At 47.4% G+C, this 827,011-nt stretch overlaps 1 protein-coding gene, 1 long non-coding RNA gene and 1 pseudogene across 10 annotated transcripts; 1 reads left to right on the forward strand and 2 right to left on the reverse strand.

The window, feature by feature from the left end:
• The first annotated feature begins 58,412 nt into the window (after positions 1-58,412).
• Positions 58,413-808,167, forward strand: LOC144805649 (uncharacterized). 9 transcript variants are annotated; one of them, XR_013605565.1, is made up of 5 exons: positions 58,432-58,565; positions 64,786-64,850; positions 71,790-71,854; positions 130,388-130,761; positions 131,452-131,577. XR_013605565.1 is itself a non-coding variant. In XM_078672167.1 (4 exons), exon 4 carries the CDS (start codon positions 131,105-131,107, stop codon positions 132,860-132,862), a length of 1,758 nt encoding a protein of 585 aa, XP_078528293.1. In that variant the 5' UTR covers positions 58,413-58,565; positions 64,786-64,850; positions 71,790-71,854; positions 130,388-131,104; the 3' UTR covers positions 132,863-134,222. The 9 variants fall into 9 exon arrangements, 5 of the variants coding, with proteins under 5 accessions (XP_078528293.1, XP_078528297.1, XP_078528296.1 ...); XR_013605567.1 differs by lacking the exons at positions 58,432-58,565; positions 64,786-64,850; positions 71,790-71,854; positions 130,388-130,761; positions 131,452-131,577 and adding exons at positions 653,400-653,530; positions 662,265-662,399; positions 667,349-667,403; positions 805,843-805,932; positions 808,039-808,167; XM_078672167.1 differs by having other exon boundaries at positions 58,413-58,565; positions 130,388-134,222.
• On the reverse strand, positions 603,322-604,904 carry LOC144805641 (uncharacterized; annotated as a pseudogene).
• On the reverse strand, positions 606,333-645,292 carry LOC144805655 (uncharacterized). The gene is made up of 3 exons (XR_013605569.1): positions 645,238-645,292; positions 642,403-642,522; positions 606,333-606,894 (listed from the first exon to the last, which is right to left on the reverse strand). It is a non-coding gene; the product is annotated as an uncharacterized LOC144805655 (long non-coding RNA).
• Positions 808,168-827,011: the final 18,844 nt, after the last annotated feature.

Below are 827,011 nucleotides of genomic sequence, written 5' to 3' on the forward strand. Positions count from 1 at the left end.
GTGTCATCAGCGTAGGAGGTGAGCTGGAAACCAAACGACTTGATGACACTGGCCAGGGGTACCACTTAGATGTTAAAAAGCGTAGGGCTCAACGCCGAGCCCTGTGGCACCCCGCAGGGAAGTGAGAAGGGTTCCTAAGTGTTGCCATCTAAATCTACTGTCTGAGCTCTGTCAGACAGGAAGGAATGTAGCAGTTTCCATGCTGAGCCCTTCACACCAATATCAGAGAGCCTGTTCAGCAGGACCTTACGGTGGACCGCATCAAAGTCCGCGGATAGGTCCAGGAGGATTAAGATGGCATTACCTCCCCTATCCACTGCTTCTCTGATTTCCTCGGTTGATTTTATTAAAGCCAGTTCCGTTCTGTGAAAAGCTCTAAACCCATATTGCGATGGGTCCAAGGAGTTATTGGCAGAGATAAAGTTGCTGATTTGGCTATTTATTTCTTTTTCCAGTAATTTGGCAGGTAGTGGAAGCCTAGAGATAGGACGATAATTATTCGGGTCCTTAGGGCCAAGATTACTTCTTTAGAAGAGGAAGCACAGAGCCTTTTTCCAATTTTTGGGAAAAATTCCAGTCCGGAAATCTGCATTAAGCAGGGGTGTGAGAGACGTTCCAAAAGTTTCCGGAATTTGCTTAGCAATTCCAACAGGACACGGATTACTAGGGGCACCTGATTTTAGCATAGACAACAATTTGCCCAAATCTGCTTTCTCAATCGGGGTGAAATGCTCCAGTAGTTCTGCCGGGGCACCTAAGCTTCATGATTCTGTTAGATTGAAATCAGTCTGAGTATCATTGATTAGACCATTGAGCGAGGTAAAAAAAAATCTACTTTGGTTTTAAAAAAGCCAGCTATTTTATTACAAAATTCTGCATCCCCCTGTTTCTTTGGAGTGGCAGGGTTAGCTAGTTTAGAAAAATCATTCCACTTTTAAAAAAGCCTTCCTTGGAGTCATCGGACCCGAGTAACTTTCGTCCAATTTCCCAGCTTCCTTTTCTGGCTAAGGTTACTGAGGCATATGTGAAGTCAGTCCTGGCAGAATCTGTCGAGCATTTCAAGTGGTGGCACCACCGTTTCATTCTCACATACATGCTATTAAACACGGGGTTCCTCAGGGCTCTATATTGAGCCCTGCACTTTTTAACATCTTTGTACGGCCCCTAGTCCTGCTGGCAAAAAGCAGAGGGTTGTCATTGGTTTCATACGCCGATGACACCCAGCTAGTCATCACTTTTTTCGAGGAACTGCCAAGACAATCTCATCACATTGAAAGAGGACTTGGTAGCTATCTCTGACTGGATGGCAGCTAGTTGTTTACAGCTGAATGCTGCCAAGTCAGAAATTCTAGTGCTGGGTAGAGACAGCTCCCTCTGGTCAGAGCAGTGGTGGCCTGTCAAACTTAAACCTGCACCCCAGCCAAAGAAGGCTGTAAAATATTTGGGCTTTTCGATCGATAGCGAACTTTCATTTGATGTGCAATCCAAGGCCCTGTCTGGATCCTGCTTTGGTCTCCTAAGAGGGTTGAGGCCCCTACTTGGCTATTTTGCACCAAAAGTTCGCCAAGTCATCCTTCAGGCTACAATTTTGTCAAGGCTGGACTATGGGAACTCCTAATATTTAGGCGTCAACAAGTCCTGTATTGTCCGCCTGCAGAGAATCCAGAACCCAGCAGCTCGCGCCCTGCTAGCTTTGCCCAGATCTTGCTCAGTCTCGCACCTTCTGCCTAAATTGCACTGGCTACCGATAGCGAAAAGAATCCAGTTTAAGTCTTTGTGTGTGGCTCATAAAATATTGACCTACCAAGGACCGCAGATTTTGGCGAGTCTGCTGGCCCATTATGTAAAGAACCGCCTTTTGCTTTCAGCTAATGCGGGCTTGGCTTGCACTTCCCGTTTTCTCAGAGCTAGAGCGGGCGGTCGATCATTTAAAGTTCAGGCGGCACGCCTCTGGAACTCTCTTCCTACATCTATCAGAGGACTCCAGAACCATCTGGCCTTTCGTAAGGCGTTAAAGACCTGGCTCTTTCCAGCTTAGGCTCTTCTTTTTCCTTTGAAGTGTTTCAGCCATGGCTTAGTTAGCGCTGGGACACCCCGTCACTGGGGCAGCTATGCGCTTTATAAAACTTAAAACATTAAAAATAGTTCTAAACAATTCTTTGGAATTGGATTCGGCCATGGTATTTTGTAACGAGAAGTACTCATTTTTTAGCTTCCAAAAGAGCTTGCTTGTAACTGAAAATACAAGTTTTGTAATTCTCCTTCTCTGCTTTGTCATAAAATTTCCGCCAATTCACCTCTGCAGGAGAGGCCCGTTTGGGAGTCCATTTTTTGTGAGAAACAAGCTGATCACAGGCATCCAAAAGCCAATTATTATAAATGGTCGTGGCCTCCTCCACATCCAGCGGGAGCTGGTACATTTGGTTTTCCAAGACATTTCCCAGTCCCTCCACATCCAGCTTGTCTGAGTGTGAGTCTCAATATAGTATGCAAAAACAACAATTGATGGACAGAATGCAGAACAATGTCATACATTCACCCCAGTACAGAGATCTGGGCCTAAATCCATCGTTTTTTTCCACTCCACACCACCCCAGTTCAGACATGGCCATATGCAAATCGGTTTGACCCTGTGCCTCATGGGAACAGTCCAGCCCGAACTGCCAAGCCATGCCTTCCCTGGACTGGAAACAAGCTTCCGAGGACCGGTTTCTGGCATTTCAGCCGTCTTCAGCCAGGATAGCTTGACTACAGTGGTGTGGAGAGCATGGGACTCACGTCTGAGCATACCCATCCCTCTCGGGGTGACAAATGCAAATCTCAATATAGTATACCATAGTGTGCAGAGTGTCCAGTGGATCCCCAGAGATTTTACAGAGGTTAAATTAGATGATACTAATGCTCTTTTGTGGTAGTGTGGGGGAGCAGTTAGATGTATCCGGGGGTACTGTTAAGCACTTGTTGTACACACAGTGGCAATAATGACACACACTGTTGTACGCACAGTGGTAATAAATGACACACACTCAATGAATAAATCTGATATCAATTTATAAAATGATACTTGGTTAGATTTATTTTGCAGAACCACAGAATTTCATCTAGAGTAAATATGTTTTGCAATATTAGGACTGTCCAATATAAAAAGTGGATAATTCGTGCAATTTTCAGACTTTGCAATGTTAACTTATGGGGTGAAAAAAACATTCAACATACGTATAGGCAACATCCACTTACAAGACCATTCTTCGGAAGTTAAGGTCAGTATTGGACAAGGTTCAGTTCAGAACCAACAGTGCACCACCAGCGGCACGTGGGCGCCCAAGTGCAAGTTCAAGGTTAGAAACCCCATACAAGCTAAAGGAGACTGGGGCAATCGGACAGAGGCTGCTTACAGGTAAGTAACAGCGGCTTGGAGGAAGTAGGTGGTCAGGAACTGAAGTTCATGGACTGGGGATGCCACCTAAAACCTAGATTTAAGGGCGTTACAAGGGAGTGACAGGTAGTGTCCAATGGGCCCTTTGCCTGGGGTGTCTACGCACTCTAACATGCCCACCTTCTGTGAGATCCGACTTAGCGGATGGGTGCAGGTTTGAGTGTTTGTTCTTTGGATTTGCCGTGGCTCTGCTCACTGAGATTGTTTCCAGAAGGAGCTGAATGAAGTATAGACTTGCCCCGTGTGAACTGGCATACCCAATTTGGGACATTTGAGTAGACGCCCTCATTTTTGAGGACGTGTACACCAGTACCCGTGTCCTGATGAAGCCTAAAGAAATATTTGGCGGAAGCGCGACTGCGTCGACACCATTCTAAGGAGTCCCCTTATATTGATTTATTGTGTTTCGTTTCTGGCGCCTTCTTCTCTATATTTTTGTGTATAAAGAATTTACAACTTAGGCGCGGAGAGGATTTCCTTTATAGCTTTATATCACTTAAGGTTATAGTGAATACTGTTTATCCTAATTATTTTTCTTTCCTTTTGTAGGGTACACATTGTTTCTTTATATGTAATGTATATAATGTATTTGTATGATGTATATATATATATATTGTAAATATGTATCATCTATATATTATTTTTGCTGTTGTGCCACCTTGTCCTGTGATGCGTATATCTGTGTTTGTGAATTTGTGAAATCATATGCTTTACAAATAATTGTACATTACAAGGTAATTAAATATATCTTGTGTATAAAGTTTGTTGTCCAATTGATCCCTCTATACCCCCTTTGTTCTACTTTTTCATCCTTGTGACGTACCTAGCCCAGGTTTTGGAGGGTTATTTGGGCAGAACCCCTGCATTATTTTTTCACCTTCTGTGAGAGGAGGACACAGTCCTAGCCCTAACTGGATAAGTCCCATCATCTTCAAGATGGTGGGCACTGAAAAGTGTACTTGACCTAGCCTCCAGCACCCGAGGGCTGGAGTTGGCAGAGGGGGGCTCATCTCCTCTTCTATCAAAGGTTTACCACCTGTCCTGCTGCCAAAAAGGGGTGAGGACAGGATGGAGGCCAGCTCCTTCGAACAGGAGAGGCTGGGGTCGCATTACAAAGGACGCAAGACCTCTGAAGCTCCCCACCACGGATGGCTCTTCCTGTGCAGGGGGAGATGTGAACACCTCCACCCAGGAAAGGCATTGTTCTCAGCCTCAGACTGCGCAGGCTCTCTCCCCTGAGGTCAGAACACAGTCTGGTGGTAGCAGGCTGGCTCAGGCCAATCAATGACCACACTAAGGATTGGTAGGTTTCAGGGGACCCCTCTGGGTGCAATTTTTAATAAAATCGACACAAATCAGTGCAGGTTTATTGTGTTGAGATGCTTGGTGATAAACATCACATATTTCAGTGAAGCCATCATGGAGCCGGCGAACTCATAATGACGAGTGTCCAGCCTATGTACTTACCATGACTTCCCTGGTCACTTACAATATCCAGGAATCGACTAGGATATTGCAGGGGCATCAGGGGCATTTCATGCAGATATGCCCTCACAGGGGGGAGAGGATGTGGTGCAGCAGCAAGAGCTGCCGTCTCGGGAAATGGGGTTCCGGGCTCAAGTCTCTGCTTCAGCGCAACATCCTGTGATTCTGGGCAAATCACTATCTCCCGGTGCCCATAGACAGCGTCTGTAAACCCTCACAGGTGATGAGCTGCAATATATAAATCTGTGAACTTTAACTCCCTGCCTGAGATATGGGAAGACACCCCTCTAGCAGTGTTCATGGGTATGACACACAGGTCGGCTCTTCAGTTTTGTCTGCAACAAGACACTCAGGCCGCTGTGGCAGTATGCATGTGCTTGGTGAGGGGCCCCTTAGGGTGGCATAATGAATATGCTACTTACCAGTATGCATCTTTTCTTGGCATGTAGGGCTGCTAACATTCATATCTATAGCATAGATCGCCGCCTAGTATTGGGTCCGGATGATTGCACATTGTTGTCCTGGAAGAGTCTTCGAAGTATCACGAGATAGGTGGCTTCTCCCTGGACTACAGTGCGCATGGGCATCGACTCCATCCCCAGATTGTTTTTAGCCATTGTGGCAAAGATGGAGTGTAATAGTGTAAGCGATGGCCATGCTAATGATTGAATGCAAGAAAAGTCTGCAGTCGCTACGGGCGCCGGGGAGGAGGGCGGGCGATATGAATGTAAGCAGCCCTACATGCCAAGAACAGATGCATACTGGTAAGTAGCATATTCAGTTCGAGGCATGTGGGCTGTTAAATTCATATCTATAGCATAGAATACATAGCAGTCCCTCCATTAACGGCGGCCGCCCGTGCCAGCTGCAGAAGTTTGAAAAAGTGTTTTAAGAACAGCCTGTCCTACAGCTGCCTGCTGTTTGGAATGCACATCTACACAGTAATATTTGGTAAAAGTATGTGGTGTAGACCATGTGGCTGCTCTACAATTGTCTTCCAAAGGAATGTTACCTAGGAATGCCATGGAGGCCCCCAACTTGCGTGTGGAGTGTGCCCTGGGGGGGACCGTTAAAGTGCGCTTAGCTTTCTGATAGCAAATCTGAATACACTTAACGATCCACCTGGCTATTCCTGCTTTGGAAATGGGGTTGCCTTTGTGCTGGGCTGAGAAAGCAACAAAGAGTTGCTGTGTCTTTCTAAAATGTTGTGTTCTGTCAATATAGTACATTAACGTCCTTTTGACATCAAGCGTATGGAGCATTCTTTCTGCTACTGTTTCTGGGTTTGGAAAGAATGTGGGCAGTTCAATGGTTTGATTGACATGAAACTGCGACACCACCTTAGGAAGAAACTTGGGGTTAGTGCAGAGCACCACCCTGTTTGATTGAATTTGTATAAATGGCTCTTGTATCGTGAGCGCCTGTAGCTCACTAACACGTCTTAGAGACGTGATGGCAATGAGAAAAGCCACTTTCCATGTCAAGAACTGAATCTCACATGAATGTAGAGGCTCAAAAGGTGGGCCCATCAACCTGGTGAGCACCACATTGAAGTTCCACACAGGAGCCAGGGGTCCTGGGAGGAATGACCCGTTTCAGCCCTTCTAGGAAGGCTTTAATGGCAGGCACCCTGAAAACAGAGAGATGCTAAGTGTATCCGAATGGAAGCATATGCTAGATTGCATTTGTAAAGATGTAACAAATAGCAGATGATGTTAGGAATGGATGCATCTAGCGTGTTGATATTGTGTTCTGTACAGTACATGACAACCCGCTTTCATTATGCTGCATAGCAAGCTCTGGTAGTGGGCTTTCTTGCCTCCCGGATGATGTCCATGCATTCAGGAGGCAAATTAAGGTAGCCAAACTCTAAGACCTCAGGAGCCAGATCGCCAGATTGAGCTGTTGCGGATCTGGATGCTGAATGTCGCCATGGTTCTGCGTCAAGAGTCTGGGTGTGAGGCGCAGCCTTTGATCCGGTACCACGGAGATCTCTAGAAACGTGGTGTACCATGGTTGGCGTGCCCACGTTGGAGCAACCAGGATGAGCGTCATCGAGTGTTGCTTTAGCTTTCTTGCCACCAGCGGAATGAGAGGTGCTGGGGGAAAAGCGTACGCAAATTTGCCTGACCAGTTCATCCATATCGCATTGCCCTGCGACTGTGGGTGAGGGAACCTGGCGGCAAAGCTTTGGCATTTTTCGTTTTCCCTTGTGGCAAACAGGTCTATCTCTGGATGACCCCACTGCTGAAAGTACGGGCGGAGTACTGATGGATGTAACTCCCACTCGTGCATCTGGTGGCTGTACCTGCTGAGCAGATCCGCCATCTGATTGTCCTTGCCCGGGAGGTGTTCCGCCATGAAGAAGATGTTCCTCTGAATGGCCCACTTCCACATGCTCTGAGCCAGATGAGACAACTGTGGAGAGTGTGTACCTCCCTGCTTTTGGATGTAGTACATGGCCGTCATGTTGTCCGTCCGGATCAACACGACTTTGTTGCACAGATGTACCTTGAAGGACTTGAGTGCCATGAAGATTGCCATCAGTTCTAGGTAGTTGATGTGCATCTTCCTTTGCTGCGTCGTCCACAGTCCCTGCACCGTGTAGTGGAGCACATGAGCTCCCCATCCCTGGAGAGATGCGTCCATTGTCAGGATAATCTGTGGCACAGGCTCTTGGAACGGTAGGCCCTTGCAAAGGTTGTGTGGATTCCACCAATGCAGAGAGTTGTATGCCCGACCGGTCACCAACACTAGGTCCTTCAACTGTCCTTGAGCCTGAGTCCACTGATGCGCCAAGCATTCTTGGAGCGGACGCATATGCAACCGTGCGTGTGGGACTATGAAGATGCAGGAGGCCATCATGCCTATCAACTGCATGAACACTCTCGCTGGGAGTGAGTGTTGCGGTGTGAACCTCTGGATTAGCGACTGGATATGGTCGATCCTCGCTGGGTTTGGCTGAGCTGTGGCAGCCAGAGTATTTATCGTTGCGCCAAATACTGCCGCACATGGGCTGGCTAAAGGTGCGACTTTGGATAGTTTAGTGAAAACCCCAGACTGTGAAGGAGGTGAATGGTGTGGGACATGTCTGCGGCGCTCTGCTGTGCCGACTTGGCCTGAACTAGCCAGTCGTCTAGGTAAGGGTAGACATGTATGTTCTGTCTCCTGAGGTGCGCCGCTACTGTCGCCAGACATTTCGTGAACACTCTGGGGGCAGTGGTCACTCTGAAGGGGAGGACTTTGAACTGGTAATGCCGGTTTTGGATGGTGAACCTGAGGTATTTCCTGTGGGATGGATGGAGTGGTATGTGAAAGTAAGCATCCTTGAGGTCCAAGGTTTCGAGGAAGTCTCCCTGGTTTAACAATGGAAGAACCTGCTGCAGTGTCAACATGTGGAAGTGTTCTGAGAGAATGTACTGGTTCAGAGGCCTGAGGTCCAGAATCGGTCTGAGTGAGCCGTCCTTCTTTGGGATTAAGAAGTACAGGGAATACACCCCTGTGCCTTCTTCCTCCACCGGCACGAGCTCTATTGCGCCTTTTTGCAGCATCACAAGAACCTCCTGCTGCAATAAGTGCAAGTGCTCTGCTGACATAGGACGTTGTCTTGGGGGTATGTTGGGTGGAGTGGATGTTAACACCAAACAATAGCCGAACTGGATAAGTTTCCTTACCCACCTGTCTGTGGTGATGGACTTCCAGACTGGCAGGAACTGTTGGAGTCTCCCCCCGACAGGTGTTGGATGGTCGGGGGGCAGTGACAGGAAGTCACTGTTTGTTGGTGGCAGAGGAACGGGAACTGTTGTTGCCTCTGCCTCTGCCCTTGGCGCTGTTTCCCCGTTAACCTCTTCTACCCTGCTTGGGGTACGAGGATTGCGCCCCACCTTTATTGAATTGCGTCTGCTGTGCCAAGTGTCCTCTGTTAACACCTCGATTGCCTGAGCGACGAAAAGTGTTCCCTCTGAATTGCTGAGACTGGAGAGCACCCATGGATTTGGCAGTCTCAGTATCTTTTTTGATTTTTTCGAGGGTGGTGTCAACCTCTGGACCAAATAACCTGTCTGGGTTAACGGGCTGGTTGAGGATAGTAGTCTGTATCTCTGGCTTGAACCCTGAGATGCGGAGCCATGCTTGACGCCTCAACATCACACTAGTGTTGATTGCTCTCGCTGCCGTGTCCGCAACGTCTAGCGCACATTTTATTGCAGCGTTGGAGATGAGCTTGCCCTCCTGGATAAGCATCTCAGCTCCCTCTTTAAACTGGTCTGGAAGGTGTTGCAACAGCTGCTCTAGGGTGTCATAGTGTGCCCTATCGTATCTGTCCAACAGAGCCTGTGTGTTTGATATGCGCCAGATGTTGGCTGCCTGAGCTGCCACCCTCTTCCCCGATGCCTCCAGCACATTTGATTCTTTGTCTGGGGGAGGAGCTTCACCCGTGGTTTGCGAGTTCGCCCTCTTGTGGGCATTAGAGACCACTAAAGAGTCCAAAGGCAACTGGCCCCGTATGTAGGTTGGGTCGCCAGGTGCTGGTCTGTATTTCTTCTCTATTCTAGGGTTGACAACCCTTGATCTCGTGGGTTCCTTGAAAATGTCTGTGGCATGCTTAAGGACCCCTTTTAGCATTGGAAGAGTTTTCACAGTTTTTTCGGCAGCGGAGAAAGTGTCAAAAAGAAAGTCAACCTCCACAGGGTCAGCATGCATTTCCACTTTATGGTTTGTAGCTGCCCTTTCAATCAAGGCATTAAATGCCGCAGAATCTTCAGTGGGAGACGTTTTCACATTATATACCTGAGGGTCATGGACAGCTTGCTGGTCCCCTTGATCACCTGTGTCCATCCACGAGTCCTGTTGCTCATCAGGCTCTGTGTTTGCAGGAAAATTATACTCCTCATCCTGCTCACCCTCATCTCCATCTGAGTAAGTGGGTGAAGGTGTTGCACTCCTCCTAGGCTGTGGAAGAATGTGTTCAACCAGTACTGGTGTCTCTGGTGCTGGGTTTATTCTCTTTAGAGGAATTACAAATGACTCCAAAGGCTGTGATGTAATTTTCCTCTTGTAGAGCGTGAGCTTTCCTGTGTCGGCGTCAATGAAATGCTCCGACTGCTCTTCCAATAAAGGTTGTCGATGACTTAAACTTCCACTCGGGCGAGTTTGTTTCGACACTTCAGAGTCCTTGGGCACCAATCGTGGTGCAAAGGCCTTCGGCGCCACCTTAGGCGGTAGAGTGTAGAGGATCGGCATCGAAGTCTTCTTCGGTGGGGCCATCGGCTTCGGTGCTGAAGGCGTTTTCGGCTCCGACGCTGACGCCTTGTCCCGTATCCGCTTGAGGGAGTCCGAGACCTGCTTCGTGAAGGAAGCGGATAGTTTCGTCGACCCGACCGATGACCTCGGTCCACCCCCAGGGGAAGACCCGCGCGTCGATGACTTCTGTTTGCCTGTCTGAGGTGCAGGAGTATCTTCGACCACTGCGCTTCGATCACCTTCCACGGTCGCAGACGTCGACGCCGACGGCTTCGGATCGGCAGCTTTTGCCTTTGGCGTCGGGACTCCAGACTTCGGCTCGGCGCCCTTTGCCGACTTTGTCTCGACGGGCCTTGTGCCTTTTGGCTCGATAGCCTTGCCTGGTGTAGGCTCGACAGTCTTCTTGGACTTCGACTCGACCACCTTGCTCGACACCTTGCTCGACACACCTGCTCGACGACTTTCTTCGAGCTTGGCTCCTTGACCACTTTCGGCACCTTTGCCTGGTTGACAGCCTTCTTTGACTTTAAGGCCTCCGAAGACGACGGCGTCGATGGTGGATTAGCCGTCTTCGGTTTCGATGGCGTGTTCTTCTTTGTTTTCGGCGACACCGATGGTTTCGGTTTCGATTTTGGTAATGGCGGCTCCGCTGGGGTGTCCGTAGCCGGGCCGGAAGGTGGGGCCGTGGATCGAGGTGTAAGGTCTTGGGTAAGGCCATGTGGCGATCCTGTGACCTGAGCCTTTGTAAAAGTGCGTACGGGGCATAGCTCTTCCTCTGAGCTATCTTCCATGGCCCCATATGCTTCGTCGTCGTCCCCTACCTCATCAACGACTTCCTCTAGGTCTTGGCCTTCGTCGTCCACTTCGTAGACGGACACGACCTCCACCGATGTAGGTGAAATCTGCAGTTGAAGCTCTTGCTCGTCTGCTTCGTCGTCGTCGAAGATGTCCACCGGTGCCGGAGCCGATCGCTGGGCCTCGAGGCGCGCCACGCGCCGCATCTTGATCGTCTTCTTCGATCGAAATCGTGAACAGGCCATACAGTTGGCCTCATCGTGGTCCGGCGACAGGCACTTGTTGCACACAGGATGGACGTCGATGTGTGGGTACTTAGAACCACACACGGGGCAGTGCGTGAACGGACTCCGTTCCATGCCGTCGAAGTCTTGCTGCGTCGACTGGGCCTCGATCACCGAAGAGTCACCCGACTCCCCGGATATCCAACTCGACGAGTTTGAGTATACACGAGACCGAACGCGAACAATACCGACGGTGTAAAAGAAGGCCTTTTGGCCTTGAAAAAAGTTTTTATCGATTCCGAACAGGAGATGTCGAAATCACATCCGAACCCAATGACGGAAAAAAACAATCTGGGGATGGACTCGATGCCCATGCGCACTGTAGTCCAGGGGAGGAGCCACCTATCTCGTGATACTTCGAAGACTCTTCCAGGACAACAATGTGCAATCATCCGGACCCAACACTAGGCGGCGATCTATGCTATAGATATGAATTTAGCAGCCCACATGCCTCGAACTTTGTGCTGCAGCCCTTAGGGACCCTCTTTAACCACACGGCACTTGGTACCAGGGGTACCTTTTACAAAGAACTTATATGTGAGCTAAAGGGGTGCCAATGTGGAAATGACGGGAACAGTTTAGGGAAGGAGATCTGGCATAAGGGACCTGGTTGGCAGGGGACTCTGTGCTCTTCCAGTCGAAACCACAATATTTTCCAGGCAACACGTGGGGGCTTACTATGTCCAAAAGAGGCACGTGTATTCATGACAACCTCCCCCCACAAATGAAAGAGGATGAGACTAACCTTCCTCTACAGAGTCTTCATCGCCCGCTTAGTGGATAATGTGAGTAATGCAGGGCTACAGGGTCTGGCCCTTAAGTGGCTTACGTCTTTCCAAGAGGATCGGAATCAAGCTGTACGCTTTGCCCAATTCTCTACCTCTAAAGTCAAATTGACTTGTGGGGTGCCGCAGGGCTCCTCCCTGTCACAGCACCTTTTTAATCTGTATCCTCTAATTCAATCCTTAGGCTAAAGAAAGGTATGCACTTTCAACTAAGCTGACGATCATCAACTGATCTTGGAAATCGACAAGTCTGCAGCCTCTGTTAGTAACTTTCAAACTACCATGTGACATATTGGTAGCTGGATGAACAGTAACCACCTGCATTTAAACCCAGACAAAACTGGCCCTGGAACTCTAATGTTTGTCCAACTGAGTTGGGAAACCCACCCCTACCATCTAGATCAACTAAAAGCCTTGGCATCACAATTGACTGCGTTCGATCTGTGAAATCCCAGATTGGGATGGTAGTCTCTACCTGCTTTTTTCCGCTCCGGAAGATCAGGAAGATGAACATAAGTTACTTACCTGTAAACTGTGGTTCTCCAGTATTGGCATCTTTTATAGATTCACATGCTTGAATCATTCCCCGTCGCCGAAGTGGGCGTCTTACGGTACATAGAATAAATAGCAATATAGCAATAGCATAGCGAAAGCATAGCTGAAAGAGCAATAGGAAGTATTGTAACATAGAAGTTAATAGGAAAAAACGTGTCACTTTAATAACTTGTCCAAGTCATTAGATATGGTCCAAACTCCAGCCAATCAGGCAACAGCACCCTCTGGAACCTTCTCCTCAGAGGCTCAGGCTCTCCGATGTTTTAGCACACGTGTGGCATAAGAGCCAAGGAGAAGAGGGGAGCCTCTGAGGGGAGGTGGGTGGGTCACATGTGAATCTATGAAAGATATCAATACTGGAGAAGCACAGTTTTCAGGTAAGTAACTTATGTTCTTCTCCAGTATTGGGGTATCTTTCATAGATTCACATGCTTGAATCAGAGTAGATAGGAGTAATTCGAGAACTGTGCATAGTAAGCCATAAGTACATTGTAAACAGAGTACGAGAGAATACATATACGTATATTACAGAATAGCAGTAAACATGGGCACATCTGCAAAAAGCAGAAATATATACATGTATACAATGTGTGCAGGAGGAGGTAAGAAACAGAGGCTCACCTTACTTAAAAAGATTACGTAGCACCGCTTGCCCCACAGCGGTGTCAACATTGTTGGCAGATTCCAGACAGTAGTGCTGGGTCGCAGCTCTGCGAATCTGATAAAGAGGCACACCAGCAAAGAGAGAAGTAGAAGAGAAGACTGCTCTAGTAGAGTGTGCTTTAATCGTTGGTTGAAGTGTCTTGCCTGCTTGCTGATTCCAAAAGGAAATTTCTCTAGATATCCAACGTGCAATAGTCTGTTTAGCAACTGGAGGTTCTTTACGCATCCTGCCGTAGGCTATGAAGAGCTGATCAGTTTTACGGATACTGGTTGTTCTTTGCAAATAAAATGTCAAACATCTCTTAACATCTAGAGAATGTAAAGTCTTTTCTGATGGCAACTGTGTATTAGGGAAAAAAGTCTTTAAGATGACCGGCTCATTCAGGTGGAAATTAGATGGAACTTTAGGAATTAAGGCAGGATTAGTGCGGAGCACCACAGCGTCTTTGGTGAATTGAAGAATAGGTGGTTTGATAGTAAAAGCTTGTATCTCGCGGACTCGAAGTAAGAGCTAAAAGCAGTGATGTCTTCCAGGAGATGAATTTAAGATCAGCCCTACGAATGGGCTCAAATGGGGACATCATGAGTTGTGCCAACACAATGTTCAGATGCCAAGGAGGAGGCGGGCGTGGAATTGGAGGGAACATCTGAAATAAGCCTTTGAAAAGTTGTTGAATAATTCTTGAAGAATAAAGAGAATTGGAGCCATCGTGCCGGAATCTGGAAACTGCATCCAGAAAAACCTTCAGGGTAGAGTGAGAGAGGCCGGATTTTGCTAATTGGCGTAGAGTGAACAGGGTGAACATTTATTTATTTAAGTTAGCAACTGACACCCTACGGGTAACTTGGCGCTGTGATACAGGCGACTAGCTTAGGGCCGAGAGACTGTGTCCCCTGCCCGGAAGGAGTTAGCAGGATGCCGAGGAGCATACTCGAGGGTAGAGCCAGGTTTTTAACCTTTTTCTAAACTGCAGGATGTTGTTCATTTGTCTCGTATCAAATGGAAGAGTATTCCAAAGGCGGGACGCTGCCGCACTGAAGGCCCTACCTCCTGATTTGACTTTCCTAACTCTAGGCACCCTCACCAGATTAGCCGATGAGGAGCGCAGTGCTCGTGGAGGGACATACCATGTCAGTTTCTCCTGCAGAGATTTGGGCCCGTGACCATGTGGAGCCTTAAATACTATACATAGTGCCTTAAATCGTATCCTCTGCGAGACTGGCAGCCAGTGTAAATCTGAGAGTGCCCGGGAGGCGGAGGAGCGGCGTGGTTGCACTAGTACCATTTTGGCCACCATGGTCTGTACTCTCTGCAATCTCTTAATCAGATATTGCGGGGATTCTAGTAACAGGGCATCACAATAGTCCAGCTTACTGAGGATGGTGCTCCGGACTATCAGCGCTCTGTTCTGTAAGAGAACACCGGAAGGATTTTGCGAAATGCTCTGATCAGAGTAAAACCACTTCCAGCTGTTTTGTTGACAGTTTTCTAATGTCAATTTGTTGTCAACCATGACTCCGAGATTACGTACCGCGCTACTGGGAGCCAATGGAGTAGCAGGGGATGTTGGCCAAAACTCAAGCGGAAGTTTAGGAGGGATTCTCTCTACTGCACAGTGTAGAATCTCTGTCTTCTTAGAGTTAAACTGAAGAATTTGAAGCTTCACACCAAAGATAGAAACGTTTCCACTTGAGTTTGTAGGTTTTGATAGTGGAGGGTGCTCTAGCGTTAGTGAGAACCTCCCTGCAGTCCGGAGGAATAATCAATTTAGCAAACTCATAGTGCTCAGGTACCAGTAGGATTTGGATGGCAGATCAGGCCATGGTTCATAGTAAGAAGATTCGAAATTGGGCGCAGCCAAATTGGATTGCACTCCGACAGAAGGAGGAGCTCCGTAAACCAGAACTGGCGAGGCCATCTGGGGGCTATGAGAAGAATGCCGCAGGGTTCTTTCTGCATTTTCCAAAGTACCCTTGCGACTAGAGGAATCAGTGGAAAAGCATGAGCATATATTTTTGACCAGTTCATTAAAAACGCATTTCTGCACGATTCTGAGTGGGGAAGCCAACTTGCATAGAATGGGCATTTGCGGTTCATGTTGGTCACCAATAAATCCAGATTGGGGTGTCCGCAAAGCTGAAAGATGCGGTCCAGCGTCGGCTAATGAAGTTCCCACTAGTGGTTTGACGAGACCGACCTGCTCAGGGAGTCCGCTAGAAGGTTGGACACCCCCGGAACATGGACTGCTGTGATCTGATGTTGAATCGCCCAATCCCAAATTTGCTGAGCTTGTAGGGATAGCAAAGTGTATCTCGTGCCCCCTTGTTTGGTCACATAATGCATGCTTGTTCAATCAATCAATCAACAGATTTGTAAAGCGCGCTACTCACCCGTAAGGGTCTCAAGGCGCTGGGAGGAGGGGGGGGGTCGCTACTGGTCGAAGAGCCAGGTCTTGAGTTGTTTCCTGAAGGAGAGATGGTCCTGGGTCAGCCATAGGTGGGTGGGGAGGGTGTTCCAGGTCTTGGCCGCCAGGTAAGGGAAGGATCTTCCTCCGGCGGTGGCTTTGCGAATGCGTGGGACGGTGGCGAGGGCGAGGCTGGCGGATCAGAGCTGGCGGGTGGGTGTGTAGAATGTGAGGCGGCTCTTGAGGTATTTGGGGCCCATGTCGTGGAGAGCCTTGTGTGCGTGGGTGAGGAGTCTGAGCGTGATCCTCTTGCTGACGGGGAGCCAGTGCAGGTCTTTCAGATGGGGAGAGATGTGGCTGTGACGGGGGATGTCCAGGATGAGTCGTGCAGAGGCGTTCTGTATGCGCTGGAGTCTTTTCTGGAGTTTGGCTGTGGTTCCAGCGTAGAGGGTGTTCCCGTAGTCCAGTGGGCTGGTGACGAGGGCCTGGGTGACCGTCTTCCTGGTTTCGATGGGGATCCACCGGAAGATTTTTCGAAGCATGTGCATGGTGTTGAAACAGGATGACGAGACGGCGTTGACTTGCTTGGTCATCGTGAGGGAGGAGTCCAAGAAGAAGCCTAGGTTGCGAGCATGGTCCGTTGGCTTGGGGGCGGTGCCCAGGGCAGGGGGCCACCAGGAATCGTCCCAGGCAGAGGGGGATGGTCCCAGGATGAGGACTTCCGTCTTGTCTGAGTTCAGTTTCAGATGGCTGAGCTTCATCCATTCCGCGACGTCTTTCATTCCTTCCTGGAGGCTGGCTCTGGCGGTGGCGGGGTCGTTGGTGAGGGAGAGGATCAGCAGGGTGTCGTCAGCATTGGAGATGATGTTTGGGTTGTGTTGGCGTGCAATGGCTGCGAGGGGGCTCATGTAGACGTTGAAGAGGGTGGGGCTGAGCGAGGATTCTTGCGGTACGCCGCAGATGACTTTGGTGGCCGCGGATCGGAACGGGGGAGCCGGACTCTCTGGGTTCTTCCGGCGAGTAACGAGATGATCCACTCCAAGGCCTTTCCTTGGATTTCGGTGTTGCTGAGGCGCTGTATTAGGGTGCGGTGGCACACGGTGTCGAAGGATGCTGAGAGGTCCAGGAGGATGAGGGCAGCTGTTTCCCCGTTGTCGAGCAAGGACCTGATGTCGTCGGTAGCTGCGATGAGGGCGGTCTCGGTGCTGTGGTTTGCTGGGAAACCGGACTGTGAGGGGTCGAGGGATCCGTTTGTCTCGAGGAAGGCGGAGAGTTGTTTGTTGACTGTCTTCTCGATGACTTTGGCCGGAAACGGGAGGAGCGAGATGGGGCGGAAGTTCTTGAGGTCCGTGGGGTCCGCGGTGGGTTTCTTCAGGAGGGCGCTGAGCTCGGCATGTTTCCGGCTCTCCAGTAAGGTGGCGGATGCGGAGGAGCTGTTGATGATGTCCCGGAGTTGGGGTAAGATTATGGAGTCGGCTGTGTTGAAGATGTTGTGTGGCCAGGGGTCGGTTGGGTAGCTGGAGTGGATGGTGTTCATCGTTCGGGTGGTGTCTTCGGTGCTGACAGAGGTCCAGGTGCATAGGGTGGTGGTGGGGGTCAATGGTTCGGTGGTAGGGTGCGTGGTCTGTGCGCTGAAGCTGTTGTGTATGTCGGCGATCTTACGGTGAAAGAACGAGGCGAGTGAGTCGCAGAGGTCTTGCGATGGTTTGATGTCGTTGTTGCAGGTGCTGGGGTTGGAGAGCTCTTTAACGATGCTGAAGAGTTCCTTGCTGTTGTGGGTGTTGTTGTCCAGTCATTCTTTGAATGTTGTCCTTTTGGTGGTGCGGATCAGCTGGTGATGATTGCGGGTGGCGTTCTTGAGGGCTGTCATGTTTTCTGTTGTCTGGTCGTGGCGCCAGGCTTTCTCGAGGGCGCGGCAGGTTTTCTTGGAGTTTTTAAGGTCGTTGGTAAACCACGAGGCTCTCTTGCTGCCGGGTCTGCTGGGAGGGTTCTTCAGTGGTGCGAGGTCATCGGCGCAGTTGGTGAGCCACTGTGTGAGGTTGCGGACTGCTTCGTTAGGGTCCGTCGTGTTGGTGGGAGGGTTCTGGCTGAGGGAGGTGGTGAGCTGGTCGGTGGTGATCTTGCGCCAGCTTCTGCGGGGAACCTGTTGCGGGTGGTGGTGGGTCGTGGTTCTCCTGAAGTTGAAGTGGACGCAGCTGTAATCTGTCCAGTGTAGTCCGTTGGAGTGGCTGATGGAGATGTGCTTGCTGGAGGAGAAGATGGGGTCAAGCGTGTGGCCAGCGTAGTGGGTGGGGTTGTTCACCAGTTGCTTGAGTCCGAGGTTGGCGAGGTTGTCCAGTAGGGCGGCGGTGTTGCTGCCATTGTTGTTCTCCAGGTGGAAGTTGAGGTCCCCTAGGAAGATGTAGTCTGAGGAGGTTAGGGCGTGCGGGCTGACAAAGTCTGCGATGGCTTCGCTGAATTGTGTGCGTGGTCCCGGGGGTCTGTAGATGAGAGTGCCCCTGAGGTGGGTCTTGGGGTCGGTGTATATCTGGAAGTGAAGGTGCTCGGCGGCGGTGAGGGTGTCGTCAGAGTTGGTCGTGATTTGGATGGTGTTTCTGTGGACGATGGTGATGCCTCCTCCGGTTTGATTGACGCGGTCCCTCCGGGTGATCTTGTAGCCATCCGGGATGGCTATGGCGATGTCGGGGGCAGAGGAGGCGTTCATCCAGTTTTCTGTGAGGAAGGCGACGTCTGGTGATATTGTGTCCAGGAGGTTCCATTGTTCGCCGGCGTGCCTGTGGACGGAGCGGGTGTTGAGAAGGATGCACTCGAGGTGATTGTTGCTGGTAGCTGACTTGGTGGGTGCGGTGCAGGTTTGGAGGCAGGTGAATTTGCAAGCTTGGCAGGTGAAGGGTTCGTGGGTGAGTTTCGGGATGGTTCGGTAGCAGGCGGGGTTCCGGCCGGCGTTGAGTGCGTGGATGGTTGCGGTGCCGTAAGTCTCTCGGGTGGGCAGGCATCGTCGAGGGCCAGGGGTCCTGGTGCTGGGCGCGGTCCAGGCGCGGACGGGCGCAGACGGGCTTGCCTTTGGCGCGCCCGCTGCGTGGCCGCCGTGCGGCCTCCATATGAGACGAAGTGGGGTAAAAGGGGGTAAAAAAGAAAAAGGGGCAGGCCGCAAGGGAGCAGCGGCGGGAAGCGGGGAGCGGGGGGGCACACACAGAGGACAGGGATACAACAGCAACTACGAAAAATACCGAAAAATGCAGAAGTCCAGAAAAAAAAGCACAAGTCACAAGTGTGGGCAGCAGCATAAATAAGGAGAATGTAGCAGCAGGGGGACACCGAGGTCAAGGGCGAACCTGCGGCGCCGGGGGCAGAGACGCGGTCAGAGCGGAGGAGCCGTGCGGTGTGGGGGGTGGCCTGGGGTCAGGTGAGGATCTCTAAATTCGACTCCATCTTACATTCATCCGCCATTTTGTGTTGCCTTTACACAGGCCGCTCGACGAGCAAATTGTCTCTGCCATTTTGACTGCAACGTGTCGCAAGACCCCCTCCGTCCTTGTCGGAAACCAAGCCCACACAACGCCCGGCCAAACTAATCCTTGTACCAACTATCTGTTAAGCCTTTAGCATTCTTCTCTTGCCGTATCTTATCTATCGGCCTTTTGCTATTCTCTCCTCTTGTTTTCCTATTTTACAGCCTTTCCTTTGAAGCATACAAGACATGTCTTTTCATTCCAGACTGATTAACTTGAGGGGCCGAATAACCCACAAACACGTAAGCAGAGAACATTGAGGTTGCACAACACTTTGTTTTCTAACTCTTCTGACTGGCTGTAACTTCGTGCATTGGGTATATGTTTGTACAACTGCATCTTTACTATAAAATCTTGTGAGCCACGGAGTAAAGTGGCAGTCTCCTGAGAACATACTTGGTGTACTTCTAGGACAACTGTGCCTAGCTGCAGCTAATAAATTCGGTTTCCTACGACAACAGATTGTTCTGTGTCTCTGTGCAACAAGACAGGTAAACTCGGAGATTAAGGCGTGCCCTGCGCCGCCAGGTCCATAAGGCCCGGTTCTTCAATTGGCGCCCAACTAGGGCGGCTTCAGAGGTAGTGGTTGAGCCCGAGGATCGAGAGGAGCCCCGCAGGAAAATTCCGGAGGAGGCGCCCCACATCAGCGACCCCTGTATGTCGAAAGTGGACCGATGGTCTTTTGAAGCGCAGCTTCTCCGTTCCAACGGCTGCTGGCAACTGCTGCCCTGACTGCCCCCCTGTCTTGGTCCCTTGGTGACAACTGGTATCTCGAGATGTTAGAACGGACCTCTGTTGGCGTAAGGAGACATTTGGTTAAGTACTAGGGGTAGCTCCCACTTCTTTTGTTTTTGGGTTTTGATTCGACTATTGCAATAACCAAAGCCAAGGGGTGAGTACGTTTGTGCTGTGTTGCTTGATTAACCCCTTAATGTTTTGAAAAGAGGCCAGTGAAATAACGATGCCTGGTTTCAGTAAGTTCAGACGTTGGTGCTGTTGTGATTGTCATAGGAATTCCCAACTGGAGGACTCTTGTCCCATTCCTCCGGCCAGAACTCCCACCTATGAGCTCTATTCTAAACATGGTGTGGGCTCTATCACCTTTAATGAAGTGTGGGTCCGCTATACTAGGAACGATGGTGTTCTGCAGTAGCCCCAAAATGGTAGTTTTGAACCTGACATCCTAGATAATTTGAAGCTACATTGTTTAAAAGAAAAGCCCGGCCGTCTATGTTTGACTCTTTTTGCCTCTGGCGCAAGGAAGCCAAACAAAAAGAAATTAAACAGGCAAAGAGAGATAGAAAGGAAAACGGCATGACTGTCATACAGGCTGCCCAGCAGTTTACTGACAATGAGACTGATCATGTGATTGAGGTTTTAGATAGACGGCATCGTATGGCTGTGGATAAGTGTTATCCGGTGTTGCCAACTTCCCCTCCGGACAAAGATATTGACCCCGAAAAGGATCCTGTAATGTCCCATTTGTTTAGATTTCCCCCGCCCTATGCACAAGGTGCTAATCCACTCTTGTTAATACCACCCGCTCCGCCACCTGTTGCTCAGCCACCTGTTGTTCCTCAACCAGTCCCTGCACCTCCACCACAGCCCCTTCAAGTTATGCCTATCCTGCCACCTCCTTTGCCACTGGCTCCTTTGCCTTCGACCCCCTTTATACGTGTTACCCCTTATTCTGCCCCCTCTTGTGCTCCGCCTAATACCTTGTCCCCTGTCGTTATGTCCAACTCCCCCTCATTTTATAAACGAATGGTAGATACCGTTTCTGGTTTCTTGTCCCCTTTCATTGGGTTATTGAGCACGACTCCTGTTCCTCCTCGGAAGCAGGCCCGTAGACAACTCCTGGGTCCTGACGAACAAAATGTGTTAGATGTTCTTGCTCGTAAGTGGATCATGAATGATCCCGAGTATAGTGTACAAGATATCATGGACACTTTTTCACAGTGGAATGCACCTACACAAAGACATGTTTTTGATGCCATGTGCGTCATTCTTAGCCAAAAGTGGGAGGATACGGGATTGGGATTAGCTCCCCAGGATCTGCTAGATATTCAGGCTGACTTCGATAAAGGAATAATTGTGGGTCCTGAAGTTGAGAATGCTGTAAAGACACTTGTCGCCCTTAGGCCCATGCTCACTTCTCTGTCTTTACCTGAACCCGATCTTTCCGTTAGACGGAAACTGAAACACTATCCTATGAGAGAGGTTCCCCCAGTTTTAGGGATGAGGTTGCACCTGCGGGAAGAAATCCTGCTATTCCCGCTCATTTTCAACGTGTATGGGTACATGTACCTTGGAAGGGATCTGAGGGGCTGGCCCTTAAACAGTCCTTACCTGACCCCCGTAAGTACCCTGCTGGTTATTACAAAGATCTGTCTCAGACTGTTGATGCGTGTGTTATGAATTTGGCCGACATAGATATGCTGAAGGGAAATGTTGTTCCGCAACCATTGTGGGCTAGAATTCGGAAAGAGGACCATATCCAGTAATTAGGAGGAGATTGGCCTGCTATAGTTGCCGCCGATAGACTTCAAGTGGGTGGTTCCAAACCTGATAATCTAATTACAGAACTTCCTGGTAGGATAATCACCTTAATGCAAACTATGATGCCCGCTCTGCGTGTTAATAGATGCCTGTAAACAGAAGAAAGTGTCTCCGACTTCTTTACTCGGTTTGAGGAAACGTTTCTTGATCACAGTGGTCAAGATATGAGCACAGAAGGTTGGCAGCGACTATTTGTGGATAAATTTGTATTTAATTTACTTCCCGAACTCTCTAATAAATTAAAGGATTCTGAAAGTTTGTGGGCCGTTTCTTCTTCAGCTCAGATATTGGCTACTGCTCAATATTACGAGAATAGGGATAAGGAGGAAAAGGATAAATTGGATAAAAAGGCTAAAGATTTAAAAATGAAAGTACTCTTGCAACAGGCTTATCCCCCTCGCCCCGCTTAGCGTCAGTTTCAGCCAACTCCCCAGTTTCAGAAGGTGTTTCAGAAACCTGAGCCCTTTGTTCCACGACCTCCACTGGGCCCTAATCAATGTGCCAATTGTAAAGAAGAAGGTCACTTTAAGAATAATTGCCCAGTTTTATTGCAGCGTGCTGGTGGTACACCTGGGCCACGAGGCCGAGGTGGTTTTCAGTCGACCCCTAGGGGGAGGGGGCGAGGTACAATGTCCCAGGAGCAACGTTCCTTTCCGCCCCAAAATTCCATGAATTGTTTTGATCAGCAAAATACTCAGTCTGCACACTATTATAATGACGATTATTGTATGGAGGATGAGACTCAGTATTTTAATTCTAGCTAGGACAGCCATAGATAGTTCCAGTGGACCAAAATGGGCCTTATGTTGAAGTCGTTGCGCTTGGTGTGTCAGAGCCATTTCTATTGGACACTGGTGCAACGAAGAGTTCTATCATCCACTCCAAATTCCCTGGGGCACCTTTGTCTGGCTTAACAAATGTTTCTGTAGGATTTTCTGGCGCCCCAGTTCACAACCCAGTTTCTTGTCCTTTGCCCATTTCGATAGGTCCTTATGACTTAGAGGCTACACTTATTTTGACGACTGGTTGTGGTGAGAATCTGTTGGGTTTGGACTTGTTGAAAAGACTGTATGTGACACTGCATTGTTACCCTTTTGGCGTGCATCTTACTTTAGGTAAGAGATTGATCTCCCCGACATATTTGTCTAGAGACCAACTCCCTTCTGAATTATGTTCCTTGCCCGCTGATCTTTGGGCTACAGGTTCCAATGATGTTGGTCTCTTGCAGATCCCACCCTACACTGTCACCCTCAAGTCTAATGTTAAGCTACCTCGCATTCCCCAGTATAAGATTTCGAGTGATGGTGAGAGAGCACTGTTGGCTATTATTTATGATCTAGTGGGGAAAGATGTGGTTGAAGAGACTATGGGAAATGTATGCAATAGTCCTGTCTTGCCTTTTCTTAAACGTACTGACTCTTCCCAGCCACCTGTTTATCGTTTTGTGATCGATCTTCGGGAGGTCAATAAGATTGTTGTACCACAGTTTCCTGTCGTCCCAGATATCACTGCTTTATTGACGATGATACCTGCTTCGGCTGCCTGGTTTTCGGTCATTGACCTTAAGAACGCTTTCTTTAGCATTCCCATTGCTGAGGAAAGTAGGGATATTTTTGATTTCTCTTTAGGAGGCCGAAGCTTTCGATTCAAGCGTGCACCTTAAGGCTATTGTGAAAGTCCATCCATTTATAGTCAGGCTTTGAAAACTCAGCTTGACGCTTTTACTTTGCCTCCAGGTGCCACCCTTATTCAATACGTAGATGATCTATTGGTTGCTGCTGATTCTGAAGAAATTTGTAAACAAGTTACTATTTCTCTGTTACGTCACTTGTCTGACTTTCATCACAAGGTTTCGCCCTCTAAATTACAATATTGTCGCCAAGAGGTTACCTATTTAGGTCATCTCTTGTCGAAGGAGGGACGGCGATTGACCCCGAACAAATCCAAGCAATTGCGCAAATGTCCGTACCATGTACACAGAGAGAGGTGCGTGCCTTTTTGGGCATTACCTCTTATTGCAGACAGTGGATTCCTAATTTTTCTTTATTAGCGAAACCTTTGTTAGCACTTACCCTTAAAGATACACCCCAACCTCTCCCTTGGACTGAGGAATGCCAGAAAAGTTTTTCTGATTTGCGCACTTCCTTATGTTCTGCTCCTGTGTTGGGTACTCCGGATTACAGTAAACCTTTCACACTTTATGTACATGAGAGAGAAGGTTGCGCGTTGTCAGTCTTGACACAACAATTTGGGGACAAGCAACGTCCATGTGCTTATTTTTCGGCTTCGTTAGATCCCGTGGCTAAAGCATTACCTAGTTGTCTGAGAGCTACAGCAGCAGCATCAGTTTCCATTCGCCAATCTGCTGGATTGGTGCTTACACTTATTGTCATGGTACCACATGCAGTGGATACTCTCCTAAATAGGACAAAAACTCAGCACCTTACGAGCGCACGCCTATCTGGGTATGAGCTGACGCTCCTGGCTAGTCATGTACACATCAAACGATGTAACACCCTGAATCCGGCTACACTGTTGCCGATTCCAGTAGAGAAAGGCATTTGAGAACAACATGATTGTTTTCTTCGTACGGAGGAAGAGACAAAAGGTAGAATCGATTTGAAGGATACGCCACTGCTGGACCCGGATGGGATCCTATGGGTGGATGGTTCTTGTTTTAAGCTTACCAATGGTGAAACGACTGCAGCCTATGCTGTTACCACCTTGCATACAATTGTAGATACAGCACGCATTAGGAAGAATTCAGCCCAAGCAGCTGAATTGATAGCTCTGACTAGAGCTTGTGTATTGGCTAAAGGAAAAAGAGTGAATGTGTTCACCGGTAGCCAATACGCATTCGGAGTGGCCCATAGTTTTGGCCGCCTCTGGAAGGAAAGAGGATTCTTTAACTCACACGGTACTAAAATACAGCATGGCCAGCTAGTAAATGACCTCTTAGAATCACTTGCCTTGCCCACTCAGATCGCGATTGTGAAATGTAGTGCACATAAGAGGATCACTGATGACGTAGGTGAAGGAAATGCTTTCGCGGATCAGATAGCAAAAGAGACAGCTAGAGATGTGACAAGTCGTATGTATGTTGCTGGACCTGCCAGATGGGTCAGTCAAGGAGGAATGTGTGAGGACTCAATAGAAAGTGTGAAAATGATTCAGGAAGAGGCTACAGAGAAAGAATTAAGTAAGTGGAAAGATGGTACGGGAATGTTAGATGTGACGGGGTGTTAGATAGAATTGTCAGAACATCAGCGTTGGCTGCTACCAGATGCCTATGTACTTCCAGTAGTAACTATGGCGCATGGTCCAGCCCACATCAGTGCGAAAGGAATATGCACGCTTTTGGCTCCGGTATGGCAGAATGCGGGAATCCCTAAATGTGCAGACAATCTAGTTAAGCATTGCATTGTTTGTTTAATGCATAACCCAGGAAGAGGGACACCAACTCCAGCAGGCCATTTTGCTCTCCCAACGTATCCTTTTGAGGTGTTGCAGATAGACTACATTCATATGGAGAGATGCAATAACCTAAAGTATGTCCTTGTGGTGGTGTGTGCCTTTTCTATATGGATAGAGGCCTACCCCCTAAAGGATAATACTGCTTTGTCTCCAGCCAAGGTCCTTCTGAAGGAATACTTCCCGAGGTTTGGTTTACCTCGAATTGTCTGGAGTGAGAATGTAAGTGAATTCGTGGGCCAAATCATGCAGAAAGTATGTACAGGTCTTGGTATTAAGCAGAAATACCATGCGGCAAATCACCCTCAGTCAGCGGGTTTGGTAGAGTGCTATAATGGCACTCTCAAGCTTAAACTTGCAAAGATACAGGCCAGCACGGGTCTTGCCTGGCGTCACCTTTGGCTCTCTTGTCCACCCGAACAGCTGTTCATTCTCGTGTGGGACTTAGCCCATATGAAATTGTGTTCGGACGCCCGGTTAATGTCTGGGGTGTCCCTAGGCCCAAAAAGTACTCGGATATAGATTATCCAATGTTGGTTGAATATTTGCATGACCTCACCACTAAATTGCGTGTTCTCCATCAGCAGGTACAAGACGCTTTTGCCTCAGGCCTCTTCAGATGCCGGGCACACCATCCAACCTGGGGACTGGGTGTGTCTGAAGAATTTCCAAAGAAAAGAGAATCTGGAGCCCCGCTGGGGACCGCCAAGACAGGTCCTGCTGACGACACGTACAGCCGTGAAGGTTGTTGGGAAAAAGAACTGGATTCATGGTGTGCACTGAAAAAAGGTACCCTTGCCTTTTGACCAGTGGGTCCACGGAGGTTTAGGTGATTTTGAAGGAGAAAGGGTCCCCTGGTTTGTACCTTTTGGCGATGCACACCTAGAATGGACTCGGACTGAGAAGGAAGACGATGATGTTTTGCAAGAAGCTGTACCATCGCATCTCAGAATAGATACAACTGATCCAGAGACACTTTTTCAGGACCAGACTGTGCCGAACAAAAACAAATACAATCTAAGGCCTAGAAAGACAAGAGACATTTGAAAACTTTTCCTTTTTCTGAACTTACATGGTGGGGGCCCCTATGTGGACCACTGACCGGAGGCTGTTCCCTATTGGCCACGCCCATGCAAGCAATGCCGGTCACGCTAGGTATCGGAGCATGAGAGCGGCGGTTTTCGACATGAATTACGGAGGTTTCCTGGAGGCGCCCCGAGCGGATTTTACCGGGGGAGCTTCAGCATCTGCCTGCTCGCCCGTTTTTTAACCCGCGGGTGGGACTTCAGCCTCGACGCCGAAGCTTGACTGCTCGGCTGTGCCCGTTGGTGGGGCTGTGGCGTCGGCGTTTGTGGCAGCGAGTTGCTGGGACGTTTGGGGGTTGTTGGACGGTCCTGCGAGGTAAGGCGCGCTGGGAAGGGCTCTTCCCAGCTCGCGCTTGCAACTGAGCCATTTCCCCCCCCTCAGCATTTGATTACTTATCGCTGCTGCTACGCTACACTGAACTTTGAGCTCATTCTGCCCATTGCTGGTCTCACTTTGTCTTTGAAGGAGAGAAGAAAAAAAACCATGCCGTGACTCTGACTCTTGTTTGGCTACGGAGCTTGCTGTCCCCCATTGCACCTGGCATATGGAAAAATCGGGCTTTAGCATTGGTGACGGTGTCTGGGGAAAAAGCTGAGCCGGAAGTTTATTTATTTAATTATTTATTTTCTTGTGAATGACATTGCCACTGTGTGGTATATAAATAAATAATACCGGATCTATTTTTGAATGTATGAATGAATAACAGATAGCTCAATAAAATAAGAGTCAATATTCGAGGTAGTAGGAGTTTCTGCAGGTTTATTACAGCATAAGGACAGGATCAGGACAACCTGCATAGGAACAGGGGCCCAGCAGCTGCTGGGGCCGGGTCTGGGATGAGCGCGCTAACTTTTAATAACAATACATCAACTTATATACATAGCGCAAACACATAGCATTACATTGCAGTAGGCGTAACAGTGGGTAGAGCAGAAGGCGTGACGCGTAGCAGTCGCGAGAGATAACAGTAAAAGTAGGTGTAACTGGGAGTATACATGGACATGTGATGCAAACGTAACAGAATATGTCATGAATGGGCGGAATCATTGGAGGGGGCTACCTAAGGAGCCGGGACCTCTAACCTAATGGTGCGCGTAAACTGGCAATGACGTGTTACTAGGAGAAGCTGGGGGCTACGAACTCTGTGCTAGGAGCAGAGACTTGAGTCTGGAGGGTCGGAGCGACATGTACCTAAACCCTATCTGGTATCTGATGTTTAGGGAACATGTTGATATAAACTAGAAGTCATGAGGGGAAAAGCTAACTTGATTCTAAGACTGGACCATGCATTATTCTACATGTAGTGCGTGATGAAGAATATTAAATGACCATTAATACAGTATTTCTCTAACGTGGAGCCGAATAGGCTAGACAATGACGGAAACTATTGATGCAGTTCAGTAGCTTAGGAATGCAGAGAAGAAGGACTGAACTGATAGCTGGAACTATAACATACTTTTGGCAGACTCAGAGGCAGAGCCAAGCTGCACCGGGCACTGCGAGGCAGGAAGTAAGTGAAGGGTCGAGGATACAGGTGGGGGCTGTATCGCTCCTCAGCGAGGCTTTCAGGAGACAGGAGCTGAATCTGTTGTCCGGGCCCTTTTGAGGCCTGGAAACGGGGACTTTATAATGAAATAACGTGCACACTGAGAAACGTGGCAATATAACTTTACATAGGCCTGATATTCGTAGTATTCACGAGGACTGGAAACTGACATACCAGAGGTGGACACAACTGTAATTGCGTCATTAATCAGACATGGGGAATAACATATGCATATTGGTCATGCACACATAACCTATGATGGATGAGGCGTAGGGACACAGAACATGGCAACATTTACTTTTCCACATTCCCTCCTTGTCACTACGTTTCCATCAGGAAACATCAATATTCATGATACCATCTATCATTTCATACAGTACCATTTGCTCGTCTCGAATTGTCTTGGAACGGGATTTAGAACGGGGCTTGGAACTAGGAATACAAGAGGTAGCACACATGCTGCAAATCGCAGGGCCACATTGTATACAGAGGCAGCAGCTGAATATGATCGCTACTGCAATACCTAGAAAGGACAGGACTTTCCATCCCCATGCGGAAATTATATTCCAGAACCAACCGGACCATGTCCAGGTGCCTGGATCTTGGTGTAACAGATGGGCAATTTTATGGAGTCTGGTTATAGCTGAATAAACAGACGGCGCGTTATTTGGAATGAAAATGCAGCAACTAGATCCGATGACTCTACAGGCCCCGCCCCTATCGGCCAGTATGACGTCAAGGACGAGACGATTTTGCAAAACGACAAATCTCATAGCAGATTGTTCTTCGGTTAGGTTACCTAGAGCAGAGGCAGTCTCATTTACTACAGCTTCAAGGGTTCTTGTTAACCTACGGATCAGTTTACTATTCTGGACAGGTCCTACAAAGAAGAAGAAACCTTTATTGAAATCTGTATACTGTTCTAGAGTAGTTTCAGTATAATCGACAATTGGGGACTCCCTTCTATGTCTAATGTGTACTAGATGTGTGTTTCTGTGATAATCAGATGGGGCTAGGAAAACAGGTGGCAGTAGGAAGGCAATGTAACAGGTTCCCTCCCAATCGAGGGGCAGACGAACATATGCGGTCTGACCACAAATAAAATAAGAATGACGTGAAGCTTTGAAAACAGATTTCCCACTGTCACTATACTGGATAACAGTAGTACATTCACTATGTCCTACATGTACAGAACCATGACTACGGACACATAATTCGCCTTTGACAGGTAGTACTGAAATAGCAGGTAAGCTTGAAGTAGTATCAGACTGAACATTCAGGACCATAAAATTCGACGAATAATTACCTAAATTATAAACTTCATTTTCTAGATCTAAACCTGTTCTGTGGGGGAAACCTTGCTTGTCTGAAAAACATGTACTGTTAAGAAAAGACATATCTGTTGAGGATGACGTTAGCGTGGACCATGCTCCACACGAACCATTATGTGAGAATGGATAAGGAAAGAGTGGCAGAACTCCCTTCGGTGTCTGGAAAGGGGGGAGTCGACCACACACCCAACAATTAGTGGCATTGCTGGTCTGGTGTGAGTAATGTAACATACGGATAAATGTGTTGTTACGCATAGCGAGGCGGTAAGAATATTCGTGAGGAGGCAGATCACTAAACGTGTGCTCTACTGTAGCATTAGCAGACATATTTACATGAGGAACTGGAAAATACAGATAGAACGCATAGCTGGTGCAGGAAATCAAGATGCTGATGAATAATACGAAACTCAGAAAAACGATACATTGAATTGAACTTCGACTGACTCTCTCACTATGGGGGTCTATTTTATACATGTCAGAAACAGTCTAACCGTTTCACCTAGGGGAGGACTTATACAATCAAACTGACTGACTTATTAGACCTGAGCTTTTGCTTATACTCCTGCTGCGGAGTTTTCTCTAACCAGGGAGGGGTTGTAGTAATGTCTTTTGCGGGACAGTCCTTTAAAACAATGTTCTGGCAATCTTTCGAATCCTGGGAAATGTTTTTAGAAACGGATTTCAATCCTTTAAAAAGTTTAATATGAGAAAGGTGGATCCATCCTTTTCTGCCTTCCAACTTGACGGCTGTACGGGTGGTGAGGAGGACCTGACGGGGCTCCTTCCAACGAGGCTCCAGCGGACTTGATCGGTCAAAATTCCGGACCATCACTAGGGAACCTGGAACGATTTCATGCGGTGCCACCTCGGTATTGTCTGGAAATGCGGCAGCAACCTGTGAACGACATGAGTTGAGGGCAGACATCAAGGAAGCTAGGTAATCTGTCAGCATATTACATGAAACATCGGTAATACTTCGGGGTCTAGGAGTACCCCACATATTAGGGGGGTGGCCGAATACGACCTCATACGGGGACAGACCTGATCTGGAATGTGCGACCATGCGCATATAAAACAAAGCAACTGGCAGAGCTACTAGCCAGTCCACACCTTTTTCTTTACAAACTTTGGCAATACGGATTTTCAGGGTTTGATTATGTCTCTCGACTAGACCGGCTGCTTCAGGATGGCGTACACAATGAAACTTCCACTGGTACCCTAACAACAGGGAAACGTGCTTCATCAGTTCAGAGGAGAATGGCTGGCCGTTATCAGAATATACGACTCTAGGGAGTCCGTATCTAGGGAAGAATTCACGAACCAACTGCTTGGCAGTGGTCGCGGCTGTGTAATCTGGGACTGGATATGCTTCTGTCCACCTGGACAAAGCGCATACAACTACAAGGACATACTTGAAACCTCGACATCGCTCCATCTGAATATAATCCATCTGGAGGACCTCAAAAGGGTGGTCAGGGGGCTGCAAACCACCTTGTTCCACCGGGACACTTTTACCTGGATTAAACTGACAACATATCATACAGGTACGGACTTTCTGCTTGGCTGCAGCTCGTAAATGTTTGTTGAACCAAATGTTCTGGATACTGTCTAACATAGCTTTTTCTCCTAAATGTGCTGGACTATGTGCGGTATTGATAATGACTTGAACCATAGAATCGGGGAGAAACCATGTGGCTCTACCCTTCGTTAACCATCCTTGATCTGTCTGGACCCCTCCTTGTTCAGACCATTTCTTGATTTCGTCGGGAGTAGCATGTAACTGGATATCTATGACATCTTGTGTAGGGTCCTTAACTGTCATGCATGTAATCGGATCTGGAGTATGTATTATGTTAACTGGAATGTCTGGATTCTGTGCTGTAAGCTTGGCTGTGCGATCTGCTAGATCATTACCTTGGGAAATAATGTCAGTAACTTTCGTATGTGCTTTGCATTTCATGATGGCAATGGATGTCGGTAAATGTATGGCATCTAACAGGGCTTGAATAAGGAGACCATGCTGAATCTTGGTTCCATGAGAAGTCATGAAACCTCTCTCCTGCCAGAGCACTCCGAAGTCGTGTACAACTCCGAATGCGTAACGTGAATCTGTGTAAACATTAACTTTCAGGTTCTTGGCATGTATACAGGCTTGTGTCAGAGCGACTAGCTCTGCTGCTTGAGCGGACAGGGTATCAATACGGTGTGTTTCAATAACTTCGGTGTCGGTAGTCACTGCATACGCGGCGACTAGTTCTCCTGTACTAGTTCTCATACATGAACCATCCACATAAAGTGTCAGGTCGGGATCTGGTAACGGAATGTCTGTCAGGTCTTGTCTTGGCTTTGTCGTAATGTTAACTACTTCCACACAGTCATGTGTGGCTGGATTTGAATTAACTGATGGTAACAGTGTAGCAGGATTCAGGACGTTGCAGCGTCTAATTTCTATGTGTGGCTGGAACAGTGTCAATTCATAACCTGTTAAACGTGCAATTGTCAAGTGCTGAGTTTGTGTTCGGTTCAAAAGAACTTCTACGGAGTGTGGAACTTGTACTGTCAGGGAGTGTCCTAAAACTATGGAATCACTTTGTCTGATAGCTAGTGCTGTGGCTGCAACTGACTTGAGGCACGCAGGCAACGCCTGGGCGACTGGATCTAATGTGCTCGAAAAATAAGCACAGGGCTTGTATTGTCCTGCTTGATCTTGTGTGAGAACAGATAATGCTGTACCTTCGCGTTCAGTAACAAAAAGTGTAAAAGGCTTACTGTAGTTCGGTGTAGCTAGAACTGGAGCTTGGCATAAAGCTTTCTTTAACTCGTTGAAACTCAGTGTATGTTCAGATGTCCAAGGGAGGACAGTCGATACGGCTGCCTCCTGTGTCGTTAACTGTATCAGTGGCTTGGCTAGAAATGCATACTGGGGGATCCATTGTCTACAATAAGAAGTAAGGCCAATAAAGGCACGTACCTCCTTCTGGGTTCTGGGCTGGGGAAGACTCGCTATTAACTGGATACGGTCTGGTGTCAACTGCCTACCCCTCTTGGACAGCAAGTGTCCTAAGTATACCACTTGCTGGACACAGAATTGAAGCTTCGAAGGTGACACCTTGTGCCCCATCTCGGCTAGAAAATACAAAACTGTAAGTGATGCTCGCTCGCAGTCACGTTCAGAACGGGCTGTGATCAGTAGATCATCGACATACTGGAGTAGGGCAGTGTCAGTTGGCATGTGAATGTTGTCTAGTTGTCTCTTGAGTGCTTGACTGTAAATACTAGGGCTTTCTGTGAAACCTTGAGGAGCGCGTGTGAACATATAGCTCCTTCCATTTAAACAAAATCCGAAAAGAAACTGGCTGTCTGGATGAATTGGAACACTGAAAAATGCATTCTTGAGGTCTATGACAGTGAAAAACGTGGCTTCGGAATCAATAGCTGTTAACAGGGAAGAAATGTCTGGGACAACTGGGTACTGAGGAATAATACATTTATTAAGTTCTCGTAAATCAATCACTAATCGATATACTGGAGGTGCATTTGGATCAGTACGTTTCATGACTGGAATGATCGGAGAATTGCATACATTGGAGTCAGTTTCTACAACTACTCCTTGAGCCATGAGCTCGTCAATAATTTTGGATAAGGCTGCTACAGCCTCAGGTGGCAATCTGTACTGTCTGATTCGGGGTAACACTACACCTGGTTTGAGAGTCACACGATGGGGTGTGATTTGCATGTAACCTACATCAGTTGGACCTTGCGCCCATAAATGCTGCGGAACTTTAGACAATCTTGAATCAAAATCTCGTAATACATAGTGACCCTTAAAGTCACGTAGGAACAGACGTATTCCCTCTGGGGAACAGCAAATAACTGCACCTAATTCTTTCAGTGTCTTAATGCCTAACAGATTTTCTGGACATGACTTAGTAAGTAACAGATCAGTAGTACGGGACAATGGACCTACTTCTAGAGTGACTGGCTTTGAAATCTCGTTAACTATTGGCTTTCCTGAAAATCCAAGGGAAACATTTCTAGAGCCTGAGAGCGGAGCCCCTGGAACTTCGGCATGACTAATTGTGGTCCTACTTGCCCCTGTATCAATCAAAAACTTTCTGTCTTTCCCTAATACTTGACTGTGAACATAGGGACCTTCTTGATCTACAGGTATCTCGATGAGAGGCAAGCCTACCTCCCTCTCTAGGCTGTTTCATGAATATGGCTGGTACTCTGGATACTCAGACTGTGCATACTGGTACATCTGCGATGTAACGTGCTGTGTTGCAGCAATAGGCTGCGGTACTGTAACTGTCTGTGGTGCATTCTGTGACTGAGGAATCTGTGAAACTTGTTCTTGTCTAGGCGGACGTGGTCTTTCTTTAGTCTTACCAGTAGCTATGTTATGTTTCAGAACTGCACACTCGTTTATAAAATGACCTGGCTGTTTACAATAATTGCAGTTCCCTTTAACGGGAGCGGCAGGATGACTGGCTTGATTCGGACCCCTCTTCTGACTGTCTTGAGGAATAGATTGTGCAACTAGCACTTTCATTTTCGTGTCTTTCATACGTTTTCTTTCGTGTTCTTGCTCTTCCCTGATTCTATTCTGGTGATACTGGAGCATCTGGAGCATCTGGGACGGGGTGTTTGCTTGCCAGGTGCTTTCGACTTTCAGAACTCGGTTTTTAATTTGTGGACTTGAATTCTCGACTAATTTAGTAACGAAAAGGTGAGGGTATGACTCACTACTTGTCTTGAGACCACTGTTAATACTGAAACATTTCTCAAATCTAGAATAAAAATCACTAATATCTTCATCTTGTTTCTGTTTACAGGCTGAGATTGCATCCCAGTCTTCTTTTCTCGTTGTCAATAATCTAGGTAAAACTTGAATCAATAATTCTGGTAATTCTTTACATTTATCTCCAAGACCGGTACCTGGTACTCGTGCCTTGTCTTCAGCTTCTAGAGCTGCCCAATCTATCTTTTTCTCTCCCACCTCCCATTCTTTTTCCTTTAACTTTTCATACACCCCTGCGGGTAACAGGACCTTTAACATTTTAATGATATCTGGGTAAGTATATTCTCCCATACGGAGCATGTCTTTTAATTCTCTATGGAACCCTGCTGGATCTTTGTCATGACAAGGAATTAATTTCTTCATTTCAAGAAGTTCCATCTTTGAAATCGGAGTATATACAAACACTCGTTGCATTTCGCCACCCGCCCCTTGGACTGGGTGGACTTCTCGTAACGGATTCTGTTTGTCTATGTAGAATGATTTGCTTTCTGGGGGTGAAACATGAACAAAATGCGGATTCAGAAACGTTCTATACTTGTGACGCTGTTCTAGAATGACACTAACTAAATCGGTACCTAGACCTCTCCATCTATACTGGAGTAACTCGTTCAGGATATCGTGTAACGGACCTGGATCAGAGTGTTGACCCTCATACAGAGTAATGAGGTACTGGATCATATACATACCCACCAGTCGTTGCTCGGCTGGGGGCAGTTTCAGAAACATTTGTGCCACTATTTCGTCTGGAAAAGTGGTAGAATCAGTAATCCATCGGACTGCTGATCGGGCTAGTTCTTGTTCGTGCATAGTACTTAATTCACTGTAACCGACTCGTGATTTCAGAATGTGATCGGTAGCTTGAAATACTTGTTCTAGAGAACCTTGTTCTGGTGCTGGATGATGAACAATAGACTTGTGTTCTAGACGTAAATGGCGATCTGGAAATCTAGATTTTCCTACATACGCTATTCTGGCGGGATTCTCGTTCTCTTCCTCTTCAGGATCAGAGATACTTTCTTTCTCGCTTACTAGTGCTGCTTTACGCTGTTCGTGTATCTTTATTATTTCTTTACGGATTTTCTTGTACATACTCTCCATAGCACTGACGGTCTTGTGCTTACCCTCGGCTATATTATCACTCCACCTTGTCAGGATTCTCATTTCGGCAGAATCTTTAGACGGGTAATCTTGTTCTCTTATTAGACAATTGATCAGGAACTTTAATATCATGAGCTGGATCTCGGCTTTCCTTTGAGACATAATCTCGCCAATACTTTCTGGATCATCCCCTGTACGGATGAAACGATATATTCTGTCTAGATCTTCTTTCATATTCGGTAAGGTGACTAGATACTCGGTCACTCTCCTTACACGTAAGGAATATAAAACCATATTATATTCGCCTGGAACTGGATCATAGACACATTCGTTAAGGGTTTGCCTGATTTCTGTAACAGACTGATGTTTAGGCGTGCGCTGTAACGCTTGAGCATGTAATTCGAGTAATGTTAAACGCTTGTGTGGCGGCGGGGTTTGAGGAAGACCTCCTCCTGCGGCCCCTAGACTAGAATCGTCGACTGACATTCTTCGTCCTGGCAGGGTCGGTAATTGTAACGTGGGCTGGACTTGTATGGCGGGCTGGACCGGGGAAGCTGTTAAGGGCACCCCGGTGTCTGGAGGAGCATGAACTACCTGGTTTACAGGGACTGGCGGAGCGCGAACAGGATTTGCATATTCGGGGACTGTGTCGTCCAGATAGGACGAAATAAAAATATCAGCTGCGGTCGGTTTGTGAGGTAGCTTGGTCGGAACTAATGGTGGCGGGAAATTACTAGATGCCTCTGGGGTCGCTTTTGGCAAGCCCTCGGCAAGAAGAGGATACATACCCTTAATGAGGGCATGCCTCTGTCTGTCTGACTGTTCGGCTTTGACTTGTTCACCTGTCTCGATTAATTCTCTTTCTTGGGCTCGTTCCTGGGATTCTCTACTTAACTCTGACCTTCTGACTTCTTTCTCGGTCCTTCTATGGGCTTCCTTACGCCATAACTCGATGGCATCTTTCTGTGACTGTCTGGCTTTCTTTTTCCATAATGCTTCTTCTACTCGCATGATACATTCGGCATCCCATGTACCCGATACGGGCCATCTATACTTTTCGTCTAACTGTTTGGTATACTCTACCCATAAATCTAGATACAATATGGCGCTTATGCCATGTTTCTGATACATAAAATGACCTGGACTGTCCCTGGGCGGGACAGGAACTGCTTCCTCTAATAAACCCTTTCTAGTTTTTAACTGACGTAACTTGGAAAAGAGCGGCATTGTAAACTTGAATCGGAACACAATACAATACACGAAAAACAATAACAATTGGGAAAACAATTCAGGCATACCACGACATTGGAAATACATTGAACAACATTATAAATGACAGGTCGAACAGAATATTACCTGGAATACTGAGAACAGAAACAGAACAGAATTTCTCGAGAACGGAACAGACTAGAGTTACTGGATGCACTGCTATAACAGTACGGAACATACCGGTCCCATAAAGGGACGCATCAAGACCCGTATCCACCTAGGTGAACACTTCGTTTGTGAGTCTGGGCACCACCAACCCACGGACCAGGAGTCAATTTAGATTGGTCCTGTCTAGATACTACCCCAGCAATGGTACTCACCGGGCAGCAAGAACGGAAAGGCCTCGGACTGGACTGGACGACGGACGACGAACTTCGGACTTCAGTTACGGGTGGGCCTCCGGATACCTCGGACCTTGGACTCTTGGCTTGGGCTCTGGTCGGGACTCGCCGCGTTCCTCCACCGTCTCGTTCGGATGCTGGACCGCCTCCTCCGTCTCCTCCGTGGGCCTGAGGGATACTTGAGGCAGAAATATCTGCACGTGGCCGGTATGGTTCCGTCACGGCTGCAGAGGGTCAGGGGGTCGGCGTGGCTTCACCGACGCGTGGGGAAAGGGCAAGTCCCTGTTCGGGCGCCATTATGTGGTATATAAATAAATAATACCGGATCTATTTTTGAATGTATGAATGAATAACAGATAGCTCAATAAAATAAGAGTCAAGATTCGAGGTAGTAGGAGTTTCTGCAGGTTTATTACAGCATAAGGACAGGATCAGGACAACCTGCATAGGAACAGGGGCCCAGCAGCTGCTGGGGCCGGGTCTGGGATGAGCGCGCTAACTTTTAATAACAATACATCAACTTATATACATAGCGCAAACACATAGCATTACATTGCAGTAGGCGTAACAGTGGGTAGAGCAGAAGGCGTGACGCGTAGCAGTCGCGAGAGATAACAGTAAAAGTAGGTGTAACTGGGAGTATACATGGACATGTGATGCAAACGTAACAGAATATGTCATGAATGGGCGGAATCATTGGAGGGGGCTACCTAAGGAGCCGGGACCTCTAACCTAATGGTGCGCGTAAACTGGCAATGACGTGTTACTAGGAGAAGCTGGGGGCTACGAACTCTGTGCTAGGAGCAGAGACTTGAGTCTGGAGGGTCGGAGCGACATGTACCTAAACCCTATCTGGTATCTGATGTTTAGGGAACATGTTGATATAAACTAGAAGTCATGAGGGGAAAAGCTAACTTGATTCTAAGACTGGACCATGCATTATTCTACATGTAGTGCGTGATGAAGAATATTAAATGACCATTAATACAGTATTTCTCTAACGTGGAGCCGAATAGGCTAGACAATGACGGAAACTATTGATGCAGTTCAGTAGCTTAGGAATGCAGAGAAGAAGGACTGAACTGATAGCTGGAACTATAACATACTTTTGGCAGACTCAGAGGCAGAGCCAAGCTGCACCGGGCACTGCGAGGCAGGAAGTAAGTGAAGGGTCGAGGATACAGGTGGGGGCTGTATCGCTCCTCAGCGAGGCTTTCAGGAGACAGGAGCTGAATCTGTTGTCCGGGCCCTTTTGAGGCCTGGAAACGGGGACTTTATAATGAAATAACGTGCACACTGAGAAACGTGGCAATATAACTTTACATAGGCCTGATATTCGTAGTATTCACGAGGACTGGAAACTGACATACCAGAGGTGGACACAACTGTAATTGCGTCATTAATCAGACATGGGGAATAACATATGCATATTGGTCATGCACACATAACCTATGATGGATGAGGCGTAGGGACACAGAACATGGCAACATTTACTTTTCCACAACTGACCTGGGAGGTCACTATTTGGGTTCCTGGACTGCCGCAGCCCGAGCGCTGCTTCCTTGCTGCCTCCCTGCTGCCTGCCGCTTCCCGACCATCGCGGCGAGCGGCAGATCGGGAACTACATTTCCCAGCACCACTTGCGCCTAGGAAGGCGCGCATCCTGTCCCGCCCCCGGAGGTGCGTTTAAGGCCAGCGCGAGCCCCCGCGTCGCGGTATAGCGCGGGTCGGCGCCCGGGGCTAAGCCCGGGCAAAGGGCGGGCCCTCTGTGGCTCAAGAAGGACGGGGACGGGCCACACCATTGACATTTCCTTCCAAGAGGTACTGGGACTCCCCTTAACATTTCTATCGACCTACTTTGGCGATTAGCATCGTAACATGTCTATCTGGGAGGAGCTGAACACCCTGTGTGGAACTAAATATGTCCCGGACACATCACCCACTATAAGCATGGCCACCAATCCAGACGATGTAAACGCCACCTTGCAGATTTCACCCCTTCACTCTAATAAACACCAATCCCTAGCCAATGCACTTCCGGGGGGGCCCAACACTAAAAGGAAGCACGATGATGACATTGTAAATGAGAAGCAAGCCAAAAATCAAAAATTATGCTCCAGTCCCTCTTATCCACCCTCCAACTTAATCACAGTGTCGGGGGATATGGCGCATGGAAAAATAGAAAACCGTCCATCACCCCTCCAACCAACTTTATTTGCCCAGCTAGAGCATTTATTTACATCTCTCATATCACCACTGGTGGCCAAAATTAACGATCTGGGGGACAGGTTATCTAGTATTGAACTGATAATCAAAACGCATATTCCATCAAGTACCAAACCGGTATTATCAGACGCTCCTATTCCCCTCACTATCCCGGAAAAACCCAAGCTGAATTCCCGCAAGAACGCCCATTCGCAAACATTACCTTTTACAACAGGCTTTAAACTGCCCATAAAGCACTCGTTAATTAACCATATTGAGGCTAAACCTGAACCTGTTAGAATGCCACGAATTAACTTACCCCCTGAAGCCGCCCCTTATGTGACTGTTGTATCTGGGATCCCACCACTAAATCATGGAAAACATGAAACACATCAAGACCTGTTAAATAAGGTTACGTTCTGGTTACAGACCAATAGACCTCTGCCACCTGACTTAGATGGGGGGATCCTAAGCGTTAGGAGAGTGGGGTGGTTGGGAGCATTGCCAAAATCCATCCCTGGGGACTTGGTGCTAATCAAATTTAAGCACAGGAAAATAGTCCCTTATTTACGATCTTGCAAACATAAAGAGGGGGATGGCCCAATTTGCATTTGGGATTTACACGACTTCTATCCGAGCATTCCACCTGTTCAGTCACCAAGAACAGCAGTAAAGAATTATAACGTTTTGGGCGGGGGACTCTGTGCATCTAATGCCCCTAGCTTCCTAGCTACTAACAGATTCGAACCTCTGTTGAGATACTGTACTTCTTGAGCACTACTCACAAGAGCCCACCCATAAGCATCCAAACCAATTAGAAAAATTGCTGACAGAGCCCAGTTTGGTGATTTTCCCTAGATCCCTATTCCACTAAATAGCACTGAACGTACGATTCTTTCTTATTTTTGATTAGCTGACTTGTTTCATCAATTTAATCATGTTTTAACAAATGTTATGTAACAAAATATTGATGTTTTTATTTATGTTTTGCTGCTGCTTTTATGATTTTAAATCAAAAATCGAATAAAGCTAATCTGAGTAACTGAACTTACATTTCAAATTTTGAATTGCATATATATTTTTTTCTCTCCTTTCCAGTGTGATACTGGAATCATCCAATTTAAGTTGCAGGGTCGTGGTAGGAGACTTGGTTTATGACCTGAATAGTGGCAATAGGCCAGCAGGACCTGCAGTGTCATGGGACGGTTAATAACCACAACTAAGTGAGATAGGAAGATTGCCACGAGCAACACTTTAGAGGATGGATTCTGGTGAATCAGAAATTGATAAAAGAGCAGAAATGAAAAAGAAATACTGTAAATTATTGTTTAGTAGATGTGGCGTAGTATTATGTGTTTTGATTTTTCTATGTGTTTTATTAGCTTGTGTGGGTTGGGTTACTCATACTTTGCAACCAATACCTGTACCTACACCCACCTCTCACCCTATATGTTTTCACACTACTGTCTCCCCGCACCAGCTACATACCCTCTCTGAACATGACAGACCAGGAGAATGGAATTCTTTAACAATTCATTCATACAGTTGTTGCATCAGCATGAACTCGTCACTAACACCACCGATTGTTGGGTCTGTGGGCTCATGCCTCACAGCACGGATAAGGGGTTGCCATATTTAGTCTTGCCATTTTCTTATGATGGATTTCTGGCCATGTTTTCCAACGCATATGAGCACCAACCTCGATACCCTGTTAATTCTGATGTTGGTCACGATCCCTTGATGAAGGGAATAGTAGCCATGACAAGGAATACTGGTGAAGGTGGGAAGATCCCACCTGACGAGAAGCAAGCATATGATGGTTGGAACTTGACCCGATACAAAAACAGCCTTACAGATAGGGCTGGACGAAAAAGATCTCCGCCCGTTTGGACTCTACCCCGTCGAGGCCATTACTGTTCGCAAGGGAATGGTCAGAATGCCAAAGCCCAATTAGGAAAGAGCACTTGTACCCATACTTAGACTTTTTCATCTCAGACTTCTCCCCTGTTAGTACCAGCTCAACGTACATATTTTGTCTGTCATGATAGAGCCTACACATGGTTGCCGACCAATTTTTCGGGATTGTGTTATGTGGCTTTCCTCCTTCTTCCAACATATACAGCCCCTTTGGGACATCATAAGACTAGGTACGGGAGAGGGGTTATCACTTCAGGAGACCCGGCAGGACAAGAGGGAGGGGACTTTATCAAAGGACTCCTCCCATTTTGGGGCCCTATGGCCAATAGCAGAGACATCAGACACCTTATTCGCGTTGTTGAGGCTACAGTAAACAATACGGTGGGGGCACTGAGTAACCTCACCGCTGAGCTTCAGGCGGACCGTCTCGTAACTTTACAGAACAGAATGGTGTTGGATGTTATTCTTGAAGATAGAAGCGGAGTATGCAAATTGATTGGGTCTAGCTGTTGTATTTACATACCAGACAACGCCCCTACAGTATACCAGGCCATCTCCAGATTACACCTAATCTCTAAATCCATTCACTAGGACGAACGGGGTCTGGTCATTAACGGGATGGTTATGGGGACTGCTGTCCATGGGGATTGAAGGTATTGACTTTCATTGGAATAGTTTTGGCTATCATCTGTTCATGCTGCCTTTGTTTGCAATGTGGTCCCGCAATTTGTGTTCTTTGTGCCACTATGTGTGTTCCCAAACCTATGTCACAGAGGACAGACAACATGAAGATGATGTTGCAACAACAGCTTGACCACCTCATGATCATCGACATCGACTCAGACTAACGGGAATCGTTGTGTATTGCTTGTGTAATGGCAAAAGGAGGGACTGAGGTTCTCTAAATTCGACTCCATCTTACATTCATCCGCCATTTTGTGTTGCCTTTACACAGGCAGCTCGACGAACGAATTGTCTCTGCCCTTTTGACTGCAACGTGTCGCAAGACCCCCTCCGTCCTTGTCCGAAACAAAGCCCAGACAACGCCCGGCCTAACTAATCCTTGTACCAACTATCTGTTAAGCCTTTAGCATTCTTCTCTTGCCGTATCTTATCTATCGGCCTTTCGCTATTCTCTCCTCTTGTTTTCCTATTTTACAACCTTTCCTTTGAAGCATACAAGACAAGCCTTTTCATTCCAGACTGATTAACTTGAGGGGCCGAATAACACACAAACATGTAAGCAGAGAACATTCCGGTTGCACAACACTTTGTTTTCAAACTCTTCTGACTGGCTGTAACTTTGTGCATCGGGTATATGTTTGTACAACTGCATTTTTACTATAAAAGCTTGTGAGCCACGGAGTAAAGTGGCAGTCTCCTGAGAACATACTTGGTGTACTTCTAGGACAACTGTGCCTAGCTGCAGCTAATAAATTCGGTTTCCTACGACAACAGAGTGTTCCGTGTCTCTGTGCAACAAGACAGGTGACCTCGGAGATTAAGGCGTGCCCTGTGCCGCCAGGCCCATAAGGCCCGGTTCTTCACAGGTCACACTCACCTGCGCCGTGCGGCCTCCATATGAGGCCAAGTGGGAAGGAGGAGCAGCTGGGAGGCAGGAGCGGGGCGGGCAATGGGCAGGGAGTACAAAAGAAAAGGGGCGGGCGCGAGGGAGCAGCGGCGGGGAGCGGGGGGGCACACACAGAGGGAAGGAATACAACGGCAACTACGAAAAATACCGAAAAATGCAGAAGTCCAGAAAAAAAAGCACAATTCACAAGTCACAAGTGAGGGCAGCAGCAGAAAGAAGGAGAAGGTAGCAGCAGGGGGACACCAAGGTCAGGGGCGAACCTGCAGCGCCAGGGGCAGAGACGTGGTCACAGCGGAGGAGCCGTGCGGCGTGGGGGGTGGCCTGGGGTCAGGTTGTTGTGTTGTCCATTCGGATCAACACTGAAGCTCCTTGAATGAGGGTGCAAAAGGACTTCAGAGCCGGGAATATCGCCAGTAACTCCAAAAGGTTTATGTGCCAAGTTCATTGGTGGGTGTCCCATTTCCCCTTGACTGTGAGGGCTTGAAGATGACCTTCCCAACATTCGAGGGAGGCATCTGTCGTGAGGATGAAATTTGGAGTGTCCACTACAAACAAACTGCAGAAATGTTTGGTATGCGAGTCCACCATACCAATGCTCTTCATATCTGAGACGTGATGTTGATGACATTGTCAAAGTACCCTGAGACTTGTTGCAATTGGTTGTCGAGTTCTCCAGTCGGGGTCCTATTTTGAGGCGACAGTTGGGAATTAGGGGAATACCGGAAGACAGCATCCCCAGAAGCGATTTGAACTGTCGAACAGAAACATACTTTTATGTGCACAGGAGTTGCCAGTTTGAAAATCTGCTGTTGTCTTTTATTGGAGACAAAGGGCCCTTGTTTGCTGTGTGTCTATGATGGCCCCCAAGAAGGTCCTCACTTGAGAGGGGGTGAACTGAGACTTCTCCAGAGTGATGGAAAGACACAGAGACAGGCATGATTGAGTGTGTCTGCTTGCGACTGCGAACAACTGTGCCTTTATAAGGCAGTCGTCGAGATAGCGAAATATTTGGACATCAGCTAGACCAAGATATGCTGCCACCGGTGCCAAGCCTTTAGTGAACATTCGGGTGCAGAGCGAAGGCCAGATGGAAGGACTTGTAATTGGAAATCTCTGCCAGCCACTCTGAAGCGCAGGAAGTTTCTGTGTCTGGGTAGGATAGGGACATGAAAATAGACATCTTGAAGGTCCAGTGTTGGCTTGTAATCCCCTTGAGGCAGTAATTGAAGCACTTCTAGGAGAGACAACATCCGGAAAGTTTGCTTCTTGAGAATCTTTTTGAGGGAACGAAGGTCCAGAATGGGGCGCCACTCCCCCCGATTTTTCCTTGATTTGGAAGAATCTTGACTAGAAGCCTGCATCCCTTTGAAGATTCGGCACACTTTGATCGCTCCTTTCCTTAACATGAGATGGATTTGGCATATAAGTTCCATCAGACGGGCAGGAGGAGGACCTCTGGGGGGAGAATTTGTGATGGAATTTCACAAATTCCAGAGTGTAGTCTGTGGACACTATGTCAAAAACCCATCGATCTGTAGTTATTACGGACCAATTGGAGAAGAAATGGGAGATCCGCCCTCCAACTTTGGTCGGATTGATGGAAAGAGCGGTTGACAGTTGGCAGTTGGCAGTGCTTTTTTGAGGAATCTCCACCTCAGCAGGAGGATTTCCCTCTGTACTGCTTGTAAGAGGCAGCCTGCGGCAGTCGAAACGACTGCTGTTGCAGGGAGGAGGAGTAACGCGGTTGGCCCTGATAGGAATGGTACTGCTGATATTGGTTGTAACATCCCCGAAAGGAAGAGGAGGAGCCACGACCCCTTGCACCCCTAAAGGGCTGCATTTTAAACAGTACAGTAGACACTTCACACTACACACGGACCCGAGAGGCCTGGAATTTAGACTTTGACATACCAATGGAAGATCAAGACTGCCAGCGGTCCTGTGAACTAACATGCATGGTTTCTAGTAATGCCCATTTTCGAATGATACATTATAATTTTCTGCGAAGGACTTACTTAACGCCACAAGGCCTTTATCGAATGGTTGTGCCTTGCCCAGATATACGCCTGCGCTGCCACACTGTGGGGGCTGATTTCTTACATTAACCATGGCCCTGCGATGCAATACACTCCTTCTTGCAACTAGCTGTCGAAGAAATGGAGCATGCCACACAACTAAGTATTGAGCTGACAACCAAATGCTGTTTATTAAGCCTCTTTAGATGCCAGAAGGGTGCAAGATAACCTATACATTTGGTCAGTCGCCTATGGTACTGGCATGACGTAGAATTGCAATCACATGGCTGTCCCAGCATGCCCCAACGATTGCGCTCTGGCATAGAGGTGCGCTCGACTGGGCCCTAGCTGGGGAGACACATATGCGCCTTAGCGGAAAGGATGACAAATTTGAGGATACACTAAACACTTGCCGTGCTCATACAGATAACTCCTAGCTCCTGCTTCCAGAGTGACAACAGACACAAACTCTGGCTCTGAAACTGATAAGGCAGAATACTACGACACTGGGGATGAGCAGGGAGGTGTCTCCACATGATAATTATAAGGTACATTCCCAATTAGGGGAATGGGACACTTATTGATCACCTGGAGAATGGGAAGGCAGATTAGTGCATGTGTAATTAGTGACTGCTTCTTGATTAACCTACTTACGTAGAACATGTTGGTATGATATGTCTCTGTATACTCTGACTGCCAGGTTGTATGTTGACAAAATTAAAATAAAGTTCTAAAAAAACAAAACAAAACAAAGCCATTACATTGTGGGTGGTAGAGGGTAGTGAACCAGTAATTCACGCCACACTCCTTCGACATGTGTTTCAAGTAGCCAGACATGAAGTCGGTACCTCTGTATGACACCACCTCCTTAGGGAAGCCCACCCTGGGAAAGATGCAAACGAGGGCCCTAGCCACTGCAGGGGCAGTGGTAGTCCTGAGGGGAATAGCCTCAGAATACCTGGAGGCATGATCTACTACCAGACCTCACTGAAGGACGTGGAGTCACCACGCCACGGCCCCGGAGAGACGTGGCTCTTCCAGGTGCGTGTGGGTCTACGGGGCTTTTGGAAAGGGGCTGAGTCAGAGAGGGACGGGAGAGGAGGCGGAGGGGTGAAAGGGACCCAGGGAAAAGGAAATAAGATGGAAAAGAAAGACAAGAGCAGAAATCATCAGCTACTCTTTTTCTTTTGGTTGCTCCAACCTCTACCCCCACCCTTCACATTTATGCATAGCTATTATTTATCCCTCACATCCCCCTTGACTAAACCATAAAGCAAAAACACTTACCTGAGTCTTTTCATTTTGTCCGAGGGACGACGGCGGCCGAGGATCACCTAAGGGACTGAAGTGGAAGACCCTGTGGGAAAGAAGAATACAAAAGAGACAATCAATCATTGTGATTTCCTGTAATACTAATAAAAAGTGCATACCAAGAAATTATTCAATGCAGTGTGCTCCTTCTTGACCGACTCTTCTAGAACGGGGAGCTACATACTTTCCTTACAGGGAATGGGAGACAGACACACAGACACACACACGAGAAAGCATAGTAGGAACACGCTATATACAGTTTTTCTATGCTTGCATATGTACATTGTTTTAGAAAGATGGTGGAACTATTTATTCTGTTCAATGTGCTTATTTTGCTGATTACTTTTATCTGCTTCTATTATCATTGCAGTTCGGGCGGGACTGTTCCCATGAGGCACAGGGTCAAGACTGATTTGCATATGGCCAGGTCTAAACTGGGGTGGCATGGTGAGCAAAATAATGATGGATTTACCCAGATCTGTGACTGGGGGTGAATGTTTTGATAAGTTCTGCATTCCGTCCATCAAGTGTGTGTCTTTTGCTCTATTATCATTGCAGCACATAAATTCTATACAAGAATTAGGATGGTTCAATTAATAATGAAAATGCTAATGTTATATTATTTTAATTTGAATTCGTACATGAATTACCCCTAAGCAGAAACTACTTTAAGGAGAAATTTAGGATTGGTACGTAGAATCACTCAATCTTTGTGAAGTTGAAAGAAAGGCTCTTGTATAGCTAATACAGAGTGGAGAAGTGTGGCTCAATGGTTAGAGCGGCAGACCCTGATGCAGAGGTCTAGCCCGGGACCAGGGTTCAATTCCCCGCCTCGGCGGGTCTTGGGCTCAAAATTCCACGGACCTGATAATTCTCGCCTCGGTGCCTGTTCCAATCATGGAGTCCCACTCTGCAACTCTGAGCAATAGCTTGCTTAATCTCCACAACGGCCCCCACAACGCTAAAGGATGCCTGGCCTCCACCTTGGGGGTGCCCAGGAGTGGACACCTCACAGGGAAAGCCAGGATGGGTTCCACAGCGGTATTCGTACAAGCGCCTTTTTTTTACAATGCCTGAAGTTCCTAAACTCTCCTTAGTGAGGTTATCGTTATGAGGAAAGCAACTTTCCATGATAGGAATTGTAATTGACATTTGTGCATTGGTTCAAAAGGCGGGCCCATTAGCCTTGTAAGGACTATGTTTAAGTTCCACTCTGGAGCAGGGGGAATACTTGGCGGTATAACCCGTTTTAATCCTTCCATGAAGGCTTTAATCACTGGTACTCTGAAGAGAGATAGGTGTTGTCTATTTTGCAAGTATGCAGCTACGACTCCCAGGTGTAAACAAATGGATGTGTAAGTTAATCCTCATTGCTGTAAATGCAACAGTTAACAAATGATGTTCTGTACAAAAGCATCTAGATGATTGATATTGTTGTTGTTACAATAAGCAACAAAACGTTTCCATTTGCTGCATAACATGCTCTAGTACTGGCTTACTAGCTTCCTTGAGAATATTCATATAGTCTGGTGGTAGTTGTAAATAACCAAACTCTATGACTTCAGGAGCCAAATCGCTAGGTTGAGTTCTCTGGGAATTGGATGACTGATTTCTCCATGGCTCTGAGTGAGGAGACAAGGTGTGAGATGTAGCTTTTGATGTGGAACACTGAGAGTTCTAAGGATGAGAGTACCAAGGTTGACGAGAACATGTGGGGGCTATTAAGATCAGTGAGGGACATTTGTCTGAGCTTCCGAACTAGTAATGGAATTAGCAGGAGAGGCGGAAAAGCGTAAGCAAATATCCCTGACCAAATCATCCATAGGGCATTGCCTTCGGATGCTGGGTGTGGGAACCTGGATGCAGAGTTTGGGCATTTTGCGTTGTGCACTGTGGCAAACAGATCTATCTGTGGAAAACCTCAGTTTTGAACGTAGGGAAGAAGAACTTGAGGATGAAGTTCCCACTCGTGTACTTGCTACCTGTGTCTGCTGAGCAGCTCTGCAATCTGATGGTCTACTCCTGGGAGGTGTTCTGCTAGGAGATAGATTTTCTGGCGAATCGCCCAATCCCAAATGCTTTGTGCAAGGTGCGACAGCTGGAGAGAGTGAGTCCCTCCCTATTTCTGTAGGTAGTACATTGCTGTCATGTTGTCCGTGCAAACTAAGACAGTCTTGCCTACAAGTTGGGTGAGAAAGGCTGAGTGCTATGAACACTGCTGGAAGTTCCAGGTAGTGGATGTGGAGACGTTTGTGTTTGTCTGACCGCAGCCCCGGGACTTTGTAATGTTGAAGATGGGCACCCGAACCGGTTACTGTGGAATCGGGTCTATGAAAGGCCACCCTTTTGCTAAATTTTGAGGGTTCCACCACTGCAGCGAGCGATGGTTGTCGCTGTCTACCAACACTAGGTCGGGGTCGCAAATTTCAAGGCTCATTAATTATAATGAGCATACCGCAATTTGTGAGCCCATTGGGAATGCCAGCCCTACCAGGGATGGTGGCCTGCTGGGCTCAGCAGACCACCATGACTGGGACTGCTTTTTAATAAAGCAGTTTTTTTTTCCTTTCTTTTTTTAAAATGCAGCCCGTTTTTCTTAAATGAAAACGGGATGCATTTTTAAAAAAAATGAAACGTTTTCGTTTCATTCTTTAACCCCTTCGCTGCTCATGACGAGCTCAGCTCGTCATGCAGTACACTGGTCGTGTGCTTATGACGAGCTGACCTTGTCATGAACAATGGTAAATATCGATCTGCAGCACAGGAGGAAAATATCCTGTAGCATTGAAGGTGTTAAGGACAGGCAGTGGTCCCTGGGACCACTGCCGGCCCATAAAAAATATTTTTAGACACAGTCACAAAGTGGAAGGGGTACCCTGGGGACCCCTTCGAAATTGCGACTGCATTAACACCCTCTTGAAGAGGGTGGTCATTTGCAAGTGTTTTGCAACCGCAATTGTGGTCTCAAAACATTCACACATAGCATTGCGGACGCAATTAGGAAGGGAATGCCCGTTCCTAATTGCGACATGCAATTCTTAAATAGAGAGTCGCAAATAAACTGCAACTCGCTATTTTGGAATTGTACATGGCCAACGGTGATTTTGCATGTGCAAACGGGTTCGCAACCCGAACGTTCCTAACGATCTGTACCTGTTTCTTTTCCCTGGCGGAGTCCAACAGGGAGTTAGGAAGAACGGAACATCCCCTGAAGTTTGCTTCTTAACAATCTGTTAGCAAGACCATAACCAGAGGCCATCACGGATCCCAGAGCTTTTCAGAGAGACACCTTGACAACCCGCCATAAAAAGACGTTTTCCAAAATAAAACCTTACCTACCCCGAACTGGTCTTACGTCTCTTCTTGATCCTACGCCACAGTCACACACTACAACATCTTTCCCTTTAAACCGAAGATAACAGCCTACAATAAAAAACTAACCAAAAAGCAACAAAACTAGAAAATGCATTTCAAAAAGCTGCAAAAGAGAAATTGTTAATACAAATGAACAATATTAAACTTTGTTGGTACCTTAGTAATGTGAATACTTCTGGGCTTCACTCCATCTGCAAAGGAGAAATTACTGCTGTGAGTCTCAGAGTCTTCAGTATTACTGGTCTCAGTCACGAAGACTGTGGTGTCGGAAGATAACTTTCTCTTATTTGGCTTCGTAGATCCACCAGTCACGCCATCGCTATTAGCATACAGGCCACTGTCAGCAGCATCCTAACTTCAGGCAGACCAGCAAAGCAGATCTCACCACTCACATTGGGTGAACAGACTCGTCTCTGCTACATACATCCACTCTGTTCTCAAATTTGCTTGGGGCTGCCAAAATGCAAAGAGCTGCAATATATTCGCCACACTTTCCTGACTACCTTGTTTTAAAAAGTTGTGACATTCAAGCGTGATTCTTGGTTCATCTGAATTTTTTAGAAGTTCTGTTGCCACACAATACTATTCCCATATTCCAGTTTGTCCACAGGGTGCTTCAAGTCTGGTAGGTTATCACCTGCCTGTTTTGCAGATAATTTCAGATAGTTTCTGTAAGAAACTGAATTATTATTTACGGTAGATGAGGAACAATCACAACCGTTGTCAGAATGAACTTTCAAAGCCATTCAATTAACCTAGGATCAACCTCCTGGTACCTAAGCACGGAACAGCAACGCTTAACTTAAGGTAATACGTCAAATATTTATGCAGAAACCAAAAAAGTAAAAGTCAAAATGCAAAACAATAAAAAACCCAAACCAAAATAGAAAAAAAAAGTAAAATGTATTGAACAAAATGACACTAAAATGACAAAATCCAATAAGGGGAATGAGATATGAACTGTAACGCTGTAAGAATCAAAAGGTGCCAATGGATGAGGGGCCCGGGCATGGATTAGCCTCTCTGGAGCTGACTGCCAAGTCTGAGTGAACTTGTTCTCCCTGTTCAGCAGGAAGTCACTATACCGGAGGAAGGGCTTTAAGTGGAATGAAAAACCTTGTGATGGCTCCCAGAGGGACGTGGTCGATGTAATGAAGGGCGTGGCTTAAAAACCCAAACTGAAAATCCATGCTCGGCATAGTGTGTCGCCCACTGGTATTTTGCTGCTTCGCCATTCCATCCATATATAACAAGTAACATTACATCTACGACAAGCCAGGACTATTGGCTTTGTCAGTTGCATAAGATAAATAAATATGCAACAGCGATGGCTTCAAAGCTTGAGGGGGGCTGCTAAGGGTGAGAGGGGGCTGCGAGAGGTGAGAGAACTGTAGCTGGTGTGAGAGCGGCGCTGCAAGGGTGTAATGGGTGCTGCGAGGGTGTAATGGGTGCTGCGAGGGTGTGATGGGCGCTGCGAGGGTGTGATGGGTGCTGCGAGGATGTGTGAGGCGCTGTGGGGTGGTGAGAGGACGCTATGAGGGGTGCTGCTGGGGATGAGAGTGGCGCTACTAAGGGTGAGAGGGGCTCTGCTAGAGGTGAGAAAGAACTCCAGGTGGTGTGAAAGCTGCACTGCTTGAGCGAGAGAGGGCCTGGTGGGGGTAACAGATTTGCTGAAGAGGGAGCGAAAGGGCACTGTAGTAGACAAGCAGTAATTCGGGGGTTAGAAGGGTAACACAGGGGACGGGGACGGGGGCTGCAGAAGGCAGGGGATGCCCTGCAAGGGGGGAGAGGGGACATTGCTGGTGGGAGAAGGACAATGACGTGTACCTGGGAGCTGTGCACGAGAGGGGATCGCTGCAGACTTCATCGAGGGCATTGAAGAGGGGAGGCTGGGGGCACTACCACAGTGAGGAGTACCATGGCAGTGGCTAACAACAACAAAAGGATGGAGCAGATAGTGTGATAAGTGTGTAAACGGGCGCCCTCTGGTGTGAGATTGGATGCCCCACGGAGGGAGGCCGATCAGCGCGTCACTGGTTGAAGGTGTAACTCGGGGAGTGATCAGAGGTGCGCGTCTGGTAGTGAGCCGTCACAGTGAGATCTTGAAAGGAGTGAGTTTGTATGGGAGGGGAAGTCCCTGTCTACCGGGACTGTGTGTGTACGCGTGTGGTTGAGGAGTGAATAGGGTGCACACTGCAAGAAGTCACTGTGGGGAGAGTGGATGTGTGCACGGGTGATAGTGAGTGTATGGAATCACCGAGTGAAGGTTGCATCCGTGCAGGTGGTGAGGAAGCAAGGAGAGGGTGAACAAGTGTGTGTAATGACTGTCTGCTGGAGGGCTGTGTGCAGCGATGAAGGGCTGCTCGTTGAAGGTGTGTGAAGCGTGATTGTGAGGGGACTGTGAGTGCAGGTAGTCTCTGAGAACAACTGTCTGCCAGCAGTGCGTGATACGTCACCGATGCCCTGAAAACGCGCTGGCGGTATATATATCGCTGTGACACCCCTCATGGAAAGTGCGTGCAAGGCGCGTGTCTTCAGAGAAATGTGTGCAGACGTTATATCCGAGGGAGTGTGTCAGTGAGATTGTGCATAGAGAGGCTTCTTGCAGAAAGTCACTACAACAAGGTATGTGCAGGGGGAGTGCGTGTATGGGGTCACCAGCTAGGAAGTGACCACAGCCGATTAGGAAGTCACTGCTACAAAAGTGTGTGGGAGAGTGCGTTCAGGGTGAGTGCGTGCATGGTGAATACCAGCTAGGAAGTCACCGCAAGGAAAGTGTGTGCAAGGTAAGTGCGTGCATGGGGGGTCACTGGCTAGGAAGTTATTGCAACAAAAGTTTGTGCAGGGTGAAGGTATGCATGGGGGTCACCAGCTAGGAAGTCGCTTTAAGGAAAGTGTTTGCAGGGTGAGTGCATGCATGCGGGTCACCAGCTAGGAAGTCGCTTTAAGGAAAGTGTGTGCAGGATGAGTGCATGCATGGGGGTGTTACTGACTTGAAAGTTATGTGGCCTACACTGTCATCCACTCGAAAGGGTGCTCTGTTCTGTATTATTATATGTGTGGTATACGAGGCTCTTTTGTCCACCACCACCACCAAGTCCACCACCACCACATCCACCACCACTACATCCACCACCACAATGTCCACCACATCCACCAATACCACCATGTCCACCACCACCATGTCCATCACCACCACCACGGCCACCACCACATCCACCACCACCACATCTACGTCCACCACCACGTCCACCCCCACATCCACCACCGCATCCACCACCACATCCATCACCACCACATCCATCACCACCACGTCCACATCGTCCACCCCCACCATGTCCACCACCACCACGTCCACCACCACCACCACCACCACCATGTCCACCACCACCACACCCACCACCACGTCCACCACCACCATGTCCACCATGTCCACCACCATCACCACGTCCACCACTAACACGTCCACCACCACCATGTCCACCACCACCACCATGTCCACCACGTCCACCACCATCCCCATGTCCACCACCACCACGTCCACTACCATCACCACGTCAACCACCATGTCCACCACCACCACATCCACCAACACCCCATCCACCACCCCGTTCACCACCACCACCATGTCCACAACCACCGCATCCACCACCACGTCCATCACCACATCCACCACCACCATTTCCACCACCACCACCACCTTGTGCACCACCACCACATCCACCACGTTCACCACCACCATGTCCACCACCACCACCACCATGACACCCACCTCCACCACGTCAACCAGCACCACCTCCCACCACCACCACGTCCACCATCACTACCACCACCACCACATACACCATGTCCTTCATCACATCCACTACCACCACATCCACCACTACCACGTCCACCACTACCACGTCCACCACCATGTCCACCACCACCACCACATCCACCACCACCACCATGTCCATCACCACTATGTCCACCACCACCGCGTCCACCACCACCAACACATCTACCACCACCACGTCCACCACCACCATGTCCACCACCACCATGTCCACCACATCCACCACCACGTCCACCACAACCACTAACATTACCACGTCCACCACCTTCACGTCCACCACCATAACATCCACCACCACCACATCCACCACCACGTCCACAACAACCACATCCACCACCACCACATCCACCACCACCACGTCCACCACCACCATGGACTGAATGAGAGCCGTGGCCTGCGGCCTTGGTGCTACAGTAATATTACACCTGGAGGCAAAGAAACCAAGCGCGTAGAAGCCCTGAGAGCACGGCCGCCACGCCGCAGATGCACGCACCGCGGCAGCCATCTGTGGGTTCTGCCCCGGTAGCTCGCGTGGTTTAATGTAACAGGCCATTGGCTTTGAATAGATCCCACGGGCTTCCCAGGGGTGGGATACATTTACAGGGGCAGATTTAATCTTCCATGAAAAATCAGTGGGATGCCAGTGGAGCATGGGACAAAGAGGCGTGAGTGGTTTATAGCCGCTGCCAAAAGGACCACTGGACATAACTTCTTCAAACAGTATATGTCCATCTTCACCATTGACCCAGTAATGCACACCAGAACCGGAGTCCTCAAGGACAACTGTGGCAATCAAACCACACACACAGGTATCTAGGTAATCCATAGGATTGCTTCTGTTGTGGGGTGGGAAGTGGGAATTCCATAAATCTAATGCCATTTGAATATAATTAAAATGGGGACTTTACTGTAAGGAAAATAGTACTTCAAGGAAGTAAGCGGCCACTAAGGCATTTATGCCACACACATGTTTATTTGTTGACAGGAAAATACACTATGCAAAATGTTTCAGTGACTGACAGCTTTTGGTTAAACCTAGGCAGAATCATTCAAATTCAAACTTTGTTGACAACGAATTAGAAATGTATGGTTGTGTGTACAGCGCACTAGGCCATAAGGGCCCACACAAAAGCTTCAAATTTAAGTTTTCTAATGTCACTAAAAAGACCATGAGACTGAAGATAACAAGCATTTGCAATGCAACAGGTAGCACATTTACACGAGTTTAAGCTATTGGGATTGTAAATGACAAAGCATTTTATTTATGTTTTGAAACCCAAAACATAAATAAAAGGCATTGTCATTTACAATGCCAATAGCTCAAACTTGCGAAAATGTGAGACCAATTGCATTGCAAATGCTTGTTCCAGTTTGTTGTGTGCCCAAACAAACACCCATTTGGTAGCAAGTAGCAGGTTTACCCCAACTGCCTGGTATTTAGTAAACATCAAATGAATCGCTAGTAGGCTGCCAACTATCAGGGTCGCACTGAGATAGAGAATATTTACGGGCACCAAAATAAAAATGCTCACCATTAGTGAATAGCTGAAGAAGTGGCATCTATAAGCTAACTGTAATGCACAGCTATCATGCAAAAGGAAAATAATAATAGACTACTGCATAGAATATCTGTGCAATGCAGTAAAAAAAGTACATAGATATGCAAGTCAGATTCAGAGAGCACTATATTCATTCTATATCATGCATTAAAATATTTTAGCTTTCTCCCACTGGAAACTTGCTCTGCCCAATGAAAGTCAATGTTAACATGTTCCCCCACGTTTCATTAAAACTCTCCCGCATTGTTGTACCAAATTACATTTAAGACTTCTTTATTCATGTACATGAGGGTATACGCTGCTCATGTGCGTGCTTATATTACGTGAATGACGGTTCATTACCATTAAAGAGAGGCATAATAGATTTGCAATGTCCCTCTCTGTGACATTACTGCACACTGCCTATACTAATTAACAAACCCTGCCCCTCTGAAACCTATTTTTAGGGCTCGGGCCCCCTGTACTTTTCATTTTTGTACTTGCAGTTTGCTGTTTTCAGTATCTGTATGGACTTAAATATACAAAAGTGATGTTATTACAATCCTTAAAATAGCAAATGTGTCACAAATTGTGGCTTACGTGAGGACGGAGGGACACTAGACTGATTAGTTAAGTGGTGAATAAATACACCAGCCTCGTCACACTCACACTTCCTTGAAGACTTGACAAGCCTGTCTGCTCAACTGCGATCCCTTTTTGAAGAACATGGAAATACACATGTAGCTGGGGTGGTCGCCGGGAGGATCTAGATCAGTGATACTCAAAGTACGGCCCGGGGGCCGCATAAGGCCCTCCAGGTCTTTACATGCGGACCCCCGGGCAGCAGCAGCACTGGGCTGCTGTTTACTCGAGTCAGAACTAACATGAACAAGAAACGTACGTATACAGCAAACACTTATTTAAAGGTTAATTGCAGTTAGGAAAATGAAGTAACAAGGCCTTTAACTTTAGGAACACCTTCATTCTTAAAGGCAGCCACTAGATATACATGCTTTGTTTCCCCATCCCAGACTTTACACCCCCTCTGGCATCAGGGCGGCACTCGGTCACACCACAGACCAAACTTTGCGGCCCCCGAGAAAATGTTTGTGAGTATCCATGACCTAGATCAACAAAATGCAGGAGTAGTTAGACAGGAGGACGAAACAGAAGCTTGCATCTCTAAAAGGCTCAAACAGGAACCAATGAAAACAAGCATTGGCCTGGCCAATAGGTCGCGCCTTTGGGATGTTATACGTGTTTAGCCATGCAACAGTTGATGTTGTTGCACCAAGGATATTGTGCTGGATAACTAAACGCTTATAAGGCCCCAGAGGCGAGAGCTACTGGCGATGCCAATGCTTGTTTACCTGATGTAAGAACAAAATGGGGCTGGCTCTAATCAGCAAGGCTGAGCCTATAACATAAATACCAACAAGGGGTGCCAGTGCTGATAAACATAACTTAGGACTGTGATTAATCCTCCACAAACAGAAGGTCAAATTCCAGAAAGGGCTTGCTTATTAATCGCAATTTTATTTTTGAAAAATCATTTTTATAAAATTCATATTTACAATTGAGGAAAGAACAATAAGAAAAAATCAAGTAGAGAACGGACACAAAAGATACCAATCACTTAAAACGATCCACCATTTACAACTACAATCATATCACATTCGCCTCACATTCGACACATGCAAACTTTACTCAGACATACCAAATGTTCATTATCTACAAAGAACAGAAACAGAACTGGAGCTGCCTTATTTAAACAAAACTTTCGGGGTACTTGGTTGAAAAAATAGTACAAAACCAGGAGATTATACAATTTCAAATAATGATTACAAATAAATATAAATCAATAATACACAACAAATGACAACAAATCAGTGGATGGATGTGCTCCTAGACACAAGGGCAGACCAGTAGAAGGATGGGCCTACGCGTTTCGAATCCCCTTTAATTCCTCGGAGATTCTCGTCAGGGCCTCACTTGATTTTTTCTTATTGTTCTTTCCTCAATTGTCAATATGAATTTTATAAAAATGATTTTTCAAAAATAAAATTGCGATTAATAAGCAAGCCCTTTCTGGAATTTGACCTTCTGTTTGTGGAGGATTAATCACAGTCCTGAGTTATGTTTATCAGCACTGGCACCCTTTGTTGTTATTTATGTTTACCTGATGGGCATTGGCTGACCGCTGCCTGGTCACTGAGGCCCTAGTGAGGTTGAGACATATTTGGGGGAGTTTTAGCCTCATCAGATGATGCTGTGCAGGCCCAGCCCAGGTACAATGAGGCGCAGTCGGTGCTGCCTGGGAGTGCGTTGCCAATGCTTGTTTACCTGAGGGGCATTGGCTGACCGCTGCCTGGTCACTGAGGCCCTAGAGAGGTTGAGTCATATTTGGGGGAGTTTTAGCCTCATCAGATGATGCTGTGCAGGCCCAGCCCAGGTACAATGAGGCGCAGTCGGTGCTGCCTGGGAGTGTGTTCTTTCACTTTCGATTGGCGGGGCGGTCCCCCTTTACTCTGGGGAAAGACACAAACGGGATTCAAGTCGATCTTCTCATCACAGACTTTTCAGGTGAAACAAATGTCACCGTTTGCTGAGGCCTTGAAAAGAGTGACCCAACCCCAGCAGTGAGGACCAATGAGCATTGTTGAGACAAAATAATCAACAACAACAACAACAAATGAATCCCGGACAGCAGGGTGGAGTCCCTCCCAGCAGCAGACAGTCTTTGTATCTCATGGCCTCACCTGGGGTGGTTTGGGTGCTGAGGGCCCTGCTGAGGTCTGACCTCACCTGGGGTGGTTTGGGTGCTGTGCTCCCTGCTGAGGTCTGACCTCACCTGGGGTGGTTTGGGTGCTGAGGGCCCTGCTGTGGGTCGGGCCTCACCTGGGGTGGTTTGGGTGCTGTGCTCCCTGCTGAGGTCTGACCTCACCTGGGGTGGTTTGGGTGCTGAGGGCCCTGCTGTGGGTCGGGCCTCACCTGGGGTGGTTTGGGTGCTGAGGGCCCTGCTGTGGGTCTGACCTCACCTGGGGTGGTTTGGGTGCTGAGGGCCCTGCTGTGGGTCTGACCTCACCTGGGGTGGTTTGGGTGCTGAGGGCCCTGCTGTGGGTCGGGCCTCACCTGGGGTGGTTTGGGTGCCGTGCTCCCTGCTGGGGTCTGACCTCACCTGGGGTGGTTTGGGTGCTGAGGGCCCTGCTGTGGGTCGGGCCTCACCTGGGGTGGTTTGGGTGCCGTGCTCCCTGCTGGGGTCTGACTTCACCTGGGGTGGTTTGGGTGCTGAGGGCCCTGCTGTGGGTCTGGCCTCTCCTGGGTGGTTTGGGTGTTGTGCTCCCTGCTGAGCCAGAGGCCAGGACTGAACCATGAGCGCGGGGTTAAAAGGGGTCTGTTCATGGACAACTGCGCATGCGCTGGTGATAGACACCGCTTCCCACAGTGCAGATGAAAGAGACATTGGATTAACTGCGCATGCGCTGAGGACAGATACTGCCTCCCGCCGGGGAACGTGTGTTAAAGAGGGCCTGATGGATGAACAACTGCGCATGCGCGGAGGACGGATAGAATGTAAGAAAGATTTTTTTCTTTCGTTCACAGCACAGTAAAGGGCGACAGCTCAGCGCCAGGACAGGTCCGCGCGGGGACACAATGAATGAGAGAAAACAGCTGCCACAGCACCCGCGGAGTATTTAAGTGCAAAGCTCCTCGGTTCGGCTCGTCTATGGGGAGGGGGCAGTGTCTTTCCTCTGCGCAGCCGCAGTGAGACGGAGCGTCATCTGTTCAGGGCAGTTCAGTCCGTACCCCGTGCAAGGTCGTAAATCGGCGATAGGAAGTAGTGTCTTCGCCTTGCACATGCGCAACTGTGACGTGCACAGAACACGAGCATTTGACAGATTCCCCACTCCAAGATGTCGCCCCTTCCACGACCGTAGTCCTTCGTTTATTGCTCTGTCGGGATACCGGAAGTCACCCAAAACGACGGCCGGTTCCTCTGCTGATGCCGCACAGATCTGGATCCCGCGCACCGCGCTCGGGCTGCGGGTTTGGACACACCGGTTCCTGTGCTGATGTTTGGATCCTCTGCTGGACTCTGCGACGGTAGAAAGGTAAGACCGAGATCCTAGGCTTCATGTCCTTTGATAGCTTCCGGGTCATCACGCTCCAAGGACCCGGAGGGAGCACGAGGGAGACATGAGAATGAATGTTTGGATGAATGTTTATACCTGAATGAACGGCTCCCTGTGGGTCTCGAGGTGAGATCCAGGCTGACCACAGACCCAAGGACCCTTCCTTATACACAGCAGGCGCAGGTGACTGTCAGCGTTTGCATCAAGAGTGAGGCCTTGATAGAGTTCAGCCGTGTGTGGCCGGGCTCGGGTAAACACGGCTTACATTGAACCCTGGTTCACCTCTCACTTTATGGGGCTGTTTCTGTGCCTCGAGAGAAGGAGTTCCCAATAGAGCCGGGTTTGCATCAAGAGTGAGGCCTTGAGAGACTTCAACAATCGGTGGCCGGGCTCGGGTAAACACGGCTTTACATTGAACCCTGGCTCACCTCACACTTTATGGGGCTGTTACTGTGCCTCGTATTGAAGCAACCGAGAGAAGGAGTTCCCAATAGAGCCGGGTCTCGGCTGAGAGTGGATCCCCGGATAACAGAGCGTTTAAAGGAGTGCTTTGATAGCTAACTTGGGGATTAAGAGCAGTATCAGACATGTGGTTTATTCTGACGCTTAGCACACTAGAACATGACCAGAGCATTTGATTTACAGATATAGCCTGATTCTTGGAAGAAAACAAGAACACATGAATCAGAGGACCCATCCTTTGGACTCATCGTTGATACTTAACAGAACCCTGTGTGGGTCGGGATTAACACCACATTGAAAGTAGGTTTCTTTGAAATATCCATCCCTCTGGGACTTCACAGAGATGGATTTTCAGACCTTTAAAAATACCCCTTCTTTATTTACAGAAAGTTATACTGGGACGGTAGAGGTGTTTATTTCTCACCTTCATGCTTGATACACTTGGGGCTCTAAGGTTTGGGACTTATGACCCCCAGACTAGAGCACATGACATCATCGGCATCATTCGGACCCAACCACAGACACGGGTTTTCACACTTGAAAGTACGAAGGATTTTGTGCACAAGGGCTATAAGGAGGTCATTTTGCCATTGGAGTTTTATCTGGATTCGCTCTCTCCATCGTATACTTATCTTCGAATGCTTTCTTTACATGTATCTTCTCAACAAGGTTAGGTTACTATTGTTTGTATACCCAACATAGACAACCCCCTTAGTTTATATGCGCTGTGGCCGTATTTAATTTTACAAAAAATAATACCAATGACTGAGAAAGATGTGACTTCTATTTAGACCATGGTTCTGTACCTTTATTTTTTACACAGCCTTGAAAAAGTCGCGGGATCACCCCCTGTAGCAAAAAAACACATGTTGGTTGTGGCCGAGAACACCAGAAAAAAACGCAAAGAAAGAAAGAATTGTGTATATTCTGTGACTCATTTACTGTACTTTTTTTTAACTTCGAGGGAAACCACATCTTACTTAAATACGTGTGCTGGGAAGTTGATTTTCTCAGGGGTGCAGAGGAGGTGAGGCCTGGCCAGGGGTGCAGAGGAGGTGATGCCTGTCCAGGGGTGCAGAGGAGGTGATGCCTGTCCAGGGGTGCAGAGGAGGAGAGGCCTGTCCAGAGGTGCAGAGGAGGGGAGGCCTGTTCAGGGGTGCAGAGGAGGAGAGGCCTGTCCAGGGGTGCAGAGGAGGTGAGGCCTGTCCAGGGGTGCAGCGGAGGTGAGGCCTGTCCAGGAGTGCAGAGGAGGAGAGGCCTGTCCAGGGGTAGCAGAGGAGATGAGGCCTGTACAGGGGTAGCAGAGGAGATGAGGCCTGTACAGGGGTAGCAGAGGAGATGAGGCCTGTCCAGGGGTGCAGAGGAGATAAGGCCTGTCCAGGGGTGCAGAGGAGGTGAGGCCTGCCCAGGGGTGCAGAGGAGGAGAGGCCTGTCCGGGGGGGGGGGGGGTGTACAGAGGATTTGAGGCTTGTCCAAAGGGTGCCAAGGAGGTGAAGCATGTCCTTTTCAGGGGTGGAGTGGTTACGAAGGAGGCAAGGCCTGTCCTAGGGGTGCAGAGGAGGGGGCCTGTCTATGGGGTGCAGAGGAGGTGAGGCCTGTCCATGGGGTGCAGAGGAGGTGAAGCCTGTCCATGGGGTGCAGAGGGGAATAGGCGTGTCCTGAGGGGTGCAGAGGAGGTGAGGCCTCTCCACGGCTGCAGAAGAGGCGAGGCCTGTCCAGATGGTGCAGAGGAGGTGAGGCCTGTCCAGGGGGTGCAGAGGAAGTGAACCTGTCCAGGGGTGCAGAGGAGATGAGGCCTGTCCAGGGGAGCAGAAGAGGTAAGGCTTGTCCAGGGGTGCAGTAAGGCTTGTCCAGGTAGTGCAGAGGAGGTGAGGCCTGTCCAGGGGGTGCAGAGGAGGTGAGGCCTCTCCAGGGGGCCGAGGAGGTGAGGCCTGTCCAGGGGGAGAAGAGGAGTGGAGGCATGTCCAGGTGGTAGAAGAGGTGGAGCCTCTCCAGTGGGGCAGAAGAGGTGAGACCTGTCCAGAGGGTGCAGAGGAGGTGAGGCCTGTCCAGGAGTGCAGAGGTGTGGCCTGTCCAGGGGGAGCAGAGGAGGTGAGGCCTGTCCAAGGGGAGGAGAGCAGGTGAGGCCTGTCCAGGGGTGCAGAGGAGGTGAGGCCAGTCCAGAGTGGTGAAGAGGAGGGGGAGGCATGTCCATGGGGTGCAGAGGAAGTGAGGCCTGTCCATGGGGTGCAGAGGAAGTGAGGCCTGTCAAGGGTGCAGAGCAGGTGAGGCATGTCCAGGGGTTGCAGAGGATGTGAGGCTTGTCCGGGGGGTGTACAGAGGATTTGAGGCTTGTCCAAAGGGTGCAAAGGAGGTGAAGCATGTCCTTTTCAGGGGTGTTGTGGTTGCGAAGGAGGCGAGGCCTGTCCTAGGGGTGCAGAGGAGGTAAGTCCTGTCCATGGGGAGGAGAGCAGGTGAGACCTGTCCAGGGGGAGAGGAGGAGGTGAGGCGGGTCATGAGGGGTGCAGAGGAGATAACTGTTCTGGAGGAGCAGAGGAGGCGAGGCCTATCCAGGGGGTGCAGAGGAGGTGAGGCATGTCTTATCCATGGGGGTACAGAGCAGGTGAGGCCTGTCCAGGGTTCAGAGGAGGTGAGGCATGTCCAGTCCAGGGGGTTAACAGCAGGTGATACCTGTCCGAGGGTACAGAGGAGGTGAGGCATGTCCTGTCTAGGGTGTTAAGAGCAGGTGAGGCCTGTCCAGGGGTGCAGAGGAGGTGGTGCCTGGGCTGGGGGTGCAGAGGAGGTGCGGCGTATCTGGGAGTGGTGCAGAGGAGGTGAAGCCTCTCCAGGGGGATGCAGAGTGGTTGAGGCCTGTCCGGAGGGATGAAGAAGAGGCGAGGCCTGTCCAGGGGTACAGAGGAGGGGAGACCTGTCCTGAGGGGTGCAGAGGAGAATGCTTTCCAGGGGAAGCAGACGAGGCAAGGCCTGTCCAGGGGTGCAGTGCTGGTGAGGCATGTCCAGGGTTCAGAGGTGAGGCATAGCCCGTCTAGGGGGTTAAGAGTAGGTGAGGCCTGTCCAGGGATGAAGAGGAGGAGGTTCCTGGGCTGGGATTGCAGAGGAGGTGAGGCCTGTGCAGGGGGTGCAGAGGAGGTGCGGCCTGCCCCATGGTGCAGAGGAGTTGAGGCCCGTCTTTACGGGTGCAGAGGAAGCAAGGCCTGTCCTGGGGTGCAGAGGAAGTGGTGCCTGTCCTGGGCTGGGGGTGCAGAGGAGCTGAGGCTGATCCGGGAGGGGTGCAGAGGAGGTGAAGCCAGTCCAGGGGGATGCAGAGTGGTTCAGGGCTATCCAGGGAGATACAGAGAAGTGGAGACCTGTCCCCAGCTGGGATGAAACCTGCTCGGTAGGGATAGGAGTTGAGGCCTATCGTGTCCTCTGTGTATGAGGAGTGTGGACCGCCTCAGCCGCTTCTCTCACCGCCCAGAGATGCTCCTTTCCAGGCAATGTATTTTATTGTAAGAGCTTGTAACCCAAGTTTTCGAAAAGTATCCGGAGTTACCATTGAGCCCCAGATGGCTCATGACAAAGGCATGTTAAATCAATGAGAACTAGTCTGTCAAGACGTGATATGAGACTCAAAACTGTATGTTAGTGATAAAAAGAAAAGGGTTCTTTCTTTTTATGAAGCCCCCATCCATCAACCTAGTTGGTGGCATGCTTCATCATCGGGCCCACCTGGTGACACCAAGTGTGTCCCTGCTGTGCTACAAGGCCTGTATTACAGCGGAGCAGGTATCTTTACTGAGTGTGCAGTGATAGTGATGTGAAAGTGAAGTTTAAAAACTGTCCAGTGTTCCCATTATCCAAAGGGATTATCTTTAATGTTTGGGCCTCTGGCAGTAGTAAAAGCAAGTGAGATAAAACAACCTAGGCACTATGGTATTATGAATTGACAAACTTTTAGAACGTAATAAAGAGGTGGAACTACAAAGGTTCAGTATCTAACATTTAATAATATTCATATTAAAAACAAACAAAGCTTTCAGCAGATGGATCTGGGTTAAAAATTCAAACAAATACATGATAATACATAAAAATGAATCAATTACCAATACATAATAATTTCAATTATACAAAATTCACAATTATCAAAAAAATATAACACAGTTATTATAATCACAGAATTCACAAATAAAAACAAGTGGCAAAGTTAATGCTTTTCTCGACGCGCGGCGACCAGCGTCTTCTTCTGGAGGAGCCACAATATATTCTACAAATAAAGAAAATGAATTTATTATCTAAACATAATAGAAAAAAAGGGGAGAATACAATTGTTACGACATATAAAAATAACCTGAACCTATAACATCCTAATAACCTATTATGTTTAGCAAATATACATCAATAATATAAACCCGATTACGGGTTTTCCATTTCCTTGTTCATTTTTACACTGGGGAGAGAACCCAGTTCTGGGGGAGGCTGCGTGGAGAAACAAATAAATAATTGGACAAGGGACCCTTAGAGACATAGGTAGTATTAAAAAGGATACAGATGGGACAGGGTGTCTTAAAAATCATTATGATTAGAAGGGCAATTTTAAGGCCAATACTCAATTTTTAGAACATTATAATAATTTTGATTATATTATGTCAATGTGCGTTAATCACTTGCTAAGCAATCGCTTGGATCAATGCCTTCAATTGATTGCACACGGAAAGGCTTTAGTACGGTACATTCTGAATAAAATATAGTAGATATGTATACATAGTCAATTTATAGGATTGGTGATACGTTTTTATGTCACGATACCATCTTCGACAACCAGGGTATATGACCCTTTAATTTCGTAATTATACTCACCTATTCTAAAAATAGTGTAGAACTAGTGAAAGTACTGATGATTCCGTTTCAAAAACGTAGGCCTCAGGCTCTTAGATAAAATAAATCAGAGGTAAACACTATAATTAGATATGAAAAATCAGTGTTGCCAATAAATTCATATACAGAATAGATAACATGGAGGTGCATCCCAAAATGGGAATAATTGCCGTTTTCGATGCACTGATAAATTTTTACCATCGACTACATATATATTGATAAAATTCAAGATATAGTATCCATGACTAATTTTTTAATAATTACCTTTATGCCGAAAGTATCTCAATTACGGCAGTGGTAACAGGGATATTTCATAAATATGTTATGTAGATGAATTTCTATAAAGAAAAAACATGAGTGTTAGAGAACTTCCTTCTCTACGGCCTCTAAAGGCTTGCCTGTTTAAACTCAAATATCAAGTACCTGATTGGCTGTGAAAAGTAGTAAAAGCAAAAAATGGATGTAGGTGGAGTAGTAAGCGAACCCAGCCGGGGGAAAGGGGCATGGGACAGAGAAGAGACTATCTGACCTTCTGGCCCTTCCACTCTACTTCTTCCTTTCTGCCCTACTCCGTTTTATGCCTTTCTTATTCCCTCTCTATCTTTAAGCATGAGTGGAAATCGCTGTAACAGAAAAGCACACCATTACTAATTTCCTTCTCCACTTTCTTACTCTCTCTCTATTTCCTTACCCAAAGTGCCTATGGCTTTGGCTCCTCTTCTATTCTGCAATATAAGTATTCTATTCTTTGGTAAACTGCATTATAAACAACTTTTTAGCACCCTTTAACTCGTGTGAGTTCATTTATTCTTTTTCACTCATTTGTTCGTTCACTCTCTGCCTTACTTTCTTATCTTCTGAATTCTTCTTACTTCTCCCTTAGGAACCTTCAGGAGCTTCCGCCATCAACCAAGCGACGAAGAAATCAGGAACTGAAGTATTCAATGAGTAAGTATTAATTCTTCTCTTTATATATTTTTTTCCTGTTTACTTTAAATTGGTATTTCTAACTAGACTACAGAAAGAACGTGACTAATCTCTGAAAATCCGTTGGTGAAGTGCGTGGTTCTAAAATCAACCGGCGCTCTTCACAGCTTGTCTAGACCTCGCACCCGTGTCCAGGAGCGCAGGACTAGACCGACAACTTCTACCGCGGTCCTCCCTGTTGGTAGTACAGGGGAGAATACCCAGTTCCACTGTATAATCACTCGGGACCATTTGCGAGCGTGTAATCTTTGCAATGCCCATTTAATGGCAGATACTGCGGGACAAAGAAGAGCTTTGATTTCTTTTTTCTGCACCTTGACAGTACCCCTTTGCAAGGTTAAGCCTCCGGGCTGAGGTTTGTGAGGATTTTGCAAGTGAAAAATGTTGGTTAATCGGGGAGCATGAACATCTGATTGTTCCACCCACGACCTATCCTCTGGGCCAAAACCCTTCCAGTCTACAAGATAGAAGATTTTCCCTCGAATGGACTTTGAAACTAAGATTCTTTTAAAGTAAAATTCTTCTTGTCCTTTCGCTAAAATAGGTTCTCTGTTCCTCAATTCTTTCAAATGGGGTGAAACCTTTTTAAGAAGAGAAACATGAAACACTGGGTGTATTTTTAGCTGTGGTGGTAGTTTTAGTTTGAAAGTCACTGGATTCACTACTTGCTCCACAGGAAATGGACCTATAAATCGGGGTTGAAACTTTCTATTTCCTTTAAGCTTTAGGTTTCTTGTGCTTAACCATACCCTGTCCTCTGTACTCAAATCTGGTTCAGGTTTTCTTTTTCATCTGCACTTTGCTTGTAGCGTTCCTTAGCTTTCATTAAGTTCTTGGTGGCAGACTCGTGTACCTTGCTAAGATGCTGTACAAAGTTTTGTGCTGCAGGCACCAACACTTCTTGAGAGGAAACCTCAGAATTCGGATGCCTTCCATAATTCAAGTAGAAAGGGGGAAAACCAGTAGAGGCATTCTTAGCATTATTATGTGCAAACTCTGCAGTCCAAAGAAGATCAAGCCACTCTCCCTCTTGATCCAAAGGAAACAGTCTGAGATACTTTTCTAACTCTTGATTGGCCCTTTCAGTTTGACCATCTGTTTGTGGATGAAAACTCGTTGGGTAACGTGTCTCAATTCCCAAACCCCTTGTACAAACCTTCCAACAATGGGATAGAAATTGAGATCCACGATCTGTGATCACAACCTTTGGAATGCCATGTATCTTACAACACGTTAATTGAATTGTGTGGCTATTTGTTTTGCAGATGACTTCCCTTTCAGGGCAACAAAATGCGCCATTTTTGAGAACGCGTCTTCCATGAGTAATACTGAACTGAATCCCTGACTAGAAGGCAATTTAACAATCAAATCCATAGTCACAGTGTGCCAGGAAAATGGAGGGGTAGGCAAAGGTCTCAATAGACCCCGAGAAGCCAGCTTATTTGTCTTTCCCATTGGACAAATCTCACAGCCTTCCACATAAGCTCGAACATCTTTGGACAACCCTGGCCACCAAAACTGTCTCCTTAACAACTCCTCCGTTCAATGGATTCCAGGGGGACCAGCCAATGGACTGTCATGACAGTCGATCAACGCTTGTTGTTGAAGTTCTTTGATTGCGAAGTACAAGGCCTTGGAATGAAACGGTAATCCATCGACAATTTCTTTAGTTGACTCCTTCTCTGCCCAGCTGCGTATTCCTTCAGAAGGTAAGGCTTCTTTGACCTTGTCTACAAGAGTTTTCTAACTAGTGGCTCCAACGATCTTAGTTTCAGGAATTATCTTTTGATCACTAATGGGACTCTTTCTTCCATCCGTGTCATTGCGAGACTTGGCATCTACCTTTCCATTATTTCTTCCTGGCCGATAAGTTATTACAAAGTCATAATTGGCGAAATACAGGGACCACCTAAGTTGGCATGGTGTGAGCGTTCTGGCAGACTTCAGAAACTGAAGATTCCGGTGATCGGTGAATACCGTCACCACATGTTTTGCTCTGACATGGTAATGTCGCCATTCTTGGAACGCATCTTTGATAGCGAGGAGTTTTTTATCTGAAATAGTATACGTTATTTCCACTGGTTGCAATTTTCTAGAGTAATATGCCACAAGATGCAACTGTTCGGTATCTTTGTGTCTCTCTGAAAGTACCTCTCCGATGGCCTGTTTAGAAGCATCAGTCTCCAGGTAAAACGGTTGAATAGGATGCGCATGCAGCAGAATTGGTGCAGTGGTCAAACTCTTCTTCAAGAACTGGAAAGCATCTTCTGCCTCAGCAGACGATTAAAAAGCTACTCCTTTCCGTAGCAATTTAGTAATTGGTGGTACCTTCAGGGAAAAATCTTGAATGAATCTCCGATAGAAATTTGCAAACCCGATTAAGCTCTGTATTTCTTTCACAGAGGTTGGAGGAGGCCAATTTAAGACTGCCTCAATGTTTTTAATATCCATGGTAAGACCTTCTGGCACAATTACAAATCCCAAGAAATCCACAGGTTTCACTCCAAAAGCGCATTTTTCAAGTTTTATGTAAAGCTTGCTTTCCTTCAGGCAATGCAAAACTCCTTTGACCTGTTGCTGATCTTCTTCTGATGAGGAATAAATCAAAATATTGTCGATGTAAACAATCGTGCATTGATCAATGAACTCCTTCAGGACATCATTAATGAAGTACTGGAACGCTGCAGGAGCGTTGCTCAAACTGTAGGGCATCACTTGGTACTCATATAATCCATACTTTGTTCTGAATGCTGTTTTCCATTCCTCTCCACTTCTCACTCAAATTAAATGTCACTCCCCATGTAAATCTAACTTCCTGAAGATTTTTTCATCTTTTAGTTCATCTAGAACATGGGTACTCACAAACTTTCTCTCGGGGGCCAAATTTACAGTGTGGTTTGTGGCCGAGGGCCACACGGGTGGAGGCGGAGTCAGTGGGGGAGGGGGAAGGGGCTAGAACGAAAAAAACTGTGAAACTGTGACCATGAAGTTGAACACAGGCCCCTGCAGCTGACGCGTTCATCCACTGAGCCAACAGACCAGCATACACACACATCTCTCTTTCTCTCTCTCTCTCTCCCTCCCTCTATTTCCTTCCCTCTCTCCGTCTCCCTCCATCTGTCTCCCTCTATCTGTGTCCCACTGTCCATCTCCATCTGTCTCCCTCCCTCGTCTACCCTCTGTCTGTCTCCCTCCCTCTGTTTCCCTCCCTCTCTCTGTCTGTCTCACTATGTCTGTCTCACTATGTCTGTCTCACTATGTCTTTCTGTCTCCCTCCCTCCCTCTGTCTGTCTCCCTCCCTCTGTCTGTCTCCCTCTGTCTTTCTGCCTCCCTCTGTCTGTCTGTCTCCCTCCCTCTGTCTGTCTGTCTCCATCTGTCTGTCTGTCTGTGTCTGTCTCCCCCTGTCTCTCTCTGTCTGTATCGCTGTCTGTCTCTATCGCTGTCTGTCTCTACCTCTATCTGTCTCTGCCTCCATCTGTCTCTGACCCTATCTAGCTCCGTCTGTCCCTGTCTCTATCTGTCCCAGTCTCTATCTGTCTCTGCCTCTGTCTCTATATGTCTTTATCTGTCTCTATCTCTATCTGTCTCACCTCACCCGGCTCTCACTCCCTGCTGCCCTCTGTCACCTCACCCGGCTCTAACTCCCTGCTGCCCTCTGTCACCGCTCCCGGCTCTCACTCCCTGCTCTGCCCTCCACCTCCCTCACCCGGGCTCTCACTCCCTGCTGCCCTCCACCTCCCTCACCCGGTCTCTCACTCCCTGCTGCCCTCCACCTCCCTCACCCGGGCTCTCACTCCCTGCTGTGCCCTCCACCTCCCTCACCCGGACTCTCACTCCCTGCTCTGCCCTCCACCTCCCTCACCCGGGCTCTCACTCCCTGCTCTGCCCTCCCACCTCACAGGGCTCTCACTCCCTGTTCTGCCCTCCACCTCCGTCACCCGGGCTCTCACTCCCTGCTGCCCTCCACCTCCCTCACCCGGGCTCTCACTCCCTGCTGTGCCCTCCACCTCCCTCACCCGGACTCTCACTCCCTGCTCTGCCCTCCACCTCCCTCACCCGGGCTCTCACTCCCTGCTCTGCCCTCCCACCTCACAGGGCTCTCACTCCCTGTTCTGCCCTCCACCTCCCTCACCCGGGCTCTCACTCCCTGCTGCCCTCCACCTCCCTCACCCGGGCTCTCACTCCCTGCTGTGCCCTCCACCTCCCTCACCCGGACTCTCACTCCCTGCTCTGCCCTCCACCTCCCTCACCCGGGCTCTCACTCCCTGCTCTGCCCTCCCAACTCACCGGCTCTCAGTTCCAGCTGTCCTCCCCCCTCCCACCCCCTCTCCCCTGTGTGTCAGCCTGGCTGACACAGCCTCCCGGGCACCCCAGTACTTCACAGGTCTTTAAACGGCCATTTGTTTGTTAATGAGGCTTTGTTCACCTCTTAGTGCCCCTGCAGCTCCACTCTTGACTGTGGCTGGAATCGCCCGGGGCCCCCACAGAGCAGGCTCTCTGATTACGCACTGCTGCTCCCCGAGGTGTTTGCTGAAGTTAAAAAAACAAACACACAGGTGCGATGTGTCTCAAGCTCCGCGGGCTGCCACTGAAGGCTTGCCGGGCCGTACTTTGAGTACCCCTGATCTAGAAGAACTGAGATCAGGGGAAGAGGCTAACGATTCTTTATTGTAATCTTGTTCAAGGCACGATAATCTATACACATTTTCAGATCTCCGTCACATTTTGGAATGAAAAATAACGGTGAAGAAACGGGGGACTGTGAAGGTCGTATGAACCCGTTTTCTAAGTATTTCTTAGGATGACGGTTTTCAGCTTCAGTAAGCGCATACATTCGGCTACAAGGAAGGTTAGATCCAGGTTCCAAATCAAATTTTGCAGTCATACCAGTGATGTGGGGGCAACTTCTTTGATTCCAAATCACTGAAAACTTCAGCAAACTATTGCTATTCTACCGGAAGACTCAGTTTGCACCTCAAACACCATCATCTTTTGCTTGCATAATAAAGCTGCTAGATTTCCATCTTGCTCGTTCTGCTTTTCTCCGAAGCAATTCTCCAACCAATAACTTGGTTGTGTTCAGTTAACCAAGGCAAACCCAGGATGATTCCAAACTGCGGAGCATCGATCAAGTTAAATTGAATCTCTTCCTTCTGACCTTCAACAGAGACAAGTTCCACAACTTCTGTGTGACTGGTTATTGGGCCGGAAGATACATTTGTACCCTCAACAGCCCTAACTGCCTCACTTCTCTTTTTAGGTAATGCCTCAGACCAATTTTCGAGGCATATTTGAGGTCACAAAAGTTCCCCGTAGCACCGGAGTCCAGCATCACGGCCACTCCTGAAAGAACTCGGTCTTGAAATCTTAGGGTCCTCGTCAGAATAAGGTGTGGAGCGGAAGATTGTAGAATATTGGCCACCTGATGAGAAATTGGAGTTGTATCCTTGTTAGCAACCACCAGCCCAACTCCTTCTACTAGTGGTGCAGAGAGTTTTCCTTCTTGAAGGTTTTTGGTTTCTTGGGACATTTCTTTACAAAATGTTCACTGATACCACAATAAAGCCATAGATTATTCTGTCAACGCTTTGCATTCTCTTCTTTGGAAAGGGGGCCTCTAATAGTTCCAATTTGCATAGGTTCGACTGCAAGTTCTTTATCACCAGATTTAACAACCTCTGTGCTGACCCGGTCAAAGCGTGGTACACTGGGTCGAAATTTGCATTGTCTTTCACCCCTTCTTTCCGTTTGTTGATAGTCTATCTCAAAAACGAAATCAATCAAAGCTGAAACTTCTGTAGGGCGATTTGGGATCTGTGACACCGCATCCTTTAAGTCATCTTTCAAACCCCAATAGAACAAGACTGCCCTTTTGGCCTCCGGCCATTCAGTTTCTACAAGTTTGTTAAATTGGGCCAGGTAAGTGACACGCTCTCGATTCCCTTGCCTCAACTCCAGTAATTCATTATCCAACTATCAAAAATTCACAAAAACACTTTCTTGAATTCCTCGAAGTTCTATAAAATTGGGGAGTCTTGGGTGACCAGGGGCATTGACCATGAAGCTGCGTCTCCATTGAGATACAACAAGATGGAAGCTCTACAAGATTGTGCATCTGGGAAGACAGTGGGTCGACACATGAAGTACAATGAGCACTGAGTTAAGAAATGTGGGCCTTCATTTAAAATTTGATTACCATATGTTTCTCCTTGACTCCTATCAACTCTTGTTGAATCTCCTTAAATTTCCTAATTTTTTTTAATTGAACCCTTTAGCCATTCTGCTCAGGTGAGTATTGACGTGGGCACTTCACTCTGTTAAGGGTCGTGGTTACTCACAGTGCCAACACTCCCAGGAGCAGAACTATGAGATTTTCCAAATTCGGAGCAGAACTATGAGATTTTCCAAAGTCCACCACTGGTTTTCCCACAGCCACCAACTGAAGAGTGTACTAGTAGCCGTGTGAACACAGCCGGGAAAAAGGGGAATGGAACAGAGAAGAGACTGCCTGACCATCTGGCTCTTCCACTCTACTTCTTCCTTTCTGCCGTACTCCGTTTTATGCCTTTCTTACTCCCTCTCTCTCTTCAAGCATGAGTGGAAATCGATGTAACAGAAAGGCACACCATTACAAATTTCCTTCAAATCCTTCTCCACTTTCTTACTCTCTCACTCTCTCTCTCTCTCTCTATATATATATATTTCCTTACCCAGAGAGCCTATGGCTTTTGCTCCTAATTTATTCTTCAATATAACTATTTTATTCTTTGGTAACCTGCATTATAAACAACATTTTCGCACCCTTTGACTCGTGAGTCAATTTATTCTTTTTCACTCATTCGTTCATTCACTCACTGCCTTACTTTCTTATCTTCTGAATTCTTCTTACTTCTCCCTTAGAAACCTTCTGGAGCCTCCGTCATCAACCAAGCAACGAAGAAATCAGGAACTGAAGTATTCAATGGGTAAGGGTTAATTCTTCTCTTTATATTTCTTTTTTCCTATTCACTTTAAATTGGTATTTCTCTCCAGTTCTAAATTACCGAACTAACTAACCGACGCACCGAAGCGCTCGAACATGCGCCTAAGCCTGGCACAAAATTGCGCTATTTCTATCTAACTAGACTACAGAAAGAACATAACTAATCTCTGAAAATCCATTGGTGCCTCGGTTCTAAAATCAACCGGCGCACTTCACAGCTGGTCTAGACCTCGCGCCCGTGTCCAGGAACTCAGGACTAGACCGGAAACTTCCACTGCGGTCCTCCCTGTTGGTAGTGTAGGGGAGAAGGCCCGGTTCCGCACTATAATCGCCCGCGACCTTTTCCGAGTGGGTGATCTTTGCAATGCCGGTTCAATGGCAGATACTGCGAGACAAAGAAGAGCTTTAATTACTTTTTGATGCACCCTGACACCTGTTCAGGGGGTGCAGAAGAGGTGAGGTTTGTACTGTGCTAAGGAGGAGAGACCTGTCCTGGGCTGGGGGTGCAGTGGAGGTGCGGCCTATCCAGTGTAGAAGTAAACCTCAGCAAGGCCCACCAGTGCAAGGGGTTCGCCCTTCTCTGCACAAAGTCCTCAGACCATAGGAAGAAGTTGGCACAGACCTGGAAAATAGATAAGTATAGTTTATTAACCTCCGGAGGTGGTACTACAGTCCACACAACACCCTTCAGTATTGTATGGAGTAGCACACCGAACTAAAGCACATGGCCCCTTTTATACACAAAGAGGGGGCTCAAAGAAGGTGGTACAAAACACACGAATGAGTTTTACATACATATAAGGACATTTTAGAAGCACAATCGATGAGTGGGCGGAGTTAATGGTTCTCGAGACCTTCGAAAACACATTCCTATCTGGAACTAATTACTAACATCTGCAGACTCTACTGGGCATGCGCTAAAACAGGAGATACTAAATATAGCCTGTTGCTGGCCAGATTTCGAGCGCAGATAACCAGGAAGTAGGACAAAACACACGGTGAGCACATGGCAGCATATGACAGACAAAATGGCTGCCGCAAATACAAAATGGAGTCGACTGAATTGTTACGATAGTTGCCAAATACAGCATGTCTTCTGCTAATGCTTAATCTAATCGCTGTCAAATTACAACATACGACCCTTTCAGCATTAGCTGAAGACATTCGACTTCCTGGGATAGTCTAAATATTCATCCTGTATATCAATTTTCATAATTTCAGCTACTTCTTTGTCTAAAATACTTTGTACTTTCATATCTGCAGTATTTCTCCTAGCTGGTATACAAGCAGTAATGCACATAGAGCATAATATTGGACCACATTGCACACATATACAACATGTAAAGATGATCGCAATTATAATACACAGGACAGTCAATATTTTCCAGCCCCAAGCAGAAACTTGAGTCCAAAACCATCCCGCAAAAGTCCAAGTACCATTTTCTGTATGAATTTCTGCAGCAATCCTATGGAGTTTATTTATCGCATTATACACTGACGGTGTGTGATCAGGGATGAACACACAACAACTACTACCAATGATGCGACATGCACCACCTCGGTCAGCAAGCATAACATCTAGCACCATCCTGTTCTGGAGTGCAACAACTCTTGCAATTTTCAGTTCTTCAGTAATATTTCCAAGTGCTATAGCTGCCTGATTTGTAACAGCTTCCACAACCCTAGTCAATCGTCGCACTTTCCTACTATTTAATGCAGCACCTACAAAAAAGAACAGTCCTAGATTAAAGTCCACATATTGCTGTAAACTAGTATCTGTTTGATCGACATCATCTGTACTTAATGTCCTTTTATACAGATTCATGGTAATATTACTTAACAATTTAAGATCTCGATGATGTGATGCAGGTACTAAAAATACAGGGGGCAATAAAAACGATACATAACATACACCCGACCACCCAGCTGGTAGTCGGTAATACCCATAACTGCCACATACAAAGTATGTGTTATGTGAAGCTAGGAAAGAACTATCATTTATTCCATCTATATTCAAAACGGTAATGCAGTCACTTATTACAACAGGCATCTGTCTAACACTTTGTACACATAAGTTTGCTTTAGTCTTTGTAACAAAAATCACAAAGCGTTCACTTTCGGCAGAGTCTCTTGTGTTGGTGAAGACATATGGCGTTGAAATATTGTCCGGTCGGTATTCCTCCCATTCCCGTTTAGTTCCATTAGCTTGAGGATACCCATCTTTGTCTTGATAACACTCTTTATTTAAACGGAAAAGAAGTCCACCTACTGTAGGCTTTTGGTTGCAAACGAGAGAGTGAACCAGGCTCGACAAGAGCCATTATGTGAGAAAGGAAGAGGTATAAAAGGTGTTCTTTCTTTTGATGAGCTGGCATCATCCCGCATACCCAACAATTGGTTGTGTTTGTGGCATTATGAGTATTGTTGAGATAAGATTGACGATGCTTCTGCTCCTGATACAGGAGCGTAAAGAAGAAGTGCTCCTCCGGTATTGGCGTAGTTGTAACAAACAACTCACGAGCAGGAGTTGTCTTCTCAACAGACCAAGTGATTGTCGCCATAATCACCAAAGCAGCAATAAACCCTAAAGCACAAAAAATCTTCTTTCTCTCCATTTCAATAACCGCACTAGACAATTCTTCCAGAAACTAAAGTAGTCGTCAGAGCTCTTACCCCTGGGTAGCCGTTGATTTCTTCACCACGGGCCAAGACGGGTGTCACTACTCTAATGCATGGCTGACCCCCCCCCCCATGCCACATCGGCTCTCCGTTTCACTGACCCAGGGAATTCTCAGACAACTTTCACAGGTACTGCAAACTCCTTCATCGGCCTCAAATTATATCTCGATGCTCCAGGGATTGTCGGGTCCGGGAAGAACTCCTCGGATCCGTCAGGTGTCATGGCATGGCCTTTCTCCGCAGTCAAAACCTCTCGATGGTCGGTCAACACAGCAGGCTCCACCAAGGCAGGAAGTACTCTCCGGCAGTGAGTACTGTGGACCCAGTTCTTCCGATTCGTGACTCGAACTGCTGTCCTCGTAGCAAGTAATACTTGCTCTGGTCCGTGCCACCTCTGCTCCAGACTGCTCGACCTCTCGAATGACTTCACCATGACAAAGTCACCCGGTCGGAGTTCATGGCCTTCACCTGTAGATCTATCAGGTAGTGCTTCTCGAACCTGTTGATGAATAGAAACCAAGTTATCAGTTAATTGTGCCAAATAGTCATTCATTAAGACACAAGGTACATCATATACAGAACATGGTTTAGGAACTCCCCAGATATTCATTGGCCTCCCGAACACAATCTCGTAGGGAGTGAGACCTGTCCAGGAATGCGGCACTGGTCTAATAGACAACAATTTCAGTGGCAACGTACCTGGCCAAGTCAAAGAAGTAGAAGCCTGTATTTTCGCTAATTTCAACTTCAGAGTAGCATTGTATCTTTCCACCCGCAATCAGCAGGATTAGTGGAACGCCGCATGGAACTTCTGTTTGATCCTTAATCCTTTCAGGACATACTTGATAACATTCCCTATAAAGTGAGGTCCGTTATCACTCCACAAAAGTCTACAAACACCATATCTAGGAAAGAATTCCTTCAAAAGCACCTTTGCCGTAGTAATAGCAGTGTTGTCCTTTGTGGGGTACGCCTCAATACACTTACTAAAGGCACATACCACCACCAAGACATACTTCAGATTATTGCAGCGTTCAAGCTGAATATAATCCATTTGCAAAACTTCAAAAGGTGCAGTTGGTGTAGCAAAACCTCCTGCAGGATTACGTGTCCCTTTTCGTGGAAGAGGTGTGGCGCCGCGGCCAGGGCGACTGACTCCGGAATCTGGGGATCACGGTTCGATCCCCGGCTCCGGCAGCAGATTAGCCCAGCACCATGTGACTCTGGGCAATAGCTTGCTTAATCTTCCAGACGGCCCCCAGCGCCTAGAGACCCTTACGGGTGATTGTGCGCTTTACAAATGTGGATTATTATTTATTATTTTCCAGGATTAAATTGCAAACAAATCATACATGATTGTACTACTCTCTTAGCTGTGATTACGCAATTTCTGGATGCTCCCAAACTTGCGTAAGCAATTTCACTATTGCTGAAGCTCCAACATGTGCCAGCCCATGTGCCATCTGAACCATAGGTTGTACAAAAGCTATGGGCAACTTCCATTTATCCATTTGCTTATTTCGCCAACAACCTTCATCATCCAATCCTCCATCTTTAGACCATTGCTCTTGTTCTTTCTCAGAAGCGGCTCTCTGTATCTCTAATACTTCTTGCCTAGCATCGTGCCACCGCTCAGCTTGCGACTTCACTACATACATGGAAGTAGTGCTGGGCTGTTTCGCAGTCTCACGTGCCACTCGATCTGCAAAGGCATTTCCTTGTCCCACCTTCTCTGTAACTTTCTTGTGAGCACTACATTTCACAATAGCTATTCTTTTTGGGTATGTCAACGCAGTCAAAAGGTTATGCACTAATTCTCTGTGCATTATCTGCATCCCATGTGATGTCAGAACACCTCTTTCCTTCCAGAGCAGGCCAAAATCATGCACCACTCCAAAAGCATAGCGGCTATCTGTATAAATGTTCACACACAACGAAGAGGAAGCGTGTCGCCGTCGCTGCCCTCACAACTCCGAAGGAGGGTGTCGCCGCTGTAGTTGTCGCACCGCATCAGGAGAAGAATCTCGCAACGAGGTCGGAGCGTGTCGCCGTCGCTGTGCCTGCTGTTGCAACTCCGAAGGGTCGCCGCTGGAACTGTCGCTTTGTACCGCATTGACCGAGAGCACCTTGCATCCCCGAGAAGCGCGCCGCCATCGGAGCTGCTGCCGTCGCATCTTGGATGTCGCTGCTGTAGTTGTCGCATCAAGCAGAAGCTTCACGCATCGTGGGAGAAGAGCGTCGCCGCTGGAGCTGTTGCCGTCGTAACGTATGGGTGTCGCCGCTACAGTCCACGCATCGAACCGAGGACTTCTCGCATCCCCGAGAAGTGTGCCGCATCTGGGAGATCTTCACGTCTTTATTTCTTTGTATCTAAACTTTGCCGCATTTCCCATCGCTGCGACATGAATGAATGAATATGAATGAATATATACTTGGTATAGCGCATGGCTACCCTAAGGCATCCCAACGCTTTGACCCAGGACAAATCACCATCACTCATCGGAAAAGGAAGGTTTTTAGTTGTTTCCGGAACATGAGATGGTTCGGTAGGAGTCGGGTGCTCTCAGGAAGATTATTCCAGAATTTGGCCGCTTGCAGAGAAAACCGCCGACCCCCCGTACGGGATCTTTCGATCCTAGGGACTGTCAGGAGATTGAGTTCACTAGACCTAAGGGTTCTAGAGGGCCAAGAATATCAGGACCGTTATTTGTGATGGATTTGTGGACCATACACATGGCCTTGAAACCTATCCTCTCCTGGATCGGTAGGCAGTGTAGAGCACGCAGAGCAGGCTTAACCGAACTGTGTCTGGGGACTTTAACCAGAAGTCGAGCAGCGCAGTTCTGAACTGACTGCAGAATTTTGATAGTGCCTATCGGAGCGCCAAGATAGAGTGCGTTAGAATAATCCAATCGGGAGATGATCAAGGACTGGACCAGGAGTCGTCTGGAATCGGGAGGAAGGAGGTTCAAAACCTTCCTTAATACCCTAATCAGGCCAAAGCATGTTGCGGCCACCTTCCTTGCCTGCACTTGAAAGCCGAGGGAGGGGTCAAGCCAGACTCCCAGACTCTTGATATGTTTCTTTGGGGTCGGGGGGGGGACCCAGGCAACTCGGCCACCATGGATTGAGGTTCAGAGGAGCCTTGTAACCCATGATCATGATCTCGGTTTTAGTCCCGTTAAGTTTCAGAAATGAGGTTTCCATCCAGTCACAGACCTTAGTGAGACAGGGGGACAGATTGTTTGATCCAGAAGTCCCGTCTTCAGACCTCATAAGTGAGACCACCAGCTGGGTGTCATCGGCGTAGGTGACCAATTTTATTCCCCAGGGAAGTACCACCTCGGCCAGGGGCCTCATATAAATATTAAATAAGGTGGGGCTTAATGAGGATCCCTGGGGAACGCCATAGTGAAGGGGGAACTGTCTTGATGTATACTCCCCATCAAAAATAGAAAATGTTCTTTCTGCTAGGAAAGATTGGAGCCATTTAAGGGCAACACCGGAAATACCAGCCTCGCCGAGGCGGCTGATCAACAAGGAGTGATTGACACGTATCGAAGGCAGCGCAGCCTCCTGCATCTTCAATATTCCTAGCTTTCTCCACTACAACCACCAGGGCGGTCTCAGTGCTCTGTTTTGTTCTAAAACCAGTCTGAGTTGGATGCAGCACTGCCTCATTTTCAATAAAGGCGGATAAAGCTAGATTTACATGCTTTTCAGTGATTTTACTCATCCCTGGCAACAGGGAGATAGGGCGATAGTTTGACCAGTCCTCAGGATCAAGATTGGCTTTCTTCAATAAAGCTTTGACTCTGGCCTGTTTCCACAGTGGGGGAACCACTCCAGTGGAAAGGGAGGAGTTGATAACATCCCTCATGATAGGTACTACCACCTCAGAGACTTGTTTTAGGGCGGAGGGCTGGGCCATGTCCGATGGAGAGCCCGATTTAAGATTCTCCAAAAGTTTTTCTACTGTGGAATGATCTATCAAGGGCAGAGCATCCAGAGTAGGTGAAGAGACCAATCGAGTCGTGAGCTCAATGGGGTGTCCAAGATTATTTGTAGCTTCCTTCAAACAGAAGGAGGAGTAGATGGTAGCAACCTTGGAGCTAAAAAAATTAGCTTACTCTTCGCACCGTTTTAGAGGATCGGCCACTTCATTCAGGGGACTAGGCGGAGTAACCAGAGACTTGAAGATTTTATACATTTCCCTGGGGGAGTTAGCGGCTTTAGATATCTCAAGCTGGTAAAAAGAGGCTTGGGCTAATTTTAATTGGGTCTTGTAAGTCCTAAGAATAGCTCTGTATTCCGATTTATCCTCTAAGGTGAAATTCTTTCTCCACTTCCTCTCTAGCCTCTTACAGTTCAGTTTGAGACATTTCAATTCTGCGGTGTACCAAGGCATTTTATTGAAGCCTCCACGGTGCACTATTTTGCGTTTAGGGAGGATTATCCTCCCTAATTAACGGAAGGGAGTCCTTTAGGGATGATGCCAACTTCGCCAAAGGCAGTTTTGACCAAGTCCGACCTGTCTTAGCGGTAGTTATAGAAGGCTGGACAGCAACCGTAGGCGTCCATGCAAATGAAAGTAGTGCATGATCTGACCATGGAATAGATAGCGACTCCTTCCATTGCATGTCCGTGAGATTGGTGTAAAAATGGTCAATCAAATGGCCAGCAGAATGAGTGGCTCCCTCCACAATTTGTTTCAATGCTAAAGCCCCCATTCCCTCTAAAACATTTTGCGAAGTCAGTGCTTCAGGGTCATCAATATGAATGTTAAAATCCCCAATAATAGAGAAATCTGAAGAGGTACTGCTAGGATGAGAAATTTTTTCAAGGAGGGCATTACAAAAGCCATTGTAAGAGCCTGGTGGACGATACAGTAGGATACCCGAAAGTGTACAGGTAGGCGAGAAGGAAATAGCGAATTCCAGACTTTCGCAGTCTGACAGTGGGTTATCCACAGTGCGACACTTAAATAAGTCCTTACAAATAATAGCTATGCCTCTGCCCCTGCCCTTGGGACGATCAAGCCTGCTTATCACGTAACCATGGGGCAAGGCCCTAACAATATCCGGGCCTGAGACCTCTGAGAGCCAAGTCTCAGTAAGAAACAGGACATCAGGACTATATTCCTCTAACAGCAGGTGGATTTCGACGGTATGTTTAGGAAGTGAACAGCAGTTCAGGAGCATTAGGGAGTATGTAATCGGAGTACAGGTGGAAGATGAAAGAGGGCCCTCCTGTTTGTCTTCACAGTGTGGACAGGAAATCAGTGGAGGGATAGATGGGGTTATAAGTGGGCAGAACAAACCCCCACTAAGTGCCAGCAGTTGATCTCTACCGTATAACAGGTCATCTTTTCTCCTGATGTCAGTCTCCCTAGCCCCTGGTCCCGTCCTGTCACGGACGGGCACAGACGGGCTTTCCTTGGGCGCTCCTTCGGCGCGGGACCGGCGCCTCCGCTGCTCGCGTCCGCTGCGCAGAGGAGTAGCCATCTTAATTTATACAATTCCGCCTACCTCCTTCCCCACCCTAGAACGCTGACCTGCCTCACCCAGTATGGCCGCCTCCGCGTACCAACACCACTCAGCTAGCAATAGGCTGAGAGGGGTCACACTGGTCCAGAAATACGGCGCAAAATAAACTAAAATGCGTGCGTTTTAAAATCCGGACTATACAATTATTAAATCAATTGTGCAGCGTGACAGAAATTAAAATAATGCTACATGTGCCAACACAGTTTTACAATGTTAAAAAGACGAACAACTCCCGGCTTCCGCCTCAGGAGTGGCATGATGTGCAAGGGTCTGACCAGAGCGTTTCACAGGGCTCAATTTATACAATTCCGCCTACCTCCTTCCCCACCCTAGAACGCTGACCTGCCTCACCCAGTATGGCCGCCTCCGCATACCAACACCACTCAGCTAGCAATAGGCTGAGAGGGGTCACACTGGTCCAGAAATACGGCGCAAAATAAACTAAAATGCGTGCGTTTTAAAATCCGGACTATACAATTATTAAATCAATTGTGCAGCGTGACAGAAATTAAAATAATGCTACATGTGCCAACACAGTTTTACAATGTTAAAAAGACGAACAACTCCCGGCTTCCGCCTCAGGAGTGGGATGATGTGCAAGGGTCTGACCAGAGCGTTTCACAGGGCTCAATTTATACAATTCCGCCTACCTCCTTCCCCACCCTAGAACGCTGACCTGCCTCACCCAGTATGGCCGCCTCCGCGTACCAACACCACTCAGCTAGCAATAGGCTGAGAGGGGTCACACTGGTCCAGAAATACGGCGCAAAATAAACTAAAATGCGTGCGTTTTAAAATCCGGACTATACAATTATTAAATCAATTGTGCAGCGTGACAGAAATTAAAATAATGCTACATGTGCCAACACAGTTTTACAATGCTAAAAAGACGAACAACTCCCGGCTTCCGCCTCAGGAGTGGGATGATGTGCAAGGGTCTGACCAGAGCGTTTCACAGGGCTCAATTTATACAATTCCGCCTACCTCCTTCCCCACCCTGGAACGCTGACCTGCCTCACCCAGTATGGCCGCCTCCGCGTACCAACACCACTCAGCTAGCAATAGGCTGAGAGGGGTCACACTGGTCCAGAAATACGGCGCAAAATAAACTAAAATGCGTGCGTTTTAAAATCCGGACTATACAATTATTAAATCAATTGTGCAGCGTGACAGAAATTAAAATAATGCTACATGTGCCAACACAGTTTTACAATGTTAAAAAGACGAACAACTCCCGGCTTCCGCCTCAGGAGTGGGATGATGTGCAAGGGTCTGACCAGAGCGTTTCACAGGGCTCAATTTATACAATTCCGCCTACCTCCTTCCCCACCCTAGAACGCTGACCTGCCTCACCCAGTATGGCCGCCTCCGCGTACCAACACCACTCAGCTAGCAATAGGCTGAGAGGGGTCACACTGGTCCAGAATACGGCGCAAAATAAACTAAAATGCGTGCGTTTTAAAATCCAGACTATACAATTATTAAATCGATTGTGCAGCGTGACAGAAATTAAAATAATGCTACATGTGCCAACACAGTTTTACAATATTAAAAAATTGCTTGTTGTGGAAGCGCAACGCAACCTAAGGTACATTGACGCAGAGTGTTGCATCTAAAAACTGAACTGAACTAAGCTTAAATCTACTGTTAGATTTGGGTGTCTCTGGTTGGCACGGGTAAGTACTTCTGACAGGCAGGGACCCTCTCCTCTAGTCAGGATAAGGGGATTACCCTCTTAAAATAACCCCTGCTCACCCTCTAGGTAGCTTGGCGCGAGCAGACAAGATTTATTTCAGAGGCGTTGCAAGTTAAGCATTTGTGACCACATACAGTAACCCAGTGACAACACAACAAATGGACACCACACTAGTATTATATCAAAAATAGTTATCTTTATATAGAGACTTAGCACAAGACCAAATACCGACAAAATGAGCCGCAATACTATTAGCAATATAGAGTTCTTGTTGAAATGCGTATTTTAGAGTTCTGTGCGCTTCGTACCCTTCGTCCGGCTCTCACGGTGATGAAAATACCCAGAAAGAGTCTAACAAACTCAGCGGACACTCCTGTCCGATGTGTACCAAAATGCGGTGCAAGTCGTACACAGTACCTTTGCTTTGATGAGTTTGTCACAGACGATGCGTTGAAAAAGAAAGCGTTGTACGCGGCGATGTCCTCCTGTCGCGGTGTGAGCTACGGCTCGTTGACAGCGCCTGTGCGGGTAGGTGAACGCAGAGTCACGTTTCTTGAGGGGACGGTGCCTTATGCGGTGCGAACTAGTGCAAGGGTCTGACCAGAGCGTTTCACAGGGCTCAATTTATACAATTCCGCCTACCTCCTTCCCCACCCTGGAACGCTGACCTGCCTCACCCAGTATGGCTGCCTCCGCGTACCAACACCACTCAGCTAGCAATAGGCTGAGAGGGGTCACACTGGTCCAGAAATACGGCGCAAAATAAACTAAAATGCGTGCGTTTTAAAATCCGGACTATACAATTATTAAATCAATTGTGCAGCGTGACAGAAATTAAAATAATGCTACATGTGCCAACACAGTTTTACAATGTTAAAAAATTGCTTGTTGTGGAAGCGCAACGCAACCTAAGGTACATTGACGCAGAGTGTCGCATCTAAGAACTGAACTGAACTAAGCTTAAATCTACTGTTAGATTTGGGTGTCTCTGGTTGGCACAGGTAAGTACTTCTGACAGGCAGGGACCCTCTCCTCTAGTCAGGATAAGGGGATTACCCTCTTAAAATAACCACTGCTCACCCTCTAGGTAGCTTGGCGCGAGCAGACAAGATTTATTTCAGAGGCGTTGCAAGTTAAGCATTTGTGACCACATACAGTAACCCAGTGACAACACCACAAATGGACACCACACTAGTATTATATCAAAAATAGTTATCTTTATATAGAGACTTAGCACAAGACCAAATACCGACAAAATGAGCCGCAATACTATTAGCAATATAGAGTTCTTGTTGAAATCTGTATTTTAGAGTTCTGTGCGCTTCGTACCCTTCGTCCGGCTCTCACGGTGATGAAAATACCCAGAAAGAGTCTAACAAACTCAGCGGACACTCCTGTCCGATGCGTACCAAAATGCGGTGCAAGTCGTACACAGTACCTTTGCTTTTATGAGTTTGTCACAGACGATGCGTTGAAAAAGAAAGCGTTGTACGCGGCGATGTCCTCCTGTCGCGGTGTGAGCTACGGCTCGTTGACAGCGCCTGTGCGGGTAGGTGAACGCAGAGTCACGTTTCTTGAGGGGACGGTGCCTTATGCGGTGCGAACTAGTGCAAGGGTCTGACCAGAGCGTTTCACAGGGCTCAATTTATACAATTCCGCCTACCTCCTTCCCCACCCTAGAACGCTGACCTGCCTCACCCAGTATGGCTGCCTCCGCGTACCAACACCACTCAGCTAGCAATAGGCTGAGAGGGGTCACACTGGTCCAGAAATACGGCGCAAAATAAACTAAAATGCGTGCGTTTTAAAATCCGGACTATACAATTATTAAATCAATTGTGCAGCGTGACAGAAATTAAAATAATGCTACATGTGCCAACACAGTTTTACAATGTTAAAAAATTGCTTGTTGTGGAAGCGCAACGCAACCTAAGGTACATTGACGCAGAGTGTCGCATCTAAGAACTGAACTGAACTAAGCTTAAATCTACTGTTAGATTTGGGTGTCTCTGGTTGGCACAGGTAAGTACTTCTGACAGGCAGGGACCCTCTCCTCTAGTCAGGATAAGGGGATTACCCTCTTAAAATAACCCTTGCTCACCCTCTAGGTAGCTTGGCGCGAGCAGACAAGATTTATTTCAGAGGCGTTGCAAGTTAAGCATTTGTGACCACATACAGTAACCCAGTGACAACACCACAAATGGACACCACACTAGTATTATATCCAAAATAGTTATCTTTATATAGAGACTTAGCACAAGACCAAATACCGACAAAATGAGCCGCAATACTTTTAGCAATATAGAGTTCTTGTTGAAATGCGTATTTTAGAGTTCTCTGCGCTTCGTACCCTTCGTCCGGCTCTCACGGTGATGAAAATACCCAGAAAGAGTCTAACAAACTCAGCGGACACTCCTGTCCGATGCGTACCAAAATGCGGTGCAAGTCGTACACAGTACCTTTGCTTTGATGAGTTTGTCACAGACGATGCGTTGAAAAAGAAAGCGTTGTACGCGGCGATGTCCTCCTGTCGCGGTGTGAGCTACGGCTCGTTGACAGCGCCTCTGCGGGTCAGTGAATGCAGAGTCACGTTTCTTGAGGGGACGGTGCCTTATGCGGTGCGAACTATTCCCTTGCGACGTATGAGCCGTACTTTGGGAGCTGGAGTCGTACAGTCCTTGAAAGCGGTGCGAGTCGGGCCATGCGATGCGCACCCAACTCCGCGCGATTCTCGGACTCTACCTCAGCAGTAGTGTGCGCGTCGTCCTGACCTGTTGCGAGTCGATGCATGGAGCGTTGTACACAGCGGTGCTTCCCAGTCATGGTGCGAGCGGCGGCTCGTTGACGGCGCTTGTGCAGGTCGGTGAACACAGAGTCGCTTTGCTTGTGGTTGGCGATGCTTTGTACGTTGCGGTCAGGCTTCGACTCGATCGTACAAGGTGTACACAGGTCCCGGCCTCTGCGGCGACTGAAAACAGCATTTCCAGCGGTGGTTTGCGAGGTGGATGAAGTCCAATGGTCCTGGGACTTCGTACAGGAGGCAAGCTCACTCACAAGCCCTTGGAGATCTTTTGCACAAGTTGGAAACCTCTCCCAGGAGCGCTGCCGAGCACAGACGTGAAACCCTCGCAGGAGGGGACTTCACCTTCGAGATCGTACGCGCAGGACTTTTACTGCGTTATAAATGGACACCACACAATGGAGTACTGATAACGAGTTCTTTATCAAGCAGCAGTTATTACGTTCGTTGCAGGTTAAAAGGTCATATATTTACATTCGGGTAAAAAGGTTCGTAAGTCTTTGATAATAGAGGGGGTGACAAGCGGGACAGTCTCAGTACGGGGGACCAGCACCAGCGTATCCGGCGCACAGCTCTCAATCCTCGAGCGGGGGGATACGGATCTGCTGTCGATGTTGATGGTACTGGGTGTTCCACTCACCCTCCTCAAGCCAGGATGCTTCGGTAGTGCTGTTGGTCCAGCCGGACCAGAGTACCCTCGAGCCGCGACCAGGTCAGCAGGGCTCGAGCAGTAATGAGCGGAGTGTTTTGTAGTTCTTGGGGAGCTGCGACCTCGTCAGCAGGGCTCAAGCAAAGATGGTTACAGAGAGCCGCGACCTCATCCACAGGGCTCAAGCAAAGATTGTTCAAGGAGCCGCGACCTCGTCAGCAGGGCTCACGCAAAGAAGGTTCAAGGAGCCGCGACCTCATCAGCAGGGCTCAAGCAAAGATGGTTCAAGGAGCCGCGACCTCGTCAGCGGAGCTCAGGCAAAGATGGTTCAAGGAGCCGCAACCTCATCAGCAGGGCTCAAGCACAGGTTCCAAAGTCCGGGTAGCGTTCTTCTTCGAGCTGGTTGAGCCGCGATCAGGTCAGCAGGGCTCTCGTAGTCCAGGATTCAACTGCCTGCTAGTTCTCGGGCCGCCCTTGTTATAGCCCTTTCTCCCATTGAAGTCCAGGCCCTCGCAGGCGGGTATCTGATGCCTCGGGGCTGATTGTTGGTGTTTCCTGCCGGCCGGCCCTTTGACCCGTTGAAGATGAGTCCGGGGTTTTCCAGACACCCAGCAGGGCCTGGAGCCAGCGCTCGGGGAGGCCAGAGGTGCCATCGAAACCAGTCCTCAAGCGAAGGCCAGAGGTGTGAGGGAAACCAGTCTCCCAGGGGAGGCCGGAGGTGTGATCGAAAGTACCTGCCCTGTCTCACTCAGAGGACGCCCTCTACCCCCTAGCCAGGCATGGCGCGTCTGGAGCTTAGGTTTCGCTGGGGCCGGGGTCATGCAGAGGCCCATGGAGTCAGGGATCTGTAGGGAAGGGTAATGGCTACCGTAGGCCCTCTAGGGTGATGTGGGTTCTGGGCGTCCGGTACCGGGAGGATAGATTTTTTTTTTTTTTTTTTTTTTTTTTTTTTTTTTGTCCTCATACATGCCACCAGATAATGTCAACTCTAGGTAGGCGCTCTCCTGGCCACAGGCATAAACCAACTGTTCCGGCCCTGGGGTCTATGGATAGCCGATGGAGGTCACCAAGAGGTAGGTTGTTTCCTAAGCCAACTCCCATTCACGATGTAGCTTGCCACTTTGGGAGAATAGGACCACTAACCTCTGGCATAATCATTGGACTCATTGGATGTTATCGTTCAGTCCATGCATTCAGAGCACACCAGATCTCATTGGCGCTTTCTCCACCACACAACATATCTAAACGACTGACCGCCATGATGTTTCTAAGGCAGTCTACAAATCTGGGAGGGTTAATAGACTTCCACTCCCTACAGATTTCTCTCCTGGCAATAACAATAACATAAAAAATAAACTGCGACACACAATTTCGAATATTATAATCATTAGGGAGACCAAACACAATCAATCTGGGGCTGGGAACAATTGGGGATGATACCACTTCTTCTATGAATTCACACACCTCACTCCAATAACCCTTGATAGACGGACAATCGAAAAACATATGTCTATCATCCGCCGCTGGAAACTTACATCTTGGGCAAAAATATACTTCTGCAGACAGCTTAGCTAGTTTTGCTGGAGTCCAATAGACCCTATGCAATGTGAATAGGTGGTTTCTTCTAAGATTGGAAGGTTTTATAATTTTTTGGGAGAGTGTAAAAGAATCTATCCAGACCTTCAGGACCTCCCCAGCATCAGGGTCTAAAAGGTCATTCCATAGCTTAATAATTTCAGATTCTAGATTTTCTTTAACCCCCACAAATTTATTATACCAATGTGCAACCTCACCTTTCCATCCCCTGTCCCTATTAATTAATTCCAATGAGAGTATTTCCTTATTATAGGCCCAACACTGCCTCGCCCACCACGAGGACAATTGATAAAATTTGAACCTAGTAATAGTACCCTCCGTTAGGTTCGAGAGGGATTCCCAACTTAATAAAGCCGAATTGATACACAGGTCCCCCCAGTTTGTGATACCTGCCGCCTTCAAAGGTAGCGCTAGTCGGTCCAAAAGGCATTCTGGTGTGCCTGGGGAGTCCCAAATTGGGGCTAGGGAATGGTAATAAGGTATATTAAACATTCGACGTAATGTTTGCCAGTTATTGAGTGCAGTTTTTAGGAGCTTCAGTCGAACCTTTTTAAAAAACTTGTGATCCCCGAATTTGTAAAGAAAAAAGTCTAGGGCGTGTGGGAGATCAGAAAGCATAGCCTGAAAGAGTTTACCCTGAGATGAAGAATCAAGTTTATTTGCTAAAAGTCTGAAGTTCTTAAACTGAAAAGCATAACAATAAAGAAGCAAATCAGGAAGAGCCAGCCCACCCAACTTCAACCCTCTTCTCAATTTCCTCCAGGCGATCCTTGGAGATTTAGTTGCCCAGATGAAGGAACCAATTCTTCCTTGGAGATTAGCAATATCTGTTTTTTTGAAATTGAGGGGGATGGAATTAAATAGGAAGGTGATTTTCGGCAAGATGATCATTTTGACCAGATTGACTCTACCATAGATATTAAGCGGCAAGGTATTCCATCTGGTCAATAGTTTCCTCACTTCCTTTACTACAGTCTCCCAACTTACTTTCGTGACATTATCCAAATTATGGGTAACATAAATTCCTAGGTACCTGATTTTTTGTTTAGCTTCAGGTATCTGTACTGTATTGTTCCAGCTCATAATGTCTGTTTTGTCTTTATTTATTTTATATCCAGACACAGCGCCAAAATCCTCCGCTAACTCAAACAGCCTAGGGATAGCCTCAACCGGATTGGACGTATATAGGAGGAGATCGTCAGCATATAATGCTGTCTTAAGCGTCAAATCCCCTATTTTAAAAGGTAGAATTACTGGATCTGATCTTAAGGAACACACAAAGGGCTCAATATATATATCAAAAAGGAGGGGAGACAGGGGACAACCCTGTCTTGTTCCTCTTGAGATGTTAAACCAGTCTGTAAGGCAACCGTTGACCAAGATTTTGGCCCGGGGATTCCTATATAATGTTATAATGCCCTCGATAAATACATTCGGGAACCCAAACTTCGCCATGGTTTTCCACAAAAATGACCAGTTCACCTGATCGAAGGCTTTTGCTGCATCGATCGCAACGATAGCAAGTGGCAGCCCCCTGTCTGTTGCTATATCTATTGCTCCTAGAACTTGGAACGTGAGTTCATTAAGTTGACGGCCAGGTATGAACCCCCTCTGATCCGAATTGATAATAGATTTAATTATTTTTGCCAACCTAGATGCGAGTATTCCGGAATATATTTTCTGGTCACAGTTAAGCAAGGAAATTGGCCTGTACGATTCTATTTTTTTGGGATCTTTATTAGGTTTCACTATCAAGGTAATCGTAGCCTCAGACCAGGATGGTGGTGCTTGATCTCCCTGCAGGAAGATTTTATTAAACAGAGTTAATAAGGGTGTTAAGACTTCCTCCACATTATCTTTATACACCTCGGATGGCAGACCATCCGGACCAGAGGCCTTATTCCTAAACATCTTTTTTATCTGGGCCCGTATTTCTCCTTCAGTAATCCCTGTACCTAGGAAAGCTATGTCACTTTCACTCAACTGGGGTAGCTCTCTCTGATCCCACCACTTTTCAAGCTCCTCTAGTCCACAGTTATTTTCTTCGTGGTAAAGCTCCTCCATGAATCTTCTTGCCTCTATCCTGATTTCTACATCCTTTGTTAAGAGCATCCCAGAGTCTTTCTGAATAAGCAAGCTTATGTTATTCCTACTTCTCTCGGTCCTCGCCTTCCAGGCCAGGAGTGAGCCACACTTTTCTCCATATTCAAAATTGTGAAGCTTGCTAACTTCCCACTTATCTTTGTTTACCTTATCAGCTCTAGCCTTAAAATCTATCTGTAGCTGTAACAGCTCTTTTTCAAGTATGGGAATCCTGCCTCTTTCTTCCAAGACGGCTAACTGCAACTGTAATTCCTTCTTTTTGATTAAGTCGAGGACCTTAGTATTCTCTATTTTCTCCAGTTTTCTTTTTAATACCATATGTGAACCAAGGATACCCCTAAGATAGGATTTCAAAGTGTCCCAGACTATTTGCTCTGAGGCAGTCCCAACGTTAACTGAAATAAATTCTAAAAGACTAGCTCTGATTTTGGTTTTAATCTCGTCATCGAGAAGAATAGTTCTATCCAGGGTCCACCTGAACTCCGAGGAGCTAAGCTTGAAGTTGATATTTAACTCCACAGCAAAGTGATCGGACAATCCTGTGGGAATGTGTGAGACTGAAGTAATGTCAGGCACAAAAACACGATCTAGGAGAAAGAAATCTATTCTGGAGTACTGTTTATACTTCTTACTGTAGAAGGAGTACTCTCTGAGGTTGCCATGTTTTACTCTCCATACATCAATTAACGAGAAATCTTTCATGATATTTTTAAGAGCTAGGAGGGATTTATTTGGGGGATTATATTTAGCGTTTGAAGTACGGTCCAGCTGTGTGTCTAATAGAAGATTAAAGTCCCCTCCTAAGATGACTGGAGCTGAATGTAGAATAATATGTTCCTCTAACTTCTGAAGATAATCTGGGCTGTCCTCATTTGGACCATAGTACACAGCACACTGAAAAGTGAAACTTCCGATAGAGAGGACTGCCACCAGCCATCGACCAGATCGATCGGTTTCCCAGTTCTGAACCTTAATCCCCCTGTTCGCACGCACAACTAAAGCTACTCCTCTAGTAGAACCCCTCTGTTTAGAGCAGAGAACTTCCTGTACCCAACTAAGTTTTCCAAATATTTGAGCACAAATCTCCGCCTCAAGATGAGTTTCTTGCAAAAGGTATATATACGCCTCGGTATTTTTTAGAAACTCACATATTCTTTGTTGTTTCCTCAAACTTCTTATACCATTCAAATTCCAGGAAAGGAACTTATTGTTGGAGACTGTATTAGGAATCATCAGAGACCATGACCAGACCTGCAGCTAATAGAAATTTCTGTTTAAGCTCTGTGTTGCAAAATAGCAATTTATGGCATATGAGGACATTTTTATATGATTTTTTCCCCTCTCCCCTGACCCCCCCCTGACCCTCCCCCCCGAGGAACCCTCCCCTTATACCTGGCGTAATCACGCCTTAAGGAGCTCTACACCCTTGAAACACCATCAGTATCTGAAAAATAAATAATTTTTCCCATTTACTCGGTGCTACATCTGACCCTTGTCTATGTGTAATTTATTTTTATTCTTTGTATATATATAAATGTTTTTTTTTCATTTTATCACATTTTTTTTTTTTTTTTTTTTTACGCAAAGTCAGTTGCATCCTATTATATAAACACAAAAAAAAGAATAAAATTTACCTCTTGAGTGTTCCTTACAGAATCAAGCCTAGAAAGTAAAGTGAGTATATGGCCTACGTATGGATATTAACTTACATTTGACTTCTTATTAAGTCTTCCCAAATTAAATTAAATCATATGAGCCAAAAAGGGTTTTAAGGAATATGAATCTTTCTCATTTACCCTCATACCAAAGGACTGGAATTTACTATTATCTTTATTTTCTCATTTTTTGAAGCAGTTCATCTACCTCCTCTGGATGATTACAATTGAACATCTTATTGTTCCACATAATCTTAAGTAAGGCGGGAAACTTCATTTGGACCTGGGCACCTAATGCTCGAAGCTCTGGCATCCTTGAACCCAACTCCCACTGCCTGTGGGCTGCCTTCCCCCCTATATCAGATCTACGGCGGAGGAACATGGCGGCGGCAGGCTGACGGCTGCTGTGGAGCTCGGCACCCTGAAGAACGCCACAGCATAGTATAGCGGTGTTTCCCATGTCAAATCGACCTAGCCAGCAGACGAGAATTATGCGGTGAGCAGCGAGAACGTTTCTTTAGTTTGGTTTTCCCACCATATACTTTATCGCCGTTTTGGTGTTTTGGTGTTTTTTTTCCATTTCGAAACCCGACGAGCACTAGGACCTGCGCGGAATGCTCGAGTCACTCTGCCGTCCAGTCAGGAAGCGCGAGGTGGAAGAGCCGCTCAACGGACTGAGAAGGGCAGCTGCGGGATTTTCGGAGCCCGAGGTGGGCAGGCAGAGAACAGGAGACAGCCGGAGAAGTCTTTGGTGCCGCTCCAGGGGCGCTCTCATTCTCCGCGCTAGAGGACCGGTATGTTGGAGCCTCTTACAGAGCAAGTCGGTGAAGACTGGCGGTAAGGAGGTATTGACGGGGAGGTCCTGTATGGAGGCAGCAGTCTCGACGGCAGTGCTAACTGAGTCAGATCAGTCCCCCCCCAGCCCTGACAGCGCTGTCCTTGAGGAGGTTGCCACAAGAGCAAAACCAAGTGAGGAGGTCATATTTAGTACAGTGGGGTTTCACTGTGTCTCCAAAAACACAGAGCCTCCGACCTGGAATAGATATCAGCTCAGGTCTAGGCAGGCGGTCTGGAACCCAATAGAGCTTCCCGAGAAAGGAGGTCCAACACCCCGGTCCCCTTTTAAACAGAAGAGAAAGGGAGATACAAGGAAGGTGGTAGTCACAAAGGCTGTGAGGCAGTCCCAGGCTCATAAGGGCACCCCCTCGCTCAAAAGTTATTTTAAAATAATGGAGCAGGCTGTAAAAGTTAAAGAGAAAAAAGTTAAAGAGACTGCGGGGGCTAAATTGGGAGCGCTAGACGTAGAGGTTACTAGCACAGCGGATACGAGAATAGGAGGAGAGGTACTAGCTGAAGTTGATGCTGAAGTGGAAGGGGATGTGGGGGTAGGGGCTCACTCCTCCGAAGATAATGTGATCTCTTCTCCATCAGTACCTTTGAGTAACAGGTACACAGTACTTGAGCTTTCTAACGGGGGGGAGTCAGAGGCTCCAACTCATCTAATACATCCTAATACAGTATATAGCCCTACCCCCGGTCCCGATTTCTGTTCCAGCCTTTCACTACCTTTAACAGCTCAGAGTTCCCCTGTTCTGACTACTGCTACTGCCACTGCCACTGCTTCTGCTACAGCTATGGAGAGCTTAACTTCTGAGATACCCTTAGCTCGAGTTCTGTCTGGGACAGAGTCGCACAGTATCCTTCTCTGCTCACAGACAGGTAACACTGCCTTCCAGTCGCAAACCCTCTCCCTTCCAACCTCCGATAAACAAGTCACTGTGCAGCAGACTGGTAGTTCGTCAGTTGAACCAGCTGAGGCAGAGATCGAAGTCGATAGATTGGGTCTTTTATTCCAGACTTTAAGAGGAGACCTGCTTGGGAAATTTGAAATCTCAGAGAGCAATCAGAAAGGGTTGCATGATAGATTTGACGCTCTGGAGGCCAAACTGGAGGGGCTGGCAACTCGAACATGTGTGTTGGAGAGTAAAGTTAACTCACTGTCAGAAGCATCATCAGGGAATTCCAGAGACATTGACGCTATCAAAGCTCAAAATCGAACCCTCACTATGGACTTGGAGAGATTGGAAATTGCGAGTCGTCGGAACAATTTAAGAATTCTTAAGATACCAGAAGGTGAAGAGGTAGAAGATATCAAGGGATTTGTATGCAGATTATTGCGAGAGGACATACTGAAGGACCGGTTAGATATCGATCTAGAGGCTGAGATCCAGCGTGTACACAGAGATCCCTTTAGACTGCATGCAGATCGTAAAGCTCCAAGGAAAATCTTAGTCTACTTCCAGACATATAGTGTTAAGGAGTTAATCCTGACTAGATGTCTTGCACGTTCTTCCCTCCATTATCGGGCAAACCCTTACCAAATTAGGTACCGGGAGGATAGATGGCGGGATGCGGGGGTGGTCGTCCGTTTTGGTAGGGTCATGTAGGGAGTGGGGCGGACCGGGGACAATACGACCGGGGGTGTTCGCTGCGCAGGGGTAACTGTCGGGTCGCTAAGGGTTGGGGGAAACCACGCCACGAGGCCAGGTCCAACACATTGGATAATGCATACATCGTTTGAGTATCAAAGCAAACCTTCAACAGATAACACCCATTGCATAAACACAGTAAGAGTGTAGACCATTATAGCATGGCAATGAAAGACCCACAGAGGTGAGAGCATCTCGGTCGTTGGACCCTACCCGGGGCCTGCACAGTCAATCCTCAAGTATGCAGCCTGTCCACATGGCGTATGGAGCACTTGGTGTAGTTCCTCCTCGAAAGGAATTATGGGTCCCCAGTTAAAACCTCCACCCGTGTATATGTGTCTGCACCCTCCTCATCTGAAGTGTCCTGTGTGGGCTTCTTGTCTAGAAACAGTGACCAAAAGTTCTTATGTCTGTTGCGTTGGGGCAACAGTTCGCTGTATAGTTCAGTTTGCGTGCTGCAATATATCATTTTGTTAGTCCATTGCGACAGTGTCAGTACAGGGCCTCGCATCCAAGAGAGCGCTACACACCTTCTGGCTAGGAGGAAGGCTATATCAACCAGCCTTCTACGATCCTTCTGGAGAGGTTGAGAGTAACCCAGAATAGCCAACAGGGGATCCGGAGACAGAGTTAAATCAGTGACCCTATTCACTTCCTCATATACCTTGCACCAAAAGGATGAGATCCCCGGGCAAGACCATGCCACATGTAGGAAATCCGCCACCCGCGCTCTACATCTATCACAGTGAGGGCTCTCTCGTATCTTAGGAATTTAAAATGTATCAACCTGTGACGGCCGTTGAGTGATATTCTCTTCGTGCTTGAGCAGCAGTATTGCCATTTCTGGTCTGTCAGGTATATAGCCAAGTCGCTCTGCCATGCCAAGCGAGGTTTAGCATATTCCGCCGTCCTTTCTGAGAGGGCAATGCGATACAGATCGGTTTCCAATTTATCGGGGGACTTAGCGTTAATAATGTAAGCTAATGCCGTAACCACCCGGGGCTTCATCATATCCTCCCCTAGAAGGTCCTTAAGCGCATGCCTCACCCTGTGGAACTGAAAACACGGCAACAGCTGATGGGGAATGTCCCCCGTCTCAAACTCTTCCCATGAGTGTGCGGTGCCTTATGAGAAAAGATCCCCCATATTGTGTATATTCAATGAACCCATCGCAGCCAGCACCCCCTTGTCCCTACATGGGGCCAGCCAAGAGCACCAGGCGAGGGGAGCCTTCGGGGCATACAACAGGCTGCAAGCCTGTGCGTCCATCATATGGTGCCAAGCGTGTGTGACCGTATTCAGCGAGTCTAGAATACCAGTACGGCGATCCCGAGGTCAGGATCGCAACGCAGGGAGGGGGACAGGGGCCGCAACAATAGATTCTATGCGTATATGCGCGATGTCCGCTGGGCCATGGATCCAGTGGTAGGCGTGCGTGCTTTGTGCAGCCCGATAATAAAGTTCCAGGTCCGGGGCATTCAGGCCGCCCTCCGCATACGGCCGAGTGAGAATTTTCCATGCCACCCTTGGCTGTGTACCCGGCCCAAGCCAGACGAATCATTAACGAGTGTAGTTGCTGGAAAAATGAATTGGACAGCACCATAGGAATATTGCTAAACAGGAACAGGAAGCGAGATAATACCATAATTTTCATGAGAGACCCGTCCCATCAGTGACAATGGCAGAGCGATCCACTTTTCAATATGATCCTCCAGTTTGGAGATGACCACGCCGTAGTTCTCCCTCAGTCTACCCCGAGTCCGTATGCAGACGAATCCCTAGGTATCGCACCGCTTCAGTAGTCCACTGAAGTGGGTATTCCGGAACCACCCTCCTTGTAGCCGGTGTTAGTGGGAACATAATAGATTTGTTCCAATTCATATGGATACCCGAAAGAGATCTGAACAAGACCACCTCGCGTAGCACTGCAGAAAGGTGCGTCTCCGAGTCCCGAACATATAAGAAGGTATCGTCTGCATACGTGGACACAATCAGATTGTATGTGGGGAATCGTATGCCCCTGTGCCTGTGGTATTCCCGTAGGGCGCATGCAAGAGGCTCGGCCGTGAGTGCATAAAGTATAGGGGATATGGGGCATCCTTGTCTCGTGCCCCAGGTGATTTGTATAGGGTCTGTGGTCAACGTTCCAATCCGGATTCGGGCCGTGGGTGAAGTGTACAGTGTCGCTAAAAGCTGAAGGAACAGCGCACCCACACCCATTCGGCTTAAGACCTGTCTCATGAAAGGCCACTCAACAGAGTCGAAGGCCTTTTCGCTATCTAAAAATACTGTTACTACAGAGACCTCCGGGCGCGTATGTTGGAGAGCTGCGAACACCGTCCTGAGATTATAAGCGAGGTTGCTACTGGGCACGAAGCCTGCCTGTTCAGGGGCAACCACCAAGTTAACCATGGGACTGAGACGGTTTGCTATCAACTTGGCGAATATCTTCACATCGACGTTCAGTAACGACCGAGGCGCAATCTCCCGGGGGTTTCCCCGCTTTAAGAATGGCAACTAGTATTGCCTCGCTCACAGTGGGCGGTATTGCTCCGGAGTCCGCTATGTCCTCAAACAGCGTGAGCAACCGAGGTATCAAAAGATCCGCAAATGCCTTATAGAAGGAGACGGAGCCCATACGACTTCCTCCTGCTCGATCGGACGCACCAAAAATTCCAAGTGTAGGTTAGACAGCCAAGGCAGTTCAATGTGGGAAAGATAATCTAGTATGCATTCCTCCGGGGCGGGTCCTCGGGAGGCATACAGAGCTGCATAATACTCACGGAGCTTTTCTGCTACCTGATCCTCAGAGAGCGGGTCGTCTGTCGGTGAGGACCTCATGTCCGGTATCACTACTCTGTTCCTGCGTTGTTTGGCTAACTGCGCGGAACCGACCCGGGGCGCTCCCCCCCACCGTAGGTTCTTGCAATGGCGTACTTTCCCAGGTGTTTTACTTCAGAGTCCACCTCTTCGTGATATTCACGCAGTGTTCGGGCAAGTTCCTGCGTGAGGGCATCACTACAGTCTGTTAGGCGCCGAGCCGCCAGCTCTTTAAGCTTTTTCGCCAGGGTCTCCAGCCGACCCCAGATCGATCGACCTCCGCCGCTACACAGCACACTCTGCCCCCCCTCAGTTTCTGTGTTAGCTCTCACGGCCCGGGCCCAGTCCCCGCCGGGGGCCTGCCCTTGGGACGATCAAGCCTGCTTATCACGTAACCATGGGGCAAGGCCCTAACAATATCCGGGCCTGAGACCTCTGAGAGCCAATTCTCAGTAAGAAACAGGACATCAGGACTATATTCCTCTAACAGCAGGTGGATTTCGACGGTATGTTTAGGAAGTGAACGGCAGTTCAGGAGCATTAGGGAGTATGTAATCGGAGTACAGGTGGAACATGAAAGAGGGCCCTCCTGTTTGTCTTCACAGTGTGGACAGGAAATCAGTGGAGGGATAGATGGGGTTATAAGTGGGCAGAACAAACCCCCACTAAGTGCCAGCAGTTGATCTCTACCGTATAACAGGTCATCTTTTCTCCTGATGTCAGTCTCCCTAGCCCCTGGTCCCGTCCTGTCACGGACGGGCACAGACGGGCTTTCCTTGGGCGCTCCTTCGGCGCGGGACCGGCGCCTCCGCTGCTCGCGTCCGCTGCGCAGAGGAGTAGCCATCTTAATTTATACAATTCCGCCTACCTCCTTCCCCACCCTAGAACGCTGACCTGCCTCACCCAGTATGGCCGCCTCCGCGTACCAACACCACTCAGCTAGCAATAGGCTGAGAGGGGTCACACTGGTCCAGAAATACGGCGCAAAATAAACTAAAATGCGTGCTTTTTAAAATCCGGACTATACAATTATTAATCAATTGTGCAGCGTGACAGAAATTAAAATAATGCTACATGTGCCAACACAGTTTTACAATGTTAAAAAGACGAACAACTCCCGGCTTCCGCCTCAGGAGTGGCATGATGTGCAAGGGTCTGACCAGAGCGTTTCACAGGGCTCAATTTATACAATTCCGCCTACCTCCTTCCCCACCCTAGAATGCTGACCTGCCTCACCCAGTATGGCCGCCTCCGCGTACCAACACCACTCAGCTAGCAATAGGCTGAGAGGGGTCACACTGGTCCAGAAATACGGCGCAAAATAAACTAAAATGCGTGCGTTTTAAAATCCGGACTATACAATTATTAAATCGATTGTGCAGCGTGACCGAAATTAAAATAATGCTACATGTGCCAACACAGTTTTACAATGTTAAAAAGACGAACAACTCCCGGCTTCCACCTCAGGAGTGGGATGATGTGCAAGGGTCTGACCAGAGCGTTTCACAGGGCTCAATTTATACAATTCCGCCTACCTCCTTCCCCACCCTAGAACGCTGACCTGCCTCACCCAGTATGGCCGCCTCCGCGTACCAACACCACTCAGCTAGCAATAGGCTGAGAGGGGTCACACTGGTCCAGAAATACGGCGCAAAATAAACTAAAATGCGTGCGTTTTAAAATCCGGACTATACAATTATTAAATCAATTGTGCAGCGTGACAGAAATTAAAATAATGCTACATGTGCCAACACAGTTTTACAATATTAAAAAATTGCTTGTTGTGGAAGCGCAACGCAACCTAAGGTACATTGACGCAGAGTGTTGCATCTAAGAACTGAACTGAACTAAGCTTAAATCTACTGTTAGATTTGGGTGTCTCTGGTTGGCACGGGTAAGTACTTCTGACAGGCAGGGACCCTCTCCTCTAGTCAGGATAAGGGGATTACCCTCTTAAAATAACCCCTGCTCACCCTCTAGGTAGCTTGGCGCGAGCAGACAAGATTTATTTCAGAGGCGTTGCAAGTTAAGCATTTGTGACCACATACAGTAACCCAGTGACAACACCACAAATGGACACCACACTAGTATTATATCAAAAATAGTTATCTTTATATAGAGACTTAGCACAAGACCAAATACCGACAAAATGAGCCGCAATACTATTAGCAATATAGAGTTCTTGTTGAAATGCGTATTTTAGAGTTCTCTGCGCTTCGTACCCTTCGTCCGGCTCTCACGGTGATGAAAATACCCAGAAAGAGTCTAACAAACTCAGCGGACACTCCTGTCCGATGCGTACCAAAATGCGGTGCAAGTCGTACACAGTACCTTTGCTTTGATGAGTTTGTCACAGACGATGCGTTGAAAAAGAAAGCGTTGTACGCGGCGATGTCCTCCTGTCGCGGTGTGAGCTACGGCTCGTTGACAGCGCCTGTGCGGGTAGGTGAACGCAGAGTCACGTTTCTTGAGGGGACGGTGCCTTATGCGGTGCGAACTAGTGCAAGGGTCTGACCAGAGCGTTTCACAGGGCTCAATTTATACAATTCCGCCTACCTCCTTCCCCACCCTAGAACGCTGACCTGCCTCACCCAGTATGGCTGCCTCCGCGTACCAACACCACTCAGCTAGCAATAGGCTGAGAGGGGTCACACTGGTCCAGAAATACGGCGCAAAATAAACTAAAATGAGTGCATTTTAAAATCCGGACTATACAATTATTAAATCAATTGTGCAGCGTGACAGAAATTAAAATAATGCTACATGTGCCAACACAGTTTTACAATGTTAAAAAATTGCTTGTTGTGGAAGCGCAACGCAACCTAAGGTACATTGACGCAGAGTGTCGCATCTAAGAACTGAACTGAACTAAGCTTAAATCTACTGTTAGATTTGGGTGTCTCTGGTTGGCACAGGTAAGTACTTCTGACAGGCAGGGACCCTCTCCTCTAGTCAGGATAAGGGGATTACCCTCTTAAAATAACCCCTGCTCACCCTCTAGGTAGCTTGGCGCGAGCAGACAAGATTTATTTCAGAGGCGTTGCAAGTTAAGCATTTGTGACAACATACAGTAACCCAGTGACAACACCACAAATGGACACCACACTAGTATTATATCAAAAATAGTTATCTTTATATAGAGACTTAGCACAAGACCAAATACCGACAAAATGAGCCGCAATACTATTAGCAATATAGAGTTCTTGTTGAAATCTGTATTTTAGAGTTCTGTGCGCTTCGTACCCTTCGTCCGGCTCTCACGGTGATGAAAATACCCAGAAAGAGTCTAACAAACTCAGCGGACACTCCTGTCCGATGCGTACCAAAATGCGGTGCAAGTCGTACACAGTACCTTTGCTTTGATGAGTTTGTCACAGACGATGCGTTGAAAAAGAAAGCGTTGTACGCGGCGATGTCCTCCTGTCGCGGTGCGAGCTACGGCTCGTTGACAGCGCCTATGCGGGTCGGTGAACGCAGAGTCACGTTTCTTGAGGGGACGGTGCCTTATGCGGTGCGAACTAGTGCAAGTGTCTGACCAGAGCGTTTCACAGGGCTCAATTTATACAATTCCGCCTACCTCCTTCCCCACCCTAGAACGCTGACCTGCCTCACCCAGTATGGCCGCCTCCGCGTACCAACACCACTCAGCTAGCAATAGGCTGAGAGGGGTCACACTGGTCCAGAAATACGGCGCAAAATAAACTAAAATGCGTGCGTTTTAAAATCCGGACTATACAATTATTAAATCAATTGTGCAGCGTGACAGAAATTAAAATAATGCTACACGTGCCAACACAGTTTTACAATGTTAAAAAATTGCTTGTTGTGGAAGCGCAACGCAACCTAAGGTACATTGACGCAGAGTGTCGCATCTAAGAACTGAACTGAACTAAGCTTAAATCTACTGTTAGATTTGGGTGTCTCTGGTTGGCACGGGTAAGTACTTCTGACAGGCAGGGACCCTCTCCTCTAGTCAGGATAAGGGGATTACCCTCTTAAAATAACCCCTGCTCACCCTCTAGGTAGCTTGGCGCGAGCAGACAAGATTTATTTCAGAGGCGTTGCAAGTTAAGCATTTGTGACCACATACAGTAACCCAGTGACAACACCACAAATGGACACCACACTAGTATTATATCAAAAATAGTTATCTTTATATAGAGACTTAGCACAAGACCAAATACCGACAAAATGAGCCGCAATACTATTAGCAATATAGAGTTCTTGTTGAAATGCGTATTTTAGAGTTCTGTGCGCTTCGTACCCTTCGTCCGGCTCTCACGGTGATGAAAATACCCAGAAAGAGTCTAACAAACTCAGCGGACACTCCTGTCCGATGCGTACCAAAATGCGGTGCAAGTCGTACACAGTACCTTTGCTTTGATGAGTTTGTCACAGACGATGCGTTGAAAAAGAAAGCGTTGTACGCGGCGATGTCCTCCTGTCGCGGTGTGAGCTACGGCTCGTTGACAGCGCCTGTGCGGGTAGGTGAACGCAGAGTCACGTTTCTTGAGGGGACGGTGCCTTATGCGGTGCGAACTAGTGCAAGGGTCTGACCAGAGCGTTTCACAGGGCTCAATTTATACAATTCCGCCTACCTCCTTCCCCACCCTAGAACGCTGACCTGCCTCACCCAGTATGGCTGCCTCCGCGTACCAACACCACTCAGCTAGCAATAGGCTGAGAGGGGTCACACTGGTCCAGAAATACGGCGCAAAATAAACTAAAATGCATGCATTTTAAAATCCGGACTATACAATTATTAAATCAATTGTGCAGCGTGACAGAAATTAAAATAATGCTACATGTGCCAACACAGTTTTACAATGTTAAAAAATTGCTTGTTGTGGAAGCGCAACGCAACCTAAGGTACATTGACGCAGAGTGTCGCATCTAAGAACTGAACTGAACTAAGCTTAAATCTACTGTTAGATTTGGGTGTCTCTGGTTGGCACAGGTAAGTACTTCTGACAGGCAGGGACCCTCTCCTCTAGTCAGGATAAGGGGATTACCCTCTTAAAATAACCCCTTCTCACCCTCAAGGTAGCTTGGCGCGAGCAGACAAGATTTATTTCAGAGGCGTTGCAAGTTAAGCATTTGTGACCACATACAGTAACCCAGTGACAACACCACAAATGGACACCACACTAGTATTATATCAAAAATAGTTATCTTTATATAGAGACTTAGCACAAGACCAAATACCGACAAAATGAGCCGCAATACTATTAGCAATATAGAGTTCTTGTTGAAATCTGTATTTTAGAGTTCTGTGCGCTTCGTACCCTTCGTCCGGCTCTCACGGTGATGAAAATACCCAGAAAGAGTCTAACAAACTCAGCGGACACTCCTGTCCGATGCGTACCAAAATGCGGTGCAAGTCGTACACAGTACCTTTGCTTTGATGAGTTTGTCACAGACGATGCGTTGAAAAAGAAAGCGTTGTACGCGGCGATGTCCTCCTGTCGCGGTGCGAGCTACGGCTCGTTGACAGCGCCTATGCGGGTCGGTGAACGCAGAGTCACGTTTCTTGAGGGGACGGTGCCTTATGCGGTGCGAACTAGTGCAAGTGTATGACCAGAGCGTTTCACAGGGCTCAATTTATACAATTCCGCCTACCTCCTTCCCCACCCTAGAACGCTGACCTGCCTCACCCAGTATGGCCGCCTCCGCGTACCAACACCACTCAGCTAGCAATAGGCTGAGAGGGGTCACACTGGTCCAGAAATACGGCGCAAAATAAACTAAAATGCGTGCGTTTTAAAATCCGGACTATACAATTATTAAATCAATTGTGCAGCGTGACAGAAATTAAAATAATGCTACACGTGCCAACACAGTTTTACAATGTTAAAAAATTGCTTGTTGTGGAAGCGCAACGCAACCTAAGGTACATTGACGCAGAGTGTCGCATCTAAGAACTGAACTGAACTAAGCTTAAATCTACTGTTAGATTTGGGTGTCTCTGGTTGGCACGGGTAAGTACTTCTGACAGGCAGGGACCCTCTCCTCTAGTCAGGATAAGGGGATTAATTACCCTCTTAAAATAACCCCTGCTCACCCTCTAGGTAGCTTGGCGCGAGCAGACAAGATTTATTTCAGAGGCGTTGCAAGTTAAGCATTTGTGACCACATACAGTAACCCAGTGACAACACCACAAATGGACACCACACTAGTATTATATCAAAAATAGTTATCTTTATATAGAGACTTAGCACAAGACCAAATACCGACAAAATGAGCCGCAATACTATTAGCAATATAGAGTTCTTGTTGAAATCTGTATTTTAGAGTTCTGTGCGCTTCGTACCCTTCGTCCGGCTCTCACGGTGATGAAAATACCCAGAAAGAGTCTAACAAACTCAGCGGACACTCCTGTCCGATGCGTACCAAAATGCGGTGCAAGTCGTACACAGTACCTTTGCTTTGATGAGTTTGTCACAGACGATGCGTTGAAAAAGAAAGCGTTGTACGCGGCGATGTCCTCCTGTCGCGGTGCGAGCTATGGCTCGTTGACAGCGCCTATGCGGGTCGGTGAACGCAGAGTCACGTTTCTTGAGGGGACGGTGCCTTATGCGGTGCGAACTAGTGCAAGTGTATGACCAGAGCGTTTCACAGGGCTCAATTTATACAATTCCGCCTACCTCCTTCCCCACCCTAGAACGCTGACCTGCCTCACCCAGTATGGCCGCCTCCGCGTACCAACACCACTCAGCTAGCAATAGGCTGAGAGGGGTCACACTGGTCCAGAAATACGGCGCAAAATAAACTAAAATGCGTGCGTTTTAAAATCCGGACTATACAATTATTAAATCAATTGTGCAGCGTGACAGAAATTAAAATAATGCTACACGTGCCAACACAGTTTTACAATGTTAAAAAATTGCTTGTTGTGGAAGCGCAACGCAACCTAAGGTACATTGACGCAGAGTGTCGCATCTAAGAACTGAACTGAACTAAGCTTAAATCTACTGTTAGATTTGGGTGTCTCTGGTTGGCACGGGTAAGTACTTCTGACAGGCAGGGACCCTCTCCTCTAGTCAGGATAAGGGGATTACCCTCTTAAAATAACCCCTGCTCACCCTCTAGGTAGCTTGGCGCGAGCAGACAAGATTTATTTCAGAGGCGTTGCAAGTTAAGCATTTGTGACCACATACAGTAACCCAGTGACAACACCACAAATGGACACCACACTAGTATTATATCAAAAATAGTTATCTTTATATAGAGACTTAGCACAAGACCAAATACCGACAAAATGAGCCGCAATACTATTAGCAATATAGAGTTCTTGTTGAAATGCGTATTTTAGAGTTCTGTGCGCTTCGTACCCTTCGTCCGGCTCTCACGGTGATGAAAATACCCAGAAAGAGTCTAACAAACTCAGCGGACACTCCTGTCCGATGCGTACCAAAATGCGGTGCAAGTCGTACACAGTACCTTTGCTTTGATGAGTTTGTCACAGACGATGCGTTGAAAAAGAAAGCGTTGTACGCGGCGATGTCCTCCTGTCGCGGTGTGAGCTACGGCTCGTTGACAGCGCCTGTGCGGGTAGGTGAACGCAGAGTCACGTTTCTTGAGGGGACGGTGCCTTATGCGGGGCGAACTAGTGCAAGGGTCTGACCAGAGCGTTTCACAGGGCTCAATTTATACAATTCCGCCTACCTCCTTCCCCACCCTAGAACGCTGACCTGCCTCACCCAGAATGGCTGCCTCCGCGTACCAACACCACTCAGCTAGCAATAGGCTGAGAGGGGTCACACTGGTCCAGAAATACGGCGCAAAATAAACTAAAATGCGTGCATTTTAAAATCCGGACTATACAATTATTAAATCAATTGTGCAGCGTGACAGAAATTAAAATAATGCTACATGTGCCAACACAGTTTTACAATGTTAAAAAATTGCTTGTTGTGGAAGCGCAACGCAACCTAAGGTACATTGACGCAGAATGTCGCATCTAAGAACTGAACTGAACTAAGCTTAAATCTACTGTTAGATTTGGGTGTCTCTGGTTGGCACAGGTAAGTACTTCTGACAGGCAGGGACCCTCTCCTCTAGTCAGGATAAGGGGATTACCCTCTTAAAATAACCCCTGCTCACCCTCTAGGTAGCTTGGCGCGAGCAGACAAGATTTATTTCAGAGGCGTTGCAAGTTAAGCATTTGTGACAACATACAGTAACCCAGTGACAACACCACAAATGGACACCACACTAGTATTATATCAAAAATAGTTATCTTTATATAGAGACTTAGCACAAGACCAAATACCGACAAAATGAGCCGCAATACTATTAGCAATATAGAGTTCTTGTTGAAATCTGTATTTTAGAGTTCTGTGCGCTTCGTACCCTTCGTCCGGCTCTCACGGTGATGAAAATACCCAGAAAGAGTCTAACAAACTCAGCGGACACTCCTGTCCGATGCGTACCAAAATGCGGTGCAAGTCGTACACAGTACCTTTGCTTTGATGAGTTTGTCACAGACGATGCGTTGAAAAAGAAAGCGTTGTACGCGGCGATGTCCTCCTGTCGCGGTGCGAGCTACGGCTCGTTGACAGCGCCTATGCGGGTCGGTGAACGCAGAGTCACGTTTCTTGAGGGGACGGTGCCTTATGCGGTGCGAACTAGTGCAAGTGTCTGACCAGAGCGTTTCACAGGGCTCAATTTATACAATTCCGCCTACCTCCTTCCCCACCCTAGAACGCTGACCTGCCTCACCCAGTATGGCCGCCTCCGCGTACCAACACCACTCAGCTAGCAATAGGCTGAGAGGGGTCACACTGGTCCAGAAATACGGCGCAAAATAAACTAAAATGCGTGCGTTTTAAAATCCGGACTATACAATTATTAAATCAATTGTGCAGCGTGACAGAAATTAAAATAATGCTACACGTGCCAACACAGTTTTACAATGTTAAAAAATTGCTTGTTGTGGAAGCGCAACGCAACCTAAGGTACATTGACGCAGAGTGTCGCATCTAAGAACTGAACTGAACTAAGCTTAAATCTACTGTTAGATTTGGGTGTCTCTGGTTGGCACGGGTAAGTACTTCTGACAGGCAGGGACCCTCTCCTCTAGTCAGGATAAGGGGATTACCCTCTTAAAATAACCCCTGCTCACCCTCTAGGTAGCTTGGCGCGAGCAGACAAGATTTATTTCAGAGGCGTTGCAAGTTAAGCATTTGTGACCACATACAGTAACCCAGTGACAACACCACAAATGGACACCACACTAGTATTATATCAAAAATAGTTATCTTTATATAGAGACTTAGCACAAGACCAAATACCGACAAAATGAGCCGCAATACTATTAGCAATATAGAGTTCTTGTTGAAATGCGTATTTTAGAGTTCTGTGCGCTTCGTACCCTTCGTCCGGCTCTCACGGTGATGAAAATACCCAGAAAGAGTCTAACAAACTCAGCGGACACTCCTGTCCGATGCGTACCAAAATGCGGTGCAAGTCGTACACAGTACCTTTGCTTTGATGAGTTTGTCACAGACGATGCGTTGAAAAAGAAAGCGTTGTACGCGGCGATGTCCTCCTGTCGCGGTGTGAGCTACGGCTCGTTGACAGCGCCTGTGCGGGTAGGTGAACGCAGAGTCACGTTTCTTGAGGGGACGGTGCCTTATGCGGGGCGAACTAGTGCAAGGGTCTGACCAGAGCGTTTCACAGGGCTCAATTTATACAATTCCGCCTACCTCCTTCCCCACCCTAGAACGCTGACCTGCCTCACCCAGAATGGCTGCCTCCGCGTACCAACACCACTCAGCTAGCAATAGGCTGAGAGGGGTCACACTGGTCCAGAAATACGGCGCAAAATAAACTAAAATGCGTGCATTTTAAAATCCGGACTATACAATTATTAAATCAATTGTGCAGCGTGACAGAAATTAAAATAATGCTACATGTGCCAACACAGTTTTACAATGTTAAAAAATTGCTTGTTGTGGAAGCGCAACGCAACCTAAGGTACATTGACGCAGAATGTCGCATCTAAGAACTGAACTGAACTAAGCTTAAATCTACTGTTAGATTTGGGTGTCTCTGGTTGGCACAGGTAAGTACTTCTGACAGGCAGGGACCCTCTCCTCTAGTCAGGATAAGGGGATTACCCTCTTAAAATAACCCCTGCTCACCCTCTAGGTAGCTTGGCGCGAGCAGACAAGATTTATTTCAGAGGCGTTGCAAGTTAAGCATTTGTGACAACATACAGTAACCCAGTGACAACACCACAAATGGACACCACACTAGTATTATATCAAAAATAGTTATCTTTATATAGAGACTTAGCACAAGACCAAATACCGACAAAATGAGCCGCAATACTATTAGCAATATAGAGTTCTTGTTGAAATCTGTATTTTAGAGTTCTGTGCGCTTCGTACCCTTCGTCCGGCTCTCACGGTGATGAAAATACCCAGAAAGAGTCTAACAAACTCAGCGGACACTCCTGTCCGATGCGTACCAAAATGCGGTGCAAGTCGTACACAGTACCTTTGCTTTGATGAGTTTGTCACAGACGATGCGTTGAAAAAGAAAGCGTTGTACGCGGCGATGTCCTCCTGTCGCGGTGCGAGCTACGGCTCGTTGACAGCGCCTATGCGGGTCGGTGAACGCAGAGTCACGTTTCTTGAGGGGACGGTGCCTTATGCGGTGCGAACTAGTGCAAGTGTCTGACCAGAGCGTTTCACAGGGCTCAATTTATACAATTCCGCCTACCTCCTTCCCCACCCTAGAACGCTGACCTGCCTCACCCAGTATGGCCGCCTCCGCGTACCAACACCACTCAGCTAGCAATAGGCTGAGAGGGGTCACACTGGTCCAGAAATACGGCGCAAAATAAACTAAAATGCGTGCGTTTTAAAATCCGGACTATACAATTATTAAATCAATTGTGCAGCGTGACAGAAATTAAAATAATGCTACACGTGCCAACACAGTTTTACAATGTTAAAAAATTGCTTGTTGTGGAAGCGCAACGCAACCTAAGGTACATTGACGCAGAGTGTCGCATCTAAGAACTGAACTGAACTAAGCTTAAATCTACTGTTAGATTTGGGTGTCTCTGGTTGGCACGGGTAAGTACTTCTGACAGGCAGGGACCCTCTCCTCTAGTCAGGATAAGGGGATTACCCTCTTAAAATAACCCCTGCTCACCCTCTAGGTAGCTTGGTGCGAGCAGACAAGATTTATTTCAGAGGCGTTGCAAGTTAAGCATTTGTGACCACATACAGTAACCCAGTGACAACACCACAAATGGACACCACACTAGTATTATATCAAAAATAGTTATCTTTATATAGAGACTTAGCACAAGACCAAATACCGACAAAATGAGCCGCAATACTATTAGCAATATAGAGTTCTTGTTGAAATGCGTATTTTAGAGTTCTGTGCGCTTCGTACCCTTCGTCCGGCTCTCACGGTGATGAAAATACCCAGAAAGAGTCTAACAAACTCAGCGGACACTCCTGTCCGATGCGTACCAAAATGCGGTGCAAGTCGTACACAGTACCTTTGCTTTGATGAGTTTGTCACAGACGATGCGTTGAAAAAGAAAGCGTTGTACGCGGCGATGTCCTCCTGTCGCGGTGTGAGCTACGGCTCGTTGACAGCGCCTGTGCGGGTAGGTGAACGCAGAGTCACGTTTCTTGAGGGGACGGTGCCTTATGCGGTGCGAACTAGTGCAAGGGTCTGACCAGAGCGTTTCACAGGGCTCAATTTATACAATTCCGCCTACCTCCTTCCCCACCCTAGAACGCTGACCTGCCTCACCCAGTATGGCTGCCTCCGCGTACCAACACCACTCAGCTAGCAATAGGCTGAGAGGGGTCACACTGGTCCAGAAATACGGCGCAAAATAAACTAAAATGCATGCATTTTAAAATCCGGACTATACAATTATTAAATCAATTGTGCAGCGTGACAGAAATTAAAATAATGCTACATGTGCCAACACAGTTTTACAATGTTAAAAAATTGCTTGTTGTGGAAGCGCAACGCAACCTAAGGTACATTGACGCAGAGTATCGCATCTAAGAACTGAACTGAACTAAGCTTAAATCTACTGTTAGATTTGGGTGTCTCTGGTTGGCACAGGTAAGTACTTCTGACAGGCAGGGACCCTCTCCTCTAGTCAGGATAAGGGGATTACCCTCTTAAAATGACCCCTGCTCACCCTCTAGGTAGCTTGGCGCGAGCAGACAAGATTTATTTCAGAGGCGTTGCAAGTTAAGCATTTGTGACCACATACAGTAACAACACCACAAATGGACACCACACTAGTATTATATCCAAAATAGTTATCTTTATATAGAGACTTAGCACAAGACCAAATACCGACAAAATGAGCCGCAATACTTTTAGCAATATAGAGTTCTTGTTGAAATGCGTATTTTAGAGTTCTCTGCGCTTCGTACCCTTCGTCCGGCTCTCACGGTGATGAAAATACCCAGAAAGAGTCTAACAAACTCAGCGGACACTCCTGTCCGATGCGTACCAAAATGCGGTGCAAGTCGTACACAGTACCTTTGCTTTGATGAGTTTGTCACAGACGATGCGTTGAAAAAGAAAGCGTTGTACGCGGCGATGTCCTCCTGTCGCGGTGTGAGCTACGGCTCGTTGACAGCGCCTGTGCGGGTAGGTGAACGCAGAGTGACGTTTCTTGAGGGGACGGTGCCTTATGCGGTGCGAACTAGTGCAAGGGTCTGACCAGAGCGTTTCACAGGGCTCAATTTATACAATTCCGCCTACCTCCTTCCCCACCCTAGAACGCTGACCTGCCTCACCCAGTATGGCTGCCTCCGCGTACCAACACCACTCAGCTAGCAATAGGCTGAGAGGGGTCACACTGGTCCAGAAATACGGCGCAAAATAAACTAAAATGCGTGCATTTTAAAATCCGGACTATACAATTATTAAATCAATTGTGCAGCGTGACAGAAATTAAAATAATGCTACATGTGCCAACACAGTTTTACAATGTTAAAAAATTGCTTGTTGTGGAAGCGCAACGCAACCTAAGGTACATTGACGCAGAGTGTCGCATCTAAGAACTGAACTGAACTAAGCTTAAATCTACTGTTAGATTTGGGTGTCTCTGGTTGGCACAGGTAAGTACTTCTGACAGGCAGGGACCCTCTCCTCTAGTCAAGATAAGGGGATTACCCTCTTAAAATAACCCCTGCTCACCCTCTAGGTAGCTTGGCGCGAGCAGACAAGATTTATTTCAGAGGCGTTGCAAGTTAAGCATTTGTGACAACATACAGTAACCCAGTGACAACACCACAAATGGACACCACACTAGTATTATATCAAAAATAGTTATCTTTATATAGAGACTTAGCACAAGACCAAATACCGACAAAATGAGCCGCAATACTATTAGCAATATAGAGTTCTTGTTGAAATCTGTATTTTAGAGTTCTGTGCGCTTCGTACCCTTCGTCCGGCTCTCACGGTGATGAAAATACCCAGAAAGAGTCTAACAAACTCAGCGGACACTCCTGTCCGATGCGTACCAAAATGCGGTGCAAGTCGTACACAGTACCTTTGCTTTGATGAGTTTGTCACAGACGATGCGTTGAAAAAGAAAGCGTTGTACGCGGCGATGTCCTCCTGTCGCGGTGCGAGCTACGGCTCGTTGACAGCGCCTATGCGGGTCGGTGAACGCAGAGTCACGTTTCTTGAGGGGACGGTGCCTTATGCGGTGCGAACTAGTGCAAGTGTCTGACCAGAGCGTTTCACAGGGCTCAATTTATACAATTCCGCCTACCTCCTTCCCCACCCTAGAACGCTGACCTGCCTCACCCAGTATGGCCGCCTCCGCGTACCAACACCACTCAGCTAGCAATAGGCTGAGAGGGGTCACACTGGTCCAGAAATACGGCGCAAAATAAACTAAAATGCGTGCGTTTTAAAATCCGGACTATACAATTATTAAATCAATTGTGCAGCGTGACAGAAATTAAAATAATGCTACACGTGCCAACACAGTTTTACAATGTTAAAAAATTGCTTGTTGTGGAAGCGCAACGCAACCTAAGGTACATTGACGCAGAGTGTCGCATCTAAGAACTGAACTGAACTAAGCTTAAATCTACTGTTAGATTTGGGTGTCTCTGGTTGGCACGGGTAAGTACTTCTGACAGGCAGGGACCCTCTCCTCTAGTCAGGATAAGGGGATTACCCTCTTAAAATAACCCCTGCTCACCCTCTAGGTAGCTTGGCGCGAGCAGACAAGATTTATTTCAGAGGCGTTGCAAGTTAAGCATTTGTGACCACATACAGTAACCCAGTGACAACACCACAAATGGACACCACACTAGTATTATATCAAAAATAGTTATCTTTATATAGAGACTTAGCACAAGACCAAATACCGACAAAATGAGCCGCAATACTATTAGCAATATAGAGTTCTTGTTGAAATGCGTATTTTAGAGTTCTGTGCGCTTCGTACCCTTCGTCCGGCTCTCACGGTGATGAAAATACCCAGAAAGAGTCTAACAAACTCAGCGGACACTCCTGTCCGATGCGTACCAAAATGCGGTGCAAGTCGTACACAGTACCTTTGCTTTGATGAGTTTGTCACAGACGATGCGTTGAAAAAGAAAGCGTTGTACGTGGCGATGTCCTCCTGTCGCGGTGCGAGCTACGGCTCGTTGACAGCGCCTCTGCGGGTCAGTGAACGCAGAGTCACGTTTCTTGAGGGGACGGTGCCTTATGCGGTGCGAACTATTCCGTTGCGACGTATGAGCCGTACTTTGGGAGCTGGAGTCGTACAGTCCTTGAAAGCGGTGCGAGTCGGGCCATGCGATGCGCACCCAACTCTGTGCGATTCTCGGACTCTACCTCAGCAGTAGTGTGCGCGTCGTCCTGACCTGTTGCGAGTCGATGCATTGAGCGTTGTACACAGCGGTGCTTCCCAGTCATGGTGCGAGCGGCGGCTCGTTGACGGCGCTTGTGCAGGTCGGTGAACACAGAGTCGCTTTGCTTGTGGTTGGCGATGCTTTGTACGTTGCGGTCAGGCTTCGACTCGATCGTACAAGGTGTACACAGGTCCCGGCCTCTGCGGCGACTGAAAACAGCATTTCCAGCGGTTGTTTGCGAGGTGGATGAAGTCCAATGGTCCTGGGACTTCGTACAGGAGGCAAGCTCACTCACAAGCCCTTGGAGATCTTTTGCACAAGTTGGAAACCTCTCCCAGGAGCGCTGCCGAGCACAGACGTGAAACCCTCGCAGGAGGGGACTTCACCTTCGAGATCGTACGCGCAGGACTTCTACTGCGTTATAAATGGACACCACACAATGGAGTACTGATAACGAGTTCTTTATCAAGCAGCAGTTATTACGTTCGTTGCAGGTTAAAAGGTCATATATTTACATTCGGGTAAAAAGGTTCGTAAGTCTTTGATAATAGAGGGGGTGACAAGTAGGACAGTCTCAGTACGGGGGACCAGCACCAGCGTATCCGGCGCACAGCTCTCAATCCTCGAGCCGGGGGATACGGATCTGCTGTCGATGTTGATGGTACTGGGTGTTCCACTCACCCTCCTCAAGCCACGATGCTTCGGTAGTGCTGTTGGTCCAGCCGGACCAGAGTACCCTCGAGCCGCGACCAGGTCAGCAGGGCTCGAGCAGTAATGAGCGGAGTGTTTTGTAGTTCTTGGGGAGCTGCGACCTCGTCAGCAGGGCTCAAGCAAAGATGGTTACAGAGAGCCGCGACCTCATCCACAGGGCTCAAGCAAAGATGGTTCAAGGAGCCGCGACCTCGTCAGCGGAGCTCAGGCAAAGATGGTTCAAGGAGCCGCAACCTCATCAGCAGGGCTCAAGCACAGGTTCCAAAGTCCGGGTAGCGTTCTTCTTCGAGCTGGTTGAGCCGCGATCAGGTCAGCAGGGCTCTCGTAGTCCAGGATTCAACTGCCTGCTAGTTCTCGGGCCGCCCTTGTTATAGCCCTTTCTCCCATTGAAGTCCGGGCCCTCGCAGGCGGGTATCTGATGCCTCGGGGCTGATTGTTGGTGTTTCCTGCCGGCCGGCCCTTTGATCCGTTGAAGATGAGTCCGGGGTTTTCCAGACACCCAGCAGGGCCTGGAGCCAGCGCTCGGGGAGGCCGGAGGTGCCATCGAAACCAGTCCTCAAGGGAAGGCCAGAGGTGTGAGGGAAACAAGTCTCCCGGGGGAGGCCGGAGGTGTGATCGAAAGTACCTGCCCTGTCTCACTCAGAGGACGCCCTCTACCCCCTAGCCAGGCATGGCGCGCCTGGAGCTTAGGTTTCGCTGGGGCCGGGGTCATGCAGAGGCCCATGGAGTCAGGGATCTGTAGGGAAGGGTAATGGCTACCGTAGGCCCTCTAGGGTGATGTGGGTTCTGGGCGTCCGGTACCGGGAGGATAGATGGCGGGATGCGGGGGTGGTCGTCCGTTTTGGTAGGGTCATGTAGGGAGTGGGGCGGACCGGGGACAATACGACCGGGGGTGTTCGCTGCGCAGGGGTAACTGTCGGGTCGCTAAGGGTTGGGGGAAACCACGCCACGAGGCCGGGTCCAACACATTGGATAATGCATACATCGTTTGAGTATCAAAGCAAACCTTCAACAGATAACACCCATTGCATAAACACAGTAAGAGTGTAGACCATTATAGCATGGCAATGAAAGACCCACAGAGGTGAGAGCATCTCGGTCGTTGGACCCTACCCGGGGCCTGCACAGTCAATCCTCAAGTATGCAGCCTGTCCACATGGCGTATGGAGCACTTGGTGTAGTTCCTCCTCGTAAGGAATTATGGGTCCCCAGTTAAAACCTCCACCCGTGTATATGTGTCTGCACCCTCCTCATCTGAAGTGTTCTGTGTGGGCTTCTTGTCTAGAAACAGTGACCAAAAGTTCTTATGTCTGTTGCGTTGGGGCAACAGTTCGCTGTATAGTTCAGTTTGCGTGCTGCAATATATCATTTTGTTACTCCATTGCGACAGTGTCAGTACAGGGCCTCGCATCCAAGAGAGCGCTACACACCTTCTGGCTAGGAGGAAGGCTATATCAACCAGCCTTCTACGATCCTTCTGGAGAGGTTGAGAGTAACCCAGAATAGCCAACAGGGGATCCGGAGACAGAGTTAAATCAGTGACCCTATTCACTTCCTCATATACCTTGCACCAAAAGGATGAGATCCCCGGGCAAGACCATGCCACATGTAGGAAATCCGCCACCCGCGCTCTACATCTATCACAGTGAGGGCTCTCTCGTATCTTAGGAATTTAAAATGTATCAACCTGTGACGGCCGTTGAGTGATATTCTCTTCGTGCTTGAGCAGCAGTATTGCCATTTCTGGTCTGTCAGGTATATAGCCAAGTCGCTCTGCCATGCCAAGCGAGGTTTAGCATATTCCGCCGTCCTTTCTGAGAGGGCAATGTGATACAGATCGGTTACCAATTTATCGGGGGACTTAGCGTTAATAATGTAAGCTAATGCCGTAACCACCCGGGGCTTCATCATATCCTCCCCTAGAAGGTCCTTAAGCGCATGCCTCACCCTGTGGAACTGAAAACACGGCAACAGCTGATGGGGAATGTCCCCCGTCTCAAACTCTTCCCATGAGCGTGCGGTGCCTTATGAGAAAAGATCCCCCATATTGTGTATATTCAATGAACCCATCGCAGCCAGCACCCCCTTGTCCCTACATGGGGCCAGCCAAGAGCACCAGGCGAGGGGAGCCTTCGGGGCATACAACAGGCTGCAAGCCTGTGCGTCCATCATATGGTGCCAAGCGTGTGTGACCATATTCAGCGAGTCTAGAATACCAGTACGGCGATCCCGAGGTCAGGATCGCAACGCAGGGAGGGGGACAGGGGCCGCAACAATAGATTCTATGCGTATATGCGCGATGTCCGCTGGGCCATGGATCCAGTGGTAGGCGTGCGTGCTTTGTGCAGCCCGATAATAAAGTTCCAGGTCCGGGGCATTCAGGCCGCCCTCCGCATACGGCCGAGTGAGAATTTTCCATGCCACCCTTGGCTGTGTACCCGGCCCAAGCCAGACGAATCATTAACGAGTGTAGTTGCTGGAAAAATGAATTGGACAGCACCATAGGAATATTGCTAAACAGGAACAGGAAGCGAGGTAATACCATAATTTTCATGAGAGACCCGTCCCATCAGTGACAATGGCAGAGCGATCCACTTTTCAATATGATCCTCCAGTTTGGAGATGACCACGCCGTAGTTCTCCCTCAGTCTACCCCGAGTCCGTATGCAGACGAATCCCTAGGTATCGCACCGCTTCAGTAGTCCACTGAAGTGGGTATTTCGGAACCACCCTCCTTGTAGCCGGTGTTAGTGGGAACATAATAGATTTGTTCCAATTCATATGGATACCCGAAAGAGATCTGAACAAGACCACCTCGCGTAGCACTGCAGAAAGGTGCGTCTCCGGGTCCCGAACATATAAGAAGGTATCGTCTGCATACGTGGACACAATCAGATTGTATGTGGGGAATCGTATGCCCCTGTGCCTGGGGTATTCCCGTAGGGCGCATGCAAGAGGCTCGGCCGTGAGTGCATAAAGTATAGGGGATATGGGGCATCCTTGTCTCGTGCCCCAGGTGATTCGTATAGGGTCTGTGGTCAACGTTCCAATCCGGATTCGGGCCGTGGGTGAAGTGTACAGTGTCGCTAAAAGCTGAAGGAACAGCGCACCCACACCCATTCGGCTTAAGACCTGTCTCATGAAAGGCCACTCGACAGAGTCGAAGGCCTTTTCGCTATCTAAAAATACTGCTACTACAGAGACCTCCGGGCGCGTATGTTGGAGAGCTGCGAACACCGTCCTGAGATTATAAGCGAGGTTGCTACTGGGCACGAAGCCTGCCTGTTCAGGGGCAACCACCAAGTTAACCATGGGACTGAGACGGTTTGCTATCAACTTGGCGAATATCTTCACATCGACGTTCAGTAACGACCGAGGCGCAATCTCCCGGGGGTTTCCCCGCTTTAAGAATGGCAACTAGTATTGCCTCGCTCACAGTGGGCGGTATTGCTCCGGAGTCCGCTATGTCCTCAAACAGCGTGAGCAACCGATGTATCAAAAGATCCGCAAATGCCTTATAGAAGGAGACGGAGCCCATACGACTTCCTCCTGCTCGATCGGACGCACCAAAAATTCCAAGTGTAGGTTAGACAGCCAAGGCAGTTCAATGTGGGAAAGATAATCTAGTATGCATTCCTCCGGGGCGGGTCCTCGGGAGGCATACAGAGCTGCGTAATACTCACGGAGCTTTTCTGCTACCTGATCCTCAGAGAGCGGGTCGTCTGTCGGTGAGGACCTCATGTCCGGTATCACTACTCTGTTCCTGCGTTGTTTGGCTAACTGCGCGGAACCGACCCGGGGCGCTCCCCCCCACCGTAGGTTCTTGCAATGGCGTACTTTCCCAGGTGTTTTACTTCAGAGTCCACCTCTTCGTGATATTCACGCAGTGTTCGGGCAAGTTCCTGCGTGAGGGCATCACTACAGTCTGTTAGGCGCCGAGCCGCCAGCTCTTTAAGCTTTTTCGCCAGGGTCTCCAGCCGACCCCAGATCGATCGACCTCCGCCGCTACACAGCACACTCTGCCCCCCCTCAGTTTCTGTGTTGGCTCTCACGGCCCGGGCCCAGTCCCCGCCGGGGGCCTGCCCTTGGGACGATCAAGCCTGCTTATCACGTAACCATGGGGCAAGGCCCTAACAATATCCGGGCCTGAGACCTCTGAGAGCCAAGTCTCAGTAAGAAACAGGACATCAGGACTATATTCCTCTAACAGCAGGTGGATTTTGACGGTATGTTTAGGAAGTGAACGGCAGTTCAGGAGCATTAGGGAGTATGTAATCGGAGTACAGGTGGAAGATGAAAGAGGGCCCTCCTGTTTGTCTTCACAGTGTGGACAGGAAATCAGTGGAGGGATAGATGGGGTTATAAGTGGGCAGAACAAACCCCCACTAAGTGCCAGCAGTTGATCTCTACCGTATAACAGGTCATCTTTTCTCCTGATGTCAGTCTCCCTAGCCCCTGGTCCCGTCCTGTCACGGACGGGCACAGACGGGCTTTCCTTGGGCGCTCCTTCGGCGCGGGACCGGCGCCTCCGCTGCTCGCGTCCGCTGCGCAGAGGAGTAGCCATCTTAATTTATACAATTCCGCCTACCTCCTTCCCCACCCTAGAACGCTGACCTGCCTCACCCAGTATGGCCGCCTCCGCGTACCAACACCACTCGGCTAGCAATAGGCTGAGAGGGGTCACACTGGTCCAGAAATACGGCGCAAAATAAACTAAAATGCGTGCGTTTTAAAATCCGGACTATACAATTATTAAATCAATTGTGCAGCGTGACAGAAATTAAAATAATGCTACATGTGCCAACACAGTTTTACATGTTAAAAAGACGAACAACTCCCGGCTTCCGCCTCAGGAGTGGCATGATGTGCAAGGGTCTGACCAGAGCGTTTCACAGGGCTCAATTTATACAATTCCGCCTACCTCCTTCCCCAACCTGGAACGCTGACCTGCCTCACCCAGTATGGCCGCCTCCGCGTACCAACACCACTCAGCTAGCAATAGGCTGAGAGGGGTCACACTGGTCCAGAAATACGGCGCAAAATAAACAAAAATGCGTGCGTTTTAAAATCCGGACTATACAATTATTAAATCAATTGTGCAGCGTGACAGAAATTAAAATAATGCTACATGTGCCAACACAGTTTTACAATGTTAAAAAGACGAACAACTCCCGGCTTCCGCCTCAGGAGTGGGATGATGTGCAAGGGTCTGACCAGAGCGTTTCACATGGCTCAATTTATACAATTCCGCCTACCTCCTTCCCCACCCTAGAACGCTGACCTGCCTCACCCAGTATGGCCGCCTCCGCGTACCAACACCACTCAGCTAGCAATAGGCTGAGAGGGGTCACACTGGTCCAGAAATACGGCGCAAAATAAACTAAAATGCGTGCGTTTTAAAATCCGGACTATACAATTATTAAATCAATTGTGCAGCGTGACAGAAATTAAAATAATGCTACATGTGCCAACACAGTTTTACAATGTTAAAAAGACGAACAACTCCCGGCTTCCGCCTCAGGAGAGGGATGATGTGCAAGGGTCTGACCAGAGCGTTTCACAGGGCTCAATTTATACAATTCCGCCTACCTCCTTCCCCACCCTGGAACGCTGACCTGCCTCACCCAGTATGGCCGCCTCCGCGTACCAACACCACTCAGCTAGCAATAGGCTGAGAGGGGTCACACTGGTCCAGAAATACGGCGCAAAATAAACTAAAATGCGTGCGTTTTAAAATCCGGACTATACAATTATTAAATCAATTGTGCAGCGTGACAGAAATTAAAATAATGCTACATGTGCCAACACAGTTTTACAATATTAAAAAATTGCTTGTTGTGGAAGCGCAACGCAACCTAAGGTACATTGACGCAGAGTGTTGCATCTAAGAACTGAACTGAACTAAGCTTAAATCTACTGTTAGATTTGGGTGTCTCTGGTTGGCACGGGTAAGTACTTCTGACAGGGAGGGACCCTCTCCTCTAGTCAGGATAAGGGGATTACCCTCTTAAAATAACCCCTGCTCACCCTCTAGGTAGCTTGGCGCGAGCAGACAAGATTTATTTCAGAGGCGTTGCAAGTTAAGCATTTGTGACCACATACAGTAACCCAGTGACAACACCACAAATGGACACCACACTAGTATTATATCAAAAATAGTTATCTTTATATAGAGACTTAGCACAAGACCAAATACCGACAAAATGAGCCGCAATACTATTAGCATTATAGAGTTCTTGTTGAAATGCGTATTTTAGAGTTCTGTGCGCTTCGTACCCTTCGTCCGGCTCTCACGGTGATGAAAATACCCAGAAAGAGTCTAACAAACTCAGCGGACACTGCTGTCCGATGCGTACCAAAATGCGGTGCAAGTCGTACACAGTACCTTTGCTTTGATGAGTTTGTCACAGACGATGCGTTGAAAAAGAAAGCGTTGTACGCGGCGATGTCCTCCTGTCGCGGTGTGAGCTACGGCTCGTTGACAGCGCCTGTGCGGGTAGGTGAACGCAGAGTCACGTTTCTTGAGGGGACGGTGCCTTATGCGGTGCGAACTAGTGCAAGGGTCTGACCAGAGCGTTTCACAGGGCTCAATTTATACAATTCCGCCTACCTCCTTCCCCACCCTAGAACGCTGACCTGCCTCACCCAGTATGGCTGCCTCCGCGTACCAACACCACTCAGCTAGCAATAGGCTGAGAGGGGTCACACTGGTCCAGAAATACGGCGCAAAATAAACTAAAATGCGTGCATTTTCAAAATCCGGACTATACAATTATTAAATCAATTGTGCAGCGTGACAGAAATTAAAATAATGCTACATGTGCCTACACAGTTTTACAATGTTAAAAAATTGCTTGTTGTGGAAGCGCAACGCAACCTAAGGTACATTGACGCAGAGTGTCGCATCTAAGAACTGAACTGAACTAAGCTTAAATCTACTGTTAGATTTGGGTGTCTCTGGTTGGCACAGGTAAGTACTTCTGACAGGCAGGGACCCTCCCCTCTAGTCAGGATAAGGGGATTACCCTCTTAAAATAACCCCTGCTCACCCTCTAGGTAGCTTGGCGCGAGCAGACAAGATTTATTTCAGAGGCGTTGCAAGTTAAGCATTTGTGACCACATACAGTAACCCAGTGACAACACCACAAATGGACACCACACTAGTATTATATCACAAATAGTTATCTTTATATAGAGACTTAGCACAAGACCAAATACCGACAAAATGAGCCGCAATACTATTAGCAATATAGAGTTCTTGTTGAAATCTGTATTTTAGAGTTCTGTGCGCTTCGTACCCTTCGTCCAGCTCTCACGGTGATGAAAATACCCAGAAAGAGTCTAACAAACTCAGCGGACACTCCTGTCCGATGCGTACCAAAATGCGGTGCAAGTCGTACACAGTACCTTTGCTTTGATGAGTTTGTCACAGACGATGCGTTGAAAAAGAAAGCGTTGTACGCGGCGATGTCCTCCTGTCGCGGTGCGAGCTACGGCTCTTTGACAGCGCCTATGCGGGTCGGTGAACGCAGAGTCACGTTTCTTGAGGGGACGGTGCCTTATGCGGTGCGAACTAGTGCAAGTGTCTGACCAGAGCGTTTCACAGGGCTCAATTTATACAATTCCGCCTACCTCCTTCCCCACCCTAGAACGCTGACCTGCCTCACCCAGTATGGCCGCCTCCGCGTACCAACACCACTCAGCTAGCAATAGGCTGAGAGGGGTCACACTGGTCCAGAAATACGGCGCAAAATAAACTAAAATGCGTGCGTTTTAAAATCCGGACTATACAATTATTAAATCAATTGTGCAGCGTGACAGAAATTAAAATAATGCTACACGTGCCAACACAGTTTTACAATGTTAAAAAATTGCTTGATGTGGAAGCGCAACGCAACCTAAGGTACATTGACGCAGAGTGTCGCATCTAAGAACTGAACTGAACTAAGCTTAAATCTACTGTTAGATTTGGGTGTCTCTGGTTGGCACAGGTAAGTACTTCTGACAGGCAGGGACCCTCTCCTCTAGTCAGGATAAGGGGATTACCCTCTTAAAATAACCCCTGCTCACCCTCTAGGTAGCTTGGCGCGAGCAGACAAGATTTATTTCAGAGGCGTTGCAAGTTAAGCATTTGTGACCACATACAGTAACCCAGTGACAACACCACAAATGGACACCACACTAGTATTATATCAAAAATAGTTATCTTTATATAGAGACTTGGCACAAGACCAAATACCGACAAAATGAGCCTCAATACTTTTAGCAATATAGAGTTCTTGTTGAAATGCGTATTTTAGAGTTCTCTGCGCTTCGTACCCTTCGTCCGGCTCTCACGATGATGAAAATACCCAGAAAGAGTCTAACAAACTCAGCGGACACTCCTGTCCGATGCGTACCAAAATGCGGTGCAAGTCGTACACAGTACCTTTGCTTTGATGAGTTTGTCACAGACGATGCGTTGAAAAAGAAAGCGTTGTACGCGGCGATGTCCTCCTGTCGCGGTGCGAGCTACGGCTCGTTGACAGCGCCTCTGCGGGTCAGTGAACGCAGAGTCACGTTTCTTGAGGGGACGGTGCCTTATGCGGTGCGAACTATTCCGTTGCGACGTATGAGCCGTACTTTGGGAGCTGGAGTCGTACAGTCCTTGAAAGCGGTGCGAGTCGGGCCATGCGATGCGCACCCAACTCTGTGCGATTCTCGGACTCTACCTCAGCAGTAGTGTGCGCGTCGTCCTGACCTGTTGCGAGTCGATGCATGGAGCGTTGTACACAGCGGTGCTTCCCAGTCATGGTGCGAGCGGCGGCTCGTTGACGGCGCTTGTGCAAGTCGGTGAACACAGAGTCGCTTTGCTTGTGGTTGGCGATGCTTTGTACGTTGCGGTCAGGCTTCGACTCGATCGTACAAGGTGTACACAGGTCCCGGCCTCTGCGGCGACTGAAAACAGCATTTCCAGCAGTGGTTTCCGAGGTGGATGAAGTCCAATGGTCCTGGGACTTCGTACAGGAGGCAAGCTCACTCACAAGCCCTTGGAGATCTTTTGCACAAGTTGGAAACCTCTCCCAGGAGCGCTGCCGAGCACAGACGTGAAACCCTCGCAGGAGGGGACTTCACCTTCGAGATCGTACGCGCAGGACTTCTACTGCGTTATAAATGGACACCACACAATGGAGTACTGATAACGAGTTCTTTATCAAGCAGCAGTTATTACGTTCGTTGCAGGTTAAAAGGTCATATATTTACATTCGGGTAAAAAGGTTCGTAAGTCTTTGATAATAGAGGGGGTGACAAGCGGGACAGTCTCAGTACGGGGGACCAGCACCAGCGTATCCGGCGCACAGCTCTCAATCCTCGAGCCGGGGGATACGGATCTGCTGTCGATGTTGATGGTACTGGGTGTTCCACTCACCCTCCTCAAGCCACGATGCTTCGGTAGTGCTGTTGGTCCAGCCGGACCAGAGTACCCTCGAGCCGCGACCAGGTCAGCAGGGCTCGAGCAGTAATGAGCGGAGTGTTTTGTAGTTCTTGGGGACCTGCGACCTCGTCAGCAGGGCTCAAGCAAAGATGGTTACAGAGAGCCGCGACCTCATCCACAGGGCTCAAGCAAAGATTGTTCAAGGAGCCGCGACCTCGTCAGCAGGGCTCAAGCAAAGAAGGTTCAAGGAGCCGCGACCTCGTCAGCAGGGCTCAAGCAAAGATGGTTCAAGGAGCCGCGACCTCGTCAGCGGAGCTCAGGCAAAGATGGTTCAAGGAGCCGCAACCTCATCAGCAGGGCTCAAGCACAGGTTCCAAAGTCCGGGTAGCGTTCTTCTTCGAGCTGGTTGAGCCGCGATCAGGTCAGCAGGGCTCTCGTAGTCCAGGATTCAACTGCCTGCTAGTTCTCGGGCCGCCCTTGTTATAGCCCTTTCTCCCATTGAAGTCCGGGCCCTCGCAGGCGGGTATCTGATGCCTCGGGGCTGATTGTTGGTGTTTCCTGCCGGCCGGCCCTTTGATCCGTTGAAGATGAGTCCGGGGTTTTCCAGACACCCAGCAGGGCCTGGAGCCAGCGCTCGGGGAGGCCGGAGGTGCCATCGAAACCAGTCCTCAAGGGAAGGCCATAGGTGTGAGGGAAACCAGTCTCCCGGGGGAGGCCGGAGGTGTGATCGAAAGTACCTGCCCTGTCTCACTCAGAGGACGCCCTCTACCCCCTAGCCAGGCATGGCGCGCCTGGAGCTTAGGTTTCGCTGGGGCCGGGGTCATGCAGAGGCCCATGGAGTCAGGGATCTGTAGGGAAGGGTAATGGCTACCGTAGGCCCTCTAGGGTGATGTGGGTTCTGGGCGTCCGGTACCGGGAGGATAGATGGCGGGATGCGGGGGTGGTCGTCCGTTTTGGTAGGGTCATGTAGGGAGTGGGGCGGACCGGGGACAATACGACCGGGGGTGTTCGCTGCGCAGGGGTAACTGTCGGGTCGCTAAGGGTTGGGGGAAACCACGCCACGAGGCCGGGTCCAACACATTGGATAATGCATACATCGTTTGAGTATCAAAGCAAACCTTCAACAGATAACACCCATTGCATAAACACAGTAAGAGTGTAGACCATTATAGCATGGCAATGAAAGACCCACAGAGGTGAGAGCATCTCTGTCGTTGGACCCTACCCGGGGCCTGCACAGTCAATCCTCAAGTATGCAGCCTGTCCACATGGCGTATGGAGCACTTGGTGTAGTTCCTCCTCGAAAGGAATTATGGGTCCCCAGTTAAAACCTCCACCCGTGTATATGTGTCTGCACCCTCCTCATCTGAAGTGTCCTGTGTGGGCTTCTTGTCTAGAAACAGTGACCAAAAGTTCTTATGTCTGTTGCGTTGGGGCAACAGTTCGCTGTATAGTTCAGTTTGCGTGCTGCAATATATCATTTTGTTAGTCCATTGCGACAGTGTCAGTACAGGGCCTCGCATCCAAGAGAGCGCTACACACCTTCTGGCTAGGAGGAAGGCTATATCAACCAGCCTTCTACGATCCTTCTGGAGAGGTTGAGAGTAACCCAGAATAGCCAACAGGGGATCCGGAGACAGAGTTAAATCAGTGACCCTATTCACTTCCTCATATACCTTGCACCAAAAGGATGAGATCCCCGGGCAAGACCATGCCACATGTAGGAAATCCGCCACCCGCGCTCTACATCTATCACAGTGAGGGCTCTCTCGTATCTTAGGAATTTAAAATGTATCAAGCTGTGACGGCCGTTGAGTGATATTCTCTTCGTGCTTGAGCAGCAGTATTGCCATTTCTGGTCTGTCAGGTATATAGCCAAGTCGCTCTGCCATGCCAAGCGAGGTTTAGCATATTCCGCCGTCCTTTCTGAGGGGGCAATGCGATACAGATCGGTTACCAATTTATCGGGGGACTTAGCGTTAATAATGTAAGCTAATGCCGTAACCACCCGGGGCTTCATCATATCCTCCCCTAGAAGGTCCTTAAGCGCATGCCTCACCCTGTGGAACTGAAAACACGGCAACAGCTGATGGGGAATGTCCCCCGTCTCAAACTCTTCCCATGAGCGTGCGGTGCCTTATGAGAAAAGATCCCCCATATTGTGTATATTCAATGAACCCATCGCAGCCAGCACCCCCTTGTCCCTACATGGGGCCAGCCAAGAGCACCAGGCGAGGGGAGCCTTCGGGGCATACAACAGGCTGCAAGCCTGTGCGTCCATCATATGGTGCCAAGCGTGTGTGACCGTATTCAGCGAGTCTAGAATACCAGTACGGCGATCCCGAGGTCAGGATCGCAACGCAGGGAGGGGGACAGGGGCCGCAACAATAGATTCTATGCGTATATGCGCGATGTCCGCTGGGCCATGGATCCAGTGGTAGGCGTGCGTGCTTTGTGCAGCCCGATAATAAAGTTCCAGGTCCGGGGCATTCAGGCCGCCCTCCGCATACGGCCGAGTGAGAATTTTCCATGCCACCCTTGGCTGTGTACCCGGCCCAAGCCAGACGAATCATTAACGAGTGTAGTTGCTGGAAAAATGAATTGGACAGCACCATAGGAATATTGCTAAACAGGAACAGGAAGCGAGGTAATACCATAATTTTCATGAGAGACCCGTCCCATCAGTGACAATGGCAGAGCGATCCACTTTTCAATATGATCCTCCAGTTTGGAGATGACCACGCCGTAGTTCTCCCTCAGTCTACCCCGAGTCCGTATGCAGACGAATCCCTAGGTATCGCACCGCTTCAGTAGTCCACTGAAGTGGGTATTCCGGAACCACCCTCCTTGTAGCCGGTGTTAGTGGGAACATAATAGATTTGTTCCAATTCATATGGATACCCGAAAGAGATCTGAACAAGACCACCTCGCGTAGCACTGCAGAAAGGTGCGTCTCCGAGTCCCGAACATATAAGAAGGTATCGTCTGCATACGTGGACACAATCAGATTGTATGTGGGGAATCGTATGCCCCTGTGCCTGTGGTATTCCCGTAGGGCGCATGCAAGAGGCTCGGCCGTGAGTGCATAAAGTATAGGGGATATGGGGCATCCTTGTCTCGTGCCCCAGGTGATTTGTATAGGGTCTGTGGTCAACGTTCCAATCCGGATTCGGGCCGTGGGTGAAGTGTACAGTGTCGCTAAAAGCTGAAGGAACAGCGCACCCACACCCATTCGGCTTAAGACCTGTCTCATGAAAGGCCACTCAACAGAGTCGAAGGCCTTTTCGCTATCTAAAAATACTGTTACTACAGAGACCTCCGGGCGCGTATGTTGGAGAGCTGCGAACACCGTCCTGAGATTATAAGCGAGGTTGCTACTGGGCACGAAGCCTGCCTGTTCAGGGGCAACCACCAAGTTAACCATGGGACTGAGACGGTTTGCTATCAACTTGGCGAATATCTTCACATCGACGTTCAGTAACGACCGAGGCGCAATCTCCCGGGGGTTTCCCCGCTTTAAGAATGGCAACTAGTATTGCCTCGCTCACAGTGGGCGGTATTGCTCCGGAGTCCGCTATGTCCTCAAACAGCGTGAGCAACCGAGGTATCAAAAGCTCCGCAAATGCCTTATAGAAGGAGACGGAGCCCATACGACTTCCTCCTGCTCGATCGGACGCACCAAAAATTCCAAGTGTAGGTTAGACAGCCAAGGCAGTTCAATGTGGGAAAGATAATCTAGTATGCATTCCTCCGGGGCGGGTCCTCGGGAGGCATACAGAGCTGCGTAATACTCACGGAGCTTTTCTGCTACCTGATCCTCAGAGAGCGGGTCGTCTGTCGGTGAGGACCTCATGTCCGGTATCACTACTCTGTTCCTGCGTTGTTTGGCCAACTGCGCGGAACCGACCCGGGGCGCTCCCCCCCCACCGTAGGTTCTTGCAATGGCGTACTTTCCCAGGTGTTTTACTTCAGAGTCCACCTCTTCGTGATGTAAATGTAAATGTAGTTGAGCTTATATAGCGCACAGCTACCCGCAGTGTGTTTCTCGGCGCTTGCTTAGGGAACCCTTCCTGGTATTCCCCTGTGAGATAGCAGGGTATCCACAAGGTGAAAGTCAGGCATCCCGCCGCGAGGGGCCGTTGTGGAGATTAAGCAAGCTATTGCCCAGAGTCGCAGAGTGTGAACCCGTGAGTCGAGGAGGCACCGGGGCGAGAATTATCGAGTCCGTGGAATTTTTACCCCAAGACACGCCGAGGCGGGGAATTGAATCCTGGTCCAGGACCGATCTCAGCTTCCGGGTCTGCTGCCTCTAACCCCTGAGCCACACTTCTCCACGCAGTGTTCGGGCAAGTTCCTGCGTGAGGGCATCACTACAGTCTGTTAGGCGCCGAGCCGCCAGCTCTTTAAGCTTTTTCGCCAGGGTCTCCAGCCGACCCCAGATCGATCGACCTCCGCCGCTACACAGCACACTCTGCCCCCCCTCAGTTTCTGTGTTGGCTCTCACGGCCCGGGCCCAGTCCCCGCCGGGGGCCGCTCTTTAGGCCCCACCGGGCTGCCCTCACCTCCCCGCCTGGTTCCGCCGTCTCCCGCGCCGCTCCTCGGGACCACGCTCTACACGGGCAGTCTTGCGGTCTCCAGCAGCAAGGGGGGCATTCGCTCCTCACTTTTCCTGCCGATAGCGGAATCAACCTCTGCCGCTACACAGCACACTCTGCCCCCCTCCCCCGCAGTCAAGGTGTTGGCGCTCGTGGCCCCGGGCTCAGCCTCCGCGCCAGAGGCTGCTCTGAAGGCCTCACTGGTGCGTACTCACCTCCCCGCCTGGTAACGCCGCCTCCTGCACTGCTCCTCAGTCCACACACCACTCGGGCTGACTCATGATCTCAAGAGGCGGGGTGTATCGCTCCTCACCTTTCCCGCCAAACGCGGGATCGACCGCCGCCACTATACAGCTGCCAGGACAGTGGCCTAGTCAGAGCATCCGCCCCTTGAAGTTAATTCCACCCTGCAGCTCCCGCTGCAGCCGGCGTGCCAGGCCCACACGGCTCGCTCAGCGTGAAGGGGGTGGGCGGGATCCGGACCCACGCCATTCGTGGACCACAGCAGTCCTGGGGCTCGGTCCGTCTAGTCAGGGCAGCTGATAGTGGAATAGCACGCAGAATTGATGTAGGGTAGTTACACGAGACGGGGGAGCTCACGGCTCAAGCAGCCATCTTGGTTGCGAGCTAGCTCCGCCCCGCCTGACCTGTGTTATTGCATTGTTTGCACCAGATTCTCCTAATGCCTGGCCTGTGTTTGCATCACGTTTTTCTAGTACCTGGTCTGTTATTGCATTATATGTGCTGCTTTTGGTATTTTATTATTCTAATAGTTGCAGCTTTTCTAACAAACATGGTACCTTTTATCCCAATCAAGTGCATCTGACTGAAAGGACACTGCACTCTCCCTGCAGTGGCAATCTACTTCCTATTTATGTAGCAACAGACAGCACAGCATGTCAGCCAGAGATGTCGTAGGGTCAGAAACACTACATAGGTAAGTAGGTATGATGCAAAACAAACTGAGTACGATTTTAAAGGAAAAAGCTGCTGTGATAGACGGCAAAACATCCATGTCAAAACAACAGCAGTAGGACAACGGTACATGGAACCATAATAGTAGATTTATTTACACATCTGTGCAGAGCGTGTCACTTAATGTTCTTTTCTTCCACTCTCATGAGATGGTTTTACAAGGCAACTCTGAGCGTGGAGCTTCCACAAATCCCAGAGACAGGCCGTTCCAAAGACGGTAACAGAGAAGGTTGAAAGATCTGAGTCTTGATCCTGGCAGATGGACTGGTGATCCCTGAAGGGGTGTAGTTAGTCTGTGTGTTGCCACGGCTGTCCAGAGGGTGTAAGAAATGTCAGCAATTTGTGGAGGGCCTTCTTTTGGGTGAGAACCACCCAGCTTCATGCAATACGGACTAGAGGATTTGTGTCTGCGCAGGATGAGTTACATTCTGATAGCAAAATGGAGGACCTTGTCCAAAGGGGATTGATGTTACCAAGGTTTAACATCTTCAGTTACGACAGACAGAGAAAGTCAAGGTACCTCGATATTCTTGAAAAGCTTCCTGCACTCTGCTGGTGCAGGCAGGATGTTTATTCTCTAGTTGGCATTGGCCAAGGCATGTTCAGATACAGTGGTTGAATTAAACCTTGGAGCAGCACTTGTAGCGTTGACTCTTGGAGTCTTGTAGTATGTGCTGGGTGCGGTAGAACTGTATTCCTGTTCCACGAAGCTCAGAAAATCCAGACTCTCAGAGCACGAGGTCTGTGGCTTGACCAGTAGAACTGTAATAAAGAAGATGACCTAGACCAGTCCTACCTCTCCTAACCTTTGAACTGATCATTGAGGAAAGCAGATCTACACAAGGTGCAGCTGCAGAAGCCCTACCTGGAAGGAAGATCTGCACGAGGCGCAGCTGACAAAGGTCCTGACTGAAATGAAGATCTGCACAAAACTCAGCTGACAGAAGTCCTGCCTCGAAGGAAGATCTGCACAGGGCACCTCTGACAGACGTCCAGCCTGGAAGGAAGATCTGCACGAGGACGACTGACAGAATTCCTGACTGGAAGGAAGATCTGCACACGGCACAGCCGACAGAAGTCCATCCTGGAAAGAATATCTGCACAAGGCACAGCTGACTGAAGTACTGCCCGGAAGGAAGATCTGCACAGGGCACAGCTGAAAGGAGCCCCTGTCTGGAAGTAAGATCTGCACAAGGCACGGCGGGCAGAAGCCGCAGCCTGAAAGGAAGATCTGCACAGGGTGCAGGTAACTGAAGCCCCTGCCTGGAAGGAAGATCTGCACAAGGTGCAGCTGACAAAGGTCCTGCCTGCAGGAAGATCTGCAAAGGGCACAGCTGACAGAAGTCCAGCCTGGAAGGAAGACCTGCACAAGGCACAGCTGAAGAAGGTCCTGCCTGGAAGGAAGATCTGCACAGGGCACAGCTGACAGAAGCTCTGCCTGGCGGTGACCTCAAAGCAGTGAGAGACCAACAAACTACAAGATCCGTCAAGCCCAGCTAGCCACACTGGACGCAATGTACACCAAAGGCCTGATTTAGATTTCAGCAAATGGTTTATTCCATCACAAATGTGACAGGTATCCTGCCCGCCCCATTAAAAATGCATTGCATCCTGCGGCAACTATAATAAGGCAGACAGGATATCTGCCACGTTTTGATAATGCCTTGGTGCAGTTTGCAGAGTTTTACTCCGCTGAACTCAACAAAGCACCAGGGAAACTCTGGCACACTCTGCAGACTTCCACAAGTGGCAGAGTTTGTTAAGTTGCACTGCACTGACTGATTTTTAGTGCCAGGAGTTTAACCCCCACTGTAAAATCAGCACGAACAGCACTACGCGTCGTGTCCGAGGGCGATGCTGCTTTTTGCCGCTCTAATTGATATTCTAATCGAATGGTAGCTTCATCAACGAGAATGGCAGATTTTAACACTCGAGTGGTCGCGACCTGCTGATACCTCCTGCAATGAGAAATCTCGCCAGTAGGCGGTCTAGCGCATTATATTTTCTCACAAGTGCTCGCCACTTTACTGTTGGCGAACCGCTGGAGAAAAAAGCTCCGTTCTGCATGGAGTTTTTTGGAGCAGAGTGGGCAAAACTTCACGAGCTCCGCTGGCAGAGCGGAATTCTTCACCCACCCCTAGTTTGGAGGCAATAATCTGTTGTACAAACTCCTAACAAGGCCCTATGTCTGCAATAAGTGTTGTAGAAGAAGTGAGATCCATGGCCTTGTGAGCATGAGGCAGTTATCTGACTTCTGATGAACACCACAGAGTGTGCAGCCAGAGGGCAGTAGGGGGGTCGAAGGCCATGAAATTAGGTAAACTTGAATATGAGAAATATGGAAAGGTAGAAATGCTGCATCACCTGTGGATAACTGACACCTCCTCCCGCTCTTCCAAATGCCCATCCGGTCACAAATGGCATCCTGGGCCCCAAAAGGACAACATCATGCCAGATGCCCTGTAATGTTGGAAAAGGGGGGAAACAGAGTAATAGGCGCACATCTACTGCAGGGATATGTCAGGTAAATTATTGGTTGTGATGGATTCTCTATAAGTACTAAATAACTGATATCATTGAATATTAAATTATATGAATCAATATTTGTTTACCTTATCTGCGCTTATAATGTAAAGGACGGGCCTTACAGTGAACCCCTCGCTCTGTTTTACACATAAGCTCTGGAAGGAGGTGCATCTTACAGAACTTTATCCACCTTAGTAAGAACTAAAGACTTGCTTTTTAAAGTTAACTTTCAGGGCCAGAACCGGGTGCTGTAAGCTGCACTAGTTTCAGGACGATGGACAGATGTTATGGCGATAGGAAACCGCCCTCAACCCACAATAATGTTCCAATCTTCCAGGTTAGAATAAACCAGAAATGCTTGAACCAAGGGAGCTGTTGAAAGTGTCAAAGGTGACTTATGAACAGTGAGGTAAAGACAGGAGTTGGTATCTGAGATGATCTTAAGTGAATAGGGAAGAACGAGAAGAAGTGTGTGAATGGAGTTACTTTTGTTTTATACTTCGTGAAGAGTTACTGGAAATTTTGCAGTCCAGCCTGATCCATCTCTTTTTCTAAACTCTATTGTTGTTTAAATGAAATCTTCACCATATGCCTCTATCTTAAGCTATACCTCAAGCACTTGGGTGCTCCGTGAGCGCCCTTACTCTGTAAATGTATTAAGATGTCACCTGATCAACCGAACTTTTAGTTAAATATCTGTGTATGATGACATATTCCTTGCTAAGTTTCAAAAGCGATAAAGAAGAAGGGGGAGATTTACTAAGAATTTCTGCTGTATTTGCGGCAGAAAAGTGGCACAAAATGGTGCAAAATCTTTTTTTCCTCATTAACTTTCCAGCGCTAAACTTGTTTAGCGCTGGAAATAACGTTAAAGTAATGTGACACTGCGCATAGCATTGTTTCGCATTACTTTGTGCCATGGGTGCCTGACCAGGGTGGTGCAAGGGCGCCCCGTGCAACCACAAAACTAGGTGCAAGGAGACTTTGCATGCGTGCTGCACTGTGCAACACGTATACAATATGGTAAAAGCTTTCCCTCGTGTCTAGGCATCGTAATTTGTACAGGAAGGGTGTCCTTCCTGTACAAAACCTATGCTGGACTCACACACGCTAGCGCTCTGTTGCTAAGGTGTGTGCATGGCGCAGGGCCGCTGTAATCAGTGCCGGCGCAAGGGAAAGGGAAGGAGAGAGCCATATCTTTGAAAATATGGTGCTCTCCTGCTCCCCCGTCGCACAGCGCAGCCTCTGGGGGGGACTGCGCTGCATTGCGTGGAGATTTGGTAAATCTCCCCTGAAATGTCTTTTACAACCAGTTAAACGTTGTGAATTCTCATTCCATTATGTTTCAATTTAGTAATTTTAAATATCTTTACATCCAACAGAAACAAGCCTTGAATGTATGAAATGACCATCAATAATGAAGCAAATACTGTAAATCTTCAAGAATAGCAGAAATAATGAGCTACAGTGTTCAAGAAAACATCAGCGCAGTCAGCGACAGAGGAGCCTGCACACAAACTGACAGATCCCGGATGAAGCATCAAGGGCAGTTCAGTGATTGCAAGAGGCTGAGCTGTGCACCTCCACACCACAAGACGAAGAAATGACCTTAGGAAAATTAAGGCAACACCAATAACAAACCGCGTCCTGTATAAACAAGTGTCCAACAGCAGCTTTGATCATCGGATCGGTATGATGTGATTACTGCAGTGCTCTGTTTTATAATATGATGATAAGCCATCATTCCATGCTCTAGGTGAATTGTAAACTCTTTCTGGCCAAACCACAGTAACCAGAGAAAAGCACAACAGAGCAGCGCCGGACAACTGACGGGTAAAGGAAAGAGGAGTTCTTCTACCTACAATACAACAGACTGTTCCAATTTGCACTGGGCAGAAGGAAGATACATCTTTACCTGCAAGCGTGCATAGCCATAATGCAATCTAAAGGCACAATCGCCTACAAAGACACCGTCTACCTATTCGGAGTGTGGCAAATGTTTGGTGGCTATTGACTTTTATTGTTAAAGCAGAAATCTATCATGCAAAATACTGCACACATATAAAGTGTGTGAGAAAAACAAGAGTGCTTTATCAGCCATGTTGGCCCATCAGGAAATACAGACATGGGATGTAGACAAATATAAACCTGACCCGCAGACACTAACCAAGAAAGAAGAATCATACACATGCAGCAAGAGCTTTAGTTTGTCATCACTACTCAAGCTTCATCAGCACACGTACACAGGAGAAAAACCATTCAAGTGCAGTGAATGTGTAAAGAGCTTTAGAAGGTTATCAGAACTACAAATACACCAGCGAACATATACATACCATTGCAGTGAATGTGCAAAGTGCTTTAGATACTTTTCGGTCCTCCAAACACATCAGCGAACACACACAGGGGAAAAGCCATTCAACTGCAGTGAATGTGGGAAGAGCTTTAGACGATTATCACACCTTCAAAGTCATCAACGAACACACACGGGGGAAAAACCCTATCATTGTAGTGAATGTGACAGAAGTTTCAGTTACAATTCAGCATTAAGGTCTCATCAGCGAACTCACACAGGAGAAAAACCATTCAAGTGCAGTGAATGTGTAAAGAGCTTTGGTCTGTTATCAGAACTACGAAGGCACCAGCGAAAACACACAGGGGAAAAGCCATTCGAGTGCAGTGAATGTGGGAAGAGATTTAGTCACCTGTCAAACCTACAAACACATCAGCGAACACACACAGGGGAAAAACCATTCAAGTGCAGTGAATGTGGGAAGAGCTTTAGTCGGTTATCACACCTTCAAGGACATCAGCAAACACACACTGGAGAAAAACCATTCAAGTGCAGTGAATGTGCAAAGTGCTTTAGTCAGTTATCAAGCCTTCAAATTCATCAGCAAACTCACACAGGAGAAAAACCATTCCAGTGCAATCATTGTGTAAAGAACTTTAGTCATTTAAGAAGCCTCCAAACACATCAGCGAATACACTCTGGGGAAAAACCATTTAAGTGCAGTGAATGTGCAAAGTGCTTTAGTCAGTTACCAGACCTAAAACGTCATCAGCGAACACACACAGGGGAAAAACCATTCAAGTGCAGCGAATGTGTAAAGAGCTTTAGTTATTTATTAGGCCTCCAAACACATCTGCGAACACACACTGGGGAAAAGCCATTTAAGTGCAGTGAATGTGCAAAGTGCTTTAGTCAGTTACCAGACCTAAAACGTCATCAGCGAACACACACAGGGGAAAAACCATTCAAGTGCAGCGAATGTGTAAAGAGCTTTAGTAGGTTATCACACCTTCAAAGTCATCTGCGAACACACACAGGAGAAAAGCCATACCATTGCACTGAATGTGTGAAGAGCTTTAGTCGACTAACAGGGCTACAAAGACATCAGCGAACACACACGGGGGAAGAGCCATTCAAGTGCAATGAATGTGGGAAGAGCTTTAGTCAATTATCAGAACTACAAAGTCATCAGCAAACACACACAGGGGAAAAGCCATTCAAGTGCAGTGAATGTGCAAAGTGCTTTAGACACTTATCAGTCCTCCAAACACATCAGCGAATACACACAGGGGAAAAGCCATTCAACTGCAGTGAATGTGGGAGGAGCTTTAGTCGATTATCATCCCTACAAATTCATCAGCGAACACACACGGGGGAAAAACCCTATCATTGTAGTGAATGTGACAGTAGTTTCAGTTACACTTCAGCATTAAGGTATCATCAGCGAACTCACACAGGAGAAAAACCATTCAAGTGCATTGAATGTGTAAAGAGCTTTATTCGGTTATCAGAACTACGAAGACACCAGAGAAAACACACAGGGGAAAAGCCATTCCCCTGGCTTTAGTCAGTTATCAAGCCTTCAACGTCCTCAGCGAGAACATACGGGGGGGAAAAGCCATTCAAGTGCACTGAATGTGTAAAGTGCTTTAGTAGGTTATCAAACCTTCAACGTCATCAGAAAACACACACAGGGGAAACGCCATTCATGTGCAGTGAATGTGCAAAGTGCTTTAGTCACTTATCAAGCCTTCAAAGTCATCAGCGAACACACACGGGGGAAAAAACATTAAAGTGCAGTGAATGTGCAAAGTGCTTTAGTCTCCTGTCAAACCTACAAACTCATCAGCGAATACACACGGGGAAAACGATTCAAGTGCAGTGAATGTGTAAAAAGCTTTAGTAGGTTATTATACCTACGAAGACACCAGCGAACACACATAGGGGAAACACTATTCAAGTACAGTGAATGTGGAAAAAGCTTTAGTCACCTGTCAAACCTACAAATGCATCATCCAACACACTCAGGAGAAAAACTATTCAAGTGCAATGAATGTGCAAAGTGCTTTAGTCAGTTATCAAACCTTAAAAATATATTCGAACACACACGGGGGAAAAACCAAAGTGCAGTGAATGTGCAAAGTGTTTTAGTCACCTGTCAAACCTACAAACACATCAGCGAATACACACAGGGGAAAAACTATTCAAGTGCAATGAATGTGTAAAAAGCTTTAGTAGGTTATCATAACTGCTTCATTCTGCTCCCTATAAAGTGTCGCACATTTGTAGTGTCACACATAAGGAGTACCCTAAAAACATCGAAATGTCTCCTACATTTACAGAAAAATTAGCAGCTATGCTATATTTAACTATTTAATTTTATAAAGCCAGTTTTACTAAGGCAGTGTCTAGATCACTGTGATGGTCTAGACACGCCTTAGAAACTCTTCAGCGCTCCTGAAGGGCCTCTGCCCGGTCACTAAAAAATGTCACATAATAATAGGGAGTCGCGGCCAACGATCAATAAGCCAAGGGAGCCATGGGTTGAAAAAGTTTGGGAACCACTGCTATAGACTGATGTCATGGAATAAACAGGGCACAAATAAGGAAAATAGTGAAAGAGCCCATTATCAAATGCAAATCACAATGACGTCACATGTAGTGACGTCACAAGAAGTGATGTCAGGCCCTTATAATAATGTTCATGTGAAATGTCGACAACCTGTTTTAAAAACAAGAAACATAAAATAATGTAAAAATAAGTTTTTGTTCTCAGTTTTTATACATCATGTGTTTTTCCCACTATCAGTTTTTAACTAAACTAGGAAAGGACTGAAAGTGTAAATATTTTTAAAGGGCTATGTGGAACTTGAAAATTACATTTTTAAACAATTTTCAGCAAATAAATAAAATGTGCTTTTAATTTGCGTTTGTTTCCTGATGTTCTTTATCCAGCCCCTAAGCCCCAACGTGTTTCACATTTACAGTGTATTAAGCAATAGAAGGGCTAATTTTGTCTAGTTCTTTGTTCCTCTCTTGCGCCACTCACACAAATAAATAAAGGGGACTCTGCTATTGGGACGGATAGTTGCAAACACTCTGAGGCCTGTGTCTGTAGATGCAAGAAACAAAGTAACAATTCCCATTCGCAAGCTAAGGAGCTAGGTGGAACTGGGACCCCATCAAACTGTGTCCACCCCCGACTTGTACCGTGCTGATAAAGCAATAGTGAATTTGTGTAATTTACGATGAATTGAAATGCGAGGAAGAGAAGAAGAGAGAGAGGTGCAGGATATATTAAATAAAATGAAAAAAATAGACACAAGACTTTACCCTGTTCTGTGTACAAGCATTTTACGTAAACAAGTTGTGCTGTGTGATGTGAACAGGCTGTCACCCCCCTTTCTATGTAAATGAGCTTCTGTAACCAGACACCCCAGGCTCCCATCTCTTCTAGCGCGGATGATAATGTGAGCACTGCAAGGTTATCACAAACAAGGGCTATATTAAGAAACAATCGGCTTCCAGGTCACACAGCTGTGGTTATGTAGTTCATTATTAGTTTTGTTTTAAATTTACTTTAATTTGCAGCAATTCTGGTTACTTTTTCTCAGTATTGCGCTTCAGGTCGCTCATAGCTCTCCATCAGTTAAACGTGAGGTTTGATGTAGGATTTGTTGTTAGTGTCCCTAGACCATGTCCCAATCCCGTTGTCCTTGATTTGTCGGCATGGGTTTTGTCCACACACTGGTCTAGGACAGGCCTTCTCAAAGTAGAAGGAGCTGTAATAGGAATAATAAATCCGACATATATGAAATTGTATGTAAACAAATATGTGCTTTTCAGTTATCAGGCACCACCAGACTCCCGTCTACACATGTAATTGAGCACCAGACTAAAGTGAATTCTCCCTATATAAATATGTGCCATCAGTAATCGTGCCGATGGTTCCGCTGATGCGCAAAACAAATACAATTTCTGGGACTGTTCGCATTGGCCTAAATTTTTATTGCTGAAGTTTCACGCAGTTTTGCTGATGCGCACAGCTTATAAGGTTTGTGGATATTGCCCACTGTAAGCAGATCACTCAAGATCACCCTTAAGTAGTAACTAGGTCAAAACATAGTACATACATCATGCAAAATGTCACTGCCCCTCCCTTCTTTTTGACATCTCTAGGAGTTCCTCCTCTCATGTGTAAGGTTTTCACATATTATGCTCGTGTCTGTGGCACTTCCTTAAGTGCAGAGAGGAAAGCCTCATGGTTAATGCATTGTTTGGGCTTTGAGGGACAAGAATTCTTTGAACATTGAATAGTGACTCTGACACTCATAATGAATACGAGATCTGCATCAAAAAGTTAGACTTGCACTACCTCCCCAAAGTGAGTACTGTCCTTGAACGATATCCCTTTGGGAGAAGAATGCAAAGGTAGGATGAGTCGGTGGAACAATATATAACTACCTTGCGCAAATTGGCTTCCACGTGCAATGTTAGTGCAGCTTTAGAGGATCGCTTAAGAGATCAGTTTATGTTAGGATGCGCCCTAGACAAAACGAGACATGCCCGGTGGCAAAAAGACATGCCATCGCTTCAAGAAGTGCTGTACGGAGTTTGCAGAGAGGGAATCCTTTTTAACTACTGGATCCTTCCTGTTCATGTTGAATTATATGCAGCGCTGCCCCGGTTATTGCGTGTAGGTTGTTACAGTTGGGAGAATGGATTGGACCTTTCCGGGACGATTCTAAGCCACACACAGTGATTTCAAGAAATATTGGATTAGGGGCCGTCTTCCCGGTATTGAGAGCGCCAATTATTGGGTTGGTGCGTTGCCACTTTGCCACTTATGCACAACGATCCTGACTGCATTCATATGCAGGTAATTCTTGCCCAAAGTCCTGAAGAGGCCTAAATAGTTTATAGGCTGAAACGTGTCGACTGTTATTGTAATCTGACACCTAAAAAAACGTTGAAATAGAATTCGAAAAACTTGATGAGAGCCTTGAAAAAAGAAGCATAAAGTATTTTCAGCTGCCTAGGCTTCATTATTGAATGTGGTGATCCAGATGAAGGAATTAAGGTCATATAACAAAATACCATGATTTCCTCGTTCAAATTGTTGGGCATTTGAACCGTAAAAAGGGTTCTGGAGAAAGTTTTGTTGTTTTGTGCATGCTTATGCTTGTCTGCACATTGTAAATATTGTGAAAAGATACATGCCAAATGTATATAGATGTGTATATATATGTATAAAATGAAAAAAGTGGAATAAGTGAGAGAAAAATAATTCGTCGTTAGAAAAAAGATTTGGTTTACTAAAAAAAGTTATGCAAACCACCTTTTTTTGTTTGTGTTGATTCATTGAAGAGTTCTGATAGCTACTAGATGAATAAAAATTAAGTGAAAATGGAGATTTAGTCAATAAGTAATTAAAAAAACAGAGGATAGATAATTTTTGGTATCGGTCCTAAATTAGGAAGTTTGTAAAAATAATACCATAGGCATCATTGTATTTAGTTTAGACCATAGCCAAAAGTCATGAGCATTCAAAAGCGTGTGTTGATATTATACACAAAGACAGTTCAGGTGATAAAAAGGAGAACATTAATGTCAAAGTGCTAGTGGATAGATTTGTTAAACCCAAATCGAGCACCACTACAAAGCCCTTTAACACAGAGAATTTTCAGCGGAAGTGCTTCAGATGTGGCAACTCTGGCCTTATGACCAACTTTAACCCGTTGCGTGCGTTGGACGGCCCCCAGCCATCTGACGTCATAGTGAGCATGTGCCGAGGGCGTCCAAACCACGCCCACTCATTAATATGCCCGCACCTCGGTGAAATTTGTGCCACAGTCAACAGGTTAAAGACTACCCAGGCTGGAAGGCCATGTGCAAAACTTGTGAGAGAAAAGGTCACATCTCAAAAAGCTGCAGAACGGGCAATGAGCATAAAAAAATAAGGGAAGTAGATCTATATTAAGAAGAATTGGAAGGAATCCATATTCTCCCGGTCACAGGGAATGCTAGTGATGGCCCTCAGGAGCTAGTTTTGATCAATGATGCTCCAGTGAGCATGCTCTTCGACTCTGGGGCCAAGATAACTCTAGTTACAAAAACATTTTATGAGCGTAATCTGCAGAGGTCTTTGCTGGTGAACTGGGTTTGTCTCATAAACTATGTACATTGGATAAAGGTCAAATCTAATACTGGTCCAAAAACAGTTAAGGTCAGGAATACACCTCTGTAAGTAAGAGTGAGCATGAAAGTTGAATTAGACAATCTCTTAGGCAAGTGCATCATTCAAGAAGTTGAAGCAATGGAGTGGGTCTCTCCTGTTGTTATGGCCCCCAAAGCCAATGGGGAGGCCAGGCTCTGTTTCAGCTCGAGGGAGCTCAACAAAGCAGTTATTGATGAGCATTACCCTTTACCTAACATAACTAAAATGCTGTGTTCCCTTGAGGGGGCAAGACATTTTTCTTCATTGGACTTGACCTCCGCCTATCACCAGACCAGCCTTCACTCCTCTTCAGAACATTCAGAATATTCACTCCTCTTCCCAGGACCTAATCTCCTGTGTATACCTTTAGATTTCTAAGGATGCCTTTTGGACTGATTTCTGCAGCCTAATTTTTTCAGAGGGTGATGAAGGGAATTCTTCGAGGCCTTCAGGATGTCAAGGTGTACCCAGATGATGTGCTCATCTTTGGTGTGGATCTTGAGGAGCATAATGGGAGGCTGACGTCAGTATTGAAGAAGTTACGCAATGCTGACCTCACCCTTAGGGATGACCAGTGCAAATTTGATGTCAAAGAAATAGTGCCTAGGGAATTTTGAGTCCGCTGCAGGTATCAAATCCAAAAAATCATTGGTAAACATCCTTTGTAATTTGTGCACCTCTTTGAACAAAGAAGAGTTTGTAAACTTTCTGGGCATAGCTGAATTTTATCACAAGTTTGTTCCTAACTTTGCAGGGAAAACCTCTTGTTTGAGGTCTCTCCTCCAGAAGGAAAGCACATTTGTTTGGTCCAAGGGCTGTGAGGAAGAGTTTGAGCGCATTAAGAAACATCTGAATAAAACACCATGTCTAGGAAGTTTTGACCCCAAAGGTATCTTATCTCATGACTGATGCTAGCTTGAAGGGGCTAGGAGCAGTTCTTTTGCAGAAGGTTGATGTGGAGGTTAAAACGATTCTTTTTGTCTCTAGGCCCTTGAGGGGTGCTGAGTGCAACTGTTCTGTTGTAGAGAAAGAAGCTGAGAAAGGTTTTGTGGGGGAAAAGGTTCAGAATTCTTACTGACCACAAACCTCTTAAAGAGGTCTTCTCCAAGAAAGGCATTGACTTTGTCTCCCATAGGATACGGAAGTGGGTTGTGGCACTACAGTTCTGGCAGACTGTCTGTCAAGACTCAGGAGTGTGAAAGGACAGATGATGTTGAGTGGTTTGGAGGTGAAGAACTGGAGGAAGGAATTAATGTGTGTGTGATTAGTGAAGGGTTGATTTCCGAGAGAGAGTGGAGGGAAATTCACCAATTTAGACTTGCGGAAAGTCCTAACCATGGTCACAGGTGGCTGGTGGGAGAAGAAGGAGTGTGAAGAGGTCCTCGAAGGCTTTTGGCGAGTTAGGGAAGATCTGATGGTGGAGGATGGTCTCCTCATGCGTTGAAGTAAGTTGGTTGCACCCCTTGAAGTAAGGGATAAGCTAGTAAAGACTGCTCACACCTCGCACATGGGCATTGCCAAGACAAAGGAAAGTATCAGGTAAGAATATTGGTGGCCTGCCATGGATGTACCTGTAGAGAGGTTGGTGCGTGAATGTGCAGAATGTGAGTGATTGAGTTCCTAGAAGAGTTATTTGAACGTGAGGGTTTCCAGTTAACAATCTTGTCAGACAATAGTGTTCAGTTCACGACCTTAGTCATGAAAGAGTTTCGGAGTTCCCGGGTGATCAAGCATAAGAAGGCATCCCTGTACCATCCACAATGCAATGGTGTGGTGGAAAGGTTTGTCAAGTTTGTTAAAGAGACTCTGCAACAAGCTGTTGCCTGTGGTGAAAGTTGGGAGTTGGCCATGAGGAAGAAGGTTCACGAGTATAGGTTCACTTCTTGTTAGTCCACTGGTGAAACTCTCTTTTGTTTATTTAAAGGAAGGGTCCCCAACCTGGAGGTCACTCCGTTGTGGGTAACGGCCAAAAGAACCTTAGTGGATGAAAAGGTGGGTTGGCAATGGCTTGCACCTTTGTTCAAAAAGGGACCCTTGCTTCTAGTCCGAGTAAGGGGGCTACATTCCTAAAATGACCCCTGCTCAACCCTGTGGTAGCTTGGCACGAAATTAAATGAAATGAAATACCGGTATTTGTAAAGCACACAGCTACCTTCGAATTGGTGTACCGGCTCTGGGGGTCCTCTGGAAGATTAAGTGAGCTATTGCCGAGAGTCACATGGTGCTGGGCTAACCTGCCGCCGGCGCCTGGGATCAAACCGTGAACCCCGTAGTCCGGAGTTAGACACCCTGGCAGCTGCACCACACTACTTCCAAAGCAGGAAGGTTTATCTCAGAGGCAGTGTGCAAAGCATTTGTGAACACATACAGTAAGACAGTGAAAAAACTACAGATGGACAGGTTTTATAAAAATAAGTATTCTTTATATAGACTTAACACAAGACTCAAACAACAAACATCCACAATACCGTAATCAGCAATAAGATAGTAGAAGTAGCTCAAAAATAGGTTATTCACTAAAAAGCAGTTTTTAGCAACATATAACCCCAACTGGAGTTATCACAACTTTGAGGTCAAAGAAATCCCAAAGTACGGTGTTGACCGTGAGGTGCGCGGCTTTGGGTGTCGACTCAAAACAGACCCACAAAGAACAGTACCTTGGAAAAGCGAAAACAAAGACAGCTGGCGGCGTCGAGGAGATGCAGCATCGTTGGCACTGTGTGGCGTTGGTTCCTTGCTTCGGAGGAGGCGCCGTGTCGGGTCCTCGATGCTTGTGATGTTTGCGCAAAGCAAGGGAGGCTTTGGTTCCTTACCGGAGAGGAGGTGACGTCACAATGGCGCCTAAACCACGGATCCGTACGATTTAACGAGTCGATGGATTCTTGACCACCCATGTCGAGGATTGGCTCCACAATGATGTCAGCTTTGGAGTCGATGCTGCCCAGCAGCTGGCGTTGGGCCTATGTCACAAAGTCGGAGCAGCGCAAAGTGGTTCGGCCGGGGATGGGGGAAAACATGGCGACCGCAAGCTAGCGCGGCTCGCACGCCCAGTTTCGGCTCCCCAGCCTCATCCCGCTCTGCTAGTGAGATTATGCCGCAGGACAGCATCTACAGACGGCATCTACAGACGGGCTTTTAGGAAAAACGGCAAGACAGATGCAAAAATAATAAAGCGAAAACTGAGCGGAAGGAAATACAACCTAAGAGAAGCCAGTGAAACATTTCTACGTAATTGTGCTACTGACTCCGGTATCGATTGATGTGCCTGCCTGCTGTGACTCACCCTCTCCCCACCGCATTCCTGACTCGGTGGAGACGAGCAGCCGTGGAGCTTAGGCGCGGCCGCACGGCGGCTGCCCGGGTGTTCCGAGGAGCCGTGGTAGCAGAACGGAGGAAGGGAGGTTTCACAGAAGACGCTGCAACGTTTAAACTTGGTAAGGTAACCAGCGACGAGAAGCAGCAGCGGGAGGCTTGATTCTGAGCGGCGGCACCCCATCGAGATCAGAGGACACGTCTGATCTCCGAGGAACAGAGCATAAGGCGGTAAGAGATTGTAGTGGGGGAACCGACTCCGAGGGGAAGAGTAAGCCTGTGTCCCAAAGGAATATTAGTAGTGGGGCTAAGAACTCTGAGAAAAGGCACAGGGGGTCAAAAAAAAAAAGTCAGCCTCAGAGGGGCATTTCAAGCTCCGGGCAGAGTGCAAGTAGTAGCGCCACTGGGGGAAAGGAGCACACCACAGCAAGAGGCAGCACATCTAGGGAGGCGGTTAAAGATTCTAATCCGAAGGGGTCAAAAAGTAAACCTCCTAAGAGACCCAGTGGTATTACACCATCTCTACGCGCATTATTCAAAGTGTTGCCCCAAGTCCTGGATATTACATCGGAGATGGCGACTGCTGTGAGCTCAAAGGCGCCGACAGCTTTAACTTTAGTAGCAGGACCAACACATACATCTACACCCGAGGTTGATACTGGGTCAAAAGAGTCGACAACCCCTTCGGTTTTATTACTTCCGAATCCCATCTCGGCATCCAACATAACAACTAAACCATGTAACGGAGTCCGCCGCACTTGTAAATGAAACAGAGGTTGCTATGGTTGGTATCCAGCAGCCCCACGGGTCTCATGGGGGGGTTGCATCTAATAAAGTAATAGCATCTGATGGAGGGGAGGGCGATTTGGAGGACCCAGTGGTTGAGAACACATTGGAGGCACTGGTAAAGTCAATATCTGCAATGAGGGAGGAAATCCGTGCCGATTTTGCAGTCTCTAAGATGAATCAGAATGAAATCAGAGCATCTTGTGAGATGCTGGACCAAAAGGTGGAGGGCTTATGCACAAGGACAGAGGTTTTGGAATGTTCTGTGGGATCATTGTCATCTAATCTCGAGATAGCTAGATCCAAAATCCAAGCGTTGCAAAAGGATGGGAAGAATATGCGAGAGCGTGTTGAAAGCTTGGAGAATTATTCCCGGAGTAATAATTTGCGACTCTTAAAGATTCCGGAAGGAAGAGAGGGTACAAACCTCAAGAGTTTCGTAATCAAGATCCTAAAAGACTCTCTTAATTTGGAGGAGTCCGTCGAGGAGCTAGAAAATAACATCCAGCGAATCCACCGTGACCCGTTCCGTTTAAAACCAGGGAGAGACAAACCTAGAAAGGTTCTGATTAACTTCCAGACGTTCTCACTTAAAGATAAGATCTTGAACCTCGCACTGAAAGCCAGATCACTACAGGGCCCGGACTTCTCTTTTGAGGTGCGGTCAGACCTATCTAAGACTACCCTTGATAGGCAATGGGAGTTGGGACAGCATATGGAAAAATTCAGAGCAGTAGGTGCCACTGTTCAGATGAGGTTCCCCGCTTTTCTGCGTATTATGTATAATAATAAAATGCATAATATCCGTTCACCCTCGGAAGCAGATGAGTTATTAGAATCTATTAGTGTCCATGCTCAGGCCCAGAGTAAAAGATAGTGGGTTATATGGACCTGAACAGGTTAGTTGCCATTATAAAAGTATGGCCGGACTAGAGTAACTCAGATATAAAACTAAAATTAAAAAAAAAGGGGAGGACCAGGAGTGAAATATGGTCAAAAGAGGGGAGGGAGAAAAAAAGGGGAAAAACAAAAGGAAAAAAAAGATATAGATAGAAGAAAAAAAAAAGGGAGAAGAAGTATGTAGGGTATCAGGGTTACATTTGCAAATATAAAAAAATAAATATATAATATGTACTAAAAAGAAGAGAAAAAGGAAAAAAGTTTCAAAGGAAAGTCTCTCCTAATTGTTCCTAATTTAATTTAATGTACCACGAGAGGAGAAACACCAGCTACTTTACTATCTAATATTAGCAGTTAACCAAGTTTCTGTGTGTGTGAGTATATATATGTATATATATGTATATGCAATGCATATACAGTCATGAATTGGTGTATAACCAAAGGGGCAGGTAAAGAGGTGATATAAGGCCCTAATATTATAGAACATTCGGCTACTCTTTACTTTCCCTGTATTTTACAAAGGCCCTCTGGTATTTTAATTCATGCTCTCCCCTAATATCTATATAGGTTGGGAGTCTGCTGACACACTATACTAGCGGGGTGGAGGAAAGGTTGGAGAGCTGAGGTGGGCGTAAATCTGGCCACCCACCAGGTCAGAATAAGTAAGGGAGGGTTTTCCTGGGGAGGGTGGGAGGAGGGGGGGAGGGATGAAAATGCAAAAAATCCTCATAAGTCTTCCTCTTATTTTGTAGTATCGGTAATTCTGATATCTGTCCAACATCAAAAATATAAATGGCAAATCCTAGGACTCCCGCAGGAGCTGTTGGGAAAGGTCGATAGGAGGAAGTAGTGGTGATATCATGACCGCCCTTCATTATATGTCCTGGAATGTCAAGGTTTGCGGGTGAGAGGTAGGTGGGAGCGTATAAGGCAGTATTTGAAAGACTCCCCTGCACAGATCATTGCCATTCAGGAGTCTCATCTTCTTAAAATAGAGGCAGTGGAGATACTCAAAAAACAGAGATGGGTTGATAAATTCTGCTCGACTGATCACAATGCAAATATCAGGGGAGTTATATTTATCTTTAAAAAAGCAGCCAAAGCCCAAATTCTGCAGCTTATAGAGGACCACACAGGGAGATGGCTGATATTGAGAGTTCAGCTGGTGGGGCAATGCTATACTTTGGTGGGCTATTATGGCCCGAACTCAGATGACCCATCGCACATGGATGCCATCAGGAATCAACTGCTACTTCTTCATGACCCAGTGATTTGGATGGGGGACTTTAACGTCGTGCTGAATCCTAAGCTAGATAAATCAGTAAACTCGAGGGCCTCTAGCACACCAAAATCTAGGGGAACTCTCATAGGAATCATGACTCAATTAGGCCTGGCGGATATATGGCGGGAAAGAGTAGGCAATAAAATGGGGGTTTCCTATCGGAATAGTCGTTTCAAACATCTGTCTAGAATCGACTATGCTTTGTTTACCTACAGCTTGAAAGACACCTTAACAATGATAGAGTATCTTCCGTCTCACCTTTCAGACCATTCGGCCCTTGTCTTCTCGCTTAGTATCGACAGTAGGAGGCAACATCCATCATGGTCTTTTGACCGGACACTCCTACTCGAGGAAAGTGAAACGAACTTCCTGGCCACAGAAACAACTGCTTTTTTCTAAATTAATCTCGAGTCTTCCTCTCCGGCAGTGGTCTGAGAGGCTTTTAAAGCCTTTATAAGGGGATGTATTACAGGCAGGTCCTCATATCGGAGTAAAAAGTACAAAGACAGGATAGCAACTTTGGAATATGAAATGAAGGGCATTGAGTACAATTTAGGTCAGTCTCTAGGTTCTCCTGAGGAGCACTCAAAATTGGCTGAGCTAAAATACCAACTAGAAAACATCTTACAAGAGAGGGTTACCAAAAGATGGAAAGCAAGTAAGATCTCCCACTTTGAGTTTGGAGAGGCGGCTGGCAGAGTATTGGCGTGGAAAATAAAATCGGACCAAGCTCTGAAACATATCAGAGAAATCAAGGTGGAAGGGGAGGCGACATCAAGAACATCGAGCCTCGAGATAGGTAAGGCCTTTTATAATTTCTTTGAGGCAATCTATAGGGAAGAGTTACCAGATGATCAGATGGCACGAAATACGTGGCTGGGAGGAATATCGCTCCCAACTTTGTCAACAATACAGAGTAATAGCTTAGAGACTGTAATAATGGAGGCAGAAGTAAAGGCAGCAATACGGCAAATAAAAAAAGGGAAAGCATCCGGCCCAGATGGCCTTCCTGGGGAGCTCTATAAAGTATTGGAGGAGAATATCGTCCAAGTAATGACTACCCTTTTCAATGGAATCCTCAGGGAAGGAATGACACCGCCAAAATCATGGGGAGAGGCCACAATTGTTCTCATACCTAAACCTGGGAAAGATGTATTAGACTGTGGGTCTTACAGACCAATATCATTGTTGAACAGTGATTATAAGATCTTCACCGCCATATTGTCAGCAAGATTGGGTAAGGTGATAGGCACTATCATCCATCAGGATCAGAAAGGTTTTATTAAGGGGCGACATCTTTCAGACCTTACACACGATTTGGTGGGGGCTATAGACATCGCCTCGGCGTTTTCCCTTCCATTGGCCACCTTAACTCTTGATGCAGCCAAGGCCTTTGATAGGGTCAACTGGCCCTATTTAAACAAAACATTAAAAAGGTTTAATTTCGGAGAGTGTTTCCGTAAAACTATTGCTTTGCTATATGGTGCCCCTTCGGCTAGGCTGCTGATTAATGGGACTTTGACAGAACCCTTTAAGATCACTAGAGGGACGAGGCAGGGATGTCCGCTCTCTCCCCTTCTCTTTAATTTATACATTGAACCGTTTGCCCAGGTTTTGCGAGCAGACGAAAATATACCATCATTTAAATTTAAGGAGTGGGAGAGGCGGACCGCATTATATGCGGATGATATCTTAATCTTTACCTCGGATCCGGTACTGTCCTTCCCTGCTGTGATACAAAGGGCAGAGGAGTTTGGTAAGATCTCGGGCTACAGTATCAACTCGAGTAAAACCGAGGTCATGGTGTGGAACATTCCGGACCCACGGTTGGGCATAAACACTACCACATCTATGCGATATCTGGGTATCCGAATCACTCAAGACATCGGAACCATTGCTCAAAATAACTTAGATCGAGTCTCCAGGGAATGCAAAGGTCTACTGAAATCTTGGACCGATTTGCCACTTACTATAATGGGTAGGGTGAACTTAATAAAAATGTCTATTCTTCCCAAGTTTATATTCATTGTTGGTGCCATTCCTTTGGGGTTTGATGTGAAGATGTTGGACAGATGTCAGCGAGAGATTAACTCCTTTATATGGAATTATAAGTCCTCTAGAATTGCATGGAAGAAGCTGAGGAGGAGAAGGGAGAAGGGGGGTCTCGCCCTACCAGACCTAGTATATTATGCATGGGCCTTCCAGCTATCCTACTCTAGGATGTTGCTAAAGACACCATCTAGTCTTTTAGAGGGGACAATGTATAAAGTCATGTTAACCGGAGCAAATCTACCAGCTGAAGGCTTTTTATATAAATTTGGGAGCCAGACATTTTTCAAGAAAATAAGGCTGAAAATTATACAGTCATGGGCCAAGGGTTGGTGCATCATTAGAAGAAGATTGGGGCTGTCCTACTATTCTAACTTCGCTCCCATATGGAATCCCCCGGGTTTACCAGAGTGCTTAAGGGACAGTCTATCTTCTCCAGATGAGGAGGCTGGGATTGCTAAATGGGGAGAGCTAATGGTGGACAGATCGATACTTCCTTGAGATTAATTATTTGAGCGTATAGGTCCAGCATTCTCCAGATTTAAATAAATTCAGCTGTAAAGCTGGGGGAGAGCCCAACGACGTAAAGATGTACTCTTTGGGAAATCAAGCCCTCTGGAGCATCTGCTATTAGAAAAATCTAGGGGTGCTAAGGAGGTGACCTTCTGGTATTGGCAGCTTCTGGAGGAATCAGATGGGGATTTTACCCTTCCAGATGAACTGTGGGGAGAAACAACTGGCTTTCAGTGTGAGGAGATATGATTAAGATCTTTTGCGCTCCTCTATAAGGTGGTGAAGCCATCATGGTTGAGACGCAATCATTTGTTCACAGAACATCGGGCATACATAACACCGCTGAGACTTTCCAAATTTCTCCCCACTTGAAATGTAAGAAATGCAATTTACCAGAAGCATCTGACATTCATATGTTTATGGAATGCCCCACCATTGGTCGGTTTTGGGAGAAAGTGTTGTCTACCTTGAGTTCCATCCTGAAAAAATCACTAGTAATTTCACTGCTACTTATCATCTTTGGCTTAGAGGATAGTATCTCTGGCAGGGCGAGATCTTTTTTGTTCTATGCCATTTTGTTGGCTAGAAGGCAGATTTGCATACGGTGGGTGGAGAAAACTGCCCCAACATATTCAGATTGGCTCACATCTTTATACGAAACATCAAAGCTGGACATGGCTAGAGGGTACAACAGTCGTAACTTGGCCTTTTGGGATCTGTTGATACAGTGGAGATAGTATTCTGTTTTTTTTTCTGTTTTTTTTTTTTTTCCCCCGGGTCCTATGATTATGCCATCAATACTCCTTGGACCGGGTCTGGCCTCAATACGGTTTTTGGTCCTTCAGGTTGAAATATACCTAGATGGAGTCAGTGAAAGATCTTTAAATCCCCTTTTCCTCTTGGGATTTCCCTGATACCAGTAAAAACATTTCGTGTTCCGGTACTGGAGTTGGACATCATATTTTGGTTCCCTCTCTTGGTCAGGGACACGCAAGGTGGTTGGCATTTCCTAAGTATGGGGTAAGGCAAATGAGGACAAAAAAAGGAGAAAAAAAAATAGAGAAAAAAAAAAAGTCGGAGCAGCGCTCAGGGCTTGTGGCAGGTTACGATGTCGCTCGCTGGTATGTGGCACCGTGGCCAGCATCGGGTCTACGTTGTAAGTCGGAGCAGCGCTCACGGCTTCCATGCAGCTTACGGCGTCGCTCACTGGCGTCGGTGTTGCAATTTCCTTCTGTAGCAGCCAGAAAAGCAAGTTCCAGATGCAGGCAAGCAGAAGGAGTGACGTCTTTCTATGCCTGATACTTCAGACAGGAGGCAAGCTCAAATTCAAGCCCTTGAAGATTCTCTGCAAGATGATGAAAGTTTCAATAAAAGTCTTTACTCCTTTCCATGGCAATAAAGAAACCACTGCAGGCCATCCCCAGCAAACAACACACTGGCATAGGGGTAGTCAAAAACTACTGCTGATTCTCTGGTTCTTCTCCTTGGCAAAAGGTCCATCTTGATTCCCAGAAGTGATCTAAAGTTCTGGGGTCTGGGTTCCTCTTTTTATACACACAAATTCTTTGTCTCTGAAGAGTGTCTGTACCTAGTCCAAACCAGTTCTGGGTGCACCCTGCCAGTGCAAAACGTCTTCCTTTGTCCGTGTGGGCCATAGTCATCAAACGCACCACAGGAGGTGGAGCCAGCATTGTGGAAGGCAGGCACAGCCCTATTCAGGAACAGGTGCTACTCCTTCCACCACTTCCAATGCAGATAGGTCCATTCAGCCTTGTGCTGACTCACCCTGCCTCCTTGAGCCACCCCAGCCCCTGTCACTCACAAACCAGGCATGGAATACACAACATAACAGAGGAAGGCTTGGATGGTTAGGCAAGAAAATACCTACTTTCCAAAAGTGGTATTTTCAAACACAGAATGTTAAAACCAATTTTACTAAAAGATGTATTTGATCATTCTGAGTTCAGGCATACTAAACTCAAATTTCTACCATGTTCTCTGAGTCAGTTAGGATTATAAAATATAATAATATAACTTCCCATTCTGGCCTATGGAGAACAGTTAGCTTTGCAATAGTGAAAAACGAAAATGTTTAGGCCTGAGACACACTTTACAAGCTGCTTCTGCGGGTGGCACAATCAGTGCTGCAAGCTCACCAGCAGCATTTGATTTACAGGCCCTGGGCACACGCAGTGCACTGTACTAGGGACTGACAAGTAAATCAAAGAAGCCAATCATGGAGTCACTAATCCATTACATCAATTTAACATAGGGAGCACTTTCACTGTGGCATTGAATAGCAGTGGCACAGTGCCCAAAGCATCTGACCAGCAAAAACATATCAAAAACAGAGGAGGCAACAGCGAGAAATGGAAGGGAGACTCACGCCAATGCTACCAGGTCTAACAGTGGGTAGTATTGAGGACTAGAAAGAGAGAAAGAGGTGATAAAAAAGAAAGATCTTGTATGATAAAAGGAGGGCTGTGAAGAGACCAGTGGTCAACGTGGGAGACTGGGTCAAGATCAAGTCTCCCAGTTCCAAATTCAGTCTTCCGTTTAAGGTTATCAAGGTTTTCAAAAATGCAATAAAGACGAGTGACTATAGAATTTGGAATTTAAGTTGAGTGGTCAAGTGTCAGGCTAGTGCCAGTTTTGATACTAGCACCGCAACTGGTGGGCCTGATTCGGGCTCTGAGGTGGAAGAGCCTGTTGCACGAGAAAGGGGATCTGGGCCACTTTGCTTGAAATGTATTCCCTAACATTTGCACAATTGTGTTTCTTAAAGTGAGCTCTTTTCCATTTCCCATGCACCCCAGTTTTCTCTTTGCCCAAAAAATCGCTTTGTTGAGTTCTTCAAAAATCATAACTGCATTCTCTATTATGTTCTTTGTATCCTTTGCATTCATAGTTAAGTTTCCTTTTATTTTCTTTAAGTTTAGAATGTGTGAGGGGGAGGAGATGTGACGTACTGTGTCATGATACTCTGGAATGTGGGGATGGTTGCTGGGCGGTGGGCTGGAATAGAGACATTTGTCAGTCGATCTTAGCTGGATGATGGATGGGGTCTCTGTAGCTGTAATGCTTGAATAAATATTTCTTGACCTCCGTATGATCTACTGTGCTTTCTGGAGGGACACACTTCCGCAGATGTCCATGTTAAATCTAGCAGTGCACAACCCACTGAGCATTCCTGCAGGTGTGGTACTTGGTGACAAAGGTTTATTGTCAGCGGTTTATGCCGTAACGCCTAAAAAATTAATATTTACAGCACATTAAAAAAAAATCACAATTCTTGTTCACTTAAAACAATTTAAACACAGTTCATACAAATACTACACTTTGCGCATAATCCATGATCTGACGTAAAATGCAAGTGCAAATGGATGACGTACATCACTATTAAAACCAATCAATTAGATAGAGTGGTCTTAGATCTTACAAAGCGTACCTTCTAACAAGCACGTACCAAGGTGCAGATACCGGCGTCTCCGTCAGATATATCAAAGGACGACCACAGCTCCCAGAGAAAAACGGAAAATGGCAAAACCATCACTACAGTTGGTTTATGGTTTGAACCCACTTCCTTCACTGCTGTCTATAGCAGGTCTGCATATACGAAGCAACTGCCTCGCAAATCTCCATACGATCAGTTCTATAACATAAGAATAGTGCTGCACTGCAGCATCTCAGATTACGTTTTAGAAAAAGTGAACATAAGTAGTACATTCGGATTTTAAGCAGCATATCACACAGCAGCATCAAATGCATAAATGACTCAGGGCCCTGTTATGTATTGGGACACGTGTCCGGCCCGCCTCCAGGGGCTTTACCCATGATTTTGTAAAGGCCGCACCTGAAGAGTTCCTAATCTGAACATGAGATGTAAAGCCATTTTCTCAGCAGGCAACAGCAGGTCCAAGAACGGCCCCCAGCGACGTTCACCTTATTACTTTCAGGTAATTAGTCAGAAGGATGCCTTTCCTGGCGTCTTGCTTGCTTCACATGAATGGCCAATATTTCTTTTTAACCAGTTCTAGAGTTGCCTTATTCATCAGTTCCAGATTATTCTATTGCTCTACTCAAATAGTGTATGTTAGAATGTGCTCAGCGAGCTTGAACCGGGGTAAACTATTGTAATCCTGCATAGTTGCAGTTCCTGCAGCTCCATTCTATATGAGGTAAGAGCCGGAGTCGACCACACTTGCACCCATTATCATACGGGATAAGATCCTCTGGTGAACCCCAGCTCAGCTGTTAATACTGTCATTGGGGTTCCAGGAGCCAGGATTAGTACATGTCACAAGAATATGTTTCCCAGTTTATGGAGAGCCTGAACTTTCGTAAAATCCCACAGTTAGCACCATAAGAGTAGGCCACCCGTGCATTTGTCTTGAATGTGTCAGTGCTAGTGTTGGACCTGGATCCTTGGCGTGAGTCTCCCTTCCACTTTTTGCTGATGTGCCTCAGATGTTTTGCAGGTGTTAGCTGCTCAGGGCACTGCGCCATGGCCAATCCGTGCCGCAGTGCAAGTGCTCCCAATGTAAAGTGTACTTACGATTGATTTCCATGATTGGCTCATTTGATTTACTAAATGTGAAAACAAGGACCCCTGACAATTAGAGTCTTCTAGGACAGGGAAAAACAATATGTGGGTATCTTCCTAGACAATTTACAATGCGATAGACAATAAAAGAATGTGTAGTACAGATAGTAGAAAATTTCAAACTAGCCTCTGCTCGTATGTGTGTCTGCTGTCTGGTTTGTGTGAGAAGACAGGTGGTGAATAGAAAGATTATACCAGGATGGGCGGCGGGAGTACCCCTTGATGCTGAATAGGCCTGTGTTCTGCCACCTTAATGCCGGCTCCGCCCCCTGGAGGGCGACTGATGACTCTACTCAACAGAGTACTCCTGGACTGTACTTGTCATCACAATGCTGGCTCCACCTCCTGCGGAGCGTCTGCGGGGCCTGCCCTGCTCACTGAAAGGAAAAGCCGGACTTCGCAAAACAAGAGGTGAAATGAGCTATGCAAAGGCCCCCCTGCACTGCCAAGACAAAAGAAACTTAGTATAAAAGTAGGAGCCCTGCTCCTAAGAAATCAGATCCTGTTTTACCACAACGAACCTCTGCCCAACTAAAAGGACCAAGAAGAAACTGAAGGACTGGCCTGCAGTGGTGCCTTGCTGAGGAAGGAGAGAAAAAGACCAAAGAGGACTTTGCTTTATTGTGCTTGAAACTATCTCCAAGGGCTTGATCTGAGCTTGCCCCCTGAACTGAAACCCAGGACCAGTTGGTTCAATTATGCCTGTGCTCATCTGCTGCTGGGCCCTTGTGTTCTATTCCCTCGCCAGAATCGTGACTCGGGTGCCTTCGCCCCTCCTAAGGTCGTGACAGCTGGAGCCTGGCCGCCCCTGCCCACTGAGAGCCCCGCTCAAGTTCGAGTCGCTCTCGCCCCGTTGGGCCGGGCCGCCCGCTCTCCTGTCACCTCGCCTGCTACGGAGCGCGTTATGAGCCTCTCACCATCTCCCGCCCGAATCTGCACGGAGCGCATCTGATAGCCTTGGACGGTCTGTAGGCTTTGCACTCCTGCATACCAAGACCGTGCCGCACCTCAAGAAGAGCCTCTAGTACGTCCGGTACCGGAGGCCCGGTGCTGCGCCTGCCTGCCTAAGAATGCAACGCCCCACCCAGATCCACAGGTACGACCAGGCGTACTAAGAAGAAGTACGTCCCGCAGACCTGAATGGTGCCTCGCCCCGTGAGCTGCTTCAGACCCCGGATCGCCGCAACCCTCCACCGTCCCGCTCAACCGCCTCACACCTCGAGGGGGCTTCGAGCCGGATAAATCCTCGGAGAACCGCCAGCCTCGTCCCGGGTCCGCCTCACCTGTGGCCGCGCCTGAAACGCCTCGGACACCCGCAAAAAGGTACACTCAAACTCGATCCCGCGTTCACATCGGATCCAGGGTCCGCAACGTTTGTTTTCCCTGTCGTCCATCATTTGCCAACGGGTCGCTTCACCAGCGCGAAGCGCGCATCGACCCACAGTGTACCTTACTGACAAGAACTCTAAAGAACTTTTGCCTATTTAAATCTGGTGGCCTCATTCGCTAAAAGTTATATTTTCTTGTGATAATTCTGCAACTAAGTATTTTTATATAAAGCTACACATTTTTGATACAACTTCTACGACTGGTGTCCGTTTGTGGTGGGTCATTGTATTTACTGTATGTGGTCATAAATGCTTAACTGACTTAGCGCCCTGAAGATTAACCTTGGCTGCTCTTGCCACGCAACCCATAGGGTGAGCAGGGGTTATTCTGAAGGGGCAATTCCCTTGCCCTGAGTAGAGGAGAGGGTCCCTGCTTGTCCCAAGTGCCTACTTGTGCCAACCAGAGACCCCCAATGCTAACATTGGACGCAGCGGATGGGATTTTTGAATTTGCATTTATGATTGATGTACAATGACTCCTTGATCACTACGTAGTGAGAGCAGACCAATAACGCAGCCACAGATTTATTGTTTATTTTTAATTTTGCTAAGAGATCTCCAATAGTTGAAATCATGCCTGGCTTACTCCCTGCTGAAGAAACACCCTCTGTCATCTCTGGAATCGATGAAGTCGATTGGGAAGACCAAGGACTGGAAGGTTACCCAGTGGCCCAGCTGAGAGGCTACTGCAAGAAGTTCAGAGTTGCCCACTCTGGATGCACCAGGAAAATCCACTTCATCAAGGGATCCACAGAATGAGGTGGGAGTGGAACCACCGGAAGGCATTGTGGACTTCAGCAGAGTCCTGTCGCCAGAGGAGCTAGCGGACAGGGCAGCAACCAGGGCACACGAAGTGGAGATGGCAAAGTTAAATGGACAAATGGAAATGGAGAATGGAGAAGCAAAGAATGGCAATGAAGGAGAAAAAGCTCCAAATGGATCACGATATGAGAATCAAGGAGTTGGAGCTGAAAGCGAAAAGTTTGGGCACAACTCCTCCTGGTACAATATCAACAAGTTTCCCCCATGGTCAGATCATAGTTTCATTTGTGGCATTGCTCCTCAAATTTTGACAAATAACTTTACATTCAGTACAGTAATGACAATGTTTTTTCTTTCCTTAATTGTTTTTTATTTTCTTTTTTTCTTTTTTCATGAGTTGTATCAAAATTATTTAAAACAATTTCTTTTCCATTTTCAGTCTTTCTCACAATTAATATGAATTCATTACCATTGGTGTTACTCTAAACAATGAAAGTGAAGGGTAAATGACCCTGTGATCTACAATTTCCTCAAAGTATTTACTTTATTCCACAACCATTCCCCTATTGCACACACTAACTTACATACATATCATTCATACCATACCGCAATCTTACAAACTCTAAAACAATCTCTAAGTTTGAGGTAACATAGATCATATATGTTGTTTAACGCCAGGTCTACACGCGTTTCGGCGGCTTCAAACCACCTTCCTCAGGACCAGCTTAGAAATGGTTTTACTCTTCCCTCCTCACGTGTGTGCAGGGTATCTGAAATAAGAGAATACATTGTGATATACCTGTACCTGAACCTGTATACGAGGATATACCTCTTAACTTACAATATTTAATGATTTTAGTTGAAGTCAATCTGACATTAGCTTGGGGATATCAATTTACACTCAGGGCAAATTAGCACCATGTAATTTGTTAATCCAACCATCTCAGATTTATAACCTATTTATTCACAATAAACACATATTTCCTTATTGATCTCTAGGAATGGAACTTGATCATAAATGCAGCTGCATTCTTATTCGGAATTCAAAGAAGTCCACAACGTGCTGCTAATTGTACGTATTCATGCACTTTGTAGACACTAACCTAACACACTAAATATTCAGTTTATGTTCTCACCTTTTACTGAATAACAGAAGATCCATAGAAGCGTTTCTTCCAATATCTTTAATGGCACTCCTAGTTTATGTTAATGGCCATTACACCTAGACAAAGAGTGTAAATATGTCAAGGGCCTCCATTTATTTCCTCATGTATAATCATTGCTGATATATATACAAAGAAGATCTCTCTTACCACTAGCCTTCTGCAATGAGATTTGGTAGTGCTTCTTCTTTTCGTTTTATGGTATCTCGGATTCTTCTTATAGTTATTCTAAATAAGGTAAATTATCTGTTGGTATCTCTTCTTTTCTATTAATGTCAATCATACAAAGCAGTCTAACATAATTCTTACCAATGTTTTCTTTGTTTGAGATGAGAGTCTTGGGACCTATTCTTTTCTCGGTAAGGTGGGAGGCACAGATTAAGATGTTTTCGTGTTACAGAATCAACTTCTATTTATCCTGGAGCAACAACATTAGAAGTGAACGTAGGGGCAGCAGAGGTAGCCGGGACGGCTGAGGTAACAGGAACAATTGACTGAGGGGGTACAGGCAAAGGAGCAGTAGGAATAGGACCAGGTGGTAGGACAAACGCAGGACCAACAACAGGCTTACCAGCAGCCGCTGGAACTACAGGAGGAACTACAGGAGGAGCTACAGGAGGGACTACAGGGGGAACTACGGGGGCTGTAGCACCCTGTGCATAAGGAGGTGGCGACTTCATCAAATACGCTAACAGAGGATCCTCCTTCGAGTCCTCTTCTGTCTTATCAAGACTAGTTGATAATACCGGATAACATTTGTCTATTCTCATGTGATGTAGTCTAGTAGAAACTTCTATTTCTCAGAGATTTGTGTTTGAAGAAATGTGTAACTTTTTGAGAGAAGAATGGTATAATGATGATTTAGATAATGTACCGCCCGATATGACTGAACTTCAGAGTCAATTTTCGAACGGCATGATCGTAGGTGGAGATGTACGACGTGCATTAGAGCGATTATTAGCCTTACGGTGCACAGTGTTTTCTCGAGTGTCGTTTGATGATGATTCCGATACTCAGAAAACGAACTCTGGTCAGTATCCTATGAGAGAGGTTCCGCCAGTATACATGCCAGGTGATCCGCAAGCTAATCCTGTGATTCTGCCATACTTTCAGAGAGTTTGGATACACCTCCCATGGAAGCGATCAGAAGTTTTGCAGGTGGAACAATCTTTACCTGATCCACACAAGAATCCGGCAGGTTATTATAAAGAGTTGTCTCAACTGGTAGACGCTACTGTTATGAATCTTGCGGACATCGACATGCTGTTTGACAATGTCGTACCACAACCGATTTGGGCGAAAATTCGCCAAGAGAATCATTTAGTTGAGTTAGGTGGTGACTGGGCTACACTAGTAGCGGCAGATGGATGACAAGTTGGTGGGGCTAAGCCTGAGCAGTTAATTACGGAGCTGCCTCAGAAAATCATTACACTTATGAAGACGCTCATGCCAGCGATGAAGGTAAATTGGGACAAATTATCGGCTTGTAAGCAAAAGAAAGACGAGAGTGTCTCCGATTTCTTTACTAGATTTGAGGAGGCATTTGTCGATCATAGTGGTCAGGACATGAGCACCGAAGGTGGTCAACGGTTATTAGTTGATAAGTTTGTGTTAAATTTGTTGCCTGAGCTGTGCAACAAATTGAAGAATTCAGAAAGTGCATGGGCTGTTTCAACCACTGCACAGATATTAGCTACGGCTCAATATTATGAGAATAGGGAAAAGGAAGAAAGTGATCGTTCAGATAAGAAAACGAAGGAGCTCAAAACAAAGGTTTTGTTACAGCAGGCATATCCTCCACGTTCGAATCAAAATGATTCACAACAGCAGTATCGATGTAGGAAGGTGGCTACCTGACTATGGTTACCCCGGATTTTTTGCCTGTGTTTAGCTGGTTTTTTGACTTAGTTGACCTGGTTCCCTGCTAATCAGGGCCCCAGGCCATCTGCTCTCTCTGTAAAATGGATTCCATGTACCCTAGGTACATACCCCAATTGGAAATGGACCCCTTGTCAGCCCCTGTATAATGCACTATAGGTGCCCAGGGCATAGGGGCCACCAAGGCCTACCAGGGGCTGTAGCATATCTTTTGCCACCCCTGGCTGGTTCTTAAATTGACACAACTGGCTGATCACTCAGCTGGGGTAAGGTGGTGTAATCACCCCTTGCTTAGATGTAGTATACCTATATCTAAACCTATATCTGGACACATATTAACCTGTGAGCCACTCCTATGGAAGGCCTCATCAATCCTGGAGGCAGAGTGCGTGGTTTCATGTGAGATGGAGCTCTAGCATGAGCTGAGCCTGTCTGCAGCTGTCGGGAACAACTCCCTAAGCTGTTTCAGGATAATGCCATACCATATACTCTTAAGTGCCTTATAATCCTCGCGGTTATATAGCAACTTTGGTTTGGCTTTATCAAAACATGTCGTGTAAGGTGTCATACGATTTGGAATACTATCCCCTCGCCAGTTCTGGCGACGGGGATAGCATTCCACCCCTCTAGAGGGGTAAGACATGTTCCTTTACTAAATGCGGTTAATTTCTCCAAAGACCTTAAGATCCACAAAATGGATGCCTCTGCCACAGACAAATGTCTGGACCCCTGCAGCTGACCGAAACTCAGCCAAAGGGGTCCTGGACAAAGGGTTTCCTGTCACAGGAGGGTGTCACCGCCCTCCAGACAGGAGATAGTGGATTGTAGCAGGGAGGTTTGAAAGAAACCAGACACTGCCTGGGGCGCACAAGGCTGCCCCTTGCATAATCCGGCCAAACCGGTTCTGGGGCACTCCAGCCCTCGTGCCAGGGCGGCCTGGATCAAAGGAAAGGGGTGTATCCACCCCCTTCCTGGGTCCCACCCATAGGGAGGGACCTAGCAGGTAATCACGCCCCCCAGATTGGAATAAGAGTGGGAGCAGTGCCAATGCACATCAGATTTCCTGGAAGAAACATTTGAAATGCAATTCTGGACCCTTCGCCCTCCATCTCATCGTGGAAGCCCGAAGAATCTCCCTTGTGGTCAAGGAGTGACCACCCTGCAGCAGCAGGCACCATCCAGCCCTCGACATCTACTTAGTTGCAGTTCCCGCCGGAACTCGAGCGACTGAGATCAACGAGATCAAGCTTGCCTGCCTTCCAACAGCCCGATCCACAGTCCCTGCAGAGCTGAGACCCGTGGAGGCGACCGGAAGCGTGGGGCACGCCATCTTGAATTGACCACGAGACGCTGACCGTGCAGCCCATGAGTGATCCTCGAAGCTGTGCACCGGGGTTTGAGAAGCCCCCACCCTGAGCTACTCTTGAGCCGAAGTTCAGCCCTCCACACTCGACGAGTGCTGCGTGGGGCCCTTTGGCACTATTTGGCTCAACGCGTTGGCCCGGTCACTTGCCAGCTGGCTAGTGGTCCCTGTGCCGACGAACTACCTAAGAAGACTCGTGAATCTGGTTGCTCCAGATCCACACCAGCTCCCCTGAAAAGGATCCCCGACTCTGACCTTCCTGGTCCGAGTGAGAAGCAATCTTCCGATCCTGCGTGGATTGCTCTTACCAAGGCTTGTTTGCTCCAAACTTGAAGCCGACTGCACCGACGGTGAGAGCCTGCGTGGGACAGATCGTGACCTGCTCCTGGACATCGCAGATGCCCCAGAGCCCACGTGACAGCGGAGAGAAGCTCCTCGACGACCACCTGATTGCGCCCGACATTGCCTGGTTCCGTCCTGGTTCCACCCTGGTCACTGCTGAGTGACCCAGACTCTGTCCCCTCTGCTTTCAGGTACTCTACAACTTGAGTCCACCCTTGGACTCCACCGGACACTTCATCTTTAACCCGCCTGCAGCCCTTTCAGCTTCAAGCACCAAGAGCCTGCGTGTCAAAACCCGACGCCACTTCGACCCTGTGCACCCACTTCCTGTGGGTGAGGTAACTTTGCTCCGCCGGTGTTCCCACACTGGTGCCCACCTCTAGGGTCTGTGTGTTAAGTTTTGTTCCTCTAGGTTCAGCGGAAGTGTCCTTAAACTTTAACTCTATGACTTTTACGCACCATTGGTTAACATTGGTGCATGCGTGCGCTTTCCGCACATCTCCCGAATCCCGAGGGCCATTCCCGACTTCAGCATTGCTTGTCCTGACTGCTCCCAGCGATTCCCTAGGCCCTAGGCCTAACCACTGTTCGAGTGGCCTCTCTTATACCACTTGTTTAGTATATGGTTTGAGTGGCCACCCGCCCTCATCCATAATTGTGCAACTTGTATGTTTAAACAGTGCTTTTTGATTTAACGCTTGTGCCCCTTTATTCATAAAGAATACTGGGGATTGTTTTTAGTAATAAACACATATATTTTTATAATATATACTTGTGTGGTGTCCTTTCATTTGGTATTACAGGATTGTATGTGGTAAAACAGCTCGCTTAACACGACCTCTTAAGTTAAGCCTTTAGGCTGCTTAGTCCATGCTACCCCTAGGATAGCTTGTCTAATAAGGTTGACTTACAACCAGACACCATAAGGGATTGTTTGGTCAGGTAGTAGGTGGTTCCAGAATTGGAAACATCCCCTACCAGGCCAACTTCTCACATTGGTGGCAGCGGTGCGGATTTGAGCTTGCTGTTGTTTTACCATTGCAATCTTTATATCAAATTGAAAGATCACATCAAGTACCTCTAGGTACATATAAAATCAAAAGCTTAGCATATTAAGTTCTACTGAACTTAGTAGTTGTAGGTTGAAGGGATTAGCACACCCTGACTACAACTAACTAGCAAGGTACAGTAGGAAAACACTTAGTGTAGGTAAGTGCACCACTTACACCTCACTAGTAACCATGTCTGACACAGGAAAAGCCTCAGGGTCTGCTCCTGTGACAGTTGACCCTACCCAGGCAACTTTTGGATATGACAAACTAACCCGCAGAGACTTGATTGCCTTGTGCAAAGCAAGAGGGTTAAAAAGGGGCAGAAGCCCCACCTGCCTAATCCTGGTAGAAATCCTAGAACAGGATGACTTAGAGAAGGCAAAAGCAGCTTCCCTAGACACAGGAAATGGAGGGAACCCCCCTGTAGTTGATCCCCCTGAAGAGGAGGATGATGATGACTTGGATGAGGACTCAGATGTTGAGGACTTAGAAGTACAGGATCAGGGTAGCCAGGTTCCAGTTGCCAGGCTTAGCCAGGCCAACTTGGACCTACTGGGGAATGGAGAGGGCCAGCACCTCCCCAGGACCCAACATGTTATTCTCCCAGGCAACAGAAGAGTGAGATCTCCCTCAGGGGACTCTCATGTTTCTAGTGCCTCCAGAGAATCACAGAGAGGCATGAGTGCTTCTCAAAAGCTAGAGCATAGGGCCAGAATGAGGGCTGTCAAACTCCAGATAGAGAGGGAGGAGGTAGCCTTGGCTCAAGCTAGACTTGCCTTGGCAAGAGAGCAGAAATTGTGTGGCTTAGATGCCACTGGTGGCAGCAATATTCCTAAAGAGAAACCCAGGTCCTATGATAGTAGAAACCTGACAAAGATTGTGCCCCCCTACAAGGAAGGGGATGATATCCACAAGTGGATAACTGCTCTTGAGAGAGCCTGCATGGTACAGCAGGTTCCTGAGGAACAGTGGGCAGCAATCTTATGGTACTCCTTTTCAGAGAAAGGGAGAGATAAGCTCCTCACTGTCAGACATGAGGATGCAAACAATTACAAAGTCCTGAAGAGTGTCCTAATAGATGGGTTTGGCTTAACCACTGAACAGTACAGGTTGAAGTTCAGAGACACCCAGAAGACACAGACACGGGACTGGACTGATTTTGTAGATTGTGCTACTAAGGCTCTGGAGGGTTGGCTACATGGCAGCAAAGTACATGACTTTACAGGATTGTATAATTTGATTATGAGGGAGCAGATCCTAAGTAATTGTCAGAACCAGCTCTTACACCAGCACCTGGTGGACTCTGATCTGACCTCTCCCCAAGAATTGGGAAAGAAGGCAGACAAGTGGGTCAGAACCAGGATTAGGCCTAAGAATCAGGACAGTAACCAGAAGAAGGAGTCTACCAAGCCTCAAGATAAGGGTGGGGATAAAAATAAAGAAAAGACTTCCCCAGGGCCCCAAAACTCCAAGAATGGGGGTGGGTCCCAAGACACTTCTTCAACTGAGAAAAAGCCTTATTGTTATGCCTGTAAACAGGTGGGGCATTACAAAACAGACAACTGTTGTCCCAAGAATAACAATAAAGAAAATGTACCTCCAAAGCCAGCTTCAACACCTCCTGTTACTGTCAGCAGTACTCCCCCAGGAAGTGGAAGCACACCCAGGAATCTGGGTGGGTTTACTGTTGGAGCTCAGGTGGACCCTGGCCTATCCAGGTCCCCATCACCCAATGATCTTGTTTATGAGACTGGCATGGGGTTTGCCAACTTCTCTGCTTGCCCAAATACTTTGAGCAAGTATAGACAAGAACCCATCATCAATGGTTTGAAAGTTGAAGCTTTTAGAGACACAGGGGCTAGCATCACCATGGTGGCTGATGGCATAGTCCCCTCTAAGCAACTTTTACCTGGTGCCACATACCAGGTTACAAACATTGATGGAATCCAAACAAATCATCCCATGGCAGTAGTAAGTCTCAGCTGGGGAGGTGTCATTGGCCCAAAGAGAGTGGCAGTGTCACCAAACTTGCCTGTAGACTGCCTACTTGGTAATGATTTGGAAATCTCAGCCTGGGCTGAGGTTGAACAGGAAACCCATTCTAGAATGGTGAATTCCAATGGAAAGGTTAGTGGGGCTGTCATGGCTACAGCCCCAATTCAAGATGTCCTTCCTGAAAAGGTTGGTAGGGCTGAGAAACTCTCTGCCCCATCTTTAGCAAAAGCTCTCCCTGAACAGAATAGCAAAGCTGTTATGATAACAGCAGAAACCCAAACTGAGTCTCCTCCTGAAAAGGTTGGTGGGGCTGTGATGGCCACAGCCCAAACTCAAACTGATATGTGTGTTGTGAAGCCTGAAATGATGGATAACTCCACACAAACTGAGAGCATGGAGGAGGAAGAGAAATCTCCCCCTCACCAGACTTTAGGACAGGATCAGCCTCCTCAGGGAACTGATCTTACCCCTGATGAAGGAACTGCCCCAGAGGTTGTTAGGCCTGGCCTGACAGAGCCTCTGATGGCGGTGGACCCTTCTCAGGTGGGACCCAGTCTGGAGCAGGTAACCTGCCCCTCTCTCCCTTGCCTTAGCCAGCCCAGGGCTGCAGAGGACAAGAAGGACAGTGAGACCCAGAGGGACCCCTGTCAAATAAAGCACCCCCATCAACAGATTAGGTGCACCAAAACTAGTAGCCCTAGTGAGGTGAAAACTTTAAAAACTCCTGAGGGAGCCCCCTTAAAAACAGTTAGGGACCTCCCACAGATGGATTCTGTTGGGCACAGCCAAACCTGGGACCCAAAGGGCCCAAACCTGAACTGTCCCTCCAGCAAGCCAAACAGAGGGACCCAGCCTCCAGCTGGTAGCCAGAGGTTGACCCTGAGAGCACAGTGCAACTCAGTTAAAGAAAGAAAGGCACACATGGTGGAAGATAATTGGAGGAAGCCAAGCCCTAACTTAGTAGAGCCTCACTTCAATACTCCATATCCAAACCAGCCTTTAACTTTGCATAAACACACCCAAGGTAGTAATTCCCTATGGTGGAGACCCTCTAATACCCAAAGGGTGAGGGACTGCTTAGTGGACCATGAGACAGGGGGTACCAATGCTAGTGCAGGTACTTCCTTATATGGCCACTCAGGCAATATAGGCTTACCTGGCCAAGGATAGCCTTATCTCCTTTCGTTTGGGGGGGGGTTATGTAGGAAGGTGGCTACCTGACTATGGTTACCCCGGATTTTTTGCCTGTGTTTAGCTGGTTTTTTGACTTAGTTGACCTGGTTCCCTGCTAATCAGGGCCCCAGGCCATCTGCTCTCTCTGTAAAATGGATTCCATGTACCCTAGGTACATACCCCAATTGGAAATGGACCCCTTGTCAGCCCCTGTATAATGCACTATAGGTGCCCAGGGCATAGGGGCCACCAAGGCCTACCAGGGGCTGTAGCATATCTTTTGCCACCCCTGGCTGGTTCTTAAATTGACACAACTGGCTGATCACTCAGCTGGGGTAAGGTGGTGTAATCACCCCTTGCTTAGATGTAGTATACCTATATCTAAACCTATATCTGGACACATATTAACCTGTGAGCCACTCCTATGGAAGGCCTCATCAATCCTGGAGGCAGAGTGCGTGGTTTCATGTGAGATGGAGCTCTAGCATGAGCTGAGCCTGTCTGCAGCTGTCGGGAACAACTCCCTAAGCTGTTTCAGGATAATGCCATACCATATACTCTTAAGTGCCTTATAATCCTCGCGGTTATATAGCAACTTTGGTTTGGCTTTATCAAAACATGTCGTGTAAGGTGTCATACGATTTGGAATACTATCCCCTCGCCAGTTCTGGCGACGGGGATAGCATTCCACCCCTCTAGAGGGGTAAGACATGTTCCTTTACTAAATGCGGTTAATTTCTCCAAAGACCTTAAGATCCACAAAATGGATGCCTCTGCCACAGACAAATGTCTGGACCCCTGCAGCTGACCGAAACTCAGCCAAAGGGGTCCTGGACAAAGGGTTTCCTGTCACAGGAGGGTGTCACCGCCCTCCAGACAGGAGATAGTGGATTGTAGCAGGGAGGTTTGAAAGAAACCAGACACTGCCTGGGGCGCACAAGGCTGCCCCTTGCATAATCCGGCCAAACCGGTTCTGGGGCACTCCAGCCCTCGTGCCAGGGCGGCCTGGATCAAAGGAAAGGGGTGTATCCACCCCCTTCCTGGGTCCCACCCATAGGGAGGGACCTAGCAGGTAATCACGCCCCCCAGATTGGAATAAGAGTGGGAGCAGTGCCAATGCACATCAGATTTCCTGGAAGAAACATTTGAAACGCAATTCTGGACCCTTCGCCCTCCATCTCATCGTGGAAGCCCGAAGAATCTCCCTTGTGGTCAAGGAGTGACCACCCTGCAGCAGCAGGCACCATCCAGCCCTCGACGTCTACTTAGTTGCAGTTCCCGCCGGAACTCGAGCAACTGAGATCGACGAGATCAAGCTTGCCTGCCTTTCAACAGCCCGATCCACAGTCCCTGCAGAGCTGAGACCCGTGGAGGCGACCGGAAGCGTGGGGCACGCCATCTTGAATTGACCACGAGACGCTGACCGTGCAGCCCACGAGTGATCCTCGAAGCTGTGCACCGGGGTTTGAGAAGCCCCCACCCTGAGCTACTCTTGAGCCGAAGTTCAGCCCTCCACACTCGACGAGTGCTGCGTGGGGCCCTTTGGCACTATTTGGCTCAACGCGTTGGCCCGGTCACTTGCCAGCTGGCTAGTGGTCCCTGTGCCGACGAACTACCTAAGAAGACTCGTGAATCTGGTTGCTCCAGATCCACACCAGCTCCCCTGAAAAGGATCCCCGACTCTGACCTTCCTGGTCCGAGTGAGAAGCAATCTTCCGATCCTGCGTGGATTGCTCTTACCAAGGCTTGTTTGCTCCAAACTTGAAGCCGACTGCACCGACGGTGAGAGCCTGCGTGGGACAGATCGTGACCTGCTCCTGGACGTCGCAGATGCCCCAGAGCCCACGTGACAGCGGAGAGAAGCTCCTCAACGACCACCTGATTGCGCCCAACATTGCCTGGTTCCGTCCTGGTTCCACCCTGGTCACTGCTGAGTGACCCAGACTCTGTCCCCTCTGCTTTCAGGTACTCTACAACTTGAGTCCACCCTTGGACTCCACCGGACACTTCATCTTTAACCCGCCTGCAGCCCTTTCAGCTTCAAGCACCAAGAGCCTGCGTGTCAAAACCCGACGCCACTTCGACCCTGTGCACCCACTTCCTGTGGGTGAGGTAACTTTGCTCCGCCGGTGTTCCCACACTGGTGCCCACCTCTAGGGTCTGTGTGTTAAGTTTTGTTCCTCTAGGTTCAGCGGAAGTGTCCTTAAACTTTAACTCTATGACTTTTACGCACCATTGGTTAACATTGGTGCATGCGTGCGCTTTCTGCACATCTCCCGAATCCCGAGGGCCATTCCCGACTTCAGCATTGCTTGTCCTGACTGCTCCCAGCGATTCCCTAGGCCCTAGGCCTAACCACTGTTCGAGTGGCCTCTCTTATACCACTTGTTTAGTATATGGTTTGAGTGGCCACCCGCCCTCATCCATAATTGTGCAACTTGTATGTTTAAACAGTGCTTTTTGATTTAACGCTTGTGCCCCTTTATTCATAAAGAATACTGGGGATTGTTTTTAGTAATAAACACATATATTTTTATAATATATACTTGTGTGGTGTCCTTTCATTTGGTATTACAGGATTGTATGTGGTAAAACAGCTCGCTTAACACGACCTCTTAAGTTAAGCCTTTAGGCTGCTTAGTCCATGCTACCCCTAGGATAGCTTGTCTAATAAGGTTGACTTACAACCAGACACCATAAGGGATTGTTTGGTCAGGTAGTAGGTGGTTCCAGAATTGGAAACATCCCCTACCAGGCCAACTTCTCACAATCGACCACGAGACCAGTCCACTAGAATGCAGTCACGATCTGATTTCTCCGACTTTAGATCTACGCTTGGGTATAATCAGTGTGCATATTGTAGAAGAGAGGGCCATATAAAATATGATTGTCCAGCTTTGCGTGACCGGCTTAACGGTGTGTCGGCACGAGGGGGTCATGGTGGTCCTCAACAAGCACCCCGAGGTAGAGGCCGCGGTGCCCCTCAAAATCAAAATCATGAGCGCCCTCATACCCCATCAGACGCGAATAATTATTTTGACCAACGAAATGCGAGGTCCGATAAATCAGCACAGTATCATGTGGACGATTATTACGTCGAACACGAGATTGATGCAGGTAACCACTACTAGGACAGCCACCGACAGAGAGAGGGAGTAGTATCAGTTCCGGTTGATCAGAGTGGGCCTTACGTCGCAGTTGCTACATCTGGCGTAGTTGAGCCTTTTCTGTTAGACACTGGTGCAACGAAAAGTTCCATCATGCATTCGAAACTCCCTGGCGCACCTTTGTCTGGCTTAACAAATGTTTCCATTGGATTATCTGGCGCCCCTGTTAGCAATCCTGTCTCTAGCCCTTTGTCCCTTACGATTGGTCCTCATGAGCTAGAGGCCCCATTGATTTTATCTACTGGTTGTGGTGAGAATCTTTTGGGCTTGGATTTGTTAAAACGGTTATATGCGACTTTGTACTGCTCTCCTGAAGGAGTGGAGCTTACATTAGGTCAGAGAGCGATCTCTCCTATGTACTTATCAATTGATAAGTTCCCACCGGAATTGAGTTCCCTTCCTGTGTCGTTATGGGCTACGGGTCCCAATGATGTAGGCTTATTGAACATCCCACCTTATGTGGTTCAGTTGAAATCGAACGTGCGTTTCCCACGTATACCACAGTATCGTATCTCTTTTGATGGTGAGCGAGCACTATTAGCGATCATTTATGACCTGATCGAAAAAGATGTCATTGAAGAAACTCGAGGCAATGTGTGTAATAGTCCTGTGTTACCGATTTTGAAACGCACCGATCCAACTAAACCTCCTGTATACCGCTTTGTAATTGTTTTACGAGAAGTAAATAAAATCGTGATTCCCCAGTTTCCTGTGGTGCCTGACATCACAGCTTTGTTGACCCTGATTCCGGCTTCGGCCTCCTGGTTCACGGTAATCGACCTAAAGAATGCTTTCTTTAGTATTCCGATCGCTGAGGAAAGCAGAGACCTATTCGGATTTTCACTGGGTGGTCGCAGTTTTAGATTTAAACGCGCACCACAGGGCTACTGTGAGAGTACATCGATCTATAGCCAAGCACTTAAAAGTCAGCTTGATGCATTTGTGTTGCCGACAGGCGCAGCCTTAGTTCAATACGTTGACGACCTATTAGTGGCAGCTGATACAGAGGCTATTTGCAAAAACGCTACAGTATCATTGTTGCAGCACCTATGTGACTTACATCACAAGGTGTCACCTTCTAAGCTACAATATTGTTGTCAAGAAGTAACCTACTTAGGTCACTTGCTGTCAAAGGATGGGAGAAGGTTGACCCCAGAGAGAATTGCAGCGATTGCTCGAATGACTGTGCCAAAGACTCAGAGAGATGTACGTGCCTTTCTAGGTATTACGTCATACTGCAGACAATGGATTCCAAATGTTTCATTGTTGGCGAAACCATTGATAGCCCTTACGTGCAAGGATGTTTCATCTCCTTTGCCATGGACTGAAGAGTGTCAGAAAAGTTTTTCTGAATTGCGTGATGCGTTGTGTTCGGCTCCTGTGTTGGGTACTCCTGATTACAATAAGCCGTTCACACTTTATGTTCGCGAGAGGGACGGTTGTGCGTTGAGTGTGCTGACACAACAATTTGGCGACAAACAGCGTCCATGCGCATATTTTTCTTCGACCTTAGACCCCGTAGCTAGAGCCTTGCCGAGTTGTTTGAGAGCAACAGCGGCAGCTGCGGCGTCCATTCGACAGTCCGCAGGTCTGGTCATGGATAATATGCTCACGGTGATGGTCCCGCATGCAGTCGACACTCTCTTGAACCGAACGAAAACTCAACATTTGACGAGCGCAAGGTTGTCTGGATATGAGTTGACGTTATTGGCAAGTCACATACGGATAAAACGGTGTATTGTGTTGAATCCAGCAACGTTGTTGCCGATTGACATGGAATTAAGTGATGTAACACCACATGATTGCTATTTGAGAACTGAAGAAGAGACGAAGGGTCGTATTGACCTGAAAAACACTCCATTGGTAGATCCCGATGGTACCTTGTATGTGGATGGTTCATGTTTTAAGTTACCAAATGGTGATGTGACGACTGCGTATGATGTAGTAACATTGAGTACGGTTGTGGAATCTGCGAGATTGAGTCAGAATTCGGCCCAAGCGGCTGAGTTGATCGCCTTGACGAGAGCGTGTGTGTTATCCAGAGGGAAGCGGGTGAATGTGTTTACAGACAGCCAGTATGCTTTTGGTGTGGCGCATAGTTTTGTTCGATTGTGGAGAGAAAGAGGATTTTTGACGTCGCATGGTACGAAGATTCAACACGGACAGCTTGTGAATGACCTTTTGGACGCACTTACATTGCCTAAAGAGGTGGCAATAATCAAATGTAGTGCGCATCGGAAGGTGACGGATGATGTTGGCCGCGGTAATGCGTTTGCGGATGAGATTGCGAAGGAGACGGCTAGAGATCAGACAAATCGAATGTACGTTGCGAGTTCAGTAAGATGGACAGCGGAGACTAGTATGTGTGAGGACACAGTTGAGAGTGTGAAGAAGATACAGAATGAAGCTACTGAGATGGAAAAGACTCAGTGGAAAGAGAGTACGGGAAAGATAGACGAGAATGGATGTTGGGTTGATTTGTCGGAAAAGCAGAGATGGATGTTACCAGATGCATACGTGCTTGCTGTTGTTACTATGGCTCATGGTACATCACACATTAGTACGAAAGGCATATGTAAGTTGCTGTCGCCCGTGTGGAAGAATGATGGAATTACTAAATGTGCGGAGAGAGTGGTTAAAAATTGCATGGTATGTTTGATGTATAATCCTGGCAAGGGCACCCCCACTCCATGTGGTCATTTTGCTCCTCCCACATGTCCCTTTGAAATTATTCAGTTAGACTTTATCCACATGGAGAGATGCAATAATTTGAAGTTCGTCTTGGTTGTAGTTTGTGCGTTCTCCAGATGGATTGAGGCTTACCCCCTAAAGGATAATACTGCCCTGTCCACAGCAAAGGTCCTACTCAAAGAGTATTTCCCCAGGTATGGAATGCCACGGATTGTATGGTCAGATAACGGAAGTGAGTTTGTGGGAAATGTAATGAAGAGTGTATGTCGTGGTCTTGGCATAAATCAGAAATTTCATAGTGCTAATCATCCTCAGTCTGCGGGTTTGGTGGAAAGATATAATGGCACTCTGAAACTGAAACTTGCCAAAATCCAGGCAACGACTGGTCGAACATGGCCCGACGCTTTGCCTTTAGCTCTCTTATCGACCAGAGCGACTGTGCACTCTCGAGTAGGGCTCAGCCCATATGAGATTGTGTTCGGCCGTCCTGCGAACATTTGGGGAGTTCCGAGGCATAAAGAATTTGACAGACTTGAATATCCAAAGTTAATTGACTATCTCTATGATCTGACTGCTAAATTGAGTTTGATTCATCAACAGGTCTTTGAGGCTCTACCGACACAAACAGAGGGTCCTGGTCATCGGCTCCAACCCGGTGATTGGGTTCTTACCCGCAACTTTGGACGAAAACGAAATCTTGAGCCAAGGTTCGTGGGACCTTACCAGGTGTTGCTGGCAACGAGGACTGCGGTTCGGCTGGAAGGGAGAAAACACTGGGTGCATGCCACCCACACCAGGAAAATTCCGCTCCCATTGCCAGCAGATAGTTGGATCAGAAAAGGATTCGGCTCGTCTGAAGCTTACGTCCCTCTAAGTTACGTGCCGTTTAGTGACGCGCAGCTTGTAGGAGATAACACAGTAAGACCCGACACCCCTGTTGAACCATCCGGAGTTAACCCTCTTTCAGCAGCATTGGAGAATTCAAGTTCTGTTGCGTGGACAATCGAACACTCCTTTGCCGTCTGATCCACTGTTTGAAGAACAGACTCGCCCCGGAAGAAGTCGATACTTTCTTCGACCGCGCTAACAGACTAATAAATTATTTTTTTATTTTTTCGAATTTACATCACCTCTATTGTTGCCATAAAAATTGTGGACAATTCTATATATATATATATTGTGTACCTTTTTCCTTACAGCTAGGAGGCGTATATTGAACTCAATGAACTCTTGATTAAAAACCTTTTCATCTGGGTTAACCGTAGGGCCGTGCGGGTACTTCCTCCTGTTTAGCAGGTATCTGACACTAGGTCGATTACTTTTGTCGATTTCTGTGAACTCCTGGGGATTGATAATCGCTACTCAGAACGAAGTGCGTCAAGAACGTCACGGACGGTTTTTAGAAGATGGAGTCTTCTAAGCTGTTGGAAATTGAGAAAATGGTGGCGCAAAGATCCAAACTGCACAAGACATTTCGAGAAAGATGTTTTTTGTTACAGGTTTTTATGTTGTTCCTAACTGTTTCTATGCTGCTGGTGGGTGGAGTATATTTTGGTTTTCAATCATTGCTACCTTCTACTTTACCTACTCCTCCTTCTCATGATTTAAATTCTGTTTCCACTATGTCTCCACATTCCTTTCATCTTCTGCCCCAACATGAACAGGTCAGACGTGCGGAATTTATGAACAATTCTTTTGTTCAACTTCTACATCAGCATCAGTTGGTGATGAACACTACCAATTGTTGGGTATGTGGGTTAATGCCACATACCATGGATAAGGGTATTCCGTATTTTGTCCTTCCTTATAGCCCCCAGGGGTCAGCTCGAGCATTCCAGACCATGTTCCGTAGTGCACTAGATTCCTACCCCCATCGAGAGCCTCGCTCTGCAGACCTTGGTCCTGGCCCGTACCACAAGTCTTTGGCGATAGCAATTGCAGATTTAAATAGAGATATTTTTGACGCAACACTTATCCCAGAGGAAGAGGTGCGAGCTTATAAGGATCTGAGTGAGGTCGAGTATAGTACATCAGTGAAAAATAGGCAGTTTAAAAGCTCATCTCCAATCTGGATCGTACCTCATCTCGGTCATTTCTGTCTGCAAGGTCTTGGTCGCAATCCGAGAGCTCAGCTTGGGAAGAGTGCTTGTGTTGATACTTACGTTTTGCCAATGCTCTCTTCCCCTGTCTTTCTGACTGCCAAGGGTACCTATTTTGTATGTTATGATCGCGCATATACGTGGTTACCTCATGACTTCTCGGGTACCTGCTATATCGCGAATCTTTTGCCTCCAACTTTCACTGTTGCCTCAGATTATCACAAAACTAGAGTTGTGAGAGGTGTCATTACTAAAGAAGATACTGCCGGTCAAGAAGCAGGAGATTTCTTTAAGGGTTTCCTACCGTTTTGGGGTCCTATGGTCAATAGCAGGAATCTGAGACAGTTAACTCGTGTAGTGGAAGCAACTGCTAACATAACTGCAAGCGCCCTTGGTAATCTGACAGCAGAGCTTCAAGCGGATAGGCTTATGACGTTACAGAACCGTATGGTTCTAGACGTAGTACTAGCAGACAGAGGTGGTGTGTGTAAGGTCATCCATTCGAGCTGCTGCATTTTCATACCTGATAACGCTCCAACGGTTTATCAAGCCATCTCGAAGTTGCATAAAATCTCGGAGTCCATACACGTGGACGAGGGAGATTGAACGCTTCTAGGATGGTGTTGGGGTCTGATGTCAACTTGGGGTTGGAAAATTCTGATGATTATAGGGGTTGTTGTGACGTTTCTGTTCACGTGTTGTCTTTGTGTGCAGTGTGGTCCTGCCTTATGTGGCCTTTGTGCTACAGCGTGTATAAGAAGGCCATCTGTTACCGGCGAGACATTGATGAATAAGATGATGTTCCAACAACACTTGAATGATCTGATGAATATCGACATTGATTATGATTCCGACTAGTGCTTGCCTACATGAGGGCAAAAGGAGCGTCTGAGGACCAATGAGAACCGTTACGATGCTAGCGAGTGTGGTATCTATGAACCGTAAATGACGAGATTAATAGGTGTGCGCATTTTCGCTACGCTACTTAGAAGGGTTCGTCATATTTACAGGTTCTTCAGTTTGAACCCTCGGGTTCCATTTTAGATACGGCATCCATTTTGTTTCTTGCCCTCACGTAGTCAGCGAACAGGCAAATGTCCGCCTCATGATCCTGTGATTCCCAAGACTGGGGGATGGCACGGCAAAGACAGATGGCTCCGCAGCTGGGTAATCTTCCCACGTTGGCCTATTGTTTCAGCCTTGCATGCGCTCGGCTCGAATCCTTTGATCCTGGGATTACGCTTCCGATACAACCTCCACACTCCTTCTCCTTCTGTTGTCTGACTTCCTTGCACCTGTTCCTGTCTCTTACTCTCGTCCTTTTACAACTAGAGTGGAATGTGCATAGCAGCAGGATAATGTGCTTTTACAGTTGGGAACCGACAAATGTTACTGTGATTATGTTCCGGGTTTCCGACACCATGAATGAAGCCTTTTAAGTTTATTGTGGGAACTGAGTTGTAACCTTTTGTTCGTTACGTTATTGAATGCTGAAAATGTGTATAAAAGGAGCGACGCACATTTGCAATTTGAAGCAGACTCTTGGAACCTACACTCTGTTGTACTTCCCATGACTTTTGCATCCCTGCAGTAATAAACGCTGATCTTTGACGCCGAAGGAAGTGTCCCGTGTCTCTGTCACTTGTGCGCCGAACAGGTATCCTACGAAGGTTTCAGGTGTTGTTCCCTGGCACCGCTGGTTCTTAAAAGTCCAGTCCTTCAATACGTACAATTAGCAGCACGTTGTGGACTTCTTTGAATTCCGAATAAGAATGCAGCTGCATTTATGATCAAGTTCCATTCCTAGAGATCAATAAGGAAATATGTGTTTATTGTGAATAAATAGGTTATAAATCTGAGATGGTTGGATTAACAAATTACATGGTGCTAATTTGCCCTGAGTGTAAATTGATGTCCCCAAGCTAATGTCAGATTGACTTCAACTAAAATCATTAAATATTGTAAGTTAAGAGGTATATCCTCGTATACAGGTTCAGGTACAGGTATATCACAATGTATTCTCTTATTTCAGATACCCTGCACATACGTGAGGAGGGAAGAGTAAAACCATTTCTAAGCTGGTCCTGAGGAAGGTGGTTTGAAGCCGCCGAAACGCGCGTAGACCTGGCGTTAAACAACATATATGATCTATGTTACCTCAAATTTTGAGATTGTTTTAGAGTTTGTAGGATTGCGGTATGGTATGAATGATATGTATGTAAGTTAGTGTGTGCAATAGGGGAATGGTTGTGGAATAAAGTAAATACTTTGAGGAAATTGTAGATCACAGGGTCATTTACCCTTCACTTTCATTGTTTAGAGTAACACCAATGGTAATGAATTCATATTAATTGTGAGAAAGACTGAAAATGGGGAAAAAAAATTGTTTTAAATAATTTTGATACAACTCATGAAAAAAGAAAAAAGAAAATAAAAAACAATTAAGGAAAGAAAAAACATTGTCATTACTGTACTGAATGTAAAGTTATTTGTCAAAATTTGAGGAGCAATGCCACAAATGAAACTATGATCTGACCATGGGGGAAACTTGTTGATATTGTATGTGTAGTGTAATCCTCTCTTTTCCCTGGTCGTATAACTAATCACAGAGGGGGTCCCAAATTCTATGTTATTGCATTCACGGTTGTTCAACTGTGGGATATTTCAGTAAAATTAAGTTTGAATTTCTCCATTCTTGGTCAATTTGTTATTGCTGGGCGACATCTTTGCACCAGGTTAGTGGCACCACATTTGCAGAGACTTCCTGATATAAACGTAGCAGATCCACCAATCTACATAATTAATAAATAATTTGGTAACATCATGGACAAACTGGAAACCTTTGGGTTTTCAGATGCGGAATTTAGTTCCCTATTGGGACTAGTAACGGACGAAAATAATCCTGTGCCAACTACATTAGGGGAAAATAGTGAGTGGCAAAACCTTCTAAATCTGAAAAAGAAAAGGAAGCGAATAGAATCACATGCATTCTACATGCTTGCATATTTGAAAGAGGGGGTAATTCCATCTGGCCTGAGGGTCCGCAATGCCCCAGCGTTATTTATTGAAGTTCGCAAATTTCTGGAGCGGTGGTCCCTGATTTCAAACCGCTGCTCCAGAGATTGGATGATGTTAATCATCGAAACTGTGAGAGACCTTTTGGAAGCTCTTAGTAAAGAGATTGAAGAACTCGAGGAGAAATTAAAGGCCTCCGGCGCAGTTGAAGATGCGAAGAATAAACTTGAAAAGATTCAGTCAGAGATGAAGGATTTTGACACGTACTTAACCAATAAAAAAACTAAGAAATTAAAGAAGGATGTTCGTTGGTTTACCAAAGAAAAGATCTATCCATATTTAAATCCCAACTATTATCAGGGAAGTCATCAAGCCAGTTACAACCCAAATTATGATAATACACAGAGGCGAAATTATACCAACTTCTCAGACACAGGCTCCTCTGATTCTGATCCAGACATCTATCAGGATTCTGGGAGAGGTCGTGGCTACTCTAGACCCCCCAACAGGGGAAGACAAGGATATCATAATACTCAAACTAGGGGTTTTTTATCGAGAGGCAACTACAGGGGGAGGAATGTGCATTGGCAACAGGACAGGGGGGGGCAAAAAATGATGAGCCCTCAACCTCAGCAAAGATATGTGAGGACGAGAAACCAACAATATTGGTGGTAGATAAAAAGGAAAATAAAAACACAGACATAATGCCAATTTACAACTTATCAACTTCTCAGTTGAATAATGATGAAATGGCTGTTTTAAGTCGAGGTTTATCATTTGTCCCTAGTGTCCCATTGAACAAATTTAAACTTCATGAGGATTTATTCTCCTTCTTTAGGAAGGTAAGACTAAAAAAATTCTTTGAAGGAAGAACGCGAGAGGAAGATAATCTTAACCTATCGGGATGCAAACCGCCATCGAGCTTTACACCTACCTTAGATTCAGTTGGGCCAGAAGTTCAAATTTTTGAACGTAGGGTTCTGAAAGACGTTACACGTCTCTTGTCTAGAACGAGTAGACCTAATTTTAACCTTACAAAACAAGAAAACTCAGCTCTCCAAAACATCGAGAAAACACTGCATTAGTAATAAAACCTTGTGATAAAGGTGGGGGCATCACTGTTTTTGATAAAAACGAATACAACAAAAAGATGCTGGAAATGCTGAGTGTGAGAGAACACTATAGGCCAGCACATCTTAGAGAACTGTTAAGGCTCAATACAACCATAAAGGAACTTACTAACAACGCATTTGCAGAAGGTTTCATCTGTGAAGATGAACTAATTTTCCTGAATAGAAAATGCCCGGTGACCCCGGCCCTTTATGGCCTGCCCAAAACGCACAAAAATGAAAATAACCCACCCATGCGACCAATTATTTCAACTATTGGGTCAAGTACAGAACCCCTCTCAAAATATATAGATACATTCCTTTGCCCTCTGACCAGAAATACGAATCATTCGTCCGAGATACGGGAGATATGATCGTTAAAGTAGAGGGTACTGCATTTGATGCTAGAACAGATATACTGGTAACGCTTGACATTGAGGCGTTGTACACCAACATTCCTCAATGTCAGGCGTTACAGGCAGTATCATCCCTACTACAAAGATATCCTGATAACCGGCCGGACAGGTTTATCTTAAGGTGTCTCGAGATTGTCCTGATGAATAATTACTTTGACTACGATGGTGCCCTCCACAAACAAGTGAAGGGCACCAGCATGGGGGCATCTTGCGCGCCAAGTGTGGCCAATGCCTACATGGGCGAATGGGAACTGCGACATGTATATAACGAAATGGCTCCTTTTTTTGAAAATGTTCATTTGTGGCGTCGTTTCATAGACGACATTTTTTTTGTCTGGCATGGTACAGAAGCATCATTGAAGGACTATATAGCCTGGCTAAACCTAAGTGACCCCAATCTGAGATTCACCTCCAATTACCACACTAATAAAGTGGAGTTCTTAGATATAGAGATAGATGGCAGTAGTGGAACCTTAGAAGTAAGCTTATATAGGAAACCCACAGCAAAAAATACCATCTTGCAATTCACAAGTTTTCATCCGCATTGCCAAAAGGACTCCATACCCTTTGGCGAATTCCTCAGGATACGCCGTAATTGCACTAACCTGATGGAATACCAACGCCATGGAGATGAACTAAAAATCAGACTACTAAAAAGAGGGTATCCCCATCGCTTGATACGGCAAGCCTTTAAAAGGGCCAAGTATTATGACCGGGACTCCCTATTAAGTGGCACGAAAAGGAAAACCACAGACCGTATCACTTGTGTCATCAATCACTCTCCATTAAATTACAAAATTCAAAATATAATCCATAAAAATTGGAACATACTGGAAACAGAAGAGAGTGAGACTTTTGGATTGAAACCTCTAGTAGCATACAGGAGAAACAGAAACTTAAGAGACCGGCTGGTCCACACTAGGAACAAACAAAAAACAGGGAATATTCAAACAGCACTGACAGGACACAACCCAGTACTAGGCAACCATAGATGTGGGTCCTGCCATGCCTGCGATGCAGCGATCATAACTGAATCAATCAACTACAACAATTATGAAGTAACCTTGAGATCACTAACCAATTGCAGAAGCAGTAATGTGGTGTATACAATCCTGTGCCCATGTGGTCTCGCCTACATTGGAGAAACAGGCAGGGAATTTCGCATAAGATTCAGCGAACATAAATACGCCATCAGAATGAAGAAAACAGTAGCACCACTAGTACAACATTGTATAGACCAGAACCACAAGGAAAGTGAACTCCGTTGGTGCATCCTAGAGAAAGTCTAATCCAGACTAGGTCAGACTATGGAACACGTTCGCAAAAAACGCGAAAGTTTTTGGATCTTCCAGATGGACAGCATCCGTAGAGGATTAAATGAAAACATTTCTTGGTTTGTCACCAAGAATATGTAAACTGATACATCAAGTCACAAGACCACCAATGCCCAGATTCTGTCTGGGGAGGTACTGTCTAATCATCCCATAACCAACTAATATTCAGACTCTGTGAGGAAGCTGTCTTTAAATTAGTGAAAAATCAGGGAAGCACAGCCTAACCTATAGGGACTAGAGCTAAGAGAGTTTTATGTAATCTGAAGACATACCTTTGAAATATCAGAACCTGCATACAACAAGGCAAAACCCAGTGAGTATTAGTCTATTCACTATTATTACCCCATAACCTCAAAGCTAATGATAGCGTGGATGAAACAGAGCATACACTATCGTGATACAACCATCTTTCCTTGTTCTCATTAAATACAAAAACCCTCTTAATAAGCTCATAAGACACCTGGTTCGTCTCCTTATCACTCCCAAAAAATGTACCCAAAGAATCTAAGAGATAATAACTGAACTGTAATTCACCATTAAAAGATGGCGCCCAAAATGAAAGTGAGCCGAGGTGTAGATTTTGCTATACCTACTAGGCATATACAATATTATGAATAAGAGACAAAAACATAAAATAAAATATTACGACATGATGCAAAGATTCCTATTTGAAAATCAGAAATGTAAGGACCGTCATAAGTGTGTGAAAAGACCGCTATCATTTCGAAATGGAAAAAAGTCGACCCCATTCCAATATGGCGCTAGTAATCTGACCGGAAACTAAGAGAACTGGTTCCGGTTCAATGAATCACGCTAACGTCTGTGGCAGGTAGAAGTGGTGGTCATTATTTAAAGATACGATCACGATCACCAGTAACGCGTGGGTCACTGAAAAGGAGAGCAGGCGGGAGGAGCTCAGTAACGGGACATCACAACGCTAACAGGAATGGATGTACAAGTCGGGCGTTAGATATAAGAATTCCGAGCCAGATAGACAGAGTTATCTGGGAGGTACTTTAGTCACTGGGTCCGTCTTTGTATCGTGCATGCTTCGTGGACAGAGGGATGCGAGCGGTAGGGACGGTGAGATGGGCTGTTGCAACCGTTAACAAAAATAATAGCGTGCGCGATATACCTACTATTCTAAATTAAAGTTTGACGAACACTAGCCGTCCGAGGCTTTCAATTACGGTGGACATTTCTGACTCCACAGAATACTACCGATATTGACTATAATTGTAATAGTATGAGCTATGTACCTATTTCGAAACAAATCATACAGGAAGACTAAATACGATTTTGTTTCTAACTTTAATTTAGAAGTTGCAACAATCACGGGTGCGAAACCAATAGAAGTGAGTCGGTACGGATGGTAGGAATAAAAGAGAAGTACTGACGATCAGCCCCACCCCAAGGTTTACTAAGGTGGGTTGCGTGCTTTGACCTTATGTATGAGCATTGATTACGCTAGGGGTAGAAAATGTGATACATCTACTATCATTTTTCCAGGATAAATAGAAGTTGATTCTGTAACACGAAAACATCTTAATCTGTGCCTCCCACCTTACCGAGAAAAAAATAGGTCCCAAAACTCTCATCTCAAACAAAGAAAACATTGGTAAGAATTATGTTAGACTGCTTTGTATGATTGACATTAATAGAAAAGAAGAGATACCAACAGATAATTTACCTTATTTAGAATAACTATAAGAAGAATCCGAGATACCATAAAACGAAAAGAAGAAGCACTACCAAATCTCATTGCAGAAGGCTAGTGGCAAGAAGGCGGAGAGAGCATGGAGGAAAGATTGGCTCCATAGTAACAAGGACATCTATTACAACGCGGTAAGACAATACAAAACAGCTTTGAAATTAGCTAAATCAACGTTTTACGATAACAGAATAAAAACCGCGACCAACTCAGCCAAAGAATCCTATCAGATAGTTAAAGAACAACTAAATATCCCAACAGCACCCCCCCTCACTCCCCCCCCCAGACAGAAGCAAGGATCTGGCTAATTACTTCGAGTCTAAAATTCTGCGGATACTGGACTCCCTTCCCACCGTCAGCCCCCCTCCCATCCTGGCTACGGCGGACGAAAACAACAGCCCACAGCTGGAGACTTTCAGGGCAGTTTCCCTCACCGAGGTGACGTCCACGCTAGAGAATATGAAAAGCGGTTCCCCCCTTGACCCAGCCCCGGCTAGATTCTTAAAAAAGGTGTCCTCCACCATAGCCCCAATGATCAAGGACCTTATCAACTCTTCCCTTGCTGGTGGAACGGTACCCTCCAACTGGAAGAACGCAGTTGTGAAGGCGTTACTGAAAAAGCCCCAACTGAACCCGGACGACATGTCCAACTACAGACCGATCTCACTGCTCCCTTGTATCAGTAAGATGGCTGAAAAACTAGTCAACTCGCAACTATCCCAATTTCTCGAGACAAACAATATCCTGCGCCAATCCCAAACTGGGTTTCGACCTGGCCATGGCACGGACACCGCACTCCTCTCCGTCATCGAGGAGGCAAGGTGTATCCTAGACTCAGGGGGATCAGTGGCAGTGATCCTCCTGGACCTTAGCGCCGCCTTTGATACGGTGGATCATCGTGTCCTTCTACACAGCCTGGCCAAGGCAGGTATTGTGGGTACTGCGCGAGCTTGGATCGAATCCTTTCTTTCTCATCGATCCTTCCAGGTGTGGGACGGCAACTCCCGGTCAGAACCTCTTCCACAGAAGAATGGAGTTCCCCAGGGGTCGTCGCTCAGCCCCACCCTGTTTAATGTCTATATGGCTCCCCTGGAAGACGTAGTGGCCCCCTACGGTATAAAAATAATTAATTACGCTGACGATACCCAACTTGTTGTATCCCTGTCTCACCTGGATAACCATCCTGACAGCCTGCTGCACTGTCTCCAGGACATCCATACCTGGATGTGTGACTCGGCCTTGAAGCTGAACGGCGCAAAGACCGAGATCATGCTCCTGGGCAATAAATGGACGACCTTCCCACCCACATCTTGGCCCGACACCTTCGGCGAAATCCCCTCTCCTAGAAAGGAAATCAAGACACTAGGAGTTTGGCTGGAACCTGACCTTACCATGAAAACGCAGGCAGCCAAGACAGCAGGTGCCTGCTTCGGTCTCCTGCGGTCCGTACGTAAGATCTTACCCCTTCTTCCCATTCCATCCAGGAAATTACTTGTCCAGGGTCTGGTCTTGGCCCGGCTCGATTACAGCAATGCCATATATCTGGGGGCCCCTGAATACACCTTGGCCAAACTCCAACGTACCCAGAACGCGGCGGCCAGGCTCATTATGAACCTTCCCCCCAGAGCGTCGGCCAAGTCTGCCCTCAAAGCCCTACACTGGCTTCCAGTCTGCCAGAGAGTAGAGTTCAAGGCCCTATGTACCTCCCACAAGCTCATCAACGGAGTTGGCCCTGCCGCGCTTAAACACATGGTCACCCCCTACAAAGCCTCAAGACCCCTTTGCTCCGACGCCGAACACCTTGCTACGGTGCCTAAATTTAGGAAGGCCCGCACCGGCGGTCGCCGCTTCTCGGTCAAAGCCTCCACAGCGTGGAACTCACTCCCTCTCAGTCTTCGCCTGGAACCCTCCCACATGGTGTTCCGCAGGAAACTTAAAACCCTCCTTTTCCCTAAATAAAGCACCCCCCCTGCCCCCCTTTGTATCCTCACAGGTTGAATAGAGCGGGGATGCCTACGGGTCACCAGGCGCTTTAGAAATCGCAAAATAAATAAATAAATAAATAAGAGAGATCTTCTTTGTATATATATCAGCAATGATTATACATGAGGAAATAAATGGAGGCCCTTGACATATTTACACTCTTTGTCTAGGTGTAATGGCCATTAACATAAACTAGGACTGCCATTAAAGATATTGGAAGAAACGCTTATATGGATCTTCTGTTATTCAGTAAAAGGTGAGAACATAAACTGAATATTTAGTGTGTTAGGTTAGTGTCTACAAAGTGCATGAATACGTACAATTAGCAGCACGTTGTGGACTTCTTTGAATTCCGAATAAGAATGCAGCTGCATTTATGATCAAGTTCCATTCCTAGAGATCAATAAGGAAATATGTGTTTATTGTGAATAAATAGGTTATAAATCTGAGATGGTTGGATTAACAAATTACATGGTGCTAATTTGCCCTGAGTGTAAATTGATGTCCCCAAGCTAATGTCAGATTGACTTCAACTAAAATCATTAAATATTGTAAGTTAAGAGGTATATCCTCGTATACAGGTTCAGGTACAGGTATATCACAATGTATTCTCTTATTTCAGATACCCTGCACACACGTGAGGAGGGAAGAGTAAAACCATTTCTAAGCTGGTCCTGAGGAAGGTGGTTTGAAGCCGCCGAAACGCGTGTAGACCTGGCGTTAAACAACATATATGATCTATGTTACCTCAAACTTAGAGATTGTTTTAGAGTTTGTAAGATTGCGGTATGGTATGAATGATATGTATGTAAGTTAGTGTGTGCAATAGGGGAATGGTTGTGGAATAAAGTAAATACTTTGAGGAAATTGTAGATCACAGGGTCATTTACCCTTCACTTTCATTGTTTAGAGTAACACCAATGGTAATGAATTCATATTAATTGTGAGAAAGACTGAAAATGGAAAAAAAATTGTTTTAAATAATTTTGATACAACTCATGAAAAAAGAAAAAAAGAAAAGAAAAACAATTAAGGAAAGAAAAAACATTGTCATTACTGTACTGAATGTAAAGTTATTTGTCAAAATTTGAGGAGCAATGCCACAAATGAAACTATGATCTGACCATGGGGGAAACTTGTTGATATTGTATGTGTAGTGTAATCCTCTCTTTTCCCTGGTCGTATAACTAATCACAGAGGGGGTCCCAAATTCTATGGTACAACTCCTCCTGGTGGCAGCACAACGCCACGCCGGTGCAGGTAGAGTCAAGGGCGTACATGTAGTAGTGAAGGAGTACTTCAAGGGGGGTGACATAGGATAGTGGTTCCGGGCATACGCGGTAGCTATGTCCTCCCACCGGGTCCCTGAAAGAGATTGGGTAGCGGGGTTGTGGTGAAGTTCCTTAGCGAGGGTCGGGACACACTGCTAGATTTGCCCTCTGAAGTATACAATTCCTACACCCACATGAAAGAGGCCTTAATGACCAGGTTTGGGCTAACTCCTGAGATGTATCGACAGAGGTTCAGGGGTTGTACTAAGATTCCTGGGGGTACAATTGTGGAGAATGTGACCTTTTTCTGCAGATCGCTGGATGGTTGGGTAAAGGGTAGCAAAGTGAATGATTTTCAAGGGCTTCTTGATTTAATGGCATGGGAGCACTTGTCGAGTAATTGTTTTCCTGAGCTACGCCAGCACCTGATAGATAGCAAGCTGACCACCCCGAGGAAGCTTGCTGAGGAGGCGGACCGCTGGCTCAGCACCAGGGTCCACAAGGGTCTAGAGGGAGACTCAGCCAAAGGTGGACACGGTCCCCATCAGAAGAGTGGGGGGCAGGGGTAAACAGAAAGGGTTCCAAAAAGGCCCCCAAAGTAATCCCCAAGGGAACCTGCAGAAGGGTTCTCAGCCTCCCTCACCCACGAAGCAGAACAGGGCCCCGACAGGAAAACCTGTTCAGAGAGGACCCATCACATGTTACAGGTGTGGTGACCAGGGTCACATTGCCACTGATCCTAAGTGTCGCCTATTTGGAAAACCCGCACCCACTGGTGCTCCACCCCGGCAAATGGCTAGTGTTAATTTTGGGGAGGAGGTAGCAATCCAAGGGGGTGGGGATTCTGTTCAGATGACCCTAGTCTCACTCGGAGACCGCGAGATGGTCCCCGGGAACTACTTACCCTCTAACACTAAGAAATATGGGCAAGTAGTGACCGTCAATGGAAAGAAAGTAGAGGCTCTTAGAGACACAGGAGCCAGTGTGACTGCAGTCCGGCAGCACCTGGTGTCTCAGGAGCAGGTTGTACCCCATGCCTTTTGTAGGGTTGTCAATGATGACAACTCCGAGAGTCGTTGTCCAATGGCTCAGGTTCCTTTTGAGTGGGGGGGGTCTCTGGTACTCTGCAGGTTGCTGTGAGAACTGCCATGCCTGTAGACTGTTTGCTAGGGAATGACTTGGAGAACTCCCCTTGGGAAAAGGTGGAGAAGACGACTCACCTGCGGATGGTGGGTCTATCCGACTGGGCATGTGTGACCACCCGATCAATGGCAGCCAGTAGTTGTGTTAAAGAGGTCCTGGAGCCTGAGGGAGAGGCCCAGGAACCGGCCTTAGAGAGAGGGCGCAGGGGGCACAGGAGACCGGCCCCTGAAGTATCCACGGCCCAGGAGGAAGCAGACCTTAAGGGGGATGCCCTGGAGTCTACCGGGGAACAGATAGCCGAACTGGGGGACCTGCCTGAGCTGACCCATTGGCAGCAAGACAGAGGCCCCTCCAGGGAGGAATTCTGCAAGGATCAGAGAGAATGCCCCTCGTGGGTGTGCGGCAGGAGGCTGCAGACCAGGCCAATGGTAGTCAGTCCGGTACTCACTTCATTTACTGGGAGAACGACCTCCTGTATACAGAGCCTAAGGTTGCTGAACCTGGGTCAGCCCGTGCGCTGGTGGTACCCCAGAATTTCAGAGCCTTCCTACTGGGGCTGGCTGACGACGTTCCATTAGCAGGACATTTGGTGCAGGACAAGACCTTTGAGAGGCTTGTTACCCACTTTTATTGGCCCCAAATGCGCAAGAGCTCAGATGTTCATTGCAGGACCTGTCAAACTTGCCAGGCAAGTGGGAAGAGTGGGAGGAAGCAGAAGGCTCCACTCCAACCCTTCCCTGTGGTCAGTACGCCATTCCAGCGAGTGGGCATTGACATTGTTGGGCCTCTGGACCCCAAGATAGCCATGGGCAACAGGTTCATCCTGGTCTTGGTGAACCATGCCACCCGCTACCCTGAAGCCATCCCTCTGAGGACAGTGACGGCCCCCGTGGTGGAACGGGCACTGATTGGAATTTTCTCCCTAGTGGGATTCCCTCTAGAGGTGGTGTCTGACAGGGGCACCAATTTCATATCCAAGTATATGAAATCCCTTTGGCAAGAGTGTGGTGTAACCTACAAGTTCACCACACCTTACCATCCCCAAAAAACGGGTTGGTTGAGAGATTCAACCGAACTCTGAAGAGCATGATTATGGGTCTGGAAGAACCCATGAGGCATAAGTGGGACGTCCTCTTGCCATGCCTTCTCTTTGCATACCGTGAGGTGCCAAAGAAGTCTGTAGGGTTCAGCCCCTTTGAGCTTCTGTATGGTCACCCAGTGAGAGGACCTTTGAGTTTGGTAAAGGAAGGCTGGGAGCAATCTCTCAGGAAACCTCCCCATAATGTATACAGTTACACGCTGGCCTTCAGAAACCAGACCAGGCGATTCAGGCAACTTGCTGAGGCAAATCTGGAAGCCAGCCAGGAAGAGATGAAGCGGTGGTACGACCAGAATGTCACTTTGGTAGAGCTTCAACCTGGACAAAAGGTGTGGGTCTTGGCCCCAGTGGAGCCTTGTGCACTTCAAAATAAGTGGACCAGTCCATTTGAGGTTGTGGAGAGCAAGAGTCCTGTCACCTACTTGGTGGACTTGCAATCTCCCAGGAACCCCTTGAGGGTCCTACATGTTAACCACCATAAGCCCCACTTGGGGAGGTCCGAAGTGGGCATGCTCTTGGCAACCGATGATGGGACGGAGGCGGAGACCGAGCCTCTTCCTGACCTCTTGGTAGCTTCAGAGCGTGACGGGTCAGTGGATGGAGTTAACCTCTCACCCAACCTGACCCCTGAGCAACAGAGTGACTGCCGCCAACTGCTGGGACAGTTTCCTGATCTGTTCTCCCTGGTTCCGAGTGTCACAGATTGGTGCGTCCATGATGTAGACACAGGAGACAGCTTACCTGTGAAGCACAAGGCTTACAGAGTTACTGACAGGGTCAGAGCCTGCATCAAGGAGGAGGTCTCCAAAATGCTTGTTCTAGGGGTGGTTGAGTCCTCCAGCAGTCCTTGGGCCAGCCCAGTGGTCTTGGTCCCAAAGGCTGCAGCGCCGGGAGCCACACCCGAACTCCGGTTCTGTGTGGACTACAGAGGACTCAATTCAGTTACCAAAACTGACGCGCACCCCATCCCCAGAGCTTATGAGCTCATAGATCGGTTAGGGGCTGCCCGGTACCTCAGCACGTTTGATTTGACGTCTGGGTACTGGCAGATCGCCTTAACCAATGGGGCCAAGGAGAGGTCCGCATTCTCCACACCAGATGGGCATTTCCAGTTCTGAGTTATGCCCTTTGCGATGAAGAATGCCCCTGCCACCTTCCAGAGATTGGTCAACCAGGTGTTGGCTGGGCTGTCTGAGTTCATCGCCGCCTACCTGGATGACATTGCAGTGTTCAGCAGCACATGGGAAGAACACTTGTAACACCTCTGGGAAGTGTTGATGGCACTGCGCAAGGCAGGTCTCACGATCAAGGCAAGCAAGTGTCAGTCAGTCAGTCAGTCATAAAACTTTTATTCGGTTACATCTTAGCGAAACCATAAAAAGTACAAAGATAAAACACTACAATACATATAAAAAATCATAATGTCAAAATAAGATTAAAAACAGATGTCATTTAGAGAGGCAAGATGGCCGCTGTTGAGTTGAGCTAAGCAGTCGCACTTTTTCTTCCTCCCCTACTTAATTTGGCTCTAGCAGGAAAGTATGCTGTGCTCCCCTGATGGCCCATGAGCTGAGGTGGCAAGGTGGTGTGAGAGAGTACTGCCGTATCAAGAAGCAGTTTCACCTGAATAGCGCAACCTGGATCTGGCTGAGGTCGAGCGTATGCAGACTGCTTAAAGTAATAAGAGGAGATAAAAACCAGAGGGTCGAGATGCCCCCTGTCCACCGTGACAGGACAAGCCGAGAGAGGCGGAATCAGCGGCAAAAGGAATACCCACTGGGGAGGCGGCCACAGGGAGAACTCCTGGAGCGATCCGTAAGGTGCTGAATATCCCACAGAAAAGGAAGACGGAGGTGCGAGGGAAAACTTTAGTGCCCCCAAAGAATGCGCTTGACAACCGCACTACAACGGTATACAGGTACGCTAACACGGCGGACCCAAAAGACGATCTGCCCAGAAACAAAGACAGCGTGATGAGGCAGCCTATCTTGACAGAGGTGTTCTCCACTAAGGCCCCCGGACAGCCTCAGGATCCATCGGAGACGCCGGGGTCAGGAGAAAGCGTCCGCGAGGACGCTGCGGGAGCAGCCGACGCCGGAGCGAAGCCGGTTGCTAGGCAACCAAGTCAGTGTTCAGAGGCGGCAGGGCTCCCAGACGCGAGCGCGGGGAGTGCAGCTTGTACATCGCTGCCGGCAGAACTAAGCCCAGAAACAGCAGAGGCTTCAGAGGATCAAGCGACGGAGTCAACGGCGGAGTCAGCAGCTACTGGACTAATGCCGGCGAGCTCGACGACAGGTAGATACATGGAGAGGTGCCAGGGCACTCCATCTGGGAATGCAGACATGTTGGGGGCGCTGATGCTTGTGGAGGCTGAAATAAATAAAGGGAGAAGTAATGTTCATTGTCGAGCAACAGGCACTTGGGGCAGCATGGAAAGCCTGTCAGGCAAAAACACTCAGGGGAAAAGTAACATGAGTAGACACAAAAACAAGCACTTCACAGAAAAGATAGAAGGGGGCTCAACTGAAGGGGACTGCTTCTATTCAGTGAATGAGGATTCTGACTCAATTATTTCTTCTGAAGGTAGTCTGGAGGAGGAGGTAGACGAGGAGGTTACAGACTCTGGATCTAGCACATCCGGCAAGGAATCCACGCAAAAGAAAAGGCCCTCAAATTTAAGGAGGCGCACCCAAGGGTCTCCTCCTCAGCATGATAGTCGATTGCTCTGGGACTATTCTGCCACTTCTCAGGTCTATCAGGATAATGACAGTAATAGGGTCCCTACTCCTGATGACTTGCCTCAGAAAAATTCTTTTGAAGTGCTATTCTGCACCCTGAAGGAGATGCAGGCAGAGGCAAGAACTGAAAGTCGTAGAGCAAGGCAGGCTTCAAAAAAGATCCAGGGCTCACTGAGGAAGATAAACAAACTATATAAAGAAGTGGAGGGGAGAATTACAGAAGTAGAAGAACGTACAGGCAAATTGGAAGACGACGTGGGGAACTGGAAGGCATTCAGGACAGAGCAAGAGAAATTGACAGAAGACATGAGCTGGAAGATGGAGGATTTCGAATATAGGCAGAGACGGAACAATGTTAGACTCTTGGGTGTTGCAGAAGGGACAGAAGGACAGGATGTCAGACAATTCGTTGTTAATTTGTTAAAAGGGGCCTTTCCAGAGTTCCAGTGGCAATGGGAAAGGGTGGTACAGAGGGCACATAGATTTCCCTTCACGATGAGGAAGACCCGAGGTGCAGGGGGTACAGGAGGCGAGGGACAGGGGAACTTGCCCAGAGCAATCTTGGTAAACATTGGGAACTTCTTACTGAGAGAGGAGATAATTGGTAAGGCAAGGCCCGATAGCAAGAGGTCATTCTAAGGTATTACTTTCTTTGCCAGGCCTGATTTCTGTCACGTCACCGTAGAGAGGAGATGGAAGCTTAGACAGATGATTGTCCCCTTTCAGGCTATAGGTTTGGAAGCATTCCTCCTTTTCCCAGCTAGGCTCAAAGTAGTGGTGAAGGGAAAGACCTGGATGTTCTCTTCAGAGATCAAAGCCCAGCAATGTTTGGAAGAAATGAGGCAGCAGAAAGGTGGCTAAAGGAAAAGGGCCTTGATGTATACGCATAAAGGTTAGATAGAGGAAGGTCAAGATGGGGTAGCACAGCAAGTTAAGTAGGTGTAGTAGGGGAGGGAGGCGACTGGAGCAACTTGAAGTGGGCACACATAGGTCACTTGACCTATTTGCCTGTAAGGGAGGGGGGAGGGGGGAGGGGGTAGGGGGTAGTAGGGGGAGGGAGGGCGGAGGGAGGCACGGGGGGAAGAGGGGCAAAAAAGGGGCACCAAGTTTGGGTTTTTTAATGGTTCATCACACTTATCACATTTATGGAGGAAAATTGTATTACAATGTGTACAGTATGAAAACTGTAATATGTTAGAATGTATACAGGACCTGAAAAAGAGTGTACTGAATCCACAGATAAAGGTTTTGCTTAATGATTTAGTAGGTTCACTGGTAGGAAAAGGGATGGGTTGGTATGCCGTGTAGAATTGCCTCAATAAATGTCTACGGACTTAACGAAGTAAGCAAGAGACTCAGAGTAGCTGCATTTCTTAAACGTTACACCTTGATCTGGTATGCCTGCAGGAGACACATATAGAGGGTGTTAAAGGTTATCTTCTGGAACAACTGGGTTTCTCATTATTAGCAAACTCCAAGCAAGGGAACAAGACTAGAGGAGTGGCAGTAATAGGGAGGAGCGGGGATACAACAGTGAAAAGGAAGAAGGAAGATCAGTGGGGGAGGTGGGTAATGTTGGAAGTGGCCTTTAAGGGGGATACTTTAACACTGGTAACGATATATGGGTGGACAGAGGATGACCCAGATGTTTTTCAGTACTTGGATGTTGAGCTGGCGCAGTGGCCTGAACCAATAGTCTGCTGTGGGGATTTTAACCTACATGATCTTAGTAGCTCATTTGGTCAACCGGGTGGACACTATAATGGGAGGAAAAAGAAGGTGTACAGAGAACTTTCAGATATGGTGATACATAACTCCCTGGAAGACCCTTGGGTGAAGTGGCACCCGCACTTAGACGGCAGCACGTTTTACTCTGCTCCCCACAAGGTACTGGTCCGACTGGACTACTTTTTAATTTCGAGTACTTTGATCACCAGTACAAACATTGAGAGGCACCCTCGGGTGATCTCGGACCACAGCCCACTGGTAGCTACACTTAATCTGGGCCAGGCCACAAGGAGGGAGGTTTCTTGGACTTTTGAATGCACATTACTACAAGTTCAGTCATATCGGGATCATATGGCTATTTGGATAAAGGAGTACTGGGATATAAATAGAGGGACAGCATCACCAGGGGTTGTATGGGACGCATTTAAAGCGTGGGTCAGGGGGGAGACACTGAGCTATGTGTTCACTAGCCAAAAGAAGGAGAGATTAAGGTCAGAAGAACTAAGACAAAATCTTTTAAACTTAGAAGCAGAATTAGCAGTAGCTATTGCACAGAACTCCCAGGTAGATCAGATACTGCTTAGGATTACCGCAACCAGAGCCGATGCCCTTGAAGCAATGGCCAAAAAAGCGGCAGAGAAATATCTGTCCCAAAGGGAGATGGCGTACGAATTTAGTGAGAGGGTCGGCCATATCTTAGCAGTTCGAAGTAGGCAGAGGGCAGCAAAATACGATGTTAAAGAGATTGTGGACCCGCAGGGTAATTCTTTTACAGAGGCAGGTCAGGTTAGAGAAGTATTCAGACAGTCTTATGAAGATTTATACTCCTCTGATATGGTGGGGGGTGTGGAGAATATAGAGGGGTATTTGAGTGTTGTCCTTCCTCCTATACTTCAGGTAGAGGACAAGGAGAGTCTAGAAGCCACATTTGAGATGACTGAGTTGAATATTGCTCTGGACAGCCTACCATCGGGAAAGGCAGCGGGTCCAGACCAGATCCCGGTGGAATTTTTTAAGGTATTCCAAACGGTATTAGCAGCAGATATGCTTGATATTATGCTACTGGCTCAGAAGGGGGACTCAATACCAGATTCCTGGGGAGCCGCAGACATTATAGTTATAGCAAAAAAAGGTAAACCACCAACGGTTCCGGGTTCGTATCGACCTATTACACTAATGAACGCAGACGTAAAAGTCTATTCGAAAATGTTGGCCAAAAGATTATCTAGGGTAATTGAGAGTATGGTTAGCCCCTCCCAGCATGGGTTTATCCCAGGAAAAGGCACAACACACCACGTCCGGCAATTAATCACAATGTTTGACACTGCAGGTACCCTGGGAGACCCTATGGCAGCATTGTTTTTAGATGCAGAAAAAGCATTCGATAGGGTCTCTTGGGGGTACTTATGGGCTGTCATGAGGTGGAGTGGAATAGGGAAGGGATTTTTAAGGGCTACACAAACCTTATATAAAGACCCAAAAGCTAAGATTAGGATTAATAGAGGGTACTCTGAATGGGTCAAGATCAGTAGGGGGACTAGGCAGGGCTGTCCCTCTTCTCCCTTGCTATTTGCGCTTTATCTAGACCCTTTTCTTCGCCGACTAGAACAAAACCCAGAGATAACAGCAATGCGGACGAACGGCTGCTCGTTAAAAACTTTGGCATATGCTGACGATGTGGCCATGTTGACACCCAACCCATCCCGGGCTATTAGGGAGGTGGAACTGGAAGCTCAACATTTCGGGTTGGTATCAGGATACAGTTTAAATAGCTCAAAAATGCAGATTGTAAAAAATAGGTATGCAGATTGTAATGACGGCAGGGTGACTGCATCTGCAGTTTACCTTGCAATTACAATTTCAGCAAAACTAGAAGACATAGTAGAAATGAATATGGCTCCTTTAATGACACGAGTAAAAGTAGATCTAGACAGGCTCAACAACCTACATTTGTCATTAGTGGGCTGTACTAACATAATTAAGATGCTGATACTGCCTAAATGTCTTTTTCTCTTTAGATCTATTCCATTATTATTTGAAATAAGATGGTTCAATACATTAGAGGCGATCATGAACAGATTTATTTGGGCGCAGGGAAAGACACAGAGGTCCTATAGGTTAATCTCCCTCCCGAGAGAGAGAGGGGGATGGGGAGCACCTGATTTTAGATTGTATTACATGGCCACCTCTTTACAATATATGCAGGGGTTAATCGGGGGGTTGAATCTTGACCAAAGAGTCGCCAGCTTTTCCACAGAGATGTATTCTATAGTACTTGGGGCTGAAGCGGAAAACTGCATGCTAAACAATATTGATTTTGGATATTTCAAAAGAACAAGGTTTAAAACAATAGCTGCGGTGGTAAACATTTGGAATGCCTTCTTAAAAAAGACAAGATTATGGAGATATAATAGATACACAAGGATGTATAAAAATAGGTCATTTCCTCCCACTATATTTGCAGATGCAATAATGGCAGAATGGGCAGATAAGGGGGTTACACAAATTGGTGATATCATTAACACGGATGGAATAATGCAGTTTAGTGAGATAAGGAACAAATATGGCTTGGATAATAGAGGATTTTTTAAATATCTTCAGATCAGAAGCTTTTTAGGTAATAAGCAGGGTGGGCCGCTGGTTTTAGTAAGATAGAGATAATGGAAAAAATAAAACTATCCGGGGCCTGTACGATACGCTCTTTCTACGCAAGTCTGGTAAAGGAGAAAAGGGACGACATGGAGAAGCACAGTAATAAGTGGGTGGAGAATTTGGGAGGGGAGCAGGCTTGGTTTCAGGAATCATTAGTACTAGGGCAAGCAGCACTGTGTTCAGCCCCGCTACAATCCCAGCACTACAAAACCATATTCTCCTTGTATTTTACGCCAGCCAGGATTGCAAAATGGGGTGGTACTACGGGTATATTGTGTCCCAGGTGTAATTCCTCAGAAGCAGACAGTGTTCACATATTTGCCACATGCCCTCAGCTGCATACACTAGTGGGGCACATAGAGGTCTTTATGAACAGGTCATTGGGAATTCAAATAGTGCTCACCCCTCCTCTGATCTTGCTAGAGGTCGGCGCAAATGAGGTAGATGCACCGCTGGAGTTCATATTTGTAGCAATGGCTGTTTACAGATTAACCATAGCAAGAGCATGGCTTGATAAAAACCCTCCGGGAATGCGATCATGGTTGGCCAACCTACTTGGTATATTCAATCTAGAAAAGAATATCTATGCACGAAAGGGTAGGAGAAAAAGAAATTTAGGCCTAAAAATTTGGGATCCAGTAATTAAATGGAGGGAAAGACTAGGCAACTGTTGAACTTACTAGGCGAAATGAAATTTTATGATAGAACATCGATTGTGCACTATATATGGGGAAGCTATGATTGGATCGGAAGAAAGTATATATATGCATGAAATATATATGTAATGTAATATATAGCTGAAATATTCACGTAAAAATGTATAAAGTGAAAGTGTGTAAAATTTGGAAAATAAAAATATAAAAAAAATAAATTAAAAAAAACATTGCTAGCAATAATTCATTGGCTAACTAAACAAGAAAATGGAATAAACTGGATCACTCAGCAGTTACAGCGAATTTTTAAACATGATTTTAGAAAACAAGCTAGGCACTTAGCAGTGTATTGTGAATCCAAAAACTGCAGGGCCAGATAAGCGGGCCGACATGTTCTCAGGCCCATTTTTCGCAGTAAGGGAATAATCCAGCGCTTGCGAGAGCGCTCATAGTATCTACAGAACAATATTACGTGCATTGTAGACTGAGATGATATGCCATCACTAGGGCATTTAGCTGGATTAAGTCAAGTGACCAGTCCTACTCTTTTGGAAATGTAACTAGGCGAAAGAAAGAGTTAAATCGAAACCTAGTCATTACATATTTTTCGTAACTAGTTAGATGGAATGTTAGGTATGGTTGAATGCCCAAAGCGGTCTGGACTGATAGGATCTGTACGTTTGAGGGTTTACTTATTTCTTGAGAAAGACGTAGTTCCCTAAGATGAGTTAAGCATAGTTTTTTCAAGTCTTTCCTGGTGATGTCTATCATCATGGAAGGTTCTAAAAAGTAAGAGGTACAGTCCAAGTCCTTAAGGAAGTTGGACACGTACAGAAGCCATGGGATTTTACTCCAGTTTGCCAGGGCCAAACAATCGGTTATCAGTGAGCGGGTTAGATGGCATTGTGTTTTGGTCCAGATACGTTGCCACAGCAAGATCGGCTGGCATCTAATATTATCTATCAAATAATCAATGCCCAGCTCGATGTGGCAACCGTATGTTGGAGCACTTTGAGGAACTGCCAATAAGTATTTAAGGAACCCATTCTCAACCGTTTAAAGGGTATCAATGGGAGCGTACCCCCAAACCCGTGCACCATAGGTTGCTACGCTATGACACTTTGCTTGATAGATTTTTAGCAACTCCACTGGAGCAGGCTTACCCAGTTTCCTTGAAAAGGAAACTAGAGCTGAGGTCGCTCTCTGAAATAGTAGTTTTTTACTAACCAGAGCTTGTTTCCAACATAATCTATCGTCCACTAATATTCCTAGGTAGGGATATTTCCTGGTGCGTTCCAACCTAACTTTATCGATAAAAACTGGTTTAGGTTTCTTCGCCCTGGGACCGATATGCATAACATAGGTTTTATTTTTATTCACTTTTAGGCCTAGAGTGAGCATAAATTGACAGTATTTATTTAGCTGTCTTTGTAGCTGATTTAATGTTCTGGCTAGTATTACGGAATCATCAGCGTATAGTAACGCGGGAATAGGGCGATGATTAATGGATGGAAGATCCTGGCTCCCTTCGAGCATGGCCGCTTCCAGCCCGTTAGTGTATAGATTAAATAAGAAGGGAGCCAGGACACAGCCCTGTCTAACGCCTTTATTAACGGCGAATGATGGAGATAGTTCACCGCCAATCCCGTATCTAACGCATGCAGTAGCGTCTGAGTAAAGTTCACGAAGGAATTGGATAAGAGGTAGATCAACCCCTAGTTCACCGAGAATAGACCACAGCCTTGAGTGAATGACACAGTCAAACGCTGCGCTGAGGTCTACATAGACTAAATACAGGTTACCACTTTTAGCCCCCACATATTTACCGATCAAGAGGGCTAGACTCAATGCCTGCTCCACAGTACCAAGTCCCTCCTGGAAACCATATTGCAGATCAGTCAAGATGTTGTTCGTAGACGCCCAATCCTGGAGACGTTCCAAGACCAGCCGACCAGCAACTTTCCCCAGGGAGTCCAGGAGGGAGATGGGCCTGTAACATACTGGGTTGTTACGTTCACCCTTCTTGAAAATTGGGAGTAAGATGGAAGTGGACCAGGAGTCTATTAGACCAATTTTTGTGACTGCTGCCATAACCTGAGTGACAAGAGGTGACCAAAGTTCCGGGCTGTGTGCAAAGATATCTAGTGGAACGCCATCCGGGCCGGGGGCCTTACCGGTTTTGGAGGATGACAACGCGTTAATGACCTCCTTATGATCGAAGAGAAGGTCGATAGGAAATATCTGGTCCCCGGGACGGTCACCTGCCACGTGAACCTCGTTGTCAGTATCCTCGGGGGGACCACCAAATATCTTTGAAAAGTGGGCTACCCACTCATCAGCCGTCACTGCAAAATCGAGATGCTGTGAGGATGAAGCATCTACCAAAAAGGGTGATTTTACTGTATGCCAGAACAGGGAACTGTTTTTAGATAGGCAGCTCTCATGTAATTGGGCCCACAAATTCTTCTTGATTTCATTCCTACGGTTAAGCTGAGCTAGTTTATAAACCTTTCTTAGTCAGTCAGTCAAGTCAAAATATCTTTATTCGATTTAGTTAAAAATCATACAAAGAAATAAAAACATTTCATACAATTTAAAATATATACAGTACACACTATTTACAAAATATTTAAAATGACAAACCAATCAGAGCGTACGTAGGCATAGTAAAAGAAGGAAGACAATTTGTAATTCATTCAATGTGACACCAGGATCTCGCATCTTAATTAGCACAGTTTTTAAGAGGGGCTATTGGTCTGATGTATATGTTTTTTAGTTCTGGCTGCCGTCACCAGAAAGTTAGCCATACAAAAGGTAATACGTATGTCAGTCAGTAGTTGTAGATAGAGCAAGGCTGGTCTCACTTGTGTGAAACCGGCCTCCTTTAAAACCGGTAACAAATATTTTTTTCTTTGCTCTAAATAAAACCCACAAAACATAACAAAGTGCATAGTATCTTGGGTGGAGAATTGATCACAACTACAAGGGGGTGCTAGTTCAGGTTTTTCCCAGGATTTAAAATTGCCCAAATAAAAATGTAACAAATTAAACCTGAACTTAATTAAAAGGAACCTGCGAAATGGAGTCGTGACAAAACCAAGATAAGGTGCTAGTGCAAATGAGTTTGTAAGTAAATAGTGTCTCCTCACTGCTGGTTTTGTTAATTCTTTTTCCTCCCGACGAGCTCTTGCCCTCCCTAAGAATTGCTTTTTAACAGTATCAATGTCCTGGATCTTGATATCCTGAGAGGAAGTAAAGAGCTCTGGGCGTCCCAAATCTGAAAACGCCTTCATCAGGTAGGCCAACCAAGAGATCCTTTTAAAGTGATCTAAAGACAATACATCGGCCATGATCTTATGGTTGAGTGGCAGATCTACGTTAAGCCAAGTCTTCAACCAAAAGATCAAGGGTGCCATGTGCAGCCCATCAGTGAGGAAGTCTAAGCCCACCTCCATATGTATGGAGTAAATCGGTGTGTACTGGGGGACAGACAGGAGAGTACGTATAAATCTGTTCTCTGCTTTCAGAATTGGTTCAAGATTTGCATAACCCCAAAGGGGTGAACCATATGAGGCCAGGGCGACTGATTTACTTTTATAAACTTTCAGGAGCGCTTCCATGGGCCTAGCGCCTAGTCTGCCCGCAAAACCCATAATGGCTGCCGATGATCTGATCACCGCCAGCCTCTTTGCCCTCACCTGGGGCCCCCAAGATCCTTTCTGATCGAAGAGGACCCCCAGGTAGGGGAAAGTAGCGACTCTGGAGACGACCTCACCCTTGCATACGAAAGTTTTTGTTTTCCTCTTGCTGCTTTGTCGTCCCACAACCATAGTGTGGGATTTATTTGTATTTATTTTTAGATCTAACTGGTCCATAAATGTACCAAAAGCATCCAGTAGGCGTTGAAGGGTGACTCCAGTGCGGGCGATCAGCACGGCGTCGTCCGCATGCAGGAGCGCAGGGATCTTAGCTCCTCCTGCATGCAGAACGTCACCCTCAACCTCCTCCAGATGGGCCCCCAGTCCGTTGATATAGATAGTAAAAAGCAAGGGAGCTAATATACAGCCCTGCCTAACCCCCCGCATGGACTTAAATTGGGACGTGCACCTTCCTTCATTGGTAACCCGTACCGCAGCAAAGAGCTCTTGGTGTAGAGACGCCATAAATGTAACCAGTGCCTCATCAATCCCCATCTTTAACAGGATCATCCATAACTTAGACCTGTTCACCAAGTCGAAGGCCGAGGAGAGGTCCATGAATGCTAGAAACAAGGACCCCTCCTTGGCCACCGTATATTTTGAGATCAACAGGTGTAAGTTGGAGCACTGCTCGATTGTCCCTTTCTTCTCTCTAAACCCGTAATGGATCTCGGCCAGCCCACCACAACTCTCTACATTATCCCTCAGTTTGGTCAAAAGGACTCTGCCTAGGATCTTAACTGCAGAGTCCAGGAGGGATATGGGCCTATAGCACCCAGGATCATCCCGCTGGCCCTTTTTAAAGATGGGGACGATTGTAGAGATGGCCCAAGAGAAGGGTGTGGGATTGCCATTGGCGACAGAGAAGACATTAGCCAATACCCCCGCCCATAGCTTAGGTGAGTGTATGAAAACATCGGCCGGCACCCCATCCGGGCCCGGTGCCTTATGTTTGGTTGTGGCCAGAATGGCTTTCTCCACCTCTGAGCTGAGAAAGTAGATGGGGGTGGCATCCGAAGTCACTAAAGGACCAACTTGACCTGCCAGATCGTTATCCCCATACACTTTTTTAAAATGTTCCAACCATTTATCGTCTGGGATGACGCAATCCATAGCCTAATTTTTGTGATCAGAGAAGAATGGTTGTTTAATTACTTCCCAGAATTTCCCACTGTCCTTCAGGACAGCCACGGAAAGGAGACTCTCCCACGCTTCCCGTTTGATGTTATCTTGTCTGGTTTTTATAGCTAATTTATCATTTTTCCTCAATCTGACAATATCGTCCCTTATCCTAGGTGTTTTCTTTAAGACTGACATCAGGGACCTGTGTGCAGTTGAGCAGGAGGCGTCAAACCAGCGGTGTTTATTTGGGGCTCCCTTCTTAGGTTTAGCCAGAAGCTCGAGCGAAACCTGCCCGCATAAGGTCTCAAAAGCCCGTAAGATTTCGCAGTCCTGGGCATGTGGGTTTTGACACACTGCCACCTGTGCCTCAATTTTCGGAAGAACTTCCGCATAAAAGTTCTCCGGTACCACCTTAGCCCATTTGACTCTTCTGCCCTGGTCAGAGATACGCAGAGTGTCCTTAGACCTCGCTGGCCCCAGAGTTGGCCCCATGTAGTCTCCCCAGGCTACCTCAAGTAAAACGGGGTTGTGGTCGCTGTAGTGAGAGGGCACTGTGCGGTAGGTGATAACCCTATTTAGGATGCCAGGTGTAACAAAAATGTAGTCAATTATAGATCCAGGGTTGGTACCCGTGTAGGTAACTATTCTTTGGCCCCCCTCCGACTCAAATAAGTTAAAATGTGCCAAAAAGTCTTCTAGCTCCTCCCCTCGGGTGGTGTGCTCAAAGTGGGGACCTTCGGGGCCTTCGTCCCCCTCCTTGTTACTAATACCGCACACTAACTTGCAGGGGTGGATATTAAAATCACCTAACAGTACGTACTCTGCATCGAAATGTGAATTCTGACTGACTAACGTTAAAACGGTATCTAGACTAGCAACATTGCTAATGCTATTGTCCATATTCCCTGAGTTATAAAAGTTGATATACAGGGTCCTCCTAGTGGGGCTGATTTCCCTTTCGACAATAAGAATGTTGGGTGAGGCAGTACTAATCTGCCTTAGGGAACCCTTCAGTTCTAGGGAAAATAAGGTTAAAAGGCCCCCCCTGGCTCTGCCGGCACAGCTTGGGGTAGCCGCATTGGCGAAGCTGGAGAACCCATCCAGCCAAAAATTAGCTGACGTTTCCCAAGTTTCCTGGAGGGTGATAACATTGTACCCTGAAACGAAACTCCTCCACCCCTTGTCATTGCATTTGGAGTTAAGACCCGCCACATTCCAGCTTAATAGCGTGCATGCGTCAATCATTCTGCCCCCTGCCTCTTCAGTCACACAGGTAAGGTCACCAGGTAGTCAGTCTATATCCTCCAGACCTGACAGGGGAGCGAAGCGATTAGCAGTAGCCAACGCAGGGCCCTCCTGGGCGTTCTGGTGGACACAGGACTGACTATTCAATGGGGTATTTGGACGCCTCAGGGATTGTGGGGATGCATGGGTGTTAAGCCTGCCCTTGCCTGGGTGAACACGTCCCCCTCCCCTACTCACCCCATGGCCTCTATGGTGCAACACGCGCCCTGGTGGGGGGTAGAAAAAGCCCAGCGGGACTGGTCTTAATTTGTCCGATAAGGAAATGTCGGAACCATCCCAGAAGAGTCTATCCGCTAGGTTAGCCCTGCTGAAGTTAACAACTACGCAGTCTCCTTGTGTAGATTTCTGACGTTTGCCAATCCAACCCACCCTTCTTGTGAATATGATCTCATCTCCTATTTTATTGTTGCCACAACAATTATCCTCACACCATTTTTTAGATTTGGCCATTAGGTCCGTGGAGGATTCAACCTCCCCTTCCCTTAGAGGAGGCACCCCAATAAAAACAGCTACCAGAGGGGATGCTTCAGGTGGCAAGTTAAGTTTGTATTTACTATAACAGGGTCTCAGTTGGGCGCTACCACGTAGTGGGAGCTGCGTGCGTGGTGTCCCCTCCGTGATCGGGGGCGGTACTTCCAAAACTACGGGTAACGAATTAGTAACTCCGCTCCTATTATCAATTTGTGGAACTGCGCATGGTGCCTGTACCAGCTCCACCCTCCCAACCTCCATCCTCTGCACCTCACCCTCGAGGCGCTTCATGTTTTCATGAGGGACCATGTTGGGTGGGGGATGGTTGATAAGTCTGTCAATTAGTGCGCATTTCTTAAGCAAACCTTCTAGGCAAGTGTTCAGAGTGTCCACAATGTCTTTTGCTATCCCAACAAGTAATGGTTCAATCCTGGACACAAAAAGGTCCTCCAGTTTGTTAACCAACAGATCATTTGGTGGGATTGGCGGGCATGCGCATGCAGCGTTGTTAACCAGTGGTCCCTTGCTCGAAGGCGTAGTGGTCTGCTGGCTCAAATCAGGCTGGCTAGCTGGAGGGGTTGTAGTATATACCTCAGTTACAGGGCATGTGGGTGGGGGAGTGGAAATAGTCACGATGGGGTAGAGTGGTGCCGAGGGGATACAAATCGCAGGTGAATTACCCAGAGCTGGAGGGGATGGGGCAATGGTGGTTGATGGGGGAGTAGCAGTTATGCCCAGTTCAAGTTCAGCGTTGGCAATTTCCTTAGTTAATTCTCCCACCACTGATGTTAAGTACGTCATTATGGATTTGGATTGTCTTGGGACCTTGGCTTTGTTCCCACCCTCCTCCATAGTTATAGTCTTCTTTCGCTTACCCATTTTCGGTGATGGATGTTAGTGGGATAGCCCGGCCCGGCCTCCTTCGGCCCCGGACGGCCACAGACGGCCCGCCCTCTGCCCGGGCTCAGCCCGGCATCGCCCGTGTGCGTCCCGCGGGGCGGTAGGAGGGGCTGTTGCTTTGTAGCGCCTCCGGGCGCAGTGCTCGCGTCACCGATGGAGCACCGGGCCCTGGGGCAGCTGGGATGTGTAGTTCTCCCGCTAACACCCAGTCCCGGTCTGGTGCAAGGAAGAGGCTGCTGCCGCTGCCCACGCGGCGCTGACCTGGAGCTGTGGCAACCCACTTGCAGGCACAGGTAAGTTGAAGCTGGCCGTTGCCCTCACGGCGTGTGTCCGACGATGTTTGGCCCCCTTCTTGAAAATTGGGAGCAAGATGGAAGTGGACCAGGAGTCTATTAGACCAATTTTTGTGACTGCTGCCATAACCTGAGTGACAAGAGGTGACCAAAGTTCCGGGCTGTGTGCAAAGATATCTAGTGGAACGCCATCCGGGCCGGGGGCCTTACCGGTTTTGGAGGATGACAACGCGTTAATGACCTCCTTATGATCGAAGAGAAGGTCGATAGGAAATATCTGGTCCCCGGGACGGTCACCTGCCACGTGAACCTCGTTGTCAGTATCCTCGGGGGGACCACCAAATATCTTTGAAAAGTGGGCTACCCACTCGTCAGCCGTCACTGCAACATCGAGATGCTGTGAGGATGAAGCATCTACCAAAAAGGGTGATTTTACTGTATGCCAGAACAGGGAACTGTTTTTAGATAGGCAGCTCTCATGTAATTGGGCCCACAAATTCTTCTTGATTTCATTCCTACGGTTAAGCTGAGCTAGTTTATAAACCTTTCTTAATTTAGTGATTTCAGCTTAGTCTCTAACTGGGTCGTGGAGAGCTGTTTTTAGATCAGTTAGGGCTTTACGGCATTTTGAGTTAAACCAGCCTTTGGTTTCCGATTTTCTGGACTTTTAATTACAAGAAAGCTCCTCCCGTATAGTTTCCAAAAAGCTGGTTATGATTAGCTGGGGTGAGGAGTCTAATGCTAGACAATTATTCATCCATGGAAGGGCTCTGGTTACCACTTTACTAGTAATTGCTGCTGGGTCAATTTTAGACCATTTTACAGAAAAGCCATTTACTTTGTCCATAGACAACGATTGTTGGTTCAGTAAACTTGGCCTGGTTAGTTGAGATTAAACATTTTTAATTGACAGGGTAACACTGTTAGGAAAATGGTCACTGCTAATATCTGAGCCTGTTTTAATAGTTGCCAGTTGACCCTTGATAATCTGGGAGCATAGAATGTAATCAATGACGCTTGACAGACCCCTACCATGGAACGTTGGCAAGAAATCAGCGGGGGGGATCTACAAGATCATTCGCAAAGTCCATCCCTAATGAAAATAGACACTCATTTAGGCAGTTACCTAACTTCGTAAGCGTAAAGTGTGTCAGGGAACATCCATTTTCGTCCTGAAGACCACAGGTGCCATTCTTATAATTATTACATAATGAAATATTAAAATCCCCCCCCAGATCACATAGGAGGTAGAGGAAATGTACTGATTACGCTGTTCTTTTAAAAAAGATGTAATTTCACTTAAAATTTTAGCACATTCAGTTGACTGAAGATTATTATAAAAGTTAACCAGGAAATACGTCATGCATTTATTAAATAAAGCCCTTAAGATTTGAAAGTTCTCGCCAGAACAGTTATATCCATAGGTGGTAAGTTGTTTGCGATGTATACAGCGAGACCTCCCTTAGGTCTACCGAAAGTTCTCGAGCTAGCTGGGACGTAATATGTTTTATAGCCTAGGAGATGTATAGGCTCAGTAGCCCAGGTTTCCTGCAAACATACTATCTGGTGTACACTAACTGTGTCTATCCATGCTTTGAGATTTGTTTTGGAGCGGAGACCGGCAACGTTCCAAAATAGAACAGAAAGGGTTAGGTTGGAGTTTGACAGGTCATTATTTTCTAGGGGAACGTTAGAAGCGTTTATACCTATCAAGGGACACGATTCTGGCAGCGGAACATTTAATTGTGTTTTAGGGGGTTCGTCAGGGATTAAAGAACTATCATGGACCAAACCTGCTTCTGATGATCTGGGGATGGCCACCTCCCCCTCACTACCAGGTGTCTCATTCTTAGCAGCTAAAGTCTCTGATAAATCAGCAGTTATTTCTATGGAGGAATTGGGTGATATCATTTTTAATTCCATTATCCTGTCGGGGATTACGATGTTTGAGGAGGATCTCGGGTAGCTAAAGGATGGTTGTAGAGATTTGGACCCAAGAAATATTGGGCCCGGGCTGCCCTGACCAGTACGTGATGGTGGTCAATCCACCATTTCTAAGCAGTTAAATCTGTTTGCGACTGGTATGCCTCTCCAACCTACAGGAGGAGCAATGTCTGTACCTCCGGTTCCAGACCAGTCGACCCATTCTCTTCTCCTATCCCAATTTCCTACTTGGGTCCAGTTCCATTCTGGGACTTCATTATAACGGGGTGTTGGAGGATAGAAGAAGGAGAGTCTTTTTGTGTCTATCCCATCGTTCGTTACCGGCATGTCCCAGGAACAAATGTGCTTGGCTGTGTGTGGGTCATCGAAATTGACTATAACACAGTCCCCCGGGATTGTTTTCGGCTCCTTACCTATCCAGGGGACCCTGCGGACCATTGAGACTCTGCTAACAGGGTGCGGTGGCAACGGTCTGTTGGTAGATAACCAGTGCAGCACCTTGTTTTTTAAAGACCAACCTAGTTCCTCCACGTTGGGACTCAGCTCGGGGACCCCAGTCATAATTACCACATAAGGGCTTGCTTCTGGTGGTAAGTGTATTGGGTGCCCACCCCTCCCCCTATTCCTAATGTTAGTATGTTGTGCCCCTGATGGTTTAGCAGGGACAGACTTCAATGTATTAGGGGGGACTGGAGTATTTATAGTCTCAGGGACCTTCTTCGCCACTACAGAAGGGGGCTTTGATTTTGCAATTGTCGCTTCAGTAGCGACTTTTGTGGCTTGCACCCCTACCTTAGAGGTTTTGCTGTTCACTTTCTGCCCCCCTGTTTGCACCAGCTCCACCCCCTTCGCATTATTAAAAGTTGCGTTCAGAGCAGCTATCTGCTTTTCAATCTTTATGAGGCTCATTTCAATGGGTTGCATGTAAGTTTTAACAAGTTCACCTAATCTAATTAATAATTGATTATTTACCCCACAAACTTTGCACCCTCCTCCCGTGTTACTAGTTACACTGAGGTTCGCTGTGTTCGTAGAAATATTTATTATTTCTGTTGGTATAGTAGTTAAATCTCTCTGGATTGAGCTATCTTGTCCTGTTACCTGATTGGGGGATGGTTCTTTATGATGATTATGTTTCTTAATTTGTTTCGCTTTAAGCGATTTCCTTTGTTTCTTTTGTTTAGGTATGGCGCACTCCCTCAATCCCCAGTCTAGCTCTATGTCGGGATCCTCCCGCCTCGGACTCACAAAAATAACAGGGTTTTTTTCTAACATCATAGATGATTGCGAGTCCGAGAACTCCATGGATGCCGACAAATCAACCATATTTGGCACAGTGTGGGTTTCTACATGTACTTCCAATATTGGGCCGGTTTCCTGTAATAGAGTGGGTGTCCTAGCTGAGGCTAAAGTGCCCAGTGATGACCGTTTGGCCAGGGCTAAATCTTGTGATACCCTGCGTTCTAAAAGGATTATGCCTTGGTCAATTGCCTCGTTTGCCCTGGTGATATAATGATCGATTGGGCCAATGATCTGTGCTGCACCCTGTGCTGTTTTACTCCTACTACTAGCCATGTTGTTGCTAACAGTGAACAAAGTTTTGCCAATAGTAGAGGAGATGGAGCATAAAGTATATCCAATCTAGGGGGCGAGATGAGTATTGCGGGACAAATATAAATGGGGTGGCCCAGTCCAGTCTTACCCGGTCTTTAACGGGTTTAAACAGGCCCGCCCTTGGCCCGGGCTTCGCCCGGCGTCCCGCGAGGCGGGGATGTGTCCTCGATTTAAGCGCCTCCTAGCGCGTAGCGTCCATGCGCGGCTTCCTCCCGCTAGAAGTTGTGGGAATTGGAGTCCAACTGAGCCCACACACCTCTCGGCGGCCGCACCAAAGATCTTGTTGGTGCAGCGGCGGGCGTCAGGGACACAGCGGGTCAGCGGCTGCTAGGTAGGGTTGATGCCAGTAATAATAACGGACCTTCGGTGAAGCAAGTGTCAGATCGGGCAGGGTTCAGTGGTGTACTTGAGACACCAAGTGGGGAGTGGCAAGGTGGCGCCCCTGCAACCCAAAATTGAGACCATCCTGGCTTGGGAGCCCCCCCAAGACCCAAACTGCAGTGAGAGCCTTCCTAGGACTCACCGGGTACTTCAGGAGGTTTGTCAAGGGATATGGCAGCATTGTTGCACCCTTGACAGAGCTGACTTCGAAAAAGCAGCCCAAGAAAGTGATCTGGACTGACACCTGTCAGAAAGCTTTTGACACCCTGAAGACTGCCATGTGCACGGCGCCCGTGCTCCTGGCTCCTGATTTCTCCAAGGAATTCCTAGTACGGACAGACGCTTCAGAGCATGGTGTAGGGGCTATTCTCTCACAGATGACTGAGGAGGGCTGGGACCAACCTGTAGCCTTCATCAGTAGGAGGTTACTTTCACGGGAACAAAGGTGGAGTGCAATTGAGCGAGAAGCATTTGCTGTGGTCTGGGCATTGAAGAAGTTAAGACCCTACTTGTTTGGGTCTCACTTCCGAGTTCAGACAGACCACAGGCCCCTCAGATGGTTGATGCAAATGAGGGGTGAGAACCCAAAACTGTTGAGGTGGTCCATTTCCCTTCAGGGTATGGACTTCACGGTGGAACATCGCCCTGGCACAGATCACACCAATGCTGACGGTCTGTCCAGGTTTTTCCGCCTTAGTGATGAGGAACTCCCTGGGGTAGTGTAGTTCTCCCCACATTGCAGCTGGAGGGGACACGTGTTAGACCTGGCTCCTTGGCGTGAGTCTCCTTTCCACTTTTTGCTGATGTGCCTCAGATGTTTTGCTGGTGTTAGCTGCTCAGGGCACTGCGCCACGGCCAATCCGTGCCGCAGTGCAAGTGCTCCCAATGTAAAGTGTACTTATGATTGATTTCCATGATTGGCTCATTTGATTTATTGTCAGTCCCCAGTAAAGTGCACCAGGAGTGCCAGGGCTTTTAAATACAAATACTGCTAGTGGGCCTGCAGCCCAGGTTGCGCTACCCAGAGAAGCAGCCTTTTAAAATATGTCTAAGGTCTGCCATTGCAGAACCAGCGTGCAGTCAGGTACTGTCATGCTGGCTGGGCAAGTGCACACACTTGCCAGCCTCTAACCCTTCCCTTTACTTCATGTGAGTCACCCCTATGGTAGGTCCTCGGGCAGGGTGCATTGTAAGCATAAGGTAGGACAACCCCTGGTGTGTGTGGCATGTCCTAATAGTGAATTACAGCCATTTTCGTTCTTCACTATAGTAAGGCTACCTGCTCTCCATAGGCCAGGATGGGCTGCTGGAATTATTACACTATATAATCCCAACAGACTCAGAGAGCATGGTAGAAAGTCAAGTTTAGTATGCCTGAACTCAGAATAATAAAATACTTCTTTTAGTAAAGTTTATTTTAATATCCTGTTTGCAAATGCTACTTTTAGAAAATTAGCATTTGCTTGTCTAACCATTTCAGCCTGCCTTTGCTCGTATGTGTATCTGCTGTCTGGTTTGTGTGAGTGACAGGGCTAGAGAAGACAGGTGGATGAGGGAGTACCCCTTGACGCTGAATAGGCCTGTACTTTGCCACCTCAATGCCGGCTCCGCCCCCTGGAGGGCGACTGACGACTCTACCCTACACCTTGTAAGGAGAGAGGGGAAGACCGTCAACAGAGTACTCCTGGACTGTACTTGTCATCACAATGCTGGCTCCACCTCCTGCAGAGCATCTGCGGGGCCTGTCCTGCTCACTGAAAGGAAAAGCCAGCCTTCGCAAAACAAGAGCTGGAATGAGCTACACAAAGGCCCCCCTGGCCTGTCAAGTCAAAAGAAACTCAGTATAAAAGTAGGCGCCCTGCTCCTAAGAAATCAGATCCTGTTTTACCACAACAAACCTCTGCCCAACTAGAAGGACCAAGAAGAAACTGAAGGACTGGCCTGCAGTGGTGCCTTGCTGAGGAAGGAGAGGAAAAGACCAAAGAGGACTTTGCTTTATTGTGCTTGAAACTATCTCCAAGGGCCTGATCGGAGCTTGCCCCTGAACTGAACCCCAGGACCAGTGGGTTCAATTCTGCCTGTGCTCATCTGCTGCTGGGCCCTTGTGTTCTATTCCCTCGGCAGAATCGTGACTCGGGTACCTTCACCCCTCCTAAGGTCGGGACAGCCGGAGCCTGGCCGCCCCTGCCCACTGAGAGCCCCGCTCGAGTTCGAGTCGCTCTCTCCCCGTTGGGCCGGGCCGCCCGCTCCCCTGTCACCTCGCCTGCTACGGAGCGCGTTGTGCGCCTCTCACCATCTCCTGCCGGAATCTGCACGGAGCGCACCTGATAGCCTCGGACGGTCTGTACGCCGATGCGTACCTGACTGTCTCGCTTTGCACTTCTGCATACCAAGGCCGAGCCGCACCTCAAGAAGAGCCTCTAGTACGTCCGGTACCAGAGGCCTAGTGCTGCGCATGCCTGCCTAAGAACGCAACGCCCCACCCAGAACCACAGGTACGACTAGGCGTACTAAGAAGAAGTACGTCCCGCAGACCTGAATGGTGCCTCGCCCCGTGAGCTGCTTCATACCCCGGATCGCCGCAACCCTCCACAGTCCCGCTCACCCGCCTCGCACCTCGAGGGGGCTTCGAGCTGGATAAATCCTCGGAGAAACACCGGCCTTGTCCCGGGTCCGCCCTCACTTGTGGCCGCACCTGAAACGCCTCGGACACCTGCAACAAGGTACACTCGAACTCGATCCCGAGTTCACATCGGATCCAGGGTCCGCAATGTTTGTTTTCCCTGTCGTCCATCATTTGCCAACGGGTCGCTTCACCAGCGCGAAGCACGCATCGACCCACAGTGTACCTTACTGACAAGAACTCTAAAGAACTTTTGCCTATTTAAATCTGGTGGCCTCATTCGCTAAACGTTATATTGTCTTGTGATAATTCTGCAACTAATTATTTTTCTATAAAGCTCCGTATTTTTGATACAACTTCTACGACTGTTGTCCGTTTGTGGTGGGTCATTGTATTTACTGAATGTGGTCATAAATGCTTAACTGACTTAGCACCCTGAAGATTAACCTTGGCTGCTCGCACCACGCAACCCATAGGGTGAGCAGGGGTTATTCTGTAGGGGCAATTCCCTTGCCCTGAGTAGAGGAGAGGGTCCCTGCTTGTCCCAAGTGCCTAATTGTGCCAACCAGAGACCCCAAATTCTAACATTGGACGCAGCGGAAGGGATTTTCAAATTTGCATTTATGATTGATGTACAGTGAATCCTTGATCACCACGTAGTGAGAGCAGACCTATAACGCAGCCACAGATTTATTGTTTATTTTTTATTTTGCTAAGAGATCTCCAATCGTTGAAATCATGCCTGGCTCACTCCCTGCTGAAGAAACACCCTCCGTCATCTCTGGAATCGATGAAGTCGATTAGGAAGACCAGGGACTGGAAGGTTACCCAGTGGCCCAGCTGAGAGGCTACTGCAAGAAGTTCAGGGTTGCCCACTCTGGATGCACCAGGAAAATCCACTTCATCAAGGCGCTGAGAGCCTGGAAGGAGTCGAGGGATCCACAGAATGAGGTAGGAGTGGAACCACCGGAAGGCATTGTGGACTTCAGCAGAGTCCTGTCGCCAGAGGAGCTAGCGGACAGGGCAGCAACCAGGGCACACGAAGTGGAGATGGCAAAGTTAAATGGACAAATGGAAATGGAGAAGCAAAGAATGGCAATGGAGGAGAAAAAGCTCCAAATGGATCACGATATGAAATCAAGGAGTTGGAGCTGAAAGCGAAAAGTTTGGACACAACTCCTCCTGGTGGCAGCACAACGCCGGTGCAGGTAGAGTCAAGGGTGTACATGCCTAAAGAGGTAGTGAAGGAGTACTTTAAGGGGGATGACATAGGACATTGGTTCCGGGCATACGAGGTAGCTATGTCCTCCCACCGGGTCCCTGAAAAGATTGGGGAGCGGGGTTGTGGGGGAAGTTCCTTAGCGAGGGACGAGACACACTGCTAGATTTGCCCTATGAAGTATACAATTCCTACACCCACATGAAAGAGGCCTTAATTACCAGGTTTGGGCTAACTCCTGAGATGTATCGACAGAGGTTCAGGGGTTGTACTAAGATTCCTGGGGGTACGTATGTAGAGTATGTGACCTTTTTCTGCAGAGCACTGGATGGTTGGGAAAGGGTAGCAAAGTGAATGATTTTCAAGGGCTTCTTGATTTAATGGCATGGGAGCACTTGTCGAGTAATTGTTTTCCTGAGCTACGCCAGCACCTGATAGATAGCAAGCTGACCAACCCGAGGAAGCTTGCTGAGGAGGCGGACCACTGGCTCAGCACCAGGGTCCACAAGGGTCCAGTGGGAGACTAAGCCAAAGGTGGGCAGGGTCCCCAGCAGAAGAGTGGGGGGACAGGGGAAAACAGAAAGGGTTCCAAAAAGGCCCCCAAAGTAATCCTCAAGGGAACCAGCAGAAGGGTTCTCAGCCTCCCTCAGCCCCGAAGCAGAACAGGGCCCCGACAGGTAAACCTGTTCAGAGAGGGCCCATCACCTGTTACATGTGTGGTGACCAGGGTCACATTGCCACTGATCCTAAGTGTCGCCTATTTGGAAAACCCGCACCCACTGGTGCTCCACCCCGGCAAATGGCTAGTGTTAATTTTGGGGAGGAGGTAGCAATCCAAGGGGGTGGGGATTCTGTTCAGATGACCCTAGTCTCACTCGGAGACAGCAAGATGGTCCCTGGGAACTACTTACCCTCTAACACTAAGAAATATGGGCAAGTAGTGACCGTCAATGGAAACAAGGTAGAGGCTCTTAGAGACACAGGAGCCAGTGTGACTGCAGTCCGGCAGCACCTGGTGTCTCAAGAGCAGGTTGTACCCAATGCCTACTGTAGGGTTTCAATGCTGACAACTCCGAGAGTCGTTGTCCAATGGCTCAGGTTCCTTTTCAGTGGGGGGTCTCCGGTACTCTGCAGGTTGCTGTGAGAACTGCCATGCCTGTAGACTGTTTGCTAGGGAATGACTTGGAGAACTCCCCTCGGGAAAAGGTGGAGAAGAAGACTCACCTGCGGATGGTGGGTCTACCCGACTGGGCATGTGTGACCACCCGATCAATGGCAGCCAGTAGGGGTGTTGAAGAGGTCCTGGAGCCTGAGGGAGAGGCCCAGGAACCGGCCATGGAGGGAGGGCGCAGGGGGCGCGAGAGACCGGCCCCTGAAGTACCCACGGCCCAGGAGGAAGCAGAGCTTAAGGGGGATGCCCTGGAGTCTACCGGGGAACAGATAGCCGAACTGGGGGACCTGCCTGAGCTGACCCATTGGCAGCAAAACGGAGGCCCCTCGAGGGAGGAATTCTGCAAGGAGCCGAGAGAATGCCCCTCTCTCGTGGGTGTGCGGCAGGAGGCTGCAGACTAGGCCAATGGTAGTCAGTCCGGTACTCACTTCATTTACTGGGAGAACGACCTCCTGTATACAGAGCCTAAGGTTGCTGAACCTGGGTCAGCCCGTGCGCTGGTGGTACCCCAGAAGTTCAGAGCCTTCCTACTGGGGCTGGCTCACAACATTCCATTAGCTGGACATTTGGGGCAGGACAAGACCTTTGAGAGGCTTGTTACCCACTTTTATTGGCCCCAAATGTGCAAGAGCTCAGATGTTCATTGCAGGACCTGTCAAACTTGCCAGGCAAGTGGGAAGAGTGGGAGGAAGCAGAAGGCTCCGCTCCAACCCTTCCCTGTGGTCAGTACGCCATTCCAGCGAGTGGGCATTTACATTGTTAGGCCTCTGGACCCCAAGACAGCCATGGGCAACAGATTCATCCTGGTCTTGGTGGGCCATGCCACCCGGTACCCTGAAGCCATCCCTCTGAGGACAGTGACGGGCACTGATGGGAATTTTCTCCCGAGTGGGATTCCCTCTAGAGGTGGTGTCTGACAGGGGCCCCAATTTCATATCCACATATATGAAATCCCTTTGGCAAGAGTGTGGTGTAACCTACAAGTTCACCACACCTTACCATCCCCAAGAACAGGTTGGTTGAGAGATTCAACCAAACTCTGAAGGGCATGATTATGGGTCTGGAAGAACCCATGAGGCGTAAGTGGGACGGCCTCTTGCCATGCCTTCTCTTTGCATACCGTGAGGTACCACAGAAGTCTGTAGGGTTCAGCCCCTTTGAGCTTCTGTATGGTCACCCAGTGAGAGGACCTTTGAGTTTGGTAAAGGAAGGCTGGGAGCAATCTCTCAGGAAACCTCCCCAGAATGTATACAGTTACACGCTGGCCTTCAGAAACCAGACCAGGCGATTCAGGCAACTTGCTGAGGCAAATCTGGAAGCCAGCCAGGAAGAGATGAAGCGGTGGTACGACCAGAATGCCACTCTGGTAGAGCTTCAACTTTGACAAAAGGTGTGGGTCTTGGCCCCAGTGGAGCCTTGTGCACTTCAGGATAAGTGGACCGGTCCATTTGAGGTTGTGGAGCGCTTGCAATCTCCCAGGAAACCCTTGAGGGTCCTACATGTTAACCGCCATAAGCCCCACTTTGAGAGGTCCGAAGTGGGCATGCTCTTGGCAACCGATGATGGGACGGAGGCGGAGACCGAGCCTTTTCCTGACCTCTTGGTAGCTTCAGAGCGTGACGGGTCAGTGGATGGAGTTAACCTCTCACCCAACCTGACCCCTGAGCAAAAGAGTGACTGCCGCCAACTGCTGGGACAGTTTCCTGATCTGTTCTCCCTGGTTCCGAGTGTCACAGATTAGTAGTAAGTAGGGATACCTTTCCACATCAAACTCTGGCCGGAAAAGTGACAGGTCTGGCCGCAAACTGCTGGCTGGAAAGATGACAGGTCTGGCCTTAAATATGACAGGTCTGGCTGGAAAAACTCATGAAAGGTCTGGCCTTAAAAAAGTGACATGCCTGGGCTTATACAGTCCTGGCCTTAAACAGTCTGGTTTTAAAAGGGGTGACATGTAGGGATAGTCCAAAAAGTGGTAATTGCAAACACAACAGTGATGGACAGAATGTGGATCAATGTCACACATTCACCCCAGTCCAAAGATCTGGGCCCAAATCCATCGTTTTTCCACTCCACACCCCCCTGGGTTAGACAATGGCGATATGCAAATCAGCGCTGACCCTGTGCCCCATGGGAACAGTCCAGTCCGAACTACAAAAGCCATGTCCTTCCCAGAACGGAATCAAGCATCCGAGGACCGGCCCGGTTTCGAGGTAACACCTCTCATCAGCCCGGCTAGCTTGACTCCAGTGGTGTGGAGTGCCTGGGACTCACGTCTGAGCATCCCCAGTACACTTAGAGCGGTAATTGCAAACACAACAGTGATGGACAGAATGTGGATCAATGTCACACATTCACCCCAGTCCAAAGATCTGGGCCCAAATCCATCGTTTTTCCACTCCACACCACCCTGGGTTAGACAATGGCGATATGCAAATCAGCGCTGACCCTGTGCCCCATGGGAACAGTCCAGTCCGAACTACAAAAGCCATGTCCTTCCCAGAACGGAATCAAGCATCCGAGGACCGGCCCGGTTTCGAGGTAACACCTCTCATCAGCCCGGCTAGCTTGACTCCAGTGGTGTGGAGTGCCTGGGACTCACGTCTGAGCATCCCCAGTACACTTAGAGCGGTAATTGCAAACACAACAGTGATGGACAGAATGTGGATCAATGTCACACATTCACCCCAGTCCAAAGATCTGGGCCCAAATCCATCGTTTTTCCACTCCACACCACCCTGGGTTAGACAATGGCGATATGCAAATCAGCGCTGACCCTGTGCCCCATGGGAACAGTCCAGTCCGAACTACAAAAGCCATGTCCTTCCCAGAACGGAATCAAGCATCCGAGGACCGGCCCGGTTTCGAGGTAACACCTCTCATCAGCCCGGCTAGCTTGACTCCAGTGGTGTGGAGTGCCTGGGACTCACGTCTGAGCATCCCAGTACACTTAGAGCGGTAATTGCAAACACAACAGTGATGGACAGAATGTGGATCAATGTCACACATTCACCCCAGTCCAAAGATCTGGGCCCAAATCCATCGTTTTTCCACTCCACACCACCCTGGGTTAGACAATGGCGATATGCAAATAAGCGCTGACCCTGTGCCCCATGGGAACAGTCCAGTCCGAACTACAAAAGCCATGTCCTTCCCAGAACGGAATCAAGCATCCGAGGACCGGCCCGGTTTCGAGGTAACACCTCTCATCAGCCCGGCTAGCTTGACTCCAGTGGTGTGGAGTGCCTGGGACTCACGTCTGAGCATCCCCAGTACACTTAGAGCGGTAATTGCAAACACAACAGTGATGGACAGAATGTGGATCAATGTCACACATTCACCCCAGTCCAAAGATCTGGGCCCAAATCCATCGTTTTTCCACTCCACACCACCCTGGGTTAGACAATGGCGATATGCAAATCAGCGCTGACCCTGTGCCCCATGGGAACAGTCCAGTCCGAACTACAAAAGCCATGTCCTTCCCAGAACGGAATCAAGCATCCGAGGACCGGCCCGGTTTCGAGGTAACACCTCTCATCAGCCCGGCTAGCTTGACTCCAGTGGTGTGGAGTGCCTGGGACTCACGTCTGAGCATCCCCAGTACACTTAGAGCGGTAATTGCAAACACAACAGTGATGGACAGAATGTGGATCAATGTCACACATTCACCCCAGTCCAAAGATCTGGGCCCAAATCCATCGTTTTTCCACTCCACACCACCCTGGGTTAGACAATGGCGATATGCAAATCAGCGCTGACCCTGTTAGACAATGGCGATATCCAAATCCATCGTTTTTCCACTCCACACCACCCTGGGTTAGACAATGGCGATATGCATGGCTTGGTAGTTCGGACTGGACTGTTCCCACGAGGCACAGGGTCAGAGCTGATTTGCATATAGCCAGTGTCTAACCCAGGGTGATGTGGAGTGCAAAAAAACGATGGATTTAGGCCCAGATCCTTGTACTGGGGTGAATGTATGACATTGTTCTACATTCTGTCCATCAACTGTGTTTTTTGCAATTTTCACCCCGAGTGGGCTGGGGATGCTCAGACGTGAGTCCCAGGCTCTCCACATCACTGGAGTCAAGCTATCCAGGCTGAATGAAGGCTGATAGCCAGAAACCGGTCCTTGGATGCTTGATTCTGGTCTGGGAAAGACATGGCTTGGTAGTTCGGACTGGACTGTTCCCACGAGGCACAGGGTCAGAGCTGATTTGCATATAGCCAGTGTCTAACCCAGGGTGATGTGGAGTGCAAAAAAACGATGGATTTAGGCCCAGATCCTTGTACTGGGGTGAATGTATGACATTGTTGTACATTCTGTCCATCAACTGTGTTTTTTGCAATTTTCACCCCGAGTGGGCTGGGGATGCTCAGACGTGAGTCCCAGGCTCTCCACATCACTGGAGTCAAGCTATCCAGGCTGAATGAAGGCTGATAGCCAGAAACCGGTCCTTGGATGCTTGATTCTGGTCTGGGAAAGACATGGCTTGGTAGTTCGGACTGGACTGTTCCCACGAGGCACAGGGTCAGAGCTGATTTGCATATAGCCAGTGTCTAACCCAGGGTGATGTGGAGTGCAAAAAAACGATGGATTTAGGCCCAGATCCTTGTACTGGGGTGAATGTATGACATTGTTCTACATTCTGTCCATCAACTGTGTGTTTTGCAATTTTCACCCCGAGTGGGCTGGGGATGCTCAGACGTGGGTCCCAGGCACTCCACACCACTTGGAGTCAAGCTAGCCGGGCTGAAGAGAGGTGTTACCTCGAAACCGGTCCGGTCCTCGGATGCTTGATTCCGGTCTGGGAAAGATATGGCTGTTGTAGTTCGGACTGGACTGTTCCCATGGGGCAACAGGGTCAGAGCTGATTTGCATAAAGCCATTATCTGACCCAGGGTGGTGTGGAGTGCAAAAAAACGATGGATTTGGGCCCAGATCTTTTGACTGGGGGAGTGTGTGACATTGATCCACATTCAGTCCATCACTTGTTGTTTTTTGCAATTGCCGCCCTAAGTGCGCTGGGGATGCCCAGACGTGGGTCCCAGGCACTCCACACCACTTGGAGTCAAGCTAGCCGGGCTGAAGAGAGGTGTTACCTCGAAACCGGTCCGGTCCTCGGATGCTTGATTCCGGTCTGGGAAAGATATGGCTGTTGCAGTTCGGACTGGACTGTTCCCATGGGGCAACAGGGTCAGAGCTGATTTGCATAAAGCCATTATCTGACCCAGGGTGGTGTGGAGTGCAAAAAAACGATGGATTTGGGCCCAGATCTTTTGACTGGGGGAGTGTGTGACATTGATCCACATTCAGTCCATCACTTGTTGTTTTTTGCAATTGCCGCCCTAAGTGCGCTGGGGATGCCCAGACGTGGGTCCCAGGCACTCCACACCACTTGGAGTCAAGCTAGCCGGGCTGAAGAGAGGTGTTACCTCGAAACCGGTCCGGTCCTCGGATGCTTGATTCCGGTCTAGGAAAGAAATGGCTGTTGTAGTTCGGACTGGACTGTTCCCATGGGGCAACAGGGTCAGAGCTGATTTGCATAAAGCCATTATCTGACCCAGGGTGGTGTGGAGTGCAAAAAAACGATGGATTTGGGCCCAGATCTTTTGACTGGGGGAGTGTGTGACATTGATCCACATTCAGTCCATCACTTGTTGTTTTTTGCAATTGCCGCCCTAAGTGCGCTGGGGATGCCCAGACGTGGGTCCCAGGCACTCCACACCACTTGGAGTCAAGCTAGCCGGGCTGAAGAGAGGTGTTACCTCGAAACCGGTCCGGTCCTCGGATGCTTGATTCCGGTCTGGGAAAGATATGGCTGTTGTAGTTCGGACTGGACTGTTCCCATGGGGCAACAGGGTCAGAGCTGATTTGCATAAAGCCATTATCTGACCCAGGGTGGTGTGGAGTGCAAAAAAACGATGGATTTGGGACCAGATCTTTTGACTGGGGGAGTGTGTGACATTGATCCACATTCAGTCCATCACTTGTTGTTTTTTGCAATTGCCGCCCTAAGTGCGCTGGGGATGCCCAGACGTGGGTCCCAGGCACTCCACACCACTTGGAGTCAAGCTAGCCGGGCTGAAGAGAGGTGTTACCTCGAAACCGGTCCGGTCCTCGGATGCTTGATTCCGGTCTGGGAAAGATATGGCTGTTGTAGTTCGGACTGGACTGTTCCCATGGGGCAACAGGGTCAGAGCTGATTTGCATAAAGCCATTATCTGACCCAGGGTGGTGTGGAGTGCAAAAAAACGATGGATTTGGGCCCAGATCTTTTGACTGGGGGAGTGTGTGACATTGATCCACATTCAGTCCATCACTTGTTGTTTTTTGCAATTGCTGCCCTAAGTGCGCTGGGGATGCCCAGACGTGGGTCCCAGGCACTCCACACCACTTGGAGTCAAGCTAGCCGGGCTGAAGAGAGGTGTTACCTCGAAACCGGTCCGGTCCTCGGATGCTTGATTCCGGTCTGGGAAAGATATGGCTGTTGTAGTTCGGACTGGACTGTTCCCATGGGGCAACAGGGTCAGAGCTGATTTGCATAAAGCCATTATCTGACCCAGGGTGGTGTGGAGTGCAAAAAAACGATGGATTTGGGCCCAGATCTTTTGACTGGGGGAGTGTGTGACATTGATCCACATTCAGTCCATCACTTGTTGTTTTTTGCAATTGCCGCCCTAAGTGCGCTGGGGATGCCCAGACGTGGGTCCCAGGCACTCCACACCACTTGGAGTCAAGCTAGCCGGGCTGAAGAGAGGTGTTACCTCGAAACCGGTCCGGTCCTCGGATGCTTGATTCCGGTCTGGGAAAGATATGGCTGTTGTAGTTCGGACTGGACTGTTCCCATGGGGCAACAGGGTCAGAGCTGATTTGCATAAAGCCATTATCTGACCCAGGGTGGTGTGGAGTGCAAAAAAACGATGGATTTGGGCCCAGATCTTTTGACTGGGGGAGTGTGTGACATTGATCCACATTCAGTCCATCACTTGTTGTTTTTTGCAATTGCCGCCCTAAGTGCGCTGGGGATGCCCAGACGTGGGTCCCAGGCACTCCACACCACTTGGAGTCAAGCTAGCCGGGCTGAAGAGAGGTGTTACCTCGAAACCGGTCCGGTCCTCGGATGCTTGATTCCGGTCTGGGAAAGATATGGCTGTTGTAGTTCGGACTGGACTGTTCCCATGGAGCAACAGGGTCAGAGCTGATTTGCATAAAGCCATTATCTGACCCAGGGTGGTGTGGAGTGCAAAAAAACGATGGATTTGGGCCCAGATCTTTTGACTGGGGGAGTGTGTGACATTGATCCACATTCAGTCCATCACTTGTTGTTTTTTGCAATAGTCCAAAAAGTAACAGGTCTGGCTGCAAAACATGAGGTAATTGTGTATGTGTTTAAAAGTGCATAGAAAACTGCATGGCTGTAGGCTGGAAATGTCTGTGCATGTTTAAATGGGGTTGAACAGCTGCAGAGCAGGCCTGAGTCCTCAGCCCAGTGTGTGGGAGGTGTTTTTTTATGTTTGAAAAAAAAGTGTCTTTCTGCAGAAGTAGCTGGTTGTAAAAGGGGAGCTTTAAAATGTAGTTGGTGGGAAACCCAGAGGATGTTTTAAAAAGCACAAACCATGTTCACTTTACCAGGAAGGCTCAGGCCTGTTATAAAATAATAAACCAAAGCCACCCCTGAGCTTTTAGATGTGTAAAAAGACAGATGTCGTGTAGAGCCAGAGCTTCCCATGAGAACCTGAAACAGGGTGTCAGCTGTTAGGATGTTATTCACACAGACCCAAAGTCTCTGGCCGGAAAAGTGACATGTCTGGCTGAAAAAGTGGCATGCCTGGTTGAAAAAATGACAGGTCTGGCTGGAAAAACTCATGTCTGGCCTGGCTGGAAAAACTCTGGCCTCAAAAATGACATGTGATGGGTTTAGTGCTGGGACAAGAGCCGGTTCCCGGGGTCCCTAATACCCAGGAGAAGGGTAAAACAGCTTTAACATATGAGGCCCATTATAAAAGTGTCCAGAAGATTTAGATATGTTTGCGATGGCCACCCCAAGCACCGGTGATAACCCTACTCTTCCCAAGATAGGCCATGAGTTTAAGTAACAGATGTCAAATAATAAAGGTGTATACAGCATAAACTGTACAAGGGTAGAAAAGGTTCCCACCCAAAGACCCCATGACATTGTTCTAAACCATCAAAAACAAACAGGGAGGATAGGGTCAAAGGGAAAAAAAGTGTAAAGACCTACTACTTTTGAATAACACACAAGAACCTAGGAGGTCTATAAGCCAAGCAAATCGCTGGCAAAACTGGCAGGTCCAGCTCTATGCCAAGTTGGTGCTACAGTCACCATCTAACAATGTATAAAGAGACAGGGAAGAAAACGACCAAGTGATAGGACTAATCATTTGGTTTGTTTTATGGTTATCCACAAAATACACATGTACTGGATCTGGTTTGATCAGTTTTCCAATTCATCACTAGTTTTCTTCCCTGTCTCTTTTACATTGTTACATGGTGACTGTAGCACCAACTTGGCATAGAGATGGACCTGCCAGTTTTGCCAGCGATTTGCTTGGCTTATAGACCTCCTAGGTTCTTGTGTGTTATTGTTCTAAACCACCCCTCAAACCATAAAGGGTGTGGGGGCTTCTAATTAGCATGCTTGGACAAGTATAAAAAGGCCCCTTAAGGAACACTGCCAAACACCCTTTCAATAACCATAGGGGAGCGACCTGCATGGATTGTTTCTGCTGCACCTTGAGGACTCCTACACCAACAACCCTTTCAAAAAACCTTTGGTAGTGACTGGCCTGGATTGCTTTGCTGCACCTTGAGGATTCCTGCACCAGCACCTATTCAAAACCCTTGGGGAAGCGACCTGAGTGGATTGTTTCTGCTGCACAGAGCCAACCCTTGGAACTTAAGGCAAGAATAGACCTGAGCCACTTATCTCAGATTGACGCCACCTGCAGCAATGTAATTGAGGTAAATAAGGGATGGCGCCCTGCTGTATGTTTATGCGTTATTTAAAGTATTAGGGGTGCACATGTAGGTTTAACAAAGTTGTACTTAAAAAAAAATGCTAAATGGTACTATGTAGGCTGGTTTGTAAACTGTTCATCTTTAAGGCGCTGTGCTGTGTTTAATGGTGACAATGACGTTTTTTAAAAGACGTGAAATGTAATGTAAATGTATTTAAAGTGAATAAAGGCTTTGTTGAAGGATTGAGTTTAAAGCTGTGTGTAGGTATTTAATTTTATTGGGGTGGTGGCGTAGGGTAGAGTTTGCAGGGTTTGTATTTAAGGGGCATAATGTTATAGGCCTTAGGTGGGTCCCTGAAGAGGGAAACGTGTATTTTGCAGAGCATAGAAACGATTTTACCCAGGATTTTGTACATTTAATGTTATTAAATGTTAGATGCTTTGAGGCGTTGGTATTGCAAGCTTACCAGAGGGTCTTTAAATAATATACAATGCATACAATTCAAAATAAATAATGCATTATTGTACTCACCAAGCCGTTGTTTTTGCGGGTCAGAAGTATGGGTCTGTATCCTTAAAAGAGAGCCTGCATGGTGGTCCTTCAGTATGCGTGGTGCTGCTCTGAGGGTTCTGGGGGTGGGCTCCATGGTCCTGGGGTTTTGGGTCTGTTGTGGAGGGCTTGAGACACCAGTTAATGAATAAAGCCCGAGCCCGCTTCTCCAGGGCGCTGCTCGGGGGTGAGGGTGTCAGGCTCCGGAGGGGATCTGTGGCCCAAGTTCGTTGTTTTGCCGCTTTTTTATTTAAAAATTATCCCGAGCCAGCTTCTCCAGGGCGCAGCTCGGAGGTGAGGAAGTCTGGCTCCGGAGGGGATCTGTGGTCCGAGTGCTGATTGCAGCGTTTTTGTTTAAAATAAGCCCCCGAGCCCGCTTGCATCTGGCGCGGCTCGAGGGTGTTGCGAGAGGGCTCCGTGGTCAGGCTCAGTGGTTTGAGGCTCCATTATGTTTAAAATAAGCCCCTGAGCCCGCTTGTGGTAGGCGCTGCTCAGGGTGAGGGTGCTGGGGTTCCTGGAGTCTTCAGGGCTCCAAGGCCCGAGTGCCTATTGCCGCGTTTTCTATTTCAAAATAGCCCCGAGCCCGCTTGTGGTAGGCGCTGCTCAGGGTGAGGGTGCTGGGTCTCCGGTGTTCTCTGGGCTCCGGTGTTCTCTGGGCTCCGGGGCCCATGTGCCTTTTAAAAAAAAAAAACAACAACAAAAAACAAATAACCCCCGAGCCCGCTTGCACAAGGCGCTGCTCGGGGGTGTTAGGGCTCTGGTGTCCATCGGGCTCCATCGTCCTAGGGGTGCGATGTTGTCCCGATTGCGGCGTTTTGTTTTTAAAATGACCCCGAGCCCGCTTCAGCAAGGCGCTGCCCGGGGTGTGGGCTCCATTGAGTTATTCTCAGCCGTAGGGTCCAGGGGCATTTCCAAGGAGCCCACGTGGATCCCTACGGCCTCGGGGCATGGCGCCTGTTAGCTTCAGCACCGGGGCTGCATGGCAAGGTCCGCCTCCCCCAGTGATGAGTTGGTGACATCACTGTCGGGGGCCGACCTTGCCCTGCAGCTCCGGTGTGTGTGGTTTTTTTTTCTAGCACGAACTTTACCCGAAGGTGTCACAGAGCTTTACATAAGAACCCTGCTGCAAAGATACGGGCTAAGGATTATATGCCTTTCATAAAAGATACAAACAGAAAAAATACTGCTTGTTAGTGCTACCGGGCCACACCTGTGTTAGAGCGCTTACACAAGAATCAGTTTCAAAACATAAGGACTAAGGATTACATTTGTTACATAAAAGATACAAATGAACAAATTACAAAAGCAGACGTTAAGTTACACGCGGCAAAAGTGACAATTGTGAGCAAACAAAATACATGAGGTAGCAGACAAGGTGTTACAAGAGAAAAGTGACATGTGTGTAGGTTACAAAACCAAATGTTGAGTTATAGGAGGAAAAAAAGTGTCATGGGTGCAGGGTACAAGAGAAAACAAAGTACAATTAGAGGTATAATACATCAATATAAGGCAGACACTCGAGCATAAGAACAAGCGCTGTGTAGGCATTTTAGTGGTACTGGTGCAAGTATCAAAAGCATGCCAAATTTAAGAGGTAGCAAGCCTTGTGTTACAAGAGATAATTGATGTGTACCTGTTACAAAAGTGTACCAGGTACCTAGAGGCAGTGGTTACATGTCAGAAGGGTCAGGTGTATCTAAATGATTTACCCGTAAGCATAGGATATGGCGCAGGTTGTTTCTTTTTTGAACATATGTTTTAGCGCAGCACATGCAACGCTTTTTTAAAATGTAGTTTGTTGCACCCCTCTTAAAAAACTTTAAATGTATACCTGAATTGATTGAAGCTGTAATACTTTGTTTAAGAAAGGCGTTTTATATCCGGTGCTTTTTTTGTTTAATACAGATGCAAGACCCTGCAAAAACAGCCGTTATATATGCACCCCAGGTGCTGGGCACCCCTGTAATAACTAGCAATGCCGTAGACTTGACAACACCTCAGACAGGTATATGTGTTTAGAGTTGTGTAGTTCTACGTAGTTTTTACACAAATAATGCAGAAGTTCTCTATTTTCTAATGTGGGTCTCATGTATGTATGATTTTACAGCTTATGATCCCGACCTACAGCAAGTTCTTGAAGATCTAATGGTGTACATCAAGGCTCAATGAGCTCTGAACAGTGTGCAAAACACTTCAGTTCTTACATGTAAATAAAAAGGCTGCTGTTATTTAAACTGTCTAAGACGCTAGGGAGTTGGTGGGGTAGGCCAGAGTCCTGACCCTGAGGGTGTATAGGGGGACTCCTCAGAAAGATGACTAAGGCTGGGTATTATTTTTTCTTTACAGGGACCCCTACGTTATACCCTGACATCGTCGTGCTACAAGAGGCGGTACAATGTTCAAAAGAAAGCCCTTTGAAGAGGAAAGCTTTACCTTCTAAAGCGGGATCACCGTCAAAGAAAGGAGCTGAGAAAAGTACTTCTAAAGTGGGACCCCCGTCAAAGAAAGGAGCTGCAAAAAGACCTCTATCAGGTGGGATTGTTACAAAAGGGTGTGAAAAGTACTAGCGGTGTTACAGACTCTCAAGCAGAAGGGTACAGCGGCTTGTAGCAATGCCTATATAAAAAGGTGGCTGTGTAGAACTTAGGATTGTGCTGATTGTATGTGTTGTTTTTATGCTTTCTCTAATATATATATTTTTTTCTGTTTATATTTTAGAAGCGTCTCAGAAACATGCTGCTGAAGAGAGGTCGGCGCAGCCCTTAAGGGACATAACAGCAACCGTCCAGAACAACAGAAGCGCTGTAAAAGGCGTGAGTAGGCGTGTACGCCAGGAGAAACTCTCTACGTACTACACACCAAACAACATGATGAACACTCGTCTAGAACAATCTATTCTGCACAGGGGTGGGGGCAGGACTGGTGGGCTGTTTATAAACCCTGATAACACAGGGCAGGGTCTGTGTAAAAACGGTACAGAGGGTCTCAGCCCTCTCAGCGTATCAAAAGGGATGTGTGTCTCAAGCACGGCCTCCCTTAAGAAGAAACATAGGGACTCAGAAACCTTCCCAACCCATTAAAACGTGTGAAGTCCACCAAGGTATTCACAGAACCCCAAACAGAACCCTTAAACCTAAAGAAGACGGCTACGGTGCTCCCAGAGGTTCAGGCAATGCCCTTAAGCCCTGAGAAGAAGAAGAAACCGAGGACCCCTGAGCCCCAGTCTATCCCCTTAGACTTATCTGTAAAAAGGGGTGCTAAGCCCTTGAATGAGGCCTATACACCCATGAGCCCCAAGGAGGCGGTAGTTGTGGCGGAGGGTGTAGAAGAGATGGCGCCGCCACAACCCCTTAAAACATCGCGCCTCTCGAAAATATATGAAACCGGGGGCTCCTAAGCTAGTTAGCAGAGTCCCTGAACAACCCTATTACAACGCTGGATCCAGCCTGTGTCCTGAAACCCCAGACAGTGCCAAATAAAATAACTGTTCATGTAGAGGTGCACGCCCCTGAGCAGACCCCAAAGCAGTCTATAAGTGTTCAGGACCTACCTAGGGTCTCAAAAGGTGATAATACGCAGCCCCTAGAAGGTACTTCTATCATGAATAGCGATGCTCTCGATGTGCTGAGGGGGATGGTCGACAGCCTAGGTAGAACCCCAGAAGCGGTGTACCAGGGGTCTTCGAACATGTGGGGTTTACAGAACACAGGTAACCAGTCACCACACCATAACACAGACATTTCAGCTAGGACCCCGATTACAACGACAGCTCCTCACAATCCTCATACCCTTTGTCCCCTAGTACCCCTCAGGGAGCATACCACCCTACCACCCCCGCTGCCAGCCCCGTGTACAGTCCCGTTGCCAGCCCCGTGTACAGGCCCGTGTCCAGCCCAGCGGCCAGCCCCGGGTACAGTCCCGTGTCCAGCCCTGCGGCCGTCGTAAGCCCCACACTGCCCTCAGCAATAGGTGTGGATGACAATACTGCCGTGGACTACTGGGATTTGCCGTTTATTGCACGCCCCTTTGGCACTTTTACACTCCTGAACTCATCATACCAACAGCAATGGAGGCTCGCTATTTGTAAAACACGCCAGGAACAGGCGTTAAAGAATGGGGCTAAGGCTGTTAGCAGTATAGAGGTTACTGATGAGGCGTTACAGAATGGGGCCAAGACTGTTGGCAGTATAGATGGTCCTGAGCAGGCGTTACAGACTGTGGCTAAGGCTGTTAGCAGTATAGATGGTCCTGAGCAGGCGTTACAGACTGTGGCTAAGGCTGTTAGCAGTATAGATGGTCCTGAGCAGGCGTTACAGAATGGGGCGAAGGCTGTTAGCAGTATAGAGGGTCCAGAGCAGGCGTTACAGAATGGGGCTAAGGCTGTTAGCAGTATAGAGGGTCCTGAGGAGTTGCATCCATTTATAAGGCCGCGCAAGGTGGGCCCCACTAAGCAGGAACAAGATGGGTCTGTAAACACACTAGATGTATTGGGGGCTCATGTAAAAGAGATGCAGATGGCTGTTCGAAATTTAAAACGTCAGGCGAACGCCGCAAACATAAAAATGGAGCTGGGGCTTTCCACTACCATGTTCAAGAGGGAGGCCCAACAGAAGGTCCTGCAAAGGGTTGGGTTGTGTAAAAAAGTGATTATACTGGCGTGTCAGGCGGCTGTGGCCAACATACACTGTATACAGGCGTGACTATGGCAGCACCAACCCCTAAAGACCCCCACAGCCACTGGTGCTCATAAGAGGCCCCCAAAATATAGCCGTAAGGTCCAGAGGTTAGTGACAAAGTCTGCACGCTTCTTACAACTGCTCAAGCAGCGCCCATCTGTTGCCCCACAACCCCTCAAACAAGACAACCCTATTTCCATAGACCCCTTCAAACAAGACACCCCTGTTTCCCTAGACCCCTTCAAACAAGGTACCATAGCTTCAAGACCAAAGCCTGAAACATATAAACCAGCACTTCACCACCGACAATACATAGGGTCAGGCGCTAACATACCGAGGGTCGGCCATTTGAAGGGGGTAGGTGGACTGGCTTTAAAACTCCAAACACAGGAACATTCAGAAGGTCCTATGGGTGTAACTGTAGAGGTGGCCTCCATGTACAAGACGTACAGCGACACCGACCTACCTGTTCAGATAGGCTGGGGCTTGGTATCTAGAAAAGCCTGGGCCCGTAAAAAACCCAAAAGTGGGTTAATAGTGCAAAACAAAACCGGCTTTTAATACGCAAGCTGAAGAAGGCCTGAATATGCGCTACACGCAGGTTTACAAGGACCCCTGAGACATGTCCCACCCTGACCCCCAAAATGACACAGCAGAGAACACCCCCGCAAATCTCACTCCTACTGATGAGGGCCAAGAGCACTTGTTTTTAGAGAGTGTTAGAAGTTACACGCGCAATGTAGAGAAGTATAGGGCCGTAGAACACTATGAGGAGTTTAGATTTGTTAACCTACACCAAATAACATCGGCCGATCATGGTGTTCTAGCTATACATCAGGCTGTGCAAGAGCTCATAGAAAGGTTGTTACGCGATGTGGGTCCTAATGACTTTTTCCAACTCCGCTTCCAGGGGCAGGGTTTTTGACGCTGTGCAATTTTTAGAAAACCTCTCAAGGTTTTTACAGAGTAGGGCTGAACTAGTTGCCTATGGCACTTTTAGAGTCATAATCCTCATTGTACGGGGTTGTGAGGGGGTGTTTCCAGACCTTTAAAGAGCATACTTGTTTGAAGCTTGTTTCCGGTCCAGGGAAGGCATGGCTTGGCAGTTCGGACTGGACTGTTGCCATGAGGCACAGGGTCAGACTGATTTGCATATAGCCATGTCTGAACTGGGGTGGCAGAGTGGGCTAAAGAACGGTGATAGATTAAACCCAGATCTTTTGACTGGGTGTGAGTGTTTGATTGGTTCAGATGCTCCGTCCATTACCACCAAAAGAAGCTTGTTTCCGGTCCAGGGAAGGCATGGCTTGGCAGTTCGGGCTGGACTGTTCCCATGAGGCACAGGGTCAGACTGATTTGCATATAGCCATGTCTGAACTGGGGTGGCAGAGTGAGCTAAAGAACGGTGATGGATTAAACCCAGATCTTTTGACTGGGTGTGAGTGTTTGATTGGTGCAGATGCTCCGTCCATTACCCCCCCTCCCCCTTTTGTACTAGCTATACATGTGCAGGAGCTCATAGAAAGGTTGTAACGCGATGTGGGTCCTAATGACTTTTTCCAACTCCGCTTCCAGGGGCAGGGTTTTTGACTCTGTGCAATTTTTAGCAAACCTCTCAAGGTTTTTACAGAGTAAGGCTGAACTAGTTGCCTATGGCACTTTTAGAGTCATAGCCCTCATTGTACGGGGTCGTGAGGGGGGTGTTTCCAGACCTTTAAAGAGCATACTATACAGTCAAATAATTGGTAAGAAACAGCGGTGGCTGCTCAACTTTAGCAACGCCGCTGCCAATACATGTCTGGCGGCCAGCATCGTGGGTCTGCTGATGGCTCGCAAGACCCCTGACGATGTCATCATGTCTAGAGCTGCTGAAGCCCATGAGGTTCTTGAAATACCTCCTGACCGACTGGTCGGCTTTGGTGATATAGGTCTTTTTGAGAACTATTTCGCCGTGACGGTGAAAGTTCTTTATCACAATGGTTCCTGGCAGTACTTTACAACCGGGGGACGTGTGAGAAATAAGACCGTATATATCCTCCACATCAAAAATCATTTTTACGGCATCTTGAACCTTAAAGCTTTTCTGGGGGTCAAGTATATGTGCGCCCACTGCGACCATATACACAACAATAAAACATACCACCAGTGTGAAATGCATTGTAAGATGTGTCAGAGGGACGGGTGTATAGAAGACGCTACCCTGAAGGTGAGGTGCGGCACATGTAGGATGTTTTGTCGCTCGCAAAACTGCTTGAGCATACACGAGAAATCTTTCAACTGCATCCCTAAAAAGGATCGCAGCGAGTGTGGAAGGTATGTGGCAACGGATCACAAGTGCAAAGGTATGATATGTCCCCGTTGCCATGTGTCCTACAAGGCCGGCACCAACCACCAGTGTTGTATGGTTAAAGGTCTACCGAAGACCAAGACCGAAGACTATATAGTGTTTGATATAGAGTGCACACAAGAGACGGGGGTACACCAGCCTAACTATATTTACGCACACCATCTAACTTCCGACGACAGCTGGGAGTTTGACGGACGAACATGCGTTGGTGATTTCCTAAGCACTTTCATTCAATCCAAATTCCATGGGTATACCATGCTCGCCCACAACTCGAAAGCCTATGACTCCTTCTTTTTTCTGCGAAACATGATTCGTGAAAAGATACAGGTGGAACTCATAACCCAGGGGTCTAAACTGATGCTGATGACGGTATGCCCTTTAAAAATACGGTTCATAGACACCCTGAATTTCCTACCCATGAAATTGAGCAAGCTGCCAAAGGCCTTTGGGTTCCCAGGGTGTAAAGGTTATTTTCCACACTTTTTTAACACCTGGGCTAACCAGAATTATGTGGGGCCCATGCCTCCCCCTGACAGCTACGGGGTTGAATACATGATGCCTGATGAGAAAATGAGCTTTCTACAATGGTACTCTGAAACCCGTGAAAAGGAGTTTCACTTTCAAACAGACTTGCTTATTGTCAGGCTGATGTAATGATCCTACGGCAAGCTTGTAACCTCTTCAAAGATGTTGTGGTGTCTATGACTAAAGAAGTCACGGTCTAGAAACCTAACACACTGACTAAGAAAGTCAAGGCCTTGACATCCGAAACCCCTGAAATGCGGCAAGCGGTCGAATACATAGACCCATTTCAAAACGTCACTCTGGCATCCATGTGTATGTCCATCTACAAACACATGTTTTTAATGCCAGAAACTATCGCTCTAGTACCGCCAGACCTCTATAACGGTAAACAGAAACGTTATTCAACCCCCTCTATCCAATGGCTTATGCACGTCTCTGAGAAGGAAGACATACAAATTCAGCATGCCTTACAGGGTGGTGAATACCGTTTGGGCCCCTATTACCTGGACGGGTACTCTGTAGTTAAGGGTGTGCCGACGGCCTTTGAATTCAACAGCTGTTTTTACCACGGCTGCCCCAAGTGTTACAAACCCCACGAGTATAACAAAATGCTGGGTGCCAAATTTGAACACTTATACAGACGTACTCTGACAGAGGCCCAGTATGTTGAAAACCAGGGCTTTGCTATGAGAGTTCTTTGGGAGCAAGAGTGGTTAGACATGTTTAAAAGCGACACAGACCTCTGCTCTTTTCTTAAGAATCGTGATTTACCCACACCTTTGGAGCCCCGAGATGCCTTATTTGAGGGTCGTACAAATGCCATACAACTGTACAAGGCCGCTGGTGAGGGTGAGAAAATACACTACTATGATTTCACCAGTCTGTACCCTTTTGTGAACAAAATGAAGTTGTACACCCTGGGTCATCCCACCATCATCTATAGAGATTTTAAGCCCCTATCCGAATACTTTGGGCTTATCAAATGTGAAATCTATCCTCCTAAGCAGCTTTACTTCCCGGTGTTACCATGTCGAGTCGATGGCAAGCTGATGTTCCCCCTCTGTCGAACATGTGCGATGCTTAAAGAGGTTGACGGCTGCAGACACACAGATGAACAAAGGATGCTCACAGGGACCTGGTGTAGCATCGAGGTACAAACTGCCTTAGAGAAAGGGTACAGGCTAGGTAGAGTACACGAAGTGTTGCATTTTAAGAGCACTACAACACAACTCTTTGCCCCCTACATTAATTTGTTTCTCAGAGATAAACAGGAGGCCTCAGGGTATCCTGAATGGTGTACTAGTCAGGATGCAAAACAGAAATACATCGACGACTACTACGCTCACGAGGGTATCCGTTTACGCCCCCATCTGATAGAGTTCAATCCTGCACGCCGCCAGTTAGCCACACTCTGTCTCAACTCCTTATGGGGAAAATTTGCACAGCGCACAAACCTTTCAAATACTACCTTAATATCAGATCCTGATGAACTGTTCAAGTACCTGTTTGCCCCATGCTACGAGGAGTCCAGCTGCGAGTTTATCGATGACGATACTGCGGCTTTGTGTTGGAAATACGTCCAAGAGTACCCCACATCGAGTAACAACATAAACATTTTCATAGCCTGCTTCAGGACAGCCCACGCTCGTCTAGAGCTTTACGGGGTTATGGATAAGCTCCAGGATCGCTGTTTGTATCACAATACAGATTCTGTGATTTTTCTGAGCAAGCCGGAGGATTAAGACCCTCCTCTAGGAGATTATCAGGGTAATCTAACCAGTGAGCTAGATAAGGATGAGTATATAATAGAATATACAACCTCAGGGCCTAAAACATTAAATGTCAGCAACACCCTAAAAATCAATTTTGATAGTTTGAAGAATCTGGTGCATGAATACGCTACAGCAGACGATTCTGAGAATGCTAAAACCATAGTCGTGAACCAGCCCTGCATAGTCAGATCCAAAAAGAAGTGGGAAATCACAACCCAGTCTCTACATAAAACATTGCGAGTTGTTTTTGATAAAAGGGTCCTGACCACCGACTATAAATCACTGCCTTATGGTTATTAGACCCATTAGAGAGACAGCCGCCACAGCATGGACAATAGGTTACAGCATCCGTTCTCCTGCGTACTAGCAGGACCCTCAAACTGCGGTAAAAGCTACTTTATAAAAAAGCTCTTAGAAAATGCCGACTCTGCTTTATCACAAACCCCTAACAACATTGTGTGGATTTATTCATGCTGGCAGCATCTTTACACAGACCTGGGCCGTTGGTTCCCCCATATCAAATTTATAGAGGGTATACCGAATAACCTCAACGATGATGAGCTACTACCCGCAACCCTTGCAAATATGATAACTGTTGATGATCTGATGCGTGAGGGTGGTGATCATCCCGAGTTAGAGAGAGCTTTTACTCAATATTCACATCATCGCAATCTAAGCATCTGCTACATTGTGCAGAACTTGTTTTACAAAGGCAAGAACAGTATGTCTATAGCTCTCAACGCTTCATACCTTGTTTTATTTAAAAACCCTTGTGACAAACAGCAAATAGCCGTCATAGCTAAACAGATGTACCCCGGAAACACACACTTCTTCATGGAGGCATTTAACGATGCTACATCAAAACCCCACGGGTACCTGTTGGTAGACTTAAAAAATGAAACTCTAGAAGACTATAGACTAAGGGTTGATATTTTCCCCCAGAGCTACCGGTAGTTTACACCCCAAAGCCCAAGACCAGGACCTATAAAAAGCAGCGCTGATGTCTTTTAGAACCATTTACAGGCCAGCCCTTATAACGCTCAGTGGTGACCATGTCTGCACACCTACGCCGCAATTTAGCTCTCCTGAAAATGCTTGTTACAGCCAGCCCCCAACACCGAAAGGCCATCCTGGGCACCGCTTCTGACGATTTAGTGTCCGCCATTTCAGAAATAGCCCTAAACACCCTAAAAGGCACCGTCCCTATATCAAAGAGGCAGTTACAGGTTCTGAAGAAGAAGAGGGGGCTTATCAAGAAGCTCAGTAATAAAAGGGCCTCACTCATCACCAAGAAGAAACTGGTGAAACAGTCTGGAGGCTTTATAGGTAACCTACTGGGGATAGCTATACCTGTAACTACAAGCCTCCTCGCGGGTCAGTGATGGATCATGTCACAAAAATGTATCTGGTTCCTAGGCAGCAAATGGAGCAAATGGGGTCTTCCTCGGACAATGCCTGGGATATCCGTAGAAATGAGACTCTACGCTTGGATACTGAAATTAAAGACATTTTGAGCAGGACTGATCTAGACCCCTACGACAAGGCTAACCTTTTCACCAGCACTCTCAAAAAATTCTTAAATTACTACACCCAGTGGAATACCGAAAAAACAAGCTGACTCTATATACCCCAGACTCTGAACAACCAGCTGCTCCTGCCAACGACGCTCAGCCCCTACCGCCTCCCGATCTTGCGACAGCCTCAGATACCTTTGTTGGAGATCTTTTAAAAAATATAAGTCAATGGCACAGAGGGGCTGCGCAGATGCTAACGAGTAAACAAGCCGCTTCTAAAGACCTAACCTCTTGAAATGAGCGAGGCGAGTTTCTCTACAAAGGCCAACCGGTTGCAGGTTCGCACATGTATGACCTAGTCAAAGGTCTCATACACCCCAAAATCCTAACGCCTCAAAATGCCCGAGAGGGTGGGAGCAGTTTCTGCGAGCCGCTGCTGAACTCAATACACCCTCCACGATCGTTGGTAATAATGAACACCAAAGACTGTTAGACAATTTGAAGAACCCCCTACTACCATCGCCTACAGGTTCTAAGGGCCGAAGGCTATCCCCTACTTGGTCTACCCCTGCAGCGGCGATGCCACCACGAAAAAAAAAGACAATGACCCTACCCCTCACGTGGATTACTCCTTGATGTTTCTATAGACTTTTTTTTTTAATAATTGTGTGTGATTTTTTTTCCTAGGTTTCTTCAATAAAGTTTTGTCAACTACATGTTTGTAATAAACACCCTGTTATAACTTTACAAACCGTCTCAGTCGTCTTTCAAAAAACATTTTATGGTGCATGTATATTGAAATACCGAGTCTGAATGCATGTTTTTAAAAATATAATATCTTTATTTTATAAGTTCAACATTAAGCATACAACTGTTATAAACCCTTACAGTTTTGACAAGGTACATATTCTGTTTTCACAGGTCTGACCGATACCCGGGTGTTTTCTTTTACATATTTTGCAACTATAATATCATTGTTAACAAGATCCCTCGAATATAGATTTAAGAAATTTCTAAACGAAACACCCTGTGACATTTTACTGATAAAATAAATACAGTGTTCACCGCATGTGATGGCCATGGAATCCGGCACCCTTAGCTTGTTATACCCCACCACAGCTGCAGCTTTTTTCACAAACTTGAATATAGGGGGTGTATAGAGTCTGTGCTCAGGGAACTCTGCAGTACTGTCAAACACTGTAACCTTGTCAACATCCATAAACATGGCTGCCCAATGTGTCCCACCCTGGTCATGCTGGTCTGTGTTAAAGACTAGGGTGCGTGGTCTTTCTGCCCCTATTTCGGTTGGTAACCGATCGCTAGGGAAAACACCCAAAAAGTATTTCCTAGTGTATTTATGTCTGCTTAAGAAGTCACGAATCTGCACAGTATCCATTTCACAAATGTTTTAAAGATAGTCAAACAAAATCTGCCTTGCGTGGTTGATCTGAATGATGCTGTCGAATACAGAGAATACGACCATGTTCACATTAGTCGCCAGTGGAGCTGCGAATCGTATTTCAGCTTTTAGATTCCCATTTTTGACCAGGTTGTAGTGATCGCCATCTTCCATGTCTGGTGTCAGGTCGAATGTGAACAGCATGTATCCACGCCCATAGCCTTCTCTTGACACTGCTACACTGCAGTCCCTTTGATGCTTTCCTGTTATCGAAACCAGTCCCTGATATTCCCTGATGTAATGACCGGCTGCAAAACTGGGTGTGTAGGGTTTTGCAGGAATCACATTGCCCTCGTGGACCAGCGCTGCATAGTTGATGTTGTAGTGCTTAAAATTGAAGGGGTTTGAGGCATTGTGCCACTAAAAGCTGTATTGTCCACAAACCCGATGATGATGAGCTTTGGTAGTTGCCCCAGAAATAAATTCTGCTGTTGTGTTAAGCGGGTACCTGCCGGGATGCTGAATACCTTCAGAGCTACTCTTTCCACAGCATACTTGGCGTTGGATATTTGCTTAGGGGGTTTCATATCTTTTCACAGTGTGCATAGTAAGTACGGTTTAACACATATATGTTTTTTGGGTGTAACATTCTACGACTCTACTTTAAATACACGCTAGCACTTAGCAATACATCAGGACTTATCTATTATAAAATAACCTTTGTGGTGCCGTGGATACCACTTTTCTGTTTTTTAGATACAGATTACACATGCGCCTTTCTATGAGTCTTTGTGTCATCTTTTTGTCACAGCACACACCTGTGCATGGCATACTTCTTAGTTTTGCGTAGGGGTCATTGGCATAGGTATCTCCTTGACTGTCGCCATCATGATCTTCAGCATGTTCGGGTGGACAAAACCATTTTCAGCGCTCGGGCCATGCACCACCCTTAGCAGCTTATACATCTTGTAAGGGTCTAGCATACTACATATCTACCGGATTACTCGGTCTCTGTATGATCCGGTTAGACACTCGTGCGCCCCCTGTAGCGGGTCTCTACCACGATGGCCGAAACACAGGCTGTAATAGTCCCTTTTGACGCATGTGTGTACAACCACAGCTGCGAAACCTTTAACACTTGATATGGGGTCTCTGTTGAACATCTGTGCTTCCTTTTCAAAGTCGTCGTTCTTAGAGCCATCTTCACACTCCATAGGTACAGGTGAACTCGAATTTGTGGAACTCCCAGTCTGGTTTGCACAACATATACAAGACAGATTCAAGCTGCGACCTTTTGCAGTCTGCCCCTGGGCATCAATTCTTTTTGGTATTGCATCCTAGGTTCAAAAGATAAATATTGACAACCCGTTAGCGGTAGAAAGACAACAAACTTTCATGTAAAGGGTCTACGCCTAACATTTTTTGACTTAGCACCACATTTTCAGCACCCTCTGCAGCGGCTCTGAAATCTTGAGAGTCGGTAATATCCATCGGTGATCCCTCATCTTCCACGCTTGTATCAGGCTGTTGCACAACTACCTTCGGAGGACTCATCATCTGAACATCCATGGCTTCATAGATGTGTGTGTTAGGAGCTGGTATCTTTTGATTTTCTTTGTGCATTATGAAGTAAGTGCATCCCGCTGGGGTTGCTCTCTAGAGGGGGGCACAAAAAAAAGAAAGAATAACGTTAGATAGTTGAAGAAATAAAATACATCCTTATGCAAAATGGCTGCTCATAACATTTTGACTAACCTTCACATTTTCACAGCCCTCGGCGGCTGCTCTGCCATCTTGAGAGTTGTTAATATCCTGCGATGCCCCATCAACCGCGGTTCTGACATCTTGAGAGTCACTAAACACAGCCGAGGCCCCCTCATCTTCCACGCTTGTATCAGGCTTTTGAACAGGAACATTCTCAGGAACAACACCCTCGTGAAAACCCAAGTCTTCATAGACGGGTGTATTAGGCGGAACTATGGATTCTTCATCATCCTCCAACTCCAAGAGCATGCTTTGCTCAGACGCCAAGCCGTCACTCGAACACTCGCTAGAGCTGCTGAACCGCTTAATCGGGGACACCTGGCGCGGCCAATCCTTGAGACCGATGGCGACAATGCGCTTAACAAGCCCACCGCCAAAAGCAGTAACGTCGCAGCCCATATCCTTAGGTTCTTCTGGTTGAGCATTCTTGTCCATTACCAAAGGGCTTATGGTTCTGTAATAGCTACTGATGGGGGGCTGTGAGCCACCAAACCAATGTTTTCTCGCAAATGGGGTGTAGCTCTTCCTTTCTGCCATGGCGACCCTTCACGTAGTCCAGCGGCTGCTTGCTACACCAGGCTCCTGACAAAGGCTTATATGTATTCTAAGAAACCACAACCCCTAAAAGAGGCGTATACCTCTACACCACAACAGGGACACATGGCTACAGGGCTGTTCTGCCACGCCTTGTCTCCAAAAACAACCCGCCCCCCCTGTGACTCATACGCCCCCTTCCGGGACAGCTGCTTACCCTTGTCAACACAAGTGCCACCAGTCACTTGTTTGCGGCCAGCAGTTTAAGGCCAGGCGTGTTTAAGGCCAGGAGTGTTTAAGGCCAGGAGTGTTTAAGGCCAGGTCTGTTTAAGGCCAGGACTGTTTAAGCCCAGGCATGTCACTTTTTTAAGGCCAGACCTGTCATGAGTTTTTCCAGCCAGACCTGTCATATTTAAGGCCAGACCTGTCATCTTTCCGGCCAGCAGTTTGCGGCCAGACCTATCACTTTACCGGCCAGAGTTTGATGTGGAAAGGTATCCCTACTTACTACTCAGATTGGTGCGTCCATGATGGGGACACAGGAGACAGCTTACCTGTGAAGCACAAGGCTTACAGAGTCACTGACAGGGTCAGAGCCTGCATCAAGGATGAGAACTCCAAAATGCTTGCTCTTGGGGTGGTTGAGTCCTCCAGCAGTCCTTGGGCCAGCCCAGTGGTCTTGGTCCCAAAGGCTGCAGCGCCGGGAGCCACACCCGAAGTCCGGTTCTGTGTGGACTACAGAGGACTCAATTCGGTCACAAAGACTGACGCGCACCCCATCCCCAGAGATGATGAGCTCATAGATCGGCTAGGGGCTGCCCGGTACTTCAGTACGTTTGATTTGACATCTGGGTACTGGCAGATCGCCTTAACCGACGGGGCCAAAGAGAGGTCAGCATTCTCCACACCAGATGGGCATTTCCAGTTCTGCATTATGCCCTTTGGGAAGAAGAATGCCCATGCCACCTTCCAGAGATTGGTCAACCAGGTGTTGGCTGGGCTGTCTGAGTTCAGCGCCGCCTACCTGGATGACATTGCAGTGTTCAGTCGCACATGGGAAGAACACTTGCAACACCTCTGGGAAGTGTTGATAGCACTGCGCAAGGCAGGCCTCACGATCAAGGCAAGCAAGTGTCAGATCGGGCAGGGTTCAGTGGTGTACTTGGGACACCAAGTGGGGAGCGGCAAGGTGGCGCCCCTGCAACCCAAAATTGAGACCATCCCGGCTTGGGAGCCCCCCAAGACCCAAACTGCAGTGAGAGCCTTCCTAGGACTCACCGGGTACTGCAGGAGGTTTGTCAAGGGATATGGCAGCATTGTTGCACCCTTGACAGAGCTGACTTTGAAAAAGCAGCTCAAGAAAATGATCTGGACTGACACCTGTCAGAAAGCTTTTGACACCCTGAAGACTGCCATGTGCACGGCGCACGTGCTCCTGGCTCCTGATTTCTCCAAGGAATTCCTAGTACGGACTGACGCTTCAGAGCATGGTGTAGGGGCGATTCTCTCACAGATGACTGAGGAGGGCTGGGACCAACCTGTAGCCTTCATCAGTAGGAGGTTACTTCCACGGGAACAAAGGTGGAGTGCAATTGAGCGAGAAGCATTTGCTGTGGTCTGGGCATTGAAGAAGTTAAGACCCTACTTGTTTGGGTCTCACTTCCGAGTTTAGACAGACCACAGGCCCCTCAGCTGGTTGATGCAAATGAGTGGTGAGAACCCAAAACTGTTGAGGTGGTCCATTTCCCTTCAGGGTATGGACTTCAGGGTGGAACATCGCCCTGGCACAGATCACGCCAATGCTGACGGTCTGTCCAGGTTTTTCCGCCTTAGTGATGAGGAACTCCCTGGGTAGGGTAGTTCTCCCCACATTTCAGCTGGAGGGGACACGTGTTAGACCTGGCTCCTTGGCGTGAGTCTCCCTTCAACTTTTTGCTGATGTGCCTCAGATGTTTTGCTGGTGTTAGCTGCTCAGGGCACTGCGCCATGGCCAATCCGTGCCACAGTGCAAGGGCTCCCAATGTGAAGTGTACTTATTATTGATTTCCATGATTGGCTCATTTGATTTACTGTCAGTCCCCAGTAAAGTGCACCAGGAGTGCCAGGGCTTGTAAATACAAATACTGCTAGTGGGCCTGCAGCGCAGGTTGCGCTACCCACAGAAGCAGCCTTTTAAAATGTGTCCAAGGTCTGCCATTGCAGAACCTGCGTGCAGTCGGGTACTGTCATGCTGGCTGGGCAAGTGCACACACTTGCCAGCCTCTAACCCTTCCCTTTACTTCATGTGAGTCACCCCTATGGTAGGCCCTCGGGCAGGGTGCATTGTAAGCATAAGGTAGGACAAGCCCTGATGTGTGCGGCATGTCCTAATAGTGAATTACAGCCATTTTCGTTCTTCACTATTGTAAGGCTACCTGCTCTCCATAGGCCGGGATGGGCTGCTGGAATTATTACACTATATAATCCCAACAGACTCAGAGAGCATGGTAGAAAGTCAAGTTTAGTATGCCTGAACTCAGAATAATAAAATACTTCTTTTAGTAAAGTTTATTTTAATATCCTGTGTTTGCAAATGCTACTTTTAGAAAATTAGCATTTGCTTGTCATACAATTTCAGCCCGCCTCTGCTCGTATGTGTATCTGCTGTCTGGTTTGTGTGAGTGACAGGGCTAGAGAAGACAGGTGGTGAATAGAGAGATTACACCAGGATGGGTGGGGGGGAGTACCCCTTGACGCTGAATAGGCCTGTGCTCTGCCATCTCAATGCCGGCTCCGCCCCCTGGAGGGCGACTGACGACTCTACCCTACACCTTGTAAGGAGAGAGGGGAAGACCGTCAACAGAGTACTCCTGGACTGTACTTGTCATCACAATGCTGGTTCCACCTCCTGCGGAGCGTCTGCGGGGCCTGTCCTGCTCCCTGAAAGGAAAAGCCAGACTTCGCAAAACATAGTGCTCAAGAGCTGAAATGAGCTATGCAAAGGCCCCCTGCACTGCCAAGACAAAAGAAACTCAGTATAAAAGTAGTAGCCCTGCTCCTAAGAAATCAGATCCTGTTTTACAACAACGAACTTCTGCCCAACTAGAAGGACCAAGAAGAAGCTGAAGGACTGGCCTGCAGCGGTGCCTTGGTGAGGAAGGAGAGGAAAAGACCAAAGAGGACTTTGCTTTATTGTGCTTGAAACTATCTCCAAGGGCTTGATCGGAGCTTGCCCCCTGAACTGAACCCCAGGATCAGTGGGTTCAATTGTGCCTGTGCTCATCTGCTGCTGGGCCCTTGTGTTCTATTCCCTCGCCAGAATCGTGACTCGGGTACCTTCACCCCTCCTAAGGTCGGGACAGCCGGAGCCTGGCCGCCCCTGCCCACTGAGAGCCCTGCTCGAGTTCGAGTCGCTCTCTCCCCGTTGGGCCGGGCCGCCCGCTCTCCTGTCACCTCTCCTGCTACGGAGCGCGTTGTGCGCCTCTCACCATCTCCCGCCGGAATCTGCACGGAGCTCACCTGATAGCCTCGGACGGTCTGTACGCCGATGCGTACCTGACTGTCTCGCTTTGCACTTCTGCATACCAAGGCCGTGCCGCACCTCAAGAAGAGCCTCTAGTACGTCCGGTACCGGAGGCCTAGTACTGCGCCTGCCTGCCTAAGAACGCAACGTCCCACCCAGAACCACAGGTACGACCAGGCATACTAAGAAAAAGTACGTCCCGCAGACCTGAATGGTGCCTCGCCCCGTGAGCTGCTTCAGACCCCGGATCGCCGCAACCCTCCACCGTCCCGCTCACCCGCCTCGCACCTCGAGGGGGCTTCGAGCCGGATAAATCCTCGGAGAACCGCCGGCCTTGTCCCGGGTCCGCCCTCACCTGTGGCCGCGCCTGAAACGCCTCGGACACCTGCAACAAGGTACACTCGAACTCGATCCCGAGATCACATCGGATCCAGGGTCCGCAACGTTTGTTTTCCCTGTCGTCCATCATTTGCCAACGGGTCGCTTCACCAGCGCGAAGCGCGCATCGACCCACAGTGTACCTTACTGACAAGAACTCTAAAGAACTTTTGCCTATTTAAATCTGGTGGCCTCATTTGCTAAAAGTTATATTGTCTTGTGATAATTCTGCAACTAAGTATTTTTCTATAAAGCTACGTATTTTTGATACAACTTCTACGACTGTTGTCCGTTTGTGGTGGGTCATTGTATTTACTGTATGTGGTCATAAATGCTTAACTGACTTAGTGCCCTGAAGATTAACCTTGGCTGCTCACGTCACGCAACCCAAAGGGTGAGCAGGGGTTATTCTGAAAGGGTAATTCCCTTGCCCTGAGTAGAGGAGAGGGTCCCTGCTTGTCACAAGTGCCTACCCATGCCAACCAGAGACCCCCAATTCTAACATTGGACGCAGCGGAAGGGATTTTCGAATTTGCATTCATGATTGATGTACAGTGAATTATTGATCACCACATAGTGAGAGCAGACCTATAACGCAGCCACAGATTTATTGTCCTTTTTAATTTTGCTAAGAGATCTCCAATTACTGAAGTCATGCCTGGCTCACTCCCTGCTGACAGAGCACCCTCCATTATCTCTGGAATCGGTGACGTAGATTGGGAAGACCAAGGACTGGAGGGGTACACAGTAGAGCAATTTAAAGGCTACTGCAAGAAGTTCAGAGTTGCCCACTTTGGATGCAACAGGAAACCCCACTTCATCAAGTCGCTGAGGGCCTGAAAGGAGTCAAGGGATCCACAGAATGCGGTGGTAATGGAACCACCAAAAAGCCTTGTCGATGTCAGCAGAGTCCTGTCGCCAGAGGAAGTGGCAGACAGGGCAGCAACCCGGGCCCATGAAATAGAGATGGCAAGATTAAATGGACAAATGGAAATGGAGAAACAAAGATTGGCAATGGAAGAGAGAAAGCAACAAATGGATCATGACATGAGATTGAAGGAGTTGGAGCTGAAAGCTAAAAGTTTGGACACAACTACTCCTGGTGGCAGCACAATGCCGGTGCAGGTAGAGTCAAGGGTGTACATGCCTAAAGATGTAGTGAAGGAGTACTTCAAGGGGGATGACATAGGACAGTGGTTCTGGGCATACGAGGTAGCCATGTCCTCCCACTGGGTCCCTGAGAGAGATTGGGGAGTGGGTTGTGGGGGAAGTTCCTAAGCGAGGGACTGGACACACTGCTAGATTTGCCCTCTGAAGTCTACAATTCCTACACCCACATGAAGGAGTCCTTAGTGACCAGTCTTGGGTTAACTCCTGAGATGTATCGACAGAGGTTCAGGGGTTGCACTAAGACTCCTGGGGGTACGTATGTGGAGTATGTGTCCTTTTTCTGCAGAGCACTGGATGGTTGGGTGAAGGGTAGCAAAGTGAGTGATTTTCAAGCGCTTCTTGATTTAATGGCATGGGAGCACTTGTCTAGTAATTGTTTTCCTGAGCTACGCCAGCACCTGATAGATAGCAAGCTGACTAACCCGAGGAAGCTTGCTGAGGAGGCGGACCGCTGGCTCAGCACCAGGGTCCACAAGGGTCCAGTGGGAGCCAAAGGTGGGCAGGGTCCCCAGCATAAAAGTGGGGGGACAGGGGTAAACAGAAAGGGTTCCAAAAAGGCCCCCAAAGTAATCCCCAAGGGAACCAGCAGAAGGGTTCTCAGCCTCCCCCACCCCCGAAGCAGAACGGGGCCCGACAGGTAAACCTGTTCAGAGAGGGCCTATCACCTGTTACAGATGTGGTGATCAGGGTCACATTGCCACTGATCCTAAGTGTCGCCTATTTGGAAAACCCGCACCCACTGGTGCTCCACCCCAGCAAATGGCTAGTGTTAATTTTGGGGAGGAGGTAGCAATCCAAGGGGGTGGGGATCCTGTTCAGGTGACCCTAGTCTCACTAGGAGACAGCAAGATGGTTCCTGAGAACTACTTACCCTCTAACACTAAGAAATATGGGCAAGTAGTGACCGTCAATGGAAAGAAGGTAGAGGCTCTTAGAGACACAGGAGCCAGTGTGACTGCAGTCCGGCAGCACCTGGTGTCTTAAGAGCAGGTTGTACCCCATGCCTACTGTAGGGTTGTCAATGCCGACAACTCAGAGAGTCGTTGTCCAATGGCTCAGGTTCCTTTTGAGTGGGGGGGGGTCTCTGGTAGTCTGCAGATTGCTGTGAGAACTGCCATGCCTGTAGACTGTTTGCTAGGGAATGACTTGGAGAGCTCCCCTTGGGAAAAGGTGGAGAAGACGGCTCATCTGCGGATGGTGGGTCTACCCGACTGGGCATATGTGACCACCCGGTCAATGGCAGCCAGTAGGGGTGTTGAAGAAGTCCTGGAGCCTGAGGGAGAGGCCCAGGGGGCGCGGGAGACCGGCCCCTGAAGTTCCCACGGTCCAGGAGGAAGCAGACCTTGAGGGGGATGCCCTGGAGCCTACCAGGGAACAGATAGTCGAACTGGGGGACCTGCCTGTGCTGACCCATTGGTAGACTGAGGCCCCTCCAGGGAGGAATTCTGCAGGGAGCAGAGAGAATGCCCCTCTCTCGTGGGTGTGCGGCAGGAGGCTGCAGAACAGGCCAATGATAGTCAGTTCGGTACTCACTTCATTTACTGGGAGAATGACCTCCTGTATACTGAGCCTAAGGTTGCTGAACCTGGGTCAGCCCGTGCGCTGGTGGTGCTCCAGAAGTTCAGAGCCTTCCTACTCGGGCTGGCTTGTGACGTTCCATTAGCAGGACATTTGGAGCAGGACAAGACCTTTGAAAGGCTTGTCACCCACTTTTATTGGTCCCAAATGCACAAGAGCTCAGATGTTCATTGCAGGACCTGTCAAACTTGCCAGACAAGGATCATCACTCAGTCCCACCCTCTTCAACGTCTACATGAGCCCACTCGCATCCATCGCACGCCAACACAACCTCAACATCATCTCTTACGCCGACGACACCCAATTAATACTTTCCCTCACCAAAGACCCGAACACTGCCAAAACCAATCTTCACGAAGGAATGAAAGAAGTATGGATGAAACAAAGCCGCCTAAAACTCAACTCAGACAAAACTGAAGTGCTCATCCTAGGATCCTCACCATCTGCCTGGGACGACTCTTGGTGGCCTCCCGCGCTGGGCACAGCACCCACTCCCACGGACCACGCACGTAACCTTGGCTTCATCCTGGACTCCTCTCTCTCGATGACCAGACAAGTCAACGCCGTCTCATCCTCCTGCTTCAGCGTTCTTCGCATCCTCAAAAAGATCTTCCGCTGGATCCCCCTCGAAACAAAAAAGACTGTGACTCACGCACTGATCACGAGTCGGCTGGATTATGGTAACACTCTATACGCCGGAATCATAGCAAAATTACAGAAAAAACTCCAACGCATCCAAAACTCATCAGCGAGACTCATATTGGATATCCCTCGCCGAGATCACATCACCGGACACCTAAAGGACCTCCACTGGCTTCCCGTCAACAAAAGAATTACGTTCCGTCTTCTCACCCACGCACACAAGGCCCTCTACAACCTAGGACCCGAATGCCTCAACACTCGACTATCCTTCTACAAACCCACCCGCCAACTAAGATCGTCCAATCAAGCCCTCGCCACAGTCCCGCTCATCCGAAGATCCACCATGGGTGGCAGATCCTTCTCCTTCCTGGCTGCCAAGACCTGGAACTCACTCCCCTCTCACCTCCGCCTTACTCATAACCACATCTCATTCAGAAAAGAACTTAAAACCTGGCTATTCGACAAATAATGAACCCCCTCCCCAAGCGCCTTGAGACCCTCTGGGTGAGTAGTGCGCTATATAAATGCTCGAACTTGAACTTGAACTTGAAGAGTGGGAGGAAGCAGAAGGCTCCGCTCCAGCCCTTCCCTGTGGTCAGTACACCATTGCAGCGAGTGGGAATTGACATTGTTGGGCCTCTGGACCCCAAGACAGCCATGGGCAACAGGTTCATCCTGGTCTTGGTGGACCATGCCACCCGGTACCCTGAAGCCATCCCTCTGAGGACAGTGACGGCCCGTGGTGAGACGGGCACTGATGGGAATTTTCTCCCGAGTGGGATTCCCTCTAGAGGTGGTGTCTGACAGGGGCACCAATTTCATATCCAAGTATATGTAATCCCTTTGGCAAGAGTGTGGTGTAAAATCCAAGTTCACCACACCTTACCATCCCCCAGAATATGGGTTGGTTGAGAGATTCAACTGAACTCTGAAGGGCATGATTATGGGTCTGAAAGAACCCATGAGGCGTAAGTGGGACGTCCTCTTGCCATGCCTTCTCTTCGCATATCATGAGGTTCCACAGAAGTCTCTAGGGTTCAGCCCCTTTGAGCTTCTGTATGGTCACCCAGTGAGAGGACCTCTGAGTTTGGTAAAGGAAGGCTGGGAGCAATCTCCCAGGAAACCTCCCCAGAATGTATACAGTTACATGCTGGCCTTGAGAAACCAGACCAGGCGATTCAGGCAACTTGCTGAGGCAAATCTGGAAGCCTGCCAGGAAGAGATGAAGCGGTGGTACGACCAGAATGCCACTCTGGTTGAGCTTCAACCTGGAAAGAAGGTGTGGGTCTTGGCCCCAGTGGAGCCTTGTGCACTTCAAAATAAGTGGACAGGTCCATTTGAAGTTGTGGAGCGCAAGAGTCCTGTCGCCTACTTGGTGGACTTTCAATCTCCCAGGAACCCCTTGAGGGTCCTACATGTTAACCGCCTTAAGCCCCACTTGGAGAGGTCCGAAGTGGGCATGCACTTGGCAACCGATGATGGAACGGAGGCGGAGACCGAGCCTCTTCCTGACCTCTTTGTAGCTTCAGAGCGTGACAGGTCAGTGGATGGAGTTAACCTCTCACCCACCCTGACCCTGAGCAACAGAGTGACTGCCGCCAACTGCTGGGACAGATTTCTGATCTTTTCTCCCTGGTTCCTAGTGTCACAGATTGGTGTGTCTATGATGTGGATACAGGAGACAGCTTACCTGTGAAGCACAAGGCTTACAGAGTAACTGACAGGGTTAGAGCCTGCATAAAGGAGGAAGTCTCCAAAATGCTTATTCTAGGGGTGGTTGAGTCCTCCAGCAGTCCTTGGGCCAGCCCAGTGGTCTTGGTCCCAAAGGCTGCAGCGCCGGGAGCCACACCCGAACTCCGGTTCTGTGTGGACTACAGAGGACTCAATTCAGTCACGAACACTGACGCGCACCCCATCTCCAGTGCTGATGAGCTCATAGATCAGTTAGGGGCTGCCCGGTACCTCAGCACGTTTGATTTGATGTCTGGGTACTGGCAGATCGCCTTAACTGATGGGGCCAAAGAGAGGTCATCATTCTCCACACCAGATGGGCATTTCCAGTTCACGCTCATGCCCTTTGGGATGAAGAATGCCCCTGACACCTTCCAGAGATTGGTCAACCAGGTGTTGGCTGGGCTGTCTGAGTTCAGCGCCGCCTACCTGGATGACATTGCAGTGTAAAACAGCACATGGGAAGAACACTTGCAACACCTCTGGGAAGTGTTGATGGCACTGCGCAAGGCAGGCCTCACGATCAAGGCAAGCAAGTGTCAGATCAGGCAGGGTTCAGTGGTGTACGTGGGGCACCAAGTGGGGAGCGGCAAGGTAGCGCCCCTACAACCCAAGATTGAAACCATCCTGGCTTGGGAGCCCCCCAAGACCCAAACTGCGGTGAGCGCCTTCCTAGGACTCACAGGGTACTACACGGGGTTTGTCAAGGGATATGGCAGCATTGTTGCACCCTTGACAGAGCTGACTTTGAAAAAGCAGCCCAAGAAAGTGATCTGGACTGACACCTGTCAGAAAGCTTTTGACACCCTGAAGACTGCCATGTGCACGGTGCCCATGCTCCTGGCTCCTGCTTTCTCCAAGGAATTCCTAGTGCAGACAGACGCTTCAGAGCATTGTGTAGGGGCTGTTCTTTCACAGATGACTGAGGAGGGCTGGGACTAACCTGTAGCCTTCATCTGTAGGAGGTTACTTCCACGGGAACAAAGGTGGAGTGCAATTGAGCGAGAAGCATTTGCTGTGGTCTGGGCATTGAAGAAGCTAAAACCCTACTTGTTTGGGTCTCACTTCCGAGTTCAGACAGACCACAGGCCCCTCAAATGGTTGATGCAAATGAGGGGTGAGAACCCAAAGCTGTTGAGGTGGTCCATTTCCCTACAGGGTATGGACTTCACTGTGGAACATCGCCCTGGCACAGATCACGCCAATGCTGACAGTCTGTCCAGGTTTTTCTGCCTTAGTGATGAGGAACTCCCTGAGGTAGGGTAGTTCTCCCCACATTTTCAGCTGGAGGGGACACATGTTAGACCTGGCACCGTGCAGTGAGTCTCACTTCCGTTTTTTGCTGATGTGCCTCAGATGTTTTGCTGGTGTTAGCTGCTCAGGGCACTGCGCCATGGCCAATCAGTGCCGCAGTGCAAGTGCTCCCAATGTAAAGTGTACCTGTGATTGATTTCCATGATTGGCTCATTTGATTTACTATCAGTCCCCAGTAAAGTGCACCAGAAGTGCCAGGGCTTGTAAATACAAATACTGCTAGTGGGCCTGCAGTGCCTAAGGTCTGCCATTGCAGAACCTGCATGCAGTCGGGTACTGTCATGCTGGCTGGGCAAGTGCACACACTTGCCAGCCTCCAAACCTTCCCTTTACTTCATGTGAGTCACCCCTATGGTAGGCCCGAGGGCAGGGTACATTGTAAGCATAAGGTAGGACAAGCCCTGATGTGTGTGGCATGTCCTAATAGTGAATTACAGCCGTTTTGATTTTTCACTATTGTAAGGCTACCTGCTCTCCATAGGCCAGAATGGGCTGCTGGAATTATTACACTATATAATCCCAATAAACTCAGGGAGCATGGTAGAAAGTCAAGTTTAGTATGCCTGAACTCAGAATAATAAAAATATTTCTTTTAGTAAAGGTTATTTTAATATCCTGTGTTTGCAAAAGCTACTTTTAGAAAGTTAGCATTTGCTTGCCTAACCATTTCAGCCCGCCTCTGCTCTTATGTGTATCTGCTGTCTGGTTTGTGTGAGTGACAGGGCTGGGGATGACAGGTGGTGAATGGAGGGATTACACCAGGATGGGTGGGGGGAGTGCCCCTTGACTCTGAATAGGGCTGTGCTCTGCCACCACAATGCTGGCTCCGCCCCCTGGGGAGTGACTGATGACTCTGCCCTGCACCTGGGCCAGGAAGAGGGAAGACTGTCAACAGAGTGCTCCTGACTGTACTTATCATCACAATGCGGAGCGTCTGATGTGCCTACCCCACTCACTGAAAGGATAGACCAGAGTTGCCAAAACAAAGTACTCCAGAGCTGGAATGAGCTATGCAAAGGCTCCCCTGGTCTGCCAGGACAAAAGAAACTCAGTATAAAAGTAGGAGCCCTGCTCCTAAGAAATCAGATCCAGTTTTACCAAAACAAACCTCTGCCCAACTAGAAGGACCAAGAAGAAGCTGAAGGACTGGCCTGCAGTGGTGCCTTGCTGAGGAAGAAGAGGAAAAGGCCAGAGAAGACTTTGCTTGATTGTACTTGAAACTATCTCCAAGGGCTTGATTGAGCTTGCCCCCTGAACTGAACCCCAAGACCAGTGGGTTCATTGTGCTTTCGCTCGTCTTTGGCCAGCCGTGTGCTTCCTTCCCTCCAGAGCTGTGATCCTTGGTGCCCTCGCCCCTCCTAGGGCCGTGACACTCAGGATCCTGTCCGCCCTTGCCCGCTGAGAGCCCTGCTCTGACCGAGTCCCTCTCTACCCGTCGGGCCGGGCCGCTTGCTCCCCTGTCGCCTGCCTGCTACTGGAGCCCTTGGTGTGCCCCTTCACCCCTCCCGCCAGAATCGGATCGGAGCGCGAACCCCAGCCTCAGATGGCCGCCGTATGTCATAACGTATCCGGCTGTCCCGCTTTTGCACTCCAAGATCTGAGAAGGCCGCGCCGCACTCTGGAGAGACCCCCAGTACGATCCGTACTGGAGGTCCTGTGCCGTGCCTGCCTGGTGGAAAGCATCAAGCCCCCAATGATCGGAAAGTACGCTTCGCCCGCCGGCACGTACTAAGAGAGTACGCCTCTTCCCCACCAGGACCGCCTTGTGGACTGAAGCGCCTATGTTACATCACGCAAATCAAGGTACAGTGCCAGTCATGGACTCGGGTTCTGCAATGTTCTGTTTTCCCCGCTGCACTGTTTCAACTAATACCCCGCTCTAAAGCAGACCACGCCGTACGCTTCGTACTACACAGCGCGTGAGCCTCAGTAGGCCGCCCTGCCGTCGCCCAGCCCAGAGTACGCCAGCGCGCTTCGCAGCGCCTGGCCAGCCCCGAACTGTGCGACCAGGCCAGGACTGTGGGGGATCGCGTTCCACCCCTTGAACTTTGCTGATTAAGTACCGAATCACGAACTCGAAAGACTTCTTTCTCACCCTATTGCCTAATAACATATTGTGGCCTCATTCTTAAAACGTTATATGGTCTTGTGATAATTCTGCAACTAAGTATTTTTATATAAAGCTATGTATTTTTGATACAACTTCTACGACTGGTGTCCATTTGTGGTGGGTCATTGTATTTACTGTATGTGGTCATAAATGCTTAACTGACTTAGCGCCCTGAAGATTAACCTTGGCTGCTCGCGCCACGCAACCCAAAGGGTGAGCAGGGGTTATTCTGAAAGGGTAATTCCCTGGCCCTGAGTAGAGGAGAGGGTCCCTGCTTGTCACAAGTGCCTACCTGTGCCAACCAGAGACCCCCAATTCTAACAGCTATGAATCAAGAGTGAGATAAAGGAGCAACCCTTGACCCTGATCCAGGCAGGTCGCACCCCATGCCACACAGCTCTACCTGTCTGTGCCCGTGTCCCTGCTCCCTGATCTCCCTGCTGAGGCGAGTTCTCAGCCCTCCTCCACCTGCAGGCTCCCGCCTGCGCCTCATCCCTGTTGGCCCAGTGGTGAGCCGTAAGTGTCTGTGTGCTCGCTCTGTTCCTTTTTGCCTGTTATTTGTCTGTTGTTGTATTACGTTTTGCGGCATCTCTTACCAAACTGTTGTATTACTTTTTAGTATTCTGCTGCTGTATTATTTTGTGCCCACTGTTGTATTAATTTTCTTTGTATTCTGTACTTCCGCCCGTTTTTCGCCCTGTAGCCCTCCAGCGTTCCAGCCTTCCTCTCCCTTTCCCGCCGCTGCAGCCCCGCCTCCCTACTCGCCCATTCATCCAGCTCCCGCATCCCAGCTGCTCCTCACTCCCACCTCCCCTTCTTATTGTGGCCGCGCCGAAGGCGTGCCGAATGCAAGCCCATCTATGCTCGTCCGCACCTGGACCGCACCCAGTACCAGACCCCCTGGCCCCCGCGAACGCTACAACACCCGCCGCCACTATGACGCCAACACCCTTCACGCACTCAACGATGGCCGTTCATACACCTGCTTCCTGCCCACCCCGAAGCACACCCAAGGACCCTTCGCGGATGTCTTCTGCCTTGCTGCGGTCCTGCCGATTCTTCTCCTCCAGTGTGGCGCTGATTCAAGGCTTCTTTTCTGATGTCTCTTTGTTTTGCTAGTCTCGCTCCTGTCTCTCCTCCATGCTGGCGTCTTTCTCTTGTTCTCCCCCTTCTCTTACGGTGTTAAAAAAGCTAAATGGCCAGGAACCATCTTAGTATGCGAGGGTTTCTACCCTTGTTATGAGCCATCCATTCAAGAGGAGCATGGTATGTATAGAGGGCAATTTCCTGTCCTTCCAAGTAGTATCGAAATGCATTTAATAGCTAAGGCTTCTTTCTCCACTGTAGCATCTTTCTTTCCTTGGGGAAATAGCTTTCAGCCATATATAGGATGGGGTTTTCCTCTCCTCTTTTATCTTTTTGGGAAAGTGTCGTACCTAAGCCAACTCCCAAAGCTTCTGTTTTGGGAATAAAAGGTTTTGTAAAATCGTGACTGCGAAGGATGGGTTCTGAGGTGAGAATGTTTTGTAAGGTATAGAAATCCAATAGCACCGCTTAGGTGGGATGACGTAACCTTAATTCTGCTTCTTTATTCTTTTTTAGACGATCTGTTAGGGCAGAGCTTTCCAAAGTGTGTGTCGTGACACAGTACTGTGTCGCCTCCCATGTGTGGTTGTGTCGCGCGACGATGACGTGTTGTCTCTGACATATTAGGGCAAATGCTTGTATTCAGTGACACAGTACAGTACAGCGACGTACGCAGAGGAAGGAGAAGCTGAGCGTGCGGCCTTGTTCCCTTTCCGACGCAGAGACCACGGAGCCGCCTCTGCTCTCCAGGCGCCCGGTAAGCCAAATCTTCGAAATTTTCAAACTCGGTTTAGGCCGTACGGGGTTTGCATTTACAAGTGGGTCAGATTTCAACAAACTCTGTAATTACCGATTGGTTTAAAGACCGCACTACCCCTCCCTTATCCCCAACCCCCTCCAGTGTAGATTTCAGCAGGTCAAAGCTGCTGGGCTCCTGGGTATCAGATTTGAACGGGTGTGATAAATACCATCTATCCACCAAGGTAGGATTGCTTCCCGACAAGTATTTTACCATTCTGGCTAGTATAGAAAAAAAACCTAGCGATAACCATCACAATCAGGTCCCTTGTCTGCCTGAAAAAGTCCGAAAGGAAGAGGTAGGCTGCTGGGAAATAGGGCATGCAATCATGGCAAGGTCGGTGAGTGAAAATAAAAACATGAACACTGCACTGCGCAAACAGCCATATCCACGTAGCAAGCACTACACAAAACACTTATATCTAGATTAACATTATTATTACTTCCAACCTCTATAGTCTATCATACCTTCACTTACAGTGTTACAAAACTATTGCAGCAAGCAGAATGTAAAATAGATGACACAATTATATATCAGGAATATCAATTACTGGAAAAGAAACATCTCTGCATGTTTCTACACAATTTGAGACACAACATTTTTAGCACGACACATTAAATTGATTTAAAAATATTTTTGCGAAATACAAACTGCTTTTTAGTGTGTTTAATTTCACAGTGCGGATTCTGCTTTGATTTTAATTGGACCCTCGGTCCCTGCGCCACGGTGACACTGCTCATACTGCGCCTCTGATAGCCACGGTTCTGTTTCACAGAGCTCCCCTAGATTACTCTTCAGCTTTACCCCCAGCTCTCAGTGTGAGGGTGAAAATTCAATCTTTTCTCTTTCCACCCTCTATATTTTGCTCTTTCAGTCTCATTTTTTCTCTCACTTTACCTCGCTCTACTCTTTCTCTCGCGTTCTTAGTTTCTGCGAGTGTCCTCCACCAGTTTTCACTCATACTTTCCGATTATCACACCTGCGTTTCCATTGACACTTGACCCCTTTCCCTCCCATTCCTGTCACCCTCTCCCTTCTCATCGTTCTGCCACCCATTGTCTATATCTATCTCTCTTTGACTCACCTTTCTAGTTTATCTTCGCAAGTTACATTCCTTCTTTTTCTCGCCGTTTTTAGTATTTCTTTTTTCCTCTTAGTTCCTCTCCTTTCTCTTAGACTTTTCCCTCTTTCCTAGAGAAACTTGCTTCGAGCCAATCTAGCCCCTCTGTTTCTCCCACTCTGTCTGTTTCTTCTGTGGCACTCATTCTCTCTCTGTCGGTTCTCTACAAGTTTAGCCGAGACACCTAACTTTTTTCCCGTGACACTTGCTTTGCACCAGTCTCTGTTCTTTTTCACATGAGCCTCTTTCCTAATTCCACTGCTCATTTTCCTTATGTGCAACTCTTCCGAGCAGTGCTTTAAATGAGCCAGTGCTCACAGGTACTGAGTACCTGCACTTCTTTAGTTTGAGCGGGAGAGAGTACTTGCTATTCTCAGTGGGGGCTTTTACTGGGAGAGTACATGCTTGCCAAGATCACACATGTACTCCTGGGCAAAGAATACCACTACATCTACAATACCATTTCAAACACTGCCTCCTAGTGCTTTTTTGATGGCATTACAGAACCTTTTTTTATTTCCATTGCAAAGAAGCTGCGAGGCTGCAGCAGAAGCACTGCAAGCAAAGTACATCCCTCACGCCTCTTTTCTCCCATATCCCTTCCTCTGTCACTTTCAATGGGAATCTGTTTCCCTATTTTTCTACACCAACTCTTGAAATCTCTGACTTTTTCCATCTCTTTATGTCCCTCTTTTTTCTTCCATATTTCTCTTCTTCTGTGCCCTGTGCTGCCACTTTTGTACGGTGAAACGAAACGATAATACCGGCCCCTCGACTAAATCCTAATGTCATTCTGCGTAAATCACTTTATGCTCCTGGGCCTCTGTTAGCCATGGAATGCTAAAATGTATGTCAAATAAAATACAACGCCCTCTCTAGGGAGGAAGAGCATAGAAGTAACTCATATGACAAGATGGCGCTATCCATGCTGTCTCTGTCACTCTTTCGTGTTGGCTGTTGTTTCCATTCCGCTCCTTATGTCTAGCTTGTTTCTATCTCCCAGCACCCCTGCCTGTCCTCTAGCAGTCTCATAACTATCGAAGAGATAAAGCACATAGCAGTCATGCTGGGTGCTCTTGTGCAGTCTTTGCCTGCGTTCACGGTGGCAGCCAGAAGTCAGTATTTAGCAGCAGCACTAAGGGACCACTCTCTGGCTTTGGCCCGCAGCACCTTTCCAGAGGTAAAGGCCGTTTTTTGATCTCGCCGAGGCAGCGCTTGCGCTGTTTCTGCAGGACATGCTGTATTCAGGATATGGGCTTTAAAAACGCGGCCCATTTTCAAAGACTGCACCCTGTTACATGTATTGTCACTCAGAGCTTGTGAGCACTATTTCTTTCTTTAAGTTGGAGCATGAGAGACCAGTGCTCCTGGTTTATAGAGCTCTGTTGTAAACAGGGCTGTAAATCTTGCTCTTATCTCGCCACATTTGCTGTGCATTCAAAGTCCGAGGTCTGTTTTGGCTGCAGTTGCCTCCTCCTCCTTCCTGCTTTTGAAACGCACGGCCTGACGTCACGGTCTCTGCCTTCCTATGGCAGCTGCCGCCTCTGTCTCAGAGCTCAACAAGCATTTGCAATGGAATACATCTCACATTTGCAAGAGTTTGAGCTATTGGCAATGTAAATGACAATGCCTGTTATTTATGTTTTGAAAACCTGCCAGTGGTGCGTAAACATGCAACTTTGTACTTATAGTTGTTGCTTACAAGAAACAAGGCTGGCAGTAACTGTGCCTCTTTTACTGCCAACCGTGCTTCTCCTAAGCAATGACTATAAGTATAAAGTGCGAGTTTACACATCACTTACAGAATTTCAAAACACACAAATAAAAGGCATTTTCATTTACAATGGCAATAGCTCAAACTCTCGCAAATGCGAGACCTATTGCATTACAAATGCTTGTTTAGGAAAGTAAGCAATCTAGTTTGGCGGGGAAGACCATGGCATAGAAATGTAAGGGCCTTCTGATAAAGGATGGAATATAATTGTGGGTTCTGGACAGCTCACTTGGCATCCTGAGTCTGTCCGAGCCCGCGTCAATGCAGTTATTACTTCTGTCCCACCTTAAGCTGAGAGCTCTAATTTCAAATGATTATCTACTACTCAAATCCTGCAATGTTCCTAGAGAGAATGAAGACTGTAAGCAAGGTGAAGGAATGTTAAACTTCGTATCTCATGTTCTTCCTATGTCTAGATTTCCACATTTCATCATTTTCCCATAAGGCAAACAGAAACTCAAAAATGGACACGTTTATAATTAGGAAGTGAAAAGCTGGTGAAGATGACGTTTGCGAAGAACAAAATGTAGCAGCTATTGAGCAAAGTCCCCAAGAATCAACTGAGCGATCTGTCTGTACGTAAGAAATGTGCAGGGAAAATCTCCAATCCCCGTTTATATAATAAAGCTTATATGTAACTGGGGTTCACATTTTCGGGTAATGAAAACCATCCTTGTCTCCAGTGTTTAGCTTGTGGGCAAATACTTGCAAATGAAAGTATGGTGCCAAATACATTAAAATGACATTTTACCACAAAACACAGCCATTTGTCAGAAAAACCAGTAGAATACTTTGTACTTTCTAAATCTATAAGGAAGCAGTCTGCATCATTCACAAAGAGAAAGAAGACATCGGAGAAAGCTCAAAAGCCAAGTTACTTGGTTGCTAAAATAATTGCCAGAAACAAGGAACCACACATTGTTGCCGAAACCACCATAAAGCAATATTGCTGTGCTATTGTTCGAACAATGTTTGGGGCAGAATTTAAGATAGAAGTTAATAAAATCCCTTTGGCAGATATCACACTTGGAAGACGTATTCAAGATATGCCAGCTAACGTTAAGCTGCAAAGGAAGGATATTTTCCAAGACGATAATATGGTCTTTACATTGCAATTAAACGAATCAACAGTTGTCAGTGTGTTAGCTCAATTACTAGTTTTTATACGTTTCATTCATAGTGACAGAATAATTGAGCGATTCCTGTGTTGCCTAGAACTTCCACTGAGAACTAGAGGTGAGGATATATTTAAAACTTTAAATTGCTTCATGAAGGAAAATAATTTGCGCTGGTTAAATTGTGTCAGGATATGCACTGATGGAGCACCCTCAATGGTTGGCTCAACAAAAGGTTTTATAGCTTTAGCAAAGAAAGAAAATGAAAATATCATATTTACTCATTGCTTTTTACATCGCAAGACACTAATCGCAGAAAAGTTATGGACAAAGTGATTCAAATGGTCAATTACATTAAAATCAGACCTCTTGAATCACAAATATTTACTCATATTTGTGAACAAATGGGGACAAGATTTAAAAAGCTCCTGCTGCACAAAGACGTTTGTTGGCTATCAAGAGGTCGAGTGCTTTGTTGTGTATACGAATTGCGGGAAATGATACTTAAACTTTTGGAGGAAAATCAGCAAGACGGATTCGGCGATCTAATTCTAAACACACTTTGGTGCACAAAATTGGCATATTTTGCTGACATATTTGAACATTTGAATAAAATTAACACCAGTATGCAAGGAATAGGAGAAAATATCTTAACGGCAGTAGATAAAATTTGTGATTTGAGAGACAAAATACATATTTGGGAAAGGAAAGTGAAAGAAGGCAGGTTTGAAATGTTTTCCAAAACTGATGAGTGCCGGCTGAAAAATGAGATCAGTCGGCTGATTGTTGACCATTTAACATGGCTCGGAGAGAAAGTTTATCATTACTTCCCAAATGTTGAAATCAAAGACTATGATTGCATAAGAAATCAATTTCTTTCAACTGCAACTGGAAACTTTTTCACTTTCTAAAGAAGAATTAGCTGAAATAAAACATGACACTGAAATGTGGAAGCTTGAATAATGCTTAATGACGAAATGCGTGTGTCTTTATCTAATATTCCACCAACTATTGACCAGCCGTGTTCATCCTATCCCTCTCATTCATCTCAATAAAATAGTAAGTGCTATTGTTTATATTCAAAGTTTTTCATTCTTGCACATATTTACATATTGTTACTCATAAAGGACAACATGTTTTGGAAAAGTATGTGTGTTATATTACAAATCATATATATTTTTTTTTTAAATCAAGGAAAGGTTTTCGTAAGATATGTTGGGTCCCCATACATATTGATATTTACAATTTATATGCCATATATGTATTTGTCCTTATCTCTTATATCCAGTTAATTTTACCTCAAAGTGCTGATTGGAAAAACATATGGCTCGTCTTATTTTCTGTTGCCTTTTGGCGCACTGCGATGAGGAAAGCGGTCCCACCTGAGTTCAATGCGCAGAGACCAGCTGATAAGTTGCCTGATTGTTTTACCAATCGCAATTCCTCGTTCCTGAACGGATTTTTGTATAACTCATATTCAGCAAGGCAGCAGGTGGACTTTGTGCATGGTTGAAAGGGTTGGCAGTGCGTACACCCCCCTTTTTGTGCCGTAAATCACTGGAGCATGTGTCAATGTGTCCATGATTATATTCTTGTTTCAGGCACAAACCTAATCTTGCTTACACCAAGTTTTGCCAGTCACTGTCTTTGTTAGAACAGATTCACAATTGCTTTATTAACCTTCTTGCTTTCTCAAATTTGCTTGAAAATGCACTATTTGCCCACTATTTTTTCAACATTTTCTCGGGGGGGGGGGGGGGGGGGAGAACCCCCCCGTGCCCCCCCCCGAACCCCAACTGGGGTGGTTCGGGCAAGCTCGATGCACTCGCTCGCATTACTGTCGCCATATGAAGAGTGTTGGAAAGGTGTCTCACCAACATATAATGTTTGGAAAGCTGTGTGTTAGGGGAACAGCTAATTGAGAAAATTTGGGTAGGAATCTTATGTAGTAGCCTACCTGTCCCAAGAAAGCCCTCAGGTCTCTTTTTGTTTTTGGGAAGAGTATCTTGAGAATGGATGCAATTTTTTCTCTCTGGGGTTAAATTAAGATTTCCCAATTAAATGCCCTAGGTATTGTACCTTTGTAGTGAGAGCTGGGCCTTGTTGCATGCATTCCTATGTTAGCATAGGCTTATTAGAAGTTTAAACGGCATTTTAACTTTTCGCTGCTTTTGCACACAACACTACACATAAATGTTGTTGTAAGTTAGACTGCGTGAAATGCTTCACATGAGAATGGCTTGTTTTTATCATCCCTAGACTTACATCGAGACTCTAGTCTGCACACAGTGTTCTAATGCTGCCAAATTTATCATAACAAGGTAGCTGTTGTTCAGGCTGATCAGCTCACGTTTTAGCCACAACATGCATGCAGCTCCAGCCAATGTGATTCTGGCGCCTTTAATAATCAATCAAACACTGCATTAGTAAAGCGTGCTACATACCCGTGAGGGTCTCAAGGCGCTGGAGGGGGGGGGAGGGTTTCCTGCTACTGATCGAAGAGCCAGGTCTTGAGGAGTTTTCTGAAGGCCAGCAGCTCCTGAGTCTGTCGTAGGCTGGTAGGGAGAGTGTTCCAGGTCTTGACAAGGAGGTAGGAGAAGGATCTGCCGCCGGTGGTTTTCAGATACGAGGAACTGTGGCGAGGGCAAGGTTGGCTGAGCGGAGGCTTCGGGTGGGGGTGTGGAAGCTGAGTCTGTTGTTGAGGTATGTGGGTCCGGTGTTGTGTAGGGCTTTGTGTGCTTGGATGAGGAGTTTGAAGGTGATCCTCTTGTTCACGGGGAGCCAGTGCAGGCCTCTCAGGTGGGGTGTGATGTGGCTGCGTCGGGGGACGTCGAGGATCAGTCGTGCCGAGGCGTTCTGGATTCGTTGTAGTCGTTTCAGGAGCTTGGTTGTTGTTCCTGAGTAGAGGGCGTTCCAGTAGTCAAGTCTGCTGGTGACGAGGGCCTGGGTGATGGTTTTTCTCGTGTCGGGAGAGATCCATTTGAAGATCCTGCGGAGTATCCGGAGGGTGTTGAAGCAGGACGCGGAGACGGCGTTGACTTGCTTGGTCATGGAGACGGTGGAGTCGAGGATGACCCCTAGGTTGCATGCGTGGTCTGTGGGTTCCGGGGCTGTGCCTAGCGATGTGGACCACCAAGAGTCGTCCCAGGCTGATAGGGTGGGTCCGAGAATGAGGACCTCCGTCTTGTCTGAGTTCAACTTCAGTCTGCTGTCCTTCATCCAGTCGGCTACGGCTTTCATTCCTCTGTGGAGGTTGGCTTTGGCGGTGTGGGGGTTTTCTGTGAGGGATATGATCAGCTGGGTATCGTCGGCGTAGGAGATGATGTTGAGGTTATGTTGTCGTGCGAGGTGGGCGAGTGGTGCCATGTAGATATTGAACAGCGTCGGGCAGAGGGAGGATCCCTGTGGGACACCGCAGATGATTTCGGTGGATTTCGAGCGGAAGGGTGGGAGGCGGACGCTCTGGGTTCTGCCCGAGAGGAAGGATGTGGTCTAGGCCAGGGACTTTTCTTGAATTCTGTCGTCATGGAGGCGTGCTGATAGAGTGCAGTGGCAGACTGTGTCGAAGGCTGCTGATAGGTCCAGGAGGATGAGGGCGGCCGTTTCTCCTTTGTCCATCAGGATCCTGATGTCATCAGTGGCGGCGATGAGGGTGGTCTCGGTGCTGTGGTTGCTGCGAAAGCCGGATTGGGAAGGGTCCAGGATGTTGTTGTCTTCGAGGTAGCGGGTTAGCTGTTTTTTGACAATCTTCTCTGTTACTTTTGCCGGGAACGGGAGCAGGGAGATGGGCCGGAAGTTCTTGAGGTCCTTAGGGTCCGCCTTGGGCTTCTTCAGAAGGGCGTTGATCTCGGTATGCTTCCAGCTTTCTGGGAAGGTTGCTGTCTCGAAGGAACTGATGATTGTTTTTCGGAGGTGAGGTGCGATGGTTGTGCTGGCTTTGTTGAAGACGTGGTGAGGGCAGTGGTCAGATGGGGATCCGGAGTGGATGGAGTTCATGGTTTTGATGGTGTCTGTGTCGCTGACGTTGGACAGGCGGTCAGGCGACTGGTGCGGGTGGTGGTCGCAGGGGTGGTGGACTCGGTGGTGGGTGCGGGGTGTCAGAGTTGAAGCTGTCGTGGATGTCGGTGATCTTGCGGTGAAAGAAGGTGGCTAGGGAGTCGCACAGGTCTTGTGATGGTGGGATGTCGTTGGTGTTGGAGCTGGGGTTGGAGAGTTCTTTCACATTGTTGAAGAGCTCTTTGGTGTTGTGTGTGTTGTTATCTAAGCGGTCCTTGAAGGCGGTCCTCTTGGTGACCCTGATGAGTTGGTGGTGTCTGCGGGTGGCGCTCTTGTGGGCTGTGTGGCTGTCAGGTGTTGTCGTGGAGCCATTTCTTCTCCAGCTTCCGACAGGTGTGCTTGGAGATAATAATAATAATAAAACCATTTATTAAGCGCCTGGTTACACTGACCAGTGTGTCCCCGCGCTAAAGAACCCCATCATTAAAACATCATTAAAACATCAGACCAGCCAAACCAGTAGAATCTCTAACCAAACACAGACCGGTAGTCTTTAGGGAAGAGATGCGTCTTAAGTTTCAAGCGGAATCTCCTCTCGGAGGGTTCCATCCGTAATTCAAGGGGTAGTTTATTCCAGTAGAAGGCTGCTAAATAACAAAAAGAACGGCCGCCCATTTTGGCTTTAAAAATGCGAGGAACTGAAAACAACATACTGCCCATTGACCTTAAATGACGTTTTGGGCGGTGGATGCTGAGGAGCTTGTTCAGATAAGGAGGTCCTTTCCCTTGTGCAATTCGATGGGAAATGCACATGGCCTTGAAAAGTATACGCTCTTTTATAGGAAGCCAGTGCAATTTAGATAGTGCATCTTTTCCTGAAGCTCTGCGTGGGAGGTTGAGAACTAGGCGGGCAGCCATATTCTGGACTCTTTGTAATTGTTTCAGACCTTTTTGGCTCAGCCCTATAAGTAGGGCATTGCCATAGTCAAGATGTGGGGTGACTAAGGCATGGACAAGGGATTTCCTTGTATTCATCGGTACTAGGTCCAGGACCTTGCGCAGGATTTTGAGAACTGCGTAACATTTGCCAGTAACCTTTTCGATATGCTTCGTATACGAGAGTTTGGTATCATTCCCAAATTCTTGGCTGAATCCGTTGGGACAGGGGTCTGACCAAGTTCTGCTGGCCACCAGTCTGATGACCACGCTGAAGGAGCCTTACCAATGAGCAACACCTCAGTTTTGTCTCCATTCAGACGCAGACAGTTGTTGTTCATCCAACTCGCTACAGCTGAGAGACAAGCTGAAAAGTTGATAGCTGTCTCTTCTCCATCTTGACTGAGTGTGATCATTAGTTGCGTATCATCGGCGTAAGTTATAATATTAACACCGAAGGACTCAACTATACGTGCAAGGGGTTCCATATACAGGTTGAACAAGGTAGGGCTCAGGCTTGAGCCCTGTGGAACCCCGTGCTTCAGCTGTCTGGGAGTGGACTTGAATGGAGGACAATGAATTTGGAAACTTCTATTTTCCAGAAATGACTTTAGCCACTCATATGCATCTCCTTCAACTCCAGTCTCTGATAGACGTGACAGCAGCGTGGAGTGTGACACAGTATCAAAAGCAGCGCTTAAGTCAAGTAACACAAGCGCTGCTGTCTGGCCTTTATCCGGAGGTCTTTGGTGAACTAGGTGGCTTTCTTGTTGGTGTGGTTGGTTGTGGTGGTCCTAAGAGGGGCAAGGGTGTTGGCGCAGTCGTTGATCTACTGTTTGAGGTTGGTCGCGGTGGTGTCTGGGTCGGCGCGTGGTCTCAGGGCGAGGGTGGTAGTCAGTTGGTCCTTGGTGATATTGCCCCAGCAGTGGCGTGGCAGCTGTTGGGTGCGGTGGTGTGTGGTGGGTTTCCTAAAGGTGAAGTGGACGCATCTGTGGTCGGTCCAGTGGGGTTCGGTGGTGTGGTTGAAGGAGACATGGGGGCTTGTGGAGAAGATGGGGTCCAGCGTGTGTCCAGCGGTGTGGGTAGGTGTCGTCACGAGCTGTTTGAGTCCGAGGTTGGCGAGGTTGTCGATCAGGGCGGTGTAGTTGGCGTCGTTGTTGTTCTCGAGGTGGAAGTTCAGGTCCCCGAGTAGGATGTAGTCTGTGGAGGCGAGGGCGTGGGTGCTGAGGAGGTCGGCGATGGTGTCACTGAACTGTGGTCTGTAGACGAGTGGTCTGTAGACTAGTGTTCCTCTGAGGGTGGTGTTGGGGGTTGGTGTGCATCTGGAAGTGCATGTGCTCGGCATTGGTGAGGGTGTCGTCGGTGTTGGTCGAGATTCTGATGGAGTCTTTGTGGATGATGGCGATTCCCCCTCCCACTTCGTTGGTGCGGTCTCTGCGGGAGATCTTGTAGCCCTGTGGGAGGGCTATGGCGATGTCTGGTGCTGAGGTGGCGTTCAGCCAGGTCTCCGTCAGGAAGGCGACGTCGGGTGCGGTGGAGTCTAGGAGGTCCCAGAGTTCGATGGCGTGCTTGCGAGCGGAGCGGTTGTTGAGGAGGATGCAGCGGAGGTGGTTGGGTTGTTTGGTTGGTGGTTTGGTGGGCTGGATGTTGGTGAATCTGCAGTTCCAGCAGGCGAAGGGCCCTTGGGTGTGCTTCGAGTTGACCCAGTAGCAGGGGTGGTCTCGTTTGGTAATGAGTGCGTGGAGGGTGCTGGAGTCGTAGTGCAGTCTGGCATTGCAAGGAGCGCGGGGTCCAGGGGTTCTGGCGCTGGGTGCGGTCCACGCGTGGACGGGTGCAGACGGGCTTGCCTTTGGCGCGCCTTCAGTTCGCCAGCGGCACACCCGCGGCACGTGGCCGTTGCGCGGTGTCCGCGCGGCCTCCATAAGAGGCAAATTGGGAGGGAGGAGCAGCTGGGAGGCGAGAGCGGGCGGCCAATGGGCGAGGGCAGGGGAAACAGAAGGAAAAGGGGCGGGCCGCGGGTGAGCAGCGGCGGGAAGCTGGGAGCGGGGGGGGCACAGAGGGCAGGGGCGCAAGGAGCGCCTGAGAATACAATACGAAAAGTACAAATTACAATATACAGTCCATAGCAAAGTACAGAGGGGGAAAAACACAGTTACCGGATACCAGGGGCGAACCCTCGGCAGCGGCGGAGCAGAGGGCAGAGACTCGGGCAATCACGAGGAGCCGTGCGGCGTGGGGAGTGACCTGGGGTCTGTAAGCATGATTTCAGGCACTTGGAAGACTCCTGTTTTTCCAGAGAGACAGAGAGCTTTTGCAGATTCTGATGTGATACATTCCTGCTGATCCTAGAGCTATGGGGTTCCCCGCATAATCCTAAGAGACCTTCTATATTTTATAAAACATAGTTCCTATCTAGGGAGGATGTTAAACTAGGCACTATAAGATCGGTTTTCACCATCATTGTAATATGATTTCTCCTTTTGTAATTCATGGTATTTTGTAACAATGCTGACCATATTATTTCTGATTGTATATCTGCTTATATTAGCAAAAATACTGCATCTTAGAGCACGTCATTAAAATAAATATTTTAACTTTGCCCGTGACTTTTTTTATTTCTGTTGTGAACTGGTATGAGAGTATAACGAAAGAGTGTTCTTGCTTCCCACCATTCCTGAGTATAACCTAAGTCGCATGTTCTGGGTTGTCTAATCATTGGTTCCGTTGCTATACGACGAAGAGCTAATGTGACACTGATGCTAGCTGGTTAGGGTTTCTAGGCACTGAGGTGAGTTTTTTGGTACACCACAATTCACTCAGGTCCTGGGTCTCTGTGCACAGTTCTGTGTAGGAGCAGAATCCCTGCTACATGGCGCACTTAATGTTGTGGTCTTCATTTGAGGCTCTCGAGTAGTGCTTATATCAGTCCACGACCCCCTCACTATTGATTCCGGTTGACAGTGGTGACGGCTAAACCTACCTATAGTTAAATAGGTCTTTTCAAGCTTGATATTTAAAACAGTTTCTGTTGGATTACTGCCCAGTTGTTCAAGATTACTTTGTATGGTGCTTTTCTCTTCTGTGTCATAATGGGTGACGTCGAAATCCCGCAGCATAGTCGGTTGGCGGTTCGCAATCATTTGCAGGCTTTTAACGTCCCCTTGGAAGGCATGGCAATGGTTTTTGTTGTGAGTGCTGACATGACTTACCCATTTGAGCTACTCTACTCAAGGTTACGTTTCCTGCGGTCAATGCGGATACCAATATGTTCCATGTTTACACTCACACTGTCATTCCTATGGGGTACACAGGAGATTCGATTTCTGCTATGCAGCACCGAGTTTGGTTTAATGGTGCCCTCCCCCACTCCTTGACAGTGGTGAGATTAGGTCCTTTGTCCATTCCAGGCTCTTCTTGGCCTGTTTTGGCTGGATTTACTCCACACCCCTGAGCCGGAACGGCTCCCGTCGGTGAAGTAAGTACCCTTTATACCTCTGCTGTAGGGGTTATAAGGGCCTTGGTTCATTACATTTCACGCAACATGCAGGGTGGGGCTCCTGGTGTTGCTGCGCATCCAGTTAGGCCAAACAGGTTAAAGCTTAGTCCCGTTATAGTTAATGCGGTTATGGGCAAGTGTCCCCAGGATACGATTGAAATGCCTTTTTGGCTTGCTGAGAAATTTGTCCAACTGGAGGCAGTATTTCCGAATACAACTCCTGTGGGGAAACACAGGATTCTTACAATTAGTTTGCAGAAAGACTTAGTGCCGGAAGTAAATGACCGTACCACATGGGGTATGTTTTTTGTGGCAGTCTATATGAGGTGCTTCGGCACACCGTCAATGGCTGTCCTACCCTCCGTCATTAAACGTGTTCAAGATGAGCACGGGCCAGAGGCGGCTGTTGAATTGGGAATGAGACTCGTTGGAGTGTTTGACGTAGTTTCCGATCTTGTCCTTGCTAATGTTAAGGGGGATGAGGTAAGCTTCCGGGTGTCTAATGCTTTACGCGATGTCAGCGATGCAGAGAAACCCCGTCAGTTGCCGAAAATTATTACAGCGGCATATAAGACCATTGGCCGTAATAGTTTAGGTGTTAAGCCTTTTGCCAAGGCAACGCAAAAGCAAACTCAGGCGGCGAGGTCTGACAAAGATGATCGCCCCTCTGTGCCAAAACAGAATTGGAATAAGAATAAGAAACAGGGGAAGAAGCAACAGAAACAGCGGTCCCATCCCACCTCGCCAATACCTGCGTCTACTGAGCGCACTTATGAATGATTAAGTCACCTGATCGTTTTCAAGTTCCTGATCAACGTTCTCCTCGCTCTTTGCAGGATTCATCGGTCTCACTCACCGGTGGAGTAGACAGCGGCAGAGGAAGGGTTGCGAAGCAAGAGCAACACCTCAAGACGGACAGTAAAAGCAAGCAGGACGACTCTCCACGTCAGAGGCCCAAGTTTCAGAAAAAGAAAGTTGCCGCTTTAACAGCGAGATATGCCACGGATAGTGAGAACACAGCTTCAGAACTTGACATGGGCGCTGACGCTGTTGGACAGCGCAGCGGAGACTACCATAGTGCGCGAGGTGCTGCATCCATTTCTGAATGGATTGGTCGCACCCAGACATCCAACAAACACCAGCACCTTTGCGGTGTTTTGTTTTTTAATCGAGAGCAGTATCCTGAGACCGCCTGTTACATCTAGGAATATATCAATTGTGACATATCATCCCTTCCCCGGCTCTCGATCTACAGTACGCCGCCACATCTCGATCAGAATATTTCCACTGCTAGGAACGGAACGTCAGTCAACCGTAACCCGTTTTACTAAGTTTCGTACCTACCTAATTGGATATGGTTACATATACGCTATAACAACAGGACTAATCGTGAGGAATCACCATTATCATTTTTTGATGCTGCGGCACCGCCCATCATGCTCCATTAGATTTATCATTGGAAAAAACAGAAACAATTGGCTGGACAGGTCAAATTCTCAACGGAAATTATACAGCCACGCAGTCAAAATGTACCACGTAGCCACTGGATTCTTATTCCAAACAATTCTATCATTTATTTTTAAAGTTTTTCAGTTTTCAAAACAAAAGCGCAAACAAAATAACCATCAGAACAGTGAGTTCATATGCACAGTATCTACAAACATACAATATATACAATATTTACAACAATCGAGTTAAGCGACACACATAGTGAGACACCAAAGCAAATAAACATATATTGATTCAACTCAATTGTAATTATGTACAGTGCATTCAAAAATATAAAAATCAACAAAGAACCAGTCCTTAGAGTGATGAGACCAAGGGACAGGCGGGATTAAGATGAAAAAAGAGGTGCCTGCCTGTCTACCATAGCCTGTGGTCAAGTCTTTTTTAGTGGGTTGCACTACTAGGATTCGGTACACTCAAAATTATTGTGTCCTAGCGGCGCCCTTTAGGATTGCCACAGGGTGGAAAAGTCAAAAAGACTTGACCACAGGCTATGGTAGACAGGCAGGCACCTCTTTTTTCATCTTAATCCCGCCTGTCCCTTGGTCTCATCACTCTAAGGACTGGTTCTTTGTTGATTTTTATATTTTTGAATGCACTGTACATAATTACAATTGAGTTGAATCAATATATGTTTATTTGCTTTGGTGTCTCACTATGTGTGTCGCTTAACTCGATTGTTGTAAATATTGTATATATTGTATGTTTGTAGATACTGTGCATATGAACTCACTGTTCTGATGGTTATTTTGTTTGCGCTTTTGTTTTGAAAACTGAAAAACTTTAAAAATAAATGATAGAATTGTTTGGAATAAGAATCCAGTGGCTACGTGGTACATTTTGACTGCGTGGCTGTATAATTTCCGTTGAGAATTTGACCTGTCCAGCCAATTGTTTCTGTTTTTTCCAATGTTGAGATCCGGGCTGGGTAGATGTAGGATCCAAAACCTTCATTGTTTCATTCCATTAGATTTATCATCAGGATAGCTAGCCTTCCGTGCGTGGCGGTTTTTTACATATTCTCTTCTTATGCTGTATGGTCTGGATAACTCCTTTTCTTGTAATAGACGGTCACCTGAGGAATGCTGCCAAGCCGAAACGCGCGTAGTTACTCACCCTACTGCACTGCCTCCATCACCTGTCATGTCTATTTCCTACTGTTTACTGGTTTTGTGATTTTAATTATAAACTTTGTACATGAATTGTAAATTAACTTTATAAAGAATCAAAAGAAAAAAGAGAAAAAAAGAAAAAAGACAAGAGTGTCAAATTACATATACACAACAGTCACAAATAATAAAATGAATTTTTGATTTATCAACTGGGTGGTTAGTCTCTGTACTGTTGGGCTACATCATTACACATGTTATCAATGTTTTGTTTATATCTATTGGTTTGTAATCTTTGTTCCTTCACTTGGCTATAGACTGTTCACAAAATATCCACTTCTGAAGGTGTCAGCAACTGACACGTTCGTTGTTGTTGAGACAGCTGACACTAGAGTGGCTACCCCTGAAAGACTTTTTGAAATTGTCCTTTCAATTGAAGGTGACATACAACGTACTATAAAAGGGGTATATTGGGAAAATTTGACTACTACCTATGACATTTTCTTGGTCCAGGTCAACTGGCCCCTGCCTTTTGTTTTAGCAGCTCCACAAGGGGAGGAGGTAATCCTCCTTAGTTTTGCGCACACGGTGCCGAAGGAGCAGGCTCTGCATTTTGCAGAAGATTGGGCTAATGTGCTTGCACTGGCTTTGTACTGTACTCACTGTGGATGGGACAAATGATCCCCTAGACATGAGATTCCCTTGCGGTCTATGCCACAGCCACAACCCCAATAGCCCATGCGACGTGAGCCGAAAGCTCCCGTAGCAGAAATCCTTGAGCAATTGGAATATCAAGGTGTGATTTAAACATGTGTGTCTCTGATAAATAACCCTCTTTTTACAGTGACTAAGCCTGATGGCTTGTACCGTTTGGTATTGGATTACTGCCACTTGAACTCACATTGTCGTACCTGCGTGGTACAGAATACTCACAGTTCTGCTCTTGTGGATAGTCTTGTGCGCAAAAGGTTTAAAACCACACTTGACATATCCTTCTTTGCCCACAATCTATCCTCTATTAGTAGTCAATGGATAGCTTTTACCAGTGATGGCAAACAACGCCAATTCTGATGTTTGACTATGGGCTATAAAAACAGTCCAGGCATCTTTGCCGCCCACATAGTCTCTCTTTTGGAGGGGCTCAACCCAGATGCTTGTTCGTATGTGGATGAAATTTATCTCACAGACGACAAATTATGGCCGCATCTGTGTCGTGTTGACCACATAATTTGCCGTTTTGCTGACTTTGGCTATAAATTAAACTTTGCAAAATCGCACATTGCAGAGTACACAATGTTGTTCCTGGGCTACGAGCTCAACAATGAAGGTCGAGGTATGGCTCCTCACTTCCTGGAGAAATGCGCACAGCGGCACGCGCCTACAACACTGAAAAAACGACAGTCTTTGTTGGGCTTTTTGAATTTCGGTGTACTTACATTCCCGATTATGCCCAATGTATCAAGCCTCTTTACGCTTTGGTACAACCTACTATCTCCAAATCTTGCTGGCTGCCTGCTCATTCAGCCATCTTGCAATCTTTGCTGGCTGATCTTCTGGAATCTAAATTCTTATTGACTTGTGATAACCACACTAACCTGGTAATAAGAATCGTGCTTGGGGCGGTGGGTTTCACGTACCTGACCTTTAATGAGGGTGACACAGTCCCTATCGCTTACAATTCACACTTGTACACTTTGGCTGAGTTGCGGTTTTCCACTGTGGAAAAAGTTTTGACAGCAGTGCAAATGGCAATTCTTAAAGAACATGCACTGTCGCAGGGAAAACACATTTTGGTTGTTACTCAGTATCCTGCCTTGGAGGCAGTGAAAAAAGCCAGTGTACCAAATTCAAAGACTTTGCACCCGAGGTGGATACAATGGGCCACGTCCTTGACATCTCCGGATGTCACGTTCATTTTTGATTCCTCTTTGCAGACTCTGGAGTTTTTGCAGTATGAATTTGTTCATCTGCTCCTCTGACCATGCGGCCACTGGGGGAGTTCGATTGTATCATATACACTGACGGTTCAGTACAACTGGCTACGGGTTCAAGGCACGCCTATTCTTCTGCCTGCGCAATAGTGGTTTGTTACTATGGTGGTTGGTGAATTTAAGTCCAATGTCGTGCATACACAGACATTGGGGGACTGTACCGCCCAATTGGCAGAGCTTCGTGCTCTGATGCTTGCATTGGAGTATGTGGATCCTAGTGTGACTATTCTTGTCGTAAGTGACTCTTACTACTGTGTTCAGTCACACAATAAAACATAAAATGATCTGGGTTCGAGTGGCTAAACTTAAAGAACGGCTCCCACTCGTGTTTGTGATTCATACTCTAGGTCACCAGCGTGTTGGAAATCACGCTGTTGGCAATAGTCTTGCCGATGAAGCGGCCAAGACAGCAGTTAGGACATACACAGTAGCAGCAGTTACACGTTCCAAAAGTAAGATTGATGATGACATATTGGCAGCTATTGCCCCATCAGAGAAGGGAGGTAATTTCCCAAAAGGTTTCCCTTCTAAATACTTTTATCATTTAAGTGCTGATAAAGTTCCTTATGTGAGAATTATCGACGTTGGTGACATGTTGATTCCCAACGCGGACTACAGGCAGACTTTGATTACAGCAGCTCACGAGGGCATGGCCTCAGCGCATGCCGGCGTGTCATCTACTGTATCTCTCCAACAACAGCATTACTGGTGGCGTGGATTGTAGAAACAGATGCGTGATTATGTCCTTCATTGTGACATTTGACAGCAGATTAATCCTTCTACTGCTGCACGCCCGCATCAGACACAGTTGTACATATCTCATAAACCACTTGGGTGTGTTTATTTAGATCACTGCAGTCCTTTCTCCTCTGATACTGCGTATAAGTACATCTTAGTAGCAGTTGATTCTTGGATGCACTTTGTGTGGGTTTGGCCCCAAAGGAGTTCTTATTCTCAAACTGTTGTAAGGGATTTGCGTGTCTTTGTGGGAATTTGTGCATGTGGTACCTTCCATTTGAACCAAAGTCCGGCGTTTGCCTCTAAGGCATACAAGGATGCCATGTGTTCATTGGGGGTCCAAGTCAAATTTTCGTCTCCATATCGGCCTGAGGGCAACAGTGTTGTGGAGTGGATGAACCGTGACTCAAAGCAATCCTTGACAGCTAGGGTATTAGGTACAGGCCGGAACTGGCCAGCCCACCTCAATAGCGGTCAGCGTGCACTTAATAATCTCCCTAGAAGGTCTCTGGATGAGCGGACCCCATATGAGATGCTCTTTGGTATAAAAATGTTTGTTCCGGACTTTGAAGGTCTAGACCAAGCGATGTCTGCCGCTCCCTCTGACGTAGATGAACATTGTACTGTTTTTCCAGATTCTACAAAAGACCCGTGACTGTCTTGCAAAGGAACATTTACCCTCCACATCTGATGCTGTGTTGCAGATCCCGGTAGTTGGCTAGATACCCCAAGTTGGTGAATTGGTCTGAGAAAAGGTCGCAAACAAGGAGTTTGGCCCCGCATAGTTCCTGTGCTTGGCGTGCAGGATACAAGAACAGTCATTTTACCTCCACTTCCTGGTCAGAAGGAAAACAGGTACATCTCCATTGACAATGTCAAACTACACAGAGTGGCCGATTCTTCTTAGTATGACACCTGCGGTCTCTTGTCCAGCTATGCTGCGAAACTTTGTTCTGGTCCCGACAACTGCTGCCGGACCTGATGTTGCCATCATGCTGACTACAGTTACAAATCCTTCATTGAATCCACAGGCTGCTGATCCTCTTGATGATTATTATTTATTTGTTATTATTATTTGTGTGTTTTATAAAGCGCGCAGCTGCCCCAACGGGGTGTCCCGGCGCTAATGCTCAGGATACTGGATCTTACCAGAGGATACGATCAACAGAAAAGAAAGGTCTTAAGAGATTTACGGAATGGCAGTTCCTCATGTGCAGAGAGATCGGAAGTTTGTTCCACCGAGAGGAAGCACACACTTGAAATGTTCTTCCGCCAGAGCGTACTTTTTTAAATTTGGGAGTTACAAGTAGTAGCTTGGAATTGGAGCGGAGATTTCGGGAATTACTTTAAGGACGAAGGCACGATGAGAGATAGGCAGAACGCGTCCTTTTGTGGCCCGGTGAGCCAAAGTCAAAGCTTTGAACTCCACCCTTTTGTGGATCAGTAGCCAATGTAGCTTACACAAATGAGGGGAGATATGTTCTCGGAGAGAGATGCCACAGACTAGGCGAGCAGCGGCGTTGTGGACTATCTGCAATCTGTGGCACAGGCCTGAAGATAATCTAAGGTATAAACCATTGGCATAGTCCAAATGAGATGTAATAAGGGCCTGAACAATTGTTTTTCTGGTATTACTGGGTAAGTAGTTGATGAATTTTTTTATCAACCTAATTTTTTGGAAACAGGCTGCGGAGACCGTATGAATTTGGCAATGGAAAGAAAGACACGTATCCCATCTAACACCCAGGTTTCTTACTGATTCCTTAGGGAGGGGAGCGGGACTCAAATCCACCGGCCACCAGAGGTTCGAATCCAAAGGACAGGGTTGATTAAAGAAAAGAACATCGGTCTTTCCTGCGTTCAGTCTCAAAAAGTTGTCATCCATCCAGTTAGAAATGTCTCTGAGACAATTTTTCAGGCGATCAAAGGTGGTCAGGTTAAAACCATCGTAGGAAAAAAGAAGCTGGATGTCATCAGCGTACGATGTCATCTTAATTCTAGTCTGGGATATTAACTCAGCCAGGGGGGAAGAGTAAACGTTAAATAGGAGGGGACTCAGCGAGGAGCCCTGCGGCACTCCCCATTTAAGTGGGCGACTGGTAGAGGTGTAGGGAGGGGTAAACACTTGTTGAGTGCGATTGGACAAAAAATAAACAATCCAATTGAGTGCTATGCCCTGAAAGCCTATGGCACTGAGACGGTTGAGCAAGATCGGGTGGGTGATGGTGTTGAATGCTGCAGAAAGATCCAGCAGCACCATCACCGCCCTTGAACCCTTATCCAGCGTCCACCGCACGGAGTCGGCCATCTCTATCAGAGTCGACTCAGTACTGTATCCGGACCAAAACCCGTGTTGGGAATTATGAAATAGGCCATTTGATTCGATGAAGCCTGCGAGCTGTTGGTGCACCAGTCTTTCAAGGATCTTAGCTGGGGCTGGAAGTTAGGAAATGGGCCTGTAGTTAGCCGGGTTATCGGGGTCAGCGTTGACCTTCTTCAGAATGGGAACAAGGAGGGCATGTTTCCATGACTCTGGATAAACACCGGTACGCAGAGAGGCATTCCAGATACTGTTAAGGTGGGGATTGAGAAGTATAGCAAGGGCTTTGTATTGATTAGCCGGCCAGGGGTCGTTAGGCGACCCTGACTTGCATTTGTATAGTTCTTGGAGGGAACGATCTTCGGTGATTTCCTGAAATTCAGCAAAGATTGAGGTTGGTGCTGGGGGTACCGATGACACTTCCCTGATATCATGACTATCAGTAATGGGGAAGGAGTCATAGATTAAGGCTATTTTCTCCTCAAAGTAATCGGAGAGCCGTGTGCAAAGAGTTTGGGACACTGGTGGTCGCCGGTTAAGAGCCTGGGGGTCAGTGAAAGTTTTGACCATTTTAAAATCTCCCTGGAAGAGCCATGAGCCTGATTGATTTTTTCTGAGAGGTGACATTGTTTATGATTAATAATCTTTTTCCGATAATCGTTTTAGAGAGGCTCTGTATTTTAGTTTACTATCTGCTGAATAGGACTGTCTCCAGCTGCGTTCAAGAGATTTCCATGCAGACTTATATTTACGCAGGTCATCAGAATACCAGGGTGCAGCAGGGGCTGAGCGATAGGTTTTAATAGTCCGAAGTGGGGCAATAGAATCGATGGCTGAAGACACCCAATTATTAAAATTGTCTAGACGGGAATCCAGGTCTAAGGCACCTGGTGGTTCAGCAGAGGGGAGATGATCCAATAAACATTCCGATGAGATCTTACTCCAGTTTCTGCCAAACTCCTTAGCCAGTATCCTAGGAATGTCTAGTGATAACTTCCTATCCACTCTGGATGACTGTGGATTAATTCAACTAGTTACTATTTCCACACATAGGGCTGGACATACGTTGGACCTTATCTGCTCTAACCTCCCTGATATTACAATCGGTGACCCTAGTCCAGTGATCCGGTCCGATCACTATTTTATTCCTTTTTCTATTCTAGTGCTCCACCGCGATAGACATAGGATGATACTGAGAACACTTTTCCCACAGATTTATCCATGCCTGATTTAGAGACCTGTGTGGCTAATCAATCATGTTTTTCATGTGACACTGACTCTACCAGATCAAAATCTTCCTCAAAAGTTTCAATTTTGGCTATTTGGTTCGAAAAAATTGTTTGATTCCTCCTTGGACTTCCATTTGGCTGGTGCTTTTTTCAATTTTTTTGTTTATGTCCATTGGATTTGTGGTATATTTTTTCCGTCTTGTGAATGGCCACTATATTATAGAAAGAACTACGATTAGATTAATTGATGGAACTTTGACCCCTCACTCCTCGCCACACAGAATGAAGAGGGACCAGACTTTCATGACTATCACTGCTTGGCCTGTATTAGATGGGATTGTATGGGATGCTATCAAATCTCAGATTCACGGACCCACAGAGGTTATTAATGTCCCTAATGTACTTCGTGTTTCAATGGGGGATGTGGTTAAACAAAATACACGCTCTGATGATTGGAACGTCCAAGCCGTAGAGGCTCTTTTTTCTGATTTGAAATATTACGCTGCTGAAGATTTGTACTTAGATTCTGCTAAATATGGTGATTTGTTCTGTTACCAACTCTATGGCAATCATTTTCTGCACAAAGCAAACACATTTAGGAATGTAGTAAATTGCACACAATGGGAACATTGTCCCGCTACCGTTGAAGGAAGCTCTAAAACTCTTTGGAAAAAGTTTTCTTACTTTACAGGTTTAAATCAGTCACACCCTGATGCATTTTTGTTTAAGATGACTGAAAAGTCTTCTTCCAAAGTTAGACTTACCCACACGAAGTTATTATATTCAAAGTCCTTTATCGACCAAGTGGCTGTAGCTGTGGAAAGATACTATTGATCTTAAATCTGTTTGGGGTTCTAAAGATTGGCAAGTGCACGGCACTGAAGCTTTGCATCGGGCACGTCTCATCCCGAACCATATGTTGTTTCTGAATTCTACTATTTCACAAACCACCTGCTTTGGATTGGCAATGTCTAAAAAATTAAATGCTCCTTCTTTTCCTGGTTTGGGAGAATACTCCAATTGGAATAATCACACCAGTAGGTCCCTTAGTGAGTTACAGACTCATTTACAAAATTCGTCCTTTAACATTTCCAGTTTGAATCCCTGGTTCCCTTGACTGGTTATTATGGCAAAAAAGTGCAGATTCGTGCCAACATTGTTTTCAGGGTTTAACACCTGGCTATATACAGTTTAGGGTAGTTCCCCGTTTTGAGAGTGACCATTCTGTCACTACCAATTCTGTAGGCAAGCTATGTCAGTTCTGGTTCAAGCACTCCACCTTAGCGTCAGTTTTTTGTCTAAATTGACTGACGCCGTTGACTTGAATTACTTTTTAAAAGGTCCTGCAACAGGCAGGTCCAAAAGATGGACTCGTGCAGTTTATAACAAAGTTTGGAAACTGTCCCAAATTAAAGCTGCTTCTAGGTTAAGAGCTATTGATCAAGCTAATTTAGAAAAGGTGCTTGCAGTTGTAGATAATAGCATTAATAAACTTTCTTCCCGAATTTACACATTAGATAATATTGTTTCTTCTGTTGTTGATATTGTGCAAGATGAAATCACCGTCCTGTACCGTGGTCAAAATCAATTGCGTTCTATTATGCAGTTCACATGGAATTTACAAACATTGAAGGCTGGGAAAGTGTCTTGGGACTATATGAACACTTCTTCACTGTTTTTACCATTTAATCTGACTGTTAAATAACAATTCATGTCAATGAAAGATGCTACATTTGTACTTTTGCTCATATTGAAAAGTAAGCACTCCTACCATCTTCTGTGCCAGAGACAAATTCTGCAGAGTAGCTTATTCATGGGTTAATAACGTTACCTTCCCGCTGTTTAAATTTGAAGCTTGCATGAAACACTATGCCATAGGCAGGTATGAACCATTGGGTAGTGCATATCTCCATGAGGTTTGGTCTCTTCCGTTCACCGATAGGTGTCTGAGGGAGGGTAAAGAAGTTTACATAAAAGTTGAAGATTGCACTTCCCCCCCTGATCACTCATTGGTCTGTAGGAATATATATTTACTCGGTTCCTGTAATTCAGATGACCGAATTTGGCCTGTATTTTAAAAGGGACACCCAAACCGGCTGTAATACCTACTTTCACGTTATTAGCAAACAGTAGTTATTTAATGAAGAGTGCTGTGGTATGCTGGCAGGGATTCTGTACATAGTAACTGTTTCCCAACGTGTTGTCTGTTTTAAGAATGTCGTGTTTCCTCCTCCACATGGGAAGCTCGATATATCCATCTGGCCTTCCATTCCGACCTTGAAAGCAGAGTTCAACAAGATGAGTCGAATAAGGGCTCTTTTGTCTCAAAAAGAATTCGCCCTTACATCTGCGCGTGAAACATTCGTCATTCACGTGGCTAATACTCGTACCGAGGTACATGCCTTATTAAATACTGATCTCCCCCTGCATTTTGGGGCAGTTAATTCACACTATATTCAATGCCTCCTCGACCACGGGCTTGGCACACTTTTTTAAAGTAGTAAGTTCTGGCCTTGGGACCTCATTCCAAATTATATTCGGTGTGATACCAACATTTTTTCATTCTATTTTTTCCAGCCTCTTTGGCGGTTTCCTGTTAATTCTCGCCTTGGCTGCTGGTGTACTCCTGTTGATTTGCTTACTCCAAAATGGTTGCACATTCTGTGCCCCATGACAATCTGCCCCGGCTGCTCCAACTTCGTAACCAGATGCTTAAATACTATGGATCGCTACCTCTGGCGACTCTGAGTGTGGCATATGGTTTATCTTTCCGTTTTTTGTACTTCACATGCGTGCAGCAAGTTTTCCACTGTCTGGATTGCAGTTTTGAATGGGCTCTGGATTTGTGTCTCTGCAACATGGTGTCTCCTAACCCAGTATATGATCTACTAATGAGCCCCTTAGTTGCTCATGAAATAGACTGTTCTGGAGTCGGGATTAGGGCCTGCACAGCAGCCCATAGAATCCTAAGCAATTGGAATATATGGACTGCTGCCACTGATTTCTTGGCGCGCAGTTATCTCGAAGAGCACAAGAGTTGGCCTCTAATGGTGCTGGAGGCTCCGGCTGTTGAGGAACATGTGTGTTCTTTTCCATTGCTAAATTGGATGGCTGAAATGTTCACTGACGAAAACAACGACTTCCTGTTAGAGGCGGTTGCAACGTCCTGTGGCTATACGCTGTTGGATTGAAGTGAAACTTTTTTCTCTGCTTCATGGACACGTAGTGGACTCGTGATTATTTCATTAATTTTTTTTTCTTCTTTACTCTTTTTAGGTGTGTTAACAACATGCACACCTGATGGATTTTGTAATTTTTCTAGTTACTAATTCGGATTGTACTCCAAATTATTCAGTGTGGGGAAATTTTGAACTGGGTTCTCTCTCATTCAAACTTGAACTCTGCGGTATAGAAATGTCCCTGCTATTGTGCGTTCTCCGATCAAGGGAGGGTGTAGTGAGGGCTGGGCCTTGTTGCGTGCATTACTATTTTAGCATAGGCTTATTAGAAGTTTAAACGCCATTTTACCTTTTCGCTGCTTTTGCACACGACACTACACATAAATGTTGTTGTAAGTTAGGCTGCGTGAAATGCTTCACATGAGAATGGCTTGTTTTTAGCATTCCGAGACTTACATTGAGACTCTAGTCTGCACACAGTGTTCTAAAGCCTCCAAGGTTATCATAACAAGGTAGCTGTTGTTCGGGCTGATCGGCTCACGTTTTAGCAATAACATACACGCAGCTGCCGCAAACGTGAATCTGGTGCCTTTAATAATGCACTGTAAGCATGATTTCAGGCACTTGGAAGACTCCAGTTTTTCCAGAGAGACAGAGAGCTCTTGCAGATCCTGATGTGATACATTCCTGCTGATCCTAGAGGTATGGGGTCACCCGCACAAGCCTGAGTCCTTCTATATTTTATAAAACATAGTTCCTATCTAGGGAGGGTGTTATACTAGGCACTATAAGACCAGTTTTCACCATTATTGTAATATGATTTCTCCTTTTGTGTTTTATGGAATTGTAACAATGCTGACCATATTATTTCTGATTGTATGTCTGCTTATGTTAGCAAAAATACTGCATCTTAGAGCACGTCGTTAAAATAAATATTTTAACTTTGCCTCTGTCTCTTTTTACTCCTGTTGTGGACTGGTATGAGAGTATACCGAAAGAGTGTTCTTGCTTCCCACCATTCCTGAGTATAACCTAAGTCGCATGTTCTGGGTTATCTAATCATTGGTTCCTTTGCTATAGGATGAAGAGCTAATGTGACACTGATGCTAGCTGGTTAGGGTTTCTAGGCACCGAGGTGAGTTTTTTGGTACACCACAATTCACTGAGGTCCTGAGTCTCTGTGCACAGTTCTGTGTAGGAGCAGAATCCCTGCAACACATTTTCTAGTGGCTAAGTGGATTTTTACGAGATTGACCTTGAGACCCACTGAACCCAATGAGTCCAAAACATTACATAAGGTTGTATGACAGAGGCAGTCATGGCTGAACCACGCATGCCTCTACAACGCAGTTCCAACCTCAAATGCGACTTAACCATGCATTTGTTTACTATGTATGCCTTTACAACGATTTTTGTTGCAAAGGTTTGACTGCTAAATTAATATGTGTGGTAATTTCAAAACCAGCAAATCCAACTCGCTCCACTCAGAAACACAAGATGCAATCCCATAGGCCCCAATGCTGGTGATTTGCTATTTCCAAACTAGGTCTAAAACCACCCTTACTGTGGATCGATTTTCCCCAAAATGTTCATACACACAGCAGGCATCCCCAACCATCAGAAGCCGCATTCACCTGGAGCAACTGAAACCACCCCAAAAGTATTTCTCAAGAACCTCCAAAATGGGCCCATTGGATAAAATTGGACACCAGCATCTCAGAAACAATTGCTTTTCTACTAGTTCTACTTGTTCGATCTTTTGCAAACTTGGAGGGACACAAGTCCCACTTGTCCCCAAATACCTACCAAGCTGCATCCGATCGATTTACAGGAATGGGTATGACTTTTGACCTAAAAAACCCCACCTGCACCCATTCAAAAACAAGAAAAATTCTGCCAAAACAAGTCAAAAACCAAATTTCAGCCAAACCTTGCTAACTCCTATATGTGCAAAACTGAAATGGCCCCTGAGTCCTAACTCAAGGAGCCCTAACCCAATCTAACCTTAAGCCCTAAAAACTACCCTGACCACCCCCCAAAACCAACAACTCCACCCCAAACCCGACCCCTGCCCCTCTACCTGTCCGCGTTGACCTTTCTTTCTTAACGCTTCCTGTTCATCTCCCTGCCTATGCAACATTCAGACCGCGCACTGCCTTAAACATGCATATGTGTGGTTAAGGTAAGCATGGTTCCGCTTGCAGGTAACGACATGCCTGTCTCAGACCGCGTTGTTAAGGCAGTTACCATTGTATACGTGTTGTAGATGTGTACTCTGGAACCCATAAAGGATTAGTGTTGAATTAGTATAGTGGAATATGGAATTTGAGAAGTGAACATGTTAGTCTGTTATTTGGATTGAAAAGGATAGCGGTGGGATAGTCAAGGTTTTTTTGTGAGGTCATAGCAGTAGGAGGAGGCTTTTGGATGAGTAAAAGGGGGTTTGGAGGGGAAGTGTCAGAGAGAAGAGTTTAGAAAGGTTTGCTTTGGGGATCGGTATAGTAAAAGATGTCAGATGATGTCCGCGTTGACCTTTCTTTCTTAACGCTTCCTGTTCATCTCCCTGCCTATCCGACATTCAGACCGCGCACTGCCTTAAACATGCATATACGTGGTTAAGGTAAGCATGGTTTCGCTTGCAGGTAAATGACATGCCTGTCTCAGACCGCGTTGTTAAGGCAGTTACCATTGCATACGTGTTGTAGATGTGTTTACCATGAGGGACTGTATATAACAATGTCATCAATGTAGGCGGCATCTTCCACTTCAGGAGCCCCTCCAGTGATGACACTCTGATGACAGTCGGTGTCCAAGAGAGCCACAATGGGATCCCCGTTCACTTCCATTGTATTGTATTGTAATTGCATTTATATAGCGCTTACTACCCAGACGAGGTGTCAAATCGCTTTTTCGATGAGTAGCACGCTACTCCAGGACCCATAAAGGATTAATGTTGAATTAGTATAGTGAAACATGCAAGTACATTTTAAGTAGCGGATAGGGTAGTCAGTTATTTGGATTCGGAAGGATAGTAGAAGGATAGAGGAGGGAAATAAAGGTTTGTATTTATATAGAGCTTGTCACCCCTGATGGGGTGTTGAAGCACGCTTCTCCAGAAACCCATAAAAAATTAGTGGTGAATTAGTATGGTGAAATATGAAAGTAATTTGAGTGGTGGATATTAGTCAGTTATTTGGAGTGAGAAGGATAGTGGAGGGATAGAAGGGGAAGAAAGGTTTGCATTCAAATAGCGCCTGTTACCCCTGATGGGTGTTGAAGTGCTTTTCTGGCGTGTAGCATGCTACTCCGGAACCCATGAAGCATTAGTGTTCAAAATTAGTATAGTGAAATATGAAGTAATTTGAGTGGTGCATATGTTATTCAGTTATTTGGATAGAGGAGAGTAGGTGGTGGGATAGAAGAGGGAAAGAGGTTTGTATTTATATAGCTCTTGCTATCCCTAATGGGGTTTTAAAGCGCTTTTTTGGCGAGTATCACACTACTCTGGAACTCATACGGATTAGCATTGAATTAGTATGGGGAAACATGAAATTATTTTGAGTAGTGTATATGTCAGTCATTTATTTGGATAGAGAAGGGTAGGCAGCAGGATAGAAGTGGGAAAGAGGTTTGTAATTATATATCGCTTCTAATCCTGATGGGGTGTTGAAACGCTTCATTGGCAAGTAGCACGCTACTCTGGAACCCATAAAGGATTAGTGTTAAATTAGTATAGTGGAATATGGAACTTGAGAAGTGAACATGTTAGACTGTTATTTGGATTGAAAAGGATAGTGGTGGGATAGTCAAGGTTTTTTGTGAGGTTATAGCAGTAGGAGGAGGCTTTTGGATGAGTAAAAGGAGTTTTGGAGGGGAAGAGTCAGAGAGAAGAGTTTAGAAAGGTTTGCTTTGGGGATCGGTATAGTAAAAGTTGTCAGATGATGCAAGGAGGGGTAGAGTAGGAGAGAGTCTAGAAAGGGTTATTTTGGGGATCATAGTAGTGGTATGGGGTTTGGGATAAATGAGAGAGTGGACGTAGAGCATATATTGATAGCTGTACAGGGTGAGAGATAGGGTAGTGCATTGGAAAGAGTAGTAGAGATGAGACAGATAGTTGGGCTAGAAGATATATTGAGAGAGGTAAAGGCTGAGAAATATGGTAGTACATTGGAAATGCTAAATTAGAAGAAAGTGATAACTGTATAGATCCATAAGTACATTGAAAGTATATAAATGCATAAAGGAGGTAGGTATATGTAGATTAAAGATATTGATAGAGGGACAGGATGAGAAATAGGGTAGTGCATTGTATATGCTTTTTCAGGAGAAAAGTAACTGACACACAGATCCAAGTACATGGAAGGTACATAGATGCACAATGGAAGCAAGTACATGTAGGCCAAAGATGACTTTTTTAATTTTTTATTAACAACATAATTATTGTGCATGTTTATACAAAGCAATACACAAAGATAGGTACATATCTATGGTGAAATAAATGCTTACATACAGTATGCTGCTTTTGTGAGGAAGAGCCAATTCTTGAGTAGTTTTCTGAAGATAAGGTGGTTGTCAGTGGATCTTATGTTGGGGGGTAAAGAGTTCCATAGTTTGGCTGCTTGAACAGAGAAGGATGTGCCACTCATGTTTTTAGGTCTCGCCTAAGCCATTGAGTTAGCAATGCTTTGGCGAGATATAAAGTAGGGACTTTCAAAAATGCTCCCAAATGCTTTTCCAGGCGGATTGCCTACAGTGCATGTGTTTGGCTGCGTGCACATCGCACACCATTTGGCAGCCTGTGAGCTTCAGACTTCAAAGACTTCAAAGGAATCTGCTCCCCCGCCCCCTCCGCGCAATGCCAGAGCTTGTTTAGGACTTGGGCTGTTTTCCGGCCTTATTGCAAATACATTTTCCTTAGCCGACTCGCGCTAGTGCTGCTTTCTCTGCTTTCCAAATAATGTCTCGAGATTACTTGCCCTGCTGGGTTTTACATTTCTCATTCTCCTTACACTTCCACCTCTCTCCGATTTCCCCTCCACCGCTCCACGTACGAGTAGACGAGTGTCCTGTGGCATTACCTCATTCAGACACTGACACGTTTTCAATAAAACTGGCATTTTGTCACTTAGCTTCTTTTTGAACTTGAATAAACTGAAACCTCCCTTTCTGCCTACAAGCCGTACTTTTAAAAGTGCATCTCATTTGTTTTACGACGGGGATATCTAAAATCATCTAGGTTTTTGAGAGCACGTGTCTTTGTCAAGATTTCTGCTGAAAACATCTTCTGTGCATCTGCAAACTGCCTGCGCTCCGGTGGGTGAGTCAGAAGGGACCGGATTGTGGATCTGTTGTTGCGGCAGATGCTCACAAGCTGAGCACTTCCTAGAAGTGCCTGCGGCATTTAAATCCTGGCACTCTGCCCACTTTCCATGCAGCCGCTTTATTTTACAGCCAAGAGATCTGACTAGAGCTGCACGGAGCAAGGAGGATTCTTGGGTGAGTGCCCTTATGGCAGTGCTTGTTACTTCTTCCATCCCCTCAGTATGCTCCTCTGCAGCCACATGGAGGCCTGCCTCTTGTCTGCCAATCTTGCAGCCGTCCTTCCTTTTGCCCCTCCCCTCTCTGTAGTGGGATTAGGTGATCCAGTGATATTTTTATGAGGTGGCCACACACGGGTGCATGGAGTTACCAAACCTCTTTAGTAACCACAGCGTAATTCACAATAAGTGCTTATTGTAAAGCCATTGCGGCTGTTGATTGTCATGTTGGATTCACAGAGTTCGCTTCCAGCACACCCCAAGACGTTATGGAAGGGACACAGGAGATCGCACTCAGTGATGCATGAAATAGTTTAAGCTTCTCTTACATTATAGTTCAAAGGGGTGTCTGAAAGGCTTATGGCGCCAAAGAGACTGCTCTATTCTAAAAGAAGAGTAATTTACAAGATGAAGATTGGCCACCTACAACCACATTAATCATATTGTTTTTGAAGGAGTACCACATGCTTTGCAATTAGTATTTGCCACGCTGAAGCCTCTTCAATGTTTTTACATGCTTACATCATATTTGGAACCCATTAAAACGCCACAGCAGGACCCTCACCTTTTAGTAAGGGGTAATCTTAGTTGAATGAACTGCAATTTAATTTAAGTGCTACAGCCAGAAATATGACATTCAAGCTCCTGTTAGGTCACCAGAAGTCTTGCTTTTTTACTATCTATCTCCCTCACTCTATCTATCTATCGCACTCACTCACTCTATCTACCGCCCTCACTCTATCTATCTCCCTCACTCTATCACCCTCACTCTATCTATTTATTGCCATCACTCTATCTATCTATCTCCCTCACTCACTCTGTCTATCTATTCTATCTATCTATCTATCTATCTATCGCCCTCACTCTATCAATCTATCGCCCTCACTCTATCTATCTATCGCCATCACTCTATCTATCGCCCTTACTCTATCTATCTATCTATCTATCTATCTATCTATCTATCTATCTATCTATCTATCTATCTATCTATCTATCTATCTATCTATCTATCTATCTATCTATCTCCCTCACTCTATCTATCTATCTATCACCCTCACTCTATCTATCTATCGTCCTCACTCTATCTATTTATCGCCATCACTCTATCTATCTCCCTCACTCTGTCTATCTATTGCCCTCACTCTATCTATCTATCTATCTATCTCTCTATCTATCTATCTATCTATCTATCTCCCTCACTCTATCTATCTATCTATCACCCTCACTCTATCTATCTATCTATCGCCCTCACTCTATCTATTTATCGCCATCACTCTATCTATCTATCTCCCTCACTCTGTCTATCTATTGCCCTCACTCTATCTATCTATCTATCTATCTATCGCCCTCACTCTATCTATCTATCGCCTTCACTCTATCTATCTATCGCCATCACTCTATCTATCGCCCTCACTCTATCTATCTATCTATCTATCTATCTATCTATCTATCTATCTATCTATCTATCTATCTATCTATCTATCTATCTATCTATCTATCTCCCATCTATCTATATATCTATCTATGTATCTATCTATCTATCACCCTCACTTTATCTATCTATCGCCCTCACTCTATCTATTTATCGCCATCACTCTATCTATCTATCTCCCTCACTCTGTCTATCTATTGCCCTCACTCTATCTATCTATCTATCTATCTATCTATCTATCGCCCTCACTCTATCTATCTATCGCCTTCACTCTATCTATCTATCGCCATCACTCTATCTATCGCCCTCACTCTATCTATCTATCTATCTATCTATCTATCTATCTATCTATCTATCTATCTATCTATCTATCTATCTATCTATCTATCTATCTATCTCCCATCTATCTGTATATCTATCTATGTATCTATCTATCTATCACCCTCACTTTATCTATCTATCGCCCTCACTCTATCTATTTATCGCCATCACTCTATCTATCTCCCTCACTCTGTCTATCTATTGTCCTCACTCTATCTATCGATCTATCTATCGCCCTCACTCTATCTATCTATCTCCCTCACTCTGTCTATCTATTGCCCTCACTCTATCTATCTATCTATCTATCTATCTATCTATCTATCTATCTATCTATCTATCTATCTATCTATCTATCTATCTCTCGCCCTCACTCTATCTATCTATCGCCTTCACTCTATCTATCTATCGCCATCACTCTATCTATCTATCGCCCTCACTCTATCTATCTATCTATCTATCTATCTATCTATCTATCTATCTATCTATCTATCTATCTATCTATCTATCACCCTCACTCTATCTTTCTAGCGCCCTCACTCTATCTATTTATCGCCATCACTCTATCTATCTCCCTCACTCTATCTATCTATCGCCTTCACTCTATCTATCTATTGCCATCACTCTATCTATCTATCGCCCTCACTTTATCTATCTATCGCCCTCACTCTATCTATCTATCTATCGCCCTCACTCTATCTATCTATCGCCCACACTCTATCTATCGCCCTCTATCTATCGCCGTCACTCTATCGCCCTCACTATCTATCTATCGCCTTCACTCTATCTATCTATCGCCATCACTCTATCTATCACCCTCACTCTATCTATCTATCTATCTATCTATCTATCTATCTATCTATCTCCCATCTATCTATATATCTATCTATCTATCTATCTATCTATCTATCTATCTATCTATCACCCTCACTCTATCTATCTATCGCCCTCACTCTATCTATTTATCGCCATCAATCTATCTATCTCCCTCACTCTGTCTATCTATTGTCCTCACTCTATCTATCTATCTATCGCCCTCACTCTATCTATCTATCTCACTCTGTCTATCTATTGCCCTCACTCTATCTATCTATCTATCTATCTCTCGCCCTCACTCTATCTATCTATCGCCTTCACTCTATCTATCTATCGCCATCACTCTATCTATCTATCGCCCTCACTCTATCTATCTATCTATCTATCTATCTATCTATCTATCTATCTATCTATCTATCTATCTATCTATCTATCTATCTATCTCTCTCTCACCCATCTATCTATCTATCTATCTATCTATCTATCTATCTATCACCCTCACTCTATCTATCTAGCGCCCTCACTCTATCTATTTATCGCCATCACTCTATCTATCTCCCTCACTCTGTCTATCTATTGCCCTCACTCTATCTATCTATTGCCCTCACTCTATCTATCTATCGCCTTCACTCTATCTATTTATCGCCATCACTCTATCTATCGCCCTCACTCTATCTATCTATCTATCTATCTATCTATCTCCCATCTATCTATCTATCTATCTATCGCCCTCACTCTATCAATCTACCGCCCTCACTCTATCTATTTATCGCCATCACTCTATCTATTGCTCTCACTCTATCTATCTATCTCCCTCACTCTATCTATCGCCTTCACTCTATCTATCTATTGCCATCACTCTATCTATCGCCCTCACTTTATCTATCTATCGCCCTCACTCTATCTATCTATCTATCGCCCTCACTCTATCTATCTATCGCCCTCACTCTATCTATCTATCGCCCACACTCTATCTATCTATCGCCCTCTATCTATCGTCGTCACTCTATCGCCCTCACTCTATCTATCGCCTTCACTCTATCTATCTATCGCCATCACTCTATCTATCGCCCTCACTCTATCTATCTATCTATCTATCTATCTATCTATCTATCTATCTATCTATCTATCTATCTATCTATCTATCTATCTATCTATCTATCTATCTCCCATCTATCTATATATCTATCTATCTATCGCCCTCACTCTATCTATCTATCGCCCACACTCTATCTATCTATCGCCCTCTATCTATCGCCGTCACTCTATCACCCTCACTCTATCTATCTATCGCCCTCACTCTATCTATTTATCGCCATCACTCTATCTATCATTCTCACCCGGTCTATCTATTGTCCTCACTCTATCTATCTATCTATCTATCTATCTATCTATCTATCTATCTATCACCCTCACTCTATCTATCTATCTCCCTCACTCTGTCTATCTATTGCCCATACTCTATCTATCTATCTCTCGCCCTCACTCTATATATCTATCGCCTTCACTCTATCTATCTATCGCCATCACTCTATCTATCTATCGCCCTCACTCTATTTATCTATCTATCTATCTATCTATCTATCTATCTATCTATCTATCTATCTATCTATCTATCTATCTATCTCTCTCTCTCTCTCTCCCCCATCTATCTATCTATCTATCTATCTATCTATCTATCACCCTCACTCTATCCATCTAGCGCCCTCACTCTATCTATTTATCGCCATCACTCTATCTATCTCCCTCACTCTGTCTATCTATTGCCCTCACTCTATTTAGCTACCTCCCTCACTCTATCTATCTATCGCCTTCACTCTATCTATCTATTGCCATCACTCTATCTATCTATTGCCATCACTCTATCTATCTATCGCCCTCACTTTATCTATCTATCGCCCTCACTCTATCTATCTATCTATCGCCCTCACTCTATCTATCTATCGCCCACACTCTATCTATCTATCGCCCTCTATCTATCGCCGTCACTCTATCGCCCTCACTCTATCTATCTATCGCCTTCACTCTATCTATCTATCGCCATCACTCTATCTATCGCCCTCACTCTATCTATCTATCTATCTATCTATTTCCCATCTATCTATCTATCTATCTATCTATCTATCTATCTATCTATCTATCTATCTATCTATCTATCTATCTATCTATCAACCTCACTCTATCTATCTATCGCCCTCACTCTTTCTATTTATCGCCATCACTCTATCTATCTCCCTCACTCTGTCTATCTATTGTCCTCACTCTATCTATCTATCTATCTATCGCCCTCACTCTATCTATCTATCTCCCTCACTCTGTCTATCTATTGCCCTCACTCTATCTATCTATCTATCTATCTATCTCTCGCCCTCACTCTATCTATCTATCGCCTTCACTCTATCTTTCTATCGCCATCACTCTATCTATCTATCGCCCTCACTCTATCTATCTATCTATCTATCTATCTCTCTCTCTCCCATCTATCTATCTATCTATCTATCTATCTATCTATCTATCTATCTATCTATCTATCTATCTATCACCCTCACTCTATCTATCTAGCGCCCTCACTCTATCTATCTCCCTCACTCTGTCTATCTATTGCCCTCACTCTATCTATCTATCTCCCTCACTCTATCTATCTATCGCCTTCACTCTATCTATCTATTGCCATCACTCTATCTATCGCCCTTACTCTATCTATCTATCTATCTATCATCTATCTATCTATCTATCTATCTCCCATCTATCTATCTATCTATCTATCTATCTATCTATCTATCTATCTATCTATCTATCTATCTATCTATTACCCTCACTCTATCAATCTACCGCCCTCACTCTATCTATTTATCGCCATCACTCTATCTATTGCCCTCACTCTATCTATCTATCTCCCTCACTCTATCTATCTATCGCCTTCACTCTATCTATCTATTGCCATCACTCTATCTATCGCCCTTACTCTATCTATCTATCTATCTATCTATCTATCTATCTATCTATCTATCTATCTATCTCCCATCTATCTATCTATCTATCTATCTATCTATCGCCCTCACTCTATCAATCTACCGCCCTCACTCTATCTATTTATCGCCATCACTCTATCTATCTCCCTCACTCTGTCTATCTATTGCCCTCACTCTATCTATCTATCTCCCTCACTCTATCTATCTATCGCCTTCACTCTATCTATCTATTGCCATCACTCTATCTATCGCCCTTACTCTATCTATCTATCTATCTATCTATCTATCTATCTATCTATCTATCTATCTATCTATCTATCTATCTATCTATCTATCTATCTATCTATCTCCCATCTATCTATCTATCTATCTATCTATCTATCTATCTATCTATCTATCTATCTATCTATCTATCTATCTATCTATCTATCTATCTATCTATCGCCCTCACTCTATCAATCTACCGCCCTTACTCTATCTATTTATCGCCATCACTCTATCTATTGCCCTCACTCTATCTATCTATCTATCTCCCTCACTCTATCTATCTATCGCCTTCACTCTATCTATCTATTGCCATCACTCTATCTATCTATCGCCCTCACTTTATCTATCTATCGCCCTCACTCTATCTATCTATCTATCGCCCTCACTCTATCTATCTATCGCCCACACTCTATCTATCTATCGCCCTCTATCTATCGTCGTCACTCTATCGCCCTCACTCTATCTATCTATCGCCTTCACTCTATCTATCTATCGCCATCACTCTATCTATCGCCCTCACTCTATCTATCTATCGCCTTCACTCTATCTATCTATCGCCATCACTCTATCTATCGCCCTCACTCTATCTATCTATCTATCTATCTATCTATCTATCTATCTATCTATCTATCTATCTATCTATCTATCTATCTATCTATCTATCTATCTCCCATCTATCTATATATCTATCTATCTATCTATCTATCGCCCTCACTCTATCTATCTATCGCCCAAACGTTATCTATCTATCGCCCTCTATCTATCGCCGTCACTCTATCACCCTCACTCTATCTATCTATCGCCCTCACTCTATCTATTTATCGCCATCACTCTATCTATCTCCCTCACCCGGTCTATCTATTGTCCTCACTCTATCTATCTATCTATCTATCGCCCTCATTCTATCTATCTATCTCCCTCACTCTGTCTATCTATTGCCCTCACTCTATCTATCTATCTATCTATCTCTCGCCCTCACTCTATCTATCTATCGCCTTCACTCTATCTATCTATCGCCATCACTCTATCTATCGCCCTCACTTTATCTATCTATCTATCTATCTATCTATCTATCTATCTATCTCTCTCTCTCTCTCTCTCTCTCCCATCTCTCTATCTCTCTATCTATCTATCTATCTATCTATCTATCTATCTATCTATCTATCTATCTATCTATCTATCACCCTCACTCTATCTATCTAGCGCCCTCACTCTATCTATTTATCGCCATCACTCTATCTATCTCCCTCACTCTGTCCATCTATTGCCCTCACTCTATCTATCTATCTCCCTCACTCTATCTATCGCCTTCACTCTATCTATCTATTGCCATCACTCTATCTATCGCCCTTACTCTATCTATCTATCTGTCTATCTATCTATCTATCTATCTATCTATCTATCTATCTATCTATCTATCTATCTATCTATCTATCTATCTATCTATCTATCTATCTATCTATCATCACCCTAACTCTATCAATCAATCGCCCTCACTCTATCTATTTATCGCCATCACTCTATCTATTGCCCTCACTCTATCTATCTATCTATCTATCTATCTATCTATCTATCTATCTATCTATCTATCTATCTATCTATCTATCTATCTATCTATCTATCTATCTATCTATCTATCTATCTATCTATCTATCTATCTCCCTCACTCTATCTATCTATCTACCACCCTCACTCTATCTATCTATCGCCCTCACTCTATCTATTTATCGCCATCACTCTATCTATCTATCCCCCTTACTCTGTCTATCTATTGCCCTCACTCTTAGAAGTTCTCTAGGGGGTATCACTCCATAGGAAGTCCTTTTTGGGACCAGAATGTTAGTAGCGGACCTCGATTGGTAGACCACAAACTCTTTGATATCAAAGATCGTTTGGCTGTCTTACAGGACTTAAATGAAATAAGAACGAAACAAAGTAATGTGTTCCTGAAGCCAACCACCACTGAAGAGAAACCGACCGTCCCAGCAAGGCCTGTCTGGATCCCAAAGCTTGGTGATCTGGTCAGAGAAAAGATCGCGGACAAGAAGGAATTTGGGCTTTCTTACTGACAACCAGTACCTGTGCTAGCAATCCACGGATCAAGAACAGTATTACTGCCGCCCCTTGCTGGAAAAAAGGAGAACAGGTTTGTGTCTATCAACCTGGTCAAACCACCTCATGTGGCCGATTATAAGCAGTAGGCCAAGTGGACTCCGCCAATGTAGCAGATGCCCAGCTCTGGCTACTATCCAAGAGGTTCAAACTGAGAGACTCATCACCTTTGAAGAATCTGCAGTGCGAAATGAAGGACTAAGCAACAAAGCAATGGAACTTGTACCTCTTGAAACCCAAAGAACAGTTTGTCAAGAAACGCCTGTCTACAATGAAGTAGCATCTGACTACACAAATGGTACAAGTAATCCTGAGGTTTCAGCGATTTCAACGAATCCCGATGCAATCCCAACAATTGACAGAACTGCCTCCGGCTATTTTATTAACTTTGATACATTTTCCGAGGATCCAAGCGAACCTAAAACTGCGCCAATAAAAAGATCTTTGAAAGAACAAGCAACAGACCTTTTTCATCACCTGGAAAAGACTTATTTGGTTTCACCATGGATTGAACTTTGGATTGTGTTGGGTGTGCTTTTTCTTCTACTTTGGTTGACTCTGGTAATAACTTTGGGAATGCTGATAAATAGAAGATATGTCACAATGGACAGAGCAAGTAAGAACGTCAACTTACTTTTCAAGCCACACAAATCATCCCATCGTGAACAAAGAGACTTGTCATCAGTGAACATCACAGCCGTTCCTATACCAGGGAGTATAGCTTGGGACAGAACTAATTATGACATGTTTGGCCCGTCAGAGCTGTTGAAGATTCCACACCAGCTCAAGATTTTCTTGAATGACTTTGTTTCAGCTAGTAACTTTTCTGATGATTGGGACTTCGAGACTGTTAATAATATGATGTCAGACTTTACAAATCATGAATACTTAGAAGGTTCATCAGATTATGAACAAATGTATTGTTATAATCACTATGGTCATCATTTCTTGCACAAATCTGCAAATCCTAGAAATGTATTAATGTATAACCAATGGGAACATTGTCCTACGCCACCAAAGGGTAGCTCAAAAAATCTTTTTAGAAAATGTCCGTACTTTTCAGGGTTCAATATATCCAATCCAGAATCATTTCACTTTCTATCTATCTATCGCCCTCACTCTATCTATTTATCGCCATCACTCTATCTATTGCCCTCACTCTATCTATCTATCTCCCTCACTCTATCTATCTATCGCCTTCACTCTATCTATCTATTGCCATCACTCTATCTATCGCCCTTACTCTATCTATCTATCTATCTATCTATCTATCTATCTATCTATCTATCTATCTCCCATCTATCTATCTATCTATCTATCTATCTATCTATCTATCTATCGCCCTCACTCTATCAATCTACCGCCCTCACTCTATCTATTTATCGCCATCACTCTATCTATCTCCCTCACTCTGTCTATCTATTGCCCTCACTCTATCTATCTATCTCCCTCACTCTATCTATCTATCGCCTTCACTCTATCTATCTATTGCCATCACTCTATCTATCGCCCTTACTCTATCTATCTATCTATCTATCTATCTATCTCCCATCTATCTATGTATCTATCTATCTATCTATCTATCTATCTATCTATCGCCCTCACTCTATCAATCTACCGCCCTTACTCTATCTATTTATCGCCATCACTCTATCTATTGCCCTCACTCTATCTATCTATCTATCTCCCTCACTCTATCTATCTATCGCCTTCACTCTATCTATCTATTGCCATCACTCTATCTATCTATCGCCCTCACTTTATCTATCTATCGCCCTCACTCTATCTATCTATCTATCGCCCTCACTCTATCTATCTATCGCCCACACTCTATCTATCTATCGCCCTCTATCTATCGTCGTCACTCTATCGCCCTCACTCTATCTATCTATCGCCTTCACTCTATCTATCTATCGCCATCACTCTATCTATCGCCCTCACTCTATCTATCTATCGCCTTCACTCTATCTATCTATCGCCATCACTCTATCTATCGCCCTCACTCTATCTATCTATCTATCTATCTATCTATCTATCTATCTATCTATCTATCTATCTATCTATCTATCTATCTATCTCCCATCTATCTATATATCTATCTATCTATCTATCTATCTATCGCCCTCACTCTATCTATCTATCGCCCACACTCTATCTATCTATCGCCCTCTATCTATCGCCGTCACTCTATCACCCTCACTCTATCTATCTATCGCCCTCACTCTATCTATTTATCGCCATCACTCTATCTATCTCCCTCACCCGGTCTATCTATTGTCCTCACTCTATCTATCTATCTATCTATCTATCGCCCTCATTCTATCTATCTATCTCCCTCACTCTGTCTATCTATTGCCCTCACTCTATCTATCTATCTCTCGCCCTCACTCTATCTATCTATTGCCTTCACTCTATCTATCTATCGCCATCACTCTATCTATCACCCTCACTTTATCTATCTATCTATCTATCTATCTATCTATCTATCTATCTATCTATCTATCTATCTATCTATCTATCTATCTATCTATCTCTCTCTCTCTCTCTCTCCCATCTCTCTATCTCTCTATCTATCTATCTATCTATCTATCTATCTATCTATCACCCTCACTCTATCTATCTAGCGCCCTCACTCTATCTATTTATCGCCATCACTCTATCTATCTCCCTCACTCTGTCCATCTATTGCCCTCACTCTATCTATCTATCTCCCTCACTCTATCTATCTATCGCCTTCACTCTATCTATCTATTGCCATCACTCTATCTATCGCCCTTACTCTATCTATCTATCTGTCTATCTATCTATCTATCTATCTATCTATCTATCTATCTATCTATCTATCTATCTATCTATCTATCTATCTATCTATCTATCTATCTATCACCCTAACTCTATCAATCAATCGCCCTCACTCTATCTATTTATCGCCATCACTCTATCTATTGCCCTCACTCTATCTATCTATCTATCTATCTATCTATCTATCTATCTATCTATCTATCTATCTATCTATCTATCTATCTATCTATCTATCTATCTATCTCCCTCACTCTATCTATCTATCTACCACCCTCACTCTATCTATCTATCGCCCTCACTCTATCTATTTATCGCCATCACTCTATCTATCTATCCCCCTTACTCTGTCTATCTATTGCCCTCACTCTTAGAAGTTCTCTAGGGGGTATCACTCCATAGGAAGTCCTTTTTGGGACCAGAATGTTAGTAGCGGACCTCGATTGGTAGACCACAAACTCTTTGATATCAAAGATCGTTTGGCTGTCTTACAGGACTTAAATGAAATAAGAACGAAACAAAGTAATGTGTTCCTGAAGCCAACCACCACTGAAGAGAAACCGACCGTCCCAGCAAGGCCTGTCTGGATCCCAAAGCTTGGTGATCTGGTCAGAGAAAAGATCGCGGACAAGAAGGAATTTGGGCCTTCTTACTGACAACCAGTACCTGTGCTAGCAATCCACGGATCAAGAACAGTATTACTGCCGCCCCTTGCTGGAAAAAAGGAGAACAGGTTTGTGTCTATCAACCTGGTCAAACCACCTCATGTGGCCGATTATAAGCAGTAGGCCAAGTGGACTCCGCCAATGTAGCAGATGCCCAGCTCTGGCTACTATCCAAGAGGTTCAAACTGAGAGACTCATCACCTTTGAAGAATCTGCAGTGCGAAATGAAGGACTAAGCAACAAAGCAATGGAACTTGTACCTCTTGAAACCCAAAGAACAGTTTGTCAAGAAACGCCTGTCTACAATGAAGTAGCATCTGACTACACAAATGGTACAAGTAATCCTGAGGTTTCAGCGATTTTAACGAATCCCGATGCAATCCCAACAATTGACAGAACTGCCTCCGGCTATTTTATTAACTTTGATACATTTTCCGAGGATCCAAGCGAACCTAAAACTGCGCCAATAAAAAGATCTTTGAAAGAACAAGCAACAGACCTTTTTCATCACCTGGAAAAGACTTATTTGGTTTCACCATGGATTGAACTTTGGATTGTGTTGGGTGTGCTTTTTCTTCTACTTTGGTTGACTCTGGTAATAACTTTGGGAATGCTGATAAATAGAAGATATGTCACAATGGACAGAGCAAGTAAGAACGTCAACTTACTTTTCAAGCCACACAAATCATCCCATCGTGAACAAAGAGACTTGTCATCAGTGAACATCACAGCCGTTCCTATACCAGGGAGTATAGCTTGGGACAGAACTAATTATGACATGTTTGGCCCGTCAGAGCTGTTGAAGATTCCACACCAGCTCAAGATTTTCTTGAATGACTTTGTTTCAGCTAGTAACTTTTCTGATGATTGGGACTTCGAGACTGTTAATAATATGATGTCAGACTTTACAAATCATGAATACTTAAAAGGTTCATCAGATTATGAACAAATGTATTGTTATAATCACTATGGTCATCATTTCTTGCACAAATCTGCAAATCCTAGAAATGTATTAATGTATAACCAATGGGAACATTGTCCTACGCCACCAAAGGGTAGCTCAAAATTTTTTTTTAGAAAATGTCCGTACTTTTCAGGGTTCAATATATCCAATCCAGAATCATTTCACTTTAAAAATGTAAACAAAAACAGGAATGAAAGTATGTTAACAAATACCAAGCCAATTTATTTTACAGCCTTTTATGCTCAACTGTCTTCACTAGGTTTTGAATCTTGGAAAGACAACATTGAGACAAAAACTGTCTGGGGCACAAAAGATTGGCAAGTGCAGGGGATAGAAGCTTTATTTAGAGCCTGCATCATGTGAGAAGTTGGCCTGGTATATGATGTTCACTATTCTAGTGAGCACCTTGCACCAGAGGAAACTGCTGTGCCCATATTTACCGGAGAGAGCTCTCCGTTCTTCAAACAAGAGTCTGTTGGTGGTGCCTCGCGTTCGTAGAACTAAATGGGGCAGGAAGGCGTTTTCAACAGTAGCCCCCAAGTTGTGGAACAGCCTGTCCCTTGAAATCAAATCCCAACCGTCGGTTCTGAACTTTCGGAAAGCTCTAAAAACGTGGTTATTTTCAAAGGCGTACCCGTAGTGCTGGTTATTTGGTTATTTTGATTTATTTTTAGGCACCTTGATGCCTCCGGGCTTAGTAGCGCATTATAAGACTCATTTCATTTAATTTAATTTCATTTCAGTCCAAACAACCCTTATGCTGATGGTTGTAAAGTCAACCTTATAGACCAGCTATCCTAGTGGTAGCATGGACAAAAGCAGTCTTAGGCTAAACTCAAGAGGGCATGTGAAGCCAGCTGTTTTACCATATGCAAACCTTTTAATACCAAATGAAAGGACACCACAAAGGTTATATATTCAAAATATATATGTATTTATTTCTAAATAAATCCCCTTAACTTTTTATGAGCACAGGAGCACAAGCGTATAACAAGAAACTTAATATAGCATACAAAAGTTGCACAAATATGGATAGGCCCTGGTGGCCCCTAAATCCATATACTAAAATAGTGGTATAAAAACCATGTCACGAACAATGGTAAGGCCTAAGGCCTTGGGAATCACTGGGGCTACACTGGACTAACAGCAGTTAGGGAGCAGGAGGCCCACAGGATGCGGGTGCAGTGTCTAAATGCACACGCGTGCACCTATAGAAGTCAATGGGTGCGTAAAGTTAGAAATTGCAGATTTGGAAGTCTTCCGACTGGACGAGAACTTAACCACTTAAAACTAGGACACTAGGGATGTAAATCTCTACAGGAGCACCGCAGTACTCGTGTTACCTCACCCACAGGAAGCGGGTGCATAGGTGTCAAAGTGTGTCGGGTTTCGTAGTGGAGTTCTATGAAGCCTTGGAGAAAAGATGCTGCAGGTGACCAGGAGAGAAGAGTCCGGTTGGATACAAGGGTGGATCGAAGATGTAGAGTACCTGAAAGCAGAGGGGACAGAGTCTGGGTCACTAGCCAGTGACCAGGAAGGAACCAGGAAGGAACCAGGTGATGTCGGGTTGCGATCAGGTGATGTCATGAAGCTTGTCTCCGCTGCCACGTGGACCAGGAGGTGTAAACGACAACCAGGTGGTGGACACGGACTGTGCCACGAAGGCGCTCGCTGTCGGCGGTGTTGGTTCTCGATTCGGAGTCAACAGGCCTTGGCAAATGCAACCCACGCAGGAATCGAAGATGGCTTCTGGATCAGAACAGCAAGGTCTGATGGGCTGCTCCTTTTCAGGGGAGCAAGGGCCAGTCTGGAGCAACCAGACCAGCATTGAAAATTTGAAGGTTCGTTGTCACAGAGGCCACTAGCCAACGTGCAAGTGACCGGACAGATGTGTTGAGCAGGAAAATGCAAAAGGGCCCCACGCAGCACTCGGTGAGTGTGGAGAGGTGATCTTCGGTGCAAAAGCTGCTCGGGGCTGGGGCTTCTCAATCCCCAATGCACAGCTCCGAGGGTGCCTCAGGAGCTGCACAGAAAGCACTTCACTGGCTTTCCAAGGTGGCCGGTCCCACGTCTTACGTCACCTCCACGGGTCTCAGCTTTGCTGTGGCTGTGGATCGGGCTGTTGGATGTCTGGAAGTCTGGTTCTTGTCAGGCTCTGAGGTTCTTCGGTTTTCGACTTTGCCTTATGCGGCCGCCATTTTTTGCCCTGTCGCCATTTTGTGTTGCCCTCACTCAGGCGACACGGCGAACGGAGTGTTTTTGCCTTTTCCAGCTGCTACATGTCTTTCTGTTAAAAAGTAATCCCCTGCCCTCGTTTACGAAACCGATGTCAGGGTCTAACCGAGGCCACTAATCGATGTCTAGGCTGATTGATCCCTGTCTCGATTGACTATTTGGCTTTCCCAATTCTTCCCTTACTTTATCTTATCCGACTGGCCTTCGCTATTCTCTTCGTGTATTCTCTTGTTACACAACTATCCTTTGAGACACACGAATACGTCCCGCCACCTGCAAATTGGATTGTAGGCACTAGCACTGATTAACTTGTGGGGAGGGGTAACACACAGGGCCTAAAAGAAAGGCGTATTTGGGACACTTGATAGCTTGTTTTCCAACTTTTCCTATTGGTTACCATTGTATGTATTGGGAGTATATGTTGTAAATATGTGTGCTATAAAAGATTGTGCGCCACGAAGTAAAGTGGCAGTCTCCTGAGAACCTACTCTGTACTTCTGGGACAACTGTGCTTAGCTGCAGCTAATAAACCTGGTTTTCTATGCCTAAGGGAGTGTCTCGTGTCTCTGTCCGACAAGGCAGGTGAACCCGGAGATTTTAGGCGTGCCCTGCACCGCTGGACCCATAAGGCCCAGTTCTTCAGCTCTGTTGTTCAAGCTCCGGCGGGAGCAACGATAAAGCAAACCGTTGAGCGCTTGATGGTGCCTGCTTGCACAGTGTGGTCACTCCTTGACCACAAGGGAGATTCTTAAGTCTTTTACATCGAGTAGGATGTCGAAGGGTCCAGAGTTCTGTTTCAAAGTTTCAGTCAGGATTATTTAAAGTCTATGGACACAGCTCCTACCTTTATTCCAAATCAAGGGGCTGGATTACCTGCTAGGTCCCTCCTATGGGTGGGACCCAGGAAGGGGGTGGCTACACCCCTTTCCCTTTTTTCCAGTTTCGTGCCAGAGCTGGGGCTGGAGTGCCCCAGCACCGGTTTGAACTGGGCTATGAATGGGACACCTTGTGTGCCCCAGGCAGTGTCTGGTTTCATTCAGCCCTCCCTGCCCCAATCAACTATCTCCTGTCTGGGGTGGTGCTAGCACCTCCCTGTGACAGGAAACCTATTGTCCAGGCCTCCCCTGCCAGAGTTTCGGTCAGCAGCAGGAGGCCAGACTTGTGTCTGTGGCAGCCGCATCCATTTTGTGATGCTGAGGTTCTGGTTAACTTTAACCGGGATTAAGGTTAGTAACATGTCTTCTCCCTCTAGAAGGTTGGAATGCTACCCCCGTCGCCAGAACTGGCGAGGAGGTAGTATTCCAAAGCATATGACACCTTACACGACATGTTTTGATAAAGCCAAACCAAAGATAGCATCTAACCGCGAGGATTATAATGCACTTAAGAGTATATGGTATGACAATATCCCAGAACAGCTATGAGGACATGGATCCGAAAGCTGAAGACAGGCTCAGCTCATGCTAGAGCACCATCTCACATAAACCCAAGCACTCTGCCTCCAGGATTGTTATGGCTGGCCATAGCAGTGACTTATAGGTGTATATGTGTCCAGATATAAGGTTAGACATAGGTATACTATATCTAAGCAAGGGATTACACGACCTTGCCCCAGCTGAGTGATCAGCCAGTTGTGTCAGTTTGGATGGCCAGCCAGGGGTGGCAAAAGATATGCTGCAGCCCCTGGTAGGCCTTGGATGCACCTATGCCCTGGGTACCTATAGTACTCTGTACAGGGGCTCATAAGGTGACCCAATCCCAATTGGTGATGTACCTAAAGTACATGGTTGTGAATTTAGAGAGCGAACAGCAGGGCTGTGGGTCTGATTAGCAGGCCCACAGCCACATTAAGTCGAAAAAACAGTGAAGCAAAATGCACAAAAAAAAATTGGGTGACCATAGGATAGCAGACCCTACTCTCCTACACATCATCCCTGAGCAAATTATGTTTTTGAATGACACTGTCCAACAGATGTCTTGTCTTGGGTTAGCCAAGATAAAAGACTTGAACAAACCGTCTATACCTACACCTACACCTGCTAGTGATAACACTTCTGAGGGGGGAGTCGACGTACATACTATTTTGCATCACAACAGAACAGATCCAGATTGGAATAAATGGTTGATCTGGCCCACAGACACAAACAACTGTCAAGATAGATTCCTGAATAAAACAAAGGCGTTCACATTCATTAGGCCAGAACCAAGATATGTTCAAAGACAGCATCCAGGAATAGTAACAACATACAGTGTAGGGAAACTTTGCCTTGATTGGATACATAGATCTACACTTAAGGAAGTAAAGCAACACTTATCTTTACTTAAAGATGGCGCTGATCTTAGGGAATTGTTGCTAGGACCAAGTACATCACGTCATAAACATTTTATATATGCCGGTATCTTTGCTGCGTATAATGAAGCATGGAAAATTACGCAAGCAGAGACTGCAGAACGAATACGAGAAATTGATCCTGTTAATTTTGAGAAATCTCTCTCTGTGGTTGACAATGGGTTAACAAATCTGTGGTCCAGGATATATTCTTTATGCAGCATAGTGTCTTATGCCATAGACATCATGGAACAGGACTTGGTCATGTTGCAACATGGTCAGTCGCAATTACGTTCTATCATGCTATTAGGCTGGACGTTGCAAAACCTTCATTGAGGCTATGTGCCGTGACGTTTAATCAATACTACGTCACTGTTTTCAGAATTCAATCTCACTGATAAACAGATCAAATTGGCACAAAGGGGAGCAGACAATACGGTGCTGAGCATTGAAAAACTGGAAAGATTGCAATTTACTGTCGCTGAAAAGCCAGTTATGGAATGGATTATACATGGAACAATCACTCTGCCTGATACAATTTTCTATTTTCAATATTGCCTACAACATATACCAGCAGGCACATATAAAAGGTTGGGTAAAGAATACATCAAGACATCCTGGGAATTGCTGTACACTTACAGATGTTGTAGTGGGGGTAGTGAAGTGTTTCTTAGCGGGGAAAATTGTGAAAATGTTCCAAGCGGTTCTCTCCTATGTCAGGGTATAAACTTAGTTCCTGCAATAGTTCCTCTAACAACTTATCCTGCCACCTGCAAGGTTCACCAGCCGCAGTGATTGATCCAATTTTTGGACAACTCTCGAATGGGAGTCACCTTACGTTGAATGATCGCAGCTGCTGTGGCATGTTGCCAGGCATATCATATCTAGTAACTGTGTCAGCCAGGGTCACTTGCTGTATGCAAGTATTGTTTCCTAAAACCAAGACAGCCGGGAGTCGCCACTTTGGCCTTCACTGAACATCTCTTCTATACAAATTGATACTTTAAGCAGAATGAAAGCCATTCTTTTGCAAAAAACACTGCCACTGACCTCGGCCAAAGAAACCTATGATCTACAAGTCGCAAGGACTTCTGCAGAGTTACATGCCCTCTTAACTACAAATTGCCCTATACATTTCTAAGAAATGTAAAGTCGTATCTTAACAATGTCTGATACGAGCGGTATTGTACATGTATTTAAGACCGTATTTTCTGGACTGTTAGCACCTTTTGATGCAGTCCTAGTAATATTTCCAAACTTAGTGCACTCTGTGTTTGGCGGATTGCCTCTCATTTTGGGACTCGCTGCAGGAATACTATTTTTGCTCCTATTGCTGCGATATGGCAACTCATTTCACAAACAACACCTAGTTCTCCATGGAGACAACTCTACTTGGAACGAAGTGTCGTGAGCGCATCGTCCAAATGTTGGGACTACCTCGTCTAAGAGAATTAAATACCACATGGTTTCTGTCATTCAGACCAATTTGGCAAGATTGCATCCTACCTGTTCTAGGCTGCCTGCTATGCGGAGAAGAATGCGTGTTAGACACATGTCTCACACTCCCATCAGTCAAGCCAACTGATGTTGATACTTTGCTTGAACCAGTAACGGCCCATGCACTGTGTTGTACCCAGCGGCTACTGATTCTGATGACGGCATTCATTGAGATCTCACAGACGCAAAATGCTACTGCTGTAAGTCATGAATTTTTATCTTGTGTTCTGATTAACTTGGACATATTATATTTGTCAATCTGTAACTTGGAAGATGTTTTTCTTTTATAAAACGAATAAAGTTTGTTGATAATAATCACTAGGGGATTCATTTTCAGGGTAGCATGGTATCCCTCAAAATAACTCTAGGAGTCACAGTCCACACAATGTACATGCTTTGTTCCCCCTACTTCCAACCTTACATGTACCCCCAATCACCTGCCCAAACCTCTCCCTGCTGATGCCAATGTGGTCCTCCGTCATCCCACAGACCATATTTTTGGCCCCTTTGAAACTGACCATACAATAAAAATGCTGCAGTTGTAAATACATATCAACTACCATTTGTTGTGTTTGAAACATTTTATTGAATATTAAAACCTAATAAACATAAGCTGATTATTAAAGCAAAACAAAACATCAGTTGCCATACACATAAGAGACTAAAGTAGTACATAAAAATCAACATACTGTAACACAGCAAAGTTATGTAGAGCACAATTCCTAATTTCGGGCAATCTTTAAAGTTCAACAATAGAAACGTTCATAAAGAACAGGAAAGGAAACAAAGAAGGTGGGATACAGTGATTTCATTAATGTAATGCTTCCTACATATAGAAAAACAAATACTAATTATTTTCCTTAAACAATAAAGTCCTCACATTAAAATACTAAGAGAAATATATTGAACATTGAACATTTCATATGTAATTAGAATTCAATTTGAATATTTTAACCTCCTCAGCATTATTTGACTCATGATTACAACCTGAATGCTTTCTGGAAAGGAACCGCCTCATGGGGTTCAAAATCACATCTTTTCCAACAATAGGATTCAAATGATAAACTTGAATTTCAATATAATTTATTGATTTAGGCCATTTTGGAGATCAACAATTTGAAATATATACAAAATCCATACACTTTTGTAAAATTGTCTCCTAAACTTGAATTCCATCCACTTTTTGAATAAACACTTCCCATTCCAGCAAGCATCACAAGACCACTTGTTGTTATCGTCTCAATTAGTGATAATGTTTCGGCTGGCAACAACAATAAATATGTTTAGAATTTTACTTCCGAAAGAAAAAACATGCCATTTCTGAATCATGGTACACAATCAAATGTAGGAACAGAAGGGCATCTTTTGGTGTAGCATTCATTAAGGTTTGACCAGGCTTGTAACTAGAATTCCTGATTTTTTTGACATTTAAATGTCATATTTTAAAAGAGTTCTAACAGACCCAGCACGAGCTCCGCGAAAAATAGAAGACGAGTGAATTGTACTTAGAGAAAATGTGCTGATAAGTAATCTATTGATGTAAAACACAGTGGTCAGGCAATGCTTGTGGATCTAATCTATTCAGATTTTAACTCCATAGTTTGTTCAATAAATTGACTGAGCATAATACTTGAAGGTCCACTTCTCAGATCAGTTCTATTACAGTTGCAATAACACTAATAGAGATCATTGATAAATAGATTTTAAAAGCTATAGGTGGAATTGATCCTTGGTCTAAATCTAGATTATTGTCTGCAATAGAAACTAGTACAAACAGATCAAATCTGAAAGCATTGAATATGTTTATTATAGTAGTTTAGAGTAAACCCAGAAGACACACATTGTTCCTGAAACTCAGAAATTGTATCTAAAGATTATGATTACATCCTATTTTATGTCCAGAGACTGCTTTAGCTGCTTTCCTGTTTAAGTGACAACATTTGCAAATATATTTAACAAAACATTAACGCTGGATGTCAGAAATTCTGTCTTTAAGTATTGTGTAAGAGTTATGTGTGATGGTTTTTATTTGATCTGAAGCAATACTAACACTAAATAGGTACATACACCGGTTATCATTCAACTAACAATATTAGCAAACTTAATTTGGAGGGAATTGAGAAAAATTGCCTCATGTTTTATTGTTAAAAAAATCTACTTGTTCAGTAATTCACAGAGTTTGCAAATGCTAAACCCCTTTTTGAAATGTACTAAGCCCATTTAACAATTCAGAATTTGGAAGGGGAATGTTAATAGTTTCCCTTCTGAATATTTAATACATTGTTAAGGTATGTATTGAGCTTTGAAACCATATGTGGACTGAAAAACAGTAACAGGAGGTAGTAACCCAAGGGGACATTTGTGAATCTGAAAGTAAAATGGGGTGCATTAAAAATGCCTTTATTTAAAAGCTATCACAGACAAAGTAGTGTGCTGACTCTACAAGCAACCACTTTTTACCAAATGGATTATTAGTAAATGAACCTCAGTATTTCATATATTACTGAAATTTAGTCTCTAATATTTTTGTAATGTCGTGTAAATATTTGTTCCTGTTAGTTCAGAATTTCAATATTGTCATGAAATGTCCCTATTCTTTTTGTCAAACATATTGAAATATCTTTATCACAATTTTTGGGGCATTCTAAAAAGTGTTTTCACTCTCTAACTTGAAGCTTCCTAAGAAAAATACTGACGCCAGTTCCTGGTTTCTCCAAGATCATTTAGCTTTCTCACTAAAACAAGCACAATATTGATTTGAGAGAGGTGATTATTGTAGTCATAGGCACTGGGGTTAATTTAGAAAAGACCAATTCCTTAATCTTTCGAAATAATACTTGGAAAAGTTTATGTTCAATAATTTCAGATAACTTACTGATAAATATATCAGATAAAGATCCACAAATTTCTTATACCTTGTGCTATCAAAAATATGCTAGAATTAACATTCTAGTTATATTTGCGATGATCAACTTTCTGTTATTTTAACACATTTTGTCAGTGCACAGAGTATTTTCCCTACATAGATCACATTTCATGAAATGCTCTGTGCTTGAACGTACAATGAAGGGGTAAAAATGCATTTCTACCACAATCAAGAAACTCTTGGGTCTCTGAGGATTACTGTTGCAAATGAAGACCTAGCTAAGATGAAATATCCCTTTAAAAGGACGATTTCCCTCACCCACCGTAGTTGGCATGCTTCCTTATTGGGAATCTCCTTGCACCATGAAACAACCCCCTCACTGAGAGGGAGGAGTTCAGGCATATTTTGTTATAGAGAAAGGTATACTAAATACCACAATAATGAGCTCAGGGTAGTGGGGGCAGCAGAGTGAAAGTTAAAACTTGCTAAAGGGTATGTGGTTTCCATTATTTGCACACCCCTGGGCCAGGATTAAAAATAGGACACTGTGGGAGAAATATATATGCACTGTTAGAGTCAATAAGAGGTCAACATGTTTCAGCCTATTAAACCTCCAAATAGGTGTTTGCGGCATTCTTCAGGACTTAATCAAAAGTTCTGCCGCTCAATGTACTCAATCAATAACAAGCATTGTTATAGCCAATAGGTTTTGCCTTTGGGACCTTATAAGTGTTTAGCCATGCATATTCAGTAACAATGTGAAATAATTACTATTAAAAAAAGAAGACTATAAACTAACTAAGCTAGACGTGACTTTATAACTGGTTAATCAAACGTTTTTGGAGGTTTAGTATATATAAACAACTCCTTTTTTCTATGGTGTGTCATATAAAGTTGATGCTTTAAATTTTGGTAAGAGTACACAACGTCAAAAAATTCAATACTGCTTTTATATTAATATACCTTTGAAAGCTTGAAGTGAAAGACAATTCTAAGTGGCATTTGGTTATGAGTAGGCGCGAATGACTATTTCCGGATGACAATGTAATTAGCATTTTTTGTATAAGATGAGTTAAAGGTATGGGTAGGGAAAATGGCTATTTTGGCCAAAGGCTGCCCTTTCTATATGCATGCTAGTTTTAATTTGTAAACAGAATCACAATTTGTTATGCGGTACACTGTAATGTTAGATGAATCTGTTTTACCCTTCTGATAAGCAAGGGGTGACGATGAACCGTTTTTTCGTCTCTGGTTTTAAATGGATTCAGGTTGGAACAGACGAAGTGTTGGTTGACTTTACCTCAGAAAATGGTTGTTTCCCGCAAGCTGCTTTCATGCGACTTAAATCCCTTCAGAGGAAGAGGCGGCTGCATGCCTGCATATATGGCCAGATCAGTACTTGGCTGTTTCGGTTCTCCAGTGGAGCTAGAATAGAAGCTGTTAAGGGCAGGGGCTTAGCTTCCCATTGGTGCAGCAGGTGCAGTGGCATCAAGTCCCAGATGCCTTAAAGGCCCACTGAACCCTGACAACTGCTGTTTTTCACAGTTCAAACAGAGGCCTGAGGGGCCCACAGAACAATGATTATTGCGGTTTTCCCCAGTCCAAATAAACGGCAGAGGTCACATTTCCTTTCTTGCCTTGGGGCCCAGGGCACACTGGCTAGGCCACTGGTTAAGGATGCAGTGGGGAAGAAGTGGCGAGACAGGTGGATTATCTAAACAGCTCGACATGACTACATGCCTGGGTATTAAAGTATTCATTACAATTAAAGACTTAAGCAGGAATAGATATCATAATATAGGAAGGCCTATGTACAAATGCAGGTCGATTAGCGTCTGCCTTTAACTTCTCACCTCTCCTAATTTACACTTTTATTTTACATGCAGACATAAATCGTGACCTATGAATATGTTTATCTATCTTTAGGTTCAAATGACCCATCTTTTCCATATGCAAGTATCAGACAGGTCGGAATCGCCTAATGGCTTTGAACTTGATAAAGTCACATTAATCACTGGTCTTGAAATGCAAATGGCAGCATTAGGCACGCAGACGTGTAATCTACGTAATCTCATTATGGTCAGGATACGGGAGAGTGTTTAGGGCATAAAGCACTTTGACAAAAACATTTCTGCCACCATAGAAATTCAATCCTCCTTGTCCTACCCTAGTATACAAGTAGTACCACATTCTTTGTATACCTGAATTAAATAGGCACACAAAATAGTACCGTATTTAAAGGCCCAGTTCAGAATTACATGGAAGGTGCACTGTCCCAGACTACACAATGGTGCAGTCTTGAGTGGGTGCTATCATCCCACACAGGGGGAGTACAGCAGATTATGCTGGAAAAAACATGTGGTGCCCCAACGTAGGCGCAGTTGTAAACCACCAGTCTGCTTACATAGTAAAGCGTCTGGCAGCTATTAAGTGAGGTGGCACGTTTCCCCTGCAGGTGGTTGGGGTCTGTCACCACCCTGTCCGGTGGGGGGTAAACAATCAGTGTGCTTCCTGACTGCTTGTTTGCCTTTTCGCCCGTGTCAATAATACAGTGCAGTCCTTGGAGGAGTAGTCAATTTGTACTCATGAAAGACACTTGTGTTTCTCGGATGTGTAATCCCCAGATGATGCCTGAACTGTTCCCCGATGGGCTATTTGTACATGGTATTGAATTGTATGATCTTATGAGGACTGTCAATAATAAAAAAAAGATTTAGTGGAGAGTTTATGGCCCTCTATGTCACTCTACTTCTAAGCACCTAATACAGCTTGTACAGTGGTTACTGTCATATGTTCACCTACATTATGCTTAATATAAATATTGCACAATTTAGGCGTTTGTGTCTGCCTACAACGTGGACCTGATACAAATAGCAGTACCTACAAGGTGGATGGTACAATTCAACAAGAGTCTAAGATACTCCAGCACAGATGACTTTGCATCAACATTACAGGGCATCAGTCTTGATGGCAAGCCGACTTAAAACGTATCAGTATTGTATACATTATTGTCAGAGACTATACTTGCCTCTTGGATACAACTTTACAACGGAATTGTATTAATTTTTGTACAGTTGTGTGTATACAGTAAAACAACCTACCCACCATAAATGATCTGTCTTTTCATCTTTTTGGGATCTGGAGTAGCATGCTACTCGCTGAAAAGCACTTCAACACTTCATCAGGTAGCAAGCGCTATATAAATGCAAAACCTTTCCTCTTCTATCCTCCCACTATCTTTTTTAACCCAACTAACAGACCAACATGTCCAGCTCTCAAATACATTTTATATTTCCCTATACTAATTAACCACTAATAATTTTTGGATCCTGGAGTAGCGTGCTACTCGCTGAAAAAACGCCTCAAAATTCATCAGGGGTAGTAAGCGTTATATAAATCTAAATACATTACAATTACTGTTTACATCGGCCTGCACTAGCACGAGGATACAAGTAGGGTGGGGCTTAGAGTTTATCTGCCCAGAACAAAGCATTCTACAGAAAGTGTATGAACAGTCTATATGTTGTGCACCTGGCATAGAAAAACACAGCATACAATATTTATCGAAGAGTCTATTGGCTCAGTCAAGGCTTCTATTTTTAATACAATTCATGTTTGCAAGCACAAGGATAGGAAAAAAGCTTTCTAAACAAACAAAAGAAAATTGGATGCGTTTGAAAAACGTTCCGGCCCATACCCATCTCCCATATACCAGGAAGGATACACTGTGAATGCAATATCTTCTGTGGAAATGTGCGCCTTTACAGGAGTTACATTTGAATTATCAAAAACATACCTCCTCCCAAAAAGAAAATGTTACTGGGCAAACTGGAAAGTAAATGTAAAGGAATAAATTGGCACTGTATCAATACTGAAGGCATTTTGGACAAACCGGGGTTAAATATTTCAGAAGGCAACAATTTGATGAACCAGGCTACCAAGGCACAGGAATGTGGTGGGAACCTCCAGCTCTGGGTCGGATTCTTGGAATGATGCACACGCCGCAGGGAACAGATGCAAGGGGCACGCATCGTTCTCGTAAACTACCTTGACCCATATGGTGCAAAAATCTAGGCTCTTTCATTATTTGGTATTAAAACGCATAGATATAGAAGACAGACCCCACGCTCTGGATCTCAAAAGAATGGATTCTTAGGCATTTTGACATTTTTTTGTGCAAGGAGGGATTTAAAATGAACTATGTTGCCTGCAAAAGGTCAGATGGCATGGCATGCATGATTTGGTTCCCATAATTCCTTGCAAGAAGGAGCTCGTGAATTTGTGTCTCCACAGAGCTGCCATGGGATCTCTGACTGGTCAGTTCATCTCTCCAAGCTATCACAGAATACATTTCTCCTTGGTTAATGCTTAGCAACTGGCAGACCAGGTCCATTTTTCAGGGGTTATTCGTACTGCAATCTGCCTCAGCTTCCAGGCACAGGGTGATTAAAAAAAACGCTTTATTAAAAGTACAAAGATCGGTCAGCAGGTTTTACAGCTTTTTGTTAAACATTGAAAAGGTCCCAAAGCAAGAGAAGGAAAGGCAGAAAAGGGGAAGGTGATAAAGAGAGAAAGCAAGGATAAATAAGCACACGCGCAAGAATGTGTTCAGAGTTTAAAGCCCTTACTAAAAGCCTCGCAGAGCAACGCATGCGGCCTGGCTCAGGCGAGACCTACAAATGGTGTACGAACCAATATAAGTCTAAAGAAGGGTTTTAATATACAAAACCATCCAGTGATCATATTAATCTTCATAGAGTGGTTAATTCACTGGTGGTACCAAAAAGAATACATACATTGGAAATATATTAAAAAATCGAGGTCAGACATTTGAACAACTGTGCTAGCGTTACATTTCAAAGCTATTCAGTCCAGGACATACAAACCCGTCCAAACGGGACACAACCATATACTGTATAGTCAATGTCTGTTATTCTTAGTATAGGTGAAAAATAAAATAATTTATAGACAACAAGATTCACTACAATAATAATATACTGTAAAAAAGGTTAATCCGCCGACGTCGGGAAATGTGCCTCAACTCACCATGGCATGCGGCTCAGGGTGACTCTCCGCCCTAATAAAGAATTATAGGAAGGTGAGTATGGTAAGAAAATAAGTCTTCTGGAAGGCTGTAACAGTTGTAGGCATTTCAGAACAAGTGTAAAGAAAAAGTGTGCCCATGTAGATTAAAAACTGTCCATATACTCATAGGCGGTGTCTGCAATAGTGACTGAGGTATTTTCGTATGGCTGTGAAGTCCCTAATACGTTCTCCGAGCATGTATTCAGATGTCACTAAGGTTTATCGAGACAAGCGGGCAGCGTAATGGTGGTTAACACTAGGGGGAGACACGCCAAAACCGTGGAGGCAGTCGTGTGTCTGCCTTGAAGTTTGTGTATCAATGTTTTTGATGGCTCGTCCCTCATAACAGGCTTGTGTTGCGGCAGCACAGGGTGAACAAAGGCAGAACCTAGTGCAGTAACTTCCAAAGGAAACATGTGGTGTTGTGGGGGAAAAAAAAACACTTAGAGCTAGTTGGCCTAACACAAACAAATGCAGTGGAGTAAATGGGCTTAAAATAGTTGACCTCTGCATTGGGGCAGTGTGCTTTGTTTTCAAGACACAAGCCTTGCCACAAGTGCACTGAGAACTTTCCTACGACATGAGAGAGTGTGCTTTGACACTTCCATATCTTTAACATATCTTTAACATGAATACAGCATTCTTTACGTTTTCATAACAATAAAAAAATGAAAAGACGCGCTCAATGCACAAAAGATTCAAGTTAAACAAAAAGGTAGGTTCAGGGACCCATTTCTGTATACAGGGAACTCGGTGAAGAAAAAATTACAGATATAACAAACGTAGGGTCAGAGACCCATAACTGTATACGGTGAGCCAGCAATCCGTTATACCACAGCAGATGGAGGACGGTGTCCAGAGTAATCGCTGTTGCTCGAATAGAGGATCCGGAGCTAGCTAAAGCCGAATTTGGTGTGTGGCTACTGACTCAGGTTGTATAATCGCATTACTCTGATGCAGTCATGTGACCACGAGTACTTGGGAAATGTAGTCCCATGCCGGCAGCATGAATGTGAATGAACGCGCACTAAATGCTGAAGGCTTTCTTGCCTCTGTCACACACAGCCACTTTTTCACGTGGAATAGAATCACTAAAGACGGGCCTCCATCGAAGTTAAATGCAAATACCACGATGTACTGGCATGTGTTTTTAAAGGGTCAGCGCTGTATACCCAAGGGCAAAAGAACCATTAGGAAAATCAGCACACCCGAAGACCAGATTGCCCATAGTAGAAATGAGTGATGGGTGTGTAAACCATGTCCCTTGTACTACGCATGTATCCTGTTGCAAGCGGTCAGTCCCATATGTCTAAGGATATAGAGAGGTCAGTGCACCTGAATCAGAGTGCCCAATCTTGTATGGATAAGTGTAGGATGTTTGGACCATGTCCAATGGACAGTCTGTTACAGGAATCTGGTGGAGGTAATCTTCTTCTGAGCTTATGAGAGGATAATAAAAAAAATATATATATGAAAATATAGAGAAGAACAGGCAGTGTCCCTTTCAAATATTCAAAGGCACCTCCCCACTACTGAAAGAGACCTAGCACGACCTTCGAGTGATGATGCCATTTGTGATCCATCATGCACTGGCGGCTGAGTTTGTCCGTCCTTGTGTTCGGTGAACCTGTTAAGTGTTGAACTACCAGAGATATGCCCTGATGTTCCAGCCATGTCCAAAGGCGAAGAGCCTCTTGACATACGGTCCACGACCCCACCCTGCCCTGTTTGTTGCAGTACCACATGGCGGTGGTGTTGTCCGTGAACACCTGCACCACTCTTCCTTTGAAAGAAAGAAGGAATGCCTTCAATGCAAGACGAATCGCCCGGAGCTCCAGAGGGTTGATGTGGTGCCTGGACTCCGCCAGAGACCAGAGGCCTTTGATCTCTGCCATTCCCATATGGCTGCCCCAACCCAGGAGTGACGCATCCGTCACTACTGTGAACTCAGGTTGGAGAAGGGAGAGGGATCTCCGCATAGGCTTAATCTTATCATGAAAAAATAGATATCAGTCATATGTTAAGAAACAAGGGTGAGTAGAAACCTTTTGGGTGGAGTAAAATTTAAGACATTATTATTGTGATTTGTTGGGCAATTAGTTGATTTTTGCAAGCACTAACACTTCTCTGTGTAAAGTAAAGACCTGGAGAGTTTTGTAACTTTCAGATACTCAAATTGTGGATTCTGTTGCAATTAAAAATATTTCCAGGATGGAAATTTCTTTCGAGGTTGCATGCGGCAAGCCTAAGTTATCCTGCAAGAGTTTCTTGATGAATTCTATTGAAACTACAATATGTGCTCTCTCATGTAAAGTCAGGTTGTTAGAAGCTTTTCTGCAACTCAAGATATGCCTTACTTTAAATCTGGTGTGGATGCATTACTCATGTTTAGTGAGATCTCCTTTCTGAGTATAACGTTTCTGGCTTTCCCCTCCAGTATATGGCTTTAGTTCTGTGCGAATTCTCTCGTGAAATGACATTGTATTCAAGATTAAACCTTATCTGACATTCAGAACACACATAAGGCTTTTTTCCCCCGTGTGAGTTCGCTCATGTCAAGTGAGAAATAATTTGTAACAAAAACATTGCTTGCATTTCGATTACTCATAAGGTTTTTCCCCAGATTGGGATCTCTCATGAAGCAGAACACTGTCTTTCAGATTCAACTTTTTATGGCATAAGGATTTTCTCTAGTGTGGAGTTTCTCATGGTGAGATAGCGTTTTTCTCGGCAGCTTTTCTGGCATTCAGAGCACTCATAAGGTTTTTCATCAGTATGGAGTCGCTTATAGTTAGTGAGGCTGTTCATATAGAGTGAGATTGAGTTTAAAATTGATGCTTTTCTGGCATTCGGAGAACTGAATTATTTTGATGGTGTTTTCTTATGGCGCTTGTAACCATCTCTACCTCTGAATCTTGTCTGACATTTAGAGCACTGATAAGTCTATTCACTAGTGTGGATTCTCACATGTTCAGTGAGATGAGATTTTTGGCTGAAACATTTTTGGCATTCGGAGCACTGATAAGGTTTTTCCCCAGTGTGGACACTTATATGCCTATTGAGACTGTTTGTTTGACGGAAACATTTGTGGCATTCAGAGCACTGATAAGGTTTTTCCCCAGTGTGGGTTCTTATATGCTGATTGAGACTGTTTTTTTGACTGAAACATTTGTGGCATTCAGAGCACTGATAAGGTTTTTCCTTAGTGTGGATTCTTATGTGCTGAGTGAGACTGCTTTTGTCACTGAAACATCTCTGGCATTCAGAGCACTGATAAGGTTTTTCCCCAGTGTGGAATCTCACATGTGCAGTTAGAAGTGATTTAAGTTTGAAATCTTTTGGGCATTCAGAGCACTGATAAGGTTTTTCCCCAGTGTGGAATCTCACATGTGCAGTTAGAAGTGATTTAAGTTTGAAATCTTTTGGGCATTCAGAGCACTGATAAGGTTTTTCCCTAGTGTGGGTTTTTATATGCAGCGTGAGATTTCTTTTTTCACTGAAACATTTCTGGCATTCAGAGCACTGATAAGGTTTTTCCCCAGTGTGGATTCTCACATGTGCAGTTAGAAGTGATTTAAGTTTGAAATCTTTTAGGCATTCAGAGCACTGATAAGGTTTTTCCCTAGTGTGGGTTTTTATATGCAGCGTGAGATGTCTTTTTTCACTGAAACATGTCTGGCATTCAGAGCACTGATAAGGTTTTTCCTCAGTGTGGGTTATTATATGCAGCGTGAGATGTCTTTTTTCACGGAAACATTTCTGGCATTCAGAGCACTGATAAGGTTTTTCCCCAGTGTGGGTTCTTGTATGCCGAGTGAGACAGCTTTTTTGACTGAAAGATTTGTGGCATTCAGTGCACTGATAACGGTTTTCCCCAGTGTGGATTCTTATGTGCCGATTGAGACTACTTTTTATACTGAAACATTTCTGGCATTCAGAGCACTGATAAGGTTGTTCCACAGAATGGGTTATTGCATGTCGAGAAAGACTTTGTTTGTTACAAAACCTTTCCTGACATTCAGAGCACTGATAAGGTTTTTCCCCAGTGTGGAATCTCAAATGTGCAGTTAGAAGTGATTTACGGTTGAAATGTTTTGGGCATTCAGAGCACTGATAAGGGTTTTCCCCAGTGTGGGTTCTTCTATGCTGAGTGAGACTGTTTTTGTACATGAAACATTTCTGGCATTCAGAGCACTGGTAAGGTTTTTTGCCAGAGTGGGTTATTAGATGACGAGAAAGACTCTGTTTGTTACAAAACCTTTCCTGGCATTCAGAGCACTGATAAGGGTTTTCCCCAGAGTGGATTCTCATATGTTCAGTGAAATAAGATTTTTGGTTGAAACTTTTTTGGCATTCAGCACACTGGTAAGGTTTTTCCACAGAGTGAGAGTGGTTTCCCCCAGTTTGCATTCTGTTAAATTCTGTGAGATAAGATTTATGGCTGTATCTTTTTTGGCACAGGTAACTTTTTTCCCCAACTTCGGTTATTTTGCCTCGATTTTAGAGTCGGGCTTGTTTAGATAATGTTCAGCACTTATCTCTAAATTGAATTGAGCAAAAAATGTCAGGAAGCAGCCCTGTAACACCTGTTGAAATTTTTCTAGCAGATAATAGTCTTTAGGTAATAGCCTCTCCGGCAGCAACTTCATTTGTGACTGAATTTTTTCTCAAATCTATTTGTATAGGTTCTTAGCAATGCAGTAATAAGGTGTTAGTCTGATATTTAATGATTAAACTGAGAAGTACCTTTTTGCACTGATGTAATGGCAGTAACTGAGGGCGTTTGAACGTGCAGAGTACTATTGTGGATCATTAGTCGCAGAACATCAGTTCCTTCTACCCTTTCTATGTTTGGTGTAAGGTTAAGGTTTGTAGTTCTGAAGACGAGGATTTATTTACAATAGCTATAGCGCAATGGTGATCCTTTAATCCATTTTTATATTTAACAGTTTTACATATCACTCCTGCACAACAGATAATGTTGAGGCGATTTACATAGAATTACAGAACAGTACACAATAAAAATGAAACAATCTGAGATGGTCATGAACACAATAAAGTGGTGAATATTTAAAGTTTTCGCAAGAGTGAGCAGAGTGGGTCGAGGTGTTATATCCCGAGGCAGATAGTCGCAAACTTGAGTAACTGGTTAAAAACGGTGTTGAACAAAGGTGATTTTCCAATCTTTTGGTTGTTAACGTGTCAGCTTCGGAGTCTTCTTTCAGCGTCTTTTCTTTGATGGTATCCAGAAGAAACCTTTAGTTGTAACTTTCTTTTATACAGTGTGTGCTTCCTCTCTAGAATTACATGATGCTTTAGATGAACTTTCTTCTGTCATGCTTAGGTATTTTGTCTTTCTGATAATATTTTAGATGAGGATGCTGAAGTGGTCTTCCTACATTATTTCTGAGGCTGTGTGCACAGATATGGCTTTGCTCTGGGTTAATGAAATGCAAAATTAGAGACTTCACTTACAGGTATAGTACTTTCCTCGCCACACTTAGATTTTTGGAAATTGTTTAAACGTATAATGCTGGATGTCCTTCAGTTTTTCAAAATAATCCTTCTTATGGAACTGACATTCAGTTGCTTAGTGCTAAATCTTGCTTTCTTCGTCCGTAATTTCAATCACCTATAGTATTAAAATTAAATAGTTAATACATGTACATTTCCAAAAATATAACTTAAGAGCCAAATCAATGCAGAATTTTGAAAATGTTGAGCTGTTTTTCAGACAGAGCAGAGTGTAGAATGGTAGCATGAGAGTACTTGGATGTAGGAGGGAGGATTTGTAGAATTTTCAACATTTTATTAAGCTCACAAAGGATACATGTACCCTATGGAGTTGCAACATAGAATCCCAAAGGCAGATATTAAAGTCATATGGACCGGCACCAAACAGATATTTAAAAAATATATACTATTAATTAATTTGTAATGCAGATTTCTGGGAAGGGAATGACTCCTCCACGGACAACAGGCGTTTTCCCCCTGCCCTGAGTTACCACCTACTTGTATCTGGTTTCCTGACTTTTGAGTTCTGGCCTCTGCCGCACGCAAATCTATTGTGTGCTGCAAGGACTATGCCTAGACCTATCCCTCAACTATGGTCCAGAGTATGAATCAAGGGCAATGAAATTAAGGCGTACTTTCATGTGTTCATTTTATTCCACCTGATTATCAGTTGTTAGGTTTTTCTGCACCTGGATTTACTGGGTGCAGAAAACCAGGCCACAATCTTTTTCCAGACAGAAAAATTAGACTCAAAAGTCGCATAAAACTCTGGGTGCAGCAGAAGCAGCTAAGACTTATGCTGGTTTTTTTTAATAACTGGGGGAAACACACAATTCTTCCCTCTGTTGGTGTTCACAGTCGTTGTCGGCCTGTGATTCGGCGTTGTGTGCAGAGCATATCGGTTAGAGCCGAGGGGCCGAGCCGAGGAGGAGTTGATGAGCAAGCGGGGCGGAGCTTGAGACGCCTGCCCGTTTGTTTTGTGACAGGTTTCCGCTCCCGAAGGCGCTTTAAGTTCTATGGATCTGCTGTGGGGGCAGGAACAGCCGCTGCCAGCACGCGGTGCTAAGGCGCTGCTGGTGCTGCTCGTGTGGTGGCTGCTGCAGGGCACCGAGGATCACAGAGGGGCCTTGGCCTGCTGCCTGATTTTTGTCAAAAATGTGTTTAATCGGGGGGGCGTGGCTGGCCGAGCAGTGACATGGTCGCTTTCTAAGCGAGCTCCGCCGGCTGCGCTATTAATCCTGTTCATAATCCTGCCTGGGATGCGAAGTTCACGCATCTATCCTGACACGGAGGTTGCTGAGAGCGAGGGGCGGCTGAGGTGAAGATTTGCCGTTCCGGGTGCGAACCAACATTAAGTTATTGGCCTTGAAAGATCTGCAGGTGCGGAGCCCGCCTGAGATGGCGCCCTGTTGGGGGACGCGTCACACTACGGCCCGGTGCCTGGTAGGCCCATTTGTGCAGACCGGAGATAAACACTCGGGACCCTGACATCGTGTAGGTGAGCGAGCCACTCCGCCTGATGTGTGCTGGGCGCGTGCATAAACGGACGACCATATCTCCGTGGGGGGTGTGAAGCTGTGGCCGTGGTGTGTGCTGTTTGCCTGACCTTCGCGAGGCCTGGAGAACCGTCATCTTGAAAGCGGAGGGAAGATCTGATTACTTTGACCGGCGGGTTCCGGACATCCGCGCTCAGGATGACCAGAAAGTGGTCATGCGGGGAGGATTTGTAGCACTGCCTCTACAGAGATTGAGCTGACCTTATACCAACGTGGCCGTATCATTGGGCTAAACAGAGACACATCGCCGTTTCGCACGCTTTCCGATGTGAGTGCTTGGGAACCTGACCCGAGTGGCGGAGGGAGTGCTGTGCGATAATTGTGCTGGTGAGAACCCCGGAATAATCCTTCGATCAGTTGACGCAGGCAGGAGAGACGGTAGGTGGTCTGCGCCGCCTTCAACTGCCGAAAGTATTGCTTTCGCCGCATCTGGGGGTTGCGGTGAACACCCTTTTGGATATGGATCATTTGCTCATCGTTGGTGCCGGGCCAGCGCGATGCATTGCACCTGACGCTTGGCCAGCTGATCTCGCCTGGCGAGTATTGACCTCCTGGGGGGTCGGCGATTTATAGTGAGCTGCTGGCAGAATTTCCCATACCTGGCCCATTACAAAGGCTCTGGGGAAGTGAACATTGGTCCTGCACATTGGAGGACTGGGTTTGATAGCGCCCACAGTCTCGGCCACACGTTTGCCTGCATCACCCCCTACATACTTACTACTTCCTGGCCGGGTCCCTATTATATTAATAACGATGGGCAAGGGCGACCCGAAACAACCTAAGATCACATTTGAGCAGAAACGTCAAGCTAGACAAAATGACAAGGTTCGCGACAATACAGAGCTTAATGCGCCTGATACTGAACAAGACATTGATATTAAGGCACTAATGCTGGAGGTGCGATCCAGTCTTAGAAGTATTGACACTAAACTCGACGTCTCAGCTTGAATCGGTTAAAACGCAGGTCGGAACACACGAAACACGCCTGGACTGTCTCGAAAACAGACACACGGAATGCTGCGAATTCCAGCAGGAGTTCAAACAGCATATCACTAATCTGGAGAAAGAGGTTGAACTTTTGCGCGCCATGGCTGATGACTTAGAGGCGCGTTCCCGTAGATGCAACGTGCGCATAACTGGTATTCCGGAGTCCACCGCCATTGACAGGATGGAGTCCTTTGTCACGGTCCTATTGCACGAACTATTCGATTCAAACTTGTCTCAGGTCTTCACAGTGGAGCGTGCCTATAGGGCGCTGGGTCAGAAACCACCTGTGGGTGCACCGCCAAGACTGATCCTTGCCAAGCTACTTAATTATCAGGACAGGGATCTGATACTGCGTCTTGCAAGGGAGAAGGGTGAAATAACGCATAGGGGCAATGCCATCTCGTTTTACCCAGATTTCATCCCACTGGTGCAGGCGTCCAGAAAGGAATTCCTCCCAGCTAAGAAGCTCTTAATGCAGGCCGACATAAAGTACTCCCTTTTGTACCCAGCTAAACTGCGAGTGGTGCATGATGGTACTACTCATTACTTTACGGACGCTAAGTCTGCTTTGAAATTCGCAAAACATGTTTGCAGTACCAGGCCAAAGAGGAAACATGCACAGCTGGGGGATGAAGTTGGTCGCCTAAGTGACAATGATTGATTCTACTAGTCTCGTTTTCAAACCCTCTGTACTTAAATAGAGAGCTCTTACTTCCGTTACAGGATTATGTTGGTTCGCTGTACGAGTATCATACTATGGAACATTGTTGGTTTGCAGTTGTTGCTCTTTTGTGCCCTTGAGATTGCTGGGCTCTTGTGCTGATCTCCACGGAGCGCCCTGCGCGTTGGCTGCCACATAAATTTGTTGTTATCAAGATTGGTGGCTAGCAACCTAGGCTGAAATGCACAGCCACCCTGTGCAAACAGGGGTGTATGCTCAGGATACCACGCCCTCCATGGGTGATTCCCAATGTTTGTAACTTTTCATTGTGTTTGCGCTATGCGTAATTTAGGGGGGGCTATGACACAACCTGATTGGGGGGTTGCTGTGGGTGGAGGGGGGACGGGGCTGTTGGGTTGTTTGGCAAGTGCTGAGTATTATTCTCGATTGTGCGGTGTGATCATTAGTCTTGGACATGCGACTAGACAATTACTGTATAGTGGTAATGCAGCATCAACATTGCAATGGAATTAACAGGGGTGTTAACTTGGAACATCCGCGGACTTAGTGATGGCAAAAAAGGGAGATTGATGCATGGATATCTTATAAGACACAAAATAGACATTTGCTTTTTGCAAGAAACACACATTAACTCCACTCCATCCCCCAGACTAAAACACTCCAGATGGGGTTCGATATATTCTGCCATCTACTCTAATTATGCCCGTGGGGTGGCTATCCTTATACGTAGAGGACTAGACTGGAAGGAACATACCGTGCACTGTGACCCTGAGGGCAGATTTGTGGTGATCTACGGCACCCTACTGGGAAAGCCATTGGTGTTGGTAGCGATGTATGGTCCGAATGTTGATGACCCAGAATTCTTCAGATCTGTATGGGCGCAAATTGCATTGATGGATTGCTCAACAGTCGTTTGGGGTGGAGACTTTAATGTTGTACTGAACGATGATCTGCATCGTAAGGGAGCATCTAGACCGCTGCACCCACATGCCAGGCAGGCATTGTTAGACATTCTCCAAGAAGGTTCATTGCTTGACATATGGAGGTCTAGACACCCGAATGTGCGGGGGGGCACCTGTATTTCGAGTCACCATGCTGCCTGGTCAAGGCTAGATTACTGGCTGGTGTCGCCCGATGTGGCTGCATGGACAGTGTGGGTGTGTAATCAGGCTAGATCGCTATCTGATCATGCTCCATGCCTACTGGAAATCAGAATACCAGATGCTCCCACTCGGGCCTTCACCTGGCGCTTACCACCACACGCATTGTTAGACACAGCATTTACTGAAGAAATAAGAGCAGACATAGTCCAATACTTTGAAACGAACGCGGGCTCAGTATCAACGGAGTCTGTGCTGTGGGATGCATTCAAAGTGGTAATCAGGGGGCAGTGTATTGCACGTAGGGCAGGGGGGCTGCGAGCCATTAGAAATACACTAAGCAAGATTGAAGGGGAACTGAGGGCGATGGAATCCCGTTTCTGCGATAATCCCACGCCTGAGTTAGCGGTTCAAATGAAGGCTAAACTCCTAGACTTTAACGAGGAGGCACAACGGGAGGTAAAGTTCCTTGGCAAACAAGCAGAAGCCCGTAGGTACGGGGAAGGTGATAGACTTAGCAGGAACCTGGCTTGCCTCATCTCCACCAGACCACAATCCACATACATACACTCCATTAGGGACCCAGATGGGGAGATGGTGGTAGGTCAGGAAGCAGTTCTTCACACTTTCGCTGAGTTCTACTCTAACCTATATAAAACCAGACAGAATGAGACTCCAGAATCCCTCGATACATATTTAGACACGATAACCTTGGTATGGTTTAACAACGCACACCGTCAATACATGGACGTCCCAATCACAGCGCAAGATATAGCCAAGGTGATTAAGAGTATGCCGTTAAATAGGGCCCCCAGCCCTGATGGTATCACGACACCTTTTTATAAGACTTATGCAGAGGAACTGGCGCCGCTGCTGCACGCAGTGTTCGCTGAGGCCCTTGAAACTGGAATTTTGCCTAAGTCCATGCGCGAAGTCCTAATAATAACGCTTTTAAAACCAGATAAAGACATCCAGTCGTTAGATTCTTATAGGCCTCTTTCCCTCATCAACGTGGATGTGAAAATCTACGCGAAAATAATTGCTGACAGACTGCAGCCGTTGCTACAGATGGTGGCCCTGCCAGACCAATCAGGCTTCATACCGGGGCACGCAACCTTCCATAACTTAAGAACTATATTCTCGGTGTTGCACTACCTTCATCCAACTGTACGAGCAACAGTCGTGTTTTTAGACGCTACAAAAGCCTTCGACTCGCTAGAATGGCCTTATTTATTCAGAATCCTCAGCAGGATGGGATTCAGCCCACTATTCATTAATTTAATACAACTGTTGTACACTTCCCCTACAGCTAGGGTACAAGTGAACGGTTTACTATCCGAGCCCTTTGACATCTCACGTGGTACGAGACAGGGCTGCCCCCTGTCTCCGTTGCTTTTCGCCATTGCCATGGAGCCTCTTGCTGCAAGAATCAGACAACACCACACGGCAAGAGGCATAAGTTTTAGTTCCCGTAGTCTATTGATATCTCTGTACGCAGATGATGTCACTCTGTACGTCTCAAACCCCACTGTAAACCTTAATCTTCTACTTCGCGAATTTGTAAAATTTGAAGGTCTGGCAGGTGTATCAATCAATTGGTCTAAATCTGTTGCATTCCCGCTTACAGACACTATCCCTGAAGTGAAGTCCGACTACCCCCTACACTGGGAAGCGGATTCAGTTAAATATTTAGGCATTTGGATTAGCCGTAACATACAGGACATATGGGCCCTTAACTTTGGTAAAGGGGTGCACTGGCTGGAAACCAAAGTGGCTATTTGGAACACACTCCCTCTGTCCTTGGTCGGGAGGATCGCATTGGCAAAAATGGTGGTATTGCCGAAGTTCCTCTACCTCTTTGTGAATATCCCAATCCCATTACCAAAACACTTTCACACCTGTCTGCAACCTTCCTTATTATCACTGGTGTGGGCTGGAGGTCAGGCCAGAGTATCGTGGGCACTCCTGACACTACCACTCCGACAGGGGAGATTGGGCGCTCCTGACATGCAGCTTTACGCATTGTGTACGCAGGCCCAATTTGTAAATTTTTGGGTATATCCTACGCCGTACCAGCCTCATGTTACAGTGGAATCAGACTCTGTGGCCCCGCTACCATTGAATGTAGCCTTATATAGCAAAACACCACGACCCTCCCTGGACATAGATACAGCCAATATGCTTAGGTGGGTGTGGCGAGAACTCCAGAAGAGAGCTCGGCTTCCGCTCCTGTATGCACCGGCTATCCCATTGAGATGCAACCCTATGTTGCCCTGCTTGGCTGTCAGTGGAGAGGATGTCTCTATACTTGGCGCACCATTGCGTACCTTTGCTGATTTATACCCGAATGGCACGTTTCAGGACCCCCAACCGGGTGGCGACGACGAGCCCCTGACTTTCAATGATACCTACCATAAGCTGAAACTGTCCTGTAGGGCGCTCTGGGGCAGTTTCCTGAAGAACCTCCACAATTGCAAGAGCTCCAAAGCGTGCTCGCTAGGGCATCCCCTAAAAAACTGGTCTCTAGATTGTACAACAGTATGCAGGAGCAGTCCCCTATTATGGTACCAACATCCATGCAGGCATGGAATGAGGAACTGGAGGAGCCTTTAACAGATGATCAGTGGTCCTTTTGCTGTAAACAACTCACTGAACTATCACCTAACTATAGGCTCCGGCAAATTCATTTCAAGTTTTTACACAGATTTTACCGCACACCAGTGTCTATGCATCGTATGGGACTGAAAGATGACACTAGCTTTTGGAAATGCGGCACCGAACAGGCTTCTTTCTTACATGTCGCCTGGAGCTGCCCTGTGCTTGCTGATTATTGGTCCGCCATTTTTCTGCTATTAATCAGATCCTTCTAAGAGCAGATGACCCTTCCCCGGCTCTTGGCCTGTTGGGATATGTAATTGATACTGCACCTAATAATCGTAAACTTCATGCCTTACTCCTTCTTTACGCTAGAAGACAGGTGGCGGTACACTGGGGTCGTAGGGCATTGCCTACATTCGATGCATGGTTAGCAGACGTAACTTATGGCCACACGCAACTAGATAATTATTGGGAGCTCATGCCCTCCGCTTCCCGACCCAGGGACATTTGGGAACCGTTCCTACACTGGACAAGTGCTAGAGTAAACACCCCCAGCTCTGAGCAATCTCCCTCTGAGGTGAGGGACGATGTTCCTAGATGAGTAGATGTAATATCTGGGACTTTGGCTACGTGGGGAGGCCCTGTCTGATGTTTGTCGTATAGGAATTTGTAACTGAAATCTCTCAGTGGTGATTATGTTTCCGAACACTATGTGCACTTCTGCGTGTGAGTGTCTCTATATTTGCCTGGACGAGTAATTGTGTGTCCTCTCGCTCGCTGTATTGAACTGTGCCACATGTCCGGATATAATGGCAATGTTGACTGCAAAGACTGGATATGTAATGATTACGCGCGCTGATCTGCTTCCATTTTACTTACAGCACTGAGTTTTGTTTGTATTGGTTTCGTTTAATGGTTGAAAGGGGGGGATAACCGGGGGGTTAAAACTAGAAAATGGTCATATCCTATGAACCCTTCATTGCAGTGTAAAATCCTGATTTTGCATGATCTTCTATAGTTCTCATTGCTTATGCCACTGTAATGTAATGACTGTGCAACTTTGAATAAACAAATAAAAAAAAATAAAAAAATGTGTTTAATCATTTTTTTTTCCACAGTCCACAGGCAAAAATGACATCATCACTTGGTCCCACGCAGGGGATCAGAAAGCCTCAAAAGAATTATAACAGGTGGACAAAGTGCATTGATCAATATAAACCAGCTCCTCCTCTTATTAGATAAGCCAAATGCAAGATACAGCTTCTAAGTGCCCCGGAGCTGAGACAGGGAGATAAAAAAGAAAAAAAAGAAGATCATGCAACTTTGCTAAGCCAGCAGATAGGTCTAAAGAAAACTTAACGGCCTTCTGTAACGGTAATTTCTCCAGGTTGCTCCACCGAGGTGTTGTATGTGAAATAGCCAAAAAGCGTGGATAAACTCATCCTAACATGGGATAAGTAATTATGAATCTAACAAGGAACAAGGAACAAAGAAAAAAGAAAAAAACATTCCCCCCACCCCACCCGTGGTGGCGGCGTATTAATACTAACGAGAGGTTGGTTGACACAGGAATTGTGATCAAAACTGGAAGAGATGGAGGGCACTGATGGTGGAGGGACACACCACAGACGGAAGGCCCCGGGAGAGGAAGGAGACAAGGGGGCCCCATTTAAATTCCAAATTCTTACAATTATCCCTGAAAATATCAGCCAGGCTAAGCAGTCTCCAAAGACGAGAGTGCCATAGGGAAATAGCTGGAGCCTCCCTTCTCTTCTAGGCGGCTGCCAGGGTGACCTTAGCTGCCCCACACACACCACTTTTAAAGTATGGGACTCAATTTCGGGCGACGACAGGTGGACATCTTTTCCATCCCCATTCACTCCAATCCATTTCAATCCAGCTTTCGCCCCGGCCCAACATGAGGGCCCTTTGATGCCTGGAGAAGGGGAGGCTACTTAGGTCTAATTCATTTCTTCCACAATTTTGATCCCTTTACTTTTGATCAATGTCAAAGGGACTTTGAATTGAAGAACACGGAAAGATATCAGTATATCCAATTGATACCCTGGGCCCTCACATCTCAGATTCGGGAGGCTGCTACTCGACCTCTCACAAATTTTGAGGCCTTTCTCACCAAGACTGCTAACATGAAAGGGGTGATCTCATTTATCTATAGCTTCCTCCTTAAAACAGTGCTTTCCCCACGCCCCCGGTACATGTCTATGTGGGAAGACTTAATTCACCGTTTTATTTCCGGTGAGGAATGGACGCATCTATGGTCCGACATCGCACGCTTCAATCATTCTACAGAACTCAGGGTACTGCCGCCTGATTTTACGTATACACCAAGCATTGAGCAGAGCAGAGCTGAGCCGAGGAGTGGAGAGAAGTGCCTACATCTGCCGTCTGTAGAGGGACTGGCTCTGGATCCCGCTCTTGCTCTTGAACGATTGCCAGCATTCTCCCTTGTACTCTTGACAGCGATGAATAGCAACGAACAAGCAGTGAACAGTGAGTGTTGAGTGACAAGTGGCAAGAGGTGTGTGGCGTGTGGTGGGTAGCTAAGGTTGATCGGTCCGTAAGTCGCTGAGCCATTGGAGTCTGTAATAAGTCTGTAAAACAAAATCTGAGAAATTATGCAAAGGGGGAAGTGACAATAGACTTTGACCCTGTTGAAGAACCCCTCGACCCCTGAATTACTCTGCATGCCTAGACTACATCCCTACCCGGAGCCTGGATATTAATCAATTGATTAAATAAGTAACCAGCAGTACCGGCGGATTCTGTACTGAGGGGGTGTTTTCCCTTGGAGGTGTTTGGTGGTGGTTTTGTCCTATCAAAGCACCCTTTGGTCTTGTCACTGGCCCGTTTGATTCTCTGAAAGAAGCAAGACTTCTTCACCTTAGAGGGTGTATTATGAGGTCAGGAAAGGAGCGGCCACCTTTCCCTCCTATCAAAAGGAAAAGAAAAATACAACAAACACTAATATTAGATACGTTTAAAATAAAACAGGCAGGTGACATATAGTCCTTTAAATCATCAAAGGTCCATACATTTGGGAAACTGGGAAAGTCGCCGTCAAAGTTTGATTTTATGAAAGATCCAACTGGTGCTATGCTAACAATTGCTAACTAACCCCTGTGATCTTTAAACTCCAATTAAACCACTGAGTAGAACAAATTGAATATGCTACTTACCAGTATGCATCTGTTCTTGGCATGTAGGGCTGCGGACATTCATATCTATAGCATAGATCGCCGCCTAGTGTTGGGTCAGGATGATTGCACATTGTTGTCCTGGAAGAGTCTTCGAAGTATCACGAGATAGGTGGCTCCTCCCCTGGACTACAGTGCGCATGGGCATCGACTCCATCCTTAGATTGTTTTTAGCCATTGTGGCAAAGATGGAGTGTAATAGTGTAAGCGATGGCCATGCGTAAGAGTAAATGTTAGAAAAAGTCTGCAACCGCTACGGGCGCCGGGGAGGAGGGCGGGCGATATGAATGTCAGCAGCCCTACATGCCAAGAACAGATGCATACTGGTAAGTAGCATATTCAGTTCGAGGCATGTGGGCTGCTGAATTCATATCTATAGCATAGAATACATAGCAGTCCCTCCATTAACGGCGGCCGCCCGTGCTAGCTGCAGAAGTCTGAAAAAGTGTCTTAAGAACAGCCTGTCCTACAGCTGCCTGCTGCTTGGAATGCACATCTACACAGTAATGTTTAGTAAACGTATGTGGTGTAGACCATGTGGCTGCTCTACAAATGTCTTCCAAAGGAATATTACCTAGGAACGCCATGGAGGCCCCCAACTTGCGTGTGGAGTGGGCCCTAGGGGGGACCGTTAAAGTGCGCTTAGCTTTGTGATAGCAAATCTGAATACACTTAACGATCCACCTGGCTATCCCTGCTTTGGAAATGGGGTTGCCTTTGTGCTGGGCTGAGAAGGCAACAAAGAGCTGTTGTGTCTTTCTAAAATCTTTGGTTCTGTCAATGTAGTACATTAACGCTCTTTTGACATCACACGTGTGGAGCATTCTTTCTGCTACTGTTTCAGGGTTTGGAAAGAATGCAGGCAGTTCGATGGTTTGATTAACATGAAACTGCGACACCACCTTCGGAAGAAACTTAGGGTTAGTGCGCAGCACCACCCTGTTAGAATGAATCTGTATAAATGGCTCTTGTACCGTGAGCGCTTGTAGCTCACTAACACGCCGCAGAGACGTGATGGCAATGAGAAAAGCCACTTTCCATGTCAAGAACTGAATCTCACATGAATGTAGAGGCTCAAACGGGGGACCCATCAATCTGGTGAGGACCACATTGAGGTTCCACACAGGAGCTGGTGGGGTCCTGGGAGGGATGACCCGCTTCAGCCTTTCTAGGAATGCTTTAATGGCAGGCACCCTGAAAACAGAGAGATGCTGCCTTTTCTGCAGATAAGCCGCTATGGCGGATAAGTGTATCCGAATGGAAGCATATGCCAGATTGCATTTGTAAAGATGTAACAAATAGCAGATGATATTAGGAATGGATGCATCTAGCGGGTTGATATTGTGTTCTGTACAGTAAATGACAAACCGCTTCCATTTTGCTGCATAGCAAGCTCTCGTAGTGGGCTTTCTAGCCTACCGGATGATGTCCATGCATTCAGGGGGCAAATTAAGGTAGCCAAACTCTAAGACCTCAGGAGCCAGATCGCCAGATTGAGCTGTTGCTGATCTGGATGCTGAATGTCGCCATGGTTCTGCGTCAAGAGCCTGGGTGTGAGGCGCAGCCTTTGATGCGGTACCACGGAGAGTTCTAGAAACGTGGTGTACCATGGTTGGCGTGCCCACGTTGGAGCAACCAGGATGAGCGTCATCGAGTGTTGCTTTAGCTTTCTTGCCAGCGGAATGAGAGGTGCTGGGGGAAAAGCGTACGCAAATCTGCCTGACCAGTTCATCCATATCGCATTGCCCTGCAACTGTGGGTGAGGGAACCTGGCGGCAAAGCTTTGGCATTTTGCGTTTTCCCTTGTGGCAAACAGGTCTATCTCTGGATGACCCCACTGCTGGAAGTACGGGTGGAGAACTGATGGATGTAACTCCCACTCGTGCATCTGGTGGCTGTACCTGCTGAGCAGATCCGCCATCTGATTGTCCTTGCCCGGGAGGTGTTCTGCCATGAGGAAGATGTTCCTTTGAATGGCCCACTTCCACATGCTCTGAGCCAGATGAGACAACTGCGGAGAGTGTGTACCTCCCTGCTTTTGGATGTAGTACATGGCTGTCATGTTGTCCGTCCGGATCAACACGACTTTGTTGCACAGATGTACTTTGAAGGACTCGAGTGCCATGAAGATTGCCATCAGTTCTAAGTAGTTGATGTGCATCTTATTTTGCTGCGTCGTCCATAGTCCCTGCACCGTGTAGTGGAGCACATGAGCTCCCCCCCCTGGAGAGATGCGTCCGTCGTTAGGATAATCTGTGGCACAGGCTCTTGGAACGGTCGGCCCTTGCAAAAGTTGTGTGGATTCCACCAATGCAGAGACCAACACTAGGTCTTTCAACTGTCCTTGAGCCCGAGTCCACTGATGTGCCAAGCATTCTTGGAGCGGACGCATATGCAACCTTGCGTGCGGGACTATGAAGATGCAGGAGGCCATCATGCCTATCAACTGCATGAACACTCTCGCTGGAAGTGAGTGTTGCGGTCTGAACCCTTGGATTAGCGACTGGATGTTGCCGATCCTCACTGGGTTTGGCTGAGCCGTGGCCGCCAGAGTATCTATTGTCGCGCCCAAATACTGCCGCACATGGGCTGGCTGAAGGTGCGACTTCGGATAGTTCAGTGAAAACCCCAGACTGTGAAGAAGGTGAATGGTGTGGGACATGTCGGCTGCGCACTGCTGGGCTGACTTTGCTTGAACCAGCCAGTCGTCCAGATAAGGGTAGACATGTATGTTTTGTCTCCTGAGCTGCGCCGCCACTGTTGCCAGACATTTCGTGAACACTCTGGGGGCTGTGGTCACTCCGAAAGGAAGGACCTTGAATTGGTAATGCCTGTTTTGGATGGTGAACCTGAGGTATTTCCTGTGGGATGGATGGAGTGGGATGTGAAAGTAAGCATCCTTGAGGTCCAAGGTTGCGAGGAAGTCTCCCTGGTTTAGCAATGGAAGAACCTGCTGCAGTGTTAGCATGTGGAAGTGTTCTGAGAGAATGTACTGGTTCAGGGGGCGTAGGTCCAGAATAGGTCTGAGTGACCCGTCCTTCTTTGGGATTAAGAAGTACAGGGAATACACCCCTGTGCCTTCTTCCTCCACTGGCACGAGCTCTATTGCGCCTTTTTGCAGCATTACAAGAACCTCCTGCTGCAATAAGTGCAAATGCTCTGCTGACATAGGACGGTGTTTTGGGGGTATGTTGGGTGGAGTGGATGTTAGCTCCAAACAATAGCCGAACTGGATACGTTTCCTGACCCACCTGTCTGTGGAGATGGACTTCCAGACTGGCAGGAACTGTTGGAGTCTCCTCCCGACAGGTGTTGGATGGTTGGGGGCAGTGACAGGGAGTCACTGTTTGTTGGTGGCAGAGGAACGGGAACTGTTGTTGCCTCTGCCTCTGCCCTTGGTGCTGTTTCCCCGGTATCCTCCTCTACTCTGCTTGGTGTACGAGGATTGCGCCCCACCTTTATTGAATGGCGTTTGCTGTGACATGTGTCCTCTGTTAACACCTCGATTGCCTGAGCGACGAAAAGTGTTCCCTCGAAACTGTTGTGACTGGAGAGCACCCATGGACTTGGCAGTCTCAGTATCTTTCTTAATCTTTTCCAGGGTGGTATCTACCTCTGGACCAAATAACCTGTCTGGGTTAACCGGCTGGTTGAGGATGGTAGTCTGTATCTCCGGCTTGAACCCGGAGATGCGGAGCCATGCCTGACGCCTCAACATCACACTAGTGTTGATTGCTCTTGCTGCTGTGTCCGCAACGTCTAGTGCACACTTTATGGCAGCGTTGGAGAGGAGCTTTCCCTCCTGGACAAGCATTTCAGCTCCCTCTTTAAACTGATCTGGTAGGTGTTGCAACAGCTGCTCTAGGGTGTCATAGTGTGCCCTGTCGTATCTGGCCAATAGTGCCTGCGTGTTTGAGATGCGCCAGATGTTGGCCGCCTGAGCTGCTACTCTCTTTCCTGATGCCTCCAGCACTTGTGACTCTTTGTCTGGGGGAGGAGCTTTACCCGTGGTTTGCGAGTTCGCCCGTTTGCGGGCATTAGAGACCACCAAAGAGTCCAGAGGCAACTGGCCCTTTATGTAGGTTGGATCGCCAGGTGCTGGTCTGTATTTCTTTTCAATTCTAGGGTTGACAACCCTTGACCTTGTGGGTTCTTTAAAAATGTCCGCAGCATTCTTAAGGACCCCTTTTAGCATTGGAAGAGTCTTGACAGTTTTGTCTGCAGTGGAGAAAGTGTCAAAAAGGAAGTCAACCTCCACAGGGTCAGCATGCATTTCCACATCATGGTTTTTAGCTGCCCTCTCAATCAAGGCATTAAATGCCGCAGAATCTTCAGTGGGAGATGTCTTGACGTTATACACCTGAGGGTCATGGACGGTGTGCTGATCCCCTTGATCACCTGCCTCCACCCACGAGTCCTGTTGCTTATCAGGCTCTGTGTTGGCAGGAAAATTGTACTCCTCATCCTGCTCCCCTTCATCCTCTCCATCCGAATAGGTGGGTGAAGGTGTTGCACTTGTCAGAGTCTGTGGAAGTATTGGCTCAACCAAGACTGGTGTTGCTGGTGCAGGCTTCTTGCGCTTTAGAGGAATTGTGAAGGACTCCAAAGGCTGTGATGAAATCTTCCTCTTGTAAAGCGTAAGCTTTCCGGTGTCGGCGTCGATGAAATGCTCCGACTGCTCTTCTAATAAAGGTGGTCGATGCTTCAAACTCCCAGCCAGGTGAGTTGGCTTCGACACCAGAGAGTCCTTGAGCACCGACCGTGGTGCAAAGGCCTTCGGCGCCACCTTAGGCGGTAACGTGTAGAGGATCGGCGTCGAAGTTTTTTGCGGTGGGACAGCTTGCTTCGGTGCGGAAGGTGTCTTCGGTTCCGATGCTGAAGCCTTGTCCTTAAGTCGTTTGAGGGAGTCCGAGACCTGCTTCGTAAAGGAAGCGGATGGTTTCGTCGACCCGACCGATGACCTCGATCCGCCCCAAGGGGAAGACCCGAGCGTCGATGGCCTCTGTTTGTCTGTTCGAGGCGCAGGAGCATCCTTGACCGTTGCGCTTCGATCTTTGTCCACGGCCGCAGACGTCGACGCCGACGGCTTCGGATCGGCAGCCTTGACTTTCGGCGTCGGGACCCCAGACTCCGGCTCGGCGCCCTTGGCCGACTTTGTCTCGACCGGCCTTTTGGCTTTCGGCTCGACAGGCTTGTCTGATGTAGGCTCGACAGCCTTTTTGGATTTCGGCTTGACTGCCTTGCTGGACACCGGCTCGACGGCCTTTTTTGAGCTTGGCTCCTTGACCACTTTCAGCACCTTTGCCGGGTCGACAGCTTTCTTTGGCTTCGAGGCCTCCGAAGCCGATGGCGTCGATGGTGGAGCAGACGTCTTCGGTTTCGATGGCGCCTCGGCCATCTTTGTTTTCGTCGACACCGGTGGTTTCAGTTTCGGTTTCGTCAATGGCGGCTCCGCTGAAGTGTCCGTAGCCGGGCCGGAAGGCGGGGCCGTGGATCTTGGTGTAAGGTCTTGGGTAAGGCCATGTGGCGATCCCTCGACCTGAGCCTTTGTAAGTGTACGAACGGGGCATAGCTCTTCCTCCGAGCTATCTTCCATGGCCCCATAGGCCTCGTCGTCGTCCCCTACCTCGTCGACGACTTCCTCTAGGTCTTGGGCTTCGACGTCCGCTTCGTAGTCGGACTCGACGATCCCCGATGGAGGTGAAATCTGCAGTTGAACCTCTTGGTCGTCTGCTTCTGCGTCGTCGAAGATGTCCACCGGTGCCGGGGCCGATCGCCGGGCCTCGAGGAGCGCTACGTGCCGAAGCTTGATCGTCTTCTTCGATCGAAACCTGGAACAGGCCATACAGTTGGCTTTGTCGTGGTCTTTGTCGTGGTCCGGCGACAGGCACTTGTTGCACACTGGATGGACGTCAATGTGTGGGTACTTGGAACCACACACGGGACAGTGCTTGAACGGACTTCGTTCCATGCCGTCGAAGTCTTGCTGCGTCGACTGGGCCTCGATCCCCGAAGAATCACACGACCCCCCGGATATCCGACTCGACGAGTTGGAATAGAGTCGGGCACCGAACGCAAACAATACCAACGGTTCGAAGAAGGCCTTTTGGCCTCGAAAAAAGTTTAATATCGATTCCGAACAGGAGTTAACAAAATCACATCCGAACCCAATGGTGGAAAAAAACTATCTAAGGATGGAGTCGATGCCCATGCGCACTGTAGTCCAGGGGAGGAGCCACCTATCTCGTGATACTTCGAAGACTCTTCCAGGACAACAATGTGCAATCATCCGGACCCAACACTAGGCGGCGATCTATGCTATAGATATGAATTCAGCATCCCACATGCCTCGAACATTATATCACCTAAGCAAGAAGTAGGTGAACCAGGCCACCCTGAGTCTGAGGCTGAAGTCGAACGAATGTCAAATTCAACTAAGGACCAAGTCAACCATTGGGGTCAACTAACGGACCTAGAGATGTTAACTATTCCACCCAAGACACTTGAAGCAAAACCTCCCGTTTGGACAATTCCTACGGTTGAGACGGAATTGTTCCAGTAAATTGGATTACCATGTGCAAGCTGAGGAATTGAGCAAAAAATTGAAACAACGGAATTACCCAAAGAAGATAATAAAAGAGGCCAGTAAAAGGGCAAGTAATAATAACAGGGATGCCCTTTTGGAACGAAAAATACAGAAATCCTCAACAAATGAAAGATCCATCTGCATTACAACTTTTGATAAAGTATCCAACCAGGTCACTAAGATTGTCAAAAAACACTGGACCATACTGAACAGTGGTGATCTCAACATCCCAAAACCGATGTTCAGCCATCGGAGAGGAATGAACTTAAAGAACTACCTGGTCCATACTCGACCAAAACCAGCGGAGAACATCAACAGACTTCGTCCACTACCAAACGGTCACTACCCATGTAACAATTGTAGTGTTTGCCACCTGACTTCAGTGACTAAGTCTGTCACATTTAACAATAACACCACATGGCAACTCAAAATTTTTCAAACTGCAATACAAGTGGGGTGGTGTATTTGATCACATGTACCTGCAACTTACATTATGTAAGAATGACCTCAAGGAAAGTCAGCACTCGAATTGTGGAGCACAGGAGCAATATTCGCTGTAAGAAATCCACCACACGCATGACTAACCATTTTATAGAAAAAACACACACCAAACGATCTGAGATGGGTGGTTTTGGAATGTGTGAAGAGCAAAGATAACCTTGAAAAAACCCTTCATGAACATGAACAACGCTGGGTTTTCAAATTGCAAACAGATGTAAATGGGCTGAACGATGATATTCCCTGGGGTGCTTTTAATCGGTGATACAACCAACACCGCATACTGTATATACTAGAACAGTAGTATGCCTTAAACAGGACAGAGAGGACCTGTAAAGTCCTTTTGGAACAACCAGAATCAGCCTCTGTTTTTTGAATCGTAACTGAGATAATCCCCGGCGTTCTTTAAAATGTTCAGAATAATTTTTGGATTCTATGCCATCAATTAAGTGACTCTGTGAGCGGTTCTATTTGTCGCCTTTTTCAATAACTTTTCAGTCATTTTTTAATTGTTAATTTTTTTCTTAAAATTTTTCCAGCTGTGTATGAGGAGGTCGTTTAGACATTTTGGACAAAAACGAGGTTCACAACATGCCTCTCCTGCCAATTTCATCGACATAATTGTTTTTTGTTTTTTGTTTATTGCACAAGCTGAACCTAATGAGACTGAAAAAAGACTAACTCGCCAGGTTCTTTTGCATCCCCCTAAAATGGCCGCTCTGGGAGAACGGTCTAGTTTCAACCCGGAAATGGGAGTTAACATTAACAAAAACAGAGCCCGCGGAACGCATTCTAAGATGCGGTCCGAGCGGAAGCAGCTAGGTAATACTGTGCGGCGTTGCTGAATAGGAAGTAAGTGAACCATCTTGTTTCCTATGACAGAGAAAAGAAAATCGAGTCTCTGATATAACTACGACCTAAAAACCTTTCGGGTATTTTAGAATGTAACCGCGTTTTTACAATCCCGTAATTTTACAGCATTGCTCACACCGAGGCGACCCCACCCCCCTCAGAGACCATGATGTGCTATTAGGCACCAAGGAATGTAAATATTTGGCAATTTCTCTGGTTATGTGTTAAATGTGTGTTCACTGTCTTGTTAAGTCACTTCTGGATGTTTGCATAAGACACTTCACGTTATAATCACCTCGCGTGTTATTTATCTAGCAGACACCGGACCTGAAAGCGTGCACGCACCAATATGGTGTAAACAACACCATATAGAGTGTGCATATATACGTACGTGTATTCAAAACGTGCATCATGAAGGACATAAATGACCCCGATCTCTGCTGAGAAAAGGGAGAGGTGTTTTTAATCTTTGTTTATTCATTTTTCTTACAGGTTCTTCAGTGAGCAATACTTTCGCCCTAAAGGTTTCGCGTACGTATTCTGAACTACGCATGTATCTGAGTAGAACAGCGTCATTCACTGTAAATACTTTTTTCACTAATAATTCCTTAACCCTAATTTAGGTTTCAAGGAGTGGCAAAGTACAGGGCTGGTCCCTGTATGGTCCTGACGAAACGCTAGGGGTAGCGTGAAACATGTTGACCATATACTGAACCTACCTACATTATTGGTCGGTGTACAGTATAACCCCATTTTTAACATACCAGTCTAGGAGCAAAATAAAACATTGAGGCCCACTAGCACGGTATTTTTCACCCACTCCACTTTTTTCTGCACCACACATAGTCCTTCACAACTACAGTGCTCCTACGTAATTCGCAAATCGCAGCACGCCCCTTTTCGTAGAGAACTGGGAGGGCCCGATGATGAAGCATGTCACCGTGAGGAAACTCCGGTGAGTGAGGGGACTAAAAAGAAAGACATTTTTCTTTCTTTTTTGGCTTCACTTAGACTTTATTTTGTAGTTAGCCACCACACGAGACAGGTCTCCGAACCCAGAATCTGGGCTCATTTTTTCATATGTCTCCTTAGGAGGACGACCTGGTCTTTAGTACCTCCTTTTCCCTCTGGTTATACTTCTTCTGGTGGTGCCCACCAGGCATTGTAGCGTCAGCCTGGTGAGGAGTATAGCCCAATGATGAAGCATGTCACCTTCAGGTGAGTGAACGCAACTGGTCTTAAAAGTACATGCTTCCTAGGGTGTCTGCGTTCAGTTACAGATAATGTCTCTGGGACGAACATCCGGAACAGTATACTGTGATATGATTGTGTTTTATTTTAACAAATGTACATAGCAGATATTGGCGCTTGCTTGTTTCACAAAAATGATCGGATACCTGCCTCAGAGCGCACTTCTTACAGACGAGTACGGGGTTATCATGTTGCTGCTACAAGCTCCTTACCTGTGCGAGTTATCGGGAACGATGCAGGGGCAGACCCAAACCAGCCACACATGGAGATCAATGACAAATACTGAAGATTTAACAGAGCTTCCAAGCTGGTGACCATTACTTAATTGACCCTGAAAATAAAAGACACGTTTTTAGTATTCTGGTGACTCATGACCATAAAAAACAAAGGTTATAAATTCAATATTGTCTCAAATACTTAAAAAAAGGAACTGGATGCGCTGAATTGGATGTCGCCCCAGGTCTTGCGTGACACCTTTCACCAGTATTGCTTATGGGTCTTGTAGTTTTGTTTTTCTCATTAAAAGGATGGGCTCTAAAGTCCCAGTGTTCTAAGCGATGTTAGTTAAAATCAGAGGCCTGAGTGAGGGTGAAGCAGGACACTGCTCTGCTTAGCAGTGAGATGAATGACAGTTGTCCAGCCCTTCTATTCTTTGACAGACAGAGGCTCATCAGCCGTTCATATTTTTTTGCAATGGGAAAGAAACTTTTATTGCAGCTTGTGTCAACTGAAGAGATAAGACCCCTGGACGTGTTTATTTAACTACTGACAAACATGAACAATCAAGAACATGAGTTTCTGGAAAACTATCAAGCACCCAATCAGAATCAGCCGCCCTTCACACCCAGGAATTCTTGTGGTTTTGGAAAGGATGAATTGCACGTGGTGTAAGAGGAACACTACATCGACTCAAAGCTCACTTCTCAGAGATGTACTGAACTGCCAGCCTCATGGCACACTTAGCCAGCTCTTCACCTCCTCCTCCTCAAACTGTTGACCAGCTATCAGGGCAAATGAGCCTGCAGCAAAGCCTCGCTGGCTTGGTTCCACACCGGACTAGGCAAGGTGGTCAACTCCATACTCCTCCAAGTCAGCATGCTCTCTGGTCGAGCCAGTCCTAACCCCACATGAATGTTCCCCATCACAACTATTTTAATGGTACTAAGTTATGTGTCTGCTAAATGTATGGGTCAAAGAGTGAAAGATTTTACTAGGAAGTGCTGAAAGAGAAATCATGAAGTTTTTCAATATTTCTGAGTCTGCCACAGTACACAGGAGCATTATTTCTCTACAGCAGCAAATCATGTATGCGCCCTGTAGAAAGCTTGTTTGAAGGAAACATGGAATGCATTGCAGCCAACAATCTATGCAACATCATAGCAGAGTGCAAGATAACTTGTGTTATTATTCCAGCAGAACGAAATGCCATTCCTAATGTGTACCTCATTTTAAAGACAAACCCAGGAAAATGTATGGTCAGTGTTGTTCTTCTGCCAGTTAAAAGACTATCACCATTAATGTGCCAGGAAATAAAATACTATGAGAAATCCTACTTGTTGGCAGGGTGCTGCCTGCCACTATATTGCAGGTTACTTCCAACATAATCTGATTTATACATACATACTCCAGGGTGCTGCCAGCTATAGGGTCTGCACACAGCAGTCTTGAGACACTCAAGTACTCCGGTGGCCCCAACACTATATATTTGGGACAAGGTACTGAGGCATAGAGAGCTGATCATATTCCCTCCCCATACACTATGTTCCAGTTACCGCGCACACAATCGTACTTGCTCTCGCCCCAGGAAGCTCCAAGAAGCATTGGATGCCGGACGCCTGGAGCTGACGTATTGGATCTCACGCGCATGCGCTTGTGTTTGCGTGCGTGTGCCCGTTTGTCCAGGGGATCCTGTACCTGCATCCGCTCCGCTCTTTCTGAACGCCGAGCGGAGCGTTGAGTGAATAGAGGAACCAGGGGCCCGTGGCGCCCTGCTGGAGGCCGAGAATTGCAGCCGGAGGCCAGGGGGGAGGTCCAGAGTTTAGCTGAGAAGCTTGAGGCGTGAAACCCTGGCACATTAACCTTAAAATTAAACTTAAAATAAAACACAGGCCCTAAGAAGTCTGTAGGCACCAGCTGAGTTAGAGTTGGTAACAGCACCTGAGCAGACAATTAGCCAACGGTCGCAGGGGGCTGGAAGAGCAGAGTGCACAGCGGCAAACCGTGAAACAGAGGTAATTGAGGAGCAGTTGCCCTACATAGGTTTAAAATATGGAAGGTCTGTAATTGTTTTTCCTACTAATCAAGGACACTAAAACTAACCCAAAAGCGACGGCGCTAGTCACATGGGTACAGGTTATTGAATTGGTATTGGCAAAAGGGGCCTCGTGATCTAATCCCAGAGGAGGATTGGAATAGGGAAGCAGCATTTAAAACAGGCTATAGGATTGGTGACCTGAGACCAGAGTGCAAGTAATGAAGAAGGAAATCTAAAAGATGGCACCGTCCCAAGCAATAACCCGTAAGACTATAAAACGGGAAAAAGAATGAGATGAACATTCCAGTGGCAGGTGAAGGGAGCGGAGTAGGTCAATCTAAAGGGGCGATGAGTGAGCCAACTGGAAGGAAAAAACAAGTAGCAAGGAATGTACAATCCTTTACACTAACACTGCAATCAGCAAAACCAAAAATAGCAAAAGGTGGTTCATCAGTGTCTAACTCAATCAAATACTTTTTGGGAAGACATTTCAAGGGGAAGGATGTGACGGAAAAGGACTCAAGTGCCGAGGCCTACCCAACCTCTGAGTCCATGGGCGAGGTTGGTCTAGCCTCTCCAAACCAGGCCATATTTAACATCTCTGGGGTTTCTTTGAATCCACGGCTGTCCTCTTCGCCAAGAATGTTCCAGGGGGAGCTGTCGAAAGCAATGTTGGGCGAGTTGTCACAAATCAGAGGGTTAATGCCGGCATTAGTTAGACCGATTGGTGGGGAACAGGAGGGGGTAGGCGGTAAGGATGAAGAGGTAGCTTTGTTAAGGGCTCCCAAGCTAAAGAAAGAGGAGCCAATGATTGTGAGGAAATGGGGTGAAAGGAGATATTACATGAGTGGATTCCCGAGGTCAAGGGGAAAGAGGAAGTCACCCTTCGAATAAGACAACAAATAAGACATCATGTAAGGAAGGTGAGAAGAGTGAAAGGAGAAAGGAAGAAACAAGAATGTCAAGAGAGGAAATTAACGCAAAGATCAAAGGAGTATAGCAAAGCTGATAGCCGAACGAGAAGAACCTTGGAATAGGCTAGAAAGATCAAAGATCACTAAAAGTAGTCTGGCACCAACAACGAAACGGAAAAAGGAGAAAGAGGAGAAAGGTACAGAATTGAGGATAACTACACAATTGGGACCTGGAAATCCTAGACGTAGTAAGACCACCAAAGAAAAAGATTAGGGAGACATTCCAACAAAGAGAAGGGAAGCTAGATTAATGGGAGACATCCACGGCATAAGGCAAGATTGTACCCCCGACTTATGGCGTTTCCTAGAACCTTCCGGCCCAGACAAAGGCGGGAAAAAAGCCAGGAAATTAAACCCACTAAATCGATCACAACTTATATTCTCCATGTCGAAATGTGCAAGGCTTGGCAGCACTGGCAGAGAGGACATTAGAGAAGTAGGGTTTTTTACAAATAGCAAAGGGGGTGATGTGACCAAGCTCCTCTTCTACTCTGCCTTGGTGAAAGCCGCTGCAGAAAATGCCAAAAATAAGCTGCAAAAGGAGGGGATTAGATTGGTAAGGAGGGAGGAATTCCAGGGGCAGCACTTCCTTACGAATCATGCTGGACTAGGGTTACGGCAGATAAGGTTAATCAACTCAAGTTGGAATAAGAAGGAGGATCTTGCAATACCTATAACTGAAAACAAATTTGCAAGATACAACACAGATATATTTGCTGGAAATAGGTTTAATGTCCTAGCATTCCCAGAATTTAGGGAGTAAGAAGAGGAGGGGTTCCTGAGTGAAATCGACTAGGAGCATGGGTCGTCACACAGCCTATTAGTACTATCATGGAATATAAATGGCTACAAGAAAATATCGACTCAGAATAATTTTGATAAATTCATTAAGAGTAATGATATTGTCTGCCTGCAGGAGACTTGGCTGTGTGGCGATACCCGAGCAACCCTAGTTACAGAAGGTTTCGCCCAACACTCTAAAGCAGCAAAGAAAAATACTCTGGGGAGGCCATTGGGGGGCCAACTAACGCTGATTTCCACACAGATAGCTAGGAAGGTTCAGAATTTGAAACTACATTGTGATTGGGCATTAGGCTGTAGGGTCCTACTGCAGAAGTCGGATCCCTGCTTTGATGGAATATGTATTATAAACGTTTATATACAGAAGGGAAAGGACAATGAATAGAAGGTGAATTTAGGAAAACTGAAAGACGCTATAGGGTCTGTTAGCATAAAGTATCAGAAGGATATATTATTGGTGTTCAGTGATTTTAATCATACATTAGACCCCAAAAGGGTGGATAATTGGCACAAGGAATTTTTAGACTCCCATAATATCGAAGTAGCCATTTTCCCTAGAGGAGAGATCTCGCCAAAGGATGCGACTTTTACTCAGCTGATGGGTTCACTGGGCATGGTGTGCGTAAATGGGAGAATGCAGCCAGATCGGCCAGCAGGACGCACTTTTTTGAGGGGCCTGCAACTCTGCCCAATAGATTATGTGTTTTGTCAGGCCTGGTGCTTTGGGCTTATTAGAAATTTTGAGGTGGTGAAAATGAAAGGTAGCGACCATTATCCATTGAGGGCAGAATTACATCTATCAAGAAGCAAAAATAGAGAAAGGGTTTTGCAGGTACATGTGGATTATGCAAAACGGTTGACAACTAGTATAACAGAGGAATATATCGAGAAATTAAAGCAAACCCAGCAGGCTATTCCTGTAGAAGAAATTCAATTAAGAAATGGAATTGCCTGGTTTGAATCCACCATAGGCAAGCTGGTGGACACCTTAAAGAAAAAAATTAAATTAAGAAAGGCAGGGCCTGGGAGACATAGTGTTAATAACAATTTGAACACCTGGTTTGACGATGAATGCCGGGTAGCCAAGGCACAGATCAGGCAGAAGGCGAGAAGATTAAGGGTCAGGTTTAATGTGGAATTATCTCTGTCCCTCCAGTTACTAAGGTCAACATACAAAACACTAATTCGGAACAAAAAAAGAACCTGTAAAGATAAGTGCTGGGCAAATATGTTGGAGGTAATTGAAACTAGAGATGTCAAAGGATTTTGGAAATTAGTCCAAGAAAGTGTGGGTAGAAAAGCAGGTTCTCTAGACTGTATGGTCCCTGAAGATGAATGGGTGGGCTACCTGGGAGAAATATATGGGAAATGGCCTATACAAGAAGAGTCAAGGATGCCAGTTTGGCCACAGCTGAGGGTTGACATAAAAGAAGACTTTACCTCAAGCTATATAAAGAAAATTATAGCAAGTCTGGAGCTTACCCGCGCTGCAGGGCCAGATAATCAGATTATACGCCCAGAACAGGGGGGTTTAAAGCAGGCCACTCCACAATTGACCATTGCTTCGCTCTATGGGCAATAGCGCGGAAGTCGATTGAAACGCAGGGAAGTTTATTATGCTATTTTGTGGACTCCCGCGCAGACCGGGAGCTGTTGTGGGAAGCCTTAACTAGCTACTGTATCCCAAAAGATTTGTTAAGTCTTGTTAGACTCGGGGGTCTCTGGTTGGCACAAGTGCGTACTTGCGACAAGCAGGGGCCTCCTCCTCTAGTCAGGGCAAGGGAACTACTCCTTCGAATAACCCCTGCTCACCCTCTAGGTAGTGTGGCGCGAGCAGACAAGGCTAATCTTCAGGGCGATAGTTAGTTAAGCATTTATGATCATACACAGTAAACCCACTGACCCACCACAAATGGACCCCAGTCGTAAGGTTGTATCAAAAATACGTAGACTTTATGTAAAATACTTCAGCTGCAGAGTTATCACAAGACCATATAACATTTAGCGATTTGAGGGCCACCAGATTTAAATAGGCAATTCAGTCTTTAAATGTTCGTTGTTCAGCAAGGTACGATGACAGGGAAAACAGAATGTTGCGGACCCTGGATCCGATATGAACTTGAGACGGAGTTCAAGGGTACCTTGCTTGTGGAAGTCCGAGGCGTTTCAGGCGCAGCCACTGGTGAGGGCGGACCCGGGACGAGGCCGACGGATCTCCAGAGGATCTCTCCAGCTCGGCGCCCCCTCGAGGAGCGAGGCGGGGGAGCAGGACTGTGGAGGGTTGCGGCGATCCGGGGTCGGATGCAGCTCACGGGGCGAGGCGCCGTTCAGGCCTGCGGGGCGTACGACTTCTTAGCATGGCAGGTCGTACTCGGGGATCTGTGAGGGGCGTCGCGTTCTCAGGCAGACGGGTGCAGCACCAGGCTTCCGGTACCACTGTACGGGGAAGCCTTTCTTGAGGTGCGGCACGAGCCTTGGTATGCAGGAGGACAAAGCGAGACAGTCATGTATGTTACGACGCACGGATCGTCCGAGGCTATGGCATGCGCTCTATGCAGATTCCGGCTGGAGAAGATGAGGGGCGTACAACGCACTCCGTTAGCAGGCGAGGTGACAGGAGAGCGGGCGGCCCGGCACTGAAGCGAAGAGTGACTCAGGGATGAGCGGGGCTCTCTGCAGCAGGGCGACCAGGCTCCGAGCTGTCACGACCATGGGAGGGGCGAAGGCACCTGAGTCACAACTCCGGCGAGGGAATAAAACTAAGGCCCAACAGCAGACGGGCACAAGCAGAATAGAACCCAGTGGTCCTGGGGTTCAGTTCAGGGGGCAAGCTCGCAATCAAGCCCTTGGAGATTATTTCAGGCACAAGTCTACAAAGTCCTCTCTGGTCCTTTCCTCTCCGTTCTCAGCAAGGCACCACTGCAGGTCAGTCTTACAGGATACAGACTGGTTTCCTTCCTTCAGCTTCTCTTGGTCCTTTTAGTCAGGCAGAGGTTCGTCGTGGTCAAAACTGGATCTGATTTGTAAGGAGCGGAGCTCCTATATTTATACTGCGTTTCTTTTGTCTTTGCAGGCCAAGGGGCCTGAGCCTAGTTCAACCCGGTTGTTGAGTACTCTGTTTACAGGAAGCTGCGGTCTTCTTTCAGGGTGCAGGGCAGAGACATCAGACGCTCCGCAGGAGGTGGAGCCAGCATTGTGGTGGTGGAGTACAACCCTATCTAGAGTCAAGGACTACTCCGCCCACCCATCCTGGTGTAACCACCCTATTCACCACCTGGAGGCCCAGACTGTCCCCGGGAATTCCCCAGCCCTGTCACTCACACAAACCAGACAACAGATACACATCCTGGCAGAGGCGGGCTGAATAGTTAGCCGAGCAAAGGCTAACTTTCTAAAAGTAGCGTTTGCAAACACAGGCTTTTAAAATAAATCTTACTAAAGGAAGTATTTTATTATTCTGAGTTCAGGCATACTAAACTCGACATGACACCGTGTTCCCTGAGCCTGCCGGGACTATGGCGTGTAATAGTTCCAGCAGCCCATCTTGGCCTAAGAGAACAGGTAGCCCTTCAATAGTGAAGAACCAAAAGGGCGGTAATTCATTACTAGGACATTCAGCACTCTAGGCTTGTCCTACCTTACGCTTACAATGCACCCTGCCCGTAGGCCTACCATAGGGGTGACTGATATGAAGGTTAGGGAAGGTTTTAGGGACTGGCAAGTGTGGGCACTTGCTCAGTCAGCGTGGCAGTACCAGACTGTACGCAGGGTCTGCAGTGGCGGACCCGAGACACATGTTACAGGGCCGCTTCTGTGGGTGGCGCAACCAGCGCTGCAAGCCCACTAGCGGCATTTGTATCTACAAGCCCCGGCACTCCTCATGCACGTTACTGGGGACTGACAGTAAACCAAATAAGCCAATCGTGAAATATCAATTACGGATATACTTTTCATTGGGAGCACTTGCACTGCGACACGGATTGGCCGTGGCGCAGTGCCCTGAGCATCGAATACCAGCAAAACATCTGAGGCACATCAGCAAAAAGCGGAAGGAGACTCACGCCAAGGTGCCAGGTCTAACAAGTCTGATTCAAATACTCCATACTAAGAAATGGGCCCAGATAATTTTAGATATAGATGGAAGTTTATCTGGGAGGATTGAGAATGGAAATGGGTTGCGGCAGGGATGTGTATTGGCCCCCCTGCTGTTTTCCTTGTTCCTAGCAGTTTGCTTTATGCCGACGATCTGGTGAATATGGATCAGACTGAAGTTGGCTTGCAAAGGAAACTAAATATACTTAAGGATTACTGCACCAAGAAAAATCTTGTGATTAATATGGACAAGACTAAAGCCTTGAGCTTTGGTCGGAGGAAAGCTGGGTTCACATGGTGGATGAGGTCAGAGAAAGTAGAAACGGTAACTGAATATAGATATTTGGGAATATGGCTTGAAAAAAGTATGAAATGGTATACTCACCTTGAGGCGTCAAAATTAAGAACTTCAGAATCGATTAGCGGCCTGAAACTGTTTAATAAAGCCTATGGCGCAATGTCAGATAGACCAGTGCTAAAAGCTTACTAGCCCATGGTACCCCCGCAATATCTGTATGGCGCAGAACTGTTATATTTGAGCGGCAAAGAGGACTGGGATGTCGAGGAAGGCAAAAATGTTAAAAAAAACTGTTCACACTCCCCTTGTCAACAATGGCCCAGGCCGTAAGACTTGCATTAGGTCTGACTTCATGGGGCATTCTAGCCGGTATAGCCGTACTCCGCTTCTGGCAACGCCTAGGAGTAGGTGAGAACACCAAAATATCACAGTGGTGCAAAAACGAAATATAGAATAGCGAATTAAAATGGGCAAGAGAGACAAGGGCGATCATGAAGAAGCTATGTGGTATGATGAAGTTTAAACTGTTCCCCATCACCTATACGATTAGTATTGATAAGAAAGTACTTAGAATGTTGGGGAAGGAAATATATATGGTACAGGACCAAAATTACCTTGCTAATAAGATCTCAGTGCTCTTTATAATTGACACATGGAAAAATGAACAATGTATTCCCTTCATTGATAGGTTACCTGATTGTCAATTACGAAGAGAGGTTTTCAGGTTAAGAATCGAGGTGAACCCGTGTTATGGAAATAATGTGGTAAAAAGCTCAATGATTGATAAGACGGGAAGATGCATTTACACTGTGGGTACCTCATGTGACTTGTTACATATTTTATTAAATTGCCTGAAGTTTCTTGATGTACAAATTATGTTTTTAAAACCGATATTTAAGAAATATGATATTACACACATATTGAAGAGCTCCGAAGCCCAGGAGACAGCTGCACACATCCAATGCACAGTAGCAGATGACAGTGACTTTTTATATTGAAGAAACTAACAAAAACACCCCGCCTCACCTCACCCCGGGCGCACCCACACCCCCTCGGAAATACGTAGCAGTACACTGGAAGCACATACAAACCCCCCCATCTCCCCCTGCAAGGTCCCATCTTCTTCACACTCATTAACCTGTCGGAGGGCCATCTCGTTCCAATGGCGGATCCAAGTCTAGTCCCTGGTAATCTGCCCATCGTTTCCAAATCTTATAATGTTTACGGTGACACCCCCTGGGAGTAAAGATCAGCTGTTCAAGGCCCATGCAGAAATCTAACCCATTTCTCCATGCGGTCAGCGACGGGGCCTGGGGGTGCCTTCCACGCCCTCGCTATATCCCTCTTTGCCAAGGTTAGACCAAGCAACAATAGGGGTCGCTTATATCTATTATCCCCTACCCCCTCCAGGACATGTAACAGCGCCAAACACGGCGTGTGCGGTAGCTCCCAACCCAGCACTTCTGATAGCAGGAAAACACCCCGCCCCAGAACCTGTGTAACGAAAGACAGCTCCAGACTGTGTGCAAAAAGGTGCCCTCTTCTGAGCCACATTGAAGACACTCGGGACACAATCATTCCTGCTCCCCACAATCGCACCCTGGTGAAGTACACCCAATGTAAGTATTTAAATTGAATCAGGCGCAATCGCGTGGCTATTGCCGCCCCCGCGGACTCGCTTGTGCCTCATCCCACTCCTCCTCCTCTAGGTCCCCTACATCCTCCTCCCAAGCCGTCTTTAGCTGCTGTAAAGTTGCGGAACAGTGAATGATCAGTGTCTGATATATGCGGGAAATCTTGTGGTCTGGCAGCTCCCCCATAAAGACCGTAGCCTCGATGGGGCTGAAGTCGGGGAGGAATTCCAGGCCCTCCAAACAAGGAGCCAGCGCGTGCTGAAACTGGAGGTATCTAAAAAACTGGGAACGTGGCATGGCGTACTCATCTTGCAGATCTTGAAATGATTTAAGCGTTACATCGGACATCACATCCCCCAGAACTGAGGTGCCAATGGAATACCATCCCCTAAAGCCTTGCAGGGCAGCAAGCTAGGGTAAGCGTCCATTACCCCAAAGAGCATTCTCTCTAGTCAGAACATTCCACCACCCCATCCTGCGCTGGGCCTGCCTCCAAATATGAAACACAACCAGTGTAGCCGGGGGCAGAGTCTTCCGACGTGGTGCGGAGTACAATAACGTATGTAAAGAGTGACTGACCATGATCTGCCGCTCAACTGCATAAGCCGGGTCATTCCTATCTCCGTACCACCGTTCGTTAAGAACCATCAAGTGTGCAGCTTGGTAGTAGGAGAGGACATCCGATGTAGCTAGTCCCCTTGTGTGCATAGATAGGAAGCATGTGCACAGGGCCACCCTAACCGCGCCTCCACCTCATAAAAATCCGCCCATGAGCATGGAAGACCACACCTTGAGATCCTCTTTAGTACGATCCCAGACCGGGGCCAAATTACGCTCCCTGGCTACCGCTGGGACATCGGACAAAAAAAGACCCCAAGTACTTCATCCCCCCCTGTCGCCAATTGTAGGGCCGATGCCCATTTCCCCACCCCAAAACCACCCCCCAGGACCCAAAGTGTGGATTTATGTGGATTCATATATAGCCCCGAGGTCTCATCGAAAATCTGGGGAATACGCAATAATCGCGGCCCCAATCTATCCAAGTCTGTAAGAAAGAACAGCACGTCGTCCGTGTATAATGCTATCTTATCTGTAAGTCCTGGTGCCCATCGAAACCCTTTAAGCTGAGCAACTATTCGCACCCAGGCCGCCAATGGCTCCATAGCGAGCGCAAAAAGGAAGGGGGAAAGGGGGCAGCCCTGGCGGGTACGCCTCCGGATAGGAAAGAATGAGAAATCGCCCCCCCCCCCACTCGCACCGAAGCCGTTATGGTAGTATATAACAGCTGCAGATAAGCTAAAAACCGCGGTCCCAGATTGAGCCTCCGCAGCAATGCGAACAGGTACACCCAACTCAGAGAATCGAAGGCCCTGTCCATGTCTGCCAGCAGTAGCGCCACCAACTCCCCGAGCCGCCCATGGGCAGACATTGCTACGTGCGCACGCCTAATATTGTGGCGGGTCGCTCTCTGAGGCATGAACTCTGCCTGGTCCGGATGGACTAGAGTCGTGATGTGCGGCTTAAGTCGGTTAGCCAAAGCCTTGGCCAAAACCTTTGCCTCGATATTGAGGAGGGAGATGGGGCGATATGATGCATGCTGCTCCGTAGGTCTACCTGGTTTGTGGAATACCACTATCTCCGCATGCCACCAGTCCGGGGGAAGCAATCCATCCTCCCGCGCCTCCTCCACCAACGGCCGAAAGTGTAGGGCCAACTGCGTAAAAAACCTTTAAAAAAATTTGCAGGGAAACCCATTCGGACCCGGGGCCTTCCCCGGATTCAATTCTCCCTGGGCCACACCGAGTTCATCATCCGACAAAGGCCGATCCAAGTGCTCTCGCACCTCATCCGAAAACGTCTTAGGCGGAAGATCGTCAATAAATTTCACAATAAACACTTCCCCAAGGCACTCTTTGGGAGAGTATTGGTCCTCAAAGTACGCCGCAAAGCTTGCAGCAATAGCAGAGGGTTCTAATATCAGCTCCCCCACCAGGTCCACGACCCGTGGTAAGGGCTGGGCATGAAATGAACCTTGGCACAGACGGTGAAGCATTTTGCTCGGTTTATCCCCCCATCGACAGACCCTACTGCGCGTTGCCAGCCACGACTGAAGAGCCTCGTCTAGCAAGAGTGCCGCGTACTGCTGCTGAGCTAACACCAACTGTCTCCTGGCCGGTCCCCCATCCACCTCCCTGCTCCTTCGCTCCAGTGCCTCAATATCCGCCTCCCTACGCACCAGGTCTCTCCGCCTTTCCCTCCGCGCGTCCACACACCAGGAAATATCCAGCCCCCACAATGTGGGTTTCATCGCCTCCCAGAGCACAGCCGGTGACTCAACTGACCCTACATTCGCAACCAGGTAATTATCTATCTCCTTATCCAGGTGTTCCCTATATTCCTCTTTTTGCAGCTGCCACCCCGACATGCGCCATCTAAGAGGGTGCCTCCCAGGGCAAATCCGAACCTTGAGTGCAACGGGTGAATGATCAGACAAGGCTCTAGGCATAATGTTTGCTGACAGTGCTCTGTGTACCATCCTCCTAGGGAGAAATATGTAATCGAGTCTCGAGAACGAATCATGTGTCGAGGAAAAGTATGTGTATTCCCTGCAAGGACCCTGAATGTGTCTCCAGACGTCTGTCCAGTATAACCCGGCAGCCAGGGAATGCAACTTGGTGGGGGTTCCTCCCACTCCCGCCTTCCCTTCACTCCTCTATTTATCCCAATCCCGATCCATGACATCATTCCAATCGCCCCCTACCAAAGAAAGCACATCTGGCATATTCCCCCCACAGTGTTAGTAGCAGTTCCACTAGGGACCACTGTAATGGTGGCGGTGCATATACACTACCTAGGATCACCACCTCTCCCCCAATCGTGACCTGTATGAAAACATACCGTCCCTGCGTGTCAGACCAAATTCTCTCGTGCTCATACTGGACCCTGCGATGGATCAACACAGCCACTCCACGGGAGCCTCTCGTGAACCCCGAGTGAAACACCTGAACATATCCATAACATTGGAGGTATAAGGCTTTGGTACCCAACCCATGAGGTGTGTTTCCTGAAGCAGGAGCACATCGGCCCCAGCCCTCTGAGCATACTGAAGAAGAGCTCCCCGCTTCACCTTGTCTAAGGCCCCCCTGACATTCCAACTGACCACATGTATGGACCCAGGGGTCATCCGCTATTCAACCTCCGTATCAGGCATGTAAAAAAACAGACATTCTTACAGAAAACATACGTGTTCTCCAAGCTAAAGCCAAGGTTCCAGATAATGGGTGTGAATGCGCAATCAAACAAACTGAACAAACCCTCCCTACCCCTCCCCCCCCCCACCCCATACCTCCCAAACATGGAATCATCTGTCGCGGTCACATAGGAGCCTAATCCCCAACAGGGGGACTGGTATCAACCCTTCCAATGGATCCCCAACTGACCACCCATACCCCTCTGGGCCTCACCCCTTCCTGCCCACCACTACGTGACCGGGTACCCAGCCCCACACATGTGCCCATTCGGAAGTCAAGATATATAACCACCAGGATATCAGTCCCCACAGAGCCGATTAATCAGTCCGCTGAAGCCTGTCTCGGGGGGCCGAACCAGACAGCGATCTCCGCCTGGACCTCGATCTCCTGCCTCCCTGCCACTGACCCCGTTGTCCCTTCCGTGCCGCTTCATTTGACGATGAATCCGAGTCTCGGCCAGGCGCTGTGTGAACCCGCACCCGTACAGTTTCATCCGTCCATGTAAAAACCTCCTCCGACGAGTCAAAGAACCAAGTGCAGGACCTATATATCACTCTCAGGCGGGCTGGATACAGCAGCGCATACTGGATCTTCAATTGTCAAAGGCGAGCATTGGCCGCTAAGAAGGATTGCCTCTGCTGCTGCACCAGGCGCGTGTAGTCTGGAAAAATTAGGATCTTGGCGTTGTCGCATGTAAGAGACTCATTAGCCCTGGCCTGCTTCAGGATAGTATCGCAGTCCATATAGTTCAAGAATTTGGTGATGATCGTCCGGGGACGGCACCCTGAGGGGGTTTCTGCATGAGGGCCCTGTGAGCGTGCTATACCACAAAGCATCAGGAGAGGGTATCTAGGGGGAGCCAGCCCTCCAGCCACCGTGTCAGAAAGCGCTCCACACTATCTCCCTCGCAACCCTCCGGAAATCCCACGAAGCGGAGATTGTTGAGTCGAGCCCTCCCTTCAGCGTCCTCTGCCCGCAGCGCCAACCCCTTCTGGCTCTTCTCCATTGCGGCCACCTTCTCTTTTTAAGGGTCGTAACATCGTCTTCCACCCCCGATATAAGTGCCTCAGTCCCTGCTATGCGATCGACGGCGTTGCGCAAATCCTGCCGCAGTAGCATGACATCGGATCCAACAGCCCCGATCTCCGCATGTAACATATCTCGAGACTGGGTGATGGCAGCATTAACGCCGCATTGTCCGGAACCTGGCTCTGCGTTCCCGTAGCCCCTGCAGCTGCACCCGTTCCAGTGAATTTATCCAGGGTGCCCTGCTTGGTAGAACCCCGCCACCTTTGTCCCGCGTCATTGTCTCAGGGGGTGTCCTGCCACAAGATCCTCAAGAATGGCTGTCGAACCGGCTTAGCATCGACACAGCCCACAGCCCAGACCACAGGCCCAATGCAGGATCTGTCCCACTCCATGCCCACTTGCAGGTGGCCACCTCCTTAAGGACAGCCCCAATGTCCACCAATACTCCACTGTCTTCACCTCCAAGGGCCCTGATCTTCCACTCCGTGGCCCGACCCGACCACCGACGCGCGCCGCAGACCCCGGCCCCTCCCGGGCTCAGCCGATGGCCCCAAGGCCAGCGAGGCCTAAGTATACCACTGTCAATATGGGGAAGGCTGGTGCCGGACCACATTTCCACTTGCTGGGGGCTACGCCGTGCTGCACCGCGATGGGGCCCCAGTGCACTTGTCGCACCGCGCGCTTGGGTACTTAGTCTTCCACCTGCAGCCCAGGGCGAGAGACCGGGCGTCCAGGTCACGGAGGGCCCTGCCCCACCTTCACTGCGCCACCGCCGTCACCACGGCCCGGCTCGGCCGCCTAACCCCCTGATGGCCCTTGGGCAGGCCCTCCGAGGATGTAGAGGGTGAAGAGGAGGGGCGCGAGACAGCCCCCGCTAGCAGCCCCCGACCGCCGCACCCCACAGCCAACTCACCCCCGTACCACCGCTCAACTAATGTTCCCAATATGGCCGGTCCCGCTCCGGAGCCCCTGCCCGTCACTGTCGCTCCACTGGGCAGTACCCTGGAAGGACCCCTCTCTGGTCCAGGGACCGCCGCTCACAGCAGGAGTTCCCTAGCTGCGGGACTCTTGGGGGAGCCGGGGGCAGCCACGGGACGTCTATGCAAGGTGGCCGGCACCGCCCCGGCAGCTCCACCACTGCCGCGCTGGCCTCTGTGCCTCCGCTCCCGGCCAGCAAATCGAGGCCCCGGCTCTCTCTCCTCCTGTCACTACTAGGCCGCTTCAGGCCGTGGGATCCCGTTCGCCGCAGCCGCCCCTCCCCCAGGCCCCCGGCCAGCGTCGGAGGACCTGCCAGTCGCTGGGAGGGTCTCCGGTACAGGGAACAGCGTAGGGGACGTCCGAGGGCAGGATATTGCTTCAGGATATTAGTTGGCTGGTCGGAGCTTTAGCAAGCTGAGACCGCCATGCTCGCCAGTTAGGCCACGCCCCCCTTCTCAATGAGTTTAGTCAAATAATTTTACCCTAATTGGGGCAATGGAGGGTTTTATAAGTGCATGCATTTTATGATGGATTTTAGCGTATTTAATGATGTGTACTTTGTGTGTGTGGTTGTGGTTGTGTGTGTGGTTGTGTGTATGTGGTTGTGTGTGTGGTTGTGTGTGTGGTTGTGTATGTGGTTGAGTGTTTGTGTGTGGTTGTGTGTGTGTGGCTGTGTGTGTGATTGTGTATGTGCTTGTGGGTGTGTGTGTGGTTGTGTGTGGTTGTGTGTGTGTGTGTGGTTGTGGTTGTGTGTGTGGTTGGGTGTGGTGTGTGTGGTTGGGTGTGGTTGTGTGTGTGTGGTTGTGTGTGTGTGGTTGTGTGTGTGTGGTTATGTGTGTGGTTGGTTGTGTGTGTGGTTGTGTGTGGTTGTGTGTGTGGTTGTGTGTGTGTGGTTGTGTTTGTGTGGTTGTGTGTGTGTTGTATGTGTGGTTGTGTGTGTAGTGGTGTGTGTATGGTTGTGTTTGTGACAGTAATACTTAAAAACATCTCAAAATAAAGGAACACAAACATCGAGTTTGTGAAAAGAGAAAGAACGTTGTAAGTCAAACGGGCGCAGCAAAGGATTAACACAAAAACATGTTCTTTGATGTTTGATGTTCTTTGAACGAGAACATCAAAGGGGTGCCGTGAAAGTGATTGTGGGCGAAAGTGAGAGTTATCGCGGGCGCTTAATGAGCATAACGAGGTTTGCCATATGGCGCCTCTGCTCCTAAGGACGCGACCGCGCACATGCACTGTAGCTCTAGGCTGGTCATGGTAGCATTTTTTGAGCCCTCACTAAAAGTCTCGCCAGACCAGCACATACGCTGGGTCAGACGAGACCTAAAAAACTAAACAAAAAGCAACAAAACTAGAAAATGCATTTCCAAATGCTGCAAAAGAGAAACAGTTAAAACAAATGAAAAATATTAAACTTTGTTGGTACCTTAGTAATGAGCTTACTTGTGGGTTTCACTCCATCTGCATCAATAACGCTCTGAAAGGAGAAATTACTGCAGTGAGTCTCAATAGTCTTCAGTGTTACTGGTCTTAGTCACAAAGACTTTTGTCGGAAGATAACTTTCTCTTATTTGGCTTTATAGTTCCACCAGTCACGCCATTGCTTTTAATAGACATAATACTGTTAGCATCATCACTACTTCAGGCAGACCAGAAATTCGGATATCACCACTCAAATTGGGTGAATATTTAACAAGTATGGTCTTGGCTTACCAAATAGAACAAAATAATCGGGTCTCATAACCATAACCATAGCCACAGTTAGCTCTGCCGCCACTTGAGCACACCCAAATACCTCAGCACTTAAGCACCAGTCCAAGGGGAGACCATCTGTGATGTCCTTGTTAACTTGCACCACTCCTGGGTCAGCACAAGCAACATCGTGGGCAGCGTCTAACACCGCTACCACAAACATTCAAGAACATCCAAATCCTCGTCACCCAAACTACTCAAAAATGGCTTTCTAGATAAGCAACCAGCCCTGTAGTTTCTGTCTCTGTGTACTAATTTGATGCCAAAGTTGTAATTTTAAAAACAGCTGTAGCAATCTTACAGGGGCCTTACTGACACCATTAAGGGTTCAAACCAAAGGGCTGTGGTCTGTGAACTTTAAAAGATGAATGCCCCCATATCTTTTCTGGACAATAAAAACTGGTGAAACCATTCAAAGGAATTGGTGACATCATAAATCCAGAGGGCAGTAAGCTCACTCCACTCCCTCTGGGTCGTTGGGTGCTGATTTTGGAGCGGGGGGCCCATCTGGCATTTCGGACCCGCCGAGTGCAAATCCTTAAGATGGCGGCAGCAGCCGCGCGGAGTCCCAATCCTTTGCCAATCCACTGTCCGTGACCGGCCCCGCTTTCCTGTGGTGGGAGCTCCTTGTGTGGCGAGCTCCCCCCATCCTGATCGAATCGCCGCTTCCCCTGCGTGACCAACAGGCACCGAGTCTGCTGCCTATACAGCGGGATGAGACGGTGGAGGACTGGCGCTGTCATCCTGGGCTGGCTGGCTCTCCCGAGGTGGAGACAAGGTGTTTGCGACACCGCGGCTCTGCGAGGTGTTTCAGTGCTCGCTGGCCCACACTCAGGAGTTGCACCGTCGGATGGAGGACGCTGGAAACAGGTCCCGACGCAACAACCTCCGCCGGGTGGGCTTCCCGGAGGGAGTGGATCAGGGTCGTGAGGTGGACTTCCTAGAGAAGTGGCTGAGGTCGTGGGTCCCCGGGGGTTCTCTATCCCCTTGGTTCGCAATTGAGCGGGCTCACCGGTCCCTGGCCCCCAAACCAATGCCGGGTGCACCGCCCACCCGATCATAATGCGGGTTCTTAATTTTAAGGATCGAGACACCATCTTGTCTGAAGCCCGCAAGCAACAACAACTCCTCCATGAAAATTGTGCTATCATGATCTTCCCAAATTACATCTGTTAGGTCCAGGGCCAGCATCGCTCTTTTGGAGAGGTTAAGCAAAAATTGAGGGCACTTAACATTCAGTATCGGCTCTCTTCCCGGCTCGCCTGCGAGTGGTGTTCGAAAACAAGACATTGTTTTTCAACAGCCCGACGTAGGCTTGGACCTGGGCAACGGAGGAGCGCCCTCTGTGGGCTGAGGAGCGCGCCCTGGACCGGGCGGGAGCGGGGGACGGACTTGGCCTAGACCAGGTAACATCTACCATGACCAATAACACTTCACCTAGGGCGTCTCTCCACGTGCTGTCGTGGAATGTCAATGGCCTGTTGGACCGGCACACACGTACGGTGGTCCCAAGGTACGCGCAGCGTCTCCACATAGATATCCTCATGCTCCAGGAAACGCACCTCTTAGGTAACTGCTGCCCCTTCTTAGCTCGCTATGGTTATGATAGAGTATGGCACTCCGGTTTCTCCAGGTGCTCACAAGGGGTGGCCATCATCCTGAGGCGCACCCTGCCCTTCATCCTCCCCCAAGTGATCCGTGATCCTCAAGGTTCATCTGTGACAGTTTGCAGATCGCTGGCTAGTTCCCCCCTCACTCTCATGTCTGTATATGCCCCCCCTCAATGCTCGCGTCCACACTTGCACACACTGCTACCCGGTTGAATAATACGCCTGGTGGCAGCATGGTTATTGCGGGTGACTTTAATGCAGTTTTGGCCCCGGCCCTTGACACAACAGGTCCTCCATCTGCTGCACGAACAGCGAGTGCGAAACTACTGAAGAACTGGTCTAAATCCCTGAGGCTCTGCGATGCAAGGCGCACATGGCACCCCCGCAGCACCCAATTCACACATACCATCGCGGCTCACCACACCCAAACACGCATAGATGCGATCTTTATCCCCATGCCCGACTGTACTATGATTCTAGACGTCTGTATTTTGCCCGAGGCATTTCCGATCACTCTCCAAAACTCCTTAGAACAGGGCTCCCCGTCCTTCGGCCCACCAAACATGGAGGATGAATGCTTGGTTTCTCCAAGATAAAGAATTAAAAAAGGTTGTGGGGAAAGAACTTAAACAATACTTTGCTACTAATGAGGGCTCTGTAGCCTCCCCGGGCACCCTCTAGGAGGGAAAGGCGACCACACGAGATGCCGCTAAAGGACAGCTTAAGATCCAGAGGCAATCACAGTTGCGCGAGATCTCTTCCAAGGAAGCGCAGGCGCTCTGCCTGGAGCAGCCATTATCCACATCAGAGGATGCCGCCCAGGCCCGACAACTTGCCACATTCGGGATGACATTAGACATCTATCCCTGGACGCAGCCAAGCTCCTCTTGAGGTCCTCGGTGGCAAGAATTTATGGTTGGGGGGACAAGAATGGCACAATCTTGCACAGGCTGGCCACATATCCCAGGGCGAGTCGTATTATCCCAGAGGTGGTTGATGAGGCTGGAGCAGTGCAACATGCCCCCGTGGCTATGGCAAATACCTTCGCTGCCTACTAGTACACAGCACACACCCCCGAGCTGTCTATCTCAGCTCTCCTTGATCGGGGTAGGGTGCATCTTCCTAGGCTGGAAATGGCCGCTCAGAAAGACCTAGAGCGCCCCATCTCTCTGACAGAAATTGAAGAGGTGATCTGCCTGGTCTCCCCGGAGCGGACCCCAGGCCCAGATGGCCTTCCTCAGGAGTACTACGCGGCATACCGAGACACCCTAGCGCCCCACCTGGCCAGCTTATTTCTGTGAAGAGATGTTCCTTTCCGCCGGAAACAGACATCGTCACCATCTAGGTTCTCCTGAAATCCCAGCCTCCCTCCAGCATATGCGTAGAGTATCGTACCATCTCCCTCCTCAACACCGAAATTAAGCTGTCTGCCTCCATTGTGGCTCAACGATTGAAACCCTACTTAACCTTACTGGTATAACCGGACCAATGTGGTAGATTTCGAAAAAGCATTTGTCTCGGTGGACTGGATATACCTACAGGGCATGCTGGCTGAGATGGGGTTCGGGTCCCACTTCAGTTCTATGGTTTGTGTCCTGTACGCTCACCCGAGAGCACGAGTGCTGGTCAACGGGGTACTGTCAGAGGCCTTCCCCATTGCCAGGGACACTAGGAAGGGGTGTCCCCTTTCTCCTTTGCTATTCGTCCTGGCGATGGAGCCCTAGGCTTCCGTGGTGCAGGCTGAAGATCGTCTCCGAGTATGTGAATGGCCCAATACTGAAATGGACAAGATCGCTTTATACACGGACAGCGTCCTTGTCTTCCTGGCTGACCCAGCCTCCTACGGGCCATACTGCCTCCAGATCTTGCACTCTTTCGAGCAGGCCTCAGGGCTGAGGCTAAACCCCGGGAAATCAGTGCTGGTTCCCCTGCATCTTTCTAGGGAGTGCTTTGATTGGCAGTCCACCATACCACTCCGGAGGCAATCCTCTAAATACTTGGGGATTTGGATTACCCTTCTTCCTGAGCTGGGCTGGTCCCTCAACGTGGCCCCGTTGGTTAAGAAGGCCAAGGAGGACCTCCATAAATGGAAAGTGCTGCCTCTGAACCCTATTTTATTCTCTCATGCTATTTCTCACTTAGTTTTCACATTCTCTTATTCTATCTTTCTATCTCTTTTGCTATTTTGGTCACACATAAGACTACCAGATTTTGAAAACAACAAAAAAGCTGTAATCGCAAAAACTAAAAGGACGACTATTTTACACCAACTGAAGGGTATGGGATGACAGTGCTTATCAACATCGAAACACCAAGGAAATAAATAAAATGTAATTTTAAACACAGTTTCAAACATGCTAATTAAATTGCTTTGTGATAATAGAAACTAGCCAGTCCTCCCTTGGAATACATAAAAATGTGCCTATTTCAGTTAGCCTGCTATGAAAACAGGGACAACAGCCAAATTTCTTGAAATTTGAAAAACTGGGGTTGTCCTGGTAAATCCGGGTCACCTTGTCACCCTAATCACACACGCACTTCATGACCTTTGTTTCTCCTTTGCTGTTTCTCATTCTGTTTTTCTACAACATTCACTCTTTTTCATATTTCATTTTATCTCTTGCTTTGTTTTCTTATATCTATTCTCGGCATAACATATCATATATATCTATACCACATCTGATTACAGAAATAGCACCTTGGTGAGCTGCTATAAAAGACTATTCCAACCCTGATGAAGTCCATGTTGGACGAAACGCGTTGGCTGGGCTGATGCATTTGAGTACAAATAAAGAATACATTGAAAAAAAGAAATCTCAAGACCCTGCGCTGTATTTTCTGATTTGGTGGATCTTATAATAATTTTGTATAGTTTGCAAAGGAAATGAGGTTTAATTACATGCTTGAGTATAATTGATGAAAAAATCTAGTTATAACTGGATGCTCCTTTTCAGAATTTGACAATCCTAGTCAGGATAAGGCACAAGCATACCCCAAATTAAACTGTGGTCAACCCCCTGGTAGCTTGGCACAGAGCAGTCGGGCTTAATTTAGAGGCACTGTGTGAATAATTGTGCAACACTTCAAACAGTAAAACAGCGTAAACAGCACACAAAATCAACACCAGGATAGAAAAATAGAGCTTAGTTTAATCAACAAATCGAAACCCAAAAGACAAAAATCCAATAAGTAGAACCAGAGATATGAATTTTTAAAGAATAAACTTCTATATAGTACCTAAAAATATAAAGCGCCAACAAAGGCAATCTGGTAATGATGGACCAGGTCAAAGTCAAAAGTTCACGCTGATCACGATGGAAGGTGAATTAGATAGAGCCCCAGATTAGTCCCGCTGAAGGTTTACCTTCTCAAGTTTTGAGCCAAGAGCCCCGTTCGCATTGGAGAGGGTCGCTGGGAGTAAGGAGAGTGTCGATGGCGGTGGTGGACATGGCACGAAGAGCATGCCGGGTGTCGCAGACGGTCGGGCTGGAGCTTTGTGTTGGTGGTCTTCCACATCGATTGATGCTTTCCATGCAAGGAGATAGGCGGCAGGGGCTCGCGCTGAAGTTCCGTGCGAGCAGTGGGATTTCAGTGGGAACAGGCTCATTTGCAGTTTTGAAGAGTTCAAAAGCTTGATTTAGGAGCCCACTGAACCACATCATGGGTCTAGGGCCTGAGAAGCACCATTTGGGAGCAAGGAATGCACTGAAGACTGGTCCAGGAGCTGATTGGGAGCTTGTTTTGGCCCTCGGGCTCATATCAGGAGGCCAAAAGGCTAGCCCTCTGACTCACTCTGGGGTCCCGGGTTCAAGATATAGTTGAGGGCCTAGATATTCTTCACCAGACAAGTGTGCAGCATCCCAGTACAGTAGGGAGCAGTTCCTTATAGAGCACCAGTTCAGCAAAGTGGCGCTCCTTGTAGGGGCACAGTAGTCCTTCTTCCTGGCAGTGTCCCCAGGTCCAGAAGTGTACTGAGGTGCTGGTGCCCAATGTCGTTCTTTCATGTGCCTTTGAAGTGGGCAGAAATTTCTAGAGGCATACCATTGAAGTGTACAGATGCCCTACCTTCCCTACCCTTGTTCCGGACTAACTATAGGGGGTGTGCAGTTCTTTGTGCTGAGACCCTACAGAGCCTATTCAGGCCCTCCGTCCTATGTTCGAACATGGCGGTTCTCTGCATCTCCTAATCTCCTCTGGAAGTGCACGAGGCCCACCATCTTGCAGAGTTGGCCTCAAGCGTTTTTTAACGAATTCCCAGATTTGTGCAATATTTGCAGTACCGCTCAAAGTCTCATCTCCAAGGATACGTTAACTAGAAGCTTAAGACCAGAGTGGAGCGACCGTCCCTGTGCGACTTTACCTCGTTAAAACTGTGTAACTGTATGATCAGCGCGCGTATAGTCATCTAACCCGTGCAACACCTTCTACGCTCATTGTCCTTATAAGTGATACTTTTGAGCTAGTAAAATCAGGTCCAGTGTTACTGTTATATCTGCAGTCCACTATTTGAAGTTGATACACTAACAAATACAGAAAGAGTTGTGGCCCTCCTGATGTAGGCACTCACAGTGCTGAAACGCGCGTTGAGAACATTCATCTTCTAGCCACCTCATACTATTTGTCTTTGTAAGACTGTTACAAATGATGTTTATGTATATGTATTAATGTGCTTTTTCGATTTTAGACCACATTTTGGCTCTGTCATATCACATAACAATTGAATTGTACCTAAATCATGATTTTAAATGAATAACATAAATTTCTTATATGTTTTAATGTAGTTATATTACTTCCACAATGAGTTCCTGTTATCATGTTTGTGTTGATGAGTTATTAAATTACAGGGGGTCCTTGTTAGTTGCACTACTCCCTCCGACCCTGCCAGTGATGTCTCGTACAGTGCCAGACATGAGATATGTTTAAAGGGCTACTTAAGTGGGTGGCAAAAGCAGTGCTGCAGCCCACTAGTGGCCTTTAGTTTACAGGCCATGGGCAGTGCTACCTACCTTGCAGCACAAGCAAGATAATTGAAAACAGATGGTGCTCCTGCAAGGGAAGAGCCAAATGTGCACAAGTGCCAATAGAGAACAGTGCAAAACATGCATGAGTTTAAACAAAAGTCCTGAGACGATTCCAAGAGGTCCCTCCTTAGTAGCGCTTGCGAGCTGCGTAGGCAAGAACTAAAAATATTTGCAGCAAGCCCCAGGTCACGTCCCAGATCAGCCAAATTAAAAGATGCTCATGTGGACACACTTGTGTCTAAAAAAATCATTTATAGATGCGGGCAGCAAGTGGGTAAAACTAGGGCGGTAGTCAGAATCATGCCTGAAGCCTCCAAAAGCAGCCCGCTGGGGCCTGAGGAATTGAACAGTTCTGAGTTGCAAGCTGCAACCGTCTTTAGTCTACAGACCTTAGGACGTGTGACTGGGAGCCTCAAGGCTACGACGAGTCTCCAACAGCCTGATTGCAGCGCATTGGATTTATTTAGGCATTTTTTTATAGCGCATACTTTAACCAGCGGTGTCAGAGCGCTTTACAACAGAGTGAAGTATATAGGATTAGATATTATGGTAACATGTTTACTGAGTATAAATCCGCTAAACATTACACACTGCAAACTAAAGTTGGAGCGATTAGGATTCCAGAAGTACACATTCCACAGTTGAAGCGTAAGGACAAACTAGTTCTCCAGTGAGGAACGCGAAACAGTCAGAGTTATTGGTCGCCGTGACTTTGGAAGAGTTTTAAGGTCCTTTCGGAAGATGCGGAAAGAGTTGGCGGTGCGAAGGTGGTGAGTTCCAAACTCTGGCCGCACAGGCGGCGTGCACGCAGAACCATACGGCCGCCCTCACCCCCACAGACTCCACCCCACAGAACCTGCGCCCACAGACCCCGCCCCTTGCAGTTCCCAACCTAACCGGTGGTAGGTGGTAAGAATGTCGCCAGCGAGAACGCAGCCGGATCCTCCCCCAGCGGAGGAGGAACATTCATGCGCACAGGCCCCGCCCCCGCCCACAGGCCCCGCCCCCACCCACAGGCCCCGCCCCTTGCAGTTCCCAACCTAACCGGTGGTAGGTGGTAAGAATGTCGCCAGCGAGAACGCAGCCGGACCCGCCCCCATCGGAGGAGGAACATTCATGCGCACAGGCCCCGCCCCCGCCCACAGGCCCCGCCCCCACCCACAGGCCCCGCCCCCACCCACGGGCCCCGCCCCCAGCAGGGGGAGCGTTCATGCGCACAGGCCCCGCCTCCACCCACAGGCCCCGCCCCCACCCACAGGAGCAGCATTCATGCGCACTCTGGAAAGAACCACTCAATGCCCCCAGGCTGGGCGGGGTTATTTATTTGACCCCGCCCCCATTCACAGACCCCACCCCCACCAATTTCACTAACCCCCGCCCCCACATTCACTAACCCCAGCCCCACTGACCCAGACACCACCCCCGCAGGCCCCGCCCCCACACCCACAGGCCCCGCCCCCTTACAGTTCCATACTTTAATACTCTTCGGGGCCTCGAGGCCGTTTCTTACCTTAACTCGTGAGAGGCGGCGAGGGGGGCGTCCCTGAGGGGGGCAGTGGAGCCCGGCGGAGGGGGCTCTGGAGAGAGCCGCGCCGGTGGTCTGGAGATGCTCCTCGGCTCCTGGGTGTGTCTTTCCTCTGCGCAGGCGCAGTGAGGCCAAACAACATCACCCTGCGCCCGTGATTCATTCCAAAGGAGTCCCTTGTGTGTGGGTGAACAACAGCGCATGCGCTGAGGACAGACTCAGCCTCCTGCACCGGCGCACGAGCTAGGAAGGGCTTTGGCTGACCAACAGCGCATGCGCTGAGGACAGACACTGCATTCTGCACCGGCGCACGAGGCGCCTCTTGCCACAGCACGCGCTGAGGTGGATTTAGGTGCAAAGCTCCTCGGTTCGGCTTCAATGTTTGGGAGGCTTCTTTATTAGATTTAAGATAGCGGGGCAGGTTTGTTTATGTAGCATGGGAAACACCAGGTTAAGAATAAAAAGCGGGCAGATGGAGGCTGCCCAGGTGCAAACAACACAAAGAAGCAATCTATGGATCCCAGCAGAGGGAGTCTAACTGTTTGCTCTTTGTCTTGTTGTTCAGAGGAGATTAAAACAACGCGACATCAAGGCACGAAAGTGATGAAATGACAGGATCATCAGCAGAACATTTCAGAAGAGAGAGCAATCTGCACCTGTGATTGGATGTGACACAGGTTAGCATGACACAGGATATCAATGCAATCTGCACCTGTGATCGGATGTGACACAGGTTAGCATGACACAGGATATCAATGCAATCTGCACCTGTGATCGGATGTGACACAGGTTAGCATGACACAGGATATCAATGCAATCTGCACCTGTGATCGGATGTTACACAGGTTAGCATGACACAGGATATCAATGCAATCTGCACCTGTGATCGGATGTTACACAGGTTAGCATGACACAGGATATCAATGCAATCTGCACCTGTGATCGGATGTGACACAGGTTAGTATGACACAGGATATCAATGCAATCTACACCTGTGATTGGATGTGACACAGGTTAGCCTGACACAGGATATCAATGCAATCTGCACCTGTGATCGGATGTTACACAGGTTAGCATGACACAGGATATCAATGCAATCTGCACCTGTGATCGGATGTTACACAGGTTAGCATGACACAGGATATCAATGCAATCTGCACACTGTGATTGGATGTGACACAGGTTAGCATGACACAGGATATCAATGCAATCTGCACCTGTGATTGGATGTGACACAGGTTAGCATGACACAGGATCTCAATGCAATCTGCACCTTGTGCTTGGATGTGACACAGGTTAGCATGACACAGGATATCAATGCAATCTGCACCTGTGATCGGATGTGACACAGTTAGCAGGACACAGGATATCAATGCAATCTGCACCTGTGATTGGATGTTACACAGGTTAGCATGACACAGGATATCAATGCAATCTGCACCTGTGATCGGATGTTACACAGGTTAGCATGACACAGGATATCAATGCAATCTGCACCTGTGATCGGATGTTACACAGGTTAGCATGACACAGGATATCAATGCAATATGCACCTGTGATTGGATGTGACACAGGTTAGCATGACACAGGATATCAATGCAATCTGCACCTGTGATCGGATGTGGCACAGGTTAGCATGACACAGGATATCAATGCAATCTGCACCTGTGATCGGATGTTACACAGGTTAGCATGACACAGGATATCAATGCAATCTGCACCTGTGATTGGATGTGACACAGGTTAGCATGACACAGGATATCAATGCAATCTGCACCTGTGATCGGATGTGACACAGGTTAGCATGACACAGGATATCAATGCAATCTGCACCTGTGATCGGATGTTACACAGGTTAGCATGACACAGGATATCAATGCAATCTGCACCTGTGATCGGATGTTACACAGGTTAGCATGACACAGGATATCAATGCAATCTGCACCTGTGATCGGATGTTACACAGGTTAGCATGACACAGGATATCAATGCAATCTGCACCTTTGATTGGATGTTACACAGGTTAGCATGACACAGGATATCAAAAAGCGACTGGCAACATTGAGTTTAGTTTGTTAAAAGGAGGATGTGTGATTATACCTGGTGTTTTTCTTCTTAGGCATCCGTGTGTTGTTTCCTATAGGAAGGTGACATCAGTGCCAACTAAACTAATTTAACGTGTATGGAAGTAACACGATTGGGACCCGGGTAAGATTGGATTTTAGGAGAGAAAGACTAAATTACAAATGCCAACTAGACATCTCCTTGAATAATCTTGAGTTATTTCTGTTTATTTTCTTAAGACATACGAGTGTTCAACAATATCCTAGGGCACCCGATTTTCACTTATTGGATTAAAAGAAGTTCCGTAGCAATATTTTGCTTACTTAGTTTTTTCTATAAGTAAATAGGTGTATGGAGATTTGTTTAAAAGGGTTTACATTGGGTTAGGATTTGTCCTTACTAATTGTATGAACCCATTTGGTTCTTACTTCTTTTGCTTCCTCTATTCTTTTTCCTCCCTTTTTTTCTTTTTGTAAAGCATGACAACTGGGCTGACTTTGGTGAAGGTGCTTTTTCTCAGACTGGGGGTTGGGGCTCTGATACTTTCTGACACAACAGAAATCTTTTTAGGAAACACAGAGGGAATATGCGTCTATTACGTGTGTGGCAATATGTTATTATCTTATGACTTTCAGCTACATAGTGTGTGCATGGATGACCAGACACATTATTTAAAATGTAATAAATGACAATTAAATGGAATCCATAGTGACAACAGTGTTTTTCCTTACTTTTATTTTTAGGAACCCGGGGAGTGGTGCACAGTGTGTTTATATCTGTCAAGGTCCTGATGAAGGTGGTCTAATCTCCTTTTACACCACCCAAACGCGTGTCAACCCTTTGCTGAGCCTTGTGCTCTAATCTTTTATAAACAGGGTTATGCATAGGTTCTGCTAATCATCTGTTGGCATCTACCATGTACAGATGTAAGGTGTATGAAGTTTTGTGAGAGTGAGAATGTGTATAATTGAGTTGGGGATATATGTATTTATTGCACACAGTCCTGGGATAACAATAGTATTGATTGTGGTTTTTGTATAGATTTGTTTAATGATATTTATTTTTTGTAATTGCTAAAAAAACTTTTTTGCTTTGAGAACATGGAAAAAAGACAAACATATAAAGTAATGTAATGAAATGAAAAGAAATAAAATAATGAAGTGATAAAATAAAAAGATAATGAGGAAAATAACTTTTACTGTTGTGTGAATCCATATACTAATGATGAATAAAGATTTATGTCTAATTGTAAAGTATGTATAGACTATGAGGGAGTACAGTTAGTAGCGGAGTCACTGCTCTCCCCCCGCGCAGCTCCACCGTTAGGGCACTGCCCTTGGTGCCAATGACCAACCGACTTGCTCGCAACCCTCCCCCACGCCTTGAGACCCTCACGGGTGAGTAGTGCACTCTCAAAAAACCCTGATTGATTGATTGATTTACATAAGTTATAAACGGCCCTGTGACCAATGCAGAGAATACAGAGAGATTTAAAAGGGATTCTTTGGGCACTGGTAATCAGTGCAGTGTTTTTTAATGCAGACGAGGATGATGAATCTTGAGAAATCTGTGTGAACTGCAATGGTTTTTACTGAAATCTGTGCACTGCATTGCAAGAAATCTGTGCACACCACACTGCTGTGTGCTGCACTGCATTAAATCTGTGTACACTGCACTGCTGGGTGCTGCACTGCAAGAAATCTGTGCACACCGCACTGCTGGGTGCTGCACTGCAAGAAATCTGTGCACACTGCACTGTTGGGTGCTGGACTGCAAGAAATCTGTGCACACTGCACTGTTGGGTGCTGCACTGCAGGAAATCTGTGCACACCGCACTGCTGGGTGCTGCACTGCAAGACATCTGTGCACACTGCACTGCTTTTTACTGCACAGATCTGTGGGAACTGCACTGCTTCTAAGTACAGTGAGAAAAGTGTGCAAACTGTACTGCTTTTGAGTAAACTACGAAGGGTATTTACAGCTTAAAGAAAAAATTAAAGCACACTGCACTGCTTTTTAGGTTTCGCCTGGCGAACAGCTGCGCAGCAGCGTTTCGCGCAGGCGAAAACTTTTGTTTACTAGTATGGGGCTGTGTCCCGCCTCTCTGTTCCATTGACTAGCTCCATAAAGGGAGGCTAGCCATTGGAACAGAGAAGCGCCCGTCATTGTGCGAGGCCATTCGTGGGCGTTCCGTCAAATTTTTCTCATCCCGCCCCTTTGTGACGTCATTCCGGTGGTGGGCGTTTCTTTTTTTTTTTTTTTGGGACGGCATGTTTTGATCATTTCATCGTGGCTTCTCCGTGTACCGTTGTTTCTTCCCAGCACACCCCGTGTTTCTCTAGCTGTATTATTTTAGCTGTGTCTCCCGGTAAGCCCTATTGCTCCAAGCCAAGACCTGCAGTATTTACGGTATCTGTGGCCTTGCAGCCGAGTTAGTTTGCTTCTGGCTCGCGCTGTCCGTGTGTCTGTTCCCGCCCCCCCTCCCGCTGTCCGTGTGTCTGTTCCCGCCCCCCCGCCCCCTCCCGCTGTCCGTGTCTTGGCACCAGTGACGGTGAGTCTTAAGGCAGCGCCTGCTGGCAAAGAAACCGCCCATGTTTTTCCTGACCGTGGGAACACCGTGCCTGCCATGCGAGCGACCGACACCGCAGCGGCTGTTCACGACCTGTGACGGGGGTGGCGGGGATTGGTGGCAGCAGCCCAACCAATGCTGGAAACCCGAAGTACCAGCCACAATGTCACGCTACGCTTCTCTTTCCCCCTAGCGTGTTTGCGACCCGGGTGGGGGCCCGAGCACAGATAAGAATGTGGGGCGCTCACCCTTGGTTTACTGTCGAGTAACTTGAATTGTTGCTCGGGGTGCAGGAGCATCTTTATTAGCTCCCTCGACCGCCCCACGTGGCTCGGCATGAGCTGACACCTTGGGACCCTAATATCTGCCACCTACTCGGCAACAGGCACACGTTCCCTACCCCGCAATTAAAATGTGCCCCGGGTGTTCGTATTGCTCCCTGGTCCAGAGGGCGGCATGGTAGCTGTAATGGGTGACCGGGGCCTAATACTTGGCTTCCCGTGACTCACGGGCGGTGAGATCACATCCAGGCGGTGCTGGCGAAGAGGGTGGGAGGCGGCACTGTTCCTCTGCCTGCAGTTCGTCTTGCAAGCCTTCAACGCCACCCTCAATGCGGTGAACCCCATCCGCACCTTATGCTGGCCCCTGGCGAATGGAGCCGACCCCCCCCGAGCGACAGCCATTGTGCCAGCCCCAAGCGTGCAAGCTCGTGACACAGAGGGGTATGGGGCAACAGCAACTCTCACGGCCCCATGAGGCTGGAACAGTAAAGGGTGGGGGGGGCGTGCCGACTCATCCATAGCGCGCTAGCCACCTCCCTCGCTGGCTACCCTGGGGGCAGCCCCGGGCCGTCTCCTATGGGGGGGTGGATAAACAGGAGGCATGAGCCCCCGGTTCTAGTGCCAGAGTAACTTCCTCGGCAAAAGAGATGCGATGGTCACCACTCCCCCATGCACGTAAAACAGGCCAAAAGCCCACACCGTACAAACGGGGGCCCCGCAGCAAACCACGAGCTAAGATCATCTGCGGGGGGAGGGTGACTGCTTCAAATGGAGACGAAGCTTCCCGGAGCCATGCCTATAGAACCCCCCCAAGCTACGATCATCCAGGTCTCCCCCCCACACGCTAAAAACATGGGGAGCGTGCCGAAGGAATCCGACTGGAAGCCCCCGCCCGGCCCATGGCCCCCCCGCTCCCAGTGCCCATTACCGCTAAGTCCCGTATTGTCCCCGAGGAGAAAGCCCGAACTTTAGTAATAGTGCCCCAAAAAGTGCTTTGTATGAGCTCGCACCCCCCCCCCATGGCAGCCCTTGCCATGGTCCCTGTGCAACCTGGAACTGCACCAGGGACGGCAGGAGCGTCCTTATTGGCTCACTCGACCGCCCCACGTGGCTCGGAATGAGCTGACACCTTGGGACCCTAATATCTGCTGCCTACTCGGCAACAGGCACACATTCCCTACCCCGCAATTAAAATGTGCCCCGGGTGTTCGTATTGCTCCCCCGTCCAGAGGGCGGCATGGTAGCTGTAAGGGGTGACCGGGGCCTAATACTTGGCTCCCCGTGACTCACGGGCAGTGAGATCACATCCAGGCGGTGCTGGCGAAGAGGGTGGGAGGCGGCACTGTTCCTCTGCCTGCAGTTCATCTTGCAAGCCTCCAACGCCACCCTCAATGCGGTGAACCCCATCCGCACCATATGCTGGCCCCAGGCGACCGGAGCCGACCCCCCCCCCCCAGCGACAGCCATTGTGCCGGCCCCAAGCTTCTTTCTAGCTCCGATCGTTTTACGTGTGACTGGTGGCAAAGCAGCTGAATTGTGCATACAAAATCCACAGCAGGTGACTCACACTGCTCCTCATCACAGACCAAAAATAAAATCTCCATATTGATTAACATGCATCTATTTACATTTTGTAGCAAATGTTTCAAATACGAAAATAGCATACTGGAAACCTTCTCTGTATACCTGGGCCCACATCCGTGTTTGCCTGCTTAGAAACCACACTACTGTGTTGAGTTAATTAGCACGGTGCGCCGGGAAACAAGATAAACCGGGTGTCACACTTCAGCTGCTGCCTCTTTTGAATAGACTGTTTGCATGATTTATGTCAACATTTATCGCAGTTAGCTTTTGCTCTGGGTGGGTGTGTGTGGCTCTGGGTGGGTGTGTGTGGCTCTGGGCGGGTATGTGTGGCTCTGGGTGTGTGTGTGTGTGTGTGTGTGTGGCTCTGGGTGTGTGTGTGTGTGGCTCTGGGTGTGTGTGTGTGGCTCTGGGTGTTTGTGTGGCTCTGGGTGTGTGTGTGGCTCTGGGTGTGTGTGTGTGTGTGTGGTTCTGGGTGTGTGTGTGGCTCTGTGTGTGTGTGTGGTTCTGGGTGGGTGTGTGTGGCTCTGGGTGTGTGTGTGTGTGTGGCTCTGGGTGTGTGTGTGTGGCTCTGGGTGTGTGGCTGGCTCTGGGTGTGTGTGTGTGTGTGTGACTCTGGGTGTGTGTGTGTGGCTGGCTCTGGGTGTGTGGTCTGGGTGTGTGTGTGTGGTAGTAATTGCTGTCTGCTGAGCTCGTCCGTAGGGTACAATAGGTCTCACATTTGCGAGAGATTAAGCTAATGGCAATGTAAATGACAATGCCATTTATTTATCTGTTTTCAAAACCAACACATAAATACAAATTTTGTCATTTACAATGCCAATAGCTCTAACTTTTCCAAAGGCGAAACCATTGCATTGTAAATGCTTGTTACCACAGTACTGGAACAAAGTCTGCTGCCCCGTCCATCTATACACGTTTATTAAGTACACATGTCCAAGTGTGTGTGCAAGCATGAGTGTGCATGCTCCACTTGTCTTCTTAAGACTGTAGGAAGGGTGGTGTGTGCCCATTCAGGAGCCTCTGTGCATGACTGCACAAGATGGTGGATTGCCTGTAGATTGTGATTTGTCTATTGCAGACCCTAAACTCTTGTTTAGGGCTTCCCACCTGAGGATTAACTTACCCCATTGGTGGTGAGACGCATCCATATCCTTTCCATTGCAAGAGCAAGGTTCCCTCAATTTAGTCAAGGGTGTGGAATGTTATAAAATATCTATTTGTCCTTGGGATGTGATGCTTTAGAAATCTACTCGTCTCATTTATAAATTCACGTGTCCCTTTTGGATTTATGCAGTAAGGTGACAAGCTGTGACAGTACTCTGATGTCAGGACTCCGATAATAGGCTCTCTGATTATGTTACGTCTTAACAAGTGCATGAGTGAGACTTTTTACAGGGTGGGCATAAATGGAGTGTAGGTAAAGTGAATTTCCAATGCCACCTCCTCTCCCCAAAGGAGAGGGTTGCTTCCCACCCCCTCCACATACCACCAAGCACTGTTGTAAGGCATATTGCACAGCATCCTGCTCTGCTGTGTAACATCTTTAAAATCAATAAAACCAAAGAGCTTCTGCTGAGCTATTTAGATTTGTTAATGTTTTTAAAGAAGTTGCACAATAGAAGGGGATGCTGTGCAAGATGGCAAAAAAAAACAAAGTAGGTGCTATGACATGGACAATGCTGCCGCACCATAGCACTTTATTTTCATTTTCTTTGAGCCATGTTGCACAGCAGCCCACGTTCTTGTGCAACATCTTTAAAAAACATGGAATATGCCAATCAGTCTTGCATAGGCGAAACCTATTGACTTTGCCAATGCTTGTTCTATACTGGCATGCATATATTTTACTGATTGATTGATTGATTGATTACTCACAGAATTGTATTTAAAGTTGCACAGCAGTTTAGGAAACATTTTCTCTCAAAGTGCAACTTTTTTACGTATGTTTCATTTTTAAAGTGAACAATTACAAACCCTCCTTTTATGCTTATGGATGTATTTCCATATAATCAGGGAACTTCTCGAAGAATTAGAAAAAGTATAGAAACATGCGCACAAGTTTTAATACTGGACCGACTGTACTTCTTTTGAGCGCTTACACTGGAAACGAATGCTTAAGTTTTAATTATTCATATATGCAAATTTAAAGAACTTATTCCTATAAACTCAGCCTCTAGTGGCAGACATCCTTTAACAGATCTGTAAACTGACCTCTAAAGGGTTTGTGGTGCTGTGAGTCAGACCTACTTCTTCAGTAGAGAAAATAAACATGAACACCTGTTGCCCTTTGACCCCACAATAACATGTCCTGTGCATCGGGCTGTAGGGGTTCCGCACCTTGCCCCCTTTTCCAAACATCAGAATTCCATGGCTGGACTTGTCTAACTCCAATAAACAAGCCCACCTAGACTACTTTGGTGTGCTCCTACAGCTTCTAATCTATGCTATCGAGCCGGGCAATCTTAGCTTAAAAACACCTTTCTTGCTATGGGCCAGAGATAGCTCTGGTCACTATTGAAACAAATAACAGGTTAAAGCCCTTTCATCCATGAAGCGCACGGAAACATTGTCATGCAAGAACTACGCAGGTTACATGACAGACAGCTTCAGTGGTGAGACATTGCCCAGCTTTCTTCTCCCCTGGCCGGATCAGTGAGACTGCGATTTATTGAAATTCGCTTTCTATGTTCTCCCTTAATGGAGTTTGGACCATCATGGCCGGCTCTTAAATATCGCTCAAAGCGATGTAGTTTGTGCAACTGCAAACTCGAATCTCTGCTGAGTATCGTTTGTATTTGCCCAGCGCTTGTACATAAGCAACAAAGAAGGCTAAGACTGCTCTTTGTAGCAAGTATTGGCAAAGCCAAACGGTCTCGCCTGAATAAGAGCTATTGGCTTTGGCAGTGCATCTTTGTGATGTTGGGCACCAGTGTGGCAGCTGTTCACGTTGTCTAAAAGTTAGTTCTGTGGAGTGTGGTAGAGTGGAGTGAAGGATCACAGTGTCGTAGAGTGGAGTGGGGGAGTCGAGTGCAGACGAGAAAATTTGTTGGAGCACAGTGTCATATTGTGGAGGGAAGGATCACAGTGTCGTAGAGGGTAGTGCCGTAGAGAGGATTTGTTGGAGTACAGTGTCATAGTGTGGAGCGAATGATCACAGTGTCATAAAGTTTCAGAGGTTTTGAGGCCCCCTCAGGATGGACCTAGCTGCTACGTCTAGATGGCCAGGGGTGGGAGTATCTATTCCTCCTCAGTGGAGTCATCTTCCAACAGCAGGAATAATCAGCCTTTAAATCTATATGGGGGCAATCTTGAATAATCAATTCCCATGCCCGTGTGTGGTCTGTACTCCTCAGTCCCTTCTGTGCTTCAGCTTTCAGTATTGTTTCCTCGCATGTGGCCCATTTGATTCGTTTATTTCTCCCCTCTTGGAGTGTGGGTCCCCTGAGGGCTAGATCTGCACATCCAGAGGAAATCATATTGGCCTTAGGTTTAGGAAATACCGCTTACAGCATAATTTCCAGGTTGCCGGCTTTGGTTTCAGTTCCCCAAATGTCTTCTGAGCAGTATAGGGTGAATGTGAGTGCCTCTGGGGCTATCAGGAAGAGTATGGGTGAAAGGGGACATTCCTGCCTCATGCCGTGTCCAATGAGCTTCTTTCGCTTCCTTTCCATTTTCTTCTTCTCCACTTCTTTTCTTGTCTGTCATCTGTTTGTTCTCATCAAAGTGCGTACTTCACATTATGTGTTGTGTGCACGCTCAGAGATTATCCTAAGTAAAGATTCAGAAAGTCTAGACTATTATGCATTTCATCCCCAGCTTTATCAGCATCCAAGTTAAACACTATTACAAAATTACTGCACTTCCCAGAGCCCACTGGAATGCATGACTACAGACAACTGCACCTGGTGCACCGTCATGGCACACTAGATCTCTTAGTTAATCCTCCCGTGCATGCAGCAAGTCCTCTTCTCTGATAATAATGCACATTGAAAACAAGATTCATAGACTTTTCTGGTTTCAGTTTCTATGGGATCTAAAGTGTGGTGTTTTTTTCAGTGTTTTATAAATGTGTAAAAATGTTTTGATCTGTAAAAATTCACAGGGCCGGTGTTTATCCTAAGAATGTTGAGTTTATTTCCTTCTCTTGCTTGTCCCTATTGCCATTTCTAATATCCAACTATTTTCTCCTAACTCTCTTATTTGAATTTGCTCTTTCAGGTGATGTTTCATTGATTTGCTCACCTCCAAACCTGTCTCATTTCCCTTTGATCTGTTTCCAGCAGTCTAGTCCCAGGATGTGCAGGATGGAGGTATGTTTGCATCTCATTATCTCATAAATATTTGATTGCAGCTGGCAAAACTTTATTTTTATTTATTTTTTATACTTTTAAAACATCAACAAGTGGAAACTATTGAGGGATACAGGTTACAGGGAGCATCAATGACATAATATATGTGACACATGTAAACATATCATGGTTGGGCAGCATTGCCATTTACATCAGTGTCAGAGCAAGATCTACTAAGGTAAAGGGTGATCACCTGCGGAGGAGGACGGTGAGGACTATAAAACATGCCAATCCTAATAGCAGGCAGTGCGTCTGACTAAAACAATAAATTATAAGGAAGTAGGTGTAAGGGGGAGGCTGCAGGGATCACATATGGGTAAATCAACATGATGTCTAATCCATGCCATCTGCTGGGGCTGCTCCCGGCCCCATTGTCAACAGGGGAACAGATATCACATGAACAGGAAGACATACATCAAACTTAAGTACAATTGTACAGAAATTATGCATTCATGAGGTCCCAGACATAGTTCCTTCATGGTGGTCGAATATCGTTCTTGGCTTCTATGCTAAGGATATACATATCCCAGTCCCCCCCATCCACTCTCCCCACTCCTCTAGAGAGTAGCATGTGTAGTGTGTTGGCCTCTGCTCGTGCACAGTGCAGGAGAGTATGCAGCCGCCTCTTAGTGTCCGGCACAGAGGCCGCTTTCCAGGACATTTCTATTTGGTGCTTCAAAGGCACGTATGCAAGGTCTGTAAACTGGTGTAAGTATCGGCCCCCTCTTTGCTTTAGGGTGAAGGCCTAGCAGGCAGGATTCAGGAGTAGGTGACCGTGTATGGTCTGCGAGTTCCACTATGGTGGCTGTAACGTCGAGCCATGACACCTATAGTGGTGGGCACTCCCACACCATATGTCAGAAGCTGGCATCAGCCAGTTTAAATTGCGGGCACTCTGGTGCTCGAATCAGTCAAGTCAAATAATTTATATAGCGCGCTACATACCCAGAGGGTCTCAAGGCGCTTGAGGAAGGGTGGGGAATTACTTGTCGAAAATCCAAGTTTTAAGTTGCTTTCTGAATGCTAGGTGGTTGGGGGGAGAGGAGGAGGGTAGGGGTGGAGTGGAGGTTTGGGGGGAGTAGGGGTGGGGGATGGTTAGTTACAGTTATGTTTTTGGAAATGTTTATAAAAATGAGAAGGAATAAAAGTCTCCTCCACTGGCTACATCGGTGGTCTAAATCTTGATTTGTACTGATATAAAACAGTGTTCCACCTCGGCTGAGGTGACAGAGACTGATGCTGATACTTGTATGTAATCCGTTGATATGAAGGAACACCTAATAAAGAAATATATATATTTTTAAACTGTGATGTGTGTAGGTAAGTTGTGTGAATTGAAATCGAGGGTTCAAGTAACCCTTTACAACATGTTGTAGCTCCGGCATGCATGACTTGAGCGGTTGCCGGAGAACAGCGTTCCATCTAGCCAATGCAGCCCCTGTGTACAGCTGGTGAACGGTTGATGGTCGGCATTTAACACACCTTCCTGCTGCCCTGTTCTTCAAACAATCATTAAAGATTGGCTGAAGTGGGGTGCTCAGTGCTGGGTTATTGGAATTACTGCTGAGCTATAAATGTTTTATTTCTGTCTGATCTGGGCCTGCTTCGCTCTACCTGTCATAGAGGAGAAACTGCTGAGGAATTATCACACACGCTGCTAGTTTCAGGCTCTTCGGTCACATTGCAGTAACAATCCGCTATCCCGCCGCCTCACCTATCACTCGTTGACTCTGTCCCTCCCCTGGACCCGATAGGGAGCTCGGCTGCTTTTTGGTTAGTTTTGTGATGTAGAAACACCACATGAATAGCACCTTTTTCAAAGGAAGAACACTTTGGTGCCATTAAGCTGTGCTGCTGTATGGCGCAGCTGAGCTAGTAAAGACCCTTGGGGCCCGCGGCACGCTTTGGATCATTTGCTGGTGGCTTTCACGCTGTGAATTAATTTTATTTTACATTGTTGACTTGTGTCAATGGCATTTTGTGTGTATTTGAAAAGCAGTGCTAAGCATGTGGGCCTTTGTAAAAGCTGTGCAGGGGCTGAGTACTTGCCGGGCATAGGTGAGAGTCGCAGAAGGCCCTTTATCTTAGTGTGCTGTGCAGCGTGCACTGTTGTGGTGCATTCTCCATCTTGTGTCAACAATGAGCACACCTCAGTACTGTTCCATTAAATGTGGCCACGCTGGTTTGTACAGGTGATGTTGCAAAGCGTGAGTAGGATGAGAGACCTATGGAAAGTCATGGGTAATACGTGGTTCAAAAATCTTGTTCAGAGGCTTAAAGCTGAAAAAGGAATGTTGAAAGCAGGAATATTGTAGCGAGGTGCAGAATAATAAATGTAAGAACCGGTCCTACCTTTATGGTTAAAAGCGTGGAGAGCAGCCGAGGTATAGGAGGTCTGGACAGAGCCATTTGACTAGAATGTTTTGGGTGCTGGACATGGTCCAGGAGTGAAAGGATGCTAACAGGCTTTCGGCCACCGTCCGTGCACTCGCTGCACAGATGCACCATAGCTTTTAACTCGTATGCAGCCAGGCTGGTGTGCTATCTCAAGCTCTAAAGTTAGAGGTGCAACAACTAAACGGACTCTAGCTCAGCCTCAAAACTGGCAAACTAAAACTAGCTAAAAAACATTTGAGAAAAGTAAAACCCGAAAGTCATTAAAATCAATAAACTGCTGCTCTACGGCATAATGTGGAAGTAATTTATTTATTTAAAGTTTTACATAGTGCAAACATGACTCAGGAGGTTATCAGAGCACTTTACAAATTATCAGGGTGTGAGAAAGAGGCAAGGCCGACAATAATAAACAATACTAACAATCACAGTAACAATACAGGAAGTAGCAGTATCCAATCGGGGGAAGAACGCCTATTAGTCCAAAATAGATCTACATAAACAATTAGGGTGAGAGAAACCAGTGATGGCGGGGAAATGAGTGGGGCATAAAATAAATACAGAACATTAATACATGAAATACATTTTTGGAAAAAACAACTGCTTGTGCAGGCTGGTCCTTTTCGCACCAGTCGTCTTCTTTTCCAACGTCACAACCAGTGCCCCAGCTAACCTACTTAACCAATCGAGGCACTGCTCTCTGCCTGAGAGAAGCTCCAGCATTGGAGGGAGAGGTGTGTCTTGGGGCTGCCGAGGACAGTAAAGGCGTGTGCAGGCTCTCAACCCATCTGTCTAAGATGGCTGAGTTGAGAGGTTTATAATGCGTATTTCAGGCTGCCCTTCGGAAGACGGTCGGCCAAAGGGACATGCGCACTATAAACTAGTGCACAGGAAGCCCACCACTGCTGCCACTCACCAGGCCCCGTCCCTTCCTGAGTCAGGCCGGGTTGACGTAAAATTAAATAGCAATGAATTAACTTAATTATCATTGTATTTGTCGTCTCTGGGGCTTTTCTGGGGGCATTTAATTGGAGTGACGCTCCTTCCCTCCAATGGAGAAGCCACCCGCAGAGACACAGATAAGACAGGCAATAATAAACAATAATAACCATCGCAATAACAGTATCAAGAGAGCTAAAGCAAGAATGTGTTCTTAAGTAGCACTTTCACATATTTTTAAAAAGATGCTGTTGAAGAGTAAAATCGGATTTCAGATGGTAGGAAATTCCATATTCTCGGGCAATGCCAGAGAAGGTTCGATTGTACGTTTTCTTCTTGAATTTCTGCAGTTTCAACAGTGAAGACTGTGAGTAGTTTGCCTGGTATATGATGTTCATTATTCTAGTGAGCACCTTGCACCAGTCCAAACAACCCTTATGGTGATGCTTGTAAAGTCAACCTTATAGACCAGCTATCCTAGTGGTAGCATGGACAAAAGCAGTCTTAGGCTAAACTCAAGAGGGCATGTGAAGCCAGCTGTTTTACCATATGCAATCCCTTTAATACCAAGTGAAAGGGCACCACACAGGTTATATATATAAAATATATGTATTTATTACTAAATTAATCCTCTGAACTCTTTATGATGGCAGAGGCACAAGCACATAACAAGATACTCTATCAACATACAATAAGTTGCACAATATACAGTTATGCCCTAGGGGCACCTAAAACCATATACTAAAATAGTGGTATAAGAACCACGTCACGAACAAAGGATAGTCCTAGGGCCTGGAGAATCGGTGGGGCTACGCTGTACTACCAAGAGTTAGGAAGCCGGAGGCCCACGGGAGGCGTGTGCAGTGTCTGTACTCACACGCGGGTTACCATAGAGTTAGAATGGGAACGAAAGAATTAGAAACTAGTTCTTTTAGGAGACTTCCGACTGGACTAGGAACTAACTACGTGAAACTAGGACACTAGGATAGTCAATCTTCACATGAGCACCAAAGTACTCGCGTTACCTCACCCACAGGAAGCGGGTGCATAGGTCCCAAAGTGTGTCGGGTTTCGTCGTGGATTCCTATGGAGCCTTGGAGAAAGATGCTGCAGGCGACCAGGAGAGAAGTGTCCGGTTGGATCCAAGGGCGGATCGAGGATGAAGAGTACCTGAAAGCAGAGGGGACAGAGTCTGGGTCACTAGCCAGTGACCAGGATGGCACCAGGACGGAACCAGGCTATGTCGGGAAGCAATCAGGCGATGTCGTGAAGCTTCTCTCTGCTGCCATGTGGAGCAGGAGGTGTCGACGAAGACCAGGAGCTGGGCACGGACTGTCCCATGAATGCTCTCGCTGTCGGCTGTGTCGGCTTCCAGATTAGACTCAACAAGCCTTGGCAAAGGCAACCCACGCAGGATTCGAAGAGGGCTTCTTGATCAGACCATCAAGGTCTGATGGACTTCTCCTTTTCAGGGAAGCAGGGGCCAGTCTGGAGCAACCAGACCAGTGTTGTAGATTCATAGTTTCGTCGTCACAGAGGCCACTAGCCAGCAGGCAAGTGACCGGACAGACGCGTCGAGCAGGAAAATGCAGAAGGGCCCCACGCAGAATTTGTGGAGTGTGGCGGGCTGATCTTCAGTGCAGTTGGTGCTCGGGGCTGGGACTTCTCAATCCCCAATGCACAACTTCGAGGGTGCCTCAGAAGTTGCACAGAAAGCAATTCGCTGGCTTTCCAAGATGGCCAGTCCCCCATCTCGCGTCGCCTCCACAGGTCTCAGCTTTGCTGTGGCAGTGGATCGGGCTGAAGGAAGTCTGGAAGTCTAGGTCTTGTCAGGCTCTGTATTCGGGCTCCAGCAGGAGCGACGACAAAGCAAACCATTGAACGATTGATGGTGCCTTCTTGCACAGGGTGGTCACTCCTTGACCACAAGGGAGATTCTTCAGTCGTCGAAGGTCTAGAGTTTCGTTTCAGTTAATCAGGATAATCTAAAGTCTTGGGACTCAGCTCCTACCTATATACCAAATCTAGGGGCTGGATTACCTGCTAGGTCCCTCCTATGGGTGGGACCAGGGAAGGGGGTGGTTACGCCCCTTTCCCTTTGTCCAGTTTCACACCAGAGCTGGGGCTGGAGTGCCCCAGCACCGGTTTGAACTGGCCTATGCATGGAGCACCTTGTGTGCCCCAGGCAGTGTCTCATTTCATTCAGCCCTCCCTGCCCCAATACACTATGGCCTGTCTGGGGTGGTGCTAGCACCTCCCTGTGGCAGGAAACCTATTGTCCAAGCCTCCCTCGCTGGAAGGGCTCCCAGCAGCAGGAGGTCAGACTTGTGTCTGTGGCAGCAGCATCCATTTTGTGATGCTGAGGCTCTGGTTAACTTTAACCGGGATAAGTAGGAACAACATGTCTTCTCCCTCTAGAAGGGTGGAATGCTACCCCTGTCACCAGAACTGGCGAGGGGGTAGTATTCCAAAGCGTATGACACCTTACATGACATGGTTTGATAAAGCCAAACCAGAGTTAGCATTTAACCGCGAGGTTCATAATGCACTTAAGAGTATATGGTATGGCAATATCATAGAACAGCTATAAGGACATGGTTCTGAAAGCTACAGACAGGCTCAGCTCATGCTAGAGCACCATCTCACATAAAACCAAGCACTCTGCCTTCAGGATTGTTAAGGCCTGCCATAGGAGTGACTTATAGGTGCATATGTGTCTATATATAAGGGTAGATATAGGAATTCTATATCTAAGCAAGGGGTGATTACACCACCTTGCCCCAGCTGAGTGATCAGCCAGTTGTGTCAAATTGGAAGGCCAGCCAGAGGTGTCAAAAGATATGCTGCAGCCCCTGGTAGGCCTTTGACAGAATAACCTGAGGGTACTGGGAATTCTGGAGGGAGTTGAGGGCTTCGATATCAGGGCGTACATCATCAAGCTGTTTGAACAGGCATCCCTGAACTGTCCGGCTGGAACTGGTCTACGGAGGTACAGAGAGTACATCGCACCCCCTTTAAGATCAGAAGGAATACTAAGGAGGGGGATAAACCCAGGGCAGTTCTGATTTTCCTCTGTAATTTTTTTCTGAGACAGGTAATATCGGATCTTACCAGGCCAAACGCCAAACGAAGCAGCGAAGGGGTCTCATTTTTCGTCCGGCTGGATTTCTGCCACTCGACCGTAGAAAGAGGCTGGCGATTAAGAGGTATGATCAATCCCTTCCAGGATAAAAAGATGCAGGGATTTTTGATAAACCCGGCAGAGTTAAAAGTCATTAACGAAGGGAGGACTGTTTTTCTTCTCTGAAGTCAAGGCCAAGGACTATCTGGACTCTTTAGGCAGCTAGGGTGGATTTTCAAATAACTCTTGGTGGTACACTATGATGGATTGATGGATAGTAGGACTGTGGCTGGGGGCTGATTTTCGGAACGTTGTGTTTTCTTTCATTGGTTTTTTGGGCTTCACATTGGCTTTGTTGTACTGTCTTTGTTGGTGTTTTTGTAGCCCTCACCGCTATCATCGTGTCTCCATCACAAGCACAGACTCGATCTGAGAGCCTCACAGATTAGGGGGGGAGTCACGGGGGGTTCGGTTGTGGGTGAAAGCTGGTGGCGGGGTTGGGGGTGGGTGGGGCGGGCATGGGGGAAAACTTGAAAAACAGGGAAAATGTTGCAGTATTGGACAAAGTATAAGATTAAGTAAGAAGTGGATGATTAAGGATCAGTTTCTTTTTGGAGGTCGCCTAGTTCAGCAGGATGGCGAACATTAGAATTTGCACAATTAACGCGGGGGGTTTGAATGACTGGAGGAAAAGGCAGAGTTTGGCATATTTCATGAAATATAGCAGAATGGCCGTTCTTTGTCTCCAAGAGACTCACCTCCCATGGTCTAAGAGGAATTTGCTGCTCCTCAATGGTTTCGAATTGGTGGCATGTTCAACGCAATCCTCGACCATTAGGGTGGTTGCTATCTTGGTAAGGTCATCTCTGGAAAAGGCTAGGAAAGTTAAAGTTGACAGCAATGGAAGATGGGTAATAGCGGAAATCGATATGGGCTTTACATTAAGCGTTATATATGGATCTAACAAGGACGATCCAGAGATTTTTGACTTCTTAGAAGTAGAGTTAGTCAGTTGCCCTACACCTATAGTAGTAGCCGGGGACTTAAATATCTCAGTGGATTGAGGTATTGGAGTAGGGTACTCTGGGCGGAAACCCAGAGTTTTTAGGGCATTACAGGCTCTTATCAGCTCACATGGGCTGCAGGATGTGTGGGGTATTAAAGAGCCCCAAAACCCTGGCTATACGTATTTCTAAAACCCCGTCCAAAAGTATACGAAGTTAGATTACTTTCTTATATCATCTTCTGAGATAAAGAGAGTAGATATTATAAAACTCCCGAGGTTAATTTCGGACCACAACCCTCTGGTATTATTGCTTGATTTGGGTAGGGTGGAAAGGAAAAGGACAGGCTGGACCTTCGAAAGGAGATTACTAGTAGATAACAGGTTCGTTGAACATCTAACTAAATGGGTGGGCACATTTTTTGCAGCGAACAGATATAGTACCTCCCGTAAAGGGGTTTGGGAGGCTTTTAAAGCAACCTTATGGGGATAGTCTATAAGCTGTTCCGCTAGGCTGAGAAATGAGGATAGGTGTCAGGTTGAGAAATTAATGGGGAAGTTAGCGGTTGCTGAAGAACTGCATGTTAAGGATATTGTTTTAGGGCGGGATAGCAGCGAAAGTCAAAATGCACTGTTAGTAGTTAAAGCAGCACTACAGAAGGAGGTAACTCAGAAGGCGATGGGCGAGTTTCAAACCTCTAGGGCCAAACGGTATGAAACAGGGGAGCAGGCAGGTAGAGCTCTAGCTCTCCGGTTAAGGCAGGAAAAAGCCAAGAATGTAATTTCTTGTATAGATGAGGAAGGGAAAGAATATACCGAAGTGAAGGATATAGTGAGGGTGTTTGAGAACTTTTATAAAAGGCTTTACGATGAGGAAGATTACGTTAGAAATCAGGAGGATGAGGTTTTGGATAGGGGACATCGCCTGGATGATGCAGCCAGAGAAGAACTGAATAAAGATATTACGCTAAATGAGGTTATATCCGCACTGCAGGAATTAGCCCCCGGCATGGCGTCAGACCCAGACGGGATCCCCCTGGAGGTTTACAGAGCTATTGAATCTGAGATCGCTCCTTTGATGGTTGACTTGTTTAATGGGATTATGTACTCAGGGTGGTCCCGGATTCATGGAAGGACACTAATATTATAATCTTCCATAAGAAGGGGAAACCAAGTAAAAAACCAGGGTCCTATCGCCCGATCTCGTTGATTACCTCGGATACGAAGCTGTATTCCAAAATTTGGGCTAAAAGGTTGGGCAGGATCATTGGCGGTCTTGTATCCTCGTGGCAGCATGGGTTTGTCCCTGGTTGTGGTACAACAGAACACACAAGCAGAGCAATAACACTGTTTGACGCCCAAGCTGCCACGGGGGGGGAGATGGCCATGATCCTGCTCGACGCAGAGAAAGCCTTTGACCGTGTTGTTTGGAGCTTTCTTTGGGGTATTTGGGCCGGTAGAGGCTTTGGCGAGAAAGTTATTAGAGCTCTTAAAGCCATGTATTCAGATCCGGCAGCAAGAGTGATGGTTATGGGCGAGAAATCGAACAAGATTGATATCAAGAGAGGCACGCACCAGGGTTGTCCATGTTCCCCCATTCTCTTTTCCCTTTATATAGATCCTCTCATCCAGGAAATATTAGACAGCCCTAGTATAATCCCTGTGATCTTAAATGGTTATGAGAATAAAATATTGGCTTATTCCGACGACCTGGCGGTTATCACCACCAACCCACAGCAGGCGCTCCCTGTTCTGGCTCAGATGGCGAAGATCTTTGGCTGTGGTTCAGGGTACTTATTAAACGAATCCAAGACGCAGATAATCTGTTCAAAAAATATTGTTTAATCTGATTCTAGATAGGTGGATTCTGCTATCTATCTAGGGGTAAAAATTAATGTTTCAGTCAATCGAATTGTGGAAGAAAATTGTACTCCCCTCATTAAGTCTATAGAATCTGAATTAAAAAGAATAGATGTACTGCATCTTTCGCTGGTAGGGAGGGTCAATGCACTAAAAATGCTAATGTTTCCCAGGGTGTTGTATTTGTTTAGGGCCATACCCCTATTTATAGACAAAAAATTATGAAAAGTCTGGAGTCCATATTTATAAGATTCATCTGGCAGTATGGCAAGGTCAGGCGGTCTACCAGCCTCATGTGACTACCCAGGGAAAGGGGGGGGATGGCACTTCCGAATTTGAGACTCTAGCATTGGTCTTGCCTCCTGATCCAAATGTCTATTCTCTTCCATTCTGAGGTGGACCGGGGGGTGGAGAATATTCGTGGACAGAGCCCTCCACCGTATTTTGAGATGCTGTTGGGGAAAAAGGCAACTGGTCTTCTGTTGTGTGAAGTTGAAAGGAGATATTATAAAAAGGCCAGATTTAAGACTCTTTATGGTGCCTGGCTGGTTTGGAAATCTATCCTTACATTTTTTAATGCCCCTAAGCTAAACTCTTATATACATCTTGGTAACTCTAGCCTCTTTCCTCAGCTGAGAGCAGACAGGAATCTTCAAGTGTGGAAGCGATTGGGAGTTAAGACTCTTGGCGATATTATGGAGGCAGATAAGATAGTGGGGTTTAATGTCTTACAAAGTAGGTTTGGTATTCCAGCCGACCACTGGCTTCTGTATGGCCAGATAGCTCGAACCCTGAAGGCCCTAAGACTAAAACTTTTACCCCTGGTGGATCTCCCCGTAGTCGAGGTTCTAGAAAGAGGGTGTAAGAAGATTAAAGTGGTGTATAATCTCCTTCTTTTGGGGCTGCAAGACGATATGGAAAAGACGGAAAGTAATTGGGCTACAAAACTCGGGAATCCCAATGTCAATCTGGATTTGGCCATATGCCTGAATAAAAAGATATTTCAGGCCTCTAATCTACGGGCCCAGCATTACAAAACGGTTTTTAACCTGTAATATACTCCGGCAAAATTGTTCGCCTGGGGTGTAAGGGAAGATGACAGGTGCCCTAGATGTAATGTTGGCCAAGCAGATATTCTACATATGTTCTTCCACTGCTGGGCCCACTGAGGGATGATATAATGAAATTTTGGGAGGGGCTGCTAGGTCATAAGGTCGATCTATCCCCTACCCTGATGTTATTGGGTACGGATTCTAAGCTGAATTTAGGGAAGGATGAGGAAGCCCTAGTTTTTATGTCAGTTGCTGTGCTACGGATTTTAATTTCGGCGGGCTGGAAAGATGCTACGGCTCCCTCCTTCCAGATGTGGTTCTCTAGACTATTGGATATACACAATATTGAGTCCAGTCTTTATGGATTGAAGGGTGTAAATAAACGGGAGATGGGAAGACGCTTTTGGGCCCCCATCACAAACTGGAGGGAAGCAAGATTGTGATCTGGGAGGTAGTATCGCAATGTTATGGATTTGAATGTTTCGTTGGGCTTGCCAGCGGTAACTGTTTCTGCTTCTATTACTATACTTTTATTATTATTGTGCATATATTCTCCGATTGTTTTTACTATCCCTGTGTATATTGGTCTTAATTTTTTAGCTGGTCGTTCGCCCAGGTTTTTGTATTTGTACTAAATGAATTGCTATGTCCTTTTATTGCATCTTTACCCCAATAAAATTTTTTTTTAAAAAAAAGGTGTGGGTTCCAGACCATTTGTCTTGGAGGGCTGCTGGGGCCAATGGCTCCAACACCCACACCTTCTGTCCTGGCTGGTACTCAGTCAGCACAGCCTTTTGGTCATGCCAAGCTTTTTGAAGTTCTTGGCTGGACTCAAGATTTTTGGACGCCTTCTTCATGTACTCAGCCATTCGGGAGCAGAGACCAAGTACATAGTCCACAATGTCTAGCTTAGGCTTTTTGAGAGGTAACTCCCATCCTTCTTTCACCAAACACAGGGGTCCCCTTACAGGATGCCCAAACAAAAGCTCAAAAGGGCTGTAGCCAACCCCCTTTTGTGGGACCTCTCTGTAAGCAAACAGAAGGCAGGGCAGAAGGATGTCCCATCTTCGCCTAAGCGTTTCAGGTAAACCCTTAATCATACCCTTTAGGGTCTTGTTAAATCTTTCAACAAGCCCATTGCACTGTAGATGGTAGGGTGTAGTAAATTTGTAATTAACACCACACTCCTTCCACATTGCAGTCAGATACCCAGACATAAAGTTTGCACCTCTGTCTGAGAGAACCTCCTTTGGAAAGCCCACTCTTGAGAAAACTCCCAGGAGGGCTCTTGCCACAATGGTCCTTAGGGGAATAGTTTCTGGATACCTGGTGGCATGATCCACTACCACCAGTATGAACCTGTGTCCAGATGCTGTTTGGGGATCCATTGGTCCAACAATGTCTATCACAACTCTTTCAAAGGGTACCCCTACCACAGGTAGTGGTATGAGGGGGGCCTTTGTTGTGCCACCTGACTTGCTGGCAGGTTACACAGGAGCGACAAAACTCCCTGGCATCTTCTGACATATGGGGCCAGTGAAAGTGAGGGTCAAGCCTGTCCCAAGTCTTGTTCTGGCCAAGATGTCCTGCAAGGGGAATATCATGGGTTAAGGTAAGAAGGAAGCCCCTGAATGCCAAAGGTATGACCAACCTCCTGTAAGCACCAGGCTTGGGGTCTCTAGCCTCTAAATAAAGGAGCCCTTCATCCCAATAAACTTTATGGATACCTGAAGCATTCCCTGCAGCCTCAGCAGCAGCTTGTTTTCTGAGGGGTTCAAGAGAAGGGCAGTCTAACTGCGCCTTCCTCAAGTCTGCCCTTGAAGGCCCCCCTGTCCCAAGAAACTCAACCTGTTCAGGCTCAAGCTCTTCTGGGACAGTTCCTGCAGGGGTCTCACAATCAGCGTCCTGAGAAGGCTAACCCTCACTTGAGGTCAGGGGGGAGGCACTGCCTTAACCCTACTGCTCTTCCTCTTGGGTGGTACTTGGTCCATAGTTTCAGGATCAAGACCTGTTCAGTTTGGCACTTTCTGGCCTGTGACCTGGTCACAGCAAGGACATCAGCTGATATGCCTAACATCTCCGCATGAGTCCTGTACTCCACTTCTGACCATACTGAGTTTTCAAGATCATTGCCCAAAAGGCATTCAACCGGGAGGTCTGCACTTACCACAAAATTTTTTAGGCCAGTTACCCCTCCCCAGGAGAAATTAACAACTGCACACTATGGGGCCGATTATGATGGCGGACGGACCTGAGTCCGTCTGCCACCATAGAGTAGGAGAGACCGTCTGCAGGGGCAGCGGCGGTCCCTCCGTGCAAATTAGGATGTGACCGCCACCCTGGCGGTCACATCCTGTATATTTAACATTGCGGCGGGTGCTGCTTGAAGCAGCACCCACCGCAATGTTAAAAATGTAAGTTGTGCATTTGCATGCACTAAGCGGCAGGCACCGCGCGGTGCCTGCTGCCTTGTTCACACAAATGCAGGGGGGTACCATAGGTACCCCCCATGTGCATCCCCCCCCCCTTCACCCAGGGGGCCCGCAACGAGCCCCCGAAGTGAAGGTCCATATGCTTTTCCACGGCGGAAAAGCCTCCGCGGAAAAGCATACATTTTACACCATCATAATATGGATGGCGGTGTCTGAGAGACACCGCCAGCCATGTTAAAGCTTTTCCGCCGCGGTCGGAAGGCGACCGCGGCGGAAAAGCTGCAGACAGATTTCAAGACCCACCGCCATCCTAATTTGGTGGTGGGTCTTTTGAGGCTCAGCAGCGGTTTTCCCGTATCCTCTGGGCGGCGGTGGCTTCCGCCGGCCCGGAGGATGCGGGAAAACCGGAATCCTAATCAACCCCAATGTGTAGTGGTGACATTGCTAGCATTGGTCACCAGGTAATTATCACCCAGTACAATCTGTCCAGGGTCCACAAAGTTAGGTGTCACCATAGTGACACTGGCATATGTGTCCCTGTAGGCCTGAGTCACTTTGTCATTGATTAAAGGTGTTTGCCTGTACTTGCCCAGAGTACTGGGACTCACAGTTGAGGACATAGCCATGTCCACATTACAGACAAGAACAGCCTGAGTTGGAATCCTGACTAGGCCAGAGCCCACCTCAGTACCCATGGTTAACCCCACTATAGCCTTGGGTTGGGAACTAACACTGCTGACTGTACTAGGGGGTGCAGTTGCCTTAGGGGCTGCAGTGGTAGGGGCTATACCTTTCTTGGTGCACTCACTAAACCAGTGAGACGCAGATTTACAATAATTACACCAACGTTTCTTTGGGCCATCTATCTTCTTTTTCGTGGCATTTTGGGACCCCCCCCTCATTAGAAGTATTTTGGGGGCCTGAAGCAGACTTCTGGTCTATTTGTTTCTGTTCCCCACCTTTTTGGTCTGCCTTTTTCTGATCACCACCTTGGTTCTGGGGTTTCTGCTTAACCCTGGCTCTGACCCATTTGTCTTCCTTCTTTCCCAATTCTTGGGGAGAGGTCAGATCTGAGTCAATCAGGTGTTGGTGCAACAACTGGTTCTGACAATTGTTAAGGATTTGCTCTCTCATGATCAAATTATACAATCCTGTATAGTCCTTAACTTTACTTCCCAGCAACCAGCCTTCCAGAGCCTTAGTGGCACAATCAACAAAATCAGTCCAGTCCTAAGTCTGTGTCTTCTGGGTATCCCTGAACATCAACCTGTACTGTTCAGTGGTTAAGCCAAACCCATCAATCAGAGCACTCTTCAGGACAGTGTAATTGTTAGCATCTTCATCACTAACTGTGAGGAGCTTGTCTCTACCTTGCTCTTCAAAGGAGAGCCACAAGATTGCTGCCACCTGACTTTGGGGGACCTGCTGTACTTTGCAGGCCCTCTCCAAAGCAGTAAACCATTTGTGGATGTCATCCCCAACTTTGTAGGGGGGCACTATCTTACTCAGGTGTCTATGTGCATTATAGGACCTGTCACTATCTCTAGGGATATTGCTGCCACCAGTGGAATCTAATCAGCGCCAGGAAGCCGCTTGGCCACAGAGCGCTTTATAAATCTCTTTTTCATTTCATTTCATTTCATTTCATTTAATCCACTTAACTTTTGCTCCCTTGCTTAAGCACGTTTAGCTTTGGCTAGGACTGTTTCCTCCTTCTCTATTCTGATCTGGACTGCTCTCATCCTAGCCTTGTGTTCTCTCCACTGAGGGGAAGTCATTCCCCTGCGAGAACCTCCTGAGGCATTGGAGAGGAGAGATTCCCTGGAAGGAGATCTCTCCCTTCTATTGCCTGGATTAAGTCTACTGTTGGGCCTGGAAAGGCATAGCCCTTCTCCATTCCCAAGTAAGCTTAGGTTAGCCTGGCTAAGACTTATGACTGGTACCTGGCTGTCTACTCCTACTTCAGAACCTTCTTCTTCCTCCTCTTCTACTTCTTCTTCAGAGGCAGGGAGGTCATCTTCTGTAGAGGCTATGCCTTCTGCATTACCTGAAGGACCAGAGTTGGAGGCCTTTCTAACCACATTCTCCTCTAGGAGGTCTATCAAATGCTGAAGGGTAGGGTTAGAACCCTGTTTCAATTTCCTTGTGGTACACAAGTGTCTCAGCTCTCTGAAGCTGAGTATGTCAAACTGGGAGGGTACCCTGGCAGGGACTTCTCCTTCAGGTTGAGGCACACTAGGCTCACCTGAGGTTGACATTTCCTAGTGAGGTGTGGTGTGTGCACCTACCTACACTATGTGTTTCCTACTAAACCTCTCTAGGAGTTGTAGTCAGGGCGTGCTAGGCCCTTTGGTCTACAACAACTAAGTTCAGTAGAACTTATGTATTCTAAGTCTTGTTATATGTACCTATGGTACCTAATGTGATATTTCATTTGTTTTGTTTTTTAAAAATTTTTATTGAAAGTTTTTTTCCCCATTTTCTTTATAACATGGGCAGGGCACACTAATTACAATACATTGAAACGAGAAATTATACATACAGATTAAAACAGAAAATCTAGACAGGTTCTTAATCTTTTAAGGATCTATTCCAAGCTTCCATCGGATAAAAGGTTCCCAGATTTGCATACCCAACTTCTTACCCTTCTTTCCCTTTCTAGCATATGTGGCTGTTTCCAATTTTTGTATTGACATTACTTTGCCTAACCATTGGTGATATGATGGGGGGTTAGGATCTAACCAAGCAGAAGCCACTAACAATCTCAAGATCGCCATTGCCACAAATATAAAATTTTTACAATTTGATTGCTCATCAGCGCTTATCCCCAATAACATGGTAGCTGTTGTTAACTCTATTGTTGTTGACATTGCGACCCGAAAGAAATTCACAATATCCTGTTTCAGTTTATCTAAGTGGGGACAAGCTGCAAAAATATGTATCAGGCCAGCATCTGTGCTTCCGCATCTAAAAGAGGTAGTGCCTGATGTACCGCCCCACTGAGCAATCTTCGCAGGGGTGTAGTATAGATGGTATAATATCTTATAGTGTTGGGCCTGGAGGGACGACGAACACAACATTTTTCTCCCCATTTCCAGTGAGTCAATAAAGATGTCCCTGCCCATTTCTAAATCTGAAGACCATCTGTCTATCCATTTCTCTAAATCATCTTTCTTTAAGTTTGTCATTTCTAAATAGAACCTTTTGATAGTACAATCAGAACCACTTTCTATAAGATCCAACAATATATTTCTTTCAAAACCCAGTGCACCCCCTTGTTTTTTCAAAAGACAGCTTCTTATTTGAAGATATTTAAAAAAATGTTTTGTATCCAAAGTGAAACTGTTTTGCAATTCCGAGAATTGTAGCATACCGTGAAGGCCCATCATATCTCCAACTTTTCTTATCCCCCGCCTATCCCACTCTTGGGAAACAGTTCCCGAAAAAACCTCGCTAGGTAAGGAAGGGTTATCTTTTAGTCTGGTATATAAACTAAACTTCCCAATTCCCACCTTCTTAGAAATCCCTTTCCATATATTGTGTGCAGCCATTACTGTCTTAAAACGTGTTCTTTTGAAGTAACTACCCTCCGTAAATCTTAAGAATATATTTTCAGCATTCATGCCAAGGGCCAGACCATAAATAGCAAGTGACCCAAACTTATCCCAACCCTCCACTTTGGCACCTCCAATCAAGCCTACCATATATTGCAATGCTGCTGCCCAATAATAAAGCTTTAAGTCTGGTAGTGACCAACTTCCTCTTTCCCGCGGGAGCGACATAAATCTCAATGCCCTCCGCGTCTTGCCTTTTGCCCAAACAAAACGATTAATCATTTGTTCACAGATTTTAAACCACTTATTGTCGATTAAGAGTGGAATTGCTCTAAAAACGTACAACATTTTTGGCAAAACCAGCATTTTAATGATATTGACTCGTCCTACTAATGATAAATGGAGATTCTCATATCGGTCAAGATCTTTCTTTACTTTGTCTATTATTGGAGCGATGTTTTTTTCCACCAGATTATCAAGGTCGGCTGAAATATTAATACCTAGATAAAGCCCTTCCTGAACCACTCGGTTATCATCACAAATAACCATGGAATTTTTGATAATCTGTGTCTTTGAGGTGTTCAAGGCATAGCCCGAAACATGCCCAAATTTACGAGCCTCTGCCTCTAAGAAGCCTATCGCCTCCGTGGGGTTTGGTGTTATCATCGCCACATCATCAGCGTAAGCGAGTATCTTACAGGGACCCAGTAGTGTATTTAATAGGGTAATATCTGGACATAGCTCTATCCTGCGAATTAGTGGATCCATATACATGGCAAATAAAGGCGGCGAGCAAGGGCACCCCTGCCGTGTGCCTCGCTTAATCTGAAATTGACCCGTGATCCCCCCGTTGACTCTTAGAGCTGCAACCGGTTCCCTATACAGGGTCTGTAGGGCTTTCACAAAACCCCCCTTTATCCCAGCTCTTGTTAGAATGTGCCACAGATAGTCCCAGGAGACCCGATCGAACGCCTTCTCAGCGTCTAACAACATTACGGCCATCGGGTCTCCTGTGACCTCGGCGGCATCGAACATGGTTATGACTTTCCGGGTGTGATGTGTCGTCCCTCTACCGGGAATAAAACCATGCTGATTACTGCTGACTAGGGCACCTATGATTCCTGCAAATCTCGTTGCGAGTGCTTTCGAGTATATTTTAGTGTCATTGTTCATCAGCGTGATTGGTCTATAAGACCCTGGCTCAGTCGCTGTTTTCCCTTTTTTGTGATATTTCAAATGATAGCTCAAAGATTACAATTGGTAAAACAACAACAAGCTCAAATCTCAACCGCTGCCACCAATGTGAGAAGTTGACCTGGTATATGATGTTCAGTATTCTAGTGAGCACCTTGCACCAGTCCAAACAACCCTTATGGTGATGGTTGTAAAGTCAGCCTTATAGACCAGCTAACCTAGTGGTAGCATGGACAGTAGCAGTCTTAGGCTAAACTCAAGATGGCATGTGAAGCCAGCTGTTTTACCATATGCAATCACTTTAATCCCAAGTGAAAGGACACCACACAGGTTATATATATAAAATATATGTATTTATTACTAAATTAATCCTCTAAACTCTTTATGAGGGCAGAGGCACAAGCACATAACAAGATACTCAATAAACATACAATAAGTTGCACAATATACAGTTATGCCCTAGGGGCACCTAAAACCATATACTAAAATAGTGGTATAAGAACCACGTCACGAACAAAGGAAAGGCCTAGGGCCTTGGGAATCGCTGGGGCTACGCTGTACTACCAAGAGTTAGGAAGCAGGAGGCCCACGGGAGGCGTGTGCAGTGTCTGTACTCACACGCGGGTTACCATAGAGTTAGAATGGGAACGAAAGAATTAGAAACTAGTTCTTTTAGGAGACTTCCAACTGGACTAGGAACTAACTACGTGAAACTAGGACCCTAGGATAGTCAATCTTCACAGGAGCACCAAAGTACTCGCGTTACCTCACCCACAGGAAGCGGGTGCATAGGTCCCAAAGTGTGTCGGGTTTCGTTGTTGATTCCTATGGAGCCTTGGAGAAAGATGCTGCAGGCGACCAGGAGAGAAGTGTCCGGTTGGATCCAAGGGTGGATTGAGGATGAAGAGTACCTGAAAGCAGAGGGTACAGAGTCTGGGTCACTAGCCAGTGACCAGGATGGCACCAGGACGGAACCAGGCTATGTCGGGAAGAGGCTACTATCCAGTGGGCAAGGGACCAGACAGACACGTCAAGCAGGAAAATGCAGAAGGGCCCCCACGCAGAACTCGTGGAGTGTTGAGGGCTGATCTTCGGTGCAGTTGGTGCTCGGGGCTGGGGCTTCTCAATCCTCAATGCACAACTTCAAGGGTGCCTCAGAAGTTGCACGGAAAGCAATTCGCTGGCTTTCCAAGATGGCTGGTCCCATGTCTCGCGTTGCCTCCACGGGTCTCAGCTTTGCTGTGGCTGTGGATCGGGCTGAAGGAAGTCTGGAAGTCTGGGTCTTGTCAGGCTCTGTGTTCGGGCTCCGGGGAGAGCGACGACAAAGCAAAGCATTGAGTGCTTGATGGTGCCTGCTTGCACAGGGTGGTCACTCCTTGACCACAAGGGAGATTCTTCAATTGTCTTCTTCAAGGAGATCGTCGAAGGTCCAGAGTTTCGTTTCAGTTTGCAAAATCAGGATAATCTAAAGTCTTGGGAATCAGCTCCTACCTATATACCAGATCTAGGGGCTGGATTACCTGCTAGGTCCCTCCTATGAGTGGGACCAGGGAAGGGGGTGGTTACACAGCAGGGCTGTGGGTCTGATTAGCAGGCCCACAGCCACATTAAGTCGAAAACCAGTGAAGCAAAAAGCAAAAAGTGGCGTGACCATAGGAAAGCAGACCCTACTCTCCTACAAAGACGTGGTGCTTCTAGAGGTTCTAGAGCCACCAGGCAGCTCCAGTTTTTTGTTCAATGTACCTCAGGGTGTTGGAGTGTATAACTTTGTGTGTCATGCATGCAAATTAAAAATTAATTTGTGCCTCGTAAGGGAGCCAGTTAAGTGATTTCAAATAAGTTGAGATGTGGTTTTTGCATTTAGATACAGTAATAAGCCTTGCAGCTGAGTTAAGGGAGACCCTAAGGGGGCCAACTTTGATCTAGGAAGGCCGCAAAGGGTTACATTTCCATAGTCCAGCCAGGAAATCACTTAGGCTTGAGCACCTGACTTTAAGTCATTGAGGGGGAGGAAGGGTTTGATTTTCCTTAAGATGCCAATGTGTAAGTAACCTCCTCTGGTATCTGAACTGACATACTCCTGCATGTTCAAGTTCTTGTACAGCATTATTCCCAGTGATTTCGTGGAATAGATGTCATGCAGCATGCAATTGAGGGCTGTTAAATGTTTCATTCATTCATTCATTGTTTTGTGTTTGTTTGGGGATGCAATTAAAGGAGTTGGGTTTTGAGAGTATTTAGCTTGTGGTGGTTGCAGAACAATGTTGAGTTTTTCTAGAGTTGCACCTAATATCTTCAAAGGCGGAGATTCTCAGGTAATCTTGGGTGTCATTGGCGTACATGTGATAATTGATGTTTAATGATATCAAAATTTCAGTTAACGATTCCACGAACAGGTTAAAGAGAGCGAGTGCGAGGGAGGAATGCTGCGGAGCCCCTAATGAGACAGGTGTGGAGTTGGACAGCGAATGATTAATGTTTATTATTTGAGATCCATTGTAGAGGAAGGAGGCGAAGTGTCTAGGACGGGACCAGAAAGCCCCATCCTGCTTTGCAGTAAGTCAAGGAGGCTGTCATGTTTGACCGTATCAAATGCTGATGAGAGGTCAAGGAGGATTAAAAGACAGGATTCATTTTTATCAATCATTTGTAACACAACGCCAGCTATGTGAGCCAGGGCTGCTTCAGTGATGTGTCCCTGATGGAAGCTAGATTGGAATTGGTTTAAGAGTGGAATTGCTCTGTGATTGCATAGTTGGGTATGGACACATTTCTAGAGGAACATTGAAAGAGTCGGGATGCTAGAGATCGGGCGGAAGTTATGCAAATCAGTGTGGTCCGCTGTGGTTTTTTAAGAATGGAAGTTATCTGTCCAGACTTGAGGCAGTCTGGTATAGTGTCGTAAATTAATGAATGATTTACTATTTTGGTTTAGAGTGGGAGAAGAGGGTTTTTAATCTCAATGAAAAGATTTGAAGAAAGCGGATCGCTGAAGTGGTTTGAAGGTTTAAGTGTTGACAGGATTTTTAGTATGGTCGTTTCATCAAAGGATTTGAATGAACACCACGGGGAATATTTTTGGAGGCGTGTGTAGGACGCTCGGGCCACACGGGTGGGTGGGGACTGACATGTGAAGGCTTCGGGAGGAAATCCAATGCAGTATTTAAGTTACTTTGAATCTTTTCCGCCTTTCCCAGGAAGAAGGCGGCAAGTTCTTTGCGGTTAGGCTGCAGATTAGACCCAGAAAGCAGATTGGGTTTCCTATTAGACTGCAATTTAACAAGTTCAAACAGTTTTTAGGTCGATTCCTGGCATTGTTTAGATGTTTCCTAAAAAAGTTTGCTTTTGAGCTATGTATGCATTTGTTGTAAATGATTCTTAGAGATCTCAGGTACTTGAGGTGTTCGAGCAAGGAGGAGAATCTCCATGACCATTCAGCCAATCTTAGATTGCATCTTTCAGTGTTTAGACTACCATTGTACCAAGGCTCGGAGTCTTTGGTGGATACTCTTTTTAGTTGGAGAGGTGCCATAGTCTAGAATGTTTGTTATTGAATTAGTGTAATGATCAGTAAGGTCCTGGACATCTGACATGTCTTCGGGAGGGGGAAGGATAGAGTTGCTGATAGATGTTAGTTCATTCAGGTTTATGTTTCAAGGGTTCCTTTTCCAGTGTCTAATTTTTTTATTTGAACCTTTTTTTAGGACAGTTATGAGCAAAGTGATGCAGTGATGGTCTGTCCAATCACATGGAATGATAGATTCAAGTTGAATGGAATTAGCTTTAGAGATAATTACATCCAAGGTCGCTCCATGGTTGTGGGTAGGACTTTCGCATATTTGGATCAAGTTTAGATCAGCTAGGAAGGTTTTTAGGCTAATCACTGATTGGTCATTTGGGTCATTCCAGTAGAGGTTGAAGTCACCAAGGAAGATTTGGGCGCAGTATACACCGGAGTTGGTTGTGATGATTTCCATAATTTGTTCAATGGATGGGAGGTTATCTCCTGGAGGGTGGTAAAACGCATGCAGTTCGTATCGAGGCCTATCTTTACTCAGGATATCGATGCCTAGATATTCACACGAGATGAGAGTAACGTTTTGTGCTTGCTTCACAGAGAGATTAATGCCGTGAGTACAGGAGTTACCTCCACCATGTCTGTTTTGTCCATCTAATCTGATGATGTCATAGCTGGGCGGTGCTAGAATGTCGAGCGTTGGTGTGGAGGAGTCATTTAGCCAAGTTTCAATCAGGACTATCAGGTCAAGATCATGAGTAAGGAAAAGGTCAGCAATATCCACTGCGTGTTCAGATGCCGATCTGCGATTGAGTAGTGTACTTTTCAGCTGGGTATGGAGGCAGCCTGAGTGATGGGAATTTGCTTGAAGTTGGAATTATTAACTGCTCTGGGATTCGGCCTAGCATCTCTATGTGGATTTGACTGAAGGAGGAGGAAGTAAGTGTTGTTGCCCGATAGAGAATCTTTCATCCTGATGGGTCATGTGGAGGCGTGGGGTTAGGGAATTGTCTTCCAGGTCAAATGAGGAGACGTTGCGATTGCTGAGATCCCATTGGATGTGCGGGGTGACATCCGTCACACGTGATTGTTATTGGATTGCTAAAGGGAGTGTCTATTCGTACCCATCAGCCTGGTGGGACACCAACAATTAGCGAGCTCAGAGGTGCGGGATATTAGGCTTTAAACCTCAGCCTTAAATTGATGAAGCTCCTAAGAGATCTCAGTGAGTTTGGAGTCAATATTAATGTGGGAACAGGAGTTCGTGATGTGGGTCAGGGGGCCAGGAGAGAGGGTGCTCTGGTCTATGGCGTTAGGGAGCAGCTGTGGTGGGAGAACCAGGAGAGGGGGGAATAGAGCTGGAGTCATGATTGAGGAGTGGGGGTGTGGGGCTCATAAACTGGTTGCTGAGGACATAGGAGCCATGTTATTGGTCAAGTTAGGGGGTTCCAAGATAGCCTTTCATCATCAAATACTTTATTTTCGATCACAAAGATCTTATAAAGTGCAAGGTGCTATAAAAGTAGCACAAGCAGTAATAATACCATCCAAATACTATATACAAAAATGCTTAAAAAATATACAGAATTCAATATACAACATTATTTAAGAAAAATTAAGTCGCTAAAATAGCACCAGCTTTAGCATACAATGATTTAGAAGACTATGTAAAATATTTAGAGTGTTTGATCCATAATGCAAACCAGAATCTGGCCAGGCCAAATACCACTACCCTTGTGTATCCGTGGCTAATATTCTCAAAGCCTCCAAATAGTGACCCAGACCGACCAGTCTGCATAATGGCACAATCCACTCAGTCCTCAGTTTTTTGTAGTGAGGGCAGAAAAACAACAGGTGGACTATTGATTCTGGACAAGCATTACATGCCGGGCACTGGTCGTCTACGGACATAGTGCAACACCACTTTTTGCAGAATAGTTTAGTTGCCAAGGTTTAAAATTATATTGTATAAATAATTTCCTTGCCAAAGTTTGATCAATGTTTTTTTTCATAAAATGCAGCAAATTTAAAATTTGTAAATTCTTGGGTCAAAGTGCCCACCCGTCTGGCCACCTCATTCTCCATAATGCCGTCCCGTTAGATCTTTTTTACTCTGCACTGTAGAATAAGGCCAAGTTTTTCTGGGGAGGTCCAGTATTCCTCCATCCTAAGACTCTTCAGTAGATTCTTCAAACAGCTAAACCATGGGATGGAGTTAACCTGGGATCGCTTTAGGAGATCTATCGTCTCTGTTCTGTATGGTGTAAGCTCGGTTGACAAGTCCAGAACCCATAAACTAGGCAGCCCCGAGACCGGTTCATCCTCTCTGACATTATTTTTATTTTTTTTATAATTCTTTTTATTATTTTAAAGCAAAAAAATAAACAGACATATCCGGTGCCATATATACATCCAATGATAACAGGGTGAATTGGTACAAGAACAGGATAGACGTATAGCAGCAAAAATATTCGAGAGGCCCACACTATTAAGCACAAAATAGAATTTTCATCAGTATAATCGAGAAACAATTTAGATGCGGGCCCTCAAAACCCTCCCACCCATGAAATCAAAACAGCAGGAGAACCATGGCGACCAGATACTAGCGGTTAGGAATCAAAGTCAGTATATTTCGCTAATATTACAAGTAAAGGAAAGACTAGGAAAAAAAATTGAGAAAAAAGAGAGGTTATTTCATTTATTGTTTTTCCTGTTTTCAATGTCTTCTCACAAGTTCTAGTTTACACAGTATCTTGGACTCTGCTGAATCGATAAACTTTTATACCTGTTATAGGCTCATTGTATGAAAAATCAATAAAGAATAGAGGTATTGAAAAAAGACGCACGGAATAGTGTCACTTAACATTTGACTTTGACAATACCAAAGGAAGAGACAATACTGAATTTATAGACATGATCAGAACACATGTAAAGTGATAAAATTGACAACTAAGTCTCACTAAGACAGACATTCAATTTAACATTCTACTGAACTGTGTGCAGTACTCATGGCGAGATATGAGAAACGTTTGCTCTGTGCTGAATAGTCACGTGTGAAGTTCTAGTTAATCCCCATAGTTTGGAAGAATGGGCTAGTGATAGAGCGCGCGAGGTCACCCAGCCAATAATTTCGCCGTTTCCAGCTTCGGGCCCATATACTTTCAATTTACCATATACATTGATCGGGCGACTTCACGGGCTCTACCAATTTGTGTGTGTTTTCCCTACTGTTATTACTCAGCGTACCCGACTTACCATCCACCGACACGGGTACCTATGACCTCAACGGATCAGGGAGCTAGCTGTAAAAGGAAAGGCAGCAAAATACCAACCCAAAATGACATTCAATACTGTTTGTAAATGACCACGGACAACTGGAAGTTTTAAAAGCTTTATCTAAAGTTCGTTTTCGTTGAGCATTAAGTTTACAAGAATGAGAGAATCAATAATCAAAATAATGAAGAGTACATAACTATAGAGAAATAAAGTCAAGGTAATCATGAAAATACTAATATGAGATGCAACAAGAAACGCTATGCATTTAAGGTAAAAATTCTTTAGATAGTTTAAGTAAGGCCGTTCTAGACCATATCAGAAAATGACAAACTGCAATGCAAAATATGATTTCTAAAAGGTAGGATAACATAGGATCAAGTTAAGAAAATATGCAATTGACTTTACGCTTCAATAGTTGCGGCAAAAGCATGGAAAAATCAATATGTGCAAAGGTGTGTCTTTATTAAAGCAAAAGACAGAAAATTAGGAAGGTGCAAGTTCAAAGAATTTAGAGCAATATTTACCTAGACTGGTGTGAAAACCAAACCCTGGCCACGGGTCAGTTAAGGACAGGAAACCCTCAAGGAGGATACCCCTCAAAGGACAGCAGGTGCAGAATGGACACCCCGGACAGGACAGGATACCCTCAGATTAGGAATCAGGACAGGACCCTCAGGACGGGACAGCAAACCCTCAGGACAGGACCGCTCAGGACAGGACCACACCCGCAGTTTGGAAGCAACGCCTGCGCTCCACCCTCTCTGCAGCTATCGATCAAGACCCCGATTGGATCAGCGAACTCCCAGCAAAGTGCTTCGCCAGCACTTTAAGGTTCAGTAGAACCTTAGTCTATGGTTAATTTCGGACAGAGTGCTCCGCAGCGCTCTGTATCTTCAGTCACCTATTGAGTATGATGGGTCAGTGACAGGTCAGCTAAACCAGACAAGTCGGACAATTTCCCTAGGTGAACCCAGGGTAGATATACAGTTTGGGGACGGTGTACCACCCCCCAATGTTGCAAAGTGTCAGAATCCCTCAATTTGGATTGGTCCTAAGGTAGGCTTTGGGTAACACACCAATCATAACACACTATTTGGATGCCTAATTTGCATCTTTGTGTACCGCCTAGCAAGATTGGGGTTCCCATGAGAAACTGCAGAGAAATACAATTGACAATTAAAATTGTTGCCGAGTAGGGACACATGGCTCCATTTTCCTGGGTTTTCAGGTCAGTTCTCAGGAGCATCTTGCCCATCTCTGCCAGCTGGCCAAGTTCCACCAGTCAAGGCTGTCAGTTCCCCAGATGGAGGAGCATGCGCAGAAAGGCCCTCCAAGATGGCATTCAGTTCAGTCAGACCCCCATTCCCCGCGGTACATGAAAAGTAAGCGAGAACAAATTAATACATAGAAATAACATTATGAAAACACATCACAGGGTTTGTACTTTCAACTTATCACTATAAAATATACTTATGCAACCTAAATGTTAGCTACATATAAACAGACACAAGAGCAGTGGCACGAGCAGTACCACGTTACTGGCAAAGCTATGTATTACGCATGCGCATCTATTTCCCTCCAACTCTGCAAACACATCAGGACACGTGAGTGTGACTGACGCATGCGCAGACACTTACTTCCAAGCAGCGGCCATTTTAAAATACTCGAGTTAATTATTTTAGTAAAAACACATAGGCAAGCGTCGGGAAACCTCGTTTAAACATAGAATAAACGTTAGTAAGACGTACAACTTATTACTGGATTACACATAGACGAGGTTCATGAATTCGGCAAGTCGCAAAATATGCGAAGCTTTGCTTCATCAATCCCCTCTTTGATGATATTTACTATCATCACAAAATAAATGGAACCAGATGCCAACTTCTCACACCTTATACATCTCTATCTCTTCCAACAATTTGCTCAACTTTTCTTTCTCATCTTTAGTAGGGTGAGAATTCTTCACCCTTTTGTATATCTGATTTTTAATTTCCTCTAATTCAAGCTCATCCACACTTCGTTTCACTCCTCTGGCATTCACTTGATGCTTTCCGGTGTGTTTACGACACTTGCAACAGACAAATATGAAAAATAGGATAAGACCTATAATTCCAATTGGCATCAGTACCTTAAACAGTAAGCTTTTACCTAAGCTAGCAAACCAATGACCTACATTTGAGAGACCATCTACCAGTCTCTTCCAGGCACTGTCAACCTCGAGTGGTTTGAGTTCCCTTTCCAAATTAGTAATGTTTTTCACGTATCTTTTGAGCTGCACACTTTTGTCCGGAATATAAGTGCAACAATGTTGCGCCTTCAACATCCGGCAGACTCCGCCCTCTTTTGCTAATAAGGTATCAAGAGCAAGTCTGTTCTGCAAAACCATTGATCTGATCGCAACCATTTCGGTATTGACCAGCAGAAATCCATGAGCTGTGTCAGTAGACAATGCATCCACTATAGTGGACAATTTACAAATTCTGTGAGTGTTCAGAACCACTCCCACTCCAGGTATCAGTGCACTGAAAATACTACCCATTATTTCACCTATACTTTCTCTTTTACTACGCACTAAGCCATTAGTATTTTCACTGCTTCCAGCAACTCCATTCACATGGTATATTTTCGGGAAGACAATGCCAAAATAGCAACTTCCATACCAGTGATCCGGCAATTTGAAATAAGCCTTGTCCCCACAAATATAATAAATTCCAGGAAACACAGGCTCTGACCCATTTTTGAAACCCCAACCTCCAATTACCTTGTAATTATGTTCGCATTCACTGGAACCAATGAAAATGTTATTATAATAGCTAGTCTTCTCGCGGTGAAGACATAGCTTGCCTTTCTTTTCAAAATCCAGCAACAGAGCAGGACCCGCCCCACCAGTTGAGGTGCCTTCCAGGTTCTCTGCCCACCTTGGTCTTTTCTGACTTTCGTCATTTGCTTTCTTTTGTATTTTAATTCTCCTTTTCTCTGCCATGTTCAGGAACATCTTTTCCTGCTCACGCAAAGAACAAGTCAAGTTATCTCTGTGTGCGTCACCTATGTCAATATCACCAATAGTCAGAAAGTAGTCTCCCATATATCGTATTACGTCGCTTTTGGTATGTACAGGATTCAAGTTCCCACGTATAGGAAGCTCAGAAAAGATCACATCATTATTAGAGTAATAGTATTGTAACGGTCCTCTTTTGTAAAATAAACTAGCTAAAATGCTACAGGAGATTCCGTATGTCAGCGGCAAGTGATGGTATGTCACGCCTTCAGCTACAGAGGTAGGTAGCTTCATGCAGACATAGCAATCTTCAATTTCCATAGTCTCTACATAGTGTATTAACAAGTTTGCGAAAACATTTAAGCGCGTCTTATTTTTAATTCCATGATAATGTAGTTCTCCCTCATCTGATGCTTCTAAGTCTTGTTTTGTTTGTCTCAGTGCTCTCTCATGTCTGGCTACACTCTGTGTTGTCAGCTCCTCACTGTCAGTATTTACAATTTCAGTAGGGACAATATTAGTATTTTTGCTCACCGCAAAAGGAATGAAAACTGTTAGTCCTATCCAAAGTAATATCAGGACAACTATACTACAGACACATACCTTGCAGCAAGTTTGGCAACAGCTGCGACTAGGTCTACCACTCACGGTTGAATCAGACATTTTTGGCTCAGAAGAAGTTTCTCGACCCCTCTTTGTGTCTTTACACCAGTAGCTTACTTTGTGCAAATTCACGGTGGCTCGTCTTCTTCTTCGGCAGAGTACTCAGGGACGGGTTCTCCGTCGCTCTCGTCAGTTAGATCAAGATCTTCAAATTCTTCCAACACAAGTGTCCATTCAGGTGACTTGTACTTTTTGTTTTGTCTTTTGATTCGATCACTCCTTCTCTTGGAAGTATCTTCTGGCTGTTCTGCTATGCGAGCACTTCTCCTTTCTTCTGCACGTTTTTCCTCTACGGTTTTTATTCTCAGTCTCAATTTCTTTATGTATCCAGGCTCAATGTGCTTTCTTTTCTTGAGTCTTTTAGTTGGTACTTGGACTTCGTTTTCTTCTCTTGCCCTTTTGTTTTCATTAGTTTGTGGCGATTCTGTTTCAGTTTCTTCCTCTTCTATCTGACTATTTCCAGGGCTAGCATCTATTTCTTCTGCCTGGTTACTAATCTGGCCTTGTTCAGGAGAATTTTGTCTTTGCTTTTCAAATGTCTCTGTTTCTGTTTCCTGAACACGTTCTTCTAATCCTATCTGATCCTGTTCAAGCACTTCGATCTCTGGACTTTCTTCTGCTCGAACTATTACGCTATGTCTAGTCTGTCCCTTCCCGATATCAGGAGTCAGTGGAGGAGTATCATTCACTTGTTCTGTATCCTTCACTTGTTCAGTCTCGAGTACTTGCTCCGTATTATTCACTTGTTCTGTATCAATCACTTGTTCTGTCCCTGCCTGACCTTCTCCTTCCTCAGTTTTGATGCGAATCTCAAGATTCTGAGGTTCTTCGCCTGTCCCTTGCTTTTCCTCTCTAGTCCACTCTCTACCTTCCCAAAGTCGCTCACTTGTTCGAATGGGGTCCTCAGTGAGATCAATCAATGGAATCCACTCCTCTGGCCATATGCTCGGCAGCTCGTCTTCAGCTACTTCTGGCTCAGCTTCTTGGACCCCTTCAGCAGGCTGGGCTCCTGGTAGTTCGTTATCAACTATTCTTGGGCCAACATCTGCTGATTCTGCAGCTCGACTGGTGCTGGGCTGTACGTCGTCAGCTACTTCTGGTCTGGCTCCTGCAGAGTCCTCTGCTGGACGCCCTTCTTCTTCAGGCTCCTCGTCTGGTAATACCTTCTGGGTGTGGCTGGCGTGTACCCAGCGTGGAACCCCTGCACACTTTACTGCTGTGGTAGTTACCAGGATCACCTGACGTTTCTCTCCCCACCTTCGCTCCAGGCAGCTCTTCCGAGTATGTTTCTTTATCTTCACCCAGTCCCCCGGGACCAGTTTGTGGAGGGGAGTCGTTGGATTGAGGATGGCGTCTTCTCCGATCTGGCGAGAGATAGAACGCACTTGGTCACCCAATCTCTTGCAGTATTCAAGCACCAAATCATCAGTAATACTCAACAGTTTGCTTCCTGGCACCCATGCTTGTCTCATCACTCTTCCCATAATGATTTCATGGGGACTTAGGCCTGTCTTGTGGTCAGGAACACTTCTGAGTCCCATCAGGACCAGGGGCAGGGCCTTCACCCAGGTCAATTTAGATGCATCACACAGTTTTGCTAGTCTGTTTTTGATAGTTCCATTTATTTGTTCCACTACTCCAGAAGCCTCTGGACGGTAGGCACAGTGAAGCTTTTGTGAAATTCCAAAGGCCTTACAGAGTTCGTCGATCACTTCATTATGAAAATGCGAGCCTTGGTCTGATTCAATAGTGACTGGAACCCCGAACCTAGGTATCAGTTCTTTCAATAAACACTTAGCTACTGTTTTTGCATCATTTTGGGGAGTAGGGAAAGCTTCCACCCACTTTGAAAATAAACAGACCATGACAAGGACATATCGCTTCCCTTCACAACGGGGCATGGTGATGAAATCAACCTGTATTCTCACAAAGGGACCCCCGGACCTCCCAATTTTCCCCAGTTCCACCACAGTCTTCTTCCCTGGGTTCATCTTTTGACATGACAGGCACCTCTGACAGAGGGACTCTGCTACTTTCCTGAACTTTTTACTGTACCAAGTCTGTTGGAACACTAGAATCATGGCGTCCCTACCAATGTGTGATCCTTCATGTATCAATCTCGCCATTGTGCTAAGTAAGTGTCTAGGTAACACAGGCATACCAGTTGGGCCCAAGATGACACCATCCACACGTCTTGGTCTACACCCATCTTCCTTCCACTTCTCTCTCTCTTGCCAAGGTGCCGCCTGCTGCCACTCTTTCACTTCATCCCATGTAGGCACTTCTTCAAACACCTGAAGTTGGCAGCTGGTTCCTGGCCCCCCTCGTTTTGGATTTACGATATACCGATCTCTGGCGCACCATTGGGCCACTCGATCAGCAAAATCATTTCCCAGTGATACAGTGTCCATGTCCTTTTTATGAGCGACACACTTTACCACTGCCAGTTACTTTGGTAACTGGATTGCCTCTAAAAGGTCTTGAACGACTTTTCCATTTCGAATTGGGGTACCTGAGGAAGTCAGGAACTCCCTCTGTAGCCACAACTGGCCAAAGTCATGCACAACCCCATAACAGTACTGACTGTCAGTATACACTGTTATGCGTAGGTTTTTCCCAATTTGGCAGGCTTTTATCATAGCGATCAATTCGGCTACTTGTGCAGACTTGATGTGATATAGATAACCTGCTTCCTCAATTTTTGTTAAGGAGACTACCGCATAGGCAGCACTCAGGCCTCCTTGTTCATGTCTTAGACATGAACCATCCACAAATAATTCCTTGTCATGCACAGGCAATGGTGTCTCTTAAATGTCTGGACGTGGCTTGGTATTGAATTCTATTAAATCAATGCAATCATGCTCATCATCCACCTCACCTTCCATATCCATTGGGTCGGGGAGTAAAGTGGCAGGGTTCAAAATACTGCACCTAACAATGTTTACATTTGCAGCACCCACAAGAATCCTCTCGTATTTAGTCAGCCGACTAGGGGTGAGATACTGAGTCTTTGTTCTGGTCAGTAAAATTACCACTCCATGTGGGACATACACAGTTACCGGATGTCCCATGACAATGGACTCACTCTGCTCTAAACTTGCGCATGTAGCAGCTACTGCTTTCAGACAACCTGGTAATCCAGCAGCTACTGGATCCAGGGTGGCAGAGAAATATGCCACAGGCCTTCTCGTTGTGCCATGATCTTGTGTCAGGACTGACAATGCACAATTATCACGAGTGTCACAGAATAGGGCAAATTCTTTGGAATAGTCTGGCATTCCCAATGCAGGGGCTGTACACAGACAATCTCGCAGTTTGGTGAAGGCTGTTAAGCTTTCATCATCCCATTCTACAACATCTGGTGTTTCTCTCTTGGTCATTTTTATCAAGGGCCTAGCTAGGACTGCAAATCCCAGAATCCACTGCCTGCAGTATCCTATCACACCCAGGAACATTCTGATCTCTTTCTGAGTACGGGGTAACTGCATCTTTTGTATTATTCTCACTCTTTCTGACGTCACTTTCCTGACCCCTTTCTCTATCTGGTGCCCCAGATATTTCACTGATTTTGCACAGAACTGTAATTTGTCAGGGGCCACTTTATGTCCCTTCTCACTCAGGTGATTCAGTAGGGCAATGGTGTCAATCACACAATCCCTATGACTTTTAGACGCCACCAAGAGGTCGTCTATGTATTGCACTAGGACAGAGTTCCCAGGTAAGACCAAAGTTTCCAAATATTTTTTCAAGATCTGATTAAAGATAGAGGGGCTCTCTGTGTACCCTTGAGGGACCCTGTTCCAGACATACACGTGACCATTGAAGGCAAATGAGAAAAGAAATTTGCTATCTGGATGCAAGGGAATGGAAAAGAATGCATGACACAGGTCTATCACAGTGAACCACTCAGCATCCCAGGGAATCTGATACAGAATCACTGCTGGGTTCGGGACAATAGGGCAGCAGGGGACCACTATCTTGTTGACTTTTCGTAGGTCCTGCACTACTCTGTACTTGCCACTAGGCTTCTTGATGCCCATAATCGGGGAGTTGCATGGGCTACTCATTACTTCCTGTATGATGTTTCCTTCCAGCAATTTCTGTATTTCCAGGGTAACACCAGCTCTCACTTCTGCATTCATTCTGTAGGGTTTAGTATTGGGGTATACCGCATTGTCCTTGATTGCTATTTGTATGGGGTCCACGTTTTTCATTAACCCTACATCTTTCCCAGTAAAGTCCCATACCTCTGGCTTCACTGCTTCTTGGAGTTCTTGGGGCAAATCCTGCATGGTCATTCGTTTAATTTCTGAGTCAGGTCTGATTAACATTAATTTATAAATGCCGTCTTCATCTGGGGTCTGAATTTCAACACCCTTGGGTGTGCAAAAGATGGTACAGTTCATTTTGCACAGCAAATCACGTCCCAGTAAATTCACCGGACTGGTGTCGCAAACGACAAATCTATGCATTTCCTTAAAGTTTCCAATTGAGATCTCCATGGGCTTGGTAACAGGAGTACTAATCAATTGATTAGATACACCCACTACTTGGATGGCTTCTCCCGAGAGGGGTAGGTTTGGAACGTCCACTGTTCTCACAGTAGAACGGGTAGCGCCAGTGTCCAACAGAAAAGTGACATCATTCCCGTCAACCTTTCCTTCAATGTATGGTCCAGACTGGTCTACCGGCAAGGAGGCGCCAAGTACGCACTCCTCGTCCTCCCCTCTCAGGCCCCGTCAGTACTGGTCATCACAAAGGAAGGTATCATTCAACAGATACTGCGAAGTTGCTGCATTTCTGTTCTCATTGCTTTCCCAGACTTCTATCTCATCACCCTCTGCGCCTTTTTCCCTATGTACTTGCTTAGGAGCTCGGGGCACCTGAACCGTTTTTACCTGTGGTTGAGTCTTTCTTGGTCTTTCTTTCTGCGTCTGTGGAGTTAAATCAGGTGTTTTGGGGTTATCGTCAGGCAAATAAGGACACTCGTTACGCCAGTGTCCAATTTCTCCGCACTGGTGACAGGGAAATTTCTTCATAGCCTCCTCCCTGCTCATTTTGGGCCGGGGCTTACCTCCTCCCCCACCCCCAGGACTTTGGTTCTGAGTGTTTTTGACCATGTTACTCAACTGTTTTTCCTGCTGTTCTGCGAGCTTCACCTGAGCCCACATGACCTTTTCCTTGAGAGCCTTTTTCTTTTCTGCCATCTCGTCCTCGCAGTACTTTGCGTACCGCAGGACCTCATCTATCTTTTTGGAGTGCCAACAAATTTTGTTATCCTTTATCCACTGACAAATTTCAGGCCTTAAACCGTTTACAAACCTGTAAATGAAATGTGTCATATCCTTCATTTCGATGTTATCTATACCACTGTATGTTTTAAACACCTGCAACAGCCTTTCATAATAGGAATGCACTGTCTCGTCTCTCTCCTGCGTGGTTCTATCTATCCTGGTCCAATCAGTTTCCTTTGCTGGCACTTTATTTTTCAAATGCAGCATTACTTGTTCGTATTTTTTCATCACTTCAATCGACGGCTCCCCTGTGCTAGAGTCCCTCGGGTACTCCTCACTAGGCCAGCCTATGGCAATTTTACACTCGGTCGATAGATCTACCGGGACCACAATGTCGAAAAATCCATCCAGGTCTTTCCACAGGCATTTTTGCACTTTTACGAACCTTTCTACTTGCCGGTACCAGTCAACTGGCTTCTCGCGTAATTTCGGGAAATCGTTAGTAAAAGACACAATATCCTGTCTGGACCATGGAACGTGCACATACCTCCTACCTGGCACTTCACGCATGGGGCATAATGTTTCGGGCTTGTCTACTTCTCTCAAAGGGAACTCAGGGGTGGCTTGTCTGGATCGAGCCTCATCTTTCTTTCGTGCCCACCTGCTTTTCCATTTTTCCACGTCTCCCCATTTCTGCAAAACTGCAATCAACTCTTTAATCTGCAACTTTTTCCCTGACACATTCAAGTTCTCTATATCTTTGACTGAGAATTCAGCTCTGTAAGGTTTTTGCAAGGGCTTGGATCCTGAAATATCTACCCCCATACTAGCTGCAGTGTCTGTCAGTTTTTCGTGGAGCACTCTGGTACTTCTGGTAAGGCTCTTACACATAAACAGCAACTCTTCTTCAGAGTAGGTATTTAATCTGTCTAATCCCACATTTCCTGCCATTAATTCCTCTATTTCTACCCTCAGTTTATAGAGGTCTAAAGGTTTCGTTTGCGTAGTCTGTTTCTCTAATTCACGGCTCCAATTTTCAATTTCTTCCGGAGTCACCAAGGAAACACTCCTAGTACCTGACGTTGATTCTAATTTAATTTCTTTCGCATTAAAAGGATTATGCCTCTTCTGCACTCCCTTCCCAGTCTGTTTGTTTGGCAGGTCCAAAAACACAACTTCGGACTCGCACTCACTGGACTGATCATCTATCAGTAGGGGCTCCTGCCTCGGCGGGGCCATGATAGGGTTCATAACTGGAGGGTTTGGACTTCCTTGATTATTCCCATACAACGGAACCACTGGTCCGATTGTTACCGGAATAGTCAAAGCCTCAGGACTGGTATTTAACTGGGAGATTTTCTGAATTATTTCTGTCCTCTGTCTAGCTAGGGCCTCTTGCTCCCTTTCATCTAGTACTCTTCCTAATGTCCGGTCAGGTATCATCTGTGGGGTCAGGTGAGGGGTAAGACTCGGGGCAGTAGGATGCGTTTCACTTGGTCCCCCACCATAATTTGGTTTTGGGAACAAAGCTCCTGTGCCAAATGACCTGCGCTCCTCCCCATATGGAGGCTGCAAAAAGGGCATTCCTGAACTTAATGGCTTTTCTTCGTTTTCATAAAGAGGTCCGGGGAAGAAGGCTCTTTCACGGGAATATTTTTCCTCCGGGCTCACGGGCATACTAGGATATATATTTCGTACCTCCGCGGGTCCAGGATTCTCAAAATAGGGCAGTACTTGACCACCTCCCCCCTTACTTAGGGATCGGTCCTCCTCCTTAATAGATGGACGCTGGGGATTCCCTCCTGTACTGGAAAGTCGGGCTCCCTCATCATAAGGGGGCGGACTTCTCGTAAAGATGTCATCTAACAATTCATCGTCCGACTCTCCAAGCGCTCCCCAATGCTTACTCTTTTCTGTCCTTTTCTCTCCCGCAGAAGGGGTATCTGCTGGCATCATGGGAAACAGACCCTCAACAATCATGCTCTGCCTCCACTGTTTCATCCTTTTATCTCTGGTCTCTTGTTTCAGCCTTGGGTACCACTTGGTCAGACCTTTGTCCATTCGGGGTTTCTCCCTTTCGAAAGCCTCAATTTCCCATTCCTCTAATGCCTCATACTGCGTTAGTCTCGGTCGAGGATGCAATTCATTCATTCGGGTTCTCAAATTAAATAAAATCCTGCCATTGAAAGTACCGTCTAACGGAAACGCCAATATTCCGTCATCTTTTGTATACTTCACCCAATTCTCCAACCACACGCAGGTATTGTACCCCCGGTCAAACATCATGAACGAGGCGGGAGTATTCGGTGGCGGGACAATAACGCCCTCTCTGGACTTAATTGGTTTGTCCGTTTTGAAATAATTCTTTACCCTATTTACAAGGGACATTTTTCTCTTAGCTCCGTACATAATATCGTATCTATTGGCTTTCCACTGATCCCTTTCAAACCCTTGGCTTCTTGGATCGGGTCTAGTCTCTGGACAATACGAGTGCCACATACGATTTCTACGCTTAACTCTGTTTACAATGTCACCTCCAATCAGAACGCCTTTTGCAATTTCGTGCGACCTATGGGTGCACGCGTTCAAAAATCTCGACCAATGGGTGCGCGGCCCCTTCGTGAGACTGTCCTCACGCTCCGGCGCTTCACCCCTCCTTTACAATTCCAGCCCCGCTACCCGCCCGCTGCTTCTACCAATCCCAGCGCGGCACGGAGTGACGTCAGAGGCGCTTCGCGACTGACTCCCTCCCTTCACAAGGTAACGGAAACTTTCTTTCTTTCTAAAGTGCTAGTGCTTGGTTATTTAACAACGAATACACATTCGCCACAGTGCTCAAGTGTCTAGACAGGACAGCGTTGTTTTACTGCAAGTAAACTACTTCCATTTACCTTTCACGCGCTGCGGGCAGATCTCTTCCGCCTACCCTTCACTCTAGCATCGGTGAACCTGTTATTCCCCTAAACTCATCCACTCTTCCGGGATATATCCGAGTCTAAGGTTTCCCAGCGGACCCCTCTGCTTTCACCCACGCTCCGAGGAACCTGCTACTCTTCCGATGTGACCCTTACTAGGTTACGCCACTATGGGAATTTTGCCAATGAACCTCGTTACTGACATTTATTCACACACGTATTCAGAAAAACCCTAGTTAGTGCTTCCCGGTTATCCTAACCTGCACCTAACTTTCCTTAAGCCTGTGACCTCAAGACAATGGATTCTATTCACCACTTGCCTTTTCAATTCCCCGGGGAGTTCGGACAACACTGACTGACACGGTTTACAAATGCATGGATTAATACATATAACAAGATAAGAACAAGAATAACAATAATAAAATAATTCATGAATTTCAGCAGCGTATTCACAAGAGAGTGATCGGGTCCCTCGGAACAGCCGCTCTTATAGCAGCATTAATATACTAGCAGCTACCGACTTAGCTAGCCTAACTAATCCTGCCTAACCTTCAACTAGTCCCTAACCATCCTCTGCTAGCCAGAAAAACTGATAGAGCGCGCGAGGTCACCCAGCCAATAATTTCGCCGTTTCCGGCTTCGGGCCCATATACTTTCAATTTACCATATACATTGATCGGGCGACTTCACGGGCTCTACCAATTTGTGTGTGTTTTCCCTACTGTTATTACTCAGCGTACCCGACTTACCATCCACCGACACGGGTACCTATGACCTCAACGGATCATGGAGCTAGCTGTAAAAGGAAAGGCAGCAAAATACCAACCCAAAATGACATTCAATACTGTTTGTAAATGACCACGGACAACTGGAAGTTTTAAAAGCTTTATCTAAAGTTCGTTTTCGTTGAGCATTAAGTTTACAAGAATGAGACAATCAATAATCAAAATAATGAAGAGTACATAACTATAGAGAAATAAAGTCAGGGTAATCATGAAAATACTAATATGAGATGCAACAAGAAACGCTATGCATTTAAGGTAAAAATTCTTTAGATAGTTTAAGTAAGGCCGTTCTAGACCATATCAGAAAATGACAAACTGCAATGCAAAATATGATTTCTAAAAGGTAGGATAACATAGGATCAAGTTAAGAAAATATGCAATTGACTTTACGCTTCAATAGTTGCGGCAAAAGCATGGAAAAATCAACATGTGCAAAGGTGTGTCTTTATTAAAGCAAAAGACAGAAAATTAGGAAGGTGCAAGTTCAAAGAATTTAGAGCAATATTTACCTAGACTGGTGTGAAAACCAAACCCTGGCCACGGGTCAGTTAAGGACAGGAAACCCTCAAGGAGGATACCCCTCAAAGGACAGCAGGTGCAGAATGGACACCCCGGACAGGACAGGATACCCTCAGATTAGGAATCAGGACAGGACCCTCAGGACGGGACAGCAAACCCTCAGGACAGGACCGCTCAGGACAGGACCACACCCGCAGTTTGGAAGAAACGCCTGCGCTCCACCCTCTCTGCAGCTATCGATCAAGACCCCGATTGGATCAGCGAACTCCCAGCAAAGTGCTTCGCCAGCACTTTAAGGTTCAGTAGAACCTTAGTCTATGGTTAATTTCGGACAGAGTGCTCCGCAGCGCTCTGTATCTTCAGTCACCTATTGAGTATGATGGGTCAGTGACAGGTCAGCTAAACCAGACAAGTCGGACAATTTCCCTAGGTGAACCCAGGGTAGATATACAGTTTGGGGACGGTGTACCACCCCCCAATGTTGCAAAGTGTCAGAATCCCTCAATTTGGATTGGTCCTAAGGTAGGCTTTGGGTAACACACCAATCATAACACACTATTTGGATGCCTAATTTGCATCTTTGGGTACCGCCTAGCAAGATTGGGGTTCCCATGAGAAACTGCAGAGAAATACAATTGACAATTAACATTGTTGCCGAGTAGGGACACATGGCTCCATTTTCCTGGGTTTTCAGGTCAGTTCTCAGGAGCATCTTGCCCATCTCTGCCAGCTGGCCAAGTTCCACCAGTCAAGGCTGTCAGTTCCCCAGATGGAGGAGCATGCGCAGAAAGGCCCTCCAAGATGGCATTCAGTTCAGTCAGACCCCCATTCCCCGCGGTACATGAAAAGTAAGCGAGAACAAATTAATACATAGAAATAACATTATGAAAACACATCACAGGGTTTGTACTTTCAACTTATCACTATAAAATATACTTATGCAACCTTAATCTTAGCTACATATAAACAGACACAAGAGCAGTGGCACGAGCAGTACCACGTTACTGGCAAAGCTATGTATTACGCATGCGCATCTATTTCCCTCCAACTCTGCAAACACATCAGGACACGTGAGTGTGACTGACGCATGCACAGACACTTACTTCCAAGCAGCGGCCATTTTAAAATACTCGAGTTAATTATTTTAGTAAAAACACATAGGCAAGCGTCGGGAAACCTCGTTTAAACATAGAATAAACGTTAGTAAGACGTACAACTTATTACTGGATTACACATAGACGAGGTTCATGAATTCGGCAAGTCGCAAAATATGCGAAGCTTTGCTTCATCACTAGGGTTGAGTGAGACTTCAGCACAACCTTCAAATGTGTTAGTGTCACTCATGATGAGTGAGGCTTGAGGATGTATACACGTCCAAACCAATGTCACTGTTGAGGCACTCAAGGCTGCTTGCATGACAATGCTACAAAGAGTTGACGCATTCACTAATCAATGGTGTGTTGATGACGAGTGTACTGTGATATAGGGGCCTATGTGAAGGAGTACAATATTTTTGAGTAGTGAAATGCCCCTCTCCTGTTCTTCAGACCAGTAACACCCATTCATTTTTATGATACAATGCAAACTGTGTGAGACATTTCTGGTTCATACTTGGTTGCCATATCTTAGGAATTAATTGTTTCAAAGATAAATTGTTTACTTTTTTGTCAGTGAATCTTTGTTGAGAGAGGGAGGTGGTCACTATAAACAAAACAACAAAGCCTGGAAGAGACCGGTATCTTGATAATTTAGGAGACAGTTGTGCTCTTCAGCGCTTAACCACAGTGCAAATTCTCCCGCAGTGCAGGAGAATTAATAAGTGGGCGGGGCTGCGTCGGCCGACTGACTTGTGCAGCACCTGCGAGGTAGAGCTGTTGGCCGGCGCGAGCACAGAATGGGTTAAATCAGAAACTCAAAACCTAATTATGACCTAAATATCAGTCTTGTTCAAGGATATAAAATGTATCAAATATAAGGAGTAAGCCACAGACACAAGAAAATTAGAAATAAGCTACTCCTTTAATTGTCGCTTTGACACATGACCTATGCCTCATTGTCACTGATCTGGTGTTTAAAACTCCATGGTATTTTTCTGTTTACTTTCCTATGTACCACGTTGTAGATTTGAAAATCCTGCAAATTAATTATTCAAAAAAATAAATAAGCTGTCCAGTTTAATTGCAAAACTGACCGATATGCTTATACATTCATTGAAATACAGATATATTCTTTGAAATACAGATATATTCATTGAAATACAGACTGTCACTTCCAGGTGTCACCTTTCTGTAAATACTCTTAAGTCCTTTACGTCAGGGTTTGGAAGATGTTCATCTGAAGTGAAGCTATAAATACTTTTTTACAGCAGCAGCCAAGTGTGTGGCCCTGTACTTGAACTGTCTGACCCTTAAAAACATTCACGTCTGTGACATCTGAAATCCCAGGTCTTTTCAGGTATAAATGCTTGTTTGTGTGAAATGTATTCACTCCTGGAGCCTGGAGGTGGCGGTTCCGTCAGCGGCCACCAGAGGGCGCTCCTCGCCCGCTGATGAAACTCACTGAGCTGCACATTGGATGAAAGGAAGAAGGGTTTCCTCTTCCGGGTCAGCGGCGGCAGAGACAGCACCAGCAGCGGTGGTGACATCACTTCCGGCCTCTCCCGGTGTGTCCAGCCTGCGCAGAGGAGGAAGGAGCCCTGTCTGGTGGGCAGTTACCTCTATCTACAGACCCTCACAGACCCCCCTCAGATCCCGAGATCTGCCCCCCTCAGACCCCAGATCTTCCCCAGCCCCCCCACCCCCCATCCCAGGGGGAGGAGAGAGCCTGGACATGTCTGCACAGGTCTCTGCTCAGGTAGGAGATTGGCAGCACCTTCTGCTGTGTTTGTAGAAATAGACTGAATAATCCTGGGGAGAATCTCTGCAGGAGCCGGGCTGAGCTGGGCTCTTCTATCCAGGGGCCCCTGGGGCTGAGCTGTGCCCTTCTATCCGGGGCCCCTGGGGCTGAGCTGGGCCCTTCTATCCGGGGCCCCTGAGGCTGAGCTGGGCACTTCTATCCTGGGCCCCTGGGGCTGAGCTGGGCTCTTCTATCCGGGGGCCCTGGGGCTGAGCTGGGCTCTTCTATCCGGGCCCCTGGGGCTGAGCTGGGCTCTTCTATCCGGGGGCCCCTGGGGCTGAGCGGGCTCTTCTATCCGGGGGCCCCTGGGGCTGAGCGGGCTCTTCTATTCGGGGGCCCCTGGGTCTGAGCTGGGCTCTTCTATCCGGGGGCCCCTGGGACTGAGCTGGGCTCTTCTATCCAGGGGCCCCTGGGGCTGAGCTGGGCTCTTCTATCCAGGGCCCCTGGGGCTGAGCTGGGCTCTTCTATCTGGGGGCCCCTGGGGCTGAGCTGGGCTCTTCTATCCGGGGGCCCCTGGAGCAGAGCTGGGCTCTTCTATCCGGGGGGCCCTGGGGGGCTGAGCTGGGCTCTTCTATCTGGGGGCCCCTGGTGCTGAGCTGGGCTCTTCTATCCGAAGGCCCTGGGGCTGAGCTCGGCTCTTCTATCCGGGGCCCCTGGGGCTGAGCTGGGCTCTTCTATTTGAGGGCCCTGGGGCTGAGCTGGGCTCTTTTATCCGGGGGCCCTGGTGCTGAGCTGGGCTCTTCTATCCGGGGACCCTGGGGCTGAGCTGGGCTCTTCTATTGCGGGGCCCCCTGGGGCGGAGTTGGGCTCTTCTATCCTAGGGCCCCTAGGGCTGAGCTGGGCTCTTCTATCTGGGGCCTCTGGGAATGAGCTGGGCTCTTCTATCTGGGGGACCCTGGGGCTGAGCTGGGCTCTTCTATCCGGGGGCCCCTGGGGCTGAGCTGGGCTCTTCTATCCAGGGGGCTCTGGGACTGAGCTGGGCTCTTCTATCCGGGGGCCCCTGGGGCTGAGCTGGGCTCTTCTATCCAGGGGCCTCTGGGGCTGAGCTGGGCTCTTCTATCCGGGGGCCCTGGGGCTGAGCTAGGCTCTTCTATCCTGGGGCCCCTGGGACTGAGCTGGGCTCTTCTATCCTAGGGCCCCTGGGGCTGAGCTGGGCTCTTCTATCTGGGGCCTCTGGGGATGAGCTGGGCTCTTCTATCCAGGGGGCTCTGGGACTGAGCTGGGCTCTTCTATCCGGGGGCCCCTGGGGCAGAGCTGGGCTCTTCTATCCAGGGGCCTCTGGGGCTGAGCTGGGCTCTTCTATCCGGGGGTCCTGGGGCTGAGCTAGGCTCTTCTATCCAGGGGCCTCTGGGGCTGAGCTGGTCTCTTCTATCCAGGGGCCCCTGGGGCTGAGCTGAGCTCTTCTATCCAGGGGCCTCTGGGGCTGAGCTGGGCTCTTCTATCCAGGGGCCCCTGGGGCTGAGCTGGGCTCTTCTATCCGGGGGTCCTGGGGCTGAGCTAGGCTCTTCTATCCGGGGGCCCTGGGGCTGAGCTAGGCTCTTCTATCCTGGGGCCCCTGGGGCTGAGCTGGGCTCTTCTATCCGTGGGGCCTGGGGGGATTTTCTTTTGGCCCTGGGGTGTTTGTGGGCATCATTTGTGTCACAAAACCCTATTCTATCGTTTGTGTTAAAGAGGAGATCTGTGCACTGCATCTTTCTGCACTGAACGAAATCCCCTTAAATACTGGGAGACCCTGGGGGACAACTAGCCCACCAGGAACCTGCAGTATGCGCCAGGGGGCTGCATTGCAGAGAGATGTTCTGAGGCCACGCCCCTTTTTACACCTCTCTGCAACGCAGCTCTGTGGCGCTTAATGGAGGTAGCTGGTAGGCTAGTTGTGCCCTAGGGACCTTCAGGATTCAAGGGGAGTTAATCCCCCAACTTAAAAAACGCCACGGGGCGCGTTTGCACAATGGTGAATGTAGGGGGCGGGGCCTGAGGTGACATGTGTGCAAACACGCCCTGTGGCGCGTTTTAAGTTGGGGAATTAATACCTCTTCAATCCTGAGGGTCCCTGGGGGCCAGCTAGCCCCGGAGCTGCGTTGCAGAGTATTGTAAAAAGGGGCATGGCCTCAGAACACCTCTATGCAATGCAGCTCTCTGGCGCATACTGGAGGTACCTGGTGGGCTAGTTCGCCCCCAGGGACCCTCAGGATTGAGGAGGAATTAATTCTCCAACTTAAAACGCGCCACAGGGCGTGTTTACAGACATGTCACCTCAGGCCACGCCCCCTTCCTTCACCATTGTGCAAACGCGCCCCGTGGCGAGTTGTAAATTTGGGAATTAATTCTCTTTCAATACTTAGGGTCCCTGAGAGCCAACTAGCCCACCAGGTACCTCCAGTGTGCACCACTGTGCTGCGTTGCAGACAGGTGTTCAGCGCCCACGCTCCTTTTTACATCTCTCTGCAACGCAGCTCTGTGGTGCTTACTGTAGTTACCTAGTGGGCTAGTTTGACCCTAGGGACCCTTAGGATTCAAGGGGACTTAATTTCCCTACTTAGAACGGACACAGGGCGCTTTTACACAGTGGTGAAGGGAGGGGACGGGCCTGAGGTGAGGTGATCAAACACGCCCTATGGCGTGTTTTAAGTTGGGGAATTAATTCCCCTCCAATCCTGAGGGCCCCTGGGGGCCAAGTAGCCCACCAGGTGCTTCCAGTAAGTAACACTGCGAGAGGTCTGTCTGTTGCATATGACTCACAGTAAGAGGGTGTTTAGAGTATAAGAAACCTGTGCACTCTGTGCTGATGTTTGCTCACACTGCGAGGGGCATTTACTTTTTGTGGAAACCCTTCAAACACTGTACCACTTAGGGTGGAGTCATTCGAAGAGCCAGGTCTTCAACTTCTTGCTTAACTCAAGGAGCGAGGAGGAGGCTCTGATGTGGCTCTGATGTGTTGAGGGAAGTCGCTCCATGCTTTAGGAGCGATGTATGAGAAGGTGTGGCCTCCGGATCTGTTTCTGTGTATGTCTGCGATGTGTCTGAGTATGAGTCCGGCTGAGCGGGGGTACCTAGGGGTTTGACGGAAGGAGTTGTGGTTGTTAATATAGGCAGGGCCTTTTTTGTGTAGTGCTGTGAATGTGTGGTTGAGTAGTTTGAACTGTGGATGCGTATGTATCTGGAGCCAGTGGAGTCCTCTCAGGTGCGGGTGATATGTGTTCTGAGTGAGAGGTTGAGGATGAGTCTGGCAGCTGCGTTCTGGGTGGTTTGCAGCCTTCTGGTGAGCTGTTTGACGATTTCTGCAGAGAGAGTTCCCGTTGTCCAGACTACTGGGGATGAGAGCATAGATGATGGGCGTCTGGTGTTGCTTGGCAGCCATTTGAAGATTTTCTTCAGCCTTTTCAGGGTGTGAAAGCAGTGACGACGTTGGCCTGGGCGATCATGAACCCTAGGTTACGTGTGTGCAAGCTGGGGGTGGGAGTCGGTCCTAGGGTGGTAGGCCATCTGGTGGATTCCCATGTGCAGGTGTTGTTTTCAAAGATCAACACATCTGTCTTGTCAGTGTTGAGTTGGAAACAGTTGGATTTCATCCATGTCATTCCGTTCGGTAAGCATGTTCCTTGTGTTGTGGGTTTTATTCAGAGAGGGACAGTATTAGTTGCATGTTGTCTGTGTAGAAGAGGAGGGTGATGTATTAAGTGTGGATGACTTTGGACAGTGGGGTTATGTAAGTTTTGAAGAGGGTCTGGCTGAGAGATGAACCTTTGGTGCTCCACAGATGAGATTTCCGGTTTCCAAGGACTATGATGTCAGATTGACTGTCTGAGTTCTTTTTGCCAGGAAGGAGCAGATCTATCATAAGCAGGTCCTTGAATCCCGATCTCGTGAAGGTGTCCATGAGGATGAGGTGTAATACTATGTTAAACGCCGCCAAGAGGTCCAATAGAATTAAGGTCCACTCTCTGCTCTGTCTATGATTATGTGTATAGCATAGTTGGGTGCGATGAGTGCTGTTTCGATGCTGTGGTTGGGCATTAATCCGGACTCGGTGGCCTTGAGGAGCTGGTTGTTGATGAGGTAGTTGGTCAGACGCCTGTTGATGGTTTTCTCTAGGACTTTGGCCGTGTATGGTAGGAGGGAGCTCGGTCAGTAGTTGTAGAGTTTGTTAAGGTCCATGGAGGGTTTATTCAGCAGGCCTGTTCCAGCTGCCTGTTTCAAGGCTCCTGGGAAAAGGGCTGCATTGATGGAATCGATCAGGATGGGAGTGAGGACTTCACTGATGGAGTGTAGGTCTTTTTTAGGTCTCGCCAACGCAGTGCGCTTGCGCTATATAGGAAAAAGACCTTTTGTATTCGATTCACTTTTCGCCCTAAAAACGTGCACGCGTTGCATTGCTTTCAATGGCAACGCGTGCACGTTTGACGATTCCCTTGCGGGAGTGAGCTTTGACACCATATGTTTGTAATTAACTTGTAAACATATGGTATCCCTGCTCGCTCCCGCAAGGGAGGACACTGGCGCAGGCCCCCTCCTCTCTCCCCTCCACCTGCTGCCTCCTTTCAGTGCGAGGCGCGCGTGCGCTTGTTTTTCTTGTACTGAAAAATTGTAAAACTTACACAAAGTCTGCCAGGGCACTGAAATGCGCTGTTCCCAACACTAGATGCAATAATTTGCACTTCAGAAGATTAGTGCTCGTCTCTTACAGGCACATGCATCAAGCTAGGATTTTGCGAGTCATTAATTGCGATTATTAAGGAATCACAATTAAGGACTCGCAAAAGCCTATGCATGTAGAAATCGCAATAAAATAGCAATTCCTACACATTCCTGATTTACGAGTCGCAAATTGCGATTCGCAAATAAGGAATGGCTATCCATTCATTTCTATGGGCATGAATGGGAAATTGCATACGCAATTTGCGAGTACCAAATTGCTCATTCAATTTCAAGGGTGCAAGGGTGTCAAAAGGACGCCCTGTTGCACCCCTGAAATTGATCTGTGCAGTGCACACACATGTCCCAAGGACATGTGTGTGTGTACTCTACAACTTTGAAAAATACACCTTAGTGCATTTTTCAAAGTTTTTGCAAATTACCATGAAGTTCAACTTCATGGTAATTTGCGACCCCTAGTAGCGAAATCGCTACTTCAAAGTGGTTCTTACATTGCATTTAACGAATCGCATTCCTTAAATGCAATCGCAATTTGAGAACTCACAATTAATTGCGAATTCTCAAATTGAGAAGGCCTTGACCCTTGATGCATCGCAAAAGCTAATTTTGCGTCGCAAACGGACGATTTTTGCGAATCGTACTGTTTGCGATTGCAAAAAGCTTTGATGCATGTGCCTGTTAGTTCCCAGAGACTATTCTTCTTGGACACCACTTCATGCGAGAACAGACAACCCTCTCTGTCCTGCCCGTATTTGTTTTTCCTCTTGTTAACTTTTTTAAGATCAATCCATATTGATTTCTTTATTTGTCTTTTTTTTATAATAGAGAGGTGGAGGCTGCCCACAATGGGCATGTCTATGTCCACACCCCAAACACAACAGGGACAGTCTGTCTGGCCCTCTGGGAGGTAGATGGGGGTTATTACCCCGGATCAGTCTCCCCGGGGGCAGAAAGCCTACTAGACGCCAGGGATTTGTTTTCCTCTCTGAAAGAGGGGTGGGGCCTTCCCAGAATGGGCATGCTAATATCTCTACTCCCCAAAACAAAAGGGACAGTCTATCTGTCCCTGCCAGGGGCAGATAGGGGTTATTACCCCCGATCTGTCCCGGGGGGGGGGCACTAGACACTAGATATTTCATTTTTATTATAAAAGAGGGGTGGGGGCTACCCACAATGGGCAAAGCCATGGCCCCATTCACAATTATAAAATGAATGTCCACTAGGCCCCGGGGATTTCTTGTTTCCAAAATGTATGCCAATATCCCCACCTCCAAACAAAAAATGGGACAGTCTTTCTGCCCACCTTGAGGGGGCAGACAGGGGTAGTTACCCTCGATTTGCACCCAGGGGCAGAAAGCCTAATAGACACCAGGATTTTTTTTAATAAAAGATGGGTGAGATGCCAATGCCCCCTACCCCAAAAGGGCAATAGCCCTGATCTGCTCCGGGGGGGCAGAAAGCCCACCAGGAACAAGAGATATGTTTATGTGGTTAGGCAGGGTTGCTCTCCTTTTTTTGTGAACAACTTTTTGCTGCTTCTGCTCCCCCTCCTTCTTGGGGCAGATCAGCGATATTTTCAAGCTAATCTGCATAAAAACTCTAGACACTAGCTTCTGTCTGTGAACTGGAGTGCGGCTGATGGTCGGTGTTTACTGGCGTTTGGCGGACTGTGTGTGAACCTGCATTTGGCTGGTGATCTGTGTAGACTTGCGCTTAGCTGGCAGTGTGTGTGGACTAGTGCTTGGCTGGCAGTGTGCGTGGACCGTCGCTTGGCTATCGGTCTGCATTGATGGACCATGTCTTCCGTGTGTGTGTGTGTGGACTTTTGATTTGCTGGCGTTATGTTGCTTGGCTGGCGATGTACGTGGATGTTGGGTTGCTGGCGATGTACATGGATGGTGCTTGGCTGGTGGTGTGCATGGATGGCGCTTGGCTGGTGGTGTGCATGGATGGTGCTAGGCTGGTGGTGTGCATGGATGGCACTTGGCTGGTGGTGTGGGTTGCGTGAAACCTCCAGCGTTTTACTACCCAGAAGCTCCTGCAAAACGCCAGTTTAGCTAAAAAGTCACACTTTCCTCACATTTCTGTGTGGAAAAGTTGTGGGATCACCGTGCCGGCACAAATTTCCCACCACCAAGCGTACTCCTCAGTTTCCTGATAAAAATGATACCTCAATTGTGTGGCTGCCCAAAACAGAGAACCTAAAAACGTATAAAATAAAACACTGAGGGGGACCAAAGAGTGTCCAAAAGGGCAGTTTTTATATAAGTTATTAGGCTGACTCTGCTTTGGGCACCCACACAAGTGAGGTATCATTTTTATCAGGAGACTGAGGGGAACGCTGGGTGGTGGGAAATGTGTGCCGGGCAGTAATCTCACAAACTTGTCACACAGAAATGGGAGGAAAATGTGACCTTTTAGCTAAATTTGAGATTTGCAGGGGATTCTGGATAAGAAATCTTTGTGGGATCCATGCAAGCCACACATCCCTGGACTCCACCAGGTGTCTAGTTTTCAGAAATGTCTATGTTTAGTAGGTTTACATTGATGGCATGCAAGCCAGGGCCAAAATACGCAGGTGCTGCCAATCTATCACAAAACAACCTATTTTTGCGAAGGGAGTTTTTTACCAAGCCCTCACACATTTCCTACCACCCAAAGTTCTCCCAGCTCTCCTGATAGAAATGCTACCTCACTTGTGTGGGAAGGCTAAGGGCCTGCGACAGGGAAGGTCCCAAAACACATTGTGAAGACATCAACATTATTTATCACAAAATGACCTTGTTTTGCAAGGTGGGCATCTGCATATTTGGTCCCTGGCTCGGTGGCCATCTAGGGCAACCTACCAAACTCAGACATTTCTGAAAACTAGACACCTAGGGAGTCCAAGGATGTGTGGTTTGCATGGGTTCCACAAAGTTGTGTTACCCAGAATTCCTTGCAAATCTCAAATTTAGCTAAACAATTACATTTTTCTCACAGTTCTGTGTGGGTACACCATGCTGGCACAAATTTCCTACCCCCCGCATTCCTCTCGGTCTCCCAATAAAAATGATGCCTCACTTGTTTGGGTAGCCAAAGGTCTGCGACTGGGAAAGGCCAAAAACGTAGAGACTGAGGAAATAGCACAGCAAGCTCTAAGCACCCTATTTTTTATTATTTTTTTAGGCGATTCTGCATTGGACACCCAAACAAGTGAGGTATCATTTTTATTTTTTAAGGGGCACTCTGGGTGGTAGGAAATCTGTACCGGCATAGTGATCTCAAACAGAAACTTGAAGATAATATAATTTTGATTAGCAAAATTTGAGATTTGTAGGGGATTCTTGGTAAGAAAACATTGGGAGATCCACACCTCCCTGGACTCTCCCAGGTGTTTTTTTTTTTTAGAAATGTCTGGGTTTGGTAGGTTTCCCTAGATGGCTGCCAAGCCTGTGACCAAAAGCACAGGTGACTCCCTTGCAAAACCATGTCTTTTTGTGATCGAACATTTTGAAGTCTCCACAGTACGTTTTGGGCAATTTCCTGTTGCTATGTTTCCCTTCGTGCCGGGTGAACTAGGGTCTAAAATCCACAGGGAGGCACGTTGCGAAAGAAGGGTCCGTTTTCCTTGCAAAAAATTATGTAACCACATTTCTTTTATTATGGACCGTTTCCTGTTGCGGGCTCTAAACCTACTCACATAAGTGGGGTACCAATTTTATCGAGACACTTGGTGGAATGCTGGGAGGGTGGAATTTTGTGGCTCCCCACAGATTCCAGAACTTTCCATCACAGAAATGTGAGGGAAATGTTTTTTGTTTTACAAAGTTTGAGGTTTGCAAGGGATTCTGGGTAACAGAACCTGGTGAAAGCCACAGAAGTCACCCCATCCTGGATTCCCCTGGGTGTCTAGTTTTCAAAAAATATCCATGTTGCATTTTGACCCATTTCCTGTCACAGGCTTTAGGCCTACTCACACATGTGAGGTACCGTTTTTATCGGTAGACTTAGGGGAACCCAGAATAGTAGAACAAGTGTTATTAGCAGCTGTTTTCTAGGCATTTCTGCCTTCGAAAATATAACACAGTGGGTAAAAAAGACATTTTGAAAAATGCCCCCTAATTCACATGCTGGCATTGCTACCCACAAATTCAGAGATGTGCAAATAACCACTGCTTCAAAACTCCTTATCTTGTTCCCAATATGAGAAATATCTACGTTTCTTTGATACCTATTTTTCTCTCTTTATATTTTACCAAATGAATTGCTGTCTCCCCGGTACACAATGAATAACCATTGCAAGGTGCAGCTCAGTTATTGGCTCTGGGTATCTTGGGTTCTTGGTGGACCTTCAAGCCTGATATATCCCCGCCAACAGAAGGGTCCTGCAAACATAACGGTATATTGCTTTAAAAAATCTAGCATAGTTAGAAGAAGTTACAGATGAAAATGTAGGCACAAATGACTGTTGTTTTGAACTCATTTTCAATATATTTTAATTCAACTGTTACTTTCTATAGGAAAACCTTGAAGGATCTACACAATTCACCCCTTGCTAAATTCAGAATTATGTCTTTTTTCATAAATCTATTGCTTTCCGGGATCCATTATTGGTTTTACACCCATTTCTACCACTAACTGGAAGGCGGTTGAAAGCACCAAAAATAGAAAAAATAGGCTATTTCCCAGTAAAATGCCAAAACAGTGTAGGAAATGTTGGTGTCCTGACGAAAGTCTGCCAGTTCCTGAAAGCTGGGAAGATGGTGATTTTATCACCACAGACCCTTCATTGAAACCATTTGCAGGGAAAAAACTGACGCTGTCTAATGCCGCACTTTTTTCCCATTAAAAAAAAATTGCTGAATTTTCCCTAATTTCTTCGTCCTCTCTAGGAGAATCTAACAAACCTTGGGTACCTTTAGAATCCTCCGGATGTTGGAAGAAAAGGGCTCTAATTAGGGGTGGAGCCTTATGTGGACAAAAAGGTACGGCTGCCTAAGCGCAAACTATCCCAAATAACCAAAAAAGGGAGTGGCACAGGGCGGCGATAAAACAGTCAATTATAAGGAAGTAGGTGTAACGGGAGGTTGCAGGAAGCTCATAAGGGTAGAGCAACATGATGTCTAATCCATGCCATCTGCCAGCGCGGCTCCTGGCCACATCATACAAGAGGAACAGAGATCACAGGAACAGGGGGATATACATCAGACTTGGGTACAATTGTATATAAATGCTGCATTCATGAGGTCGCAGATGTAGTTTCTTAATGTGGGTCGAATATCATTCTTGGCTTCTATGTTAAAGATATACATATCCCAGTTCCCCCCTGTGAGAGGCTGGCTTGGTATATGGTGAACACTTTTTTAAGTGCAGCACCAATCTAGACCACCCTGTGGTTTGGATTGTGAAAATTTGGCCGGGTATATGCTGTCCACTAGTTATAGTGGGCACCATGCACCAGTCCAAACGACCCTTATTGATGATTAGGATAAAGACAATCTTTCTTGAAAGCTATCCTAGTGGTAGCTGTGGAGAACAGCCTTCAGGCTAAGTCTCAAAGGAATGTAAAGCAGCTTGGTTTACCAGATTATAACCTCCTGAATGACCAAATGAAAGGAGAACCTCACAAGGTATATAAAATATAGGTATTTATTTCTAAACACTCTCTACTAACCTCTTCATGAGATTAGAGAACAAGGCACACAATATTAAAGCAATAGAACTACAGGAAATAGCACAATACACAGTGGGCCCCAGGGGGAGACCAAACCATATATTAAGAAAGTGGTATAACAACCACGATTTGACTAGACACAGTGCCTGGAGCACGTAGAATCGCTGGGACCCCAAGGAACCACCCAAGGTATTGACAGAGGGGACCCACAAGGGACGCTTGCAGTGTGAGTACACAGCCAAGAGCTCTGTACAATCCTATGGGAAAGTCGCGGGTGGAATTTTAAGGAATAAGGATACTCAGGAGAGGACTTTGAGCAAACCCTTTAAAACGTAGAAGTTTCTAAGGCCAGCACCCATGTGAGCACCGGAGTACTTGTGTTACCTAATCCAGGGAAGCCGGTGCATAGGTGTCAAATGGTGTTGGGAATCTTCGTTGTTTTCAATGGCTTGATGCTGCAAAGTGCTGCTGCCTTGAAGGGGAAAAGTGTCCCGTGTGATCCAAGCCTGGATCGGAGCTGTGAAGAACCTGAAAGCAGAGGAGACAGAGTCTGGGTCACTTGCCAGTGACCAGGGGCTCCGTAGACAAATACCCACCGATGTCGGGTGTTTCAGGTGTGAAGAGGTGAAGCTTGACTCTTCTGCCACGGAGACCAGGAGACGTCGACAATGACCAAAGTGCGCAGGCGAGCTGTTCCATGAATGATGTTGAGTGCTGGGGGTCAGTGTCTGGATTGGAGACCAACAAGGCTGGGTAACTGCAACCCACGACATTAGAGAAAAGATGCTTCGGCGAGGACCAGCAAGGTCCTGGCGACTCCCTAAGCTATGGAGAGTCAGGGCACTTTTGGAGCAACCAGGAAAGCCCACAGAAAGTCAAAGTTACCTTCACAGGGACGCTCAGGTAGAACGGACCAGGGATCGTGAAGGGACCACAAGAGGAATCACCAAATACCAGTCCATGGAACACTTGTGGAGTGTAGGCCAGTAATCTTCGGTGGAAACACTGCTCGGGGCATGGACTACAAGTAGCCCAAAAACACAGCCTCAAGGATCACCAAAAAGCATATGCTGCTGCAAATGTGCATGGTGTCTAGGGATTCGGGTTGCACGGTCCCCACGAGGGCTGCAGGTCTCAGGTTTGCTGAGAGCACTGGTCGGCCTCGGGGAAGCTTAGGAACCCACCTCCTGTGTTGCAAAATCTTCGGAGTCCTTCAGGAGGTGCGTAGATGCTAACTGGTCAGATGCGTGGAGGTGCCTGCCTTGCAGGGGTGTAACTCCTTTACACCAAGGGAGATTCTTCAGTTGTCCAGCAAAGCGTAGATAGTCAAAGGATACTTGGTTTCTGTAGCAGAGTTTAGTCCAGGTAATATCTAAAGTCCTGTAGCCAGGGGTTCCTACTTGATACTCAAGGAAGGGATGGGACAAACTCTGGGGACTCACCTATGGGAGGGTTAGGACAGAGGGGTGGCTACACCCATGTCCTTTGTCCAGTTTCGTGTCAGATCACTTTTCGTGGCTGATAGCTTCTGCAACCGGTTTGAGCTGGACTATGCACAGGGACACCAAATGTGCCCCCAGTGCAGACATCAAGGCACTCTCATAGCGCACCCACCCAGCCCCAACACACTAAAGCTTGTCTTGGAGGTGGTCACACCTCCCTGTGACAGGATACTTATTGTCCAGCCTCCCCTGCCGGAGTTTCGTCCAGCAGCAGGAGGGCAGACACGTGTCTGTGGCTGGCAGCATCCATCTAGTGATGCCAGGGTCGAGAAAGTTGGTATCGGTGCTGTCATCTTTCTCCCTCTAGGAGGGTGGAACCATACCTCCCACACCAGTTACTGGTGTGGAGGTATGTTTCCATGCAGGCGTTTTAAAGTTAGCATTTACTGCGAGGTTATAATGCACTTAAGAGTATATGGTTGGCTGTTTCTCAAACAACCGCGGAATAGAGGTTCGGAAGGCTGCAGAGGGGCTCTGCTCATGCAGGAGCACCCTCTCACATAAAACCCAGCACCCTGCTTTAGGATTGATAAGTCCTGCCATAGGGGTGACTGATAGGTTTAAATGTGCAGTAATATGGATAGATATAGGGAACCTATATGTAAGTAAGGGGTGCGTACACCACCTTCACAGGCTGCTGTAGCAGACCTGTTGTGTCATTTTGAATGGTCTCCCAGGGGTGGCATTATACATACTGCAGCCCCTGAGAGGCATCTGGGGTACCTATGCGCCTGGTATATAGCATACCATATACTAGGGACTTAAAAGGGTACCCCAGAATTCAATCTGAGTGTACCTAAAGTACCTGAAGAACCAATTTGAAATGAAATGAAGTGAAAAGAGAGTCTTATATAGCGCAACTGTCACTCCTAACAGAGTCTCCTGGCGCTGTAAATGACAAGGATCAATTGTGTAGAATAAGAGCTAGATTAGGTCTAGGAAGCAGGCATCATATATTCCAAAGATCCATGTCTTTAATGCCTTTCTAAACTGCCCCTCCTGTTCAATTACTCTAAGTTCCTTTGGCATACAGTTCCAAGCCTTTGCTCCCAGTACGGTGGCTGATTTTCCACCTCTAGTTACTAATTTGAAGCCTGGCACTTTGAGCAAGCTTGCAGCCCTAGGTCATAGCGTTCTTGCAGTGGTACATGCTTGAATCTTGCTGAAAATATATCGGGCCCAAATGACGGTGTGCTCTAAAAGTCGTCAGTAGTAGTTTGAACAAAATTCTTTTATGAACTGGGAGCCAGTGGAGGGTGTTCAGGGCAGCCGAGGCCGATGCTCTACGCAGAAGCCCTTGGACCAGTCTAGCTGCTGCGTGCTGGTCTACCTGTAGTCTCCTCAGGATGGTTTTATTGATTCCTGCGAGGAGGTTATTACAGTAGTCCAGCCGCGATAGTATGAGAGCCACAGCCACTGTTTTCTTAGCGGCCAGCGTTGAGGAAGCAGATAGACTGGGGTCCTGATTAGCAGGATCCCACTCAAACTAAATCGAAAACCAGCAAAACACCAGGCAAAAAGTGGCGGTAACCATGCAGTCAGATTCCACCTTCCTATATGGACAACCGTAGAAATCTCTCTAAGTGGTAGCCGTGGAAAGGAGCCTTCAGACTTAGTCTAGCGGGAGTGTAAAGCAGCTTGTTTCACCAGTATCTAATCTGGTACTGTAGATTAAGTGAAAAAGAACCACACAGTGTAGTTATAACAAAGATAGTTATTTATTACAGACACTCACTAACTCAATGCAATACAGCTGACGAAATGCACAAAGACTCGGTTCGGGCAGTGTCGATGGGAGATCCTCAGACTAGGTCTGAAAACAGTGCAGGCCTTGAAGACGTTGTAGAACTGTCTTGTATGTTATTGAACCTGTTGCAGTCTGTAGGAGCGTCAGCTGTGTTGCGGTGCCTGCAGACACAGGGGAGTGATTCCTTCACTCCAAGGGAGATTCCTGTATGGAGCACAGACACTGATGGTGCAGCAACTCGCAGAACGAAGAGGTCCTGTGCAGACAAAGTCTTCTCTGTTCCTGAAACGAAGTTTGAGGCGGTCAGTCTGACTCGGTCACGATGTCCAGATGGTTTGAACAGGACTCAAATCCCATGACGAATCTAGGGACCCACCCACAAGTAAGTCCTTAAGTACCTGAAGGTGATCGTTGGGATCATTTAGGGGTCCTTCTCGGAGGAGGGGCTGGACATTGAGGAGGATACTCCCATGTCGTTTGTCCAGGTTCGCGCCAGCGCTGGAACTAACAGCTCCCTGAGCTAGTTTGAACTGGAGTATGCAAGGAGGGCACCAAATGTGCCCTTCCAGCAGACTATGTGGCGCTGGCAGTAGCCCCCACCCCTGCCTAATACATTACCTCTTGTCTGGGAGATAGTCCCTGTGACAGAAAACCGATTGTCCTACCTTCCCCTGCAGGAGGGCAGAATATTGTCTGTGGTAGGCAGCAGGCCTAGGTTGCTGTCAGGCTCTGTTAGATCGGTCCCGAGAGCATGGAATACATCCCGTAGGAGCCCTACCATGGGTGGAATCATACCTACAACACCAGATTCTGTGTTGGGGTATGATGCCAGCATGTCTGATACCAAACACACACATGTTCTTTCCAGCCAGGTTAGGGATGGTCTCGCTATATCAGAATGGCTGATTTATGTACAATACCTGGAGAATGGACTCCGGGGTTTGTAGGGGTAGGCTGCTCATGCAGGGCCCCCCTCACACTCGGAACCAAGCACCCAGCCTTTGGGACTGAAAGGCCTGCTAAAGGGGTGACTAATAGGTTTCAAGTGCAGGGATGTTAGATATTATGTTAGATATAAGGAGACATATCTTTCGTGAGAGGTGATTGCACCAACTCACACAGGCGGCAATGGCAGACCTGTGGTCAGATTTTGGAGGGTCCCTTATGAATGGCATAACACATGGTGCAGCCCATGGGGGTCCCCTGGAGTTCCTTGACCCTAGGTACCTAGTACCATATACTAGGGACTTACAAGGGTACACCAGCAGCCAATTAGGAATGTACCAAGGTACTCACCATAGCCAATTTAGGAAGAAGCACAGTGACTGGGGTCCTGATTAGCAGGATCTGATGCAGACGAGTCAGACAAACAGTATGACACCAGCAAAGAGTGGGGGAAACCATGAAAGTAGATCCTACCTTCCCACCCTCCCACCCATTCTCCCCACTCCTCTAGAGAGTAGCATGTATAGTGTGTTGTCCTCTGCTCGTGCACAGTGCTGGGGAGTATGCAGCCACCTCTTAGTGTCCGGCACAGAGGCCACTTTCCAAGACATTTCTATTTGGCGCTTGAAAAGTATGCATCCAAGATCTATGAACCAGTGTAAGTGTTTACCCCCCTTTGCTTTAGGGTGAAGGCCTAGCAGGCAGGATTCAGGGATAGTTGACAGTGTATGATCTGCCAGTTCCGCTATGGTGGCTGTAACCTCAAGCCATGACACCTGTTGTGGTGGGCACTCCCACACCATATGTTAGAAACCGGTGTCAGCCAGTTTACAGCACAGGCACTCTTGTGTTGAATCAAGAAACACGCACATGATACGGTGGGGTGAGAGTTAACTGTAATGTGTAGTTAAATTATGTGAATTGGAATCAAGGATTCCAGGACACTTCGCTAACATGTTTTAGCGCCCGTATGCATGACTTGAGCGGTTGCGGGAGCACAGTGTTACCTCTAGCCAATGCCGTCCCAGTGTGCAGCTGGTGAAATGTTAATGGTCGGCATTTAATACAACTTCCTGTTGCCCTGTTCTTCAAACAATCATTAAAGATTGGCTTAAGTGAGGTGCTCATTGCCGTGTTATTGGAAGCCATTGTCCTACTACCCAGTTATTTATCTCAGAATACTACTGAGCTATAAATGTTTTACTTCTGACTGATCTGGGCCTGCCCCCTCTCTATATTTCATAGAGGAAATGCACCTTTTTCAAAGGAAGAACACTTTGGTGACAACAAACTTTGCTGCTGCGAACGCATTTGAGATAGTAAAGAACCTTGGTGGCATGCTGCACGCTTTGGATCATTTGGCGGGGCATTTCCCACTGTGAAATACTTTTATTTTACATTGTTGAGCTGTGCCTATGGCATTTTGTGTGTGTTTGAAAAGCAGTGCTAAGCTTGTGGCCCTTTGTGAAAGCTGTGTAGGGACTGTGTCATTGCCGGGCATGTGTGAGAGTCGCAGAAGGCACTTTATCTTTATCTTATGTGCAGTGTGTGCTGATCTGGTGCATTCTACATCTTGTGGGAAGAATGAGCGCACATCAGGATTGTTCCACTAAAGGTGGCCACGGTGGTTTGTACAGGTGATGTTGAAAAGCATGAGTAGGAGGAGAGACCCATGAAAAGTCATGGGAATTACCTGGTTGGAAAATGTTGTTTGCAGGTATTGTGCTGGAAATGGAATGTTGAAAGCAGGTCTATGCATGTGAGGTGCAGGTGAATACATTTGAGAACAGGCCCTACCTTGTGTGGAGGGCAGCAGAGGTGTAGGAGATATGGACAGAGCAGTTTGACTTAAGAGATGTTTTTAAGAGAGTGTTTCGGGTGCTGAGCATGGTCAAGGGGTGAAAGGGTGCTAACAGGTTTGGCTTTGGCGCGCCATCTGTGCTCTTGCTACGCTGATGCACCAACAGTTGTCAACTAATGTGCCACCAGGCTAGTGTGCTATCTCAAGCTCTATAGTTAGAGGTGGGACAACTAAACCACAGAGCAGCCCAGCTCAATCTCCTCGTCCAGCTGGGAAACTCCCACCCCAGTGGATAACACTGACAAACTTAAAAATATATGTGAGAGAAGTAAAACCACAAAGTAAATACAATCATTAAACTGCTGCTCTACTGCATGTTGTGGGTGTACTGGATGAAGCTAGGCACCTCTGCGAGCAGCAATATTTGATTCGTGGCACAACACTCTGATGTCCACCCTTCTGTCTCAAGTCTTCCTGATCCATCTCCCATCTCTTACTCAAAGAGCTGTTCTTGTTTTACAAAACCTTGACCATATGCATCTACCTAAAGCTGTAACTAGTGTATGAGTGCTATGCGAGCGCCCTTTTTTTACTAACTTACTTATGAACACCTTTTCTGAAATAAGTAAGATGTGACATATTCAAAGCAACTTTTATGTAAATTTCTGTGTATGGTTAAATATGCCTTCATAAGTTTCAAAAATGGTAATCAAGAGATATTTAAACAATCAATTAAAAATTGTGTATGCACATTCCGTTATGTTTCCCTTTAAGTAATTTTAAATCTTTTTACATCCGACAGAAAACAATCTTTGATTGTGCGAAATGTTCCAAAATAAGGAAGATAACACTGTAAATCTGCAAAGACGAAGTCCGAAATATTGAGTTCCAGTATTCAGGAAAACATAAGTACCATCAGAGCCAGCCGGACCGAACATAAACTGAGACATCCTGAAAGAAGGGACAAGGGACACGAGAAATTTAGTGATTCCACGAGTCTCAGCTGTGCACCTCCATGCTTCAAAACGAAGAAATAACCTCCATAAAATGAAGACAACACTGATAAACCTCCTCTTGTGTAAACATGTCCAATAACAGCTTTGATCACGAGGTCGGTATGAGGTGGTTACAGCAGTGCTCTGCTTCCTTAAATAATACCAGGTCACCATTCTGTGCTAGAGGTGTATTACAAACTGTTTCATACCAATCCACAGCAACCATTGAAAAGCGCAACTGAGTGGAGTCAGACAACTGAAGGTTAAAAGAAATAAGGGTTCTGCTGTCTAAAATACAGAGCACTGTCCCAGTGTGCACCGACCAGAAGGACGTTGGATCTTTACCCGCAAGCATGCAGAACCATTATCCAGTCTAAAGACACAATCGCCCACGAAGAAGCCTTACACACGTCATGAGATTGGAAAGTAGTTGGTGACCATTGCACTTTATTCTTAATCGGAAACAAACGGGCAAAATACGACTCATACAGGGAATGCAAGAATAACACAAGTGCTTTATCAGTCATGTTGGCCCTTCAGGAAGTACATTCAATGGATGTAAACAAGTGTATACCAGACCCAGAGACACTAACCAAGAGAGAAGTCTCAGACACATGCAGTGAGAGCTTTAGTTTGTCATCAATATTAAAACCCCATCAGCAAGCACACACAGGGAAAAAACTATTCAAATGCACTGAATGTGTAAAGAGCTTTATTCAGTTATCAGGCCTACAAAGACATCAACGAACACACACAGGGGAAAAACCATATCATTGCACTGAATGTGTGAAGAGCTTTATATATTTATCACTACTAAAACGGCATCAGAGAACACACACAGGGGAAAAACCATATAATTGCACTGAATGTATGAAGAGCTTTAGCCAGCTGTCAGGTCTCCAGACACATCAGCAAACACACACAGGGGAAAAACCATATAATTGCACTGAATGTGTGAAGAGGTTTAATCAATTATCACACCTAAAACAGCATCAGAGAATACACACTGGGGAAAAACCATTCCAGTGCAGTGAATGTTTGAAGCGCTTTAGTCGATTATCAGACCTAAAATGCCACCTGAGAACACACACAGGAGAAAAAACCATATAAATGCACTGAATGTGTGAAGAGCTTTATATATTTATCACTACTAAAACGGCATCAGAGAACACACACAGGGGAAAACCCATATAATTGCACTGAATGTATGAAGAGCTTTAGCCAGCTGTCAGGTCTCCAGACACATCAGCAAACACACACAGGGGAAAAACCATATAATTGCACTGAATGTGTGAAGAGGTTTAATCAATTATCACACCTAAAACTGCATCAGCGAACACACACTGGGGAAAAACCGTTCCAGTGCAGTGAATGTGAAAGTAGTTTTAGTGCATCTTCAACATTAAGGAAACATCTGCGAACACACACAGGGGAAAAACCATTCAATTGCAATGAATGTGGGAAGAGCTTTATATATTTATCAAGACTAAAGCGGCACCAGAGAACACACACAGGGGAAAAACCATTCAATTGCAGTGAATGTGGAAGAAGTTTTAGTCGATCTTCAACATTAAGGATTCATCAGCAAACACACACAGGGGAAAAACCATTCAAGTGCAGTGAATGTGAGAAGAGGTTTATTCGATTGTCAGGCCTAAAACAGCATCAGAGAACACATACTGGGGAAAAACCATACAAGTGCAATGAATGTGGGAACAGCTTTATATATTTATCAAGACTAAAGCGGCATCAGAGAACACACACAGGGGGAAAACCATTCCAGTGCAGTGAATGTGAAAGTAGTTTTAGTGAATCTTCAACATTAAGGATTCATCAGCGAACACACACAGGGGAGAAAACATTCAAGTGCAGTGAATGTTTGAAGCGCTTTATTCGATTATCAAACCCAAAATGCCATCTGAGAACACACACAGGAGAAAAACCATATAATTGTACTCAATGTGTGAAGAGGTTTAATCAAATATCAAGCCTAAAACGGCATCAGGGAACACACACTGGAGAAAAACCATTCCAGTGCAGTGAATGTGTGAAGAGCTTTTGTCAATCATCACACCTAAAACAGCATCAGCGAATACACACAGGGGAAAAACCATTCCAGTGCAGTGAATGTGGAAGAAGTTTTAGTGATTCATCAGCATTAAGGAAACATCTGCAAACAAACACGGGAAAAAACATTCAACTGCAGTGAATGTGAGAAGAGGTTTATTCGATTGTCAGACCTAAAACAGCATCAGAGAACACACACTGGGGAAAACCCACTCAAGTGCAATGGATGTGGGAAGAGCTTTATATATTTATCAAGACTAAAGCGGCACCAGAGAACTCACACAGGGGAAAAATCAATCAAGTTCAGTGAATCTGGAAGTAGTTTTAGTGAATCTTCAACATTAAGGATTCATCAGCGAACACACACTGGAGAAAACATTCAAGTGCAGTGAATGTATGAAGAGCTTTAGTCGATTATCACAACTAAAACAGCATCAGAGAACACACACTAGGGAAAAATCATATCATTGCCATGAATGTAAAAGTAGTTTTAGTGAATCATCAATAGTAAGAAAATATCAGCAAATACACACTGTAAAAACCATTTAAGTGCAAGGTGTGTGACAATGGATATATATATATCAGGTCCAAAACGGCATCAGAAAACACGCACAGGAATCATTCAAGTGCAGTGAATGTTGAAGTAGGTTTTATGAATATTCAATATTAAGTATTGATCAGCGAAAATACACGGGAAAAGCCATGTCATTGCAGGAAATGTGTGAAAATCTTTTGTCAACTTTCAAAGCTACAAAGACGTCAGCCTCTCTTCAGAAGAGTGCAGGATCAATAATGAAGGTCACAGAGCTGAAACTGTGTGACAGCCAGGCCGAGCACACTTCAGCAGAGTGCAGGATCAATAATGAAGGTCACAGAGCTACAACTGTGTGACAGCCAGGCTGAGTACTTCACTCCAGAAGAGCGCAGGATCAACACTGAAGGTCGCAGAGCTGCAGCTAAGTGATGGCCAGGCCGAGTACACTTCAGAAGAGTGCAGGATCAATAATGAAGGTTGCAGAGCTACAGCTGTGTGATAGCCAGGCCGAGCACACTTCAGAAGAGTGCAGGATCAACACTGAAGGTCACACAGCTGCAGCTGTTTGATAGCCAGGCCGAGTACACTTCAGAAGAGAGCAGGATCAATAATAAAAAGTCACAGTGCTGCAGCTGTGTGATAGCCAGGCCCAGCACACTTCCGAAGAGAGCAGAATTAACACTGAAGGCCACAGAGCTGCAGCTGTGTGACGGCCAGGCCGAGCATACTTCAGAAGAGTGCAGGATCAAAACTGAAGGTCACAGAGCTGCAGCTGTGTGATAGCCAGGCCGAGCACACTTCAGAAGAGTGCAGGATCAATAATGAAGGTTGCGGAGCTGCAGCTGTGTGATATCCAGGCCGAGCACACTTCAGAAGAGTGCAGGATCAATAATGAAGGTTGCAGAGCTGCAGCTGTGTGATATCCAGGCCGAGCACACTTCAGAAGAGTGTAGGATCAATAATGATGGTCGCAGAGCTGCATCTGTGTGATAGCCAGGCTGAGCACACACTATCTGTTCACCAGATACGGATTATTAATGAAAGTCTCCAACCTGCATGCTGTGTGATAGACAGGGTGAGCACGCGGTTTCTTTTCAGGCGAGTGAGGAATCATTTATAAAAGTCACTGAGCTGCATGTTGTGTGATAGTTAAGCAAAATCACCATTTTACATTCTTGGACGATTATTTTTTGATGGCTAATGGAGCCGAATGTTGACATGATTGTTCCACAAAAGAAATGAAAAAAAGATTGATTGCACAAAAATAATATAAAGGTAGAACCAATCACGATGCTATAAAATGTACACAATAATGACTAAGTTTTACATATTAAAAAGAAAGGCACGTTTTTAAGATATGTAATAGATTAAAAAAATGATTTGGATATTGGTATTTTACTGCTGATTTTAAAGAAATGATATTGCGCCCCTAAACTCAAGATAATTTGTGCTGTCAGCATGGAGTCTGGCAGAGGTGTCATTAGAAGGGGGTCCTGTATCGACAGTGTGACTACTGTCAGCATGGAGTCTGGCAGAGGTGGCATTAGAAGGGGGTTCTGTCTCGACAGTGTGACTACTGTCAGCAGGTAGTCTGGCAGAGGTGGCATTAGAAGGGGGTCCTGTCTCGACAGTGTGACTACTGTCAGCAGGGAGTCTGGCAGAGGTGGCATTAGAAGGGGGTCCTGTCTCTACAGTGTGACTGCTGTCAGCAGGTGGTCTGGCAGAGGTGGCGTTAAAAGGGGGTCCTGTCTCGACAGTGTGACTACTGTGAGCAGGGAGTGTGGCACAGGTGGCATTAGAAGGGGGTCCTGTCTCAATTGTGTGACTGCTGTCAGCAGGTGTCTGGCAGAGGTGGCATTAGAAGGGGGTCCTGTCTCGACAGTGTGACTGCTGTCAGCAGGTGGTTTGGCAGAGGTGGCGTTAGAAGGGGGTCCTGTCTCGACAGTGTGACTACTGTCAGCAGGGAGTGTGGCACAGGTGGCATTAGAAGGGGGTCCTGTCTCAATTGTGTGACTGCTGTCAGCAGGTGTCTGGCAGAGGTGGCGTTAGAAGGGGGTCCTGTCTCGACAGTGTGACTGCTGTCAGCAGGGAGTCTGGCAGAGGTGGCATTAGAGGGGGGTCCTGTCTCGACAGTGTGACTGCTGTCAGCCGAGTCTGGCAGAGGTCGCATTAGAGGGGGGTCCTGTCTCGACAGTGTGACTGTTGTCAGCAGGTAGTCTGGCAGAGGTGGCATTAGAATGGGTTCACGTCTCGACAGTGTGACTGCTGTCAGCAGGTGGTCTGGCAGAGGTGGCATTAGAAGGGGGTCCTGTCTCGACAGTGTGACTGCTGTCAGCAGGGAGTCTGGCACAGGTGGCATTAGAGGGGGGTCTTGTCTCGACAGTGTGACTGCTGTCAGCAGGGAGTCTGGCAGAGGTGGCATTAGAAGGGGGTCCTGTCTCGACAGTGTGACTGCTGTCAACAGGTGTCTGGCACAGGTGGCATTAGAAGGGGGTCCTATCTCGACAGTGTGACTGCTGTCAGCAGGGAGTGTGGCACAGGTGGCATTAGAAGGGGGTCCTGTCTCGACAGTGTGACTGCTGTCAGCAGGTGGTCTGGCAGAGGTGGCATTAGAAGGGGGTCCTGTCTCGACAGTGTGACTGCCCTCAGCAGGTAGTCTGGCACAGGTGGCATTAGAGGGGGTCCTGTCTCGACAACGTGACTGCTGTCAGCAGGGAGTCTGGCAGAGGTGGCATTAGAAGGTGGTCCTGTCTTGACACCTTGACTTTTGTCAGCAGGGAGTCTGGTAGAGGTGGCATTAGAAGGGGGTCCTGTCTCGACAGTGTGACTGCTGTCAGCAGGGAGTCTGGCAGAGGTGGCATTAGAAGGTGGTCCTGTCTCGACACCGTGACTTTTGTCAGCAGGGAGTCTGGTAGAGCTGACATTAGAAGGGGGTCCTGTCTCGACAGCGTGACTGCTGCCAGCAGGGAGTCTGGTAGAGGTGGCATTAGAAGGGGGTCCTGTCTCAAAAGTGTGACTGCCCTCAGCAGGGAGTGTGGCAGAGGTGGCATTAAAAGGGGGTCCTGTCTCAACAGTGCGACTGCTGTCAGCAGGTGTCTGGCACAGGTGGCATTAGAAGGGGTCCTGCCTCGACAGTGTGACTGCTGTCAGCAGGTGGTCTGGCAGAGGTGGCATTGGAAGGGGGTCCTGTCTCGAAAGTGTGACTGCCCTCAGCAGGGAGTCTGGCAGAGGTGGCATTAGAAGGAGGTCCTATCTCGACAGTGTGACTGCTGTCAGCAGGGAGTCTGGCAGAGGTGGCATTAGAAGGGGGTTCTGTCTCGACAGTGTGACTACTGTCAGCAGGTAGTCTGGCAGAGGTGGCATTAGAAGGGGGTCCTGTCTCGACAGTGTGACTACTGTCAGCAGGGAGTCTGGCAGAGGTGGCATTAGAAGGGGGTCCTGTCTCTACAGTGTGACTGCTGTCAGCAGGTGGTCTGGCAGAGGTGGCGTTAAAAGAGGGTCCTGTCTCGACAGTGTGACTACTGTGAGCAGGGAGTGTGGCACAGGTGGCATTAGAAGGGGGTCCTGTCTCAATTGTGTGACTGCTGTCAGCAGGTGTCTGGCAGAGGTGGCATTAGAAGGGGGTCCTGTCTCGACAGTGTGACTGCTGTCAGCAGGTGGTTTGGCAGAGGTGGCGTTAGAAGGGGGTCCTGTCTCGACAGTGTGACTACTGTCAGCAGGGAGTGTGGCACAGGTGGCATTAGAAGGGGGTCCTGTCTCAATTGTGTGACTGCTGTCAGCAGGTGTCTGGCAGAGGTGGCGTTAGAAGGGGGTCCTGTCTCGACAGTGTGACTGCTGTCAGCAGGGAGTCTGGCAGAGGTGGCATTAGAGGGGGGTCCTGTCTCGACAGTGTGACTGCTGTCAGCTGAGTCTGGCAGAGGTCGCATTAGAGGGGGGTCCTGTCTCGACAGTGTGACTGTTGTCAGCAGGTAGTCTGGCAGAGGTGGCATTAGAATGGGTTCACGTCTCGACAGTGTGACTGCTGTCAGCAGGTGGTCTGGCAGAGGTGGCATTAGAAGGGGGTCCTGTCTCGACAGTGTGACTGCTGTCAGCAGGGAGTCTGGCACAGGTGGCATTAGAGGGGGGTCTTGTCTCGACAATGTGACTGCTGTCAGCAGGGAGTCTGGCAGAGGTGGCATTAGAAGGCGGTCCTCTCTCGACAGTGTGACTGCCCTCAGCAGGGAGTCTGGCAGAGGTGGCATTCGAAGGGGGTCCTGTCTCGACAGTGTGACTGCTGTCAACAGGTGTCTGGCACAGGTGGCATTAGAAGGGGGTCCTATCTCGACAGTGTGACTACTGTCAGCAGGGAGTGTGGCACAGGTGGCATTAGAAGGGGGTCCTGTCTCGACAGTGTGACTGCTGTCAGCAGGTGGTCTGGCAGAGGTGGCATTAGAAGGGGGTCCTGTCTCGACAGTGTGACTGCCCTCAGCAGGTAGTCTGGCACAGGTGGCATTAGAGGGGGTCCTGTCTCGACAACGTGACTGCTGTCAGCAGGGAGTCTGGCAGAGGTGGCATTAGAAGGTGGTCCTGTCTTGACACCTTGACTTTTGTCAGCAGGGAGTCTGGTAGAGGTGGCATTAGAAGGGGGTCCTGTCTCGACAGTGTGACTGCTGTCAGCAGGGAGTCTGGCAGAGGTGGCATTAGAAGGTGGTCCTGTCTCGACACCGTGACTTTTGTCAGCAGAGAGTCTGGTAGAGCTGACATTAGAAGGGGGTCCTGTCTCGACAGCGTGACTGCTGCCAGCAGGGAGTCTGGTAGAGGTGGCATTAGAAGGGGGTCCTGTCTCGAAAGTGTGACTGCCCTCAGCAGGGAGTGTGGCAGAGGTGGCATTAAAAGGGGGTCCTGTCTCAACAGTGCGACTGCTGTCAGCAGGTGTCTGGCACAGGTGGCATTAGAAGGGGTCCTGCCTCGACAGTGTGACTGCTGTCAGCAGGTGGTCTGGCAGAGGTGGCATTGGAAGGGGGTCCTGTCTCGAAAGTGTGACTGCCCTCAGCAGGGAGTCTGGCAGAGGTGGCATTAGAAGGAGGTCCTATCTCGACAGTGTGACCGCTGTAAGCAGGGAGTCTGGCAGAGGTGGCATTAGAAGGAGGTCCTATCTCGACAGTGTGACTGCTGTCAGCAGGGAGTCTGGCAGAGGTGGCATTAGAGGGGGGTCCTATCTCGACAGTGTGGCCGCTGTAAGCAGGGAGTCTGGCAGAGGTGGCATTAGAAGGAGGTCCTATCTCAACAGTGTGACTGCAGTCAGCTTGGAGTCTGGCAGAGGTGGCGTTAGAAGGGGGTCCTGCCTCGACAGTGTGACTGCTGTCAGCAGGGAGTCTGGCAGAGGTGGCATTAGAAGGTGGTCCTGTCTCGACACCGTGACTTTTGTCAGCAGGTAGTCTGGCAGAGGTGGCATTAGAAGGGGGTCCTGTCTCGACAGTGTGACTACTGTCAGCAGGGAGTCTGGCAGAGGTGGCATTAGAAGGGGGTCCTGTCTCTACAGTGTGACTGCTGTCAGCAGGTGGTCTGGCAGAGGTGGCGTTAGAAGGGGGTCCTTTCTCGACAGTGTGACTACTGTCAGCAGGGAGTGTGGCACAGGTGGCATTAGAAGGGGGTCCTGTCTCAATTGTGTGACTGCTGTCAGCAGGTGTCTGGCAGAGGTGGCGTTAGAAGGGGGTCCTGTCTCGACAGTGTGACTGCTGTCAGCAGGGAGTCTGGCAGAGGTGGCATTAGAGGGGGGTCCTGTCTCGACAGTGTGACTGCTGTCAGCCGAGTCTGGCAGAGGTCGCATTAGAGGGGGGTCCTGTCTCGACAGTGTGACTGTTGTCAGCAGGTAGTCTGGCAGAGGTGGCATTAGAATGGGTTCACGTCTCGACAGTGTGACTGCTGTCAGCAGGTGGTCTGGCAGAGGTGGCATTAGAAGGGGGTCCTGTCTCGACAGTGTGACTGCTTTCAGCAGGGAGTCTGGCACAGGTGGCATTAGAGGGGGGTCTTGTCTCGACAGTGTGACTGCTGTCAGCAGGGAGTCTGGCAGAGGTGGCATTAGAAGGGGGTCCTCTCTCGACAGTGTGACTGCCCTCAGCAGGGAGTCTGGCAGAGGTGGCATTAGAAGGGGGTCCTGTCTCGACAGTGTGACTGCTGTCAACAGGTGTCTGGCACAGGTGGCATTAGAAGGGGGTCCTATCTCGACAGTGTGACTACTGTCAGCAGGGAGTGTGGCACAGGTGGCATTAGAAGGGGGTCCTGTCTCGACAGTGTGACTGCTGTCAGCAGGTGGTCTGGCAGAGGTGGCATTAGAAGGGGGTCCTGTCTCGACAGTGTGACTGCCCTCAGCAGGTAGTCTGGCACAGGTGGCATTAGAGGGGGTCCTGTCTCGACAACGTGACTGCTGTCAGCAGGGAGTCTGGCAGAGGTGGCATTAGAAGGTGGTCCTGTCTTGACACCTTGACTTTTGTCAGCAGGGAGTCTGGTAGAGGTGGCATTAGAAGGGGGTCCTGTCTCGACAGTGTGACTGCTGTCAGCAGGGAGTCTGGCAGAGGTGGCATTAGAAGGTGGTCCTGTCTCGACACCGTGACTTTTGTCAGCAGGGAGTCTGGTAGAGCTGACATTAGAAGGGGGTCCTGTCTCGAAAGTGTGACTGCCCTCAGCAGGGAGTGTGGCAGAGGTGGCATTAAAAGGGGGTCCTGTCTCAACAGTGCGACTGCTGTCAGCAGGTGTCTGGCACAGGTGGCATTAGAAGGGGTCCTGCCTCGACAGTGTGACTGCTGTCAGCAGGTGGTCTGGCAGAGGTGGCATTGGAAGGGGGTCCTGTCTCGAAAGTGTGACTGCCCACAGCAGGGAGTCTGGCAGAGGTGGCATTAGAAGGAGGTCCTATCTCGACAGTGTGACTGCTGTCAGCAGGGAGTCTGGCAGAGGTGGCATTAGAAGGGGGTTCTGTCTCGACAGTGTGACTACTGTCAGCAGGTAGTCTGGCAGAGGTGGCATTAGAAGGGGGTCCTGTCTCGACAGTGTGACTACTGTCAGCAGGGAGTCTGGCAGAGGTGGCATTAGAAGGGGGTCCTGTCTCTACAGTGTGACTGCTGTCAGCAGGTGGTCTGGCAGAGGTGGCGTTAAAAGGGGGTCCTGTCTCGACAGTGTGACTACTGTGAGCAGGGAGTGTGGCACAGGTGGCATTAGAAGGGGGTCCTGTCTCAATTGTGTGACTGCTGTCAGCAGGTGTCTGGCAGAGGTGGCATTAGAAGGGGGTCCTGTCTCGACAGTGTGACTGCTGTCAGCAGGTGGTTTGGCAGAGGTGGCGTTAGAAGGGGGTCCTGTCTCGACAGTGTGACTACTGTCAGCAGGGAGTGTGGCACAGGTGGCATTAGAAGGGGGTCCTGTCTCAATTGTGTGACTGCTGTCAGCAGGTGTCTGGCAGAGGTGGCGTTAGAAGGGGGTCCTGTCTCGACAGTGTGACTGCTGTCAGCAGGGAGTCTGGCAGAGGTGGCATTAGAGGGGGGTCCTGTCTCGACAGTGTGACTGCTGTCAGCCGAGTCTGGCAGAGGTCGCATTAGAGGGGGGTCCTGTCTCGACAGTGTGACTGTTGTCAGCAGGTAGTCTGGCAGAGGTGGCATTAGAATGGGTTCACGTCTCGACAGTGTGACTGCTGTCAGCAGGTGGTCTGGCAGAGGTGGCATTAGAAGGGGGTCCTGTCTCGACAGTGTGACTGCTGTCAGCAGGGAGTCTGGCACAGGTGGCATTAGAGGGGGGTCTTGTCTCGACAGTGTGACTGCTGTCAGCAGGGAGTCTGGCAGAGGTGGCATTAGAAGGGGGTCCTCTCTCGACAGTGTGACTGCCCTCAGCAGGGAGTCTGGCAGAGGTGGCATTAGAAGGGGGTCCTGTCTCGACAGTGTGACTGCTGTCAACAGGTGTCTGGCACAGGTGGCATTAGAAGGGGGTCCTATCTCGACAGTGTGACTACTGTCAGCAGGGAGTGTGGCACAGGTGGCATTAGAAGGTGGTCCTGTCTTGACACCTTGACTTTTGTCAGCAGGGAGTCTGGTAGAGGTGGCATTAGAAGGGGGTCCTGTCTCGACAGTGTGACTGCTGTCAGCAGGGAGTCTGGCAGAGGTGGCATTAGAAGGTGGTCCTGTCTCGGCACCGTGACTTTTGTCAGCAGGGAGTCTGGTAGAGCTGACATTAGAAGGGGGTCCTGTCTCGACAGCGTGACTGCTGCCAGCATGGAGTCTGGTAGAGGTGGCATTAGAAGGGGGTCCTGTCTCGAAAGTGTGACTGCCCTCAGCAGGGAGTGTGGCAGAGGTGGCATTAAAAGGGGGTCCTGTCTCAACAGTGCGACTGCTGTCAGCAGGTGTCTGGCACAGGTGGCATTAGAAGGGGTCCTGCCTCGACAGTGTGACTGCTGTCAGCAGGTGGTCTGGCAGAGGTGGCATTGGAAGGGGGTCCTGTCTCGAAAGTGTGACTGCCCTCAGCAGGGAGTCTGGCAGAGGTGGCATTAGAGGGGGTCCTGTCTCGACAGTGTGACTGCTGTCAGCAGGGAGTCTGGCAGAGGTGGCATTAGAGGGGGGTCCTATCTCGACAGTGTGGCCGCTGTAAGCAGGGAGTCTGGCTGAGGTGGCATTAGAAGGAGGTCCTATCTCAACAGTGTGACTGCAGTCAGCTTGGAGTCTGGCAGAGGTGGCATTAGAGGGGGTCCTGTCTCGACAGTGTGACTGCTGTCAGCAGGGAGTCTGGCAGAGGTGGCATTAGAGGGGGGTCCTATCTCGACAGTGTGACCGCTGTAAGCAGGGAGTCTGGCAGAGGTGGCATTAGAAGGAGGTCCTATCTCGACAGTGTGACTGCTGTCAGCAGGGAGTCTGGCAGAGGTGGCATTAGAGGGGGGTCCTATCTCGACAGTGTGACTGCTGTCAGCTTGGAGTCTGGCAGAGGTGGCATTAGAGGGGGTCCTGTCTCGACAGTGTGACTGCTGTCAGCAGGGAGTCTGGCAGAGGTGGCATTAGAGGGGGTCCTGTCTCGACAGTGTGACTACTGTCAGCAGGGAGTGTGGCACAGGTGGCATTAGAGGGGGTCCTGTCTCGACAGTGTGACTGCTGTCAGCAGGGAGTCTGGCAGAGGTGGCATTAGAAGGGGGTCCTGTCTCGACAGCGTGACTGCTGTCAGCAGGGAGTCTGGCACAGGTGGCATTAGAAGGGGGTCCTGTCTCAACAGTGTGACTGCTCTCCGAATGGCTCTGCTTTCGGCGTTCACATGACTGACAAGGTTTCTTTGAGTTGGGCCTAGTTCTTCTGTGTTGATAGAGAGAGAAGTGCTACTTGTGATACAAAGACCTGGGCTGCACTTCTTTTAATTCAGTCATTTTTTTCCAACCAATGTATAATTTCTATGGAAAGTTAAAAATGTGTCTGTGGCTTGGCACTCCCCTTGTTAATAATCCATAAAAATGCCTTAAAATGTTCAGTACTTGTATGTATTCTGCTACAAGTGGGATGTAAACATAGATTTGTCATATTCCAAAGAGACTTTTTTTTTAAGGTTCTTATTTAGGGCAACTTTATATACTGGGTGTTAGATTGTGTTACATCTAGACCAACAGTATCTGTGATGGACGTGGAATAAGGGAGCCGAGTACAAAGAGAAAGCTGTGAGCACCTTAGAAGGGTCAGCAATTTTAAAGCTAAGCTTATTTAAGTGTTGGCTTTTTGTCGAAATCTTTATACCACACTCATATCCAGAATGTCGGTCTTCCTATGTCCAGGACTAACCGAGTGTTTTAAGCTTTTTCTTAGTATGGAAGGAAGGCTGTTCCTTAAAGCCCCTGTAAGAACATATAGTGCTAAAGTTCGAGCAAAAGGAATCTATGGAGCCCTCCACTGGTGTTACTGAGCAGCACCTGCTTGAGCTGTTGTCGTATGTAACTTGTAAAAGAGAATTCTGTGGGTTCCTCTGGGGAATAATCATGCCATAGTCCTATGAAAGCTTAACTTTAAATGTATAATTGACTAGAATGGAACTGAAAGCCCTCCTGGACTGGGCCAAGATAGGGATAAGTAAGTAGTCTGTACTGATGATTGTCTTTGTTACCTGATGAGCTCGAGTGTGGATGATCGGCACAAGGATCGCTGTCATCACACAGTTTATCCAGATCAAATCTGTGTATGGAATTGTGTTAAAATGTCCTCATTCTGTGCACATATTCACATCAGTACTTCTAAAGCCAGTACACCATATCTAATTGATATGAAAATGATTGTATTTGGTTCTTTTGATTGTGTAAACCTTTTTCTGCCTCTGGTTCTCTTTAAAACAGGTGCTAGCCTATATGCCTATAAAGCTGGTTTGAGATACAGCCTAGCACACTAGTACTATGTCCGGTAGACTAGGACGAGGTCACTGTCAGAATTTGGAAATGAAACCTTTAGTTACCGTTAAATGCTAGAAAGAGCATAGCACATCTAAAGCGCCAGAGTTCCATCCACCATGGCACTTTTGGTATGGAAAGCTTTGTGAACCAATGATATTCAAGTTAAGAAAGATTACTCCCTATCGACTTGGCTACCTGTCCTGTATGACATGGTGGGTGTTCACCGAGAACTGGCTTCTCAATCTAGGTGGAGAGCACTGGGGATGCACAAACTGATTTAAAAGGTAGTTTGGTTGATGAACAAGACAGCTGTCCCTAGCTTTTACTGCAGTATACAGAGTAAATAGGTCATACATTTCTGAAACACCTTGTTGCTGAGTCCGAGGGAATGGATAATATGATAACTAAGTGGCAATTTGCCAACAGTTATGTATTCAGATACATTTTCACTGGATTAAAGCCCTTAAAATGAAAATTAATTTTTTAAGAAAGCTAGTGTGAGACTCTAACTTTCCTCCTAACCTCAGATGATCTGGACGTTCTGTAGTAATTGGCCAACAGTATGACACGAACAAACTATAGAGTTTTAGGTCAAAAAGTGACTTCATTAGCCTAAAAATTCCTATCACCCATAAGTTGGAGGATGCTGCTCGTAGCATATTTCTACAGGTTTGATTTAACTAGAGGCGTGTGTTGGACTTTGGCCCTTAGGGCAGGTTCACCCCTAGACTTTTTGCTTGAAATGGTGACCTGGAGATGGTGATTTTTGGATTGTGCGCACTTTCACTGTGTCCCAGTGGAAAGTGCGTGCACACTCTGAGTGCATGTGCTGAGCTAGGCCTGCCCGCCCATAGGAATGCATGGGGAATGTATGTGTCCCTGGTAGTTCCTGATGTGTGGGGTGTACAGGCTTGAGTCTGGTATGTGTGAACTCGTGAGAGTGAATGCTGCGAGATGGTGTATGCAGCATGTATGTGTCTAGTAGCGAAGCGCCATTTCTAGACATGGCTGTACGTGTGCTGTGAGGGTGCTGGCGTGTGATTGGCTGGAGCTGGCTGGCATGCTAGGCTCCAGGAAGTCTGGATGGGTCTGCCCGGTGGCGAGTGGGAGATCTGCATGAGTAATGTGTGGGAGGAGTGTACCTGTGTCCTGGATGGGCTGGGTTTTCCCCACACAATGCTGGCTCCGCCCCCCTGTGGTGTGTCTAATGACCCAAGCCCTGCCAGTGAATAGAGAGGGTGGTTGAGGTAAACAGAGTACTCAAGAACCAGCTGCGACTGGTTCCGCCCCCACTCTACACCCTTGAACAAAGGAATGCACTGTATAAAAATGGGGCTGTGTCCCCACAGATGTTGTTCTCTTCCAGGATCCTGAGGGGGCTGTTGTTGCTGCTGCTGGGCCAGAGGACCGCCACTTGGGGTGTCTCCCTCCCTGGAGACCCAGTGTGCTGGCTCTGGGCCCAGCCTTGCCCCCCTGCCTGCCCAAGGACTGCTGGGACTCTGCCCTGCTTGCTGAGGGCACCTAGGAGCGCTTTATCCTGTTTGTAGCGCTAGGAGCGCGCTTTATGCCCTCTAGCGCTTGGAAGCGCTTTGTTTTTGATTATAGCGCTTGGAGCGCTGTGAATTGCCTGTTAAGCGCTGAGGAGCGCTTTGCCTGCCTAGCGAGTGCCACCTCGCTTATTTTTGGTTAATTTGCCCCCTGGCAGGTGCCCACCCTGCCAGGGACCTTGCCGCTGTATTTTGCTTTTAAACTCGAGGTAGCCCTCGGTTTATTGAGCCCCCGCCTAGAAGTGCCTGAAACGGGCCGCCGCGCTGCCCGCGACGACCCGGAAGTGCAGGGCCCGTCGGCCAATCACAGCGCGGCCCCGGGGGAAGCGACCGGAAGTCCCGCCCCGCAGCCACGACCTGGAAGTCAGGCAGGCCGGGGGCAGGAGAGAGGAAACCAGAAGCAGACGGGAGGCCACCCCGTGCTCCGGTAAGGGGAAAAGCCGGCGTCTTTCCTTGTCCCCCCCAGGCTCCCAAAGCGAGGGAGAGCCCAGGGGAGAAGTCTGCAGAGAGCCCCGAGGAGCGGGAGCTCTCGGGAAGCAGCCGCCCGCCGCAGGAGACAGCCGGTGAGTGACAACCTGGGAGGGGCGCCGGGACACATTGTCGGTGTCCGGCCCCCCCCTTCCCGGTAGCGCGAGATCGCGCTAGTTTGCAGAATGAAGCCACGAGGGCTTCAAGGGAGCAGTATTTGAGGCTGAGTCCCCCGTGAGGGACTCCACCGAAGCCCACAGCCGGGTTGAGGAGCCCCGAGGCTCCAGGTGGCATTTCCTTCATTTTCGAGCCTAAGAGAGGCTTGTGTGGGCATTGTTGGTTCTAGAGCCCTGAGAAAGGCTCAAAGGTGCCACATGCGTGTTTGAAAGCTGTAGAGGCTCAGGGGCACCCCTGTTCTTCGAGCCCAGAGAGGCTCTTGCCCCCACAGTCGTCTTAAGAACCCAGAGAGGCTCTGAGAGTGCCCATTTCGTTTTGAGAGCCCTGAGAGGCTCTGGGGCCCAGTGGTCCTGGAAAGAAGTGCCTGAGAGAGGCTTAGGGCACCAGTTCTTGTCCAGGAGCCCAGTGAGGCTCCGCAGTGCCACAGTGGTGGTTCTTGAGCCCAGAGAGGCTCCAACGTTGCCCTAACTTTCCCTGCACCAGTTGCCCAGCACTTTGTGGGCAACTGCTACGTTTAGGCCCTGACATTGGGACACAGGGACTGTCACAGGTGGTGACTGATCTAAGTTTTGCGCAATGTTATTTCTATGCACCTCTGAATGTATTGTTTATGCGTCATGTGCCTTTACACCTCTGAATGAATGTTATGCATTGCATCATGTGTTTTCCTCTTACACCCCTATAGGTATTGTAATACATAGGTGGTTGTTTTCTCCCTAGTACAGGTGGTGCTAGTGAGATCCTGGTTACCAGTAATTACTGGTTGTGCGCTCTATTGTTATATTGTGTGCTATTTTGTGCTAAAGTAATTTTACTTTCTGAAAGTGCTACTTCTGATTCCTGACAGTGGTCCAGGTGGCCCTGTCTTGTACATATCCCCTGTAAATTCTGCCCGTGCCTCTGGCACATTGTAAAGTGTGTGTTTTATCTAATGTGTTTTGGTGTAATACAAAGGCTATTTTTATATAACCTTGTGTGGAGTTTCCTTTGTGGTGGGCCTTTGGTTGTTGTTGCTGGGGTGCGTGCGCAAATACTTAGCCTACATCGCCTCCAAGTTTAGCCTTGCTGCTCGCGCCACGTTACCTAGAGGGTGAGCAGGGGTTATCTTGGCGTGTAACTCCCTTGCCCTGACTTGGGAGTGTGGGTCTCTGACTGACTTTGGCGAAAGCCCTGGCCAGCCGGGGATCCCATTTCCAACATTGGCGGCAAGCGGTGGGATAAGGATTTGTGTTTGCCTTGTACCTTAGTAGCAGCTGGCTGCACCACAAGACTCTGCATTTTAGATGACCACATTTTAAGGGGATTGTGTTTTTGGAAGTTTCATTATTTTCTTCTCCTGAAGAGTGTCATTTGATTATGTTCAGTACATTTGTCCCCCGCCCTGCTTCCAGAGTTTGGTACCTGTGTCGCTTTTGGTCAGGTTGAGAAGTCAGGGGTGGTAGAAACTGCCTTACCGATCCGAGGGGAGGGTGTGTGTGGATGAATGGTGTGTTTTCCTGGACGCATGAGTATGAGTTCTCTTTGATAAGGAGATTGTTGAAGTTTTGGAATTGTGTCCTCTTACTTCAGATTGTTCAGTCCCCTGTGTTGCACGTGTCTGTGAGCATCTTGCCAAGATGGAGTCTGCTTTTAATGTCTGGGGTCTGTTTTTGCATGAACTGAGAGAGTTTTGCGAAGAGAGAGACATTGCAGTGAATGAGTCAGACACCCAGTCCCAACTTAGGGGTAACCTGATCCAATGGCAGAAGGATGACTGGGAGCGTGAGCACAGTGCGGAGAGGGCCCGGGTCTCACACCATGAGGGTGGTAGGTCAGAGGGGAGCCCTGAAGAGTCTGAGGAGGAAGAAGATGATAGCACAGGGACGCCAGCAGAGAGTGAGGACCCCATAGATAGGGAGTCCCTTGCTGGGTCCAGTTTAGGAGGCAGCGCCTCATCCCTTTCCCTGTCCCCAGAGGAGCTGGAAGATAGGAGGAGAGAAAGGGAGCACCAGCTGGCTTTAGAGAGGCTCAGGTTGGAGCATGCCCAGGCTATGGCACAGCTGGGCATTAGAAAGCAACAGCTGGAGGTTAAGAAGCAACAGCTGGAGACCGAGAGGGTCTTAGCGCAGGACAGGATAGAGGAGGCTGAGAGGGCCGCCACCAGAGGCAAAGTAGCTCTGGAGGGTAGACTATCCCCTGCGCGCAGTGTTGAGTTTCTGGATCCCCCAGGGAGGGTTGGGTCCAGTGGTGGCAGCTATTTAAATCTCAGTCTAGAAAGTCCCAGTTCCCAGAGTATGGTTCCTGTTTCCCCAGAGGAGGAGAATAGGTTGAGGTTTAGGAACCTTAGGAAACCGTCTCATCAGTCTTGGGAAGACTTTGAGGATGACTGTTGTAGAGCCCTGTGTGATTGGGTACGGGAGCCCACGAAATGTGATTGGGACCTATTGCTCGATATGTTTCTCAGAGAGCAGTTGCTCAGTTGTTGTTCACCAGGGTTGCGCCAACACCTGTTAGGGTGTGGATTGTCTGAACCATGTGAGCTGGCAGAGGAAGCAGACCGCTGGGAAGGGACCAGAGGTTCTGTAGAGTCATTGGTGAGTGACTCCAAAAGTAGTGGGTCAGGGATCTTCCAGCCCAGCGTGGTGGAAGAGGCTCAGTGTAGCCCAGCTAGGTCCCAGTATAGTGAGAAGGGTGGAGGGGCTGACTGCCTGGCTCAGTGGAGCAGGAGTCAGTGGCTGGCTGAGAGCCCCCAGAGGCCCGAAGCCCTGTCTCAGAACCTGGGTGGTTTCTTGAGGGAACACCAGGTTGGGGACCTAGGCTGTCCTGTTAACCCAGTTGAGGAGGATCTCCTAGTGAGTAGAGGACCTGGAGCGTCTGTAACCAGAGCTCCTGTGGTTCTAGAGTCTGGCAGTACCGCTCCGATAGGGAGGGTACAGGAGTCCAGAGTGAGGAGTGATTGGGGGAGTTCCCCAGTGGAAGGACCAGTGGGTCAGGGACTACCCAGTTGGGCTAGGTTCCCGTGTAGTGACCATGGTAACACCACTTCTGGTCTGGGGGATCGTCACGCACTGTCAGGTGGACAGAGGGCGGGAGATCTGCGCCAGACAGACAGTCACGCAACAGATGTGACATTTGTTAGCCTCAGGGGGATTGCGTGTGAATCCCCAGAAGTCCTGGAGTGCCAGGCAATTGTTCCACCGAAGGTTCTAGACCAGAGGTTGGGAGGCCAGGTTCAGGATCAGCCTGACCTGAAGGGTAGGACGACTGTAACCAGTGTCCTGACCGGTTCTTCTTCCAGAGGAACTTCTCCAGGTGGGAGAGGGCAGACCTCTGGAAGGGGGTGCAGAGGGTGGGAGAGCCCACCTCTGACCCCGGTGCAACCTGAGTGGATCAGCCCTGGGTTGGAATGGCGTTCTAGGGGTACCCCTCGCAGAGGGAGGAGGAACCCTAGGAGAAGAGGTAGGGGGAGGAGAGCCTTCCCTGAGACTCCTGGTCCGCCTGAGGTTGTAGGCCCTAGGCTGGAGTACCAGTGGCAGTCTAGTCCTGTCTTGCAGACAGGAAGAGTGAAAAATGGCTCCTATGTGCCAGGGGTTACTACCCCCCGCTCTGCGAATTGGCATGGACCAGTGGCACCTGGGTGGCCCAGGGCCTGGTCCTGGCCGCGGACAACTTGGGAGTACCAGTGGGGTAGCCCAGTTGGTCCAGACAGTGTGTTTAGAGGGAATCCCATGGGTTCACCGTGGCGTAGAACAGGAGGGTGTCCCTGCAGTTGCGGGCCTGCGTCCGTGTTCTATCGCCCCAAGCAGGGAAGTCCATCACGGTGGTGATTGTTCTCCCCTGCGTTTTGGCTGGAAGGGGGTTATGTTGGACTTTGGCCCTTAGGGCAGGTTCACCCCTAGACTTTTTGCTTGAAATGGTGACCTGGAGATGGTGATTTTTGGATTGTGCGCACTTTCACTGTGTCCCAGTGGAAAGTGCGTGCGCACTCTGAGTGCATGTGCTGAGCTAGGCCTGCCCGCCCATAGGAATGCATGGGGAATGTATGTGTCCCTGGTAGTTCCTGATGCGTGGGGTGTACAGGCTTGAGTCTGGTATGTGTGAACTCGTGAGAGTGAATGCTGCGAGATGGTGTATGCAGCATGTATGTGTCTAGTAGCGAAGCCCATTTCTAGACATGGCTGTACGTGTGCTGTGAGGGTGCTGGCGTGTGATTGGCTGGAGCTGGCTGGCATGCTAGGCTCCAGGAAGTCTGGATGGGTCTGCCCGGTGGCGAGTGGGAGATCTGCATGAGTAATGTGTGGGAGGAGTGTACCTGTGTCCTGGATGGGCTGGGTTTTCCCCACACAATGCTGGCTCCGCCCCCCTGTGGTGTGTCTAATGACCCAAGCCCTGCCAGTGAATAGAGAGGGTGGTTGAGGTAAACAGAGTACTCAAGAACCAGCTGCGACTGGTTCCGCCCCCACTCTACACCCTTGAACAAAGGAATGCACTGTATAAAAATGGGGCTGTGTCCCCACAGATGTTGTTCTCTTCCAGGATCCTGAGGGGGCTGTTGTTGCTGCTGCTGGGCCAGAGGACCGCCACTTGGGGTGTCTCCCTGCCTGGAGACCCAGTGTGCTGGCTCCGGGCCCAGCCTTGCCCCCCTGCCTGCCCAAGGACTGCTGGGACTCTGCCCTGCTTGCTGAGGGCACCTAGGAGCGCTTTATCCTGTTTGTAGCGCTAGGAGCGTGCTTTATGCCCTCTAGCGCTTGGAAGCGCTTTGTTTTTGATTATAGCGCTTGGAGCGCTGTGAATTGCCTGTTAAGCGCTGAGGAGCGCTTTGCCTGCCTAGCGAGTGCCACCTCGCTTATTTTTGGTTAATTTGCCCCCTGGCAGGTGCCCACCCTGCCAGGGACCTTGCCGCTGTATTTTGCTTTTAAACTCGAGGTAGCCCTCGGTTTATTGAGCCCCCGCCTAGAAGTGCCTGAAACGGGCCGCCGCGCTGCCCGCGACGACCCGGAAGTGCAGGGCCCGTCGGCCAATCACAGCGCGGCCCCGGGGGAAGCGACCGGAAGTCCCGCCCCGCAGCCGTGACCTGGAAGTCAGGCAGGCCGGGGGCAGGAGAGAGGAAACCAGAAGCAGACGGGAGGCCACCCCGTGCTCCGGTAAGGGGAAAAGCCGGCGTCTTTCCTTGTCCCCCCCAGGCTCCCAAAGCGAGGGAGAGCCCAGGGGAGAAGTCTGCAGAGAGCCCCGAGGAGCGGGAGCTCTCGGGAAGCAGCCGCCCGCCGCAGGAGACAGCCGGTGAGTGACAGCCTGGGAGGGGCGCCGGGACACATTGTCGGTGTCCGGCCCCCCCCTTCCCGGTAGCGCGAGATCGCGCTAGTTTGCAGAATGAAGCCACGAGGGCTTCAAGGGAGCAGTATTTGAGGCTGAGTCCCCCGTGAGGGACTCCACCGAAGCCCACAGCCGGGTTGAGGAGCCCCGAGGCTCCAGGTGGCATTTCCTTCATTTTCGAGCCTAAGAGAGGCTCGTGTGGGCATTGTTGGTTCTAGACCCCTGAGAAAGGCTCAAAGGTGCCACATGCGTGTTTGAAAGCTGTAGAGGCTCAGGGGCACCCCTGTTCTTCGAGCCCAGAGAGGCTCTTGCCCCCACAGTCGTCTTAAGAACCCAGAGAGGCTCTGAGAGTGCCCATTTCGTTTTGAGAGCCCTGAGAGGCTCTGGGGCCCAGTGGTCCTGGAAAGAAGTGCCTGAGAGAGGCTCAAGGCACCAGTTCTTGTCCAGGAGCCCAGTGAGGCTCCGCAGTGCCACAGTGGTGGTTCTTGAGCCCAGAGAGGCTCCAACGTTGCCCTAACTTTCCCTGCACCAGTTGCCCAGCACTTTGTGGGCAACTGCTACGTTTAGGCCCTGACATTGGGACACAGGGACTGTCACAGGTGGTGACTGATCTAAGTTTTGCGCAATGTTATTTCTATGCACCTCTGAATGTATTGTTTATGCGTCATGTGCCTTTACACCTCTGAATGAATGTTATGCATTGCATCATGTGTTTTCCTCTTACACCCCTACAGGTATTGTAATACATAGGTGGTTGTTTTCTCCCTAGTACAGGTGGTGCTAGTGAGATCCTGGTTACCAGTAATTACTGGTTGTGCGCTCTATTGTTATATTGTGTGCTATTTTGTGCTAAAGTAATTTTACTTTCTGAAAGTGCTACTTCTGATTCCTGACAGTGGTCCAGGTGGCCCTGTCTTGTACATATCCCCTGTAAATTCTGCCCGTGCCTCTGGCACATTGTAAAGTGTGTGTTTTATCTAATGTGTTTTGGTGTAATACAAAGGCTATTTTTATATAAACTTGTGTGGAGTTTCCTTTGTGGTGGGCCTTTGGTTGTTGTTGCTGGGGTGCGTGCGCAAATACTTAGCCTACATCGCCTCCAAGTTTAGCCTTGCTGCTCGCGCCACGTTACCTAGAGGGTGAGCAGGGGTTATCTTGGCGTGTAACTCCCTTGCCCTGACTTGGGAGTGTGGGTCTCTGACTGACTTTGGCGAAAGCCCTGGCCAGCCGGGGATCCCATTTCCAACAGCGTGATTAACCATAGAATCTTTTTAGTCAGTTTGTGTATCTTCGAATGTTTAATCAAACGTGTAATCTGTTTTTGAAGTTGGATGTATCTTATCCTTTTGATCCACCAGTTTCTTGTTTCCTACCAGTGTTTATGAATTGATTATTTGATGTTAAAATGCATTTCAGTTGTTTACTTGTTCTTCTGTGCTATTGCTGTATCAATTTTGTGAAATATTAATTAATTCCTAAATAAATCTTGATTGATTCATTCACTCACATTCTGTCAGCTCTTATGTGATTTTTTTTTTGAGGAACTGCAAATGCTTGAAATGTATGTCTCGGACAGGGGGCCTCAGACTGGGGGAGGGCCCTCCTAGAGGGGCCTGAGATGATTCCAGGTGGGGCGCTAGGCTCTGATCAAAAGAAGCATTATGCTGATAACGGTGCTTTGTTTTAGGCTGAAAATAATGAGCGGCAGTAAGCTGCTCTCCAATGGGCCATCACAAACATGTTTTGTCCGTTATATCCTAGCTACGAGTATATGTCAAAAGGGACGGAACTCCAAATGTTCTTCAAAACGCCCACCCCCACTTCAAATAAACACACTGTGGGTACTTGTACCTGTTATTGTTGTAATCGAATCTACGACCCTAGTTTAATTTTCCCGATTCATGCCCTTATATAGGTATACTTTATCAGACCCTTATATAGGCATAGAAATCATTACCCTATTTAGGCCTGAACCATACAGCCCAAAAATGGCACGGCTACTTCCACTAAGTTCCGAGAATCAACAACGATTTCTTGGAAAAACCAGCCTTCAGCAGCTAGGGACTTCCCCCTGCTTGAATATTAAGTTATCCAAGAAATCCTGGAGATTTCGAGGAATTGGGTCTTTGAATGACGTTATTAAGTCCAATGTTACGTCAAACTCAGCACCTTCAAGGTATACATATGCCTACATTTGCCCAGACAAACACACAGTGGTTTTGGAGCAGATTGACTAACTACTTGCCGACGCCCTGCAGCCGCACGTGCCGAAGGAAGCCGACCCTCCAGCAGACGCACTGAGAGACGCTGTCTTCTCTCTGGCCAAGAAATCCAGCTCCAGTGTTTCCGGACTACCCTTGCGGGTATCTGGGAAATCGAGTCCTGAGAGAGAGATACAAGACCTCCTTCATTCTAAACCAAGGTACGGAGCTGATTAGACCCTAAGAGAATTCTTGCTTAGATCCTTGCTAAGAAATACTAAACTTAAACTACTCCTCACTTACTTCTTCCCTAGTGCTAGGCTTAGGTCAGGTACAGTAGGCGTATTTTAGAACCACTAGTTGAGTACTTTTAGCTATTTTTTTATCACTGTATGTATTTTATATATTTTAGTCAATTTATGGCATAGAAACAATATCATGCTTTTACAGTACTACTTTATAATACTGTTCGTATTATATGCCCTTTACTTTATAACCAGTATTGCTGTTGGAGCAGTTCATTTCTTATGCTTGAGAAAGAAGACTGTTCAATAAATACTTTTTATTGAAAATGACTGTCTCTATTTTCTCAGCACCTCTGGTGAAACGAAGCATGCACGATTGACTGAGTGAAATAGTTATCTATTGTTTCCGCGACTCTAGAGATTGATTTCTTATTTCATGGGAAACAAAGTTGTCATGTTTATGCGGTTGTCAGAAACTAATCCCTTCTTGTGAATTCGAGAAAGTTTCTAGTGACCTCTGAGCTAGCTGGCACTCACAATTAAGTTTAATATATTCGGTAGAGACCTAGTAGACCTCAGTCCTACGTCTAACCTACAGTATATATTATTCCAATGCGCAGAGCCTATTGGGAATATAGGAACTACACTACATTATTAGAACATTGGAATGTTGGGAGCTCCATTGAAGCAGCTCCGGGCTTGTAATGGCTGGTATAAGTCCGTAGCTCCAACATTCCAATGTTTGTCTTCATGTTTTTATCTTTTTAATTTAATACTTTCTACCCTTAGTGGGTGGAATGTTCCAATAGCCTTATAGCCCTTCTGCCTTGGGATATACCGCTTGTTAAAGGCCCTGAAACCGTTATAGTCTCGAGACGTAGGCCCTCGGCAGCGGGCCATAAGGCTATTTTAAAGCCTGCCTGACCAGAATAGTATGTTTGGCAATCATGTATTTGATTGCATTCTTAAAACAGTACTTAACTGCAATGTTTAAATAAGTCTAGACATATTTAAACATTGCCAAATTAATAGAATAATTTTCAAAAATTCTGAGGGGAGCCCGACGATCGCTGTGGGGTTGGGGGCGTGGCATTAGAACATTTTAAGACCACTGGTCTAGGGTGTTCCTCATCGGAGAGGTGTGAGGGGCCTGATGTAACACTGTTGGTTAGTCAAATCTTAAAGGGGAGGGCACAGAGATTCAAAGCCGATGGATTTCAATGTCAAACCTGTTCATCACGACTTAATCATCCTCACTGATCGCAATAAGTGACTGGATCGGGCCCCTCCTCCCACGACCAGATGGGCTGCTGGCTGAGTATATTCAGCACAGGTTTGGAAATCAAGGTTTGAGATGTTAAACATGAAAGTAATAAAAACATGTACGATTTACAAAGGAATGGTGATGGTGATGCCAAGCCCTGATCAATACTGTTAGTACTGCTAGCAAGAGTGTCTACATTTATCTGCTAACAGCGCCGCTCCATGGAAAAGGTCAGCCATACCGTGACTCTCTCCCTGTCAAACCCACCCTATTCTAGACTCTCTCCAGCAGGTCCTGTAGGCAGCTGGTGAGTGAACACTAAACTCTCTCTCATAAACCCACCCTATTCTAGACTCTCTCCAGCAGGTCCTGTAGGAGACTGGTGAGTGAACAACAGACAGTCCCTCTGTCAGTTCCAATGTATTACAACCCTCTTCAGCAACACCTGTAGCAGACAGGGGGGTGAACACTTCAGGATAACACAACAAAACTAGGGCTGCTGATCGATCCCGATTGGAGGCTCAGAGCAGCTGGTCCCAGAAATCCACGAGGACTAGTTTGATCCCGTGTGGGGGCAGAAACTTCACCGGTTCCTGTCCAGAAATGCTGAGTGTTCACAAGGGACAGACAGACCTTCTTCTGGAAGATCATGGGCGTGGAATGCTTATGACCGATGGCCCTCTCAAAATAATTTACTGACAGTACAGATGCCACTAGTACAGCGGCTGGTGTCAAACTCTTGAAGGGGGAAGAGTCGCATTCCCTAAACCGCTGCAGTTTGAGCTGACCCTAGGAAACCACTCAAACTTCACGCAACTTGGCCTCCACTGGTTCTTTTGGTATGGCACCGCCAAAACCTCCTTTAGGCTTACTTAAGGAAGTAGTTATGTTATTGTTATTTGTTGTGCGCACAGCTACTCCAGCTAAGGAGCATCCTGGCGCATTTGACAAGGTAAGGCATAACACAACAGGTGCTAACAGAAAACTAAAGGGGGCACCTAAAACAGAAAGGTTTTTATGGCTTTCCGGAAAGCCGTGAGATCCTCCAGCAGGCGGATTTCAACCGGAAGAGAGTTCCAGGTTTTTGCAGCTTTAACGCTGAAGGAACGTCCCCCCACGCGGCAAAGCCTGTATCTAGGAACTACAGCAAAGGCCTGGCCTTGGGAACGGAGAGTGCGTGTTGGGACATAAAAAGAAAGAAAGCTGGACATAATTTCAGGGCCTATACCTCTCAAAATCTTAAAGGTCAAACAAAGGACCTTGAAAAGGATACGCTTCCTCACTGGAAGCCAGTGTAAGGAGCGAAGGACACTTGACACCGAGCAAAATCTGCGCAGGCCAACAATTGCTCTGGCCGCAGCATTTTGTACCCGTTGCAGGCGAGTAAGCTCAGCCTGATTAACCCCAACCAGGAGAGAGCTAGCGTAATCCAGTCAAGAGATAATAGTGGCCTGGATTACCAGCTGCCTGGTTGGGGCATCAAAATATTTGAGGACTGGTCTTAAGCCTCTCAGCAGGCCAAAACAACAGGCAGCTGTTTTTTTGGTGTGTCCTACAAAGGTAAGGCCAGCGTCCAGCCAGACTCCCAGATTTTTTAACTCCGACACCGGCGTCGGGGTTGGTCCCAACTCTGGTGGCCACCATTGATCACCCCATAGTTCCACTCCCCTTCCGACAATCATAACCTCTGTCTTAGTGGCATTAAGCTGGAGACAGTTCCCCGTCAACCAGCTAGCCACCGCCTTCAGTCCATCCTGAAACCTGGGGGCATCTTGTTCCGCATCCCCGCTGAGAGTAACCGCCACCTGAGTGTCGTCGGCATATGAGACCAAGGTTAGGCCCCACTGCCTGGCGACCACAGCCAGCGGTCTCACGTACAGATTGAACAACGTGGGACTCAGCGAGGATCCCTGCGGAACCCCCATGGCCAGTGGCTGGAAATTGGACTTGAAGGGAGGGATGGCAACACAGAAGGAACGATTGCCGAGGAAGGAGCGGAACCACTGTAACGCCTGGCCCCCGACACCAATCTCCTCGAGCCGACACAGAAGGATATCGTGAGAGACCGTGTCAAAGGCGGCGCTGAGGTCTAACAATATCAGCGCCGCCGTCTGACCGGCATCCAGCACCGCCCGTAGATGCTCTACCATCACGAGGAGAGCAGTCTCCGTGCTGTGGCCAGCACGGAAACCATTCTGTGTGGGATCAAGGGCGTTGGTCCGGGCGAGATGTTCTGACAGGGCCAAGTTGACATGAGCCTCCGTTATCTTTGCCGGCCAGGGTAACAGTGAGATGGGACGATAACTTTCGGGCTTCGATGGGTCCAAGGAGGGCTTCTTGATGATTGGGGACACGACCGCCTGCTTCCACTTAGTTGGAACCACACCCGACTCCAGTGAGAGGTTGACTAGGGAGCGTACGACTGAGCGTCCCATAAAGGCCTGGTCTCTAAAAAGAGCAGGCCTTACTGGATCCGATGGAGAGCCAGATTTAACTTGCAAAGCAAGTTTGTCAAACCCCTCCAGAGAAAGAGGGGGAAATGAAAGCAGGGTAGTATGACAAAGTGCCCCGTTGGAACTTCCCAGCCCGATCCCTGTGCTGGGGAATGCCCGATAGATAGCTTGGACTTTTCCCAGAAAGTAAGAAGCAAGGGATTCGCAGTGGGAGATGGAACCCACAGTCACAGAGGAAGTCCGCTTTGCCAAAAGATCTTTCACGGCCTTTAAGATGGTCTTCGATGGATTTGAGCTGTTGCAAATTTCTGCAGCATAAAATGCCGCACGGGCTCGACAGATGGCCCAGTGATAGATCTTGACGGAAGCAGCATACGCAGCTTTTAAATCAGCCTCATACGTCTTCCGCCATGCTCTCTCCGCCCGTCTACAGGCTCCCTTCAAGGCACGTAAGGCGCTGTCATACCAGGGACTCGACTCTCTAGTACTGATTTTACTCGATACGATGGGAATCAGAGTGTCTAGAGCCCTGGTAATCCAAGAGCAAAAGTGGTCATAGCCCTCTTGCACGCCATTCAATGGGTCCAGCGGATCTTCAACTAGAAGGCGATGAAAGTCTTCTAGCCTGAGTTTGTTCCAGAATCTCCTGGATACCCGTCTGCCCATAGGGATGGAAGGGGTCACAGGTATAGGACATTGAATGGTCACCAGGGAATGGTCGGTCCACGCTAATGGAGAAATAGATATGATTTTAGTCTCCGGCAGATTAGTAAAAAAGGGGTCGAGGATATGTCCCCCCATATGGGTAGGCTGAGAAACCAGCTGGGAGAGCTGAAAGGCCTCTAAATCGGCAGCAATGCTGCGTACCGTCAAGTTGGAAGGAGTATCAAAATGTAGGTTCAAATCACCCAAGATGGAATAGTTGGCACAATCTATAACAAGTGTGCCAACAGCATCGGGGAATGAATTTCTGAACACCACATCGCTACCCGGCGGACGATACACAACCATCCCAGAGAACGTAAACTGAGGACTGACTGAGATCTTAAAAGATGCACTTTCACACCCGGCAATGTTAAGGCCGCTCCACACGCAGGAAAAACAGGACCTCACTATGAGAGCTATACCACCGCCTCTAGAAGATCTATTAAGAGTAAACATAGAATAGTCAGGGGGGCATGCTAGATTGGAAATAGCCGCATCCGCGTCCTGGAGCCAGGTTTCAGTGATGGCAAAGACATCGGGGGCTTCATCCTCAATTAGATCGTGGATGTCTTGATGGTGTCTCAATGCCGATCTAACATTCAGGTTTAGAACCCGCAGAAAGGGCGGAGGGCCCTTAATACGGTGGGCAACTAACGAACCCTTCCGGAGGATGGGCCCCGGAGGGTCAAGCGCCCAACCGTTGCAGCGGCAACGGTACGGGCCACAGAGCGGATCAACAGGCGGGAGGCTACACCTCTGACTAACCTGTCCGATGGAATATAGACTTTCTCTAGAGTATATCAGCATCGTGGCTCGAAGACAGATGTCTCACCTGCCACAGTCCTCCTACCCGCAGCGTCCCGCACGGCCTGAGCGCGGACGGGCGCAGACGGGCAGGACTCTGGCACGACTCCGGCCACGCGAAGGCGCGCCCGCTACGCGGTCCCGCTACGCTGGGGGAGGAGCTTTAAGTAGGCGTTCCTCGCTGGCTACTGCGCACTAAAGCGCAGGTAGCTGATGGTGACTACAGCAAACACTCACCCCACTCAAAGATGGCGCCCAAAACCAGCAGCCCACCCCAGAACCGGACCCGCTCTAGCGGCGGTGAGCAACCGATTAATGTGCAAGTGAGGGGATAAAAGCAAGGGTAAACAAATAAAAATAAAGCAAATAGAATAACAGGCTTGGCTAAAAATCGCTAGAATGCGTGGAAATGCGCGCGCAGCGCTCCAGCAGTGGTACGCTCCTTGTCAGGGCGGGCCACAAAAGGACTCGCCTTAAGTAGGCATTCCTCGCTGGCTACTGCGCACTAAAGCGCAGGTAGCTGATGGTGACTACAGCAAACACTCACCCCACTCAAAGATGGTGCCCAAAACCGGCAGCCCACCCCAGAACCGGACCCGCTCAAGCGGCGGTGAGCAACCGATTAATGTGCAAGTGAGGGGATAAAAGCAAGGGTAAACAAATAAAAATAAAGCAAATAGAATAACAGGCTTGGCTAAAAATCGCTAGAATGCGCGGAAATGCGCGCGCAGCGCTCCAGCAGCGGTACGCTCCTTGTCAGGGCGGGCCACAAAAGGACTCGCCTTAAGTAGGCGTTCCTCGCTGGCTACTGCGCACTAAAGCGCAGGTAGCTGATGGTGATTACAGCAAACACTCTCCCCACTCAAAGATGGCACCCAAAACCGGCAGCCCACCCCAGAACCGGACCCGCTCAAGCGGCGGTGAGCAACCGATTAATGTGCAAGTGAGGGGATAAAAGCAAGGGTAAACAAATAAAAATAAAGCAAATAGAATAACAGGCTTGGCTAAAAATCGCTAGAATGCGTGGAAATGCGCGCGCAGCGCTCAAGCAGCGGTACGCTCCTTGTCAGGGCGGGCCACAAAAGGACTCGCCTTAAGTAGGCGTTCCTCGCTGGCTACTGCGCACTAAAGCGCAGGTAGCTGATGGTGACTACAGCAAACACTCACCCCACTCAAAGATGACGCCCAAAACCGGCAGCCCACCCCAGAACCGGACCCGCTCAAGCGGCGGTGAGCAACCGATTAATGTGCAAGTGAGGGGATAAAAGCAAGGGTAAACAAATAAAAATAAAGCAAATAGAATAACAGGCTTGGCTAAAAATCGCTGGAATGCGCGGAAATGCGCGCGCAGCGCTCCAGCAGCGGTACGCTCCTTGTCTTGTCCTTGTAGTGGGTTTGAAACTCTGTGACTTGGATTACAGTCCCGCTTTGTGTAAGTATTTATTTATTTTGTTTTTATTTTGAAGGTTTTATATAGCATGAAGCAGACTTGCGAGTATCAGAGCGCTTTACAGGTCATCAATAGAAGGCAAGATATAGTATACAAAGACACAACCAATAAAAGATACAGTCATAAATACAGGCAAAAATACAGTAAATAGTCATAGAGTTCACATGAATTTAGCCATGAGGATAGCTTTCATTTCTCTTTGGAAGGAGGCAGTTGAAGGGTTCATTCTTGTTTCACTGGGCAAAGCGTTCCATATCCTCGGAGCCATACCAGAAAAGGACCGGTAATAAGTTTTTTTCTGGGCAAACGTTGAGGTTGTAGGAGAAGAGTATTGGCACTCCTGGAGGCTCTGCTGCCCGCAGAGAGCACCAGTTTCTGAGCTAGGTATTGTGGGGCATTGTGGTAGAGGGCCTTGTGCGTCATGCAAGCGATTTTGAGATGAATTCTGGCTTCAAACGGTAGCCAGTTGAGGGCTCTCAGGTCTGGGGAAATGTGGGCGTTTCTCTTAGAACCAGTGATGAGTCTCGCAGCTGAGTTGATCGTGGCTCTTAGCGGGCTGTTGATGACCTTGGGAGGCGCATAAGGTTACTGCTCCATATTCCACGTGGGGGATTACTAGGGCTTGAACTGCTTGTTTCAAGTCGTATGCGGGCGGAAAGGTTTTCAGTTTTTGAAGGGTCTTTAGATGTAATTTGCCTTTTGTTGAGGCGCTAATGTGTTTCTGCATCTTTAAGTTATTGTCCAGCGTTACCCCTAGATATTTCGCTGAGTCGACTATGAGCGGTTGTCCATTTAGAGCTGTTAGGTGCTTCATCGAATCCATGATAGTTTGAGTTTTGTTAGGGGGAGCGATTAAAAGGAATTCCGTTTTGAGGGAGTCAAGTTGCAGCTGGTTTTCGGCCAGCCAAGTTGGGTTTTTTATAGTGTGGTGTTGAGCGGTTTGATGTCCTACAGTGAGTGTATCTTGATGTACATTTGGGTGTCGTCTGCATACATGTGGAAGTGTATCTTAGTAAGGCTGAGAAGATCAGTAAGAGGTTCCATGAACAGGTTGAACAGGGTGGAAGAGAGGGAGGAGCCTTGTGGAACTCCCAGTGTGACGGGCTTGGGGATGGACAGGGATTGGTTGACCTTAAATCTTTGGGATCTATTTTGGAGGAAGGAGGCGAACCAGTTAAATACATTTCCAGACATTCCCATTCTGTGTTTCAGGAGATCAAGCAGGTTGTCGTATTTGATGGTGTCAAAAGCTGATGACAGGTCGAGTAGGATTAATAGACAGGCTTCATTTTGGTCGAGGATTTTTAGAGCGTCGTCTAATATATGTGTCATGGCCGATTCGGTGCTGTGATCTGAAGCCTGATTTAAATTGGTTCAACAAGTTGAATCGATCAATGTGATTGTTCAGATGTATATTAATGCATTTTTCCTGGAGTTTGGCTAACATAGGGATTTTAGAGATCGGACGATAGTTATTAGGGTCCGAGGGGTCCGCTGTAGTTTTCTTAAGGAAAGGCGAGGCCTGCCCAGTTTTCAGGATGTCTGGAATGGATCCTTGAAGGAGGGATGTGTTAATGATCTTGGTCCACAGGGGTTGTAAGAGAGGAATGAAGTTTTTTAGGTAGTTCGCAGGGAGCGGGTCAGTGAAGTGATTGGAGGGTGTCAGCGCGCTTAGCGTCTTTAATATGGTGTCTTCACAGTAATTTACAATAGTTTATAGCGATATGCACTCCTTTTTTTAACACTTTAACTGTTTTCAACAAATTATTTTAACAAATTATTCAGGTGCTAACCCATGTCTTGACTAGCTCCTAGTCAAGTTGGTACAAATGAAAAATATCCACAGAAGCCTGTGGTATGGGAAGCACTATGCACTCGTTCACAATAACGTGATTAGTTCTTCGTGATTTTCATCATATATTCAATTCAGCATAAACTTTACAAATTAAACCGCCTCTATTTCATCAAAGGTTCAAAAGATTCAAAAATGAATACATTCACAGTCTTTTTTGTTCAAAAATGAAAGCTTTAACCCATTCAAACATAAAAGCTTTTGAAACAATAAAGGTGTCTCTTTCCTTCAGAGATATTTTTATTCTTCTTGTTCGACAATGAATACGATCGTGTGTTCTTCAAACAACTCTCCAAGCGTTAACAAATAATGCCATGTCCCAATGCATTTCGGTATGCACCTTCGTCAGGGGAATGCACTATAAATAACAAAAATCTTTTTCATATATACATTCAATGCATGTATCATTAGCAATCATATGTACAATAGTTTCATAATTTTTACATTTAAGTGTCACCCAGAGAATCCCCTCATGTGATTTGAAAATCTGATGTGTATTCAAAAGTCATGCTCACCAAAGTTCACCTATCACCATCTGAATTAAATAAATCAAACTGAACCAGACCGATAATAGACCATGCAGCCCAAAATCACCAACGCCTCGTGCTCACTAAGATGCAGACCTCACCAAAAGTGACAACATCGTGTATGTCGCCTACATATAAACTCATACCTGATCGAATGAAAAGTATGTCAAAACTGATCCTATAAAGAGTTGTCAACCATCAAGGTCCGTACTATTCTTTTGCTAAAAAACAAAAATAAATAAATAATCCCTTAATGTTTTGTGTATATGACTATTTTCCTCCTTATACCGGTACTAACCAATACTTACTTGGTCACGAAGACCCCAACTTTAAATCACTGCGGCACTTTTTTAACTATCTCAGGCTGTATTCCAATCACATCAACTTCATGATCTGTAAAACATTCAAGGAGAATATTCCTTAGTATCCAAACGCCTTACGTTATTAAATAGCCTCTCACTAATGCGCTTTTGCCAGGTAAGATGCTGGCAAAAGCGCATTAGTGAGAGGCTATTTAATAACGTAAGGCGTAAAACATTAAGGGATTATTTATTTATTTTTGTTTTTTAGCAAAAGAATAGTACGGACCTTGATGGTTGACAACTCTTTATAGGATCAGTTTTGACATACTTTTCATTCGATCAGGTATGAGTTTATATGTAGGCGACATACACGATGTTGTCACTTTTGGTGAGGTCTGCATCTTAGTGAGCACGAGGCGTTGGTGATTTTGGGCTGCATGGTCTATTATCGGTCTGGTTCAGTTTGATTTATTTAATTCAGATGGTGATAGGTGAACTTTGGTGAGCATGACTTTTGAATACACATCAGATTTTCAAATCACATGAGGGGATTCTCTGGGTGACACTTAAATGTAAAAATTATGAAACTATTGTACATATGATTGCTAATGATACATGCATTGAATGTATATATGAAAAAGATTTTTGTTATTTATAGTGCATTCCCCTGACGAAGGTGCATACCGAAATGCATTGGGACATGGCATTATTTGTTAACGCTTGGAGAGTTGTTTGAAGAACACACGATCGTATTCATTGTCGAACAAGAAGAATAAAAATATCTCTGAAGGAAAGAGACACCTTTATTGTTTCAAAAGCTTTTATGTTTGAATGGGTTAAAGCTTTCATTTTTGAACAAAAAAGACTGTGAATGTATTCATTTTTGAATCTTTTGAACCTTTGATGAAATAGAGGCGGTTTAATTTGTAAAGTTTATGCTGAATTGAATATATGATGAAAATCACGAAGAACTAATCACGTTATTGTGAACGAGTGCATAGTGCTTCCCATACCACAGGCTTCTGTGGATATTTTTCATTCTTTCGTCTTCACAGTAATTGTCAAAGTGGGTCCAAGTTGCCTTGTTTTTTAGTTTAAATAATGGGAGGTTATTCGCAAGAGCACCAGCCAGGGGCAGTGATGGACTCTTTTTCAAGTCTGAGATGGATATTAGTTCCTTGAGTAGATCTGATTTAATGGATTCTCTCTTAGAAGCGAAGAAGGAGGCACATTTATCACAGGTGGGAATAGAGAGAGGGCTGACGTTGAGGACATTAGGTAGGCTCTTAGTTTGAGCTTTGATAAGATCGAATAGCTTTTTGGGGCGAATCTTGGCTAGGTCTAGTTGAGACCTGAAGAAATCGGTTTTGGATTTTCTGATCTTTCTAAAATAGGCGTTTCTGGAAGTTCTTAGAAGTTTGAGGAGGTCGGCTGAGGGTGTAGCTCTCCAGCGTCGTTCAATTACTCTAAGCGAGCATCTGTCAACGTTCAGTCTCCCATCATACAATGTTTTTGAGTCTTTTGCAGATGTTCTTTTCAGTTGCAATGGGGCCATTTTGTCTAGAAGGTTGTTCATGTAGTGAATAGCCCTAAAGTTGTAGGGTGCTTCATAGGGTTAGCATTAGAGTTGACATAGGAATGTCCCCTGCCTTTATTTCGGAGTTTCATTAAGCTCGCACTCAACCCAGAGCTATCGGGGATCATAGTGCTTTATATGAGCACCAGTTGCATTACAGATCGACACATTCATTTTTGTTAGGCACAGGGATATTGAATGATTTGCCCAGAATCACAGGATGTCTCATGTGATGGATCGGAGTACTGTGCCTGATTGTAGCTAAACCAGAAGCCTTAAATGTATGAGATCGGCTTTGCTCAGTTTGACTTCTAATTATTATAGCAGTGCTCCAGCATTTGACAGCTCAGAAAGCTATAAAAATGTGTGACTGCATTTCATTACAGTGATGCAGACCACCACATTGAAATGCGTTAGTCTAACCCCTGATGCGTGGTGCTTGTCAGGCCTGTTCCCCTCAACTCAGGCAACCTTGCACTATGGTACAAGGCTGCCTGCATTGAAGCTATGCAGCTAAATGTAGCATCAACGATTTGGCTGCCTAAAAGTGCCACTGTGAGGCATAACTGTGTTGGTTGACTGACCTCCCGCTTCACCTGACTCAGACGTATAACGCATTGCTGACACCTGCTCTTCTCAAGGAGCTGCTTGGAACAAAGTATGATCTGAACTCCAATTACACAGTGGAAGACCAGAGGGATACGCTCTGTTGACGATATAGTAGGGGACGGTGAGTTGGCCCCCTTTGCTACTCTCATGTGTGATTGTGGTCTGCCACAATCGCATCACTGACAGTACCGACAGCTCCTGCATAGCCTGCGACACATGCTGGGTGCTCCCCCTTATGATCTTGAGACTGCCCCAATGTTGCATTATATCCTGATGTGGAAAGGATCTAAGGACACCATGGTTGGATTGTATGTTACAACTGTGGACAGCCTTTTTTCGAGCACCACTGCCCACAATTGATGCTGTTTGTTGGAGCAGAGGCTGTGCCTCTCACTGTCTGAGCAGGACGGACACGACCTTTGGAAAGACCATGGAAGTTTCCTCCAGGAGGTCAGGTTGAAATTGAGTTATTTCAAGTTCCTACACTGGATGCCGGAGTGGATCTATAAAGCACATACGGCAGACGATTCCAAGTGCTGGAGGTGCTGAAGGTGTAGTGCACGGCCTGTGACATTTTGCATTTCCTTCGGACTGTACAGTACTTTGTGCTACTAGGGCTCCATTTCGGATACCTTAATCACCCACCTAGGGGTGGCACCGCAATTCATGGCCCGTCTGACCTTGATTCACAAAATGTAAATATTCCAGTATTTAACCCACCATTGTAAGAGTTAGCTGTCTATGGCCTTCATAGTGGGAGTTGTCTTTTTGGGGGGCGACCATGGGGCCTGGCACCCTGACATTTTATTTTCCTGTTCCCATGTGCATTCCCTTGTGTTCCCCCTCATTCTCCTTCCCTGATCATTTGCGGGATCTTCTGAGCCACATCACCTCTATCTAGAGGGGTTATTTCATTTATTGTTTCTCCTGTTATCAATGTCGTATCACAAGTTCTAGTTTACACAGTATCTTGGGCTCTGCTGAATCGATAAACTTTCATACCTGTTATATGCTCATTGTATATGAAAAATCAATAATGAAATGAGGTATATAAAATATACACAGGGAGTGCTGTCACTTAACATTTGACTTTGACAATACCAAAGAGACATTCCTGAATTTATAGACATGATCAGAACACATGTAAAGTGATAAAATTAACAACCAAGTCTCACTGAAATAGACATTCAATTTAACATTCTACTGAACTGGGTGCAGTACTCATGGTGAAATATGAGAAAAGTTTTGCAAACAAAATGTGGGACAGAGGGTCTGCTCTGTGCTGCGTAGTTACGTGTGAAGTTCTAGTTAATCCCTAAAGTTTTGAAGAATGGACTAGGTTTGAGTGAGACTTCAGACCGACCTCCAAATGTGCTAGTGTCACTCGTGATGAGTGAGGCTTGAGGGCTCTGATGTATGCACGTCCAAACTAATGTCGCTGTTGAGGCATTCATGGCTGCTTTCATGACAATGCTACAAAGAGTTGACACACTCACTAATCAACGGTGTACTGACGACGAATGTACTATGATATGAAGGAGTACAATATTTTCAAGTAATTAAATGCCCCTCCCCTGTTCTTCAGACCAGTAATACCCACTCATTTTTATGATACAATGCAAAGTGTGTGAGAAATTTCTGGTTCATACTTGATATCTCTATCTTAGGAATTAATTGTTTCAAAGATAAATTGCTTTATTGTTTGTCAGTGAATCTTTGTTGAGAGAGGATGGTGGTTACTGTAAACAAAACAACAAAGCCTGGAAGAGGCCTCTATCTTGATAATTTAGGAGACAGTTGTGCTCTTAAATCAGAAACTCAAAACCTAATTAGTGCCTCAATTTCAGTCTTGTGCGAGGATATAAAACCATATCCAATATAAGGAATAAGCCACATTCACAGAAAATTAGAAATAAGCTGTTCCTTTCAGTCCTGCCAAGTGCCATGCATCAGGCGCTAGACTAACGCATTTCAGTGTGGTGGTCCGCATCACCGCACTGAAATGTGAAGTCACGCATAAAGCACCTGTGCCAGTCAAGCGCGGTGGACCGAGTGGAGGCTGGTCTTTTAATAATACTAGTGTTAGTGGGCCAGGTAGGCAGCCTGCGCTATTCAGAAGACTGCTTGGGAGCTGGGCTCTGAGCTGCCTGCTTGCTACAATGCACAGGCTGGTTTGAATCACTGCACAGTAACGCATCTTACTTTCACTTGTCATGGGCTGCCTCCCGTGACACGTACTCTCTGCTGCTGGTGCGGTAATGAAACTTGGCGGTATCGCTGCATTGCGATTGACCAACTCTCAGCCGTCTCACCACATCCCTGGGTGGTGGCAGAGTCACTTAGAACATTCGGACTGACTGCCGTTGATTGAGTGGTTAGTTCGAGGTCCAAGATCACTGGTACCCATGACTGTGAAGTTGAGTCCACTACCCGAGAGAGGGAAGCCAGGCGGCAGACATCACGTGAAATGCAGCTGCTCTTGAGCTGGCCACCACTGAATTAATTTCAAGTAAGTGTTTGCTGAACCCTGCTAGGAGTCAGTGAGGGCCATAAAATAACAATTGCTGCCAGTAACCAATTTGAAAATCTGTGCTTGACTTGCCTTCTGACCTCTATGTGCCACACACACACACGAGTCACACCCACACTTGCAGTCAAACACAAACTTGCACATAGCGGCCAGTCAGTGACTCGCACACACAACATGCACGGTGTAGGAAGGTGGATACCTGACTATGGTTACCCCAGATTGTTTGCCTTGTGTTTAGCTGGTTGTCGACTTAGTTGGCCTGGGATCCTGCTAATCAGGGCCTCAGGCTATCTGCTCTCTCTATAAAATGGACTCCATGTACTTTACTGGATGTTGGGTCACTCTTATGAGTCCCTGTACAGTGTACCATAGGTACCCAGGGCATAGGTGCACCCAAGGCCGACCAGGGGCTGCAGCATATCTTTTGCAACCCCTGGCTGGCCATCCAAACTGACACAACTGGCTGATCACTCAGCTGGGGCAAGGTCGTGTAATCACCCCTTGCTTAGATATAGTATTCCTATGTCTAACCTTATATCTAGACACATATACACCTATAAGTCACTCCTATGGCAGGCCTTAGCAATCCTGAAGGGAGAGTGCTTGGTTTTATGTGAGATGGTGCTCTAGCATGAGCTGAGCCTGTCTGCAGCTTTCGGAACCATGTCCCTATAGCTGTTCTAGGATATTGCCATACCATATACTCTTAAGTGCATTATGTCAGATGCTAACTTTGGTTTGGCGTTATCAAAACATGTCGTGTAAGGTGTCATACGCTTTAGAATACTACCCCCTCGCCAGTTCTGGCAACGGGGGTAGCATTCCACCCTTCTAGAGGGAGAAGACATGTTACTTCCATTAATCCCAGTTAAAGTTAACCAGAACCTCAGCATCACAAAATGGATGCTGCTGCCACAGACACAAGTCTGACCTCCTGCTGCTGGGAGTCCTTCCAGCGAGGGAGGCTTGGACAATAGGTTTCCTGTCACAGGGAGGTGCTAGCACCACCCCAGACAGGCTATAGTGTATTGGGGCAGGGAGGGCTGAATGAAATGAGACACTGCCTGGGGCACACAAGGTGTCCCATGCATAGTCCAGTTCAAACCGGTGCTGGGGCACTCCAGCCCCAGCTCTGGCGTGAAACTGGACAAAGGGAAAGGGGTGTAAGCACCCCCTTCCTGGGTCCCACCCATAGGAGGGACCTAGCAGGTAATCCAGCCCCTAGATTTGGTATATAGGTAGGAGCTGAGTCCCAAGACTTTAGATTTATCCTGACTGAAACTCCGATACGAAACTCTGGACCTTTGACATCCTACTCGATGTAGAAGACTGAAGAATCTCCCTTGTGGTCAAGGAGTGACCACCCTGCACAAGCAGGCACCATCAAGCACTCAACGGTTTGCTTTGTCGTTGCTCCCGCCGGAGCCCGAACACAGAGCCTGACAAGACACGGACTTCCAGACATCCAACAGCGCGATCCACATCCACGGCAAAGCTGAGACCCATGGAGGCGACGAGAGACGTGGGACCGGCCATCTTGCAAAGCCAGTGAATTGCTTTCCGTGCAACTTATGAGGCACCCTCGAAGTTGTGCATTGGGGATTGAGAAGCCCCAGCCCCGAGCATCAGCTGCACCAAAATTCACCTCAACACACTCACCGAGTGCTGCGTGGGGCCCTTTTGCATTTTCCTGCTTGACGGGTCTGTCCGGTCACTTGCCCGTTGGCTAGTGGCCTCTGTGATGACGAAACCCGAAATCTACACCACTGGTCTGGTTGCTCCAGACTGGCCCTTGCTTCCCTTTGAAGGAGAAGCCCCTCAGTCCTTGCAGGCCTGAGTAAGAAGCCCTCTTCAAATCCTGCGTGGGTTGCCTTTGCCAAAGCTTGTTGACTCCAATCCGGAAACCGACACCGCCGACAGCGAGACCCTTTGTGGGACAGTCCGTGCCCAGCTCCTGGTTGTCGTCGACACCTCCTGGTCCACGTGGCAGCAGAGACAAGCTTCACGACATCACCTGATTGCTTCCCGACATCGCCTGGTTCCTTCCTGGTTCCATCCTGGTCACTGGCTAGTGACCCAGACTCTGTCCCCTCTGCTTTCAGGTACTCCTCATCCTTGATCCGCCCTTGGATCCAACCGGACTCTTCTCTCCTGGTCGCCTGCAGCATCTTTTCTCCAAGGCTCCATAGAACTCCACGACGAAACCCGACACACTTTGGGACCTATGCACCTGCTTCCTGTGGGTGAGGTAACGCGAGTACTGCTGTGCTCCTGTGAAGATTAACTCTCCTAGTGTCCTAGTTTCAAGTGGTTAGCTTCTAGTCCAGTCGAAAGACTCCTAAACCTTTAACTTTCTAACTTTACGCACCCATTGACTTCTATGTGTGCACGCGTGTGCATTTAGACTCTGCACCCGCATCCCGTGGGCCTCCTGCTTCCTAACTACTGTTAGTCCAGTGTAGCCCCAGCGATTACCAAGGCCCTAGGCCTTCCAACTGTTCGTGAAGTGGTTCTTATACCACTATTTTAGTATATGGTTTAGCGGGCCACCAGGGCCATCCATATTTGTGCAACTTATTTTATGTTATATTAAGTTACTTGTTATGCGCTTGTGCCTCTGCCCTCATAAAGAGTTCAGAGGATTGATTTAAAAATAAATACATATATATTTTGAATATATAACCTGTGTGGTGTCGTTTCATTTGGTATTAAAGGGATTACATAATGGTAAAACAGCTGGCTTCACATGCCCTCTAGAGTTTAGCCTAAGACTGCTTTTGTCCATGCTACCACTAGGATAGCTGGTCTATAAGGTTGACTTTACAACCATCACCATAGGGGTTGTTTGCCTGGTGCAAGGTGCTCACTAGAATAGTGAACATCATATATCAGGCCAACTTCTCACACACAGCACAACACTTTTCTCAGGCCGGCTGATTTAACATGATTTCTCTGGCCTGAACGCTCACTTGACACTGTTTACTGATCCCACTACACCTGATCTATCATCTTCCACATAATAGCCCACTGGCTCCACGAGGCTGTGACTAAGGGGGTCATTAGGATGGCGTGCTGACCTGAGTCCGCCCGCCATCCCCACGGTTTTGGGACCGGCCGCCAGACCTGCGGCGGTCCCGCACCGCAAATTAGGATGCGACCGCCACCATGGCAGTCGCATTCCGCAATTTAACATTGTGGCGGGTGTTGCGGACAGCAGTACCCACCGCGATGTTAAGATCGCATGTCTAACATTTCCCTGCACCACATGGCAGGCACCACACTGTGCAGCGAAATGTAGGGGGTACCATAGATACCCCCAAGTGCACCCCACCTCCCCCAGATACAAGGGGGGCCCTCAACTGGCCCCTAGACCCAATCCTCGATGCCGCCATGGGAAGGCCTTTAATTTCCCACATCCTAATATGGCGGACGGTGCCTGGTAGGCACTGCCACCATATTAGTGCCCCTGCTCCGTCTGCTAGACAATTGTGATGATTGCCACCGGCAGAAATGCGGAGGACGGACTTTCCGTCCACCGCGTTACCCACCGCCATCCTAATTTGGCGGTGGGTAAATCAACATTTGAAGGGGGAAGGATCGCCACCGCCGTCCCGGAGGTGGTGATCCTCCCGCCATCATAATGAGCCTCTAAGTGTGTGCTTCAAAGAGCCTGAGGCTGCCTCGACCAAAATGCCTGTGGTGCGTGCTACTGCTCCAGTCTGTCCCCCCCCCCTTAGTTATCACTTGACTTTATCCTGGTGAGCCAACAGCAAAATTGTGCTTTACTTGGGTGATGATAGGAAATTAAATTCAGCGCTCTCAAGAAGCTGGTAGGTGTCTCTCGAAGGTAGTGCCCATGTTTGTGAGGCAGCTCGTACCCGGATGTATACGTGTGGTACATGAATGCTAGCTAAACTAAATTTGTGCTGAGCTGCCTCGAGTTGAACGAGCCATTCCTTGAAATACTTCGAAACAACTGTGTAAATGTTGAGGGAGACTCATTTATAAAATTATAAACACTACAGCGCACTAGCTGTTGGCTATGCCTGAGACTTCTTTGCGCCTCAGCCTGAGGCTTAATGCGTTTCAAGTGCTTTGCAGCAATTTAAAGATTTTGTTATTGCTCAAATTTAATTTAATTAAATATGTTTCCCTCGTCTTCATTGCTTGATTTTTTCTCGCGAAAAAAGTGTCACTCATTGTCATTGAAATGTCCCTCATAATCACACTGAAATTATGAAAATGTCACACATAGCAATATAAAACCTTGGCAGCTATGTTCTTTAATTGTCGCTTTGACACATGACCTATACTGCATTGTCACTGATCTGGTGTTAAAAACTCTATGGTATTTTCCTCTGTTTACGCTGTGGATTTGAAAAAAACTGCAAATAAATGATTTAAAAAAATTAATACGCTGTACAGTTTAATTGCAAAACTAACTAAAATACATATATATTCATTGAAATACTGATATATTCATTGAAATACAGATATATTCATTGAAATACGGACTATCACTTCCAGTTGTCACCTTTCTGTAAATACTCTTAAGTCCTTTACGTCAGTGTTTGGAAGATGCTCATCTGAAGTAAAGCTACAAATACGTTTTTTACAGCAGCAGCCAAGTGTGAGGCCCTGTACTTGAACTGTCTGACCCTTAAAAACATTCACGTCTGTGACATCTGAAATCCCAGGTCTTTACAGGTATAAATGCTTGTTTGTGTGAAATGTATTCACTGCTGGAGCATGGAGGCGGCGGTTCCGTCAGCGGCCACCAGAGGGCGCTCCTTGCTTGCTGTTGAAACCACTGAGCTGCACATTAGATGAAAGGGAGAAGGGTTTCCTCTTCCGGGTCAGCGGCGGCAGAGACAGCACCAGCAGCGGTGCTGACATCACTTCCGGCCTCTCCTGGTGTGTGCAGCCTTGCTTCAGAGGAGGAAGGAGCCCTGTCTGGTGGGCAGATACCTTCATCTTCAGATCCCCCATCAGACCCCTGATCTGCCCCTGTCCCCCCTCAGAGTACAGATCTGCCCCCCCATCAGCCCCCCAGGAGGAGGAGAGAGCCTGGACATGTCTGCACAGGTCTCTGCTCAGGTAGGAGATTGTCAGCACCTTCTGCTGTGTTTGAAGAAATAGACTGAATAATCCTGGGGGGAATCTCTGCAGGAGCCGGGCTGAGCTGGGCTCTTCTATCCGGGGCCCCTTGGGCTGAGCTGGGCTCCTCTATCTGGGGGCCCTGGGGCTGAGCTGGGCTCTTCTATCTGGGGCCCCTTGGGCTGAGCTGGGCTCCTCTATCCGGGGGCCTCTGGGGCTGAGCTGGGCTCTTCTATCCGGGGTCCTCTGGGGCTGAGCTGGGCTCTTCTATCCGGGGGCCTCTGGGGCTGAGCTGGGCTCTTCTATCTGGGGGCCCCTGGGGGGGCTGAGCAGGGCTTTTCTATCCAGGGCCCTGGGGCTGAGCTGGGCTCTTCTGTCTGGGGGCCCTGGGGCTGAGCTGGGCTCTTTTATCCGGGAGCCCCTGGGAGCTGAGCTGGGCTCTTCTATCCGGGGGCCTCTGGGGCTGAGCTGGACTCTTCTATCCGGGGGGCCCTGTGGCTGTGCAGGGCTCTTCTATCTGGGGGGCCCTGGGGCTGAGCTGGGCTCTTCTATCCGGGGGGCCCTGGAGCTGAGCTGGGCTCTTCTATCCGGGGCCCCCTGGGCTGAGCTGGGCTCTTCTATCTGAGGGCCCCTAGGGCTGAGCTGGGCTCTTCTATCTGGGGCCCCTGGGAGCTGAGCTGGGCTCTTCTATCCGGGGGCCTCTGGGGCTGATCTGGACTCTTCTATCCGGGGGGCCCTGTGGCTGTGCTGGGCACTTCTATCTGGGGGCCCCTGGGGCTGAGCTGGGCTCTTCTACCCGGGGCCCTGGGGCTGAGCTGGGCTCTTCTATCTGGGGGTGCTGAGCTGGGCTCTTCTATCAGGGGAACCTGGGGGGGCTGAGCTGGGCTCTTCTATCCAGGGGCCCCTGGGGCTGAGCTGGGCTCTTTTATCCGAGGGCACTGGGGCTGAGCTGGGCTCTTCTATCTGGGGGCCCTGGGGCTGAGCTGGGCTCTTCTATCCGGGGGCCTCTGGGGCTGAGCTGGTCTCTTCTATCCGGGGGCCCCTGGGGCTGAGTTGGGCTAGTCTATCTATGGGCCCCGGGGCTGAGCTGGGCTCTTCTCTCTGGGGGCCCCTGGGGCTGAGCTAGGCTCTTCTACCCGGGCCCCCTGGGGCTGAGCTGGGCTCTTCTATCTGGGGCCCCTGGGCTGAGCTGGGCTCTTCTATCCGGGGCCCCGGGGGCTGGGCTGGGCTCTTCTATCCGGGGTCCCCTGGGGCTGAGCTGGACTCTTCTCTCCAGGGGCCCCTGGGGCTGAGCTGGGCTTTTCTATCCGGGGCCCCTGGGGTTGAGCTGGTCTCTTCTATCTGGGGGCCCTGGGGGGCTTTCCTTCCGGCCCTGGGGGTGTTTGTGGGCATCATTTGTGTTAAAGAGGGGATCCTTGCACTGTTGCACTGCATTTTACTGCACTATGAGGAATCTGTGCACAGTACTGCATCTTACTGCACTGTGAGGAAACTGTGCACACTACTCTCCATCTTACTGCAGTGTGAGGAATCTGTGCATGCTGCTCTACATACTATTGCACTTTGAGGAGTCAGTGCCACTGCACTGATCTGTACTGCACTATCCATGCATTCTACACCGCATCCTACTGCACTGGGACACACCTGTGCATGCTGCGCTGCTTTTTACTGCATGGAGGAATCTGTCCACCCTGCTTTTACTACACTTTACGAAATATGAGCACGCTGCGGTGCATCATACTGCAATATGAGGGATCTGTGTACACTGTACTGCATCTTACTACACGTTAAGAAATGTGTGCGCGCTGCACTGCTTCATACTGCAATGTGAGGAATCCGTGCACACTGTTCTGCATCTTACTACTCTTTAAGAAATATGTGCACGCTGCACTGCATCATGCTACAATATGAGGAATCTGCGCACACTGTTCTCGATCCTACTAGACTTTAAGAAATCTGTGCATGCTGCACTGCATCTTACTGCACTATAAGAAATCTGTGCATGCTGCACTGCATCATACTACAATATGAGGGATCTGTGCACACTGCACTGCATCTTACTGCACTATAAGAAATCTGCATGCTGCACTGCATCATACTACAATATGAGGGATCTGTGCACACTGTACTGCATCTTACTACAATATGAGGGATCTGTGCACACTACACTACATCGTACTGCACTATAAGAAATCTGTGCACGCTGCACTGCATCATACTACAATATGAGGGATCTGTGCACACTGTTCTGCATCCTACTAGACTTTAAGAAATCTGTGCACGCTGCACTGCATCTTACAGCACTATAAGAAATCTGTGCATGCTGCACTGCATCATACTACAATATGAGGGATCTGTGCACACTGCACTGCATCTTACTGCCCTATAAGAAATCTGTGCATGCTGCACTGCATCATACTACAATATGAGGGATCTATGCACACTGCACTGCATCTTACTGCACTATAAGAAATCTGTGCACGGTGCACTGCATCATACTACAATATGAAGGATCTGTGCACACTGCACTGCATCTTACTGCACTATAAGAAATCTGTGCATGCTGCACTGCATCATACTACAATATGAGGGATCTGTGCACACTACTGCATTTACTACACTGAGTAATCTGTTCACACCACACTGTTTTTTCTGTATGACGGCAATATATGGGCTGCACTGCTTTTTGTCGCACTGACGAATCTGTGCACACTGCACTGCTTTTTACTATGCTCTGTGTACACACTTCATTACTTGTAATTGACTATGATAAAGCATTGCATGCTGCTGTTTACTGCACTATGAGAAATATGTGCGCACTGCACTACTGTTTGCAGCACCTTGAGAAATAATGGGACGCTGCACAGCCTTTTACTACTCAAGGAGAAATCAGTGTACACTTCAGTGATGTTTACAGTACTCTGGAATCTGTACACACAACGCTGCTGTATGAGAAATATGTGCACAATGGATTGTGCATTCTGAACTGCTGTTTAATACACTTTGAAAAATCTTTTAACACTACTGAGAATTGTTCTGATCAATTAGTAATGTGTGCGTACCTCACTGCTTTTCTGCTACACTGTTGGAGCACTATTAGCACTATGAGAAATCTGTTATGCCCTTTGGTTTAAAAAATGCCCTTGTCACCTTCCAGAGGTTGGTGAATCAAGTCATGACTGGGTTGGAGTTCTTTAGTGCAGCTTATATTGATGATATTGCTGTCTTTAGTTCCACCTGGCAGGATCACCTGATTCAGCTTGGGAAGGTTTTAAAAGCCCTGCAAACTGCAGGCCTAACCATCAAGGCATCCGAATGCCAGCTAGGGCAGGGCACTGTGGTGTAGTTGGGCCACCTTGTTGGTGGAGGCCAGGTACAACCCTTACAGCCCATGAGCCAGGTAATCCTTGACTGGGCATCTCCAACAACCCAGGCCCAAGGCAGGGCATTCCTTGGCTTGACTGGGTACTGCAGGAGGGTTGTGAAGGGATATGGGTCCGTTGTGACTCCCCTCACAGAACTCACCTCCAAGAAAATGCCCATAAAGGTAAACTGGACAGTTAGTTGCCAAAAGGCTTTTGATACCCTGAAAGAAGCAATGTGCTCAGCACCAATTCTGAATGCTCCAGATTATGCCAAGCAGTTCATAGTGCAGACTGATGCCTCTGAGCCAGGGACAGGAGCGGTCCTATCCCAGACCAATGATGAAGGCCAAGACCAACCTGTTGCTTTTATAAGTAGAAGGCGTCTCCCCAGGGAGCAGCGTTGGAGTGCCTTTGAGAGGGAGGCATTTGCTGTGGTTTGGTCCCTGAAGAAGTGGAGACCATTCTTGTTTGGTACTCACTTCCTAGTTCAAACTGATCACAGACCTCTCAGATGGCTAATGCAAATGAAAGGAGAAATTCTAAAATGTTGAGGTGGTCCATCTTCCTACTGGGAATGGACTTTGAAGTGGAACACAGACCTGGGACTGCCAATGCCAATGTAGATGGACTTTCCAGGTTCTTCCACTTACACAATGAAGACTCTCTAGGGAAAGGTGAGTCTAATCTTCTTTCGTTTGGGGGTTGTGTGAGAAAATGCCCTCTTTCTTGCATGGTATGCCCCCACTTTTTGATGAATTGCTGATGTTCTTTGACTGAGTGTGCCCTGGGCTCCTGCTAATCAGGTACCCAGGGCCTATGTTTCTTCCCTAAAACTGTTTTGAAGCCTAACCCCAATTGGCATCTCTGGCCACATGTCAGCCCTAATAAATGGTACCACAGGTACCAAGGGCACTGTGACCAGAAAAGACCCCTAAGGGCTGCAGCACTTATTGTGCCACCCTTAGAGGACCTATACCCTGACACCCATACACTGCCCTTGCAGGCTGCGTGTCTTGGTGCAGAACAAAGTGAAGAGTCGATATGGCACACATCCCTGTGTGCCATGCCCACAAACCACTGCCCTGGCATACATCAGTCACCCCTCTAGCTGGGTGCCCTATGCCAGTGGTGAGGGTACAAGTGCATGAGCCCTGTGCCCCTACAGTACCCAGGGCCATTCCTGGGCACTGTAAGTGCAGTCCTGCCATTAAGAGTATATGGTGCTGGGAGTTTGTCATCACGAAATCCACAACACCATAATGGCTACACTAAAGACTGAGAGGTTTGTTACCAAACCTCTCAGCACATAAAACCCACACTGATGCCAGTGTGGGATTTAATGTAAAATGCACCAAAGAGGGTATCCTAGAGATGCCCCCTGAAACTCGAACAACTCCTAGTGATCTGACTGAGTGGCTGCTTAGGCTGCCAACACCAGACATGTTTCTGGACCCCTGGGTCGAGTGCTTGCTGCTCTAGGGGGCCTGAAACAATGCACATCCTGGGACGGGGAAACATCCTTAACAACAAAGTATAAAGTATGACTTACCTGAACAACGAAGTCCGAACCACGACAAATCCTGAACAACGAAGTTCTAAACCATGAAGTCCTAAACCACAACTTTTCCCGGACTGCAATGTAAAACTCTGCTTGGCATCTCTCGCCTGCTCACGTCACTCATTGCCGCCCCACCCCTTAAACTTGAAAACGGAAGAGAGGCAAACTGGATGGCTGCCAATCACGACTGAAGAGCCAAAATGCCAGGCAATGAGCACAATGTTAAAGAAAACAGCTGCATGTTCCCCCAATAATCTTTGCTGGGACTACATCCAATCAGCATTGAGAAGTGATAGAGTCATCCAATGTGCACAACAATGAGCCATTTCCTATTGGTCACAATTGTTTCTCAGGGGCTACATCACAGTGAGACCCCTCCTCAAAATATTAAGAAAAAAGTTAAATCGGTTCCTGGGTACGTGCTGTGTGCCCAGCTGGTACGCTTTGTTGTTAGTTCAGGTCTCACTATGGTGAGTGATAATCAATGCTTCAGATTTTGAAGAGATAGTGGCTATTCTTCTTGAATTAGGCTATGCATCTCCCCACCCCCAACATGACACTTGAATGGAAGTATCAGGCTGACGGGCTCAGAGGAAAGTTGGGAAGCAGCCAGCTTAAATAATGCCAGCATGCAAACACCACGAGTCTCTCCTCCTCCCCATCCATGTTGTCAGGTAGGTGACTTACATTTTACATTAAAGTGATTAAATTATTATTTAATTTAAACTTTTGTAGAATAATTAAATCAGATTCAACATTTTGTAAAAAAAAATATTTTTAATAATGAAATGATGTGAAAGTATTATGAAAAATATGCTAACTCGATATTGTTAATGTTTTATTTTTCTATACATTTTAATTTTTAAGTATAATATCAATTTTAACAATATACAATCATTTGTAGTTCATCAGGTTTTAGAAAATATAAGAATAAATTAAAAATATAAGCTGAATAAATTAAAAATAAAATGGGTAAAGAGCAATGTAAAAACATTTCGAAGAAGTATTGTTATTAGAATAGTGCCATCTAATGGCCAGTCACAAAGTGTTTTTTTTCGTTGTTTAGGAAGTCGTTGTAAAAAACAGTAGTGCTTTAGAATAGCTCGTTGGTCAGCTTTCGTGGATCAGAAAGTCATGGTTTAGGAAGTAGTTATTTAGTCATACATTCCCTGGGACGAAGTGCCAAGCCTCCTCCCCCAGGATGGGCAGGGTTCGCGAAGGAGATGATTCAAAGGCATACCACCTTTGTGAGCCTCTCCAGACAATTTGCTGCTTTCAGCAACTGATCCCTGGGGGTTCTAACCCCTACTTTTGGCAGGAAAAACAAGTGAGGAAGAGGGGTGTTGCCAACTCCACTCCTCAGGTGGTGGAAGGAGTTGAAGCACAGCCTCGAGTCCCCATCATCTTGAGGATGGGGGACCCAGCCAACCAGGGACAGTCTCCAGCCGCCCTCCCACTGGGGAGTGGCAGAATAGGGGGTGTACCCACCCCAGGGAATGGACCCAATGGTCCAGGCCCTTTATCTACCTGTAACATCCCTAAATCTAGTATTAAGGGGGCACCCTTAACCTCGTTTCCTCAGATCCAGAAATGACAAGAAAAGAAAATAAGATGAAGGACCCAAGAGCCGTGCAGAGCTAACAAGAGGACAGCGCCCACTAACTTGCCCCAGTCCTACAGGCCTGTCTCCCCTCGAACTTGCTCCTGCGAAATGCCGGTGTGTCCTGCAGCCAGCAACCTCAAAAACCATGGAGGACCTGCCTGCCTACACTTCAAAGACTGAATCTTCCGTGAACACCGGACTTGTTCAAGCAGCAACCCCTGGCAGCAGTCAGGGACCGCGAATACAGCCCACTCTGCACCCGCAGAACCAGGCTTGAACTCAAGTGGAAAAACACCACAAGGAGGTCACCCCGGCGATCCTGACCCGTGATCCGGCCACCCCTGACCTGCCTCAAGCCTCCAGCCGACAAATGCAGCCTAAATCCAGAAGGCCCCCTAACCATGACCAGGAGCTGGTAAGAAGATCCGACCCCAGAAGTCACCCCTGCACCCGACGTCCCGCGGCCTTGTGTGCCCAAACCAACGGTGCCTAACCAATCCTTAACTTCCCAACTTACCTCTCCCAGTGGTGGTCGCACCCAGAAGTCCTTCGTCCCCCTGCCTGAAGTTCTCCATAGAAAACAACAGGGAACCCAACGTTGGAACAGCACTCTGCACCCAGCCGCCCCATTGCCGCTGAGGGAGCACCTTTTGTGCTACTTTGTTTCCCCATTTGCCCTGACCTTAACCCTAGGAGCTTTGGTCTCACAACCCAGTGACCTGCTTGCCAGCAGCCACCAACCGGAGACTCCCTGTCCCCCTTTGGATAACAGTGTGCCTCAACACTCTGCACCCCGCCTCCCCAGTGCAGAGGGTGTAACAACAGTGCAACACTGAACATGGGGGACCCCTGAGTCTAACCCCAGAACCTTAACTCCCACAGTCGATTACTTACCTATAGAACGTTAACCTGTTTTCTCTCCATAGGATCCAAAAAGTTTCTAAGTGTGGAGTTTTGAAACCTAAAAATATTCTTTAAAAATCATGTGAATAACCAAAACGTATTTACGGACCTGTTTCCAGGAAATGTCCAAGTGCTGAATCTAGGTATCCAGCTTTGAGTAAGAAAAGTAACGTAGAAAGTAACTTACCTGTAATTTACTGAAAAAGCATATTCATTTCAATGTACTGTATTTGCTAACCGTTGCATCCTTCTGTATACCCTGCATACCCTGTAAATCAAACAAAGTACAATTTCTATTGCATTTTCAAACTGTTCTATATCCAGTAACTTATTACTGAAAAGTATTTAATGCATACCCGTGCCATGTTTATTTGTCATTTGCTGACTGAGTGTGTACATCAAATGCTTAACACTGTCCTCTGATACTGCCTTACTGCTCGACTAAGCTACCACTTTAGTGAGTAAGGTTCTATCTAACTTTAACCTCTGCCTTCCTCTGGGTTCACTTGGTCTCTATACACACTAGACCTCATTTTTGTGTAGTATATATATATGGCCAGTTTCCTACAATATGGCATTGAGTTTTTTTGCTACAAGTAATGGATGGGACGGAAGGGTTTGCTTCCAGAAGCATGAAAGATTTGGAAGCACAATATTCTGTAATAGAAAGTGATATGTTGGAATGCGTTTGGGGTGTCGGCAAGTGTCAGCCATATCTCTTGGGAAGAAAATTTAGCTTGAGGACCAATCACAGACCACTCGTTGCTATTTTGTCTAGGATCCAAATTAAGATCCTCAGCCAGATTATCTATCAAATGATTGGAGTTATTCAAATTGCAGGATGAAAGAACATTAGAGTGGACTTTCTGTCTTGGTTACCATTAGATTTGTGTTCAGTAGATTTACAGGAAGAAATTGAGGCATGTATCATTGCATAAGTTGAAGATTTAGTCATTTGTTCCAATTTAATGGAATTGTGTGATCGGTTGAGGGAGGATACTGTATTGACCAAGGTCATGAATTTTGGGAAATTTGGGGGGCTGAGGAAAAAAACTTTGGAGACTTCTTTGCAATCTTATTGCAAGGTGGCGGATGAGTTATCTTTGGAAGGAGGATTGTTGGTAAGAGGTGATAAGTTAATTCCACAAGGATGTTCCCAACAAAAGATTTAGGAGACAGCTCATGTATGCCATCTGGGTATGAGTGCCACTAAGCGTAGGATAAGAAATGATTTCTGGTGCCCTGGAGTGGATGTGGAGGTAGAAGGATCAGTGAGAAATTGTGCACCATGCTGTTTGAGTGATAAACATTTGGTGACCTCTGTGTGCACTGCTGTGCCTGTTTCATGTCCTGGTAAGGTGTGGCAGAGAGTTGTGGTTGTTTTTTTTTCCCGACCCTTTTCATGTATTACCTTCCAATATAAGACACTTTATTGTCATGATGGATCATCTTTCCAGGCGGGTGGAAGTACGTGGTATAGCCGAACCCAACGCAAACTCTGTGATTCCTTTTGGTTGTGAAGTGTTTGCTAAAGAAGGGACTCCCGAGGAGCTGCTCACTGACAATGGAGTTCAATTTACTTCTTCCACCATGACAGAGATTTTAGGCAAGTGTAGAGTGAAACATTTATGCACGCCATTGTACCACCCTCGGGCCAACTAAAAGTGGAGGGATTCAACCGGTTTCTAGTGGAATGTATCCGGAGCGCGGTGACATCCAGAGTTGACTGTGAAGTAACTACCAGATATTTAGGGTGGGAATATAGCTGTACACCTCACTCGATCTCTGGTAAAGCACCTTTTACACTCATGAGAGGGAGAAAAGAGGTGTCCTCGTTGGGTCCCTCATTTGATCTTTGGTAAAGCACCTTTTAAACTCATGAGAGCCAGAAAAGAAGTGTCCTCGTTGTGTCCCTCATTCGATCTCTGGTAAATCAACTTTTAAACTCATGACAGGGAGAAAACAGTTGGGTCCTCGTTGGGTCCCTCATTCGATCTCTGGTAAAGCACCTTTTACACTCATGATGGGGAGAAAAGTGGTGTCCTTGTTGTGTCCCTCTTTCGATCTCTAGTAAAGCACCTTTTATACTCATGAGAGGGAGAAAAGAGGTGTCCTTGTTGTGTCCCTCATTTGATCTCTAGTAAAGCACCCTTTAAACTCAAGAGAGGGAGAAAAGAGGTGTCCTTGTTGTGTCCTTTTTGAAGATGGAGGTGAAGGGTCAAGGCTGTGATGAATGTCTACAGCAAGTGATGATGCCATGAAATTGAGTGACAAACAGTGCTGCTCGGTGTCAGAGGGACGTGAGGTGTAAGGAAAACTATGTACAGGAGGTCAAATTCGAAATGGGTGATTTGGCACGTGTCAGGAAGACCCCATTTTGTTAAGAACGGCATCTTCGAAATTTTGAGATCGTGTGAGAGTCATCAAGGTTAGAGGCAACGCTGTTCGTGTTTCGAATGGGCAATGGTGAAATATGGCAGGAGTTGCTAGAAATGGAAAATGTGATAATGAAAGAGAAAAAAATGTAAGTGACAAACAAGTGTATGTTGCAAGGAATAGTGCAGAGTTATTGGTTAGGAAGGAGTTCTTGTGTTATCAAAGTGCCTAAAAGATACGCTCCTCTTACAGGTTGAGTGGCGTCTGGTTCGTTTTTCAAATTTACTTTGGGTATTGCTTTCGTCTGGTTCTCTGGGTTGATTTCTTGTCCTGTTTTGTGTGTGGTAGTTTCTCTGTGGTTCTGTGTGTGTTTGTGTGTGTGTGTGGTGTGAAAAAAGGGTGAAGATGGGTAGCCTATGCAGATAGGATGCCTTTACTGTTTATTGTTTTATGATGTAATAGAGCAGTGTACAGACATTGGTCATGTTGTGTTCTGGTATGAATTTCTTATGTGAGGGTTTGAATAGTGTTACAAATGTAAGAATCCGCTGGGCTTTCTACACCTGTGAAACTGGCTCCTTTCTCACAGAAGAGCGTCTGTTTTCGGAGCGTGTATCAGGAATGCATTTGACTTATCCCAATTCACCCGGACTCTCGACGTCTGGCTAAAATCATCCAAAGAGCTAAATGCGTGATCCACATTTGCGTGTTCCCCACACTGGTACACTTATAGATCATCCCCCGTATAGGGAGATATAGATGGGGTGGTCGTCAATCACTATTCCTTGATAATGATGGGTGGTGCAGAGCATCAGGACCAGGGGCTCAACAGCCAAGGCAAATGGCACTGGCGACAGCGGGCAACCCTGTGTGGCATCAGCCTCTACCCTACAGGGTGCTGATATCACACCCCATTTCAGACCGGAGACATCAGGGGAAAATATAGCAAGAATATAGCAGACGTGTCCAGGTGAGGAAGCTATTCCGCAGTCCCATGCTGGCCAGAGTAGCATCAAGAAAGTCTCAGCGCCGATAGTCACATGCTGTCTCTGTGTCAGTGTTGATCACTAGTGCTTTAGGATAGTCCACTAATGGGGTTTGGAGCATTAGGCGAATGTTAGGGATCATACTGGGAAAGTATGTTTTTATTGCAGAATTACAGATGAAACATCGAGATTGTCAACCATCAGCCCGTTCCCACACAAGAGACCACTTTGAAAAACAGTAGTACACAGCCCATCAGCCCACATCCCGGAGGCAGGGCGGCGTTAAGTCAGTGTGCAAGAGAGGTCTCCCCGCCTGGCACATAGGGACGGTAGGTCAACAACACAATCCTGGTTCCGCATTTTCTGTACCCTCAACAACAACTCCCCCCTTCCCAATTGCTCCCTAGAGGGGTCGTGCCCACCACTCTAACTCCATCCCAGCGCAGTAGATCTACAGAGCCTAACCCGCTCCTATTGCAACATGCCAACCCGCACGGTGGATACTCTGCACCATCTGCTGCAATGCTCTAACAGGACAGTCTACGCACTCCTCTATCCCTCCCCCCCTCTAACTGCTGCTAGTGTGGGTGGCGATGATGTGCGTTGTATATAACAGTGCGTCGTCAATACTGATCAAACGTTCGTGCTATCAGTTCCCTGGAACTCAGCCTCCGAGAGTCTTTCCTCCGTATCGACCGTTAAGTGGTCACTCAAAGCTTGCACAATCGTTTCCCAAGCCCTAGCCGCCTCCAAGCCCTTCTCTTTCCCCAGTTTCGTGGCCTGTCGCATTCTCACCACACTCTCGCACCTTGACCACTTCATCAACTCATTCGTCCAGCGTCCCACAGCCGGGCCTTCTTTGGTTTTCCAACCCCAGGTGATCTCCCTCTGCGCTAGCATTAGTCCCAAATCAATGAACTTGCTCGTGACTTTCGTTTTGGCCGTGTGGGGAAACCACAGCAGGAGGCAAGCCGCCATGTCGAAGTCCACCTCCCTATCCGTAACTTCATTCAGAAGGGTGCCCACCTCAGTCCAATACGTACCCAACTTCGGGCAACCCCACATCATGTGGTCCAGTTCAACCCCACCGGCCAGGCATCTCGGGCATGCCGCGTCCCGCACCTTAAAGTGCCGGTGGAGTTTCCCCGGGGTCAGATATGCCCTATGCAAAAGGAAGAAGTGTATTTGTTGGAACCTGGCATTCCTACTACCTTTCCACGTCCGAGCCAGAATGTGGCCCCACTCAGGATCCGGAATAGGCTTGCCCACACTGTCCTCCCACGTAGCTTTCAACGCCGTTAGTGGTTCCAGCCCTTCGTTCAACATCCGTGATTGGAGACAGGTCACCGCCTTGATTGTACCCGCGGCCATCACCACATACTGGCAGGCCATGGTCATGCTCGGTTCCGTCAGTCCCCCCTTCCAGTGCTTCCGTATTGCCGTAGTCACCGCAGCGTGTATGAGAAAATCCCCATCCGGGAGACCAAACTGCTCCTGGAGCACCGCAAACGGGACCAACACCCCCTCCACAAACAGATCTCCCACCATCTGTAGCCCCAGCTCTTCCCACACCGCTATCGGAGACCAATCGCCCCCATGCGGTAAAGCCGTCAACATCCCAATGGGAATCTCCGGGGCATACGGCCGCACCGCTCGCGCCCGCCTCAGGCTCCTGTTCCAACAGAGACGGAGGGTGTTTTCCTCCAAGGTAAGCCCCCGCAATGCCAACCGCTGCTGCATAACAATATAGGAGAGGACGTGCCTCTGGATACCCGTCCCCCGGACCCGGTCAGGACCCCTAAACTCCCTAGCCACATTCTGCGTCAGAATCTGGAGCTGGGCTGCCAGATAATATAATTCAAAATCCGGCACCGCCAGCCCTCCTTCAAGTTTGGGCCGAGTCATGGTGTGCAACGCCACCCTACGCCTACCCTGTCCCCACAAGAACCCAATAATCATTGATCGCAGCTCCTGAAAAACCCGCTGCGGGATCCAGATAGGCAAGGTCCTAAAATAGTACAACAGTCTAGGGAGCGCCACCATTTTCAACAGTGCTACCCGTCCCTGCACCGACAAAGGTAGAGTAGCCCAGAAGGACATGCAGCCGCGCAATCCTCTGATACACCGCCCCACATTCCCCTCCAGGAGGCTCCCGGTATCATGGTAGATCCGGACTCCCAGGTATGTGAAGCACCTGTCCTCCCATACCACGTTCGCCGCAAGAGCAGGGCGCTGAGCCTCTGCTCTCAGCGGGAAAACACAGGTCTTACCCCAATTCACTTTGAGCCCCGAGAATTCCCCAAAGGAAGAGAGCAGTCTCATGGCTCCACGCAAGGCCAACTCCGTGTCCTCCAAGTATAACAACAGGTCGTCGGCATATAATGAAATGTGGTGAGTATTACCACCACAGCAGATTCCAAGAAAGGAGTCCCCCGTCCTGGCCCGCGCCGCCAGCGGTTCCATCGCAAGGGCGAACAGAAGGGGAGAGAGCGAGCAGCCCTGTCTAGTTCCCTTATGCACCGGATAAGCTGATGATATAAGCGGCCCCACTCGCACCCTGGCCGTGGCCGACGAATATAGTATCTTCGTCCAGCTCACAAACCCCTCATCACCTAGTCCGAACCTCTCCAGCACCGCATCCAGGTAACACCACTCAAGGCTGTCAAAGGCTTTCTCAATATCCACCGACAGAACAGCCGACGCGCCGTCCGAGCCCAAAGCATCCTGCAGTACATCGATCAGCCTGCGCGTGTTGATGGCTGTGTTCCTGGTAGGGATAAACCCCGCCTGGTCACTGTGCACCAACATGGTCATATGCGGGAGCAGTCGGGTCGCCAGTATACGACTCAAGATTTTGTAGTCTACCGTCAGCATGGACAGTGGCCTGTAAGACGTCACCTCCAGTGCATCCTTACCCGGTTTCAGAAGCGGGATTACCAGCGCCTCTCTCATGGAAACGGGAAGGCGCCCCAGTGTCATCGCCTCCGAGTACACTGCCAACAATCTGGGCGCCAGTACATCAGCGTATTTGGCATAAAACTCAACAGGCAGCCCATCGACCCCCGGTGTCTTGTTCCTGGCCATCTGTTTAATAGCCCCACGGATTTCTAGTAGGGTGATCGGACCCCCCAGATCCTTTGCCGGCCCCTCGTCTAGCACCGGGAGCTGTACCTCGTGTAAATAATCACTGATATCCGAGGGACCCGCCGCCAACCTAGTATCATAAAGGCCCGTGTAATACCGCTGAAAACGCTGTAAAACGGCCTCCGGTGAATGGACCACCTCCCACGTTTCGGTTTTGATGCACAGAATCGGGCCACTCCTCGGTACTGGGTCAGCAATCTTTGCCAACAACGTGCCCACCTTGTCCCGCTCCGCATGGACCTTTATGAGGTATAGCTTATAATCATAACATCTCAACCTTTCCGTTTCCCTTGCCACCACTTCCTTCGCTTCCAACAGTCGTTCCTGCAAATCCGGTCTTTCCGGCCTAATCCTCTCCATGTCTCTCAACACACATTCCGCTTTTCCCAAATCCGCCAGAACGGACGACCGTACATTCGAGAAGCTGCCCATGCACACACCCCGCACCACCACCTTCATTGCATCCCACTCCAGCGATCTCGTTGCAGTCGAGCCCTCATTCTCCTCAAAATACAGCGTTAAGCCCTGTCCAATCGTTTCCCCAAACACCTGGTCCTCCAAAGTGTCCGGCCGTAACCTCCAGGTAGGGATCTCAGTTCTTACCCTCTGCCATCTGACCGCCACCAGCAGAGGGTTATGGTCCGAGACGGTCCTAGCAAGATACTCAGTATGGGTCACCATGGCCGCCATATGGGTGTCACACAATATAGAATCAATTCTGACATGTAGATCGTGCAGTGCCGAATGAAAGGAATAATCCCTATCAGTAGGATGCTGCCTCCTCCACACATCCAGCAATCCCCACCTGTCCTGCCATTCCCTTCTACGTTCCGATAACTTCCGCACCGGGGATTCCGCTAGCGGCGGGTGGGACCTATCCCACACTATATCTGTGATAGAGTTAAAGTCCCTTCCCAGGATAATGGGACACGTCAGATAATGGGCCAAGGAGCCCGACAGGACATCAAAATAACGGGCCTGGTCAACATTAGGAGCATAAACACTACATAACACCACCTCAGAACCATGCAGCCTCCCTTTCACTGCTACATATCGACCTCCGGGGTCCACCACCCGATCCGTGACCTGGAATGGGACCCCCGCCCTGACCCATATCAGCACCCCCCTCGCAAACGCCGAATAAGAGGTTCCAAACACTTGGCCCCGCCACCTTGTCTGCAATGCATCACATTCAAGTTTGGTTAAGTGAGTTTCCTGTAGCATGGCAATTTGAACACCCCGCCTCACTAAATAAGCATGCACTTTGTATCGCTTAGACATTGTTCTGAGACCCCGAACATTCCATGTTAAGCACTTCAAATCAGGTAACGACCCCATCGCTGCAGTCACTCCTCCCCTCCGCCCGCATCAACCAACCCATCACATCATTGCAGCCACACCCACCCCCCCCAACACCCCAAAAAACTACCCCAACCCCACTCCCCAGGACAGGACCTAACAACGGTGCTTCAGCCTCCATCCAAACCCACAACAATACACACAGTTCACTAACCTGTGGCAGCCGCCACAGGAGCCGTAAGGGCAACTGGGGGGTAACTCGGCACCAACCCGCGGCAGGTCAACCCACACCCCATGTCCAAGATCCCATGTGTAAATTGCAACAGAGTACCTGCTAAACGCTGGCCAACTGGATAAATGTTCACCACTGCAGAGTCTCCAGCGCATCCCAACAGTTACACATTAAACAGCCCATCCGCCGTTTGCGGCGTGGCCGATGGTCCCACAGAGCTGTCCGCCTCGGAGAGTTCTCCTCCCGACTTGCGGCCCCCGCTTTCCGATTCCGAGTCCTCCTCCAACTCCCTGAGCAGCGAGCCCGTGATCTTTGCCGTGGCAGCCAACGCTCCTCTCCGTTCCGCAGCCAGCGCTTCCTCCTGCAACGCCTGCTTAAGCCTGTCGCGTTTGCGGATCCTCTGAGACTTACGGATCTGCGTCGGCCTCTTCTTCTCCTTCCCATCCTTGTGCTGGCGGTCAGTGCCCATCCTATACCTTTCTAGCCACGACCAGGCCTCATCAGGGGAGTGGAAAAAATGAGTCTGTTCATCCAGTATCACTCTCAGCCGGGCCGGAAAGAGCAGCGAATATTGAATACCCTCCTCTCTAAGTTCTTTCTTGACCGCAAGGAAGGTCGCTCTATTCCGCTGAACTTCCTGGGTGTAATCCGGGAAAATAGTCACTCAGCTATTGTCCACTTGAAAGGGTCCCGCCGATCTCGCCCTCTGTATCAACAGGTCCCTGTCCCTGAAATGGAGAAGCCTGGCTACCATTGGCCGGGGGGGACGGCCCTGCATGGGAGGACGAGATGGGACCCTATGCGCCCTCTCAACGGAAAAGAACGGGGACAAGCCTTCAGGAGCAACCGTGGATCGGAACCAGTCCTCCATGTACCGCACAGCATCGTCCCCTTCAATTTTTTCCGGCAGGCCCACCACCCTAACGTTGTTCCGGCGGTTGCGACCTTCGGAGTCCTCCGCTCTCTTCTCCAGCGTCGCCAGTCGGGCCAGGATATCAGAAAGTTTATGTTCCGCCGTGACCACCGCAGGTTTAAGCTCCTGAAGAAGCGATTCATTGTCCTTCACCCTATCAGACAGCTTGGCGTGATCCGCCCTCAGGAGTCCCAGCCCCGTAGCCACCTGCCCTATGTCCTGGTGCAGGGACTCCTTGGTCGCAGTAATCGCCTCCAATATGCCATCCAGGCGAGCATTCAACCTGCGTTCCTGTGCCGTGGTATCCGGGCATTCTTGTCGGGCGCCAACCCCGTCCGGCCCAGCCGTCGCGTTCTGGCCCCTTCCAGCCGCCATATTGCCATCCACGTCCGCCATCGGAGAGAGCCCCCAAACGTTCGACACAGCACTGGGGGTCGAACCGTACCGCTGCAGCCCCCAATCCGCAGGCCGTGTTCACGCCCTATGGTAGCACCGCTCCTGTGTCTGGAGCAGGCGCGCTGCACTCCACCAAGAAACGTCCTGCGCAAGGAAGCACCACCGATGAGAAAGAAGGAGCAGTGTCCACGTGTGTCCCCAGGAGCAGCAGAGCCCCGCGCCTCCTGCTGGTCCCAGCTATACAGTAGCACGGGGCCGCATCCCACTGCGCCCCCGCGGTAGAGGATGGCCCTCCACCAGTCGGTATCCCGTTGTCGGCCCACACTGGAGACCCAAAAGCGGAGAAAAGGAGCGGGCCCTCGAGCTCGCCACTTCCGTGGACCCCTCAACACAGCCCTCCGGGTCAGGTCCCAGGAGAGCCCCCAGCGGCCCGATACAACGGCCCCCGATGTCCTCTCTGTGCGTGTAGGCGATCGCTAAGGAGAGCCGCCCCACCACGTGTGCGCAGCCTCTCCAGCAACCCCGTAGGTCCAGCCGAAGGTCGGGTACAGCCCGGGCCCCGGGGTCGCCCTCCAGGCCGCTGCTCCACCACAACTCAGGGGTCCACTGCCTCGCGCTGGCACCCGGCAGCCTCCGGGACGACCACCTCTCCTCCCCTCTGCAATCGCCAGCCGCGGCCCCGATCTCCAAGGGCCGCCCGCTTCGTGGGCCTGCACAGCAGTGGGGGAGGGGCCACCAGCCCTCCCGTCATCGATCCGGCTAGCGCTTCCCCCAGCGCGGGTGTCGCCGGCCCCTCTTGTGCCGGCAGGTGCCGTCCGCTGGGTGTCCGCCGTCCGCTGCCTCTCCCGCACCCCTGTCAGGCAGCTTCGCCGACCTCCGTCACCACAGCCTCGGGGCCGCCGCCGCCATCTTAGGCGCTGGATCGCGACCCCGCAGGAGCTCCGCGCAGGCTTCCCCCGTCGCCGCCGGACCTCCGCTTCTCCCGCAATGTTCGCCTCTCGGTGTCGGGTGCGGGGGGCGAACTTTCCGGCTGTCGAGCCAGCGCCGGTGCCGGGATTTACAGGATAATTGTGGGATCCTGGAAGGAGCTCCGGGCTCACGCCGCCATCACAGTCGGCGCCCAAGCCACGCCCCCCACCAACATTTTATCTAAGCAGTTTATTATCTACATTTAATATGGAGAGCAGTCTTTAGGATGTTACCTTGTCACTCTACACTTTTTGTGGAGTGGAACAAACAGGAACTCGCCCATGGTTGGTGGGAGACCACCGCTGCTCTTGCTGCATTATACAATGTAGTCAAGATTGGGGCAAGCGAGTTTGCACAAGATGCATAAAATTCCAGGGTCAAGCAATCTGAGCCTAGTACCTTGCCCAGGGCTTTACTCGCCCCTTCACCTTCTGGATTGTGATGCCACCTCCTAGGGATGCAGCCACTACCTGTGTCATTTGCTTCGTACTTGCCAATGGAACATAATCCTGCATGGGCTGGGTGGGGCCACATCAGAGCACCCATAGATGTTAGAATAATAGACAGCAAAGACCGTATTAATCGCGGCATACCGGTAAACAAGGTCACCTTCCCCTTGTTTTGCATCTGCAATATTTGGGAACCCTGTCTATCAGGATTGGCCAGCCACACTAGTAATCTGCTGGATTTATAATATTCTATGTGTGCCCTAGTTTTTTATATGCTCGATAATCGTATGCCGGGAGTCACTCCACTAGTTTGAGGAGTTTTTCCCTTTCTGCTCTCAGTGTATCATGCAGCACCTGTGCTCCCTCCGTCGGTAGATCCGGTTTTATTAAGAGGTGCTCCAAGTGATTGATCTCAGTATGAAGTTGGGACCGAGTCCCTACTACTGCTGAGATGCCTTGACCACGTACCACTAGTTTGAATGCCTCCCACTCCGCTAGTGGGGAGGAAGTCGTACCCGTATTTTCCATAAAGTAATTACTGATCACGTTCCCTAGGGTAGGTCTGAAGACTGGGTCATCAGCTTTGCAGTATTGAGCTTTCATGTCGCAGTGCGGGGTCTGGACAGCGCCCAGGCCGAAATCTGTATTGACAGGTGGTTGTTGCAGTATTTTTCACCCGATATTCGACCCTTCTAGCTCCGGCATGTACGCTGGCCAAGCATAAGAAAGTATTTAAGTGCACCGATAGCTTGTGCGTACCCGAGTAATAAGAGTCTAAGCCGCCCTTCGGAGTTGAGGTTCTCCAGATATCAACAAATCCTCAATCGTTAATCCATCATCGAAATGCGTGGGCAGTTTTATGTAGTGGGGATGTGGGCAGTGGGGATGTGATCTATCTAAAGTGACATCAGCCATGCAATTGCAATCTCCTCCGAGTAACATAGGGTAATGATGTATTCGGGTGCGAGAAAATTAGGGAGAATAGGCTGATAGTTTGTCCCACATTGGGGGCATGAGTTGTTCACACAGGCTATACCTTTGCCATCTAGTTTGCCTGCTAATATCACATTACGACCTTCTGGGTCTATGATCTCGATCTGTGAGAGAAACAGGGAAGGAAGAGGATACAAACCAGCACACCTCACCAATGGCGGAGTAGATGGAGGTGAAGATTTCCCCCTTCATCGCTTCTGCAGCGCGAGGCCCACAAAGCTGTTCTATTTGAGGTATCTGTGAGGGATGATGCAGCTATATCACCTGCGGTCCCTGTGCCCACCCACAGTTGTTGTTTCAGGAGTACCCAACTGGTGCGTTCCAGATCTGTGGCAGAATGAGATGCTTCCTGTGAGAGCTGATGGGCCATATGGTATATTTCCATCTTTGGAAGTCTCAGTCCGCCTGTAGTAGCGGCTCGGAGTTTCAACATGGCCAGTCTGCGTGTCTCACTTTGCCACAAGTATGTTTTAATGGCTTTGTCTATTAGGCATAGTTCTGATGCGAGGACCAGTGTAGGCAGCCTGCTGCAAATGTAGTTAAACTTCGGGCTGCCACCATGTTCACAGTTTGGACTCATCCCCACAGCGACAATTGCGGTTTGATCCATTTACTGAAACCCCTGTGCATTTGATCAGTCAGTGCAGTCATATTGACTTTGATCATCATTGGAAAATCGGTAGGAATCAATACTCAATAATCAATACTCGTAATATTTCATCTTGGGGGCGATTTACCGAAATGGATGTGCATGGAGGGCTTCCCTCGTGGTATAGACCATCAAGGGTAAGACTTCACTTTTGGTCCATTTCCTTCTGTACCTGGAAAATGCTGTAAAGTCTGATATGGTGAACGTCGGTGCTGACAGCGAACGTTCTGGAGAGGGTAAAGTGAGGAGTATGTTGTCCGTATACAGCTTAATTTCCAGGTTGCCGGCTTTGGTTTCAGTTCCCCAAATGTCTTCTGAGCAGTATAGAGTGAATGTGAGGGGCTCTGGGGCTATCAGGAAGAGTATGGGTGAAAGGGGATGGCCCTGCCCAATGCCATGACTAATGTGATTCTTTCTCTCACTTTTTTTCTTGTATGCCATCTGTGTGTTCTAATCCAAATGCACACTTCACATTATGTGTTGTATGCATGCTCAAAACCTAGATTTTCCTGAGTGTACAGATTCAGAAAGTCTCGACAATTATGCATTTCATCCTTAGCTTTATCAGCTTCCAAGTTAAACACAGTTACAAAAAGACTGCACTTCCCAGAGCCCATTGGATTGCATGACGACAGAAAACCACACCTTTTGCACCGTCATGACACACTAGGTCTCGTTGTTAATACTCCCATACATGCAACAAGTCCTCTTCTCTGATCATGGGCATTGAAAACAAGATTCATAGGCGCTTCTCTTTTCAGTTTCTATGGGTTCTAAATTGTGGGTTTTTTTCAGTGTTTTGCAAACTTTTAAAATATTTTTTTACTTTTTTTGCTCTTTAAAAAATCACAGGGCTAGTGAGTTTATTTCCTTCTCTTGCTTGTCCCTATTGTAATTTCAAATATCCATCTATCTTCTTTCAATTTTTATTTTTTTATTTGTTCTTTCAGGTGATGTTTCACTGTTCTGCTCAACTCCAAACCTTTCTCATTTCCCATCGATCTCTTTCCAGCAGTCTTGTCCCAGGATGTGCAGGCTGGAGGTATCTTTGCATCTCATTGTTTCATCAATATTTGATTGCATTTTTTATTCTTGTAAAACATCAACAAGTGGAAACTCTTTGAGCAATATAGGTTGCAGGGAACATCAATAACATAATATGTTGCAGGGATTCTGTTTATACACAGAACTATGCATAGGAAACCAGGACCTTAGTGAATTGTGGTGGACCAGAAACTCACCTCAAAACCCAGAACCCCTATCCGACTAGCATCAGTGTCTCATTAGCTCTCCGTCCTAGAGCGAAGCTACCAATGATTAGACAACCCAGAACATGCAACTTAGGGTACTCTCAGGAATGATGGGAATCAAGAACACTCTTTTGTTTTATTCTCATACCAGTCTACAACGTGAGTAATTAGAGACACAGAAAAGTTTAAAATGTTTATTTTGAACTACGTGCTCTAAGATGCAGTACTTTGGCTAACGTAAGCAGGCATATGATCTGAAATTAAACAGTCAGCATTGTTACAATTCCATAAAACAGAAAGGGAGAAATCATATTACAATGATAGTGGAAACAGGTCCTACAGCGCCTTGTGTACCACCCACCCCTGCTAAGAACTAGGTTTTATAATAATAGAAGGTCTCTTAGGCTTAAATGAGGAACCCCATACCTCCAAGATCAGCAGAGGTGAATCACATCAGGATCAGCAAAGCTCTCAGACTCTGGAAACAATATTCTTCCAAGTGCTTGAATTGTGCATGCATTGCAATATTAAAGCACTAGGATTTCAGTTGAGTGCACCTGTGTGCGTGTTATGTCTAGAACTGTGGGCTGATTAACCTGAATCCCAGCATACATTGTTGTTCTGACCTTATAGACCTCTGCACGCAGTGTGCAGACTAAGGTCACAGTGTAAGTCTAGGGATGTGGAAAACAGACCGTTCTCATGTGAAGAAAAATAAAGCATTCTAATTTGCAACAACAGCAACCTACAGTGTCGTGTGCAAAAAGCGGCAAAGTGACAAAATGATGTTTAACTTCTAAAAAGCTTATGCTAACATAGCAATGTGTGCAAGTAGAACCCCACCCTCACTACAAATATATGTGGCATATGTAGAGCACCTCATGGTTGGGAAGCATTACCAGTTACATCAGTGTCAGAGCAAGATCTACTAACCCCTTCCATGCCTTGGACATAACGGTTACGTCCAAGGTTGTGGCGCTCCGGTGCCAAGGATGTAACCATTACGTCCAAGGCCCACTATTTTGAACTCCAGCTGCCCGAGGCACTTTTTTTCCAGTGTGCAGACAATCGGCGCGCATGGCGTGCTGACTTCACTATAGTGAAAGTGAAATAAGCCGATCGGCTCATTTCACTTTCACTGCCTACATGCTCATCGGGCTATCTCACCCTCAAGCACGTAGGCAGGCAGGAGAGGTATCATTGGAAAGGGGAGAATCCAGTGGATCTCAGCTTGTGGATCGCCATAAGAGGGCAATCCCAAAGCAGGGATCCACCACTAGACACCAGGGAGGGGGGAGCGGCCCCTTGGGCAAGGGTCTTTACTCCCCCATAATAATTTAATAATTTGGCCTAATTTAGTCTTTCGCCCCCCCCCCCCCATCTTCCCGGGGAGGTGGGGTGAAAGGCACTCTATAGACCAAGGATTTTTTTTTCTTTTTACTTAGGGATGGGGGCTGCCCTAAATGGGCACTATAATGCCCCCCAACCGTCACAAAAAGCCCACTAGGCACCAGGGATTATTGTTTTTTTTTTATAAAAGAGGGGTGTTTATGCCCACACCCTAAACACAGCAGGGACAGTCTGTCTGCCCCTCTGGGAGGTAGATGGGGGTTATTACCCCCGATCAGTCTCCCTGGGGGCAGAAAGCCTACTAGACGCCAGGGATTTTTTTTCCTCCCTGAAAGAGGAGTGGGTGATTTCCAGAATGGGCATGCTAATGTCTCTAATCCCCAAAACAAAAGGGACAATCTATCTGTCCCTGCCAGGGGCAGATAGGGTTATTACCCCTACCCCTATTAACCATGAAAGCAGATCCTACTTTCCCACCCCCCTACCCCTTCTCCCCACTCCTCTAGTGAGTAGCATGTGTAGTGTGTTGTTCTCTGCTCGTGCACAGTGCAGGAGAGTATGCAGCCACCTCTTAGTGTCCGGCACAGAGGTCGCTTTCCAAGAAATTGCTATTCGTCACTTGAAAAGTGCGTATGCAAGGTCTTTGAACCTGTGTAAGTGTTTGCCCCCTCTTTGCTTTAGGGTGAAAGCCTAGCCGGCAGGATTCAGGGGTAGTTGACAGTGTATGATCTGCGAGTTCCGCTATGGTGGCTGTAACCTCAAGCCATGACACCTGTAGTGGTGTGCACTCCCACACCATATGTTAGAAACCAGCATCAGCCAGTTTACAGCACGGACACTCTAGTGTCCAATCAGGAAACACGCTCTTGATACGGTAGGGGGAGAGTTAACTGTAATGTGTGTAGTTAAATTGAGTGAATTGGAATCGAGGGTTCCAGGACACTTGGCTAACATGTTGTAGCGCCTGTATGCATGACTTGAGCGGTTGCATGAGGACAGCGTTCATCTAGCCAATGCAGTCCCCTGTGTGCAGCTGGTGAAAGGTTGATGGTCGGCATGTAAAACACCTTCCCGTTGCTCTGTTCTTCAAACAATCGTTAAAGATTGGCTGAGGTGGAGTGCTCAGTGCTGTGTTATTGGAAGCCAGCATCCTACTTTCCGCTACTATATCTCTGAATATTACTGAGCTATAAATGTTTTATTTCTGTCTGATCTGGGCCTGCACCCGCTCTACATGTCATAGAAGAGAAGCTGCTGAGGAATTAGCACACATGCTGCTAGTTTCAGGCTTTTCGATCACAATGCAGTAACAATTTATCATTCCCACCGCCTCACCTATCACTCGTTGACTCTGTCCCTGCCTTGGACCCGATAGGGAGCTCTGTTTCTTTTTGGTTAGGTTTGTGCTGTACAAATACCACATGCATAGCACCTTTTTCAAAGGAAAAACACTTTGGTGACAGCAAACGTTGCTGCTGCATAATGCAGTTGAGATAGTAAAGAACCTTGGTGGCATGCTGCACATGTTGGATCATTTGGCGGTGCATTTCACACTGTGAAATACTTTTATTTACATTGTTGAGCTGTGCCAATGGCATTTTGTGTGTATTTGAAAAGCAATGCTAATCATCTGGCCCTTTGTAAAAGCTGTGTGGGGGCTGTGTACTTGCCGGGCATGTGTGAGAGTCGCAGAGGGCACTTTATCCTAATCTTATGTGCAGGCTGAACAGGAGGGGAGGTGGGGTTGGGGTAATTATAAAGATACCTTGAAGACGGGGACTATTGATATTGATGTGGTTACTGGATTGGAACTATTCGGCATGACCAGTACAAATTATTCTGGTCTTCTTTCGACGGGGATTATCTGTTACAGACCCCCCGGGGCTTTTAGTGTTCAGCAGCAGCAATCACTGTTGGATACCCTCACTAATATGGCAGCCATGCATCATAGATTAGTACTTTTGGGTGATTTTAATTTGTGGTTAAATGGCTCTCTTATAATGTACTTCACTCATGGGAAGGTCTTGGCCTCTTTCAGCCGGTCTCCAAGGCCACTCATAAAGCTGGGCATCTTCTTGATTTAATTTTCTCAGAAACCCATCTTCTGCATATTGACGAAATTCTGCCTATGGAATGGACGGATCACTTTCTGATTAAATTCTTTGTTAACTTTGATACCCTTAATACTCAGATATCTCACTCCACAACAGAATATATCAGTAGAGATTGGAAGACTCTCACAGGGATGAGGGGTTCTGATATTGTGTTCAAGGTCAGGGATTGTTTCTCATTAGACAAGCCAGCTGAGGAGAATTATGCCTCTCTGTGTCTGAGATCACCTCGGCCTTGGACTCTTGTGCCCCCCTGAAAAAAAAATAGATGTAGGGGCAGAGCCTCGGCCCCATGGTTTAACGATACTTTGAAAGACCTGAAATTAGCGTGCAAACAGGCTGAGAGGAGATGGAGGCGAGGCTACAAGGAGATGGACAAGCTCCTGTGGAAACTCAAAATTAAGGAGATCAGAACGTCAAAGGCTGACTATTTCTCTTCCTTAATCTGCAATGCCTCTAACAGCTCTAGAAACATTTTTCACATCCTGAACAGTCTTACTAGCCCTGACTATTCTAAGAATGTGATACCCCCCTCTCAAGAACTCTGTGAGAACCTGGCCAGGTTCTTCCAGGAGAAAATCCAACTGATCATTGATGATCTGGAGGGTGGCCATCAGGCAGCAGGGAGTGTAGTCTCAGGCTATGAGCGTTGACGCCCCTGTGGTGAGTGACTCTGAAGGTGTGGATATTAGCACCGCTTGTCAGGCTGCTAAATATCTATCTGAGTTTGTGCTTCTGGCGGCGGAGGATTTCAGTAGGGTGGCATGGGGTATTTCCTCCGGTTCTCCCTTGGACCCAGTATCACACAAGATTTGGAAGGAGTTTGAGGAAGAACTGTTTCCAACTCTCCGCTTGATCTGTAATCAGTCTTTAGCCAGTGGTGTGGTCCCTCCCCAATGGAAGCAAGCTCTGGTGACACCTCTGCTGAAGAAGTCTTCTCTTGATCCAGAGTGTTGTAAGAACTATAGGCCTATTTCCTTGTTGCCGTTCCCGGCCAAGATTGTGGAACGTGTGGTCAGTAACACTCTTTCCAGGCACCTGGAGCAACATAACTTGCTGGAGGAGGTGCAGTTCGGATTTCGGCCAGTCCACGGTACCGAGACGGCCTTGGTGACCATTATGGATGACCTTCAGAGGTGGGCAGACAGGGGTCAGGCAGCAGTGCTGATCCTGCTCAACCTGTCTGACGCCTTTGATACGGTCAACCATGAGATCCTGCTAAGAAGATTGAGCGAGGTTGGGGTGAGGGGCTGTGCCTTACGATGGTTTCGGTCTTTTCTACAGGACAGACAGCAGGTGGTGTCACTCCCTCCTTTTCAATCTGCCTTCTCCAATGTGTATTATGGTGTGCCACAGGGTTCAGCAATTAGCCCTATTTTATTTAATATTTATTTGAAACCCCTGATTGCGGTCATCAAAGTATACAATATTGACATCGTAAACTATGCTGACGACACGCAGCTGATTCTCTCCTTTGAGGGAGAGGACTCGACGTCAGTGGATGTGTTTCACAACTGTCTGCGGGACACAGCCCGTTGGCTTAAGGACAACTCATTACAATTTAATGCAGGGAAGACTGAGGTGATTTCCTGCTCAGTGAGCAGGATTCATCATGTCATTCCTTGCAATTTTTGGCCCTCTGGTAATTCAACCGCAGTTCGGCCTGTAAAAACGGTCCGTAACCTGGGCATTATGTTTGACAACAAACTTACTATGGAAGCTCAGGTTACAAAAATGACAGCTTGCTGTTTTGTGATCATTAGATCCCTGCAGAAAATCTTCCCTTTGCTACCTCCTCAGGCGCGTGCGCTAGTGGTAAGGTGTCCGATTCTCAGTAGGTTAGACTACTGTAATGCCCTATTGCTTGACTCCCCGAAGTTCCTTTTGGACAGACTACAGAGGATCCAGTCAGCAGCAGCCAAGATAGTCCTAGGGCTGCCTAGAAAGTCCTCTACATCTACGGCCTTGGAAGAACTGCACCGGCTTCCTCTGAGACAGAGAGTTCAATTTAAATCTCTCTGCCTTGTCTTTAAAGCCCTTCATGGGATGGGTCCTGCGCTCACGCGGAAAAAAATTGATTGGTATATCCCTACAAGAAGGGTCTGCTCCTCATCAGCGAGACTAATGAAGGCACCGAGGTTTAGGAAAGTCAGGTCAGGGGGTAGATCCTTTGGTGTGGCAGCGGCCAAACTGTGGAACGAGCTCCCGTGGGAGATCAGACAAATTTGGGAGCTCCTCCCTTTTAGAAGAAGTTTAAAAACCTGGCTGTTCCCCAAGACTAAGGGCCAGATGTAGGAGCCCTAATACCGGTCGATAACGGCCGAATTCGGCCGTTACGACCGGTATTTGGGTTTTGCAATGGAGGGGGCTTAAAATTACAGAATCGGTATATTTACTGATTCGGTAAAATTACCGATTCGGTAAATTACCGAATCGGTAAATATACCGATTCTGTAATTCTAGATGTAGCTAGCACTTCAAAGAGTGCCACAGGCCCTTAAGAGTCGGTATTTTACCACACAATACTATTGTGTGGTAAAATACCGAATTCAGGTGTGCATGCACATAAGTGCATGCACACCTGTGCCATGTGACATACAGACATGCCCTTAGGGCCTGCATGTGTGCCACATGTCACACAAGCCTGTACTTGGGGTGCTAGAGTGTGTCAAAGTGACACCCCCTGCACCCTTGCAGGATTCGGTATTTACCGATTCGGTAAATACCGATTCGGTATTTCCAATTGATTCCTATGGGCTTCAAGGCCCATAGGAATCAATGGGCAATACCTACATCTGCCTCCTTCTAATTTACCGATTCATAAATACCGAATCGGTAAAATTGGGTATTTATGAATCGGTAAATTAGAATTACCTACATCTAGCCCTAAGTCGCCTGGCCATGTATCCGACACACCTGTACTCTGAGTTGCTTAGCACCAGGATGCCTGCAAGGTGACAGTGCTCTTTATAAGCTGTATAAATAAAAATAAATAATAAACAGTGTGTGCTGTTCTGGTGCATTCTCCATCTTGTGGAAAGAATGAGCGCACCTCAGTATTGTTCCATTAAATGTGGCAACGGTGGTTTGTACAGGTGATGTTGAAAAGCTTGAGTAGGAGGGGAGACCCATGAAAGGTCATGGGAATTGCATGGTTGTAAAATCTTGTTCGCAGGTTTTGTGCTGGAAAAGGAATGTTGAAAGCAGGTCTATTCATGTGAGATGCAGGTGAATACATTTAAGAACAGGCCCTACCTTGTATGGAGGGCAGGAGAGGTGCAGGGTATATGAACAGAGCAGTTTGACGTAAGAGATGTTTTTAAGAGAGTGTTTGGGGTGCTTGGCATGGTCCAGGGGTGAAAGGGCGATAACAGGCTTGACTTTGGCGCACCATCTCTGCTCTTGCTACGCTGATGCACAACAGCTGTCTACTAGTAGGCCGCCAGGCTAGTGTGCTATCTCGAGCTCTAAAGTTAGAGGTGAGACAACTAAACAACAGAGCAGCCCAGCTCAATCTGCTAGTCCATCCGTGGAACTCCCTCCCCTGTAGATAATACTGACAAATATTTGAGAGAAGTAAAACCACAAATTAAGTTACAATCATTAAACTGCTGCTCTACTGCATATTGTGGGTGTAGTGGATGAAGCCAGGCACCTCTGCGAGCAGCAATATTTGATTTATGGCACAACATCCTGATGTCCACCCTGCTGTCGCAAGTCTTCCTGATCCATCTCACATCTCTTACTCAAAGAGCTGTTCTTGTTTTAACAAAACCTTGACCATATGCATCTACCTAAAGCTGTAACTAGTGTATGAGTGCTATGCGTGCGCCCTTTTTTTTTTACTAACTTACTCATGAACACCTTTGCTGAAATAAGTAAGATGTGAAAGTCAAAGCACCTTTTATGTAAATTTCTGTGTATGGTTAAATATGCCTTCATAAGTTTCAGAAATGGTAATTAAGAGATATTTATACAATCAATTAAAAATTGTGTATGCACATTCCGTTATGTTTCCCTTTAAGTAATTTTAAATCTCTTTACATCCAACAGAAAACAATCTTTGATTGTACGAAATGTTTCAAAATGAGGAAGATAACACTGTAAATCTGCAAAGACGAAGTCCGAAATATTGAGTTCCAGTATTCAGGAAAACATAAGTGCCATCAGAGACAGCCGAACCTGAACATAAACTGAGACATCCTGAAAGAAGAGACAAGGGACACGAGAAATTCAGTGATTCCACGAGTCTCAGCTGTGCACCTACATGCCTCAAAACAAAGAAATAACCTCTAGGAAATTAAGACAACACTGATAAACCTCCTCTTGTGTAAACATGTCCAATAACAGCTTTGATCATGAGGTTAGTATGAGGTGGTTACAGCAGTGCTCTGCTTCCTTAAATAATACCAGGCCACCATTCAGTGCTAGAGGTGTATTGCAAACTGTTTCCGACCAATCCACAGCAACCATTGAAAAGCGCAACGGAGTGGAGTCAGACAAGTGAAGGTTAAAAGAAATAGGGGTTCAGCTGTCTAAAATACAGAGCACTGTTCCACTGTGCACCGGCCAGAAGGACAATGAATCTTTACCCGCAAGCATGCAGAACCATTATCCAGTCTAAAGACACAATCGCCCTCGAAGAAGCCTTACACACGTTATGTGATTGGAAAATAGTTGATGACCATTGCACTTTATTCTTTAATCGTAAAACAAACGTGCAAAATACGACTCATACAGGGAATGCAAGAATAACACAAGTGCTTTATCAGTCATGTTGGCCCTTCAGGATGTACAGTCAATGGATGTAAACAAGTATATACCAGAGCAAGAGACGCTAACCAAGAGAGAAGTCTCAGACACATGCAGTGAGAGCTTTAGTTTGTCATCAATATTAAAACCCCATCAGCAAGCACACACAGGGAAAAAACTATTCAAATTCACTGAATGTGTAAAGAGCTTTATTCAGTTATCAGGCCTAAAAAGACATCAACGAACACACCCAGGGGAAAAACCATATCATTGCACTGAATGTATGAAGAGGTTTAATCAATTATCACACCTAAAACAGCATCAGCGAACACACACTGGGGAAAAACCATTCCAGTGCAGTGAATGTGGAAGATGTTTTAGTGATTCATCAGCATTAAGGAGACATCTGCGAACACACACAGGGGGAAAACCATTCCAGTGCAGTGAATGTAAGAAGAGGTTTAATCAATTATCACACCTAAAACAGCATCAGCGAATACACACTGGGGAAAAAACCATTCCAGTGCAGTGAATGTGGAAGAAGTTTTAGTGATTCATCAGCATTAAGGAGACATCTGCGAACACACACTTGGGAAAAACCATTCCAGTGCAGTGAATGTGAGAAGAGGTTTATTCAATTATCAGACCTAAAACAGCATCAGAGAACACACACTGGGGAAAAACCATACCAGTGCAGTGAATGTGAGAAGAGGTTTATTCAATTTTCAGACCTAAAACAGCATCAGAGAACACACACTGGGGAAAAACCATTCCAGTGCAGTGAATGTGGAAGAAGTTTTAGTGTTTCATCAGCATTAAGGAAACATCTGCGAACACACACAGGGGAAAACCCATTCCAGTGCAGTGAGTGTGGAAGAAGTTTTAGTGATTCATCAGCATTAAGGCAACATCTGCGAACACACACAGGGGAAAAACCATTCAAGTGCAGTGAATGTTTGAAGAGCTTTAGTCGATTATCAGACCTAAAATACCATCTGAGAACACACACAGGAGAAAAACCATATAATTGCACTGAATGTGTGAAGAGGTTTAATCAATTATCACACCTAAAACAGCATCAGCGAACACACACAGGGGAAAAACCATTCCAGTGCAGTGAATGTGAAAGAAGTTTTAGTAATTCTTCAACATTAAGGATTCATCAGCGAACACACACAGGGGAAAAACCATTCAAGTGCAGTGAATGTTTGAAGAGCTTTAGTCGATTATCAGACCTAAAATACCATCTGAGAACACACACAGGAGAAAAACCATATAATTGCACTGAATGTGTGAAGAGGTTTAATCAATTATCACACCTAAAACAGCATCAGCGAACACACACAGGGGAAAAACCATTCCAGTGCAGTGAATGTGAAAGAAGTTTTAGTAATTCTTCAACATTAAGGATTCATCAGCGAACACACACAGGGGAAAAACCATTCAAGTGCAGTGAATGTTTGAAGAGCTTTAGTCAATCATCACACCTAAAACAGCATCAGAAAACACACACAGGAGAAAAACCATTCAAGTGCAGTGAATGTGAGAAGAGGTTTATTCGATTGTCAGACCTAAAACAGCATCAGAATACACACACTGGGGAAAACCCATTCAAGTGCAATGGGTGTAGGAAGAGCTTTATATATTTATCAAGCCTAAAACGGCACCAGAGAACTCACACTGGAGAAAAACCATGCCAGTGCAGTGAATCTGAAAGTAGTTTTAGTGAATCTTCAACATTAAGGATTCATCCGCGAACACACACAGGAAAAAACATTCAAGTGCAGTGAATGTATGAAGAGCTTTAGTCGATTATCAGACCGAAATCACCATCAAAGAACACACACAGGAGAAAAACCATATAATTGCAGAGAATGTTTGAAGAGGTTTAGTCGATTATCACAACTAAAACAGCATCAGAGGACACACACTAGGGAAAAACCATATCATTGCCATGAATGTAAAAGTAGCTTTAGTGAATCATTAACATTAAGAAAATATCAACGAATACACACTATAAACACCATTCAAGTGCAAGGAATGTGACAATGGATATATACACATGTGAGCAAGGGCTTGCGTAGCCCGGAACGCGTAATGCACTTTTTCCAGCTGTATCTACCAAAATAAAGAAAACCTGTAACTGATCCTGTGGTCCGTCTCCTGTGTGAACGCCTCGCTGGTCCGTGTGGATTGGAAGTGGCGTGGAGGAGTTTTCGTGTGTATATATATATATATATATTCACTGAAAAAACCATAGGTTATAGACCATATATAGTTAGGAATTAGCATTTACAAAACCTTGAAAATTCACTGAAAAAAACCATAGGTTATAGACCATATATAGTTAGGAATTAGCATTTACAAAACCTTGAAAATTCACTGCAAAAACCATAGGTTAGAGACCATATATAGTTAGCTGGACATTTTATTGACATAAAACCAATGAAATTCCATATATAGTTAGTTGCACTAACTATATATCGCGCACCCGCAATCCACTGCTGATGATGTCACATATTACATCATTCATGACATGGTCAGTGACATCACTGATGACATCACTGATGACATCTCAAATGACATCACTGATGACATCACTGATAACAACATCCAGTGATTTTTTGTTTCTATAAAGTTTAAATATGTCTTACATATTGAAGAATGAGTGGATGTGTAAGTGTCTGGACGAAGGATTTAGTAGGTGCATGACTGACTGTATGAGTGAGTGATTAAATGTGTCTCACTGAGTGCATGGGTTAGTGACTAAACTGTCTTAATTTGTGCATCATTATGTCTGTTGTTCTGTAAACTGCTGCATGTGTTGATCAGTAGCTATATGAGTAACTATATGGGTTATTGATTGATTGCCCAAGTATTTGTATGGGAGACTGAGTGTGTGTGTGGCTAGCTGGGAGGTGTGTGACTCTGTGCAGATCAATCTGTACTTGTATCAATGATTGTATAAGAAGGTAAGTATGTGTTAGTATATGTTTGAAAATGTAAGGTGCTCTATGTTTAACTGTATAGACAAGAAAATGGAAGTCTCATTGATTCTTTACAGGACTGACTAGGTGTGTGAGTAACTCCATGGATGAGTGGCAGACTGTGAGTGTCTGTATAGGTGTATGAGTGCATATGATAGTGTTGTAAAGATGAGTGATTGTATGTATGAATGATTGTATGGGTGAATGAGTGAAGGTGTGTGTAGACGTAGCAATCAGTGAGTGCGTATGTAGTAACTAGTATTGGTGTGTCAATGGTTTCAAAAATTATACTCTTTTTAACACTGGGTGAAACAGAGGTTATATTAAAATGTGAGGAGATGCATTGTATTGTCACATGAATGATATCATCAGTGATGTGGTCATTGATGTCAAATGAGATGTCATCAGTGATGTCATCAGTGATGTCATTTGAGATGTCATCAGTGATGTCATCAGTGATGTCACTGACCATGTCATGAATGATGTAATATGTGACATCATCAGCAGTGGATTGCGGGTGCGCGATATATAGTTAGTGCAACTAACTATATATGGAATTTCATTGGTTTTATGTCAATAAAATGTCCAGCTAACTATATATGGTCTCTAACCTATGGTTTTTGCAGTGAATTTTCAAGGTTTTGTAAATGCTAATTCCTAACTATATATGGTCTATAACCTATGGTTTTTTCAGTGAATTTTCAAGGTTTTGTAAATGCTAATTCCTAACTATATATGGTCTATAACCTATGGTTTTTTCAGTGAATTTCAATGGTTTTTTAATAGCAAATATCATAAGCTGTCGAATGTCAAGTACGTGGTAAGTAAAAACATTTTCGTGTTTATGCACACTGATCTGCTTTGAATGCTGCCCCTCACCCCTCATTTCTATTAGGAGTACTCTCTCTGCAGATAGTGAAGGGTAGTTAACGCAGCCCTTTGCCCCCTTTGTAATCCGTCGTGCCTGCTTCTCTCTCCATTTGATTGATTGTTCTCTTTGGTTCATTCTCTATTTACAAACAAGCACAGAGTCGCAATACTCTGTTTAGTCTTTGCAGATAGCGAAAAATCGTGTAAAAAAACAAAAGGAATCGAACAAAATCAGTAGGCCACTAATGGGATCTCTTTTTGACCTCGCTAAAATAGAAACATTAGGAACAACCTGTTGAAAATAGCAATGCGTATGTACATAAGCGGCGTTCATTTGTTTTCACAGTACCCCTTGTTGATTGTTTCAATCGAGCATTGAATTGTTCGAAGTTGGTTCTCTTAAGGATCTTCTCTGCCTGCAAACGAGGAAGAATAGGAATATTCTCTCTCCCTTTGCAGATAGTGAAGGGTAGGTAACGCAAGCCTTTAACACGTCGTACCTATTTCATTCCTCATTGATTGATTGATTGTCCGAACATTGACTGTTTGGGAATTAGTTCTTTTTGGAGGTATTCCCTGTTTGCAAATAAACGTAGGAAAATCTTTGCAAGTAGTGAAAGGGTACGTAATGCGGACCTTTCTCCCCCGTTGTAATCTGTCATGCCTATCTACTCCCCACTGATTGATGCACCTGTTTCACCCGGACCATTTACTAGAGATACGTCATCTGGCCCGACCAGAGAGCACCCCTAGTGAAAAGGACATATGCAATAATAACGAAGTGATCACTGTATCCTGTTAACAGAAACTTTAGCATGAAACAACCTGGAAAGAAAAGAATAGGAAAACGAAAATCAGTAGGCCACTGATGAACATGAACTTTTATTAAACAACGAACAAAGAAACGATAACATAACGTAATGATAAAACCTATTAATGTCCTAGAAACAAGAAAACGTTAAAATATGCCAGTGGTGAGAGACCAGAAAAACAGTAAGAGAAACCAAATCACCCCTCGCTGTCCCACCGCCTGCCACGCCAAAAAAATCGATAGACTAGGGAAAATGCAAGTCAGTAGAACATCCGCCCCCACTCTGGAAACTTCCAAGGTGGGGCAGGGTTGCGGCTACGCCCAGCCGGGAGCAGCCCATATAAGGCAGGTCCTGCTGCCACGCCTCGGCCAGGATATCCTAACGTAGGGTGTAGCCGGAGGAGAGGCCGAGGCCAGCGGGACCCGGCCAGGGGATTGCCTTTACAACGCTGAACAGTTGCAGGGGGGGGGAATGTCTCCTCGACCCTCCCCTCTCTCTCCCAGTCCGGCCGCGGTGGCCCTTGAGAGTTGCAGGTACTCCCGCCACATGCTCTTCCGGTCCGGCCACCAACGGTCGGGGGGCCGAGGACGACGGGATCCGGCTGCAGCCAATAAACCAAGAAACCCGTTCATGGGGCCAGAGCCAGGGGCGTCCGGCCGACATCTACCGGAAGCCCGGCCCGAAGACGGACGGGACACTTCTTCTTTCATGAATAATGGCTGCGACAACACTGGGGGGGGATGTCTTGCACATGCCTCCGACCCCCCCCCCCTCGTCCTCATCGCCTGGTCCGGCCATAACAAATCTCAAGCGAGACGCCGTGGGGTGCACTGGGAGGGAGAGACGGTGCGAACAGGCCTCTCCCGCCTCCCCAGGTGGAGGCTTCCCAGCTGCACCCTCAGCGCTCCAGGCGCCCGGAAAAGGGTTCTTCCACTGTGGCCATGCTGCAACGTCTCGCCCGGCAGGGTGGAGCCCGTCCGCTCATTTGACCCCGCGATCGCCAGTAGCTACCGAACTCTCAAAATGGCGGTCGACCTGGCAAGAGCGGGCCCAGCATAAAGAAATGGCCCGGTCACTGCTTGACTCCACCACCGTAGTCCTCCACGACCTTGAAGATTCTAGAGGAACCGCGGGAGTCTCCGACCCCCGATGGGGAATGACTGCCATGATCGCCCGTGGAGTGACGAAACTGTATCCGCGGGACGTCGGCGCTCCCATGCTGGCGCCAGCCTCACTTTGAATTACTAGAATCCTGCAGACCTCAGTTCCGGTGAAAGCACAGTGTGACCCGGTAGGAAAAATTGTTGCACCCCCTCCCCTTTTTCACTGATAGTTCAAACCACCGATCCTTTCCTTTGCCCTTTTAACTGAACTTTGGACTGCCTCCCCCTCTTTTACATTTTCTAGAGAAAACAAAACATTAACCACTACATTAGCATAGCAGTTGACACCAGAACTGTTTTCAAATTTAAAACCAACAACATCTTCAACAAAATCCTTTTTGTTTCTGCTGTGACCCTGCTACAGCACAGGCATTGTCCCCAGCAGTAATTCTGCGATGCCGGTAAGAATAGCTGTGGTGCCTACTGGACTCACTCACCCCCGCGGCGCCCCACGCCGTTATTTGCTGGGCGGCAACTTACTAGACATCACTTTCGTGCCATCTAGATTTCAGCGCGTTCTGCTGCCTTGGAACTATTCGCACAACAGACCGCTACTGACAAGAATATTTCATTATTGGTGCTGTCAATTTCAATAAATCTATTGGATAATTCAAAAGAAATTGCCACGGTCTCTTCGTTGTTTAAATGTTTTTACTGTTTTTGTTTTGTTGTATATATTTATATGTTATTAAAGTTTTATATTCCTACTACTTTGTTGGAGTGCTACATATTTTTAATGTGACACATAATTGTAAAAACTTTGATGTACCAAGAGTCATTCCTGGAATCTTCCGCTTCAGGCTCGGTCCCCTCCCCAATCACAATACAGGATGGTTTTCAGATAGTAGGAACACGTGTGGTGTGACGGATCTCATCGGGTGTGGGCCTTGATCTACTATAACTCCTTTGAAGAGGGGTGATTCTTTACAGCTGGGGCCATAAACTACATCTGCAGGGCTAGCTGATAGCCTGGACAATCGGACACAGAGGAAGAGGAGTGTCAGAGGGTGCGGTAGTGAATAGGGCGAAAGGGAGGTGTCGGGCGGGCACAGAGTGTGATTCTCAGGGAAGAGCAGCGCAGATGGGGGGAGGTTTATTGCCCATGCATAAGACAGAGAGCGGGGGTGACCAGTGCCTGGGGAAGATGCTTGCGAGGGTGAGGAGCCATGCTACGAATCGACAGCGTGCAGAGAGTGGGTCTGGTCAAGACATCTAAAATGGCTGCCGTGCACCACAAAAGTGTGGCATTTCAAAAAAGGCAAGATGGCGCAAACAATGTTTTTCAACACTTCCTCATTTCCTTCGAATCGAACGTTAACAGACGTTGGGGCATATTACCAAAGTTAAGCGATATTTATCGCTAACGATGCTTACCAACGAATTTTTTACCGCTAAGCATCGTCAGAAATTATCGAAGATAAACCTTGCTATTATCAAGGTTTATCGCAAATGCGATAATAAACGGCCGCAATGCATCAATATCGCTAAAAACTCAGCGATATTCATGCATTACCGAGCTAATGCTCTTAGCCATTTTATCCACCTCCCATTGGATAACATGGCTAAGAACTGCTCAGGGCAGGTGTTACTTTTTGGAGATATTCGCGCTTAGCGCGAATATCTCCAAAAGGAGATAGATATCTTGCATGTTGTAATGCAAGTTATTGTGGTATATGGAACTCATACCATAATCTCTCAGGAAAGCAGAAACTGATCCTTTTGGGACCGCCTAAAAAGGCCTAGGGGGTGAGGAGTACTCTACTTTGCCCCCTTTTCACGTTCCGAACTATTTTATTTTACTCTCTTCTGTAATTACACAAAATAGCAGCGATAGGATGCATCGGAGACACACAGGGGCATATTACCAACAACTAGCGAAAATTTTTGTCTCTAACTTGTTTAGAGACAAAAATTATCGCCGCACATCGGCGATTTTTATCGCAGATAAACCTTGCTATTAGCAAGGTTTATCGCAAATGCGATAAAAAACGGCCGCAATGCATGAATATCGCTGAAAAGTCAGCGATATTCATGCATTATCGAGCAAATGCTCTTAGCCATGTTATCCACCTCCCATTGGATAACATGGTGAAGAACTGCTCAGGGCAGGTGTTAGCTTTTGGAGATATTCACGCTTAGCGCGAATATCTCCAAAAGTTGGTAATAGGAGATAGCGATGTTAGCGACTGTTTCCAGTCGCTAACATCTTGGCACGCCCACTTTGCATGTCATTAGTGATAAATATCACTGACATGCAAAGCGGGGCCCAAGATGGTCGCTATCTCCTATTAGCTGTCACTAACTGGTGTTAGCGACAGCTTGGTAATAGGGAGATAATTTTATCTCCGCTTTCTTGGCTTTTAAAGCCAAAAAAGCGGAGATAAACCCCCTTGATAATATGCCCCACAGTGAGAGAAAGGAGGCCGGAGATGAAGAAGAGATGTCAAATACACATTGGAGATAATATAGTGGCAGAAGGGAAGTAAATATGAGTAAACTTACCATGTAACATAAAAATGTTGCACTCTATACTATAAGTCTCATTTTATACTACAATCACTTCGCTACAACCTCAAAAATTAAAAATAAAAATGAATAATGTCTCAAACAATTTTTGATTTCTAAATATAAATTTATTCTTCAGAATTTTCTAAATTTGAAAGAACTAGTAACATGTCCTCATCAGCAATGTCCTCATGAAAAGTCTGCAATGATGATTCTTGTAACTCTATGGTCTCCAAACATTCGATAAATTTGCCATCAAGAGATTGATCAAAAAAATCATTCAAGTCATCTCCTCCTTGTGACAATATTTCATTATTGGTGCTGTCAATTTCAATCAATGTAGTGGAATCATTCAAGTCATCTCCTCGTGACAATATTTCATTATTGGTGCTCTCAATTTCAATCAATGTAGTGGAATCATTCAAGTCATCTCCTCCTTGTGACAATATTTCATTATTGGTGCTGTCCATTTCAATCAATCTAATGGAATCATACAAGTCATCTCCTCCTTGTGACAATATTTCATTATTGGTGCTCTCAATTTCAATCAATGTAGTGGACAATTCAAAAGAAATTGCCACGGTCTCTTCGTCGTGAGCCAAATCACTTTCATTTATCGTTTTTAGTAATACATAATATAAAACTAACTTTATCAAGTATTTAGTATAACAGAAGGACTGCAAATAAATAACAGAAAACATTTTTCAAATTATCTTCAAGTGTACAACATAGTTCCCCTTACAAATTAACAACTCACCTTTTTAAAAGTAGGAGAAGTGTTAGTACTGTGTAAATCAAACACCAGAAATTCACCACCAAAAATTCCTCACAAATGTACCTCAGACAGTAGTATCACAAAATGGCTGTGGTTTCCTCTCATTTGAAATATATACATAACCAATTAACTTTCATCACACACAAATACAAAACCAAACTAACACTTTAATTGGTTCTAAATTTCAACACTTTCAAATGTGTTTTCCCCATGCAATTTTCCATAGGACATTTACATACGTCTACAGCCTGAATGGCTGAACGGAATTACACCAAACTTGGCAAAATGGTACATCAAACCTAAGAGGTCAGGAAGGATCTACTATGCCCCCTCATGGTCATTTCCCCCTTCGCTTTGGCCTCCTCTTGTCTCTCAATCCTACCGAGAGACAAGATGGCGGCCGCTACGGACTGTTTGGAATGTTGACAGACGCCGGAGAACCAATCAGCTTCGCAAAGCTCCGTAACGCGAAAAGTACGCGAAGCGGAGCGCTGTTACAGATATATATCTTTTTTTGAACGTTAATTTCTCAAAATCCACTGGAGCACATATATTGAGACCTAGCAAAGGCACATCGGGCTACCAGTCCCTAATATTTTGCCAAGTTTCGTGCAAATCCATTCAGCCGTTCGATTATTATTATTATTTATTTTTTTGCCGCGCGGGGCCCTTTTAAAACCTCCACATCAAATGTAGGGGGTCAGCGAGGATCTACTATTCCCCCTTATGGTCATTTGCCCCTTCGCTTTGGCCTCCTCTTGTCTCTCGATCCTACCGAGAGACAAGATGGCGGCCGCTACGGACTGTTTGGAATGTTGACAGACGCCGGAGAACCAATCAGCTTCGCTTCACAAAGCTCCGTTGCGCGAAAAGTACGCGTCCTGGAGCACTGCCCGGTCCGCTGTTACAGATATATATCTTTTTTTAAACGTTAATTTCTCAAAATCCACTGTAGCACATATATTGAGACCTACAAAAGGCACATCGGGCTACCAGTCCCTACAATTTTGCCAAGTTTCGTGCAAATCCATTCAGCCGTTCGGGCTAAAAGTGAGGCCAACCGCCCTATGGAAAACTCAATGTTAAAAACACGTTTTGGGACCCCCCTTTTTTCTCAGCCCCCCCTTGACGAACCCCCCCCAAATTTTCAAGGGCTGCTCAGAAACAAAATGTGCCATTTTCCTGAAAATTTCAGCCAATTCCGTCCACAAACGCCAAAGTTATTAGACATAGAATTTTCAAAAATCCCATAGAGAAAAAATCCTAACTATATATACCTACTGGCGACCGCCAGTAGGTAATATATATATATATATATATATATATATATATATATATATATATATATATATATATATATATATATCCACTCGATCCTCCCGCTGAACGAAGGGACGACAAGCCACACCAGCCAGGTACGATTTAGAATTTCTTTATTGGGCACAAAAACAGACGCGTTTCGAGCACACGGGCTTTTGGTCACATGACCACCACGGACATTTTGCAAGCAATATAGTGAGCAAAATAATAACAATGGAAGAGAGACTCTGTGTTTAACGCCACACAGAGTTCCCAAATGCGCCATTACAAAAATAAATTAATGTAAAAGGAACATTGTGTTTAACAGTGTAGGGCACATTTCCAAGGTGTGTGGTATAAAGCAGCAAATTACATTAATGTTTACATTTGAAGACAATGAAGGGTATAGTACCCCAATTCCATACTGCGTTCAAAGGAACTTAAAGAACATGGAGGAGACAATGTCCGACTGGTGAAGAAAACGATTCATAAGTGACAGACAGTAGATGCTGAGTAGTAGAACAAAAAGAATTATTAAGTGAAAAAGAATAGTAAGTGATAAGAAAGGAAGGAGAGAGAGCTCTAATCCGGTCAGGTATAGTACCCATGACGAACCCGTCTTGCATGCTATTTAGCTAGCCACTACTCCCATATCCTTATATATCCTAATTCCTTTCTACGGTCAGTACTCTGAGAGTGTCACATTTGAAAGCAGAGACTAAAGAGACTAGTGGTTGTAAACTCTACGGCCTTCGAAAATAATGTACTCTTTACCTACAGAGTATCACCCCTTCTACTCGTTTTACCGATGGGAAATCAATATTGAAATGTGGTATCTATATTAAGATTCGATATAGATCCGTGCTCATATCTCTAGTGTATATAGTTTTGTGGATTGCGTTGTGCTCGTAACAATATCTTCTATCCGTGATATACATTTGTGCTCCATTCACAGCCAAGTTTCTAAAAAAGATAAAGATAAGAAAAATAAGGGGGGGTTTTATTACTATTCATAAATATTTCAGGTCAAAAAAGGCATCAGAAAACACACACAGGAATCATTCAAATGCAGTGAATGTAGAAGTAGATGTTATGTATATATAAGTACTGACCAGCAAACACACACGTGAAAAGCCATGTCATTGCAGTAAATGTGTGAAGATCTTTTGTCAACTTTCAAAGCTACAAAGACGTCAGCCTCTCTTCAGAAGAGTGCAGGATCAATAATGACGGTTGCAGAGCTACAACTGTGTGACAGCCAGGCCGAGCACTTCACTTCAGAAGAGTACAGGATCAATTATGAAGGTCACGGAGCTGCAGCTGTGTGATAGCCAGGCCGAGTACTTCACTTCAGAAGAGTGCAGGATCAATTATGAAGGTCACGGAGCTGCAGCTGTGTGATAGCCAGGCCGAGCACACTTCAGAAGTGTGCAGGATCAATAATGAAGGTCACAGATCTGCCGCTGTTTGATAGGCAGGCCTAGTACTTCACCCCAGAAGAGTGCAGGATCATTAATAACGGTGACGGAGCTGCAGCTGTGTGATAGCCAGGCCGAGCACACTTCAGAAGAGTTCAAGATCAATAATGAAGGTCTCAGAGCTGCAGCTGTGTGATAGCCAGGCTGAGTACTTCACTTCAGAAGAGTGCAGGATCAATAATGAAGGTCTCAGAGCTGCAGCTGTGAGATAGCCAGGCTGAGCACACGGTGTCTGTTCACCAGATACAGAATATTAATGAAAGTCTCCAACCTGCATGCTGTGTGATAGACAGGGTGAGCACGCGGCTTCTCTTCAGGAGTGTGAGGAATCATGTATAAAAGTCACTGATAGTTGACACTGTTTGTGTGATAGTTAAGCAAAATCACCATTTTACATTCTTGGACGACGATTTGTTGATGGCTAATGGAGCTCAATTTTGACATGATTGTTCCACAAAAGAAATGAAAAAAAAAATTGATTGTATAAAAAATAATATAAAGGTAGAACCAATCACGATGCTATAAAATGTACACAATAATGAGTACGTTTTACATATTAAAAAGAAAGGCATGTGTTTAAGATATGTAATAGAATAAAAAAATGATTTGGATTTTGGCATTTTACTGCTGATTGTAAAGAAATGATATTGCGCCCCTAAACTCAAGATAATTTGTGTTGTTAGCATGGAGTCTAGCAGAGGTGGCATTAGAAGGGGGCCCTGTCTCGACAGTGTGACTGCTGTCAGCATGGAGTTTGGCATAGGTGGCATTAGAAGGGGGTCCTGTCTCGACAGTGTGACTGCTGTCAGCAGAGAGTCTGGCAGAGGTGGCATTAGAAGGGGGCCCTGTCTCGACAGTGTGACTGCTGTCAGCATGGAGTTTGGCAGAGGTGGCATTAGAAGGGGGTCCTGTCTCGACAGTGTGACTGCTGTCAGCAGAGAGTCTGGCAGAGGTGGCATTAGAGGGGGGTCCTGTCTCGACAGTGTGACTGTTGTCAGCAGGTAGTCTGGCAGAGGTGGCATTAGAAGGGGTTCACGTCTCGACAGTGTGACTGCTGTCAGCAGGGAGTCTGGCAGAGGTGGCATTAGAAGGGGGTCCTGTCTCGACAGCGTGATTGCTGTCAGCAGGGAGTCTGGCAGAGGTGCCATTAGAAAGGGGTCCTGTCTCAACAGTGTGACTGCTCTCAGAATGGCTCTGCTTTCGGTGTTCACATGACTGACAAGGTTTCTTTGAGATGGGACTAGCTCTTGTGTGTTAATAGAGAGATAAGTGCTACTTGTGATACAAAGACCTGGGCTTCACTTCTTTCAATTCAGTCATTTTTGTCCAACCAATGTATCATCTCTTAGGAAAGTTAAAAATATGTCTGTGGCTTGGCACTCCTCTTGTTAACAATTCATAAAAATGCCATAAAATGTTCAGTACTTGTAAGTATTCTGCTACAAGAGGGATGTAGACATAGATTTGTCATATTCCAAAGAGACTTTTTTTAAGGGTCTTATTTAGTGCAACTTTATATACTGGGTGTTAGATTGTGTTATATCTAGACCACCGTATCTGTGATGGACGTGGAATAAAGGAGCCAAAGTACAAAGAGTTTCTCAGAAAGCTGTGAGCACCTTGTAAGGGTGAACAGTTATAAAGCTATGGTTATTTAAGGGTTGGCTTTTTGTCGAAATCTTTATGCCACAATCATATCCAGAATGTCGGTCTTCCTGTGTCCAGGACTAACCGAGTGTTTCAAGCTTTTTTCATAGTATGGAAGGAAGGCTGTTCCTCAAAGCCCCTATAAGAACATACGGTGCTAAAGTTCGAGCAAAAGCAATCTATGGAGCCCTCTGCTGGTGTTACTGAGCAGCACCTGCTTGAGCTGTTGTCGTATGTAACTTGTAAAAGAGAATTCTGTGGGTTCCTCTGGGGAATAATAATTCCCTAGTCCTACGGAAGCTTAACTTTAAATGTATAATTGACTAAAATGGAACTGAAAGCCCTCCTGGACTGAGCCAAGATAGGGATAAGTAGTCTCTACTGATGATTGTCTTTGTTATCAGATGAGCTCGAGTGTGGATGATTGGCACAAGGATCGCTGTCATCACACAGTTTATCCAGCTCAAATCTGTGTATGGAATTGTGTTAAAATTTCCTCATTTTATGCACATATTCACTCCAGTACTTCTAAAGCCAGGACACCATATCTAAATATTCATACAATTGAATATAATTACTAGTGAGGCCGAGTCATTTAGAAATTTTAGAGAACCAAAACATTTGACACAAAAAATTGTGATATGAAAATTGTTGTATTTGGTTCTTTTGATTGCGTAAACCTTTTTCTGCCTCTGGTTCTCTTTAAAACAGATGCTAGCTGATATACCTATAAAGCTAACACACTAGGTCAATGTCCGGTAGACTAGGACGAGGTCACTTTCAGAACTTGGAAATGAAACCTTTAGTTACAGTAAAATGCCTGAAAGAGAATAGCACATCCACAGAGCCAGAGTTCCATCCGCCATGGCACTTTTGGTATGGAAGGCTTTGTGAACCAGTGATATTCAAGTAAAGAAAGATGACTCCCTATCGACTTGGCTACCTGTCCTGTATGACATGGTGGGTGTTCACCGAGAACTGGTTTCTCAATCTAGGCGGAGGGCACTCGGTATGCTCAAACTAATTTAAAAGGTAGTTTGGTTGATGAACAAGACAGCTGTCCCTAGCTTTCACTGCAGTGTACAGAATAAAAAGGTCATACATTTCTGAAACACCTAGTTGCTGACTCCAGAGGGGAAGATAAAATTATAGCAAAGCGGCAATTTGCCAACAGTTATGTATTGAGATACATGTTCACTGTATTAAAGCCCTTAAATGGCTTGTAATGGCTGGTATAAGTCCGGAGCTACAACATTCTAATGTTTGTCTTCATGTTTTTTCTCTTTTTAATTTAGAATATTCTACCCTTAGTGGGTGGAATCTTCTAATTGCCTTGTAGCCCTTCTGCCTCTGGATATACCGGTCGTTAAAGGCCCTGAACCCGTTACAGGCCTAAGACGCAGGCCCTCGTCAGCAGGCCATAAGGCTATATTAAAGCCTGCCTGACCAGAATAGCATATTTGCCAATCATGTGTTTGATTGCATTCTTAAAACAGTACTTAACTGCAATGTTTAAATGAATCTAGACATATTTAAACATTGCCAATTGAATAGAATATTTGTGAAAAATTCTGAGGGGCGCCCGACGATCGCTGTGGGGTTGGGGGCGTGGCATTAAAAGGTTTTAAGACTACTGGTCTAGGGTATTCCTCATTGTAGAGGTGTGAGGGGCCTGATGTAACACTGTTAGTTAGTCAATTCTTAAAGGAGAGGGCACAGAGACTCAAAGCCGATGGATTTCAATGTCAAACCTGTTTATCACCACTTAATCATCCTCACAATTGCAATAAGTGACTGGATCAGGCACCCTACAACCATGTCCAGATGGGCTGCTGGCTGAGTATATTCAGCACAGGTTTGGAAATCAAGGTTTGATATGTAAAACATGAAAGTGATAGATACATGTACGCTGTACAAAGGGACGGTGATGGTGATGCCAAGCCCTGTGTGGCACTGTTAGTACTGCTAGCAAGAGTGTGTACATTTATCTGCTAACAGCGCCGCTCCAAGGAAAAGGTCAGCCGTCCCTCATCATAACTGCAAACCCAACCTATTCTAGACCCTCTCCAGCAGCACCTGTAGGCGGCTGGCCAGTGAACAGTAAACTCTCTCTCATAAACCCACCTTTAGCTGACATGGGGGTGAGCACTTCAGGCAAAAACAACAAAACTAGGGCTGCTGGTCGACCCCGATCACGGGACCAGAGTGTTTGGTCCTAGAGATCCACGAGGTCTAGTTTGGTCCTGTGTGGGGCTGAAACGTAACCGGTTCTTTACAGAAATGCTGAGTGGTGACAGGGGACAGACAGCCCTTGTTCTGGAAGAGCATGGGCATTCAGTGCTTATGACCAGGGGTTGCTCAGCCCCTTAAAATAATTAGACAGTACATAAACCACTAGGACAAAAATACATTAAACTCCATCCTCATCCCCCCTCCCTCCCTCCCTCCCTTGATGAACTCGAACTTAGGAGCTGCGGCGGCAGATCCGTCTGAGAGCAACACAGAGGTTTTTTATTTAAGCAAGTTATGTCAGGAGAAACTTGAGTGAAACTGTGAGAGAAATATTATAAAGAGGGTTGCTCTTGCGATTATAAGAATTATCATTTTGGCTATTCTGGCCTGGTCAGGTCTAACTAGGAACATCATTAAATGTTCTTAGTCCTCAATGCTTAAACCTTAAACCCCAAGCCTCTATACTTGCGCCCAGTAATTAGCGACAGCAAACACCTACATGACACAGAATAGAGCCTTAGCAGAGAACCTTAATATTGTATCTCTGAACGTTAAAGGCCTCAACCATCCAGGGAAGCGCAGAAACATTTTTGAATACCTAGAGAAAACCAAAGGGGACATCATCCTCCTACAAGAAACCAAACTCTCAGAAGAAGACATAGGCTTCATAAAACATAACTGGATCTCTCATGTCTTATGCTCGCCAGCAGACCATAAGAAACAAGCATTGGCATAGCTAATAGGTCTCGCATTTGGGACCTTATAAGTGTTTGGTTATCCAGCACAATATCCTTGGTGCAACAACACCAACTGTTGCATGGCTAAACACTTATAAGGTCCCAAAGGCGAGACCTATTGGCTATTTCAATGCTTGTTGGTGATGGGAGGAACTCCGGCGTTGTACAGGAACAATGGTGAAAAGGCTGGCACCATAGTTGGGGCCAAGACCAAGAGGGGACTTGAACAGCTGTGCCATGGGACAGAGAACTTGAGGATGGGGCCAAACTGTTACCAAAGGACAGCATACAAGCGCCACTGGGAAGGTGAGAGTTTGAAAGAATGCAATTAGCTTGGTGATTTGGGGTCCAGGAGGAAGCTTTTTGCAGGAGGAACGTGTGCATTACCGATGCCAGGTCCTACCCAGGCAGGTCATAAGGTAACGTTAGTCTAGACAAAGTAAGTGTGCAATTTCACAAGGCTAGGTGACTGCCTAAAATGTATGTTATAAGATGGTGCGGAGGTGGGGTTAGTGCTTTTTCATTTTCTGGTTCCTACCAAAAGACAACTTACACTCTGATGCTTCTTGTGAGGGCTATGGATGACAATGCTTTCAGCAAATTGAGGCAGGAAGGCAGGTCACCTGTCTGGGGCTGGTGCATGATATACTGGACTATTGTTGATTCACATATTGATCAATAATGCAGGCAAGACATACTCAGGCTTTATCAGTCATGAGAGGTATGGCACACATGCTGTCCTGTTAACCAGAAGGAGAACCCTCTCTGAGTGTTCTATACAACCCCTTAGACGACTCATCTTGTTCAAATTACAGGCTATTAGGCTGCAAAATGTATAGAAATTTGGAGCCTTAAGTTTTGTCAAAGCAAAAGTAACCTGCAATTATTATATTCATGAGCAGGAACAGCCCATATTTAAATATTGCACTGCAGAAAGGGCTTCAGATCTTTGGCCATGTGTATTATGAATTATTCAATGGGCAGAATAATCTCAACCAGTTACTGATTACATGGTACTGAGGGCAGGCAAATCCAGAGAGAGAGAAAAGTAACTCCTTTTAACCAGATTTTTAGAGGTGAAACTGTGCCTGTAGTAAAAAGAATGATGAGTTTGGGGCCCAATTTAATTATTGGCCAACAGAGCAATCACCATTGGCCTAATAAAGGACTTTACTTCAGGCAAGACAAGACTACTCCACCCGCTAAATTTATAAATACCACCCAGCAGGCAGTTGTTTTCAATGAATTTTACTGTTTGTTTCGATGGAGCCCTGTAACAAATAGTAATCAATTTTTATTTTCAAAAAGAAAATCCCAAAATTAGATGTTATTTATGTAAAGAAAAAAACGTAATGCTCCCCTCGCTATGAGTTTGATGTGGTAATGTGATTAAATAACATTCCCTTATGACATGATTGTTGCAGATTCATCTTTTCACTTATATGTTTCTAAATTTATAAACTTTAGTTTGTCCTTAGCTACTGGGGCCACACTATAGCTTACCAATTCTCACCATTGGGTCTACCCTTTTTAATGTAAAAAGGGCGGGGGTGTCTTAAAAATATTTTTGCTGCAATGCGTGCACGTTTTTGGCAGCCAAACTAAATCAATGGCTAAAGGTCTTTTCCCAATGCAGCACATGTGCGCTGCGTATGCGAGACCAATAAAAAGTTACCCAGGAAACTTGGTATATCCTCCAAAATAAGCTCCTTGAAGGGTCTGATTGGGTAGTCAACCAATCGACGGAGGCTTGAGGCCCAAGGCCTACCAACCATTGGCTTTTTTCCCCCGATTTGTGTGTGTGGGCCAACTATCACAGCTTCCACGCAGTCCATCAGCCTGCCGCCACCCTGAACATGCACACACTCTGGCTGGCTCAGTGTCATACTTAGTAGTATGATGGGCTGACATGGGATGGCAGAACATAAAGTGTGGCTTGTATCTGCTCTCTTGCAGCACAGCTCTGAGCAGAGACACTTCCACAGAAGAGTATAAGTTAGAGTATGTGGGAAAGGAGGTTAATTTGCCCTAGCACAGAACTTTTCCTGTGTTTCTTGAGGTATGCTACGCTCCTAATGCTGGTCAACACACGAGGAGTGGTAGGTGCAGCTAAAACTGCATTTAGGTAAAGTTTTGTCAGCAGGCTCATTTGTTTTTTAAAAGTGTTAACGTTTATCCATTAGATTTGGGATGGGATTCGCCTTTGCAGGGTCATCTCTGCCCTTCCCCTACCGCCCTGATTAAGGATTCTGAAAAGAAGAGCAATCCAAGTTGAGAATGCAGTCCGAGAAGAGATGTAAGCCAAATCAGTGCAAATGATCCTGCTGAAAACTGCAAATGTGGAGATGATCAGTAGAGGGTTATTATCATGAACAAAGTGTCACTTTTCAAACCACATATTAATACAAAACCTAAATAAAAAGTATGACTGGGTGGGGGAAAAATAGAAAATCAAAAAAGCATTTTAGCTTGCTTTTTAAACTACTGGGAAGTGGCTTCATGTCGTGTAAAATCATCAATCTGTCTTGGCTTTTGAAACATGGATTCAAATTCCCTCACATACAAAGTGTGGTTGGCTAAAACAACAGGAAAGACTGAAGATGTCACATATGAAATGGAGTCACTCATTTTACAAAGCAGTCCAGTCAATTTCTAAAACAGTTTCATATGCAAAATCAAAGTAAACTCTGTTGACCTATTGTGTCAAAGTTCATTCTTTGGCATCATGCTTTGATTATTGGCAATCCCACTCATTTTGGCATTTGTGGAACGAAAATATATATTTCAGCCTTCACCAATAGTGCAATTAGCTTCCCCACCACAAACAATAGTTAGAAGTCAGGAGGCAAGAGCATCAGGGGCTTTGGTGTGGGCAAAAGGTACTGTCATGTGCATGGACCATGAAAAACCAGGTAGCAACAGGGCGAGCTTTTTCCCTCTCAGAACAAATACAAGAAGGGAATGACAGGGCAGGAAGGGGGTAGAAAAAAGGAAAGGAGAACAGACAACGTGGGAGGAAAGTGACACAAGCTGAATGTAGAATACAGGCGGGGTGAGACGATGCAAAAAGAGGGATGAAGAGCTAGAGGTGCAGGACAGAAGGTAGAAGAATGTGAGTTGCAAGAGGGTGGGTGAAGAACTGAGTTGCATGAGGGTAGGTGAAGAAATTAGTAGAGCCGAGCTAAGGGAAGAACGCTTGTCATTTATCAAATATTTTGCCTCAAATTAGCCCTCAGCTCTAATAAAGCCACAGTTAGCGAAAAATTGCGATCTACAAATGCGGGGCACTTTTTTGGTGTCTCCGGGCCTACTTCTGGTCTCAGTTTATCCCTGGTTCCTTGCTACAGTAACACTTTAAACATACACAGATGCCTTCAGTGAATTCATGTGATATTGAACACCCCTTCAGCGAGTATTTGTCAAAAAGCAACTGATCATCCACCAGGAAACAAGGAAGATAATTACTGCCTGGGTTAAACGCAACAACCTGAAAGCTAGTGCTTAATTTGTAAAAGAAAGTATGCAGGTGCCCGAAGCTCAGCGGCCGGTTTAATTAAACGGGGGCGTGCCGAGTGCCAGGCTGGTAACCTTAAATACCCTACCAGACACCCTCATCCCCTCCCTCCCCCTTGGCCCTTTCTCTAACTCTAGATGGTTCCTGCTTTCTCCCTAAGTTATGGTTCTTTCGTCTTTCTGATCTGTGTGTTTTCCTCTCTTCAGCTCAGTAAAAATCAGATGTATCATAAATAGGTACAGGTGGCCCCCACCGGAAATCACCGGCTCAAATTAAGCCCTGCAAAAGCTTGTTTCATGTACTCTTATGCTAACATGACCTCCTTGGCCTTGCAACTTTCCTTCTCTGACCTTGCTAAATCAAAAATATGTAAGAAAGCGAATAGTACCCTCCGTGTCGAGCAACAAATGTGTGAACAATTTACTGCAACTTGGGAAGTAAACAAAAGAAGCATGTAATCAAACCCAGTGAAATAAAATTAAATAGTTCACATTCTACAAATTGTGAGTAAAACGATTTACAATAAAGCACAAATCCATTATTTTACATTCTCCCAGTGTCCCATTAGCTACAGGGAAGGATTTACTCAGTCTGGGGCCTCTTAGTTTGATCTAGATTCCAGGGCGTAAAACTTTTGTTCTAAATGTAAGAATGTCACAAGCCTGTTCTCTGATTGTCACGAGCTTCTATCCTTGGCTTACCACTGTTAACACAGATCTTTTCCCAGACTGTGTATCCACACAGCCATTGCAGTTCTCAGTGGATCGATGTAGAGGAAAAGCGGACAAACGGATGAGAATTCTTCCTGCAAAATCGGATTGATTAAATTCCCTGAGCTGTAGAAAAATATCCCATGTCAGTGTTTACCTTTAAAGTGTACGAGTGCATGACTGAAGGAAAAGTTTGCGAGCCTGTTTGTGGGAGCAGCACGAGCGTTCGCAAAATGTACCGAAGTGTTCCAGACTCGTGCACAGCATCGAGGACGCTTGGATGAGACCCCTAAAACTGTCCAAAAACCCTCCAGCAAACTTGACAAGTGCGCCACGGCTAATTAAATCCAGATGGCCCTGCACACCTCTGCTGGCTCCCGAGAGCAAATCGCTCTGGGAGTAAACCTTTTAAAAGAAGCTGGGACTTCCACACACCTTTGGCCAATTGCGTGCTAAAGCCAGAAGCAATGGCCAATGGCATGTGAGCCCCACATGCATGAGCTTTTAGGAAAGCTGTGCTGATGGCAAGAGGTTGTTTTCCTAGTGCTGCGCATGCGCTGCACTAGGCTCGACATAAAAAGGAGTGATTACCCTCATTGCTGAAAAAGGCCAAAATCACAACTGTATCGAGTTCCTATCGAGTAGACTTTTAATCACACACCTCCAGAGAGGTGATGACCCCATCCATGTAGTCAACATATATGGCCCTAACACCGACTTACCGGAGTTCTGAGAGAAGGTCTCCAGTAATCTTGAGAGCCTTCCGCAGGATGACCTCATCATAGTGAGAGGGGTCTTTAATTTGCCGCTAGACCCACACATAGACCGCAAATCTAAATGCAAATACCGGCCCTCCCGCTCACATGAAATCCTCAAAAAAATATGCTCTAAATATAGCCTAAGGGATTTGTGGCGTCTCCAACACCCAGACGCAAGAGACTATACATTTTACTCGGCCCCTCATAACCCCTACTCTAGGATTGACTACATCCTACTCTCAAGTGCTTTCACACACCTCATAGACAAAACAGATATAGCCCCCAAACTAGTCTCCGATCACTCTTGCTTTAGTGCCAAACTCGCAGGTACACACTCTATTCTTCCCCCAAAGAGATGGCGATTCAACAATGACATCCTCTCTGACCCAGCAAACAAAACAAAGATCGAATCCGCAATTAAAGAATACATTTAACTAAATGACCGTCCTGAAACAAGCTCATCTACTTTATGGGACGCTCTCAAAGCAACTATTAAAGGTATCATTATCAGTATTAAGATGCAAATTAATAAAAAACTAAATCAAGAACTGGAGTCGCTAGAGAAAGAAATAAAATCACTTGAGGTAAAACACTCTGCGAATATAGATAATAAAGACATCCTTGACCTTTTGATCAAGAAGAAATATGAATACAACAAGATAATGAGTAAAGGCGCGGGTGTGTGGATTAATACATTTAAAGCACTAAAATGATGTGAGGGAAATAAGGCAGGCAAATTGTTAGCTTCGTATCTCAAGCACAAACAGAAACAATTCACCATCCCATTGATTAGAGATTCCAAGAACATTGTCCAAACTAAACATAACGAGATACTAAAGGCATTCCAAAACGTCTATGAGGACCTTTACAAAAATAAACAAACAATAGATCTAGAGAGCTGCACTAAATATCTAGAGACATTGAACCTACCAAAATTAACTGAAACTGAGAGCTCAGCGCTAGGGAACCCCATTTCTGAAAAGGAACTATATATCCATTAAATCCCTCAAAAGCAATAACCTCCCAGGCCCAGACAGCTTCACGGCCTCCTTTTACAAAGAATTTGATATGTCACTAAAACCCACCTTACTAAAACTGTTCAACTCTATTGCTAAGGACAGCTGTGTAACCAAATCAATGGGTGAAGCCAACATCATCGTTATTCCCAAAGACGGTAAGGACTCCCTTTTAACCAAAAATGACAGGCCAATCTCGCTTATCAATCTTGATTGCAAGCTCTATGCAAAAATCCTAGCCAATAGCCTAAAGGCGATTCTGCCAAAGCTGATTAGTAATTCGCAGGTGGTGTTTCTCAAGCATCGCTTGTCTAATGATAATACGAGTTTACTGTGCCACATCCTGGAAGAAGCTAAGATAACGCCCATCCCTTCCATCGCCGTTGCCTTAGATGCAGAAAAAGCGTTCGATAGAGTATCATGGTCTTTTTTAAAACAATGCATGTCATCTTTTAATCTAGGTGAGGCATTTATCAATATGGTCCTAGCCCTGTACTCTTGCCCTACTGCCTGAATAGCTATTATTGGCACCCTGTCAGAACCCTTCCGCTTAGAACATGGAACCAGACAGGGCTGTCCCCTCTCTCCTGCATTATTTATTTTGGCCTTGGAACCACTGATCATGGATATCAAACGTAATAGCAATATAAAGGGTGTGTCATTCGGAGATTCCATAGTGAAGCTGGCCGCTTACGTTGATGATATCCTAGTGGTTACAGAGAAGCCGAGTGATTCCATCAAAGCACCTATGTCCACCATTGAACGATACTCTAGTCACTCTGGATTCAAATTAAACCGCGACAAGTCCGAAGTCAAACCTCTGAACATCCTTGGTACCCGAGATATGTTAGGGGACTCTGGGCTTGCTTGGCAACCTGGTTACATAAAATATCTGAGGATTGAATTTGGCAGTACGATCCTCGAGACACTCCATCGCAACGAGGCTAACACCCTAGAGAAAATTAAATGTCTCCTTGATGCATGGTCCCCAAGATTCATAACATGGTGGGATAAGATAGAGACCATCAACATGATGATCTCGCCCCTAGTTACTATATAATCACTATGCTCCCCCTCCATTTAACTGAGGACTTCCACCATAAATTAGACGCCCTGCTCTCCAAATTCCTGTGGAAAGGGAAGAAAGCGAGAATTAGCATGAAGAAACTTAGATTAGATAATTCACTGGGTGGGATCAATCTTGCAGATTTCAAACTCTTCAGACGGCTTTTTTAGCAAAACAAGGCTCCTATTGGCTCGTTAAATCAGAGGACTCACCCCAGTTTGGCTGGACATTGAGAAATCAGTCCTCATGAATCTCTCCCCTGCGTCCCTGCTGACCACGAATCTCAAGGCGGTTACATGCTCAAAGTCCTTGTTTAAGAACACAAAATTGGCCCTACTGAAGATCGATACATTTCTATACAACAGTATTAAGAGCTCCTAACTTGAATCACTTTGGAACGATCATAAAATACTCTATACAATGACTCCTGGGTTAACAAGGGCATCTTTTTCCACCCCAACTCTTCAACGGCGCTTACCCCCTCTCGTTCAAAGAAATACGAGCTACTTATAACCCAGAATCAATTGAGTTGTATAACTTCCTAAAAATAAAATCAGCATTAAATAAAGCATTAAGTTACCTCTCCTCTCTCCTTCGCTCCCACATTATCTCTCGAAGTTAAATAGGCTAGGTGTTAGAAACGGGACCCTGGCCGGCCAAGACTCGCGTCGAGGTCAGTCAGGGATCACCATTTCTAAGGTCAGGGCTAGGGAGTCACACACCAAGATAACCCCCGCTCACCCTCTAGGTAACGTGGCGCGAGCAGCAAGGCTAATCTCAGAGGCGATGTGTAAAGCGTTTGCGCGCGCACCCCAGCGACAACAACCAAAGGCCCACCACAAAGGAAACTCCACACAAGGTTATATCAAAAATAGCCTTTGTATTATAATAATAAAAACACATTAGATAACACACACACTTTACAATGTGCCAACAGGCACGGGCAAGATTTACAAGGGATTATGTACAGGACAGGGCCACCTGGACCACTGTCAGGGGTATGCACTTTTAGAAATAATACTTGTAGGTATAACACTTTAGCACATCAACATATAATGACTGTAACACAGAAATAGAAAATGTAGCATACAACCAGTAACTACTGGTAAAGGGAAAATACCTCCTACGCCACCCTAGTCTCTGTAGGGAAATCACGCAGGGAGCTAGGACCTATGGAAGGAAAACCTATCACCTACTACGCCACCCTAGTCTCTGTAGGGAAATCACGCAGGGAGAAGGAAACCTAAAATAATCACCTAGGCAAGTAACATTTAGCGAAGGCAATCAAACATCAACATTCCTCTAAGCAGGTTACTTTTAGCAAAGGGAAATAAAAGAACAAGGCATTACCTAAGCAGGTCACTTTTAGCAAAGGTAATGACACAACCAATCCTCTAAGCAGGTCACTTTTAGCAAAGGGGATAAACACATAAAGAATTACCTAAGCAGGTCACTTTTAGCAAAGGTAATAATAAACAAGAATTGCACATGTAACATTAAAACACATTCAGAGGTGCAGGTTAGAACTTTTGCGCAGGAATCATAAATTGCGCAGGGTGCACATGGCACAACACTAGAAAGGTCCCTCAGGCCAACTGGCCTCGAAAGGGGCTGAATGCCCTGAGTCTCAATGTCAGGGGAGGCTGCGCAGGCAGCCAAAACACGAAGCCTAAACGTGGCAACTGTCCACTAAGTGCTGGACAGTTGTGAATCAAAGATGCCCAACGTTGGAGCCTCGTGGGCTCAAAAACAATGGTGAGGGCGACACAGCGTGGGAGCCACGGGGCTCTAACCACCTGACTGTGTCTCAAGAAGCTCCCTGGGCTCTAAATCAAATATAATGTCACCCAAGGGCCTTTCAAGGCTCGTAGACAATGTGGGCGGTGAGCCTCTCTCAGGGCTCAAAAGACCAACTGGCACTCGAGAGCTTCAGCGCTCTAAAACGATATGGGCAGTGAGCCACTCGGGCTCTAAATAAAGAAAATGCCCCCAGAGCCTCACAGGCTCTAATTATCAATGGTGCCTTTGGTGGGGTCCCTCGTTGGGGACTCGGGACACACAAAATACCTCTGAGCCTCTCAGGCTCGAAGACACGAAGGGTGCAGCAATTCTGGGGGGGGGGGGCGGAGCGGCCCTCTGCCAACCGGGACCGCTCTCAACCACAACCGACCTCGGGGAGCCTCTCAGGCTTTTCAAACAACTAGGCTCCGCACGTTGGAGCCTCTCGGGGGCTCGGGACAAGAACCAAGACCTTTCCGCTGAAGGGGAGGGCGGGCACTGGCAATGTGCCCCGACGCCCTCCTCGTTGGGAACTGACCCCGGGCCCCACTCACCGGCTGACTGGCTCTCTGGTGCCACGGCGCTTCCCTTCGCTGGCTGCAGGGCCCTGCAGCTCTCGCGGCCGGCCTTCTCTCACTCTCCCCGGGGCTTCCTGACTCGTAGGCAGGCGGCCAATCGCAGCGCGAGTCGCCCGGCGAGCCTCCCGCGACCTGAGCCAATGGCAGCGCGGCTCTCCGGGTGACGTCAGCGGCTGCTCTCTCTTGGTCCCGGTGCTGCGGCGGAGGTTCGGGTCAACACGCGAGGGGTGGGCACCCTCTCAAATGGGCAAAATAAAGCGGGCTGAGCACCCGTTACATACACGGAAGCGTGGGCCAAATGCAGGGTGGGCACCTGCTTTAGAAATAAATCGTAAAACCCCACAACACGCAGGGTAGGCACCTGCTATTCCCCACGCAAAATGCGGGGCGGCGACACGCTGAAAATGAAGCAAACAGCGCTCCTGGCGCTAGAAATACAATTAAAGTGCTCCCAGCGCTAGGGGCAGTCCACAGCGCTCCCAGACGCTTCTTAGAGGCAAAATAGAGGTCCAGCAAGGTCTGGAGGCAGGCAGGGGGGCAAGGCTGGGCCCAGAGCCAGCTCACTGGGTCTCCAGGCAGGGAGACAGTCCAAGTGGCGGTCCTCCTGGCCCCAGCAGCAGCAGCAGCCCCCTCAGATAAGATCCTGGCAGAGAACAGTTTCTGTGGGGACACAGCCCCATTTTTATACCATCAATTCCTTTGTCCTCAGGGTGCAGGGTGGGGGGAAACCAGTTCCAGCTGGCTTGGGAGTACCCTTGATGGCCCAACCTCCCCTTTCATTCACTGGGGAGGCTTGGGTCATTAGACAAACCACAGGGGGGCGGAGCCAGCATTGTGTGGGGAAAACCCCAGCCCATCCAGGACCCAGGTGCACTCCTCCCACACATTACTCATGCTGATCTCACACTCACCACCGGGCAGACCCATCCAGACTTCCTGGAGCCTGGCATGCCAGCCAGCTCCAGCCAATCACGCTCCAGTATACTCACTGCACACATACATCAATGTCCAGAAGTAGCACTTCCCTTCTAGACACATACAAGCCGCACATACCATTGCGCAGCATTCATTCTCACGAGTTTATACATACTAAACTCGAGCCTGCACTCCCCACACATCAGGAACTACCAGGGCACACACATTCCCCATGCATTCCTATGGGAGGGCAGGCCAGCCATACTACACGCACGCACTTTCACTCTGGGACACAGGGAAAAAGTGCGCCAAGACCCAAAAATCACTACACAGGGTCACAAATAAAGGCAAAAAGATTAGGGGTGAACCTGCCCTAAGGCCCAAGTCTAACACGACCCCCTTCCAGCCAAAACGCAGGGCAGACCGATCACCACCGTGATGGGCTTCCCTGCTTGGGGCGATAAAACAAGGACGCGGGCCCACAACTGCAGGGACACCCTCCTGTTTTACGCCACGGTGAACCCCTAGGGTTCCTTCTAAAACTACTGTAGGGACTAACTGGGGTACCCCACTGATACTCTCCAGCTGCCCTCGGCCAGGACCAGGCCCTAGGCCACCCAGGTACCACTGGATCCTGTATACTCACAAAGTGGGGGGTAGTAACCCCTGGCACATAATAGCCATGCTCCACTCTTCCTGTCTGTAAGACAGGGCTAGACTGCCACTGGGTCTCCAGCCTAGGGTCTACAACCTTAGGTGGACCAGGAGTCTCAGGGAAGGCTCTCCTCCCCTTACCTCTTCTCCTAGGGTTCCTCCTCCTCCTGCGAGGGGTCCCCTCTAAACAACATTCTCCCAACCTAGGGTTTAGCCCCTCAGGTGGTAACGGGGTCAGAGGTGGGCTTTCCCACCCTCTGCACCCCCTTCCAGAGTCCTGCTCCCTCCCAACCGGGGCGGTACCTCTGGAGAAAGAACTGGTTAGGACACTGATTACAGTAGTCCCACCCTTCAGGTCAGGCTGATCCTGAACCTGGCCATCCAACCTCTGGTCTAAAACCTTCGGTGGAACCAATGCCTGGCACTCCAGGACTTCTGGGGACTCACACACCATCCCCCTGAGGCTAGCAAATGACACATATGTTGGGTGACTGTCTGCCTGGCGCAGATCTCCCGCCTCCTGTCCACCTGACAGTGCGCAAAGATCCCCCAGCACAGAAGTGGTGTCACCATGGTCACTACACGGGATCCTAGCCCCACTGGGTAGTCCCTGACCCACTGGTTCTTCCACTGGGGAACTCCCCCAATCACTCCTCACGCTGGACTCCGGTACTCTCCCTACTGGAGCAGTACTGCCAGACTCTATAACCATGGAAGCTCCGCTTACAGATGCTCCAGGTTCTCTACCCACGAGGAGATCTCCCTCAAGTGAACTAACAGGCAAGTCTAGGTTCCCTTCCTGGTGTTCCCTAAAGGAACCATCCAGACTCTGTGACAAGGCTTCGGGCGTTTGGGGACTCTCGGTCACACACTCACTCCCGCTCCACTGAGACAGGCAGTCAGCCCCTACACCCTCCTCACTAACCAAGGACCTAGCTGGGCTACTCTCACCCTCCTCCACCACACTGGGCTGGAAGACACCTGACCCACTATTGTTGGAATCACTCACTAGTGACTCAGAAGAACCTCTCGCACTGTCCCATCGCTCTGCTTCCGCTGCCAGCTCACATGCGCCAGACAATCCACACCCCAACAGGTGTGTGCGCAACCCTGGGGAACAACAACTGAGCAGGTGCTCTTTGACAATCAAATCAAAAAAGATGTCAAAATCATCTTCCGTGTGAACCTTTACCCAATCAAACAGTGTCCCACAACATTCGTCCTCAAAATCCTCCCAAGACTGGTGAGGCAGTTTTCTAAGATTCCTGAATCTCAACCTTAACTCCTCTTCTGGGAAAACAGGCACCATACTCGGGGAACTGAGAGTGGGACTGTCTACACTTATATTTAAAAAGCTGCCACCACTGGACTCCACCCTCTCTGGGGAATCCAGACAATTACAACTGTGCGCAGGGGAGAGTCTATCCTCTAGGGCTGCTCTCTCACGGATGATGGCCCTTCTCTCCACCTCTATCCTCTCCTGCGCTAAGAGTCTTTCGACCTCTAGCTGCGCCATAGCCTGGGCATGCTCTAACATGAGCTGTTCCATCGCTAACTGGTGCTCCCTTTCTTTCTCCCTATCTTCCCACTCTTCTGGGGACAGGACAAGGGATGGGGCGCTGGTACTGACACTGGGCCCAGCAAGGGACTCCCTACCTATGGGGTCCTCACTATCTGCTGGGGCCCAACCACTGTCATCATCCAACTCACATTCTTCATCAGAATCTTCAGGGCTCCCCACAGACTCACCACCCTCATGGCATGTGGCCTGGTCCCTTTCCTCGCTGCGCTCAAGATCCCTTTGATCCTTATACCATTGGATCAGGTGGTTCCTAAGTTGGTTCTCAGTATCTGACTCATCCACCCCTATGTCTCTCTCTCTACAGAACCTTTCCAACTCCTGCATACTGTACCAAACTAGATCACTGAGATCAAAAACAGGCTCCATTTTGGCAGACGTTCTAGAGACGAGATCACACAGGGAACCTGGGGGTCTGAGCTAAACAGGAGTACACAATTAACACAATTCAGCAAGATTCCTATCTCAGAACTTGCACTCCACTGTCCAGCGTAACACACACTTATTCACACACAACCCTCCCCTCGGACTGGTAAGGCAGTTTCTACCACCCCTGATTATCTCAACCTGACCACTAGCGACACAGGTACCAAACTCTGGGAGCAGGGCGGGGAACAAGGTACTGGACAAAATACAAATGACACCTTTCAGGAGAAGCAAAACTGAACTTCCCTAAAAAACAATAATCCCCAAAAATGTGGTTATCTAAAATTGCAGAGTTTTGAAGTGTGGCCTGTCGCCACTGTGGTACAACGCAAACGCAAGTCCAATCCGCACCGCTAGCCACCAATGTTAGAAACGGGACCCTGGCCGGCCAAGACTCGCGTCGAGGTCAGTCAGGGATCACCATTTCTAAGGTCAGGGCTAGGGAGTCACACACCAAGATAACCCCCGCTCACCCTCTAGGTAACGTGGCGCGAGCAGCAAGGCTAATCTCAGAGGCGATGTGTAAAGCGTTTGCGCGCGCACCCCAGCGACAACAACCAAAGGCCCACCACAAAGGAAACTCCACACAAGGTTATATCAAAAATAGCCTTTGTATTATAATAATAAAAACACATTAGATAACACACACACTTTACAATGTGCCAACAGGCACGGGCAAGATTTACAAGGGATTATGTACAGGACAGGGCCACCTGGACCACTGTCAGGGGTATGCACTTTTAGAAATAATACTTGTAGGTATAACACTTTAGCACATCAACATATAATGACTGTAACACAGAAATAGAAAATGTAGCATACAACCAGTAACTACTGGTAAAGGGAAAATACCTCCTACGCCACCCTAGTCTCTGTAGGGAAATCACGCAGGGAGCTAGGACCTATGGAAGGAAAACCTATCACCTACTACGCCACCCTAGTCTCTGTAGGGAAATCACGCAGGGAGAAGGAAACCTAAAATAATCACCTAGGCAAGTAACATTTAGCGAAGGCAATCAAACATCAACATTCCTCTAAGCAGGTTACTTTTAGCAAAGGGAAATAAAAGAACAAGGCATTACCTAAGCAGGTCACTTTTAGCAAAGGTAATGACACAACCAATCCTCTAAGCAGGTCACTTTTAGCAAAGGGGATAAACACATAAAGAATTACCTAAGCAGGTCACTTTTAGCAAAGGTAATAATAAACAAGAATTGCACATGTAACATTAAAACACATTCAGAGGTGCAGGTTAGAACTTTTGCGCAGGAATCATAAATTGCGCAGGGTGCACATGGCACAACACTAGAAAGGTCCCTCAGGCCAACTGGCCTCGAAAGGGGCTGAATGCCCTGAGTCTCAATGTCAGGGGAGGCTGCGCAGGCAGCCAAAACACGAAGCCTAAACGTGGCAACTGTCCACTAAGTGCTGGACAGTTGTGAATCAAAGATGCCCAACGTTGGAGCCTCGTGGGCTCAAAAACAATGGTGAGGGCGACACAGCGTGGGAGCCACGGGGCTCTAACCACCTGACTGTGTCTCAAGAAGCTCCCTGGGCTCTAAATCAAATATAATGTCACCCAAGGGCCTTTCAAGGCTCGTAGACAATGTGGGCGGTGAGCCTCTCTCAGGGCTCAAAAGACCAACTGGCACTCGAGAGCTTCAGCGCTCTAAAACGATATGGGCAGTGAGCCACTCGGGCTCTAAATAAAGAAAATGCCCCCAGAGCCTCACAGGCTCTAATTATCAATGGTGCCTTTGGTGGGGTCCCTCGTTGGGGACTCGGGACACACAAAATACCTCTGAGCCTCTCAGGCTCGAAGACACGAAGGGTGCAGCAATTCTGGGGGGGGGGGGCGGAGCGGCCCTCTGCCAACCGGGACCGCTCTCAACCACAACCGACCTCGGGGAGCCTCTCAGGCTTTTCAAACAACTAGGCTCCGCACGTTGGAGCCTCTCGGGGGCTCGGGACAAGAACCAAGACCTTTCCGCTGAAGGGGAGGGCGGGCACTGGCAATGTGCCCCGACGCCCTCCTCGTTGGGAACTGACCCCGGGCCCCACTCACCGGCTGACTGGCTCTCTGGTGCCACGGCGCTTCCCTTCGCTGGCTGCAGGGCCCTGCAGCTCTCGCGGCCGGCCTTCTCTCACTCTCCCCGGGGCTTCCTGACTCGTAGGCAGGCGGCCAATCGCAGCGCGAGTCGCCCGGCGAGCCTCCCGCGACCTGAGCCAATGGCAGCGCGGCTCTCCGGGTGACGTCAGCGGCTGCTCTCTCTTGGTCCCGGTGCTGCGGCGGAGGTTCGGGTCAACACGCGAGGGGTGGGCACCCTCTCAAATGGGCAAAATAAAGCGGGCTGAGCACCCGTTACATACACGGAAGCGTGGGCCAAATGCAGGGTGGGCACCTGCTTTAGAAATAAATCGTAAAACCCCACAACACGCAGGGTAGGCACCTGCTATTCCCCACGCAAAATGCGGGGCGGCGACACGCTGAAAATGAAGCAAACAGCGCTCCTGGCGCTAGAAATACAATTAAAGTGCTCCCAGCGCTAGGGGCAGTCCACAGCGCTCCCAGACGCTTCTTAGAGGCAAAATAGAGGTCCAGCAAGGTCTGGAGGCAGGCAGGGGGGCAAGGCTGGGCCCAGAGCCAGCTCACTGGGTCTCCAGGCAGGGAGACAGTCCAAGTGGCGGTCCTCCTGGCCCCAGCAGCAGCAGCAGCCCCCTCAGATAAGATCCTGGCAGAGAACAGTTTCTGTGGGGACACAGCCCCATTTTTATACCATCAATTCCTTTGTCCTCAGGGTGCAGGGTGGGGGGAAACCAGTTGCAGCTGGCTTGGGAGTACCCTTGATGGCCCAACCTCCCCTTTCATTCACTGGGGAGGCTTGGGTCATTAGACAAACCACAGGGGGGCGGAGCCAGCATTGTGTGGGGAAAACCCCAGCCCATCCAGGACCCAGGTGCACTCCTCCCACACATTACTCATGCTGATCTCACACTCACCACCGGGCAGACCCATCCAGACTTCCTGGAGCCTGGCATGCCAGCCAGCTCCAGCCAATCACGCTCCAGTATACTCACTGCACACATACATCAATGTCCAGAAGTAGCACTTCCCTTCTAGACACATACAAGCCGCACATACCATTGCGCAGCATTCATTCTCACGAGTTTATACATACTAAACTCGAGCCTGCACTCCCCACACATCAGGAACTACCAGGGCACACACATTCCCCATGCATTCCTATGGGAGGGCAGGCCAGCCATACTACACGCACGCACTTTCACTCTGGGACACAGGGAAAAAGTGCGCCAAGACCCAAAAATCACTACACAGGGTCACAAATAAAGGCAAAAAGATTAGGGGTGAACCTGCCCTAAGGCCCAAGTCTAACACTAGGTCATCAGGTCTCCTGGCTCTATAAGCTAATACGCCCTCAACAATTTTCCCTTAATAAGAAGATGGTAACCTTTTGGGGATCGCAGTCCTCCTCCCTGATAGCAAGATTGGTCCAAAACTTGGGCCTCAATCCTGAGAAATAAAATTAGCCCGGTACTCTCCCAGACAAAGTTTTGGCTCTTGCACAAGGCCTACTGGACAGGAGCCCGACTCCACTCACCAAAATGAGGGAGGACCCCATCTGCTGGAATTGCAAGGACAAAGTTGGTGATCTTGATCATCTCGCACTCCAGTGCATTTGTGTGACACTATTCTGGGATAAGATCTTCGACTTCATATCTAACCTTTTCGCTTTGCCCGACACTCTGCCCGAGTAGCCGCGCACTTTATAAGACACCCTTATAACATAACATAACTTATTCCCCTAGTAGAGATATCTCGTCACTAGTTTTTGGTTTCCTTAGAGCAGAAGCACTGACTGGAAAGGACAGGACACTCCTAGACTTACTTCTAACTGCAGCGATTAAGATTATCTTCAACAATTGGAAAGACACACGAAAAGCCTCCTTTAATTGCTGGTTAAACTGGGTCATCAATCTTAGAGGCGCCGACAATATATCCCTCCAGAACTCGCCATGGAAATCTTCTACCAGACACATGTGGGACACTCTTGACTCATATCTTAGCTCACACAAATTCACCTCAATCACGCTAGGCCGCCTCACCTCAAAGATCTGACTATTGCACCAAGACCTACTAGCGGCACCGGCTATCTTAACCCCCGCTCTCTGTGATAAGCCTCTCCAACCGGGTATCTGTTCACACCTCCTGACACTACTGTCTTGTCGTTCACCTTAAGGCACTCTGCCCTGACACTACATATGCCTCAAAATTGTGTTAAGTATGTATTAGTACTGTTTGTATCTATGATTTTCTACTGTACCATTCTGCGCATTGATGTTAACTACGATCCCATCGCACTTGTTACTTTCTTATATGACTAGTTGATGTTTGTCCTTCGGTATATATCCTTTTATGTCTTTATATGATTTACTGTATGTAATTTTGTCTGGAAACAACCAATAAAAACTTGTTTGAAATCATAAACCACTAGGACAGCGGCTGATGTCAAACTCTTGAAGGGGGAAGAGTCGTGTTCCCTAAACCTTTGCAGTTAGGAGACCACCCAAACTTCACGCAACTTGGCCTCCACTGGTTCTTTTGGTCGGGCACCGCCAGAACCTCCTTTAGGCTTACTTCAGGAAGTAGTGGGTTTGAAACTCTGTGACTTGGATTATAGTCCGTCTTTGTGTAAGTAGCCATAAAGATGTAGGGTGCTTCATAGGGTTAGCATTAGAGTTGTAATAGGAATGTCCCCTGCATTGTTTTTGGAGTTTCATTAAGCTCGCACTCAACCCAGAGCTATCGGGGATCATAGTGCTTTATATGAGCCCCAGTTGCTTTACAGATGGACACATTCATTTTTGTTAGGCACGGAGATATTGAATGATTTGACCAGAATCACAGGATGTCTCACGTGACGGATCGGAGTGCCATGCCTGAATGTAGCTAAACGAAAACCCCTAAATGTGCGCTGCCAGCTTGGCTCAGTTTGACTTCTAATTATTATAGCAACGCTTCAGCACTTGACAGCTCAGGAAGCCATAAAAATGTGTGTCTTTGCATTTCAATACGGTGATGCGGATCACCACATTGAAATGTGTTAGTCTAACCCCTGATGCCTGGTTCTTGTCAGGCCTGCTCCCCTTAACGCAGGCCCCCTTGCAGTATGGTGCAAGGCTGCCTGCTTTGGCGCTAGGCAGCTAAATTCAGCACCAGCACAGGGAGAAATGCAGGGCTGCACCGTATTCTTGTAAATACGGTGTAGTCCTTCATTTCAGAAGTGGAGAGCGTGGCGTTAAGCCAAGGAGGCCAACGCCGTGCTCCACCACTTCCTTGTAAATATGCCCCTTAATGACAAAAGTCTGACCTATTTTATCAGGAGGCAGAAAATCCTCTCATTTCAGTAGATGCACCGCCTTGATGTAGCATTGCTCCAGGAAACACACCTGTCACCTATTGAACATGATAAACTCTGAAGGGATTGGATGAGTACAGTACTACATGCCAGCAGGATCCTGACTACCCTTACACAGCCATCTACTCCTTTGGAACAGGGGGAGAGTGGGTTGGACATCTTATTTCACAAATCCCTGGGGGTTTGCATACTGCGGACATGCTGGGACCACCCTGGGCAGATATATTTTTGCCAAGGCTCAGATTCTCAATGAGTCTTTGTGTGTGGGCTCTATCTATGCCCCGGCAGTTGACCAAACTCCTGCTCTCCTTTGGGACAGCCAGGGAATTCATGAGGGGGGGTGCTGGAATATGGCACCTTGACAAGTCCAGAAACCCTAAACCAGGCAGCCCCGAGACCGGTTCATCCTCTCTGACATTATTGATGATCGTGCCTTGATGGATCCATGGTGATTGACGCACCTGAGGGACATGGACTATACTTTCACCTCCTGCGTCCATTGTAAACGTTTACGCCTTGATTCTTCCAAACAGTACCTCTGGTCATGATCTTCTGCTATTCGACCATAAACTTTGATTGTTGAAAACCCCTCAGGCCCGTTGGTGTATGTATACAGCATGGTATAAAGCCCCTGAAAACAAACACAGACAGTTCCAATATCTGAGCCAGTACTTGGAGGAGAACGCTGGGTCCATCTCCTCTACACAGGTGCTGTGGGAGGGCAGGAAGGCCGATGAACGATTTGGCTGCCTATAAGTGCCACTGTGAGGCATAACAGCGTTGGTTGACTGACCTCACGTTTCACCTGGCTCAGACGTATAACGCATTGCTGACACCTGCTCTTCTCAAGGAGCTGCTTGGGGCCAAGTATGATCTGAACTCCCAATACACAGTGGAGGACCAGAGGGATACGCTCTGTTGACGATATAGTAGGGGACGTTGAGTTGGCCCCCTTTGCTACTCTCATGCGTAATTATGGGCTGCCACAATCGCATCACTGACAGTACCGACAGCTCATGCATAGCCTCCGACACATGCTGGGTGCTCCTCCTTATGATCTTGAGACTGTCCCAATGTTGCGTTATACTCTGATGTGGAAAGGATTCAAGGACACTAGGGGCCCGATTCTGATACGGTGTGGAAAGCTTCCCGACCAAATGGGTTTGGGAATGGTTTCCAACCAAACCGGATCGGGAGAGTCCAATGGACCGAGTATGATACATCCGGATGCTTCCAGATACGATTTGGTTGGACTCCCATTGACGTCAATGGGAGCCTGTGTTCCTAACCACATCGAAATCGGGCCCTAGGTGGGAATGCTTTCCTTACCGCATCGTAATCGGGTGCTCAGTTGGAAAGACACGTTCCTGATCCGATTTGGACGCAGCAAATGCTGTTAGGAGGCTCCTAACCACATCACAATCAGGCCCTAAGGTAGGATTGTATGTTACAGCTGCGGACAGCCTTTTTTCAAGCACCTCTGCCCACAATCTATGCTGTTTTTTGGAGCAGAGGCTTGGCCTATCACTCTCTGGGCAGGACTGGCACAACCTTTGGAAAGACCATGGCAGTTTCCCCCAGGAGGTCAGGTTGAAATTCAGTTATTTCAAGTTCCTACACCACTGGCACTGGATTCCAGAGAGGATCTATAAAGCAGATATAGTAGACAATTCCAAGTGCTGGATGTGTTGACAGTGTGGCGCACTTGCCGGGGACATTTTGCATTCCCTGCGGACTGTACTGTACTTTGTGCTACTGGGGCTCCGTTTGGGATACCTTGATGACCAACCTAAGGGTGGCACCGCAATTCATGGCCCGTCTGACCTTGCTTCACAAAATGTCAATATTCCAGGATTTAATACCCCAAGGTAAGAATTAGCTCTCTACAGCCTTTGTAGTGGGAGTTGGCTTTTTGGGAGGCAACCATGGGGCCTTGCACCCTGATATTTCTCTCTTGTTCCCATGTCCCTTCCCCTCATGCTCACCCACGTCCTCTTTCCCTGATCATCTGCGGGATTTTCTGAGCCAAATCACCTCTATCTAGAGGGGCTTTTTCATTTATTGTTTTTCCTGTTTTCAATGTTGTAAGAACTGGGACCGCCAGTTCTCCGGGGGGTAGCATGGCTCGAGCAGGAAGGCAGCCAGGGGCTTGTGTGTAAAGCAGCTACTTAACGCACACATCCAATGTAAGACACAGTGGCGCAATAATGGAGACCACACCAGAAGTTGTATTTGAAAGAATCAAGATCTTTTATATAAGCTTTCAAATAGAGCGTTGCATTATTAATTCGTCAGCATTACATTGAGACATTTCATGAATCACGTTCCAGTTACATTTCCTATAAATGGGTGAACATTTCATTAGATTAATAACCAGTTCATCTAGCAGTGAAACACTAGCTGACCCCGCCTATCGTATCAAACTCTCTGACAGGCAACGGGGTAACTGTATTAACCTGGAGGATCCTACAAGAAGCGACTATAGTAATGCGTTTAAATATCACATCAAAACCTCTCATGGACGCTTTTCCTTACAGGTAATACAACATATCGGCAAGTGCTTATCAATCCAACAAGGAACTCCAAAGAACACAACCTTTACTTATTTGTGACAAGCCTTTCTTCTTGTGAATACAGGTCGGCTGCGACCTAGATCAGATCATCAGAATACTATGGAAGCCCACCTCTGCAAGAAAATTCAGTACAGTGAAGTGAATCTCCCTCTCATTTCCGGCTTGTACATACGGTGCATGTGAGAAGTTGGCCTGGTAGGGGATGTTTCCAATTCTGGAACCACCTACTACCTGACCAAACAATCCCCTTATGGTGTCTGGTTGTAAGTCAACCTTATTAGACAAGCTATCCTAGTGGTAGCATGGACTAAGCAGCCTAAAGGCTTAACTTAAGAGGTCGTGTTAAGCGAGCTGTTTTACCACATACAATCCTGTAATACCAAATGAAAGGACACCACACAAGTATATATTATAAAAATATATGTGTTTATTACTAAAAACAATCCCCAGTATTCTTTATGAATAAAGGGGCACAAGCGTTAAATCAAAAGCACTGTTTAAACATACAAAGTTGCACAATTATGGATGAGGGCAGGGGGCCACTCAAACCATATACTAAACAAGTGGTATAAGAAAGGCCACTCGAGCAGTGGTTAGGCCTAGGGCCTAGGGAATCGCTGGGAGCAGTCAGGACAAGCAATGCTGAAGTCGGGAATGGCCCTCGGGATTCGGGAGATGTGCGGAAAGCGCACGCATGCACCAATGTTAACCAATGGTGCGTAAAAGTCAAATAGTTAAAGTTTAAGGACACTTCCGCTGAACCTAGAGGAACAAAACTTAACACACAGACCCTAGAGGTGTGCACCAGTGTGGGAACACCGGCGGAGCAAAGTTACCTCACCCACAGGAAGTGGGTGCACAGGGTCGAAGTGGCGTCGGGTTTTGACACGCAGGCTCTTGGTGCTTGAAGCTGAAAGGGCTGCAGGCAGGGTGAAGACGAAGTGTCCGGTGGAGTCCAAGGGTGGACTCAAGTTGTAGAGTACCTGAAAGCAGAGGGGACAGAGTCTGGGTCACTCAGCAGTGACCAGGGTGGAACCAGGACGGAACCAGGCAATGTCGGGCGCAATCAGGTGGTCGTCGAGGCGCTTCTCTTCGCTGTCACGTGGGCTCTGGGGCATCTGCGACGTCCAGGAGCAGGTCACGATCTGTCCCACGCAGGCTCTCACCGTCGGTGCAGTCGGCTTCCGGTTTGGAGCAAACAAGCCTTGGTAAGAGCAATCCACGCGGGATTGGAAGATGGCGTCTCACTCGGACCAGGAAGGTCAGAGTCGGGGCTCCCTTTCAGGGGAGCTGGTGTGGATCTGGAGCAACCAGAATCACGAGTCTTTCTTTGTAGTTCGTCGGCACAGGGACCACAAGCCAGCTGGCAAGTGACCGGGCCAACGCGTTGAGCCAAATCGTGCCAAAGGGCCCCACGCAGCACTCGTCGAGTGTGGAGGGCTGAACTTCGGCTCAGGAGTAGCTCAGGGTGGGGGCTTCTCAAACCCCGGTGTACAGCTTCGAGGGTCACTCGTGGGCTGCACGGTCAGCGTCTCGTGGTCACTTCAAGATGGCGTGCCCCACGCTTCCGGTCGCCTCCACGGGTCTCAGCTTTGCAGGGACTGTGGATCGGGCTGTTAGAAGCTGGGCAGGCTTGATCTCGTCGATCTCAGTCGCTCGAGTTCCGGCGGGAACTGCAACTAAGTAGACGTCGAGGGCTGGATGGTGCCTGCTGCTGCAGGGTGGTCACTCCTTGACCACAAGGGAGATTCTTCGGGCTTCCACGTTGAGATGGAGGGCGAAGGGTCCAGAATATCGTTTCAAAATGTTTCTTCCAGGAAATCTGATGTGCATTGGCACTGCTCCCACTCTTATTCGAATCTGGTGGGCGTGATTACCTGCTAGGTCCCCTCCTATGGGTGGGACCCAGGAAGTGGGTGGATACACCCCCTTCCTTTGATCCAGGCCGCCCTGGCACGAGGGCTGGAGTGCCCCAGAACCGGTTTGGCCGGATTATGCAAGGGGCAGCCTTGTGCGCCCCAGGCAGTGTCTGGTTTCTTTCAAACCTCCCTGCTACAATACACTATCTCCTGTCTGGAGGGCGGTGACACCCTCCTGTGACAGGAAACCCTTTGTCCAGGACCCCCTTGACTGGGTTTCGGTCAGCTCCAGGGGTCCAGACATTTGTCTGTGGCAGAGGCATCCATTTTGGGGATCTTAAGGCCTTTGGAGAAATCAACCGCATTAAAGTGAAGTAACATGTCTTACCCCTCTAGAGGGGTGGAATGCCATCCCCGTCGCCAGAACTGGCGAGGGGATGGTATTCCAAAGCGTATGACACCTTACACGACATGTTTTGATAAAGCCAAACCAGAGTTGCTAAATAACCGCGAGGATTATAAGGCACTTAATAGTATATGGTATGGCATTATCCTGAAACAGCTTAGGGATTTGTTCCCGACGGCTGCAGACAGGCTCAGCTCATGCTAGAGCTCCATCTCACATAAAAACCATGCACCCAGCCTCCAGGATTGGTGAGGCCTGTCTATAGGAGTGGCTCACAGGTTTACATGTGTCCAGATATAGGTTTAGACATAGGTATACTATATCTAAGCAAGGGGTGTGTACACCACCTTACCCCAGCTGAGTGATCAGCCAGTTGTGTCAATTTAAGAACCAGCCAGGGGTGGCAAAAGATATGCTGCAGCCCCTGGTAGGCCTTAGTGGCTCCTGTGCCCTGTGCACCTATAGTGCATTCTACAGGGGCTGACAAGGAGTCCAGTTCCAATTGGTATGTGCCTATAGCACATGTGTCATTAATTTAGTGAGAGAACAGCAGGCTGGGGGTCTGATCAGCAGGCCCACAGCCTCAGTAGTCGAAAACCAGTGAAGCAAAAAGCAAAAATTTGGGGTGACCATAGGATAGCAGACCCTACTCTCCTACACAACCCCCCCCCAAACGCAGGGACATTAAACTAACCTTGACCAGATAAGTCTTCATGTTCTAAGTGGAAGTACCTGGAGAGACCATCTGCATTACCATGGTCAGTCCCTGGGCGGTGCTCCACTGTAAAGTCCATCCCCTGTAGGGAAATGGACCACCTGAGCAGTTTGGGATTTTCACCCTTCATCTGATTAAGCCATAAGAGGGGCTTATGGTCTGTTTGCACCAGGAAGTGAGTTCCAAACAAGTAGGACCTCAACTTCTTTAATGCCCAAACCACAGCAAAGGCCTCCCTCTCAATGGCTGACCAACGTTTTTCTCTTGGGGTTAGCCTCCTGCTAATGAAAGCAATTGGCTGGTCTTGACCATCTTGATTAAGTTGTGAGAGTACAGCTCCCACCCCCAACTCAGAAGCATCTGTCTGAACAATGAACTGTTTGGAGTAGTCAGGACTCTTTAGGATAGGTGCAGAGCACATGGCCTTCTTCAGGTCTTCAAATGCCTTCTGACAGCTAACTGTCCACTGAACCTTTTTTGGCATCTTCTTGGATGTCAAGTCATTTAATGGTGTCACTATAGACCCATAGTTTTTCACAAACTTTCTGTAATACCCAGTCAGGCCCAAGAAGGCTCTGACTTGTGTCTGGGTAACTGGAGGAGCCCAGTCCTGTATGGCCTGGATTTTGCTTTCCAGTGGCTGAACCTGGCCTCCACCTACTAGGTGGCCCAGGTATACAACCTTACTCTGCCCTATCTGGCACTTTGTGGCCTTGATAGTTAGGCCTGCCTTTTGCAGGGCCTCCAAAACTTTCTTCAGGTGGATCAGGTGATCCTCCCAGGTGGAGCTAAAGACAGCAATATCATCCAGATAAGCTGCACAAAAGTCATCCAACCCAGTAAGGACTTGGTTCACCAACCTTTGAAAAGTGGCAGGTGCATTCTTCAAACCAAAGGGCATTACCACAAACTGATAATGTCCACTAGGGGTAGAGAATGCTGTTTTGGCTTTTGACTCCTCAGCTAGTCTGATTTGCCAGTAGCCAGCTGTCAGATCAAATGTGCTCAGAAACTTGGCAGAAGCCAATCTGTCAATGAGCTCATCTGCTCTTGGAATGGGGTGAGCATCTGTCCTAGTGACAGCATTGAGACCCCTGTAATCCACGCAAAACCTCATTTCTCTCTTACCATCTTGGGTATGAGGTTTTGGCACCAGGACTACTGGGCTGGCCCATGGGCTCTCTGATGGCTCAATCACTCCAAGCTCCAACATCTTTTGCACCTCAGCCTTGATGCAATCCCTGACATGATCAGGTTGCCTGTAGATCTTATTCTTGACAGGCAGACTGTCACCAGTGTCCACAACATGGGTACACCAGTCAGTTTGGCTGGGTGTGAGTGAAAACATTTGCCTGTGAGCCTGCAAAACTTGTCTGCAGTCCCTCTGTTGCTGGTCAGTGAGGCTGCCTGCCAAGGCTACTCCATCAACTGAACCATCATCAGGGTTCTGGGAAAGCAGGTCTGGGAGAGGGTCACTCTCTTCCTCCTGTTCCCCATCTGTGGCCATGAGCAAGCTCATGTCCTCCCTGTCTACAAATGCTTTCAAGCGATTCACATGGATTACCCTGTGGGGGCTCCTGGGTGTTCCAAAGTCTACCAAGTAGGTGACTTCCCCTTTCTTCTCAATAATAGGATAGGGTCCACTCCATTTGTCTTGGAGTGCTGCTGGAGCCACTGGCTCCAGTACCCATACCTTCTGTCCTGGTTGGAACTCTACCAGCACAGCCTTTTGGTCATGCCAAGCTTTCTGCAATTCTTGGCTGGCCTCCAGGTTTTTGGATGCTCTTTCCATGTACTCAGCCATCCTGGAGCGGAGACCAAGTACATAGTCCACTATGTCTAGTTTGGGCTTTTTGAGAGGTAACTCCCATCCTTCCTTCACCAAACACAATGGACCTCTCACAGGGTGGCCAAACAAAAGTTCAAAAGGGCTGTAGCCAACCCCCTTCTGTGGGACCTCTCTGTAAGCAAAGAGCAGGCAGGGTAAAAGAATGTCCCATTTCCGCCTGAGCTTCTCTGGTAATCCTTTTATCATGCCTTTAAGGGTCTTGTTAAATCTCTCCACAAGCCCATTGCATTGTGGATGATATGGGGTGGTAAACTTGTAGTTTACTCCACATTCCTTCCACATTGCTTTTAGATAGCTGGACATAAAATTTGTCCCTCTATCTGATAGTACCTCCTTAGGAAAGCCCACTCTTGAGAAAACTGCAATGAGGGCTTTTGCCACCACAGGTGCTGTGGTGGTCCTTAGGGGAATAGCCTCTGGGTACCTGGTGGCATGATCCACTACCACCAGTATGAATCTGTTCCCAGATGCTGTTTGGGGGTCCATTGGACCCACAATATCAATTCCAACTCTCTCAAAGGGGACCCCCACCACAGGTAGTGGTATTAGGGGGGCCTTTGTTGTGCCACCTGACTTACCACTGGCTTGGCAAGTGACACAGGAGCGACAAAACTCCTTGACATCCTCTGACATGTGAGGCCAGTGAAAGTGTGGAACAAGCCTGTCCCACGTCTTGTTCTGGCCTAAGTGTCCTGCAAGGGGAATATCATGGGCCAAGGTAAGGAGGAATCCCCTAAACTGCAGAGGTATCACCAACCTCCTGGTCATGCCAGGCTTGGGGGCTCTAGCCTCTGAGTAAAGGAGTCCCTCATCCCAATACACAGTATGGGTACCTTGGGCATCCCCAGCAGCCTCAGCAGCAGCCTGCTGTCTGAGGGGTTCAAGGGAAGGGCAATCTAATTGAGCCTGCCTCAGGTCTGCCCTTGAGGGTCCCCCTGTCCCCAGAAACTCAACCTGGTCAGGTTCAAGCTCCTCAGAGACAGTCTCCTCTTGGACTGCAGAATCAGTTTCCTCTGAAACCTGATCCTCAACCTGGGGCAAGGTGGAAGGCGAGGCCTTTCCTCTCTGGCTCCTTCTCTTGGGTTGTGGCTGGTCTATTGTCTCAAGATCCACCACTGGTTCAGGAAGGCACTTCTTAGCCTGAGCCCTTGTCATGGCAAGGACATGCTCTGAAATCCCTAGCATTTCTGCATGAGTCCTGTACTCCACTTCTGACCATGCTGAGCTTTCAAGGTCATTGCCTAACAGACAGTCTACTGGTAGGTCTGCACTCACCACAACTTTCTTTAGGCCATCAACCCCTCCCCAGGAGAAGTTCACAACTGCCACACTATGGGAGGTAGTGGAGTTGCTTGCATTGGTTACTAGGTAGCTCTCTCCTAGTACAATCTGTCCAGGGTCCACAAAGCCAGGGGTCACCATGGTGACACTAGCACATGTGTCCCTGTAAGCTTGAGCCAGTTTCTCATTTATTAAGGGAGTCTGCCTGTATTTGCCCAGGTTAGTGGGGCTTACTGCAGTGGGCAACTCAATGTCCACATCATACAGGAGAACTGCCTGTGTAGGGACTCTGACTAGGCCAGATCCTACTTCAATACCCAGGGTCAACCCAGCTACACCCTTGGACTGTGTTCCACCACTGCTTACTGTACTTGGGGTTGCAGTTGCTTTAGGAGCTGTAGTGGTGGGAACTGGATTTGCCTTGGTGCACTCACTGCCCCAGTGTGAAACTGATTTGCAGGTATTACACCAAGGTGTCTTTGGACCTTTGTTCTTCTTCTTCTTGTTACCATTTTGGGAACCACCCTCCTTACTATTAGTTTGGGGGCCTGAAGACTTCTGGTCTTTTTCTTTATCTTTCTGATTCTGATTACCACCCTTCTGGTCTGTTTTCTTCTGGTCACCACCTTGGTTCTGGGGTTTCTGCTTAATCCTTGTTCTGACCCATTTGTCTGCCTTCTTTCCCAATTCTTGGGGAGAGGTCAGATCAGAGTCAATAAGGTATTGATGCAACAGCTGGTTTGTACAGTTATTAAGGATCTGTTCTCTCATCATAAGATTGTACAATCCTGTATAGTCTGAAACTTTACTTCCCTGTAACCAACCCTCCAAAGCCTTAGTGGCACACTCCACAAAATCAGTCCAGTCTTGAGTCTGTGCTTTCTGGGTGTCTCTGAACAACAACCTGTATTGCTCAGTGGTTAGGCCATACCCTTCAATGAGAGCACTCTTCAAAACAGAGTAGTTTTTGGCATCCTCAGGTCTAACTGTGAGGAGCCTGTCTCTCCCTTTCTCAGAAAAGGAGTACCACAAAATTGCAGCCCACTGATTCTCAGGAACCTGCTGTACCATGCAGGCTCTCTCAAGAGCAGTCATCCATTTGTGGATGTCATCCCCTTCTTTAAAGGGGGGCACAATTTTGGTCAGGTTTCTATTATCATAGGCCCTGTCTTTTTCTCTTGGAAAATTGCTGCCACCAGTGACATCTAAGCCACTTAATTTCTGCTCTCTTGCCAAGGCAAGTTTAGCTTGAGCTAAGGTAAGCTTAGCTTGACTCAGGGCTACCTCCTCTCTCTCTATCTGGAGTCTGACAGCCCTCATTCTAGCCCTATGCTCAGCTTTCTGAGAAGCACTCATGCCTCTCTCTGATTCTCTGGAGGCACTAGAAAGATGAGAGTCCCCTGAGGGAGATCTCACTCTTCTGTTGCCTGGGAGAATCATTTGTTGGGATCTGGGGAGGTGCTGGCCCTCTCCATTTCCCAGTAGGTCCAAGTTGGCCTGGCTAAGCCTACCAACTGGAACCTGGCTACCCTGATCCTGTACTTCTAAGTCCCCAGCATCTGAGTCCTCATCCAAGTCATCATCATCCTCCTCTTCAGGGGGATCAACTGCAGGGGGGTTCCCTCCAGTTCCTGTATCTAGGGAAGCTGCTTTTGCCTTCTCTAAGTCATCCTGTTCTAGGAGTTCTACCAGAATTAGGCAGGTGGGGCTTCTGCCCCTTTTTAACCCTCTTGCTTTGCACAAGACAATCAAGTCTCTGCGGGTTAGTTTGTCATATCCAGAAGTTGCCTGGGTAGGGTCAACTGTCACAGGACTAGACCCTGAGGCCTTTCCTGTGTCGGACATGGTTACTAGTGAGGTGTAAGTGGTGCACTTACCTACACTAAGTGTTTTCCTACTGGACCTTGCTAGTGAGTTGTAGTCAGGGGTGTGCTACTCCCTTCAACCTACAACTACTAAGTTCAGTAGAACTTAATATGCTAAGCTTTTGATTTTATATGTACCTAGAGGTACTTGATGTGATCTTTCAATTTGATATAAAGATTGCAATGGTAAAACAACAGCAAGCTCAAATCCGCACCGCTGCTCACCAATGTGAGAAGTTGGCCTGGTAGGGGATGTTTCCAATTCTGGAACCACCTACTACCTGACCAAACAATCCCCTTATGGTGTCTGGTTGTAAGTCAACCTTATTAGACAAGCTATCCTAGTGGTAGCATGGACTAAGCAGCCTAAAGGCTTAACTTAAGAGGTCGTGTTAAGCGAGCTGTTTTACCACATACAATCCTGTAATACCAAATGAAAGGACACCACACAAGTATATATTATAAAAATATATGTGTTTATTACTAAAAACAATCCCCAGTATTCTTTATGAATAAAGGGGCACAAGCGTTAAATCAAAAGCACTGTTTAAACATACAAAGTTGCACAATTATGGATGAGGGCAGGGGGCCACTCAAACCATATACTAAACAAGTGGTATAAGAAAGGCCACTCGAGCAGTGGTTAGGCCTAGGGCCTAGGGAATCGCTGGGAGCAGTCAGGACAAGCAATGCTGAAGTCGGGAATGGCCCTCGGGATTCGGGAGATGTGCGGAAAGCGCACGCATGCACCAATGTTAACCAATGGTGCGTAAAAGTCAAATAGTTAAAGTTTAAGGACACTTCCGCTGAACCTAGAGGAACAAAACTTAACACACAGACCCTAGAGGTGTGCACCAGTGTGGGAACACCGGCGGAGCAAAGTTACCTCACCCACAGGAAGTGGGTGCACAGGGTCGAAGTGGCGTCGGGTTTTGACACGCAGGCTCTTGGTGCTTGAAGCTGAAAGGGCTGCAGGCAGGGTGAAGACGAAGTGTCCGGTGGAGTCCAAGGGTGGACTCAAGTTGTAGAGTACCTGAAAGCAGAGGGGACAGAGTCTGGGTCACTCAGCAGTGACCAGGGTGGAACCAGGACGGAACCAGGCAATGTCGGGCGCAATCAGGTGGTCGTCGAGGCGCTTCTCTTCGCTGTCACGTGGGCTCTGGGGCATCTGCGACGTCCAGGAGCAGGTCACGATCTGTCCCACGCAGGCTCTCACCGTCGGTGCAGTCGGCTTCCGGTTTGGAGCAAACAAGCCTTGGTAAGAGCAATCCACGCGGGATTGGAAGATGGCGTCTCACTCGGACCAGGAAGGTCAGAGTCGGGGCTCCCTTTCAGGGGAGCTGGTGTGGATCTGGAGCAACCAGAATCACGAGTCTTTCTTTGTAGTTCGTCGGCACAGGGACCACAAGCCAGCTGGCAAGTGACCGGGCCAACGCGTTGAGCCAAATCGTGCCAAAGGGCCCCACGCAGCACTCGTCGAGTGTGGAGGGCTGAACTTCGGCTCAGGAGTAGCTCAGGGTGGGGGCTTCTCAAACCCCGGTGTACAGCTTCGAGGGTCACTCGTGGGCTGCACGGTCAGCGTCTCGTGGTCACTTCAAGATGGCGTGCCCCACGCTTCCGGTCGCCTCCACGGGTCTCAGCTTTGCAGGGACTGTGGATCGGGCTGTTAGAAGCTGGGCAGGCTTGATCTCGTCGATCTCAGTCGCTCGAGTTCCGGCGGGAACTGCAACTAAGTAGACGTCGAGGGCTGGATGGTGCCTGCTGCTGCAGGGTGGTCACTCCTTGACCACAAGGGAGATTCTTCGGGCTTCCACGTTGAGATGGAGGGCGAAGGGTCCAGAATATCGTTTCAAAATGTTTCTTCCAGGAAATCTGATGTGCATTGGCACTGCTCCCACTCTTATTCGAATCTGGTGGGCGTGATTACCTGCTAGGTCCCCTCCTATGGGTGGGACCCAGGAAGTGGGTGGATACACCCCCTTCCTTTGATCCAGGCCGCCCTGGCACGAGGGCTGGAGTGCCCCAGAACCGGTTTGGCCGGATTATGCAAGGGGCAGCCTTGTGCGCCCCAGGCAGTGTCTGGTTTCTTTCAAACCTCCCTGCTACAATACACTATCTCCTGTCTGGAGGGCGGTGACACCCTCCTGTGACAGGAAACCCTTTGTCCAGGACCCCCTTGACTGGGTTTCGGTCAGCTCCAGGGGTCCAGACATTTGTCTGTGGCAGAGGCATCCATTTTGGGGATCTTAAGGCCTTTGGAGAAATCAACCGCATTAAAGTGAAGTAACATGTCTTACCCCTCTAGAGGGGTGGAATGCCATCCCCGTCGCCAGAACTGGCGAGGGGATGGTATTCCAAAGCGTATGACACCTTACACGACATGTTTTGATAAAGCCAAACCAGAGTTGCTAAATAACCGCGAGGATTATAAGGCACTTAATAGTATATGGTATGGCATTATCCTGAAACAGCTTAGGGATTTGTTCCCGACGGCTGCAGACAGGCTCAGCTCATGCTAGAGCTCCATCTCACATAAAAACCATGCACCCAGCCTCCAGGATTGGTGAGGCCTGTCTATAGGAGTGGCTCACAGGTTTACATGTGTCCAGATATAGGTTTAGACATAGGTATACTATATCTAAGCAAGGGGTGTGTACACCACCTTACCCCAGCTGAGTGATCAGCCAGTTGTGTCAATTTAAGAACCAGCCAGGGGTGGCAAAAGATATGCTGCAGCCCCTGGTAGGCCTTAGTGGCTCCTGTGCCCTGTGCACCTATAGTGCATTCTACAGGGGCTGACAAGGAGTCCAGTTCCAATTGGTATGTGCCTATAGCACATGTGTCATTAATTTAGTGAGAGAACAGCAGGCTGGGGGTCTGATCAGCAGGCCCACAGCCTCAGTAGTCGAAAACCAGTGAAGCAAAAAGCAAAAATTTGGGGTGACCATAGGATAGCAGACCCTACTCTCCTACAGTGCACTAGGAGCAAATCAGGCTTGTGGATACAGTGCACTTATAGCATTTCAGGCTTGTAAATATGGTGCACGCTAAACATTTCAGGCTTGTAAATATGGTGCACGCTTAACACTTCAGGCTTGTAAATACGGTGCACGCTAAACACTTCACGCTTGTAGATACGGTGCACGCTGAACACTTCAGGCTTGTAAATACTGTCTCTTGAGGCACAGTTGCAGGGGGAAAGGGGCCAACAGGGCCCAGTCTCAGAGCACCCCGGGGGAGGGGCGACCTCTGGCCTCTCCCGGCCTACCGCCCTCCTCCCCAGGGGGTTACCTCACTTCTTCGGCCCTCCAGGGCCCTTGCGTCGAGTTCAGCGGAGGAGAGGGGGTTCCAACCCTCTCGTGGCTGCCCTCGTCCCAGCACGGTGCAGGCGCCGCTTCAGGGCACCGGCGCTGGGGACGAGGCAGGGGCCGGGCGCGCTTTGCCTCGAGGGCGTGCCAGCCAGAACCAATGGTAGCACGGCCCTCGGGGGCGGGACGAAGGAGCTCCCCTGTCACGTGGGGTGCGCACTGACTTCGGGCCTACCGCGGCCCGGCTCACTTAAGGCGGCGGCCCTCTCCTGGCGTATGGGGGCCGCCGAGGGGGGTAATCTCAGCGCTGGACACCGCGCAAAGGCAGCCGGCCACAGGACAGGCCGGAGGCACCTCGGAGGTGTCGCGAAGGCGGCGCCGATGCCGCGATGGTGACTCGGTCCCCTCAGGCACCTCTGGGCTAGTCACAGCGCTTTACACCGATGCAGGTGAGCGCGTGGGGGCAACTGCGGCGCCTCACAGGGCAGGATGCGTCGGGTTCAGCGGAGGAGAGAGGATTCCAACCCTCTCGTGGCTGCCCTCGTCCCAGCGCGGTGCAGGCGCCGCTTCAGGGCACCGGCGCTGGGGACGAGGCAGGGGCCGGGCGCGCTTTGCCTCGAGGGCGCGCCAGCCAGAACCAATGGTAGCACGGCCCTCGGGGGCGGGACGAAGGAGCTCCCCTGTCACGTGGGGTGCGCACTGACTTCGGGCTACCGCGGCCCGGCTCACTTAAGGCGGCGGCCCTCTCCTGGCGTACGGGGGCCGCCGAGGGGGGTCATCTCAGCGCTGGACACCGCGCAAAGGCAGGCAGCCACAGGCAGGCCGGAGGCACCTCGGAGGTGTCGCGAAGGCGGCGCCGATGCCGGGATGGTGACGCGGTCCCCTCAGGCACCTCGGGGCTAGTCACAGCGCTTTACACCGATGCAGGTGAGCGCGTGGGGGCAACTGCGGCGCCTCACAGGGCAGGATGCTTCTTGAGGCGAGAAGCGCCTCAGGATCACAGCGCTTGAACCACGGGGGCACAGTTAGCTCAGGGCAGGCAGTCTTAAATACAGCGCTGGACAGGGGAAGCAGAATATAGCGCTTTCCACACAGTTTAGTCAGGGGGAGACAGGAAGGCCCAGCTGAAGGCAGGGGATGCGCAGGGCAGCTCAGTCCAGTACCTTGTCTCAAGAAGTAGGTTTCTTGGCGCTTGGATGATTCTGCGCCCTTGGTTGCTTGTTTCTTGAAGTTGCAGAAGGGGGGGGAATGAGTTGAGGGCCTGAAGAATTTCTCCTCAGTCACTGCAGATGGGCCCTGGGGTTCCCTACCACTGGGCCAGATCAGGGGGCTAGCTTGGGACACCTCACCCAGCTTAAGAGGCAGCACCTAAATCCTGTCACTCCCAGTAGCATAGGTTCCTCACTAGGCCCTCCCGCCTAAAACTCCTGCGTGGGTTCCCCAGGTCAGTGATGCCCCAACTGACTAGAAAGTTTCCCTCCTTTTCCTTATATAGTGTCAGTTGGCAGTGGCAGTTGGTGCCTCCCCTATTCTGGAAGGTTCCAGGAGCTTCCCTCATTCTAGCTATGGGCAGGCTGGCAGGCTGGTATGGCAACATTGTTTAAGGGTTCCAGCCAGCTCCTGGCTACTAGAGTGCACCTATCCAGACCACGCTGCAGTAGCAGGGGTCAGTGGCAGCCATGTTGGGGGAAGAGAGCACCTGCACCCTGGCATTGATTAGCAATGGGAGGGTGCCCAGAGTCCTAAAGCCAACAAAAAGTAGGTGTGAAAAATGAGGCAAGGGCAAAAAATACAGGGAAAGACCACCCTAGGGCTGACAGATCTAACATGCGTCCCCCCCAGCTGAAAGTGGGGAGAGCTACCCAACCTCTAGGGAGTTCTCGTCACTAAGGCGGAAAAACCGGGAGAGACCGTCAGCATTGGCGTGGTCAGCTCCGGGTCGATGTTCCACCCTAAAGTCCATCCACTGTAGGGAAATAGACCACCTTAGCAACTTTGGGTTTTCGCCTCTCATCTGCATGAGCCAGCGAAGGGGTCGGTGGTCGGTTTGAACCAGGAAGTGAGAGCCAAAGAGGTATGGCCTCAACTTCTTCAAAGCCCAGACCACAGCAAAGGCTTCTCGTTCGATGGTACTTCATCGCTGTTCCCGAGGAAGGAGTCTTCGGGAGATGAAGGCCACAAGTTGGTCTTGACCATCATCGTTGAGTTGCGACAGCACGGCGCCTACACCATGCTCTGAGGCATCTCTCTGCAAGATGAATTATTTTTGGAAGTCCGGAGTGGCCAGCACCGGAGCGGTGCACATCGCGCCCTTCAGTGTTTCAAATGCCTCCTGGCAAGTAGCCGTCCAGATGACCTGACGTGGCTGCTTTTTGGACGTCAACTTGGTCAAGGGGGCCACGATGGTACCATACCGCTTGACGAATCTGCGGTAATAGCCAGTGAGGCCGAGGAAAGCTCGGACCTCAGTCTGAGTTTTGGGGGGCTCCCTGGCCATGATGGTCTCAATCTTGGCCTGGAGGGGTTGCACCTTACCTCCGCCCACCAAGTGTCCCAGGTACACGACAGAGCCCTGTCCAATCTGGCACTTGCTAGCTTTGATGGTCAAGCCAGCCCGTTGTAACATCCGCAGCACCTCCTGGAGATGTTGCAGATGGTCCTCCCAGGTGCTACGGAAGACAGCTATGTCATCCAGGTAAGCTGCTGAGAAGGACTCCAGGCCAGATAATACCTGGTTCACCAACCGCTGGAAGGTGGCCGGGGCATTCTTGAGCCCGAAGGGCATCACTCGGAATTGAAGTGACCCTCGCGGGCGGAGAATGCTGTCTTCTTCTTTGCTCCATCGGCCATGGCAATCTGCCTGTACCCTGATGTCAAGTCGATGGTGCTGAGGTACTTGGCTGCTCCCAGCCGGTTAATTAGCTCGTCTGCCCGTGGTATCGGGTGAGCATCTGTCTTGGTGACAGAGTTCAACCCCCGATAATCCACACAGAACCGAAGTTCTGGTGTGGTGCCCGGTGGAGCCGCTTTGGCACTAGAACCACCGGACTAGCCCATGGGCTGCTGGAGGGCTCGATTACTCCCAGCTCCAGCATCTTGGTCACCTCACCCTGGATGCTGTTCTTTACTTTGTCGGACAGCCGGTAAGACTTGGTTTTCACTGGCGGACTGTCCCCTGTGTCCACATCATGGGTATACAGATGCGTAACGCCAGGCGTGAGGGAGAACAACGAGGCGTGCTGCGCCAAAACCTGGCGGCAGTCTCTCTGTTGTTCTGGGGTCAAAGATGGGGAGAGGACAACTCCCTCTACTGAACCATCCTTTTCCTGAGCCGCTAGAAGGTCAGGGAGAGGCTCACTTTCCTCCTCCTTGCTCCCATCTGTCACCATGAGGAGAGCAAGCTACGATCGCTCATGATGAGGCTTCAGGCGGTTGACGTGGAGCACCCAGTGGGGCTGTCGGGGGGTCTTTAAGTCCACGACATAGGTGGTCTGGCCTTTACGCTCCACAATCTCGTACGGTCCAGTCCACCGGTCATGGAGGGCACTAAGCTCCCCAGGCTCCATGACCCACACCTTCTGTCCAGTGTCCAACTCCACCGTCCGAGCGTTGTGGTCATACCACTCCTTCATGACGGCTTGGCTAGCCTCCAGATTGTCTGAGGCTTCCTTCCACAGCTTAGCCATTTGGCTGCGGAATGCCAGCATGTAGTTGACAACATCCCGGGGAAGCTTCTTCGAAGTCTTCTCCCAACTCTCATTGACCAGACTAAGGGGTCCCCTAACGGGGTGACCATAGAGCAATTCGAAGGGGCCGAACCCGACTCCCTTCTGGGGTACCTCGCAATACGAGAACAGCAAGCAAGGGAGGAGGATGTCCCATTTCCGCCTCAGGTCTTCTGGCAGACTCCGGATCATTCCCTTCAAGGTCTTGTTGAAGCGCTCCACGAGCCCGTTAGTCTGGGGGTGGTAAGGAGTGGAGAACCGATAGGTCACTCCGCACTCCTTCCACATGGCCTGCATGTAGGCCGACATGAAATTTGTGCCCCTGTCCGACACCACGACCTTGGGGAATCCCACTCGGGTGAAAATCCCCATCAGGGCCCGCGCCACCACAGGTGCAGTAACGGTCCTCAGAGGGATGGCCTCCGGGTACCGTGTGGCATGGTCCACTAACACCAGAATGAACCGATGTCCCGCAGAGGTCGGAGGGTCCAATGGCCCAACGATGTCAATACCGACTCGCTCGAAAGTGGTCCCGACCACTGGGAGTGGTTCCAATGGGGCCTTCAATTTGGTCCCAGTCTTGCCACTGCCCTGGCAAGTCTTGCAGGTCTTGCAATAAGTGTCAGAGGCAACTCTCATCCTAGGCCAATAAAAATGTGGGACAAGCCTTGCAAAGGTCTTGTCCTGGCCCAGGTGTCCGGCTAGAGGTATCTCATGCGCCAGCTCCATCAAAAAGGCTCGGTAGCACTGGGGGACCACTAAGGCCCTCGAAGATCCATGCACCGGAACCCTTGGCTCACTGTACAGGAGGCCATCCTCCCAATACACGTGATAGCTGCCGGTCTCCTTGTTCACCGCTTGGGCTTCGGCCTGTCGCCGCATGCCTTCAAGCGTAGGGCATTCCTTTTGCGCCCGACAAAATTCCTCCCGGGTAGGACCTCCTTCCACATGCCACTCGGCAAGGGTTGGCAAATCCCCCACGGGAACGACATCCACCTCCACGGACTCCGGGGTTACCTCTGCGGGCTCCCCATCCGTCACACGGGGTGTGTCCTCCACAACAATCTTCTCTGGACCGACAGTGGGTTGGGCCGTTGTCTGAGGCTCCAACCCAGGTTGAGCTTCTTGCCGGGCAGCCGTGGACCGCGTGACTACGCACGTCCACCCTGGTAATCCCAGCATCTCAGTGTGGGCTTTAAACTCCACTTCCTTCCAGGTGGTATGTTCGAGGTCATTACCAAGCAGACAGTCCACAGGCAAGGCAGGGCTGATCGCAACTCTCAACGGGCCTGACACTCCTCCCCATTCAAAGGGAACTTGAGCCACGGGATAGTAGCTCATTCTGCCGTCAGCCAATACGGCCGGATGGTACACATCAGGAACAACCTGATCAGGGGACACCAGCCGCCGCACTACAGTGGTCATGCTGGCTCCTGTGTCCCTCAGAGCGTCCACCTCCTCCCCATTGACCTTCACTCTCTGCTGGTACTTAGCAGTATTCAATGGTAAGGGCGTCACTGGGACCATCTCCTTATCTCCAAGTGAAACCAGGGACAAGCCTGTCCACTCCCCTTCCCTATCTTGGGGCAGCTCCAACCCAAGCGCTATACTAGCCACCCCGGGACTCTTGCCACCAGTGGGGGCTGGGGGTCGTTTGCGACACTGGGAATCTCCCTTGTAGTGTCCGACCTCTCCGCACTCATAGCACCGAACCACTTTTGGCTGCTGACTCTTGTCAGGGTAAGTGGGTTTTGGGGAACGGTTCTGAGGTGGGGTAACTACTCCTTTCCCAAACTGTCTAGTTTGTGGGCCTCGTGAGAACTCGGTTCTTTTATCACCAGCCTCTTTCTTCTGAGGGGCGCCCTGTCCACCTTTCGGGCCATCTCCCCCGGGGCCCTTGTGTGACACCCGGGTGCTAACCCAAATATCCGCCTCCTCCGCGAGCTCACGGGAATCAGTAAGCTTGCGGTCCACCAAATGTTGGCGCAACTCCGGAAAACACTTATCCAAGAGGTGCTCTCTCAAAAAAAGGTTATACAGACTCTCAAAATCACGCACCTTGCTGCCACGCACCCAACCCTCCAGAGCCTTTCGGGCATACTCAAAAAAATCCACCCAATTCTGCGTGGACAGCTTATGGCTGCCACGAAACCTCTGGCGATACCTTTCAGGGGTGAGGCCAAAATGTCCGATAAGCGCCTCCTTCATGGGGGAATACCTAAACTGGTCTGCCTTCTCCAAATACAGGAGTGAGTCCCTGACATCAGGAGGTATAAACCGGTACAAATCACCTCCCCAGTGTTTCTCAGGCACCACATGGGCAGTCAAGGCCACTTCATACGCCTCCAACCACCTGGCAATGTCATCCCCCTTGGTGTAGCTCGCTATCACCTCCTTGGGTAACCAGAATCTGGGCTCCTGATGAGCTCCTGGTATGCTGCCACCATTAGGACTTCCTGGCGCACTCAACTGCAATGCTTGCAGCTCCATTTCCTTGAGCTGCAGCTCGTGCGCCAGCTTCCTTTCCTCCAATGCTAATTTCTCTCTCTCCAAAGCAAACTGCTTATCTTCCCTTTCTCTCTCTAAAGCCAGATTCTTATCTTCCCTTTCTCTCTCCCTCTCGTGCTCTAACTTGGCAAGCTCCCACTTCAATCGTCTCTCCTCCCTCCTGTCCTCGTACTCCTGCGGTGACACACTCTCCCTAGATACACTGCTTCCTGACCCGGAACGTCTTCCTGGCAATATATTGTCTGACATGTCAATGTTGAGCAGGCCTGGGTCTTCCTGAGTGTCCGCCTCCCCGTGTGTGACCTGTTCCCCATCCTCTTCTTCCTCTGGGTGGGCCCTTACCCATGCCCTCAAGGCGGTACGGAGCTCTTCTTTTACAGCTCTCGTCCCCACAGGCACCACCATCCCCTGACAAAACTCCCTTAACAACACTACAGTGTACCTATCAAGGTCAGCCAGCTGGAACTCCATTCTGTCAGGTGAGGACCTAGATAACCTGGAAGAAAAATTCTAAGATGTGGGCAACAATGCTGGTTCAACACACTTTGCTGCAGGCTAGACAGTGGTGGGCATTTGGGTTTGCTTGAAGCACGACAGGTGTCCAATTAATTGCAGTACACTCTGTCCCACTGGAGGGTGTTAGGTAGCTACAGGTCCTCCTGGATCCCACCGCTCGCCAACAATGTAAGAACTGGGACCACCAGTTCTCCGGGGGGTACCATGGCTCGAGCAGGAAGGCAGCCAGGGGCTTGCGTGTAAAGCAGCCAGTTAACACACACATCCAATGAAACACACAGTGGCGCAATAATGGAGACCACACCAGTAGTTGTATTTGAAAGAAATCAAGATCTTTTATATAGGCTTTCAAATAGAGCGATGCATTAGTAATTCATTAGTATTTCAGATAAGCATTTCATTAAGACATTTCATGAATCACGTTCAGATTTCATTTTCTGTAAATGGGTGAACATTTCATTAAGCATTTCAGTAAGACTTTTCATTAAAATAATAACCAGCTCATCTAAGCAATGAAACATTAACTAACCCCGCCTGTCGCATCAGACTCTTTGGCAGGCAAAGGGGTAATTGTATAAACCTGGAGGATCCTACAAGAAGCGACTATAGTATTGCGTTTAAGTAACACATCAAACCTCTCATGGACGCTTTTCCTAGAAAGTAATAAAACATTCCAGCAAGTACTTATCAGTCTAACAAGGAACTTCAAAGAACACAGCCTTTAGTCATCAACCACAAGCCTTTCTTCTTGTGAATACAGATCGGTTTGCGACCCAGATCAGATCATCAGAATATTATGGAAGTCCACCTCTGCAAGAAAATTCAGTACAGTGAAATGACTCTCCCTCTCATTAACAGGCTGGTAAATATGGTACACTTTAAACATATCAGGCTTGTAAATACGGTACACTTTGAACATATCAGGCTTGTAAATATGGTGCACTACGATATAATGAGGAAAGTGTCTGACCCTCCAGCCTCCAAATATTCGAGGCACATTCAGAAGGGGGCCAACAGGACCCAGTCTCAGCTAACCCCGGGGGAGGGGCGACATCGGGCCTCACTCGGCCTACCGCCCTCCTCCCCAGGGGGTTACCTTGTGTTCTTCGGCCCTACGGGGCCCTTGCAAAGTGTCCGCTTGGGGGGAAAGGAGCTCCGGCCCTGTGCGCCGCGGGGGCAGTTCTGGAGCCCCGGCGCCGGGACGAAGCTGGACCAGCGTTTGGGGCGCCAAGCGGAGGGGGCTCTCAGGCTCAGCGGCCCCCTCCGTAGTGAAGTGCAGCTCTCTTTGGCCGCCGAGCCGTGTCAGCGGGGCCCGCGGTGACGGCCAATGAGGGAGCAGTGTGGGCCGGGCCGCGGGACCAATCGCGGCACAGGGAGATGGGGGCGCGGCCAATGACGAGGCCGAACGCCCTCGTCACGTGATGGAGGCAGTGACTTGGCTTCAGGCCTAACGAGGCCTGACTGGACTACGCGGCGGCCTTCCTCAGGCTCCGGGGCCGCCGCGGGACCTCCCAATAGTCGGGTGGGGCCCGGCCACACTGCGGCGGCCCTCTTCTGGTACCGGGGGCCACCAAGGGGTATCACATCGCTTCCGTGGGCTGCGGCGGTGATTTGGTGCGCTGAGCAACAGCGCCTGAGGGGCAGTCTTGGCTGGGCAGAAGGAGGGGGCCACTGGTGCCTCCAGGCCCGGCGGGACAGCGGCAGACAGCAACAGGCTATCGCAGCGCTCGGGGACAGCAGGTGAGCGCTTGGGGGTAAATGCAGCGCCTCGCTGACAAGATGATTCCTGAGGGGGAGAAGCGCTTTAGAATACCAGTGCCTCACAGGGGGCTTCAGCGCTAGAGTCTCGAGGGCAGTTAGCTCAAGGCAGGCAGGATGGAAGCAAATTGTAGCGCTTGGCCCACAGTTCAGTCAGGGGGAGACAGGTAGGCCCAGTTGTAGGCAGGGGATGCGCAGGGCAGCATAGTCCAGTACCTGGTCCCAGGAAGCAGGTTTCTTGGCGCTTGGATGGTTCTGCGCCCTTAGTTGCTTGTTTCTTGAAGTGGAAGGGGGGGGGGTGATGAGTTGAAGGCTTGAAGAATTTCTCCTCAGTCACTGCAGATGGCCCCGGGGTTCCCTACCACTGGGCCAGATCAGGGGGCTAGCTTTGGACACCTCTCCCAGCTTAAGAGGCAGCACCTTAATCCTGTCACTGCCAGTAGCATAGGTTCCTCACTAGGCCCTCCCGCCTAAAACTCCTGCGTGGGTTCCCCAGGTCAGTGATGCCCCAACTGACTAGAAAAAGTTCCCTCCCTTGCTTATATATGCCCAGGTCAGGTGACCACTCTCTAAGGCGGGAACAGTCAGGTCCGCCTTTCTTCTGGAAGGTTCCAGGAGCTTCCCCACTCTAACTATGGACAGGGGCTGGGTGGCTGGTCTTGCAACATTGTATGGGGACCCAGCCTGCTCCTGGCAACTAGGGTGCTACACTAAAAAGACCTCGCTGCAGTAGCAGGGGCCAGTGCCAGCCATGTTGGAAGTAGAGAGCACCTGCACCCTAACACAGATTAGCTATGAAAAGGTGCCTGAAGACCTAAGGGCCAACAAAAAGAAGGTGGGAAAAATGAGGCAAGGGCAAAAAAATCACGGGGAAAGACCACCCTAAGGCTGACAGGTCTAACAGATCTGATGTCATCTGCGGCTTTGATCAGCGCAGTCTCCGTACCGTGGAATCGGCGGAACCCAAATTGAGTATCATCGAGCAAATGGTGTTCCTCTATGAAAGCAGATAGTTGTAAATTCATTGCTTTTTCGGCCACTTTGGCCAGGAATGGAAGGCTTGCAATTGGCCGGTAGTTTTTCAATTCATCCTTATCAAGGTGAGGCTTCTTTAGTAATGGTTTGAGGAGAGTTTTTTTAGGGCGTCTGGATAAATACCTGATCTGAACATGGTGTTGCAGATTAGAGTAATGGCAGGTATAAGCACATCGATAATAGGTGGAAGAATTTTAAAAGGACAAGGATCAAGTGCAGAGCCTGTTTTGATCGTGGTGATGATTTCCGCAGTTTGAGCGTTGGTGATATCTGTAAAATGAGTAAACTTGGGTGCAGAGTAAGTCGAGGTATGGGTAATAGAGGGGGTATTAGTATTATTTGAGAAAGCCGAGAAGATGTCATTGACCTTCGTGAAAAAGAAGGTAGCCAGGGCATCGCAAAGAGATTGAGAGGGAGGTGGGTTCAGATCAGGGGAGTAACCAGCTAGCTGCTTAGTGGTATCGTAAAGTTCCTTAGAGGAGTTTTTTGCTAGCTCTATCCATTCACTAAAGTACTTTTTCTTAGCCTCACTGATCATGGTTTTATATTTGACCAACGTCTCCTTGTAGCTAATTCTGTTGTCTTCGCTATAGGCCTTCCGCCAATGCCTCTCCTTGTTCCTGCAGAGTTGTTTCTGGGTTCTTAGTTCTTCAGTGAACCAAGGTGCCGAGGGGGCGAGTCTGTTTCTGGTCGCCTGTTTAGTGGGAACCAGTGAATTAGCAGCAGTACCCAGCCAGTCGTGGAATTGCTTGGTGGCAATGTTGGGGTCTGCGGAAAAAATGGGGTTGGAATTACCAAGTAGCGTTTTCAGGCTAGGACTATCTATGTCATTCCAGGCTTTAAACGGTTGACGGGAATTGGCGAATACTTTAGCGGTGAGTGTTTCCTGGATGATGATGGAGCCTAAGATGGCGAAATGATCTGACCAAGTGAAAGGGAGGATTTGATTTATGTGGATATCCTCCAGATTGGAGAAGATGCCATCCAGTGTATGGCCACCGTCATGCGTAGGAGAGTTAACCAGAAGGGGAAGACCAAATGTCTTCATATCCGAGATAAGAGATAAAGGATCCCTATCCTCTAGTTTGTCTAGGTGAAAATTAAAATCACCCAAAACTGTAAAAGAGTCTTCCAGAGCCAGGGATTCCAGGATAGAACTCAAATCCGTGATAAAGTCTGATCGTGGTCGTGATCCAGGTGGTCTGTATACGAGGATCCCTTTGAAGTTGTTGGAAGGGTATAGCATGATTGCGAATTGCAAAGCTTCGCAGGAGGATGACGGGGTGGCAGTAATTCTCACATTAAGTGAGTCACGGGCGATAATCGCTACTCCGCCCCCTTTTTTATGCTGTCTATCGTGTCTATAGATTGTGAAACCTCTTGGGACTGCAATCACTAGGTCTGGGTCGGATGAATTGTCCATCCAAGTTTCGGTCATGAATAATATACCTAAATTCCTATCCTCTATCAAGTCTGCTATATCCTGTCGGTGTTTACCGAGCGAGCGTACATTAGAAAGTGCTATTGATATGCTGGTATGTGTATTTTTGTTAGCACTGGAGGGTGATTTAATGGCGAGGGGGATAGAAACCATACAATGAGGACAGAACTGTGTGAAAAGACCGGGAAGGGATATTGGGTCAAGCTTTCGACAATCGCAGTGATTGTGAGGACGCATCTCGAGCAGCTTAATATTAGAGTAGTGTAGACAAGTCGCTGGGTTAAGGGGACCAGGGGTGGTGGCCCTGGGCCCGGTCCAGGCGCGGACGGGCGCAGACGGGCTGGCCTTTGGCGCGCCGCCGGCGCGCCCGCTGCGCGGATGGGGAGGGTTAATGTTTTTGTACATGTAAGGGGCGGGTTTAGAGGAGGGTGGGAGGCGTCCAACAACTGGACCACAACCCTTCCTCCCAGCAAGATGTCTGAAATGGGTGCAGTTATGGTGGCAGCGCCTTAAATCGGCTGCGCCGTGCACAACAAAGGAATTGGCGGCTTCGGAGCGAGGCTAGTCTCGCGCCGAAGTGCAAAGAGGTAGCGTTTAAAATAGAGCTGTTAAAATATATACAGATTTTAAAATACACGTACTTCGTATTTCAAGAGCGTGCAGAAAGGCAGTGAACAGAAAAGAGCTGAGAGCCCCCGGCTTCCGCCTCAGGGGAGAATATGGCAAATATCACAGCTATAGTATGTGACGCCCCTTAAATATACTGGGAGGGCGGGAGGCGTCCAACAACTGGACCGCAACCCTTCCTCCCAGCAAGATGGTGTCTGAAATGGGTGCAGTTACGGTGGCAGCACCTTAAATCGGCTGCGCCGTGCACAACAAAGGAATTGGCGGCTTCGGAGTGACGCTAGTCTCGCGCCGAAGTGCAAAGAGGTAGCGTTTAAAATAGAGCTGTTAAAATATATACAGATTTTAAAATACATGTACTTCGTATTTCAGGAGCGTGCAGTAAGGCAGTGAACAGAAAAGAGCTGAGAGCCCCCGGCTTCCGCCTCAGGGGAGAATATGGAATATATCACAGCTATAGTATGTGACGCCCCTTAAATATATTGGGAGGGCGGGAGGCGTCCAACAACTGGACCGCAACCCTTCCTCCCAGCAAGATGGTGTCTGAAATGGGTGCAGTTACGGTGGCAGCGCCTTAAATCGGCTGCGCCGTGCACAACAAAGGAATTGTCGGCTTCGGAGCGACACTAGTCTCGCGCCGAAGTGCAAAGAGGTAGCGTTAAAAATAGAGCTGTTAAAATATATACAGATTTTAAAATACACGTACTTCGTATTTCAAGAGCGTGCAGTAAGGCAGTAAACAGAAAAGAGCTGAGAGCCCCCGGCTTCCGCCTCAGGGGAGAATATGGCAAATATCACAGCTATAGTATGTGACGCCCCTTAAATATACTGGGAGGGCGGGAGGCGTCCAACAACTGGACCGCAACCCTTCCTCCCAGCAAGATGGTGTCTGAAATGGGTGCAGTTACGGTGGCAGCACCTTAAATCGGCTGCGCCGTGCACAAAAAAGGAATTGGCGGCTTCGGAGTGACGCTAGTCTCGCGCCGAAGTGCAAAGAGGTAGCGTTTAAAATAGAGCTGTTAAAATATATACAGATTTTAAAATACATGTACTTCGTATTTCAAGAGCGTGCAGTAAGGCAGTGAACAGAAAAGAGCTGAGAGCCCCCGGCTTCCGCCTCAGGGGAGAATATGGCAAATATCACAGCTATAGTATGTGACGCCCCTTAAATATACTGGGAGGGCGGGAGGCGTCCAACAACTGGAACGCAACCCTTCCTCCCAGCAAGATGGTGTCTGAAATGGGTGCAGTTACGGTGGCAGCGCCTTAAATCGGCTGCGCTGTGCACAACAAAGGAATTGGCGGCTTCGGAGCGACGCTGGTATCGCGACGCCGGACGCGACCCCTGTTTCTTTTGCTGCTTCCCCTGATTTTTATTCTTCCAATTCTGTTTTGGAAAATTTGGATGGTTGTCTTTAGTAGACTTTGCTATCTGAGTCTGAAGTTGAGTTGCCGTTTTAGCAAAAGGCTTAACACCCAAACTATTGCGGCCAATGGTCTTATAAGCCTCCGCAATAATTCATGGTAACGCTCGGGGTTTGTCGACGTCTTGGACAAGGCGCAAAGCATTCGACCCCTGAAAGTTAACCGCATCTCCCTTTACATTACAAAAGATGAGATCAGCAACTACGTCAAACACTCCAACGAGCCTCATTCTCAACTCGACAGCCGCCTCCGCACTGTGCTCATCCGGAACATGCTTGATCACAGAGGGCAAGACATTCATAGACAGCGCGCAGAAATACTTCGCATATTCTGCTGCAAATACTTTACCCCAAATCTCACAATCTGTTAACTCTGGCAATAAGTCTTTCTGCAAATTAATTGTGAGAATCCTGTGTTTTTCCACAGGAGTGGTATTAGGAAACACTGCTTCCAGTTGGTCAAATTTCTCAGCAAGACAATAAAGCATATTGTACTTAGTTTGAGGGTGCTTGCCCATTACCGAATTAACCGAATTAACCATGAATGGACTAATCTACATCCCGGCCGGTCCAACTTGTTCCGCTGCAAGAAACATATTGAACCAAAGCCCTATGTACCCCAACAAAAGAGGTATAAAGTTGACACAAGTCGTCAATCGGGGTATTGAGATAACGTGGATATGGTGTGAACCCGGCTAAGACTGGCCAAGTTGCCCCAGGAATTGACAAGCGACCTAACCGAACCGGAGTTACGGTGTGGGGGAGGGTGCCATACAACCAAACACGATGCTGCCATGGCGAAACTGGAATCTCTTGTGTCCTATATGGAGTATAGTTCACAGGAATCGCAGTGTGAGTGTATGTATGAAATGTATCCTCATCTGCATTTATTGCAGGAAACGTGACCCAAGAGTAGAAAAGCTCAAAGGAGAACGCCGAATATGCACTCACCACAAAGATAACAGACATACCATCGTCTGGTACTCCAAACTGCGTCAGATGACGCCGGAGCGCTGTCCAACTATGCTGACCTATGTCAATATCACCCATGAGGACATAGAGAAGAAAAACAATTTATATAAATTGCAGTACAACAAAGGGTAGTATTCAAAATGTGAACCTTTTCATAAATCTCATGCTTGAATTAACCTATAACACATTCATATAGGTAGGTTAATCCGTCACGCATGTTAACAGGAAAAGGTGTTGAGGGTATTGTGGACAGATACGAGCACTAATCAAGACTTTGGGCGCCATGTTGCGGGAATTCTGCTCATGCACAGAACTATGCGCAGGAAACCAGGACCTCAGTGTATTGTGGTGTACCAAAAATCCACCTCAGTGCCCAGAAACCCTATCCGACTAGCAACAATGTCTCATTCATTCTCCGTACTACAGCGAAGCTACCAATGAACAAGCGACTTTGGGACCTCTCAGGAATAGTGGGAATCAAGAACACTCTTTTGTTTTTATTCTCATAAATGTCCACAACGTGAGCAATCAGAGACATGGTATAGTTTAAAATGTTTATTTCAACTACGTGCTCTAAGATGCAGTATATTTGCTAACATAAGTAAAAAGATGCATAAAATCAATACAATCAACATTGTTACAGTTCCATAAAATACAGAGGGAGAAATCATATTATAATGATAGTGGAACCAGGTCTATAGCGCCTTGTGTACCACCCTCCCCTTGCTAGGTGCTAGGTATTATAATAATAGAAGATCTCTAGGTTAAAACCGGGAACCCCATACCTCCAAAGTCAGGTGAAGTGAATCGCATCCCAGATCAGCAGAGCTCTTTGTTGATTGAAAGGTTTTTCCCAAGTGCTAGACTCATGCATGCAGTGCAATATTAAAAGCACCTGAGTTTCAGAAATGAGCAGCTGTGTTCGTGTTGTGTTTAGAGCGTGGGCCGATCAACCTGCATCAACAGCATACATTGTTATTTTAACCTTGAACACTTTGTGCAGACTTGAGGTCGCAGTGTGAGTCTGGAGATGTGAAAAACAGATCGTTCTCATGTGAAGGAAAAGCAAGCAGTTTGTCTTTATAAAAACAGAGATGTAGTGTCGTGTGCAAAAGCAGCAAAATGGCGTTTTCGCAACTAACTCACTTATGCTAATATAGAAATGTGTGCTGGCAGAATCATATTCATCCCTACACTTTTACAGGTAGCATGAACAGGAACACTTGGATGTTTTTCTTTGCAACTCTTCATCGCCAAATAAAAACCACCAGTGCTTCTTTTCTTTTAAATCACATTGTGCTAATCTCCCAGTAGATTTCCTGTTATATCACGTTTTTTTTTCTATGTGTACCGAAGTGAACAATCACTGGGAACAGACACTTTTATTATTCTACAAATCTTTGGTTTTCTTCTTTTCTTCTAGTCGAGTCTTCATTCATCTGGTATTTGAATAACACACATAATTATATATTTGTTCCTGTAATTCCTTCATCTCACAATAACTGCACTGTTCTGCTCCTGTATATGTCTTCAGATGAGTCAATATTATTGTTAATGTTCGTATTTCTTTCTGAATTCACTGCATCTCTAGGATTATTTCTAAGTGAGTTAAATGAAGGTGTGTGTTCGCTGAAGCTATGTAGGATCAGAAATTGGCAAAAGCTTGTCACACTTTTAGTGCAATTGTAAGGTTTAGCCCAGGTGTGTTTGCAATTGACAAAATCACTTCTGACATTCATTGCAATGCCCATTTTTACTCTGTGTGTGTTAGTTGATGTATCCGTAGGTTTAATAACTGACAGAAGATATTCACACATTCACTGCACCTGAAAGGATTTTTCTCTGTGTGCATTAACTGATGAATCCTTAATGCGAAAGATTTCCTAAAGGTACTTCTACACTCACTACAGTTGTACGGTATTTACAGAGTGTGTGCAAGCTGATGTCTACATAGGCTTGATAATTGACTACATTTCTTCACACATTCATTGCACTTGAAGGCTTTTCTTCTGCGTTTGCTCGCTGATGCCTGTTTAGGATTGATAATGGACTTCAGCTTTTCAAGCATTCGTGGCATTTAAAAGATTTGTTTGCGCTTTGTGAGCTCGCTGATGATTTCTTAATGCTGAAGAGTAAGTAAAACTACTGCCACATTCACTGCAATGGTATGGTTTTTCCCCTGTGTGTATTCTCTGATGTCTGCGGAGGTTTGAAATGTGACTGAAGCTCTTTACACATTCAGTGCAATGGTATGGTTTTTCCCCTGTGTGTATTTTCTGATGTACGTGTAGCTGTGAAATCTGATTGAAGTTCTTTGCACATTCACTGCAATGGTAGGGTTTTTCCCTTGTGTGTATTCTCTGATGTCTGCGGAGGTTTGAAATGTGACTGAAGCTCTTTACACATTCAGTGCAATGGTATGGTTTTTCCCCTGTGTGTGTTCGCTGATGTGTTTGGAGTTCTGCTAACGTACTGAAACTCTTGGCACATTCACTGCACTGGTATGGTTTTTCCCCTGTGTGTATTCTCTGATGTGTGCGGAGGTTTGCAATTTGATTGAAGCTCTTTACACATTCAGTGCAATGGTATGGTTTTTCCACTGTGTGTGTTCGCTGATGTGTTTGGAGTTCTGCTAACGTACTGAAACTCTTGGTACATTCACTGCAATGGTATGGTTTTTCCCCTGTGTGTATTTTCTGATGTACGTGTAGCTGTGAAATCTGATTGAAGTTCTTTGCACATTCCTTGCAATGGAATGGTTTTTCCCCTGTGTGTATTCTCTGATGTCTGTGGAGGTTTGAAATGTGATTGAAGCTCTTTGCACATTCCTTGCAATGGTATGGTTTTTCCCCTGTGTGTGTTCGCTGATGTGTTTGGAGTTCTGCTAACGTACTGAAACTCTTGGCACATTCACTGCAATGGTATGGTTTTTCCCCTGTGTGTATTCTCTGATGTGCCATAAAGAAATGGCTGTGTCAAATGTGCACCATCCTAAGAATCAATATCACAAGGTTGTAATCTGATAATCACATTCGGACAATAACATTGAGTAATACAGGACACAAGAAATGGTCACAATCCCTCGTAGTTAAAGAGTCTTCTCTGTCTTTTTATTCTTCAATACATCATATAGAAAACAGCAGCTTCAATTCATAAAGCAAGGAACAGCCGACACGTGTTTCGTAAGTACTAGATGAGTACTAACAACTTTTTCAAGGCTGAAGAAGAATATACAGGAAATATATAAGGAAGTCTGGTACAATAGAACGCCGACGTCTGTTAGGCTCCAGAAGAAGCTGAAGGGTTAATTGTCAGCTCTTCACACCTTACGTCCAAAAAATTCAACGTTTAAAATGAACCCAAAGTCAAGGAGTCTCAGGATACGATATATCCAGAGGTTTGTATCACGTATAATCTGTCAGGTGTGAGTTAGCACAAATTCTGCCCGCAGTCTGGAAGAATATGTCAAAGTACAGTGGCGTAAAAATCGGATTTTTCAGGTTTGCATAATCTATTATAGTGATTCAAAAAGTCCAAGCAAAGGCACACAGTCTAGCCATTAGAAGTGTCGGAGCGGGGCTCAGAGCGAAGGTCCAGGTATTCCAATCCAATACCTGAGTTCAGAGTGACGGCGTCCCATACGGTCGGACTATTCTCTGATGTGTGTGGAGGTTTGCAATTTGACTGAAGCTCTTTACACATTCCTTGCAATGGTATGGTTTTTCCCCTGTGTGTGTTTGCTGATGTATTAGGAGTTCGTGTGACCGACAGAAGCTCTTCACACATTCACTACAACGGTAGGGTTTTTCCCCTGTGTGTATTCTATGATGTCTATGGAGGCTTGATAATTGACTGAAACTCTTTATACATTCCTTGCAATGGTATGGTTTTTCCCCTGTGTGTATTCGCTGATGTATTTGGAGGTGTGATAACTGACTGAAGCTCTTTACACATTCATTGCAAAGGTATTGTTTTTCCCCTGTGTGTATTCGCTGATGTCTTTGGAGGTGTGATAACTGACTGTAGCTCTTCACACATTCAGTACAATGGTATGGTTTTTCCCCTGTGTGTATTCTCTGATGTCTATGGAGGTCTGTTAACCGACTGAAGCTCTTTACACATTCAGTACAGTGGTATGGTTTTTCCCCTGTTTGTATTCGCTGATGCTCTTTTATGGTTTCTAATTGGCTAAAGTTCTTGACATATTCAGTGGAATTGCACGATTTTTCTCCTGACCGTGTTTCCTGAAGGGTCAGCATAGTTAATAAACTACTTGCGTTATTTTCACATTCCCTGTATGCGTGTTATATTTTGGACGCTTGATTTCCGATTTAACAATAAAATACAAGACTCACTAAATACCTGCCACATTCATAATATCAGTAAGGCTTCCTTGTGGGTGATTGCATCTTTAGATTGGATAATGGCTTCGCATGCTTGCGGGTAAAGCTTAATCTTTGTTCCGGTAGGTGCAAATTGGGACAATACTCTGTACTTTAGAGAGCAGAACTCTCCTTTCCTTCAGCCTTCAGTTGTTAGGCTCCACTTCGTTGTGCTTTTCCCTGGTGCCTGCGGTTTGGCTAGGAAGAGTTTGCAATACACCTAGAGCACTGAATGGTGGTCTGTTGCCAGTTTAGATCGAGAAGCACTGCTCTAGCCACATCATGATGATGAAGCGACTTGCAATGTGTACAGCTACTCCAAAGAGTGTCCCGGGGCAAAGCACAGATCAGAAAAGAAAGTAAATCAGTTTGTTTCAAACATGGACAAAAAGCCAAGTTTTCAACCTTTTTTAAACATTATCATATTGCTAACAGCTCAACGCTGAAATGGGATTTTGTTCCAAGCTATGGATCCCAAATAGACACGAGACCTTCCTCCAACTCTCATACCGGCCTCATGATCAAAGCTGGTGTTGGACGCTTGTTTATACAGCAGGTGATTTGTCAGTTTTGTTGCCTTAATTTTGTAGAGGTCATTTCTTCGTCTTGGGGTGTCGAGGTGCAGAGCTCAGACTCGTACACTCACTGAATTGCCTTTGACTGCTTCTTCCTGGATCTGTCCTCTGCCTCTGATTGCACTGATGTTTTTGGAGCTCCTTATTTTTGATAATTTTTTCAGGTTTGATGTGTTATCTTCATTATTCATAATCAATCCGTGCCTTTAAGTCCTATTTTCTATCGGATGCAAAGAAATGCAATATTACTAAATGCAAATGTAAAGAATGTGAATACACAATATTTAACCAGCTGGATAAGACATCTCTTCTCTACCATATTTAAAATTTAGTAAGGAACATTTTACCATACATGGATATTTCAATAAAACTGTGGTTGAACATGTCACATTGTATTTACTTCTGAAAAGGCAGTGATTTACCATTATTGACAGAGTAACTTACTAAAGAAAGGGCAGCCACAGAGAACTCGTGCTACAGGTAGAGTTTTACGTAGATATACATGGACAAGATTTCATTTAAACAGAACAGATTGTGGAAAAAGAGAGGAATCAGGAAGCGCTGCTGTTAATTTAGTTTCAGGAAGTAGCTACCAAAGGTAGCTCTTCAGGAAGTGTATAACAAAGGTAACTCTTCAGGAAGTATTTAACCAAGGTAACTTGGAAGTGTATAACAAAGGTAACTTTTTAGGAAGTGTCTAACAAAGGTAACTCTTTAGGAAGTATACATGACAAAGGTAACTCTTTAGGAAGTATATATGACAACGGTAACTCCAGACACCGTCATCCACAATGCTTTCATGTTCACACTGGATCAGCTCAAATGCCAACTCCCGCCTTTACCTTGCAGCTCATTAAGGGCCTTACTACGAGTGCGACGGCCCTCATGATCGCCGCACTCACGGTGGCGGTCCAACTGCCACCATCCTGGTGGTCTGACCGCCGTATTATGAGTGTGGTGGTGGGACCCCCACGAGGCCGCCACCCCACGAGGATCAAGGATCCCGCTGTGGAGGCAGTCTGCAAACACCCTGAATATGTTGGCAGTGCCAATGCCGACATCGCCGAGCATATTACGGTCTGCATATTCACCGCCCTTTTCATGGCGGGGACCCCGCCATGAAATGGATAAAGGACATGCAGGTAAGGGGGCCCTAACAGGGCCCCGGCCGATTCTGCTCCTGGGGTTGCATGCGGGGGGCACGTGTTGTGCCACCCCATGGAATTGAACCTTGTTCCTGCACAGTGTGGCATGCATGACATGGTGCTGGAACGTGCTGCAGGCACTCTTAAGGTGGTGGTATGCTGTTTAGGCTCTCTAATGAGCCTAATACAGCCGCTGCAAGACCGCTGCTGCACCGCCCACCCACCCTGGATTAGGTCATAATCCGGTGGCGGGCTCTCAATGGGCTTGGCAGTCTGCCTGGTACCTCTGCTGTGGTAGTTCCATTGGAAGACCGCCACACTCGTAATAAAGCCCTAAGTCACCTTCAACACATTTTACAGCCCTCCTCGCTCAAGCATTTCTGGATCCTTCTAACCTGGAAGACTGGAGCATTATCCCGAGTTGAGGTGGATTTTCTATCAGCGTAATATATATCCATCTCCCTTGAACTATTGACTGATTCTGCCCTGAAAGACAACTTAAAAAGTGAGTCTTTAGTTCTTCCTAACGTAGGTAAAGTTAAGATCCTGTTGTATTTCAATCAGCAGCTCCTTCCTGGGCTTTTATGTAAAACAGAATGAGGGGTTATTCGAATGGCCCGTCTTTATATTGCGCACACAGATATGGCAAACAAACATGAAATCATGACATTTATTATTCAACGATATCAGTCATTTATTCCTTATAGAGAATTCATCACAACCAATAAATTATCTGAAATATCAAGCATCCAACAGATGTGTGCATATTAATAATTTCTTTCCATGTTCCTGTTTTCCATGATATTTGACTTATTGTGGTCTGTCTGAAGGCCAGGATGCTACTTTGAAACTCAACAGGGCTTTGGTGGAGCGGGAGGAGGTGTCTGCTGTTCACAGGTGAAGTCACATTCCTCCATTCCCATATTTCTTTTATCCAGGTTTACCTCATTCCATGTCCTTCAGCTCCTGACTCCCCTCGGTCTGTGTACTCACTATACAGGGTTCATTGTTAGCTGTGGCAGGGGGGACACACTTGTAGCGTGCACACAGCAGATGCAGATAATGGCCTGATAGTCGAGAGGCCGTGGTTGGCAGTACGGAGCTCACAAGCTTCATTTCAGAAGCTCACCTGGGAGGTACTAACTGAGGAGGAGCACAGGAAGGGGCCAATTAGCTATAAACAAAGAGAGTGCACAGGTGGGTGCTTGTGAGGTATAAACAGATGAGGTACACATATAGGTACCTATGAGATACAAACAGAGCAGGCGCACGTGTAGGTGCTTATGAGGTATAAACAGAGGAAGTGCACAGGTGGGTGCTTGTGAGGTATAAACAGAGGAAGTGCACAGGTGGGTGCTTGTGAGGTATAAACAGAGGAAGTGCACAGGTGGGTGCTTGTGAGGTATAAACAGAGGAAGTGCACAGGTGGGTGCTTGTGAGGTATAAACATAGGAAGTGCACAGGTGGGTGCTTGTGAGGTATAAACAGAGGAAGTGCACAGGTGGGTGCTTGTGAAGTATAAACAGAGGTAGTGCACAGGTGGGTGCTTGTGAGGTATAAACAGATGAGGTGCACATATAGGTACCTATGAGGTACAAACAGAGCAGGCACACAGGTAGGTGCTTGTGAGGTATAAACAGAGGAAGTAAAGAGGTAGGTGCTTCAGTGCCTCTGGGACTATATCTGCTTCTAGGCCCTCTTCCTAAAATGCTGCCTCTTGCTCCTTCTACAACACTTGCTGCAGACAAGGGGCCTTATTTAAAGTTTATCGGACAGGTTATTGCTTCAAACATGACAGATCCCGTCCGCTTTATTACAAATGCCAGAGGATATAATGCACTTTTAATAGGGTGGACGGGACACCTGTCACATTTATGACAGAATAAACCATCCGCCTAAATATAAATCGGGCCCATGGCAGACATTGTGTCCAGTGTCTTCTCAGTGTTGGAAAGCATCCATTGCATTAACGGCACAGTATTATCTCACCACTGTTGTTACTTGCAGTCATAAGGCCATTATGAACGGACTAAGTTGTGTGCCAGAATGCCTGTGAATAGTTTAGCATGAGCGTTTAGGAGGGAGATGGGCCTTTATGATGAGCAGGACTAGGGGATTTTCCAGGGCCGGTGAATAACCATCATTACTGTCTCTATCTTGGTGTCAGTGAGCGTGTCTGTGCCCCAAGATGAGTTGTTTACAGCTTATCTTATTTATGCACAAAGAGTTGTAGTTTTTAGGGCTAAGCAACTCTTTCAACAATGTTTGAAAACAAAACTAGTCAGGTGATAGCTGCCAGGTGTACATGTTTTGCATGTGTAGAATCACACACTAGTAAATGTAGCACACGCATGCTTCGCCGTGTCAGTGTTTGAATGAACCCTAACTTGTGAGTAAGTGAGCATTCACAGACGCCAATCTGACTCTTTCTGACACTGGAAACAGTTAGAGTTTCACTTCAACAAAATGCTGGAGTAACTCTCTTTCTGGGGTAGGAAGAGAAATGGATCAACCCTCTAAACGTGGCGGCGAGTAGTGCTATACGGTTCATAGCACCATTTATCTGGGGAAAACTGGGGGAATGGTACAATGCACTGGGAAAATGGCATGTGATGACAATGTGACATGACATTCCTACACGTGCTTTTACACTTTTTTTGGGCTGTCCGTGTCCAGTTTAACAAGGCTCAGGGTTTAGTTTCAAGTCAAGAGATAGTGCAGGATTAGACTAATTATAATGTCATACATTCCAACAAATGTTTTTACTACGCATGCCTTGACCACGTAACACCGTTACCACGCAAGACTTTACCATGCATATGCCTTGACCACGCATAAAGAAAGATTTACAAAAATGGCCCTGCCGGTATAGGGTGGGTGCCCTTGAGCCCACCCAGAGCACCCACATCATCATTGTTGAGGGCCAGGGGGGGTCCTAAAGCCCCCCTGATGCCAGCAGGAGCCAGCATTGTTCCTACCCGTAGGGAGCAGCTTCAAATCCTGAGCTATATGGGCAGGAGCAATGTTTTCATGTGTTTCTCTGCCCGCTTCATAAGCTGTGCATTGTGGGGAGTGTAAGTTAGAGTTAGCCCAGGTAACTATAACTGCTCAGTTTCTATGGTTTTGTTTGTGTAAAATGTGAACCTAAGGAAAAAGGTCCCTGTAACCTTTGTTTTTTTCCATGTATTTCTAAGGTTTTTTATGCTATTTCCTACCTATATCGTCCCTGTAACCTTTGCTTTTTTTAGTGAAAATATCTATCTAGCTATCTCTCTCTCTTCGAGTCTCTATGGTTCGCAAGTAAACTTCCCCAAGGAACAAGGTTCTTTATGCCTTAATATCTTGGTGGGATAGCGTACTTGTTTGCAGCACATACAGGAGATCGCTGTTTCTCATAAAGTTTTCCAAACGTTATGACAAGGCCTAGAATATACAGGCACCTGTAATGCACCAGTAACACAACAAAATGTCAGGGGGTCAACATGTATAGTGATGCCTATTGACAGTATTAGCCAGAAAGCAAAGACAGAAAATTATACTCTTAAACTCCCAAGTGTACTTAAACTAGGGGTCAGCCAACCAGAAGACAACTCATGGTGTTTGGTCCGGATGTCCATCAGTCACCACACGGAACCGCCCTTCATCATTTGGGTTTCCTCAAAGGACCATCTCACAGTGAGAGCCCGCAGGTTCAGGGACCATAGCTGGATTGAATCCCTCCCTAGAGATGTAAGGGTCTCACTCAAATGTGATGTTAGTAGTGTAGATGGTATAAACACGGGTGACTGGTGTTGCAGTGTACAAAAAGTGATGGAACAAAGAATGAAAAGAGTGAGCGACTTTAAAATAGGATAAACGGGCACTGTAAATAGTTTATTCTGGTGCTGCCCGTTTGTCTACTCTAAAAAGTAGGCAAGGTAGTCGAATAGATGTTGGACTACCCAGCTGCATATTTGGTCAACATGTTTCTGCAAGTGAACGACAGTAATTGTCTCTTGCTTTCATCAGGACCTTACAACTGGATACTACTGCAATGTCAATTAAGATAAAGAAAAAATTCTAAAGTGACACCTATAAAACAAAGGAACAATAACAGAGTTCACCTGATAATCCTAAGTGTTCGTTAAGTTCACTGCCTTATGAATCAGAATGCTGTTCTGTAGAGATAAGAGAAACTAATGTCAGTGAAATGGCTAGAACTTAACAACAGCATGACTGTGACATTGATCATTGGCCATAGCGATGGGCAAGAATGGCCGTGTGTCTTCCTTATGGGACCTGTAATGCACCGGCACCCTCTTGTAATTAGCTGTGTTCACATTCAGTCCTGGTAGGCACTGCCATATCCCCTCAATGGAACTTCCCGCCACTGAGGGGGCTGATAATCATTTCCAACTCTAAAGCAGGTGTATTTCACGAGTAGATCAATATCCAAAGAGTCTTGACTCTTTCATACAGCATCCAGCAAGGCTAGATGACGGCAGTAGCCAGTGTGTCAGGGGCCCAAGCGAAAGGAAAGAAATGCCGTCTTTGGTCCCTGTTTGAACTGTGAAATACAGCAATAATTAGGGTTCAGTGGGCCTTGGTGCCACTGCACCTGCTGCACCAATGGAAGCTACGCCTCTAGTTTACGTGTTGTGTTTGAAAGTTGGAGTTGAGGATAAACAATCTGTGTTTGTGATAAAAATAATGATTTACAAGTGCAGTTTTTACACTGAAAATGGATCCCTACTAATTGATTGTGAATACAGAGAAAACTGAGTGCGTGCTAATGTAATTTACTGTAATCTACATTGATAAAGGCAGACAGAGTGCTCCCACAAAGAAATACACATACAAAGAGATGCACAGATCCACAAACACACCCACACCACACATGAACACACAGACACCTAACAACCCATAAACACATAAATACAAATAGAAAAAAATAACACCCACAAACAGATATTCAAATAGATGCACACGAACATGCACACATAAACAAACACACAGGCTAAAAGACACTCACACGCGTAAACCAGCACACACCTCATTGACACTGAAGTAAACAGGTAATAATGAGACACTGGCAGGCAGGAGCATAGCTTGGGCAGTAAGATTGGAGGGGTGAGCTGCAGATTTTCCATGAATGGAGCTGAGTTATAATGTGCATGAGTGGGCCTAACAGGGCAATGGAAAGGAGACACATGCGGAGTGAGAGAAAACACGTTATTTTGTAATACAACCAACATTGTTGAAGACTTTCAAAACAGAAAGGGAAAAGTGTGTGCGCGCGTCTGTGTCGGTGTGTAGATAAAAACTTCTGTCGAAATGCGACAGACATCTCACCATACCCGACTGTAAGCACCTGTGCCCAACTATTTAGCTGAAATACATTTACTAGTGAGATGTAACACCCCAAATACCACCCCCGGAAGCTGCGCCCCTGCTGGCATGGCAGAGAATGACACCGGTTAGGGAATGAAGTAGAATTCCAAGTTCTAGGGTCTCTACAGCAGCACAGAAGATGGGAGCCTAACTTGTCCTAGTGCTCTGGGGGTGCCGTTCCCACTAAATCTTCAGCCCGATCTTGCATGGCCAGGGATTAGGGATAGCGATGCGATAACTTACGACACACAGTGGGTCGGTAACAGGTAGGACGCTCTGATACCTGCTACTGTTTAGCCCACTGGGCAGACAAGATGACCATGTCCCAAGAGGGGCTACTGCCTGCTAGATTAGTATTCAAGGATCACAGACATGATCACATCCGTCCACAACAGCCCCTCGACAGAGATCACTGAACGACCTGAAAGGAACGATGACCTGAGGCCACAATGTGATTACTGCGCTTTTTCTTTGGAGAGATGGCAAGGGAAGGATGGTAGTAGGAGCATGGCTGCAGCTTCGCCGCAGCCATCTATAGTACATCCACAGATACCGTGGTTTCACATGCAGGCCTGCTTAATGAACTGCAGATCCCTGCCAAAACATGCAGACGAGATTTGGCTCAATCTCGAAGCTAACTCTTGGGATGCCATGTTTTTAATCGAAACTTGGTTAAAAGAAAGTTCCAACCCCGATGTAGGTCTGGCCATTTCGGATGGTTATAGTATGGTGACCGACCTGACCTCGTCAGAGCCGGTCGCTCCACCCGCCGCGTGGCCCATCCTGAGTGTGCCCGGTCTCCGCTGTCAGTAATTGTATTTGCTTCACTGTTGTGCCAGTATTTGTATTTGTATCTGTATTTCGCGTCCACTGTGGTGCCCCTGATTTCATTTTCGTTGCTTCCACTGTTGTGCCCCTGATTCTTTTTGTGCTTCTACCGCCGTTTTCTCCTGCTGTTCCTCCCCGCTCCCCGCTTCCTGCCGCTGCTCCCCCACGGCCCCACCCCCATTTCCTTCTGTTCACCGCTCCCCTCCCCACTCGCCACCACGCTCCCGCCTCCCAGCTACTCCTCCCTCGCTCCACCCCCCCACTCTCCATAGAGTACGCACGTACGCGCAGCGATCACGTGCAGCAGGGCGCGCCGATGGTGCGCCGAAGGCGCGCCAAAGGCAAGCCCGTCTACGCCCGTCCGCGACTGGACCGCGCCCAGCACCTGGATCACGACGATGCCAATGCGCCCGACGAACATACGACGCTGCCACCCTCCACGCTCTCAACGCCGGCCGAACACCTGCCTGCTACCGAGCCACCCCGAAACTCACCCACGGACCCTTCACCTGCCAAGCCTGCACATACACCTGCCTCCGGACCTGCACCGCACACGCCAAAGCGAGCACCAGCAGCAACCACCTCAAGTGCATCCTGCTCAACACCCGCTCCGTCCACAGACACGCCGTCGAACTCTGGAACCTGCTCGATACAACATCACCAGACGTCGCCTTCCTCACGGAAACCTGCATTCGACACTGGCTGCCACCGCACCCTAATGCAGCGCCTCAACAACACCGGAATCCAAGAAAAGGCACTGGAATGGATCATCTCGTTCCTCACCGGAATAACCCAGAGAGTCCGCCTCCCCCGTTCAGATCAGAGGCCACTGAAGTCATCTGCGGCGTACCACAGTGATCATCACTCAGCCCCATTCTCTTCAACATCTACTTGAGCCCCCTCGCAGCCATTGCACACCAACACAACCTCAACATCATCTCCTATGCCGACGACACCCAGCTGATCCTCTCCCTCACCAACGACCCCGCCACCGCCAGAACCAGCCTACACGAAAGGATGAAAGATGTCGCCGACTGGATGAAGAACAGCCGCCTGAAACTGAACTCAGACAAGACGGAAGTCCTCATCCTGGGATCATCACCCTCCGCCTGGGATGACTCCTGGTGGCCCCCCGCCCTGGGCTCCACTCCCAAGCCAACGGACCACGCACGCAACCTGGGCTTCATCCTGGACTCCTCCCTCTCGATGACCAGACAAATCAACGCCATCTCATCATCATGCTTCAACACCTTGCGCATGCTCCGTAAGATCTTCCGATGGATCCCCACCGAAACCAGGAAGACGGTCACCCAGGCACTCATCACCAGCCGACTCGACTACGGAAACACCCTCTACGCCGGAACCACAGCCAAACTTCAGAAAAGGCTCCAACGCATCCAGAACTTCTCCGCACGACTCGTCCTGGACATCCACAGACACAGCCACATCTCCAGCCACCTTAGAGACCTGCACTGGCTCCCCGTCAACAAGAGGATCACGTTCAGACTTCTCACCCACGCACACAAAGCTCTCCACGACCTGGGCCCCAGGTACCTCAACAACCGACTGACCTTCTACATGCCCACCCGCCTGCTACGATCAACCAGTCTCGCCCTCGCCATCGTTCCACGCATCCGCAGAGCCACCGCCGGAGGAAGATCCTTCTCCTACCTGGCAGCCAAGTCATGGAACTCCCTCCCCACCCACCTTCGGTGAACCAAGGACCATCTCGCCTTCAGGAAGCAACTCAAGACCGGGCTTTTTGAGCAGTAACGGACCACTCCCCCCCAGCGCCTTGAGACCCTCCCGGGTGAGTAGCGCGCTTTACAAATGCTATGATTGATTGATTGATTAACAGCTAATCGTGCTGGTAACAGGCAGGGGTGGGCTGGCAGTAATACTTAGAAAGGATTGGGAATTCTCGTAAAAATAAATTGAGTTGGCAGGATCTTTAGAGGCAATCTCCTTTAGTATTAGATTCTCTCCTACTTTCTCTTATGCGGGCCTGTTCCTCTACAGACCCCCAGACTCCCTGCCCTCTCATTGGACGGAGTTGTTTGATATGATTGCAGATTTACCTTAAAATACTCTAATTTCCTAGCTCTTGGGGCCTTCAGTGTCCATATGGATAAGGATAACTGTCCAATGGCCCTCCAACTGGCTGTCACTCTCAACGGGCTAAATCTAGCACAAATGGTGACTGCACCTACCCACGCCGCCGGCCACACGTTGGATTTGATTTTCTCCAATGACCATACCATGAAAGTGCTAGATCCTTTACCGATGACCTGGACGGATCAATATTTAGTTCCCTTTACCCTCAATAGTTTAGTCTGCACTAATCAGCCCAGTATGGAGGCTGAAGAGGGAAGAAATGGGAGGAAGGTTACACCCAAGCGTATGGGTCCAGAATTACAGGAAACACTCCCATTACTTATAGGACATCCCAATCAAGATTCGTCTGCCTTTGATGATTGGATTATCATAGCCCCTGATAAAGAAGCCCCCATCAAAACCTCAAAACCAGCTAGGAAAAAAACATCAGCTCCATGGTTTTCACTCGAACTCCGCCAGGAAAAAAGCCTATGTAAGCGACTTGAGCGTCTATGACGGAAAAAGTATGACCTAGAGGCTAAGAACACATATAGAATAGCATTAAAAAGATTCCACAGGCTAAACCGCAATACTCTGACGGAATTTTTCGCAGATCAAATAAAAGCCTCAGACAACTCTTCAAGAGAAGTTTTTAAGATTTTGCAGCGATTTCTGAAGCCACAAGCCTTAAAGAGCACAATTGCCCCTTCAGCTAGTCTAAGTGAAGAGTTAGCTCGTTTCTTCCAGGACAAAATTCAGACTATCTACTCTTCTTTCCCCAAGATTGTTCCAGCAAGTCTCTCAGTCAAGACAGTGCCTACGATCCAGCATGAGGAGAGCAGGTCAGAATTTCGGCCCTTTAGCCAAGAAGCCTCTATGCTGGAACTTTATAAACTTAAGTCCGGCTCATCGGCTGATCCCTGCCCACCTAGGTTTTATAAACTTCTTGCTTCAGGCTGAACCCCCTCCTTAATTTTATCTGGGATTCTTCTCTGAAAGAAGGCATCTATCCTGCAAGGTGGAAAACAGCATTTGAACAACCAACCCTGAAGAAAGAAGATGCAGACCCAGCAGACCTAAAGAATTTTAGACCTATTTCACTTCTCATTGCACCGGCTAAGATACTTGAGAAGGAAGTTCAAAAACAACTGGCCGAATTCTTAGAGTGTCACAATCTTCTGCATGACTCTCAGTCGGGATTTAGGACTGAGACGGCCTTGCTTGAAGTGGCAGAAACTATAAGGGAAATGGTGGACCAGGGTAGCTGTGCGATGTTGGTGCTGCTGGACTTGTCTGAAGCATTCGATACTGTGGCACACCAGATCCTCCTGGAAAGACTTGCGCTCCTGGGAGTGTCGGGGACTACCTTGAGTTGGTTCCGGTCCTTCTTGGAGGGATGGTCCCAAAAAGTGTTCCTACGACCACACGTGTCGTCTTCCAGCCCCATAGTTTGTGGAATCCCGCAGGGCTCAGCCTTGAGCCCCACTCTCTTTAATGTATATCTGGCCCCTTTAGCTCCAATCATTGAACAACTAGGGGTGAAGGTCATATAATATGCTGATGACACTCAGCTTGTGTTCTCCTTCAGGGAACACTCAAAGGCTGTATTTATAAACTTTAAGCGGTGTATGCTGATAGCTGCATAAAGTTAAATGCAGATAAAACAGAGGTCATTTTTTTTAATCAAGCCTCTCCTCCCAAGCCTGACCTTTGGTGGCCTTCAGAGCTAAATCCTCCACCTTCTCCGGCTACATCAGCTAGGAACCTTGGGTTTAGGTTTGATTCCAATCTAACTGGCAAATCTCAGATCTGCCAGGTCTCTTCCACATGTTTTTGGAAGTTGAAAGCCTTGAGAAGATTTTTACATCTTCTGCCGATGGAATGTAGAAAGTCAGTGGTCCATGCATTAGTCGTCTCACAGTGGACTATGCAAATAGTCTGTTCTTGGGTATGCCAGATTATCTAATCAGGAAACTGCAGACTATACAAAATGCGGCAGCAAGGCTAATTAGGAACGTGCCATTCCGCCACCATATCTCACCAGATCTCCGAAGCCTACATTGGCCGCCTGTCAAAAGACGAATTGAGTTTGAGGCGCTGACTGTGGCTTACAGAGCAATCAGAGGCTCTGGTCCACAATACCTTACGCAAAGACTTCGGAAATAGTATCAAACGAGAGTGCTACGGTCAAACCACCAGTAGTTACTGGTGACTCCGCGTTTTAGGAAACTTGGACTGGTGGACGAGCTTTCTCTGTAAGAACAACCTTGCTATGGGATTCTATTCCAGAACATCTTCGGAAGGCCAAGTCGGGACGATTGTTCTGGAAAGCGTTGAAAACATTTCTTAAGCTCACCTAATCACCTGGTCCTGCCGCTGCTGCTGCTGTTCGCGCTGGGACACCTCAGTCGGAGGTAGCCGTGCGCTTTACAAACTGCATAAATAATAATAATAATAATAATAACAGAGATTTTGATACTTTCAGGGAGGTGGGAGCGCACCAGACACGCCCCAACGAAATTACCTTTTGCATGATGGTTCATGTAGTTCATTATTTCTCGCTCTGTTCAATTCAAAGTGTTCATAGCCAGTGCTGTATTATATATAAAATTCTTGTGAGCTGACAAGCTCGGGAGCCTGCGCCTTCATGCTGTAAGTGGAACTGGTCCTGAGAGATGAGGCAGCACGCCCTGCAACCTATGAACTTTGCTTTTTTCCCTACTGACGATTGAGGAATCATGAAACACGTGTCTAGGGATACGAATTGAAACTAATAATACAGCACTGTCTGTGAACACTTTGAATTGAATTGAGCGAGAAATAATTAACTACATGAACCATCATGCAAGAGGTAATTACGTTGGGGCGTGTCTGGTGCGCTCCCACCCCCCTAAAAGTATAAAATTCTTGTGAGCTGACGAGCTCGGGAGCCTGCGCCTTCATGCTGTGGGTGGAACTGGTCCTGAGAGATGAGGCAGCACGCCCTGCAACCTATGAACTTTGCTTTTTTCCCTACTGATGATTGAGGAATCATGAAACTCGTGTCTAGGGATACGAATTGAAACTAATAATACAGCACTGGCTATGAACACTTTGAATTGAATTGAGCGAGAAATAATTAACTACATGAACCATCATGCAAGAGGTAATTACGTTGGCATGTGTCTGGTGCGCTCCCACCCCCCTAAAAGTATAACATTCTTGTGAGCTGACGAGCTCGGGAGCCTGCGCCTTCATGCTGTGGGTGGAACTAGTCCTGAGAGATGAGGCAGCTCGCCCTGCAACCTATGAACTTTGCTTTTTTCCCTACTGACGATTGAGGATATCATGAAACACGTGTCTAGGGATACGAATTGAAACTAATAATACAGCACTGGCTATGAACACTTTGAATTGAATTGAGCGAGAAATAATTAACTACATGAACCATCATGCAAGAGGTAATTATGTTGGGGCGTGTCTGGTGCGCTCCCACCCCCCTAAAAATAATAATAACAGAGCTTTAACTATACACAAGGACAGAGCACAGAGGTCGCCGTCACCAGCCATATTTCCCCCTGAAGCCCTCGTGGTCCGTATTCAATGGGCGGGAAGCGCAGTGGGGGGTGACAAGACGGAAACTAGGAACAGCAGTAAAAGTACAAGAGAGAGGGAAAGCCAAGGAAGAAGAACTGCGAGGGAAGGCAGAGAAAGGGCACCTGGAGAAGGAGAGATCCTTACATTTCCCTCCCGGAACATAAGCAAGTGGCCGGGGCACTGATCTCATCCTGGTTAGACTACTGCAATGAGCTCCACTTGGCTATCAACAAGACTGTAATAGCCAAACTGCAGCTGGTCCAAAATGCGGCGGCAAGATTGATTTTTGATATTCCTAAATCTCAATCAGTTTTGGCAGAGACTCTGAAACTCGATTGGCTACCTGTGACAAACCTATTACCTTCAAACTTTGTGCATCGTTCACAAGGCACTGCATAACATGGGCATGGAGATATTAAAGACATGTTTCAATGATATATTCCCTCCAGACAGCTTCAACCCTCAAGTCAAAATCTTGTAATTGTTCCTAAATACCAAAAGGCAAGTTGGGGAGTCCAGAGCCTTTTCCGTGGCCGTATTCAAGCTATGGAACTCCCTTCTCCGTTCCATCTCCAGTCTTCAGGCTCACACCCCATGTCGTAAGGCCTTAAAACCTGACTTATTATTCTGTCATGGATGCTTTCAGGGCTTGAGAGCATGGAATGTCTATTTCCATCTTTTTTTCCTTGTTTAGGACTAACTGCTATCAGCGCCTTGACGCCTTTGGGCATTTGTTTGTGCTCTATAAATCCTTTTCAGTTCATACAACGTTAGAGAGACATCAAGCCATTACGAAAGCCTTGCAAAAAAAGACATTGCAGAACAGACCGGTCTGACCCATTTAAAAATCTATGAGGTCTGCTTCACTGGCCCGCTGAGATAGGTGCACCTCCGCGGCTTTCCATCCATGTCCGGAACTTTGCTGTTCACATCGATGACTCCCTGTCCATGCATATCATGCAGCCAAGGTCACAGCTGTTTGCTTCACCATCTTAAAATGGCTTGGGAATATCCTTTGGATGCTACCTAATGCCACCCAGAAAACTGTGGTCCATGCCCTTATCACCTCATGGCTGGACTATGGGAATTTCCTCTTTCTGGGCGCGAATAAGGCTGCAACCCGTAGACTGCAGCTGGTACAAAACTCTGCAGCTAGACTTCTTTGCAGAGTCCCTAGTTCCACTTCTATTTCTGGCCATCTCCGTGATCTGCAATGGCTCAGAGTGGAAAGCTGCAATAAAATTTGAAGCTCTCAGCTACATGTTTACGATCAAATGGGGTTCTGTTCCACAATACTTGCAGTCTCTTGCTTATCCTTACATCCCTACACGTCACCTTCGTTCTGCCACTCTTGAAAATGTTACGGTCCCGAGGTTCAATCTTGCTTGGATGGGTGGCCGGTCCTTTCTGATCTTGTCCAAATGCTCTGGAACCCCCTCCCGATCACTATTCACAAAGAAACCATCTATGCAAGCTTCCGCAAATCCTTAAAGACCTGGTTGTTTGACCAGTAACCTCTTTCATCACTACTCCTCTGTATTTTGCTTCATCTAGGCACGGGGAAACCTTTTTTGGGTAGCTGTTGCGCCTTACAAATTCAATAAATTATAATACTAATGATAATAAGACGAACAGGAACATGGAAAAGTGAAGAGGGTGAACGAGGAACACCAGGAGAACGCCAGGCATAAACATTAGCTTGTTTTCTGGTCTCATTATCTTTTCTTCTTGCCCTTCAATAGAAGGGCAAGAAGAACAGATAAGGGGCCAGAAATGGGGACAGTGTCGACAAAGTCAGTCTTATTAGGTGCAATAATGCACTTAAAAAGCATTGTGTGTTCAGAATGGGAGGATGTGTAAACTGAGCTCTCTTTGTGTTGTTGTTGCAGTTATTAGACGCATTTCAGTTATTGTTAATATTATTGTTAATGTATAATTATTATTGCGTACACTAGTTCTCGCAAGAAGAATCAAAGCAATAAGTGGTTATCTATTCCTGGATACCACTGAAGGCTTCCAGGAGCACACACAAACAATGCCCTGTCTCATGTCCGTTGTGAGCAGCACCCTTGGATAAACTGCAACAAAAGCAATGCAAGCAACATCCAAGCTTAGAAGCGATTCTAGCACCATTGTGAGTGGGTGAATGTCTTTGTCAAATCGGTACACACGCCGCCTACATTGGCCCAAATTGCACCCGTTGTGTGAAAGCACTGGATAATGCTAGTGCAGTACAGTATCTTGCAGGGACTGAAGAATGCATGGCTCAGCAGTCTGTCTGCAAAAACCCTGAAGAGGCATTCATGACTCAGCAATCAGAGCACAGATATATCTGAAGGATGCATGGCTCAGCAGTCTATCTGCAAAAACCCTAAAGAGGCCTGCATGATGCAGCAATCAGAGCACAAATACATCTGAAGGATGCATGGCTCAGCAGTCTGTCTGCAAAAATCCTGAAGAGGCATGCATGACTCAGCAATCAGAGCACAAGTGTATCTGAAGAATCCATGGCTCAGCATTCTGTCTGCAAAAACCCTGAAGAGCCATAAATGACGCAGCAATCAGAGCACACATATATCTGAAGGATGCACGGCTCAGCAGCCTGTCTGCAAAAACCCTGAAGAGGCATGTATGACGCAGCAATCAGAGCACAAATATATCTGAAGAATGCATGGCTCAGCAGTCGGTCTGTAAAAACCCTTAAGAGGCATGCATGACTCAGCAATCAGAGCAAAAATGTATCTGAAGGATGCACGGCTCAGCAGCCTGTCTGCAAAAACCCTTAAGAGGCCTGCATGACTTAGCAATCAGAGCACAAATACATCTGAAGGATGCATGGCTCAGCAGTCTGTCTGCAAAAACCCTTAAGAGGCATGTATGACGCAGCAATCAGAGCACAAATATATCTGAAGAATGCATAGCTCAGCAGTCTGTCTGCAAAAACTTTAAGAGGAACGCATGGCACAGCAATCAGAGCGCAAGTATATCTGAAGACTGCATGACTCAGCAGCCTGTCTGTAAAAACCCTTAAGAGGCATGCATGACTCAGCAATCAGAGCACAAGTGTATCTGAAGAATGCATGGCTCAGCACTCTGTCTGCAAAAACCCTTAAGAGGAATGCATGACTCAGCAATCAGAGCACAAGTGTATCTGAAGAATGCATGGCTCAGCAGTCTGTCTGCAAATGTGCTTAAGAGACATGCATGACACAGCAATCAGAGCTCAAATATCTCTGAAGAATGCATGACTCAGCAGCCTGTCTATAAAACCCCTTAAACGGCATGCATGACACAGCAATCAGAGCACAAATATCTCTGAAGAATGCATGGCTCAGCAGCCTGTCTGCAAAAACCCTTAAAAGGCATGCATGACACAGCAATCAGAGCACAAATATATCTGAAGAATGCATGGCTCAGCAGCCTGTCTGCAAAAACCCTTAAGACGCATGCATGACTGCAATCAGAGCACAAATAAATCTGAAGGATGCATGGCTCAGCAGTCTGTCTGCAAAAACCCTTTAGAGGCATGCATGACACAGAAATCAGAGCAGAAATATATCTGAAGAATGCATGGCTCAGCATTCTGTCTGTAAAAACCCTTAAGAGCCATGCATGACGCAGTAATCAGAGCAGAAATATATCTGAAGAATGCATGGCTCAGCAGACTATCTGCAAAAAGCCTGAAGAGGCATTCATGACTCAGTAATCAGAGCACAAATATATCTGAAGGATGCATGGCTCCGCAGTCTGTCTGAAAAAACCCTTAAGAGGCATGCATGACGTAGCAATCAGAGCACAAATATATCTGAAGGATGCATGGCTCAGCAGTCTGTCTGCAAAAATCCTGAAGAGGCATGCATGACGCAGCAATCAGAGCACAAATATATCTAAAGAATGCATGGCTCAGCAGACTGTCTGTAAAAAACCTGAAGAGGCATGCATGATGAAGCAATCAGAGCACAAATACATCTGAAGAATGCATGGCTCAGCATTCTGTCTGCAAAAACCCTGAAGAGGCATGCATGACTCAGCAATCAGAGCACACATATATCTGAAGGATGCACGGCTCAGCATTTTGTCTGCAAAAACCCTGAAGAGCCATAAATGACGCAGCAATCAGAGCACACAAATATCTGAAGGATGCACGGCTCAGCAGCCTGTCTGCAAAAACCCTGAAGAGGCATGTATGACGCAGCAATCAGAGCACAAATATATCTGAAGAATGCACGACTCAGCAGCCTGTCTGCAAAAACCCTTAAGAGGCATGCATGATGCAGCAATCAGAGCAAAAATATATCTGAAGAATGCACGGCTCAGCAGCCTGTCTGCAAAAACCCTTAAGAGGCATGCATGACGTAGCAATCAGAGCACAAATATATCTGAAGAATGCAACGACTCAGCAGCCTGTCTGCAAAAACGCTTAAGAGGCATGCATGACACAGCAATCAGAGCACAAATATCTCTGAAGAATGCATGGCTCAGCAGTCTGTCTGTAAAAACCCTTAAGAGGCATGCATGACTCAGCAATCAGAGCACAAATGTATCTGAAGGATGCACGGCTCAGCAGCCTGTCTGCAAAAACCCTTAAGAGGCATGCATGACTCAGGATTTAGAGCACAAATGCATCTGAAGGATGCATGGCTCAGCAGTCTGTTCGCAAAAACCCTAAAGAGGCATGCATGACTCAGGAATCAGAGCAGAAATATATCTGAAGGATGTATGGCTCAGCAGTCTGTCTGCAAAAACCCTTAAGAGGCATGCATGATGCAGGAATCAGAGCAGAAATATATCTGAAGGATGTATGGCTCAGCAGTCTGTCTGCAAAAACCCTTAAGAGGCATGCATGACTCAGGATTTAGAGCACAAATGCATCTGAAGGATGCATGGCTCAGCAGTCTGTTCGCAAAAACCCTAAAGAGGCATGCATGACTCAGGAATCAGAGCAGAAATATATCTGAAGGATGTATGGCTCAGCAGTCTGTCTGCAAAAACCCTTAAGAGGCATGCATGACGCAGGAATAAGAGCAGAAATATATCTGAATGATGTATGGCTCTGCAGTGTGCACTGTCACACTGTTGCATTGCATGCAGGCAGCAGGATTTTAGCATCACAAATATACTCTATGTAGGAAGAATGAGAGGCGATTTCTGTGCATGCATGCACACACTTATGCTGTGTAAAATTTATGCATGGCTCGTCTGTGTGCACACACAGTTGTGCTGTAGAGGATACAAACACAGCAAGCATAGCTCAACAGTCTTGTGGACAACTGCGCTGTATCAGTACCATACAAGGTGTGGCAGTGTGTGTGTGTGTGTGAAACTACATGCACAGCAGTTGAAAGCTGGATGGCGCAACAGTGTGCACAATTGTACTGTATTGTAGTGCACAACTGCACTGTACAGCAAACCAGGTAGGAGTTAACAGTGTGCAGAACTGCACCACTCAGGAAGCATGAAAGGCGTAACAGTGTATACTCCGCAGCACAGCACACTAAATAAAACATGTATGGTACTAAAGTGTGTGTGCAATTGTACTGTGTAAAAAGAAAGCATGGCTCAGCAGTATGCAAACATTATTTTCACACTAAGCATTTACAGCCGAACACTACGCACAACTGCACCTTAAACGAAGCTTGCAAGGCAAGAGAGAGTTGTGCACATTTGGCTATAGGATGCATTGAGGGCACAGCTCAGCAGTGTGCACAACTGCACATTATCATAAGAATGCCTGGTTAAGAAAGGCGCAGCAGAGAGTGTGCACAATTGTGCCATATAGAAATTATTCACGGCTCGCCTGTGTGGGCACAACTGAAATGAAGATGAAGCACGCGTGGTTCAGCAGTGTGCACAACTACCCAATATACGAAGCATATTTGGCTCAGCAGTGACTGCCCCATTACAGTGCTTAGAAGTGACTGGAAGCATGCAATGCTCAGCAGAGTGGTCACAATAGTGGTGCATAGGGATGCGTAACTCGCCACGGCGCAAAATTGCACTCAAGGAACCATGTATTGCTCAGGAGTGTGTACTACAGCAAAGTACAGTGAGCATGCAAGGTACTGCAGTGTGCAGAAGGGTACAGTAAATGAAATGAGCTTGACTTTTATAACAAATAATCAAACAAATATGGAGAGAACACACGGTTTAGTAATGCATGCATGATTAAGTAGCTACTGCTGGTTATAGCAGAAGTGTCACAGCCAACCGTGTGTGTGATGACCCAGATCCTTCTTCCTGGTAGAGTGGGCTCGTGCCCCCTCTGCTCGTTCTTGGCCTGCCTGTTTGTGGCAGAATTGTATAGTTTCTGCGATCCATCGTGCGATGGTTCCCTTTATTACTAGTCTACCCAGGAAACTGCTTGCGAAGGACACAAATAACTGGTTTGTTTTCCTGTGCTCCTTAGTTCTTTCCATGTAATGCAATACTGCTCTTCTAGCATCCAGAGTGTGCAGTGCCCTCTCTGCGCTTGTGGACGGTTTCTGAAAGAAGCTTGGTATTTTTACTGTCTGGTTCATGTGGAACCTAGACACCGCCTTTGGCATAAAGTGTGGGTCAGTTCTCATTAATACCCTATTATTGTGTATTTGAATGTAGGATTCCTGCAGTGTCAACGCTTGCAGTTCGCTTACCCTGCGAAGCGAGGTGATAGCCACCAGAAAGGCTGTCTTCATTGCCAGCATTTGTAGGGAGGCCTTATGGATTGGTTCAAAGGGTACTTTCATAGGCTCTGTAAGGACTAAATTAAGGTTCCATGCCGGTGGCGGCATCCTCTTAGGTGGTGCAATCCTTTTTGCTCCTTCCAGGAATCTCTTTACTACTTGTGATGTAAAGAAGTTCTTTCTTGTCTCTCCTCATGTGTAGGCTACTATCGCTGCTAGGATGAACTTAGTTTTGCTTTCAGCAGGTGCGTGAGGTATCTTACACTGTTGATTCGCTTATCTTTTTGTGTAGTTTCTTCTTGATGCACCATTGTGTGAACCTCTTCCATGTTGCCACATAGCACCTTCGTGTGGTACGTCTCCTTGCCTCTCGTAGCACCCACAGGGTGCTCTCAGGTAACCTTAGGTGTGCAAACTCTATGTCTTCAGGAGCCATGCCGCTAGGCTTAGGCTCTCTGGCTCTGGGTTCAGTACTTCTCTGTTTTGCATGTAGAGTAAGTCTTTTCTTTTCCCGAACTTGTGGGGTGGTCCCTGTGCCATTTCCATTATTTGTGAGTACCAGGTCTGCCTTGGCCACTGTGGTGCCACCAGGATCAGGGTCATGTTGCTGGTTCTGCACTTGTTGAGTACCCTGTGTATCAGTGGTATCAGGGGAAAAGCGTAGGCAAATGTTTTCGACCAGCTTATCCATAGGGCAGTCCCATGGGATCGTTCCGCTGGTTACATGGATGCAAAGTGTCGGTATTATGCATTCTGGTGTGTTGCAAATAGGTCTATCGTCGGTGTTCCCGATCTCCTGAATAGCCTTTGCATTTTCTGTGCATTGAGCTTCCACTCGTGGGATGCTGAAGTCTGTCTGCTGAGCCAGTCTGCTTCCACATTGTCCTTCCCTGGTAGGTGTATAGCTAGCAGGTCTATTTTGAGTGGGATGGCCCATCTCCATATTTCCTGCGCTAGGTTGGATAGTGCGACTGATTGTGTTCCTCCCTGTTTGTTGATGTAGAACATCGCTGTTGTGTTGTCTGTTTGTATCCACACTCTCTGGTTGTACAGTTGTTTCTGGAATGCCTTCAGGGCGTGGAACACAGTTTCCAGTTCCAGGTAGTTGATGTGTCTGACCGCATCTGGTGGAGTCCACAGACCCCTCACTTTGAGTCTGTTCATGTGTGCTCCCCATCCCATCTGGGATGCGTCTGTTGTGATGGTCACTGTTGGGGTTGGTGGTGTTAAAGGCTTCCCTTTTGTTATGGTCTCCCTGTTCCACCACATAATCTCCTCCTGCACTGTGTGTGTTACAACCACTAGATCTTCCCAACTTCCTGTAGCTTGTGACCATTGTTCTTGCAGTCATTCCTGGAATGATCTCATGTGGAGCTGTATATTGGGGACCAGGTGTATGCAGGACTCCATCATCCCCATGATCTTGCTCGCTGTCCTCACTGTCAGAGCTCGCCCCTTCTGGTAGTGGCATGTCTCCTTCAGCAGAGCCAGTGTTCTCTTGTCGCTGGGTAACACCTTGAGCTGTATGGTGTTAACCAGTGCCCCCAGGAAGATCTTCACTTGCTCTGGTTCCATTGAGGATTTCTCCCAGTGTATGGAGAAACCCAGGTCTGTCAGTGTTTCTGTGACCCGCTGTGCGTGTTCCTTGCATGTCTTGTGTGAACTTGCTTTTATTAGCCAGTCATCGAGGTAATAGTATACATGAACTTCTGCCCTGCGCAGGTACGCTGCCACGGCTGCGAGACATTTGGTGAACACCCTTGGTGCGGACCTTAGTCCGAAGGCTAGGGCTGTGAACTGGTAGTGTTCTTTGTTGATGCTAAATCTTAGTAGATGTTTGTGCTGCCTGTTCATGGGAATGTGCAGGTAGGCATCTTTGAGGTCTATGGTGGACATGAAGTCTCCGTCCCTTATCTGAGGAATTACCTCTTGTAGGGATGTCATTTTGCATTTTTGTGTCTTTATGTATTTGTTTAGGAACCTTAGGTGAAGGATGGGTCTTAGCATTTCGTCCACCTTTGGAACTAGGAAATAGTTTGAGTACACTCCCTTGTTCCTTTCTCTGAATGGAACTGGTTCGTTAGCCTCCTTTCGGAGCAGTTCTTGTGATTCCTCTAGGAGTAACGCTAGTTCTTTTCCTGAATGTTCCTTCCTTTTTGGTTTTCTGTTTGGTGGTTTCTTTTCCAGTTCTATGCAGTATCCGAACTGTATGATGTTGAGTATCCATTTGTCTGTAGTTATCTTCTTCCACTCCTGGAAGAAGTATCTTAGCCCGCCTCCTACTGGTGTTACATGTTCGTGGATGTTTGGTCCGTGTAACCCCCTCTCGTTGACCTTGTTGTGCCTCACCCTCGGAGGGGTTGTGTGGGTGGGCACGCTTTGCGTGTCTGAGTCACTTTGAGGTGGGTTGTTGGCCCACTCTTCTTGTTTGCCCTCGTCCATTCGCCCTCCCGCGAAAGTACTGGCCCCGAGGTTGGTACTGCCAGGCTTGCTTTTGCTGTCCCTGCTGTGATTGATTGGCGCCCTGGTGTGCTTGTTGGAATGTCTGGTGAGACGTTCCCGGCTGGTTTCCTCCCCTTCTGTTTGGTCTCCGTGTCGGGGTACCCCTTCTCATCCCTCTGAATTGTAAGGACCCCATGGACCTTGCAGTTTTCGAATAGTGTCTCTCCATTGAACGGGGTGCGCAGAATGTTGTTTTGTACTTCTGGCGCCGGGTCCTTTTCCTTCGAAGTCGAGCAGTCCTTTTCGGGGACGTGGTTCGGCGACTTTGGCTTTTCGCCAGTCTTCGCTGCCTGGGAGTCCTTTTCGAAGGATCCGCTGTTTGTCCTTGGATGCAGCTGCGGCCATCGAGATTTTCGGCGCCAGTGCTCCCTTCGAGGACTTAGACTCTGTTTTTCGAGAGTCTGACTCGGGCTTTCGAGAGCCTGTCGGGGGTTTAGGGGTCGACGTCTCTCCTACCTCTTTAGATGCCTTCTTAACGGTCTCTACGACCGTGTAGTCATCTGGTCCCTCGGCGATGTTGTCCTCTTTGTCGCTGGAGAGGCCCAGGTCCCGCAGCGACAGAGGTTGGCCTTTGCCTTGCATGGTGTAGTTGGCTTTCCTCTGTCTCTCTCTAACCCTGAGTGTCTTCGGGGTGAAGGCGGAGCATGCGTTGCAATCCTTGCTCTTGTGGTCAACTGGTAAGCAAAGGTTGCAGACAGGGTGCTGGTCCTTCTGCGCGTATTTGTGGTGGAAGTTACGGCAGAATTTAAAAGGTGTTTTGTCCATTCCTGCACTCAGGGGGCCCCCTGTGTGCCCATTCTCTGTTGAACGTCGAAGATCTCAAAGTTCTCCTCCTTCTTCGTCGTCCTGGCTTGGTGATCTCGTTCCTCAGTATATTCTTCAATCTTTTCTGTGTAAAATTCGTCTTTTTCCTCTTCTTTTCTCCAAAAACTCTGGAGCCTCTCGGTGACATTCAAGACCCAATGGCGGAAAAAAGAATCTGAAGATGGCTCCCAAAGGTGGGAGCTTCCGCAGGAAGCGTGCTGACGTCACAGGAAGTACACCAAAAGGTGGGACGTCGACGCCCACCTGGGCTACGAAAGAAAAAAAAAAAGAAACAAAAAGACTACGATTCCGGACCCAACCACTAGACCGCGGAATAATGCACAGCATAGTGAATCCAGAAAGATTCACGCTGCAAAAGTATCAAAATCAGGCACGGACCAGAGCTCTGAACTCGGATTGTTGGAAGACTTGAGAAACAAGATGGCACCAAAGATTTATTTTTCTGAGGAACTTTGGATGCTCCAAAAAGAAAATGAACACTCATTTCAGTCAAAACAAAGAGGCAGAGGAAGGGGCACAAAAGTGAAAGCCAGAGAAGCAGGCAACGAAGGAAAACAAACAAACAGCGGCATGGGAATACGGGGCAAGCATGGAAAGAACAAGTAATGGCAGTACAATCGAAGAAAGTAACTGTAATAAACCTCTATAAAACACAATTCACACATGAGGACATTTGGACTTTTAAACTTGAATTATCCTTTTGTCCTACATCACAAGTAAATTATGCACAATTAAGGATCAATTTATTTAAGTTTGTTTGGAAGATTAAATTGTACAAAATGCATGCATTATGTCCAAACAGGGAAACAATTGATGTGACAACAACAACCACTTCTCTCCAGACTGCCCTTACAATAAGAGACATTGAGATATTACAAACACTACACAGTTTAGAAGGAATGGAAGAGACCACAATCATATCTAGTAATTCCAATGACTCTCTAGATCCCACTAATATTAGCAACATCCTTGGTATCGACAGGGGGAAATGACGAATTTTAGAATGCCATCTAGATCCATTCCCCAATTACCCAAATACAATATTGATGTATTCTCAGACACAGTTACAGAGGAAATTTTGAAACTAAGTAGAGAACAATTGAAACAGAGTAACTTGAACAAGAGACAATGGAACACATTAACTGAGTTACAGAAAGATCAGACAATAATCATTAAACCCTCCGACAAGGGGGGCAACATAGTGATAATTTGAAGAGAGAACTATGTAAAGGAGGGACTCAGACAGGTGAGCAATAGCAACTGTTACGTTAGAAGTGACAGGGAATGTTAGAAATGGGATTTCCGGTTGGCTAAGGCTTGCACCTAAGCCAGGCAGAAACCACCACTCTAGTCAGGGCAAGGAAGTTACACGCCAAGGATAACCCCTGCTCACCCTCTAGGTAACGTGACACGAGCAGTAAGGCTAATCCCGGAGGCAATGTAGGTTAAGTATTTGCGCACTCACCCAGCAACAACACCCAAGGCCCACCACAAAGAAAACTCCACACAAGGTTATATATAAAAATAGCCTTTGTATTATACCAAACACATTAGATAATAAACACACCATTTACAATGTGCCAGAGGCACGGGCAGAATTTACAGGGGATTAAATACATGGGACAGGGGCAAATGAACCACTGTCAGGAATAAGCACTTGGTAGAACTAGCACTTTGTGGAAATAGAATACTTGTAGGCGTAGCACTTAGCACATAGAACATATCATAACTGTAGCATCAAATAGTAAATGTAGCACACAACCAGTAATCACTGGTAGAAGATAAGTACCACCTACGCGATCCTAAACACCTTAGGCAAATATCACGCAGGAAACCATGAACTCACTAGCATAACTATACTAGGAAAACAACCCCCTAACTAGCATAAAAATACATTTAGGGGTATAGGCAAGAAGCTTGGCACATGATGCATGAAAACACATTCAGAGGTGTAGGTAAGAAGGCATTACACAGTAGGCAGGTAATCACAAATTGCGCAAAGATCACATAGGGCCAGAAACAGGTATCCCATGCAAGGGCACAACACCAGAACTGTCCCCCAGGCCAACTGGCCTCTCAGGGGCTGAAACGCCCGGTGTCCACAATGTCAGGGAAGGCTGTGCAGGCAGCCAAAGAAGATGGCGCAAGGGTTCCTGGGGGGGCCTAAACGAAGCAGCTTCCCACTAAGTGCTGGGCAGCTGGAGAACTCCTCTGGGCTCTAAATAAACAAAATAGGGCCAAAACAACGTGGGAGCCTCGTGGGTTCGAGAGAAAATGCTGCCCACTGTGGGGGGGAGCGGCCCGCTGCCAGCCGGGACCACCCTACCTCCCGAAATGCCCCCAAACTGGTGGAGCCTCTCGGGCTCAAACAATAATGCCCCCAAGATGTTGAATTCCCGCTCGGGGGACTTGACAAACAATTATGGCCCAAAACGAAGGCAGCACTTAGCAGGAGGGGGTGGGTACCGGCAATGTGCCCCTATGTCACCTCTATCAATAATGGTCCCCGTGGCCCCTCGTGGGCTCTGAATGCACTGGTGCCCGGGAACCTCTCAGGACTTGAATCAGCAAATTCCCCCGTTGGTGTCCCGCTCTGGGACTGCTACAATAATGAGCCCCCAACGTCGGAGTCCCGCTTCACTCACCGGAGGTCTTTTGCAGCACTCCTCCGGTCTGCGCAGCGTAGGGCGAGGCTCCTCTTGGGCTGCGGGGCTCTCCTTTCACTCAGGGAGCCTCGCTGCTCCTGTGGCCGGTGCTTCTCTCTGCCGGCAGCTGCGGGGCTCTCTGGTGGGAGACACACGCAGGGCTCACACCGCCGATGTGGGAGCCCTGCTTCCTGTCTCCTCCTACTGCCGGACTTCCTGTTCCTTGGCCGGGCCCGCCCTCGTCTCAGCAAGGGCTGCCTGACTTCCGGGGGCCGCACTGTGATTTTCTGTTGTCCCGGGCTGCGGCGGTGATGCGGGGCTGATGAGGGGTAGGCTCCCTCTTTAATTTAAATATAAAGCGGGGTGAGCACCCGCTAGGCCGCAAATTTAAGAATACACCCTGGCACAAGGTCCCTGGCGGGGTGGGCACCCGCTAGGGACATAAACCGGCAAAATTGCGGGGTAGGCTCCCGCGCCGATGATAAGCACAAAGGGGGATCCCCACGTCGGGGATTCCTTCGAGAAAAGGGATCGCCGATCCAGCAGTGCAATGCACTGTTTTTAGAAGGGGGGAGGCCATCGCTCCCTAGAGCTGGCAGGCAGGAATCCCCAAAGTCCAGGGCAAAGTCTTTGGAAAGGCAGGGGGGCAAAGGCTGGGCCCAGGGGCCAGCTCACAGGGCCCTCTAGACAAGGAGGCAGTCCCCAGTGGTGGTCCTCCTGGCGCCCAGCAGCAGGCCCCCATCTTCAGGTCAAGAACAAGTGAGCAACATTCATGGGGACACAGCCCCTTTTTATACACCTAATTCCTCTGTCTGCGTCTGTAGGGTAGGGGGGAAAACCAGTCGCAGCTGGTTTTGGAGCACTCTGATGTGCTCAGCCCCTCTTCTCATTCACTGGCCAGGTTAGGGTCATCAGTCGCGCCACAGGGGGCGGAGCCAGCATTGTGTGGGGAAAGCCCAGCCCTATTCAAGTCCCAGGTGCACCCCTCCCTCACATTAACATGCAGATCTCCCATTCACCACCGGGGCAGACCCATCCTGACTCATGGAGCCAGGCACACCAGCCAGTCTCTGCCAATCACAAGCCAGACAGCCAATTTACCTTTTGTACACAGACAGGCCAACTTCTAGAAGTGGCACTTCCACGCTGGGCACAATAACGCCACACACATCATCGCACAGCATTCAATCTCACAAGTTTGTCAACTTTTTGGGAGGACATAAAAAGAACTTTGTCTTTATCTTTGAACTCGAACATAGTCCTCGATCTCCCACTGATTATCTTTGGTATTTTGGAGGGTCTCCATAGCTCAGAGAAGAAGCTAGTTTCCTATTCTATCTTGCTTGCCAGGAGGGAGATATGCAGAAGATGGAAAGACTCTTTGCCCCCTACAATAGAAGATTGGTACTCCTCAATTCTAACTGTCTCCAGATTAGACCTGGGTAGGTCTAGTAACTCAAACAAAAAGGCGTTTTGGTATCTACTAAATTGGACACATTGAATTTCCGTTTTTTTCCCCCCCCCGGTTCCAATGATTAAGCCACTTGGACATACTTCAGGGCCAGGTATCATTGTGGAAATTTTCCACTCCTTTAATGGTTGGTTTTCGTTTGGTGAAATAAAGTTGGTTGAGAACGAGGAGCTGAGGGTTAAGTATCGAAAGTTAAAGTTGAACCCTACCAGCTAAAATATCTGCTGAGACAGCACCCCGCTCGTATACCACTCGACTTCATCATGGAAACAAATCATTGTGGCAAATGAGGACACAAAAAAAAAAAAAAAAAAAAGGAAAGAAAAAGGAAAGACTACTGGAGTGGCATGAACACCAACTACTCCGTTGGGATGAACTACAATTCCTAAAAATGAAATAGCTACCATCCCCACACACTACCTGTTACCAAAGGTGCATAAGGATGCACTAAACCCACCAGGTCGTCCCACTGTTTCCTCAAAAAATAGTATTTTTGAGAATACCTCAATATATGTTGACCGTTTTCTGGCACCATATGCACAGAATTTGGATTCCTACTTTAGAGCTATGCAAGACTTCATCCAAAAATCCAATAATCTGTGTTGGGACAAGGAATGTTGGCTATTGTGCTTAGACGTGGAAAGTCTGTACACTAGTATTAGGCATCAAGATGGAATGAATGCCTGTAAATACTTTGTCGGAATGAGGCATGCTAAGGTACTTGTTAGAGGGGGGATGTCTCTGGGGGACAGAGGTAAGTACTCCTGACCACCCCGGGACCCCTCTCCTCCAGGAACGTTACCGAGCACTAGAGTCAGACCCTCCAGGGGGGGGGGGGTAAGCATTTATGCTCATGTACACGGAGACACCACCACACTACAAAGGGACACCACACCAGATTCCGTCGTTCGTCGCTCGGTAAATGGGTGTCCCACGCGCACCAAATTGGGGCTGCTGCCTCAGGATGCTTTCAGCTTTGCAAGGGTAATGAGGAATAAGCGATTTTTTCAGTCAGGATGAGGATTAAGTGTAGGAAGCCGCCCGTGGCTACGGGAGCCTCACTGCAGTGCTGCCATTACAGTCCGGCACCACCTAGCGCCCCCTAGTGTTCCTCAACCTTGTCACAATCCCTTTGTCCTCGATTTGACTGCATGTGTTTTGTCTTCATGTTGGTCCAGGATGAGCCTTCTCAAGGCAGAAGGACCGTAATAGGGATAATATTTCAGAAATCTTAAGAGCTGCACATTGTGACGGAAAAGAGCTGAAAATGCACCTCTTTAAAGATTATCACATTATGATGCATCAACACGCCTCTCACTCTTAGAAACCATTTAACCTCCAATCACATGTTGACTGTCTTTGTCTTGGACCATGTGCAGAGCTCTGATGCCTTCCAGTGATAGTCAGGTTATATTAATAGGATATATATATATAAGGTAAAATGTGTCACACTTCATTAGCACTCATCCCTCTTACAATGTGGTGTGGGGAGCTATGTTCTGTATACTGGTTTCCATTAGTGATTGAATGTTTTGACCTGATATGTCAGACGCATGATCTCTTATAAGGTCTTCCTGTTACTCGGTCTGGAGTTTATAACCAGCTGGAGCTGTGACTGGAAGGGTCTGTGGTATTTACGGATCGGTATATAGAGAGTTGAAAGAGGACAGAGATGACACCAGACTCCACATGACCTGGTTCGGATGTCAGCAGGATTATGGTTGGCAACGGGGCGCCAAGAACATTCTGTGAAACATAATGTATCATGGAGGTTGGACTGAATATCCATCACGCTGCAGATTGCCAGACCCTGGCTTTCTTTCATCACCCAGCTCCTCTCCCTGTGCATCGTCTGTAACCAGGCGCCACCAAGCTCACATCTCCCACATATGTAAAGGAGCACTAGGCTCCTATCCTTCTCCCTGTGTAAAGACGCTAGTGTGCCGTCTCTAAGCAGGAGGCACCAGTCTTGTATGTAAATGAGTCTGTGTGCCATCTGTAACTCGGTTCGCTTGTGCATATGTACACAAGCACCAGGCTAATGTGACTCCTCACCTTGTAAACAGATTGTGTGCCGTCTGCAACCAGAATCTTTATACTTTTAGTAACCAGGCTGAGGTGTGGGGCCCTTTATAATCGAGAACAGCCTCTCCCATTTCTCATCTCTATATAAAGAACATGGTGGTACTCTGTGACCAGGAATAACCAGGCTCCTTTCCTCATTATGTAAATCGCCCTATTACGTCAGAGGATAAATCTCTGATACATAAATGCTATGGTGTTAGTGCACCGCGAGTGTTGATGGTCTCCGATAGCACCCAGTGAAAAACTTCTAAAGCAGGCTACACAAGGGGAAAAGTACCTTCTGTCATACATTATACAGATATTGCAAGTCACTAAGGAGTTCTGTGCCCATACAGAAGAACGAGTCTGACGATAAAGCTCCTTGTTAGGGTCATGGAATTAGGAGATGGTTTAAAATATCCTTTTAATTAAGTCTGGGGACACATCGTTTGCTGTTAAGCGCATTCGTGGACCAGCGCTCACCTTTCTGTTTGTTTCCTGTTGCTTCCTGCTGTGCTGCTCGCCGCACCCGCTCCGCGGGTGCCGCTTCGCAGAGGGATCTCTTGCTGGTGCTGACTCTGCCCGCCCTCGGTGGGGGTGACTTTGGTGAACTTTGGAACCCCAGGGCTGCGAGCGTGCAGGGACTACCTTACCCAGGAGTCCCTGCAAGACCGTGGTCAGCTTCCGGTCCGCTCTCCCTGGAGCTCCGCCCCCCGCCCATCAGTAGGGAGTTAAAACCACCTGGGCTTGCTCCTGACCTTTGGGACACATCGTTTGCTGTTAAGCGCATTCGTGGACCAGCGCTCACCTTTCTGTTTGTTTCCTGTTGCTTCCTGCTGTGCTGCTCGCCGCACCCGCTCCGCGGGTGCCGCTTCGCAGAGGGATCTCTTGCTGGTGCTGACTCTGCCCGCCCTCGGTGGGGGTGACTTTGGTGAACTTTGGAACCCCAGGGCTGCGAGCGTGCAGGGACTACCTTACCCAGGTGTCCCTGCAAGACCGTGGTCAGCTTCCGGTCCGCTCTCCCTGGAGCTCCGCCCCCCGCCCATCAGTAGGGAGTTAAAACCACCTGGGCTTGCTCCTGACCTTTGGGACACATCGTTTGCTGTTAAGCGCATTCGTGGACCAGCGCTCACCTTTCTGTTTGTTTCCTGTTGCTTCCTGCTGTGCTGCTCGCCGCACCCGCTCCGCGGGTGGTGCTTCGCAGAGGGATCTCTTGCTGGTGCTGACTCTGCCCGCCCTCGGTGGGGGTGACTTTGGTGAACTTTGGAACCCCAGGGCTGCGAGCGTGCAGGGACTACCTTACCCAGGTGTCCCTGCAAGACCGTGGTCAGCTTCCGGTCCGCTCTCCCTGGAGCTCCGCCCCCCGCCCATCAGTAGGGAGTTAAAACCACCTGGGCTTGCTCCTGACCTTTGGGACACATCGTTTGCTGTTAAGCGCATTCGTGGACCAGCGCTCACCTTTCTGTTTGTTTCCTGTTGCTTCCTGCTGTGCTGCTCGCCGCACCCGCTCCGCGGGTGCCGCTTCGCAGAGGGATCTCTTGCTGGTGCTGACTCTGCCCGCCCTCGGTGGGGGTGACTTTGGTGAACTTTGGAACCCCAGGGCTGCGAGCGTGCAGGGACTACCTTACCCAGGTGTCCCTGCAAGACCGTGGTCAGCTTCCGGTCCGCTCTCCCTGGAGCTCCGCCCCCACGCCCTTTCTTAAACACTATAAACACTGCTTGCTCTCCCGCAGCGCGGGACGCAGCCCGGGCGAAGACAGGGCAAAGACTGGGCCGTTTGAGGACTACGAGGACTGGGCTGGGCCACGCCCCTTGGTTGGTGCTTTATACAGTTCTTATTGGTGTCTACTTCTTAAATATTTAATTATTTATTGGGTTTTTATTAATCTGTATAATGTGCTCACGGGGCAGTCGGAGTAAAACCCTTATGGCCGCCAGTAACTCCAATCGGACATTGGACGATTTCCTTGTCAAAACTAATTTAGCCATAGACGAGGAAATTAACAAAATGCAGCATAGGGTCTCTTTAGATCTCGAAGCCGCACGAAGGCTATCTGAGCACCTAGCTAGTACCAGAAAATCCTCCATGGGGAATATTGCCTCTGCACGTACCCCCGAGCATATAGCAGGTCCTCAGCCTTTGTTGATCACGGCTGCCATCCACCCAGCCCCTTCTACTTCTTCTCTAACTTCCCCTTCGATCCCTTTACCCACCCTATCGGAACCATTTAAGGATTTCGTCACATCAACTTGCATGTCAGGCACTTTGTATCCCCCTAAAACTAAAATTGACCAAACAACGAATTTAGGTAGGGCTAGGAAAGCAGCAATTTATAAAAAGAAATGTATTGCTAGGGCCATACATGCGAAGAAAAAGGCGAAAATTGCTAGATCTCAATTTTTCAATAGTAGAAGGGCTCTAGGTTCTTTGGGGTCAAAAGATGTTAACACGAAAACCGACCCATGTATTCTGGGTGGGACTGCCGCTCCAGATCTAAATATCTCAGCGGATGTTAGTATCATGGTTGCCTCCCCAGAGACAAATAGAACGAATGATCAAGTTGGGCAGGTGTGTGGATCTTTAAATGATAGAGGGGGAGATGAAGAATTCCTAAAAACGGTCTGGGCAACGTTAAAACAACTATTAACCCCTTTGGAATTGAGGCTTTCTCGCATAGAGAACAATCTGTTAGAAATGGACAGGACAATAGTTACCCTGGCTACCTTGAGCTTGAAAGATATGGAAGCTAAAAATCCCAGCGAAATTAAATTAGCCCCTCAGGTAAAAGAACCAGTATCCTTACCATTACCTCCACAATTACCTCAAAATATTCCTATGCCATCTCAAATAGTAAAACCCACACCGAAGCCCCGCACGACTACCATTGTAAATCAGACTGACTCTACTCCTGGTTCTGCTGCACCAAAATTATGTCCTTTGCCTAACCCGGCCCATAGGCAGAATTCAAACGCACGAGTTGCGGCACAAAATCCCCCAAGGCAAAATTATAATTCTCAACGGCCATCTAATCGTCCCATCTTTCGTGGAGGTTTTATTGACCTTCCACCAGAAGCGGGGCCTTATGTCATCATATTAGCCGGAGTTCCTGAGCTGGACCAGCACTCCCAGGAGAACCAGCATTCATTGAGAAATAAAGTCATTTATTGGCTTAATTCTAATACTCAGCTTCCTGTTCAACATAGAAGCAGTGTATTAATGGTTAGAAGAGTGCCCTGGATAGGTCCTACACCTAAGTCCCTGGTAGGTGACTGTATAGTTGTTACCTTTGCTGATCCTCACACAGCACAGCACCTATGTGCACGGTCTTCGTATGAAGCTAATCACACAATAGTCCTGAGACCCCTTACCTTTTTTTACCCCCCAAGAGATCACTATGTTAAGGAAAATCCATGGACTATTGTCCATAATATTAGACGGACAACAAATAGGCCTGATGGCTATAGCCAGCCTAACTGGTGGCAAGGTGCACCTAACACTAACATGCTTGGTTACCCACAGGAGGTGGCTGGGTGGTTTCCAAATAATATTCCTTTGAGAAACCGCTTTGATCCACTTGTGGGCATGGATGAGCAAGACTGACCATTACAAAATTCCCCTGGTAATGCCCTGATAGTAGGAGAGCCCAGCCAAAGGGAGGAGGGGGAAAGTTGTAACGATAACTTATGGGAGAACGCTCCCATGGGTGACGATCGCGCTTCTAACCCCCATGCTCCGGAGGCTGGTATTAATATAGAAAGTGCACCAAGCACAACTACTTTAGTGCAAATCCCGGAAATATCACCTGAGTCAGTCAGAAAGAACCAAAGCGAATCAAGGATGTGCCTAATTTCATGGAATATTGCTGGGCTTGCCTCAAGACTGGAGGATGAGGCATGGTTAGATTTTGTGGGTGTCTGTGACATTTTGTGCCTCCAGGAAACATGGAGCCGTTCTGCGCAGAATATTGAGGGCTTTTGTGCCCTTAACACACTAGCGGTACCTTCACAGGCGGGTAGGGCCAAGGGTGGTTTAATGACAGCAATTTCGTTGAAACTGTGTAAACCTGTAATCACTAAGATAGTTGACACCCCATGGTTTCAGGTGTTGATGGTGGTGAATTTGTTCCCTGAACCATTGTTACTAATTAATTGGTATTATAATATTTTTGATAACAATGAGATAACAGTTATGTTGAAGTTGGAGGAAGCCATAGCCAGGGCACGCCACGAGCAACCACTACTCTTTGTCATCTGGGTGGGTGATTTCAACTGCTCGTTATGCACCCATGGGGACACGAAGGTGTGTGGTTTAAGAGATTCTTATGACTTTCCCTTGACTCACTTTAAACACACACCCCAGGGAGATGCCTTAAATAATATCATTATTTTAAATGATTTATTCATAGTAGAACCCTGGGTCGGTCCAGATTTGGCTCCAATACCAACCTTCCAGGGAAGTAGAGGTATAACAAGTTTCATTGATTTTGCAATTATCTCCAGTGGGTACTCTCACTATGTGGACAAACTGGAGGTAGTTGTTAACGCTGCCAGTGACCATAACCCTTTGATCTTATCCCTCCTGTGTCCTGTTAAACCCAAACACTCTGTCTGGGAACAACCAATAAAGTATAACAGAAACCAAGGTATCACTCTTAAGTGGGGCAAAATAGACGCAGCAGGTCTTGAGGATGAAATAATACATGGACACAGCCAAGAATATGACGCATGTTTATCATCGACAGCTAACCCCGAAAAGGTTATAGGGAATTTTGAGTCACTATGTGGGCATGTAGCCGAACGGCTTACAAAACCAATTGGGAGAAATAAAAGGTTAGGGCCCAGGTGGTTTGATGCTGCATGCTCGGCAGCACATAAATCCCTGAAAGTGGCATTAAAACAAAAACCTAGGAATATAGATTTGGTTAGGGTGTCTAGATTGGCCTATAAAGAAGCCATTAGAACAAGGAAGCTGGATCTTAAAAATAGAGCTTGGGAAGATCTAGAAAAGGCCTCAGAATTGAAAGACAATAGGCTTTTCTGGGAAGTAATTAATCGTCCCCTTTTTATAAGCAATGGCAAGGACAACATGGTGATGCAGATCGCATGTGAAACATGGGAATCACACTTCGGGGATATCTTTAATCCACATAGAATTTCACTCAACGAACCCTCAATAGGAGACTCTAGGGATTTGGTGGTTTCTGAATCCTCTTTGTCCCTAAGTTTATCACTTTCCTTGCAAGAAGTGGAAGATGCTTTGTTGAAAGGCATATCACTAAAAGCTCCTGGTCCTGACCTAGTCCCATTGGACTTTTTTAAGCATAACATTAAGATTTGGGCTCCTCTTTTGCTAAATGTATTTAGAGCAGTTGTCATTTGCCGTATTCCAACTTCATGGAAGGAGGCAGTAGTGGTGCCGATTTTTAAGAAGGGCAACAGATCTGATCCTCGGTGCTATCGCCCAATCTCACTTATCGATGCATCATGTAAAATATTGGGCAGGGTCATATTAGCCAGATTAGAAACCTGGGCAGACTCGGTGGGCCTTATTGTGGATTCCCAATACGGGTTCAGAAAAGGCAAAGGCACTGTTGAACAGTGCCTGAACCTGTCTCTGATTATAGGGAAATACGTGAAGGCAATGAATTCTTCCATCCATCTTGCCTTCATGGATCTCTCCAGTGCATTTGACACTGTCTGTCGAAGCAAGTTGTGGAAAATGATGGAGGCCATGGGTTTCGAGGAACCCTTGGTTCACTTGCTTCGTAGACTTCATGCAGCAACCACTGTAGCCATAAGGTTCGGGCCAGGGGGAGAGAAAACTAAATCCATTCCCTCGACTGAGGGCGTCCGTCAGGGATGTATTTTAGCCCCCTTTTTGTTCCTAGTTTATACTAATGGGCTGGAAAAATATCTGTTGGACCACTGCCATGATTTTCCAAAGGTTAATGGGAGGAGCATACCAATGCTCTCCTATGCCGATGATACGGTATTAATGACACTTACAGGAAACAGTATGCAGCGTTGTCTTGATGCTTTCCATAATTTTATGTTGGATCTAGACCTGAAGGTAAATTTTACCAAATCTTTTGCCATGGTCTGTGGCCCAAAGGGCACAAAAACCAGAAAGTTTGCAGTAAATAATGACATCATTGAAAAGGTGGAAAATTTTAACTATCTGGGAAACCTTTTCAACAACAAACTAAGTTGGGCCCCTTTAATGAAAACTCGAGTCCAGAGTGCTAGTCGCTCAATTGAAGGTTTGTTCCGCTTCTGTGGGAAGTTGGGTCAAAAACCTGTCAAGCATCTAAAAACTTTGTATATAGCAAAATGTTTGTCGGTAGCTACCTATGGGGCAGGGGTTTGGGGAATTGAAAGCCCTGACACAATACAAACCATGGAGAACAAATTTTTAAAGCGGGTACTGGCTATCCCAAGAAGTTCCTCAAATAAATTTGCCCACGAGGAGATAGGTCTGAGTCATGTGAGTGATACCATTCATCTTTCCCCCCTATTATTATGGGGTAAAATATGGCTATCAGAGGATTTACAGCTGTCTAGAGACATCCTCCGGGATTGTTTAAAATTGATGAACATGAATAAGATCCCGTGGTTATGCTATGTTAATGTAACACTCCATAAAATAGGCCTGGGTGACATTTTTGATAACCCCGAAAATATTCGGGGAGATATTAAATCTGTTATCAAAACAAGTTATTGGAAATCCTCGCTTGTGCATTCCTTGGTTAGCACTCACGCTTTTAAGGTTACTTTACAGCATCAGTTTTATTTAACCTTTACAAATCATGTACAATGGCGATTCTATTTGACGAGGTTTAGGTTACACATTCTGCATTTTCTTTTTGCGGTTCCTAAACAGGGGAGTTGGTGTGAGAGACTGCCCCCCTGTCCCTGTAACAACAGAATAAGCCAAAGTACTATGCATCTTGTTCTCTTCTGCCCCCTATACAAGGATCCGAGAATTAGGTTTATTAAGCCGATCCTTAAGGAAAAGCAACCATGCCACTATAAAGAGGGTTATGACCATTTGCTATCTCTGTCCACATCTGATGTTTGCTGTGCAATGCTAAATTTTATACGTGTGTCACTTTCGATTAGGAAACGGTATGGTTAAATTTGTTCCCATGAACTTGTCTGTAGCCCATGTATATTGTTGTTTTTGACTTTGTTGTCTTAGATCTCAATGTAATATGGGTATTTGGAAATCATGATTACTTTAACCGAATATGATTGAAAAGTTATGGGCCAAAACTGTGATTATATTAACCAAATGTTTTCTACCACTAAAATAGTGGTATACCTTTTTAACTGTTTTTAAATGAAATTTAATTCATGTATTTAAAATGTAAATTTTGACTTTTATGGTTCTTGTTTGAATCAAATAAAGTTTTTGATGATGATGATGATGAAGTCTGGGCAGTGAGCTCTGCTCAGTTTGCGAAGTATGTAGTTTTCCACACTCTGCGGAGCAAGCAGAATTTCACAGAGCAGAGTTTTTTTCCTCGCTCGTTCTTGTTCCTCCACTCCAGGAGTCACAGTCCACACATTGAATATGCTTTGTTCCCCCTACTTCCAACCTTACATATACCCCCAATTACCTGCCCAACTCTCTCCCTGCTGATGCCAATGTGGTCCTCCGTCATCCCACAGACAATATTTTTGGCCCCTTTGAAAGTGCCCATACAATAAAAATGCTGCAGTTGTAAATACATATCAACTACCATTTGTTGTGTTTGAAACATTTTATTGACTAATAAAACCCAACATAAGCTGATTATTAAAGCAAAACAAAACATCAGTTGCCATACACATAAGAGAAATAAATTGTACATAAAAATCAACATACTGTAACACAGCAAAGTTATGTAGAGCACAATTCTTAATTTCGGGCAATCTTTAAAGTTCAAAAATAGAAACATTCATAAAGAACAGGAAAGGAAAGAAGGTTGGATACAGTGGTTTCATTAATGTAATGCTTCCTACAAATAGAAAAACAAATACTAATTATTTTCCTTAAGCAATAAAGTCCGTACATTAAAATTCTAAGAGAAAAATATTGAACAATGAACATTTCATGTGCAATTAGAATTCAATTTGAATGTTTTAACCTCCTCAGCATTATTTGACTCATGATTACAACCTAAATGCTTCCTGGAAAGGAACCGCCTCATGGGGTTCAAAATCACATCTTTTCCAACAATAGGATTCAAATGATAAACTTAAATTTCTATTCGATTTATTGATTTAGACCTTTTTGGAGATCAACAATTTTAAATATATACAAAATCCACACACTTTTGCAAAATTGTCACCTAAACTTGAATTCAATCCACTTTCTGATTAAACACTGCCCATTCCAGCAAGCATCACAGGACCACTTGTTGTTATCTTCCTAATTAGTGATAATGTTTCGGATGATTTTGAGGGAGGAGATTATCCCGTTCTGGCTAAAACTGTTTAATGGGATCTTAGAAGGTACATCTCCCCTGCCTGACTCTTGGAGTGATGCAGTTATTGCACTGATTTTGAAGCCAGGGGAGAACCCAACACAATGTCAGTCATACCGCCCAATTTCTTTGCTAAATGTTGACTATAAAGTATTTGCTAGAATTCTGAATGCCCGGTTTAGCAAAGTTGTTGGGCAAATAATTCACACGGATCAAAAGGGTTTCTTGCAAGGCCGGCAGATGTCTGATTTAATACATACCTTAATTGGGTCGATTGACTTTGCTTCGTCGCAGGGTCTCCGTCTATCAATCATTACTGTTGATGCAGCCAGGGCCTTTGACCGGGGGAACTGAAACCTTTTGAATAGGGTTCTTAAGGTTTTTGGTTTTGCTGATAGTTTTAGGGAAGTGTTGAAAGAAATATATAAATCCCCTCGGGCACAGATTCTGGTTAATGGCAATATTTTCCCGATAGTTAAGATAGGGTGTGGAACTAGGCAGGGCTGCCCGCTTTCCCCCATCTTATTTGATTTATATACAGAGCCGCTAGCTCAGAGCGTAAGGCTGAATCAGAAGATTGTCCCTTTTTAAATAAATGGGTTTGTACGAAACGAAAGTTAGCACTGTATGCTGACGACCTGATCCTTCTATCATCCAATGTCAGCACTACACTTTCAGAGCTTGGAGCTGTAACCCAAACTTTTGGAAGCCTGTCAGGTTATGAGATAAACAATGAGAAAACCGAGGTTATGGCCTGGAACATAACCGATCAGGAGGGGAATTTTGCTAAAGAACTTAGATATTTAGGAGTTATAATATCTCAGGACCCCGCCCTAATCCCCAAGATTAATCTAGATAGAGTTTCAAAAGAGGTCAATGTCCTACTAAAAAGATGGCAGAGCATCCCACTTTCCTTGTATGGGCGAGTTAATCTCATCAAGATGTGTGTCCTCCCAAAATACGCTTACCTTTTTAACAACGTTCCTTTAGAATTCGGAAAATCTGATATTCTTAAAATCCAGGGCAAGATATCTTCCTTTATTGGGGCAAGTAAAGCGATCCAGTTATCCTGGAAGAAATTAAGGCGCAAACTCCAGGGAGGGGGGTGGCCCTACCAGACTTCCAGCTGTACTGTTGGGCTTATCAACTAAAGAACTGTAGAATGCTATTCCTCTCTCCGGACAGTTCGCTGATAGGCAGCATGTTTAAAGCCATGTTAGTAGGGGAAGAGGAGTTAGGTTTCATGTACAAGTTCAACTCTCGTAAATTCTTTAAAAAAATGTGTTTAAAGACCCTGCGTTCGGCGGCTAGGTTGTGGTCGGACTGCCGAAATTGTTAGGACTATCCTATTATAGTGATTGGGCGCCAGTTTGGGATCCTCCTGGTACAGGGGAGTGTCTTTTGGACTCTCTTGTTTACCCACTAAAAGAGGCAGGAGTTGTATATTAGAGAGACATTGTACTGGGTGACAAATGCCATTCCTGGGAATACTGGAACCATATTACTAACTGTACTTTGTCCAGGTTCAAGTTTTATCAGCTCTCGTCCTGCTGTAAGAAGGAAAGCTGGCCACTTATAGAGGATAGCAGTATGGAAAGCGAACTACAGGATCTAGCTCCTAGGAAAAAAGAAGTGGCGCAATGGTATAACCATCTTTTGGCAGCTACAGACAGAAAGATGGATCAACCATATAGAATCCGGGAGAACTACTTGCCGAGCGAGGAGTTGGAAACTTTATGGAAAGTATCTCTAGATACTCTTTACCCCCTGATTAAATCTGCTGCACTGAGAAAAAAACACTTTTTTTACACTCCATAGAATCTATTGGTCTCCCCTTAAGTTATGCAAGATAAAGGGAGGTGGAGAAGTCAGCTGTATGAGATGCGGCCTTCAGAATTAGATGATGTCCATGTATTCGCGTCCTGTTTCAAGATACAAGAATTTTGGACAAATGTGGGTAAGACTATCTCTAGATCCCTGGGTCGCATCGTGGAGGTAAGCCCAACTCTTATACTATTTGGTTTTACTCCTGCACTGGGGGGAGCTTCAGACCCGATAGGGCCCCAACAAAAACTTGTGTTTTACTTAATTTTGCTGGCTAGGAGGGAGATTTGTAAAGCATGGCGCCAGACGACATTTCCGACTTGGACTGCTTGGTGGAGTTCTGTTAGAACCAATAGGATCAAGGCCACATTAATCTCCTCTATCCACAATGGATCTGATCTCTTCAGTTACTGCCGATAAGGTTGACTCTATACAGTAGTAGGGTCTGAACTCATGTTGAGCAGGATATTTTCAAAGAAGGTGGTGATTACCTGATTCATGTCCTTTTCTAAAATGTTAGCAGGAAGTGGAAGGACCAATCTGAGGGATCGAGGGAAAGAGTCTTTAGAAGGGGCAAAATCAATGCCTTTTTCCAAGCATCTGGAAACAAGCCAGACTTGAGCACCATTGTAATAACAAAGTGAGATGAGCAGAAAAGGTAGCTGAAACTAAATGGAGGGCAAGAATCTGCAGGGCTCCAAATTTCATGGTGTTGATAAAATTAGAGACTTTCTCTTCAGGAAGTGGGGTGAATGTACTCATTACCAGGAAATGGAAAGTTAGTTTATTCACCGTACGTTACCCCACTGTATCTGTCCCTGAAGATTATCTGGTTTTATCTTAAAATTCAGGAATATTTTTTTTACTTTGGAAAATAGAATTCGGTTAGTTCATCACAGCTTTTCGGCTGGGAGTTGCTAAGTTTTTATAACCAAAGGATGAAAGTGATTTAACTGTGTTGAACAGTAGGCTGTAACTCTTCCTCCAACATTGCTGTTGGTGCCTACATTTTCTTTGGCATTTCTTGAGATCATAGAAGTACCATGGCATGGAAGGCGCAGACAGATGGTTAGTCTTCAATCTAAAAGGCCCTACTTGACAAACTGTCTGGTAATGTGCAAGATGATTAGCCTTAAGTGGCTCAAGACTTTCACTGATCAGAAGTAGCTCTCACTTCAGAAAAGGTTGAAGACCCCTGTTGTAAACACTTAATATCCCCAAAATCAAATAATTGATGAATGCAAAACAGCAGGCAGGCCTTTTATTGGCCCATTGGCGAGCGCTGGCTCAATGCAAGGACGAGGTAGCATTCACTGGCATTTTTATGAAAAGTGCAGGCTTGTTACAAAACTGGCGATTTTTTTTGCACATCGCTATATCCAGGAGGGTCTGAATGACAATGCTCCCAAATATAATCATGCCGTGTGGGAAACAGTGGCCTAAACTCTGCCGACGAACACAAGCTATTCAGGATAGATGTGTTGCAGCTGAGTTTGTACTATGTTGTGACTTGGACACAGCCAATTGCTTTGGTCAGGCGATTGACAGGAGTGTGGAACTTCAGGGCATTGCCTGGATTAGATCTATATGCTTCTCTAAAGATACCCAAGCATCGTTAATGGACAAGCTATTCGATGGCTCTCACCTTTTAAGCAAGAAAGCGGACTAGGCTCCATACAGATTCCTTGGGTCTGTCTGCCTCCGCCACGCAATTTCATCACAAATCTCGTCCCCTTTTGGCTACAGTAGGGTTTTTCAACACTGCCAGCGCCAGACCCTGCTGCAAACCCAACAGGTCTCCCAGTTCTTTCATGGCCATTGCACACAAAGGCAATGTCCAGGACATCATGCCACTGCATGACCTGCCTCTACAACTGGTGCAGCTGCAAAACCTCTTAGTGTCCTGCCAGACACTGACTCACCCTATTATAGGCAGTATCCAACATATTCTCCAGTGAATTAGATTATGCCAGTGGCAGACCCATCTCCCTATTCCACCCAGACATAACAGTGGCGACGGATGTATCACTTCTGGGATGGGAAGGCCATTTGGCAGACATAGATTAAGGAACCCTCGTCAGCGGCAGAGATCCAACTCCACATCAAGCTGTTGGAGTGGCGAGCATTTCACTTGGCGGTGAAGGTCTTCCGGCCCACCATCACAGGAGGGCTGGTGCAGCTTCTCACAGACAAGACAGTCAATGACGATATCTCATTAGGAAGTGTCAAACTTGAACTTGTTTGACAGCGAGCCGAGGATTCACTGGCTGCAGTTGTTTGGTCCGAAGAACGGGCACTGGAACTGCTTAGTTGAATTTGACTTCCTCCCAGGTACGCTGCCCCGAGTTACAGAAGAATCCTTACTGGGTTGTATTGAATATAGTTGAGAAGCATTTTGGAGAGGCGGCGATCTACCGGCCTGATGAGACCATGGTAATTAACTGGAACGGTGAAAATATTGACTATACAGGGGCTATTTCATATAAATTATGTCTTCTAAGAACCGCCTTTGCTTAACTTGTATTGTACAAAAGTATTTACAGCCCTATTTCTGTGTGCAAAATGTGGATCGGATTGTTTCATCATCATATCACTTTCATCTTGAGCACTGCGCAGTCATCACTCAACGCTTTGTATATACCCTTGCTGCTGAGAACACAATTAGAATTTTTGGAAATGAAAAGGCCTCATCTGAATTCTAATCATGATAAAAATGGTGAATTAATATATGCCCAGGGCCTGCATATGTGATACAGACCTGTGAGTTAATGAACTCACAGACCCCTGTATTTGTTCACAGTGCGCATGGGAAGTGCTTCTATGCGTCTACGCTTGTCACTTCTGGAGCCGAATGACGTCGACACTGAGCTGCACAATGTCTCCTACTGCGTGTAGCAGGACTGCTTTAAAGTTTGCGGATCTAGTCTGGCATGTGGGGAATATTCACAAGGTAAGGAATCTGCAGGTAAAGGAGTATCCATCAGAAAGAGCGTTACCAAAGGCAAGTAACTGGTTTGTTATGTGTTCCTGCTGTTGTATATTATCTAATTCTGGGTGGTGAACTCCGCGGAGCTTGCAGAGTTCCTAAAAACTCCGCTCCGTGAAGCGTAGCAAGGTTTTTTTTTCAATGCTCATGCTCTTCAACGTCATGTGCTGGAGCGAGGAAAATCCAACACCTGATGAGATTTTTCCTTGCTCGAGCTCGCCAAGGTCTAGTTGGCGAGCAAAATCAACCTCCTGGCGAGATTTCTCAAAGTTGGTAGTCGGATTTCTCAATGCAAGTGGTCGCGGCAGGTCACAACCACTCGCATTGAGAAACCTTCCTTCGCATTGATAAAGCTGCCACTCGAGTAGAAGCAACTGCACCCTCTTGTGCTGCACATGGTGCCTTTGGCGATTATTTTTACAGGGCGGGACAAACACCCCTGGATCAAAATCACCAAGAAGGGCATGACCCTAACGCACTCCGCTGCTCGTGGAACTCCGAGTAGAGCGCCAGAGTTTTTTCGTCACTTCGCTGAGTTCTTCATTGAGGAACTCCACCTAAGCTTAATCTTATCATGAAAATATAGATATCAGTCATATGTTAAGAAACAAGGGTGTGTAGAAACATTTTGGGTGGAGTAAAATTTAAGATATTAATATTGTGATTTTTTGGGCAATTAGTTGATTTTTGCAAGAAATAACACTTCTCTGTGTAAAGTAAAGACCTTGAGAGTTATGTAACTTTCAGATACTCAAATTGTGGATTTTGTTGCAATTAAAAATGTTCAAGGCCTGAAATTTCTTTGGAGGTTGCATGTGGGCAGCCTAAATTATCCTGCAAGAGTTTCTTTATGAATCCTATTGCAACTACAATATGTGCTCTCTCATCTAAAGTCAGGTTGTTAGAAGCTTTTCTGCAACTCAAGATACGCCTTACTATTCACCTGGTGTGGATGCATTTGTCATGTTTAGTGAGATCTCCTTTCTGAGTAAAACGTTTCTGGCTTTCCCCTCCTGTATAAGGCTTTAGTCCAGTGTGAATTCTCTCATGTGAAGTGACATTGTATTCGTAATTAAACCTTATCTGACACTCAGAACACACATAAGGCTTTTTTCCCCTGTGTGAGTTCACTCATGTCAAGTGAGAAGTAATGTGTAACCAAACCTATGCTTGCATTTCGAGTACTCATAAGGTTTTTCCCCAGAGTGGGATCTCTCATGAAGCATAACACTGTCTTTCAGATTCAAGCTTTTAAGGCATTAGGATTTTCTCCAGTGTGGAGCTTCTCCTGGTGAGATAGCGCTTTTCTCTGCAGCTTTTCTGGCATTCAATGCACTCATAAGGTATTCATCAGTATGGAGTCACTTATAGTTAGTGAGGCTGTGCCTATCAAATAGGAATTTCTGGCTTTCACAGCATTGGTAATGTTTTTGCCCTGTGTGCGTCTGCTCATTGTAGAGTGGGATTGAGTTTAAAATTGATGCTTTTCTGGCATTCGGAGCACTAAATTATTCTGATAGTGTGGTTTCTTATGGCGCTTGTAACCATCTCTACCTCTGAATCTTTTCTGACATTTAGAGCACTGATAATTTTATTCACCAGTGTGGATTTTCACATGTACAGTGAGATTAGATTTTTGTCTGAAAGACTTTTGGCATTCAGAGCACTGATAAGGTTTTTCCCCAGTGTGGATTCTTATATGCTGAGCGAGAGTCTTTCTTTCACTGAAACATTTCTGGCATTCAGAGCACTCATAAGGTTTTTCCCCAGTGTGGATTCTTATATGGTTAGTGAGACTGCTTTTTTCACTGAAACATTTGTGGCATTCAGAGCACTGGTAAGGTATTTCCCCAGTGTGGGTTCTTATATGCTGAGTGAGATGTCTTTTTTCACTGAAACATTTTTGGCATTCGGAGCACTGATAAGGTTTTTCCCCAGTGTGGGCTCTTATATGGTGAGTGAGATTGATTTTTTTAATGAAACATTTGTGGCATTCAGAGCACTGATAAGGTTTTTCCCCAGTGTGGGTTCTTATATGCTGAGTGAGTTTTGTTTTTTCCCTGAAACATTTCTGGCATTCAGAGCACTGATAAGGTTTTTCCCCAGTGTGGGTCCTTGTATGTTTAGTGAGATTTGTTTTTTCACTGAAACATTTCTGGCATTCAGAGCACTGATAAGGTTTTTCCCCAGTGTGGAATCGCACATGTGCAGCTAGAAGTGATTTAACGTTGTAATCTTTTGGGCATTCAGAGCACTGATAAGGTTTTTCCCCAGTGTGGGTTCTTGTATGTATAGTAAGTCGTCTTTTATCAGTGAAATATTTCTGGCATTCAGAGCACTGGTAAGGTTTTTCCACAGAGTGGTTTAATACATGTCGAAAAAGACTTTGTTTGTTACAAAACCTTTTCTGGCAATCCGTGCACTGATAAGGTTTTTCCCCAGTGTGGGTTCTTGTATGTATAGTAAGTTGTCTTTTATCAGTGAAATATTTCTGGCATTCAGAGCACTGGTAAGGTTTTTCCACAGAGTGGTTTAATACATGTCGAAAAAGACTTTGTTTGTTACAAAACCTTTTCTGGCATTCAGAGCACAGATAAGGTTTTTCCCCAGTGTGGGTTCTTGTATGTATAGTAAGTCGTCTTTTATCAGTGAAATATTTCTGGCATTCAGAGCACTGGTAAGGTTTTTCCACAGAGTGGTTTAATACATGTCGAAAAAGACTTTGTTTGTTACAAAACCTTTTCTGGCATTCAGAGCACAGATAAGGTTTTTCCCCAGTGTGGGTCCTTGTATGTTTAGTAAGTCCTCTTTTGTCACTGAAATATTTCTGGCATTCAGAGCACTGGTAAGGTTTTTCCACAGAGTGGGTTAATACATGTCGAGAAAGACTTTGTTTGGTACAAAACCTTTTCTGGCATTCAGAGCACTGATAAGGTTTTTCCCCAGTGTGGATTCTCATATGCTCAGTGAGATAATATTTACTGCTGAAACTTTTCTGGCACACTGAGCACTGAGAGAGGTTTTTCCCAGGGTGCATTCTCTCAAATTCAGTGAGACGATATTTATGGCTGAATCTTTTTTGGCACAAGTAATTTTTTTCCGCAACTTGGGTTATTTTGCTTTGATTGAGGCAGGTTTGAACACTGAATTTGTTCTCACAGCCAGTGTTTTTATAAGGTGTATTCCTAGAGTTACATTTAGTTTTCTCTTGCTTAAATGCCACGGTAAGAGTGAACCCGATTTTAGAGTCGGGCTTGTTTAGATAATGTTCAGCATTTATCTCTAAAATAAATTGTGTGTAATCTTCTTAACACTTGAATTGAGCAAAATATGTCTGGATGCAGCCCTGTAACACCTGTTGAAATTGTTGTAGCAGACAATAGTCTTTAGGTAATAGCCTCTCTGGCAGCAACTTATTTTGTGACTGAAGTTTTTCTCACATCTATTTGTATAGGTTCTAAGCAATGCAGTGATAAGGTGTTAATCTGATATTTAATTATTAAACTGAGAAGTACCTTTTTGCACTGACGTAATGGCAGTAACTGAGGGAGTAAGAACGTGCACAGTACTATTGTGGCTCACCAGTCGCAGAACATCAGTTCCTTTTACCCTTTCTATGTCTGGTGTAAGGTTAAGGCTTGTAGTTCTGAAGACGAGGATTTATTTACATTACCGATAATGTTGAGGCGATTTACATAGAATTACAGAACAGTACACAATAAAAAGGAAACAATCTGAGATGGTCATGAACACAATAAAGTGGTGAATTTTTAAGGTTTTCGCCAGAATGAGCAGAGTGGGTCAAGGTGTTATATCCCGAGGCAGATAGTCTCAAACTTGTGTAACTGGTTAAAAACAGTTGTTGAACAAAGGTGATTTTCCAATCTTTTGGTTGTTAGCGTGTCAGGTTCTGAGTCTTCTTTCAGCGTCTTTTCTTCTATGGTTTGCAGAAGAAACCTTTTGTTTTATCTTTCTTTTATGCAGTGTGTGCTTCCACTCTGGAATTACATGATGCCTTAGATCACGCGTGATTTAGATGAACGTTATTCTGTCATGCTGAGGCAATTCGTCTTTCTGATAATATTCCAGATGAGGATGTTGTGATTGGTCTTTATGGCATTATGTCTTATGCTGTGTGGACAGATATGACTTTGCTCTGGGTTAATGAAATGCTAAATTAGAGACTTCAATTACAGGTATAGTACTTTCCTCGCCACACCTAGATTTTGGAAATTGTTTAAACTTGGAATGCTGGATGTCCTTCAGTTTTTCAAAATAATCCTTCTTATGGCACTGACTTCAGTTGCCTGGTGCTAAATCTTGCTTTCTTCGTCCGTAATTGCAATCACCTATAGTATTAAAATTAAATAGTTAATATATGTAAATTTCCCCAAAAATAATTTACAAGCCAAATCAATGCAGAATTGCAGAATTTTGAAAATGTTGAGCTGTTTTTCAGACAGAGCAGAGTGTAGAATGGTAGCCTGAGAGTACTTGGATGTAGGAGTGAGGATTTGTAGAATTTTCAACATTTCATTAAGCTCACAAAGGATACATGTACCCTATGGAGTTGCAACATAGAATCCCAATGACAGAAATTAAAGTCATATGGACTGGCACCAAACAGATATTTAAAAAAGAATACTATTAATTAATTTTTAATGTAGATTTCTAGGATGGGAAGTTCCCCTCCACAGACAACAGGCGTTTTCCCTGCCCTGAGTTTGCACCTACTTGTATCTGGTATCCTGACTTTTGGCCTCTGCCTCAAGCAAATTTATTGTGTGCTGCGAGGACTATGCCTAGACCTATCCCTCAACTATGTCCAGAGTATGAATCAAGGACAATGAAATTAAGGCGTACTTTCATGTGTTCATTTTATTCCACCTGATTATCAGTTGTTAGGCTTTTCTGCACCTGGATTTACCGGGTGCAGAAAAACAAGACACCATTTATTCCAGACTGAAAAGACGCACAAGACTCTGGGTGCAGCAGAAGCAGCCAAGACTCATGCTGTTTTTTTACTAACTGGAAGAAACACACAATTCTTCCCTCTGTTAGAAAATGCTTTCCTCTTCCCACCGGCTTCACCCATCTCCCCCCAACCAACCACATGCATATATCTACCACCTGCTTAAAACAAGTGGTAAATAGAAGCAGAAAAACACTATGAAATAGTGAATGGCATGTGGTTTGACAGGCAGAAGAATCTGTTCCTCGTGGCAACTCCCCAGTCCATGGCGTCAAACTTGTAACTGCACTTTACTGGGGTAAATCTACCACAAAACAATTACATGAGATTTTTCTGCCACCCCAGTACTGTGCAACTTCTAACAAGGGACTATGAGAGATCTTGGACCGGTCCTGTGACCTGGAGGGTCACACCAAGTGTGCCCTTATTTAAGGCAGAGAACTGTCATGGGTTTAACAGCTAGAGCGGTGGTGGCAATGCACCCTGTTGTAAGGATCAATAGCCTGATGAGATCTTTGCATCATGGTCAGTGGAGGGGCTTTCTACTGACACACCCATGTAATGCTCCATTTCTATACCTGTGCCCAGACTTTGCGCTAACATCAAGTGCATGTTTAGGGTGTTGGTGTGCCTAGCATAAATGCAATGTGAGAGTGCAACAGAGTAAACTGCATCTCCTGCCTGCCAGTTGTGTATACAAGTGGGACCACCTATCCCTCTTTTATACCCTAGTTCAAAGTCCTCTGGTACCAAGGAATAATGTGCTCTACATAGTACTCAGGTGCCTGCTGTGCCACCAGGGATGGTGGCACAGCAGGCACCTGACAGGCGCCTGACAGTTTATCTAAGTTGAAGGGACATCACCTGAAGGCTGAATTACTTAATGGAGAAGCTGTGTACCTGTCCTGAAGAGCCTAGAAGTCTGCCTATCCAGCAGGTGGACAAGGCTATCCTGGAAGAAGCAAGGTCCGACACATCCTCGTTATTTGTAGGGCGGGCCGGAAACCCATCCAGCAGGACCAGCTAGTCTGAGGGACACCCCCCCCCGCCCCGCCAAGACTCTCCCAACAGTTCAAGGCTGAGAATAAAACTCTACGACAACATGATTGTTGAGGCCCAGTCGGACGAGTGTGTGCTGCCAACAGGCCCGTTCAAGGTTGCATTTGCCAAAATCCTAACACAACAGGGTCTGAATCTATTGACTTCCTGGAGAGCCTGTGTTGGGCCTTTAGCTGCTGAATTTCTGTCTAATCTGAGGCCCATGAGGGACTACAACTACTCCAGTGTTGAACACCCTGTCTGAGCTTATGCCTGTGGTCCAGCCAGCCACAGTGTGGGCTCAATTGCTGATGGTTGGGCCTCCAGAGGGGGCTACACTTCAGACAGGCTAGGTGTGACTGCTACCTTGGGACGGCTGATCTTCAGGCAACTGCAAAGAAAAGACAGATTGGGTGCCCTACTGAATGCAGCCCTACATCCAGGACCAAAGCGCTCCACAAAAGCCTGCTGGTGGGTCACTGCTCTCTCGAGTGTTCGGGCGTGCCATTCAAGTGTCGGGAAACAGGAAAAGACCCATACAAGACTGACTCATCCTGTGAAAGGGTAAGACGCTTACAACAGAGCATATACGCATTGGGATGACTGGATTGACAGAACTGACCCTATATTATATTCATGATACTCCTAAATGCCCCTAGAGGGGAAGAGGGGATCAGAACCGGACGCACCTGTCTGCAGCACATGGTAGTCTGGCATGCCTGCACTATCTTTTCACCCAAACTGTCCATAAAGATGATTTTAGAGCCGCTACGCACATAACAGGGGGAATCTCAGACCATTCGCTAGTGGAGGTGCAACTCGATGGTCTTGGTGTGGACTTCATGCTACCCCCAAGGGTTGATCCATAATATTTAAAAGACAAAACGTTCCAAGCTCGTAAGTGAGATGGAGCAGACTTCTATTTTAAGGTGAACGGGCGGCCTGTTGAATCAGCTTGCGTGCTATAGGATGAATTCAAGCCAGTGATCCTTGAGGACACTGACAACAAGGGGACGGAAATACTGGGAGAGACTTCATGAAAGACCTGACCCTGCCAATGCTAACGAATGAGGACCGAGACGCACTAGACCACGAACTGACAGTAGACTAAATATATAAGACAATAAGAACCTTGCAAATAGGGCAAGCGATGGGGCCTAATGAGCTCCCCATAGAATTATATAAAAGCATGATGGATAAAATCAGGGAGTGCCTCCATAGGAGGTTTCAGACTGCCTGAAAATCAGAGGACCAAAGAACGTCTGAGGTGGTGATCATCCCAAAAAAGGACGAACCAGCAACTGAGTGTGGGTCTTATAGACCTATCTCCCTGCTTAATTTTGAGACTAAGGTCCTTGCGTAGGCCCTGGCGATCTGCCTGCAGACAATAATTGCAACAGTGGTTCATCCTGAGCAATCAGGATTTATGCCACACCAGGGAACGCGCTTATATCTCCGACACCTTGAAGGTATACCACATGCAACAGGGGATTCCTTTGCTGAACCAGTGGCGCTGCTGTCAAGCTCTTGTATGTGGCCCCTCTAGCGCGCATGCGTGCCAATAAAACAGTCTCCCGAGTCTTTGCCGTCCGACAGGGATGTTCTTTGTCTCCTATGCTCTTCACGCGTGCGTGGGTTCGCCAGGACCTCTCATATGGGGTATTCCAGTTGATCAGGAGTGGGATGAGAGAATCTCCCTCTACGCTGACGTTTTGCTGTAGGACACGTAATCAGCCTTCTCGGTGAACGAATCCTACACATTTTTCACATATTTAGAGATTATTCAGGATATAAGATCAACTGGAAGAAGTCCTTAACATTCCTGCTGGTGGCAGGGACCCTGCGGCTGCACTCTAGGTGCACAGTTCGGGTGACACTACATGGCTTTAAATATTTGGGCGTGTTTATTACAAGAGAGCCACAGGCAGAAACATACTTCCGAAATTAGACCAGCTTTGCTGGGATGCTCCACACTTGCGGGCACTCCCGCTTTCCTTACTGGGCCGGGTGGTCCTATTTAAAGTGATGACCCTCGAGGGTCTCCTGTACATTGTGAAAAAAACGTCCTTTAAGATCCCACCAAACATTTTCTTTCAAAGGGTAGACCGAGAACTTTGGCTCCTGTTGTGGGATGGTGGCACTTCGCGCTGAGTAAGGTGCAGAGGGGAGTTTATTAATGTGGACCGGCGGTCCGGAGCATTCGCAGGTATTACTGGGCCACGCAGCTGGTGGCAGTCAACAACTGGGTTTTTGCAGACCGTGAGGATCCTGCTTAGCTTAGAGCAGCCGGGCGATGTGTGGAGGGGATAGGCGTATGTGTCCTTCACAATCCTACAACAAAGGTATATTAGGTGACTAAAGACGGTTCTGACATTTGCAGGTGGCCACGCTCTGCAAGGTCACATATGGGAAGGGGGGAATTTGCCTGATGCATCCCTACTGGAGGACCAGCTGCTAACTAATCCACTGACCGAAAAAGCAATCTCAACCATCTATAGCAGTGTTTCCCAAACTGTGGTCCGCGGACCCCTAGGGGTCCGTGACACATTCCCAGGGGGTCCGCAGACAGCCGTTTTAAAAGCACTGCAAATGTTCCAAGCATAATTAAGTTTTCGAGCAACAATAAAAGTGTCAAGACCAAGATAACACCAGTGATTAATGTTCCTGCTGGAGAGAGATGAGTTTTGTCCAGTGGCAGCTTGACTTATTTAATGTAGCACAGAGGGTTAATATGCCTCTTGCAAAGAAAGTGTGCCTATATTTATTTTTTTAACTGTGTTTGATCAGCATAGGTCAATGGGTTACTGCTTTTGTCACAGAGATTCTTTAGTTACTGTGCAGTTTATAAGTGACAATTGTGATCTAGCACAGAGACGTATAAAGCGGCATCAAAAAGATGTTTGCAAACTGCATGGTACAAGATAGTAACTTAAGTTTCTTCCCAGTCTTTCATTATCCTGATGCTGCTAAAAAGGTTTATTTGAATGAAAATAAAGTTTCATTGTTAAAGTCAATGCTAAGCACTGTGTTATGCCTACCAGTATGAATGATGTGAATCCTACAACTAGTGGTCACCTTTGCCTTATGTTATTACATGTATGATTCATTGTCTCTATGGGGCAGATTTACAAGGAAAGTGACTCAGTGAGTGCTGCAAGCCATTTGGTTGTGCTGCACTTAGTCACTTTCAAAGCACAGGATACGACACATTTACCATAGTATGTTGCATCTCAGTGCTCTCCCTGCGCTGGTGCACAAACTGCTGCCATGCGCCGGCACAGGCACCCTTGTACCATGGTGCAAGGATGCCTGCGTTGTGGGGAGATTGTTTATGTTCAGGTAGGATTCCCTTTCTGCACATAAACAATCACTAGAGGGGATTTCATAGTCCTAAACAAAGAGGAGAAATTAATACATTTCTTCTTGTTGCACCTCCCTACGCCTCCCTTGGGGAGGTGTAGCATTCGGACGCATTTCAAGATTCATGATTTCTCGTAAATCTGGAAATGTGTCTGGCTTCATGGGTGTTGTTTGGCCACTACAGGTGTGGCAGGGTATGCTCAGACATGAGTCCCTTGCTCACTGCATCACTAGGATTCAAGCAAGCCAGGCCGACGACGGCTGAAATGCCATAAACCGGTCCCCGGAAGCTTGTCTCCTTACCAGTGGAAGAATTGGCTTGGTAGTTTGGTCTGCCCTGTTCCCATGAGGCATGGGGTCAGACTAATTTGCATATAGCCAGGTTCTGAACTGGGGTGATGCAGTGAGCTAAAAAACGGTGATGGATCAAGCCCTGATCTATTGACTGGGTATGAGTGTCTAGATTAATTCAGACATTCTATCCATCACCACCCCCTTTTCTGAATGGGAACACTCACAGCAAAACCCATGAAACGCACCTTTCACGCAAAGTCCTGTGTGCAAAGGCGCCATATTTATAAGAACAGGAATAGTCACACAGGGTGGCTTTTCCTGTTCTTATAAATATGGGGTACTAAAATGCGCAGCCGGAGCGTCACTTTTTGTGACGCACAGGTTGCGTAAGGGTCTTGTAAATCTGCCCTATATGTGTGTGTGTTGTAAAGTGCTCTGACATCCTACAATGGTATGAGAGATGCTATAAAACAAATGAAATACATGTGACAGAGGGACTATGGAGAGACAAGAGGCACTGTTGGAGTGTGATAAAAAGGGAATCACTGAAGAACCCAAACAAAGATTATCGTATCCTAGTGCATAGTAAAGTCATCATTTACAATTCTTTTCAAGCTAATACAATTCAATATATAATGATAAATGTGTTGTAGAATGCACTATTGTTTCCTAAGTTGTCTTGGTGGGAGAACCTCCCAAAGTCCCCTTTGTAGTGGTTTGACTCACTCACTGCACTTGGTGTGCACCCTGTGGGGACTGGTCTGAAAACATTTGCCAGGGCTGCTTTGAGTTTCCAGACTGGCCCTGGCAGGATCAGGAGCCTCGTACTGTGAAATAAAACCAACCATTTAAAAGTTAGTCATGGAGATGCAGCACCAACCTTCCCAATAAAGGTTTTTGTTTTTTGCAGATTCTTTCAATATAAAATACTAAAATTCAGGTAATTCGACTATTTGTTTTGTGTTCACACCTGTACTTATTTTTTTCGGATTGCTGTTTAAAATTTAAATTATACAGATTGCTTGGGGGTCCCCGGCTTCCAGTGCTGACTCAATGGGGGTCCTCAGGAGCCAAAACTTTGGGAACCACTGATCTATAGGAAGTTGATCTACAATTCTCTGGTGGCCATTCACCAACTTTTGTGTTTTTCAAAAACAAGCTTCCAAAGCTGAAGTTGGTTTTTAAAAACCAATAACTTATCACCCTCACACCCTTGGAACTTTCTTCCTGATTAATTTTCTCCCAGGAAGTGGGATTCATTTAAAAACAAATTCTCATCACGACTGCCAGGTATTCCCTGGTGGTCCTGAATAAGAGAAAAATACATCAGACTGCTTGATCTAGAGAGGAAGGGCCGTCCGATGTATTTACATCAATGCCACTCAAGTAAGGCTGGACACATGACAATCCAGCTGACTTGCATTAGGTCAAGCAGACCATCCGTTTGTTGGACAGGGTACTCCACCACGCTTGTGAAGGCGTAACCTGCTCACCAAACTCTAAATCAAGACCTTCATCTTGTCTGTGCTATTCATGTATCTCTAGGTCTGCTTCATTATGTCCATCAGTCTTTGTATTATTTACCTGTTATTGAGGCTTGTGTGTTTAGTACAGTGTAATCTTACGGTGTGTGTGGGTTTATTTGAACCCTGCGGTTTCATCTGCACTTGTTGTTTATGCGGTGTAATCACACCCTTGTAATTATAAAAAGTATGTTACAGGCGGCCAGGTGTCTCTTGCCCGTGACTTCTGAGGAAGTAATGGTGCACAGTTAACAGCAGCATCTTTGCAAAGTGTCAAGAGCCTGATTTAGAGTTCGCTGGCCGGGTTACTCAGACACAAACTTGACGGATATCCTGGCCGCCTGTTCTGCTCGATTTCTGGGCTCTATTTATGAGTGATGGTGACTTTAAGCTTGCTAACATCCTGAATCTCTATTCTTGCCTTGGGTTGGTCCTTTTTAGGCCTTTTTGCCATACTTAGATCCCTTATTCTTGACTCTAATCCATCTATTGCCTATTGGCTTTGACATAATTGTATGATTCTACCTATAGTAGAGGGTGGATCCTGTTGTCTTGACTTCATATTACATATTGGTATGGTTTGTGTAGGTACCCTGATAGAGCTAAGTGTTATTTCATCCTTCTCAGGCCTGCAAGGCCCAGAACTAGAGAGACTCCATTTTGCTTTCTGTCCCTGCAGAGCTGAGATGCTTGCAGGGTAAAGGTGATGTTTTAGTTATGAGGTGTTGTTCGCCCTAAGCGAACTGGAGAGAACTGGCCAAAGCTGAATCTATAGATGTTATCAAGTTAAAGTCAAGGGTGGAATGTTCTGCTCGATTTCTGGGCTCTATTTATGAGTGATGGTGACTTTAAGCTTGCTAACATCCTGAATCTCTATTCTTGCCTTGTGTTGGTCCTTTTAAGGCCTTTTTACCATACCTAGAAGCATAAACTAGAGGATAGCTGCTTAATATGATGATAGATCCCTGATTATTGACTCTAATCCATCTATTGCCTATTGGCTTTGACATAATTATGTGTCCTTTCATGATTCTACCTATAGTAGAGGGTGGATCCTGTTGTCTTGACTTCATATTACATATTGGTATGGTTTGTGTAGGTACTCTGATAGAGCTAAGTGTTATTTCATCCTTCTCAGGCCTGCAAGGCCCAGAATTAGAGAGACTCCATTTTGCTTTCTATCCCTGCAGAGCTGAGATGCTTGCAGGGTAAAGGTAATGTTTTAGTTATGAGGTGTTGTCTGCTCTTTGCAAACCAGAGAGAACCGGCCAGAGCTGAATCTAATCAAGAAGTGTCCCTGGGCTCAAGTCTCTAGACGAAACAAGCAGCTGATCACTGTGAGAGCGTCTAGCGCAAGGAGCCTGGTGCATGAAACTGATGGGAGGAGGCTATTGACTGGAACTTTCCACTAGAGGAGAGCATTCCATATTAGCGAGGTACAGAAGAGGCGGAGTGTCAGTTGGTGTTTTGGACTGTCCAAGTCAGTTGCAGTGGATTCTGCGAATGGAGAGAGAGAGAAGGCAGATGATTGCTGAGGTTGGAGAAAGCAGTCAGATGAATATGAGAACAAAGTTGGAACTATCAGCTGGAGCTGCCAGTGTATTCGGATGCCTCATGCAGGAGTGGAAGTTGCCAGCTGGGGCAGCTGAGCCAGAGGAGTGAAGCTGTGGTGACGGAGGGAGAGAGAGAGAGAGCCCTGATTCCACCAGAGAGAGAGAGAGAGAGAGAGTCCTCCTAATAGGGTGAGGTGTTCTAAACTAGTTTGCTTTACACTTACATTAATCCTTGCTTTTATTTCCTAGGTTAGATTCCCTACTGTAATGTTTCATTGCATGGTTAATCCTTTTCCTTTCAGCAGTGTGCAGTCTATTTACAGTTTCTGTTAGGTAGATGTGGATGTGGTCTTTACAGAGACCCTGTAGATCTGTGTATGTGTCTATTATGTGTTATTAATGTTGTTTGTTAAATAAAGACCCCATTGTGTAATTGTTGTTATTAGTGAGGCTGACCTTTCTTCTAGTCAGGTGCAGGTGAACGGATGCATCTCCCGTACATGTGGGTCTGAGCAAGGGGGGTAGAGGAAAGCCCATACTTAGTAATAACCTTTGCATAGTGTGCTCCTTATTCTTGCATGAAGAGATAACCTCTTCTTCTAGTCAGCTGCCAGGTGAACAGATGATAACCCTGATCAGGTAAGCGGTAACTGAATAAGGAAGAGAGGGGCTCTTGAACTGGAGGATAGGTGGTACATCACCTAATTTGGCAACCATTGTGTGATCCCCAAAACAACGTAGTACTATACCCCTGATGAATAGTGAGATCAATCCCTTTATGTAATGGTAATCATAGGATAAGCTGCCGGTTGGGTAGGTGACTGGGTTCAACTGGAACCGTGAGTCATTGTGTTACTGCTGCCGGTTGGGTAGGTGACTGGGTTCGACTGGAACCGTGAGTCATTGTGTTACTGCTGCCGATTGGGTAGGTGACTAGGTTCGACTGGAACCGTGAGTCATTGTGTTACTGCTGCCGATTGGGTAGGTGACTGGGTTCGACTGGAGCCGCGAGGTCATTGATTGCTACTGCTGCCGATTGGGTAGGTGACTGGGTTCGACTGGAGCCGCGAGGTCATTGATTGCTACTGCTGCCGATTGGGTAGGTGACTGGGTTCGACTGGAGCCGCGAGGTCATTGATATTGCTACTGCTGCCGATTGGGTAGGTGACTGGGTTCGACTGGAGCCGCGAGGTCATTGATTGCTGATATTATAGGAGGTACATGGTATGTATCTTAGGAATTCCCTGTCCTTAGGTGGTAGATATATATGTTGAAAACCTTGTAAATAGGCCCTAGGGAGGGGAGAGAGTAACGTTCTGGCTGGGTTGGTGAGGCTCTGAGGAGCAGGTTCTATCTGGTCCGAAAACCCAAGCAGAACACCGCCGTATTACAAGCGGCACTAAATATAATATATGGGAGCCTCATTTCTTTCTTTCGCACTTTCTATTTCCCTTGTTTTTATTATCTTTACTAGCTGAACCCGGCCACGCATTGCTGTGGCTCAGTCTGGTTAAATGGAAAAGAAAGAAAAGAGCAAGCGCACGTTTCTAATATGTTTAATTTCACAATGCTTGTGGGTATACAATATTTTTTGTTGTTCCATTGTCTGTGCAGATGTAGAGATTGTCTGGTTTGCCGACTCTAGAACACGCAATAATTGTCCCTGTGAGAAGCAATCCGTGTCCAGATCTAAACCGCACAATTCTAAAGGCCCTGAGCTTTTTTTTTTTTTTTTAAACAAAATTGTATTGAAAACCACAGTTTGTAGTACATGTATCATAGCAAGTACTCATGTTTTTTTTGTTTTTGCTGCTTGCTATCCTGTTTTTACCGATATCAATTTGATACATATTTAAATCACATCACATCAGTTAATAGAACAGAAACAATCAGTACAGATGGTAGCTTTTGGACGCATCCTTAAAATATAACATGTAACAGAACCGCAGGTCGCGGTTGCATCGTGTTCTTTTAAATTATGTTGCAAACTGAACCATCTCCTCCCCCCTTCCTCCACCCACCAACTGTCCATCCTAATACATGTAGACTATTGTGTCTATGCGTCCCTTGTAGTTGTTGCGCATCAACCAAATCGATAGGGTCTGTTCTGGCTTTCGATTAAAAACACGTGTGTATGCGACATGCGCGTTTCCGAATCCAACGTTGTGTATATAACAACACGCGCGTATTCGAATCCAACGTCGTGTAAAAATTTTAAAGCAATCAGTGAAGAACTTTTGGAGATTTAAGATTTTGAACAAACAAACACTCTACATTTTTATTTGTCTGTTCGGGTTTTCGATTAAAAACACGCATGTATTCGACATGAGCGTTTTCGAATCCAACGTTGTGTCAAAATTTCAAAGCAATCAGTGGAGTACTTTCGGAGATTAGAGATTTTGAACAAAAAACAGTTACATTTTTATTCATATAGATAGATTTTGCTTTTTTTGTCCTCTCATTTCTTTTTCTGTTTCTCTCTATTCCTGGCATACCTTTCATTCATTTCTTAATTTAAGAATGATTAGCCTCCTAAAGCATTTTATTCATTAATTTGCATTTATTCTTTCCTGTCATGGGGATGACTGCATAGATATCCTTACAAGTAGGATCTTTTGAATTCTGCATGAACCTGTTTACTAATGGTCCTAGTTGAAGTTGTCATTTAGAAGTTAAATATATGTTTCTTATGTGAAGTAGGGAGGGTATGTGTGAGAATGTGTGTGTGAGAGAGCGAGTGTGTGTGTGTGTGTGTGTGTCTATGTTATGTTATGTTATGTTATTTGTACTTGTAAAGCGCACTGCTACCCTAGGGTGTCCTGGCGCCGAGTACTGGTGACCTGGGGAGCATCAGCTGTTTAGTGGGAGAAGAATCATGTTTTCAAACCCTTGCGAAAAGAAAAATGCTTTGGCGCATTTCTGAGATGAAACGGAAGTTCATTCAATGCTTTGGAGGCGCAGTGGGGAAAACCTCTGCCTCTCCAGTTAGTTTTCTTAAAGGTGGAGGTTTGGACTAATTTGGATCCGGAGGAACGCAGGAACATACCATGTAAGTCTGGTTTTAAGAAACTCCGGACCAATCTCATTAACCGCCTTAAAGAAGACACAAAATTCCTTGAAGCGTGATCTAAGTGGAACTGGGAGCCAATGCAGTTTCTTAAGTTCTCCTTTGACCGAAGCAAACCTACGGGTTCCCGTCAGCATTCTCGCTGCCGCGTTCTGGACCAGTCCAGACGGGACATAATGAGTGCAGTGACAACCGTCCTTAGGTTGTCTGCCGATAGGAAGAAATTGATTTTTTTGCTGAAGTTACCCGATTAACTTGGTCCCCCATGGTGAGTTTGTTATCCACCATGACTCCCAAATTTTTAGCTTTCCTAGAGAGTGTAGGGCACGATCCCAGATCCTCCGTCCACCAGTCCGGGATCCAGACCCAGGGATTATTGCCAAATTTTAACACCTCAATTTTAGCTGAGTTGAGTTTTAAACAGTTGGACGACATCCAGGTGGAAATAGAGCTCATGCAATTATAGAACCTCTCCCCCGCCTCCCTCTCCGCTCCCTCCGTCACCGATACCACAATTTGTGTGCCATCAGCGTAGGAGGTGAGCAGGAAACCAAACGACTGGATGACACTGGCCAGGGGTACCACATAGATGTTTAAAAGCGTAGGGCTCAACGCCGAGCCCTGTGGCACCCTGCCGAGCCCTGTTGCCATCTAAATCTACCGTCTGAGCTCTGTCAGACAGGAAGGAATGTAGCAGTTTCCATGCTGAGCCCTTCACACCAATATCAGAGAGCCTGTTCAGCAGGACCTTATGGTGGACCCTATCAAAGGCCGCGGATAGGCCCAGGAGGATTAAGATGGCATTACCTCCCCTATCCACGGCTTCTCTGATTTCCTCGGTTGATTTTATTAAAGCCAGTTCCGTACTGTGAAAAGCTCTAAACCCATATTGCGATGGGTCCAAGGAGTTATTGGCAGAGATAAAGTTGCTGATTTGGCTATTTATTTCTTTTTCCAGTAATTTGGCAGGTAGTAAAAGCATAGAGATAGGACGATAATTAGTCAGGTCCTTGGGGTCAAGAGATTACTTCTTTATAAGAGGAAGCACAGAGCCTTTTTCCAATTGTTGGGAAAATTCCGGACCGTAAAACTGGATTAAGCAGGGGTGTGAGAGCCGTTCCAATAGTTTCCGGAATTTGCTTAGCAATTCCAGCAGGACACGGATCACTAGGGGCACCCGATTTTATCGTAGACAACAATTTGACCAAATCTGCTTTCTCAATCGGGGTGAAATGCTCCAGTAGTTCTGCCGGGGCACCTAAGCTTCATGATTCTGTTAGAATGAAATCAGTCTGAGTATCATTGATTAGACCATCGAGTGAGGTAATAATTGTTTCTACTTTAGTTTTAAAAAAGCCAGCTATTTTATTACAAAATTCTGCATCCCCCTGTTTCTTTGGAGTGGCAGGGTTCGCTAGTTTAGAAATCCCATTCCACTTTTAAAAAAGCCTTCCTTGGAGTCATCGGACCCGAGTAACTTTCGTCTAATTTCCCAGCTTCCTTTTCTGGCTAAGGTTACTGAGGCATATGTGAACTCAGTCCTGGCAGAATCTGTCGAGCATTTCAAGTGTTGGCACCACCGTTTCATTATCACACACATGCTATTAAACATGGGGTTCCTCAGGGCTCTATATTGAGCCCTGCACTTTTTAACATCTTTGTACAGCCCCTAGCCCTGCTGGCAAAAAGCAGAGGTTGTCATTTGTTTCATACGCCGATGACACCCAGCTAGTCATCACTTTTTAGAGGAACTGCCAAGACAATCTCATCACATTGAAAGAGGATTTGGTAGCTATCCCTGACTGGATGGCAGCTAATTGTTTACAGCTGAATGCTGCCAAGTTAGAAATTCTAGTGCTGGGGAGAGACAGCTCCCTCTGGTCAGAACAGTGGTGGCCTGTCAAACTTAAACCCGCACCCCAGCAAAGAAGGCTGTAAAAAATGTGGGCTTTTGGATCGATAGCGAACTTTCATTTGATGTGCAATCCAAGGCCCTGGCTGGATCCTGATTTGGTCTCCTAAGAGGGTTGAGGCCCCTACTTGACTATTTTGCACCAAACGTTCATCAAACCATCCTTCAGGCTACAATTTTGTCAAGGCTGGACTATGGGAACTCCTAATATTTAGGCGTCAACAAGTCCTGTATTGTCCGCCTGCAGAGAATCCAGAACCCAGCAGCTCGCGCCCTGCTAGCTTTGCCCAGATCTTGCTCAGTCTCGCACCTTCTGCCTAAATTGCACTGGCTACCGATAGCGAAAAGAATCCAGTTTAAGTCTTTGTGTGGCCCATAAAATATTGAGCTACCAAGAACCGCAGATTATGGCGGATCTGCTGGCCCATTATGTACCGAATCGCCTTTTGCGTTCGGCTAATGCGGGCTTGGCTTGCACTTCCCGTTTTCTCAGAGCTAGAGCGGGCGGTCGATCATTTAAAGTTCAGGCGGCACGCCTCTGGAACTTCTCTTCCTACATCTATCAGAGGACTCCAGAACCATCTGGCCTTTCGTAAAGCGTTAAAGACCTGGCTCTTTCCAGCTTAGGCTCTTCTTTTTCCTTTGAAGTGTTTCAGCCATGGCTTAGTTAGCGCTGGGACACCCCGTCACTGGGGCAGCTATGCGCTTTATAAAACTTAAAAAATTAAAAATAGTTCTAAACAATTCTTTGGAGTTGGATTTGGCCATGGTACTTTGTAACGAGAAGTACTCTTTTAACTGGAAATACAAGTTTTGTAATTCTCCTTCTCTGCTTTGTCATAAAATTTCTGCCAATTCATCTCTGCATGTTTACAAACTAATTTCTTGGCCCTGAGCTTATCCGAATACCAGGGAGCGGTTGGAGAGGCCCGTTTGGGAGTCCATTTTTTGTGAGAAACAAGCTGATCACAGGCATCCAAAAGCCAATTATTATAAATGGTCGCGGCCTCCTCCACATCCAGCGGGAGCTGGTACATTGAGTTTTCCAAGACATTTCCCAGTCCCTCCACATCCAGCTTGTCTGAGTGTGAGTCTCAATATAGTATACCATAGTGTGCAGGGAGTCCAGTGGATCCCCAGAGATTTTCCAGAGGCTAAAGTAGATAATACTAATGCTCTTTTGTGGTAGTGTGGGGGAGCAGTTAGATGTATCCGAGGGTAGTGTTAAGCATTTGTTGTACACACAGTGGCAATAAATGACACACATTGTTATACACACAGTGGCAATAAATGACACACTGTTGTACACACAGTGGTAATAAATGACACACACTCAATGAATAAATCTGAGACCAATTTATAAAATGATACTTGGTTAGATTTATTTTGCAGAACCACAGAATTTCATCTTGAATAAATATGTTTTGCAATAGAAATACTGTTCAATATAAAAAAGTGGATAATTAGTGCAATTTTCAGACTTTGCAATGGTAACCTATGGGGTGAAGAAAACATTCAACATACGTATAGGCAATACTTACAAGACCATTCTTCGGAAGTTAAGGTTAGTATTGGACAAGGTTCAGTTCAGAACCAACAGTGCACCACCAGCGGCACGTGGGCGCCCGGGTGCAGGTGCAAGTTCAAGTTTGGAAACCCAATACAAATTAAGGGGGACTAGAGCAATCGGACAGAGGCTGCTTACAGGTAAGTAACTAGGTGGTCAGGAACTGAAGTTCATGGACTGGGGATGCCACCTAAAAACTAGATTTAAGGGCGTTACCATGGAGTGACAGGTAGTGTCCAATGGGCCCTTTGCCTGGGGTGTCTACGCCCTCTAACATGCCCACCTTCCACGAGAGGACACAGTCCTAGCCCTAACTGAATAAGTCCCATCATCTTCAAGATGGTGGGCACTGAAAAGTGTACTTGACCTAGCCTCCAGCACCCGAGAGGTGGAGTTGGTAGAGGGGGGCACATCTCCTCTTCCATCAAGGGTTTCCCACCTGTCCTGCCGCCAAAAAGGGGGTGAGGACAGGATGGAGGCCAGCTCCTTCGAACAGGAGAGGCTAAGGTCGCATTACAAAGGAGTCAAGACCTCTGACGCTCCCCACCACGAATGGCTCTTCCTGTCCAGGGGGGGGTCTGAACACCTCCACCCAGGAAAGGCATTGTTCTCAGCCTCAGAGTGCGCAGGCACTCTCCCCATGAGGTCAGAACACACTCTGGTGGTAGCAGGCTGGCTCAGGCCAGTCAATGACCACACTAAGGATTGGTAGGTTTCAGGGGACCCTGTGTGCAATTTTTTAATAAAATCGACACTGGAATCAGTGCAAGTTTATTATGTTGAGATGCTTGGTGCCAAACATCACATATATCAGTGAAGCCATCATGGAGCTGGCAAACTCATAATGACGAGTGTCCAGCCTATGTAGGTACTATGACTTCCCTGGTCACTTACAATATACAGGAATCGACTAGGATATTGCAGGGGCATTTCATGCAGATATGCCCTCACAGGGGGGAGAGGATGTGGTGCAGCAGCCAGAGCTGCCGACTCGGGAACTGGGGATTCGGGTTCAAGTCTCTGCTTCAGTGCAAAATCCTGTGATTCTGGGCAAATCACTGAATCTCCCGGTGCCCATAGACAGCGTCTGTAAACCCTCACATGTGATGAGCTGGAATGTATAAATCTGTTAACTTTAACTCACTGCCTGCGATATGTGTAAGTCATCCCTCTAGCAGTGTTCATGGGAATGGCACACAGGGATGTGTGCCAGGTCGGCTCTTCAGTTTTGTCAGTAAGTGACAGTCTGAATTTAATAATTGTCCCACTCAGTAAGGAGGGATCAATCACCCACTCGCCTTCTTCTCTGTTGTCGTCAGTTGTGTGTGCGTCCTCCGGGTGATGAGACATCGATGCCATCGGAGGGGGCGGCCCGATGATCGATGAAGGCAGAGGAAGAGGCGTCTGTGGGACAGATGAGGCAGACTCCGAGGGAGGAAATCGGCGGTAGTAGTCATCAAGCACATGTTGCAAATTAGAGATGAGAGACATGGGTATCTGCACAGTTGGATTCTCAAGTGGTGTTTGAGTATTAGGCTATGGGTAATAATCATATCCTTGGTCATCATCAATATCTTGCCATTTGATGAGAAGCTCAGAAAGAGTACGAGCAGCACGGAACCGGTCATCCTCTTCCGAATCCTCCTCATTAGCCCCATAGTCAAAAAGCTCCACAGAAAGATTTGGAGATGGTTGAATTGGCAATAGATCCAAAGAAGAGTTCCTACGTTGAAGTAGGGAAACATCCGTCGTTCCTGAAGGCAGCAAAAGTGTTGCTGAAGATTTCAAGGGGACAAGAGACATCAAAGCTGAAGGTGGAACCAAGGATGCGGCAGCCGACTCAGCGGTCGACGATGAAGAGCATGGTTGAAGTTCCGTAAGGAAAGTCTTCTGTGCTGTCAACGAGGCAACTGTTGACGAGGCAACTGTTGACGAGGCAACTGCCGATGAAGCAAACGTCGACGAGGCACCCATCAACGACGAGGCAGCCTTCGATGACGAGGCATCTGTCGACGAAGTAGGTAGAGCCTTGAGAGCCATCGACCGTTTCGTCGGCGAGGAGGCATCCATCAACGACCGACCGGAGACAGTTCTCTTTTTCCTCGATGTGTGGGAGGTGGCAGACAAGCGAGGCTTCACCGACACCATGACAAACATCGACGGAGAGGGCGCCGATGACATATAGAGGAATCACTCTCAACATCTGATAAGGGATTATCCTCGGTCTTGAGTTTCTGTAACCACAGAAGTAGACGTCCCTCTCTGTCTCTTAAAGTCTTTTAAGGAAAAGTCCTGCAGATTTTGCAATCTCTCACCTGATGTTCAGGGTGGAGGCAGTAGATACACTTTTTGTGGTGGTCTTCGGAATGAAGCTGGAGTTTTCCACAAGACTCACAGTGTCTGATGAGTGACCTCTTTGTAGTAGACAAAGCAGTGAAGATATTCTGAAGAGTTTCTGAAGAGAAAAGGTAGAGGTACTGAGCAGAGCTCAGAGAGACTCCCTTCACACGACGTGCGGTAGAAAATCTGAGAGCCTGAGCCTCTCAGAAGAAGGTTCCAGAGGGTGCTGTTTCCTGATTGGCTACAGTTTGTACCATATCTAATGACTTGGATAAGTTATTAAAGTGACAAGTTTTTTCCTATTAACGTCCATGTTACAATACTTCTGTTGCTCTTTTAGCTATGCTTTCGCTATGCTATTGCTATATTGCTATTCTATGTTCCGTGGGAATCCCACTTCGACGACGGGAAATAATTCAAGCATGTGATTCTATGAAAGATACCCCATTACTGGAGAACAGCAGATTTCTCACTACTGAAGCTCTTACCCAAGTTGCTTTAGCTGTAGTCATCTCTCACATTGACTACACTAACTCTTTACTTTGGCATTCCGGCATATCAATCTAAAAGTCTGCAACTAGTGCCAAACCAGGCTGCTAGATTAATCTATCGCCAGTCAAGAATGCAGTATATCAACCCTCTTATGAAAAAGTTACATTGGCTTCTGGTAGTCGAACGCAGTGCATTCAAGTTGGGATGCCTTCTCCTTAAAGCGCTCCATGCCAACTGCCCAGTGTCTGTAACTACTCGGGTCCAGAGATATATCCACACTTGGGATCTTAGGTCTTCCCATTTAAATCCCCTAGCTACTCCATCCTTTAAATGCTAGAAATTGGGGGGACTAAGATTTGCGGTCCTGGCTCCTAAATTTTAGAATTCTCTCCCTCAGGACACTAGATAGATGATATCATATCCTCAATTTTGAAAACTCTTAAAGACTTGGCTATTTCGTCAGGCTTATGAATGAATCACTTAGCGGCAGGACTCCCTTGTCCGCAGCGCCATGAAACCTTGTGGTGTGAGCGCGCTTTATAAGTATTTTTAACATAACATAACATGTAACGCCGAACAGGAGGTAAAGCAGCCCACCACGCAGCCATCCTCAGGAAAGTAAGAGTAGCATTGTAAGGAGCTGTCATTTGAGTAGTTGCACCCTCTCGCAGCAGGCAATCAAATTATGATCAACCACCCAAAACCCACCATCATAGGTCCATAAAACAGTTATGCCTGCCAACTTATGCACTAGGACATTGTTAGAAATGGGATCCCTGGCTGGCCAGGGCTTGCACCAAAGTCAGTCAGAGACCACCACTCCCAAGTCAGGGCAAGGGAGTTACACGCCAAGATAACCCCTGCTCACCCTCTAGGTAATGTGGCGCGAGCAGCAAGGCTAAACTTGGAGGCGATGCGAGTTAAGTATTTGCGCATGCACCCCAGCAACAACACCCAGGACCCACCACAAAGGAAACTCCACACAAGGTTATATAAAAATAGCCTTTGTATTACACCAAAACACATTAGATAAAAACACACACTTTACAATGTGCCAGAGGCACGGGCAGAATTTACAGGGGATATGTACAAGACAGGGCCACCTGGACCACTGTCAGGAATCAGCACTTTTAGAAGAAACACTTTTAGAAATAGCACTTAGAAAATAGAACATAGAATGTAAAATCACTGTAGTACACAATAGCACACAACCAGTAATCACTGGTAACCAGGACCTCACTAGCACCACCTGCACTAGGAGAAAAACAACCACCTAAGTATCACAATACCTGTAGGGGTGTAAGCACATAACACATGATGCATATAATACATTCAGCGGTGTAAGAACATGGCACATGACGCATTAAAATACATTCAGAGGTGCAGGACAACCCAATAGAGCCAAAATCACATTAGCCACCACCTGTGGCAGTCCCTAGGCCAACTGGCCTCTCTAGGGCTGGGACGCCCTGTGTCCCAAAGTCAGGGGGCCTAAACGTGGCAGTTGCCCACAAAGTGCTGGGCAACTGGGAAGCGATGCTGGTGGGGACAACGTTGGAGCCTCTCAGGCTCTGCACAAAGCACTTGTTTCCCCTTGGAGCCTCGCTGGGCCTTTCACGCAACCAAATGCCTCCTCTGAGCCTCTCAGGGCTCTAAATAACAGTGTGGGCACTCACGAGCCCCTCTCAGGGCTCTACACAAATGACTGGCCCTCCTGAGCCTCTCAGGGCTCGTAAAACCACTGTGCCCACTTGGAATCCCCCTCCTGGGGACTCAAAGCAAAATGGGGGCACCTAGAGCCTCTCTGGGGCTCTTAAATAATAGTGGGCACTTTGGAGCCTCTCGGGCTCAACTAACAAATTATGCCCCCGGAGCCTCGGGGCTCGAACACACGATATGCCCCCTGAGCCTCTCGGGCTCTCAACAGACAAAGGTGCGGCTTCCTGGGGCGGTGGGGCCCCTCACGGGGGACCCGCGAATACGTGGGGCGCCTCTGTTGGGAGTCCCCCCCCTCTGGGGGACTCTAGATGCCGGTAATGCCCCTTGAAGCCCTCATGGCTTCACTTTAGCAATGAGCGCAAGATCGCGCTACCGGGGGGGGGGCGGACACCGACAATGTGTCCCGGTGCCCCTCCCTTCCCTTCTGCCCCACTCACCGGCTCTCTGCTTCCCGGGCGGCTCTGCTACGGGCTCCCTTCGACGGGCCTCTTCACTGGCTGCTGGCAGAGGTCCGGGGCTCTCCTCTCCCTCGGGAGCCTCGGCAGGACGTGCAGGCTTCTTCCTGCTTCTCCGGCCTGGCCCCGTCACGCTGCAATCCGCCTGACTTCCTCTGGGGCCGCCAATGGCAGCGCGGCCCTGGGGGTATTTGAGGCGGGACTTCCGGGTCGCACTAGGCAGCGGCCCGGCCACGGTTTCGATGTCCCTGGGCTGCGGCGGTGATTGTCGAGGGGTGGGCTCCCTCGGCCATTAAATCAAAGAGCGAGGTGGGCACTCGATATGGGCCATACACAGCGCAAGGTCCCTGGCAGGGTGGGCACCTGCCAGGGGACTTTAAAAGTCGGCAATAAGCGGCAAATAAGCGGGGTGAGCTCCCGCGCCGCAAAATGGGCAAAAAGGGGGATCCCCACGCCGGGGAATCCCTCGAGGGCAGCACTTAAGCAGCTAAATGCCTGGTGGGCACCGGCAGAGAAGATACAGCGCTCCCAAGCGCTATAATAGCAAATGAAGCGCTTCCAGGCGCTTAGAGGCCTCCCCTCCTCCCGGTCAGCTCCACTCACCGGTGTGCAGCACAGGGACTCCGGAGGGGTCAGCGGCGGTGAACTCAGATTGGTGCGGGCGGACTTCCTCAATCTCCGCTCCGCTCACCAGACGCCTAGGCAGGGCTCTCCCCCTTCTCAGGTGAGCCCTGCTGGAACCGGCGCTGGCGTCTGGACACTTCTTCTCCCTTCTTGCACCGGAGCACAGGGTGGACTCCCGTCAGCTTTCGGTTTGTCTCTATGTCCTGTCCCCGGCCTGCCTGACTTCCGGGTCGCGGCTGCGGGGGCGGGACTTCCGTCGGGCCGCGCTCGGATTGGCCGGCCGGCCAGCCACTTCCAGGTCGTCGCTGGCAGCGCGGCGGCCCGTTCCAGGCACTCGTAGGCGGGGGATAAGCAGCAAAGGCCGGGTGGGCACCGGCTCCTTCAAAAGGACAATAAATCGAGGTGGGCACTTGATCTTAGGGCGGCAATGTCCCTGGCAGGGTGGGCACCTGCCAGGGGACCTCACAATCGGCAACAAGCGGCAAATAAGCGGGGTGAGCTCCCGCGCCGCAAATGTGCAAAAAGGGGGATCCCCACGCCGGGGAATCCCTCGAGGGCAGCAATTAGGCGGCCAAATGCCGGGTGGGCACCAGCAGAGAGATACAACGCTCCCAAGCACTATAATAGCAAATGAAGCGCTTCCAGGCGCTTAGAGGCCCACAAGTACAACAAAAGTCCTCCAGGAGTGCAGGAAGGCAGGGGGGGGGGCAAGACTGGGCCAGGGGCCAGCTCACTGGCCCTCCAGGCAGGGAGGCAGTCCAAGTGGCGGTTCCTCCTGGCCCCAGCACCAGCAGCAGCCCCCCTCAAGTAGGATCAGGAGAGAACAACTTCTGTGGGGACACAGCCCCATTTTTATACAGTAAATCCTTTGTCTGTAGGTGCAGGGTGGGGGCAGAACCAGTCGCAGCTGGTCTGTGAGCACTGCTGATGGGCTCAAGCACCGTCTCTACTCACTGGCAGGGCTAGGGTCGTTAGACGCACCACAGGGGGGCAGAGCCAGCATTGTCAGGGGAAAACCCAGCCTCATTCAGGACACAGGTACACTCCTCCCCGGCCATCGGCATGCTAATCTCCACACTCACCACCGGGCAGACCCACCCAGACTTCCTGGAGCCTGGCATCCCAGCCAGCTCCAGCCAATCACACGCCAGCACCCTCACAGCACACGTACAGCCATGTCTAGGAATGGCACTTCCCTACTAGACACATACATGCCGCATACACCATCTCGCAGCATTCAATCACACAAGTTCACACATACCAAACTCGAGCCTGTACACCCCACGCATCAGGAACTACCAGGGACACATACATTCCCCATGCATTCCTATGGGAGGGCAGGCCTATCTTACTCCACGCACTCAAAGTGGCACGCACTTTCCACTGGGACACAGTAAAAGTGCGCAGAACCCAAAAATCACCATCACCAGGTCACCATTAAAAACAAAAAGTCTAGGGGTGAACCTGCCCTAAGGGCCAAGTCCAACAGACATAGACCATCTGAATAAAGGAAAGAAACATTTAACAGTGTGCACAATGGAAATGTTGCCCCACCAAGCCAGTGGAGCCACCGATTTGTAGTACACAACAACACAGGGCCCATGTACTTCTCACAGTTCACTCATCAACGTCAGACGTGGGAGATGGCCCTTTGCGGTGCTTCTGTAGGGATCTTGCATGTTCCATCGCCATGTTCCAGTGCCTGCTTCCCCAATGCGTAGCCTCGCTGGGTAAAGCATGGCATATGGTATCTGTTCTTTGAGTAGCACCTTCTTGACATTCTGAAAGTCCTTCCGGGCCGCCTGCACCTGTGCCGTAAAATCTGGATAGAACAAGAGGGTATTGTTTTGGTACGTGATTGTTCCCTTCTGGCGAGTGATACGTAAGACAGTGTCCCGGTCTCTAAAATTGAGTAATCGAGCGATTACGGGGCACGGTGTAGCACCTGGAGGAGGGCGCGCCGCCAAGGAGCGATGAGTCTGCTCCACCGCAAACATAGGCGACAAGTCATCCGCACCCCATATCTCCCGCAGCATCGCCTCCATGTAATCTTCAAGGCAGCCCACATTTGTTGATTCCAGCAGACCCGAAACTCGAATATTATTGCGCCTCGATCTCGCATCAATGTCCTCATTCTTCACTTGTATGACAACGAGAATTTTCGTGATATCTGTAGTCTTCGCAGCTACCTGTTGCAGCCCATCCTCTGCATCTGATATTCTCTGTTCCGCTTCCCCAATGCGTTCCGCATGTTTGTTGAGTTTGGCCGAAAAGTGATCCATTCTCCCATTGAGGACCTCGATCTTACCGTCATTAGATTGAAGACTGACCTGAATGGCAGCTAGCGATTTTTCCAGTGTCGAGGGTCCCTGGGAGGCCGATTCCAGCTCTGAGTCAGAGGCCGCGTTTTGAGTATGTTTGCCCCCCTTACGCAACTCACGGGTGACGCGTGGTTGATTCTTCTCTGGTTTTCCCATTAAGGCCTCACCCTTCAACAGTCCGCACTATGCAGACCACAAGTACTGCCCCTCGTTGTATGTAAACGATTCACTCCTAGAGGCCGGTCTGAGGGAGTAGTGATGCAACCCAGTTGGTCCCAACCACTAACTGCTTCACAATAAGTCCACAACAGCAGGGAATGTTCAGCAGGAGACCGTGAGTGAGACACTTGAATGCTGCGCACCATACAAACAGGTCAGAAGGGTGTAAGGAATCCAACAGTCAAAGGTGCCTCGCAGCCCAGTACGGTGCGCTCGCCCGCAGTGCAAAGCCACAACAACAATCCAGCTGTCTGAAGAAATGTCCGTTATTCAAAACCGTGAGGAATACCGCAAGAGGGGACCCGCTCCCAGGGGGCCAGCGCAGTCTCACCACATCCGCGTGCAAGTTCCAGCCCCGCTAGCCACTCAGCATCCCCCAAGAGGTCCGGATCATGAAGGCGCCACCTCCCGCTGCACCGAATTCGGTCTCTGAGGGCGCCAACTGGGCAAAGGTGAGCGCGTGCAGCGTTGCTTGTATATACCACCGGGGAGAGATGTAGATGTGGGCGGGGGGGCTAATCTTCTGAGCGCCTCAGCAACGAACGGCCGCTCTGACACCACCGCCCCTCACGAGGCCTAGGCGCGGCCTAGTCCGCCAGCTCACGCCAGCCGCAAGCGTGTCTCCAGAACCCAGCACGGCCGGCCGAATCCCGGTACGGCACAAACTAGTGTCCGCAGCCCCCCACCAGGTCACTTATCTGTGGTCACGGCACAGCTGCAGTCTGCAGATACTCCATTGTGTCTCAAATTAATCTCCGCCTTCACAGATTGCTGCCACAGGCAGTAAGGGACCACAGCGCACTGAGCCATGAGAGTCATGCCGCCATTACACCTGTGCAGACGGCTCGCCCCTCTCACGGCTTAACAATCCTCCGGGCATTCGCGGCAATCGAAAACCACCTCAGCCGATCAGTCGCTACATTAGCTACACAGCTCCAGCGGCAAAAGCCATGGATAGCGTGGTGAAGGCAGGATAAGTGAAGGATATTTATCGGCGGCCGGCAGAGCAACACTATAGTGCCCCCATCTTGCCGATCGCCAGGCAACGCCCCACCTCCTGGGGATTAGCCTTCCACTGATGAAAGCCAGTAGCTGATATTGACCTTGGGCATGTTTTTGTGATAGCACTGCTCCTATACCACGATCCGAGGCATCAGTCTGTACAATGAATTACTTGACATAATCTGCAGATTTCAGAACAGCTGTAGAGCACATTGCTTCCTTCAGCGTGTCACAAGCCTTTAGACAGCTCAAAGTCCAGTTCACTATTTGTGGGGATTCTTTTGGAAGTCAGCTCTGTGAGGGGTGCCACAATGGTGCCATAATCCCTCACAAACCTCCTATAGTACCAGGGAAGCCAAGGAAGGCCCTCACTTGAGTCGGGGTAGTTGGAGCCACCCAGTCCAGAATGGTCTAGATCTTGGGATATAAGGGTTGAACCTGGCCTCCACTCACAAGGTGACCCAAGTATGCAACCTTTCCCAGTCCTGTCTGGCACTTGCATGCCTTGATAATGAGGCCGGCACTTCTCAGAGCCTCCAATACTTTCCTAAGGTGGATCAGGAGAGCAATATTGTGTAGATATGCTGCACTCAAGGATTCCAATACAGCAAGGGCTTAGTTCACCAACCTTTGAAAAGTGGCAGATGCATTTTTCAAACCAAAGGGAATTACAGTGAACTGATAATACCCATTTGAGATTGAAAATGCAGATATTTCTTTTGCTCCTGGAGTCAGACCTATCTGCCAGTACTCTGATGTGAGATCAAACATACTCAGATACTTGACTGCTCCCAACCTGTCAATAAGTTCATCTGCCCATGGAGTTTGGTATGCATCGCTTTTGGTCACAGCATTCACGCCCCAATAGTCCACACAAAAACTAATTTCTTTCTTACCATCCTGGCTATGAGGCTTGGGGATTAAGACAACTTGGCAGGTCCAGGGGCTCTCGGAAGGCTTTAGAACTCCCAATTCCAGCATCATGCTTACTTCAGCTTTGATGCTCTCTTTCACATGTTCAGTCTGCCTGTATATTTTATTCTCGACAGGTAGTCTTTCTTCAGCATCTACATCATGGATACACAGCCAGTCTGTCGAGAGGTCAAAAAGAAGAGCTCAGCAAACTGATTCAGGACTTTCCTGTAATCAGTCTCCTGATGGGCAGGTAGGTTGTCTGACAAGACCACACCTTCCACAGACCCATCTTTTGGATTGTTGGACAGGTCAGGGACAGGTTCTCTCTTTGCTTCCTGATCCTCATCTGTAACCATGAGCATGGTCACATCTGCCATGTCATAGTAGGGTGTAAGGCGGTTGACATGGATGACCCTCTTATGATTCCTGTCAGAGCCAGGGTCTACCAGGTAGGTGACCGCCCCTTTTCTTTCTAGGATTGGGTAGGGTCCACTCCACTTACCTTGCCGAGCCCAAGGAACCACAGGCCCCAAAACCCACAGCATCTGCCCTGGATGGAACTCAATCATAGCAGCCTTTGGGCATCACCAGAACTTCTGGAGCTAGGCTGGCCGCAATGTTTTCGCTTGCTTTTTCCACGTACTCATACATCCTGCAGCAAACGCCAAGCACATAGTTCACTATATCTTGCTAAAGTTCAACATGAGGTTTCTCCAATCCCTCCCTCACAAGGCACAGTGGTCCCGACAGGAAATCCCAAACAGAAGCTAAAATAAGGAGGACCCCACTCCCTTCTGTGACCCTTCCCAATAGGCAAAAAGCAGGCATGGAAGTAAGACATCCAATCTTCTTTTGAGTTTTTCAGGAAGTCTAATGATCATGCCCTTCATGGTCTTGTTAAATCTTTCAACAAGGCCATTACATAGAAGAGTGGCTTTGGCCACACTGACCAGGACTTATGCAGCGGGGGATTGGAGGTCCCACATTTGGACCCCTAATATTATGCCGTTCAATTGCAACACGCAGCTCGATGGCTCAACACAGTCCCTAGTTGGGAAATGTGGCTCTTGGTGGGAATGGTGGACGCGGCGGGTTGTCTTCCAGAGCTGTTAATGGAGGAATCAGGTACACCGAGAGATACTCCATATATTGTGCGACAGATGGCCAGAGTATGGCAATGGTTTGTAGTGAGAGTACTTAAGCGCGCACCATAACATAGGGAGCTACCAATTTGGATATTAAAACCAATCAGGCAGATAGCACTCAGTATGTCCTTCCAGGCATGGAGGGAAGGGGATGCAAGCAATAGGGTGAATTGAACCCAGATGAGTTTGGTCTAAGCCAGGGGCAATTTTTACAACATGCGGGCTTGGCAGACAACACTAAGCACACCTGGCCATGCTATCCGACAGGTCCTCCGCATACTGAAACCCTTGAGATACTGCTAACATATGGAGCGTGTGGACACCTAATTATGCATCTTTACAGAACAATGCGATCAGATACAGTAGGCACTACACACAGGCCCGACATTCCAATGGAAGATCAAGACTGGCAGCGGGCTACGAACTAATATGCATGGTTTCTACTAATGCCCATTTTCGACTGATACATTATAATTTTCTTCAAAGAACCTACTTAACGCCACAACACCTTCATCGAATGGTCAGGTCTTGCCCAGATATATGCTTGCGCTGCAACACTGTGGGGTCTGATTTCTTACATTAACCATGGTCCTGCGATGAAATACACTCCTTCTGGCAACTAGCTGTCGAAGAAATGGTGCATGCCACACAACTAAGTATTGAGCTGACACCCAAATGCTGTTTATTAGGCCTCTTTAGATGCCAGAAGGGCGCTAGATAACCTATACATTTGGTCAGTCGCCTATGGAACTGGCATGACGTAGAATTGCAATCACATGGCTGCCCCAGCATGCCTTAACGATTGAGCTCTGGCATAGAGATGGGCCTCTTCTTCTATGGCGGACGCTTCTTCCCAGAAGATATCCAGAGTGTGTTGAATGCTTTGACGCTTCCTCTCTCGTCATCGAGCCTGATGATCGGGTAGAGTCCTCTTGGACCGAAACGACTTACAAGCGCCGCAGTCTTCCTCCTTACAAACTTGATGTAGGTCGGTGCGAGGGTACTTGGTGTGGCACCCAGGACAGAAATGGAATGAAGTCCATTCCATTTGCAGATGGCTGGCCCTACGCAGCAAGGCCCGACGGTTGCCCACGAGGTTTTCTATCGAAAATGGAGAGTTTGTCGACCTGTTTGAAATGCGTAGAACAGGGAAACGGTTACTGACACAATACCGTTGAGGGTATAGTGGACTGCGGGGAACCCAAAGAGCAGTTTCGGAGCGCAGCAATACACATTCGAACCCATTTGGGGTAAAAAACAATCTAACAATGGAGTCGATGCCCATGCGCACTATCACCGAAAGGTGGAGTTACCTTACCTCGTGATTGTAAAGCCTTCTTCAAAGAAAAACAACTTGCAAACATCCGGACCGAACACAAGATGGCAGGAGTATGCAAAGCATGTGCATCTACAGCACACAAGCCTCGAACAGAGGATTAATGGCCCCAAATCCCTGCCGTGGTATCTTGTCATGTTGTGGCTGAGTGTGCCATGTGATGTGGCAGGCTATAGTGCTTGGTGTGATTTGGTCATTTTTTAACAGTGCTGAACAGTTAGGCAAATTTTGATTTTCTTTGTTTTTGGGATCGTGTGATATAGTGCGGTAACTACCGTATTATGTAAATAAATTACATTGCTAATAAACCATAAGGATGTGGGGTGAGTATTATTATGGCCGAAGCCTTGCTGATTATATGCAGAATAACAGGTCTGGGAGGTCACTGCTGACTAGAGGAGGTTAGCAGCTGCACAGGTCTTGGGCATTGATCCTCTTGAGGATAATATGTGACGGGCACTGGTGACTGGAGCTGGCTAGCAACAACGCTGACCTCTGTTATTCATTACAAGCCGGGTAACAATACATGTCAATATTGACTGGATCTGGTTGGCAGTAGAGTTAACCTCTGGTTTTGAATATTTGCAGGATTTAAGGTACAGGGGTCACTACTGACTGGAGTTACTTAGCAGGATAATAGATCTCAGGGAGCCAATACTGACTGAAGCTGGTTAGTATGATCACTAGTCCCAAGGTGCTACTAATGACTCAAGCTGGCTAGAATGATAACAGGTCCCAGGGGCCAGTACAAACAGGAGCTGGCTAGTAGGCTTACATACAGGCCCAAGGGGCCACTACTGACTGGAGCCGGCTAAAAGAATAACAGGCCCAAGGGTGGTGGGGGTGCGAGTGGCACCAGTGACTGGAGTTGGCTAGAAGCATTGACAACCTTTGGTATTGATTAAATGCAGGATTCCAGGTCACAGGAGGCACTGCTGAATACAGCTGGATAGCAGCAGTGGTGGCCTCTAGGAAGAAGGAATTGAGAAAGCATAACTGGATAGAATGGTTTCTTTAATACCGATAATTGTTTACACATCATACACATCACTGTCACAACGTGCATTGATATATTACATTACCAAATTACAATATTCTTATATTAATTTGGCGTGTCTGTTCGCCTTAATATGCCTGCAAAGTTACATGATTCTATTAGGGCCCAGAACCCTTTCATTTTGTGAAGTCCATCTGCACACTTTCCTGCATCTATTGCTATTGGGAGCGTGTGAAATAGTGCGGTACCTACCGTATCTATTGCTATTTACTTTCCCCTGAGGCGGAAGCCGGGGGCATTCTTCCTATCCGTCCTCACTCGCTGACATTGCAGGAAATACCGCGATTGTTTATTTTAAGAAATGTAAATATTTTAATTGACGCTGTTTTAATTTCCTGTTACTCACCCACCCGGCCGACTCCTTGGACGAGAGTTACATCGTTCTAGGGCTTGGGCAGCGGGGGTCTCATTTTCGGTGCAGCCATTTCAGTGCAGGGCTGACACCAGTCGCTGAGGGCGAGGTCGCCATTTTGGGGGGAGGCAGGGTAGCGTTACAGCTCTTGGACGCCTCCCGCCCTCCCAGGCTACTTAAGGTGCCTCTATCCGATATTCTGGCAGATTACTTGCTATTTACTTTTCCCTGAGGCGGAAGCCGGGGGCATTCTTCCTATCCCTCCTCACTCGCTGACATTGCAGGAAATAGCGCGATTGTTTATTTTAAGAAATGTAAATATTTTAATTGACGCTGTTTTAATTTCCTGTTACTCACCCACCCGGCCGACTCCTTGGACGAGAGTTACATCGTTCTAGGGCTTGGGCAGCGGGGGTCTCATTTTCGGTGCAGCCATTTCAGTGCAGGGCTGACACCGGTCGCTGAGGGCAAGGTCGCCATCTTGGGGGGAGGCAGGGTAGCGTTACAGCTCTTGGACGCCTCCCTCCCTCCTCCAGACTGGATATTAGAAGACGGACATCCCGTCCGCGCAGCGGGCGCGCCGATGGCGCGCCTAAGGCAAGCCCGGCTGCGCCCGTCCGCGCCGGACCCGCGCCCAGCGCCAGACCCCCTGCCACTCTGACTTCAAATATCCACTGGTCGCGCAATCAGCTCCTCAATTTAAGACAAGGTACCTGTTCCCCTCCCGACCTATGCTGTCTTTTCAACCCGGTTGACCTGCCTTTTAAATGTAGTCACTGTGATTTCATGATTACTTCCCCTTCCAAATGTCGTGCCTCCCCTATAGAGTCCTCTTTTCCTCGCCGCTCCCCCAGCTCGATAAAAGCAGCGTTAGTCAATTGTCGCTCCCTCCCTCGGCACGCCACTGATATTTGGTTATCCATTGTCACCTTGACTTGGGATATTCTATTCCTTACCGAAACGTGGATCAAAGACTCGTCTCAACCTGATATTCACCTGGCTACCCCCCCCCCGGGCTACCGTCTGGTGGGTATCAACCGTGAGAACAACAAAACAGGTGGCGGCCTTGCCATAATCTTGAAATCTCATTTCCAGGTTACTGTTAAAAAAACTTCCGAATCTTGGGCTTATAGAAGCCATGTACTTCACGATCCTGGACTCTTCCATTATTACTATGGCGGGTATCTTGGTCTACAATCCCCCTAATGCCTCTGCTACCTCACTTACTTTCCTCTTGCACACGATCGCTGATCTTTCCCTCGGACATGCGTACTTTATGATACTAGGAGATTTCAATTTACATGGTGATAATCCCGCTTGCGCTCAAGCATCTCACCTTATGGAGACTCTACTTGGACTAACTCTGCCCCAATTAGTTAAAGGCCCTACCCATACTGCCGGTCACACTCTCGATCTTATATTCTCTAATCACCCAGGCATCTCATCCCTTCCCTCCCTGCCCCTTACCTGGTCGGACCATTTCCTTCTTCCGTTTGACCTGTCTGTCCCCATCCCGCCCCCTCATTCTACTTTGAATTGAGAGACGGGGAGAAAATGGCACAAAATCACCTGCGATGCCATCGATCCCTGCTTTTCCTATCAATTCGATTCAACTAGGGACCCTAACGAAGAAGTTGTTAAATATAACGCTGCCGTGTTGGCCGCTATTGATACTATCTCCCCTGCTAACGTCATTACTTCTTCACGAACTAGACCCTCGGCCCCTTGGTTTTCCCCTGCGTTACGTGAGGAAAACACCCGGTGTAAACAATTGGAGCGTAAATGGCGTCAGACTTACGATGCCGACTCCAAAGGTATTTACAAGCTGGCGCTGAATAAATTCCAAAAACTAAAATGCACCACGATGAGAGGTTACTTCTCACAGTCAATTAAAAACGCTGAGAACTCTTCCAAAACCCTCTTTAAAATTGTGAAGGATTTTGTCAGCCCTCCTGCCTTGACTACTTTGTGCACCCCTAGTCAGGCGCTTTGTGATGACCTCTCTGATTTTTTTCAGGAAAAAATCACTAAATTAATCACACCTTTCGAACCTGTTCTACCCTCCCCTCCACTGAGGGATATTGTGCCTCAGACAGGCTTATTTTCCTTTGAAGAGCTAACTCTTGAGCTGGCCACCAAATTATTTATCCAAGGCAAATCCGGGTCTCCCCTAGATCCAGTCCCTGCTAAGGTAATGGGCAATCTTACCCCTATCCTGATTAACCCTCTTCTTTCCATTTGGAATTCTTCATTAAATTCGGGTCTTTTCCCTCTGGTATGGAAACAGGCTATGCTGGTTCCCATCCTGAAAAAAACAGATGCTGATCCATCACAACTTTGTAATTATCGTCCGATTTCCCTCTTGCCTAAGCCAGCTAAGATCTTGGAAAAGACGGCTCAGTACCAACTGGCTAAATACTTGGAAACCAAGCAGTTGCTCCACGACTCGCAGTCGGGCTTTAGGACCGGCTACAGTACTGAGACCGCTCTTCTTGAGGTGTCAGAGACCATCCGGGAGTGTGCGGACAGGGGTGAGGAGGCCATGTTGGTTCTCCTCGACCTGTCCGCCGCTTTCGACACTATATCCCATGAAATTCTTCTTAACCGCCTAAGGCAGTTGGGAATAGGCGGTAAGGTTTTAACTTGGATTAGATCATTCATCACTGACCGGACTCAGAAGGTCTTTCTCCGTCCCTTTGAATCTGAGGGCAAACCTCTCCTGTGTGGAGTACCTCAGGGCTCTGCCCTAAGCCCCTTATTCTTTAATGTTTATTTAGGCCCTCTGGCACGGGAGGTCGAATCCTGGGGGGTCAGAGTGATCTCCTACGCTGACAATACTCAGCTAGTATTTTCATTCCAAGAGCACTCTGATGCTAATTTCTCCAATTTTCGGAACTGTCTCAGTAACATCTGCTCCTGGATGGCCACTAATCACCTTGTTCTGAATACTGACAAAACTGAGGTCTTGTTTTTTAATCAAAAAACAACACTCTCCAGCTCCTTGTGGTGGCCACCTGTCTTGAATCCCCCCCCTACTTCTGCCCTGACAGTACGCAATCTTGGTTTTCAGTTTGACACTGATCTATCCTGCAAAGCCCAGATCAATAAAGTCTCTTCGGCTTGTTTTGTCAAACTCCGCATGATTAGGAAAATTTTTCCTTACTTGCCAATAGACTGTCGTAAAACCGTTGTTCACGCTCTGATCACGTTGCATTTAGACTATGCGAATAGTCTCTATGCCAGCGCTCCCCGGTACCTTACAGATCGTCTACAAATGGTACAAAACGCTGCTGCAAGGCTGATTGGAAATATTCCGTTTCGTCACTCAATAACTTCATACCGGAATAAACTCCACTGGCTTCCTATTTCCCACCGCATCCAGTTCAAGGTTCTTGTTTTTGCCTTCCGCGCGCTCAACAGCTCTGGTCCGGTCTACTTGCAAAAAAGACTCAAACTCTCTCAATCTATCAGAACGTTGAGATCCAATAGCCTCCGCCTCTTGGTAGTTCCTCGATTTTGCCGTTCCAGGTGCGGAGGCAGAGCCTTTGGTGTAATTACGGCCAAACTGTGGAACAGTCTTCCTCTTGACCTGCGGTTTACTGAGACCGAACCTCTGTTCCGACGTAAACTTAAAACCTGGTTGTTTACCTCTCTTTAACTCACCACTCACTCTTTTAGCTGTTAATCTACCAGCGCCGGGACACCCCCGTCTTAGGGGTAGCTGCGCGCTTTATAAGCTTCTTAAATAAATAAATAAATAAAATCTTGTAGTAAATCGAATATTGACAAACAGAAGTGTTATTTCCAGAAACAGTGAATTCTGCAGCTTGTCTGTGTATCTTTTATCTGCACCTCACGGACTCCTCACATTCCTCTCGAGAGAAGATCCTGCCTCCTACTCATTAGTGTTGTTTCAGTAACTGTTTCTATCACGTGTTCATGTTTCATTGACTTGTATTAGGAGAAATGTGGTTCCGTGAATTCTGGACCCATGTTATAAACATCATCGTAGCATGACGATTTTGGTATCAGCAGACCGAAAATGACGAGTATGATATATACGAGTATTTTCGGCGTATTCGAGTGACAAGATCACCATAAAATCAGAGATTCCGTTCTGAACCCTCAGGTTCCATTTTGAGTACGGCAGCCATTTTGTGGTTGCCCTCACATAGGCCGATGACTAAGGCCAAAACGAGTCTTAGGGACACGTACACTTTTGCTGACTTCTGTGTGACCTGGGCAAGCTGACTCCATTGCCCGAAGCCAAACCTGTTTGGCCAGTTCCTTTCCCAGTGGCCGATCGAGATTAGGAACCAAGGCACAGCATGCCATAAACCCTTCATTGCACACAACTATGTCTAATCTTACTCACACCTGTCTCTGTTCTTTTCTTTATGACCTGTTTTACGAGGAGGAGGTGCCCGTTTTTGTTAGGGGTCCAGCCGATTATCTGATGAAAAGTGTTGGGCCTTGCCGGGTAATTGATTGTGGGTTGAACAAACTGAAAATGAGCTTGTCATCATGATTCTGCTTTTCTTTGTCGAAGAAATATGTGAATGGTCAACTGTAAAATAAGGAATGTTTGCCTGAAGCATAATATTTTGTATAAAAGGGGAAGGCTGGTTTTGTAAGGTTGAGCAGTCTCCTGAGAATATACACCGTGTTGTACTTCTAGGATACCTGTTACTGGCTGCAGCCAATAAATTTGATCTTTGAAGTCACCAAGAAGTCTCTGCGTTTCTGTAGTCTGAGACAGGAGAACTCGAACTCTTTGGGTGTGTCCCCTGGCACCGCTGGGTTCTTAAAAACCCAGTACTTCAGAAACGTGTATAAAAATACATTGTGTAGCATTAGCATTATATACTTCAACTTGCTTTAGGGTGGATGCTCTCGTCCATTGCAAAGACAATTGTCATTTGGTAGTTTGCTTGGCCTTTTGCTATTTTTGCATTAAATGTATGATAGATGTGTTGGCCTCCCGGTGTGTTGTGTTTTATTTTACATAGCACAAGAGATTTATTTATTTATTTAGTGTATTTTGGTATCGCGCACAGCTACCCCAACGGGGTGTCCCAGCGCTTCTGTGTAACTTCATACTGCATAGAAGGATGTTAAAAAATAACAATCAACAGAACAGGTGGGTTTTTATGGCTCTCCGGAAGGGTTGTTCCTCCTCGATCAACCGGATGGCATTGGGTAATTTATTCCAGAGAGCTGCCGTCAGTACGGGGAAAGATTTTCCACCGGAACGAGATTTCCTAAATCTAGGAACAGTGAGGAAGTTTTTTGAAGAGGAGCGTAGGGTCCTGGAGTTGTTATAGGGAATCAGGCACGTGGCAAGATAGGCAGAGCCCTTGCCTCGCAAGGCACAATGAGCTAGGATCAGAGCTTTGAATTCTGCCCTTTTTTGGACCGGTAGCCAATGGAGTTCATGACGGTGAGGCGCTATATGCTCACGTAGGGGGATACCGCTGACCAGTCGCACCGCAGCATTCTGAACCGTCTGGAGGCGATGACAGAGCCCTACAGACAAGCTAGTGTACAGGCCATTGGCGTAGTCAAGGTGTGAGGTGACTAGTGCCTGATGAGGAATGTTGAGGAAAATGACAGTCCAGGATATGCATTCTTCATATAAATCAACTCACAGTATACTGTTCTGGAGGTTCAGTCCCACAGACATTATCTCTAACTGAACACCCTCGGAAGCATGTGCTTTTCAAACCAGTTGCCCTCTGATGCGGCGTCCTCGCTATTGGATAAGTCAATATGTCCTGAATTTTAGGAGGGTTACCGTATCTAGTGCACTCTGTTAGACAGCGCTCACCTGTGGTAATAAGATGTTAATATGCACCTTATCACCTATGCACGGTGCAGGGCTTTGAATTACAGAGCTCCTCATACTGTGGAGAAGATTAGGTCACATTTACCCATTTTCTCATATTTGGTCCTGATTAAATGGCAACAGATGGCTCCATGACTACAGAAGGCATTAAAAACGTTGACCTGAAGTATAGACCCCAGCTTACCAGCAGGTTCATAGGTGATCGACACTTTCACACCGTGATAGGGGCCATTAGTTCCTCAGTTTCTCTGCCACTGTTTTTAATCTCAACATGGACCAGGATGATCACATTAACTATATTGCGGCAACTGGTCAATAGTTGATCTTTTATTCAGACTTCACCAATCTCACATCTTATGACACAACATCCTCTGTCCTACTATGCTCATCCGGCATACTTAATAAAAGATCTCCAACAAAGTGCCCTCTGGTGGTGCCCGCCAGGCATTGTAGCGCCGGCCTGGTGAGGAGTATAGCCCAATAATGAAGCATGTCACCTTCAGGTGAGTGAATGCAACTGGTCTTAAAAGCACATGCTTCCTAGGGTGTCTGCGTTCAGTTACAGATAATGTCGCTGGGACAGAACCTCCGGAACAGTATACTGTGATTTGATTGTGTTTTATTTTAACAAATGTACATAGCAGATATTGGCGCTTGCTTGTTTCACAAAAATGATCGGATACCTGCCTCAGAGCGCACTTCTTACAGACGAGTATGGGGTTATCATGTTGCTGTTACAAGCTCCTTACCTGAGCGAGTTATCGGGAACGATGCAGGGGGCAGAACCAAACCAGCCACACGTGGAGATCAATGACAAATACTGAAGAATGAACAGAGCTTCCAAGCTGGTGACCATTACTTAATTGACCCTGAAAATAAAAGAAGTTTTTAGTATTCTGGTGACTCAAGATCATTAAAACAAAGGTTATAAATTCAATATTATGTCAAATACTTAAAAAATGGAACTGGATGTGCTGAATCGATGTTGCCCCAGGTCATGCGTGACACCTTCCACCACTATTGCTTATGGGACTTGTAGTTTTGTTTTTCTCATTAAACGGATGGGTTCTAAAGTCCCAGTGTTCTAAGCGATGTTAGTTAAAATCAGAGGCCTGAGTGAGGGTGAAGCATGACACTGCTCTGCTTAGCAGTGAGATGAATGACAGTTCCTCAGCCCTTCCATTCTTTGACAGACAGAGGCTCGTCAGCCGTTCATATTTTCTTGCAATGAGAAAGAAACTTTTATTGCAGCTTGTGTCAACTGAAGAGATAAAACCCCTGGGCGTGTTTCATTAACTACTGACAAACATGAACAATCAAGAACTTGAGTTTCTGGAAAACTATCAAGCACCCAATCAGAATCAGCCGCCCTTCACACCCAGGAATTCTTGAGGCTTTGGAGAGAAGTAATTGCACGTGGTATAAGAGGAACACTACATCGAATCAAAGCTCACTTCTCAGGGATGTACTGAAATGCAAGCCTCATGGCACACTTAGCCAGCTCTTCACCTCCTCCTCCTCAAACTGTTGACCAGCTATCAGGGCAAATGAGCCTGCAGCAAAGCATCGCTGGCTTGGTTCCACACCGGACCAGGCAATGTGGTCAACTCCATACTCCTCCAAGTCAGCATGCTCTCTGGTCGAGCCAGTCCTAACCCCACATGAATGTTCCCCATCACAACTATTTTAATGGTGCTAAGTTATGTTTCTGCTAAATGTAGGAGTCAAAAAGTGAAAGATTTTACTAGGAAGTACTGAAAGAGAAATAATGAAGTTTTTCAATATTTCTGAGTCTGCCACAGTACACAGGAGCATTATTTCTCTACAGCAGCAAATCGTGTATGTGCCCTGTAGAAAGCTTGTTTGAATGAAACATGGAATTTATTGCAGCCTACAATTCATGCAACAACATAGAGTGCAAGATAACTTGTGTTATTATTCCAGCAGAACGAAATGCCATTCCTAATGTGTACGTCATTTTAAAGACAAACCCAGAAAAATGTACGGTCAGTGTTGTTCTTCTGCCTGTTAAAAGACAATCTCCATTAATGTGTCAGTAATTAAAACACTATGAGAAATCCTACTCTATGGCAGGGTGCTGCCTGCCACTATATTGCAGGTTACTTCCAACATAATCTGATTTATTCATACATACTCCAGGGTACTGCCAGTTATCGGGTCTGCACACAGCAGTCTGGAGCCACTCAGGAAGGAGGTAAGCTCTTCATTTCATCTTAAGCCCTTAGGGTACATTCACAGCCTGATGGGTCCGGAGAACTTTATCCTCGCTCTAACTGCGCCGACATAGCCCAACATAGTCTGTGTTGTGTGCTGGGTGATGCCTGGCATCTTATTATCGTTGGCGGATGGATGAAGCTCTGATAAGAGCTACTACAAGAAGAGCAGAGAAACAGGACCACAGATCGCCACAGAGTGATAACTGCCCAGAAGCTGAAGAAAGAACTCTGGAACAGCAAACCTCCTACACTCTGGAGATTCTCCAGAGTAAGCAAATGATGGTAATGAAATGCAAATTGCAGCATTAAGGTCACTGTAACACTGGGCAGGGGACGGGAGGAAAAGAACCGGATAATGTTGAGTGGTGGCGTAGTGAACTGACGTCCTCCCCCTCTCTGCCTCATTATCAGCATGACTGGAACAGGGGAGAAGCCTGTTCCTGGGATCTAGCCGACGAATTGGATGTCGGCCCCTTTTAACTGGAGGACACACGAGTACGCAGCTCCACCCCCTGATGATGATGCAGGATTCCTAGTGGGTAAAAACGCGGAAGAAGATGTCCTGGTGTGTGACGTCACCGACCAAGGATCGAGAGTGGGAGAGCGGCCCGGAGGAGCAGAGAACGGAGCTTTTGGAGGCGAACCCGAGGACAACAGGAGTAAGCCAGGAGGCCACCGGATCCGTGAATCGCCGTGCCACACTCCCGAGGGAGGAGTGTGGCTACAACAGGTACAGCAGCGTTTGGCGGGCTGGGTAGGAAGACGGGGTTCTTCTAAACCGTAGCCGCATGTGTGCCAGAATATCTGCCCAACCTTTCTTTGTCCTCACCGAGTAAATATACCCCTCCTCACCAGTAATCACGCCTCTGCACCCTCGCACGTTTAATAAAGTGTTTAGCATCTTAGCACGGGTGTCCCCTGCACTTGCCCGGTTCCCTGTGGGAGAGTCCAGATAGGGTACATATCCTGATGATCTGTACCTGTTTCTTTTCCCTGGCGGAGTCCAACGAGGAGTTAGGAAGAACGGAACATCCCCTGAAGTCTGCTTCCTAACCATCTGGAAACAAGACCATAACCAGACGCCATCACGGACCCCAGAGCTTTTCAGAGAGACACCTTGACAACCCGCCATAAAAATATGTTTTCCAAAATAAAACCTTACCTACTCCGAACTGGTCTTAGATCCCACGCCACAGTCACACACTACAACATATTTCCCTTTAAACCGAAGATAACAGCCTACAATAAAAAACTAACCAAAAAGCAACAAAACTAGAAAATGCATTTCCAAAAGCTGCAAAAGAGAAACTGTTAATACAAATGAACAATATTAAACTTTGTTGGTACCTTAGTAATGTGCTTACTTCTTGGCTTCACTCCATCTGCAGCAATAACGCTCTGAAAGGAGAAATTACTGCTGTGAGTCTCAGAGTCTTCAGTATTACTGGTCTCAGTCACGAAGACTGTGGTGTCGGAAGATAATTTTCTCTTATTTGGCTTCATAGATCCACCAGTCACGCCATCGCTATTAGCAGACAGGCCACTGTCAGCAGCATCATACCTTCAGGCAGACCAGCAAAGCGGATCTCACCACTCACATTGGCTGAACAGACTCGCCTCTGCTATATACATCCACTCTGTTCTCAAATTTGCTTGGGGCTGCCAAAATGCAAAGAGCTGCAATATATTCGCCACACTTTCCTGACTACCTTGTTTTAAAAAGTTGTGACATTCAAGCGTGATTCTTGGTTCATCACCAAGCTGAATTTTTTTAGAGGTTCTATTGCCACACAATACTATTCCCATATTCCAGTTTGTCCACAGGGTGCTTCAAGCCTGGTAGGTTGTCTCCTGCCTGTTTTGCAGATAATTTCAGATAGTTTCTGTAAGAAACTGAATTAATATTTACGGTAGATGAGGAACAATCACAACCGTTGTCAGAATGAACTTTCAAAGCCATTCAATTAACCTAGGATCAACCCCCTGGTACCTAAGCACGGACCAGGCAGGCTTAACTTAAGGTAATATGTCAAATATTTATGCAGAAACCAAAAAAGTAAAAGTCAAAATGCAAAACAATAAAAAACCCGAACCAAAATAGAAAAAAAAAGGTAAAATGTATTGAATAAAATGACACTAAAATGACAAAATCCAATAAGGGGAATGAGATATAAACTGTAACGCTGTAAGAATCACAAGGTGCCAATGGATGAGGGGCCCGGGCATGGATTAGTCTCTCTGGAGCTGACTGCCAAGTCTGAGTGAACTTGTTCTCCCAGTTCAGCAGGAAGTCACTATACCGGAGAAAGGGCTGTAAGTGGAATGAAAAACCTTGTGATGGCTCCCAGAGGGAAGTGGTCGATGTAATGAAGGGCGTGGCTTAAAAACCCAAACTGAAAATCCATGCTCGGCATAGTGTGTCGCCCCACTGGTATTTTGCTGCTTCGCCATTCCATCCATATACAACAAGTAACATTACATCTACTACAAGCCAGGACTATTGGCTTTGTCAATGGTTGTTAGTTGCATAAGATAAATATGCAACAGCGATGGCTTCAAAGCTTGAGGGGGGCTGCTAAGGGTGAGAGGGGGCTGCGAGAGGTGAGAGAACTGTAGCTGGTGTGAGAGCGACGCTGCAAGGGTGTAATGGGTGCTGTGAGGGTGTGATGGGCGCTGCGAGGGCGTGATGGGCGCTGCGAGGGTGTGATGGGCGCTGCGAGGGTGTGATGGGTGCTGCGAGGGCGTGATGGGCGCTGCGAGGGTGTAATGGGCGCTGCAAGGGTGTAATGGGTGCTGCGAGGGTGTGATGGGCGCTGCGAGGGTGTGATGGGTGCTGCGAGGGTGTAATGGGTGCTGCGAGGGTGTGATGGGCGCTGCGAGGGTGTGATGGGCGCTGCGAGGATGTGATGGGTGCCGCGAGGATGTGAGAGGCGCTGTGGGGTGGTGAGAGGACGCTGTGAGGGGTGCTGCTGGGGATGAGAGTGGCGCTACTAAGGGTGAGAGGGGCTCTGCTAGAAGTGAGAAAGAACTCCAGGTGGTGTGAAAGCTGCACTGCTTGAGCGAGAGAGGGCCTGGTGGGGGTAACAGATGTGCTGAAGAGGGAGCGAAAGGGCACTGTAGTAGACAAGCAGTAATTCGGGGGTTAGAAGGGTAACACAGGGTTCGGGGACGGGGGCTGCAGAGGGCAAGGGATGCCCTGCAAGGGGGAGAGGGGACATTGCTAGTGGGAGAAGGACACTGACGTGTACCTGGGAGCTGTGCACGAGAGGGGATCGCTGCAGACTTCATCGAGGGCATTGAAGAGGGGAGGCTGGGGGCACTACCACAGTGAGTGCCATGGCAGTGGCTAACAACAACAAAAGGATGGAGCCGATAGTGTGATAAGTGTGTAAACGGGCGCCCTCTGGTGTGAGATTGGATGCCCCACGGAGGGAGGTCGATCAGCGCGTCACTGGTTGAAGGTGTAACTCGAGGAGTGATCGGAGGTGCGCGTCTGGTAGTGAGCCGTCACAGTGAGATCTTGAAAGGAGTAAGTTTGTATGGGAGGGGAAGTCCCTGTCTACCGGGACTGTGTGTGCATGCGTGTGGTTGATGTGTGAATAGGGCGCACACTGCAAGAAGTCACTGTGGGGAGAGTGGATGTGTGCACTGGTGATAGTGAGTGTATGGAATCACCGAGTGAAGGTTCATCCGTGCAGGTGGTGAGGAAGCAAGGAGAGGGTGAACCAGTGTGTGTAATGACTGTCTGCTGGCAGGCTGTGTGCAGCGATGAGGGGCTGCTCGTTGAAGGTGTGTGCAGCGTGATTGTGAGGGGACTGTGAGTGCAGGTAGTGACTGAGAACAACTGTCTGCCAGCAGTGCGTGATACGTCACCGATGCCCTGAAAACGCGCTGGCGGTATATATATCGCTGTGACACCCCTCATGGAAAGTGCGTGCAAGGCGCGTGTCTTCAGAGAAATGTGTGCACCGGGAACCATTGTGCAGACGTTATATCAGAGGGAGTGTGTCAGTGAGATTGTGCATAGAGAGGCTTCTTGCAGAAAGTCACTACAACAAAGTGTGTGCAGGGGGAGTGCGTGTATGGGGGTCACCAGTTAGGAAGTCACCACAGCCGATTAGGAAGTCACTGCAGGAAAAGTGTGTGCAAAGGGGGTCACCAGCTAGGTAGCCACTAGCCACTGCAGGGAGAGTGCGTGCAGGGTGAGTGCGTGCATGGTGAATACCAGCTAGGAAGTCACCGCAAGGAAAGTGTGTGCAAGGTAAGTGCGTGCATGGGGGGTCACTGGCTAGGAAGTTATTGCAACAAAAGTGTGTGCAGGGTGAAGGTATGCATGGGGGTCACCAGCTAGGAAGTCGCTTTAAGGAAAGTGTTTGCAGGGTGAGTGCATGCATGCGGGTCACCAGCTAGGAAGTCGCTTTAAGGAAAGTGTGTGCAGGATCCACCACCATTGCATCCACCACCACCATTTCCACCACCACCACCACCTCGTGCACCACCACCACATCCACCACGTTCACCACCACCATGTCCACCACCACCATGACACCCACCTCCACCACCACGTCAACCAGCACCACACCCACCACCACCACGTCCACCACCACCACATCCACCACCACCACGTCCTTCATCACATCCACTACCACCACATTCACTACCACCACCACGTCCACCACTACCACGTCCACCACTACCACGTCCACCACCATGTCCACAACCATCACGTCCACCACCACCACGTCCACCACCACCACCATGTCCATCACCGCTACGTCCACCACCACTACGTCCACCACCACGGCGTCCACCAACACCACCACCACATCTACCACCACCACGTCCACCACCACCACCAGCACCATGTCCACCACCACGTCCACCACTACATCCACCACCATCACGTCCACCACCATAACATCCACCACCACCACATCCACCACCACGTCCACAACAACCACATCCACCACCACCACATCCACCAACACCACCACGTTCACCACGAGGCCACCACCACGTCTACCACCACCACGTCCATCACCACCACATCCACCATGTCCACCACCACGTCCACCACCACGTCCACCCCCACATCCACCACCACCATGCCACCACGACTACGTCCACCACCGCGTCCACCACAACTGTGTCCAACACCACCGCGTCCATCACCACCTCGTCAATCACCACCTCGTCAATCACCACCTCGTCAATCACCACAACGTCCACCACCAGCATATCCACCACCACCACGTCCACCACCACCAAATCTACCACCACTATGTCTACCACCACATCCACCACCATGTCCACCACCACCGCATCCACCACCACCATGTCCACCACCTTAATTTCCTATGCAATGAATAACATTAAAAGATTTTTCAGTGGCGCATCTGCAGAAAAGTCCTCTTCCTGTTGGAAATTAAGAGGAACTTAACCCCTCACCCAAACAATACATTTACGAAAAAAAATGGACTGAATGAGAGCCGTGGCCTTCGGCCTGGGTGCTACAGTAATATTACACCTGGAGGCCAAGAAACCAAGCGCGTAGAAGCCCTGAGAGCACGGCCTCCGCGCCGCAGATACACGCACCGCGGCGGCCATCTGTGGGTTCTGCCCCGGTAGCTTGCGTGGTTTAATGTAACAGGCCATTGGCTTTGAATAGATCCCACGGGCTTCCCAGGGGCGGGATACACTTACAGGGGCAGATTTAATCTTCCATGAAAAATCAGGGGGATGCCAGTGGAGCATGGGACAAAGAGGCGCGAGTGGTTTATAGCCACTGCCAAAAGGACCACTGGACATAACTTCTTCAAACAGTATATGTCCATCTTCACCATTGACCCAGTAATGCACACCAGAACCGGAGTCCTCAAGGACAACTGTGGCAATCAAACCACACACACAGGTATCTAGGTAATCCATAGGATTGCTTCTGTTGTGGGGTCGGAAGGGGGAATTCCATAAATCTAATGCCATTTGAATATAATTAAATTGGGGACTTTACTGTAAGGAAAATAGTACTTCAAGGAAGTAAGCGGCCACTAAGGCATTTATGCCACACACATGTTTATTTGTTGACAGGAAAATACACTATGCAAAATGTTTCAGTAACTGACAGCTTTTGGTTAAACCTGGGCAGAATCATTTAAATTCAAACTTTGTTGACAACGAATTAGAAATGTATGGTTGTGTGTGCAGCGCCCTAGGCCATAAGAGCCCACACAAAAGCTTCAAATTTAAGTTTTCTAATGTTACTAAAAAGACCATGAGACTGAAGATAACAAGCATTTGCAATGCAACAGGTAGCACATTTACACGAGTTTAAGCTATTGGGATTGTAAATGACAAAGCATTTTATTTATGTTTTGAAACCCAAAACATAAATAAAAGGCATTGTCATTTACAATGCCAATAGCTCAAACTTGCGTAAATGTGAGACCAATTGCATTGCAAATGTTTGTTCCAGTTTGTTGTGTGTCCAAACACCCATTTGGTAGCAAGTAGCAGGTTTACCCCAACTGCCTGGTATTTAGTAAACATCAAATGAATCGCTAGTGGGCTGCCAACTATCAGGGTCGCACTGAGATAGAGAATATTTACGGGCACCAAACTAAAAATGCTCACCATTAGTGAATAGCTGAAGAAGTGGCATCTATAAGCTAACAGTAATGCACAGCTATCATGCAAAAGGAAAATAATAATAGACTACTGCATAGAATATCTGTGCAATGCAGTAAAAAAAAGTACATAGATATGCAAGTCAGATTCAGAGAGCACTATATTCATTCTATATCATGCATTACAATATTTTAGCTTTCTCCCACTGGAAACTTGCTCTGCCCAATGAAAGTCAATGTTAACATGTTGCCCCACGTTTCATTAAAACTCCCCCACATTGTTGTACCAAAATACATTTAAGACTTCTTTATTCATGTACATGAGGGTATACGCTGCTCATGTGCGTGCTTATATTACGTGAATGCCGGTTCATTACCATTAAAGAGAGGCATTATAGATTTGCAATGTCCCTCTCTGTGACATTACTGCACACTGCCTATGCTAATTTGCAAACCCTGCCCCTCTAAAACCTATTTTTTGTTATGTTTAGGGCACGTGCCCCCTGTACTCTGCATTTTCGTACTTGTGGTTTGCTGTTTTCAGTATCTGTATGGACTTAAATATACAAAAGTGATGTTATTACAATCCTTAAAATAGCTAATGTGTCACAAATTGTGGCTTACGTGAGGACGGAGGGACAGAAGACTGATTAGTTAAGTGGTGAATAAATACACCAGCCTCGTCACACTCACATTTCCTTGAAGACGTGACAAGGCTGTCTGCTCAACTGCGACCCCTTTTTGAAGAACATGGAAAAACTCTCATCTCTCTCCAGCAGGTACATAAATCACTGGCATTATCTTGACACTTTTATTGTTGCTCGAAAGCTGCTAATTATACAGGAAACTTTTCTGTGTTTTTAAAACTACTTCCTACGGACCCCCTGGGAATGTATCACGGACCCCTGGGGGTCCGCGGACCCCAGTTTGGGAAACACTGACCTAGATCAACAAAATGCGGGAGTAGTTAGACACGAGGACGAAACAGAAGCATGCATCTCTAAAAGGCACAAACAGGAACCAATTAAAACAAGCATTGGCATAGCCAATAGGTCTTGCCTTTGGGACCTTATACGTGTTTAGCCATGCAACAGTTGATGTTGTTGCACCAAGGATATTGTGCTGGATAACTAAACACGTATAAGGTCCCAGAGGCGAGACCTACTGGCGATTCCAATACTTGTTTACCTGATGGGCATTGGCTGACCGCTGCCTGGTCACTGAGGCCCTAGTGAGGTTGAGACATATTTGGGGGAGTTTTAGCCTCATCAGATGATGCTGTGCAGGCCCAGGCCCAGGTACAATGAGGCGCAGTCGGTGCTGCCTGGTTACTGAGGCCCTAGTGGGGTTGAGTAATATTTGGGGGAGTTTTAGCCTCGTCAGATGATGCTGTGCAGGCCCAGCCCAGGTACAATGAGGCGCATCGGTGCTGCCTGGGAGTGCGTTCTTTCACTTTCGATTGACCGGGCGGCCCCCCTTCACTCTCCCAGGTGCAATGAGGCGCAGTCGGTGCTGCCTGGTTACTGAGGCCCTAGTGGGGTTGAGTCATATTTGGGGGAGTTTTAGCCTCGTCAGATGATGCTGTGCAGGCCCAGGTACAATGAGGCGCAGTCGGTGCTGCCTGGAGTGCGTTCTTTCACTTTCGATTGGCGGGGCCGCCCCCCTTTACTCTGGTGAAAGAAACAAACGGGATTCAGGTCGATGTTCCCATCACAGACTTTTCTGGTGAAACAAATGTCACAGTTTGCTGAGGCCTTGAAAAGAGACCCAACTCCAGCAGTGAGGGCCAATGAGCATTGCTGAGACAAAATAATCATCGATCGATGCAACAACAACAACAACAGATGGATCCCGGAGAGCAGACTGGAGACCCTCCAGAACCAGACAATCTTTGTATCTTTTGGCCTCACCTGGGGTTTCATGTGGGTGCTGTGGTCTGTGCTGTGGTCGGGTGAACAACTGCGCATGCGCCAAGGACAGATATTCTTCTCACAGCGCGGGATAAAGGAGCCTTAGATGAACTGCGCATGCGCCGGGGACAGACACTGCTTTCTGCAGCGGCGCGTGGGTGAAATAAGGCCTATGATGAACAACTGCGCATGCGCGAAAGATACTACCGCTGCCAAGGCAATCGAACTCCAGAAGTTGTTGCAAGAAAGATTCACAGCACAGGCTCCGACAGCGCAGTGAAGGGCTACAGCTCAGTGCCAGGACAGGGGGGACGGGGTGCGCGCGAGGATACAATGAATGAGATGTATGTAGGGTGACCAGAATTTTAAAGCCAAAAACGGGGACATTTCACAAAAATAGAAGAAGGACTACAACTTTACTTCAAGTGATGAGAGCGCTCCTCAGCAGAGAATTACAGAACAGGCAGTAAGAACATACATAAAATCCAATTTTTAAACCCAGTAGCTTGCCTGTTAATTAAATTGCTTTCTTGAAACAACTCCCAACTATCCCTGTTTTGTAAAACCTAAAAAACACCTCCCACAGTTTTCAGTCGACCCTCTCTAAAAACTGGGACATGAGCTAAATTTCTGGAAATCTGCTGGGACAGCAGGTGAAAAACTGGGACTGTCCTGGCAAAACGGGGACGCCTGGTCACCCTATATGTATGTGAGTGCAAAGCCTTTCGGTTCGGCTCCTCTATGGGTCCTCTCTTTGCTCTGCGCAGGCGCAGTGAAACTTTTCGGCTATACTCTGGGCATGCGCAGTGTGGCTGAGAGTCCTCTGTCCGAGGCAGTTCACGGGCTGGACTGCGAGCAAGGTCCTAACTCGGCGACAGGAAAAAGTGTCTTCGCTCCGCACATGCGCAGCAGGGACCAGCGGTCCTGCGCGTGCGCAGCCGTGAGACGCCATGTTTTGTTCGCGCCCCTGTGGCTCGGCGTGAGCGTGCGCGTCACTCCGGGGGCAATAACACACCGGGAAACACTCCTCACAGGCAGCCGGGCCCCCGGCGTGCCCCCACCTCTCCCCCAGCCCTGCTGCCCCCACTGAGCGGAGCACAAGGAGAGGTGAGTCCCAGGAATCCCAGTTTCCAAGCTCCATTGGGACTGTCATCTTTGTACATGCTGGAGACAGTGCCTGTTTTCCGCGCGTGCGCAGTTGCACGGCGGGTGAGACTGACTATTCTAAGCCTGGATGTAGTCATCCCCGTTTCTAAGGTGCGTTGGTCGCTTTGTATCTGGGACATTTCAACAGCCACTGGGGCTGGGGGGAGTTTGGAGCTGCTGCTGCCGGCGCCCCCAGTGTGGTCATGGGACGGGCGGGGGGAGCATTGAAGTGTTGAAGGAGCCGAGTCAGTCACCGGTCACTACTTGTACACACCCTCCGAGGGATCAGAAGAGGGTCAGTCACCGGTCACTGCTTGTACAGACCCTCCGAGGGATCAGAAGAGGGTCAGTCATTTGATTCTGTTTTCTGAGGAAACCAAAGCCCCCTCAAGATGCCGCATTTGTCATTCACCAGATCCTCCTGCAGTGCAGTTAGGATGATGATACTAAGATTTGGGCTGGATCTGTGCCTGTACCTGCGTACAATTAGTGTCATTTAAGCAATACATATTCGGAGGGCACGAATGTGTGTTTGTCGACACGGCCGAACAGACTATTAAGTGGACTAATAATTACTGTATCGAGTTACTCTTTCTCTTAACTATAATACACTTGCACCGATTATATGGGGCCCCGGACTGAAAGCTGGGTGTTTCCGGTTATCATACCAGGTTTGGGCACACATACTCATCCAATATGGCGGAGTTTACTAAACCGTCGAATCGGAGAGGGGGAGAGGTGTCATATCTGCCATTTAAAAAAAAAATAATAATAATTAATGCACCTTGTTTTTAAACTGCATAGCTAGAATATGACATTTTACTGAAGGTTTTATGTTGAACTGACTGGAGTAAAAAAAAAATTAGGGAATATAACTTATGTAGTTTTTTAGATAACTATTTTTATATTGTCAGCATATTCTAATGATTTTAAATAATCGAACAATAAAAGATTTTTCAGCCGTCGAATCGGGCGAAACGGTCTAGCTATTGCACGGTTGGCACTCTTTTACAGTGCTTCTGGCATCCGGCTCTGAACTCTCGACCATACTGAGTTGCCGGGTGACGAGTGAGGATCACGGAGGATGCCGCATACAGGTTAGAAGTGACGCCGGTTAGAGTTAACTCGCACCACGTGCCCTTTTTCTTCCTAGATATGGATGTTTGCTCGGATACTAATGGTAGTCCCCGTTTGTCCTTTGTATTTGCCTTGTAGCATCCAAGCACGGACTATAATACCAAACCGTGCTTTTTTCAAATAGAAGGATCTTTACAGCGCGCACACATATTGTGCACTGATTTTGGGATAAGCCTCATTTCTGCTTCTAATCAATACACACGGTATAAATAAAAACCCTCTGTAGACTAATGATTCCCGAGCACGTAATTAAAGCCACAAACCCCAACACTAGAAGTTGATGTATGTCACCGGATATGAGCACTTACCATATACTCACATAATAGATGCTATATAAGTATGATGCAAGGGCTAAATTTACACTTGTATGATAATCATAGTACCCATCATCTTTGTACAGATAATTTAACAAGATTGACGTTCAAGATTACGTTTATTACCCAGCCGATCTTAGGCTGGGTCGGAACTATAACCAGCCAGAAGGTATGTTTCTTACCTCCTGGTACTAAATAAATTCACAATCTTGGGATAATGAGCAGTTACTAAATATGGTCACATCTGGCTACCCTCTTTAGGCATACAAAGAGAAGTTGTACTTTACAAGGTAGGCCTGAGCTTCTCTGCTCAGTGTGTGTTTGGGAGAGGACACAGATGAGTGTATTCTCACTGACGTATATTATTATGTATAGTAATGTGCTTGACCCTTCCTACACTTTCCACCACGAGCACCATGGTTTTTCTTTGTGATGTTCTTGATCTGTTGCTTATACTTCAACCTTTAACCCTTTAACCCAGGATATTGGGGGCTTTTGTCTCTTCCTGTCCCTCACCCTTTTTTTCCCCCATCTACTACCTCCAAGTGCTGGTGGGATTTGTGATGTTGTATCACAACTTTGGAAATGTCATAGCATGGATTCTGCTAAAGTGATTTTAATGTTACAATGCCCGAGGAATTGCGGGATTACATGATGTTTTCTGTTTTTCTTTCCCAGCCCTGAGGAAGTCGTGGGCCCTTCCCCATACGACGAAACACATGTTGCCTGGATTCTGAGCAAGATACTAATATTAAAAGCATCTTGTCTAACTATTGTGCTCATTCTGTAACTTGAAAGTAATTTAACTTGAAAAAATCTGTACTTTGGTGTGATAGGGCTTTACATGTACGTTTGCGATCTGCGGATCTATTTTAGGGGATTTTGGATGATTGCCCCTCCCTAAGCACCCACTAAAACAAATAATCTCCAGTAACCCAATATTGCCGAAAAACCTGAGAGTGCCATAATCCATCCAGGATAAAATAATCCCAGCTTTTCTCATAGAAAGTAGTAGTCTACTTTTGTGTGTGGAAGTGGTAGGTCACTCACCAAAGATTAAAGCCACAGGTTTGAATTCGGGCAGCGCTCTTTCAATGACGAGGCTTCTAATTTGTTACTGTGTCAAATCCATTGGGTCTGGGAACGAAACTGGAATATCTGCAAGAAATGTGAAATACATTGATTGCAACTGTTGTATGTATTCAGGAATTGCTGCGCCCCATCGGAATTGAGACACACATGTACATTAAATAATGCGGCTGGTGATACTAATGTTTCTGCGGAGAGATTGGACTTTTGTTGAGTAGTAGCTCTGATTGTAAATTATCCAGCTCCAAAGAATGCGTACCACACTTTTATCACAGAAATAACTGTATTTTATGAGGATTATAGCCATGAGTTACTGGTTTTGTCATAGAGATCCTTTTGCTATTCGTGCAATGTCTGGTGCACTACAGCACCTAGCACTGAGCTGGGAGAGTGGAGGGTCAGGTGCTGTATATTCAGAAATAACATGGGTTTAAAACCACCTGCTGACGAATTCCTTGTGTGTCCAAGAGTTCTCAGGCAACAATAAAAATGTAAAGATGCCTCCTGTGAATAATGTTCCTGCTGGAGAGAGAGAGGCATTTTGTCTAGTGCCTGTTTTTCCTCATCATGAAGTAGCGGAAAGGGTTAATGTGACTACTGCAAAGAACGTGTACTATGCAGACCACTTAACAGCATTTTATGTGGCTAGCTCAATGAGTTACAGCTTGTCGCAGAGGTCCTTTTGTTACTTGCATTTCATTAGTTACAATCCTAAAATGGCACAGTTAGGTATGAACTGTCTTCAAGAACTGCATTCAAACTGTGTGTATAGGTTAGAACATTCTTTTCTCCCCCAGTTTTGCATTATCCTAATGCTGCTAAAAAGGGTTAGTTCGCGTAGATGAGCATTCTTTTTACTTATGCCAATTACTGTGGTATGTTTTAAATCCTGAGTTTATGCTTCTCCAGACCATATACTCTTAAAATATACTGCATACTTATATCGATGACGTGATTCCTACAACTTGCAATCCTCACCGTCATATGTAACATTTCCTATAGACTACATTTACACAGATATGATTAATTGTCTCTGTATAATATGTGTGTGATGTATCGATCACTGACACTCTACATTGTTATGAGCAGCTCTATAAAACAAATAAAACGTATATGAGAAGGTAAGTACCCTTCCATTTTCATAACTTAATTTTGATAGCGAGAAAGTGTCACTCTAAGTGTCACACATTTGGTCGTTGGAAGTCATTCATAAGTACACTGAAACTATGAAAATGTCACACATAAGCAATCTGAAACCTTGGCAGCTATGGAGATTTAGTGTGCCTCACTCACATAACCGTCCTGACCCAGTCAGCCACGGTCGCTACACTCGCTCCCTGAACCCTTTTGCGCCTGATTGTGCTCCGATCTCGCCTGGAGACGGATATTGCCCTCAGCCCTGCTGCTTGCTTGCTGATTGTGCCCCCGAGATCGCCTGTGGTCATATAGTTGTGCCTGGTATCGTATTTGTATAGATATTGGTATCATATTTTGTAGCTATTTATTTGTTCTGCCTTGCATTGTGCCTGGTTGTGCCCCCGATCCCCCCACCTCATTTTGGACCGTGCCATTTGGTCCTAGCACCCTGCCGCTGCTCCCCCGCGGCCCCACCTCCGTTCCCTCAAGCTTTCCCTGGACATCGCCTCCCCGCTCCCGCCTCCCAGCTGCTCCTCCCTCCCACTACCAACAAATAGATAGTCCCGCGAGCGGAAGCGCTGTGACCGTCCTGACCCAGTCTGCCACGGTCGATCCACTCGCTCCCTGAACCCTTTTGCGCCTGATTGTGCCCCCGATCTCACCTGGAGACGGATATTGCCCTCAGCCCTGCTGCTTGCTTGCTGATTGTGCCCCCGAGATCGCCTGTGGTCATATTGCTGTGCCTGGTATCGTATTTGTATAGATATTGGTATCGTATTTTGTAGCTATTTATTTGTTCTGCCTTGCATTGTGCCTGGTTGTGCCCCCGATCCCCCCACTACATTTTGGACCGTGTCATTTGGTCCTAGCACCCTGCCGCTGCTCCCTCGCGGCCCCACCCCCGTTCCCTCAAGCTTTCCCTGGACATCGCCTCCCCGCTCCCGCCTCCCAGCTGCTCCTCCCTCCCACTACCAACAAATAGATAGTCCCGCGAGCGGAAGCGCTGTGACCGTCCTGACCCAGTCAGCCACGGTCGCTCCACTCGCTCCCTGAACCTTTTTGCGCCTGATTGTGCCCCCGATCTCGCCTGAAGACGGATATTGCCCTCAGCCCTGCCGCTTGCTTGCTGATTGTGCCCCCGAGATCGCCTGTGGTCATATTGCTGTGCCTGGTATCGTATTTGTATAGATATTGGTATCGTATTTTGTAGCTATTTATTTGCTCTGCCTTGCATTGTGCCTGGTTGTGCCCCCGATCCCCCCCACTACATTTCGGACATTTTGGACCGTGCCATTTGGTCCTAGCACCCTGCCGCTGCTCCCCCGCGGCCCCACCCCCGTTCCCTCAAGCTTTCCCTGGACATCGCCTGCCCGCTCCCGCCTCCCAGCTGCTCCTCCCTCGCTCCGCCCCCTCCGCTCCCCACTTATGACAGATGCATTCGTGCGCAGCGTTCACGCGCAGCGGACGCGCCCCATGCGCGCCGAGGTCGCGCCAAAGGTAAGCCCGTCTACACCCGTCCGCGCCTGGACCGCGCTCAGCGCCAGACCCCCTGGCCCCCGCTAAAACCTCTCCACCCGCCTAACGTACGATGCCGCAACCCTCTCTGCACTCAACACCGGCCGACTCCCCGACTGCCACCAAGCCGCCCCAGGACGTACCCATGGACCCTTCACCTGCCAATCCTGCAAGCTCTGCTGCATCAGGACCAACACTACAACCACTAGCGCCAAACTGAGCTCAAACAACAACCACCTGAAGTGCATCCTGCTCAACACCCGGTCGGTCCACAGACACACCATTGAATTATGGAACCTACTCGACACCATAACACCGAACGTCGCCTTTCTTACAGAAACCTGGATGAACGCCTCATCAGCGCCCGACATCGCCATAGCCATCCCGGACTGTTACAAGATCGTCCGAAAAGACCGCATCAACCAAACAGGAGGAGGCATCGCCATCGTCCACAAGACACCATCCGCATCTCGACCAGCTCCGACGACACCCTCAAAGCAGCCGAACACCTTCACTTCCAGATACACACCGACCCCAAGACCACACTTAGAGGCACCCTCATTTACAGACCCCCAGGACCCCGCACACAATTCAGCAAAGACATCGCTGACTTTATCAGCCCACACGCCCTCCCCTCCGAGGACTACATTCTCCTAGGAGACCTCAACTTCCACCTGGAAATGGACAACGATAGCAACACCACCTCCCTTCTGGACAACCTCGCCAATCTCGGACTCAAACAACTGGTAAACACCCCCACCCACTACGCCGGACACACGCTCGACGCAATCTTCTCCTCCAGTAAGCACGTCTCCTTCAATCACGCCACAGAACTCCACTGGACGGACCACAGCTGCGTCCACTTTCAACTTCAGAAAGACCACGACCCACCACCACCCACAACAAGTCTCCCGCAGAAACTGGAACAAAATCACCACCAACCAGCGCACCACATTGCTAAACCAAAATCCTCCCGCCAGATCATCGGACCCAAATCAAGCAGCCATCAATCTCGCACAATGGATCACCCACTGCGCTGACGAATTAGCGCCCTTGAAAAACCATCACAACAAGCCAGGAAGAAAAAAAGCCCCCTGGTTCAACGATGACCTCAAGAACTCCAAAAAGAACTGCCGATCCCTCGAGAAAGCCTGGCGAAGAAACCCAACCACAGACAACATGACCGCCCTCAAGGACGCCACCCGCAAACACCACCAGCTGATCCGATCCACCAAGAAATCAGCATTCAAGGATCGACTCGACAACAACGCCCACAGCAGCAAGGAACTCTTCAACATCGTCAAAGAGCTTACCAATCCCAGCGCCGGCACCAACGACATCACTCCCTCTCAAGACCTCTGCGACTCTCTAGCATCGTTCTTCCACAGCAAAATCACTGACATACATAACAGCTTCGGCGACCAGCCCACTCCCCTTACCTCCGAACTGAAGCCCCCCACCACCACCCTCAGCGCCTGGAACCCGATCAACACCGAGGACACATCCGCTTGATTAACTCCATCCACTCCGGATCGCCAACCGACCCATGCCCCCACCACATCTTCAACAAGGCCGACTCCATCATCGCACCCCAACTCCGAGATATCATCAACTGCTCCCTAAACACCGCTACCTTCCCGGAAAGCTGGAAACATGCCGAACTCAGCGCCCTCCTAAAAAAACCTACAGCAGACCCCACTGAACTTAAGAACTACCGCCCCATCTCGCTCCTCTCATTCCCTGCCAAAGTCATAGAGAAAACCGTCAACAGTCAGCTCGCCGCCTTCCTCGAATCAAACTGCTCCCTCGACCCCTCACAGTCCGGCTTCCGAGCCAAACACAGCACGGAGTCCGCCCTCATCGCAGCAACAGACGACATCCGAACACTACTCGACAACGAGGAAACAGTTGCCCTCATCCTCCTGGACCTCTCCGCAGCGTTTGACACGGTCTGTCATAGCACCCTTGTACAACGCCTCAGCAACGTCGGGATACAAGGAAAAGCATTGAATTGGATCATCTCGTTCCTCGCCGGAAGAACCCAGAGAGTACGCCTCCCCCCTTTCAGATCGGAGGCAACCGAAGTCATCTGCGGCGTACCACAAGGATCATCACTCAGCCCCACCCTCTTCAACGTCTACATGAGCCCCCTCGCGACCTTCGCACGCCAACACAACCTCAACATCATCTCATACGCTGATGACACACAGCTGATCCTCTCCCTCACCAAAGACCCAAACACCGCCAAAACCAACTTACACGAAGGGATGAAAGACGTAGCCGAGTGGATGAAGAACAGCCGTTTAAAACTGAATTCAGACAAGACGGAAGTCCTCATCCTAGGATCATCCCCCTTTGCATGGGACGACTCATGGTGGCCGCCGGCCCTGGGCAGTGCACCCAAACCAACGGACCATGCTCGCAACCTGGGATTCATCCTAGACTCCTCCCTCTCGATGACCAGACAAGTCAACGCCATCTCATCATCATGCTTTAACATCTTACACATGCTCCGAAAGATCTTCCGATGGATCCCCACCGAAACAAGAAAGACGGTCACCCAAGCACTCGTCACAAGCCGACTGGACTACGGAAACACCCTCTACGCCGGAATCACAGCCAAATTACAGAAAAAACTCCAACGCATTCAAAACGCCTCCGCCCGAATCATCCTAGACATACCCCGCCACAATCACTTATCCGGTCACCTGAGAGACCTTCACTGGCTCCCCGTCAACAAGAGAATAACGTTCCGTCTCCTCACCCACGCACACAAGGCCCTCTAGGACCCAGATACCTCAACACGCGCCTGACCTTTTACACCCCCACCCGCCAACTACGATCGTCCAATCAAGCCCTCGCCGCGATTCCACGCATCCGAAAAGCCACCATGGGAGGAAGATCATTCTCCTACTTAGCGGCCAAGACCTGGAATTCGCTCCCCACCCACCTCTGCCTCACACAGAACCACCTCTCCTTCAGAAAACAACTCAAAACTTGGCTATTTGATAAGTAGCGAACCCCCCTCCCTCAAGCGCATTGAGACCCTCTGGGTGAGTAGTGCGCTATATAAATCTTCGACTTGACTTGACATAAATGCACGTTTTGCATCAGAGAGTGATTGACACTGCCAGGATTCTGTTCCAGTGTTGGCCAGCTAGGTGTTCGCTTGGGAACATTTAGGGGATGCTACTACTATTATGATAGTAGTATACCAGGGGTGTTAGCGTCTTCCTTGTGGCTTTATGTAGCTCATACAGTCCTAATCTCCCTGATGTACGTACTGTACTATGCAAAGGGAGACCAACTTGGCCCATCAAAAGAGGTTGGAGAAGCAAAGATCATTCATGGAAATGAATTAATAGTTCAAAATGTAATTTTAGATTAGGAATCTAGGAATAGGTTATCTGATTTAAAATAATCAATACTGTGTCTGTCAAACTGTTTTTTGTAAAGAGAGTACCACCAATCATTGTTCTTTTTATCTTTATTCCTTTCATAAGCACCCAAGGGCAAGAGGGCACCTTCATAAGCAGCTGCCACCACCACCAGCGCCGCGGAACGTTTGAAGACAACCACAACCAGGTTGACTCCCACCACCAGCTCTGCAGCCTTGGCAGATGGTTCTGCCGACCCCAGTAAATCATGTTTATTATTATTTCTAACGTGTAACTATTCCCACTAGTAAAAGTATGGCCTTGTACATTTATACTATTTACTTTTCTTCAACTTTACTATCAAAGGTTTTTTATCCCTTCATTTTCCAGTGTTTTTCTATCTTGTGCGGCTGACTTTCTCCTGTCTGTAACTTTTTTGCATGGACATCGATTCATCAAAATGCCAGGGGTATCAGAAGTGACATCACACAGCCTTTGACCTTAATGAATCATAGCATTTGTAAAGCGCACTACTTACTCGGGTTTATAGACGAGGGTTCCTCTGAGAGTGGTGTTGGGGTCGGTGTGGATCTGGAAGTGGAGGTGTTCGGTGGTGCTGAGGGCTTCGTCGGTGTTGGGCGTTTCCTCCTCCTACTCCGTTGGTGCGGTCCCTGCTGGTGATCTTGTAGCCTTCCGGGATGGCTATGGCGATGTCGGGTGCCGAGGAGGGGTTCAGCTAGGTCTCCGCCAGGAAGGTGACGTCTGGGGTGGTTGAGTCGAGTAGGTCTCAGAGTTCAACCGCGTGTTTGCGGGCAGAGCGGGTGTTGAGAATCAGAGGAAGTTATATCATATGACCTTTAATCCTGAGTCTTTCCAGGAGGTGAAGTCATATAACCTTAATCCTTAGGACATCACAAGAATTGACATCACTAACATTCTATAATAACTGCATCATTATTATGAAAATACAAGTTAAACAAATGTCTGTTTTAATTTCCACCTGTATTATGGTGCTGATATGATCTTCGAAAGTGGTGGGAAATAATACTAGCTCTGAATTGTAGAAAGCGAAGCAAATGAGCCAAACCTCCTCTATGGAGTGTGCAGAGAGGTTCAGAAACTGAGAAAATGTTTTTAAGTATTGGGTCAAATAGTGCATTGTAAAGCACACTTTTCAAATAGATTAGCTAAAAGGGCTCTCATTAAATATTCATGTATTTTCCTATTATGCCAAGCCAATCGACCCCATTGTTTCAAAATGTGATCTAGGGCCCCTATATGTTAAAAAATATCTCTAGCATGTCAGGACCAGCATTTGATCATGGCTGCCCCGCTCCCATATCCCACTGTTGTGCTCCCATATGCAAAGACTTACCTCCAATGTGCAGTAATCATATCTACAAAAACATCAGCGAACACATACAGAGGAAAACCCCTTAAAGTGCAGCTAGTCAATCATCAGTCTTAAAAAAGCAGGGGAAAAACCTTTCCAGTGCAGTGAATGTGTGAAAAGCTTTAGTCAGCTATCAATCCTTCAGAGTCATCAGAGAACACACACGGGCAAAACCATACCATTGCAGTGAATGCGGAAGTAGTTTTAGTAACTGCTAAAACCTAAGGATGCATCAGAGGACACACACGGGGGAAAGCCATACAAGTGCACTGAATGCAGGAAAGGCTTTAGTCGCTCATCAGTTCTACACCACCATAAGCAAAAACACACCTTCATTGAACACACATGGAAATAATCCAAGAGATGCAGAGAATCTGGCAAGACCCTAAACACATCAACAATAATACTGACCCATTTGTGGACACACACAGGAACATAAAAGTGCAGTTCGTGCGATGGAAGACTTGACTAGAAGGAAATAAATAAAATGGAGATATTTGTGGTATTATGAAAGTGTCTATTCTCAGCAAATGTTCATTTCTCTACATGGAGGAAAAACCAAGAAGTACCAGGCAGCTTATTGGGAGACTAGCATAATGTGGAATAAAAGAAAAGAAACATGGTATCTTTTCGAGTGAAACAGACATAAAGAAAAGCATCCAAGCACAACTGATCACGCTACTGGTTAAAGCAACACTATGAACAATACTTGCACTCATGGGTATTTTCAGCGAAATTTAGGGATTAGTGATAAAAACCCGTTAACCCATAAACCCAAAACAAATGTACTCCCATGGAATGCTCATCCAAAAGTCAAAGGTAGTTCCTAATAGTGAACAGTGTAGTATACATGTCATCCAATCAGAAGGATGGTAAAGAGGCTTTACTCCAGGGGAGTGACAAGCACAAGAAGAGCCAACACAGGCTGACGCACAACATGAGAAATAGGCAAGCTACTGACGACATTTATCAAACAATATCCTAGAATAAAAGCTAGATATGAGCATAGTTTTTGTTCTCTGCACTAAATAATACAAACAATCACGTACATGCCGTTCACTCGTGTCTCTCTTTATTGAAGAGTGCTGTTACCATCAAATTTCCTGATACTCATTGTACGAAACATAGATGGAAGAAAGGCTGAGTCAGTCATACCGAGCTGACTGGTGTTCTGCCAGTTTATATTTCTATAAACCCTACCTTAGGAAGGCAAGAATAACACTATAACGCTATAAACTCTAAAGTAGAAAATCATTTGTGGGAGGGAGGCAGCAACTCAAGTCAGTCACACATAATAAAAGAGGCACATATTTCCCCTATTGGAATTTATATCATAAGACAAACATATATGTTCAAAATCTGACTCAATGCCGATGAATATAAAAGCTATTTGAAAACTGTAGACTGTATGAAGTGCTTTTTTAGTGTCATCACTGCCAGACGTTCATGGTCATGTGGCATTATTAAGAAATCGTTTTGGTGTAATGGTGGAGGAAGAAGGTGTTAGACAGATGCTGATAACATAACATATAACCAATCGAAATTGTTCAGCGTGTGGGGGCCATCGGTATATGTATTACACTGAAAGCTGGACTACCTGATCAGGATTTTTTTTTTGTCCTCATCTTGCCAACTCTCTTGCTAGGGTTGATCTTACCCCACAAATGTCCGGGAGGGGACGGAGTACATCTCTGCAGAAGAATACTGCTGGTTCCACTTCCAACTCCTTTACGAAAAGGGGACCACAACACAGGAGAGGCCAGGACCCACATCATGTTTGGCTTAATCATTGGACCCACTGATGTTTTCTCTCCAATTTACCAACATTGTCCAGATCTTATCCTGACTCCTTGGGTCACAGGCCATATCAGTCTGGCTCGTATAGATGAGAATTTTGAGGCACTCAGAAAAAGATGGGGGACGTTCAGACTTCCAAAGCCTACTTATCTCCCGCCTCGCCACCAAAACCACATAGAAAATAAACTTGGGAACAGCAGAATTTATTCGTACATCTTCCTCTTCGTTGAGTCCAAAAAAAACAAGACGAGGGCTTACCTTAATCTGTTTACCTATTACTTCCCCAAGAAAATCACACACAGGACGGTAGAGTGGTAGAGTGAGGGCAGTAGCATGAGGGTGGTAGAGATGTAGAGTGAGGGCAGTAGAGTGAGGGCGAGATGGTGGGAGAGTGAGGGCGGTAGAGTGAGGGCGGTAGCGGGTAGAGTGGTGAGGGTGTGTGTGTGAGGGTGTGTGAGGGTGAGGGAGTGTGTGAGGGTGAGGATGTGTGTGAGGGTGAGGGGGTGTGTGAGGGTGAGGGGGTGTGTGAGGGTGAGGGTGTGTGTGAGGGTGAGTGGGTGTGGTGGTGTGAGGGGGTGGGGGGGTGAGGGTGAGGGTGTGGGTGAACGGGCACTATCAGCGGAGCAGAAGGCAAGAAAAACTAGTGCAATCAGGGGAGCAGAAGGCAAGAGAACAGGCACAATCAGGGGAGCAGAAGGCAAGAAAAATGAGTGCAATCAGTGGAGCAGAAGGCAAGAGAACGGTCACAATCAGGGGAGCAGAAGGCAAGAAAAACGAGTGCAATCAGGGGAGCAGAAGGCAAGAGAACGGGCCCAATCAGGGGAGCAGAAGGCAAGCAAACGAGTGCAATCAGGGGAGCAGAAGGCAAGAGAACGAGTACAATCAGGGGAGCAGAAGGCAAGAGAACGGGCACAATCAGGGGAGCAGAAGGCAAGCAAACGAGTGCAATCAGGGGAGCAGAAGGCAAGAGAACGGGCACAATCAGGGGAGCAGAAGGCAAGAAAAACTAGTGCAATCAGGGGAGCAGAAGGCAAGAAGAAGGAGTGCAATCAGGGGAGCAGAGGCAAGAAGAACGAGTGCAATCAGGGGAGCAAAAGGCAAGAGAACGGGCACAATCAGGGGAGCAGAAGGCAAGAAAAACGAGTGCAATCAGGGGAGCTGAAGGCAAGAGAACGAGTACAATCTGGGGAGCAGAGGCAAAAAGAACAAATGCAATCGGGGAGCAGAAGGCAAAAGAACGAGTACAATTAGGGGAGAAGAAGGCAAGAGAACGGGCACAATCAGGAGAGCAGAAGGCAAGAAAAATGAGTGCAATCAGGGGAGCAGAAGGCAAGAGAACCGACACAATCAGGGGGGCTGAGGCAAGAAAAACGAGTACAATCGGGGGAGCAGAAGGCAAGAAAAAGAAACTGTCTCACACCACTGCGGTTTTGTGTTTTAAACACAACTAGTACATAGATTGCATGACCAGAGTTTTCCTAATGCAGACTGCATAAATGAAACCAGCGGCACCGTTCACTTTTGTAAAACAAGCTCTCGGCATTGCTGTGGGGGGGCGGGGCGGGAGCGCATTGCTTTGAAGTCTGATGGCGGGGGAGCAGCTTGGGAGGCAACATTCCATTGCGGTGCGAGGCTGATAGGTTTGACGTGCACACGCGTCTCACACGACTGGTCCACATGAACTGGACGTAATCCGCGCTTGGTCAAGAGTTTGTTTCGCCTACTATATACTCTCGCTATTAATCCCTGCGGGATATAATAGCGAGACCTAACAATGTACATATGCAAGAATATAAAAACTGTATATAGCGTTTTCCTACTATGCTTTCCCGTATGTGTCTGTCTGTGTGTGTCTGTTGGTTTCTGTGTTTCTGTCTCCCATTCCCTGTAGGGAAAGTACGTAGCTCCTCGTGTAAAAGAGTCGGTCAAGAAGGAGCTGTCTGCATTGAATAATTTCTTGGTATGCACTTTTTATTAGTATTACAGGAAATCACAATGATTGATTGTCACTATTCTTCAGTCCCTTAGGTGTGCCTTGGCCGCCACCGTCCCTCGGACAGAAGGAAAAGACTCAGGTAAGTGTTTTTGCTTTATGGATTAGTTAAGGGTCTGTGACAAAGAGGAAAAAATGTTGCTTTCATTCTTAAATCTTTTATATTTTCCTGTATTGGTGGTGCCCAGGTGCGCAGCGCCCCTACCCACTCCCTCCCCCGCACTCCTCCATGCCCAAGGCTCACACGGGCATTCTCCATTAACCCCTTCGCTGCTAGGCCTTTTCCCCTCCTGTGCTAAGCCTTTTTTTGGCGTTTTGGAGTAGTGCGCGCTTAGGCCCTTGTAACTTTTTGACCACATAAGGGATCCGCGCCAAATTTGCGTCCTTTTCTTCCAACATCATGGGGATTCTAAAGGCGCCCAGGGTTTGTGGATTCCCTTGGAGGGGTCCCAGAAATTAACCAAAATATAGTGATTTTTTTGTTTTTTTCAGAAAAATGGGAAAAACGGGCTTCAAATGAAAGCCTCTGGGTTTTTCTCTGAAAATGGTATCACAAAAGGGTTTGTGGCGCTGAAATCTCCATTTTCTCAGCTTTCAGGAAATGACAGACTTTTGTCAGAGAACCGAAATTTTTCACTCAGTTTTGGCATTTTTCTGGGACATAGCCTATTTTTGCTATTTTTAGAGCTTTCCACCTCCTTCCAGTTAATGGTAGACATGAGTTTGAAAGCAATAATGGATCCTGGAAAGCTTTACATTTTCGAAAAGTAGACAAAATTCTGAATTCAGAAAGGGGTCATTTGTCTAAATCCATGAAGGTTTCGTTATAGAAACTAACAGTTAGATATTGGAATATTTGAAATTTTGTTGAAAAAAACAGCCTTTTGTCTCAACGTTTTCACCTATAACTTTTTCTAATTTTGACAGCTCTTGGAAAGCAATATACCGTTACATTCGTTAGACCTTCCTGGTTGTGGGGATATATAGGACTTGTAGTTTCACCAAGAACCCGACGAACCCAGATCCAAAAACTGAGCAGCAACTTGCAATGGTATTTTTTCATTTACTGGGTATAGTGCACTTTGTCTTGGAAAATGTATACATGGAATAATCTGTATGAAAGACACCTATGTATTTCTGAATTGGGTACAAATTATAGAGTTCAGAAACAGTATATAATTGCACATTTTCAAAGTTGGGAATACTCATACTAGCATGAGAATTATTGGTCATTTTTCATAAAGATTTTTTTTTTACACAATGTCTTTCATTGAAAGGGAGAAATGCATGAAAGCTCAATTGGTAATAACAGTTGATTTACAAATCTGAATTACCCCAAGTGTCCCGATAAAAACGGTACCTCACTTGTGTGGGTCGGCCTTGTGCCTGCAACAGGAAACGGCGCAAAATGCAACATGGTCACACCTAAATTTACAAATTGACCCTTTTTTGGCAAAGTGCCTACCTGTAGTTTTTGCACCCTAGCTCTGCCGGCACCTAGGGAAACCTAGCAAACCTATACATTTTTGAAAAGTAGACACCCAGGGGAATTCAGGATGGGGTGACTCGACTGCCTACCACCAGGTTTTGTTACCCAGAATCCCTTGCAAAGCTAAGATTTTGACAAAATAAACACATTTTCCTCACATTTCTGTGGTGGAAAGTTCTGGAATCTGCGTGGATCAACAAATTTCCACCCACCCAGCGTTCCCCCAGGTCTCCCGATAAAAACAGTACCTCACTTGTGTGGGTCGGCCTTGTGCCTACGACAGGAAACGGCACAAAATGCAACGTGGTCGCACCTCAATTTCCCAGTGAAATTTTACGTTCTTTGGACAAAGAGACTACCTTTTGTTTTTGAGCCGTAGCTCTGCCAGCACCTAGGGAAACCTAGCAAACCTATACATTTTTGAAAACTAGACACCCAGGGGAATTCAGGATGGGGTGACTCGTCTGCCTACCCCCAGGTTTTGTTGCCCAGAATCCCTTGCAAACATAAAAATTTGACCAAAAAAACACATTTTCCTCACATTTCTGTGGTGGAAAGTTCTGGAATCTGCGTGGATCAACAAATTTCCACCCACCCAGCGTGCCCCCAGGTCTCCCGAAAAAAATGGTACCTCACTTGCGTGGGTAGGCATAGTGGCTGCGACATGAAACAGCGCAAAACGCAGCATGGTCGCACCTCAATTTCCCAGTGAAATTTAGCACGATTCGGACAAAAAGACTACCTTTTGTTTTTGCGCCGTAGCTCTGCCAGCACCTAGGGAAACCTAGCAAACCTATACATTTTTGAAAACTAGACACCCAGGGCAATTCAGGATGGGGTGACTCGTCTGCCTACCCCCAGGTTTTGTTACCCAGAATCCCTTGAAAACATAAAAATTTGACCAAAAAAACACATTTTCCTCACATTTCTGTGGTGGAAAGTTCTGGAATCTGCGTGGATCAACAAATTTCCACCCACCTAGCGTGCCCCCAGGTCTCCCAAAAAAAATGGTACCTCACTTGCGTGGGTAGGCATAGTGGCTGCGACATGAAACAGCGCAAAACGCAGCATGGTCGCACCTCAATTTCCCACTGAAATTTAGCACGATTCGGACAAAAAGACTACCTTTTGTTTTTGCGCCGTAGCTCTGCCAGCACCTAGGGAAACCTAGCAAACCTATACATTTTTGAAAACTAGACACCCAGGGCAATTCAGGATGGGGTGACTCGTCTGCCTACCCCCAGGTTTTGTTACCCAGAATCCCTTGAAAACATAAACATTTGACCAAAAAAACACATTTTCCTCACATTTCTGTGGTGGAAAGTTCTGGAATCTGCGTGGATCAACAAATTTCCACTCACCCAGCCTGCCCCCAAATCTCCCGAAAAAAATGGTACCTCACTTGCGTGGGTAGGCATAGTGGCTGCGACATGAAACAGCGCAAAACGCAGCATGGTCGCACCTCAATTTCCCAGTGAAATTTAGCACGATTCGGACAAAAAGACTACCTTTTGTTTTTGCGCCGTAGCTCTGCCAGCACCTAGGGAAACCTAGCAAACCTATACATTTTTGAAAACTAGACACCCAGGGGAATTCAGGATGGGGTGACTCGCCTGCCTACCCCCAGGTTTTCTTACCCAGAATCCCTTGAAAACATAAAAATGTGACCAAAAAAAACACATTTTCCTCACATTTCTGTGGTGGAAAGTTCTGGAATCTGCGTGGATCAACAAATTTCCACTCACCCAGCGTGCCCCCAGGTCTCCCAAAAAAAATGGTACCTCACTTGCGTGGGTAGGCATAGTGGCTGCGACATGAAACAGCGCAAAACGCAGCATGGTCGCACCTCAATTTCCCAGTGAAATTTAGCACGATTCGGACAAAAAGACTACCTTTTGTTTTTGCGCCGTAGCTCTGCCAGCACCTAGGGAAACCTAGCAAACCTATACATTTTTGAAAACTAGACACCCAGGGGAATTCAGGATGGGGTGACTCGCCTGCCTACCCTCAGGTTTTGTTACCCAGAATCCCTTGAAAACATAAAAATTTGACCAAAAAAAACACATTTTCCTCACATTTCTGTGGTGGAAAGTTCTGGAATCTGCGTGGATCAACAAATTTCCACTCACCCAGCGTGCCCCCAAATCTCCCGAAAAAAATGGTACCTCACTTGCGTGGGTAGGCATAGTGGCTGCGACATGAAACAGCGCAAAACGCAGCATGGTCGCACCTCAATTTCCCAGTGAAATTTAGCACGATTCGGACAAAAAGACTACCTTTTGTTTTTGCGCCGTAGCTCTGCCAGCACCTAGGGAAACCTAACAAACCTATACATTTTTGAAAACTAGACACCCAGGGCAATTCAGGATGGGGTGACTCGTCTGCCTACCCCCAGGTTTTGTTACCCAGAATCCCTTGAAAACATAAAAATTTGACCAAAAAACACATTTTCCTCACATTTCTGTGGTGGAAAGTTCTGGAATCTGCGTGGATCAACAAATTTCCACTCACCCAGCGTGCCCCCAGGTCTCCCGAAAAAAATGGTACCTCACTTGCGTGGGTAGGCATAGTGGCTGCGACATGAAACAGCGCAAAACGCAGCATGGTCGCACCTCAATTTCCCAGTGAAATTTAGCACGATTCGGACAAAAAGACTACCTTTTGTTTTTGCGCCGTAGCTCTGCCAGCACCTAGGGAAACCTAGCAAACCTATACATTTTTGAAAACTAGACACCCAGGGGAATTCAGGATGGGGTGACTCGCCTGCCTACCCCCAGGTTTTGTTACCCAGAATCCCTTGAAAACATAAAAATGTGACCAAAAAACACATTTTCCTCACATTTCTGTGGTGGAAAGTTCTGGAATCTGCGTGGATCAACAAATTTCCACTCACCCAGCGTGCCCCCAGGTCTCCCAAAAAAAATGGTACCTCACTTGCGTGGGTAGGCATAGTGGCTGCGACATGAAACAGCGCAAAACGCAGCATGGTCGCGCCTCAATTTCCCAGTGAAATTTAGCACGATTCGGACAAAAAGACTACCTTTTGTTTTTGCGCCGTAGCTCTGCCAGCACCTAGGGAAACCTAGCAAACCTATACATTTTTGAAAACTAGACACCCAGGGGAATTCAGGATGGGGTGACTCGCCTGCCTACCCCCAGGTTTTGTTACCCAGAATCCCTTGAAAACATAAAAATTTGACAAAAAAAACACATTTTCCTCACATTTCTGTGGTGGAAAGTTCTGGAATCTGCGTGGATCAACAAATTTCCACTCACCCAGCGTGCCCCCAGGTCTCCCAAAAAAAATGGTACCTCACTTGCGTGGGTAGGCATAGTGGCTGCGACATGAAACAGCGCAAAACGCAGCATGGTCGCACCTCAATTTCCCAGTAAAATTTAGCACGATTCGGACAAAAAGACTACCTTTTGTTTTTGCGCCGTAGCTCTGCCAGCACCTAGGGAAACCTAGCAAACCTATACATTTTTGAAAACTAGACACCCAGGGGAATTCAGGATGGGGTGACTCGCCTGCCTACCCCCAGGTTTTGTTACCCAGAATCCCTTGAAAACATAAAAATGTGACCAAAAAAACACATTTTCCTTTTATTTCTGTGGTGGAAAGTTCTGGAATCTGCGTGGATCAACAAATTTCCACTCACCCAGCGTGCCCCCAGGTCTCCCAAAAAAAATGGTACCTCACTTGCGTGGGTAGGCATAGTGGCTGCGACATGAAACAGCGCAAAACGCAGCATGGTCGCACCTCAATTTCCCAGTGAAATTTAGCACGATTCGGACAAAAAGACTACCTTTTGTTTTTGCGCCGTAGCTCTGCCAGCACCTAGGGAAACCTAGCAAACCTATACATTTTTGAAAACTAGACACCCAGGGAAATTCAGGATGGGGTGACTCGCCTGCCTACCCCCAGGTTTTGTTACCCAGAATCCCTTGAAAACATAAAAATTTGACCAAAAAAACACATTTTCCTCACATTTCTGTGGTGGAAAGTTCTGGAATCTGCGTGGATCAACAAATTTCCACTCACCCAGCGTGCCCCCAGGTCTCCCAAAAAAAATGGTACCTCACTTGCGTGGGTAGGCATAGTGGCTGCGACATGAAACAGCGCAAAACGTAGCATGGTCGCACCTCAATTTCCCAGTGAAATTTAGCACGATTCGGACAAAAAGACTACCTTTTGTTTTTGCGCCGTAGCTCTGCCAGCACCTAGGGAAACCTAGCAAACCTATACATTTTTGAAAACTAGACACCCAGGGGAATTCAGGATGGGGTGACTCGCCTGCCTACCCCCAGGTTTTGTTACCCAGAATCCCTTGAAAACATAAAAATGTGACCAAAAAACACATTTTCCTCACATTTCTGTGGTGGAAAGTTCTGGAATCTGCGTGGATCAACAAATTTCCACTCACCCAGCGTGCCCCCAGGTCTCCCAAAAAAAATGGTACCTCACTTGCGTGGGTAGGCATAGTGGCTGCGACATGAAACAGCGCAAAACGCAGCATGGTCGCACCTCAATTTCCCAGTGAAATTTAGCACGATTCGGACAAAAAGACTACCTTTTGTTTTTGCGCCGTAGCTCTGCCAGCACCTAGGGAAACCTAGCAAACCTATACATTTTTGAAAACTAGACACCCAGGGGAATTCAGGATGGGGTGACTCGCCTGCCTACCCCCAGGTTTTGTTACCCAGAATCCCTTGAAAACATAAAAATTTGACAAAAAAAACACATTTTCCTCACATTTCTGTGGTGGAAAGTTCTGGAATCTGCGTGGATCAACAAATTTCCACTCACCCAGCGTGCCCCCAGGTCTCCCAAAAAAAATGGTACCTCACTTGCGTGGGTAGGCATAGTGGCTGCGACATGAAACAGCGCAAAACGCAGCATGGTCGCACCTCAATTTCCCAGTGAAATTTAGCACGATTCGGACAAAAAGACTACCTTTTGTTTTTGCGCCGTAGCTCTGCCAGCACCTAGGGAAACCTAGCAAACCTATACATTTTTGAAAACTAGACACCCAGGGGAATTCAGGATGGGGTGACTCGCCTGCCTACCCCCAGGTTTTGTTACCCAGAATCCCTTGAAAACATAAAAATGTGACCAAAAAAACACATTTTCCTTTTATTTCTGTGGTGGAAAGTTCTGGAATCTGCGTGGATCAACAAATTTCCACTCACCCAGCGTGCCCCCAGGTCTCCCAAAAAAAATGGTACCTCACTTGCGTGGGTAGGCATAGTGGCTGCGACATGAAACAGCGCAAAACGCAGCATGGTCGCACCTCAATTTCCCAGTGAAATTTAGCACGATTCGGACAAAAAGACTACCTTTTGTTTTTGCGCCGTAGCTCTGCCAGCACCTAGGGAAACCTAGCAAACCTATACATTTTTGAAAACTAGACACCCAGGGAAATTCAGGATGGGGTGACTCGCCTGCCTACCCCCAGGTTTTGTTACCCAGAATCCCTTGAAAACATAAAAATTTGACCAAAAAAACACATTTTCCTCACATTTCTGTGGTGGAAAGTTCTGGAATCTGCGTGGATCAACAAATTTCCACTCACCCAGCGTGCCCCCAGGTCTCCCAAAAAAAATGGTACCTCACTTGCGTGGGTAGGCATAGTGGCTGCGACATGAAACAGCGCAAAACGTAGCATGGTCGCACCTCAATTTCCCAGTGAAATTTAGCACGATTCGGACAAAAAGACTACCTTTTGTTTTTGCGCCGTAGCTCTGCCAGCACCTAGGGAAACCTAACAAACCTATACATTTTTGAAAACTAGACACCCAGGGCAATTCAGGATGGGGTGACTCGTCTGCCTACCCCCAGGTTTTGTTACCCAGAATCCCTTGAAAACAAAATTTGACCAAAAAAACACATTTTCCTCACATTTCTGTGGTGGAAAGTTCTGGAATCTGCGTGGATCAACAAATTTCCACCCACCCAGCGTTCCCCCAGGTCTCCCGATAAAAACGGTACCTCACTTGCGTGGGTAGACATAGTGGCTGCAACAGGAAACGGTTCAAATCGTTCGGTGGTGAATTTACAATACCTTATTGCAAAACTACCTTGATTTTGGGGGGGCATCTGAGTTTGTGGCCCGGGGCTCGGTGGTATTCTTTGCAAAGTAGCAAACCCAAACAGTTCTGAAAACTAGACACCCGGGGGTGTCCAGGGAGGTATGGCATGCATGGGTCCCCCAATGTTTTCCTACCCAGAACTCTCTGCAAACCTTAAAATTAGGTAAAAATTGCACTTTTCCAAACTTTTTGGCGTGGGATCGCCGTGCCGGCAAAAAAGTCGTACCACCCTGCGTTCCCCTTGTTCTCCCGAGTAAAAGGATACCTCACTTGTGTGGGTGCCCCAAAGCAGAACACGCCAAAAATACATTTTGAAAAAAGTAGTTTTTACTCATATTTACGTTTTACAAATTAAGCACCCCAGCCTAAGTCACATGCCTTTGGCCCACCCACACAAGTGAGGTATCATTTTACTCGGGAGAACAAGGGAAACACTGGGTGGTAGGACATTTGTTCCGGCAGCGAGATCCCACCCAAAAAAAGTATGGAAAAGTGGGTTTTTTGACCAAAATTTCAGGTTTGCAGGGGTTTCTGGGTAGGAAAACATTGGGGGACCCACGCATGCCATACCACCCTGGACTCCCCCGGGTGTCTAGTTCTCAGAACTGTTTGGGTTTGGTAGTTTCCAAAGATGCCTGCCAAGCCCCGGGCCAAAAGCTCAGGTGACCCCCTCAAAAAATAAGATTATTTGGCTAAAGGTAATGTTTTCGTCTCCACAGTATGAATTGGGCCTTTTCCTAAAGCAGCCGCTATGCCTACCCACGCAAGTGAGGTACCATTTTTATCGGGAGACCTTGGGGAACGCTGGGTGGGAGGTAATTTGTGTGTGCCCAGTGATGCCACGCTTTCCCACACTAAAACGTGTGAAAAAACAGATTTTTTCCATGCGAAAAATGAGGTTTGCAAGGGATTCTGGGTAAAGGAACGTTGGAGGATCCACGCAAGCCATACCTCCTTGGAAGCCCCCGGGTGTCTACTTTTCAGAAATGTGTGGGATTGGTAGGTTTCCCTAGATGGCTGTCTCGCACGGGGCCAAAAACCCAGGTAACCCCTCTTGCAAAAGCTGGTGGATTTAAGATTTTCACCATTGTTACATTCACCAGCTTTTGCAAGAGGGGTTACCTGGGTTTCTGGCCCCGTGCGAGACAGCCATCTATGGAAACCTACCAAACCCACACATTTCTGAAAAGTAGACACCCGGGGGCTTCCAAGGAGGTATGGCTTGCGTGGATCCGCCAACGTTCCTTTACCCAGAATCCCTTGCAAACCTCAATTTTAGCAGAAAAAAATCTATTTTTTCACACGTTGTAGTCTGGGAAAGCGTGGCATCACTGGGCTCACACAAATTACCTCCCACCCAGCGTTCCCCCAGGTCTCCCGATAAAAACGGTACCTCACTTGCGTGGGTAGACATAGTGGCTGCAACAGGAAACGGTTCAAATCGTACGGTGGTGAATTTACAATACCTTATTGCAAAACTACCTTGATTTTTGGGGGGGGGGGCATCTGAGTTTGTGGCCCGGGGCTCGGTGGTATTCTTTGCAAAGTAGCAAACCCAAACAGTTCTGAAAACTAGACACCCGGGGGAGTCCAGGGAGGTATGGCATGCATGGGTCCCCCAATGTTTTCCTACCCAGAACTCTCTGCACACCTTAAAATTAGGTAAAAATTGCACTTTTCCAAACTTTTTGGCGTGGGATCGCCGTGCCGGCAAAAAAGTCATACCACCCTGCGTTCCCCTTGTTCTCCCGAGTAAAAGGATACCTCACTTGTGTGGGTGCCCCAAAGCAGAACACGCCAAAAATGAATTTTGAAAAAAGTAGTTTTTACTCATATTTACGTTTTACAAATTAAGCACCCCAGCCTAAGTCACATGCCTTTGGCCCACCCACACAAGTGAGGTATCATTTTACTCGGGAGAACAAGGGAAACACTGGGTGGTAGGACATTTGTTCCGGCAGCGAGATCCCACCCAAAAAAGTATGGAAAAGTGGGTTTTTTGACCAAAATTTCAGGTTTGCAGGGGTTTCTGGGTAGGAAAACATTGGGGGACCCACGCATGCCATACCACCCTGGACTCCCCCGGGTGTCTAGTTCTCAGAACTGTTTGGGTTTGGTAGTTTCCAAAGATGCCTGCCAAGCCCCGGGCCAAAAGCTCAGGTGACTCCCTCAAAAAATAAGATTATTTGGCTAAAGGTAATGTTTTCGTCTCCACAGTATGAATTGGGCCTTTTCCTAAAGCAGCCGCTATGCCTACCCACGCAAGTGAGGTACCATTTTTATCGGGAGACCTTGGGGAACGCTGGGTGGGAGGTAATTTGTGTGTGCCCAGTGATGCCACGCTTTCCCACACTAAAACGTGTGAAAAAACTGATTTTTTTCCATGCAAAAAATGAGGTTTGCAAGGGATTCTGGGTAAAGGAACGTTGGAGGATCCACGCAAGCCATACCTCCTTGGAAGCCCCCGGGTGTCTACTTTTCAGAAATGTGTGGGATTGGTAGGTTTCCCTAGATGGCTGTCTCGCACGGGGCCAAAAACCCAGGTAACCCCTCTTGCAAAAGCTGGTGGACTTAAGATTTTCACCATTGTTACATTCACCAGCTTTTGCAAGAGGGGTTACCTGGGTTTCTGGCCCCGTGCGAGACAGCCATCTATGGAAACCTACCAAACCCACACATTTCTGAAAAGTAGACACCTGGGGGCTTCCAAGGAGGTATGGCTTGCGTGGATCCGCCAACGTTCCTTTACCCAGAATCCCTTGCAAACCTCAATTTTAGCAGAAAAAAATCAATTTTTTCACACGTTGTAGTCTGGGAAAGCGGGGCATCACTGGGCTCACACAAATTACCTCCCACCCAGCGTTCCCCCAGGTCTCCCGATAAAAACGGTACCTCACTTGCGTGGGTAGACATAGTGGCTGCAACAGGAAACGGTTCAAATCGTACGGTGGTGAATTTACAATACCTTATTGCAAAACTACCTTGATTTTGGGGGGGGGGGGCATCTGAGTTTGTGGCCCGGGGCTCGGTGGTATTCTTTGCAAAGTAGCAAACCCAAACAGTTCTGAAAACTAGACACCCGGGGGAGTCCAGGGAGGTATGGCATGCATGGGTCCCCCAATGTTTTCCTACCCAGAACTCTCTGCACACCTTAAAATTAGGTAAAAATTGCACTTTTCCAAACTTTTTGGCGTGGGATCGCCGTGCCGGCAAAAAAGTCATACCACCCTGCGTTCCCCTTGTTCTCCCGAGTAAAAGGATAGCTCACTTGTGTGGGTGCCCCAAAGCAGAACACGCCAAAAATGAATTTTGAAAAAAGTAGTTTTTACTCATATTTACGTTTTACAAATTAAGCACCCCAGCCTAAGTCACATGCCTTTGGCCCACCCACACAAGTGAGGTATCATTTTACTCGGGAGAACAAGGGAAACACTGGGTGGTAAGACATTTGTTCCGGCAGCGAGATCCCACCCAAAAAAGTATGGAAAAGTGGGTTTTTTGACCAAAATTTCAGGTTTGCAGGGGTTTCTGGGTAGGAAAACATTGGGGGACCCACGCATGCCATACCACCCTGGACTCCCCCGGGTGTCTGGTTCTCAGAACTGTTTGGGTTTGGTAGTTTCCAAAGATGCCTGCCAAGCCCCGGGCCAAAAGCTCAGGTGACCCCCTCAAAAAATAAGATTATTTGGCTAAAGGTAATGTTTTCGTCTCCACAGTATGAATTGGGCCTTTTCCTAAAGCAGCCGCTATGCCTACCCACGCAAGTGAGGTACCATTTTTATCGGGAGACCTTGGGGAACGCTGGGTGGGAGGTAATTTGTGTGTGCCCAGTGATGCCACGCTTTCCCACACTAAAACGTGTGAAAAAACTGACTTTTTTTCCATGCAAAAAATGAGGTTTGCAAGGGATTCTGGGTAAAGGAACGTTGGAGGATCCACGCAAGCCATACCTCCTTGGAAGCCCCCGGGTGTCTACTTTTCAGAAATGTGTGGGATTGGTAGGTTTCCCTAGATGGCTGTCTCGCACGGGGCCAAAAACCCAGGTAACCCCTCTTGCAAAAGCTGGTGGACTTAAGATTTTCACCATTGTTACATTCACCAGCTTTTGCAAGAGGGGTTACCTGGGTTTCTGGCCCCGTGCGAGACAGCCATCTATGGAAACCTACCAAACCCACACATTTCTGAAAAGTAGACACCCGGGGGCTTCCAAGGAGGTATGGCTTGCGTGGATCCGCCAACGTTCCTTTACCCAGAATCCCTTGCAAACCTCAATTTTAGCAGAAAAAAATAAATTTTTTCACACGTTGTAGTCTGGGAAAGTGTGGCATCACTGGGCTCACACAAATTACCTCCCACCCAGCGTTCCCCCAGGTCTCCCGATAAAAACGGTACCTCACTTGCGTGGGTAGACATAGTGGCTGCAACAGGAAACGGTTCAAATCGTACGGTGGTAAATTTACAATACCTTATTGCAAAACTACCTTGATTTTGGGGGGGGGCATCTGAGTTTGTGGCCCGGGGCTCGGTGGTATTCTTTGCAAAGTAGCAAACCCAAACAGTTCTGAAAACTAGACACCCGGGGGAGTCCAGGGAGGTATGGCATGCATGGGTCCCCCAATGTTTTCCTACCCAGAACTCCCTGCAAACCTTAAAATTAGGTAAAAATTGCACTTTTCCAAACTTTTTGGCGTGGGATCGCCGTGCCGGCAAAAAAGTCGTACCACCCTGCGTTCCCCTTGTTCTCCCGAGTAAAAGGATACCTCACTTGTGTGGGTGCCCCAAAGCAGAACACGCCAAAAATGAATTTTGAAAAAAGTAGTTTTTACTCATATTTACGTTTTACAAATTAAGCACCCCAGCCTAAGTCACATGCCTTTGGCCCACCCACACAAGTGAGGTATCATTTTACTCGGGAGAACAAGGGAAACACTGGGTGGTAGGACATTTGTTCCGGCAGCGAGATCCCACCCAAAAAAGTATGGAAAAGTGGGTTTTTTGACCAAAATTTCAGGTTTGCAGGGGTTTCTGGGTAGGAAAACATTGGGGGACCCACGCATGCCATACCACCCTGGACTCCCCCGGGTGTCTGGTTCTCAGAACTGTTTGGGTTTGGTAGTTTCCAAAGATGCCTGCCAAGCCCCGGGCCAAAAGCTCAGGTGACCCCCTCAAAAAATAAGATTATTTGGCTAAAGGTAATGTTTTCGTCTCCACAGTATGAATTGGGCCTTTTCCTAAAGCAGCCGCTATGCCTACCCACGCAAGTGAGGTACCATTTTTACCGGGAGACCTTGGGGAACGCTGGGTGGGAGGTAATTTGTGTGTGCCCAGTGATGCCACGCTTTCCCACACTAAAACGTGTGAAAAAACTGATTTTTTCCATGCAAAAAATGAGGTTTGCAAGGGATTCTGGGTAAAGGAACGTTGGAGGATCCACGCAAGCCATACCTCCTTGGAAGCCCCTGGGTGTCTACTTTTCAGAAATGTGTGGGATTGGTAGGTTTCCCTAGATGGCTGTCTCGCACGGGGCCAAAAACCCAGGTAACCCCTCTTGCAAAAGCTGGTGGACTTAAGATTTTCACCATTGTTACATTCACCAGCTTTTGCAAGAGGGGTTACCTGGGTTTCTGGCCCCGTGCGAGACAGCCATCTATGGAAACCTACCAAACCCACACATTTCTGAAAAGTAGACACCCGGGGGCTTCCAAGGAGGTATGGCTTGCGTGGATCCGCCAACGTTCCTTTACCCAGAATCCCTTGCAAACCTCAATTTTAGCAGAAAAAAAGAAATTTTTTCACACGTTGTAGTCTGGGAAAGCGGGGCATCACTGGGCTCACACAAATTACCTCCCACCCAGCGTTCCCCCAGGTCTCCCGATAAAAACGGTACCTCACTTGCGTGGGTAGCCATAGTGACTGCAACAGGAAAAGGTCCAAATCTAACGGTGGTGAATATAAAATACCCTGAAGCAATATAACTTTGATTTTTTGGGGGGGAGGCACCTGAGTTTTTGGCCCGGGGTGGGTGGTATTCTTTGGGAAGTAGCAAACCCAAACAGTTCTGAAAACTAGACACCCGGGAGAGTCCAGGGAGGTATGGCATGTGTGGGTCCACCAATGTTTTCCTACCCAGAACTCCTTGCAAACCTTAAAAATAGGTAAAAATAGCACTTTTCCAAACATTTTGGCGTGGGATCGCGGTGCCGGCAAAAAAGTCCTACCACCCTGCGTTCCCCTTGTTCTCCCGAGTAAAAGGATACCACACCTTAACAGAGTTACTCAAAAGTCAAACATTCAAGCACGGCTATCTATTCCTCAAAGACACACACATACAGGTTGGATTTGGCACGAGGGCGAGTGATGGTTCAGTACATAAAATTTTATTAACAAGATACTTCAAAAAAATTAAATGCTCTGTCAATAAATAAATGCATAAAAACTGAACCAGTGTCTCGCAACTCGTGAGCTGTAAAGCCACGACAAGGCACCAACCGTTTTACAGGCCATTCACGCACCTTTCATACCTGATACAAACCAGACCATTGACACCATCCGAATGGAAAAGCAACACATAACACCAATCACAATAAGGGACAAGGTACACCCTAATGCAGAAAGAGAAAAAAAACAACTATTACTGCACACCCATCTAATCCGCAAGCACACACACATACTGGTTGGATTTGGCACGAGGGTGAGTGATGATTCAGTACATACAATTGGATACGCAAGTAATTTCACAAAAATGAAATACACTGTGTATAATTGAAAGTATGATAAACTGAACCACTGACTCACAGCTCGTGAGCTGTAAAGCCACGTCAAGGCACCAACCTCTTTACAGGCCATTCATACACCTTTCGTACGCGTGACACATACAAAACATTCACACCGCCAGCCGCGGACCCATCACATTCCAACACTCACACCAGCAAACAGCGCCATTCAAGGGCCCATCACTTTCACACGCCGACATTTCGGACACTGCAACTACACAAAATGATGGACTGTGTGAAGTGTCACTCAACTAGCAGTGTGTGTAGTGACCAACAGAAAGTAACTACTCACACACCGCCTGCCGAGCGCCAGTCCACCCACACCACCATCCAAGCACCAGACCATGCACACCGCCAGCCAAGCACCACTCCGTGCACAGACAGCCAAGTACCACTCCATGCACACCACCAGCCAAGCGCCACTCCACACACACCACCAGCCAAGCGCCACTCCACAAACACAACACCAGCCAAGCACCACTCCGTGCACAGACAGCCAAGTACCACTCCACGCACACCGTCCAGTCAAGCGCCACTCCACACACACCGCCAGCCAAGCACCACTCCGTGCACAGACAGCCAAGTACCACTCCACGCACACCACCAGCCAAGCGCCACTCCACGCACACCGTCCAGCCAAGCGCCACTCCACACACACCGCCAGCCAAGCACCAGACCATGCACACCGCCAGCCAAACACCACTCAGCGCACACCGACAGCCAAGTACCACTCCACACACACCACCAGCCAAGCACCACTCCACACACACCGCCAGCCAAGCACCACTCCGTGCACAGACAGCCAAGTACCACTCCATGCACACCACCAGCCAAGCGCCCCTCCACACACACCGCCAGCCAAGCACCACTCCGTGCACAGACAGCCAAGTACCACTCCACGCACACCGTCCAGCCAAGCGCCACTCCACACACACCGCCAGCCAAGCACCACTCCGTGCACAGACAGCCAAGTACCACTCCATGCACACCACCAGCCAAGCGCCCCTCCACACACACCGCCAGCCAAGCACCACTCCGTGCACAGACAGCCAAGTACCACTCCACGCACACCACCAGCCAAGCACCACTCCACACACACCGCCAGCCAAGCACCACTCCACACACACCGCCAGCTAAGCACCACTCCGTGCACAGACAGCCAAGTACCACTCCACGCACACCGTCCAGCCAAGCGCCACTCCACACACACCCCCAGCCAAGCGCCCCTCCACACACACCACCAGCCAAGCGCCACTCCACAAACACAACACCAGCCAAGCACCACTCCGTGCACAGACAGCCAAGTACCACTCCACGCACACCGTCCAGCCAAGCGCCACTCCACACACACCCCCAGCCAAGCACCACTCCACACACACCGCCAGCCAAGCACCACTCCGTGCACAGACAGCCAAGTACCACTCCATGCACACCACCAGCCAAGCGCCCCTCCACACAGACCACCAGTCAAGCACCACTCCACGAACACCACCAGCCAAAGACAAATCCAAACACAACACCAGGCAAGCGCAAGAGCACGCACACCGCCAACCAAACACCAGACCACGCACACCGCCAGTCAAGCACCAGTCCGCAGACACCGCCAGACAAGCATCAGTCCACAGACACCGGCAGTCAAGCGCCAAACCATGCACACAGTCAGACAATGGACACTACACGCAAACCAACATCATACATTAGTTTTTTTTTAAAATAAAAGAGAAACAAAAACAAATTGCAAATTGATACAAATCTACTAACTCGACAACTAAATCTAAAAAGACTACACAAATACAAACTTTGAAACTGAACAATAACTATTACAGAATAAAGACCAACCAGTTCACTTTACCACTCATTGATACTCCCAAAAATTCTTTTGCGTGTGGTACAATCTAAAACAAGCAGGTACACACAGCCCGGGGTTTGAAGGGCAGTCGGGGCAGTACATGCGAACCTCCTTCCGCAAACCTCTTCGCCAACAGACTCTACATCTCCGACTGGGAAAGTCTTTTGAGGTTGTAGGAGGAATTGTATCAGCAAAGTGGCGATCTTTCAATCTGGCAACATCCTCCACCACTCCAACTCTAGGAACACTTGCCTGTTCCACTAAAACAAGGCTGCCTATTACAGACTCCTGAAACTTTACAAAAGTCAACTTTGACTGGGGACAAGATTTCTGAAACACAATAAAAGCATTAAAGGTTGCCAAGTGGAAAAGATGGATAGCCAACTTCTTGTACCAAATGTAAGCCTTACGAAGAGCAGCATACGGTTCCAACCTCTGATCAACTCTGTCAACACCACCCATGTACTTATTGTAGTCCAGTATGCACACAGGTTTGCGCACTTCTGCAACCTGACCCCAAACATTCCGCGGTTCAGTGCTTTCATCATGTATTGTAGTCAACATGTAGACATCCCTCCTGTCTGTAAACTTCACAGCTTGAAGCTCCTCACAACGCAAAGCACTGCACTGTCCCCGAGCAAGCTTTCGACAAACAAGTTCTTTTGGGAAACCTTTACGGTTTGAGCGGATTGTGCCACAAGCAACAGTGTCCACTTTGGCCAATTCCCTAAACAACCGCACACCAGTGTAGAAGTTATCGACATACAAATGATGGCCTTTGTTAAAAAATCCACGACCAAGTTCCCACACAATTTTCTCAGTCACTCCAAAAGTCGACGGACAACCAGGGGGGTTAATCCTGGATTCCTTACCAGTGTACACCCTGAAATTAGAGACATATCCAGTCTCACTGTCACACAGCATATACAGTTTGATTCCATAGCGTGCCCTCTTACTAGGAATGTATTGCCGAAATACCATGCGGCCCTTGAACAACAGCAAAGACTCATCCACTGCAATTTCTTTCCCAGGATAAAAGATCTCAGAAAATCGATCAACCAAATGATCAAGGACAGGCCGAATCTTGAAAAGACGGTCACAATCAGGGTGATCTCGTGGCAAAGCAAGACTATTGTCAACAAAATGCATCATCCGCAGCAGAAGCAAATACCTATCACGACTCATGACTGCCGGAAATATAGCTGTTGCCATCAAGGGACTAGTAGACCAATATGAAGCCATTGATGGTTTCCTAAGCAAGCCCATCAAAAAAGTTAAACCCGGGGGGAGGAGCCAAGCTCGCGTCCGAGATGGCCGCGTTTTAGCTCGGCTCCGTTCGCTTTCCTGTCTGGAACGTCTATCCTGTGTTTTATCCTGCCCCGGGAAGTATTCTTTGATAGACTATGGAACTATGACATTTCACAGGCACTTACCGTTTGATCCGTTTGTTCCTGGGTGCCGCGGATCCTGGGCTGCACCCTTGTCTGCTTCGGGGCCTCCGGAGCGAGCGGGCCTGACACTCCTTGGCGGCGCCCGGGCGGGGCGGAGCGCTGTGGCCGGCCCTTGGTGGCGGTGTGGGTTCGGTCGGAGAGGCCGATGTGCAATTAGACCGATTACGGCTATCCGGGCCTGATCCGGCGGTCCTGCGGCCTGGTGTTGGGGCGCTGCCTTCCATGGACGGGGTTGACCGTGTATGTGGTCCGTCTCCCCTTTGTTCTCCGGTCCGGCCATTTTGAGTCCCTCCGCCCAGACTCGGAGAACGGAGCCGGTGGCGTGTGGGGAGCCGGCGACCCGCCTTCTTCTGGTGGCCCCCCTTCCTGCTCTGGTGGTGCCTCTGCTGGTGGTCGGCTGTATCCTGTTTGCCCCGCTGGTGTCCGGACGGGGGTCGGAGTTTGCCGCGGCCCCGCCGGGCTTCTAAGATGGCGGCCGACCCCATGTCTCTCGGACTGGCCGAGACTGGCGACGCTGATCCGCCGCATGGCACGTTTGCTGAATACCGTAAAGGTGAGCCTACACTTGGCGACATCCTCGCCGCCTTGCGCTCCTGGAGTGCTCCTATGGCCGCGCCTATCATTGACCTGGAGGAGGATCATTTTGCCAGGCCTGCCGAGCCCCCCCCCGGTGTGTGCGGCTTCATTTCTGTTGTGTGCTGCTGGAACTTTCCTGCAGGTCGTGCGCCCGGCGGCTGCCGTTGGTGTGGATGTGCGGATGTCCGCTGCCCTCCTTCATCCTGTGCTCCCCCCTGTACAGGGGGTCCGCCGGCCGGGTCCCGTCCGGACCGGCCTTGTTGGATCTCCCTTTCCCTTTTTGCCTCGAATGGCCGAACGAAGATCCTGTCATTGCTCCGCCGGATCGGCTTCCCTCATATTGTCCTTGGAACTGTACCTGCATTGCCTGAGGTGGTTGCCGTCCTTTCCGGTTCATCCGGGTCACAATCGATATGACTTGTGTGGATTGCCAATCGGACTCCCTGTTATTCACCTCTTGTTCCACATGATCTGGTTCCTTGTGCGTTGGACGACTACAGCTTGGGATAAACAAGGACAGGGTTGAGATGAACTTGCCTCGGTGGACTGTTATCTTGCGGTATGATCGGATGATCCGTTTGTAACTGTATGACTATGTTCGATTCTCCTTCATGTTCCTGGAGCTTATCCTTGTGCTTATTATCTTCCTGTGGGTTCTGAGTATTTTCGGACGGGAGGGTGGGAGCTGATGGGGTTTTGATTATATGGCTCCTCTCCCGTTGCTACTTCCCTGTTTTCCCTTCTTTTTTTGTCTTTGTGGTTCTTGCTTACTTTTATCTCTTCTATATTTCGGGTTCTGATTAGGGCGACAGGCACGCTGCCGGGGGGTAGGCCATAGCCTTCTGCAGGGGTGCAGGGTGGGATGTGCGGGGTGGGGGGGGGGGTCTGTTGTATTGTGTTTTTCCCTCATTCCTTTTTTTGGTTCTATGGCTCTTATGTATCCCCTTTTTTCGAGACGCGGTGTCGGCATGTGGCCCCCTGGGGTGTTTTTGCTAGCATGGGCCTTCTGGTATTCCTGCCGTCGCGGTTTACTACGCATTCATTCCTCCTGTTACCACTGGTTCCATGTGCTGATCTATTCATGAGTGCTTCGTTAGCCGTGGGGCGCGTGCAGTGATGCTGCGTTCTTACTTCTCCCCCCTTTTTTCCTATGTCTTTTCCCCCCCCTTTTTTTTTTTTTTTCCCTCTTCCCCTTTTTTTTTTCCTTCCTCCCCTGGGTTGTTGTGGCAGAGGGCTCTTTGTTTTGCAAGCCTATTTTTAGTTTTGTGTATTATTGTGTGTTCTCGTAGTGGTGGGAGGGCGCTGGGCAGCGGTTGCAATTGCTTATTACTGTGGGACTCGCGTTCTGACTTTGCCAAAATGTACCTGTTCTTTTTGAATTTTCCTGTGTTCGATACTGCTGCTTGTTAGCGGCCCACCACGGCCCTCTGAACTTTACGGATTGCCCTTATTCTGAGACACCCTTTCTTCTATTATAAAATCAACCTTCTCTCATCCTGTACGTGGTGTTTGCTCGGTGGCTTCCTGCCTTTGCTCTCATATGGATGGCTGTGATGTCCTGTGGGAGCTTCTGTATTGCCTGCTATGTTTCTTTTATTGTGGTGGCCGGCCCGATGGGTTGTAGGCCCGTATCTGTGAGCGCTTTCTGTACAATAAAGGTTTAAAAAAAAAAAAAAAAAAGTTAAACCCAAAAACTTTTTCATCTCCTCCAAATTTGTGGGAGTCCACCGGTTAGCTCTAGCGTGGGGCTTAAGGCTGGCACTGTTCACCCTCAAAAAAATTTCAGCATACAAATTAGTCTGCTCTACAATCTCTGCCAAAAACACATCATCCATAAACAACTTGAAAAAATCAATAGGCAAAAAGTTTTCAGTGTTCACCCTACACCCTGGAACACCAGTAAATTCAGGCAATGCCGGCTGCACCATGCCTGGTGCAACCCAGAGGTCAGAACTTTCATCGTCAAGTCTTGCAGCCGCAGGCCGCCGCCCAGCTAACCCTTGTCTCACATCACCAACTGGAAGTCTAGCAGCCCCAGGCTGCAGCCCAGATGTCTCTTGCCGCACAATTGGCACATCACTGTCCTCCGCAACCACAGGCACAAGCATGTCCTCCAAAACCGTAAACACAGCAATGTCCTCCCCAACCACAGGCACATCATCCACACCAAAAGTAGCTTCATCAGCACTCAAAGTGTCTTCATCATCAGATGAAGCCATGCGTAGAGAAAACTCACTACCTGAATCTTCACCTCCCACCTCTGGCTCAGAATCAGAGTCAGACTCTGGACCATGGTCAGAGGAAGAATCAAAAAGCATTCCAATAACTTGCTGAGCAGTAATCCGGCAGCTAGCCATTATCCTTACAAATAAAGGAGTCTGCACAAACAACTCAACAACCCCAACACTGCGCAAAGTAAGATAAAAATGTAAGACTTTTTCACCAAAAAATAGATTTAGAAAAAATATACAATTCACTTACAAGACACAACTACACTCACCAGCACCTACTCTGCAAAGACACAGCAAATAGGCAACGATATCCCACTAGAAAGAAGAAAAAAAAACTTGCATCTACAGAAGGACACATCAAAAACAAATGCAAAACATGTTTTACAATCACAACAAACAGCAACAACACGTACTCGTATTACTACACACTTTGCAAAATAAACAATTACATTACAATTGAACAAAAATAAGGTCTCTTACCAAACACATGCAACTACAGAAACAGCAGAACAACAGAACCACCAGTAACAGAACCGCACATTGCAACAATCTAAAGAGAGAAAAAAACAAAACACATTAGAAGAAACAAAAACAACACACATTACAACATGCTATGTCACATGGGAATGTCACAAATGGGGTGTCTGTCCCCAAGGGGGGAAGATTATAAATCATTATAAACGTGGGCCCCCTGGAGCAGAAAAGTCTAAAAAAATATTAGGGCCACTAGGAAGCGACCCTTCCCCAAGGGGTCGCTTCCTTTTCAAATAAAAAACAATCCCTGGTGTCTAGTGGGCTTTTCTGCTCCCCCTGGGTGCATATCGGCCAAAAAAACGGCCGATCTGCCCCAGGGGGGGGGGAAGAAAAGTCTGAAAAATATTTTATCCCCCTAAGGAAGCGACCCTTGCCCAAGGGGTCGCTTCCTTTATAAATAAAAAACAATCCCTGGTGTCTAGTGGGCTTTTCTGCCCCCCCTGGGTGCAGATCGGCCAAACAAAACGGCCGATCTGCCCCAGGGGGGGCAGAAAAGTCTAAAACATTATTTGCCCCTCTAAGGAAGCGACCCTTGCCCAAGGGGTCGCTTCCTGCACAAAAAAAAAACAAACACAAGCAATCCCTGGTGTCTAGTGGGCTTTTCTGCCCCCCCTGGGTGCAGATCGGCCAAAAAAAACGGCCGATCTGCCCCAGGGGGGGCAGAAAAGTCTGATAAATAATATGGCCCCAAAAGGAAGCGACCCTTGCCCAAGGGGTCGCTTCCTGCACAGTAAAATATTGCCCAAACACAATCCCTGGTGTCTAGTGGGCTTTTCTGCCCCCCCTGGGTGCAGATCGGCCAAAAAAAGGCCGATCTGCCCCAGGGGGGGCAGAAAAGTCTGATCAATAATATGGCCCCAAAAGGAAGCGACCCTTGCCCAAGGGGTCGCTTCCTGCACAGTAAAATATTGCCCAAACACAATCCCTGGTGTCTAGTGGGGCATTCCTGGTGCACGATCGCGACGCTGTGCGCGATCGTGCACCAGGAATGCCGTGCATTGGGACATCAGGGGAGAGGAAACACAGTTTCCTCCCCCCCGATGCCTCAAGGCACCGAAAAACGGCCCCACCGCAGCACCAAACACCCACCTTGTTTCTGGACGCGCTGGAAGCAAATGGCTTCCAGCGCGTCCAGCGCTTCCTGATGACGTCGCGCGCGCTGTGTGCGCTGACGTCACCAGGAAGCGTGGGGGGGCCAGGGGGTGGCAGCGGAAAGTCTTCCGCTGCCACCCCTGCAAAAAAAAAAAAAATCGCCGCACAGGGGGGGGGGGGGGGGGAGCGCCAGTGCTCTCCCCCAGGGCTGTACTGATGACGGAGCGGTTCCGTCATCAGCACAGCCCAACCGATGCTGATGACGGAACCGCTCCGTCATCAGCATCGAAGGGGTTAAACTGAATTGTTTTTTTTTTTTTTCGTAAGGTCACAAGCCGCAGCGTGCAGAATGATGTAAATGTGAAAGCTTCTATTGGGCTTCTTTGCAGCTTTTCTTCCCACTGCACCGCGATCCCGGGGCTGCCCCAAACCCCAGGCCAACCCCCTGGACCCAATAACCCACCGTATTCACTCATTGAAGGGCCCTTTGCCAAAAGGACTATCCACAAATGAAGACCATTTAACGTGCTAATAAGGCTTTGTTGTTATTCATATAAGAGCCCCTGCAGCGCCACTCTGCCTGTTGCTGGAAGGCCCGCGGGGGTGATCTAAACAGCATACTAAAACCGGGACATTTGGATGTTTTACCCGGACGCTGTTGTAAAACCCGGACATTTCTCTACTTTGGAGAAAAGTGTCGGGACACTGGGACACTCCGCCAAAAACGGTGGTCACCCTACTTCAGTACTCCCTCCCCCCGCCTCGTCGTGTGTGACAGCCCGGGACCGCTCACAGCCGCACCCGAGCACTTCACAGGTCTTTAAGACCTTGTGCATGTTAATAGGGCTTTGTTGTTGCTTCGCCCCTTCTAAGAGCCCCTGCAGCTCGACTCTGCCGATGCGACACACCTACATATGGGTCGCGCAACATAGTTTGGAAAGCTGTGGTGTAGAGGTTGGAGCAACCAAAAGAAAAAGAGTATCCGATGATTTCTGCTCTTGTCTTTGTTTCCGTCTTACTTATTTCCTTTTCCCTGGGTCCCTTTCACCCCTCAGCCTCCCCTCCCGTCCCTCTCTTACTCAGCCCCTTTCCAAAAACCCCGTAGACGCCCACGCACCTGGAAGAGCCACATCCCTCTGGGGCCATGGTGTGGTGACTCCGCGTCCTTCAGTGAGGTCTGGTCATCTGCTTCAGCTTTCCCTCCTCCGCCAGGTTCGGGTGTTCTGCTCGCCGACAAGCTGTGACCTCCCCTGGGCTCCGGTTCTCTCTCTCATAAGGCTGTTAGTCCTTCTCTGTCTTTCCAGTCTTCCCCCGCTAGTTTCTCCGCCTCGCCTTCCCATGCCGCGTGTAGCTGGACCAACTACTGACCAACCTGACGCGCTCTCCACCCGCCTTCTTCAAGCGTTTATTCTCTGATGTCCGTCCTCAGCTCCGGCTTAAAGGGGCCGCCTGCCGATTCCCCTCTCTCCACTTCTTGATGACAGCAAAGCGGACAACTGGTAAAAGGGGACTGTGAATATAGGAGGGGAGAAATATATGTAGGGATGGCTGGCACTCCTTATCCTCTATCCCATTGTCTACCACAGGGGCTACCTGACACACCCCAACCCCAGACGCACCCAAAAATAGCTTATCCTAAAAACCCACCTCCCAAAAACAAGATACCAAACAAAAGGAAAATCTTAGGAGCTTCAGGTGTTGTCCCTAGTGTCTGATTACTGGTGTTTGTTTAGGTTTACAGGAGTCCAGATGTTACATAGCAAACCTTGTCTATGCATGCCGTGTATTTTTCATTCATTGTCGTATTTATGTAATCCACTCATCGCGTGCCAGAAGGGAGATGTGGGTGGCTACAATTGTTTATATAGCTCCTGTTGGAACTGGGTAGCCTGGCCTAGGGCAAGACATGCATTTCAGAGGCACAGTGTTAAGGTTGCAGACCACCCAAGAATAAAACCACGCAATATCACACAAAAGAAAAACGCTACACCAAAACTGTAGGAAAATACGCACTGTTTTATAAAAATAATATACTCTTTGGTTTAACTCTCAATATTCACACAGGAAAAATTTACATTTAGTTCAGAAAAAATGATACCACTGTTTGTCTGTGGAAAAAGAATTACCACTCAATACATGTGACTTGTAAATATGCTTAGTCTTATACCATTACTAAATTGACCTCTTAGGCAGGTTCCCTTCTTGAGAGTAAACACAATACCTATTAATCAAGAATTGAATATAATCTCTGACAAGGTGCTACTTAATCATCAACTTTACACCCCTAAAGGTCCTAGCATTTAATTAAGCATAGTTTCTAAATAGATTCTATACTCTACAACTGGTTTCAGTAATTACAATAACACTTCATATCTGCTATGCAAGTTCAATGGATTCCTATAGTTCAGTACGGTTAACAGGCACTATAACCACAACAGGCAGGTATCCTTTATGCCTTCTTAGGCCAGTTAAATATGTATGGTATTTGTCTCCTGCTCCTCAGAGCTTCTATCTCATCCAGGGGGGAAGAAAATGGCAACTGTTAGGCACTGTTAAAAAATATATGAGGATTAACCCCTGTGCTCAGAACTTCCCAGAGAGAGTGAGCCCCACTCCTTACTGTAGCGTGGGGACGATGTGGTCCCAGTCCCCACGCGTTGCTGATGACTTCAGACTTCCTCAAGGCCCCACCGGCCTCACTCCACTCCCTCCCGCCGAGCCAGCTGATTATTTAAGGCTGGGGCGGGGGAATGGCAAAGCGCACTTGTCAGAAGCTCCTTTCCGCTCCAGTCGCTTCCTTGATGCCGGGGGCGGAGTAATAATGATGAGCGCCCCTTCAAGGCCCCCTTTCCGCTCGCGCCAGCTCCTTCCTGAGGCGCTTTGAGCGAAGGGGGAAAACAAAGCCACACACTCCCTGGCCGGGGACGCGCTACTCACGGGGTCATGCGCAATGCGCTCCTCGCTCCTCAGCGGCTACTCCCGCCTTCCTGATCTGGCTCCGCCTCACGAAGCCTGGCGGCGCCACTAAGCATGCGCGATGGATCAGTGTCTCACCGCTAGAGACCGCGCTGTGCTTCTGACGCTGCTCTCCACTCACAGCACCACTGGAAACTGCCAAAGACTTTCCCAGCTCCACTCCTCACCTCAGGGCACACGATCACAGCACCAAAACGGCGCCGCTCGCCCTGCACCAGATGGGGGTTTGGAAGGGTAGGACAGCCCGTTTCCTCCTGGCTTCCGCTACTCTCCTCAGTGGCGCTCCACCACAGCAGGTGAGAGATAGCGCTCCAGGGATTTACAAATTAAGGGACAGTCTGATCTCCTTATGCTGAGAATGAAGGCACACTTCTTACAAGTCCCTCCAACTGGGCAGAGGACTGCGCTCCGCAGCGCTGCAGTCTCCTTCTCCTACAGACTTCCCCTATACTATTTAGAACAGGGGCAAGCCAGGCGCCCAGGGTCTCCAAGTAACTTCCCACAGCGGGGCCAGGACAAGTAACCAACAGGGGAGTAGTGGGTTGGACCAATAAGGCAGATTCCCAGTCCAGGGGGTCAACTCTCAGTCTAACCTCTTTCCCACCCTCAGCTACCACCTGTCCTCCAGCTGACTTCCACAGGTAGACAAAATGGCTGCCCCACATTCCGCCTTTTATAGGCTGCCCTTCAATGGTCCAGCATGGACCAGAAGGTTCTGGAATGCCCTATGTTAAGCTATGGCCAAGTTCTAGGTGCGACAGTTGGGGCAGTTGGTGGCCACCATTTTAGGTGGTGCCAACTTTCCTGTCAGAACAGGCCTCTGGGCCTGAGGTAAAAGATTATGGGGGGAAAAAGAACACCTATCCCCTTGACCAACACCTAAAAAAGTAGTAGACACAAAAATTATCAAAGGTATGAGGGGCAAAAAGGGGACAAAATAAATAATAATGAGGAGGGACTGCGCAAAAAAATCAGACAGGTCTAACACGCGTCCCCCCCAGCTGAAAGTGGGGAGAACTACCCAACCCCTTGGGAGTCCTCTTCACTAAGGCGGAAATACCGGGAGAGACCGTCTGCATTGGCGTGGTCCACTCCAGGCCGATGTTCCACCCGGAAGTCCATTCCCTGTAAGGAGATGGACCACCTCAACAGCTTGGGATTTTCCCCCTTCATTTGCATCAGCCAACGAAGGGGGCGGTGGTCAGTCTGCACCAGGAAGTGCGAGCCAAAGAGGTATGGCCGCAGCTTCTTCAGAGCCCACACCACCGCAAAAGCTTCCCTCTCAATTGCACTCCACTTCTGTTCCCGGGGAAGCAGTCTCCTGGATAAGAAGACTACAGGCTGATCCAGGCCCTCTTCATTTAGTTGCGATAACACTGCCCCAATGCCATGTTCGGATGCATCTGTTTGCACAATGAACTCCTTGGAGAAATTGGGAGCCTTCAGGACCGGTGCTTCACACATTGCCTGCTTCAACTTTTCAAAGGCTTGCTGACAAGCCTTTGTCCAAACTACCCGTCGAGGTTGTTTCCTAGAGGTGAGCTCTGTGAGGGGCGCTACAATAGTGCCATACCCCTTCACAAAGCGACGGTAGTAACCTGTGAGGCCCAGGAAAGCTCGGACCTCAGTCTGTGTCTTGGGGGGTTCCCAGGCCACGATTGCCTCAATCTTCGCCTGCAGGGGCTGCACTGACCCCCTACCCACCAAGTGTCCAAGGTACACAACCGACCCCTGACCAATCTGGCATTTGCTGGCTTTGATGGTCAATCCAGCTTGTTTCAGCGCCTGGAGAACTGCTTGCAAATGTTGCAAGTGGTCCTCCCAACTGCTACTGAAGACAGCAATGTCATCCAGGTAAGCAGCCGAGAAACCCTCCATTCCAGAGAGGACCTGGTTCACCAGTCGCTGAAATGTGGCAGGGGCGTTCTTGAGCCCAAAGGGCATCACACAGAACTGGAAGTGTCCCTCAGGCGTGGAGAAGGCTGACCTTTCCTTTGCTCCATCTGTCAAGGAGATCTGCCAGTACCCTGAAGTGAGGTCAAAGGTACTCAGGTATTGGGCAGCTCCTAGCCGGTCAATTAACTCATCCGCCCTGGGGATTGGATGAGCGTCAGTTTTGGTAACTGAGTTCAGTCCTCGGTAATCCACACAGAACCTCAGTTCTGGTGTGGTGCCCGGTGGGGCGGCTTTTGGGACTAGCACCACCGGACTGGACCAAGGGCTGCTGGACGGTTCTATCACTCCTAGCTCTAACATCTTGGCAACTTCGCCATGGATGCTAGCCTTCACCTTGTCTGACAGCCTGTAGGTCTTGGATTTCACTGGGGGGCTGTCTCCTGTGTCCACATCATGGGTACACAGGTGGGTTCTCCCTGGGACAAGGGAAAACAGTGAAGAGTACTGCCCCAATACCTGTTGGCAGTCCTCTCGTTGCTCAGGAGTGAGAGACGGGGAGAGAATCACTCCCTCCACCGACCCATCCTTCTCTTAACATGAAAAGAGGTCTGGGAGAGGCTCGCTTTCTGCTTCCTCAGCACCATCAGTCACCAACATCAGGATGACCTCTGGCCTCTCATGGTGGGGTTTGAGGCGATTGGCATGCAGCACCCGTAGGGGCTGCCTCGGGGTCTTAAGATCCACCAAGTAAGTGGCCTTACCCTTTTTCTCCAACACCTCAAAGGGGCCTGTCCAACGATCCTGAAGGGCACTTAGCTCTCCAGGTTCCATCACCCAGACTTTCTGGCCAGGCTCCAACTCCACCGGGTGAGCATTTTGGTCATACCATTCCTTCATGACTGCCTGACTGGCCTCCAAGTTGTCAGCAGCCTGCTTCCACAACTTGGCCATCTGGCTTCTGAAGGCCAACATGTAGCTCACCACATCCTGGGGAGGTTTTCTAGAAGACTTCTCCCATCCTTCCTTCACCAGGCTGAGAGGCCCACGCACCAGGTGCCCATACAACAATTCGAATGGGCTGAAGCCCACTCCTTTCTGTGGCACCTCTCTGTAGGAGAACAGTAAGCAAGGTAGGAGGACGTCCCACTTCCTCCGTAGGCTCTCTGGCAGACTTCTTATCATGCCCTTCAGGGTCTTATTGAATCTCTCAACTAGTCCATTGGACTGGGGGTGATAAGGAGTGGTGAACCGGTAGGTCACCCCACACTCCTTCCACATGGTCCGCATGTAAGCAGACAGGAAGTTAATCCCCCTGTCAGACACAACCTCCTTCGGGAATCCTACCCTAGTAAAAATTCCCACCAGGGCCCTAGCTACCACAGGTGCAGTAACAGTCCTCAGAGGGATGGCCTCTGGGTACCGTGTGGCATGATCCACCAGAACCAGGATGAACCTGTGACCAGCTGTGGTTGGTGGATCCAATGGCCCTACAATGTCGATGCCTACCCTTTCAAAGGGGGTGCTAACGACAGGAAGTGGTTCCAGGGGAGCCTTTAGCTTCACCCCTGTCTTCCCACTGGCCTGGCAGGATACACATGTCCTACAGTATGTGTTGGACGCCACTTTCATCTGAGGCCAGTAAAAGTGGAGGACAAGCCGTGCAAAGGTCTTGTCCTGGCCTAAGTGTCCTGCCAGTGGTATCGCATGAGCCAATTCCAGCAGAAAGGCTCGGTATTGCTGCGGGACCACCAAGGCCCTTGATGAGCCAGGTAGAGGTACCTTGGGTTCACTGTAGAGGAGGCCATCCTCCCAGTAAATATGGTGGTGTCCCGTAGCATCACCTGCTGCCTGGGCTTCAGCCTGACGCCTCAGTCCCTCAAGGGTAGGGCACTCCCTCTGCCCCTTACAGAATTCCTCTCTGGTAGGACCTCCCTCCACATGCCATTCAGCAGGGATGGGTAAATCCTCCAGAGAGTCTACTCCCCCCTCCACGGACTCCTGGCCTACCACTGCAGGTGGCCGATCTGTCACATGGGGCGTGGAAGCCGAAGCAGGCTGTCCCTGTCTCCGTTTCTGACCCTTTTTGGCAGCGGGTTGGGCCATTGTTCCAGGCTCCAACCCAGGCGAACTCCCTCTCCGGGCAGTCGCAGACCGTGTGCTTACACAGGCCCAGTCAGGTGTACCCAGCATCGCAGAATGCGTCCGGTATTCCACCTCTCTCCAAGTGTTGTGCTCCATGTCATTCTCCAACAGACAATCAACTGGCACGGCAGGGCTTACGGCAACTCGAAGTGAACCTGCAACCCCATCCCACTCAAAGGGAACCTCAGCCACTGGATAGTGGCCCATTCTGCCGTCAGCCATCGCGGCGGGGTGGAGTACATTAGGGACAATCTGCTCTGGAGACACCAGTTGACTTCTCACCATAGTCATACTGGCTCTGGTATCTCTCAGAGCCTCCCCTCTTTGGCCATTGACGGTAACCCATTGCCCATACTTGATAGTATTTGGGGGCACCTGGATCTTTGGTACCATCTCCCGCTCTCCCAGGGACACTAAGGTGACACCCTCCCACTCACCCCCCTTATCTAAGGGCAACTCCTCCCCGAGCGCTACACTAGCTACTCCCGGTGACTTTCCTCCGGTGGGAGGGGGTGGTCTCTTTGGGCATTTGACATCTCCCTTATAATGTCCAACACCACCGCATTCAAAACAGTGGAGAACCCTTGGCTGCTGGCTTTGGCCAGGATTAGGGTTTCTGGGCGGGTTTGCCCTAGGGGTGAAACCTGCTCCCTTACCTTGGAAATTATTTTGGGGACCTTTGGAGAACTCCTTCTTTTTATCTCCTCCCTCTTTCTTCTGGGGGGCGCCCTGTCCGGCTTTTTGAGAATCCCCTCCAGTCCCCTTGGAGGACACCCGGGTACTTGCCCAAGTGTCTGCCTCCTCTGCAAGCTTCCGGGGATCGGTCAGCTTGCTGTCCACCAGGTGTTGGCGCAACTCGGGAAAACATTTCTCGAGGAGGTGTTCTTTCAAAAATAGATTGTACAGCCCCTCATAGTCTTTCACCTCGCTGCCCTTAACCCAACCCTCCAAAGCTTTCTTGGCGTAGTCTAAAAAGTCTACCCAATTTTGGTTACTCATTTTGTGACTTCCCCTGAATTTTTGTCTGTACCTCTCAGGGGTAAGTCCAAACTTTTTCACCAATGCCACCTTCATGGCAGGGTAGTGGGTTTGCTCATCCTGCTCCAGAGCCAACAAAGTGTCTCTGCCAGCAGGTGGCATGTATTTGTACAGCCCACCTCCCCAGTGAGTTTCTAGGATCCCGTGAGCCCTTAAAGAAACTTCGTAGGCGGCCAACCATTTGGCAATGTCATCACCTGAGGTGTAACTAGCGATGACATCTTTAGGTAAATAGGGTCTGGATTCCCTGGTGTCCCCTTTCTTTTCGCTGCCACCATTGTCTGGATTGGGAGACCTACGGTTAAGAGCTTGTAAGTCCATCTCCTTGATGGTTCGCTCATGAGCTAACCTCCTTTCCTCCCTTTCCATATCCATCCTAGCTAATTCTAGCTTCATTCTCCTCTCCTCCCTCCTATCTTCTAGCTCGGCTTCAGTTAAACCCTTCTCCGAGACGCTGCTGCCCACCCTGGGAGGTGTCCTGGAACCTGACAGTAGATTCCCCCCCTCCGCTTGGTACAGCATTGCAGTCTCAACGACAGTGTCCCTGTCACTCCCCTCTGACACTGGTACCTCCCCGGAATGAGCCTCCACCCATGCCCGTATGCTTGTCAGCAGCTCGCCTTTCTTGGCCCCCTTTTTGAAAAACACACTTTGCTGCTGACACCAGTCCTTTAGTTGGGTCACAGTATAGTTATCCAGCTCTTCCACATTTATCTCCATTTTTACTAGAGTATAAACTTTTCACACAGGAGGAAACCGAAAGTGTCCTAGGGTCAACCTCCACCCACCACCAGAAATAAATTTAGAAAAACAAAAATGTAAATTAGGAGGGCCGCAAGGAGAAAACTCCTGGTGTAGGTTAGTGTATTGCGTTGAATTACTAGTGAGTAGCTGCAACCAAGTCAGTTATCCCACCGCTGCCACCAAATGTTGGAACTGGGTAGCCTGGCCTAGGGCAAGACATGCATTTCAGAGGCACAGTGTTAAGGTTGCAGACCACCCAAGAATAAAACCACGCAATATCACACAAAAGAAAAACGCTACACCAAAACTGTAGGAAAATACGCACTGTTTTATAAAAATAATATACTCTTTGGTTTAACTCTCAATATTCACACAGGAAAAATTTACATTTAGTTCAGGAAAAATTATACCACTGTTTGTCTGTGGAAAAAGAATTACCACTCAATACATGTGACTTGTAAATATGCTTAGTCTTATACCATTACTAAATTGACCTCTTAGGCAGGTTCCCTTCTTGAGAGTAAACACAATACCTATTAATCAAGAATTGAATATAATCTCTGACAAGGTGCTACTTAGTCATCAACTTTACACCCCTAGAGGTCCTAGCATTTAATTAAGCATAGTTTCTAAATAGATTCTATACTCTACAACTGGTTTCAGTAATTACAATAACACTTCATATCTGCTATGCAAGTTCAATGGATTCCTATAGTTCAGTACGGTTAACAGGCACTATAACCACAACAGGCAGGTATCCTTTATGCCTTCTTAGGCCAGTTAAATATGTATGGTATTTGTCTCCTGCTCCTCAGAGCTTCTATCTCATCCAGGGGGGAAGAAAATGGCAACTGTTAGGCACTGTTAAAAAATATGAGGATTAACCCCTGTGCTCAGAACTTCCCAGAGAGAGTGAGCCCCACTCCTTACTGTAGCGTGGGGACGATGTGGTCCCAGTCCCCACGAGTTGCTGATGACTTCAGACTTCCTCAAGGCCCCACCGGCCTCACTCCACTCCCTCCCGCCGAGCCAGCTGCTTATTTAAGGCTGGGGCGGGGGAATGGCAAAGCGCACTTGTCAGAAGCTCCTTTCCGCTCCAGTCGCTTCCTTGATGCCGGGGGCGGAGGAATAATGATGAGCGCCCCTTCAAGGCCCCCTTTCCGCTCGCGCCAGCTCCTTCCTGAGGCGCTTTGAGCGAAGGGGGAAAACGAAGCCACACACTCCCTGGCCGGGGACGCGCTACTCACGGGGTCATGCGCAATGCGCTCCTCGCTCCTCAGCGGCTACTCCCGCCTTCCTGATCTGGCTCCGCCTCACGAAGCCTGGCGGCGCCACTAAGCATGCGCGATGGATCAGTGTCTCACCGCTAGAGACCGCGCTGTGCTTCTGACGCTGCTCTCCACTCACAGCACCACTGGAAACTGCCAAAGACTTTCCCAGCTCCACTCCTCACCTCAGGGCACACGATCACAGCACCAAAACGGCGCCGCTCGCCCTGCACCAGATGGGGGTTTGGAAGGGTAGGACAGCCCGTTTCCTCCTGGCTTCCGCTACTCTCCTCAGTGGCGCTCCACCACAGCAGGTGAGAGATAGCGCTCCAGGGATTTACAAATTAAGGGACAGTCTGATCTCCTTATGCTGAGAATGAAGGCACACTTCTTACAAGTCCCTCCAACTGGGCAGAGGACTGCGCTCCGCAGCGCTGCAGTCTCCTTCTCCTACAGACTTCCCCTATACTATTTAGAACAGGGGCAAGCCAGGCGCCCAGGGTCTCCAAGTAACTTCCCACAGCGGGGCCAGGACAAGTAACCAACAGGGGAGTAGTGGGTTGGACCAATAAGGCAGATTCCCAGTCCAGGGGGTCAACTCTCAGTCTAACCTCTTTCCCACCCTCAGCTACCACCTGTCCTCCAGCTGACTTCCACAGGTAGACAAAATGGCTGCCCCGCATTCCGCCTTTTATAGGCTGCCCTTCAATGGTCCAGCATGGACCAGAAGGTTCTGGAATGCCCTATGTTAAGCTATGGCCAAGTTCTAGGTGCGACAGTTGGGGCAGTTGGTGGCCACCATTTTAGGTGGTGCCAACTTTCCTGTCAGAACAGGCCTCTGGGCCTGAGGTAAAAGATTATGGGGGGAAAAAGAACACCTATCCCCTTGACCAACACCTAAAAAAGTAGTAGACACAAAAATTATCAAAGGTATGAGGGGCAAAAAGGGGACAAAATAAATAATAATGAGGAGGGACTGCGCAAAAAAATCAGACAGGTCTAACACGCGTCCCCCCCAGCTGAAAGTGGGGAGAACTACCCAACCCCTTGGGAGTCCTCTTCACTAAAGCGGAAATACCGGGAGAGACCGTCTGCATTGGCGTGGTCCACTCCAGGCCGATGTTCCACCCGGAAGTCCATTCCCTGTAAGGAGATGGACCACCTCAACAGCTTGGGATTTTCCCCCTTCATTTGCATCAGCCAACGAAGGGGGCGGTGGTCAGTCTGCACCAGGAAGTGCGAGCCAAAGAGGTATGGCCGCAGCTTCTTCAGAGCCCACACCACCGCAAAAGCTTCCCTCTCAATTGCACTCCACTTCTGTTCCCGGGGAAGCAGTCTCCTGGATAAGAAGACTACAGGCTGATCCAGGCCCTCTTCATTTAGTTGCGATAACACTGCCCCAATGCCATGTTCGGATGCATCTGTTTGCACAATGAACTCCTTGGAGAAATTGGGAGCCTTCAGGACCGGTGCTTCACACATTGCCTGCTTCAACTTTTCAAAGGCTTGCTGACAAGCCTTTGTCCAAACTACCCGTCGAGGTTGTTTCCTAGAGGTGAGCTCTGTGAGGGGCGCTACAATAGTGCCATACCCCTTCACAAAGCGACGGTAGTAACCTGTGAGGCCCAGGAAAGCTCGGACCTCAGTCTGTGTCTTGGGGGGTTCCCAGGCCACGATTGCCTCAATCTTCGCCTGCAGGGGCTGCACTGACCCCCTACCCACCAAGTGTCCAAGGTACACAACCGACCCCTGACCAATCTGGCATTTGCTGGCTTTGATGGTCAATCCAGCTTGTTTCAGCGCCTGGAGAACTGCTTGCAAATGTTGCAAGTGGTCCTCCCAACTGCTACTGAAGACAGCAATGTCATCCAGGTAAGCAGCCGAGAAACCCTCCATTCCAGAGAGGACCTGGTTCACCAGTCGCTGAAATGTGGCAGGGGCGTTCTTGAGCCCAAAGGGCATCACACAGAACTGGAAGTGTCCCTCAGGCGTGGAGAAGGCTGACCTTTCCTTTGCTCCATCTGTCAAGGAGATCTGCCAGTACCCTGAAGTGAGGTCAAAGGTACTCAGGTATTGGGCAGCTCCTAGCCGGTCAATTAACTCATCCGCCCTGGGGATTGGATGAGCGTCAGTTTTGGTAACTGAGTTCAGTCCTTGGTAATCCACACAGAACCTCAGTTCTGGTGTGGTGCCCGGTGGGGCGGCTTTTGGGACTAGCACCACCGGACTGGACCAAGGGCTGCTGGACGGTTCTATCACTCCTAGCTCTAACATCTTGGCAACTTCGCCATGGATGCTAGCCTTCACCTTGTCTGACAGCCTGTAGGTCTTGGATTTCACTGGGGGGCTGTCTCCTGTGTCCACATCATGGGTACACAGGTGGGTTCTCCCTGGGACAAGGGAAAACAGTGAAGAGTACTGCCCCAATACCTGTTGGCAGTCCTCTCGTTGCTCAGGAGTGAGAGACGGGGAGAGAATCACTCCCTCCACCGACCCATCCTTCTCTTAACATGAAAAGAGGTCTGGGAGAGGCTCGCTTTCTGCTTCCTCAGCACCATCAGTCACCAACATCAGGATGACCTCTGGCCTCTCATGGTGGGGTTTGAGGCGATTGGCATGCAGCACCCGTAGGGGCTGCCTCGGGGTCTTAAGATCCACCAAGTAAGTGGCCTTACCCTTTTTCTCCAACACCTCAAAGGGGCCTGTCCAACGATCTTGAAGGGCACTTAGCTCTCCAGGTTCCATCACCCAGACTTTCTGGCCAGGCTCCAACTCCACCGGGTGAGCATTTTGGTCATACCATTCCTTCATGACTGCCTGACTGGTGTGAGAAGTTGGCCTGGTAGGGGATGTTTCCAATTCTGGAACCACCTACTACCTGACCAAACAATCCCTTATGGTGTCTGGTTGTAAGTCAACCTTATTAGACAAGCTATCCTAGGGGTAGCATGGACTAAGCAGCCTAAAGGCTTAACTTAAGAGGTCGTGTTAAGCGAGCTGTTTTACCACATACAATCCTGTAATACCAAATGAAAGGACACCACACAAGTATATATTATAAAAATATATGTGTTTATTACTAAAAACAATCCCCAGTATTCTTTATGAATAAAGGGGCACAAGCGTTAAATCAAAAGCACTGTTTAAACATACAAAGTTGCACAATTATGGATGAGGGCGGGTGGCCACTCAAACCATATACTAAACAAGTGGTATAAGAGAGGCCACTCGAACAGTGGTTAGGCCTAGGGCCTAGGGAATCGCTGGGAGCAGTCAGGACAAGCAATGCTGAAGTCGGGAATGGCCCTCGGGATTCGGGAGATGTGCGGAAAGCGGACGCATGCACCAATGTTAACCAATGGTGCGTAAAAGTCAAAGAGTTAAAGTTTAAGGACACTTCCGCTGAACCTAGAGGAACAAAACTTAACACACAGACCCTAGAGGTGTGCACCAGTGTGGGAACACCGGCGGAGCAAAGTTACCTCACCCACAGGAAGTGGGTGCACAGGGTCGAAGTGGCGTCGGGTTTTGACACGCAGGCTCTTGGTGCTTGGAGCTGAAAGGGCTGCAGGCGGGTTAAAGATGAAGTGTCCGGTGGAGTCCAAGGGGTGGACTCAAGTTGTAGAGTACCTGAAAGCAGAGGGGACAGAGTCTGGGTCACTCAGCAGTGACCAGGGTGGAACCAGGACGGAACCAGGCAATGTCGGGCGCAATCAGGTGGTCGTCGAGGAGCTTCTCTCCGCTGTCACGTGGGCTCTGGGGCATCTGCAACGTCCAGGAGCAGGTCACGATCTGTCCCACGCAGGCTCTCACCGTCGGTGCAGTCGGCTTCAAGTTTGGAGCAAACAAGCCTTGGTAAGAGCAATCCACGCAGGATCGGAAGATTGCTTCTCACTCGGACCAGGAAGGTCAGAGTCGGGGCTCCTTTTCACGGGAGCTGGTGTGGATCTGGAGCAACCAGATTCACGAGTCTTCTTAGGTAGTTCGTCGGCACAGGGACCACAAGCCAGCTGGCAAGTGACCGGGCCAACGCGTTGAGCCAAATCGTGCCAAAGGGCCCCACGCAGCAATCGTCGAGTGTGGAGGGCTGAACTTCGGCTCAGGAGTAGCTCAGGGTGGGGGCTTCTCAAACCCCGGTGCACAGCTTCGAGGGTCACTCGTGGGCTGCACGGTCAGCGTCTCGTGGTCAATTCAAGATGGCGTGCCCCGCGCTTCCGGTCGCCTCCACGGGTCTCAGCTTTGCAGGGACTGTGGATCGGGCTGTTAGAAGCTGGGCAGGCTTGATCTCGTCGATCTCAGTCGCTCGAGTTCCGGCGGGAACTGCAACTAAGTAGACGTCGAGGGCTGGATGGTGCCTGCTGCTGCAGGGTGGTCACTCCTTGACCACAAGGGAGATTCTTCGGGCTTCCACGTTGAAATGGAGGGCGAAGGGTCCAGAATATCGTTTCAAATGTTTCTTCCAGGAAATCTGATGTGCATTGGCACTGCTCCCACTCTTATTCGAATCTGGTGGGCGTGATTACCTGCTAGGTCCCCTCCTATGGGTGGGACCCAGGAAGTGGGTGGATACACCCCCTTCCTTTGATCCAGGCCGCCCTGGCACGAGGGCTGGAGTGCCCAGAACCGGTTTGGCCGGATTATGCAAGGGGCAGCCTTGTGCGCCCCAAGCAGTGTCTGGTTTCTTTCAAACCTCCCTGCTACAATACACTATCTCCTGTCTGGAGGGCGGTGACACCCTCCTGTGACAGGAAACCCTTTGTCCAGGACCCATTTGGTCGAGTTTCGGTCGACTGCAGGGGTCCAGACATTTGTCTGTGGCAGAGGCATCCATTTTGTGGATCTTAAGGCCTTTGGAGAAATCAACCGCATTAAAGTGAAGTAACATGTCTTACCCCTCTAGAGGGGTGGAATGCCATCCCCTTCGCCAGAACTGGCGAGGGGATGGTATTCCAAAGCGTATGACACCTTACACGACATGTTTTGATAAAGCCAAACCAAAGTTGCTAAATAACCGCGAGGATTATAAGGCACTTAATAGTATATGGTATGGCATTATCCTGAAACAGCTTAGGGATTTGTTCCCGACGGCTGCAGACAGGCTCAGTTCATGCTAGAGCTCCATCTCACATAAAACCATGCACCCAGCCTCCAGGATTGGTGAGGCCTGACTATAGGAGTGGCTCACAGGTTTACACGTGTCCAGATATAGGTTTAGACATAGGTATACTATATCCAAGCAAGGGGTGTGTACACCACCTTACCCCAGCTGAGTGATCAGCCAGTTGTGTCAATTTAAGAACCAGCCAGGGGTGGCAAAAGATATGCTGCAGCCCCTGGTAGGCCTTAGTGGCCCCTATGCCCTGTGCACCTATAGTGCATTCTACAGGGGCTGACAAGGAGTCCATTTCCAATTGGTATGTGCCTATAGCACATGTGTCATTAATTTAGTGAGAGAACAGCAGGCTGGGGGTCTGATCAGCAGGCCCACAGCCTCAGTAGTCGAAAACCAGTGAAGCAAAAAGCAAAAATTTGGGGTGACCATAGGATAGCAGACCCTACTCTCCTACACAACCCCCCCCCAAACGCAGGGACATTAAACTAACCTTGACCAGATAAGTCTTCATGTTCTAAGTGGAAGTACCTGGAGAGACCATCTGCATTACCATGGTCAGTCCCTGGGCGGTGCTCCACTGTAAAGTCCATCCCCTGTAGGGAAATGGACCACCTGAGCAGTTTGGGATTTTCACCCTTCATTTGATTAAGCCATGAGAGGGGCTTATGGTCTGTCTGCACCAGGAAGTGAGTTCCAAACAAGTAGGACCTCAACTTCTTTAATGCCCAAACCACAGCAAAGGCCTCCCTCTCAATGGCTGACCAACGTTTCTCTCTGGGAGTCAGCCTCCTGCTAATGAAAGCAATAGGCTGGTCTTGACCATCTTGATTAAGTTGTGAGAGCACAGCTCCCACCCCCAACTCAGAAGCATCTGTCTGAACAATGAACTGTTTGGAGTAGTCAGGACTCTTTAGGATAGGTGCAGAGCACATGGCCTTCTTCAGGTCTTCAAATGCCTTCTGACAGCTAACTGTCCACTGAACCTTTTTTGGCATCTTCTTGGATGTCAAGTCATTTAATGGTGTCACTATAGACCCATAGTTTTTCACAAACTTTCTGTAATACCCAGTCAGGCCCAAGAAGGCTCTGATTTGTGTCTGGGTAACTGGAGGAGCCCAGTCCTGTATGGCCTGGATTTTGCTTTCCAGTGGCTGAACCTGGCCTCCACCTACTAGGTGGCCCAGGTATACAACCTTACTCTGCCCTATCTGGCACTTTGTGGCCTTGATAGTTAGGCCTGCCTTTTGCAGGGCCTCCAAAACTTTCTTCAGGTGGATCAGGTGATCCTCCCAGGTGGAGCTAGAGACAGCAATATCATCTAGATAAGCTGCACAAAAGTCATCCAACCCAGTAAGGACTTGGTTCACCAACCTTTGGAAAGTGGCAGGTGCATTCTTCAAACCAAAGGGCATTACCACAAGCTGATAATGTCCACTAGGGGTAGAGAATGCTGTTTTGGCTTTGGACTCCTCAGCTAGTCTGATTTGCCAATAGCCAGCTGTCAGATCAAATGTGCTCAGAAACTTGGCAGAAGCCAATCTGTCAATGAGCTCATCTGCTCTTGGAATGGGGTGAGCATCTGTCCTAGTGACAGCATTGAGACCCCTGTAATCCACGCAAAACCTCATTTCTCTCTTACCATCTTGGGTATGAGGTTTTGGCACCAGGACTACTGGGCTGGCCCATGGGCTCTCTGATGGCTCAATCACTCCAAGCTCCAACATCTTTTGCACCTCAGCCTTGATGCAATCCCTGACATGATCAGGTTGCCTGTAGATCTTATTCTTGACAGGCAGGCTGTCACCAGTGTCCACAACATGGGTACACCAGTCAGTCTGGCTGGGTGTGAGTGAAAACAAATGCCTGTGGGCCTGCAAAACTTGTCTGCAGTCCATCTGTTGCTGGTCAGTGAGGCTGCCTGCCAAGGCTACTCCACCAACTGAACCATCATCAGGGTTCTGAGAAAGCAGGTCTGGGAGAGGGTCACTCTCTTCCTCCTGTTCCCCATCTGTGGCCATGAGCAAGCTCATGTCCTCCCTGTCCACAAATGCTTTCAAGCGATTCACATGGATTACCCTGTGAGGGCTCCTGGGTGTTCCAAAGTCTACCAAGTAGGTGACTTCCCCCTTCTTCCCAATAATAGGATAGGGTCCACTCCATTTGTCTTGGAGTGCTGCTGGAGCCACTGGCTCCAGTACCCATACCTTCTGTCCTGGTTGGAACTCTACCAGCACAGCCTTTTGGTCATGCCAAGCTTTCTGTAATTCTTGGCTGGCCTCCAGGTTTTTGGATGCTCTTTCCATGTACTCAGCCATCCTGGAGCGGAGACCAAGTACATAGTCCACTATGTCTAGTTTGGGCTTTTTGAGAGGTAACTCCCATCCTTCCTTCACCAAACACAATGGACCTCTCACAGGGTGGCCAAACAAAAGTTCAAAAGGGCTGTAGCCAACCCCCTTCTGTGGGACCTCTCTGTAAGCAAAGAGCAGGCAGGGTAAAAGAATGTCCCATTTCCGCCTGAGCTTCTCTGGTAATCCTTTTATCATGCCTTTAAGGGTCTTGTTAAATCTCTCCACAAGCCCATTGCATTGTGGATGATATGGGGTGGTAAACTTATAGTTTACTCCACATTCCTTCCACATTGCTTTCAGATAGCTGGACATAAAATTCGTCCCTCTATCTGATAGTACCTCCTTAGGAAAGCCCACTCTTGAGAAAACTGCAATGAGGGCTTTTGCCACCACAGGTGCTGTGGTGGTCCTTAGGGGAATAGCCTCTGGATACCTGGTGACATGATCCACTACCACCAGTATGAATCTGTTCCCAGATGCTGTTTGGGGGTCCATTGGACCCACAATATCAATTCCAACTCTCTCAAAGGGGACCCCCACCACAGGTAGTGGTATTAGGGGGGCCTTTGTTGTGCCACCTGACTTACCACTGGCTTGGCAAGTGACACAGGAGCGACAAAACTCCTTGACATCCTCTGACATGTGAGGCCAGTGAAAGTGTGGAACAAGCCTGTCCCACGTCTTGTTCTGGCCTAAGTGTCCTGCAAGGGGAATATCATGGGCCAAGGTAAGAAGGAACCCCCTAAACTGCAGAGGTATGACCAACCTCCTGGTCATGCCAGGCTTGGGGTCTCTAGCCTCTGAGTAAAGGAGTCCCTCATCCCAATACACAGTATGGGTACCTTTAGCATCCCCAGCAGCCTCAGCAGCAGCCTGCTGTCTGAGGGGTTCAAGGGAAGGGCAATCTAATTGAGCCTGCCTCAGGTCTGCCCTTGAGGGTCCCCCTGTCCCCAGAAACTCAACCTGGTCAGGTTCAAGTTCCTCTGAGACAGTCTCCTCTTGGACTGCAGAATCAGTTTCCTCTGAAACTTGATCCTCAACCTGGGGCAAGGTGGAAGGCTGGGCCTTTCCTCTCTTGCTCCTTCTCTTGGGTTGTGGCTGGTCTATTGTCTCAAGATCCACCACTGGTTCAGGAAGGCACTTCTTAGCCTGAGCCCTTGTCATGGCAAGGACATGCTCTGAAATCCCTAGCATTTCTGCATGAGTCCTGTACTCCACTTCTGACCATGCTGAGCTTTCAAGGTCATTGCCTAACAGACAGTCTACTGGTAGGTCTGCACTCACCACAACTTTCTTTAGGCCATCAACCCCTCCCCAGGAGAAGTTCACAACTGCCACACTATGGGAGGTAGTGGAGTTGCTGGCGTTGGTTACTAGGTAGCTCTCTCCTAGTACAATCTGTCCAGGGTCCACAAAGTCAGGTGTCACCATGGTGACACTGGCACATGTGTCCCTGTATGCTTGAGCCAGTTTCTCATTAATTAAGGGAGTCTGCCTGTATTTGCCCAGGTTAGTGGGGCTTACTGCAGTGGGCAACTCAATGTCCACATCATACAGGAGAACTGCCTGTGTAGGGACTCTGACTAGGCCAGATCCTACTTCAATACCCAGGGTCAACCCAGCTACACCCTTGGACTGTGTTCCACCACTGCTTACTGTACTTGGGGTTGCAGTTGCTTTAGGAGCTGTAGTGGTGGGAACTGGATTTGCCTTGGTGCACTCACTGCCCCAGTGTGAAACTGATTTGCAGGTATTACACCAAGGTGTCTTTGGACCTTTGTTCTTCTTCTTCTTGTTACCATTTTGGGAACCACCCTCCTTACTATTAGTTTGGGGGCCTGAAGACTTCTGGTCTTTTTCTTTATCTTTCTGATTCTGATTACCACCCTTCTGGTCTGTTTTCTTCTGGTCACCACCTTGGTTCTGGGGTTTCTGCTTAATCCTTGTTCTGACCCATTTGTCTGCCTTCTTTCCCAATTCTTGGGGAGAGGTCAGATCAGAGTCAATAAGGTATTGATGCAACAGCTGGTTTGTACAGTTATTAAGGATCTGTTCTCTCATCATAAGATTGTACAATCCTGTATAGTCTGAAACTTTACTTCCCTGCAATCAACCCTCCAAAGCCTTAGTGGCACACTCCACAAAATCAGTCCAGTCTTGAGTCTGTGCTTTCTGGGTGTCTCTGAACAACAACCTGTATTGCTCAGTGGTTAGGCCATACCCTTCAATGAGAGCACTCTTCAAAACAGAGTAGTTTTTGGCATCCTCAGGTCTAACTGTGAGGAGCTTGTCCCTCCCTTTCTCAGAAAAGGAGTACCACAAAATTGCAGCCCACTGATTCTCAGGAACCTGCTGTACCATGCAGGCTCTCTCAAGAGCAGTCATCCATTTGTGGATGTCATCCCCTTCTTTAAAGGGGGGCACAATTTTGGTCAGGTTTCTATTATCATAGGCCCTGTCTTTTTCTCTTGGAAAATTGCTGCCACCAGTGACATCTAAGCCACTTAATTTCTGCTCTCTTGCCAAGGCAAGTCTAGCTTGAGCCAAGGCTACCTCCTCCCTCTCTATCTGGAGTTTGACAGCCCTCATTCTGGCCCTATGTTCTAGCTTTTGAGAAGCATTCATGCCTCTCTGTGATTCTCTGGAGGCACTAGAAAGACGAGAGTCCCCTGAGGGAGATCTCACTCTTCTGTTGCCTGGGAGAATAACATGTTGGGTTCTGGGGAGGTGCTGGCCCTCTCCATTCCCCAGTAGGTCCAAGTTGGCCTGGCTAAGCCTACCAACTGGAACCTGGCTACCCTGATCCTGTACTTCTAAGTCCTCAACATCTGAGTCCTCATCCAAGTCATCATCATCCTCCTCTTCAGGGGGATCAACTACAGGGGGGTTCCCTCCATTTCCTGTGTCTAGGGAAGCTGCTTTAGCCTTCTCTAAGTCATCCTGTTCTAGGATTTCTACCAGGATTAGGCAGGTGGGGCTTCTGCCCCTTTTTAACCCTCTTGCTTTGCACAAGGCAATCAAGTCTCTGCGGGTTAATTTGTCATATCCAAAAGTTGCCTGGGTAGGGTCAACTGTCACAGGAGCAGACCCTGAGGCTTTTCCTGTGTCAGACATGGTTACTAGTGAGGTGTAAGTGGTGCACTTACCTACACTAAGTGTTTTCCTACTGTACCTTGCTAGTTAGTTGTAGTCAGGGTGTGCTAATCCCTTCAACCTACAACTACTAAGTTCAGTAGAACTTAATATGCTAAGCTTTTGATTTATATGTACCTAGAGGTACTTGATGTGATCTTTCAATTTGATATAAAGATTGCAATGGTAAAACAACAGCAAGCTCAAATCCGCACCGCTGCTCACCAATGTGAGAAGTTGGCCTGGTAGGGGATGTTTCCAATTCTGGAACCACCTACTACCTGACCAAACAATCCCTTATGGTGTCTGGTTGTAAGTCAACCTTATTAGACAAGCTATCCTAGGGGTAGCATGGACTAAGCAGCCTAAAGGCTTAACTTAAGAGGTCGTGTTAAGCGAGCTGTTTTACCACATACAATCCTGTAATACCAAATGAAAGGACACCACACAAGTATATATTATAAAAATATATGTGTTTATTACTAAAAACAATCCCCAGTATTCTTTATGAATAAAGGGGCACAAGCGTTAAATCAAAAGCACTGTTTAAACATACAAAGTTGCACAATTATGGATGAGGGCGGGTGGCCACTCAAACCATATACTAAACAAGTGGTATAAGAGAGGCCACTCGAACAGTGGTTAGGCCTAGGGCCTAGGGAATCGCTGGGAGCAGTCAGGACAAGCAATGCTGAAGTCGGGAATGGCCCTCGGGATTCGGGAGATGTGCGGAAAGCGGACGCATGCACCAATGTTAACCAATGGTGCGTAAAAGTCAAAGAGTTAAAGTTTAAGGACACTTCCGCTGAACCTAGAGGAACAAAACTTAACACACAGACCCTAGAGGTGTGCACCAGTGTGGGAACACCGGCGGAGCAAAGTTACCTCACCCACAGGAAGTGGGTGCACAGGGTCGAAGTGGCGTCGGGTTTTGACACGCAGGCTCTTGGTGCTTGGAGCTGAAAGGGCTGCAGGCGGGTTAAAGATGAAGTGTCCGGTGGAGTCCAAGGGTGGACTCAAGTTGTAGAGTACCTGAAAGCAGAGGGGACAGAGTCTGGGTCACTCAGCAGTGACCAGGGTGGAACCAGGACGGAACCAGGCAATGTCGGGCGCAATCAGGTGGTCGTCGAGGAGCTTCTCTCCGCTGTCACGTGGGCTCTGGGGCATCTGCGACATCCAGGAGCAGGTCACGATCTGTCCCACGCAGGCTCTCACCGTCGGTGCAGTCGGCTTCAAGTTTGGAGCAAACAAGCCTTGGTAAGAGCAATCCACGCAGGATCGGAAGATTGCTTCTCACTCGGACCAGGAAGGTCAGAGTCGGGGCTCCTTTTCAGGGGAGCTGGTGTGGATCTGGAGCAACCAGATTCACGAGTCTTCTTAGGTAGTTCGTCGGCACAGGGACCACAAGCCAGCTGGCAAGTGACCGGGCCAACGCGTTGAGCCAAATCGTGCCAAAGGGCCCCACGCAGCACTCGTCGAGTGTGGAGGGCTGAACTTCGGCTCAGGAGTAGCTCAGGGTGGGGGCTTCTCAAACCCCGGTGCACAGCTTCGAGGGTCACTCGTGGGCTGCACGGTCAGCGTCTCGTGGTCAATTCAAGATGGCGTGCCCCACACTTCCGGTCGCCTCCACGGGTCTCAGCTTTGCAGGGACTGTGGATCGGGCTGTTAGAAGCTGGGCAGGCTTGATCTCGTCGATCTCAGTCGCTCGAGTTCCGGCGGGAACTGCAACTAAGTAGACGTCGAGGGCTGGATGGTGCCTGCTGCTGCAGGGTGGTCACTCCTTGACCACAAGGGAGATTCTTCGGGCTTCCACGTTGAAATGGAGGGCGAAGGGTCCAGAATATCGTTTCAAATGTTTCTTCCAGGAAATCTGATGTGCATTGGCACTGCTCCCACTCTTATTCGAATCTGGTGGGCGTGATTACCTGCTAGGTCCCCTCCTATGGGTGGGACCCAGGAAGTGGGTGGATACACCCCCTTCCTTTGATCCAGGCCGCCCTGGCACGAGGGCTGGAGTGCCCCAGAACCGGTTTGGCCGGATTATGCAAGGGGCAGCCTTGTGCGCCCCAAGCAGTGTCTGGTTTCTTTCAAACCTCCCTGCTACAATACACTATCTCCTGTCTGGAGGGCGGTGACACCCTCCTGTGACAGGAAACCCTTTGTCCAGGACCCATTTGGTCGAGTTTCGGTCGACTGCAGGGGTCCAGACATTTGTCTGTGGCAGAGGCATCCATTTTGTGGATCTTAAGGCCTTTGGAGAAATCAACCGCATTAAAGTGAAGTAACATGTCTTACCCCTCTAGAGGGGTGGAATGCCATCCCCGTCGCCAGAACTGGCGAGGGGATGGTATTCCAAAGCGTATGACACCTTACACGACATGTTTTGATAAAGCCAAACCAAAGTTGCTAAATAACCGCGAGGATTATAAGGCACTTAATAGTATATGGTATGGCATTATCCTGAAACAGCTTAGGGATTTGTTCCCGACGGCTGCAGACAGGCTCAGCTCATGCTAGAGCTCCATCTCACATAAAACCATGCACCCAGCCTCCAGGATTGGTGAGGCCTGACTATAGGAGTGGCTGACAGGTTTACACGTGTCCAGATATAGGTTTAGACATAGGTATACTATATCCAAGCAAGGGGTGTGTACACCACCTTACCCCAGCTGAGTGATCAGCCAGTTGTGTCAATTTAAGAACCAGCCAGGGGTGGCAAAAGATATGCTGCAGCCCCTGGTAGGCCTTAGTGGCCCCTATGCCCTGTGCACCTATAGTGCATTCTACAGGGGCTGACAAGGAGTCCATTTCCAATTGGTATGTGCCTATAGCACATGTGTCATTAATTTAGTGAGAGAACAGCAGGCTGGGGGTCTGATCAGCAGGCCCACAGCCTCAGTAGTCGAAAACCAGTGAAGCAAAAAGCAAAAATTTGGGGTGACCATAGGATAGCAGACCCTACTCTCCTACAACTGGCCTCCAAGTTGTCAGCAGCCTGCTTCCACAACTTGGCCATCTGGCTTCTGAAGGCCAACATGTAGCTCACCACATCCTGGGGAGGTTTTCTAGAAGACTTCTCCCATCCTTCCTTCACCAGGCTGAGAGGCCCACGCACCAGGTGCCCATACAACAATTCGAATGGGCTGAAGCCCACTCCTTTCTGTGGCACCTCTCTGTAGGAGAACAGTAAGCAAGGTAGGAGGACGTCCCACTTCCTCCGTAGGCTCTCTGGCAGACTTCTTATCATGCCCTTCAGGGTCTTATTGAATCTCTCAACTAGTCCATTGGACTGGGGGTGATAAGGAGTGGTGAACCGGTAGGTCACCCCACACTCCTTCCACATGGTCCGCATGTAAGCAGACAGGAAGTTAGTCCCCCTGTCAGACACAACCTCCTTCGGGAATCCTACCCTAGTAAAAATTCCCACCAGGGCCCTAGCTACCACAGGTGCAGTAACAGTCCTCAGAGGGATGGCCTCTGAGTACCGTGTGGCATGATCCACCAGAACCAGGATGAACCTGTGACCAGCTGTGGTTGGTGGATCCAATGGCCCTACAATGTCGATGCCTACCCTTTCAAAGGGGGTGCTAACGACAGGAAGTGGTTCCAGGGGAGCCTTTAGCTTCACCCCTGTCTTCCCACTGGCCTGGCAGGATACACATGTCCTACAGTATGTGTTAGACGCCACTTTCATCTGAGGCCAGTAAAAGTGGAGGACAAGCCGTGCAAAGGTCTTGTCCTGGCCTAAGTGTCCTGCCAGTGGTATCGCATGAGCCAATTCCAGCAGAAAGGCTCGGTATTGCTGCGGGACCACCAAGGCCCTTGATGAGCCAGGTAGAGGTACCTTGGGTTCACTGTAGAGGAGGCCATCCTCCCAGTAAATATGGTGGTGTCCCGTAGCATCACCTGCTGCCTGGGCTTCAGCCTGACGCCTCAGTCCCTCAAGGGTAGGGCACTCCCTCTGCCCCTTACAGAATTCCTCTCTGGTAGGACCTCCCTCCACATGCCATTCAGCAGGGATGGGTAAATCCTCCAGAGAGTCTACTCCCCCCTCCACGGACTCCTGGCCTACCACTGCAGGTGGCCGATCTGTCACATGGGGCGTGGAAGCCGAAGCAGGCTGTCCCTGTCTCCGTTTCTGACCCTTTTTGGCAGCGGGTTGGGCCATTGTTCCAGGCTCCAACCCAGGCGAACTCCCTCTCCGGGCAGTCGCAGACCGTGTGCTTACACAGGCCCAGTCAGGTGTACCCAGCATCGCAGAATGCGTCCGGTATTCCACCTCTCTCCAAGTGTTGTGCTCCATGTCATTCTCCAACAGACAATCAACTGGCACGGCAGGGCTTACGGCAACTCGAAGTGAACCTGCAACCCCTTCCCACTCAAAGGGAACCTCAGCCACTGGATAGTGGCCCATTCTGCCGTCAGCCATCGCGGCGGGGTGGAGTACATTAGGGACAATCTGCTCTGGAGACACCAGTTGACTTCTCACCATAGTCATACTGGCTCCGGTATCTCTCAGAGCCTCCCCTCTTTGGCCATTGACGGTAACCCATTGCCCATACTTGATAGTATTTGGGGGCACCTGGATCTTTGGTACCATCTCCCGCTCTCCCAGGGACACTAAGGTGACACCCTCCCACTCACCCCCCTTATCTAAGGGCAACTCCTCCCCGAGCGCTACACTAGCTACTCCCGGTGACTTTCCTCCGGTGGGAGGGGGTGGTCTCTTTGGGCATTTGACATCTCCCTTATAATGTCCAACACCACCGCATTCAAAACAGTGGAGAACCCTTGGCTGCTGGCTTTGGCCAGGATTAGGGTTTCTGGGCGGGTTTGCCCTAGGGGTGAAACCTGCTCCCTTACCTTGGAAATTATTTTGGGGACCTTTGGAGAACTCCTTCTTTTTATCTCCTCCCTCTTTCTTCTGGGGGGCGCCCTGTCCGGCTTTTTGAGAATCCCCTCCAGTCCCCTTGGAGGACACCCGGGTACTTGCCCAAGTGTCTGCCTCCTCTGCAAGCTTCCGGGGATCGGTCAGCTTGCTGTCCACCAGGTGTTGGCGCAACTCGGGAAAACATTTCTCGAGGAGGTGTTCTTTCAAAAATAGATTGTACAGCCCCTCATAGTCTTTCACCTCGCTGCCCTTAACCCAACCCTCCAAAGCTTTCTTGGCGTAGTCTAAAAAGTCTACCCAATTTTGGTTACTCATTTTGTGACTTCCCCTGAATTTTTGTCTGTACCTCTCAGGGGTAAGTCCAAACTTTTTCACCAATGCCACCTTCATGGCAGGGTAGTGGGTTTGCTCATCCTGCTCCAGAGCCAACAAAGTGTCTCTGCCAGCAGGTGGCATGTATTTGTACAGCCCACCTCCCCAGTGAGTTTCTAGGATCCCGTGAGCCCTTAAAGAAACTTCGTAGGCGGCCAACCATTTGGCAATGTCATCACCTGAGGTGTAACTAGCGATGACATCTTTAGGTAAATAGGGTCTGGATTCCCTGGTGTCCCCTTTCTTTTCGCTGCCACCATTGTCTGGATTGGGAGACCTACGGTTAAGAGCTTGTAAGTCCATCTCCTTGATGGTTCGCTCATGAGCTAACCTCCTTTCCTCCCTTTCCATATCCATCCTAGCTAATTCTAGCTTCATTCTCCTCTCCTCCCTCCTATCTTCTAGCTCGGCTTCAGTTAAACCCTTCTCCGAGACGCTGCTGCCCACCCTGGGAGGTGTCCTGGAACCTGACAGTAGATTCCCCCCCTCCGCTTGGTACAGCATTGCAGTCTCAACGACAGTGTCCCGGTCACTCCCCTCTGACACTGGTACCTCCCCGGAATGAGCCTCCACCCATGCCCGTATGCTTGTCAGCAGCTCGCCTTTCTTGGCACCCTTTTTGAAAAACACACTTTGCTGCTGACACCAGTCCTTTAGTTGGGTCACAGTATAGTTATCCAGCTCTTCCACATTTATCTCCATTTTTACTAGAGTATAAACTTTTCACACAGGAGGAAACCGAAAGTGTCCTAGGGTCAACCTCCACCCACCACCAGAAATAAATTTAGAAAAACAAAAATGTAAATTAGGAGGGCCGCAAGGAGAAAACTCCTGGTGTAGGTTAGTGTATTGCGTTGAATTACTAGTGAGTAGCTGCAACCAAGTCAGTTATCCCACCGCTGCCACCAAATGTTGGAACTGGGTAGCCTGGCCTAGGGCAAGACATGCATTTCAGAGGCACAGTGTTAAGGTTGCAGACCACCCAAGAATAAAACCACGCCAAATCACACATAAGAAAAACGCTACACCAAAACTGTAGGAAAATACGCACTGTTTTATAAAAATAATATACTCTTTGGTTTAACTCTCAATATTCACACAGGAAAAATTTACATTTAGTTCAGGAAAAATTATACCACTGTTTGTCTGTGGAAAAAGAATTACCACTCAATACATGTGACTTGTAAATATGCTTAGTCTTATACCATTACTAAATTGACCTCTTAGGCAGGTTCCCTTCTTGAGAGTAAACACAATACCTATTAATCAAGAATTGAATATAATCTCTGACAAGGTGCTACTTAGTCATCAACTTTACACCCCTAGAGGTCCTAGCATTTAATTAAGCATAGTTTCTAAATAGATTCTATACTCTACAACTGGTTTCAGTAATTACAATAACACTTCATATCTGCTATGCAAGTTCAATGGATTCCTATAGTTCAGTACAGTTAACAGGCACTATAACCACAACAGGCAGGTATCCTTTATGCCTTCTTAGGCCAGTTAAATATGTATGGTATTTGTCTCCTGCTCCTCAGAGCTTCTATCTCATCCAGGGGGGAAGAAAATGGCAACTGTTAGGCACTGTTAAAAAATATGAGGATTAACCCCTGTGCTCAGAACTTCCCAGAGAGAGTGAGCCCCACTCCTTACTGTAGCGTGGGGACGATGTGGTCCCAGTCCCCACGCGTTGCTGATGACTTCAGACTTCCTCAAGGCCCCACCGGCCTCACTCCACTCCCTCCCGCCGAGCCAGCTGCTTATTTAAGGCTGGGGCGGGGGAATGGCAAAGCGCACTTGTCAGAAGCTCCTTTCCGCTCCAGTCGCTTCCTTGATGCCGGGGGCGGAGGAATAATGATGAGCGCCCCTTCAAGGCCCCCTTTCCGCTCGCGCCAGCTCCTTCCTGAGGCGCTTTGAGCGAAGGGGGAAAACAAAGCCACACACTCCCTGGCCGGGGACGCGCTACTCACGGGGTCATGCGCAATGCGCTCCTCGCTCCTCAGCGGCTACTCCCGCCTTCCTGATCTGGCTCCGCCTCACGAAGCCTGGCGGCGCCACTAAGCATGCGCGATGGATCAGTGTCTCACCGCTAGAGACCGCGCTGTGCTTCTGATGCTGCTCTCCACTCACAGCACCACTGGAAACTGCCAAAGACTTTCCCAGCTCCACTCCTCACCTCAGGGCACACGATCACAGCACCAAAACGGCGCCGCTCGCCCTGCACCAGATGGGGGTTTGGAAGGGTAGGACAGCCCGTTTCCTCCTGGCTTCCGCTACTCTCCTCAGTGGCGCTCCACCACAGCAGGTGAGAGATAGCGCTCCAGGGATTTACAAATTAAGGGACAGTCTGATCTCCTTATGCTGAGAATGAAGGCACACTTCTTACAAGTCCCTCCAACTGGGCAGAGGACTGCGCTCCGCAGCGCTGCAGTCTCCTTCTCCTACAGACTTCCCCTATACTATTTAGAACAGGGGCAAGCCAGGCGCCCAGGGTCTCCAAGTAACTTCCCACAGCGGGGCCAGGACAAGTAACCAACAGGGGAGTAGTGGGTTGGACCAATAAGGCAGATTCCCAGTCCAGGGGGTCAACTCTCAGTCTAACCTCTTTCCCACCCTCAGCTACCACCTGTCCTCCAGCTGACTTCCACAGGTAGACAAAATGGCTGCCCCGCATTCCGCCTTTTATAGGCTGCCCTTCAATGGTCCAGCATGGACCAGAAGGTTCTGGAATGCCCTATGTTAAGCTATGGCCAAGTTCTAGGTGCGACAGTTGGGGCAGTTGGTGGCCACCATTTTAGGTGGTGCCAACTTTCCTGTCAGAACAGGCCTCTGGGCCTGAGGTAAAAGATTATGGGGGGAAAAAGAACACCTATCCCCTTGACCAACACCTAAAAAAGTAGTAGACACAAAAATTATCAAAGGTATGAGGGGCAAAAAGGGGACAAAGTAAATAATAATGAGGAGGGACTGCGCAAAAAAATCAGACAGGTCTAACAGCTCCAGACTAGATCTGGTCTGTGTCTCCTGCTCCACAGCTTGTACCCGTAAAAGTGCATCAATGTCTCCTTCCCTTGGAAGCAAATCCACTTGTATTCCAGTTTAAGCATATTTATTCTCATCGAATCACTTCCAAAATCCACTGTTCCGCAAGTAAATTCAAATTCAGTCTGTCCCAATTCATTTTGGGGGTTCTCCCTTCATCAGGGTAAGCATGTGAGGAATCTATCTTGTATGTTGTATGCAGAAAATAGTGACATAAGAATTAACTTACAATGCAATCTAATCCTACAGATACATAAATTATTAGTTTACAACATGTCCTGGTAGAGCCTAACCGCATGTCTGCGTTTGTGTTATACCAGGGTCTCCACCTTTTCGATAGTGAGAGCTACTTCTGATCGAGGAGAATCATCCTGATCTACTGCCTTTATCACGTGGCTTAGCTAAGGGTAGATAAATGCCAAGCAACTTAATTGCTGCCCTAGAGCGCCCGGTCTTGCTGCACTGAGCACATAGCATTCGTAGCACTGGGTTAGGAAAGGTGTACCTGTAGGGACCCTAAGCCTTTGTAGCACTGTTAGGTTTACCTGCGGGACCCCAAGCATTTATAGTACTGGTAGGAACGGTGTATCTGTGGGGTCCCCAGGGACGCGTTATGTTCATTTTATTCTTATTAACGAATCACATCTGAGAGGTGAGTGTTTCACTGAGGGTTGTGGCCTCTTTCTCCTGCAATACATGGGATGGCATTATTCTCTCTGAGTGAGTGTGAAGACAGAAGACTTCTATTATCTGGTGAGTTGCCCTCCTGTTCATTGGCTCCTGTCCACATCCTGGCCCTGGTTTAACAATTCAAGATTAATGTTCAGTAGTGGCAGTCGCAGTATAAGGACTGTGAGCAAGACCTGCTGTAGAGTTTTCTCTGTCCTAGGAAATATACCTGCGATGATTGCAGTGTCCAATTTATAAAAAATTGCACACAGAGTACCCCTTAGAGGGGTCCCCTAAAATCTACCAATCCTTATTGTGGTCACCGACTGGCCTGAGCCAGCGTGCTACCACCAGAGTGTGTTCTGTCCTCATGGGTAGAGTGCCTGTGTACTTCGAGGTCGATAACGATGCCTTTCCTGGGTGGAGGTGCTCACACCTCCCCCTGGTCAGGAAGAGCCATCTGTGACAAGGATTTTCAAAGGCCTTGCCGCCTTTGTAATGCGGCCCCAGCCTCTCCTCTTAGAGGGAGCAAGCGATCTTCCTGTCCTCACCCCCTTTTAGGCGCAAGGACAGGTGGAAACCTTAGATACAACAGGAGGTGTGCCCCCCGCCCCCTCTATTAACTCCATCCCTCAGGTGCTGGAGGCGAGGTGAAGTACACTTTGTAGTGCCCACCGTCTTGAAGATGATGGGACTTATCCAATCAGGGCTAGGACTATGTCCACTTCCCGCAGGAGGTGGGCATGATAGAGGGTGTAGACACCCCAGGAAAGGGGCCCATTAGACTCTACCTGTCACTCCCTTGTAACACCCTTAAATCAAGATTTTAGGTGGCATCCCCAGACCCTGAATTTTAGTTCTTGGCGACCTAAGGGCACGGCAGCCTTCTCTGCTGGTGAGGATCTGTAGAGAACTATTTTCTTGGTCCCAATCCTACTGGCCTGTCTGCATCCCTGGATGATCCAGAACCAAAAGTCAAGTCGTCTTGCAGCCCAGCGACCTCCAGAACCTTGGGAGGACTACCTGCCTTCGATAAAGGGCAATTTAGTTTTATGTAGTGGGATTTGACCAGGGAGTGTCAGGACAAGCCAAGCTATGTTACTCACTCTATATTTGCAGACAATGTGTTTATGGTCTAATCACTCTCACTAATGTGCACCGTATTTTCGGTGTTAACACCATCGATTGAGCACTTGTTCAATAAAAAGAGATTTACAAAGTACCTGTGTCTTGGCAAGATAAGCAGTGTGCTGGTCATGTATTCAATCGAGTCTGTTATTGAGCTCTGAGTTCAAGCTGCCCTTTAATGTAAACAGGGTAATTGATTTGGCAGAATCAGTATCTGTAGTTAAATTAGACAAAAATGAGTTCTGACACCCTGAAGGGCCTCAACCCAATCGCCATTGCCAAGCGTGCCTAGATCCCTCTCCCACACAGCTCTCCGCGTCCCCAAGGCATCCAGAGAATTGTAGATCAACTTCCTATAGATGGTTGAGATTGCTTTTTCGGTCAGGAGATCAATTAGTAGCTGGTCCTCCAGTAGGGATGCATCAGGCAACTGCCCCCCTTCCCAGGTGTGACTTTGCAGAGCGTGGCCACCTGCAAATGGCAGAACTGTTTTTAGTCACCTAATTCATACTTTTGTTGTAGCATCGTGAAGGACACAAGCGCCTGTCCCCCCACACATCGCCCGGCTCTAAGCTAATCAATCCCCATTTTGCAATACTCCAGCTGCACTTAAGAGATCACCATCATACAGTGGAGTAATTTCAGTCAGCTTACCTTCCCAGCCCAAATACCTGGTAGCCTCTTTCCACACCTTTACCAATGTTTGGGTATGAGTAGGCAGGGTGCACTCATACTTTCTTCGATACAGCACCGGGGTGGGGCAACCTCTCTTGTCCATGGCCAAACTATCTACCCGGTAAGCAGGATCCTCACAGTCCGCAAAAACCTAGTTGTTGACTGCCACCAGCTGCGTGACCCAGTAATACTTGTGAATGCTCTGGACCGCCAGTCCACCTTAATAAACTCCCCTCTGCAACTTACTCAGCGTGACGTGCCACCATCCCACAACAGGAGCCGAAGTTCTCAGACTACCTTTTGAAAAAAAATGTCTGGTGGGATCTTAAAGGATCTTTATTGCACGATGTACAGGATACCCTGGAGGGTCATCACTTTAAATAGGGCCACCCGGCCCAGCAAGGAGAGCGGGAGCGCCCGCAAGTGTTGGGCATCCCAGCGAAGACTGTCTAATTTCGGGAGTATGTTCCTGCCTGTGCTCTCTTGTAATGAACACAACCAAATATTTAAAGCTATGTAGTGCCACCCTAACTGTGCACCTAGAGTGCAGCCGCAGGGTCCCTGCCACCAACAGGAATATTAAGGACTTCGTCCAGTTAATATTATATCCTGAATAATCTCCAAGTATGTGAAAAATGTGTAGGATTCTTTCACTCGAGAAGGCTGGCTACCTGTCATATAACAAAACGTCTGAGTAGACGGAGATTCTCACATCCCACTCCTGATCAACTGGAATACCCCATATGAGAGGTCCTGGTGAACCCAAACATGTGTGAAGAGCATAGGAGACAAGGAACATCCCTGTCGGACGGCAAAGACTCGGTAGACTGTATTATTGAGGCGCATGCTCGCTAGAGGGGCCACATACAAGAGCTTAACAGCAGCACCACTGGTTCAGCAAAGGAATCCCCTATTGCATATGGTACTCCATTAAGGTGTCGGAGATTTAAGCGCGTTCCCTGGTGTGGCATAAAGCCTGATTGATCAGGATGAACCACTGTTGCAATTACTGTCCGCAGGCAGATCGCCAGGGCGTTCGCAAGGCCTTAGTCTCAATATTAAGCGGGGAGATAGGCCTATAAGACCCACACTCAGTTGCTGGTTCGTCCTTTTTAGGGCTCTGGCCTACCGTCCCACTGCATCAGCAGTGGGCGTGGCCTAAGAGTCCTTTTCTCAGGGCTTCCGAAAACGTACCTAACAACTTCCAGGCTGCTTGTGGTTTTTCGTGCTTTTTTTTGCTACGTGCATTGTTATTGGCCTTCGTGTGCGTGTGCTTTAGAAACAGAACACGCAATAGGCCATAGACGGTCGAGTAGCTCCGCCTATGGCCTATTGGTGTCTGTTAAGCGCACCAGAAGGCCATATGTCTTCAATTATCTCAGCCGTCACGGCGGAGATAATTCAAGACATATGGTGGCAGTGGCGCGCGCGCGTGCACCACTCGCCGGCGGTTTACGATTATGTTTCTTTCTTTTTTTTTGCGGCTTCTGTTTTTTGTTGCGAGTTGCTCTCGTATCGGGCATACTAATATCTGTTATAAGATCGAGTAGGCAGGGGTGCTGAGAGATAGACTCGTATATTATATTTAAATTATATTTAAAACTTTTAATTGAGAGACTGGATACATTTCATACCCATGATTTAGGTCAGCAAATGGGGCCGCTTAGCTGTCTATGAACTGAATAACAAGAGCACTTGGAGCCGGCACTTGCTTTCCAGCTGTAGTTGGCAAACTGCAAAAATTCCAAATATGTATTTAGAGCACGGAGCTCTCCCTGTCAGCCTCTTCTCTGTGTCTACGCTGGGCTTGGGCAGGGTCAGTCTGCTCCCAGGGCATGGTTCTTGCGACACAGAGGGGCGCTGGGCTGGGGCAGGGTCAGTCAGCTTCTAGGGCAGAGGTCTTCAAACTTTTGTCGGCCGAGCCCCCCATCTAAACCTTTTAAACGTCGAACCCCCCCCCCCACCACCACCAGACAAAAAAGTTCTGGAAGCTGGTACTCTGCATCATTTATGACCATTCCCCCCTGCAGAGCCCAGGGTGAGCGGTGGGTTGAGCGCATAGTGATCAGTGTGAGTACATTGTGATTCCTGTGTGTGCAGGGTGAGTGTGAAAGTGAAGGGCGGGTATGAGGAGTGAGTTGTCTGAATGCAGGGTGCATTTCCAGATACAGTTGGAGTAACTCAGCATGTCCTTGAGGCCTGGCATAGGGTTTCAGATATTAGTTAAACTATTGCTTTTATGGCATTATTCAGGGTCCAGGGGTCCAGGGTGGGGGAAATAAATATTGTTATCATCCTGCAACAAACTTCCAGTCTTGCGATTAGGGTTGCCAGCTCATTATAGTGATGTCCCAGACGGTGCAAAAGTAAGCAGTCCCCTAAAGCTTATTTTCAGCACTGATTGGTGCACACTTGGAACAGCAAAAATACATAGAAAACATTTTTCATTGTGTTCTAAGGTTGCCTGAATGATCTATGACTTATAAATAAAAGGAACAAAGTTTGAAACATCACATTACAAATGAATACACACTATTTTATGTATAACCCTATTTAGTGTCAAGACAAGATCTTTGCAGGGTCTTTAAAAAACACATGGCTGGCATTTTTATTTTGGTAACCCTACTTTATATTCCCTGTTCATGAAATGCATTCTCACATTAAGGCAGTAAAATGTAAAGATAGGCAGAGTGGGGGCACAGGGTGTACTTGAACCAGAAAACAAACAGCCTCTGTAATCAGTTTACAAAGGTATGTAAATATGCACAGCCCCCCCGCCCCCCTCTCTCCCCCCGCGTATTGTGCCAGCCCGGACTGAGACAGCCTCCAGGGCACACACAGACAGTTTTGGAGCTGCCAGCCACAACCTGGGTACTTCACACGTCTTTAAAAGACCATTTACGCATTAAAGAGAGGCTTTGTTGTTTTGTCACTCCTTCTTAGAGCCCCTGCATTTCCACTCCTCATTTGCTGGAAGAATTAGGCTCCCCACCCGAAATTGTTGCACCTCTGGCCTTTAAGACCTATGAACCCAGTCACACTCAGCCGGGCCCCAGGCAGCTGGAGCTGCAGCAGCCTGGCTGAGACACGCGGCTCGACTCGTGGATGGAATCAACAAAAAAAGATGACGGTGGGGTGAAGTGCGCGCCCCCCCCTGAAGGGATGCTGCGCCCCCCCAGTGGGGCGCGCCCCACAGTTTGAAGACCGCTGTTCTAGGGCACGGTTCTTGCAGACACAGAGGGGCGCTGGGCTGGGGCAGGGTCAGAGAGTGTTGAGGGCAGAGAGTGTTGAGGGCAGAGAGTGTTGAGGGCAGCATGTTGAGGGCAGCATGTTGAGGGCAGCGTGTTGAGGGCAGCGTGTTGAGGGCGTGCAGAGTGTGTGTGAGTGCAGAGTGTTGAGTGCAGAGTGTTGAGTGCAGAGTGTTGAGGGCAGAGTGTTGAGGGCAGAGTGTTGAGGGCAGAGTGTTGAGGGCAGAGTGTTGAGGGCAGAGTGTTGAGGGCAGAGTGTTGAGGGCAGAGTGTTGAGGGCAGAGTGTTGAGGGCAGAGTGTTGAGGGCAGAGTGTTGAGGGCAGAGTGTTGAGGGCAGAGTGTTGAGGGCGTGCAGAGGGCAGCGTGTTGAGGGCAGCGTGTTGAGGGCAGCGTGTTGAGGGCGTGCAGAGGGCAGCATGTTGAGGGCGTGCAGAGGGCAGCGTGTTGAGGGCGTGCAGAGGGAAGCGTGTTGAGGGCGTGCAGAGGGAAGCGTGTTGAGGGCGTGCAGAGGGCAGAGTGTTGAGAGCAGCGTGTTGAGGGTGTGCAGAGGGCAGATGGTTGAGGGCAGCGGGTTGAGGGCAGCGTGTTGAGGGCAGCGTGTTGAGGGCAGCGTGTTAAGGGCAGCGTGTTGAAGGCGTGCAGCATGTTGAAGGCGTGCAGCGTGTTGAGGGCAGCGTGTTGAAGGCGTGCAGAGTGTTGAGGGCAGCGTGTTGAGGGCAGCGTGTTGAAGGCGTGCAGAGTGTTGAGGGCAGCGTATTGAAGGCGTGCAGAGTGTTGAGGGCAGCGTGTTGAGGGCAGTGTGTTGAGGGCGTGCAGAGTATGTGTGAGTGCAGAGTGTGTGTGAGTGCAGAATGTTGAGGGCGTGCAGAGGGCATAGTGTTGAGGGCATTGTTGAGGACGTGCAGAGGGCAGAGTGTTGAGGGCGTGCAGAGGGCAGCGTGTTGAGGGCAGCGTGTTGAGGGCAGCGTGTTGAGGGCAGTGTGTGAGTGAGTGCGGCAGAGTTTGAGTGAGTGCGGCAGAGTTTGAGTGAGTGCGGCAGAGTGTGAGTGAGTGCGGCAGAGTGTGAGTGAGTGTGGCAGAGTGTGAGTGAGTGTGGCAGAGTGTCAGTGAGTGCTGCAGAGTGTCAGTGAGTGCTGCAGAGTGTCAGTGAGTGCAAAGTGAGTGCAGAGTGAGAGTGAGTGCAGAGTGAGTGCAGAGTGAGAGTGCAGAGTTAGATTGCAGAGTGAGAGTGAGTGCAGAGTGAGAGTGAGTGCAGAGTGAGAGTAGAGTGAGTGCAGAATGAGTGCAGAGTGAGAGTGCAGAGTGAGAGTGCAGAGTGAGAGTGAGTGCAGAGTGAGTGCAGAGTGTGAGTGAGTGCAGAGTGTGAGTGAGTGCAGAATAACTGCAGAGTGAGTGCAGAATGAGAGTGAGTGCAGAATGACTGCAGAGTAAGAGTGAGTGCGCAGGAAAAGACCACACACATAAGACCACACACATAAGACCACTCACATAAGACCACTCACATAAGACCACACACATAGGACCACACACATAGGACCACACACATAGGACCACACACATAGGACCACACACATAAGACCACATACATAAGACCACACACATAAGACCACACACATAAGACCACCACACACTCACCACCACACACTCACCACCACACACGCAACCACACACACACACCACCAGCCGTCACTGCACACTTTCACCGGGCACAAACACCATCAGCTGTCAGTGCAGGCTTCCATCAGGCACACAACACCAGACATCAGTGCAAGCTTCCACCAAGCACACACACCTCCAGCCGGCAGCGCATGCTTCCACCAAGCACACACACCACCAGGTATCAGTGCACACATCAATTGTTAACGCATCCACAATTAACTATTGTAGCAATCGCAGTATGGTGCACTTTACTTTTAAACATATTCATCTAAAGCGCAGCATGCCACCATTGCTACAATTCCAATCCAACCCACATAATTCCACTACACACCACATGCATACACTCCATAACACATGGCTAAAAGACATTGCCATTTACAATGCCATTAGCTCTAACTCAAATAAATCCGAGACCTATTGCATTTCTAATGCTTGTTGGGATGACCGCCACCTCAGACGTTCTTTGGTGCTCCGGGAGACACCCTTATTTTCAGGCAGTCTGAAACCTACTCTGGAGGCACTCCCTGATATTATCCATCATGCTTTTATATAATTCTAACGGGAGCTCATCAGGCCCCGTCACTTGCCCTGTTTGCAAGGTTCCTATTGTCTTATTGATTTAGTCTACTGTCAGGTCTTGGTCTAGTGCATCTCGGTCCTCATTCGTTAGCATTGGCGGGGTCAGGTCTTTCAGGAAGTCTCTCCCAGTATTTCCGTCCCCTTGTTGTCAGTGTCCTCAAGGATCCAGTTCCTTCCTTTGTCTTGTCTCTCTAACCATGTAAGCAACTCATTGGCTTTATCACCAACATCATAGAGACAATGCTGGGTAGCCAGCGCATGAGTGCCCGCTATTTTCCATTAGTGCTCTTAATGTGTGCTGCTTCAGTTGATGGTGTAATGGGAGAGAAATTGATTCCCCACTTGCCAACCGAACCTCCAGGAAAGCACATTCCTTGTCCTGAGCCTCGCACTTCAATTTACGTTTCTTCGACATTCTCCCAATCAAGGCTTGTGTCTGGCCTCGAATCACTGCCTTAATTTCACCCTATAGCATGCAAGCCGATTCAACAGGCCGCCCGTTCTCCTTAAAATAGAATTCTGCTCTATCTCTCAGACGAGCTTTGAACGTCTTGTCTTTTAAATATCACGGATCAACCCTTGGGGGTAGGATGAAGTCCACGACCGGACCATCGAGTTGCACCTCCACCAGCGAATGGTCTGAGATTCTCCCTGCTATGTGCGTAGCATCTCTAAAATCAACTTTATGGACAGTCTGGGTGAAAGGATGGTGCAGGCATGCCAGACTACCATGTGCTGTAGACAGGTGTGTCCGGTTCTGATACCCTCTTCCCCTCTAGGGGCATTTAGGAGTATCATGAATATAGTATAGGTGCAGTTCTGTCACTCCAGTCACCCCCATGCGTATATGCTCTGTCGTAAGCGTCTTATCCTTCCACAGGATGAGTCAGTCTTGTCTGGGTCTCTTGCCTGTTTCCCGGCACTTGAATGGGACGCCCGAACACTCGAGAGAGCAGTGACCCACCAGCAGGCTTTTGTGGAGTGCTTTTGTCCTGGATGTAGGGCTGCATTCAGTAGGGCACCCACTCTGTCTTTTCTTTGCCTTTGCCTGAAGATCAGCAGTCCCAAGGTAGCAGTCACACCTGGCCTGTCGGTAAGTGCAGGCCCTCTGGAGGCCCGACCGTCAGCAATTGAGCCCACACTGTGGCCGGCTGGACCACAGGCGTAAGCTCAGACAGGGTGTTCGACACTGGAGTAGTTGCAGTCCCTCATGGGCCTCTGACACAGAGTAGTCAGAAATTCAGCAGCTAAAAGCCCAACACAGGCTCTCCAGGAAGCCAGTAGATTCAGACCCTGTTGTGTTAGGAATTTGGCAAATGCAACCTTGAAAACGCCGTTGGCAGCACACAATCTTCCAACTGGGCCTCAACAATCACTTTGTCGTAGAGTTTTATTTTTTGCCTTGAACTGTTGGGAGAGTCTTGGCGGGGCGGGGGAGGGGGGGTCAAGTCCCTCAGACTAGTTGGTCCTGCTGGATGGCTTTCCGGCCCGCCCTACAGATAACAAGGATGTGTCGGACCTTGCTTCTTCCAGGACAGCCTTGTCCTCCCTTCCCTTTCTTCCCAGACAGGCAGGCTTTTAGGCAGACTTCTAGGCTCTTCAGGACAGGTACACAGCTTCTCCATTAAGTAATTCAGCCTTCAGGTGATGTCCCCTCAACTTAGATAGGCTGACACCATCCCTGGTGTCACAGCAGGCACCTGAGTACTTTGTAGAGCACTTTATTCCTTGGTAACAGGGGACTCTGAACTAGGGTATAAAAAAGGGATAGATGGTCCCACATGCATACACAACTGGCAGGCAGGAGATGCTGTTTACTCTGTCGCACTCTCACATTGCATTTATGCTACGCACACCAACACCCTAAACATGCACTTGATGTTATCGCAAAATTTGGGCAAAGGTATAGAAATGGAACATTACATGGGTGTGTCAGTAGGAAGCCACTCCACTGACCATGATGCAAAGATCTCATCAGGCTATTGATCCTTACTACAGGGTGCATTGCCACCACCGCTCTAGCTGTTAAACCCATGACAGTCCTCTGTCTTAAATAAGGGCACATTTAGTGCGACCCTGCAGGTCACAGGACCGGTCTAGGACCTCTCATAGTCCCTTGTTAGAAGTTGCACCGTACTGGGGTGGCAGAAAAATCTCATGTAATTCTTTTGTGGTAGATTTATCCCAGTAATGTGCAATTACCAGTTTGACACCATTGACTGAGGAGTTGCCACAAGGAACAGATTCTTCTGCCTGTTAAACCGCATGCCATTCATTATTTCATAATGTTTTTTGGCTTTTATTTACCACTTGATTTAAGCAGGTGGTAGATATATTCATGTGGTTGGTTGGGGGGGCGATGGGTGAAGCCAGGGAGGGAAGGGTAAAGAAATGTCTAACAAAGGGAAGAATTGTGTGTTTCCCCCAGTTAGTAAAAAAACAGCATAAGTCTTGGCTGCCTCTGCTGCACCCAGAGTCTTGTGCGTCTTTTCAGTCTAATTTTCTTGTCTGGACAAAAATGGTGTCCTGTTTTTCTGCACCCGGTACATCCAGGTGCCGAAAACCCTAACAACTGATAATCAGATGGAAAAAAATGAACACATAAAAGTACGCCTTAATTTCATTGCCCTCGATTGATACTCTGGACCATAGTTGAGGGATATGTCTAGGCATAGTCCTCGCAATACACAATAGATTTGCGTGCGGCAGAGGCCAAACTCAAAGTCAGGATACCAGATACAAGTAGGTGGTAACTCAGGGCAGGACGAAACGCCTGTTGTCCGTGGAGGGGAAATTCCCGTCCCAGAAATCTACTTTAAAACTTATTTAATAGTATCCTTTTTTAAATATCTGTTTGGTGCCAGTGCATATGACTTTAATTTCTGCCTTTGGGATTCAATGTTACAAGTCCATAGGGTGCATGTATCCTTTGTGAGCTTAAATGGAAATTCTACAAAACCTCACTCTTAGATCCAAGTACTCTCAGGCTACCATTCTACACTCTGCTCTGGCTGAAGAACAGCTCAACACTTTCAAAATTCTGCAATTCTGCATTGATGTGGCTTGTAAATAATTTTTGGGGATATTTACATGTATTAACTATTTAATTTTAATACTATAGGTGATTGAAATTACGGACGAAGAAAGCAAGATTTAGCACCAGCCAACTCAATGTTAGTGCCATAAGAAGGATTATTTTGAAAAACTGAATGGACATCCAGCATTCTAAGTTTAAACAATTTCCAAAATCTAGGTGTAGCGAGGAAGTGGGTGCTGAGGAAAGTACTATACCTGTAAGTGAAGTCTCTAATTTTGCATTTCATTAACCCAGAGCAAAGTCATATCTGTCCACACTCTTCTTTTTCAACAACAAGGGACCCCAAAAAACAGTCAGCCAGGGACCTCGGGGAGCAATTTTTTGAAACAACAATGGTCCCGTGCATGAAAAGATAGATATACAATAAATATAGACGAAATCAAATCTATATTTTGGAAGGACTTGTCCAGCCGGACAGAGGTCTTTCAAGTTTACTGAATAAACAAGATTTACACAGGTGGAACAAAGATACCTTCCACAGAACCCCCGTGTGGTGCACAAGCCTGTGCCCAACACATGCGGGTTGATTACCGTTAGTGAAGATAGGAAAGGTTTGAAGGCAAACAACAAGCGTTTTTCTGTTTTACAAATACATTACACAGAAAATATCATTAAGCACCATTACAACAAACTATACAATCAATCATCTGTATAGGGTGCATAAGCAGGTCGACGGCGTTTCGGTTCCCCTTAAAGAGTTATGGGAACCATCATCAGGACAAACAGTAATATTGCCTTTCTCATTAAACCTTACTTTGCCAATGCAGCGCAAGGCATGTCATATCGAGAGTATAGTTACTCAAATGATTCGATTCTGCAGCCCATTTATAGGCGATAGCGGCCGTGTTACAGAATCGTAACAGGTCGGCGCCAGGGTGTGCCGAAAAGCGCGGTCACAACGATCTTCCCAGATCGTTGTGACCGCGCTTTTCGGCACACCCTGGCGCCGACCTGTTACGATTCTGTAACACGGCCGCTATCGCCTATAAATGGGCTGCAGAATCGAATCATTTGAGTAACTATACTCTCGATATGACATGCCTTGCGCTGCATTGGCAAAGTAAGGTTTAATGAGAAAGGCAATATTACTGTTTGTCCTGATGATGGTTCCCATAACTCTTTAAGGGGAACCGAAACGCCGTCGACCTGCTTATGCACCCTATACAGATGATTGATTGTATAGTTTGTTGTAATGGTGCTTAATGATATTTTCTGTGTAATGTATTTGTAAAACAGAAAAACGCTTGTTGTTTGCCTTCAAACCTTTCCTATCTTCACTAACGGTAATCAACCCGCATGTGTTGGGCACAGGCTTGTGCACCACACGGGGGTTCTGTGGAAGGTATCTTTGTTCCACCTGTGTAAATCTTGTTTATTCAGTAAACTTGAAAGACCTCTGTCCGGCTGGACAAGTCCTTCCAAAATATAGATTTGATTTCGTCTATATTTATTGTATATCTATCTTTTCATGCACGGGACCATTGTTGTTTCAAAAAATATCTGTCCACACAGCATCAGAAATAGTGCCAGAAAGACCAATCACAACATCCTCATCTGAAATATTATCAGAAAGACAAATTGCCTCAGCATGACAGAATAACGTTCATCTAAAGCACGCATGATCTAAAGCATCATGTAATTCCGGAGAGGAAGCACACACTGCATAAAAGAAAGATATAACAAAAGGTTTCTTCTGCAAACCATGAAAGAAACAACACTGATAGAAGACTCCGAAGCTGACACGCTAACAACCAAAAGATTGGAAAATCACCTTTGTTCAACAACCATTTTTAACCAGTTACGCAAGTTTGAGACTATCTGCCTCGGGATATAACACCTCGACCCACTCTGCTCACTCTGGCGAAAACCTTAAAAATTCACCACTTTATTGTGTTCATGACCATCTCAGATTGTTTCCTTTTTATTGTGTACTGTTCTGTAATTCTATGTAAATCGCCTCAACCTTATCTGTTGTGCAGGAATGATATGTAAAACTGTTAAATATAAAAATGGATTAAATGAGCACCGTTGCGCTATAGCTAATGTAAATAAATCCTCGTCTTCAGAACTACAATCCTTAACCTTACACCAAACACAGAACGGGTAAAAGGAACTGATGTTCTGCGACTGGTGAGACACAATATTACTGTGCATGTTCTAATGTTCTCAGTTACTGTCATTACGTCAGTGCAAAAAGGTACTTTTCAGTTTAATCATTAAATATCAGACTAACTCTTTATCACTGCATTGCTAAGAACCTATACAAATAGATTTGAGAAAAACTTCAGTCACAAAATAAGTTGCTGCCGGAGAGGCTATAACCAAAAGACTATTATCTGCTACAAACATTTTGACAGGTGTTACAGGGCTGTATCCAGACATATTTTGCTCAATGCAAGTGTTAAGAAGATTACACACAATGTCTTTTAGCGATAAATGCTGAACATTATCTAAACAAGCCCGACTCTAAAATCGGGTTCACTCTTACCGTGGCATATAAGCAAGAGAAAACTAAATGTAGAGATATTAACTCTAGGAATACACCTTTTAAAAACACGGGCTGTTAGAACAATTTCAGTGTTCAAACCTGCCTCAATCAAAGCAAAATAACCCAAGTTGGGGAAAAAGTTACCTGAGCCAAAAAAGATTAAGCCATAAATCTCATCTCACTGAATTTGAGAGAATGGACACTGGGAAAATCCTCTCTCAGTGCTCTGAATGCCAAAAAAGTTTCAGCAGTAAATCTTATCTCACTGAGCATATGAGAATCCACACTGGGGAAAAACCTTATCAGTGCTCTGAATGCCAGAAAAGGTTTAGCTTAAAAGCGAGTCTGTATCGACATGTGAGATTCAGCCATAAATCACATCTCACTGAATTTGAGAGAATGCACACTGGGAAAAACCTCTCTCAGTGCTCTGAATGCCAAAAAAGTTTCAGAGATAAATCTTATCTCACTGAGCATATGAGAATCCACACTGGGGAAAAACCTTATCAGTGCTCTGAATGCCAAAAAGATTTCAGACTTAAATCACTTCTAACTGCACATGTGAGATTCCACACTGGGGAAAAACCTTACCAGTGCTCTGAATGCCAGAAATGTTTCAGTTTAAAAAGTAGGCTCACACATCACATACGAATCCACTCTGGGGAAAAACCTTATAAGTGCTCTGAATGCCAGAAAAGGTTTAGTTTCAAACCGCAACTTTATCGACATGCATTAACCCACTCTGTGGAAAACCCTTATCAGTGCTCTGAATGCCAAAAAAGTTTCAGCAGTAATTCTTATCTCACTGAACATATAAGAATCCACACTGGGGACAAACCTTATCAGTGCTCTGAATGCCAGGAAAGGTTTTATAACAAACAAAGTCTTTCTCGACATGTAATAACCCACTCTGGCAAAAAACCTTACCAGTGCTCTGAATGCCAGAAAAGGTTTAGTTTCAAAGGGAGTCTAAATCGACATGTATTAACCCACTCTGTGGAAAAACCTTACCAGTGCTCTGAATGCCAGAAATATTTCAGTGAAAAAAGAGACCTTACTGTACATACAAGGACCCACACTGGGGAAAAACCTTATCAATGCTCTGAATGCCAGAAAAGGTTTTGTAAAAAACAAAGTCTTTCTCAACATGTATTAACCCACACTGGGGAAAAACTTTACCAGTGCTCTGAATGCCACAAATGTTTCAGTACAAAAAACAATCTCATTCATCATATAAGAACCCACACTGGGGAAAAACCTTATCATTGCACGGATTGCCAGAAATGTTTCATTAGCCAAGCCCAGCTCACTCTGCATAGAAGAACCCACACTGGAGAGAAACCTTATCAGTGCCCGGAATGCCAGAAATGTTTCATTGACAAAAATAGTCTCACTCATCATATAAGAACCCACACTGGGGAGAAACCTTTTCAGTGCTCTGAATGCCAGAAATGTTTCTGTGTAAAAATCAGACTCACTGAACATGCAAGAATCCACACTGGGGAAAAACCTTATCAGTGCTCTGAATGCCAGAAAAGGTTTAGTAACAAACAAAGTCTTTCTAATCATGCAGTGACCCATTCTGTGGAACAACCTTATCAGTGCTCTGAATGCCAGAAATGTTTCACTGAAAAACGCAATCTCACGGTGCATATAAGAACCCACACTGGGGAAAAACCTTATCAGTGCTCGGAATGCCAGAAATGTTTCAGTGTAAAAAGTAGTCTCACAAAGCACATAAGAATCCACACTGGGGAAAACCCTTATCAGTGCTCTGAATGCCCAAAACATTTCAACCGTAAATCACTTCTAATTGCACATGCGAGATTCCACACTGGGGAAAACCCCTATCAGTGCTCTGAATGCCAGAAATGTTTCAGTGTAAAATTCAGACTTACTGAACATACAAGAATCCACACTGGGGAAAAACCTTATCAGTGCATTGAATGCCACAAATGTTTCAGTGAAAAAAGAATACTCACTCGGCATATAAGAACCCACACTGGGGAAAAACCTTATCAGTGCTCCGAATGCCAAAAATGTTTCAGCCGTAAATCTATTCTCACTGCACATGTGAGAATCCACACTGGGGGAAAATCATTATCAGTGCTCTAAATGTCAGAAAAGATTCAGGGGTAGAGATGGTTACAAGCGCCATAAGAAAACACACCATCAAAAATACTTCAGTGCTCCGAGTTCCAGAAAAGCATCAATTTTAAATGCATTCTCACTCTACATGAGCAGGCGCACACAGGGAAAAAACATTACCTATGCTGTAAATGCCCGAAATTCCTATTTTTTGGTAGGCACAGATTCATTAACCATAATCAACTCCATACTGATGAAAACCTTATGAGTGCTCTGAATGCCAGAAAAGCTGCAGAGAAAAACGCTATCTCACCATGAGAAACTCCACACTGGAGAAAATCCTTATGCCATAAAAGCTTGAATCTGAAAGACAGAGTTATGCTTCATGAGAGATCTCACTGTGGGGAAAAACCTTATGAGTGCTCGAAATGCAAGCAAAGTTTTGGTCACAAATTACTTCTCACTTTTCATGAGCAAACTCACAGGGGAGAAAAAAGCCTTATGTGTGTTCTGAATGTCAGATAAGGTTTAATCACGAATACAATGTCACTTCACATGAGAGAATTCACACTGGACTAAAGCCTTATACAGGAGGGGAAAGCCAGAAACGTTTTACTCAGAAAGGAGATCTCACTAAACATGAGAAATGCATCCACATGAGGTGAAAAGTAAGGCGTATCTTGAGTTGCAGAAAAGCTTTTAACGACCTGACTTTACATGAGAGAGCACATATTGTAGTTGCAATAGGATTAATCAAGAAATTCTTGCAGGATAACTTAGGCTGCCCGCATGCAACATCCAAAGAAATTTCAGGCCTTGAAAATGTTTTAATTGCAACAAAATTCACAATTTGAGAATCTGAAAGTTACAAAACTCTCAAGGTCTTTACTTGACACAGAGAAGTGTTCGTACTTGCAAACATCAACTAATTAACAAAAAATTCACAATATTAATGTCTTACATTTTCTCCACCCAAAAGGTTTCTACTCACACTTGTTTCTTAACATATGACTGAAATCTAGATTTTCATGATAGGATTAGGCCTAGGCGGTGTTCCTCAATGAAGAACTCCGCAAAGTGTAAAAAAAAGTCAACCGCTCAACGTGGAGTTCTGCGAGCAGCGAAGTGCGTTAGGGTCAATTTGAAGCGCTTTTTCGGCGAGTAGCACGCTACTCCAGGATCCAAAAATGATTAGTGGTGAATTAGTGTAGGGAAATATAAAATGTATTCGAGAGCTGGAAATGTTGGTCTGTTAGTTGGGTTGAAAAAGAGAGTGCAGGGATAGAAGAGGGAAGGGTTTTCATTTATATAGCGCTTGCTACCCCTCAGCGAGTCGCACGCTACTCCAGAACCCAAAAAGATGAATAGATAGATCAATTATTGTGGGTAGGTTGTTTTATTATATAAATACAACTGTACGAAAATTCATAAAATTCTGTTGTAAAGTTGTATCCAAGAGGCAAGTATTGTCTCTGATAATAATGTATACAAAGTTGGCTTGCCATCAAGACTGATGCCCCGTAATATTGATGCAAAGTCAGTTGTGCTGAAGTATTTTAGACTCTTGTTGAATTGTAACATCCACCTTGTAGGTACTGTTATTTGTATCAGGTCCACATTGTAGGCAGACACAAACGCCGACATTTTGCACTATTTATATTAAGCATAATGTAGGTGAGCAGATGACAGTAACCACTGTCCAAGTTGTAGTAGGTGCTTAGAAGTAGAGTGACATAGAGGGCAATAAACACACCACTAACTCTGTCACTAGCTTAGTACAGACGAACGCCAAAGGCTTCGTACATGATGAAGCATCAGAGTGCACCCTCTTTCTGTGTCCCATGGGCATTTTGGCTTTTATTCTACAGAAGAGGCTGCAGACACTTACATAGCCCTTTATGTAGTGAGGATCACGTAGGAGAGATTCTCAGCAGGCATGCTTTCCTTTGTATTGGGCATGGCCACATTCAAATGTGGGAACACCTTTTGTCTTGCGACTGCACTGTATTATTGACACGGGCGAAAGGGCAAACAAGCAGTTAGGAGGCACACTGATTCTATACCCCCACCTGACAGGATGGTGACAGACCCCAACCACCTTCATGGGAAACGTGCCACCTCGTTTAATAGCTGCCAGACGGTTTACTTTGTAAGCAGACTGGTGGTTTACAAGGGTACCTATGTTGGGGCACCACATGCTTTTTTCAGCATAATCTGGTGTACTCCCCCTGTGTGACATGACAGCACCCACTGAAGACTGCACTGTTGTGTAGTCTGGGACAGTGCACCTTCCCTGTAATTCTGAACAGGGCCTTTAAATACAGTACTATTTTGTGTGCCTATTTAATTCAGGTATACAAAGAATGTGGTACTACTTGTATACTAAGGTACATAATGAGATTACGTAGAATACACCTCTGCGTGCCTAATGCTTCCATTTGCATTTCAAGACCAGTGATTAATGTGGCTTTATGAAGTTCAACGCTATTGGGTGTTCCCGACCTGTCTGATACTTGCATATGGAAAAGATGGGCCATTTGGAACCTAAAGATAGATAAAACATATTCAAAGGTCACGATTTAAGTCTGCATCTAAAATAAAACTGTAAATTAGGAGAGGTGATAAGTGAGATGTTAAAAGGCAGCCGCTTATCGAGCTGCATTTGTAAGTAGGCCTCCCTATATTATGAGATCTATTCCTGCTTCAGTCCTTAATTGCAATGAATACTTTAATACCCAGGCATGAAGTCATTGTCGAGCAGTTTAAATATCCACCTGTCTCCCCACCTCTTCCCCAATGCATCCTTAACCAGTGGCCTAGCCAGTGTGCCCTGGGCCCTAAGGCAGGAAAGGAAATGTGACACCTGCCCTCTGTTTGGACTGTGGAAAACAGCAAAAGTCATTGTTCTGTGGGCCCCTCAGGGCTCTGTTGAACTGTGACAAAAAAGTAGTTATCAGGGTTCAGTGGGCCTTTAAGTCATCTGGAACCTGGTGCCACTGCACCTGCTGCACCAATGGGAAGCTTAGCCCCTGCCCTTAACAGCTTCTATTCTAGCCCCACTGGAGAACCGAAACAGCCAAGTACTGAACTGACCATATCTGCATGCATGCAGCCGCCTCTTCCACTGAAGGGATTTAAGTCGCATGAAAGCAGCATGCGGGAAACAACCATTTTCTGAGGCAAAGTCAACCCACACCTCGTCTGTTCCAACCTGAATCCATTTAAAACCAGGGACGAAAAAACGGTTCATCGTCATCCCTTGCTTATCAGAAGGGTAAAACAGATTCATCTAACATTACAGTGCACCACATAACAAATTGTGATACTGTTTACAAATTAAAACTAGCATGCATATGGAAAGGGGAGCCTTTGGCCAAAATAGCCATGTTCCCTACCCATACTTTTAACACATCTTATACCAAAACATGCTAATTACATTGTCATCCGGAAATAGTCATTAGCGCCTACTCATAAGCAAATGCCACTTAGAATTGTCTTTCACTTCAAGCTTTCAAAGGTAAATTGATATAAAAGCAGTATTGAATTTTTTGACGTTGTGTACTCTTACCAAAATTTAGATCATTATTTTTATATGACACACCATAGAAAAAAGGAGTTGTTTATATATACTAAACCTCCAGAAACGTTCGATTACCCAGCTATAAAGTCACGTCTAGCTTAGTTAGTTTATAGTCTTCTTTTTTTTTTAATAGAAATTATTTCACATTGTTACTGAATCTGCATGGCTAAACACTTCTAAGGTCCCAAAGGCGAGACCTATTGGATTTGACAATGCTTGTTATTGATTGAGTACATTAAGCGGCAGAACTTTTGATTAAGTTCTGAAGAATGACGCAAACACCTCTTTGAAGGTTTAATAGGCTGAAACATGTTGACCTCTTATTGACTCTAACAGTGCATATATATTTCTCCCACAGTGTAGTGTTTTTAATCCTGGCCCAGGGGCGTGCAAATAATGGAAACCACATACCCTTTAGCAAGTTTTAACTTTCACTCTGTGTGAGAAGTTGGCCTGGTAGGGGATGTTTCCAATTCTGGAACCACCTACTACCTGACCAAACAATCCCTTATGGTGTCTGGTTGTAAGTCAACCTTATTAGACAAGCTATCCTAGGGGTAGCATGGACTAAGCAGCCTAAAGGCTTAACTTAAGAGGTCGTGTTAAGCGAGCTGTTTTACCACATACAATCCTGTAATACCAAATGAAAGGACACCACACAAGTATATATTATAAAAATATATGTGTTTATTACTAAAAACAATCCCCAGTATTCTTTATGAATAAAGGGGCACAAGCGTTAAATCAAAAAGCACTGTTTAAACATACAAGTTGCACAATTATGGATGAGGGCAGGGGGCCACTCAAACCATATACTAAACAAGTGGTATAAGGGAGGCCACTCGAACAGTGGTTAGGCCTAGGGCCTAGGGAATCGCTGGGAGCAGTCAGGACAAGCAATGCTGAAGTCGGGAATGGCCCTCGGGATTCGGGAGATGTGCGGAAAGCGCACGCATGCACCAATGTTAACCAATGGTGCGTAAAAGTCAAATAGTTAAAGTTTAAGGACACTTCCGCTGAACCTAGAGGAACAAAACTTAACACACAGACCCTAGAGGTGTGCACCAGTGTGGGAACACCGGCGGAGCAAAGTTACCTCACCCACAGGAAGTGGGTGCACAGGGTCGAAGTGGCGTCGGGTTTTGACACGCAGGCTCTTGGTGCTTGAAGCTGAAAGGGCTGCAGGCAGGGTGAAGACGAAGTGTCCGGTGGAGTCCAAGGGTGGACTCAAGTTGTAGAGTACCTGAAAGCAGAGGGGACAGAGTCTGGGTCACTCAGCAGTGACCAGGGTGGAACCAGGACGGAACCAGGCAATGTCGGGCGCAATCAGGTGGTCGTCGAGGCGCTTCTCTTCGCTGTCACGTGGGCTCTGGGGCATCTGCGACGTCCAGGAGCAGGTCACGATCTGTCCCACGCAGGCTCTCACCGTCGGTGCAGTCGGCTTCCGGTTTGGAGCAAACAAGCCTTGGTAAGAGCAATCCACGCGGGATTGGAAGATGGCGTCTCACTCGGACCAGGAAGGTCAGAGTCGGGGCTCCCTTTCAGGGGAGCTGGTGTGGATCTGGAGCAACCAGAATCACGAGTCTTCTTTTGTAGTTCGTCGGCACAGGGACCACAAGCCAGCTGGCAAGTGACCGGGCCAACGCGTTGAGCCAAATCGTGCCAAAGGGCCCCACGCAGCACTCGTCGAGTGTGGAGGGCTGAACTTCGGCTCAGGAGTAGCTCAGGGTGGGGGCTTCTCAAACCCCGGTGTACAGCTTCGAGGGTCACTCGTGGGCTGCACGGTCAGCGTCTCGTGGTCACTTCAAGATGGCGTGCCCCACGCTTCCGGTCGCCTCCACGGGTCTCAGCTTTGCAGGGACTGTGGATCGGGCTGTTAGAAGCTGGGCAGGCTTGATCTCGTCGATCTCAGTCGCTCGAGTTCCGGCGGGAACTGCAACCAAGTAGACGTCGAGGGCTGGATGGTGCCTGCTGCTGCAGGGTGGTCACTCCTTGACCACAAGGGAGATCCTTCGGGCTTCCACGTTGAGATGGAGGGCGAAGGGTCCAGAATATCGTTTCATATGTTTCTTCCAGGAAATCTGATGTGCATTGGCACTGCTCCCACTCTTATTCGAATCTGGTGGGCGTGATTACCTGCTAGGTCCCCTCCTATGGGTGGGACCCAGGAAGTGGGTGGATACACCCCCTTCCTTTGATCCAGGCCGCCCTGGCACGAGGGCTGGAGTGCCCCAGAACCGGTTTGGCCGGATTATGCAAGGGGCAGCCTTGTGCGCCCCAGGCAGTGTCTGGTTTCTTTCAAACCTCCCTGCTACAATACACTATCTCCTGTCTGGAGGGCGGTGACACCCTCCTGTGACAGGAAACCCTTTGTCCAGGACCCCCTTGACTGGGTTTCGGTCAGCTCCAGGGGTCCAGACATTTGTCTGTGGCAGAGGCATCCATTTTGTGGATCTTAAGGCCTTTGGAGAAATCAACCGCATTAAAGTGAAGTAACATGTCTTACCCCTCTAGAGGGGTGGAATGCCATCCCCGTCGCCAGAACTGGCGAGGGGATGGTATTCCAAAGCGTATGACACCTTACACGACATGTTTTGATAAAGCCAAACCAGAGTTGCTAAATAACCGCGAGGATTATAAGGCACTTAATAGTATATGGTATGGCATTATCCTGAAACAGCTTAGGGATTTGTTCCCGACGGCTGCAGACAGGCTCAGCTCATGCTAGAGCTCCATCTCACATAAAAACCATGCACCCAGCCTCCAGGATTGGTGAGGCCTGTCTATAGGAGTGGCTCACAGGTTTACATGTGTCCAGATATAGGTTTAGACATAGGTATACTATATCTAAGCAAGGGGTGTGTACACCACCTTACCCCAGCTGAGTGATCAGCCAGTTGTGTCAATTTAAGAACCAGCCAGGGGTGGCAAAAGATATGCTGCAGCCCCTGGTAGGCCTTAGTGGCTCCTGTGCCCTGTGCACCTATAGTGCATTCTACAGGGGCTGACAAGGAGTCCATTTCCAATTGGTATGTACCTAGGGTACATGGAATCCATTTTACAGAGAGAGCAGATGGCCTGGGGCCCTGATTAGCAGGGAACCAGGTCAACTAAGTCAAAAAACCAGCTAAACACAGGCAAAAAATCTGGGGTAACCATAGTCAGGTAGCCACCTTCCTACATAACCCCCCCCCAAACGAAAGGAGATAAGGCTATCCTTGGCCAGGTAAGCCTATATTGCCTGAGTGGCCATATAAGGAAGTACCTGCACTAGCATGGGTACCCCCTGTCTCATGGTCCACTAAGCAGTCCCTCACCCTTTGGGTATTGGAGGGTCTCCACCATAGGGAATCACTACCTTGGGTGTGTTTATGCAAAGTTAAAGGCTGGTTTGGATATGGAGTATTGAAGTGAGGCTCTACTAATTTAGGGCTTAGCTTCCTCCAATTATCTTCCACCATGTGTGCCTTTCTTTCTTTAACTGAGTTGCACTGTGCTCTCAGGGTCAACCTCTGGCTACCTAAAGCTGGAGGCTGGGTCCCTCTGTTTGGCTTGCTGGAGGGACAGTTCAGGTTTGGGCCCTTTGGGTCCCAGGTTTGGCTGTGCCCAACAGAATCCATCTGGGGGAGGTCCCTGACTGTTTTTAAGGGGGCTCCCTCAGGAGTTTTTAAAGTTTTCACCTTACTAGGGCTACTAGTTTTGGTGCACCTAATCTTTTGATGGGGGTGCTTTATTTGACAGAGGGCCCTCTGGGTCTCACTGTCCTTCTTGTCCTCTGCAGCCCTGGGCTGGCTAAGGCAAGGGAGAGAGGGGCAGGTTACCTGCTCCAGACTGGGTCCCACCTGAGAAGGGTCCACTGACATCAGAGGTTCTGTCAGGCTAGGCCCAACCACCTCTGGGGCAGTTCCTTCATCAGGGGTAAGATCAGTTCCCTGAGGAGGCTGATCCTGTCCTAAAGTCTGGTGAGGGGGAGATTTCTCTTCCTCCTCCATGCTCTCAGTTTGTGTGGAGTTATCCATCATTTCAGGTTTCACAACACACGTGTCAGTTTGAGTTTGGGCTGTGGCCATCACAGCCCCACCAACCTTTTCAGGAGGAGACTCAGTTTGGGTTTCTGCTGTTATCATAACAGCTTTGCTATTCTGTTCAGGAAGAGCTTTTGCTAAAGATGGGGCAGGGAGTATCTCCGCCCTACCAACCTTTTCAGGAAGGACATCTTGAATTGGGGCTGTAGCCATTACAGCCCCACTAACCTTTCCATTGGAATTTACCATTCTAGAATGGATTTCCTGTTCAACCCCAGCCCAGGCTGAGATTTCTAAATCATTACCCAGTAGACAGTCTACAGGCAAGTTTGGGGACACTGCCACTCTCTTTGGGCCAGTGACACCCCCCCAGCTGAGACTTACTACTGCCATGGGATGATTTGTTTGGATGCCATCAATGTTTATTACCTGGTATGTGGCACCAGGTAAAAGTTGCTTAGAGGGGACTATGCCATCAGCCACCATGGTGATGCTAGCCCCTGTGTCTCTAAAAGCTTCAACTCTTAAACCATTGATGATGGGTTCTTGTCTATACTTGCTCAAAGTATTTGGGCAAGCAGAGAAGTTGGCAAACCCCATGCCAGCCTCATAAACAAGATCATTGGGTGATGGGGACCTGGATAGGCCAGGGTCCACCTGGTTTCCAAAAGTAAACCCACCCAGATTCCTGGGTGTGCTTCCACTTCCTGGGGGATTACTGCTGACAGTAACAGGAGGTGTTGAAGCTGGCTTTGGAGGTATATTTTCTTTATTGTTATTCTTGGGACAACAGCTGTCTGTTTTGTAATGCCCCACCTGTTTACAGGGATAACAATAGGGTTTTTTCTCAGTTGAAGAAGTGTCTTGGGACCCACCCCCATCCTTGGAGTTTTGGGGCCCTGGGGAAGTCTTTTCTTTACTTTTATCCCCACCCTTATCTTGAGGCTTGGTAGACTCCTTCTTCTGGTTACTGTCCTGATTCTTAGGCCTAATCCTGGTTCTGACCCATTTGTCTGCCTTCTTTCCCAATTCTTGGGGAGAGGTCAGATCAGAGTCCACCAGGTGCTGGTGTAAGAGCTGGTTCTGACAATTACTTAGGATCTGCTCCCTCATAATCAAATTATACAAGCCTGTAAAGTCATGTACTTTGCTGCCATGTAGCCAACCCTCCAGAGCCTTAGTTGCACAATCAACAAAATCAGTCCAGTCCTGAGTCTGTGTCTTCTGGGTGTCTCTGAACTTCAACCTGTACTGTTCAGTGGTTAAGCCAAACCCATCTATCAGAACACTCTTCAGGGCTTTGTAATTGTTTGCATCCTCATGTCTAACAGTGAGGAGCTTATCTCTCCCTTTCTCTGAAAAGGAGTACCATAAGATTGCTGCCCACTGTTCCTCAGGAACCTGCTGTACCATGCAGGCTCTCTCAAGAGCAGTTATCCACTTGTGGATGTCATCCCCTTCCTTGTAGGGGGGCACAATCTTTGTCAGGTTTCTACTATCATAGGACCTGGGTTTCTCTTTAGGAATATTGCTGCCACCAGTGGCATCTAAGCCACACAATTTCTGCTCTCTTGCCAAGGCAAGTTTAGCTTGAGCTAAGGTAAGCTTAGCTTGACTCAGGGCTACCTCCTCTCTCTCTATCTGGAGTCTGACAGCCCTCATTCTAGCCCTATGCTCAGCTTTCTGAGAAGCACTCATGCCTCTCTCTGATTCTCTGGAGGCACTAGAAAGATGAGAGTCCCCTGAGGGAGATCTCACTCTTCTGTTGCCTGGGAGAATCACATGTTGGGTTCTGGGGAGGTGCTGGCCCTCTCCATTCCCCAGTAGGTCCAAGTTGGCCTGGCTAAGCCTACCAACTGGAACCTGGCTACCCTGATCCTGTACTTCTAAGTCCTCAGCTTCTGAGTCCTCATCCAAGTCATCATCATCCTCCTCTTCAGGGGGATCAACTGCAGGGGGGTTCCCTTCAGTTCCTGTATCTAGGGAAGCTGCTTTTGCCCTCTCTAAGTCATCCTGTTCTAGGAGTCCTATCAGGATTAGGCAGGTGGGGCTTCTGCCCCTTTTTAACCCTCTTGCTTTGCACAAGACAATCAAGTCTCTGCGGGTTAGTTTGTCATATCCAGAAGTTGCCTGGGTAGGGTCAACTGTCACAGGACTAGACCCTGAGGCCTTTCCTGTGTCGGACATGGTTACTAGTGAGGTGTAAGTGGTGCACTTACCTACACTAAGTGTTTTCCTACTGGACCTTGCTAGTGAGTTGTAGTCAGGGGTGTGCTACTCCCTTCAACCTACAACTACTAAGTTCAGTAGAACTTAATATGCTAAGCTTTTGATTTTATATGTACCTAGAGGTACTTGATGTGATCTTTCAATTTGATATAAAGATTGCAATGGTAAAACAACAGCAAGCTCAAATCCGCACCGCTGCTCACCAATGTGAGAAGTTGGCCTGGTAGGGGATGTTTCCAATTCTGGAACCACCTACTACCTGACCAAACAATCCCTTATGGTGTCTGGTTGTAAGTCAACCTTATTAGACAAGCTATCCTAGGGGTAGCATGGACTAAGCAGCCTAAAGGCTTAACTTAAGAGGTCGTGTTAAGCGAGCTGTTTTACCACATACAATCCTGTAATACCAAATGAAAGGACACCACACAAGTATATATTATAAAAATATATGTGTTTATTACTAAAAACAATCCCCAGTATTCTTTATGAATAAAGGGGCACAAGCGTTAAATCAAAAAGCACTGTTTAAACATACAAGTTGCACAATTATGGATGAGGGCAGGGGGCCACTCAAACCATATACTAAACAAGTGGTATAAGGGAGGCCACTCGAACAGTGGTTAGGCCTAGGGCCTAGGGAATCGCTGGGAGCAGTCAGGACAAGCAATGCTGAAGTCGGGAATGGCCCTCGGGATTCGGGAGATGTGCGGAAAGCGCACGCATGCACCAATGTTAACCAATGGTGCGTAAAAGTCAAATAGTTAAAGTTTAAGGACACTTCCGCTGAACCTAGAGGAACAAAACTTAACACACAGACCCTAGAGGTGTGCACCAGTGTGGGAACACCGGCGGAGCAAAGTTACCTCACCCACAGGAAGTGGGTGCACAGGGTCGAAGTGGCGTCGGGTTTTGACACGCAGGCTCTTGGTGCTTGAAGCTGAAAGGGCTGCAGGCAGGGTGAAGACGAAGTGTCCGGTGGAGTCCAAGGGTGGACTCAAGTTGTAGAGTACCTGAAAGCAGAGGGGACAGAGTCTGGGTCACTCAGCAGTGACCAGGGTGGAACCAGGACGGAACCAGGCAATGTCGGGCGCAATCAGGTGGTCGTCGAGGCGCTTCTCTTCGCTGTCACGTGGGCTCTGGGGCATCTGCGACGTCCAGGAGCAGGTCACGATCTGTCCCACGCAGGCTCTCACCGTCGGTGCAGTCGGCTTCCGGTTTGGAGCAAACAAGCCTTGGTAAGAGCAATCCACGCGGGATTGGAAGATGGCGTCTCACTCGGACCAGGAAGGTCAGAGTCGGGGCTCCCTTTCAGGGGAGCTGGTGTGGATCTGGAGCAACCAGAATCACGAGTCTTCTTTTGTAGTTCGTCGGCACAGGGACCACAAGCCAGCTGGCAAGTGACCGGGCCAACGCGTTGAGCCAAATCGTGCCAAAGGGCCCCACGCAGCACTCGTCGAGTGTGGAGGGCTGAACTTCGGCTCAGGAGTAGCTCAGGGTGGGGGCTTCTCAAACCCCGGTGTACAGCTTCGAGGGTCACTCGTGGGCTGCACGGTCAGCGTCTCGTGGTCACTTCAAGATGGCGTGCCCCACGCTTCCGGTCGCCTCCACGGGTCTCAGCTTTGCAGGGACTGTGGATCGGGCTGTTAGAAGCTGGGCAGGCTTGATCTCGTCGATCTCAGTCGCTCGAGTTCCGGCGGGAACTGCAACCAAGTAGACGTCGAGGGCTGGATGGTGCCTGCTGCTGCAGGGTGGTCACTCCTTGACCACAAGGGAGATCCTTCGGGCTTCCACGTTGAGATGGAGGGCGAAGGGTCCAGAATATCGTTTCATATGTTTCTTCCAGGAAATCTGATGTGCATTGGCACTGCTCCCACTCTTATTCGAATCTGGTGGGCGTGATTACCTGCTAGGTCCCCTCCTATGGGTGGGACCCAGGAAGTGGGTGGATACACCCCCTTCCTTTGATCCAGGCCGCCCTGGCACGAGGGCTGGAGTGCCCCAGAACCGGTTTGGCCGGATTATGCAAGGGGCAGCCTTGTGCGCCCCAGGCAGTGTCTGGTTTCTTTCAAACCTCCCTGCTACAATACACTATCTCCTGTCTGGAGGGCGGTGACACCCTCCTGTGACAGGAAACCCTTTGTCCAGGACCCCCTTGACTGGGTTTCGGTCAGCTCCAGGGGTCCAGACATTTGTCTGTGGCAGAGGCATCCATTTTGTGGATCTTAAGGCCTTTGGAGAAATCAACCGCATTAAAGTGAAGTAACATGTCTTACCCCTCTAGAGGGGTGGAATGCCATCCCCGTCGCCAGAACTGGCGAGGGGATGGTATTCCAAAGCGTATGACACCTTACACGACATGTTTTGATAAAGCCAAACCAGAGTTGCTAAATAACCGCGAGGATTATAAGGCACTTAATAGTATATGGTATGGCATTATCCTGAAACAGCTTAGGGATTTGTTCCCGACGGCTGCAGACAGGCTCAGCTCATGCTAGAGCTCCATCTCACATAAAAACCATGCACCCAGCCTCCAGGATTGGTGAGGCCTGTCTATAGGAGTGGCTCACAGGTTTACATGTGTCCAGATATAGGTTTAGACATAGGTATACTATATCTAAGCAAGGGGTGTGTACACCACCTTACCCCAGCTGAGTGATCAGCCAGTTGTGTCAATTTAAGAACCAGCCAGGGGTGGCAAAAGATATGCTGCAGCCCCTGGTAGGCCTTAGTGGCTCCTGTGCCCTGTGCACCTATAGTGCATTCTACAGGGGCTGACAAGGAGTCCATTTCCAATTGGTATGTACCTAGGGTACATGGAATCCATTTTACAGAGAGAGCAGATGGCCTGGGGCCCTGATTAGCAGGGAACCAGGTCAACTAAGTCAAAAAACCAGCTAAACACAGGCAAAAAATCTGGGGTAACCATAGTCAGGTAGCCACCTTCCTACACTCTGCTTCCCCCACTACCCTGAGCTCATTATTGTGGTATTCAGTCTACCTTTCTCTACAACAAAATATGCCTGAACTCCTCCCTCTCAGTGAGGGAGTTGTTTCATGGTGCAAGGAGATTCCCAATAAGGAAGCATGCCAATTATGGTGGGTGAGGGAAATCGTCCTTTTAAAGGGATATTTCATCTTAGCTAGGTCTTCATTTGCAACAGTAATCCTCGGAGACCCAAGGGTTTCTTTTTTGTGGTAGAAATGCATTTTTACCCCTTCATTGTACGTTCAAGCATAGACCATTGCATGAAATGTTATGATCTATGTAGGGAAAATCCTCTGTGCACTGAGAAAATGTGTTAAAATAACAGAAAGTTGATAACCGCATTTAATAACTTCTGATACCTGGATTTATTTAGAAGAGAAGTCTGTTAATTCTAGCATATTTTTGATACCACAAGGTATAAGAAATTAGGGGATCTTTATCTGATATCTTTATCAGTAAATTATCTGAAATTATTCAACATAAACTTTTCCAAGTATTATTTCTAAAGATTAAGGAATTGGTCTTTTCTAAACTAACCCCAGTGCCTATGACTACAATAACCACCGCTCTCAAATCAATATTGTGCTTGTTTTAGTGAGAAAGCTAAATGATCGAGGAGAAACCAGGAACTGGCGTCAGTATTTTTCTTAGGAAGCTTTAAGTTAGAGAGTGAAAACACTTTTTAGAATGCCCTAAAAATTGTGATAAAGATATTTCAATATGTTTGACAAAAAGAATAGGTACATTTCATGACAATGTTGAAATGGGAACTAACAGGAACAAATATTTACACAACATTACAAAAATATTAGAGACTACATTTCATCAATATAGGAAATACTGAGGCTCATGTACTAATAATCCATTTGGTAAAAAGTGGTTGCTTGTAGAGTCAGCACACTACTTTGTCTGTGATAGCTTTTAAATAAAGGCATTTTTAATGCACCCCATTTTACTTTCAGATTCACAAATGTCCTCTTGGGTTACTAACTCCTGTTACTGTTTTCAGCCCACACATGGTTTCAAAGCTCAATATATACCTTAACAATGTATTACATATTCAGAAGGGACACTATTAACATTCCCCTTCCAAATTCTGAATTGTTAAATGATCTTAGTACATTTCAAAAAGGGGTTTAGCATTTGCAAACTCTGTGAATTACTGAACCAGTGGTTTTTTTTAACAATAAAACATGAGGCCATTTTTCTCAATTCCCTCCAAATTAAGTTTGCTAATAATGTTAGTTGAATGATAACCGGTGCATGTACCTATTTAGTGTTAGTGTTGCTTCAGATCAAATAAAGACCATCACACATAACTCTTACACAATACTTAAAGCCAGCATTTCTGACATCCAGCGTTAATGTTTTGTTAAATATATTTGCAAATGTTGTCACTTAAACAGAAAAGGAGCTAAAGCAGTCTCTGGACATAAAATAGGATGTAATCATAATCTTTAGATACATTTTCTGAGTTTCAGCAACAATGTGTGTCTTCTGGGTTTACTCTAAACCACTAAAATAAACATATTCAATGCTTTTAGATTTGATCTGTTTGTACTGGTTTCTATTGCAGACAATAATCTAGATTTAGACCAAGGATCAATTCCACCTATGGCTTTTAAAATCTATTTATCAATGATCTCCATTAGTGTTATCGCAACTAAAACTGTAATAGAACTGATCTGAGAGGTGGACCTTCAAGTATTATGCTCAGTCAATTTATTGAACAAACAATGGAGTTAAAATCTGAATAGATTAGATCCACAAGCATTGCCTGACCACTGTATTTTACATCAAATGATTACTTATCAGCACTTGTTCTCTAAGTACTATTTAGTCATCTTCTATTTTTCGCGGAGCTCGTGCTGGGTCTGTTAGAACTCTTTCAAAAATATGACATTTAAATGTCCCAAAAATCAGGAATTCTAGTTTCAAGCCTGGTCAAACCTTAATGAATGCTACACCAAAAGATTCCCTTCTGTTCCTACATTTTATTGTGCACCATGATTCAGAAATGGCATGTTTTTGCTTTCAGAGGTAAAATTCTAAACATATTTATTGTTGTTGAAAGCCGAAAAATTATCACTAATTGGGAAGATAACAACAAGTGGTCTTATGATGCTTGCTGGAATGGGAAGCGTTTAATCAAAAAGTGGATGGAATTCAAGTTTAGGAGATATTTTTTTACAAAAGTGTATGGATTTTGTATATATTTCAAATTGGTGATCTCCAAAGTGGCCTAAATAAATAAATTGAATTGAAATTCAAGTTTATCATTTGAATCCTATTGTTGGAAAATATGTGATTTTGAACTCCATGAGGCGGTTCCTTTCCAGAAAGCATTCAAGTTGTAATCATGAGTCAAATAATGCTGAGGAGGTTAAAATATTCAAATTGAATTCTAATTATATATGAAATGTTCATTGTTCAATATATTTATCTTAGTATTTTAATGTGAGGACTTTATTGCTTAAGCTAAATAATTAGTATTTGTTTTTCTATATGTAGGAAGCATTACATTAATGAAATCACTGTATCCTACCTTCTTTGTTTCCTTTCCTGTTCAATATGAATGTTTCTATTGTTAAACTTTAAAGATTGCCCGAAGTAGGAATCGTGCTCTACATAACTTTGCTGTGTTACAGTATGTTGATTTGTATGTACTACTTTTGTCTCTTATGTGTATGGCAACTGATGTTTTGTTTTGCTTTAATAATCAGCTTATGTTTATTAGCTTTCATTATTCAATAAAATATTTCAAACGCAACAAATGGTAGTTAATATGTATTTACAACTGCAGCATTTTTATTGTATGGGCAGTTTCAAAGCGGCCAAAAATATGGTCTGTGGGATGACGGAGGACCACATAGGCAACAGCAGGGAGAGGTTTGGGCAGGTGATTAGGGGTACATGTAGTGGTGTGGCTCACTGGTTAGAGGTGAGACGAGCCCACGGATAGTATCGAGCGGCTGCACCTCGCGGCTGACATTTGCGGCCCGGCAGCGCTGAGGAGTACACGCGCCCTAGAGGGGCTGTTAAGGTAAGCGCGAGAGCGAATCCTTGAGCACCGCAAACGCGGTAGAGCCCTCCCTTAGTATACGACTAACTACAGGGCGATCTTGAATAACTAATTCCACGATATATGTCGAAAACGCATGGAGGATCTTAAATGTGTGTGCAGAACTAGTGGGTTTTCTTGGTTAATTGAATCCCCGTTAGGCACAATAAATGTGGTCATAGCTTTGGCAAAATATCCGCATGCTACTAGGAATGTGTATAACCCCTTAGCACATTTATCGGGATAAAGTCCGACCGCACCCCTCCTCCCCAGAAGCACCACAAACCACGATGTTTCTTTAGATAATTCAGCCCAACAGGGCAGATGTGAAATCAGACCTATAATGACATTGATCCACTAAGCATCCACATGGATGTGTTATGTTAAAGCGGACCCTGTACCATTTTTCTCATTCCCAGAAAGAACCTGTGTTCATGAATATTCTTCGTAATGAAGCATCTGAGACCAACCATGATGGATATATTACCATACATCGTGGACACTAGAAGCATTCCCAGTAAGTGCCCCAGTTAGGATTTCCTAGACCATGGCACGGGCAGGGTCCACACCCAGCCGTGCACTAAAACATGTAATTTCTTAAATTCTCTAGGTCAATAACAGCCAAATGGAACCAACGAAGGTCCAACCGTAAAGGCCATTGGACGGCCAACCACTAAGTAAGAAGCTTTCTTAATTGCGTAGCTACAGTACAATCACGTTGAATGCTCTGATTGATTCCACTCACTATAATTATATTAATTACAGGCGCTCCCACTTCCAAGAGTCCTGATGAAGACCCCAGCATGAGGCTTCAATCAACCCTTTACCAAGGGGTCGAAACGTAAACCGGATTGTACCCAATTTTCTTAGCACAGGAAATCACTGATGAAGTAAAACTGATCTTGTGCTAAAGAACTTATTGGAACTAATGAACGAAATTAGTCTGTAGAGGCTGTACTAAATATTACCAGGATTGTAGTATGGTCACAACACCCTTTACCCAGTCCTCACCTTTCTCCAATCACACCTATCCCACCTAAACTGTCTCCTTTCCTTGTCACTTTGAGCGCATTGAAATGTTACATTGTGGATAATATAATTCGAATGCTCGGGAAAGTTCATTATTTATGAAATAAGATTTATGCACCTGAGTATGAACACTAACCAATGAAGTAATTGGTCCATGTCTACTTTCTGCCTTTTTAAACACCCTGACTAGAGGAGAGGGTCCCTGCTTGTCGCAAGTACTCAACTGCGCCAACCAGAGACCCCCAAATCTAACATTGGAGGCAGCGGTGAGGATTTCAAATTTGCATTTGTGATTAATATATGTAATTGGTGAACACCACGTAATGAGTTCAGACCAATAACTCAGCCACATACTTGTTGATTTTTGTTTTTGCCAAGAGATCTCCCTTTTTTTTAAAGAAAAGTCATGCCTGATTCAGTCAATGGGGAAAAGGCAGCATCTGTAGTCTCTGACATTGAAGGAATAGAATGGGTAGAAGAGAGACTAGAGAGCTACTCCTTAGCCCAGCTGAAGGGCTTCTGCTTAAAGTTTAGAGTTTCACAGTCTGGATGTAAAAACAAAGCTCACTTCCAAAAGGCACTGAGGGCGTGGATTGAGTCAAGGGCACCTGAGAATAGAGTGGAAATTGAACCAGCAGAAAACATCCATGATTTGAGTCCTGTCTCCAGAGGAGTTGGCACCCGGGCACATGCAATGGAGATGGCAAAACTAAGTGGTCAGCTGGAGATGGAAAGCAAAAGGCTGGCTATGGAAGAAAGAAAAATTCAAATGGAGCATGAAATGAAGTTGAGGGAGCTGGAGCTGAAAGCTCTATACGAGCTCGTCAGCTCAACCGGCTCGAGGGAGTGAGAGAAATTCGAATCCCACACTACAGAGCAGCAGCTCCAGCCACAGAATGCTGAAATCAACAATTCCATTTATGCGCAAATGAGAGATTAAATCAAGAACCCAAACTGATGGTCACGCCGCTTTTAATGGACCCTGCCAGCACTCGGCACTACTGAAAGTAAAAGGCTTCTCTGCTTGGCCACGTTATTTCATTTAAACGGACCCCCAAAAGACCCGATTTGAAATTCAACACTGAGCAGCCTTGATAAAAGATACATACAGCCCTGATGACAGACCAGTGACTCCAGTCTGGTCTAGAAACGCGTCGGCAGTATTGGTTGGGAGATATAAAGTATTACTGTTGCACTACAGCTAGGACCGGCTGGTCCAGCACTAAAATATACAAGATATTTAATAATTTATCTTCCCAACCCCTAGTTTCTCTCATTCAGTGTTTGTTAGCTTTTTGTTGCTCGTAATTGATATGGTTGTATTATTATTTTTTCAATAATGTCTGATGTGAAAATGTTTTCTATTGTGTGTTCTAATGATTTCTAAATGTGTAAATAGTATTTGCCTTTAATGTTTGCTAACATTAGTCCAGCCTTGTAAATATTTGTAAATATTTGCAATCAATGTCTTTTTTCTGTCAGCAATTTTTTCAAATTATAGAAAATACAAAATGATTGACACAAAATAATGGTGTCCAGGTGTAGGAGAGTAGGGTCTGCTATCCTATGGTCACCCCAAATTTTTGCTTTTTGCTTCACTGGTTTTCGACTACTGAGGCTGTGGGCCTGCTGATCAGACCCCCAGCCTGCTGTTCTCTCACTAAATTACTGACACATGTGCTATAGGCACATACCAATTGGAAATGGACTCCTTGTCAGCCCCTGTATAATGCACTATAGGTGCCCAGGGCATAGGGGCCACCAAGGCCTACCAGGGGCTGCAGCATATCTTTTGCCACCCCTGGCTGGTTCTTAAATTGACACAACTGGCTGATCACTCAGCTGGGGTAAGGTGGTGTAAGCACCCCTTGCTTAGATATAGTATACCTATATCTAAACCTATATCTGGACACATGTAAACCTGTGAGCCACTCCTATGGAAGGCCTCATCAATCCTGGAGGCAGAGTGCGTGGTTTTATGTGAGATGGAGCTCTAGCATGAGCTGAGCCTGTCTGCAGCTGTCGGGAACAACTCCCTAAGCTGTTTCAGGATAATGCCATACCATATACTCTTAAGTGCCTTATAATCCTCGCGGTTAAATAGCAACTTTGGTTTGGCTTTATCAAAACATGTCGTGTAAGGTGTCATACGATTTGGAATACTATCCCCTCGCCAGTTCTGGCGACGGGGATAGCGTTCCACCCCTCTAGAGGGGTAAGACATGTTCCTTTACTGTAATGCGGTTAATTTCTCCAAAGACCTTAGATCCACAAAATGGATGCCTCTGCCACAGACAAATGTCTGGACCCCTGCAGCTGACCGAAACTCGGCCAAATGGGTCCTGGACAAAGGGTTTCCTGTCACAGGAGGGTGTCACCGCCCTCCAGACAGGAGATAGTGGATTGTAGCAGGGAGGTCTGAAAGAAACCAGACACTGCCTGGGGCGCACAAGGCTGCCCCTTGCATAATCCGGCCAAACCGGTTCTGGGGCACTCCAGCCCTCGTGCCAGGGCGGCCTGGATCAAAGGAAAGGGGTGTATCCAACCCCTTCCTGGGTCCCACCCATAGGGGGGACCTAGCAGGTAATCACGCCCCCCAGATTGGAATAAGAGTGGGAGCAGTGCCAATGCACATCAGATTTCCTGGAAGAAACATTAGAAACGAAACTCTGGACCCTTGGACCTCCATCTCAACGTGGAAGCCCGAAGAATCTCCCTTGTGGTCAAGGAGTGACCACCCTGCAGCAGCAGGCACCATCCAGCCCTCGACGTCTACTTAGTTGCAGTTCCCGCCGGAACTCGAGCGACTGAGATCGACGAGATCAAGCTTGCCTGCCTTCCCACAGCCCGATACACAGTCCCTGCAGAGCTGAGACCCGTGGAGGCGACCGGAAGCTTGGGGCACGCCATCTTGAATTGACCACGAGACGCTGACCGTGCAGCCCACGAGTGACCCTCGAAGCTGTGCACCGGGGTTTGAGAAGCCCCCACCCTGAGCTACTCCTGAGCCGAAGTTCAGCCCTCCACACTCGACGAGTGCTGCGTGGGGCCCTTCTGCTCCATTTGGCTCAACGCGTTGGCCCGGTCACTTGCCCGCTGGCTAGTGGTCCCTGTGCCGACGAAACTACAAAGAAGACTCGTGAATCTGGTTGCTCCAGATCCACACCAGCTCCCCTGAAAAGGAGCCCCGACTCTGACCTTCCTGGTCCGAGTGAGAAGCAATCTTCCGATCCCGCGTGGATTGCTCTTGCCAAGTGTTGTTTGCTCCAAACTTGAAGCCGACTGCACCGACGGTGAGAGCCTGCGTGGGACAGATCGTGACCTGCTCCTGGACGTCGCAGATGCCCCAGAGCCCACGTGACAGCGGAGAGAAGCTCCTCGACGACCACCTGATTGCGCCCGACATTGCCTGGTTCCGTCCTGGTTCCACCCTGGTCACTGCTGAGTGACCCAGACTCTGTCCCCTCTGCTTTCAGGTACCCTTCGACTTGAGTCCACCCTTGGACTCCACCGGACACTTCATCTTCAACCTGCCTGCAGCCCTTTCAGCTTCAAGCACCAAGAGCCTGCGTGTCAAAACCCGACGCCACTTCGACCCTGTGCACCCACTTCCTGTGGGTGAGGTAACTTTGCTCCGCCGGTGTTCCCACACTGGTGCACATCTCTAGGGTCTGTGTGTTAAGTTTTGTTCCTCTAGGTCCAGCGGAAGTGTCCTTAAACTTTAACTTTATGACTTTTACGCACCATTGGTTAACATTGGTGCATGCGTGCGCTTTCCGCACATCTCCCGAATCCCGAGGGCCATTCCCGACTTCAGCCTTGCTTGTCCTGACTGCTCCCAGCGATTCCCTAGGCCCTAGGCCTAACCACTGTTCGAGTGGCATCTCTTATACCACTTGTTTAGTATATGGTTTGAGTGGCCACCCGCCCTCATCCATAATTGTGCAACTTGTATGTTTAAACAGTGCTTTTGATTTAACGCTTGTGCCCCTTTATTCATAAAGAATACTGGGGATTGTTTTTAGTAATAAACACATATATTTTTATAATATATACTTGTGTGGTGTCCTTTCATTTGATATTACAGGATTGTATGTGGTAAAACAGCTCGCTTAACACGACCTCTTAAGTTAAGCCTTTAGGCTGCTTAGTCCATGCTACCCCTAGGATAGCTTGTCTAATAAGGTTGACTTACAACCAGACACCATAAGGGATTGTTTGGTCTGATAATAGGTGGTTCCAGAATTGGAAACATCACCTATCAGGCCAACTTCTCACATTGGTGAGCAGCGGTGCGGATTTGAGCTTGCTGTTGTTTTACCATTGCAATCTTTGTATCAAATTGAAAGATCACATCAAGTACCTCTAGGTACATATAAATCAAAAGCTTAGCATATTAAGTTCTACTGAACTTAGTAGTTGTAGATTAAAGGGATTAGCACACCCTGACTACAACTCACTAGCAAGGTACAGTAGGAAAACACTTAGTGTAGGTAAGTGCACCACTTACACCTCACTAGCAGCCATGTCTGACACAGGAAAAGCCTCAGGGTCTACTCCTGTGACAGTTGACCTTACCCAGGCAACTTTTGGATATGACAAACTAACCCGAAGAGACTTGATTGCCTTGTGCAAAGCAAGAGGGTTAAAAAGGGGCAGAAGCCCCACCTGCCAAATTCTGGTGGAAATCCTAGAGCAGGATGACTTAGAAAGGGCAAAGGTAGCTTCCCTAGAAACAGGAAATGGAGGGAACCCCCCTGTAACTGACCCCCCTCAGGAGGAAGATGAAGAAGAAGAGGAGGAGGAGGAGGACTCAGAAGTTGAGGACTTAGAAGATCAGGATCAGAGGGGTAGCCAGGTCCCAGTTGCCAGGCTTAGCCAGGCCAACATAGACCTACTGGGGAATGGAGAGGGCCAGCACCTCCCCAGATCCCACAATGTTATTCTCCCAGGCAACAGAAGAGTGAGATCTCCCTCAGGGGACTCTCATATTTCTAGTGCCTCCAGAGAATCACAGAGAGGCATGACTGCTTCTCAAAAGCTAGAGCATAGGGCCAGAATGAGGGCTGTCAAACTCCAGATAGAGAGGGAGGAGGTAGCCTTGGCTCAAGCTAGACTTGCCTTGGCAAGAGAGCAGAAATTAAGTGGCTTAGATGCCACTGGTGGCAGCAAATTTCCAAGAGAAAAAGACAGGGGCTATGACAATAGAAACCTGACAAAAATTGTGCCCCCCTTCAAGGAAGGGGATGACATCCACAAATGGATGACTGCTCTTGAGAGAGCCTGCATGGTACAGCAGGTTCCTGAGGATCAGTGGGCTGCAATTTTATGGTACTCCTTTTCTGAGAAAGGGAGGGACAGGCTCCTCACAGTTAGACCTGAGGATGCCAAAAACTACACTGTCTTGAAGAGTGCTCTTATTGAAGGGTTTGGCCTAACCACTGAGCAATACAGGTTGTTGTTCAGAGACACCCAAAAAGCACAGACTCAAGACTGGACTGATTTCGTTGAGTGTGCCACTAAGGCTTTGGAGGGTTGGTTGCAGGGAAGTAAAGTTTCAGACTGTGAGAAGTTGGCCTGGTAGGGGATGTTTCCAATTCTGGAACCACCTACTACCTGACCAAACAATCCCTTATGGTGTCTGGTTGTAAGTCAACCTTATTAGACAAGCTATCCTAGGGGTAGCATGGACTAAGCAGCCTAAAGGCTTAACTTAAGAGGTCGTGTTAAGCGAGCTGTTTTACCACATACAATCCTGTAATACCAAATGAAAGGACACCACACAAGTATATATTATAAAAATATATGTGTTTATTACTAAAAACAATCCTCAGTATTCTTTATGAATAAAGGGGCACAAGCGTTAAATCAAAAGCACTGTTTAAACATACAAGTTGCACAATTATGGATGAGGGCGGGTGGCCACTCAAACCATATACTAAACAAGTGGTATATGAGAGGCCACTCGAACAGTGGTTAGGCCTAGGGCCTAGGGAATCGCTGGGAGCAGTCAGGACAAGCAATGCTGAAGTCGGGAATGGCCCTCGGGATTCGGGAGATGTGCGGAAAGCGCACGCATGCACCAATGTTAACCAATGGTGCGTAAAAGTCATAGAATTAAAGTTTAAGGACACTTCCGCTGAACCTAGAGGAACAAAACTTAACACCCAGACCCTAGAGGTGTGCACCAGTGTGGGAACACCGGCGGAGCAAAGTTACCTCACCCACAGGAAGTGGGTGCACAGGGTCGAAGTGGCGTCGGGTTTTGACTCGCAGGCTCTTGGTGCTTGAAGCTGAAAGGGCTGCAGGCGGGTTAAAGATGAAGTGTCCGGTGGAGTCCAAGGGTGGACTCAAGTTGTAGAGTACCTGAAAGCAGAGGGGACAGAGTCTGGGTCACTCAGCAGTGACCAGGGTGGAACCAGGACGGAACCAGGCAATGTCGGGCGCAATCAGGTGGTCGTCGAGGAGCTTCTCTCCGCTGTCACGTGGGCTCTGGGGCATCTGCGACGTCCAGGAGCAGGTCACGATCTGTCTCACGCAGGCTCTCACCGTCGGTGCAGTCGGCTTCAAGTTTGGAGCAAACAAGCCTTGGCAAGAGCAATCCACCCGGGATCGGAAGATTGCTTCTCACTCGGACCAGGAAGGTCAGAGTCGGGGCTCCTTTTCAGGGGAGCTGGTGTGGATATGGAGCAACCAGATTCACGAGTCTTCTTAGTTAGTTCGTCGGCACAGGGACCACTAGCCAGCTGGCAAGTGACCGGGCCAACGCGTTGAGCCAAATAGAGCCAAAGGGCCCCACGCAGCACTCGTCGATTGTGGAGGGCTGAACTTCGGCTCAGGAGCAGCTCAGGGTGGGGGCTTCTCAAACCCCGGTGCACAGCTTCGAGGGTCACTCGTGGGCTGCACGGTCAGCGTCTCGTGGTCAATTCAAGATGGCGTGCCCCACGCTTCCGGTCGCCTCCACGGGTCTCAGCTTTGCAGGGACTGTGGATCGGGCTGTTAGAAGGCAGGCAGGCTTGATCTCGTCGATCTCAGTCGCTCGAGTTCCGGCGGGAACTGCAACTAAGTAGACGTCGAGGGCTGGATGGTGCCTGCTGCTGCAGGGTGGTCACTCCTTGACCACAAGGGAGATTCTTCGGGCTTCCACGTTGAGATGGAGGGTGAAGGGTCCAGAATTTCGTTTCAAATGTTTCTTCCAGGAAATCTCATGTGCATTGGCACTGCTCCCACTCTTATTCCAATCTGGGGGGCGTGATTACCTGCTAGGTCCCTCCCTATGGGTGGGACCCAGGAAGGGGGTGGATACACCCCTTTCCTTTGATCCAGGCCGCCCTGGCACGAGGGCTGGAGTGCCCCAGAACCGGTTTGGCCGGATTATGCAAGGGGCAGCCTTGTGCGCCCCAGGCAGTGTCTGGTTTCTTTCAAACCTCCCTGCTACAATCCACTATCTCCTGTCTGGAGGGTGGTGACACCCTCCTGTGACAGGAAACCCTTTGTCCAGGCCCCATCTGCTGAGTTTCGGTCAACTGCAGGGGTCCAGACATTTGTCTGTGGCAGAGGCATCCATTTTGTGGATCTTAAGGTCTTTGGAGAAATTAACCGCATTTAGTAAAGGAACATGTCTTACCCCTCTAGAGGGGTGGAATGCCATCCCCGTCGCCAGAACTGGCGAGGGGGTGGTATTCCAAATCGTATGACACCTTACACGACATGTTTTGATAAAGCCAAACCAAAGTTGCTATTTAACCGCGAGGATTATAAGGCACTTAAGAGTATATGGTATGGCATTATCCTGAAACAGCTTAGGGAGTTGTTCCCGACAGCTGCAGACAGGCTCAGCTCATGCTAGAGCTCCATCTCACATAAAACCACGCACCCTGCCTCCAGGATTGATGAGGCCTTCCATAGGAGTGGCTCACAGGTTTACATGTGTCCAGATATAGGTTTAGATATAGGTATACTATATCTAAGCAAGGGGTGATTACACCACCTTACCCCAGCTGAGTGATCAGCCAGTTGTGTCAATTTAAGAACCAGCCAGGGGTGGCAAAAGATATGCTGCAGCCCCTGGTAGGCCTTGGTGGCCCCTATGCCCTGGGCACCTATAGTGCATTATACAGGGGCTGACAAGGAGTCCATTTCCAGTGCCTATAGCACATGTATCATTAATTTAGTGAGAGAACAGCAGGCTGGGGGTCTGATCAGCAGGCCCACAGCCTCAGTAGTCGAAAACCAGTGAAGCAAAAAGCAAAAATTTGGGGTGACCATAGGATAGCAGACCCTACTCTCCTACACAGACTATACAGGATTGTACAATCTTATGATGAGAGAACAGATCCTTAATAACTGTACAAACCAGCTGTTGCATCAATACCTTATTGACTCGGATCTGACCTCTCCCCAAGAATTGGGAAAGAAGGCAGACAAATGGGTCAGAACAAGGATTAAGCAGAAACCCCAGAACCAAGGTGGTGACCAGAAGAAAACAGACCAGAAGGGTGGTAATCAGAATCAGAAAGATAAAGAAAAAGACCAGAAGTCTTCAGGCCCCCAAACTAATAGTAAGGAGGGTGGTTCCCAAAATGGAAACAAGAAGAAGAAGAACAAAGGTCCAAAGACACCTTGGTGTAATACCTGCAAATCAGTTTCACACTGGGGCAGTGAGTGCACCAAGGCAAATCCAGTTCCCACCACTACAGCTCCTAAAGCAACTGCAACCCCAAGTACAGTAAGCAGTGGTGGAACACAGTCCAAGGGGGTAGCTGGGTTGACCCTGGGTATTGAAGTAGGGTCTGGCCTAGTCAGAATCCCTACACAGGCAGTTCTCCTGTATGATGTGGACATTGAGTTGCCCACTGCAGTAAGCCCCAGTAACCTGGGCAAATATAGGCAGACTCCCTTAATTAATGAGAAACTGGCTCAAGCCTACAGGGACACATGTGCCAGTGTCACAATGGTGACACCTGACTTTGTGGACCCTGGACAGATTGTACTAGGTGAGAGCTACCTAGTGACCAATGCAAGCAACTCCACTACTTCCCATGGTGTGGCAGTTGTGAACTTCTCCTGGGGAGGGGTTGATGGCCTAAAGAAAGTTGTGGTGAGTGCAGACCTACCAGTAGACTGTCTGTTAGGCAATGATCTGGAAAGCTCAGCATGGTCAGAAGTGGAGTACAGGACTCATGCAGAAATGCTAGGGATTTCAGAGCATGTCCTTGCCATGACAAGGGCTCAGGCTAAGAAGTGCCTTCCTGAACCAGTGGTGGATCTTGGAACAATAGACCAACCACAACCCAAGAGAAGGAGCAAGAGAGGAAAGGCTGAGCCTTCCACCTTGCCCCAGGTTGAGGATCAAGTTTCAGAGGAAACTGATTCTGCAGTCCAAGAGGAGACTGTCTCTGAGGAACTTGAACCTGACCAGGTTGAGTTTCTGGGGACAGGGGGACCCTCCAGGGCAGACCTGAGGCAGGCTCAATTAGATTGCCCTTCCCTTGAACCCCTCAGACAGCAGGCTGCTGCTGAGGCTGCTGGGGATGCCCAAGGTACCCATACTGTGTATTGGGATGATGGACTCCTTTACTCAGAGGCTAGAAACCCCAAGCCTGGCATGACCAGGAGGTTGGTTATACCTCTGCAGTTTAGGGGGTTTCTTCTTACCTTGGCCCATGATATTCCCCTTGCAGGACACTTAGGCCAGAACAAGACGTGGGACAGGCTTGTTTCACACTTTCACTGGCCTCACATGTCAGAGGATGTCAAGGAGTTTTGTCGCTCCTGTGTCACTTGCCAAGCCAGTGGTAAGTCAGGTGGCACAACAAAGGCCCCCCTAATACCACTACCTGTGGTGGGGGTTCCCTTTGAAAGAGTTGGAATTGATATTGTGGGTCCAATGGACCCCCAAACAGCATCTGGGAACAGGTTTATACTGGTGGTAGTGGATCATGCCACCAGGTATCCAGAGGCTATTCCCCTGAGGACCACCACAGCACCTGTGGTGGCAAAAGCCCTCATTGCAGTTTTCGAAAGAGTGGGCTTCCCAAAGGAGGTGTTATCAGATAGGGGCACCAATTTTATGTCCAGCTATCTGAAAGCAATGTGGAAGGAATGTGGAGTAAACTATAAGTTTACCACCCCATATCATCCACAATGCAATGGGCTTGTGGAGAGATTTAACAAGACCCTTAAAGGCATGATAAAAGGATTACCAGAGAAGCTCAGGCGGAAATGGGACATTCTTTTACCCTGCCTGCTCTTTGCTTACAGAGAGGTCCCACAGAAGGGGGTTGGCTACAGCCCTTTTGAACTTTTGTTTGGCCACCCTGTGAGAGGTCCATTGTGTTTGGTGAAGGAAGGATGGGAGTTACCTCTCAAAAAGTCCAAACTAGACATAGTGGACTATGTACTTGGTCTCCGCTCCAGGATGGCTGAATACATGGAAAGAGCATCCAAAAACCTGGAGGCCAGCCAAGAATTGCAGAAAGCTTGGCATGACCAAAAGGCTGTACTGGTAGAGTTCCAACCAGGACAGAAGGTGTGGGTACTGGAGCCAGTGGCTCCAGCAGCACTCCAGGACAAATGGAGTGGACCCTATCCTATCATTGAAAAGAAGGGAGAAGTCACCTACTTGGTGGACTTTGGAACACCCAGGAGCCCTCACAGGGTAATCCATGTGAATCGCTTGAAGGCATTTGTGGACAGGGAGGACATGAGCTTGCTCATGGCCACAGATGGGGATCAGGAGGAAGAGAGTGACCCTCTCCCAGACCTGCTTTCTCAGAACCCTGATGATGGTTCAGTTGATGGAGTAGCCTTGGCAGGCAGCCTCACTGACCAGCAACAGATGGACTGCAGACAAGTTTTGCAGGCCCACAGGCATTTGTTTTCACTCACACCCAGCCAGACTGACTGGTGTACCCATGTAGTGGACACTGGTGACAGTCTGCCTGTGAAGAATAAGATCTACAGGCAACCTGACCATGTCAGGGATTGCATCAAGGCTGAGGTGCAAAAGATGTTAGAGCTTGGAGTGATTGAGCCATCAGAGAGCCCATGGGCCAGCCCAGTAGTCCTTGTGCCAAAACCTCATACCCAAGATGGAAAGAGAGAAATGAGATTTTGCGTGGACTACAGGGGTCTCAATGCTGTCAATAGGACAGATGCTCACCCCATTCCAAGAGCAGATGAGCTCATTGACAGATTGGCTTCTGCCAAGTTTCTGAGCACATTTGATCTGACAGCTGGCTACTGGCAAATCAGATTAGCTGAGGAGTCAAAAGCCAAAACAGCATTCTCTACCCCTAGTGGACATTATCAATTTGTGGTAATGCCCTTTGGTTTGAAGAATGCACCTGCCACTTTCCAAAGGTTGGTGAACCAAGTCCTTACTGGGTTGGATGACTTTTGTGCAGCATATCTAGATGATATTGCTGTCTTTAGCTCCACCTGGGAGGATCACCTGATCCACCTGAAGAAAGTTTTGGAGGCCCTGCAAAAGGCAGGCCTAACTATCAAGGCCACTAAGTGCCAGATAGGGCAGAGTAAGGTTGTATACCTGGGCCACCTAGTAGGTGGAGGCCAGGTTCAGCCACTGGAAAGCAAAATCCAGGCCATACAGGACTGGGCTCCTCCAGTTACCCAGACACAAGTCAGAGCCTTCTTGGGCCTGACTGGGTATTACAGAAAGTTTGTGAAAAACTATGGGTCTATAGTGACACCATTAAATGACTTGACATCCAAGAAGATGCCAAAAAAGGTTCAGTGGACAGTTAGCTGTCAAAAGGCATTTGAGACCTGAAGAAGGCCATGTGCTCTGCACCTATCCTGAAGAGTCCTGACTACTCCAAACAGTTCATTGTACAGACAGATGCTTCTGAGTTGGGGGTGGGAGCTGTGCTCTCACAACTTAATCAAGATGGTCAAGACCAGCCTATTGCTTTCATTAGCAGGAGGCTGACTCCCAGAGAGAAACGTTGGTCAGCCATTGAGAGGGAGGCCTTTGCTGTGGTTTGGGCATTAAAGAAGTTGAGGTCCTCATTTTTTGGAACTCACTTCCTGGTGCAGACAGACCATAAGCCCCTCTTATGGCTTAATCAGATGAAGGGTGAAAATCCCAAACTGCTCAGGTGGTCCATTTCCCTACAGGGGATGGACTTTACAGTGGAGCACCGCCCAGGGACTGACCATGGTAATGCAGATGGTCTCTCCAGGTACTTCCACTTAGAACATGAAGACTTATCTGGTCAAGGTTAGTTTAATGTCCCTGCGTTTGGGGGGGGGTTGTGTAGGAGAGTAGGGTCTGCTATCCTATGGTCACCCCAAATTTTTGCTTTTTGCTTCACTGGTTTTCGACTACTGAGGCTGTGGGCCTGCTGATCAGACCCCCAGCCTGCTGTTCTCTCACTAAATTACTGACACATGTGCTATAGGCACATACCAATTGGAAATGGACTCCTTGTCAGCCCCTGTATAATGCACTATAGGTGCCCTGGGGCTGCAGCATATCTTTTGCCACCCCTGGCTGGTTCTTAAATTGACACAACTGGCTGATCACTCAGCTGGGGTAAGGTGGTGTAAGCACCCCTTGCTTAGATATAGTATACCTATATCTAAACCTATATCTGGACACATGTAAACCTGTGAGCCACTCCTATGGAAGGCCTCATCAATCCTGGAGGCAGAGTGCGTGGTTTTATGTGAGATGGAGCTCTAGCATGAGCTGAGCCTGTTTGCAGCTGTCGGGAACAACTCCCTAAGCTGTTTCAGGATAATGCCATACCATATACTCTTAAGCAGACCCCCCAGGATATAGCGGCATGGATTAGCAAATTTAGCGGCACAAAAATGGAAATTTAGCGGCACAAATATGGAAATTTAGCGGCAATTTTGCGGCATTTTATTTGGCCATTTTTCCTACAACAAACACAGATATCTTCGTTTTTTTTGTTATTTAACAACATGAAGCTATGTATGTATACTAATGTAAGCATTCCTCCATAGAAACACTCTTGATTGTGGGTTTAAGTAATTCCCTTTTCCTACAGCTTGACAGTTACACGCAATGAATGTCCACAATGTAGTGGTAAAGCTCTGGTTTAGGTGTTACTTTTTGTTAAATGCTAATGCCCCATTAAGCCCGGAAAGTTATTCTTTCGTGCTTCTGTGTCCTTCCCGCCCGCCCCAATAAACAACGTAATACAGATAGTGCTGGCACATATGTTGCGCCAGTGCGCTCTCTCAATAGGGCGTTCTCTCCCACCATGCTGATGAGGGAATCTCTTTACATCTGCGCCCACGATGTATCATGGACGCGGGCGCAGAGGTAAAGAAGCTGTCAGGAAGTGGCCCTGAGCCCTCGGTCTACACAGACACATCTCTCTGAAGGACCCTGGCACCGAGCCCCCAGTGCCCACAGACAAATCTCTCTGAAGGGCCCTGGCACTGAGCCCCCTGTGCCCACAGACAAATCTCTCTGAAGTGCCCTGGCACCGAGCCCCCGGTGCCCACAAACCCTATCCTGTGAAAGGTCCCTGGCACCACCGACCCGGGTGCCCTACAGAGGGAGCCCATCTGAGGCCCTTCCACCAGGGTTACCCGGTGTTGCCACTCTGACACATCTCTCTGAGCTGAGAAGGAACCTTGGCACGAGTAGGTCCCGGGAGCCCCTGTGTCCCATGGTGGATACTGTTACTGTTACTTTTGTACAAAACACGACTTATTATTATTAGTCGCGTCCCCGCGGGTGTCAAGTGTACCCCCCCCCATCCCCGCAGCCGTCTCCTGCACAAACAAGGCTTTCTGCAACTTTATTTGTCTCTCACATCTCTTTTCATCCCACAAAATTTGATCGGAATTTAGAGGTGGGTAGGTGGACGGACGGACAGATGGATAAGTGGTTGCCTAGGGGATGGATAGATGAATGGATAGTTGGGTGTGGTTGGTTTTATGGAATGGTGGATGGGCGTGGTGCTGGGTGGGCGGAGGGGATGTATAAGCGGGTGGCTGATGGATGGGTGGGTGGATGGAGGAATGGATGTGGATGGATGGATAGGTGGGGTGGATGGATATACGGATTGCTAGGTGGATGGATGCATGTAAGGACATTAAAGCCAGGCCTATTGGCGTTACCAGTGCTTGTTGAATGAGTTCATCTTGCTGGTGACGCAAGGGTATTTCCGGTTCTTTTCATCCGCCTGTCCCCTCCGCCTGGACTTCTACGTGCATTAATACTCCACCCCCGAGCCCATATAGCTGTTCCCCTATAGATCTACGATTCTACGGGACCAGAAACTTCAACTTCCCATAATTCTGCAAAGCCCCCATACAAAATACAGAAATTCGCATCCTGTTTCTTCCTTGCCCGATGCATTTCGGGACAATTAAGTCCATGCCTCAGGGGCATACCTGAAACCCATATAATACCAACACTTTTCTGTATTATGTAAAATATTACAGTATAACTTTTGATGCTAAAAAAAGTTTAATGTAAACTTATGTTAGAGAATGTATTGCTTAGGTGATGTATGAGGCATTGCAAACAATGTGAATACAACGAACTAAGGTTGTAACTAAGAAATTAAAAATTAAGTATCAGAGAACTTTGTATATTGTTATAAATTGATAGGTTATTTATTGGTGAACAATGCACACTCCGTTCGAATACCGGCTTTGAGGGCCCAAAAAACCCAAAATAGCATTTTCCCATCTAACTTAATTTTGAGATTGTGCCACAAGGATGTTAGGAGTGAACCTGACATATGATTACAGAGGCGCTCTTATTTATTCGTAGCAAAGCAGTGATTGTGTCAAGAAAAATGCGTTCAGAGTGGGTTATATGCAACTGGTTTAGAAAGCGCAGGGCTGCTCGCCGTGCCCAGGTTAACTGCAGCAGGCGGGGTGGCTTCAAGAGCGAGACAGAGGGGGAGGAAGGGGAGAGGTGAAGAGACAGAAGACCGCCCAGAAACCAGGAGGGCTGTGAACAGGCGCTCAACACCCATTGAGCTCATGGGGCTTCAGCCCCCTCCCCCCCGTCGTGTGTGTCAGCCCAGGGACAGCTTCGTGGGCTGGCGAGCATCTGATTCCAGCCGCAGCCGAGTACTTACTTAACAGGTCTTTAAAAGACCATTTACATGTAAATGAGGCTTTTTTGTGTGTTCACATATTCTTACAGCCCCTGTGAAGGTACATTTGCTGGTCCCGAGCTGCCCCCACCCTCATTGGGTCACTCAGCATTACAAGCTGCCTCTAACCCTCAGGGCCTCGGGCACGTCCACCTGCATCCCTTGGATTCCGCGGGCACTTTAGAAAAAATCGCGGCATTTACACAAAACTGCCGATTTCGCGATTTTATTGCAAATCGCGAAATCGCGAAATCCTGGAGGGTCTGCTTAAGTGCCTTATAATCCTCGCGGTTAAATAGCAACTTTGGTTTGGCTTTATCAAAACATGTCGTGTAAGGTGTCATACGATTTGGAATACTATCCCCTCGCCAGTTCTGGCGACGGGGATAGCATTCCACCCCTCTAGAGGGGTAAGACATGTTCCTTTACTGTAATGCGGTTAATTTCTCCAAAGACCTTAGATCCACAAAATGGATGCCTCTGCCACAGACAAATGTCTGGACCCCTGCAGCTGACCGAAACTCGGCCAAATGGGTCCTGGACAAAGGGTTTCCTGTCACAGGAGGGTGTCACCGCCCTCCAGACAGGAGATAGTGGATTGTAGCAGGGAGGTCTGAAAGAAACCAGACACTGCCTGGGGCGCACAAGGCTGCCCCTTGCATAATCCGGCCAAACCGGTTCTGGGGCACTCCAGCCCTCATGCCAGGGCGGCCTGGATCAAAGGAAAGGGGTGTATCCACCCCCTTCCTGGGTCCCACCCATAGGGGGGGACCTAGCAGGTAATCACGCCCCCCAGATTGGAATAAGAGTGGGAGCAGTGCCAATGCACATCAGATTTCCTGGAAGAAACATTAGAAACGAAACTCTGGACCCTTGGACCTCCATCTCAACGTGGAAGCCCGAAGAATCTCCCTTGTGGTCAAGGAGTGACCACCCTGCAGCAGCAGGCACCATCCAGCCCTCGACGTCTACTTAGTTGCAGTTCCCGCCGGAACTCGAGTGACTGAGATCGACGAGATCAAGCTTGCCTGCCTTCCCACAGCCCGATCCACAGTCCCTGCAGAGCTGAGACCCGTGGAGGCGACCGGAAGCGTGGGGCACGCCATCTTGAATTGACCACGAGACGCTGACCGTGCAGCCCACGAGTGACCCTCGAAGCTGTGCACCGGGGTTTGAGAAGCCCCCACCCTGAGCTACTCCTGAGCCGAAGTTCAGCCCTCCACACTCGACAAGTGCTGCGTGGGGCCCTTCTGCTCCATTTGGCTCAACGCGTTGGCCCGGTCACTTGCCCGCTGGCTAGTGGTCCCTGTGCCAACGAAACTACAAAGAAGACTCGTGAATCTGGTTGCTCCAGATCCACACCAGCTCCCCTGAAAAGGAGTCCCGACTCTGACCTTCCTGGTCCGAGTGAGAAGCAATCTTCCGATCCCGCGTGGATTGCTCTTGCCAAGTGTTGTTTGCTCCAAACTTGAAGCCGACTGCACCGACGGTGAGAGCCTGCGTGGGACAGATCGTGACCTGCTCCTGGACGTCGCAGATGCCCCAGAGCCCACGTGACAGCGGAGAGAAGCTCCTCGACGACCACCTGTTTGCGCCCGACATTGCCTGGTTCCGTCCTGGTTCCACCCTGGTCACTGCTGAGTGACCCAGACTCTGTCCCCTCTGCTTTCAGGTACCCTTCAACTTGAGTCCACCCTTGGACTCCACCGGACACTTCATCTTCAACCTGCCTGCAGCCCTTTCAGCTTCAAGCACCAAGAGCCTGCGTGTCAAAACCCGACGCCACTTCGACCCTGTGCACCCACTTCCTGTGGGTGAGGTAACTTTGCTCCGCCGGTGTTCCCACACTGGTGCACATCTCTAGGGTCTGTGTGTTAAGTTTTGTTCCTCTAGGTCCAGCGGAAGTGTCCTTAAACTTTAACTTTATGACTTTTACGCACCATTGGTTAACATTGGTGCATGCGTGCGCTTTCCGCACATCTCCCGAATCCCGAGGGCCATTCCCGACTTCAGCCTTGCTTGTCCTGACTGCTCCCAGCGATTCCCTAGGCCCTAGGCCTAACCACTGCTCGAGTGGCATCTCTTATACCACTTGTTTAGTATATGGTTTGAGTGGCCACCCGCCCTCATCCATAATTGTGCAACTTGTATGTTTAAACAGTGCTTTTGATTTAACGCTTGTGCCCCTTTATTCATAAAGAATACTGGGGATTGTTTTTAGTAATAAACACATATATTTTTATAATATATACTTGTGTGGTGTCCTTTCATTTGATATTACAGGATTGTATGTGGTAAAACAGCTCGCTTAACACGACCTCTTAAGTTAAGCCTTTAGGCTGCTTAGTCCATGCTACCCCTAGGATAGCTTGTCTAATAAGGTTGACTTACAACCAGACACCATAAGGGATTGTTTGGTCTGATAATAGGTGGTTCCAGAATTGGAAACATCACCTATCAGGCCAACTTCTCACACCAGGGAAGCGATAATAAAGTGTTTCTTACCCTATATCAAAAAATTGTATTGAGTAACTGTGGTTTGGGCATTTTGTGTTGTTCACTAATGTTATTAGGTCTAGCCCTCACCACATTAAGGACCTAACCCCTTTTGTTCCCAATCAGCAGAGATTAGGCATCAAGTATTCGGGGTTGCTGAGCAAGCTGCCAAAGTATTCTCGGGTCTCGGTACCTCTCAAGGCGTGCAGGTGCATCTCCACGAGCTCGTCAGCTCAACCGGCTCGAGGGAGCCTTTATAATTAGGAAACCAATGTGGGAGCACACTGCTTCACCTCCCAGCGGGTTCGTCCCTGAGCATTGCAGTTCACAAGCATGTATGCTTTTAGGAAAGCCTCGAGTAATCACACAGTTGTGCTGGCCATCTCTGGACACGTGTTTCTGGATCTTTATCCGTCATCAGCAGAGATTAGGCATCAAGTATTCGGGGTTGCTGAGCAGGCTGCCAAAGTGTTCTCAGGTCTCGGTGCCTCTCAAGGCGCGCAGGTGCATCTCCACGAGCTCATCAGCTCAACCGGCTCAAGGGAGCTTTCATAGACAGGAAACCAATGTGGGAGCACACCCCTTCACCTCACAGCGGGTTCACCCTTGAACAGTGTGGTCAATGCAGTTCACAAGCGTGTATGCTTTTAGGAAAGTCTCGAGTAATCACACAGTTGTGCTGGCCATTTCTGGACATGTGTTTCTGGATCTTTATCCGTCATCAGCAGAGATTAGGCATCAAGTATTCGGGGTTGCTAAGCAGGCTGCCAAAGTGTTCAGGTCTCGGTACCTCTTAAGGCGCGCAGGTGCATCTCCACGAGCTCATCAGCTCAACCGACTCGAGGAAGCCTTTATAAACAGGAAACCAATGTGGGAGCACACCGCTTCACCTCCCAGCGGGTTCACCCCCGAGCATTGTGGTCAATGCAGTTCACAAACGTGTATGCTTTTAGGAAAGTCTCGAGAAATCACACAGTTGTGCTGGCAATCTCTGGACAAGTGTTTCTGGATCTTTATCCGTCATAAGCAGAGATTAGGGATCAAGTATTTGGGGTTGCTGAGCAGGCTGCCAAAGTGTTCTCGGGTCTCGGTTCCTCTCAAGGCGCGCAGGTGCATCTCCACGAGCTCGTCAGCTCAACCGTCTCGAGGGAGCCTTTATAAGCAGGAAACCAATGTGGGAGCACACAGCTTCATCTCCCAGCGGGTTCGCCCCTGAGCATTGTGGTCAATGCAGTTCACAAGCGGGTATGCTTTTAGGAAAGTTTGGAGTAATCACACAGTTGTGCTGGCCATTTCTGGACATGTGTTTCTGGATCTTTATCCGTCATCAGCAGAGATTAGGCATCAAGTATTCAGGGTTGCAGAGCAGGCTGCCAAAGTGTTCTCAGGTCTCGGTACCTCTCAAGGCGCGCAGGTGCATCTCCACGAGCTCATCAGCTCAACCGGCTCGAGGAAGCCTTTATAAACAGGAAACCAATGTGGGAGCGCACCGCTTCACCTCCCAGCGGGTTCGCCCCCGAGCATTGTGGTCAATGCAGTTCACAAACGTGTATGCTTTTAGGAAAGTCTCGAGAAATCACACAGTTGTGCTGGCCATCTCTGGACAAGTGTTTCTGGATCTTTATCCGTCATCAGCAGAGATTAGGCATCAAGTATTCGGGGTTGCTGAGCAGGCTGCCAAAGTGTTCTTGGGTCTCGTTACCTCTCAAGGCGCGCATGTGCATCTCCAAGAGCTCGTCAGCTCAACCGGCTCGAGGGAGCCTTTATAATTAGGAAACCAATGTGGGAGCACACCGCTTCACCTCCCAGCGGGTTCGCCCCTGAGCATTGTGGTCAATGCAGTTCACAAGCGTGTACGCTTTTAGTGAAGTCTCGAGTAATCACACATTTGTGCTGGCCATCTCTGGACACGTGTTTCTGGATCTTTATCCGTCATAAGCAGAGATTAGGGATCAAGTATTTGGGGTTGCTGAGCAGGCTGCCAAAGTGTTCTCGGGTCTCGGTTCCTCTCAAGGCGCGCAGGTGCATCTCCACGAGCTCGCCAGCTCAACCGTCTCGAGGGAGCCTTTATAAACAGGAAACCAATGTGGGAGCACACCGCTTCACCTCCCAGCGGGTTCGCCCCTGAGCATTGTGGTCAATGCAGTTCACAAGCGTGTATGCTTTTAGGAAACTCTCGAGTAATAACACAGTTGTGCTGGCCATCTCTGGACACGTGTTTCTGGATGTTTATCTGTCATCAGCAGAGATTAGGCATCAAGTATTCGGGGTTGCTGAGCAGGCTGCCAAAGTGTTCTCGGGTCTCGGTACCTCTCAAGGCGCGCAGGTGCATCTCCACGAGCTCGTCAGCTCAACCGGCTCAAGGGAGCCTTTATAAACAGGAAACCAATGTGGGAGCACACCACTTCACCTCCCAGCGGGTTCGCCCCTGAGCTTTGTGGTCAATGCAGTTCACAAGCGTGTATGCTTTTAGGAAAGTCTCGAGTAATCACACAGTTGTGCTGGCCATCTCTGGACACGTGTTTCTGGATCTTTAACCGTCATCAGCAGAGATTAGGCATCAAGTATTCGGGGTTGCTGAGCAGGCTGCCAAAGTGTTCTCGGGTCTCGGTACCTCTCAAGGCGCGCAGGTGCATCTTCACGAGCTCGTCAGATCAACCGGCTCAAGGGAGCTGTGAGAAGTTGGCCTGATATATGATGCTCACTAGTTCTAGTGATCACCTTGTATCAGTCCAAACAACCCTTATGGTGATTGGTTGTAAGTCAACCTTATAGACCAGCTATCCTAATGGTAGCATGGACAAAGCAGTCTTAGGCTAAACTCTTTTGGCATGGGAAGCCAGCTGTTTTACCACATATAACCCCTTGAATACCAGATGAAAGGACACCACACAGGTTGTTATGAAAATAAACAGTATATTTATTAATAACAAACACCTCTGAACTCTTTATGAGATCAGAGGGCTAAGCACATAACAATCTCTTTAAGAAACACACAATAAGTTGCACAAATTACAATGGTGCCCTAGGGGCACGACAAACCATATACTAAGTAAATGGGTTAAGGAAATCGATAGAAGGAATGGAGCTGTCCAGAGGCTGTAGGATCGCTGGGACTAGACTACCCTAACCTTAGGTAAGTAGCAGGAGGCTCACGCGACGCGTGAGCAGAGTGTGAACTCACACGCGAGATGCCGAACAAAGTCAATGGCAGAACAAATTACGAAAAGGTAAGTAAAAGACAGTTCCTACTAGTGACGACTAAAACGACAGGATACCTGGACACTAGGAGAGTCAATCTACCCTTGAGCACTGAAATGCTCTTGTTACCTCACCCACGGGCTGCTGGTGCATAGGTGTCAAAGTGTGTCGGGTTTCCGCATCGAAGTCTATGGAGCCTTGGAGAAAGATACGGCAGGCGACCAGGAGGAAGGGCGACCAGGAGGAAGATGTCCGGAGCGATCCACGTGTGGATCGAGGAAGCTGAAGACCTGAAAGCAGAGGGGACAATGTTCAAAGTCACTAGCCAGTGACCGGTGTGGAACCAGGAAGGAACCAGATGTCGTCGTCGCGATCAGGAGAAGAGTGGACGCTTGACTCTGCAGCCACGTAGACCAGGAGGTGTCTTCGACAACCAGGATGGGGGCACAAGCTGTCCCACGCAGGCTCTCATTGTCGGCGGTGTCTGTTCCGGATTCGGCATCAACAGGCCTTGGTAAAGGCAACCCACGCGACGAATGGAAAAGGCGTCTGGTGCGGACCAGGAGGGTCCGGGGTGCTCCTCATTTGGAAGGGAGCAAGGGCCAGTCTGGAGCAACCAGACCAGCAGTGTAGATTTCGTGGATCGTCGTCTAGGAGGTCACTAGCCAGCCGGCAAGTGACCAGACAACGTATCGAGCAGCAACCAAGCAAAAGGGCCCCACACAGATCTTGTGGATGCTGGAGGGCTGGTCTTCGGTGCAGGAGCTGCTCGGGGCTGGGGCTTCTCAATCCCCAAAGCACTTTCTCGAGGATGCCTCTGAAGTCGTGCTGGAAACGAAGTGCAGTTTCTTCAAGATGTCCGGTCCCACGTGTCTCGTCGCACCCACGGATCTCAGCTGTGCTGCAGATGTAGGTTGAGGTCGGAAAGGTCTGGAAGTCCAGATCTCGTTGGGCTCTGAAGTCTGGTTCCGGCAGGAAGTACGACAAAGTGAACCACTAGGACGCTTCATGGTGCCTGCAGTTGCAGGGTGGACACTCCTTGCCCACAAGGGAGATTCTTCATTCTTCTGTGGAGCAGAACGTCGAAGTCCAGAGTTTCTTCTTGTAAAGTTGTCAGGATAAATCTAACTCGGAATGGGACCAGCTCCTACCTTTATCCTGCTAAAGGGGGCTACACTAGTGACTAGGTCCCTCCCATGGGTGGGACTAGGAAGGGGGGTGGTTACACCCACTATACTTTGTCCGGTTTCGCGCCAGAGCTGGGGCTGGAGTGCCCCAGCAACTTGTTTGAACCGGTGTATTCACAGGGAACCTTGTGTGCCCCAGGCATGTCTCATTCCTTTCAGGCCTGTCCTACCTAATACACAAAATCCTGTCTGGGGTGGTGCTAGCACCTCCTAAGGCAGGAAACCCTTTGTCCAGGCCTCCCTCGCTGGAAGGACTCCCAGCAGCAAGAGGTCAGACTTGTGTCTGTGGTGGCAGCATCCATTTTGTGATGCTGAGGCTCTGCTTAACTTTAACTGGGGTTCACAGTTACATACATGTTGTGTCCCTCTAAAAGGGTGGAATGCTACCCCCGTCGCCAGAACTGGCGAGGGGGTAGTATTCCAATTCGTATGACACCTTACTCGACATGTTTTGATGATGCTATACCAAAGTTAGCAATAACCGCGAGGGTTATAATGCACTTAAGAGTATATGGTATAGCGTTATCATGGAACAGCTATAAGGACTTGCAGCCTGATTCATGTACGGGCCGTTTTGCGTGGCCCTAATAGCGAATCATAGCGACTCGCTATTGAGGACACGCAAAACGGCATTCATGTAGGAATTGCTAATTAAATAGCGATTCCTACATGTTCTCTATTTGCGAGTAGAAATGTCCTACTCGCAAAAAAAGGAATAACTCCCCATTCATTCTGAATGGGGAGTATCCCTTATTTGCGAGTAGCAATTTACTACTCGCAAATAAGATAGCGATTTTAAGGGTGCCAGGGGTGTCCAAAGGACACCCTGTAGCACCCCTAAAATGCACATTTGAACAGGTGTTGCGCACACACATGTCCAAAGGACATGTGTGTGTGCAACATGCAACTTAGAAAAATGCTTTTAAAAGCATTTTTCGGAGTTTTTGCTATTTACCGAGAGGTCTGACCTCTCGGTAAATAGCGGCCCAAATTAGCAAAATCGCAATTTTTGAAAGTGTCATGAATAGCATGTAAGGAATCTCTAATAGAGATTCCTTAAATGCTAATCCTCGCATATTAGCTAATTCTTCATTAGCGATTTTTGCATTTGGGATTGTGAATCCCAAATGCCAAAATTGCACTCGCAAAAGGCAAGATTCTGAGAATCTTGCCCTTTGCGAGTGCAATTTAGCTTCATGAATCAGGCTGTTGGTTCCGCAAGCTGCAGACAGGCTCAGCTCATGCTAGAGCACCATCTCACATAATTCCAAGCACTCTGCCTTCAGGATTGATAAGGCCTGCCATAGGAGTGACTGATAGGAGTATATGTGTAAAATTTTGGGGTTAGATATAGGTATACTATATCTACAGCAAAGGGTGATTACACCACCTTGCCCCATCTGTCTTAGCAGCCAGTTGTGTCAGTTTGGATGGCCAGCCAGGGATGGCATAATACATGCTGCAACCCCTGGTAGGCCCTGGGTACACCTATGCCCTGGGTACCTAAGGTACACTGTACAGGGACTGATAAGGTGACCCTGTATCCAATTAGATATGTGCCTAAGGTACATGGAGTCCATTTTAACTGAGAGAGCAGGAAGCCTGGGGTGCTGAATAGCAGGATTCCAGGCCAACTAAGTCAAAAACCAGTAAAACACTAGGCAAAAAGTTGGGGGTAACCATAGTCAGATATCCACCTTCCTATTGGGGCCTTTATAAACAGGTAACCAATGTGGGAGCACACCGCTTCACCTCCCAGCGGGTTCGCCCGCGAGCATTGTGGTCAATGCAGTTCACAAGCGGGTATGCTTTTAGGAAAGTCTTGAGTAATCACACAGTTGTGCTGGCCATCTCTGGACACGTGTTTCTGGATCTTTATCCGTCATCAGCAGAGAATAGGCATCAAGTATTCGGGGTTGCTGAGCAGGCTGCCAAAGTGTTCTCGGGTCTCGGTACCTCTCAAGGCGCGCAGGTGCATCTCCACGAGCTCGTCAGCTCAACCGGCTCGAGGGAGCCTTTATAAACAGGAAACCAATGTGGGAGCACACCGCTTCACCTCCCAGCGGGTTCGCGCCTGAGCATTGTGGTCAATGCAGTTCAAAAGCGAGTATGCTTTTAGGAAAGTCTCGAGTAATCACACAGTTGTGCTGGCCATCTCTGGACACGTGTTTCTGGATCTTTATCCGTCATCAGCAGAGATTAGGCATCAAGTATTCGGGGTTGCTGAGCAGGCTGCCAAAGTGTTCTCGGGTCTCGGTACCTCTCAAGGCGCGCAGGTGCATCTCCACGAGCTCGTCAGCTCAACCGGCTCGAGGGAGCCTTTATAAACAGGAAACCAATGTGGGAGCACACCGCTTCACCTCCCAGCGGGTTCGCCCCTGAGCATTGTGGTCAATGCAGTTCACAAGCGTGTATCCTTTTAGGAAAGTCTCGAGTAATCACACAGTTGTGCTGGCCATCTCTGGACATGTGTTTCTGGATCTTTATCCGTCATCAGCAGAGATTAGGTATCAAGTATTTGGGGTTTCTGAGCAGGCTGCCAAAGTGTTCTCAGGTCTCGTACCTCTCAAGGCGTGCAGGTGCATCTCCACGAGCTCGTCAGCTCAACCGGCTCGAGGTAGCCTTTATAAACAGGAAACCAATGTGGGAGCACACCGCTTCACCTCCCAGCGGGTTCGCCCCTGAGCATTGTGGTCAATGCAGTTCACAAGCGTGTATGCTTTTAGGAAAGTCTAGAGTAATCACACAGTTGTGCTGGCCATCTCTGGACACGTGTTTCTGGATCTTTATCCGTCATCAGCAGAGATTAGGCATCAAGTATTGGGGTTTGCTGAGCAGGCTGCCAAAGTGTTCTCGGGTCTCGTACCTCTCAAGGCGTGCAGGTGCATTTCCACGAGCTCGTCATCTCAACCGGCTCGAGGGAGCCTTTATAAACAGGAAACCAATGTGGGAGCACACCGCTTCACCTCCCAGCGGGTTCGACCCCGAGCATTGTGGTAAATGCAGTTCACAAACATGTTTGATTTTAGGAAAGTCTCGAGTAATCACACAGTTGTGCTGGCCATCTCTGGACACATGTTTCTGGATCTCTATCCGTCATCAGCAGAGATTAGGCATCAAGTATTCGGGGTTACTGAGCAGGCTGCCAAAGTGTTCTCGGGTCGCGGTACCTCTCAAGGCGCGCAGGTGCATCTCCACGAGCTTGTCAACTCAACCCGCTCGAGGGAGCCTTTATAAACAGGAAACCAATGTGGGAGCACACCGCTTCACCTCCCAGCGGGTTCGCCCCTGAGCATTGTGGTCAATGCAGTTCACAAGCGTGTAGGCTTTTAGGAAAGTCTCGAGTAATCACACAGTTGTGCTGGCCATCTCTGGACACGTATTTCTGGATCTTTATCTGTCATCAGCAGAGATTAGGCATCAAGTATTCGGGGTTGCTGAGCAGGCTGCCAAAGTGTTCTCGGGTCTCGGTACCTCTCAAGGCACGCAGGTGCATCTGTGCCTCATGGGAACAGTCAAGCCCGAATTGCCAAGCCATGTCTTCCCTGGACCGGAAACAAGCTTCCGTGGACCGGTTTCTGGCATTCCAGCCGTCTTCAGCCCGGCTTGCTTGAATCCAGTGGCAAAGTGAGCAAGGGACTCACGTGTGAGCATACCCTGCCACACTTATCGCGGCCAAAAGCGATACAAAAGGGGGTGGTGATGGACGGAGCATCTGAATCAATCAAACATTCACACCCAGTCAAAAGATCTGGGTTTAATCCATCACCGTTCTTTAGCCCACTCTGCCACCCCAGTTCAGACATGGCTATATGCAAATCAGCCTGACCCTGTGCCTCATGGGAACAGTCCAGCCCGAACTACCAAGCCATGTCTTCCCTGGACTGGAAACAAGTTTCCGAGGACCGGTTTCTGGCATTCCAGCAGTCTTCAGCCCGGCTTGCTTGAATCCAGTGGCAAGGTGAGCAAGGGACTCACGTCTGAGCATACCCTGCCACACTTATGGCGTCCAAAAGCGGTACAAAAGGGGGTGGTGATGGACGGAGCATCTGAATCAATCAAACACTCACACCCAGTCCAGGGAAGACATGGCTTGGCAGTTCGGGCTGGACTGTTCCCATGAGGCACAGGGTCAGACTGATTTGCATATAGCCATGTCTGAACTAGGGTGGCAGAGTGGGCTAAAGAACGGTGATGGATTAAACCCTGATCTTTTGACTGGGTGTGAGTGTTTGATTGATTCAGATGCTCCGTCCATCTGTGGAAAAGTAAATTTTGCCATGTTCTGTGTCCCTACGCGTCCTCCATCATATGTTATATGTGCATGATTAATATGCATATGTTATTCCCCATGTTTGATTAAAGACGCAATTATAGTTGTGTCCACCTTTAGTATGTCAGTTTCCAGTTCTCGTGAATACTACGAATATCAGGCCTATGTAAAGCTACGTTGCCACGTTTCTCAGTGTGCACGTTATTTCATTGTAAAGCCCCCGTTCCTAGGCCTCAAAAGGGCCTGGACACCAGATTCAGCTCCTGTCCCCTGAAGCCTCGCTGAGGAGCGATACAGCCCCCACCTGTATCCTCGACCCTTCACTTACTTCCTGCCTCGCAGTGCCCGGCTCAGCTTGGCTCTGCCTCTGAGTCTGCCAAGAGTATGTTATGATTCGAGTTATCAGTACAGCCCTCCTTCTCTGCATTCCTAAAGCTACTGAATCGCATCAATAGTTTCCGTCATTGTCTAGCCTCTACGTCTCCACGTTAGAGAAATACTGTATTTAATGGTCATTTAATATTCTTCATCACGCACTACATGTAGAATAATGCATACTCCAGTCTTAGAGTCTGTTCGCCTTTACCCCGATAACTTTTGGATTCCATCAACATGTTCTCTAAACATCAGATACTAGATACTGCTTAGGTACATGTCGCCCTGGCTTTCCAGACTTCAGTCTCTGCTCCTAGCACAGAGTTCATAGCCCCCAGCTTCTCCTAGTAACACGTCATTGCCAGTTTGCGCGCACCATCAGGTTAGAGGTCCCGGCTCCTTAGGTAGCCCCCTCCATGTTTCCACCCCATTCATGACATATTCTGTTACGTTTGCATCACATGTCTATGTATACGCCTCTGTTACACCTACTTTCACCCTTATCTTTCGCGACTGCTATTGATCACACCCACTGCTCCGCCTACCGTATGTATTGTAATGCAACTGTTTTAGTATATATGATCGTGTATTGTTATTGAATGTTAGCGCGCTCATCCCAGATCCAGCCCCAGCAGCTGCTGGGCCCTGCCATCCTATTCCTATGCAGGTTGTCCCGTTCCTGTCCTTATGCTGTATTAAAACCTGCAAAACTCCTACTACCTCGAATCTTGACTCTTATTTATTGAGCTATCTGTTATTCATTTATGCATTCAAAAAGAGAGGTATTATTTATTTATTTACCACATAATGGCGCCCGAATAGGGACTTGCCCTTTCCCCACGCGTCGGTGAAGCCACGCCGACCCCCTGACCCTCTGCAGTCGTGACGGAACTCTTCTGCGCACCGGCAGATATTTCTGCTTCAAGTATCCCTCAGGCCCACGGAGGAGACGGAGGAGGCGGTCCAGCATCCAGACGAGACGGTGGAGGAACGCGGCGAGTCCCGACCAGAGCCCAAGCCGAGAGTCCAAGGTCCGAGGTATCCGGAGGCCCACCCGTAACAGAAGTCCAAAGTTCGTCCGTCCGGCGTCCAAGCAGTCCCGTCCAGTCTGAGGCCTTCCGTTCTTACTGCCCGGTGAGTACCATTACTGGGGTAGTATCTAGACAGGGTCAATTTAATTGACTCTGGTCCGTGGGTTGGTGGTACACAAGCCCACAAACGAAGTGTCCACTCCGGTGGATACGGGTCCTGACGTGTCTCTGTATAAGACCGGTAAGTTTCGTACTGTTTCAGCAGTGCATCTAGTTTCTGTTCTAGTCAGTTCTGTTCTCGAGAAAGTTCATGTATTCTGTTTTCCGTATTCCAGGTAGTATTCTGTTCGAACTGTTATTCTGAATGTTCTTCATGTATCTTGATGTCGTGGAATGAGTGTGAAGTAGTTATCGTGTTTATTGTGTATCGTATTGTGTCCAGATCATAGTTCAGTCATGCCGCTCTTTTCAAAACTGCGTCAGTTAAAAACTAGAAAAGGTCTGCTAGAAGCAGCAGTTCCAGTCCCGCCTAGGGACAGTCCAGGTCATTTTATGTATCAGAAGCATGGCATAAGCGCCATATTGTATCTAGATTTATGGGTTGAGTATACCAAACAGTTAGAGGAAAAGTATAGATGGCCTGTATCAGGCACATGGGATGCCGAGTGCATCATGAGAGTAGAAGAAGCATTATGGAAAAAGAAAGCCAGACAGTCACAGAAAGATGCCATCGAGTTATGGCGCAAAGAATCTCATAAAAGAACCGAAAAAGAAATCAGAAAGTCAGAATTAAGTAGAGAATCCTTGGAACGAGCCCAAGAAAGGGAATTAATCGAGATTGGTGAACGAGTTAAAACCGAACAGTCAGACAGACAGAGGCATGCTCTTATTAAGGGTATGTATCCTCTTCTTGCCGAGGGCCTGCCAAAAGCAACCCCGGAGGCATCCAGTAACTTTCCGCCACCATTAGTTCCGACCAAGCTACGTCACAAACCGACCGCAGCTGATATTTTCATTTCGTCCTATTTGGACGACACAGTCCCAGAATATGCAAATCCTGTTCGCGCTCCGCCGGTCCCTGTAAATCAGGCACTCCCCGTATCTCCAGACACCGGGGTACCCCTTGCAGTACCTGCTACGGTCCCCCAGGTCCAGCCCGCCATACAAGTCCAGCCTGCATTTCCATTTCCCACTCTGCCAGGACGAAGAGCATCAGTAGACGACTCTAGTCTAGGGGCCGCAGGAGGAGGTCCTCCCCAGACCCCGCCGCCACATAAGCGTTTAACGTCAGCCGAATTACATGCACAAGCGTCACAGCGTACGCCCAGACATCAGTCTGTAGCAGAAATAAGAAAAGCCCTTAATGAATGCGGCTATGATCCAGTCCCAGGCGAGGATAATATGGTTTTATATTCATTACGTGTAAGAAAGGTGGCCGAGTATCTAGTCACCCTACCGAATATGAAAGAAGATCTAGACAGAATATATCGTTTCATCCGTACAGGGGATGATCCAGAAAGCATTGGCGAAGTCATGTCTCAAAGGAAAGCCGAGATCCAGCTCATGATACTAAAGTTTTTGATTAATTGTTTAATAAGAGAACAAGATTACCCGTCCAAAGATCAAGCCGAAATGAGAACCCTGACAAAGTGGAGTGATAATATAGCCGAGGGTAAGCACAGGACCATCAGTGCTATGGAAAGTTTGTACAAGAAAATCCGTAAAGAAATAATAAAGTTACACGAACAGCGTAAAGCAGCACAAGTAAGCGAGAAAGAAAGTAACTCTGATACTGAAGAGGTAGACGACGAGGATCCCGCCAGAATAGCGTATGTAGGAAAATCTAGATTTCCAGATCGCCATTTACGCCTAGAACACAAGTCAACTTTCCATCATCCATCACCAGAACAAGGTTCTCTAGAACAAGTGTTTCAAGCTACCGATCACATTCTGAAATCACGAATCGGTTACAGTGAGTTAAGTACTATGCATGAACAAGAACTAGCCCGATCAGCAGTCCGATGGATTACTGATTCTACCACTTTTCCAGACGAAATAGTGGCACAAATGTTTCTGAAAATGCCCCCAGCCGAGCAACGACTGGCGGGTATGTATATGATTCAGCACCTCATTACATTGTATGAGGGTCAGCACTCTGATCCAGGCCCGTTACATGATATCCTGAACGAGTTACTCCAGTATAGATGGAAAGGTTTAGGTACCGATTTAATTAGTGTCATTCTAGAACAGCGTCACAAATATAGAACGTTTCTGAACCCGCATTTTGTTCATGTCTCACCCCCAGAAAGTAAACCCTTTTACATGGAGAGACAGAATCCGTTACGAGAAGTCCACCCAGTTAGAGGAACGGGTGGCGAACTAGAACGAGTGTTTGTTTACACCCCGATCACAAAGATGGAACTCTTAGAGATGAAAAAATTAATTCCCTGTCATGATAAAGATCCAGCAGGGTTCCATCGAGAATTAAAAGACATGCTCCGTATGGGAGAATACACGTATCCAGATATAATTAAAATGTTAAAGGTTCTGCTGCCCGCAGGGGTGTATGAAAAGCTCAAGGAAAAAGAATGGGAGGTGGGAGAGAAAAAGATCGATTGGGCAGTTCTAGAAGCTGAAGATAAGGCACGAGTACCAGGTACCGGTCTTGGAGCAAAATGTAAAGAATTACCTGAATTATTGATTCAAGTTTTACCCAGATTGTTAACAACGAAAAAGGAAGACTGGGATGCAATCTTAGCCTGTAAACAGAAACAAGACGAAGACATTAGTGATTTTTATTCTAGATTTGAGAAATGTTTTAGCATCAACAGTGGCCTCAAGACAAGTAGTGAGTCATACCCTCACCTTTTTGTTACTAAATTAGTCGAGAATTCAAGTCCACAAATTAAGAATCGAGTTTTGAAAGTCGAAAGTACCTGGCAAGCTAATACCCCGTCCCAGATGTTACAGATGCTCCAATACCACCAGAATAGAATTAGAGAAGAGCAAGAACACGAGAGAAAGCGTATGAAAGACACGAAAATGAAAGTACTAGTTGCACAATCTGTTCCTCAAGACAGTCAGAAGAGGGGTCCGAATCAAGCCAGTCATCCTGCAGCTCCCGTTAAAGGGAACTGCAATTATTGTAAACAGCCAGGTCATTTTATAAACGAGTGTGCAGTTCTGAAACACAACATAGCTACTGGTAAGACTAAAGAAAGACCACGTCCGCCTAGACAAGAACAAGTTTCACAGATTCCTCAGCCACAGAATGCACCACAGACAGTTACAGCACCGCAGCCCATTGCTGCAACACAGCACGTTACACAGCAGATGTACCAGTATGCACAGTCTGAGTATCCAGAGTATCAGCCATATTCATGAAACAGCCTAGAGAGGGAGGTAGGCTTGCCTCTCATCGAGATACCTGTAGATCAAGAAGGTCCCTATGTTCACAGTCAAGTATTAGGGAAAGACAGAAAGTTTTTGATTGATACAGGGGCAAGTAGGACCACAATTAGCCACGCCGAAGTTCCAGGGGCTCCGCTCTCAGGCTCAAGAAATGTTTCCCTTGGATTTTCAGGAAAACCCATTGTAAATGAAATATCAAAGCCAGTTACTCTAGAAGTAGGTCCATTGTCCCGTACTACTGATCTGTTACTTACTAAGTCATGTCCAGAGAATCTATTAGGTATTAAAACACTGAAAGAATTAGGTGCAGTTATATGCTGTTCCCCAGAGGGAATACGTCTGTTCCTACGTGACTTCAAGGGTCACTATGTATTACGATATTTTGATCCCAGATTGTCCAATGTCCCGCAGCATCTATGGGCGCAAGGTCCAACTGATGTAGGTTACATGAAAATCACACCCCATCGTGTGACTCTCAAGCCAGGTGTAGTCCTGCCACGAATCAGACAGTACAGATTGCCACCTGAGGCTGTAGCAGCCTTATCCAAAATTATTGACGAGCTGATGGCTCAAGGAGTGGTTGTAGAAACTGACTCCAATGTATGCAATTCTCCGATCATTCCTGTTATGAAACGTACTGATCCAAATGCACCCCCAGTATATCGATTAGTGATTGACCTACGAGAGCTTAATAAATGTATTATTCCCCAGTACCCAGTTGTCCCAGATATCTCTTCCCTATTGACAGCCATTGATTCAGAAGCCTCATTTTTTACAGTCATAGACCTCAAGAATGCGTTTTTTAGTGTCCCCATTCATCCAGACAGCCAGTTCCTTTTCGGATTTTGTTTAAATGGAAGGAGCTATATGTTCACACGAGCTCCTCAAGGTTTCACAGAAAGTCCTAGTATTTACAGTCAAGCACTTAAGAGACAACTAGACAACATTCACATGCCAACTGACACTGCCCTGCTCCAGTATGTCGATGATCTACTGGTCACAGCCCGTTCTGAACGTGCTTGCGAGCGAGCATCCCTCACAGTTCTGTATTTCCTAGCCGAGATGGGGCACAAGGTGTCCCCTTCGAAGCTTCAATTCTGTGTCCAGCAAGTGGTCTACTTAGGACACTTACTGTCCAAGAGGGGTAGGCAGTTGACACCTGACCGTATCCAGTTAATAGCGAGTCTTCCTCAGCCCAAGACCCAGAAGGAGGTACGTGCTTTTATCGGCCTCACTTCTTACTGCCGACAATGGATTCCTCAGTATGCATTTCTAGCCAAGCCACTGATACAGTTAACGACACAGGAGGCAGCCGTACCGACTGTCCTCCCTTGGACATCTGAACATACACTTAGCTTCAATGAGTTAAAGAAAGCTTTATGCCAAGCTCCAGTTCTAGCAACACCGAACTACAGTAAGCCTTTTACACTTTTCGTCACAGAACGTGAAGGTACAGCATTATCTGTTCTCACACAAGATCAAGCAGGACAATACAAGCCATGTGCCTATTTTTCGAGCACATTAGATCCTGTAGCCCAGGCTCTGCCTGCGTGCCTCAAGTCAGTTGCAGCCACAGCACTAGCTATCAGACAAAGTGATTCCATAGTATTAGGACACTCCCTGACAGTACAAGTTCCACACTCCGTGGAAGTTCTTTTAAACCGAACACAGACTCAGCACTTGACAATTGCACGTTTAACAGGTTATGAATTGACACTGTTCCAGCCACACATAGAAATCAGACGCTGCAACATCCTGAACCCTGCTACACTGTTACCATCAGTTACTCTAAGTCCGGACACACATGACTGTGTGGAAGTAGTTAATATTACGACAAAGCCAAGACAAGATCTGACAGATATTCCGTTACCAGATCCCGACCTGACACTTTATGTGGATGGTTCATGCATGAGAACTAGTACAGGAGAACTAGTAGCCGCGTATGCAGTGACTACTGACACTGAAGTTATTGAAACACACCGTATTGACACCCTGTCTGCTCAAGCAGCAGAGCTAGTTGCTCTGACTCAAGCCTGCATACACGCCAAGAACCTGAAAGTTAATGTTTACACCGATTCACGTTACGCATTTGGAGTCGTACACGACTTTGGAGTGCTCTGGCAGGAGAGAGGTTTCATGACTTCTCATGGAACCAAGATTCAGCATGGTCTCCTTATTCAAGCTCTGTTAGATGCAATACATTTACCGACATCCATTGCTATCATGAAATGCAAAGCACACACGAAAGTTACTGACATTATTTCCCAGGGTAACGATCTAGCAGATCGCACAGCCAAGCTTACAGCTCAGACTCCAGACATTCTAGCTAACATGACACACACTCCAGATCCGACTACATTTATGACAGTTAAGGACCCTACTCAAGAGGTCATAGATATCCAGTTACATGCTACTCCCGATGAAATCAAGAAATGGTCCGAACAAGGAGGGGTCCAGACAGATCAAGGATGGGTGACGAAGGGTAAAACCACATGGTTTCTCCCCGATTCTATGGTTCAAGTCATTATCAATACCGCACATAGTCCAGCACATTTAGGAGAAAAAGCTATGTTAGACAGTATCCAGAACATTTGGTTCAACAAGCATTTACGAGCTGCAGCCAAGCAGAAAGTCCGTACCTGTATGATATGTTGTCAGTTTAATCCAGGTAAAAGTGTCCCGGTGGAACAAGGTGGATTCCAGCCCCCTGACCACCCTTTTGAAGTCCTCCAGATGGATTATATTCAGATGGAGCGATGTCGAGGTTTCAAGTATGTCCTCGTAGTTGTGTGCGCTTTGTCCAGGTGGACAGAAGCATATCCAGTCCCAGATTACACAGCCGCGACCACTGCCAAGCAGTTGGTTCGTGAGTTCTTCCCCCGTTATGGACTCCCTAGGGTCGTATATTCTGATAACGGCCAGCCATTCTCCTCAGAGTTAATGAAGCATGTTTCCCTTTTGTTAGGGTACCAGTGGAAGTTCCATTGTGTACGCCACCCTGAAGCAGCAGGTCTCGTAGAGAGACATAACCAGACCCTGAAAATCCGCATCGCCAAAATATGTAAAGAGAAAGGTGTGGACTGGCTAGTAGCTCTGCCAGTCGCTTTGTTCTATATGCGCATGGTCGCACATTCCAGATCAGGTCTGTCCCCGTATGAGGTCGTTTTCGGCCGCCCCCCTAACATGTGGGGTACACCCAGACCCCAAAGTATTACCGATGTTTCAAGTAATATGCTGACAGATTACCTAGCTTCCTTGATGTCTGCCCTCAACTCTTGTCGTTCACAGGTTGCCGCCGCATTTCCAGACAATACCGAGGTGGCACCGCATGAAATCGTTCCAGGATCCATGGTCCTGGTGCGAAATTTTGACCGCTCAAGTCCGCTGGAGCCACTCTGGAAGGAGCCCCGACAGGTCCTCCTCGCCACCCGTACAGCCGTGAAGTTGGAGGGTCGCAAAGGCTGGGTACACCTTTCGCACGTAAAGAAATTTTATGGACTGAAACCCGTCTCAAAGAACATTTCCCAGGATTCAAAGGATTACCAAAGTACTATTCTTAAGGACTGTCCCGCAAAGAACAATGATACTGCACCCTCCCTGTTAGAGAAAACTCCACAGCAGGAGTATAAGTTGAAACTCCGGTCTAGTAAAATAAGTCAGCCAGTTTGATTGTCTAAGTCCTCCCCTAGGTGAAACGGTTGGACTGTTTCTGACATGTATAAAATAGACCCCCATAGTGAAAGAGTTAGTCAAAACTCAATCCGATGTATCGTTTTTCTAAGTTTCATATTATTTCTCAGTATTATGATTTCCTGCACCAGTTATGCATTTTACCTATATCTTCCAGTTTCTCATGTAAATAAGTCTGCCAATGCTACAGTAGAGCATACGTTTAGTGATCTGCCTCCTCATGAACTCTCTTACCGCCTCGCTATGCGAAATAATTCTTTCATCCGCATGTTACATTATTCACACCAGACCAGCAATGCCACTAATTGTTGGGTGTGTGGTCGACTCCCCCCTTTTCAGACACCGAAGGGAGTTCTGCCACTCTTTCCTTATCCTTTTTCACATAATGGTTCGTGTGGAGCATGGTCCACGTTAACGTCATCCTCAACAGATATGTCTTTTCTTAACAGTACATGTTTTCCAGACAAGCAAGGTCTTCCCCACAGAACAGGGTTAGATCTAGAAAATGAAGTGTACAATTTAGGTAATTATTCTTCGAATTTCATGGTCCTGAATGTTCAGTCTGATACTACTCCAGACTTACCTGCAATTTCAGTACTACCAGTCAAAGGCGAATTATGTGTCCGAAATAATGGTTCCGTACATGTAGGACATAGCGATTGTACTACTATTGTCAAGTATAGTGACAGTGGGAAATCTATTTTCAAAGCTTCACGTCATTCATATTTTATTTGTGGTCAAACCGCATATGTTCGTCTGCCCCTCGATTGGGAGGGAACCTGTTACATTGCCTTCCTACTGCCACCGGTTTTTCTAGCCCCACCCGACTACCATAGGAATTCCCACCTAGTACATACTAGACACAAGAGAAACCTCCCGATTGTCGATTATACTGAAACTACTCTAGAACAATATATAGATATCAATAAAGGTGTCTTCCCTTATTTAGGTACAGTTGTGAATAGTAAACTGATACGTAGGTTAACCAGAACCCTTGAAGCAGTAGTAATTGAGACTACTTCTGCTCTAAGTAATTTAACCGAAGAACAATCCTTTATGAGAATTGTCGTGCTCCAGAATCGTCTCGTCCTTGACGTCATATTGGCCGATAGGGGCGGGGCCTGTAGAGTCATCGGATCTAGTTGCTGCATTTTCCTTCCCAATAACGCGCCGTCTGTTTATTCAGCTATAACCAGACTCCATAAAATTGCCCATCTGTTACACCAAGATCCAGGCACCTGGACATGGTCCGGTTGGTTCTGGACTATAATTTCCGCTTGGGGATGGAAAGTCTTGTCCTTTCTAGGTATTGCAGTAGCGATCATATTCAGCTGCTGCCTCTGTATACAATGTGGCCCTGCGATTTGCGGCATTTGTGCTACCTCTTGTATTCCTAGTCCCAAGTCCCGTTCTAAAACCCGTTCCCAGAAAATTCGAGACGAGCAAATGATACTGTATGAAATGATAGATGGTATCATGAATATTGATGTTTCCTGAAGGAAACGTAGTGACAAGGAGGGAATGTGGAAAAGTAAATTTTGCCATGTTCTGTGTCCCTACGCGTCCTCCATCATATGTTATATGTGCATGATTAATATGCATATGTTATTCCCCATGTTTGATTAAAGACGCAATTATAGTTGTGTCCACCTTTAGTATGTCAGTTTCCAGTTCTCGTGAATACTACGAATATCAGGCCTATGTAAAGCTACGTTGCCACGTTTCTCAGTGTGCACGTTATTTCATTGTAAAGCCCCCGTTCCTAGGCCTCAAAAGGGCCTGGACACCAGATTCAGCTCCTGTCCCCTGAAGCCTCGCTGAGGAGCGATACAGCCCCCACCTGTATCCTCGACCCTTCACTTACTTCCTGCCTCGCAGTGCCCGGCTCAGCTTGGCTCTGCCTCTGAGTCTGCCAAGAGTATGTTATGATTCGAGTTATCAGTACAGCCCTCCTTCTCTGCATTCCTAAAGCTACTGAATCGCATCAATAGTTTCCGTCATTGTCTAGCCTCTACGTCTCCACGTTAGAGAAATACTGTATTTAATGGTCATTTAATATTCTTCATCACGCACTACATGTAGAATAATGCATGCTCCAGTCTTAGAGTCTGTTCGCCTTTACCCCGATAACTTTTGGATTCCATCAACATGTTCTCTAAACATCAGATACTAGATACTGCTTAGGTACATGTCGCCCTGACTTTCCAGACTTCAGTCTCTGCTCCTAGCACAGAGTTCATAGCCCCCAGCTTCTCCTAGTAACACGTCATTGCCAGTTTGCGCGCACCATCAGGTTAGAGGTCCCGGCTCCTTAGGTAGCCCCCTCCATGTTTCCACCCCATTCATGACATATTCTGTTACGTTTGCATCACATGTCTATGTATACGCCTCTGTTACACCTACTTTCACCCTTATCTTTCGCGACTGCTATTGATCACACCCACTGCTCCGCCTACCGTATGTATTGTAATGCAACTGTTTTAGTATATATGATCGTGTATTGTTATTGAATGTTAGCGCGCTCATCCCAGATCCAGCCCCAGCAGCTGCTGGGCCCTGCCATCCTATTCCTATGCAGGTTGTCCCGTTCCTGTCCTTATGCTGTATTAAAACCTGCAAAACTCCTACTACCTCGAATCTTGACTCTTATTTATTGAGCTATCTGTTATTCATTTATGCATTCAAAAAGAGAGGTATTATTTATTTATTTACCACACATCACCACCCCCTTTTGTACTGCTTTTGGCCGCCATAAGTGTGGCAGGGTATGCTCAGACGTGAGTCCCTTGCTCACTTTGCCACTGGATTCAAGCAAGCCGGGCTGAAGACGGCTGGAATGCCAGAAATCGGTCCTCGGAAGCTTGTTTCCGGTCCAGGGAAGACATGGCTTGGCAGTTCGGGCTGGACTGTTCCCATGAGGCACAGGGTCAGACTGATTTGCATATAGCCATGTCTAAACTGGGGTGGCAGAGTGGGCTAAAGAACGGTGATGGATTAAACCCTGATCTTTTGACTGGGTGTGAGTGTTTGATTGATTCAGATGCTCCGTCCATCACCACCCCCTTTTGTACCGCTTTTGGCTGCCATAAGTGTGGCAGGGTATGCTCAGACGTGAGTCCCTTGCTCACTTTGCCACTGGATTCAAGCAAGCCGGGCTGAAGACGGCTGGAATGCCAGAAAACGGTCCTCGGAAGCTTGTTTCTGGTCCAGGGAAGACATGGCTTGGCAGTTCGGGCTGGACTGTTCCCATGAGGCACAGGGTCAGACTGATTTACATATAGCCATGTCTGAACTGGGGTGGCAGAGTGGGCTAAAAAACGGTGATGGATTAAACCCAGATCTTTTGACTGGGTGTGAGTGTTTGATTGATTCAGATGCTCTGTCCATCACCACCCCCTTTTGTATCGCTTTTGGCCACCATAAGTGTGGCAGGGTATGCTCAGGCGTGAGTCCCTTGCTCACTTTGCCACTGGATTCAAGCAAGCCGGGCTGAAGACGGCTGGAATGCCAGAAAACGGTCCTCGGAACCTTGTTTCCGGTCCAGGGAAGACATGGCTTGGCAGTTTAGTCTGGACTGTTCCCATGAGGCACAGGGTCAGACTGATTTGCATATAGCCATGTCTGAACTGGGGTGGCAGAGTGGGCTAAAGAACGGTGATGGATTAAAGCCTGATCTTTTGACTGGGTGTGAGTGTTTGATTGATTCAGATGCTCTGTCCATCACCACCCCCTTTTGTACCACTGATTAGAGGGCTACAGCCCCCCAGGTTAAATCTCCAAGATGTGTGTTGGTGGTCCACCTGGGGGCAGGCTACTCCAGAAATGCCTCCCCACACTTCCCAGTACACTACATACACATGGGTACTCAAGGCATTTTGACTTTTAATACCAGAGGTATGGGGTCACCAAGGGAGATACATGCATAGTGATGCTTTCTCTGAATGCGAAGGGAAAAAACATTGCACTGTTACAAGAGACACATCTGACACCGGAATATTAGACCCAGTTCCAAAAGTGTTTGCATTGCCAATATGTTTGCATCCTCTACTCTGGTTTGGCAATGGTAGCCCTTGTGTGGGTCCATACGGGAGTCCCATTTAGCCCATTAGACACTGCCATGGAGCCTGAAGGCAATATTTCCTTGTAGAGGGTCTCCTTGATGTTTTACAAGGTTAGGGGGCAGTGTTTCAGTGATGAATGTGGACAAACCATACTTCATTCTGCACCTATCCCTCATCCTCACAAGGTGTATCCATATCCTCTGGCTTGAGGACGGCAATGTCAATTGTGTCCAAGAGCCACAGATGAACTCCACTCGGGCATCCTCGCCAGTGCTTGCAGCATGCCTTAAACAATGGGCTGCGCACTGGTCCCTCCCACACTGCTGGAGGATCCTACGTCCTTTGGCCCATGTGTACTCCTACTACTGTGCAGTACACAATATGCACATTCGAAATGGAATTATTTGCTAGCAGCTCTCACTACAACCTGAGGAGCCAGATGCTGAATAGCTGTGAATAACATTCTCAGAAGAGGAGCCAATACACATACACATTGGGTGTAGGGTGCAACACCCCCCAGTCCACACATGGTGACTGCATCCTACGTTGCTGTCGGTCCATTAATTTTGCTCATTGCTGAGAGATTCAGTCTCCATATATTTCACTGACAACTGGGACACAACCACTTCTAGGTTGTTGGAGTGAGAAGCACTGAAAGCAGTACTGAGTGGCAGGTGCTTGGGGCTTGGGTGGTGGCTAGGGCAAATATTCACAGGGCTTTCCTGACAGAGGCACCACTAGGTCAGCAATAGACTGCGGTCCTAGTGCAGGCTGGGATGTTACCCACACTGACAGATGCCCAATCACACCACATCCATCTAACTGAGCAACTGCGTTGCTTTTACTTTGCAACAGGACAAGCTGGAATGAACAGAGAGAGAGATAAGTCAGGGGAACTCCTGTCCTACCTCGTCCGTTGCTTAACAACCTAGCAGATGTCGATGATTAGGTATCACCTTCTACAGATCCACAACAGTCAGACAGCCATCCATGAATCCTTCACGGTATATTGGTATGTCCTTTACATTCCCCCATAGTCTGAACACAAGGTAGATGTTTCCTAATTCCTGACTGAATTGAATCTACCTGAACTTGATCTGGCAGCACGTGCAGTGATCAACAACCTGTTGGCTAGTACAAGAGACCCAGAGTGATTATGCGCACTGCCACATTGAGAACTCATATGTTGGACAACCTCCTGCCCAGCCTTAACAAGGCCTATGAGATTGTAATTGCCCACAGGTGACTGAAGCTCTCCGGCCACCTTGAGCGATAGGATGTCCTGATGAAATTCCACTCATCCTACTGGAGAACCCAGGCACAAAATATGTCGACCATTTGACCACTTCCACCATTCAGTAATCACCTCGAGCTGTAGCAGGTTTAATCCTCTTCGCCAGCCACGACTCCTACAGTCGGTTGTTTTTAACCATTGCATCAGTATCCAGCGAATAAAATAATTTTTGGACACATAGCTATTTTAAGACAAACTCTCACTCCCATTCTACTCATCGCCCATTCACTCCGCCCCCCCATCTTCTAGGGACACAGGGCTAACAACAAAGAAGACCTCCAGCAAAGAGTCCCCCTGGGGGGCCCATTGGGCATGGCAGTGCCGGCCAAATGATGTGCTTGGCTATGATGAAGCATGACACCTCTAGGGGTGTGTGAGGGCCCTTGCTCCTCATAGTAAGTATCCCATTCCCTCCTTTCTTACCCTACCTGGAGTCTTCTAGCACGACCATCGGCCCCACTCCCTTCCCCCACTGGACTCCCAGTCTACTCTCCATAGGAACTGCATACCTCTTGTTCCACTTCTGTGCTTAGGGGCTTGTATGTTGGACCTACCAAGCCCTGTCCCTCTTTGTGTGAATGCTAGCATGTGAAGCGCATGGAGGCCCTGCTGAGTTACAGTGAGATTAAGGATGTATGAGTTGGTCATGTTGACCTTAAAGCTCGACACACCTTCCAAGGCAGAGAGGCAGCTGACCACCTCAGGCAAGGAACGTACAGGTTGTGTGAGTTTCAGCAAAAGATCGTCCTGGAAGAGACTTATGTTGTAGGATTACCCTCCAATGGGTATGTCCCCCACTGCTCCGACTTCCAGATAGTGATAGCTAAGGGCTCGACTACCAGAGCGAAGAGTATGGATGATAGTGGACACCCCTGGTGGGTGCCCTGCAAAAGATGAATGGAGTTCGTATTGTGTCCATTAATGAGGATGGAGGCTGTCAGGGTTAAATATGATGCCATGATGTTGGTGCTCATGCCTGGCTCTAGACCAGTCTTGCCCAGACTGCACGCAGGAAAGCCCAGCTCATCCTGCAAAGGCCTTCTCCCCTTCAGACGAGAGAAGGCAGGCTAGGCTTTTGTGACACTAGGATTTCACAACCTGTCGAATGATATCCACTCCCTGCCGATTACTACAAAAACCAACCTGATTAGGATCGATGAGGGCAGGGAAGTATTGCCCTAGTCTATTGGCGAGGATCTTTGTAAAGATCTTGGCATCTATGTTCAGGAGGTCCATTAGGTGGTAAGTGGAATACAGCTGGGGGTCCTTCCCTGGCTTGAGTATGAAGGTGTTTTCAACAGCAGCCTTAGTAGGCATAAGATGTGTGTCATGGGTACAGGAGTTGAACAGTGTCAATAGCCAATCCGGTAAGTTAGGGAGGAATATTCTGTAGAAGTTAATGGGGAGCCCATCAAGGCCTGGCGCTTTCCCACCTGGGTATCTCCTGGAGGGCCCAGTCAAGCTCCGTGAGTATAATTGGAGAGTGCAGGAGGTCAGCGTGAAGAAGGTTAATTGGTCCCAGACACAGTCATGTAAGTAAGCGTTCATCGTGCCCTGGGGTGTAATCTCGTCTACATAGGGCTTGGTAGTAGAATCGTCATAAAATGCTTGTTGCTTAGCCCTCTCAGTGGTTTCCCAGGGAGAATCCCCTGTCTGGATTTTAGAAATATGGGTCTTGGCTTGTTGATGGTATAGTTTGCGGGCTAGAAATGAGCAAACCTTGCTCTTCCCCTAATAATACTTCTGTTTTAAGGCCAGTGGAGAGCGTTCAGCCTTGTTGGTCCTATGCACTCTCAACTGTCCCCACAGGATTGCAAGTTGTCCTTTGATGTGTCTGGTGAGGGTGATTTGGTCAAGCATCTCAAGGGCCTTAACGTCTACTGATATGTCCATTTCTACCAGTCCGGCCTCCCTCACTCTGGCTTTGGTAATAGAAAAAATAACCCTCCTAATGTGAGCCTTGTACGTGCTCCAAAGCATCTGATGCAGTGTGTCCAGGAGGGCATTGAGATCAAAGGACTTTATAATCCCTTTTGGGATCTTTTCTGTGTCTACCGGGTCAGTAAGTAGATGCGGGGGAAGCTTCATTATGATGGTCACCTATGGGAGCTCGAGCCACTAGTCCATACCAGCTCCACTTGACCATAATCTGAGATTGAGATGTATGAGATGGTTGCGGTATCGAGATCCCGGAGTAAGGAGTATGTATGAAAGACTCAATAGGGGAGTAGGGGGCTTGTACATGGGAGTAAAATGAGTAATCTTGCAAGACAGGATATATATAACACCAAGCGTCTACTAACACATGATCTGCTATGTCACGCTCCAGCTTAGCAGACTTTGTGACGGTGGCATGATATGAAGCCATGCTACAGACCAAGCTACAGACCAAGATACGTCTCCTTCCACTATACCATCACCCACCACATCTGCTTGTTGATCCCAAAGGATGCTCCAATTGTAAATGTCGAACATTTGATTGGGGGAGTAAATGTTAGGCAGGGTGAGAGGACGTGTGCCCCTTAAGATACTCAACTTTAACACCTTGAACGCTATGGGGATTTTTCTCCTGTGCTGGAACTTTACAAACACCATTATTCATGACGAGCTGGGCTCGTCATCAGCGTAGCAGGAGGCTACTGCATGACGAGCCCAGCTCGTCATGAGCGTGGAAGGGGTTAAAAGGCGTCCTTCCTTATCCTTGACACCCTTGAATGTTGTGGAGCTGAATCACCCCTTGCACAGTGTGTCCACTCACCACTCCCAGCGTTTCAGTAGGGGCATGTGCCCAGTAACAAAGGAGATATTTTGGGTGTGACATTTGGTGATTGCCCTCCCTCAGGAGATGTGTCTCTTGGAGAAGGATGATGTCCAGATCATGTCTCTGGAGGTATCGCCAAACCTGCTTACATTTGTTAGGCGACTTTAAGGCGCAAATGTTTCGGGAGAGCAGTTTATTGTGTGGGACTGTCCCCATGGCAGGGGTTAGTGCCAACAGCCACTAGAACAGAAGGTGGGCCCCTGTTATGGCTTGACAGGGGTAGGGCAAGGTGGCACAGGCAAGGGAATGCCATATCCCAGGGGTCAAATAACCAAGATGCTGGTCTCGTGAGCATTGTGTCTGTGGGCGGAGGGAGCGGGACAGGGAATCAAGGAGTGAATCACGTGCCGAAGTGTGGTTGTGTATAATTCAGACCATTAGAGAACTGAACATAGGCTCAGCAGTGGGCACTTAACCAAAGAAAGCAGGAAACAAACACAGAAAACAAATAACAGAGGTCCAACAGGCCCCAACATCTCCAGCAAAGATCGGCGTGTAAGCGCACAGATCCCACTAGAGGTGTCAGGGATATTTTATTATAAGGGCAAACTCAGGTGATTTTCTACAACCTGCTTCTTCAAGGGTGTTTCTCAATGGTCACAAGAGCAGACGCCAGGTGTCTCCCTGGTGCACGCGGGTGTTGAAGGTGGTTTGGGTGGAAGGACGGAGGGAATTGCAGTTCAAGCAACAGTCTAGGTATTGTGCCAGCTCCTCAACCTCAAGGTGCGACTCTACACACACTGAAAGAGTCTTGTTACCAGCAGTCCTCCCAGCAACGGAGGCAGGTGAGGACCAGTTCAAGGCTGGAAGAGGCGACCTCCAGGGGCCCTAACGTGGGAGGTCCCGTGCAGGTGGGGCTGGGGATGCTGATTCTTGGCACTAGGTGAGATGCTTTCCAGTTGCTACAGGGGGCCAATGCAAAACGTGACACAGACCACAAGAATTAAGAGGGGGGCCTCAGAAGTTTACAGGTCCCAGGGTTGCCCAGAGGCCAGTCACAGTTTCACGGGCCAGAAGGCGATGTTGTTGTGACATGCAGGTGGGCAGCAACTGCTTCTCTCCTCTCAGGGCTTGCAGGCGTAACCCTATGTCAGGGCCTTGATTTTGGCATTTACCAGCACCCTCTGTGTCGGCACAGCTACTCACTGTTGGGGTGGTCAGCAATTGATGCCTCACACTTTCCACTGGGTTTTATGCTGCAGGTCCAAGCCACCCACAGGCATGCCCCCGGGATCAAACAGAGACCAGGGGCACCCAATTCCATGCAGGTCTGTATCCGCCCAGCCCCCACATGGCGTAGCCATGTCGGATGAGCCCTGATGATCAGGCATTCACTCTCAGCAGGGCCTGAGGCGTCTCGCACAGCCCAGCCGCTCCCGCAAGATGGCAGACCTTGATAAACCCACCAGCTTCCAGGATCCGCGATCACCCTCGGGGGATCCCCTCTTGTCTGGTCCACAGAGCTACCCCGCCTATGGGGGTGTCCAGGAAGATGCCCATGGGGAACTGCACAAACAAGCAGGTCCCGGTGCTTCAATACTGCATGAAAGGCCCGCGGGGATCCAGAGCAGAGACAAAACATGTCACACTCCAGTTCCGTCTTCGCCACGGCCCCTGGGAGGCTTCTTTTAGTGGTTGTCTCAGGACTCGGGTGTGAATTGTTACCACCACCAATGCCACTATCATTTCTACTACACCCACAACCTTTACTTCTCCTGTTACCATCTCCACCAACAACACCATTACCAACCACGATTACAATCATCAAAATATTAACCACTTGAAAGCCAGGCCTATTCTCTTTGCATTGATCGTTTGGTTTCTATTCAAAATATTTGGTAACTGTATTGATTGTTCTTCTTTATTGTTGCCCTTTTTCAACATGTTCTCTCTGGTTTTGCTCCTGCCTGCCCCTATGCATCTTTTCACTCTTTGTGCTTTTGTCTTCGCCCCCAGGAAGATCCCCATTTTTTGTTGATTTCTACAGTTTTTCTCTGTGTTCCTTCATGTAAGTTTCCATTCTATACTCCTGCAAATCTTCTTATTAGCAGGATTATTGCCCTCTGTGAGAACTTATCATGAGCATATGGATTTTCTTCTAAAAATCCTTAGGGTTTCAACAAATAGAGGAGCAGGGTGTAGAATCATCCAATAAAAGAAGTCCAGGCAGGTGGAGATGAAAAGAAGGAAGTTTATTGTATAATATAAACTAGGGACCTCATCCTCCAAAGACCAGCAGGCAACTGACCAGAGAAGGTGGAACACCTTGAATAAGGCACATTCCAAGATGGAACAGAGGTAGGACACATATGGCAGAGGCAAGGACATGCAAGGGAAGTGGAGGATACCACAAGACCTCCCTCTTATCAATAAAACACAAAAGGTAAGTGGAGGGTGTGGTGAACATTCAGGGAAGAAAATGTGAAGCAAAACAGTTACATTTACAGTAACAAGTGAGCAGGAACTCAGTCAATAAAACGAGAAGGAACAGAACTCTTCCTTGTAGATCTTCTAACAGGAACAGAGGTTGAGGGTACAGGAGAATGACACAAAACATTGTCTTCCATATTTTTGGCGCGACACACAGCTATTCTGCTGAGGTTCCACACCTTATGATCCTGTGTCTTAACTGCATTACCTAGAAGTTTTATAACTTTGATTGGTTGGCTGAATTTTGAAACACCAAACTTTCTTTCTGGCAATTTAATCCTTACCACATCTCCCACTCTCACCACGGTTTTTTTAGCAGCTTTTCTTATGTCGTACTCAACCTTCCTTTTCGCTGCCTTTCCCAACTCCTTCTCTTTCCAGTCAGTGCTCAAAGTGTCATTAACCCCAATCTTCGTACCAACCCAAGAAGGCTTGAGAGGAGTGCAAGGAGACCTTCCCTTGAACAAGACGAATGGTGACACACCAGTAGAGGAATGTGTGGTGAATCTATACTCACATACTTTCTTTTTAATAGCTTCCTCCCAATTGTAGCTGGAAACCAGAGCTAATTGCATCGTTTCTTTCAGGACCTTGATGAATCTCTCTACAACACCGTTGCTCTCTGGATGATAAACAGAGGCACGCTTGTGCAGAATCCCTCTCTCTCTAAGAAAACTCTCAAACAGACCAGAGACGAACTGCACACCATTATCGGTGAGCACCGAGTTAGGCAGACCTTCATTGGAAAACAATTCATCCAAAAAGGTAACCACAGAAGAGGCATCCACCTTGTTCACGACCTTAATAAACGGCCACCTTGAAAACATGTCAACACACACGATAACATATTTGTCTTGACTGCTAACTTTGACAGGACCTAAGATATCCAATGAGACATCAACCCATGAGCCAGTAGACTGTTTTCTGATTACCATAGGTTGAGTTCTGCACTTGAGTATCTTATCACTAACTGAGCATTGTGGACAATCTCTCACAGATCTTTCAATTTCAGTGTCCATGGCAGGCCACCAATAGATTTCCCTGACTCTTGATTTGGTTTTTGCGATGCCCATATGACTAGAGTGTGCATACTCCACAATCTTATGTCTCAATCTAGTTGGAGGAACAAGTCTGCTACATCTCATTAACACTCCATCAACCCAAGACAACTGATCTTTCACAGTCCAGAAACACTTCACAACATCATTGCAATCCTTTTTTAGACACCAACCATCACGAACATATGTAATGACTTGTTGAAGGTCTAAATCAGATCTCAGTTCACTGATCCACTCATCCTCCGTAATAACACCCTCGGTGACCACACAAACTTTTACATCTTCTGACAAGTCTTCATTACAACAAAAAAAATCGTCACGTTGTTCTTCAGAAGAAGCCTTGCCCGTGAGCCTGGACAAACAATCGGCAAGTATATTATTAGATCCAGGTAGATAAGACACACCAAATTCGAAGTCCTGCAAAGCGACAACCCATTTTCTTATCCTGTGCGATATGCAATCAATCCCCTTTTTTTCAAAAACTTCTTTAAGAGGTTTGTGGTCAGAGATAACAGAAAACCTTTTGCCCCAGACAAATTTCTTTAATTTATTAACAGCCCAATAAACAGCCAGAGCTTCTTTTTCTACCACGGAATAATTTTCTTCAGCACCTCTTAGAGGTCTTGAAATGAAGAGTATGGTGTTGTCAGTTTCCTCACCCTTCTGCAAAAGAACAGCTCCAATACCTTTGCAACTGGCATCAGTCATAATATAGGAATCTTTAGTGGGATCAAAGCTAGCAAGATTCTGCGCATTATTGAGGCACTTCTTAATAAGGTCATACTCCTCACAACAACTTTTGTCCCAAACAAATTCTTGTCCTTTTCTAAGTAAAACTCTCAACTTTTCAGTCTTCTGGGCAAAACCAGGAACAAATTTATTATAGAACTCTGACATCCCAAGAAACTTAACCAACTCATCTTTATTACTGGGATAATTGAGATTGGATATGGCTTCCACCAACGACGGTTTAGGTTTGATACCAGAGCCTGACACAAGATGTCCTAAATACTCAATTGTCTCAACCCCCAATTTGCATTTATCTAATCTAAGTGTGAGACCCGCGTCTTGCAACCTATGCAAGACCGCGCACACTCTGTCATCGTGTTCCTTAGAACCTACGCCATGAACCAGGATGTCATCTTGATAGACCTTAACACCAGACAGACCACCCAAAATACCCTCCATCACTCTTTGAAATACCGAGGCCGCAGAAATAAGCCCAAACGGCATTCTAAGAAATTTATATGTCCCAAAGGGAGTGATGAACGTTGTGAAATCCTGACAAGATGGGTGTAGTTTTACCTGGTGGTAGGCAGAGGAAAGATCTAGCGTAGAAAAATGTGTGGCCCCACCTAAAGAAGATAGCATTTCAGTAATATTCGGTAGGGGATAATGGTCAACAATCACAGCTTTGTTTAATTCCCTCATATCAATGCATAATCTTGCCTCCCCATTGGCCTTACGGACCATCACCACAGGAGAAACCCATTCTGTACCTTCGACCTCCTCTATTACACCATTGTTTACCAGTTTCTCAAGCTCAGCTTTCATTTTGTCACGAACCAGAAGCGGGACATTTCTTACCTTCGCCACAATGGGAACAGAGTTCTCCTTTAATTTTATCAAGTGAAGGTATTTTTTAAGACACCCCAGATCCTTGGAAAACACTCCAGGATATCTTTTGGCCCAACCAGTGTGATCTGAGACAACTGCTACATCAACCGGCATTTCTCTCAAGCAGACCGAAGGAGATTGATTGGGATCAAGGTAGACCCCAAGGTCTCTCTGATGTAGCCAACTGATAAGGGAATCTCCTTTCATAGAAATATAAATTTTACCAGCTGTGACTCTCCCTTTAAAATCAATTGAACCCAGAAAGTATCCTAAAAGACTTATTATTCTGCCACCATACCCTCTAGGAATTAGATCTGGTTTGAGTAACTTTACTTTGTTACGTAAGAATTTTTCAAAGAAAACCCTGGGAATTAGTGTAATCTTGGCACCTGAATCAAATAGCATGTTGACAGAACATCCTTCAATGGAAACATCTTCCATTGGGCCATCAAGACCCACTGCATTCACTTGACATACCACTGGGTCTGTTTGTTCTTGTTCATAAATATCCACCACTCGCACTTTCTTTTGAGCCTTACTGGACTTACAACATTTTGTGAAATGCCCTCTCTTCTTGCAAATAGAACAAGTTGCTTTCCAACCAGGACAATCTTTGGCATTGGCTAAATGTCCCACATTTCCACAACGATAACATTTAAAGCTGGTTGCCTTAATATCCGAACCAGAATTTTTTTTATCATTTGTGTTTCCCGTGTCAGAGGTGTTAGACTTTTGAATTGTGGGAACTGAGGACGTTTTTATTTCTTTTACTTCAGTAGACCCTTTTTTTTCTTCTGAGGCGTTCTTACGGATCACCTCAGAACAGGTATTAGAGTGCTCATGAAGTTTGAGGGCAGTGATTACTTCATGTAAACTAGGGTTATCCTTTTGCCAAAGATTGTCCTTAGCTTTCTCGAGAGAAGAACCAAGCATAAGCTGGTCTCTAAGTCTCTCATCCAAGGTAGCAGCAAAAGAACATGTAGAAGCGAGTTTGCGAAGAGCAGTAACATATTGCTCTACAGTCTCATTTTGTTTTTGCATCCTTTTCCCAAAGTGAAAACGCTCTAAAACCATGCTTAACTTTGGAAGGTAGTGGAGATCCATTTTTCTTATGCAAACCTCATATTCATTAAGTGCGTTGGCTTCTGCATCAGGTAAATCAGGCAAATTTTCAAATACATCCTGGCCCTCCGAGCCTAAACAATGCATAAACAAAGAAGATTTTCTCTCAGCACTGAGAGAAGTACCACAGACCTTGGCGTAGTGAGCAAACACCTTCTTCCACTTGAGCCAAGGAATTGGAGGATCACTTGGCTCAGATAGAAAGAAAGGAGGGGCAGTGACATTTTGCATGTTTTGGGGAAAAACAGTAAATTACGGATGCTGTCTGTAAAGAAGGTGGGGTAACCTAAAAGCAGAAGGAAAATGACTTCTAAAACTCACATAGAGCAGTTATACCAACATGCTGTGTGAATCAGCGTTAAAAGGAGTTGTACAAATCACATAAAGTAATTATACCAATATGCTGTGCCAATCAGTGTTGAGAAGAGTGGCAATCTTCATAAACTCACATAGAGCAGTTATACCAACATGCTGTGTGAATCAGCGTTGAAAGGAGTTGTACAAATCACATAAAGTAATTATACCAATATGCTGTGTCAATCAGCGTTGAGAAGAGTGGCAATCTTCATACATGTGCAGAAACTTTGAGGCTACAGACGACTGTCTCGTTAGAAGTTCCCAATGACAGCCAATGAGAATGTAGATAATGCGGGAAGCCAGATATCAGTCTCGAGCTGGCTGAAAATACAGCTTATCGCTTGTCGCCGTCTGTAATTTCTCCTCCTGTTAGGGTACAGAACAGTGCTTGAGTGATGATACGGCTTACCGCTTGCCGCTTCTAACCGCTTTCCGCTTCACCTGTTGTTCAAGTGCCGGTTAGTACTTGTCGCTTCTCACCCAGCAGCTGATTGAGCAGGCGAGCGGAGCGGAGAAAGACGCTGTGAAAACAGGACCGGCAAAGATGGCGGAGGACGTGATGACGTCAAAACGCAGAGTGACGTGTCCGCGTGTGAGGAGCGTTTCCGTTTTAATAGATGCAAGCTGAGGAGGAATGGCAGAGCTCGAGCGTTGCTAGGATACTGTTTGAAAGGCAACGGGGTGAGTGGCTCGCTCAATGCATTTGTTTTATAAACAATTAATCCTCTTTTAAAATGAACGCTGAAATGAATAAAGGAAAATCTGAACGTTGGGTGTTCAAATAGTTCAATTATAGGAAGCAGCCACAACTTTCTGGTAAAAGAAAGCGGTCCAGGTTAATTGAAAAAAAAAATGATCCAGGTTTTAATAAATACCAGGATACGTTGATAAACAGTACCTTTGGTTGCTTTGTTGCTGGAGAGATGAACGAAGTTCTTGCAAAGATCCTTGAGTTTGAAACAGGCAAATAAGTTGAATCTTCAGTAAACAAGGAAAATACCACAAAACGAGGTGTTGATGAGTTGAGGTCCCTGTGCGTAGGTGTAGTCCAATCGTCGCCAAAATGTAGAATCATCCAATAAAAGAAGTCCAGGCAGGTGGAGATGAAAAGAAGGAAGTTTATTGTATAATATAAACTAGGGACCTCATCCTCCAAAGACCAGCAGGCAACTGACCAGAGAAGGTGGAACACCTTGAATAAGGCACATTCCAAGATGGAACAGAGGTAGGACACATATGGCAGAGGCAAGGACATGCAAGGGAAGTGGAGGATACCACACAGGGATTCAGATTACACCCTACTGCACAGGGTAATTGGGGTGTTTGACGACTCTGTACCTCTTTCTAAAGTTGTGCCTCAGGGGGGCACACTGATTGTACCTCACCTCATGTGTGTTGTCCTATCACTGCACCTACTGCTTATCTGTCCTTGCTCCCACCTTTGTAATATCCCTGGGAGTACATGCAATAGGTTCCTTCAATTTATGGGTCACATGCAGTTCAAATGAGGGAAAACCTGCTAGTGACTGCACCAGCAGAAGACATGCACCAGCGCAATTCATATTAAAGGGGCTACCCAAGTGTCTCTGGCTCCTTCTGTAATACCATATTTCGCTGCGCACAAAGGCGTGCAGCATCATAAAGCACTATCTAAAACAAGACCACTGGATGAATTAAAAGTGCCAGGAAAGGACTAGTCATTCTAGAGACAGATTTCTCTTTTATCATTCACATTACTTTGCCAGTTATACCCCTTCTCTAGAAATGACATTTCCATTTTGATAAATGCCAATTCTCCAAACCTAAAGCCTGAACCAACTTACTTGCACTTTTGGAAAAATCTGATAATTGTGGGAAATGTTGCCATTTTTCTCAAGTGAAGAGCACTCTGCGATGGTTGCTGGGATGAATAAGAGAATTGGGTCTGCCCGAAGATTACTCTAACTTGCGCCTCCATCATGTGTTGGTTTTCTGGTCCAGCCTTCTACAACTCTAATTTCTACTCTGATAATTAACAAACTTTCATTTCCCTTGCATTCTTTTCTCAAATACTTCAGTCTGAAACAACAGTTCTTAACCTGTCGTCTGCAAACCCTACTCAGGGGAATTGTGGCTATTTTGAAAATTAAATTAGATTAAAATACCAGATTAATAAAGTGCATTAACATAAAAAAGAAACATGTAAAATCTTTTTTTTTTTAAATGGTATATACAAGTGAAGAATATTTGAAAAAGAGGGCTAATATTTGAGATGGTACCCACAGTCCCTATATCATTCTGTCCCCCAGGTAGCATCCCATTCTCCCTTACCCCTCCTCTGGATCAGTTAATGGCCCTGGATCTGTCCATCCTCTTCTTGGGTGGAGCAGTTGACTGGGAGAACATTGTGAATGTGTGCTGGTTCATTGACTGGCTAATGCTATAATGTGCACGAACACTCATGTGACATCCGTGCTCTCGCACCATGTCGCTGATCTCATAATGACCAGTGCTGTGCCGATACCGCATCAGAAATTTCATAACTTCAATCGACGATACTGTAGTGTTTAAACATTCTACGATGCAGAATATTGCACTGCTAGGCACTTTCCTCTCAGCACGGGAGAATTATAGCTGATGTCCACCTTTCTGCCCAGATTTTGTTGGGTTTTTCCCAAGCACAGAGCTGTTTTCCATGGACAAGTTCCATAAAGTTTTACCTGACCAAATGTGTCCATGAGAAACCCACAAAGTGCAGTACTGTTACTCTTTTTGCAACACCCCTTAGATCAGAAACTCCAGTTTCTGCGCAAAATCGAATTTACAAACTTGTAATGAAGGTGTTTTTGGTGTCACAATGAAGGCATGATGTAATGTCAAGGCTTTCTGCTCAAATAACATTTGAGTTCTAAGATTGACAGTTCTATTTTGTAAAGGATGTTCTAAGTTTGGAATGAGAGTTCTAATTTGGAATTGAAAGAATTCCTTTAGAATGTAGATTGGAACAACGCTTCTAATTTGGAACGTTCGAACTATGTATGGAATGCAAATTCTACATTTGGAATGCTTCTTGCACAAAACATTCATTTTTTTTAAGGTTGAAGCAGCCAGCAGCTATGTGTGATATCTTAATTTTGGGAGTAGAAAACAGTACATCCCAAGACTACAGATTCCTTGGGCACCTTGACGCCCCAGGGTATCCAGAACTACCTTCTATTGAATGCATGTGTGTGTGTGCTCTTGAAGCTGTGTGCAGTTACACCGGAAGGAGTCTATGGGAGGCCAGGCCAGCAGACAGGCTAACACAGACGAAGACTCAGAGCCCAGCCATAAGACCTCTGCCAGGCTCTGCTAGTCAGTGCAGAAGACTGATGTAAGGTGTCTTCTAACCCTTAGATCCCACCCTGCCATTTGAATACCTGAATCACACCTGTGAAATGGGCAGAGCAGATAGGAAGAAACAGAATGACAAGCTGTGCATTCCTGTGCAGTACACTAGGCCCATCTCACCATCGCCTTTACAGATTCTGTTAACATGTATGCAATAAAGAGAAAACAGGAAACCTTAATAATAAGATTATTGTAACTGACTTCCTTCGCTCAATCTTCTGCTTCCGTGATGTTATGCGAAAGATGGACCTATATCTACCAACATAATGTATCACTGGTCCCCAAAGGCAACCTTGAGTGTTATCAGCATTTCCCATCAATCGGTTGTGATGTCATCTCCTACACCACACCCCTGACCCTGGCAGGTTTGTGACATCATGTACTACATCACACCCCTGGGTCTGGCAGGCTTTATGACATCATTCACCTCCTTGGTATATATAGAGTTAATGAAGGTGTTTTTGGTGTCACAATGAAGGCATGATGTAATGTCCAGGCTTTTTGCTCAAATAACATTTGAGTTCTAAGATTGACAGTTCTATTTTGTAAAGGATGTTCTAAGTTTGGAATGAGAGTTCTAATTTGGAATTGAAAGAATTCCTTTAGAATGTAGATTGGAACAGCGCTTCTAATTTGGAACGTTCGAACTATGTATGGAATGCAAATTCTACATTTGGAATGCCTCTTGCACAAAACATTCATTTTTTTAAGGTTGAAGCAGCCAGCAGCTTTGTGTGGTATCTTGATTTTGGGAGTAGAAAACAGTACATCCCAAGACTACATATTCCTTGTGCACCTTGACCCCCCAGGGTATCCAGAACTACCTTCTATTGAATGCATGTGTGTGTGCAATGCTCTTGAAGCCGTGCATAGTTACACAAGAAGGAGTCTATGGGAGCCCAGGCCAGCAGACAGGCTAACACAGACGAAGACTCAGAGCCCGGCCATAAGACCGCTGCCAGGCTCTGCTAGTCAGTGCAGAAGAAAGATGTAGGGTGTCTTCTAACCCTTAGATGCCACCCTGCCATTTGAATACCTGAATCCCACCTGTGAAATGGGCAGAGCAGATAGGAAGAAACAGAATGACAAGCTGTGCATTCCTGTGCAGTACACTAGGCCCATCTCACCATCGCCTTTACAGATTCTGTTAACATGTATGCAAAAAAGAGAAAACAGGAAACCGTAATAATAAGATTATTGTAACTGACTTCCTTCGCTCAATCTTCTGCTTCCGTGATGTTATGCGAAAGATGGACCTATATCTACCAACATAATGTATCACTGGTCCCCAAAGGCAGCCTTGAGTGTTATCAGCATTTCCCATCAATCGGTTGTGATGTCATCTCCTACACCACACCCCTGACCCTGGCAGGTTTGTGACATCATGTACTACATCACACCCCTGGGTCTCGCAGGCTTTATGACATCATTCACCTCTTTGCTATATATAGAGGCATAGTCGGGGATGCCTGCAGTGTGTGTGCAGTCTGTGGACTGGGCTATGAATGGTGTGAAAGCGGTGTGAATGGGGGACTTGGGGGCACCGAGCTAACATCAGACTCACAGGATGGCCGCGGCAGTTCTGCTTCTCGTGGCCTCTGCCATGTGTTGTTTGGTCGTTCAGTGGGAGAAAACAGGCAGCACCTCGCAGACCGCCAGAGAGATGCACTTTGAGGTGGGGGCGGAGCCTTCCATAAGGTGTGGTAAGGGCTTATGAGGTTCCGTGTAGTTGCAGTAAACAACTTTTAATAGCAATTCCTGGGGTTCTCTTTGCAGGCAAATTGAATTTTGCCTTTCGCTCCAAGAACTCTGGCACCGCCCCTATCTGGAGCGGGGTGCGGAATGTCTGTGAGTTTAATGGGAAGCACGGTAGTATGAATGAAGGTGTGAATGGGGGACTTGACCAGATCAGATGCAATTTGTTTCCCTGACATAATTTTAGATTGAGTACAAAGAAATCAAATATTTCCCAAAAAACAATCATCCATGTTGAGTTTCATTATTTCATGATCACCAGGACCTCCCAGGGGCAAGGCGACGGCGACAGAGACTCCGGTGGCAGAAGGTGAACAGGAGCAGTCCCTTGCAGGCTCTTCTGCTGGCCCCAGTAAGTTGTTCTATTGTTATATTAATACTTATACTTCCCTAACTTTTACAGCTCCTATTCATTACAAACTGGTTCCTAATAATTCTATGTTCTACAAAATAGTCTTTGATCTTCTTCTAATGTGGACTACTTTCTACATTCTTATCCTGCCTCTACCATCACTCTCTGTGCTACTACTATTTACATTTATGAGTCGGTCTGTGTAGGTAGCTAAGCTTGTCCATTCGGCAAACGGTGTGAAACAAAACTCTGATACAGCAATAGCTCTAGGCACTGAGTGCAGTCCTCTGGGTTGCCCTTGCTGTCTATTCCAGTCTTCTTAATGTAAGTGCTTTGACATTTTCCAACAACAAAATGTCATTGTTTACACCAAGTAAAAGGTAGCAGTTGCCTTTTTGATTTGAGAGGAGCACATCCCATACCGCTAGTGTTTCAGGGACTATTCTTCACACAAAGAAGTATGAACAAGATAAATAGGACATTGTTGATGATAGGTTCAAAGTTCGGCGTAGGGTTTTTGTTCAGAAATAGCACGGCGCTCAACAGCTGGTAGGTTCGAGGTAGTTGTTATGATTGTAAATTGTTGGTGCAGCTTGATCAGAGATGACCCTATTCTCTGCGAGAGAAGGGAGAGAGGAGCTCTGCCTTCTATAAGTCTATATACAGTGTCAAGCGCACACAACCTAAGTTTATTCGATAGTTTGTGATGTGTTCTTTGATGGAAGGACAAGACCAGACTTTTCTTTTTTTATTTGTTCCTTTCCTTATTTATTGTATCACAAAATGGTATTTGTATAAATGCAAACCAGCCGACACGTAATTCGTCAAAAATGGGGTTGACCCGTGACTCTTCAGGGCTGTTGAAGTTAGGCTGAGATCAGTATCGTCGGATCGGTGATAATTCCAACCCGGTCCTAATCAGGCATCGGTGAGTAATGTTCCCGTGTGCGCAGAGGAGGTGCTCCTTCGAACAGGGAATGTGAGTTGTGCCGCCGTTCAGTATACGGTCGGTCACTGACGGGCAAGCAAATCCGCTTGACCCATCGTTGAGGCTTGTCAGTAAGCCGGTTACGGTGAGGGACTTCTGTCAGTTCTCGAAAGTATTGGAATTATCACCGGTCCGACGATACTGATCTCAGCCTAACTTCAACAGCCCTGAAGAGTCACGGGTCAACCAGGTTTTTGACGAAACACGTGTCGGCTGGTTTGCATTTATACAAATACCATTTTGTGATACAATAAATAAGGAAAGGAACAAATAAAAAAAGAAAAGTCTGGTCTTGTCCTTCCATCAAAGAACACATCACAAACTATCGAATAAACTTAGGTTGTGTGCGCTTGACACTGTATATTGTTGATGATAGGTGCAGTTCGACTTTCGACATACCTCAGTCCGAACAGAAGTTGAACCCCCATTCCCCTGACCGACTATCTAGAATGTCTGACCAATGATTTTACGACCCAGAAGAACAGAAGAAGAGAGACTACCTCCGAGTCCCGGCCTATCTGAGTCACTGAAACATGACTGCCAAGTGCAGTAGTTCAAACCTTTCCGCTCACTCACTCGTGAACAAAAACCACACAGTGTTTGTTAGTTTAAAATTTTTATTTTCAATTGAGAAATGAAAACATTATTTCTTTATTTTTAATAGCGTAGTATTCTTATGGATGAAGATGACGTTAAAGTTTACTTTAAACAACATTCCCATGAATGAAATTAGTATGACTCAAACGTAAAAATATTTAACACTAACAGACACAGGAAGTTAGTAGAATAACTGTGCGTGAGCCCCCACCTTCTTTAAAGTACTTAAGTACTGCTGGTGGTGACTCAGTAGTAGTTGGTGAATCGTCTGGCAGAAGGGCAATGGAATCTTCTTTCTGTAATGAGAAAAATGGTGCACGTTAAGCAAGCATTAATCAGTTGTCAAAAGAAGAAGTGTAGCATTTAATGGAATAAGCATCTAAAAGGTTAACACCCTCCCCAAAACCGTAACATTTTTTCAATCCCAGTAATACAAAATGTGTTATGTAACATTTCCTTCCATTACGAGACAAAATAGGGGGTTGTGTATGGCATCTGAAAATATGACATGTTTTTCCTAGACGTCACAACATCTGATGCGGCACAGATGACCATCAGTGCTGGGGCCAGCAGTGCGGAGGGGTCCACTCTGGATGCGGCGGTGCCAACAGGAGGAGCTGGGGGGGAAGGCTCAGCGGCGGCGGATGGTGGTAAGTTATTATACTCCTTACTTATTGAATTTTTTTTGAGTAGGCTCGTAAAGGAGTGTATGATGTACTGTACAGTAGTACACAGTACACTAGTATAAGTACACTGTACTGTCAAGAACATTTACTAATTTATAACTACTTTTTGGGCTATCACGGAGAAGACAGTCAACCTTGACTTGTAATAGCATTAGTGGCTGTACTTCTCTGGTAACCAATGGTCCCCTCTATTTCACTTGAACTCAGCTGGCCAATTTTTATTTTAAAGCCAAGTCATATCAGATCAGATGTAGTTTAGGGATGTGAAGAACGAAAAGCTAAAGAAGAGTGAAACGAAGGACGAGCGAGTCTTAATATTTATTTATGACTGTAAAAAATGGTTTTGTTGAATGCAATTCAACATAAGAAAGAAGACAGCGGTTTCCAAAATATAATGAAAAGGGTCTTAGTTGGTTGTTAACAAAAAGAAATTTTGGTACATTTGAGACATTAAGAAGAATCATAGACGTACTTTGTAAGCCTGGATGTTATCTTCTTTATCCTCCTCGTCGATAGCAGAAGTGTATGATGTAGTAGAGCAGACGCTGAGTGGATGAAGTATGGCCAGTGGCAGTGCCACCCCTATAGAAAAGTAAGACATTCCTATTCTGTGAGAAGTTGGCCTGATAGGTGATGTTTCCAATTCTGGAACCACCTATTATCAGACCAAACAATCCCTTATGGTGTCAGGTTGTAAGTCAACCTTGTTAGACAAGCTATCCTAGGGGTAGCATGGACTAAGCAGCCTAAAGGCTTAACTTAAGAGGTCGTGTTAAGCGAGCTGTTTTACCACATACAATCCTGTAATATCAAATGAAAGGACACCACACAAGTATATATTATAAAAATATATGTGTTTATTACTAAAAACAATCCCCAGTATTCTTTATGAATAAAGGGGCACAAGCGTTAAATCAAAAGCACAGTTTAAACATACAAAGTTGCACAATTATGGATGAGGGCGGGTGGCCACTCAAACCATATACTAAACAAGTGGTATAAGAGATACCAATCGAACAGTGGTTAGGCCTGGGGCCTAGGGAATCGCTGGGAGCAGTCAGGACAAGCAGTGCTGAAGTCGGGAGAGGCCCACGGGATTCGGGAGCAGTGCGGAAAGCGCACGCATGCACCAATGTTAACCAATGGTGCGTAAAAGTTACAAAGTTAAAGTTTAAGGACACTTCCGCTGAACCTAGAGGAACAAAACTTAAGACACAGACCCTAGAGATGTGTACCAGTGTGGGAACACCGGCGGAGCAAAGTTACCTCACCCACAGGAAGCGGGTGCACAGGGTCGAAGTTGAGTCGGGTTTCGTCACGCAGGCTCTTGGTGCTTGAAGCTGAAAGGGCTGCAGGCGGGGTGAAAGAGAAGTGTCCGGTGGAGTCCAAGGGTGGACTCGGGTCGAAAAGTACCTGAAAGCAGAGGGGACAGAGTCTGGGTCACTCAGCAGTGACCAGGGTGGAACCAGGACGGAACCAGGCAATGTCGGGCGCAATCAGGTCGCTGTCGAGGTGCTTCTCTCCGCTGTCACGTGGGCTCTGGGGCATCTACGACGTCCAGGAGCAGGTCACGATCTGTCCCACGCAGGCTCTCGCCGTCGGCGCTGTCGGCTTCAAGATTGGAGCAAACAACACTTGGCAAAAGCAATCCACGCGGAACCGGGAGATTGCTTCTCACTCGAACCAGGAGGGTCAGAGTGGGGGCTCCTTTTCAGGGGAGCTGGTGCAGATCTGGAGCAACCAGATTCACAAATCGATTTCAAGTTTTCCTTGGCACAGGGGCCACTAGCCGGCTGGCAAGTGACCGGGCCAACGCGTTGAGCCAAAAGAAGCAGAAGGGCCCCACGCAGCACTCGTCGAGTGTGGAGGGCTGAACTTCGGTGCAAGTGTGGCTCAGGGTTGGGGCTTCTCAAACCCCGGTGTACAGCTTCAAGGGTCACTCGTAGGCTGCACGGTCAGCGTCTCATGGTCAATTCAAGATGGCATGCCCCACGCTTCCGGTCGCCTCCACGGGTCTCAGCTCTGCAGGGACTGTGGATCGGGCTGTTGGAAAGCAGGCAAGCTTGATCTCGTCGATCTCTGTTGCTCGAGTTCCGGCGGGAACTGCAACAAAGTAGACGTCGATAGCTGGATGGTGCCTGTTTGCACAGGGTGGTCACTCCTTGACCACAAGGGAGATTCTTCGGGCTTCTACGTCGAGTAGGATGTCGAAGGGTCCAGAATTTCATTTCTAATGTTTCTTCAGGATAATCTGAAGTGCATTGGCACTGCTCCCAGTCTTATACTAATTTTGGGGGCTGGATTACCTGCTAGGTCCCCTCCTATGGGTGGGACCCAGGAAGTGGGTGGATACACCCCCTTCCTTTGATCCAGGCCGCCCTGGCACGAGGGCTGGAGTGCCCCAGAACCGGTTTGGCCGGATTATGCAAGGGGCAGCCTTGTGCGCCCCAGGCAGTGTCTGGTTTCTTTCAAACCTCCCTGCTACAATCCACTATCTCCTGTCTGGAGGGTGGTAACACCCCCCTGCGACAGGAAACCCTTTGTCCAGGCCCCATTTGGCTGAGTTTCGGTCAGCTTCAGGGGGTCAGACTCTTGTCTGTGGCAGAGGCATCCATTTTGTGGATCTAAGGTCCTTTTAGAAATTAACCGCATTTAAGTAAAGTAACATGTCTTACCCCTCTAGAGGGGTGGAATGCTATCCCCGTCGCCAGAACTGGCGAGGGGATAGTATTCCAAATCGTATGACACCTTACACGACATGTTTTGATAAAGCCAAACCAAAGTTGCTATATAACCGCGAGGATTATAAGGCACTTAAGAGTATATGGTATGGCATTATCCTGAAACAGCTTAGGGAGTTGTTCCCGACAGCTGCAGACAGGCTCAGCTCATGCTAGAGCTCCATCTCACATTAAACCACGCACTCTGCCTCCAGGATTGATGAGGCCTTCCATAGGAGTGGCTCACAGGTTTATATGTGTCCAGATATAGGTTTAGATATAGGTATACTATATCTAAGTAAGGGGTGATTGCACCACCTTACCCCAGCTGAGTGATCAGCCAGTTGTGTCAATTTAAGAACCAGCCAGGGGTGGCAAAAGATATGCTGCAGCCCCCGGTAGGCCTTGGTGGCCCCTATGCCCTGGGCACCTATAGTGCATTATACAGGGGCTGACAAGGGGTCCATGTCCAATTGTGGTATGTACCTAGGGTACATGGAATCCATTTTACAGAGAGAGCAGATGGCCTGGGGCCCTGATTAGCAGGGAACCAGGTCAACTAAGTCAAAAAACCAGCTAAACACAGGCAAAAATCTGGGGTAACCATAGTCAGGTAGCCACCTTCCTACACAACCCCCCCCAAACGAAAGGAGATAAGGCTATCCTTGGCCAGGTAAGCCTATATTGCCTGAGTGGCCATATAAGGAAGTACCTGCACTAGCATGGGTACCCCCTGTCTCATGGTTCACTAAGCAGTCCCTCACCCTTGGGGTATTAGAGGGTCTCCACCATAGGGAATCACTACCTTGGGTGTGTTTATGCAAAGTTAAAGGCTGGTTTGGATATGGAGTACTGAAGTGAGGCTCTACTAATTTAGTGCTTAGCTTCCTCCAATTATCTTCCACCATGTGTGCCTTTCTTTCTTTAACTGAGTTGCACTGTGCTCTCAGGGTCAATCTCTGGCTACCTAAAGCTGGAGGCTGGGTCCCTCTGTTTGGCTTGCTGGAGGGACAGTTCAGGTTTGGGCCCTTTGGGTCCCAGGTTTGGCTGTGCCCAACATAATCCATCTGTGGGAGGTCCCTAACTGTATTTAAGGGGGCTCCCTCAGGAGTTTTTAAAGTTTTCACCTCACTAGGGCTACTAGTTTTGGTGCCCCTAATCTGTTGATGGGGGTGCTTTATGTGACAGGGGGCCCTCCGGGTCTCACTGTCCTTCTTGTCCTCTGCAGCCCTGGGCTGGCTAAGGCAAGGGAGAGAGGGGCAGGTTACCTGCTCCAGACTGGGTCCCACCTGAGAAGGGTCCACTGACATCAGAGGTTCTGTCAGGCTAGGCCCAACCACCTCTGGGGCAGTTCCTTCATCAGGGGTAAGATCAGTTCCCTGAGGAGGCTGATTCTGTCCTAAAGTCTGGTGAGGGGGAGATTTCTCTTCCTCCTCCATGCTCTCAGTTTGTGTGGAGTTATCCATCATTTCAGGTTTCACAACACACATATCAGTTTGAGTTTGGGCTGTGGCCATCACAGCCCCACTAACCTTTCCATTGCAATTTACCATTCTAGAATGGGTTTCCTGTTCAACCTCAGCCCAGGCTGAGATTTCCAAATCATTACCAAGTAGGCAGTTTACAGGCAAGTTTGATGACACTGCCACTCTCTTTGGGCCAATGACACCTCCCCAGCTGAGACCTACTACTGCCATGGGATGATTGTTTTTGACGCCATCAGTGTTTGTTACCTGATATGTGGCACCTGGTAAAAGTTGCTTAGAGGGGACTATACAGTCAGCCACCATGGTGATGCTAGCCCCTGTGTCTCTAAAAGCTTCAACTTTCAAACCATTGATGATGGGCTCTTGTCTATACTTGCTCAAGGTATTTGGGCAATCAGAGAAGTTGGCAAACCTCATGCCAGTCTCATAAACAAGATCATTTGGTGATGGGGACCTGGATAGGCCAGGGTCCACCTGAGCTCCAAAAGTAAACCCACCCAGATTCCGGGGTGTGCTCCCACTTCCTGGGGGATTACTGCTGACAGTAACAGGAGGTGTTGGAGCTGGCTTTGGAGGTATATTCTCTTTATTGTTATTCTTGGGACAACAGTTGTCTGTTTTGTAATGCCCAACCTGTTTACAGGCATAACAATAAGGCTTTTTCTCAGTTGAAGAAGTGTCTTGGGACCCACCCCCATTCTTGGAGTTTTGGGGCCCTGGGGAAGTCTTTTCTTTATTTTTATCCCCACCCTTATCTTGAGGCTTGGTAGACTCCTTCTTCTGGTTACTGTCCTGATTCTTAAGCCTAATCCTGGTTCTGACCCACTTGTCTGCCTTCTTTCCCAATTCTTGGGGAGAGGTCAGATCAGAGTCCACCAGGTGCTGGTGTAAGAGCTGGTTCTGACAATTACTTAGGATCTGCTCCCTCATAATCAAATTATACAATCCTGTAAAGTCATGTACTTTGCTGCCATATAGCCAACCCTCCAGAGCCTTAGTTGCACAATCAACAAAATCAGTCCAGTCCTGTGTCTGTGTCTTCTGGGTGTCTCTGAACTTCAACCTGTACTGTTCAGTGGTTAAGCCAAACCCATCTATTAGGACACTCTTCAGGACTTTGTAATTGTTTGCATCCTCATGTCTGACAGTGAGGAGCTTATCTCTCCCTTTCTCTGAAAAGGAGTACCATAAGATTGCTGCCCACTGTTCCTCAGGAACCTGCTGTACCATGCAGGCTCTCTCAAGAGCAGTTATCCACTTGTGGATGTCATCCCCTTCCTTGTAGGGGGGCACAATCTTTGTCAGGTTTCTACTATCATAGGACATGGGTTTCTCTTTAGGAATATTGCTGCCACCAGTGGCATCTAAGCCACACAATTTCTGCTCTCTTGCCAAGGCAAGTCTAGCTTGAGCCAAGGCTACCTCCTCCCTCTCTATTTGGAGTTTGACAGCCCTAATTCTGGCCCTATGCTCTAGCTTTTGAGAAGCAGTCATGCCTCTCTGAGATTCTCTTGAGGCACTAGAAAGATGAGAGTCCCCTGAGGGAGATCTCACTCTTCTGTTGCCTGGGAGAATGTCATGGTAGGATCTGGGGAGGTGCTGGCCCTCTCCATTTCCCAGTAGGTCTAAGTTGGCCTGGCTAAGCCTGGCAACTTTACCTTGGTTAACCCCTAGCTCCTGATCTTCAGGTCCATCTATGTCTGAACCATCCTCCTCCTCTTCCTCCTCTTCTTCTTCCTCCTCTGGAGCGGTATCAGTTACAGGGGGGTTCACTCCATCTCCTGACTCTAAGGGAACTTCATTCGCCTTCTCTGAGTCATCCTGTTCTAGAATGGCTATCAGGATAGGACAGGTGGGACTTCTGCCCCTTTTTAACCCTCTTGAGATGCACAAGGCAATCAAGTCCTTTCGGGTTAATTTGTCATAGCTGGAAGTTGCCTTGGTAAGGTCAATTGTCACAGGAGCAGACCCTGAGGCTTTTCCTGTGTCAGACATGACTCTAGTGTGGTGTAAGTGATGCACCTACCTACACTAAGTGTTTCCCTACTGTACCTTGCTAGTGAGTTGTAGTCAGGGTGTGCTAATCCCTTCAACCTACAACTACTAAGTTCAGTAGAACTTAAATATGCTAAGCTTTTGATTTATATGTACCTAGAGGTACTTGATGTGATCTTTCAATTTGATAAAAAGATTGCAATGGTAAAACAACAGCAAGCTCAAATCCGCACCGCTGCTCACCAATGTGAGAAGTTGGCCTGATAGGGGATGTTTCCAATTCTGGAACCACCTGATATCAGACCAAACAATCCCTTATGGTGTCTGGTTGTAAGTCAACCTTGTTAGACAAGCTATCCTAGGGGTAGCATGGACTAAGCAGCCTAAAGGCTTAACTTAAGAGGTCGTGTTAAGCGAGCTGTTTTACCACATACAATCCTGTAATATCAAATGAAAGGACACCACACAAGTATATATTATAAAAATATATGTGTTTATTACTAAAACAATCCCCAGTATTCTTTATGAATAAAGGGGCACAAGCGTTAAATCAAAAGTACAGTTTAAACATACAAAGTTGCACAATTATGGATGAGGGTGGGTGGCCACTCAAACCATATACTAAACAAGTGGTATAAGAGATACAATCGAACAGTGGTTAGGCCTAGGGCCTAGGGAATCGCTGGGAGCAGTCGGGACAAGCAATGCTGAAGTCGGGAGAGGCCCACGGGATTCACGTGCAGTGCGGAAAGCGCACGCATGCACCAATGTTAACCAATGGTGCGTAAAATTTGTAAAGTTAAAGTTTAAGGACACTTCCGCTGAACCTAGAGGAACAAAACTTAAGACACAGACCCTAGAGGTGTGTACCAGTGTGGGAACACCGGCGTTGCAAAGTTACCTCACCCACAGGAAGCGGGTGCACAGGGTCGAAGTTGAGTCGGGTTTCGTCACGCAGGCTCTTGGTGCTTGAAGCTGAAAGGGCTGCAGGCGGGGTGAAAGAGAAGTGTCCGGTGGAGTCCAAGGGTGGACTCAAGTCGAAAAGTACCTGAAAGCAGAGGGGACAGAGTCTGGGTCACTCAGCAGTGACCAGGGTGGAACCAGGACGGAACCAGGCAATGTTGGGCGCAATCAGGTGGTCGTTGAGGAGCTTCTCTCCGCTGTCACGTGGGCTCTGGGGCATCTGCGATGTCCAGGAGTGGGTCACGATCTGTCCCACGAGGGCTCTTACCGTCGGCGCAGTCGGCTTCAAGTTTGGAGCAAACAACACTTGGCAAGAGCAATCCACCCGGAACCGGAAGATTGCTTCTCACTCGAACCAGGAGGGTCAGAGTGGGGGCTCCTTTTCAGGGGAGCTGGTGCAGATCTGGAGCAACCAGATTCGCAGGTCGAATTTCAAAGTTCTTCGGCACAGGGGCCTCTAGCCGGCTGGCAAGTGACTGGGCCAACGCGTTGAGCCAAATGGAGCAGAAGGGCCCCACGCAGCACTCGTCGAGTGTGGAGGGCTGAACTTCGGTGCAAGAGTGGCTCAGGGTTGGGGCTTATCAAACCCCGCTGTACAGCTTCGAGGGTCACTCGTGGGCTGCACGGTCAGCGTCTCGTCGTCTTTTCAAGATGGCGTGCCCCACGCTTCCGGTCGCCTCCACGGGTCTCAGCTCTGCAGGGACTGTGGATCGGGCTGTTGGAAGGCAGGCAAGCTTAATCTCGTCGATCTCTGTCGCTCGAGTTCCGGCGGGAACTACGACAAATCAGACGTCGATGGCTGGATGGTGCCTGTTTGCACAGGGTGGTCACTCCTTGACCACAAGGGAGATTCTTCGGGCTTCTACGTCGAGTAGGATGTCGAAGGGTCCAGAGTTTCGTTTCTTATGTTTCATCAGGATAATCTGAAGTGTCTTGGCACTGCTCCCACTCTTATTCGAATCTGGGGGGCTGGATTACCTGCTAGGTCCCCTCCTATGGGTGGGACCCAGGAAGTGGGTGGATACACCCCCTTCCTTTGATCCAGGCCGCCCTGGCACGAGGGCTGGAGTGCCCCAGAACCGGTTTGGCCGGATTATGCAAGGGGCAGCCTTGTGCGCCCCAAGCAGTGTCTGGTTTCTTTCAAACCTCCCTGCTACAATCCACTATCCCCTGTCTGGAGTGTGGTAACACCCCCCTGCAACAGGAAACCCTTTGTCCAGGCCCCATTTGGCTGAGTTTCGGTCAGCTTCAGGGGGTCAGACTCTTGTCTGTGGCAGAGGCATCCATTTTGTGGATCTAAGGTCCTTTTAGAAATTAACCGCATTTAAGTAAAGTAACATGTCTTACCCCTCTAGAGGGGTGGAATGCTATCCCCGTCGCCAGAACTATATAGTTTTTAAATGATTTTGATGAATTAAAAATTTTGACCTCCATGAGGGGTGGAAAGTTTGAACTTTTACCCCTCTCGGAGTTCCATGACTTCTGTGACCTCGTCCCCCTGAAATTTAAAATAGCATTTTCCAAGTAATTTGTAAATATATTCATTCAGGGTCATTCATTGTGTGTTTAGCTTGCTATTGGGCCAGTGTAGCACTTTGTTTTTTTCATTTTTATGCATTTGTGACCGTTTTTAAACACTTTCATGCACCAATGATGTCTTTGTACTTCGTCATTTTTCACTTCATGGGGACTTCAAAAGTGTTAGAAATTCATTTTGGAGGCACACAGAACAGTGCAAATGCAGTTACATAGCATTCAGGACACTGCAATTACACCTATATAGTTTTTAAAAGATTTTGATGTAATAACATTTTTGACCTCCATGGGGAGGGCCCTTAAGCTGAACTTTTACCCAGCTCGGAGTTCCATGACCTTGTCCCCCTGAAATTGAAAATCGAATTTTCAAAGTGTTTAGTAAAACTGTTCATTCTGTGTCATTCATTATGTCTTTAGCCTGCTATTGGACCACTGCAGCACTATGTTTTGTTAATTTTAACCCAATGTTGACCTTTTTTGACCACTTTGATGCACCAGTGAAGTTTTTGGACTTAGTCATTTTTCACTTCATGGAGACTTCAAAAGTGTTAGAAATTCATTTTGTAAATACCTAGAACGGTGCAAATGCAGCCATATAGCATTCAGCGCACTACAATTACACCTATATAGTTTTTAAATGATTTTGATGCAATAACATTTTTGACCTCCATGGGGAGGGCACTCAAGCTAAACTTTTACCCAGCTCCGAGTTCCACGACCTCTGGTGGAAAAAGTGACTTTGCCCCCTTAAACCCAAAAACTTCAAAAAGTCACCCCTGGAGGCCAGAAATGGGTCTTAGACACTCTTGGTATGTCATCTGAGGTATACTATGGTGTTCTTGGGTCCAGAACTAGAAATGTGATGTGACTCTGATATCTAGGGCCTATAATGGAAAAAATGAATTTGACACCTAACACCTCAAAATGTCTGAAATAGGACTCAGACATGTACCTGGAGGCTGGAAATGAGCCCTAGACACTCTTGCTATATCACCTGAGATATAATATAGGGTCCTGGTGGCCACAGGGACCCAAAAACAGTCAGGTGGGTTGATACTGAAAATTAGCAAAAATCGTCCCAAAATTTTTTTTGACAAGATTTGCTAATTTTCCAAATAGCTCAGAATGGATATCAGAGACACTGTTTGAGTGCGCAAGATATGAATACACTTGTTAGAAAGGTCAGCTCTGATGCTTTCATGTGATACATATAACTTTGATATTATATAAAGTTTTTTTTCCGCTACCAACCAAGGGAAACACCTGATATCGTACCCGATTTTGAGAACATTGGGCTGGGTGGAAAAAGTCACTTTGCCCCCTTAAACCCAAAAACTTCAAAAAGTCACCCCTGGAGGCCAGAAATGGGTCTTAGACACTCTTGGTATGTCATCTGAGGTATACTATGGTCTTCTTGGGTCCAGAACTAGAAATCTGATGTGACTCTGATATCTAGGAGCTATAATGGAAAAAAATGAATTTGACACCAAACACCTCAAAATGTCACAAATAGGAGTCAGACATGTACCTGGAGGCTGGAAATGAGCCCTAGCCACTCTTGTTATATAATCTGAGATATATTATGGGGTCCTGGTGGCTACAGGGACCTGAAAACAGTCATGAGGGTTGATACCGAAAATTAGCAAAAATCGTCCAAAAAAGTTTTTTTGACAAGATTTGCTAATTTTCCAAATAGCTCAGAATGGATATCACAGTCAATTTGTGAGTACCCAGGACCTAAATATACTTGTTAGAAAGCTCAGATCTGATGCTTGCATTTGATCTATCTACCTTTGCTATTATCTGAAGTTTTTTTTTCAGCTTCCAGCCATGGGAAAAACCTGACATTGTACCCGATTTTGAGCACCTTAGGCTGGATGGAAGAAGTGACTTTGCCCCCTTAAACCCCAAAACTTCAAAAAGTCATCCCTGGAGGCCAGAAATGGGTCTTAGACACTCCTGGTATGTCATCTGAGGTATACTAAGGGGTCCTTAGGTCCAGAACTAGAAATTTGATGTGACTCTGAGCTCAATGTGATGTGACTCTGAGCTATATGGCCTATAATGGAAAAAATGAGTTTGACCCCAAACACCTCGAAATGTCACAAATAGGAGTCAGACATGTACCTGGAGGCTGGAAATGAGCCCTAGCCACTCTTGTTATATCATCTAAGATATATTATGGGGTCCTGGTGGCTACAGGGACCCGAAAACAGTCATGAGGGTTGATACCGAAAATTAGCAAAAATCGTCAAAAAAAGTTTTTTTGACAAGATTTGCTAATTTTCCAAATAGCTCAAAATGGATATCACAGTCACTTTGTGAGTACCCATGACCTAAATATACTTGTTAGAAAGCTCAGATCTGATGCTTTCATTTGATCTATCTACCTTTGCTATTATCTGAAGTTTTTTTTTCAGCTTCCAGCCAAGGGAAGAACCTGACATCGTACCCGATTTTGAGCAACGTAGCCTGGATGGAAGAAGTGACTATGCCCCCTTAAACCCCAAAACTTCAAAAAGTCATCCCTGGAGGCCAGAAATGGGTCTTAGACACTCCTGGTATGTCATCTGAGGTATACTAAGGGGTCCTTAGCTCCAGAACTAGAAATTTGATGTGACTCTGAGCTCAATGTGATGTGACTCTGAGCTCTATGGCCTATATTGGGAAAAATGAGTTTGATCCCAAACACCTCGAAATGTCACAAATAGGAGTCAGACATGTACCTGGAGGCTGGAAATGAGTCCTAGCCACTCTTGTTATATCATCTGAGATATATTATGGGGTCCTGGTGGCTACAGGGACCTGAAAACAGTCATACAAAGCAATTTGAATCCATACGAGGCAATTTTTAATTTGCGGCCATCTGGTCACCCTTTGAAATGGATAGGATATACTACAGAGGATGTAGTGCACTCTATTTCTTGAAGCATATGATGTACTGACTTAATTTCAATTGCAGTATGTAGCTAAGACATTTACAATTCATAGTGGTAACTCTCATGGTTGTGGCTTATAGGGACAAGGTACAAATCAAGTGTAACCTTCAGGTAAGTTTTTATTTTTCACTTTCATGTGTGTTGTAGAACACTTTATACTTTTGGCTATAATTCATAGTCTGTACATTATAGAGACATAATTTAAACAGCACTTTGTTCCTAGTGATGTGCATCTTACCCATGTGAATTATTATGTGTGTGGTGTATTGTAAAGTTGTCAAAATTTGAGGTTGAATGTATGACGTTTTTCAATACCGTCGCATGTACGAAAAAGTATGCCTTACATTTTGTCCCATACTTCTAAAACCATACAATCTGGATCCATAATTGGAAGTGCAGCATTAAGCTAACATGATGCCACTGTCCAGTGTTCATTTTCATGCATGTGGAAAGCTTCAAAGTGGTGTGAATCCTTCAGCGATTAAACACATATTTTTAAAAAAATTCCTCCAGCTTTTGCAAAATGTGTCACGTATGTTATGTCATCAGTCAAGATCCATATTAGATAGAGCTTCATTTCCAACTGCAACACATTCTATAACATAGCCTACTACAGTGTGCCATTTTATATGCATGTGGCTCACACACAAGGTGCATACAAAGCAATTTGAATCCATACGAGGCGATTTTTAATTTGCGGCCATCTGGTCACCCATTGAAATGGATAGGATATATTACATAGTATGTGGTGCACTATAAATCTTGAACCATATGAGGTACTGACCTAATTTCAATCACAGTATGTAGCTAAGACATCTACACTTTATAGTGGTAACTCTCATATTTGTGGCTTATAGGGACAAGGTACAAATCAAGTGTAATCTTCAGGAAAAGTTTTTATTTTTCACTTTCATGTGTGTTGAAGAACACTTTATGCTTTTGGCTACAAAATGTGAAGTTGAATGTATGATGTTTTTCAATAACGTCACATGTGTGAAAAAATATGCCTTACGTTGTGGCCCATAATTCTAAAACCATACAATCTGGATCCATAATTCTGAGTGCAGCATACAGTTACCATCATGCCACTGCCCTGTGGTCATTGTCATGCCTGTGCCATGCTTAGAAGTGGTGAGAATCATTCAGTGATTAAACGCATGTTTTATAAAATTTGCCTCCATTTTTTGCAAAATGAGTCACGTATATTGTGTCATCAGTCATGATCCATACTAGATAGAGCTTGATTTCCAACTGCAACACATTCTATAGCATACCCTACTACATTGTGTCATTTTAAATGCATGTGGCTTACACGTAAGGTACATACAATGCAATATGAATCCATACGACGCGATTTTCAATTTGCGGCCATCTGGTCGTCCCATTGAAATGGATAGGATATTATACATAGCAGAATGTGCCCTATAATTCTTGAAGCATATAAGTTAAAGACTTAATTTCAATTGCAGATTCTAGCTAAGATTCGTATGCATTATTGTACCAATTCTTATGCATGTGGCCCACATAGAAAGTGCACGAAATGGAAGTTGAATCCATACGAGGCGATTTTCGATTTCCGGCCATCTGGTCACCCAAATCTCAAAGATTATTGTTAATAATTCAGTGTGTTTTTATGCTATTTAGCTAATAATGCATGAGCCTGTTTATTAACATGTGCATAATGAGATACCAAAGAGAAAATAATGAAAATGTATTGGTAAACCGTATTTTGGTAGACTTTAAAAAACCCCATTGAAAAACACATGCATCACCAATGCTGCTTTTTGCTTGTGCCTAAAACGAAAATGTGTTATTAAAAAGTGAATATAACACATAGAGATGTTTTTTCTTTTGTTTATGAAGCCTAATGTGAAGGCAGGTCACACCTATGTTTTACTTTGAAAAAAACTCTTTTCTAAAATTTACGGCGTTACCTTGTTTTTTAATATAGCTAAAAAAACAATTGTTAAAGTCGCTTATAAAAAAGTGATCGTAAATGCTATTTTTTTTTTTTTTTCAGCTTGAGGTTCAGTTTAATATGAGTCTTAATTTGATGTATCACTTGCCCTAGTAAACAATCCCCAAAGTCTATTTTTTTTCAATTTTCCCAAGCTCAATGTTAAACACATGCATCACCAATGATGCAAAAAGTGAAGTCAGAAATTTCAAACAGCAATAAAAAAGTGAGAAAAACAGATATTTGAAAAATTCCTTTTGTTTATGCGGCCTTATGTCCAAAGCCATCCAACAAGAGCATTTTTTTTTAATTCGGTCGATTTAAAAAAAATCTGTGAACTATTTTATTTCTCTCAAAAAAGTGCCAAAAAGTGACTTTTTGTGCAAAAAAGTGCCCGTACAATATTTTTTCATCTAATAAACTTTTTATGACTCAGAATACACTTAGGCTTCAGGTCAATGTGTTTTCGTTTGCCGCACACCCAAGTCTGAGGGCTTGTGTCATTCAAGGGTTCTCCAGTCTGAGGCGCTGGGGCCCTTGCAGCACACGCAAGTCTGAGGGCTTGGGTCATTCATGTGTTCTCCAGTCTGAGGCGCTGGACCCTTGCCGCACACGCAAGTCTGAGGGCTGGGTCATTCATGTGTTCTCCAGTCTGAGGCGCTGTGACCCTTGCCGCTCACGCAAGTCTGAGGGCTTGGGTCATTCATGTATTCTCCAGTCTGAGACGCCGTGACCATTGCCGCACACGCAAGTCTGAGGGCTTGGGTCATTCATGTATTCTCCAGTCTGAGACGTCGTGACCATTGCCGCACACGCAAGTCTGAGGGCTTGGGTCATTCATGTGTTCTCCAGTCTGAGGCACTGGGGCCGTTGCCGCACACCCAAGTCTGAGGGCTTGTGTCATTCAAGGGTTCTCCAGCCTGAGGCGCTGTGACTCTTGCCGCACACGCAAGTCTGAGGGCTTGGGTCATTCATGTGTTCTCCAGTCTGAGGCGCTGTGACCCTTGCCGCACACGCAAGTCTGAGGGCTTGGGTCATTCATGTTTTCTCCAGTCTGAGGCTCTGTAACCATTGCCGCACACGCAAGTCTGAGGGCTTGGGTCATTCATGTATTCTCCAGTCTGATGCGCTGTGACCCTTGCCGCACACGCAAGTCTGAGGGCTTGGGTCATTCATGTATTCTCCAGTCTGAGGGGCTGTAACCGTTGCCGCACACGCAAGTCTGAGGGCTTGGGTCATTCATGTATTATCCAGTCTGAGGGGCTGTGACCCTTGCCGCACACGCAAGTCTGAGGGCTGGGTCATTCATGTATTCTCCCGTCTGAGGTGCTGTGACCCTTGCCGCACACGCAAGTCTGAGGGCTGGGTCATTCATGTATTCTCCAGTCTGAGGTGCTGGGACCCTTGCCGCACACGCAAGTCTGAGGGCTGGGTCATTCATGTATTCTCCAGTCTTAGGCGCTGGACCCTTGCCGCACACGCAAGTCTGAGGGCTGGGTCATTCATGTATTCTCCAGTCTGAGGCGCTGGGACCCTTGCCGCACACGAGGTCTGAGGGCTGGGTCATTCATGTATTTTCCAGTCTGAGGGGCTGGGACCCTTGCCGCACACGCAAGTCTGAGGGCTGGTTCATTCATGTGTTCTCCAGTCTGAGGCACTGTGACTCTTGCCGCACACGCAAGTCTGAGGGCTTGGGTCATTCATGTATTCTCCAGTCTGAGGAGCTGTGACCATTGCCGCACACGCAAGTCTGAGGGCTTGGGTCATTCATGTATTCTCCTGTCTGAGGCGCTGGGACCCTTGCCGCAAACGCAAGTCTGAGGGCTGGGTCATTCATGTATTCTCCAGTCTGAGGCGCTGGTACCCTTGCCGCACATGCAAGTCTGAGGGCTGGGTCATTCATGTATTCTCCAGTCTGAGGCGCTGGGGCCCTTGCCGCACACGCAAGTCTGAGGGCTGGGTCATTCATGTGTTCTCCAGTCTGAGGCGCTGGGGCCCTTGCCGCACACCCAAGTCTGAGTGCTTGTGTCATTCAAGGGTTCTCCAGTCTGAGGCGCTGTGACCCTTGCCGCACACGCAAGTCCGAGGGCTTGGGTCATTCATGTATTCTCCAGTCTGAGGCGCTGTAACCCTTGCCGCACACTCAAGTCTGAGGGCTTGGGTCATTCATGTGTTCTCCAGTCTGAGGGGCTGTGACCCTTACCGCACATGCAAGTCTGAGGGCTGGGTCATTCATGTATTCTCCCGTCTGAGGTGCTGTTACCCTTGCCGCACACGCAAGTCTGAGGGCTGGGTCATTCATGTATTCTCCAGTCTGAGGCGCTGTGACCCTTGCCGCACACGCATGTCTGAGGGCTGGGTCATTCATGTATTCTCCCTTCTGAGGCGCTGTGACCCTTGCCGCACACGCAAGTCTGAGGGCTGGGTCATTCACGTATGCTCCCGTCTGAGGCACTGGGACCCTTGCCGCACATGCAAGTCTGAGGGCTGGGTCATTCATGTCTTCTCCAGTCTGAGGCGCTGTGACCCTTGCCGCACACGCAAGTCTGAGGGCTGTGTCATTCATGTATTCTCCAGTCTGAGGCGCTGGGACCCTTGCCGCACACGCAAGTCTGAGGGCTGGGTCATTCATGTATTCTCCAGTCTGAGGCGCTGGGACCCTTACCGCACACGCAAGTCTGAGGGCTGGGTCATTCATGTATTCTCCAGTCTGAGGCGCTAGGACCCTTGCCGCACACGCAAGTCTGAGGGCTGGGTCATTCATGTATTCTCCAGTCTGAGGCGCTAGGACCCTTGCCGCACACGCAAGTCTGAGGGCTAGGTCGTTCATGTATTCTCCAGTCTGAGGCGCTGGGACCCTTGCCGCACACGCAAGTCTGAGGGCTGGGTCATTCATGTGTTCTCCAGTCTGAGGCGCTGGGGCCCTTGCCGCACACGCAAGTCTGAGGGCTGGGTCATTCATGTATTCTCCAGTCTGAGGCGCTGGGACCCTTGCCGCACACGCAAGTCTGAGGGCTGGGTCATTCATGTATTCTCCAGTCTGAGGCGCTGGGACCCTTGCCGCACACGCAAGTCTGAGGGCTGGGTCATTCATGTGTTCTCCAGACTGAGGCGCTGGGACACTTGACGCAAACGCAAGTCTGAGGGCTGGGTCATTCATGTATTCTCCAGTCTGAGGCGCTGGGACCCTTGCCGCACACGCAAGTCTGAGGGCTGGGTCATTCATGTATTCTCCAGTCTGAGGCGCTGAGGCACTGGGGCCGTTGCCGCACACCCAAGTCTGAGGGCTTGTGTCATTCAAGGGTTCTCCAGTCTGAGGCGCTGGGGCCCTTGCAGCACACGCAAGTCTGAGGGCTTGGGTCATTCATGTGTTCTCCAGTCTGAGGCGCTGGACCCTTGCCGCACACGCAAGTATGAGGGCTGGGTCATTCATGTGTTCTCCAGTCTGAGGCGCTGTGACTCTTGCCGCACACGCAAGTCTGAGGGCTTGGGTCATTCATGTGTTCTCCAGTCTAAGGCGCTGTGACCCTTGCCGCACACGCAAGTCTGAGGGCTTGGGTCATTCATGTATTCTCCAGTCTGAGGCTCTGTGACCATTGCCGCACACGCAAGTCTGAGGGCTTGGGTCATTCATGTATTCTCCAGTCTGATGCGCTGTGACCCTTGCCGCACACGCAAGTCTGAGGGCTTGGGTCATTCATGTATTCTCCTGTCTGAGGCGCTGGGACCCTTGCCGCAAACGCAAGTCTGAGGGCTGGGTCATTCATGTATTCTCCAGTCTGAGGCGCTGGGACCCTTGCCGCACACGCAAGTCTGAGGGCTGGGTCATTCATGTATTCTCCAGTCTGAGGCGCTGGGGCCCTTGCCGCACACGCAAGTCTGAGGGCTGGGTCATTCATGTGTTCTCCAGTCTGAGGCGCTGGGGCCCTTGCCGCACACCCAAGTCTGAGTGCTTGTGTCATTCAAGGGTTCTCCAGTCTGAGGCGCTGTGACCCTTGCCGCACACGCAAGTCCGAGGGCTTGGGTCATTCATGTATTCTCCAGTCTGAGGCGCTGTAACCCTTGCCGCACACGCAAGTCTGAGGGCTTGGGTCATTCATGTGTTCTCCAGTCTGAGGGGCTGTGACCCTTACCGCACATGCAAGTCTAAGGGCTGGGTCATTCATGTATTCTCCCGTCTGAGGTGCTGTTACCCTTGCCGCACACGCAAGTCTGAGGGCTGGGTCATTCATGTATTCTCCAGTCTGAGGCGCTGTGACCCTTGCCGCACACGCAAGTCTGAGGGCTGGGTCATTCATGTATTCTCCCTTCTGAGGCGCTGTGACCCTTGCCGCACACACAAGTCTGAGGGCTGGGTCATTCACGTATGCTCCCGTCTGAGGCACTGGGACCCTTGCCGCACATGCAAGTCTGAGGGCTGGGTCATTCATGTCTTCTCCAGTCTGAGGCGCTGTGACCCTTGCCGCACACGCAAGTCTGAGGGCTGTGTCATTCATGTATTCTCCAGTCTGAGGCGCTGGGACCCTTGCCGCACACGCAAGTCTGAGGGCTGGGTCATTCATGTATTCTCCAGTCTGAGGCGCTGGGACCCTTACCGCACACGCAAGTCTGAGGGCTGGGTCATTCATGTATTCTCCAGTCTGAGGCGCTAGGACCCTTGCCGCACACGCAAGTCTGAGGGCTGGGTCATTCATGTATTCTCCAGTCTGAGGCGCTAGGACCCTTGCCGCACACGCAAGTCTGAGGGCTAGGTCGTTCATGTATTCTCCAGTCTGAGGCGCTGGGACCCTTGCCGCACACGCAAGTCTGAGGGCTGGGTCATTCATGTGTTCTCCAGTCTGAGGCGCTGGGGCCCTTGCCGCACACGCAAGTCTGAGGGCTGGGTCATTCATGTATTCTCCAGTCTGAGGCGCTGGGACCCTTGCCGCACACGCAAGTCTGAGGGCTGGGTCATTCATGTATTCTCCAGTCTGAGGCGCTGGGACCCTTGCCGCACACGCAAGTCTGAGGGCTGGGTCATTCATGTGTTCTCCAGACTGAGGCGCTGGGACACTTGACGCAAACGCAAGTCTGAGGGCTGGGTCATTCATGTATTCTCCAGTCTGAGGCGCTGGGACCCTTGCCGCACACGCAAGTCTGAGGGCTGGGTCATTCATGTATTCTCCAGTCTGAGGCGCTGGGGCCCTTTCCGCATACGCACGTCTGAGGGCT

The sequence above is a fragment of the Lissotriton helveticus genome (genome assembly GCF_964261635.1).
Source record: "Lissotriton helveticus chromosome 1_1 unlocalized genomic scaffold, aLisHel1.1 SUPER_1_unloc_17, whole genome shotgun sequence".
Taxonomy (NCBI): domain Eukaryota; kingdom Metazoa; phylum Chordata; class Amphibia; order Caudata; family Salamandridae; genus Lissotriton; species Lissotriton helveticus.

Coding starts and splice junctions, on each gene's coding strand:
- LOC144805649 (XM_078672167.1), top strand. CDS start 131,105: ATGTTGGCCCATCAGGAAATACAGACATGGGATGTAGACAAATATAAA.